This window comes from Macaca thibetana, chromosome 5, assembly GCF_024542745.1.
Source record: "Macaca thibetana thibetana isolate TM-01 chromosome 5, ASM2454274v1, whole genome shotgun sequence".
NCBI lineage: Eukaryota > Metazoa > Chordata > Mammalia > Primates > Cercopithecidae > Macaca > Macaca thibetana.
In genome coordinates this window covers 134,759,923-135,791,930 of record NC_065582.1, presented here as the reverse complement: position 1 = coordinate 135,791,930, position 1,032,008 = coordinate 134,759,923, and the positions used below count along the sequence as shown (strand labels likewise).

The window sequence follows — 1,032,008 nt, the reverse complement described above, 5'->3', positions numbered from 1 at the left end:
TAAACTGAGAGAATGGAAACAATTTTAGTTTTCTTACAGGGTTAATGTTTTATGATTTTAGGTTTGGGATATATGGGTATTTTGGAGTTTGTTTTTGTCCCACATGCAAAGTTTATACCTAGTCACCTTAAGAATTAGAGCAATAGGGGCTGGGCATGGGGGGTCATGCCTGTAATCCCAACACTTTGGGAGGTCAAGGCGAGCGGATCACTTGAGCCCAGGAGTGTGAGACCAACCTGGGCAACATGGTGAAACTTGTCTTCACAAAAAAATACCAATATTAGCTGGGCATGGTGGCATGTGCCTGTAGTCCCAGCTACTTGGGAGGCTGAGGCAGGGTGATAACCTAAGCCCGGGAGATGGAGGCTGCAGTGAGCCGTGATCATGCCACTGTACTCCAGCCTGGGTGACAAAATGAGATGGAAAGGGAAGGGAAGTGGAGGGGAGGGGAGGAGAGGGGAGGGAGGGAGGGGAGGGGAGGGAAAGGAAAGGAAGGGAAGGGAAAGGAAGGGAAGGGAAGGGAAGGGAAAGGAAGGAAAGAGAAAGGGAGAAAAGAGGGAGAGAAGGAAGGAAGGAGAGAGAGAGAAAGAAAAAGAAAGAAAGAAAGAAAAGAGAGAAAGGAAGGAAGGAGAGAGAGAGAAAAAAAGAAAAAGAAAGAAAGAAAGAAAGAAAGAAAGAAAAGAAAGAAAGAAAGAAAAAGAAAGAAAATAGAAAGGAAGGGAGGGAGGGAGGGAAAGAAAGAGAAAGAAAGAAAGAGAAAGGGAGGGAGGGAAGGAGGGAAGGAAGGAAGGAAGGAAGGAAAAAGAAAGAAAGAGAGAGAGAGGGAGGGAGGGAAGGAGGGAAGGAAGGAAGGAAAAGAAAGAAAGAAAGAGAAAGAGAGAGAGGGAGGGAAGGAAGTAGGGAAGGAAGGAAGGAAAAGAAAGAAAGAGAGAGAGGGAAGGCAGGAAGGAAGCAAGGAAAAGAAAAGAAAAGAAAAAGAAAGAAAGAAAAAAGAAAGAAAGAGAGAGAAAGGAAGGAAGGAAGGAAGGAAGGAAGGAAGGAAGGAAGGAAGGAGAGGAGGGAGGAGAAGGGAGGGAAAGAAGGAAGGGAAGGAAGGAAAAAATTAAGTTCTTGAATGATTACTAGGTTCTCTTTCAGAAGTCAAGTCTAAGTGGTTTAATCTTTTTTCACCATCTCCAAAAAAAGTTTAATTAGTATTAGAGGATGAACCACGATACCGTGCCTACTGAATTACCCTCTTGCTCTACAGGCACTGCAATACCACTCAAAGCCCGTTACTCAATCCAAGTACTGGCCAGTATTTAGCAGTGCAAGAGTTTCGTTACAGCAAGAGGGAAGAATACATTCTTCAGCAAATTTCTGAATGAAATACACTGGGGACAGATAGCCTTCCTAAAAATAACCTTTTTCAGAGGGGCCAGAGATAAGAATGCAAGTTCAAGTTGCCCCATATTATTAGACTGAGCCAAGAGAGAAGAGATCTGCAAACAATGCCAGCCCTCCAGCCCCTACACACTTGTTGTGCAATGTTTTCTCTGCCTTCTTACCTAGTGTATTCTGTGTAACTTAAATAAAATATAACTCAATTTTATATTTTAGTTAAGCATCTTTCAAAAGTATGTAGGTAACTGCAATGTATCTAGTTGACAAAGGATTAATTTCCAGAATATATTAATACATAAATTAATTTAAAAGTGTCAAAGAACTCTGTTTTAAAAATGGCTAAGAATATAGCAAGCAATTCATAAAAGAGTAGCCTTACTGATGAAACATTTGAAAATATGTTCTGCTTCACTATAATCAAAGAAATGCAAACTAAAACCACAGTGAGACCAGGCATGGTGGCTCGCACCTGTAATTCCAGCACTTTGGGAGGCTGAGGTGGGAAGATCACTTGAGGTCAGGAGTTTGAGACCAGCCTAGCCAACATGGTGAAAATCCATTTCTACTAAAAATACAAAAAATTAGCCAGGCGTGGTGGCACACGCCTGTAATCCCAGCTACCGGGGAGGTTGAGGCAGTAGAATCACTTGAACCCAGGAGGCGGGGGTTGCAGTGAACTGAGATTGCGCCACTGCACTACTCCAGCCTGGGTGACAGAACGAGACCCTGTCTCAAAAAAAAAAAGCCACAATGAGATACTCCTTCATACCCATAAGCCTGATAAAGATGTTTAATCTGATAATGTGAAGTACTGGTAAAGATGTGGAACAACGGAATGTAATTAGTACAACCATCCTGGAAAACCACGTGGCACTAGCCAGTAAATTCAAAGATATTCAGAGCCTATGACCTAGCAATTTCACTCCCAGGTATAACCTAGGAAGATCTTTTTAAAAAATAATTTCAAACGTACAGAGAAGTTGCAACAATAGGTCACCTCACCCAGATTCACTAATTGCCAACATCTTGCCACATTTGCTTTATTGTTCTATCTTTATATGTATAAAAAAAGTTTCCTGAGCCACTTAGAATACGTAGTAAACATCATACCCATTACCCTCAAATACTTCAGCATATGTTTCCTTAGGACACAGAGATTCACTTATTTAACCAAATTATAATTATCAAAATCAAGGAGCTTGACATTAATGCAATATGAGCATCTAATCTACAGACTTTATTCAAATTTTGACAATTGTCTCACTAATATCCTTTATAGCAATTTCTTTTTTCCTGGTTCAGGATTGCACCTTACATTTACATGTCAAGTCTTTTTAGTTCCCTTAAATGTGAAAAGGTTCCTCAGCCTTCCTTTGTCTTTCAAGATACTGACATTTCTTAAAAGTATGAGCCATTTATTTCGTAGAGTAGCTCTTAATTTGGATTTGCCTAACGTTTCTTCATGATTAGATGCAGATTGTATACTTTTGGAAGTAATACAATGTAAGGAATGTGGTGCTCTCAGTGCATCTCATCAGGAGACAGTGTGTCATGACTGGTGATGTATGACTTTGATCACTTGGCTTAAAGTGGTACTTCCAGGTTTCTCCATGTAACATTAGCATTTTTTCTCCTTATGATTAATAAGTAAGTACTTATTATGTACGAGCATCTATAAAGGGGAGATACTTTGAGACTATGTAAATAACCTGCTCCCCATGGATATTTAGGATATCAAACTTTGTATATTCAAACTTTCACCCATGGTATTACCATCTATTGATGATTCTGGCCTTAATGAGTAAGTACTATGTGTCTTTTAAAATGATATTTTCTCACTCCGTTGGGTATAGTGGTTCACACCTGTAATCCCAGTACTTTGGGAGGCAGAGGTGGGCGGATCACTTGAGGTCAGAAGTTCGAGACCACCCTGGCCAACATGCGAAATCCCATCTTTACTAAAAATACAAAAAAAATTAGCTAGGCATGGTGCCACACACCTGTAATCCCAGCTACTCGGGAGGCTGAGGCATGAGAATCACTTGAACCGAGGAAGCAGAGGTTACAATGAGCCAAGATCACACCACTACACTCCAGCCTCAGCGACAAAGTCAGACTCCGTCTCAAAAAATTAAAAAAAGAAAAAAAGAAAGAAAATACGCATCAAGATAAGCATGAAAGTCAGAGTAGTAGTTCCAAGGAGTAGCAGGGTAAGGGATCAGGAAAGGATACCTAGGAGAATTCCATTGTTTCTGTAATGTTGTATTTATTAAATGAGGTGGCAAGTACATATGTGATATAATCAAAAAATAAAGTGCTACATGGAACTGACAGTTGTCCCTAAGATGAAAATCTGTATTGTAAAAGAGCAGGTACCAGACTATGAGTGCTCTAATATTAGGCACACAATATCTGAAAATGGGTACTATTATAAAATTAAGTGTCAGTCGGGCACGGTGGCTCTTGCCTGGAATCCCAGCACTTTGGGAGGTCGAGGCGGGTGGATCACAAGGTCAGGAGATTGAAACTATCCTGGCTAACACAGTGAAACCTCATCTCTACTAAAAACTACAAAAATTAGCCAGGCGTGGTGGCAGTCACCTGTAATCTCAGCTACGTGGGAGGCTGAGGCAGGAGAATGGCGTGAACTCGGGAGGCGGAGCTTGCAGTGAGCCGAGATGGCTCCACTGCACTCCAGCCTGGGCGACAGAGTGAGACTCCGTCTCAAAATAAATAAATAAAATAAAATAAAATAAAATAAAATAAAATAAAATAAAATAAAATAAGATGTCAAAAGGAGCACGACTGAAAGCATAATGTTACTTTCTCCTGAGATATGTTGATTATTGAGGGTCTGAGTTACAGATCCAATTTACCTAAATATAAGCTCTGACAGGAAAAAATATTCAATTCAATCAAGATACAAGGAACACTCACTCTGCATCAGACCTCAAATTACAGATCAGAAAGGAAGAGAGGAAATCTTTTTTTGGCACCAAGAAATGTTCGTGAGCAGACCAAAAGTCTTCAAAATACATAGAAATAAACACATATCAGATTAGCTAACACAGATTCAATTATATTAGTTTTGTTATCATTAAAGCAATCTCATTATTTTTAATAAGTTAATCCTGATCCTTCAAAGCAGTCCACAGTTCTTAAATTGGTAAAACTCTAATTCTAAAAAAAAAAAATTCCTTTTACTTTACAAGTCAGCTTTAAAAGGGTAAAGCCATAAACGTTTGAACTTTGTTCTTACACCAAATGCTTTCACCCAGCCAACACAGCCCATGCTTGGATGAAGATAAAATTACAACTGTCCCTCTATCTCACGCAAGCAATTAATTGCACAAGCTGCCCTGTGCCCCTGTGCCTTTAGCAAGTCACTTGTACATAAATAATACCAGACATGAAAGGCCTGTGGAAATGAAGGCAGAAGTTGAAACCATCTCAAACATAATTAACTCTAAATTAGCTGAGTGAACTCTTAGAATAACAGTGCATTTATAAATCACACTAGTTTTTCTGTCCTCCAGTTGTAAAGCGAACTTCCTAAGCAAGCAGTTAAGAAAATCAGGGTCTACTGCAGACCAAAGAAGATATAGTAGCTTATATACAGAAGTAGACCCTTAATCTACCAATGGCCTGTGTTCCAAACACAGCAGCAAAACCCTCAGCATGAAAAACACTTTGTCATGGAAGCCTTGTTTGAAGTGGTCTGTGTGAGCAGGAACCCTACCCAGTCATAAGCTTAACTCACTCAAAAACAGGTGATCACAGAGCAGTAATAGCATGAAATAGAAAGTCTCTCTTAACACTGTTTCTATAGGAAAATTTTTAATTAAATCTAGTTTGGAATTGACAAAAATATACTTCTAAATCCCACAGAGACTGGAAGGGGGCTTTGGGGGAATGTTCTGGGGTACTGGTAATGTTCAATTTATTGACCTAGCTAGATGAGAGGTATACGAGCAAGTTCATTTTGGAAAATGCATGAAGTTGTACACTTATTATTTCACACTCCTGTCTATGTATGTAATTATTTTAAAATTGGGCAGGGAGGAGTTTACCTGGTCCAGCACCAATTATTGGTGGTAGTGTACTTTTCCTGGCATGAGAAGCTCCTCTGAGGGGCTCAGATCCTTGGCAAAGAAGCCAGGTCTAGATCCTTCCCTACCATCCCCAACCTCCTCCCTGACCCATAAATGTGATTAGTGTGATTAAAGAAGAGACCACGATAAGGTAGTATAATGACCAACTGTATGTATACATTGGGGAATGAGATGGACCAGTGCTACTAGGATTAAAGAGCAGAAATATTCAATGTCAAGGAAGAGGCCTGGCCCATACTCAAGCAATCACCTAGATGTAAAGACTAAAATGATCATTATGGCTGGGTGCAGTAGCTCATGCCTGTAATCCTAGCACTTCGGGAAGCTAAGTTGGGCGGATCACCTGAGGTCAGGCACTTGGACTCAGCCTGGCCAACGTAGTGAAACCTCATTTCTCCTAAAAATACAAAAATTAGCCAGGCACGGTGGCATGCACCTGCAGTCCCAGCTATTCAGGAGGCTGGGGTAGAGAATTGCTTGAACCCAGGAAGAGGAGGTTGCAGTGAACCAAACCAAGATCATGACACTACACTCCAGCCTGGGCGACAGAGTAAAACTCCATTTCAAAAAAATAAAATATTAAATTAAATAAAAATAAAAAGATCATTATACCATCTTAACAAGCTAGTACCAAGGACAGATCCCAGGAACGTACAACTGATCTCCATCTTGTCCTTCTACAGTTCATTAATCACTAGATATGTTAATATGTTAATTACTGCATCAACAACATAGTCACCTAACTGCACAGATTTCCAGTCCACTTTTTGCCACCTTTTCTCACAATAATTTAGATGTAACACTGCAAGGCTAAACTGTAGATATACCAAATCCAAACCATTCCCTGAGCCATTAGTCAAGCCAGGATTTCCAGGACATAAGTTAGGCCACACGGCTAAGTTCATTTCACAGTGACTCCTTTGTGATCCTGATTATCACTGCTTCCCTTGCCAAACATTTTTAAATTTTTTAATTGTTATTAATTTAGTTAAGCGTAATAATGGCATTAGGGTTATATTTTTCAAAAAGTCCATTTTTTGAGATGTATACTGAAGTATGTAAAAGGATATGATATCTGCAATTAACTTTAAAATACTTTCATAAAAGGATATACATGAAGATGAGACTATGGTATTTCTAATTACTTACTGGTGTTCTCTACCTTTCTACATTGCTCATATATTGCTTCTGTAATTAATTTTTTAAATTGAAAAATACTTACACAAAGGAAAACCTGAAATAAAATGATACATGTAGCAAATTCTTGATAATTGTTGAATGTGGGTGATGGGTATAAGGTGACTAATTGTACTATTCTTTCTACTTTTAAAAAATTAATACTATGCTTAAAAATGCACTTAAGAAATTTGTTGGAGATACCAGCTTAGCTGAGGATCAATTTCCTCATCTAAATTTTAAAAAATCATTCACTCATTCATTCAGTTAGTCAATATATAAAGAGTGACAGGCACCAGACAAGATACTAAGTTATAAGGGAAAGAGAGAAAAAAAGGGTTAAGCTAACTCAGTGGTTCTCAAGCATGGCTGCATTCCATAATTCTCTGTGGAATCTTTTAAAAAACAGACACCAGGGCCCACTCCCAGATATATTAAAATAAAATGTCAGTTACATTTTAAAATATATATATGAAGCCAGGCGCAGTGGCTCACGTCTGTAATCCCAGCACTTTGGGAGGCCAAGGGGGGTGGATTACCTGAGGTCAGGAGTCTGAGACCAGCCTGGCCAACATAGTGAAACCCCGTCTCTACAAAAAACACAAAAACTAGTCGGTGTGGTGGCAAGCACCTGTACTCACAGCTACTTGGGAAGCTGACACAGGAGAATTGCTTGAACCCGGGAGGCAGAGATTGCAGTGAGCCGAGATGGCACCACTGTACTCCAGCCTGGATAAAAGAGGGAGACTATCTCAAACAACAACAACAACAAAACTATATATATATATATATATATATATATATATATATATATATATATATATATGAATGGGGAAAAACTATAAGGAAATACATAAAAATATTAGGCTTTTTCTGATTAATAAGTATTTCATATGGCTGATTTTTAACTTTTTTATTTATACTTCTGCAATGTCTAATTTTTCAATAAAGTATATATATTAATTTACATTGAGAAAAATACTTAAGATGTTGTTTTTAAAACTATAATAAGATATTACTACACACCCACAAAAATGGCTAAAATTTTAAAAGGCCAAAAATACCAAGTGCTGGAGATGCTAGGGACCAACTGGAACTCTCAAACGTTGCTGCTGAGTGTACAAACATTTTAGAATACCATGTAGCAGTTTCTAATAAAGTTCAACAAATACTTGCTTACCCTATGGCACAGACAGTCATAAGAATGTCTGTACAATGTTTATAGCAGCTTTATTCCTAATGGCTAAAAACTGGAACTAGCCCAATTATCAATCAACATTATAATAAATAAACTATTGGTATTATATAAAGGAATACTCCATGGCAATTATTTTTAAAAATCCACCGATTCATGCAACATGGAGAAATCTCACAAATATTATACAGAGTGGGAACAAAAACAGACACAAAGAATATACAATGTATGATTCCATTTATGTAAATGTGAAAAACAGATGCTGACAGAAATCGGAAGACAGAGTACCACAGGGACTGAGAGATGAAGGGCAAATATTGAGCAGGGGCTTAAGAGAACTTTGAGATCATAAATGTGTTCTTTAGCTCGATTAGGGTAATCACATGAGCCTACAAATATGTAAGAAATCATGTATCTGTACATATAATATGTGCATTTTAACAGACGTAAATTATACCTCAATTTTTTTTAATCAGAGAAAAAAGGTTACCTTTAAGGGTTCTCCCAAGCCGGGCACAGTGGCTCACGCCTGTAATCCCAAAATTTTGCAAGGCCAAGGCAGGTGGCTCACCTGAGGTCAGAAGTTCGAGACCACCCTGGCCAACATAGTAAAAACCTGTCTCTACTAAAAATACGAAAATTAGTCAGGTGTGGTGGTGCACGTCTGTAGTGCTGGCTACTCAGGAGGCTGAGGCAGGAGAATCGCTTGAACTTAGGAGGCGGAGGTTACAGTGAGCCGAGATCATGCTGCTGCACTCTAGCCTGAGTGACTGAGCAAGACTCCGTCTCAAAAAAAAAAGAGTTCTCTCAAATTTCTAGCTATAATTTCAGTTAAAGGCTCTAGCCAATCCTATCTATCTTCCCATGTATATTTTAAAGTCTTCCTTCCCAAACTAGAAGGCAGCTGACATTGACTGAGGGTTTCCTGATGCCAGGCTGTATATAAAACCCTTGACACCTACACTTTTGTAGTCTTCACAATCCTATGAGGTATTCTTTATTATCTCCAACGTATACATGAGGAAATTAAAGTTCAGAGGGGTTGAGTAACTTGCCTGGGGCCAGAGAGAAGAAGGAACTGAGCTAGGATTTGGAACCAAGTCAGTGACTCCAAAACCAAGTGCTTCCTCATATGTTATTGCCTGAAGTTTCACATCACTCTGTCTAATACCTGCCCACTGATGAATCCCAAATATGTAAGATATTTCCCGTCAATATCACACCACCCCCAGTTCTTCCTTGCCAAACAGAAAGCCCTGAGTAGCAGCTCTTCCTAGCATTTCTCCTACCTTTGAGGGAAGAAAGAGAACTTTAATTGATACAAGAAAATCTATATATGGCCCCTATCTAACATTAATCTAGAGATGCACTTATAATTCACTTACACTTGATCATTCTTCCCAGCAAGTTGTGACTCAATTTACCTTTTTATTTTTAACGGAGGCAGGGATCTTTTATAGCTTGGAACCCACTTAAATTCCTCTCATTTAGAATCTCTGGACCATCCTACAATAAGCCAAACAAACAAACAAAACCATCCCCCGGGCTGTGGTGCACCCAGTGGTCCCCCAGTGCTGTAGTTCAGCCAGGTCCACGGTGTCCAAGGAGACCGTTCCGCCCTCTGTTAAGACTGTAACATCAATGCCCAGGCATCCTGCCAGTATCCTTACTCTTCAAGGCCTCTACACGGCAGCAGCAGCTTCCCTACACATCTTACGGCTTAGTCAAGGTTTAGAAAGGATAATCACCCTTGATTTGTTGTTGGTGTTATTGTTGTTACATATATTCTCACACCTTCCACCATTTTTACATCTTTAATAACCTGGACTGTCAGCCAGGCAAGGTTTGTAGAAAATGGTCTCTCTTTTTTGTTCTGAAGAGTCAAGCAGCCCTGCTACATCCTCAGTCATCACTCCAGGTTTGAGTTCAAGGTCTTTGAGCAAAAGACAAATTAACCATGAAGCCAGTAAGGTTAAATTCAGGGTCCAAACTTGCAGAGGCCCCTTCCAAGGTCCTGTACTTACTTTTGCCTGGGTCACTTTGGATTCCTTATTAAAGAAGGCCTCCAAATTACATAAACTTTAAGCCCCCACAAGACCTGGACTTGCCCCTACCTCTGAATAACATTATCATTTTGTTGATACAAACAACAGATCTATGTTAAACCATTCACCTTACAAATGAAGCTGATTTAGGAGAAATACTTAAGATGGGAGAACCAACTTATTACCAATAAGTATTAGAACACTGGGAGGTCACAGAAACACATTACATCTTTCCACTTAATTTCACTTACTATGAATAGTATTTTACCTATTTAATGGTTACATTAGCAATGTACTAGTAAGAGGGGTTGCTCCTTGTTAGGCACTTTTGTTGTTATTTTAAGGTTTTAAGTTTCTCAATTATTGGAAGTGGGGAAATTGAAGAGGATGACAAATGAAAAATGTGGGCCAGGCGCGGTGGCTCAAGCCTGTAATCCCAGCACTTTGGGAGGCCAAGACAGGTGGATCACTAAGTCAGGAGATCGAGATCATCCTGGCTAACACAGTGAAACCCCGTCTCTACTAAAAAATACAAAAAACTAGCCAGGTGAGGTGGCGGGCACCTGTAGTCCCAGCTACTTGGGAGGCTGAGGCAGGAGAATGGCATAAACCCGGGAGGCGGAGCTTGCAGTGAGCTGAGATCCGGCCACTGCACTCCAGCCTGGGCGACAGAGCGAGACTCCGTCTCAAAAAAAAAAAAAAAAGAAAAATGTGAATACAGGCAGGGTGTGGTGGCTCATGCCTGTAATCCCAACACTTTGGAGGCTGAGGCCGGTGGATCACCTGTCAGGAGTTCAACACCATCCTGGCGAACATGGTGAAACCCCCCGTCTCTACTAAAAACACAAAGAATTAGCCAGGTATGGTGGCGGGTGCCTGTAATCCCAGCTACTTGGGAGGCTGAGGCAGGAGAATCAGTTGAACCCAGGAGGCAGAGGTTGTGGTGAGCCAAGACCATGCCATTGCACTCCAGCCTAGGCGACAAGAGTGAAACTCCATCTCAAAAAAAAAAAAAAAAAAAAAAGTGAATACAACTGAAAAATGAAAAAAACTCACTACATAAAAGTTTCACAGGTTTCCTGGTAGCAACAACCCTGCCTTAGAAGAAATAGATTATGATACACCATACAATAGGTCCATAAAATGAAAAGCGGAAGAAGTCATCACAGCTATGATGACCTTTAATATACATGAAATGTGCTCAAAATAAATGCATCTCCCTTGGTTTTCCTAAGCACTACTCAATCATGATGACTCAATCATGACTGCCTATTTTGAAAAAAAGCATTCAAGTTATGAAATTACTCACGCTCCCCCTAGTAACGTGGCCTGGGTTGGCACATTTAAAGTTACAAGTTACAATCAATTTTTTTTTTATGTGAAAAAGGGTAAAGTTTACTTTAAGTACTGTACACCCCACTATTTAACCCAATTAAGAAAAATAAAATAAGGGCAGGAGAGAAAGCCCACTTACAATACAAAATGAAAATGTGCAAAGAAAAAACAGAAAATCATAAAAATCATAAGAAAGAATTCTACACAAAGTCTTATGCAAATAACTTTAATAAAAATCTGGGCAAATACACAACTTTCTATTAAAAAAAAGAATTGTTCAAAGCTTTACTGACACCAAGAGATGAACATGCTAAAAAGAACCACTTGCACAGATGAAATAACATTGCAGGGAGCAAAAAAAATACTTATATATGCACCCCTAACCAACCAATAAGCACCGGACCCAGGCTTTCTTTATTGTTGTTTTTTTAAAATAGAGACAGGATTTTGCCATGTTGCCCAGGCTGGTCTTGAACTCCTGAGCTCAATGATCCACCTGCCTCAGCCTCCCAAAGTGCTAGGATTACAGGTAAGCCACCACTCCCAGACCAGACCTTTTTTTAAGGAATTCTACCACACATTTAAACTGACAAGGGAGGGAGAAATGAAGGAAGATAGGTAAGTAATACACTAATCACAAGTATAAGAATCAACTGTAAAAATCCTAACTTCAGTTCTGGCAGACAACTTCCAGCATTATATTATGACCAGGTAATGTTTATTCCATAAATGCAAAGTTAATTCAAACATTTTTTAAGTTATTAATAAAATTCATTACAATGGGTCTAAGGGGGAGAATCTATCTTCACCATCAGACATGCTTTAAAAGCATGAAAAATTCAACATTTCATTCTTTTTTTTTTTTTTTTTTTTTTTTTTTTTTTTTTTTTTTTTTTTTTTTTTTTTGAGACGGAGTCTCGCTCTGTCGCCCAGGCTGGAGTGCAGTGGCGCGATCTCGGCTCACTGCAAGCTCCGCCTCCCGGGTTCACGCCATTCTCCTGCCTCAGCCTCCCGAGTAGCTGGGACTAACAGGCGCCCACAACCGCGCCCGGCTAATTTTTTGTATTTTTAGTAGAGACGGGGTTTCACCGTGGTCTCGATCTCCTGACCTTGTGATCCGCCCGCCTCGGCCTCCCAAAGTGCTGGGATTACAGGCGTGAGCCACCGCGCCCGGCCCATTCATTCTTAAAGTAACAAAACAAGAATCAACAACTATTTATTTATTTATTTATTTTTTTTTTTTTTTTTTTTTTTTTTTTTTTGAGACGGAGTCTCGCTCTGTCGCCCAGCCCAGGCTGGAGTGCAGTGGCGCGATCTCGGCTCACTGCAAGCTCCGCCTCCCGGGTTCATGCCATTCTCCTGCCTCAGCCTCCCGAGTAGCTGGGACTACAGGCGCCCACAACCGCACCCAGCTAATTTTTTGTATTTTTAGTAGAGACGGGGTTTCACCATGGTCTCGATCTCCTGACCTTGTGATCTGCCCGCCTCGGCCTCCCAAAGTGCTGGGATTACAGGCGTGAGCCACCGTGCCCGGCCAACTATTTAATATGAGATGGAAAAATAGATCAAAGCTGACATGATCCTTATTGGGAAGACCCTAAAGGCACTGAAGACCATCCACATAGGAATGCCAACTAGCACCACTACTGTTCAGCACTGCATGGAGTATCAGCCAGCACAACCAGACAAGACAAAAAAACGAAGTACGAACTGGGAAATAAATAAAATGCAAACCAAAATTGAATAAGAAATGGCAGGCCTATCAATATCTGAAGATAAAACAATTATATATCTGAACAAAAGGAAATTCCTGAAAAACCATATACAGCATGAGAATTCTAAATTTTATATTCTTCTACCCTAATAAAGTAAGGTAGTAAGTCCTATGCATGAACAACAATTATTTAGAAAATATAATGGAAGAACACACCCTATTTATAATAGCAACTAAAATACAAAACTAAGAGGAAATGTGCAACACCTATCTGAGGAAAATTTTAAAACATCTCTTAAGGATACAAAAGAAAACCTAACAAATGGGGGGAAAAAAAAGAAAACCTAAACAAATGGGAGAAAAAAAAGAAAACCTAAACAAATGGAAAGATATAATGTTCTCAGAAAGTAAAACCCAACATAGATAATGTCAAACCTTCCTCAATAAATTTACAAATTTAATGCAACTCCAATAAAAACGGGTTGTTGTATGTCCTTGTATCACAGAAAGCTGAATCTCAAGATCATATGGAAAAATAAGAAAACAAGAATAAATAGGAGGCCGGGCGTGGTGGCTCACACCTGTAATCCCAGCACTTTGGGAGGCTGAGGCAGGTGGATCACTTCAGGTCAGGACTTCCAGATCAGCCTGGCCAACCTGGTGAAACCCTGTCTCTATTAATAATAATAATAATAATAACAACAAATTAATTTTAAAAAAAAAGAATAAGTAGGAAAAGCAATAAGAACAACTATTCCTACCAGACACTAAAACAACTATTGGCTGGGCTTGGTGGCTCACGCCTATAATACCATCACTTTGTGAGGCCGAGGCAGGTGGGTCACCTGAGGTCAGGAGTTCGAGACCAGCCTGGCCAACATGGTGAAATCCCGTCTCTACAAAAATACGAAAATGTGGGAAAGAGAGTTTCTTGGATGCCAGATGAGTTGGTCTTCCCTGTGTGAGACAGCCATGGAGAGCCATGGGCGGCCTCTGAGGAGAAAAGTCTCCTTATTGCCTTCATGTCTTTATGCCCCGAGAGCATAACAGCTCTGGCATTCCACAGGTTGCTCAGGGAAATAACACCCCCTTGAAGCAGTGGAGTCTAATCATCTTGGTTTCTCCTGAAACCCACTCCTACTGACATCAGTCCTGATAAGTTAAAGATCTGAAGTACTTTAGACACATGCCTTTGCTCAAGGAAATTCAGAGTTCTCCTCCACTGATGAATCCTTTTCTTCATCCCTTCCTACCCCTCCCATTTGCCTTAAGAACAAAGAGCTTGTAAACCAATAAATTGGGTGGAGACGAAGAGCTTGGGGCTGTGAGCAAGCCTCCGATGCTCCGGACCCCTGACCGCCTTTTAAACTCTTATTCTGTCTCTTTCCAATTGCTTTGTCTCTGCTGGACTCGGGGTACACGCCGAGTGGTGTGGGGCTGGTATCCCCAACACAAAAATTAGCCGGGCATGATGGCAGGTGCCTGTAATCCCAGCTACTAGGGAGGGTGAGGCAGGAGAATCGCTTGAGCCCTAGAGGCGGAGGTTGTGGTGAGCAGAGAGCACACCACTGCACTCCACCCTGGGCGACTGAACAAGATCCTGTCTCAAAAAAAAAAAAAAAAAAAAAATCAATAATTAAGATAATATGATAACAGTGCATGAGAAGACAAGTACACAAATGAAATAAAATAGCTCAGAAACAGATCCAAATGTATAAACTGGAGGCCGGGCATGTGGGCTCACACCTATAATCCCAGCAATTTGGGAGGCCGAGACAGGAAGATCATTTGAGGCCAGGAGTTCGAGACCAGTCTGGTCAACGTGGTGAAACCCCATCTCTACTAAAAATACAAAAATTAGCCAAGCATAGTGGTGGGCACCTGTAATCCCAGCTACTTGGGAGGCTGAGGCAGGAGAATCACTTGAACCCGGGAGGCGGAGTTTGCAGTGAGCTGAGATTGCGCTACTGTGCTCCAGCCTGAGCAACACAGCAAGACTCCATCTCAAAAATAAATAAATAAATGAATAAATAAATAAAATGTATAATGGAATTCTGGAAATTATTGAAGATGCATCTCAAATCAGTTGGTTAAAGGATTTTTTTTAGAGTGTTGAGACAATTAACTAGACAGACATCTGGAAAAACACACAAGAATAAATGAATCAAAGATTTTAACATAAAAAATAAAACCATGAAAGTAATCGAAGAAAACTTTGGAGAATTCCCTTAAAACTTAGCAGAGGAAAAAAAAAATCTTTCTACTAAAAGCTCAAAATCCAGAAGTTAGAAAAAAAATATTGATACATTAGACTATATAAAAATAAAATATGTCTACACAATAAGAAGTATGATAAGCAGAGGTAAAAATACAAATTGCAAACTGAAACAAATATTTGCCTCTCACCACAGACAAAAGCTAATCCTTTTTTTTTCTTTCTTTGTGACAGAGTATTGCTCTGTTGCCCGGGCTAGAGTTCAGTGGTATGATCGCAGTTCACTGTAGCCACAACCACCTGAGCTCATGTGATCCTCCCACCTCAGCCTGCCAAGTAGCTGGGACCGCAGGTATGCAGCACCACACCTGGCTAATTTTTTGAGTTTTTGTAGAGACAAGGTCTTGCTATGTTGTCCAGGCTGGTCTTGAACTCTAGGCTCTAACTATCCTCCCGCCTTAGCCTCCAAAACTGCCAGGATTATGGGCCTGAACTACCACACCCACCACTAATCATTTTAATATATGAAAAGGTCCTAGAAAACAAAGAAACAGAACAGCCTGATAGAATATAGGTCAAAAAACAGGAGTAGATAGTTCCCAGAAAAATTAATGCAACTGACCCTTAACATGAAAACATGCTCAAACACACACTCTTTATCAGAGAAATGCTAATTAGAACCCAACTGCGTTTCCACTTCTTGTCTATTGGATTGGCACAAATCCAAAAGTTAGACATGTATTTACAACATTGGTGAAGCTGTGGGGAGACAGGCACTTGCATACACTCCTAGCGGGAACTCATAGCCCCACTAGCCTCCATAATAGAGGTCATTATGGAGGGCAGTTTGACCCTATCAATCCAAATCACATATGTTCTCTGACAGAGCAATCCTATTGCTAAGAATTCATGTTACAGATATATTTACTTCAGCATCATTTTTTAAGCAGCAAAGGTTGGGAACTACTGGTAAATTGAACTATTTGCATTCATATAATGAAATTTCTTACAACTCTTAAAGAAGAAGAAACTTTCTAAGTAATAATATAGAAAGGTTTATGGGGTATATAATAAGTGAAGAACACAAGGCTCAGAATACTGCTTATAGGACATCATGTTTGGTGTTAGCAAGTCAAGAAAATAATAAATACTTGGCTGGGCATAGTGGCTCATGCCTGTAATCTCAACACTTTGGGAGGCCAAGGCGGGTGGATCACCTGAGGTCAGGAGTTCCAGACCAGCCTGGCCAACATGGTAAAACCCCGTCTCTACTAAAAACACAAAAATTAGTTGGGTGTGGTGGTGCATGCCTATAATCCCAACTATTCAGGAGGCTAAAGCAGGAGAATCGCTTGGACCTGAGAGGCGGAGGCTGCAGTTAGCTGAGATCATGCCATTGCATTCCAGCCTGGGAGACAGAGTGAGACTCCATCTCAAAAAAAAAAAAAAAAAAAAGAGGCCGGGCGCGGTGGCTTTCAAGCCTGTAATCCTGGCTAACACGGTGAAACCCCAGCACTTTGGGAGGCCGTAAAGAGCTTGCAGTGGGCGGATCACGAGGTCAAAAAAAAAAAAAAAAAAAAGAAAGAAAAAAGAAAATAATAAATACTTGCATTAGAATAACATGTTTGTGATGTAATAGCATAAATAAACAATAGAAAGATACATAAGAAACTAACTTGGGATAGAGGTAGTCAGTAATAGGAGTGGAAGCTACATATATTAAAGCGTATGTTTTTAAATTGCTATAATTTCTGACCGATGTGAGTTTATTACTTATGCAAAAAATTAAAATCAGAGGATGTAAACCATCCTGGGCTAACACCGACCGGCTGAAGCCACAGCAGAACAAAAATTGTGAAGAAAGTTTCCCAGATTAATACTTTTATAATTTCTTATGCCTGTATTTACTGCCCATGGTCTTTAATCTCTTAATCCTGTCATCTTCTTTGTCTGAGGAGGACAACTAAAAATACAAAAAACTGGCGGCTGGTGAGCCGGCTGGAACAGAGCCATATTTCTCCTCTTTGAAAAGCAAATAGGAGAAAAATCGCTGAATTCTTTTTCTCAGCAAGGAACACCCCTGAGAAAGAGAATGCGCCCTGAGGGTAGACCTATGAACAGCTCCTTAAGGCGTGCCATCTTTTATGGTCAAAGCGGAAGGGATGAAATAATCCTGGTTCTCCTGTAGCGCTCCCAGGATTATTAGGAGGAGGAAAATTCCCACCTAATAAATTTTGGTCAGACAGGTTGTCTGCTCTCAAATCCTGTTTCCTGATAAGATGTTATCAATGACAATTGCTAACGTGGCTGAAGGGGAGTTGGCGCCTGTAGTCCCCAGCTACTCCGGAGGCTGAGGCAGGAGAATGGCGTAAACCCGGGAGGCGGAGCTTGCAGTGAGCTGAGATCCGGCCACTGCACTCCAGCAACTTTCACCCTCTGCAAATAACTCCCAAATACGTACCTATAGTCCTGACTTCTTCCCCAGGCTCACATTATTATACGGCTGCTAGGAAACTCCACCAATGCCACTGCTCTGGTTCAAGCCCCCATTATCTTCTACAATGTCCTCCTGTCTACTACGCCTCCTTTCTCCACTTCCCCCACACACATCCTGTCTAATCCCACTTTCATAAAACTGCCAGATTCATCTTTTCAAAACTTTGTGATCTCCTCCTCTCAGGAATGAATTTCATAGCCTGGCATTCACTTAAAGCCTTTTAGGATTTAATGTAAAGCTGCATATTCAATCTCAAGTCCATCCATGCCCAACTCATCTTCATGCCTTCTAGCTGCAGCCAAACTATATAATATATATATAATAACTAGAAATCAGTTATTGGGTGTCTAATATCTCCTAGGGTCTCCTAACCTCCTGCCTTTGCTTACAATTTCTTCTACCAGATGCCCCTTTCCCTGAAATCATTCTCAGTTTTCACATCAGTAGAACTCTATTGTCTTGTTTCTTATTTTCTTTGAGCTCATGACTCCATTCATTACATAAGGGGTTGTCTTAAATGATTATAAGCAAAGACCAAAAAATGACCAATTTATATCAAACTTATGAAATATCATTTCCAAATTTCTAAAATTAAATCAGGCTTATATTAAAGAACATGATAGATGCCTTGTCCTATGGAGATAAGGATGGAATGGCAAGGCAATGCTCTTTCTTTTTTTTTTTAACCCAAAAAGGGAAGAAAAAGGACATTATTTATGTTATCTTTCTCAATTACAAAATGCCTGTTTTTAACTCTCCTACACACAAACCCTGATACACATGCTTCTTTATCGATTAGCACTGTTGGGCTTATACTTTTTGTACAGGACGCCAGTGGAACATCAGATGCTGAATACCAGCACATGCTCTAATTTTGCAATCCCTGCTCACACCACACACTTGATATTATTTGTGGGAGGTCATGTGGGTCGGCCTACACACTGGCAAGTAAACTCCCTGATTTGGACAATGAGTCAGTGAAAACGAGGATGTTATTTTATTTTAGCACATTTGTGCCAACGTCATTGCAGAGGCAAGAAGAAGAAGGGATATAAATGATACACTGACAGATATCAACAAATAAACAGCTTGCCAATCTTAAAAAAAAAAGGAACATGCACTTACACCTTGCAAAGACTTTAAGTACTTTACATATTCTACCAAGCATGTTATTAATTTAGCCAAAGGCTCTTTCTGGCATTAACTGTTTTGGGTCTGCAGGTTGTACAGGAAGCTGCTGGTTGCAAAAGGATACAGCATCTGCTAATCTTGAAGAAGGGTGTCATTTGCTATGTTTATACACTGTCTCCAAAATACATTAACTTCTTATAAAGGCCTGATGCTAGTTGTATTAGTCTGTTCTCAAGTTTAATTGGCTCACGGGTCTGCAGGTTGTACAGGAAGCATGGCAGCATCTGCTTCTGGGGAAGCCTCGGGAAACTTACAATCATGGCAGAAGGCAAAAGCAGGGACAGGCACATCACATGGCCAGAGCAGGAGCAAGAGAGAGAAGGAGGGGAGGTACCACACACTTAAATAACTACATCTTGTGAGAACTCATTCACTGTCATGAGGACAGTACCACGGGGATGGTGCTGAACCACTCATAAGAACCCACCCCTGTGATCTAATCACCTCCCTCCAGGCCCCACCTCCAACACCAGGGATTATATTTCAACATGAGATTTGGGCGGGGACACATCCAAACTGTATCACCAGTATTCCTCCAAGTTGCAGTCCTCTGCATAGAGTGCTTTTTCCCAGATACTCAAAGGTAAAGGGGCCAAAGTATCCCACCCACAAAAATCTGTCCTCAGTATCCCCTGCATCCTCATGCTTCAGGGTCCACTCCTATTTCTCAGGTGAAATGAGCAGGTACGTATGACCGTGATGTCACTTAAATTAAAAAAAAAAAATTTAAACAAAAATAAATAAGAAATGAGCAGGTATGGGCTGCCTGGGCACCATACCAGAGAAGTTCAGAGGCAACGCCCACCCACCCCAGGGAGAAATGCTGAGGCTCAAACTGGTGAAAATCAGGCCACATCGCACTTTCCTCTTGCTCTTGTTCACCAGCTGTTCCTCAGAAATTACAGAAGATGTAAAGGTCTACTGGTTTGCTCCCTGAGGGACCTTCTGGAAACTTGATGGGCCTCTAGGCAATCAAAGCTCTTCTTTCACCAGCCCAATCTTTGGGAAAAAAACAAAACAAAACAGAGCTTTGAGGAAGAGAGCAGGAACACCAGGCACCCGGTCTAGAAAAGTCAGTGAAGGGGATCCACAGTGGAGCCTCCACTATACTATTCTGAGGCTGCCTCACAAAGACCAAAGCTCCTGCCTGAAGGTTTTGCCTGCTCCCTGGGCATCCAGACATCAATGGCTTTTTCCTACTCCAACCCAAGAAAAGGATTCTGTCTAATCACAAGTCCAATTGGCTGTCTCCTTTCTCTGAGCCCAAAAGCCTGTTCTCAACAAACAGAAGCACTGTTATCTACTTCCATCTCCCCAGCCTTCTGTGTACAAAGCATGCCTTGCCACCTGCCCCCCTCATCTTTTTGTTCATATGAGAATGCATGGGTCCCAGGAGCTTCAGTGAGAGGACAGAGAAAAACGGGAAATTCCATTACCAAAACCTTTTAGAGAAAGAAGAAAAGGCAAAGGAGAATGAAAGGATTGTTGATACTCGCTGGCAGATTAAAAGAACTGATGAAGAACTTTCCTGCTTTCTCCGGGCGCAGTGGCTCACACTTGTAATCCCAGCACTTTGGGAGGCCGAGGCAAGCGGATTGCCTGAGCTCAGGAGTTCGAGACCAGCCTGGGCAACACAGTGCAACCCCATCTCTACTAAAATACAATAAATTAGCCGGGCGTGGCAGCATGCGCCTGTAATCCCAGCCACTTGGGAGGCTGAGGCAGGAGAATCACGTGAACCCGGCAGGCAGAGGTTGCAGTGAGTAGAGATTGGGCCACTGCACTCTAGCCTGGGTGACAGAGCAAGACTCCATCGCCAAAAAAAAAACAAACAAACAAACAAAAAAAAAACTTTCCTGCTTTATCTGCTATATACTAAGTAATCCACATGAGATAGTCCCACAATTATAAACACTGCCTAAAGAAGGATTTAAAAATAAACAGACATTTAAAATTTTTATAGAGGTGGTTTACAACCAAGATGACCAGGCACTGTTAAGAAAATGAAAAGAGCTTTGTTATGTAACTTACACCTCTCCCAAAATTCTAAACTATTTATCCTACTTGTAAAAGATCTCATATAATCTACCTGTTAATCTGGTCCAGTTTTCTAATCAGTTTTTGCTAATAAGAAGTTTTTTCTTATATACAATATTAATTCTTTTATTTCCATTTAAGCCAATCTTTTGGTTCCACCTCTTAAGAATTTGAGAAACCGTGGGTTTGCTTCCTCTTTCCAACTTAGTTAACCAACTTAATATGAGTCATCCCTTGGTTTTTCTCTAAATTCAGTAATCAGCCTTCACAGATCTCATTTAACAGATTCACAGATCTCTTAACCATTTTTTTAGGCTTCAGAATTTCCTCTTTACCACCCTTAATATGAACAGTAAACCTAGGTTTATCTATGCTTTTACATCAAAGCCAAGCTGCTTTGTTTTTAGGGCCTCCAGAACCCAATCTTGCCTACCTACAACTTTATTTCTATGTTTTGTCCCTTCTTTAAACTAAATACACTCCCATTGCTAATTAAGCTATTCCCTCATCCCTCCAGTTTAGACAGTCTTCTCACTTTATTTAATCCCAATCCATCTCCACATGGCCGCTTCAACACCAACATATCCACCAAAAAACATTTTCCAATGTCCCCCATCCAAAATGATCTCCTTTCATACTGCATGCAGAAACCAGGGTGAGTGGTTCAGTCATGGCTGTGTAGTTGAACGTGCTGGTTCTGATATGCATTGCCGCATCTTTTTAGGTTCTATGTTTTGCCTTGTTTTTCACCTTTTGGTTGTCTAAACCTCTGCCTCTGCCATTATGTGGCACGCCTTTATCACATAACCCAGCCCAGTTTTTTTAATGCCATTTTAGAGCATCATCTATGGGTAAACAATCTTGAAAGTAGTTCTGCTCTCTGATGGCTCATTCATCAAAACTATCAAGATGACTTTTTTTTTTTTTTTGAGACAGAGTATTGCTCTGTCGCCTAGGCTGGAGTGCAGTGGTATGATATTGGCTCACTGCAACCTCTGCCTCCTCAGTTCAAGTGATTCTCCTGCCTCAGTCTCCCTAGTAGCTGGGATTACAGGAATGCACCACCACACCCAGCTAATTTTTTGTATTTTTAGTAGAGATGGGATTTCACCATGTTGGCCAGGCTGGTCTTGAACTCCTGACCTCAGGTGATCCACCCGCCTCGGTCTCCCAAAGTGCTGGTATCACAGGCATGAGCCACCACACCCAATCAAGATGGCTTTAAAATCCGGTTTCCTACATTGTTTAAAACTCTAAGAGTCTCCAATCAACTACATTGCCCTTTACATTATGTCAAATTCATTAATACTACCTCAAACAATAAAATCAAATGCATGCCAAAACCCAGCTACTCAACAGGTTCCCCAACTCTCAGTTAGTGACCCTCTCTGGTACACAGCATGAGAACCCCTATCTATCCTCCAGATGAGAGGTGGTGCAAAGGCCAACTCCAAAACAGTGAGACATGAGTAGCTGTCTGCTGGATTGCATGAAAGAGTTCTGAGGCCATATCACGGTTTAGGGCATCTTGTCCAACCCATGGCCTATGGGCTGCATATAAATTTGTTTCGGGCCACTTTGAATGAGGCCCGACACAAATTTATAAACTTTCTTAAAACATTATGAAATTTTTTGCAATTTTTTAAAGCTCATCAGCTATTGTTAGTGTTAGTGCATTTTATGTGTGGCCCAAGACAATACTGCTTCTTCCAACGTGGCCCAGGGAAGCCAAAAGACTGGATACCCCTGAGTTAGAGTCAGACTTCATCAACTAGTGATGTCTGCCAGGATGATGGCAAGGGAACAGGCAGAATGGATTTGCTGACCCTGTTACTTGGGATTACAATAGAATCAAAAGCTTTACTAAAATAAAGGTAACTTCAATATTCCCATTTCTACATGGTTTGTATATTTGTAACAGAATAATTTGCACCCCTCCCCTTTTTTTTATAACTGAGTAATTTTCTGCTAGCATCTCTCAGTTATTAAAACCAAGTTAAAAGTACCGCTATAGACTAAATGTTCGTATCTGCCAAGACTAATGTGTTGAGACCTAATCCCCAATGTCAGAGTATTTGGAGGTGGGACCTCTGAGAAGTAATTAGATCATGAGGGTGAAGCTTTCATGAATGGGACTATTGCCCTTATGAGAAAGGTCCTAGGCCAGGCGTGGTGGCTCACACCTGTAATCCCAGCACTTTGGAAGGTCAAGGTGGGTGCATCACAAGGTCAGGAGATCGAGACCATCCTAGCTAACACGGTGAAATCCCACGTCTACTAAAAATACAAAAAATTAGCCTAGTGTGGTAGTGGGCGCCTGTAGTCCCCACCTACTTGGGAGGCTGAGGCAGGAGAATGGCATGAAACTGGGAGGTGGAGCTTGCAGTGAGCCAAGATTGAGCCACTGCACTCCAGCCTGGGCGACAAAGCGAGACTTGTCTCAAAAAAAAAAAAAAAAAAAAAAAAAAAAAGGTTCTAAAAAGATCCCTCACTCCCCTCATCATGTGAGGTTACAGCAAAAGGATAGCTCTGTACAAACCTGTACAAATAGGAAGCTGGGCCTTGATCTTGGGCTTTCCAGCCTCCGGAACTGTGAAAAATCAATGTTTGTTATTTATAAGCCACCCACTCTATGGTATTTTGTTATAGCAGCCTGAGTGGACTAAGAAAAATACCAGGCTAGGCCGGGCACGGTGGCTCAAGCCTGTAATCCCAGCACTTTGGGAGGCCGAGGCGGGCGGATCACAAGGTCAGGAGATCGAGACCATCCTGGCTAACACGGTGAAACCCCGTCTCTACTAAAAACACAAAAAACTAGCCGGGCGAGGTGGCGGGCGCCTGTAGTCCCAGCTACTCGGGAGGCTGAGGCCGGAGAATGGCATAAACCCGGGAAGCGGAGCTTGCAGTGAGCCGAGATCGCGCCACTGCACTCCAGCCTGGGTGACAGAGCAAGACTCCGTCTCAAAAAAAAAAAAAAAAAAAAAGAAAAATACCAGGCTAGAAGTAATAAATTTACTTGTTTTTTTTTGAGAAAGGTAGATGAGAAAATCTATTTCTTTTTTCATCATTACATATTCCAGTAGTTCTCCAAAACTTACAAAATAATCAATGCTGATTATAAAATAGGAAAATTTTAACCCCAAATATAAGTATTAGCCACATAATTAACTGTGAATTTTGATGCCTAAATGGGGGTGGGGGTGGAGCTGTGGACACTAATCAGTTAGTTGTCAGTTAGCACTGAAAAAAAAAAAAAAAAAAAAAACCAGTGTTGAGAACAACAGGCAGAGTTCCTCTTTTTTTTTTTTTTTTTTTTCTTTTTTTTTTTCTTTTTTTTCTTGAGACTGAGTCTCACTGTGTCACCCAGCCTGGAGTGCAGTGGTGCAATCTCGACTCACTGCAACCTCCGCCTCCTGGGTTGAAGCGATTCTCATGCCTAAGCCTCCCAAGTAGCTGGGATTACAGCTGTGCACCACCATATCCAGCTATTTTTTTGTATTTTAGTCAAGACAGGGTTTCACCATGTTGGCCAGAATGGTCTCAACAGAGTTCCATTTTAATGACTAACATTTAAACAACTCACTCAACACACAGTTGACCCACATCTTGGCTGGCAGCACACATTAACTCTGTTGATTTGGACACAGCTAATTTGATTAAACAAGAAATCCCACAACACAGAAGCATTCATAAAACTCCACTGTCAAATGAACCATCAGTTCACTTAAAATGTCAGCCTTGTGGTTTGGCATTTATGTAGAGTATCTTTGATTGTAATGCTAAACATTCTCAATAGATTTGTTTCTTCAAAAATGTCATTGACGACTTGAGGACAAACTGTCATGAGCTTCCTGGTAAGTGACTACATAACAAGACAAAAACAGACTGACTTTTCTTCTACTATACTCTCACCACAACACAGAACACTCCTGTGACCCCAGATGTGTAGGTTTTTCTCCCACACCAAACAATTCTTCAACACCAGTTAGATGTCCCATAATTCAATTAAATGTTGACACTATCTACCTGGAGTTAAGAGTCAAATCCCACAAATGAAGGGCTCAGTTCTACAAGACCACAAGAGCACCTCCACTTCAGGTGTCAACTGCAAGTCCAAGCCTTTGGTACTTCTGATCTACCAGCTATAAATTGAGGGTTCCCATAGCCCCTTCTTCAGATTCAGTCATTTGCTAGAATGGCTCACAGAACTCAGGGAAACACTTTACTTACTAGTGTTGATTTATTACAAAGGATATTTTAAAGCATACAAATGAACAGCCAGATGAAGACTGCACAGACGACAAGGTTCAGAAGGGTCCCTAGCACAGAAGCCTCTGTTCCCATGAAGCTGGGGTGCACCTCCCACCAGGCAGCTGGATGTGTTCAACAACCTGGAAGTTCTCTAAACCCTGTCTTTTTGAGTTTTTATGGAGGCTTCAGGATATCAGCATGATCGATTAAACCATTGCCCTTTGGGGAGCAATATGGAGGGTAGCTGAAAGTTCCAACCCTCTAATCACATGTTTGGCTCCCCTGGCAATCAGCCACCATCCTGAGGCTATCCAGGAGCTTCCAGCCACCAGTCATCTCAACAGCATATACAAAGATACTATCACTTATCACTGCAGAGATGCCAAAGGTTTTAGGACCTATGTGCCAGGAAAGGGAGAGGGAGCAGAAGTCCAATACATATTTCTTATTATATCACAGTGACAAAGCCAATTCTCAGAAGAGGAGGCCAGGCACGGTGGCTCACACCTGTAATACCAGCACTTTGGGAGGCTAAGGCAGGTGGATCACCTGAGATAAGGAGTTCAAGACCAGCTTGGCCACATGGCATAACCCAGTCTCTACTAAAAATACAAAAATTAGCCAGGCATGGTGGCGTGCGCCTATAATCCTGGCTACTCAGGAGGCTGAGGCAGGGGAATCACTTGAACCTGGGAGGCAGAGGTTGCAGTGATCCGAGATAACGCTACTGCACTTCGGCCTAGGTGACAGAGCAAGACTCCATCTCAAAAAAAAAAAAAAAAAGAAAAGAAGAGGGAGCTTCCATTCCATGTGTAGAAGAGTCACCTTAAACATCAAAAGGAGAATCAGAAAGTATGGCCCAGAGGAGCTAGTAAGGAAGGCATAGTAAGAGAGTAGTAGGAAGTGGTAACAGGGGCTTTTGAGTAGAACAGACAAACTGGGATTCTTTTCAAGCTGCCTTTGACCAGCCATGCAATGTAGAGCAAGTAAAATGATGGTTAACAAGACCCCCTCATATATAATAAATAATTTGGAAGAGTGGGGCCAATATTTAACAAATGGTGGTGACTATGATTACTATTATTGACAGGTTCTTGCCTAAAAGATAGAAACAAAATAAAGAAGCTTTGGAGTTTTAATTGGGATTTTTCTCTGGGAGATAAAGAGACCAGGAGATATACAGAGGGTGGGGAGCCTGGTTTGGGAAATACTTCTAAAATGACAAGCTGGATTTTCAGTGCGGTAGATACTGGCTAAGAGGTCTGCTCCTATCAACAGTGAAGAGAACTTCCCTAAATAAATAAGGCAGGTAGCCTTTAATCCGAGCACTTTGGGAGGCCAAGGCGAAAGGATCACCTGGGCCCAGGAGTTACAGACCAGGCTGGACAACATGATGAGACCCTGCCTCTGCAAAAAGGAAAAAATTAGCCAGGCTTGGTAGTGCATACCTGTGGTCTCCCAGCTACTTAGGAGGATGAGGTGGGAGGACAGCTTGAGCCTGGGAGGTCAAGGCTACAGTAAATAGTGGTCCTTACTACTGCACTCTAGCCTAGGCAACAGAGGGAGACCCTGTCTCCCTAAATAAATAAATAAAAGGCTATGTATTCTTGAGCTGACTATAAGGGACTATTGTCTGATCCTATTATCTTCTCACTCTCAAATATTTCATTTTATTTTATTTTATTTTATTTTGTTTTGTTTTGTTTATTTATTTTGACACAGGCTCTCACTCTGTCACCCAGGCTGGAGTGCAGTGGTGCGATCTCAGCTCTCTGCACCCTTGACCTCTCAGGTTCAAGAGACCTTCCCACCTCAGACTCCTGAGTCACCATGCCTGACTATTTTTTGTAGTTTTTGTAGAGACGGGGTTTCACCATGTTGCCCAGGCTGGTCTTGAACCGCTGCGCTCAAGCAATCGACCTGCCTTGGCCTCCCAAAGTGCTGGGATTACAGGTGTGAGCCACTGCACCAGACCTCAAATAATCTTTGAATCTCAGTTCTCACTCAACCTTTTCAAACCTCCACAACTCTGAGATGCAAGTACCCTCTTCCAAGCTGCTGAGGGGCTTTGGACTAATACAGCTAAATCACCAACCAGAACTTCAGCAGTTAGTGCTAGAGACAGAAAATTTTAAAACTAGTTTCACTGAAAATAGAGGTAAGGCACAGGAATATTATCCATGTTGTTACTACTATTTGAAAAGAAAAACAATCTAAAAAATAATTCAAGACATTTTATGAATGTCCTAGCTAGTTTCCTTAGATGGGAGCCTTCCTTTCTGTGATTCAAGGCTTATTTCCCTCTCTTCACACCCATCACTTCGCAATGCAGTTACAAGACCATAGCCCTGATCTGACCTTTTACCTTCTCATTTCCTGCCAGAACCACTTCATCCTGCTCATTCATCAGTGGTCAAAGTTAAATGCTAAGTCATTTAGTTTCAGAGGTTTAGAGCACTGCCTTAGTCACTTCAGGCTGCTATAACAAAGTACCATAGCCTGAGTAGCTTACAAAAAACAGAAATTTATTTTCCCACAGGTCTGGAGGCTGGAAGTCTAAGATCAGGGGGCCAGTGGGGTCAGGTTCTGGTGAGGGCTCTCTTTCCGATTTCCAGATGGCTATCTTCTCACTGTGTCCTCACGTGGTGGAAGGGGCTACACAATTCCCTGGGGCCCCTATTTACAAGGGCACAAATCCCACTCATTATGGTTCTACCTTCATGACTTAATTACCTCCCAAAGGCCCCACCTCCTAATACCATCACTTTGGGAGTTAGGATATCAACATATCAATTTAGGGAGGGGGGACATAGACATTCAGTCCATAAAGCACAGTTATATGCCAGTCTCTAATCCATTTTAAAGTAAAGGTCCCTCCAAAATAGACCAGTATGTTCTCATTAGATTATGAGGCAAAGTTTGAAGGAAGATTTCTTTGTCTGCTTCTACCTTTCCTTAAGGAACCTGCCTCCTCTTCTACCATCTGCTAACCCTGCTGCTCATCTAACCACCCCCACCTATGCCTTACTTTGTCGTTCCATTCTTCCCCAAATCAACCACCAAAAACTGTAGAAATCAAATTCTGCTCCTTCAAGGGCCTACTTGTTAGAAAACTAAAATCATGCTAACGATAGTGGGTACCAATACACTAATGCATTCTTCTCTAGGAGCAGTGATTCGCAAATGAGCAGGGGTGGGATGAGGGAAAGAGAGAGAAGTGCCCCCAGGGGACAACTGGCAATGTCTGCACACATTGTTGGTTGTCACAAATGGGAGTGTGCTACTGTCTGTCATCTACTGGGTAGAGGCCAGAGATACTGCTGAACATCTCACATTGTACAGGACTGTTCCCCACAACAAAGAATTACCCAATCCAAAGTATCAGTAGTGCTGAGGTTGAGAAAACCAGCTCTAAGAGGTAATGTATTTTTATTAAAAACTCTTTTGTTCCATAGGTTTAAGTTTAAATTCCAGGCACTGGTCAGGCTGAATGGAGCTGTTTTGGAGCAGATAACCATCAAATCACACCTCAAGAAGGTACCTATCTTCCATTCATATATAACTAGTTCTATTTGTCAGAATAAACATTAGCTGAATGATTACTAATGTTTTATTTGGTTGAGGTTTTCTATTTTTTATGCTTACAATATCAATTTAACCCCCCAAAATGAGTTTAACAACTCAGGGTGCAGTGGCTCACGCCTGTAATCCCAGCACTTTGGGAGGCCTAGGTGGGTGGATCATGAAATCAGGAGATTGAGACCATCCTGGCCAACATGGTGAAACCCCATCTCTACTAAAAATGTAAAAATTAGCCAGGCGTGGTTGTGCATGCCTGTAATCCCAGATACTTAGGAGACTGAGGTGGGAGAATCTCTCGAACCCGGGAGGCAGAGGTTGCAGTGAGCCGGAATCACACCACTGCACTCCAGCCTGGGCAACAGAGCCAGACTCAATCTCAAAAAAATAATAATAATAATAAATATATACAAAAATTAGCCAGGTGTGGTGGCGCACCCCTGTAATTCCAGCTACTCAGGAGGCTGAAGCAAGAGAATTGCCGGAACCCAGGAGGCAGAGGTTGCAGTGAGCCAAGATTGCACCACTGCACTCTAGCCTGGGCGATAGAGACACTGTCTTAAAAATAATAATAATATATATTATGTATATATTATGTATTAATAATATATATTTCACATACTAATACATAATGTTTCATATATATGATAAGTGTATATATTTCACATACTAATACATGTTTTATATATATATATATATATATATATGACAACTTCCTGTATTGTATCAATAAGATAACCCCATTAGATGCATTATACTTCATATTCTTGAGGGCAACACATACTGGTTTGTATTCAGAGTGTATACCATTAATTAAGTTAGCTAATTTAGACTATCAAAAACAGCCTGCCCAAAACAAAATAAGTGTATAAAAATATTCCTCAAATTTCTTTCTTTTTTTTTTTTAGATAGGTCTCACTATTTTGCCCTGGCTACCCTCAAACTCCAGATCCTCCCCCTTCAGCCTCCAAAGTGTCTGGGACTATAGGCATGCATGACCCCACCTGACTTCATATTTCTCAAACTTCTGTCACAAAATATGATCCTATATTTTTCTGTGAATGTATAAGATTTTATTAATGTTCATATAACCAATGTATACAGGATTTCATGTAGTTAGTCAATTGCCTCACAGAAAAAAATTCCCAAAGTAAAATTAGAGGGCCATGTTAGGCAACCTGAATTCTCTCTGAATAGGTATAACAACAGAAGTTTCACCTTAGTACCTTCTCCTTTTTGAGTGTTTAGGTGGGCAAAAGAGACTTGGGGGCATGAGATACAAGGCAGAGAGAAATTCAGCACAGGGGCTAAATCAACAGCAGGCCATGCGACCACAGTCTTCGTGTGCAGTGCTGCTGGAGCAGGGGATGGTGTAGGACTTGCAGTGGTTGTGTGCACTTTGTGGCCAACAATGCTGAGTCACGCCAGCATCACCCTCTAAGGGAACAATGCCAAAAGACAAGCTACCGCCTTTATGTATTTGTGGTGTTTATGACTCACTCCCAGGTAAATGCAGGCCTTTATTCATGCTTGGTGACTTTTCATGGTAATCATTCAAAATGTCCTAGTGTCATAATGCAATTAGAGTAGAATTCATCTTGAGTCACTAAAATTACATAATTACTAATATTAATCACAATTACTATCAAAGCTATGAACCAAATTCAAACTCAAACCTAACAGCATCATAATCCCTGAAAATCAGATGCCCAAAGAGTAAGGCCGGTGCCTCTTAAAAGTCAAACGATCCTTTGTATATTTAAAACAGGCTAAAATAAAAGTTGCTAAGATCTCAGTCAGACCAAGTCCCAGGGTCCGAGGAGATGCATTTGTCCTATGGCTGGAGCAACAAAAGCACAGCTGATAAAAAGAAGCAAACAAGCCATTATTCTTGTATTTTCTTGTCCTAGCCTTCTATGCTGTGGCTCTAGCACTTCTGCTTTCAGGGGACAAAACTAGGGTAGAAGGGTAACTATATTCTCCACTGAAGTTTAATGCTCAGAATAAAATAGTTACTTGAAGTGGGGAAAAAGATTTACCCTTTTTTGTGTTAACAATGAGGAAAAGTCCTTAAGCTTAGAAGAGTAAGGTACGGCCCAGCACTATGGCTCATGGCTGTAATCCCAGCACTTTGGGAGGTTGAGGCAGGAGGACTGCTTGAGGCCAGGAATTTGGCACAATACAGCCAGACCCCATCTCAAAAAAAAAAAAAAGGAAGAAGAAGAGGAAGGTGAAAGTACAATAACATGACTTCTTAATAAGATTTACCCATAATCATATCTGAAGCTCAACAAATTAAATAGCTTTTAAATAAAAGACACAGCAGAATATGACCAAAGACAGAAGAGAATTATTTAACCACAGTTAATAATTTGCGTAGGCTCACCTTTCAATTGGCTTATTCAATAAAAGCACAGAAGAAATACAATGCAAGAGGGATTTAACTGGGGAGACTTGAAATGCATTTCAAAAAAAAAAGTGTGTTTCACTAAATGAAAGAGCAGCAGAAGGAAGTTTTTCAGTGCAGAAAATAAGCATAACTCTCCCTCTCAGCTCCTCAAAATCTATTTTCAGGACTATATCATTCAGACACATCTCAAAATTGTACCCACACTCCTGGGGTCCTTGGCCTGCCTGTGACCCTTGCCTAAACTTTGATACAGAGACGTGGTGCTCTCAAGGCCAAAAACTGCACCAGCCAAGAACACAAGTACTCAATGTTTCATCATCACCCTCTATCAGTCTGTCTAGGATTGTGACACTACTTCTCAGATGACTCCAAACACTAGTATGTATCAACAGGGCACACACCCCTTACTTAATACCCCTGGTACTAAGTACCCCTGGATACCCAAGCACCAAGTCAGGAGGGGAGCAGAGTTGCATACCATGCACAGTTGTGGGATTAGCAGAGACGAAAGCAGTACATATCAGAGCCGAAATGAGATCTCACACTGTCCTTTGCTTATGCACCTATTTCAGTATTTATCACAGTGGTCTGTGAAATGCCTATCTCCCCACAGGGACCATGTCTTAATCAACTTTGGATCCTTTGTCAACCCTACATGTTGCAGTTGTTCAATAACTATGAGAGTCAATTTCCAATTTCACAGGCTACAAGGAAGGGCAGACACTCTGAATGAAATACGACAAATTTTGCAGGCATCAGCATTACTCTAAAATATTATGATTTCTATTTTCTCCTCCTGTTCACTTCCATTCTTTCCTGGAGATACCATGGAAAAGACAAAGATCAAAAACAGAAAAAGCAGATGTTTGACAAAGATTGCAATAAAAATAGTAATCCACTAAGTATAAATATTAAAAAAGTTCTCATTTCTGCATAGGCAAAAAAAAAAAAAAAAACTAAACCCATGCTACTGGACCCTCTCATCTACTGATTTTTTAATCCCATCACCTGCCAAATTGAAATACTTTGTGTCCTTTAAAACTCATGGCCTGGCCGGGTGCAATGGCTGATGCCCTGTAATCCCAGCACTTTATGAGGCTGAGGTGGGAGGATCGCTTGAGGTCAGGAGTTTGAGACCAGCCTGGCCAACATGGTAAAACCCCATCTCTACTAAAAATACAAAAATTAGCTGGGCATGGTGGCGCACGCCTGTAGTCCCAGCTACTCAGGAGGCTGAGGCAGGAAAATAGCTTGAACCTGGGAGGCAGAGGTTACAGTGAGCCAAGATCTCGCCACCGCACTCCAGCCTCGGGGACAGAGTGAGACTTTGTCTCAAAAGCAGAAAATTTAACTAATTTAATGTAAATAAGAAAATTAAATTAAATTAAAATTCATGGCCCAAAACATATACCGCAATCACCCCAATATATTAAGGCTCACTGATTTTCACTCAAGATCAACAGCTCAGTCTCACCAAGCACAACAGAAAACCAGCAAGAAAGTTTGTTCTTTCCTTAAATCATAAGGACATACATTTTTAAATGAACTCAGAATAATTTTTTAAAATTATAGATCTGCTATATCTCAGAGAAGGTATCTGGCTATAAAGGATAAAATATAGCCAGAAATATCCAGACTTGGTAAAAATGTTATTGGTGATAATATTTTGGTGTTTAAGTATACACAATGAAGCTCTACTAGTTGCTTCAATCATTTGAAAATCATAATTTGATTTTACAAAAATACTCCAATGTTTTCAGTCAAATATTTTGTTATTTCCAAAACTCGATATAGAATACAATTTCTACAATTCCTTTTAGAAAAGCTTCCAGAAGATAAATTCCTTCCAATAAAGTATTTGATAGTTTGACTTTTTTTTTTCCAAATGAGATCTCACTGTATTGCCCAGGCCAGAGTGCAGTGGTGTGATCACGGCTCACTACAGCCTCAACTTCCACGGTTCAAGCAATCCTCCCACCTCAGCCCCGCTCCTAGTAGCTGGGACTACAGGTGCGCACCACCACACTCAGCTAATTTTTGTATTTTTTGTTGAGACAGGGTTTCACCATGTGCCCAGGCTGGTCTTGAACTCCTGAGCCCAAGCAATCTGCCCGCCTCAGCCTCCCACAGTGCTGGGATTACAGGCGTGAGCCACTGCACCTGGTCAAGCATGTTTCTTTATTGCAGGACTTTTCTGAGCCTTTATTAGTATGCAATAGACTCTCCAAAAGGAAAGTGGAGTATGTGATGATTCCTAAGCTTATTTCACAAGAAAATTATTTTTTATTTCATGTATTACCAATCAGCCTTCATCAGAAAAGAGTATTTTGAGGAACATACTTTGAGAATCACAAGTTGGTTAATGAAACCTCAATAATAGGTTTTAACTCGCAGGAACTCCCATTAGCCTTTTTCTTTTTCTTTTTTCTTTTGGCCATTGACTACATCTTTAAAACCATGGACAGCCATCGTCAAATGCATGCCCTTAGAAAGGAAAACAAACCTATAAGAACACATAGAGGAGCTAACACATATTACCACCTTTATAATAAAAAGTCCATGAAAACTCAGGCAGCTGCTATTTTACACTGACAGAATTATGAAAGATCCAAAGCCTATAGAACATACTGCTCTCTGCATATTTCAAGTTCAAATTGGGTAGGTTTACATCTACGCAATTTGAATATGGTAACAATCATAATGAAAAGGAAAACTTACCAACAGAAGCAGAGTTTTTAAGAATCGACTCCTTTGGGGTTCCTTTTTCAATTCGTATTGTGGCCCACTGTTCAAAAACAAGAAATACTAATTTAAACTGTCCCACAGACACAACATAAAATACTTCAACCATATTATACACAAGTGAAATTACACATCAAGCTGTGACAGTATCTGAGCTAAAGAGATAACTCCAGTGAATCTCTGATATAGCAGTATTCCAAGTCCCAAGTATACTTTTATATCAGTTACTGATAATGCCCTAATAAAATGTGGGAAGGACAATATTTACCCTTTCTCAACCACCTCACATGCATGGGTGTCCTGATAAATTACTCATTGAGAAGGCGGTGAAGCATGGGGGGCATGAGTACAGGTCACGGCATCAAGAATGTCTGGGTTTAAAATTACTTATTCCCTATAGGCCTCTGTTTCCTCATTGTAAAATAAGGATAATAGATCCTATCCCATAGGGTTGCTGTCACATTAAACAAGATGACACATGTAAGGGCCTAAAACGTAGGGCATAAAGTATAAGTATTTTCACAACAAATTAGACATTCCGGGGTAGGACACACTCAAAGATGCATCAGAAATAAGCTTGCAGAAAGAGGCAGCACAGACTTGGAAAGCTGGAAAGGACTCGATGAAATCATTAACTAAGGCACGATTGGCTCACGCCTGTAATCCCAGCACTTTGGGAGGCCCAGGAGGGTGGATCATTTGAGGTCAGGAGTTCAAGACTAGCCTGGCCAACATGGCAAAACCCCATCTCTACTAAAAATACAAAAATTAGCCAGGCGTGGTGATGCATGCTGGAGCTACTCTGGAGGCTGAAGCAGAATTGCTTGAACCAGGGAGGAAGAGGCTGCAGTGAGCAGAGATCAGGCCCCTGCACTCCAGCCTAGGCAACAGAGTGAGACTCTCAAAAAAAAAAAAAGAAAGAAAAAGAAAAAGAAATCATTAACTACAGAACATCGTCTGTCCACATGGTTACTTATGAAGATGCATAGGAAAATGTTATAATTATGAAGATCTACAGATTTTAGGGAATTTAAGAACTGGAAAACAACTCTCGTGTTGTTTTGGAGGTACCTAGGAAATAAAAAAATGTACCCGGATGTGATTTTTTTTTTTCTTTATACATTTTTTACACACTTCCCAAATTATTCACTATTAACATCATAGTTCAAAAACTGCTAGTGAACTTTTCAAGTCTCTCATTCTAGAGAATCCCCAGGGCTCTTACACTAAAAAGTATTGTAATAATTATAATTGAACATAAGTACCCTTGAAGGGGCAGAGACAATTTTTTTTTTTTTGAGACAGGGGCTTGCTGCAGCCTTGACCTCCTGGGCTCAAGCAATCCTCCCACCTCAGTCTCCTGAGTAGCTGGAACTACAGGCCCACATCACCACTCCCAGCTAAGTTTTAGATTTTTTGTAAAAACCGGGTTTCACCTTGTCAACCAGACTGTACTTGAACTCCTGAGCTCAAGCAATCTACTGGCTTCAGCCTCCCAAAGTGCTGAGATTACAGGAGTGAGCTACCATTTTATATCGTATTTTATTTTATTTTACTTTATTTTATTTTTTGAGAAGGAGTTTCGCTCTTGTTGCCCGGGCTGGAGTCCAATGGCATGATCTCGGCTCACTGCAATCTCCGCCTCCCGGGTTCAAGTGATTCTTCCGCCTCGGCCTCCCAAGTAGCTGGGACTACAGGCACCCACCACCAAGCCCAGCTAATTTTTGTACTTTTAGTAAAGATGGGGTTTCACTAAGTTGGCCAGTGTGGTCTCAAACTCCTGACCTCAGGTGATCCAAATGCCTCAGCCTCCCAAAGTGCTGGGATTATAGGTGTGACCCACCGCACCCAGCCCAGAGACAGATTTATTAATAGGCCAAGTCAAAAACCTCAGTTATTGCTAGGCTCAAAAGAGTTTGTTGACGAGAGGTTAAAAATTTTTTCAAATAAGAACGTAACTGATAGAGAATAAATAACCTAAAACGTACATCAAGGTCAGGGAGTAACGCATGATATCTGACTACGTCAGGACCCTTCAAAACAACCCACAGAGCCAAACAAGAACATGCCATTTGCACTTAGAAAACAGCCTATAAATAGAGGTCAGTCTTTCCAGCTTCCAGTGACAAGTGACTAAATCATAAGACTCAGTCTTAATCTGATTGCATCCTGTTATCTTTTGCAGATTTAGTGCACGAGTTCTCAAACTCTGGACTAATACCACTCAGCTTTTCTCAACTGAAGTAACTGTTTTCATAGTTTTTCACTTAAAGCTTCAGGGCCTATTATCATTTGTAAGTAAACCAAAGATATAATTAAAATAAAATGTTGTAAACAATCAATCATTGTTCATTTCAGACTCATTTTTTTTCATTGTGGGCGAGTGATTTTCTATTTTATACAAATAGTAGTTACCTTAGACTAGAACTATTATTCCATGCTCATGTGATGGAAAATGCTGGTATTCTGTGCCTGTTAATGGGTTGAATTACGTCCCTCTAAAATTCATATGTTGAAGCTCTAACCCCCAGTACCTCAGAATGTGACTATATTTACAGATAGGGTCTTCAAAAGGGTGACTACGTTAAAAAGAAGCCCTCAGGGTGGGCCCTAATCCAATCTGACTGACGTCCTTGTAAGAAGAGAAAACTTGGACACGCAAATAGACACAAGGATGTGAGCACAGAAAGGGCCATGTGAGGATACCACACCTTCTTGATAGAAGGTAGTCACATGCAAGCCTAGGAGAGAGGCCTCAGAATGAGGCTAAACCTGTTGACACCTCAATCTTGAACCTCTAGCTTCCAAAACTGAGAAAATAAATTTCTGTTGTTTAGGCCACCAGTCTGTGGTACTTTCTTATAGCAGCTCTAGCAAACTAATACAGTGACATTCCTCAAAAAGCATGATCTGCTCAAAAGCACTCCATGTTTTGGCACCAGACAAGTCTCAGAATGCATTCTGTCTCCTGAAATGATAGCTCTAAAGGTCTACCCTGCATAACACAATTACTGTGTTAAGGTAAGCACATTTTAGGCCAGACACTGTGGCTCATGCCTATAATCACAATACTTTGGGAGGCCAAGGCAGGAAAATCGCTTGAGTCCAGGAGTTCGAACCAATCTGGGCATCAGGGTGAAACCTTGTCTCTCCAAAAAAAAAAAAAGTTTTAAATTAGTTGGGCATGGTGGTACACGTCTGTGGTCCCAACCACTCAGGCGGACTGCTTGAGGAGGTCGAGTCTACAGTGAGCTGTGATCATGCCACTGCACTGCAGCCTGGGTGACAGGGAGACCTTGCCTAAAAAAAAAAAAAAAAAAAGATATGCAAATGTTAAGGTTGAAGAAGCAGACATTTAGTACCTAAGGGAATTTGTACTAGAAAACCCTTTTCTTCTGTAGGATGACCCTCCACTGAAAGTAAAAACATGCCTGTGCCTTGCAGCTAGATAGATATACATTTGAATTGCAGTTCTGCCACTTCCTGGCTGGAATCATCTCACACAAGAGACTTTAACGTCTTGGGGCATCCATTTCATCATCTCTAAAACAGGGACAAGGCCAGGCGGGGTGGCTCATGCCTGTAATTCCAGCACTTTGGGAGGCCAAGGCGGGCAGATCACTCGAGGACAAGAGTTGGAGACCAGCCTGGTCAACATAGTGAAATCCCGTCTCTACTGAAAATACAAAAATTAGCCGGGCATGGTGGCTCACGCCTGTAATCCCAGCCACTTAGGAGGCTGAGGCAGGAGAATCGCTTGAATCCGGGAGGGGGAGGTTGCAGTGGGCCGAGATTGTGCCGCTGCACTCCATCCAGCCTGGGTGACAGAGCAAGGCTCTGTCTCACAAAAAGAAATAAAATAAAAATAAAACAGGGGCAATACCAAAGGTGGCTGTAAAGGCTAAAGGAGATAATGTAGCTCCTGCCTACCACACAGCAGGCCACAAAGTAGCTTCCTCCTCCCTATATTCCACATTTCAGGCCTCTGAAATGGCCAGTTTTTTCCAGACTGTCCAGTGCTTCTCCCCATAAATAGTTATTTCTCTTTTACCATGCCAGCTTCTCTAGCCAATCAGATCAACCCAAATACAAAGACAGAATATCTCTTCCAGACGTTCTGAATCTCTTACAGGGGTATATCAGAACATATCTGCCTCAAGGCATCACAAAAGAGGCAGCTCTGTCAGCAAAATGGTCCTAAAGTACAAAAGTGGCTTCTAACAACCCACAGTTTCTGCCTCCCCAGGAAAGTTGAAAGATACTTATCAATGAAGTTATCTTTCCACCTAATTTCCAAATCCTCTTGGAGGGAAAAAGGTAGCTGTCCAAAATTCACCAAAAGAAATGGCTTTAAGTCTGATTTTTTTTTTTTTTTTTTTTTTTTTTTTAGATGGAGTGTTGCTCTGTCACCCAGGCTGGAGTGTAGTGGCACAATCTTGGCTCACTATAGCCTGTGCTCCCAGATTCAAGTGATTCTCCTGCCTCAGCCTCCTGAGCAGCTGGGATTACAGGTGCACACCACCATGCTTGGCTAATTTTTGTATTTTTAGTAGAGATGGGGTTTCACCATGTTGGCCAAGCTGGTCTCAAATTCTTGATCTCAAGTGATCCGCCCGCCTCAGCTTCCCAAAGTGCTGGGATTACAGACATGAGCCACCACACCTGGCCAAGTTTTACTTTTCATAATTTGTATTCCTAAAACAATTTTCTCGAATATAAAGCTGTAATATTAGCATACATATCCAACAAACTATCATATATCCCTTGAAAATCACTGGCTTGGAGAATCACTAAACTTATTCTAAGTATTCAAGGCTTATCCTCAAGTATCTTGTCATATCAGTGACTTATGCATACATCTAGAGATACCCAGCAATGCAGAAGAAAGTAGAAGTAGGTGCTCAATAAATGATTATTACTTGAACCAGTGGCTTAAGAAGGGGTCAGAGAAGAGCATAAAGCTCAGTGAGTTAACAAGTAACAATTATCAAAATCAGCAATTTAGAAGGTACCCTACACACATTTCAACTTCTAGAATTTGCGTTTATGGTCATGAGAAAGATACCCATTGACAGTAAAACTTGTCAAAGTAAACATATAATAGACAAAACTAAATGATCTTTTTAAATGGTACATAAATTATAAGCAAAGAAACTTGAGAAACATCCAATTATGATCAGAGCTCAAAGAATATTCTTGGGAATGAAATGTAAAGAAAGAAACAACTAAATCAATTAAGAATTTACCAAGGAGTGATACAAGGGCTGGGCCTTGAATGCAATCTACAAAAAGGCAGTGTATTTGTCCAGCACTGAAGATTTTCTCATGCTAAACATCAACATAATCCCTTAAGGAATTATTCCTATAGCTGAGAAAAGCAGTCCACCATATTAACCCCAGTCTAACAGAAATGTCTTTGAAACATCTAACACTGTTCTAGTTGAAGGACAGAAGATCCTGGGTTACTGTTCTCCTGCACCTAAAGCAGAAATCACTATGGGATCACAGCTCTCCTTCCTGATGAGCTCAGATGCTCCCATAGGAGTTCCAGGCAGTCACAGCCAACAAATCAGAGCTGGCTCACACAATGAATCTGTATTCAAATTCCACATACATCAAGCACCTCTTTGACCTAATAACTTAGTCTCAGCAGACAGGGTGGGTTCCTTATGTGTCACCTACCTAGTTTCCAAGCTATCTAGTTTCTCCCACCAGAATTAGAAAACTGGCATTCTTGACAGTTTGATTGACAAGGAGTTCAGCTCTGGAGTTGTGCAGAAGGACAAAAATTAAAATCTGTGGCCCTGTCAAACTGAAAGTCAGATCCTGGACTGGAGATCATCCTATCAGGTGCAATAATTTGCCAGGTTGACAGCAACTAGCTGGCCTCTGCCCTTAGCTGTACCTTGAGTCACTAAAGAAAAACAGGAGTGAGCCCCTGGAAGCCAGTGGGTATGATTTACCTTAAACCATTCTTAAACAGGGTATAAATTCCAAAAGACATTACTGTATGGGAGAACAGTTCAATCATTTCAGAGTTCAGAGAAAGACAGAACACCAGCTGAAGAGGATCATCTGCTATGGGAGAGGATTCTGAAGAAGGTCTAACAGTAGCAGGCAGCTAAGAAATTCACAGCATAATGTGACCAAGCTCACAATGTAAAGTCAGTAAGAGTTCAAAACAGAAATAGCTCCCAAGTAGAAACAATAAAACTTTAAAAGCATGAGCACTGAGAATGAAGAATCACATACAACTTCAAAGACTAGGCAAAGAAATAGCCACAAACGAGAGTCTAGGGCAATACAGGAGGCTAGCAGGTACAAGACAGTGTCCAGTGGGTTAGAGATGTATTCCCCAATTAGCTGAGGAAGAAGAGCAGATAAAGCCACATCCTAAGGGCAGAGAGAAAATAAGGTCACAAAAATGGGAACCAAACTTATAAGAAGGCACTGTGGAATGCTAGAATCTCAGTAATCATATTATTCTTTTAATAGCAACAAACATTCATATAGTCGATGCAGGCAGCCTTCTAAGGTGCTTGATACATTTTAACTTATTTGAACAACCCTGTGGAAATAGGAGTTATTGTTACTCCTATTTTATAGATAAAGAAAATGAGGCACAAGAGTAGATGACCTCCTTAAGGTCACATTTTGAGAAACAGAGCTACAATTTTGGTACCAAATCTAAGCAAACCTGTATCCAGGATCTCTACTCCTAACCACTAGGCTGTTCTCAGTTAAGACTCCTGTTTCTGGCCAGGCGTGGGGCTCACACCTGTAATCCCAGCACTTTGGGAGGCAAAGGCAGGAAGATTGCTTGAGGCCAGGAGATCAAGACCAGCCAGGCCAAGATAGCAAGACGCTGTCTCCTATGTAAAAAAAAAGTATATTTAACATATAAATATATATATTTTTGAAACAAGTAGATATAAATTATATACATACAATTTTTTTTTTAAAAAAAGACTCCTGCTTCTAACAGTTAATTCAAACAAACCACTGATCTCTGACTCTCAGTTTCCCTCTCTGTAAAAGGGGGATAGCACTTGCCCTCCCTACCCTACCCAGCCTTTTGACACTTAATAAAACCCTAAGAGTAAGCTACAGTTGTTCTCTACCAGGCCCACTTCCATCTAACATTTTTCTTTGCAGAATTTGGAAACAGGAGGGTAGGGAGACCTGAGGTCAAAGAATATATACCTTTTCAATGGCATTTCAGGTGCTGTTAGTTAGATAAAATTCCATGACTCCACTAAAAGAAAATACGATTTCTTTCTGCCATCCAGGAATTGGTCTCTTATCTTGGGCATAAAGAAGAACACGATGCCTTTCTGAACAGGATGCCTGAGTACACAAAAGGACCTCTGAAACCTGGGGCTGTAAAAACAAGCGGGTGAAGGGGAAACTGCACTGCATAATGGATACAAGCAAATCCTCTGATACAAAAAGTTGGTCGCATTGTTATTACAATCAGTAAAATAATAACGATGCTCAGGGAATGGAGTGATTTTTGCTTCCGACCATTGGAACAATAGTGGTCCAGTGGTTTCAGCCCAAATCCCTCCAAGTCCGCAAAAGCCGCCGAGATGCTGACTTTCGCACTGCCGCGGGCAAGGAACAGAAATGCACGCACGCATGCACACGCGCGCACACACACCCCTGATCCGCGACCACTGACCTTGAGAGCTGCACCCCAGGGTTCTGAGCCCGCAGCGGCGTGGGGCTGGCTGCATCCCTCCCGGCACTCACCTCTAAAGTTTTCACCAGGATCTTCATGTAGATCTCGGAGATGCCCAGAGACACTCCGAAGACTGAAGGCAGAAGGATGAAGCCGAGAACCAGCGTCAGCCAGGTGGAAAGGATCTTCCCGGCCAGCTCTGCGCCCTCCATGACTCGGCGCACCCACTCAGGAGAAGTCCGCAGTGGAGGGCCGAGCGCCACAGCAGTCCCTGTCCCCAGGCAGTCCCGGGGGAGCTCCAGGAGCAGAGCGCCGAGCCCGGCACTCACCTCTGCGAGGGGAAGAGAGGAAGGAAAAAAACTTTCAGAATTACGGCAATATCCTTCCTTCCTCCCCGGGCTCCTCCTCGCCCCTGTCAGTTAACTCCTTCTCCGCCGGCGGCCCAGGTCTGGGCTGAAGCCACCGCGGCGTGCGCAGACCTGGGTAGCGCGAGCCAGTGGTTGGAGCTGCGGGTAAGCGGAGGGACACCGCCGCGCGGCAGAGCGCGTGAGCGCAGCCGGGAACGCGCCCCGCCCGGTGCCTGAGTTCTTCTGGGTGGTGATTGCGACAACTCAGCAGATGACTCACAGAGGCCCTCCCTGAGCCCGGTTCCCTGCGGGAGCACCGCACTTTGGCACACCGGCAGGGCAGCGGGCGGAGCTCGCACCGGGCCGCGGGCTGTGCTGGAGGCTGGCTGCGCTCGGGCGTCCAGAGCCCTATTTCTGCGCGCTGCCCTCGCCCCACCTCCTCCGTCACCCAACGGGGGAGCTCCCTGGCAGAACTTAGCCCAGGAGCGCCGCAGCCTCCTGGGCGGTCTCAGTTTTTCCCCGCGCCCCGCCTCCCCCAGCACTCAGCAAAGGTCCTTTCAGGAGGAGAGTTTTCATCTGAAAAATGTTAGTATTTTCTTCACCCGCAGAATGAACGGCTGACGTTTCTGGGACGCTTGAGGTCTTATTTGTGTGGGTGTAAAACGAACTCTTGGGAAGGACTTCCAAGGACAGGAAAATGCAGAGCACACCAGGTAGCCGTGTACGCCGCTTCAGGCTCCCACACCTCCTTCCCCGCATGGCCTACAGCTGTGGGGCTCAATCTTGCTTATCCCGAGACTAGGAAGCTCTGTCCACGCGTCGCCTAACCCATTGAGCCGCCATCTCCCTAGCACTGAAACCTATCTGTCACTCCCTTCCTGGAGAAGATTCCAACCACACCCTCCCCTACCATTCAGCTAATACTCTCCGCGCTTAGAGGTAGCAGAAATGCCAGGCCGGCGCAAGCCTTCATTCACCAAGCTGACACGTGTCTCCTGGGTGTTCAGGCTCCGCGCTTCTACCGTGCCAGCCCTTATCAGAGCAACGAAGGGCAAAACCCTGTATGTTATTTACTCCATTGCAGTTCTCTTAGAGACCTGAACTATTTTAAGGAAAGAGCAGAAGGGATTTTGAGAAGGGATTTTCCAGATTGCCGCTGAATTCGACCAAAATATCTTACAGGTACTTTTCAGGTGTTGTTTCAAGCTGGAAAAACTGGGAGGGCCAGCAAACTGAATTGAAACAGCGTTGATAGCAAATATTGCAGAGAAAATGGTCCCTGCCCAGGGTGTGGAGGAAGTGGGGAGGCAAGAAAGTGAGAGGCCCCTCTGTAAATAATGTAGATGTCTGCCTTATGTACTTACTGCCAGGTAACTGTCACAAGCCCCCTCCCGCACTAAGAACGGAAAAAATTATAACTTGATGATTAAAAGCAGGTTATGGACCGGGCGCGGTGGATCACGCCTGTAATCCCAGCACTCTGGGAGGCGAGGTGGGCAGATCACCTGAGGTCAGGAGTTCAAGACCAGCCTGGCCAACATGGCGAAACCCCCATCTCTAGTAAAAATACAAAAAAAATTAGCCCCGCGTGGTGTCGCACGCCTGTAGTCCCAGCTACTCAAGAGGATGAGGCAGGAGAATCACTTGAACCCGGGAGGCGGAGGTTGCAGTGAGCCGAAATCGTGCCACTGCACTCCGGCCTAGGAGACAGAGCGAGACTCCGTCTCTTTTTTTTTTTTTTTTTTTTTTTTTTGAGACGGAGTCTCGCTCTGTAGCCCAGGCTGGAGTGCAGTGGCCGGATCTCAGCTCACTGCAAGCTCCGCCTCCCGGGTTTACGCCATTCTCCTGCCTCAGCCTCCCGAGTAGCTGGGACTACAGGCGCCCGCCACCTCGCCTGGCTAGTTTTTTGTATTTTTTTTAGTAGAGACGGGGTTTCACCGTGTTGGCCAGGATGGTCTCGATCTCCTGACCTCGTGATCCGCCCGTCTCGGCCTCCCAAAGTGCTGGGATTACAGGCTTGAGCCACCGCGCCTGGCCGACTCCGTCTCAAAAAACAAAAACGAAACAAAGAAACAGATTATGAATGAAGACGTGTTAGGAGCTTGGTTTCTCAAAATTAAACCTCTGTATGGGTTGGCTAGTTTAGAAAAACACGGAAAACACAACTACCGAAAGCTGCCCAAAGTCCTTGCTTCCAAAAACTATATATATTTAGTGCAAAACTCCAAAGATTATATTGGCATATTTAATACCATATGTTCAGGCAAAACTCTTATTTTCCTTTTATTCCTCAAACCAAGATGACTAAGGAAGGCTGAATCCTTGTACCAAAGTTTACCCTACAACGGAGATAATATACACAACTTTGCGTGTGCTGAGTGCACACACTCTCCAATGATTTTTGGTGCTCATGAACAAACTCCACAAAATGGTTTTGGTTTTGTTTTAACTCTTACGGAAGAATTATTCTTCCACAGCTGTATGGTGCAATGGTAATAAAATGGAATTTGGAGTCTTCAATTGACACCAGCTTGACACATGTAAGTTTGAGCAAGTGCTTTTGTGCTTCACCTTTCTCATCAGTAAGATGGGTTCTTTTCAGGGTTGAAAGTGATTGTGAGCATGAAACTGCATGGTAAATGACAAAGCTTTATGCAGAGATCAGCAGGCAGCCTGGTGCAAGGACAAAAACTCTCCATCTTTTTCTTGCCTAAAACGCAGGAGAGCCAACACAGGCTCCCCAGGGTAACAAAGGCTCATCTTTGCAGTGCTGGAGGAGGGTGAGGGAAGAGAAGAAATGTAGGGTGATCCTGACCCTGTCTCAAGTCAGGGAAGGGTGGTCCCGACTTGCCGCTCTCCTTGTCTCTCTTTCACTTACCTCACCTCTCCTCCCTCCTCCATTCCTTGAGACTTAAACCTAGGTAGGAACCTACCTACTCTGTCCCTGAAGTCAGGACCCCCTGTACTTACTGTATTTGTTTCCTAGGGATGCCTTAACAAATCACCACAAATTTAAGGACTTAACACAACAGAAATTGATTCTCTCGGTTCTGGAGACCAGAAGTGTGAAATCAAGGTGTCTATCTGTAAGGCCACACTCCCTCCAAAACTGTAGAGGAGAATCTTCCAGGTTCTGGTGGATCCCAGCATTCTTTGGTTTGTGGCAGCACACTCATCTCTGCCTCAGTCTTCACATGGCCTTCCTGTGTCTCTTCTTCCCTTCTTTTCTTTTACAAAGACACATTATTCTGGATTTAGGGCCCACCCTCATCCAGGATGATCTAATCTTGGGATTCTTCCCTGAATTAAACTTAATCTGCAAAGACCCTTTTTCCAAATAAGATCATATCCACAGTTAGGGGTGTTAGGACTTGGACATGTCTTTTGGGGAGGCTGCAATTCAACCCATTATAATTACCATCTCTGTAAAATGAGGATAGTAACACCTACCTGGCGAGGTTGTTATTGGCTATGTATTAAATGAAGGGTACGTATTAAATGGTAGCTAATAGTCAATGCTCAATAATGAAGTTATCCATACTCCTGTTTTTTACCTATTAATCCAGGCATGTATATATATACACGCCTACCCAAAAGATATGTCCAAGTCCTAACACCCGTAACTATGAATATATATACACACCTGTATATAGGTACACTTACACACCTGTGTGTGTGTATATATATTATATATATACACAGCTGATCTCTACATATATGTATATTCAAGTGTGTATGTATATGTATATACAGGTGTGTATATACATATATATGCACACACATATATATACACACATATACACACATGTGTATATATATTATATACACACACTTATATATATAAAATATATATACAGTATACTGTATATATGCAAAGCTCTATGCAGAGATCAGCAGGCAGCCTGGTGCAAGGGCAAAAATCCTCCATCTTTTTCTTGCATTAATCTGCAAAGACCATTTTTCCAAATAAGGTCATATCCATAGGTCATATCCATAGCGGGGAGAGTGCCCGCCTCGGCCTCCCAAAGTGCTAGGATTACAGGCTCTGTGTGTGGGGGTGTGTGTGTGTGTGTGTGTGTGTGTGTATGTGTATATATATATATATATATATTCATGACAGCTCAGGAGGTCCTGATGACATGTACCCCACTGCACTCCAGCCTGGGCAACAGAACAAGACCCTGTCTAAAAAGGAAAAAAAAAAAAAAAAAATTGAGGTCCAGCTAAGTGTCTGGATATCAAAGCAAAAATAATTGATTCCAAACAGCTGCCCTTACCTGTTAACTCATTGTGTTATTCAAGTCTTCTTCAAGCCTCTGCTTTGACAGCAATTGTGGCCAATGTGAACAGAATTTAGGTTAGAATTTAGAGACAGTGTCTTGCTCTGTTGCCCAGGGTGGGGTGCAGTGGCATGATCTTGGCTCACTGTATCCTCTACCTCCCAGGTTCCAATGATTCTCCTGCCTCAGCCTCCCAGGTAGCTGGGATTACAGGCAGGCGCCACCACACCCAGCTAATTTTTGTATTTTTGATAGAGACGGGGTTTCACCTTGTTGGTCAGGCTGGTCTCAAACTCCTGACCTCAGGTGATCTGCCTGCCTCAGCCCCCCAAAGTGCTGGGATTACAGGCGCGAGCCACTGCATCGGCCAGGCACATACTCTTAAGTTGGATTTTTCGATCTTGTCTGCCTATTAAGTTAGGTTGCAGTTCATCCACAAGGACTCAAATATAGAAGTACAGAGTCCTTCTCAGACCATACTTAGTTACTTTAATGCTACCTAATAGCCATAAGTTAAAGATGACATATTGAACATTTTAGGTTAAATCTGGAAGCATTCCACAGTCTGCATCCAACCCAAATTTCATCACATGCCAAAAAATAATCTTTCCCACCTTCTGGTTTATGCAGGGTTTCTTCTTCTCTGGGTCTTTGGTCACATCCCAGTGCTTCCCCCAATGCACATACACACACACGTGTCTCCTGTTCTCATCCACATCCCTCACTTCACAGGTCAGGGATCCACCATGGAGATTCTACCAGTTGCTGAGCATGTCTGTCCCAATTTTGCATTCAGGACTGGGGAAGTAACCACAGGATGAGTTCAAAGACTCATTGGGCCCAATATAAGATGGACCTGAGATAAAACTCCATTGATCACCTGCCCTACATAAGCTCCTAGTTTTACTTGTGAACCAGGATGACATGCTCCCACTTCCTTCACGTCATTCCCACAGATATTCTCCAGGTTTCTTTCAGCATACATTGCAAAAAAATACGCAGTTCTTTGGCTGGGCACAGTGGCTTACCCCTGTAATCCCAGCACTTTGGGAGGCTGAGGCAGGTGGATCACCTGAGGTCAGGAGTTCGAGACCAGCCTGACCAACAGGTAAAACCCCGTCTCTATCAAAAATACAAAAATTAGCTGGGCGTGGTGGCACATGCCTGTTGTCCCAGCTACTTGGGAGGCTGAGGCAGAGAATCTCTTAAACCCAGAAGGCAGAGGTTGCAATGAGCTGAGATCACACCACAGAACTCCAGCCTGGGCGACAGGGCAAGAAACTCTCCAAAAAAAAAAAAAAAAAAAAAAAAAAAAAAGCAGTTATTTTGGAGTACAGTATACCTTCTCCTAGGACATACTTTGGAGTATAGTATACCTCACCTTTCATGATGTGCTAGGACTGGAGTCTAGTTCTAGTCTAGAACCAGACAGGAGTGATGGAGGCAGGTCCTGAGAAGAATGAGCAAGGCAAGTACCTCAGGGGAGGCCATGACACATTCTTCAGGCATAGGCATAGGAGGGCTAACTTCTTCAGGGAGTGGTGGAAAGCCCCTCCAACTGGCAAAGGAGATGCATCAGAACTTAGGGATTCTGTAGCCTCAGCTTCATCAAGATCTGCCTTGTTCCCATACGAAATTTCAGGATCATGTTCCTTCTTAATCAAGGACTCACTTTTGTATCTAATTCAGCCCTTGGCAGAGGGAGACGCGGGGGTTGGTTTTCAGAAATCTTTGCCATGTGGCTACAGGAGATGAGGGTTTATTTCAGGGCAGACATAGAAGCTTTCAGGTTTCTTATGTGGAGTATGACCTGAGAATTTGAAGGCTTGAGCTCATCCTTTTCTTTTCCTACTACTCAGTGAAGTTAGGAACAATCAGCCCATCTCATTATATTCCATAGTTTGACTCAAAGTAAATACTTGGCCACCCAGAACCTTGCCTCTTGTAGATATTTTATTAGAAGTATCCAGGGGCCATGCCTTGCGTATCTCTTACCATATCATAACATGGACTACCAGTGCCCTCTTTACCTCTGAAAATAGAGGCATTGGTGCCTTCAAATTTAATCAGATTAGAAAACCAACTCCAAAAACTCATTCTTATGATTCTGTCCAAAATCTCTATCCAGCAAAATCTTTTTTTTTTTTTTCTGAGATGGAATCTCACTTTGTCACCCAGGCTGGTGTGCAGTGGCATGATGTCCACTCACTGCAACCTCCACCTCCCAGATTAAAATGATTCTCATGCCTCAGCCTCCTGAGTAGTTAGGATTACAGGCGCATGCCACCACACCCGGCTAATTTTTGTATTTTTAGTAGAGACGAGGTTTCACCATATCGGCTAAGCTGGTCTCAAACTCCTGACCTCAAGTGATCCACCTGCCTCGGCCCCCCAAAGTGCTGGGATTACAGGCGTGAGCCACCACGCCTGGCCTCTATCAGTCAAAATCTTAATCAGAACAGAAGGAATTATGTATTAAGAGATTAACTGTAAAGAATCACTTATGCAATTGTGGGGACAGGCAAGGCAAGTCTGAAATTCACAGGAAAGGCTATCAGATGGAGCTGACTGAAATTCTAAGGCATAAGAAGCTAAAAGTCCAGTTGGAATTTCATCAAAGAAACCTCAGCTCAACTTTTAAGGCTTTTGGACTGATTGAATCCACCCACCCAGATTATCTAAGATAATCTCCTTTTTACTTAAACTCAACTTTAATCACATCAATAAAATAACTTCACAGTAACACCTAGATTGTAACTAGAGGACTATAGCCCCTGAATAACCGGAGACTATATCCTGGCCAGGTTGAGACATCAAAAAGATAATAAATCACACGTATGAGAGAATGAGGGTAAAAAAGGAAAATAACATCTCAGTATTATAAAAAAGATAGTTTTGACTTCATGGACCCTCTGAAAGGTTTTTTTTTTTTCCAGACAGGGTCTCACTTTGTCACCCAGGCTGGAGCACAGTAGCATGACCACAGCTCACTACAGCCTTAACCTACCGGTCTCAAGCTATCCTCCCACTTCAGCCTCTAGGGTAGCTGGACTACAGATGCACACCACCATGCCCAGCTAAATTTTTAATTTTTCTGCACAAATGGAGTCTCTTTATTCCCAGGCTGGTCTTGAACTTCCAAGCTCAAGCAATCCTGCTGCCTCAGCTTCCCAAAGTGTTGGGATTACAGGGATGAGCCACAGTGCCCAGTCCCCCTGAAAGGTGGCGAAGACTTCCAGGAATAGCTGGGCTACACTTGGAAAAATGCTGGATTACATGAAAGTAAGTATCCAACAAAAAATAATAGTGCTTGGAGGTACATTATCTACAGTGGAATTGCCTAATACCCCATGCCCCATTTAACATATGTGAATTAAACTATATGACTAAAATCATGTAAAGAACAAAAATTAAAATCGTCGTCATTCCACTCAGAGAGCTTTTTGAAATGGGGAATATAAATGTGCTTTTCCTTCTAGAGGTCTCAGTTCCTGGGGGAGGATCTCTCAAAATGTGAACATTTTCTCTATGGAGTGCAATCCTAGTGTTTAAAGCTATAGTTTATATTTTCAAACTACTCAGCCCTAAAATCCACATAAGTACTTCATCTGTGCTCAGCCCAAGAAACAATGAATCGATTCCAATAATGGAAGTGTAACTGCCCAACAGATTCTTCTTCCCCACTGCCCAAATAAAGCTAATTTATTAAGACAAGAGAATTGCAATAAAGAGTTTAGGCCAGGCGCGGTGGCTCACACCTGTAATCCCTGCACTTTGGAAGGCCAAGGTGGGCGGATCACCTGAGATCAGGAGTTTGAGAGTAGCCTGGCCAACATGGTGAAACCCAGTCTCTACTAAAAATACAAAAATTAGCCGGGCGTGGTGGCAGGCACCTGTAATTCCATCAGGAGGATGAGGCAGGAGAATCGTTTGAACCTTTGTTATCACAGCTATTTCCTTTGTTTCAAAGTTAAGTGATAAGCTAAATTCCTCCCATAGTTAGCTTGGCCTACACCCAGGAATTGTCAAGGGCAGCTTGGAGGTTAAAGGCAAGATGGAGTCAGTTAGGTCAAATTTCTTTCACTGTCATAATTTTTCTATGACAGATTTTTTTTTTACTGTCATAATTTTTGCAAAGGCAGTTTCAGAAGGAAAACTAACATGGTGAGAGGTGGTCTGAAATGGTCACCATGATGGAGAATTTCCAGGGAACTTTTCAAGGATGATATTGATACATCCAACTTTTTCTTTATGGGTGGGCTTAGAGCCTAATCCTTGGATCTACTGTTAAAAACTTTAGACAAATTAAACAGAGTTTAATTGAGCAAAGAATGATTCACGAATCAGACAGCCCACTTTCCAAAACCAGAAACAGATTCAGAGCAACTCTGGCACTACTGCCTGGTCAGAGATTTCTAGACAGAAAAAAGAATGACACACAGAAAATGGAAGTGAGGTATAGAAAGAGCTGGATTGGTTACACTCAGTGTTTCTCTTGCTTAAATAGTTGGCCACCTGTGAATGGTTGAAGTATGGCTGCTGTGATTGTCTGAGAGTTGGCTTCTTGCTCTTGCTACAAGAGTAGGTTATAGCCTGTTTACACATCCAGTTACACATCCAGTTTGCTATGTACAGATAAACCTTTAGGCCAAACTTAAAATATGTAATGAGGTAGCTTTAGACTAAACTTTATTTATTTGTTTATTTATTTAAAGAGAAACTCGCTCTGTTGCCCAGGCTTGAGTGCAGTGGCACCGTCTCAGCTCACTGCAACCTCTGCCTTGAGGGTTCAAGCGACTCTCTGCCTCAGCCTCCCACGTAGCCAGGATTACAGCCATGCACCACCACACCTGGCTAATTTTTGTATTTTTAGTAGAGACTGGGTTTCACCATGTTGGCCAGGCTGGTCTAGAACTCCTGACCTCAGGTGATCCGTCTGCCTCACCCTCCCAAAGTGCTAGGATTACAGGCATGAGCCACCACACCTGGCCATGGCTAAACTTAACTGAATACTAGGATGTGACCCGGCCACAGATGATTCTAATCTAGTCTTTTTTTTTTTTTTTTTGAGACGGAGTTTTGCTCTTGTTGCCCAGGCTGGAGTGCAATGGTGCAATCTCGGCTCACTGCAACCTCCGCCTCCCATGTTCAAGTGATTCTCCTGCCTCAGCCTCCAGAGTAGCTGGGATTACAGGCATCTGCCACCACGCCCAGCTAATTTTTTGTATTTTTAATAGAGATGGGGTTTCACCATGTTGGCCAGGCGGGTCTTGAACTCCTGACCTCAGGTGATCCGCCCACCGTGGCCTCCCAAAGTGCTGGGCCTTAATCTAGTCTTATTGGAACCACTGTCATAGTATCTGATACCTGAACCTACTATATCAAGTCTTCAAAGTAGTAGTGAGAGCTAGGGATGAGAATTTCCATCCCAGGGCAAACAATGATGTTGTCACTACACACTTGCTGAATTGAACGGGAGGTCTCATAGGGGCAAGTATGAAGCTTGAAGGAGTGTGTAAACAGGGGGAGAGAAACTTCTGAAGAGAAAGCCCAGGCTCTCCTCTTCCCAACTCATTTATACACTAGTTATATGTAAATCAGCAGTCACAAGTGAGAGAGCCACAGGCCAGATGCCCTTTACAAAGGTCTCATAAAATGTTCTGTAAAAACTTTGAATTGGCTAGGCACAGTGTTTCCCACCTGCAATCCCAGCACTTTGAGAGGCTGAGGTGGGAAGATTGCTTGAGCCCAGGAGTTTGGACCAGCCTGGGCAACACAGTGAGACTCCATCTCTACAAAAACTAAATTTTAAAAATTAGCTAGGCCAAGTGTTATATACCTGTGGTCCCTGCTGTTCAGGAGGCTGGGGTGAGAGGATTGCTTGAGGCTGGGAGATAGAGGGTGCAGTTGAAAAATTGCCATTGCGGCCGGGCGCGGTGGCTCACGCCTGTAATCCCAGCACTTTGGGAGGCCGAGACGGGCGGATCACGAGGTCAGGAGATCGAGACCATCCTGGCTAACACGGTGAAACCCCGTCTCTACTAAATACAAAAAACTAGCCGGGCGAGGTGGCGGGCGCCTATAGTCCCAGCTACTCGGGAGGCTGAGGCAGGAGAATGGCGTGAACCCGGGAGGCGGAGCTTGCAGTGAGCTGAGATCCAGCCACCGCACTCCAGCCTGGGTGACAGAGCGAGACTCCGTCTCAAAAAAAAAAAAAAAAAAAAAAAAAAAAAAAAAAATTGCCATTGCAAAATGATGACAGTAAGAGAAATCTGACATAGTTGACTCCATCTTGCTTCTAACCTCTAAGCTATCCTTGCTCATTCCTGGGTGCAGGCCAAGCTAACTTTGGGAGAAATTTAGTTTATAGTTTTAGACAAGGTCTCGCCCCATTGCCCAGGCTGGAGTGCAGTGGTGCGATTATGGCTCATGGCAGCCTCAACCTCCCAGGCTCAAGCAATCCTCCCATATCAGCCTCCCAAGTAGCTGGGACTACAGGCACGTGCCACCATGCCTGGCTAATTTTTAAAAAGTTTTTGTAGAGATGGGGTTTCACTATGTTGCCCACACTGATCTCAACTCCTGAACTCAAGCAATACTCCCAAAGTGGTGAGATTACAGGCGTGAGCCACCATGCCTGGCCCAAAAACTTAAAAATTAGATTTTTAAAAAACAAAATGCAGCTGTGAATTAACTATTTAGATAGGTGGTCCAAACTAGAAATTGATATTTTAAATGTTATTAAGAGGCATACCCTTCCTTTACTAAAGCAGGATAAAAATAAGTACATTGATAAACAGTCAAATTTTTCCCAGAATTAGTCTTAAACTCTTTTATTCTACAAGTTCATAAGCTAAAAATCTGTTCAAATCAAGAGAGTTGTCTTTAATTAATGGACTGCTGTCACCACCCTATAATATATAGTGCTAAAGTTTATTTCTGCACTTTGAGCAGAGAGCAACTAGCTGATGGCAACAATTAAAAAGAAAACAATTTGCTGACTAATTAGTAGCTTCAGTGTACCCTGGCCTCTGTTAAAAATAAAATCTCTTCAACTACGGTGATGGCTGTTATTACACATTTTTATTATTCATAATGCCTCAACCATTCTTCTTCTTTTTTTTTTTTTCTGAGACAGAGTCTTGCTCTATTACCCAGGCTAGAGTGCAGTGGCTCGATCTCAGTTCACTGCAACCTCTGCCACCCTGGTTCAAGCAGTTCTGCCTTAACCTCCCAAGTAGCTGGGATTACAGGCACATGCCACCATGCCCAGCTAATTTTTGTAATTTTAGTAGAGACGGGGTTTCACCATGTTGGCCAGGCTGGTCTTGAACTCCTGGCCTCATGATCCACCTGCCTTGGCTTCCCAAAGTGCTAGGATTACAGGCGTGAGCCACCACGCCTGGCCACTGTTACTCTTATTTACCCCCTCCTGGTATCTTCTTCCTAGAGTTCCAAAGGAAAAACACTTCCCATCAAACCGGAGTTTGAAACGGATAATGGTGTCAAGGACCCTAATTTCCTAGCATGATTCCTATGCTTCACTTATTTCCACTATTCTTATTGTTATTTTAACAAAACTTTTTTGTTTTACTTACATTTAAATCTATCAGATACTGTTTTCCATAGAAGACTGACAACATTTGAGGCAAGATATCAATATAAATGCAATGCATGAGAAAATAATCCTATGAAAAGAATTCTCATTGGTTCTCAAAATGGGGTCCCTGGAACTGGTGAGGGGCACAGACACACTCTCAAAGGCCTGTAAGCCACCTGTGAAAATTTTTTGTTTGGGCTTTCATTAATAGGATGACCTACAATTAGCACATGCCTCATGAGTAACCATTTAGATTTGTATATTGCCAAATTTGTACTTAAAACATGGCTGACACCTATTCTTTAAATCCAATATTTCTTTTTTTAGAAAAGATTTTTATAGCCTGGCCAACATGGTAAAACCCTGTCTCTAATAAAAAAACAAAAATTAACCGGGCGTGGTGGCGCGTGCCTGTAATCTCAGCTGCTCGGGAGACTGAGGCAGGACAATCGCCTGAACTTGGGAGGCAGAGATTGCAGTGAGCCGAGATTGCACCACTGCACTCCATCCTGGGCAAAAGAGTGAAACTCCATCTTAAAAAAAAAAAAAAAAACCAATTTTAGAGACAGTGTCTCACTCTGTTGAGTGAATGGTGTGATCATAACTCACTGCAGCCTTGAACCCCTGGGCTTAAGGGATCCTCCCATCTCTGCCTCCCAAAGCACTGAGATTAATTTACATGCATGAGCCACTGTGCCTAGCCTGATATTTATTAAGTTAGAGTATATAAACAACATCTCTGGGATCTGAGAATTCTTTTGTTTGAGCATCCTGGGAGAATGGTGATATCGTTCTGAATAACTTGAAGCTACAGGAAGTGTTTTTTGAAACCAGGAAAAGCCCAGTTTATGAGATTATTATAAAAGACCTTAAAAAGCAGGTGATTCACTTACCTAAATGTGTTGAATGAATCAAGGAAAATACCTGTTTTCTTACTACGGACTGAAGTCTCAGCCTCTTAAATTTTCCTGTTGATCTGCCTTTTTGTGATGATAGGTACCAACTTGACTGGATTAAAGAATACCTAAAGAACTGATAAAGCGTTACATCTGAATGTATCTGTGAGGATGTTCCTAGATGTGTACCAATTCATGGGCTATAGCCAGTGGTTTGGCTGGATGGTCAAGGACATGAAAGGAACACGATTAGAGAACTGGTGACAAAGCAGTTTGGGAAGGAGTTACTGGCTAGACCTCTCTGAATGGGCAAAAGACGTGAAGATATTTGTGTCCCATGTGAATGCTCACCAAAGGGTCACTTCAGCACAGGAAAACTTTGGTAATCAAGTGGGTAGGATGACCTGTTCTGTGGATACCAACTGACTTCTTACCCCAGTCACCCCTGTCAGTGGCCAATGGGCTCACGAACAAAGTGGCCATGGTGGGAGGGATGAACAATACGGATTGGGCTCAGCATCATGGACTTTCACCCACCAAGATGGACCTGGCTACAGCCACTGCTGAGTGTCCAATATGCCAGCAGCAGAGACCAGCACTGAGCCCCTGATATGGCATCATTCCCCAGGGTAGTCAACCAGTTACCTGGAACACTTCCATCATGGAAGGGGCAGCATTTTATCTTTACTGGAATAGACACTCTGGATATGGATGTGCCTTCTCTGCACACAGTGCTTCTGCCAAAACTACCATCCATGTACTTACAGAATGCATTATCAGGCCGGGCACAGTGGCTCACACCTGTCATCCCAGCACTTTGGGAGGCCAAGGTGGGCAGATCCCTTGAGGTTAAGAGTTTGAGACCAGCCTGGCCAACATGATGAAACCCATCTCTACTAAAAATACAAAAATTAGCCAAGAGTGGTGGTGTGCACCTGTAATCCCAGCTACTCAGGAGGCTGAAGCAGGAGAATTGCTTGAACCCAGGTAACAGAGGTTGCAGTGAGCCAAGATTGCATTACTGCACTCCAGCCTGGGTGACAAGAGTGAAACTCCATCTCAAAAACAAAAACAAAAATACAGAATTCCTTATCCACTATCATAGTATTCCACACAGCAATGCTTCTGACCAAGGAACTCACTCCACAGCCAAAGAAGTGCATCAACGGGCTCCTGTTCATGGAATTAACTGGTCTTACCATCTTCCTCAACATCCTGAAGCATATGGCTTGACAGAATGATGGAATGGCCTTTTGAAGTCAGTTACGGTGCCAGCTAGGTGACAATACTTTGAAAGTCTGGAGCAAGGTCCTCCAGAAGGCTGTATGTGCTCTGAATCAGCATTCAATATATGGTACTATTAATCCCATTGCCAGGATTTATGAGTCCAGGAATCCAGGGGGATATGGGAGTGGCACCAGTCACCATCACCCCTAGTGACCAACTAGCAAAATCCTTGCTTCCTGTTGGTGCAATATGTGCTCTGCTGGCCTAGAGGTCTCAGTTCCAGAGGGAGGAATGTTGCTACCAAGACTCACAACAATGACTTCATTAAACTGAAAGTTAAGACTGCCACCCAGTCACTTTGGTTTCCTCGTGCTTCTGAGTCAATAGGCTAAGAAGGGAGTTACAGTGTTGACTGGGATGACTGATCAGATTACTAAAGAGAAATTGGACTATTATTCCACAATGGTGGTAAGGAAGGATGTGTCTGGAATATTAGAGATCCCTTAGGGCATCTGCTAGTATTACCATGCCCTGTGATTAAGGTCAATGGGAAATTACAACCCAATCCAGGCAGGATTATGACTGGCCAAGACCCTTCAGAAATAAAGGTTTGGGTCACCCTGCCAGGTAAAGAACCACAACCAAGTGAGGTGCCTGCTGAAGACAAAAGGAATACAGAATGTGTACTGGAAGAAGGTCGTTATAAATACCAACTATAACTACATTACCACTTACAGAACTGAGGATTATAATTGTCATGATTATTTCCTCACTATTTTGTTAAAAATATTTTTGTAGGCATTGTGGCTTATACCTGTAATCCCAGCACTTTAGGAGGCCGAGGCAGGAGGATGGCTTGAGTCCAGGAGTTCAAGACTAACCTGGGCAACATAGTGAGACTTTATCTGTACAAATTATTTAAAAATTAGCTGGGTGTGGTGGTGCATGTGTGTAATCCCAGCTACTCAGGAGGCTGAGGTGGGAGGACTGATTAAGCCCAGGAGATCGAGACTGCAGTGAGCTGTGATTTTGCCACTGCTCTGCAGCCTGGGCAACAAAGTGAGATCCTATCTTAAAATAAAAAATAAATAAGCTTAAAAAAGTATATGTTTCTGTGTATATACACATATTAAGCAGATGACCTGTTTTTGTTCCTTATTCATCTTATAAAATATATTGACTTGGGCCGGGCGCGGTGGCTAACACGGTGAAACCCCGTCTCTACTAAAAAATACAAAAAACTAGCCGGGCGAGGTGGCGGGCGCCTGTAGTCCCAGCTACTCGGGAGGCTGAGGCAGGAGAATGGCGTGAACCCGGGAGGCGGAGCTTGCAGTGAGCCGAGATCCGGCCACTGCACTCCAGCCTGGGCGACAGAGCAAGACTCCGTCTCAAAAAAAAAAAAAAATATATATATATATATATATATTGACTTTGAGTCAGTATTTCAGTATTGCTAATTTTACATCATAGTATTTAAGTTATAGGATACCAGGAAAAGAGTAAACATCAACCAGGGACTTTATTCCCTTTTCTAGGGAAGAGATTCATGCACTTTTTGTTGTATACAATACAGTTTTATCATGTTAATCAAAATTATTTACCTTGTTATTGTCTTTACTTGGAAATTAAGTATGTTTTAAGGAGATACATGTGGGTGCCAAGCTGACAAGGGGTAAACTTTTTTTTTTATTTTTTGAGACGGAATCTCTCTGTGTCACCCAGCCTGGAGTGCAATGGCATAATCTCGGCTCACTGCAACCTCTGCCTCCAGGGTTCAAGCAATTCTCCTGCCTCAGTCTTCTGAGTAGCTGGGATTACAGGCACGTGCCACCATACCATGAGAATTTTGTGTTTTTAGTAGAGATGGGTTTTCACCATTTTGGCCAGGCTGGTCTTGAACTCCTGACCTCAAGCAATCCACCCACCTCGACCTCCCAAAGTGCTGGGATTACAGGCATCAGCCACTGTGGCTGGCTGGGGATTGACTTCTGATGATTAATTTTAGATGTCAACTTGACTGAATTAAGAAATAGATAATTGGTAAAGCATTACTTCCAGGCATGTCTGTGAGGGAATGGGCGTGTGAGTTGGTGGACTGAGTGGGAAAGATCCACCCTCAATATAAGCATTTGGCTGGGGGCCCACATAGCACAAAAAAGAAGAGAAGCAGGATTTTCTTTTTCCCCTCCTGAAGCAGGGACACTTTTCTCCTCTTGCCCTTGGAAATAAGAACTCCGGACTCTCTGACCTTGCAACTTCAGACTTAGACCAGCAACCCTGCATGTGTTCAGGTCTTTGGCCTCAAACTGAGAATTACACATCAGCTTTCCTGGTTCTGAGGCTGTCAGACTTGGACTGAGCCACACTACCAGCATCCCAGGATCTCCTTGCAACTGCCTGTTGTGGGACTTCTCAGCCTCCATAATTACGTGAACCAAGTCCTCCAACAAATTCCCTCTGTCTTTATTGTATTGGTTCTGTTCTCTGGAGAACACTAACACACTTTATGAAAGTGCTGCTGAGGGGCAGTTCCTTTTTCTTTTCTTTTCTTTTCTTTTTAATTTTAGGCAGAGTCTTACTCTTTTGCCCAGGCTGGAGTGCAGTGATGCAATCTTGGCTCATTGCAACCTCCACCTCCTAGGTTCAAGTTATTCTCAGGCCTCATCCACCTGAGTAGCTGGGACTACAGGTGCGCACCACCATGCCCAGCTAATTTTGTATTTTCAGTAGGGACAGGGTTTCATCATGTTGCCCAGGATGGTCTCAAACTCCTGGCCTCAGGTGATCCTCCTGCCTCAGCTTCCCCAAGTGCTGGATTTTAGACATGAGCCACGAGCCTGGGCAATTTCTTTTTTATTTTTATTTATTTATTTATTTATTTATTTTTGAGACAGAGTCTCGCTCTGTCGCCAGTCTGGAGTGCAGTGGTGTGATCTCGGCTCACTGCAACCTCTGCCTCCCAGGTTCAAGTGATTCTCCTGCCTCAGTCTCCCAAGTAGCAGGGATTACAGGCTCGTGCCACCACACCCAGCTAATTTTTGTATTTTTAGTAGAAACAGGGTTTCACCACGTTGGCCAGGATGGTCTCAATCTTTTGACCTTGTGATCCACCTGCCTCAGCCTCCTAAAGTGCTGAGATTACATGCGTGAGCCACCGTGCCCAGCTGGGGCAGTTTCTTACTAGCTCCTCTCCTACCTAGATAATACCAAGAGACCTGGATAATACTGTGACCCAGTCTCCCCAGCATTCCTACAGCCAAGGCCATGCAAATGTACACATCTCTTGTAGAGATCCTGCAAGATTGCCTAGTAATGAGCTATCCTGATGAGACAGGTTCCTTCTGCAGGAGTCCTGTGTTGTTATAGTGAGACAGAACGTCAAAACCAGAGGCACAGCACTACTTAAGTGTGATTATCTCCCTTTGATATACATGAAGTGGCTTTTTTTTTTTTTTTTTTTTCCCAGACAGAATTTTGCTCTTCTGGCCCAGGCTGGAGTACAATGGTGCAATCTCGGCTCACTGCAACCTCTGCCTCCTGGGCTCAAGCAATTCTGCTGCTTCAGCCTCCTGAGTAGCTAGGATTACAGGTACCTGCCACCATGCCCAGCTAATTTTTGTATTTTTAGTAGACACCAGGTTTCACCATGTTGGTCAGGCTGGTCTCAAACTCCTGACCTCAGGTGATCCACCTGCCTCGGCCTCCCAAAGTGCTGGGATTACAGGTGTGAGCCACCACGCCCGGCCATGGTTCTTAATTTTAAGATCAAAACCATGATTTCATCAAAAATCTTGTGGTCAGTTCATAATAATCAAATTCACAGGAGACTTTATAAGTCAGAATGCCATGTACAGTGCTGTATGTATTTTTCTAGTAACTAGAACATCTTTGAAATATAATGCCTCCTCCTTCACTGTGTCAAAGGGAAGGAAGTCCAAACTCATCAGAAGAAGAAATGAGAGTGAGAGAGCAGTATACTGTTGATGGCTTTTTTATCCAGGCCAGGAAAAGCCTGATATGAGGCCACTGTTTTGTGGCTAAAGGATGAGTGACCAACATGCAGTGCCTCTGCTGGCCAGGTGACCTGCACACAGTCCAGGTGGGGCTCTCTGGTGTCTCCCTTTGTTCCTGATTCACCTGGACTCCCTGTCTTCCTTCCTTAAACAGATTACAATACCCAGTGAGATCACCAATTCCTTTCATATTAGTCATATTTTCAGTCATTTATCTGGGAAATCTACTCAAGTCAGCTTCATGGGTGTTCCTCAGATCTCTTCAGGACCACATTTACCAGTTTTTTTGTGATGGGATTGATTGCTACAAATGACATTATGCATAGTTTCATTCATCCCCTTGATTCAGAATAAGTAATTGAGGGGGGAAATGATAGGCAATAAATAAATATATACATTATTCTCATTCTCAAAGAATATTCTTATTTTCAAATTCTGGCAATCTGGGGATATCTTACTCCATACTTTATATAATGACTTTATTAGTAATCTCCTAATGAAAAAGTCCATTTATTCCATAGGTAAATGTGGACGGCATAATATATTATATATATCCCAGATATGATGATGAATCTTAGGAGTTTAATGAATAAAATGACCCTGTGCCTGGTGAAGAAAGGCCTATAAATACAAAGTAACCTAGAACGAATCCATTTCTGCATCTTTCAAACTCTTTTCCACTCTGCTGTTACAGCTGTCATTTCTAAAGCAAGCATCAGTGTATTGTGATTTACTCAGTCATGTGTAAGTTATCAACAATCCAGCATAGGTTGGGTTATGCCAAGCCCAGTCTCATCCCTCCTTACTGCTCTCCTGGTCGAGGGTAAAGACTCTGCGACAAAATCGCTGATCTTCAGCAAGCAATTCTTTTTTTTTTTCCAACTGGGTCTCGCTGTGTCACACAGGCTGGAGTGCAGTAGCAAGATCATGGCTCACTGCAGCCTCAACCTCCTGGGCTCAAGCAATCCTCCTGCCTCAGCCTCCTGAATAGCTGGGACTACAGGTGTGTGCCACCATGCCTGGCTATTTTTAAAATAATTTGTAAGCTGGGCGTGGTGGCTCACTCCTGTAATCTCAACACTTTGGGAGGCTGAGGTGGGCGGATCACCCGATGTCAGGAGTTCGAAACCACCCTGGCCAATGATGGCCAACATGATGAAACTCCATCTCTACTAAACATACAAAAATAGGCTGGGTATGGTGGCTCATGCTTGTAATCCCAGCACTTTCGGAGGCCAAAGCGGGCAGATCACTTGAGGTCAGGAGTTTGTGACCAGCCTGGCCAACATGGTGAAACCTCATCTCTACTAAAAACTACAAAAATTAGCCAGGCGTGGTGGCAGTCACCTGTAATCTCAGCTACGTGGGAGGCTGAGGCAGGAGAATTGCTTGAACCTGGGAGGAGGAGGGTGTAGTGAGCAGAGATGGCCCCACTGCACTGCAGCCTGGGCAACAGAGTGAGACTCTGTCTCAAAAATAAAATAAATAAAATAAAATAAAATAAAATAATAAATAAATAATTTGCAGAGACAGAGTCTTACTATGTTGTCCAGACTAAAGCAATTATTGAGTAAGCTCACACCTATCTTCCCAAGGGAAGCTCTCCTTTGCTGTACCACACTCACCAGGTGTAAATAAAGTCAAAAACATCTTTCAACACAGAAGTAAATGAGTCCCAGGGCACAATAATCATTTAACTATACACAATTATTTAAATGGCACTGCCCCCGACTTATGTCCAAAACATCTCCAATCTTTTCTTTCAGTTTCCTCCTGAAAATGAAGGATAAGTGCTTCCTCTACATTTGTGCAATTAAAGGGTCCATTCACATGATTTCCCACAACAAAGAAACAGTTCACAGTGGACTCAAAAGGAGATTCCAAAATACATTTTAGTTTTCTCTTTCAGCTCAGGCAACCCTTTCCCCAAGTTTTGATCATCACTGCAGAAGCCTTATTTGCAGTAACAGGTCATACGGTGGAGAGCTGCAAGTAGTGCTGTCCTAAATTGGAAAGTGGTCTATTTGTCAACAATGTGATTAAGATTGAAACTGGCCAGCTAACGCCATTTTAGGCCTGAGCCTGCCTGTACCCAGGTGCTCACTAAAACAGCATGTTGCTCCACACCGCCTCAGGTTGTCTGTAGGCACACTCTCAGGGTTCAGACCGATACAATAACCTTACATCTGGTGCCCAAACCGAGAGGGGCTCAGGTCTGAGTCCCCCGCGGACCTACCCCTCCACCTCAGAAAGCAGGCCACAGTATCCAGACAAAGGAAGCTCCTCAGCCTCCAGTCGCCTCTCTGTGCATGCACATCCATCACTAATCTCGCCTACTGGTAAGTTTCCCTGGGAGCCCGGTTTGGTTTACAGGGGAAAATCTGCACAGCTTCTCTTGGTTTCTCCGATCCGAAAATCCAATGTTGGTCCAAGAAGGTTCCGAGCGTGTGCCAGGCACTCGCTGATCATTTGATCTTAGGGGGACGCCTCTAAGCCATTTGATCCTGTTCCAGAACGAAAAAGGCAGCGGTGACGATTGCTCCTTTTATTGTCTCCCACTAGCAGTTCAGGATGGTCTACTTTTCCCTGTTCTCCGGAGCCTACCCTCAGTTATGGGAAACTCCCGGTCCTACATTCCAAAAAACAACACTGTAGGCTGCCTCATTAAAAACAAAACAAAAAAACACCCCCTCCTCCACCGCCAGCAAACCTTAAGCCTCAGGCAAGATATTCGCCCTAAGCGCCTTGTCTTTTTTTGCAATTCAGTCTGGCCACAATATGAATTAAATAATGGGTCCAAATGGCCCACATGGAACATTCGAGTTTACAGTTTTAACTGACTTAAGCAATTATTGCCAACGTCTGGAGAAATGGGGAGAAATTCCTTATGTCCAGGCCTTTTTGCATTCAGATCACAGCCCCACCTCTGCAATTATTGCTTACCTGTTCAAAGCCTTCTCCTCCATTCTCGCTGCCCTGATCGCCTTTCTCTTCCTGACCCTTCCTCTTTTTCCCTTATTCAATCCCGCTGACTGCTGTCCACCTCTCCTAGGCCCTAACTCTTCCTCTCAACCATCTTCTTTAACCCCCCGAGCCTCCTTATTATCTTCTCAGCCGCCATCCTCCCAGCCGCAATTTTCCCAGCCTCCATCCTCCCAGCTGCCATCTTCCCACCCATCTTCCCAGTCAGCTGTATCCACTTCTTTTCCTACACTATCACGTCATTAAGGACAATTCTAGTATTGCCTGGACCCATTCTCCTCCCCCACCACCCTCTCCTGGAGCTTGTAAACCCATTCCGCCAGCTTACACCCCTATCTATCCTCCACTGCCTGTTAATTCCCCTTCCCCCTTCAAACCCTCAGCCGGAACCACTTCTAGGTTCTTCCTTTGCTCCTGCCCACACTCGCTCAGGCGCCATCTTTGGTCCATGCCCCATTCTTACTTCAGCGCCTGTGTTAGAGTGCCCCCTTCAGGAAGTAGCAGGAACTGAAGGTATTGTTAGAGTTCATGTTCCCTTCTCACTGCTCTCTCTCAAATTAACAAAAGACTCGGTTCATTTTCAGAAGACCCTGCCTCTTATATTCGGGAGTTTCAGTACCTTAACCAGTCTTATGAACTAACCTGGCATGACCTCTACATTATCCTCTGTTCCACCCTCACCCCAGAAGACTGGGACCATATCTGGACCCTAGCTCAGGCACATGCTGATACAATTCATCACCAAGCTCCTGCCCAGCCTACTGGCGCAAAAGCGGTCCCCAACCAGGACCCCCACTGGGATTATCAAGACGGGGGCCTCTGGATGCTGCCATCAAGACCACATGATTGTGTCTCCTTGCAGGACTCAAAAAGGGTGCCCATAAAGTGGTAAACTATGAAAAACTTTCAGAAATCACCCAAGGTCCTGACAAAAACCCAGCCCTTTTTCTCTCTCATTTAACTGAAGCCATGAGAAAATACACCAACCTAGACCCAACCAACCCAGAAGGAACCACTATTTTAAACCTTCAGCTCATCTCCCAATCCACCCCGATATTTGGTGCAAGCTTCAGAAGCTTGACGACAGCCCTCAAATCCCACAATAAGACCTCCTTAATTTAGCCTTCAAAGTCTTTAACAATCGTGATGAGGAAAGTAAAAGGCAAAAACAGGCAGAGCTCCAAATGCTTGCCTCTGCCATTAGAGACCGTGCAGGCCCACAGGGCCACAGCTCCACACAGAAGCCTCCTAGCAATCCACCTCCACCTGGCACCTGTTTCAAGTGTGGCAATGAAGGCCACTTGACCAGACAATGCCCAAACCCAAATAAGACCACCAAGCCATGCCCCCTCTGCATTGGACCCCACTGGAAGTTGGACTGTGAGCAGCTCCCGCAAGGACCGCCGCCATCCCTTCCTGAGCCAGCCAGAACCTCCTACCCTGCCGCTGAAGACTGACGGTGCCCTGGAACAGACGCCCCGACAACTACCATCGCTTCATCCAAGCCAAGGGTAACTCTGATGGTGGCAGGTAGGCCAGTATGTTTTTTTAATTAATACCGGGCAACCTACTCTGCTTTACCTAATTTTTCAGGACCCACCCAGTCCTCCCAAGTCTCTGTTGTGGGAATTGATGGAGACGTCTCCAAACCCCGAGTCCCCTGCTTCATTTTTCTGCTCCCTGAACACCTTTTCCTTCACTCACTCTTTCTTAGTCCTGCCCTCATGCCCAACTCTGCTCCTAGGCAGAGATATCCTTTCAAAACTTCACACTATTCTCCACCTCCATGTTCCCCATTGTACCCAACACATTAACCTAGACCCCTCCAGGGCGTCTAACTTTCTTCTACTCCTCCAACCTCCCACCTTAAAACATGCAACCTGTTCTTATCCCCCATCCGTAGTTAACTCTGCTTTTTGGGATACTTCCACACCCTCAGTCACAGAACACCACACCCCCGTCCACGTTACCCTTAAACAGCCCACCCAGTTCCTATCACAGAAGCAGTATCCTATCCCCAAGCAGCTCTCATAGACCTAAAGCCTGTCATTTCTCACCACCTCGCTGGTCATCTACTCCGCCCAACAAATCCCCCTTTTAACACACCAGTTCTACCTGTTAATAAAGCCAGATGGAACTTAATCACTTAGTCCAGGACCTCAGGCTCATTAACCAAGCTGTACTCCCAGTATGTCCAGTAGTTCCTAACCCATATACTTCACTTTCCACAATTCCCTCTAATACCACCCATTTTTCTGTCCTAAACCTAAAGGATGCTTTTTTTTTTTTTCCCACAGTGCCTTTACACTCTGATTCCCAAAACCTCTTTGGCTTTACGTGGGAAAACCCCGACACCCACATTTCATGTCAGCTCACCTGGTGCGTACTACCTCAAGGTTTCAGAGACATCCCCCACCTTTTCAGACAGGCCCTTGCTTGTAACATCTGTACCTTATCCCTGAAACCATCCACTCTCCTTCAATGTGTTAATGATCTGCTCCTGTGTCACCCCTCTCAAAGAGACTGCAACGCCCATACTCTTTGAAACTTCTTGGCAGAACAGGGGTATCAGGTCTCCCCTAAGAAAGCACAAATATGCACCCCCTCATTCACCTATCTAGGCCTAGTCCTTACCCCGCTAACCCGAGGGCTAACAACTGACCGCATATCCCTCCTCCAGTCCCTCCCGCCTCCACAAACTAAGTAAGAAATTCTCTCTTTTCTAGGACTAGCAGGATATTTTAAGCTCTGGGTTCCCTCCTTTGCTCTACTTGCCAAACTGTTATGCCAAGCCACTAAAGGCCCTCTCCATGAGCCTTCAAACCCTGCACAGCCTATTACCCAACCTTTCCGTCTACTCCAAAAGGCTCTCATCTCAGCTCCCGTCCTCACTCTCCCAGACCTCACCAAACCTTTCTCCCTCTATACTGATGAACAGCATGGAGTTGCACTAGGTGTTCTAACCCAGTCTAAGGGACCCACCCTCCAGGTTGTTGCCACCTCTCAAAACAGCTTGAAGCCACAGTTCTCAGATGGCCTGCCGGTCTCCAAGCATTGGTGGCAGCTGTTGTCCTCAGTCTTGAAAGCCTAAAACTATCTGTCCACGCCAACCTAACAGTTCATTCAACCCATAATATCAAAGACATGCTAGCTCACCACAGTGTACTAAGTCTCTTCCCTGCCCCACGGCTCCTCCAACTGTATGCTCTATTCATTGAAACTCCCCACATCACCTTGCTAACCAGCTCCCGTCTAAACCCGGCCATGCTCTGTCCCTATCCTTGTTCTCTCCTCTTTACTCCTCAGAAGAAATGAGGACTTCCGAGCGCAAAACCTTCAAAAAGCAAGGACCATGGTATGTCAAGGAACAGTGCTTCATTCTTCCTTACTCCCAAAGCCTTCCTCACCTCCAAAGCCTCCACAACTCCTTCCATGTTGGTTACAAACCTCTCCTGCAACTTCTCTGCCCTATTCTCAGTTGTCTTCACCTTTCCATCTGTGTTCGAGAAATTACCCAGTCCTGTTCTATCTGCCACTCAGTGTCACCCCAGGGCTCCCTCCTGCCACAGTCTTTTCCTACCCACCAAGCCCAGGGCCAGGTACCCAGGCAAGATTGGCAAGTAGACTTCAGTCGCATGTCACCCGATAAAGGGCTTCGCTATCTTCTAGTCTTTGTCTGTACTTTCTCCAGGTTGGTAGAAGCATTCCCAACAACTTCAGAAAATGCAAATATTGTCACACATACTCTCGTCATGCATATAATTCCCAGTTTTGGACTCCCAACATCCATCCAGTCCAATAATGGACTCGCCTTCATCAGCCAAATTACCCAAGGCGTCTCTACATCCTTAGGTATAAAATGGGTTCTCCACACACCCTATAGGTCTCAATCTTCAGGCAAAATTGAAAAAGTTAACTCTGTCGTTAAAGCCCCACTCACCAAGCTGGCTCTAGAAACCCACCAGTCGTGGACAAAAAAATCTTCCTTTCACCCTCATGAGACTCTGCACAACACCAAAGGCACCCTCTTTTTATAGTCCCTTTGAAATCATGTATGGCCAAACTTTTGTCTTGGAGCCTCCACCCTTACCAGACTCTGAGCCACTCAGGAATTACCTCCCATCCTTAATCCAGACACGATCTTTCATTCGTAAAGCAGCAAATGAGGCCATGCCTCTCCCTGTCGACACCTCCTTGTCCTCTCAACATAACTGTCTTACAGGCACAGACGTGTTTCCAGATCCAGACGATGCTCCTGCTACAGCGACATGGTGGATACCAACCCATCTCTCAAGAATACCCAAAAAATTGAGGTTTTCTTTTTCCAAGGTGCCCATGCCACCCACTATGTCATGCCTTAAGTAGTTATTGAGAAAGTCATTCCTTTTCCCTTTTCTATAACCAAATAGACAAGAATGTAAGATTCTCCCCGGGACCTGAAAGCTTAAGGGGATGAGTAACTCCTCCGTGCTCAGGCCCAGTCCCAAGGCACAAGGCCACATGCATCAGCAGCGTGCGTCAGCAAGATAGCAGAAGCAGGAAGAGAGCCGGCCGGAAGACACATACCCCTGAAGATCAAGAAAGAGGCCATCTGGATATGACGTAGCAGTTACTTCAGACTAGGACACTTACTGTTTACGTGAGACTATAAAACCTTTGCCCCATCCTAACTTGGGACTGACACCATTTTAGGCCTCAGCCCGCCTACACCCAGGCGCTCATTAAAACAGCATGTTGCTCCAAAAAAAAAAAAAAAAAGATTGAAACTGGCCCGGGCCGGGCGCGGTGGCTCAAGCCTGTAATCCCAGCACTTTGGGAGGCCGAGACGGGTGGATCACGAGGTCAGGAGATCGAGACCATCCTGGCTAACACGGTGAAACCCCGTCTCTACTAAAAAATACAAAAAACTAGCCGGGCGAGGTGGCGGGCGCCTGTAGTCCCAGCTACTCGGGAGGCTGAGGCGGGAGAATGGCGTGAACCCGGGAGGCGGAGCTTGCAGTGAGCTGAGATCCGGCCACGGCACTCCAGCCTGGGCAACAGAGCGAGACTCCGTCTCAAAAAAAAAAAAAAAAAAAAAAAAAGAAACTGGCCCAATAGTTCCATAGACTATTCTTTCTGATAAACATAGAAATTGACCCTTCTGGTCTCAGCTTGAATGTTATATTTATTTTATTCAGAGTTCCTTCCTCAGGAAAGGACCTTCAGGCCTCTCAAAATGTAAGTATCAAAGAATTGAAAGTCACCAGATCACCACACCAGATGATTGCTTCCTTGCCCCTCCCCAGTTCTTGTTTTCTTACACATTGTTACACTTCTTCCCTGATATATAAACCTGGCATTTTAGTAGTCAGGGAGATGCACTTGAGACTGAGCTCACATCTCCTCAGCTACAGCATCTGACTAAAGCTTTCTTCCTTGGTAATACTCGTCGTTTCAGTGGTTGGCTTTCTATGCAGCAAGCAGCAGGACAGAGACCAAACCCCTGGTGTTCCAGTAACAAGATCTCTGTCCCAAGGCTACATACAGGTTCACTCACAGTGAACTCAGGTGAAGATGCAGACCTTAGAGTCAGCTAACTGTGAGTTTGAATTGAAGGAAAGCATTAAGCCTCAGTTTCTTCCTAAATAGGAAAAGTACAGTACCTCTTAGGATCTTAGTGAGACAAAATTATATAATATGATGAATGCAAAGTGCCTGGTCTGAAGTGAGCATGGCCTTCAGCAAATAACTTTTGTGAGCGTAAATTTTTAAATCTATGACTTTGATATAGTAGAATAGCGGTTTGTTATGAAATGAAATAGTGTACAAACACAACAGACACACAGTACTTCTCCACTTCCTGCCCCTGGTCCCAGCCCCAGCCAGCCAATCACAACTTTTACATTACAAAAAAGTCTATTTGAATTTCCTGACACATTTCTGTGAAGAGTAACTCACCACAATAATGAGCAAAGATTAATTTAAAACATAAACAGAGCTTAGGCAACACAGGAAGACTCTGTCTACAAAAATTTTTTTAAATTAGCCAGGTGTGGTGGCACATGCCTGTGGTCTCAGCTACTTGGGAAGCTGAGATGGGAGGATCACTGGATCCTGGTAGGTTGAGGCTATAGAGAGCCATAACTGTGCCACTGCACTCCAGCCTGGGAGACAGAGCAAGACCCTGTCTCAAACACACACACAAACACACACACATAAATAGGCTGGATGCAGTGAATCACACCTGTAATCCCAGCACAGCACTTTGGGAGGCCAAGGTGAGAGGATTACTTGAACCTAGGAGTTCAAGGTTGCAGTGAGCCATGATTGTGCCACTGCACTCCTGCCAAGGTGACAAAGCAAGATTCTATCTCAAAACTAAATAAAATGAAACAGGGATGAAAAAATACATTAGTGAAGAAAAAAATTACCATCTTAAGAAAAAGACCTGAAAAGTCCAGCTGCATGAGATAATATTGTAGCATATATGCAACCTTCAAAGTATGCCCAGTGGTATATCACTGGTTTCTTTCTCTGATGAATAAAGAAAGTTTTGGGAAAGAGTCTGACTTTTGAAAATTGGGCCACTTGTACAGAGTTTATTCTTCTTAAGAAATTATGACTTAACTTTTATGTTAAATATTTATTTGAAACAAGCTGAGGCAAGTTTTATTAAAGAAAAATTTTGCTTGGTTGCCGGGCGTGGTGGTTCACGCCTATAATCCCAGCACTTTAGGAGGCCGAGGCGGGCAGATCACTTGAGGTCAGGAGTTCAAAACTAGCCCGGCCAACATGGTGAAACCCGTCTCTATTAAAAATATAAAAATTAGCTGGGCATGGTGGCAGGTGCCTGTAATCCCAGCTACTTGGGAGGCTGAGGCAGGAGAGAGAATCCCTTGAACCCAGGAGGCAGAGGTTACAGTGAGCCAAAATCACATGCCACTGCATTCCAGCCTGGATGACAGAGAGAGACTCTGTCTCAAAAAAAAAAAAAGAGAGAAAAACTGTACTTGTTTTACTTTTCACCAGTCTGCTCTGGTATGCTACTAATGATATCAGAATGGGGTCAATGATAGCCAGTGTGTGTACTCTGTAGTATTTTCCCCACCCTGTGCCCAGTTCTATATTATTGCCACTGTGGTGATGGACACCAGTTTTGGCCAGTGTGGCATTGTACTTTATTTCATATTTCCTCAAAGCTGGGCAATTGTTGGTGAGGTCAACTGATTTCGCTTTGCCTTGTCTGATCATATTCACAGTCTGCTTGTATCCCAGCATGTACTGTCCACTTTTCACAATGAGTTGGAACCTAGAGTTTATCAACTCCAGTGACTTTTTCATCTTCACTGCAGCCAGCATCTTCCTGCCTTAGGTATGTGATGCTCCCCGGTTAAGAGCCACTAAGATAGCCAGGGAGCAAGAAAGGAAGGAGTTCTCACAATGCAAAGTTCTTCACAGCCTACATTAAATATTTTTTAAAATCATAGTCTCCAGTTCTGCCTTTCAGGTACATTCCCCATTTTTGCAGGCTTTAATGACTTCCCACTAAAATTTATCAGGTTTATAATAGGGTTCTATAGACATATATATTACTGGCATACTAAAACCTAATTTTCCAGTTACTATTTATACTACTTCCCAATCCCACTATTCAGCTACTTATACAAAATCTTCATTCATATATTCTAGTACTTTTTTTTAGTTGGGATATAAATGTGTTGTTAACTAATTTACTTAAAATGGCATCAAATGCCATTACCTTGTTAAAGGGTGCCAAAGATTTAATCTAAATGTTCAATGGGGCTGGGTACAGTGGCTCACACTTGCAATCCCAGCATGTTGGGAGTCCGAGGTGGGCAGATCACTTGAGGCCAGGAGTTCAAGACCAGCCTGGACAACATGGAGAAACCCATCTCTACTAAAAACACAAAAATTAGCCAGGCATGGTGGCGCATGCCTGTAATCCCAGCTACTCTGGAGGTTGAGGCACAAGAATCCTGTTTAAGCCGAGATAGCGCCACTGTACTCCAGCCTTGGTGACAGAGCAAAACCCTGTCAAAAAAAAGAAAGAGAAGGAAAGAAAGAAGGAAGGAAGGGAGGGAAGAGAGAGAGAGAGAGAGAGAGAGAGAGAGAGAGAGAGAGAGAGAGAGAGAAAGAAAGAAAGAAAGAAAGAAAGAAAGAAAGAAAGAAAGAAAGAAAGAAAGAAAGTAAGTTAGTTCAATGGGTTCTGAGGCAATTGGTCTAAGAGAGTTGTGGCGGGCAAGACCACACCCTCTGTGGTGGTGCAGATCTTCGCTTGGAGGGGTGCATATTCTCACTGGCAGTCATCCTGAGGGGAGGCGGATTCTAGAACAGAAAATAATGTGAGGCAGTGCACCTTTCATTAGAAGGGAGGAAGGAAAAACTTTCCTTTATCTTGTCTTCTGCCATTCGGCTTAGACTCTGAGAGAAGAGAATCTTAACGCTACACACAGTAGTAGTGGGACTGAGACTTGGGCTATACTAGTGTTGCTTTGGGGCCAGTGAGAGAAAGTTCCATAAAAGACCCTGAGTAAGGGCCTGGCCCTTATAGTTTTTTGTTTGGTTTGTTTTTAACTTTAATTTTATGCCAGGCACAGTGGCTCACACCTGTAATCCCAGCACTTTGGGAGGCCGAGGCGGGTGGATCACCAAGTCAGGAGTTCAAGACCAGCCTGGCCAGCATAGTGCAACCCCATCTTTACTAAAAATACAAAAAAAAAAAAAAAAAAAAAAAAAAAACAAGCTGGGCATGGTGGCAGGTGCCTGTAGTCCTAGCTACTTGGGAGGCTGAGGCAGGAGAATCGCTTGAACCTGGGAGGTGAAGGTTGCAGTGAGCCAAGATTGCACCACTGCACTCCAGCCTAGGCAACACAGCGAGACTCTGTCTAAAAAATAAATAAATAAATAAATAAAATAAAAAACTTTAAGTTCAGGGATACATGTGCAGGTTTGTTACACAGGTAAGTTTGTGTCATAGGGGTTTGGTGTACAGCTTATTTCATCACCCAGGTATTAAGCCTAGTACCCATTAGTTATTTTTCCTGATCCTATCCCTTCTCCCACTCTCCACCCTCCTGCAGACCCCAGTGATCTGTTGTTCCCCTCTTTGTGTCCACGTGTTCTCATCATTTAGCTACTACTTGTTATTTATTTTTTTTTTTTTTTGAGACGGAGTCTCGCTCTGTCGTCCAGGCTAGAGTGCAGTGGCCGGATCTCAGCTCACTGCAAGCTCCGCCTCCCGGGTTTACGCCATTCTCCTGCCTCAGCCTCCCGAGTAGCTGGGACTACAGGCGCCCGCCACCTCGCCCGGCTAGTTTTTTGTATTTCTTAGTAGAGACGGGGTTTCACCGTGTTAGCCAGGATGGTCTCGATCTCCTGACCTCGTGATCCACCCATCTCGGCCTCCCAAAGTGCTGGGATTACAGGCTTGAGCCACCGCGCCCGGCCTTAGCTACTACTTGTAAGTGAAAACATGCAGTATTCAGTTTTCTGTTCCTGGATTAGTTTGCTAAGGATAATTGTTACAGGTAGTTAGGCATGAGTGGGGCGGGAGAAGACTCCCCAACCCACTAAGAATGTGGATGATGGTTCAGTATTATCACATGTCCTCTCTAAAAGTGATAAATTGGCAGCCGGTGCCAGGGAGAGGCCATTTCCTGATGGTCCACACCTTTTGCACTAAAGCGTTAATTGAAGGCAGACACCAGGGAGAAGCAACTTCCCAGGAATGCGCATTAAGAGATAAAATGGTGGGGTATGACTCTCCAAGAAAACACCACTGAAGAAGGGGAGAAAGCCTCAGATGGGCATGTGTACAACTTCCTAAACACGTGCAGCCAAAGATAAGGAGGGCGCTGTGCGTGTGGGCAGCCCACCCTAAGGGAAGAGTCAGGGGAAAGGGGCCAGCCTATCAAGTTCTAGAATCAAGGTTAAACACCACACTTGATCTCAGTGCCCGCTTGGGTCTCTTACAAGCCTACTCTCCTTTTCTTTCTTTCCTGGTCTAAAGCCTTTTAAATAAACTTCCACTCCTGCTCTGAAATTTGTCTGGGTCTCCTTTTCTGCCTTATGCCTCTCAGTTGAATTCTTTCTTCTGAGGAGGCAAGAACTGAGGTTGCTGCAGACCCATACAGATTTGCCACCAGTAACTCAGATACCTTCCACCAGTAACATAATGGCCTCCAGCTTCATCCACATTCTTGCAAAGGACAAGATCTCATCAATGGAAGACTAGATAATGTGGTACATATACCCCACGGAATACTATGCAGCCCTTGTAGTTTTGCATTACTCTTAGCTTTCCGTATCTGTAAAGCATTCAGTAAAGCTACATCAATTGTCAGGCCATGAGCCATCCAGCTTCTTTCTCTTTGGAGACCGTATGTCCCAATTTATCATCACAGTCTCATTGATTAAGAACAGCAGATGACTGTGCACAGTGGTCCATGCCTATAAACCCAGAACTTTGGGAGGCCAAGGTGGGAGGATCACTTGAGGCCAGGAGTTCCAGACCAGCCTGGGCAACACACCAAGACCCCATGTCTACAAAAATCATTTTTTTAACTAGTTGACTGGTGGTGGATGTCTATAGTCCTAGCCACTCAGGATACTGAGGTGGGAGGATCTCTTGAGCCCAGGAGTTTGGGGCTTCAGTGAGTCTGAAACAGAAAGAATACAGGATGGTCACAGGAGAATAGAAAATTTTAGGCAGGAGTTACACATGATTAGAAGAAAGGAAACTGTTGAAATGTCTGCATAAACTAGGGGCTGATAAGACCCTGAAAACCAGGTGTGAACCAAGCTGGCTAAGACTGACCAGACCCATCATAGTGCTGGATTTGACCTGAGTTTCACCTAGGACCTCATTATATGCTCATTAAAATACTCGATCACACACCCACCAGCACCATGACAGTTCCAGGAACACATACATTTGGTGTAAAAATGGGTGGCACCACAGTTCCAGGAAATCTTTACCTTTCCAGGAATCTTCATGAAATATTTCATGCCTTGATTTTTATATTTTATTTTTGTTTTATTTATTATTTTTTATTTTTTAAATATATTTTAATTTTAATTTTTTGTATTTCTTTATCCACCCCTTGATTAAAGAAACTCATAGAGATAGAAACCCCAGACCCCACTGTGCACCTCTCTTGAGTACACCTGCACTCCCCTTTCTTGAATGTGTACTCTTCATTTTGCAACAAATCTTCATACTTTCACTATCTTTACCAACTCGTTCTTTAATTCTTTCTTGCAATGGTGTCAAGAGCCTGGACACCAACCAGAGTCAAGGTCCCACTGGCATTTGGGGACCTCTCCCCTAGCCCATTGGTATCAAGTCCAACAGTGGCTCACACCTGTAATCCCAGCACTTTGGGAGGCCTAGGCGAGAGAATCGCTTGAGCCCGGGAGTTTGAGACCAGCCTGAGCAACATCGTGACACCTCATCTCTACAAAAAAAATTTAAAAACTAGCCAGGTGTGGTGGTGTGCACCTGTAGCCCCAGCTACTAGGGAGGCTGAGGTGGGAAGATCTCTTGAGCCCAGGAGGTCGAGGCTGCAGTGAGCCATCATTGCACAACTACACTTCAACCTGGGCAACAGAGCAAGACCCTGTCACATTTAATTCTGCTTTCTTTGTTGTATATGTATCCAAGGAGTCTAGAAATATACATTTTAAAAAAATCCCTGTTACCTAAAACTTTTTTAGGGATTATTGTGTATAAGTATAAACACATAAGTAACAATTATTTAATTGCATTTTCTACCTTGTAGGAGAAAGCGCAATTGTATGGGCAGAGCACTTGGACTAAGAATTAGGAAACCAGTGTTCTAGCTTTGGCAATGCCACTAAATGGGCACATCACTTAATTTAGGGTCCTCCAGTTTTAGTCATATAAACCTTCATGTCCTCTTGAGAGCTTTCTACCTGTTTAAATAGCTTTGAGCTCTAAAGAAAAAGCTATCATTATATAAGCTCAATGAGAGCTACATTGTCATTATTTACATAAAAGTTTCTGTAGTCTTCCAAAGTACATACAAATTTAAAGTTAAGCTTTTATTTAAAAACATCAGAAAGGCCAGGCCCAGTGGCTCATGCCTGTAATCCCAACACTTTGGGGGATGGAGGCGAGAAGATCACTTGAAGCCAGGTGTTTGAAACCAGCCAGGGCAACAGAGGGAAAACCCATCTCTACAAAAATGTTTTGTTTGTTTTTGTTTTTGAGACAGAGTCTCACTCGGTCGCCCAGGCTAGAGTGCAGTGGCACAATCTCAGCTCACCGCAACCTCCGCCTCCTGGGTTCAAGCAATTCTTTGGCTCACTCAGCCCCCCGAGTAGTTGAGATTTCAGGTGTGCGCCACTGTATCAAGCTAATTTTAATATTTTTAGTAGAGACAAGGTTTCACCACGTTGACCAGGCTGGTCTTGAACTCCTGACCTCAGGTGATCCACCCACCTCGGCCTCCCAAAGTGCTGGGATTACAGGTGTGAGTCACCACACCAGGTCAAGGTTTTATTTTTTTTAAAGAGTGTTTACTACATTAAAAAAGAGATAATTTATTTATTTAAGACAGGGTCTCACTCTATTGCCCAGGCTGTAGTGTAGTGGCGCAATCTCGGCTCACCGCAATCTCCGCCTCCCACTTTCAAGTGATTCTCCCACCTCAGTCTCCCAAGTAGCTGGGATTATACGCACCCGCCACCATGAACAGCTAAATTTTTTGTATTTTTAGTAGAGATGGAGTTTCACCATGTTGGCCAGGCTACTCTCAAACTCCTGACCTCAAGTGATCTGCCCTCCTCAGCCTCTCAAAGTGCTGGCATTACAGGTGTGAGCCACCGAACCCAGCCAAAAAAGAATTTAGCGCATTCTTTTCCTCTATAAATCATGCCAATACCTGAAGTAGAAATATTTCTTATAAGGTAGCATAAAATAAAATGAATAAATTAAACTTTCTTATGAGATGATTTTTATTTCCCTGATATCTTCTCTTCTGAACAAACGAAGTGAAGATAAATACATAAACATGGAGAAAATGTGTGTTGTGGACTTTATTTGCAAAAGAACAGTGATATTTTGCATGTAATTAAATATCTTTTAGGTAGGAACACATAGGTTCTATTGTATACACAAAAAAGAGAAATATTCTTAAGTTTAGCTTTTCTGATTAAAAAAATACATAAATGGCTGGGTGCGGTGGCTCACACCTATAATCCTAGCACTTTGGGAAGCTGAGACGTGTGGATTGCCTGAGCTCAGGAGTTCGCGACCAGCCTGGGCAACACAGTGAAACCCCGTCTCTCCTGAAAAATACAAAAACTTAGCCGGGCGTGGCAGCATGTGCCTGTAATCCCAGCTACTTGGGAGGCTGAGACAGGAGAATCGCTTGAACCCAGGAGGCAGAGGTTGCAGTGAGCCAAGATGGCACCATTGCACTCCAGCCTGGGCAACAGAGCAAGTCTCCATCTCAAAAAATAAATAAATAAACCCATAAACATTTAGGCTGGGCGTGGTGGCTCATGCCTGTAATCACAACACTATGGGAGGCCGAGGCTGGCGGATTACTTCAGGTCAGGAGTTAAGACCAGCCTGGCCAACATGGCAAAACCCTGACTCTCCTAAAAATACAAAAATGAGCTAGGCATGGGGGTGCATGCCTTTCATCCTGGCTACTCGGGAGGCTGAGGCACGAGAAACACTCAGACCTGGGAGGTGTAGGTTGCAGTGAGCCAAGATTGTGCCAGTGCATTTCAGCCTGGGTGACAGAGCAAGACTCTGTTTCAAAAAAATAAAAATAAACATTTAAATAAGATATTTTAGTTTTATCTTGCTTCATAAAAAAAAAATCACTAAAATTTAGTAGCTTAAAATAACAATGATCCGTTATTTCTCATGATTCTGTAGGTTGACTGAATTTAGCTGGGTGGTTCTTCCACTCCACTTGTATTTGAAGTCACTCATGAGGCTATGCTCAGCCTGAAGCACACCTGGGGCCAAACCATTTCAGAGAAGCACATCCTCCAAAGTGTCTCTCCACATGGCTCTCATCATTCAGTGGTCTGGCCTGAGCTTTTGTACAGCACAGTGGCTGACTTCAAAGATACTGAAGGTGGAAGCTTCCAGAATACTTAAAGCTTAGGTGTGGAAGTGGCAAAGTCACACAAGATGCATTTTATTGATTAAAGGAAGTCACAAGGCCACTTCAGTTAAAAGGAAGGGAAAATAGACTACTTGATGGCAGAAGCAGCATGAGTGCATAAGGTGGGAGAAATTGTTGATGGTCATGTTTGCCGACAAACTACCACACACAGTAATATATAAGATCATTATATATATTTCCTCTCTGTCTCATTAAACAGCTATCAAAGAGTTTGTCCTTATTTTATTTTGTTTTTTTAACTTTTTAGCATGAACCTACAGGACATACAGAGTCCATTTTCCTTCATTTTTTCCTTCTTTCTCTCTCTCCTTTCTCTTTTTTTTTTCTCTCTCTCTCTCCCTTTCTTTCTTTTTTCTTTCTCCCTCCCTCCCTCCCTCCTTCCTTCCTTCCTTCCTTCCTTCCTTCCTTCCTTCCTTCCTTCCTTCTTTCCTTTCCTTCCTTCCTTCCTTCCCTCCCTCCCTCTCTTCTTTCTCTCTCTCCCCTCTCCTCTCTTCTCTTTTTCTTCCTTTTCTCCAGGAGACAAGTTTTTGCTCCAGGCTGTAGTACAGTGGTGCAATCATAGCTCACTGTAGCCTCTAACTCCTGTGCTCAAGCAATCCTCTTGCTCCGGCCTCCCAAAGTGGTAGGATTAAGGTGTAAGCCACTGCACCTGGCCTAACTGTCCTATCTAAATGCAGTTACCTTTTCCACAACTTTGTGAAGGTAGCAATTTATTTTGAGATAAAATTTACATAGCCAAGATCCTCTCTCAGTTGTGTTTGCAGCTGCTCAGCCATCTCTCTCAGGCATCAGTGCCACCTCTAGCTTGCTGAGCTCCGGGCAAAAGGCAGGGGGCTGGTAAGGAACAAGTTTTCTATACCATAGCTCTTTCCAAGCTGATTGCCTGCAAATCAACCAGGGAGTGAAGAAATCTTATCACTACAGGCTTGGCACTCTGGCATTCCTTGAAACCAGACATTGTTAGAAGTTCACTAAACTTTTATTTTTCAAATGTCTCATCCAGCATCTGGTGTGAGAAATTGTGTAGGACTTTAACACTGATCTTGGAGCTTCCAGAGTATAGGTTTTAGTGCTTTGAAGGAGGCAAATGAAGCCTATCTGGCTGCCCTATTTGAAGTTACTAACTAGTATGTGATCTTAGTGTAATAATTGTGAAAAAAGACATCCAGCCATTCCCCCCAGTATATCTACAGAAAGAGCTTAAAATCCACTACGATCGGGCGCATTTCATTCTCAAGCAAAACAAAACATGTTTGTCTTCCCTGCTATTATTTATTCTGACCATTAAATATTTGGTGGGGGCAGGGAGAGAAGTCAAAATGTATCTACATATATTATTGTTACATTAGACTGGGTGGCTTAAAAAGAAATGTAGTTTCTCACAGTTCTGGAAGCTCTAAGTCCAAAATCAAGAGGTCAGCAGGCTTGGTTCTATGAATAAGACCTCAAAAGCACAGGCAACAGAAGCAAAAATAAATGAATGGGATTATATCAAACTAAAAATCTTCTACACAGCAGAGGAAACAATCCACAGAGTGAAAAGACAACCTACAGGATCAGAGAAAACATTTGCAGACACTCATCCCACAGGGGATTAATATCCAGAAGATACAAAGAACTCAAACATCTCAACAGCAAAAAACAAAACAAGAAAAAGTCTGATTATAAAGTAGGCAAATGATCTTAACAGAAAGTTAAATACTGCATGTTCTCACTCACGTGTGGAAGCTAAAAAAAGTTGATCTAATAGAAGTAAAAGTGGAACCAGAGGATATTAGAGACTGGGAAGGGAAGGACAGGGAGAGAATTGTTAAAGGATATGAAATTACAGCTAGATAGGAGGAGTAAGTTCTAGCGCTCTGTAGCATTGCAGGTTGCTTATAATTAACAATAATGCATTGTATAGTTTCAAATAGCTAGAAGAGAAGATACTGAATGTTGCTGTGTGTGTGTGGGTATGGGTGTGGGTGTGTGGGTGTGTTGGTGTGTGGGTGTTTTAAGATGGAGTTTTGCTCTGTCACTTAGGCTGCAGTGCAGTGGTGCAATCTCGACTCACTGCAACCTCCACCTCCCCGGTTCAAGCAATTCTAGTGCCTCAGCCTCCCAAGTAGCTGGGATTACAGGTGTGCGCCACCATGCCCAGCTAATTTTTGTATTTTTAGTAGAGATTTTTTCACTATGTTGGCCAGGCTGGTCTCAAACTCCTGACCTCAGGTGATCCCCCGGCCTCCACCTCCCAAAGTGCTGGGATTACAGGCGTGAGCCACTATGCCTGGCAGGATATTTGATAGAGCAGGAGCACCGTCATCTCGGACAAACACTGCCACTTTAAGTTCCAACTCCCTTTCTAGCCTCATGCATGTCAAGGAAATCACTTCTCTTCTAACTACAAGCAGCCAGAAAGAGCAGACAGTAAAACACAAGTGACCGCTTGGGCACAGAGGGAGGTGAGGAGAAAGTCTCTTGGGGCAACTGCCAAACTTCACCCTCATACAATGGGCCCCAGTAAAACAGTGGCCTTAATAAGTACTTTTCTTTCCCTTCAGGTACACTAAGATAGAAAAGCTAAAAGCAGACTCGGGGGGATATGCCTGCAGCTGCAAAAAGATGTATGGGAACAGACATGCAACTGTCCCTCCCAGAGAAGCACAACAAAGAGACACAGAAGCAGGCCAAGCCTCTCATAAACTCTCCCACCCTGAATCTTTAAAAACTCTTAGTCTGTAAGAGAGTGTGACTCTAACCTAACTTGGCCAACTGCCCCTCTCAGGTTTGTTTAAAATAAACCTGTCCCTGTTGACTGAAAAGCCATCTTCTGTGTTTCTCTCCTCTTTAATTCTTACAATATTAAATGTTGTCAACACAAAGAAATGATAAATCTTTGAAATTACCAATATGCTAACTACCCTGATCTGATCACTATGCATTGTTTGTATTAAAACACTATGTAGCCCATGAATATATACAATTACTATTCTTTAAAAAATGAAAAAAACATGTAAATGTAGTATTGACAGCAACTAATTGGATTAGTTTTTGTAGCATTTTTAGCTTCTATCCATTCAGTATTCTTTTTTTTTTTTTAGACAGAGTTTGGCTGTGTCACCCAGGCTGGAGTACAGTGGAACGATGTTGGCTCACTGCAACCTCTGCCTCCTGGGTTCAAGCCATTCTCCTGCCTCAGCCTCCCTAGTAGCTGGGGTTACAGAAGGGTGCCACCACACCCGGCTAATTTTTGTATTTTTAGTAGAGATGGGATTTCATTGTGTTGGCCAAGCTGGTCTCGAACTCCTGACCTCAACTGATCTTCCCACCTCAGCCTCCCAAAGTGCTGGGATTACAGGCATGAGCCGCCACATCCAGCCCATTCAGTATCTTTTTATAATTAAATTTAATTTTTAAAGTATATTTATATATATTTCTTTTCTTTTCTTTTTTTTTTTTTTTTTTTTGAGACAGAGTGTCACTCTGTTGCCCAGGCTGGAATGCAGCAGTGCAATCTTGGCTTACTGCAACCTCTGCCTCCCAGGCTCAAGCGATTCTCGTGCCTCAGCCTCTGGAGTAGCTGGGATTGCAGGCGCCTGACACCATGCCTGGCTAATTTCTGTATTTTTAGTAGAGATGGGGTTTCACCATGTTAGCGAGGCTGGTCTTCAACTCCTGGCCTCGGCCTCCCAAAGTGCTAGGATTACAGGCCTGGGCCACCAGCCATTCCCACAATTTTTTTTTTTTTTTTTTTTTTTTTTGAGACTGAGTCTTGCTGTCACCCAGGCTAGAGTGCAGTGACACCATCTCAGCTCACTGAGACCTCCACCTCCCAGGTTCAAGAGATTCTCCTGCCTCAGCCTCCCAAGTAGCTGGGACTACAGGTGCATGCCACCACACCCAGCTAATTTTTTGTATTTTTAGTAGAGACAGTATTTCACCGTGTTAGCCAGGATGGTGTTGATCTCCTGACCTTGTGATCCACCTGCCTCGGCCTCCCAAAATGCTGGGATTACAGGCATAAGCCACCAGGCCTGGCGTTTTTTTTTTTTTTTTTTTTTTTTAAGACACAGCCTTGCTCTGTCACCCAGACTGGAGGGCAGTGGCGCGATCTCGGCTCACTGCAACCTCTGCTTCCTGGGTTCAAGTGACTCTCTTGCCTCAGCCTCCCAAGTGGCTGGGATTACAGATGCCTGCCACCACTCTCAGCTAATTTTTTGTAGTTTTAGTAGAGATGGGGTTTCCCCATGTTGGCCAGGCTGGTATCGAACTCCTGACCTCAGGTGATCCACTCGCCTTGGCCTCCCAGAGGGCTGAGATTACAGATGTGAGCTACTGCACCCGGCTGTTTCCACTCTTTTAAGATAAATTCTGGGCCAGGCGTGTTGGTTTACACCTGTAATCCCAACATTTTGGGAGGCTAAGGTGGGAGGATTGCTGGAGCCCAGGAGTTGGAGATCAGCCTGGGCAACATGGTGAAATCCTATTGCTACAAAAATTAGCCCAGTATGGTGGTGCATGCCTATAGTCCCAGCTACTCAGGAGGCTGAGGGGGCACGAACACCTGAACCCAGGGAGGTTGAGGCTGCAGTGAGCCATGATCGTGCCACTGCACCACAGCCTGGGTGACAAAGTGAAACCTTGTTTCAAAACCAAAAAGATAAATTCTAAAATCCTATGCTACAACAGCCAGCATGGTCTGGCTCTTCTCACTTGCCTCCCTCCCTCCCTCCCACACTCCAGGTTTCGGAATCTTCTAATTGCCTCAGCGTGTTCACACATGGTGTTCCTTTAACTGGGAACACTCTTTCCCACTTATTTCCCTTTTCCCAAGTATCCAGGTCTTTGAGAAGACTTTCTCTGATCCCAGCACTAGGGAAGTGGGTATCTCAGTTACCCTTGCTTCTAGTTTTCTATTTTTCCTAGTACGTATTTATTGGAATCATAATTATGTCATCATATGAGAGATGATGTAAGTAATTTTCCTTTCCCCCACAGGAGTATAAATTCTATTAGGGCAGGCACTATCTCTATTTTGTTATTCAGTGTACCTCCAGCGGCTAGCACAGTGCCTGATGTAAAGTAGGCAGTCAATATCTGTGAATTCATGAACATAAGGGAAGTGGAAAGCAAGATTTTTGCCCTTTAAGAGATTAGAATCTTCCTGGGAAAAGAAAAAAAAAATTCAGGAAACACTTAGCTGTGCCCAACTATGCCTGGCAGTTCAATAATTAAGAACCAAAAGGTGCATTCACCATTGTTCCATCTGTAAGGGCGCACCCTTCTATATAAAAGTAACTTGACTCGCTGAGAATTAAAAAGAAAATTAAAAAATAAAATAAAATAAAATAAAAAAGAACCAAAATGCCAGGTACAGTGGCTCACAACTGTAATACATACCTAATCCCAACACTTTGGCAGGCCAACGTGAGAGGATCACTTGAACCCAGGAGATTGAGGTTGTAATGAGAAGCTGGGCAACAGAGCAAAATCTAGTCTCAAAAAAAAAAAAAAAAAAAAAAAAAATTACATGGCCGGGAAAGATATCATAAATCCAGGGTAAGGTTTTTTATACAGATTAAGGTGATGCCTTCTCCAGTGATTAAAAGTCTCTAAAGATTTAGTCATCCTTCTCTTCCTGATTCAGAGAGGGACATACACTTATAAACAGAGATTTCCTTTACAGCTTTAAATTTCTTTTACAAAAGGGTAACTCCCCAGAACTTCTCCTATGTCTGTTGTTTCTCAAAATAACCAGCTCACAATAATCCTTATGACAAAGAGGCATATTTGGGATAGCACATTCTGGACTCTACAGTCATATTTTGGGGTGGTGTGTCCTGAATCCCATTAATATGTTTCACTTATAAAATTAATAATAAAGTATAATATGTATGTTTAAAAGTGAAAATAGACTTTCACTTTTAAATGATTTTTCACTCACACCTGTAATTCCTGCACTTTGGGAGGCCAAGGCAGGAGGATTACCTGAGCTCAGGAGTTCAAGACCAGCTTGGCCAATATGGTGAAACTCCGTCTCTACTAAAAATACAAAAATTAGCTGGGAATGGTGCTCACCTGTAGTCTCTGCTACTTTGGGGCTGAGGCAGGAGAATCGCTTGAACCCGGCAGGTGGAGGCTGGAGTGAGCCGAGATAGTGCCACTGCACTCCAGCCTGGACAACAGAGTGAGAATCTCTCAAAAAAATAAATAAATATATTGTAATATAATAATCAAAATATACACAAACACCTATATACATTAATACACACATGAATATATTAAAAACCTGAAAGAATATAAGCCAAACCATTCACTGTAATATCTTTGGATGGAAGGATTATGGGAACTTTCTCTTATCTCATTATATAAATATATAACATACTTTTTGTCTGTTTGTGACGGCATGTTGCTCTGTTGCCCAGGCTGAAGTGCAGTGGTGCCATCATAACTCACTGTAACATTGAATTCCTGGGCTCAAGTAATCCTCCCGCCTCAGCCTCTCTAGTAGTTGGGATTACAGGTGTGAGCAGGTGCTTTTTTTGTTTAACCCAAACCAGTCACTTATTCATTATTTAAACTAGTGTAAATTATTCACTGAAGCTATAGAAATTAATTTTCTACCAGAAACAACCTTATATCTAGAGTCATCTATACAAGCTCAGATCAGACTAATGCCTCTTGGAATTCTCTATCAGAATGCCTTCTCAGGATTAGCTGAACTGACACTGCTGAAACTTTTACTTTGCTCTTGGAATTTTATCTTAAAGAGGACTCTGTTGGAATTCAAATTAGCTTCTTAACCCTGTCTGCAATAATTCTTAAAGCATGAGTCAGCACCACTATTTCTTACTTTATCTCCTTTGCCAGAGTTCTATTGTTTTTATATTTGTGGATGTTCAAGGGTATTTAAAAAAAAAAAAAAACAAACCAATGATCCTTACCCAAGATACATCATTTAAGTCATTTTTACTAAATTACCAAGGATTTTCAAAGCAGACTATTTTAACACATTATAACAGATTAGGCCCTATTAACTATTTTTACATAATAATAAGGTCTGCAGTCCCCATCAAAGGCCTTTTCCTTCAGAACTACTATCACAGTGTCCCCTGCAGGTCACCAGGTAGACGTGCATCCTGAGGGGGCATATTTCTTAACAGTGTTTGTGTAATTTTCCTTATGCCTCTTTAACAGATGGAATGAAATAATAACAAATTGGAATGTTATCACATTAATACATCTTCAAATTTCCCTGGAACTTCAGATAAATTTATTTCTGTGTCTATAATCTTAGAATTATATCAAGTTTTATCAGAGATTTTTAAAACTCTCATTACATTTTTAATACACAAAAATATTACAAAGAAAACAAAATGTGTTTATAACAGTATTTCCCAGATAACATAGCCTTAACAAATAATACTTATCTAGGGGCAGTGGCTCACTCCTGTAATCCCAGCCTTTTGGGAGGCTGAGACGGGAGGACTGCTTGAGCTCAAAAGTTCAAGACCAGCCTGGGCCATATCTCAACAAAACATCAAAAAATTAGCCAGGGATGGTGGCGTGCACCTGTAATCCCAGCTACTCAAGAGGCTGAGGCGGGAGAATCGCTTGACCCTGGGACGTGGAGGCTGCAGTGAGCCATGATCACACAGCTGTACTGCAGCCTAGGCAACAGGATTGAGACCCTGTCTCGAAAAAAAAAATTAAAATAATACTTGTTCGCCATTAGAAATAAATCATGTCTATAATTAAAACATGAAATTCATCATATTATATTTTGAGTATGTTTGCATTTAAAGTTTTTTTAATTGGCAGATATTTGAAAATGTGATCTTTATGGCCCTGAAAGCCCTTCATAGGTGATATGAAAAAGCAAGCACTGTTTCACTTTGGATGCTCTGAAAAGCAGACACAAAGACAGGAGTCCATGTGCAAGAGAGAGACCTACTGGGGAAATGTCTGTGAAAGATAAAGGGAAGACAGCAGGAGTAAGCAAGGACAGGCTGCAGAAAACCATGCTTATCTGACACCTGGGAAAGGAGGAAGGGAAGGATAGGAGTCTCAGACTTCAGCACAAGCTAACATAATCTTAGCCAGGCTGATGCAGAGTCCTTGAGCCAAAGCCCCATTACAGGAATCCTGCATCTTGTAAGAATGGGCCTATGTTAATACCCCACCATGGTCACTGATGTTGTGGCAGAGAAGGTTAGAGGGTGGTAATGTTCACAGAAGCTGCAGGGGGGGAGCTTTCAGCCAACAGTGGCTCCCCCCACAGGTTCAACCAGAGTGGAGCATGTCCATGGCCATCAAATACTCCATTCATTCTGAATAAACTGTATAATAAATAATATTCTATGAAGATAAGATATATTTCCCTTTATGATACTCATTTATTTGTAAGCATATTTGTTTAAAAGTTTATCTGTTGTGAGTGAAATCATTACTTAAAAATCATATTCTTATCCTTTTCATGAGAAAAAATCAATATCCAAAAATTCAAATAGAAAAGTGAAAGATAGTTTTTTTCTTGAAATTGAGGTTCCATTAACCCTATTTAAAATAGAATACCACAAATTTAACAGAGATGAATATTACTGGATCCCAATTAAAGCAAGCAAGCACATCCTTCTGAAGCAATCAACCCTATAATTAACATGATTCTAATATAGCAGCTAAAATGTTTGTCTTATTTTCATAGTTATTCTTCTTTCTAAATTTTTTTTAAGAGACAAGGTCTCACTCTGTCTCCCAGGCTGAGGTGGCACAATCAAAGCTCACTACAGCTTCAAGCTCCTAGACTCAAGCAGTCCTCCCGCCTCAGCTTCCCCAGTAGCTGGGACTACAGGTGTGCACCACCACACTTGACTGATTTTTTATTTTTTGAAACTGGGTCTGGCCCAGGCTGGAGTATAGTGGCATGATCTCAGCTCACTGCAACTTCCGCCTCCTGGGCTCAAGTGATCCTCCCACCTCAGCCTCCTAAATTGCTGGGATTACAGGTGTGGGCCACCATGCCTGGCCAACTAACTCTTTTATTTTATTTATTTTTTATTTATTATTTTTTTTTGAGTCAGAGTCTCACTCTGTTGCCCAGGCTGGAGGGCAGTGACACAATCTTGCCTCACTGCAACTTTGGCCTCCTGGTTTTAAGCAGTTCTGCCTCAACTTCCTGAGTAGCTGGGATTACAGGCACATGCCACCTACCTGGCTAATTTTATATTTTTAGTAGAGACGGGGTTTCACCATGTTGGCCAGGCTGGTCTTGAACTTCCGACCTCAGGTGATCCACCTGCCTTGGCCTCCCAAAGTGCTGGGATTACTGGCGTGAGTTGGGATTATAGGCATGAGCCACCACACCTGGACTAATTTTTTGTTGTTGTTTGTTTTTGTTTTGAGATGGAGTCTTGCTCTGTCACCCAGGCTAGAGTGCAGTGATGTGATCTCGACTCACTGGAACCTTCGCCTGGGTTCATGTGATTCTCCTGCCTCAGCCTCCCAAGTAGGTGGGATTACAGGCACCCACCACCATGGTCAGCTAATTTTTGTATTTTTAGTAGAGACAGGGTTTCGTCATATTGGCCAGGCTGGTCTCCAACTCCTGACCTCGTGATCCACCCGTCTTGGCCTCCCAAAGTGCTGGGATTACAGGCATGAGCGACCGCACCTGGCATAATTTTTAAAAAGTTTTTGAAGAGACAGTCTTGCTATGTTGCCTAGGCTGGTCTCAATCTCCTGACCTCAAGCCATACTCTCTGCTCAGACTCCCAAAACACTGGAATTACAGGCATGAGTGACCGTGCCCAATCTTTTTTTTTTGAGACAGATTCTCTGTTGCCCAGGCTGGAGTGCAGTGGAGGGATCTCGGCTCACTGCAACCTCCACCTCCCAGGTTCAGGTGATTCTCCTGCCTCAGCCTCCCAAGTAGCTGGGATTACAGGCGCATGCCACCAGGCCTGGGTAATTTTTGTATTTTTAGTAGAGACGGGGTTTTGTCATGTTGGTCAGGCTGGTCTCAAACTACTATTTCAGGTGATCTGCCCACCTCAGCCTCCCAAAGTGCTGGGATTATAGGTATGAGCCACTGTTCCCGGCCAGGTATTTATAGCAGTGCAAGAAGGGACGAATACACTCTCCCATGAGTCATTCTTTAGCATACAAAAACCAGTAAATTCCTAAGGTTTTAGAAGCTTCCACGCCAGGAACTCAGGACAAAGATTAAATATTTATTTTCTTTTTTACTATACTACAGACAAATCCTTGATCTTTGACCACTGATTCCTTTTGGCAAAGAATTATAAGAGTTAAAAGGCAGTGGCACATTTCTAAAACCCCATTCAATCACTAATAATCTGTCCAGTCCATCAGTCTATCATATGAAAATGTCTCCCAGGGTGTAGCCACTCAGGCTTCCATTTGATCTTTTCAGGTTTCAAAAGCAGAGTTCTTAGCAATATATATCTTCATTATTTCAGGCATCTGATATAATTAAGCTAAGAGATAATATCTTGAGTTTCTTTGGAGATCTTAATGAATATTGGATTTCCCTCATTATATAACCCATTTACTTATTCCTTTACTCTCATCTACTATTTCTCCTTATCTCCACTCACATCCAAGCTTTTTTGGCTTTGGAAGGAGTATTTGGTTCAGCTACTGTGCTGCTCTGGGTTGCAGGCAGTAAAACTAATGATGTGGTTCAGGACACACTACTCCAAAATATAGCACCTGAGCATTTGAGAGATCATTTTCATCTTCACCTCACTCCTTTTCCTCCGAAGCAGGTCATAAACCATAGAAAGAATACTCTGGCCATTTCCCTTGAGGCAGGCCATAAAACCCGGTGTCCTTCCCTGAAGTAGGTCATAAGACCGTCATTTGAGAGGTACTCTCCCCTTACATAGAGAAAAGGAACATCCTTACCTCTGAAGACCCCAGGACACAGAGAAGAAAGAACCTGAACAAACAGTCCATTCTAAGTTCCCCCAGTTTGTTACCATTACATCACACTCCCTTTGTGTAATCATACTCCTGCACGACTGTCCACTCTTTATCAACGCTATGACAATTGTCTTCCACCCCTTCATTGAAATTTCATTATCTACTGACTGCAGCAAGAAGATTGAAAGTCAAACATCAAACCTAGAGTACAGAGGAACTTTGTCGGAAGCTATTGACTTCTGCTTGGGCTCATCCAACTTCCACAAAGAATCCTTTGCAAGCAATCGTCCATCTCTCAAGCTCATCCAAAGAATCATTTGTGACCCTCAAAATTACTTACATTCCTCCATCTCCCTCTCCCTTACGAAAAAGTGTACATAAGCATCTGAACCTAACTGGGTTATGGGGTAATCACTCTACTGTGATTTTCTCCAGGGCACATTAATAAATTTATATGCCAGCCAGGAGCACCTGTAATCTCAGCAATTTGGGAGGCCAAGTCGGGGGGGGGGGCAGATCACCTGAGGTCAGGAGTTCAAGACCAGCCTGGCCAACATGGTGAAACCTTGTCTCTAACAAAACTACAAAAAAAATAAGCCGGGCTTGTTGGCATGTGCCTGTAATCCCAGCTACTCAGGAGGCTGAGGCAGAAGAGTCACTTGAACCCGGGAGGTGGAGGATGCAGTGAGCTGAGATGGTGCCACTGCACTCTGGCCTGGGTGACCGAGAGAGACTCAGTCTCGAAAAAATAAAAAATAAAATAAATTCGTATGCCTTTTTCTTCTCTTCATCTTTTCTTTTATTTCACTCCAGTGAACCTTCAGAGGGCAGAGCTTTCCCTTCACCGCTACAAAATGAAGGCAAGAAACTCAATTTTAGGGAAAAATATATAATCATTATATACGTATGTACTGTGAGTTATGCAGCCACAGACAACTGCTGGACAACAAAACCCACAAATGTGCCACACTAATTCAGTAGTCTGTTATCACGCTTTCAGTCATGTAAAAAACATAGGTTTACGTGTGCGTGTGTGTAAAATATATTTGCTAAGCCCTGGTCCACTCACCTTACCATTTACATTAAATGAAGCAGCACACTATGATTATGCCCATCATTAAACTGTCAGAACATTAAAAATCCATGTATTGTTTAAATTAGGCTTAAGTTTTCTAAAAGCAAGGGACCACACACACGCACGCACACACACACATACACACACAAAGAGCATGGCTTCAGAGTTCTAGCAGAGACAATACCCAAATGGTTATTAGTATTCTAGAAGTTTCAGTGAGTGAAGGGCGCTAAAATGCAGTTTGAAAACCAAAACCGTGGCATATCCAATGTGGTATCGTAATGTTGCTCCTCAACTCTTTAAATCTTGTAATCATTGCCGGCCTTAAAACGATCCTGTCAACCGTGTTCATTTTGATAGCGTTGCATCTTTGTGAAAGGTCGCTCAGCAGCCGCAGGACACCAAAAGGCAATTCGCGGCCCTCTGCAGTAGTACCGGCACTGAGCGGCCTTCCGGGAGAGGTAGGCAGCAGACTTGAAGGAGGAGCCGAGAGCGCGGCTGGGGACCCGCCCACGCTAGCCCTCAGCCCCCTCGCCCTGCCCCTCCGCGGAGCGTGCAGCAGCCCGTGCGCCGGCGCAGGCCCCGCCTCCTCGCTGGGCCCCGCCTCGCCGCCACCACGGGATCCGGGCCCCGGGCACCCCGCCCTCGTCCTCTTGTGGAGCCGGAGGCGACGGTAGCATGGAGGGGGAGAGTACGTCGGCAGTGCTCTCGGGCTTTGTGCTCGGCGCACTCGCCTTCCAGCACCTCAACACGGACTCGGACACGGTGAGCCGAGGGACGGGGCGGGGTCCGGCGTGGCCTGGGGAGAGCCCTGCGCGCGGCCTGCCTCCCAGCCGTTGCCCCGGTCCCCCGCCCGCTCCCCCGACGCCGCCGCGCCTCCTCCCTGCCGTCGCGGCTCTGCCTTCTCTCCCCCTCAGCGGTCCCTAAGGTGCCTCGTGCCCACGAAGTCTTCTCCAGCATTAGCCCTCCCTCTGCTATCCTCCGTTGATTTCCCTTTTCCGACCAGTGTCCCACACGCTCCCATCTTTCCTCGGCGCCCCTTTCGCTGTGGAAACTTGGGCGTGAAAAGATGGAAAGTTCATGGAGCGTCTTCCCGCTGCTCTGCGGAGCCTGCGGTAAACTTTCCGTTTCTCGCGACGTCCGACAGGCGTTTGCAAAGCCAGGCGGACTTTGTCAGGCCGAGCAGCGCCTGTGCGTGTTTGTTGAGATGGTAGGATGGTAAGGGAATAAAAATAGATGTTAGTGGATGGAACAGCTTAATCTGGTATATCAGATATCTTTTTATTTGCGTTATTAAATTTGTAAAACAGTTTTAAAAAGTACGTTGCCTATTTTCTAAAAGTTCTATGAAATTAAAGGAACACTGTAAAACGTTGAGCTCGGAAGTAGTTAATGTCCTGTAGTACTTTCAGTAACTTGCAGAAAGAACGTCTAAGCATCTAAAATAACCTCCCTGCTGTGTGGTACAATTCGGAGAATACCCTGCTGAACAATGCCTAGTAATTTCTGCTAAGTACATTTTAAGATAACAACACCTGTTTTACTCTCAAAATTGCCTTAATATAGGCCGGGCGCGGTGGCTCACGCCTGTAATTCCAGCACTTTGGGAGGCCGAGGTGGGTGGATCACCTGAACCCACGAGTTGGAGACCATCCGGGACAACCTAGTGAGACCCGGTCTCTACGAAATCTAAACACTACAAAATTGCTTTTTAGCACAATCCTAATAAAAGTCGGAATTGATATGTTTTATGTATATAATTTTAGATAACCTTACACATTAATACCTAATAAAAACAAATATATGACCATATAAAATATATGTGTAGCTGTGGAAATTATTTTGGAATGTCTTTAGTGTAGATAGAGTGGGACCTTAATTCCTCAGTAGCTGAAAGGATTAGCCCTTGGGAAATACCGGGGTGCTAAGGAGGCCCCTGTTTCTCAGATCTTTTTCCTAAAGTCTTTATAGGGTGCACTTGGGTTGCCCCTGCTTCCCTTCCCTGAGTTCGTCTTTGGGAGTATCAAAATCAAGAACACTAGATTCTGGATATCCTCCCGCGTGATTCCAGTAAAGACTCACATTATGGAAATAATCCTTTTTTACTTTTAGGGGAAAACATTATTAATTATTAAGAATATAAAATATTCCTGTAATCCCAGCAGTTTGGGAGGTGGAGGTAGGAGGATCATTTGAGCCCAGGAGTTCAAGACCGGCCTGGGCAACATAAGGAGACCTCATGTCTACAAAAAATTTTAAAAATTAGCCCGGTGTGGTGGCACATGCCTGTAGACCCAGCTACTTGGAAGGCTGAGGCGGGAGGATTGCTTTGAGCCCAGAAGGTCAAAGGAGCAGTGAGCAGTGATTGCACCACTGCACTTCAGCCTGGGTGACGACAGAGCTAGACCTCTTCTCAAAAAAAAAAAAAAATATATATATATATATATATAAAAAATCTTCATTGTCAAGCACATTGGGTCTTTAAGTGTACCTAGAGAAATTGAATTCTCCAAAACTCAGATGAATTACCACTGGGGTGGCAGAATACAAGTAGATTAAAAGAATTGGGCTCATAGCACTCCTTTTAGAAAAGAGACTCTGAAATTGAATTTTAATCTTTCATATTGTGCATGAGTTTTAATCAGAAAACACTAATCATGTCATTTCGTACCTTAGAAGCGTTCTGTAACTCCCAGAAGCACATGTGGTTAAATCCAGAGTAGTCATTCAGGGTGTCCCATTATTGGCTCGCTTTAATTTACCTTTGATTTCCTTCTGCTCCAAGGCATAGTGCTTTACTCATTCCTCGGTGTGTGCTCATTTCTGGCTTTAAGTCTTATATGCTTCCAAGTGTGCCGAGTTCTCCATGCTCTGCTTACACAAATACTGCCCACCGCTTTAGTCTAATCTGTACTTGCCTCCCCAGGGCCAACTCTAATTATTTCAGGCCAGGCTAATCTCTCCCTTCCTCTCCTCTTTATTTCTACTTTTTTTCTTTTGAGGCAGAGTTTCACTCTATGGCCTGGGTTGGAGTGCAGTGGCATGATCACAGCTCACTGCAGCCTCAACCTCCTGGGTTCAGGTGATCCCAGGTAGCTGGGACTACAGGCATGTGGCACCATGCCTAACTAATTTTTCTCGTATTTTTTGTACAAACGGAGTTTTACCCTGTTGCCCAGGCTTGTACTGAACTCCTGGGCTCAAACCATCTGCCCAGCTTAGCCTCCCAGTGCTAGAATTACAGGTGTGAGCCACCGTGCCTGGCCTCTTCTCATTTTTATTTAACTCTTCATCTTTCCCAAGTAAACTAGAAGCATCTCAGATCTTTCATGTGCCCCCCGACTGGTAGCATATACTTGTATACATAGTAAAATACTCAGAAAATACTGGTTAGTTAAGTGTCTGAACAGTAATTCTATCAGTGTATTCTATATACTGCCTCTTTATCTTCATAGGAAGGTTTTCTTCTTGGGGAAGTAAAAGGTGAAGCCAAGAATAGCATTACCGATTCCCAAATGGATGATGTTGAAGTTGTTTATACAATTGGTGAGTTATTTATTTCTCCTATATTTGAGTCATTTGTGTCTCCCATATTTGATAGTGTATGCTGAAAGGGGTCAGCATAAGTTATTGTTTTTAAATTAAGAAATATAGATGCTGGCCAAGGTGGCTCACACCTGTAATCCCAGCACTTTGGGAGGCTGAGGTGGATTACCTGAGGTCAGGAGTTCGAGACCAGCCTAGCCAACATGGTGAAACCCGTCTACTAAAAATATAAAAATTAGCCAAGTGTAGTGGTGCATGCCTATAATCCCAGTTACTTGGGAGGCTGAGGCCCAAGAATTGCTTGAACCCGAGAGGCAGAAGTTGCAGTGAGCCAAGATCGTGCCACTGCATTCCAGCCTGGGCAACAGAGCGAGACTCTGTCTCAAAAAAGAAAAATAAATTAAGAAATATATATTGATTTTAAAATAATTTAAAAGGATATGTTGTACTCATTTTGCAGTTAAAGTTATGGCCATGGACTGGTCTAAAGTAAGAAATAGTATGAGAGTTAGGAAGCAGATAAGATTACTGCCAGGGAAACAAGGATGAAACACTTGCTGTTTAGTTGGCAGGAAGATGACCCAGCAATAGGAAGACCAAGGAAAAAGATAAAATGTTAAATGCTGCAGAAAAGTTGGAAGATGAGAACTGAGAAAATGCAGTAATTGGATTATTAGATGACTGAAAACCCTCAGTAATTTCTGGAGTGTAATGGGGAAGAGACCAGGCTGCAAAGGGTTTGAGGGGTGGGTGGTAAAGCAGTTATAGCTGGTGGCAGCTTTTCTGTCAGGGAAAAGCAGGGGAGAACCTTTAAAATGTATAGGGAAAAAATGTTTAAAAGAAATAAAATGTATAGGGAGTTTTCTGATTGTCTAACATAGTTTTTCTCTATATGTGTATATATATTTTTAAACAAAATTGGTAGTGTACCTTATAAAAGGTTTGGCATCATATTGTGTCATGTTCACTTTCCAGTGTTGCATAATGCATAATCCTCTACAATATCATTTTTCTTTTTTTTTTTTTTGAGGCAGAGTCTCACTCTGTTTCCCAGCCTGGAGTGCAGTGGTGCGATCTCAGCTCACTGCAACCTCTGCCTCCCGGGTTCAAGCGATTCTCCTGCTTCAGCCTCCTGAGTATCTGGGATTACAGACGTGTGCCACCACGCCCAGCTAATTTTTTGTATTTTTATTAGAGATGAGGTTTCATCATGTCTCAAATTCCTAGGCTCAAGCAGTCCTCCTGTCATGGCCTCCCAAAATGTTGGGATTACAGGCATGAGCTGCTGTACTGGGCCCATCATTCTTTCTGCTGGCTGCATATATCCTATTGTATAGATGTACCATAATTTATAATTTATTTAACCGTCTAAGAATGATTTTCTGTGTTTTTGTTAAACAGTATTACCATGAACATTTAGTATTGTACGTATCTTTGTGCCTTTGAGTGTATATTTGAAAGTCACATTCCTGGAGGTAGACTAGCTGATTGCCTTTTGGAAAACTTAGGCCATTTTAGGCTTCTCCACAGTATCTAAAAGTGCCTAGGTCCCCATACTCCTTATTTTTTTTGAAATGGAGTCTCACTCTGTCACCCAGGCTGGAGTGCAGTGGTGGGATCCCAGCTCACTGCAACCTCTGCTTCCCGGGTTCAAGTGATTCTCCCTGCCTCAGCCTCCTGAGTAGCTGGAATTACAGGTGACTGCCACCATACCCAGCTAATGTTTGTATTTTTAGTAGAGACAGGGTTTCACCATGTTGGCCAAGCTGGTCTCGAACTCCTGACCTCAGGTGATCCGCCCGCACCGGCCTCCCAAAGTGCTGGGATTACAGGCCTGAGCCACCATGCCCGGCCCCCATGCTCTTGCCAACACTAGGTATTATCAAATCTTTTAATCGTTGCCAATTTGATAAGTGAAAAAATAGCATTTTAATTTGCATTTCGTAATTACAAAAGAGGTTAAGTATTTTTTCACACTTTTTACTTTTTTTCTTGGCCTTTTTATTTGAAAAGGATAGGCCTATTCTATTCTTTGGCTGCATTTGTACTATTTTGCTTTTAGTGATTTGTAATCACATTACTTAAGGAAACTGGGCTTTTGTCATATGTTTTATACATATGCTAATGCAGTTTATAATTTTTTTTCTGCCAACAAATACTTTAATGAGAACCGAGGTCTATAACATATATAGCAGTAACCACCCTGGCCTATGCCTTCTGCTCTAGCCCAAGTCTGGGGCCCAACCAATTACATTTAACCCACATTTGGAAAGCAGGCCATTTTCAGTGTCATCCGTCAGTATCCATCTTCATAGAACGTACCAATCTGAGGCTAGAGTGTCAATGTTAACACTTTCTCTCAGGGAAAAGTTAACATGGTAACCCAAACATATAAATAACTTTGAACCATCCTACTGTTCTTCCATCAGGAGACCCTTAGGAGACCAACAGTTTGGTAAACACTTAAAACTTTGCCAAAATACATTAGAACACGGGAAAAGGGAAAAGCAGTAGAAAGGCTGGCAGGGCTGGGCTCACATATAATTCAGTCCTTAGAATTAAAGCCTCTTGAGCTGCTCATATGTAATTTAAAAAATAATGTTCCAGGGTCCAAGCCGAAGCCACTTTGGCCAAAATCCTTTATAGAGTGCAAAAAAGCCCTCATGTTTCCACATCTTTAAAATACCATCCAAAGTACACTTACAGAGATCCACATATCCCACGATTGCCCTCTGGTTCATCATACGAGTGCCTACCACATCACCCGGATTAGAGGCAAGAGCTCCAGCTAAACTACACGTAAAGCTGGAAACAAAGCAAGTTAAAGTTGTGTCTTCCATCATTCCTGACAATATTAAATACTTCTTAGTAATATCATAGACTGTAGCTCTACTCCCACAACGATGGCAGCATGCTCAACAGTTGGAACCACACCCCTCCACAGAGCCCTGGTGCCTTTCTGTTGGTACATATCAATGAAGCTGCCAATCATGTTCCCTTGGAACAGATTTCCTTGAGCCTGCATTCGAATCTTTAGAACATCGGTGGGATTGGCTATATTGGAAAATACCACTCCTGACACCACCCCACAGATCATGTTAATTGAAAGAGTTTCATCTTCTAAACGTTCTACAAATAATTGCTTCAAGCTTTGGTAAATCCCAATTTTAATGGTGCCATATGATGCTTGTCTTCACAAACAGAAGCAATTCCTTAATACAGAGCCAATACACCTTCCTCTTTGTAGATCCAAAACAAAGCTTGAAACATCCGTCTATATTTTATTTCTTTGAAACAGACATCAATGCTTTGGCCTTGAACCTACCTGAAGTGTGTTTTGGTAAGGTCCATGGGGAATGTTCCAAACTCAGCAATGATAGAGGCAAGGCCGCCATATACAAAGGGTTTCCAATTCAGATCAGGCATCTCTTGGCTGTGGTACTTTGCTGCTGCTGCTCAGGCTTATCGGGCGACTGGGAAACTGAGGCTCCCACAGTCAGAAATGCCACTGCAGTGCCAACCCGGAAGCATTGAAACCCTGTAGTTTATAATTTTACTGTAGTTTTTTTTTTTTTTTTGGTTCAGACACTTGAGTTTTAAAAGCAAGCCCTTTATAGCAATACAAGATTATTTTTTAAAAATTAAAAAATAAAAGCAAGCCCTTAGAGCGTATTTTTTCCCCCTAATTGAAATTAGCGTGCCACCCAAAGTGTCTAACATAGTTCTAGGCATTCGATTTAATTAAGCAAATGTTTACTGAGCAACTACATTGTGGTATTAGGTACAGTGCTAAGCTCTAAGGTATTTGCTCAAATTATTTTAAATGTTGGATTATCACAGACGTTTAAACACGTAAAATCCAACATCAACATATTATTCCATTGCTTTGGTTAAGAAGATTTTCATCATTTTAAATTCCTTTAACAGGTGATTTTATTAATTGGGTAAATTTAGAGCACAGCATTTTTAGAACTCAGTGAAAATGTGGCAACTTTGAATTTATCTTTTGTGTTGGACTTGTTAGACCATTATTTAGAGGAAATATAGCATTGTGGTTCCAGGTGAGGTTCTGGGTTTTGAACTCTGGCCCTACCACTGGATTGGGCAAGCCACTTGTCTCTCTTTGCCTGTTATATCATCTTTGAAAGAGGAATAATGATAGTATATGTCTCAGATTTGTTGTGAGGATAAACATCAGATGATCAGTGGTAAGATACTTCCTGGCATGAGGTAAAGGTTCAATATGCAGTATTCAAATGATTGTGAATTGAATTAATGTAATCATAACTAAAAAATCCTTTTCTTCCAGACGTTCAGAAATATATTCCATGCTATCAGCTTTTTAGGTAAGTAGTAGTGCTAGTAAGTAAATGATCCATTGTGAAAATTACTCTCTGCAAGTGAAATAGTTTTTAAAACTAACAGATTATCTTAGTTATCACCTATACATGGTGGTACTGAGTAGAATGGAAAGTTTTTTTTAAATAGCTGAAAAAAATCACTTGTGTATTGTCCACCCTAGTAGTTCTTTCTCTGTATTTATATTACTTTAAGCTGATCTTCATTACCTTTCCCAAGCACCAGTTTACCTTGAGAATTGCTTTTCCTTCTCACACCCAGTCACCTCATTGCATATTATAAACTCAGTAAATGAAGTGTTCTTGTACATCATCAATAGCAGCCCTTTTTTCTACCCTTTTATTTCAGCATATTTTAGCAACTGGTTCCTTATTTATATTTTTTAGTGTTATCTTTTATCTGTTAGCTGGTCATGTTCTTTGTTTTTCTTTTTGAGACAGGGTCTCACTCTGTCACTCAGGCTGGAGTGCAGTGGCGTGAACACAACTCACTGTAGCCTTCATCTTCTGCGCTCAGGTGACCCTCTCCACCTCAGCCTCCCAAGTAGCTGGGACCACAGGCACCAGCCACCACACTCGGCTGATTTTTGTATTTTGGTAGAGACAGGGTTTTGTCATGTTGCTCAGGCTGGTCTCAAACTCCTGGACTCAAGCCATCCTCCTTCCTCGGCTTCCCAAAGTACTGGGATTACAGGCGTGAGCCACTGCACTCAGCTGGTTATGTTCTTTAACCTGTTTCCTATTGCTTTTCTAGGATGAACGCTTGCACTCAGTCCTACAGATAGTCATAGTACTGTTAACTCTAATACATTGTGTATTTTTTAGCTTTTTATTGAGTATAGCGTACACGCAGAAAAGTACACAAATAAATGAATTTTCACAAAGCAAACACATGTAATCATGTAACCATAGCAATGTGTAATTTTAATGAAATAGTTTTATGATTTATATAAACTATGCAAGAAAAATCAGCACAAACAGCCTGGGCAACGTGGTGAAACACTGTCTGCACTAAAAATACAAAAATTAGCCAGGAGTGATAGCATGCGTCTGTAGTCCCAGCTACTGGGGAGGCTGAGGCAGGAGGATCACTTGAACTCAGGAGACAGAGGCTGCAGTGAGCTGAGGTCATGCCACTGCACTCCAGCCTGGGTGACAGAGGAAGACCCTGTCTCCAAAAAAAAAAAAAAAAGAAAAAGATCAGCATAACTATCTTACAGACTACGTACTATACACATCTTTAAAGTTATGTAAGAATTACAGTGGAGCATATGGTTAAGGTGAGAAATAACTGTAGGAGGAGAGCAGAAAAAAGGAGCTTAGCGTGGTCTTAAACTGCTATACCAAGAAAAGGTATAGCTTCTACACTGCCTTATGTGTAATGGATATGCAAAAATATTTGTTAGATAACTGAGGAACTCTTAGTGGAGACTCATAAAAAGGACTTTATTGAAAGATCTTCTGGACCAACAAAGGATTTAAAGGAGGAGCAAAAAGTGATTCAGTACCTTTTTCAACCACATTAATAATTAGACTAACTTAATAGAGGCTGAGACGTGAAGAAACCATCTATTTCAGTGAGGAGAAACCAACGCCTGAGTCTTTTAGCTCTTACAGGATTAAAGCAGAGTGGAAAGGCATTAGGAGAGGCATGTGAAATACTTCTCATTCAGAGGGTAACTGCATATGTCATTAAACAACACAATAATAGGCCTGAAAAGTTCATGATTTAACCAAGGCCACAGATCTAGTTAATGGCAGGGCAAAAATTAGAAGAATAAGGATTTCTTGAGCTCTAATCCAGCATCATACTATGCAGTTTCTTCCTCTTCCTGCTCTGATACAGAGGTTGCTAAAATAGAGCCCCATGATGTATTTTTATATAGCCCTCAATCTGAGACTGTTTACTACTGTTTTGTTTTTTTTTTTTTTTTGGAGACAGAGTCTTGCTCTGTCGCCAGGCTGGAGTGCAGTGGCGCAGTCTTGGCTCACTGCAACCTCCCTCCTGGGTCCAAGTGATTCTCCTGCCTCAGCCTCCAAGTAGCTGGGACTGTAGGCGGGTGCCACCACGCCTGGCTAATTTTTTTGTATTTTTAGTAGAGACAAAGTTTCACCATGTTGGCCAAGATCGTCTTGATCTTTTGACCCCGTGATCCGCCCGCCTCGGCCTCCCAAAGTGCTACGATTACAGGTGTGAGACACCCATGCCTGGCCTTGTTTACTACGTTTTTTAAGGGTTGTAAAAAAGGAGGAAAAATATGCAATAGAGACTGGATGTGGCTGTCAAAGCCTGAAACATTTTCTATACGATCCTTTACAGAAAGTGTGTTAACCCTGCACTAAATACATTGTGATGCAGACTTTTCCACTGAAATACACTGATTTGGTTACCTCAGAAATCTGGAGGAAGTACCTCCGAAATAGCCTACTGAAACTTAGTGTATGGATGGATAGATAGAGTTTTTTTTCTTTCTTTTTTTTTAGACAAGGTCTCTGTTGCCCAGGCTGGAATGCAGTGCTGTGATCTCAGTTCACTGCAACCTCCCAACTCCAAGGTTCAAGCGATTCTCCCACTTCAGCCTCATGAGTAGCTGGGACCACAGGTGTGCACCGCCACACCTGGCTTTTTTTTTCTTTTTTGTATTTGTAGAGATGGGGGTTTGCCATGTTGGCCAGGCTGGTTTCAAACTCCTGACCTCAAGTGATCCACCCACCTCAGCCTCCCAAAGTGCTGGGATTATAGGCGTGAGCCACTGTGCCCAGCTTCTGAAACTTAAAGTCACTTTTTAAAAAATTATGCAGGTGGGTCACGTCTATAATTCCAGCACTTTGGAAGGTGAGGTGGCTGAATCACTTGAGCTCAGGGAGTTGGAGACCAGCCTGGGTAACATGGCGAAACTGCCTCTCTACAAAAAATACAAAACAATTAGCGCGGTGTGTTGGCGTGCCTGTAGTCTCAGTTTCTAGGGAGGGTGAGGTGAAAGGATTGCTTGTGAGCCGAGATCCAGCCCAGGTGACAGAGCGAGACCATGTCTCAAAAAAAATTATGCAGTTTGACATGACTTCTGCATGATACATCAGTTTCTACATAAAATGCCACCCCATTCATCTTCTCCCCAGAAACTTCACATAAACCTAGTGCTTCCACAGATGATGTGCACTGTTATCCTGTTGCTAATCTTACCCTAATATACTGCTTTATGCTCCGATTTGAGCTCAGAAGTGGACCATTCTAGGGAAATATAGGAATAAATTCTTGTATTTAGAGAATAATTTCTTGTATTTTGATATTGGAACTGTAGGTAGGCAAATACTGGAAATACAATTAGATGACAGAGTCTGCTCTGTTGCCCAGGCTGGAGTGCAGTAGAGCCATCTCATCTCACTGGAAACTCTGCCTCCCAGGCTCAGGTGATCCTCCCACCTCGCTCCCTCTAGAAACTGGGGCTACAGGCACACACCACCACGCCCCAGCTAATTTTTGTATTTTTTTGTAGACAGGGTTTTGCCACATTGCCCAGGTTGGTCTTGAACTTCTGGGCTCGAGCCATCCACCCCCCTCAGCCTCCCAAAGTGCTGGGATTACAAGTGTGAGCCACTGTGCCCTGGCAAAAATTATTTATAAAGGATTTTGTATAACATATTTAACCATCATAGAAAATATTGTTGATCTTAATGAATGGTAAAAAGAAGAAAATATTATTTGCAGTCTCTGTTATTGGAAGAGAAAGAAAGCTGGAACCAGACTCTTTTATCTTTTAATTCTTCCTACATCTTGGATATTCCAACTCCTGAACAAAGACTACTATTCTAAACCAAACAAAACCTATTCCCTTCCCCCAGCCCAAAAAACCCAGCCACCTCCTAAAATACATAGCTTTTGTAACTAGCAGTGAATAATAAATTGACCTTTTGTTATTGTGCTTCATTACTGGTTATACATTATTTCATATGTATCAATGTTGTAAAAAATATAAATGAGTAAACTGAATGAATTGTGAACCGGCTATGTGAACTTACATTATAATACCTGTATTTCATGGATAGTTTATTGTTTTAGGTTCAAAAAAAAAAACGATTCCCAAAACTTGTCTCTTAAGTTACACCTTTTTCCTTTTCATTGCTTTATGGACTTTATGTTTCTACCACTTTAAGTCAGTTAATTTGAGAACTTTCTCTACTATTTGTTTTAGGACTTCATCTGACGAGCAAATAGATATATGGGCTTTGGGTATTGGGTTAGGAATAACTAAAATTTAAAATACTAATAAAATTATTTATATTTTTAGCATATTTGAAATACCTTTAATTTTGGCTTTTACAGCTTTTATAATTCTTCAGGTGAAGTAAACGAGCAAGCACTGAAGAAAATATTATCAAATGTCAAAAAGGTATTCTCTAATTTATCTTTCCTTTTTTTGGTATTACTTGCTTTGTTTTTGGTTCTTAAAAACACACAGTACTTTGACAGAATTTTTAAGCAGTGTTTGACACCATGGTATCCTGTAAAGTCGGTAAGAAAAGGTTTGTTCTTCCCAGAAATTCAAAGCGGTTGCTCTGAAAATAAAATTAGTAATTAAAAATATTAATTTTGTTCTCATCCTTTGACTAATATAATTAACATTTATCTCTTTCTCTTGTGTTTCCACCATACCCCTTCCCGCTACCATTTATTCTGTGACCTAATCAGTTCTGTTATTTTACTTGGCTGTAGTTTTTTGGGTTTTTTTGCTTTGTTTTTTTGAGATGGAGTCTTGGCTTTGTCACCCAGGCTGTAGTGCAGTGGCATGATCTCGGCTCACTACAACCTCTGCCTCCTGTGTTCAAGCGATTCTCCTGCCTCAGCCTCCCGAGTAGCTGGGATTACAGGCACTCACCACCACACACTGTGCCTGGCCTCAGTTATTATTTTTGATAGATACTGCAGGGATGTTTCCTATATAGCACTGAATTTGGATCCTCTACAACATACTTCGTGTTTGGTTAAAAGTTGTTGAATGATCAAAATGGATTTTTCCCCCAAATACAAAATTTTTTCAAGGCACTACTTTTTCTCTTAAAACTTTGATTTGAAAATAAAAATAGATTAATTGAAAGATGTTTCTTGGCTGGGCGCGGTGGCTCACGCCTTTAATCCCAATACTTTGGTTGGCTGAGGAGGGTAGATCACAAGGTCAGGAGTTCCAGACCAGCCTGACCAACGTGGTGAAACCCCGTCTCTACTAAAAATAGAAAAAAAAAAAAAAAAAAAAAGCTGGGTGTGGTGGCGCATGCCTGTAATCCCAGCTACTCAGGAGGCAGAGGCAGGAGAATCAGTTGAACCCGGGAGGCAGAGGTTGCAGTGAGCTGAGATCATGCCATTGCACTCCAGCCTGGGCAACAGAGCCAGACTCTGTCTCAAAAAACGAAAAAAAAAGATGTTTCTTTCAAAAAATGTGTTTGGCTGAAAATGATTGTCCCCCCCCCCAATCAATTTGAGTATTTAAAAATGTACCTATAAAAATACCTTATTTTTAAAAACTAATTTTAATTTCCTCAATTTAAATGTGCAGATATAAAATTTAGTTGCTGAAACTCATAGATCTATAAGCAAAGTGGTTGGTGTTCTCTTTGTCTTAAGTAAAGGAGAATTATTTTCTGAGTTAAAAAAAGGTCTAGTAATATAAACACATTTGCTTAGTATGTTGTAGTTTACAAAACCCTTTAATCTGATCTTAATCTTGAAACCAATTTTGTCAGGTAGGTGATATCATTCCCATATAAATTTTAGGTAAAAGCTGTAGGGTTCAGTTTAACTTATTTAACAAACCAAGTGTCCATCCAGGCAATTAATTTGTTTTCAGGGAGTGATTGCCTTTTAAGTGAATCATTGGCATTGATATTTTTTTCATTTAAATTTTGACTAAAGATTAAGATTGCAAGATAGCAAATGCCATAAAAGAAACTACAGGAAGTCAAGAATTTACTTCTCCCTTTTAATCTATATTGATCAAAATTATATGCTTTTAAATGAATGGAAAGTAAGTCAGTTTGTATATTTTTTTAAGCATATGATTAAGTGTATTCTTTGTTTATATATGCCCAAAATCTTTCTAAATATTAAGAAAACCATTTTAAGGTTGTTTATTTTATTTAATTATAGTAGTAAGACATATTGTAACTATTAAGATGTACATTCTTTTTTTTTCTGTATTTCAGAATGTGGTAGGTTGGTACAAATTCCGTCGTCATTCAGATCAGATCATGACGTTTAGAGAGAGGCTGCTTCACAAAAACTTGCAGGAGCATTTTTCAAACCAAGACCTTGTTTTTCTGCTATTAACACCAAGTATAATAACAGAAAGCTGCTCTACTCATCGACTGGAACATTCCTTATATAAACCTCAAAAAGGGTAAATGTTGGCCAGTCATTGGCTGTATTAAACTAATAGAAAAATATATCTAGTATTTAGTAGTTTTTGCAGCTTACAAAGTGTTCTCATATATTGTCGCATCAGATTGTCACAATAACCCTCAGAAGTAGATCTTACCATCTGTTACTTTATAGGTGGGAAAATAATGGTCAGATAAGGAAATTAGAAGCCTAGTGTGGAATGATGACTTGTATTCTGGCACTGAAGATTTGCTCTTATTTACTATTTAAGGTGGAAAAAAACTTTATATTGATTGATAAAGGGTATAATTTAGAATTTAAGCCTAGATACTTGAGTAGCTTTTCTATAACTGAGCAAAGAAACAAAGTAGCTCTTGATGGTCCACTAAAATGAGTCTAACCAGGGACTCCCTACAGGTTGTATATAGTAAACTACATTTTCATAGAATATGAGAATTATATTAAAAGAGTACCAACTAAGAATAATTTTATTGTTCATGGAAGATAGGGTAAATCTCAATGTTAATACTGCCTTATTTACACATGTACTAATCCAAGGAGCCATTAAACTGCTTTTCCACACCATTATTCTAAGCACATTTCACAGCTTTACATGTCACCTGGGCCCAGTGTGGTGACTCACACCTGTAATCCCAGCACTTGGGAGGCCAAGGCAGGAGGATCACTGAGCAACATAAGGAGACCTCATCTCTACAAAAAACTTAAAAATTAGTCGTGTGTGGTGATGGGCACCTGTAGTCCCAGCTACTTGGGAGGCTGACGCAAGAGGATTGCTTGAGCCCGGGAGGTTGAAGCTGCATTATTGAGCCATGATTGCAACACTCCATTGTAGCCTGGGAGACAGAGTGAGACGCTGTCTCAAAAAAAAAAAAAAAAAAAAAAAAGAAAACAGTTGTCTCAAGTCAGTAAATTCTATTTTGGATAAGCAGTAAAGAATGGGTTTTGGGGAGCATATTTTTTAAATCTTGTAGGGGACAAGTAGTCTATTCTAGCAGGTAGATACTAATCTTTCTTTTCATTCTAAATTTATAAAGTTTTATTTTGTCAGACTTTTTCACAGGGTACCTTTAGTGGTTGCCAATCTGGGCATGTCTGAACAACTAGGTTATAAAACTGTATCAGGTTCCTGTATGTCCACTGGTTTTAGCCGAGCAGTACAAACACACAGGTAAGATTCAACTGCTTTCTCACAAAACTTCTATTCACCTTTGAAATTAATTTTCTTATTTCTCAAACAACAGCAGAATAAAAATGAAAGGGAAAACTAATCCATTACTCAAGGAAACTAGGCTGTTTTTTTTTTTTGAGACGGAGTCTCGCTCTCGCCCAGGCTGGAGTGCAGTGGCACGATCTCGGCTCACTGCAAGCTCCGCCTCCTGGGCTCACGCCATTCTCCTGCCTCAGCCTCCCGAGTAGCTGGGACTACAGTCACCCGCCACTACACCCCGCTAATTTTTATTTATTTTTATTTTTTTATTTTTTTGTATTTTTTTTTTAGTAGAGACGGGGTTTCACTGTGTTAGCCAGGATGGTCTTGATCTCCTGACCTCGTGATCCGCCCACCTCGGCCTCCCAAAGTGCTGGGATTACAGGTGTGAGCCACCGCACCTGGCCAACTAGGCTGTTTTTACCTTCCTCATCCCCTCCTGTTAGTGCTTGTCTACTTACAAGATACAAAAAAGGTGGTGGTTAGTCCAGGCATGGTGGCTCACACCTGCAATCCCAGCACTTTGGGAGGCTAAGGCAGGAGGATCTCTTGAGCTTAGGAGTTGGAAACTAGCCTGGGCAACACAGCGAAACCCCATCTCTACAAAAGAAATTAAAAAAAAAAAAAGTACTGGGAGGAGCTTGTTGCATATCCTGTTAATTTTAGCGTATCTATTCTAGGTGAGAATAAGTATATAGCCTAAAAATTATAATTTTCTAAGGCAGTGGTTCAGATTAAAGGCTTCGAAATTAGATATTTGTAAAAATCATACTTCACCCAAGACTTACTCATACTATAGGCTGCTTAGATATAACTTTCTTTGTGGCCATTAAAGAAGTAATGTCAAAAACAGCAATACTGGTAGTATAGGATACCTACTAGAGTGTAAACTTCGAGATTAAGGGGTTAGGTTTTACTTACTTACTTTTGTGTACCCACAGTGCTACCAGTTTAAAAACTGAATACCATATTTCTTTGATTCTGAGGTACACATTTTCCTGTTTGTTTGTTTGTTTTTTTTTTTTTTTTTTGAGACGGAGTTTTGCTCTTGTTGCCCAGGCTGGGGTGTAATGGCATGATTTCAGCTCACTGCAGTCTCTGCCTCCCAGGTTCAAGCGATTCTCCTGCCTCAGCCTCCTGAGTAGCTGGGATTACAGGCATGCACCACCATGCCCAGCTAATTTTGTATTTTTTTAGTAGAGATGGGGTTTCTCCGTGTTGGTCAGGCTGGTCTCAAACTCCCGACCTCAGGTGATCTGCCCGCCTCGGCCTCCCAAAGTGTTGGGATTACAGGCGTGAGCCACCACACCTGGCGAGATGCACTTTTTTCATATTTATCTCTGACATTGGGATGTCTTACGAGTCATGCCTTCTTAGAATTACTTTTTTCCTTATTTCATGGATAATAAAATCATGATGTCTCTTTCAAGTAAAGGTAACTTGAATTCAGTAAAATATTTAAAAAATTGACTCTGGTTCCCATTGCCAATAGAGACCTTTTTTCCTTCCTTCAATTTTTACCTATTTTTATGCAATCTTCCCCCATCCCCTGCCCATCCTCGCCTTTTTGGGAGACCTGTCAATAGTACTTAGGAGGCTAAAATGTTTGCTAATGTGAAGATCAATGAAGTAGGTTTTGTGGTTGGTTTTTCTGCATACACATAGATTGACAAAATTATGGTTCCTACAAAACCAGTAAAAAGAATCTTCCATTGCTCCTTGACAATAAGTTTTTCACCTTATCATGAAAATGAGTTTTGTGTATTTGCCTGAGGAAATGGTAATTTTTTACAGCTCTAAATTTTTTGAAGAAGATGGATCCTTAAAGGAGGTACATAAGATAAATGAAATGTATGCTTCATTACAAGAGGAATTAAAGGTAAGTTAACAGATCAAACACTTCACTTCTAGATAGAGTTCATATCGAGTTAATGACTGACATTTTTTAGGGATAACCTGACATCTTGATTAGATTTATACAGTTATGTGTTCCTTAACGAGGGCTATACCTTCTGAGAAATGTATCATTAGGCAATTTCATCATTGTGCAAACATATACTTACACAAACCTGTATTTTTACTTTTTAGTTTTCACAGGGAAAACCAAATGTCCCCAAATTATTGAATATCAATCATTTCCCCTATTTGATCTGTAATGCCAATATCACGTGCTGTATATCAGCTTTCTATATGTGCTCCATTATAATCTTGTGAGACCCCATCATAGATGCTGTCCCTTGTTGAACAAGATGTTGTTATTCCTTTAGCTTCATTGACTGAGACGTATTTCTTTAGCTGTAGTAACAAAGATTGCAATCTCAGTGGCTTACAACAACCATGGTGTGGTCTTGCTCACATTATATCTTGGCTGTAGCTCTATTCCTTTTCTGAATGTCACCTTCATCCGGGATCCAGGCTGAAGGAGCAGCCCTTATTTGGGACATGTTCTCATGGCATAAGGCAAACAGTAAGAAAGGTAGTGGAGCCAGGCATGGTGGCTGACGCTTGTAATCCCAGCACTTTGGGAGGCTGAGGTGGGCAGATCACGAGGTCAGGAGATCAAGAGCATCCTGGCTAACACGGTGAAACCCCATCTCTATTAAAAATACAAAAAAAATTAACCGGGCATGGCGGCGGGCGCCTGTAGTCCCAACTACTTGGGAGGCTGAGGCAGGAGAATGGTGTGAACCCGAGAGGTGGAGCTTGCAGTGAGCCAAGATCGTGCCACTGCACTGCAGCCTGGGTGATAGAGCAAGACTCCATCTCAAAAAAAAAAAAAAAAAAAAAAAAGCTAATGGAAATTCACAACAGCCCTGAAAACTTTGCTTAAAATGGCCATGTCACTTCCACTCACATTTCATTGACCTGAACACATCACATGGTAATAGGCAGGGATATATAATCCTTCTTACAGAATAGAGGGAAGTATATTTGATAACAGTATATACTTCCCTGTACTTCATGTGTCAGTTCTACTTCATGTGTCAGTTCAGGTCCTTTGAGAACTAGATGTCAAGATGGGATTATAAGTGCAGGAGATTTACTGGACCTGAGAAGGATAAAGAAGAGGAAGCAATAACAGGCATGAAGAGCCTTCAGACAACACTGCAAGTCTGACCCCTGCGAAAGGAGAGGGGGTAAGAGGACAAGTAGTTAGGAAGAGCCTCAGACTGCAGTGCCATTTTAAGGAAGTTCCACTAGGCTGATGGGGAGTGTTTGAGCATAGTTGCCCAAAAATTGTTCTATAGGCATGGACTTGCACTAATACCTGCACTGTGCTTAGTCATTGGCTAGGAACAGCCCAGGGGAAGTGTGGCTTAAGAGCAAACACACTGGTAGATCCAAAGCTGGGGCTGTTAAGTCGACTATGCTTTCCCCAGTTGGAGATCTTAGTAAGGAGTATATTTCCATGGCCACCATACTCATCAGTAGAGCACACTAACAGAAAAGCAGTTAAAATATTTTGATTCGTATTACACTACTTTTTTCATATGAAACAGGAATTTTAGATGGTGAAAGCATCCAGAATCTCACCCTTTTATTTATTTTTTAGAGACAGTGTCTTGCTCTGTTGCCCAGGCTGGAGTGCAATGGCATGATCTCAGCTCACTACAACCGCCACCTCTTGGGCTCAAGTGATCCTCCTCTCTCAGCCTCCAGAATAGCTGAGACCACAGGTGTGCACCACTATGCCCAGCTTTTTTTTGTACTTTGTGTAGAGACAGGGTTTCACCATGTTTCCAGGCTGGTCTCCAACCCCTGAGCTCAAGCAAGCCACCCTCCTTGGCCTCCCAAGGTACTGAAGTACTGGGATTACAGGTGTGAGCCACCACATCCAGCCTGGACTCTCACTATTTTAACATAACTATTTTCACTCTGCCATGTGCTCCAGTTTTTCCTTAATATATGTATACTTTGATATAGTTGACAGTCACAGTGACATAAATTTGTGTCATGATTTTTAAAAAATTTGATACATCAAACATTGTTCCTTTTGCTACATATTCTTTAGTTGTTTTGTTTTTGCATTTTTTTTTTTGTTTTTTTTGAGACAGAGTGTCAGTATGTCGCCCGGACTGGAGTGCAATGGCGCGATCTTGGCTCACTGCAACCTCTGCCTCCCAGGTTCAAGCGATTCTCTTGCCTCAGCTTCCCAAGTAGCTGAGATTACACACACACACCACTATGCCAGGCTAATTTTTGTATTTTTAGTAGAGACGGGGTTTTGCCATGTTGCCCGGGCTGCTCTCGAAACCCAGACCTCAGGTGATCCACCTGCCTCGGCCTCCCAAAGTACACAGGTGTGAGCCACCATGCCTGGCCTCTTTATTTTTAATGGCAATATATTTCATAGAGCAATGTTATGGAAAAATACCAACTTGGGCTAAAATAGGGAATGTAACGTAGAGGTATATCATAAGAACTGTAAGCAGAAAGCAGCTGAACTTTAGGAAGGAATTGTAACCAGGAGCTAGAAAGCCAATAGAACTTTCTGTCTGCACATTGTTATCCTTCTAGACCTTTTTGTTTCTTCATCCACTGGCAGGCCAGAAAACAGCCAACCTATAGCTCCTGCATTTAGATGTCTTCTAGAGCATAAGATTTGCCAATTGGCTATGTGATACCTCCAGATTGACAGGCAAGAATCTAATTGGTTCTGTTTGGGTCAGCTCGGGTGAAAGATGGGTACAGGGGTAACTGGCAAAACTCTTATGTCAAGGCAAAAAGTTTGTAAAAAGTAGGCTTGGCAGACATCCTAAAAAGTGTCCACTAAAACTGGCAAAACAACTATTAGCCTACAATTGGAAGTTAGTTTTTTTTTTTAAATGTTCTCCCCTCCCCCAGTTGTTTTATGTTATACTAAGAAACATCATCTTATATTTTTGTTGTTATTAAGATATATTCCCGAATGGAATTATGGCATCAAAAGTTATTGGTATTCATACTTTTAAAACTAAAGACACACAGAACTGATCTGCTTTTCAAAAGTAGTGTGTCTTACAGGAAAAACTCTTCAATAGTATCCTTTCATAATAGTAAAAGTCACTTTGTTTTCACTTACTGTGAGTTTCTTAGTGTTAAATGTATGCAGTAACTCTGCATCTGTATTTTTTGTTTCAAAGTTTTTTTGTTTTTTTTTTTGAGACAGGGTCTCACTGTATTGCCCAGGCTGGAGTACAGTGGTGTGATTTCGGCTCGCTGCAACCTCTGCTTCCTGGGCTCAAGCAATTCACGTGCCTCAGCCTCCCGAGTAGCTGGGACTACAGGCATGCATCACCACACCTGGATAATTTTTTATATTTTTAGTAGAGACGGGGTTTCACCATGTTGCCCAGGCTGGTCTCAAACTCCTGAGCTCAGGTAGTCTGCCCGCCTCACCCTCCCAAAGTGTTAGGATTACAGGCGTGAGCCACTGCAGCCTGGCCCATGAGTTCATATTTCAGTTTATTTCTGTGTATTTTCAGTGAAATTAACTGGCATGATAAAAACTGTATAAATGAGAAGTTACTACCTCTGAAAACGCATTTTATAACATATAAGGCTTATTTATAACCTACAAGTGCTTGTTACTGAGGTCCTCCAGAAAATAAAATGTATATAAAAGGCCAATAGTTTTCGGTATTATATACCACCAATGACTTTATATTATTTGTGAATCCAGACTATATTAGTACAGAGCTTGAAATCTTAACCTATGCCCTTAAATTATTTTATTTTGCAGAGTATATGCAAAAAGGTAGAAGACAGTGAACAAGCAGTAGATAAACTAGTAAAGGATGTAAACAGATTAAAACGAGAAATTGAGAAAAGGAAACGAGCACAGATTCAGGCAGCACGTAAGTAAACAACACGTCTCTACTTTCTGTGCTAAAAATTTTTATTTTTTATTTTTTTGAGATAGAGTGTCGCTCTGTCACCCAGGTTGGAGTACAGTGGTGTGATCTCAGCTCACTGCAACCTCTGCCTCCTGGGTTCAAGCGATTCTTCTGCCTCAGCATCCCAAAAAGCTGGGATTCCAGGTGCCTGCCACCATGCCTAGCTAATTTTTTTGTATTTTTAATAGAGACAGGGTTTCACCATGTTGGCCAGGCTGATCTTCAACTGCTGACCTCAAGTGATCCACCCGCCTCAGCCTCCCAAAGTGCTGGGATTATAGGCGTGAGCCACTACGCTCGGCCCTTCCTGTGCTTTTAAAGAACATAATACTACAGTAGCTATATTGCTGACATGAAAGAACACAACTTTAATTTTGTCTTAGAATACTGTGGCATATAAATTAGAATTCAGAATTATGTATGTTATTCTCACTTTAGATAATAAAACTGTTAAAATCTTTTTGACTTAATTTTACAATAGTTAATTATAAAAGCTTTGTAGAAGAAATGTTGTATGTTGAACTGTTACTCTATTTTGTTTAGGAGAGAAGAACATCCAAAAAGACCCTCAAGAGAATATTTTTCTTTGCCAAGCATTACGGACCTTTTTTCCAAATTCTGAATTTCTTCATTCATGTGTTATGTCTTTAAAAAGTAGACATGTTTCTAAAAGTAGCTGTAACATCAACCACCACCTCGACGTAGTAGACAATCTGACCTTAATGGTAGAACACACTGGCATCCCTGAAGCTAGTTCAGCTAGTACACCACAAATCATTAAGCATAAAGCCTTAGACTTAGATGACAGATGGCAATTCAAGAGATCACGGTTGTTAGATACACAAGATAAACCATCTAAAGCAGATACTGATAGTAGTAACCAAGATAAAGCGTCCAAAATGAGCAGCCCAGAAACGGATGAAGAAATTGAGAAGATGAAGGGTTTTGGTGAATATTCACGGTCTCCTACATTTTGATCCTTTTAACCTTAAAAGGAGATTTTTTTTATTTGGCTGATGGGTAAAGCCCAACATTTCTATTGTTTTTACTATGTTGAGCTACTTGCAGTAAGTTCATTTGTTTTTACTGTGTTCACCTGTTTGCAGTAGTACACAGATAAGTCTTAGTGCATTTATTTCACAAAGTGCTTTTTCAAACATGAGATGCTTTTATTTCCAAACCTTTTTTTCACCTTTCACTAAGTTGTTGAGGGGAAGGCTTACACAGAAACATTCTTTAGAATTGGAAAAGTGAGACCAGGCACAGTGGCTCACACCTGTAATCCCAGCACTTAGGGAAGACAAGGCAGGAGGATTGAGGCCAGGAGTTAGAGACCAGCCTGGGCAACATATTGAGACCCATCTCTATTAAAAAAGAAAAAATTGGAAAATCAACAATAGCCTTATTTTCACAATATGGAAGGAAATTTATATGAAAAAAGTACGTTATGGCTAGAGTTGCCAGATAAAATGCTGGATACCATGCAATAAATTTGCAAAACATCATCTAAAATTTAAATTTGTCCTACATTTGTACTTGCTAAATCTGGCAGCCTTAATTATTACACAACTATAATGCAACACAAACAGTAATCTCTCCCCTAGAGTCCTTTGCACGAAATTTAGCAAATCCATCATTTTGAATACAGTACAAGCCTGGTAATCAAGTGTATTTGGGATAGGCCAGTGGAACTCAGAATTGGTACATATATACATACATGTCTATCATATTCAATGTCTATTAGGTGTAAATCATCTTTATGTAAAAGACACTACTGGTTTGAGGATAGACTTGTCTAGGAATATTTTGTCCTCCTGTGACAACACCACTATCCATCCCAATGTAACATTTCTACAAAGGGAAGATACCTTAACCAGGCATACTTACATTTGCTAGTTGGAAAATCATTCTGAGCAGTTTTAATTCCATTCAATTGAATGGATTATTGTATGAGCTATTTGGGAATCAGATATAAATGAAAATCACACAGAACCACTTTTATTCAACATATGTAAAATGTGATGAGTGTTAACATTTTAAATAAGCAATCTGCTTAATGGACATTGGTATGAAGGGAAGTGTCATTTTTTTTTTTTTTTTTTTTTTTTTTTTTTTTTGAGACTGCGTCTGGCTCTGTCGCCCAGGCTGGAGTGCAGTGGCCGGATCTCAGCTCACTGCAAGCTCCGCCTCCCGGGTTTACGCCATTCTCCTGCCTCAGCCTCCGGAGTAGCTGGGACCACAGGCGCCCGCCACCTCGCCTGGCTAGTTTTTTGTATTTTTTAGTAGAGACGGGGTTTCACCGTGTTAGCCAGGATGGTCTCGATCTCCTGACCTTGTGATCCGCCCGTCTCAGCCTCCCAAAGTGCTGGGATTACAGGCTTGAGCCACCGCGCCCGGCTGGAAGTGTCATTCTTTACCTCACTCCTCAAACACTTTTCTATCCAAAGTTTGGTTTGAGTCAATATTGGCATCATACAACCACTTACTGTAAAATAAGTTTATTGGTGGAAACGTGATATAATTTATTCTCGATATCTGATGTTACAAACTTTAGGGTCCTTGAGATATGCAGGATCCTTGTATGTAACTGGCATAAACCCTGTAAAGAGATAATTAAAGTTCTTGAGAAAACATAATGAACAAAACTTCAGCTAGCTCAATTCAGTTGTTGAGGTGTTCTTTCTTACCCAGTATTTGAGCTCTCTTAATTGCTTTTGTGATTTCTTTCTGTTTCTTCCCACAAAGACCTGTAAAATAAAAAGCTTTCTTATTCATAAAAAATGTCAATATTTAAAGTTTGCAATTTTTTTTTTTTTTGAGACAGAGTCTCGCTGGAGTACAGTGAGGCGCACTCTCGCCTCACTGTAACCTCTGCCACCCAGACTCAAGCAATTATCTTGAATCAGCCTCCTCAGTAACTGGGATTACAGGTGTGCACCACCACACCCAGCTAATTTTTTTGTATTTGTAGTAAAGACAGGGTTTCACCATATTGGCCAGGCTAGTCCTGAACTCCTCACCTCAGGTGATCCGCCCACCTCAGCCTCCCAAAGTGCTGGGATTACAGGCGTGAACCACCACACCCAGCCTCAACAAGTTTTTAAGTCAAGGGTTGGTAAATCATTTTTGTCAAGTGCTAGAATAATAATATTCTAGGATTTCTGGGCCATACAGTCTCCATCACCACCACTCAACTCTGCTGTTGTAGCTCGAAAACAACCATATGGCACTATGTAAACAAAACTGCAAAAACAAGTGGGGTTGGGCACAGTGGCTCATGCCTGTAATCTCAGCACTTTGGGAGGCCTAGGTGGGCAGATCACCTGAGGTCAGGAGTTCAAGACCAGCCTGGCCAACATGGAGAAACCCCATCTCTACTAAAAATACAAAAATTAGCCAGGCATGGTGGTGCATGCCTGTAATCCCAGCTACTCGGGAGGCTGAGGCATGAGAATCGCTTCAACCCAGGAGGCAGAGGTTGCAGTGAGCCGAGATTGTGCCAGTGCACTCCAGCCTGGGTGACAGAGTGAGATTCCATCTCAAAAAAAAAAAAAAAAAAAGGTGGCATTTGTATATGATGAACCTAATCAAGATAAAAAGGGGGCAGGTCGGATTTGACCTATGGACCATAGTTTGCTGACACCAAGTTTAAGTATCAATCTAGGAATGATTATAGGATCTTCCAAAACACCAACAACAGTTTTGTAAAGCCCAAGTTTTCTATATAGTTAACTCTGCATAAGACAGCAAAATAATAATCCCCTTGGCCTAGGAGGCTTTTTCATAGTAACTAGCTCTAGTCCCTGTAGTATCTGATCTAGTAGTAATTTATAGCACAATTTGAAAATTTGACAGTTTTCTTAAATGACAGAAATACATTGATATAATTCTTATCTACATATATATTCCCATGATAAAAAACAAAATACCTGTAATGTGCCTTCCATAAATGCATCCAGTAAATGGAGAAACAAACTGGGACAAAAGCTGTTTTGGAGTTTTATTCGGAGGGGAAAAAAAAGTATTTGTTATTTATTTCTGAATATGTAAATTTCAAAAAACAACCTTCAAGTTATATAAAGCTTTACTACATTTCAGACATATTTCATGAAATATGAGAAAAAATAGTTATCCATCCTGTTACCTTTTAAATATTTTCTAGTGTGTCAAAAGTTTATATATAATTAAATAGCAGATTAATCAGCATATTCATTCAATGTTAAATCTGTTTTCTTGACCTCCACAGATACTTTTCTAAAATATTGCTTGAAACAAGCTACTAAAAAACTTCATCTATCATGACAAGCTATCACATTACCCTCTGATAATAATCATTAAGATAAATTATCAGAGGGTACTGAGATTTTCCAGAGGTACAAGTACACCAGGCATTTGCTATAATTTATGTTTTATTTAAATACTTATTTAGAACTTTCTAGGTGCCAGTCATTATTCTTGGCACTTTGCATAATCTTCCTAGTATGTGTGTTTCTGTAATTTCTTGGTTCTCTCTCAAAGGCAGCTATCACCTTATACTATTATCAATATACAGAATTTTTTTTTTTTTTTTGACAGTTTCGCTCTTGTCACCCAGGCTGGAGTGCAATGGCACAATCTCGGCTCATTGCAACCTCTGCCTTCTGGGTTCAAGCATTTCTCCTGCCTCAGCCTCCCAAGTAGCTGGGATTACAGGCATGCACCACCACACTCAGCTAATTTTTGTATTTTTAATAGAGATGGGGTTTCACCACGTTGGCCAGGCTGGTCTCAAAATCCTGACCTCAGGTGATCCGCCCGCCTTGGTCTCCCAAAGTGCTAGGATTACAGGCGTGAGCCACCGCGCCCGGCCAACATACAGAATTGTAGCGCTATTCACTTGCCCCAAATTTGCAACTTCTAACTTGCTGAGAGTTAGACAAGAGATAAGTAATATGTGAATCAGTGATATGGGTGGTGAGGTAAAGAGATCAGCTTCACCATATGAGCTTTTTCCAAAGTTCTGACCCTCTCCAATTGAGAATTTTGACAGAATTGTAACTCTGTCAAAAAAAAAAAAAAAAATTACAGTGAGCTATTAAGATGTTTGGTGTAGTGAAAAACACAGAGTGGAAATAATAGTAAGTGGGGAGAGCCAAGGTGCTTTTACTTGAATAAAACAGAGATATGCTTATACATAGAATTATAACCAAATTTGAAATTATGAAGCTGCTAAAACAGTTACCTCTACAAAAGCCTGCTATAAACTGACTTGATTCTCTTTAAGCAGATCTATCAGAAGAAAAACCCTAAAATATAGTGAAGTAAAACCAGATCTCACCTGTACATTCTTATAATCTACACGCTTTCCACACAAGATACATTTCTTAAGAGGTTCTTTATAAGGATTTTCCATTGTAATGGGCTAGGGAAAAAAATGAAAAGTGTGATAATAGAATGTGTTAATTCTGAATTTTAAAAGGTTACTATTCTACATTCAAATCCATTCAAAGGATTAGTTATACCTTTCTTACTGTGTACATATTTTATATAAGCACTTTATTTTGTTTCAGTTTAGCCTACAAATGAACTCATGGGAAGATTCTGGAATAAAGTACAATCTTTGTAGAATAAAAAAGTTTACGGCAGAACAAAAATGATGTCTGATAAGAAAGTGATTGTTGCAATGCTTTGCTCAGATTGTAGATAATGAAAAAATTTTTAGATTTAAGAAAACTTGTAACACAATAGATAACATACGGCATTCTTAAATGAGTGCAATCCCTAATTTATCCATCTCCATGTCTCTATCAAGTATTTTTTCACTATTTTTATACATAATGGCCCATGACTTACTGTAATAAAAGGTTGTTTTGACTTTATCACCCCAGGCTACTATATAAGTTTGCATTAGCCTTTCTGGCTTTTCTGTTACCACCACTGCCCTAATGCTTCTGCCACAGTGCCTCCCTCCTACTGTCAGTATGGCTGTCTCCAGGATAGAGGTTCTTAATCTAGAAATGGCTCTGAAGCCCATGACTCCCTGTAATCGTATGCAAAACTTCAAATGAATGGAACTTTGTGCCTTTTTCTGTGGAGAGGGTCCATAACTTTGATTAGAGACAAAGTGGGATTTATGAACTAAAAAAGGAATAATGTCCCTTTACTTTCTTAAAGTATGGTGCATGGATTAGATTACCAAGACAGATGCTCAGAGAAACTAGACAAGTTCTTTTGTTTTTTCCAATTCTTCAAACTTTCCAATTTACATTCAGCTCACGTGACGACTATTCAGCTCTGTGCCAAGTGCTTTGTATGGTCTGATTAGTGTCAAAGTACCTTTGCATATAGTAAGAACCTGTGCTTTCAAGTCCATGCTAATACTATAGCCAACCTATAGCTAAGCTTTGTACAGTCTCTTTTCAGTTATCTAAAATTCTACTCACCCAAACTACCTTTTAAAATTCCCAAATCATTTGCTTATAAAGGGCTATGTAAAGAAACCGATTCCCAAATCACACATCCTTAAATTTAAGATCTAGGAAGAAAAATATGGTATTATAGCAGCTTTGCTTCTAATCTAGGAATTCCCCTAGTTCAAAACTCAACTGACTACAATCAATTCATCATCATTTCTGAACTCAGAGTAATTATCTAATTGTTTTGTCCTACAGCAGAACTCTATTCAAGTAGCTAAAATAAAAGATGTTAGAGTCTAATACCAGTTCTCGTTTTAAAAAGAAAAAAAAATTTGGTCATATTTGCAAATGCCTTACTAATAGAAAAAAAAATTCTTACCAGGTCCTCGTTGCTGGATACCTGTTTATATTGTGAACAACCTCTTCTCCAAAGCACTGTGATTAAACAGAAACAGCAATTAACTATTTATTTTTCATAGCTGAATAGCTAAATATTTTTGTTTTTATGGAGACAGGATGAACTAAGGGACACGATATTAACGGTTTTGTATTCATTATATTCAGAATGACTCGTTAAAAACCTTTATATTTGGGACAGAGTAAGACTCAACATGGGTGTGCTTTCCAGGGCTTTGGGGCAAAAGCACGTATTTTCCCACCCATACCTGCTCTCTTTCTGACATTGATTTTCCCTTCATTCCATGGTTAGAGAAAATTCTTAATGCAAATTCTTACAGGAGAAGCAACAGGCACTATCATACAAAAAGAAAATGAGTAACAGACCCGTCCCAGACAGAATTTATAGAGAAACACAGAGAAGATAAAATGGCAAAAATTACACAATTTTGTTCAGTTTGGGGACCTTAGACAACTGGAATTTGCTACTGGGCGACTCTGGAAATGCCCCTTCCTCACTAAGATTATCCGGAGATCTTAGGAAAGTCTCTGCTTTTTAATTAAGAACCACTCTAGCTTCCTCATACGTTTAAAGAAAGGAGTGGATTAGACGACTCTAAAACAGTCAAAGGCGATTACAGATTCCCAACCATCTTGGAGAAAATTGCCTAGAAACTAGAGTCGTTTTGCTAACAGGGACGACTCCACCAACCATTAGGACTAAGGTTAATGCCTGCAACGCTACAACGGAGCATAGAATATGGAGACTTTACTCGTTTGAGTCCCGAGATGTGTAAGGCTGACAGCAGCCGTTACCAGGCGTGTCAACTTCTTCCTCCCTAGACCACCGCAAACAGCAACCATAGCCGCCATGGTTCCGCGTTTGTTCCACTTCCTTTCGCTCCGAATCGTTCCAAAGGCCCCTTCCTCTGCTTTTCCGCTGTGGACTCGAGTACGCGGTTCAAAGGTTCCGCAGGAGAACGCTGAGGACCCGCGAGAGTAGGTGAGGTTTTTCAATACGCATGCGCAGCACCTTACTGTTCTAGCCCTCGCTACGCTGCAGGTCACGTGAGGCTTATGATTGGAGAAGGAGAACGTAGAAGTTTATGCTTGCTTCCGGTCCGCGAGCCCAGAGCACTAACTTGGGGTCTTTTCCCAAGGTGGATGTAGAAGCGGGCGCTGGCCTCCCACTCTCCTTTCCATTTGGGCTTAGCTTCTGGGTCACTGAGAACGACGTCTGAATAGGGCCCTGGATCCTTGCCATGGATGAAGGTGGTTCCCGCATCCGCCGGCGGGTGTCTCTCCCCAAAAGGAACCGTCCAAGCCTGGGGTGCATTTTTGTCGCTCCCACCGCGGCCGAGCTCGAGCCCGGAGATGAGGGGAAAGAGGAGGAGGAAATGGTGGCTGAGAACAGGCGGCGGAAAACCGCGGGCGTACTGCCGGTCGAGGTACAGCCCCTTCTACTCTCAGATTCCCCCGAATGTCTCGTCCTTGGAGGTGGTGATACAAACCCGGACCTCCTACGTCGCATGCCCACTGACAGAGGGGTGGGAGACCAGGTACGAAGGGCTTGGAACTTGAAACTGCAAACTTTTGGCATCCTTCCCAGATGCAAAGAGTTGACCAGTTTTATCGCCTTCGTTTACTTTTCTCTTCTTTACCACTGTTAATCGGCACTTAGGAGGTATTGATTGCCTCTATATAAATATGAAATGTAAACCCCGAGACATAAAAGTTGTACACGCAGCAAATAAGTGGCTGACGGAAACACAAATCTAGGCTTCCAAATAACTGCAGCTCCTACTGTACAAATAAAATCTGCTGTTTATTGAAGACCCATTATGTTAAACTAGTTACATTGTCTAGATTTTACAACAGTAATCAGGCCCTGAAAAGTTGAGATACTACAGTTCTTGCTCCAAATCCTGTTGTCGTAATCACTTTACTATATTGCTGCCTCCAGGTTTGTTTTTCTAATGTGTAGTAGACCACTCCAAGTCAGTATTCAGATTATCAGTCTCAATTCCGAATTCCTAGGAACTCCTTGGAGTGTCTAGGGGTACAACCATGTTTCTGTTACAGGCCAGTCTCTGTAGATTGTAGTCTGAGAGGGAAGCGCTGCAGTTATCAGAAACTTCGAATGCACTGACATTTCAGTAGACGTCTACCAGTCTTCCTGCTGTTTTAGTATAGCTTTAACAATTAGAATCTGGCCAAGTGCGGTGTCTCATGCCTGTAATCCCAGTGCTTTAGGAGGCCGAGATGGGAGGATCATTTAAGCCCAGAAGTTCGAGTTCAAAACCAGCCTAGGCAACAGAGACCCAGTCTCTATTAAAAAAAAAAAAAAGTTTTTTTTTTTTAATTAGCTGGGTGTGGTGGCCTGCACCTGTAGTCCTAGCTACTTGGGAGGCTGAGGCAGGAGGATCACTTAAGCCCAGGATGTCAAGGCCTCAGTGAGCTGTGATCGTGCAGTGGCTGCAGCCACTGCACTCCAGCCTGGGTGACAGAGCCAGACCTTGTCTCAAAAATTAGAATCTCAGTATCATCGTAACACTCCTAAACCTGCTGTTTAGCCAAGTAATTTAACCTCTTTGGGCCTCCATTTCGTCAGCTGTAAATTGGTGATGACATCTATTTACATATAGGTCTATGATCCATATGTGACCATATAATTATATACTTGGTACAGCCCTAGGCTGAAGTGGTTTTTGGGTTTTTGTTGTTGTTGTTGTTGTTGTTGTTGTTTTTGAGACAGAGTCCCACTCTGTTGCCCAGGCTGGAGTGCAGTGGCACGATCTCGGCTCACCGCAACCTCTGCTTCCCAGCAATTCTCATGCCTCAGCCTCCAAGTAGCTGGGGCTACTGGAGAGTGCCAGTGTGCCCAGCTAATTTTTATATTTTCTGTAGAGACTGGGTTTGACCATGTTGGCCAGGCTGGTGAAGCTTTTATTCTTAATGAAACTGGAATTGACCATAAGCGTGTTTGTTCTCTTTGCAGCATAATGACAGTGAAGAGGACATGTTTGGTGACTATGATAGCTTTACTGAAAACTCCTTTATAGCTCAAGTTGACGACCTGGAACAAAAATATATGCAACTTCCTGAACATAAGAAACATGCTACAGATTTTGCCACTGAAAATCTTTACTCAGAAAGTATCAAAAACAAACTCAGCATTACTACCATAGGCAACCTTACTGAATTACAAACTGATAAGCACACAGAGAACCAGAGTGGATATGAAGGTGTCACTGTTGAACCTGGAGCTGATCTTTTGTATGATGTACCTTCCTCACAGGCCATATACTTTGAAAATTTACAGAAGTCTTCAAATGATTTGGGCAATTGTTCTATGAAAGAAAGGGATTGGAAGTCATCCTCTCACAACACTGTGAATGAGGAACTGCCCCATAATTGCATAGAGCAACCCCAGCAAAATGATGAGGCCTCTTCCAAAGTCAGAATTAGTTCAGATATGAACAGGAGAAAAAGTATTAAAGATCATCTAAAAAGTGCCATGACTGGAAATGCCAAGGCCCAGACACCAGTATTTTCTAGAAGTAAACAGCTCAAAGACACTCTCCTATCTGAGGAAATTAATGTTGCTAAGAAAACAATTGAGTCATCATCAAATGACCTTGGTCCTTTTTATTCATTACCCAGCAAAGTGAGAGACCTTTATGCCCAGTTCAAGGGAATTGAAAAATTATATGGTAATGCTTTTTGCTGGAATAAAAAAATTTTTTTCCTATCATTACCATAATATTGGTGCAAGTCAATAGAAGCGAATGCTTTCATGGTCCATACTAGTTCTCATTTTGAAAACAAAATACTAGTCATCTCTCAACCCCTTCCATTCCTACCTATCCTGCTACCACTGAACCTCTTTCCTTCCCTCACAGTCACATTTATCAAACCAGTTATCCTTTCTGTCTGTTTCCTTACCTCACATAATTCCTCTAATTCCTCATCTATAAGAAAGGGATAATAAATTGTTAGGCAAGTTAGATTCTGGTTCAAAGACTTGCCAAATTAGATGTTGGTAATGATTTCCAATAATTATGTTGGTAGCTTCTAAGTAAGAACTTTAGTAAATTACCCCACTCTAATTCTGGGTTCTGTGCTCTCACTTAAGATCTGATGACTAAGACGTGTTACTTTTAATGTTTACCTTACCTGACTTCTCAATAACTTACCTGACGCTGTTGACTACACCCTTCGTGAAATTGTTTCTGGATGTCCTTACAACCACTCCTGTTTTTTGACTCTGATTGTCTAGTAGATCCTCAGTTTTCTTAGCTTGTATTTCCTTGGCTGGCTCTGTCTTCTCTACCAAAACTTAGCTGTTGCAGTATGTCTTGGATACTCACATGTCTTGAGTGAAAGAAATCCATATTAGTAATACTGTTGATTAAACCAAACATCATTCCCCCCTCACCAGCAGCCGCAGCCACCTCTCTCCACGGGCACAACCCCACCACCACCCAGATGCTCTGCCTTGTGCTGCCTCTCCCAAAACTAGACATCGTTAAAGACAGCTGCAATTAAGTTTTAAGTCAGCGATGTCCAATCTTTTGGCTTCCTTGGGCCACATTGGAAAAAGTATTGTCTTGAGCCACAGTAAAATACACTAACGATAGCTGATGATCTAAGAAAAAAAATTGGAAAAATAAAATCTCATAATGTTTTACAAAAGTTCACAAATTTAAGTTGGGCCACATTCAAAGCCATTCTGGGCCTCATGAGGGCTGTGGGTTGGACAGGCTTGTTTTAAGTGCAAAGAAACAGTAATATTAAGAAGGTATCTTGTTTTTAAAAAATCCAGGGTCCTTGCATATATTTCAGAAACATGTCATTTTAGACAAATAAGGGACAGTTGCTGCCATACTGGAAAGTCAGCCCATCAGCCTTCCACTTCATGAGTTTTATGGAACTCCTGTTAGGATCTTATGAATGATATGAAAACTTGGGTTCTTAGGGAGAAGACAGTCAGGTTGGAGCAGAGCTACAGGAAACAAAGTCTGATAAAAGACTCTACAAAAATCTAAATTGTGAGGTTCATGGATTAAGAGCTAATGGTGTGTATTACCCTGGAAGTAGATGTTAACTTTCTTCTCTCTGCTTTTCTCCTAGCACCTTGCTTTTTGTTTAGTCTGCCAGAATGAACACCCTGAGGACAGGGCTCTATCTAACTTACCTTTTTCTTAACTAGCACTGTGCCTGGTACACTCTGGTAGGTTCTTAGCTGCTGGGGGTTGTCACTTAACAATGCAACTTTAGCACTCTGGGCCTAGTTCCTTGTCTATAAAAAGGGATAAATTTTTTTGCAAGTTAGAGGCTGTGTTAAGGACATGCCAAATTAGATGCTGGTAATGATTGTCAGAAATTATATTGGTAGCTTCTAAGTAAGAACTTCAGTAAATAACAACTTTTAAAATCTTTTTACCTTTAAATCTGGCTTAATAACATGACAGATTAAATCATAAATACATGTGCTACTTTTTATTAAGCTAAAGCAGTGGTTCTCAAGTGTGGTTCCTGGACTGCAGCATCAACGTCACCTGGAAATTTGTTGAAGCACGTGTTCTCAGACACTTCCCCAGACCTACTGCATCAGAACCTCTAGGAGTACGGCCTCGCAGTCTATGATCATGGCTCACTACAGCGTCAACCTCCCAGGCTCAAGCAATCCTCCCACTTCAGCCTCCCAAGTTGTGGGGACTATAGGCATGTGCCACCCTAGCCGGCTAATTTTTTTGTATTTTGTAGAGATAGGGTATCATTTTGTTGCCTAGGCTGGCCCTGAACTCCTCTCAGCCTCCCAAAGGGTTGGAATTATGATATGAGCCATTGTACTTGGCTAATTTATTTTTTTGATGTGAAGATTATATTCATAAATATTATTTTGTCATGTTATACTTAAAAATCTGAATTGGATAAAATGTGGCTATGGTTACATTATATTTTGGCATAAACATCTAATTTGATAATTAGGGTGATACCAATCTGAAGTATTTTTCAATATTTATTCAATATTAAATTTAAGTATTTTTGAAATATTTTTGAAGAAAACATATTCACAGTCACTTGTAGTATTTGGGAATCACCCAAAAGCACAGTAAGTTAAAGTCACTTTTAACTGTCTTTCAGATATAACTTTCTTTTTTTTTTTTTTTTTTGATAGAGATGGGCTCATCTTGAAATCCTAGTTGCAAGTGATCCTCCTGCCTTTGGCTCCCAAAGTGCTGGAATTACAGACGTGATCCACCACTCCGGGCCAATGATCTGCTTTTTTTTTTTATATATATACTTACCTGTATATTGAACATACATAGATCCATCTACTATTCATTTTTAAACTGCAGGGAATCACATTGGATGATTATACAATAATTTATTCAGCCTTTACCCCCGCCACCATGGCACTTTGTCACCTACCAACAAGGCTGTGTGAACATCCTGCAAATAATCTTTATATGCTTTGGCTTCCGTTCTGTAGATGTAGAATCCCAAAAGTAATACTGCCAGATCAAAGGCAATGTGCAGTTCTATTTTTTATACGAGGTTACTTTCCACAAGGATTCTAGCAGTTTATGTTCTCACAACCATACATGAGAATGGCTGTTTTCCCCCACGTTAGTCAGCTCTGGATTTTACATGTGTGAGGCTTTTTCTTTTTTGGTAGTTATTTGTTTTTTATTTTAAAAATTAATTTTGCCAACCCAGTAGAGAACAGTTGAGCATCTTCTCATGTATTTATTGGCCATTTGCATTTCTGCTGCTTATTGACCATCTATTTATTGGCCATTTGCCATCTGCTGTGAGATGTCTTAAATTTTTTGCTCATTTTTCTAGTGATAAAACACTGAAGCACATTTTAAAAGACTTTTGATGATTTTTATTGTCAAATTATCGTACAGAGTAATTAATACTAGTTTTTACATAATATCTTGGATCTGATCTATTTTCATGAATCCTGCCTTGCCTAGTTGTGGGAATCCTAGACGTGCCAGTTAATAATTCTAGTCTTTTGCGGTTTAAACAGTCTTAACCATTTAAAATGGTTTGGACCCATTCAAAATTCAGGTCTCCATGAGAGCTAAAGTTTTTATTGGTTTGTGTAAAACCTGATAGGTTTGTTTCCCTCCTCCCCCTACTTCTCTGAGGTGGCTTTTGGCTGAATGAGGAAGGGAAGCTTACATAATCTCCTTGCAGAACATAAGAGGAAGACATTAGAATTCACATAGGTCCTTGTACTGTCCGTTTGTTCCTCTGATATCCCAGATGGCACTCCTTGTCCACGAGGCTGCTACCTGCCCTGCTGTAATATTGGACCCACGTCTGCAGCTGGTGAATAAATGGACTGGTTGCCCACCTCGTTGCCTAGGCCTGAACTAGGTTCACTGGCTGTACTACTTGCACATTTGGGATTTTTGACATGTGCCATTGGTTATAATTACATTTATCTTTATGAGAAGATTGCCCCACAGGAAGGGATTTGATTTTTTTCTTAGAAAACTTTTGAGTTTCAGGGCCGGGCGTGGTGGCTCAAGCCTGTAATCCCAGCACTTTGGGAGGCCGAGACAGGCGGATCACGAGGTCAGGAGATCGAGACCATCCTGGCTAACACGGTGAAACCCCGTCTCTACTAAAAAATACAAAAAACTAGCCAGGCGAGGTGGCAGGCGCCTGTAGTCCCAGCTACTCGGGAGGCTGAGGCAGGAGAATGGCGTGAACCCGGGAGGCGGAGCTTGCAGTGAGCTGAGATCCGGCCACTGCACTCCAGCCTGGGTGACAGAGCGAGACTCCGTCTCAAAAAAAAAAAAAAAAAAAAAAAAAAAAAAAAAAAGAAAACTTTTGAGTTTCAAAGTTTGGAAGGAGAAAATAATGCCTTTTTTTTTTTTTCTAATTCCACAGAATGGCAACATACTTGTTTAACATTGAATTCTGTGCAAGAAGGAAAAAATTTAATATATTCATTGCCAACAAGTGGTGGAAAAACCCTCGTGGCTGAGATTTTAATGCTACAAGAACTGCTTTGCTGTCGGAAAGATGTTTTAATGATTCTTCCATATGTGGCAATTGTCCAAGAAAAGGTGTGTGTGTGTGTGCACGCGCGTGTGTGTTTTAAAACATGTTATTTGCTAATACCTTGACATTAAGATCTGAAAACTAGCCTAAATGTAGTAACTTTGTATTGTTGGGAAGTACCTCTTTTTTAAAAATTTTATTTATTTATTTATTTTTTGAGATGGAGTCTTGCTGTGTCACCCAGGCTGGAGTGCAGTGGCACGATCTTGGCTCATTGCAACCTCTGCCTCCCAGGTTCAAGCAATTCTCCTGCCTCAGCCTCCCGAGTAGCTGGGATTACAGGCCTGTGCCACCATGCCCAGCTAATTTTTGTATTTTTAGTACAGATGGGGTTTCACCATGTTGGCCAGGCTGGTCTCAAACTCCTCATCTCCAGTGATCCGCCCACCTCAGCCTCCCAAAGTGCTAGGATTACAGGCATGAGCCACTGCGCCCGGTGAGAAGTATCTCTTGATGGAGAATTAATATTTTTAGGATATATAAAAGTAGTATACACTACTTAAAATCTCTTCAAATACTAATTACCTGTTGCTGAAAGTTTTACATTTTCTGAACTATTGGATTAAACATCATCTTAAATGTTCTGTTACTATTTACCCTGCTTTTTCTTTTTTGAGATGGAGTCTCCCTCTGTTGCCCAGGCCGGAGTACAGTGGCACAATCTCTGCTCACTGTAACCTCTGCCTCTTGGGTTCAAGTGATTCTCCTGCCTCAGCCTCCCAAGTAGCTGGGATTGCAGACGTGCGCCACCGCACCGGGCTACTTTTTGTATTTTTAGTAGAGATGGGGTTTCATCATGTTGGATGGGCTGGTCTCAAACTTCTGACCTGAATTGATCCTCCCACTCTGGCCTCCCAAAGTGCTGGCATTACAGGTGTGAGCCACTGTGCCTGGCCTTACCTTGCTTTTTCAAGCAGAAACTATTATTAAAATGAGTTATTCTGATCCTTTTTTTTTTTTTTTTTTGACAGAGTCTTGCTCTGTTGCCCAGGCTGGAGTACAATGGCGTGATCTCAGCTCACTGCAACCTCTGCCTCCCAGGCTCAAGCAATTCTCATGCCCCACCCCCCACCCAGTAGCCAGAATCGCAGGCACACGCCACCACACCCGGCTAATTTTTGTATTTTTAGTAGAGATGGTGTCTCACCATGTTAGCCAGGCTGATCTAAAACGCCTGACCTCAAGTGATCCACCTGCCTCAGCCTCCTAAAATGCTGAGATTACAGGCATGAGCCACCATGCCCCTGATGCTTTTTGACATCAAAGGAGACAGTTGAAATTTATTTTCACGTGTATTTTAGAAGTTGCATTTGTTTTGCAAAGATCAAGACATTACATCATTTCTTATGTATGTGTTACCTGTGACCTTGTTCCTGTTGATGGGTATTAAACACTACTTGATGGGTATTAAACACTACAAGCTTTTTTGAACCCCATGAACATCTAATGGAGTTTTTATATGTGTTTTTTGGTGTTATTTATTTATTTATTTATTTATTTATTTTTGAGTCAGGGTCTTGCTCTGCCGCCCAGGCTGGAGTGCAGTGGCATGACCAAGGCTTACTGCAGCCTCAATTCCTTGGGCTCAAGGAATCCTCCCACCTCAGCTTCCCGAGTAGCTGAGACTACAGGCCTGCGCCACAACGGCCAGCTAATTTTTTATTTTTTATAGAGATGAGGTCTCACTGTGTTGCCCAGGCTGGTCTCACCCTCCTGGGCTCAACTGATCTTCCTGCCTCAGCCTCCCAAGGCACTGGGATTACAGGCATTGGCCACAATGCCTGGCCTGTTTTTCTTTATTGTAACTAATATTCTAGATTTCAGGTTTGTCAAGTTTTGGTGTAGAACTCGGTTTCTTTGTTGAAGAATATGCTGGAAGCAAAGGAAGATTTCCTCCAACTAAAAGAAGGGAAAAGAAATCACTATATATTGCCACTATTGAAAAAGGACATAGCTTGGTGAACTCGTTGATTGAAACTGGAAGAATTGACAGTCTGGGTCTGGTTGTTGTAGACGAGGTTGGTTAATACTTTTGTAATTTGTCAACATTTTTTTTATACTAAATATTTATTATTCTGGTTATTGTGTGGATCTGCTTAGTACCTTAGAACCTCTATAAAAATAAATTTATTTTAACATATAGACAATATAGGTGAAGACATTCTATGCTTGATAATCTTAAATTTGGTTTTGTGTCAAGTGTTTCTTAAAGTGTGAACACGTATATGTGTAGTATAAAATTTTATAGGCCGGGCGTGGTGGCTCACACCTGTAATCCTAGCACTTTGGGAGGCCGAGGCAGGTGAATCACTTGAGGTCAGGAGTTCAAGACCAGCCTGGCCAACAGATGAAACCCTGTCTCTACTAAAAATACAAAAATTAGCTGGGCGTGGTGGTGGGCGCCTGTAATCCCAGCCACTCGGGAGGCTGAGGCAGGAGAATCACTTTAACCCAGGAGGTGGATATTGCAGTGAGCCAAGATCGCACCATTGCACTCCAGCCTGGGGGTCAAGAGCCAAACTCCATTTCAAAAAAAAAATTTTTTTAATAGTACTTATGAATCCCAGATTTATAAGGATTTTGTACAAAAAGCTCATTATCCTAAATACCAGTGAAATAATATACATGTATTATAGTTGTTATATTCAAAATACTTGAGAGTTATAAGCAACTCTTTACAAACAAATTTTATATGAATATATGCATGTTTTATATGAGCATTATATGAAGATTTACTTCTCGCCTTTTTTAAAAAAATCTCGAAGTTGCACATGATTGGTGAAGGAAGCCGTGGAGCTACACTGGAAATGACCCTAGCAAAAATCCTCTACACTAGCAGTAAGTGTTTTTTAAATGAGGTCATGAATTGATTTATAATCAAGAGACTTATAAAACACTTAATTGTATCACTGGCTGCATTATGTAACCTAAAGCAAGATACTTAAGTTTTTTGCCTTTGTTTTAAAATTTCTAATGAATAGAATTTTGAAGGTAAATGAAATTGGTATTTGAAGAAGTCCTCTATTATTATCCGCCACTTAACAGCTATGTGTGCCCAGGCACATCTCTCAACCCCTGTGTTTCTTTATTTGTAAAACAAGGATAATAATGGTACCAGCCTGATGGAATTGTTGTAAGGATTGTGTGAGTTAACACATGTATTGCATTCAGCAGTGCTTAGCACACTGCATTCAGTAAGGGTTTGCTGCTGCTACTGCGGCTATCTTCATCACCACCATAGTAATATATATAATATAAATATAATAATAATATTATAAAGCACTACACTTAAATAGGTCACTTTAAGGAGCTATTTTACAGCATCAAGTAGTCTTTAAAGTATATGAAAAATTTATTCTAAATGTCATAACCTACTATTGATATGCTATTGCAATATTTACCGTATATATGGAAAATTTAACTATAAAGGTCAAATCTTAAAAAGTATTTAAAAAATTTCAACAGCAATAATATTTAAGCAGGTTATAGCATTTTGTAATTGTTCATTCAAAAAAATATTGATCGCCTACTGTGTGCTAGGCACTATTTTAAGTGCTAGGGATACAGCAGTGAATAAAACAGTCCCTGCTTTCATCAAGCCTGTATTTTAGGGCATTCCTATTTGACTATTCTATGAACAACTAAGCCTAACTAAGGCTTAGTCTGAGCCCAACTCATTGCCTTCAAAGCCATTCTTCAGCCTGAATTCTCAACCACCACTCTCCAGCCAGCCAAGCCAGGATCCTACATATTCTATCAGCAACCAAATCCTATCTGGTTTACCTCATAAATATATTTTTACTTCTCTCTCTCTCCTATCCCTCATTACCACTAAGTCTTTAGTTCAGTACCTCATCCTTTCTACCTGAATTGCCACAGAAATCACCAAGTTCTTCTGTCTACCCACTGCCCTTCATCCACCAAATCCATCTTTCTTTAGCGCAAGTAGAATGATCTTTCCCAAAATATAAATCCTATTAGTTTATTTTACTGTTTACCATTCTTTAATAGCTTCCCTTTGCTTTCTGCATAAATCCCTAATTTCTTAGTACAGCCTTTCTTGATTTGGCCCCATGCCCACCTCTTCAGCTTCATAGTCTATCCTTTTGGAATGAGAAGGATATTCCCAATTATTTCTCTTTCAGCCAGTTTCTTGAATGACTATTTCAAGACATAGGAGCAATGAAGAAACATTTGCAAAGAAGGCCTATTTGGGTGTTCATTCAATAGCTAAGTCTATAGAAAATATCCATTTTATATTGCCCAGGATGTCATATGGCTTCATAAGCTTCACTCCACCTTTATTTAAAGCAATAACATCACCAAAAACTGTAGTCCCAGCTACTCGGGAGGCTGGGGCAGGAGAATCACTTGAACCCAGGAGGTGGAGGTTGCAGTGAGCCGAGATCATGCCACTGCACTCCAGCCTGGGCAACAGAGCAAGACTCTGTCTCAATAAATAAATAAATAAATAAAATTAAAAGTTAGCTTGATAGCAAGATCTCATAAAGGACTTTTCATGGGCCAAGAGTTGGAGACTCATTTAGCCCTCTATCCTACTAACTGTACGTCTGTCTATAGCCATACCTGTGGAACATATCATGCTTTTCGTAAAGGGGATCCAGATAGACAGTTAAAAGCAAATTTATACTCATTATTATTGTTTAGAAGCCTTAATATCCTACTTCTTGCGAAGTTTAAAACTCGATAAACTTCTAAGTAGTAACTTTCAGGATACCTGAAAAATTTCATTCTTCAAATGCCAGATTAATACTCTGGTAATATATTTGTAGTTTTCTTTTTTTAAGAGGTCAGGTCTCACTGTTGCCCAAGCTGCAGTGCAGTGACACGATCATGGCTCACTGCAGCCTTGACCTCCTGAGCTCAAGCAATCCTCCTACCTCAGTCTCGTAAGTAGCTGGGACTACAGATGTGCACTCCCATGCCCAGGTAATTTTTAAGTTTTTTGTTGAGATGAGGTCTTACTGTGTTGCCCAGGCTAGTGTTGAAGTCCTGGCCTCAAGCGATCTTCCCAGCTCAGCCTCCCAAAGTTGGCACCCAGCTATTTGTATTTTTCTTACTTACTTCTCCCACCCCTTTCCTAAATCACTCAGGAAGAATTCAGAGCACAAAAGATTTGCTAAAATTACTTTATGATATATTACATAATATATTTTCCTTAACACTTTGGCTTTTGTTTGTTTGTGTTTTAGGAACAACTCAAATTATTGGTATGAGTGCAACATTAAACAATGTTGAAGACCTACAAAAGTTTCTTCAAGCAGAATATTATACCAGTCAATTTAGACCAGTATGTACCTAAGGTTTGCACTGTATTGATTTGTTTTGTATTCATCTAACTTAGAAATGAAAGTAGTAACATAGGATTTAAATAATTCTATAGAGTACCAAAGGGGCATATTTTACTCACCATGACGATATACCAATAAGAGGTTGTGTATAGAGAATTTAAGAGTTTGTGTCTAGGTCAGGGATCTTGGGTTGGGTCACTAATGTATCTATAGCCTGGCCCACAGGCCCTCAGTGAACATTCATTGAATGAGTTTTCCCAGACCCCCATTTTATTTTTTCACTCCTTATTCTTTAAACTACATTTTTTTATTTGGCAAAATTTTAGTGAGACATGTTTTGAGTTATTGGCACATTAAAAAATTTATCTTAAAATTTAAATATTTTAAAATATTTATATGTTAGTAGTTATAATACTTTTTTTAAAAGTAAAGGCTTCACATGGATTTACGTGTAAACTCCTCAATAGCAGCATTCTCAAAGTGCTCGAAGAAAGTAAACAAATGTAATTTGTAGTTATTTGAAAATAGCTTGTTATGTGTATATATTTGTGTGCAGTACTAATGTGTATGTTTTGTATCTAAATAGGTTTTCAGTGTCTAAGTCGGTTTTCAGAAAATAATTTTTTTTAATTGCCAAATTTTAATTTGAAATTTGATGTTTTAGCCGGGTGCAGTGGCTCAGACCTGCAATGCCAACACTTAAAGAGGCAGGGGCAGGAGGATTGCTTGAGTCCAGGAGTTTTAAGACCAATCTGGGCAACATGGCAAGACTCCCATCTCTACAAAAAATTAAAAAATTAGGGCAGTTGGGTGCAGTGGCTCACACCTGTAATCCCAGTACTTTGGGAGGCCAAGGCAGGCGGATCATGAGGTCAAGAGATCGAGACCATCCTGGCCAACATGGTGAAACCCCGTCTCTACTAAAAAGTACAAAAATTAGCTGGGCATGGTGGCGCATGCCTGTAGTCCCAGCTACTTGGGAGAGTGAGGCAGGAGAATCGCTTGAACCTAGTGGGGTGGAGGTTGCAGTGAGCCAAGATTGCGCCACTGCACTCCAGCCTTGCGACAGAGAAAAAAAAAATTAGGGAATAGTAGTGCTCACATATAGTCCCAGCTACTTGAGATGCTGAGGTGGGAGGATCACTTGAGCCCAGAAGGTCGAGGATACAGTAAGTTGTGTTTGTGCCACAACACCCCAGCCTGGACTACAGAGTGAAAAAGTTTTATCTCCAAAAAACAAAAAGAAAAAAAAGGTGTTTTTACATTTGTACCAGATATGAACATTTTCGAGAGAGATTTTTTGAACTTAATTGCCACATTAGACATTGTTATTGTTATTAATAAAATGCAATGAGCTGTGTTTACAAACTGTTTTTGTCTACAAATACTGAAAATGATGTGGTGGTATTTAGAATTAAAACTGATTTTAGAATTAAAACTGATGAGTAATAAGTAATCCTAGCACTTTGAAAGGCTGTGGTGTGAGGATTGCTCAAGCCCAGGAGTTCAAGACCCGCCTGAGTAACATAAAGACACCCTATCTCTATAAAAATTAGCCTGGTGTGGTAGTGCATGCCTGTCATCCGAGCTACTCGGGAGGCTGTGGGAGGATAGCGTGAGCCCTGGAGGTTGAGGCTGCAGTGGGCTGTGATCATGCTACTGCACTCCAGCCTGGGTGATAGAGTGAGACTGTCTCAAAAGAAAAAAAGAAAAAAGACGAAGTTTTAGATCTTGAGACATAAGACAGGTAACACCTTAGTAAAAGATAAGAACACCAAGACTGACACTTTTCGTGACAAATACAGAAGTGTGTGGTTTCTTTTTGGATATGATGTTTACTTAATTCAAACATATTTCTTCAAGGATATTGATCCCTATTTTGATTTAAAGGGAAAAAGAGACCAAAAAAGAAGAACAAGAAATGGTAAAGCAAGAACTTTTAAGTTGAAGCATGTTTTATATATCTTAGAAAAGCTAAAATCTTTTATAGCTGTCCTTTTTTAACCTATTTTATAACATTTAAAACTCTGGAAAGAGGAATTTATATGTGGTATTAATTGCAAATGTCCTTTTAATTCAAGGTTGAATTAAAAGAATATCTGAAAATAAATGATACAATATATGAAATTGACAGCAAAGCTGAGAATGGCATGACTTTTTCACGCCTCCTTAATTATAAGGTAACGTTGATAACCTTTAAATTCCAGGTTACCAGACTTTGTGTCTGGGGCACCACAGAAGTTTCCAGTGGGTTCCGTAGAATAGTTTAGATTCTTGCAAGACACAGCTGATGCTTGACATTTGTTGGACACCATGCAGACTACCAGTTCAAGATAGCTCATTTCCAATTTTAACATTAGATCACACCATATTCTTTTCTATGACATCATATCTTTGTGAAGTTGGGATTTTTGCGGTTGCTGTAAGTACTGTGTGAAAATCAATCTGGAACAGAAAAGAATAGCTGTGTCCAGTCTTATTCCAGAGTTTGAAAGACAGTACCAAGTTGTGCACACATCCCATTAGTGAGCTGTTGTGGTTATTTAAAAATGAAATAAAAATATTTTTTCATTCAACTGATATGTATTATTTATTCTAACAGCTACTAAGTTGTGATGAAGTACATATTTATTAAGTTGTTTGGACCTCACTATTTAATTAACAAAACTGTTAAGTATTTCTTTTGGCATTGGGGCTGTGAACCAAGAAAATTTGGAAACCTCTTCTGTAAATGCTTATTCATTTAACAACAACAGAAGAATAATTTATGGACCATGTGGTTCAGATATTGGTGTATTAAAATGTTAATGTCTACTATGTAAATTTTAGTGTTTTATGACTTATATGAAGGATATTACAAAGGGGAAGAAGAGATTATATAGTAGTTTTAGAATTCTCTGAAGGTATGTTATTCTAAAGCTATGTCTTCATTAGTTTTTAGTAAAGTTGAAGAAACAGATTTTAAATAACTTCACATTTTTTCTTCATGTTCTTTGTGTTCCTCGTGTCACTACAAAAATTGTTATAATTCAATAGTATGATTGAATCTATGTTTTTGAAAACAGGCTATTATTAGGACCAATTTGTGTTTCTCTCTGTGGGACTTTTTGTTCTGCTGTGATGGAGATGGGCATGTAGTGAGGCTATTAATAACTAACTATTTTCACTTCTTTAATTTTCTTTAATTCACTTCTTTAATTCTAGTTTTTTTAGACTAACTAGACCTAAGAAAATCATAATAACCTAAAAAAAAAGTGAGATTGAACATTTTGATTCTTAATATAGATTTCATCTTTTAAATGATCAGATTATTGAATTAGAAGTTTAGAATTATAGATGGTTTATTTACCTTCAAATCACACTGGTAAAAAATTGACAGGGTTTCATGTTTACTAACCACCTTGTTCCTGCATCCTGTTGTTTTGCAGTATTCTGATACCCTAAAAAAGATGGATCCTGATCACTTGGTAGCATTGGTTACAGAAGTTATTCCCAATTATTCCTGCTTAGTTTTTTGTCCTAGTAAGAAGAACTGTGAAAATGTAGCAGAAATGATATGCAAATTTTTAAGCAAGTATGTTAATTTTTTTTAATATCCTGTTTTATTTTTATTATGAATTACAGACTGTGTATTATGTTGATTGGGCAAACACTAATTATGCCTCGCAAAACATCATATTGAGTTGTTACAGTATACTAAAGGCCTTGACCTTGAAGAAAGAAATTTTAACTGTGAAAATCACATGTGAAATAGCCAGAGATATGGGTTCTAAGGTAGCTGGGTGACGTGGCTCATGCCTGTAATCCCAGCACTTTGGGAGGTTGAGGCGGGCGGATCACTTGAGGTCAGGAGTTCAAGACCAGCCTGGCCAACATAATGAAACCCCGTCTCTACTAAAAATACAAAAAATTAGTTGGGTGCGGTGCCTTGCACGTGTAATCCCAGCTATTGGGGAGGCCGAGGCATGAAAATCTCTTGAACCTGGCAGGCGGAGGTTGCAGTGAGCTGAGATCGCACCACTACACTCCAGCCTGTGTGACAGAGCAAGACTCCATCAAAAAAAAAAAAAGAAAGAAAAAGAAAACTCTAAGGTAACATGTAAGAGAATGTTAAGTAATATAATGGCTTAGGTCAGTGGTTCAAAACCTTGGCTGCATAGTGAATCATCATGGAGGCTTTTAAAAATTCCAAAGCCCAGGCTACATCTTAGATAAATCAGAATTTCTGGGAGTGATACCCAGATATCATTTTGTAAAGCTCCCCAGGCAAGTCCAACATATAGCCAAAGACAGGAACCACTGGTTTAGTCAGTCAAAGGACTAATCGCTGTTTACCACTGTGGAGATGAATTGTATCTTCCATTGCCTTTTTTTTTTCTTTTCCTTTTTTTTTTTTTTTTCCTGAGACAGGGTTTCACTCTGTCACCTATGCTAGAATGCAGTGACACAAACACAGCTCACTGCAGCCTCCATTTCCTGGGCTCAAGTGATCCTCTCACCTCAGCCTCCCAAGTAGCTGGGACTACAGGCACACACCACTACTCCCAACTAATTTTTTGTAATTTTGGTAGAGATAGCATTTCACCATGTTGCCCAGGCTGGTTTTGAACTCCTGAGCTCAAGCAATCCGCCCCCCATAGTCTCCCAAAGTGCTGGAATTACTGGCGTGAGCCACTGTACCTGGCCTGCCTTTGTTTTCTTAGTAAACTTCACACTTAAGTTGTATGGACATTTGGATATAATTTCCTGAGTAAGAAATGTGTTGGCTTGTAATTTTGTAGTGTCTTAATATTGGCTCTGTCATATTCATAGAGATAAGTATGAAGTTACTTTAAGTACTAACAGTTCAGTTTTTTATGCACCTGTTTGTCTCATGTGTGGTTTTATCATCTTCTGAAATTTCTTTCATCTCCTTAGCTAATGCTGTATCACTATTCATAGTCTATTAACCTGAATGCTAATCTTGTCAACCTCTACCTCCTCTTTCAATCCTACTGTCATGGATTGGTCTAAGATAGACTTAAATTTATTGAATAGCAAAAGATAAAAATGTTTGGGATAACAGGAAGGAGTCACTCATTTTGGTAACAGTCTGCTTTTACAACGATTTTGATTATAAAAGCTTAAGGACATTAAATTATTGGAAAAAAGTATTCTCAGTAAATCATTCATTTTCTTAGAATAATTCAAGGTAGTAAGATGGAGACACTGGCTAAGTGATGGAAACATTGCAGGATATGAATAAAGTTTCTAAAGTGCTAGTGTTTAGACAGTGTTTTACCATAGAAGTATGATTTAATAATATATATGTTTCCATCTTCAGAGAAGTTTTATGTCTTAAAAAAACTATTCCCTATAAAGACATATATTATAAAGAAAAAACAGCTATGACATCCAGAGCAAAGGTCTAAACCTGGTGTCCATGGATTCAAAGGAAGTACAGGAATGAATTTCGGGAAATCCACAAACCCTCTGAAATTATATGTAAAGTGTTATATTTATGTAAATTGTTGTATTTTTCCTTTTTTTTTTTTTTTTTTTTTTTTTTTTTGGACAGGGCTTTGGCTTTGCTCTGTCACCCAGGCTGGTAAGTTCATAGCTCATTGCAACCTCGAACTCCTGGGTTCAAGCAATCATCCCACCTCATCCTCCCCTGTAACCTGGGACTACAGGTGCACGCACCACCGTGCCTGGCTAATTTTTGTTGTTTTTTGTTGGGAGGTGGTCTCACTTCGTTACCCACACTGATCTCGAACTCCTGGGCTCATGCAATCCTTCTGCCTCCACCTCCCAAAGTGCTGGGATTACAGGCGTGAGCCATCGCACCCCACTTTTCCTTAGTTTTGATAAGATTTTCACAAGGTTCTGTAATCCACAGAAAGATTGAGAGACTGCCTAATAGTTAATGAAGTCAGAATCAAAATTCTAAGAACATTTAATGTACTTAATGAAAATAGTACATTAAAGAATGTTTACATTAACATCTACTAAAATGAAAATGGTAGGAATTTTGTCACTAAAAGATCAAGGGTTCATATTTCTAACAGATCTTTTTCATAGGGAATATCTGAAGCACAAGGAGAAAGAGAAGTGTGAGGTAATTAAGAACTTGAAGAATATTGGCAATGGCAACCTGTGTCCTGTTTTAAAGCGCACTATCCCATTTGGAGTTGCCTATCACCATAGTGGCTTAACAAGTGATGAAAGGAAACTCTTGGAGGAGGCCTACTCCACAGGAGTGCTCTGTCTTTTTACCTGCACATCTACCCTAGCAGCAGGTGTCAACCTACCAGCTCGAAGGTAAGAGATAAGTAAATGTTGACCAGGCTCAGAACTTTTCCATCTCTAGCTTGCAAGGAGTTTTGTTGTTTTATGCTTTCTCCATAGTGGCTGAGAATTTATCAAATGTTCTTTTAGCATATGCTGAGTTGATTGGTTGGTTTATTTTCTTTAATATTTTAATGAATATTTAATGAAATATGTGATGAAAAATAATGTTAGTAGATTTCTTGATTTAGAATTCCATCCTTTTATGCTCTTTATATCTGGTTTTGATGTTAGGGTTTATTAATCTGGTTGTGTAGAAATAGTTGGCAAATGTTTCACCTTTTTTATAATCTGAAAGAGTTTATTTAACGTAGAGATTTCCTTGAAATCTTGGAGAGCTGATCCATAAGGCAATTTGAGTCTAATATATATATTTTAAAGCAGACCCTTGATTACCTTTTCAGTTACTACCAAAGGTATGGGCCTGTGTAATTGACTTATACCCTTTATAGTTTATGATCCTGGGGTATTTTGCTAATAAATGATCAACTTTTATAAACTTTCCATGAGTGTTTAAAAAATATGTATTTTCAGTTGAATATGCAGTTTTATACATCTCATTGAGATCACAGTTGTTCATTGTGTTTTCAGCTTCTCTATTTTCCTACTATATTTGATTCCTTGGTCTATCAATTTCAGAGAAGTGTGTTAGTTTCCTACTTAAATTATGTAGTTGTCAGTTTCTCCTTTTTGCATTTCTAGAAGTCATTGCTTTTTATATTTCAAAACTATTTAGATATACAAAGGTTTACTTCAAATATCTTATTGCTGAATTATACCTTTTATCAATACAATAAGTACTCATTTTGCTCATTTAATAATTTTGCTTTGAATACCAGGACTTATTTTTTTTTTTTGCCAAGTATGTACCTTTTTCCATTCTTTTGTTTTCAATTTCTGTCTCTGATTAAGTTTTCCATTTTTCAGACAATCGAATAAAAAAATGAAAGTTACATATCCTATTTCTGTTATTCCAGTGGTTACTCTTAAAATTTTAAGTTGTAATCAAACATTTGTTATTACTTTAGAATTAATCAATAACTATCCTCTCCTGAACATAACAAGAGGCTTAGCATGTCCTTAATGTGTTCTACTCTGCCCCATGAATGTTGCAATTACCTGGAATTTTAGTGCCAGGTTTTAAAATTTTCTTCCATCTTATATAGTGATTCTTTAAACTTGCCTGTAAATCATACTTGTTTTTTGCTTACCACTGCCTCTTATATCCCACATCTTTCTTCTCTGATTTTTTTTTTTTTTAATTTTGCCTTCCTTGAGTAATCCTTTTTAGAATGCTGCTTTGGGGTAAAACATTTTGACTCTCTGCATAGTTGAAGATATCTGTATTTTGGCCTCACTCTTTAACACACACTTCACTAGCAAAAGAATTCTAGATTCAATTTTTTTCCTTTAGGGACTTTGTAAATATTGTTCCATATTTTCTAGAGGCCAATGTTGCTCATTTTTGTCTCTGCATGGATTTGCTGTTTTTCTTTTCCAGAAGCTTTTAGACTTTTCTCTTTAACCTTCCAATTTCCTCATGGTGTATAATAATAGTTGTAGTTACTACATTCCCCTCCCCTTCATGTAGTAACAACTTTACATGCATTGACTTCAGGGAGCTTCACAACAACTCTGTGAGGAAGGTCATATTTTATTACATACCTATTATAGAAGGGGAAACTGAGGCACTGAATAGTTAAATAACTTTCCCAACTTTATATGCAACAAATGAGTTTTAAAGCCAAGGTTTGAACCCAGGAAGTTTGACTTTACAATCCCAACATTACTACTTTTCATTCATAGGGCTTTACAATCCCAACATTACTGCTTTTCATTCATAGGGCTTAGCACTTGGGTGGATACTTTTAATCTAAGCTTTTTGCCTTTCCTCTTTGAGTAATTTTTTTCGATTATTTCTTTTTCTTCCCATTATCTCTGTTCCTTGCTTTTATAATTTCACTTAGACAGGATTGAGGCCTCTTAGATTCAGCTTTCATATCTTTTCTTACACATTTTTCATAGTGTGTGAGAATGTAAGCACATGTTTGTGCCATGTGATTTTTTTCAACTTTACCTTCCATATTAAAAAATCAGTTTTTGTAATCCCAGCACTTTGGGAGGCAAAGGTGGGAGGATCACTTGAGCCCAGGAGTTTGAGACCAGCCTGAACAACATAGCAAGAACCTCATCTCTATTAAAAAATTAAAAAAATTAGCTGGGTATGGTAGCATACACTTGTGATCCCAGCTGCTCGAGAGGCTGAGGTGGGAAGATTGCTTGAACCCAGGAGATTGAGGCTGCAGTTAGCTGTGATTGTACCACTGCACTCCACCCTGGGCGACAGAGAGACCTTGTCTCAAAAAAAGAAAATCAGTATTTAACTGTATCCATGAACTATTCTCATTCATTATTCAATTCTTCAATATAATTTTCTTTTTTCTTTTCTTTTTTTTTTTTTTTTTTTGAGACAAAGTCTCGCTCTGTTGCTTGGTGCCCAGGCTGGAGTGCAGTGGTGCGGTCTCAGCTTACTGTAACTTCCACCTCCTGGGTTCAAGCAATTCTCCTGCCTCAGCCTCCCAAGCAGCTGGGATTACTGGTGCCCACCACCACACCTGGCTAATTTGTGTGTTTTTAGTGGAGACAGGGTTTCACCATGTTGACCAGGCTGGTCTCGCACTCCTGACCTCAGGTGATCCACCCGCCTCAGCCTCCCAAAGTGCTAGATTTACAGGTGTGAGCCACCACACCCGGCCCTTCAAATTTTTTATGAATTTTTAAATTAATTTTTTTATTTCTAAGAACTCTCTTTTGTTCTTTCCTTGTAATAGTCTACTTGGTTTTTTTTTTTTTTTTGGATTTTTTGAGACAAAGTCTCACTCTGTCACCAGGCTGGAGTGCAGTGGCATGATCTCAGCTCACTGCAACCTCCGCCTCCTGGCTTCAAGCGATTCTCCTGCCTCATCCTCCCAAGTAGCTGGGATTACAGGTGTGCGCCACCTCTCCCAGCTAATTTTTGTATTTTTAGTAGAAACGGGATTTCACCATGTTGGCCAGGATGATCTCGATCTCTTGACCTCGTGATCCACCCGTCTCAGCCTCCCAAAGTGCTGGGATTACAGGTGTGAGCTACCGTGCCCAGCCAAGTCTACTCTTATGTTGTGGATATAATACTCTTTGGAATTTTCTGTGAATGCTAATTAGGATTTTTTTTTTTTTTTTTGAGATGGAGTCTCGCTCTGTCGCCCAGGCTGGAGTGCAGTGGCCGGATCTCAGCTCACTGCAAGTTCCGCCTCCCGAGTTCACGCCATTCTCCTGCCTCAGCCTCCCCAGTAGCTGGGACTACAGGCGCCCGCCACCTTGCCCAGCTAGTTTTTTGTATTTTTTAGTAGAGACGGGGTTTCACCGTGTTAGCCAGGATGGTCTCGATCTCCTGACCTCGTGATCCGCCCGACTCGGCCTCCCAAAGTGCTGGGAAGGATTTTTAAAAGTTCTCTTCTGGGCCGGGCGCGGTGGCTCAAGCCTGTAATCCCAGCACTTTGGGAGGCCGAGACGGGCGGATCACGAGGTCAGGAGATCGAGACCATCCTGGCTAACACAGTGAAACCCCGTCTCTACTAAAAAAATACAAAAAACTAGCCGGGCGAGGTGGCGGGCGCCTGTAGTCCCAGCTACTCGGGAGGCTGAGGCAGGAGAATGGCGTGAACCCGGGAGGTGGAGCTTGCAGTGAGCCGAGATCCGGCCACTGCACTCCAGCCTGGGCGACAGAACGAGACTCCGTCTCCAGAAAAAAAAAAAAAAAAAAAAAAAAAAAAAAAAAAAAAGTTCTCTTCTGTTCCCTATAGTATCTGGTTTTTGTGGTCATTTATTCTGTATATTCATGTTATGTTTCTTTTATGTTATTAGTTTTCTTCAAGTATTTGGTAATCTTTTCTGCATATTGAGATTTATAAATAAAGAGGAAGTTGATTAGTATAGGTAAACAATAGATTTTTTTTCTTCCCTTTGGATAGGAAAGCTGACTAGCTGACTGTAGACTTCTGTATATATGAACATAATTGAAATCACGCTTTTTTTTTTTAAGAGATGGGGTTCCACTCTGTTGCCCAGGCTGGAGTGCAGTGATGTAATCACGACTCACTAGAGCTTCAACCTCCTTGGCTCAAGTGATCCCCCCACCTCAGCCTCCCAAGTAGCTGGGACGACAGGGGCACACCACCATGCCCAACCAGTTTTTTGTTTTGTTTTGGTTTTGGTAGAAACTGCATCTCACTGTATTGCCCAAGCTGGTCTCAAACTCCTGGACTCAAGCGAACCTCCCACCTCAGCCCTCCAAAGTGCTGGGATTACAGGCATAAGCCACTGAGCCTGGCTGAAATCACCATTTTTGTAGGTCAAAACCAGCTGAAATCTGCAATTTTATATGGTTCAAAATAACAAGAATTCATAAATAGTTATGTATAGGTTAATGGTGTATGGTCACTTTTTTAATTTATGAAGTATAAAGTCAAAACACTTTGAAGACTACTGCTACAGATTGATCGTAGGCATTGCAACTAGGCAGACTTGAGTTCAAATGATAGCTCTGGTAATTACTGATTTTTTAGTTTAGGTTAAGTCACTTAACTGAGTTTCATTTAACTCCTTTATAAAAATGTAATTAAAAAGTATATTATTACTATGAGTTTTGTAAGAATTATAGATAATATATGTAAAAACCTAAGAAATCATAAATTCTTCATAAACACTAATTACCTATTATTTTGTGTTAGTATGTCATTAAATTTAATATCACAAATATATAATGAAATTAAGAATTTTTCAAATTGGTGCTGTTTATTGTAGTGTTACTTTTAATTAATTTTATTAATTCCACAGAGTTATTTTAAGAGCTCCCTATGTTGCTAAGGAATTTTTAAAGAGGAATCAATATAAACAGATGATTGGCAGAGCTGGTCGTGCTGGAATAGATACTATTGGGGAGAGTATCCTCATACTGCAAGAAAAAGACAAACAACAGGTAATACTCAGTTTGGTTGGTTGGTTGTTTTTGTCTTTTTCTTGGTCTTTGGTCTAGCCCTTTTAGGAAATAATCTTTTAAAAATTAATTATTAATTTTCTTTAAATGATGTTTTCTTTCCTATATGGTTAAGAATTAGAAAGAGTGGTTTGAAAATGTATATATTTCAGACAATGAAAAAATATTTTTCCTATTTGTTTCTCATCCTTTTTTATGAGGACAGATGTTAAATTCTTTTGTCTTTATTTTTTTGGTCTTCTTCTGGCTCCACAAGATTTATGTAAAGTATAAAATATTTATATTAAATGCCATTTATTTTTAATAATAACACAAAGCATGGTGTTGCTTTGACCTTTATAGGTATTGGAGTTAATAACTAGACCATTGGAAAACTGTTACAGCCATCTTGTTCAGGAATTCACCAAGGGAATCCAAACATTATTTCTCTCTTTGATTGGTTTGAAGGTATTTTTTTAAATTTTTTTGTCTTATTACTGTTATCTGAGATAATCGAAGTGAAAAAGTTATGCAGTAACTTTATATGTACAGCTGCGTAGATTTTACACTAATTTTTTATTTAATCTTTTTTTTTAAATTTTGTTTGTTTTCTCATCCACTTCAGTGATTAAGGTAAATAATTTTGAAAAGATCATGGAATGGTCAGGTGTGGTGACTCACACCTGTAATCCCACCACTTTGGGAGGCTGAAACAGGAGGATTCTTTGCGCCCAGGAGTTTGAGACCAACCTGGGCAACACAGCAAGACCCCATCTCAAAAAAAAAAGATTACTGAATCCTAGTGCTTGGCATGTGGTTGGCACTTAATAAATACTTGAATTAATGAAATTGGCTTTTTTTTCTTAGCAATGGGGTCTTGCCATGTTGGTTAGATTGGTCTTGAACTCTTGGCCTCAAGCAGCCCTCCCACCTTAGCTTCCCAAAGTGCTAGGATTATAGGCATGAGCCACTGCGCCTGGCCTGTTTTTGTTTGTTTGTTTGTTCTTTAACCTGGGATATGGTGATGAAATTAACTTTGGACTGAGCGTGGGTGAACTTACAAGTTGGGGCATCAGTAGAGATCTGGCTTTGAGAAGCCAAAAGCAGAGGCTGGCCCAGTGGGTTTCAATTACTATGTCAAAAACTTTCTCAGGGAGGGATAGAAAGATGACATGATGGTAAATAGAGGGATCAAGTAAAGGTTCCTCTGCCCTCCTGCACTCTTCCAGTGTTAACTCTAATAATTTAGGTAGGAAATAGTACAAAAACTAAGTACATTAATAATCCAAAAACCAAGTATCACTTCTTAAATATCTTAAAAGTATAATTTTAGCTTAATTGAATACTATATTAAGAATGATTTTTATTAAAGTGAGAAGAAGAAATAGAAAATGTCTGTGCCACATAATATTTTTCTTACCCCTTATATTGGTTTAACATGAAATTATGACTTAAATTTTCCAGCTGAAATAGCATCAGAATTGTAAGAGAGAGAAAGATACTTATTGATTGACTATATTTTAGTATAACATGCTGATTTCATTGAAATTGGCTAATAAAAATTATTCTAATTCAGAGCCAACTCTACATCTGAATACTAAATGGAGGGTTAAGTATTCCTTATGATTGCCATTGTAAGTTGTAAATAGCGAATAACAGCGGGAGAGAAAAAGGCAGTGAAAGAACAAGAAATGGAGATAGGAATATGAGAGACAAAATTAGGTAGAGATCAACTATTTTTAGGTAACATTTTAGGCAAAGTATTGTCTGACCCTGTTTTAGTGGAAATTGTTGTATTTTCCATGCTTTTTTTTTTTTTAATGCAACTTTTAGAGCTAAAGGATGTTTTCACAGGTGGGTGGAAAGCAGTGCAGGGAAGAGGCTGAGTGAGAATTAGTGAAAATTGGTTGGGGAGTAAATAGCACAGTTTTGGAGATATTGTGAAAAATTATTTAAAGACTTATTCAAAGGAGTTTTGGAATGAAAAATGTGTACATATTTTCATAAAAAGCATGAATATAATAACTATCATCCCCCTATATTTTTTGTTAATTTTAAATTGCTATTATCAATTTATATATGCAACTGTGTAGATTTAATACTAATTTTTTATTTAAATAGCTTTGAGGTATGGAAATGAGTTATCATCTTGATTAATATGCATTCAAGGTGATGCCTTGAGTTAAGGAAAATGCTCCAGTGACGTCCTGAATTGTTTCAGATTGCAACGAATCTTGATGACATCTATCACTTCATGAATGGTACATTTTTTGGTGTTCAGCAAAAGATTTTATTGAAAGAAAAAAGTCTTTGGGAAATAACTGTTGAATCACTTAGATACCTGACAGAAAAAGGACTCCTACAAAAAGACACTATTTGTAAGTCTGAAGAGGAGATCCAATATAATTTTCATATTACAAAGTTGGGACGAGCTTCATTTAAGGGTAAGAGTTTACCTAAATCTTATTGATCACAGGAAACACATTGGAAAAAATGAAAATTAAATTGTACTTTCTTTAGGCTGGACAGAGTGGCTCACGCCTGTAATCTCAGCACTCTGGGAGGCCGAGGCAGGCAGATCACCTGAGGTCAGGAGTTTGAGACCAGCCTGGCCAATATAGTGAAACCCTGTCTCTACTAAAATACAAAAATAAAATTAGCCAGACATAGTGGTACATGCCTGTAGTCCCAGCTGCTCGGGAGGCTGAGGCATGGGAATCGTTTGAACCTGGGAGGCAGAGGTTGCATTAAGCTGAGATCATGCCAGTGCACTCCAGCCTGAGCAACAGAGTGAGACTCCGTCTCAAAAATAAAAAAATAAAAAATTATACTTTCTTTAAGTTGCGTTTATAATTTTATATTAATTGCAGTAATCTTATTTTGTAAGCTGATAAACAACTTCAACTTTCAAAAGTTGAAAAATGTTTTGAATTATAAGTAATTAAAGTACTACAGAAGTATATAGAGAATAAGGTGGGCATCCCTCCTTCATGCTCCCCTCCCCAGCAACCATACAACATGCTCTGTTGCCAAGGCTGAAGTGCAGTGGCACACTCTCAGCTCACTGCAACCTCTGTCTCCTGGGCTCAAATGATTCTCCCACCTCAGCCCCCCGAGTAGCTGGGACTACAGGCGCATGCCACCGTGCCTGGCTAATTTTTGTCTTTTTAGTAGAGGTGGGGTTTCACTATGTTGTCTAGGCTGAGGCTCTTTTTTAATGAAAAATAATACACGTCTGCTGGTAAAAAAAAAAAAAAAAAAAAAAAAAAAAAAACAACCTAAGAACTCAGAATTATGCTAAGGAAAATGCCATACTCCTCTCCCATTTCTATTCTCTCAGGAGCTACTGCTACCAGTTTGATATGTATTCTTCCAAATATTTTTATGCATGTATTTTTCAAATGGAGTCATCATTTAAATATTTTTTTCCAAATTGCTTTTCTCATGTATAAAATATCATGAACATCTTATCAGATGAATCTCTTTAAACCTGTCTCATTTTTCTTTTAATACTGTAGTTATCTGTAGTGTGGATGTACCATAATTTATTTAACCATTCGATGTTGATGGACATTTGCATTCTTTCTGATTTTTTGTTTGTTATAAACAAGGCTGCATGGACATCTCTATGTATTTTGGGGTACATATGGAAATGTTTCTCTGGGTTAGAGTCCCCAAAATAGTTGGATCAGAAGGTATGTACATATTAAATGTTGATGAGTACTATCAAAATGACCTCCAAAATAGTTATATAATAAGATGTTATAAGAGATTTTGAAGACTTTTTGCTATATTTAAGCAATTTCTACACAATACTTTATTTAAAACCATGTCTTTGCCCCTCTGATAATTGTGAAAGATTGAATATTTGTATCTTTCTTTTAGGAACTATAGATTTAGCTTATTGTGACATTCTCTACAGAGACTTGAAGAAAGGTCTTGAAGGACTTGTGCTTGAAAGCCTTCTTCATCTAATCTACCTAACAACCCCCTATGATCTGGTTTCACAGAGTAACCCTGATTGGATGATATACTTCAGGCAGGTGAGAATATAACGTTTTTCAACTTAGGCTACTTCGTTTGTTAGTTATTACATGCTGTTTTGTTTTGTTTTGTAGAGATGAGGCTTTGCCATGTTGCCCAGGCTGGTCTCAAACTCCTAGGCTCAAGCGATCCTCCCACGTTGGCCTCCCAAAGTGCTAGGATTACAAGTGTAAGCCATTGTGCCCGGCCTATTATATGCTTTTTATCAAGTGATTATTCACTTTTTTTCTCTCTTAAAATATATTTGGAATTGGATATTTTTTCTTTCAGTTTTTAAAAATTGTAATCTGGCAACAGCATTTATGGTTTGTTTAACTGAAATGTTACTTTTCTCTTAAATATAAACATATTTGTTATTGAAAAAATAAAGGTTAAGAAAAAAGGATTATCGATGGTCCTGTTTCCCCACAGAAAGTTAACGTTATGATCACTGCATTTTATAATGCCTAGAATGCAAAGAAAACAGTGAAAACCATCTCCGATGATTGAGAGTTTAATTATATGAGAGCTCGGTCAGAGCCAGGTATGATAATACATTAAACCCAATGATATTAATAACTGAAAAGGAATATTTATTTTACAACCCATCACAAAGTAGAACTGTCCATACTTATTATAAAGCCAAGTGGTAACATACAGTATATTATGATTTTACTGTGAACAGGCTAGCTGTATAAATGTACATTAGGGCTGGGTGTGGTGGCTTATGCCTGTAATCCCAGTACTTTGGGAGGCCAAGGTGGGAGGATCACTTGAGGTATGGAGTTCGAGACCAGCCTGGCCAACACGGTGAAACCCCGTCTCTACTAAAAGAATACAGAAATTAGCTGGCCATGGTGTTGCACACCAGTAGTCCCAGCTACTCAGGAGGCTGAGGCAGGAGAATTGGCTTGAACCCATGAGGTGGAGGTTGCAGTAAGCTGAGATCACACCATTGCACTCCAGCCTGGGTGACAGAATGAGACTGTCTCAAAAAAAAAAGCAAAAACAGAAACAAAAACATTTATTAGGCAGAGGTAATGCACATCTTTTAATTGCAGGAAATTAACTTTATTTTTAATGTCATATTTTTAAATCATTACTGTTTGTTTTTTTTTTTTTCTTCATCTCTTCTCAACTTGCTGAGTTTACATTACTCAGGAAGTAAGTTGTTTTTAAGTGGTACTATATAATGCAATTACTCTCAAAACCTTTCCTTCTCCTTCCCCTCAGCCATCCGTTATTAAACATAATCACATAGTCCATGGAAACCAGTAGTTGTGGCCATGCCTTTAAGTAATTCTAGAGTATGTTATATTCTAATGATACAACTTTAAAACCTGCAATATTTACAAATATATTTATCTTGTTTTTTTGTGTCCTGAATCATGAGAATGTGATATCAAAAGAAATACTGGATTTGGTTCACATGATGGATTTTTTTATGTTTCCATCTATTTGCTCTTTTTCCATGTAGTTTAGCCAACTCAGTCCAGCAGAACAAAATGTAGCTGCCATTCTTGGAGTCTCTGAAAGCTTTCTTGGGAAGAAAGCATCAGGTCAAGCCATCAGAAAGGTACCACATTCTTTTTTTCTTTCTACATAATAAGTTCAATCAACACTTAGTTCACTCACTAAGTTCACTCAACAAAATTAATACCATGATATTGATCTTTTTTGGTTTACATTTTTTCCTTTAAATTAGTATAATTCTCATTTTACTACTTAAAACATACCTAAGCACCCAAAATGTATGAATATTTTTAAACAACATTTATTTCTGGGTGGTGTGGTGGCCTTTTTTTGGGTAGCATGAAATGTTTTCATAATATTACACAATCCTGATATAAGTTCATTTCAAAGGAGGAAATACATTTTCTAGAAACTTCATGTTAGGCTTTCTATTTGGTATCAAGGATTCTAAGATATGGCAGGTCTGGGTTTTTTGTTATTGCTTTTGTCATCCTCAAAGAACTCCTAGTCTAGTACTTATATTACATAAAGCATTTTAGAAGGTTAAAGGGGATAAGCTAATACTCATATATTTTGGTGTTTTGAAATTCAGCCAGCAGGCATGAAGCAAGTTATCAAATGCATACACTAACTTTAAGAGAAGTTGAAGTAATTCTTTGGTAACCATATCTTCAATTTCCTTAAGAGAATGTTTTTTTCTCCCTTGTAATACACTTTTTTTTTTATTTAAAATTTTCTTTGGCAGTTCAACTTACATTGAAACCTAATTAGCTACCATTTTCCCCCACACCTGTTTTTTTTTTTTTTTGAGATGCAGTCTCACTCTGTCACCCAGGCTGCAATGCAGCAGCGTGATCTTGGCTCACTGCGACCTCTGCCTTCCAGGTTCAAGAGATTCTCCTGCCTCAGCGTCCTGAGTCACTGGGATTACAGGTGCCCGCCACCACACCTGGCTAAGTTTTGTATTTTTAGTAGAGACAGGGTTTCACCATGTTGGCCAGGCTGGTCTCAAACTCCTGACCTCAGGTGATCCACCCACCTCGGCCTCCCAAAGTACTGGGATTACAGGTATGAGCCACTGCGCCCAGCGTCCCCTATACCTTTTAAATTTGCATAGACAGTACAGATTTCATTTTGTAAAATGGGAAGATGACGTTTACTTACACTTAAATTGATGGTGCGGTGTCCCATGCATCACTGTGTCATAAAATCAAAAATATCCTGCCGGGCGCAGTGACTCACGCCTGTAATCCCAGCACTTTGGGAGGCTGAGGCGGGTGATCACAAGGTCAGGAGTTTGAGACCAGCCTGACCAACATGGTAAAACCCCGTCTGTACCAAAAATATAAAAAATTGCCGTGTGTGGTGTCGGGTGCCTGTAATTCCAGCTACTTGGGAGGCTGAGGCAGGAGAATCACTTGCACCTGGGAGGCAGAGGTTGCAGTGAGCCGAGATTGCGCCATTGCACTCCAGCTTGGGCAACAGAGAGAGACTCTATCTAAAAAAAAAAAAAATGGAAAAAACCCCACAAGCCCAGCACAGTGGCACACACCTATACTCCTAGCTTCTCAGGAAGCTGAGGCAAAAGATTTACTTGTACTCAGGAGTTTGAGGCTAACCTGGGCAACACAGTGAGACCCTGTCTCAAAAATAAAAATAAAAGTATCTGTAGTACTTAAGCATTCACATTATCACAATTTTTAGATTGGGTCTTTTACTTTGGAAATGGCTGTGTTGTTTAGACCTTCAAAATACTGAATAAAAATATTTCTTAAAACAAACCTTTTATATCAAACTCTAAAATGTAAAATAAAAACAATATTATTAATTTGGAACTCATTATCAAATAATAAACATGCAAAAATCTTATTAGAATAATGCATCTTTTTAAGCTTGAATCCAGAGTTTATTTATGTTACATTTAATGTAATATAGTCAACAAATATTTGCCAAATTGATACATATTTAAAATAGTATGAACATGAATTTATCTTTATTACAAATGGATTGATTACTAGTTTAATGTTTTGGAGGTATAATTTTTTAAAACTCTACAGAACATATTTAAATGCTTAAAATCTAATTTATTTCTCCACATTGAAAAAGAGCCCCCCCATCCATCTTTTTTGAACATTTCTTGATTTCTTGCAAAAGCTTTTTTTTTTTTTTGAGATGGAGTCTTGCTCTTGTCGCCCAGGCCGGAGTGCAATGGCACGATCTCAGCTCACTGCAACCTCCACCTCCCAAGTTCAAGCGATTCTCCTGCCTCAGCTTCCCAAGTAGTTGGGAGTACAGGCGCCCGCCACCACACACAGCTAATTTTTGTATTTTTAGTAGAGACGGGGTTTCACCATGTTGGTCAGGCTGATCTTAAACTCCTGACCTCAGGTGATACGCCTACCTCGGCCTCGCAAAGTGCTGGGATTATAGACATGAGCTACCTGTAATGCCCTGCCACAAAAGATCTTGAAATTGGCATAAAGCATTATGTTTTGCCATATAATAATTATATCATTTTTCTTGGCTTAGGAAATACATTCTAAGCAAAAACCTACATTGACTCAAGTTATAGTTAGTACTGAATATGCATTAAAATTGGGAAATTAAATAGCTTTCTTTTCCTACTTGATATTCAACTGTCATACTTTTTCAGCTTAATGCTTTTAAAAAAGTGATCCAGTATCAACCCGCAGAATCTGTAACTCATACATCCTTCAATATATCACCGTAAGTTCTCATCTCATTCTTTTACTATGATGGAGGATATAATTTTATATTTTATTGTATTTTTTATTATTTTACAATTTTTTTAAAAATAGAGACAGGGTTACACCATGTTGCCCAGGCTGGTCTTGAACTCCTGAACTCAAGAGATCCTCCTGCCTTGGCCTCCCAAAATGCTGGGATTACAGGTGTGAGCCACCACTCCCAGCCTCTAATTTTATTTTTTATATCTGCTTTTTCTAAGTTCATCGTTTTTTCCTCAATTTTAAGAATTAATTAGTTTCTAAGCTTGATACTAGCTATGAAATCCTTTATGCACAAATATGGTCATTAGGCACCACAGGCAAAAGCAGGTACACAGAATCAAAATCATCAACTACAGGAAGCATTTTTCTATCTCTTTCAGGTGTTTTAGCTTGGACCATGTGGAAATAATAGGATCTAATATTTACTCTTAGTTTATAATATAGACAAGCTTATTAACATATTTATCTAAAGTGCATTTGTCTAGTTTATACTAATAATCACACACATATACAATTTACAAATACCAAGTAACTGTAAAGGTCTCTGTCCCCAATTCCCTCCTGTCCTGTATTCATTTCCTACAACTGCCGTAACAAATTACCATGAGTGGTTGGCTTAAAACAACAGAAATTTATTCTCCCACACTTCAGGAGACGAGAAGTCCAAAATCAAGGTATTAGCAATGTTGATTCCTTCAGGAGCCTCTGAGAAAAAAGCCATCCGTGCCTCTCTCCTAGCTTCTGGTGGTTACTGGCAGTCCTTGGGTTCCTTAGCTTATAGATGCGTCCCTCCAATCTCAGCCTCCATCTTCACATTGCTGCCTTCTCTGTGTCTCTCTGTGTCTTCTCCTCTTATAAGGACATTAGTCATTGAATTTAGAGCCCACTGTAAATCCAGGATGATTTCACCTAGAGATACTTAACTAATTGTATCTGCAAATATCTTGTTTCCAAGTAAGATCACATTCACAGGTACCAGGGGTTAGGATTTGTACATTTCTTTTTGTGGAGTGATGGAGAGGGGGTACAATTCCTTCCCTGTAGAAGGAAGTATAATTTATATTGGAAATAATTTGGTTTATCTTTTAACTTTTATTTATTTTTATTTTTGTTATTTTGAGACAGGGTCTCACTCTGTCGCCCAGGCTGGAGTGCAGTGGTGCTATCTCGGCTCCCTGCAACCTCTGTCTCCTGGGCTCAAGTGATCCCTTAGCCTCCCAAGTAGCCAGGACTGCAGGTGTGCACCACCACACCCGGCCACATTTTTTGTTAGTTTGTCTTTTTGTAGAGACAGATTTTTGCCATGTTGCCCAGGCTGATCTCAAACTCCTGGGCTCTTGCAATCTATCTGCCACAGCCTCCCAAAGTGCTGGAATTACAGGCATGAGCCACTCTGCCTGGCCTTATCTTTCTTTTATAGTTGGAAAAATGATAATAAATTTGAATTAATCTGAAGTACATCTGTTAGAAATTAGTTTTGTTTCTATGGAATTATTCTATCCTTGCTATTCTGTAATACAACTTCAGTTTTCCTTTTGTCCAATTTTAATAACATACATTTTTAGCAGGTCTAGTAAACAAATTTATTTGATTGTGTCTTTCTAGAAGGTGGACAAGGACGTTGTCAACAGGCTATATCTGTCTTTTGTTCTTTATACCTTGCTCAAAGAGACCAACATTTGGACTGTATCTGAAAAATTTAATATGCCTCGAGGATATATACAAAATCTTCTCACTGGAGCTGCCTCATTCTCATCTTGTGTGTTACATTTCTGTGAGGTAATTTCATTGAATATATGATATGTACTTTGTGCATCTTCTGGTTTTAACTGTTACTAAACTAATAAGCCAGTTAGTATGTCAGCATTTTCTCCTTGTTGACATATTCTGTTATTACGGAGCATTAAAAAACTATTTAAAATGTACCTTTGTCTGTATCTGTTTATGAAAGTACTATTATGTACTTATGGTAACAATACAAAAATTACTGAGTCAACTAAAATACATAATGAAAAGTGTATTTTTAACCTAGCTGTTAAAGCCACCATTAATAGTTTCAGGTATTTGGAATTAACTGTTAAAAACAACCTATTGATGTAGATTCCATGTGAATGTCTTTCACCTGAGTAATAAAAATATCAGGTGTTTGGTTACTAAGTTACCTATATCCAACAGCTACCTGTGACTATGTAGTACCATATTCTCTTTTTAAAAAAATTTAGGCTGGGCGCGGTGGCTCACGCCTGTAATCCCAACACTTTAGGAGGCCGAGGCAAGCAGATCACAAGGTCAGGAGATGGAGACCATCCTGGCTAACACGGTGAAACCCCGTCTCTACTAAAAATACAAAAAATTAGCCAGGCGAGGTGATGGGCGCCTGTAGTCCCAGCTACTCGGGAGGCTGAGGCAGGAGAAGGGCGTGAACCTGGGAGGCGGAGCTTGCAGTGAGAGGAGATCGTGCCACTGCACTCCAGCCTGGGCGACAGAGCGAAACTCCGTCTCAAAAAAATAAAATAAAAATAAAAAAATTTAATTTCGACTGGATGCCATGGCTCCCACCTGTAGTCCTAGCACTTTGGGAGGCTGAGGCAGGTGGATCACTTAAACCCAGGAGTTCGAGACCAGCCGCTTGAGCAACGTGGCAAAACCCTGTCTCTACAAAAAATAACAAAAATTAGCCAGGCATGGTGGCACACACCTGTGGTCCCAGCTACTTGAGTCTCACTCTGTTGCCCAGGCTGGAGTGTAATGGAGCGATCTAGGCTTACTGCAGATTTGACCTCTGGGGCTCAGGCGATCCTTCTGCCTCAGCCTCCTGAGTAGCTGGGATTACAGACATGTGCCACCACACCTGGCTAATTTTTTTTTGTTTTTTTGAGATGGAGTTTCAGGCTGGAGTGCAGTCGTGCAATCTTGGCTCACTGCAACCCCCGCCTTCCAGATTCACGCAGTTCTCCTGCCTCAGCCTCTAGAGTAGCTGGGATTACAGTCACACAACACCACTCCCAGCTAACTTACGTATTTTTAGTAGAGATAGGGTTTCACCATATTGGCCAGACTGATCTGTTCAAGTGATCCACCCGCCTGGGCTTCCCAAAGTTTTGGGATTACAGACATGAGCCACAGCGCCCAGCCAGTTTTTAAAATTTTTTTGTACAAATGGGGGGTTCTCACTATGATGTCCAAACTGGTCATGAACTTCTAGGCTGACGTGATCCTCCAGGTTGGCCTTCCAAAGTGCTAGGATTACAGGCATGAGCCACCACGCCTGGCCCCATATTCTCTTGATTGCCACTGTAATTTATTATATTTGCTTCCAGTATCAGGCAACTATTTAAAGTTTTTACATCAAATGTGTATTTTATAGAACAGTTTAAGAAGAAAACTTTATTCTGGCCATATGCATTTGTGATGGATTTAAGACTTTATTAAAATAAGCTTTCAGAATTCCTTTAAATAACACAATAAAGCTTACCAGACATTTACATCCAGATAATTTTTTGTGTGTTTATAATATAAGCCATTTTTGCTGCATTTAAATTTCTTCTTATTGGATAGCATAATAATCCTTTCCATATTTGTTTCCAAGTCAATTTTTTAAAACTTTTTCCCATGAATTGTTTTCTAAACTTAAAATTTACTTCATTTTCCCTTTCTTAAACCTTCATATTCTGTATATGCATATGGCAATTAATTCTATCATATGTGCTAATGAAGGGAGTAAATAATTCAAAAATACTTGACTTTGGATTAAATGATAATTGTTCTAACAAATTTAGCTTTCTAAGTGTCTTTTACTTGTGCTGATTTTTAAATGTTGGTTTATACCCCCTGAGCACATGCTAGTTAAACAGAAGACAAAAATTATCGGTAATAAGAAAAAACTAGCCTTTAAAATGTATTTTCTTAGGTTTTCTATGTGTGTGGTTTTTTATATTTAAAGATGTTCTCCCTAATATTTTTTCCCTTTGTTTTCATTGTGACTATGAGGACTTGAGCCTTATAGAATTGTTCAAGTAAAAAACTCTATAAAGCATCAAGAAACAGCAATAATTTGATGGCTAATCCTAAGAAAAACCTAGCTGACAATTTGTGCTCTAATTAATTTACTTCATTTTTATATATCATAATTATAGAATTATAATGTAAATATTATATAATTATATGATATATATTACATGTATATAATATTTCAAATTATTATCAATAGAGACAGGGGTCTTGCTGTGTTGCCCAGGCTGGCCTCAAACTCCTGGACTCAAGTGGTCCTCCCACCTTGGCCTCCCAGAGTGCTAGGATTACAGGCATGAGCCACCACATCTGGTCTACTTTCAGTATTTCAAGACAGAGGTGTTCAATCTTTTGGCTTCCCTGGGCCACATTGGCAGAAGAATCGTCTTGAGCCACACATAAAATACACTAAAAATAGCTTATGAGCTAAAAAAAAAAAAAACTCATGATGTTGTAAGAAAGTTTACAAATTTGTTTTGGGTGACATTCAAAGCCATCCTGTGCCGCATGTGCTCTGTGGGCCACAGGTTGGACAAGCTTGTTTTAAGGTATTTTTTATTTTAAAAAGTTATAAATGCTGTGAAATAGTACATTAATTGTCTTAGCTAAGATGCTTTTAATTACAAGTTACAGAAAAACTCATCAAGGTTTAAAGAATAAGAAAAAGTAATTATTTTATTTAACAGGCATGCCAGAACTAAGGCAGCTTCAGGGTTGATTGATTCAATAGTTCTGTTCAAGGTTTTCTTCTTTTTACTCTACCATCTTCATTACGTTGATTTCTTTCTTTTTATTTTTTATTTTTTTGAGACAGAGTCTTGCTCAGTCGCCCAGGCTGGAGTGCAATGGCACGATCTCGGCTCGTCGCAAGCTCTGCCTCCCGGGTTCACGCCATTCTTCTGCCTCAGCCTCCTGAGTAGCTGGGACTACAGGCGCCCGCCACTACACCCTGCTAATTTTTTTTGTATTTTTAGTAGACACAGGGTTTCACCATGTTGGCCAGGATGGTCTCGATCTCCTGACCTCATGATCCGCCCGTCTCGGCCTCCCAAAGTGCTGGGATTACAGGCGTGAGCCACCGCACCCGGCCACGTTGATTTCTTTCTTAGTGGTCACAAGAGGCTAGCTAAAGCTGTTCCATTCATGTACTCTCACAGTGATATCCAAAGGCTAGAAAGGGATCTTTAAAATAAAATAAATTACTATAATAGAATATTGCAAATATATTTGACAGAATACTATATTGAATTCTCATTTATCCATCTAACTTGAACAGTTACTGACTCATGACTTCCAGTATTTTTATTATTATATTGTTGCATTGAACATCATGTTATATTTGAATATTTCCATATTTAATATTCATCTTCAGGATAAATTCCCAGACGTAGGAATTGTTTTTAGTCACTTGGGAAAGAAAAACTGTGCATTTGCTTCCAGGTATTTTGATTAAAATGACCAGAACTTTTTATTGACTTATTCTTCAATTTTCAGTCTTGTCCTCATCCTAAAACCAGTTCCTCAAATTCCTCAGGGTTCTTACCATGTTTCTTCACATCCATTCTGCTTAGAATCATCTTACATCTGTGGCTTAACTCAAGTTCCATAACTTACATAAGGAACATTCTCTCTGAGCCCCCTATCACACAAACCAAACTTTGAAATAACTTATAAAATTTAAATTGTATATATTTCTTTGTGTTCTATAGGAGCTTGAGGAGTTTTGGGTTTACAGAGCCCTTTTGGTAGAACTTACCAAGAAGCTGACTTACTGTGTAAAGGCAGAACTAATCCCTCTCATGGAAGTTACTGGAGTTTTAGAGGTCAGTAGCTTGCGGTTTCCCAATTGAAATTATGTCAATTAATACAGAAGCCAGGTTTTATTGTTTTGTGAAGTCTTATTACAGGGGAAGTGATAGCAAGAGCCTTATTGCTCATTTGTCATGGGAGTCTTTTATTTAAAACAAATAGCTGCTATGGCCTTCCAGAAATCCACTGTTATTAGATGGCATACCTGATGAAAAATCTCAGTTGTAAAAAAAAAAAAAAAAAAAAAAAAAAAAAAAAAAAAAACCCATAACAGGAAGGGTGGGGGTGACTGTCTCCAAGTATGTTGTGCTACCAGTTGTCCTTAACACTTGTTCCTTCCTCCAATCCTTTGAAGAATTACCTTCTGTCAGTTTGGACTCAGTGCTTGTTTAAGGTAATGGTGATTCAGTGGCAGCAAGGGTCATTTGTATTTTTTCTAAGAGAGTAAGAAGAAAGGGTTCGCAACTGGTTTTCTGGCTTTCTATTTTCAGCCAACCTTCAACTTCAGTTTATTCTCTGTTATTCAGTTCTTGAGTCAGAGGAGTTCTACTTAGGATACACACACACACACACACACACACACACACACACACACAGACACACAGAGACACCAGTGGTCCCCTGAGTAGATGGTGAGAACATTGAAAGATATTGGACTTGGCCTGATGAGGTGGCTCCTGCTGTAATCCCAGCACTTTGGGAGGATCACTTGAGGTCAGGAGTTCAAAACCAACCTGGCCCACATGGTGAAACCCCATCTTTACTAAAAATACAAAAATTAGCCAGGTGTGGTGTCATGCGCTTGTAATCCCAGCTTCTTGGGAGGCTGAGGCAAGAAAATTTCGTGAACGTGGGAGGTGGAGGTTGCCATAAGCCAAGATTGTACCATTGCACTCCAGCCTGGGCAACAGAGCAAGACTCTGTCTCAAAAAAAAAAAAAAAAGAGAGAAAAGAAAAAAGAAAGAAAGAAATATACTGGACTGGAACATTTTACTTGAGAATATGAGATGATGCCACCAACCTAAGTGCCTTAATGGGCTTCTATTGTTGATTGCAGCACACATCAGTTGACTCAAGCTGGATAGAACTATAGTTATCTTGTGGTCAGTTTGGAACCACCCAAATGCATTTTTAAAAATTCCTCAGAATTCTCATGTCTTATCTCTTCATATTTACTTTATTATCTTAGTTTATCCTGGTCTCTTACATGCAGTTTTTGTTCTTTTCAGTAAAGTGCTTACTTTTCTTTTTTCTAATCCCAAATTATTATCCTACTGATTTTTGCAACACTTTTCAGGGTCGAGCAAGACAGTTATACAGTGCAGGTTACAAAAGTCTAATGCACTTAGCTAATGCAAATCCTGAAGTGCTCATAAAGACAATTGATCATTTATCAAGACGTCAAGCCAAGCAAATTATTGCGTCAGCAAAGGTAAGCAAACCATTTTTTAACCTTAATAATCTTGTGTATTGTTATTTGCTTGTGTTGTAGACATCAGAACAAAAACATTTAACATTGCATAACTGTTTATTTCTATTGATACAAAAGTACATACTCATATTTGTGAGTAAAAATAGTGCATCTGTTATGACACAAACCTTGCTAAACAGAGAAACGACTTGCTAAAAAATAAAGAAAATTTCAATGGTGGCTCATGCCTGTAATCCCAGCTCTTTGGGAGGTCAAGATGGGAGAATGGCTTGAAATCAGGAGTTTGAGACCAGCCTGGGCAACATGATGAGACTCTGTTTCTGCAAAAAAATTTAAAAACTAACTGGGCGTGGTAGTTTGTGCTGTAGTTCTAGCTATTCAGGAGACTGAGGCAGAAGGATCGCTTGAGCCCAGGAGTTCAAGGCTGCAGTGAGCTAGGGTGACAGAGTGAGACTCTGTCCCGCCCCTCCTCTCCAAAAAAAAAAAAAAAAAAAAAGGCTGGGCATGGTGCCTCATGCCTGTGATCCCAGCACTTTGGGAGGCTGAGGCGGGTGGATTACCGGAGGTCAGGAGTTCGAGACCAGCCTGGCCAACATGGTGAAACCCCATCTTTACTGAAAATACAACAATTAGCTAGGCTTGGTGGCACATGTCTGTAATCCCAGCTACTCAGGAGGCTGAGGCAGGAGAATTGCTTGAGCCCAGGAGACGGAGGTGGCAGTGAGCCAAGGCCATACCACTGCACTCCAGCCTGGCCGACAGAGTGAGACTCTGTCTTAAAAAAAAAAAAAATGGGCCGGGCGCGGTGGCTCAAGCTTGTAATCCCAGCACTTTGGGAGGCCGAGATGGGCGGATCACGAGGTCAGGAGATCGAGACCTTCCTGGCTAACACAGTGAAACCCCGTCTCTACTAAAAATAATACAAAAAACTAGCCGGGCGAGGTGGCGGGCGCCTGTAGTCCCAGCTACTCGGGAGGCTGAGGCAGGAGAATGGCGTGAACCCGGGAGGCAGAGCTTGCAGTGAGCCCAGAACGCGCCACTGCACTCCAGCCTGGGCGACGGAGCGAGACTCCGTCTCAAAAAAAAAAAAAAAAAAAAATGGCTGGGTGCAGTGGCTAATGCCTGTAATCCCAGCACTTTGGGAGGCCAAGGGGCAGGTGGATCACTTGAAGCCAGAAATTTGAGACTAGCTTGGCCAACATGGTAAAACCCTGTCTCTACTAAAAATATAAAAATTAGCCAGGCGTGGTGGCCCACACCTGTAATCCCAGCTACTTGGGAAGCTGAGGCACGAGAATCACTTGAACCCAGGCGGTGGAGGTTGTAGTGAGCTGAGATTATGCCACTGCACTCCAGCCTGAGTGACAGGGTGAGAGTCTATCTTAAAGAAAAAAGAAAAGACAATTTCAAGAGTTCATTGAAGTACAAAGAACCCTGGAAGTTACTGAGCTCTGCCTCCCAAAGTTCTCGTCACAGGAATCCTTCCCTCAGCATCCCGACATCTGGTCTCTCCACCTTTGAGCACCACATTGACAAGGAGCTTGTTCATCAAAAATTAGGTGGTTCTGTTTTTGTATGCTCTTAGTGTTACAAAAATTATCCTGATACACCGAGGCTAAATTTTGCCTTCTTAAAATTTTTACCATTGCATCAGAGTACCACGTCTGGAACTAGACTCTTTTTTTGTTTGTATGCTGTTTTTCACATATTCAAAAATAACTCTTATTGCCCCCAAGGGTTTTTCTTTTCTGTTGCTTTTATCTGTATTAAATAATCGAGTTTTAGGCCATTCAGTGTCCTAGTTACCCTTTGCTACATGCAACCCAGTTTGTCATTGCCTTCTGCTCCCTGTGGGTAAAGCTATTCCACAGCAATTTGAGATTATTTCCTTCTTGATCTCAACTATAGTTCTAAGTCTGAAATTGCTTGGCTTCTTTGAAACTTCATTGTTTTACTATTTTCATATATAAATCAGAATTAGCTAAAAAGCAAATTTCCATCATCTTTTAATGGTGCTCACATTGCTTACATTACCTTAATCGTTCTTTACAACAAACCTATGAGGTGGACAAAGTCAGTGTTACCCTGAGTTTATAGATGAAACCACTAAGACTGACCTTGTCCTGTTAAATTAGGAGTTCTTGGGGTTGGTAGGGATGAAGTTATAGTCATTTCCTTTGCTGTAGCATCTAAAAAAAAAAGTTCATTAAACTTTGACACACTTGTTTCAGCATTTACTAGTGATGTTTGTCTAACTCCATTATTTCCATGTTTATCAAGTGGTGATTTTCTAACTTCATTATTCCTTCTGGATTTATTTACTGATGTTTTACTATGAGGAAAAGCTTTTCCTTTATTTATTCATTTATCAGTACATGCTTATAGGTTCAGACATATTCAATGGGTTATAACCCATTAATAACGTTACTTATTTTGGTGATCAAATGGCCTCAGATTTGGCCAGTGGAAGCCCCTGAAAACTGGTTTGTGTGGCTTTTTGACCTTCATCATCATTCTTGAAGTATTTTCTTACTTTCTGGCTGTGTCTGTCAGCATCTAATCATTAGGAGGCAGAAACCACATAGTAATTTGAACAGGCCTCTAAGGGGTCAACAGAACATTGAAGAATTCAGGAAGGAATACATTTGAGAGGTGGTCCACCCCCACCCCACAGCACCCCTATGGATGGGATTCAGACTTCATTGCCACTGGATGCTGGGAAGTTTGTTGTGGTTCTACAGCCGAGGCTAATAAGCAGAAACTGCCCACTGGAGTGCTGACAAAACTGCCAGGAAGCTGCCTACAATGTACTGTTGAACTTGCCCAGAAGCCAGCTCTAAGGCCCGTGGAACTAGGGCACTAGCTAGGAACACTCTAGCTGATGTATGTCTATGCATTCTTCTATACTTATGTGTAAATTACTGAAGGCCATGAGCTCATACTGATAACCCTAATTCTGATTTTTCCAGGTACATACGCTGTATAACAGAGTCTAGCTCCAAAACTTAGTGGCTTAAAACAGCCATCTTATTTTGCTCATGTTTTTGTAGATTAGGAATTCTGGAGGGGTACAGCTGGGTGCTTGTCACTTGGGTCCCATGTAACTGTAGTCAGAAGTTGACTGGCGCTATAGTCACAAGGCCCAGCCGAGCTGGATGACTCAGGTGACTCACTCACATGACCAACAGCTGATAATGAGAGGCAACTGGGGCTTTTCAGCTTTCAACTGGAGCAACTACATATGGCCTTTCCATGTGGCTTCAGTCTTTATGGCATAGAAACTAGGTTTTCAGAGGGAATGTCCAGAAAGTGAGCATTCCAAGATATCCAGGCAGAAAATGCAAGAAGTCTTTGGAGCCAACCTCAGAAGTCATGCAGTGTTGTTTCCACTGCATACTGTTGGTTACTAGAAAACCATTAAGACCTAGATTGAAAGGAAAGGGGATCAGACCACCTCCTCATGAGAAGAGTGTCAAACAATTTGCAGTCATCTTTAAAATCTGCCCTCTGCTCACAAATTGTTTCTGTTCCTCCCACATGCAAAATATATTAACCCCCAAAAGGCCTTTCCATTATAGCTTCTATTAGGAAAAACTCAGTCTTTTTTGTTGTTGTTGTTCCCCCACTGAACACTCAACAAACACAACACAGACAGAGATTTCTGTGACCAAATGTGAGGGATTTCTTCCAAAAAACAAACAATCATTTCTGCAGCAGACATCAGCTGGGTGTCCTGACACTATCTAGCTGGAGTCTGGGCTTCTAAAACTTCTTACCAACCACCTTCAAGTTGGGGTTCCCACAGCCTCTTCTCTGGGTTCAGTCAGCTCACGAAACTCAGGAAAACATGTATGTAATAAAGGATATCACAAAGATACAGATGAAGAGATTCATAAGGCAAGATACGGGGGAAGTGGCACAGAGCTTTCATGTCCTCGCTGGGCACATCACCCTGCATGTGCTCAGCTGTCTGGAGGCTCTGTGAACCCTATACTCTTAGACCTCTTATGGAAACTTTATTGGGTTGGCATGATTGACAATCATGTAGAAATGTGACTGGACCGAAAGGGTATGATTTATTAATAATACTAACAGACCGAGTGGGGAAACCCAGCAAGACCTGTCTGTTCAAATGCTTCTGGCCTCTCTGTGCAGCATTCTTTTCTCCAGAGTATGGGGCAGGACACTCTGGGATGAGGGTCTTTTTACTTTTTTTTGGAGACAGGGTCTTGCTCTGTTGCCCAGGCTGGAGTGCAATGGCACAATCATAGATCACTGCAGCCATCCCCTCCCAGGCTCAAGCAATTCTCCCATCTCAGCCTCAGGAGTAGCTAGGAATACAGACAGGTGCCACGCCTGGCTAATGTTTTTAATTTTTTTTGTTGGTTTGCTTTGTTTTTTTTGAGACGGGGTCAATGTTTTTAATTTTTAATTAATCTTTGCTCTATTTAATAGAGACAAGGCTATGCTATGTTGTGCAGGCTGGTCTTGAACTCCTGGCCTCAAGCAGTCCTTCCACCTTGGCTTCCCAAAGTGTTGGGATTATAGCATGAGCCACTGCACCCAGCCTGGAATGAGGGTTTTAAGACCCAATGATCAGAGTAGAGTTCTGCCTTAGGCGAAAGGAGGGCAGAAGAAGGTCAGAGACAGAAATTCTGTTTCTTGAGGTCTAAAGTGCTCCAACATTGTAACAAGGGCTGTGGGAGTTATGAGCCAGGAACCGTGGATAAAAACCAATATATGTATATCATAATATCACAGCATCAGACTCAGATCCAGTATTCTAAATCAAGTCCGGGTGTGAGTGATGCACCTTCAGCACAGTTTCACAAGTTACAGTTCTTTTTACTCTGAAAACCAGTGACCTAAAGAGACACTACATAAAATAGTGAAACCAGAAATAGGATAACCATAGTACACTCTCATTCATAAAGAAAGAACATGGGTAGGGCATAACAGCAGTTCTGAAATCCAGCCAGCCACATGTGGCCAGTTCTTTAATTATGTCCCAGTTCTTCTCTCGGAATGATTTTTCTTGGCTTTGGGTTCTCTCATTTGAGTCATTCTCCCTTTTCCATAAACAATAAGCCCATGTTTGCTGCTAGGTAGCTTTCTCAGTGTGCTTCCTATATGCAGTTCAAGAATACTGAAGTTCAAGAGTGCAGGGTCAGGTGTAGTGGCTCACACCTTTAATCCCAGCACTTTGGGAGACCAGGGTGGGAGAATCACTTAAGGCCAGGAGTTTGAGATCAGCCTGGGCAACATAGCAAGACCCTGTTCCTACAAAAGAAATTTTTTTTTTTTAATTAGCCAGGCATGGTGATGTGCGCCTGTGGTCCTAGCTACTCATGAGGCTGCAGTGGGAGAATCGCTTGAGCCTGGGAGATAAAGGCTGCAGTCAGCTATGCTCAGGCCACTGCACTCCAGCCTGGGTGACAAAGCAATGTTATCTCTATTTTAATTTAATTTCATTAATTAATTAATTTTATTTATTTATTTATTTATTTATTTATTTATTTTGAGACAGGGTCTCACTTTGTCACCCAGGCTGGAGTGCAGTAGCATGATCTTGGCTTGCTGCAGCCTCGACCTCCCAGGCTCAAGCAGTCCTCCCACTTCAGCCTCCCAAGTAAATGGGACCTGGGACCACAGGCAGGCACCACCATGCCCAACTAAATTACCTTTTTAAATTTTTTTTTTCACCATGCTGCCCAGGCTGGTCTCCAACTCCTGAGCTCAAGCGATCCACCTGCCTCAGCCTCCCAAAATGCTGGGATTACAGGAGTGAGCCACCATGCCTGGGGGAGACCCTATCTCTAAATTAAAAATATATATGTATGTTCAAAGGCACTTGATGTTTTGTATTGTCTCTGTCTCTTTTTAGTCAATCTGGTATAATATCTTTTAAAATATTGCAGTTTCTTATTTATCTATTTATAATCTCTATGTTGCTTGACTTTCTCTTTTTTTTTTTTTGAGACAAGGTCTCCCTCTCACCCCATCTGGAATGCAGTGGCACAATCTTGCCTCACTGCAACCTTAGCCTCCCAAGCTCAGGTGATCCTCTCACTTCAGCCTCCCAAGTAGCTGGGACCACAGGCATGCACCACCACACCCAGCTAATTTACATTTTTTTTTTTTTTTTTTTTAAGAGAAGGGGTTTCTCCATGTTGCCCAGTTTGGTCTTGAACTCCTGGGCTCAAGCAGTCCGCCCACCTTGGCCTCCCAAAGTGCTGGGATTACAAGTGTGAGCCACCTTGCCTATCCTAGGCTTGGCTTTCTTACAGTGTGGATGCTAGGGTCTGAGAGGGAGAATTCACATGACCTTGGATTGATTTCATTTCAAGACCCCAAGGCCTTTTTTAAACTGAGCCCTGTCATGCGGCATCATTTCTTCTGCATTCTATTAGTTACAAGTGAATCACAAAGGCTAGCACAGATTCAAGAGCAGAATTAGATCCCATCTCTCAATGAAGGTGTCAAAGAATTTCCAATCATTAATTTGCCACACTAATCCCATACAGGACTTGCTATAGTCTTCCTCTTTTTCATATTTGTACTTCCTTTCTCCAATAATGAGAAACCTCATCCCTGTGTTTATTAATATATTTCTCTGTTTTCCTCAATCTTAGAATGCACTGAAAGTAACTGCAGAATTGTTAAATTATACCACTCCAAAAAAAACAAACAAATTCAGTATTTATTTACAGCACTTTTTGTCTTCATTCTGAGAGTATATAATTAAAACAATGTGTTAAAATGTTATTTGGTTTGGGGTTTTAAAAAAAAATCTGCTTCAGTGTGGCTGCTACACATTTGAAACACAGATTCTACTGGTATTCCATTTTACTTCTTCTCCTTCCCTCACGGATATTTTTTTAGGTGGAGGGGGAGGAACTAGGTCTCTGTTACCCAGGCTAGAGTGCAGTGGCACCATCATAGCTCGCTGCAGCCTTGAACTCCCAGGCTCAAGCGATCCCACCTTAGCCTCCTGAGTAGCTGGGACTATAGGTATGGACCATTCCTGGCTAATTTGTTATTGTTGTAGAGGCTTGGTCTCACTATGTTGCCCGGGCTGGTCTCTAACTTCTGGCCTCAAGCAATCCTCCCACCTCAACCTTCCGAAGTGCTGGGATTATAGCTGTGAGCCACCATACCCGGCCTGTCTCATTTTTATTCTCTTCATTGTTTTCCTGCTTTTTAAACTTTTTTCAGTAGCCCTAATTAGGTTTTTTATTTAAATCTGTTTTTCTATGGACACCCGATTATTTAGTTATAGTTATTAGTTTTTATTTCTAATGTGATTTTGCCTTTTTCTTTTATTTCGTTCCTGAGCTCAGTCAACTTTTGTATCATTTCTTCCAGTTTTTGTCCATGTCGGTTCTTAGTTTTTTAACTTCTTATTCAGTGAGCATTTCCACTCCTCCTCCTATCTCCAGATTTTTATTTGAGAATATTTAATCTTGTTTGGAGTGTTGTGTTACAGTTTTTCTGCTTCATGGTTTGCTTTCAGGGAGGGAAATTTTTATGAGCTGAAGAGTTGGGTTATTTGTATTCTTTTTTTTTTTTTGAGACAGAGTCTCACTCTCTTGCCCAGGCTGGAGTGCAGTGGCGTGATCTCCACTCATTGCAAGCTCTGCCTCCCGGGTTCATGCCATTCTCCTGCCTCAGCCTCCTGAGTAGCTGGGACTAAAAGGGTGTGCCACCACGCCCAGCTAATTTTTTTTTTTTTTTTTTTTTGTATTTTTAGTAGAGATGGGGTTTTACTGTGTTAGTCAGGATGGTCTCGATCTGACCTCGTGATCCGCCCGCCTCGGCCTCCCAAAGTGCTGGGATTAGAAGCGTGAGCCATCACGCCCGGCCTTGTTTTCTTTTTATATAGTAGTTTTGTATAGATGAGAACTGCTTGTGCCTCTGCATATCTTGGACAACACAGTCATTTGGAATGGTTTATGAGATCCCAGTTCAAGAGTGTTCTCTTCTGAGTAGCAAAGTATTTTTCTTTAATGGATGACTTGGGGTGGGAGAGGAATGCAAGGAGGGTTTGTGTCCTTTGTTGTCTTTTTTTTTTTTTGATTTCCTTTTGCCATACAAGATTATCCATTTTTTCCTTTTTTCCTCTTCCCCTCCTGTCTGAGCTTCCAAAAGGCACCTCCCTTTTCACCCATTCTCTCCCCTAAAAGCATTGTCTTTTGAAGACTACCTCCTAGAGTCCCACATGCATGTTAAATATCTTCCTATAAACAATGCTTTAATCAATCAACATTCTTTTTTCAGCATTTTTATATTTGGGTAGGCTTTTTCTCTCTGGAGGTGATTTTATTTCATTTTAGACCCTCTATTTCCCTCTTGTCTTGTGCTTTTTTTCTCAACCCCATCTAGATCTCTGCAAACACTTGGGTGGGAGCTCAAGAAACTGGTTTTGGCTGAGTGTAGTGGCTCACACTTACAGTCCCAGCATTTTGGGAGGCCAAGGCAGGAGGATCATTTGAGCCTAAGAGTTTGAGAATAGCCTGGACACAGGGAGATCCAGTCTCTACGAAAAAAGCCTTTTAAATTTTTTTTAATTTAAAAAAAAAGAGGCTGGGCACGGTGGTTCACACCTGTAATCCCAGCACTTTGGGAGGCCAAGGCAGGCAGATCATGAGGTCAAGCAATGGAGACCATCCTAGCCAACATGGGGAAACCCCATCTCTACTAAAAATACAAAAATTAGCTGGGCGTGGTGATGCATGCCTGTAGTTTCAGCTACTCGGGAGGCTGAGGCAGGAGAATTGCTTGAACTCAGGAGGCGGAGGTTGCAGTGAGCTGAGATCACGCCACTGCACTCCAGCCTGGTGACAGAGTAAGACTCCGTCTTAAAAAAAAAGTGGAGGGGCGGGATTTGTTCTTCCAGAAATTGGTGGGCTTTTTTAAACAACAAGTAATTTGAGGTTGTTGATACTCTCTGTGTTATAATAATACTGACACAAGGGTTTTGTGTAGTTTACTTATTATTCTTATTGATCTATATAGCTTGTTATTTGGCAAAAATTCGTTGACATCTTTTATATGCCATGTTTGGAAATACTTTTTTTGCTCATTATGTTGCTTTTGAAATTAACAGTTTTAAGTTTAGGAACTTGAATAAAACTTTTATTTGAAATACTGGTAGCTTTTTAAAAGCATACTAAATTTTGAGGAATAATAAATTGCATATATATAAAGGATAACATTTTCAGGAGCTAATTAAATTTTTGCAAAATTGTCTTAGATTTTATAGATTAAAAGTTAATTTTTAAGTGGCTGAGTCTTCAATAAAACAAATCTTTGGGAGAATTAAAGCTTTATTTTTGGTATACTAAAAGGCAGTGATCAGCTAAAATGGTTTTAACTAAATGCCTCCTCTTCATTGACTATAATCGTTTATTCTTAAGTGGCCATTTTTCAATCTCATTATAGTTTTAATGTCTAGATTTCTGATGTGTAAGGATTCAGGTGTTCCATGGACAGTGGTAAAATTGTTGGCAATTCTCTAGCAATGCATATTTTGGCCTCACGTCTTAATTTTTTAATGTAGATGCTGTTGCATGAAAAAGCAGAGGCCCTGCAAGAAGAAGTAGAAGAGCTACTAAGATTACCTTCTGATTTCCCTGGTGCTGTGGCTTCTTCCACTGACAAAGCATGAAGCTATCTGATGAGCATTTTCACATATGAATTATTTATTGTACATGTGTTTTATTAAAAATAACTTATACTTTATAAATGAAAAAATACATTTTAAGTATGCATTAAGAACTATGAATAATTGAATATACCTCTTCTCACTAACAATTCATTCTTTGGAATACTTATTTCTCTGCTGAACAGTCTATAGTGTCCACCACAAAATGAAATTCAACTTCATCAACATTGTGCTCAACCTTGGTATCCCGATCTTTCATTATTCTCTTACCCATTTCTTTCATCAAATTGGACTATTTGAAATCCCCAGAATTTTCCTTAGGATTTCCAAACCGTCCATTTCCTAACTGCTTTTTGTTATTTCCAGTGCATGAAAATTATCTTTAAAATGTACTAATACTTCAAGGAGTAACTAAAAAATGCTAGAATACTGTCTCCTCTATGAAATTATTCCAGGTTCATCCTCACCCCTACCCCACACCTAGGTGCTCTTTCCCTCCTATAAGCATCATAGACCCCGCATTTATGCCCAGGTCTTTTTGCTGCCACTACTTTATAATCTGGATGTCTAAGTCCTCCATGTGTGTATGCGACCAACACCCACACACTTAAGAAGTAGGAATCTCAGTGAAGAATGAATACTACCCACAATTAACAATTGGAAGCTTTTCTTTAAACACAATTTAAATATTGCCGCTCCCTTTTCACAATCATAGCTCAAATGTAGATGACACTAGTGCAAGAAAAAAAGTGTTAACTAGCAATATTTATGAGTACTGAACTTGCTTGATTAACGATCAACCCACCTGTCTAAGAAACATCCTTTGGAAACTTTGCAAATAAATCCATAGTCTAAGTTATTTGTGCCTTAACATTTTAGGCCATTATAATCTAGTAGTCATTTACCTAGAGTACTAGGCAAATACATAGAAAATATCTATGTGCCAGGAACTCTTGTAAGTGCTTTATATGAATTGACTAATTTAATTCTCATACAATAGTATCTGTAAGACAGGTACTATTATTATCCTCATTTTACAGATGAATAAACTGACACACAGAGAAACTAAAGTAACTTTCCCAAGGCCATGAACTCGTCAGTCACAGAGCAAGGATTCAGACCCATGCAGCCCCAGTGTAACGTCCACACACTTAATCATTATACAATAATGTCTTGGTAAATTTGTCCATTTTATTCCTTCCTAAGTGTTCCTTATACCTGTCCTTGATTTTATCTTTAGTATTACATTCCATCATCCTTGCCCCACTCCCATCCCTGCATTTCCTTACACAAGTCAAAGTACGGCATCCTGATGTCCTAGCAGAATTCTGGGCTTCACCGCACATGTTCCATTTGTTGCAGTTAAAAAGATTTGTAAAACAGCAGCTGGCTAGCCTGCTGGCTGTTTGAACCAGCCTCTGAATTGCATTCACAATGGGCCATAGTCCAGTCTTGAGGATTTTTTTTTAAGTCTAGAAACCCCAGGTTTACTAGTTGGCCCAATTAAGTAAAGCTCTGTCTTTTTTTTTTTTTTTCTTGAGATGATGGGGTCTCGCTCTGTCACCTAGTTCAAGGCTTACTCCCGGGCTCAAGTGATTCTCCCACCTCAGCCTTCCAAGGAGCTGGGACTACAGGTGCGTGTCACTGCCCAGCTAATTTTTGTAGAGAAGGCATTTTGCCATGTTGCCCATGCTGGTCTCGAACTCCTGGGCTCAAGTGATCTGCCCGTCTTGGCCTCCCAAAGTGCTGGAATTATGGACATGAGCCACTGTGCCATGCCAAAGCTCTAATTCTTGCTAACCAATTTGTGAAAGACTGATTTATAATCCAAGATTAATTTATTAATTTAAGATTAGAGTTGAGGGGGCGGGGAGAAGGGTACCTTTATAGTAACTTGAATACCTGTATCTGCAGTTCAGGACGATCTTCACACACACACACACACACACACACACACTCACTCTTCTATCAATGTTTCTCCAGGTCAATCTCAATGAAAGGTTGTATCAAGTGTAATGGTGGATGATTAGCCCTAAAAGATATTCAAATATAAAGAAACTGAAACAGTTTAGTTCTAGAGAAGCAGACAAATGGGAAGGAACAAAGTAGGGAATAGAAATAGACCTAAATACGTTTAAGAATTTAATGTAATAGACTGGGCGCAGTGGCTGATGCCTGTAATCCCAGCAATTTGGGAGGCCGAGGTGGGAAGATTGCCTGAGTTCAGTAGTTTGAGACCAGCCTGGGCAACATGACAAAACCCCATCTCTACTAAAAATACAAAAAAATTAGCCGGGTGTGGTGGCACATTCCTGTAGTCCCAGCTACTCAGGAGACTGAGGCATGAGAATCACTTGAACCCAGGAGGCAGAGGAGGCAGCGAGCCAAGATCGCACCACTGCACTCCAGCCTGGGTGACAGAACAAGACTCCATCTCAAAAAAAAAAAAAAGAATTTAATAAACATGGTTTTTCAGTTTTGAGTAATAGAAATGCAAGCATATGTAGCTTAAGCAAAAGGGACATTTAGTGGCCACGCTCTCAAACAGTAGGCAGCAATAGAATTGGCCTTAGGGCAGCTAGAACCAGAGAATCCTAACACCATCCATACTCACCATCTCTTGTCGGGCAGCACCAGACTTGCTTCCTTATGGCTTCAAGATGAAAGCAAAAAGAGCTCTCTGCTGCCAACTCTAGAAAAGTCTCCAGGAAGGGTTCTCATTAGTCCTTTGTGGGTCCATTTCCCATCCCTGTGAGCAGGATATAGGGTTTAGGTTTGGGTTTTGGTTTTTCAGAAGACAGAGAAGTGGGGGTAAGCAGAGAAAACAGCTAGTACAGATGACACTTCAAGTCACAGTGGAAAAGATGGATAACTCAGTGAATGGAATTGAGACAAATGGCTACCACGCCATTTAGAAAAATATTAAGCTTAGCCTGGGCAACATGGCGAGACCCCGTCTCTACAAAAAATTAAAAAATTAGCTAGGCTTGGTGGCGCATATTTGTGGTCCCAGCTCCTTAGGAGGCTGAGGTGGGAGGATCGCTTGAGCCTGGGAGTATGAGGCTAGAGTGAGCTGCACTCCAACCTGGGCAACAGAGCAAGACCCTCTCCTCTTTCTCTCTCTTTCTACATACATATATTTAGCACTCTATAAAATATATTTTATATTATAAATAGAGAGCTGATTTCTACCTATTGGTTTAAACCAAATTAAACTTTAGGCAAATCAAAGATTCAAATGTGGAATTTTTGAAGGTGTCATCTATGCTGAAGCATCAAAGAACGTATCTGCAGTTCCTTCTTCTAAGGCTTCAAAACAGTAAAATGTCGGTAGTTCCAGTGTGGTGTCAGGTTTTATTTTGTTTTCTTTATAGATTATTTTCAAGCTACGAGCCAGCTGGCCCATTTCTAAGATGCTTAACTTCAAGATCTTTCTAACATCCAAGCCTCTTCTGCTTTGCATTATACCTTTAAACAACTACCCAAAAGAGGCTTTTCTGTTGGAGCACACCCATGTTTTGGTGAAGTGTGAGCATTTTCAAACCTAGCCACCCTCTCCTCCAATCTCCACACTGGTATTTTTTCAGGAAGGACTAAGGTAAGGCCCTCCCTGACTTCATGCTTTCATTTGTGAGAGCCTTTCCACGCAAGCATCACTGCAGCTTTTGAACTCCATCTCACTGTGACAGGAAGTAACACCAAAAATATATAAGCATTGTTATACTTGGTTTTATTTAACAATTTCTAGTAATTTATAATCATGTTTGTAAGTGTGCTTTTTTTTTTTTTTTTTTTTTTTTTTTTTTTTTTGAGACAGGAGCACAGAGTTTCCCTCTTGTTGCCCAGGCTGGAGTACAATGGCACAATCTTGGCTCACCACAACCTCCACCTCCCAGGTTCAAGCCCTTCTTCTGCCTCAGCCTCCCGAGTAGCTGGGATTACAGGCATGCGCCACCACGCCCGGCTAATTTTGTATTTTTAGTAGAGATGGGGTTTCTCCACGTTGGTCAGGCTGGTCTCAAACTACCGACCTCAGGTGATCCATCTGCCTTGGCCTTCCAAAGTGCTGGAATTACAGGCATGAGCCACCGCGCCTGGCCTTTTTTTTCTTTTTTTTTGAGTTGGAGTCTCGCTGTGTTGCCCAGGCTGGAGTGCAGTGGCGCAATCTCAGCTCGCTGCAACCTCCATCTCCCGGGTTCAAGCGATTCTCCTGCCTCAGCCTTCCCAGTCACTGGGACTACAGGCATGTGCCACCACACCTGGCTAATTTTTGTATTTTTAGTAGAGACAGGGTTTCACCATGTTGTCTAGGCTGGTCTCGAACTCCTCACCTCAGGTTATCCGCTCACTTCAGCCTCCCAAAGTGCTGGGATTACAGGGGTGAGCCACTGCACCCAGCCAAAAGTGTAATATTTTCTTGTGTTATACTCAATGACAATAATAAGGGTGACAATAAACTACCATGTTTTGAAGGTTTGCCAAGTGCTGGCACTATGCTGAACACTTTCATGCTTTGTCTAGATGGTTCCTTGCAGCCACATCCGAGATGCTGTTTTTCACCTCACATTACTAGTGTGAAAAGTGTGGCTTGCCAGGATCACCCCATTATCAAGTGACAGAGCCTAGACCCATCCCTGATCACACTGATAATTCTGTTTTTGATTGTGTTCATTTGCAGCACAAGCTACTCTACACGTGTTTGGAAAGGAGTGGATCAAGATGGCAGACTGAGCATATGTGTTTGCCTTTCGTCTTGCCTAAAATCCCATGAAATGATTTAAAATAGAGATTTGGGCCAGGCGTGGTGGCTCATGCCTGTAATCCCAGTACTTTGTGGGGCTGAGGTGGGTGGATCCCTTGAGGTCAGGAGTTTGAGACCAGCCTGGCCCACACGGTGAAACCCTTTCTCTAATAAAAATACAAAAATTAGCCAGGCGTGGTGGTGGACGCCTGTAATCCCAGCCACTTGGGTGTCTGAGGCAGGAGAATCACTTGAACCCTGGAAGCAGAGGTTGCAGTGAGCCAAGATCACACCATTGTACTCCAGCCTGGGCAACGGAGCGAAACTCTATCTCGAAATAATAAATAAATAAATAAAATAGAGATTTGAAAATAGCCTAAGTATATAACAGCACAGAAAAACAGTGACGACTGGCACTAACACATAGGATCATGATGATTAAAAAGCCAAATGGAGCATCCTAGGCCAGCAGGCTTTTCCTACTCCCTCACTGATGCAGAATACTACACACTAGTGGCATTTCCCACAAAGCTAAAACAGTATCCTACAGGATCCAGCAAGGAGTGAAAGATAGAAGATAACCTCCACACACCCACAAGAAAAGCTACTGGCTCAAACCCTCAGCGTGTTACCACAATCTGGTAACAGAAAACGCAGAAAACAAGGATTCTCAGGCACTAAGTTGCTCAGAGAACCAAGAATGCCAAATGTTTGTGAGTAAGTCAACACCATAAAATAGAGACAGCAATTCAGCGAACAGAAGAATTACAATCGAAGGAGGCAATTAATAAGCAACAGATCAAGATTTTAGAAAACCATAATTAATATTTTAGGGTGGATGCTAAATAGAAGGCAAAGATCAAATTAACATATCAGAAATTAATATTTTGATCAAAATGAAAAACTCAGTAGCTGGCTGGGCACAGTGGCTCACGCCTGTAATCCCAGCACTTTGGGAGGCAAAGGCGGGTAGATTGCTTGGGTCCAGGAATTCAAGACCAGCCTGGCCAACATGGCGAAACCCCATCTCTACTAAAAATACACACACACACACACAAAAATTAGCCAGGCATGATGGTGCATGCCCGTAATCCTAGCTACTCAAGTGGCTGAGGCAGGAGAATTGCTTAAACCCAGGAGGTGGAGGTTGCAGTGAGCCTTGACTGCACCACTGTACTCCAGCCTGGACGACAGAGTGAGACTCTGTGTTTAAAAAAAAATAATAAATAAAATGGTGGATTAGATAGCAGGAATAGTCAGACCTGGAGAGCCAATTCGTGATTTCCAAGTTTGAGTTGAAGAATCTTTCTGAGCTGCATAACCATAGAACAAAAAATTGCTAACTATGAAAGAAAACAATGAAAGGCATGGAGGAGAGATTCAGACATCTGTATGTCTAAAAAGCATACCAGAGGGAAAGAACAAACACACACAAGATAAATTTCCCTGGAGCTGATGAAAAACAGATTGAAAGGGCCCCACCAGATCCTGGCCAATACCTAGACCCATGGCAATGAAAAATCAGAACGCTCAGGATAAAACCTCTAGAGAGAAAAAAATAAGAACAGATTACAGTCCAAAGGTATGAGAATTCTATTAATACCTCTTTACTCCTGCGCTGAAAGACAGTATAGCCATATCCTCAGAGGTATAGAGAAAAGACCCTAGTAATCTATGCCCATCCTAGTGTAGAGACAAAATAAACACCTTGAGACACGCAAGAAATTACAGAACTAGACATTCTCTCTAAGACTTCAGGCTTTTTGTGAGAGAGAATTTAATTTATTTAAGCCATTTAAATTTGAGGGGGCACAACAGTTTATCCTTTTTTCAAAGGATGTAACCTATCAGAACCCTGTGGCTTCATTGACTGTAGATGTCAATACAGCGAGAGCTACTTTAGCACAATTCAGAAAGATCAGAGTCAAAGGAAAATATCTAATATGTGACTCCACCTTTCATACCTAACCTGGAATAGGAAGATGTCAGTCTCGTAGAAAGGTTCTGATGTTAGCTTTGTATCTGTGAAGCAGTCTTCACTCTCTAAATACAATGGAAAATGTCCAGGTTGAAGCAAGGTCAAGAGATAAATTAGTATTTTTCTTCTACTTTTAAAACATGTAGGTAGGTGTGAAGATTACAAGAAATGCAATATTGACAAGCAACAGTGATTTTTAATGTTCCTTTTGTGAAAATGTAGGATCTATCAGGATATTATATGATGGATTCACTCAAATGTTCTTGAAAGACATTAATACATATGAAAAAGGACAGTGGGTTAAAGCTGTATTGCACCAGACTAAATAAAATGAGTGGATAGTTTTCTGAGAGCCATGCCCTCCAGACAGCTGGAACAATCACACCAAATTATTGGGCAGTTGTTTTCTGCCACTGACTGCACACCAACAAGGGACTCTGCACTGCATAGTAGGGAGGTATGATCTGCCTTCCCCACTGAGCTGGTGGCTTTGAGCTCTCTGTTGTCCTTTATGATTATGTTTAGAATGTTCTAAAGCAAACTTGGAGGAGAAAACTGAGTATGATGAATTAGTGGGCTTCATTTCCTTCATTTTTCGTTGTTAAAATAGTCCTTCAATCCTTGTCTTCAGAAGCTATGGAAGTGATATGTGACCACTGGAAGTACTTCTTGAAGACATGATAAATGTCTTTCAAGATAGCACAGGTATGCAATATATAAAAATTTTGCTATTCAGAATAGGTATTACTCTGGAGGAAATAACTGGATTTTGCTTTAACTGAACCACATGTATTAGATGATCAAACTCCCTGCCAAAATGAGGTATCTGCACATCGATGGCAGCAGAAGTTTTCGTCTAAGGTTTGTGCTCAAAGAAACAAGTGACCTAGCAGCACAAGTTAATACACTGGTAGACTCTGGTGTTTAAAATTCAGTACATTGCCTGGGCACAGTGGCTCACACCTGTAATCCCAACACTTTAGAAGGCCAAGGCTGGAGGATCGCTTGAGGCTAGGAGTTCAAGATCAGCCTGGGCAACATAGTGAGACTCCCCTTCTCTACAAAATATAAGAAAATTAGCTGGGTGTGCTGTTGCACACCTGTAGTCCCTGCTACTCATGAGGCTGAGGGAGGAGGATTGCTTGAGCCCAGGAGCTCGATGTTACAGTGGACTGTGATTGCACCACTGAACTCCAGCCTGGACAACAAAGTGAGACCCTGTCTCCAGAAATAAAATAAAATAGAAAGCTGTACATTTTTAATTTGAGTGTGTGTTTTGTTTCTTCTAAATATTTTAAAAACCTGTTTTTGCTGTTTTAGAATTTGAACTTAAATCTGTGAGATACCTGAGGTAGTAGGCAGTAGAATGGCCAACCATAGAAGTTCAACTCCTAATGACTGGAACGTATAAACATGTTTTGTTACATGGCAAGAGGAAATTAGAATTGTGGATGGAATTAACTTTGCTAGTCAGCTGACCTTGAGATGAAGAGATTGACCTGAATCATCTGGGTGGGCCTAATGTAATCACAAAGATTCTTGTAAGTGAAAGCAGGAGACAGGCAAGTTAGTCAGAGTGATCTGACCTGAGGAAGACGCAGCCAGCCGTTGCTAGCTTTGAAGATGGAAAAGGCCTCAAGCCAAGGAATGCAGGTGGCCTCCAGCAGCTGGAAAAGGCAAGGAAGCAGTTTCTCCTCTAGAGTTTCCAAGAAGGACACAGCCCTCCTGATCCCTGTTGTTAGCCTAGAAAGACCTTTTTCAGACTTTTGACCTCCAGAACTGTAAGGTAAATAAAGCCGTGTTGTTTTAAGCCACTACATTTTTTACATTTGTTACAGCAGTAATAGAAAACCAATATACCTGAAAGTAACTCCTCAGCATCCTGGGGTTCTGTGGAACACAAATGGAAAACCACCATTCTGGAAGGTTCCTTCTGGATCTCAGCACATGAGTAATCTAAGTTAAATACCCATGACAGGATTATTTTATATTCCTGAAAACTATATAGAAGTTAACTGTGGCCAGGCGTGGTGGCTCACGCCTGTAATCCCAGCACTTTGGGAGGCTGAAGCAGGCAGATCACAAGGTCAGGAGTTCGAGATCAGCCTGAGCAACATAGTGAAATCTCTACTAAAAAGTACAAAATATTAGCATGGTGGCGGGCACCTGTAATCCCAGCGGCTAGGGAGGCTGAGGCAGGAGAATAGCTTGAACCCCAGAGGCAGAGGTTGCAGTGACCCGAGATCATGCCACTGCACTCCAGCCTGGGCAACAGAGCAAGACTCCATCTCAAAAAAAGAAAACAAACAAACAAACATTACTGTGATGGATACCTCACATTTTTATTGATTGCACTTTTCTCTAGTGAAAATATTTTATTTATGGTATTAGTATTAAAGTATTTATTTATAGTATTATAACAGTTTAAGGAAAATGTAAAAGTCCTATCCTTAGTTGATTAAAACAGAACAACAAAGATCCAATTAACACAGATAACCGGAAGTCTGAATCGCTAACTGCAGAGGAGTTTTTATGAGCCATTTAGTTAGTCTATAACATTTTCCCAAACCTTTCTTCTCTTTTTAAAATGGGCAGAAAGTATGCTATCATAAGAAAGAGATATGCATAAAGTTATGAAAATGTAGGCTAACAGCAATGGGAGTGTAAAGAACTAGCTATTATAATGCCTAATGCTAAACGTTTTTCCTTTGTGGTAAAATATAATATTAGTGTATGATCACACATAAAATTGGAAAAAAATCCATAGGCAATAGACTACCTACTCCATACAAAGTGCAGCAACACTAGTTTGATTTTGCATAACTTTGTAAGCATTTTGAGAGTTGTAATAAAAGTTTATTGTCCATCCTAGAAATGATGAAGGAATTCAGCGTCATTTTACTGAAATTTGTCAAAGCTATTGAAAGCTCATTTAAAATATTTAAGTGCATTTTACTGAATAGTTTCAATATACTTGCCTGATACTGGTAGAAGGCAGGAGGTGGAATACTTGGTCCTTATTTCTTCTAGGAGTAGCGAAATTTTGTTACCCACGGTAACAAAATGAGATATCGAGTATGCAAGATAAATATTGTAGGCACCAGAGTGAGCAAAGTGGGAGGTAGAGTCTGGGAAGGACCTGTGGTAGAAGGGGACCATGAACTAGATGCTAAAAGGACGGGAGAATTGGGGATGTCAGAGAGAAGGCATTTGGGGGAGCAAGAGCACAGGTACTCTTCCAGCTGAGGTGTACAAAGAAGAGGCTGTGAGCTGCACCATCTGTATGCTGGAGCTCTTAAGGCAGTAACGAGAAACCAAATGAGCAGCAGCATGTGGTTTGTGCTGAGCCAGCACTACTTTCTCATCTGGTCTCCCTCGTGATCAATGGAAAGCATGTGTGAAACGCCTGACAGAGGTGCGCGCATGCCACCACAATATGGGCAGAGCCATCTGGAGGTCAAGTTCATAATAACCTTCGTCTCGTTAGCTCCATGGTCTGTCTGTCTAAACTAATCCGTGCTCCCTATGACAAAAAGAAAATGTATCTGACCTTTGTCAAAACAAAGTCAGACACTAGTAAAGTGCTAAAATAGACATTATTCTGTCATAACCACTACAATAGGGAAGAGATCCAGTGTGAACTGAGCTTACTTTGATTGTGCAGAGGTGACTGGGTGTCTTAAAGGGAGAATGAGGGAGTAGGATGAGGGGACCAGACCGAGCTTGAGCAGGGACTGGGTTTGTTCATTGGTGCTTATGTGGAAGAAAAGCAGATTTCCCCTCACATCTTTGTGACAGGAGATAGTGCTGCTGCTAGTTAGAGCGCAGTGGTCACCCTGCTGGGAGATCTGGTAAGGAAGGCAGAGTTATTTCCCTGAATTTTTGCATTTCAAAGAGATGGCCGGCAGGCGCAGTGGCTCATGCCCGGTAATCCCAGCACTTTGGGAGGTCTGGGCGACCAGATCACTGGAGGTCAGGAGTTTGAGATCAGCCTGGCCAACATGGTAAAACCCCGTCTCTACTGAAAATACAAAAATTAGCCCGATATGATGGTGGGAGCCTGTAATCCCAGCTACTCAGGAGTCTGAGGCAGGAGAATCATTTCAACCACCTCAAAAAGAAAAAAAACAAGATGGCCATCAGGTTCTTGAGGAGGCAGTTGTGGATGGTGGAAGATCAACATCACAAAGACGGAGAGAAAGCATCTACACCTGCAAATCTAAAGGTACTGCTCAAAGGCAGGCAGGTGAAGGGGCCTATCTGCCTATTACTAGGTTTGGGCTGGAACAAACAGTAATTCTCCAGCAGCCTTGAGCATTCCCAGGCAGGCACTTTAAGAGGAGTGAGGGGTCATCCTAGGGGTTCAGCCTTAACTGTTAGAGACTATGTTACCGGTGGTTCAAGTCTTTTAGTGGGGAAGAGAGAGTGTGAATGAAATCATTTGTTCTGAGAGTCTGTAGTTTTTATAGGCCAAAGTTGAGGCCTCATCAAAAAGAGGGCTCAGAGGAGTCTTTCTGAAGTTTGAGCCAGGCGTGGTGGCTCACGTCCATAATCCCAGCACATTGGGAGGATGAGGTGGGAGGATCACTTGAGCTCAGGAGATTCAGACTGCAGTGAGATATGATCATGCCATTGCACTCCAGCCTGGGCAACAGACTGAGGCCCTGTATCTATTTTTAAAACAAAGTAATAAATAAAGTTTGGTCAAGAAGAGAGTTTTTGTCACCCTCCAATATTTGTTCAAAATGCTCCACTTAGCTCGTTTTTAAAAATACCATCACTAAGCTTGACATTTGGTTGTTATAAAACCTGGGTCTTGGTCTTTAACTTAATTTTAGTTCTTGGGTTTTTTCTCAGTATGATCACAGGGGAGTAGAAAGAGGGTTTTTACATAAGTTATTTCAGCCCTTTGCATAGCTCTTAAGTTCATCTTTCAAGACTCCTGCTGCAGGAGGAAGCCTTTAGAAACTGGAATGACCTTGAAAAGCTTCTTCCATCCATCGCTTGGGCCTGAGCAGGTGCAATTCAAAATGACCTCAAGGGGGGAGTTGAGCTTTTATAGGCAACAGGCTGCACTTTAGTTGTCCCAGCCTGTGCAGACATACTAAATCAAAATTAACTGTTAATGATGGTGGTGTCGGTACCACTCTGCTGGGGAAACTAAAAGGCAGAGAAACGAGGCTCTAACAGCTGTCAGTAATTGGGTCACTGCCTTCCCCTGAGCCCTGGCTGCCTACATTTTTGCCAGCACCTACTATCATTAATGGCCCTGCTGCCAAAAAAACTTGCCTTTGCCAAGATGTTGGGCTGGATGAACACGTGTTCTTTCAGGAGGAGCCGAAAGTCCTTGAGAGAAGCACAAAAGTAGGACATGAGTCCACGCACAGAAAAATGTGCAAATGGTCTGATGCATGGTCTGATGCCTCACTGAATAGTACCATGGGCAGAACACACTAACGGTGGCTGCATCCGCACTTCTGTTACTGTGGGCAGAGTGAACGGCAGGTGGAGGCTGGCTTCCCTACAAGTTTCATGTGTCCTTTTTTGTTGGCTTTTCCTGAAAAATGAGCAGGCACTGTCAAAACTTCTTCATTATCAATTCAGCAATGAGAAAAAGTATTTCCCATTATTTATTCCAAATGCACAATTGGCATGTTACTGATTCATAATGGCGAACGGTTTCATCCATAAATAATGATCAATTGAGTTCCTGTGTCTGATACAGACCACTAAGCAGACTGAGATCAGAGAAACCCACTCAAGAGTTTGCTTTTCCTTAGTGAACGTCAATGATCTGTTGAATGAGAGACTTGAGTCCCACCTTTGGTAACAGATGTCCTGGCTGGTCTCTGCTAGAATTGCAGATAAATGTTCCACAGGTAATTCAAGTGGCTTGGAAGGAAATGAGTTCCACTCCTTATCCCTGGGAACACTTGCCACATCTATATTGTGAATTAAGAAGGTTCAGAGTGTTATTGGCGTGTTTTATTTAAGCACTTCAGTTTGATGTTACTTAACAAACCAACGTAAGTTAGTAGTTACATGTAGGCGACTGTGGAGGGCGGTGGAGGTCTCTGAGATTAAAAGCTCTTCTTGCTTTTCAGGCAGTACCATCAAGATGGCAATTCAAGGAAAGCCGGAAGTGAACTGCTGGGCTTCCTGTCTGGGGGTGGGCAGTGTTTCCTGCATGGTGGAGTACTCCAAAAGGGGCAATGGTGGAGCTACATCACCAGTGACCACAGAAAAAGAAATGAGATGACTATTTATTTGTTCTCAGAACCATCCGCTGCTGTTTTCTTCTCTGAATTGTAGGGGCCAGAGCCTGGACATTTCCATTTCCCAGTCTTCCTTGTTGACCTGGTGCTCAGTTAAGTTTAGTCTGTGAGAACCCACTTGGAGCTCCAGAGCTGGTATTGTGAAAGATGTCAGAGTCAAAATGGAGTCACGGATGTTAAGAAAACCCTGACAATAGAGCCCGGGAAGGCCATGAAGAGAGGGTTTTCATGCTTGTATGCCTGATCATGAAAAAGACTCTACAACTAAACACAACTTTGCACATAAAATACTTCTGCAAGGACTTCTGCCCAGCAACTGCCAGTCCAACCTTGGACTGGTGCCACCATTATTATTGATCTTCATAGCCAAGGATAATTATTTCACAACAATTACATAATCCTCGTTTTTTCCTTTAAAAACCTTTGTCTTCCTTTACCTCCCTAAATATGCACATAGTTTACTATGGTATGTGCATTCCTATTGCAATGTTCTATTCCCAAATAAACATCTTTTCTTTAGAGGGCCTCTCTCTGTTATTTAAGTTGACAATATAAAGATTATTTTAAGCTGAAGACATCTGAGATTCAACAGATACAGAAAGGAGCCCTCTCAGAGCTTCCTTTCTCTGATAAAAAGCAGAAACTTCTAAATGAGGGTGCCATAAATTTCCTCTTTGGAGCAGATTTCCTCCCATGAGAGAGACCAAGAGTTAGCCTACAATAAATCCCCCCTCCAGTGTGGTTTCATGGCCAGGAAGAAGACAGAAAGACTACTAACAGACAAACATTATTACAAACTTTCTTGTCTCCTGTTTTTTGTTTTTCCCCTAAAAACCTATTTGTCTTTCCTAAAGAAATCTATTTGTTTTTTCATGAGGAAACTGTTCTCCTTTCTCCCTTTCCCCTACGAAGTTAGGAATGTAAGCCCCAAATTCTAACCACCACACCACACCCAGTGACTCCTCACTGAGCACTCATGTGTGCATTGCACACACAAACTGTCTTTTCTCCTGTGACTCTGTCTTTTGTCTGTTAAATTCACAGGCCCTGAGCTACTGAATGTAAGATAGTAAAGGAAAAGTTTTTCCTTCTCAATAGGCCAGTGGGAGCCACCGGCAGGAGATATGGCAGCATCTCTGGCTACATCTCCTCTAAGATCCCAGCTTCTGTGAGGCAGCCCCTCCGCAGCCTCAGCTCCTTGGGCAGGCTCCAAAGTGATTAGCTCCCCTCAATGGTGGTGGTTCTGGCTCCTGGCTTCCCAATACCACCTTTTCTCTTGCTCTTTCTAGTCCTATGGGTAGTAGCAGCCTCCTGCTGTTGCTAATATTTGGCTTGCCTCCTTGTCCTTTGTTTGACTTCTCAATTCTCTCAACACTTTTCTATTTGGTTCCCTACATCAAATTCCCTCAACGAAATTATCTGAGATGGGATCTGTTTTCCAAACAGGACACTCTCTGATAAAAGAAATAGCCATGGCTTGGTCTTCCTCATCACCATCAGGGCCTTTCCAATGCCAGTCTTCCTTAAATTCTTTATAGGAACAGGAAATTAGTTAGTGTTTGGGGGATATAGAGAAGAAAATCTTTTTCCTTCTATCCTCCTAGCTTCAAGGGCGGAGGCCCGCAAATCAAACTGATAAAGGCAGACAAACAAGGAAGAAAAAACAGTTTAATTTATATATGTACAAATGAGAGAAAACGTGACTCAAGGAGGTAGCCAGATGCCTGACGCTTATATACAGACTAAACTACACAAATAAAAGGGGGCTTTGGGCTCCTGAGCAGAGGAAGCAAGTTATGGGAAGGGGAGGGGGGAAATGTAAGGTAAGGAAGACTTGTCCTGTTATGCAGATAACACTCTCTGGGGGCGGGAGGGGGTGGAGGGGATAGAACTGATCTCCCTGGAGCGGCTCTGTCCTTGGTGCAGAGACATCTTTACAAATGGAAGTGTCCTTCAAAAATATACAATTTTTTACAAACACAATTTACTCACTTTGTGGTATGGTTTGGATTTGTGTCCCCTCCCAAATCTCGTTGAATTGGAGGAGGGTCCTGGTGGGAGGTGATTGGATCATGGGGGCAGATTTCCCCCTTGCTGGTCTTGTGATAGTGAGTTCTCAGGAGATCTGATTGCTTAAAAGTGATGTGGCACCTCCGCTCCTTCTCCTGCCACCATGTGAAGAAGGTGCTTGCTTCCCTTTCCAACATGATGGTACATTTCTTGAGGCCTCCCAGTCATGCTTCCTGTTAAGCCTGCGGAACTGTGCGTCAATTAAACCTCTTTTCTTTATAAATTATCCAGCCTCAGGGAGTTCTTTATAGCAGTGTGAGAACAGACTAACACAGAAAATTGGTACCAGGAGTGACGCACTGCTATAAAGATACCTGAAAATGTAGAAACAATGCCGGAACTGGGTAATGGGCAGAGGTTGGCACAGTTTGGAGGGCTCAGAAGAAGACAGGACGATATGGGAAAGTTTGGAGCTTCCTAGAGACTTGTTGAATGGTTTTTGACAGAAGTGCTGATGGTGGTATGGGCAATGTAGTCCAGGCTGAGGTGGTCTCAAATGGAGATGAGGAACTTATTGAAAACTGAAGTAAAAGTGACTCTCGCTATGCTTTAGCAAAAAGTCTGGTGGCATTTTGCCCTGCCTTAGAGATTTGTGGAAATTTGAACTTAAGAAAGATGATTTAGGGTATCTGGCAGGAGAAATTTTTAAGCAGCAAAGCATTCAAGATATGACTTGGCTGTTGGTAAAATTGTATGTTCATATGGATGAACAAAGAAATTATCTGAAACTGTAAGCAGAGCATAAAAGTTTGGAAAATTTGCAGCCCAGCAATGTGGTAGCCAGCCATTTTCTGGGGAGAAATTCCAGCCTGTTGTGGAAATTTTGATAAGTAAAGAGGAGCCAAATTTTAATAGCCTTTTAAAACTTTTTTAGGAGAAAAAGTCTATAGGGCAATTCAGAGACCTCCATGGCAGCACCTCCCATCACAGACCTGGAAGCCTAGTAGGAAAAAATGGTTTAGTGGGCCAGGCCCAGGGCCCTGCTGCTCTGTGCAGCCTCAGGACATGGCATCCTGCATCCCAGCTGCTCCAGTTCCAGCTGTGGCTAAAAGGGGCCAAAGTACAACTCTGGTCATGGCTTCAGAGGGTGCAAGCCCTAAGCCTTGGCAGCTTCCACATAGTATTGGCCTGTGGGTGCACAGATTTGGGAATTGAGGCTTGGGAATCTCCACCTAGATTTCAGAGGATGGATGGAAATGCCTGGATGTCCAGGGCAGACGTCTACTGCAGGTGGGGGGGTACCCTCATGAAGAACCTCTTCTAGGGCAGTGCAGAGGGGAAATGTGGTGTTGGAGCCCCCACACAGACTCCCCACTGGGGCACTGCCTAGTGGAGCTGTAAGAAGAGGGCCACTGTCCTTCACACCCCAGAATGGTAGATCTACTGACAGCTTGCACCGTGTGCCTGGAAAAACCACAGGCACTAAACTCCAGCCCTGAAAGCAGCCATGCAGGATGTACCATGCAGAGCCACAGGGGCGGAGCTGCCCAAGGCCTTGGGAGCCCACCTCTTGCATCAGTATGACCTGGATGTGAGACATGGAGTCAAAGGAGATTATTCTGGAGCTGTAAGATCTAATGACTGCCCTGCTAGGTTTCAGACTTGCATGGGGCCTGTAGCCCATTTGTTTTGGCTAATTTCTCCCATTTGGAATGGCAGCATTTACCCAATACCTGTACCCCCAATGTATCTTGGAAGTAACTGTTTGATTTTACAGGCTGATAGGTGGAAGGGACTTACCTTGTCTCAGGTAAGACTTTGGACCGTGGACTTTTGAGTTAATGCTGAGATGAGTAAAGAATGGGGGACTGTTGAGAACAGATAATTGTATTTTGCAATGTGAAAAGGACATGAGATTTGGGAGGGGATGGGGCAGAATGATATGGTTTGGATTTGTGTTCCCACCCAAATCTCATGTCAAATTGGAGGAGGAGCCTGGTGGGAGGTGATTGGATCATAGTGGCAGATTTCCCCCTTGCTCCTCTCATGATAGTGAGTGAGTTCTTATGAGATCTGATGGTTTAAAAAGTGTGGGGCACTTCCACCCCACTCTCCTGCTGTCATTTAAGATGTGCCTGTCTTCCCCTTTGCCTTCCACCATGATTGGAAGATTCCTTAGTCCTCCCCAGCCATGTGGAACTGAGTCAATTAAACCTCTATTCTTTATAAATTACCCAGTCTCAGGTAGTTCTTTATAGCAGTGCAAAAACAGACTAATACGCTTTGTTTTCAGGCAGTCATCAGGAGATGAAAATCTTTTCCTGTATCTGCTGGCTCTTATTGTCTTTAGCTCAAAATAATTCATAAGCCAAAAAGGCATATTCTGGGGTGAGATATTCTGGTACCCTTTAAGGACAATGGGAACTGGAGAAACAGTTGTTGGCCAGCAAAGGAAGGAACAATAGAGCTGTTTGGCCATGGTGTGTTTCCATAAATATGAGCAAGAAATGATACAGAGAAGGGAAAGACGAAGTCCAGAGAGCTAAGGGGGAAGAAACGGGCCTCGCTTCCAGAATCTGAACGCTGCAGAAAACCTTTCTCTCATTTTACTGTGGAAACCAGAAAGCCATCAATTTAAGACACAGGTAGATTACAGTTTGGTTCCTGTTTGAAGTTGTTTCATGACACCCATACTTTCTATTGAGGGTTTGCTGTGTGCTACAGAGGATATAAAGGCGAATCTAACAGGATGCAGTCCTAACGAAACATGCAGCTTAGCAGCAGAGATAAGGCACCCTCATAAATAACTGTATCAAAAGTGTTAAGAAGAGGAATTGAAGAGGAGAGGTAGGAACATAGTGCTGGGGGAGATTAGAAGAGGATGTTAAAGGCGTGTGCTTCCACCTCCACCTCACTGACCCGTTCGGAAAAAGGACGGCATGGGTGTCAGAGGCGATTGAACCAGAGTGACTTTATCTTGAATACGGGATGGATAAAATAAGGCTGAGATATACTCTGCTGCATTCCAATAGGTCAGGCATTCTTAGTCACAGGATGAGATAGGAGATTGGCAGAAGATACAGGTCACAGAGACCTTGCTGATAAAACAAGTCATGGTAAAGAAGCCAGCTAAAATCCACCGAAACCAAGATGATGATGAAAGTTACCTCTGGTCATCCTTACTGCTCATTATATGCTAATTACAATGTATTACCATGCTAAAAGACACTCCCACCAGTGCCATGACAGTTTACAAATGCCATGGCAACATCAGGAAGTTATCCCATATGGTCTAAAAAGGTGAGGAACACTCAGTTCCAGGAATTGCCCACCTCTTTCCCAGAAAACTCATGAATAATCCACCCCTGTTTAGCATAAAATCAAGAAATACCTATAAGTATACTCAGTTGAGCAGCCCATGTCACTGCTCTGCCTATAGAGTAGCCATTCTTTTACTCTTTTACTTTCTTAAAAAACTTGCTTTCACTTTACTGTATGAACTTGTCCTGAATTCTTTCTTGCAGGAGGTCCAAGAACTCTCTGTTGGGGTCTAGGTTGGGACCCCTTTCTGGTAACAAGGGAACCTATGAGTGCTGTATACCAGTGGCACACTAAGTTCTGCTAGAGAAAAAAATTATTTGATGATCCTTGTTAAAACATAGGAAGTGACAGGGCTCAGGACATACCACTCCAAAATATGACTGCCAGAGTCCAGAATATGCCACCCCAAAATAGGCCTCTTTGGCATAAGGTTTATTTTGAGCTGGTTATTTTGAGAAACTGCAGACACAGGAGAAGTTCTGGAAAGTTACCCTTTTGTGTAAGAGAAATTTGAAGCTATAAAGGCAGTCTCCGTTTTTAAGTGTGCCTCCCTCTCTGCACCAGGAAGAGAAGGAAGACTAAGTCTCTAGAGATGCTTAATCAATAAAGAAGGAAGGCATCAACTTAAATCTGCATAACAAATGTACCTTTATTTAAGATGCTTTTTCTGGCCATCTTATCTTAGCTGGCCATTCTCTCCATCCTTATTTCTGTGTTTCAGAGAATAACGACATTCAAGCCTGAGGTTTTAAAATCTTTCTTTGAGATCTACTCTAGAGATTTACTCATTTCTCTGGTTATCTCCCGTGTTACAGGAGGTACACATGTTATTAAATTTCCATTTGTTTCTCTCTTGTTAATCTGTCTTTTGTTACAGGGAGCACCAGCTAAGAGCTCATGAAGGTTGGAGGAGAGCATTATTTTTCCTCCCTACATAAAGAGAGGCAAAATGCCCTCAGGATTTGTTTTTTTCACCCCACAAGCTGAGAACTCTATTGACATAAGAGGGATCAACAGGAGAAAAGCATACGAAAAATTTAGTACAGTTTTACATGGCACAGGGGACTTCATAAGGAAATGAAAATCCAAAGACATTGCTAGAGATGAACACTTATATACAGAATTAAACAAAGAGTAGTAAATTGTGAAAATGTGATGCAGCAAAGGGTATTGGGTAGTGCAGTGGCTAGGAAGATTGGTCTATGAGATTGGTTTGTTCAGATTCCCCTCAGCTTCAACTTCCCATCCTTGATGATAAGAATGATACTTTCCTTCTGGAATAGGCAGAATATCCCACATGTGGGAACTTCATCTCCTGCTTTTAGGAAACAGAAGGAAGGTCAGAGTGATCTTCTTGCATCTGCCATTTTTTGAGTGCCTCTAACTCAAAAATACTCAATCTGCCAGAGCATATTGTGGGGTGGCATGTTCTTAACCCCTTCATAAGGCAGACTTTATTCAGGACCATTCATATACATTTAGGGACCACCGTAATGGGATTTTTCAGTAGGGGAGAGAGATTGGGCTCAACTCCAAATATACCATGGGCAAGTGGGAATTTAGAGCCAAGGAGCAGGGCATGGGTCAGCGGATGGAAAATTATTGAAAGAAAACATGCAGGGTAAGGGGGGTTCTGGCTAAACCAGTCTAACAGGATTCTTGCTGAAGTCAGGCCAGGGTCATGAGACATCATCTGGGGGTGTTACAGAACCAAACTGGGGTTGCCTGGCACAGCAAAGCCAATCACTGAAATTAGTAGAATGGCGTAGGGGAGAAAAAGTAATTCTCCTCACTTGTCGTAAGGTTCACAGTTGACACCCCTATAGCAAAAACAGGCCAGGCATGGGGGCTCCTAGCACATAGGTGTAATGCTAGCACGTTGGGAGGCTGAAGTGGGTGAATCGCTTGGGCCCAGGAATTCGATTTCAGCCTGGGCAATATAGCAAGATCCTGCAAGAAAGAAGAAAGAAATGAGAAGGGAAGGGAAGGGAAGGGAAAGGAAAGGAAAAGAAGAAGAGGGGAGGGGAGAGAAAGGGAGGAGCAAGGGAGGGGAGAGGAGGAGAGGAGAGGAAAAGGGGAAGGAAAGTAGAAGGAAAAGGAAAGGCACCTGGAAAGGATTTTCTGAACTTCCCCTGAAGCAGATCATAAGACCTTATATATGAGAGGTACCCTCCATACACCAGGAGAAATGGAACATCCATCCTTATTTTCAAAGACAAAGAGACACAGAGAATAATCTGAAAAGCAAGACTTGCTGTTTCCCCTAGTTTACTACCATTAGATCATACTCTTTGCTCTATTATATTTCTCTATGACTGTCCACTCTTCATCAAACCTAGCATAAAAATACTCAGGTTTACTCCATTTCTTTAGGTCTTCATTTCCTTGTGAAGGCTCCTCTGTCATGTAAAACTTATATTAAGTAAATTTGGATGCTTTTCTCTTGTTAATCTATCTTTTGCTACAGGGCCCCCCAGCCAAGGAACCTAAGATGAGGGGAAGGAAAGATATTTTTTCCCCTTTACAGTGCTAAGGTTGAGAAACCCTGGCCTAGGCAATTAAGAAAGTGAGTATGTTTCTGCTGCTTTGCCAAAAAGGAAAACTGTATCCTTGACATTTGCTGAATTACCTTTTATCCCTCATTATCTAACACGAATTCAGTTGATTAACTAACCCCAGAGTGTGTGTAATGGTGAACAAGAAACTTAATTCTTCCTGTTGAAAATAAGAGACCCACCTCTCTACTTTGCCCTATCTTTTTTTTTTTAAGAATTTCTCTCAGCCCTTTTCAAATGTATGTAAGTCTTTTAAATAGCTAAATAAGCCTCTTTCCAGGCTCATGATTCAGGAATGTTTTCTCAAGGACCTGGGAGTCATTTCTTTGAAAGGTAATCATCAAGGAAGATAACACCCTATCTTCCCAGTCTCCTGGGAGGAGATGGGCTAACTGGCTATCACCTGACTCCAATTTGCAAATCACCTGCCTAATGTGATGGGTTATGTCCAGCTAGCTGTATGTCAGTGGATTTCTTTCTGTCTTGCAATCTCTTTAGCAGATTGTCTGAGCTGAGCATCACATTCTGGTTTAATGCTTATTTAATCATAGCACTGTTTTCTTTCTTCTCTTTGTAGAGAAGTTTTCTGAAATAGGAGATTTTTAAAAAAATTTTTACTTATATTGCCCAAACAAATGCCATTTTACTTACAATGGTTAAAGCACAAGATCTGTCAGAGATGCGGACACACACATTTCTTCATGGTTTCATGATGGGCTCTTTGACCAAATTATTATTTTTTTTCTTTTTCTTTTTCTTTTCATTTAACAGATGAGGAAACTGAACACAAAGTTATTCTTATTTTCTTATTTAATCTTGATTGGTTTAAGATCAAGTTCTCTGTAGTTTAAATGTTCTTAGAAAGCTATTATATTATGTAAATGTTCTTAAAGAACTATTATATATAAGAAATGAAATGTACATATAAATGAACATATATATAAATGTTCTTAGAAAACTATTATATACTAGCTCAGAAAGCTACTATAATTTGGTTAAAGACCAAATTATAATATATATTAGTACTATTTTCAAATAAATTATATGTGATCTTAAAATCACCTTTGTTTTAAAAAAAGTGGCAACTGAAGAATGATGAGGTTCATAAGTATGGAACGAAGAGCTTTATTTTTCATAAACGGTTGCAGCCTGCAAGTGGCCATTTTGATAGGCTGAAAAGCATAATCTCCCATCAGAAGCCAGGAACAAGCACTTCAAGGGTGAGAAGAATAAGACAGGAATTTATGCTGAAGTGGGTGGCCAAATATACATATTCAATAAGCTATAGGAGGAGTCATGAATATTTATAAAATGAGAAACGCATGTGCAATTGACCTTCATGCCTCTTGTCACACCAAGTGTCAGGTTCCAGCCCATGCTGAGGTCCAAGGGGAGTGGGTGGATGGGTGGCAGATAGCTGAAAGAACACTCAGGGGGCTGTAGGCAGGTAAAATATGGTTTTATTCAGCAGCTCTCTTACACTGTTCCTTTGTCTCAACTGTCTGCTCCAGCTGCATCCCTTTTCAGCAGTCAGCTCTGCAGCTCTTGTCACTCCTGCACTTATAGCTGCATTCCATGGCACACTTGCTGGTTTCTGGCTCCCCCCATGTCCATCTGCAAGATGGTTGGCTCTCCCTACAGGGTCAGGAGCTTCACTCTCTCCCTCTGAGTGTATGCCCCATGTACAGTGTCTGCAGGGCAGCTGTAGCTTTTACAAACAATAGTGGCTTTAAGCCAAGTATAAGCTTACGCACATGCGTTATACAACAAGTGGAGTTGTGTGCCTGTGCTCCAAACTTGCTGAGTCATGCTGGCCTGCATGTCTGCCTCGGCCTACTCTTGACCAAAGCACATCCATTTACCTTACACCTCTCCATGAGACCCATGTTCAAAAATGGTGGCCTTAGCATGATCCCAGGGTGAAGTTTTTGGGCCTCTGATGTCAAAAGGTGAAACAGGCCAGATGTGTTGGCTCAAACCTGTAGTACCAACACTTTGGGAGGCCAAGATGGGCAGATCACTTAAGCCTAGGAATTTAAGACCAGCCTGGGCAACATGACAAAACCCATTTCTACAAAAAATACAAAAATTAGCTGGGGAGACTGCAGTGAGCGGTGATCATGCCACTACACTATAGCCTGGGAAACAGAGTGAATGAGAACAACAAGAAAACAAAAAAAACAAAAAAAAAATGTGAAGCTGAGACATGAAAATCCTCACTGCACATCCTCCTTAGGCTGGCAAGAACCACCCCATGGTGGAAACCAACTTCTGGTGCCGTGTTTTCTCACCAGGTCCCTGTGACAAGGAAGTGGCAGTGACGGCCATGACACAGAAGCACTACCTTGAAGCTTCAGAGCAGGAACTGCACAACAGCTGCCAGGGCCAAGCCTGCTATCTCCTATGATAAGAGCACTTTTGAAGAAACATGTCCATACTGTTTGCAGTTGTTGATTCTGGATAACTTTTGAGTGTGTCTCAAACCCAAAGCCACATTGACACCCAAAATACAGAAACTGATTAATCGAGAAGGATGAAATTATACACTCAGTTTTAAAGAAGCAAAAATTGTGAAAAAGTTCAGAGACTCCAAAAGTGTATTGTTGATTACTTGTAAAACATGCCACAGAACAGTGAAACATCATGGTAAGAGCAGAAGCTTTCTATTAGCATTGAGGAGCAATCCTAGTACTCCTACAAGTAAACTCAGCCTGAAGACACCAAAGAGAAGGACTGCAAACCCAAATCATGAGATGTCTGATTCCAAAGGCAAGAGCCCAATATTGATTTCAGAACACCTACGTCTGGAGAGTTAGTATCTTCTTGCTCCTCAAAGAATGTGTGCAAAGCAAAGAAACGTTTCTCTCAATGAAATGTTGGCTCCCTCTTGGCTCCCTCCCATTTTGGGGAAATGCTTTTCTACATAATTCCAGGTTTTTCTTGTAAAAACTATTCCTTAGTCAGAATGAATCCCAAAAGAATCCATAGGTAGACTTCAGAAATTTCTTATCTTCTCTGAAGGGTGGACTTTGACAATAAGAAATGCCTCATGTCAGTCAGTTCTAAAACTAAAGTTAGTGAGACAACTTTTTAAACTTTTATTTATTTTTTGAACACATGGAAACTTGATCTGAGTGAAAAACAACAACAAAAAAGAACCAGCCCATGGTTGGTGATCTCTTATCATGAAGGAATGCTGGTTTGTTGTTTTGTGGAAACTGCAAAAGGGACGGTCAGTGTCAGGGTGTTGGTTAAACGAAGGGTGGAGTGAATCTTTCCAAAGGGCTGGTTTCTGTCTACTCCTTAGGGAAAAAATTCTAATGGTGGTTAGCGAGGGAGGGGGTATAATGAGGCATGATATGGTTTGGCTGTGTCTCCCCACCAAATCTCAACTTCAATTGTATCTCCCAGAATTCCCAGGTGTTGTGGGAGGGACCCAGGAGGAGGTAATCGAATCATGGGGGCCAGTCTTTCCCATGCTATGCTATTCTTGTGATAGTGAATACGTCTCACAAGATCTGATGGGTTAATCAGGGGTTCCACTTTAGCTTTTTTTTTTTTTTTTGAGATGGAGTCTAGCTTTGTCACCCAGGCTGGAGTGCAGTGGCACAATCTCGGCTCACTGCAACCTCCACCTTCCGGGTTCAAGCAATTCTCCTGCATCAGTGAAACCCTATCTCTGCATATTTTTAGTAGAGATAGGGTTTCACTATGTTGGCCAGGCTGGTCTTGAACTCCTGACCTCATGATCTGCCCACCTTGGCCTCCCAAAGTGCTGGGATTACAAGCGTGAGCCACTGCACCCAGCCCCGCTTTAGCTTCTTCCTCATTTTTCTCTTGCCACCACCACGTAAGAAGTAACTTTCACCTGCTGCCATTATTCTGAAGCCTCTCCAGCCATGTGGAACTGTAAGTCCAATTAAACCTCTTTTTGTTCCCAGTTTTGGGTATGTCTTAATCTGCAGAATGAAAACAAACTAATACAGTAAATTGGTACTAGTAGAGTGAGTGGGACATCACTGAAAAGATACCTGAAAATGTGGAAGCAACTTTGGAACTGGGTAACAAGCAGAGGTTGGAGCAGTTTGGAGGGCTCAGAAGAAGATGGGAAAATGTGGGAAAGTTTGGAACTTCCTAGAGACTTGTTGAATGGCTTTGCCCAAAATGCTGACAGCAATATGGAGAGTAAGGTCCAGGCTGAAGTGGGCTCAGATGGAGATGAGGAACTTGTTGGGAATTTGAGCAAAGATGATTCCTGTTATGTTTTAGCAAAGAGACTGGCAGCATTTTGCCCCGCCCTAGAGATTTGTGGAACTTTGAACTTGAGAAAGATGATTTAGGGTATCTGGTGGAAGAAATTTCTAAGCAGCAAAGCATTCAAGAGGTGACTTGGATACTGTTATAGGCATTCAGTTTTTTAAGGGAAGCAGAGCATAAAAGTTTGGAAAATTTGCAGGCTGACTATACAATAGAAAAGAAAAACCCTTTTTCTGGGGAGAAATTCAAGCTGGCAGAAATTTGCATAAGTAGTAGGGAGCCTAATGTTAATCCCCAAGACCCTGGGTAAAATGTCTCCAGGCCAGGTCAGAGACCTTCACACAGCCCCTCCCATCACAGGCCTGGAGGCCCAGGAGGAAAAAACGGTTTTGTGGGCCAGGCCCAGGGTCCCTGTGCTGTGTGCACCCTATGGACTTGGTGCCCTGTGTCCCAGCCATTTTAGCTGTGGCTGAAAGGGGCCAACATAGAGCTCAGGCTGTGGCTTCAGAGGGCAGAAGCCCCAATTCTTGGCAGCTTCCATATGGTGTTGAGCCTGCAGGTGCACAGAAGTTGTGAATTGAGGTTTGGGAACCTCCGCCTAGATTTCAGAAGATGTATGGAAATGCCTGGATGTGCGGACAAAAGTTTGCTGCAAGGATGGGGCCCTCATGGAGAACTTCTGCTAGGGCAGTGCAGAAAGGAAATGTGGGGTCAGAGCCCCCATGCAGAGTCCCTACTGAGGCACTGCCTAGTGGAGCTGTTAGAAGAGGGCCACCATCCTCCAAACCCCAGAATGGTAGATCCACCAACAGCTTGCACAATGCACCTGGAAAAGCTACAGACACTCAGTACCAGCCTGTGAAAGCAGCCAGAAGGGAGGCTGCACACTGCAAAGCCACAAGGGTGGAGCTTCCCAAGACCATAGGAACCCACCTCTTGCAGCAGCATGACCTGGATGTTACTTGGAATCAAAGGAGATCATTTTGGAGCTTTAAAATTTGACTTCCCTGCTGGATTTCAGACTTGCATGGGCCCTGTAACCCCTTTGTTTTGGCCAACTTCTCCCATTTTGAACAGCTGTATTTACCCAATACCTGTACCCCCATTGTATCTAGGAAATAACTAGCTTGCTTTTGATTTTACAGGCTTATAGGCAGGAGGGACTCACCTTGTCTCAGGTGAGACTTTGGACTGTTGACTTTGGGGTTAATGCTGAAATGAGTTAAGACTTTGGGGGACTGTTGGGAAGGCATGATTGGTTTTGAAATGTGAGGACATGAGGTTTGGAGGGGCCAGGGGTGGATTGATATGGTTTGGCTGTCTCCCCACCCAAATCTCAACTTGAATTGTATCTCCCAGAACTCCCATGTATTGTGGGAGGGACCCAGGGGGAGGTAATTGAATCATGGGGGCCAGTCTTTCCCATGCTATTCTTGTGATAGTGAATAAGTCTCACAAGATCTGATGGGTTTATCAGGGATTTCTGCTTTAGCTTCGTCCTCATTTTTATCTTGCCACTGCTGTGTAAGAAGTTCCTTTCACCTGCCACCGTGATTCTGAGGCCTCCCCAGCTAAGTGGAACTGTAAGTCCAATTAAGCTTCTTTTGGTTCCCAGTTTTGGGTATGTCTTTATTAGCCGCATGAAAATGAACTAATACAAGGTGTGTCTGACTTTCCATTCTGTCATGTCCAGGAACTCAATGTTCAAGGTTTCTCTGGGGTCCTCTTGGCCAAAAGAGTGTCCATTCAGTCAGTTGGGGGACTTAGGATTTCTTTTTTGTTTCTCAGTTATAAGACCTTCATGTGACAGCCAGAGAAATGGAATGAAGACACGGAGACACCAAGATAAATCTGAACACAAAGCCCTTGTTAAGTCCCCCAGTTTATTACTGTTAGATCATACCCCTTATCCAATCATGTTTCTCCATAAGTATCCACTTTTCATCAAACCTAAACATAAAAATACACAGTTTCCTCCATTTTGGGGGTCTTCATTTCTGAAGGCTGCATGTCACATAAAACTTTGGTTAAATAAATTTGTTACACTTTTCTCTTGTTAATTTGTTTTTTCTTATGGGGTGTAAGCCATGAACCTTGCAACAAGCAAGGAAAAAATATTACTCTTTCTTCCCTACACCATTGTACTAATTTCTTTTTTAAAAAATTATTCTATCCTTCATGAATAGGAGCTATGCCTAATAAAAATTCCCATAGCTGAGCTTACATAACAAGTAGTGATTAGCTGTGCAGATGCAAAACACTAAAATAAAATAAGCTCTGATTCAGGTTGGGAAGCAAATGTTGGACCCCTGCAGAGACTGCAAAATCCCAAAGAAAGACCTTCCCTTCTGCTACCTACATAGCCATCCAAAGAGCAAGGAATGCTGAACACGTGTAAGTGCTTCAACAGCAATGTCAAATCTGAACTGAAGGTTAAAAAAGACAAAAATACTAGCAAAAGAGTGATCTAGAGGATATTGCTGTCTTGTAACTTTTAATTTTTTTTGTTTTAAAATTAATATTTACTGGGAGGAATGAGCTTTCTTATCATAAAACTAATATTCACTGCCGAAAAAGTAGAAAAGAAAGAAAAGCCAAAAAAAAGGTTCATGAAAACGTTTCCTCATCAGGAAATAATTCATGCTAACCCTTTGGGATGCATTCTTTCCACATACACATTTTAATTGTAGTGTGATGGGTTCCGCGCCAGGTTACTGAAGGGTGCACGCCTACTGCTTGAACCTTGAAGACCAGGTGGTGAGTCAAGGCCATGGTGTGCAGCTGAGGAACAGGTATCCCTGAGAACCTAAGCATCTTGGGGAGTGTCTGAGAACCTACCAAGAAAAACAGTCTCATCACTCAAACACAGTAGGCAAAGAGCCAGAAAATTAGCTTACAAATAGTTTAGAGATGGGAGGTGGCACAGATCTCTAGAGCAGTCCTGCTGCTGTCCAAGAGTGCCCTGTATGTAAATCTTAACAAACACATCTACTTGCCAAGCTGGACTTTTCCAAATAAAATTCTTTTATCTCTTGGCTCCCTCCCACTTTGAGGGAACATTTTTCTAAACAATTCCAGGTTTTTCTTGTAATATTAATGCACTTAAATATGCTGTTTATTAGTCATGTGTAAAGGAGACAGGGTCACTGTGGACTCCTGTGGTTCAGACGTAGCACAGAAGTTGCTAGAAGCTGATGAGAGTAATAGTAATCATACCATTCTTGGCATGATTAGCAGGAGAAAAAGCGGCCGGGTACAGTGGCTCACACCTGTAATCCCAGCACTTTGGGAGGCCGAGGCAGAAGGATCACTTGAGGTCAGGAGTTTGAGATCAGCCAGGCCAACATGGTGAAACCCTGTTTCTACTAAAAATACACAAATTAGCTGGGTGTGGTGGTGGGCACCTATAATCCCAGCTACTCGGTAGGCTGAGGCAGGAGAATCGCTTGAACCCGGGAGGTGGAGGTTGTAGTAAGCTGAGATTGTGCCACTGCACTCTAGCCTGGGTGACAGAGCAAGATGACTCTGTCTAAAAAAAAACAGAAGAAAAAGGTTTATTTGTATGCACCCAGAAGCCAATAAAAGGAGTAGCTGGCTTATCAAATGGTTAAAGTTAAAGGCTTATATACCTAAATTAGCAGGGGAAAAGGAGGGAGGCGAAAAGGCTTCTATGGGAAAAAACAATTAGGTTTCTTTAGGAAAGACAAATGAAGTTTTAGGAGAACAAATAGGAGATAAGAAAATTTGTGATAATGTTGCCTATACAGGCAAGCGGTGTTTCCAGCTTCTTTGGGGCCATAAAACTCCCCAGAAGAGGTAATTTATAGTAGATTTACTCTTTCTCTCTCTCCTGGGAGTGGAAGCCACCTCATGAGGGAATTTATGGCAGTCCTCATTTCTCAGAGGTTTCTGCTTGAAGTCAGATAAGAGAAGCTCCAAGTAGGTTTCTTTCTGCATCTGTTGAATCTCAAATGCCTTCAGCTCAAAATAATCTTCGTATCAAATCTGGGGTTCCAAATGGGTCTCACACCTTCAAAGGGGAAAAGCCACCAAGGCATGGAAGCTAATGCTTTTTGAATCATGCCAGTGGGCTGGGCTCTTGACTCACCACAGTTCCATGAAAGTGTGACAGGAAATGGGTCCTGATCCAGACCCCAAGAGAAGGTTCTTCGATCTTGCACAAGAAAGAATTCAGGCCGAGTCCATAAAGTGAAAGCAAGTTTATTGTTTTTGTTTTTGTTTTTTTTTTTTTAGAGAAACGTTGTGTTTAATGGTAAAGCTTAGTACACCCCAACACCAGGAATGGCGTGGAGTCGCAGCGGCAACAGGCAGGTGACCCCCACGGAGCCTCACATGGCGAAGAGGATGAGGAAGGCGACCATCAAACAGAAGAGCCCCATGGCCTCAGACAGGGCAAAGCCCAGAATGGCATAGGAGAAGAGCTGCTGCTTGAGAGATGGGTTCCTGGCATAGCCAATGATCAAGCTGCCAAACACCATTCCAATGCCAGCCCCTGAACCAGCCACACCAACTGTGGCTGCCCCAGCACCAATAAACTTGGCTGCTGTGTCAATGTCCCGGGAGACAACACTGGTCTGGAACTCCCGTCTGGCCACCTGGAGTGGGAAGCTGCTGTAGGAAGGCTGTTTAGATGAATTCACTGGGCTATTCAGGAAGGAGGCAGACACAGGCCTGATTAGACCCCTGGTACAGCGGATCAGAGCTGGAGAAATGAGTAATGCCCCGGTAGTCTGCATTTTTTCAGTCTCCCAGCTTTAGCCCTTGGTCTCAACTCTCAGCTTCCCCCACCCCGAAAGCAAGTTTATTGAGAAAGTAAAGGAACAAAAGAATGGCTACTCCATAGACAGAGCAGCCCCGAAGTCCGAAGACCGCTGGTTGCCCATTTTTATGGTTATTTCTTGATGATATGCTAAACAAGGGGTGGAATATTTATGCTTCCCCTTTTAGACCATATAGGGTAACTTCCTGCCATTGCCATGGCATTTGTAAACAGTCATGGTGCTGGTGGGAGTACAGCAGTGAGGATAACCAGAGGCCACTCTCGTGGCCATATTGGTTTTGGTAGGTTTTAGCCAGCCTGTTTACTGCAACCTGTTTTATCAGCAAGGTGTTTATGACCTGTATCTTGTGCCAACCTCCTATCTCATCCTGTAAGTTAGAATGCCTTAACCATCTCGGAATACAGTCCAGTTGGTCGCAGCCTCATTTTATCTAGCTCCTATTTAAGATGGAGTTGCTCTGGTTCACACGTCTCTGACAAAAGTGGAAGCATTCTACTTTTATTCCACAAGCATTTAGTGAGTGAACCCTAAGTGGAAGATTTTACAACCAGGCATTGAAGATGCAAAACCAAATAATCTCAGCTGTGATCTGAGCTACTCAGGAGGCTGAGGCAGGAGAATCGCTTGACCTGGGAGGTGGTAGTTACAGTGAGCCGAGATCGCATCACGGCACTCCAGCCTGGGTGACAGAGTGAGACTCTATCTTAAAAAAAAAAAAAAAAAAAAGGGCTAAAATTTCAGGATCCTCTAAATTTATTACGCCCAGGGGAAAGTTAAGCCCTGGAGACTGAGACACAAAACATGTTTACAACTTCTATTTCTTAGATTATAGATTAACTCTTTTCCATAAATGTTCCATTAATGATTAGAAAAGACCAGAAACCAGGCCCCTCCCCTTCCAATCACTGGTTTTTGTTATAGATTAACTGCTTCCTTCATTGTCCCATATCTAACACAGACCAAATGACGCAGAAGACCCCGTGACTGTTACCTCTTCAGTGTGGAATGTTAAATATACCTTTCCTGAGAAAAAAGACCACCTCAACGAATCCAATCATTGTAACTATGCGCTAAGCCTCATGTAGAAAGGTACTGAAATTCTGTTATGCTTCTCTATCTTTTGTCTAAATAAACAACCCTAAACTTCTACACTTCAGAACCGTGACTTTCATTCTTTGCAATCTGTGTTTTCTGAGTAGCTGTCCTCAAACTTTGCATTTGAACAAACTCTTTTTTCTTGAAGGCATTCCAGTCTAACGGAAATCAAAGTGGGTTGATGATTGCTGTACACTGTGGCTGGTGCTGTGATAGAGATGGGCATTCTGCACACAAACAGGTGCCACAGAAACACAGAGGAGGAACACCTGCATCTGCTGGCTGCAGCCCTCTGGCTGAATCTGAACCTGAGAGGTATCTTATTTGACCTATGCAGTTGTTATGGGTTGAATTGTTATGGGTTGAATTGATATGATGGAAACTTAACCCCCTGTACCTCAGAATATGATCTTATTTGGAAACAAGTAGTTGCAGATGAAATTAGTAAAGATTAATACTGGAGTAGGGTTGGCCCCTACTCCAATATGACTGATGTCCTTATAAAAAGACTGTAAGCTGGGCATGGTGGCTCATGCCTGTAATCCCAGCACTTTGGGAAGCTGAGGTGGGCGGATCATGAGGTCAAGAGATCGAGACCATCCTGGCCAATATGGTGAAGCCCCATCTCTACTAAAAAGTACAACAACTAGCTGGGTGTGGTGGCGTGAGCCTGTAGTCCCAGCTACTCGGGAGGCTGAGGCAGGAGAATTGCTTGAACTAGGGAGGCGGAGGTTGCAGTGAGCCCAGATCATGCCATTGCATTCTAGCCTGGCAACAGAATGAGACTCCATCAAATAAATAAATAAATAAATACTGTAGGCCAGGAACAGTGGCTCATACCTATAATCCCAGCACTTTGGGAGGCTGAGGCAGGCGGATCATTTGAGGTCAGGAGTTTGAGACCAGCCTGGCCAACATGATGAAACCCTGTCTCTACTAAAAATATTTTAAAAATTAGCTGGGCGTGGTGGTGCATGCCTGTAATCTCAGCTACTCGGGAGGCTGAGGCAGGAGAATTGCTTGACCTGAGATGGTTACAGTGAGCCGAGATCGCATCACGGCACTCCAGCCTGGGTGACAGAGACTCTATCTAAAAATAAAATAAAATAAAATAAAATTTCAGGCTCCTCTATATTTATTACGCCCAGGGGTAAGTTAAGCCCTGGAGACTGAGACACAGAACATGTTTACAACTTCTTTTTCTTAGATTATAGATTAACTTTTCCATAAATGTTCCATTAATGACTAGAAAAGACCAGAAACCAGGCCCCTCCCCTTCCAATCACTGGTTTTTGTTATAGATTAACTGCTTCCTTCATTGTCCCATGTCTAAAACAGACCAAATGACGCAGAAGACCCCGTAACTGTTCCCTCTTCAGTGTGGAATGTTAAATATGCCTTTCCTGAGAAAAAAGACCACCTCAACGAATCCAATCATTGTAACTATGCGCTAAGCCTCATGTAGAAAGATACTGAAATTCTGTTATGCTTCTCTATCTTTTGTCTAAACGATCCTAAACTTCTACACTTCAGAACAGTGACTTTCGTTCTTTGGAATCTGTGTTTTCTGAGTAGCTGTCCTCAAACTTTGCATTTGAACAAACTCTTTTTTGTTTGTTTGTTTTTTGTTTTTAGAGACAGGGTCTTCCCCTGTCACCCAGGCTGGAGTACACTGGCGTGATCACGGCTCACTGCAGCCTGGAATCTCCTGGGCTCAGATGATCCTCCCACCTCAGCCTCTTGAGTAGCTAGGACTGCAAGTGTGCACCACCACACCCAGCTAATTTTTGTATTTTTGGTGGAGACAGGGTTTCACCATGTTGCCCAGGCTGGTCTCGAACTCCTGAGCTCAAGTGATCCTCCCACTACGGCCTCCCAAAGTGCTGGGCTTACAGGTGTGAACCACTATACCAGGCCTGCACAAACTTTTTAAACTAGATTCTGACCCTTTGGATGATTTTTCGGTTGACATGATGATGTGAAGACACAGAGGGAGAACATCATGTGATCACAGAGGAAGAGACTGGAGTGATGTGTCTGAGTCAAGGATGTCCCCACTGACACTTCAGTTTTGGAATTCTAATCTCCAGAATTGTGAGAGAATACATTTCCATGGTTTTAAGCCATCCAGTTGGTGACACTTCATTACAGCCACCCTAGGAAATGAATACAACAGTGTCACATTGTTAGACACTGTGATCCTTCGTCCCCTTTCCTGATGTTCTCTTTCCTGCAGCTGAGGTGTGCTCCACAATCATAATACCCCTGCCTCTCCCTCTCACTGCACTCACTCTTCCACAGCAGGAGAAGTAAATTGTGATTGCTGAGTTTGGGATACAGGAACAGGGCTCTTGTCCTAGCTCTGTCTTATCCCATTGTCCTCTTTGCTCCTGCCCTGAGGGTCTCCCTTCTTTCTGCTCAGTTCTGCCATGCTCTTAGAGCTTTAAATGTATTTGGGTTCCCAAGAACCAAAGCCTGAGATGAAAGTTCTTGTTTCAGTGCTTCACTGGTGGATGCTCTCAGGAGAAGCAGAGTGAGGAATGCAGGATGGCATGGAGGTTAAAGCTAAGTGAGAAAGTGGTCTCAGCTGCATGTCTTCACTCTAATCCTGTGTCCGGAATTGGTGGGTTCTTGGTCTCACTGACTTCAAGAATGAAGCCGCGGACCCTCGCGGTGAGTGTTACAGTTCTTAAAGATGGGGTGTCCGGAGTTTGTTCCTCCAGACGTTCAGATGTGTCTGGAGCGTCTTCCTTCTGGTGGGTTCGTGGTCTCGCTGTCAGGAGTGAAGTTGCAGACCTTTGTGGTGAGTGTTACAGCTCTCAAAGGGAGCGCATCTGTAGTTGTTCACTCTTCCTGCTGGGTTCATGGTCTTGCTGGCTTCAGGAGTGAAGCTGCAGACCTTCGCAGTGAGTGTTACAGCTCATAAAGGCAGCGTGGACCCAAAGAGTGAGCAGTGGCAAGACTTGTTGCAAAGGGTGAAAGAACAAAGCTTCCACACTGGGGAAGAGGACCCAAGCACTGTTGCTGCTGGCTAGCTTGGGCAGCTTGCTTTTATTCCCTTATCTGACCCCACCCACATCCTGCTGATTGGTCCATTTTACAGAGAGCTGATTGGTCCATTTTACAGAGAGCTGATTGGTCCATTTTACAGAGCGCTGATTGGTCCATTTTGACAGAGTGCTGATTGGTGCATTTACAATCCTTGCACTAGACACAGAGTGCTAGATAGAAAAGTTCTCCAAGTCCCCACTAGGTTAGCTAGACACAGAGTTAGCTAGATACAGAGTACCAATTGGTGTATTTACAAACCTTGAGCTAGACACAGAGTACTGACTGGTGTATTTACAAACCCTGAGCTAGACACAGAGTGCTGATTGGTGTGTTTACAATCCTTGAGCTAGACATAGAGTGCTAGACAGAAAAGTTATCCAAGTCCCCACTAGGTTAGCTAGACACAGAGTTAGCTAGATACAGAGTACCAATTGGTGTATTTACAAACCTTGAGCTAGACACAGAGTACTGACTGGTGTATTTACAAACCCTGAGCTAGACACAGAGTGCTGATTGGTGCGTCTACAATCCCTCAGCCAGACTTAAAAGCTCTCCAAGTCCCCACCAGACTCAGGAGCCCAGTCGGCTTCACCCAGTGGATTTCTCACTGGGGCTGCAGGTGGAGCTGCCCGCCAGTCCCACACCTCTCCCTCCACATCTCCCCGCAAGCAGAGGGAGGCGGCTCCAGCCTCAGCCAGCCCAGAGAGGGGCTCCTACAGTGCCATAGCAGGCTGAAGGGCTCCTCAAGAGCCACCAGAGTGGACGCCAAGGCCAAGGAGGCACCGAGAGCGAGGGCTGCTAGCACATTGTCACCTCTCAATCCCATGAAGGTGCTCTGGAACACAAATGGCCACACAGAGTCAGTACCTTTGAGAAGAGGGGGATGGCCTTTTTTTCCTTTCCTGTGAGTCAGTCATCAGACCAGGGGCAGATGGATGAGAATGTGGCAGAGCCTCCTGGGCAGGGCAGGTCCAAGGCAGCTCCTATGTGGCTGAGGGCAGTTCTCCAGCAACAGGGCAGCTGTGGAGTCCATCAGCCCAGAGTCACAGCAGCTGGGAGGCAAGGGTGACGGGAGCACCTGATGGCAAAGGGGATCTGGGCCTGCAGGTACCTCATACCTCCACCACAGAGAAGTTGTTATATTGTTCAGTGCTTCTCCTGCCTGGGGGTCACATGAATGGAAGAATCAGAGCCAGAAGTCCTTTCTTCTTGCAGTGTCCTTCTTGCACCCTCTATCGACAAAACCTAACAAAGTGCTTGCTGTTAAGGAGAACTGCTTATAGGGTCCAGCAGGTTAACACAGAGCAAATAGCAGAGTAGCTTTTAAGCTGAGCAGTAATACACTGATAAGTGGCACACTCATTAAGATCGCATTTATGAAACCCATCTAATTGTCCCATAGAACTGATGTTTAATCGTTTCTTTTGAATAAACATAGAAATTTACCCTCCCAGTCTTGAAACTTAAGAAAGTTACATTTCTCTTATGTGAGTTCCTTTCTCAGGAAACCAACCATCAGGTCTCCCACATACTATCCAGGAAGTGAAACTTACCAGATCACTACATCTGGACAATGAGACACCAGACCCCTCATCTATCATGATTGCATAAGTGACCACCTACTTCCTATGGATGAACTTTTCCTTAGCCCTCCCTAATTCCTGTTTTTGTGCATGAAGTTACATTTCTTCTCTGCTATATAAACCCTTAATTTTAGTTGGTCAGAGAGATGGATTTGAGACTGATCTCTCATTTCTTCAGCGGAAGCACCTGATTAAAGCCTTCCTCCTTGGCAATACTCATTGTCTCAGTGATTGGCTTTCTGTGTGGCAAGCAGCAAAACCTAGACTAAACCCCTGGTGTTTCTGTGACATTTAGACACTAAACCTTCCTTTGTGTTTCTTCTTTTTCTTCCTTTTTAAAACCTTTTTGTGTGTTTATAATAGCAATACAAAAATTAGCAAAAGAGCCTCTCCTGTCTCGTTCCTTTGCTCAGGCCTGCAGGTGGGCAAGTGTCAGGGTCTTTGAACTACCAGGACTGAGTGCTGTAGTTATTAATGGGATGAGAAATGTCATGATAAACATACAAGGAGACCCATCTGGGCACAGCCCTTAAGGCCAACCCCTTTGGAGGCACTTCCCATGCAAAGGGAATTGTGCTGGTAAAGTAGGAATTAAAGCCAAGCAGCCTAATTCAGCAATGCATCTGTTCAGGCAGTGATGGCTGCTCAAACTTTAATGAGAAAAATGATGAAGGCTGTTGGATGTGGCTACAGAGAAGTCCCCAGTATTCAAAGACACCACAATGTTACCCAAATTACTTACCTACACCTTACCTCTGGTGGCTAGATTCGGTCACAAAGATCATGCTGTTGGTGACTTTCCTGGAGTCAGCCTTTGCCAAAGGAGCCAGTGCTTCTCTTTTGAGAGACAAGAAAAGGCCAAGATCTTAAGTTTTGATGATGTTAACACGGCAGTAGTACATTTTCATAAAATGTACTTATCATATTATATTTATATTTTATATATTTTTATATTAAAATATATTTTAAGATAAGCCTGGGCAACATAGCGAGACCTCACTTTTACCAAAATTTTTTTAAAAATTAGCCTGGTGTGGTGGCACACACCTGCGGTCCCAGCTACTTGGGAGGTTAAGGTGGGAGGATCATTTGAGCCCGGGAGGTTGAGGCTGCAGTGAGCCATGATTGTGCCTGGGCAACACTTTGTCATATATATATATATATATATATTCCAAATGAAATAGCCAAAGAAAATAGAATCACATTGTATTTTTCATGTTTTTTCCATTATAGAACACATTGTCATTGTTATACTGAGAAGAGATAGAGAGGAGACCATGCAAAGCACCATAAAAAGTTTTTTCATGTTCTCTTGTCCGTGTTGATTGACCTCCAAAGTTAATTTCAAATAATGTGTTCAGCATTTACATGTGACTTTAGAACTGAGCAAACCCATCAGGCACAGAGCTTATTTATACTCCTGAACCTTGCAAAAAAAAAAAAAAAAAAAAAAAGAGTCTGAACCACTTGCTATATTATACACTTCCTGTTCCCATATACTAGGAAATAGTTTTACATTACTTGTATTGCAGGATTTTTTTTTTTTTTTGGTGTTTTAATTGTGCACTTACATGTATTAGAAAAGCTATTTTTCTAGTGATCAATAGAAAAATGTTCTAAAAATCATCAATTGCCTTCATCTTTATGGGGTGATTTTAGAAATTATTATTATTATGTTCTTCCATTTCTGGGAACATTACCATTTAGAGGATTAATGGTAATTAGTGAAAAGCATAATACAGTATATTTAATGAAAGATACCATTAATGTTATTCTATTTATGTCAACTTTTGTGAATGAAAGAAATGCTTTAAAAGATTTGTCAATTTGATAGGTAAGTAGATTGGGGAACACTGTGGTGTCTTTGAATACTGGGGACACCTCTGTAGCCGCATCCAGTGGCCTATTCTCAGTCCTCATTCTCTCTGACCTCTTTGAAATGGTGAATTCTGTCCATCAGGCCCACACTCTTCTTTATTCTTTGGGGCCTAAAAGGCACTGAGCCGCCTCTTCTCTGTCCACTACTCCATACCTCTGTTTGCTCTTCTTTCCCTCTGACCGGGGGGTACATCAGACAGTCCTCATTCTCCTCCTCTTCACTGTAATTATAGATTAAAAGACATCTTGCTGGTCATACATTCCAAATTCTTTCCCCCAAATTACCTGTCTTTAAAGTTTTCCATGAAAAAAACATGAAACTCTCATATCCATCTACATGCTCACAGCTAGGTCTCTAGAAGAACAGAACCATGAATCAGAAAATATGGATTCAAACCCCATATTTATTCACTCCTTGTGTGAACCTGAGGGTGCCACGTTGCCTCCATGAACCTCAGATTCCATATCTGTAAAATGGAGATCTCTGCAGTACCTTGCTGTGGAGGTCACATGGGAAGATAGACACGAAAGTGCTTTGTAAGGAATAACTCCTTCAGCAAGACCTTACAAAAATGCAGGCATGACTGAGGCAATCTTACACTTACTATTTCATTTGATTATAACAACAATCCTGTAAGTATATATTATTATTATTATTATTATTTTACAAAATGAGAGAAATTGGGGCTTAGAATGCTTGAGTATCTTGTCAAGGCCACAAAGCTAGTATGAGAGCTGTGATTAGAACCTTCTGTGTTTAATTCCAAAGCTCCCCCACAAGGTTCTTGGTTGCAGGTGACAGAAACCGACTCTGACAATTCTAATAGGAGGAAAGTGGAGGTTTACAATATTGGCCAGAGGCCTGAGGACCAGACTTGGAAAATTAGCTGGAACAAAGGCAGCTCCAGAGAACAAGGGAGGAGAAAGTATATAAAGTCTTCTTTTCACCATGAGAGTCGAGAGGGACACTTTGACAACAGACACTGCTGTCATCTCAGTAGTGTCACTACAGTGGTCATGAACAAATCCTTGGTGTCATGTGGTCCAGATTCAAAGTGCCAAGTGAGCATCAGATTGATAGAACTTGGAGCATACAACCCGACCCTGGCCACAAAGGGAGGCGAGAGAGGTGTCCTCGCAATTCCCCTTCCATAATAAGGAGGAGGACACTGTGACATGCTAGGCAAGGCCCTTTCCAGTTTCTGAACATGCCCCTCTGCCCCCCACATATACCCTCACACACTCACACACACTCTTTCTTTCCTACCCCCTCAGAAAATGAAGTATTTTCTCTCTTGTTGAAAGCTAATATTTTTTAAAATCTCTTTTTGAAGCAGATATCTTCCCTCTTTCTTCATCTCTCCCCTGATTTTAACCTCTCTACTTGTCTTCAATTCATGAACAAAGGAGTTTGAGTCTCTCCAACAGCTACCAACGAGATTCACACAATGAAGCTGCTGGGTTCCACCATAAATTCTTAATCCCCAACCTCAAATGGGCCTCAGCCCTGCCCAGAGATCACACACGTTTCTCACATCACCTCCCTTTTCCACTCACCAGAACAACGGCTTCACGTCTCCATACCTGTCAGATCCCTGAGGATGTGAGATCAGTTGCCCTCCAGGTTGGAGGGGGAAACCTATCTTCCTCTCTCAGAAGTGAACGGTAAATGACTTCACAGCCTCAACTAGGAGTGGAAGCAAAGTGGAGTGTGGACTCTGGGGCACAGGAGAGGAGATCAGAGCAAGGAAGGAAGTAGATTTGCCTAAGACCCTCCTAAGCTGCTTCCAGATGGGCTGAGACATGACCCAGCTGAGAATGTAAAGAAATGTTTTGCAGTTCTTTCTGGTAATGGTCTGAATCTATATCTTTTTCCTGGGGACAAAGTCACAAAGTTACATAAGAATACAGTTTCTATAAAGGATGTATCATCACGTGCCAGATGAAGAAAGGAGGGCACGTTCAGAAGGTGGTGTTGGAATAATTAGTTTAAAATTCAGATAAATAAAAACCATTTAGGTTCTTACCTCAATAATACCAAAATAAGCTCAAGATACTTTAAAGATATGTAAATTACAAGAACAAAAATTAATAAACTAAACTATAATTCAAAAAATGAGAAACTATAAGTTGAAGCAAAGTTGACAAACTCTAGGGCATACTTAACTACATTTAAAAAATTTAACTCCTATTTATAAAAATATAACTAGAGATGGGCACAGTGGCATGTGCTTGTAATCCCAGCTACTTGGAAGGCTGAGGGGGGAGGATTGCTTGAGTCCAGAGTTCAAGGCCAGCCTGAGAAACATAGCAAGGCTCACTGCAACCTCCACCTCCTGGGTTCAAGCGATTCTCGTGCCTCAGCCTCCCAAGTAACAGGGATTACAGGCATGTGCCACTACGCCTGGCTAAGTTTTGTATTTTTAGTAGAGAAGGGGTTTCGCCATGTTGCCCAGGCTGGTCCTGAACTCCTGAGCTCGGGTGATCCGCCCGTCTCGGCCTCCCAAAGTGCTGGGATTACAGGCGTGAGCCACCGCGCCCAGCCGGTTAAGTGTATTTTTACCAAAATTGCCACGTAAGTATGGTATGAAAAATGCTGAGAGCAAAATAGTTTCATTGGCAAAGGACACTGTTGCAGGCTGAATTAGGTCCCCCACAAATTCATTTGTTGAAATCCTAACCCCCATTACCTCAGAAGGTGACTGTATTTTGAGATATGGTCTTTAAATAGGTAACTGAGGTTAAAAGAAGTCACGAGAGTTGACTTCAACACCAGTCACGTTGACTAATCCAACATGACTGACGTCACTCTAAGAAGAGACTAGGGCACAGACACACACAGGGAAGACTGTGTGAAAGTGCAGGGAGAAGATGACCATTTACAAGCCAAGGAGAAGAAATCACACCTGCCCGACACCTTAATCTTGGATTTCTAGCCTCCAGAATTGTGAAAATTTTCTGTTGGTTAAGCTCCTCAGTCTGTGGCACTTTGTTATAGAAGCCCTAGCAAAGTAATACAGACATAAATGATAGTTTACAGACGAGAATACAATTAATAAATAAAAGTAGGTATTCAATAAGCCAGGAGGGAAATCTTCACAAACTTGGTGACATTTGAGCTTGATCCTGAAAAATAAAGAACTGCTGACAACCAATCCTCCTGTAATTATTATTCTGTGTTGGTTTGCTTGTTTTTAAAGAAAATACCGCTGGGCATGGTGGTTCATGCCTGTAATCCCAGCACTTTAGGAGGCCAAGGCAGGCGGATCACCTGCGGTCAGGAGTTTGAGACCAGCCTGGCCAACATAGTGAAGCCCCGTCTCTACTAAAAATACAAAAATTAGCTGGGCATGGTGGCAGGTGCCTGTAATCCCAGCTACTCGGGAGGCTGAGGCAGGAGAATCATTTGAATCCAGGAGGCGGAGGTTGCAGTGAGCCGAGATCATGCCATTGCACTCCAGGGTGAGACTCCGTGTCAAAAAAAAAAACAAAAAACAAAACAAGAAAAAAAAAAAAACGAAAAAAAAAAAAAAAAAGCAAAAAAAACTTCACATTTTGCCAAAGATGAGTACATTTGAAACACGAAACTTAATTTTGTAATTTTGTATATACAAAATGATTACAGGCAAGAAACTCATTTCAGGCTTGTTCAAATAGGAATGTGTGCCAGATACAATCTAAAAGTCATCTGCATTGCTTTGATAGGGTTTTGTGGTGAGCTAATCTTAGGGCAAGAGATGACAAATAGATTGGATGCTTTGAATGACCATTCGCTGTTGCTGTGGCATTTTGGCCATAGTCAGCGCTGGGTCTGCAGCTACCCCATGGGGGTGGATGTGGTGGACAGCCACACAGCTGCCATCCTAACTCCCTTCTAGTGTGCCCTCATGAACTGCAGAGTTGGGAAAATCAAAACCCACACTTTGCTTCCCTGACTTCCTTGCAGCCAGGTTCTAGACATGAAACAGATTAAGCAATGAGCCGCATGCACCACCCTATGGCTTCTGACCACCCAGATCACCTGGAGATGCTTGAATTTGCCTTACCTCAGCTTCCATGTCTGCAAAACGGGGATAAATAATAGTATCTACCTCATCTTTTTTTTTTTCAGATGGAGTCTCACTCTGTCAACCAGGCTGGAGTGCAGTGGCACGATCTCAGCTCACTGCAACCTCTACCTCCCAGGTTCAAGCAATTCTCCTGCCTCAGCCTCCCAAGTAGCTGGGACTACAGGTGCCCACCACAACTCCCAGCTAATTTTTTTATAGTTTTAGTAGAGATGGGGTTCCACCATGTTGGTCAGGCTGGTCTTGAACTCCTGACCTCAAATGGCCTGCCTGCCTTGGCTTCCTAAAGTGCTGAGATTATAGGTGTGAACCACCGCGCCTGGCCTTCATTGGGTTTGTATGAGAACTGAGTGAGTTAAGCATACAAATTGATTACCCTGGTACATAGTTAATATCAATAAATGTTAGCTCTATTATAATTGTTATTGTTGTTGTTTTGAGGGTGGGAGTGAGGCAGAGGCCATCTTTCCTGTGTGCTGTCTTCCTCTGGCAAGCACCGCTCTCAATCTCCAGGGACTTTCTACAGCAGGGTTCCAGTGTCTACCATTAGCTTCATGGGTGTCCAGCAGCAGCTGTCCTGGATCAACGTTGTGGAGGTGTATCCTTGAAGTCAACACACCCTCTTCTGCCTCTAATTCCCTGTTGGGCCAATTCTGCAGTGTGTTCCTGAGAATCATCTCAGAGGCCCGGCCTAGAGCCCTTTCTCCTAGCCCCTTCAATAATTTTATAAGTGCTTAATTAGCTTTCAAAAAAATTCTTTTCTGCTTAAAACACATGGAGTGGTGTCTATTTCCTATAACTAAATCTTGAATGATCTACCCATGTGAGCCTCTTTCTCAGTTTCTCTTTGCACCATTTCTAGTTGTGAAGATACACAGGAAGATTAGTTTAGGAAAAGGATTCGGCATGCTAGATACAGGAACCACAGAGCTGTGTCAGTGTTGGCAAAGCCCAGCCTGGAACACACGTCTCCATTCTTCTTTTTTGTTAGCTCAAACTCCAAAGAAGGTGGCTTATCCAGATCTGCTAGCTGATCCTGTGATCACTTCCATCTCCCCATGGAGTCCAACTGCAGAGAATGGGAGGAAAGTAACGTACACTTAATTTATTGACTTAGTTCAGGCTGCTGTAACAAGTACAAAGTACCACTGACTGGGAGGCTTATAAACAATGGTTGTTGCTCCCAGCTCTGGAGGTTGGAAGTCTAAGATCTAGGTGCCGGCAGAGTCAATGTCTGGTGAATGGATGGATAGATGACACCTTCTCACTGCGTCCTCACATGGTGGAAGGAGTAAGAGAGCTCTCTGGGTCCCTTTTATAAGGGCACTCATCCCATTCATGAGGGCTCTGTCCCCATGACCTCATCATTTTCCAATGTCCCCACCTTCTAATATTGTCCCCTTGGGCATTGGGTTTCAGCATATGATTTTTAGAGGGTCACAAACATTCAGTCGATGGCACTGGCATTCTCTATTTATGTGAGGGACACTCCCTCTAGAGGCCAGAGACCATTCTTAGTCATTTCATATCCCCACTATTGGCGCAATCTATTACATGCTCATTAAATGCCAAACCGAGCTGTTAAGCAGAGTCTATTATGTTATAGAATTCATGGATCTCCATGGGAAAGTAAAAGTTTCTGAGTATATGAAAGGAAAATTGCAATATGGTTATTTCTATACAGGTTCAGTTTGGTTTTTTTGGCTGAACACTTTATTTGCTTTGAGCTGGGAAAGGAAACCCTAATCTGGTAAAACTTAATGAAACTATTTGGTCCATAATCCTTATTGCACTATTTTTCTCCTACATAAGTTAATTTTTTAAATATTCAGATTCTGTGACTAATATTTAGTAAATTGCCTTTACTTCCTAGTCAGAGTTCTTTGAATCACAGGTAAGAGAAACCCAAGCGAAGTAACCTAGGATGAAACAGAGGCTTTATTGTAAAACGCAGGGCTATTTCATAGATCCCAAGGCAGAATATACACTCAGGTTCACAAGCGACTGGCACCAGGAACCAGAAATCTACCAGAAACTAACTGCTTCGTCTCCCCCAGGCTACTAGGCCATTATCTACCTTTGATTTTCTAGGTCTAGCTGCTTCCCTTTCTCTCTCTGCAAATGGGCTCCTTGGCCTCTACAGATATGTCATGTGAGGGCATGATGACCACACCAAAATAGTAGCCTCAGAAACCCATTTATAGGGCCATGCATTTGCATATCAATAGGTACTCTGCCGGGTCTGTCTCAATTTCCCAGAAAACAGCAACCGAGCTTAAATTAGATTCCCATTCTTGGTCCATCAGCTGTGACCAGGAAACAGTGGCTATCACATAGAACAAATGCACAGAATCAACCGCACAGAAATCAACTCTGTGGACAGGTGGGAGGAGCAGTTCTTGGAGGCAGGAAGTGGAGGCAAACATACTAGAGCATTTGGGTGACAATATCCCAGAGAACAAAGACTTTGTAACTTTAATGTGAAATTAATGTAACTGTTAAATCGCATATAGGAATATCATGGCCTTCACATTTACAAAGTGGTGCCCTTTGCATGTGAATATGGACACTTGGCCCTCCACATCAACCAACCAGCTGATCTAATTCAACCAACTGCAGATCAAAAATATTAAGAAAAAGGCCAGGTGTGGTGGCTCATGCCACCTTTGGGAGGCCGAGGCAAGTGGATCACTTCAGGTCAGGAGTTCGAGACCAGACAACATGGTGAAAACCTACCTCTACTAAAAATACAAAAATTAGCTGGGAATAGTGGTGTGCACCTGTAATCCTAGCTACTGGAAAGACTGAGGCACAGGAATCACTTGAACCCAGGAGGCAGAGGTTACAGTGCAGACCACGCCACTGCACTCCAGCCTGGGCAACAGGGCAAGACTCTGTCTCTAAAAAAAAAAAAAAAAAAAAAATCCAAAATAACAATACATCAGTTAAAAAAAATACAAACACAAATATAGTATAACAACTATTTACATAGCATTCAGATTGCATTAGGTATTATCTTTTTCTTTTCTTTATTTTTTTAAAATTTCTTTATTTTTGAGACAGGGTCTCTCTCAATCACCCAGTCTGGAGTACGGTGGTACAATCATGGCTCATGGCAGCCTCGAACTCCTAGGCTCAAGGGATCCTCCAACCTCAGCCTCCTGAGAAGCTAGGACTACAGGTGCAAGCCAACACACACAGCTAATTTTTAAATGTTTTTGTAGACACAGGATCTGGCTTTGTTGCCCAGGTTGGTCTTGAACTCCTTGTCTGAAGTGATCTTCCTGCCTCGGCCTCCCAAAGTGCTGGGATTACAGGCATGAGCCATGGTGCCTGGCCTGTATTAGGCATTTTAAGTAATTTAGAGACAATTTAAAGTATGCAGGAGGATGTAGATAGGTTATATGCAAATATTACACCATTTTATATTAGGGACTTAAGCATCAGGGATTTGGGTGTCCATGGGGGTCCTGGAACCAGTCCCCCATGGATACTATATTAGTCAGGGTTCTCTAGAGGGACAGAACTAATAGAATATATATATATATATATATGAATTTATTAAGTATTAACTCACATGATCACAATGTCCCACAATAGGCCATCTGCATGCTGAGGAGCAAGGAGAGCCAGTTCAAGTCCCCACACTGAAGAACTTGGAGTCCAATGTTCGAGGGCAAGAAGCATCCAGCATGGGAGAAAGATGTAGGCTGGGAGGCTAAGCCAGTCTCGTTTTTTCACACTTTTCTGCCTGCTTTATATTCTAGCCATGCTGGCGACTGATTAGATGGTGCCCACCCAGATTAAATGTGGGTCTGCCTTTCCCAGCTCACTAATTCAAATTTTCTTCAGCAACACCCTCACAGACACACCCAGGATCAATGCTTTGCATCCTTCATTCCAATCAAGTTGACACTCAGTATTAACCATTACAGATACCGAGGGAACAACTTCTCATATTCTCATATAGCAACTTAAAATAGCCCACATTAGCTCGGTGGTTTTAGTGTTTCCCTTATGCAAGCAAGATGATATGGCTACTCTGAGAATGGTTATCAAAGTAACTAGAAAGTTAATTAATGAGATAAATAAAAACAGAACTTAGATTTTGCTTGGTGGCTAAATCGTGCTCAGCATGCAAATTAGGCCATTTGAAAGGGGCAGCCATTTATTCAGGCCACTAGGGCACCATTTAAGAAATTATTATTCTGGTAAATGAGGGTAAATAGGACCCTAGTGACCGAAAAATTTGAGATTGTTTCCAAAAGCACTAATTTGTACCCAGGGAGTACAAAGAAGAATCTGGGTGGAATAAATAGCTGGATAAATAATGCAAAAGCAGAGAGTTTGGGCCAAAGTGGAACCCTATTTGAAAGATCAGGTACTGATGGTAAGTTTTAAAGTGTCTTTTACAGAAAGATGATAATAGCAAATTGATTGAGGCAGTGCTTTGACATTTGGGTGTCACTATTTAGGTCATGTACCACATGAATTCACAGATAAATTCACAGCTCAAGCTAAGTTTGGGACTGAAACCAAAACATGGCAATGTGAGCTTTGGGCAAGAGGAGCAGGCTCCTATTCTCACACGGTTCCTGGTATCGATGCTTTCGGCAATGTGCCCTCCTCACTGCTTATCTAAAGCTGATCCTTCCACTGTGGCACATCTATTGTTAGTGAAAGGGTTTTGTTTCTGTTTTTGTTTTTGTTTTTCCTATGTCCACATGGGTGAGTTTTGTACACAGAAAGTTATTTTTATTTAAAAATTAACATTCAAATTGTTCAAAATCTAGTTATTTCTTTAGTTTTCAAGAAGTCACAGTTGTTTTTTGTTTTCTGTTTTTAGATGGGGTCTCACTCTGCCGCCCGGGCTGGAGTGCAGTGGTATGATCATAGATTACTGCAGTCTTGACCTCAGGGACCCAAGTGACTCTCCCACCTCAGCCTCCAAGTATCTGGGACCACAGGCATGTACTACCATGCCCAACTAATTACTTATTTTTTCATTTTTTTGTAAAGATAGAGTTTTCCTATGTTGCCTAGGCTGGTCTTGAACCCCTGGGCTCAAACAGTCCTCCTACCTTGGCCTTCCAAAGTGCTAGGATTTCAGGCATGAGTCATTGCATTCAGTCAGAAGTCATGGTTTTAAAAGCATATAATACTCCTTATAAATATAGACAATTTCAACACTTACTTTAAAGAAAAAAGGTTAATTTAATTGGGTAAATTTCCTGAAATATTTCCAACTATATTTATACATTTAACATACTTGATTTTCCTTTCAAGTACTGCCTAAACAAACAAAACTTTCCCATTTTCTTAGGTAAGTTAATATCTAATAAGTTAAAACAATAATATTTCAACTTAAAATCATGAGCTAAATCAATTGCTCAATTACACACTTGACTGAGAATTACAAAGCTAAAGTATTACTCTAATAGGCCAAATTCTCTTAAATGTTTCCATATCAAATATGTACAGTTTCTTTAACCCCAAAATATTCATGTATACGTGTAATTTCTCCTAAACGTTCCTATACTTAATGCTCTCTGAGGTTGACAGATGCTTACTCACCAAGGAAAAGATTATGTCATTCCACATTCTTTGCAGAACAACCAGAGGTTTTAGCCAGGACATTAGGCCTAACTGCAGACCGCCAGGATGGCTTTCCTCACAACCCTGACTTTGGTTGAAATCCCTTTTGTAATTCCTATAGTTTTTCATGCCATACCTTAAAAAGGGCATGGTCACTTACAGGGCTGACTTATTCAGAATTAGGCAGAAGGTCATAGTGTCTAGAGCCTACGATACTTTCAGATGCCCACAAATGTGTTTTAATTTTCATTTCTTTTAAAATCAAGACAAAAATTAATAAAATAATAATGCACATATAACATTGAATCCATTTGGATTATGTTTATCTGTATACCAATGCAGTGGTAAAATACAATTTCTAATTTATTTTCCCACAAAGGCAAAAGTGCCCAGAGCCCATGAGAGTCATAATGTGGCCCTGGTCACTTAGCCCACATCCCTGAGTGTGAATCCTATCACGACCTAATTCTTAAAGCAACTTACAGAACTCTGATACCCCACTTAGACTGGCTCATTGTGCCAATGCACTTTGCATTTCTTTGACTCTATAGATACTTACGTATCTGAATTCATAGAATTCTGAATTCCTTTAAAATGTTTGCTATTTGAAGGGCATACAATCCTTATGTATGTTAAGATGCTATCCAATTAGCAAAAAATTCAACAGTCATTTCATAAAGGAACCTATTCAAATGGCAAATAAGCACATAAAGAACATTATTAGTCATCATAGAAATGAAAATTAAAACCACAGTGAGGTGGATTATACACCCACCAGAATGGCTAAAATTTTAAAAACTGGCAACACGAAGTGTTGGTCTAATGGAACCACGAGATCTCTCATACATTGTTCATGGGAGTGTAAAATGATACAACCACTTTGGAAAAATTTTTGGCAGTTTCATACCAATCCTATGACCCAGAAGTTCCACTCCTGGTTATTTACCCTTGAGAAATGAAAACATAGCTCTACACAAAGAGTGAGATAAGAATGTTCTTAGCAGCTTTATTCATAACACCACAAGTTGGCAACAACCTCACACGCCCATCAACAGGAAAACAGATAAACAAGCTATGATATATTCATGCAATGGAAACTACTTAGAAAAAAAATGAATGAACTCAGATATATGCAATAGCCTGAATTAATTTCAAAACACATTGTGCTGAGTAAAAAGAACTTAACACAAAGAGTATGTAACCTGCGATTCTTCTTCCTCTTCAAGTTCTAGAGCAAGCTAAACTAATTTATGATGGACAAAGTCAGAGCAGTGCTTGCCTCTGGGTATGGGGTGGGGATTTACTGGGAAAGGGCTCGAAGGGACTTTCTGGAGTGATAGACGTTTGGGTTTATGAATTTGTCAAAACTCATCCAATGTTACACTCAAGATTTGTGCATTTTATTGTAGGTAAATATTACCTAAAAGCAAAAAAAGCCATAAACAAATGTTGAACTCTAGTTAATAATATGAATGTTGAAGTTGGTTTTTTTTTTTTTTCTTTTCTTAGAGATAGGGTCTCACTCTGTCACCCAGGCTGGAGTGCAGTGGTGCAATCATAGCTCACTCTAACCTTGAACTCCTAGGCTCAAGCAATCCTCCCACCTCAACCTCCCAAAGGGCTGGGATTATGATTACAGTCAAATGGAGCAAGAACCCTCTCTTAAGAGCCTGTGAGCTTCCAAACATGGAAATAAAGGAAAATCCTGAGTTCCTTCAAAGGAAATTCCAGGCACCTAGCTAGCCGTGAGAAGGAAATAAGCAACTTGACAAGCAGAAGGTAACAGTAGCCTAAAACAATAGACAAGGAAGTTAGAGTCAGATGCTTGGTTCCTGTATAGAAACTAAAGATAACAACTTGTTTCTTTTTCTTTTTCTTTTTTTCTTTTTTTTTTTGAGACAGGGTCTCATGCTGTTGCCGAGGCTGGAGTGTAGTGGCACAATCTCAGCTCACTGCAGCCTCTGCTTCCCGGGCTCAAGCGATTCTCCTGTCTCAGCCTCCCAAGTAGCTGGGATTACAGGTGTGCACCACCAGGCCTGGCTAGTTTTTGCATTTTTAGTAGAGATGGGATTTTGCCATGTTGCCCAGGCTGGTCTTAAACTCCTGAGCTCAGGCAATCCACCCACCTCAGCCTCCCAAAGTGCTGGGCCCGGCCCTAAATATGACGTCTTAACTTACCCCTGAGTTGTTTGTCAAAAACCTGGATCTCCACCGAATGGATCCACTGACACATCGACCTCAGATAAGCAGGAACTGAAGACTGAATTCTGAGCACCGTTCTTTGCTCTAAATTTCTTCCTGAGGGGCCTGGAGGGAGTTGCACCCATAAGCCAGAGCTAACATTATTTTCTGCTGATCCCAAAATTTTAAAGAAAGCTTCCCTTCCGGCCAGGCGTGCTGGCTCACGCCTGTAATCCCAGCACTTTGGGAGGCCGAGGAGGGCAGATTGCCTGAGCTCAGGAATTCAAGACCAACCTGGGCAACATGGCAAAATCCCATCTGTACCAAAAAATACAAAAATTAGCTGGGCATGGTGGCACACGCCTGTAATCCCAGCTACTCAGGAGGCTGAGGCAGGAGAATTGCTTCAACCCAGGGGGTGGAGGCTGCTGTGAGACCAGAACGTGCCACTGCATTCCAGCCTGGGTGACACAGTGAGACTCCGTCTACCACTCCCACCCTGCCCCCGCAAAAAAGCTTCCCTTCCTCAACCAATTGCAAATCAGAAAATCTTTGAATCTACCTCTGACCTCTAAGCCCCATCCACCCTTCAAGATATCCCACCCTTTTAAGGCAAAACCAGTGTGTGACCTTCATGTATTGAGTTACAATTTTGCCTATAACTTCTGCTTTCCTGAAATTTACCCTGTCTTTAAAAACCCTTACCTTCAAGCCATCCAGGAGGTCAGGATTTAAGCATTAGCTGCCTGATCCTCCCTGAAAATAAATGTCTTCCTTACTTTTTTTAAATTTATTTTTTTAATATAGAGATAGAGGTCTTGCTATGTTGTCCAGGGTGGTCTCAAATTCCCGGCCTCAAGCCATCCTCCCACCTCAGCTTCCCAAAGTCCTAGGATTACAGGCATGAGCCACCACACCTGGCCCACATCTTCCTTTCTACAGCTGTAAAATCTCAGTGTGGATATCTGGTTTTACTGCTCCAAGCAAGTGAACTCCCTTTGGTTCTCTTTTTTTCCACCCTTTTTTGAGATAGGGTCCCATTCTGTCACCCAAGCTGGAGTGCAGTGGCTCACTGCAGCCTCAACCTCCTGGGCTCAAGTGATCCTCCCCCCTCAGCCTCACAAGTAGCTGGGACTACAATCACATGCCATCATGACCAGCTGTTTTTTTTTTTTTTCCTGTAGAGACAGGGTCTTGCTATGTTGCCCAGACTTGTCTCAAACTCCTAGGCACAAATGATCCTGCTGCCTTGGCCTCCCAAAGTGTTGATTACAGGTATGAGGCACCACACCTGCCCCAGTTCGGTTGTGTAACAACAGACATGAGCCACTGCACCTGACCTGAATGTTGTGGTCTTTAAGGGTAAAGTATACTAAGGTCTACAGCTTATACATATTGCAATGTTTCAAAAAATAAGATAGTCGACAAATAATTTAAATAGGTAGTTCCCCCAAAGAAGAATGGCCAATAAACACATGAAAAGATCAGCATCATTTGTCGTTAGGGAAATGTACATCAAAACCACAATAAGATATCAACTTGGTAAAACAGTTCAGAACGTAACGCACCAAAATATACCACTTTTGCATACTAATTATTTTGAACTAAACACACTTGAGTAACAGCAGATGTAGGAATTCTCTGATCTCCCCTTTTTTCACCAAATAGCAGATCCTAAAGTTTCCTATGAGAAAGGTGCCCTCCTTGTTACCAGGAAGTAAAGAACATTCTTATGACCAGAAACTAAGAGTTACCCTGAAAAGGATCTGTACAACTCTGAACATACTAAAGTAGCTTTTATTTTCCACTATTTTACCCATGTTTCCTAGTCTCTATACCACAATTTACTGCTCTAGCATGAGCCCCCTTGTCTGGTTACATCCCCACTAATTTAGTACTCTTTGTGGACAAAGGCATGTAAGCTTTAGGGCCCAATGGCTTCTTTGGGTCTTCGATATCCTTGTGAAGACTCCCATGTACATGTAAACATATTGAATGAATTTATATGCTTTTCTCCTATTGATCTATCTTATGTCAGTTTAATTATTAGGCCCGGTCACAGAACCTAAGTGGGTAGAAGAAAATTTTTCCTTCCCTACAATGGCTATAATTAAAAAAGACACATGATAATAAGTGTTGGTGAGGATGTGGAGAAAATAGAACCCTCATATATTGCTGATGGGATTGCAATATGGTATAGTCACTGTAGAAAACAGGTTGATAGGGTTGATAGTTCTTCAAAACGTTAAACATAGAGTTATCATATGACTCAGCAATTCCACTCCTAGGTATATATCCAAAAGAACTGAAAATCTTGAAAAAAATCCTATTTGTTCATAGGATTATTACACATAATAGCCAAAGAGCAGAGGCAGCACAAATTTCCATCAACTGATAAACTGACAAATACAAGTGGTATATCCATATAAATGGAATATTATTCAGCCACAAAAAGGAAAAAAGTACTAGTTTATGCTATAACATAGAAGAACCTTGAAAACATTGTGCAAAGTGAAAGAAGCCAGACACAAAAGGATACATATTGTATGAAATGTCCATAATGGCAAATCCATAAAGACAGAAGGTAGATAGCAAGTAAGAGTTACTTCTAATGGATATGGAGTTTCTCTCTGGAGTGATGAGAGTGTTCTGGAATTAGATAGTATTGATGGTTGCACAACCTTGTGAATATACTAAAACCCCTGAATTGTACACTTTAAAAGGGTGAATTTATGATATGAAAATTGTATCTCAATTAAAAAATAAGATAGATTGATAGAGAGAGGGATGAATAGAGAGAGAATTGTACACTTTAAAATGGTGAATTTATGATATGAAAATTGTATCTCAATTAAAAAATAAGATAGATTGATGAATAGAGAGAGGGATGATTGAATGGATAGACACATAGTTAATTGTAGAATCTAGGTGGTGGTTACAAACTTTTATGTATGTTTGTAATTTTTATTATAATAAGAGGATGGAAATGATAGAAAAATTAAAATGTTTCCCTGTTCCATGGGGTTGTGTCTGAGTTCTGGGGCACTTGCACAGTGCTGAGGTGTGATGCATGTCAGGAGTGAGGCCAGGAGCAGGCAGATGACAGGAGGAAGTGATCTTGCACTCATCTGTCCATCCAGGTATCACCTGGAACATCTATTGGTCCACCTGCCCCTGGGTCATCTGCAAGTCCTTTCTGTCAATTGCAGCTTCATCACTATTTTACAATATGTAATGTGAAAATGTTGGATTGTATCTAAACTTCATTTACTTTATCACAGAAAATTTCATCATTGTCTTTTTTATGGTTTGATTCTGGGTCAACACTATCTTTCTCATGAAAGAAAGGAATTGCTGTGAGATTCTTTTAATAAATACAACTGTTAAAATTTTTAAATTGTTTGTTACCTACTGGCATGAGCAAAGTTTTTATTAGGAATTTGAAGAGATTATTGAAAGTCATTAATTAAGATGGTGGACAGACATTTCAAATACACTGGATATTAAAAAGTTATGTTCTAGCCAGACTTGGTGGCTCACACTTGTAATCCCAATACTTTGAGATGCTGAGACGAGAATTGCTTCAGCCCGGGAGTTGGAGACCCTGTCTCTACAAAAAATTTTTAAACTTAGCAGGGCATGATGATGTGCACCTGTAGTCCCAGTTACTTGGGAGGCTGAGGCAGAAGGATTGATTGAGCCCGGGAGATTGAGGCTGCAGTGAGCCATGATTGCACCTCTGCACTCCAGCTTGGGTGACACAGTGAGACTTTGTCTCCAAAAAAAAAAAAAAAAAAAAAAAAGGTTGTGTTCATGAACTCAGGTTTTTATTAAGAAAATGTAAGAAACAGCATTTGGAGGTTGTTGACAAATAAAATATTTTGCAAACGTGTGGTCTGTATTTTATGTTTCTTATCATAATTATGTAACATACAAAATGTAATGTATTTTACACCAAGGGTGTACGGATTTTCTCAAAAGCATCAGCTTTCCCAGAGTGCTCTACAAATGCTGTCATTTTCTATGTCATTTGCCCTTTGGAAGGGCAAAGCAGGAGAATTACTTGAGGCCAGGAGTTCGAGACCAGCCTTGGCAACATAGCAAGACCCCCATTTCTACAAAAAATGTTTTTTTTAAATTTTCCAGGAGGAACAGAAAACCAAACATGGCATGTTCTCATTTATAAGTGGGAGTTGAACAATGAGGATACATGGACACAGAGAGACATCACACACCGGTGCCTGGCAGGGGGTGGAGGGCTAGGGGAGGGAGAGCATTAGGACAAATGCTTAATGCATACGAAGCTTAAAACCTAGATGATAGGTTGATAGATGCAGCAAACCACCATGGCACATGTATATCTATGTAACAAACCTGCATGTTCTGCACATGTATCCCAGAACTTAAAGTAAAATAATAAATACATAAATAAGCCAGGTGTGATGGTACTTGACAGTAGTCCTAGCTACTTGGAAGGCTGAGGTGAGAAGATTGCTTGAGCCCAAGAGTTTGAGGTTACAGTGAGCTATGATCATGCCACTGAACTTCAGCCTGGGTAACAGAACAAGATCCTGTCTCTAAAAAAAAAAGTATTTGTTATAATTACTTTTCATTATTTAACAAATATATTTTAAATGTTTCAGTTTTAATTTTTAGTGCAGCAAATATGGCAGATGTAACCCATGTGGAAAAAAAAAATTCTTTGGAATCCCCAATACTTTGTAATAGTGTAAATGGTTCCTGGGATCAGAAATTTTGAGAACTGCTGCCAAAGTTTTACTCTGCCACACCTCTAATATGTGAAAAACTCTGCAGCCATCAAAACGGAGCATGAAAACATTTATTACAATGGAAAGATATCCTTTTCTATTGTTAAGTGGGTATAGTGTGATCCCATATTTAATTGTAATAAATGTGTGTGTTTGTGTATGTATGTGTCTATTCATAGGGGAAAAGTATGGAAGAACACATACCAATAATGCTAATTATTTCTAGCCTGTAAGATTATGACAATAGTATTTTATTTTCTATTCCTTTGCTATGTATACTAAATTTTAAAGCTTTTAAAAAATCGTGGTTAAAAAAACACATACAATTCACCATCTTAACCATTTCCAAATGAACAGTCTAGTAGTGCTAAGTATATTCACATTACTGTGAAACAGATCTACAAAACTTTTTTATCTCGTAAAACTGAAACTATAACCATTGAAAAACCACTCCCCTTTTTGCCCTCCCCCTCATGCCTGGAAATCACCATTTTACTTTCTGTTTAGAAACAAGTATTTGACTACTTTAGATATCTCATATACATGGACTTACAATACTGGTCCTTTTGTGACTAGCTTATTTCATTTAGCATAATATCCTCAGGGTAGTAGCATGTCAGAATTTCCTTCCTTTTTAAGGTTGAATAATATTTTGTTGTGTGCACAAGAGGACTTCAGAAAGTTCTTGGGACCATGTGTGGTGGCTCATGCCTATAATCCCAGCACTTTGGGAGGCCAAGGCAGGCACTTGAGGTCAGAAGTTCGAGACAAGCCTGACCAACATGGTGAAACCCCATCTCTACTAAAAATACAAAAATTAGCTGGGTGTAGTGGCGTGCACCTGTACTCCCAGCTATTTGGGAGGCTGAGGCAGGAGAGTGTTTTGAATTCAGGAGGAGGAGGAGGTTGCAGTGAGCCAAGATTCTTGGGAAACGTAATTAAAAGACAAAAAAATAAATAAATAAATAAAGTAAACTTTGGCCGGGAATGGTGGCTCATGCCTGTAACCCCAGCACTCTGGGAGGCCGAGGCAGGAAGATCACTTCAGGTCAGGAGTTCAAAACCAGCCTGGTCAACATTGTGAAACCCCATCTCTACTAAAAATACAAAAATGACCCGAGCATGGTGGCACACACCTATAATCCCAGCTACTCGGGAGGCTGAGGCAGGAGAATCGCTTGAACCCAGGAGGTGGAGCATGAGCTGAGATTACGCCACTGCACTCCAGCCTGGGTGACAAAGTGAGACTGTCTGTCTGTCTATCTATCTATCTATCTATCTATCTATCTATCTATCTATCTATCAAAACTTTATTTCTCAACATAAGCTCCAGCAAAGATATCCATCATTTAGTTTATCCCTAAAGAACGGAGGGTCCTGGGAATGTAACCATGTCAATGCGGTCTTTTTAAAATTATTGACTGAAGAAAAATGGGTGCCCTTTAAAGATTTTTTAAGATTAGGAAACAAAAAGAAGTTAAAAAGTGCCAAACCGGGATTTTAAGATGGATGGCTAATGATTTCCCATAGAAACTCTCACAAAATGACCCTTGTTTGATGAGAAAAATGAGTAGGAGGATGATTATGGTAGAGAAGGACTCTGTGCTGAAGCTATCCCAGGCATTTTTCTGCTAAAGTTTGGCTAATGTTCTCAAAACACTCTTATAATATGTAGATGTTATTGTTCTTTGGGTCTCCAGAAAGTCAATAAGCAAAATGTCTTGAGCATCCCCAGAAAAATGTTGCCATGACCTTCGCTCTGGCCCAGTTCACTGTACTTTGACTGGACCACTTCATCTCTTAGCCATTGCTTTGATTGTGCTTTGTCTTCAGTCATGTTCCATATCCTGTTACAATTTTTTGAAGAAATGCCTCAGGATCTTGATCCCACTTGTTTACAATTTCCATGGAAAGCTCCGCTCTTGCCTGCAGCTGGTTTATGTACACATCATGTGGGAAGTTTGCTCAACTTTAATTTTTCAGTCAGAATTTTGTAAACTGAACCAATTGAGATGTCTAATGGTGTTGGTTATTTCTTCTGCTGTTAATCATCAGTCCTTTTCAATCAAGACATGAACAAGGTTAATTTTCTTTTTTTGCAAATTGATGTGGATGGGCTGCTACTGTGGACTTAATATTCAACATTGTCTCAACCCTTCTTACAACAAGTAGTCCACTTGAAAACTGTTGATTTCTTTGGGGCATTGTCCTCATAAATATTTTGTAAAGCATCAATGATTTCACCATTCTTTTATCCAAGCTTCATCATAATTTTTTTTTCTTTTTTTTTTTTTTTGAGACAGAGTCTTGCTCTGTCACCCAGGATGGAGTGCAGTGGTACAATCTCAGGTCACTGCAACCTCCACCTCTGGGGTTCAAGCAATTCTCCTGCTTCAGCCTCACAAGTAGCTGGGACTATAGGCATGTGCCACTGTGCCCGGCTACCGTTTGTATTTTTAGTAGAGATGGGTTTTTGCCATGTTGGCCAGGCTGGTCTCAGATGCCTGACCTGAAGTGATCCATCCGCCTCAGCCTTCCAAAGTGCTAGGATTACAGGTGTGAGCCACTACACCTGAGTCATACATTTTGTGTTTGTTCTTGTTTCAATTTTTGCAGAATTCATGTTGCTCTGATAGGACTTGATACGGTCTGACTCTGTGTCCCCACCCAAATCTCATCTTGAATTGTAAACTGAATTGTAATCCTCATGTGTTAAGGGAGAGACCTCATGGGAGGTGATTTGATCATGGGGTGGGCCCCTCATGCTGCTCTTGTGATAGTGAGTGATTTCTCATGAGATCCAATGGTTTTATAAGGGGCTTTTCCCCTCTTTGCTCTGCACTTCTTTCTTTTGTCACCACATGAAGGATGTTTGTTTCCCCTTCTTCCATGATTGTAAGTTTCTTGAGGCCTCCCTGGTCATGCAGAACTGTGAGTGAATTAAACTACTTTGCTTTATAAATTACCTAGTCTCAGGTATGTCCTTATAGCAGCATGAGAACGGACTAATACAGTAAATTGGATACCAAGGTAGTGTGGTGCTGCTGTAAAGATACCGAAAAATGTGGAAGCTACTTTGGTAACAGACAGAGGTTGGAACAGTTTGGAAGGCTCAGAAGAAGACAGGAAAATGTGGCAAAGTTTGGAACTTTCCAGAGACTTGGAGGGCCCAGAAGACAGGAAGTTGTGGGAAAGTGGAACTTCCTAGAGACTAGTTAAATGGCTTTGACCAAAATGCTGATATGGACAATGAAGTCCAGGCTGAGGTGGTCTCAGATAGAGATGAGGAACTTGTTGGGAACTGGAATACAAGTCTTCTTGCTATGCTTTAGCGAAGAGACTGGCAGCATTTTGACCCTGCCCTAGAGATCTGTGAAACTTTGAACTTGAAAGAGATGATTTAGGGTATCTGGAGGAAGAAATTTCTAAGTGGCAAAGCATTCAAGAGGAAGCAGAGCATAAAAGTTTGGAAAATTTGCAGCTTGACAATGCAATAGAAAAGAAAAACCCATTTTCTGGAAAGAAATGTAAGCCTGCTGCAGGAATTTGCGTAAGAAACAAGGAATTGAATGTTAATCACCAGGATAATGGGGAAAATGTCTCTAGGGGATGTCAGAGACCCTCAAGGCAGCTCCTCCCATCACAGGCCTGCAGGACCAGGAGGGAAAAGTGGTTTCATGGGCTGGGCCCAGGGGCCTCTTGCTGTGTGAAACCTAGGGACTTGGTGTCCTGCATCCCAGCAGCTCCAGCTGTGGCTAAAAGTGCTCAAGGTACAGCTCAAGCTGTGGCTTCGGAAGGTGCAAGTCCCAAGCCTTAGCAGCTTCCACATGGTGTTGAGCCTGCAGGTGCACAGAAGTCAAGAATTGAGGTTTGGAAACCTCTGCCTAGATTTTAGAGGATGTGTGGAAATGCCTAGATGTCCAGGCAGAGGTTTGCTGCAGCAGCAGAGCCCTCATGGAGAGCCTCTTCTAGGGCAGTGTAGAAGGGAAATATGGGGTTGTAGCCCCTACACAGAGTCCCCACTGTGGCACTGCCTAGTGGAGCCATAAGAAGAGTGCCACTGTCCTCCAGACCCCAGAATGGTAGATCCACCAACAGCTTGCACTATGCACCTGAAAAAGCAGCAGGCATTCAACACCAATCCGTGAAAGCAGCCAGGAGCGGGGCTGTACACTGCAAAGCCACAGGGGTGGAGATGCCCAAGGCTGTGGGAGCCCACCTCTTGCATCAGCATGATCTGGATTTGAGACATGGAGTCAAAAGAGATCATTTTGGAACTTTAGGGTTCAATGACTTCCCCATTAAATTTCAGATTTGCATAGGGCCTATAGCCTCTCTGCTTTGGTCAATTTCTCCCATTTGGGATGGATGTATTTATCCAGTGCCTGTACCCCTAGTTTATCTAGGAAGTAACTTACTTGCTTTTGATTTTACAAGCTCAGAGGTAGAAGGGTCTTACCTTGTCTCAGATCAGACTTTGGATTTTGACTTTTGGGTTAATGCTGAAATGAGTTAAGACTTTGGAGAACTGTTGGGAAGGCATAGTTGTGTTTTGAAACGTGAAAAAGATGAGATTTGGGAGATCGGGGTGGAATGATATAGCCTGGCTCTGTGTCTCCACCTAAATCTCATTTTGAATTGTAATTCCCACATGTTGGGGAAGCTACCTCATGGGAGGTGATTCGATCATGGGGACAGTCCCCCATGCCATTCTCATGACAGGGAGTGAGTTCTCACAAGATCTGATGGTTTTATAAGGCACTTTTCCCAACTTCATTCTGCACTTCTCCCTCCTGCCACCATGTGAAGAAGGACATGTTTGCTTCCCCTTCCACTATGATTGTAAGTTTCCTGAGGCCTCCCCAGTCATGCAGAACTGGGAATCAATTAAACCACTGTTTTTAAAAAATAAATTACCCAGTCTCAGGTATGTCCTTATAGCAGCATGAGAATGGACTAATACAGGGCTTTTTTCAAACTGATGTCTTATCCTTCTTAGTGCATCATACTAGATTCTGTTCAGACATGTTATAACAAGTTAGTAGGAGTTTATTTTGGCACAAAAAATTCAAAATCCATGCATAGTTTTTTCATAATACATATTTTCCATGAATGTTTTGAAGACCCTTTATATATACCACATTTTCTTTATTCATTCATCCATCTATAGACTGTTGGGTGGTTTCTAAATATACTAACTTTTTTTTTTTTGAGATGGAGTCTCGCTCTGTCACCCAGGTTGCAGTGCAATGGCGCAATCTTGGCTCACTGCAACCTCCGCCTCCCAGGTTCAAGCGATTCTCCTGCCTTAGCCTCCCAAGTAGCTGGGATTACAGGCACCCACCACCACACCTGGCTAATTTTTTGTATTTTTAGTAGAGAGGGGGTTTCACCATGTTAGCTAGGATGGTCTTGATCTCCTGACCTCGTGATCTGCCCACCTCAGCTTCCCAAAGTGCTGGGATTACAGGCGTGAGCCACCACACCTGGCCTAAATATACTAACTTTTTAAAAAGAACATGTAGTCACTTTATAAACAGAAATAAAACAAAGCTATTTCCTTTTTGGAAAAAGATAAAACATACTCCCTCACAAAGCACAGGTAACAAAGGGAAAAGAAAACAGAAGTACATAGGTCTTTAACTTCATTGATCAGCCCCTTCAGCAGGACTCCTGGGAAGTTAACCTACCATGGTGGGTTGAGGAGGAAAGACTGTCCCGAATCCCAAAATCCATGAAGAAATAAGGGTTTCGACTAGTTTTCTAATATAAAATCTAGCAAACCACCTGGAAGCTGAAACTTATTCTAATTTGACCCTTTCACTTTGAATATTGTATTCTGCCTGCTGGCTACTCACCATACTCTCTTCTCTCCTATTTGACACAAACAAACCCATCCAGACAGTCACTGACTTTCACACATGCTGCAATGTGTCTGACTAAGGAGTCTGTGAAAGTTTTCCATACTGTAAAGAGGACTCTGTCTCCAAAGAGCTAACACCATTGTAAAATTCCCAGTCACATCTCACCTTTTAGATAAATCTGATGGTGTATTTCTACCATTTTTTTCAATGGCCATACAAGTTTTTAAAAAATGTTTTATTACAGACAATTTCAAATATATACAAAAGTAATAAGCAGAATGGCATAACACAGCCCAATTTCATTTATATTTTACTATGTAAGAAGTTACTCCAAATCCATGATATAAATCAAGAGCCATTATGCTCATAGATTCTGAAGATCAGGATTTGAACAGTACATGGTAGAGATGGCTTCTCTATGCTCCATGATGTCTGGGCTTCCACTGGAAAGACTAGAAATGCTAGTGTAACTTGAATCACTGGGACCAGAATCATCTGGAAGTTTCTTCAGTCTTATGTCTGGTTCCTGGGTGGGACAACTTGAAGGCTGGGCTTGGTTGGGACTATGGGCTGGAACATCCACACATGGTTTGTCCATTTGACTTGAGCTTCTCTCTTCCTTAAATAACTTTTTTCTTTAAAATAACTTTTTCAAAGTTTCTTTAAAATAACTTTTTTCTTTTTTCCCTTTTTTTCTTTTCTTTTTTTCTTTTTTTTCCAAGACATGTGGTCTTGCTATGTTGCCCAGGCTGCTCTTGAACTCCTGGGCTCAAGTGATCCTCCTGCCTTGGCCTCTCAAAGTGTTGAGATTATAGGCGTGAGCCACTACGCTCAGCACGATTTGAGCTTCTCATAATATGGCAGCTGGGTTCCCAGACAGAGTATCCTAAAAAGAAGTGTCTGGATAATAACCATGCCAAGAGAATCAAGGTGGGAGCTGCGTGGCCTTTTATAGACTGGCTTCAGATGTCACATTGTGTGATTTGTTTTACTTTATTGATTAAAGCCTGCCTAATATTCACAGGGAAAGGGCATAGATCCTTGCCTTTCTATGGGATGATGGAAAAGTCAAATTACAGACTAACATGGATGGAAAACATTATTGCTACATTTAAAAAATAAAATCTGCCACACCCATCATGTACCCATCACCCAGATTCAATAACTGTTCACTCAGAGTCAATCTTGTTTTATCCATATCTGTACCTACTCCCTTTCTCCCTTGGAAGTTATGTTGAAGCCAATCCTAAACATCATGTCGGTTTACCTATAAATACTTCAGCAGATATCTCTGAAAGACAAGCATACTCGAATAGCCACAATGCCAATTTTCTATCCTTAAAAAATTAACAATAACTTGTTTAATATCATTCAGTATCCAGTCCATGTTTCCTTGATTGCCTCATAAATGGTTTTTAATAAGGTTTATTTGTTTGAGTTGGTATTGAAATAAGGTTATTTCTAGCATTCTTCAATAGGTTCTTTAGTATGAGTTTTTCTTCAGAAGTGAAAACACATTTCACTTCTGTTTTAAACCTCGAGTATCAGACTGAGGATAAAGATTTGTCTCTCCTAGCACACCTAATGCTTTTCCACCTGGTTGCAAATGAAGTAAGTTAATGAGACTCATGTTTCTTATCAATAGCATTTTCCATTTTCTATTCATTTTATAAAATAATGACAAAGTCTAACACGATATTCAAACAATTGAACAATCATGCCTATCTTAGTCTGTTTTATGCTGCTATAACAGCATACCCAAGATTGAGTAATTTATAATGAATAGAAATTGATTTCTCACAATTCTGGGGTTGAGTAGTTCAAGACTGAGAAGCCCACATCTGGCGAGGGCATTTTTTGTTGCATCATCCTATGGCGGGAGGTAGAAGGAGAGGGTGAGAGAATGATTAAAGGAGTTACACTTGTTGTTTTATAACAAGTCCACTCCTACAATAACAGCAGTAATCGATTAATAGTCTAATCGCCTCTTAAAGGCCCCACCTCCTAATAGTTACAATGGTGATTAAATTTCAACGTATGTTTTTTTGAGGACACATTCAAACCATAGCAATGCCTGGATCAACTATTCAATTAAAGTTGTAAAAACAATTGCCTATCCAGTTCTTTGGCCATTCCAACATGCACCTTGGCTGAATCTGGATGCTAAGGGTAGCCACTACAAGGCCTTAGTCACCAGTGATAAAGGAGATCTTTCACAAGGAGTGTTTCCTACACAGTCCACTTCCCTTATTAACTCCTTATTTGGAGTCCACAAAATCGAAGGTATTTTTGCCCTACTTCAAAGCACATATTTCTTGAGAGGGCCAAAAAACTGACATCTGGCCAAAAGCCAAGCACATAGCAGAAATATAGTCTACACATAATATCAGGATAGGACACTTTCTCCTAATCTACCCACCCCAACCACTTCTTTATGTTCAACGCACTTGGTAGAATTCTTCCATCTATGCTGTGATGTTATGATATATATTGGTTTTCATTCAGGGTTCCTGGCTCATAACTCTGATAGCCCCTCTTAGAGTCTTTTGTTGTAATGTTGGGTACGTTAGGCTTCAGGGGCAGGCCTCTGACCTTCTCCTGCCCTCCTTTCACCTGCCCCAAGGAAGGACTCTAATGTTTCATAATATAGTTTGGATCTATGTCCCCACCCAAATCTCAGGTCGGATTGTAATCCCCAATGTTGAAGGTGGTGGCTGGTGGGAGGTGATTGGATCATGGGGCAGTTTCTTATGAATGGGTTATCACGATCCCTTCAGTGCTGTTCTCATGATAGTGAGTGAGTTCTCCTGAGATCTTGTTATTTAAAAGTCTGTAACTCCTCACCAATCTCTCTCTTCCTCCTACTCTAGCCATGTGAAGTGCCTGGCTCCCCCTTTGCCTTCTGCCATGATTGTAAGTTCCCTGAGTCCTCCCCGGAAGCTGATGCTGCTATGCTTCCTGTACAGTCTACAGAACCACGAGACCATCAAACCTCTTTTCTTTATAAATTACTGAGTCTCAGGTGTTTCTTTTTCCCTTTATTTTCTTTTTCATTCTTAGGTATTTCTTTATAGCAGTGTAAGAATGGACTAATACATTCTGCCTTTCTGATTGTGGGTGTTAAGACCCTCTCCAGAGAGACTCCTGCAGTATACCTTGGGGGAGGGAATGCTGACATCCTGAAGTTTCCATAAACACCCAAGAGGACTGCGTTCAGGGAGCTTTCAGATAGCTAAATATGTGAGGGTTCCTGGAGGGTGGCGCCCAGGGAGGGCGTGGAAGCTCTGACCCCTTCCCCGGACCTCACCCTACACATCTCTTCACCTGTATCCTTTGTAATATCCTTTATAATAAACCAATAAATGTAAGTAAGTATCTTTCTGAGTCCTGTGAGCCACTTCAGCAAATTAGTCAAACCCAAAAAGGGGGCCATGGAAACTCCAACTTGAAGCTGGTTGGTGAGAAGTTTCAGAGGCCCAGACCTGGGACTCCTGTGGAAGGGTGAGGCAGTCTTGGGGACTGAGCTCTCAACTTGTGGAATCTGACACTATCGCCAGGTAGATAGTGTCAGAACCGAATTAAAGGACACCCAGCTGGTGTCTGCTGCTTGGTGTGGGGAGGAAAACCACACACACCTGTGGTCACAGAAGTGGTCTTATGTCGATGATTGTTGTGGTTTGAGAGTAGAAGAAAAAGCACAGTTAGAGAGAGAGTTTTCCGTACACACATATGCCCTGTGTTTATACCGTATATACCATTTACAGAGCCTGAGGGCAACATAAATAATGTACCCCTCAATTCACTTTATTATGCTTTTTTTGAAATGAGTATAATTAACATCTTGCAGGGCCTTCATATGCCAGAGACAGGTGACCAAACTCGGGCAGTCAGCTCTTTAGGGACTTTCGAATGACCCCTCAGCCTACAGGATAATAATCTAGCTGGTTAGAGTGTATGGTCACTGAGTTTATTTGCTCTTGCTCTAGGGACACTTCCTGCTTTCTCTGGCATCCTCTAGTTTACTTGCTGATACCCAGTACCCAGTTGCCCACAGGCACAGAGAGAAATATATATTAATTGTGTGTGTGTGTGTATAAGCTTGTGTGTATAAGCTTATGTGTATATACATGTATGTAGGCATATATATAAGCGTAATTTAAAAAATAGAAACTCTGTATCTATAGAGAAATGCACATCCATGTTCTACGACAGGCATCTATATAGCAGAGGAAACAGAACATTTATAGCTTGCCCCTTAAAAATACGAATCTGAGGCCGAGCATGATGGCTCACACCTGTAATCCCAGTACTTTGGGAGGCCAAGGCAGGCAGATTGCTTGAGTCCAGGAGTTCAAGACCAGCCTGGGCAACATGGCAAGACCGTGTCTCTACAAAAAAACACAAAAATTAGCCAGATGTGGTGGCATACGCCTGTGGTCACAGCTACTCTGGAGGCTGTGGCAGGAGGATCATTTCATCTCGAGAGGTGGAGGTTGCAGTGAGCTGAGATCATGCCACTGTATTCCAGTGTGGGTGACAAAGTAAGAGCCTGTCTCAAATAAATAAATAATTTAATTTAATTTAATTTAAACATTAATCTGATCCTATCACAGCACCTCTTGAAGCCCTTTCAATGGCTTCTCATTGCTCTAAAAGTACTGCAAGGCTCAGCAATGTTTGTTCCTATATCCCCAGCTGCCCCCTTGTTCTCTCTGATCCAGACACCCCAGCCTTCTCTCAGTCCCCTCACTCTCCATGCTCTCACACACCTCAGAACCTTTCCACAGGCCATTCCATTAGCCTTGAATGATTTCCCTCTACCTAGTTGTCTACTCACCTTTCAGATCTTAAGTGTCACATCCTCAATGGCCCCATTCCCCAAATAGAAATTCTCCCTCATACACATGTAAAGCACCATGATCACCTTTGAAGCACCTACCGAACTTGCAATTTCACTTTTGCATGATATTTTAAAATTTATTATTATTATTATTATTTTGAAACAGAGTCTGTCTCTGTTGCCTAGGCTGGAGTGCAATGGCGCAATCTTGGATCACTGGAACCTCTGCCTCTCGGGCTCAAGCAATACTCCTGACTCAGCCTCCTGAGTAGCTGGGACCATAGGCACATGCCACCACATCAGCTAATTTTTTGTATTTTGGGCAGAGATGGGGTTTCACTACGTTGCTAATGCTGGTCTTCAATTCTTAGAGTCAAGTGATCCACCTGCCTCAGCAGTGAGATTACAGGTGTGAGCCACCACCAGCCTGTGATTTTTAAAATACCTTCTACTTCCTCAGTAAAACTTCAGAGCACAGGAACCATCCCTCCTTGCTGCTTACAGTTGCCTAGCTCAGTGCTTGGTACATGGTAGGCACCCAATAACTATTTGAATGAATAGATGAATAAATGAATATGTGAAAGCACCTTGTAGAACACCACACATGCAATAGATGTTAACTTCCTTCTTTTCACCATTCAGCAAAAATTTTTGCTTAATTTCTCCTTGCTTTGAAATATAGTTTGATTGGCAAATAATTAAAAGCAAAACTTAACTTTAGAAAGTCATAACCCAATAACTCAAAACAACACATTTGTAACTATTTATTTGCCTGGAGATAACTACAAATGCCTAAAAGTTTGCCTCCATTCAGAGAGTTCTACATTAGAAAAGTCTTAATTTTCTAAACAGACAAGTGATAAGATTATCATTTTCTGAAAATATCCTGAAATCAGTCTGTTGTTTTACAGGTGTTTGTAATTGTTGACCAGATAAACCTTGTGTGAATCCCTAAAAACCCACTGCCAGTACTGAAAATCAATCCACAGGCCACATGGAAATGATATCACATTATAATTATTTTTTGTATTTTTATGCATTTATTTTTTATTTATTAATATTCTTTGAGATAGAGTCTCACTTTGTTGCCCAGGCTGGAGTGCAGTGGCATGATCATGGCTCACTCCAATCTCTATCTCCCGGGCTCAAGCAAACTTCCCACCTTAGCCTGTGAAGTAGCTAGTATGACAAGTGCATGCCACCACATCCAGCTAATTCAAAAACACTTTTTTTTTAGAGATGGGGTCTTGCTATGTTGCCCTGGCTGGTTTCAAACTCCTGGGCCCAAGCAATTCTCCCTCCTCAGCCTCCCAAAGCACCGGGATTACAGGTATGAGCCACTGCACCTGGCCCTATAATTAATAAAGGGTTGACATAAACTTTCTAGTTCATTTAAAGTTTTTTATCTCTAAATCACTGTCATCACATAATTTGTGAGTCCGTAAATCTGGGTGAGATAGTGGAAAAACTCTGGGCTTGGAATCAGAAAGCTGTAAACCTACTTTACAAGGTTATTGCAAAGATTAAGTGGGGGTAATAATTTTGTTAAAAATAATCTCTCATCTGTTAAACACATACCTCACGTTGTAGATGGAGCTAACTCTGTTACATTATTATCAATTAATTCTTTAAAAATAGACTATGGGCCAGGCATGGTGGCTCATACCTATAATCCCAGCACTTTGGGAGGCCGAAGTGGGTGGATCTCTGAGCTCAGGAGTTTGAGACCAGCCTGGGCAACATGGAGAAATCCCATCTCTACCAAAAATGCAAAAAATTAACAGGGCATAGTGGGGCACACCTGTGGTCCCAGCTACTTGGGAGGCTGAGGTGGGAGGATTGCTTGAGTGTGGGAGGTGGAGGTTTCAGTGAGCCAAGATCACACCACTGTATTCCAACTTGGGTGACAGAGTGAGACTCTGCCTCAAAAAACAACAACAACAACAAAAACTTATGAAATATGTATTATTACCCTACTATGCAGATGAAGAAATTGAGGCTCTTGGAGATTGACAATCTGGCCCAAGATTGTACATCCCATCAAGCTGCAGGGCTAAGATGCATGAAAAAGGGTTCTAGCTAGGATGTATGTAGCTGTAACTTGCTATAAAAATTAAGATGTCTTATTACAAAATATCTCTGAAATGACAGTTCCTATTAATATTCCTATATGTTCCTCCTTCCTGTGTATCCATATCAGACATCCTTATCATCCTTATCAGATATTGTAAATCAAACCAAATTAGAGGCAGGGAGGAGCCTAATCTCAGCCATCAGACCATCATGTGTGCAAATTGCTTCTCTGCCCCCTTGTTTTTGTTTTCCCAGTTTCTTTTCTTTTTCTTCTTTCTCCCTTCCTTCCTTCCTTCCTTCCTTCCTTCCTTCCTTCCTTCCTTCCTTCCTTCCTTCCTTCCTTCCTTCCTTCCTTCCTTCCTTCCTTCCTGCCTTCCTTTCTTCCTTTCTTTCTTTTTTTTTTTGACAGGGTCTTGATCTGTCTCCCAGTGTGCAGCAGCGTGATCTTGGCTCACTGCAATCTCTGCCTGCCATGTGATTCTTATGTCTCAGTCTCCTAAGTAGCTTGGATTATAGGTCTACACACCACTCCTGGCTACGCCATGTTGCCCAGGCTGGTCTTGACCTCCTGGGCTCTAGTGATCTGTCCACCTTGGCCTCCCAAAGTGCTGGGATTACAGGTGTGAGCCATCACACCCGGCCCCCAGTTTCCATATTAGTAACTCCCATGTAGACCACAAGGATGCACCATTTAGAAAACTTGCAATGGTCCACTTTTCAAATCACCCAAATATGTTAAAGAAATTGGTATGACTGTTGACTCACAACAGGAGGCAGGGGCATGGGGTGGGGTGTAAGATTAATGTCGTGACAAATGTGGAAAAGAAACTTCTCCTGTTTTTCCAACTCTATCTCTGCTACCATATTATTACACTCTTCTGGTAGTGTGGTGTTTATGTGTGAATTTTTTTTCTTATATATACAGTAATTGTAGGATATAAACCTGATTCCAGTTGCAAACTTCACTATGAGCTTAGCTTTTAAGTTGCTTAAGAATAGTTGGATCTATGCAAATAATGATAATTATTATTATCTGAAGAGAGTGGCTCATTTTGTCACCCAGGCTGGAGTGCAGTGGTGTGATTAAGGATCACTGCAACCTCCACCTCCCAGGCTCAAATAAACCTCCCACCTCAGCCTCCCAAGTAGCCGGGAATACAGGCACGGCCCACCATGTCCGGCTAATTTTTTGTATTTTTTGTAGAGATGGGGTTTCATCATGTTGCCCAGGCTGGTCTTGAATTCCTGGGCTCAAGCAATCCTCCCACCTTGGCCTCCCAAAATGCTGGCATCACAGGCATGATGGCATCACTGGCATCACATGCCATGCCTGGCCTGATCTATGCAAATTTTCAAAATAATCAATTTTTATTTGTTGCTTTATTGGTGGTACAATCTCCAGTGGAAAAATCTAAGGGTTTTGGTGTTATTTGCTTACTCAACCAATATTTATTAGACTCTTACTAAGCACCAAGCATGGTCACATGCCTGAGCTGTGGCTAGCACAGTGTATAAGACAAACTTAATCTCTGTTTTCGTGGAGCGTATAATCTAGTAGATGAAGCCTATGTTGAGCAACATCACAATACTAACAAATTGAGGATGCTATGAGAGTGTCTAACAAATTGAGTGTAACAAATTGAGGATGCTATGACAGTGTGCCATGGGGACTTCAGCCACCTGGGGATTGAGAGAAAGCTTCCTTGAGGGAAGGTACATTTCACCTGAGACACACTGCCGTCTGCTCTAGGTTTTGGGTTTTGTAACTGCATTCACATCCCGATTCTGACACTTCACCCAGTTATTGTCTCAGAGCTTGGGTCCGCAGGTGTAAAACAAGGACAGTATGAACCTTGGCAGGGTTGTGAGAAGGGGAGAGAACACAAGTAAAGCACCTGTATCAGGCATACAGTAGGCATTAAGTGTGCAATGCTTGCTATGATTATACATCATTGTAAGCGTCAAGAGAAAGTTGAAGAAAAGTCTGACTAACAGCGAAAGATAAATGTGCAGAGGAGAAATTTGTCAAAGTTTCCAAATTCAGGGGCAGTCCATATTCCACATTTTGTTTGGGGGCTTCAGGTCCTGAGTTCCAGACATTGGAGCAATTAACAGTTTAAGATTGCTAAATATTGTCTTCAAGAGAAGTTGATAAGGAATTTTGGGTGGTTGATCTCTTTCTAGCAGCAGTTTAGCGTATGCTGAGGCCAGATTTTTTCAAGCAAAAGTAAAATACCTAAGAAACTGCCTGGCCAGAGGACAATCAGATTTTGGCTGGCTCAAGTGACAAGCGTTTATAAGCTAGATGGGAGAGGAAGGGATGAATACTCCATTGGAGGTTTTACTCGAGGGTCAGAGGGAGACCCGGCGCCACCAGAATGGGACCTGGAAGTGGGAAACGCTGGGTTCCCACGAGAGCGCGCAGAACACGTGCGTCAGGAAGCCTGCTCGGGAATGCCCAGCGCTGCTCCCCGGGCGCTCCTCCCCAGGCCTCCTGGGCGCTTGGATCCCGGCCATCTCCTCACCCTTCAAGTGGGTGTGGGTGATTTCGTAAGTGAACGTGACCGCCACCGAGGGGAAAACGAGCAAGGAAGTAGGAGACAGCCGGGCAGGCGGGGCGGGGTTGGATTGGGAACAGTGGGAGGGATGCAGAAGAGGAGTGGGAGGGATGGAGGGCGCAGTGGGAGGGGTGAGTAGGCGTAACGGGGCGGAGGAAAGGAGAAAAGGGCGCTGGGGCGCCGCGGGAGGAAGTGCTCCAGTGCTCGACTCTCCGCTGCGCGGCCGCTGGCGGAGGGGAGCTGCCAGGTGAGCCTAAGATGCTGCTGCGCTCGAAGCCTGCGCTGCCGCCGCCGCCGCCGCTGCTGCTGCTGCTCTTGGGGCCGCTGGCTCCCCTCTCCCCGGGCGTCCTGGCCGGACCTGCGCAAGCACAGGACGTCGTGGACCTGGACTTCTTCACCCAGCAGCCGCTGCACCTGGTGAGCCCCTCGTTCCTGTCGGTCACCATCGACGCCAACCTGGCCACGGACCCGCGGTTCCTCATCTTCCTGGGGTAAGCGCCAGCCTCCCGGTCCTGTACCCTCTCCTGTCCTCCTGACACCTATGTCTGCCCCGCCAGCCACTCTCTTTTTGCGCGGAAACAACTTCACACCGGAACCTCCCCGCCTGCCTCTCCCCACCCCACTTCCCGCCTCTCATTCTCCCTCTCCCTCCCTTACTCTCTGACCCCAAACCTCTTTTTGGGGGGTATCATTTAAAAAATAGATTTAGGGGTTACAAGTGCAGTTCTGTTCCATGGGTATATTGCATTGTGGTGACATCTGGGCTCTTAGTGTAACTGTCACCTGAATGGTGTACGTTGTATCTAATAGGCAATTTCTCATCCCTCATCCCTCTCTCACCCTCCCCACCTTTTGGAGTCTCCAGTGTCTACTATTCCACTAAGTCCGTGTGTACACATTTTTCGCGCCCACTCTAAATGAGCCTTTTTGTTTCATTCATTCTGTAAGTATTGAGTAAGCACCACCTAAGGTCAGGTATAAGTGGAAATTTGAAAAAAGAAACTGCCCACTTGCCCCAGTACTTCCCTCGCCAGGAGGAGGGAAACTGGGCAGGTGCACCTGGAGGCCTGTGAATGCTTGAATTGCTGTGCAGTGTAGGACAAGTAAGATTGTGCATAGGCTTCTGTCTTTTAAACTCTGTTAGGAGATTTCTTTTTCTTTTCTTTTCTTTTTCTTTTTCTTTTCTTTTTTTTTTTTTTTTTTTTTTTTTTTGGCAGCTGCAAAGGGCATCTAGAACAAGAATAAAAATCTAAATATTCAATAAATGAGACCTAGGAGACTACTTCAGTGACTTACAAAGTCCTAATAAAATGATGTCTCTCCAAAATGGGGCTGCGAAATGTGGTGCTGCCTTATCAACTCCAAGTTTTGTTCTTGCCTGAGAAAGAAGGAACCTGATGCAGGTTCAAGCCTTCTGCCCTATAGCTGTTAGGGAATATGGGTAAGTTTAGAACTCAATTTAGAATCCAATCCTTAGCTAGGTGCGGTGCCTGTAATGCCAGCACTTTGGGAGGCTGAGACAAGAGGATTGCTTGAGTCCAGGAGATCAAGACCAGCCTAGGCAACGTGGCGAAGCCCCATCTCTACAAAAAATTTAAAAATCAGCCAGATGTGGTGGTGTGTGCCTGAAGTCCTAGCTACTCAAGAGGCTGATACAGGAGAATTGCTTGAGCCCCGCTGGTCAAAGCTGCAGTGAGCTGAGAGTGAGACTGTGTCTCACAAAAATCATCCATTCCTTGAGGATGTGGTCAAAGGTCATCATAGTCCATTTTCCCTTCAAACATTCCTTGGACTACAACCCTCCTCATTTCTGCATAATCCTGATATCTTCTATATTTTTGCCTTTTTCTTCATATTTTATAATTTCATATGACTGGGAGACTAAGATCCATGACTCCAAGATGGGGAGCTACAGCGACAATCCCAGGTCTTCTGGTCTCTTATTTAGGCCCTGGGAGCCTCCAGAGTTGGCCACATCTTGACCAGCCCAGATGGAGGGAATGATCACCACTATCTCACCTCTGTGTTAAATACCTAGGTGCTGTCCTCCCTGAGCCCACACGATAGTTGCCAGTGCTAATTTAATGGGTAGTGTACTGGTTAAGAGATGGACAGACCGTCCTGGCTTGACTCTCAGCTCTGGCAAAGATGAGTGGCTTGGTTTTTCCATGTCTCTTGGCCACACCAACCTTGATTTCTTCCACTGTAAAATGGAATTTCTCAAGCTTGCCTCAAGGATTATTGCCCGAAGATTTGATGATATGGTAAGAGCTTCACAGTGTTTGGCCCATAGTAAGTGTTTGACATTCAAACGAATTGTTTCTTCCTAGGACATGGTGAGCATTTGGTAGCCATTCACCAGTTTTCTGTTTTCTTTGGATCATAGTTAACCGCTCCTTTCCCTTGTGGCACTAGAATTTTCTGGTGGGGAAGAATCCTCACTTTTTGCTCTTCCTTTTAAGGATAGGAAGCTGATACTAGGCAGCAACTAGTTGGGGGATAGGAAGATTACTCCAGAGAAATACTGAACCACAGGGCTCCAGATCTCAGGACCCTGGTCTTAGCTTGCTGGAGTGTGGGGCAGTGGGTGGGTGGGTGAGGGGGCGGGTTTACTGAAAACGTGTGTGAAGTAGATGTCCATTTACCGAAATGTGAGGACCCAAGGCCTCTTCTACTGCTGTAGCCAGCATATTCCCCAACCTCTCCCCAAGAAAGGACAGACGTGGGTTCACCTCTGGAGTAACAGGTCCTAAAGAAAAAACATACAGTATGACTTCCAGGGTCTGGGCCTGATCACCCAGCAGTCAAAGCTCCCCGTAATTGACTGACACCCCTCTAACACGTAGAACTTCCAATCTGCAACTTAGTGAGGATGATACCTTTATTCTTCTTAAATACATCTCTTCATTTCCCAGAGCACCCTTTCTCCCCCCTCCTCTGCACCTTTTTGTTAAACACTGGAGTATAATGAAATACCAAGAGAGCATAACGTGTGATGCATAAAACTTTCTTTCTGGTTTACAAGACAGTTTATTCTTGTCTATACTTGCTTCTCTCCAAGGCTGGCTTCTGTCTAAAAGAGGCAGGAACCCCCCCTCCTCATCTAAGACCTAGCTTCTAAATTGGAGTGTGAGGGTCCATCTCCCCAGGAGGGGCACAGGGCCCAAGCAGCCCAGCCATCTCAGAAGACAACACTAAGCTTTGTATGGGTCCACAGTAGAGGAGAGTAAGACGCCTGTTGTTTAATTTATTACAGTTCCTCAAAAGTGAAGATGTGTGGGCGGGATGGCAAGAGCTGAGCAGACGAAAGCTGAAGGAATAAGGAAAGAGAGGAGGACACAAACAGCTGACACTTCCTCAGTTCTTGTCATTTGCCTGGCTCTGTTCTAAGCACCTTCTAGGTATTAATCCATTTAGTCTTGGCTACAACACTATGAGGTTGTATCATCCCCATTTTATCATCCCGTTTTAAAATGAAGAAATTGAGGCTCAGGGAGATTAAGTAACTTGGCTGCCGTTTGAAACTAGACTCTGATCACATGAGATAATAATGCCCATAAAAAGGGAAAGCAGATTATATTTTTTAAAGGAAAGAGAGTAGGATATGGTAGAAAAAGATTGTTTGGAAAGGAATTGAGATATTGATATAATGAAAAGAAGCATTCACATGAGAGTAACAGTTTCAGGGCCCAACCCTTCATCTAAGGTACTTCAAAGAGGCCTAAGCAAACTTAGTCATATGGTGTGGTTCTAGCCTCCATGAAGGCAAATACGTTGTGTACAGCCCAACTGCACACAAAACTGAAATACCAATGATAGAGCAATCTAAAATTTAAAAAATAGAACTTTCAATTTGTCGTCTTCCCAGAGGGACTTAATCAAGAAACCAATCAAAATACTTCCTAAGCCCAACTGTGTGCAGAACTCCAAAGAGAGCCTGGCCCTGAATCAACACTGTCCAATGGAAATATAATATGATGTGGGCCTCATATGCCAGGTCATATGTAATTTTAAATTTTCTAGTAGCCATATTAAAAAGGTAAAAGGAAACAAGTGAAATTAATTTAATAATTTTATTTAGTTCAATATATCCGAAATGTTTTCTCAGCATATAATCAATATAAAAATATTAATGAGATATTTATTATTCCTTTCCTCAAACCAATTCTCCATAATCTGGCATGTATTACTTATCGCACTTCTCAGAGTATATTTCTTTTTTTTTTTTCCAAGACAGTTTTGCTCTTGTCACCCAAGCTGGAGTACAATGGCATTACCTTGGCTCACCGCAACCTCTGCCTCCCAGGTTCAAGTTATTCTCCTGCCTCAGTCTCCCAAGTAGCTGGGACTAGAGGTGTATGCCACCACGCCTGATTAATTGTGTATTTTTAATAGAGACAAGATTTCACCATGTTGGCCAGGCTAGTCTCGAACTCCTGACCTCAGGTGATCTGCCCACCTCGGCCTCCCAAAGGTTTGGGATTACAGGCATGAGCCACTGCACCTGGCCTCAGATTAACTATGTTTCAAGCACTCAGTAGCCACATGTAGTTAGTGCTATGGTAGTGGACAGTACAGATCTGCATTTCAGTTAAGACACATATGCAAGCATAGTTCACTAATGCACGGTAAAAAAAAAAAAAAAAAAAAAAAAGTATAGTGCTGAGTTAGTGGTAGAAATCCTAACTACTGCAGAGCAAAAGTGGTACGAACAGCAATCTCAGTGATAATGCAACCAACCATGTTTGCTTTTCATTGCAATTTGCTTATTTTCCTTCAGCAAAGTTTATCTCTTTTTGCCAATTCAATAAATATTTACTGATAAAAACTTTCAATATTAGATTCTTGCATCTTTGTAGACAGAGTTGCTTTTCCCATTTGGAAAATTACTTATCAATGTAAACACATGTTTTGATAACCAGTGTTGGAAAGAGGCGCAGACCCGCCATGTGCCTACTGATGGCAGAAATATCCACGGCCAAAGGGAAACAAAGGGCTGGGGGCAATCACACACCTCATGTCTCCTAACTCCTGGGAAGTGCTGTCCCTCTGATTGAGCTCTTATCATCCCTTCCCCACTAACCCTATCCACTGTGCCCTGGAGCCCTTTGCGGGGTAACCCTGCTCTGTCCTCCTCACAGAATATCTCCTGTACCTCCTTGTCCAAGCTACAGCTTGGTTCTTCTCTGAATACACCGTCTTCCCTGTAGCCCTTTTGAGTAGTGGCTGCACATTCTCCCATAGTCCAGTTCTTTTCCCGTTCTCCAGTCCGGCTTCTGGATGACAGCCCACTAGTTTGAACTCCACACTGCTGTAGTTCAAATCTCTTTTGATTTGTTACCTTGGGCAAATTACCTCCTTTTGTTCAGATTCCTTGTTTGTAAAATGACGATAATAATGCCACTTGCTTCATTGGGTTGTTTTGAAATTAAGTGAAAGAAGGCAGGTCAGTTCCCTACACACTCAGTACAGACTAGGCTGATGAGCATTACGGATGATGCCATGATGCAGTATGTGGTTCCTCATCTCCACATCCGGCTCTCATCCAGTGCTCCTGCTCACGGCACTCTGTCCTCCTCTTACTTACTCTCCCTTATTAACTGAAGACTGGCACTGATCTCACAGTTTCCTCTCCACTTCTAAGTCTCACCATCATCCTAGATGACTTCAAGTCACCTAGATAAACTGTCTCAGTTTCTTCACTCTCACATTTTTTTATATGTTGTAACAGATAATGTTACACTCAAGTTGTAACAGAACCAGCTTGTCCAGCTCATGGAATGTATGCGTTTCCTCTCAACTCTGTATTCAGTGACATCCTGTGGGTATCTGCAAATCAGACAGTGATTTGCACTGGTGAGAATATTTACCATGGAAACTGGCAAATACTAAAAAGCAGGGCACCTTTTTTTCTGAGAGCCAGACCACAGCTCCTCTACTCCGTAGCACCCATCATAACAATTTTTAAATACCTCCACTGAACAGCTTCCTCCTGTCTCTACTTCTTCCATATCTGATTTGAGCTTCTTAATTTATCACGTGAACCACTTTTGTGATAATAACCCCAAATCCCTGTTCCATTGTTCTTCCAGCTAAAATCCTAAAATCCTAAACCTGATTTAGTCCAAGCATATTTTCTCTCTTTGGAATCTACAGGGTGGCCCAAAAATGTGGAAATTGAAATATATTACTTATTAATTTTAATGCATATTAATAAGCCATTTTAATGCCTCATTTCCAGTCTCAGTGGCCAACCTGTATAGCTGGGCTAGTGAGCTCTGGGGGAGTGGACAGTTTCCCAGCCACATAGACTGACGTTGCACCAAACATTTTTTTAGCTTCCAGACTTCCCTGGCCCTTAGTGTTACCCTTAACTCTCCATTTCTCTGCCTTTCGCATTGTCTACTTTTAAAAAATCTCTGACTCCACCTTCACCTTATCATTCTTAGCACATCACCATACTTCTGCTTCCCAAAGAAAATGAGCAATTACTTCCTTTTCCTTTTCCTCCTGTCATCAAATCTGCAGACATGTCATGCCTAAGTCCAGCTTTCCTCCTTTCTCTGATCTCAGTCCGCTTCTTCCAGTTCTGCTCTGAATCCCGTCCCCTCCCCAACCCCCAAGGACTTTGCTCTGTCAGTCACCTCTTCCCTCTCCTGTATCTTCAACCCCTCCCTTTTTACTGGCATCTTCCCCGCAGCATAGAAGCATCCCCAAGCCTTTCCCATCTCAATCACCTCCTCGCGCACTGTCTCTGCAGAAACCACCCCGTTTCTGCCCTCCCCTGGGCAGCCAGTTCTTGCTGTTCCGCCCGCATGATGCCACCATCGTTACGTCACTAAAATCAATCTCTCTGACATCATCAATGGCCTTCCTGTGTTGGGAAACCTAATAAATACTTTATCTTATTTGGTCTTTGTTATGGGTTGAATGAGGTCACCCAAAATCCATATTAGAAGTCCTAACCCCCAGTACCTCAGAATGTGACTTTATTTGGGAATAGGGTCATTGCAGATGTTATTAGTTAGGATGAGGTCATACTGGAATGTGGTGGACTCCTCTTCTAATATGACTGATGTCCTTATAACAAGAAATTTGGAGACATACACACACATAGGGAGAATACCATGTGATGACAGGAGTTACAGAGTTGGAGTCAAAAAGCTATGGGAACTTAGGAGAAAGACCTGGAACAAATCCTTTCTTGTGCCTTCAGAGGGAGTATGGCCCTGCCACTGCCTTCATTTCAACTTTTTGGCTTTTCAGAACTGTAAGACAATACATTTCTGTTGTTCGAACCAATTAGTTTACAGTAACTCTGCCACTGCGGCCCTAACAAACTAGTACAGTCTCTTGGAGGCATTTGGCAAGGTTGACAATGGAAGCACTCTCTTACCTCTTTAGGTCTGTCGCCTTTCTAGGAGGGGAGTGTTCTCTAACAATTCCGCTCCATCTCTCTCTCTAGCTTGTCTTAAACATTAGTGTTCCTCAGACTTCTGACCTACGCCTTTTTTTCACTTCACGTATTCCCCGGGTGGTCTCACCCACTTCCGGAAATTACTTAAATTACTGGTCATGCAGGGCTATGCTGGAAACTATTTAACAACTGGCTCTCTGGGAGAAGGGGAGACTGGTTGATGGGTTTTGCTGATTTCTGTAGTGTAAATACTCCCTCCACAGCCGGTTCCAAACTGCCAACAGTTTAACAACAGGCTCACAAAATTTCTCCGGATTTAACATTTGGCTTTCACAGGCCGACAACGTGGTACAGCCGACTCGAGCACACCTCTGCTTTCGTGTCAGAGAGAAGTAACTTATTTTTGTACAAAAGGTAAAATAAAAACACCTGCAGGCCCCCCCCTTTTTTTTTCCTTAACAAACTGCTCTAGAAATAGAACAGCTGCAGCTTCTTTCATGCGTTCCTCTGTTATTTCCACGTCACTCTGGTGGTGGGATCATTTTTCCTTTATTTTTCTTGTGTATGATTGAGATACTGTACCTTTGATCAATTTTAGTTTTGTGGCATATTTTGCAGCCATATTAAATCTAGTTTTTGTCAGAGGGCATCAATATTATTTTCTCAAAACAAGAAAATATTTCATTGCAAAAGAGATAAACAGAAAGGTCCTTAATACCAAAACTTTGAAACGTGATTTCTTTTACTTGGTAGTGTCCAAGTGGTAAACCCAGATAGCATTGAGTTTTCATTTTGTTCAGGAAACAGTCTTCGTCTGGCCCCGACTTACACTTACATCAGGCGGGCCTTGCTCATTCATTCACTGAAGTATTTCTTCAACACCAGTGGTGTGCCAAGTACTTATCTAGGTATTGGGTGGATTCTCATAAGTCAGTCAGGTCCCTGCTCTCAGGGAGCTTGCAGCAGAGATGGGGGCTGCAGTAGAGAGTAAGCCAAGGAAGTGAACAAGGAAGCTGATTTCAGAGAGCGACAAATGCTATGAAGAAAATGAAGGCAGGGCAGTGTGATGGAGAGTGAACCAAGGTGGTACAGTTTGTACCTCTAAGGACCAGGCCATGACCCAGGTCACGCACAGATGCCCGTCATGTGATGCCACAACTCCTTTTCCAGATGCTCATTTCCTCCCACTTCCCCATCTCTTGCCCAGCCGCGACTGCTTACAAATACAGCTAGAGGAATCTAAATGAGGTTCCTCTATCATCAAACCCAATCAAAATGCCAAGGAACAGAATCAGTGCCTGATGGAAGGCAGTGGAATGGGGCCAGCCTGGAGTGGTTCTCTCTGAGGAAGTTCCTCATCTTGGTTTTAGGGCCATGCATTGCGACCTGTGAGCTAGGGGTTGCCAGTCCCTGGTATTTCTACGGGACTTGCCTGTCTATATTCCCAGCCTATATGTGTCTCCTGAGTTCCAGGCACACAGGGCCAAGCACCTGATGGATGGAAATATGTTTTTTGGTGTTCCATTGGTATCTCAAATTCTACAAAACTTAGCGCCCCTTCTCCTCCCTGTTCCTCCCCATCTTCAATCTATCACCTATTCCTCATCCAGCAAATGATATTACCATCTTCCAAGGTGCTTCCCAGAAGTAATCCTTGACTCCTCCTCAACATCCAATTAATAATCAAATCTAGGCCGAGTACAGTAGCTCATGCCTGTAATCCCAGCACTTTGGGAGGCCGAAGCAGGTGGATCATTTGAGGCCAGGAGTTCAAGACTAGCCTGGCCAACAAGGTGAAACTTGTCTCATTTTTTAAAAATTATTTTAAAAACCCAAATCTATTATTTCTACTTCTAAGTGTGTCTTGAATTGATCCATCTCTCCCCATCTCTGAGCTGTCACCTTACCTCAGTCCATCACATTTTGTCTACATTAACATGACCAGAGTCTTGCTCCTTCTTTTCAGTTATTTGTACTGCAGCCTGTGATTCCTTTCTAAAATAGGTCTGGTGAGGTCACTCCAACTGCTTCAGATCCTTCCATGGCTCCCCGTTGCCCTCATATGAAGTTGGCACTCCTGGACTTGTGGCTTACGGGGCTCTCCATGATGTGGCCCTATTTGCCTCTCCATTCTGTTCTCTCCCAGCCTCTCTGCCCCCCATCTCTAGGCACCAGCCACACCCTTCTGCTCATCAGTGGTGCCAGCTTCTCTTCTATCTCTGGTCTTTGCACAGACTTTTCCCTTCACCTGGATTGCTTTCTTCAATCCTACCCCACTCTCTTTAATCTAGATAAGGTTTATTCTTTTTGAATGTCTAGCAGTGAAACCATTTCCCCTGAAAAACCTTCGCTAACCAACCTCCTACCCTCAGCCCAAAGTCTAGATTAGGAGCCCCTCTAAATGTTTCCATAGCATTTTTTAAGAATTGCCTATTTACTTGTTCGTATCTATCACTAAACTATAAATTGTATGAGAACAGTCGCTATCTCTGCCTGGTTCACCATTCATCTCCAGCAACTAGCATAATGCCTGGCGGAGTCGGCCCGCAACAAATATTTGTTGAATAAATTAACAGATGGCTTTATCTCCTTAAAATCTTGTTTTTTTCACCTATTAAAACAGACACAAAGGCCAGGTGCGGTGGCCCATGCTTGTAATCCCAGCACTTTGGGAGGCCAAGGCGGGTGAATCATCTGAGGTCAGGAGTTCAAGACCAGCCTGGCCAACATGGTGAAACCTCATCTCTACTAAAAATACAAAAATTAGCTAGGCATGGTGGTGGGTGCCTGTAGTCCCAGCTACTAGGGAGGCTGAGGCGAGAGAATCACTTGAACCCAGGAGGCAGAGGTGGCAGTGAGCCGAGATCATGCCATTGCACTCCAGCCTGGGGCAATAGAGTGAGACCCTGTCTAAAAAAAAAAAAAAAAAAAACCAACACACACACACACACCAACTTGTATAATTTAAAATATCACATGCTTGTTATGGAACACTTGTGAAATACAGGAAAGCAATGAAAAAGTCTACTATCTAGCTCACCACATAATGATCATTGCTATCATCCAGGCATACTTCTCTCGCATATAAATATATATTCTTTTATTGTTAAAATTACACTACAAGTACTATTTATTTTATTGTGGCAAAATACACAAAACATAAAAACTTGCCATTTTAACCATTTTAAGGTGTGCAGTGTGGTGCATTCACCACACTCACATTGTTGTGCCAATACCACCACTATCTATCTCAGAACTTTTTCATCTTCCCAGACTGAAACTCTGTAGTCATTAAACAGTAGTGCATCCTCTGTTTTCCCCTCCCTACAGTTTATTTTTATTTGGGTTCATACCAAACTGAAAATAGCTGCTTCTTCCTTACCTTAGATCAGCATTTCCATTTATTTAGCTGTGGTTTTGAGGATCCTATGGCAGATGCCATCCTTCCTAGAGCTCTTTGGGGCTGTCAGGTATTTCAGTCAGGGTGAATTCGGGTTGACAACATTTTAAAATCTCACTTTATTCTGAGGTTCCTAGTGCCAGAGCCCACTGTATTTTTAGGGACTCACAAGTTACAAACAAAAATATGGTAAGGAGGAATCACTGAAGTTTTACCACAAGAGACTTACATTTTGTTCAATTTCTATCTTTTGGTTTATTTCCTAAGCATAAAGAAATACTTTGAAATTCTTACATAGCATATTTAATTAAGCATGAGCACATCTTAAAATTTTAAATTTTAGATCAGATCTTTAATTCCTAAGATATTAAGAGGTGCCGGCAATTTGGCCAGGCGTGGTGGCTTATGCCTATAATCCCAACACTTTGGGAGGGTGAGGTGAGCAAATTGCTAGAGCCCAGGAGGTGGAGGTTGCAACGGGCTGAGATCATGCCATTGTACTCCAGCCTGGGCAATGGGAATGAAACCCTGTCTCAAAAAAAAAAAAGAAGAAGAAGAAGAAGGAGAAGGAGAAGGAGAAGGAGAAGAAGAAGAAGAAGAAGAAGAAGAAGAATTGGCAATTAGTGCTCCAAGAATAATTTCCTGACTTGAAATAAACCTACATGTAGACAAACTAATTAGGCCATTCCAAGAGTTACTAGCATTGGTTTAATATGTTTTCAGAACATTCCAGGAAGCAGTGTGGCCAGCCTTGCATGTTTGATACTTCAGAAATGTATGACAGGTGTTTCTCTTACCCAGGTCTTCTGTTCTCTTAGTTTTGCTCATATAAATATTTATGAACATCCTCATCTTTTTGAGGGAGGGGATTATAGATCATTCTAATTCCATTTTCTAGCATTTGGTACCATTCTAAGCACATAATAGGCACCTATTCGGAGCATTTTTGGTTTGACAGAATATGCATTTAGAATTGCTCAAATTAGAGGTATCAGTGATGGAAATTAGAATCCTATATAATTTTAAGTCATTTGACTTAAATACATAATAATGATTTTCCTTGGTGGGGAATGGTGAAGGGAGGTGGGAGTTAAGGAGAGGAGAAGAGATCCTAAGTCATTTATAAACTTCTCTGGAAACACAGGTGTTTGAAGACTTTTTAAAAAGTCTTGCACCAAGTCGTGTGTGTGTTTTAAATAGACTTTGTTTTTTAGAGCAGTTTTAGGTTCACAGCAAAATTGAATGGAAGGACAGAGATTTCCCATAAACCCCCTGCCCACACACATGCATAGCCTCCCTCATTATCAAAATCGCCACCAGAGAGGTGTTTGTTCTAGTTGATGAACCTACACTGACACATCATTATTACCCAAAGTCCATAGTCCACAGCAGGGTTCACTGTTGGTGTACTTTCTATGGGTTTCAGCAATGTATAATGACATGTATCCACCATTATAGTAACATATAGAGTATTTTCAGTGCCCTACAAATCCCCTGTTCTCCACTTATTCATCCCTCCCTCTCTGCATTTCCACCCCCATTTCGTGGTAACCGCTGATCTTTTTACTGTTCCATAGTTTCGGACAATCTGTTTTTCAGACAGACACAGAGCTGTCTTTCCCTTAGTTTCCATTCTGTCCCATCAATCATAAAAGGCTATGAGTTTTTTAAAGTGTTGAACACTATCCTACTTGTCAAGTTAAAGCATAAGCTCCTGGCTGGGTACAGTGGCTCATGCCAGTAATCTCAGCATTTTGGGAGGCTGTGACAGAAGCATTACTTGAAGCCAGGAGTTCGAGACCAGCCTGGGCAACAAAGCATGACCCCATCCCTACACACACACACACACACAAACACACACACGCACACACACACACACACACAAAAGCTCTTGCCAGAATTACAGCTGAAAGTTGCCCTCAGGTGCCTAGACCATCAGTCTTTCAATTAGATTCAGATTGAGATGCTTCCTGTTTTAAACAATGATTCCCTTTCTATCATGCCCAATAAGAAAAAAAATAAAAATTAAACAATACTGTCTGTAATCTCAGCTACCCAGGAGGCAGAAGCACAAGAATTGCTTGAACCCAGCAAGCAGAGGTTGCAGTGAGCTGAGATCGTGCCACTGCACTCCAGCCTGGACAACAGAGCAAGATTCTGTCTCGAAAACGAAACAATACGATTTCCTCCTCTAAGTCTTCCACAGACAAATGTTAAGAAATAGGTCCACCAGGAAAGAAGGAAGTAAGAATGTTTGACTAGATAGTCTTGGAAAAAATAGTTATACTTTCTTGCTTGTCTTCCTAACAGTTCTCCAAAGCTTCGTACCTTGGCCAGAGGCTTGTCCCCTGCGTACCTGAGGTTTGGTGGCACCAAGACAGACTTCCTAATTTTCGATCCCAAGAAGGAATCAACCTTTGAAGAGAGAAGTTACTGGCAATCTCAAGTCAACCAGGGTGAAAATTTTTAAGGATTAACTCTATATTTTAATTAACGTCAGTCTGTCATGAGAATGCTTTGAGAAAACTGTTATTTCTCACACCTAACAATTAATAAGAGATTAACTTCCTCTCCCCTCATCTGACCTTTGGAGGAACCTGAACAAAAGGAGGAGGCAGTGGGCAGGTTTCCTCAGCATGATGTTTGTCATGTTCAGTGTGAGACCTCACAAAAAAAAAAAAAAAAAAGATGTCCTGGATATAACTGAGAGCTCATTGTACTGTAAATATTAATAGAACAGTGATTGTAGCTGAAGGACAGAGCTGCTTGGAGAGAGCAAGTGGGTAGAATCGCATCAAACTAAAGAGAGTATTTCTAGCTGAAGACACAATGATAGATTGAAGGATATTTATTCTAAAAATAGAATGTGGGTGAAAGAGATCCATGATCACCTGGGTGAGTTTAAATATTTGGACTTCTGGGCTCCAACGTTAGATTCTGATTTGAGCAAGTTTGTCAGGGGATTCTGATATTGAAAGTCTGTGGCCTTCACCTGAGAAACCTGCCCTAGGGAGCCATGAAAATTTGTCCTGTCTTTCAGAAGTGCTATCAGACATCAAATGGTAGTTAAATCATATCTTAACAATTACTAGGATGGGCGCAGTGGCTCACACCTGTAATCCAAACACTTTGGAGGCTGAGGCAGGAGGATCACTTGAGCCCAGGAGTTCAAGACCAGCCTGGGAAACATAGAGAGACCCTGTCTCTATTTTTCAATAATTTAAAAAGAAAAAAGATACTGAAAATATTGTATACACCACTGAATTATAATAACATGTATATAATGTATATATTCATTATGAGGAATATTTGAGTATTTCATATATTATATCTTTTCCTTCTGTTTATTTTCTCCAGTTACGAAGTATTTAGAGCAATTCATAGGTATTTGGGGCTACATTGACATAATAGTAATTAGAGAAAATAGAAAAAAGACAGATGGGTTCTCCTTGAATACCAGGTTGGAATGTTTATGAGTTTGTGTTTTGTTTTGGGGGTGGTTTTCTTCGACAGAGTCCCACTCTGTTCCCCGGGCTGGAGTATAGTGGCACAATCATGACTTACTGCAGCCTTGACCTCTTGGGCTGAAGCAGTCTTCCCACCTCAGCCTCCTGAGTAGCTGGGACCACAGGTGCATGCCACCACACCTGACTAATTTTTTAATTTTTTGTAGAGACAGTCTTTCTATGTGATCCAGGCTGATCTCAAACTCCTGCACTCAAGTGATCCTCCTGCCTTGGCCTCCCAAAGTGTTGGGATTATAGGCATAGCCGCCATACCTAACCTAGTTTCTGTTTAGACTTGACCCTTTCCCACCAGCCATGTGTGTCCCCAAGATCTCATACGTTTAGACAGGAAACTGTTCTTTGCTCATCAGTTGTCTTCATCCTGTGTCTAGGAGGATGGTTGGTGGGGGAAACTGGGGTTATCCAATTCCTCTGAAACATCCTCTGTGAGCCCAGGGATGGATGAGGCATCAGCCACCAGCAAGTCAGTGTGCAGCTTTCCAGAAAGGAAGTCATCGGTCAGTCAGCCGGCCCTGGCAGCCAGCACCCGGCGACCCTGCTGTCTTGTGATAAAGAAATGATCTGCCTGACAGGAAGGGGTGGATTTTTCTTTTTTCTTTCTTTTTTTGAGACAGGGTCTGGCTCTGTCGCCCAGGCTGGAGTGCAATGGTGGGATCTTGGCTCACTGCAGCCTCTGCCTCCCAGGCTCACGCCATCCTCCCACCTCAGTCTCCCCAGTAGCTGGGACCACAGGCACACACCACCACACCCAGCTAATTTTTTGTATTTTTAGTAGAGACAGGGTTTTACTATGTTTTCCAGGCTAGTCTCGAATTCCTGAGCTCAAGCTATCCATCCACCTCGGCCTCCCAAAGTGCTGGAATTACAGGCGTGAGCCACTGTGCCTGGCCAGGGTGGATTTTTTTCAAGTGCACATGTTGTGGTCCCGGAAGTTTTGATGGTACCAAATTCAAAGGGAAAAAACGTCAATGGTTCCCACCCATCCTACCTCCCATGATGGCAAGAGGAAATCACCACACTGCAGATACAGTCCATGTAAAACAAATTGCTATGGATTTTGAATGTGAACCTGAAGAGAACTGCACTGTGTTGTCTATTAGAGTTCTCTGGTAATGTCAAGCTTTTTAAATTTTTTTAGACAGAGTCTCGCTTTGTCGTCCAGTGTCACCCAGGCTGGAGTGCAGTGACGCGATCTTGGCTCACCGCAATCTCTGCCGCCTGGGTTCAAGCGATTCCCCTGCCTCAGCCTCCCGAGTAGCTGTATTTTAGTAGAGACGAGGTTTCACCATTTGGCCGGCTGGTCTCGAAATCATGACCTCAAGTGATTCACCCATCTCAGCCTCCCAAAGTGCTGGGATTATAGGTGTGAGCCACTGCGCCCGGCCAGTAATTTTAAGCTTCTGAGGAACCCTCTGAATTGTTAAATAACTTGGAGCTATGTCCAACATATCCATGTTCAGTGTGTGTTCAATATTTCGTAGGAAACCTGCCCTTGGTTGTTTTCTTTGTGGTGATTCATGACCCGGCAAATTTGACACATGTTACAGAATATATCTTTTCTCTGCTCTCCTACCTCATAACCAGAACTTAATTATCCTGCTTTAGTCACATAAATAGCAAACTAAATAAACACATGGGATTTCAGCCTGCTCACTGTGAAAACAGATCCTCTAAATGATCTCTCCCACTTGCAGATATTTGCAAATCTGGATCCATCCCTCCTGATGTGGAGGAGAAGTTACGGTCGGAATGGCCCTACCAGGAGCAAGTGCTACTCCGAGAACACTACCAGAAAAAGTTCAAGAACAGCACCTACTCGAGTAAGAAATGAAAGGCACCCTAGAGGTGTTCCAGCCCCAAAGATATTTGAATAGATTGGACTCGGGCACCGATCTAGCAAGTCCTACAGAAGTTGTATAAAGCTGAAAATACTGAAGCATTTCCCAAACAGGAAATCCTGAACTCAAAACTTATTTTGTTTTTTTTCTTCATCTGACATTGCCTAGTAGCCACAGAGTGAAAGATAAATCAATCATTCATGATCTAACAATGACCTTCACTGCTCTAAAAAACTAGGCAGTCAAGGAAAACATGAATATATTCCTTATGTAAAATTCAAATACAGACATATAAAGGGCAAAATGTGAACATCATTCATACCTTGCTGTCCGTCTCCCACCCAGAAATAACCTCCACTATGCATTGGTTTAGAGCATTAGGCAGGAGGGCCCTGAGTCACTCCAGACAGCCTTGGCCACCAAGCAACATTCTCTTTTTGTTTCCTCTGTGGCTTCTGCAAACACAGAGCTAGCTCAGCTACCCATTACTGTATTTTCAGTCACTAAAACAGTCTTCCAGTCTTCAAATTAGGATGACATTGTCACATGGGGCTTTAAAGCAAGTGAAACAAGCAATCCTTTTTTTTTTTTTTTTGGAGACAGAATCTCGCTCTTGTTGCCCAGCCTGGAGTGCAATGGTGCAATCTTGGCTTACTGCAACCTCTGACTCCCGGGTTCAAGAGATTCTCCTGCCTTAGCCTCCTATTCATTATGAAGAATATTTGATTATTCAGTTCCTGTAGGGTAAAGATATTACCCCCGATCATATTATTGATTATTGAATAGCTGAGATTACAGGTGCCTGCCACCATGACAGGCTAATTTTTTCTATTTTTTAGTAGAGACAGGGTTTCACCATGTTGGCCAGACTCCAGGCTGGTCTTGAACTCTTGACCTCAGGTGATCTACCCACCTTGGCCGCCCAAAGTGCTGGGATTACAGGCATTAGCCACCGCACCTGGCCACAGTCCTTTTTTAACTATGAAATATATTTTTATCTGAAGGTTCATGTTTATACCCAACTAAGGAATGATGTTGCCCCATATCTCAGTTAAAGAAATAACCTGCTCAGATACTTTAAACTGTTCTTTTGACTTTTGAAAATAAATTTTCTTGAAGTTACTGTACTTGTTTTGGTTAGTTAACATTATTCAAGTATAATAATAATTATACTTTAGTATATTTATATACTTACAAAGATAATAAATTATCCTTGTAAGATTTTGCTATGTACTACCTGGAGTTCAATGTATCAGATTTCAAATTTATATACATTTTTATGTATATGGTACAGAAAAAAAGGTGATCCATAAGAAATCAGAAAATAGCTCATATGCTAATAGCTAATGTTGTCCTCTAAAAAAACTTTTTTTTTTTTTTGCATTTTTAAGAGGGGGATCTACTGTGACACTTTACTAAGTATAATTAATTATTGAATGGAGTTTGGCATAAGGCAGGGCCATTTCAGATCCCATTAAAGGAATGACATGTACCACAGAACCACAGAAGTAAGGTCACATTTGTAATAAATCATTATAGCTCTGCTAGGAGAAGACCCGGTTGTATTAGGTAATTAATGGATTTGCTCTTAAAATACATGTCCCAGAAGATATAGGTAAGTCTTGGGGGGTCATATTAAACATTATACCAATTTATCTTAAATTTCTAAGACAGTTTTGCTACTTCACACGATCTTTCTGTTACCAAAATGGTAAGTTTCCAACTCCAAGACTTGGCTTTCATAGTTCCTACACCAGGGGAAATGCCTTCCTTTGCTAACTATGCAACTGGGTTAGTTAATGTAAGTCTGACTACCCTGTTGGCAATGCTAAAATATACAAAAAATACAGAATTTTATTTGTATTTGTAAACATTTGATTTCCGGCTTGAAATTTTCAGTTTTCATGGGCACATCATGGAAACAGAAATCTGTGTTTAGTTTGGGCATCTACTCATTGTAGTGACAAATATTTTAGAAGCCAATAGGAGATTCCACACATTGTTGTAAACCTGTGGCTGAGGTTGGTAATGGCTGAGTGACATGGGGACATACCACAAAGGAAGAGGTAGCAAAAGGCTGCAGAGATAAGGACATGCTCATTGCTTAGCTAGTGGCCTGCACCCTTAAAACAGGTGTCCCAGACTGGGTGCAGTGGCTCATGCCTGTAATCCCAACACTTTGGGAAGCTGAGGCGGGTGGATCACCTGAGGTCAGGAGTTCGAGAGCAGCCTGGCCAACATGGTGAAACCTCGGCTCTACTAAATATACAAAAATTAGCCAGGCATGGTGTTGGGTGCCCATAATCCCAGCTACTCAGGAGGCTGAGGCAGGAGAATCACTTGAATCCGGGAGGCAGAGGTTGCAGTGAGCTGAGATTGTGCCACTGCACTCCAGCCTGGGCGACAGAGTGAGACTCTGTCTCAGAAAAACAAAAACAAAAAACAAACAAAAACAATACAAAACAAAAAAGCAAAAAACAAAACAAAAAAACAAGTGTCCCAGAATATATAGGTACGTTTTCTAACACAGGTCCTCTTGAATGGTGTGTTCCACTTAAGTAGAAGATGACAAAAACATTTGTCATGAGAATATAGACTCACATTTTAAACCTGTTTGAGCAGGAAAAGGAAGCAGTGTTACAGATGTAATGCTGGATGTGACTGTAGAAAGGATGACTCCCTTATTAATCATCCTGAGTGAGCTAACTCTTTGTAGTTCTTCTTCTCCACCTGTTCCCCTCATCACCCCATTCTTCTATTGCCTACACCCAGGCCTACACTGGATGCTGACATAGACTTACATGGTACAGTCCAAGGGAAAGAGTCTCCCATTTTTTTCAATGTCTCATCTTGCTTATCTTCATTCCAAGGATCTCTCCACTTTTTATACAGTAAGAGATGAGAGTTTGGAAAAGTGTTGGGAATAAGATAATGAATTATAAGTTTTTAAATTGTTCTTCCTATTTTGGGGAAGGAGTAGGCTAGGTGGCGCTTTTTTTTTTTTTCTTCAGAGTAGATGTGGCCAGACATGGTGACTCATGCCTGTAATCCCAGCACTTTGGGAGGCCGAGGCGGGTGGATCACTTGAAGTCAGGAGTTCAAGACCAGCCTGGCCAACACAGTGAAACCTCGTCTCTACTAAAAATACAAAAACCAGCCAGGCTTGGTGGCATCCACCTGTAGTCCCAGCTACTCCAGAGGTGGAGGCAAGGAAAATCGGGAGGCAGAGGTTGCAGTGAGCCGAGATCACACCATTGCACTCCAGCCTGGGTGACAGAACGAGACTCTGTCTCGAAAAAAAAAAGAAAAAGAAAAAAGAAAAGAAAAGGAAAGAAAAAAAGAATGGATTTGAACGCAGTCATCAATAGCCTCTATTCCAGGAGATGTTACAGTTTATTATGTTATAGGAGTTGTATAATAGAATTTCAAGCTATGTAAACTCCAAGCACATTTGGAAGAATGAAGAAATGGAGGAAGGGTAAAGTATGAGTGCAAGCATTCCAGGTTTTTTGAAAACGCTATAATCTTTGTACAGGGCTAGTACAAAGTGCTATTTAACTGTAAGGGATTTTTGTGATTTACAGCCAGTTTTCACATGTCTCATTTCAACCTTGGTTTTATAGGTAGGCATGTGATGGTGCTTGTCCCAGGACTGTAGATCCATAGCTGAGGTTCCTGTCGGGTAAAGATATTACCCGCGATCATATTATAGTCTGTAAGTGGGAGAGCTATGCCTGGAGCTCAAGTCTTATGATTCCTGATCCAGGGCACTTTCTACAACATGATTTTGAAATACAAAAGCCTATAATATGTAACTAAAGCAGGTCACTCACCCCTTGTAACAGGCTCTAGTAATGGTACTGCCACCAAATGGCTGTGTGATATTGGGCAAAGACTTACCTTGTTTGGAATCTCAGTTTCCCCCTAGAAAAATGAGGGTGGAGATTAAGCACAGGCTGGTGATCCCAAAGCCTCCATACTGCCCGAAACTGTGGCTCTAAGATCCAGTAGAATTCTGGGTCACAGGACTCTAGGGAGCTTTTCAAACCCAAATGTCTGTCATTCCTTGATGGTAGGCAGCAGATTATGGAAGTGGGTGACACAGCAAATATCAAAACACCTAAAGCAGCTTGCAAGAGTTGTTTCTGCCTAGTGGTCTTTATAGCTAATAGTAAATAGTTAATTTTTTTTTTTTTTTTTTTTTTTTTTTTTTTTTTGAGATGGAGTCTTGCTTCATCACCCAGGCTACAGTGCAGTGGTGTAATCTCAGCTCACTGCAACCTCTGCCTCCCGAGTTCGAGCAATTCTGTCTCAGCCTCCCAAGTAGCTGGGACTACAGGTGCATGCCACCACACCCAGATAATTTTTGTATTTTTAGTAGAGATGGGGTTTCACCGTATTGGGCAGGCTGGTCTGGAACTCTTGACCTCAGGTGATCCACCTGCCTCAGCCTCGCAAAGTGCTGGGATTACAGGCGTGAGCCATCGTGCCCAGTCTAAATAGTTAATATATTCAGGCCAAAGACTTAAAAACAAAACAAAAACAAAGCCACTTTTAAGGAGAAAGGTTGTAAAGTTTGCCAGATAGATGGAGGTCTTTTTTTTTTAACTACAAAAGTTCAGGAATGAATTACTCTTTAACAAACGACTGTAGATATACATGAAAATTGGAAGGACGTATTATGCATATGATAATCAATTTAAAGACAACACTTAAAATTATATTGTTGCCACTCTTGAAATGTGATAATAGAACAGCTAATGGTTTAAAAAGCAGAGTACAGAAGTTCCCAAACTTATGGCACCTTAATATCACAGAAAATTTTTTTACAGCACGCCTAGGCCACAAAAAATACTTGTGTTTTGATTATTAAATTGTAAGGTCTACACAACCTAATAGTAATAGGATTTGTGTTGTCCAACAGATGTTGATGTTTTTCCCTTGCAAACTTAAAAGAGCCTACAGTGCCTCTGTGAATAGTATTGCCTGGTTAGAGTTGAATTTCAGATAAATAGTTCTTTTCATTTTAATTATTTTTTTTTTTTCTTTCTTTTTTTTTTTTTTTTTTTTTAAATTTTGAGACAAGGTCTCATTCTGTTGCCCTGGCTGGAGTGCAATGGCATGATCATGGCTCACTGCAGCCTTGACCTCCCTGGGCTCAGGTGATCCTCCCACCTCAGCCTCCCAAGTAGCTAGCTGGGACTACAGGTGCTTACCATCATGCCCTGCTAATTTTTGTGCTTTTTGTAGAGATGTGGTTTTGCCATGTTGCCCAGGCTGGTCTTGAACTCCTGGGCTCAAGTGATCCACCCTCCCAAAGTGCTAGGATGACAGGCATGAGCCACTGCACCTGGCCCCTGTGTTAAGTATTTCTTAACGGTTACATAGGACATACACTAAAAATTATGAACTGCTTATCTGAAGTTCAAGTTTAGGTGCCCTGCACTTTTAGTTGCTAAATCCTGCAGCTGTGCCCATGCATTCACTGGTGCTCCCCAACTTGCCTTGCACAGAGTTTGGAAACCAGTCCTATAACTCTAGGCCAATTTTTTAATGTGAAATTTGATTCACTTTAAATTAATAAATCATATACAGGTATTTAAAAATTGTTTTAAATATAATGAAAATTATTAAAATATTTTTTAACTTGTGATTAGAGATATTTAGATTACAAAGAGTGGGGTTTATGCTAACTAATGACAGTCTGGCCATGCATGTGGAGCACTGAGCTATAAATTGTGGCTTCCCCAATTCTCCTGATATCACTTGAACAAAACCTAAGTGTCAGACTAGAGCTTCTGGTATCTTCCATGGGACTTCATTCAACATCTGGAGCAAATGAAGTTAGATTGATTTTTTTAATTTGTCCAATTTTGTTGTCTCATAAACATAATTATAATCATTTGTTAGAATTAGAATTTCTTCAGTTTAACAACAGAAATAGGTATTCATTACGAAAAGCACATCTGGAGGCCTCCTCATCGTGGTGCCAATCTAACCATTAAATTGTGACATTTTTCTTTTAGGAAGCTCTGTAGATATGCTGTATACTTTTGCAAATTGCTCAGGACTGGACTTGATCTTTGGCCTAAATGCATTATTAAGAACAGCAGATTTGCAGTGGAACAGTTCTAATGCTCAGTTGCTCCTGGACTACTGCTCTTCCAAGAGGTATAACATGTCTTGGGAACTAGGCAATGGTAAGTACCCTAGGGAACAATTCATTAATAAGGAGATTCCCCACTAGCATTATTTCTTATGACACTCTTTTTAATATTAGCAAATAGACTTCTGCCTGGGCACATTCTTGCAAGTGCTCAACAATACAACTTTTGGAAGTGCATATGGCAGAAAACTCCTACTGTATCTATTCCAGAACCTATTATTGCCAATCCCAGTTTATGTTACATTTGAGGTGAGAACCAGCTGGAGTCAGCAACCTTCCCAGCTCCTAAATTCCCTTGAGATTTTCAGAATCACTTAACCCTATTTTGCTTGGCAGACTGGACTCAGCAAAACTGGGAAGTCAGCAGTTTGTTTTATCCATCCCTTCTTTCTTCAGTTTCTCAAACGTGTCAGCTAATCTCAGTAACCCCATTGCAACCTTCGTTTCTGGACCCAGTGGTCTACAACCTGCCCGTATAGAATCCTACGTGGGTCAAGCTCCTGATTGTCTTCACTCTTTTTTTGTAAAGAACTTGTAAATTTTAACTATAAGTCTTCATGATTCGCCACATGTATTCAAAACATAGAGTGCTTTTTCCACATATCAGCCAATGGAAATGAGGATTAAATGGGAGATGAAATGTAGTAATAGGGTAAGCACATGTCTTCCTGCTCAAACTTTTTTTTTTTTTTTTCTCTCCCAGACAAGATCTGGCTCTGTTACCCAGACTGGAGTGCAGTGGTGTGTTCATAGCTCACTGTAATCTCCAACTCCTGGGCTCATGCAGTCTCTCACACCTCAGTCCCTGATTAGCTAGGACTACACTATGCCTAGCCAATTTTTTTTTCTTTTGTCTAGTTGTGTTGCCCAGGCTGGTCTCAATCTCCTGGCCTCAAGTAATCCTCCTGCCTCAGACTCCTAAAGTGCTGGGATTATAGGCATTAGCCACTGTGCCCTGTCTCAAACCTTTTTTATCCAAAGTAAATGAAGTTATTAGATATGGAATACAGGCTAGTTCCCAGATATCCATATCCATTGGTTTATCACCCTCATTATTAACTTCAAATTGTTTAATAGCCCCTCATATCTCCGTTATACAGTTAAAATTTTTGTTTTGTTTTTCTGGAGTATCTTATTTATAACTATGAGTTTTACTTTACTTATTTATTTTATTTTTTGAGACAGAGCCTTGCTCTGTCACTCAGGCTGGAGTACAGTTGCATGATCATGGCTCACTACGGCCTCGACCTTCTGGGCTCAAGTGATCCTCTCCCTCAGCCTCCCAAGCTGGATCTACAGGGTGCACCACCACATCCAGCTAATTTTTTTTCCTTCCATGGAACAGGATTTTTTACTGTGTTACCCAGACTGGTCTCAAACTCCTGGCCTCAGGGGATCCTCCCATCTCAGCTTCCCAAAATGCTGGGATTACGGGCATAAGCCGTAACGCCAGACCTGGTTTTACTTTTCTTGACTGAATTACAAGTTTTTGTAATTTGGAAAATGTTTTGTTGCTTTTATATACTGCTGTATGTTTGCTTTTTAATACATTTCTCGATATATATTTTGAGAATTGCTATCTTTCAGAACCTAACAGTTTCCTTAAGAAGGCTGATATTTTCATCAATGGGTCGCAGTTAGGAGAAGATTTTATTCAATTGCATAAACTTCTAAGAAAGTCAACCTTCAAAAATGCAAAACTCTATGGTCCTGATATTGGTCAGCCTCGAAGAAAGACTGCTGAGATGCTGAAGAGGTAGGAACTAGAGGATGCAGAATCACTTTACTTTTCTTCTTTTTTCTTTTGAGACAGAGTCTTGCTCTGTCACCCAGACTGGAGTGCAGTGGTACAATCATGGCTCATGACCTCCCAGGCTCAAGCAATCCTCTCATCTCAGTCCCACAAATAGCTGGGATTACAGGTGCACGCCACCACACCTGGCTACTTTGAAAAAATTTTTTTGTAGAGATGGGGTCTCCCTATGTTGCCCAGGCTGGTGTCTTGAATTCCTGTGCTCAAGCTATCCTCCCACCTCAGCCTCCCAGAGTGCCAGGATTACAGGCATGAGCCACCACACCCAGCCACCACGTTTCTTAAAAAAAAAAAAAAAAAAAAAAAAAAAAAAAATCTGATAGACAATCCTCAATAGTCCACATGTTATTAAACAATTTGCTGCCTGCATACATGATTTACCAAAAGAGGAAATTTTGACAGGTTCAGAATATCAAGGGATCTGAAGCAAATAGCACCTATGATAAAATTTGCTATCAAAATTAGGAAGTTTGTGTTTACCTCATCCTAAAGCAGTAACCAGCCCATTTCTAGGGAATAAAACTCTCATGAGTATATTGTGCATATATATGTATTATCATATGATGACTGAGTGATACTAAAATTTTTTTTTCTAGCTTCCTGAAGGCTGGTGGTGAAGTGATTGATTCAGTTACATGGCATCAGTAAGTATGTCTCCTATTCTTAATACTAGGAAAGTAAGGCTAGCTTTATTTATTATCTAGTATTCAAAAAGTTAGTTCCATTTAACTGCCAATTGACTGCAGTTCAAATAGGAAACAAATAGTGTCTCAAGTAGCACTGTGCTCCAATTTTAATATTAATAAAATGAAAATTTAAAGCTATTTTAAATAATATAGTAATTTCTATAAAGATCACTTTATACAGAAGAACAGTGCCAATTAACCCATGGAACATATAAGTAGCTAACACCAATTGCTTGCCAAAGAACCAGTAATCCAGGAGTACATGTACTTGCCACTGTGTTTTTTCAAGACAGAGTAACTGATTTCTAGTTTACTTGCATAGAATGGATTCCTCCTCATAACCCCCTTCCATCTTGGTCTAGTAGAACTTCTACCTTTTTTAGTAACAGGTGAGTGGGAGAGGTAAGAAGAAGAATAAGGTCAGCAATTAGCTTAAAAGCAGAAAATAAAGTTTGTTATTTTTTTCTGAATATTTTCTGTATAATTTAGCTACTATTTGAATGGACGAACTGCTACTGAAGAAGATTTTCTAAATCCTGATGTATTGGACATTTTTATTTCATCTGTGCAAAAAGTTTTCCAGGTAATAGTCTTTTTAACATTTTTAATGTAAAACCAGAATCCTTATTTTATAGGCTAGCTAGTTCTAAATTCTATAGGTATGTATATTTACATGTTTTTCTAATTTTAGAGAACAAGTATTATGACTTATCCACTGTTAGTTTCCCCCTTAGCATTGGGTCTTACCCCATGTGTGTGATTAGAAACTTGAAATATTTCCAATAGCCTTTAGTAGAATTAACTCTCATAGATGATAAGAATGGGTTGGTTCACTTCATATTCCTTCCACAGCCTACTATTTCAATAAAAGAAAATTTCCCATTAAATGACTGTGGACATATTTTATAACCATATAGGATGGGTAGGTCTAGGAATACAAAGTTTTGAATGTTGTTAATCTTCAACACCACAGTTGAAGCCACAGGTCAGCTTTTTTGCAATTACCATGAATACTTTTCTGTTCTATAGGTGGTTGAGAGCACCAGGCCTGGCAAGAAGGTCTGGTTAGGAGAAACAAGCTCTGCATATGGAGGCGGAGCGCCCTTGCTATCCGACACCTTTGCAGCTGGCTTTATGTGAGTGAAGCAGCGCTGGCCTTAGGGGTCAGAGTGCAGCTCTTCTCCATCCTTCTATTCCACTGAAATAGCTCCCCAGCCAAAAAGCAGATCAAAGACAGTTTCAGTGACTGAGCCCCAAAATTCATGCCAGATTTTGCAAGAAAATGATTTACTAAAGCTTGATGGACATCTTTGACAAGGGTCCTAAATTAATCACTATAAGGATAAATTGTTTTAGAAATTTTGTCCTTTAATTATGGCCCATAAATATGTCAAGTAGTCCTTCCTCTAAAGAAGTACATTGTAAAATAATGCATATAGCCGGATATGGTATTTTCCTGTAATCCCAACACTTTGGGAGGCCAAGGTGGGAGGACTGCTTGAGCCCAGGAGTTTGAGGCTGCAGTGAGTTATGATGGTGCCACTGCATTCTAGCCTGGGCAACAGAGTGAGACCCTGTCTTTTTTTTTTTCCCCTCTGTCACCCAGGTTGGAGGGCAGTGTCACGATCTCACCTCACTGCAACCTCTGCCTCTCGGGTTCAAGCGATTCTCCTGCCTCAGCATCCTGAGTAGCTGGGACTACAGAATTATCACCGCACTGGGCTAATTTTTATATTTTTAGTAGAAACGGGATTTTGCCATGTTGCCCAGGCTGATCTGAAACCCCTGAGCTCAAGTGATCTGCCCACCTCAGCCTTCCAAAGTGCTGGGATTACAGACATGAGCCACCACGCCTGGCCACACCCTGTCTCTTAAAAAAAAAATGCAAGTTAGAGCATATTACAGCTTTGTCTCTCAGGAGGATACTTAGTGTATGTAGCTATAATTCATAGATTCCCAAGAAGTTTAAGCCTAAAATATGAGGTCCCACCAGAGGAGCTATCATTGAATTTAAAGATTTATTAAATCATCTCATTATCCAACACGACAAACTTGACTGCTTTAAAATACTGGTTTAGTTACATTTAGTAACTCTGTTAGTGCTTTTAATCTATAGTGCTATGTCCTCACATTGAGATTTGTTTCTCGGCTGGGCGAGGTGGCTCATGTCTGTAATCCCAGCACTTTGGGAGGTCGAGGCGGGCGGATCACAAGGTCAGGAGTTCGAGACCATCCTGGCTAACATGGTGAAACCCCGTCTCTACTAAAAATACAAAAAATTAGCCAGGCGTGGCGGCGTGCACCTGTAGTCCCAGCTACTCAGAAGGCTGAGGCAGGAGAATGGTGTGAACCCGGTGAGCCGAGATTGTGCCACTGTACTCCAGCCTGGGAGACAGAGCGAGACTCTGTCCCAAAAAAAAAAAGAAAAAAAAAGCGAGATTTGTTTCTGTTTTCTCTTCCATCTTCATTCTTTTTTCTCTCATCCTCATTCTTATAAGCCTAGAATAAACCGCAAATCCTTTATGCCCATGGAAGCATGAGGAATAAAGAATGGAGATGTTTGTTTTGCCATTAACTAAAGATCTGGGGTGTCGGGGAGAGGGGGATAGAGAAGGAGCAGTGGAAAGAGGTGCCCATAATAGCTTAGGTGCAATTCTGCTTATTTTACATTTTACCCTTGCTGACGGCAACTTTTTCATCAGCCCTCACACATTGTTTGTGCAGGGACCTCATAGGACCAGGAGTTGTCTATAGGGGTGGGAATTTGTCTACTTTGCTTTGTGGAAGTTGTCTCACCCTGAAAGGGATACCTCTAGCATGGTAACAGTCTTCTCGGATTTGTTATCGTATGGAAAGATGTAAAGGGAGGGATTCTGCTGCTGCTGCTGCTGCATGCAGTTGCCATTTCATTTAAATGACTTATTTATAATTGATGACACTTTTCTGGCTTCCTGATAATTCCTCCCTCAAAGATGAATAAATCAGAACCAGACATGATGGCACACACCTGTGGTCCTGTAACCGCCCAACGGATTCACCTTGCCTGCTGTCTAAATAGAGCCGATTATCAAGACAGGAATTGCCATGGAGAAAGAGTAATTTATGCAGAGCCAGCTGTGCAGGAGACCGGAGTTTTACTATTACTCAAATCAGTCTCCCCGAACATTTGAGGATCAGAGTTTTTAAGGATAATTTGGCGGGTAGGGGCTTAGGAAGTGGAGAGTGCTGATTGGTCAGGTTGACGATAGACTCATAGGGAGTGGAAGTGAGGTTTTCTTGCTGTCTTCTGTTCCTGGATGGGATGGCAGAACTGGTTGGGCCAGATTACCAGTCTGGGTGGTCTCAACTGATCCATCCAGTTCAGGGTCTGCGAGATATTTCAAGTGCTGATCTTAGGTTTTTACAACAGTGATGTTATCCCCAGGAACAATTTGGGAAGGTTCACACTCTTGGAGCCACCGTAATCTCTAATGTTGTAGCTAATTTGTTAGTCCTGCAAAGGTAGACGGGTCCCCAGGCAAGAAGGGGGTCTTTTCAGAAAAGGGCTATTATCAATTTTGTTTCAGAGTCAAACCATGAACTGAATTTCTTCCCAAAGTTAGTTCAGCCTACACCCAGGAATGAATAAGGACAGCTGAAAGGTCAGAAGCAAGATGGAGTCAATTAGGTCTGATCTCTTTCACTGTCAGAATTTCCTCAGTTATAATTTCTGCAAAGGCGGTTTCAGTCTCAGCTACTTGGGAGGCTGAGACAGGAGGATCACTGGAGCCCAGGAGTTTGAGGTTGCAGAGAGCTATGATCACGCCACTGCACTCCAGCCTGGGCAACAGAGTGAGACCCTGTCTCTAAATAAATAAATAAATAAAATCAAGATGGTGTGCAATTAGAATTGAGCAATTTTGTTTCCAAACCTGAAGAAAGCTTGGTCTCGCTCTGTCCCAGGTGGCTGGATAAATTGGGCCTGTCAGCCCGAATGGGAATAGAAGTGGTGATGAGGCAAGTATTCTTTGGAGCCGGAAACTACCATTTAGTGGATGAAAACTTCGATCCTTTACCTGTAAGTGACCATTATTTTCCTAATTCTAGTAGAGCAGATTAAAGTCAACTCAGGACCCCTGGTGTTAACCTCCTATGAATGGTCAATCCTCTCAGTAACTAGCCAAATCATGAGATGATGAATTAGAAGGAGCCTTAGATATCAACCAATCTAATATTTTTTGTGTGTGTTTGAAGAGAAGAAATCAAGAGCTAGGAATAACTTTTTAAATGTAAGCCATTTGCGGTATAGTGTGCATTTTGTTTAAAAGGGGATAATTTGAAATTTTATGACTCATTATATAAGATAAAACAAGTTGGATTTTTAAATATTTTACAAAGTAAATCAAAGTTATAATTGCCTACAGTAATGCAAAGCTTCAAAACATTTTTTGTTATGAAATTGTGATTTATTTAACCTTAAAATGAGCCAGTACCATGTATTTGCTTAAAAATCTCATGCTAAGAATTTACTATTTTGTTAATATTCTTCAAGATATTTATGAATAAAGTCTCATGTCTAATCCTTCCTCCAACCTCATCTGGTGCTAAATCAGGAAATGTTTCTTCCCAAAAAGCCTTGTGGAAGATCTGTATGTCTAAATATATGTCAGGGATAATACAGATGTAGCCCTGAGAAGCATGACCTTGATTTTTATAGTCTAAAATGTCATTTGCAGATATCTATTTTCTAAGAATAATTCCTAAAATAATTATTTGAATGTTGTAGGAAAGCTAAGAAATTTTGCAGAAAGCCTATGTGAAAATATAAGCTAGGCTTTTGTGGTTTGTGGATAGACTTCCCAACAAAATTGCTTTTTATCTATAGTGGCCCAAGCTTGTGGAACATATTACTCATCCTTTTTAAGAAAATTCTTCGAAAAGTGACCTTGCAAAAATGGAATTTATCTTTCCCCAAGTATATTCTGTCATCTATAGAGTTAAACTAAGCATAGTAATTTCACTAGACAAACATTCAAAATCTACTCCTCACCTTTTTATCTCATCCAAATTTTCCCAGGGCCCAGACATAAACCTTTGCCTTACAAACTCTTTGTATATGCACTAAATATGCTTCTCCTTCAAGGTTCTCAATCAGATAGAAAAAGGTACAAGAGTAAATGGTACCCTTGACACTTGTACATCCAAGGGGATTAGGCTTAAACTCACTCTACATGTCTGTGAATTTATTTTATTTGCATGACAGTCCTGTGAGGTGGCAAGGCAGGTATCTTGGATCCATTTTTTAGATAAGGAAGTTTAAATTAAGAAGAGGTTACCTGATTTACAGGAAGCCACACTGTAGTCCTACGTTACTCTTAAAACTCCCATTCAAATCTTGCCTCTGAGGCCCGCACACTTTCTACCCTACCAGTCATTGACCCATGCGTATGTCTCCTTTGAAAACATTGATTCCACTCTTGTCTCCAGTGAAAAAGTGGAATTTAAGCAGAGAAACGAAAGCCATTTGTCTTGTTAAATCTACTTTCCCTTTACTTTCAAGAAGGAAAGTTGGGGTACATGTTGAATGATGATTTATGTATTTATTTATTTATTATTTTTAAAATTGAGACAAGGTCTCACTGTATTATGCAGGCTGGTCTTGAACTCCTGGGCTCAAGTGATCCTCCCACCTCAGCCTCCCAGTGTTGGGATTACAGGCATGAACCATTGTGCCTGCCACCGATCCGTGGTTTTTTAAGAAAAACTTTTACTATAGAAAATTTTAATCATATACAAAATACAGAGGAAAGTATATGAACCCATTTTAGGAGACTAGAATATGCCACCCCAAAATATGCCACTTTGGCATAAGGATTATTTTGAGCTGAAGGCAACTGGGAAGAAACACATAGAAGAAAAGTTCTGTGTCCTCTTCCATTTGCTTAAAAGCAGGACATAAAATTTAAAAGTCCCCCTCCTTCCCTTTCTACCAGGAAGAACAAGAGTTAATCACTGAAGATAACTTCAGACCCTTATCAGTCTAAAGATGGCACTAGAAGAAACTATATTACATACTCATTTATTTTCCTTCCCACAACTTGCCACCCCTAGAGACTCAAAATCCTTTTCCTTTGTCATGTCTCTTGTCCAAAAATGTATTGTTCTTTCTTAAAGATGCTATATAAGCTGGAGTTCTAAGCCACCTTTTTGAAAATTACTTGTTCTGTATATATACACATACAGAAAATATATTTTCTGTATATATATATGCACATACACACGTATATATATATAAAATATATATACATATATTTCTCCATTTATATATACATGTATATATAAAATACACATGTTAATACACTTATGTTTGTTTTTCTCCTGTTTTCTGTCTTGTTACAGAGACCCATCCCAACTAAGAACTAACAGTAGAAGGAAAATTATATTTTCCTCCTGCATACTTTGATCTTGTTTGATCCATAATCCTTCCCACTTTTCACCTCCTACCTATTAGATTACTTTGAAGCAAATTTCAGATATATTACTTTATCTATATATATTTCAGTATGTGCTAGGTGTGGTGGTTCACACCTGTAATCCCAACATTTTGGGAAGCTGAGGCAGGAGGATCACTTGAGCCCAGGAATTCAAGACCAGCTTTGGCAACAAAGTGAGACCCCCTCGTCTCTATGAAAAATCAAAAAGTTATCTGGGCATGGTGGCACATGCCTGTGGTCCCAGCTACATGAGAGGCTGAGGCAGGAGGATCGCTTGAGCCCAGGAGGTTGAGGCTGCAGTGAGCTGCGTTCACACCACTGCACTCCAGCCTGGGTGACAGGGTGAGACCTTGTCTCAAAAAAAAAAAAAAAATATATATATATATATATATATATATATATATATATATATTAGTATGTATCATTTTTGTAAAAACACACTATTTTATCATACTTTAAATATTAACAATAATTCCTTAGTATCACCAAATATTTTGTCAGTGTCTTATATTTTCCTTATTATCTAAAATATTGTTGATAGTTTTTTCAAATCAGAATCCAAACAAGGTTCATATATTGCATTTGGTTGATTTGTCTCTTAAGTTTGTTCATCTTTAAGTTCTTCCTCCCTTTCTTTCATCTCTTGTAATTTATTAATGTGAAAAAACAGGTAATTTGTTCTATAGTATTTCCTACATTCTGAAGTTTGCTAAATTTATTCGTGTGATATCATTTAGCATGTTCCTCTGTCCCCTATGTTTCCTGTAAACTAGTAGTTATACCTAGAAGCTTGAGTTTATTCAGGTTGTTTTTTTGTTTGTTTGTATGTTGCGAGAATGCTTTATTATGTGCTTCTGGAAGCACATAATGTCTGGTTGTGTCTGGTTTTGATCTTGATAGCTAGTGATGACCATTGCCTAATCCATTACTTCATTGGGGTGGGGGAATAAGGTTTTAAATGAATTTTTTTTTCTTTTATTTTGAGACAGTGTCTCATTTAGTTTCCCAGGCTGGAGTGCAGTGGCGCAATTATGGCTAACTGCAGCCTCGACCCCCTGGGCTCAGGTGATCTTCCCACCTCAGCCTCCTGAGTACCTGGAACTACAGGGGCACACCACCATACCTGGCTAATTTTGTGTATTTTTTGTAGAGAAGGGGTTTCATCATGTTTCCCAGACTGATCTTGAACTCCTGGGTTCAAGCAATCTACCCACTTCAGCCTCCCGAAATTCTGGGGTTACACTTTGGCCACTGTGTCTGGCCTAAATGAAATTATTTGTCTCTTAGACAAAAGTTCTACTTTAAAAATGTGTCTTTGTGAGTGTGTACGTGTGTGTGTGTGTGTGTGTGTGTCTAAAAGTTTGGCTTTGAGCTTTGCTTTGAATTCTCAGATGAACGATAACCAAGGATACCTAAACTCTGATCATTCTTGACAGATATGCCCTAGAGGATATGGCCTTTTGAATTGTGTCCTCCAGTGCTAAACAGCAGCAAGCAAGATACTGCTGTCAGATTCATGGTGGTCACATGTGAGGAAAAAAAAGATGAATCCTATTTAAATGCTCCCAGGATAACAGTGATACTATTTGTAGGATAACTATTTGCTTGCCACTGGTTTTCTTAAATAAGGAAGTAAGTAAAGATCTATTTTTGTCTCCAACCACCACAACAAGGATTATTGGCTATCTCTTCTGTTCAAGAAATTGGTGGGCACCAAAGTGTTAATGGCAAGTGTGAAAGGCCCAAAGAGAAGGAACCTTCGAGTATACCTTCATTGCACAAACACTGACAAGTAAGTATGAGACACACCCTTTACCAATCATCAAGTTTTAGTGGGTAAGCACGTAACTTTACTCAAACACCCTGTTGCATGTATCTATACATTGCATAAGTGTAGGCGGTTGCAGTTTAGTAAAGTTTTATACAACGATTTTATTTTATTTTATTTTTAAAAGAAAAATGATACTTTTATTGTTGTTGTTTTTTGTCACCCAGGCTGGAGTGCAGTAGTGCAATGTCAGCTCACTGCAACTTCTGCCTCCCAGGTTCAAGTGATTCTTGAAGAGGAGAACAATAATAACAACAATATTTTTTTCAAAAGTTGTGACTGCAGTTTCTGGAGTTGAGAAGACATAGAGATTTTTGTAGCCTCATACTCTTGCTTTAGGTAGCAAAAAATGTTCCTAAATCTCAGGAATATTCTCTAGATAGGTTTCAATCTATCATTCCTGATAAGACGATACTGAAATACTAATTCTAACCAAAAAAGACCATCTACCATTTCCAATTATTGGTGACTGGAACTCTGTGGATAGTGAGGACCCCAGTGGGAAGTAGCAAGGGGAATGGTTTGAATGGATAAATTCATAAGAAACGTCAGTAGATTTAATGTTCTTATTTGTTTCAGTCTTTTTATAAGGTTAGGAAAAGCCCCTGTTTTATTGTTTATAATGTGAATTCACATGAACACATAAAATTTGCCTTTTACCTTCCTATGTCTGTAAATGGATAGTCTGGCTGGCTTCCTAGCAACCTAGCTGGCAGAGCTGTGAGGATCTCAGCGTGCTCTAGCCCAGACATTGGTAGCATGAAGGGCAATGTTTTTAATCATGTTTTCAAAATAGGACCACACTAGTGGTCTAATATGATCATAAAAGAAGGATACTAAGAGTGCCCACTGTCATTATGGATCCTAATACTTAGGATGCATTATGGATTGTCATTATGGATACTAATACTTAGGATTCCATTTGTAATTGAGTTTTAATTGCTTAAGTTAATAAATATTTTTACTGAGTTAACCTCTTTGCTTTTAGTCCAATGTATAAAGAAGGAGATTTAACTCTGTATGCCATAAACCTCTATAATGTCACCAAGTACTTGCGGTTACCCTATCCTTTTTTTGACAAGCAAGTGGATAAATACCTTCTAAGACCTTTGGGACCTCATGGATTACTTTCCAAGTAAGTAATTTTCCTTGTTCATTCCAAACTTTCAATAAATTTATTGGTGTTTATCAGAACAGAGAGTTTGGACAGGGAGCAAAAGACAAAGTCAGCTATTTCAAGTTCTAATAATTCTTCATATTCAGGAAATTTATGTATGAATACTTACTAATATGAGTATAACTCGCCCTAAGAGTCTAAAGCAAAAGGATGTGAACACAAACTAGCAGTTATCTTAGAGAATAAGTTTGCATTTCAAAATAACTTGACATATCAAGATCCACTCAACGCATTTAAATTATTTACTCTAAAAAGACATAATTCTTGGCAACACATTCACTAAAGCAAAATATACCTGTATATAATTGCTGTTAAAGGTATGTGGGTTGGTATAAAACGTCATACCATGTGAGATCAGTGTGATTCTTTTATAGCATTAATTTTTATTGGTTAGAGTAAGAAAAAGAATAGCTACAATGTACTTCTTAAGTAGATTCTCATATATTTTGGTTTCAAAAACCAATTATTGACTACATCTTATAAAAGCCTGTATTCAATGGAGTGCCAAAAATGACAATGAGTCTTGAAGATTTAGACATATAAATATTTTGAGGTTTCTGTTCAATGTATGTTGGAAGGAGTTCCTTTCTCATGACTACTCTCATATTGGAACATAAAAAGAGTTTACAGGCTTGGAGCAGTGGCTCACGCCTGTAATCCCAACACTTTGGGAAGCTGAGGCGGGCAGATCGCTTCAGCCCAGGAGTTCGAGACCAGCCTGGGCAATATGGTGAAACTCTCTCTACAAAAAAATACCAGAATTAGCCAGGCATGGTGGCGCGTGCCTGTAGTCCCAGCTACTTGGGAAGCTGAGGTGGGAGGATTGCTTGAGCCCAGGGGGTCATGGCTGCAGTGAGCTGTGATGGTGCCTCTGTCACCCAGGCTGGGTGACAGAGTGAGACCCTGTCTCAAAAATAAATAAATAAATATGAAGAGTTTACAAAATTCTCACCATCTCCTCCCATCTTTGCAAATGCCACATAAGTTTTCCAGGACTATTAGCCTCAGAACTTGAGGCAGTACAGTAAGCTTGCTTTCTTCAAAGTCCTATCCCCCACAGACAAACATTATTAACACTGGGTACTGCTCTTTTATTTTTTTCCCTTCTATGCTTTATTTTACTATAACTATAATCATATAACACATAATAGGAAAAAGGCAGGGTTGAGGGAGAGATCCGGAAGTCTTCCCAAGAGCCTTTCCAACATAGCCTCTGTAGATACTTTTTTCTTTTTTTCTTTTTTTCTTTTTTTTTGAGACAGAGTCTCACTGTCGCCCAGGCTAGAATGCAATGGTGTGATCTAGGCTCACTGCAACCTCTACCTCCCAGGTTCAAGCGATTCTTTCACCTCAGCCAGGATCCTTAGTACTTGGGATTACAGGCGCGCATCACCACGCCTGGCTAATTTTTGTATTTTTAGTAGAGATGAGGTTTCACCATATGGGCCAGGCTGGTCTTGAACTCCTGACCTCAGGTGATCCACCTGCCTTGGCCTCCCAAAGTGCCGGGATTACAGGCATGAGCCACCATTTCCTGGCCCCTTCGTAGACATTTTTAATGGGCCGTATGTTTTATAAAATACTACCATGATTTAGTTAACCATTTTCCTACTGTTTAAATATTTTCTTCCCCTTGTTGTAAATAATGCATTTTTGGGTAATGGATACTTTTTTCAATTTAGGTTCTGACCCTTTTTGAAATGGTTTTTGTTTTTTGTTTTTTTTGTTTTTGTTTTTTTAGCATATTTGTGTTTGCTGCTGATAAAAAATAATTTTCTGAAGTAATTGAATAACAGTTGTAGAGTTGGAAGCATCATAAGAGATCATTTTAGTCCAACTACCCATGGAAAGCCCTTCAGGGTGACTATTCTGTCTGGCAAGGATAAAGTGAGCCTCTCGGTGCCTTCACTTGCTGCTCTTAGTTCTGTTCTCTAGAGGAGAGGTTGGAAACTATACCTCATTCTTATGGACAAGTTAGTTTGGAGGATTCCCCCCCTCCCCTTTTTCTGGTAGGGGAGGTTGGCATGCACTTTGTGTTTTGTTTTTAGTTAATTGTCAGCATCGAAAAATTGACAGCTATTAAAATATCTGAATCTCCAGCTTTTCTTTAAAAATGGATACTATGGCAACTCTGGGCTTGCTTTCCCGACTAGCTGGAGTTGAATGGGGATTGTATACTTTAGACAGGTCATTCAGCTTTGCAGCTCTCTGCAGTCTCTTCCTGACCCTATTATCTTACATCTGTCCTACTGTTCTTGCACCTATCACTTTCTTGGCCTTTGTGTCATTTGAGTTTGCCACCCCTAATTTGGAGCAATGCTGAATACCTCATTTTCTCTGGAATAATTCCCAAGTGTTTGAAGGAAAATTGGATTGTCTTCACTTTAGGCTAACTATGACCAATTTCTCCAATGACTCTTCTTTTTGCTGTATTTAGTAGACCCTATTACTTTTTTTTTTTTTTTTGAGGTGGAGTCTTGCTCTGTTGCCCAGGCTGGAGTGCAGTGGAGAGATCATGGCTCACTGCAACATCTGCCTCCTAGTTCAAGAGATTCTCCTGCCTCAGCCTGCCGAGTAGCTGGGATTACAGGCACCCACCACCACACCTGGCTAATTTTTGTATTTTTCAAAGAGATGGGGTTTCACTATGTTGGCCAGGCTGGTCTCGAACTCCTGAACTCAAGTGATCCACCCACCTCGGCCTCCCAAAGTGCGGGGATTACCTCCGTGAGCCACCGTGCCCTGCCCCTATTACATTCTGATCACACATTTCATGTTTTATAATTGGAAAACTGGTGAAATTATAGACAATGTTTTATTCCCCTAAATTCTCTTTGATGAGTATATATTACTTATACTCTTCTTGTCTTTAAAATTTTGCAAAAAAGTATCCTAGACAAGTTTATGAGTGCACAGTCTGTATGCATGCTCGTATTAACAACCTCAGAGAGTTAAACAGCAGTCACCTTTAAAAATCATTACTATCATTATTTTTATTTGTGAGGCAGGGGTATCATTCTGTCTCCCAGGCTGGAGTGTAGTGGTGCCATCACAGCTCACTGCAGCCACCACTGCCTGGGCTCAAGTGGTCCTTCCTCCTCAGCCTTCCGAGTATCTGAGACCACAGGCTTATGCTACCATACCTGGCTAATTTTTTAATTTTTTGGAGAGACAAGGTCTCATTATGTTGCCCAGGCTGGTCTCAAACTCCTAAGCTTAAGTGATCTTTCTCGGCCTCCCAAAGTGCTGGGATTACAGGCATGAATAACTGCACCCAGCCCTAAAAATTATTAGAGTTCTGCATAGTAAGTATTTAATAAATATTTAAATGAACTTTTTTTAAAAAAAAAATAGAGACGAGGTCTCACTATATTGCCCAAGCTAGTCTTGAACTCCTGGACTCATGCAATCCTGCTGCCTTAGCCTCCCAAAGTGCTGGGATTACAGGCATGACCCACCTTATCTGGACTGAATGAACATACTTTTAACATAAAGGCAGTATTTTATATTTATCTCATAAATTTTGCCCAGCATCCCCACTTCTGCTGAATCTGTTGCTTGCTAATCACTTCTAGCTTCATTTCATCTGAAATTTGACAAACATCTTCTATTTCTTTGTCATCATGTTATTGACTTCAGAATATAAAATAAGACACTATACCCAAATTAAACCCCATCCTCATTGCCCAGCCTGATGTGAAAATAATCAGCATACATTAAGCTTACCCTTGATAGATGTGTAACATCTTTTAGATAAATGTACAGCTGATTAAACAATATAGCCTAATAGTATAATATCTTGCCCATCTACCTCGTCTTATCCACAGCAGGATTAATTCGCAATGACCAGATTTACCTTTAAACTTTGTAGCAAAATATCCTCTCCAAGAGCGTATCTAAAACTTTTGTGTGTACTCTTGCAAAGTTCTTAATTTCATGCAGAACAGGCTCTTAACACTGTCAGTTGGAGATATTTTCAAGACCTGTTTTTGTTTGTGGTTTCCTGATGATGGTCATGGCATTTCCTCCTTCTCCCCATCTAAAAATTGAGGTGATACAGGCTTTTAAACAAAACCAACTCATGTAGACTGAGTACAACTGCAATGCAGGCATGTTAGCCTCTGCCACAATCATGCACATGCTACTGATATGTCTTAAGTTACAGAACCCAGGACTGAGCATCTCATTAGGTCAAAATGGAAACCAGTTTTTCTGCTCACTGATGCTTAATGAGGACAGGGTGTGAGAGATTTTTTTAGGTGAAAAAATATATATAATAATGCTACATGGAAAAATATCTAACATTAGAGAATTAAGTAAATCATATACTCACACCATGGAATCCTGTGCAGACATTAAAATTAGGTAGTGGATGAATGTTTAATAGTGTGAGAAAAAGGATGTGCTGGGGCAGGGGGAAGAATCAAGTTTTAAGAAAATACAGTATACCCATACTTAAGTTAAAAAAAAAAAAGGTGTGTACAGTGATGTGTTGCTTAATGATGGGGATACCTTCTGAGAAATGTGTCGATAGGTGATTTCATCCTTGTGTGAACATCATAGAGTGAACTTACACAAACCTAGACGGTCTAGCCTACTATGCATCCAGGCTATATGACTAGCCTGTGGCTCCTAGGCTACAAACCTGTAAAGCATGCTACTGTAGTGAATATACAAGTTACCATTGGGTTAAGTAGTTGTGTATCTAAACATATCTAAACATAGAAAACTAATGTGTTGTGCTACAATATTACAATGGCTATGATATTGCTAGGCAATAGGAATTATAATTTTATAATTTGATGGGAGCACGCTCATATATGCGGTCCGTAGTGGACCAAAACATCCTTATGTGGCATATGACTGTATACATGTACATTAAAAAAATAGATGAAAGAATGGATATACATCAAAATGTTTAAAATGGTTATGGTGACTTAGGTTACTTTTTGTATATTTATCTGAGTAATAATAATGATGATAGATAATACTTTTATAGTGTTTACTATATAAAGGACACTGTTGTCAGTGTTCTACATACATTACATGTATTACATAAATGATATAAATATAACTCTGACAGTAACTAATCTTATACATTCTCCGTTGTTTTTTTGGTTCTTTTTTTTTTTTTTTTTTGAGGCAGAATCTCACTCTACCGCCCAGGCTGGAGCGCAGTGGTGCGATCTCAGCTCACTGCAACCTCCGCCTCCCGGGTTCAAACAATTCTCATGTCTCAGCCTCCTGAGTAGCTGGGACTACAGGTGCACACCACCCACCACCATACCCAGCTAATTTTTGTAGTTTTGGGTAGAGATGGAGTTTTGCCATGTTGGCCAGGCTGATCTTGAATTCCTGGCCTCAAGCGATCTGCCTGCCTCAGCCTCCCAAAGTGCTGGGATTACAGGTGTAAGCCACCATGCTCAGCCTAATCTTACAAGTTTTCAATATTTAAAGAGGGCTAACTTGGTTCACAATATAAAACATATTTGAGGAAAAGGGATATAAGCATCTTATTTAGAATTATGAAAATATCAATAGATCTACAGCTGACTAAAACTTTTCTTCATAAGCTCTTGTCCATATTTTTTTGCTTCTGTGAATATGCATTAATTTGATTTAAATAATAATAAGTGTGTATAAGAAATAACATTTTTCCTTAATTTTTAAAAACATTCAACAGTTTTTAATTTGAATTCCAATAGTGAAATACATAGGAAATATAAAATGTTCTGTAGTTTAGCCAAATTGTTTTTGGTTCACCACAGCATTCTACCAAAATTTCTTAATAATAGTAAGAAAATGAATGCATTACCTCTGGCGGGGAGAGGGAGTTAGACAGTTTATGGGCGTAGTTACAAGTGAGAAATTTCATTGGCTACCATTTATGCTAAATTCATAGAAACTGCATTCTATTCTACATATCTATTTGCTTTATATGGAAATAGTTTCAATTATTGGCCATTAAATAAAATAGCCACCATTCCAGAAGGTATGTCATGTTTATCCTTTTAATACCGCCATCATATTGCCTAGTATAGATTGTGTGTGTTCCATTTTCTGTAATGGGCCAGACAGTAAGTATTTCTGGCTTTGGGGTCCATATGGTCTCTATCATAACCACTCAAAAGATTATCTAGTCAAATGCCTAACTGATACAGTGTTGAAATACAAGTTATATAATATAGGCTGCCACACACACACACAAAAGTTTATTTGGTCTAATAAAGATTTCATGACTTTTGTAGGGGATAGGTGGGGCTTGCGCCACTTTGTTAACTCGGTGTATCTTTCCCCTTTGCAGAGCTGTCCAACTCAATGGTCAAACTCTAAAGATGGTGGATGATCAAACCTTACCACCTTTAATGGAAAAACCTCTCCGGCCAGGAAGTTCACTGGGCTTGCCAGCTTTCTCATATAGTTTTTTTGTGATAAGAAATGCCAAAGTTGCTGCTTGCGTCTGAAAATAAAATATACTAGTCCTGACACTGAATTTTTCAAGTGTACTAAGAGTAAAGCAACTCAAGTTATAGGAAAGGAAGCAGATACCTTACAAAGCAACTAGTGGGTGCTTGAGAGACACTGGGACACTCTCAGTGCTAGATTTAGCACAGTATTTTGATCTCTCTAGGTAGAACACTGCTAATAATAATAGCTAATAATACCTTGTTCCAAATACTGCTTAGCATTTTGCATGTTTTACTTTTATGTAAAGTTTTGTTTTATTTTTTATTTATTTATTTATTTTGAGACAGAGTCTCTCTCTGTCACCCAGGCTAGAGTGCTGTGGTGCAATGTTGGCTCACTGCAACTTCAAGCAATTCTCCTGCTTCAGCCTCCTGAGTAGCCAGGATAATAGGAATGTGCCATCACACCCAGTTACTTTCTGTATTTTTTGTAGAGATGGAGTTTTGCCATATTGGCCAAGCTGGTCTCCAACTCCTGTTCTCAAGTGGTCCACCCACCTCAGCCTCTCAAAGTGCTGGGATTGCAGGCGTGAGCCACCACACCCAGCAGTGTTTTATTTTTGAGACAGGCCCTCACTCTGTTGCCCAGGCTGGAGTGCAGTGGTGCCATCTTAGTTCACTGCAGCCTTTTAACTCCTGGGCACAAGTCATCCGCCTGCTTAGCCTCGCAAGTGGCTAGGACCACAGACGCATGCCGTCACACTTAGCTATTTTTTAAAATTTTTTTGTAGAGATGGGGTCTCGCTATGTTACCCAAGCTGGTCCTGAACTCCTGGACTCAATTGATCCTCCCACCTTGGCCTTCCAGGTGCTGGGATTTCTTTGGGAGTACAACATGGTACAGCAGGAGATCATTTGATGTTACCTCTATGCAGTATTGCTAGTCAGTGAAATACTTTAATACCTGTGGGGACAGCGATTAGCCACCGCACCCAGTCTTTATTTAAAGTTATTAAAAATGGCTGGGCACAGTGGCTCACACCTGTAATCCTAGCACTTTGGGAGGCGGAGGCAGACGAATCACCTGATGTCAGGAATTTGAGACCACCTGGCCAACATGGTGAAACCCCATCTCTACTAAAAAATACAAAAATTAGCCGGGTGTGGTGGTGCACACCTGTAGTCCCAGCTACTTGGGAGGCTGGGGCAGTAGAATTGCTTGAACCCAGGAGGCAGAGGTTGCAGTGAGCCGAGATTGTGCCACTGCACTCCAGCCTGGGTGACAGAGCAAGACTCCATCTCAAAAAAACAAAAGTTATTAAAAATGTATGTGAATGCTCCTAATATGGCCAGGAAGCAAGGAAGTGAAGGATACATTATGAGTTTTAAGAAGGTGCTTAGCTGTATATTTATCTTTCAAAATGAATTAGAAGATTCTAGAATTCTTTCCTTCATGTGCCATCTCTACAGGCTCCCATCAGAAAAAGTGTACTGCCATTACCGTGAAACTGGTTGTAAAAGAGAAACTATCTATTTGCACCTTAAAAGAGAGCTAGATTTTGCTGATTTTCTTCTTTTGGTTTGTCTTTGTCAGCAATAATATGTGAGAGGACAGATTGTTAGATGTGATAGTATAAAAAATGATTAATGACAATTCAGAGGGGAAGACATTCTATAAACTTAAAATTACTATAAATGAAATTGATTCATCAAGAGGATAAATTTTAGAAAACACCCAATACCTTATAACCATCTGTTAATAGTTACTTTTTCTCTACCTTTAATCCTTGTTTCAGTTGGGAAGCTTTTGGCTGCAAGTAACAGAAACTCCTGATGCAAATGGCTTAAACAATAAGGAAATGTACATTCCCACATAACTAGATGTTCAAACAGGCCAGGCTCCAGCACTTCAGTATGTCACCAGGGATCTAGTTCTTCCCAGCTCTCTGCTCTGCCATCTTTAGTGTTGGCTTCATTCTCAGACTCTGGTAGCATGATGGCTGTACCTGTTCCAAGGGCCCCTTCAGACCTCATAGCAACCAGAGGAAGAAAATGAGTCATTTTTTAAATCTCCTTCATAGACTTGAATAACTCTTTTTCAGAGTTTCTCACAGCAAACCTCTCCTCATGTCTCCTCATGTCTTATTGTTTAGAAATGGGTAATGTGGCCATTTCATCAGTCACTGCCAACAACAATAAGGTTCCTATAATTGTCTCTGAGTAATCCTTTGGAATGGAGAGGGTGTTGGTCAGTCTACAAACTGAACACTGCAGTTCTACACTTTTTAGCAGTGACAAAATGTAATATTTTCCCCTCTTAAGGATTAATATTCTTTATATTTATGCCTGTTATGAATATAGTATCTTTTAAATTTTTTATTTTAATAGCTTTAGGGGTACACACTTTTTGGTTACAGGGGTGAATTGTATAGTGGTGAAGACTTGACTTTTAGTGTACCTGTCACCTGAGTGATGTACATTGTACTCAATAGGTAATTTTTCATCCATTACCCCCCTCCATCCTCCTCTCTTCTGAGTCTCCAATGTCCATTATATCACTGTGTATGTCCTTGTGTACCTATAGCTGAGCTTCCACTTATAAGTGAGAACATGCAGTATTTGGTTTTCCATTCCTGAGTTACTTTCCTTAGGATAACAGCCCCCAGTTCCATCCAACTTGCTGCAAAATACATTATTTTATTCTTCTTTATGGCTGAGTAATAGTCCATGGTATATGTATATATACCACATTTTCTTTATCCATTCATCAGTTGATGGACACTTAGGTTAATTCCATTCAATTTAAGTACATTTGTAAGGAGCTAAAGCTGAAAATTAAATTTTAGATCTTTCAATACTCTTAAAGTTTATATGTAAGTGGTTTTTATATTTTCACATTTGAAATAAAGTAATTTTTATAACTTTGATATTGTATGACTATTCTTTTAGTAAAGCTAAAGCCTACAGATTCCTACATTTGGAAGCCTTGTTTTCCTTCACTGCTTTGTTTATACCTGGAAACAGGATATAGAACCACTAGTGTGTTGGGTTTCACCCCTTGTTATACTATTAGGTATCAGAAATGAGGGTTTTCCGATGCACAGTCTGAGACAAGGACTTGGGGTCAGGTGGGTTATTTGGGAATAAGGAATGAGAGATCAGGGAGCATGAGATGGAGGAGAACAAAGAGCCAGTATTAATTTTTGCTGTTGAGTTTGTTGCCGTAGGCAATGAGCGTTCAGTTCCACCAGCACTACTGAGAAGCGTAGGAGATGCCTCCCAAAATTTGTCTTTTACTATTCTCTTATTTCTCATCAGCTATCATTTTATAGTCACATTATTGTCAATTACAATTTCTATAAAGAACACCAGTTCCACATAAAATTGTTTTAAGGCCTGAAGTAATTATAGTTAATGATTGTATCTGTTAAACTTGAAAGTCACTTTTACATCTCATTTGGGAGTCAAACGATAATAAACAATAATTTTTTTTTATTTTCTTTTTTCTCTTTTTTTGAGACAGGGTCTCACTCTGTCACCCAGTCTGGAGTGCAGTGGCATGGCATGCTCATGGCTCACTGCAGCCTAGGCCTCCTGGGCTCAACCCACCTCAGCCTCCCTAGTAGCTGGGACTACAAGTGTGTGCCACCATTTATTTTTGTATTTTTTGTAAAGACAATGTTTTGCCATGTTGCCCAGGCTGGTCTTGAACTCCGAGGCTCAAGCGATCTGCCTGACTCAGCCTCCCATAGTATTGGGATTACAGGCATAAGCCACCACACCTGACCAATAAATATTTTTTAAACCTAAAACATCTTCTCTAGGGCCCACCACAAAAATCAGATGAAATACAGTAGAGATGAAAAATATGAATGTAGAAGTGCTTCAAACATGTAAATCTGTTCAAATGAAGGGTATATATAAAGTGGAATATTCTGGTTGATGCACCATTTAAACAAATATTTGTGGGATGAATGAATTTATTCTCCATCCACTTGGTGCAACATTTCTGCATTAGGGTTCTCTAGAGAAGAGAAACAGTACCAATAGGATAAATATATATATATGTATATAAAGATATAAAGAGAGTTTTTTTTTTTTTGAGAGTCTCACTCTGTCACCCAGGCTGGAGTGCAGTGGTAAGATCTCGGTTCACTGCAAGCTCTGCCTCCCAGGTTCATGCCATTCTCCTGCCTCAGCCTCCCGAGTAGCTGGAACTACAGGCACCCACCCCCATGCCTGGCTAATTTTTTGTATTTTTAGTAGAGATGGGGTTTCACCGTGTTAGCTAGGTTGGTCTTGATCTCCTGACCTTGTGATCCGCCCACTTCCGCTTCCCAAAGTGCTGGGATTACAGGTGTGAGTCACCGTGCCTGGCCAATTTATTTTAAGGAATTAGCTCAAGCAATTATGGAGGCTGCAGAATCCAAAATCTGCAGGGTGGGCTAGCTGGCAGGCTGGAGACCCAGGAAAGAGCCAATGTTGCAGTTGAAGTCCAAGTCCAAAGGCCATTTGCTAGGAGAATTCCTTCTTGCCTGAGGTACGTCAGTCTTTTGTTCTATTCAGGCCTTCAACAGATTGGATGAAACCCACTCACATTATGGAGGGCAATCTGATTTACTTGAAATCCACCTATTTAAATGTTAATTTCATCCTAAAACATCCTGTATTAGTCTGTTCTCATGCTGCTAATAAGGACATACTGCAAACTGGGTAATTTATAAAGGAAGGAGGTTTAATTAACTCACAATTCCACATGGTTTGGGAGGCCTCACAATCATGCTGGAAGTTGAAGGAGGAGCAAAGTCACATCTTACATGGTGGCAGGCAAGAGAGCTTGTGCTGGGCAACCTCCCTTTATAAAACTGTCAGTTCTCATGAGACATATTCACTATAATGAGAACAACACAGGAAAGACCCATCCCCATTATTCAATTACCTCCCGCTGGGTCCCTCCCACAACACATGGGAATTATGGGTGCTACAGTTCAAGATGAGATTTGGGTGGGGACACAGCCAAACCATATCATTCCACCCCTGGCCCCTCCCAAATCTCATGTCCTCACATTTCAAAATCAATCATACCTTCCCACAGTCCCCCAAAGTATTAACTCATTTCAGCATTAACTCAAAAGTCCACAGTCCAAAGTCTCATCTGAGACAAGGTATGATTGTCCCTTCCCCTCTATGAGTCTGTAAAATCAAAAGCAAATTAGTTACTTCCTAGATATAATGGAGGTACAGGCATTGGATAAACACACCTGTTCCAAATGAAAGAAATTGGCCAAAAAAAGGGGCTACAGGCCCTGTGCAAGTCTGAAATCCAGCAGGGCAGTCAAATCTTAAAGCTCCAAAATGATCTTTGACTCCATGTCTCACATCCAGGTCGCACTGATGTAAGAGGTGGGTTCCCATGGTCTCAGGCAGCTCCAGCCTGTGGCTTTGCAGGGTGCAACCCCCCTCCTGGTTGCGTTCATGAGCTGCCATTAAGTGACAGCAGCTTTTCCAGGTGTGCAGTACAAGCTGTCAGTGGATCTAACATTCTGGGGTCTGGAGGATGGTGGCTCTCTTCTCTCAGCTCCACTAGGCAGTGGCCCAGTGGGGACTCTCTGTGGGTGTTCACACCCCACATTTCCCTTCTGCACTGCCCTAGCAGAAGTTCACTTCTGAGGGCTCTGCCCCTGTAGCAGACCTCTGCCTGGACATCCAGGTACTTCCATACATCCTCTGAAATCTAGGCAGAGATACACAAACATCAAGTCTTGACTTCTGTGCACCCTCAGACACAACACTACATGTAAGCCACCAAGGCTTGGGGCTTGCTCCTTCTGATGCAACGGGTTAAGCTGTACATTGGGCTCTTTTTGCCACAGCTGAGATGCAAGACACCAAGTCCCAAGACTGCACAAAGCAACAAGGCCCTGGGCCCAGCCCACAAACCCATTTTTCCTTCCTAGGCCTCCTGGCTTGTGATGGGAGGGGCTGCTGTAAAGACCTCTGACATGCCCTGAGACATTTTCCCCATTGTCTTGGTGATTCACATTTGGCTCCTCATTACTTATGCACATTTCTGCAGCCCCCTTGAATTTCTCCTCAGAAAATGGGGTTTTCTTTTCTATTGCATCATCAGGCTGCAAATTTTCTGAACTTTAATGTGCTTCTCTTCTGAACATAAGTTCCAATTCCAAACCCTATCTTTGTGAATACATAAAACTAAATGCTTTTAACAGTACCCAATTTACCTCTGGAATGCCTTGTTGCTTAGAAATTTCTTCTGCCAGATGCCCTAAATCATCTCTCTCAAGTTGAAAGTTTCACAAATCTCTAGGGCAGGGGCAAAATGCCACCAGTCTTTTTGCTAAAATATAGCAAGAGTCCTCTTTGCTCCAGTTCCCAAGTTCCTCATCTCCATCTGAGACCACCTCAGCCTGGACTTTACTCTCCATATCACTGTCAACATTTTGGTCAAAGCCATTCAACAAATCTCTAGGAAGTTCCAAATTTTCCCACCTTTCTGCCTTCTGAGCCCTCCAAACTGCCTGTTACCCAGTTCCAAAGTCGCTTTCACATTTTCGGGTATCTTTACATCAGCACCCCACTCTATCAGCACCAATTTACTGTGTTAGTCTGTTCTGGTGCTGCTAATAAAGACATACCTGTGACTGAATAATTTATAAAGGAAAGAGATTTAAGTGACTCACAGTTCCACATAGCTGGGAAGGCCTCACAATCATGGGGGAAGTTGAAGGAGGAGCAAAGTCACATCTTACATGGCGGCAGGCAAGAGAGCTTGTGTAGGGGAACTCCCCTTTATAAAACCATCAGATCTTGTGAGACTTATTCACTATCTTAAGAACAGCATGGGAAAGACCTGCCCCCATGATTCAATTACCTCCCACTGGATCCCTCCCATGACAGGTGGGAATTATGGGAGCTACAATTCAAGACGAGATTTGGGTGAGGACACAATCTATTGGGGGAACCTGCCCCCAATATTTAAACGTAGGTTCTTTCTGTTTTCCATAAGTGACGGCCGGCTGAGAAATAAAGAGAGACAGTACAAAGAGAGAAATTTTACAGCTGGGCTTCCAGGGGTGACATCACATATCGGTAGGACTGTGATGCCCACCTGAGTCTCAGACCAGCAAGTTTTTAATAAGGGTTTCAAAAGGGGAGGGGGTATAAGAACAGAGAGTAGGCACAAAGATCACATGTTTCAAAGAGCAAAAAGCAGAACCACTGATAAGGGTCTAACAAAGATCACATGCTTCTGAGGGAACAGGGAAAAGGGCAAAAGCAGAACCACTGATAAGGGTCCAAAAAGATCACAGGGCAAAGGGCAAAAGCAGAACCACTGATAAGGGTCCAATAAAGATCACAGGACAAGGGCAAAAGCAGACCCACTGATAAGGGTCTATGTTCAGTGGTGCATGTATTGTCTTGGTAAACATCTTAAACAACAGAAAACAGGGTTTGAGAGCAGAGAACTGATCTGACCACAAATTCACCAGGGCTGAGTTTTCCCAATCCTAGTAAGCCTGAGGGTTCTGTAGGAGACCATGGCTTATCTCAGTCCTTATCTCAACTGTACAAGACAGACATTCCCAGAGCGGCCATTTATAGACCTCCCCCCAGGAACGCATTCTTTTCCCAGGGTATTATTATTAATATTCCTTGCTAGGAAAAGAATTTAGCAATATGTTTCCTACTTGCATGTCTGTTTATAGGCTTTCTGCAAGAAGAAAAATATGGCTCTTTTTGCCTGACCCCACAGGCAGTCAGACCTTATGGTTGTCTTCCCTTGTTCCATAAAAATCGCTATTATTCTGTTGTTTTTCAAGGTGCACTGATTTCATGTTGTTCAAACACACGTTTTACAATCAATTTGTACAGTTAACACAATTATCACAGTGGTCCTGAGGTGACGTACATCCTCAGCTTATGAAGATAACAGGATTAAGAGATTAAAGACAGGCATGAGAAATTATAAAAGTATTATTTGAGAACTGATAAATGTCCATATTAAGATGAAATCCTCAAAATTTATGATCCTCTGCCATGGCTCCAGCTGGTCCCTCTGTTCAGGGTCCCTGACTTCCCATAACAACCCAACCATATCACACCCTCATAGAAACAACCAGAATAATGGTTTACTTGTCTAGTTTTTTTGAGACAGGGTCTTGATCTGTCACCTAAGCTGTAGTGTAGTGGTGTGATCATAGTTCACTGCAACCTTGACCTCTCGGGCTCAAGTGATCCTCCTACCTCAGCCTCCTGAGCAGTTGGGACTAAAGGAGTGCACTACCACGCCCAGTTAATTTTTTAAAAGATTTTTTGTAGAGATGAGGTCTCACTATGTTGCCTAGGTTGGTCTTGAACTCCTAGGCTCAAGCGATCCCCCTGCCTCAGCTTCCCAAAGTGTTGGGATGACAGATGTGAGCCACCAACCTGAGCTTCATCAGCCTCTTAACGAATATCCCTACTTCTATCACTACTTGCCTACAGTTTACTCTCAACCCAGTAGTGAGAGTAATTTAAAATATAAGTCAGTATGAGACAAGAACTATGAGAGAAAAATAAAATAAAATAGAAGTCAGGTCATGTCACTGTTCTGTTCACAATCCTCCAATGGCTTCCCCTCATTTCACTTAGAGAAAAGCCAAAGTCCTTACCTTATGTAAGGCCCCATACAACCTGGTCCCTAGTCCTCTCTGCCCTCATCCCTGATCTCCCTCCCTTTTGCTCACTCTACTCTATCCACACTGGCCTCCTTGCTCTTATTAAGAAAATGTTTCAAGCTTGCTCCCATCTTAGGGCCTTTGCACTAGCCATCCCTCTAAGAGTATCTAGTGATATTCTTCCCTCAGATCTCTCATAGTTACTCCCTTACCTCCTTCAAGTCTTTGAGAAAGTGACATCAGGACTGCCCTACCACCCCAATTACCGTATTTAAGTATACATATAACCTGTCCCTACTCTTCCCCCTTACTCTTCTTTTCTCCATACCACTTACCACCTCTGAACATACTGCAAAATCTACTTGATTACCTTTCTCAGTCCTTGTGATGTGGGGAGGGGTTGTCTTGTTTCCAAAGCCTTGTCAGTCATTGTAATTCATTCTTCCGGCCACTATAAAAAAGATGAAAGATGTTTGTTGTTTGTTTTTTTGAGACAGGGTCTCACTCTATCACCCAGGCTGAGTGCAGTGGCATGATCATGGCTCACTGAAGCCTCAACCTCCTAGGCTCAAGCAATCCTCCCACTTCAGTCTCCCAAGTAGCTGGGACCACAGGCATATGCCACTATTCCCAGCTAATTTTTGAATTTTCAGTAGAGATGAGGTCTCACTATGTTACCCGGGCTGGTCCTGAGTTCCTGGGCTCAAGCAATTCTCTCACCTGGGCCTCTCAAAGTGCTGGGATCGTAGGTGTGAGCCACAGTACCTGGCCAGAATAATTTTTGACCAAACATTTTGGCACTATGGCCTAGCCAAATTAACATGTAAAATTAACCATTTCAGTTCCTGTGTGTAATAAGTTTAAAACAAAATGAGTTCCTGCCCAATCCAAAATGAGGAATTGGAGCCTTACAGGCCCTTTTAGAGAAAGCCTAGTCTCTGCCTTTTCTGAAGAGTTTGCAGCAGTTAAATGGCTTTCCCAAGGGCATACTGTGCCTTGACATTAGTCCAGAGGAGACTCCTGAAAGTTAGGGCTCTACTCTATGTGACTGTTCTCTTGTTCTACAAATTAGCAGAGTGATGTCTCAGTTTCCTGTGCACTTTAACTGGACCAAATATCTTAGGATTGTATCACTTCTGGGAAGGGTCAGCATCATGGGTACCCGTGCAGTCACCCAGGGCCTACGCTAAGAAGGACCTTGTACTTGGTTTAATGTCTTGCTGTTGCCATCTTGAAATTCTTAATATATTTCTTTAAACAAAGAGTTTGGACCTAAATTGGAAAGTCACGGATGCAATACATGACTAATATTACACCCTTTTCAGGTTTGAGTCAGATCTAAATCGTCTCCCATCTAAACAACTAGGAGTGTTACTCAATTTCCTGTTGGCCTTTATTCTTTGCAGGCAGGAGAAAGGCTAGGTACCCCCTGCCTCATTACACTAAAGTGGCCAGGCATCCAACTTGCTGTACTTAAGATGTGCAAGAAGTCACAGAATCATTGTACAGGTTTTATGGAAAGGAGCCTAAAGACTAAGTCAACTTCCTGGAACATTAAAATCCAGACGAGTGACTTGCCTAGGGTTACTCAGTGAGAGGTTAAATGAGATGATACATGTAAAGTGCCTGGCACACAGCGGTATACAGAGTTGCTTATGAAAGAGGGCTGATCATCTGAGGCAGGAGGATCGCTTTAGCCCAGGTGTTCCAGACCAGCCTGGGCAACACAGTTGCCTTCTACGAAAAATTAAAAAATTAGCCAGCCATGGTAGCTCGTGTCTGTAGTTTCCAACTATTTAGAATGCTGAGATGGGAGGATTGATTAAGCCCAAGAGGTGGAGGCTGCAGTGAGCCATGATCCCTCCACTGGTCTCCAGCCTGGATGACAGAGCAAGACTCTGTCTCAAAAAAAAAGAGTGCTGACTTTTCAGCTCCAGGTTCTTAGCGTCACACACGCTGGTTGTCTGCTGATTACACGAACTCCTTTGAAGGGCTGTCAAATTTAAAATTTTCACTTGTGTAATGAGCATCCCTTAATCCTGAATGCGGTTTTAATTAACAGTCTTGTATGTGGCCACTTGGTGCCCTTTTTGTTTTAAAATGGCTAAACGTGTATGCAAATTCTTTTGGATTCAGTACGTTTTTCAAAGCTTTTTTTTTTTTTTTTCCTGGTACAACTGTTTCATATGTATAAACACTATCCTTTTCATTTTATGGAGAAAGCTAATAATAGTGTTAAATTATAGGGGGCCATTGTTTTGAACTAAGTTCCTGCACTAGGTCTCAACAGATCAGACTAAGAATCAAGAGTCACCCATGCTAAAGTTCCAAGTCACCAAACTAAAACTAAGTTGTATCTGACATTCTGAGAAGTCAGGAAAGAGAGACAACAGCCAATTTTCCAACCAGGCCGTTTCAAAATGCAATCGTCATGACAATTAAGTTTCCTGTTTTAGTCCTTAACCTGGAGTAACCTGATGTTAACCAATCAGTTACTTCTCTACTGTTGTTTCCCTGTCCCCTCCTCGCAGTGAAAGTAATTTGAAGTGACCAATACGCTTTTTGTTCTTCGCTTCTGCTTTCTTCAGCCCTTTTTCTGTCTATAAAGCCAACTTCCTCCGCTCGACTCTTTGGAACACTTATTCTATTTTATGGAATAAGGTGTTGCCCGATTCTATTTTTTGTTTGTTTCCTCAGAGACCCCTGTTTTAGTGTTGCCCGATAACAGAATCACAAAGTCAATCGAGATCGAGTTGTAAAAAATTACAACTACATTTGTCGTAATTTTTTTGCCTTTTGCCAACAGGAATTCCTTTTACATTAAGTATTCCTCCTTTACAGTAAGCGACCACGATGACCCCTTTTTCTCAAGTAAGGATGAGGAAAGCTTCTGTCCACGCCGCCGCCCAGCCTGGCAGACTTGGATTGCATCCTGCGGATGCCACTGCGCATGCCCGCTGGGGAATGACGTCAATCCGAGCTCTCCCGGCCTCCCCAGCGCCATGCTGGGCTCGCGAGCCGCGGGGTTCGCGCGGGGCCTGTGGTCTGTGGCACTGGCGTCGCTGCCGGGCTGGCGGGGCCGCTCCTTCGCCCTGGCGCGTGCGACCGGCGCGCCCCACGGTGGTGACTTGCAGCCCTCCGCCTGTCCCGGGCCGCGCGGGCGCCAGCTCAGCCTGTCCGCGGCGGCGGTGGTGAACTCCGCGCCCCGCCCCCTGCAGCCGTACTTGCGCCTCATGCGGTTGGACAAACCCATTGGTGAGTGCGGGCGGGCGGGCAGCCCGGGAATTTGCAAGTAGCAGCCTCCGACTCCGCTCCGCGGAGCTGTCCGTGGCGGCCAGCCCGGAAGTGATGGAAATGAGAGCATGAAAGCTTGGGCTTGGCTGCCGACTGCCGTGCGCCCAGGGGCGAGTCGCTTCGGGACACGCAGTCTGGACAGTCTCCTAAAGGACTCGACAGTTTCACGTCTGTCTGCATCCTGAGCACCTGAAGCGGGCAAGATAATTCTCTTTCCACAAATACTTGTTTAAATGGTGACTCAAGCGGAAGGTTCTGTTCTCGTGGCCCTCATTTATTTATTAGAATGTTTGATCCTCCCCGCAATCTTGTAAGGCCCACAAAGACAATAATTAAGACAGTTAAGACGCTGAGGAAACTAAGGCTCCTCGTCAGAGCCAGACTAGAAGAACTCTGTGTTTTGATACTGAGTCGGAGCTCTTTTGCCTGTGTCACCCATAAGGCAAAGATTTAATTCATTTGAACGCAGCAGAGACAGCGCTTACGGACTGCCTGTCAGCTCACAATCGCCCCCGACAGGAAGATTTCCCTGACTTTCCTATTTTAATTAACACCTACCAACCTCACTTTCTATCGCTTTATCCACAGTTTTTCTTAATAGCACCACTAACCTTATGCTCTTATTGGTTGATTGGCTACTCAAGTAGTGTTAAGTGAATTAATAAGTTCCTACTACATTGTCCGGCCATAGAGATAGAAAGAGCTATGGAAACTCCTTGCTTTCAAGGAACTCTGGTCTAGTTGAAAAAGACTATTTGGTGAGCTAGGAAAATATGGATCAAATATGAGTGGTACAGATAGCAAGTGCTACAGGGAAAAAGAGAAATTGCTGTGGGTCCCTTGCTGGAAAGTTTCAAGAAGAAATTATACTCCAAGGGACAAGTTGATTTTGCAAAGGAGAGAAGAGATCTTAGTGCGAGAAGTATTTTTGCGAAGAACCAAGGATGGGGTGTTAGAACACTACGATTATAAGCCTGACCTGGAACACCAAGTGGGTGTGGAAAATGGGAAACGAGACTAGACAAGAACGGGTCTGAAGAAGCTGGATAACGTGGAGGGAGAAGTGGAGGATGAACTCCAGCCAATCTAGATGATGACATTTGCCATTGCAGTGTATGGGGATGTATTCAAAGGCCTAGGTACATTCACTCCACTTTTGCCCATACAAGACCCAAATTAGGCCTTGCTTTTGGTATTCTAGATTTATGCACGACCTATTTGGGATTAGAGCACTAAGTTATAACAGTCAGCTATTAAAACATAAAAGCCCATTGAATGATAGGGACAGCCCTGACATCATTGGGAGGCTGTGTATGACCCCCATGCATTTTGGGGAGATTCATGTTGAGAGGCATACATTTCCAAGCCCAGTTCCAATCTGAAGCCTGACTATAATTCTGTTCTTGGAGTCTGTGGCATGGAGTGGCAGTGTAGGCTTATAGATGAACATCTGCCATTATTCCCATTTCCCCAGTTAAACCTCTGGCTTCTATCTTAGTGGCTGGACCTTCCGCCGTGTAACAGGAGGCAACAAAGGGGTTATGAACAAAACTCTGGCGCCAGACCTCTTGGATGTGAACCTCCACCCTGCTTATCTAGGGACCTTGGTTAAATTACTTCACCTCTCTGGGCATCCATTTATCATCTGTAAAATGAAGATACTATTAATGATAATGTGGACTTTGTGAGGTCATGAAAATTCATTAATATATGTTAAGTGCTTAGAACAGTGCCTGTCATAATATGTGCTGAAGAAACAGCCATTATTATCTTAGAAGTAGGGATTGGAGAATATTGTACTTACAGATTGTATATGTTAGGAAGATACTAGCCTGCATGGTTTGGTTCTAAATAAGGTGATCATTACAGGATTTTTCAGAAAACTACATAGTACAATGTTAGAATTCATTTGAACCCCTAACACATGCCAGGAACAATAATTGACAGGAGTAGAATTCCAGGTTTGATAATTCTTTATTTAAATTCTTATTTTGTGGGGTAATTGTATGTTCATTGTTTTACTTTATTGAAGTTATAGCTTGTTACCTTCGTTGATCAATAGCAGGTTTCATTGTTTTTGAGAAGGCAATGGTTTCTTTCAAATGGGCCAAACTACCTTATTCCGGAAAGTTTCAGCAGGTGGCACTCTTTCCACCAAATTGGAAGTGTAATTTTTTGTTTTACCACATTTATGGGTGATGATGTCTTAAAGATCATCTGTCTTTGATCTGCTCATCACGCCTCAGAACTTGCTCATTTTATTTCATCTCCCATAGTTTTTTTTTTTCTACAAGAAACATTTCTTTTTGCAATGTACTTGTCTCTTGTCTTTGCTACCTCTGCATCTTTCTTCACAGAAAAGTGTGGGGAATGAAAGTGTCATATGGAAGACAAAAAAATGTTGTGAAGAATCAGTAGGGACAAAAGAACAGGTGAAACTGAAGTGTATGGAGAGATTTAGGGTGTACAGAGTGACAGCGTTGGACTTAGGACACAGACTGCAGCCAGACCATCTGGGTTGGAATACCACCTTGGCCACTTTTTACCTGTGTGGTCCTGGGCACAATTACTCCCTCTCCGCATCAGTTTCTGTACTTGTAAAATGGTTGTAATAAAAATAGTGCCTATCTCATAGGCTTGTTGTGAGAGTCAAAAGTGTTCTTTGAAACCACCTGGTACAATAAGGGCCATGTATCTGTTATTATTGTTATAACATCATCATTAATATTGTCAGCTCATAACGACTCTTTGAGGTAGCTGTTCTCTTCCCTCATTTACAGATGAAATGAAGACTTAAGCCTTAAGATACTTTACTGTCTAGTGTCACTCAACTTACAAGTGGCAGACATAGAACTGAGAAGTCTTATTTTCCCCTTCACTGTAGGAACCCATGTCATCTGTAGGGGAGCTCTGCAGATTCCTATCAGTAAGTGAATATGGTACTTTTAATACAGATTTTTGGCCAAGCAAGTTTTGTTCCTGATAGAAAACACTATAGGTGGTTACACATCTTTCTGTCTAGAATTTTTTTCTTTTTAGTGGAACCTTTAGTTCTAATTGTACCAGGAAATAATAGCTGTGAAGTGGTATTCTTTCTTCTCTAGCCTAGGAGGATAGGATCAGCTATTCCTCTGTCCCTTGTGAACTATACTCAGAGCTCCAGGGTAAAGAAAGTAGTTACATCTACTATGTTTTACTTAAACCACTCTGTTTATCTGTTTCCTCATCTGTAAGATAGGGTTATTAACAATACCTACTATGTAAGGTTGTTACTTGGGAGGCTGAGGCGGAAGTATTGCTTGAGCCTAGGAGTCAGAAGCTGTAGTGAACTATGATCTTGTTACTGCACTCCAGCCTCAGCACCAGAGCCAGACCCTATCTCTAATATAAATATATAAATAAATAATTAAGTTTAATATAAAGATGTCATTGAAGATTAAATACGTTTAGACATATAAAGCATTTAGAACACTGCCTGACGCTTCATGAACACTCCGTAAATGTTAACCATTGTTACTGTGGGGTGTACCAAGTATGAGTCTGTCCAGGACAACCTGAATTTAGGTCTGGACTGGCCACTTCTCAAGGTGTTAGCTTGAGGCTTCTCCTTAACTTTTTTTTCTGTTGTGGAAATGTAAATCCCCTTTGGAAAAGACACTCTGATTCCTCTCTACCGCCTCCCAAAACTAGCTAACTAACTTGGACGCTTTGTTTTATGCCTTTGAAGGACCCTGTTCTTGTCCTGTTGTTGGATTGATCTTTTATTGTTATTGCTTATTTAACTGCATTTCTTCCTTTTGATTTATGAGCTGCATGAAGGCAGAAGCCACCTCTGTCTTAGCCACCATTGTATTCCCAGTTCTTAGCACAGTTCTGGCACAGAGTACATGCTTCATCAATATGTGTAAATGAATACAGCTTAAACCTAGTGAAGCTTAAACATGATTCCAGAGACTTTGGTCATTTCACCATTTTTGCTTCAGGATCTGAACTTTCTTTAGCCCCAGATCCCTTTTCTCTTGTATCCCTCCATAGGGAAGGAAAGCTCAGAATGTATCTAATAGGCAGCATATCCAAACATCAGTTGAAAGACTTTCTTTTAGAAGTAGAATATTAAAGTTCATATTTGAAGTCTTTTATATAATCTATTTGTTTTTGTCTTAATTTCATCTAGTTTATTGGTTAAGTACTAAGAACTAACCCCATTTGTACTTGTAGCTGCAAAGTACTCAGTTCAAAATAACAAAAAATCTAACACTGATAATCCCAGCACTTTGGGAGGCTAAGGTGGGAAGATTACTTGAGGCCAAGAGTTTGGGACTAGCCTGAGCAACATAATTACCTGGGCATGGTGGCTTGCACCTGTAGTTCTAGCTACTTGGGAGGCAGAGGCAGGAGGATCACTTGAGCCCAGGAGTTTGAAGCCACAGTGAGCTACAATTATGCCATTGCACTCTGGCTTGGGTGACAGAGTGAGATGCTGTCTCAAAAAAAAGATAAAAATTAAACTAGACCATCTTAGTGTATTGTACTAACAATAGTAAAGGAAATTTTTGCTAACTTTTTTGAGTAGGTAATGTGTGTATATGATACAATATTCAGAAGGTGCTAGGGTGTAGAGTGAAAGGCAAGTCTCTTACCCCTGTCTCCTGTCCACACAGTTCCCCTCCTTAGAAGCAACCATTATTATCTGTTTCTGGTGTGTTCTTCCTGACATGGTCTGTGAGCATATTAACATTCGTGTATGAATGTTTTATATGTAGGTACATATATATATTTATATACATGTATAAACACACAATAAACAATTTTTAAGTTGTCCTTCACAAAGGTAGGGCCATTTTGTAACCTCATTAGAAATACATAAGAGTGTTCAACTCCTTCGAGTGCGTTGTCAGACATTGGGTTTTGCCATTGATAGGTGAACATTTTTATCTCAATGTAGTTTTCATGTGGTTCTCAAAGTTGAGTATCTTTTCGTACGTATAAGAGCCATTTGTATTTTTTATGTGAATTTTTATTATGTGTTTTGTCTAGTTTTTAATTGAACTGTTGATCTCTTTCTTCTCTGCATTCTGCATAGTAAGGAGTCCTTTGTGATTTGAGTTGCAAATTTATTCTCTCAGTTTTGTCTTTTTTTTTTTTTTTTTTTTTTTTTTTTACTTATAGTGTCTGTATTTCTTTGGTATGTGGTGTTTAAACAAATGAAGACAGTTAACTGACTTAAATGTATACCTTTTTTGTCTTTTTATTTTTGCTTAGGAACCTGGCTGCTGTATTTACCATGTACCTGGAGCATTGGTTTGGCAGCTGAACCAGGTTGTTTTCCAGATTGGTACATGCTCTCCCTCTTTGGCACTGGAGCTATTCTGATGCGTGGAGCAGGCTGTACTATTAATGATATGTGGGACCAGGACTATGATAAAAAGGTAATTTCATCCTGAAAAGGAATAGAGAGGCTCTTCTCAATTCTGCAGAATAACATAGTGGTATCGCTTTTGAATGCCATATAAAGCAACAAGATCATTCAGTGACTACAGAAATCCAGCATAGAAAGTGCCAGGATCAGTTGAATAGCTGGTATTGCAAAGTGCAGAGTACAATACTTCCTTTCTCAACACAAGAGTAGCCCCAGGGGCAAGGTGTGTACTTTATTATTATAAAGTGAATTGAGAATTTGGAAGACTGAGGATGAGGGAGTTAAAGGTTAGGAGTGAAAGTGAAAAATCCATCCTGAACCTTCAAGTGTCCAAAGATCTGTCATCCCTTCCTTTGAGATGTATTTTAGAGCCCTAACTATTCTTACATAAATCAAGTGAATCAAGGCAGCCCTTGTTAGCGTTTCCTATAATTGTTTCTTTTAAAAACATAACTTTACCCATTTTTTCTCCTTAGAAAAATAATACATGCTTGTTCTGAAAAATGTAGACAATATAGAATTGCAACCAAGGAAAAGTGCAAGTTGTCCTTATCTCCTCCTCTTATCCCCTAGAGAAAACTTCTGTTAAGAGTTTGGTGCATTATTTTTCTCTGGATTTTTTTTGTACCTATTCTAATGCATGTGTATAATTATTTCCTTGTTCTTCAATAGTTATTTTCTCAAGGAAAGGGGCCATCTTATTTGCCTTTTTATCTTAGCAAGTATGCCATAATTAGTACAAGATCATTAAATGCTTGAGTAAATAATCAATTGAAATTTGATTTTAAAAGAAACCCACATTGAATTATAAAAAGTGAATAATCTTACATAAACTTATATAAAGTTAATAATCACTCCTAGTTTGCCTTTTATGTAGTCTGATTTTTCCTTAAGCAAGGCATACCTATAATAATTTTTCGTTAATAGAATAGTGTTACGTGTGTGTGTGTGTGTATTTGAGACGGAGTTTCACTCTTGTTGCCCAGGCCTGGAGTGCAGTGGTGTGATCTCGGCTCACCACAACCTCCGCCTCCCAGGTTTAAGCGATTCTCCTGCCTCAGCCTCCTGACTCGCTGGGATTTCAGGCATGCACCACCATGCCCGGCTAATTTTTGTATTTTTAGTAGAGATGGTGTTTCTCCATGTTGGTCAGGCTGGTCTCGAACTCCCGACCTCAAGTGATCCATCTGCCTCGGCCTCCCAAAGTGCTGAGATTTCAGGTATGAGCCACCGCGCCTGGCCATTAATATATTTTTTAATTCAAAAGCATTTATTGGGTACTTGCTATGTGGAAGACCCAGTGGCAGGTTCTAGGATTGCACTGATGAAATACAACATTCCTGACATTCAGGGTTTAGTAATTATAATACAGCAAAAGTCTTTTGAGAATAGTATTCACCAGGGAACTCGCTGAAGACCACTTACCTCAACCTAAGGGAGAGGATTAGAGATAACTTTCTAGGCAGGGGTGACCTTTGAACTCTAAAAGAATAGGATGGCAAAAAAGAGTGGGCTAGAGGGTGAAGGTTTCTCTAGACAGAGGGAACAGCAGGTCCAGAGGCATGGCTGTGAGATGAGTATTTGTTTGATAACAGCAACTACATGGTCTGCGTGTGGCTGGAGGATATGGGGTGTAGTAGAAGAGTGGCAGGAGCTGTATGGTAAAGCATTTCTCTGACACAATTGGGATGCCTTAATTTGCCAGGAGATGCACACTGTCCTTTTTTCTTTTTCTTTAAAAATGTCTTTGTTTTGATGGATTTAGGGGTACAGTTACAGTTGGGTTACATGGATATAGTGTGTAGTGGTGAAGTCTGGGCTTTTAGTGTACCCATATGTAGTATGACCTAATGGGTAGTATTTCATCCTCCGCTTCCCTCCCACCCTCCCACCTTTTGGAGTCTCCAGTGTCTATTATTCCACTCTGTATGTTTCTGTCTACCCGTTGTTTAACTCCCACTTATAAGTAAGAACATGTGGTTTTGACTTTGTTTCTGAGTCATTTCACTAATAATAATAGCCTCCAGTTCTATCCATGTCGCTTTTACAAATGACATGATTTTATTCTTTTTTATGGCCTTGTATTCCACGGTGTATATATACCACATTTTTTAATCTAGTCATCCATTGATGGACACTTCGGTTGATTCCACGACTTTGCTATTGTGAATAATGCTGTCATAAATGTACGAGTGCAGGTGTCTTTTTGGCAAAATGATTTCTTTTTCTTTGGGTCGATACCCACTAGTGGGATTGTTGAATTAGTTGTTCTGTTTTTAGTTCTTGAGAAATCTTCATGCTTTTTTCCATAGAGATTGTACTAATTTACAGCCCCACCAACCATTTATAAGTGTTCCCCTTTCTCCACATCCTCACCAATGTCTGTTTTTTGACTTTCTAATAATAGCCATTCTGACTGGCATAGAAGATGGTATCTCATTGTGGTTTTAATTTGTATTTCTCTGATGATTAGTGATATCTGATTAAGTCCCCAAAAGGAAACACAACAGAAACAAAAATAGACAAATAGACTTAATTAAATTAAAAAGCTTCTGCATAGCAAAAGAAATAATCAGCAGAGTAAACAGACCACCTACAGAAGGGGAGAAAATATTTACAAACAATGCATCCAGCAAAGGGCTAATGTCTAGAATCTACAAGGAGCTCAAACAACAAGAAAAAAATAACCCCATTAAAAAGTAGGCAATGCACATGAACAGACATTTTTCAAAAGAAGACATACAAGAAACCAACAAACATGAGATACACACTTTCTTGATTTGGAGGTCCACACATCCCGGTCAGTTTTTATTCTGTACACTCTATGAATGAGGCTTCTGGCATATATCACTTCAAGATAACTCTCGAACATGTTAATAGTAGTTCATCACTTAAAAAAATTTCTAGCTTAGTATAAGCCTTCCAGAAAATGAAAAATAGTGCCATAAATTACTAACAGTTTATGAAGCCTGGGTCTGTTTACATAAGTGAACATCTGAGATTAAGTATTTGAAGCCAAACTGCAAAATTCTAAATTGCTTTATCTTATTTAGTAGACAGACTCTCCCCTAAACGTTTACATCCCACACTTTTGACTAGAGTTAAAACTAATTACACAGATTCTGACTTCTGCTTCCAGGAAGATGGACTAGATGGAATAGATGTATTTTTCCTATTCTTTCCACTAAGTATGACTAAAACCCCTGGACATTATACATAAAAAAAACATAAGAGGACTGTGGAGAAAAGGTGGCAGACTGGCCAGGGACCTCAGTACCCAAAGAATTTCCTAGATTTTGTTTTTCTTCATATATCCCAGACTTGGAACTGAAGAAGCCAGAAATCTGGAAATGTCATTGGGCACAGACAGGAAAAAAATAAAAATAAAAAGCCTACTGGGCAGGGACCTGTGGAAACCAGATTGGGAACTTGAACTTGTAACCCCAGCTGGAAGCAATTAGGCAGCATCTCCCACCCCCTTCTTTTGCCAGAGCAGTGTCAAAAAAAGTCAACTGAAATGAAAGGTTTAAATAAGATTCATAGTCTCATGACATAATACTTAAATGTCCAGATTTCAGTTAAGAATCATTTGTCATACCAAGAACTAGGAAAATCTCAACTTGAGTGAAAAAAAGACAATCAGCAGATGAACAACACTGAGATGGCAAAGATGTCAGGATTTCTTAGAAAGATTTTTAAAGCAGCAGTCATAAATATGCTTCAGTGAGCAATTACAAACATGCTTGAAACAAATGAAAAATACCACCTCTCAGCAAAGAAATAGAAAATATAAAGGAGAACCAAATGGAAATTTTATAACTGAAAGATAATAATAATTGTAATAATAATTCAGTGGATGGGCCCGACAGCAGAATGGAGGGGACAGAGGAAGGAATCAGTGAACTGGAGATAGAATAATAGAAATGACACCATCTGGAAAACAGAAAATAGACTGAAAAATTGAAGACCTTTGGACTATAACAAATGATCTAATATTCGTTTCATGAGTCTTGGAAAAGTAGGAGAAAGGGGTTGGGGCTGAAAAATGATTGAAGAAATATTGGCTGTAAAAGCCCCAAATTTAGCAAAAGACTTAAGCCTACATATTTAAGAAGGTGAGCAACCTCCAGACACGATAAACACACAGAATCCTCACCTCAATACATTATAATCAAACTTCTGAAAACTAAAGAAAATTTTAAAATCTTGAAAGCTGTGAGAAATACGAAAAGCACAACCATAAGAGGAAAAATTGAATTTGCACTTCATCAACAAGTTTTTATCTGTTAAGGACCCTGTTAAGAAGATTAAAAGGGCTGGACGCCATGGCTCATGCTTACAATCCTACCACTTTGGGAGGCCGAGGCAGGCGGATCACTTGAGATCAGGAGTTCGAAACCAGCTTGGCCAATATGATGAAACCTTGTCTTTACTAAAAATACAAAAAATTAGCCGGGCATGGTGGTGGTAGCCTGTAATCCCAGCTACTTGGGAGGCTGAGACAGGAGAATCGCTTGAACCTGGGAGGCAGAGGTTGCAGTGAGCTGAGATTGTGCCAGTTCGTAAATATTTTAGGCTTTCTCTGTGGAAATTGAACATGTTATAGCTAAATAGCTGATAAGGAAGTTGCTTTGTCTTTTATTTATTTATTTATTTATTTATTTATTTATTTGACACAGGGTCTTGCTGTGTCACCCATGCTGGAGAGCTTGGTGCGATCATGACTCACTGCAGTTTCAACCTCCTAGGCTCAAGCAATCCTCCTGCCTCAGCCTCCCCAATAGCTGGGGCTATAGGCATACATCACCATACCTGGCTAATTTAATTTATTTTATTTTATTTTATTTCGTAGAGACAGCACCTCCCTATGTTGCCTAGGCTGGTCTTGCACTCATGGCCTCAAACTGTCCTCCCACCTCAGCCTCCCAAAGTGCTGGGATTACAGGCTTGAGCCACACTGCACCCAGCCAGGAATTTCCTTTGTTTGTTTAGAGATGGGGATGGGAGAAAAGAGAATTAGTGGTGGGAATTTTTAGTTCTTTTCAAAGCTGTTTTAAATAGGAAGTTTTGATTCCTGCCAGTACTTAAAATGTTGATTTCTCTCTTCATTCATATTTGTGCCCACCATGGGCCAGTCTCTTCACTAAATGTTTAAGTAAATGATTGAGTCATTACATGAAGTTCAGGTATCTGTTTTTATGTTTCAAGGTTACAAGAACAGCCAGTCGTCCAATAGCCGCCGGAGACATTTCAACTTTTCAGTCCTTTGTTTTTCTTGGGGGACAGCTAACCTTGGCACTGGGTGTTCTTCTGTGTCTGAATTACTACAGGTATATTAAACATGTTTCCCACATCATGTATAAAACCTCTCCTTTGAAATGGAGAAAGTAGGAATAAAATGAAATATCTTTATCACAAAGTTGTTCATTTGCTACTTATCAAGCAACTGTAAGTTAGCAAGTGTAAGTAACTCACCACACATTTTTAAATCTGCTTCAAGAATGCTTTCAGCCAAAGGAGTTAAGAAATGAACATTTGGCCGGGCGCGGTGGCTCAAGCCTGTAATCCCAGCACTTTGGGAGGCCGAGACGGGCGGATCACGAGGTCAGGAGATCGAGACCATCCTGGCTAACACGGTGAAACCCCGTCTCTACTAAAAAATACAAAAAACTAGCCGGGCGAGGTGGCGGGCGCCTGTAGTCCCGGCTACTCGGGAGGCTGAGGCAGGAGAATGGCGTAAAAACCCGGGAGGCAGAGCTTGCAGTGAGCTGAGATCCGGCCACTGCACTCCAGCCTGGGCGACACAGCGAGACTCCGTCTCAAAAAAAAAAAAAAAAAAAAAAGAAAAGAAATGAACATTTAATTTGTTTTGAACCACCTTCAGTATTTGTACTACTTTCCCTAAGTGACACAAAGCAATTTCATAGGTTTTCTAAGTGCATGCGTGGATGTGTGTGTATACAGCCACACATAGTGTATAATTTTATTTATGCTGACAGTACCTCTAAAGTAGACTTAAAGCAGAAGTGATTGTACTCATTTTGCAAAGAAGAACTATGTCTTTCCCAGGGTGGTGGTACTAATCAATGACTGAAGAAAGAAGTGGGAGGACTCATTCCTATATCTCTTAAATGAGACAAAACGAAACTTTTGTGTATCAGATTGCTATTTACAAAGTACTTCAATGCCAGAGAAGAAAGACAAAAAGAGTTACTTTATATAGAGACTAGACTTAGTTTTGCATGCCTTGCCCTGATAGCATCAATTACATGAAAATACCTTTGGAAGGTTATTTCTGGAAGGGGTAGTGTTAGATAAACTTTGAGGTCCTAAGAACATCTTATTTTATCACGTTTTCACAGGTGTTTCCTTTTTTCTAGAAAAGTAACACCGCATCATGCATATAAGGAGGGATATCTTGACTCTAATTATTAGTTAGGACGTCTCAGTTTATTAGATGCCTTAATGTTTGCAAACAGTTCAGAGAGGCAGTAACATTTGGTAGTTAACATTTGGTGGTGGATAGGTTGGACTCTGGAGCCAGACTACCTTAGGTTTGAATCTGGGCTCTGCTATGACTAGCTATATAACAATTAGCAAACTACTTAGTTTCTTTGTGCTTCAGTTTTCCCATCTGCCAAAAAGGAAGAGAATAAACATTCATATTATAATACCTGCCTTTTGGAGTCATTGTGAAGATTATAATGAATTAACAAATGTGATTCACTTAGAATAGTCCCTAATACATGAAAGTACTGTATGTGTTAGCTATTATTTTGTTTGGTTGTTTTATAACATTTAAAGTAGTTTTCTACTCATCCTTTATAATAGGGAAAGTCAAAGTCTAGGAAGATAACTTACATAAAATATAATTTAAGATAAAATATATTTTCCAATTAGTATTACTTATGTCGTTGTCTTAAAGTATTTTGTGGTTTCTAAGAGGTAGTGGTAATAATCACTTTAATTGTGTTTCCTCTTTTCAGTATAGCTCTGGGAGCAGGATCCTTACTTCTCGTCATCACCTACCCACTAATGAAAAGAATTACATACTGGCCTCAACTAGCCTTGGGTGAGCTTAAAATAACTCTAAGTATTTCCTTTGATACCTGCAAACAACATTTTTATGGAGAGATAGGTAGGTAGATAGGTAAAGATGAAATGACAAATCAGTCATGTGATTTTCCTAACCAATAGTAGATTTTCACATTTTAAAGGAGAGCAGTTGGCTATTTTTATTAGCTAAGAAATATTGCATGTTTATTAGGGTTATCATCATCATCATCATCATTATTTTTTCCTCTCCTCTCTCCCCCTCTCCTCCCCTCCCCTACCCTCTCCTCTCCCCTCTTCTTCTCTGAGACAGGGTCTTGATCTGTTGCCCAGGCTGGAATGCAGTGGCACAATCTCAGCCTACTGCAACCTTGACCTCCCAAGCTCAAGTGATCCTCCCACCTCAGCCTCCTGAGTAGCTAGGATTACAGGCATTCACAACCCTGCCTGGCTAGTTTTTGTATTTTTTTTGTTGAGACAGGGTTTTGCCATGTTGTCCAGGCTGGTCTCAAACGCCTAAACTCAAGCGATCTGCCTGCCTTGGCTTCCCAAAGTGCTGGGATTACAGGTGTGTACCATCGCGCCTGGCCATCATTGCTTTGTTTTAAAAATCTCGGTATGTCATGAAAAAATGTTTAATCTAGATGCCCTGAAGAATTTGGGGAATGGGGTAGGAAGCCCTCTGTGGCAGGAAAACAAGGGTTAAAGTGTATGTGATAGCCTAGACAGCTCCTGTTCTATGAAGCCTCTCAGGAAGAAGTTAGACAGTCTCTTCTGGGCTACCGTAGGATTCTAATCCGGCACTTACTCATTTCAACAGCATTAATTCAACCAAGAATATGTTGAGAGCCTCCTGTGGTCTCCAGTTAATAAACTGTGGCCCAGCATTTAGCATAGCACTTGGCACAGTGTAGGTACTGAATACATACTTGTTGGTGAAAAAAAAAGGAAGATAGTTAGGTAAGCCAGTATCAGAATCTGTTGCAAAAACGTCTATTCCCAGACTTTTCTATTCCTAGAATATTCCTAGAATGAGTCTAGTTCTTTGAATCATTTTTTTCAGTAAATGAAAGAACTAAAAGCAACTCAAGAAACTGATGTGAGCCTGATTTGCGGGGAAGTTGTGGTAGAATATTTATCTTTTTCTAAGATCCTCTCACTGAATGTTCTGTTTATTAAATTTGAAATTATATTCTCAGTATAAGCATTTCCTATCTGTAAGATAATATTAAGAAGCTGGTATATTTACTCCAAACATTTATTGAACCCCTACATTTACTTTGTGCCAGGAATTGCAGCAGGTACTGGGAAAATAAAAATGACTAAAACACACTGACCATCTTTAAGGAGCTGGAGATGGAGATGACAGATCAACAGGTCATTGCAGTACAACGTGGCAGGCAGGAACGCTACGGGATCACAAAGGAGAGGCACTTAATCAGTTAAGGAGGGGACATGAGTGGAAATAGGTAATATAGGAGGAGAAAAGGGGTTTCTGAGAAAAGGTATCTGAGACACATTGAGTTTAAGGTACATGAGCAACTTGCAGGCAGAGAAGTCCAGCAGACAGTTCAGTATGCCGTCTGGAGCTTAGGAGAATGATCAGGCTTGCAGGTGGAGATTTGAGAGCTGTCAGCCTGTAGGTGTTTGTTTACAGTCCTCAAAGACGATGCCCTTGTAGAATAAATCAGTGTTCCTATGTATATTCTTGTTTCTGTAGCTGGTAGGGGAGGCAGAGTGCTAACAGAAAGAACATGGGTTTTTGAGTCAGATCCCAGCATCTACTGTTATTGATAGTGCCACGCACCATACTAGGTGGGATAAATCTTCTCTTTAAACCTACTATTTACTTAATTAGGGGATATTATTCTTTTTATTAGCTCTGTTACTTTAGTTATTCACCTCTCTGAGCCTGTTTTCTTTTTTGTAAAATGGAGCTAATAATTACCACCGAGGGTTGAAAGGGTTTAAGGAAGGAACCCACAGAAAGCAGCACACACTGAGTCTGATACCCAGGAGCACTGAACGCGCTCCGATGCCACTCCTTCCCTTTAGGATTCTAAAGTACGTATAGACTTTCCCCCTTTTTGTGTTTTGCTAATTGTAGGCTTGACATTTAATTGGGGAGCATTACTTGGATGGTCTGCTATCAAGGGTTCCTGTGATCCATCTGTTTGCCTGCCTCTTTATTTTTCTGGAGTTATGTGGACACTAATATATGATACTATTTATGCCCATCAGGTAAAGAAATTATCTTTTTCTTAACTTGGGTTTAGTTGTTGCTGTTTTTAAAGAACCAAATTAAGGAGAAAACCTTTTTTCTTAAATTTGTTGTTGTTTTTTAAGAACCAAATTAAGGAGGAAGAATTTTTTTTCTAAAAAGAAGGTCATTCGCAGTTCCATGGCTCCAACAAAATATTTTTTTATGTTTATATGTGTTTACCAAAATTCAACTCATTTATTTTATTTACAAGCAATTAAGTAGTATGTACTATATGCCAGGCACTGTTTTAAGTACTTTACAAACTTAATCCCCCAACAGCCTTCGAGGAAAGTACTGAAACATTAACCTCACTTAACAGAAGAGGAAACATGTGAAGAAGTATTTGTCATGTCAGACAGTGAGTGGGTGGCAGAACTATGATTCAAGCCCAGTGTTCAGACATTGCTTTTAACCACTACATTCTCCTGTCCCTCTAATCGTTGAATTATGCAAGTTTTATACTTGGTGTAGTTAGTGAACATTTTCCTATATTTTTACCAATTCTTTGTCATTGTCGCTTTAAGACTGTGGACTATGAGATAGTCTATGCCCCAATTTAACATGCCATAAATTTGATGTGCCATAATTGAAACAAATTTAACAGTTTCTCTATTTTGACTACTTAAGTTGTTTGAGTTTTCACAATTATAAGTAATATTGTTCTAATCATTAATACTTCTTGAATAGGAGTTTTTCAGTTAAAGTTTTAGAAGTGGTATTATTGACGTAAAGGATTGTATGCGTTTTTATAGCTTTTGATTTTGCCTTTTTGATAAATTCAATTCTAAAAACTCATTTTTTTCTTTTACATTTATAAACTTTCCCCCAGCTTTATATGAGGAGTAATTGACAAATAAAATTATGCACATCCAAGGTATACAGTGTGATGATTTGATAGTACATGTTCTGAGAATGCATTTATGAAGTTTTCAAAAAAGTTTTTCTCAGTATTTTTCTGAAATATGATTATGTATTCTCAACCATTTACTTGAAGAATATGTCTGGATTTCATCCTGTTTTCTTCCACTAAACCCCCTATGCCCCGCTACATTTGTAGTATCTTGAAAAGGCAGATCTGTAATCAGCCTTACTTCCAAAGTGAAACTTGACTTACGGTTAGAAGAGATGCCTGTACTTTTTGCAGTAAGGTCTGGAACCAGTGCTTAGGATACCGGTACTCCAATTAGATTAACAACTTCAGGAAAACACCACATACTCATTGGCACTTTTGTGGTTCATATAATTACAGACAGTTTGCACCCTGAAGGCGATTGTAGTATGAAAGGAAAAACAGAAACATCCACAGTCATTGTTATTTGGATTTGGGCCCCAAAGGGAAGCCTGTCAGGTTGCTGTCTGCCTGTAGGTCAGTGCAGAGAGTTCAGCATGCAGCCACTGATCTCACGTGACCATCATTATTTACAACAGTATATGAAGATGCTTACAAGTAAACTTACTGGGAGAAACCAGGCAGCTACATGTGGTTATATCATCAAGACCTAGCTCTACCTAAACAGGATTTGATAGAAAAGGCAAGGGATCGATTGGGCTAGAAGTGGATGTGGTTAGGTGGTAAGTGAGCATTTTTCTGCATCTGTGACTTTTGCAAGATTGAAACTAAAATGTATGGGAGATTATTGAGATTTGAGAACTCGGAGGTAGAGAGGAGCTATGGGAAGAATTAGAGCTGAATTGTAATCCTAACACTGTAAAAATATAGTTAAGAGTCATTATAGGATTATAACAAATACAATGATATATAGAAATGAAGCTGGATGGTGATTTTAGCAGTGGTATTTAACTTTGATTGACCTGCATATTCATTACTGATCAGCCTGTTTCTGAGTTACTGTCATCTTTCACCGCTTATGGTGTATCTGCATGTTCTTTAAAAGACAATTTCTTCTGAAAGTAGTTAGTGGTAATTGGTTGCACAACCTTGTGAATATACTAAAAAACTCTAAATCTGATACTTCAGAATGTGAATTTTATGGTGTATGAACTAAATCTCAAAAAACAGTTTATTTTTCTTTCTGATATTAGGACAAAAGAGATGATGTTTTGATTGGTCTTAAGTCCACGGCTCTGCGGTTTGGAGAAAACACCAAGCTGTGGCTCAGCGGCTTCAGTGTTGCAATGCTGGGGGCGCTGAGCCTAGTGGGTGTGAACAGTGGTCAGACTGCTCCCTACTACGCTGCCCTGGGTGCTGTAGGAGCCCATCTGACTCACCAGGTTTGACCTTTTTCTTATTTGTCCCTCATACTTCCTTAGTATAAATTATAAAAATTACTTAAACAGTATGCCCTCTGTTTACCTGGCAAGGAACTTCTTAAACAACTACTTGGCTTATACTACCTTTAACAGAGCCCCCTGCCCTCTGGCCTCAACTTATAAGAAAGCTAGCTATAGTATTTTATTTTATTTCTAAACTTTTTTTGAAACAGGGTTGTCCAGGCTGGAGCGCAATGGTGCAATCACAGCTCACTGCAACCTCTAACTCCTGGGCTGAAGTGATCCTCCCACCTCAGCATCCTGGGTAGCTGGGACTACAGTCATGCACCACCATGCCTGGCTAATTTTTTTTATTTTTTGTAGAAATGGGGTCTTAAGATTTTGCCCAGGCTGATCTTAAACTCCTGGCTTCAAGCAGTCTTCCTGCCTGATCTCCCAAAAGTGCTGGGATTACCAGTGTGAGCTACCAACCCCAACCAAGCTATATTATTTAAAAAAAAATAATACAGGCCTAAATCCAAATTTTCCTCTCTGATTTTCCTGGAATTACTTCTGAATTCATGGTTGGAAAAATTTCAGTAATATCTGAAGCTTGTGGTTTGAGTTGAATTACTCTAAAAGCAAACTGACAGATAAAGCTTTAAAAAAAAACTGGGTTTCTAGTGATGATTAGTAGACTAATTATTCATAAATTTGGTTTCTGCTGGCATAAAGACCAAGGCCAGATAAGACAGGAAATGCAGACCATGTCAAAGTTCTGCCAGTAGAGAGCAGGAAGCTGTCATTTCAGGATATTCACCCACACCACATCCCCTACCTGTCACAAACTTATGTTGAGAATCTACATTGTTGACTTGTAAAATGAATGAACTAAATCTAATTTTGATTAAATCGCTTGCTAATAAATTGACTATATTTTTATATCAATGTTAGTTATTTTCATTAAACAGAATCAAAAAGGTATTCATGGTAGATCACCTGAGGTCAGGAGTTTGACCAGCCTGGCCAACATGAACATGGCAAAACCCCATCTCTACTAAAAATAAAAAAGTTAGCTGGGCATGGTGGCGGGCACCTGCAACCCCAGCTACTCAGGAGGCTGAGGCAGGAGAATGGCTTGAACCCAGGAGGCAGAGGTTCCAGTGAGCCGAGATCATGCCACTGTACTCCAGCCTGGGCGACAGAACATCTCAAAAAAAAAAAAAAAAAAAAAAAAAAAAAAAAGGTATTCATGAAGCTATATTTAGATGACTGATTTTATACAGATTATTGCCAGTTACTAGCAGTGTAGGCAAGACTTACATAATATGGTATGAAGGAAATCAGAATCTGATGTCTATAAACCATATGCTGTGTCCCCTCCACTGTTTTCCTCACTGTGAAAACTAAAATGTGAATTGGTGACTTTCCAGGATGTCGCCATTTTTCCCTTCAGAATTTCTCAGCATCCCTTTTTGGTCATAGCTCAGTTCCATGAGGACTGACATTGTCATTTGATTGTCTGGTCTGGATAATGGGTATAGGTTAATATTTAAACACCTGAATATTAAATAGTACAGGAAGGCAAAAATTATTAAGACAATCACAAATATTATAAGAAATACTCAGCCAGGCACAGTGGCTCACGCCTATAATCCCAACACTTTGGGAGGCCGAGGTGGGCAGATCACTTGAGGTCAGCAGTTCAAAATCAGCCTGGCCAACATGGATAAACCCTGTCTCTACTAATAATACAAAACTTAGCTGGGCATGGTGTTGTGCACCTGTAATTCCAGCCACTCGATAGGCTGAGGCAGGAGAATCACTTGAACCCGGGAGGCAGAGGTAACAGTGAGCTAAGATGGTGCCACTGCACTCCAGCCTGGGCGACAGAAGGAAACGTCTCAAAGGAAGAAAAAAGAAATACTTGGAGCCCACTTTATATTTTAAATTGCATTTATGGTCCTCTGTCCAGTTTTTTGTTGTCGTTGTTGTTTTTTGTTTTGAAACAGAGTCTTCCCTCTGTCACCCAGGCTGGAGTGAAGTGGTACGATCTTGGCTCAGTACAGCCTCCACCGCCTCCTGATTTCAAGCAATTCTTGTTCCTCAGCCTCCTTAGTAGCTGGGACCACAGGCACACGCCATCGTGCCCAGCCAATTTTTGTATTTTTTTAAGTAGAGATGGGGTTTAGCCATGGTGGCCAGACTGGTCTCGAACTCTTGGCCTTAAGTGATCCACCCACCTCAGCCTCCCAAAGTTCTGGGATTACAGGCATGAGCCACCACGCCTGGCCTCTCTGTCCAGTTTTCGATACAGTGTTTAGAGACGGTCATAGCTATCTTCTAGTATTTAAAGATAAAGGAAATCATGATGATTGTAAGTCTGCAGACCACATAATAAAGAATAGTCCCCCATGCCTAAGGAAGATAGGAACATACATGAGACTTCCTTCGTGTTATTTGCAGGGCTAGCATGGGGAAAAAGGAGTATGCTTGTTCTAGATTACTAGCAACAGATTTAGGTCTGTAGCTCCCCTTCTCTAAATGTAGGTCCCTCAACAGGAGAGATTTAGAAATGTGGGAGGGCATTTTTGGTTATCATAATAAACTAGGAGGGGTGACTCTATGGATGATGGCCAGATACAGTCAGTATCTTGTGCTGCACCAGATTACCCTGCATCATGGAGAGTTGTCCTGCCCAAATGGTACTTGTTCTCCATTGAGAAACTGCTCCAGACACTAAAACCACAACTGGAGGGTAGGAGTTGCAGGGAGACGGATTTTAGATCCGTTAGTATAAGGAAGAACTTTCTAAATAGTTAGAACTAAAATTAGTATGGGTTGCCTCACAAGCATTCATGCAGCCCTTAACTGAAAGTTCTTAGGAAACAGCTTGGATGATTCCAACTGAAAAATATGGTAAATTTTTCTTTTTCTTTTTCTTGTTTTTGAGATAGAGTCTCACTCTCTCACCCAGGCTAGGAGGGTGCATTAGGGTGATCACGGCTTATTGCAGCCTTGACCTCTTGGCCTCAAGCAATCCTCCCACCTCAGCCTCTTGAGTAGCTGGGACTACAGGCATGTGCCACCATGCCCAGCTAATTTTTTATCTTTTGTATTTGTATTTTTTGTATTTGTTGTTTCCTCCTCTGTGTTAACATGTTTATTTGTGATGACCCAAAGTCCAGACTAGGTATTAATACAACTTTGTATTCCTCTCTTGCAGATTTACACTGTAGACATCCACAGACCTGAGGATTGTTGGAATAAATTTATCTCCAACCGAACACTGGGACTAATAGTTTTTTTAGGGATTGTCCTCGGGAATTTGTGGAAAGAAAAGAAGACAGACAAAACAAAGAAGAGTACAGAGAATAAAATAGAAAATTAATGAATGAAATTTTTCTAGGAATTATTAAAACTTTTTTTCAAAATATAATTAGATTTGAATATAAAATCTGATACAATATGTTAAAGAATTAAGAACCTGAAGATTTAGAACATATTTACCTGGATTTTAATTCAATTATTTGCTAGCAAAATTCCCCCGTGTCACAGAAACCAGGGACTCTTCAGGATTTGAGATGGCCTTGAGTATTTTACTTGATACATTCTTCTGCCCATTGTAATTCTCACCTGAAGTTATGAGGATTGTACAAGTTTTGGCACTTTAGAAAAAGCCTGATGTGGGTCTTTCGTAAATGAATGTCTCTATAAGAAAATGGACTCTTTTTTAAGGGAAAAATAAAAGCTGCTGTGGAAAGTTGGGGCTTATTGTTCTTTATTGTGACCTTTAGTCACTGCCAAAAACTGTAATTTAGGAAACCAATTCTGTTTTTTTATGTTTTAGGATAATTTAAATAAGCAAATAGAAGTATTTAGCTGTTATAGCCACACGTACCACTGTTTACCAACCCTGACTTTTATTTGGGAGATTTGGTCTTTTATGTGCAGTCACAGTGACCAGAACAAAGAAGTAGGCAGTCACCAGAGACTACCTTGATTTTCTGTCTATATCTTTTTTATCTTATCCCATTATAGTTTATAGGATAGTGATACTTAAATGTTTACTGTTTTTTCCCTTACCTACCCTCACCTTCAGAATGTTCTCAACACAGAAGCCAGAGTAATTCTCTTAAAACCTAAGTAAGGTCATGTCATTCCTCTCCCCAGAACCCTCCAGGATCTCCCTAGGTCACTCAGTACAAAACAAAAGTCCTACCACCTGCCAGGCCCTCCGTGATCTGGCCTCGTGTCTGACTGCCCACACTCATACCTGCAGCCCCACTGGCCTCACTGTTCCTTAATCAGGCTGGGCAGACTCCTACCCCAAGGCCTTTGCATTTACTCTTCACTTTGTCTGGAAAGTTCTCCCCAGATCATGTCTTACTTCTTCACTGCAGAACCTTTCTTAAATGTCACCTTTTCTAAGAAGCTTTTCTTAGCCACCTTCAAAAATCTCACATATACCACCCATACTTCCTGTCCCCTTGCTTTTTTTTTTCTTTTTCTCTTCAGCTCTTAACATTAGCAACCTAAAATATGTCTTACTTGATTTAAATTGCTCTCATAGACAGTAGGCTATAGGGCAGACAGTCATTTGTATATGTGGGTGTAGGCAGCAGTAAATATAAAATTGCGTGATGACGACGACGATGATGAAGATGATGCAGCTAACAGCACTTACATATGCCAGGCACTGACAAGCATAGGAAAAATTAACTGTTTACTCAGCAAATACTGAGTCACTGAAAATGACTTGGGTCAGTTGTTGCAGCTGTAACTTTGCTATAGCAGCAGTGAGTTGAAGGGAAGAAGAATTAGGAACATAGTACCCTACTTTTGAGGAAATATGATTGACTTTGATTTTAACAGAATAGACAGAGTTTAAGTGTGTTGGTTTCTGTTTTCTTACAGATATGACCCTATGTTTTAAAATGCTTAAAACATCTTAACCCTTTCCAGTTAAAGATGGGCGAGTACAATGTAGTTCAATTTTACAACATTCTCCTTAGTTTATGAAAGTTAAAAATAGAGCAAATTTTTAAATCACTAAAAGTCCTGCAACTTTTTTGTGATCCATGGGACAAGAGAACATAACATTAGTTCATATATGCTCAAAAAGCTTATTCTCAAAAAGCTGCTTAAACGTAATTGAATTATTTTAATTCTTTTTCATTTTCCTTCCTTCTCCCAGTAGAAACACTGAAAAAATAATATAAATGGGTAAGGAACAGATTTTAAAAAAGAAAAAACGATCAAGTACATTATTAGTCTCTAGAATCACAGACTTGCAACTCGAGTTGGAAAGACACACAGCAGTCATCCATCTAGATCAGGAGTGTCAGTCCCTGGGAGAATTGAAAGGAGCATTGCAGGAGTTTGTGATAGTTGAAATGACCAGCATCGCCTTGGGAATTTGTTCAGCGGGGAGGGTCCTTGCCCTACTCTTCTGCGTCAAAGTCACTGTGAGTTTTTCAATAGAAATCATGTGAAAGAACTTTTTAAACTGTGGTCAATGATCTACCACAAATTCATGATGGGGGTGGAGATAGGATGGGAGCCACAGGGTCTAAAAACAAAATGAATACAACTATTCCAGCTCTAACTGACCTGCCCTCTGAATTCCCAGAGCAGTTGGTGGGTGCCAGTGGAGCAGGAGTTATGAACGCCAGTCATGGCCATAGCTTGCCAGGGTTGGAATCTGCTTTAATACCTATCAGTTGGGTGACCTTGGGCAAGTTCCCTGACCTCTCTGTGACTCACTCAGGGATAATCATAATACCTTTCTCATGGATTTCAAAATGTTCTGTCTTCCCCTGTGAGAATGGAGATTTCATGATAAGAGGGACCTTGTATGTCTTACTCATTGAAATGTCCCCAATATACCACATCACAAGGGCTGCCTCTCCCTCTTCCCAGATTTCTTTGCTAAATTGTTTAACACCTCTACCAGATTTTTATAATCTGGCCTCACCCTACTGTTTCCTCCAACTAAAAGTACACCCTCCACCCTCTGGGCTGGTTCTCTCTCTAGGCTGGTGGGTGCCAGGGGAGCAGGAAGTAAGAAAGTTATGACGACAGCTTGCCAGGGTTGGAATCTGCTTTAACACCTGCCTACCAGTTGGGTGATCTTGGGAAAGTTTCCTGACCTTTCTGTGACTCAAATACTCAAATAGGTATAATCATAATACCTTTCTCATGGATTTAAAAATTATCTGTCTTCCCTTGCGAGAATGGAGATTTCATGATAAGTGGGACCTTGTTTGTCTTAATCATTGAAATACCCCCAATATACCACACTGTAAGCACTCAGTAAACATTTGTAATTTTTGTACATCAGGTGAACTAACATTAGAGTTATTTGTCAGACCTGGTGTTAGGTGCAACCATTAGAAATTATTAATGCTGTTCAACTACATACAAAAAGTTGACTATGTAAGGTAACGTTATAAAAACATTTTCATGTACATATCATCAAAACTATATAAGGATATAAGTAATGCTACTCTCTGCCCACCGGGTGGCCTCACTCTGCAGGAGCAGTCACAGCTCTAACAACACTGGAGCTAACACTGCCTTTTCGATAAAGGTGTTTTCTTCTACCTCTGGCTTGCCCTTTGCCCTTCTTTCCCGGGCAAAGCCAAGAACCCTCATGGACTAAGCTCCACTTGGGAGCTCATTTGCCCTGTATCAATGGTGACGCCTATTTCTTTGGGTTAATGTATAATTTAGAGACTATGCAACACATTTAATATAGCTGCTGGCATACAGTAACTAATTTTTAACTTTAGAAATGAATCAGGCCAGGAATGGTGGCTCATGCTTGTAATCCCAGCACTTTGGGAGGCTAAGGCAGGGGGATCACTTGAGGTCAGGAGTTTGAGATCAGCCTGGCCAACATGGTGAAACCCTGTCTCTACTAAAAACACAAAAAATATTAGCCGGGCTTGGTAGCACACGCCTGTAATTCAATCCCGGCTACTCAGGAGGATGAGTGAAGCATGAGAATTTCTTCAACCTGGGAGGCGGAGGTTATACTATACTTCTTTTTTAAAATCTACTTTTTTCACTTAATATTTTCCCATGTCATTAATGCTTCTTTCTATATATATATATATATATATATATATATTTTTTTTTTTTTTTTTTTTTTTTTTTTTTTTTTGAGACGGAGTCTCGCTCTGTCACCCAGGCTGGAGTGCAGTGGCCGGATCTCAGCTCACTGCAAGCTCCGCCTCCCGGGTTCACGCCATTCTCCTGCCTCAGCCTCCCGAGTAGCTGGGACTACAGGCGCCTGCCACCTCGCCCGGCTAAGTTTTTTTGTATTTTTAGTAGAGACGGGGTTTCACTGTGTTAGCCAGGATGGTCTCGATCTCCTGACCTCGTGATCCGCCCGTCTCGGCCTCCCAAAGTGCTGGGATTACAGGCTTGAGCCACCGTGCCCGGCCTATGCTTCTTTCAATATATTGGTGTTTTTTGGCTGCATAGGTTTTTATTATATGTACCCACTGCAATGTAATTAATCCTATCATTGAATGCATAGCATTTCAATATTTGCATTTTTTTCCTTCTTACAAGCACTAGGGCCATGAATAGATTTGTATCATTGGACATGTCTGTGAATATTTCCTTAGGAAAAATCCTAGAAGCAGAATGTCTTCGTGTATGTGCATGTACATTTCCAGGGACTGGAGGGTAGGTGTGGAGGGTGGAGTATGGTGGTATGCACATTTTAAAGGTTTTGGATTCATTTTCTCAAATTACCCTACAGAAAGGTACACATTGCTAATAGCAGTGCATGAGAGCCTCTTTCTCAGACCTTGGCCAATATGAAGAGATACTATTTTTAAAACCTTGACACGTAGGCAAGAATAATATGTGGTTTCACTCACAACTCTGTGATTATTAAAGTAGTTGATCTTTTTCAAAGTGTTTATAGAGCATTTTTATTTCTTCTTTGTAAGTTGCCTTCATATCTTTGCCCATTTGGTTATTGTTGTTGATGTACGCTGTCTCGTTCATTGGTTATATCCCCAAGATCTGATATCTGACAGACTTGTGCTCTCATTTTACAAGATCATCATTTTATTAACTGTGATGGGATTTTGGATTTCATGCTTTATACTGAACTATCTCTTCCATGGAGAAGGCAGCATATTTAACATTTTTATAGTTGTTCCAATTAATATGTATTATTCAGACAGTCATCAAACATTTGTTGAACATCTATGTGCAGGCACAGGCTAGTTGCTGCAAATGCAGAGATGAATTAGACAGTTTCTACCTTCAATAAGCTCAGAATCAGTAGCTGGGATTACAGGCGTGTGCCACCATGCCTGGCTAATTTTTGTAGTTTTAGTAGAGACAGGGTTTCACCATGTTGGCCGGGCTGGTCTCCAACTCCTGACCTCAAGTGATCCGCCCACCTTGGCCTCCCAAAGTGCTGGGATTACAGGCATCAGCCACTGCGCCTGGCCTCTCTCTCTTTCTTTCTTTCTTTTTGTAGAGACAGGGTCTTGCTTTGTTGCCCAGGCTGGTCTTGAACTCCTAGGCTCAAGCAGTCCTCCTGCTTCAGCCTCCCAAGGTGCTGGGGTTACAGACATGAGTCACCTCACTCAGCATAAATACTTTTTTTTTTCCAAGTAAAATCGTACATAAAACCCCAACAAATGCATACAGATGGAAATCAGAGACAGTGCCCTTAAACTGTGCCTTCCTTTCTTTTAGGATTGTCACAGAGCCCAGTTTGAAAACTCTCTCGTAGAGATAAGAATGAACATTGAAGTCCCTACCGTTACTAACTGAATGACTTAGAGTGAACTATTTAAACCTCTCCAGCCAGTTTCTTTATATCTAAAATGAGGATTAAAATAGTATCTTCCACATGCTAGTGTTTTAAGAATTGCGTGAGAAAATGATCTCATCTAAACTCCTGACTTTAAATGTTATCTGTACCCTGATTACTCGCAAATGTGCACCTCCAGCCTTAACTTCCCTTTTGAACTTGCACTTGGCAGAAATGAATATTGAACTGCCTACTTGATATTTCAACATGAATGCCAAATAGGCACCTCCAATTCAATATATTGTGAACTCCTGACCTCAGTCTCAAACCTCCTCCTCCCACCCTCCTCGCCATCTCATTAATGGTATCTACTTTTCCTTTTGCTCCGACCAAAACCTTGGAATCAACCATAATGCCTTTTTCCCACATTCCATATTCAAGACATTAGAAAAGACTGTTGGTTCTACCTTCAAAACACATGCAGAATCTAATCTTTTCCTACCACCTCCTCAGCTGCCACCCTGGCCAAGTCCCCATTTTCTCCCCACTGGATTAATGCAATAGCATCCTAACCGGTCTCACTCCCTCTCCCTTGCCCCCTTTCATGTGTCCTCACCATAGCAGCCAGGCTGATCCTGCTACAACCAAAGTCAGCGTATGTCATGCCTCTACTCAGAACCTCCCCATTTCACACGTCCCCGTTTCTCCCAGCGTAAAGCCAAAGCCCTCAGCATGGCTGAAGGACCCTCAGTGAGCTGGCTCCTGCTGCCTCCTGGCTCTTCATCCACTCCCTCCCTCGCCAGTGCCGCTGCAGCCTTCTGGCCTCGTTGGGCTTCCTGGAATGCTTTCTCAGATGTTGCCATGGCTACTTCCTCACCTCCTTCAGTATTTGCCTAAAGGTCACCAACTCAGTGAAACCGTTGTCTTCATTTTCTAAAACTTAACACATACGATTACACAAACTTCTTTTTCTCTCTCGCTGCTTTATTTTTCTCTGTATTAAAACGTATGATATGCAGTCATGTGTCACTTACAGATGGAGATACTTTCTGAGAAATGCATCATTAGGCAATTTCATCCCTGTGCAAACGTTATGGAGTTCATGTACACAAACCTAGATGGTCTAGCCTACTACACACCTAGGCTACGTGGTATATAGTCTACTGCCCCTAGGCTACAAACCTGTGCAGCATACCTACTTCATGCTGTAGGTAATTGTAACACAATGGTAAGTATTTGTATATCTAAACATATTTAAACACAGAAAAGGGCTGGGTGTGGTGGCTCACACCTGTAATCCCACCACTTTGGGAGGCCACGGCAGGAGGATCACTTGAACCCAGAAGTTCAAGACCAGCCCAGGCAACATGACTAAACCCCATCTCTACAAACAATACAAAAATTAGCTGGATGTGATGGCACATAGCTGTAGTCCCAGCTACTTGGGAGGCTGAGGTGGGAGGAATACTTGAACACAGGAGGTACAGGCTGCAGTGATCACAACACTGCATGCCAGTTTGGGTAACAGAGTAAGACCTTGCCTTAAAAAAAAAAAAAAAAAAAAAAAAAAAAAAAAAAAAAAAACCGCAGAAAAGGTACTGTGAAAATACAATATAATCTTATGGGACCATTGCCCTACATGTATCCCATCATTGACCATAACATTATTGTGTAGCACATGACTGTAACTTGTTTTACTTATTTTCTTTGGTGTGTGTCCTCACTAACAGGAACCTAACTTCATGAGGGCACAGCTATTTTCTGTTTGAATCATCATACTTTATTTCCAGTGTCTGGAATACTGCCCAGTACATAGTAAGTTCTCAATAAATATTTGTGGAATGAATCACGTATATAAAGCTTTTGATAGCATAGTATGTGATTCATTGCCTTCAGGCATTTTTGGCACTCTTTTTCTTCTCCAGAGGATTTATCTTTCCGGAAACCTTCTATGAGGAACTATTCACTTAAGAGGAAGCTGATTTTTCAGGTTCTATTTCAGGAGAACAATTTTAACATTCAGTTTCTAAGCCTGAGTTTCTTAAATGGTGTCAATTTAGGGTGTGGGGGAAAGGTGGAGACAAACAGTGGGGAATTTGTAAAAATTATAGATGAATTTTAAAACGGATATCCCACCAGCAACAGTGACTCAGATGTGTCTCAAAAAATAAAAAAAAAAACAAGGCCAGGCACAGTGGCTCAGGCCTGTAATCCCAGCACTTTGGGAGGCTGAGGAGGGTGGATCACCTGAGGTCAGGAGTTCAAGACCAGCCTGGCCAACATGGTGAAACCCTGTTTCTACTAAAAATACAAAACTTAGCCTGACGTGATGGCAGATGCCTGTAATCCCAGCTACTCAGGAGGCTGAGGCAGGAGAATTGCTTGAACCCGGGAGGCAGAGATTGCAGTTAGCTGAGATCATGCCACTGTACTTCAGCCTAGGGGACAGAGCAAGACTCCGTCTCAAAAAATACATAAATATTAAAAAATATATATATATAGGGATATCCTCCCCATTAATAAAGTATAAATTCAGTGTAAAGAAATGGAAAGTAGTGCATGCAAATGTTAACTAGATTTATATTTGTTTACCTGGTTTAAAACTCTTGAACAATCTTGAAAATTCAAGTTAGTAATTTTTTTCTTAGGCAGCGTTGGCATAGTAACAAACTGAAATAATCATGGCTTTTACTTGCTTTATACTTAAGCAATAGAAATGTCAACACAGCATCTGTGAAAGAATTATTGGGATCAGAGGTCATGTCCCATTGCAGGAATGCCTCATAAATATAAATTGCTCTTGGTTTACGTCATTTCCTTGAAGAGAGGAAAGTGTTAAAGACACACTTTAGAATCTGGAGAAAGTTTATGGCTCTGGTCAGTATTTTTTAAACACTGCTAAAAATACACACTGAATATTTTATTTTATTTTATTTTTGAGACAGAGTCTCACTCTGTGTCCCAGGCTGGAGTGCGGTGGCAAGATCTCGGCTCACTGCAACCTCTGCCTCCAGGATTCAAGCGATTCTTGTGTCTCAGCCTCCCAAGTAGCTGGCATTACAGGTGCCTGCCACCACGCCTGGCTAATTTTTGTATTTTTAGTAGAGACAGGGTTTCACCATGTTGGCTAGGCTGGTTTCGAACTCCTGACCTCAGGTGACCTGCCTGCCTTGGCTTCCCAAAGTGCTGGGATTACAGGCATGAACCACTGTGCCAGGCCAAAATACACACTGAATATTTTAAACAAATCCACTTAAAAACATGTTACAAATAAAAAAATTTTTAGCACAGATTAATTAATTACTAATTGAAAATTGTTCAGATCTCTGACACATGGTGAAGAATGCAGGGAAAGGCATACAATTTTATAATTTTTCCTCATTCATGGATTTATGTTTCTGATTTTCTTCATTCTGTTTTTAACTGGTCTTTATGTGTACATAGATAGGCTCTCCTTTAAAATAAAATGTGAATGAAGTTATACTAACACACGTGAATGTGTTCCAAGAAGATGGAACAGCAAGTGCATAAGCCTTGACACAGGGATGAATGAAGCAGATTCAGGTAACAAGAAGGCCAGATTTCTAGTCTTATTTCCAAAGTCCATAGCCATCCCACATTATAGCGAATGGTGGTGAAGATGTAGAGTAACTGGAACTCTTATACATTGCTTGTAGAAATGCAAAATGGTATTGTCACTTTGGAAAACAGTTTGGCAATTTCTTTCTTTTTTTTAAGACAGAGTCTTGCTCTGTCACCCAGGCTGGAGTGCAGTGGCGTGATCTCGGCTCACTGTAACCTCCGCCTCCCGGGTTCAAGCGATTCTCCTGCCTCAGCCTCCCAAGTAGCTGGGACCACCCACCTCGAACTCCTCAAATGATTCACCCACCTCGGCCTCCCAAAGTACTGGGATTACAGCTGTGAGCCACCGCGCCCAGCCTGGCTTGGCAATTTCTTATCGTTGACTATGCACTGAGTATATGACTCAGCAAAATCACTCCTAGGTATTTACCCACGAGGAAAGAAAATTTATATTCACACAAAAACTTGTCCATGGATGTTATTAATAGCTTGATTCATTATAATCCCAAATTGGAAAAAAAGATAAAACTTTAATGTCCTTTAACTGGTGAAAGAATAAACAAACTATGATACATAGTTTGTTTCGTATGTATAATGAAATACTATACAGCAATAAAGAGGAACAGACAGCTGATATATGTAGCAAAATGCATGAATCTCAAATGCATTATGCTAGGTGAAGGAAGGCAGACCCAGAAAACTATATACTACCTGATTCCCTTTGTGTGATAATCTGAAAAAAGCAAAACTATTAAGAACAGAAAACAGATCAGTGGCTGCCAGGGACTGGAGGTCAGAGGAGTATCTGACTACAAAAGGGAAAGAGGAGATTTTGGACGATGATGGAACTGTTCTATATCTTGATTGCAATGGTTTTACATAGTTACAGGCATTTGCCAAAACTCTTAGGATTGTACCCACACACAAAAGGTGAATTTTACTGTATGCTAACCATACCACCATTTTTAAAAAGTGAACGAAAGTCATTTTTACCAAGTGAGGGTGAGAATAATCAAAACACAATTATATCGTTGCCATCCTAATTAAGTTGGGGCTAAATTTTCATTGCTGTAGATATGCCTGCATGTGGAGTTGTGTTCTGGAAAAACCAATTCTCTTCTGAAACCTACGGTCCTTCACTTAATCAATATTTATCAAGTACCTATTATATGCCATACACTATTCTAGGTTCTGAGGATACCTCAATGAACAAGACATATCCCTACCCTCCTAGAACTTGCATTTTAATAATAAGTGAATAACTCTGCAGGTAAATAAGTACATAGGCTACTTTAAGTAATATAACATGGTGGTAAGTTGTTATAAGGAAAACTAAAGCCTGGTGAAAGAGAGTTTTGGGGAAATGAGGCTATTTTTGATAGAGTACTAAGGAGGGATTTCCGAGTGACAGTTGAACAGAGGTTTAATTGACGTGAGGGAGGAAGTTATGTGAATACCTGACGGAAGAGAGTTCCAGGAAGGAGGAAAAGCAAGTGTATCAGCCTTGAAGCGGGAATGAATCGGGCAGATACAAGGAACAACGGAAAAGCTGGATTTCTGGTCTTGTTTCCACAGCCCATTACCATGCCAAGCTAAATGGAGATAATTTTTAATTTATACTTATCATAATAGTAAAATCCCAGGGAAAATTTGTTTATTCCTCCCAAAATGACCGCTTGAAGGTACCATAATGCACAACTACTGTCAAAAAAAAAAAAGTGGGAAACTACAAATTTGCCAGTGTTCTCAGTTGTAAACCGCTCAGTTTAGGCACACATTTTCTCTAGAGGACATTAGAAAACTCACAGAAATGCTGGGAAAGCTGAGGAACCAGTGTGCTAGTTATTAATTTATTGCCTCTTAGCTCTCAATCCGTCCTTCATTATCTACTCTGCAATAGTGGAGTTGAATCCTGTAGACATTTCTCCTTTGCAGTGAGCGGGGTGTCAGACTTTTTCAGTAGAGGGCGCTAGAGGGACATTGCGGGAGGAATGGGCTTCTTCCTGGTCAGGTGTGCTTCCACTGGCTTCTTGCTTCTGCTCCTGGCTGTATGCAACGTATGGCAGGGACATCCAGTAATGCTCCTCCCCAACTATTACAGGCTAAATTGTGTCCCCCCAAAATTCATGTTGACATCCTAACCTGCAGTACCTCAGAATGCTACTGTGTTTGGAGATAGGGTCTTTAAAGAGGTGATTAAGGTTAAATGAGGTCACTAGTGTGGGCCCTAATTTGATATGCCTCATGTCCTTACAAGAAGAGGAGATGAGGACACAGACTCACACAAAAGGAAACATGTGAAGGCACTGGGGGAAGACAAGCCAAGGAAAAATGTCCCCAGAAGAAACCAGCCCCACCAACACCTTGATCTTGGACTTCTAGCTGCAGATTGTGAGGAAATACATTTCTGTTGCTGAAGCCCCCCAGTCTGTGGTCCTCTGTTGTGGGAGACCTAGCAAAGTAACATACCAGTGTGCACAGAGAGGGCACAGTCCCTTGGCAAGCCAGCAGCTCCAGCTCTGTGACCACCCGGCTGCAGCCCTCCTAACACCAGGCCTCATGACAAGCAGTCAGTAAAGGGGTTCTTGATGCCCTCAATCTTTGCACAGGTCCATCCGCTAGCCTCAGCCCTCCTACACCTTGGAGTGGTTTCCCAACCTTCCCACGTACATTCCGGAGACATGTTTCCCACTTGCTTGTCCTAACTGTGGTTTTCTGGCCAGCTTCTGTCCCCCTACTCCCTAGAAGAATATTACCTGCCTGTCCAGTGACTTAGACTGCCTCTGGCCTGGGTCAACCCAGCAAACTTGTCCACCCTCCAGTGGACTGCAGCCACTCCTTCTCCAGCAGAGCTTGAATTCCAGCTTGACGAGAGGAATCCCTTCCAAGTTTGCTTCTTCCTCAAGTACTTTTCTCAGCTCTAGAGTATTCTTTAGCATTCTGCTTACCCCTTTTAGTTATTTCCCTCCTCTAGTTAATAATTCTATTTATTAAACTTTCCCTGTTCAAATTATACTCCGATTCTGGACTAGTACAGAATCCAACTGCCACAAACTGGTGCTGGGAGCAGTCCTAGGAGATAGACCTGCGGAGACGGGATCTGAGGGTTGACCCTGTCCTTGGAGTTCAGCACAGCACTGAGCTCCTTAGCAATGGGAAATGGGAAGCTAGTGACCTGTGGCGTGCAGGGACATCACACATCAAGCTAGCACTTGTGGCTAATTGTAATGAAGTTATAACTGAAGCAAGTGTCTTAGGAGCCAAAATGGCAGTTGCAACTAACTGTTGCGGCAGTACATGATGACTGTAAGGGATGTGCTGTGAGACGGACTTTTCTGAGCATACTTTAGTATTAGCAGAAAGAAAAATGACAAGCCCAAATCCTTTAACTCTCAGCTCAAGTCATCGTTAGCGGACCACAGAGCTTTGAGGATAGCCCTAAAAGAATCTTTTATTGCTTACAGCCAGAGGGCTGATACTGCTAATGAAAGGAGCTGGGCACATTCCTCAGCCCCCGGGCTCGAAACTCCCTGAGCCTAGTACAAACACATCCCATCCTCCCATCCCACCACATACTGCCATATATCTCTCAAACTCCCTGAGCCCAGTACGAACACCACCTGGAAAGTCTCCGATAAGGAGACAGCCGTTCAAGGTTACTGAAAGCGCGGGAGCCAAAAGAATTTCTTTGTTCCCCTGCAACTTTCGGGCTATAAAAAGCAAACGCTCGCATTGATCGGGGCCCTCTTGTATACTGTGTAAAGGAGGGACCAGGTTCGAACTTGTAGTAAAGATCCTTGCCGCTTGGCTTTGACTCTGGACTCTGGTGGTCTTCTTTGGGGAACAAATGGTCTGGGCATAACACTAAAACATTAAACATACAATTTAAGAGTGTGGGTCACTGACTTACAACAAGAGTTGAATGCATAGTTTTGAGCTTCCCTCTCCTGTGGAAGTAGCTTGCTCTCGGTAGAAGACTAGCTTTCCTCTGCTTAAATATCTGTGATAAGCTCATCTGGAGACAAATGCCTTAAAAGGAGTTACTCATTCTGCTCTAAATCTACCACAACCACCCCGTGTTGCCACTAGACTCATGATTATTGCCAAATCTCAGCACGTTCCAGTAGGACAGGGACCCACCATGACCCAGGAAGAAATAGTTTATACGCCAAAAGAATTGCCACACTTTTCTAATGTGTATCTTCAGAGACCTGGGGAACATGTGTGGAAGTACATCCTAAAGACGTTCAAACAAGAATAATGGAATAGAACACTAGAGCAGGCTAAATTCATTCACATGAGCGCACTTACTAGAGAGCTTTCCTGTCACAATATGGAAGAGAGACTCCAAAGGCTTAGGGAGATAGGCATGTGGGACTGGATTTACCATGTGCAACCTGCACACCAACCTTCCGGCATGTTCCAGGAAAAGAACCAGGAGACAACTTCCTGCACTAAGGCACCTGCAGACTGGAAAAGCTCTGTGGGTGTCTCTTTTGCAGGTTGAGGTGAAAAAACCCTCAACCCTGGTCTGGAGGGCCTGGAACTCCAGCTCACGCCCACCACAGTGTGAGTGATGAGGAAAGCACAAGGCAACTGGATCCAGTGGCAAATCTGCCATTTTATGGGGCTTATGATCTTGTCTTTTCTTCTTTGAGAAAAGAGGCTTCTGGAAAGCTGTACCTGGTGCCTGTGTGTTCATGATGCTACCGTACTGATAAACTCAGACCTTCCTAGGTGGGCATGTAAGGTCTGCTTATCCCCCAGCTAGGGTGACCAAACCTCCTGGTTTGCCAGGGCATGGGAGTTTCTGCACTAAACTATGAAAATCCCGGGCAGACCAGCACCCCCAGAATCTGGCAGTCCAGCCACCACTCAGCTGCTGCATTGTTTGGGAGGGAAGACAGCAAAATAGTACGGTGATTTGCTGAAATTTTCTCTCTACTATTTTGAATCTGTTAAACAAACTACAGAGACTTTTGGCTCCACTTCAGGATAGAATCAGGTATGTTAATGTAAGTGTAACTTTTTTGTAAAGCATACATACTTTCGAGTCTACGTATTATTTGGCCATTAGTGTAGATTCCAATTAGAAGATGGTGGAACATTTACCATAAGCTCAATAGATGGAAAGTTCATTGAGGCAGCCTCGTGGCCCAGAACTACGTAAGGTCTGTGATACATTTTCTTTGTAAATAAACCTGAGTTAAAAATAACTTTATGGCACCTCTGCTTCTCAAAGTGGTTCATGCCTATAATCCCAGCACTTTGAGAAGCAGAGGCAGTGGATCACTTGAGCCCAGGAATTCAAGACCAACCTGGGTACCCCAAGGAGGTAAAATAGAGTAACAGTTAAGAGTGGAGCCTGCGACTCCTGACCACCTATGGTCAAATCCCTGCTCTGCGTCTTCCTTAGGAGTGGTGGCTTTATAATTGTCGACTTGGCTAGACTTGGCTAGACTGAACTACATGTCCCAGAATTCTCCTGCCTGCATGGCTCTGGTTAGGGTGGACCACCAGAGACATTCTTCAATCAAGGCCCTCTGCATCTGTAAAGTTATTAAGTCTGAAAACTGGGTAAAAGGCTGTGACTTTCCACTATAATGATGCAAGCTACATTTTTGACTACCCATCCATTTTGTTCCTAGGAACACTATGATCAGTTACCACCACAGGTCTTTGTGAGCTAAGGCAACTGGTTAGCAATACGTTCCTGCTGCCCTGTATTGTAAATATGCCCACGCTTCTTGTCTTTGGTGGTTAAACGCAGTCACTCTGACTCTGCCTCTCTGGATTCTCTGGGATTCCATTTCTTTGTAAATAAACCTGAGTTAAAAATAACTTTATGGCTGGGTGTGGCGGTTCATGTGGTGGCGCATGCCTGTGAGTCATTCCTCATTCACAGTAGGGACAATTTGCATTTATGGAAAGCAAACTGGAGGGGTGGCCTGAGCCCACACTGCCCATGGTAATGACTCCTTGCAATGCGAATAACCAAGGTGAGGCAGGTTGGGCAGGTTTTATCCTCCCCACAAAGGCAAGCCTTTGTTCCACAGCCGGCACCTGGCAGAGTGGGAGAGATGGCAGAACCAGAGCTTCTCATTTCCCTCCATCAGGCTAGAGTAGGTCAGTGGGATCATGGACCGAAAGAAGACATTGAATGGGCTGGTCTGTCACTCAGAAATGGGGTCCTGGAGCTGGAGTGGCATGGGTTGGGTGGGGAGAGTAGGTGGTATGACCCCCCCAACCAGACAACTAGAACCAACCTCCCCCTTAGCTGCCCACCCCCAGTGAGTTCTGCCTCAGCTTCCTGCGAAAGCCCTTGTAGGATGCCCTCTAGGGCAAGACTTCTGGAGGGGGTGGCCCTGCCCTGAGCCATCCTCACCTGAGGGCAGAGCAGTTCATGGATGCAAAGGGCATCTTGCTGACCGCGCCCATCTGCTGCTTCTGCCACACCTCTACCAGCAGCATTGTCCCTGGCTGACCACTGGCAGGGCATGTAACCCATTGCCACATTCTTCTTCAGGTTGGGCAAGGGACAGCCACTGGTCACAGTACCAGTCATGGACCCTCAATGCTCAGGTGGGACTGTGTGCCTGCATCAGGGCCCCCTCACACATCAACCCCACAAGCCTCCACTGCACTTCCCCTTCAGCTGGGGACCAGTGACCTTGGCTCCAGGGAAGTCAAGAGCAGCTCGGTGGCACTTCCCCAATGTCCAACTGAGGCTGCCCTCCACAGGGGTAGTGTGTTCATCAGTGTCACTCCCATACAGCCAGAGGCCCGCCTCCAGGCACAAGCTGCCAGCACTGCCAGCTTCGCCTCTGGGTTTTTCAGAAAAGCTGATGCCGGGTGAACTGCCCCCACTGCTGGCACCAAGATGTCCATGCCATTCTCTCCTGTGCAGCCATAGTGGGTAAGGTGCCGGCCAGACATGTCAAACACCTCCATCACAGCACTAGTCATGAAGGCAGTTTCCTCAGGCCAGCTGCCGCGCCGGCCTATAGCACCTGAGCCACAGGGGGCCCTTGCAGGGCTAGCAGGGCAGTATTTACCACCTCCAGGCCTACATCTCTGCCCTGCCTCTGAAGTTCTCTGACCTTGACCTGCATGAAGGCCAAGTCTTTTTCCCAGCAGCCAGTGTTGGACATCACATATAGATGCCCCTCAGAAGTGCTGGTCACAATCAAGTCATCGGTAAATAGCAACAGTGTCCTCTGGTTTGGCCTTAGCTTGGCAATGTCTCCAACCACTAGACTCTGCGTCAGCTTCACCGGGTCGCCACCATGTATCTTGGTCTGTGCACAACTAAGTGGATGACACAAGACAGGAGGGAATGCCTGCAGGAGAAAACCCCGATGGGCCACTGTGCTCACAGCCCACTGCATTGTCCCCTTTGATGGGTGCAGATGGTGCACAGAGGCCACCACTCTGCCACACACGCTGGGAGATGTAGTTCTTAGCATATTTAAACACCAGCAAAAACTAGTTATTAAAGGGAACAGGTAAGTATATAGATAAACTTAATGCACAGGAAGTGAGGAACTCTTTTTTAGACTTTCTTTCGAACACTGCCCATGGAGTGCCTTTTTCTTTAAAAAAAAATTATTGCTCTCTCTTTTTTTTTTTTTTTAAATTATACTTGAAGTTCTAGGGTACATGTGCACAATGTGCAGGTTTGTTACATAGGTATACATGTGCCATGTTGATTTACTGCACCCATTAACTGGTCATTTACATTAGGTATTTCTCCTAATGCTATCCCTCCCCCAGGCCCCCAATCCATGACAGGCCCCGGTGTGTGATGTTCCCCACCCTGTGTCCAAGTGTTCTCATTGTTCAGTTCCCACCTGAGTGAGAACATGCGGTGTTTGGTTTTCCGTCCTTGTGATAGTTTGCTCAGAATGATGGTTTCCAGCTTTATCCATGTCCCCGCAAAGGACACGAACTCATCCTTTTTTATGGCTGCATAGTATTCCATGGTATATATGTGCCACATTTTCTTAATCCAGTCTATTGTTGATGGACATTTGGGTTGGTTCCAAGTCTTTGCTATTGTGAATAGTGCTGCAATAAACACATGTGTACAACATGTCTTTATATTAGCATGATTTATAATCCTTTGGGTATATACCCAGTAACAGGATCACTGGGTCAAATGGTATTTTTAGTTCTAGATCCTTGAGGAATCGCCACACTATCTTCCACAATGGTTGAACTAGTTTACAGTCCCACCAACAGTGTAAAAGTGTTTCCATTTCTCCACTTCCTCTCCAGCATCTGTTGTTTCTGACTTTTTAATGATTGCCATTCTAACTGGTATAAGATGGTATCTCATTGTGATTTTGATTTGCATTTCTCTGACGGCCAGTGATGATGAGCATTTTTTCATGTATCTGTTGGCTGCATAAATGTCTTCTTTTGAGAAATGTCTGTTCATATGCTTTGCCCACTTTTTGTTGGAATTGTTTGTTTTATTTTCTTGTAAATTTGTGTAAGTTCTTTGTAGATTCTGGATATTAGCCCTTTGTCAGATGGATAGATTGCAAAAATTTTCTCCCATTGTGTAGGTTGCCTATTCACTCTGATGGTAGTTTCTTTTGCTGTGCAGAAGCTCTTTAGTTGAATTAGATCCCATTTGTCTATTTTGGCTTTTGTTGCCGTTGCTTTTGGTGTTTTAGTCTTGAAGTCCTTGCCCATGTCTATGTCCTGAATGGTATTGCCTAGGTTTTCTTCTAGGGTTTTTATGGTTTCAGGTCTAATATTTAAGTCTTTAATCCATCTTGAATACATTTTTGTATAACGTGTAAGGAAGGGATCCAGTTTCAGCTTTCTACATATGCCTAGCCAGTTTTCCCAGCACCGTTTGTTAAATAGGGAACTCTTTCCCTATTTCTTGTTTTTGTCAGGTTTGTCAAAGATCAGATGGTTGTAGATGTGTGGTGTTATTTCTGAGGCCTCTGTTCTGTTCCATTGGTCTATATCTCTGTTTTGCTACCAGTACCATGCTGTTTTGGTTACTATAGCCTTGTAGTATAGTTTGAAGTCAGGTAGCGTGATGCCTCCAGCTTTGTTCTTTTTGCTTAGGATTGTCTTGGCAATGCAGGCTCTTTTTTGGTTCCATATGAACTTTAGTTTTTTTTCCAATTCTGTGAAGAAAGTCATTGGTAGCTTGATGGAGATGGCATTGAATCTATAAATTACCTTGGGCAGTATGGCCATTTTCACAATATTGATTCTTCCTATCCATGAGCATGGAATGTTTTTCCATTTGTTTGTGTCCTCCTTTATTTCATTGAGCAGTGGCTTGTAGTTCTCCTTGAAGAGGTGCTTCACATCCCTTGTAAGTTGGATTCCTAGGAATATTATTCTCTTTGTAGCAATTGTGAAAGGGAGTTCACTCGTGATTTGGCTCTCTGTTTGTCTGTTATTGGTGTATAGGAATGCTTGTGATTTTTGCACATTGATTTTGTATCCTGAGACTTTGCTGAAGTTGCTTATCAGCTTAAGAAGATTTTGGGCTGAGACAATGGGGTTTTCTAAATATACAATCATGTCATCTGCACACAGGGACAATTTGACTTCCTCTTTTCCTAATTGAATACCTTTTATTTCTTTCTCCTGCCCGTTGCCCTGGCCAGAACTTCCAACACTATGTTGAATAGGAGTGGTGAGAGAGGGCATCCCTGTCTTCTGCTAGTTTTCAAAGGGAATGCTTCCAGTTTTTGCCCATTCAGTATGATATTGGCTGTGGGGTTGTCATAAATAGCTCTTATTATTTTGAGATACCTTCCATCAATACCTAGTTTATTGAGAGTTTTTAGCATGAAGGGCTATTGAATTTTGTGGAAGGCTTTTCTGTATCTATTGAGATAATCATGTGATTTTTGTCTTTAGTTCTGTCTATGTGATGGATTACATTTATTGATCTGCATATGTTGAACCAGCGTTGCATCCCAGTGATGAAGCCAACTTGATTGTGGTGGATAAGCTTTTTGATGTGCTGCTGGATTTGAAAGGAATGAGGCACATCCCCCATATATCTCCCACCTTCCTAAGCCCAGCACAAACACATTCCTCCATATTTCTCTCAAACTTCAGAAAAACACCACCTAGGAAATCCCCAATAAGGACACAGCGGGAACCAATAAAAAATGCTAAATGTGCTGTAACCGAGAGAATTACCTTGTTCCCCTGTAACTTTACATATCCTGTTTACATCGGGCTATAAAAAGCAAGCACTCGCATTGTTCGGGGCCCTCTTGTATGCTGTGGAATGGAGGGACCAAGTTCGAACTTGCAGTAAAGATCCTTGCCGCTTGGCTTTGACTCTGGACTCTGGTGGTCTTCTTCGGGGAGCAAACGGTCTGGGCATAACAGATTCAGTTTGCCAGTCTTTTATTGAGGATTTTCTCATTGATGTTCATCAGGAATATTGGTCTAAAATTCTCTTTTTTGTTGTGTCTCTGCCAGACTTTGGTATCAGGATGATGCTGGCCTCATAAAATGAATTAGGGAGGATTCCCTCTTTTTCTATCTATTGGAATAGTTTCAGAAGGAATGGTACCAGCTCCTCTTTGTACCTCTGGTAGAATTCGGCTGTGAATCCTTCTGGTCCTGGACTTTTTTTGGTTGGTAGGCTATTAATTATTGCCTCAATTTCAGAGCCTGTTATTGGTCTATTCAGAGATTGAACGTCTTCCTGGTTTAGTCTTGGGAGGGTGTATGCATCCAGGAATTTATCCATTTCTTCTAGATTTTCTAGTTTATTTGCATAGAGGGGTTTATAGTATTCTCTGATGGTAGTTTGTATCTCTGTGGGATCAGTGGTGATATCCCCTTTATCATTTTTTATTACATCTATTTGATTCTTCTCTCTTTTCATCTTTATTGTCTTGCTAGCGGTCTATTTGAAGGGGTGGCCTGCCCCTCTACACCTGTGGGTGTTTCCCGTTAGGTGGAACGAGAGACTTGAGAAAAGAAATGAGACACACAGACAAAGTATAGAGAAAGAAAAAGTGGGCCCAGGGGACCGGCGCTCAGCATACAGAGGACCCACGCCGGCACCGGTCTCTGAGTTCCCTTAGTATTTATTGATAATTATCTTTACCATCTTAAAGAAAAGGAAGTGGCAGGATAATAGGATCATTATAGGGAGAAAGTCAGCAGTAAGACATATGAATAAAGTTCTCTGTGACATGAATAAGTTTAAGGAAAAGTGCTGTGCCTTGATATGCATATATAAACATCTCCATAAACCTTTTTAGTGCACAAAGAGCAGCATTGCGCCAGCAAGTCCCGCCTTTCGCCCTAAGGCGGTTTTCTCCTTTCTCAGTAAACAGAACATACAATCGGGTTTTACACCAAGATGTTCCATTGCCCAGGGACGGGTAGGAGACAAATGCTTTTCTCTATCTCAACTGCCAACAACCGCCAAGAGGCCTTCTTTCCTCTTGTACTAGTCCTCCTCAGCACAGACCCTTCACGGGTGTCAGGCTGGGGGACGATCAGGTCTTTCCCTTCCCACGAGGCCATATTTCAGACTATCACATGGGGAGAAACCTTGGACAATACCTAGCTTTCCTAGGCAGAGGTCCCTGCGACCTTTGGCAGTGTGCGTGTCCCTGGGTACTTGAGATTAAGAGAATGGTGATGACTTTTAACCAGCAAGCTGCCTTCAGGCACAGCCCAAAATCCTTTAAACCTTGAGTCACCATAGCACATGTCTCTTGCAAGGACAAGATTGGGGGTAGAGTCACAGATTAACAGCATCTCAAATACAGAACAAAAATGGAGTCTCTTATGTCTACTTCTCTCTATATAGACACAGTAACAGTCTGATCTTTCTTTCTTTTCCCCACACTATTAATTTTGTTGATCTTTTCTAAAAACCAGCTCCTGGATTCATTGATTTTTTGAAGGGTTTTTGTGTCTCTGTCTCCTTCAGTTCTGCTGTGATCTTAGTTATTTCTTGCCTTCTGCTAGCTTTTGAATTTGTTTGCTCTTGCTTCTCTAGTTCTTTTAATTGTGATGTTAGGGTGTTGATTTTAGATCTTTCCTGCTTTCTCTTGTGGGCATTTTAGGGCTATAAATTTCCCTCTACACACTGCTTTAAATGTGTCCCAGAGATTCTGGTAAGTTGTGTCTTTATTTTCATTGGTTTCAAAGAACATCTTTATTTCTGCCTTCATTTCATTATGTAGTCATTAAGGAGCAGGTTGTTCAGTTTCCATGTAGTTGAGCAGTTTTGAGTGAGTTTCTTAATCGTGAGTTCTAATTTGATTGCACTGTGGTCTGAGAGAAACTTTGTTGTGATTTCTGTTCTTTTACATTTGCTGAAGAGTGCTTTACCTCCAACTATGTGACCAATTTTGGAATACGTGTGATGTGGTGCTGAGAAGAATGTATATTCTGTTGATTTGGGGTGGAGAGTTCTGTAGATGTCTATTAGGTCTGCTTGGTACAGAGCTGAGTTCAAGTCCTGGATATCCTTGCTAACTTTTTGTCTCATGGATCTGTCTAATATTGACAGTGGGGTGTTAAAGTCTCCCATTATTATTGTGTGGGAGTCTAAGTCTCTTTGTAGGTCTCTAAGGACTTGCTTTATGAATCTGGGTACTCCTGTATTGGGTGCATATATATTTAGGAAAGTTAGCTCTTCTTGTTGAATTGATCCCTTTACCATTATGTAATGGCCTTCTTTGTCTCGTTTGATCTTTGTTATTTTAAAGTCTGTTTTATCAGAGACTAGGATTGCAACCCCTGCTTTTTTTTGCTTTCCATTTGCTTGGTAGATCTTCCTCCATCCCTTTATTTTGAGCCTATGTGTGTCTCTGCACATGAGATGGGTCTCCTGAATACAGCAAACTGATGGGTCTTGACTGTTCATCCAATCTGCCAGTCTGTGTCTTTTAATTGGGGCTTGTAGCCCATTCACATTTAAGGTTAATATTGTTATGTGTGAATTTCATCCTGTCATTTTGATGTTAGCTGGTTATTTTGCCTGTTTGTTGATGCGATTTCTTCCTAGCATTGATGGTCTTTACAGTTTGGCATGTTTTTGCAGTGGCTGGTACTGGTTGCTCCTTTCCATGTTTAGTGCTTCCTTCAGGGTCTCTTGTAAGACAGGCCTGGTGGTGACAAAAATCTCAGTGTTTGCTTGTCTGTAAAGAATTTTATTTCTCCTTCACTTATGAAACTTAGTTTGGCTGGATATGAAATTCTTGGTTGAAAATCCTTTTCTTTAAGAATGTTGAATATTGGCCCCCACTCTCTTCTGGCTTGTAGAGTTTCTGCCAAGAGATCCACTGTTAGTCTGATGGGCTTCCCTTCGTGGGTAACCCAACCTTTCTCTCTGGCTGCCCTTAACATTTTTTCCTTCATTTCAACCTTGGTGAATCTGACAATTATGTGTCTTGGGGTTGCTCTTCTTGAGGAGTATCTTTGTGGTGTTCTCTGTATTTCTTGAATTTGAATGTTGGCCTGCCTTGCTAGGTTGGGGAAGTTCTCCTGAATAATATCCTGAAGTGTGTGTTCCAACTTGGGTCCATTCTCCCTGTCACTTTCAGGTACACCAATCAAACTTTACTTTGGTCTTTTCGCATAGTCCCATATTTCTTGGCGGCTTTGTTCATTTCTTTTTGCTCTTTTTTCTCTAAACTTCTCTCACTTTATTTCATTAATTTGAACTTCAATCACTGATACCCTTTCTTCCACTTGATCGAATTGGTTACTAAAGCTTGTGCTTGTGTCACGTAGTTCTCGTGCCATAGTTTTCAGCTCCATCAGGTCATTTAAGGTCTTCTCTACACTGTTTATTCTAGTTAGTCATTTGTCTAATCTTTTCTCAAGGTTTTTAGCTTCCTTGTGATGAGTTCAAACATCCTCCTTTAGCTCGGAGAAGTTTGTTATTACCAACATTCTGAAGCCTACTTCTGTCAACTAGTCAAAGTCATTCTCTGTCCTGCTTTGTTCCATTGTTGGCGAGGAGTTGCAGTCCTTTGGAGGAGAAGAAGTGCTCTGGTTTTTAGAATTTTCAGCTTTTCTGCTCTGGTTTCTCCCATCTTTGTGGTTTTATCTACCTTTGGTCTTTGATGTTGGTGACCTACAGATGGGGTTTTGGTGTGGATGTCCTTTTTGTTGATGTTGATGCTATTCCTTTCTGTTTGCTAGTTTTCCTTCTAACAGTCAGGTCCCTCAGCTGCAGGTCTGTTGGAGTTTGCTGGGGGTCCACTCCAGACCTTGTGTGCCTGAGTAGCAGCAGTGGAGGCTCAGTTGGAAATGCAGAAATCAGCCATCTTCTGTGTCAGTCACACTGTGAGCTGCAGACCAGAGCTATTCCTATTTGGCCATCTCGGAACGGGAAAAACTCTTTTTTTGTTTTTAACCCCATTTATTCCTTCATGTAGGAAGACTGATAGTTAAATGTCTAAAAGGCAGACAACAGATAAAGGCCAAGAGAAAAGTAATTTTTTTTTTTATCCTGGCATCACAGGCTTAATCATGTCAAGTTTCAAAAAAACCCCAGCAGCCATCTGACCCTGTTCCTGCAGTTAACTTGTGGAAGGGTAGTGTCAAGAGTGATAAAGTGTAAGAGTATTTACCTGTGGTTTCCTTCTTAAAATAAAGTGGAGGCCAGGCACAGTGGCTCACACCTGTAATGCCAGAGCTTTGGGAGGCCAAGGCAGGAAGATCCCTTGAGGCCAGGGGCTCAAGACCAACCTGGACAACATGGCAAGACCTCATCTCTACAAAAATTTAAAAATTAGCTGGGTGAGGTGATGCATGTCTGTAGTCCTAGCTACTTGGGAGACTGAGGCAGGAAGATCATTTGAGCTCAGGTGTTTGAGGTTACAGTGAGCTATGATTGGCTCATTTTACTCCAACCTGGACAATAGAGTGAGACTCTATCTTTTTTAAAAAATTAATTAATTAATTAATTAAAACAATAAAATAAAGTGAAGAAGATTCAACGTCCCACTATCTAAGGTCTGTCAAGAGAAACAGATAATAGGGAAATGATAACAGCTGGCACCCACAGAGTGCCACTTACTACGTGCCAGGTGCTGTCCTAAGCACCCTACATCTGCCAACTCATTATTCAGATGAGGGAACTGAAAGAATCTTTGCTTTCAACCATCAGTTATATTGCCTTTTCACAGGCAAAGCAACTGCAGTTATATTGCAATTTTCAATTGCATCTGCAATCAGATGCAAAGGAATTGCTAAAGACTCAGTAGTTGAGGGCTATCTTTTGATCCAGGACCAAAGCAAAGAAGAACTACTTTCATTTATAACAAGGGCCCAGATGCAGAAGTAGACCTCTCAGACAGTGTGGTGTGAGAGCAGTATGGGATGGCAAAAATAGGATCCAGGCCATCCTGGAAATAGTCCCCTGACCACAGAAGTGAATTGTTACCATCAGTGCCTTAGAAAGGAAGAAGGAGCGACTGACATCAGGACTTCAGAATTGCATCAAGTTCAGAATAGATGCAGTCATTCTTTACTTCTTTTGTTGTCTTCACGAAATCGTGAATTATGAAATTCCTCTGGGAATATTTATATGTTGATACCTGCACAAAATAGACCCTACCTAGTAATAATCATCTCTATTTTGGTGCATAGTTTTCTGTATTTCCTGTGTGCATGTGTGTGTGTGTGTGCATGTGTATGTGAGTGTGTGTGTGTGGTATGAATGTTTTCAATATGCATAAAGGGCCTGGACAATGTGATATATGCATGTTTGTTACTTTTAACCTAGAAATAGGAATTTAGCATTTGAAGTGCCCTAATCAGGAATATACTCTCCAGGACAGGTTTGAAATTTTTTTTTTTTTTTTTTTGAGATGGAGTCTCACTCTGTCGCCCAGGCTAGAGTGCAGTGGTGTGATCTCGGCTCACTGCAAGCTTCGCCTCCCAGGTTCATGCCATTCTCCTGCCTCAGCCTCCCGAATAGCTGGGACTACAGGCACCTGCCACCACGCCTGGCTAGTTTTTTGTATTTTTTTAGTAGAGACGGGGTTTCACCGTGTTAGCCAGGATGGTCTCGATCTCCTGACCTCGTGATCCGCCCATCTCGGCCTCCCAAAGTGCTGGGATTACAGGCATGAGCCACCATGCGTGGCCTTGAAATGTTTTTCTCAGATCTCCACATTCCAGAGGACCTATTACAAGTGGTTTGACTATTGCTATCTCAATGTACGAGTTGTTAATATACTTTTTAAATGATAGAAATAGTTTTTAGTTGGCAAAATATGTGGTGTTTAAAATATGTGGATTAGCCAGGCACAGTGGCGTGTGTGTGTGTGATACTACTCAGAAGGCTGAGGTGGGAGGATTCTTTGAATGCAGGAGGTTTTTGTCTGTTTGTTTTTGTTTTTGTTTTGTAGAGATGGTGTCTTGCTATGTTGCCCAGGCTGGTCTCAAACTCCTGGCCTCAAGCAATCCTCCTGCCTTGGCTTCCCAAAACACTGGGATTATAAGAATGAACCACCATGCCCAGCCAAGCCCAGAAGTTTGAATCCTGCCTGGGCAACATAGCAAGACCCCATGTCTAAAAAAAAAATAAACTTAAATTTAAAAAATAAAATGTGTGAGGCCAGGCGCAGTGGCTCACGCTTGCAATCCCAGCACTTTGGGAGGCCAAGGTGAGCGAATCACGAGGTCAGGAGATTGAGACCATCCTGGCTAACACGGTGAAACCCTATCTCTACTAAAAATACAAAAAATTAGCCGAGCGTGGTGGCGGGCGCCTGTAGTCCCAGCTACTCGGGAGGCTGAGACAGGAGAACGACATGAACCCGGGAGGCAGAGGTTGCAGTGAGCCGAGATCGTACCACTGCACTCCAGCCTGGGTGACAGAGCAAGACTCCGTATAAAAATAAATAAATAAATAAAAATGAAATAAAATATGTGGATTAATGAGCAATACTGTAGAAGAATTTGTGTCCTTATATGTATAGGAGAGCATAAAATTTATGAGCCCAGCTGCCCATCTATATCTTTCAGAGTGGTCTTCATGGCTTAGACTCTGATTTGGACCTGAAGATTCTCGTACCTATTCTGAATAGTAAGTGAGCTTAACTTGCCTCTAGAATATTATTGCATCTGCCTTGATTAATTCTTTCCTGAAAGATACTTGGCAGTGTGCCAATGGTAGAGACAACCAGCTTTCTACCAGATAGTCCATTCTCCTCTTCTTCCTAGGGGCTTGGCTACCCCACCCATCCAGCTCACCTAAGAGATAGCTGTAGTCATGTGGCTAAGTTTCACCCGATGGCATGTGAATAGAAGAATGTATACCTAGATTTCTGGGCCTACACCTTAAGAACATGAATATGCCTCTCCTGAGGCATATTCCCTTCTTGTTCCCTTCCTGCCATTTGGTTGGCTAGAACTTTACTATGCAGACAACAAAAGGCCCAGCCAGTAGTGCAGAATCATGCTGGAAGGAACCTGAGCCCCTGAGTGGCTCATGAAGCAGACCACCTGCCACCTTGGAACATTCACCTCGGTCTCTTGCTTTAAACCGCTGTGTTATTATTACAGCAGCTTTTCCTTATCTCAACTGATACAGTGCCTAAGGAACTGAGCTGAGCTTGTAAGAAGAGGATGCCTGCTTGCTAATGATGACAGAGGTAGCAGAATTCCATCTAGGGCTGGATACCAGGGTAACATGCCAAAATTTAGTGAGTTTGGAGGGAACAGCAACACAAAGCCCTACCCTATCTCTTACATGTAGAGGCCTTCAGCTTCTCCCAGTAAGAATCTAACAGGTGTTTTAAAATGCAGACTTTGTTCACAGCTAATATTTTACACTACAGTGAAAATGGAAAGCCTTTCTTCTAAGATCAGAACAACACAAAGATGTCCATTCTTGCCACCTATATTCAACATATAGTATTGGAAATCCTAGCTACAGCAATTAAGCAAGAGAAAGAAATAAAAGACATCCCCCAAATAGGAAAGGGAGAAGTTAAGTTACACCTGTTTGCAGATAACATGTCCTTATATATAGAAAACCCCAGAGACTCCCCCCAAAATCTGTTAAGATAAACAAATATAGTAAAGTTGTAGGATACAAAATCAATACACTGAAAACTATTAAAAAATCATTAGAAAAATAGAAGAAGACACAAATAATTGGAAAGATAGCTCATGCTCATTGACTAGAAGGATAAAAGTTGTTAAAATGTCCATATTACCCAAAGTGGTCTATACAATGGCATACTATTCATCTACGTCTGGGTGCCTTAGACCACAGAATTATCTGCCCAAACCACTTGGAGCCTATTTACAGGGCCAGTACAGCCTCTTTCCTGATTAAGTCCTCCTAAGGGCAGACTGCACAGCTGGAGTACACAACCCTAGAGGCTAAGGAAGCCCGGGGACACACATTTTATGAAGTGGGTGTGGTTACAGCTTAGCTGTGCAGCATCAGGTGTCCACACATGTGTCCACAAAGCCCTTTGCGGTGTAGGATGGGGCATAGGTAGAAATAACAAAGGAACTGCCCTCAGACCAGGGATGGGCAGCCAGGGAGCCAGCTAGCTCCATAATCTGGAGACCCCAAGGAGTCTGAGAATTCTAAATAGGATCCTGCCCTTCCAGATCATTATAAAAGTATATTTGTCAAGATGTGAGGGTAGAACATATTTTATTTAACAGCTTGTTACAAATATTTAGACCTGGCCGGACACGGTGGCTCACACTTGTAATCCCAGCACTTTGGGAGGCCGAGGCAGACAAGTCACTTAAAGTCAGGAGACCAGCCTGGCCAACATGGTGAAACCCTGTCTCTACTGAAAATACAAAAAAAAAAAAAAAAAAAAAAAATTAGCTGGGCATGGTGGTGGGCACCTGTAATCTCAGCTACTCAGGAGGCTGAGGCAGGAGAATCACTTGAACCCAGGAGCAGAGGTCGTAGTGAGCCAAGATCGCGCCACTGCATTCCAACCTGGGTGACAAAGCAAGACTCTGTCTCAAAATAAATAAATAAATATTCAGACCAATGTTATGTTGGCTTCTAGGTCCAAAGCAAGACTTTGTCTCAAAATAAATAAATAAATATTCAGACCAATGTTATGTTGGCTTCTTGCCCCAGACCTAGAGGTGTTGAGGGAAACAGGCTCCCAGAGGAAAGATGGCATTGGTGAGCCCTGATTTATAGCATGTGCCAGTTTACACGATATAAATACCCATCGGTGATTTTGCACTATCCACGTGATGTCATTGAACGTGGAATTGACCCAGTTGGCTCTCTTGAGCCAGTATGAACAGGCCAAAACTCATAAATAGTGGGGGCTGGTGTCCTAGTCTGTTCCTGCTGCTAACAAAACAGCTGAGACTGGGTAATTTATAACAACATGCATTCAATACTGACAGCTCTGGACACTGAGAAGTCCAAGATCAAAGCACCAGCAGGTTCTGTGTCTAATGAGGGTTCAGGCTCAGCTTCCAAGATGGAGCCTTGAATACTGTGTCTTCACATGGTGGAAGGCAGAAGGGCAAAAAGGGCAAATACTGTGTGAAGCCTTTTTTATAAGGCATAAATCCCATTCACACGCAAGGAGCCCTCATGACTTAATCACCTCCCGAAGAACACACCCCTTGATATTATATATTGGTGACTAAGTTTCAACGTATGATTTTGGGGCACACATTCAGACCATAGCCACCATACTGGCCCTGCATTCTATCCTCTTGCTTGCTTCTCTTCTTCTTATCCAACTTTTTCTCTTCCCTCCTTTTCCATTTCTTTTCCCTCTTAGGAACAACATGGCTTCTTCTCCAGAATGTGCACAATAATTCTGTAACTATCTTCTGTTGCTTGAGCCGGACCTTGGTGTTATCCTTTACCCTCACTGGTTCTTTAAAGGTCTTTTTTTTTAGGATTTCAGGAATGTTGTCATTGATACATAATAATTATACAAATGACTGATATTTTGATACATGCATACAATGTATAATGATCAAATCAGAGTATTAGGATATCCATCACTTCAAACATTTATCATTTCTTTGTGTTGGGAATATTTCAAATATTCTCTTCTGGATATTTTGAAATATACGATAAATTATTGTTAACTATAGTAACTTTACTCTGCTGTCAAATACTAGAACTTACTCCTTCTGTCTAGCTGTATGTTTGTACCCATTAACCAATTTCTCTTCATCTCCCTACCCACTACCCTCCCCAGCCTTCAGTAACTGTCATTCTACTCTCTACCTTCATGAGATCACCATTTTTATTCCCACATATGAATGAGAACATGTGATATTTGTCTTTCTGTGTTTGGCATATTTTATTTAACATAATGACCTTCAGTTCTATTCATTTTGCTGTGGATGATGGGATTTCTTTTTTTTTTTATGACCAAATAGTATTTCATTGTGTATATATATATATATATATATATATACACCACATTTTCCTTATCCATTTATCCATTGATGGATAGTGAAGTTGATTCCATATCTTGGCTATTGTGAATAATGATGCAAAAAAACAAGGGTACAGATATCTCTTGTATATACTGATTTCCTTTCCTTTGGATACCCAGTATTTGGATTGCTGCATCAAATAGTAGTTCCAGTTTTAGTTTTTTGAGAAACCGCCATACTGTTTTACATAATGGCTGTAACAAATTATCTTCTCACCAACAGTGTGTGAGTTTCCTTTTCTCCACATCCTCACCAGCATTATTTTTTTCTTTTTTATAATAGCCATTCTAATTGGGGTGAGACGTTATCTCATGGCTTTGATTTGCATTTCCCTGATGATTAGTGATGTTCAACATTTTTTTTCAAATACCTGTTGGCCATTTGTATGTCTTCCTTTTTTTGAGACATGGTCTTACTCTGTCACTCAGGCTGGAGTGCAGTGGCGTGATCACGGCTCACTGCAGGCTTGTTCTCCCAGCGTTAGCCTCCTAAGTAGCTGGGACCATAGGCATGTACCACCTCAAGTGATCTTCCCACCTCATCCTCCCAAATAGCAGGGACCACAGGCACATGCCACCATGCCTTTTTTTTTTTTTTTAATAGAGACAGGGTCTCACTATGTTGCCCAGGCTGGTCTTGAACTCCTGGGCCCAAGCAGTCCTCCTGCCTTGGCCTCCCAAAGTGCTGGGATTATAGGTGTGAGCCACCGTGCCCAGTTTGGATGTCTCCTTTTGAGAAATGTCCATTCAGATCCTATGCCCACTTTTTAAAGGGATTATTTGAGGGTATTTTTGTTTTATTTTGTTTTTGCTATTGAGTTGTTTGAGTTCCTTATATATTCTGGATATTAGTCCCTTGTCATATGAATAGTTTACAAGTATTTTCTCCCATTCTACAGGTTGTCTCTTGACTCTGTCTTTTCACTCTGTTGATTGTTTCATTTGCAGAGCAGAAGCTTTTTAGTTTAATATAGTCTCATTTGTCTATTTTTTGTTTTTGTTCCCTGTGTTTTTAAAGTCTTAGCCATAAAATCTTTCCCTAGGCCAATGTCCGAAAGCATTCTTCCTACATTTTGTTCTAGTAGTTTTGTGTTTCAGATCTTATGCTTAAGTCTTTATTGCATTTTGAGTTGATTTTATAAGTAGTGAGAGATAGGAGTCTAGTTTCATTCTTATGCATATGACTATCCAGTTTTCTCAGTATCATTTATCGAAGAGGGTGTTCCTTTCCCAGTGTATGTCCTTGGTGTCTTTGTCAAAATCAGTTTGCTGTAAGTACATGGAGTGTATTTCTGGTTCTCTATTCTGATCCATTGCTCTATATGTCTATGTGTATACCAATAGCATGTTGTTTTGGCTGCCATAGCTTTGTAGTGTGTTTTGAAGTCAGGTAGTGTGATGCCTCCAGCTTGGCTTTTGTTCAGTATTGCTTTGGCTATTCAGAGTCTTTTGTGGTGCCATACCAATTTTAGGGATTTTTTTTTTTTTTCTATTTCTGAAAAGAATGTCAGTGGTATTTCAATAGGAATTGCATTGAATCTGTAGATTGCTTTGGTAGTATGGTCATTTTAGCAATATTAACTCTACTGATCCATGAGCATGGTATGTTGTTCTGTTTTTGCGTTCTCTTCAATTTCATCAGTGTTTTACAGTTTTCCTTATAGAAGTCTTTCACCTCCTTAGTTAAATTTATTCCTAGGTATGTTCTTTCTTTCTTTCTTTAGCTATTATAAATGGAATTGCTTTTTTTTTTTTTTTTTTTTTTTTAGTTTAAGTACATTTTATTTTTAGACAGCCTGACATAGTTTTCTTAAAAACTGCCTTCACTCCAAATAAATCATAGTCAAAATAAATGAAGAGCTCAAGATTATATCAGTCCCATCCATCTTAAGTACTGGTGTTGTATGGATGACAAGCAGCAGCCAGTTATGATGACAGGTGATAGATCCAAAGAAATTGCCAACTTTGTTACCATTTTTTCCATTTCTAAATCATCCTTAAAGAAAATCATATATGAAGTCGTACCATTCTCATGGTAGTTCAGTAGGGCAACCATGCCATCTGGATTCATGTTTTCACCAGTACAGAACTGGAGTTTTTGAAATTAGCAAGGGTGTGCTTGATTGTTCTGTAACCTCTGTCACAGAACGTTTTACTCTTTCTGGTCTCTATTCTCCACATTTGCCTTTGATTGATTTCATGTAATCTTTGATGTACTTCTTGTAGGCTTCTTTTGTGAAGCTGGTTTCCTGTAAGTGAGGTTCCTGACAATATCAACACCAGTGATTACTGTGCTTTAGGTACCTTTGTTGTAGGGGGCCTTCAGCAGAGGCATTTCCACCAGTGAACAAGTCTTGAGTGTTACCTTCTGTCCTACTTACCATCTTTTCCTCCACCTCCAGGCAAGCCTGTCTGCAATCTCCCAAATCTTATACATGTTGGAGAACTGTTATGACTGATGATGCCAGGGTAGATAATCATGATAGTGGCTAAAGGGAGACCATGGGGGCACTAACTTAGCAGGAGCCTGGAGCTCAGAGTGAGTGCAGGGTAGCCAGAGTGGCACTAGGTGGGGAAGTGGGTGGAAATGCGGGATTGCTTTCTTGATTTCTTTTTAGTTAGTTCATCTTTGTTGTATGGAAACACTACTGATTTTTGTGTATTGGTTTTGTATCCTTCAACTGTACTGGATTTATTTATCATTTGTAAGAGTTTTTTGGTAGAGTCTTTAGGTTTTTCTAGGTATAAGATCATGTCATCTGTAAAGAGGGACACTTTCACTTCTTTTCCAACTTGGATTATGCCTTTATTTCTTCCTCTTTCCTAATCGATCGGGCTAGGACTTCCAGCACAATATTGAATAAGAATAGTAAAGGTGAGCATCATTGTCTTATTCCAGTTCTTGGAGGAAAGGCTTTCAGCTTTTCCCCAAGTGGTATGATGTTAGCTGTGGGTTTGTCATATATGGCCTTTGTTATTTTGAGGTATGTTTCTTTTACGCCTAACTTGTTGAGAGTTTTTATCATGAAGGATGTTAAATCTTATCAAATGCTTTTTCTGTGTTTATTGAGATAATCATATGGTTTTTGTCCTTCCTTTGGTTAATGTATCACATTTATTGATTTGCATATGTTGAACCATTTTTTGCATTCCTGGGATAAATCCCACTTGATCATAGTGTATTATATTTTTGATGTGTTGTTAGATTTAGTTTGCTGGTATTTTGATGAGGATTTTTACATCTATGTTCCTGAGAGGTATTTTTCTCTCATAGATTTCTTTTTTGTGTGTGTCCTTGTCTGGTTTTAGTATCAGATAATGCTGGCCTTACAGAATGAATTAGAAAGATTTCCGTCCTCTTTAATTTTTTGGAATGATTTGAGAAGAATTGGTGTTCTTTATAAGCTTGATAGAATTCAGCAGTAAAGTGATCCAGTTCTGGGCCTTTCTTTGTGGGGAGACTTTTTATTACTGATGTAATCTCATTATTGGTCTGTTCTGTGGGGAAAAGAAAGATATCAGACTGTTACTGTGTCTATATAGAAAGAAGTAGACACAAGAGACTCCATTTTGTTCTGTATTTGAGATGCTGTTAATCCGTGACCCTACCCCCAACCTTGTCCTTGCAAGAGACATGTGCTGTGGTGACTCAAGGTTTAATGGATTTTGGGCTGTGCAGGGTGTGCTTTGTTAAACAAGTGCCTGAAGGCAGTATGCTTGTGAAAAGTCATCACCATTCTCTTAATCTCAAGTACCCAGGGACACGTACACTGCCAAAGGTCGCAGGGACCTCTGCCTAGGAAAGCTAGGTATTGTCCAAGGTTTCTCCCCATGTGATAGTCTGAAATATGGCCTCGTGGGAAGGGAAAGACCTGATCATCCCCCAGCCTGACACCCGTGAAGGGTCTGTGCTGAGGAGGACTAGTATAAGAGGAAAGAAGGCCTCTTGGCAGTTGAGATAGAGAAAAGCATCTGTCTCCTACCCGTACCTGGGCAAAGGAACATCTGGTGTAAAACCCGATTGTATATTCTGTTTGCTGAGAAAGGAGAAAACCGCCTTAGGGCTGAAGGCGGGACGTGCCAGCGGCAATGCTGCTTTTTATGCACTAAAAAGGTTTATGGAGATATTTGCATATGCATATCAAGGCACAGCACTTTTCCTTAAACTTATTCATGTCACAGAGATCTTTATTCATATGTCTTACTGCTGACCTTCTCCCTACGATGATCCTATTATCCTGCCATTTCCGTTTTTCTAAGATGGTAAAGATAATGATCAATAAATACTAAGGGAACTCAGAGACCATTGCCAGCGCCGGTCCTCTGTATGCTGAGCACCGGTCCCCTGGGCCCACTTTTTCTTTCTCTATACTTTGTCTGTGTGTCTCATTTCTTTTCTCAAGTCTCTCGTTCCACCTAACGAGAAATGCCCACAGGTGTGGAGGGGCAGGCCACCCCTTCATGTTCAGGTTTTCTGTTTCTTCCTGGTTCAGTCTTATGAGGTAGTGTGTTTCCTGGTATTTAATCAATTCCCTCTAGGTTTCCTAGTTTTTGAGCATATAGTCGTTCATAATTCTCTCTGATGACCTTTTGCATTTCTGTGGTATCTGTTGTCATGTCTCCTTTTTCATTTCTGATTATGTTTATTTGGATCTTATCTCTTCTTTTCTTGGTTAATCTAGCTAGCAGTTTATCAATTTTGTTTTCCTTTGCAAAAAACCAACTTTTTGTCTCATCGATCTTTTGCCTCTTTCATTATTTATCATTGAGGTTTGGTGGTTTTCTGTAGTGGTAACATTTGATTCCTTTCTCGTTCTCATTTGTGTATCTGCTATGCCAGTGAGTTTTACACTCTTGTGTGTTTTCTTGATGGTAGAAATCATCCTTTCTGTTGTGTGCATCCATGTGAAGAGACACCAAACAGGTTTTGTGTGAGCAACAAACCTGCTTATTTCACCTGGGTGCAGGCGGGCTGAGTCCAAAAAGAGAGTCAGCAAAGGGAAATAGGGGTAGGGCTGTTTTATAGGATTTGGGTGAGTAGTGGAAAATTACAGTCAAAGGGGATTTTTCTCTTATGGGCAGGGGTGGGGGTCACAAGATGCTCAGTAGGGGAGGTTCTGAGCCAGGAGAAAGAATTTCACAAGGTTAATCGCTCAGTTAAGGTGGGGCAGGCACAAATCACAATGGTGGAATGTCATCAGTTAAGGTAGGAACTGGGCATTTTCACTTCTTTTGTGCATCTTCAGTTGCTTCAGGCCATCTGGATGTATATGTGAAGGTCATAGGGGATATGATGGCTTAGCTTGGGCTCAGAGGCCTGACACTTTTACTTCTAGATGAAGGACTCAAACATTTCTTGTAGGACTGGTCTAGTCATGATGAATTCCCTCAGTTTAAAGTATTTCTTTTAAACAAACTAACACTTTTCTCTAGAGAACTTCTTAGTGAATCTAAATCTCCTCCAACTTGTTCCATTGCAGATTGGCTTATATAATTTGATCTGAAGATAATTCATCAAGATGATCAACTCAAAACAGAGAAGATGTTAAGAAGCTTTTGAAACTATAAAGCAGTCCCACTACTGTTGTCCAAATTTATCAACTCTTTGCAAATTATGTATGAGTCAACACTACTGCTTACCTGGCTTCTACTTTATGAGTAACAGCTAAATAAATGAGTCTAACTTGGAGAAAATCAGTGTTCATTTTCTTTTGCAGTTGTCATCTGCAGCAGGACCTCACTTGAGTACTGCCTCTGAGCCTAGGTTCTGAAAGCTACTTTAAAATTCCCTCTTTAAGTTTGTCTGCTGAATGTTCTGTGACAAATTCCCTACTTCATCTCTCATGCTGAATATAGTCCCTGCAGGGATGCTATGTGGATACTTTAATTTTTTGGAATGATTTTTAAAGATTGGTGGTTTTTTGGTGATAATAATTGTTTTTATTTTGGTGAATATTTAACTTTAATCAGGTCTTCATTAAACTTAAACTAGTTGACTTCAATAGTCATGGAATGCCTTTAATACTCAAGAAAATAAAAAATAGGCTGGGTGTGGTGGCTTACGCCTGCAATCCCAGCATTTTGGGAGTCCAAGGCAAGAGGACTGTTTGAGCTCAGAAATTTGAGACCAGCCTGACCAACATGGCAAAATCCTATCTTTACTAAAAATAAAAAAATTAGCCAGGAATGGTGGCATGTGCCTGTAGTCCCAGCTACTGAGTATTGCTTGTGCCTGGGAGATCGAGGGTACATTGAGCCACTGCACTCCAACCTGGGTGACAGAGTGAGACCCTGTCTCAAAAAAAAACAAAAAAATAAAAAACAAACAAACCAAAAACTAAAACAAAACCAAACCAAAACCAAAACCAAAAAACTCAGGAAAACAAATATGAATATAAAATTCTAGAAAAATACTACAGCTCATATGTTAAATGTAAGTCAATAATAAAGTTTCTATGAAATGTGATCCCTTTTAAAAGACTTCTTCTTATGAATATAGGTTTCTTAGTGTATATTTCAAGAATATACAGTAAGACAGTTTGTTTCTGCCATCCCAAGTTACCTAAGATTAAAAACTATATTTTCTAAAATTTGGTTGCTGGTGAGGAGTTTGTCTTATCATACTTCTTCAGAATTTTTCTAGGCCAGTAATGCCTGTAATCTCAGCACTTTGGGAGACCAAAGTGGGAGGATCACTTGAACCCAGGAATTCAAGCCCTGGGCGACACAACAAGACCCTGCCACTCTATTTTTTTTTTTAATAAAAAATAAAACAAAAATTTGTTTTTCTGTAGCCTAAAGAAAAATAATTGCCTCCATTAGTATTACATTTCCAAGAAAAATTGTCTGCAAATAGTTTAATTTTAGATGATTAAGGTAGGGCTGGAAGGAGGATAAATTTGGCAGAGACGTAGGCTGCACATATTGATCTCAGTTTGTGTTAGGTGCATATGAACAAAAAAAATAGTTTCTTCATTTTATTAAAGCCCTATTTTTGCATCATTTCTAGTAATGTAGACACCAACATAAATGCTTGATCTCAGTCTCTCTTGATAATTACAAATCAACATATCTAATGCTTAAAATTACTATTGAATTAATGTAGAATTGTCAGGTCTTCATTAGAAGTAGTAAGTAGAATATAGAGATTGCTTAAATTTTTGAGTACTTATAATTTTGAAAAAAAGGAAAGAATATTCTATTCCTGCCAATTAGTATAGTCTTTAGCCTGATAAACAATGTCAATATATGTTATGATTTTAATTATAAACCCCCTGGAGACAGCAAGTGTGTTTATATTTTATTAGTCATTGTACTTAAGAAGTACCAAAGCTCTCTATTCTTAGTTCAGATTTTCTTTTGTTTGTGTGTTTGGTGTTTTTTTGTTTTTTTGTTTTTGTTTTTGTTTTTTTTTTTGATGAAGGTTAAGAGGAAGCTTTCTTTCTTACTTAAAGGTTTGTATGCTGGGCAGTTAGTTAATGGTACAGAAATCCCAGCTTTATTTGGGGGAACGAGAGAGCAGACAGGACATAGAGGTCTTATTGGCAGAACTGGCAAACAAAGTAGGGGATAATCTTTCATAGGATCATAGCCCCCAAACACAATCTAGTGAAATCTACACCTTGTTTCTAAGAAGGTTTTCACAAAGAGCTAATACTAAAGAATTGGAGTTACAGAATATGTGGTATTATCCATTCCAAATACAAACACATGGACATCTTTATTGGAGAAGTTTGTTCTACTCAAGAACATCTTAAAGATTTCTATTTTCAAGTCATTATTCTTTCCCACAGTCCCCTCCCAATAATTAGTCCAGAGGTAGGTCTGGGTTCCCGTGATGGCAGGATATTCAAATATCTCAAGATGGCTCATCATGTCATGAATGACACCTTAATTAATCACAGTCTTCAAATCAGGGGACACAGTGAGAATAAAGACTCCATGTTTCCTGATCTCAAAACAGACTTGAGAGTTAAGAGCATGGGAATGACAATTCTGTGAATTACCACTTGGTGCCCATTCATTTTTCTCTTCTGAGCAAAGTCCTCTCTTGTGAAATTCTAATACTTTGCATAGAATATTCAGAATTTCCAGACCTCATCATTGAAGATTTCTTTTGCCTTCACAGTGATAAATATGATGTAAGATTTGTGTTCCTGAGATCAAAGACAGGACCCACAAGGGGTCCCCTGTTCTACTACCAGGGCATCAACATTTGTTCTTGGTGTATCTTACATCAGCAATCTTTGAAATCCATTAGGTGAGGTCCTATATCCTTTGTATCAGTCATCATCCCCAGCACAGGTTAAACCTCAGATTTCTCAACTCTTGAGTGTCCTTGCCCTCAGGGAGGGTGACAGGATGTGGGGTTTCTTTCCAATGTTTTGGGACAAACTCATAGCAAAACTTGTCCACATCTTGTTGCAATCAGTTTGATCAAATAGTGTGGAACAAATCAGCCCTTCCTGATATCTTCTGGATCTGAGGCAACCATGTTCCTTATATGATGTCTGCAGTCAAAGGTTAGACTAGACTAGACAAAGGTTGGTTAGAAAACCAACCCTCAGCCGGGCGCTGTGGCTCAGGCCTGTAATCCCAGCACTTTGGGAGGCCGAGGCGGGCAGATCACGAGGTCAGGAGATCGAGACCATCCTGGCTAACATGGTGAAATCCCATCTCTACTAAAAATACAAAAAATTAGCCAGGAGTGGTGGTGGGCGCCTGTAGCCCCAGCTATTCGGGAGGCTGAGGCAGGAGAATGGCGTGAACCCGGGAGGTGGAGCTTGCAGTGAGCCGAGATGGTGCCACTGCACTCCAGCCTGGGCGACAGAGAGAGACTCCGTCTCAAAAAAAAAAAAAAGAAAAAGAAAAGAAAACCAACCCTCAACCACAGACCTTGGTAGTTTCACAACGGTTTTTTTTTTTTTTTTTTTTTTGAAACGGAGTCTCGCTCTGTCACCCAGGCTGGAGTGCAGTGGCCGGATCTCAGCTCACTGCAAGCTCCGCCTCCCGGGTTTACGCCATTCTCCGGCCTCAGCCTCCCGAGTAGCTGGGACTACAGGCGCCCGCCACCTCGCCCGGCTAGTTTTTTGTATTTCTTAATAGAGACGGGGTTTCACCGTGTTAGCCAGGATGGTCTCGATCTCCTGACCTCGTGATCCGCCCGTCTCGGCCTCCCAAAGTGCTGGGATTACAGGCTTGAGCCACCGCGCCCGGCCCACAACTGTTTTTAAATGATCTCTTACTGCCCTCTTCCTCTCCCTTGTCAATGGGGAAATGGTGGGAGTTTCTGGAGCAGAAGCCATAAGCTAATGAAATGTCATGAGGCTGAACACACTAATGTTAAGGTCTGTAGGCTTTATATCTGCAGTTCCAAAAGTCTGTCATCTCAGAGTATTAACATCCAGCTTTTTTTTTTTTTTTTTTCTTTTTTTTGTAGAGATGGGATTTCACCATATTGGCCAGGCTGGTCTTGAACTCCTGGCCTCAAGTGATCCACCTGTCTCGGCCTCCCAAAGTGCCCTGAACCAGTATGCCTAGCCAAGTGTGTCTCTCTTTAAATAACTCTCCCCCTTTTTTTCCTGTTCCACATCATCCTGTTTGAAAGACACAGATTTCATTTTGCAGCACTTCTCCCAAACACTTGACATCTTCCCTTTGGGAGTCTCTGTCCAGGGAACCTTATTATTTAGGAAAAATTTTTAGATGTGTCTTACCAAAGTCTCAGATATATTTCTAATGATGGCCAACTCTCCCTGTCATGAACTCTAGAATAACCTGATCACTTTTGCCCATGGGTTTCTGTCACTTCTACTTCTCAGACTAGTTCCTTCTTGTGGCCAGCATTTGGTGCTTACTTCCTCCACTTTCTGTGAAGACTCTCATTTAGTTAAAAAAAAAAAAAATTACTGATGCCATGGAGCATAGTATTTGTGGAGAAAAAGGACCTAAGAAGTCAGCCCCTCTCACTTGTTATATGAGGCATCTAAAGTTCTAAGGACACAGATGTTTGCCCAAGGTCATGTAGTTAATAAATATCATCTCTATCAGGCCACTTCGTATGATTGGGCAGGATGTTTATTACCAAAAAGCAACCACCTGAGGGGTGAGTAGGGACTGAAATCCAGTCTGTGCTCCTCTTGCCTTGCCACGCTGTGAGTCCTGCTTAGGATTGTATGCCACCCCCCACCACCAGAGAAAAAGGCCTCTCTGTAATTTTTATAAAGGCACTATTTGGCTAATACTGACGCTAATCTATATGTAAACCTTTCTTCCAATTATCTCAAAACTAAGTGTTAGAAAAAAGTTAATTAGGAAGAAATTTTGCATTTTTATTTTTAAGGAATTAGTATCCTATAACTTTTATGTTCCTAACAATTCTTACTACATCTTTTTCAAATACTGTGTGTGAATTCTTAAGCAATCTTGGCATTCACAGATTGGGTTGTTTGTTTGTTTGTAGAGACGGGGTCTCACTATGTTGCCTAGGCTGGTCTCAGACTCCTGGGCTCAAGCAGTTCTCCCACCTCAGCCTCCCAAAGTGCTGGGATTACAGGCATAAGCCACCATACCTCGCCAGATTTGATCATATTTGCTTCACCTACTCAAATTATGGGGATGGGATACAGGTCCAGGCTAGGGTCTTGGGATCCAGGACTCTGCTTGAGAATGAGAAGGGCTGCCCCAGGATCAGAGGGTGGAACCAAAGAGAGACTTAAGCCCCCACTCACACAAGGGCAGCTTTCTGTCTCATACAAAGGACCTAGTCCAAGGAGACAAGAAGTTAATCCCAAGGGAAAAGTCTGGAGTAGAGGACAGGACAGAGAGAGTAGTTCAGAGGCAGAGCTTGGAAAGATTTTCTGAGACAAAGGTTTCCTGGGAAGTGTTCTTTTGTAGGGGCCTCCTGTGTGCTTTGGATAAAACTGAAAAGTTCAAAAGGCCTAGTCAGTCTGCAGAGCTCCGAGTCAATGCAATAATGCCACTGGAGGTCAAGAAGAGGCAATGACATCAGAGACCAACGCCCTGGTTTCAGTGAGACAAAACACTGAAACCAGAGCCCAACAAGAGCCCACTGGGCCAAACAAAAGCCCACTGTGAACCAGTCACAACCCCGCCAATGCCAGGTGAGTGCGTAAACTTTCCCTCTCCCAGAGGCCATCTTGGCTAACAGAAGGGGAGAGAAGAAAATGCCTAAAAAGCGGAGCATGTCCCCAAAAGAGATTAGGTTAACCCCAAAGTAGACTCTGGCTACCTTTGCTTGGAAAGTTTCTGTTTGGTGATCTACTTTCACTTCATCACCCTATCTCCCCATCGGAGGAAATGGGGCTTTCTGGACAAAAGAGAGTAGTTACAGAAAACAAGAAGGCTACATGTTCAACCTTTGAGTTCAACTTAACCCCGTTACACCTGGTCCCTCGAATCCCAGAGGGCATGCTTTGCACATTATTCAGAAGTTACAGAGTTCAAATATAAACGTAGATGAGTCTTTTGATACCCTTGAGGTTGGCTTTAGGCATAGAAAAAGGTTATTCAGAGGTTACTTAGCTTTAAAAATTAATATTTAATTTACTAAATTTACAACTTAAAAACTTCAGGCGTGGTGGCTCACGCCTATAATCCCAGCACTTTGGGAGGCCGAGGCAGGCGGATCACAAGGTCAGGAGTTCGAGACCAGCCTGGCCAACATAGTGAAACCCCATCTCTACTAAGAATACAAAAATTAGCTGGGTGTGATGGCATGCACCTGTAATCCCAGCTACTCAGGAGGCTGAGGCAGAAGAACCGCTTGAACCTGGGAGGCGGAGGTTGCAGTGAGCCAAGATCACCCCACTGCACTGCAGCCTGGGTGACAGAGCAAGACTCCATCTCAAAAAAAAAAATTCGTTTACCTTAAAATTTAAGTTCAACTTAGAATTCTTGTTGTTCTTTCACAAATATAGCAAATTTTCAAACCACTTGAAGGGCCTAAATATTGTTTGGTTCCATTAACAAATGCTATTAGATAAACTCCTTAAAACCTCTTAAGGTGCATTTATAAATTTAACATAATTTATTTTCTTAATATCAATAATTATTCAATTTAATGTCAAAACTTTCCTGGGAACCTAAATAATGCATACAAATCTAGTAGATCAAGCATATAAATATGGTGATTTTTAAGTTCTTAAGAGATCTTAGTAAGAATCTGACTTAGAATGTAAGTCACTTACTCCCTTTGGTGTTTAGGAAACACAAGACTGATCTCTAGTTTCACCAGACCAAATTCTCTTAAACATTACAACTACTTACAGTAAGTAATGTATAGGTTCTGCATTAATACAAAAATATTAATACCATAGGTAATATCCTCTTAAACATTTCTACTCCTAAATCTAAATCTTCGCAAGGTTGAAATATGATTACCCACCATGTTAGTTTGCAAGAACTGCTGTGACAAAATACCACAAACTCAGTGGCTTAAACAACAGAAATTTACTTTCTCGTAGTTCTGAAGGCTGGAAAGTCCAAGGCGTCAGCTGGTTTGGTTTCTTCCGAGGCCTCTCTTCTTGGCTTGCAGAGACCAGCCTTCTCACTGTGTTCCCAAGTGGTCTTTCTTCTTTGTGTGTACATCCCTAGTGCCTATTTCTGTGTCCAAATTTCCTCTTTTTTCTTTTTTTTTGAGTTGGGGCCTTGCTCTGCTGCCCAGGCTGGAGTGCGGTGGTGCGATCATAGCTCACTGCAGCCTCAACCTCCAGGGCTCAAGCAATTCCTCCCACTCAGGTTCCTCAGGTGTACACAACCATGTCCAGATAATTTTTGTATTTTTTATAGAGATGGGGTCTTGCTATGTTGCCCAGGCAGGTCTCAAACTCCTGCCCTCAAGCAATCCTCCTACCTCAGCCTCCAAAGTGTTGGGATTACAGACACGAACCACCACCCCCACCCCAAATTTCTTCTTATTATAAGGACACCAGTCAGGTTGGATTAGGGCCCACCCTAATGGCCTAATTTTAAATCAGTCACCTCTTTAAAGGCCCTATCTCCAGGCCAGGTATGATGGCTCACACCTGAAATTTCAGCACTTTGGGAGGCTGAGGTGGACAGATCACCTGAGGTTAGAAGTTCGAGACCAGCCTGGCCAACATAGTAAAACCCTCTATCTACTACTGAAAACACAAAAATAGCCAGTCATGGTGGCAGGTACCTGTAGTCCCAGCTACTTGGGAGGCTGAGGTGGGAGGATCACTTGAACCTGGGAGGCGGAGGTTGCAGTGACCCAAGATTGCACTACCGCACTCCAGCCTGGTCAACAGAGTGAGACTCTGTCTCAAAATAAATAAAAATAAATAAAAAATAAATAAAGACCCTATCTCCAAATAAAGTCCCATTCTGAGATACTCAGAGTTTGGACTCCAGCATATGAATTTGGAAGGGGAGACACAATTCAGCCCATAACATTCACCAGGGAGACAGTTGTGCCAACCCAACAATTTGAGAGATGCCTTTCCAGGCAATGCCTTCTGGATGACTGAATGTTGCTGGTGACCTTGATGGAACATACCGAGCCCTCCTTCGAGTGACTCTCATGGGGTGGTCCTGTAACCCTTAGAGTCCACATGGTCTACATCTCTACTTCTCACTTTTGCCTCATTACAGAGGACCACATCCCCACCCAGTCTGCTTGGTCAGCGTCCATATTTCTGCAAATCTTTAATATAATGTCTTTTATCTAGCTCTGAAGACCATGAGCTAGACGGAATTTTCCATATCCTTCTTTCCTGGTAGAATCACAAAACTCTTTTAGATATTAAATTTATTTCTTTGAAATTTTTTATTCTAATAAAAGCTGAAAGAAAATACAATAAAGACCCATATATCCTTTGCTCAGGTTCAGTGGTTGTTAACATTTGACCATATTTGCTTTCTCTTTCTCTCTCTGTCTCTCTCTTTCTCTCTCTCTCTCTCTGTTTCTCTCTCTCTCTCTGTCTCTCTGTGTGTGTGTGCGTGTGTGTGTGTGTGTGTGTGTGTGTGTGTGTCTATGTGTCTGTCTGTTTATATTTGGCTGAGCCTTTTGAAAGTACTTTGCAGAAATCATGACACTTGCCGGGCGCAGTGGCTCACGCCTATAATCCCAGCACTTTGGGAGGCTGAGGTGGGCAGATCACAAGGTCAAGAGATCAAGACCATCCTGGCCAACCAACATGGTGAAACTTTGTCTCTACTAAAAATACAAAAATTAGCTGGGCGTAGTGGCACACGCCTGTAGTCCCAGCTACTTGGGAGGCTGAAGCAGGAGAATCACTTGAACCCAGGAGGCAGAAGTTGCAGTGAGCCAAGATCACGCCACTCAACTCCAGCCCGAGTGACGTGAGATTCATCTCAAAAAAAAAGAAAAAAGAAAAGACACTTCACTTTTAAATATTAATATATTAATATCCTAGAAATACAGATAGTCTCGTACATAAACAATACCATTTTTATATCTAAAAATTAATAGTAATTTGATAATATCCTCTAATTTACAGTTTATATTCAAATTTCACAAATCCCATAAATGTCTTTTATAGGTGTGTTTTTCCAGAGTAGTATCCCATCATACATTTGCGTTTGGTTATTATATCTCTTTAGTTCCCCCGCTTTTTTCCCCATAAGATTGGAATACTCCCTTATGTGTCAAGGATGCTGTTTGAGCACTTGGTTAACATGGTGAGTGCCAGGTCTCTCTATGGTAACAGTTCTTTTCTGTTTGTAATTAGTGAACAATCTGTGGAGTGATTCTTTGTCACCACTGGGAAAGAGAAAGATAGATGATATATAGATAAATCCTAGAAAAGTTCTTTAGTTTTCTTTACAAAAATAGCAAAAGAATTTATTGAGACTTTGTAAATGTTAATATCTTTATTTTATTATACATAATTCAAGGTGTTTTTTCTCAAATGTGGGTAAATATATCCCCAGAGATATGCTGTAAAAGGCTGAGTTAGGCAAAGTGCACAGGACAGATCAGAACTTACAGGAATGATTTTATGTAGTGATATTAACACAACGTAAAAACACTTTCATGCTGAGACAATTGCAGATATATTAATGGAGTGAAATGTAAAATCCACACATATTTTTTAAATGAAGCATGCAAATTCAAAGAAAATTTGAGCTTAGGGAGTTTAAAATAGGCTGCTTCGGACTATTTCCCTAGCCTCCCAGAAGTCCTTTTCTACTTTTCTGTCCTTAAGGGGATGGCCATAGGAAAGTGTGAGAAGTGCTGGCTTTAGAGTATGTATCTGTATTTTCTCCCTGAGGCACTGGTGGGAACCTTACTTCTAGAGTATCTAAAGGAATCGCCCCTGCTCCCATGTAAGCTACTCCAATTCTGCAGAAACCCCTCTTTGCCACTTTTCAGGGGCATGTTTGTGAAGCTATTCTGGGCTCATGTCAAATGCACTAGCTTTCTTGGTTCCTAGTCCTTATTATTATTTGCAGATTGTTCTTGGTCTTTTTTAATGAAATTTGTTCAATGTTTGACTTAAGTATCATTTATTAGTTGATGTTTTACAAAGTTTTCTCCCTTCAATACTCAACTAGGCAATGCAGGCAGCCTGTTGTCTCTGTTATCCAGGAATCACACCTTGCTGTAAAGTATGCTTTTCCTTTATCGACCTTCCCTGTCCTTGCAGCCCAACAGATGGCTGATCCAGGAACACATGTTACAACAAGCTGCCATCATTGGGGTCATCTGCCCCTTTGGGAAGGGAGCTTAATTGGGCTCCAAGGTGTAAATGTATTTCCCTTACTTACAATACTTTAACCAGTGCTGAATTATCCAACAGTCAGACAAAGTATGCATTTGACCAGTGTTAAAGGTAAACTAAGGCACAATAAACTTTTAAAGAGTTTATTTGAGCAAACAGTGATTTGTGAATCAGGAAACACCAAATCAAAGCTGGTTTGGGCTCTGCCAAGGGGATGCAAGAGGAAGTCTTTTATAGGGTGTACATGAAGGTAAAGTGTCTTAATTTTGTGTTGCTTCACAGAATACCACAGAATGAGTAATTAATTTATAAAGTAAAGAAATTTATTTCTCACAGTTCTGGAAACTAGAAAATCCAGTATCAAGTTGCCAGCACCTGGCGAGGGCCTTCTTGCTGCATCACCCCATGGCAGAGGGTGGAAGGGCAAGCCAGCCAGCTTGCAACCTCAAGCATTAATCCATTCATGAGGGTGGAGCCCTCCTAGTCTAATCACCTCCCAGACGTTCCACCTCTTGACATCGTTGCATTGGGGATTAAGTTTCCTACAAATGTTCTTGGGGAAACACATTCAAACTGTAGCATAAAGCGAAGGAAATATTTGATTGGTTACAGTTACACAGTTGTCTTCTTTGATCTTTCCTACTGGAAATTTCCTAGTTAGTTACCTATAAATTAGGTGGTGGCTTCTGATTGGCTGAACTTAAGTTTCATTTTACTTTAATGTAGACATTTACCAAACAAATAACCCCAAGCTAAGTTTCACTTACCTTTTCAAATCAAGCATGGTCAGCGTTGCCTCCATGGCTTAACTGGCTTTGTTTGCTCAGGAATTCTTCAAGCCTGGTCTCCATTTTAATTTTTAACACCAGTAATAAAGCAGAAGGATCCAAAAATTATTTTTTGTGAGATAATTAAACATTCCCTCAAAGCATAAAATTTGTCAGCCTAGGCAAAGTAAGAACTTTGTCTGACCACCTTATACTTATTTTATGAGTTGCTGCAGTTTTAATTTGTAATTACATACCTGGAGAAGAAGGGAGAAATCATCTCTTCAGTGCTCAAGGTTTCTACTGGTCTTAGTGGGTCTCTGGGCCATGCGTGTCCTGACACCACTGCCAGGCATCCCCCCATTGCTGGCAACAGCTCAGGTCCATCCTGGCATGATCACTCTCTGGCATGCACTGAAACCATTAGAAAAGCCACAATTTTGGGAACATATCTACATTTCTCTTAATTGTAGTCCTTTGCTGGGAATAGACTTGTGGTCTATCACCTTTGGGGTTACCATACTTAGGTACTTCTAACAATGAGAACTAAGCTCAGAGTTCACGGCCACCTTTGTTCCTGACCATGGAAAAGGGAGTATGGCAGTGGCTGAGAATTAAGCTCTAGAACAGTTTTCCAAACTGGATCCAGAACCTTGGATGGGGGAGTAATACATCTTTGTTTTCACTCACCTTAAAATAAAATTTAGCATTTTGCTTAATTATGAGTGTAGGCAAGGAACCCCAGTAGTTTTAACAAAACCCATGACTTTCCGCTAGTAGAAATCACAGATATTTTCAGAGCCAATTCGACTGTTAGACATGCCTTGAAATATCATTTCACTCACTACTGCTTCAAAATTATTGAAGTTTTTTGACCCCTGATAGGTACACAGTCTTCTTGTAGTCAATGCTATTGAGCAATTATCAGCCTATTTCTCCCGTGTTTTATATTGCTCATTCAAAGACATACATTGTTTCTCTGTAATTCCATGTCTACAAAGTTCTCTGTCCATTTATTTAAGAAGAGAAAGCTAAGTACATGTGGAGACACTTAAAACTCTTTCAACAACTATTTCTGTCATAATGGCATCAAAACTGAACCATGAATTCACAGTCATATCCTTTTTAATGTAAGTTGTATTGGTTTGAGACTAGCCAGGCCAACATGGTGAAACCCCATCTCTATTAAAAATACAAAAATTAGCCAGGCATGTGATCCCAGGTATTCAGGAGGCTGAGATAGGAGAATTTCTTGAACCCGGGAGGCGGAGGTTGCAGTGAGCCGAGATCATACCACGGCACACCAGTCTGGGCGATAGAGCAAGACTCCGTCTCAAAAACAAAAAAAAGAAAATTAGAGTTGAACTTTAAAAGTCTTAGATAATTCTGGTGTTTCCTTGAGAGAAGCCTTGAAAAATGAGATATGAAAGCTGTCATTTCATTTGCAACAAAATATCTTTGTAAAACAAGATTTTTAACACTTGTAATTATCAAAACAAAAAATAAAATAGACAATGCCTAAGATGACATGCATATTGCGTTCTTGTTTTAAAATGTAGGTTTTCATATTATTTAGGTATGGCAAGACCAACAGATCATGAGATGACTGCCATTGATACGACAGTTGGTTATATTCACAGATCCCAAGAGAAGGGTATGCACCATGCCATGGGGGCTGAGGGATGTGACATGTAGAACACTGGGGTCAGTCAGGAGGCAGAGACAGGGGAATACATGGGCAAGAGCCTTTTGTGGTCTCCTTGAGAAGGAAGAGAGTGAGCAGCAGGGTAAGTAGGCCTCGCATTGACTGGCTTGCATAATTTCAGTGGGCTCTAAGGTGGAGGGACTGTCTCTAGTTGTCAGGGGCCAGGTACCAAGCCCTGGGGTGATTAGGCCAGGCAGACAGTGGCCTAGAGTGTAAGAAAGTAATAAAGGAGGTGATTGAAGCCAGGCACAGTGGCGCACACCTGTAATCCAGCACTTTGGGAGGCTGGGGTGGGCAGATCAGTTGAGCTCCAGGAGTTCAAGACCAGCCTGGGCAACATGGCTGGGCAACAGCCCCGTCTCTACTAAAAATACAGAAATTAGCCAGGCATGCAGTGAACTTAAATCGCTCTACTGCACTCCAGCCTAGGCAACGGAGTGAGACCTTGCCTCAAAAAAAAAAAAAAAAAAAAAAAAGACCAGCTGGTTTGCATATGAAACCCATGCTCCCAGGTGGGTGAGTCATTTATTATCTCTAGGTTTTGACTAGCCCTAGGAATGGCAGTCTCTCTAGGGTCACAAGGCCCCAGATGTCAAATATCAAATACAGATACCAGAGAATGTGGTTATTACACTTGATAAAGTTCGTCCCACTTTCTAATCTTCTTATTCAAGCCAAGGAACAAAGCCTTCATGCCAATATGTCTTAAAATACAAAATCTAACTTTAATTTGCCTATATTTCAGACATGCCTTCTCACTAAGACCATATATATATATATATCCCAAATTTATTTTATTTTAATAGGTTGACTTGTGTTAATATAATACATCTGGATATAATAATACTCGGTATTTTTTGTTGTGTGTTTTTTTCTTGTTTTTTGTTTGTTTGTTTGTTTGTTTGTTTTTGTTTGAGACAGAGTGTTGCTCTGTCGCCCAGGCTGGAGTGCAGTGGCGTGATCTTGGCTCACTACAACCTCTGCCTCCTGGGTCCAAGTGATTTTCCTGCCTCAGTCTCCTGAGTAGCTGGGATTACAGGCACACACCACCACGCCCAGCTAAATTTTGTACTTTTAGTAGAGACAGGGTTTCATCGTGTTGGCCAGGCTGGTCTCCAACTCCTGACCTCAAGTGATCTGCCTGCTTCGGTCTCCCAAAGTGCTGGGATTACAGGTGTGAGCTACCACACCCAGCCTATGTGGTGCTTTTGGTAAGGGAGCAGATACAAACATGTTAGGTTTCATCACATTTGTTAAGATATTAACACAAATGACATAAGCATAAGAACCAAATACGGGGCCAAAACATCCGTAGCAGGGAAATGCATAATCCAGCAACCTTCTCACCCACAAAATCTCAGGCCTGATGGTTTGCATTTTCAATGCATTGGCCACCTGTTACACAGTATGCAGGTGACTATCGTGGAAGATGAGTTGGACTGGAAAAGATTAAAACCCCTTTCTTCCAGTCACCTGCTTCTGACCAGGTGTTCCTTCCTGCCAATGCGGTACAAAAAGGAAGAGGCAGACAAGGACTGCAGTTACTCTGTTATCATGTGATCGGTAACACATGAATCACATTTGACAGAGGGCTTGTGCTATCCAGGAATCCAGTGACCATTCAGAGTCAGCGTGGACACCTGAGAGTCAGGAATCGCTTGCTGCCTCCATTTGTTAGTTCCCCTGAGTCTGGAGACCAGAAAGGCGGGATCTGGAATGGGCGAGTGCAGTGTTTTCTCATATTCTGACTTGGAGTCAGGACACAGGTAGAAACTGCTGGTTCCACTTCGGTAGAGAGCCTCTCCCCCAGCTGGCCCCTTTGCCCTGGCATGTCCAGCACACAAAGGAAGACATCATTAATATAAACGAGGGGACAGCATCTGTTGCCAGAGAGACTTAATTAGTCCCCAGCTGAGACAGTGCCACAGACACATTGCATGTTAGTTGTGATTTCCCAGAAACAATGAGGGAAGACCGAAAACACGTTGTTCCTCCACAGCCCCGCCCTCCCCTGCAACCGCACTGTCAATTCTGGGTTGTAGTTTCTCAAAACAGTACTGGAGAGTTTGATCTGAAATCTCTTGATTAGTACTGGAATGAAAATGAATTAAAATTAAGCAAATTGTACATGGGATCTCTTGGTACTGTTTCTTACCAACTGCATGTGAATCTACAATTACCTCAAAATAAAAAGTTTAATTTTAAAAAATAAAATATCAAATACAGATACCAGAGAATGTGGTTATTACACTTGATAAAGTTCGTCCCACTTTCTAATCTTCTTATTCAAGCCAAGGAACAAAGCCTTCGTGCCAATATGTCTTAAAATACAAAATCTAACTTTAATTTGCCTATATTTCAGACATGCCTTCTCACTAAGACCATATATATATATCCCAAATTTATTTTATTTTAATAGGTTGACATATTATTTATCACTGCATAGCAAATTACTTCAACACAAGTGATTAAAAACAGCAAACATTTATTACCTGTGGTTTTGGAAGGCAAGTGCAGCTTAGCCACGTGGTTCTGGGTCCAGTTGTGTCACATGGCTGTAACAAGGTGTCAGCCAGGGCCTCGGTTCTCTAAGGCCGCACAAAGTGGGGATCTGCTTCCAAGCTCCCTCACATGGTTGTTGGAAGGCCTCAGGTCTTAGACACATGGACCTCTCCACCTTACAGCTGCCTTAGGACGTGGCAGCTGGCTTCTTCCAGAGGGAGCAACTCAAGAGAGAGCGAGAGAAAGCATTCAAGAAGCCACAATATCTCTGGAACCTCATCTCAGAATTGGCATCCCATCATTTCTCCCATCTGTTCATCAGAAGTGAGTCACTAGGGTCCAGCCCCAACTCAAAGGGAGGAGATAACATGAAGGAATAAATGCCATGAGTGGGGACCACCTTCGAGGCTGCCTACCACAGTTGAAAACTATACTTCGGTATTTCAAGGCCAGGTGTGATGGCTCACGCCTGTAATCCCAGCACTTTGGGAGGCCGAGGCGGGTGGATCACTTGGGGCCAGGAGTTTGAGACCAGCCTGCACAACATGGAGAAACCCCCTCCCTACCAAAAATACAAAAATTAGCCAGGCATGGTGGCGTGTGCCTGTAGTCCCAGCTACTCAGGAGGCTGAAGCAGAAGAATCGCTTGAACCTGGGAGGTGGAGGTGGAGGTGGCAGTGAGCTGAGATCGTACCACTGCCTGCCAGCCTGGGTGACAGAGAATTGCTTTTCTTTGTGCTATGTATTTTATCTTTTGCATTTGAAAATCATATTCTGAGAAGAGGTCCAAAGCCTTCACCAGCTGTATATAACACAGATAAAGAGTCCCTGCTTCAATGCCAGACAGATTTGGGTCCAAACCCTGCCTCACCCACCAGCCATGTGGACCTTGAGTAATGACTTCACCTTTGCAGGCATCGGTTGCTCCAGCAATAAAATGGACATAATACCACCATGTACCGTAGACCTGTTGTAAGGGTTAAATGAGATCATGCAAAACATTAACATTCTGCCCAGAATATATTAACAAATGGTAGTTATTATCAGTTTAGAAAAGAGCGTACCTAAATTTCATATGTATGCATAGTGTTCTACTTCACATGATTATAGAAGCCGGGGATCATGTTTATTAGTGGTTGGGTTCTACTCTTTCTTCCGTTGTATATTTTAAATATCTTAACAAACGTGATGAAACCTAACATGTTTGTATCTGCTCCCTTACCAAAAGCACCACATAGGCTGGGTGTGGTAGCTCACACCTGTAATCCCAGCACTTTGGGAGACCGAAGCAGGCAGATCACTTGAGGTCAGGAGTTGGAGACCAGCCTGGCCAACACGATGAAACCCTGTCTCTACTAAAAATAAAAAATTTAGCTGGGCGTGGTGGTGTGTGCCTGTAATCCCAGCTACTCAGGAGACTGAGGCAGGAAAATCACTTGGACCCAGGAGGCAGAGGTTGTAGTGAGCCAAGATCACGCCACTGCACTCCAGCCTGGGCGACAGAGCAACACTCTGTCTCAAACAAAAACAAACAAACAAACAAACAAACGAACAAAAAACAAGAAAAAAACACACAACAAAAAATACCGAGTATTATTATATCCAGATGTATTATATTAACACAAATGACATAAGCATAAGAACCAAATACTGGGCCAAAACGTCCGTAGCGGGGAAATGCATAATCCAGCAACCTTCTCACCCACAAAATCTCAGGCCTGATGGTTTGCATTTTCAATGCATTGGCCACCTGTTACACAGTATACAGGTGACTATCGTGGAAGATGAGTTGGACTGGAAAAGATTAAAACCCCTTTCTTCCAGTCACCTGCTTCTGACCAGGTGTTCCTTCCTGCCAATGCGGTACAAAAAGGAAGAGGCAGACAAGGACTGCAGTTACTCTGTTATCATGTGATCGGTAACACAGGAATCACATTTGACAGAGGGCTTGTGCTATCCAGGAATCCAGTGACCATTCAGAGTCAGCGTGGACACCTGAGAGTCAGGAATCGCTTGCTGCCTCCATTTGTTAGTTCCCCTGAGTCTGGAGACCAGAAAGGCGGGATCTGGAATGGGCGAGTGCAGTGTTTTCTCATATTCTGACTTGGAGTCAGGACACAGGTAGAAACTGCTGGTTCCACTTCGGTAGAGAGTCTCTCCCCCAGCTGGCCCCTTTGCCCTGGCATGTCCAGCACACAAAGGAAGACATCATTAATATAAACGAGGGGACAGCATCTGTTGCCAGAGAGACTTAATTAGTCCCCAGCTGAGACAGTGCCACAGACACATTGCATGTTAGTTGTGATTTCCCAGAAACAATGAGGGAAGACCGAAAACACGTTGTTCCTCCACAGCCCCGCCCTCCCCTGCAACTTCACTCTCAATTCTGGGTTGTAGTTTCTCAAAACAGTACCGGAGAGTTTGATCTGAAATCTCTTGATTAGTACTGGAATGAAAATGAATTAAAATTAAGCAAATTGTACATGGGATCTCTTGGTACTGTTTCTTACCAACTGCATGTGAATCTACAACTACCTCAAAGTAAAAAGTTTAATTTTAAAAAATCAAGCTGCTCAGAATTTACTGCGACAGGAAGAAAGAAAGAAACTGAAAAGATGGAGGAGGAAGAGGAGGGAAAGAAAGTCGTATTCTGAAAATCAACTTTCCGTTTTTTTCTTAAATGAATTTCCTCAATCAAGCTATACCTATCCAAATGATGTTCTGTGCCTGGTGAAAGGTTGTGGAACAGAAAATGACACCTGCTCTTTTCCTCTCCTTTCCCCTGACCAATCTGACAAGATCCTTAATAGCAACTGTAAAGAGTATCTCTGGTATTATAAATGAGAGCTGGTTAAGGCTGCCCGCAGTGGCTCAGGCCTATCATCCCAGAACTTTGGGAGGCTGAGACTGGAGGATCAATTGTACCCAGGAGTTTAAGACCAACCTAGGTAACATAAGAAGACCCCATCTCTACAAAAAAATGTTTTTTTAATTATCCAAGTGTGGCGGTGTGCGCCCATAGTCCCAGCGACTTGGGAGACTGAGGCAGGAGGATCACTTGAGCCTGGGAGGTCAAGGCTACAGTGAGCTATGATCGCACTACTGCACTCTAGTCTGGGTGACAGAGTGAGGCCCTGTCTCAAAAAAATAAAAATAAAGAGAGCTGGTCAGAGTTGCTGCCTCCCCTCCAGAGAGGACAGAGAAGATACATTTTTCATGATAAATCCTTTTAGACTTCTAAATTTTGTAGTGTGTATATATATTACCTAGTCTCAAAATATTATTCCTCAAATCTTACATAAGGTCTAGCTCAAACAAGGCCTTCTTGATTAAGCCTTTCCCATTTTACCACTTAGAATTCACCACTAACAAAGGGGTAGTGCTCAAGCCTGGCTGCACATAGAAAAACCTGAGAGCTTTTTAAAAGATGCCCAAACTCAGCGTCCTCCCCAGACCAGTGGACTGAGAATCTTGGAGGGGAGGAGGTCAATCTGGGTATTTTTCAAAGCTCCTCAGGTAATGTTAATATGTGCTTGGGGTTGAGAACTTTTGCCCTGACCCTTTATGGAGTCCATATTTAAGCACTCACCCTACGAGTAAACTGAGTGATTGATTAAAAAGTCAAAAACACTTTCACACCTTTTATCTCATTTTGTCTCCACCACAACAACATGTAAACTGGGCTTCATTTTCCCACAGCACAGAGGAGGAAGTGGAGAGTTGACCTGCTAGAAGTTACCAAGGTCCCTTTGAGATCTTCTGTTCTGCACTTCCTTGTATTTGATCATCTCCCCTGAGATTAACAGATTGTGCTCTCCCCACTCACAGCCCAGTATCGTACCTTTCATTCAAGTAGTTCAACTTCAATAACCAACACAGTGAAAAATGAGTAGCTCAGCAGGACACTAGGAAGTCACTCCCAGCGACAGAACCCCACAGGGTGGCTCAGCTTCCTCAGAGATTTCTCACATTGTGGGTAACAGTTCATGTTCCTGTTTCTCTCACTTCTTGTTTACCCCTATCAAAATCAATTCAGTTGCATGTTTGAAATGCATTTTCCCAAGCCCCAGATTAATCAGGATCCCTGGGGGTGGTGTTCAAGGATATTTTGTGTGTATGTGTGTATCTGTGGGAAAATATACGTGAAATTCACCGTCTCAGCCCATTTTGTGTGTGATTTAAGCAACAAATATTCATTTTCTCACGGTTCTGGAGGCTGGAAGTCTGCAATCAGAGCAGCAGCATGGTCAGGTGAGGGTCCTCTTCCCGGCTGGCAGGGGCCCACCATCTCAAGGTGTCCTCACTTGACCTATTTGGCCTTTGTAGAAGACAGGCAGATCTGGAGAACGAGAGATGACTATAAACTTAATCACATGGTGGCCTCAATTGTAACTGCTATTCCTGATGTGGACTCATTCTGGAGCAATCAGCCCAGCCCCTGGTGCCTAGCAGGCAGCTATTGGTAGGCGAAGGCTTTCTTCTCCATCCCTGCATCTTTTCTTCTCCATCCCTGCATCTTGTGGCTCACTAACATGCACGTGAGCCTGGCATGCCAGGGCCACATGCTGCACCAGTGGCTGGGCTTCCAGCGAGGTACAGAGAGGGGGCACAAGCCTTTCAGGGGGAGAAAGGGGCAGGGAGGGCCTCTAGTGACACCACGTCAGGATCCTCCCACTGCACCCAGGCCTTGGAGTGGGCCCACCTGCCCAGGACCCATTTTAACCATTTTTAAGTGTACCATTCAGTGGCATTCACTCACATGTTGTGCTGTCATCACCACCATCTATCTCCAGAACTTTTTAATCTTCCCATACTGAAATGCTTATTAAACAACTTCCTATTCCCTCTCCCCAGCCCCTGTTAACCACCATTCCGCTTTCTGTTTCTAGGAGTTTGACTACGTCATTAGATCGCTGCGAAAGTAATTGTGGTTTCGATATTTAAAAAAAAAAAATGGCAAAAGCTGCAATGAATTTTTTTTTTTACTTTTTTTTTTTTGAGACAGAGTTTCGCTCTTGTTGCCCAGGCTGGAGTGCAATGGCACAATCTCAGCTTACTGCAACCCCCGCCTCCTGAGGTCAAGTGATTCTCCTGCCTCAGTCTCCTGACTAGCTGATTACAGGCATGCACCACCACGCCCACCTAATTTTGTATTGTTAGGAGAGACGGGGTTTCTCTATGTTGGTCAGGCTGGTCTTGAACTCCCAACCTCAGATGATCCGTCTGCCTCTGCCTCCCAAAGTGCTGGGATTACAGGCATGAGCCACTGTACCCAGCCTGCCTATTTTTTAATTGAATTATTTGTTTTTATGTGGTTGAGTTGGAGAAGTTCTTTATATATACTGGATATTAACTCCTTATCAGATCTATGGTTTACAGATATTTGCTCTCATTCTGCAGGCTGCCTTTCCACTCTGTTGATTGTTTCCTTTCCTGCTCAGAAGTTTTTGCAGTCCCATTTGTCTATTTTTGCTTTTGTTGCCTGTGCTTTTGTGTCATACGCTAGACACCATTGCCAAATCCAATGTCATGAAGATTTCCTCCTGTATTTTCTTCTAAGAGTTTTATAGCTTCAGGTCTTACATTTAAGTCTTTAATACATTTTCAGTTAATTTTTGTACATTCAAGAGTCCAATTTCATTCTTTTGGAGGTGGATATCCAGTTTTCCCAATTCCATTTGTTGAGAAACTATCCTTTCCCTGTTGTGCTGTCTTGACACTCTTGTCGAAGATCATTTGATGATATACATGAGAGTTTATTTCTGGGCTCCTTATTCTGTCCCATTGGTCTATATGTCTGTCTTTATGTCAGTGACATTCTGTTTTAATTACTCTACCTCTGTAATGCTTTAAAATCAGGAAGTGTGAGGCTTCCAGCCTTGTTTTCCTTTCTCAAGATGTTTCAGCTATTTTTGAGATTCTATATGGATTTTAGTACTTTTTTCTATTTCTGTAAAGAATGACATTGGAATCTTTGATTAGCATTGCATTGGATCTGTATATTGCTTTGTGTAGTATGGATATTTTAATGCTTCCAATCCATGAACATGAGATGTCTTTCTGTTTATTTGTGTCTTCTTTAATTTCATTTAGCAATGTTTTACAGTTTGCTGTATGCCTTTCACTTTCTTAGGTAAGTATTTTATTTATTTGATGCTATTGTAAATGGGATTGTTATATTAATTTTTTTCATATTAATCATTGTCAGTCTTTAAAAATGCAGTTGATTTTTGTGCGCTGAATTTGTATCCTCCAACTTTCGCTAAATTTATTAGTTCTAACAGCTTTTTATTTTTCTGGAATATTTCAGATTTTCTACATATAAGGTTATATTATTTGCAAAGATACATAATTTTTTTCTTCCTTTCTAATTTGAGTGCTTTTTATTTCTTTTTCTTACCTAATTGTTTGGGCTAGTACTACCAGTAGTATGCTGAGTAGAAATGTAGAATGTCTTGTTTCTGATCTTGAAAGAAAGGCTTCAGTTTTTCACCACTGAGTATGATTATTAGCTATAGCCTTTATCATATCAAGATAACTTCCTTCCATTTCTAATTTACTGAATGAGACACAGCTGAGTCTGTACCTGCTCCTGTACCTACTCCTGTACCTGTTCTCAGAAAAAGCCAGCTACGGGTGAAGAGACAGTGTGGAGAGAGGCCCACCAAAAACCTCACAGGTTTCAGAGCTTTCTAGTGCTGAGTGGTCAAGTGTCCCTCTGGTCTGCTTATCACTTCCTCTATCTGACGCTTCCTCAGAAATCACTGTCTTCCCTCATTGAAGACGAGGAGAAAGACAGTGAACAGTGTACCAAGTGCTGACATGCATTATCTCGTTGAAGCCTCACTAAGTATTACTATCCCCATTTTGTAGATGAGAGAAGTGAGGCTCATAAAGTTTAAGCAACTGGCACAACCAGCGTCAAATAAGTGGACAATTAGAAGCGGTGGAGATTGGACCCCAAAGTGAATCTCTCCAGACATAATAACCAGGTTCTTCCCACTGTAGCTACTTCTCTCATTCATTCAACAAATGCCTACTACGTGCCTTTCCCTGTGCTAGGAGCTCAGAGAACTACAAAGAAAAGCAAGATATGGCACCTGCATTCAAGGAAACCACTGCTAAGAGAGGATATAAATGCCAAATCTGTAATTATAACAGATAGAAAAAAGTGCTACGGGGTGTAAACACTATGGGAGCACAGACAAGAAGGGATTCTGGGGTATGAGTTGAGATCCGCTCACCCAAAGCAATGTCCAGTCCTGCAAGTTCCATTTATGGTAAGTACCCTATACAGGTGTACCATTTTTAATATTTTATACTGTATTTGTATTGTACTTTCCTATGTTTAAATACACAAATACCATTGTGTTATAGTTGCCTAGAGTATTCAGTATAGTAACATGCTCTATAGGTTTGTACCTAGGAGAAATAGGCTATATCATATAGCCTAGGTGTGTTGTAGGCTATACCATGTAGGTTTGTGTAAGTGCACTCTATGATGTTCACACAAGGATGAAATTGCTTACCAATGCATTTTTCAGAGTGTATTCCTGTTGTTAAACGATGCATGACTATATTATCATCATTATTATCCTCTGATCAAACTCTCCAATGCCTTCCACTCTGACTCGATAAAAGCTGAAGTCTTTACAATGGCCTATGAAACCCAACATCAGGGGTGTCCCATCTTTTGGCTTCCCTGGGTCACATTGGAAGAATAATAGTCTTGGGCCACACATAAAATACACTAACTCTATGATAGCTGATGAGCTAAAAGAAAAAAAAATTCTCATAATGTTTTAAGAAAGTTTACGTATTTGTGTTGGCCGCATTCAAAGCCATCCTGGACTGCATGAGGCCTGTGGGTACCCGCAGGTTGGAAAAGCTTGCCCTACGTGTTCTGCCCCCAGTTATCTCCTGTTTCTCTCACTCATATTTTCTCTACTTAAGCCATCCTGACCTCTTTGCTCTTCCTTGAAAGTGCCAGGCATGCTCCCACTTCAGGACCTTTGCACATGCAGTACCTTGCCTGGGGGGCTCTTCCCCAGGTCTCTGCCTGACTCACTTATTTTCTTACCTAATTGTTTGGGCTAGTACTACCAGTACTATGCTGGTGACGTCTCCACATTCCTGCTCAAATGTCACTTTCCCTGACTACCCTATCAAAAATTGCAAATGACCAGGCGTGGTGGCTCAAGCCTGTAATCCCAGCACTTTGGGAGGCTGAGATGGGCAGATCACAAGGTCAGGAGATCGAGACCATCCTGACTAACACGGTAAAACCCCGTCTCTACTAAAAAATACAAAAAACTAGCCAGGCAAGGTGGCGGGCGCCTGTAGTCCCAGCTACTCGGGAGGCTGAGGCAGGAGAATGGCGTAAACCTGGGAGCTTGCAGTGAGCTGAGATCTGGTCACTGCACTCCAGCCTGGGCAACGGAGGGAGACTCCATCTCAAAAAAAAAAAAAAAAAAAAAAATTGCAAACAACCCCACTCCAATACTTCCCTATTGTATTTTTCTCCATATTTTCTATTACCATCTAATATGCCTATTTATCTGTTTCCCTTACTTAAGCTCTACCAGGGCAGAATTTTTGCCTGTTTCATTCGCTTCTGTAACCCCAGTATCTACAACAGTGCCTGACACAGGGTAGGTGTTCAATAACTGTTTATTCATTATATCAGTTAATTAATTAATGGCAAGTCTGCACTGACACTCCAACATCTCTAGCTTTATTAAATGTCTCTCATAACTGTGGTGATTATTTCTGTATTGGCAGACATGCATTTCATCCATTACGTCCAATATGCAAACATTCTGTTGGAGACAGACACAGTGACATATGAGACACAGCAGTCCCTTGTCTCCAAGAAGCTGTAGTTTGACCATAAACGGAATATCTGAAATTGAGACAGTTCTCAAAAGTCTGGAAACCATGGTTCCCGGTATCTCAGACTGGAGTCTGCAGAAAGAGCAGCAGAGAAAAAGTCTTTGCCATGTCTTCATAACTAAGCGTCTGGTCCAGTGGTCCACGGAGCATGTTGTTCGTTCTGGGCCTGAGAACATCTAGTGAAGATGGCTAACGTTCATATAGTTCAGTGAAATAAATACTAGCTAATTAACAACCAGGTACACCATGCAAATATCTGAAGAAACCTGCTCCCTGGTTTTAATAGAGGAGTGAGTTCTTGCCTGTGTTACTGTTAACTTTTGCAATTGTGTCTTGTTAATGCTTTCCTGTCAATTTTTCCCATGATTGTGTCAATTTAGGGGAAGAGAGCAGAGTAGACATCATTTTCTCAAGATTTACATCAAGTCGAATGGCATTTTTTTTCCCCTCACAAACAGGACCATACTTGTCCTTTCCTTTGCTTAAAGTAGCATAACATAGTAAGTGATAGGTCAGGTGTTACCTCCTTGCCCAGGTGTTAATTCTCATTTTTGCACCAAATTGGCTATATTTAAGCAGAAACCTCAAGAGGATGTGTTTCACACTGTGCACATACTAAAGCCGGTTTCAGCTGGTGTGTGTGCCCACAATTCAGTTTAATCCACCTGGGCAGGAACCACATCCTCCCACAGAACAAAACCAACTTGAATGGCTGCAGTCAAGAGGGTCCTGAAACTGTTTTCAGAAGGAAAATTCTTGTCTGTCACGCCCTCCACCACCCCCACCCACACCCACAACTCAGCCTAGGTGGGGTTCTTGCGTTTCATTCTCCCAAAGCACCCCTTTGCAGTACTTAGCATGTCTGTAGTTGTGTGTTCGATTGTGATTATCTGCCTTCCCTCACTATAGTGTCAGCTCAGTAAGGGACTGTATTTTCGCACTTGCTGCAGCATTCAAATGCCTTGCTCAGTAAGTGTGCAATACACATGTGCATTGATGAGTGACTGACAACTTTCTAGCTGTGCCAAATGTATGGGGACATAAAGAGGATCTCCATATTTAACCAGAACACCCACCTTTAATCCAAACTCTGCCCCCTTCTAGCTTTGTGACTCTGGAAGTCCTTCAGCCTCTCTGAGCTTCTATGTCTTCATCTGCAAAAAAAAAATGATAATGATATTCTCCTCTGAGGCATTTCTAAGGAGTAAATAAGACTGGCTTCTAAGTGCTTAGTAGACATTCAGTGGTCATAAGACAGATTCATTTAAATGGCAAACATGTTAAGCACTAATGTTACAAAATAACTGTATAGTGGCAAATAAGATGAGATTTTAAAATTGAGGATATGGTCATCTATATCTTTGCCACTTAAAATAAATTTGAGGGAAAAAAGGATACCCATAAGCATGTAGGAAATTGTGGAAGTGGCCACAAATAAACACGTATTTATTGTCTGCTTTATATTTTCCAGACTACAAGTGCCTTGTGCCAGAGATCTTACTTTATTTTTGAGAGGCGAATCCAGCTTAGGCACAGTCGAAACATATTAACTAAATGGATGACCACCTGACCTATATCATTTCTACATTCCCTCCAGCTGTTAATCTGCCCACTCTTTCAAGCACAAGGCATTTGGCTAATACCTGGGAATTAAATTGCTTTACCTGGATTCAAACAGTCTTATGATGTTTATGAATCCAACGCTGAATACTGCTTTCTCTTTGTTTAAGGTTGTATGGAAGCTACTGATTCTGTGGATTAGCCAAAAGACTGCCCTAATTCTATGGGTACCTAGTGACTCTGGATTCTGACTTCCCAGGGATGTGGTAAGGTCACCCACCACCCGGGCAGGTGAGGACAGAGACAGACCCTCTCATACTGTTTTATATTGTTTAATACTCAGTACCTGTTTTAAGAAAAAAACAAGGAAGTAAAACCAAAGACAGGCAGCCTGGTGCCAGGCCCAAAACCAGGCCTGGGCCTGCCTGGCCTGGACCTGTAGTTAAAAATCAACTCATAACGTAGAAACCGATATTATTCATAGATTCCAGGCATTGTATAAAACAATGTAGTGAAACTCCCAGCCCTGTTTTGTTTCTCTCTGAACACCGGTGCATGCAACCCCTGTCATGTTTCATGTGAAATCTTTAGTGTTGTGAGCCCTTAAAAGGGACAGAAATTGTGCACTCGGGGAGCTCGGATTTTAAGGCAGTAGTTTGGCGATGCTCCCAGCTGAATAAAGCCCTTCCTTCTACAACTCAGTGTCTGAGAGGTTTTGTCTGTGGCTCATCCTGCTACATAGGGACCAGTCCAAAAAAAATAAAAGTAGGACCGGGCGCGGTGGCTCATGCCTGTAATCCCAACACTTTGGGAGGCCGAGGCCGGCAGATCACCTGAGTCTGGTAGTTCAAGACCAGCCTGACCAACATGGAGAAACCCCATAAAAATACAAAATTATCCGGGTGTGGTGGTGCATGCCTGTAATCCCAGTTACTCAGGAGGCTGAGGCAGGAGAATCTCTTGAACCTGGGAGGCAGAGGTTGCGGTGAGCCAAGATCATGCAACTGCACTCCAGCCTGGGCAACAAGAGTGAAACTCCATCTCAAAAAATAAATAAGCAAGTAAGTAAATAAATAAATAAATAAACAAATAAAACTAACCATCAGGATGGTTGTCGGCCTCGGGGAGGAGGAAAGGGGGAGTTGTGGTTTTCTGGGTACAGCATTTCAGTTTTGCAAGATGAAAAAGTTCTGGAGATTGGTGGCACAACAGTATAAGTTTACTTAATATTAGTGAGCTATACACTAAAAATGATTAAGGTAAATTTTTTGTGTTTTCAACCATAATTTTAAAAATGTAACTATCAGAGATTCTACAATACACTGAGGAAGCCACCATGAAATAAAGATGCTGTATTTTATTTTGTGGTCGTGTATGGAAAACTTGGGGTGTCCTTCACTCCAGAATTCTTGCAAACATAAGAACAGGTCTGTAGGACCAAATAGGAATAAAATATCTTCCAAATATTTCACATTGCAAAGATGAAAACTGAGCTTACAAAATGACTGTCTACACTGTAAAATAGTGTGTGGAAGTTATTAAATATTTGTACAAAATACATGAACCCCAATTAACTCTGCTTTTTCACCAGAGACAAATCAAAGTAATTGAACTGACATTTATTGCAGCGCTTGGGTTTTGAACAAAGGCCTAGCAATGATGAAGCTTCTCTAGCAATGACTACAGACCTGTTGGGGTGAATACACACCTGGTTTCGGCTCACAGAGTTCTCTAGCTCCATTCAAATTACTCTGCTGAAGTAATAAGCCTTTTGTCTTCTTGCTTCACAAAGCAAGGTTACCTAGGGTTCAATGCCTAATGGTAGTAGAATGGGTTTTCAATATCTACATATACCTTCTTTAGAAATCAGACTAGCCTCATCCAACAGCTTTGTCTCTTGTCATATTTCAGCCATTGTTTTAGGCAGCAACATTCTAAATACAGTTAATCCACAGCTTTTCAAATTCCTCACTTGCTTTTGTTTCTTGAAGCATTCAATACTGCTGATCATGCCTCCTTTTCAAAAAGTTCTCTACAGCTTTGTCTTTAGCTGTGGTTTTCTGGTTTTCTTCCTCCTCTGACTCCATACTTCTTGCTGCCTTTGATCCCTTGCTTCTTTCTCTTCTATTCATTCAATGAATATTGATGGAGTGAGACATGCTCAGCGGGGAGCAAAATAGATGTGAAGCCTGCTCCCGGGGGTGCAACTGAGAAATGAGAGACAGGTGTGGATCAAATCATCACAGTAACAAGAGTCAACTTGCAATGACTGCCCATGCTGGGGACACTGGGCCATGAGTGGCCAAGGAAGGCTGCTAGGGCTGAGATCTGAAGCATGAATGGGTGTGTACTGACGAGGTGAAAAGGCAAGGTCATAACCCCAATGTTCACTCCCTAGGCAGGCTCCATCCTTTACCAAAAGCCTTAATTTGCATTGTGCTTACTGATTTGCAAATCACGTCCACCTATATCTTGTCATGCTAATATTCTGAATGAGGAAAGATGGGTATTATTAGCCTTTCATAAAATTGAAGACACAAGGTTAGAGCCCTTAAATGGCATACCCAGAGTCAGGAGTTCAGTAAGTAGCACCACTGGACTGACCATGAATCCTGGGAGTACCACATCTCTTTCTTGGTGACTCTTTCACTCACCGTCATGACCTCAACTCTCACCTCGACAGAAAACTCTTAGATTCCCCCTCTCTGTTCAGATGTACATTTCATATTAGCTGCTAAATATTTCCACCTGGACATTCCAATAATGTCACCTAAATAAAATATCTAAAACTATTAGTCTTCTACAAAAGCCAGTTTTGCTTTTGAAATTTCTTACATTTGTTCTAACGGTATTGTTCTGCCAGCCAGTTGGGGCCAAAGCCTGGAATTCATTCTCTTCTCTTTCTCATTTCACCATGGCTCCTGGGTGAGTCACCAAATCCACTGAGGATCCCTTCACAAAGACGTGTCCATCTATCTGTCCAATTTCATCTCCATTTCTGTTTCTACTCCCTGCATCAGTGTGTCATTCACAACTGTTGGGCAGCAACCATCTGTTGCTCCTACTCTGTCTGTGATACCATCTTCCCCTCAAGGAGTTTACAGCCAATAGGGAAGATTACACATCCACAAACACCCAGATATCATAATCCAAAGTTGAAAATGCTGTGTCATTACATAAATGCTTATTAAGCGCCTGACGTGTGTCAGGAATTCTTCTGGAATTCCTGCTGCAATTCTTGCTGCAAGCTAATTCTTCCTTTGCTCTGGAGCACTGGATGTATAAGAATAAGAAGAAGACTGGAATAATAAGAAGACATGCTTTCTGTGCTTGAAGGGGAAAGAAAGAACCAGAACATAAGCTCCATGAAGGCAGAGAGTTTTGTCTGTTTTGATTCACCACTGCATCCTCAGCTTTTAGAACAGTGCTGGACACTTAGTAGGCTCTTAGTAAATACTTGCTGAATGAAAGACTGAATGAGCAACTTTGTAACTGCACTTCTGGCTTCACTTGGCCATGTCTTAGAGGTCCCCTCCCTAGAATGCAAACATTGATTAAGGCTGAACTGGTTATTTATTTGCAAGATAGATACCATGAACTCATAATTTTCCCTCCCCTCTCATACTGAGCCACTGTTCTTGACCCCAACATAGGACCCCTAATTCTTTTTCTCTTGGAAGGAGTTATTCCCTAGGGGGCTTTTTGAGTCCTCATGAGAATAGATTCTTGTAGGCCCACCCCATCAGTTCTCCTGAGTAAATGTGGACTGAAAACAGCTGCCTACAATCCTAAAATAGGATTCCCCAACCACACCCCAAAACTTCAGATCACCTGGATTCTCCCCACCTGAGATAAACCTTATTAACATTTTGATGGCATTTCCTTGATGCATCTCACTATATATTCATATATATATCTACAATTTTACATAAAAGGAATCATACTATATGTAAGAGTTAAAGAAAGAGGAAAGAAACAAGAAAAGTGGCTCAACAGTCAAAGACAGGTTTACTTTGGAGAATAAACCTGAGAGGGGCTTCTGGCCAATTTCAGTCAAGAGCATTCTCTTTTAAAGACTAAGGGTATTTAAGGGTTTAGGAAGAGGGGAGCTTATCGCAGGCTCAGAATGTTTCTTTGTGAAGGAAAGTTTATTGCAGGATTGGAATGTCTGGTTGGTGGGGAGGCTATCTTGGAGTTGGCATGTTTGTGGTCAGAGGGGGGTTTATCTTAGGGTTGGAATGTTTTGGGTTATGCTGACATTAGCCATTAGGCTGATGTTTTGGGGCTGGATTTAGGTGGTTTTTTTAAATCAAGAGGAACTTAAAATGGTGGCGTTTGTCCAAGATGGCGATGCTACTGCTCTGTCAATCCAGTCCCTGTAGTTATAAAAAGAACAAGGGGCCGTATTTTCTTTTTGGCTACTTCCTGCTGAGGGGCGGCAGACAGAGAGTTCTTTGGTCTGGGATTGATTACAGGAGTAAGACTGTCTGTAGATGTTTTTGGGTAATTGTCTGTGAGATGGCCATGATCCTATCAGATAAAAATCTTTGAAAAGGGTTAATTAAGCAGGATAAGAACGTTAGTCCTAGGTGTATCATTAGGAAAGGCCCCAGGAATGGGATGATCCATGTTAGGATTTTGTTCCTAAAACAAAAATCTATTCGTTTTTTTTGGTATTCCCTTAGCTTTTTAGCCCTTTCCTTAAGTTTTTCAGCAGTGTCTCTTACTAGGCCTGATTGGTTGAGATAGAAGCAGTGTTCCTCACTCAATAAGAGACAGAGGCTCCTTTTTCAGCCATTATAAGATCTAATCCCCATCTATTTTGGAGGACTACTCCAGCCAAGGAGTGTAGTTGGTCTTGGACTCTTGTAAGACTTCAGGCTCTATCTTCTAATGAACCCTGTAGTTCTGTCGAAAGAGGTTTAAAGTATGTTAAGAAGGTGACCAATCTGCCTACTCCCAATCCAAGCCCAGAGGTTATACCTAAGGCAGCCATCGAAGAAATGACTTGAATGGCCCTCCTTTTTCTAACATATTGGACAGATGGAACGGTTAAAGATTGATTAGGAGTAACTAGTCCAATGGAGGGAGAAAGATAAACTAGGGTACAGGTTCCAATCCAGTTGATGGGCAGACAAAGATACATGTGGGTGCCACACAAAAAGAACAAGCCTTTGTCGTAAATACAAGTGAAGATGTGGAAAGAAAATAAGTGAATTAAAGATGGGGTGTTTCTTTCCAATGGTTCATTACTCCAGGTGGACAAGGAGGAGGCCAGGGAGACACCCACTATGGTAGGGATATAGGAAGAGTTATTTTTTGCACATTTAATGTGATTGGATGTTGCACCATTCATATTGAGCCACGGAAAAAGGTGAGCATCAGGGACAGCACAAGTTAGGCCAGAGGCATCTGTTGAGGGAGAGGCTGAAAAACCAGCCGTTGGCAGAAATGCTCTGTTTGCTTCAGATGATACTTGGTAGTCAACCCTGTTAGTCTGAATGGTCAGAGGGGTGTTTAACAAGGAAAGTGTAGTTCCATTGATTAGAAGTTAAGGACCCTGGCCGGGCGCGGTGGCTCACGCCTGTAATCCCTGCACTTTGGGAGGCCGAGGCGGGCGGATCACGAGGTCAGGAGATCGAGACCATCCTGGCTAACACGGTGAAACCCCGTCTCTACTAAAATACAAAAAAAAAAAAATTAGCCGGGCGCGGTGGCGGGCGCCTGTAGTCCCAGCTACTCGGGAGGCTGAGGCAGGAGAATGGCGCGAACCTGGGAGGCGGAGCTTGCAGTGAGCTGAGATGATGCCACTGCACTCCAGCCTGGGCGACAGAGTGAAGACTCCGCCTCAAAAAAAAAAAAAAAAAAAAAAAAAAAAGGAAGTTAAGGACCCTATAGGGAAATTTCGCTCAGAGGCTGCAAAGCAAAGTGAGGCTTGTTGTAAAAGAGGAGTGGGGCCAGGCACGGTGGCTCACACCTCTAATCCCAGCACTTTGGGAGGACGAGTGGAGTGGATCATGAGGTCAGGAGTTCAAGACCAGCCTGGCCAGCATCGTGAAACCTCATCTCTAGTAAAAATAAAAAAAAAATTAGCTGGGCATGGTGATATGTGCCTGTAGTCCCAGCTACTTGAGAGGCTGAGGCAGGAGATTTGCTTGAACCCAGCAGGTGGAGGTTGCAGTGAGCTGAGATCGTGCCACTGCACTCCAGCCTGAGTGACAGAGTGAGACTCAGTCTCAAAAAAAAAGAAAAAAAAAAAGAGGATGTGTTTAGTTATGGGCCCTTCAATAGGATGGCCTTGGGCTTAAGGCATTGTAGGGAGTTATAATAGGTCTGAAATAATTTGTTGGCCTGATTGGCCCTGGAAGTGGGATAATCGCCAACCAGGGAGTCAGCTCTTTCAAAAAACAAAGCTGCTTTTTGGAGTTTATAAATTAGAGTTATGTTTCCTGTTAAAAGGTCATGAAGGGGTGTAGGAAGGGCTGTGTAAGCTGAGGAAGACAGCGATAAGCACATCCAGCACTCCGGAGCAAAGGAAGAGTTAGCCTGCAGCAAAAGGGATTGTGTAAGGTTTATGGAGCATTCTAGTTTGAGAGCAGTGAGGAGTGGTTGTATTGGTGAGGTTGATGTGATCAGGGAATTTATATTGAAAGAAACAAGCAAAAAGAGAAAAAAGTGATTTGGGTAGGAGTAAAGTCCTGGAAAGTTCCTTGAAGCCATAGGTCCCATAGAACGGTAAGGAGCTGATCAGGATGTATAATGGGAGCTTTGTAAGGGTACCAGTGAAGGTCTGTAACAAGGTTGGTTAGGAAGCGATGAAAGTTTGGGAAAGGGACATAAGCGGCTTATGTGGATTTTTCCTCCTTTTCCTCCGGGATTTGGGTGAGGCAAAGAGAAGTGGGTCCTGTGGAGACACAAGAGAAGACTGAAGGGGTTTTAGATTGGGTTATTTGGGTATGTGATGAAGGCAAGTCTGTTTTCTTGAGAGAAGTATAATGAAACGGTTGGGGAGTCTCTGGAGTTTTGCTGCCGTGGGTGTAGTAAGGATGGTCTGGTAAAGTCCCTTCCATTTAGGTGTGAGGGGGTAGTTGGGGGTAGGACTGGGATCTTTTACCAGAACCCAGTCTCCTGGCTGTAGGAAGGGATTAGAGGAGTCAGCAACAGGTTGTGGCAGATATTTGTCAGCATATTCCCGAATGAAATGGCAGATGGTATGTAGAGGAGGGGAAACGAGAGGGGTCGGTAGAGGTGGGGCTTGACCCTGAGGTGGAGAGAAAAGGGGTGAGTGGTCTCCCATATACGAGTTTAAGAGGGCTGAGCATTGAAGGTTTACGTGGGAGTGCCTAAATTTTTAGAAGGGCTACAGGCAAAAGTCTTTATGTGTTTGGAGTGAGTACCTGGTGAGGGTGCTTTTTAGAATGCCATCCATTCTTTCAACCTTTCCTGAAGATTGAGGTTGATAGGGGATGTGTAGCTTCCAGGTGATTTATAGGGTTTGTGCAAGTGTTTGAGTAATTTGAGAAATGAATTCAGGACCATTATCAGATTGAAAAGAAAGAGGCACCCTGAACCTGGGGATGATTTCTGTTGTTAATTTGGAGGTGACAGTAGAAGCTCGTCTGTGGGAGAAGCCTCAACCCCTCCCGAAAAGGTATCAACCAGAACTAAAAGAAATCGAACCCTTTTTACTGAATGCATATGGGTAAAATCAATTTGCCAATCCTGTCCTGGAAGATGTCCCCTGGTTTGATGTGTTGGGAAAGAAGGGGGTCTAGTGTTGGAGTGAGGTGAATCTTTTTGGCAAACAGAGCGTTGATGGGAAATGGCTTTTAACTGTTCCTTTATATCTGGCGTTACGTGTATATGGGAACTTAAGAAATGTTGTAGAGGGGAAAATGGCTAGTGTGGACGAGGTTGTGAATGTCCCGTAGAAGAGTGGTTTTTTCAGGGTCAGGTAGAACTAATTTGTTTTGTATGAACCGATATGGGGTTTGAATTGTGCCCCCACCATGATTAGTTGTTGTGTTTGGTGTTCTGAAGAAAAGGAGGGGATATACTGTATGAGGGGAAATAGGTATTGGGGAATTGGGTCATTGGTTGAGGTGTGTTTTGCCCAGTAGTCAGCCTCATGGTTCCCTAAAGAAATGTGGCTTTTGTCTGACTGATGTCCCTTGTAATAATAACTGCAACATTTTCTAAAAGTAGAGTTGCCTTTAATAGATGATGAATGAATTTTCCATTAATGATCGGGGTTCCCTTAGCTGTGAGAGAGCCCTGCTCACTCCAAGTTTGGGCATTGCAGTGGATGATGTTATAGGGGTATTTAGAATCAGTGTATATTTTAACTTGTGTGTTTTTTGCTAGGGTAAGTGCTCTTATTAGCAGTAATTCTGCTTGTTGGGGGATGTGTCCAGAGGCAAGGAGGCAGCCTCTATGACTCTTCTAGGTGGGAGAAAGTGGGTACCATCATGATATCCTTCAGTGATGGCATATCCTGGTTGGAGGGGTAGATTTTGATGCACTGCCATTCATAAACCACTCTGGGACTCCTTTTATGTGAGTGGAAGCAAGGTTGGGAAACATGGTGTGAGAACTTTCAATTAGATCAGAGCATGAGTGCTGCTCAGGGTCCAAAATTGGTGTTGAAGGTAAAAGAAGGGCGGGATTATGGGGGGAGCATCTATGAAGAGAGAGAGACGGTTGAAGGAGGGTTGAATGTAGGGCTTGCATGTGAGAGGATGAGATGGAGGTGAGCGCCTTATGGCTGAGCATATCTTGTAGATTGTGAGAAGAAAATACCTGAAGAGGCTCATAAATGTGAGCTTTTGTGCCTCAGAGATAATTAAAGAGGCTGTGGACAAAATTTTTAAGCAAAAGGGCCAGCTTTTATAAATGGGGTCTAGTTGTTTTGAAAAATATGCCACTGGTTGGAGGGAGTCTCCCATGGGTTGGGCTATCAGTCCAAGGGCCTGATAATGAGAACTGTGTAAATATAGATGAAAAGGCCTAGGCCGGGCGCGGTGGCTCATGCCTGTAATCCCAGCACTTTGGGAGGCCGAGGCAGGCGGATCACAAGGTCAGGAGATCGAGACCATCCTGTGAATGGTGAAACTCTGTCTCTACTAAAAATACAAAAAATTAGCCAGACGTGGTGGTGGGCGCTTGTAGTCCCAGCTATTCGGGAGGCTGAGGCAGGAGAATGGCGTGAACCCAGGAGGTGGAGCTTGCAGTGAGCCGAGAGTGCACCACTGCACTCCAGCCTGGGTGATAGAGCGAGACACCGTCTCAAAAAAAAAAAAAAAAAAAAAAAAAAAGGCCTTAGGGGATTTGGAAGGCCTACAGCAGGGGCCTGTAATAAGGCACGTTTTAGGTGAGAGAAAGCATGATAAAGGTCTGGAGTGGGAGTGAGTGGTTGGTCAAGATTTCCTTTTGTGTGTTCATAAAGGGGCTTAGCGATAATGGCAAAATTTGCTATCCGTAATCGGAAATATCCCAGTAATCCGAGGAAGGAAAGTAAGTCCCTGTTTGTTTTAGGAAATGTGATTTGTTGAACACCTTGCTTTCATGTTGGCAGCATTTCTTGGGTGTTTGGAGTTATGATCAGTCCTAAGTATGAAACGTTTGGAGATGTTAATTGTGCCTTCCTGTTAGATACCCAGTACCTGCATTCAGCCATTGTATGTTGAATACAATGTTCTAGACAGGGGCTGCAAGAGCCAGACCTTGTCTCAAAAACAAAACAAAACAGAACAAAAAACCTAAATCATTCTTCTTAAAGGTCACATTATATTCCATAGAACGTGGATGTATCACAGTTTGTTCATTCATTTCCTTCGACATTCATTTTGTTTCTAGCTCTTTGCCGCTATGGCCAACGCTATAACAAATATGTTTGCATGTATGTTTGTACCAATGAGGTAGATTTCTGAGAGTGGAATTGTTGAGTCAACAGGTCTATGCATTTTATTTTTCAGAGAACTTTTGTTTACTTAACAAGAATGTACATAGCATTTCTTATAAGACAGACACTGTTTTCAGCATTTCTCAGATACTAACTCTTTTCAATCCACATTGCCTTCCAAAAAAAGCCGTAACACTGTATGTTTCCACCAATAGGTATGATGATATTTTCCTCATATCCCACTAGCAAGTGACAGTATGATTCCTTTGAACTTTTGCCAATCAGATGGATATCAAGTACAGGTTGAGGTCCCTTACCCAAATGCTTGGAGCCAAAAATGTTTCAGATTTTGATTTTTTTCAGATTTTGGAATGTTTGCTTTACCCTCTGGGTATCATGTGGGCCTTCTGGACATTTTCAACAATCTTTACACGACAAGGGAGAGAATAAGTGGAAAAAACCACAGTGAGTAATGCACATAGGTGTTTGCCCCATGTGGGGTATCGTGGCAAACCTGCCATTGGCATATCTGGTCTTCACACCTACCATTCTAAGACCTTTCGTGGGTTTGCTTGCGTGAGGGAATCTGGCCATGCACAGGAAAGATACGCCACAGCTGATGGGGGCCGAAAGGGTCTTGATTACCTTGGAGATGCTAAACAAACCGTGCACTTTGCATCTGCGTTTTGACTGAGATCTGTGACGTGAGGTCAGTGTGGAATTTCCCACTTATGGTGTCATGTCCACATTCAAAGTTTCTGATTTTGGAGTATTTCAGATTTTCAGATTAGAAATGCTTAATCTGAAATATCTTATTGTTACTTTAGCCTGTATTTCCCTAACTTTAGTGAATTTAAATGTCTTTTCATATATTTGTGGGTCTTTGGATTTAATTTTCTCTCTATTGTCAATACATTTTCTGTTGGGTTTTTAGTCATTTTTCTTGCCAATTTGTAAGAGCTCTTCATTCACTTTTTAAAAATCCACCCCTTTCCTATGTTATTGACTTTGTTTATGATTGGTTTTGTCTTAAATTTTAAAAATGTTTTATATAATCAAACATGGCTACCTTTACTTTATCACTTGTAGGTTTCTATTGATCACGTAGTTACCTAGATTTCTTGAGTAGAGTTTTAAAATTTATATCTAAGCCTTTTATTTATCTGCAGTGTAGTTTCATATATAGTATAAGACGGAATCTTTTTAAATTTTTTCCAGAAAGTAGTCAGTTGTTAATTAAATGGCCCATTTCTTTCCTCCTGAATTAAATTACCACATTTGTCTATGTGAACATCTCCTCAGAATCTAACTCTATATCCATACTTGCACAGGTTTGATTATTGTGGCTTTAGTTTCTGATTATCTGGTAGGGCAAAATCTCCCTTACTGTTTTTCTTTCTCATAGTTTTCTTAACTAAGAAAAATGGACTTTTTTATGATCTAAGATGTCCTACCCAAAAACATGGAAGGCTTTTTCAGCTATTCATTTTTTTTGTCTCAAAAACATCATAAGAGTTTTTCCTCTATATTTTCTGTTACTTACTTGTTAGAACTATTCCTAAAGAATGTATAGTTTATTTGAACATTACATATGCATAAATATGTTCCCATTCTTATTTTTAGTTGGTTCCTATTAAAGTAGAAAAAAACTATTGTGGGCTGGGAGCAGGGGCTCATGCCTGTAATCCTAGCACTTTGGGGAGCCAAGGCAGGAGGATCACTTGCAGTCAGGAGTTAGAGACCAGCCTAGCCAACATGGTGAAACCCTGTCTCTACTAAAAATACAAAAATTAGCTGGGCCTGCCTGTAATCCAAGCTGCTCGAGTAGCCAGTGGTACCCATGCCACTGTACTCCAGCCTGGGGACAGAGCAAGACTCTGTCTCAAAAAAAATAAAAAAGAAGGCAAAACAATTACAAGACATATTAAGAGAATGTGATAAGATATATGGATGCAACATAGATACACGGAAAACAATAGCTTTTTTCTTTTTTCTTTTTCTTTTTTTTTTTTTTTTTTGTCACCTAGGCTAGTGGTGCGATCTCGACTCACTGCAACCTCTGCCTCCCGGGTTCAAGTGATTCTCGTGCTTCAGCCTCCTGAGTAGCGGGGAATACAGGTGCATGCCATCACACTCGGCTAACTTTTTATATTTTTGGTAGGGACGAGTTTCGCTATGTTGGTCAGGTTTGTTTCAAACTCCTGGCCTCAAGAGATCCTCCTGCCTCGGCCTCCCAAAGTTTTGGGATTACAGGCATGAGCCTGTTTTGCCTTCTTAATTATCTTAAGTTTTCTAAATATACAACCATATCAAAGGAGATTTTTATTTTTTTCTTTTTTGATATTTATACTTACTAGTTAACTTTTTTCTTCTTGCATTTGCTAAATTATCTAAAGTAATATTAAATAATAATGATGCATGTATCTGTTTCTTGACTAAAATTAAAATGCTTTTACTGTATCTCTATATAAGATAATATTTGCTATTGGTTTCTGGTAGTTTTTGTCAATTTAAATTTTTTTTATGCCTACTTAGAATTTTTATTAGGAATGGCTGCTGAATTTTATCAATTATCATTTGAACAGCTGCTGATGTTTTTCTTCTGTAGTTTATCAGTGTAATGGATTAGGTTACTGGGATTTGGATATTGAACCACTCTTGCAGTTGTGGAATAAACCTTGCTGTTCACTGTATTTCACTCTTTTGAGATAATGAAGACCTATATAAGCTAATATTTTATTTATAATCTGTATTTCTAAATCATAAGTGAAATTAGTCTACAATTATACTTGTAATTAACAAATATTAATCTATCCTTTTTTCTTTCTTATGTTTTGGTATTAAAATTGTATTGGCTTCAAAATGTGAATTTAAAAGATTTTTATATGGCTTGGAGTAGCTAAACCTGCATTTCTAATCAGCATCTAGGTGGTATTAATACTACCAGTCCTTGGACACACTCTGAGTAGCAAGGGTTTAAATAATTTAACACTGGGCCAGGTGCAGTGGCTCATGCCTTTAGTCCCAGCTACATGGAAGGCTGAGGCAGGAGGATCAGTTGAGGTCAGAGTTTGAGACTGTAGTGTGCAATGATCATGTCTGTGAATAGCCACCGCACTCCAGCCTGGGCAACATAGCCAGACCCTGTCTCTTAAAAAAAAAAAAAAAATCACTTAACATTGGAATTATCAGACCTTTAGAGGTAAATTATCAGAACTTTAGAGCTTAGCTGAAACTCAGCTATATATGTATAACTATTATATATCAATTTTAAAACAAAAAAAATATACAACTATTATATATCAGTTAAAAAAGGAAAAACAAACTCAACTCTAAGGCCATCTGGCCCTAAGGTCTTTTCAATAGTAAACATCCAATCACTTTACCATTACTTCTGTAATAATTGGTCCATTCATGCAATCATTGGTTCATTCACGTTTTTCCTCTCTTCTTGGATCAATTTAAATAGTCTGTATTTTGCAAAAAAAAGCATATGTTTCTTACAGCTTCTCATATTCACTGTCATAGCACTGGCTGTGGTGAGTGTCTTGAATCTTTTAATCGACTTCAGGTTCCTAATCTCTTTTTTCTTTTTTCCTCTTCAAAGTTATAAGCTGTTTATTTTATTAGTCTATCCAACAAACATTTGGAGTTATTTTTAGTAGATTTCACATATTTTTCCCTCCTGCTGTTCTTTATTCTTTCTTTTTTCTGAATCATTTATTCTAAATTTGACTTTTGTCAGTGTCAATTTCCTGATTTCTGTTTCCAAATTTTTTTTTTTTTTTTTGAGATGGAGTCTCGCTCTGTCGCCCAGGCTGGAGTACAGTGACACGATCTCAGCTCACTGCAAGCTCCGCCTCCCGGGTTCACGCCATTCTCCTGCCTCATCCTCCCGAGTAGCTGGGACTGTAGGCACCCACCACAATGTCTGGCTAATTTTGTGTGTGTGTGTATTTTTCTTCAGTAGAGATGGGCTTTCACCGTGTTAGCCAGGATGGTCTCGATCTCCTGACCTCGTGATCTGCCCACCTCGGCCTCCCAAAGTGCAGGGATCACAGGCGTGAGCCACTGCACCGAGCCTGCTTCTAAATTTTTGAGAGAATAGTTAGTTCCTTTATTTTTTGGTTTTATTTTTAAGTTGCGAGGCATTTGAAAACTCTAAACGTTCTCTGAGTACCATTCTCAGGGTCCTGTCTGGTGGAATAGAAAGTGATTTCCTTTTCATTGCTTTCTAGATACTTTGCGAGTCCCCTTTTACTTCCTTTTTGATCCAAGACTTATCTAAGAGTTTGCTTTTTAATTTCTAAATCCATAAAGTTTGTTAGGTCATTTTATTATGTATGTGAAATTTTTCAGTTTTTGATTTGAGAATATGACCTATAAATTCTGTTGTTGTTGTTGTTGTTAAAGCTTTCGTCGTGACCAAGCCTATCAAAATTGGCTGTACTTGAGATTTTTCAGTTACATAAGCCAAGAAACCTCCTTATTGCTTAATAGTCTGTGACTTGCATTAGAAAGAGTCCTGACTGTTTTACAACCATTGGCTGGTGTGTCAGGCCAGACCTGCGGGAACTGTCTTCACCTCTTCCCTCTTCCTCACTGTGCACAGCCGGTGTGGCAAGTTGGCACATTCTACTTCCTCAATTTCTTTTCACCCTGGTTCCTTTTTTCACTCCTCTAATTCGAAGGGAGGGGCAGGAGAGAGGGTAGGGGAATGAATATTTGCTGAGTACCTGTTAAATACTTATAGACTGTGCTAGGACTTGTGAACTTTTTAACCCTGACAACAACCCCATGAGAAATCTAAAGCCCAGAAACAGTGAATAGCTAGTTCAAAGTCACATAGTGAGTGAGTGGTGATACCAACTCCAGAGGCCACATTTGACACCACTATGCCATACTGTCTAGACAAATGTTTGCTGAATGGCTGATACCTATAAAGGCAATGCCTACAGAATTTGCTGCAGTCAACGCTCTACATGGCATTGGCCTACTCAGTCTTTTCTGAAGATAGCAATGACCCTAAAGCAGTCTAATCATTGTCAGGAGTCACACACATCTGTCCCGTCCTGTGTTTTTCAGGGAGTCCATCATCAACCACGAAATCTACCTATTCTCTGCCCAAAAGGTTAGGGCCATGCCACATTAATCAATCATAGAGATACAAACCATGCCCTGGAGATTTTCCCAGCATTAATTCACACACACACACACACACACACACACACACACACACACTCTAGTCTACCAGTCTGACTCCTTAAAAATCTAGCTCTCTACTGAGTCTTTCCTGAATGGCCCTGTAAAAATATTTCTACCTCCATTCCTGGGCTTCTTACAATGTCCATTAGAATGTTTATTGCTTGTTCCTCAAATCTGCTGAGCTCATGCTGGGATGGTGGCCCTAGACCCAGAGGCTTCTCCCCACACAGCCAGCACCTGTTCTTCCTTTGGGTCTCGCTCTTGACTTCAGAGGCCTTTTCTGCCCATCACACTGTTATGCCCAGACTGTTTGTTCCCCAAAGAAGACCACCAGAGTCCAGAGTCAAAGCCAAGCGGCAAGGATCTTTACTACAAGTTCGAACTTGGTCCCTCCTTTACACAGTATACAAGAGGGCCCCGAACAATGCAAGCGTTTGCTTTTTATAGCCCGAAAGTTGTAGGGGAACAAAGAAATTCTTTTGGCTCCTGCGCTTTCAGTAACCTTGAACGGCTGTCTCCTTATCGGAGACTTTCCAGGTGGTGTTTGTACTGAGCTCAGGGAGTTTGAGAGATATATGGTGGTGGGATGGGAGGATGGGATGTGTTTGTGCTAGGCTCAGGGAGTTTTGAGCCCGGGGCTGAGGAATGTGCCCAGCTCCTTTCATTCCCCCCTTCTTTTCAGGTATCTTTAGAGCCAATCTTGGGTCTTATAGGTCTGATTCTGTTTCAGCGTTTACAGGTTGGTATTGGGCTCTGAGGACCATGAGTTGTACGGTGTCAAATCTCTCCCTAACAAATTGTAAAATTCTGTTAACAACACAAGGTCCTACGGTAAGCAGAAATAGTAGACTTAGCAGGGGTCCAAGGAAGGGGGCTAACAGAGAAAACATAGAGGAATTCCACCATTGGTCTGCAGCTGAAGCAAACTGCCGTGTTTTTACTTCAGTGCTTAACTTGCGTAACTGTTGGACCCGGTCCTCTACAAGTCCTGATTCATTTATGTAGAAACAACAGTTTTCTTTTAGAAATATACATGTACCACCTTTTTCTGCAGTGAGTAGGTCTAGGGCCCTCCGGTTTTGCAAGGTTACCTGAGCTAGGGACGTGAGCTGCCGCTGAAGGGAGGCAAGGGACTCAGCCGACTCCTCCATAGCAACGGCAAATTGTTGGTATAACTTGTTACTTTCTATGAGGGTGTGACCTAGGGCTCCCCCCGCCAGTCCGGCCGCAATGAAGGATGCGGTGAGGGAGATTCCTGCAATGAGGGGGAGAAATATGGCTCGTGCAGGTCTTGGTCTAGGGTCTGGGTGAATAACAGCACTAGTCCAGTTACCGGTATACCCTAGGAACTCGCCAGCAGTTAGTAGAGTCAACCGGGGAACTAATGTGACAGGGAGACATAGTAGGTTATTAACAGAAGGACTAGGTAGGTTCTTAGATAAGGTTCCATTACACCAGAAGAATATGCCTGATGGAGCCCTTAAGGTGATATTAGGGGGCGTTGCAGTGATGCTGCAGAGGCTGGAATTGGTTCCTGAGAAACAGTAGGGAAACTTCTCCTGACTGGGGTTTAGGTATAGGGGCACGTTCAGGATAGGAGCATACGAGTGGTTTCGGAGGTTGTTAGCTTGGGCAAAGGTAGAGGGTCCCCATGGCAGAGGGACAGCTGTTAGCGGTGGACGCCCTAGAGTGGCGCACAGGAAGCAGCCAGACAGGCTATGAAGTCCTGTAAGGTTAGCAAGTTCTAGTCCTTCTTGTAATAACTTTAACCAGGAGAAAGGACGTAAGTCTTGTGTTAGTCTGTTTTCCTGTCGTTGGATATTCCCGTGGACCAGGGGCAGTACTTGCACTAGGCCTCGCCACAGATAGAGGTGACTGCTAGGCCATGTGGAGGAGGAGGGGGAGTAGTATACAGCCCCATGTTGAGGTGTGGTCCAGCGGGAGTTCCAGGGGTCTCTAACTATCCATGTATATGGAAAGTCTCTATCCCGTCTATGATAGAAGGGCCATTTAGGGTCTAACTGTTTTCTCTCTCCCCAATAACGGGGTCTGTGGATGTTACAATAGTTATAAGGACAGCCAGCATTTTGGTGCCACCAATAGTGTTTACAATTGTATTTAGTCTGATCAAACTCAAAGCATATTATTGGTGTCATAGGTTTGGCTATTTGAAAACCAGTAAAATTTAGTAGAATTGGGCTGTTGCACCCTGAGGAAGGGCAGTCAGCACTGGCCAATAATTTTCCGGGCTTATGAGGTTGCCCAGGGTGGGTTCGGTTTTCATAAAGCCAGAATCTCCAGACAAAGGGATTATGAGCTGGTTTTGTGATTTCTCCAGCGGCCACTAGGGCGACTAACATTAGGGTTAGACTACCTAACTGCATGTTTGCAGTGAGCTATGCTGCCGGCGCAGGGTGAGTTTTAAGGGGTTGTTCCTAGCTCTGTCCACAGTCCACGTGTCCGGTGCTTCAGCCGCCGCCGTGATTGGTCCCAGAAGATCAGAGGTTGGGTCCACTGGCTTGACGTGGGTGTAGTGGATCCACGATGCGATGCCTTCTACCTTCAGGGCGGTGGGTGTGGTTAGGAGTACCTGGAGTGGTCCTTTCCACCTGGGTTCTAGGGTCTCTTGTCGGTGTCGCTTGACCAGGACCCAGTCTCCCGGCTGGTACGGATGGGGTGTCGGCGGGGGACCGGTCTCATATAGTTCCTTCAGCTTGGGCCAGATTTTTTGATGAATTTTCTGCAAGGCTTGTAGGGAAAACAAGAGTTCAGAGACATTTTCTGTTTCGGACTTGAGCAGATCATCTTTTAGGCCGGGAACTAAGGGTGGGGGTCTGCCATACATAATTTCATAAGGAGTAAGGCCCAGTCTGTAAGGGGTGTTACGGGCCCGGAACAGAGCGTAGGGGAGAAGGACCACCCAATTAGCGCCAGTCTCCATAGTCAATTTAGTTAAGGTCTCTTTTAAGGTCTGATTCATTCTCTCTACCTGTCCTGAACTCTGGGACCTGTAAGCGCAATGTAGTTTCCAATTTGCCCCAAGGATGGAAGCCAAATCCTGACTTACCTTAGCGACGAAGGCCGGCCCATTATCTGACCCTATCTGGACGGGGAAGCCATACCTGGGGAGGATATCTTCCAGGATTTTCTTTGCTACAACCTGAGCAGTCTCTTTCTTGGTGGGGAATGCTTCAGTCCACCCTGAAAAAGTATCTACAAAGACAAGTAAGTACCGATACCCGTATTTTCCTGGCTTTATCTCAGTAAAATCTACTTCCTAGTAGATACCGGGCCTGGTTCCCCTGAGCCTTGTTCCCGTTGCAGCCTGGGATTGGGGGTAGGCGTTGTTAAGCTGGCAGACTTTGCAACTTGTCACGATGTTGCTGGCCATCTCGGCTGTATGTCTGGATTTGAGCTTAGAGCGTCTGATCAGGTCTATCATCCGCCGAGCACCCAGGTGGGTGGTTCGGTGGATGTGTTCTAACACTTGTTGTCCTAATTTTTCTGGTAGGATGGTTTGGTCATTAGTATCAGTCCACCACCCATTCTGGATCTGTTTCAGGGGAAGCTTGTCAATCCACTGGAGATTTTGTTCTGAATAATCAGGGAAATATGGCAAGTCCCGGGGGCCCGGGTCAGGGAGCTGGAGTGCAAGGAGTTGGCTGGGAGCCTTCGCCACCTTTCTTGCAGTTTGGTCCGCTAGAAAGTTGCCTTGAGCAGTTGGAGTAGTTAGTTTCTGATGCCCTGGGCAATGCACAATGGCTAACTTTTCTGGCCTCCATAGGGCTGTTAGCAGGGCTAGGATTTCTTGCTTGTTTTTTATTTCTTTTCTTTCAGCCGTTAGTAACCCCCGCTCCCTGTAAATGGCCCCATGTATATGCGCTGTTGCAAAAGCATATCGGCTGTCTGTATATACCGTCAGCTTTTTCTCTGCCCCTAAGGTAAGAGCTTGGGTGAGCACTATTAGTTCGGCCTTCTGGGCCGATGTCCCCGGGGGCAGGGGTTCCGCCCAGATTACCTTAGTCTCTGAAGTCACTGCCGCTCCAGCGTACCTCTGGCCCTGATGCATGAAGCTGCTCCCATCAGTGAACCAGACGAGGTCGGCGTCAGGAAGTGGGCGATCCTGCAGGTCTTCTCGAACTCCGTGCACCTGAGCTAGTACCTCGGTGCAGTCGTGGAGTGGGGCGTCCAGGTCCAGGTTGGGCAGTAGCGAGGCAGTCTCTTACCCAGTGGCCAGCCTCCTTGCAGTAGGCACATTGGTCTTTTTTCAGATTATCATGCCTGGGGGGGCCGCCTAGGTTGGGTGTACTCTGGCTGTAGATGTTCTTTCTGTACTACTGCTGCCAGGACCTTGGTCATTTTTTTAGTGGCCTTAAATTGCCTTTTTTCTGGAGTATCTCTGTTATTATAAACTTGCTGGGCTATCTGAAGGAGGTTTTGAATCCGCTTTTCTTCCAAGTCTTTTAATTTTTGGAGTTTTTTTTTTTTTTTAATATCTGGGGCTGCCTGATTTACGAATGACATTACAACAGCTGTCTGACTTTCTGGAGCCTCTGGATCTATGGGGGTGTACTGTCTAAAAGTTTCTATTAATTTTTTTAAGTAGGTGGCTGGGCTCTCTGTCTTTTCTTGCCGAATAGAATATATTTTAGCCAAATTAGTGGGCTTGCAAGCAGCTGCCCGGAGACCTGCCATTAGAGTCTGGCGATAAAGGTGTAGCCGTCCCCTACCTTCTGCCGTGTTGTAGTCCTACGCCGGCCTGGTCAGAGGAAAGGTCGCGTTTATGAGGTCAGGGTTAGCAGTCGGTTGACCGTCGTCCCCCGGGACCAGCTTTCCAGCTTTTACCTGTATTCCCTCTCGCTCCTCCATGGTAAATAAGATTCGGAGGAGCTGCTGACAATCATCTCAGATGGGCTGGTGGGTGAACATGACACTATCCAGTAAAGCCAGTAAATCTTTGGGGTTGTCTGAAAACCGAGCACTCTGAGCCTTTTAGTTATACAGATCACTGGTGGAGAATGGCCAGTACTGGAGCTTGGGGATTCCTGTGTCATCTGGGGGTTTTATTTCCCGAAGGGGTAAAGCCACCGTGGAGTCAGGCGGCTGGGGGAGGGGAGGGCTAGTCCGCGAAGTGCGCCCTCGCGTCCGCCCTCCCGGCCTTTTAAAGTTACTTTCCCTTTCAGCGAGCCCGCCTCCCCTCCGCCTGCTCCCTCCCTCTATCTCTCTCTCTAATCTTTCCGTTTCTGTCTAAATCTTTGATTGACATACTTACAGGGTCTTTTCTTTAAGTTTCTATCTCATTCGTGCGCTTCCTCTCTCTCTCTCTCTCTCTGTCATCCCGTGTCCTTTCTCCTTTATACTCAGTCTCTTTCTCTGACTCTCCACGTCTGCCGTTTTCTCCCCTTTCTCTTTCCGATTTCCCTTCTCACTTTCTCCCTTTTCCATCTTTATGGTCTCTCTCTCACTTATTTTCTCTTCTCCCCAGTCTCACTTTCTGTGTCTCTTTTTGTAAAGGAATGTGGGTTAGAATCCCAATAGAGGAAATCTGATCTGACTTATTACTGATAGCTAGCCGGGAGCGCGGCGCCGGAAGCCGGGAGCCCGGGGACCGGGGCCGGAAGTGTGGCGCTGGAAGCCGGGAGCCCGGGGACCGGGGCCGGAAGTGTGGCACCGGAAGCCGGGAGCCCGGGGACCGGGGCCGGAAGTGTGGCGCTGGAAGCCGGGAGCCCGGGGACCGGGGCCGGAAGTGTGGTGCTGGAAGCCGGGAGCCCGGGGACCGGGGCCGGGAGCGCGCCGGAAGCCGGGAGCCCGGGGACCGGGCCGGGAGCGCGCCGGAAGCCGGGAGCCCGGGGACCGGGGCCGGGAGCGCGCCGGAAGCCGGGAGCCCGGGGACCGGGCCGGGAGCGCGCCGGAAGCCGGGAGCCCGGGGACCGGGCCGGGAGCGCGCCGGAAGCCGGGAGCCCGGGGACCGGGCCGGGAGCGCGCCGGAAGCCGGGAGCCCGGGGACCGGGGCAATTCAGACGGCGAGCGCGCACCCGGGGACCGGGGCAATTCAGACGGCGAGCGCGCACCCGGGGACCGGGGCAATTCAGACGGCGAGCGCGCACCCGGGGACCGGGGCAATTCAGACGGCGAGCGCGCACCCGGGGACCGGGGCAATTCAGACGGCGAGCGCGCACCCGGGGACCGGGGCAATTCAGACGGCGAGCGCGCACCCGGGGACCGGGGCAATTCAGACGGCGAGCGCGCACCCGGGGACCGGGGCAATTCAGACGGCGAGCGCGCACCCGGGGACCGGGGCAATTCAGACGGCGAGCGCGCACCCGGGGACCGGGGCAATTCAGACGGCGAGCGCGCACCCGGGGACCGGGGCAATTCAGACGGCGAGCGCGCACCCGGGGGCCGGGGTCAGATTCAGACTGCGAGCGTGCACCCGAGGACCGGGGTCAGATTCGGCTGTTGCCCGGATTGCGAACCCGCTCCGGCAACTCAGATCGCAATTTAAATCAGAAGAGAGCCAGGGGACGTCTCCCACCGTCTCTCCACTGGCTGTCCTATAGCGCATCCGCCAGGACTGTGCCAGCCTCAGTTTCAGACCTCGCGAGTCAGAGATTCAGATTCAGAACAGACACACAGACACAGACAGACAAACGGAGACGAGCCAGCTCACCTATCAGTAGATCGATCCTAGCAGATCCGTTGACCAGGGGTCTGGTGGGCTTGGGGAATCCCGGACGGGCCCCCAGATGTTATGCCCAGACTGTTTGTTCCCCAAAGAAGACCACCAGAGTCCAGAGTCAAAGCCAAGCGGCAAGGATCTTTACTACAAGTTCGAACTTGGTCCCTCCTTTACACAGTATACAAGAGGGCCCCGAACAATGCAAGCGTTTGCTTTTTATAGCCCGAAAGTTGTAGGGGAACAAAGAAATTCTTTTGGCTCCTGCGCTTTCAGTAACCTTGAACGGCTGTCTCCTTATCGGAGACTTTCCAGGTGGTGTTTGTACTGAGCTCAGGGAGTTTGAGAGATATATGGTGGTGGGATGGGAGGATGGGATGTGTTTGTGCTAGGCTCAGGGAGTTTTGAGCCCGGGGCTGAGGAATGTGCCCAGCTCCTTTCAACACCTAAGATAGGCCCCAGACCTTCCACCAGTTTATTCAGAATCTCAGCCCATTGATGGCTTCCTTTGAAGCTTTTAGAACAACATGCAACTATTTGTTTCACTTGCGTGCTTACTGCAGGTTTGTTTGTATTCAAATATTTCTGTCTTGTGTCTTTCTCCTTTAGTAGAATAGAATCAAATGGGCATCTTGAGAGCAGGAAGCCTGCTTGTTGCCGTTGTATCTCTAGAGCCTCACATAGGCTTCATGTGTGTATATAGTAGATGCTCAATATATATTTGTTGAATTGATAAAAAAAAAAAAAAAAAAAGAATATAAGACTTCGAACCTGAAGGGCTGATTTTATCCCTTCACCGATATCTGGTGGATCCCTTTTAAGCTTCATGATTGGAACAAATGGGTGAAATCCCCAAACCGTGGGTCCATCTCTATTTGATAGACTTTGGTTTGTCTCTGAATGATTTTTACATTCTTTTCCTATTTTGTGTGGCTGCCTTAGACCACAGTTCTAAAGGCATTTTATTTCATTTCTTTATTTATTTATCTATTTTTGAGACAGAGTCTTACTCTGTTGCCCACACTGGAGTGCGGTGGCACGATCTCACCTCACTGTAGCACTGACCTCCTAAGCTCAAGTAATCCTCCTGCCTCAGCCTCCTGAGTAGCGGGGACCACAGGCACGCACCACTACACATGGCTAATTTAAACAATTTTTTTTGTAGAGATAGGGTCTCACCACGTTGGTGTTGAACTCTTGGGCTCAAACAATCCTCTCGCCTAAGCTTTCCAAAGTGCTATGATTACAGGCTTGAGCCACCATGCTCAGCCTTTGAAGGCTTTTTTTTTTTTTTTCTTTGAGACCGAGCCTCACTCTGCCGCCCAGGCTGGAGTGCAGTGGCCTGATCTTGGCTCACTGCAAGCTCCGCCTTCCGGGTTCATGCCATTCTCCTGCCTCAGTCTCCCGAATAACAGACTACAGGCGCTGGCCACCATACCTGGCCAATTTTTTGTATTTTTAGTAGAGACGAGGTTTCCTCATGTTAGCCAGGATGGTCTCCATCTACTGACCTCTTGATCCGCCCGCCTCGGCCTCCCAAAGTGCTGGGATTACAGGCGTGAGCCACTGCACCCAGCCTCTGAAGGCATTTTAAATGTCATCCCATGGAATCTTAAATCTCTCTTATGCCTTTGGTTTGGCCTAAATGATATGGCTCCGATGAATGGAGGAACACCAGAGCTCTTGTCTCACCTTGAATTAGATAAAACAACCAGACACGCGTGGAGTGGTTTTAAGGAGCAGAGAGTTTAACAGGCAAGAAAGGAAGAAGGTGGATGGAAGAAGCTCCCACATACAGAGACAGACGGAGGGGGCTCCAAAGCCGAAAGAGGAGACCCAAAGTAGGGTGGAAACCAGCCAGGTGTATGTAGAGGCTGGAGGAGGTGGTGTCTGATTTGCACAGGGCTCAGGGGATTGGTTTGACCAGGCATGTCATTCATGTAGCCCAGAAAAAACTGGCCCTTCCATCCCAGCCTTTTAGTATGCAAATACAGGGAAGGGTGATGTTCTACACACGTGGGGATCTGTGGGGGTGGCCATGTTGCCAGGCACATGTGGGGGCAAGAGCAAGGAGAAGAGGGCAGGAATGGCCATGTTTGGGTGCACCCAGTTTCTACTAGCCTCCATTTGCATATCAAAGGTTGCTGGCCTGGCTTTCCTGCTAGACAAGAAACGTTTCTGACTTTAAAAACAAAAACTTCCCAAGGACCCCTTTTCATCTCTATCTGCCTAAAATAATTTCTTAATAACTCCTACCACATTAACTCTAAAGTTGTGACAATGGCAAAGCCCCATCCTGCTCCTTCAAAGGACTGGAGTTCAGCTGGGGAAGAGGTAGATGAGCCATCCCACCGTGGAGAAGAGGCGTAACCAGGAGACGGTGGTGTAGCAGGAGGAGCCACAGACAAGAACCCCTCAGATGCAGAGTTGTGGAACGAAAGGGCTTTATTCAGCTGGGAGCATCCACGGACTCACATCTCCAAAAACCAAGCTCCCCGAGTGAGCAACTCCTGTCCCTTTTACGGGCTTACCACTCTAAGGGGGCCCGCGTGAGAGGGTCATGATCGACTGAGCAAGCAGTGGATACGTGACTGGGGCCTGCATGCACTGGTAATCAGAGTGGAACAGAACAGGACAGGGATTTTCACAATGCTTTTCCATACAATGTCTGGAATCTATAGATAACGTAACTGGTTAGGTCAGGGGTCGATCTTTAACTACCAGGCCTAGGCATGGCGCTGGGCTGTCTGCCTGTGGATTTCATTTCTGCCTTTTAGTTTTTACTTCTTCTTTCTTTGGAGGCAGAAATTGGGAATAAGACGATATGAGGGGTGGTCTCCTCCCTTATCACAACTACCCTGATTTGGGGTGGTCAGACTGAGCTAACTTATAGCATTTCAGACTGAGTCAATATTTGCTAATTAAAAGCATGAAGGAAGAGGGATACAGCTTCCATTTTCAGGTTTTGGGGATGCTTTTTTTTAATTTGTTTTTTTGTTTTTGCCCCTTTCACCAATCTCTTTCTTTAAATTAGCAAGATAATTTTTTTTTTCGATTTTCAAGACAACTATCCTTAACAATGTCTATCTTGCATTTGAAGTGTGTTTATATTTAATAGAAATTATACTTAATTTTTGCAAAGCTATTCCACAGACATTATCTTAATTGTTTCTTAGGAGAACTCTGTGAAATAGAGATGATGATGATGATGATGATGATGATGGTGCCCATTTTGCAATGAAAAAACTGAAACTCAGTCATTAAGGGAATTTAAATATAGTAACTGACAAGATATTAGCACATGAGTTGAATTCTGAAGTCAGGTTCTCTGACACCAAACCCTACTCTCTCCTATGGTTCTCTGACACTAATCTCTGCTCTTTCTTACTATGTAACTGCAGATAAGTAAGGTTAGTCCTTAAAAGAAAGACAGAAAGAACTCCAGCAATAATAATGACTTTTACTTCTCCATAAATTTGTTATGATTAAAACAAGTACTTCCAGCTAATGTCAGCATTCATTGCATGACCATAGGTGGTATGCAGATAGTTAAAGCTTTAACAGAAAACCTAGGTTACTCAATAAAATGATTAACTTTCTTTTGTAAAAGTTTAAGACCAGAATCTGACAAAAGAGACTTCAAGGCCTCACAGAGAAACTCAGCTTTGCAAAATCAACAGGAAGTTCCTTAGGTTGGTGCTTATACTTTCCATATTTCATCCAGCAACCAAATCTCAGAGCTCCTACCCAGTCAGCAACCTCAAGAAAAAATGCATTTGGTTTCACCATGACTAATGTTAAAATTTTCTACTTTGTTGTTTCAAATCTGCTGTGCCGTTGTTTGGCTGGTAGTCTTGCTCCTGATCACCTCTTATCTACCCTGACCAGTGACAATAATGCCCCATTTTCCCTCTGCTTTGCTGCCTTGAATATTTCTCCACCCTGTTGCCATGGAAGGCCCCAATCAAAGATACTACCATGGTGCTTCCCAAACCGGGCTGTGCACTAGGTTCAACCAGAGTGCTTGGTTAAAAATACAGATACATTATTCTGATTCAGTAGTCTGAGGTGGATCCTGGGTGTGTAAAGGGTTTTTTTTTCTTATTTAAGAGATAGGGCTCTTGCTATGTTGTTCAGGCTGGATTTGAATTCCTGGACTCAAGAGATCCTCCCACCTCAGCCTCCCCAGTACATGGGACTATGGGTGCTCACCACTGCACCAAGGTTTATGTAAAATTTTTAAGTGATGCTGACATAGCCAGCTCTGAAGCAGTATTTTACATGTCATTTTGCTATTTCTTCATCCTTCCTAAATGGGCATCTTATGTCTTTGCCTTACCCTACCCAGCTTCCTGATTACTTTTGTCTACTCTGAGATCTGTGGCTGTCATCAGTTGATTCCCACCAACAGCCTAATCCCTCTCCCTATCCCACAAAGAAGAGTGGAAGCTCTATAGGACAGTAAAAGCCAAGGAACTTTGAACTGCCGGAGGCCAGTACCTCTGATATTTATCATCAAGATCTTGCTTTATGACACAAAGGGAAAATAAACCAGATTTGAAACCACCTTTGCAAAAATTATGACGGGGAGAGAAATCTGACACAGCAGGCTCCCTCTTGCTTCTAACCTCCAAGCTGTCCTTGCTCACTCCTGGGCACAGGCCAAGCTGACTGTGGAAGGAATTTAGTTTCTCGTTTAAAAAGATGATAACAGCCCCTTACCAAAACTAACCCCCTCTTGTTTGGGGCCCAAGGGTCATACAGCCAGAGGTCACAAGATCTGTAACCTCCCCAATGGCTCCTATAAGTAATATGACTATTGTAAAACCTAAGATTGGTGTTTGAGATATTTTTCAGATCCTGTATTCTGATTGATCAGCCAGTGCCACATGGACCCATACCAATACATTGTTTCATCTGGTCTTGTGACTCTACCCAAGAATGGACTCAGCACCCGAAGACAGCTCTGACCCCCTGTTATTTCATCCCCAGCCCAACCAATCAGCAGTCCCCATTTTCTAGCCTCCCACTCACCAAAATATCTTTGAAAAACCCTAGCCTCTGAACCTTTGGGAAGGCTTATTTGAGTTACTACTCCTGTCCTTCTCTGCTTGACTAGCCCTGTGATTATTAAACTCTTTCTCTATTGCAATACTTCTGTCTCAGTGAATTGGTTTTATCTGTCTGGTGAGCAAGAAGAACCTGTCAGGTGATTACAGATTGAGAAGTCTATATAATTATGGTCAAATCACACCAGGAATCATGTTTAACAGGGTGTAGATAAATATTTAAATGGAATCTGAAGGTCTTTCTTTCCTTTGATTAATTGGGAGGGTAATGATGTCTTTTCTAATAATAGAGGAAAACCTATGACTATTGGATAGCACAAAGACTACTAACTGACAGTTGTAGTAAAGAGCTGGCTGGGGAATCTTACCACAGTGTTAGCACACAGCAGACATGCAATAGAATACTGGTTAAAGAATGAATCATCAGAGAAATGATGGTTGTAAGTCATGAGAATGGATAATATTGTCCAGCAATTGAATTTAAATTTGTGATGAGGCAAGGTCACTTTTTAGTTTTTGTATAGTAAAAGTGTTTTGTAGTGCTGATTACAATGGAGTATTATTAATTGAAATCTTCTGCATAACAGATATTTTCCACTGGTTTCTGTCTACAGAGACATTCTGTTTTAGAGAACCACTGTCATATTGTTAGCTAACATTTGTAGTGTAACTTATTTAATGCAGTTAAAAACTTGTGAACAAAATTTTCTTTTATTTTTCAAACTTTAGTGTGAGAATCACCTCAGCAACTTGTTAAAAATGTCGCATCTCTAGAAATTTGGATTTAATATGCCTGGAAGGAGACTGAGGAATCTGTATATTTAATAAGCACCTCCAAGTGCTTCTTAAGTGTTGGAAGGGTTGTACAAGGTAAGAGTGGTGAATAGTTCCATAACAGCCTTTTTGCCTATTTTGACTGCTTTTAAATCTAAATGTTATTTTCTCAACTTCCCTCCCAGACACCGAGTCCTCTGAGAAGCAAATAGGAACAGAACAAGAAAAGAAAAGGGTCATTCGCTCAAAATCTTTTCTTGTAGTAACTTGGCTTCATTTTGGTATTGTGCATAGTTACAAAGCCAGAGGGAGTTTAACATAAATTTATATGAGGTGAAAGTAACTAAGAAGGGAACCGATTAGGTGAGAATCTCCAGTGGTAAAACAAAAGACCTAAAACCATAGAGATACTTGCACAGCCCTGCAAGGACAGGTGTAGCTTGCAGACGAAGTGAGTGGTACTTTCTTTCCTTTGTTTGTTTTTGAGACAGAGTCTCACTCTGTTGCCCAGGCTGGAGTGCTGTGGCGCTATCTCAGCTCACTGCAACCTCTGTCTCCCGGGTTCAAGCAATTCTCCTGCCTCAGCCTCCTGAGTAGCTGGGATTACAGGCACCTGCCGCCCTTCCTGCCTAATTTTTGTATTTTTAGTAGAGACGGGATTTCACCATGTTGACCAAGCTGGTCTCGAACTCCAGATCTCAAGTGATCCGCCCACCTTGGCCTCCCAAAATGTTGGGATTACAGGTGTGAGCCACCACACCCAGCCTATTCAATTTCAACCAAAACAAATATGTACCAAGAATCTCCCTGACCTCTTCGGAGGTGTAAGAAAAACATCTTATTTAGGGCTAGGAGCTGGAGAAGTCCAAGCATGTGGTCAGAGCAAGTTTTATTTTTTGGGATTTCACCTCCCCTGCCCCTCCACGCCCCCCAAAAAACTAGCAGAAATAGAATTATCACAGGGTTCAGGAGAAATTGGGGAAGGATGATTAGAGGGCATGGAATTCTTGTCTAGCGGTAGAAAGTAGAGAATTCCAGGCAGTGGAAATATTTTGAAGAAATGCCTAGGGGAAAGAATGTGTGCGATGCACGAGGAACAGTAAAAACATCAGCTTTTTGGAGCAGGAGGCAGGATCACAGTGCAGGAAAGGCAATGTGTGGCAGGCACACCTCAACATGTCCTTCCCCTGCACACAGCAGATGTTGTTAATTGATTCCAGAACATTGCTGCTGCATATATCTTAGAATCCTTCACAAGACAGTGTATGGAATGCTACTACCATTTGATCAGGGTTGACACATGATATGAACTCCATCTAATGTCTGAGAAATATTTATAAACAATAAATTGTAGAGGCAATGTGTTATCCAATTCTGAATGTTACATATATACAGTTGACCCTCCATATCCATGGGCACATCTGTGAATTCATTCAGCTCCAAATAGGAAATATTTGGGGAAAAAACCCCAATACAACAGTAAAAAATAATACAAATTTAAAAACCCAATATAGTATAACAACTATTTACAAAGTTTAGGTATTATAAGTAATCTAGAGATGATTTAAAATATATGGGAGGAGCCTGGGTGTGGTGGCTCATGTCTGTAATCCCAGTACTCTGGGAGGCCAAGGTGGGGGGATCACCTGAGGTCAGGAGTTCAAGACCAGCCTGGGCAATATGGTGCCCAACCCTGTCTCTACTAAAAATACAAAAATTAGCTGGGCACGGTGGCACGTGCCTGTAATCCCAGCTACTCGGGAGGCTGAGGCAGGAGAATTGCTTAAGTCCAGGAGGTGGAGGTTGCAGTGAGCCGAGATTGTGCCATTGCACTCCAGAGCCTGGGCGACAAAGTGAGACTCTGTCAAAAAAAAAAAAAAGAAAAAAGAAAAAAGAAAAAAAAAAGAAAAGAAAATATAAAGAAATACCTGAGGCTGGGTAATTTATAAAGAAAAGAGGTTTCTTTTGGTTCATGGTTATGCAGGCTGTATGAGAAGCATGGTGCCGGCATCTGCTCCTGGTGAGGGCTTCAGGAAGCTTTCGATCATGACAGAAGGCAAAGCAGAAGCATATCACATGGCAAGGGAGGGAACGAGAGAGAAGGGGGAAGTCCCAGACTCTATTAAATGACAAGATCTCATGTGAACTGAGACAGAACTCACTCATCACCAAGGAGATGGTGTTAAGCTATCCATGAGGGATCTGCTCCTATGATCCAATACCTTTCACTAGGCGCACCTCCAACATTAGGGATTACATTTCAATATGAGATTTGGAGGAAACAACCCTCCAAATCATATCAATATGTAAACCAATACCTATATATGTATCAAAATCTACACAGAGCTGCTGCTGCTGCTGCTCTGTGGGTGGGTGTGTATCATTAAAGAAGGAAAAATGTACCAGTAAGGATGTATTTTTAACAGAAAATTGCTTCTTTAATAAAAACAATGCTTTGGGGAGAAACATCAGCATAGCCAATCAAAATTAGTTCATCCAACATATCAAAATGGAAAACTATGCTAAAGTTCAAGAGACCTGTCTCAGTCAGTTTTCTGTTGCTTATAACAGAATATCTGAAACTGGGTAATTTATAAAGAACAGAGGCCAGGCATGGTGGCTCGCGCCTGTAATCCCAGCACTTTCGGAGGCCAAGGCAGGTGAATCACGAGGTCAGGAGATCAAGACCATCCTGGCTAACACGGTGAAACCTCATCTCTACTAAAAATGAAAAAAAAAAAAATTAGCTGGGTGTGGTGGCGGGTGCTTATAGTCCCAGCTACTCAGGAGGCTGAGGCAGGAGAATGGCGTGAATCCAGGAGGCGGGGCTTGCAGTGAGCCGAGATTGTGGCACTGCACTCCAGCCTGGGTGACAGAGTGAGACTCTGACTCAAAAAAAAAAAAAAGAGAAATTTATTTCTTACAGTTATGGAAGCTGAGAAGCCCAAGGTCGAAGAGCTGCATCTGGTGAGAGCCTTCTTGCTGGTGGGGACTCTCTGCAGAGTCCCAGGGCGAAGTGGCCCAGGGCGTCACATAGTGGGGGAATGAGCATGCTCTCTCAGGTCTCTCTTCCTCTTCGTATAAAGCCACCAGTCCTACTCCCAAGATAACCCATTAATCCATTCATGAGGTACAGCCCTCATGATCCAATCACCTCTTAAAGATCCTACCTCTCAATTAAGGATTAAGTTTCAACAGGAGTTTTGGAGGAGACATTCAAACCATAGTCAACTTCCAAAGCTAAAAATTCCTCTGGGGGCAAATACTGTATTTTAAATATTCTTTCAGTGCTTTATAACTGTTTGTACAGCACTGGACACATATGCTTGTTGTGTAGAATAATTTCAAACAAGGATAAAATACGTTGTGTTTGGTGTAGAAAAAAAATAACAGTGAGTAAGTTTTGAGAAGTTCTGATATAAATCCTGGAATGGGCATATGTTGCAATTGCTATATACAAAAATCACTTCTAGCCAAGTATATAATGTATCTGTTAATTCAAATCCTAATTTAACACAGCAACTCATGTCATCTGCTTTTAAATCTCTACATTCCATTACTAAAAATGTTTAGAGGTATGTTTTGAAAACACACTAGGATATGTGTATGTATAGATATGGATATAGATATAGATAGATACAGATATGTGTTTGTCAACAGATTTTGTACTTCTGTATGTCATAGATAGATCTATGCTGAACATCAATATAGATCAGTGGTGTTAAGTCATAATGTGCACAGGACTCATCTAAGTATCCTTCTAAAATGTAGATCCCATCTCGGTAGGTCTAGAGTGAGTCCTGAGATTTACCTTTCTAACAAGTTCACAGTTGGTGCCAATGCTAATGGTCTCTGAGCCTTGCTTTGAGTAGCTAGGGTCTAGGTCACGGTTAAGAAGTATGAAGACAAGCAAACCTGGATTCAAATCTACTTTCCACTCTCTGTATGTCCTTGGACAAGTAAATTAACTTCTCTGAGGCTCAGTTTTGTTTTGTTTGTTTGTTTCTTTGAGACAGAGTTTCGCTCCTGTTGCCCAGGCTGGAGTGCAGTGGCATGATCTCGGCTCACTGCAACCTCTGCCTCCCAGGTTCAAGCAATTCTCCTGTCTCAGCCTTCCAAGTAGCTGGGATTACAGGCATGCGCCACCACACCTGGCTCATTTTGTATTTTTAGTAGAGACAGGTTTTCTCCATGTTGGTCAGGCTGGTCTTGAACTGCTGACCTCAGGTGATTTGCCCACCTCAGTCTCCCGAAGTGCTGGGATTACAGGCGTGAGCCACTGTGCCCAGCCTGAGGCTCAGTTTTGATATCTTTAAAGTGAGTGTAATACAACTTATCTCATTGGGTTTTCATATTAATGTGATAAGACTGTGTCTGTTAAACATTGTCCTTCCTCTTGACACATACACCATTGTCTCTCTTTCAAATGAAATGTTGCTAATAGCAGGGCTTGATTTCATGATAGGGAAAAGTGTTGAGAGCACTGAACCCAGAAGGATAATGACAGTGTAGTGGTATAGGCTGGCCAATGGGCTAGGCTTAGATTTTAGTCATTGCTCATATTTGGGAGGCTCAAATAAGATTATGTCCATGAAGATATTTTGAAAACTGCAAATCACTGCAAGTACACAAGAATCCAAGCACTAGTGAAAGTCAGTGGAAAAAAAAGTCAGCATGATATGTAGCCAGTATAATGACAATGGCTTACACTTGTGTAGACCAGTTTGCTTTACAAAGTATTTTTGTATGCTTGATCTCTATTTAACATTGATCTCTATTTAGTAGTCACAGCAGACCACTGATTAAACTCTTTTTACTGCAGACAAGAAAACTAAGGCAAAGAGGTTAAGTGACAAGGCCAAGTAAAAATCATGATTGCTACTCCAGCCTCTTTATTTTACAGATGGGTAAATGAGGCTTGTCTCAAAGTGTTGGCCCTTCATCCTCTTCCCAGTCTCTGCAGGGAAAATACATGAATAATACATCACAGAAAATGTTACAAAACCAAAAGATCAGAAAGTGGACCTAACTGCACAGTCTAGTGGGTAAGAGCATGGATTCTGGCCTTAGACTCCAGCTTTCCCATGACTAGCTGCATGACCCTGGAAAAGTGACTTCAACTCTCTGTGCCTCAGTTTCCTCATCTGTGAAAATGAGATGTTAACAGTATCCAGCTTGTTAGGCTGCCAGGGGGACTAAATGAATTAATATTTTAAAAGCCCTTAAAATGGTGCTTGGCATATGGTATCTCATGAATATTAGTTACATAAATGTAGTACTTGGCCCTGGAGGGAAAACCAGTAGTATCCCTAGCATCCCACTCTCTTTATGTTCTCCTACATATTGTAGAATATGAGTACCTCTTCTACAAGCCTATGGAAAGAAGGAAAAGAAGAAGAAAGTAAGTTACATATCTCAAGTGACAGAGTGGCAAGGCTGGAATCTGAATTCAACTCAATGGAACCCAAAGCTTTCATTCTTCTTTCTGCTGAACTCCCAAACATGAATTCTAAATCTTGGCCAGCTAAAATGGGCAAGCCTTGCTCAGGAATAAAAGGTAAACATTTTCCTAGAGTGTCCTTGCCAAAATTTTGAGAAGGGAAGCTAGACAATATGTGACTAACTTTGCTTTCTCTTTATGTATTTCTTGAGTTACTTATTTGTTTTTGATATCTTAAAATGAATCACTCAAAAACTTGACCTAGAATTGTATAATGTAGGTTTAGATCACTGGTTCTCAACCAGAGATCATTTTAACCTCCAAGGACATTGAGTTTGAATGTATTTTTGGTTTTCATAATTGGGGGAAAGTTGCTATTAGTATCTAGTGGGTAGAAGCTGGGGTGTTGCTAAACATCCCACAGACACACAACAGCCCCCACAACAAAAAATTATCCAGCCTGAAATGTCAACCAGGTTTAGAGAACATCAACAGCATCATGGATCATGAGCATGAAGGGAGGGGGATTCTAAAGGTTGTCTAATCCAGTTTCCCACCATGCATAAATTCCCTCTACAGTAAGTCTGAAAAGCAATCCATGTGAAGAATAAACACAATACCTTACTTCTTAGTTCAAAGTATTAAAAATGCAAGGCCTGGAACTCAGAACTCATTATGTGAACCTGGTGTCCCTACAGATTTACTCACATCCTGTTTGGAACTTCCTCTTGTGTGTGCAATTCCTGCTGGGTTCTGTACCCCCACAACCTATCTTTTTTCTCTTCCCTCTGCTTATTGTTCCTGTGTGGACAGTTTGACCTACTACTTTTTTTTCTATTTACTTATGTATTTATTTGAGATGGAGTCTTGCTCTGTTGCCCAGGCTGGAGTGCAGTGGCATGATCTCAGCTCACTGCAAGCTTAGCCTCCTGGGTTCACACCATTCTGCTGCCTCAGCCTCCTGAGTAGCTGGGACTACAGGCACCTGCCACTATGCCCAGCTAATTTTTTGTATTTTTAGTAGAGACAGGGTTTCACCGTGTTAGCCAGGATGGTCTTGATCTCCTGACCTCGTGATCCGCTCGCCTCAGCCTCCCAAAGTGCTGGGATTACAGGCGTGAGCCACCATGCCCGTTCTTTTTTTTCTATTTAAATAAACTTTTAATTGAAGTGTAATATACATACAGTAAAGTGCAGAAATCAAATGATTGATTAATTTTCACAAAGTAAACAATTCTTGTAACCACAACTTGATTCAAGAACTAGAACACTGGTGAAGTCCAAGATGGCTGAATAGGAACAGCTCAAGTCTACAGCTCCCAGTGTGAGGTGAGCAATGCAGAAGACGGGTGATTTCTGCATTTCGAGCTGAGGTACTGGGTTAATCTCACTGGGGCTTGTCAGATAGTGGGTGCAGGACAGTGGGTGCAGCCCACGGACCATGAGCCAAAGCAGGGCGAGGCATCACCTCACCTGGGAAGTGCAAGCGGTCAGGGAATTCCCTTTCCTAACCAAGAGAAGCCGTGACAGACAGCACCTGGAAAATCGGGTCACTCCCACCCTAATACTGCGCTTTTCTAATAGTCTTAGCAAATGGCACACCAGGAGATTATATCTCGTGCCTGGCTTGGAGGGTCCCACGCCCATGGAGCCTTGCTCATTGCTAGCACAGCAGTCTGAGATCAAACTGCAAGGCGGCAGTGAGGCTGGGGGAGGGGTGCCCACCATTGTTGAGGCTTGAGTAGGTAAACATAGCAGCCAGGAAGCTCCAACTGGGTGGACCCCACTGCAGCTCAAGGAGGCCTGCCTGCCACTATAGATTCCACCTCTGGGGGCAGGGCATAGCTGAACAAAAGGCAGCAGAAACTTCTGCAGACTTAAACGTCCCTGTCTGAGAGCTTTGAAGAGAGTAGTGGTCTCTCACCACAGAGTTTGAGATCTGAGAACAGACAGACTGCCTCCTCAAGTGGGTCCTTGACACCCGAGTAGCCTGACTGGTAGGCACCTCCCAGTAGGGGCCAACTGACACCTCATACGGCCGGGTGCCCCTCTGAGATGAAACTTCCAGAGGAACGATCAGGCAGCAACATTTGCCGTTCTGCAATATTTGCAGTTCTGCAGCCTCTGCTGGTGATACCCAGGCGAAGGGTCTGGAGTGGACCTCCAGCAAATTCCAACAGACCTGCAGCTGAGGGACCTGACTGTTAGAAGGAAAACTAACAAACAGAAAGGAATAGCATCAACACCAACAAAAAGAACATCCACACCAAAACCCCATCTGTAGGTCACCATCATCAAAGACCAAAGGTAGATAAAGCCACAAAGATGGGGAGAAACCAGAGCAGAAAAGCTGAAAATTCTAAAAATTAGAGTACCTCTTTTCCAAAGGAACACAGCTCCCCACCAGCAATGGAACAAAGCTGAATGAAGAATGACTTTGACACGTTGAAAGAAGAAGGCTTCAGAAGATCGGTAATAACAAACTTCTCCAAGCTAAAGTGGACATTTGAACCCATTGCAAAGAAGCTAAAAAAAACTTGAAAACAGATTGGACGAATGGCTAACTAGAATAAATAGAGTAGAGAAGACCTTAAATGACCAGATAGAGCTGAAAACCATGGCACGAGAACTACGTGATGCATGCATAAGCTTCAGTAGCCAATTCGATCAACTGAAAAAAAGGGTATCGGTGATTGAAGATCAAATGAATGAAATGAAGTGAGAAGAGAAGTTTAGAGGAAAAAGAGGAAAAAGAAATGAAAAAAGCCTCCAAGAAATATGGGATTATGTGGAAAGACCAAATCTACATCTGATTGGTGTACCTGAAAGTGACCAGGAGAATGGAACCAAGTTGGAAAACACTCTGCAGGATATAATCCAGGAGAACTTCCTCAACCTAGCAAGGCAGGCCAACATTCAAATTCAGGAAATACAGAGAATGCTACAAAGATACTCCTTGAGAAGAGCAACTCCAAGACACATAATCGTCAGATTCACCAAAGTTGAAATGAAGGAAAAAGTGTTAAGGGCAGCCAGACAGAAAGGTCGGGTTACCCACAAAGGGAAGCCCATCAGACTAACAGTGGATCTCTTGGCAGAAACTCTACAAGCCAGAAGAGAGTGGGGGCCAATATTCAACATTCTTAAAGAAAAGAATTTTCAACCAAGAATTTCATATCCAGCCAAACTAAGCTTCATAAGTGAAGGAGAAATAAAATCCTTTACAGACAAGCAAACACTGAGAGATTTTGTCACCACCAGGCCTGCCTTACAAGAGCTCCTGAAGGAAGCACTAAACAGGGAAAGGAACAACTGGTACCAGCCACTGCAAAAAAAAAAAAAAAAAAAAGACAAATTGTAAAGACCATCGATGCTAGGAAGAAACTGCATCAACTAATGGGCAAAATAACCAGTTAACATCATAATGACAGGATCAAATTTGCACATAACAATATTAACTTTAAATGTAAATGGGCTAAATGCTCCAATTAAAAGACACAGACTGGCAAATTGGATAAAGAGTCAAGGCCCATCAGTGTGCTTTATTCAGGAGACCCATCTCACGTGCAGAGACACACAAAGGCTCAAAATAAAGGGATGGAGGAAGATCTCTCAAGCAAATGGAAAACAAAATGAAATAAAAAGGCAGGGGTTGCGATCCTAGTCTCTGACATAACAGACTTTAAACCAACAAAGATCAGAAGAGACAAAGAAGGCCGTTATATAATGGTAAAGGGATGAATTCAACAAGAAGAGCTAACTATCCTAAATATATATGCAACCAATACACGAGCACCCAGATTCATAAAGCAAGTCCTTAGAGACCTACAAAGAGACTTAGACTCCAACACAATAGTAATGGGAGACTTTAACACCCCATTGTCAACATTAGACAGATCACAAGACAGAAAGTTAACAAGGGTATCCAGGAATTGAACTCAGCTCTGCACCAAGTGGACCTAATAGACATCCACGTAACTCTCCACCCCAAATCAAGAGAATATACATTCTTCTCAGCACCACATCACACTTATTCCAAAATTGACCACATAGTTGAAAGTAAAGCACTCCTCAGCAAATGTAAAAGAATAGAAATTATAACAAACTGTCTCTCAGACCACAGTACAATCAAACTAGAACTCAGGATTAAGAAATTCACTCAAAACTGCTCAACTACATGGAAACTGAGCAACCTGCTCCTTAATGACTACTGGGTACATAACAAAATGAAGGCAGAAATAAAGATGCTCTTTGAAAACAACGAGAACAAAGACACAACATACCAGAATCGCTGGGACACATTTAAAGCAGTGTGTAGAGGGAAATTTATAGCACTAAATGCCCACAAGAGAAAGGAGGAATGATCTAAAATTGACACCATAACATCACAATTAAAAGAACTAGAGAAGCAAGAGCAAACAAATTCAAAAACTAGCAGAAGGCAAGTAATAACTAAGCTCAGAGCAGAATTGAAGGAGACAGAGACACAAAAACCCTTCAAAAAAATCAATGAATCCAGGAGCTGGTTTTAGAAAAGACCAACAAAATTGATAGACCACTAGCAAGACTAATAAAGATGAAAAGAGAGAAGAATCAAATAGACACAATAAAAAATGATAAAGGGGATATCACCACTGATTCCACAGAAATACAAATTATCATCAGATAATACTATAAACACCTGTATGTAAATAAACTAGATAATCTAGAAGAAATGGATAAATTCTTGGACACATACACCCTCTCAAGACTAAACCAGGAAGAAATTCAATCTCTGAATAGACCAATAACAGCCTCTGAAATTGAGGCTATACTTAATAGCCTACCAACCAAAAAAAGTCCAGAACCAGAAGGATTCACAGCCGAATTCTACCAGAGGTACAAAGAGGAGCTGGTACCATTCCTTCTGAAGCTATTTCAATCAATACAAAAAGAAAGAATCCTCCATAACTCATTTTATGAAGCCAGCATCATTCTGATACCAAAGCCTGGCAGAGACACAACAAAAAAAGAGAATTTTAGACCCATATCCCTGATGAACATCAATGCGAAAATCCTCAATAAAATACTGCAAATCGAATCCAGCAGCATATCAAAAAGCTTATCAACCATGATCAAGTGGGCTTCATCCCTGGGATGCAAGGCTGGTTCAACATATGCAAATCAATAAACGGAATCCATCATATAAACAGAACCAAAGACAGAAAACATAATTATCTCAATAGATGCAGAAAAGGCCTTCGACAAAATGTAACAGCCCTTCATGCTAAAAACTCTCAATAAATTAGGTATTGATGGGATGTATCTCAAAATAATAAGAGCTATTTATGACAAACCCACAGCCAATATCATACTAAATGGGCAAAAACTGGAAGCATTCCCTTTGAAAACTAGCAGAAGACAGGGATATCTTCTCTCACCACTCCTATTCAACATAGTGTTGGAAGTTCTGGCCAGGGCAACAGGCAGGAGAAAGAAATAAAAGGTATTCAATTAGGAAAAGAGGAAGTCAAATTGTCCCTGTTTGCAGATGACATGATTGTATATTTAGAAAACCCCATTGTCTCAGCCCAAAATCTTCTCAAGCTGATAAGCAACTTCAGCAAAGTCTCAGGATACAAAATCAATGTGCAAAAATCACAAGCATTCCTATACACCAATAACAGACAGAGAGCCAAATCATGAGTGAACTCCCATTCACAATTGCTTCAAAGAGAATAAAATACCTAGGAATCCAACTTACAAGGGATGTGAAGCACCTCTTCAAGGAGAATTACAAACCACTGCTCAATGAAATAAAAGAGGACACAAACAAATGGAAGAACATTCCATGCTCATGGATAGGAAGAATCAATATCGTGAAAATGGCCATACTGCCCAAGGTAATTTATAGATTCAATGCCATCCCTATCAAGATACCAATGACTTTCTTCACAGAATTGGAAAAAACTACTTTAAAGTTCATATGGAACCAAAAAAGAGCCCTCATTGCCAAGATAATCCTAAGCAAAAAGAACAAAGCTGGAGGCATCATGCTACCTGATTTCAAACTATACTACAAGGCTATAGTAACCAAAACAGCATGGTACTGGTACCAAAACAGAGATATAGACCAAAGGAACAGAACGGAGGCCTCAGAAATAATACCACACATCTACAACCATCTGATCTTTGACAAACCTGACAAAAACAAGAAAAAGGGAAAGGATTCCCTACTTAATAAACGGTGCTGGGAAAGCTGGCTAGCCATGTAGAAAGCTAAAACTGGATCCTTTCCTTACACCTTATACAAAAATTAATTCAAGATGGATTAAAGACTTAAAGTCAGACCTAAAACCATAAAAACCCTAGAAGAAAACCTAGGCAATATCATTCAGGACATAGGCATGGGCAAGGACATCATGTCTAAAACACCAAAAGCAACGGCAACAAAAGCCAAAATTGAGAAATGGGATCTAATTCAATAAAGAGCTTCTGCACAGCAAAAGAAACTACCATCAGAGTGAACAGGCAACCTACAGAATGGGAGAAAATGTTTGCAGTCTACGCATCTGACAAAAGGCTAATATCTCAAATCTACAAAGAACTTAAACAAATTTACAAGAAAAAGACCAAATGACCCCATCAAAAAGTGGGTGAAGAATATGAACAGACACTTCTCAAATGAAGACATTTATGCAGCCAACAGACACATGAAAAAATGCTCATCATCACTGGCCATCAGAGAAATGCAAATCAAAACCACAATGAGATACCATCTCACACCAGTTAGAATGGTGATCATTAAAAAGTCAGGAAACAACAGGTGCTGGAGAGGATGTGGAGAAATAGGAACACTTTTACACTGTTGGTGGGAGTGTAAACTAGTTCAAATATTGTGGAAGACAGTGTGGCGATTCATCAAGGATCTAGAACTATAAATACCATTTGAGCCAACCATCCTGTTACTGGGTATATACCCAAAGGATTATAAATCATGCTGCTATAAAGACACACGCACACATATGTTTATTGTGGCACTATTCACAATAGCAAAGACTTGGAATCAACCCAAATGTCCATCAATGATAGACTGGATTAAGAAAATGTGGCACATATACATCATGGAATACTATGGAGCCATAAAAAAGGATGAGTTCATGTGCTTTATAGGGACATGGATGAAGCTGGAAACCATCATTCTGAGCAAACTATTGCAAGGACAGAAAACCAAACACTGTATGTTCTCACTCATAGGTGGGAATTGAACAATGAGAACAGTTGGACACAGGGTGGGGTGCACTACACTCTGGGGCCTGTTGTGGGGTTGGGGGAGGGGCAAGGGATAGCATTAGGAGATACACCTAATGTAAATGACAAGTTAATGGGTGCAGCACACCAACATGGCACATGTATGCATATGTAACAAACCTGCACATTGTGCACCTGTACCCTAGAACATAAAGTACAAAAAAAAAAAGAACTAGAACATTGCCAGCACTCTAGAAGCTGTCTCTCCCCTACCTCCATTATAACCCCTTCACCATCTTCAAAACTCTCCACCCAGAGGTGACTTCTACCATGTCTTCTAACACAGGAGGCTGGTTTTGCTTGTGTTTGAACCTTACATACAGGTATATTAAATTCTTGATTAATTATAGATGATGTTTTATTTTGTGTCTGACTTCCTTTGCTCAAAAGTTTTGTTGTGAGAGTCAACCACATTGAGTGCACAATAACTCATTCATTCTTACTGCTGTATAATATTTTATTATATAAATATGCCACTACTTATTTATCCATGCTATTTTTGCATCATTTCCAGTTTGGACTATTATGACTAGCATAGTGCTGCTATGAGCATTCCTGCACTATCTTTAGGTGGATACATATATGTATTTCTGTTATGTTTCAACCTAGGAGTGGTATTGTGGGGTTAATATTCTGGAGTGGTGGTGCTGTTACCTGCAAGAAGTCCAGGTGGGCTCTGCAGTCCTCAATTTTTATCTTCTTGGGAGAAAGAACCTGGCCAAGAGACAGAAGTAGATTTAAGGCAGAAATGAGAGTTTACTGAAACAAAGAAGAGTACGCTTGGGAGAAACCAAGCAGGCAACTCAAAAGATTGAGTTCCTCACCTGATCATTGGCTCAGGAGTCTTATAGATTTACTATTTCCTGTCTTCCCCACTCCCACGTCTCTTCTTCTTGTCCCTCCCTCTGGGTGGGCTGTTGGCTAATCACCACATGTGCAGTGTCTTGCCAGTATCTGGAAGGGGCTGCATGTACCCTTTGGTGGTTGAAGTTATGCACATGCTCTCTTAGTGCAATTTCCCTTACCAGTCTAGCGCCCCAGAGGAAGGTCATATACACGTCAAACTCTGTCATTTTGCCCCTTACTGCACCTGCCTGGACATGCCCCCAGAGGAAGGGTAAACTTCACCATTTTGCCCCTTACTGGGCATGCCTGGACGTGTCTCCAGAGGAAGGTGCTCCACCATTTTGAGTTCTTATCAGGAAGTTGTTGCCCACAAGTCAAGAAGTATCCTGTTTGTTAGGAAAATTTCCACTTCCTGTTGCCAGCCACCTGACAATCACTGGACAGTCACCTGACATTCTTTAAGGCCCTATCCTATCCTGCTCATATCTGCCTGTCTACATACTCTAACAGTAGCAATTTACACTCTCATCAGTAATGTAGGAGAGTTCCAGTTGCTCCACATCCTTGCCACTGTCTTGGTATTATTGCCACCATCTTTCTTTTTACTCAGAGGTTGCTAAAGAATCTGGGAACCAGGAGCCTCGGTTTTAAGTCAAGAAAAACAGAAGTTGTACTTGGATGATTGAATAGAGTTGCCACAAGTAGGAAAAAAAGAAACAACAGCAAACAACCACAGACTATTCAGTTAAATTTGAATAAGTATGTCCTACGCAATATTTAAGGCATACTAAACAATTATTCATCATTTATCTGAAATTCAAATTTAACTAGCATCCTGTATTTTTATCTGGAAGCTCCATTGGGTGGGTATGGGGAATGTCTTTGTGATTGATGCTGTAACAGTGAATAACTGTTCCCCACATGTCTATGGGAATGGGGCATGGTAGAGAGGAAGCAAAAACAATGGAACTTTTGTAGGTTGTGCAGGAAGCCCTCCTCCCAACCCCTAGATGGAGGCCAAAGGACACTAACGGTGGCAGTGATCTATCCAATCTCTAGCTAAAGTCTTAAAAGAGCATTTCCTCTGGGAACACACAATTTTTTATTTGTGGATAAAGGAAGAAAAACTGAAATCTCTTGAGAAGTTTTTCCTGCCAGCTTCCATGTTAAGCAGCCTTACGTATGCTATCAGATTGCCTTGCGACTATTTTTTCTTCTTTTTTTTTTTTTGAGACAAAGTCTCACTCTGTTGCCCAGGCTGGAGTGCGGTGGCACAATCTCAGCTCACTGCAACCTCTGTTTCCCGAGTTCAAGCGATTCTCCTGCCTCTGCCTCCTGAGTAGCTGGGATTACAGGCACCCGCCACCACACCCAGCTATTTTTTTTTTTTTTTTTTTTTTGTATTTTTAATAGAGACGGGGTTTCACCGTATTGGCCAGGCTGGTCTTGAACTCCTGACCTCAGGTGATCTGCCTGCCTCGGCCTCCTAAAGTGCTGTGATTACAGGCGTGAGCCACACACCTGGCCCTAAAGTCTTAAAAGAGCATTTCCCCGGGGAACACACAAATTGTTTATTCATGGATAAAAGAAGAAAAACTGAAATTTCCCCTGGGAACACACAATTGTTTATTCATGGATAAAGGAAGAAAAACTGAAACAGAGGTTTCTCCTGCCAGATTCCATGTTAAGCAGCCTTATGTGTGCTATCACATTCTAGCCTTGTGACCATTTTTTCTTTTTTTTGAGACAAAATCTTGCTCTGTCACCCAGGCTGGAGTGCACTGGTGCGATTTCGGCTCATTGCAACTGCTGTCTCCTGGGTTCAAGTGGTTCTCCTGCCTCAGCTTCCCGAGTAGCTGAGATTACAGGCATGCACCACTGCACCCAGCTAATTTTTTGTATTTTTAGTAGAGATGGGTTTTCACCATGTTGGCCAGATTGGTCTTGAACTCCTGACCTCAGGTGATCTGCCCGCCTTGGCCTCCCAAAGTGCTGGAATTACAGGCTTGAGCCACCGTGCCTGGCTCTTCTATTTTGAAGTTCAATACTTGGAAAACTTAAGCAGCTATGTCAGGCTCAAGGTCAGGTGAGCTATAGTCAAAGACTGTGCTCTTCCATTCTACCAAGTCCCTTGTCTTTTGGAAGGGGTTTTATTCTCAGCAGTTACTATTTATTGACTACCCATGGTCTTGCACTGGGCTCTGTTTCTCTGAGCCAACCTGAGCTATCCAGATGGGATCGGGTAAAACAGCTGAGTAACAATCTCCTTGGCATTCCAGGGCTCTTAATTCCCCCTGTTTCCAGCTCCTCCCTTGCCCTCGCTATGCCTCCTTCTGACATTCAGTCACCTACCAAATAATTCCATGGGTCGCATCAACCTACCAGCCCCTCATTAGAGATTAACCTAATTTCTGGAACAAGAGAGTAAAATAAAGTCAATGGAGAAGGCCCTACTTTTTGTTACCTGTGTTAGGCCATAGCTGGGGAAAGGATCCCTTCTTCTGTATACATTGAGAGTGGAGAAAGGTTAGTCTCATACCAGTAATTAGCTTCTGGACTCCTATATCTCCTGCAGCCTCCCAGATCCCTTCAGATCTGCTCCTTTCAAGGATCTCCCTTGTTCTTGAGCTTCTCCAGAAGCCAGAAACCCCACAGTAAGCCCTTTAGTCCTGCAACTGGGTGTGTATTTAGGGCCAATTCCCTCCCCTACTCCTGCAGAACCTCTGGGTGTCCCAGAATTCATAAGTCTCTGCATCAGGATAAGATTCTGCCTCATCTACCAGTGGTGTCATTTCTGAAATTTTAGCCAAAAGAATGAAAACTCTCAGTTATAAGGAAATTAAAAAATGATTATGTGTAGTTGAAGATATGAAATTTCCTAATTTAAGCTAAACAATTTATATAAACAAAGTGTGCTCCAAAACATTTTTCTTCATGTTAAAAATGGTGCTCATTCTTGATAATGCTTAAATTCGGAGCCCTCTCAGGAGTATTTGTGTTTTTGATAGCATAAGGCTGGGAAATTTTCTGATACTGGCAAAGTTTAGTTATCTTCCTTTCATCAAGGAAGTCAAAGGGACTTGGCTCACTAAAACATTTAATTTGGGGTGAGTGGAAGAGATAAAAAACAGATGGTAAACTGGGTCTATCGATGCCTCCATTGTCTTCCATCATTAACCTCTCTGGTAACCAAATTTATTAAGCTTCTTCTCTACTTTTATCCTATAATTTATAAACTGGTGTCAGGCATACATGGTTTTAGAGGAAGACTGCCCTTTCACACCCAGACCCTCGATGCGTGCCCTCTGAAGCTCTGCACAGTGTGACCTACCCTATTTCTCCAGTCCTTTTGATTTCTACTTCCATAAATTATCCCATCACCACTCAGCAAGCAGCCCCTCTATATCTGTTCCTGCTGTCAGTTACGGTCTCCTGTCTTCCTCTTTACCTGTTAACATCCCATCTCTAGTGCCCCTCCACCAGGAAGCCATTTCTAACCTTCCATGTTGGATTTCCCTTTCCATCCTCTGAACTTGCAAACCCCTTTCCAGATGTGGTGGAGAGCCCTCTGGTCTGGGACTCAGGACACAAGGGATGTCATTATTGCACTGATACTTGGCTCCCTCTGTGTTTTTTCTCTAAATGACAATGATACTATCTTCACTTCCTTCTTCCCACGGTTATTAAAAATCTACAGGAATCCATACTAATAGCAGACATGAGATTTAGATACATGTATTCTAAGCATGTACACCTTTTCTTTTGACTTATTTGTAGGTTTTTTTTTGAGGACAGGTAACTGGACCTCAGTCATCTTTGTGTCCCCCAAAGATAGTGGCCTACACATAGCCTAGAAAATAGTAGGTGCTCAATACCATTTTATTTATTTATACCAGTGGTTTTCAACCATGGGTGATTTGCACCTCCCACCTGCCCTGCCCGCTCCCCACTCCAACCACCTGTCTGAGACATTTGGCAATGTCTGGTAACAGTTTTGGTTTCCACAACTCAGGGAGATGGCAGAGAATTGCTACTGGCATCTAGTGGGTAGAAGCCAAGAAAGCTGCTAAGCATCCTACAATGCACAGGACAGGCCCTGCCTTCCCTAACTCTCAATAAGAAGTTATTTGGCCCAGTGGTGGCGAGGCTGAGAAACTCTGATTTATACCCTTGATCTTAAGAAGATTTGAGCTGTTTACAAACTCACATATATGATGAGATACCAAATGCAAAATGAAGAAATCAGGCACAGGACAAATAAAGCCTGGAGCAAGTTTAGTGCATGCTTTAAGGTTCCTATACAATGCTAGACATCACTGCACATTAGACCCTGAGCTTCTGATCAGGCAAAGCAAAGAGGGAACACAAATATTTAGGAGACTGGCCATGTCCATAAAAGACAAACAAATTGAAACCTAGAGAAATTTCTCATCAAAATGGAGGTGATGCATGAAAAAGAGTGATCCAAGCCTTTAACAGTAGTTCTATAATAACTAGAACAGACTTTCCTAATGTAGACTTAAACAGTATGGAGGGATTAGAGTATGAGCACTGAAAGTAATGTATAAGAAGCTAAAATGATCCCATCCAAGTACTTATCTGTCTGATAATCTGAGATAATTCAAGATTAAAAATCAGATTTTTTTTTTTTTTTTTTTTTTTTTTGGGAGCGGGGACGGAGTCTCGCTCTGTCACCCAGGCTGGAGTGCAGAGGCGCAATCTCGGCTCACTGCAAGCTCCGCCTCCTGGGTTCACGCCATTCTCCTCCCTCAGCCTCCCCAGTAGCTGGGACTACAGGCGCCCGCCACCACGCCCGGCTAATTTTTTGTATTTTTAGTAGAGACGGGGTTTCACCGTGTTAGCCAGGGTGGTAAAAATCAGATTTTTAAAGATTTTTTTGAAACAGAGTCTTGCTCTGTCATCCAGGCTGGAGTGCAGTGGTGCCATCTCAGCTCACTGCAAACTCCACCTCCTGGGTTCAAGCAATTCTCGTGCCTCAACCTCCCGAGTAGCTGGAATTACAGACATGTGCCACCACGCCTGGCTAATTTTTGTATTTTTAGTAGAGATTGGATTTCACCATGTTGGCCAGGCTGGTCTCCAGCACCTGACCTCAAGTGATCCGCCTGCCTCGGCCTCCCAAAGTGCTGGGATTACAGGTGTGAGCCACAGAACTTGGCCTAAAGATTGTTTAGAGGAGTACAAGGGAGCATGTTCCTTGGTAATTCTCCATAAATAGCATTTTTACCAGCTATTTATGAGGTTTGGTAAGAATTGGGCAGTGGTGAGACTGAATTAAAAGTCTGGCAAGACCTTGAGTTCAGATTGCCAGCTCAAGCTGCTTATCCATGAGAAGAGGTATGCAGATGGAAAGGCATATAATGTATTGTATTGTTATAAAATATATATTGTTATAAAAATTAAGAAATGGAATGGGGACCCACAGCTGAATAGAAAACCACCCTAGTGTAGCATGGAAGTGAGCTCAAGGCATCTACCTATGGGAAAGTTTGTGTCCCTCAGAAACCACCTCTGGGACTGCTTCAGCAAGTGACCATATGGCTGATAAAAGTCCCCAAGCTCTGTACCATAGAGCCTGGAAAACTTTTGTAGTAGGTATTACCACCCTCTCCCATGGTAATAAAAGAATGTAACAATATACCTACAGAGTCGAATTTTAAGTACAGAAAGTCCCTCAACTCATATGGGGTGATATCCAGATAAACTCATTATAAGTAAAAAAAAATTATTAAGTTGGAAATGCATTTAGTACCCAGATAAATTCATCATAAAGTTGAAAACTTGTAAGTGGAATTATTGTAAGTTAGGGACTGTCTGTAATGTAACTTCCTAGTCAATGCTATAAAGATAAAAGTATTGCAGTATGGAACCTTAGATATCGTAATAAGTTGATCCTCTAAAAATACTAACAATTGGCCCTATTCTGATTCTGAACCATTTGGTCTCGTTGGAGAGACTGAGTGAGTGATCTGGAATTGGTGTTTTTAAGGCTTCCCAGGTAATTACAAAGTGCAGCCAGGGTTGAGAATCACTACATTAAAGGAAATGATGATTTTTGAGTATCGAATTAGTCTATCCTGAGTCTTTTATACAATAATAAAATACATTTCCTCCCAATTTCAAACTTCGCCTACCACTTAAATTTTCTCCCAAAAACATGTATAATTAAAAAAATTAAGCCAAAGGAAACACTCATTCTATGGCATAGAATGAGGTGTTGCTTGATTCTAAAAATGAATGAATGAATGAATGAATGAATGAATGATATGCTCAATGAAGAAAATCTGAAAATTACAAAAATATCAAAACAAAAATCTCTAGCAATTCCACCGTACAAAGCTTAACTACTTGTGACATTTTCAATGTATGTCTTTCCATTTAGTCCATTAAAACAGTCATTAGTGTGCAGGACCAGTTTTTAATGAGGATATTCCCAGTTGAGGCAATAAAACCATTTCTCCTGCGATGTGGAGAAGGCTGCTTTCCCTTCTGTTTGTTTTACGTGGAGAGCAAGCATTCATCTCTTTTAAAACTGGTATCCAATTATGCGGTAGCTCAGAATTACCTAATTAGTTGAGATGCCCCTACCATGACTCTTGAGTTGGTGTGAAAGGGTAGAGTCTATCTAAAAAAGTCAAGAACTTGAGTTCATCCCAAGGGCTGAAATACTATTGGTTTAATGAATAAATCTTTGAGTTACCTTAAAAGTCCCAATTTATATACAGATATCCTAAAAGCCCTCAGCTAAAATCAGATTTCTTACCTAGGCAATGACTTATTTCCCCAGACTCATGTTTTGCCTTTATTCTGTTTCTTCACATCTGTCTTGGAACTATTCGTCTCCAATAGGAGCTCAGCAGAGAGAAATCTCAAAAGCAGAAGAGGGTACCCACCAGCCCCCTGGATTTGCAGAGGGCTCAGCTCTAACCATACTTAGCATATCTGGTATCTGGCCATGTTCACAGAATAGTCCTTTAGATGTCTCACATTTAACATCTTGGCTAAAAGAGGCAGAAGACCTGGAAAGTGCAGCACTGTATTTTAAATCTCGCTGTGACTCAAATGTGAATTGGAATTGCCTGTTCTTCAAATCATGTGGGCTGAAGATCACTTAGCTGGTCAGAATCCAGCTAACAGCTGCATTCACTTTGGTACAAAATGACTCAAAGGGACTTGGTTGGCCAGGCACGGTGGCTCACACCAGTAATCCCAGAAATTTGGGAGGCTGGGGTGGGAGTATTGCTTGAGCCAAGGAAATTCAAGACCAGCCTGGGCAAGATGGCATCATCTCTAAATAAATAAATGAATGAATGAATAAATAAATAAATTTTTAAAAAGGGACTTGATCATTTTTTTTTCTTTTCCCTTCTTTTATATTTATTTATTTATTTATTTATTTCAAGATGGTGTCTCGCTCTGTCCCCCAGGTTGGAGTGCAGTGGCGCAATCTCGGCTCACTGCAAGCTCTGCCTCCCAGGTTCATGCCATTCTCCTGCCTCAGCCTCCCGAGTAGCTGGGACTGCAGGCACCCGCCACCACACTCGGCTAATTTTTTGTATTTTTAGTAGAGATGGGGTTTCACCGTGTTAGCTAGGATGGTCTAGATCTCCTGACCTCGTGATCTGTCTGCCTCAGCCTCCCAAAGTGCTGGGATTACAAGCGTGAGCCACCGCACCCTGCCTTTTGTTTCTTTTTTTAACTTTTTCAGTGAACAGTCAACTTTGTTAAATTATTTTAAATTTTGTTTTCTTGTGGAAAGGGGGAAGGGTTCCTTACAAAATGCCAACAACTTGCACTAGGGATGGAAGTCAAGAGAGCTAAGATAGCCTCAGCCGCAAAACTGATGGTAAAAACTTACAGAATGTTGATTTTGGGTGGTGTGTATAATCTATAACTTTAACAAGTCCCATCTAATAGTTTATAAGAAGACCACAAAACTGTTCAATGAGTGCTCTAGCCAGTATAAATGGATCTCAAAACTTCAATAAACATGCAATTCTCTTGTGGCCGTGAAACAGATGTTGATAAATTTCATTCAGGAAAAAGGCAGCATCCTAGGCAAACACTTGATTATGAAATATTTCTTTTTCCCAAAAGCCTCCAGATGCATTCTTCCCAAACATGGTGTATGCACTAAGGGGACAGCCATTAAGTGGCTTTGTCTCTGACTTCACTGCCCTACGTTTGTCTCTGTCTTCATTCCCCCAAGGAAAACCTGTGTGTTTCCACGCAGTGTTACATGCTAACTGCTCAATACAACTGATGGCCACTTCTCAAGTGTTTGCCCAGTCCTCAGGGATTCCTCTGAGTTTTATGAATACCTTCAAGTGCTCTTAGCCTTGTTCTTAGGGTTGGATTTCCCAGGTAATGGAAGCACAGCCTTAGGACACTCATAAAGCTAGGGCAGCAAAATAAAATAAAAATGTGGAAAAATATGTAGCTCCTCCCTTCTCAAGTAAATGTCATCTTTAAGGAAAGTAATCACAATTATATTGGACTTCTTTACACTTATTTACATATGTGTATAGATTTACATATGTATACCATGTGGAAATTACATATTACATATGTGTATAGATTTACATATCTATACCACATGGAAGGGTATAGACGGGTAGCACGTCACACACTGTTCAGTGTGTTTAAGGCCTTTAAAGATATTTGCCTGGTCCTGGTTATATTTTAAGGTCAGTTGTTTTCAGGTCTCTTCCCACTACCCAAGTCTGAGCTCCACACAGGTGCTGGTCAGTCATCTTTTAATTCTACCACAGCACCTGGAGCACAGTAGCTGCTCAATGAGCTTTTTTTTTTTTTTAAATAAGTGAATGAACAAATGTTTGAAGACAGAACTGTGAGTCTCATGTACCCAATTTAGGGGTCTCTATTATAGACATCTAGACATCACAGAAATATTACCTCCCAACACCTGTCCACTTCCCCTAAGCAACCATCTTTAAGTGATGTGTTTGCCTTAAAGACTAGGAAGAGGGAGACAAAAAAAAAAAAAAAAGCTTCCCTTTTCCCCTTTCCTTAAATCGTGCAAATGAGAAAGGCTAATCCTTCCTGCTAGAGCGAAAATACAGAAAGCTGCTTTGGTGATTGTTAGGGACAAGCTGCCCCAGGAAACCCCCCAACCTCCCCTTACCCTGAATACTCTGCAGCTGCATACTTAAACACTTATCTAGGTGCCACAGCAAAGTTACCAGACATGCTAAGTGGAGCAAACCCTAATTAGAGCCATTTGGGCAGCACCAGGGAAGTCACGGGAAACGTGAACAAATCTTAGTTACACATTCTTGAAAATTCCTGTTTTTCATCTAAGTGCCGCCTGAAAAGTAAGGGGATGATGTGTTATAAGTCTATTACAAGCTGATAAACTACCTTTGTGTCTGTTACAAGTGAATAGATTCTCTTGGCGGTAAAGATAACCGACAACCCCAGGATGCGGTTATACCCAGAAACTCCCTTACGCGTCTCTGACCCCATATAAAACCCTCATTCCGTGAGCTCTGGGCTGCCTCCTCTGACTGTTAGGGAGCAGCCCAGCAGGTTAATAAACTTGCTTGCCTGACTTTAGGACTACTCGTCCTTTCTCTCGGCTAGCCTTACAGTAGTATTGCCAGTAATAATAAGGCTACAAATCAGCTAAGAAAACAAGTGGCCAGATGGTAATGATTTCAAAATTGTGTTTGTTATATAAAAACATATATAAAATTAACTTCTGACAATAAAATAGTAATAAACTTCAAAATGACTGAAACACAAATTATACCTTCTCCCAGCAAAACTAATGCCAGTAGCAAATCTTGAAACCAATTACAAAATAAGTTTATAAAATAAACTTTCTAGAGGGAATTTGTAATGTTCTGTTTAAATACACCACTCTTACTGGTGATACAATGATTTCTTCTTTAACGATTAAAAAAATTGTTTCTTAGAGGAAAAAATGGATCTTGTAGTAGCACTTTTTAAAGAAAAAGTCATGATACTCACAGGTTCTTAAGAATCACTACTGCCAAATTTAATTTAAAAGACAATTCATGTTGCAGACCTGTGGGTTTTTAAAAGATTCACCTAGGGAAATAACACCTAGCACTCAATTCTTCCTTGGCTGTGTTAGTTACAGAGTAAAATTTTACTTGCATCATAGTATATTACTTTGTTTAAATAATTTTTTTCTCCTGAAAGAGGATGGGAAAGACAACAGTTTTGCAACACTGCCATATAGTCTGTATAGCAAAATATACTCATCACACCCAGGTTAACAGAGGACCACCAGAACCTAGGACAAGAGAAGCTTAGCAGAACACTGAATGACTGTGTTGCAGCTGCAATTGAAAAAAATTTTTTTTTTCCTGGGATTTCTTTACCACCCCAGCAGTCAATGTTTTTGTATTTAAAAAGAGTAGATTCAGGCCGGGCGCGGTGGCTCAAGCCTGTAATCCCAGCACTTTGGGAGGCCGAGACGGGCGGATCACAAGGTCTGGAGCTCGAGACCATCCTGGTTAACACGGTGAAACCCCGTCTCTACTAAAAAATACAAAAAATTAGCCAGGCGAGGTGGCGGGCGCCTGTAGTCCCAGCTACTCGGGAGGCTGAGGCAGGAGAATGGCGTAAACCCGGGAGGCGGAGCTTGCAGTGAGCTGAGATCTGGCCACTGCACTCCAGCCTGGGCGACAGAGCTAGACTCCGTCTCAAAAAAAAAAAAAAGAAAAGAAAAAAAGAGTAGATTCAGTATTTTATCTTGCTGTATTTATTTTATGTGACATTTGCCTGACAACCTTAGACAGCATGATTTACTTACGATTGGGCAACTCATATTTGATGAAGGTCTAATGCTTATTGATTGAGGGTTTCTAGAACTGATTTACTTCCTGAGGTATTTAAGGGTCTTGAAATGTGCTTAAACGCAAGAATTAAGCAGCTGGTCTTGGGTCTCAGAAATGCTAGATATTCAAACTTCCTTCTTGCCAGTATGGAGACAGAAAGTTGTGATAGCCTTCCTCATCCATCATAACAGTCCTGTAACAAAAGACAGGTTAACAAGAGAAAAGCATAACAAATTTCTTTAATCAAAGTTTTTCGTGATACAAGTGATATGACTTCGATGAGAGGAGGTGTTATGCCTAGACCGTTTATTCCCCGAAGAAGACCACCAGAGTCCAGAGTCAAAGCTAAGCAGCAAGGATCTCTATTACAGGTTCGAACCTGGAACTCTCCCTCGCTCGTGAAACGAGACGGGCAGGAGAGCTCCCCCACTGAGCTCCGAGCAGTGTTATATAGTCTAAGAAAAGTGGGCATAGAGTTATTATACAAATCAGATATATGATTGGCTAGTGTTTGAACAAGGCGATTTGGCTAACTATGATTGGTTCCCACCATTTCTGATATTTTGGTTCAAACTTTGAGGCGGGAGAGCAGGTTTATGGCAGCAAGAGTTTATCTTACTTAAACACGTCTTGTGACCTTGCCTCAGAACTTACAAAATCTCTGGTATGTGCAAAACAAAATCTCTAGTACATGCAGAAAACCAGGTACTCACAGAACTTACGAAATCTCTGGTATGTGCAAAGATTAGAGAGCAGAACAAGGGTGTAGCGGGTGGGGGGCGGGTACACATCTATCTTTGTGTCCTTTCATTTCCCCCTTCTCATAAGTAACTGGATGTCCAATCTTGGATTTCCAGAGTCTTATAGCCTCACTTTCTGGGTGCAGGAGAGGCTGGTGATGGCTACGGAGGACCATTAGTTGGATGGTATCAAACCTTTCTCTGACAAATTGTAAAATTGTATTTACCACACAGGGGCCTATAGTGAATAGAAGTAGTAAAGACATTAGGGGGCCTAAAAGGGGTGCCAGAAGGGAAAACATTGAAGAGCTCCACCAATAGTTAGCGGCTGTAGTGAATTGTTGCTTTTTCATTTCTAAGCTTAGTTCGTGTAGGCGTTGGACTCTTTCCTCAACTAACCCTGACTCATTTATATAGAAACAGCATTCTTCTTTGAGGAACATACAGATACCTCCTTTCTCAGCCGTGAGTAAGTCTAAGGCTCTGCGGTTTTGAAGGGTGACCTGTGCTAGGGAGGTGAGCTGCCGCTGAAGGGAGGCTAGGGAATAGGCGGAGTCTTCCATAGCAACAGAGAACTGTTGTAACAGCTTGTCGTTTTCTATCATGGAGTGTTGTAGGGCCCCTCCTGCTAACCCCGCTGCGACGACAGACGTGGTTAAGGATATTCCGGCAATTAGTGGTAGAAAAACTGCTCGTCTATGTCGCACAGTTTCAGTTGGGGCAGTCCCTGCCCAGCCTATGAACTCTGCCGGGGTCAGCAGGGTCAGTCGGGGAACTAGTGTAACAGGGATGCACAACTGTCCGTCAGAGATGCTTTTGGACAGAGTTTTTAACAGAGTCATATTACACCAGAAGAACACACCAGGGGGAGCACGTATGGGGCTATTAGGGTATGTAGCCGTCTGGTTGCAGAGGCTGCTACTAAATGCTGAATAACAGTAGGGGTATTTCTCTTGGTATGGGTCACGGTACAGGGCTACATCAGGTATTGCAACTGTTGATGAATTAGAATCTGGCATATAGTTTGTGGGTGGGGAGGAAAGGGGAACAGCGGTTAATGGTGGTCTTCCTAAGGTTGCACACATAAAGCAAGAGGACAGGTCACCTAAACCGGTGAGGTTGGCGAATGCTAGCCCTTCTTGTAATAGGGTTAGCCAGGAGAAGGGCTGCAAGTCTTGTGATAGCTTGGTTTCCTGTCTGTGGATTTGTGTATGGATTAAGGGTCGAATCTGGACTAGACTCCGCCACAAGTACAGGTGGCTACTAGGCCAGCTACTACTGGCATCATAGTAGACTGCCCTATGTTGGGGCGATGTCCACCAGAAGTGCCCTGGATCTGTTATTATCCAAGTGAATATGTTGGGAGTCCTTGTCGGGTAGCGAGTCCTGAGGAGGTTAGACTTTCTTGGGTATTCGTCCCATACCCTGGCTGAGTGCATTTTACAATAGTGGTATGGGCAACCTGCATTCTGGTGCTACCAATAATTCTTACAATTATATTCAGTCTGATCATATTCAAAACAAATCATGGGTATCCCCGGTTGGGCAATTTGGAAATTAGTGAAATTGAGGTAAATTGGAGTATTGCACCCGGAGGGGGGGCAGTCTGCACTAGCTAGCAGTTTACCCGCTTGGGGGGTTTCCCCGGGGTGAGTTTTGTTCTCATAGAGCCAGAACCTCCAGACATAGGGATTAGACGGCGCAGCAGTTAGGAAAGTCAGATGTATAAGGCATAAAAGCATAGGCAAGCTAGACATGGTTACGGCTATATGGGTGACGGCGCAGGGTTAGCTTTAAGGGATTGTTCTTAGCTTTGTCTACAGTCCATGTAACCGGTGCTCCAGACGGCTCAAGAAGGTCGGATGTTGGGTCCACTGGTTTGACGTGTGTGTAGTGGATCCACGAAGCGATGCCTTCTACTTTGAGAGTGGTGGGAGTAGTCAGGAGTACTTGCAGTGGTCCTTTCCACCTGGGTTGAAGAGTTTCTTGCCGGTGGCGCTTGACTAGGACCCAGTCTCCCGGCTGGAACGGATGAGGCGTCGGCGGAGGTCCTGCCTTGTACAGTTCTCGTAGTCTGGGCCAAATTTCCTGGTGAATTTTCTGTAAGGCTTGTAAGGAGAACAGGAGCTCAGAGACATTTTCAGTTTCAGGTTTGAGTAAGTCATCTTTTAGACTGGGGACCAGGGGTGGGGGTCTGCCATACATGATTTCATATGGTGTGAGGCCTAGTCTGTAAGGGGTATTTCGGGCCTGGAACAGAGCGTAGGGGAGAAGTACTACCTAATTAGCGCGTCTCCATGGTCAATTTAGTTAAGGTCTCCTTCAGAGTCCGATTCATCCTTTCTACCTGTCCTGAGCTTTGGGGCCTATAAGCAAAATGTAATTTCTAATTTGCCCTAAGAATGGAAGCCAAATTCTGACTTACCTTAGCAACGAAGTCTGGTCCATTGTCTGACCCTATTTGGACGGGAAAGCCATACCTGGGGAGGATTTCTTCTAAAATTTTCTTTGCTTCAACCTGAGCAGTTTCTCTCTTAGTTGGGAACGCTTCTGTCCATCCTGAAAAAGTATCTACAAAGACAAGTAAGTACTGATACCTATATTTTCCAGGCTTTATCTCAGTAAAGTCTATTTCCTAATAGATACTAGGCCTAGTTCCTTTACACCTAATTCCTGCGGTGGTCTGGGTTTGGGGGCAAGCGTTGTTTAGTTGGCAGGCTTTGCAATTTGTTGTGACATCGCTGGCCAGTTCAGCTATGCGCCTGATTCTAAACTTGGCGTGCCTGATTAAGTCCATCATTCGCCGGGCACCCAGGTGGGTTGTCTGGTGGATGTGTTCCAACACCTGCCGTCCTAATTTTTCTGGTAGGATGGTTTGGTTATTTATATCAGTCCACCACCTATTTTTAACCTGTTTTAGGGGAAGCGTGTTCATCCATTCGCAATCCTGTTCGGTATAGTCGGGAAAACATGGCAAATTTCGCGGGCCAGGATCGGGGAGCTGGAGCGCGAGGAGCTGACTGGGAGCTTTTGCTATGCTCCTTGCGGTTTGGTTGGCTAAGAAGTTGCCTCGAGCAATTGGCGTAGTTGGTTTCTGATGCCCAGGGCAATGTACGATAGCCAATTTCTTTGGTTTCCACAAAGTAGTTAATAGAGCTAGGATCTCTTGCTTGTTTTTTATTTCTTTGCCTTCGGCTGTTAATAGTCCTCTTTCTCTGTAGATGGCCCCATGTATGTGCGCAGTAGCGAAAGCATAGCGGCTATCCGTGTATACTGTTAGTTTTTTCTCTGCCCCTAGGGTGAGGGCCTGTGTGAGAGCTATCAGTTCGGCTCTTTGGGCCGATGTCCCTGGAGGCAAGAGTTCCGCCCAGATTACCTCAGTCTCTGACGTTACAGCCGCTCCTGCATACCGCTGGCCTTGGTGGACGTAGCTGCTGCCTCGACTGGGGTCTAGGGATGCGTAGGACTGTTTCCTTTCGGGCTTTGGTTAGCCAGCGTTGCCCCCCTTTTAATAGGTACCCCAGATAAGTTACCTCCAACTTGCAGATCTGAGCCCTTGTTGCTGAGGCTCGGTAGTCTAGCTCCCCCAGAGTCTTCAAGAGGTCCTCAGTCCCTTGAACACAAGTTTCCGGGGATCTGGCTGCTATTAAGAGATCATCAACATATTGCAAAAGAGTTATTTCAGGGTGTTGCCGCCGGTACTCACCCAGATCTTCATGAAGGGCTTCATCGAACAGGGTTGGTGAGTTCTTGAACCCTTGTGGCAGCCTGGTCCATGTTAGCTGACCGTTGATGCCCCTCTCAGGATCTGTCCATTGAAATGCAAAGAGTCCTTGACTTTTGGGAGCCAGAGGAAGGCTGAAGAAAGCATCTTTTAGATCAAGAACGGTATACCACTGTTTTTCGGGATGTAAAGCACTCAGAAGGGTGTATGGATTGGGCACAGTGGGATGTATGTCCATGACCCTTTTATTAACTTCTCTTAAATCCTGTACTGGCCTGTAGTCCGTACTTTTGGGTTTACGAACAGGTAACAGTGGAGTATTCCAGGATGAGTGGCAAGCCCGTAGGACTCCCTGGTCTAGGAGTCGGCGGATATGGGGCGTAATTCCTTCTCTTGCCTCCAGGGGCATAGGATATTGCCGAACCCGAACCGGGTCCGTCCCTGGCTTAACTTCCACAAATATGGCAGGTCGATGTTTAGCTAGCCTTAAGCCCCCAGTTTCTGCCCACGCTTCAGGGAAACACTGGAGCCAAGAGTCAATTTCCTGATCGGGGGGCTTTTGCTCTTGATGGAGTCAGTACTCATCTTCTAAGGTGACAGTCAGGATAGATATTGGCCTGTTTTGGGAATCAGTTATCTTGGGCCCTTCTGGCTCAAAGTGGATTTGGGCCCCCATTTTTGTCAGCAAGTCCCTCCCTAATAGAGGGCAGGGGCTCTCTGGGATGACTAGGAAGGAATGGGAGACTTTTCCCGTTCCTAAGTCTACAGTCCTCTGGGTTGTCCAGGGGTATTTTTTTGATGCCTGTGGCCCCGTGCACCCAGGATGTTTTCTTAGACATTTTTCCAATTGGTTTGGTTAGGACTGAGTGTTCCGCCCCAGTATCGACCAAGAAGCGAACTGGGGACCCCTCCACTTGCAAAGTTACCCTGGGTTCGGGGAGGGGGTCCGAACCCCATCTTCCCTAGTCAGAGTCCTGGGTAATGAGTACGGAGGTAGGGTTAGCTGGTCTCCGTTTCTTTGGGCAGTCTTTAATCCAGTGACCACGTTCCTTGCAATAAGCACACTGATCCTTTTCTAATCCTTGCCTAGAGCCTTGCTTTGTCTGCTTTCTGCTTTGGCCATTCCCTGCCTGGGGGAAAGCTGCTACTAAAACTTTGGTCATTTCTTTGGTTGCCTTGAACTGTTTTTCTTCTGGAGTATCCCTATTATTATAAACTCGCTGGGCCATCTGAAGGAGGTCCTGAATCTGCTTTCCCTCTAAACCTTCTAATTTCTGGAGTTTTCTTCTAATATCTGATGCTGCCTGGTTTACAAAGGACATTACTACCGCAGCCTGATTTTCCGGTGCTTCCGGGTCCATAGGGGTATACTGTCTGAAAGCTTCCATTAATCTCTCTAAATACACAGCGGGGCTTTCTGTCTTACCTTGTAACACAGAATATACTTTAGCCAAATTGGTGGGCTTGCGAGCTGCAGCCCGGAGACCCGCCATTAGAGTCTGGCGATAAATGAGCAGTCGTCCCCTACCTTCTGCCGTGTTGTAGTCCTATCTGGGCCGGGTCAAAGGAAAAGCTGCGTTAATGAGGTCAGGATTTGCAGTTGGCTGGCCATCATCTCCTGGAACCAGCTTTCTGGCCTCAACTTGGATTCTTTCCCGCTCCTCCGTTGTGAACAGGATTCGGAGGAGCTGTTGACAGTCATCCTAGGTTGGCTGGTGAGTAAACATGACACTGTCTAACAACGAGGTTAGATCTTTGGGATTATCAGAGAACCGAGCATTTTGGGACTTCCAATTGTATAAATCACTAGTGGAAAAAGGCCAATACATGAGACGGGAGAGCCCGGTATCATCGAGCGATCCTATTTCTCTGAGAGGCAGGGCTACGGTGGAGTCAGGGAGTCGGGAAGCTTGGTCCCGCAGTACGCGGCCTCGCGTTCGGCCGGCCGGCCCCCCCGGGTTACTTTCGCTCTCGGCTGCTTCCGCTTGTCGGTTTCCCTCTACGGAAGCACCACCCTGGGGGACTGGGTCCTGCGGGATAAGGTGCGGATATGGTGGGGGAAGTGTGGGTTCTAACGTTAGGGGGTCCTGGCTGTCTGGCAGCACAGGGGCCGAGGGAGCAGAGGGAGTCCTTTGTCTTGTAGGTCGCATTACTAGGACCTTGCAAGGCTCAAGGATGAATGGAGTTATCCAGGGCGGTGGGTCTTCCACAAGATTTTGCCACACTAGAATATAAGGAATTTGATCAGGATGTCCTGACTGCCCTGGCAGGAAAATCTTAGTTTTTACCTTAGTAATAATAGAGAGACAGAAAGTTCCTTCGGAGGGCCACCCTACGCCAAAAGAGGGCCACTCCAAACGGCAGAAAGTAACTAGCTTTCCCTTCTTTAGTTCTACGCTTAAGTTACGCCCCCGAGCCTTCACATCCTTAAAATTGGTAACAAGGAGTGAGAGCGGCGTGCTCTGGTTGTTGCCCATCTTTGGACTGCTCCTACAAAGAGAAGGAGGGACGAAAATGAGTGTGAAACAGAGGGGAGTATCCGACAGGTCCGGTCCTGGAAGGGGAAGAAAAGGTTTTATGTTTCGTTTTGGACTTACACTTAACACTTAACAATAACGGACAGACAGTGAGAAACGATGAGCCTTCGCGAGTGCATGTCGGACTTCCGGCCTGAGTCAGATGGGGCAACCAAGGATGGAGGCCCCCAGATGGGCACTGGGGGACGTCTCCCACCAGTCCCGAGTGGCTGTCTTTTAGCGTGTCTGACAAGACCATGCCACTTATAAAACAGACCAATACAGATTACAGATTACGGATTTCACGAAATTTCAGGGAGACAGACAGAGACAAAGACAGAGACAGTGACAAAGCCGGCTTACCTACAGATTAAGATCCATTGACTTGGGAGTCTGGTGGGCTTGGGGGAAATCCCGGACGAGCCCCCATTTGTTATGCCCAGACCGTTTATTCCCCGAAGAAGACCACCAGAGTCCAGAGTCAAAGCTAAGCAGCAAGGATCTTTATTACAGGTTCGAACCTGGAACTCTCCCTCGCTCGTGAAACGAGACGGGCAGGAGAGCTCCCCCACTGAGCTCCGAGCAGTGTTATATAGTCTAAGAAAAGTGGGCATAGAGTTATTATACAAATCAGATATATGATTGGCTAGTGTTTGAACAAGGCGATTTGGCTAACTATGATTGGTTCCCGCCATTTCTGATATTTTGGTTCAAACTTTGAGGTGGGAGAGCAGGTTTATGGCAGCAAGAGTTTATCTTACTTAAACACGTCTTGTGACCTTGCCTCAGAACTTACAAAATCTCTGGTATGTGCAAAACAAAATCTCTGGTACGTGCAGAAAACCAGGTACTCACAGAACTTATGAAATCTCTGGTATGTGCAAAGATTAGAGAGCAGAACAAGGGTGTAGCGGGTGGGGGGCGGGTACACATCTATCTTTGTGTCCTTTCAGAGGAACACCAGGACACCATGTTTCTTGGTTCTCATCCCGGTTTAGATAAAATGACATGGACACACATGGAGTGGTTTTAAGGAGCAGAGAGTTCAATAGGCAAGAAGGGAGAAAACAGAAGAAAGAAGCTCCCTCTTATAAAGACAGAGGGAAGGGGAATCCAAAGCTGAAGGAAAAGGTCCCCAAGTGTGGAGGACACCAGCCAGGTATATATGCAGAGGCTGCAGGAGGTGGTGTCTGATTTGCATAGGGATTGGTTTGCCCAGACATGTTATTTGCGTAGCCCATTAAAAAGCTGGCCCTCCCACCCTAGCGGTTTTTTTTTTTTTTTTTTTTTAATTGAGATGGAGTATCATTCTGTCACCAGGCTGGAGTGCAATGGGGTGATCTCAGCTCACTGCAACCTCCACCTCCCAGATTCAAGCGATTCTCCTGTCTCAGCCTCCCAAGTAGTTGGGACTACAGGTGCGGGCCATGACCCCCAGGTAATTTTTGTATTTTTAGTAAAGATGGGGTTTCACCATGTTGGCCAGGATGGTCTTGATCCCTTGACCTCATGATCGGCCCATTTCAGCCTCCCAAAGTGCTGGGATTACAGGCGTGAGTCACCACTGAGCCTGGCCCACCCTAGGCTTTTAAGATGCAAATGCATAGTGCCATGATGTTCTACACACGTGGGGATATGTGGGGGAAGCCATGTTGCCAGGAACATGTGGGGAAAGGGCAAGAAGGAATGGGAATCACCGTGTTTGGGTGGACCCAGTTTCTAATGATCTGCATTTGCATATCAAATGTTGCCAGCCTGGCTTTAAGAACTGGGAATTTACAAGACACTTTTCTGGAGGTGCTTTAAAAAGTGAAAACTTCCCAAGGACCCCGTTTCCTATCTGCCTAAAATAATTTCTTAATAACTCCTACAACACAAGGGTCTTCAGAAAACTGTCTGTTTTTAGCTTAGGTTCAATGAAGAATGCACAGTCATGTAGAAAGGTGATTAGACAAACGGTATGATTGAATGGTAAAAGACTGAGGGGAAAACCCAGCAAGGCCTGTTTGTTCAGATTCTTCTTGGCCTCTTTGTGTAACATTTCTTCCTCCTGGGTATGGGAAGCACCCCTCTGAAATGAGAGTCTTGAAGGGAGATGGGAGAGGGCTTTCTAGTTTTTATGACTTGCTTCAGAGAAAAAAGAGGGATGAAAGGCCTTCCTTCTAAGGTCTTCCAATCTCCTTTAGTTCAAAGTACTCAGCATACCAAAGTGCCATACTTTGGGGTCTCATGTTTTCAGCTGAATTCTGGAGGTACCAGGCAGGGAGAAAGAATTGTTTCCGTTCTTCTGTTACCAGGCAGTCCCTGTTCTCAGAGCTCCCAAGATGGTGGTGGGCTGCTTCCAAGATGGTGGCAAGCCTCTTGTTCTCTGACCTGGGGTTCTCGGCCTCATGGATTCCAAGGAATGGAATCTTGGGCCATGCAGTGAGTGTTACAGCTCTATTAGAAGCCGTGGGTCACAGAAGAGAACCATGGAACACAGTGACTAGTGTTTAGCTTGATTAGGACGAACCCAGGCACTTAGCCATGCAGGAACAATGGCGAGCCTTTAGCCCCATCGGGAGCAGCAATGGGTGCCTCGCTGGATCAGGAGTGCAGTGGACACCCTGCTGGTCTGGAGGGGTGGAAGTCAGCAGCAGGTCTGTGACGGTGGCAAACAGCAATGGTGGACGGCAAGTGAAAGCTCAGCCTGAGCCATAACAAACACAGACCAGAAGAGTGTGCAGTTGCAAGATTTAATAGAGTGAAAACAGAGCTCCCATAAAATGGGAGGGGGCCCAAAAGGGGTAGCTGTTGCCGGCTCTGAATGCCTGGATTTATATGCCGATCACTGTCCCTTTCCCTGTGCTCTCAGGTGATAGATGATTGGCTATTTGTTTACCTCCTGTTTTTGCCTAATTATCATTTTAGTGAGTTCTCTTTACTACCTGATTGGTTGGGTGTGGGCTAAGTTGCAGTCCCCGTGTTTAAAGGTGAATGCAGTGACCTGCCCAGCTAGGCTTAGGGATTCTTAGTCAGCCTAGAAAATCCAGCTAGTCCTGTCTCTCAGTTCCCCCTCTCAACAGGAAAACCAAAGTGTGGTTGGGGAGGTTGGCTGATGACCGCTCTAACTGCTTCCTGCTGAATTGGGGTGTAGTAGGGGTTGTGCAGTTGAGATTTCCTTGGGAAATCTCAAACCCCTTGGGAGGGGTTCCTTTGCTGTCATTAACATCAGAGCATGGGCTAGCAGGCCGGTCCAGGGGTCTGCGGTAATTCTTAGTCATGGACTGCATCTGGGGCTCCATTTGAAGAACTATTTGTTGTTTTATAGCTTTGATTCTGGAAGAGATAAACTTAACAAGGAAGTTAAAGGTACAGGGATTGAAATGTATGGCCTGCAGTGCAGGAGATTATTTCTTTGGCACACTTCAAAGGCCCTGACTATCTGCCTGATAGTTTTGAAAAGGCCTGGTCCAGTAAATAATAATTTGGCCATCTGATGGGTGCTATCAATGCCTAAGTGAAAGGTTTGGTGAAGGGTTTTACATAATTTCCATTGGTGCGGGGCACAGTGGCTCATGCCTGTAATCCCAGCACTTTGGGAGGCTGAGGTGGATGGATCATGAGGTCAGGAGTTCGAGACCAGCCTGATCAACATAGTGAAACCCCATCTCTACTAAAAATACATATATTAGCCAGACGTGGTGGCAGATGTCTGTAATCCCAGCTCCTTGGGAGGCTGAGGCAGGAGAATCACTTGAACCTGGGAGGCAGAGGTTGCAGTGAGCTGAGATCATACCACCACACTCCAGCCTATAATCCCAGCACTTTGGGAGGCCAGGGCGGGTGGATCACCTGAGGTCAGGAGTTCAAGACTAGCCTGACCAACATGGAGAAACCCCGTCTCTACTAAAAATACAAAATTAGCCAGGCATGGTGGCATGTGCCTGTAATCCCAGCTACTCAGGAGGCTGAGGCAGGAGAATCACTTGAACTCAAGAGGTGGAGGTTGCAGTGAGCTGAGATCGTGCCACTGTACTCCAGCCTGGGCAACAGAGCAAGACTCTGTCTCAAAAAAAAAAGATGACAAAGTATATAAACCGGCCGGGCACGGTGGCTCAAGCCTGTAATCCCAGCACTTTGGGAGGCCGAGACAGGTGGATCACAAGGTCAGGAGATCGAGACCATCCTGGCTAACATGGTGAAACCCCGTCTCTACTAAAAAAAATACAAAAAACTAGCCGGGCGAGGTGGCGGGCGCCTGTAGTCCCAGCTACTCGGGAGGCTGAGGCAGGAGAATGGCGTGAACCCAGGAGGCGGAGCTTGCAGTGAGCTGAGATCTGGCCACTGCACTCCAGTCTGGGCGACAGAGCGAGACTCCGTCTCAAAAAAAAAAAAAAAGTATATAAACTTAAATTAATGCTTAGTAATCATTATTTCAATATTTTAACTTACTTGGAAATGACTCAAACATTTAATGGGTATCTATTACTTAATTTTACTGTAAAGTTTCAAGTTATCAAAAAGATTTTTTTTTTTTTTTTGAGACGGAGTCTTGCTCTGTCGCCCAGGCCGGAGTGCAGTGGCCGGATCTCAGCTCACTGCAAGCTCCGCCTCCCGGGTTTACGCCATTCTCCTGCCTCAGCCTCTCCAGTAGCTGGGACTACAGGCGCCCGCCACCTCGCCCAGCTAGTTTTTTGTATTTTTAGTAGAGACGGGGTTTCACCATGTTAGCCAGGATGGTCTCGATCTCCTGACCTTGTGATCCGCCTGTCTCGGCCTCCCAAAGTGCTGGGATTACAGGCTTGAGCCACCGCGCCCGGCCTATCAAAAAGATTTTGAGGCCATTTTAAAGTAGTCATTTTAAAAACAATTATTAATAAAACCTCACTTAAACTTTTATACAACTTATATTCATTTAATTTACTTTAAACAATTATGCTTGAACTGTTCATGAAAATTTTATGAGACATTAAATAAAGCTGGCCAATATCTTAAGTATTTTTTGTTGTTATTGGTAAATCAGGCAAGTACCAAAAATACTACAGAAGCCAAGAAACTAAAAATTTAAATGTGGTTGTTTCCTCTCTTTTTTTCTACTCCATGACTGACATGCATCAGGCAATGTATTTTTAGTGTGCATTCTACTCTCAGGTTGGATTTACACTTTCATGATCTTAAGCATCTAACAGAGATAACGCAAACATGTATGATCAGTAAACCCAGGCAAAAATGTTTATTTAATAATCTAAACATACCAACAGAAGCAGATTTTACAGCTTTCATTCTAAAACGTTTAGCCATGTGCCAGGTCTGATAATTTAAGACTTACTAACTGTATCTGGTGAACGGGACAAGCTGAGGCTACCTGCTCAGATGGTTAGGCTTTTTCCGAAGTATTGTAGAGAAAGATTTTAAGACTTTTTATTTTACCAGTTTCTAAATAGTTCTCTTTCTGATGATCATTATCTCTTTGAAGTTTGCATTTCCACAAGATAACCATCAAGTTCTAGAGAAGACAGGGTAGGAAACTTATATCTCAAAGTTCCTCTGATAATAGACTTTCTTAAACACAGTGACTAGAGAAAGTCTATTAACAGAGGTCAATCTTATGGAAGCTGTGGACTAGATTTTAGGCTGGTGACTGAAGGGACATCTAGCAGGTAACTGTCTCCAAAGACCCATGTGAACGAACAAGACATTTATTTCTGCTAAAACTGAATTTTTGCATTTTTCACTAATTTGGTCTTAAGATTTCTTTCTAGAGAGTGGCTATAAACTCTACCCCTGCCCTGATGAGCCTATCACAAAAGCCACTCTTTATGAGAGCCCAGACCAGGAGGAGAGTGAGGTTCGGGTGTGTCACTTAGGTGAGACCAGTGGAGGATTCAAAATGGATGTCAAGGCAACATAGACTTATAGGAATTTACTATAGGATTTTACAAGGAAGTACAGAGACGGGCCTTGGAGAAGGTTCAGAAGCCTTACTAAAGTTTGGCCATAGAAACCTGACTGCTTCTTACCTCTGATGTTTCCTTTTAGTAGTTTTCCATCCACCAATCACCAAATGGAGGAGATACGAGCTTGAAAGGTTAAAAGAACTGAATGGAAGATCGAGGGTGGCAAAAGGAAGCAGGGACAGAAGTAAACAGAAGAAGTAGTCTTCAGAAGTCAGTATGGAGAGATCTTAATTTTCCCAATGAAGTTCCACATTATCCTTAGCAAAAATTATGCCAACAAGAAAGGAAGTGGGCAGAAAGACTGAGCATATAGTTTGCAGGGGTTCAAGAAGAGGATTTCAGTCAACTGAGATGTTCTCCTAGGGTAAGCAAGATCCAGTAGAGAGAACAGAAATAACTTTAAAAAATTTTATCTTGAATATCAGTTTCCAACTAACCTGACTTCTGACCACAGAGCTCCAAAACAAACAAACAAAAAACAAAACAAAAAAAAACCTTTCAAGTCCCTTATTATTAGATTTTTAGCTGGAGCAAATTACAAATATTCCTGGCTTTTTTTTTTTTTCCATTTAAACCAGAGGTATCTACCAAGTGACTTATTATAGAATCAAAACCAGTAAGTGTTTTATAACTTTACCAAGGATGAAAGAGACTTACTCAAAAGAGGCAGCCCTCCCAAATGCACAGCCACTCTCAAGGACAGTCAAAAGAAAGATCTTTGTTGCTACAGGACCAAACAACAAAGGCTGAGACAACAAAAGCCTCTTATGAACTGGGATCTCTTAGTAAGACAGAGTCATCTGAGAGCTGACACACTCTGACAAAGACAAGAGGCTCCCAGCCTATTCAACTGGCTGCCTGATGTAAGCTGATACTTTGCCCAATGATGGCAGAGACCAGACAGAGTACTCTCACTGGTCACAAAGCCAAACACTCAGGACACAAAATGAGACAAACAGGAAGGAAACAGCTGTCCCTGGGAGGCAAAGGATCAATAACAAATGGTATCCCCCAACCAAATTTACACAAGAGTCACAATCCAAACAAATGATTTTCTCCTGCCAACCTAAATTTGGAATGGAAGGTATAGAGAAATTTTTACCTTCGGTTCTTAACCAAACACTAGAGGCAGAGGTCTGGGAGAGCTGACCTTGGTAAAAAAATTCTTACCTTTTCTTTGCTGGCTGTTTGTCAGTTGTCCCAGGATCTATTCTGCAAGCTCCAGAGCAAATTAGGTGTCTCAGCCACCCCTACCTTGGGTGCCAGAAACTATAGGGGGCAGAAAGGTGACATCTTTCCTCACCTATTATAAGGATCATGGTCAACACTCCTATAACAGAAGACAGGTTAGCAAGAGAAAAGCAAAACACATATATTTAATCAAAGTTTTACATGATATAGGTGTCTTCAGAAATAAAGACCCAATGACCCAGGGAAAACTATTTTAATGCATAGGTTCAATGAAGAATGACTAGCCATGTAGGAATGTGATTAGACAAAAAGAGTGTGATCTAGTGGCAATAACTGAGGTTGGGGCAGGGGAAGGAATCCAGAAAGGCCTGTCTGTTGAGATTTTTCTTGGCCTGTGAAGCATTTTTTCCTCCTGGGGATGGGGCAGGACCCCTCTGAAATGAGGGTCTTCAAGGGAGAAGGGAGAAGGAAAAGGGAGTGGCCTTTCTAGGTTTTATGGCTTGCTTTGGGGGAAAGGGGTTCTAGTTTCTATGTCCCACCTTGGGGAAGAGGAATTCTGCTTTCTATGAATCACCTCAGAGGAGAAAGACTGGTGGGAGACAGGAGGATGGGAGAGGTCAGAGAGCCCTCCCTTCTGAGGCCTTCCAATCTCCTTCAGTTTAAAGTACTCAGCATGTCAAAGTGTTCTGAGTCCAACACCAGGTTATTGGGCCTTATGTTCCAAGTAAAGAACTGTATGGTTTAGACAAGAGGTGGTATTGAAGGACTGGGTGGCAGAGCAGGGATAAGGTCAATGGCATTTTGGAGTCACTCGTCTGGTGCCAGTGTGGAGCCTAGGTTCCAGAAGGTAAGATTGACATCCAAGAGCCACTACAGGAGCATTTCAGAGCAAGTGAAGGATACTGAGGGCCTGAAAAGGGATGGGAGGCAAGAGGATGGATGTAACAGAAAATGATAATAGGAAAACTTGGCAGTTCTCAGGATCTAGGTGGAGGAAAAAGAGAGGAAATGAGTTGCTTAATGGATCATTAAACAGGCACACCTATACACAATACTGTATATAAAAACCTCAAGTGCTTTCAGAATTCTTCAGTTTAGCTAAGGTTAAATTGTGCCTCATTCCTATCCATGTGACTGTAACAAGTTGCATTTTTCTTTCATGACATTTGAACATAAAACCTGAATGTCTCACATCACAAAAACCCTGTTTTATGGTCTCCCTGGTCAGACATATATGGAGAGAGTTGGTCCTGGAGATGGAAGATAACTGGAAAATGATGCTTACTTAGGTCAGAGAGACATTTGCCTAATCTATTAACATTTACACATACCAGTGAGTAGAAAACTCAATATCACATAATAAATGCAGGTAAGTAAAGTCACTCTATATACAGGCCACTAAATCCAAAAGGTAGGAGACATTATCCCTGTCCTGGAAGAACTCACAACCTGGGAGACGAGATAAACCACACAGCTGATATGGAAAATACCCGTAGGATCTTACAAAGCAAGATGCCATCAAGTTCTAGGCCACTGAACAAGGTAGAACTTGACTAAATCTCTTAATTAAAAAGTGCTGTGATTGGGAGGCCAAGGTGGGTGGATCACGAGGTCAAGAGTTCGAGACCAGCCTGGCCAACATGGTGAAACTCTGTCTCTACTAAAAATACAAAAATTAGCCAGGCATGGTGGTGCATGCCTGTAATCCCAGCTACTTGGGAGGCTGAGGCAGGAGAATCGCTTGAACCTAGGAGGCGGAGGTTGCAGTGAATTGAGATTGTGTCACTGCACTCCAGCCTGGGTGACAGAGCAAGACTCTGTGTCGGGGGAAAAAAAGAAAAAAAAAAAGGTGCTGTGATTTACTGTCCCAAGCACAAAATCACTTTTTTTGTTTTTTTGAGATAAGGTCTCACTCATCATCCAGGTTGGAGTCCAGTGGCACACTCTCAGCTCACTCAAGCCTTGACCTCCCAGCCTCAGGTGATCCTCCTACTTCAGCCTCCCAAGTAGTTGGGACCACAGGCACAAGCGACAGTGGATTACTAATTCTTAAATTTTTCGTAGAGATGGGGTCTCTCTATGTTGCCCAGGCCGGTATTATTTCATTTTGATGAATTTATCTATCTATATATTTTTTGGTACTCATAGCAACTCTAGTTGGTATTAGTCTCATTATAAATATCAGTCAATTGAGCCTGGAGAAGTTAAGTAATTTGCCTGTAATGCTGTAAATATGTATTTGGTCTTCATCCCTGTTTCCTGACCTGCAACTCCTGAAGTCTTAGGAATCTTCAAAGCGATAAGTATCTTTTTGTGTGTTAATGAGTTGAGTTGTAGCTGGAAACCCTTAAGTAGCTTCCAGATGGGGGCTGGTCACAGGAAAGACCAAGGTACAAATAGAGGGTTGGGACTTTTCAGCCCCATGCACCAGCCTCCAGGGAGAGAACAGGAGCTGAAGGTTAAGTTAATCAACAACAGCCATGATTTAACCAATGTCAACTGGAGAATAATGGGGTTCATAAATTTGGAAAGGAGAACTTTATTTCTCATAAAGCGTTGCAGCCTGCAGCGTGGCCGTTCTGACAGTCTGGGAAGTGTAGCCTCCACTCAGAAGCCAGAAACAGACACTTCAAGGCAGGGACTAAGGTAACAAGAATTTATACTGAGCAGAGTGGCTAAATATACATATTTATAAGCTGTCAGAAAGTCATGAATATTTATGAGGGGAGAAATGTACGCATGTGTAATTGAGTTTCATGCTTCTCCCCGTTCAAAAAATGGATGTGTGGAGGTTATCTGAGGTTGGAGTTTTTGGATCTCTCTCTCTTTTTTTTTTTTTTTTTTTAAAGAGACGGAGTTTCGCTCTTGTTGCCCAGGCTGGAGTGCAATGGTGCGATCTCGGTTCACTGCAACCTCTGCCTCCCGGGTTCAAGCAATTCTTCTGACTCAGCCTCCCAGGCAGCTGGGATTACAGGCATGTGCCACCATGCCTGGCTAATTTTGTACTTTTAGTAGAGATGGGGTTTCTCCGTGTTGGTCAGGCTAGTCTCGAACTTTAGACCTCAGGTGATCTGCCCTAATCCTGTCTATGTAATGAAGCTTCCATAAAAACCCAAAGGACTGGGTTCAGAGAGCTTCCAGTTAGCTGAACACGTGGAGATTCCTGGAGGGTGGCATGCCCCAGAGGGTAGAAAAGCTCCTTAACCCTTCCCACATACCTTGCCCTACCTCTCTCTCCATTGATATGCTTTGTGAACATCCTTTATTTTATTTTTATTTTTTTGAGATGGAGTCTCACTCTGTTGCCCAGCCTAGAGTGCAGTGGCATGATCTTGGCTGACTGCAACCTCCGCTTCCTGGGTTCAAGCAATTCTCTGGTTCAGCCTCCCGAGTAGCTGAGATTACAGGTGGCCACCACCATGCTCGGCTAATTTTTGTATTTTTAGTAGAGATGAGGTTTCACCATCTTTGCCAGGCTGGTCTTGAACTCCTGACCTCATGATCCACCTGCCTCAGCCTCCCAAAGTGCTAGGATTACAGGTGTAAGCCACTGCGCCCGGCCATGAAAATCCTTTATAATAAACCAGTACATATAAGTAAGTGTTATCCTGAGTTTTGTGAGCCACTCTAGCAAAGTAATTGAACCCAAGAGGGAGTTATGGGAACCCTGACTTACAGCCGGTCGGCCAGAAGCACAGGCTACAACATGGGGCTTTTGATTGGCATCTGAATTGGAGATAGTCTTGTGGGACTGAGCCCTTAACCCATGAGATCTGACATTACCTCCAGGTATGTAGCGTCAGAATTGAATTGAATAAGAGGACACCCAGCTGGTGTCAGCTCCTGCATCTGGTGTCAGGATTGACTGACTGCTTGGTGTCCAGGGAAAGACCTCCCACACATCGGGTGTCAGAAGTGCTGTGTTGATTTTATTGAGTGATGAGAGAGGATAGGAAAAAGCACTTGTGGTCAGGTGTGGTGGCTCACGCCTGTAATCCCAGCATTTTAGGAGGCAGAAGTAGGAGGATCACTTGAGCCCAGAAGTTCGAGACCATCCTGGGCAACAGAACAAGACCTCATTTCTATAAAAAATTAGCCGGGTACAGTGGCACGCACCTGTGGTTGCATTTTGGGAGGCTGAAGCAGGAGGATTGCTTGAGCCCAGAAAGTCAAGGCTGCAATGAACTGTGATCACATCACTGCACTCCAGCCTGGGTGACAGAGTGAGACTCTGTCTCAAAAAAAAAAGCACATTTTTCCTCCCTATATTCTTCTCTCATTGCCCAAGAGGCCTATAGTGTATAACTTGGGAGGATGGAATTTGAACCTAGGCCTATCTAACATGAAAGTCCAGGCTTTTCCACTACTGTCAACTACAAAATGATGGTAAGAACATCAACTGCATAAGACTGTGGTTAGGATGAAATGAAATGCTATGGAAGAGAGCCTGGATGCATGGAAGATATGCCATGGAGTTGTTTTCCTCCTCTGCTGCCATCGCTGCCCTTCCTCAGGACATGGCACTGCTTTTCGGGCATTTCCACTAAGGGAGGAGAAAACCCCTCATATCGTCTTATGCCCAATTTCTGCCTCCAAAGAAAGAAGAAGTAAAAACTAAAAGGCAGAAATGAAATCCACAGGCAGACAGCCCAGCGCCATGCCTGGGCCTGGTAGTTAAAGATCGACCCCTGACCTAACCAGTTACGTTATCTATAGATTCCAGACATTGTATGGAAAAGCTTTGTGAAAATCCCTGTCCTGTTCTGTTCCACTCTGATTACCAGTGCATGCAGCCCCCAGTCACGTATCCACTGCTTGCTCAATAGATCACGACCCTCTCACGTGGACCCCCTTAGAGTGGTAATGAAACTAGGCCTCATAAAATTTAGAAACTAGGCCTCATATAGAAAAAATTAACACCGGGGTGGCTCTGGATAAGGTCCCACCCTGCCTCAATAAGGTCCCACCCTGATAGGGTCCCACCCTGCCAATTCCGGGAAACAACCTCATGGGGTCCCACCCTGCCAATTCCGGGGGTCCCACCCTGCCTCGAAGTTCCCGGAATCAGCAACTCCAAGAAAAAACCTCATAAGGTCCTGCTCTAACCAATTAGCATAAGACACCTTGCTCAGGCCATAGACAGACCCAATTACCACGCGCCTAAAGCTTTGTTTGAATTTCGCGCCCTAAGCTGTGTTTGAACTTGTATTTGCCTATATAAACAGCCTGTAACAAGCAGTCGGGGTCCCAGGGCCAACTTAGAACTTGGGACCCTAGCGCGCTAGTAATAAATAACTCTCTGCTGTGAATCTCGTGTCGGTGATCCTTCGCGGCGACCCCTGCCCAGGAAGGAATCGACAGTTCGGTTCCAACAGTAAGCCCGTAAAAAGGACAGGAGTTGCTCACTCGGAGAGCTTGGTTTTTGGAGATGTGAGTCCGTGGATGCTCCCAGCTGAATAAAGCCCTTTCGTTCCACAACTCTGCATCTGAGGGGTTCTTGTCTGCGGCTCCTCCTGCTATACCACCGTCTCCTGGTTACGCCTCTCTTCCACGGTGGGATGGCTCATCTACCTCTTCCCCAGCTGAACTCCAGTCCTTTGAAGGAGCAGGATGGGGCTTTGCCATTGTCACAACTTTAGAGTTAATGTGGTAGGAGTTATTAAGAAATTATTTTAGGCAGATAGAGATGAAAAGGGGTCCTTGGGAAGTTTTTGTTTTTAAAGTCAGAAACGTTTCTTGTCTAGCAGGAAAGCCAGGCCAGCAACCTTTGATATGCAAATGGAGGCCAATAGAAACTGGGTGCACCCAAACAGGGCCATTCCTGCCCTCTTCTCCTTGCTCTTGCCCCCACATGTGCCTGGCAACATGGCCGCCCCCACAGATCCCCACGTGTGTAGAACATCACCCTTCCCTGTATTTGCATACTAAAAGGCTGGGATGGAAGGGCCAGTTTTTTCTGGGCTACGTGAATGACATGCCTGGTCAAACCAATCCCCTGAGCCCTGTGCAAATCAGACACCACCTCCTCCAGCCTCTACATACACCTGGCTGGTTTCCACCCTACTTTGGGTCTCCTCTTTCGGCTTTGGAGCCTCCCTCCGTCTGTCTCTGTATGTGGGAGCTTCTTCCTTCCACCTTCTTCCTTTCTTGCCTGTTAAACTCTCTGCTCCTTAAAACCACTCCACGCGTGTCTGGTTGTTTTATCTAATTCAAGGTGAGACAAGAGCTCTGGTGTTCCTCCATTCATCGGAGCCATATCATTTAGGCCAAACCAAAGGCATAAGAGAGATTTAAGATTCCATGGGATGACATTTAAAATGCCTTCAGAGGCTGGGTGCAGTGGCTCATGCCTGTAATCCCAGCACTTTGGGAGGCCGAGGCGGGCGGATCACGAGGTCAGGAGATGGAGACCATCCTGGCTAACATGAGGAAACCTCGTCTCTACTAAAAATACAAAAAATTGGCCAGGCGTGGTGGCGAGCATCTGTAGTCTCAGTTATTCGGGAGACTGAGGCAGGAGAATGGCGTGAACCCGGAAGGTGGAGCTCGCAGTGAGCCAAGATCGGGCCACTGCACTCCAGCCTGGGCGGCAGAGTGAGGCTCCATCTCAAAGAAAAAAAAAAAAAAAAGCCTTCAAAGGCTGAGCATGGTGGCTCAAGCCTGTAATCATAGCACTTTGGAAAGCTTAGGCGAGAGGATTGTTTGAGCCCAAGAGTTCAACACCAACGTGGTGAGACCCTATCTCTACAAAAAAAATTGTTTAAATTAGCCATGTGTAGTGGTGCATGCCTGTGGTCCCCGCTACTCAGGAGGCTGAGGCAGGAGGATTACTTGAGCTTAGGAGGTCAGTGCTACAGTGAGGTGAGATCGTGCCACCGCACTCCAGTGTGGGCAACAGAGTGAGACTCTGTCTCAAAAATAGTGTTATGCCCAGACCGTTGGTTCCCCAAAAAAGACCACCAGAGTCCAGAGTCAAAGCCAAGTGGCAAGGATCTTTACTACAAGTTCGAACTTGGTCCCTCCATTCCACAGCATACAAGAGGGCCTCGAACAATGCGAGTGCTTGCTTTTTATAGCCCGATGTAAACAGGATATGTAAAGTTACAGGGAACAAGGTATTTCTCTCGGTCACAGCATTACAATTGGTTAACATTATACATTTAGCATTCCTTATCAGAGATCTCCCAAGTGATGTTTTTTCTGAAGTTTGAAAGAAATATGGAGGAATGTGTTTGTGCTGGGCTCAGGAAGTTGGGAGATATATGGGGGATGTGCCTCATTCCTTTCAGTAGATAAATAAATAAACAAATAAAATAAAATGCCTTTAGAACTGTGGTCTAAGGCAGCCACACAAAATAGGAAAAGAATGTAAAAATCATTCAGAGACAAACCAAAGTCTATCAAATAGAGATGGACCCACAGTTTGGGGATTTCACCCATTTGTTCCAATCATGAAGCTTAAAAGGGATCCACCAGATCATCGGTGACAGGGATAAAATCAGCCCTTCAGGTTCGAAGTCTTAGACTCTCTTTTTCACTATATACACACATGAAGCCTATGTGAGGCTCTAGAGATACAATGGCAACAAGCAGGCTTCCTGCTCTCAAGATGCCCATTTGATTCTATTCTACTAAAGGAGAAAGACACAAGACAGAAATATTTGAATACAAACAAACCTGCAGTAAGCACGCAAGTGAAACAAATAGTTGCATGTTGTTCTAAAAGCTTCAAAGGAAGCCATCAATGGGCTGAGATTCTGAATAAACTGGTGGAAGGTCTGGGGCCTATCTTAGGTGTGATGGGCAGAAAAGGCCTCTGAAGTCAAGAGCGAGACCCAAAGGAAGAACAGGTGCTGGCTGTGTGGGGAGAAGCCTCTGGGTCTAGGGCCACCATCGCAGCGTGAGCTCAGCAGATTTGAGGAACGAGCAATAAACATTCTAATGGACATTGTAAGGAGCCCAGGAATGGAGGTAGAAATATTTTTACAGGGCCATTCAGGAAAGACTCAGTAGAGAGCTAGATTTTTAAGGAGTCAGACTGGTAGACTAGAGTGTGTGTGTGTGTGTGTGTGTGTGTGTGTGTGTGTGTATGTGAATTAATGCTGGGAAAATCTCCAGGGCATGGTTTGTATCTCTATGATTGATTAATGTGGCATGGCCCTAACCTTTTGGGCAGAGAATAGGTAGATTTCGTGGTTGATGATGGACTCCCTGAAAAACACAGGACGGGACAGATGTGTGTGACTCCTGACAATGATTAGACTGCTTTAGGGTCATTGCTATCTTCAGAAAAGACTGAGTAGGCCAATGCCATGTAGAGCGTTGACTGCAGCAAATTCTGTAGGCATTGCCTTTATAGGTATCAACCATTCAGCAAACATTTGTCAAGACAGTATGGCATAGTGGTGTCAAATGTGGCCTCTGGAGTTGGTATCACCACTCACTCACTGTGTGACTTTGAACTAGCTATTCACTGTTTCTGGGCTTTAGATTTCTCATGGGGTTGTTGTCAGGGTTAAAAAGTTCACAAGTCCTAGCACAGTCTATAAGTATTTAACAGGTACTCAGCAAATATTCATTCCCCTACCCTCTCTCCTGCCCCTCCCTTCGAATTAGAGGAGTGAAAAAAGGAACCAGGGTGAAAAGAAATTGAGGAAGTAGAATGTGCCGACTTGCCACACCGGCTGTGCACAGTGAGGAAGAGGGAAGAGGTGAAGACAGTTCCCGCAGGTCTGGCCTGACACACCAGCCGATGGTTGTAAAACAGTCAGGACTCTTTCTAATGCAAGTCACAGACTATTAAGCAATAAGGAGGTTTCTTGGCTTATGTAACTGAAAAATCTCAAGTACAGCCAATTTTGATAGGCTTGGTCACGACGAAAGCTTTAACAACAACAACAACAACAGAATTTATAGGTCATATTCTCAAATCAAAAACTGAAAAATTTCACATACATAATAAAATGACCTAACAAACTTTATGGATTTAGAAATTAAAAAGCAAACTCTTAGATAAGTCTTGGATCAAAAAGGAAGTAAAAGGGGACTCGCAACGTATCTAGAAAGCAATGAAAAGGAAATCACTTTCTATTCCACCAGACAGGACCCTGAGAATGGTACTCAGAGAACATTTAGAGTTTTCAAATGCCTCGCAACTTAAAAATAAAACCAAAAAATAAAGGAACTAACTATTCTCTCAAAAATTTAGAAGCAGGCTCGGTGCAGTGGCTCACGCCTGTGATCCCTGCACTTTGGGAGGCCGAGGTGGGCAGATCACGAGGTCAGGAGATCGAGACCATCCTGGCTAACACGGTGAAAGCCCATCTCTACTGAAGAAAAATACACACACACACAAAATTAGCCAGACATTGTGGTGGGTGCCTACAGTCCCAGCTACTCGAGAGGATGAGGCAGGAGAATGGCGTGAACCCGGGAGGCGGAGCTTGCAGTGAGCTGAGATCGCGTCACTGTACTCCAGCCTGGGCGACAGAGCGAGACTCCATCTCAAAAAAAAAAAAAAAAAAATTTGGAAACAGAAATCAGGAAATTGACATTGACAAAAGTCAAATTTAGAATAAATGATTCAGAAAAAAGAAAGAATAAAGAACAGCAGGAGGGAAAAATATGTGAAATCTACTAAAAATAACTCCAAATGTTTGTTGGATAGACTAATAAAATAAACAGCTTATAACTTTGAAGAGGAAAAAAGAAAAAAGAGATTAGGAACCTGAAGTCGATTAAAAGATTCAAGACACTCACCACAGCCAGTGCTATGACAGTGAATATGAGAAGCTGTAAGAAACATATGCTTTTTTTTGCAAAATACAGACTATTTAAATTGATCCAAGAAGAGAGGAAAAACGTGAATGAACCAATGATTGCATGAATGGACCAATTATTACAGAAGTAATGGTAAAGTGATTGGATGTTTACTATTGAAAAGACCTTAGGGCCAGATGGCCTTAGAGTTGAGTTTGTTTTTCCTTTTTTAACTGATATATAATAGTTGTATATTTTTTTGTTTTAAAATTGATATATAATAGTTATACATATATAGCTGAGTTTCAGCTAAGCTCTAAAGTTCTGATAATTTACCTCTAAAGGTCTGATAATTCCAATGTTAAGTGATTTTTTTTTTTTTTAAGAGACAGGGTCTGGCTATGTTGCCCAGGCTGGAGTGCGGTGGCTATTCACAGACATGATCATTGCACACTACAGTCTCAAACTCTGACCTCAACTGATCCTCCTGCCTCAGCCTTCCATGTAGCTGGGACTAAAGGCATGAGCCACTGCACCTGGCCCAGTGTTAAATTATTTAAACCCTTGCTACTCAGAGTGTGTCCAAGGACTGGTAGTATTAATACCACCTAGATGCTGATTAGAAATGCAGGTTTAGCTACTCCAAGCCATATAAAAATCTTTTAAATTCACATTTTGAAGCCAATACAATTTTAATACCAAAACATAAGAAAGAAAAAAGGATAGATTAATATTTGTTAATTACAAGTATAATTATAGACTAATTTCACTTATGATTTAGAAATACAGATTATAAATAAAATATTAGCTTATATAGGTCTTCATTATCTCAAAAGAGTGAAATACAATGAACAGCAAGGTTTATTCCACAACTGCAAGAGTGGTTCAATATCCAAATCCCAGTAACCTAATCCATTACACTGATAAACTACAGAAGAAAAACATCAGCAGCTGTTCAAATGATAATTGATAAAATTCAGCAGCCATTCCTAATAAAAATTCTAAGTAGGCATAAAAAAAATTTAAATTGACAAAAACTACCAGAAACCAATAGCAAATATTATCTTATATAGAGATACAGTAAAAGCATTTTAATTTTAGTCAAGAAACAGATACATGCATCATTATTATTTAATATTACTTTAGATAATTTAGCAAATGCAAGAAGAAAAAAGTTAACTAGTAAGTATAAATATCAAAAAAGAAAAAAAGAAAAATGTCTTTTGATATGGTTGTATATTTAGAAAACTCAAGATAATTAAGAAGGCAAAACAGGCTCATGCCTGTAATCCCAAAACTTTGGGAGGCCGAGGCAGGAGGATCTCTTGAGGCCAGGAGTTTGAAACAAACCTGACCAACATAGCGAAACTCGTCCCTACCAAAAATATAAAAAGTTAGCCGAGTGTGATGGCATGCACCTGTAGTCCCCGCTACTCAGGAGGCTGAAGCACGAGAATCACTTGAACCCGGGAGGCAGAGGTTGCAGTGAGTCGAGATCGCACCACTAGCCTAGGTGAAAAAAAAAAAAAAAAAAGAAAAAGAAAAAAGAAAAAAGCTATTGTTTTCCGTGTATCTATGTTGCATCCATATATCTTATCACATTCTCTTAATATGTCTTGTAATTGTTTTGCCTTCTTTTTTATTTTTTTTGAGACAGAGTCTTGCTCTGTCCCCCGGCTGGAGTACAGTGGCATGGGTACCACTGGCTACTCGAGCAGCTTGGATTACAGGCACGTGCCACCACGCCCAGCTAATTTTTGTATTTTTAGTAGAGACAGGGTTTCACCATGTTGGCTAGGCTGGTCTCTAACTCCTGACTGCAAGTGATCCTCCTGCCTTGGCTCCCCAAAGTGCTAGAATTACAGGCATGAGCCCCTGCTCCCAGCCCACAATAGTTTTTTTCTACTTTAATAGGAACCAACTAAAAATAAGAATGGGAACATATTTATGCATATGTAATGTTCAAATAAACTATACATTCTTTAGGAATAGTTCTAACAAGTAAGTAACAGAAAATATAGAGGAAAAACTCTTATGATTTTTTTTTTTTTTTTTGAGACGGAGTCTGGCTCTGTCGCCCAGGCTGGAGTGCAGTGGCGCGATCTCGGCTCACTGCAAGCTCCGCCTCCTGGGTTCACGCCATTCTCCTGCCTCAGCCTCCCGAGTAGCTGGGACTACAGGTGCCCACAACCGCGCCCGGCTAATTTTTTGTATTTTTAGTAGAGACGGGGTTTCACCGTGGTCTCCATCTCCTGACCTTGTGATCCGCCCGCCTCGGCCTCCCAAAGTGCTGGGATTACAGGCGTGAGCCACCGCGCCCGGCCCTCTTATGATGTTTTTGAGACAAAAAAATGAATAGCTGAAAAAGCCTTCCATGTTTTTGGGTAGGACATCTTAGATCATAAAAAAGTCCATTTTTCTTAGTTAAGAAAACTATGAGAAAGAAAAACAGTAAGGGAGATTTTGCCCTACCAGATAATCAGAAACTAAAGCCACAATAATCAAACCTGTGCAAGTATGGATATAGAGTTAGATTCTGAGGAGATGTTCACATAGACAAATGTGGTAATTTAATTCAGGAGGAAAGAAATGGGCCATTTAATTAACAACTGACTACTTTCTGGAAAAAATTTAAAAAGATTCCGTCTTATACTATATATGAAACTACACTGCAGATAAATAAAAGGCTTAGATATAAATTTTAAAACTCTACTCAAGAAATCTAGGTAACTACGTGATCAATAGAAACCTACAAGTGATAAAGTAAAGGTAGCCATGTTTGATTATATAAAACATTTTTAAAATTTAAGACAAAACCAATCATAAACAAAGTCAGTAACAATAGATTTGAAAATAATAATAAAGCATATGATAGGAAAGGGGTGGATTTTTAAAAAGTGAATGAAGAGCTCTTACAAATTGGCAAGAAAAATGACTAAAAACCCAACGGAAAATGTATTGACAATAGAAAGAAAATTAAATCCAAAGACCCACAAATATATGAAAAGACATTTAAATTCACTAAAGTTAGGGAAATACAGGCTAAAGTAACAATAAGATATTTCAGATTAAGCATTTCTAATCTGAAAATCTGAAATACTCCAAAATCAGAAACTTTGAATGTGGACATGACACCATAAGTGGGAAATTCCACACTGACCTCACGTCACAGATCTCAGTCAAAACGCAGATGCAAAGTGCACGGTTTGTTTAGCATCTCCAAGGTAATCAAGACCCTTTCGGCCCCCATCAGCTATGGCGTATCTTTCCTGTGCATGGCCAGATTCCCTCACGCAAGCAAACCCACGAAAGGTCTTAGAATGGTAGGTGTGAAGACCAGATATGCCAATGGCAGGTTTGCCACAATACCCCACATGGGGCAAACACCTATGTGCATTACTCACTGTGGTTTTTTCCGCTTATTCTCTCCCTTGTCGTGTAAAGATTGTTGAAAATGTCCAGAAGGCCCACATGATACTCAGAGGGTAAAGCAAACATTCCAAAATCTGAAAAAAATCAAAATCTGAAACATTTTTGGCTCCAAGCATTTAGGTAAGGGACCTCAACCTGTACTTGATATCCATCTGATTGGCAAAAGTTCAAAGGAATCATACTGTCACTTGCTAGTGGGATATGAGAAAAATATCATCATACCTATTGGTGGAAACATACAGTGTTACGGCTTTTTTTGGAAGGCAATGTGGATTGAAAAGAGTTAATATCTGAGAAATGCTGAAAACAGTGTCTGTCTTATAAGAAATGCTATGTACATTCTTGTTAAGTAAACAAAAGTTCTCTGAAAATAAAATGCATAGACCTGTTGACTCAACAATTCCACTCTCAGAAATCTACCTCATTGGTACAAACATACATGCAAACATATTTGTTATAGCGTTGGCCATAGCGGCAAAGAGCTAGAAACAAAATGAATGTCAAAGGAAATGAATGAACAAACTGTGATACATCCACGTTCTATGGAATATAATGTGACCTTTAAGAAGAATGATTTAGGTTTTTTGTTCTGTTTTGTTTTGTTTTTGAGACAAGGTCTGGCTCTTGCAGCCCCTGTCTAGAACATTGTATTCAACATACCATCAAGTTTTTAAAGTTTTTGGCTGAATGCAGGTACTGGGTGTCTAAAAGGAAGGCACAATTAACATCTCCAAAAGTTTCATACTTAGGACTGATCATAACTCCAAATACCCAAGAAATGCTGCCAACATGAAAGCAAGGTGTTCAACAAATCACATTTCCTAAAACAAACAGGGACTTACTTTCTTTCCTCAGATTACTGGGATATTTCCGATTACGGATAGCAAATTTTGCCATTATCACTAAACCTCTTTATGAACACACAAAAAGAAATCTTGACCAACCACTCACTCCCACTCCAGACCTTTATCATGCTTTCTCGACCTAAAACGTGCCTTATTACAGGCCCCTGCTGTAGGCCTTCCAAATCCCCTAAGGCCTTTTCTTTTTTTCTTTTTTTTTTTTTTTTTTTGAGACGGTGTCTCGCTCTATCACCCAGGCTGGAGTGCAGTGGTGCACTCTCGGCTCACTGCAAGCTCCACCTCCTGGGTTCACGCCATTCTCCTGCCTCAGCCTCCCGAATAGCTGGGACTACAAGCACCCGCCACCACGTCTGGCTAATTTTTTGTATTTTTAGTAGAGACAGAGTTTCACCATTCACAGGATGGTCTCAATCTCCTGACCTTGTGATCCGCCTGCCTCGGCCTTCCAAAGTGCTGGGATTACAGGCATGAGCCACCGCGCCCGGCCTAGGCCTTTTCATCTATATTTACACAGTTCTCATTATCAGGCCCTTGGGCTGATAGCCCAACCCAAGGGAGACTCCCTCCAACCAGTGGCATATTTTTCAAAACAACTAGACCCCATTTATAAAAGCTGGCCCTTTTGCTTAAAAATTTTGTCCACAGCCTCTTTAATTATCTCTGAGGCACAAAAACTCACATTTATGAGCCTCTTCAGGTATTTCTTCTCACAATCTACAAGATATGCTCAGCCATAAGGCGCTCACCTCCATCTCATCCTCTCACATGCAAGCCCTACATTCAACCCTCCTTCAACCGTCTATCTCTCTTCATAGATGCTGCCCCCATAATCCCGCCCTTCTTTTACCTTCAACACCAATTTTGGACCCTGAGCAGCACTCATGCTCTGATCTAATTGAAAGTTCTCACACCATGTTTCCCCACCTTGCTTCCACTCACATAAAAGGAGTCCCAGAGTGGTTTATGAATGGCAGTGCATCAAAATCTACCCCTCCAACCAGGATATGCCATCACTGAAGGATATCATGATGGTACCCACTTTCTCCCACCTAGAAGAGTCATAGAGGCTGCCTCCTTGCCTCTGGACACATCCCCCAACAAGCAGAATTACTGCTAATAAGAGCACTTACCCTAGCAAAAAACACACAAGTTAAAATATACACTGATTCTAAATACCCCTATAACATCATCCACTGCAATGCCCAAACTTGGAGTGAGCAGGGCTCTCTCACAGCTAAGGGAACCCCGATCATTAATGGAAAATTCATTCATCATCTATTAAAGGCAACTCTACTTTTAGAAAATGTTGCAGTTATTATTACAAGGGACATCAGTCAGACAAAAGCCACATTTCTTTAGGGAACCATGAGGCTGACTACTGGGCAAAACACACCTCAACCAATGACCCAATTCCCCAATACCTATTTCCCCTCATACAGTATATCCCCTCCTTTTATTCAGAACACCAAACACAACAACTAATCATGGTGGGGGCACAATTCAAACCCCATATCGGTTCATACAAAACAAATTAGTTCTACCTGACCCTGAAAAAACCACTCTTCTACGGGACATTCACAACCTCGTCCACACTAGCCATTTTCCCCTCTACAACATTTCTTAAGTTCCCATATACACATAGCCCCAGATGTAAAGGAACAGTTAAAAGCCATTTCCCATCAACGCTCTGTTTGCCAAAAAGATTCACCTCACTCCAACACTAGACCCCCTTCTTTCCCAACACATCAAACCAGGGGACATCTTCCAGGACAGGATTCGTAAATTGATTTTACCCATATGCACCCAGTAAAAGGGGTTCGATTTCTTTTAGTTCTGGTTGATACCTTTTCGGGAGGGGTAGAGGCTTTTCCCACAACCCACAGACGAGCTTCTACTGTCACTTCTACTGTCTAATAACAGAAATCAACCCCAGGTCCTGGGTGCCTCTTTCTTTTCAATCTGATAATGGTCCTGAATTCATTTCTCAAATTACTCAAACACTTGCACAAACCCTATAAATCACCTGGAAGCTACACATCCCCTATCAACCGCAATCTTCAGAAAAGGTTGAAAAAATGGATGACATTCTAAAAAGCACCATCACCAGGTACTCACTCCAAACACATAAAGACTTTTGCCTGTAGCCCTTCTAAAAATTTGGGCACTCCCACGTAAACCTTCAATGCTCAGCCCTCTTAAACTCGTATATGGGAGACCACTCAACCTTTTCTCTCCACCTCAGGGTCAAGCCCCACCTCTACCGACCCCTCTCGTTTCCCCTCCTCTACATACCATCTGCCATTTCATTCGGGAATATGCTGACAAATATCTGCCACAACCAACCTGTTGCTGACTCCTCTAATCCCTTCCTACAGCCAGGAGACTGGGTTCTGGTAAAAGATCCCAGTCCTACCCCCAACTACCCCCTCACACCTAAATGGAAGGGACTTTACCAGACCATCCTTACTACACCCACGGCAGCAAAACTCCAGAGACTCCCCAACCGTTTCATTATACTTCTCTCAAGAAAACAGACTTGCCTTCATCACATACCCAAATAACCCAATCTAAAACCCCTTCAGTCTTCTCTTGTGTCTCCACAGGACCCACTTCTCTTTGCCTCACCCAAATCCCGGAGGAAAAGGAGGAAAAATCCACATAAGCCGCTTATGTCCCTTTCCCAAACTTTCATCGCTTCCTAACCAACCTTGTTACAGACCTTCACTGGTACCCTTACAAAGCTCCCATTATACATCCTGATCAGCTCCTTACCGTTCTATGGGACCTATGGCTTCAAGGAACTTTCCAGGACTTTACTCCTACCCAAATCACTTTTTTCTCTTTTTGCTTGTTTCTTTCAATATAAATTCCCTGATCACATCAACCTCACCAATACAACCACTCCTCACTGCTCTCAAACTAGAACGCTCCATAAACCTTACACAATCCCTCTTGCTGCAGGCTAACTCTTCCTTTGCTCCGGAGTGCTGGATGTGCTTATCGCTGTCTTCCTCAGCTTACACAGCCCTTCCTACACCCCTTCATGACCTTTTAACAGGAAACGTAACTCTAATTTATAAACTCCAAAAAGCAGCTTTGTTTTTTGAAAGAGCTGACTCCCTGGTTGGCGATTATCCCACTTCCAGGGCCAATCAGGCCAACAAATTATTTCAGACCTATTATAACTCCCTACAATGCCTTAAGCCCAAGGCCATCCCATTGAAGGGCCCATAACTAAACACACCCTCTTTTTTTTTCTTTTTTTTTTGAGACCGAGTCTCACTCTGTCACTCAGGCTGGAGTGCAGTGGTGCGATCTTGGCTTACTGCAACCTCCACCTGCCAGGTTCAAGCAATTCTCCTGCCTCAGCCTCTCAAGTAGCTGGGACTACAGGCACATGCCATCATGCCCAGCTAATTTTTTTGTATTTTTAGTAGAGATGAGGTTTCACTCTGCTGGTGAAACGTGCATGGACATTAACTCATCCATTTTATGACTGCATAGTATTCCATGGTTTATATGTGCCACATTTTCTTCATTCGGTCTATCATTGATGGGCATTCGGGTTGGTTCCAAGTCTTTGCTATTGTGAATAGTGCTGCAATAAACATACGTGTGCATGTGTCTTTATAGTAGAATGATTTATAATCCTTTTGGTATATGCCCAGTAATGGGATCACTGGGTCAAATGGTATTTCTGGTTCTAGATTCTTAAGGAATCGTCACATTGTTTTCCACAATGGTTGAACTAATTTACATTCCCACCAACAGTAAGGGAGGAGACCACCTCTCATAATGTCTTATGCCCAATTTCTGCCTCCAAAGAAAGAAGAAGTAAAAACTAAAAGGCAGAAATGAAATCCACAGACAGCCCGGCACCTAGTAGCTACCTGGTACTGGTAGTTAAAGGTGGACCCCTGACCTAATTGGTTACGTTATCTATAGATTACTGACATTGTATAGAAATGCACTGTGAAAATCCCTATCTCCTTTTGTTCCGATCTAATTACCGGTGCATGCAGCCCCCAGTCACGTAAGCCCTGCTTGCTCAATCTATCACGACCCTTTCACATGCACTCCCTTAGAGTTGTGAGTCCTTAAAAGGGACAGGAATTGCCCACGCGGAGAGCTCAGCTCTTGAGACAGAAGTCTTGCCGATGCCCCCAGTCGAATAAACCCCTTCCTTTTTTAAGTAGGTGTCTGAGGAGTTTTGTCTGCCGCTTGTCCTGCTACATTTCTTGGTTCCCTGACTGGGAAGCGAGGTGAATGGCAGATGGTCGAGGCAGCTCCTTAGGCGGCTTAAGCCTGCCCTGTGGAACATCCTTGAGGGGGACTCTGACCAGCCCAAGCGACGCGGATCCTGAGAGCGCTCCCGGGTAGGCATTTGCCCTGGGGGGGACGCCTCGCTAGAGCAGTGTGTGGCAGGCCCCTGTGGAGGATCAACGCAGTGGCTGAACACCGGGAAAGAACTGGTACTTGGAGTCTGGACATCTGAAACTTGGTAAGACTAGTCTTTGAAACTTGCCCACTCCGTTTGAGTGGAAGTGTGGCCTGATCACCCATGGTATGCCTTTACCGGCACTTTGGTTTTGGTTTTGATTTGGTTTGAATTGCTTGACAGGACCGGTCTTGAGAACTTGCCTACTCCATTTGAGTGGAAGCGTGGCCTGATCACCCACGGTGTGCCTGTACGGGCACTTTGGTTTTTGTTTTGACTTGACTTGGATTGCTTGATACTTTGGTTTTGGTTTTGACCTGGCTTAGATTTCTGGATACTCTGATTTTGGTTTTGATTTTGGTTTGGTGTAAACTACAAAAGCGTGTGTGTGCCCTTTTTACCCGTTCTTTGTTTTGTGGTGTGCGTGTGGTGTGAGTGTGGTGTTTGGTCTAGAGGAAACATAGGTGAGGCCCAAAGTAAGCCTACCCTACTAGGAACTATGTTGAAAATTTTCAAAAAAAAGGATTTAACAGAGACTATGGAGTACTATGACACTAGGAAAACTTAAAACTTTGTGTAAGATAGACTGGCCAGCATTAGAGGTACGTTGGCCATTAGAAGGTAGCCTTGACAGGTCCCTTGTGTCAAAGGTATGGCACAAGGTAACCTGTAAGCCAGGGAACCCAGACCAGCTTGTTTTAGATCCCCCGCCCCCAACACACAGTGGTTGAGAGAACAGCAGCATAAGCGGCTGGCAGAGGCAAGGAGAGACCAGCAGAGAGAGAGAGAAAGGAAAAAGACAGAGAGGAAAAGAGGCAAAGAGAGAGAGAGGAAGAGATGGAGAGGAAGAGACAAAGACGGAATCAAGGAGAGAGAGCAAGAGAGAGAAAGAGGCAGAGAGAGAGAGGAAGAGATAGAGGCAAAAGGAAAGTCAAAGAGAGAGAGACAAAGTCGAAGAGAGAAAGAAAGAGAGAGATACAAGCAGTTAAGAAAAAAAAAAGTGTACCCTATTCCTTTAAAAGCCATCATACCAATTCTAATTTGGACAAAACAAGGTCTTATTAATAGCAAAGGATAATTAAAATCCCAAACTTACAAGGTTTTCAACAAAAGTAAAGTTTGCTAAAAGTTAACAGTGTAACATGTATTATAGTAACTTCTAATCTTGTGGCCTTAGACAGTCTAGTCCACAGACATAAAAAAAGGTTCGCTTTGGAAAAGAATGGTTATCATCTTCGGAAAAAAGAAAAAGAAAAAAAGGGGGAGCGGAATTTATATAAAAAGAGTGTTATATGGTAAATTTTGTCCTGAAATAAATTAACTGGTTGTTTACAGAAAGAAATGTTTGTAATAAGTCAGAAAGTTAAGGCATGTCGAAAAATTGCCTGTGAAAGTTGTGAAAGAGAAAAAAAAGGTTATTTTAAAAAGTGTGTTAAAAAAGAATTGATGCAAAAAATGTTGTATAATCTAAAAGTAACTAGGCCTCCTGAATGTAAAACTATTGGGAAAAAAAAAAAAACAGTTTATGTGTAAGGTGTATAAGAAAAGCAAAATATACCTTTGGTAAAAGGATTATAAGGAGGCGTAAGACTGTACATTTTTACCTACATTAAAAAGTTTAAAAAAAATTATTGCTTTGAAGGCTTAAGCAAGTTTTAAAACATTAATTGTAAAGAAAATTCTGTGTGTAAATATATTAGCTAAAGTTAAAGAAGTATCATCCAGTTTTTCTGTGAACTGTACATTAAAGTAAAAGCATAACAGGTTTTTCTTAAAGCACCAATCTGCTCTTTAGCAAAAATGATAAAAGGTTAAAAAGAGTCTATAAAATCTTACCTTATGGTCAAACATTAAAAATTAGATAAATATGTCTACAAGGTTTTATTAAAATGAGGTTTAACATTAGTAACACACTAATATAAAGATAAAATTTAGTTTACCTGGTATAAAAATCATACAAGAAGCATTGTTAAATGTAAAATGGTATTTGGCTTTCTTTGCTTTAAAAACTAATAAAAATAGGTGCTAAAGGAAATTCGTCAGTAAAAAGGCTCTAAGGACTGCAAAGTCCACTGTCAAGGTCCCCACATTTAAAACAAAAGGTGAATTTCTTAAAAATTATATACTTGGTTTATCTTGCACTTTCCTTTCTCACAAAAACAAAACAAAACAAAAAAACCCTAAAAGCCTTTTAGCACATGTACCACCCCTAGAATTTCCAGTAAACCAGCACCATCCTGAAGATCACGTTCTCATCGAAAGGTGGAAAGAAGAAAAATTCAAGCCAGCCTGGGAAGAACCCTACCTTGTGCTGCTAACCACCAAGACTGCTGTTCATACAGCAAAGAAAGGATGGACTCATCACACCTGAGTCAAGAAAGCGTCACCCCCTCCAGAGTCGTGGACCATTGTCCCAGGGGAAAACCCTACCAAACTAAAGCTAAGAAAAATTTAACTCTTTTAATCTATCCTATTACTCTTTCTTCTTTCCTCGTTCTATTGCTGACCTTCTAGTTATTAATATAACCAAGTCAATTTTGCCTCAAACTATTGCATTTAATGCTTGCCTTATATCCTGTGAGGACTTGCCAAGTCAAAGACAACTTTCTACTTCAGAAAAGTACTTCTGTCCTCCCTGACTCTCCTCAGACTAGGCATTAGTAAACTAGGACCATTTAATCCGGGGAGATTTCGATAAAGACCCCAGTGCCAACCGGGAGTGTTGTCCCCCAATGTAGAGCTTTCACACCATAGTTGGGCCAACGTTCTGTGGACCACTAAAGAGCAAGGATGGACTGCCCCAACCGATTTTTGTAATTTCCCTAAAACCATACATTTGTTTTACTAGAGGGTCATAGAAGTTAAAAACTTAAAACAAACTTTAGCAATTAAGACAGGATGCCAAGATGCAAATGCCTGGTTGAAATGGATCAAATATTCCATCTGCACGTTAAACAAAGGCAATTGTTGGCCGGGCGCGGTGGCTCAAGCCTGTAATCCCAGCACTTTGGGAGGCCGAGACGGGCGGATCACGAGGTCAGGAGATCGAGACCATCCTGGCTAACACGGTGAAACCCCATCTCTACTAAAAAAAAAAAAAAAAATACAAAAAAGTAGCCGGGTGAGGTGGCGGGCGCCTGTAGTCCCAGCTACTCGGGAGGCTGAGGCAGGAGAATGGCGTAAACCTGGGAGGCGGAGCTTGCAGTGAGCTGAGATCCGGCCACTGCACCCCAGCCTGGGTGGCAGAGCAAGACTCCGTCTCAAAAAAAAAAAAAAAAAAAAAAAAAAAAAAAAAAAAAAACAAAGGCAATTGTTATGCTTGTGCACATGGCAGGCCAGAGGCCCTGATTGTCCCCCTTCCACTAAGGTGGACCTCCAATTGACCAGGCATGGGCTGCATGGTAGCTCTTTTCCAGGATTCTACAGCCTGGAATAATAAGTCATGCCAAGCTCTCTCTCTGCTATACCCCAAAGTCCGGCACCCTGCGGTTCAGCCCCCGAGGTCCATCCAGATTCTGTCTCCCAACACTAAGTTCACTTCATGTCTCTCATGACAGGGAGGAAACTTAGCATTCCTTGGAGACCTGAAAGGATGCAGTGAGCTTAAGAATTTTCAAGAGCTTATCAATCAGTCAGCCCTTGTTCATCCCTGAGCGGATGTGTGGTGGTATTGTGGTGGACCTTTACTGGGTACTCTGCTGAATAACTGGAGTGGCACTTGTACTTTAGTCCAATTGGCTATCCCTTTCACCCTGGCATTTCACCAACCAGAAGGAAAAAAAATAATAAGACATCATAAAGCGAGAGAAGCCCCTCATGGGTCTTTCGACTCTCATGTCTATTTAGATGCAATTGGAGTCCCATGAGGAATACCAGATCAATTTAAAGCTTGAAATCAAATAGCTGCAGGATTTGAGTCAATATTTTAGTAGGTGACAGTTAATAAAAACGTAGATTAGATAAACTATATCTATTACAACCAACAGCAATGAGCTTTTCATGAGTTAAAAGAAAAACTCATGTTGGCCTCAGCCCTAAGGCTACCTGACCTGACAAAACTCTTTACACGCTATGTGTCAGAAAGAGAAAAAATGACAGTTGGAGCTTTAACCCAGACCGTGGGGCCCTGGCCAAGGCCAGTGGCCTATCTCTCAAAACAACCAGATAAGGTTTCCAAAGGCTGGCCCCTAGGTCTAAGGGCCCTAGCAACAAAGGCCCTGTTAGCACAAGAAGCAGATGAGTTAACCCTTAGGCAAAACGTGAATATAAAGGCCTCCCATGCTGTGGTAACTTTAATAAATACCAAAGGACATCACTGGTTAACAAATGCTAGATTAACCAAGTACCAAAGCTTGCTATGTGAAAATCCCCACATAACCATTGAAGTTTGCAACACTCTAAACCCCACCACCTTGCTCCCAGTATCAGAGAGCCCAGTTGAACGTAACTGTATAGAGGTGTTGGACTCAAAGTTTATTCTAGCAGGCCCAACCTCCGAGACCATCCTTCAACATCAGTAGACTGTGAGCGGCACGTGGACGGGAGCAGCTTCACCAACCCCTGCAAAGTGACTCTGGACTCTGAAGAAGACGACAAGCCCTGCCCCAGTCATATGCAGAAGCTGACTGGTCCACGCTCAGTCGAAGCATGAGGAAACTCATCGCGGGGCTCATTTTCCTTAAAATTTGAACTTGTACAGTAAGGACTTCAACTGACCTTCCTCAGATTGAGGGCTTTTCCCAGTGTATACATCAAGTCACTGAGGGTAGGACAAAAGGTTGCTATGGTCCTGTTATTTTATGGTTATTGTAAGTGTACTGGAACTCTAAAAAGAACCCGTTTGTATAATGTTATTCTTTCCAAGGTATGTAGCCCAGGAAATGACCAACCTGATGTGTATTATGACACATCTGAGCCTCCCATGACCACAATTTTTAAAACAAGATTAAGAACTGAAGACTGGTGGGGGCTCATAAACAATACAAGTAAAGTGTTAGCCAAAATAGAAAAAAGAAAAAAAAAGGGTGCCCAAACAAGTCACCTTAAAATTTGATGCCTGGGCTGTCATTAATAGTAATAAGTTAGGAATAAGGTGCAGTTCTCTTAATTAGAAAAGAGGCTATATGGCAGAAAATAAGTACATCTGTCATAAATTAGGACTCTGTGGAAATAAATGTAAATACTGGTCTTGTGTCATTTAGGCCACTTGGAAAAAAAAAAATGATGAAAAGCATCCAGTCCACCTTCAGAAAGGAAAAAATAGCCCTTCCTGTACTCAGGGGCAATGTAACCCCTTAGAGCTAGTAATAACCAATCCCCTTGATCTTCGCTGGAAAAAAGGGGAGCATGTGACCTTAGGAATCGACGGGGCCAGACTGGATCCTCGAGTAAATAGCTTGGTTTGAGGAGAAGTTTACAAACGCTCTCCTGAGCCAGTGTTTCAAACTTTCTATGATGAACTAAATGTGCCAGTACCAGAAATTCCAGGAAAAACAAGAAATTTGTTTTGCAATTAGTCAAGCATGTAGCCCAGTCTCTCAATGTCACTTCATGTTATGTTTGTGGAGGAACTGTAATAAGAGATCAATGGCCATAGGAAGCCCGAGAATTAGTACTTACAGGCACAGTTCCTGATGAATTCCCAGCCTAAAAGAATTACCCTGATAATTTCTGGGTCTTAAAATCCTCAATTATAGTACAATATTGCATAGCTAGAGAAGAAAAAGAATTCACTCACTCCATAGGACGACTTAGTTGTCTGGGACAGAAACTGTATACCTGTACCACAAAAACAGTCACTTGGTGGAGTTCAAATCAAACGGAGTGGAATCCATTTAGCAAATTCCCAAAGTTGCAAACCGTGTGGACCCACCTGGAGTCCCACTGGGACTGGACAGCCCCCACTGGACTGTATTGGATATGTGGGCATAGAGCTTATGCCAAATTACTTGACCAATGGGCAGGTAGTTGTGTTATTGGCACTATTAAACTATCTTTCTTCCTACTGCCCATAAAAACAGGTGAACTCCTGGGCTTCCCTGTCTATGCTTCCCATGAAAAAAGAAGCATAGCTACAGGAAATTGGAAAGATGATGAATGGCCTCCTGAGAGAATCATACAATATTATGGGCCTGCTACTTGGGCACAAGACGGCTTATGGGGATACTGGACCCCCATTTACATGATCAACCAAATCATATGGTTACAAGCTGTAATAATAATCATTAATGAAACTGGCAGAACCTTGACTATTCTGGCCCAGCAAGAAACTCAGATGAGAAATGCTATCTATCAAAATAGATTAGCTCTCGACTACTTGCTAGCAGCTGAAGGAGAGATCTGTAGGAAATTTAACCTTACTAATTGCTGCCTACACATAGATAATCAAGGGCAAGTAGTTGAAAACATGGTTAGAGATATGACAAAACTGACACATGTGCCCATGCAAGTGTGGCATAGATTTGATCCTGGGGCCATGTTTAGAAAATGACTCTCAGATCTAGGAGGATTTAAAAGCCTTATAATAAGAGTTATAAGAGTAATAGGAACCTACTTACTGCTTCCTTATTTGCTACCTGTACTTCTTCAAATGATAAAAAGCTTCATCGCTACCTTAGTTCTCCAAAATGCACAAGTGTACTATATGAATCACTATTGATCTGTCTTGCAAGAAGACATGGGTCGTGAAAATAAAAGTGAGAACTCCCACTAATAAAATGAGTGAGAGTCTCAAAAGGGAGGAATAAGGGAGGAGACCACCCCTCATATCGTCTTATTCCCAATTTCTGCCTCCAAAGAAAGAAGAAGTAAAAACTAAAAAGCAGAAATGAAATCCACAGACAGACAGCCCAGCGCTGCACCCTGGCCCTGGTAATTAAAGATCGACCCCTGACCTAATTGGTTATGTTATCTATAGATTACAGACATTGTATAGAAAAGCACTGTGAAAATCCCTGTCTTGTTTTGTTCCGATCTAATTACTGGTGCACACAGCCCCCCGTCACGTACCCTCTGCTTGCTCAATCAATCACAACCCTCTCACATGCACTCCCTTAGAGTTGTGAGCCCTTAAAAGGGACAGGAATTGCCCACTCGGGGAGCTTGGCTCTTGAGACAGAAGTCTTGCCAATGCTCCCGGTCGAATAAACCCCTTCCTCCTTTAACTCGGTGTCTGAGAAGTCCTGCTACAATGAGATGTCTTCTCAACTGGTACAGTTATGTGTTTAACACTTTTTTGGTTTTGTTTTTGCAAGCAGTGTCCTTCTGAACTCAGCCTGAAAAATGAATCCAGTTGTTTCACAACCAGGATAAAACACAGAGAGTGGTCAGGTGCGGTTGCTCACACGTAATCCCAGCACTTTGGGAGGCAGAGGCGGGTGGATCCCCTGAGGTCAGTAGTTCAAGACCAGCCTGGCCAACATGTTGAAACCCTGTCTCTACTAAAAATACAAAACAATTAGCCAGGCGTGGTGGTGAGCGCCTGTAATCCCAGCTACTTGGGAGGCTGAGGCAGGAGAATTGTTTGAACCCAGGAGGCGGAGGTTGCAGTGAGCTAAGACTGTGCCATTGCACTCCAACCTGTGCAACAAGAATGAAACTCTGTCTCAAAAAACAAACAAACACACACACAAACAAACAAACACACAGAGAGAGACAGAGCATGGTCATTGGTAAATGGCAAACTGATCCCTGGATGTGCTTCAATGGCATGAAGATATGCAAGTGCATGTAGTTAGCATTTTCTCCTTGACTACAGTCATGCAGGTTACTGACATAATAAAAATTGTTATTTTTCCTATTGTTGAGTTCCATGCTATATTCTTTAACTCAAAAGCCAAAAGCTGGTAACCCATGAGTGGGTGAATTCAGCCCTTAGATGCATTTTGTTGGTCCTATACATAATAAGCCCTCTTGTATTTATTGCTTTAATTAAATTAGTTGATTTTATTTTTTTGAGACAGGGTCTCCCTCTGTCACCCAGGCTGGAGTACAGTGGTTCAATCATATCTCACTGCATCCTCAACTTCCGGGGCTCAAGATCACCCTGCCTCAGCCCCCCAAGTAGCTGGGGCCACATGTGTGCGCCACCACACCTGGCTAATTTTTTTGTTATTTGTAGAGACAAGGTCTCACTATGTTGCCCAGGCTGGTCTCAAACTTGGGCTTAAACAATCCCCCTGCCTTAGTCTCCCAAAGTGCTGGGATCACAGGCATGAGCCACCACACCCAGCCTCTTGCTTTAATTTTAAAATAGTAGAAAACATGTAAAACTCAGATTTCCCATAAAAATTTAGTTTTCCAATCTAGATTTTAAGCTTCCGTTGAAAATTTGGAAAACATGGAAAGAGAGGTCCTCATTCCCGCATGGCAGAGGTCAGCTGCTGTTGAGTGTTAGCAAACCCAAAGAAAGGAATATTCACTCTGCAGTTGACATATTCATGTCCACCATTCGCTATTGTCTACTTTGTGTTTTTCCCAACCTATTTCACTCACTTATTTTACCTGCCTCGCTTTGAGTTTGCAGTCCTTGTCTGGCTCAATCACCTCTTTTTAAATGTTTCACCTCTTCAGTACTGTCATGCTTTTGACCTGTTTTTCCCATTTGTCTTCCAGTTATCTCTTTCGTTTTCTACAGTGCTGATTCAGTTTTCCTGCTTTCAATGACATTCTTGAGACTTTTGTGATTGCTCAATTTCAGGAAGCATTTCATTTTTTTTTTAACTTTACTGACTTTTACTTCTTTTATACTTCCAAACATACTTTTGTGGAGAAAATGTTCCTTATTTCAGAGTCTATTACCATGAGCTGAAAATTCAGTGCAGCTTAATCTTTAATAGTAGGTCCCTGTTTTTGTGATTGAGGGAAGTTCCAAGTTCATTGGAAAGCACCTGCTGCTTAAAACAATTAAAAACAAACAAAAAGCTTTCTTGAGTACAGCAAATCAAAACTCCACCCCCAGGGCTTTTGAAAATAGACTGGTGTACGCAGAGCATATTTAAGAACAATTTCTTGTTTGTTGCTATTTTCTTAGGCCTTTTTTCTTATAGAAGATCCTTTCAGGTGAAATTGCAGCAAGCTTTTTAAGCTTTTGATGCCAATATCTCTTAACCTCTCTTGCTCCCATCTCACAAAAATAATAGGACTCTAGGCCGGGTGCAGTGGTGCATGCCTGTAATCTCAGAGCTTTGGGAAGCTGAGGATCACTTAAGCCCAGGAGTTTGAGGCTTCATTGAGCTATGATCACACCACTGCACTCCAACCTGAGTGACAGAGCGAGATCCCATCTCTAAACATCATGATGATGATGATGATGATGATAATAATAATAGATGCTATAATAAGAAAAGGATGCTACTTTTTTCCTGAATTACCGTCTAGAGTTTGCTTCCTATTGTTTTTCTCACTTTCATCCCTAACGATTTCTCCACTTGGCATTTCTTGACCCTAAACAACCTTCCATAGTTTTCAGGGGGTTTCCCAGACATCTTGACACCACAAACTTCATATGCAAGCATGACCCAAATGTAATTAAGGGCAGAAAAGAAAACTAATTTGGGCATGCTCAAATTGGCAAGGCAGGAGCTTCTGCAATTAAGTTGGATCTAGTCTAATGACTTATAAATTGTCCTCAACCTGCACGCTAGAACCTTGTTAGGTCAAAAGCCAGTATTCATTCATCCAACAGGAATTTTTTTTTTTTTTTTTGAGATGGAGTTTTGCTCTTGTTGCCCAGGCTGGAGTGCAATGGCGTGATCTTGGCTCACTGCAACCTCTGTCTCCTTGGTTCAAGCAATTCTCCTGCCTCAGCCTCCCAAGTAGCTGAGTGCCTTCCACCACTCCCAGCTAATTTTTTGTATTTTTAGTAGAGACAGAGTTTCACCATGTTGGCCCGGCTGGTCTCTCCCAACCTCAGGTGATTCACCCGCCTCAGCCTCTCAAAGTGCTGGGATTACAGGCATGACCCACTACGCCCAGCTGGGATTTTCTTTTCGTACGCTTTTACTTCAAATAACTAAATAATTTCAGACTTAAAGAAAATTTGCAGAAATAGCACAAAGCATTCCTGAATATCTTTCATTGAGATTCCCCAAAAAATAAAATTTTGCCACATCTGCTTAATTTTCTCTCTCTCCTCTATGTATGTCTATCTATTCTACTTTTTTCTGAGTCATTTTAGAATAAATTACAAACTGGATGCCCTTTTCTCTTAAATACTTCAGTGCATACTGCCTATGAGCAAAGACATCCTCCTATATAACTACAACGCCAATATCAAAATCAGGAATTTAACATTTTACAACACCATCAGCTATTCAATGGACCTTATTTAAACTGTATTGATTATCTCAATAACATTATTTATAAGAACAGAAACTCAGTTTCGGTCACACATTGTATTCAGTTGTCACCTCTCTTTGGTCTCCTACAATGTGGAACAGTTTCTCAGTCTTTTCCCTGTCTTTCATGACCTTGACTTTTTTTTAAGATTGCAGGTCAGTTATTTTGTAGAATATTACTCAATTTGGTTTGCCAAACACTTTTGGGTAATTAGATTAAGATTATGCAATTAAGATTATGCACGTGGCTGACCTGTCTGAGGAAAGTCCAGGCAGAGCAAAGAGCTAGAGCCAAGAAATGGCAGGTGGCCAGAGGCGGGGCAGTGGCGGGGAAGGAGTGGGGCGGGGGGAGGGGGGGGTGGTAATAGAAGAACATGATATCAGAGAATTAACAAGAGTTAGGCCCTCTGGGCCTTGCAGACTATTATAAGGACATTTTAGCTTTTATTCCAAGTGAGCTGGGAAACCATTAAAATGTTTTAAACAAAGAAGTAACATGATGGACCCTGTTCCTACCCCACAGAGCAAGTTAAGCCTTGGCTCCCTCACTGATAAAGCGGGAGTAATGACAGCTCCTCCTTCATGTTGCAGTAGAGACTTACGGGAGATAACATATGGAAAGTGCTTAGCACAGGGCCTGGCAAGTAATAAGTGCTCAATAAATAACTTCTATTATTTTTGTTCTTATCTCGGGAAATGACTCGCCTGTTTTCCCAGGCCAGGGATGTGTGCAGGGCCCTGGTTTCATTTCTCCTGTGTGCTTGCTTAGCTGCCAGACTTCCTGCTTTTCTCATTAACAAAATTCCTTGCTCATAAGGCAACATAACACACAGCAGTTGTTAACTTTGTGGCCGGACCACGAACCTCCTGAAACTGAATGCAAAGTCTCATGTACATGTAGTTACACACATGGGGTGTGAGGCTGAGATTTTCCAAGTGCTCCATGACCCCAAAATGCTATAGAAGAAGCGGGTTTAACTGGATTCTGGAGAAGAAGTTCTGGGAACAGCTCAGCAAATAGCTAACTTTCTGATCCTTCCGAAGTCATCTGACATTTGGTAACATCAGTTTCCATATCTGTCATGAGGAAGTTCTGTGAGATTACATTTAAGGTTACTTCTAGGTCAAGAATTCCATGACTGGATGTTCTTGGCATTAATTAAATAAATGTATTGGTAGAGAGTGTGTCTCTCTTCTTCCGCCTTCAAACAGCCCTCTACAATGGCTAGTAATTTCCAGAACTAAGATGTGTAATTTGGGCTCTCTGCTTTGTTTCCCTTTTACATCTATGCAAACACTTATGGGGCTGTTATCATGCAGTCCCTTTGACCTGCCTCTCCCTGCATAGACAACCAAGAGAGCATCTCTTTGGCCCAGCACACAGCCACCACAGGGGAGAAGGGGAAAGAAAGGAAACAACTGTTGATTGTACTCCTGCTACATCCTAGAATATAGTGTTGACGTGTTTGCTCATTTACCACTCATGAACTCTTTGTGTTATAGGCATTATCTCTACTTTATAGATATGGAAACCAGGAATCACAAACATTTAAGGTCACCAAACATATAAATGCTGGAATTTGAACTCAAGTTTTTTCTATCTCCAACGATCTGTTTTCCATTTCTTTATCTTGCCTTCCAAAGTAGTTGTGTCTTCGGCCATGTACCACAATTCAGTTACTCATTCATTTAATCGGTGATCCTGCCAATAGTGCTCACTACAAGACTTCTTTTTTAACAGCCTCCAAATGAAAGGAGCACTACTCTCCTTTATCCAGCCAGAATGCTGAAGGCAGTGTTCTTATTTCAGGCACCCACTTCCTGAGAAGCTAATGCAGTCATGGTGTTTATGTCCCTTACTAACTTCAGCTTGGAATTAGCCTATAGTTAATGTCCTCCTCTTTGAAAGAATGGTTTTTCTCTATATTCTCTCTCTATATATTATGAAACAGACTTGGAATTAGAGCATGTTTTCTGCAGATTTCCCTAGGTTTCACAACAAATAATAGTGAGATTTTTTTTTCCCCTAAAAACTACATTAGGTAAAAAACAGACAGACATACTAGAACAGAAAAGTGATTAGATCCGTATTGAATGAGAATATTTAGTTCTTCCTTGAGGCATATTGTGTGTATTTGGCAAATGTTGCTTAAGTGAAGGTTTAAAAAATAAAAAATAAATAATGAGTTAAAGACTGAAAAAAATGAGTATGAGTTACAGGATTTTGGATTATTGATGAGGGAATTATTGAGGCTACATGGTCTTCTATCTGAATAGACATTCCTCCATCTCATGAGGGTCACAACATTAGATGATTTTTAACATTACTATTTATGCATCCATCCTTTGTTCCACATTCTTGTTCTGACAGATGAGAAACAGAAACACTTCAGCAATTAAAAAAAAACTTTTTATGAAAAATAAATCACTTACAATCTCACCACTTGGGAGTGCCTAACCCCTTACAAACTTAATCTACTATAGATCCCTCTCTTTCTCTCCCTCTTCCCTCTCTACCTACATTGCAAATTAGGAGTATCATTAAACTAACTTAAAAAAAATAACTGCTATCAAATGCTGGAGTTCAAAGTTTTTTTAGTAAGTCAAGAATACGCAGTTATAGCACCTGGTTGGCAGACTAGACCTCCCGGGATTACCCAGCACTTCTTGTGCAGAGCAGAAGTCCTTCCTGGGGCATCTGCCAGAGGGTCTTTAGGGACCCGACTGGACCCTTCCGGGGAGAGGGTCTTCAAAACTTTGCAAAATAAACCATTCCATGGCTTTTTCTAGCATTATTCATTATCTTATTTTCACATCTCCTCATAATTTGTATATCCCTCCTTCACGCTGTACTTCCTTCCCTGTAGAACAAATGTGAGACATGTCAGTAAAAATGGCTAGAGGGATACAAGGTGGGGCCTGGTCTGGCACTACTCACAAACAGAAAAATTGGTGCATTAAACAACTAACTTTAAAGGGAACCATTCTAGAAATGATGAGAGAAAATGGGGCCGTGGCCATAATTTGCACATCATTTGAAATGCTCTAATATTATGAAGAGAGCACTGACTTGAGAAGGGAAAGACCAGGGTCTGCCACCAATTTGTTGGGTGATTTTAGCAAATCATTTGATTTCTCTGGCTCACCAGAAAAATGAGGGTAACGTCACAAACTTCTCATGATAAATGAGTGACATGAAATGTATATTTTAAAGCGGTTCAGAAAGCTATGCATTAGCAAAGAATGTATGACTACGTTTATATAGGTTACATGTTGATTTTTTTAACAGGGATCTATATGCACTGATTGCCTGTGGTGTACATTTTTCCCTTATTGCGTCCTTTGTCAACTAAAGTGAGATATCGAAAAAAAAAAAAAAAATACATGCTTTATAAAAAGTGCTTGGTAAATTGGTGGGAATTCTTTGCTGACCTCTGAGTATCACAACAAATTCTCAAAGACATCTTTTTTTTTTTTTTTTTTTTTTTTTTTTTTTTTTTTTTGGTGAGACGGAGTTCCACTCTGTTGCCCACGCTGGAGTGCAGTGGCGTAATCTCAGCTCACTGTAACCTCTGCCTCCCGGGTTCAAGTGATTCTCCTGCCTCAGCCTCCAGAGTAACTAGGATTACAGGGGCCCACCACCATGCCCAGATAATTTTTGTATTTTTGGTAGAGATGAGGTTTCACCATGTTGGCCAGGCTGGTCTTAAATCACTGATCTCAAGTGATCAGCCTGCCTCGGCCTCCCCAAGTGCTGGGATTACAGGAATAAGACACTGCACATGGCCCTCAAAGACATCTTTTATCCTTGGTACCCTTTCACAGACACAGGAGATATCTGTTAGCAAATGGAATGTAAATGATTTTCAATTTCCCTTCTAAACCAATCAATTGGTAATCAGCTTCCCGGAGCTTGAATTGAGAGAATGACCTCCTGATTGGGTAGAGAAGAATTCTGTGATTTGTTAGGATGTCTGCCACAGATGGCTGTGTGAAGTGACAGTAAATGTACCACATATCAACCATGACCATCTTAAATACACCAAATACACCATGACTTAGGGCAACTAGATGTATATGTACAACAGGACACTTATTTCCCTAAGCTTGGATCTCAGGTCCCCTGTTACCAATAGTAACCAACTGAGATTTATACAAAATGTGACTGTGTATCATGCCTAGTTATATGTTCCTATGTTCCGGTCAACACCACGGTATCTAGAATAATAATTCATTCTCCAAGGTGATGGGAAACTATTTTAGTCTCTACAAATTAAGTGTGCAGTTCACCCAGTTACCCCAAGATTCCCAAAGTCTCCACTATGGAGTAGAGTTACTGACTTTCTGATGACTGTATTGTTGAAGGTGGGCAGCTGCTCATGTACCTGGTTTACTAAGCTCCCCTGGTCATGTTTTTCATCTTCTAGTTCCCTTCTGTTTCTCTCAGGCAAGAAGGCAATGGCTACTCAGTCCTTATTTTCAGCCTCTAACTCTCAATCTCCATGGAATTTGTAATCAAAAGTTTAGTTTTCACCTGGAAATGGCTGTTTTCCTGTCCCACAAGAGGTCTTTTAGAATGTTTGGTCGGGATGGTGCAGTCATCTGTATGATTAGTTGACACTAGTTTAATATGTCTGTCTCTTAGCTATTTTTGTTTCATGAAGCACAAAATAATGTCCTCTTCATGAACCACACTTCAGAATGTTGCATTTCAGTACCATGTACAATACTCTAGTATTTGTCTTTAGATTGCTTCAAATGGCTTTTCTCAAAGACTAAAGTGCTTTACTCACCTCTCACTTTCAGCAGCGTTGACAGTTTTCATATCATTATTTTTCCTCCCTGTACCCTGCCTCATGAGAATTGGCTGTTGTTGCTCTTCCCAAGGAATGACATTTCTTTCAAGGCCTATGTTACTAACTTGACTCAGAATTTGATGCCAAAGTAGCCCTAAGGAAATCAGAATGTGGCAGTCCACGGCTGTAGTTGCCCAGTCAATGAAAGAGAATGTTTCCAGTTCTCTGCTTTTTGGAGATTCTTACCTCAGCACATTTGAGGATTCAGAAGAGAAGTTAACTCTAGCAACCTACAGAGCATTCTACTGGATCACCTCACCAGCTGGCAAGAGTGCCTGACATATATTAGGCACTTAATAAATATTTATGGATGAATAAATGAATGCAATTTTCAAGGAAGGAAGCATAATGAGGCCCCTAACAGAGGAGACCCATCTGAGTCTTGACTGGTGGCTGTGACTTCTCCTAGTAGATTTCAAATATGCGGTAATTTTGCAGTAAGGCAGGGCAGGAATGGAAGTTTTGATATTTGGAACAAGGTAACTAAAAAAAAAAAGGAACTGATAAATCTTAATTGGTTCATTCACTTATTCTTTTCTCCCTCACAGGTCAAATTCACATTTTTTTTCCACAGGTCAAATTCACATTTTGGTTAAAAAAGGAAAAAGAGGCAGGGCGCAATGGCTCACATCTGTAATCCCAGCACTTTGGGAGGCCGAGGTGGGTGGATCACCTGAGTTCAGACCAGCCTGACCAACATGGTGAAACCTCATCTTTACTAAAAATACAAAAATCAGCCGGGCATGTTGGCAGGTGCCTGTAATTCCAGCTACTCAGGAGACTGAGGCAGGAGAATCACTTGAACCTGGGAGGCAGAGGTTGCAGTGAGCTGAGATCACGCCACTGTACTCCAGCCTGGGCGACAGAGTGAGACTCTGTCTCAAAAATGATAAAAATAAATAAATAAATAAATAAATAAATAAATAAATTCATGTTCAGTCAAGTTCACAGATGGGAAGGACTTTGCTGGAGCAGAAACAAGGAATGGGCTTGGAGGTGTATAGGAATGGACCACCAGCACCCACATGGAATGAAAATGAGGTCACATATAACAGACATGAATCCAAAATCAGTAGGCAGAGAACTTTCTCATGCTCCCACAAGGCTATTGTGGAAGCTGGGGTGAACATGGAAATAAAGAAGTGTCAAAGAGGAGGGGACTTCTGAGATCCTAACAGGACCACTGTGAGTGCCTAGAGTGAAAATATGTTCTTCTGCACACCTGCGTACAGTTTCATTAGTTAAATTGTAGGCAACTCAGTGGTTCACAAAACAGCCATCCCTGTCTCCCTGTTCAGAGCTCCCCAGTGGGAACTTGCTGAGCTTGAGATACATTGATGTCACCCTTCTACAGAGAACTTCCAAAACTCCTGCTGCTGTGGCGTCCAGATCCAACCTAGGTCCTGCCGTATGCTAGCTTCGTGTTTCACACTCAGGTTTCTTACTTCCAATAAATCCTGTTTGGAGGTTATGTTAGCCAGAATCAGTTTCTGTCACTTGCAATCAAAGAAACATAATAAAGAATGCCCTTCTTTTTCTTCCTTCTAGCAAAAATTTTCAAAGATACATTAAAAAAATAAAAAAGAATGCCTTTTTCAGCCCCCGAACAGCTAAGATTTATGCATCCAGGGAAACTGAGAAGATTCTGAAAATAAATACCAGGTTTAAGATACTTGTCTGGACTCTAGTTTCTTTTGAAATAAATACAATTCCAGTGCCATTCTCCAAGATGACTGCCACTTGAAAAGTTAACTTCCTTAGTAATTCTTGTGTCTTTAAATACGGCTTCATGAAAATTACTGTATGCTTCTTTTAAAACTGAACACGAGATTGGCAAAATGTTGGCAAGTTGGATAGTGGGTATATGGAGATTATTACACTTTTCTACCTTTATGTATGTTTGAAATGTCCATAATAAAAAGAGTTTAAATGTTGTCATGCCAAAGGCTTTTATTATTTTGGATATTCTTTCCACCGGTAAGCCAGGTGTTACTTTGTATGGTCCCATGTGCTGTAGGCAGCCTCCTCAGCCCATGTAAGTGTGGTTTTCTTTCTTTGAGAGCCTGTAACTGCATTTGGCACTTCCTTAATCCCCATTGAGTAAATTCACTCCAGGAATCGTTTATTGAGTGTCTTAGTCCATTCGGGCTGCTATAACAAAATTCCAAAAACCGGGTAGCTTATCAGCAACAGAAATTTATTACAGGTCTGGAGGCTGGGAAGTACAAGTGCAAGGCATCAGCAGACCCAGTGTCTGGTGAGTGCCTGAGTTCTGGTTCACAGATGGTGCCTTCTTGCTCTGTCCTCACGTGGTAGAAGGAGTGAGCTAACTCTCTGAGATATCTTTGATAAGAGTACTAATCCCATTCAGAGGGTTCTCCTCATGACCAAATCACCTCCCAAAAGCTCTGCTTCCAAATAATGTCACTTTGGAGGTGAGGATTTCACCATAGGGATTTGTGGGGGGACACAAATATTCATACCATGGCAATAAGCAATGCAGATTTTGCTGTAGATTACATAAAGGAGAAGATCTATATCATAAGCCTAACTAAATTTCCCTGTAGGCATTTCTATCCTCCTGAAAGTCTCTATCCTCCTGCAGCAGACCAACCAGTGTCTCCACTTGCCTTTCTTTTCTTTTCTTTTAAATAGAAGAGATAATGTTTTGCTATACTGCCCAAACTGGTCTCAAATTCCTGGCCTCAAAGAATCTTTCTGCCTCAGCATCCTGAGTAGCTGGGATTATAGGCATGAGCCACTGTGCCTGGCTCCACTTCCTTTCTTACACAGAGTAATTTAGCTCTACCTCAGCCTTCTAGTCCTGGGAACTACATCCCTAAAGGTGTTGAATACCCACACTTTAAAGTAAATTTTGGCCAGGCATAGTAGCTCACGTCTGTAATCCCAATACTTTGGGATGCTGAGGCACAAGGATCACTTGAGCTCAGGAATTCAAGGCCACCCTGGACAACATAGCAAGATCCTGGCTCTACAAAAAATAAAAATAGAAACTTAGCCAAGCGTGGTGGCATGCACCTGTCATCCCAGCTACTTGAGAGGCTAAAGTGGGAGAGTCACTTGAGCCCAGGATGTCAAGGCTGCAGTAAGCTATTATGGCACCACTGCACTCCAGCCTCAGCAACAGAGCAAAACTCATCTTGGGAAAAAAAAGAAAAAAGACAACTTTGATCTACCTGAATACAGTTTTTATTTTAGCTTCATTCTCTCACTCTTGATATGCTTTACCCTGTGCATTTCAAATGCCTAAGGCTCCCACACACCAGGCTACTTCCCTCAAATCAAAATTCTCCTTAAATGCTACTTCACACTAGAAGTAAACTGCTAGAGGAATTGGGAGTGGGGGAAGAAAGACATAAAGAAGACTCACAAATTTATAAAGCAAAGAACAGCAGAAGAGAATTCATCTTGCCTTCAGGGTTGGGAATTCATACATCCCACCTCCCATGTTTACCTATTGCTACTTAGTGGCTTAAACAATAACAATCATTTATTTTGCTCAAGAGTCTACAATTCAAGCAAGACACCTTGTCTCTGCTCATGCAATGTGAACTGGGGTGGCTCGAATATGGGCATATCTCCTTTCAAGATGATTCACTCATATAGCTAGTTGGTACTGACTGTTGGCTGGGGACTCAGCCAGAGCTTGAGCCAGGGGACCTTGGTTCCTTTCCATATGAGCCTCCGTGCAGGTTACGTGCACTTCCTCACAGTATGGTGGCTGGGTTTTCAGAGTAAGCATATCAAGAGAACAATATGGAAGTGTATGATCTAGTTTCAGAAGTCACCTAGCATCAGCTCCACTGAACTCTGCTAGTTGAGGCAGTTGCAAAGGCCCACCCAAGTTCAAGGGCTGTTCTTGAAAAGTATATGGGACAGAAGGTATTGTTGCAGCCATCTTTGGCCATAGATGCCATAAGGCTTTCTGCATCTCTCAGCCATCTTTGGCACATCTATCTGCCACAGATGCCATAAGGCTCTATGCATCTCTTGGGATCAGAGCAGCAAACCACCTGTTCCTAGTAAAGCATCTCTAGGAGGGTTGCTGAAGTGATGGCCAGAGGCCCAACTCAGATGATCAGTTATGATGGCATAAATTCTGTCATATCAGCTAAGTCTTTCTGGTGACTTTAAAAAGGTTTTCAGAGACTTAAGTGTGGTTGGAATTTGTAATAATAGTTGATTCCTCCAGCTATTCTGACTCAAATCTGTGGTAGGATCCAGGCTTCTGAATTTTAATAAGGACTACAAGTATTTCCGAAGCAGGTGGTCCTCCTACTATGAGACAAGTACGTTTCCCTGTAGGGGGCAACTGAAGGAGCTCTAGTCCAATACTATAGATATAGACCATACTTAGAGGCTGCAGGCAGAGCTCCTGAATTAATGAGACAAGGAATTGACATTCTGAACTAAAGTACCCTGTGTTTCCTGCCCTCTCCTTTCCACTTTATTTTTCCTTTTCCATTTCTGCCCTAGTTCCTGCATTCTGGCAACTGGTACTCTCTATAGGGAAACAGCCTCTATTCAGTCTTGGGAGCAGAGCATTTCTCATTTAACAAGTACCTCTTAGATTTTGCAGCAATTCTAGTTCCCTGTTCATCTCTCTAATTTTCTCCATCCTCTCCAGAATGTTAAGGTTTTCATAGGTCATTTCCACTACAGCAGCTGGTTTTCGCTCTGGAATTTTTAGGTCTTCTCTTAGGGAAGATGTTGTTTCAACATCTTCCAGTGAAGAACACCCTTCAAATGACTTCCAAGTAATGTCACTGTAATCCTAAATTCTGATGCAATTCCCCTCAAATCTTGTCTGTGGTTGGGTACAGTGGCTCACACCTATAATCCCAGCACTTTGGGAAGGCCAAAGGATTTCTTTGGAGGACTGCTTGAATCCAAGAGTTTGAAACCAGCCTGGGCAACATAGTGAGACTCTGTGTATGAGTCCGTTCTCATGCTGTTATGAAGAAATACTCAAGACTGGATAATTTATAAAGAAAAGAGGTTTAATTGACTCACCATTCCATATGGCTGGGGAGGCCTCAGGAAACTTACAACCATGGTGGAAGGCACCTCTTCACTGAGTGGCAGGAGAGAGAATGAGAGCCAAGCAAAGGGGGAAGCCCCTTATAAAACCTTCAGATCTTGTGAGAACTCACTCACTATCGTGAAAACAGTATGGGGAAAACCGCCCCCACAATTCAATTATCTCGACCTTGTCCCACCCTTGACACATGGGGCTTATTACAATTCAAGGTGAGATTTGGGTGGGGACACAGAGCCAAACCATATTACTCTGTCTCAACAAAAGAAATTTTTTTTAATTAGCAAGTGTGGTAGCACACACCTGTGGTCCTAGCTACTCAGGAGGCTGAGGTGGGAGGGTCACTTGAGCCCAGGTTGTCAAGGCTGCAGTGAGCTCTGATCCAACTACTGCATTCCAGCCTGGGTGACAAAGTGAGACCCTGTCTCAAACAAACACAAATTTTTTTTTGGTGTCTTTCTTCTCTGGCTCTTGTATAACATCTACTTCAGTGGTCTTACTCCTGGTATTCAACTCCTCTACTCTTTGATTTTCCACACAGGACCAGGACTAAGTGTGTGTGTGTGTGTTTGTTTTTTTAAATTCAATCTGTTTGCTAAACTAGTTTAGTTCCTCCCCTATCACATGCAAAGCTAAGCCACTGACTAAATCACATTTTTTTTCATTTTCTTTCCTTTGTCCATCATTCATGTATTGACTGCCACATCAAAACCTATTATTATAAAGCTGAAAAATTGAACCAAAACTATTTCTCCATTATTTTCTGTGATTTTTTTGTGTATTCAAGCCTACACAATATTGGAATTTAAAGGGATAAATAGCACTTGAATTAAGTAATTTATGACTATAGTTGGCATTAAAAGCCTAATGAGACCAGAGTGGGTGAAAGAAAGAAAAATTTCCTACACATCTATAGGGAAATATCCAAGTATCAACAGAAGACATAAAATTATGTGTTGTATTTTGTTCCCCTAAATATTCAAAAAATTAAGAAATTCTTTTTATGATTATTATTATTATTTTCTTTTTTTTTTTTTCCTGAGACAGAGTCTCCCAGGCTAGAATGCAGTAGTGTGATCTCGGCTCACTGTAGCCTCCGCCTCCCAGATTCAAGCAATTCTCCTGCCTCAGCGTCCTTAGTAGCTGGGATTACAGGTGCCCACCACGCCCTGCTAATTTTTGTATTTTTAGTAGAGATGGGGTTTCACCATGTTGGTCAGGCTGGTCTCAAACTCCTGACCTCAGGTGATCCGCCTGCTTCAGCCTCCCAAAGTGCTGGGATTACAGATGTGAGCCACCCCACCCAGCAGTGCAGCAGATTTCATAGGCATGCTTGAGGAGGCAGTGTCTGATTTACGTAGGGCCCACAGATTTGTTTGACCAGGTGTGATGTTTTACATAGTGTATGGGGAAGACTGGTCACCCCACCCTAATCTTATTATGCAAATGGGCTTTCCACTTGGCCAGCACCTTCTTGCCTGCTCCTTATTGTACACATGGCTGGCAGAAATAAAAGATGGAGCCACCATTTTGAACATGACTAGTCCCAGGTAGTATATTCCTATTGGCACGACTGCTGGCGTTTGCCTGTGCAAGCTTCCAGCTTGCTTGTCTATGTCTATAGCTTGATTTTATAGGCTGCAGCACCCATTCCCTAGCCCCCTACCTGCCAAATTATCCATAAAAGCTGTAGTCCCTGAGTTCTCACAAAGGCTGATTTGAGTAATAAATTCTCATCTGTCCTGTCACTTGGCTAGTCCTGCGTTAATTAAAAGCTTTTTCTCTTTTTGCAAAAATCTTTTTATAAAACCAAACACACAAAAAAACACAACCTCTTTCGCTACTGCTATACTGCTGTCTCAGTGAACTGGTTTTATTTGTGCAGTGGACAAGAAGAACCTATTGGGAGATTACAACATCACTTCTGTCATCTGGTTTTATTATGAACTCTACACAGATTCCACCCTAATTCCACTCCAGACACCCCACTCCTTGCCTGTCATCTCAAGAATGTCAAACTATTCAGTATTTCCTCTATATCAGTACCTTACCGACCTAGGCACCAACTTCTTGCTGACTAAACCTTATTTCTTAGGTTCTGCTGATTAAATGAATTCTATTCCTCTTCTATAATTATTTGTTGACAACTTTCATTTGTTACTCTTTCTAAATATTGTGTTATTTACTTTGAAAGGACAATACACATACATGGTACAAAATTCAAAAGCTTCTATGAAAGGGTGTACAATGAAAAGTAAGTCTTCTTTCTGCTTCTGTCCCCAAGGCATCCTGCCCTGCCTTGTGAAGGTATTCACTGATGTGTTTCTTTTGTGTCTTCCAACATTATTCTGGGCTTTATTTTCTTCATTTATCAATGTAACCTGAGGACTTTTCCTTTTTGAACGTTAAAGCTGCCAAATTCTTTTTAAAGACAATACATTCTACAGTCTATTTGTTTCCAACAAAATCAGATATACAAAGTAAACCCAAATATACACAACCATTCCTTTCTTACAAAATATATCTTCTGGCCGGGCACAGTGGCTCATGCCTGTAATCCCAACACTTTGGGAGGCTGAGATGGGTGGATCACCTGAGGTCAGGAGTTTGAGACCAGCCTGGCCAACATGGTGAAATGCCATCTCTACTAAAAATACAAAAATTAGCTGGGAGTGATAGTGGGCACCTGTGATACCAGCTACTCAGGAGGCTGAGGCAGGAGAATCGCTTGAACCTGGGAGGTGGAGGTTGCAGTGAGCCAAGATCGCACCATTGCACTCCAGCCTGGGGGACAAGAGCGAGATATATATATATTATGTGTGTGTGTATATATATATAGTGTGTGTGTGTGTATATATATATATGATTGAGGTAACACTTTTTCCTTATTTTAAAACAGAAACCAATTACACCTCCAACATAGTGTGTTGGCTAGTTCACTGGGGGTTCCCCAAGGTATACAGTAGACACTTAATAAACATTTGTGAATGAACAAATGAATAAATGAGTTCTTCTAGTGCTTAGTGGGGCTCGGAATTTGAAGCTGGTAGAACACAAGAAATACATTTGCCCACAGGATTTAGAACAGGCCAAGAATGGCAATTCTTATAATAGTGATCTTGATGGGAGCACTAACTAAGCTTGGTTTCCATGAACATGTAGCCTCAATCATGATATGCTAAGATGTTATTCGTGAACAGGCATGGAATAAAATTGTTCCTGAATGTTAAACTAGTGTTCCTGTCATTTCTATATGTAACAGGAAGAAAATATTTCCATGTCCCAACTCCTGGGGGATTGCCTTGACAAGGGGTTGGTGACTTTACAGCTTTGCCTCTTAATTTAGAGAATAGTATGAGGGTGAGGTCACACTATATCACTAGGGCTTGATTTTTTCTCAAACTCTTTTCTTGTGTTTCTCTACACTTCCTTGTTGATCTCATTCATTACCACGAATTCAAGCACCATTTTTCTGCCAATGAACCCTAAATTTGTATTTCACCCCCAGTCTCTCCTTTGACTGAAAAACTCTTTTTTCTTTTTTTGAGACAGGGTTTTGCTCTGTTGCCCAGGCTGGAGTGCAGTAGCATGATCTTGGCTCTTTGTAACCTCTGACTCCTGGGCTCAAGTGATCCTCCCACCTCAGCCTCCCAAGCATCTGGGACTAGAGACATGCAACACCATGCCTAGCTAACTTTTGTATTTTTTGTAAAGATAGAGTTTTACCATGTTGCTCAGGCTAGTCTTCAACTCCTGGGCTCAAGTGATTCTCCCGCCTCAGCCTCCCAAAGTGTTGTGATTATAGGTATGAGCCACCGTGTCCGGCCAACTGACGAACTCTTGACATCTGCTTTCTCTACATTTTCTCCTGGAGGTTTTAAGCACCTCACACTTAACAAGTTGAAAACCAGCTTTAGATTTTCTCAAAACCTATTCTTCCACCCAGCTCTGATCTTCCCCATTTTGTTTTCTGGCTCCACCCTCTACCTGGCTGCTGAAGCCAGGAAACAAGAAGCAATCCTGAATTTCTTCCTTTTCTTCCTATCCCCTAATCTAACTCATTAGCATAAAGCTTTTCTTGATTGTGCGTCTCAGAGTTTGGACTCATGTAGTCTTGAAGGCTGGAAACATTTTAAGAAAATGGCTACCTGTTGTCTGGGCACAGTGGCTCACACGTGTAATCCCAGGGGAGGCAGAGGCGGGCGGATCACAAGGTCAGGAGATCGAGACTATCCCGGCTAACATGGTGAAACCCCGTCTCTACTAAAAATACAAAAAATTAGCTGGGCGTGATGGCGGGTGCCTGTAGTCCCAGTTACTCGGGAGGCTGAGGCAGGAGAATGGCATGAGCCCGGGAGCCGGAGCTTGCAGTGAGCTGAGATCGCGCCACTGCACTCCAGCCTGGGCGACAGAGCAAGACTGCATCTCAGAAAAAAAAAAAAAGAAAGAAAGAAAAAAGAAAAGAAAATGGCTACCTGTTTACTGTTAGAAATTTATATCTTTTTCTCTGAGTGAAAATTGGGAATTCCTGGGAAATACTCTTCTTCTTTTTCTGGGAAAAAATAATTTTGTTTTCAGTTTTTCGAAAAAGCTGTCTTGTTTTGAACTAATCACCTGATGTTTTAAAAGCTTATCTTCAATATGAATGAAGGTTTAGAGTTCACGGGAGCAGACAACTAACTTGGTTTTATTTTATTTTATTTTATTTTATTTTATCTTATTTATTTTTTTGCGACGGAGTCTCGCTCTGTCTCCCCCAGGCTGGAGTGCAGTGGCACGATCTCGGCTCACTGCAAGCTCCACCTCCCGGGTTCACACCGTTCTCCTGCTTTAGCCTCCTGAGTAGCTGGGACTACAAGCGCCCGCCACCAGGCCTGGCTAATTTGTCGTGTTTTTTAGTACAGACGGGGTTTCACCGTGTTAGCCGGGATGGTCTCGATCTCCTGACCTGGTGATCTGCCCGCCGCGGCCTCCCAAAGTGCTGGGATTACAGGCGTGAGCCACAGTGCCCGAGCTTATTTTGTTTTTTGAGATGGAGTCTCACTCTGTTGCCCAGGCTGGAGGGCAGTGGCTCATCTCTGCTTACTGCAACATCTGTCCCCCAGGTTCAAGCAATTCTTCTGCCTCAACCTCCCGAGTAGCAGGGACTACAGGCACGCCTCACCATACCCGGTTCATTTCTGTATCTTTTTTTTTTTTTTAATTGAGCCTTGCTCTGTCACCAGGCTGGAGTGCGGTGGCACAATCTCGGCTCACTGCAACCTCCGCCTGCCAGGTTCAAGGGATTCTCCTGCCTCAGCCTCCAGAGTAGCTGGGACAACAGGAGCCCGCCCCCACGCCCAGCTAATTTTTTTGTATTTTTAGTAGACGGGTTTCACCATGTTGGCCCAGATGGTCTCGATCTCTTGACCTCGTGATCCACCCACCTCAGCCTCCCAAAGTGCTGGAATCACAGGCCTGAGCCACTGTGCCCGGACTCATTTTTGTATTCTTAGTAGAGATGGGGTTTTGCCATGCTGTCCAGGCTGGTCTCCAATTCCTGACCTCAAGTGATCTGCTCCCCTCGGCCTCCCAAAGTGCTGAGTTGACAGGCATGAGCCACCGTGCCTGGCCTCTAACTTGGCTTTAGATGACAATTATTTATAGTTGTGTCTCAGCCTGAACAAACAAAACCAGAAGCTCTCTCCTCCAACAGCCATTCCTGAGTCTACAGGCCAGACTGAAAAGACCTGATATGCACTGTCTCCTGAAAGAGAGCAGATTGGGGGTAATGCTGGAATAGAGGATAAAGGAGCATAAAAGGATAATCATTTAGGAGAAAGTGTATTGGTTACTGTCCTTCAAATTTCAAACTGGAGATCAGTCAGCCTCAGCATCTCAGATTAATACATCTGCTCTGTTCTGTTTCAATCAATAAAAGCAAAAAGATGAACAATGAAACATTTTTGGTCATACAAATGCAGCACCAGTCTCTGCCCCCTACCTCCTATCTTTGGGAACTTTCTGGACTTTATGAAGTTGTCCAAAGGCAATTATATCAGATTAGAATATTAAATATACTGTTTAATAATCTAGAAGTCTGTCCCCTGCCGGTGGTGTGGGAGCTTGGTGAGCAGGGGAAGGAGTACAGCAGGGAGATGTTTTCCATGCGATGCCATGAGGGGGAGGAAAAGACTAAAACTGCCTTTGCAAAGATTATGACAGTGAGAGAAGTCTAGCATGGCTGACTCCATCTTGCTACTAGTCTCTCCAGCTGGCTGTCCTCACTTATTCCTGGGCATACACAAAGCTAACCACAGGAGGAATTTAGTTTATAGTTTAACTTTGAAGCAAGGATAATAGTCTCTCCCTAAAACTAGCCCCCTCCTTACTCAGGGACTAAGACCACCTTTGTAAGACTAATGAAAAGTCACAAGATTAGAATTATGGGAGGGACCTGAATTTTGCTAAAACATAGGCATGGTTAAAGAATAGCCAGCCATTGTTTTTCTATAATCCCTTACCGCTCAGGAGTCATGAAGCCAGAGTTCACAAGATTTGTGGCTTCCCAAATTGCTCCTACAGATAACATCACTATTGTAGAACCTAAGATTGGTCTTTTGAGATGTTCTTCAGACTTTTGCATTCTGGTGACTGACTGACCACCTGGACCCCATGACTCATGACTCAACCTGTCCTGTGACCTCCACCCAAAGGCAGACTTAACACATGAGGACTGTTTTCCACACTCCTATGATTTCATCCTCAACCAATCAGTAGCACCCATTTCCTAGCCCCCCTGCCTGACAAATTATACATTAAAACCCTTGCCTCTAAGTCTTGGGGAGGCTGATTTGAGTAATAAGCTCTCACTGGTTGCTTGGCTAGCCATGTGTTAATTAGACTCTTTCTCTACTGCAATAGTGCTGTCTCAGTGCATTGGTTTTATCTGTGCAGTAGGCAAGAAGAACCTGATGGGTGATTATAAAAGGAGGAGGAATTTTGGAGGTTCTGAACCTGGGAGAAGAGAGAAGAGGGAAAAAAAGCCTTAAGGGAAGTATGGGGTTCCTGGGTGCTGGTTCCTGGGTGCTGGCTTTTTTCTCCACTAAACAGTGCTGTAGGGAGGCTTATTTCTGAAAACATTGCCATTGAACGACTTATTTGTAAATGTCCTTGCTCATTCTTAAGCTCATACTATGTGCTGTGTGGCTTTGAAGGCAGGCACCTCACTGCTTGGTGTTTTCTGCTGAAATCACATGGTCACCTACTGTCTATGTCCACAGTTCCTAAACCCTATCATTCTGCTGCCAGGCCCTTTCTGTGGGCTGTGGCTTTGTAAGGAAAGAAGCAGTCAGGATTCTCCTCCAAATGCAAATATTCAGCCCTCACTCTGACATGTTTCACAGTTTAATTTCTTTCTCTACTATCACTGAGTCAAAATTCTTGAAACAAACAAAAGGATATGACTTGAAAAATATGCTCAACTTAATCCCAGCAAAATTAGGTTTTGCAGACGGTGAAAAGTCCACCACACTGCCAGGTTTCACTGCTTCAGGAGGCTGCAGGAGATGAACTGCTTTTTGCTTGCTTTCCTTCTCAAAAAAAAAAAAAAAAAAAAAAAAAAAAAAAAAAAAAAAAAAAAAAATGATAAGCTGCCAGGATCTCAGGATACTGCTTTTTGCTTGCTTTCCTTCCAAATGATAAGCAGATCTCAGGATATATATGTGGCTTTGCTATTACTGTCTTCTTTTCCCTCTTAACAAATGAGAAGTTCAATGCTCATTGAAGCTTTTTGTAAAGCTGTGGTATAAGAACTGGCATTATGGAGTACAGGTCTTTTCCCCATTTACAGTGTTTGTGACCAAACTCAGGTGAGCTTTTAGGCCCAAGAGATTACTGATGCTTAGTGGATTACACTTTGCATTTAACAAACCCTGTTCCTGCACCAGTATATTGTCTCTTTTAACCTTAAAATCTAGGAAATACTAGGAAGGCCTTATTTCCACTTTTTTTTTTTTTTAAGAGACAGAGTCTTCCTCTGTCACCCAGGCTGGGGTACATAGTTTCCTGCAGCCTCAAACTCCTGGGCTCAAGCAATTCTCCTGCCTCAGCCTCCCAAGTAGCTGGGACTACAGATGCATGTCACCATGCCTGGCTGATTAAATAAAGTATTTTTTGTGCAGAAGGAGTCTTGCCATGTTGCCCAGGCTGGTCTCAAACTCCTGGCCTCAGGTGATCCTCCCACGTTGGCCTCCAAAAGTGTTAAGATTACAGATGTGAGCCATTGCACCAGCCCTTATATCCACTTTAGTGGTGAGGAATCTGTGGCTGAGAAAGGCCAAGCAATATGCTTGACTTCACACACTGGCAAGGGGATTGGTGAGGCATGAATTCCTCTCCAGGCTCTTCTGCCTTTGCCAGCCCCTGCCTATGGGGCCACCCTGGGCTCTGACCATGGCCCCTGCTCTCCACGCTCTCACACTGCCCCTGAGCAATCTCATCCTCTTACAGTTTTAACTGTCAGCTGGATGCTGATGATTTCTAAATGTATATCTCCATCCCAGACCATTCTGAGCTCATGTGTTCAAATTTCAGCTAAATGTCTCTACTTGGGTATCTCATGGGCATCTCAAACTCAACATGCCCCCAAGAAAACTCTGAGTTATGTATTGCACTCAAGCTTTCTCCTCCTCCTGTATCATTTCCTCTCCTCCTTCCCTTCCTCTCTCTCACTCTCTCACTTCCTTTTTCTTTCTGAGAATTCAGGTTTTTTTCTGCCTGATTACTCTTCTTAGTTTCAATTTCAGGACTTTAATAGATGAGAACATGTGGAATTTTTGTTTAAGAATGCTAGAAAGTAAAAACATCCATTTGGGGAAAAACAAAGCAATCAGAACTTTAAAGACTATAGATATTGCAACTCTGAAACACTTAACAAGAAGTAAATTCAACATGAAAGTACTAATTTGGCATTAGAATACAAAATATTTATCACTATAAACTAAGGAGAAATAACTAAATTTATATGTCTGTGTGTCCTCTGTAGATATGTCCTGTTCTCTGACATCTGTGGGAAGGAATTATCTGTTGTTTAGCAGAAATTCTGATTTGCCTCATTTTTTCATTTCTCTCTTACCAAAAATAACTCCTTTTGTTCCTGTTGTTTTCTCCTGAGATTTACTTTTCAGGGTCTAACTTTATCCAGATCTGAAAATCCAGACAATCCAGCTACTTCTGTCTGTATCAGGAAACAGAGGCCTGGGTCTACAGACAGGGTCTTGGTAAAAGAACGACTCAAAACCATGGGATACAGCATGACTGGGCAGCACTACAGCTGTGGAAGTTGAGAATGTTTGGCAGCATATGAGTCAAGGCATATGGATCTACATAAAGAAGAAAAGTATCCTGTCCTTGGGTAGGAGAGCTGAGTTGGGCATCAGTTGGTAGTTTTGTATTTACTGATCTCATTTTCTTAAAACCATTTCATGATGGTTATAGATTCTGGGGACTAAGAGTGTGGAGGGCCTGGAGAAGTGGTTATATGGTTTGGCTGTGTCCCCACCCTAATCTCATCTTGAATTGTAACTCTCATAATTCCCACATATCGTGGGAGGAACCCAGTGTGAGGTGATTGAATTTTAGGAACAGGTCTTTCCTGCACTGTTCTTGCCATTGTGAATGTGTCTCCCAAGATCTGATGGTTTTAAAAATGGGAGTTTCTCTGCACTAGCCCTCCCTTTGCCTGCTGCCATCCACGTAAGATGTGACTTGCCTTCCACCATAATTGTGAGGCTTCCCGAGCAACGTAGAACTATGAGTTCTCTATTAAACATCTTACTTTGTAAATTGCCCAGTCTCGGGTATGTCTTTATCAGCAGCTTGAAAACAAACTAATACAGTAAATTGGTACAAGTAGAGTGGGGTGTTGCTGGAAAGATACCTGAAAATGTGGAAGCAACTTTGGAACTGGGTAACAGGCAGAGGTTGGAACAGTTTGGAGGGCTCAGAAGAAGACAAGAAAATGTGGGAAAGTTTGGAACTTCCTAGAGATTTGTTGAATGGCTTTGACAAAAATACCAATAGTGATATGAACAATAAAGTCCAGGCTGAGATGGTCTCAGATGGAGATGAGCAACTTGTTGGGAACTGGAGCAAAGGTGACTCTTGTTATGTTTTAGTGAAGAGACTGGCAGCATTTTGCCCCTGCCCTAGAGATTTGTGGAATTTTGAACTTGAGAGAGATGATTTAGGGTATCTGGCGGAAGAAACTTCTAAGCAGCAAAGCATTCAAGAGGTGATTTGGTTCATTTAAAACTAAATGACTAAAGGCGTTTAGTTTTAAAGTGGAAGCAAATCACAAAAGTTTGGAATATTTGCAGCCTGACAATGCAATAGAAAAGAAAAACCCTTTTTCTGGGAGAAATTCAAGCCAGCTGCAGAAATTTGCATAAGTAATGAGATGTAGGATGTTAATACCCAAGACAACAGGGAAAATGTCTCCAGGTCATGTCAGAGGTTTTCACGGCAACCCCTCCCATCACAGGCCCAGAGGCCTAGGAGGAAAAAGTGGTTTCATGGGCTGGGCCCAGGGTCCCCATGCTGTGTGCAACCTAGGTACTTGGTGCCCTGAGGCCCAGCTGCTCCAGCCATGGTTAAAAGGGGCCAACACAGAGCTCAGGCTGTGGCTTCAGAGCGTGCAAGCCTCAAGCTTTGGCAGCTTGCACGTGGTGTTGAGTCTGCGAGTGCACAGAAGTCAAGAATTGAGGTTTGGGAACCTCCACCTAGATTTCAGAAGATGTACAGAAATGTCTGGATGTCCAAGCAGAGGTCTGCTGCAAGGGCAGAGCTCTTGTGAAGAACCTCTGCTAGGGCAATGCAGAAGGGAAATGTGGGGTTGGAGCCCCCACACAGAGTCCCTACTTGGACACTGCCTAGTGAAGCTGTGAGAAGAGGGCCACCGTCCTCCAGAGTCCAGAATGGTAGATCAACTGACAGCTTGCATGTGCACTTGGAAAAGCCACAGACACTCAACACCAGCCCGTGGAAGCATCTGGGAGGGAGGCTGTAACAGGGGCTGAACTGCCCAAGACCATGGGAACCCCCCTCTTGCATCAGTGTGACCTGGATGTGAGACATGAAGTCAAAGGAGATCATTTTGGAGCTTTAAGAATTGACTGCCCCTCTGGATTTCAGACATGCACGGCCCTGGTAGCCCCTTTGTTTTGGCCAATTTCTCCCATTTGCAATGGCTGTATTTACTCAATGCCTGTACTCCCATTGTATCTAGGAAGTAACTAACTTGCTTTTTATTTTACAATCTTTCCAGCTCACAGGCGAAAGAGATTTGCCTTGTTTCAGATGAGAGGTTGGACCGTGGGCTTTTGAGTTAATGTGAAATGAGTTAAGACTTTGTGGGGACTGTTAGGAAGGCATGATTAGTTTTGAAACGTGAGGACATGAGATTTTGGAGGGCCAGGAGCAGCATGATATGGTGTGGCTGTGTCCCCAGCCAAATCTCACCTTGAATTATAACTCCCACAATTCCCACATGTCACAGGAGGAACCCAGTGGGAGGTGATGGAATTATGGGGATGGGTCTTTCCTGCACTGTCCTCATGATTGTGAATGAGTCTCACGAGATCTGAAGGTTTTAAAAACAGGAGTTTCCCTGCACAAGTTCTCTTCTCTTGTCTGCCTCCATGTGAGACATGCCTTTCACCTTCTGCCATGATTGTGAGGCCTCCCCAGCCACATGGAATTGTAAGTCCAATAAACTTCTTTCTTCTGTAAATTGCCCAGTCTTAGGTATGTCTTTATCAACAGCATGAAAACAGACTAATGCAAGTGGGCAGAACTGAACAACAAACAGAGAAGGAGGAGTGGGGGGAGAACTATGAGAACTATGAGTTCTCTATTAAACATCTTACTTTGTAAATTGCCCAGTCTCGGGTATGTCTTTATCAGCAGCTTGAAAACAAACTAATACAGTAAATTGGTACAAGTAGAGTGGGGTGTTGCTGGAAAGATACCTGAAAATGTGGAAGCAACTTTGGAACTGGGTAACAGGCAGAGGTTTCTCCCAGATTTCTCCCAGAAAAAGGGTTTTTCTTTTCTATTGCATTGTCAGGCTGCAAATATTCCAAACTTTTGTGATTTGCTTCCACTTTAAAACTAAACGCCTTTAGTCATTTAGTTTTAAACCACTTTAAAACTAAATGCCTTTAGTCATTTAGTTTTAAATGAACCAAATCACCTCTTGAATGCTTTGCTGCTTAGAAGTTTCTTCCGCCAGATACCCTAAATCATCTCTCTCAAGTTCAAAATTCCACAAATCTCTAGGGCAGGGGCAAAATGCTGCCAGTCTCTTCACTAAAACATAACAAGAGTCACCTTTGCTCCAGTTCCCAACAAGTTGCTCATCCTCCACCATACAGGGATTATATCAACTTCTGAGTCAAGGTGAAGGTAAACTGCAACAGGTCATAGTCCTTAGACCCCAGGACTAAGAAGAAAATAAAAAAGGCTGTGCTAGCTAAGGGAAAGCTGCTTGGAAGCCTATACCGGAATCATCCAGGAATTGAAGGGGGATCAGGAGAGCATACACCCGGATGTGATGCTGGTACAACCCAGAGTAGAATTTATTCTGTCTTTCATTGACCACATTGCTGGAGATCAGGATCATATAGATGGAGTAGTAGCTTGTGCTGCTGGACTAATAGGGGACTTATGTACAGCATTTGGGAAGGATGTACTGAAATTAGTAGAAGCTAGGCCAGTGATCCATGAATTGTTAACTGAAGGGCGGAGATCGAAGACTAACAAAGCAAAAACCCTTGCTACAACAAAAGAACTGAGGAAACTGAAGAACCAAGCTTGATCTGTTACCACTGGGATGATAACCTGAGGACCCCCACTGGAAATCTCCAATCTTTTGAAAAACCTGGAAGTGAGGAGTGTGCACGGATGCTGAATGTTTGAGAATGACAGGATGAGTGAGTGAGGCTTGAAAACACCCCACATTGAAAATCCTGCCACAGCAGCAGCCACAGCTGCCAACAGCAGCACTGTTAGTGAGCTAAACAAGCACTGACTTCGTAGAAAACCATAACATCGGCCATCTTGAAAAAGAGAAAAACAATGGAGTTCCTTATTAAAAAAGAAAGAAAAAAAAAAGACTACACTTATAACACTCTAGTTCTAGGTACCAGGGTTTTCAGTGCTGGGAAATGCCAGTGAAAAGGTATGAGAACTTTCAAAACTAAGCCCAATCAGTGGTTCAGGAGCAAGATGGCTGATATAAGAACATTTTGTCATCTGGTTTCCAGGAGTTAGAACAACTGACTAGGGGAAAAAACCCTGGCTGTGTCATGTTAAGAACATCGTGGCTGGGCACAGTGGCTCACACCTGTAATTTTGGGAGGCCGAGGCGGGTGGATCACCTGAGGTCAGGAGTTCAAGACCAGCCTGGCCAACATGGTGAAACCTCATCTCCACTAAAAATACAAAAACTTAGCCAGTCATGGAGGCAGGTGCCTGTAATCCCAGCTACTCAGGAGGCTGAGGCAGGAGAATTGCTTGAACCTGGGAGGCGGAGATTGCAGTGAGCCGAGATCATGCCATTGCATTCCAGCCTGGGTGACAGAACAAGACTCTGTCTCAAAAAAAAAAAAAAAAGAAAAAATTCTGCTGCAGTCTGCCACTTTTCCCTTTTCGGACGCCTCTCTCTCTGCTCTCCTCTATCCTTTCTTCTGCCTATTAAACTTTCCACTCCTTAGCCCACTCTGTGTGTGTGCCTGTGTTGTTAATCTTCTCCGGGCAAGATGACAAATCCCAGGTATCTACCCCAGACAATGGTGTTGCTTCCCTATGACAGGAAATGTCCTCTCCATGGGGCGTAGACCAAGTAAATGACTTTGTAACTTTCCTTCAATCTCTTCATTTACATAGAGCGTACACCAAGCAACCAATGGAATCCTCTAGATGGTATTTAAACTCCCAAAGATTCTGTAATGGGGCCCTTGAGCCTCTATGCTCAGGACCGCTCCCACACTGTGGAGTGTACTTTCATTTTCAATACATTTCTTCAATCTTTCCTTGCTTTGTGCATCCATTTTGTCCAGTTCTTTGTTTAGGACCCAAGAAACTGGACCCCCTCCACTGATAACACCAGTATCGATGACACCATGGAGCGCCCTGCCCTAATCTCATCCTCTCTTTCAGAGGCAATCTGAATTTTGCACTACAATTTCCTTGATTTTCCTTACAGTTTCACCACATATGCAGGTATTGCTGACCAACATACTTTTGATTTAAAAGTGTATATCATCGTATAACATGTATTCATTATATGGAATTTCTATAAATATCAAATACCATATGTTTTCCTCTGACTTGCTTTTTCCCACTCATTGTTATATTTTTGAGCTCACCAATATTGATCCAGACAGCTGAGGTTCATTCACTTTCACTGCAATATAATATTATTTGTCTGATATTAATATAGCCACAGCAACTTACTTTCAGCTAGTTCCCTGGTAGACCATTATCTATCTTTTGACCTACTGAGGTTCTATGTAGTATGCTGGGGCAAATCTTGATAAGAACATAGAGCTAGATGTATTTGTTTACTTTTAAAATCTGATCTGGCAATTTTTTATGTTTTAACTGAGGTATTTAATGTGATTGCTGATACGTTTGGGGAGAAAAATCTGCCATCTTATTTTGTGCTTTCTATTTCTTTCTTTTTCTATTTCTCTGTCTTTCCCCTCTTCTTTCTTGACTTCTTTAGACTTGATTGAGTCCCCACTTCTAGTTCACCCCACCGATAGGAAATTTTCAAAACATAGAATTTTAAGTATAATCAAACTATAAAATGAAAGGGAAAAATATGAATATGTTCAGACAAAGAAGGGCTCAGAAAACATACTTCTCACTCCAATCCCGTCTTAGGAGGTCACATTCATATGTCACCCAGTCAAATGAGAGAATAAGCCAATGAAAGAGGATGTCTAGGAATCTATAAAACCCCAGGAAACAATAAAGAAAAGTTTCAGATGGACAGAAGCACAGCAAGTCTAGAGAAGAATCCATCCAAATTGGAGCAAGAGGGTAGAGGTTTCAGGAAGAAGCTATGCAGGGAAAACAGAATTCCAAAGATCTGCAACTAGCATTGAGGAAATGATTAAGATAGGTAAGGTAAGGAGACAAAGAAAAATGGTCTGAAACTTCAGAAGAAAAAAAATGTCCTGACCTCATACCTCATCAGTTAACTTTATTGTTACTTATTATTAATCTTATGTTGTGAGCTGTGAAGCAACTTGCCTAAGGTTAATGCTTCCTCCCAGGGCTATTGTTGAGGATTGAGTTAGTTAACACAGTAATTAGAAGAGTGTCCAACAATTAATAAGGACTACATAAGTATTTTTCAAATAGATGATGGGAAATGCGGCTTGGCTTTGCCCTTAGCAATAGTCACATAGTCACAGTAATGTTACTATTGCTTTTTAAACTAAATTCAGCCATGAGGCAAAGTACAAATGACTTAATTATGGTTACAGAATGAGATGTAAAGTTTTATCAACTTTGAAAATATATAAAAGCTTTGAATACATAATATAAAATATCAAAAACACAGATGACAGAAGTTGGGCAGTAGAAATGACGGCGAGAGAAGAAGGAAAGGACACTGCTCACCTCCTAAAATGGGAAGTCGAGGGATACTGTCTAAAGTAGAAGAAACCAAAGATAAAGGCCCAGTCAAGTACTTAAAGTTACAAGGGAATTGGGTGGAGTGCAGTGACTCACATCTGTAATCTCAGCACTTTGGGAGGCTGAGGCGGGCAGATCACTTGAGGTCAGGAGTTTGAGACCAGCCTGGCTAACATGGTGAAATCCTGTCTCTACTAAAAATACAAAAACTAGCCGGGTGTGGTGGTGCATGCCTGTGGTCCCAGCTACTCAGGAGGCTGAGGCAGGAAAATTGCTTGAACTCAGGAGGTGGAGATTGCAGTGAGCCGAAATTGCGCCACTGCATTCCAGCCTGGGTGACAGAGTGAGACTCCGTCTCAAAAATAAATAAATAACAAAATAAAATAAAGCTATAAGGGAATTAAAGTAGGAATTAAAAATAGTTTGTAGTTTTATTGAGGCGGGGAGAAGGGTGACTCTGTAAATGAGCTAAATCTTCCTGTATCATGCAGAAACTCATACTTAACATCTAAAATTATTAACATAAGAGTATAATATGTTATTCAGAGACATGAAGATAAATCCCAGAAAAACTTAAGAAAGAAACAGAAACAATTAAAAGAATTAAAAGTAGTTCCCTCTATGTAGCAGGATTGAGACCATGGAAAAGTAGGGGAGGAGACTGCTGCTTTTCATTATAAATCCTTCTTTATTATTTGAAAATATGTAATCATTTATATGTACTACTTTAAAGAAAAATGAAAACTTTTTTTTTTTTTTTTTTTGAGATATGGTCTTGCTCTGTCTCCCAGACTGGAGTGCAATAGCATGATTTTAGCTCACTGCAACCTCTGCCTCCTGGGCTCAGGTGATCCTCCCATCTCGGCCTCCTGAGTAGCTAGGATCACAGGTGTGCACCACTACGCCTGGCTAATTTTTTGTTATTGTTATTTGTCGATACGAAGTGTCCCTATGTTGCCCAGGCTGGTCTTAAACTCCTGAACTCAAGCAATCCTCCCACCTAGGCCTCCCAAATTGTTGGGATTACAGGCGTTAGCCACAATACCTGGTCTAAATCTTGCAATTTTTAAGTTCTTAAGTAGTTACTATAATTTACCATCATTCATATCCTAAATTGTTTTCAACTTTAAATAAAGATTAAATTTCTCCATGATATTGTAGGGAAGAGGTTGGAATGTTGAACAAATATTTTTAAGTTTTAAGGTGCACCAAATTACTCGCTTTCATAGGGAGTCTTTAAGCCTTGGTCTCTCACTGTTTTAATTATGCTGTTCTTTTTTTTCCCTTGATCAAGAATTGTCAGGTTTGCACAATAATTAAAGTTTTCAAAAGCCTCTGGAAGCTTCCATCGTAGCTACAGTTTCTCATATACACCTTGGTTTTCTTTCCTGGTTGGGGTGGGGAGGAAGGTAAGAAGAATCAGGAGGCTTCCTTCATATTGAGGAGGAGGTTCAAGATCTCTGGAGGGTCCAGGGTCCAATAACAGAACCAAGTCCAACAGTATCAGTGATGTGATGTCAGTCAAGTTGTTAACACATAGCTAAGATCCCAGGTTCCTACTAAGCCAATGGACAAAGACCAAGGGACACTCTGGGGCAACTGCACCTGCATCACACTTTTCCCAAATGCCAGGCAAGCCCGTGTTATCACAGGCTGAATCTTTGCAGTTTCTGCTGCAGCCCATAGATAGGAATCCTGTCTTGATAAGTGACTGGTGATTACGCAGGGCCTTAACACTACTCCCTATTTCAGAAAAGCCAGTCAGCAATTAAAAAGAACAAACACAGATAGTCCCAACCCTGTTCCAGTTCCTGGTTCTAGTCATTTCTAAGGGCTATTTCTATCTCTGCCCTTAGACTTTTGTTTCTTTTTATCTTGTTTCGCTTTAGTTGGGAGCGGGGAGGGACTACCTAAGTGGGTTTCTATTTCATAGCCTCTCCCTAACAAGAGTTCCCAGATTTCATGAAGAAAGCACGGCCTATCTGCAACTCCACAGCTATTGAGTACGGAGACAGTGTCCCCCATCACCAAAATGAAGTCTTCCATCTGGCTGCAGGTGGTCAGGAATTTAATCTGTAGTTAGGGGCTCCACAGTAAAGATATATCTGTAATTTACCCAGGGAAACAAATGTCATAACTTCTTGCATAACACATACTCATGATCATAAAACCATATTCTCAGTTGTAACCTTCTGGGAATGTACTTCCATCAGACATAAAGTGACTCAGGTTACTGGCATGAGCTTGAATTGCACCAGAATCTAACCACAGAAATAGGTTTCCACAGACTTTACTATTGCAATACATATCTTCTCCTTTACCAAGTGAGTTGTAAATGATATGCTCTTAGAGCGGACACAGTGGCTCATTTCTGTAATCCTGGCTCTTTGTGAGGCCAAGGTAGAAGGACTGCTTGGAAGGAAGCCATGATGGTACCACTGCACTCTGGCATGAGCAACAGAGTGAGACCTTGTCTCAAAAAATGAAAGGAAAAGGGAAAGGAAAAGGGGAAGGAAAGGGAAAGGGAAGGGGAAGGGGAAGCAAAGGAGTAGGGGAAGAGAAGAGAAAGGGAAAGGGGAAGGGGAAGGCAGGAAGGAAAGAAGGAAGCAAGGAGAGACAAAGTACAAAAGAGCATATAAATATAGCAGCCATTTGCCATATCGGCATCAACCCTAGAGTAAGAAAAGGCAGATTTTGTGACAGTGTAAAAGTGCTTTATGTAAATATAGACCATAGATTAGTAATGACAGACACAAAAAGAATATATCATAGTTTCTTTAGACTTAGATTTATTTGGATTTAGATTTGGAATTTAGATTTAGAATGGATAACAGTATGGAGCGAATATTTTCCCTTTTCAATTTTCATGTCATGTTTTGTTTGTTTTGAGACGAAGTCTCGCACTGTCGCCCAGGCTGGAGTGCAGTGGCATGTATCAGCTCACTGCAGCCTCCACCTCCCGGGTTCAAGCAATACTCCTGCCTCAGCATCCCGAGTAGCTGGGATCACAGGCACACACCATCATGCCCGGCTAATTTTTGTATTTTTAGTAGAGACAGGGTTTCACCATGTTGACCAGGCTGCTCTCAAACTCCTGACCTCAAGTGATCTGCCTGCCTCAGCCTCCCAAAGTGCTGAGATTACAGGTGTGAGCCACCATGCCCAGCCTTCATATTGTTTTTTAAGGCTATTATTCATGGGGAACTGGAGTCAGCAGGAAGAAACTTGTTCAAGTGCCAAATTCCTGTTTCATAATGAGATTTTTTTGAGAAATCTATATTATATTGTTTGCTCTTAGTTCTATCAGTTATCTATTTCTGGAAACAAACCACCCCAAAACTTAGCGGCTTAAACCACCAACCATGTATTTTGCTCACAAATCTGCAATCTGTGCAGAGCTTAGAGGGGACAGTATATCTACTCCAAATGGCATCAGCTGGGGCAGTTGTACAAGGAGGATCTATTATCAAGATGGCTGGCAAGCTGGTGCTGACCCTTAGCTGGGAGTTCAGTTGGGGATGTGGTCTGGGTTTCAGCTTTTCTCCACATGAGCCTCTCATGGGCTGCAGGGTTACAAGGGCAAGCATTCCAAGAAACAGAAAGTAGAAGATGTTAGTTTCATAAGTCTGGCCCAGAAAGGGGCACAGAATCAGTTCTGCTGTTTTCCATGGCCAAGAAGCCACAAAGTTCAGCTTCAAGGGGAGAAGACATAGACCTCTCCTTTAGATAAAAGAAGTATTAGGCCGGGCGCAGTGGCTCACGCCTATAATGCCAGAACTTTGGGAGGCCGATGCAGGCAGATCACTTGAGGCCAGGAATTTGAGACCAGCCCGGGAAACAAAGCAAGACCCTCGTCTCTAATTAAAAAACAAAACAAGCCGGGCGCAGTGGCTCATGCCTGTAACTCCGGCACTGTGGGAGGCTGAGACAGGCGGATCACTTGAGGCCAAGAGTTTGAAACCAGCCTGGCAACATGGTGAAACTCTGTCTCTACTAAAAAATACAAAAATTAGCCGGGTGTGGTGGTGCACTCCTGTAATCCTAGCTACTCAGAAGGCTGAGGCACGATAATCGCTTGAACATGGGAAGCTGGGATTGCAATGAGTAGAGATTACGTCGTTGCACTCCAGCTTGAGCAACAGAGGGAGACTCATCTTAAAAAAAAAAAAAAAAAAAGATGAAGTATCAAAAGAAGTAGTGAAGAATTTGGGGGACATATTTCAAAACTGAAACACAAGCTCTCCTTTTTTTTTTTTTTTTTTTTTTTGCATGGTATGCTAAGTCTACATGGCCTGTTCAGAAAATCTAGTGCAAAGAGGGAAAAAAACGTATATAGACATATGTCATATATCCAACTTCAGAGCTGTAAAGTGGCTTTAGGGTCAAAGTGAGGAGTTTGAGACAAGAGGGATAAAGGGGTGAGAGAAGTATGCAAAGTGTAATAAATGGAAAAGAAAAGAGAAGGCAAGTCATAGACTATATCAGAGATTAAATACTGGGATCAAAACCAAAAGATGATGAAGTAAAAATAATCGTCTGGACTTAGTTATCTTTCTCTCTTTCAGATTTGTGCTTATCAAATTTAGGCACTTGGTATATGTAGAAACGTATATGATAAAGATGGCATCTTAAATCCCTGGATGGAGCAAAGTAGACTTTTAATAAATAGTGTTGGAATGACTGGTTAGTTGTTTGAAAAAAGAGAAAATTAGATCTACAGCTCACACCATACACAAAAATAAACTCTAGATGGATTAGGGAGCCCAATGTAAAAAATGAGACCATGAAAGTACTAGAAGAAAACATGAGGCCAGGCACGGTGGCTCACACCTGTAATCCCAATACTTTGGGGGGCCAAGGTGGATGGATCACTTGAGGTCAGGAGTTCGAGACCAGCCTGACCAACGTGGTAAAACCCCATCTCTACTAAAAATACAAAATTAGCCAGGCGTGGTGGCCCATGCCTGTAATCCCAGCTACTTGGGAGGCTGAGGCAGGAGAATTTCTTGAACCTGGGTGGCAGAGGTTGCAGTGAGCCGAGATCATGCCATTGCACTCCAGCCTGGGCAACAAGAGTGAAATTCCATCTCAAATTAAAAAAAGAAAACATGGTTGGATTCCTCATTAATCTCAATGCAGGGAAAGGCTTTTAAACTATAGTTCAAAAATCTAGATGCAGTAAAAGAAAAGACTGATACATTTGACTACATAAATTTTTGTTAATTACATGCTAAAAAATGCCATAAACAAAGTCAAAAGACAACAAACTGGGAGAAAATATTTGCAACATATTCCACATTCAAAGGGTTAATATCTTTAATGTATAAAGAACTCTTAAAAACTGAGGCCAGGTGTGGTCCCTCAGGCCTATAATCCCAGCACTTTCGGAGGCTGAGACTGGAGGATCACTTGAGCCCAGAAGTTTGAGACCAGTCTGGCCAACATCAGAAGACCTCATCTCAAAAAAATAAATTTAAAAAAACAAGTCAGGTGTAGTTGCAAGTGTGGCCTCAGCTACTTAGAAAACTGAGGCAGGAGGATTACTTGAGCCCAGGAGTTCAAAGCTGTAGTCATTGAGCTCTGAACATGTCATTGCACCCCAGCATGAGTAACAGAGCAAGATTCTGTCTCTAAAACAGAAGAAAATTGAGGAATAAGGGCCAAAACCCAATAGGAAAATATAACAGAAATATGAACTGACAATTCTCACACACCCAAAAAAATAAGATTTTAAAACAGCCCCAAAACATGAAAAAATAGTCAAACTCAAAATTAGAGAAATACAGCTTAAAACACAAAAACACAATTTTTCACTTACAAATTGGCAAAAATTAAAAAGCATGAAACACGTGCAACAGAGTGTTGCTGGTGAGATGGGGAAGAAGATACTCCCATACATTTCTAGTGGGAATACAACTAGTATCACCTTTCTAGAAGCAAATTTGGCATTAGCTAACAAAACTACATACGCACGTACCTTTTGACCACAGTCCCATATCTATAACCTATTCTGAAGATAAACCTCCAACAATAGGAACATACACATGCATTCAGTTATTTCTTGCAGCATTGTTTATAATTGCAAACTATTAAAAACAAACTAAATGTCCACACATAGGAGATGGTTGAATAAACTATGGTATTCCCACACAATAGAGCACCCTATAGCTATTAAAAAATAATGAAGAAGATCTCTATTAGCTAATATGAAATGTTTTCCAGGATTTAAGTCTTAAAAAGCCAAGTGCAAAAGAGTAGCCATAGTGTGCTATCTTTCACATAAGAAAATATGCACATATCTGCTCCTTTGTACAAAAGAAATAGGAGGATAAGCCAAAAACTAAAGAAATTGGTTACCTTTAGGGGATGGGGATAGGAAAGGAGTGGAAAGAAGGGAGAATAGGAATAGGGCAGCAGAGATGAGGAGAGTATAGCTTGCTTAACCACACTAAAGGGGGTAGGAAAGAAAAGAACTACCCTAAGGAACTTTGAAAAACAGTATTTATTTTATTTTATTATTTTTATTTATTTATTTTGAAATGGAGTCTCATTCTGTACCCTAGGCTGGAGTGCAGTGGTGCGATCCCAGTTCACTGCAAACTCTGCCTCCTGCGTTCAAGTGATTCTCCTACCTCAGCCTCCTGCGTAGAATAGCTGGGATTACAGGTGCACACCACGATGCCTGGCTAATTTTTGTATTTTTAGTAGAGACAGGTTTCGTTCACCATGTTGGCCAGGCTGGTCTCAAACTCCTGACTGCAAGTAATCCACCTACCTCAGCCTCCCAAAGTGCTGGGATTACAGTTGTGAGCCACCACACCCAGCCTGGAAAACAGTATTTTGACTGGATATTGTGAGGCTAAAGATGAAAGGAACTATATACAAACTCTGTAATCTAATTAGTAAATTTGTTTCTCATAGAGGTATGCATTAGCAATTCTGAAATCATTTTAAGATTAGACAGATAAATGATGATAATGATGAAGACAGATAGGATAGAGATATATGTATGCAGCATATATGTATACATATTCACGTATATATGCAAATATACATACTTATCCTAGCTGTACTGAAGTGGCCTAAAAGCAATGATAACCCAACAGCAATGAGCCCAGCTAGCAACTAGATATTGGTTTCTAAATACCATCCTGCAGCGAAAGGAACCAAGGCTCCTCGAGGAAGAGGTTAATTCCAGGGCTGGGGGAGGGAAAATACAAGATGTATCTGGAATATCTTGTGATGCCAGAGAGTAAGAAAGTGCTCATAAAGGATGAGGGCATGTGAAAAGGACACTGGAGCCAAGCCAAAGGACCTCTCGATGGCCAAAGTGGGAACACTTTGAACAATAAAATAAATAATGATAGCATTAGATTATAATCCATAGAATAAAATAAGTAAATAAATAATCTAATGGATAAATAAACGGGAAAAAAGAGAGAACTTTTCCTTACAGAAGAATTTTATGTAATGAATGAACAAAAAATGAGGAAATAGAAAGTTACTTTTGCAAGCAAAATCTACCAAGGAAACTAAATTAGTAAGTGAAAGTGACAGGAGATACAGGGTAGTTGCATAGTCTCAAGCAGCTCATCCAAGATGTCTATTGATTACAAAGGGAAAATAGTAACTTTATAGTGGAGACAGACAAACCCCACCTTAGCCAAGTGATCAAGGTTAACATCACCAGTAATAAAACACATTGACATCATATATGATCTGATACAATCACTGAGAAAATGGCAGAGAAACCCAAATTGAGAGATATTCTACAAAATAGCAGACCAGTATTCTTTAAATATCTCAGTCATGAAAGATAAGGAAAAACTGAGGAACTTCTCCAGATGGTGGAGACTAAGGAGAGATGACAACAAATGCAATATGGAATCCTGGATTAGATACTCAAACCAATAGAGAACATTCATGGAAAAACTCTTGAGATTCAAATAATGTCATCAGTCATTAGTACATTACTGTACCAATGTTAATTTCCTGTTTTAAATCATTGTATTATGGTTACAGGAGATGTTAATTTTAGGGCAAGCTAGGTGAGGGACGTATGGGAGCTTTAGCCTATTCTTGTAACTTTTCTGTCCAAAATTGTTTCAAACTTTTAAAAAATACGTAGGCATTTGGAGGAAAAAATTATCTCATGTTTCTAACATATATCTAACATATATATCCTTCAATCTATAGCCAGTTACCACAAAGATCTTGTGAGTAGAATTCTAAAAAACTATCTTCCCTCAATGAGGTGTTTTTTGTTTGTTTGTTTGTTTTCTTTTGAAACAGGGTCTTGTCTGTCACCCAGGTTGGAGTGCAGTGGCGCAATCTCGGCTCACTGCAACCTCCACCTCCGGGTTCAAGCCATTCTCCTGCCTCAGCCTCCCAAGTAGCTGGGATTACAGTTGCGTGCCACAACTCCAGGCTAATTTTTGTATTTTTAGTAGAAACGGGGTTTCCATGTTGGCCAGGCTGGAGTCAAACTCCTGACCTCAAGAGATCCGTGGCCTCAGTCTCCCAAAGTGCCGGAATTATAGGTGTGAGCAACTGCGCCCAGTTCCTCAATAACATTTTTATTACTTACTCACAGGTTCAAATCAGATAAGAAACAATGTTTGTTGATCTCTTAAAGAGCAACTTTCCACTGCTAGGACAGTTTTTTTTGTTTGTTTTTTCTTTTTGAGACGGAGTCTGTCTCTGTCGCCCAGGCTGGAGTGCAGTGGTGCGATCTTGGCTCACAGAAAGCTTTGCCTCCTGGGTTCACGTCATTCTCCTGCCTCAGTCTCCCAAGTAGCTGGGACTACAGGCGCTCACCACCACACCCGGATAGTTTTTTGTTTGTTTGTTTGTTTGTTTGTTTGTATTTTTAGTAGAGACGGGGTTTCACCGTGTTAGCCAGGATGGTCTCGATCTCCTGATCTCGTGATCTGCCCCCCTCGGCCTCTCAAAGTGCTAGGAGTACAGGCGTGAGCCACCGCGCCCAGCCAGGACAGTATAATTTTAAGTATATTATTACTCAAGAGTTTTTCAGCTGTAAAGTGATGGGAATGAAATTCAACTTGAACTTTTGCTCTGTCGCCCAGGCTGGAGTGCAGTGGCGCGATCTCGGCTCACTGCAACCTCCATCTCCCGGATTCAAGCGATTCTCCTGCCTCAGCCACCCGAGTAGCTGGGACTACAGGCAAGCACCACCACGCCCGGCTAATTTTTGTATTTTTAGTAGAGACGGGGTTTCACCACGTTGGCCAGGATGATATCGATCTCTTGACCTCGTGATCCACCCACCTTGGCCTCCCAAAGTGCTGGGATTACAGGCGTGAGTCACCACGCCTGGCCCAACTTGAACTTATTTAACCAAAGTGAAAAAGGGCCACGGCAGGGGAGGTAGAAGTTGGTAATTGTTGGCTCATGTAGCTGTGAGGATTTGCGGGGCAGGTCACATAATCTAAGGGAGAGCTACCGGAAGCCTGGGCATTGGAGTGAGGAGTGGAATCTCAATGCTCCTCTCCTCTCCTCTCCTCTCCTCTCCTCTGCCTGCACATTGGAATCATTCTCCCCTGCTACAGTCAGACTTCCTCCATGTAGCCAGGGAAAATGGCCACCAGCAAGGCTATGCTCTCATTCCAAGTAAACAAAATTCCAACAGAAAAGAGAGAGCAGTTTTCCTTCCCCTTCCCCTTCCCCTTCCTTCTCCTTTTTTTTTTTTTTTTTTTTTTTGAAAGAAGTCTCGCTCTCTTGCCCAGGCTGGAGGGCAGTGGCGCGATCTTGGCTCACTGCAACTCCGCCTCCTGGGTTCACACCATTCTCCTGCCTCAGCCTCCCGAGTAGCTGGGATTACAGGCGCCGGCACCATGCCTGGCTAAGTTTTGTATTTTATAGCATTTTTCAGAAAGAATTTTAATTGGCCCTGCTAAGGTCACATGCTCAATCTTTTAGTCCAATCAGTTTCCAAGGACATAGAGCTCTACGATGGGCTAAGCCTGGGTAACACTGTTGCTGGCATTGAAATGCGTCCCAGATTCTCCTCAAGAAAAGACTGGCTGCCCAGGTGCAAGGAGTGTAGTTAGCTGGTGTTCTGGTGGTGGCTCCCATGACCAATTCTTCCTCTTTTCACAGATGTTACCCAATAATCTTTTACAAGCATAGCCAACCTGGGACCCATGCCCTGCCTGGGGTTGCACCACACCGCCAGAGCCATATATAATGTAGGTGAACAGGCTTTTCAAAGAAATGAATGATTTGTGTTTAACAATTATTTATAAACAATTTTAAGACAGGTTGTTTTGACCAATGGTGTACTAACAATCATTGTAATGAAAACTCAAACTGGAATAAATTTTTGATATTTAGATTTATTTTATTTTTATTTTTTAGAGATGGAATCTCACTCTGTCACCCAGACTCAAGTGCAGTGGCATGATCATAAAAAGAGTTTAATTTACATACCTACTTTTGTTGCAGAGAACTATGACAAAGTGATCAAATTAAAGGCTTTCAGAAATAAAAATACCTACATTAGGATAATATTCTGTGGGAAAATCAGAAGTGAAATGCAAGTTGGCGAGAAACAGGAACAATGTAAAATTTCTGACTATTAAAGAGCTTGCTTGAGCATTTTTTAAATAGGTGTGAATGGGTTATAAATTGCCATGGAGCAATCTGGAACTGAAGGGCTGGCACAGGGGACCAGCCACCACCAAAACAGGTGTGTGGACTCCTCTGGGATTCTCAGAAATGCTTTCAGAATGAATGGGAGCTTAATTAATAGCTGGACATCTTGCATTTGGAACCTCAAATTATTATTATTGGTATTGAGGGGAACAGAGACTCCTGTGAACACTTAAGAATAAGGAGACGGCCAGGCACGGTGGCTCACACCTGTAATCCCAGCACTTTAGGAGGCCAAGGTGGGTGGATTACGAGGTCAGGAGATCGAGACCATCCTGGCTAACACAGTGAAACCCTGTCTCTACTAAAGAATACAAAAATTTAGCTGGGCGTAGTGGCAAGTGCCTATAGTCCCAGCTACTTGGGAGGCTGAGGCAGGAGAATGGTGTGATCCCAGGAGGCGGAGGTTGCAGTGAGCCAAGATTGAGCCACTGCACTCCAGCCTGGGCAACAGAGCAAGACTCCATCTCAAAAAAAAAAAGAATAAGGAGACATGGAGGTTCCATTATGTACATATATGTATTACTACTTTTCCGTTGAAAATAAGTGCCATGGGCCGGGCACGGTGGCTCAAGCCTGTAATCCCAGCACTTTGGGAGGCCGAGACGGGCGGATCACGAGGTCAGGAGATCGAGACCATCCTGGCTAACACGGTGAATCCCCGTCTCTACTAAAAAATACAAAAAACTAGCCAGGCGAGGTGGCGGGCGCCTGTAGTCCCAGCTACTCGGGAGGCTGAGGCAGGAGAATGGCGTAAACCCGGGAGGCAGAGCTTGCAGTGAGCTGAGATCCGGCCACTGCACTCCAGCCTGGGCGACAGAGCGAGACTCCGTCTCAAAAAAAATAAATAAATAAATAAATAAATAAAATAGAAAATAAGTGCCATATTAATTATTTAAAAATACATTTCCTTAATCTATTCAAGAATCCCTACAACCACCTCCTGCCTAAAGGTCTGATAAATACATGCACTATGGTTTGAATGTTTGTGTCCTTGTAAAATTCACATTGAAAATTAATCCCTATTGTGATGGTATTAAGAGGTAGGGCTTTGGGGGAAGTGAATGAGTCATAAGGGCTACCTGGCCCTCCCACCTTTTCTGCCATGTGAGGACACAGCTTTCATCCCTTTTGCCCCCTTTACCATGTGAGGACACAGCAAGAACATGCAAGCCCTCATCAGATACTTTTAATAAGTATCCCAAGTGATTTTGTTATATAGTCAAGATTAAAAATCACTGAAGATCCCTTCTAACCCAGAGGTTACTTAATTCTAACTATAGCTGGTGCCTTCCTTATGACTATCAAAAGTATTTGAAAAATCATTCCAGTTTAGTATATAACAAAAGTGACAAATCAGGAAAATATGAACTTTGTGGTAAGCAGTGTTGTTATAACTGTATAATCTTAAGATAAAGATAAAATTGGATCTGTTTCTCATATTGTACATGAGAATAAATTCAAATTAGATGAGAGATTTAAATGTAAATAAACAATAAAAGATCTAGAAGAAAATAGGAGTAAATACCTTTATAACCTAAAAGTGAGGTAAATTTTCCTAAGATTCACATTTCAAAAGAAATAAGAGGAAAGATTAACCATTTTTACTATCTAAAACCTTAATTTTAAAAATGTGTAGCAAATAAAATGAGCAAAGTATCAATTTGAAATCACTTTATATTTTATTCTTAAAATGTGTATATGTTTCTTTGCTCTAACCCCTGAAAAAGCCCAGTGACAATGAGCACCTCTAGTATCTAAATTATGGTCTCTAACTAACATTTCCTGCTAAAACAAGCCAAGACTCCTTGGGAAAATTGTCAATTTCAGGTCTGAGTCAGAAAATATATAAATTGATCTAGGAACATCTTGTCGTACAAGAAAGCAAGCAATATGGTTTAAAAGAACAATTTTAGGCTGGGCACAGTGGCTCACTCCTATAATCCCAGCACTTTGGGAGGCCAAGGCAGGTGGATCACGAGGTCAGGAGATTGAGACCATCCTGGCTAACATGGTGAAACCCTGTCTCTACTAAAAATATAAAAAAATTAGCCAGGCGTGGTGGCAGGCGCCTGTAGTCCCAGCTACTTGGGAGGCTGAGGCAGGAGAATGGCATGAACCCGGGAGGCAGAGCTTGCAGTGAGCTGAGATGCACCACTGCACTCCAGCCTGGGCGACAGAGCAAGATTCGATCTAAAAAAAAAAAAAAAGAAGAACAATTTTAACATCAATAAGAATAACTGCAATGGGCCCGATGCAGTGGCTCACCATTATCCTAGCACTCTGGGAGGCCGAGGCACGCAGATCACTTAAGGTCAGGAGTTGGAGACCAGCCCGGCCAACATGGTAAACCCCATCTTGACAAAAATTAGCTGGGCATGGTGGCACATGCCTGTAATCCCAGTACTCGAGAGGCTGAGGCACAAGAATTGCTTGAATCCAGGAGGCAGAGTTTGCAGTGAGCCAAGATCGTGCCACTGCCCTCCAGCCTGGACGACGAGGAGAGACTTCATCTTAAAAAATAAAACAAAATAACTGAATGGATCAAAATGCACCAAATATGTTTAAATTCATAAGTTCATAATGAAACTAAAAAAACTTTCCGTCATTGGATACTTTCGAAAAACGCTAGGAAACAACCCATTATTTTGAAAACTGGTGAATAAAGGGAATAAATAAAATATACATTTGCCTTTTTATAGGAATTATGCCTCACAGTAACCAAATGGTTGATGATGAGAATTTTCTTTTTTTAGAATCATTTCACCTAATAAATGAAAAAGGAATATGTGTTAGTTCTTGTCCGTTGAGAAGCAGATGTCCAGACTGGATGAAATGCAAAAGGATTTTACTTGAGGAAATGATTGTGTGAAAGGAAATAGGGAAGGAGCAGGAGAAGGTTGGGAAGTCTGTCAGACTGTGGTGCAAAAGGGTGAAGGAGAGATGAAGAGAAGGCTGGTTGAAGCATCCTAAACTGCTCTGCAGTATAAAGAGGTTTGCCAAAGCCATCGAGCCAAAGTCAACTTACAAAGGCATCCCATGTCTCCCAGAAACAGGTCTACCGTAATGTCCCCATTGCACTCAGTTATTGGTGGGAGGAATGGCCTCAGTACAGATGCAGCACTGTATTTCAAAGCACAGCAGCTGGGGCCTGACTTCAATGGCACTCCGTGTAGTAGGAGGTCTCCTAGGCACATTCTCATGGCCATCTCAGCATGACATAATTAGAATATGACTATTTTGCAACCTCTACTGAAGGAATGGATCCAGGCAATGATCATCAACCAACATTAGAAAAAGGAAATCCACTAAACATATATGTCTTCTTAGGACAGTATAGAGTGGTACCTATGAAGTGTTCTTGCCAAAACAAATTTACCTGAATCTGATCAAGCTTCTAGGGATAACTACCATGTTACAGGAAATACAAGGGGACAGAGGAAGGGGTTAAATGACATAACGGGCGTAAAATCTGCCGATCTAGACTGTAGGAAACACTGGAGAGAAACAACCAGGTTTATTCCATATATAAATTGTGTGCATTGGGGCCGGTGGTTGTAAGAAGTAGGGAAAGTGAGAGGACACCTATAGATTTTAAAAGACTTAAGAGATATGTGGCAATGTATACACCTTATTTAGACCTTGATTCAAACGAAAACAAATGTTTAATATTATGAAACAATCAGGAAAATCTGAACACTGAATAGTTGATAGTACAAAAACTCAAGGGGCTAGGTCTGATATATTTGGTTTATAGTTTTATAAATGGAGGTTTTTTTAGATATACATACTAAAATACTGGATATTTATCTTCTAAAGATGTATACTAAAATATTAACTAATGAAATAATATGATGTCCAGAAGTTGTGTCAAAATAATCCAGGGAGAAAGAACTAACAATTTGGTGTGGCAATAGACTGAATAATATTAACCATAGTTGAAAATTGTTGAAGCTGGATGATGGGTCCATACAGTTCTCTCAACTTAATTCTAGGTTAAATACAATGATTGTAACAATATGCAAGAGCCAAGAAGAGGTGTATGAAACCTTCTCTACATCATGGTCTATGAACCACAGAAGGAGTTCAGTAGGGTGGCCATCCCATTGTCCGCTTCTTTCCCAAGCGGGAGCACCCAGTTCCAAGGGAGCTCTCCTGGCTGGAGCAAAGAATGCACACCAGTCTGGGCAACATGGAGAAAGCTGTCTCTATAAAAAAAAAAAAAATACAAAAATTAGCTGGGCATGGGGGTGCATTCCTGTAATCCCAGCTACTCGAGAGGCTGAGGTGGGAGGATCACTTGAGCCCAGGAGGTTGTGGCTGCAGTGAGTCGTGGTGCACCACTGCACCCCAGCCTGAGTGATAGAGCGAGACCCTGTCTCCAAAAGAAAAAAAAGAAAGAATGCACAAAATGGTCTATAACTACATGCAAGGATGTAAGTGAATCTTAGCAATACATGTTTGATCTTCCTTGCAAATTATATGAAGTATCTACTAAGTGGAAGAGAAATAAAATGAATAAGAAAATAGGGCCAGGCATAGTGGCTCATGCCTGTAATCCCAGGACTTTGGGAGGCCAAGGCACGTGGACCCCTTCAGGTCTGGAGTTCGAGGTCAGCCTCGCCAACATGGTGAAAGCCCGTCTCCACCAAAAAATACCAAAAAAAATTAGCCAGGCATGGTGGCACATGCCTATAGTCCAGCTACTCAGAAGGCTGAGGAAGGAGAATCACTTGAACGCAGGAGGCAGAGGTTGCAGTGAGCCAAGATTGCACCACTGCACTCCAGCCCAGGCAACAGAGTGAGAATCTGTCAAAAAAATAAAAAAGGAAGAAGGAAACGGAAAGGGATGGAAAATGATCCCCCTGCTTGAGCCTCCCAAATCGCTGGGATTACATCCTCTTAAAGTGCTGGCTTAATCTCAGCATTTTGATAGGCCAAACCAGGGGAATCGCTTGAGCCCAGGAGTTTAAGCCCAGGAGCCCGGGCAACATAGGGTTACTCCAATCTCTAAAATAAATTTAAAAATTAGCCAGGCATGGTGGTGTGGTCCCACTTACTCAGGAGACTGAAGTGGGAGGATCACTTGAGCCTGGGAGGTTGAAGCTGCAGAGAGCTATGATGGCACCACTGCACTCCAGTCTAGGTGACAGAATAAAGTTAAGTAGTGCCCCTGGCCTAAAAAAAAAAAAAAAAAGCCAGAGTTATGTGATGAAGGGTAACAAGGACCTACTTCAAGTAGGACTGAAGGAAAGATGTCGAGGCCCGAACAAGAGTTCAGATAAGACAGATAAGAACATTCTAGACAGAGGAAACCACAGGTGCAAGGTTCTAAGGAAGAGTGAGCTTTGTTTCGGGAACAGAAGGAAGGCCAGTGCAAATGGAGAATGACCATGATGGAAATTGGATTTTATTCCAAGTGCAAGGGGAAGAAATTGGAGTGGTTTTGTCGGAGTTACAAAATTTGATTTACATCTTTGAAAGATGATCCTGGCTGCTATGTTGGAGGGCAGGAATGAAGGCAGGGAGACAAACAAGGAAGCTTTTGCAACAGTCCAGATGAGAGTTACAGAGGATGACAGTGGAGACAGAGAAAAGCAGATGGATTAGTTACACATGTCAGAGGTAAAACCAACAGCTCTAGTCAGTTGAATGGTTGGGAAGTGAGGGATGACTTTTAGGCTTTTGGCTTAATCAACGAGTAGACTGTGGTGTCAATTACTGAGGTGGAGAAGGTTAGGAGGTGTGTGTGACAGAGGATGAGAACTGAAGGTTTCAATGGGGACATGTTAACCTTGAGGTCCTAATTTTAATATTTACATATTCAAGATATGTAAAGTGGACAGTTTTTCTGGAATGGTCCCTATTTCAAGTCTATCCCATTATCTTCATAAGTCAAGATTTTGGGTCAGCAAAGTAGTTACCTGTCTCTTCTGCTGAGTCCTGCCTCTTAATCTTGGCTCATTCTATTCCACCTCTGCATCATCACCAGTTTGAAACCTATCCTTCAAAGTTTGCTTCATATAGAAAAAAATCATTAATTTTCCCAACCCACAGGGAATCTTACCAGTAGTTAATTCCTATTACATTGTATTCTGTCCTCATTTCTTTCTGCTGGTGTGGCTTCACAAATTTTCTTTTCTTTTTTTTTTTTAATTTTAATTTTTATTTATTTATTTATTTTGAGACAAGAGTCTCGCTCTGTTGCCCACGCTGGAATGCAATGGTGTGATCTAGGCTCCCCGCAACCTCTGTCTACCGGGTTTAAGCAATTCTCCTGCCTCAGCCTCCCAAGTAGCTGGGATTACAGGCATTTGCCACCACGCCTGGATAATTTTGTATTTTTAGTAGAGACAGGATTTCTCCATGTTAGTCAGGCTGGTCTCGAACTCCCAACCTCAGGTGATCCGCCTGCCTCAGCCTCCCAAAGTGCTGGGATTACAGGCATGAGCCACCGTGCCCAGCCATACTTTTTATTTTTTTGAGACGGAGTTTGGCTCTTGTTGCCTAGGCTGGAGTGCAATGGCGCGACCTCAGCTCACCACAACCTGCACCTCCCGGGTTCAAGTCATTCTCCTGCCTCAGCGTCCTGAGTAGCTGGGATTACAGGCATGCGCCACCACGCCAAGCTAATTTTGTATTTTTAGTAGAGATGAGGTTTCTCCATGTTGGTCAGGCTGGTGTCGAACTCCTGACTTCAGGTGATCTGCCTGCCTCGTCTTCCCAAAGTGCTGGAATTACAAGCCATGAGCTACTGCGCCCGGCCAAGCTTATTGATTTTTAAAATGTACTTTCCCCCTTTAATACAATAAATAACTATTTAGTATACATTTGTTGCCATCTTTTTGATTTTTCAATTTTTTAATTTTTTATTTTAAAAAATAAGATCTCACTATGTTGCACAGGCTGGTCTCAAACTCCTGGGCTCAAATGATCCTCCTGCCTTGGCCTCCCAAAATGCTGGGATTACAGGTGTGAGTTACCACACCTGACCATGTTGCCATCTTTTTATTGTGGAGTTTATACATAGTATTCGGAAGAAAATAGGCTATCTGGAATTCCACATTTCTCTTTTTCTTTCTCCTTATTTAGATTTCTTTGTTTCTTTGTTTTCCCTAACATTGATTATGTGTTAGGCGCTGTTTTAAATGTTTTGCATGTATTAATTTTTTGAATTTTCCCTGCAATTCTGTGTGGTAGGTGCAATTATTACCCTCATTTGACAAGGAACCTGAGGCATCGAAATGTTAAGTGGCTAGCAGATGGCAGCTAGGAATTGGGACTGAAAAGGGACTCTAAGCACTTAGAGTCTGCCATAATGCCACATATTCTCACTGTACAACCCCACACAATAGCCTTGTTCTGGTGGGAAAGATTTCCCATCCCCAAGAACTTTAGAGTGAATGACAGGGAAAAACTTCAGAGTGAATGATAGGAAAGCTGGCCACTCTCATTTCTTAATTTTTTTTTTTTTCTTTTTTTTTAGAGACATGGTCTTGCTGTCACTCGGGCTGGAGTGTGGTGACACAACATAGCTCACTGTAACCTCAAATTCTTGGGCTCAGGCAATCCTCCTGCCTCAACCTTCCAAGTAGCAGGGACTACAGGCCTATGGGCACTTACCATCATGTCTGGCTAATTTTTTAATTTTTTTTTTTTTTCTCAGAGACAGGGTCTCACTGTGTTGCCCAGGCTTGTCTTGAACTCTGACCTTAAGCAGTCCTCCACCTGGGACTCCCACTGTGCCAGCCAACTCTCATTTCTGAAAGGTTTTGTTAAACAAAGTTTATGAGAGGCCATTGTTCTGGACTAGCCTCCTGCTTTAGGCCCCAGAAGATCAGACCAAACCAGAATGGAGTCACTTGTGCTAAGTGACATATAATCAAACTGAACTTTGAAATGGGCCAGTTTCCAAAAAACAGGAGATTGCAGTCAACCTGAGTCAGTGTTGTAAGGAAGTCCTCTCTGTTTTAGTCTTATAAGGAAAGTAACTTTGAAACAACCCATCTAGCTTGTTTTCTCTGTTTCTGCTTTCTTCAGCCCTTCTCTGTTTACAAAGTCAAACTTCTCTGCTTAGCTCACCAGGACATTCATTCTATTTTATAGAATGATGTGTTGCTTGATTCTAGAATTGCAAATTAAAGGCAATTACATCTTCTAAACTAAATTTGTTGTAATTTTGTCTTTTGACAATTTAAACTGTGGAATCAGAAATTCAAAGACTATGAACAAAAATTTCAAAAGAAACAAATAGTAATACCACCAATAAGAAGAATAATTAAAAAGGTACAAAGACATTGGAAGTAACGTTCTAAAAAGAGCCATAGTTTGGAGCTGAGCTGACATAAGCTAAAATCCTAAGTGAGTAACTTGTTAGCTGTGTGGCCTCTGAAAATCAACTCAAGGATCTGAGCTTGTTTCCTCACTTCTAAAATTGGAAAAACAAGGCCTATCAAAGTCATCAACGAATCATTGAAATGCTTGGCCTATTTTAATATTCAGTATCTGTAAGCTCATACCATTAAAGGGTACTTGAGATGCCAACTACTATATAATCTGAAACCATAATGATCTTCTTTTTTCCCCACAAAGATAACAAAAAACAAACACACACACACAAAAACAGTAAGCTCTGCCAGACATGTAAAACCAATCAAACTATATAATGAATTAAATTCTTTCCCCACCGAAAAGACAGATCAGTGTACCTAACACAATATAGGAAAAGGAACATACCTTATTTGGCAAGAGATATATTCATTCTCCAGATAAGAGAAACACACATTGAAACCACTTCTGCTGGATTACGCTGGCCAATGAGAGCGTCTGAAACTGTTCTTTGTACTATGCACTGCGATAGAAACACAGTTGCCTCTCCCCTTTCAGTAGTTTTCATTTGTGGTGAGATTCTCTCCCAGGACACAAGACATTTCCTCCTCTGAACCTTATTTACTAATTGTAAGTACAAGTAAGAACTTCTTTTAAAAACTTAGCATTGAAAAAAAAAAGCTTTCTTTAAAAGTTATTTGATCTTCTTGTTTTTTTCTTAGCATGTTATATTTTGAGTTTCAGATAAAGACTAAGGTTTTCTTATCTAATTGCTTTAAATTTATACATTTAGTCAAATTCAACAATTTCGTGCTAAGCATTTTGCCAAATGCCAGGCTTTTCAAAGTAGTGTAAGATCCTAGCCTTGAATCCTCATCAACTGCTGCTGTCTGCAGCAAACACATATTATATATATTGTATTTAGTAACATGATCATTAATTTCACTCTTGATTTCAATACGTATGCATGTTGACTTATGCTGGTCTAATTTCTTTCTGCTTTACAAATATTCTATTTTATCCATTCAAAATATTTAGAAACAAGATATGGAATTTTGTAGATTTAGCTAATGAGTTATAAGAATCCTTGAATTCTCACTATGAAAGTAAGAAAAACAGACTAGAATGCTTCAAAATTAAATTCTGGTGCTTCATTAATACGTATAAAGAGACATGGAGAGATTATGAAATGGAAATGTTTCAATCAAAGCAAAAAAATGAAATTTAACATCAATAAACAGTAGAAAGAAGAGAAAAATCTCAACAATATGTTGTGTCTGGATTAATCAATATTAATAATATGTATTAATATTACTGTAATTAATATCATGTATTATATTAATATTAATGTACTTTAATAAGATAGTGGGCTGTCCTCAGGAGTGAGGTGCTCATAGAAAGGAGAGACAAATACAAGATTGATTCTTAACTAATAGATAAAATTAAGATGTTTAAAATATGAACCAAATACTGCAAGATTTCCTGACATTGAGATCATTCCACAGAAAGAACTTCCTAAAGAAAGGTATTCTAGTCTCATTCTCCCAAGCTCACCCACCAAGATTCCCATTTCACTTCCTCCTGCCCCTACTTTTCCTGCATTTTCCAAGGTGGCCCCTGCCAATTTTTTTATCACTCTCTCTGCTCCTGTGGGGTTAAAGATGGTATAGAACAAAACAGCTGTGTGGTCACCCCACAATGGGTAGAACTGCTGGCCACAGAAAGGAAACCTCAGGCATCTCCTTAGCCCTTACCAAATCCAGCACAAGACTTTTACACATCCTGGCACTCAATAAAATATTTGCTGAATTAAATTGGATCTGTAGTTATTAGTAACAGAAGAAAAATAACGCCACTGGCCGTGGGTTACAAAGTGTGCTCTGCAAGGCCACTGGCATTAGAATCTAGTGAAGTGCCCAGGATACTTCACATGCCTGCACCTGAAGAGAGAGGAGCTAGTTTGAAATGTGCTCCTGGGAATGCGGGAGGGCCTAGCATGGGCTTCATCACCCTGGAGAAAGATAGACTGTTTTTCGAATTCTCACCGAAGCAGCTACATGCTCACCAAGCCATGTCTGTGAGAAAGGCCACCTTTTTCTATTTCACAGGACAAAATCCTATGGCATAAGGGCAGCAGCCCTGCAGGTGCGCATTACAGATTCTTAGACCTTAGCTCATTCTATCTAAATCACAATGTCTGAACAGTGTGTAGAATTCTACATTGTACAGATTCCTCAACCCTAGCTCACTCTATCTAAGTTACAATCTCTGAGTAGTGTCTGGGAATCCACATGTTAAAGAGCTGTCCAAGTGGTTTTACTAATAGTAACCTTTGAGGACCACTGAACTAAGGAGACAAGGTGATACCTAAGGTCCTAGAAATTCTAGATTTTCAAGGAAATTTTCTCTCCACTTACTGTTGACCTTTTACCTTGAATGGCTAAGGCTAAAGATGTCATGGCTAAAGCAAAGAGAATTGTGGTTGTTTGGAACAAGCAACAATTTTACATTTGTTTCTGTTTTACCTCTGTTGTAACTTAAAAGATACCTTGAATTTTTAAATGATCACAGAGGCACATACAAATGAGTGTGTTTGCTTTCTCATCTCAGTTTTATAACTATCAAGAAGGTATTTTTTTGAATAAGGTATCTCACAGGAGAAGTTATTAGACCCTTTTTAGAATAAGCTGGAAGTGACAGATGGAAGTCCTGGAGAGCAGTTCCCTTTAGGACTACTCTTCCATGCCGGGATAAGCCGAGTAGACGTCTCCACCAATACAGGCAATCTGCACTAGAGAGGAACTTATAATAGCATCAGAACCTCCTGGGGCCCCCCATTCTGCACCAGTTCCTAGTGCTAATATTCACAAAAGCACCTGGGTCCCTGCAATCTCCCACATTCAAAAGAGGAAGTCAAAAGTACAAAAGTAGTGAAGGAAACAGAAACATACAATGTTGACTGTTGGGCTAAAGACTGTTGAGGCTACTACATGGAGGAAGTAAATGTTCACACAAACTAACTGGCAGTTAGCATATGGATATTTGAGATACAGTTGAGATATATATATATATATATTTTTTTTTTTTTTTTTTTTTTTTTTGAGACGGAGTCTTGCTCTGCCGCCCAGGCTGGAATGCAATGGCACGATCTTGGCTCACCGCAACCTCCACCTCCCAGGTTCAAGCTATTCTCCGGCCTCAGCCTCCCGAGTAGCTGGGATTACAGGCATGCACCACCATGCCCAGCTAATTTTGTATTTTTAGTAGAGACAGGGTTTCTCCACGTTGTTCAGGTTGGTCTTGAACTCCCGACCTCAGCCTCCCAAATTGCTGGGATTACAGATGTGAGACACTGCGCCAGGCCGATACAGCTGCTTGGTACAGAATATAGAGATGGCCACTGAGTGGATTTCAAAGGCACTCAGAAAATGTTCAGGACTCAAACTGCTATGAAGTCTAACATTAGCCAAATTGAATACACAAACACATACGCCGTACACTAAGTAAAGACAGTCAGGTAAAGGAGAAACAATTAGATAATTGCAGGGTGGTTTTTATTCTGAAATCTTCGGATTTCTGTTATTGTATTAAAAATCACAATATAGCCTTCTTGAAAAAATAAGGGTGTAAAATGAACATGTTTTTCCTCTGAAAGAGTTGTAGGATCATCTTTATTTATTGAATACCAGTTTCGTGCCAAGCGTTGGCTAGAGGCCAAGAGGGAAAAAAAATACAAACAGCTATAGTATCATTTGTATGACATGCCCCTCCTTTTTTTTTGTTGTTTTTTTGTTTTTTGTTTTGGAGACAGAGTCTCGCTCTGTCACCCAGGATCCACCCGCCTCGGCCTCCCAAAGTGCTAGGATTACAGGCATAAGCCACCGTACCTGGCTTGGTATGCCCCCTTAAATTTTTTTTTTCTAGTCACTGGATTTGCTTTTCGTTTCTGAAAAGGATATTTCTTGTTTTGCTTGTAAAAGAAATAAATGCTAAGTATAAAAAAAATTATCGGCCATGGGTGGTGGCTTACACCTGTAATTCAGTGTTTTGGGAGGCCAAGGCAGGAAGATCACTTGAGGCCAGGAGCTCAAGGTCAGCCTGGGCAACATAGTGAGACCCCATCTCTACAGAAAAGGAAAACAAATTAGCCAGGCATGGTGGTGTACGCCTGTAATCTTAGCTACTCAGGAGGCTGAGATGGGGGGATCACTTGAGCCCAGGAGGTCCAGGCTGCAGTGAATTACGATCATGCCATTGCACTCCTGCCTGGGCAATAGAGAGACCTTATCACAAAACAACAAAAAAAGTCTATCAGCCAATCACCTAGGGATAACCACTTGACATTACTGATAATTAGCATTTCATATTTTTTCTGGTATTTGATAATTAAGATGAAATGCATAAGAAATTAGAATACATATTCTCTAGCATTTCCTGTAATGCTTCTTCCCCCAAGATTCCAAATGTGGGAAGCCATCACCCAAAAATATGGTTTTGACCATGTTAGTACTGGAGTTGAGATTTAGGGAAGATCTGGGCCCCATCTGTAGAGGTCTGAAGAGTCAGGTGAAACATTAGCCTTGTTTGCGTTTTCAGGGCTGGGCTCTGGCCCTTGTTTGCTGTGCACCATCTGGAGCCTGCATCACGCATGGCCTCAGCCAGCCGGGAAGCAGAGAGCGTGGTGACGGGGCCGCTAGTGAGCTCCTCCTGTGTACCAGGTTCCGAGCTAAGGTTTTGAGAAACCTCGGTGAACTTGACCCACAAAATTCCCTGCCTTTGTGGAGCTTACCCCTCAGTGTTGGGGATTTGGGACTTACTTTTCCCAAAGCCAAGCTAATTATTGTAAAAGGGGTGAGTGACGAAAACGGAATCATTGCAAGGTCCTTACCTCTTATTTCATGAGATTGGCGGCATGAGTGTGTCTAGAGGGTTGTGACTGCTTCCTCTTACATTGTGGGCATGTACAGCAGGACTAGAATCCAGGGTCCATCTAATAAGCATTCAAATCAGCGGGCGGGGGAGAGGGTGGGTGATAGTTTCTTGTCTTACTTTCCGATCCCAGCGTTGCTCAGCCCATACCATCTGATAAAAACTTTTTACAATTTAGAAACAAACGCCCGGTGAGCCTGGGCGCCCGGAGCGACAGAGTGGCAGGTGCCCGGGAGGGAGCGGTGCCAGCCCTGCCCAGCGCTGCGGCTCCTGGCGCCTGCAGGTGGGGCTGGGCTCCGAGACGGCGCGCCCGCTGCCAGGTTCACGCCGAGTCCCCAGCGGCGCGCCGCCCGGGCGAGTGGTCCCCCGAGGGCAGCCATCCGCAGGCGCCGTTCCCTGATTGCGCCAGCAACAATGGGCGGTCTGCTTGGGATGGATTCTGCGCGGGCTGCTCTAAGAATTCACCGGCAGGCAGGTCTGGTCCCAGCAGAGGAGACCCAGGGGTCCCAGAGCGGCTCTGGCGGGAGACGTAGTGCGGGGGGTGGTGATCGAAGAGCCCCAAGCGCAGCTGCCGCTCACAGTCCCCTTCTCCAGTGCAGAGCGGGCGGAGAAGGTAAGAAGCCCACCCACCCACTCCCCGCCTCCTGAAGCCCCTGCTTCAGACCTGTCCCTGCAACTGGGGAGGAGCCAGGGGGGCTCTCCGCCTCCCCGATCCTCCTCCCTGGAAGAGGCCGGAAGACGGCGGCAGCCAGACACACGTTCGCCTAGTCCATCACCCGACGTATCTGCCCCTAGACTGGGACTCCGCCGCCGCCACACACACACCCGCGGATCATGCACGCCCTGAATGATCGGCTCAGCCGACCCCTCCGGTTTTTTGTTCACTTACTGGAACCTTCTTTTGCAGAAAATCTTGTTTGCTGTGGGATCCACAGATGGGTCCGCCTCACTCTTCTAGTGTAAAAAAGCAGCGAACGGCTATTATGGTACATCAAAAAAAAAAAAAAAAAAAAAAAAAAAAAAATCAAGCAGAAGCCATAACCACTTTAATGTATATGGAAGGGCACATCTAATACATTTAAAATAAGCTTCAGCTATTCTGAATACAGTTCATGGTATTTTTATTTAAAGACAAATTCTTTAGAATGAGCCTGTAAGGTGGGTAGGTCAGAAACCTCATTTTACAGATTAATAAGTGGACATTTAAATGACTAGTTAAATGATGAGTCTAAGATCACAGTTTCAGAAACTAAGACCTGGGCAAAGACTCTCTCACTCCTAATCTAATTCATGTTCCATGACCCTACACTGCCTCTCATGATGTAGAGAAATGAGGAGTAACCTTACCAAATTTACTTCTTAAATAAACTGCCCGTACCACACAGCAGCGTCCGTCAGGCCAGCGCTGACACAGGATTGCAAGCTCCCAGTAAATATGAAGTGAAGGACAAGTCAGGAAGTAGGAAGACTGGAAATGGTTGCTCATAGGAAATCAGTCCAAAAAGAAATAATAAATTAGGAGCAAGAAGTGGGGGGATATACACAAAAGTTTAGGATGATGCCATTTTAGAGAATGTTATTTTCCATAATTCACTACTTTCGGCCACGATCACAGGTTGCTCATTTGTTTCGCTGCCTGTGTGGATACCAGGTACCTGCCTAAAAACAGTACATGAGCAACACTGTTCCGCTCTCTTACCCCACGAGAAGCAACTGTTCACCTTCCCAGTTCAGAGAATTCTGTGGTTTTTGTTTTTGGGGGATTGTTGAGATGGAGTCTCACTCTGTCGCCGAGGCTGGAGTGCAGAAGTATGACCTCGGCTTAATGCAACCTCCACCTTCCGGGTTCAAGCGATTCTCCTGTCTCAGCCTCCCGAGTAGGTGGAATTACAGGCACGCACCACCAAGCCTGGTTAATTTTTTGCATTTTTAGTAGAGACGGGGTTTCGCCATACTGGCTAGGCTGGTCTCGAATTCCTGACCTCAAATGATCCGTCCACCTTGGCCGGGATTACAGACGTGAGTCACCGCGCCCGGCCCAGTCCGGTGAATTCCTTCCTCCCACCTGCACGGCCTCTATCTTGTGAGGGGTGGAGACAGAAATTCTGTTCTTCAAACAGAGCAACTTCCTCTACACTGCCTCAGCATCCTGCCCTAACGTGGGCTTTCAAGAGCAACCTCGAGATCTCTAACGCCACTCTTTGACTTTTCAGTCCACTGCTTTTAAGACCCAGCACTGAAAATGCAATCTCAGGCGCCGGTGGTCGTTGTGACCCAACCTGGAGTCGGTCTGGCACCCCAGAACTCCAACTGGCAGACAAGCATGTGTGACTGCTTCAGCGACTGCGGAGTCTGTAAGTGTGGGGAAAGAATCCCCTTAATTGATACCGAGGTGAATTACCAATGACTAAACCCTTCCCCTATTCTTCTCTTATGGTGTAGAAAAAGTTTCTAACTTATTACAGGCACTCTGCAGGTCAGGCAATGGTATGTTTGGCAAAAAAAAAAAAGCCTCTGTACGGATAATTTTTCTCCAGTCCTTCAAAGAACAGTCTTATTCCTAAAATAAGTTCTGGGTTAAGATAATAGCAAAAGAGCTGATTGATTCTAACAACTAGCAGGTCTGGCCTGACTAAATAGACCTTACATTAATTTAAAAATTCCAAGTTGAATTTGATTTTTTTTTAGAAAGACTATTCTTGCAACATATAAATTAACCTCATTATTTTATAGTTACGTTGTGTCCAGTACCCAGGGGATAGTTTTCATTCATGGTTTCCATATGCGTTCAGAGAAGAACTATTTTCATTCATATATTTAGGTTTTTTACACACCTGAGAATAAAGAATTCTGTGGCAATTAGCTTGTCACTGAGGAAAAACAAATATCTGACTGCTTTGTTTCCTTTTTCTTTCTTCCTTTTTTTTTTTTTTTTTTTTGAGATGAAGTCTCACTCTTGTTCCCCGGGCTGGAGTGCAATGGCAAAATCTCCGCTCACTGCAACCTCTGCCTCCCAGATTCAAGAGATTCTCCTGCCTCAGCCTCCCGAGTAGCTGGGATTACAGGCACCTGCCACCATGCCCCGCTAATTTTTGTATTTTTAGTAGACACAGGGTTTCACCAATTTGGCCAGGCTGGTCTCGAACTCCTGCTCAGGTGATCCACCAGCCTCAGCCTCCCAAAGTGCTGGATTACAAGCGTGAGCCACCGCGCCCAGCCTGTTTTCTTTTTATAAGATCTCTCTAAAAGATCTCTTACTTCGAGATCTCTCTAAATGAACTTGCAGGAAAGGAAGTTTGGGGTGAGATGGGCGTTGCAGAGAGGAGCAAGGTGCTTAGTTCTCAATAATGACCAAGAAACAAACAAACCCACCTACAGAAAACTTGCTCTGAAGTCTATTTGCTTGCCTTGGTCCACATAGTACTCTAAGACAAGAAAATAAAATATATTATCCTTTCACTTGACAGTTGAAATTGACTTTGAATGAGAGTTGAATTGAACCTTGTTTTTGCTTTTTGTTTTTTTGAGACAGAGTCTCACTTTGTCACCGAGGCTAGAATGTAGTGGTGCAATCTCGGCTCACTGCAATGTCTGCCTCCCCAGTTCAAGTGATTCTCCTACCTTGGCCTTCGAGTAGCCGGGGTTACAGGCACGCACCACCACACCCAGCGAATTTTTGTGATTTTAGTAGAGACGAGGTTTCACCATGCTGGCCAGGCTGGTCTCAAACTCCTGACATCAAGTGATCCACCCGCCTCAGCCTCCCAAATTGCTAGAATTACAGGCATAAGCCACCATGCCTGGCCTGAAATTGAACTTTGAATGTGTTGAGAATTACACTCAGGCTGGGCGTGGTAGGTCACACCTGTAATCCCAGCACTTTTGGAGGCCAAGGCGGGCAGATCACAAGGTCAGGAGTTCAAGACCAGCGTGGCCAATATGGTGAAACCCCATCTCTACTAAAAAATACAAAAATTAACCAGGTGTGGTGGCGGGTGCCTGTAGTCCCAGCTACTCAGGAGGCTGAGGCAGAAGAATTGCTTGAACCCGAGAGCGCCGTTGCACTCCAGCCTGGCAACAGAGCAAGACTCCATCATAAATAAATAAATAAATAAATAAAATAAAAATAAAAAAAGAATTACACACTCAGTAGCATAGCAAGGGAAAATTACCTAGGGAATAAAACAATTGGGTTAGTTTTTTCACTCTCATTGTCTGGAGTGATGACTTAAGCTTCTCAGGACACCAGTTCAACATCTGCAAATCAAAGTAAGAATTAGATCACATTGGTGAAACTCTCTAAAGATGAACCGGTTAACCCTCTTACCCCTAGTATTATTATTACCCAATTAAATGAATACACAAGTTCCAATCAAAGCTTAATTGCTTAGTAGCACATTTTCTTAAATGTAGATCTGATCAAATTATTCTCCCCTCTTAAAATGTTTCAGTGGTTCCTCATAGCTCTCATGACGCACTCTTAACACTCAGAGTTTTTCATCATCTGCTCCCCAACCTGCCTCAACCCACAGCTAAATCCTCATCCCATCCCAGGGCTCCAGCCGTATTGAATGAACACTAGCCTTTGCCAGGATATGCCAGATTACCTCGAAGAGGCTCTTTTCCTTTTTGTCCACCTTTAAAACATCTCATCATCCTTCAGTAGTCAGCTCAAACAGCATTTCCTACTCAGGGCCTTGTAGGCCCCATTTTTCTGGGTGACCTGTTGGCATTTTAAACACGTTTCTGTTGGAGAACTTTCCCTATGATCTGCCTTCACTACTAGACTTGAGCCAGGGGCACTGTCAGTACTGAGGATAATGTCTGGAAAATGAATACGTTTTACTGCATCAATGAACAAATGAATGAAGGCAGAGCTAGACAAGAATGATATACTTTACAAAGGCGTGATCATTCCTGAAATGATTTGCGTGTGGAGGGAGAAACTGATGCAAAGCTAAACAGAAACATTGAAGATGGGCTTAGCAGCAGGTTACGTGGCCAAGGCCTCGTGACTTGGACTGCCATTTGTGAAAGCAAGCTAAACTTTCAGTTGTGGCAGGGGCAGAGTGGAGTAACGTGTACCCCTGGTTTCATGTGTCTAGGTCTCTGTGGCACATTTTGTTTCCCATGCCTTGGGTGTCAAGTTGCAGCTGATATGAACGAATGCTGTCTGTGTGGAACGAGCGTCGCAATGAGGACTCTCTACAGGACCCGATATGGCATCCCTGTGAGTCTGTTACCATACCATCTCACTCAAATATGCAACCACATTCAAAATAATTATTATAAACCTAGAGATCATTTGATGTATGCATCTTCTGAAATTGATTGATAAGAGTTCCCTAGCATGTGCAATCTTGCATTCAGTTGTAGCAACAGATCTTCTGGTTATGTGGCCTCCTTCTAGGTTTCTGTTGAAAACCTGAGAAAATAAATAACTCATATTTGCAATGGATGTCATACAATGGAAGAGGATTATTTAGGATCTACTGTGCCCCAGATGCATTACATGTATTATCTCACTTAATTCTCACATCATCTCTGCAAAGCGGGTAGGTCCACAACATTTTGCTGATGAGAACTTTAAAGTTTTAAGAGGTAGAGTAATTTCCTCAAAGATAATAGTAGAGAAGGAGTCAATACTCAGTTCTAACTGTCCATTCATACACTTTCCATTACACCAACTCCACTTTTTGTAGGTGAGAGATTGTATTACTTAGGGTTCTCCTAAGTGCATTAGAAACAGAACCAATAAGATCGGGAGTGGATGTGTGTGTGCTTGTGTGCATGTGTGTGTGTGTGTGCACATATATATACAGGCAAACTTCAGATATACAGGTTTAGTTCCAGACCGCCACAACAAAGCGAATATTGCAATAAAGCAAGTCACACGATTTTTTGGTTTCCCAGTGCACATAAAAGGTATGCTTATACTACGCTATAGTCTATTAAGTATGCAATAACATTATGTCTCGAAAAACAACATATGTGCCTTAATTTTAAAATACTTTATAGCTAAAAAATACTAATAATAATCTATCTGAACTTTTAGCAATTCATAATGTTTTTGCCTGTTGAGGGTCTTGTCTCAGTGTTGGTGGCTGCTGACCAGGGTGCTGGATACTGAAGTGGGGTGACTGTGGCAATTTCTTCAAGTAAGGCAACAATGGTCTGAGTATGATGGCTCACACCTGTAATCTCAGCACTTCAGGAGGCCCAGGAGGGCTGATCATTTGAGGTCAGGAGTTAGAGACCAGCCTGGCCAACATGGTGAAACCCCTCTTTACTAAAAATACAGAAATTAGTCAGGCATGGTGGCAGGTGCCTGTAATCCCAGCTACTTGGGAGGCTGAGGCAAGAGAATTGCTTGAACCCAGGAGGCAGAGGCTGCAGTGAGCCCAGATTATGCCTCAGCACTCCAGCCTGGACGACAGAGCAAGACTCCATCTCAAACAAAACAAAACAAAAACAAAAAACAAGTAAGGCAACAATGAAGTCTGCCTCACCAATTGACCATTCCTTTCATGAAAGGAAAGATTTCTATGCTGTTTGATAGTATTTTACCTACAATAGAACTTCTTTCAAAATTGGATTCAGTCCTCTCAAACCCTGTTATGGCTTTATCAACTAAGCTTACGGAATATTTTAAATTCCTTGTTGTTATTTCAATCATGGTCACAGCATCTTCACCAAGAGTAGATTCCATCTCAAGAAACCACTTTATTTCTTTCTCTTTTTTTTGAGACGAGTCTCACTCTGTTGCCAGGCTAGAGTGCAGCGGCTGCGATCTCAGCTCACTGCAACCTCCGCCTCCCAGGTTCAAGCGATTCTCCTGCCTCATCCTCCCTAGTAGCTGAGACTACAGGCATGCACCATCACGCCCAGCTAACTTTTGTATTTTTAGTAGAGACAGGGTTTTACCATGTTGGCCAGGATGGTGCTGATCTCTTGACCTTGTGATCCACCCGCCTCAGCCTCCCACAGTGTTGGGATTACAGGTGTGAGCCACCCCGCCCAGCCTTAAGAAACAGCTTTCTTTTTTTTGAAAGGGAGTCTCACTCTGTCACCCGGCTGGAGTGCAGTGATTTGATCTCGGCTCACTGCAAGCTCCGCCTCCCGGGTTCACGCCATTCTCCTGCCTCAGCCTCCCAGGTAGCTGGGACTACAGGTGCCCGCCACCACACCCAGCTAATTTTTTGTATTTTTAGTAGAGACAGGGTTGCACTGTGTTAGCCAGGATGGTCTCAATCTCCTGACCTCATGATCCACCCACCTCAGCCTCCCAAAGTGCTGGGATTACAGGCATGAGCCACCGTGCCAGGCCAAGAAACCACTTTCTTTGCTCATCCATAAGAAGTAACTCCTCATCCATTCAAGTTTTATCATGATATTGCAGCAACTCAGTGACATCTTTAGGCTCCATTTCTAATTCTAGTTCTCTTGCTATTTCTACCGCATCTGTAGTTACTTTCTCTACTGAAGTCTTGCACACCTCAAAGTCATCCATGAGGGATAGACTCAACTTCTTCCAATCTCCTTTTAATGTTGATATTTTGATCTCCCCCCAGGAATCATGAATTTTTTCTGTTTTGTCTTTTGAGACAGGGTTTCAGTCACCCAGGCTGGAGTTCAATGGCGCCATCTTGGCTCACTGCAGTCTTCCCCTCCCAGGTTCAAGCGATTCTCCCACCTCAGCCTCCCAAGTAGCTGGGGCTATAGATGTGCACCACCACACTGAGTTAATTTTTTATTTTTATTTTTTGGTAGAGATGGGGTTTTACCATGTTGGCCAGGCTGGTCTCGAACTCTTGACCTCAAATGATCCGCCTGCCTTGGCTTCCCTAAATACTGGGATTACAGCTGTGAGCCACCACTCCTGGCCAGGAATCATGAATATTCTTAATGAAATACAAAATTATTAATCATTTCCACAAGATTTTTGATTTACTTTCCCTAGATCCATCAGCGGTATCACTGTCTATGGCAGCTACAGCCTTCAAAAATATTTTTCTTTTAATAATAAGACTTGAAAATCAAAATTACTCCTTGATTGGCTGCAGAATAAATATTCTTTTAGAAGGCATGTAAACAACATTAATCTCTTTGTATGCATCAGAGTTCTTGGATGTCTAGGTACATCGTTAGTGAACAGTAATATTTTGAAAATAATCTTTCTTTCTGAGTATAGGTTTCAGTAGTGGGCTTGATATTTGTTAAACAATGCTGTCAACACATGTGCTGTCATCAAGTTTTGTGGTTGCATTTATAGAGCACAGGCAGATTTAGCATAATTCTTTTTGTTTTTTCTCGTGGGATGGGGGAAAGAGAAGTGATTAGAATAATTTTTAAGGGCTCTAGGATTTTGCAAATAGCAAATGAGCATTGGCTTCAACTTAAAATCACCAGTTGCATTATCTCCTACGAAGAGAGTCAGCCTGTCTTTGGCAGCTTTGAAGACAGGCACTGACTTCTCTCTAACTATGACTTTCCTCGATGGCATCTTCTTCCAGTAAAGCTGTTTCATTTTCATTGAAAATCTGTTTTTTAGTGTAGCCACCTTCATTAATTATCTTAGCTAGACTTTCTGGATAACTTGCTACACCTTCTCCACCAGCACTTGCTGCTTCACCTTGTGATTTTATGTTATGGAGATGACATCTTTCCTTCAACCTCATGAATCAACCTATTTTAGCTTCAGACTTTTCTTCTACAGCTTTCTTTTTTGTTTGTTTGTTTGTTTGTTTTGAAATGGAGTCTCGCTCTGTCGCCAGGCTGGAGTGCAGTGGGGCATGATCTTGGCTCACTGCAAACTCCGCCTCCTGGGTTCAAGCGATTCTCCTGCCTCAGCCTCCCGAGTAGCTGGGATTACAGGTGCGCACCACCACACCCAGCTAATTGTTTTGTATTTTTAGTACAGACGGGTTTCACCATGTTGGCCAGGATGATCTCAATCTCCTGACCTTGTGATCTGCCCACCTCAGCCTACCAAAGTGCTGGGATTACAGGCATGAGCCACCGCACCCAGCCTCTTCTGCAGCTTTACCTCTCTTATCCTTCACAGAATTGAAGAGCACTGGGGCCTCGCTGTGGATTAGACTTTGACTTATGGGAATATTGTGGCTGGTTTGATCTCCTATTCAGACCACTCAAACTTTCTGCAGATCAGCAATAAGGTTGTTTTGCTTTCCTATCGTGTATATGTTCACTGGAGTAGCATGTTTAATTTCCTTCAAGAACTTTTCCACTGCATTTGCAACTTGGCTAACCATTTGGCACAAGAGGACTAGCTTTCAGCCTCTCTCTGGTTTCAATATGTTTTTCTCACTAAGCTTAATTATTTCTAGATTTTGATTTAATTAGGAGATATGGGACTCTTCCTTTCATTTGAACATTTAGAGGCCATTGTAGGGTTATTGGCTGGCCTAATTTCAGTATTATTGTGTCTCAGGGAATAGACAGGCCCAAGGAAAGGAAGAGAGATGGGAGAACAGAACACCTGGTCAGTGGAGCAGTCGGAATACTCACATTTATCAGTTAAATTTGCTGTTGGTATTAGTCCATTCTCACATTGCTATAAAGAAGTACCTGGGCCGGGCCGGGCATGGTGGCTCACACCTGTAATCCCAGCACTTTGAGAGGCCAAGGCAGGTGGATCACGAGGTCAGGAGATCGAGACCATCCCGGCTAACAAGGTGAAACCCCGTCTCTACTAAAAATACAAAAAATTAGCTGGGCGTGATGGCGGGTGCCTGTAGTCCCAGTTACTCAGGAGGCTGAGGCAGGAGAATGGTGTGAACCTGGGAGGCGGAGCTTGTAGTGAGCCGAGATTGGGCCACTGCACTCCAGCCTGGGCGACAGAGCGAGACTCCATCTCCAAAAAAAAAAGAAAGGAGGAAGTACCTGAGACTGGGTAATTTATAAAGAAAACATTCTTGCATTGCTATAAAGAAGTACCTGAGACTAGGTAATTTATAAAGAAAAGAGCTTTAATTGGCTCATGGTTCCACAGGCTGTATAGGAAGCATAGTGACATCTGCCTCTAGGGAGTCCTCTGGAAGCTTACAATTACGGCAGAAAGCAAAGGGGGAGCCAACACTTCACATGACTGGAGCAGGAGGAAGGGGGACATAGGTACTACACACTTTTTTTTTGAGACAGTCTTGCTGTGTCACCAGGCTGGAGTGCAGTGGTGCAATCTTGTCTCTCCCATCTATCTTTGTGTGTGTGTGTGTGTGTGTGTGTGTGTGTGTGTGTGTGTAGTAGAGACCGGTTTCACCATGTTTACCAGGATGGTCTAGATCGCTTGACCTTGTGATCCGCCTGCCTCGGCCTTCTGAAGTGCTGGGATTACAGGTGTGAGCCACCACGCCCGACCTGTGCTACACACTTTTAAACAACCAGGTCTCACGAGAACTCACTCACTATTGGAACTAAGGGGAAAATCTGCCACTATGATCCAGTCACCTCCCACCAGGCCCCACCTCCAACATTGGGGATTACATTTGACATGAGATTTGGGTGGGGACAACATCCAAACTATATCACCACCTTATATGGATGGGTGTAGTTCACGGTGCCCCAAAATAATTAAATAGTAACATCAAAGTCTAGTGATCACAGGTGGCCATAAGAGATATAGTAAGAATGAAAAAAATTGAAATATTGCAAGAATTTCCAAACTGTGACACAGAGACATGAGGTGAGCACACGCTGTTGGAAAAATGGCACCCATAGACTTGCTTGATGCAGGGTTGCCACAGACCTTCAATTTGTAAATTGCAGTGAGCTGAGATTGTGTCATTGCACTCCAGCCTGGGTAACAAGAATGAAATTTCCATCTCAAAAAAAAAAAAAAAAAAAAAGTGATAGCTGATTATAAAATCGTCTTTTAAAGAGGACCAAAGTGAGAAAACAATTGTCTGTGGATGACAAAGACATTTTAGGGCAGCCACAGCTAAAGGCACAATTGACAAGGAAATTTACTTCTGTGGCACACAGCCATTCAACATAATAATTATAATTATTATTGTTAACATATACTAAGTCATATTAGAATTATAGCAGTTTTATATAATTTTAGAACATATACCAATAACACATTTACACAAATATAGACCAAAGAAAGTAATTTCATATTTGACACTGCTTCCTGTATGATTTTTGTACCAAATAAGCCATTTAGAGGACCTAATATCTAACTATTAGGTTAGAAAGAGACATAATTTATAATTTGATTTTGGAAAGTTTGTCAAATATCAAAGGTCTAAAACACCAGATATCACAAAATAGAATCCCAAGTCACCGTAAGTCATTCATTTGGCAAAAATAACTAACAAAATTAAAAAAAAAAAAAAAAACCAAACCTTTTGTTCTAATAGAGGAGACTTAGCTTTCTAAACAAGACTCAATGAAGATGGCGTGAAGCCAGTCGAATCTGTCTCTTCTTTCTGTCCTCCTTTTGTTCCTGCCATTTACCCACAGGAGAAAACAAAACTCTTTCATTATCTTTTAACATTACATAAAAATCATCTTTGAAAAAGAAAACCGAATTTCATGTTTGCATTAGTGCATCTTTAATGCTAAAGCTAGTTTTTACATACAATTGTATATATCTATCCAGTTTTAATTAGTTTGACTGTAAGGTAAGATTTTCATAAACTTTTTAGAACGCTTTATAATTTTCCATCAAACAGCAGATCCATTTTCTAAGAAAATCCTGTTATTTGGACACATGGGCCCAGATTCTGGCCCCACGTCAGTATGATTTGAATGTTTTAACCTATGGAAAAATGCTAAATAATTTTTTTTAGCTCTTGGCCAACTTGTTTATACTAACAGAATGTTTTACAAGATCAACCCTTTACAAACCCTTTTCACTTTCCTTAAACCTTTAGTTTTGTCCCGTTACTCTTTTAGGTTAAGACAATCTTTAAAACCCTCGGGCCGGCACAGTGGCTCACGCTTGTAATCCCAGCACTCTGGGAGGCCGAGGTGGGCGGATCACAGGGTCAGAAGATTGAGACCATCCTGGCCAACATGGTGAAACCCCGTCTCTACTAAAAATATGAAAATTAGCTGAGCATGGTGGCGCACACCTGTAGTCCCAGCTACTCAAGAGGCTGAGATAGGAAAATCGCTTGAATCCTGGAGGCGGAGGTTGCAGTGAGCCAAGATCGCGCAACTGCACTCTAGCCTGGCCACAGAGCGACACTCCATCTCAAAAAAAAAAAAAAAAAAAAAAAACCCTCAGAACTAGACAAAATTACATTCCCTTTAACAAAAGCCATATTCCTATGCCTTCTTACAATCTTTTACCAAAAACACATTCCCTACACACCTTGTATTTTTTAAAACTGTTTCTCCAGTGGTCTCAATTACATGTTATAGTATTAACTCTTAGCAACTTTTATTTTTGGCGAAAACTCTGATAAGTAAGAGATTTTAATTATGTATTGGGGTGGAGCCTAGGACATTAGACAGAAATGAAGATAAGGTCTGACGTTTTAGCATAGCTAGTGGGCATGGCTCTCCATATGTCCCCAGGCCTTATATATTAGCTAAGCCGCCAAAGTAGGTAAATCGAACAATTTTCAAAAGTCAAAGAAACGGTTTGACCTTAAAGCATTTAGCAAATCTGATATCTGACCTTAATTTAGGACAAATGTCTACATTTTCAAGACAACTTATTTTACCAATAATCTTTAAAACTGTCCTTATTTCCAAAAGATTACTAAAGCCATGTGAACAAAAAGGCATTAAAGTTTCTATTGTTCTGACAAAATATTTTATTTAAGCCCTTTTTTCTAAGCCAATTAATCAGAGCTCTTTTATATATAAACGTCACACACACATACACACAGACACACACACACCTCACATGTAAATACAGACAGAAAGAAGATTGGGCACTTGAAAGATTTTTTCATTTGCCCGTTTCTTAATTGGATGACTGGCTTCAGGGTAGAGCCCTTGAAGGAACAGAGCTGGGAGAGCATGCATTTCTAGGACCAAATAAGTAACAAACAAACAGCTGAAGGCAAAGACAGATCTCCAAAGTTAAAGATGCCATTTTATACTAGTTTCTGGATCCCCAAAAGGAGGGAAATACTACGGAAGAAGACAGTGCAGTGCTTTTACCGACTGTGCATTTCATTACAAGGCAGCCCAAAGCCAATCAGCCCATTTTGTAATTAGCCCATCCTCATGAGAGTCTCATCTCCCAATGAGGGGTGAGCATGTTGCCTTATCTTCCAGGTGGCCAAGAGCATGCTTCTCTGATCTAAGTGTGAAGAGTCAAGTATCCCTCCATACTACTGTTAACCACCCCTTAAAGTATATTTCCTATCTAGTTATTACACACCAAAGCTCTCTCATAATGCAGAGTGATTGCTGATACCCCCCAAACTCAAAACCGTCAGATAACACAATGCAAAACAGAACAGAGTCTTTGATTTTGACAGGCATCTATCCACTTTGGCTGTATCCAATTCCTGGGGTTTCATGAGGAAAACAGTGTCATCCCCCCCACCCCCGGCCAAAACGCAGTCTCTGGTGCCTCCTCTGTTTTTCCCAATGAGTCCTAGGCTACCAGAAGTTATCTTAGGGCCTCTCATGTGCCTTAAGGATGACAAGACCAAAAAAAAAAAAAAAAAAATGGAGAAAAATAATTCAGTCAACTGAGAAGAAAAAAATCTTTTTTCAGAAAAACAAGTTCCAAGAAGAGAAAAATATAAAGGCCTTTTAAATATACCTATAGCTTGTTTATCCACTTTTAATTAAGCTGACTTTTAACAAAATACTCTCTAAAAAATAAATCCTTTCAGATATCTTATTACCCGACTTTAGCCATGCCACGCGGCCAATATTTCTGGTTTCTGAACTTTACCAAAGGTAACCTCCTCGGTTCTTCAAGGACATGGCAAGCAGTTTCTTTTCTACAAGATTTACAGTCTCCACGAGGTAGTTCAGAGAAAGGAAAATTCAAGAGGGGAAATCAGAAGCTATCCATTGGTGGAAAAACACCTCAATAAATGGCAAAGTTACACAAATTACAAACCAGAAAGGAATCATTCCAGAAGCCAACAATTGAACCCAGGCCGCCACTGCCAAAAAGATAACACCTTAGCTGCTGAGCTATATAGCACTGAGCAGTTTCTACTGCTTTTTCCAGAAGGAGCTTAGAGAAGCCAATTTCAAGCTCACAAGGCTTTTATCTGCTCAAGAAAAATTTTTTGGACTAACTATGACATGAACCCCCAAATTCCTCTCCTCTGGATGGTGGAAACCAAAAGAAAGTATCCCCATATGGTCACAAGATTTAGCTCTCAAGGACATAAAACAAGACATAGAAATGTCTTACAGTATTGTCTATCATATATCAAGTAGGAAAAATAAGTTACGGGATAGTATGACCTCATTTTTAAAAAACAAAAGAACTCCTGAAATGCCAAACTCGATATGTCCATGTTCATAGCTGTATCTTCGTCTAATCTATATTTATATGAGTCATAGGCATAGAACAAAAGCTAAGGAAAGAGGATACACAGCAGATTATTAATAGTTTATCTCTCGTAATGACATTGGGTAGAAAGGGATTATATTGTTATTTTCACTTAATATTGTTCTGTGTTTCAATTCGTCATTAAAATTATCTATAGCATGCATTTAAAATTGTTTTAATTTTTATTATTTTTAAATTTTGTTCACAAGTGCTGTCAGTAAGCATTTTTTTTTTTTTTTTTGGAATTAACAAAATGATAAATATTTTTAAGTGACAATATAAAATAGTTTCAGCTAGGTGCAGTAGAGCACACCTGTAGTCCTAGCCTGAAACTCTTTTTCAGGAGACTGAGGTGGTGAAACTGCCTTTGCAAAATTATGACCGAGACAATGAAAGAGATCTAACTTAACTGACTCCATCTCGCTTCTAATCTCCAAGCTGTCCTTGTTCATTCCTGGGTGTAGGCTGAACTAACTTTGGGAGAAACTTAGTTTATAGTTTAAACAAACATGGTAATAGCCCTTTCCCAAAGCAGACCTCCTTTTTGCCTGGGGACTAGATTGCCTTTGTAGGACTAACATTAGCCACAAGATTAGAAATTATAGTTTAGAAGTCATGGAGCTGGAGGCTACAAGGTTCTGACCCTCCCTAAACTGCTTCTAAGATCAGTGCTTGATATGGTTTGTAGACCCTGCACTTGATGGAGATTAGGGTTCATCTCGTGCCCTGCCCATGACTGTGTTCAGTTTCAAGTCGATTAAATGCCAGGAATGTAAATGCCACTGTTTTCTAATGCAGCTTTAATATTTTTATTTATCAAAACCCTGAAACAAAGTGTTTTTAAAATCATCTAATTTTACAAAGTAGTCCCCAAAAGTTTCTTCCTTACTTCTTCCCTAGAGCTGATGTCTTGGGAATTTTTCTCCATATCTCCAAATCACACACTTGTATTGCTACTTCTTGACTTTTAGTTAGAGGCATTATCTGTTAACCTCCTACTAGGGAAGATGTGAATTTAGTTCTGTTTTCTCCTCCTCCCCCCACCACACACATGTGCCCTCTCCCCCATCCCATTCTTTCCAATATAGTTATATGGTTAATTCCATATTCAGTGTTTACATTAGGATACTTATATTTGTTTTATTCAACTTCAGAGCTGAGTCATATAGTAAATATGATTGCTTTTCCTGTTCAATTTTGTTTTTCCTGGTATTAGTAATTATTGAGTTTTTTGTTAGTATTTTTCCTCCATTTACTTATGAGTCCTTTAACCCCAAATTGTTTGCCAGTTTTCTAAATCTCTTCCCAACACCTTCAACACGTAGATGTTTTATCATTTTCATCTTCATGATGAAATCACTTCCAGTCCTACTACCTTTTGAACTAGTTGCCCATTATTCCTAGTGCTTAGCTCTCATCCTGGGATCTCCCTTCACCATGACCCTGGAGATTCCATTAGCTTCTCTCCTATGTTAGACTCCTGCTTCTTATATCCCGTATCTTCCTCTTCCTTGGTTTACACCCACATTTTGGTGGAGCACATCCTCTACTAACTTCCTGTGACAGAGAGGAGGTCCAGGAGAAAAGAGTTTTGAAATTCCACTTCCTAAAGATATTTAACTCTCATACTTGATAGTTTGGTTGGACATCTTCTTACATTTTCAGAAATGTAAAGTATAGAAAATATTTTCTGTCATAAAATGAGACAACATTTATATGAAAAAGCGAGGTAACATTTCCTAAATGTATCCATCCAAACTCTGAATCCTAAAGAGCAGTGCCTTCTGCTTCTCTTCAAGATGTGGCAAGTCTTAACTCCAAATAGGTGAATTTTATATTTTTATTTCTTTTTTGTTTTCAAACAGGGATCTATTTGTGATGACTATATGGTAACCCTTTGCTGTCCTCATTGTTCTCTTTGCCAAATCAAGAGAGATATCAACAGAAGGAGAGCCATGCGTGCTTTCTAAAAACTGATGGTGAGTCAATGCAAACATTCCTCTCAGAATATGTGGGTTTTTAGAAATATCACTAACGACTTTGTCAATTACTCATTGTTTTGAATAATTCAGCAATAGCTATTTCTTAAGTCTCCTGAAGTGCTATCATAATATCAAGATTGGCTTTAATTTCTTCTTATGAAGAAGATAGCTCCATACTTTGAAACTATAATTTAGTAAATAAAGGAATGGTGAATTTTCTAAACTTCTCAGAATTCTGGTGGTCTATTAAGGAAGCACTTACCAGTTGTAAAATACCAGAGTATGGTGAGATACAAAAGAATTAGAAAACATTTTCCCTGCTAAGACAAACAAGTTGACAAAAGGAATTGGTAAATAATTATAAAATAGAAGAGCAATGAAAATAACATACTATATGATATTTGGATTGATTGTGGCATAAAGCATCTATCATAGCAAGGTGAGGTTAAATAGAAAACTCCTATTGGAGAAGTTGAACTTTGAAAGAGGTGGAAATAGAATTTAGAACGTTTGGAAGTTATATGGAATTCACCATCTGAAATTCAATCAAGTCATGTCCAACTAATTTTTCTCAGGACTATCTATTGAGGATGTAGTTAAGTAGAAATCAACATGATTTACTCCATCCCCTGTAGAATATGTCTTGAGTATGGAAAGAAAACAATTTTTCTACTCTTTCTAATAGCCAATTTCCTTCCTGAAGTGATAAAGACTCTGTATAGGTTAATAAAAATAACTCTTGGGAGATATGTAAAAAAATGTTCATTTACTTAGCAAGTAATGTATCAAGGATCTAGGATCAAGTATACATTGTCTTTGCAAGTAATGTATCAATGTATCAATATCTAAGACTAGGTAAGATACTGTTAGGTATTGTGGTGGGGTTGGGGGGCAAGATGAATAAGCTGGTCCCTCTGTCATTATAGACTTTATACTAAAAAAGGGGGATTAGACAAACCCCTAACTAAAATGCAGAATTCAATTAATGGCTATAGACAAAGTGATATTTTATGTTCAGAGGAGGAAAAGATCACATCTTATAAGATGTATAAGTGAAAGTTTCTTGAAAGAAGTGATTTTTAATTCTAAAGAAGAAGTGTGTACTAGTTCACAACGAGAAACTGATGGCACTGAAACTGTGATAGTTCAAGGATTTAATGAAGACTAAGTATAAAGGTGTGGGTGGGGCACTGTAGGGAAATAACAAGGCATGGTGTAATAATCTGCCTGGCAACAGCCCCAGGGAGGAGAAGAGGGAGCAGTTACCTGAATCCTTAAGGAGAGAGCTGTGTGAAGAAGGCTGCCCTGAAAGAAACAGTATCCTCTCAAGAGAGGGTTTTGAGCAGCCGGAGGCAACCCACAGAACTGAAAAAGTACCCTGACCTCACTTTAGGATGTCCTTCTGGGTTTCCCGTTGGCTGAACCCACCAGAAAGGCAGAAGGCAGCCAAGTGTCACTGTAGTCCCCAGGTCGCCTCCCAGGGCATGCAGCAGGATGGTCAAGGGAGTAAGTGAATTAGATGGGGCAAACAGAGGATCACTGACTCAAGATGTGGTTTTAATTAATAGAAATGGAGGCTGAGTGCAGTGGCTCACGCCTGTGATTCCAGCACTTTGGGAGGCCAAGGCAAGAGGATTGCTTTAACCTAGGAGTTCAAGACCAGCCTGGGGAACATGTTGAAACCCCGTCTCTTCAAAAAATACAAAAATTAGCTAGGTGTGGTGGTGCACACCTGTAGCCCTAGCTACTTGGGAGGCTGAGGTGGGAGGATCACTTGAGCCTGGGAGGTAGAAGCTGCAGTGAGCTATGATCACACCACTGCACTCCAGCCTGGGCAACAGAATAAGACCCTGTTTCAAAAAAAAAAAAAAAAAAAAAAAGGAAAAGAAAAAGAAAAGAAATGAAATGTTGCTTCTAATCAGCAATATTCATGAAACTAGAGAGGCAAAAAAAAAAAGAGAAAATATGAACTTAGGTCCAACTTGGTTAGAACATATGGCATAAGTAGAAAAATAACGAAAAATAAAAGATTTTAAAAAGTGAATTGGGGCCTTAGCATGCAATGTCTGAATACTAAGCTAATGACCTGGTAGGAATTGGGAAGTTATTGCAGGCTTGAAGTAAATGAATAGAACTACACTTTAGAAATATGAATCTAAAGCTGGGCACAGTGGCTCATGCCTATAATCCCAACACTTTGGGAGGCCTAGGTGGGAGGATCACTTGAGCTCAGGAGTTCAGCACCAGCGACCAGCCTGGGCAACATAGCGAGACCTCATCTCTACTAAAAAATAAAAATAAAAATAAATAAAATTTAAAAATAGTAAATATTAATCTAATAGCAGTATATAGTACAGACTGTACAGGATGAGGCTACAAGCAAAGATGGAGAGTTAGACCATTCCAACACTGTTTACTTAAATAAATGCATGAAACAATTTACATCAAATATCTACCCACACATTGATGATAATGAGTCCTGATAGCACAAGTGTTTTCTTTAACCTCAGGGAAAATATCTCACTGAATCTTTAGATGGGTTTGAAGTAAAATACCTTGGCAGTCCTGACTCCTCCTCATCAACTTGGACCCTACATCACTCACTGGCAATAAAGCTTTAGATACACAGATATCGAAATGGGGAGAAACGAGAGAAAGAGCAAGGAATAACAACATGATTTACGTTAAAAATAGATTGAGACAAAGGACGTAGGAATCAACTGGAAAGCTCCCCACAGTCCAAACTGGGACACTTTGAGGAATAAAATAAGGTCGTGTTAGATTATAACCCAAAGTGTCAAATATTTATGAGTTTATACTAACATAAATGATTGAATAAAATTTGAAAATTGAAGAAAAGTATGCGTGTTGAAAGCAGGGAAAACTGGGAATTTTGAGAATTTCTGTGTGGGAGAAGAGACACAGCTGCCATACGGAACTCCACATATTTAGGTGGATACTCCTTCCTCAAGGAGAGCGGCATGATTCCCCACCGTGAAGTGGGGGTTTGCATGGTGACTTCCTTCCAAAAAGTACAGTATGAAAAGTACAGCACGCAAGTACACTTTCTATGCTGTATGGAGTAACTCCACACTGGAGAAACCTGACACAATGACCTGAGGCAGGTAATCGACGTCACCATCACTGGTAATATATTGATAGTTTGCACCCCTGATTTGATGTGATGAGAATGGCACTTTACCTTTGTGGTCTTCCTCCCAAAACCTCATTACTCCAGTCTAACCATGAGAAAACCATCAGACAAACCTAAACTGAGGCACATTCCACAAAATACCTGACTACTCCTCCTGAAAACTGTCAAGGTCATCAAAAACAAAGAGAGGATGAGAAACAGTCACAGTTTAGAGGAGCCTAAGAGAACATGACATTTAAATGTAATGTGGTATTCTGGATGAGATGCTGGAACAGAAAAAAACAGTAGGTAAAAACCAAGTAATCTGAAGATAGTATGGGCTTTGATTAGTAATAATGTGTCAGTATGGGTTCATTAATTTTGACAAACCTCCCATGGTAACGTAAGATGTTAACCAACAGGAAAATAGGGTGCTGGATACCTGAGAGCTCTCTGTACTATCTTTGCAACTTTTCCATCAATCAAAAATGATTCTGCAATTAAAAGTTTATTAAAAATTATAAAAGTACATTGAGAAAATTCAAAACTCTTCTTTGTGTGTCCTTTATAGGTGAAAAGCTCTTACCGAAGCAACAAAAATCAGCAGACACCTCTTCAGCTTGAGTTCTTCACCATCTTTTGCAACTGAAATATGATGGATATGTTTAAGTACAACTGATGGCATGGAAAAACTCAAATTTTTGATTTATTATAAATGAATGTTGTCCCTGAGCTTAGCTAAATGGTGCAACTTAGTTTCTCCTTGCTTTCATATTATCAAATTTCCTGGCTTATAAACTTTTAAAATTACATTTGAAATATAAACCAAATAAAAGATTTTACTGACAAGATTCTTCATGCCTTTTTGCTCCCCTTAAAATGTCTTTTTCACTAGTTAATTCCAAGGGTCAGTCTCATAATTTTGTTTTTATACTTTGGTTTCTTTTTTTTCTTTTCTTTCTTTTTTTTTTTTTTTTAAACAGAGTTGGGGTCTATTTTTTTTTTTTTTTTTTTTTTTTTGAGATGGGGTCTCACTTTGTCACCCAGGCTGGAATGCAGTGGCGCGATCTCGGCTTACTGCAATCACCGCCTCCTGGGTAAAAGCGATTCTCCTGCCTCAGTCTCCCGAGTAACTGGGATTACGGGTGCCCACCACCACGCCCAGCTAATTTTTGTAGTTTTAGGAGAGACGGGGTTTCACCATCTTGGCCAGGCTGTTCTCAAACTCCTGACCTCGTGATCCACCCGCCTCGGCCTCCCAAAGTGCTGGGATTACTGGCATAAGCCACCGTGTCCAGTCTAGAGTTGGGGGTCTTTCTATGTTGCCCAGGCTGGCCTTGAACTCCAGGCCTCTAGCAAGCCTCCCATCTCAGCCTCCCAAGGTGCTGGAACTACAGGTGTGAGCCGCTGCACCAGGCCTCATACTTTGGTTTCTGAGCAGGAGATTTTGTTCCACAGTAACCCAGCTCTCTTTCATCTAAGAACTTTAGATGAGAGAAAGAAAAAAATAGACTACAGATAACTATTCCAAGGCAGTTATGGTACATTTAGCCAACACTTTTGCTTCTTCTCATGCTACCTGTTAGTATTAATGCTGGCAAAGCAAGATTTTATGCAAAACAACATACCAAGCCTTGCTTTTCCACTGCATTCCTGAGGGGGTTATTTATTGTGTTGTTGATTTTCTTTCCCTTTTGAATATGAGATATCAGAGTAAGAAAATGTCAATGATCAAATTCAATGACACAATTTTGGTTAAATATTGATGGATAAAGGTGTAAAATGATTTTTTTCACATTTCTTATCCCATTTGATCCATCAGCATCATTTTGCCCTGATGAAAATTTCACTTCCTAATTTCCCCTAGTTCTCCTCCTACACTTCTGATTCCATTTCTTTTTCCTTGGGGGGGGGGAGGGAAGTAAGGGGCAAAACTATTTATCTTATATATTTATTGTGAAATCTCAGTGAGACAAAATGCCAAAGCACCTGGAACTTAGTAGGCACTCAACAAATTCAAGCACTCTGCCCCTTCCTCCACTTACTCTACAGATGCAGGTGCTTTGCAGGGTTCTAGCTTGGGTCCACTCCTTTCACATCTCATGTTCTTAGATAGTATCATCTACTCCCATGGTTACAACTACCTCTTAGGACCCCAAAGTCTGTACTTCCAGTTTCTCCCTTACTATTGATCTTCAGAATGTCTCTCTTGCTAGCTGTGAAAACGAGTCCATCTGGATGTCCCCTAGACCTTGTCTACCCAACAGGTCCAATGGTATCACTTAGTTTTTCAAGGTGAGAAATCCAGGTACCAATGACCCCTGAATTGCCTCATCGCACCTTTCTCCTTTTCCCCGATATCCAATTTCACCCACTCTGTCACCAATACTCCACTTGAAAGCCCCAAGGGGTGATCTATTTTGTTTGCTGCTGTATTTCCAGTGTCTACAACAATGCCTGACACTTAGTAGGTACCTACTCAATCGTTTATTGAATGAATTAATCTCTCTTCTCCTCTTTGCTGGCATAAATGTAGTCCAAACCTTATTATCTCTTTGGCAAATCACGTTCATACCCTTTAAACTAAACTTCCTGCCTCTAGAAACTCCAGCTTCTCTTGCCTTCTCTCCAGTCCATCCTATACACCGTGTACCATGAGTTAAATTGTGAATTTTTTTTTTTTGAGATGTAGTTGCACTCTTGTTGCCCAGGCTGGAGTGCAATGGCACAATCTTGGCTCACAGCAACCTACACCTACCGGGTTCAAGTGATTCTCCTGCCTCAGCCTCCCGAGTAGCTGGGATTACAGGCACGCACCACCACCCCGGATAATTTTGTATTTTCAGTAGAGACAGGGTTTCTCCATGTTGGTCAGGCTGGTCTTTTTTTTTTTTTTTTTTTTTTTTTTTTTTCCAGACGGAGTCTCGCTCTGTCCCCCTGGCTGGAATGCAGTGGCGTGATCTCGGCTCACTGCAAGCTCCGCCTCCCGGGTTCCTGCCATTCTCCTGCCTCAGCCTCCCAAGTAGCTGGGACTACAGGCACCTGCCACCGCGCCCAGCTAATTTTTTGTATTTTTAGTAAAGACGGGGTTTCACTGTGGTCTCGATCTCCTGACCTTGTGATCCGCCCGCCTCGGCCTCCCAAAGTGCTGGGATTACAGGCGTGAGCCACCGCGCCCGGCCGGTCAGGCTGGTCTTGAACTCCCGATCTCAGGTGATCCACCCGCCTCGGCCTCCCAAAGAGCTGGGATTACAGGCGTGAGCCACTGCGCACAGCCAAATTGTGAATTTTCTAAAAAAAACAGACCCCAGTATTTTCCTTGGTTCTTCACAGTGTAGCCAGCCTCATTTTACCTCTTTAGCCCACTCTCCTGCCAATTCTTCATTCATAAAATTCCCAATCTTCCCTGCCTTCAAGATACATACTTTTTAAAAATTTCAAATTCCGGCCGGGCGCGGTGGCTCAAGCCTGTAATCCCAGCACTTTGGGAGGCCGAGACGGGCGGATCACGAGGTCAGGAGATCGAGACCATCCTGGCTAACACAGTGAAACCCCGTCTCTACTAAAAAATACAAAAAAAAAAAAAAAAAAAAAATTAGCCGGGTGACGTGGCGGGTGCCTGTAGTCCCAGCTACTCGGGAGGCTGAGGCAGGAGAATGGCGTGAACCCAGAAGGCGGAGTTTGCAGTGAGCTGAGATCCGGCCACTGCATTCCAGCCTGGGCAACAGAGTGAGACTCCGTCTCAAAAAAAAATAAAAATAAAAATTTCAAATTCCAATTGTTCATTGCTGGTATATAGGAAAGCAATTGACTTTTGTACATTAACCTTCTATCCTGTGATCTTGCCGTGATTGTTTATTAGTTTCAGGAGACTTTTTGTATGTGTTTCTATATAGACAATCATGTTGACTGTGAACAAAGACAGTTTTATTCCTCCTTCCCAATCTGTTTAAAGCTGCATTTCCTTATCTGGTCTTAATAGCTAGGATTCTGGTATGATATTAAATAGCAACATGAGAGTAAACATCTTTGCCTTGCTCCTGACCTAGGGTGAAAGCATATAGTCTCTCATCATTAAGTATGATGCAGGTTTTTTGTAGATATTCTGTATCTGATTGATGAAGTTCCCCTCTATTTCTTGTATACTGAACATTTTTTGTTTTTGAACATTTTTTTTTCTTCAGATTATGTTTTTTTCTAACCTTTTAGCATGCTTTATAATTTTTTGGTTGAAAGACAGACATGAGGCATCAGGTAATAGGTAATTAGGCTTTTTTTTTTTTTGAGACAGTCTTGCTCTGTGTCCACAGCTGGAGTGCAGTGGCACAATTTTGGCTCACTGCAACCTCTGCCTCCCAGGTTCAAGCAATTCTCCTGCCTTAGCCTCCCAAATAGCTGGGATTATAGGTGTGCACCACTACACTCAGCTAATTTTTCTGTTTTTAGTAGTGATGGGGTTTCGCCATGTTGTCCAGGCTGGTTTTGAACTCCTGGTGTCAGTGATCCGCTCGCCTCAGCCTCTCAAAGTGCTGGGATTACAGGCATGAGCCACCATGCCCAGCCGGTAACTAGGTTTTAATATGAGGCTTTATATTAATTTGGATAGGAGCTGGGCTGTATTTGAGGTTTACTGTAGCTGTCATTGTTACCATTTTACTTTTTTGTATGTATTTATTTTTACCATTTAAGAAAATATCCAAATAGTTACCATTTTAGTGTTCCTACCAGTCACTGACCAGCAGCCTCTTCTCCCAGTAAGCTGACCTCAATTGTGAGTCTCTGTATTTGCCTGTCTCTCCAGGGTTTTGAGTGGTGGTTTGCCCTGTGACTTTAATTCTTCCATGGATCAAAGAAAAACCATTGATATTCCAATCTGTTCAGTTTTTTTATTTTGCTGTGAGGAGGGATGTGATGACTTCCAAGCTCTTTACATGTTGAAGCTGACACTAAAAGTCACCTACATACTTTTTCAAGTCCTTTCCCCATGTTTTTCTATAAAGCTCAGCTAAAATAACCCTCTTTGGAGCCTTCCCTGACTTCTCTCTCCTAAATGAAGAGCTACTTTCTGTGTGCTCTAGTAGTTGGAGCAAATACAAGGATTAAACTTACTGTCTCTTGGCTCTTTGACTCTTTGGACGCCTGGAGAACACGCATTATGACTCAACTTTGTATTTCTAGCATATGGCATAAATCAATGTCTGTTGAAGGAAAAGGGAACAAAATACTCTTCGCTAACTAAAAACAAAGTACTACTTTTATTTGGCTCATTTCTCCATTTATTGAATAACCACATTTGGAGAGGCATGAAGCACTTAAGTTTTACATGACTACAAAGTTATCACAAATCTCAAACTTTTTAGCCACAGATATTTCACCTCTGTTTAAAGAAAAAGCTTTCAAAACATCTGAGTTAGCTTAATACACAGAGAACCTGAAATATACGGGAACTACATATTTTTAAATGCTTGTACTTCCTGCTCTAATAATGTCTTCTTTAAACGGAATCCAGCATAAAAGGGATTGAAATGTATAAGGTCATGATGCAAATGCTTTGGAGATAGTGAAACTGATCTGCACAACATGGAAAAAGATGTCATGTGCACAGAAGTTCTGCAAGGATTCATTGAGCCATCTGGGCTTCCATGGCTTGTGCTGTCCATTCTGGTGCTGTTTGACTAATTTTCTCCAAAAGGTTGTTCACTTGGAAACAAAGTGATTGGATCTGCTTGTCCCACGTTGGCAGGGCTTCTCGTGCTAAGGGGAAAAAAAATGTACAAAATTAAAATTATTCCTTTGTATTCACAGCAACTGTGAGTTAAAAGATACACACTTTTTACATGCCTATTCTTGGAGCAGTCATGTTCCTTTTAAATATCTAAAAAAAAGAAAAAAATTATTAAAAAAAATAAAAACAATAAATACTCTTTTTTTTTTTTTTTGGAGATAGAGTTGCTCTGTCACTCAGGCTAGACTGCAGTGGCATGATCTCGGCTCACTGCAACCTCCGCCTCCTGGGTTCAAACGATTCTCCTGCCTCAGCCTCCCAAGCAGCTGAGATTACAGGCACCTGCCACCACGCCTGATTAATTTTTGCATTTTTAGTAGAGACAGGGTTTCACCATCTTGGCCAGGCTGGTCTCCAACTCCTGACCTCATGATCCACCCGCCTTGGCCTGCCAAAGTGCTGGGATTACAGGCATGAGCCACCACGTCCAGCCAATAGTTTTATTAGCTTTTAAAAGTCTAAAAATCAGGCCAGGCATGGTGGCTAATGCCTGTAATCCCAGCACTTCGGGAGCCCGAGGCAGGCAGATCACCTGAGGCCAGGAGTTTGAGACCAGCCTGGCCAACATGGCAAAACCCTGTCTCTACTAAAAATAGAAAAATTAAAGAATTAAAAAAAAAAGAAAAGTAAAAATACAAAAATTAGCCGGGCGTGGTGGCAGGCACCTGTAATCCCAGCTACTCAGGAGGCTGAGACAGGAGAATCGCTTGAACCCGGGAGGTAGAGGTTGCAGTGAGCCAAGATCATACCACTGCACTCCAGCTTGGGCGACAAGAGTGAAACTCCATCTCAAAAAAAAAAAACAAAAACAAAAAAAAACAAAAAAACCTCTAAAAAATCTTGGCTAATAAAACTAACCTATTTAAACACAGTTAAGAAAAGTGTTTTTTCTTTTTTTTAATTTCTAGCATTTCAAAAGTACCCAAATTACTGGCATAAAGTATAAAACAAAATAAAACAAAACAAATACATACATATGCATGTTATTACTACTACTAGTGAAACGAAATAAAACCGACTAAGCCATAACCTCAACCACAACAAAAGACTGAGGCTGTCTTTTCATCACCAAGGCTTGCAGATTCATAAGACACTGCCACCTACTGGGGAAAGCAAGTCTATCTACACATTCAAATCCGTACTTGACTGGAGTTAGATAAATATCTTAATATTTAAACTCCTCAAAAAAAGTCACCTTGAATCCACCAGGGTTTTCTCTATACCAGCACTATATAGTTAGAAATAAAAAATTGAGAGGAATGTCCCATTCAAAACAGCACCAAAATTTATAAAAAAGGGCACAGATTTAGTGAAAAAGCAACCTATAAAATCTTTTTTTTTTTTTTTTTTTTGAGACGGAGTCTCACTGTCACCTGGGCTGGAGTGCAGTGGTGCGATCTCACCTCACTGCAACCTCCGCCTCCCGGGTTCAAGGGATTCTCCTGCCTCAGCCTCCTGAGTAGCTGGGACTACAGGCATATGCCACTACGTCCAGCTAATTTTTGTATTTTTAGTAGAGACGGGGTTTCACCATGTTGGTTGGCCAGGATGGTCTCAATCTCTTGACCTTGTGATCTGCCCACCTCAGCCTCCCAAAGTGCTGGGATTACAGGCGTGAGCCACCGCACCTGGCTGCAACCTATAAAATCTTAATAAAGGGCAAAAGATAACTTAAACAGACACAAATCACATTCCCTGGTGGAAATACACAGTAACATAAAAATATCAATCCTTCTCCTTTAATAAATAAATTTAAAGAAATCCCAAAAACAAACCCCCTTTTTTTCTATTTTGTTTTCTAACCAGGCCAAAATTATTAAAGTTAGCATAAAATATTGGTGTTTAAGAATGGCCAAGATAATTCTGAAAATGAAAACCAGTGGTGGAATTGAGGTATATCCATCCAACGGAATGCTCTTTGGCTAAAAAAATGAATGAAGCACTGATTACCTGCCATGACATGGATGAACCCTAAAGATACCATGCTGAGTGAAATCAGCCAAAAGGTCACATGTCACATATTACATGATTCCATTTATATGAACTATCCAGGCTAGGTAAATCCAGAGACAGAAGATGGGTTTGGTGGTTGCCAGAAGCTGGGGGAAGGAAGGAACGGAGAGTAACTGCTTAAAGGGCAAGGGCTTCCTTTGGGAAGATGAAAATGTGAAACTAGACAGAGATAGAGGTTGTGCAACCTTGAAAATGTACTAAAGGCCATTGAATTGTTTACTTTAAAATGGCTATTGTTCTATTATGTGGATTTCCTTCTTTTTTTTCTTTTCTCCGGTAGAAATGGGGTCTTGCTATGTTGCCTAGGCTAGTCTTGAACTCCTGAGCTCAAGCAATTATTCCACCTCAACCTCCCAAAGCACTGGGGTCACAATTGTAGGCCACTGTGTCCAGCCCATGTGAATTTCAATTTAACAAAAAAAAGTAGTGGGAAGCAGGAGTTGCTTTACCAATGCTAAAGTTTATTATAAATTTGTTTATTACCATATTGTTGCAGATCAGTGGAACCAAATAGAGTACAGAAATAGACCCAAACATATATGTGGAACCTAATCAGATATGTCAAAGATCACAATTTAATCAGAAAGGATGTTTTATTTAATAAATGATACTTGGATAATTGGCTATTCACCTAGAAAAAAACTAGACCATAATCTAAAATTATCCACAAAAATGAACTGTAGATGGATTAAATTTCTAAATGTAAAACTATAATATTAGAAAACTTTAGGAAAATGCTAGTTTTATTCCAAGGTAGAAGAGACTTTCTTAATCAATACAGTAAATTAAAAAGCCATAAAATAAAACATTGACCTATTTGAGTGCAAAAAACTTTAAAAATGTGTTTATGTTATGCCTTGTCTTCCAGAAGAAAACCTGACATAATTCGGCCGGGTGCAGTACAGTGGCTCATGCCTGTAATCCCAGCACTTTGGGAGGCTGAGATGGGTGGATCACCTGAGGTCGGGAGTTCAAGACCAGGCTGACCAACATAGAGAAACCCCATCTCTACTAAAAATACAAAATTAGCTGGGCATGGTGGTGCATGGGCATGGTGGTGCGTGCCTGCAGTTCCAACTACTTGGGAGGCTGAGGCAAGAGAATCGCTTGGACCTGGGAGGTGGAGGTTACAGTGAACCGAAATTGAGCCACTGTACTCCAGCCTGGGCAACAAGAGCGAAACTCTGTCTCAAAAAGAAAAAGAAAAAGAAAACCTGACAGAATGGAAAAAAATATTTGTGACACATATTACAGATAAAGTTAAAATTATCAGCCAGGCGCAGTGGCTCACGCCTGTAATCCCGGCACTTTGGGAGGCCGAGGCGGGCGGATCACGAGGTCAGGAGATCAAGACCAGTATATCCTGGCCAACATGGTGAAACCCCGTCTCTACTAAAATACAAAAAATTAGCTGGGTATGGTGGCATGTGCCCATAGTCTCAGCTATTCAGGAGGCTGAGGCAGGGGAATCCTTTGAACCTGAGAGGCAGAGGTTGGAGTGAGCCGAGACTGCGCCACTGCACTCCAGTCTGGCAATGGAGCAAGACTCCATCTCAAAAAGAAAGGAATAAAAAAAAAAAGCCAGACACAGTAGCTCATACCTATAATCCTAGCACTTTGGGAGGCTGAGGCAGGAGGATCACTTGAGGCCAGGAGCTCAAGACCAGCCTGGGCAATACCACAAGACCCCATCTCAAGAAGAAAAACAACTAGCCAGGTGCAGTGGTGCACACCTGTAGTCCTAGCTACTAGAGAGGCTGAAGCAGGAGGACAGCTTGAGCCCAGGAGTTTGAGGCAACAGTGAGCTATGATCATACCACTGCACCTCAGCCTGGGCAACAGAGCGAGACCTTATCTCTTTAAAAAAAAAAAAAAAAAAATCATTATAACAAAAGCTACAGCAAATTGATACTGGGAAGGCCAGAAGGAGAGTTGTGAGGGAAGGGAGGAAACAGACAAGTAACATTAACGCACAGAAGGGGAAATGCTATATTACTCATCATATGCTGTGTTTGTTTATTCAACACTTATTTCTCATTTACAATGTGCCAGACACTGGAACAGATGTTGGATGTACCATGGAAAATAAGACAGACTTAATACTTATCACCAGGAAGCTTAGCTTGGAAACAGAAACAGACATTTAGACAAAGAGTTATACAACTGAAAATAACTAAGATTAATGCTAGGAAGAAATTCAGGCTGACATGAGAACATATAATTTAAAGCCATATCTAATCTGGAGAGCCAGGAAAATCATTACTGATTAAGGATATTCAAATTGAGACAGGGGACAAAGAGAAGATGGATGGAAAGGGGTGAATATTTCAGAATGTTTGATAGGGGGAAGAATTTGCAATGCTGAAAAAAATAAAAAGAAGACTTATGCAAGAGAAAGCTAGAAAGGACCAGGACCAGCTTTGGGGAGACTTTGTATAACTTTGTTCTACAAGCAATGGGGAAGACATTCATTAGGGCGTAAACAAAAGAATAACATGATTTAACCATTTGTTTATTTCTTTTTTATGTTTGCAATTTTTAAAAGAAAATAATCATTCCAGAGGTACTAGGGAACTGGTCTAGAAAGGAGCAATTGTAGCTATGAGAAAGAAAGAGGTTATTTCTCAACACCTGAAGAGGTTATAATAGTAGGGTTCAGAACAGGTTGGTGATAGTAAGAAATGAAGAAAAGAACCCGGTTCAATGGCTCACACTTGTAGTCCCCAGCACGTCAGGGATTTAGGAGGTTGAGGCAGGAGGATGGTTTGAGCCCAAGGATAAGGAATATTGGAGAAAGCTAACAATGCAGTTTTGGGATGGCTGGTTGGTTAGTCGTGGGGGACACATAAGAAGGGAAGATAATAAATTCAGTTTTTGATATGTTCATGCTAAGATGCCGAAGCAATCAGGTAGAAACACCTTAGTAGTAAACCAGAACCATGGGGCTAGGACTTAGAAGATTCACCCCAGAAAGGTAAATGTAGGCATTGTCTACACAGAGGCAGTAACTGAATCAAAGGAAATAGATGAGATTATCCATGGAAATTCAGTAGCATAAGTGGGGAACGGTCTAGGATTAAGTCCTAAGTAACTAGTATTTAAATTTAAAGGTACTACAGATTCTACAAAGATGACTATGAAGGATAGCTGGAGATATAAGAGGAAAAGTAGAATCGGATGGAAGAGATGACAAAAGTCAATGCTGTGGTGGTGGGGAGAAGGTTCAAAAAGTAGTGAGAGATGAACATTATTTGATATGTTGAAAAGTCAAGATGAGATTTGGAAGATATAAGGATTTTCATTAAAATGGGAGAGTCCTGAGGATGTGTAAATATTGATGGAAAGAAGCCAGTAGAAAAAAGGATAAAACCAGACAAAAGTAACTGCTAACCTCAGGTTCCTAAACCAGTGTTTTTTGGTGGGAGGGGAGAGGGAAAGGATCAGAGAAAAGGTCCAAAGCCCGAGTGGAAGAACCAGACAGGGTGACAGGAACCATTCACAGTAAAACACGAAGGAAGAAAAAGATTCACATCTACATCTAAAATTAAAGTGTTTCTACATCTGATAAAGAAGTTAAAATATCAAATTGAATCAGAGAAAAAATAAAAAAACTAAAAAAAGAAATCAAAATACTTCATACTGATGGCTTTTTTCCCCTTTGAAATAGGAAACAAGATTTTCTACTGAGAGTAAATGGGGAGAAAAGTCAGAAATTTAAGAAAAACCAAAACTGAAATAGCCATTGCAAAGTAGGAAAAGGAGTGGACTAGAGAAATGTACCATGAATCCTATGTAGTGCTGAGGACCTGTGACCTTGACTTTAGAGAAGTATCAGCCTGTCTGATGCCTGACTCTCCTCCAGCACAAAAAAGATTATGTTAACTGGAAGAAAACAGAAGAGTCAATGGACCAGAAACTCCAATAAGGTCAAGGAAGAACTGAACTGGGAGTAACGGAGACAGACCACAGACCACTAGAGAAACAAGAAAAAGGTTATGGCCAGAGTGAGATATTTCAAATAAAAATTCTACAAGTGAGCCGGGCGCGGTGGCTCAAGCCTGTAATCCCAGCACTTTGGGAGGCTGAGACGGGCGGATCACAAGGTCAGGAGATCGAGACCATCCTGGCTAACACGGTGAAACCCCGTCTCTACTAAAAAATACAAAAAGCTAGCCAGGCGAGGTGGCGGGCGCCTGTAGTCCCAGCTACTAGGGAGGCTGAGGCAGGAGAATGGCGTGAACCCGGGAGGCGGAGCTTGCAGTGAGCTGAGATCTGGCCACTGCACTCCAGCCCGGGTGACAGAGCGAGACTCCATCTCAAAAAAAAAAAAAAAAAAAAAAATTCTACAAGTGGAACAGTTCTGGGTACAGTAAGGTCCAGGATATAAATGAGGTCGGAATAAGGAGCTGAGAAGGTATTAGACAATGAAAAAGTCAAGGGATCCACTTACCTGTCTGCCTCCATTAGTTTAATGAGTTGCTGAATAGGAAATGCAACTGTCATTTCCATATGCCTGATACATGCCTGCTATGTGGTCAATAAATATTTGATGCATAAATGAATGAACTGATACAACAATTTGAGTTTCAAATTTTTCCTTAACATAGAAAATCCTGCAGTAAGTACATTCATGAATATAATTTTTTTTTTTTTTTTTTTTTTTTTTTGAGACAGAGTCTCGCTTTGTCACCCAGGTTGGAGTGCAGTGCTGCAATTTTGGCTCATTGCAACCTCTGCCTCCTGGGTTCAAGCAATTCTCCTGCCTCAGCCTCCTGAGTAGCTGGGACTACAGGTGCCTGCCACCACACCTGGCTAATTTTTGTATTTTTAGTAGAGACAGGGTTTCACCGTGTTGGCCAGGCTGATCTCAAACTCCTGACCTCAAGTAATCCGCCTGTCTCGGCCTCCCAAAGTGCTGGGATTACAGGCATGAGCTATCATGCCCAGCCTCATGAATATAACTTCTTAAAAATTATTTTAAATTATTTCTTTGGGAAATAAGCTCATTCCAGTAATAAGATTCTGAGTCAAAGGAAACTGTCCAGCATGTTTTAATCATAAATATAACAACAGTTCACTGCTATTTCATTATGACAGAAATACACAAAACCTCTTACTTTCAAAATGAACTATTCCATCAATCTGGTCAATAAATCCATTCATACGTCCTTCTGTTATCATTTGAGATGCTATCTTTTCCGCCTATTGGGGAAAAAAAAAACTCTCTGAAACTTTATCATATCTTTTAGTTATTCACATATGATAAGAGAACTGAAAGCTTCTGGTTTAACTACCATCACTAAACTTTACATATATGTTAATCTGTCACTAGAAGAGTAAATCCTGTAAATCTGGCTATTTCCCAGTTCTTGCTGTGCATAAGCCATTATTTTAAGTTAACTGGGATCTGTTTTTCTTGTGAGATTTTGGACAAGAATATAACTTTACCATTTTTTCTTCTGCTCAAAAGCAAACTATCAATTTTTCTTCTTACTGGGATCCACATCTCAAAAAAACCCAAACAAACTAGTTTTTCTTATTTTATTTCAATTTCCACAGTATTTGCTACCCCAGAAACTCTTTAAAAATTGAAAGGTAGATGGTGAAATTCCAATATAAATTGAAAGGGTTTAAAAGACAATTAAAAGAAAGCAAAAAGTCTGCTACCTAACTCCTGAAGACATACTTAATGTTTACTGTGCATAAGCAAACTGGATTGTGACCTGGTTATTTATTAATTTTGACCATCTTCACAATCAATCAGTCCTGAATAGACTATGACTAGCATTTATTGTTAAAAATATATTCACCTCCAATAGTCTCAGCAAGAGATCATACCTTAAAGCCTCAAGAAGAAAGTCTCTTTTAATGGTAACTTAAACCTTGACTCCCAAATTGTTCTTCCTTTATTGTGTATTGAATGTATACAAGTAAAGGAATTGTTAGAAAATTCTAATTAAAAGTTCATTGTCAGGCCAGGCACAATGGCTCATGCCTGTAATCCCAGCACTTTGGGAGGCCGAGGTAGGAGGATCACTTGGGACCAGGAGTTCAAGACTAGCCTGGGCAACACAGCAAGACCCTGTTTCTTTAAAAAAAAAAAAAAAAAAAAAAAGGCTGGGCGTGGTGACTCACACTTGTAATCTCAGCACTTTGGGAGGCTGAGGCTGGTGGATCACAACATCAGAAATCTGAGATCAGCCTGGCCAACACAGTGAAACCCCATCTCTACTAAAAATACAAAAATTAGCTAGGCGTGGTGGTGTAATCTCAGCTACTCAGGAGGCTTAGGTAAGAGAATTGCCTGAACCTGGGAGGCAGAGGTTGCAGTGAACTGAGATTACACCACTACACTCCAGCCTGGGCAACAGAGCTAGAGTCCGTCTTGGGGGAAAACAAACAAACAAAAACATTAGCCAGGCGTGGTGATGCATAATTGTAGTACCAGCTACTTGGGAGTCTGAGGCAGGAAGATTGCTTGAACCCACGAGTCTGAAGCAGCAGTAAGCTATGATCGTGCCACTGCACTCCAGCCTGGGTGACAGAGCAAGAGCCTGTCTCTAAAAATAAACAAAAAAAAAAACAAATAAACAGACAAAAAATTTCACTGCCAGAGAAAAAGGGATGTGACCCATAACTGCATGACTTTAAAGTTTACAAATTAGCTAAAAGTAAGGTTGATTGCTTAATTTTATTTAAAATCAAGAGAATATTTTGTAAATGATACCTGCAATACTCTCTAAATGTCATTGGTACTTTGTCAGAATTTATATATAGTCAACCAAAACCTAAAACAAACAATAAAATTACATTCCCTAGTAAGTCAGTCAACTTCTTAAGTTAAATCCAAGCATAGAAGCTACAACAGAATAGCCTGGAGCATTACCATATCATTCTCTCAAAAAGATGAAATATTTAAACTTTGAGTCAATCTAGGGCACAAAAAAGTAAGGCATGTATCAAAATCTTAGTCAGAAGTCAAAAACCACTATAAAGTAGATTTAAACAGACACCAAACAAAGACATTCTCAGAAAATGGGTGTCATAACCTGAAACTCCTGAAAGATTTCTATTCTAGGTCATTTGATCACAAAACACAATTTAAAACACCAAAAACACTAAGAGAATTCCACTAAACATACTAGGCCTATTTTAACTTCTAAAGAATTTATTTACATTTACTTGTGGCTTTTAGGTGTAATTCTGTTGTTTCCAACATTTATCTTGTTGGAAGATAACAAATGTTGTTTCCAACATGTATTTTCTTGTTGTTTCCAACATTTATTTTATTTTCTCATTATTTTAATAGTTTCACCTCTTAACTGTTTTTAAAATGTATTGGAATCAAGAAGATACCTTAGCTGCAGGGATCTCTAAAAGAGCTCCAAGTTCTTCAAAGGTAATATTATTATATAATTTGCTTGCAGACAACAAATTGTGTTCAATAACAGCTCTGTCCAAGATGCTGGAACCTTAAACATAAATAAGACAGTTACAAGTTTGAAACCAGTTTTATACTCTAAAAAGATGCATCATTTTTTCTGAAAATTTCCAGGCATGTAATAACTCTGATCAAATTTAATTTCTCTGATCAAAATTTTAAAAGTAGCCAATATATGATGTAGTTTCATTAATGTACAATTAAATAAAAATAACACTTAGCAAATGAATGATTGGCAAGTAATTATTAAGTAAATAGATCTAACGCTTTGGATTTGGAATCTTGCTTCTTTAGGCTATCAAATTCATTAGCTTTTTTTTTGGAGACAGAATTTCATTCTGTTGCCCAGACTGGAGTGCAGTGGCACAATCTCTGCTCACTGCAACCTCTGTCTCCCAGGTTCAAGCAATTCTCATGCCTAAATCTCCTGAGTAGCTAGGACTACAGGTGTGCACCACCACACCTGGCTAATTTTTTGTATTTTTAGTAGGGACAAGGTTTCATCATGTTGGCCAGGCAGGTCTCACCTGGCCTCAAGTGATGCTCCCACCTGGGCCTCCCAATGTGCTGTGATTACAGGCATTAGCTATGGCGCCTGGCCCATTAACTTTTCTTTCTACAAGCATAAACTTTTACTAGCAAGCAGCAGCACAACAATCATGCAACCTGTTCTGCAAGCTTCATAAAGTGATCTCTATTCTTGTGGGCACTCCATGAGCATCAAACCAAGGCAAATGTGAGAAATATCCAGATCCAGACCCAGGACCAGGCTGAGAGATCAGGCATAGAATCCTCTTTTCAGTGAGGTCATACAGTATCTGATAATGTTCCGGACCCAAGGTCCTACTTTGAATGTTATTAGACCACTGGGCTCACCCCATGCTTACATATTTCTGCTGAACATTTAACTACTGTAATGAGTGCAGGGGACAAAATATACTTGGAGACTTCAAGGGAAGTATTCTGAGAACCCCTGTTTCTTACAGTGCCTCACCTTCTCCTTTTCCAGAATTCCACCCGCGATCTGCTAGTATTTCACTTAACTCCTATCTCCCAGTTTACCGTGCTGGTTCCTCCTCCTTTTTCTTCTCTCAAATATTAGAGGGCTTAATTTTGCACCTTCTTCTCTTTTTATCCTACCATCAAAATGCTGATAATGATCAGACACATATCTGTAATCTAAATCTCCCTTTTGAATTCAGACTTATACAGCCAACTACCTAAATATCCAATCCATTAATTTTATAAATATCTCAAATTTAATACGTCCAAAAAAGCAGGCAGGTGCAGTGGCTTACCCCTATAATCCCAGCACTTTGGGAAGCCAAGACGGGAGGACTACTTGAGCCCAGGAGTTCAAGATCAGCCTGGGCAACATGGAGACACCATGTCTCTACAAAAAAATTTAAAAATTAGCAAGGTGTGAAGGCACATGCCTAAGCTTCTGGGGAGGTGGAGGTAGGTGGAAGGATCATTTGAGCCCAAGAGGTTGAGGCTGCAGTGAGCTATGGCATCATGCCAGCCCCAGCCTGGGCAAAAGAGTGATACCCTGTCTCAAAAAGTAAAAAAAAGGCCGGGCGCGGTGGCTCAAGCCTGTAATCCCAGCACTTTGGGAGGCCGAGATGGGCGGATCACGAGGTCAGGAGATCGAGACCATCCTGGCTAACACGGTGAAACCCCGTCTCTACTAAAAAATACAAAAAATAGCCGGGCGAGGTGGCAGCGCCTGTAGTCCCAGCTACTCGGGAGGCTGAGGCCGGAGATATGGCGTGAACCCGGGAGGCGGAGCTTGCAGTGAGCTGAGATCCGGCCACTGCACTCCAGCCTGGGCTACAGAGCGAGACTCCGTCTCAAAAAAAAAAAAAAAAAAAAAAAAGTAAAAAAAAAAAAAAAAAGGACTGCTTAGCCAGGCACAGTGGCTGATGTCTGTAATCCCAGTGCTTTGGAAGGCTGAGGTGGGAGAACTGTTTGAGGCCAGGAGTTCAAGACTAGCCTGGGCAACATAGTGAGACCCTAACTCTACAAAAAATTAAAACATTAACCGGGCATGGTGGTGTGCACCTGCAGTCCCAGTTACTTTGTTCTAGGCTGCAGTGAGCCATGATTGCCCCAGTGCACTCTAACCTGGACAACAGAGCACAACTATAACTAACAAAAGAAAAACTTCTCTCCTCAGTCTGTTCTTCTCCCAGTCTATCCCATGTCAAAAAGTAGTACAGCAGGCAGAGGGGAGGCAAGAATAAGGAGTTATTGTTCAATAGGTACAGAGTTTTAGTTTGGGAAAATGTAAAAGTTCTGGAGATGGATGTCGGTGATGGTTGCACAATGTGAAAGTACTTAATGCCACAGAACTCCACATGTTAAAATGGTGATTTTTATGTTATATATATTTTATCACAATTTTTTTTAACAAGGTCATACACTGTCACTGAAACTGGAGTGCCATGGGGCAATCACAGCTCACTGTAACCTTGACCTCCTGGGCTCAACCAATCCTCCCACCTCAGCCTCCCAAGTAGCTAGAACCACAGGCATGTACCACCATCCCTAGCTGTTTTTCTTTACATTTTGTAGAGATAAGGCCTCACTATGTTGCACAGGTTGGTCTGAAACTCCCAGGCTCAAGTGATCCTCCCGCCTTAGCCTCCCAAAGTGCTGGGATTACAGGCATGAGCCACCATGCCCAGCCATAATATATATATTTTTAAGCAGTACAGCAGTATACCCAGTTAAAAGGACTGTATCGCTGGGCACTGTGGCTCACGCCTGTAATCTCATCACTTTGGGAGGCTGAGGCAGGCGAATCACCTGAGGTCGGGAGTTCGAGATCAGCCTGAGCAACATGGAGAAACTCCATCTCTACTAAAATTACAAAATTAGCCGGGTGTCGTGGCGCATGCCTGTAATCCCAGCTACTTGGGAGGCCGAGGTAGGAGAATCACTAGAACCCGGGAGGCAGAGGTTGTGGTAAACCGAGATTGCACCATTGCACTCCAGCCTGGGCAACAAGAGTAAAACTCTCTCTCAAAAAAAATAAAAAATAGGCCAGGCATGGTGGCTCACACCTGTAATCCCAGCATTTTGGGAGGCCAAGGTGGGTGGATCATGAGGTCAGGAGATTGAGACCATCCTGGCTAACATGGTGAAACCCCGTCTCTACTAAAAATATAAAAAAATTAGCCGGGCATGGTGGCAGGTGCCTGTAGTCCCAGCTACTCAGGAGGCTGAGGCAGGAGAACGGTATGAATCCAGGAGGCGGAGCTTACAGTGAGCCAAGATTACGTCACCTGGCCACTGCACTACTCTAGCCTGGGAGACAGAGCAAGACTCCATCTCAAAAGAAAATTAAAAAAAAAAAATTTTTTTAATTTAAAAAATAAAAATAAAAAAATAAAAATAATTCCTCTTTTTTTATGAGGAAGTGTTATATAGAATTATTATTAAAAGACAGCAAGATGCTTCTAATTTAACATGATGTTCACTAGTCTGTACCTAAACATTGACTACCATATACACATAAGCCATGATCATTACCATCAGCTGTAGTTGCTTTTTGGTGAGGCATCAGCATGGCGGCAAATTCTTGAAGCTGATTTCCTCTGATGATCCTATCTAGGTACATTTTCTCTAGGATCCCATAGGCAGCAAGTTGCTGGCACCTTTCATCCTTAAAAAGAGTAGCTAGCATCCGAGAACGCTGCTGTCCTAAGAGAAATAAATGAGCATCAAATTTCACAATGTTATTTTCACAATGTTTCTTTAGGAAAAAAAAAATCTATCTTATGACCCCATTTTTGTCTACTAAATATACAGCCAGTACTCATTATTCATGGTAATCATGGTCTGCAGTCACTGATGACACTGAATTATCAAGTACTAAACTGCTGCTCCTATGGGAATAAAGGTTAGGTTCCTGTGAGCATCTGGTCACAACATCTTCATCAACGAATTAATCTGTAACCTTGTTTTATGTGTGTTTCTGTTTAGAGACATCCTATTTAATATATATATTGTTGATTCATTAACATTGAACTCACGGCCAACACTATAAATCACACCTAAATGAAGCTATCTAACACACGAATTTTCTCCATAGGGCACTTAAGACCACCCCCCAGAGAGCACTATGGCTGCGTGCCATTGTAAACAGCAAAATCACTGAAAACAGAACAAAAGTGTGAAAAACATGATCTGAAACAGACCATGAGAAGGATATTTGTGTACGGTATAAAAGTAAAAAAACAAGCAGGGAATCTACATGTTCAACCTCAGGTGGAAACATGCCAGGACATTCAAATGTTTTGCCACCCTGCACATATCTGCAAATGACAGTGGAAGTGCTGCAAGTATTGACTTTGGGGTTATGAATAAATTTTATAATTCAGAAACATGGAATCCACAGACAAAGAAGAGCAACTATATAGTCATACATGAAGAATTTCAGGCCAAAATGTTACAAGCGGTTGGAAGAACAGGTGATTTCTATTTTCCTTTTCTTATTTGTACTTCTACAATAAACATTCATTATTTCATTAATAAAAAATTTATGAAAGATGAAAAAATATTTATCTGATACGGAGACTTAATATTCATAATTTCAATTTATATTTTCAAGGAACTTTAGTGACAACTGATAACAATAAAAAAATCAAACTCACGAAAATGATCCTATCAACAACCTTTTTCTTTTTAAATATATTTCTAGTTCTTTATACCAAAACAGCCTAACCACCCAGAAGCAATGAGCATATCTAATGTCCAAATCTTGGTAGCCCATTAAAAAGAACTAGGGATCCTTGAAAAATAGCTGATTTCAAGTCTGAGGCAGGCAAAATACAAGATAAATCCAAGTCACCTTTTTCTGCTAATTCGCAGGGAAGTATTCAAAGGTTAATGGGGCCATGTCAAAAAGACATAACTGGCCAGGCACAGTGGCTCATTCCTATAATCCCAGCACTTTGAGAGACCAAGATGGAGGGATTGCTTGAGGCCAGACTACCCTGGCCAACATAGCAAGACCTCATCTCCATTAAAAAAAAAACAAAAAAGGCATAACCTAGTCATGTTTGAGGAACAATTTGAACATCAAAAAGAGTAACAATTGTTAATTGTCATACGCTGAATAAATAAAAAGCTGTGTCAAATATACAAGAATGTTCATAGCAGTACTATTCCTAGCAGCCAATAAGAAATTAGGATAAATGAATTGTGGTATAGTCATACAATGAAATACTATATAACAAGGAAAATGAAGAAAGTACAAATACACATAGCCATGGATAAACTTCATAAAATTGAGCAAAAGAAGAATGAATACACTATATGATTTCATTTATATAAAAAAAAATAAGACGGCTAATATATACTAGTGATTATTCTTGTAGGGTTAGGAGTTGGGGCTAGTGACTTGAAGAAAGCATAAAGAAGGCGGAGTGTTGGTAACATCTTGTTTCTTGTTCTGGATGCTTGTTACATGGAGGTGTTCAGCTTGTGAAAATTCATCAAGCTGTATACTTTTCATATGTGTACTTTTCCTGTGTGCATATCATACTAACAGAAAATAAGCAGGAAAAAAGTACAAAGTAAAAAGTTCAAAATAAAAGTTAAAAAAGGAAGAAAAAAGTTCATGCAGAAGAATAGAATGAGCAAATCACCATTTTGTAACATACAATGTAATGAATGACCCAAGCAAGGATTATTACTATTATTATTATTTTTTATTTTTCGAGACGGAATTTCGCTCTTGTTGCCCTGGCTGGAGTGCAATGCCGCGATCTCGGCTCACTGCAACCTCCGCCTCCCGGGTTGAAGTGATCCTCCTGCCTCAGCCTCCTGAGTAGCTGGGATTACAGGCATGTACCACCACACTCAGCTAATTTTGTATTTTTAGTAGAAACGAGGTTTCTCCATGTTGGTCAGGCTGGTCTCAAACTCACAACCTCAGGTGATCCGCCCACCTCGGCCTCCCAAAGTGCTGGGATTACAGGCGTGAGCCACCGCCCCCGGCCCCAAGCAGGGATTCTTAATGGATGCTAACTTATTATGTAAAAGGAAGTAGAAAACAGAATTTTTAACGTCATAGAATGCAAAAAGCTTATTGATATGGTTTCAGATTCCACATTGCAACTAACCTGTAAGAAACTATACCATCTGTCAAGTATAGTATCAAAGAATATCCACAATTACCTGAAAATGAGATTAAAATGTGCTTGTCTTTTCCAGCTACACATCTGTGTGAGGCTGAATTTTCTTCATATACTTTAACTAAAATAACCTATTCAAACGGAGTGAACGAGGAAGTGCCTATAAGAATTGAGCTGTTTCGGTCAAGCGCGGTGGCTCACACCTGTACTCCCAGCACTTTGGGAGTCCAAGGCGGGTGGATCACAAGGTCAGGAGATCGAGACCATCCTGGCTAATATGGTGAAACCCGGTCTCTACTAAAAAATACAAAAAATTAGCCAGGTGCGGTGGTGGGCAGCTGTAGTCCCAGCTACTCGGGAGGCTGAGGCAGGAGAATGGCATGAACCTGGGAGGCTGAGCTTGCAGTGAGCCAAGATTGCACCACTGCACTCCAGCCTGGGCAACAGAGCCAGACTCCGGAAAAAAAAAAATTTTTTAATGCAAAACAATTCCATTCCCAGTAACATTTTTTGCTTAGAAAAATATAATTGTTTTTCATAAAAGTATGTCATTTATGTTTACATGTAAAGGGTCTATTATTGCTACTTTAAAATAAATTAATAAATTATCTTAAATTACTCATTTAATTTCTAACAATCAGTAGATAGAATCTACATAAACAAGAGCTTTTGGGTTCTCAATACTTTTTCAGAGTGTAAAGGGGTCCTGACACCAAGAAATTTGAGAACCTAAAGTACTGAAAGAAAACATTGAGGGATTTAAAATGACATATAATTTCAGAGTAGGGAAGACTTTTCTAAGCAAGTCAACAAAACTTAGAAGCCATTAAAGAAAGATTAATAAATGTAATTAAGTAAACATTAAAAGGTTCTGCATGGGAAAAATGTCATAAACAAAACCAAAAAGATGACAAGTTATGAAAAATTTTAATTTTCCTTTATATCTAAAGAGCTTTCACAAGTCACCAAGAAAGGACAAACAACTCAAAAAATGGCCAATCAACATAAATGTATAATTCACTCAATAAAGAAATACAGATTTTTCAACAATGTTTTTAAACATACAAAAAATGCTCAAGAGCTTTTGTAAATACAAATTAAAACTAAAGTGAGATATGGTTTTTCATCTACCGGATCAGAAAAGATAAAAGAATGTGGTAATATCTGTGTAAGAAATCAGGTGCTCATGAATATTTTTGTTTGGAGTGTAATAGTACAGGGCAATGTGTAACGTCTATCAAAAATTCAAAAGTATGTACCTTTGAATCCAGAAAGTTAACCTATACATATATTCATACATGTGCATAATCACTATAGTGTTGTGATTGACTAAATGAATTATGATAAAGCCAGACAACAGAAAATCAAAAAGAATGAGTTATATGTACTGACATGTAAAGATCACAATGATGTATACAGTTACAATAAAAAGGCAAGTTGCAAAAGTGTGTATATGCTACCATTTGTATTGAAAGAAATGTAAGAAACCAGTAAAAGTTCTTTAGAAAAAGAAGTAGTACCATGTTCATGTACTGCCTTTTCAGTAACAAAAAATAAAATAAATAAGATTACTAGTCTATAAAGAATAAAATGGGATGGGTGTGGTGGCTCACACCTGTAATCTCAGCACTTTGGGAAGCCAAGGCAGGTGGATCACATGAGCCCAGGAGCTCAAGACCAGACTGGGCAACATGAAGAAACCCCATCTCTAGAAAAATACAAAAAATTTAGCCAGGCATGGTGGTGTGCACCTGTAGTCCCAGCTACTTGGGAGGCTGAGGTGGGAGGATCACTTGAGCCCAGGAGGTTGAGGCTGCAGTGAGTAGTGATTGCACCACTGCACTCCAGCCTGGGTGATAGAGTGATTTAAGAAAAGCTATGGTTTAGAATTAGCATTTCCTCTTAACACTCATTCTACTTCATAAGTGATTTACATGCTATAATTCAGTAAAAAGAACAAACAATATTTGTTACATGTATTGAAGAAAAGGATAAATGTCAGGTCTAAAACTGAGACTTGAAGGTTAAAAAAAAAATCAAAAGCAGTGTATTATCATTTCATCAATCTACAGATTTTAATTTTTGTTTCACTCTGCACAATTCTCACTTAAGTTGATATCCACTTCTTTAGTGAAATTTTAGAACTTTACATTATCTCTTTTAACTATTCTTTTTTTTTTTTTTTTTTTTTTGAGACGGAGTCTTGCTCTGTCACCCAAGGTGAAGTGCAGGGGCGCGATCTCAGCTCACTGCAAGCTCCACCTCCTGGATTCACACCATTCTCCTGCCTCAGTCTCCTGAGTAGCTGGGACTACAGGCACCCGCCACCATGCCCGGCTAATTTTTTGTATTTTTAGTAGAGACGGGGTTTCACTGTGTTAGCCAGGCTGGTCTCAATCTCCTGACCTCGTGATCCGTTACAGGTGTGAGCCACCGCACCCAGCCCTCTTTTAACTATTCTTAACACATGTGCATAATAGACTGATATGAGCATATTAAATTATTTTAACAAATCATTTTATTTCTGTTTTTGTTTAAACACTTAAACTACATTTACCATAATTGTATTACAAAGACATCCCTTTGAAGAATAGTTCCTTGCTAAATTTTCCAACAGTAACCAACCTAAAGTTATTAAGCAAAGATAACTGTTCATTTAAGTATAAATTATTACATGTTTACCTGCTGAAGCTAAGATCGTACAGTGCAAAGCATGTTTTAAGGCCTCTAGTCTTTCACTTTCGTGGACTATTGTCTTGTAAGAGAGTTCATTGTACCTTTGTGCAGCTTCAATGAATTTTCTTCTATAATCAAGAACACGTGCATAGCATACCTACAGAAGGAAAATGTTTCAATTAGGCGACAAATTAAAAAGCGAGAGTTGAAAAAAAAAAAAACAGAGAAACAATTTCTAATATTTCAGAGCATCTATCAGATGTTCTGGAATATCTTAGTATGTCACAATTCTCCAATACAAAATTAATTCCAAATCAACTTATCTGTTACCTTATAATGTATCTGTAATTGTTCATTGGTTGATTCATTCTGAAGCAACGATGCTCTATTTATGTAAGCCTCCGCCTGGACTGGATCATCATCCTCCAGATATAGCCTAGCAATCTTCAAGTAAGTCTCCAGTTTATAATCTACATTGTACTGTCTAGGATGTAACAGAAAAACACATAATGACTCAATATTTTGTCAAGAAAATTTTAGGAATAATAGAAGATATGTTGTTTTTTCCTCATATATATTCTAGTACCGTAAGGGAATCAAACTTTTTACTGCATTACACAAAAACTAAAAAGTTTTATTGAATTTTTATTATCATTAATCACATTATATCTTAGCTGCTTTTAATCCTCAATCTCACAAGCTAAAAGCTAAAGAACAACTGCTCAGTTTAGGGGTATATCATATATGACTAGTGGGACAACCTTCCTAGAAAATAATTGGGAAATATGCTCTCCAACCATCCTTTGAATCCTTTAAAATGCATATACCCTTAACCCACCATACATTTACCTTTAGAAAATAAATCCTAAGGCCAGGTGTGGCGGTTCATGCCTATATTTCCAACACATTGGGAGGCCTAGGTGGGGGGGATCACCTGACGTCAGGAGTTCGAGACCACCCTGACCAACATGGTAAAAACACAAAATATTAGCCGGGCATGGTTGGCACACACTTGTAATCCCAGCTACTCGGGAGGCTGAGACAGGAGAATTGCTTGAACTCAGGAGGCAGAGGCTGCAGTGAGCCAAGATCGTGACATTGCACTCCGGCCTGGGTGACAGAGTGAGACTTAGTCCCAAAAAAAAAAAAAAAAAGAAATCCTAAAAAGATAGCCAGATAGCCAGGGATGTGCATACATATGCATATAAAAGGATATTAATTTGTTAAATTATTTATAAATATCTATGCTAGGAAAAAAAATGGAAATCACCCATTATGATATTATTGGTGATCAAGTTGTGGTGCATAAAAATGGTAGAATACAAGGCTGGGCATGGTGGCCCACCTATAATCCCAGCACTTTGGGAGCCCGAGGCAGGCAGATCACGAGGTCAGGAGTTCAAGACAAGCCTGACCAACATGGTGAAACCCCATCTCTACTAAAACACAAAAATTAGCTGGGCATGGTGGCACACATCTGCAGTCCCAGCTACTCGGGAGGCTGAGGCAGGAGAATAGCTTGAACCCGGGAGGCGGAGGTTGCAGTGAGCCGAGATCATGCCATTGCACTCCAGCCTGGGCAACAGAGCGAGACTCCATCTCAAAAAAAAGAAAGGTAGAATACTGTATAATTATAATCTAGTCACTATGTATTTTTCCTAAGTGAAAAAACTGGATAAAACAGTATGTAAAACACTATTAAAATGTATTTCGATACACATATATCAAAATAGTAATAGCAATTATCTGTGGGTAGTAAGATTATAGGTGGTTTTCATTTTCTTCTTCATCTCAGTGGTCACATTTTATGCCAGGAATGTATAACTAAAGACCTCACATAATTCAAAACTCACATGAAACAAGATTAATCCTAACAGAAAAATTAATCCTATTTACCTGCAAGAGTGGTGCCACCATATGGCAAGAACACAGAGTTTATAATTCACTTGGCCCCAGATTTGAAAATAATTCTATACTTTACTGATTTGGGGGGGATGGAGAATGGGAGGAGAGATTTATGCAAATTTAATTTTTGCATATATTAATATTCTGTACTTTTTTCCATTCATAATTCAAATATACATTGCTTGCCACGTACAGCACTATATTCTTGAATTTTCCAATTTTTTGCCAAGTGTAACTATTATATCAATTACTTTTTTTTTTTTTTGAGATGGAGTCTCGCTCTGTTCCCCAGGCTGGAGTGCAGTGGCGCCATCTCGGCTCACTGCAAGCTCTGCCTCCCGGGATCATGCCATTCTCCTGCCTCAGCCTCCTAAGTAGCTGGGACTACAGGCGCCCGACACCGCGCCCGGCTAATTTTTTTTGTATTTTTAGTAGAGACGAGGTTTCACTGTGGTCTCGATCTCCTGACCTTGTGATCCGCCCGCCTCGGCCTCCCAAAGTGCTGGGATTACAGGCGTGAGCCACCACGCCCAGCCATCAATTACTTTAATAATCAGAATGAATCATTTTTTGAAAGAAAAAGTTCCCATTTATCCAAAGTCTACATTTAGTTACTTTAACTTGTTTAGAAAACCAATGACATTTTTATCTCTTTGGTTTACTCACAGATAAGGATAATGCTACAGTACTACTAAAATGACAATTATGACCACTGTAAAAAACAATATCTAATTTTATATTTATTTCAGCTACCACTGAAAAGAAATCAATTGCCCTGTGCTAGGGAGAAAATACAAGGTAAAGAATAAGACGAAAGCAATCAAGAAAGCCCAGCTTTTTCAAACTACCAAATTATCAAGGGACCTTGAAATGCAAAATTCAGCATCTACATATGAAGGCTTTTTTACAAACTGGCTGCTTTTTCAAGGAGCATCATTGCCTAGTAACTTCATAAATAATGCACAAAAGGCAAGATGTCTGAAGCAGTGTCTGCCTCACTATCGCAAATATTAATGAAGAACAAAAAAAGAATTCCTCCTTCACCTGGTAAAGGAGTAGAAAGGCAGATGAAGATATTTTTAAGTCCTTCACAGTTGGTACCGTTTTATACTTGCCAACTTGAAGAGGAAGTGTTTTCAATACAATAACCAATAGTCTCACATCTTTCATCCTCATACAATATACTTAGGAGAAATGTTTCATAAAGAAGTATAAATTTTAAAAAATATATACATCAAGAGGTAAGACTGGTTGAATAAGAGTTATAAACCATCTTTTTTTTTTTTTTTGAGACAGAGTCTCACTCTTGTCACCCAGGCTGGAGTGCAGTGACAAGATGTCGGCTCACTGCAACCTCCGCCTCCTGGGTTCAAGCGATTCTTGTGCTTCAGCCTCCCTAGTAGCTGGGATTACAGGCACACACCACCACACTTAGCTAATTTTTGTATTTTAGAAGAAACAAGGTTTCATCATGTTGGCCAGGCTCGTCTCAAGCTCCTGACCTCAGGTGATCTGCCCACCTTGGCTTCCCACAGTGCTGGGATTACAGGCATGAGCTACCACGCCCTGCCATCTTAATTTTTTAAAACTGTTTTTCTACCTCATTTTCTCTAGTATCTCAAACCCAACAATCCTTGAACCCACTGTGCCCTCCAAACCACTTACCCCTTACATGTCACTGCCTTTCCCCATAAAGGCCTCACTTTCCTCTTTACCTAGCCTAACTCCTATGGTCACTCACTCATTGTAATCACTTGTAATCATTGAATTGCATAGGCACTCATCTCCCTTGTCCCTCTCTTGCTGTCATACTTGTTGGGCAAAAATCGTAACTGTGGTTAAACCTAATTGTTTGCTCACTCCCTTCCTGCACTCATATAGCTGAAATGTGATGGGAAAAAGCAGCAAATCAAATTTTTTTTTGAGATGGGGTCTCAGTGTGTTGCCCAGTCTGGGCTCAAATTTCGGGGCTCAAGGGATCCTCCCACCTCTGCCGAGACTGAGGCTTGTAGCTGGGACTATAAGCACGAAGCCACTGTGCCCAGCATGACTGATCTAATTTTAATCATTATGACCTTTAACAAGTCCTTAATGTTGCCAAGTTTACATGCTGAGTCCATTCATTGTCCCACTCTCCTAAGGGGATTACTTCTCACACTATTGTCTCTCTTCAACCTCACACTCCACCCCCATCCACCATTCCAGCTGATGTCTCTGATTTCAACTTCCTTAAGAATATTGAAGCAAGGCTGGGCATGGTGGCTCACACCCGTAATCCCAGCACTTTGGGAGGCCAAGGCAGGTGGATTGCTTGAGCCCCAGAGTTTGAGACCAGCCTGGGCAACACGGTGAAACTCCGTCTCTACTAAAAATACAAAAATTAGCCAGGCGTAGTGGCGTGCACCTGTAGTCCCAACTACTTGGGAGGTTAGGAGATGGACGTTGCAGTGAGCTGAGATCACGCCACTGACTACAGCTTGGTTGACAGAGCCAGAACCTCTCTCGAAACCAAAAGCCAACAAGAAAAGAATACTGAAGCAATGCAATGAAAGAGTACTTGCAGAAATTCCATGACAATATCACTAATATGTCTACAGACATTTTTATTGTCACAACTAGGAACAGCAGTACTATTGGCATCCAGCAAGCAGAGGACTGGTGCTGCTAAAACATCCTGCAATACACAGGACAGCCCCCACAACAAAGTATCTAGCCGAAAATGCCAGTAGTGCTGAGGCTGAGAAACTCTGCCACAGATGAACTACCCATATTCCTATCTAAAGCCTATCCCTCTGCTAGATTCCTTCCTCTCGTCTACTCCTGCAAGAATCCTCTCCCCAATTCCCCTACATCAAATTTTTGCTTTCTACTGGATCATAAAAGAAAAAGTAATCCCTTAGCTTAACAACTGCTGTCATCTTCTACCCTGTTTTTTTGCTACGTTTTTTGAAAACTCCCCCACAGGGTGGCCCATACTCACTATCTCTAAATATTCTCTTCCCATTCTCTCTTAAACCATGCAGTCAGGCTCTCGCTATCATTTCACAAAAATCAGCTCATTAAGGTTCAGTGGTTTCTACACTATTAATGCCAACAATTAACCTGTACTCCTTATCTTACTTGACCTATTAATGCCATAGCTCATCACCTGCCCCTTGACACATTTTCCTCATTTGGCTTCTAGGACACCACCCTCCACAGTATTCTGATTTCCTTCTTACCTCAATGGATAATCCTTCTCATTTGCTACATCTTCCCCCAGGCCCTGACCTCTTAACGTAGAAGTGCTCCAGGCCTCAGTATACTCAGTCCTTTGGTCTATCTACATTCCCTCCTTTGGCCATCTCATCCAATCTAATGGCTTTAAATTCCATCTATATGTCAATGACTCCCAAATATGTATATCTAGCCCAGATATCTCTTCTAATCTCCAGACTAATATATTCAACTCCTTACTACATATTTCTACTTGGATATTATATGCCCAAAATGAAACTCTTAATATTCCCTACAAGACTATTCTTCCCTACTCCAACTTTCCAATTGCTCAGGCCAAAAATCAGGACTTATCTTGACTTTTTGCACACTCTACATACAAGCCATTAGGAAATCCTTACTCTACCTTAAAAAACATATCTAGAATACTTCTCACATCCATCTTATCTGTGGTACTGTATAAGCCTTTTTTAAAAAAGACAGGGTCTTGCTTTGTGCCCCAGGTGGGAGTACAGCGGTGCGATCATGGCCCACTGCAGCCTCAAATTACTGGGTTCACACAATCCTCTCGCCTCAGCTTCCCAAGTACCTGGGAGTATAGATGCATATCACCAGGCCCAGCTAATTTAAAAAAAAAAAAAAATTTTTTTTGTAGGGATGGGGGGCAGTCTCACTATGTTGCCCAAGTTGGTCTCAAACTCCTGGGCTCAAGCAATCCTCCCGCCTCAGCCTCCCAAGTAGCTAGGACTATAGGCATGTGCCACCATGCCCAGCTTTTTCTTTCTTTTTTCTTTTGTTGGTGGAGATAGGGTCTAGCTATGCTGCCCAAGCCGGTCTTGAACTCCTGGGCTCAAGCAATCTTCTCCCACCTCAGCCCCCCAAAGTGCTTGGACTATAGGCATGAGCCACTGTACCTAGTCTCATAAGCCTCTTAACTAATATCCCTACTTCTATCACTGCTTGCCTACAGTTTATTCTCAACCCAGTAGTGAGAGTAACTATTTAAAACAGAAATCAGATCATTTCACTGTTCTGTTGACAATTCTCCAATGGTTCCCCCTCATTTCACTTAGTGAAAAGTCAAATTCCTTATAATGGCTTATAAAACTCCACATAACCTGGTCCCCAGTACTCTCTGCTCTCATCCCTCATCTCTTGCCCCTTTGCTCACTCTACTCTATCCACACTGGCCTCCTTGCTCTTATTAAGAAAACACTTCAAGCTTGCTCCCATCTTAGGGCCTTTGCACTAGCCCTCCCCTCTAAGAGTATCTAGTGATGATATTCGGCCAGGTGCAGTGGCTCAAACACCTGTAATCCCAGCACTTAAAAGAGGCTGAGGTAGGCGGATCACTTGAGGTCAGGAGTTTGAGACGAGCCTGGTTAATGTGGTGAAACCCCATCTCTAGTAAAAATACAAAAATTAGCCACATGTGGTGGTGCGTGCCTGTAATCCCAGCTACTTGGAAGGCTGAGGCAGGAGAATCGCTTGCACCAAGGAGGCAGAGGTTGCGGTGAGCCAAGATCATGCCATTGCACTCCAGCCTGGGCAACATAGCAAGACTCCGTCTCAAAAAAAAAAAAAAAAAAGTATCTGGCAATATTCTTTCCTCAGATCACTCATAGCTACTCCCTTACCTCCTTCAAGTCTTTGATAAAGTGACATCAGGGCCACCCTACTACCCCAATCACCCTATTTAAATATACATACAACCTGTCCCTGCTTTGCCCCCTTACTTTTCTTCACAGCACTTATCACCTTCTAACACACTACAAATTTTTGTATTTGTTTCCTGTACTAGAATGTAAGAAAAAATATAAGTGAGCGATTATATACATCCTATATATAGTCATCCAATATCCACTATTTACTATACTTTTGTCCTGTTTCCAAAGGAATTCCCACCAACACTTGGGCTGCATTTCTCCAATCTTCTTCTTTCTCATATATAGATGCAAGATGCTGTCTTATGGAAGCAACCTGGAATAACAAGTATACATGTCAAATCATTTCAACTGACATTAGTAACTAATTAAAATAAGTAGGAAAATTATTCTAAAGTGGCAACTCAACATACTAAGCTGCCAAATAAATAGTAAAAGTTTATCGAGACCACCCAAGTTTTCCTATGAATTTTGCATTTACAGAATATCAAAGTAGTGAACTGAAGCAACACATTTCTGCAATGTGGATTATGGCAAAATACTGTAGTTTAAATGTTAAATTTAGCTTGTATGCTCCTGCATACACGATGCTGGAGTTTTCCTGTTTTCAGCTGAAATACCACTTTTACTGATTTTAAAAAATTGTCCAGAGAGCAATATTTGGTTCAGAAAATCAAGTTTTACTTTATAAGCAAATGTCAGTTAGAGTTGTAACATCCTAATATTTACTTGATTTTGCATCAAAAAATGCTGTTTGGCACAAAGTTTTGTCAAAAATGAAACTGGATGATTATCTCCTTTAAGGATTTAATAATATCAGATTCTCAGAATAACTGCTCAAGTTTAAAAACCACTGCTCTAGATTTTTACCTGCTCCTCAAATGAAATGACTCTAGGCTGGATCTTTTCCAAGGTGAAGTGATAGATTTCTTTGGCTGTGCTATCAGGCAAGTTAGGGAGATGTGTGCAAAAATCAGTCAGCAACTGCCGCGAGATCACAAGACTGACATTCTCATTTACCACTTGTTAAAAAAAAAGATAAGAAAACATGAGATACTGATAAAGTGTCCTTAAACAATCAACCTTTACTTAAAATTAATACTAACAACAATCTATATTAGTGCAGCCTTCAATGCATTATTCAAGGATTTCCATACCCCTATCATTTTATATTACATCATGAGTTTTCCTTATGCTGAATTACTTGATTACACAATGACTACACAAAAACAGTAAAAATAGGCCGGGTGCAGTGGCTCACGCCTATAATCCCAGCACTTTGGGAGGCCGAGGCGGGAGGATCATGACGTCAGGAGTCTGAGACCAGCCCGACCACCATGGTGAAACCCTGTCTCTACTAAAGATACAAAAAAAAATTAGTCAGGTGTGGTGGCAGGCGCCTGTAGTCCCAGCTACTCAGGAGGTTAAAGCAGGACAATCGCTTGAACCTGGGAGGCAGCGGTTGCAGTGAGCCGAGATCGCAGCACCATAGTCCAGCCTGGGCGACAGAGCTAGACTCTGTCTCAAAATAAATAAATTATTTAATTAATTAAAAAATTTTAAAAACCAGCAAAAATAACATAACTTTTCTAAGAAACATAAATAATTGAAAAAAATTTTTAAAAGCTGATAATTTTATCTTATTTTTCTACAAAGTGAAGGCACAAAAACATCTATATTTTTATTTATGTGCTTATATCACACCTTGTTCCAAAAAGGAGTTAAAAAAAAAACAGTAAAATAATTTTCATGAAATTTAAATAAGGCAAGTGCTGCCGGTACAGTTATTGCCACTTATACTTTCCCAATAAAAACAATAAATAAGAACTTCAGTGAGCACTAGATGTACTGACATTATTTATAAACATTTACGAGGTATTATTTTATGTGATTAAGCTCTGGAGCCACACTGCTTCTACCACTACTGATTATACGGCTTCAGACAAGAAACTTAACTTGTCTGTGCTTCTGTTTCCTTATCTGTAACACCTATTTCATAAGGTTATTATGAAGCTTAAATGCAATAATATACACAAAGTACTTTAAACAATACCTGGTAGATAGCACTGAATAAATGTTACTATTGTAACTATTACTATCATTTTAAATGCATCATCCTTCTGAACCATTGCTTATTCAAGTCTTAAAGCAGCAGTTACTAGGAAAATAAGTGATCCAAAAACTGTTCAGTTGATGTAAATGATTTTAACAGTAGACTGCTTTTCTTGGTGGATTACTGGATTGAAAGCTTATACAAAGATCAAAGTATGTATGTATGTATGTATGTATATGTTTTTTCATTGTTTTTTTGAGACCGTCTTACTGCTGCCCAGGCTGGAGTACAGTGATGCAACCTCAGCTCACTTCAGTCTCGACCACTGGGGCTCAGGCAGTCTTCCCACCTCAGCCTTCCAAGTAGCTGGGACTACAGGCATGTACCACCATGCCAGGCTAACTTTTGCACTTTTTTGTAGAGACGAGATTTCTCCACATTGTCCAGGCTGGTTTTGAACTCCTGAGCTCAAGTGATCTCTTGGCTGGGTGCCATGACTCATACCTGTAATCTCAAAAAAAAGTGCTGGGATTACAGGCATGAGCCACAGTGCCCAGCCAAGATCGAAGTTTATAAAAAGCACTATTCTTCTGCTACTATAGTGCAATGTTCTCAATAAACCACTCCTAACAATTTTTTCAAAACCATTGCTGGTTTATCTCACACTGGAGGCCATGATTTTTTAAGTCTGTAACCTTTTAAGTTTTAAGGCAGTAACTTTTTAAGGCAGTTGTAATTAATTAGCTTATCACATATTAATTGGAATTCATTATTGGGTAATACTGGATGTGACTGAGAAAACAGTTTCATTACAAGTGTCATTAGGCATTTAAGTTACCATACAAGCTGGTATTACTCAGGGAAATATAAGCAAGTAAGAGTAGTGTATCAGAAAACCTCGTTTCTGATCTGGGCTCTGCCAGCTAAATTTCCTTGAAAAAAGTTACTTAATCCTGAGACTTGTCTTACAATATATTATACAGGGATACCTGTACCTATATGGTCTAGTCAAAGAGTTATTAAAAGGAGCCTATGTGACAGGTAATGAGTGTGAAAACACACTGTAAAGCACTATGAGATATCATTAATGACGTGAACTCACTATAAAATTCCAGCCTGAATTTTGAGTAATTTTCAAGATCACTGGATATGTTTGAAGTCAGGTAATGTGGAAAAGTTTCTGGAAGAATGAAAATTTCTAGTTCTCAATTCAACAAACATAAACATTAATAACAGCTAATTCTTACATAGCATTTATTATATGCCAGGTCCTATTCTAAGCACTTTACTAAGTATATTAAGTCATTTAATGTCCCAATAATTCTACAGAGTAGAATTTTACTGTACTACAGTAATGTACCACAGAGTACATTTTAAAGAGGAAAAGGAGGCACAGAGAGGTTAAATAATTGACCCAAGATTACACAGCTTATAAAATAGCGTACCAGAATTTGAACCCAAACTATTCTCTTCACTATTATGCTGTATTGTCCCTCATCAGCTATTATAACAACAATAACCATAAAAAACTTTAATTGGGATTGTAATTTTGAAGAAAATTCACTGAAAATTAATCAAGTTGTAAACAGTTTAAATTCTAAAATCAATCTCAATGCATATTTAATATTGATAATTTGATATAAAACAAGGCTTGAGAAAACTTTAAAGTCCTAGCTCAGTAACACAAGGCAAGCATGAAATTTCCATTTCACTTACTTGCTTCCACAAAAGCTTTCAAAGCTTCTAGTTGTTCTGCTCCAGATAATTGAATGGCTTTTTCCAGGATCTGACGATACCTACAACAATACCAAATGAATATAATGTTCTGAGGGTACATATTTTTTAATGCAAACTTTGATGTGTATTTATTCATTTCTACTTACCCTGGTTTCTTTCATAGTACTATAGTTTGTGGTTTTCTTTATAGTATATCACAGATTTTTTTAAAAAAGTTTCTAGTCTATCACAAGAAATATTAAATCTGTAATTATATAAGGTGCCACTTCATCTAGTTTTCAGTATAGTATACCAGAATTTTTTAAGTTTTCAAGTTCATCACAAGAAAGAGTGAACCTATAATTCTGTTACAGAATCTAAGGTGTCACTTTTTCTTGAAGGTTTTATTTTTGAATTTAAACTACAAAGTCAATTTCTTTTCAAATGCCTTAAAAGATAAGCTATATTTCCTCCAACTGTGTAATACACAGACACACACAAACATTATTTGAGGTGACGCAGAATCTTTTCCTCTTACAGACCTAATGTATGTAGGCTCACCAACAATAGGATAATGTTGACCAGGCAATGAAACCAAACATTAGAGACTGAATGTCTTAGTCTGTACAAAATAAACTTCACCAAGTCAAGTGCACTGATAGAATACCATTTACGCTGTCAGACAGGACCTATTTATTCTTTATTTGCATTCAGATCTAATAACTATTCTACCTAATATCTGTGACCACACAAGCTCCACGAGGACAGGACTTTTTGTGTTTTGTTCTCTGCTATGTAGACAATTATCTCAAACAATTCCTGGCATATCATAAGCACTCAAATATTCAACAGTATTAGTAATGTTTTATTTCTTAATGAGGGGTTAGTATATGAGTGTTATACTATTCTTTTGTTGTTTCGTTGCTGTTGTTTTTGAAGACGGAGTCTCGTTCTGTTACCCAGGATGAAGTGCAGTGGCATAATCTTGGCTCACTGCAACCTCCACCTCCCAGGTTCAAGCGATTCTCCTGCCTCAGCCTCCTGAGTAGCTGGGATTACAGGCGCGTGCCACCACGCCCAGCCAACTAATTTTTGTAATTTTAGTAAAAACACGGCTTCACCATGTTGGTCAGGCTGGTCTTGAACTCCTGACCTCATGATCCGCCCACCTCGGCCTCCCAAAGTGCTGGGATTACACGCGTGAGCCACCATGCCTGGCCTATACTATTCTTTATCTCTTTTGTCTTAATCTTTTTTTTTTTTTTTGAGATGGAATCTTGCTCTGTCACCCAGGCTGGAGTGCAGTGGCACGATCTAGGCTCACTGCAACCTCCGCCTCCCAGGTTCAAGCAATTCTCCTGCCTCAGCCTCCGGAGTAGCAAGGACTACAGGTACGCACCACCACGTGTGGCTAATTTTTGTATTTTTAGTGGACATGGGGTTTCCCCATGTTGGCCAGGCTGGTCTCGAACTCCTGACCTTAGGTGATCCGCCCACCTCGGGCTCCCACAGTGCTGGGATTACAGGCGTGAGCCACCACACCCAGCCAATTGTACTATTTTTTAAAAGCAGTAAATACATTTTACAAACCTAATAGCATTGCAATTATTTGGAAAGTCATCCAGAATAGTTAGGAAATAAATATACAAAAATAGAGCCTGAACTCATTCAGATTTATGACTTTCATTTTGTAGGGCACACCCTCAAGCTATCACTCAGCATTACTGACTCATATCATACAAAATTCTCACAACCTTGGTTACCTGATTTCTCAAAACCACAATGAATCAAAGTGACTTTAAGAAAGCAGATATACTGATAGAAAAGATAGCAAATTCCAAAAGAAGAAATAAATTATTCTAAGAAAGCAAGGAAATATTAAGTTTTTAAAAAATTATATTTTCAATATTGCTAAGTTTGAGGGTCCTTAAAAGATAAATTACTTTATGGCCCTGGGCATGCTTTCAGATAAGTCATACATTCAATGGTTTGTTATCTTTTATTTTTTTCATATTTAATTAAATCAAGGGTTATGGCTAAGATCTTTTACATTTATATCCTCACAGATTATTTTATACTAACAATATTAGATTCAAAGATAATAGTGTCTCACTTATATAAATTTGCTAATTAACCTAAGTTGTTTTGTGGTTGTTATGGTTTTTTTTTGTTTGTTTGTTTGTTTGTTTTGAGACAGGGTCTCACTCTGTCTCCCAGGCTAGAGTGCAGTGGCATGATCATAGCTCACTGTAACCTCCAATTCCTGGGCTCAAACAATCCTCCTGCCTCTGCCTCCCGAGTAGCTAGGACTACAGGCATGTGCCACCACTCCTGGTTAACTGTTCTTTTCTTTTTGTAGAGATGGGGTCTCACTACATTGCCCAAACTGGTCTCCAACTTCTGGACTCAAGCAATCCTCCCAACTCGGCCTCCCCAAGTGCTAGGATTACAGGCTTGAGCCACTGTGCCCAGCCTAACCTAAGTTTTAACACATAGTTTCATAATCAATCAACTAATCTGTATTGGGAATAGGAAGAAAAAATGAAAACAAACCAACCTAAAAAGTGATCAAAGTTTTACACTCATCAAATTATATAACTTATAGAGGCCTTAGAAATTGCCTACATAAATTCCCAGTTTTATAGATTAATAAATTGAGGGCCAGTCGCAGTGGATCATGCCTGTAATCCTAGCACTTTGGGAGGCCAAGGCAGGTAAATCACTTGAGTCCAGGAGTTCAAGACCAGCCTGGGCAATGTGGTGAAACCCCATCTCTACAAAAAAAATAAAATAAAATACAAAAATTGGCCGGGCGTGGTGGCTCATGCCAGTAATCCCAGTACTTTGGGAGGCCAAGGCAGGTAAATCACTTGAGTCCAGGAGTTCAAGACCAGCCTGGGCAATGTGGTGAAACCCCATCTCTACAAAAAAAAAAAAAAAAAAGAAAAAGAAATACAAAAATTGGCCGGGCGTGGTGGCTCATGCCTGTAATCCCAGTACTTTGGGAGGCCAAGACAGGCAGATGGCTTGAACTCAGGAGTTTGAGACTAGCCTGAGCAACATAGTAAAACCTCATCTCTACCAAAAATACAAAAAATTAGCAAGGCATAGTGGCACACACCTGTGGTGCCAGCTACTTGGGAGGCTGAGGTGGGAGGATCGCCTGAGCCCAGAAGGTGGAGGTTGCAGTGAGCTGAGATCTTCCCACTGCAAGTCCAACCTGGGCAACAGATTGATATCTCATCTCAAAAACAAAAATTTAAAAAATAAAAAATAATAATACAAAAATTAGCCAGGTGTGATGGCATGTGCCTGGACAAAGCAAGACCCTATCTCAAAAAAAAAAAAAAAAAGTGAGGTACAGCACTGTGGCTGCATGCTCCCTTGCTTCTCTAATATGTAAATTCCAGTATCTAAGAACAGAGATTACTTTTGCACAATAAAAACATAAAATGACTAACAAACCTGTTTTAAACTAGGAACTTAAACAGAAATTTAATATTGCCATATAAAATCATCCCAAAGTGCTAACTGAGTCCTTAGGCATTTTAAGATGCTATATGAGATTCTGCGTACGATATTAAAAAGTTTTTAAATGACCTTAGTCTTTGAAGATCTTATGGCTGAGAAGACAAAGGGGAAGATTAAAAATAGAAAGTTAGGCCGGGTGCGGTGGCTCACGCCTGTAATCCCAGCACTTCGGGAGGCCGAGGCAGGTGGATCACGAGGTCAGGAGATTAAGACCATCCTGGCTACCACAGTGAAACCCCATCTCTACTAAAAATACAAAAAATTAGCTGGGCATGGTGGCAGGCGCCTATAATCCCAGCTACCCAGGAGGCTGAGGCAGGAGAATGGTGTGAACCTGGGATGTGGAGCTTGCAGTGAGCGGAGATCGCGCCTCACACTCCAGCCTGGGTGACAGAGCGAGATTCCGTCTCAAAAAAAGAAAAAATAGGCCGGGCGCGGTGGCTCAAGCCTGTAATCCCAGCACTTTGGGAGGCCGAGACGGGCGGATCACAAGGTCAGGAGATCGAGACCATCCTGGCTAACACGGTGAAACCCCGTCTCTACTAAAAAAAATACAAAAAACTAGCCGGGCAAGGTGGCGGGCGCCTGTAGTCCCAGCTACTCGGGAAGCTGAGGCAGGAGAATGGCGTAAACCCGGGAGGCGGAGCTTGCAGTGAGCTGAGATCCGGCCACTGCACTCCAGCCTGGGTGATAGAGCGAGACTCCGTCTCAAAAAAAAAAAAAAAGAAAAAGAAAAAATAAATAAAAATAAAAAATAAAATAAAAAGTTAATACGTTAAGTGTTAAATTACAATACAGCCAGGTGCGGTGGCTCACGCCTGTAATCCTAGCACTTTGGGAGGCTGAGGTGGGCAGCAGATCACTTGAGGTCAGGAGTTCGAGACCAGCCTGGCCAACATGGTGAAACTCCATCTCTACTAAAAATACAAAAATTAGCCAGGTGTGGTGGCGTGTGTCTGTAATCAGCTACTTGGGAGGCTGAGGCATGAGAATCGCTTGAACCTGGGAGGCAGAGGTTGCAGTGAGCTGAGATCCCGCTGCTGCACTTTAGCCTGGGCGACAGAGCGAAATTCTGTCTCCAAAAAAAAAAAAAAAAAATGTATGGAGGAAAATAAGTGTTATTACTATGGCACTGAACATCTCTCATATCCATTTATCATTAGTGAATTGAGCATCTTCTATGTGTATGAACCAAAGTTCAGTATGTTGATTCCTAATTTCTCGGCACTTGAAAGGAATCTGGAGGTAAATAAAGCATGAAAATGTACCACAATCATCATTTAAGATCACAATGGATAGTAAAGGAGTAAAGGTAGGTATTAACAGATCTTCCACTTACAGTAATGGTGAACTAAATGACTGCACCAACCCTCCCTCAAAAAAAAAAAAAAAAAAAGCCAACATAAAAAGCTGAAACAAACAAACAAAAAATTTAATTGCATAAAATCCTAACAAGAAAGGGAAAATGAGGAAAATAAGATAAAACAAATATTCTGTCTAAAGGCATTTGCTGACGGTGGAAAGATGGCTGAGAGGTAGAGTGGCATTTCTTGTAGGGCGGAGAAGGTGGGCTCACTACAAATCTGCTGGAAGCACTGAGAAGCAAGCTGCCATTTCTGGCAGACTAACTGAGCTACACAAATGGGAATGGAAGTTCCATATCTGCCAAAGGAGGAGACACACACTTTGGAAGTAAGGTTACAAATTCTATCCCAAGACCACCCAGGTAAACCAAAAAAATTGTGAAGCCTTGATTCTACACTGTTAGCACTCTCAGGTAATGAAATTTCTCTCTAGAATCAACAAAAGCAACAGACAATCACAACAACCAAGGACATCAGATACTGACTGGAGTTACCAGAAAGAGCATGATACAATTATGCTTACAATGTTCATGGGGATAAAGACAAGCTTTAAAGTTTCAGCAACAGACCAGGAGTCATAAAAAGTATCACTGGAAAAAAGAACCACCAGAAATTATAGAACTAAAAAATACAACCCAACTTAGAAACTCAATGGAGTACTTAACAGCAGATTAGACACAGTTGAAGAAGTGATAAACTAGAAGGTAGGTCTGAAGAACTAATCCAGAATAAAGCATTCAAATGGAGGAGACAGGCCGGGCGTGGTGGCTCACGCTTGTAATCCCAGCACTTTGGGAGGCCAAGACGGGCAGATCATGAGGTCAGGAGATCGAGACCATACTGGCTAACACGGTGAAACCCCGTCTCTACTAAAAATATTAAAAAATTAGCCAGGCGTGGTGGCAGGCGCCTATAGTCCCAGCTACTCGGGAGGCTGAGGCAGGAGAATGGCATGAACCCGGGAGGCAGAGCTTGCAGTGAACTGAGATCACGCCACTGCACTCCAGCCTGGGTGACAGAGTGAGACTCTCTCTCAAAAAATAAATAAATAAAAATAAATAAAAAATAAAAAATGAAAGACAGAGTAAGATGGCTAGAGGTTATAGTCAGTGGGCCTGACAGGGATTTCACTGGAGCCTAGAAGAGAAACAGAATGGGGCAGGGGCAACATTTAAAGAGATACAGGCCAAGCAGAGTAGCCCACACCTGTAATCCCAACACTTTTGTAGGCCGAGGCAGGAGAATCCCTTGAGTCCAGGAGTTCGAGACCTGCCTGGGCAACATAGGGAGACCCCATCTCCACCAAAAAAAAAAAAAAAAAAAAACATGTTTTTAAATTAGGCATGGTGTCATGTGCCTATAGCCCCAGCTACTCAGGACGCTAAAGCAAGAAGACTGCTTGAGCCAAGCATGTTAAGGCTGCAGTGAGCTGTGATCTCTCTACCGCACTCAAGCCAGGGCAACAGAGACAGGGCAACCCTGTTTCTAAAATAAAATAAAGAGATATAACTGAAGACATCTCAAGACTGATGAAACCATTTAATCCATTGATTCAGGAAACCCAGCGAAGCTGGACCAGGATAAAAAACGGCCACAATAATTTCACTCCCAGTACCCATGTCCCTTTACAATATAACTTTGTAGCTCTTCATATCAAAAGGTAGACTTTATTTCCCTACCCCTTGAATCTGGAGTTGACCTATAGAACATGGTAGAAATGAAGTGCTAGTTCTGAGCCTAGACCTCGAGAGGCCTTGTATGTGTTTGTCTTTTGGAATCCTGCTGCTGTCACATGAACAGGCCCAGGCTAACTTACTGGCTAATGAGATATGTAGCCCAGTCAACTATATTGCCCCAGCCAACAAGCCAGCCAATCCACAGAAGTGGAGTTGCCCACCTGGCCCAGCCGGCAGCTAACTACAGACCCACATGGGAGCCCAGTGGAACCAAGACCATGTGGAGCAGAAAAGAACCATACAGCTGGGCCCAATCCAAACTACCAACCTACAGAATTACGAGCTAAATAAGTGACTGTTGTTTTAAGCCCTAAGTTTTGGGGTTTATTTCACGGCAAAGGGTAACTGACATAGAAAAGTAAAAACAAATCCACAGACATATCATAATGAAGCTAAACAAAATTAAAGACAAAATCTTAAAAACAGGTAAGTGCTGGCCGGGCGCAGTGGCTCACGCCTGTAATCCCAGCACTTTAGGAGGCCGAGGCAGGCGGATCACAAGGTCAAGAGACCGAGACCATCCTGGCCAACATGGTGAACCCTGTTTCCACTAAAAACACAAAAAATTAGCCAAGTGTGGTGGCGTGCACCTGTAGTCCCAGCTACTTGGGAGGCTGAGGCAGGAGAATTGTTGAACCCGGGAGGCAGAGGTTACAGTGAGCCAAGATCACGCCACTGCACTCCAGCCTAGGTGACAAGAATGAAACTCCGTCTCAAAACAAAACAAAACAAACAGAAAAAATAGGTAAGTGCTAATATAATTTTTAGGAGACAGAAATAATTGGATGGGGTTGATCTTTAAAATCTAAGCATTTCAATTTAATAACAGTAGGAAGGCAGGCATTCTAGGCAAAAATAATCACTATCTGAAGTGTGGTCAATTTTTTTGGTGAAAATAAGGCCAAAAAGGTAGATGTGTTTGTTTAGAGTTAAGGGCTCGTAGGCAAGCAGACATGGACTGTCTTCTAGCTTCACCACTAGCTGTGTGACCTCAGAGCAAGGTATTTCAACTCTGTACTTTGGTCTTCTCTTACTATAATGTAAATAATATCACTTACTCCTACTTATTAAGGATTTTTAAATATAAGTAATGTTGTGCTTCGCACAGTAAACTCTACATGTTATCAACTTTCACTCTAGAGATGAAAACCACTAAAATGGTTGTGTTTGGGACAACAAATAGAGAATCAGAATCTGAGTTAGAAGGGGCCTTTGAGGTCTCTCCTCAATATAGTCTATCCTCCATTGTGGCTCTCCTATTCTAAATCTTTATGTGAGATAATAAACGCAACACATAATATGCACAAAAACAGCCTACAAAATGGAGGAAAATGCTTTTCATCTGACTAATTTCTTACATAAACTTTAGACAGCTGTGTTAATCCACAGTTATGGGAAAGCATTTCTAATTGAGTTTTTAACAAGAAAACGAGCATAGTCTGGTAGGTTTAAAATGAGCTTTTTAGAGTGATGAACCTGGGTTCAAATACAAGCTCTGCCCCTTTCTAGCTATTCATTAATTCAACCACATGTATTGAGCAACTGTTGTTATAGATATCCCAATTGCTGGGAACACACAGTATTGATGTTTTAGAAACAATGTACTCCATTATTCTTTAATATGGAATCCTTTGTTTCTCAGCTCCTAAAAAAATCCCCAAAAACCTTCATTAAAAGTACATACAAGAAAAAATACATTAAAAAAAAAACTGATATATTTCAAGGGTATTTCTCTTAAAGCATGTAGCTGGTAGAACTGATGTTGTTATAAGGATAAATATCCTGATACTTTCTTGCTCAGATAGGAACTGCAAGCAAGCCCAAGACTTTTCTCAGAAAGCAGCTCTGAAGGAGTTGCTGGCTAACACAGCACTGGTTATCAGTTATCAAGCACATTATTTCATTTAATCTTCACAACACCATGTGGTAGATTGCTACAGTAATGGCTTCCAATGAATCATGTCTCCCTCTGTCCAGGCTCCTTTGCAATGTAACTTTGCCACTAAAGAGGCAGTAGTAGGCTCCATTTCCCCTCCCCTTGAATCTGGGCTGGTCTTCTGATTTACTTTTACCAGTACTAGAGAATTGATATGAGACTTTCTAGGCTATCCTTAAGAGGTCTTGTGACTTCCCCTCTCATAGCCACCTAAGAAAGCCCAAGCTAAACTAATGAATGAGAGACTATGTGCAGAGAGAGACAGATCCTGCCAAGAGCAAGATATGCATGTGAGTCCAGCCCCAGGTGAGTTGCCAGCTGACTATATCTGCATGAGCCCAGACAAGACCAGAAGAGCTGTCCAGTCAATCCATAGAATCCTGAGAAATCACAGTTGTTTTACACTGGTAAGTTTTTGGTTACAAAGCAACAGATAACTGAAGTACCCTATAAATACTATTGTTTATCTCCAATTCAGACCTGAAAAAGTAAATACTTAAGTTTCAGAACTCTCCAAATACATGAAAAGCTCTATTTCTTCTGATAACTAATGCACTTATTTTTCTTTTACAAAATAAAAAGTAAAGGAAGCATGGGGGAAAAAATATAAGCTGCTTTCACTTTCATCCATATCTACAAAATTACAAGCAAAAAGGATTAAGCCATGAAGACATATTTATTTCCAACCCATACAATAAGTGAATATATATTACTGACAGCTTAGTGATAGTAACAACAATCTTGCGGCACTTTCTATATGTCAGGTACTGTTCTAGGTGATATAAGTGTGGTAAGTATATATGCACACAGATACTCATCTTGTCTTCAGATAATCTCAGACAAGAATATGTCCTATTATCATCTTCATTTTCCTAAATGGGAAAATGCAGCACAAAGTAGTTACGCCCAAAATATACGGCTGAATTTCCCACTGATAAAAGTAGATTACATTTACCACCAGCGAAAAGGCAGCCTAGCCTACTTAAAACAGTCAGAATTTCGATGACCAGGTTAGAGCAGGTGTATCCCATTAACATACATAAAGTGATTTCAGCTGTCAGGATGTAAACATTAAGATCAACTTGAGAGGCAGACTTTATTTACTTACTTATTTATTTATGGAGACGTGGGTCTCACTATGTTGCCCAGGCTAGTCTAGAACTCCTGGCCTCAAGTGATCCTCCCACCTCAGCCTCTCTGCACCCGGCCTAGAGAGGCATACTTTAAGTTCATTACAAAAGATCAGTGCTGTGACATCTACAAAGAGAAAATGAACAATATACGTCTACCTACCTATGCTTAATACTGTTGAACAACTGCTTGCACAACAGGCACGTCACACATTTTAACTTGGAGTGAACCTAAGCATTCTATATGAATTTCGACAAAATTCAGATTCCTGCAAACATCACTACTCTAGACATCCTGATCCGCGATATGAGCACATTCCGCCTATGTGCCTTCAGAGTTGGTGGCGGAGAAAATACCCGAAACACAAGGACCCACAGAAGACAGTCTGAGTGGTCTGGACGACATGACAGCGGCCATACCTCCTCAGTCTCAGCCAGCCCCAAGAAGCCATCTCCCGGAAAAACACACCATCAAGGCCCCAGAATATACATTTCTCTGAATCAAAAAAAGGAGGAGGAAGGTCCAACGAGAGGCCAGATTCGGTGTGAGGCCGGCCAGCGATAGGAAGAGGTACCAGGGAAGGCTACTAAGGCCAGGGTAGTAGTCGTCTGTCAGACCGCTCTTCCAAAATCCTAAGGGACCAGAGGGATTCTATCAATAACTGAACAAGTTGACAGTCATCCCAAGTCTATGGCCTCGAAGGCCCCTGCACAACGTCCCCTCCAGCTCTCTGCTTCTCCCAACATTTGCCTCCCTAGCCGACCTCAGGCCCGCCCCCTTGGTCGTCAGGCCGGTTCCTAGCTTCACGCCCAAGAGTCGTGGCCAACCTAAGGAGATTAAGGCTGTGGCTTTCTTTCCCCACCTCTGTACTCCCGCGTTGCTGGGAAATACTCACTTGCCAGCCAGATCTTTATGAGAGCCGCTCGAATTCATGAGCTGGGCCAAATCCTGTCGCACGGCTGCCGCCATCTTTCTCCCAGCTCAGCGGTGGATGCGGGGCCTCTGGCAGCCAAAAAGAAAACGAGTGTGGTCCTCCAGAGTGCAGCCAGAGGGAACCTGAGATGCTACAGAGTAGCGTCTGTGTGGGCCAGAGCGTCGGGTGTGGGAGCCTGGGCTAGCTCCGCCCTCAGGGTTGAGTGATGCGGGGCTCCACTCCTCAGGTCTGAGGCCTGCCCAGCCCTCTCCTACAGGCTCTGGCTCTCACGCTCGGACTTTGGATTGGCTGATGAACTCCAGGAGTGAGTCTCTAGTGTAACTCCAATAAGTACCCGGTACATAAAACGACTGCGTTTTCGCAAAGTTCCATGTCTCATGTCTGTGGTTTACCGTCCTTAGGTCTTTCAGGCAGCGCTTAAACTGCCTGTGGTAAAGAACGAGTTTTGTTTCTGATTCACCACAGACGATACTTTTTAGAAATACAATTAGAAAGTCCCCATTCCTCCTCCCACTCCATGCACTTTATAAAGGTTGATCAGATATTCCAGTTTGTCCAGTACAAAGCCATTTTCCCTCTGTCGTCCTGGAGTAGTGATTAATAACATCCCCCCTTGCGGCCGGGCGCGGTGGCTCACGCCTGTAATCCCAGCACTTTGGGAGGCCGAGGCGGGCGGATCACGAGGTCAGGAGATCGAGACCATCCTGGCTAAACACGGTGAAACCCCGTCTACTAAAAATACAAAAAAATTAGCTGGGCGTAGGTGGTGCACGCCTGTAGCCCCAGCTACTCGGGAGGCTGAGGCTGTAGAATGGCGTAAAACCCGGGAGGCGGAACTTGCAGTGACCCGAGATTGCGCCACTGCGCTCCTGCCTGGGCGATAGAGCAAGACTCCGTCTCTAAATAAATAAATTAATTAATTAATTAAAATAACATCCCCCCTTTCATTCTAGAAACGGTTGCATTTCAATGGAAGATTATATGGTCGCCTGCGTTTATATGACATTCAATACTCATGTATTCTTATGGAATTTCTGCAAATACAAGCAAATATTAATAAATATAAAATTTTACCTCTCCTTTCACAAAAAGTAACACCACATAATTGTTCTGCTTTGTTTTTTTTTGTTGTTGTTGTTGTTGTTTTGTGTTTTTTGTTTTTTTTGCACTTTTCCTGGTACTATGGTTTGAAATAATTGTCTTCTCCAAAACGCAAGTTGAGGGCTGGGTGCCGTGGCTCACGTCTGTAATCCCAGCACTTTGGGAGGCCGAGGCGGACGGATCATCTGAGGTTGGGAGTTCGAGACCAGCCTGAACAACATGGAGAAACCCGTCTCAACTAAAAATACGAAAATTAGCCAGGCGTAGTGGCACATACCTGTAATTCCAGTTACTCAGGAGACTGAGGCAGGAGAATCACTTGAACCTGGGAGGCGAAGGTCGCGTTGAGCCAAGACTGCACCATTGCACTCCAGCCTGGGCAACAAGGGCGAAACTCCGTCTCAAAAAAAAAAAAGGCAAGACTCCATCTCAAAAAATAAAAATTAAAATTAAATGAAAAAGAAAACAAACAACTCATGTTGAAACTTAATCTTTAATGTGGCAACATTTAGAGGTGGGTCTTAAATAGGTGATTGGATCATGAGGACAAAACCCTGAGGAATTGATCCATTTGTGGATTAATGGGTTATCATGGGAGAGAACATATGGCTTTATTAGAAGAGGAAGAGACCTGAGCTAGCATGTTAGGAAGGTCACTCCGTTGCCATGTGATACCCTGTGCTGCTTCTGAACTCTAGCAAGTCTTGACCAGCAAAAAGGGTCTCACTAGATGTGGTCGCTTGACCTTAGACTTCTTGGCCTTCATAACTGTAAGATATAAATTCCTTTTCTTTATAAATTACCCAGTTTCAGGTATTCTGGTATAAGCAACAGAAAACAGACTAAGACAGCTGGACATCTTACCAGCTGTCCAGTCTTTCAAAATCACTCTTTTTAGAGCTAGAAGATATTACATAGCAAGGGTATGTCTTAGTTTATTTAATCCTTATAGGACACAAGTTATTTTTAATCAATCCTGCGATGAATAACCTTTACATACATTATATATGTACAGGTAGAAAACATTACCAGAAATGAGGCAAAGGATAGACATACAATCTTGGTAGATCCTGCCAAATTGTACTTTGTAGGAATGGTATCATTTTGCCTTCCTACCAGAAATATATAGGGGTACAGTTTCCTACAGGCTTGCTTACAAAGTCTGTCAAACTTTTGGAGTTTTGCCATCTTGATGTGTGATAAATGGCATATTCCCTCTAATGGGAAAGAGAAAGAGAAGAATACCTAAAGAAGGAATCTCTTTTAAGAATGTGTATTAGTCTGTTCTCAGGCAGGCGTGGTGGCTCAAGCCTGTAATCCCACCACTTTAGGAGGCCAAGGCAGGCAGATCACCTGAAGTCAGGAGTTCGAGACCAGCCTGGTCAACATGGTGAAACTCTGTCTCTATTAAAAACACGAAAAAATAACCGGGCGTGGTGGCAGGTGCCTGTAGTCCCAGCTACTTGGGAGGCTGAGGCAGGAGAATCACTTGAACACAGGAGGCAGTGAGCCGAGATCGCGCCACTGTACTCCAGCTGGGTGGCAGAGTGAAACTCCATCTCAAAAAAAATAAAATAAATAACAAAAGAATGTATATTAGTCTGTTCTCACATTGCTATAAAGAACTCCCTGAGACTGGGTAATTTATAAAGAAGAGAGGTTTAAATGACTCATAGTTCCGCGGCCTTACAGGAGGCACGGCTGGGGAAGCCTGAGGAAACTTATAATCATGGTGGAAGGGTAAAGGGGAAGCAAGTATGTCACCACGTGATGACAGGAGAGAGAGAGAACACAAAGGGGGAGGTGCTACAGACTTTCAAACAACCACATCTCGTGAGAACTCACTCACTATCATCAGAACACAAGACAGAAATCTGCCTGCATGATCCAATCACCTCCTACCAGGTCCCTTGCCCAACATTGGGGATTACAATTCAACATGAGATTTGAGTGGGGGTACAGAGCCAAACCATATCAGAAAGTAAGGTAGAGATTGCCCACATCAATTCAGATCATGTTCCATTAACAAGAACTTAATCATATGACCAGCAATGAGACTAGAAATTTAGTTTCCAGTTGGGCAGCCTTGTGCCCAGAAATACGAAAGAATAAGTTTAGAGGGACAATCAGCAGTCTCCACTACAGTATGTCCCTCTGACCACCTAAATATCCACATGTCCTCTGATGGTAATTTTAAGTATCAACTTGAGTGGATTAAGGAATACCAAGAAAACTAACTGTTACAGCATTATATTAGTGTGTGTCTGTGAGGGTGTTTCCAGAGGAGATTGGCATGTGAGTCTGAGTGGACTAAGTGAGGAAGATCTGCCCTCAGTGTGGGCAGGCACCATCCAGTTAGCTGGGCCCAGAGAAAACAAAAACAGAGAAGAGGTGAGTTGGTCTCTGTCCTAAAGCTGAGAAACACACTTCTTCTCCTGGCCTTGGACTTCAGGACTCATACCAGCAGCACCCTGGGTTCTCAAGCCTTCGGACTTGGATTAAGCCATGCTGCCAGCATCCCAGAGTCTCTGACTTGCAGACTGCTTGATGTGGGACTTCTCAGCCCCCACAATCACATATCACATGGTCCAATTCCCCTAATAATTCCCCTCTCATATCATATTTTTTATATGTGTGTATATGTGTGTGTGTGTATGTGTGTGTGTGTGTGTATATATATATATATCTCCTATTGGTTCTGTCTCTCTGGAGAACCTGAATAATATAGCTTCTTCTCACAGTAGAGCCTACTTCCTCCTTCCCTAGGGAAGAAAGCTCAATTTCCCATTCAATTTCTACATCAGCTAAAAATTCAGGATATCTGGTGATGCAGAAACCTATCACATTGGGATGTGGTGTTTTATAGTCCAGAGATGTATACACTGTAAAACAACTGATGTGTCCTATGCCCATACATCCAATACAAACCAACAGTGGAGCAGAAACAGGCCAATCACAGTTAAAACTCAGACAAAGGAAGAATGGGAAACACAGCAGTTACTGGTCCATAACAATGGCAGAATCATGGGAAGGAAGTATGGATACTCACTGCCCTGATACTGGAATAAGTTCCTTGGTCAGTCCTTGGTTCTGCTGAGAGGATTTCTATTGTTTGTTGTGTTGTGTGGGTGCAAGCTTTACCTTCTGAATACAAGTTAACTGGATGTTGAGTGTATTTCCTTTTTGAGAATGCCTTAGTGCTTGAACACTTGAAGGCTTTTGTAGGCCAGGCTTTTGGGGTGCTTGCTTTTTTTAACTTAAATAATTCCATTGAATATTCAATAAGTTCTACGTGCTTTCAGACAGTTTCAGATGCCAGTAACCACACCCAAAGTTATTTCTTGAAGTAGTTAGCAAACTTGCCTTAAATCCTAGCTTCTTTGCTCAACCCATTTTTAATGCCCTCTTTGTAATGGTGGCAGCTGTGAAAAAATCTGAAACAGTAGGCTTAAATGAGAAGAGAACTCTATCAGTTTGATTTGGCTTTAGCTTATTTTTATTTTCTGTTGTTTTTGTTTGGTTGGTTGGTTGGTTGGTTGTGTGCGCCAAGAAGTCTTAAACAGCTATGAAAAATCTCTAAGCCAAGTCTTTTCTTCTGCTATTTCAAGATACATAAACAGTTGGCTTTTTCAACTTAGTGAGGGTTCAGAATTTCCAGTTTATTCCCTTTTTAACTTGACTTCACACTTGACTTGCAACACCTTACCCAAGGCAACAAAAAACAGCCACACACACAAGCTGGCTCTTTTCAGATACTTCCACTAGCTACAAGCTGGGGAAGGAGATTTCCTGCCTTCCTAATTGTTGGAGGCAGCAATTTTACTAAATATTTTGACCTAAAAAGGACTTCTCTTTCCAGACTGTTCATTCCCCTTGCCCTAACTCTAACAGAATATTACGTATTTTTAGGTTTTACTTACAGCAGTGAAGAAAAGCAAACCCGGATGGCCCTGGAGGCTTATTCTCTCCTTTTCAATTATTTAGCAAGAGGTTAGCAAGGCACATCTTAATGAACTCAAGGGAACTGCACAAATCCTAGCTCTTTTTTTTTTTTTTACCATGCAAAATCCTCAATTCTAGCCCAAACTGAATAGAAACTGTCATGTTAACAAAATCCTAGTAATCCTTGCATGTTAAAGTTTGAGAAGATCTAGCAGATGCCAACACCATTGGTATTTGTCTTAGTTTGTTTTCTGTTGCTTATAACAGAATACCTGAAACTGGGTAACTTATAAAGAAAAGGAATTTATGTCTTACAGTTATGGAGGCTGAGAAGTCCAAGGTAAAGGGGCCACATCTGATCAGGGCCTCCTTGCTGATGCACAGGGCATTGCATGGTGAGGGGGCCAAGCATACTTGCTCTGGTCTCTCTCTCTCTTCTTATAAAGCCACCATTTCAACTCTCATGGGAATCCCTTAATCCATAAATCCATTAATTCTTTAATAGATTAATCCATTCATGAGGGCAGACCCCTTATGATCCAGTCACCTCTTAAAGGTCCACCTCTCAATAATGTCACATTAAGGAATCACTTTCAACATGAGTTTTGAAGGGGATAAACATTCAAACAATAGCATTGTATGAATTACCCTCACGAGCAAGGCCATTTCCTTGGCCAGGAATCTCCTGTTGTTGCAGTCTACTAGATGGTCTCTACCTTCTCACAACTTCCCTACAAAGATAAAAAAGTTATCCAGAAGCCTCTTTCCTGACACATATTCTACTTTACGTCCACTGTGTCCAGCCCAAATATGCCTCACTATCGAAGGGAAAAGAGCACAAGTATTGTCCATACGGTACTGTACTGTTTTCTGCATGTGAATCCTTCCTCTATACTTACTCCATGTGTTGCTAGTGCTGTGTGACAGTTGGTTTTAGAGTCATCTGGTGTTTCCTGCCTAGATCTAGAATTGGTCATTTCTCCAAGAAGCCTTTTTCCTTTTAGTGGGGATGATAGTTATAAATAACAGTCCAAGTGCTAAGGAGGCTCGTTGCTACTATATCAGTCATTTGGAGACCTTTTTGTAGGACAGAACTAGGAAATATGTACATATTTTAAGGGTGAAATGATTCATGAGGACATACTGACAATTCCAATTTAGGTTGTTTTACTTAACCTCTTCTGTATTACATCTGTATCACCTTATTTCCACACCCAGAATCCTGGTTCACAGCACATGAGGAATATTCCACAATTACTCATTTTATTCATCCACATTATACACACAACAGCCTCAGAATAACAATACTTATACTACCATCCCCAATATGATTACTGATAACAGTTAAATATTTTCCCACATTTCCTATTATAATAGCCATATTGTAAGCACATATAGCCATTACAAACTATATTGTCTTCCTTTTTTTATTTTTTGAGATAGGGTTTCACTCTGTTGTCCCAACTGGAGTTCAGTGCCATGATCTCAGGTCACTGTAGCCTTGACCACCTGGGCTCAAGTGATCCTTCCACCTCAGCCTCCCGAGTAGCTGCGACTACAGGCACGCCTCACCCATCACCATGCCTGGCTAATGTTTCAACTTTTTGTAGAGACAGGGTTTCACCATGTTGCCCAGGCTGGTCTCAAACTCTTGAGTTCAAGCAATCCACCTGCCTTTCTTCCCCAAATGCTGGGATTACAGGTGTGAGCCATGGCACCTGGCCTTATTTTCTTCCTTTTAATCATCATATTCTTTTCTTTCTTTCTTTTTTTTTTTTTTTTTTTTGAGACAGAGTCTCACTGTGTCTCCAGGCTGGAGTGCAGTGGTGTGATCTCGGCTCACTACAACCTCCACCTCTCAGGTTCAAGCAATTCTCCTGCCTCAGCCTCCCAAGTAGCTGGGATTACAGGCTCCTGCCACCACACCCAGCTAATTTTTGTATTTTTAGTAGAGACGAGGTTTCACCATGTTGGCCAGAATGGTCTCGATCTTGACCTCATGATCTGCCCGCCTTGACCTCCCAAAATGCTGGGATTACAGGCGTGAGCCACCACGCCCAGCTAATCTTCATGTATTCTTAGGTCAGTAAGCACTACATATTGAATGTTCACCATCAGCTCTTTTATTGATATATCGCTAGTCTTTGGTTTTCTGTTAAAGAAGGCAGTTCTTTAATAGGTTGTTCAGACAGGACTCAGAATCCATATTCTTGCATGTTCTTGAATATTGGTAACATCTTGTGCCTTTTATGTTTGTATCAGTCTTGTTGGATATAATAAACTTTGATTCACTTTTCTTAAGAACTTTAAGTATGGTGCTTCATTTTTTTTTTTTTTTTTTTTTTTTTTTGGCATAAAGCACCACTACGAAATATCTGATGAGAGTCTAATTTTCTATCTCTGTGTTTTTTAAGAGACAGGGTCTTACTCTGTCACCCAGGCATTATCCCATTAATGTATTAATCCATTAATGAGGACAGACACCTCATGATCTCAGTTACCTCTTAAAGGTCCACCTCTCAATAATGCCACATTGGGGATTAAGTTTCAATATGAGTTTTGGAGGGGATAAACATTCAAATAATAGCATTATATGAGTGCAGTGGCATGATCATAGTCACTACAGCCTTGAACTTCTGGGCTCAAGCAGTCCTCCCACCTCAGCCTTCCAAGTAGCTGGGACTACAGGCATGCTGGTCACTACATCCAGCTAATTCTTTAAATTTTTTGTAAGGGTAAGGTCTTGTTTTGTTGCCCAGGCTGGCCTTGAATGCTTGGGCTCAAGCAGTTCTCCCACCTCAGCCCCCCAGAGCTCTGGGATTACAGTCATGAGCTACTGCACTCAATTTTCTTTCTAAGTCACTTACTCTTTTTGCTTAGATGCCTTAAGATTTTTTTCTCATGCCTGTAATCCCAGCACTTTGGGAGGCTGAGGCAGGCAGATTGCTTGATTTCAGGAGGTCGAGACCAGCCTGGGCAATGTGGCAAGACTCTATCTCTACAAAAAAATACAAAAATTAGCCAGGCATGGTGGCATGCACCTGTAGTCCCAGCTACTCGGGAGGCTGAGGTGGGAGGATGGCTTGAGCCTACGAGGTTGATGCTGCAGTGAGCTGTGATCATGCCACTGCAGTCCAGCTTGGGCAACAGAGTGAGACCCTGTCTCTAAAAATAAAAAACAAAGATGTTGGGACTATCCAACAGGGAATTTAAGATAATTAAGATACTGTGTTAAAGTTTCAATAAAAAATGTAGGCCAGGCACGGTGGCTCACACCAGTAATTCCAGCACTTTGGGAGGCCAAGGCAGGTGAATTGCTTGAGCTCAGGAGTTTGAGACCAACCTGGGAAACATGGCAAAACCCCATCTCTACAAAAAGTACACACATCCACACAAAAAATTTAGTCAGTGTAGTGGCACGTGCATGTAGTCCCAGCTACTTGGAAGGCTGAGGTGAGAGGACCCTCTTAGCCCAGAAAGTTTGAGGATGCAGTGAGCCATGATTGTGCCACTGTACTCCAGCCTGGGCAACAGAGTGAGACCTTGTCTCAATAAAAAAAAAAAAAAGAAAAAAAAGGAAAATGTATACAACATGAATGAACAGATGAGGAATTAAAACAGATGGTAGAAATGAAAAGAAAATGTTAAAAAGAAATGCTAAAAATACAAAGACGTGTCAACAGAGACAAAGAATGTTTTCAATGTGCTCATGAGTAGACTCAGCACAGCCAAAGAAAGAATCAGGGAACTTAAAGAAGGTCAAGAGAAAGAGCCCGGCCGGGCGCGGTGGCTCAAGCCTGTAATCCCAGCACTTTGGGAGGCCGAGATGGGGGAACACGAGGTCAGGAGATCGAGACCATCCTGGCGAACATGGTGAAACCCCGTCTCTACTAAAAAAAAAAATACAAAAAACTAGCCGGGCGAGGTGGCGGGTGCCTATAGTCCCAGCTACTCGGGAGGCTGAGGCAGGAGAATGGTGTGAACCTGGGAGGCAGAGCTTGCAGTGAGCTGAGATCTGGCCACTGCACTCCAGCTCGGGAGAGCGAGTGAGACTCCGTCTCAAAAAAAAAAAAAGAGAAAGATCCCAAACTAAAAGAACTAAACTTCAAAAAAAAAGAAAAGTGGGAGCAGGTAGAGAAGGGAAAGTGCTGTGGTTTGGATGTTTGACTCCTTCAAACTTCATGTTGAAATCTGATCTCCATTGCTGAAGGTGGGGCCTAATGGCAACAGATCCTTCATGACTGGCGTGGTGTTGTCCTCATGGTAATGAGTGAGTTCTTGCTCTAGTAGTTCCCATTAGAGCTGGTTGTTAAAAAGAACCTGGCACCTCCCCGCTTCAGTCTCTTGTGTCTCCTCTTGCCTTGTGATCTCTGCACATGCTGGCTTCCCTCCCCTTTCTTCCATGAGTGGAAGCAGCCTGAAGCCCTCACCAGGAGCAGATGCTGGTTCACTGTTTCTTATACAATATGCAGAACTGTGAGTAAATCAGCCTTTTTTCTTTATGAATTACCCAGCCTTGGGTATTTCTTTTTTTTTTTTTTTTTTTTTTTTGAGATGGAGTCTCACTCTGTCGCCCAGGCTAGAGTGCAGTGGTGCAATCTCAGCTCACTGCAAGCTCCACCTCCCAGGTTCACACCATTCTCCTGCCTCAGCCTCCCTAGTAGCTGGGACTACAGGCACCCACTACCACGCCTGGCTAATTTTTTGTGTTTTTAGTAGGGATGGGGTTTCACTGTGTTAGCCAGGATGGTCTCAATCTCCTGACTTCGTGATCCACCTGCCTCGGCCTCTCAAAGTGCTGGGATTACAGGCAGGAGCCACCACACCCGGCTGGGTATTTCTTTATAGCAACACTAAGACAGACTAAGAAAGAAAGTATCTCCAAGAGCCGTGGAACAAAATGATTCAACATACGTATAATTGGAATCCAAGAAAGAAAAGAGAGGAAAAATGATGCAGAAAAAAAGATTTGAAGAGACAGTAGCAAAGAATTATCCAAAAACTTTTTTTTGAGATGGAGTCTCACTCTGTCGCCCAGGCTGGAGTGCAGTGGCACAATCTCAGCTCACTGCAAGCTCCGCCTCCCAGGTTCAAGGGATTCTCTTGCCTCAGCCTCCTGAGTAGCTGGATTACAGGTGCCCATCACCATGCCCATCTAATTTTTGTATTTTTAGTAGAGATGGGGTTTCACCATGTTGGCCAGGCTGGTCTCAGACTCCTGACCTCAAGTGATCTGCCCACCTCAGCCTCCCAAATTGCTGGGATTACAGGCATGAGTCACTGTGTCCAGCCAAAAAGAAAATCTTAAAGGCAGTCAGAAAAAAAAAAAAAAAAAAAAAAAGGCACATTACTTACAGAGGAATTACAATAGACTTCTGGTCACAAATTACAACAGAGTTCTGGTCACAAATTATACACCTCAGAAGGTAATGGAGTGACATGCTAGCAGTGGAAGGGAAGGCTTCTGGACCTTACATTCTGATGGTTCTCCCTTGAAATGTCCCTTCCATTTGGGGATTATTCACTTAAACATTATTGCCCCCATAAACAGAAACTAATGGCCATGGTTCTCTCATAACATTCTGATACACATGTGGACATTAACTCCTCCTTTAATTTACCTGAGCAGCAGTGAATAACAGTTTATTAGTCCATTTTCATATGGCTATAAAGAACTGCCTGAAACTGGGTTATTTATTTATTTATTTATTTTTAAATTTTACTTTAAGTTCTGGGATACATGTGCTGAACGTGCAGGTTAGATACATAGGTATACATGTGCCATGGTGGTTTGCTGCACCTATCAACCCGTCATCTATGTTTAAGCATGCATTAGGTATTTCTTCTAATGCTATCCCTCCCCTTGCCCCCCACCCCCTGACAGGCCCTGGTATGTGATATTCCCCTTCCTATGTCCACGTGTTTTCATTGTTCAGCTCCCACTATGAGTGAGAACATGCAGTGTTTGGTTTTCTGTTCCTGCGTTAATTTGCTGAGAATGATGGTTTCCAGCTTCATCCATGTCCCTGCAAAGGACATGAACTCATTCTTTTTTATGGTTACATAGTATTCCATGGTGTATATGTGCCACATTTTATTTATCCAGTCTATCATTGATGGGCATTTGGGTTGGTTCCAAGTCTTTGCTATTGTAAATAGTGCTGCAATAAACACACGTGTACATGTGTCTTCATAGTAGAATGATTTATAATCCTTTGGGTACATACCCAGTAATGGGATTGCTGGGTCAAATGGTATTTCTGGTTCTAGATCCTTGAAGAATCACCACACTGTCTTCCACAATGGTTGAACTAATTTACACTCCCACCAACAGTGTAAAAGCATTCCTCTTTTCCTCTTTCTCTGCATCCTCACCAGCATCTGTTGTTTCCAGACTTTTTAATGATCGCCATTCTAACTGGCGTGAGATGGTATCTCATTGTGGTTTTCATTTTCTCTAATGACTGAGACTGGGTAATTTATAAAGGAAAGAGGTTTCATTTATTCAGTTCAGCACGACTAGGGAGGCCTCAGGAAAATTACAATCATGACAAAAGGCAAAGGGGAAGCAAAGCACCTACTTCACAAGGTGGCAGCAAGGAGCAGTGCAGAGCAAAGAGGGAAGAGCCTCTTATGAAACCATCAGATCTCGTGAGAACTCACACACTATTATGAGAACAGCATGGGGGAGCTGCTCCCATGATTCAGTTACCTCCCACCTGGTCTCTCCCTTGACACGTGGGGATTATGGGGATTATGGGGATTACAATTCAAGATGAGATTTGGGTGGGGACACAAAGCCTAATCATATCAAACAGGATCATTGAGCAGTGGTTAAGATTTTCCTCAGGGTTAGGGAAAGCAAAAGGAAATTACACACATATGATGTGGCTGACCCAATGCTGGCAATGGCCTTTCCTCACCTCCCAGGTGAATCATGACAGTTTACACCAGAGACTGCAAACATTTTCTATAAAAGGCCAAATAAAAAATGTAGACTTTAGGCCACATGTGGTCTCTGTGGCTGCTGCTTCTTTTTCTTCTACAGTCCTTTCAACGTGTAAAAATCAAAACCAAAAATGTTTTTAGCTTATGGGCTGGACAAAAATCTAAGATTTTTATTTAGGCCACATATGGTCTCTTTAGTGTTGCAACAACTGCAGCAGTTGCTGCTATTGCTTTTTCCTCTATAATCCTTTAAAAATGTAAAACATACGTTCTTAGCTTGCAGTCTGGACAAAAATAGGCAATGAGCTGGATTTGGCCTGTGGGCCTTCCTTTGCTGACCCTTGCTCTAGGCCTTTTTTTTTTTTTTTTTTTTTTTTTTTTTTTTTTTTTTGGCTACTGAATGGTTTGAGAACACATATATGGTCCAGGTTTGACCAGCACATCATGATAGAGAGCCTTCTGGGGAGCAGGTTTAACTTGCTTATAGAAAGAAGCACATGGGATAAATACTCTTCCTCTGAGGCTGATATCTGTGTATTGTGTGTAGTATTTTTTCTTTCTTTCTTTCTTTTTGAGACAGAGTTTGCTTTGTTGCCCAGGCTGGAGTGCAGTGGCACAATCTGGGCTCACTGCAACCTCCCTCCCAGGTTCAAGCAATTCTCGTGCCTCAGCCTCCTGAGTAGTTGGGATTACAGGTGACCGCCACCATGCCCTGTTGATTTTTTGCATTTTAGTAGAGATGGGGTTTCACCATGTTGCCCAGGCTGGTCTCAAACTCTTGAGCTCAGGCAGTCTGCCTGTCTCGGCCTCCCAAAGTGCTAGGCATGAGCCAATGCACCTGGCTGTATGTAGTATTTCTATGTATGATACTAGATGACAATCATGAGAAAGCAAGCCTAAGAACGAAGGGAAAACCTTGAGGATGGTGGCATGCAAAGGAAGTCAATGTCTTTGATGACATCTTTTCTCTGTAGAACTATCTTAGAAAAGCCTATTTCTATGCTATTCATTTTATGAGATATAAAGTATAAGCTACTGAAAGCAGCTTAGTTACTATAGTTAGGAAGTTACAATTTTGTAGCAGAGAGTTTTGTGGGTAGCTTTGTGAGTTCCAGGCCCCAGAAGTTTTACACTGGAGGAGCAAAGAGCAGCAGTTTGATTGGATAAGAAAATTAACGCTATATAGGCATAGCAGTTTACATAAGACCAGTTACTTTTCTATGTCAAAGAAAAGGGTGTTTTCATGGAGAGTTTAAGATGTCGGGCTGGGCGCGGTAGCTCAAGCCTGTAATCCCAGAACTTTGGGAGGCTGAGATGGGCGGATCACGAGGTCAGGTGATCGAGACCATCCTGGCTAACATGGTGAAACCCCGTCTCTACTAAAAATACTAAAATTAGCCAAAAGTGGTGGCATGTGCCTGTAGTCCCAGCTACTCAGGAGGCTGAGGCAGAAGAATTGCTTGAATCTGGGAGGTGGAGGTTGCAGTGAGCTGAGATCACGCCATTGCCCTCCAGCCTGGGCAACAGAGTGAGACTCCGTCTCAAAAAAAAAAAAAAAAAAAAAAAAAAGATGTTAACATATTCTAATCCTCTCCTATCATGCAACACACCCAAGGGTCTTTATAGTTATCTTTTGTAGTTTGGATCATTGCTCCCAAATCTTTATTTCCTCTCTGTGCTAGAATGATATATCTACACATTTTGCATGTACCTTTGCAGTACCTTTCAATAGAGTAGAAAGAATATATTTTTTCCACCTCACTGATGTAGGGCTTTGGACATAGGACTTGTTTTGGCCAATGTAATGTGGACCGAAGTTACAGTGCACCAGTTGGTTGGGGATAGGGTAGCCTTAAAAAGGACATCATGGGCAAGGTTCGGTGGCTTATGCCTGTAATCCCAGCACTTTGGGAGGCTGAGGCAGCGAGTGGATTGCTTGAGGACAGGACTTCAAGACCAGCCTGGCCAATAGGGTGAAACTCTGTCTCTACAAAAAGTAAAAAATTAGCCGGGCATGGTGGTGCACACCTATAGTCCCAGCAACTTGGCAGGCTGAGGCAGGAGAATCACTTGAATCCAGGAGGCAGAGATTGCAGTGAGCTGAGACTGTACCACTGCACTCCAGCCTGGGTGACAGAGCGAGACTCTGTCTCAAAAAACAAAAATAAAAAAAATAAAAAGGACATCATATTTCCATTCACTGCTATGTTCTTGGGAACCACTAGAAGAAAGCATACCCCAGGTTGCTAATGCCCTATCAGCTTGGGCCCCAGAATTAAGATATGTGGAACCCAACCATAAGTCTGGGTTCTAACCTGGCCTAGCTGAGCCCAGCCTAGATCTGTGAACCTAGCCAATCCATGAGAAAAATAAATGCTTGTGTTTATAAGCCATGAAGAATTTTAAGGTGTTTTGTAATAAAGCCTCTACCTAGTTTCCAGTCTCTCTAGGGGCAGATATCTTCTTCTCCTGCTGGGTAAAAAGATGGGCACATTATCAAGTCAGCTGATTAGCAAACTAAAAAAAAAAAAAAAAGGTACATTCCTTCAAACACATTACATGCTTTGTGTCCAGATCCAGATGACCAAGGCTTACGGAGAGTAACCATTTTCCTCTCAGTCTGAGCTCCTGTATCATATCTCAAAATGTGTTTCTCTCTTCTCAGGATAACTGACATTAACCATATCTACTTCCTTCAAGGGAACCCACTCCTAACCACAGAAGTGGTTATACCCCTAGTAGCACAAGTACATCAGAACATTACAGAGAATCCTCTACTTCTATCCTTCTAATTAGAAAAACAAGCAAACAAAAACCTCTATTACATAGACAAATAAATCTTATTGTGAGAGGAAAAGCAAATGAATCCTACCTGCCATCAACAGATTATTTGAGTGGTTGATTTTATTTTTTGGGTGGCTTGACATTACTAATCACATTATATTACACAAAGTGAAAAACTTGGGGTATGTTCAAAGTGATACCAGTCTGCATTCCCTTATTCAAAACCTTTGGGGGCAAATGTGCTTTGGAATTGAAAATATTTTGGATTTTAGAGAAGAACATGCAGAAACCATTTTAACGTTCTCATTTTTTAAATCTTAAAACCAGTTTTAATGGGGTATAATTTACATATGCTAAAATGCATCCATTTAAGTATACCCAATGAATTTAGGCCATTGTATACCCTTGTACAATCACAATCAGGGTCAAGAACATTCCCAACACCCCAGAAAGTTCCTTCCAGTCCCTTTGGTCATAATCAAATCCCACAATTAAACACACTGAGATTTCTACACTAACATATGTGAATATTGACACTAAATGGAATTAAGAATATTAATGCCTTATGTCATATTGGACCAGGTTTTCCCAATAAATAAGCTTGCCATAAGCTTTCAGAAACCTTTTAGTTTTCAAAACATCTTGGATCTTGAAATCATTGGTAAGAAATTATGGGCCTGTTGTAAAAAGAGTTATATCATAATGAAAAAGAAACAAAGGTGATAATTACTCTTACTTATACATGTTAACTGCTTGTATTAGAGACATCTGGGATTTATGAAAAACAAACTCAAGAACAAAGGACCTTCTGAATAATCTTTTGAAAACTAACCTATTTTAAGAAAATTTTATTAGTGTATACTATGTACCTAACAGTATACCTGGCACATAATAGATACCCAGTGATACCTTTTTATTTTTTTTCTGATGATTCTACCCAGCTCATTTCTCCATACTCCTGTCTTTATTTATTTATTATTATTTTTTTTGAGACGGAGTTTTGCTCTTGTCACCCAGGCTGGAGTGCAATGGCGCCATCTCTGCTCACTGCAACCTTCACTTTCCAGGTTCAAGCGATTCTCCTGTCTCAGCCTCCCGAGTAGCTGGGATTACAGGCATGCGCCACCACGCCCAGTTAATGTTTGTATTTTTAGTAGAGACGGGGTTTTACCATGTTGGTCAGGCTTGTCTCAAACTCCTGACCTCAGGTGATCTACCTGCCTTGGCCTCCTAAAGTGCTAGGATTACAGGTGTGATCCACTGTGCCCGGCCTCCTGTCTTTTTTTATATTAATATTTTCCTCAGAAACCTCCTCTGTTTATTTAAAAAGCTCTGATTTTTTTTCTTGTTTATTATCTGTCACATCTTCTAGAACTGTCCAATACTGTCTATTTATTTTTTATAGAGACAGGGTCTCATTCTGTCATCCAGGTTGGAGTACAATGGTGTGATCATGGCTCACTGTAATCTTGAACTCCTGGGCTCAAGCCATCCTCTCACCTCAGCCTCCCAAGTAGCTAGGACTTTAGGCATGTGCCACCATGCCTGGCTAATTTTTTTATATCACTTTTTTTTGTAGAGAGTGCTTCTCACTATGTTGCCGAGACTGGTCTTGAACTCCTGGGCTCAAGTGATCCTCCAGCCTCAGCCTCCCAGAGTGCTGGGATTATGGACGTAAACCACCACTCTGGCCATATGTGGCTATTTAAATTTAAATTAATGGCAATTAAAATGAAAAAGTCAGTTCTTTTAGCCACGCTAGCCACATTTCAGTTGCTTGATAGCCACATGTGGCTAGTGGCTACAGTATCAGATAGTGCAGAATAGTTCCACCATTGCAGAATGTTCCATTGGACAGAATTGTGCTGTCTTGTTCACCACATTATTTTTAGTGCCTTGCACAGACGTTGGGATCCAGTAGATAATCAACAAATATTTGCTGAATAAATGTTTTTAGTTCATCTGGAAACACCATCATGCAAATGTAAAGCACAGAGTTTCTTCTGAAATAGATGTTTGAATAGCAGAGGTTTTTGGTGTTTGTTTGTTTTTTTGTTTGTTTGTTTGTTTGTTTGGGACAGAGTCTCGCTGTTGCCCAGGCTGGAGTTCTGTGGTGCAATTATAGTTCACTGCAACCTTAAACTGCTGGGTTCAAGCAATCTTCTGTCTTAGCTCCCACGTAGCTGGGACTACAGGTATGTTTCACCATAGCCAACTAATTTTTAAATGTTTATTTTGTAGAGACAAGGTCTTGCTATGTTGAACAGGCTTTTTTTTTTTGTTTGTTTTTTGAGACAGAGTCTTACTCTGTCGCCCAGGCTGGAGTGCAGTGGTGGGATCTCGGCTCATGGCAACCTCTGCCTTCCAGGTTCAAGTGATTCTCCTGCCTCAGCCTCCCTAGTAGCTGGGATTACAGGCACGCACCACCACGCCCAGCTAATATTTTGTATTTTTAGTAGAGACAGGCTTTCACCATATCGGGCAGGCTGGTCTGGAATTCCTGACCTCAGGTGATCCACTTGCCTCGGCCTCCCAAAGTGCTGGGATTATAGGCATGAGCCACTGCATCTGACCTAAAATTATTTATTTGAGAAAGTAAGGCCGGTCGCAGTGTCTCACGCCTGTAATCCCAGCACTTTGGGAGGCTGAGGCAGGTGGATTATGAGGTCAGAAGACAGAGGTCATCCTGGCTAACGCAGTGAAACCCCATTTCTACTAAAAACACAAAAATTAGCCGGATGTGGTGGCACGCCCCTGTAGTCCCAGCTACTTGGAAGGCTGAGGCAGGAGAATCACTTGAACCCGGAAGGTGGAGGTTGCAGTGAGCCAAGATTGCGCCACTGCACTCCAGCTTGGGCGACAGAGAGAGACTCTGTCTCGGAAAAAAAAAAAAAAAAAGTAAAAGATTAGATTAGATTTAGACTCTATTTAGTTTTGATTATTAATAGCTTTCAGACATTGGGCACTTACTATATGCCAGGCACTGTTCTCAGTGTTTTACACACATTACCTCATTAATTTTCACAATAACCTTGTGATGTATGCACCATTCTCAATTTACAGATAAGGACACTAAGACACAAGAGGAAAGTACACAAGAGGAAAGTTGCCCAAGTTCACAGAGCTATTATGTGGAGGGCCAGGATTTAAGCCTAGGCCGTCTGGCTCCAGATGCCATGCAATTTACTGTAACCCTTTGAACTCTTTATGATTATTTTTAATAAGGGCTTTTAAAATGAACGCTTTATGAGGCCGGATGCGGTGGCTCACACCTGAAATCCCAACACTTTGGGAGGCTGAGGAGGGTGGATCATGTGAGGTCAGGAGTTCGTGACCAACCTGGCCAACATGGTGAAACCCCATCTCTACTAAAAATATGAAAAAAAAAAAATTAGCTGTGTATGGTGGCCCCTGAGCATGTAATCCCAGCTACTTGGGACTCTGCCTGAGGCAGGAGAATCACTTGAACCCGGGAGGCGAAAGTTGCAGTGGGTCGAGATCGAGGAACTGCCTTCCAGCCTGGCCAGAGCAAGACTCAAAAAACAAAACAATACCAAACAAAAAACAGGAAAAATAACTATTTATGATTATTTTTATTTTTATTTATTTATTTTTATTTTTAGATGGAATCTTGCTCTGTCCCAGGCTAGAGTGCAACGGTGTGATCTTAGCTCACTGCAACCTCTGCCTCCCGGATTCAAGCTATTCTCCTGCCTCAGCCGCCTGAGTGGCTGGGATTACAGGAGCCCGCCACCACACCCGGCTAATTTTTGTATTTTTAGTAGAGATGGGGTTTCACCATGTTGGCCAGGCTGGTCTTGAACTCCTGACCTCATGATCCACCTACCCCGGCCTCTCAAAGTGTTGGGATTACAGCATCAGCCACCGCGCCTGGCCTCTATGATTATTATTTTTATTTTTATTTTTTGAGACGGAGTCTCACTCTGTCACCCAGGCTGGAATGCAGTGGCACCATCTTGGCTCACTGCAAACTTCACCTCCCGGGTTCAAGCAATTCTCCTGCCTCAGCCTCCCGAGTAGCTGGGATTACAGGTGTCCGTCACCACGCCTAGCTAATTTTTGTATTTTTAGTAGAGGCAGGGTTTCACTATGTTGGTCAGGCTGGTCTGGAACCCCTCACCTCGTGATCCACCTGCCTCGGCCTCTCGGCCTCCCAAAGTGCTGGGATTACAGGCCTGAGCCACCGCCCCCGGCCTGATTGTTTTTAATAAGGACCATTTAGTCTCCTTTTTCCCATATATTACACCTCTTCTTTCTTTTTTTCTTATTTAACTTAGCTAGGATACCCTCAAAAATGGTAAATAATAGCTACTATATCCCTGCCTCCTTGTTGAGTCTCTGATTTTAAGGTGAATGCCTCTGCCATTTCACTGAAATGTATGGTGTTGCTCTCTGATGATTATCTTGCTCCAATTAAGGAAACATTCTTTTATTCTAGTTTACTAAGAATTTTAAAAATTCAGAGTGGTTGCCGGGCGCGGTGGCTCACGCTTGTAATCCCAGCACTTTGGGAGGCCAAGGTGGGCAGATCACGAGGTCAGGAGATCAAGGCCATTCTGGCTAACACAGTGAAACCCCGTCTCCACTAAAAATACAAAAAAATTAGCTGGGCATGGTGGCGGGCGCCTGTAGTCCCAGCTACTCGGGAGACTGAGGCAGGAGAATGGCGTGAACCCGGGAGGCGGAGGTTGCAGTGAGCCGAGATCGCGCCACTGCACTCCAGCCTGGGTGAAAGGGTGAGACTCTGTCTCAAAAAAAAAAAAAAAAAAAAAATTCAGAGTGGTTGTTGAATGTTATACAGTGTATCTCTAGAGACTATCATTTGGTTTTTCTCCTTCAGTCTAATAAATTATACTTGTAGATTTCTTAAGGTTAGATCACTGTTTATGTTAAACCACATACTTTGTCATGATGTAAATTCTTTTCTTTTTTTTTTTGAGACGGAGTCTGGCTCTGTTGCCCAGGCTGGAGTGCAGTGGCGCGATCTTGGCTCACTGCAACCTCTGCCTCCCAGGTTCACACCATTCTCCTGCCTCAGCCTCCCGAGTAGCTGGGACTACAGGCGCCCGCCACCACGCCCGGCTAATTTTTTTTATGTGTTTAGTAGAGACGGGGTTTCATCGTGTTAGCCAGGATGGTCTCAATCTCCTGACCTCGTGATCCACCTGCCTCAGACTCCCACCCGGATTACAGGCATGAGCCACCGCGCCCAGCTTGTAAATTCTTTTTACTACCACATTGCTGAAATTTGGTAACATTTTTTTTTTTTTTTTTTTTTTGAGAGTCTCACTCTGTTACCCAGGCTGGAGTGCACTGGTATGACCTCGGCTCACTGCAAACTCTGCTTCTCGGGTTCAAGTGATTCTCCTGCCTCAGCCTCCTGAGTAGCTGGTACTACAGGCGCATTCCACCATGCCCGGCTAATTTTTGTATTTTTAGTAGAGGCAGGGTTTCCCCATGTTGGCCAGGCTGGTCTCAAACTCCTGACCTCAGGTGATCCACCTGCCTCAGCCTCCCAAAGCGCTGGGATTACAGGTGTGAGCCACTGCGCCTGGTCTGATAACATCTTAATTCTTTTTATTTAAAAAAAAATTATTTTGTAGAGATGGAATCTCACTACGTTGCCCAGGCTGGTCTCAAACTCCTGGCCTCAACCCATCCTCCTGCTTCGGTCTCCCAGAGTCCTGCGATTACAGGTGTGAGCCACAGCACCAGATCAATAACATCTAAATAATCAATTTTCCCTTCATAACAAAATCATAGTGAGAAAGGAAGTTTCCCTTCTCTTTTTTGGGCACTGTTTGTCTTGGGTTTTAGTATGAGAGTTATGCTGCCTTGTGGAATAAACTGGGAAAGGGTCTCCCTTTTTTGAGATTTGTTTGGTCTCTCTAAAATCTAGCCAGTTTTGGGTACCCCATCGCACTCTCTTCTTCCTTCCAGTGGTGCGCCAACAGTACCATCAATCATTTTACCATGAGGATTTCTCACACTAGCTCTCAAGGTTCCTCATAAAGTGGGCTCACAATGCTGATCTCCAACAAAGCCTTTGTGTCTTTCAACTTTATCACATTCCTTGCACATGTCACAGACCTTACCATTTTCAAGGCTTTGCTAATTTCATGACATCTGCCTTGTTAAATCCTGACTATTAGTGTTTGGGCTGGTACTGGGTGTTGATTATGGCACAAGGGAACTAACATTTTAGGCAGAGACAGTGTACCTGCTTAGCACCCTTCATTTTATTTAATCATCAGAATTCTGGGAAGTTTTGTTATTTTTATTTGCTGGATAGGAAAATAAACGTTATACACTAATAAACGGAGGTGCCACTAAATACCAGTACCGCTTGATTCCAAAGTGATTGCTGCCTCCACTAGTTTCACCTCCTCCATTGTGTTCCCTAGGTAGTCTCTGATGCTGACCTGTATGTCCTCCGTGCTCCATTAGCAAATTATACACTGTACCGCACCATCTTACATTTACACTCTTGTATTTTCTATTTTTTCATATCTGTAGTGCTTGTCTCACACACAGCAGTTAATAATCTCTCAGAATAATTTTTCTTTTTCCCCTCAGAATGATCTCTCAGCGTCTGGTCATCCGACTCCGTATTTGGATATCATATAAATCGCGGGAAAAAATAAAAGGTGATTAAATACAAATAATTTTGACTGTGTTAGTCTTAGCTGTGTGTTGCAAGAAAAAAACAAAAGGTCTCTTTCAAAATAAGTTTAACTCTCAATGATCTCCCTGGGGCTTTTTAGCGACCCCTGCAAAATTAGTGCCTAAAAACACAGTGACTTGGCATTTGTGACTACTGATCACCTCCTCACTCAAGCACATCAAACAGCGGGATATCCTGGAAGTCGCACCTACAGCTCACACTTCCTAACAAGGAAAGCTAGACGAAGGGACGGTCTTTCCCAACAGCAGCGCGATGCGGGTCCTCCCCCCACCAGCTTCAGTGGGATGGAACATTCCGTGCGATCGCTTTGACCGGGCGCCACTCGGAGTCACGTGGAGCTGTAGCGCCCCGGCGGAGCCGGGCGGAATAACGCGGGCTCGGGTTGCCAAGGGGAGGGGCGAGGCACCGCGGAAGAGGCGGAGCGAAGGAAGCCGGCCGTGGGGCGGGGTGCTGAGCGCAGGGGCGGGCAGAGAGGGGCGCGCGGGCGGGGAGGGCCCGGCGTATTATGGGATGCGGCGGTGGAATGGCGCTGGGCGCGTGATTTTGAACAAACCCTGGTCTGTGTCTCGGAGGCGCCGCCGCCGCCGCTGCTGCTGGGAGCCCAGGGAGCGCCGCGCGACCAGGAGGCGGCGGCGCCGCCGGCTTTGGTGAGTGTCAGCCGCCGGGATGGGGGCTACTGGGCGGGCGGGCGGGAAGGGGGAACCGGCCCCCGCTGCGAGTGGCTGCGCGGGCGGAGAGCGCTGGACCGCTCCCTCCGGGAGCCCGGGCCGGTGGGCCTTGGCGGGGAGCGGGAACCCGCCAGCGGGGTCAGCCGCGCCCCTTCCCTGGGCTGCGGGGGGCGGAGGATCCTCGGGGCTCCGTCTCTTCCCGCCGGCTCCCGGGAGGGTGGCTGTCACCCGGCAGGGCCAGCGCTCGGCCAGCCGCCTGCCTGGCGGTCTGGAGGAAGGGCTCCCGCGGCTGTTGACACGCACACTGCGCGACCCAACAAGCTGGCCGTGGCTGCCCCGGGTTTCTGGGAACCGGTTTTGCTGCTGTGTCATTTTGTGCCAGTCCCTCCTCTCCCTACTGCCCGCCGCCGCGTTCTTCCTATGCCCCTTTGTATAGGCTCTTGTTCGTGCGTGTCCGTTTTCCTCGCGAAGCCCACCAGCCAAATGTCATAATGTTCCCGAGGTGCACGGGGGAAGGGAGCGGGCCGGGACTTAGCTTGGACAGCAACGGTAAACAACCAAGCAGAGTGCGGATGGACGGGGCCGTCAGTAGGGAAATGAAGTTTAAAGATGAAGTAACTGATAACACTTTACACTCTCAGCATCTGGCAGTCTGCATATAAAAACAGCAATTGGGGTGGGTGGTAGACAGCCCTTGTTGAAGGCTGAATCTACCGACTTTTATATGGAGTTGCCATTGAAACAAGGTAGGGAAATGAAATGACTTTTTCAACTTCAACCTTAATCTTCTTACACTAACTTAGACAGTAGAGTGGCCCTGTTCGCAGCCTTGAAATTCAGTTTGCCCAGAGCTTATATTGTAGTTGAATGATAAAGAATTAAGTTTTTGGTTGGTTAACTCTTTTTTGAAATTGACAAAGGCAGCCAGTTTCCTTTTTTTTTTTTTTTTTTTTTTTTTTAAGTGTTGGTCTCAGAAGAAGCCTTGCAGCTTATGTTTTGTTATTTTTTAAATGATTAAGAATTACCTCTGTTCTCTTTTGGTTACTTATTCAACTGACTGATGACAGGAGCTGGTAACTCTTACTTACCTAGTAGGTAACTCTAGGGTCTTGTTCTGAAGCAAGCTGTTTATTTTCACTGTATTGAACAAATATATCAGCAGCAGATGGTTTTTTTTTTTTTTAATTTGATGACTTAGATCCTAAAAACATTTGGCAAATACTTTTAGCTTAGAGTTATATTTTCAATATTTTAGAAATTGATCATTCATGAATGTTTCTACAATTAGTTCAATACATTTTAAATCTAGTTGCGCTTTGACGTCTTAAACTGATGACAGATTGGAAGTCACAGTGTTCATGGACAGAAATGACCAGATAAAATTAAGTTGGAGAGGAAGACAGCTCAGAACTTTATTTTTTAAAATGAAGTGTTTTGACCAGCTCACCTGCATGAGGATTGCTGCCTGTAATTGACAAAGGTGTCAAAGGTCGAACATGCATATGGAAATAGCTCATCCTGTCAAAGTAGTTCCGCAGGTGGGGTAAAATGTCAAAGTTGGTGAATGACATTAAGGGTCTTCACAGTGTTTTTGGTACCTGAGATAGCCACAGTGAATAAAACGCATTCCACCATCTCTCTCAAGTTGCTGCTCTGAAAATAAAAGAGTTTGGGTTCTTTATTGTCCTTATGCCACCCTCCGCATGGCTTTTGGTCTTGCAAACAAAAATATGCCGGACTTGGGACCCCGCAGGTGGCGCGACTTCCTTTGGCGTCCCTGCGGGGGCCCGTGCTCCGCCCGGGGGTGAAAGGTCTCGGCGTAGCCGGTGTGCACTTGCACGGCCCTTGTGCGTTTGAAGGTTGGCGGGGCGGCGGGAGGCTTCCCCGGATATGTGGGTGTGCGCCTCCCGGGAGGGGCGGGCGGGGAGGGGAGGAGGAAGGGGGAGGTTACTGGTGGTGGCGGCGGCGGCGGCGGCCCGGGCTCCGGCTGTCGGGGAAGCTGCTGAGCTGTGATGGTGATGACGAGGTGAAAATGGCGGATCTTTCGAAATACAATCCCGGCCCCTGACATACCAGAGGCGGCGGCGGCGGCGACGTCGCCACCCCGGCTCCCTTCTCGGGCCCCGGGTACCCTGAAGCGCTCCAGTTTGGACAAACTGGGAAAGGAAGCTGTTGGCCAGAGCTATCGTGCACGGGCAAAACAAGCCCCGCCGGGGCTCGGGATTGCCCAGGACCTTCTGGAGCCCCCACCTCGGAGCCCGAGGGAGGAGAAAGCGGCAGCCGCTGGAGGTAGAGGAGGAGGGGGTACCCGAGGGCTTCTCTGTCTGGAGATCTCTTTATTTGGGGGGATGGGGGTGGGTGGGGAAAGAACTGCGCTGTGGATCAAGGAATGACTTGTCCGGAGTGCGAAGAATCAGTAGCCTCGTCATGACATCAACATTATTCTTTGAGTGTTAAGAGGGCTCCAGTTTGCTCTTATACCTAAGGCTGCTGCTGAGGCCTAGAGGAACCGCTAGCACTTAGCATGATTTCCTGATACAATTTTTAAAACAGCCACTCTGGCGGGTGTTGCTTTGATAGTGTTCAGCAGTTCTTGGGGTTGTATGTTTCTTTAGGGAGGCAGAGCATTGGCATTTTATTCTGCATTTAAGGTCTGTGTCTTAGATCCTAGTCTGTAACTTGTTGGGGTGTGGATGTTCACATTTTATAGAATAGGGACCAGTTTTGTAAGAATTAGAAAAAAATTTTTTAATGCTCTGTTATCCATAGAGTAACCTCTTTGCCCCTGCCATTTGGCAAATAACAATTGAGATACTGTCAGTCATATTTTATACCCATGCTTTTCAGGGAAGTTCTTCTCTATAACCACCCTCCTGCCCCCGCCACTCTAGTTCATGAATTCAGAGAGTAAAGTTATGAAAAATTTTGCGGTAGATTTTATAATGCAAATGAAATACAGCTTTAGGAGCTCTCTTTTGGTCCTGAGTTTTACCTTCATTGTTAGGGAGAGTTGTGATGGCGTGACGCAAGCATTTGTTGTGAGTACATTAAGTTGGTAAAGATAAATTGAGACCTCTGTTATTTCTAAATGCTGGAGTGTTTAGCCTAGCCCTTTGTTTAGAGAGCTGTATTGATTGACTATAACAGCCACTGTTTTATTAGGTTATCTAAAGACCCATGTAAGTTTTAGGTTATGCTGAAAGATCCCTAAGGAGTCTGTGTCCTTGCACACAACACTAGTGTTACGGAAAAGTTATATGTGAAACAAATGTTTAGGCTGGGCAAAAAAATTTTTGTTTGTTAATTTGGACCCTATGCTTTTCCCCAAGCTTTTTTGAGTCAATGACATTGAGTGTATAATGAACAGAGAGATTAGTATTTGAGGAATGCCCATGGGTAATGTTTATGATTAGCCCTAAATTTCCTTATTCAAATTGTCTTCAGAGAGTATATGTGATATTATTTCCTTATTCAAATTGTCTACAGAGAGTATATGTGAACACACTATGCCATAGTGTGTCATTTATCACAAATTTTGTAGTGTACTTAGAGGGGAAAAATTTTGTGTGAATGGATGTGTATAGTTTGGATGTCTGGCTTTCACTTACTAGAAGAATAAGAGACCCAAAAAATTTTTTAGGACAAATACCTGAGAGGTACTCAGAAGATTTAATGATAATGATAATGATTATTTTTTAAAAATAATTTGTCTGATGCTGTATTATTCAGTAGGTATTTGGTTTTGTCTTTTTAAAATTACAGTTTTTATGTTGCAGTTATTTAACCCATGCCTTATAGCTGCTGACTTAGTAGCAAGACTAAGAATTTTAAAAGTAATTAAAATAGGGGGATTAAAAAGCTTTTTCATTGACTTTCTTTTAATCACAGAGGGCTATTGTCTCTTTGTGATTCTTTGTGATTGTCTTTAAAGACCAGTTTTCATATTGTCCTGGTTAGAACAATTGTGTATTAATAATTAAAAATGTGTTAGAAAGAAATGAAGCAAGAATTATACCACCAGAGATAGTCCAGTGTTCATTTTTGGGGGGAAGAGTATTATAGATTTTCACTACTTTTTCTTTTTTTTTTTTATTTCGAGACAGAGTTTCGCTGTGTTGCCCTGGCTAGAGGGCAGTGGTGAGATCTCAGCTCACTGCAAGCTCCGCCTCCCGGGTTCAGCCATTCTCCTGCCTCAGCCTCCTGAGTAGCTGGGACTACAGGCGCCCACGACTGCACCTGGCTAATTTTTTGTATTTTTAGTAGAGATGGTGTTTCACCATGTTAGCCAGGATGGTCTCGATCTCCTCACCTCATGATCCACCTGCCTCGGCCTCCCAAAGTGCTGGGATTACAGGCGTGAGCCACCGCGCCTGGCCGATTTTCACTGCTTTTTCAAACATTATTATTGGGTGTCTATTATGTGTCATATAGTATGCTAGGGATAGTGGATAAAATAACCTCAATATCATTACCTCAGGGAACTTACAGTTTAAGAATCACTGGAGGTGAAGTTGGAAGGATCTATTCAGTGGGGCCTTGCTGCAAAAGGCCTTAAGAGTTACAGAAAATGTAACTTAGTGTAGGAGAATGACAACCTCAGAGATATACTTCAGAAGATAAATCGTGTACATATAGCTTTTATGTAGAATGCATTACAGGTGAGAGGAGATGGAGGTAAAAACACCATAGTAGGCTTCAGGATTTAGAGATTTAGACACGATTGGTTACAGGCAGATAGAGTCATGGTGAAGGTGTAATCTGCATAATATATGACAGATTAATATTTCTATGGAAAGAAGAGATGTCAACGACCATACAATCGTAAGCCCTGGTGTTTGATAGAATTTTTTTTTTTTTTTTTTTTTTAATGAGATGGGGTCTTACTCTGTCACCCAGGTGAGGGTGCAGTGGATCTCAGCTCACTGCAACCTCTGCCTCCCAGGCTCAAGAGATACTCCCACCTCAGCCTCATGAGTAGCTGGGACCACAGGCATGGGCCACCACGCTCGGCTAATTTTTTGTATTTTTGGTAGAGACAGGGTTTCACCATGTTGGCCAGGCTGGTCTCAAACTCCTGAGCTCAGGCTATCTACCTGACTCACCCTCCCAAAGTGCTGGAATTACAGGCGTTAGCTACCACGTCCGGCCATTTGGTAGACTATTGAATGCTGTAAAACAATAGGGAAATCAGAAGGAGAAGCTAATTTAGATAAACAGGAAAATAACTTTGAGTTACAGCATACCTCATAACTATCTTCACAGTAACCCTGTAAGTAAACTGAAGCTCAGAGATGTTATTATTGACTCGGATTACGTGATAAGCAACTAGGAGAGCCATGATTTGGAAACAGATCTTTTCTGATTTTGAATCTCCATGTTTTTTCCATCATGTTAATCATAAGCATGAATAATATAGAGTTCCCTTTTTTATTTTTATATATTTGTTCAGTTTTATAGGCTGTGTTATTCTCATTCTTGGGTACAATGCCTATCCCTTGAGTATGTGAATAAATGAATAGCATTTATTTGTTATTTCACTCAATTATATAATCTTTTTTTAAAATTTATTTTTATGTATTTATTTTTTGAGACAGAGTCTCATTCTGTTGCCCAGGCTGGAGGGTAGTGGTGTGATCTCTGCTCACTGCAGCCTCCACCTCCTGGGTTCAAGCGATTCTCTTGCCTCAGCCTCTTGAGTAGCTGGGATTACAGGCACCCGCCACCATGCCCGGCTACTTTTTGTATTTTTACTAGAGATGGGGTTTCACCATGTTGGCCAGGCTGGTCTTGAACTCCTGACCTAAGGTGATCCACCAACCTCAGCCTCCCAAAGTGGTAGGATGTGAGCCATCATGCCTGGCCCATTTCTTTTTTTTATTATGGTGTTAATTCACACCCTTTGAAATACATTGTGAAATTCATGTAATTATCGTGTAGCAAAGACTTTATGGAAAGTAAGTTACAAAGTTAAGGAAGCTCACCTAAATAGAATGGGAGTAGTGCAGCAGATACTTCATATACATTTAAATATGAGTGGCAGAAGCTCAAATTTAAATACTATGTACTTGAACATAGACTTTAAAGGTATGTGACTAATTTGGAATTCACCTTTTTTTCCAGCTTTTATTTTAGGTTCAAGGGGTACATGTGCAGTTCTGTTACCTGGGTATATTGCATGATGCTGAGGTTTGCAGTATGAATGGTCCTGTCACCCAGGCACTGAGCATAGTATCCAATAGTTTTTCTTTTATTTTTTTTTTTTTTTTTTTTTTTTTGAGATGGAGTCTCGCTCTGTCGATTGCAGTGGTGCAATCTTGGCTCACTGTAACTTCTGCCTCCCAGGTCCGAGCTATTCTCCTGTCTCAGCCTCCGGAGTAGCTGGGACTACAGGTGCATGCCATCACGTCTGGCTAATTTTTTGTATTTTTAGTAGAGATGGGGTTTCACCATGTTAGGCTGGGATGATCCTGATCTCCTGACCTCGTGATCCACCCGCCTCAGCCTCCCAAAGTGCTGGGGTTACAGGTGTGAGCCACTGTGCCCAGCCAATAGTTAGTTTTTCAACCCTTGACCCCCTCCCTATGTCCCCAGTAGTCCTCAGTTTCCATTGTTGCCATCTTTATGTTCATGAGTACCCAATGTTTAGCTCCCACTTATAAGTGAGAATTTGTGGTATTTAGTTTTCTGTTTCTATGTTAATTTGCTTAGGATAATGGCCTCCAGCTACATCCATGTTGCTGCAAAGGACGTGGTTTCTTTCTTTCTTTTTTTTTTTTTTTTTTTACGGTGTCTTGCTCTGTCTCCCAGGCTGGAGTGCAGTGGCGCGATCTCGGCTCACTGCAAGCTCCGCCTCCCAGGTTCAGGCCGTTCTCCTGCCTCAGCCTCCCCAGTAGCTGGGACTACAGGCGCCTGCCACCAGGCCCGGCTAATTTTTTTTGTATTTTTAGTAGAGATGGGGTTTCACCGTGTTATCCAGGATGGTCTTGATCTCCTGACCTCGTGATCCACCTGCCTCGGCCTCCCAAAGTGCTGGGATTACAGGCATGAGCCACCGCACCCGGCGGTTTCTTTCATTTTTATGGCTACGTAGTATTTCATATTGTATATGTACCACATTTTCCTTATCCAGTCACCATTGATGGGCATCCAGCTTGATTCCATGTCTTTGATGTTGTGAGTAGTGCTGCGATGACCATGCAGGTGCATGTGTCTTTCTGGCGTAAACATTTATTTTCTTTTAGGTATGTACCCAGTAATGTGATTGCTGGGTCAAATGGTAGTTGTCTTTCAAATTCTTTGAGAAGTCACCAAGCTGCTTTCTACAGTGGCTGAACTAATTTACATTTTCACCAACAGTGTGTAAGTGTTCCCACGACCTCTCCAGCATCTATTTTTTGACTTTTTTTTTTCTGAGATGGAGTCTCACCGTGTTGCCCAGGCTGGCGTGCAGTGGTGTGATTTCAACTCACTGCAACCTCTGCCTCCCGTGTTCAAGTGATTGTCCTAGCTCAGCCCCCTGAATAGTTGGGACTACAGGTGCGCTCCACCATGCCCAGCTAATTTTTGTAGAGGCGGGCTTTCCTCATGTTGGCCAGGCTGTTCGCAAACTCCTGGCCTCAAGTGATCCGCCTGCCTTAGTCCTCCAAAGTGTTGGGATTACAAGCGTGAGTCACCATGCCTGGACCCTGTTTTTTGATTTTTTAATAATAGCGATTTACAGATCCCTTTTAAAGGAAACAAAAATTGTGAATCCTCAGTATTTTATTAAAATATTTACTAACTTATTTTATTAAAATATTAAAATATTTACTTTCTAAGCTAGATATAAATATATAAAACCAGTATAAATCAAAAGTAAATTTATAGGCCAGGTGCGATGGCTCATGCCTGTAATCCCAGCACTTTGGGAGGCCAAGGTGAGCTGATCATCTGAGGTCAGGAGTTCGAGACCAGCCTGGCCAACATGGCAAAACCTCATCTCTACTAAAAGATACAAACATGAACTGGGCGTGGTAGTGGGTTCCTGTACGAAAATGCCAGCTACTTCGGAGGCTGAGGCGGGAGAATCGTTTGAACCTGGAAGGCAGAGGTTGCAGAGAGCTGAGATTGTGCCACTGCACTCCAGCCTGGGCGACAGAGCCAGACTCTGTCTCAAAAACAAATGAACAAAAAGTAAATTTATGAATCTAGTATAAACAAAACTGTAAAACCAATGTAAAATAATTAAACTTAGGTGATGTTGTTTTGCTTAAACAGTCTTTAGGTCAGGCACAGTGGCTCACACCTGTAATCCCAGCACTTTAGGAGTCCAAAATGGGGGGAAAACTTGTGTCCACAAGTTCAAGACCAGCCTGGGCGACGTAGCAAGACCTTGTCTCTACAACAAATATAAAGAAAATTGGCCAGAGTGTGATGGCTTGTGCCTGTTCTGTAGTCCCAGCTACTCGGGAGGCTGAGGTGGGAGGATCACTTGAGCCTGGGTGTCCAAGACTGCAGTGAGCCATGATCTTGGCGTTGCACTGTAGCCTGATGACAGAGCAAGACAGTCTCAATACAAAACAAAACAAAAATATATTTCTTTCCATAGTGAGTATACTAGGTTCTGCCTTAGTGCAGATGTGCAGTTTCTTTCTTTTTCTTCCTTTCCTGTCCTGTGCTGTCCTTTCCTGTCTAGTTTCCGACAGAGTCTCACTCTGTCACCCACACTGGAGTACAGTGGCGCGATCTTGGCTCGCTGCAACCTCTGCCTCCCAGGTTCAAGCGATTTTCCTGCCGCAGCCTCCCAAGTAGCTGGGACTACAGGCGCCCGCCACCATGCCTGGCTAATTTTTTTGTATTTTTAGTAGAGACGGGGTTTCACTATATTGGCCAGGCTGGTCTCGAACTCCTGACCTCGCAATCTGTCCCCCTCAGCCTCTGCAAGTGCTGGGATTGCAGGTGTGAGCCACTGCACCCGGCCTGTTTTCTACATACTCTATATCCTATGATGACTCAATTTCTACGCCACTCTTCTGTGTTTGAATACTGCAAGGCTTTCCTTCTTAAATCTTAGGTTAAGTGGTTTGGCTTTTATTTGGCATAAATATGTCATTTATTTTATAAGTCCATTTTGTGCCTTTTTCTTTAGCTCATATGAATTATTGTACATTGATTTTGGATGTGATGTGGTTATTCAAATGATCCAGAATGTACTTTATAAAAATACTATTGAAATGAAAATACAAACCTTTCTTTTTTTAAAAAAATTTAGGCTGGGTGCGGTAGCTCACGCCTATAATTCCAGCACTCTGTGAGGCCGAGGTGGGTGGATGGCTTGAGCTCAGGAGTTTGAGACTAGCCTGGGCAATATGGCGAGACCCTGTCTCTAGAAAAACGAGACAAATTAGCTAGTTGTGGTGGCGCACACCTGTAGTCCCAGCTACTCCAGTGGCTGAGGTGGGAGGATAACTTGAGCCCCCAGGTGGAGGTTGCTATAAGCCAAGATTGCGCCACTGCATTCCAGCCTGGGCAACAGAGTGAGACTCTGTCTCAAAAAAAAATTTATGTATTTAATTTGTTTTTTTCATGGAACACTTCACAAATTTGCATGTCGTCCTTGCACAGGGGCCATACCAGTCTTCTCTGGGAAATACAAACCTTTCAAACCTTCATCAGAACTCATGGGTTATAGTCTACTGCTCCCAGTTTAGTTTGAGAAATGTAGTTCTATAACTGGTTTTTTAGTTGATGTTTGATTTTAGAAATAAAAGCTAAAATCTGGCCAAGCGAGGTGGCTTACACCTTTAATCCCAGCACTTTGGGAGACCGAGGTGGGTGGATCATTAGAGGTCAGGAGTTCAAGACCAGCCTGGCCAACATGGTGAAATCCCATGTCTACTAATAATACAAAAAATCAGTCTAGCGTGGTGGCATACATCTGTAATCCCAGCTATTCAGGCGGCTGAGGCGGGAGAATCACTGAAACTTGGGAGGCGGAGGTTGCAGTGAGCAGAGATCGTGCCACTGCACTCCAACCTGGGTGACAGAGCAAGACTCCATCTCACACACAAAAAGAAAAGCTAAAATCTAAGTGGTATAGTTAACCAGTTAATGCTGGTAGTAAGCTCTAGGTACAAAAAATACAGTTGACCCTTGAACAACATGGGAATTAGGGACACCAACCCCAAGCAGTCATATCCACATCCACATATGACTTTTGAATCCCCAAAAACTTGTTGTCCAAGCCTTACTGATAACATAGTTGATTAACACATATTTTATGTATTTATTACGTAGCATATTATTACAATAAAGTATGCTAGAGAAAAAATGTTATTACAAAAACTGTAAGGGAGAGAAAATATAGTTACTGTTCATGAACTGAAGTGGATCGAGGAAGAGCAGCGATGGGTCTTGCTGTCTGGAGTGTCAGAGGCAGAAGAGGTGGAGAAGGTAGATGAGGAGACAGGAGAGGCAGGGACACTTGATGTAACTTTATGGAAATACATTGTAATTTCTGTCTGACTTTTTTTCTCTCCCTCCCTCCTCCCCTCCCTGCCTCCCTCCCTCCCTCCTTCCCTCCCTTCCTCCCTCCCTTCCTCCCTCCTTCCCTCCCTTCCTTCCTCCCCTCCTCCCTTCCTTCCTTCTATCCCTCCTTCCTTCTCTCCTTCCTTCCTTCCTCCCTCACCCTCACTTTTTTTTTTTTTTTTTTTTTTTTTTTTTAAAGAGGTGATGTCTTGCTATGTTGCTGGTCTTGAACTCCGCCTGGGCTCAGGCGATCCTCCTGCCTCAGTCTCCCAAGTAGCTGGGATTAAAGGCGTGCACCACTGTGCTTGATTTCTCTAACAATATTTCCCTATGGTAGCAAGCCTTTTTTCACTGTTTGCTTTAGCTTCATTGTGTGTATCGTAGAAGGGTCCACGTCAAAAGCAGTCTTGAATAATGCCGATCGTCTACTGTCAATTTGTTTTCTGTGCTTCTTCTACATCTTCTTTCTCATTGTCTGGCACTAGTTCAGAAGCAGTCATCTCCATCAAGTTGTCCCCCGTTAATTCCTCTGGTATGGTATCTGTTAGCTCTTGAATTTCTCCAAGATCCTTTCTTTTTCTTTTTCTTTTCTTTTCGGCAGGATTTCACTCCTGCTCAGGCTGGAGTGAAGTGGTGTGATCATAGCTCACAGCATCCTTGACCTCCTGGGCTCAAGTGATCCTTCCACCTCAGCCTCCTGAGTAGCTGGGACTACAGGTGCACACCACCACATCTGGCTAACTTTTAAATTTTTTGTAGAGTTGGGGTCTCACTAGGTTGCCCAGGTTGCTCTCAAACTGCTGGGCTCAAGTGATCCCCTCACCTTGGCCTCCCGAAGTGTTGGGATTACAGGCATGAGCCACTGTGCCTTACCCAAGACGCATATCTTGAAACCCTTCACTTCTCACCATTTTTGTCATATCCACAATTTATTTCATGATTTTCTTCATTGGTTATGTTGTAAATCCTGTGAAGTCGTGCACAATGTCTAGAGGCAGTTTTCTCTGTAAGAATTTATTGCTTTTGGGCCGGGCCTGGAGGCTTTGCCTGTAATCCCAGCACTTTGGGAGGCCAAGGTGGGCGGATCACCTGAGGTTAGGAGTTTGAGCCCAGCCTGGCCAACATGGCAGAACCCTGTCTCTACTAAAAATACAAAAATTAGCTGGGTGTGGTGGCGCGTGCCTTTAATCCCAGCTATTTGGGAGGCTGAGGCAGGAGAATCAGTTGAACCTGGGAGGCAGAGGTTGCAGTGAGCCGAGATTCAGATTGTGCCACTGCACTTCACCCTGGGGGACAAAGTGAGACTCCATCTACAAAAAAACAAAACAAAACAAAAAAAGAATTTATTGCCTTGGGCTTGATGGCTTTCATGGCTTTGTCTATAACAATGACGGCATCTTCAGTGGTGTAATCCTTTCTGATTTTCATAATGTTCTCTCAACTGGGTTCTCTTCCATAGACTTGATGTTCATTCCATAGAGTACCATATATAATGAGCCTTAAAGGGCCTTAGAGGCCAAATTAAAGATGCTGTATTTGGGGGCAAGTAGACCATGTTGATGCCTTCGGTGTTGAACACATGGTGTTCTGAGTGGCTGGGAGCATTGTCCAATATCAAAGGAATTTTAAAAGGCAGTTCCTTACTGGCAAGGTACTTCTGTCTCCAGGGACAAAACACTGATGGACCCAATCCAGAAAAAGAGTTCTCATTGTCCAGGCCTTCTTGTTGTACATTTGAAAGAGTGGCAACTGGTGTTTATCCTTTCCCTTCAAGGCTCAGGGTTTAGCAGCTTAATAGATAAGGGCAGTTCTGATCATGAACCCAACTACATTTGCACAAAACAATAGACTTAGCCTATCCTTTCCTGCCTTAAAAATTCTGGTGCTGCCTTCTCTTCCTTACTAATAAATGTCTTTTATGGCATTCTTTTCCAGAATAAGGCACTTTCATCCGCATCGAAAACCTGTTTGGGCTGGGCATGGTGGCTCATACCTGTAATCCTAGCACTTTGGAGAGCTGAGGCAGGAGGATCACTTGAGCCTAGGAGTTCGAGACCAGCCTGGGCAACATAATGAGACCCTATCTCTATAAAAATTTTAAAAATTTAGCCAGATGTGGTGGCATGCACCTGTGGTCCCAGCTACTCAGGAGGCTGAGGTATGAGGATCACTTGAGCCCAGGAGGTCAAGGCTGCAGTAAGCTCTGATTATGCCACTGCACTCCAGTCTGGGTGACAGAATGAGACCCTGTCTCAAAAAACAACAAAACAAAAAACCTGTTTGGGCATATATCCATTCTCCTCAATGATTTTCTTAATGGCACCTGGGAATTCTTGGTCACCAGAAGCTGCTTCTCCTGTTTTCTTGACCTTTTTTTTGTTTTGTTTTGTTTTGAGACAGTCTCACTCTATCACCTAGGCTGGAGTGCAGTGGTGCAATCTCAGCTCACTAGAGCCTCCACCTCCCGGGTTCAAGCTATTCTCCCACCTCTGCCTCCCAAGTAGCTGGGACCACAGGCACGTACCACCATACACAGCCAATTTTTGTATTTTTTGGTAGAGATGGGGTTTTACCGTATTGGCCAGGCTGGTCTAAAACTCCTGATCTCAAATGATCTGCCTGCCTCATCCTCCCAAAGTGCTGGGATTATAGGCATGAGCCAAATCCCAGCACTTTGGCCACACCTGGCCAAAGGCTGCATTTTCAATGTTAGACAAAAAAATATTTTGCTAAAAGTGCAAGGTTTTTGTATCTGCTGGTGCAACTGCAGTGATGTCTTAACAGATTTCCTTTTTTATAATGGTCTTTACACTGGATTCATTTATCTTGAAATGTTGGGCAACTGCAGCTGTAGACCTCAATCTATAGTACATATCAAGCAGTTAAATTTTTGCTTGTAATGTCATACTTTTCTCTGCTTCTTGGGAGCACTTCCAGCATCATTAGTGGCACTTCATATGGGTCTCCTAGTGTTATTCAAGTTTTACAGTATTGCACTAAGCACGATGAAAAATATGGGAGATCACCTTTTACTGCAATACACAATTTACTGGAGGGAGGAACTGCTTATGTGGAAACAGACAATTAGTGGCAACATTTGAGCTCACCACAGTAACAACAGGAGGTGGCTACAAAAATGTTACAATAGTATAGTATGTACTACAGTTACTTTTTTGTGGTTTTGATTTAATAGTGCATCTTTGTTTACATTTCTCTCCACTGCAAATGATACAATGTGTTTGTGTGGGTAAGTTTTTATACATTTTAACTTTTTATAATTTATATATTTTATGGTAGTAAATTAAAAAACAATGTTTACATATGTTTTATGCATTCATGACATATCAAACTTTTTCTTAAATCTTTTTGATATTTCTAAGTGGTGACATGGTTCATCAGCAAGTTTTTTCAAATTGCCACAAATTTCCAAAAAATATTTAATATATTTATGGGAAAAAAATGTGTGTAAGTGGACCCTGTTGTTCAAAGGTCAACTAAACACTCAGATTCTCTTTCTTGTCTTGTCTTGTCTTGTCTTTTCTTGTCTTTTCTTTGAGACAGAGTCTCACACTGTTGCCAGAGTTGGAGTGCAATGCCGCTATCTCTGCTCACTGCACCCTCCACCTCCTGGGTTCAAGCAATTCTCCTGCCTTAGCCTCCTGAGTAGCCAGGACTACAGGCATGCAGCACCACGCCCAGCTGATTTTTGTAGTTTTAGTGGAGACGTGGTTTCACTGTGTTGGCCAGGCTGGTCTTGAACTCCTGACCTTCTGAGATTACACTTTCCTCCTGTCTCAGCCTCTCGAGTAGCTAGGACTTTAGACATGCTCCACCATGCCCGGCTAATTGTTAAAAATTATTTTTTTGTAGAGAAGAGGATCTTACCATGTTATGCCCAGGCTGGTCTCCAACTCCTGGACTTAAGCAGTCCTCTTGCCTCGGCCTCCCAGAGTGTTGGGATTACAGTTGTGAGCCACTGAACCCGGCCCAGAGCTTTTCTTGTTAGAAGTTAGGACTTTGCTCCTAGTTCAAAGGGCGAGTCCCACTCCTGTAATTTTCAGTGTCTTTTAACAGGACAGGTAAAAATCTATGTTCTTCTGACAACAGAACTTCAAAATATATGAAGCAAAAATGTGCAGAAGAGGAGACATGGACAAATCCACCATCATATTTGGGAATTTTAACAGCCTAAAAATTTATTAAGGATATCAAGGATCTGAATAACACTATAAACCAGCTTTTGCTAACTGACATAAATAGAATACTACCCTCAGCAACTATTAAGAAAAAAATGTTCTTGGCCAGGTGCGGTGGCTCTCGCCTGTAATCCCAGCACTTCGGGAGGCTGAGGAGGGCGGATTGCCTGAGTTCAGGAGTTCAAGACCAGTCTGGCCAACATGGCAAAACCCCGTCTACTAAAAATACAAAAAAAGTAACTGGGCGTGGTGCCATGCACCTGTAATCCCAGCTGCTTGGGAGGCTGAGGCAGTGGAATTGTGTGAACCAGGGAGATGGAAGTTGCAGTCAGCCCAGATTGCATCACTGCACTCCAGCCTGGGTGACAGAGTGAGACTCTGTCTCAAAAAAAACCCCAAAAAACTAAAAAAAAGTAAAAATTCTTTTCAAATGCACAAGGAACATTCACCAAGAGAGAATATACTGAGTCAAAATATAAGTCTCTAATTTCAAATGAGAATGTTGCAGAGTATTATGTTCTCTGACAATACTATAATTAAATTAGTAATCAATAATAATAGCATAGCTAGAAAATCTCCAAGTGCTTGGGAATTAAATGGCACACTTTATTAACCATGTGTCAGATGAAATCACAAGCAATATTAGAAAACATTTGAAGTGAATGATAATAAAAACATATTGAGGCCGGGCGTGGTGGCTCACACCTGTAATCCCAGCACTTTGGGAGGCCGAGGCAGGCGGATCACGAGGTCAGGAGATCGAGACCATCCTGGCTAACACGGTGAAACCCCGTCTCTACTAAAAATACAAAAAATTAGCCGGGCATGGTGGTGGGCGCCTGTAGTCCCAGCTACTTGGGAGGCTGAGGCAGGAGAATGGCGTGAACCCGGGAGGCGGAGCTTGCAGTGAGCTGAGATCGTGCCACTGCACTCCAGCCTGGGCAACAGAGCGAGACTCCATCTCAAAATAAAATAAAATAAAATAAAATAAAATAAAAAATAAATAAAAACATATTGAAATTAACGGAATACATCTAAAGCAGCTTTGGGGAAAAGTTTTCATATTAAAGGCTTACTATAAAAAAGAAGAAAGTTTTAAAATCAATCAATCATTTAAACGAGGAGTTGACAGACTTTTTCTGTAAAGGTCCAGGTAGCAAATATTTGAGGCTTTGTAAGTCATGTAAGTCTGTCACATATTCTCCCTCACCCCAACCATTTAAAAATGTAAATATCAGGCCGGGCGCAGTGGCTCATGCCTGTAATCCCAGCACTTTGGGAGGCTGAGGCGGGTGGATCAGTTGAGATCAGAAGTTCAAGACCAGCCTGACCAACATGGTGAAACCCCATCTCTACTAAAAATACAAAAGTAGCCAGCATGGTGGCATGCGCCTCTAATCCCAGCTACTTGGGAGGCTGAGGCAGGAGAGTCACTTGAACCCGGGGCGCAGAGGTTGCAGTGAGCCAAGATCGCACCACTGCACTCCAGCCTGGGTGACAGAGCAAGGCTCTGTCTCAAAAACAAACAAACAAACAACCATTCTTAGGTGGGAAGCAATATATAAAGACCATTGTCATGATTTAGTAGTTTGATGAACACTGATCTGTGCTTCCTTCTTAAGATTCTAGGCGGGTAGGCGCAGTGGCTCACCCCTGTAATCCCAGCACTTTGGGAGGCCGAGGCAGGCGGATCACCTGAGGTGTGGAGTTTGAGACCAGCTTGACCAACATGGAGAAACCCTGTCTCTACTAAAAATACAAAAAATTAGCCAGGCGTGGTGGCACATGCCTATAATCCCAGCTACTTGGGAGGCTGAGGCAGGAGACTCGCTTGAACCCGGGTGGCGGAGGTTGTGGTGAACCGAGATTGCGCCGTTGCACTTCAGCCTGGGCAACAAGAATGAAACTCCATCTCAAAAAAAAAAAAAAAAACCAGATTCTGGGAAAAGAAGAATAAATCAAACAGAAGGAAAGAGGTAAAAATAATAGTTAATTAAATAAAAAATGGGCCAGGCACAGTGGTGCATGCTGAGAGGCCAGGCTGGGCAGATCACTTGAGCTCAGGAGTTTGAGACCAGCCTAGGCAACGTGGTGAAACCTCATTTCTACAAAACAAAAGCCAGGCATTGTGGTGCATGCCTGTGGTCCCAGCTACTTGCAGGGCTGGGGCAGGAGGATTGCTTGAGCCTGGGAATTTGACGCTTCAGTGAAACATGTTCATGCCACTGTGTCGTGGTTTGCTTGCTGCAGCCTCCAAGTCAAGGGAGTGTGAGCTAGGACTACAAGCAGGCCCTACCACACCCAGCTAATTTTTATCTTTATTTTGTTGAGGTGGGGTCTTGATATGTTGTCCAGACTGGTCTCAAACCTGTGGCCACAAGTGAGCCATCTTAACCTCTCAAAGTTCTGAGATTACAGGTGTGAGCCACCATGCCTGGTCCAAAAATGGTTCTTTGTAAAGGTCAATAAAATGGATAAATCTCTAGCTAATCAAGAATGAAAGGTGAGAAGACAATTTACCACTATGAGGAATGAAGAGAGGACATTTCTACAGATCCTGCAGATATTAAAAGAATATTACATGTAATTTTATGCTAATACATTTGGCAGCTTAGAGGAAATAGACAAATTCCTTCAAAGACACAAACTATCAAATATCCCAGGTTACTTGGGAAGAAAGATATCTGAATAGCCCTGCATCTGCTAAAGAAAGTGGATTTATATTTAAAAACCTTCCCACAAGGAAGCTTTATATCTAGATGGTTTTACTGGTGAATTTTAGCAAATATTTAAGGAGGAAATAGAGACAATTCTGTGCAAACTTTTCCTGAAAAATAAGAACACACTCCAATTCATTTTATTAGCTAGCATTGTCTTCAGGCAGACACTATAAAATGAAAAGAAAACTGCAGATCAATATCACTCATGAACATAACAAAAATGTTTAACAAAATATTAGCACAATGTAATTTAGCAATATATATATAAATTATAAGATGGGATCAAGTGGGGTTTATATCAGGAATGCTAAATTAATGTAATCAAAAATTAATATAATTCACAGACTAAAAGAAAAGCCATACGATTCACTAGTTACAGAAAAAGCATATGATAGAATTAAGCATCCTTTTATGATTTTTTAAAAAACCTCATCAAATTGGGAAAGAAGTAAACTTTCTTAACCTGGTAAAGAAAATCTGTGGAAACCTATAACTAACAGATAAAATTAGGAACAGGGCAAGGATGTCTGCTGTCACCACTTTTAGTCAACATTTTACTGGAGGTCCCAGCAAGGTGTAGTAAGGGAAAAGAAATATAAAACATGCAGATTGGAAAGGAGGAAATAAAGATGTTACAGACAACATGGACTGTATTTGTAGAAATTCGTAAGGAATCTATACTGAAAAACTATCAGAATTAACAAGTGAGTTTAGCTGGGTTGTAGGATACATGCACAGTATACAAAAATCAATTTTATTTGTACATACTTGTAAACAATTGGGAAACGGAAAAAAGCGCCATTTATAACAGCATCAAAAAACCATGAAATACTTAAGGATAAATTTAACAAAATACGTATAAGACCTATATACTTAAAGTGCACAACATTGCTAACATAAATAAGATATAGTTATTTGGGAGACAATTCTCCATGGGTTTTTTTTTTTTTTTCCCCCTTAAGAGACAGGCTCTCACTGTGTTGCCCAGGCTGCAGTACAGTGGTGCACTGCAGCCTTGAACTTCTGGCATCAAGCAATCCTCCCATTTCATTCTCCTGAATAGCTGGGACTACAGGTGCACGCCATTGCACCTGGCTTTTCCATGGGTCCTTGCATTTCTATACCTCTTACCAGTGAGGCAGTGACAGCCCTTTTGTTTTAAATGATCTTTTCAATGATATCTGTATAGCAAACAGCCTAGGATGATACAGCATCTCCCTCTGTAGCAAAGGGCAGATTTGCTTATTGTCCAGTATAATAAAGATAATATCTGCCTCTGGGCAAAGAGCAGGTTTGCTTTGGGTTCCCTGGCTGAGCGCGGTGGCGCACGTCTGTAATCCCAGCACTTTGGGAGGCCGAGGCGGGCGGATCACGAGGTCAGGAGATCGAGACCATCCTGGCTAACACAGTGAAACCCTGCCTCTACTAAAAATACAAAAAATTAGCCGGGCGTGGTGGCGGGCGCCGGTAGTCCCAGCTACTCAGGAGGCTGAGGCAGGAGAATGGCATGAACCTGGGAGGCGGAGCTTGCAGTGAGCGGAGATCGCGCCACTGCATTCCAGCATGGGCAACTGAGAGAGACTCTGTCTCAAAACAACAACAACAAAAAAAGATTTGGGTTCCCTAAGCTCAGGGTTCCTCAGCTATGATGCAAACCTACTGCATGTGCGGCATCTACCTGGACCCCCCTGTGTCTTCCCTGCGGGACTTGGGGGATATGGGGGAACTGATACACACATGATGCTCATGTTTCTTGCTGTACTGTGGGTCAACAGTCCTTTTGTCTCTGACACAGGACTACTGTGTCTTCTGCCGGTGTCCATGGAAGAGTACTAGGCTACTTTATTAGCTTTCAAAGAGAGTAGGAAGTCTCAGACCTCTCACAGTTCTTGATAGTTTTGGCCATGAGGATGGGGTACTGACAGGCATGGCATTCTGAAAGAGGAAGGATGAGAGCCTCTTGAGCTAGGTTAGGAGATATAAAAATTCTCTCTGGCATCTGTTAGTGAATGGTCTTACCCAGGTGGTGGGCAAGGGCAGTGGGGATAGGGAGAGTGAAAGTCCTCCACTGTTCTACCTGTTAATGAATAATTTAGAGGCTTAGTTGAGAGGCAGGATTGAAACATACCACCTGAATGGTGCTTTGGTTGTTGTACACTCAACTTCATGGCCCCTGCTCTGCTGAAAGGCAGTGTGGCTATAGCTGCTGAGTTAAGGAGCCCTCAAAGCAGAACATATGGTGTCCACAATAGGGATATAGAGCTTTTAGGTGGATTCAAAACCTTAGAAGTTTGGTTGAGCTGCAAGGGTTAATGCTTGAAAATGAAAGTAAATGCAAGCTTTGCTTATTGCTGTGGAGCCACAGTCTTGCTCTGTGGCCTGACCTCTCCCTCCTCCTACTCTTTAATTTCAGGTGCTTTAAAGAGAAAGATTAAAAGGGGTTGGGCTGATGTCTGTGTGTCCTTAGGGGGACCAAAGACCATACCCATATGTCTAAATATGCTGGAAGAACTTCAGGGAGAGGAAGGAGTCAAACTTTTATGGTTCTGTTGGATATAGGAACTAAATCATCATTCGGTGGGGATGGAGTATCCAGATTCAACTCTTGGGATTTGGGGAAGAAAGCTAGTGTGACATTGTGAGTGGAGCCCTTTGTTGTGTGTTGTTGTGATTATCATTGCCGATGTATATTTGATGTTGATATTTTTACATGCTTGTGCCGTGAATGCCCATAAGTGCCAGAAGGAATTCTTTGATCAGGAAGAGTCACATAAAGAAGTGCTAGTAGTTTGGGGTCCCAAAACCCTAGTGAGTCCTTTAAGATGTTATAAGTGACGGGTAACTTTGCAGTACATGTAACGAATTCATCCAATTAAGTAAGACTGTAAACCCGTTTTTTTTTTTTCCCTTGAGACAGAGTCTCGCTCTGTCTCCCAGGCTGGAGTGCAGTGATGCGATCTCGGCTCACTGCAAGCTCCGCTTCCCGGGTTCACACCATTCTCCTGCCTCAGCCTCCAGAGTAGCCAGGACTATGGGCGCCCGCCACCACGCCCGGCTAATTTTTTGTATTTTTAGTTGAGACAGGGTTTCACCATGTTAGCCAGGATGATCTCGATCTCCTGACCTCATAGTCCGCCCGCTTCGGCCTCCCAAAGTGCTGGGATTACAGGCATGAGCCACCACACCCGGCCAAACCAGGTATTTTTAAAAGAAAAAAAAAATGACAGAGACTTTAACAGGAACTTGTCAAAGGAAGATATACAGATAGTCAATATGCACATGAACAGAGGCTAGAGTCATTAATCATCTGGGAATTGCAAATTAAAAACACAATGAGATATCACTTCACATACACTAGAATGGCTGGAGTTAAAAAGACCAACAGAAGACTGACAATACCAATTGTTGGTGAGGCTGTGGAGCAGCTGGAACTCTCATACATTGCTGGTGGGTGTATAAAACGCTACAGTTAAGTTGGGAAATAGTTTAGCAGTTTCATGCAAAATTAAAAATAAACTTACCATGTGATTCACCTAGAAGGAATTGCAAGATCTCCTTTTAGATATTTACTCAAAAGAAATGAAAAATATATTTTCAGAAAAAACTTGAACCTAAATATTTATAGCAGTTTATAGTAGAATTATTCATCATAGTTCCAAACTGGAAACAGTCCAAATGTCCATTAACAGATGAATGCATATACAAATTGTCATTGATTTATACAATGGAATATTACTCAGCAGTAAAAAGGAGTGGAACTACTAATAAGTAAAACAATGCAGATAAATCTCAAACGCATGCTGAGAGAAAAAACTCATACTATATGATTGCTTTATGTCGTAAGTACATATATTATTCAATTTATATGAATTTCTGGGATGAGCAAAAACACAAAACTAATCTTTATTGATAGAACAGACCCACTTTTCAAAAGAAGACAAATGTGGCCAAAAAACATGAAAAAAAGCTCGACATCGTTTCATTGATCATCAGAGAAATGCAAATCAAAACCACAATGAGATACCATCTCATGCCAGTCAGAATGGCAATTATTAAAAAGTCAGGAAACAATAGATGCTGGCGAGGCTGTGGAGAAATAGGAACACTTTTAACTGTTTGTGAGAATGTAAATTAGTTCAACCATTGTGGAAGACAGTGTGGTGATTCCTCAAGGATCTAGAACCAGAAATACCATTTGACCCAGCAGTCCCATTACTGGGTATGTACCCAAAGGAATATAAATCATTCTGCTCTAAAGACATGTTCACACGTATGTTTATTGCAGCACTATTCACAATAGCAAAGACTTGGAACCAACCCAGATGTCCATCAGTGATAGACTGGATAAATAAAATGTGGCACATATACACCATGGAATACTATGCAGCCATAAAAAGGAATGCAATCATGTCCTTTGCAGGGACATGGATGAAGCTGGAAGCCATTATCCTCAGCAAACTCACACAGAAACAGAAAACCAAACACCGCATGTTCTCACTCCTAAGTGGAAGTTGAACAATGAGAACACATGGACACAGGGAGGGGAACAACACACACTGTGGTCTGTTGGGGGGTGGAGGTCGAGGGGAGGGAACTTAGAGGATGGGTCAACAGGTGTAGCAAACCACCATGGCACACATACACCTGTGTAACAAACCTACATGTTCTGCACATGTATGTCGGTTTTTTGTTTGTTTGTCTTTTTGGAAAAGTAGACTTATTTTTTCCCTGTTTTAAAACACCAATGGTAAAATTTAAGGGAATATAATTTTGGGATTAAGATTATTAACTGTGGCATCTTTTAAAAAAAATTTTTTTGAGACAGAGTCTCACTCTGTTGCCCAGGCTGGAGTGCAGTGGCACAATCTCGGCTCACTGCACCCTCTGCCTCCCGGCTTCAAGCGATTATTGTGCTTCAGCCGCCTGAGTAGCTGGAATTACAAGCGCCTGCCACCGCCACGGCTAATTTTTGTATTTTTAGTAGAGATGGAGTTTTGCCATGTTGGCCAGACTGGTCTCGAACACCTGACCTCAGGTGATCTGCCCACCTCGGCCTCCCAAAGTGCTGGGATTACAGGCAAAAGCCACTGTGCCCAGCCAAGATTATTAACTGTGGCATCTTAACAACCTGAGCTGGAGTCCTGGCTCTGCCATTCACTAGCTATGTGACCTTAGGCAAATTAACCTTTCTAAATGACCTCATCTATAAAACAGAGATAATGATGATTCCCATCTCTGAGTTGTTGTGAGGATAAATTAAATTATGTCATCACTGTTGTATAGTAAGCACTCAATAATGATGGTTTATTTTGGCAGTAGTAGTATTTGCCAGTGCTAATAGTCATAATTTGCTACTTTTGTGTTAATTTTATATGTGTGGTGTATCTTTTTTTTTTTTTTTTGAGATGGAGTCTTGCTCTGTCGCCAGGCTGGAGTGCAGTGGCACGATCTCGGCTCACTGTAACCTCAGCCTCCTGGGTTCAAGCGATTCTCCTGCCTCAGCCTCCTGAGTAGCTGGTACTGTAGGTGTACGCCACCATGCCCAGCTAATTTTTGTATTTTTAGTTGAGACGGGGTTTCACCATGTTGGCCAGGATGGTCTCTATCTCTTGACCTCGTGATCCACCCACGTTGGCCTCCCAAAGTGCTGGGATTACAGGCGTGAGCCACTACGCCCAGCTGGGTGGTGTATTTTTATATTTAAAAAAAGGGGGCTGAGCATGGTGGCTCACGCCTATAATCCCAGCACTTTGGGAGGCCAATGTGGGCAGATCACCTGAGGTCGGGAGTTTGAGACCAGCCTTACCAACATGGAGAAACTCGGTCTCTACTAAAAATACAAAAAATTAGCTGGGCGTGGTGGCGCATGCCTGTAATCCTAGCTACTTGGGAGGGTGAGGCAGGAGAATCGCTTGAACCTGGGAGGTGGAGGTTGCAGTGAGCCAAGATTGCACCATTGCACTCCGGTCTGGGTAACAAGAGCAAGACTCCATCTCAAAAAAAAAAAAAAGGAAGAGAAGAAAGTTGCTGATTAGGTTCCTATGGATCTGATGTTCTCTGGGCAAATAACTCACTGCAATTTATTCTGTCATAAACATGATTTACTGTCTTTTATACATGAAGATAATAGAATTGATTCCTTTATTGGAAGTTCTGCAGACCTTTGGCTAAAAGTACCACAGCTCGAAGTTTTTCATAATCTGCTTTATGACTATTACTTTTTTTTCTTCATGGGGACTGGCTGTGTGTCTCTTAAATGGTTCTTTTAGACACTTTAAATGGCTGAGGATGGCCAGGCATGGTGGCTCATGCCTGTAATCCCGGCACTTTGGGAAGCTGAGGCAGGTGGATCACCCGAGGTCAGGAGTTCAAGACCAGTCTGGCCAACATGACAAAACCCTGTTTCTACTAAAAATACAAAAATTAGCCTGGCATGGTGGCAGGCACCTGTAATTCCAGCTACTCAGGAGGCTGAGGCAGGAGAATCGTTTGAACCCAGGAGGCGGAGGTTGCAGTGAGCTGAGATTGTGCCACTCTACTTCAGCCTTGCCAACAGAGTGAGACTCCGTCTTAATAAATAAATAAATAAATAAATGGCTGAGGAGGGTTTGAGAATCTTCTTTCCAAATAAAAATTTCCTTGGTATGAAGCTAGTTGATCAAAGTTGGACCACAAATGCTATTTGATCTGCAATTGCTGAGATGGATTACTCTAGAAACTCCTTTAACATTAATTTTGGTATTTAATGGATTTTTAAAATGGGATAGTACACTCATATTAGGACCTAGCTCATTGGAGATTTGAATATATTTTACAAAATGTTAATATTTAAATCTTTATTTCCTTGTGTGAATCAGCAGTTTTCAAGTCTGTCAATGAGAGGAAAAAAAACTGGGAAGAAATAAGATCAGATACGTCAAAGATTACAAGTTTTATTAGAGGGCATTAGAAAGGAGTTTCATGTGATTATGTGACTTAGTGTTGCCTGAGTGCGAGATACTTGTGGATTGAGACAAGGAGAGTAAGAATGTTTGCTCCTAGTTTTGTGTTCTATATGACTTAGATTACAGATTCTTGCAGGTTGAAGATCTGTTAACATGATTTAGCCCAGATAAGCATCAGGAATGTTCTTCATTCAATTATATGTCAATTTAAAAATTGTCATTTTGCCAGTTGCATTTTTCTTGGATTTTTTTTCTTACATCTTTTGAAACCTAGTAACTTGTTCATTTTTCAACTTTTATTACAGTGCCTGATCAACTTTCTAGCGGGAGAACGATCATGGAGGTGGTGCCAGCCGAGGTGAATAGTTTGCTTCCAGAGGAAATAATGGACACTGGTATAACTTTAGTGGATGATGATAGTATTGAGGCTGTTATTGTTTCATCCCCAATTCCCATGGAGACAGAACTGGAAGAAATTGTCAACATAAATTCTACTGGTGACTCTACAGCCACGCCCATTTCCACGGAACCAATCACAGTGTACAGTAACCACACTAACCAAGTTGCAGTGAATACCACAATTACTAAAGCAGATTCTAATACCACAGTGAAACCAGCTTTTCCAAGTGGCCTTCAAAAACTTGGTGCTCAGACTCCTGTGACTATATCAGCCAATCAGATTATTTTAAACAAAGTATCACAGACATCTGATCTTAAACTTGGCAATCAGACCCTTAAACCAGATGGACAGAAGTTAATTTTAACAACTTTGGGCAAGTCTGGTTCACCAATTGTTTTAGCACTACCCCATAGCCAACTACCCCAGGCTCAGAAAGTTACAACTCAGGCCCAGTCAGGAGATGCTAAGTTACCACCGCAGCAAATTAAAGTAGTTACCATTGGAGGGAGGCCAGAGGTGAAACCTGTCATTGGTGTCTCAGCATTGACCCCAGGAAGTCAACTGATTAATACTACAACTCAGCCCTCTGTGTTACAGACCCAACAGTTAAAAACAGTACAGGTAAAAGAAAAAAGGGGGCTTACTAATTAAAATGCATGTTAAAAAAATTTAACTGGTTCATAGTTGTGTTTGTAGGGTTACTAAATACATAGTTGTTACTGAATTCTTTTGAATGTTGTTTTACGTAATTGTGTGTGTGTTTTTTAAGTTTGATATGTCTAATGCTTATGAAAATTTTTACCAGATAACTTAGAAAGCAAACAGTTTTGGTTAAATTCCAAATTAGTATTTTATAGCCTTTTACTAATCTTAAAATGCATTTTATTCTTAGTGGTAGTTTGATTACAAGGATGTTTTGCTGGTATAAAGATGCCAGACTTGCTGCTGGGCTATCAAAAAATCATTTAGACAACATTGTTTTTTGTTTGTTTTTTTTTTTCCAGTTAACAGATGGCCAAAGGCTAGGTTCACAGAACTTTGTTGCTCTGAGAAACCCTCAGAGCCAGTAATAGTGCATGTTAGCCAACGTGTGCCTTTTATTTGGAGTTTACTATTCATTGCCATTATTTATGTTTGTACTATGGAAAAGACAGTGACATGTGATGGAAGATAACATATAGGCTTTAGAGTTGTACCAGCTGGGTTTGAGTTGCCTCTACGTTATCCTACCAGTTATGGAAAACTTTTGTAGGTTACTTATCTTCTCTGAGTTTTTGACTTTTTCTTAAGAATACTTTTTGATCATGATGAAATGTGTAGTATAATTCTCAAAATATTGAGGATGTTTCATAATGGTACCTATTATTAGTATGAACAGGACCCTAAGAAAGAAGGTTACTGGAATATCTATTAAGTGATTTCCAGTTTATCAAGCCCAGATAGGCTTTCTTAGGCTACCACTACTCTTAGAAATGCGGTGATCGGCTGGGCATGATGGCTCAAGCCTGTAATCCCAGCACTTTGGCAGGCTGAGGTGGGCGGATTCCCTGAGGTCAGGAGTTTGAGACTAGCCTGCCCAACATGGTGAAACCCCATCTCTACTGAAACCCCATCTCTACTAAAAATACAAAAAATTAGCCGGGTCTGGTGGCGAGTGCTTATAATCCCAGCTACTCGGGAGGCTGAGACAGGAGAATTGGTTGAACTCGGGAGGCAGAGGTTGCAGTGAGCCGAGATCGCGCCATTGCACTCCAGCCTGGGCGACAAGAGTGAAACTCCACCTCAAAAAAAAAAAAAAAAAAGAAAAGAAAAAGAAAAAAGAAATGCAATGATCTAGTTATGACCAGGAAACAAAAATGTATCCTCTGTTTGAAAGAGCTATCTTTGAGAAAAAAGGAGAATGCATAGAAATAAAGGAAATGTATAAGAAGGAAGTAGGAAGGTTTTGGGAAACTACACTCAGCTGATACTAGAAGTAATGTTTTGGTTACTGTGTTGACAGTAGAATTAGAAACCACTTTTCATGGGCTTTGCATTTAAGAACTTTGTAGAATTTCTTAAATCTTATAACTTGCCTGTGTCCCCTTTGCTACTATTAAATGTTTAGTGCTCTTTCTTGTTCATTATTCTCACTTATCTATGACTTCCTTTTACTTCTTATTTTTGCTAAGAATCTCTTGGATGAGATATCCTATCAAGCATCTTGTCCTCAGTTTTGAAGCTGGTGTTGATTAGTTTACCAAAGTTTATTTGGCTTTGGCAATATGGATTATAATTATGTTCAAAAGAAACTGATACCAGGTGTGGTGGCTCACACCTGTAAGCCCAACACTTTGGGAGGCCAAGGTGGGCAGATTCTGTGAGGCCAGGAGTTTGAGACCAGTCTGGGCAACATAGTGAAACCCTGTTTCTACCAAAAATACAAAAAATTAGCCCGGCATGGTGGTGCACACCTGTGTTCCCAGGTACTCAGGAGGCTGAGGTGAGAGGATCGCTTGAGCCAGGGAGGTCTAGGCTGCTGTGAGCTGTGGTCGCACCACTGCACCTCAGCCTGGGCTACGGGAAGACCCTGTCTCAAAAATAAAAAAAAAAAAAAAGGAAAAGAACATAAATTAGAATGGCATTTTTTTTTTAAATTTTTGAGAGCAAGGCATATGTGCCATTTCACTGACCGGTGTTGCTTGTCTCTATTATTTCTCTACTTTAATTCCCTAAGTAATGATGATAAAAGCGAAGACTGGGGTCTAATTCTTATAACTTGTTTTATTGTAACTTTTCTCTTCTGTTTTGTTTTTGAGAAAGGTCTTGCTGTCACCCAGTCTGGAGTGCAGCGTGTAATCTTGACTCACTGCATCCTTGACCTCCCAGGCTCAAATGATCCTCCCACCTCAGCCTCCCAAGTAGCTGGGAGTACAGATGCAAGCCACCATACCTGGCCAATTTTTGTATTTTTTTTTTGTAGCGATGGGGCTTCGCCATGTTGCCCACGCTGGTCTCAAACTCCTGGATGCAAGCAATCCACCTGCCTTGGCCTCTCAAAAGTGCTGGGATTACAAGCATCAGCCACTGCACCCAGGCTACTGTTAGTTTTCTAAAGCCTGACTCTATTTAATAAAAAAGAATTCTATTTTAAAAAACACAGTAAAAACAAAAGAATTACATTTAGAATATTTTTTTACTTGTACGGTCCGTTATTTTTAGGCGTCTTAAGTCTTTCCAACTCAGAAGTAACCTACAAAGCTCTGAAGCACAAAAGACAAATTAAAAACTATGCATCTATATTTTTCCTTTTTCAACACCAGAATATTTGGTTTAGTATTACAAAGATTATATCATTTTCTGTTTTTTTTCCCCCTAGGTAGTTGTCAGTGTTCTCTTAAGTTTAATCAGAGTATTAAGACTGTTAGGGTATAGTTAGCAGGCAAGGGTGGAAGATGGAGGCCATCTTGAAAAATGAAGAAAAGACGTGACCTTTGAAGCCAGGGGCAGTAACAGAGGTATAATTATATGTAATAACAGATATATAAACACTTTCCCATGTTTCCTGTGCATAGTTTATAAGAGTAGTAAATAACTAGCAGTCTGGGACAACAGAACTCCTTACTAGCTTCTGAATCTATCCAACACAGTGCCAAAAATTACTTATATGTATTACTTGATGACATATTTTACTACCTTATTTGTAAGATTTTTTTTCATTTTTGTCTTAAGCTGCTGATTTTATAAACTTGTTAAAGTGATCTTTGATGCTTTGTTTTACTTAATAATTTTGTTCCAGGATACTTTAGAATTCATAGTGCAAAAAATTCATAGTTCTTTAATGGAACCAAAAGTTATTATTTTCAGCACCACTAAAGAAACATAACCACAAGGGCAAGATGAGATTGTTTATTTGAATAATTAATGTGCTTTTGGTTGTACTGTTTATATTTTTTTCCTCACTGATAAGTATTCATATATTCATGATTGTGAAAAATCAGTTTAAAATGGGGAAATACTTTAAGCCCATAATTGTTATAGCTAAGGTTATTTATTGTTAATATGGCTTTCTAAGAATAGCAATACTTCTACCTCTAGAGATCCTTAATATTATAGATACAATAGATACAATTTTGACTGACTTTAGGGTTTTAGGTCTGTAAACATACTTGGGAAATTTGTGTTTCTCTAAATTTCATTAGTTTTCTAGAGTATAATTATGGATTTATTTGAGTATGTTATAGTTTTGCAAGTTGGCTGTTTTTAAATACAATAATGGGTATCTTTTTTAAGTAATTTGTATCGTATGTACAGTTGGTTTTGTCAGTAATGTGTTCTGAGTATAAAAAAGTAATATATTGTGAGTATGTTGTGTTATTTAGTTTAATTTATAATTTGAGCACAAAGAGCTAATATTTGTCTAGTTCTGTGATCTATTATAGCTTCCGTTGTATTTCAGTTATTCACGTTGGTCATATATTTTCATTTGAGTCACTATTTCCTATAATAAATAGTACTTTTATGGTCTCAATTTTCATTGCCAAAAGATATAATTAATATTTAATGTTCTTCACACTCTAAAATTCTTTGATTTTTATCCTAGGTAAATTTCTTCTTTTAACTTTCAGAAGAAGCTGTGTCTTTGTATATGGTGATAATTGCAATATAAAAATTTGATAATTCTACACTCCTTGACTTGCGGAGAATTATAATTCAGGTCAACAGTGTGCCAATATATAACTTCAAGTTGGAGATGAATTAAATATAGATTCCCTCTTCAAGGAATTTAAAATATAGTAAACAGTTGCTGTAGCCCAGGAGTTTCAGGCTGCAGTGAACTATGATTGCACCACTGCACTCCAGCCTGGGTGACAAGATGAGACCCCATTTTTTTTTTGTTTTTTTTTTTTGAGACAGAGTCTCACTCTGTCACCCAGGCTGGAGTGCAGTGGTGCAATCTCGACTCCCTGCAACCTCTGCTCCTGGGTTCAAGCAATTCTCCTGCCTCAGCCTCCCGAGTAACTAAGATTATAGGCGTGCGCCACCACACCCTGCTAATTTTTGTATTTTTGTAGAGACAGGGTTTCACCATTTTGGCCCGGCTGGGCTTGAACTCCTGACCTCAAGTGATCCTCCTGCCTCAGCCTCCCAAAGGGCTGGAATTACAGGCGTGAGCCACTGCACCTGGCCCGGGACCCCATCTTTAAAAGAAGAAAAGTATAGTACCTAATAGTTTAGTAAATAATATTTCACAGCTGTTGCCCTTAAAATAGTTTTTGTTCTACCAAATTTTTCTGTTTTGTACCCTAGGGCTTTACCTTACTCAGTTCTCCCTTAATCTACTCCTCATATTTAGATCTAAAGTTGAAAATCTAGTCATAAGCCTACCTTTAATGTGTATGTATTTATATTTTGCATCCAAAGGCCAATGTAATTGCATATATAGGTGGCTTCGTCATTCGTACTATACTTTCTTTACTTACTCTTTTTATTATTGAGTAATTTGTTATTTTGAACAAGAATATTACTGTGCCATAGTTTTATTTTTTCATTAAGCATTATTAATTTTGTTTTCATCATATGCATATATCCAAGACATGAAAATAAGGAATTGTATTAAAATGCAAAGGTATTATTATATATGGGATTAAGGATATGATCATATTTATCTTTTGATGAATGTCTGCATTTTAAATGTTCTTAACATTAATATTAATACATAGATATAGTCTGTTAAGTGTGAGTTGGTTTTACATGTACTACTTTGTATGAATCTTTGGTATAATTTTGATTTAATAGGCATTTTATAGAAACAGATGGTCTTCATAGTTATTTATATGTTTCAGATTGCTAAGAAGCCTCGAACGCCAACCTCTGGTCCAGTAATCACGAAGCTGATCTTTGCAAAACCAATTAATAGTAAAGCAGTTACAGGACAGACAACTCAAGTTTCACCACCAGTCATTGCAGGTTATATTTCTTTATAGTTTATTAAGCTAAATATTTATCTTCCTTTTAGATTTAAAAAGGCTGTTCTGCCAACTTAAAATGTTTTAGTGTAACGAACATAGCTTATTATTATAAACCAGACTAGTTAATAAGAAATGTTTGCTTCAAGCAAAATGCCTTATCTGAAAATCAGTTCATTACTTTAGTCTCTTTAGTTTTTGGTAGAAATTTACCATGATACTAGCAAAGTCTCAAACTCCAATAATACTAGCTAATATTTATATAGTGTTCACTGTGTGCCAGGCGCCATTCTTAGCCCTTTACATGTGGTGACTATATCATTCCCCAGCAATCCTATGAGGTAGGTACTAATAACATCCCCATTTTGCCAGTGTGGAAGTGGAAGCACTCAGCTAGTAAATGGCTGAGCTGGAATTTGAACCCAGGCAATTTGACTCTGGAGCACATATGCTAAGTTTAATAAATTTAAATTAATATACACAAGAGTATAGTATTTCATGGTTTCTGTTTGAATTTTTGGTTTCACTATTTTAGTATACTCTATATGGAGTTATCTGTAAACAGAAAATTGTCACAATGATAGTAATTACTTAAGTGATAACAGAATTTTAGCTGAATTACTTTTATTAGAACACTCCTTAGTGTAGCCCAGTTCTCTTTTATTTTATACTTTAATATGTGTCATCACCAGTCACTATATCACCTCAGAAATCTTGACTTCAAGTGTTCGTTCTCTTTATTCTTTTAGTTTACTTGCCTTTCTACTCCCAATCCAGCAATTGACTTTGAAATTTCTGGTCCATTTATTTTTCTCCTTTCTCAATAATCATTCCTTTCCTGTCCTCAAATTCTTCCTTCCTCAAGATGAAGTCCATGACCCATCCTATTGCTCTCTTGTAGACACCATTGATTCTCTTTTTCCGGTCTCTTTCTCTGATGGCTTGGCTAAGTCCAACCCTCCCTTTCCTTGTTTGGCTAGCAGCTCAAGGTTTTTAGAGAAGAATCACACAGCCATATTGATCTTTAATCCAGAGCCATACTAAATGACTCTTTAACTAGTTATAGGATCATTTCTAATTTCTACTGTGCTAAAGGCTTATATGAAAGCACTTCTGGACGGTAAACTTTTGACTAGAGACTTTCATATCCTAATTACCCATCCCTAGACTGTGTATTCTTGATGAGGGTACTCAAATATTAACTGATCATTCCTAGCATGTATATTAAAACCATCTGTCTTTTACAACATAGCGGTAGGCAACTCGGAAGTCAATGGCAGTGACTTGTCATTTTCCTGAGGCTTTGATTTGTACGTGGGCTTGATTTGTATTTGTATGTAGAGAGGCTTCTCATTTTAGCTAATGAGAAGAGATGGAAAAATTGTAATGTGAAAGCAGTGTTAGGTGAGTGACTATTCTCTTTCTCTTGGTGCTCAGTAGAGATTTGTGACAGTATAGGAAGCTGATGTCTTGAGACATGTCGTGGGAGGCAGATGTGGCCCCAAAGAAAAGACTGGAAAGGGTTTGGGTTTGGAGCTGGTTTAGGAAGTGGGCTGCAATTGGCTATAAGTAAGCAAGGGTTGGAAGTATTGATTAAAAAGAAAACACCAGTCCCCTTGGAGATTTTGTATAGGTAGAGGGGCTTAACCAGGAGTGTTTTAATGGGATATTCTTTACTGTTTTGAGTCTCTGAAGAGACTCTGAGAGAGTCCCTGAAAAGTTTTAGTTAATGGGAAGGAGGAGGTATGGGTTGTATGGTACACAATTGTAGTGTTTGAGGAAGTGTCTGAATGAATTTTTGGTTAATGTCAAGAGTTCACCCTATCATAGACATTTGTATATGTCATTGCTTGGTCTTTGGGTTGTTTATGTGTTGCAGACTGATTGTAACTTTATTTTTTAATTGCACACGGACTTAATAGCCCTACCAGAATACATAGAGATATACTTCTGTAAAATTTTACTAGCATTGTTGGCATTAAGTTCAGTTTGGATAGATAATTTCTACTTTTAACTGGTTCTTTATAACCTTTAAAAATTCATATATGCTAAATTTTAAACCATCCAAGTGCCTTTCTGTTGAATTGTATCACAAGGAGATTCCATCATCTTTATGTTTACATTGCAGCTAAGACTGCAGTCTTTTTCCATGCAGCTAGTCTTTATATTGCAGCTAATGCTTTTTTTTTTGAGACAGTCTCGCCCTGTTGCCTAGGCTGGAGTACAATGGCACGATCTTGGCTCACTGCAACCTCCGCCTCCCGGGTTCAAGCGATTCTCCTGCCTCAGCCTCCCGAGTAACTGGGATTACAGGCGCCCGCCACCACAACCAGATAATTTTTGTATTTTTAGTAGAGACGGGGTTTCACCATGTTGGCCAGGCTGGTCTCGAACTCCTAACCTTGTGATCCACCCGTCTTGGCCTCCCAAAGTGCTGGGACTACAGGCATGCGCCACTGCGCCCTGCCAGCTAATGCTCTTTCAAAGTACCTTGAGATTTTTTTTTTTTAATGGTTTTTGGGCTTCTCATTAAAGATGACTATCTTTTTCTGTGTTTCAGTCAAGATGATTTTTTATTTGTGTATAAGTGAGTTTTCTAAAATGCATATCTGAACTTGTCACACCCTTGCTTAAAATTTTCTTGGCCTTGTTCATTTCTTCAGCTGGACCCATCAGGATTAAGTTCAAATGCCAGTGCTTTCTTAGCATTAAAGGCATTTATGATCTAATGCATGCCTTTTTATTTTCACCTCCAAAATAGTAGCTCCAAACCTACTGATTTAACTTATTGTAAGAAATCACCAAATAGATTGAAACTAAATTGTAGGACTAAGGGTCTTGGCAAAGTTCCTTTTACATGGAATGCCTTTCTTTGCTGTTCCTCGCGGCTGACTCATCCATTTTATCTCTTAGATTACCCATGTCGGAAGTTTTTGACTTCTAGGTTTAGTCAGGTATTCTTTCTCTGATCATTTCCTATTTATTTCCATAAAAATTGGTTATACTTACCAAGTACTTATCTTAAACTTCTGATAAATTTCACACTGGCTTTCAGTTATCCATTAGTCATACTATATTATAAATGTTGGTTTTCTTGTCTGTCTCCCCATAACCCTTATAATTTTTCATGATGGTAGTTTTTTTGTTTGTTTTTGTTTTTTTGTTCATCATCTAGCTCTCTCTCTCTTTTTTTTTTTGAACGGAGTTTTCGCTCTTGTTGCCCAAGCTAGAGTGCAATGGCGCGATCTTGGCTCACTGCAACCTCCGCCTCCCGGGTTCAAGTGATTCTCCTGTCTCAGCCTCCTGAGTAGCTGGGATTACAGGTGCTTGGCACTATGCCTGGCTAATTTTTTGTATTTTTAGTGGAGACGAGGTTTCACCATGTTGGCCAGGCTGGTCTCGAACTCCTGACCTTAGGTAATCCTCCCGCCTCAGCCTCCCAAAGTGCTGGGATTACAGGCATGAGCCACTGTGCCTGGCCTCATCATCTAGTTCTTTTAAAAAACTTATTTTTAGGCCGGGCGCGGTGGCTCAAGCCTGTAATCCCAGCACTTTGGGAGGCCGAGACGGGCGGATCATGAGGTCAGGAGATCGAGACCATCCTGGGTAACACAGTGAAACCCCGTCTCTACTAAAAATACAAAAACTTAGCCGGGCGAGGTGGCAGGCGCCTATAGTCCCAGCTACTCGGGAGGCTGAGGCAGGAGAATGGCATGAACCCGGGAGGCGGAGCTTGCAGTGAGCTGAGATCCGGCCACTGCACTCCAGCCTGGGTGACAGAGCTAGACTCCGTCTCAAAAAAAAAAAACAAAAAACAAAAAAAAAACTTATTTTTAAAAAATTGTGGTAAGATATACATAACATAAAATTTACCATCTTAACTTTTTTTTTTTTTTTGAGATGGAGTTTCACTCTGTCACCCAGGCTGGAATGCAGTGACATGATCTTAACTCACTGCAGCCTCTACCTCCCAGGGTCAAGTGATTTTCCTGCCTCAGCTTCCTGAATTGCTGAGACTACAGGCATGCTCCACCACATCTGGCTAATTTTTGTATTTTTAGTAGAGAAGGGGTTTCACCATGTTGATCAGGCTGGTCTTGAACTTATGACCTCAAGTGATCCACCCGCCTCAGCCTTCCAAAGTGCTGGGATTACAGATGTGAGCCATTGCACCCAGCCTCATCTTAACTGTTTTAAGTGTATAGTTCATTGGCATTAGGCACATTCACATTGTTATACAACCATCACCACCATCCCATCTCTAAAACTTTTTCTTTTTGCAAAACTGAAATCTTCTACCCATTAAGCAAAAACTCCTTATTCTTTCTTCCCCAGTCCAGCATCTGGCAACTAGCATCCCACTTTTATCTCTCCATGGTTTTTTTTTCCGAGACAGTCTGTCACTCTGTCACTCAGGCTGGAGTGCAGTGGCATGATCTTGGCTCACTGCAACCTGTGCCTTCCCGGGTTCAAATGATCCTCCTGCCTCAGCCTCCCAAGTAGCTGGGATTTAAGATGGAGTCTCAGTCTGTTGCCCAGGTTGGAATGCAGTGGTACGATCTTGGCTCACTGCAACCTCTGTCTCCTGGGTTCAAGTGATTCTCTTGCTTCAGCCTCCCAAGTAGCTGGGATTACAGATGTGTGCCATCACGCCTGGCCAATTTTTGTATTTTTAGTAGAGATGGTGTTTCACCATGTTGGCCAGGCTGTTCTCAAACTCCTTACCTCAGGTGATCTGCCCACCTCAGCCTCCCAAAGTGCTGGGATTACAGGTGTGAGCCACCATGCCCATCCATTGCCCTTTTTTTTTTGATTGGCTTATTTCACTTAGCATAATGTCCTTAAGGTGCATTTGTGTTGTAGTATATATCAGAATTTTCTTTTTAAGGCAGAATCATGTTCCATTGTAGTTATGTATGTACTGTATTGATGGTTCTTTTATCTTGTTTCTCTCGCTCTTTCACTTTCTCCTCTGTCTCCACCTCCCCAGAACCTAGCACAATTTTTGACACTTTTTTTTTTTTTTTTTTTTGAGATGGAGTTTTGCTCTGTTGCCCAGGCTGAGTGCGATTTCGGCCCACTGCAAGCTCCGCCTCGAGGGTTCACGCCATTCTCTTGCCTCAGCCTCCTGAGTAGCTGGGACTACAGGCGCCTGCCACCACGCCCAGCTAATTTTTTGTATTTTTAATAGAGACAGGGTTTCACTGTGTTAACCAAGATGGTCTTGATCTCCTGTCCTCGTGATCCACCCGCTTTGGCCTCCTGAAGTGCTGGGATTACAGGCGTGAGCCACTGTGCCCGGCCCCTATTTTTGGCACTTTGATGTAGTTCTGTGAATGCGTATTGTTGCATGAATATGTATATCATGGAGGTACTATAGTGATACAGTAGGAGCTATTGGGAAACTTGGGTTTTTAGTCATGGGTCTTCTATTGATTTTCTCTGTGATCTTAGGTAAATACATTATTTTGTTCATCTTAGTTTAGTAAAATGTAGATACCAACCACCTGACAAGACTTGAGGTAGTTCCATGAGATAATAGAGGTTCCCATTATCGCAGCTCTCATGGTAGAAGGTTGCTTCATGGGAGCAAGCTTCATCACAATGTGAAATTAATCTCTTATAGAATTTGGCCTTACTCAAATATTCTAGCTTCCTGCCCCAGCCTATCCAGTCTGTGGCTTTAAGGAGTGTGTCTCTTTTGATTCTTGGAGAATACCTGACAACAGAAATTGATTTCAAGGTGAAATTATGTAACTTGCATGCTTGCTTGAATCTGTGGAACTAAGGATAAATAGGGATTTGGAGGTTAGATTAGATCATCAGAAATGCCATCAGGATAAAAGCCAAGTGGACCCTCAAAAAGAGTAACTTGAATTTCAAAGGATATCAAGGTTCTTGGGAACATTGATGAAATCTAGAAATATTTTGGTAGAAATGACCTGCTTTATGAGTATGTCGTTCCCATTTATCATTATCAACATAATTTATCCTTTTGCTGTCGTCCAGATTTTCAGAAGCAATCTCTCTCCCTGAAACTCAACAGCTGATGTTTTTCTTTATTCATCCTAAGAGTTAATATAGTTGCAATTATAAACGGAATTTTTAAAAAATATAGGCCACAAAAAGAAAGTAAAAGTTTTATTACTTTTAGTTTTGTAATTTATATTGAAGTTTTTGTTCCTGTTTTAAGTGAATTAATATTAAGTTGCCTTTTTCTGATATCAGTTATCCTCAGGAATTGAGGATTTTCTATATGAATTTTTTTTTTTTTTTTTTTTTTTTAAGAGGGATTCTTCCTCTTGTTGCCCAGGCTGGAGTGCAATGGCGCAATCTCAGCTCACCGCAATCTCTGCCTCCCAAGTAACTGGGATTACAGACACATGCCACCACGCCCGGCTAATTTTTGTAGTTTTAGTAGAGATGGGGTTTCACCATGTTGGCCAGGCTGGTCTCGAATTCCTGACCTCGTGATCCACCTGCCTCGGCCTCCCAAAGTGCTGGGATTACAGATGTGAGCCACTATCCCCGGCTCTTTATGAATATTATCTGAAAGATGCGTAATTCCTAACAAATATGAAATTATAGCAGTGGCTATAAATATTGAATATTTTATGAAACTGTGTCTTTACTGGTAATTTCTTTTCTTAACATAATGGTTGTTGGGGCTTCACACTTATCCCACAAGTATTAGCTTTGGAAACCAGAATAGACAAACATATTACTTTAGACAGGCTCGATACTTTAGAGCAGCTCTCTAAACATTTGATGTAGATTCATTTGGTTTATTTAGAATTGACTTTATGTAGTTATGATGTATTCAGGTTTTTTAAAAACCTGGCAGAATGTCATTAAAATTAATCTATATACTACAAAGAAATTTTGAAAATTGTATTAAAAATACTTAAAAAATTCATAGATGGGGAAAAAACTTGATTCACTTTTTAAAAAAGAAACTGTGCCAGCCTAGGCAACATGACAAAACTCCATGTCTAAAAAAAATTTTTAAATAGCTGAGAATGGTGGCATGTGCCTGTGGCCCCAGCTACTCAGAAGGCTGAGGTGGGAGGATCATTTGAGCCCAGAAGATCGAGGCTGCAGTGAGCTATGATCACACCACTGCTTTCTAGCCTGGGTAACTGAGCGAGACCCTTGTCTCAGGGAAAAAAAAAAAAAAGGCATATTTTGGCATTGTTATCAGGAAAAATGGCCCAGAAGCTGCTAAGCATTAGTTCTTTATTTTTGTCTAAAGTGAAAGTCCTTTCTTTCTCTCTTACCCTTTCTCCCTCACTGTCATGCTCTCTCCTTCATCTCTATAGCTGGATCTATGAGTTTCATCATAGTATCTAAAGGTTAGAGCAGATTCTAGAGATAATTTAGTTATCAATCTTCTCTACTTCTTAGATGCTTGACTTTCTTCTTTAGCCAGTGTATTTGATTATCCAGCATCTGCTTGGGATACCTTTAGTGACTAGAAACTCACTTGTGTGGAAATAGTCATTTCAATTGGAAATTTTTGTTAGAAGTTATTTCTTAGTGCTGAGCTGAAGTATTTTCTGTTTCTCTGCATTTGATGTGATACAGATTGGTTCTAAGCCTTTAACCTGACAGCCTGGATTAGTTAGGATAATCTTGGTTTTTCTGCCAAAATAATCTCCAAATCTCTGAAGGGTAAAAAACCTGTTTTTTTAAAAATTCATACTTCATGATTATCTATATGACCATTGTGGGTTCAAAAAGTATCTTCTCTTCATAGTCACTCAGGGACACAGGCTAACCGAGGAGCTGCCATCTCAGATGGTGGAAGAAAATAAACTTTGGAAGGTCTTGCATAGGCAGTAATAAATGTTATGACCCAAGAATGACACACATCACTTCTACTCATAACTCATCTGCCAGGAGTAGTGTCATGACTCTAACTACAAGATGGGGTGGGAGTGGTAGGAAGTGCAAGTGCAGTTCTACCATGTGCCCAGAATGGGAGAAAGCTGGAATACTTGGTGAATGGGAATAATGGCTATCACACAGTCTTCAAGAATTTGAAGATCTGTTATGTCTGTAGTCTCTTCTTGCCTAGGATAAAAATTCCTGATATTTCAACTCAATATAATATGATTTTCAGTTCCCCAAGCATCCAGACACTAGAGTTTTTCATTGTTTCTGAAGGGTCCTATCCAGAAGGGAACGCAGTATGGAATCTGGCTGGGGTGGATAGAAAAAACATTTTTTTAATCCTGTTTGGCTGTCTAAAATCAGATAGTATTAAATCTGTCAGTGTTTAAATTAATCCAGTAACTATCTGTTTTATAAGTGTGGATATCAGTTGTACCTCCATGGCTTAAGTTCAAATGGGAAGACAGCTATAGATAGTAGAATACAGAGATGGAAGTTTTAAGACTTGGGTTCATGTCCTGACTTTCAGGAGCTGTGTTACACAGGGCACGTTGCTTAGTTGCCCTGAGCTTTCTCTCTGATGGATATAGCAAGAGTATTGATGAACACATGAGTTAAACTGTTTTTGTAGAGTTTAATGTAGGCTAATATTAAGTATTGCTAAGAAGTAGTGTTTTGTTTAGTTCTGCCTAGGGTTACCACAGTTCATTAGTGGCTCATTAAGTGTTGAACATGAAATGACGAACATACATTCTGCAGTCCTTGTGAGTGTAGAGCATCATCACATAAATTTTTATACTATTATTGAAAAAAGTCAAACTGATGTGCTGCCTCTCATTTGCAGGTAGGGTTCTTTCACAGTCTACTCCCGGAACTCCATCAAAGACCATAACAATATCTGAAAGTGGTGTTATTGGATCAACTTTAAATTCTACAACACAGACACCAAATAAAATAGCCATCTCACCTTTGAAATCGCCAAATAAGGTAAAAAATCAATTAGCCACAAATACCAAATATTGTGGTTGATGCCTTTATTTTCTTACTAGTCACTTCAGATACTTCAGTTTTAATACATTCCCAAGCAAGTAATAGGCATTCAGTGAAGACTGGATTAATTTAGTAATCAAGGATGTCTGACAGATTAAAAAACTTACTTTAAACACATAGTAATCATTTTGCATGTGAATATGATTTCCATAGCCCATATGAATGTGGGTACAACAAAATCTTTTGAATAAAGTCGATAATGTAGGTGTTTAGTTCTTCTTTAGTTAATATTTTAGCAAAATTACTGTATTTGTGGAAGGTACATATAGACTTAACAATATAAATATAAAATATTGAATGTAACTTTAAAAAAATGGAGATCTGAACTTCTGCTTGGTAACAGGACCCAGAGTACTAGAAATTGCCATCAGATGCTGGTAGCCATATTATCAGTGTTGTTTAAACTTGAGTACATTTTATTGGAAGCATTCAAATGCTTTCTCATTTTGTTGTCAGGTAAAGTAAGTCATCTAACTCACTTTCCTAAAACATACAGTTGTTATTATACCAGCATAACATTTTGAAAAAGATATGTTTTAAAGGACATATTATTCAGATAGAAAGCCAAACATTATTATTCTGTCAGGTTTCACGCTTGTGACTCTGGAAACATACTGCCCTTTGCACCTGCTTTCTTTGATTTGTTACTGTTCATAAATAGAACAAACATTAAACATTTGCCTTACATTTTTTAAAAGTCTGGGTGTTGGTTTCTTTAATGAACCTTGAATATAATGTACAAATATGATATCTCATATAGTTTATTAAGGTCAAATTCTTCCTTCATAAGGTTGCCCTAAATCGAATGAATTTGGCAGAAATTTGAGGGTAACTGTGCCATGCATAGTGATAGGCACTGGGGATAAAACATGGATGAGGTTTTTCATTTCAAGGAGTTCAATAAGGTAGTTACATTAAAAATTATCCTACAGAATTACAGTGGTCACAGGTGGATTAATGACTGCTGTGCGTTTGGCAGGGAAGCTTTATACAAAGGAGCTTATTCTTGAAAGGTGTTAACCTTAAAGGTGGGTTGGACTTAGCTCTGGATGAGCAGAAGGGGCTTTCAGGATTGAGGTGATACTTTACATAAAGGTGTAAAAGTGTGGCCTTTCAGGGAGCCTCACTGATTTTTGCAGCGTGAGAGCCGAGGGTGCTAAGGTTAGATGGGACGTTTTCATTGTCTTCAGGGGAGTTTGGACTTCTGTGACTTCTCATTGCTTCTAGGACAGTGATTCTCACCCTTATCTGCTTATTGGGATCACCTGGAGAGGTTTAATAAATATTGATGCCTGGTTCTCATCCCCAGAGATTCTGTTTTCATTTCTCTAGACTTGACCTGGTACCAGGATTTTACAAAGCTCTCTAAGTGATTCTACTGGGTAGCCTAGATTGGGAACCACTGCTATAAATAATACGAAATTTGCGTTTTTGAAAATACGACTCTTGTGGCATTATGAGAGATAGTTTGGGGGAAGGTAAGCCTGTATTGTGGGAGAGATCAGTTAGGTTAGTGATTCTCAACCTTGGCTGCAGTTAGTACTGAGGACCTCTTGAGGAAACTAATGGCAGGCCCCTACCTGACCCCATTTAAGTCAGAATCTCTAGGCTGGGGCCTGTGTGTTAAATTTAATCTTTTAAAAGTGTAGGCCAGGGTAGAGAATCACCAAGAGATTATTACAGTGCTTCATGTTTGAACTACACTAGTAGCTCAGGGGCAGGAGAAAGAGATGTGTTGAAAGAGGTTCAGTATCTTAGGGGGAGAATCTAGGATGACTCCTGTATTTCCGACTTGAATAATGGGGTAGATGGTAGCCCTGTGGACTAATTTGACTGGTATATAGTTTATACCTGATGACATATGAATAGGAACTGGCTTTATTGTTTTCCCATCCTTGACTTTAGACCTGCCATATTGGATCTTCCTTTCTTGCCTCTTGGCAAGATTTTACACTTAACTGTAAGAACAAGCTTGTTTTATTTCGAGACCAGCCTGACCAACATGGAGAAACCCCATCTCTACTAAAAATACAAAATTAGCTGGGCATGGTGGCGCATGCCTGTAATCCCAGCTACTTGGGAGGCTGAGGCAGGAGAAATGCTTGAACCCGGGAGGTGGAGGTTGCAGTGAGCCGAGATCGTGCCATTGCTCTCCAGCCTGGGCAACAAAAGCAAAACTCCGTCTCCAGAAAAAAAAAAAAAAAAAAAAAAAAAAAAAAAAAAAAAAAAACAGAAAAACAAAAACAAGCTTGTTCTGGCGATTAAAATTCACAGGTGTGAAATGCACAGTCAAAAGCTTACATCCAGTTGAAAGCTTATTTACCTCTCAGGTGAGATCTAACCATGGCTCAGGGATCTGCGGTGGAGAAGAGGCGCATGATCTGTTTCTTCACTCTTCAACCTCCTCTCCTTTTCTGATTTTGTCTTCTGATCAGAAGGAAGATTAGAGGAGAAAGGACAAGGTTTTGTTTGACTGAGACTATTGTACTCCAGCTTCTGGTGCCTTCTGTGTAACAGGTGTCCAAATGTAGACTTACGGAGATGTTCACTTAGGATGGTTTTTTGGAACCCTCCTGTGGGCTATGTCCACATTGCCAAGTTCCCTGTCAGGGGTACGGTGTACCCTCCAGCTGCCTTTTGCAGCCTCCCTTTAGCTCTTGATTCCTATAGTCTACGCCTGGCACTCCTGAGTGCCTTTACTCCACAAGGTACATGGCTTTGGCAGGGTTCCATCAAGATGTCTTAGCCCTTGTGCAGCATCTGCGTGGCCAGTGGGAAACCTCTACAACCCAGTGGTAAAAGTGCAGCTTGCCCAACTGCTGTCCTCTAAATCTTTGCCCTACCATTGTGACAGCTGCAGCCATCTTCTTTCTTGCAGAATTTTCCAGGCTGGGACCAGTTTCTGTGTTCACATATTCTCTGAATAAACTCTTGAGGCTATCTGTCAGGTTATCCCAGGAACTCTCGCTGCATTTAGTTCTGGTGTTTAAAACAAGATACAGCTCAGTTTCTTTTTTTCTTTTCTTTTTTTTCTTTGAGATGGAGTCTTGCTCTGTCACCAGGCTGGAGTGCAGTGGCGCCATCTCTGCTCACTGCAACCTCCGCCTCCTGAGTAGCTGGGATTACAGGCATGTGCCACCACACCCAGCTCATTTTTCTATTTTTAATAGAGACGGGTTTTCGCCATGTCATCCAGGAGGGTCTCAATCTCCTGACCTCATGATCCGCCCGCCTTGGCCTCCCAGTGCTGGGATTACAGGTGTAACAGCTGAGTTTCTTTATCTTAATAAGTTGATAGCCAAAAAAGATTCAGATGTCAGGGCTGGGTCTAGTGACTCATGGCTGTAATCCCAGCACTTTGGTAGGTTGAGGTGGGCAGATCACCTGAGATCAGGAGTTCGAGACCAGCCTGGCTAACATGGTGAAACCCTGTCTCTACTAAAAATACAAAAACTAGCTGGGTGTGGTAGCACATCCTAGCTACTTGGGAGGCTGAGGCAGGAGAATTGCTTGAACTGGGGAGGCAGAGGTTGCAGCGAGCTGAGATTGTGCCACTGCACTCCAGCCTGGGTGACAGAATGAGACTCTGTCTCAAAATGTAAACAAACAAAACCAAAAAACCCCAAAGATTCAGATATCAGTTTCTCCTTGCAGTTGTCACCTAGTCTGTCTCAGAGGTTTTTTTTTTTCCTTTCCCCTCACTGAGATGTAAAGCCCTGGCATTCTCCATGTTTGCAAATTTTCTTCTATCTTTTTTTTTTTTTTTTTTAAATAGGAGGTGGATAATAGGGATACCATCTTTTGGTAAGTCTGGCATGGATGTCCTTTTTAGAGTGTGGGGGAGTTTGTCATTTTTCGTTTAGCTTTGCGGCCTCACTTCAGCCAGATTCTGAGATAGTAGAAAGTATCCCATCCTATCTCATACTAAAATATAGCAGGACTATAGGCTTGGGCAGAGAGATGTTTTTAGAACTTTTTTTTTTTTTTTTTTTTTTTTGTCATTGAAGTACCCACGGATTATCTAGATGAAGATGTCCATTGTGAAACTGAATGTAGGCAGTGACTGAAACTATGGATATAGATGAAATCATCTGGGGAGCATCAGATTGTATGTAGAGAGAAAAGAAAAGCAGGACTGAACCATAAAATATTAAGTGTTAGTAGAAGAAAAGGAGCCAATGGGAGAGAGTAAATGATAAGGGAGGTAGTAGTAGAAACTAAACAAAACGTGAAGGGAGGATGATTTCAAAAAGGATATTAGACCCCAATTTCAAATGTCAGAGAAAAGTCAATTACGAAAATGACTAAAAAGTGAGGATTTGCTGGAGATCTCCTTGTTTCTACTGATAGAGGCCAAAAGGAAAGCTGAACCACTCACCCTTCCCTACCCACCAGCACTCAACATTCTGACCGCTATCTGCCTTGAGTCAGTTGAGACTCCTCTCATTATTTATCTTTGTTGATACTGGGTACCCTCAACCCCCCGACTCTTAGATCACCTTTCATCTCCTGAATCTAATCTCCTTAAGGCTCTTGCTGTCTTCTGACCCCGTTTCCACCCATGCCTCTCTTGAAATCCTTCCACTGTGCCTTCTCGGGAGTTCATAATCAAAATAATAATTCCCGAAATTCACAACCTTTTCATTGAATGTTCCTTTTATCTCCTTGCTCTAATGGATACCTGGGTCTCCCTGAGGACACTGCTTCTCCTGCAGACCTATTAAGTGATGACTCTTTCTCCTTCAGCTCTTATACCTCTGGGCCTGGAAGCCTAGGTATTTCCCGTGATTATTCTCTTTACAATTGCAGAACGTTTTCACCCCCTCCTCCAGCTTTAAATCTAATGTTACTAGGTTTGTTTTTGGGAAATCAAGCATGGCTAGTGTTTTCTCAATTTATATTGTAGTTGTCTCCTATTGCAGGACAGATTTCTTCCATTATATTTATTTTCTAAAGTAATCCTCAGTTTTCTTCAATATTTATTAGATATACAACTAAGCATTAAACTAATAAAAATGTGATTCTGCTTGGTTTACTTTATTCTTGGTTAGACAATGCTGTTATCTTTTACTTTAACGTGACTTTAATGTGACTTTTGTAATCTTATTCTTAGACTTTCAGTATCATTTTTTACATGGCCCTTTTCAGTTTATCTCAGAAATACAAGGTAGCTTTCTTCAAAATTTTTCTTTAAAAAAAACATTATTTTTTCTTGAAGACGGAGTCTCACTCTATTGCCCACGCTGGAGTGCAGTGGCACGATCTTGGCTCACTCCTACCTCTGCCTCCCGGGTTCAGGCGATTCTCCTGCCTCAGCTTCCTGAGTAGCTATGCCATCATGCCTGGCTAATTGATATATTTTTAGTAGACATGTAGTTTCGCCATGTTGACTAGGCTGGCCTCAAGTGATCCACCCAACTCAGCCTCCGAAAGTGCTAGGATTATAGGCATGAGCCACTGCACCGGCCTTTTAAATTTTTTTCTTTTTTTTTTTGAGCAATAAAGCTTTTTAATCATCTGGGTTAAATTTTTTTCTTATTCACTTAACAGCAAGCTCATCCTTAACAAAGTAGCTTAATAGCCAAAAATCTATCCATCTAATTTACAATAATAGAAAAAGAATTTTATGACAGTCTTAATACATGCAGAAGAATCCTGATAATATCCAACCTCCATTTTGATTGAAATACTTGAACCCACAAAAATAGAAGGACACTTTGATAATTTGAAAAGGGAGAAAAATATATCAAACTTTATGTAATGGTGCAGTGTTGATCAGGGATTCCCACTTTCAATACTTGTTTAATTCTACTGCAGGTCTGAGTTAATGCAGTAAGGCAAGAAAAAAGAATAAGTGGGTGGTGGGCGTGGTGGCTCACACCTGTAATCCCAACACTTTGGGAGGCCAAGGTGGGAGGATCATTTGAGGTCAGGAGTTTGAGGCCAGTGTGGCTAACATGGTGAAACCCTGTCTCTATTAAAAATACAAAAATTACCCAGGCGTGGTGGCACGTGCCTGTAGTCCCAGCTACTTGGGAGGCTGAGGCATGAGAATTGCTTGAACCTGGGAGGCAGAGGTTGCAGTGAGCCGAGATTGTGCCACTGCATTTCAGCCTGGCGACAGAGCAAGACTCTGTCTCAAAAAAAAGAAAAGAGGAAGGGAGGGAAGGGGAGCGGAGGGAGGGGAGGTGGAGTGAGGGAGGGAGGGAGGGAAGGAAGGAAGAGGAAGGGAGGAAGGAAGGAAGGAAGCAAGGAAGGAAGGAAGGAAGGAAGGAAGGAAAAGTGTATAGAGGTTCAAAAGAAAGTTAAAAAAAGTCAATTCACATATTACATTATTATATACATATAAAATTAAGAAATTTACTATTGAACTCTTAGAATTAGTACATAAATTATAAATTTAGCACAGTGATTGGATACATGGTCAATATAAAATATTTTAAACCCTTTATATTTAATGTAATTGTTGATATGATTGAATTTAAATCTTCCACCTTACTAGTTTTCTGTTTGTCTCATCTTTATGTTCTTTAACTGTTTTCCTGCCCTTTTTTGGTTAATTGAAGTTTTTCATGATTCTATTTTATTTCCATGATTGGCTTGTTATAAGTACAAAGAGTTTTTTTTTAGTGGTTGCTGTACAGTCAAATATACATTTTGATTTATCACAGTCTACTTTCCAATTTATATTACTTAATGTAGAGTAAGAACCTTACAATAGAGTGTTTCCAATTTCTCCCTCCTGTTCTGTATGCTATTGTTGTTAAACATTTTATTTTTACCTGTTATAAATTCCATAACCCATTTTAGTGTTTTAGCTTTAGGCAAAATTACCTCATGAAGCAACTGAAAATAAGAAAAACAAGTCCTTTATTTGCTTTTATTTTAACCATATCCTATATACTTCCTTGCTTTGGGTAGGTCCAAATCTCAGACTGGTGTCGAATTCATCTCTAAAGAACTTTTAAAAATATTTCTTTTAATGAAAGACTACTGACAATAGATTCTCTCAGCTTTTGCTTGTTTGAAAAATTTGTATCTTTTTTTTTTTTTTGAGACGGAGTCTCGCTCTGTCACCCAGGCTGGAGTGCAGTGGCCGGATCTCAGCTCACTGCAAGCTCTGCCTCCTGGGTTTACGCCATTCTCCTGCCTCAGCCTCCCGAGTAGCTGGGACTACAGGCGCCCACCACCTCACCCGGCTAGTTTTTTGTATTTTTTAGTAGAGACAGAGTTTCACCGTATTAGCCAGGATGGTCTCGATCTCCTGACCTCGTGATCCACCCTTCTCGGCCTCCCAAAGTGCTGGGATTACAGGCTTGAGCCACGGCGCCTGGCCCGAAAAATTTGTATCTTGACATTATTTTTTAAAGACATTTTAATTGGGTAAGGAATTGATAGTTTTTCTGCTAGTACTTTAAAGATGTCATTTATTGCCTTCTGGGTTGCATTGTTTCTGGCAAGAATTATACTGTAATTTTTAATACCTTTTTCTATGTATACAATGTCTTTTTTTTCCTGTTTTCAAGATTTTCTCTTTATATTTGGATTTCTGCGGTTGGACTATTGTGTGTCTAAATGTGTGTTGTGTGTTTTGTTGTTGCTCATTTCTTTTTTAAATATATATTCTGATTTGAAGTCTTCTTGGAATTATGATTTGATGTCTTTACTTTCAGAAAACTTGGGCCATTTTTCTTCAAATAGTTCTTAAACTGATCTTCTCATTTTAGGACTTCAGTTTCAAAAATGTTAGACTATTTAATAGAGTTCCATAGCTCTTGGATGCTCAATTCTGTTTTTCTCCCTAGTTTTTTTTTCTTTGTGTTTCAATTAAGATAATTTTGATTGACATATCTTTAAATTTATTGATTATTTTCTTAGTTGTGTGGAGTCTACAAATATGCTTATTAAAGACTTCTTCACTTCTGGTGGTTTTTTTTTTATTTTTAGCATTTTCATTTGGCCCTTTTTTTATTTACACCACCTACTCATCTGTCAAGTTACCATTTGACTCTTAGAGTTCTCATCTCTCTGCTGAAATTCCTTTTATATTCATTATCTGTTGTCCCTCTTTTCTACTAGCTTAATTAATTAATCATAAAGTCCTTATATCATGGTTGTAACATCTGGATCATCTCTGAGTCTGGCTCTCATTTTATTACTAGAATGTCCATCTGGACTTTAAGTTTAAAAATAAATTTTTTAAAGTTTATACCACTATGGTAGAGAAACCATATTCTATTAAAAGTAGGTGACTTAGTGCAAAGAGTGAATCCAGGTCAGTGATTTATACCAAAACTGATTAGAAAAAGTTGAACTTTTAGAGCCGAAATTCAAGGGAATATAAAGTTCTGCTTTGGTTCTGTGGGATTGGGTCAAATAAATGAGAGTTAAGCCAGATGTAATGGCACACACATGTAGTTCCAGCTACGTGGAAGGCCGGGGTGGGAAGATTGCTTGAGTCCGGGAGTTAAAGGCCAGCCTGGGTAACATAGCAAGACTCCATATCCAAAAAAAGAAATAAGGGTTAGGTTCCTAGAGAACTCTTTCTTTCCCATTAATAATTATTTATGGCTAATTATTAATAAAAATAACTTTTATTAATAAATTAATTTAAAAAATAAAAAACTCTACCCACCATTTATGGTGGGTAAATATTCCTAAAATGTAAGGCCTGGTCACACTTCATGTAATGTTGATGAATAAATTTTTTTTTTTTTTTTTTTTTTTTTTTTTTTTTTTTTTTTTGAGACAGAGTCTCATTCTGTCACCCAGGCTGGAGTGCAGTGGCATGATCTTGGCTCACTGCAACCTCCGCCTCTGGGGTTCAGGTGATTCTCCTGCCTCAGCCTCCCAAGGAGCTGGGACTACAGGCATGCACCACTAAAGCCTGGCTAATTTTTTTGTATTTTTGGTAGAGATGGGGTTTCACCATGTTGACCAGACTGGTCTTGAACTCCTGAACTCAGGTGATCCACCTGCTTCGGCCTCTCACAGTGCTGGGATTACAAGCGTGAGCCACCACGCCTGGCCTTCTTAATGTTTTTATGGTGAAGAGAAATGCATCTTTAGAAAATCCTTCTTTTTACTTTTGAGAGTCTATGCAAATTTTACTGGACATCCTTACATATGCTTCATACTAGTTTTGCTCTCCTACCCAGGGGAGCACTCTTTTTTTTCAGCCTTTATTTTTGCAACAAATCTTTCCTGTTTTGTCCGGCCTGTGGTAAGTAATGAAACGTCACATAGCCATTTTGAATGAAGAATGTACTTGACTACCATGTGAAGAATTTCAGGGCATAAGCTGTGTGCAGACGGTTAAGTAAAAGTTTTTTACTTTTCTGATTTCTGTGACCAGTATATCTTCTTGAACTCCTCCTATTCTAGGTCTTATAGCTTGAGTAGAATTCTTTGAAGCTTCTGTAACATTTGGCTATAGTTGCATTATCATGTGTCTATCCATACTTCATCTATTAATCATCTTTTGTTAAAATGCACTTCAAAGTAAGTTGCACGTATTTAATATACTTCTCTCCAAATAACCCATCAAGCATATCAACTAGACTTTACTATTTGTTTAAAGGGATTTTTTTTTTTTTTAGGTTCAAAAGAAAACTTTTAAAAAATTTTATTTGAAACAGGATTGCATTGTGTCACCCAGGCTGGAATGCAGTGGCGTGATCGTGGCTCTCTGCGACCTTGACCTCCTGGTCTGAAGTGATCCTTCTGCCTCGGCCTCCTGAGTAGCTGGGAATACACGCGCATGCCTCACACCCAGCTAATATTTCTATTTTTTGTAGAGATGGGTTTTTACCATGTTGCCCAGGCTGGTCTTTAAATCCTGGGCTCAAGCGATCCACCTGCCTCGGCCTCCCCAAAGTGCTGGGATTACATGTGTGAGCTGGGATTACCCACACCACCACATCTGGCTGGTAAAATTTACTTATACTGAAATACACTAATCTTAAAGGTACCATGGGATGAATTCAGATAAAATGTATACATCTGTGTAAACCAAAACTTTATTAAGACACAGATTGGGCACCAGGAGTTTGACACCAGCCTGGGGAACATGATGAGACCCCACCCCTGTACAAAAATAAAAACTTAGGCGTGGTGGTGTGGGGCTGTAGTCCTAGCTACTCGGGAGGCTGAAGCAGGAGGATGGCTTGAGCCCAGGAGGTTGAGGCTCTATTGAGCCACAGTTGTCTCACTTCACTCCAACCTGGGTGATGGAGTGAAACCTTGTCTCAAAAAAAAAAAAAAAAGGACAATCCAGGTGCAGTGGCTTATACCTGTAGTCCCAATGCTTTGGGAGGCTGAGGTGGTAGGATTGTGAGAGGCCGAGATCATCTTAAGCAACATAGTGAGATCCCAACTCTACAAAAAATTTAAAAATTAGCCAAGTGTGCTGGTGTGTGCCTGTAGTGTCCTAGCTACTCGTGAGTCTGAGGCAGGGGGATGGCTTGATCCCAGCAGTTTGAGGTTACAGTGAGCTGTGATCATGCCATTGCACTCCAGTCTGGGTGACACAGCAAGACTGTCTCAAAAAAAAAAGAAAGTGATTTCACCCAGGTAGTGAACAATTAAAAAACATTTTTCCTAACCATTTCTGAATGTATCAGGATAAAAAAGGCACCTATCATTTGATATGTTTTGATAAAAAAGATTTTTTGATAAATTTCCTAGAAATTGAGAAAATGAATGACTGCAGATTATTATAGCTCAGATAGGTTTCAATCTTTATCTTTTACCAAGTTGAAAGAGGACTTAAGTGAGTTCTCACATAATTAAAAATAATTTTTTTCAACTTCTTAAAAATAATTTTTGATGGTAGAACATAATGTAATTTTTGGTATAGGACTCAAGGAATTAAAAATGTTAATATATTATTATAATAAAAATCCTGTTCATACATACTTATCTGTGAGAACAATGTTTTTCAATGTTTATAATGATGAAAAATAGGAATATAATTGTTATTCAGCTCTGTCTTACTCTAGTTACATGTAATATCTATGGACACAAGAAGTAATTTTTAAAAAATGAGTCCTATCTATCTAGTAAGAGATGCATTTCAATAACATTTTTAATGTAATATATTTGTACAAATTGTTATTTGCATTGCTTTGGTTAATTGCATACAGTAATTGTATTGTTAACTCCATCAGATGAAATAACTTTGAGCAACATTTTGTTTTTTGGTTTTGGGTTTTTTTTTTTTTTTCCAAGATTGGGTCTTGCTTTGTCACCCAGGCAGTGCAGTGGTGTGATCATAGCTAATTATAGCCTTAGACTCCTGGGTTGAAGCAATCCTCTTGCCTCAGCCTCCTGAATAGCTAGGACTACAGGTGTGCACCACCACACCCAGCTAATTTTGAAAAAAATTTTTTTGGAATCTCGGTCTTGTGATGTTGCCCAGGCTGGTCTCAAATTCTTGGCCTCTAGTATCCCACCTCAACCTCCTGAGTTGCTGGGATTACAGACATGAGCCACCACCATCAGCTCTAAAGCAATGTTTTGATTTTAAAAAATTTTCAATTTATGTACTTTTTTTTGTTTCAGGGAAGTATGATAAAAGAATTTCAAGCATAAGAATGTTACATTAAGATAAAATTTTTAGATGAAATGGAATTCAAATACAAGTTCACAGAAAAGGAAAAATATAAATTTCCAACTGTTAGAGAATGGTTTATTTTTAAAAACATAGTAAATAGGCTGGGCACAGTGGCTCACGCCTGCAATCCCAGTACTTTGGGAGGCTGAGGCAGGAGGATCACCCGAGGTCGGGAGTTCATGACCAGCTTGACCAACATGGTGAAACCCTGTCTCTACTAAAAATACAAAATTAGCCAGGCATAGTGGCACATGCTTGTTATCCCAGCTACTTGGGAGGCTGAGTCAGGAGAATCACTTGAACCCAGGAGGCGGAGGTTGCAGTAAACCGAGATTGTGCCACTGCCTTCCAGCGTGGGCAGTGGAGCCAGAGCAAGACTCTGTCTCAAAAAAAAAATAATAATAAAATTTAAAAAATAAAAAATAAATTTAAAAAATTAAAAACCTAGTAAATAATGGTGGGCATCAAATCACTATGTTGATTTGATTCTGTTGACTGCACTTTAAAAAGTAATGTAGCAGTTTTATTTTTAAATGCTAGTATTTACAGTAGGCTGGAGATTACAGTTGGATAAGTGTTATTTCCAGTCTCCCTGATGGTTATCACCATTCCAGTGAGCTGGAAGGGGAAAAGACATGGAAAAGGCACATACAGGAAGCTTTTGTGAACCAGAAGCTTTTAAGGGAGACTAAGAAATACAATCTGGCTGTTAAGCCTAGGAAGCAGAAGAGAATATGGATTTTGGTTAACAGCAAGCAGTCTGTGGAATAGTCATCTGTATATATACTTAATAATGCTACGTAAACACAGGTAAATTGGCATTAGTTGCACAGTGAACTGGGAGTCTGAACAATGATGAAGACTTCCTGTTACAAAGAGACACTGTTCCATTTCGTAATTATCAGTGGCTATCAAGTATTTATTGAGGTCTCTGTGTGCCCTGTGCTTAGGTTGAACAGCTTGCAGTCGTTCAGCAGACAAAATTGAATGCAAGTAAAACAGTGATGAAATAGGTGCTAAGTTGTGTAGTATAGACTAGGTGATATAAAAGTGCAGAGGAAAGAGGAAGAGAGAAGTCCTGGTATTCCTTCTTTCACCATTCAACAAGTGTTTATTGAGTGCTTACTATGTAGTAGGGGCATTTTCTGTGCTCTTTTTGGGGAAACAGTAGAAAGAAAAAAATAGATACACAGAACCTAAAGTCTGTGGGGGTTGGGAAGGGAGTATGACAGAAATGAATCAAATAATTACACAAACATATAAACTTACAAAACCAAGAAAAGATACATTATGTCATGAGATCCTACATAAGGGGATTCAGCTCCAGTTGGGATGGTTAGAGAGGGCATCCTAAGCTAAGGTTTTCTGTGGGTATGGTTTAGAATGGATGTCAGCCACAAGAGTGAAGGACTGGAGCTGAAACAGGTGTGTACACATGGGACAGGAAGATCACTACTCTGATTGGAAATATGAATTGGAAATGCTTTGGAGGGAATGGAGAGAAAATAAACATAGGGTCAGATTAGGGCTAATCTTCAAAACGAAGAAAATTTAGGCTTAATTTTGTCATTAAATGGAGACTCTTGGGATGTTTCTGAGACGAGATTTAATAAAAACATGAAAGTAAAGTTTGCAAAATATTAGTTAGGCAATGTCTGTGTGGTGGATTCAAGCTTTATGAATCAGTGTCTGTCAGAAATTGTGTGGTGGGCAGGTAGAGACTGGAATCATAAAGCTTACTTTCAGTGTGTTTTGCAAATATCCCAGCAGGAAGTGATGTGACCAGTGACAGTATTGCCAAGTTGAAAATGAGAACAGATTTGGAGAAATGGTTTCAGATGTTGATTGCTTTTGCTTTTAGCTGTAAAGCTGTTACGTAATCGAATTGTGGTGGTAATGAATACAATTTGAAAAGAATGGGATCTATTTTCCTAATATATTGACCAATTATTGTAAGATTAGTAAGAATTGTAGAATTGAGGTGACTACAAGTCGTAGGTTCTATTGATTGTGTTACCCAAATTTTTGTCTTATATATAGGTCTTTATACCAGTACCCATTAGCCAGGATAAAGAAGGAGAAATGGCTGGGCACGGTGGCTCACACCTGTAATCTCAGCACTTTTTGGGAGGCTGAAGTGGGAGAATCACTTGAGCTCAGGAGTTTGAGACCAGCCTGGGCAACATAGTGAGACCCTGTATCTATGTTTTTTTAAGAAAGAGAAGAAAGACTCCCCCCGCACCTACCAAAGAAAAAAGAGGCAGAAAGAATAAATGAATGAGAAATTCTTCTTTTTACTGTGTTATATATATTGGTTTCGTTTTATGCATTTATATATTATGTTGATTAAATACCTGTGGGGTCCTGTTAACTTTTTAAAAATTGTTATTTAAATGAAATGGTCTTACTCTGTCACCCCGGCAGGAGTGCAGTGGTGCGATCACAGCTCACTGCAGCCTTGACTTCCCAGGCTCAGGTGATTCTCCCACCTCAGCCTCCCAGGTAGTTGGGGCTGCAGGAGCACAACCCCACGCCCAGCTAATTTTTTGTATTTTTTGTAGAGACAGGGTTTTACCATGTTGCCCCAGGTTGGCGTTGAACTCCTGGGCTCAAATGATTTGTCTGCCTTGGACTTCCAAAGTGCTGGGATTACAGACATGAGCCTTCATGGCCAGCCATTATTGCCATATTTTAAAAAACACTTTTTTTTTTTTTTAAAGTTGAGATGGGGTTTCAACATGTTGACCAGGCAAGACTAAGTCTCAAAAAATAAAAAAAACACTCTTACTATAGAAATTTAAAATGTAGGCTGGGCACGGTGGCTCACACCTGTAATCCCAGCACTTTGGGAGGCCGAGGCAGGTGGATCTCCTGAGGTCAGGAGTTCGAGACTAGCCTGGCCAACATGGTAAAATCCCATTTCTACTAAAAATACTAAAAAAATTAGCTGGGTGTGGTAGCAGGTGCTACTTGGGAGGCTAAGGCAGGAGAATCGCTTGAACTCGGGAGGTGGAGGTTGCAGTGAGCTGAGATTATGCCACTGCACTCCAGCCTGGGTGACAGAGCAAGACTCTATCTCAAAAAAATTCAAATATATTAAAAGGTTCAAATAGCAGTTAACTCCCATGTACCTTTCATCCAACTTTGGAATTACCAACTTGCCTGTTTTTTGTCACCCTGCTTCTTATTTTTAAGTTAATCATGTCATTTCATCTGTAGATGTGTCTTTATGTATAGAAAAGATAGGGACACTTTTGGGAAAAAAACTTACCCACAGTCTTTTAATTTTTTTTTTTTTAAATGAGATGAGGGTCTTGCTGTGTTGCCTAGGCTGGTCTCGAACTCCTGAGTTCAAGCTTTCCTCCCACCTTGGCCTCCCAAAGTGCTGAGATTACAGGCATGAGCCACCATGCCCAGCCCCTTTAATGTTCTTAAATACCTAGTTAGTGTTCACATTTCCCCAGTCATCATATTTTTTTCACTATGTTTGAATTGAGATCCAGTTCTATGTCTGTCTTTGTAAGTTTGGAAATGATTGGTATTTCTCTTAGTTTTATGATCTCCTTTATCTTGTTGCCTTTTACCATGTGTTTTGCAGATATTTTCTCTCAATCTATGGCTTGTCTGTTCTTTATTTTATTTTATTTATTTATGTTTTTGAGATGGAGTCTCGCTCTGTCGCCCAGGCTGGAGTGCAGTGACGCAATCTTGACTCACTGCAACCTCCACCTCCCAGGTTCAAGCGATTCTCCTGCCTCAGCCTCCCAAGCAGCTGGAATTACAAGTGGATGCCACCAAGCCCGGATAATTTTTGTATTTTTAGTAGAGATGGGGTTTCAACGTATTGGCTAGGCTGGTCCTGACCTCGAGTGATCCACCTCCCTCGGCCTCTTTAAGTGCTAGGATTACAGGCGTGAGCCACCATACCCGACCTGTTCATTCTTTTAACAGTGTATTTTTTAAAAATCATGTTCTTGAATCATATTAATAGTGGTTTTTGCAGAGCAGTTTTTAATTTTAATGAAGTTTGACTTACCAGTTTTTTCTTTCATGGATTGTGCTTTTCGTAATGTATCTAAAAAGACAGAGCTAAACTCAAGGTTATCAAATGTTATCTTCTAGGAGTTGTTTGTATAGTTTTGTACTTTATGTTTAAAGTGTAAAGTCTGTGTCTAGATTCCTTTTTTGCATGTGGACCTTCTGTTATATCAGCACTGTTTATTGAAAAGACTATCCTTTCTTCATTAAATTGCTTCTGGTGCTTTGTTAGAGGTCAGTTGATAGTGTTGGGTGTGGTCTGTTTTTATGCTCTCCTGTTAATTAGTCATTTTCAGTCTTTGCCAATTTAACTGATTAAAAAATCTCATATACCAGCCTTGCCACATGGTGAAATCTGTCTTTGTTAAAAATACAAAAACTAGCCAAGCATGGTGGTGTGCGCCTGTATGTCCTACTACTTGGGAGGCTGAAGTGGGAGAGTCGCCTGAACTGGGGAGGCAAAGGTTGCAGTGAGCTGAGATTGCACCCCTGAACTCCAGCCTGGAAGACAGAGCGAGATTCCGTCTTCAAAATAAATAAATAAACTCATATAAATTTGTATTTAAAAAAAACTATTCATATCCGTGTCTTCTGGACTCATTTTCTGTGAACTCCATGCCTGTTAAATTGTCTTTTTTCCCTTGTGGTCTTAAAAATGTCTGTGGTATGTTAAGGAACTTACTTCTTTATTATTAATGTGTTTACAAATATTTTTCTCCGTGGCTTGTTCTATATAATATTTTTCTTTGGAGAAATTTCACATTAAATTAGTCAAAATTTAGTCTCTTCATGTGTGAATTTTTAGTTTTTGAATCACACTTAGATAAGTCTTCCTTACTCCTGTTTATCCATTTTGAAAATCGTCATTCAGTTTTATGTTATTTTTTACATGTACTATATTCCTTTAGTACAAATTAAGTATAGGAATAGACTTTTTTTTTTTTAAACTATATGAAATGGTTAAATTGGTATTTGATTCTATATCATTTTGATCCTGATTTTTTTGTTTTTGAGATAGGGTCTCACTCTGTCACCCAGGCTGGAGTGCAGTGGTGCGATCATGGCTTCACCTCTCAGGCTGAGACGATCCTCCCACCTCAGGGCTGGGACTATAGGCACATGCCACTGTGCCTGGATAATTTTTTCAGTGTTTGTAGAGATGGGGTTTTGCCATGTTGCCCATGCTGGTCTTGAGCTCCCTGGCTCAAGTGATCTGTTCACCTTGGCCTCCCAAATTGCTGGGATTACAGATGTGAGCCATCGCCATCATGCACCTGGGCGATCCTGATTGATTTTCATAACTTAACCTTGCAAAGTGGATATCTCTTTCTTTCTTTCTTTTTTTAAAGACAGAGTCTTGCTATGTTGCCCAGGCTGGTCTTAAAAACCTGGCCTTAAATGATCTTCCCATCTCAGCCTCCCAAGTAGCTGTGATTACAGGTGTGAGTCACTGTACCCAGCTATTTTTTCAATTTTTAAAAATTGTGGCAAAATATATGTAATAAAGGATTTATCATCTTTTAAAATTATACAGTTCAGTGATATGAAGTACATTCATATTGTTCTGTAGGTATCACCACCATCCATCTCCAAAACTCTTTTCTTCTTGTGAAACTGAATTTCTATATCCATTTAACGAAAACTCCCCATTCCAGTCTGGCATGCTGGCACAAGCCTATAATCTCAGCACTTTGGGAGGCTAAGGTGGGAGGGTTGCTTGAGCCCAGGAGTTCAAGACCAGTCTGGGCAACATGGCGAGACCCCATCTCTATAAAAATTTAAAAATTAGCTGGGTGTGGTGATGTGTGCCTGTAGGCCCACCTACTTGGAGGCTGAGATGGGAGGATCCCTTGAGCCCAGAAAGTCAAGGCAGCAATTACTGCCTCGCAAGTGCCTAAGCTATCGCATCACTGCTGTCCAGGCTGGGCCACAAAGCAACATCTTATCTCTAAAGAGATTAAAAATAACCCCTCGTCTTTTCTCTCTCCAGTCCCTGAAAGTCACTATTCTACTAATGTCTCCATAATTTTGACTATAGTACTTCATATAAGTATAAACATACAATATTTGTCTTTTTGCGATGGGCATATTTTACTTAGCATAATGTCCTGAAGGTCCATTGGTGTTGTAGCATATACATCAGAATACCCTTCCTTTTTAGGGCTGAATAATATTCCGTTGGATATATATACTGCATTTTGATGAGGCATTCATCTGTCTGTGGACACTTGGGTTGTTTCCGCCTTTTGGCTGTTGTGGATAGCGCTGCTGTGAATGTGAGTTTACAAATATCTCTTCAAGACCCTACTTTTAATTCTTTTGAGTACAGTATGTACCCAGAAGTAGAATTGCTGGATCATATAGTACTTCTGTTTTTACTTTTTTGAGGAACTGTCATATGTTTTCCACAGTGTACTATTTTATATTCCCATCAACAGTGCATAAAGATTCCAATTTCTCTACATCCTTACCAACAGTTGTTTTTGATAGTAGCCATCCTAATGGGTGTGAGATAGTATCTTACTGTAGTTTTGACTTGTATTTCCTTAATAATTAGTAATGCTGAGCACCATGTTATGTGCTTATTGGCCATTTCTATGTCTTATTTGGAGAAAAATCTATCCAAGTTCTTTGCTCATTTTAAAATTGGATTGTTTATTTTTTGTTATTACATTTAGGAGTTCTTTGTATATTCTAAATGTTAATCACTTATCGATATACCATTTGCTAATGTTTTTTTTCCCATTCTGTGGGTTGCCTTTTTACTCTGTTGATAGTGTTTTCTGATGCACAAAATTTAAAAAATTTTATGATATCCATTTCTCTATTTTTCTTTGATTGTCTGCACCTTTGGTGTCATATCCAGTAAATCATTGCCAGATCCAATGTTGTGAAGCTTTGCCCTGTGTTTTCTTCTAAGAGTTTTTTTGTTTGTTTGTTTTAGCTTGTACATTTTGGTCATGGATCTCTTTTGAGTTTATTTGTGTGTAATTTGTTAGGTAGGTGAGGGTCCAACTTCACTGTTTTGCACATGGACATTCAGTTTTCCCAGCACCATTTGTTAAAAAGTATGTCTTTTCCCTGTTGAACGATCTCAGCACCCTTGCTGAAAATCATTTGATCATAAATGGGAATTTTTTTTTCCCCTTAGGGCTCTTTATTCTGTTCTGTTGGTCTATATATTTTAATACCAGTTCTGGTTTTACTTTTTAGGTTAAATCTTAAATCCATTTGGAATTTGTTAAAAGGAATGAGGTATAGGGATCAGCTTTTTTCTTCAGATCATGTAGCTAATCCACATTATTATCACTCTCCATTGATTCGAGATGCCCACTTTTATCATAAACTTTTTTATATATAGATTTTTTTTTAAAGTATTCCTTTGATCTTTAGCATTCTGTTCTTAGGCTAATCCCATACTATTTTATTTTCCCTATCTTGATAGATATGTTTTAATCCTTAGTAGGGCTGGTTTGTGGTCCTGATACCTTATAGTTTGTCTAATTTTGCTTCATATCATCATTGGACTCCTTCTATGACTGCTACCATGGATACTAATAAACCACATATAAATTACTCATCCATGTCACTATAACTCATAACTATGAATAAAACATAAGTTGGATTAATATCCGTGGAAAAATAGCAAATGAATGGCTTATACTTCTTTTGTAATATTTTACCAGTCAATAAATCAGTACTGAATGTTCTCGTGCATCTCAAGGTTCACTCTGTCATTGGTCATGTAATACATTTAATATTTATCTTTTCTTACTTTATCATTTGTCTCTTTTAGCTTGTAAGTATTTTAAAGCTTGCAAATTTGTTTCTTGCTAGATTTATTTATTTTAATAACCTACGATTTGGGAATCAGGATAATGTAAACATAGCTTTTCCATGAGGATAAGCTCTATAAACATTGTCACAAATTTTTAAAAACTATGTTAATATGTATCTATGCAAATTCAGTGTTTTTGGATATTAGTTAAGCCATATCTCTATATTTTCATATCTACATATCTACACATAAGTATCAAAATCACCAAGTAAAAGAGAATAGTCATTTGTGAGGACAAAAGAAGAATGTTTTATTCCTCTTTTTCTTTTAGGTAAATCTGCAATTTTAAGTAAGGACTTTTGGTGTTTAGTAATAGGAAACTAATGATCCAAGAAATTATCTTATATATAATTATATTAATCTGTAAAAAGAAATGGCTTAGGAAATAGTACAAATAGAAATGTCTTGCAAGTCTGTCCGCATTTTTGAGGGCAGACACTTATACACGTTAAACATAGCTATTTTGAATCTAAATTAAGATATCTGCTTTTTAGCCCAACTCTTAAAGATGTTATTCAGGAAACAGATAACTCCAAATGAAGATTTTTATTGAACACACATGAACTGTTTTATGTAATAGGTATTTTCAGAGAGACGTTCACATGTAGTTCTTTGCAGGCCACTGTAATTGAAGGAAGGGGCCAATTTGTGAATTCTCTCAAGCAATAAAATGTATACAATCCTTCCGTTTTTTTCAGTTTTTAAGTAGTAACTTTTATATGTTACTTAGTTTTTTAAATGCTAAGAAATGTGGTTTAATAAGTGGTTGCTAAGGGTTAGGGCTGGGGAGAGAGTGTTACTATAAAGGATGGTGCAAAGGAGATTGGGGTGAAGGAAGAATTTTATATATCTTCATGGTGGTGTTGATTACATGAATCTCTACCAGTGATACCATTACATGGACTAACACATCAAAAAAGTGCGCATAAAAACTGGTGAAATCGGAATATGATCTGTTCTGTAGTTTAGTTAATAGTTTTGTGCTGGCCGGGCACTGTGGCTTACACCTGTAATCCCAGCACTTTGGGAGACCAAGGCAGGTGGATCACCTGAGGTTAGGAGTTCAAGACCAGCCTGACCAACATGGTGAAACCCCATCTCTACTAAAGATACAAAAAAAAAATTAGGTATGGTGGTGGGCACCTGTAATCCCAGCTACTTGGGAGGCTGAGGCAGGAGAATTGCTTTAGCTGGGAAGGTGGAGGCTTCAGTGAGCCGAGATTGCGCCATTGTACTCTAGCCTGGGTGACAGGAGTGAGACTCCATCTAAAAAAAATGTTTTGTGCCAATTGTCAATTTCCTGGTTTTAATAATGTCCAATGGTTAGTAAGATTTTATTCTGTTTGGGGAAGGATGCATCACAACTCTGTGTTAGTTTTACACCTTCTTGTGAGTCTGAAACTATTGTAAAGTGAAGTTCTTTAAAATGCAGTGTATACTTCTATTTAGTATACTAATACTTTTGTGTGTCTTAGAGGCAGATGTGTGACTTTACTTCTTAGAGTTCTTGAGGACTGGATGTTGTCTACGTTTATTCAGTCATTTAATTACTATTAATCAAGCATCTACAGTAAGAGGCAGTATAATGTTTTGGTTAAGCAAATAGTCTTTTGAGTTAGATCTGTTTCACATCCTTTCTCTGCTACTTTTTAGTTGTGTGACCTTGGAGAATTTACTTAATCTCTCTGAGCTTTTCTATCTAAAGTGGGCATTGTTGATAATCTGTTTCAATAATGATGATAGAAATAGTGACTCATATTTACTGAACATGCACTATGTGACATGTTATTGTTTGCACTTTGTATAATTTAACTCATTTAATCCTCACAATTCTATGAGAAAGGTACCATTTTCACATTTTCAGAAGTTTAGTTACTTAACCAATATCACACAAGTAGGAAATGGAGGTGCCTAGAATAAAACCCCAGCAGTCCAGATTTTCTGTTTTTGACTATATAGAACTAGCTTGTTGTACTAACCCTTCCATCAAGAATAACTAAAAAGCAGAATGAAATATATTTCACTTTGGGAGGCTGAGGCAGGAGGATCACTTGAGGCCAGGAGGTTGAGCCCAGCCTGGGCAACACAGTAAGACTTGGTCTCTACAAAAAATAAAAATAAAATTAGGCAGGCAAGATGGTGAGCACATAGTCTAGCTACTCGGGAGGCTGAGGCAGGAGGATCGCTTGAGCCCAGGAGTTTGAGGCTGCATTGAGCTATGATCATACCACTGCACTCCAGCCTGGCTGACAGGCTGCATGTGGATATTCTGTTGTACCAGTACCATTTGTTGAAAAGACTGTCCTTTCCTCATTGAATTGTTTCTGGTGCATTGTCAGAGGTCAGCTGATTGCGTTGGGTGTGGTCTGTTTTTATGTTCTCCTGTTAATCAGTCATTTTCAGTCTTTGCCAATCTGATTAAAAGCTCTCATATACCAGCCTGAGCAACATGGTGAAACCCCATCTTTACTAAAAACACAAAAATTAGCTGGGTTTGGTGGCACACGCTTGAAAATCCCAGCTACTTGGGAGGCTGAGGTGGGAGAGTCGTTTGAACTGGGGAAGTGGAGGTTGCAGTGAGCCGAGATTGCACCACTGCACTTCAGCCTTGTTTTGGTGATTAAATGATACCACATCCAGCCAATATTGGGCTTTTGAACCATATATAAAAATCAACTCAAAATGAATAAAAGACCTAAATGTAAGACCTGAAACTATAAAACTTCTAGAAGAGAACATAGAGGAAAGGTTCCTGGATATCGGTCTTGGAAATTTATTTATTTATTTTTTTATATCAGACCAAAAACTCAGGCTACAAAAGCTAAAATAGAGGCCAGGCATGGTGGCTCACGCCTGTAATCTCAGCACTTTGGGAGGCCGAGGCAGGCAGATCACTTGAGGTCAGAAGTTAAAGACCAGCCTGGCCAACATGGTGAAACCTCGTGTCTACTAAAAGTACAAAAAATAGCCAGTTGTGGTGGCACACTCTTGTAATCCCAGCTACTTGGGAGGCTGAGGTAGGAGAATCGCTTGAACCTGGGAGGCAGAGGTTGCAGCAAGCCAAGATCACGCCACTGCACTCCAGCCTGGGTGACAGAGCAAGACTCCATCTGGAAAAAAAAAAAAAAAGCAAAAATAAATGGACTGCATTAAACAAAAAAGCTCCTGCACAACAAAGGAAATGATAAAATGAAGTGGCAGCCTATGGATTGAGGAAAAAACATTTGCAAACCATGTATCTGATAAGAGGTTAAAATCTACAATTTAGAAAGAACTCAGGCTGGGTGTAGTGGCTCATGCCTGTAATCCCAGCACTTTGGGAGGCTGAGGGAGGCCAGTCACTTGAGGTTAGGAGTTCGAGACCAGCCTGGCCAACATGGTGAAACCCCGCCTCTATTCAAAATACAAAAATTAGCCGGGCATGGTGGCATGCGCCTGATTTCCCAGCTACTTGGGAGGCTGAAGCAGGAGAATCACGTGAACCCAAGAGACAGAGGTTGCAGTGAGTGGAGATAGCACCACTGCACTCCAGCTTGGGCGGCAGAGTGAAACTCCATCTCAACAACAGCATCAACAACAAAAGAACTCATACATCTTAGTAGAAAAACCACCCAATTAAAAAATACACAAAGTACCTGAATAGACATTTCTACAAAGATACAAAAATGGCCAACAGACATATGAAAATGTATTCAACATCATTAATCATCAGGGAAATGGAAATGAGAGCCACTATGAGATGCCATTTCACACCCATTAGAATGGCTATTATCAAAAGTTAACATAATAAATGTGGTAAGGATGTGCAGAAAATAGAACTCTTGTGTATTGATTGTGGGAATGTAGATTGGTGCAGCCATTATGGAAAACAGTGTGGAGGTTTCTAAAGAAATTCAAAATAGAACTGCCACATGACCCAGCAATCCCTCTTCTGGGAATATGTTCAGAAGAAATGAGATCACCACCTCATGAGGATATCTGCACTTCCATGTTTATTATAGCACTATTCACAATAACCAGGATATGAAAACAACCTGTTGACAGATGAATGAGTAAAGAAACTGTAGTATATACATAAAATAAAATATTATTCAACCTTGAAAAATAAGATCTTGCCTTTTGCCACAACATGGATGAATCTGTTGGGCATTATGCTAAGAGAAACAGAAAGAAAAATATTGCATGATCTCACTTATATGTGGAATCTGGAAAAAAATGGTCAAATATACAGAGATAGAAAATAAAACTGGTTTACTGGGTGGGGGTAGCAGAGGAACTAGGTCAGAGGTTGTAGAATAACAGATATGTAGGATGAACAAGTGTTAATATACAGTGTTAAGACTGTAAGTAATGAAATTGTACAGTATTTGGGATTCCTGCTAAATAAGTAGATTTTAACTGCCGTTGCCACAAAAACAAAATGGAAAACTATGCAAGATGATGGATATATTGATTTGCTTCATTATAGTAACATTGATACACATTTTGCTATATGTATCCCGTATATCATGTGATACACCTTAAATATACACAATCAAATGTACTTTTAGAAGAACAATAGAAAAATCTATACTAAACAAACTTAGTTAAACCAGTCCCTGTACTATGCCATGCCATAACTACCTCATAATGTGGTTGTTAGATCAGATAGTCTTCTATAGAATTTTTAGTACTGTCCTCCATGCATATTAAGTACCCAATAAATGTAACTCTTATGTTTCAAGCACCTTGTTTCCTAATATGCTTAGTGTTTTTCCTCCATGTTGAGCGGATATAGTAAGGACTATGTCCTTTGCACCATTGTATGTATTTGTCTCTTAGGTTGCTTGATTTTTCAGTAGCTTCCATATTTATACATTTAATCCTTTTTCTTATGCTTTCCGTTTTCATTTAATTCACTGCTATGGCTGCTGTTATCTCTTATTTTGAATCTGGTTTTTGCTTATGATAATATGTGAATTATTTTATGCAGAAGTAATGTCTTCTGTAATGTTTCTGAACTAAATGGCATTATTTTTGTTTTCTCCTGGACTTTTATGAAAGTATTTAGAATTCTTGTTTCATAATTATCCATATAGTGAATACAGATTTCCTCCATCATACATCAGTTGTCTTTTAGCATGAGAGCTTTTTATAGAATAGGTGGGGATGTAATTATTTATAAAATAATACTATATATCTGGTTAGAGAATCTTTGATCCTTTGCATTGTATGACAGTGTGTTGTACATTGGTCAAACAGCAGTTAGGGACTTGTCAAAAGACTATTGTGTTCTGCTCTGCCTATGATGTTTCATTTAGCTTTTGGGGAATTCCCATTGCCTTTTGTTGGACTAAAGAAAAGGATTAGTATCAGTCTTTAATTTTTAAAATAATTAAATCATTTTAATCAATTAAAATGTTGTGGCTCCCACCTGTAATCCCTACCCTTTGGGAAGCTGAGGTAGGAGGATTGCTTGAGCCCAGGAGTTAAAGACCAGCCTGGGCAGCAAAGTGAGACCCTGTCTCTACTCCCCCATCATCACACACAAATTAACTGGGCGTGGTACCTGCAGTCCTACTTGCTCAGGAGGCTGAGGCAGGAGGATGGCTTGAGCCCAGGAGATCGAGGCTGTAGTGAGCCATTACTGCACCACTGCACTCCAGCCTGGGTGACAGAATGAGACCCTGTCTATGTATACACACACACACACACACACACACACAGATACACACTTAGGGAATACAAAACTAGTTTCCCTAGACAAACAAAATTGATAATTTTGGACGGAATTTGGCCTCCTGCCCATATGCTAGTGGTTACTTTTATACCTAGGGAGTATTACGCCTTTCAGAATTTACTAAACTTAGTAAGGGTATCAGGTAGGCTTTTCTTTTGGGAAAAAGCAGCACTTTGGGAGGCTAAGGCAGGTGGGTCACCTGAGGTCAGGAGTTCAAGACCAGTCTGACCAATATGGTGAAACCCCATCTCTACTAAAAATACAAAACATACAGAACATGGGAATATAAAATTTGTTGTAGTTATTTTGGTGGGTAGCAATAATGACAACTATCTGTATCATCTTTTCTCTATATTGAATATGGGGCTTAATTCTGGAAATTTTAAAATAATTCTTTTCTTATAAATTTTACCTGATAGTAACAAAATTGTGTAAGTACTTGCAAATTAAGTAACAATTTCTTCATAGCAAGTTATCTGAAATGGACTACCAAGGAAATTAACTACTAGAGATGGAAGGTAGAACTCATTAATTTTGGTTTTATTTCTGTATTTATTACCATTCTTTTCATTTCTCTTTGAACAGGTTGTTCCTTTCAGCAGCTTTTGATGCAATACAGGAGCATACTTTATAACTTGAGCAATTGTTATAAATTAAAAATAGTAGGAAAGTTACATCCCAGATTAATGACAGCCATGTTGTATTGTTTAATAGGCAGTGAAATCAACTGTGCAGACCATCACTGTTGGAGGAGTGAGCACATCACAGTTTAAGACAATTATTCCTCTGGCAACTGCTCCCAATGTCCAGCAGATTCAAGTGCCTGGAAGCAAGTTTCATTATGTCCGACTTGTTACTGCCACATCAGCCAGTAGCTCAACCCAGCCAGTTAGTCAGAATCCCAGTACAAACACTCAGCCTCTTCAGCAAGGTTAGTAACCATTTTTTAAAAACAGTAATTCTTGATTTTAACATGATTAAAGAACATTTGTCCATTTCTTGCTGAAATCCTGATGAAGAGTGGCATTTCAACTGAGTATGAGCCAGTAACTGGTGCAGAAGGCAGTGAAATAGAATGAGAGTTGTGTATAACTGTAGTATTCTTTCTGCTGGAAGTTGGTACACAGTGTGCTGTTACACCAGATAATAGTAATTATTTGTTAATTTGTGGTTAGCCATTTTATTGCTGGTTTTAAAACCTGCCATTTATGCCAGTGGGATACACTTAGATGGAACCGAATTATGTATTTTATTTGCTGAACTATAAAGCCCCTTGATAGGATTTGGGTCAGTTGAAATGACAAATAGGCAAGGTAAATATAAGTAAGAACTTAATGTCACTTTCAGCTTTTACTTATTTTGAATCTATAATTGCTACTAAAATAGTGATTAAAAGGCCAGGCACAGTGGCTCACACCTGTAATCCCAGCACTTTGGGAGGCCGAGGCAGGTGGATCACCTGAGGTCAGGAGTTCAAGACCAGCCTGGCCAATATGGTGAAACCCCCATCAACTAAAAATACAAAAATTAGCCAGGTGTGGTGATGTGCGCCTGTAGTCCCAGCTACTCGGGAGGCTGAGACAGGAGAAGTGCTCGAACCCGGGAGGTGGAGGTTGCAGTGAGCCGAGATCACGCCACTGCACTCCAGCCTGGGTGACAGAGTGAGACGCCATCTCAAAAAAAGAAAAAAGTGATTAAAATGTTTTATTTTGCTTAGTTGTATTTTCCCTAAAGGATATTCCTGTTTGTTGTCCTACTATTTTCTGTTTGTGTTTAACTCTTTTTACCACCTGATATACATCCATAGACACATAAATGACCTTTTTCATATTTATCTACTTTTCTAAAAATTAAAGGATATGAAAGGATCAGGATAGTTTATAGTTTAGGGCTTACGTGTTTCCTTGTTTTATATTCTAACAACGTCAAGAAGCAGCTGATGGCAATTAAATGATATATTGTTTATCGAAAGTAAATAGAAGAATTAAAGACTAGTTGGTTACTCTTTTTTATTAAGAGATCAGAGGGTAGGTCAGACACTGTGGCTCACTCCTGTAATCCCAGCACTTTGGGAGGCCAAGGATCACCTGAGGTCAGGAGTTTGTGGCCAGTCTGGCCAACATGGCGAAACCCCATCTCTACTAAAAATATAAAAATTAGCTGGGTGTGATGTCACATGCCTGTGATCCCAGCTACCCAGGAGGCTGAGGCAGGAGAATCACTTCAACCTGGGCGGAGGAGGTTGCTGTGAACTGAGATTGCACCACTGCACTCCAGCCTGGGCGACAGAGCGAGATTCCATCTCAAAACAAAACAGAACAAAACAAAACAGATCAGAGGGTAGTCTGAAGGTCATGAATTATCTTGATTGATTCTTCACAGTTACAGTTGGAACTCCTTGTTCTACCTTTTTCCCCTTCTTACTGCTATACTTGAGTAGTCTAAAATAAACAATAAAAAAAAAAAGATCAGAGATTTGGAGCTACCTGTTGCCAATAGCTGGTTCACCTGAGGGAACCTATAGAAGAATAAAACCTATTTATTTCTCTTTCAAATTACTGAAGGGAGAAAACAGTAAGCAGTATTTTAGTACATATTCTATTAAATTAGACACAGCAAGCAGTTATATTTTCTAATTCTTTTTAAAACTGATCGGAAATGGAATAAAATGATTATCATAATCTTAGTGAGGGGAAAACCGAAACATCCATATTAATGACTAAGGGAGTTAAATTTTATATTCTCTCAATACTTAGACTTAGCAGGGTACTGAGAGAAGTGCTGTAAGTCCAATCTACTTAGGTAGTATGATGATGATGATAGAAAAGTGGTCATTAGATACAACTGGTTGTATTTTATGTTTGTGTGTGTATGTGTATAATAGTATGCTGAGAATCCATATAATGGATTAAACCTAATTAATGGTAACATTAATTTATTCATTAGGAAGAGTATGCCTTTTGTATAAGGAAGATCCAGGAATTCCTCCTCTATAAGGAGGAATGGGATGGACATTTTAAAATAGAGTATTGGCTGGGCACGGTGGTGCACACCTGTAATCCCAGCACTTTGGGAGGCCGAGGCGGGTGGATCACTTGAGGTTGAGAGTTCGAGAACAGCCTGGCCAACATGGTGAAACCCTGTCTCTACTAAAAAAATACAAAAATTAGCTGGGCGTGGTGGCATACACCTGTAGTCCCAGCTACTTGGGAGGCTGAGGCAGGAGAATCACTTGAACCTGGGAGGCAGAGGTTGTAGTGAGCTGAGATCGCACCACTATACCCCAGCCTGGGCAACACAGCAAGACTCTGTCTCAAAAAAATAATAATAATAAGTAAGTAAAATTCAGTATTGACTGGTGCCTCCATTTCCAGCTTTATATCTGTCTTTCTGCCTGTCTCTACTTCTCTTTTTCTCCTTGCCACCTGGCAATCCCTCACCACTCTTCTGCTTCCCTTCAGGTTCCTTTTTTGCTTTCCACCTTGAACATTGCCTCTGTTCTCCCCTGTATCTCTCTGCCTTCTTCACCTCACTCTATACCCTCTTCCCACCCAGCCACATACATATACTGCCCATGTTATTTCCCTTATATCCATCTATATTTTTCTCTCTTTGTCTTTCTCTCCTGTCCCATAAAAGATCTGGATATATATAATATATATTATTTCACAGGAATAACAAATACAATTTTTATTAGAGTTACACTAAATAGTTGCTCTAGTTCATCAAATATATTAATGTCTCTTTATGAGGAATTTACTTAAATGCCAAAGGGGCTTATCTTGTACATTTTCCCCCAAAAGTTGTACAAGAACTAATGTTCAAAGGCTCCACCATGTTAATCACTAGTTCAATGGTGGGCAGCATAGTAGAAGAACTCAGGAAAGTGCTTGGTTATGCTTTTCAGAATACAGTCTATCATCTCGGTGAGGGAGGAAACCAATTTAAGAAGTTAAAACGCCTCAAACACTTGCAGGTATGGTTTCTGAAGTTTGGAAGGAGGCTATTCTAAAGGATTGTTCAGAGTTCCTGCCAAAGACTAAACACTAAACAATTATGCCAGCCTCTATGAAAACTGAAGTAGTAGTTAGTAATGTGCGCTAAGGTAAGGAGGAGGAGAAATGCAGACGGTTGACTTAGTTAAATAACATCCCCTTCCATAGGTCTTTTATAGTATTCTGTTTTATGACCACTTGATTTTATATTTTCTACATTCCTCAGGCTTCAGTTAAAACTCAGCATGGGCCGGGCGCGGTGGCTCAAGCCTGTAATCCCAGCACTTTGGGAGGCCGAGACGGGCGGATCACAAGGTCAGGAGATCGAGACCATCCTGGCTAACACGGCGAAACCCCGTCTCTACTAAAAACACAAAAAATTAGCCGGGCGAGGTGGCGGCGCCTGTGGTCCCAGCTACTCGGGAGGCTGAGGCAGGAGAATGGCGGGAACCCGGGAGGCGGAGCTTGCAGTGAGCTGAGATCTGGCCACTGCACTCCAGCCTGGGCGACAGAGCGAGACTCCGTCTCAAAAAAAAAAAAAACTCAGCATGCAAGTGTCAAACCTATGTAAATTTGAGTTTCTAAGTTTTTTTTACCGGGCCAGGGAGGGTGTGTGTGTGTGTCTGTGTGTGTGTGACTCTGTGTGCACACACATTTGTGCATGTGTATGAGGAGAGGGCAGGGATAGTCCCCATTTAATGTGACGGAGGGCAGGTCACTCTCCTTCCCAGTTATTTCTCAGGACCACCAGGATGTTTTTGGATTCCACTGGTCATTGCTCTCACTTCAGAATCACTGCACTGTGCTCATGGAACAGCGACTGTCATCTCTCCCAGGAGCAGGTGGTGGAGGGAGTCCACTCTCCTGTGTCCTAAGCGGGAATTCAGGCTCTCCTTTTAATTCCTTCTAGCATTGCTGAGACCAATCTACAATGGTTATTATAACCTTGCTAATGCTTCAGTATAATTGAGGAAAATTCAAACAGAACAGAAACAACTTCAAACTAGGTATCAGATGTCACACTGCTCCAGTATTTCATACAGGAAGAGAGTCATACACTCTTTGTATAACAACCTTACTGAGATGTAATTCATATATACCATAAAGTTCACCCTTCAAAGCATACAATTGACTGGTTTTTAGTATATTCACAAAATTGTGCGACCATCACCACTAATCATATACTCTCTCTAGACATCTCCTCCTCTTCCTCCTTCCCCCTAGTTTGTCACCTTGCTGCAGTGGCCTGCTGCCTTTTAAATCAGAGTGCCTACTCTAAGATTCTCTTCTAGGACTCTCAGCTTTTTGGTCTTTAGCCATCATCCTTCCAGTCCCCACCAAAAGCAAACAAAACAAAACAAAACAAAAAAAACAAAACTGCTGATATCATAGTAGCCTTTCTATCTAAGGAAATTTATTCTTTGTTGTTTTGTTGAGAATTGTCTCAACCTCTCTTTCAGACCAGGCTCTAGGCCTTACTTTTACATCAATGAAACCTGAAGAGATGTCATTTCTATCTTCTTAAATGTCTGCTTTTAACAGTGGAAATGGCAGTAGGCAGTTTTTAAAACTGCACTTCTTGTTGGTCCAAACGTATATGTCTAGTGCCAATGTCTTTCCTGAATTTCATCCCAGTATTTCTCCATGTCAAGTTTCATCCTCCCTTTAAAACAGCTCATTCTTGAGTTTTTAGTTCTAATAACTGTCATTTTCCTGGTCACTTGAAAGCTCTGCAGTGGTTACATTTTCTTCGCTTATACCTACAGTTCCTACCATTCAGTGGTTGGTTGGTAAGTCATGATCCTTTCACCTACACCAGGTCTCCTGCATCTGCTCTCTCTGTTTTATTCCCATTGCTGTCACTCCAGATCAGACCCTCATTTTTGTGCACTCTTCTGACTTGTCTCTTGCAACTCCATTCTGTTTTATGCACTGCTGCCAAATACAATTAATTTTTCTTTATTTCAATATAATTTCTGTATTTAAAAATCCCTAGAAACTTCTCATTGCATACTGAATTAAAAATACAGATTAAATATAGAGTCCTACCCTAACATTCAAGGTCCTCAATAAATGTCTGCAATCTGCCTTTTTGCCTGTGTTTGTCTACGTTAATCCCAGGTATTAGCCAGATGGTTTGTTCACCAACATTTGTGACTATGCTTTGCAGCTTCCCAAGATTAAGCCTCCACTTCTCATGTTTCTGTCTCTGCGTGAAATGCCCTTCTCCAGTCTGTGTGCCCTCCATGCGGCCGGCCTATTGATTGGGGCCCATCTCAGTACTCTGTCCTCCATGTGCTTTTTCTATATTTCCATCCTCTGCAAATTATATATCCTCTTTCCTCTAAACTCCCACAGCTCTTCATGTATCTTCTTTAATAATATTTATCTTGGCTGGGCGCGGTGGCTCACGCCTGTAATCCCAGCACTTTGGGAGGCCAAGGCGGGCGGATCACGAGGTCAGGAGATTGAGATCATCCTGGCTAACACGGTGAAACCCTGTCTCTACTAAAAATACAAAAAAATTAGCCGGGTGTGGTGACAGGTGCCTGTAGTCCCAGCTACTCGGGAGGCTGAGGCAGGAGAATGGCGTGAACCCGGGAGGCGGAGCTTACAGTGAGCCGAGATCACGCCACTGCACTCCAGCCTGGGTGACACAGGGAGACTCCATCTACAAAAAAAAAAAAAACAAAACTATATATATTTATATTTATTTGTCTTATTTGGGCACCTGCCTAATCTGCTGAACTAGATTGTAATCTCCCTGACAGCAGAGGTCTAGTGCTTTAGGTTTCCTGAAACAATGTCCACAGTGCCATTTATATAGTAGCAGCAGTTGTAACAACAATGATGGCAGCTAATATTTAGTGAGCATTTACTGTTTGTTGGGCAGTGTTCCGATCAATTTTCATGAATTATCATATACTTAACCCTCATATGCCATAAGGTAGATGCTCCCCATATTGCAGATGAGGATACAGGCAAAGAGAGCTTAAGTGCTTAGAAGACAGCAGAACTGGGATTTTAATGCCCTGGGTCTTATGACTTTAGAGCCCATGTTCTTATCCTTTTTGCTGTGCTGCCTTTTAGTATGTATTCTGTAAATATTGAATTACACTGGCTGGGTGCAGTGGCTCACGCCCATAATCCCAGCACTTTGGGTGGCTGAGGCGGGTGGATCACCTGAGGTCAGGAGTTCGAGACCATTCCGGCCAACATGGCAGAACCCAGTCTCTACTAAAAATACAAAAATTAGCCGGATGTGGTGGCGTGTGCCTGTAATTTTAGGTACTTGGGAGGCTGAGGCATGAGAATTGCTTGAACCTGGGAGGCGGAGGTTGCAGTGAGCTGAGATTGCACCACTGCACTCCAGCCTGGGTGATAGACAGAGCGAGTCTCCGTCTCAAAAAAAAAAAAGAGAGAAAAAAAAAAGACCCAAGAATGACATATTCTGTGGTTTGAATAGAAACAGCAATTAGAAATAGTAGTATAGAGTGCTGTTGTTACTCAAGCTTATGAATGACAGTTCTTTTATTTATACATTTCATTTGACTGGATTAGGTACTGAATGTATAAATCATCTGAATACAGATTGAGGTATTTTCATTTGAATATCTTGAACCTACAAATATTCCCTCATAAAGTGGATAGACTGTAGCCACCTTAGATATAAGTTCTCTGGTAGATGGGGTAAGTGATTTTGAAAGGTAACTATCCTGATTAAAGATTGCTCAAATTAGGAATCAAATGGAATTCTTTAAGCTCTTTTATGAGAAAAACTTGGGAGAGCTAAGTATTCTTAAGTGTTTTAAATACTATTTTCTGTAAATAACTTGTTCACCCTTTTTTTGTTTTTTAAAAAGCAAAGCCAGTGGTTGTTAATACAACCCCAGTGCGGATGTCAGTTCCAATTGTCTCAGCTCAGGCTGTCAAACAAGTGAGTATCACATAACTTCTTTCTGAGTCTTTCCCAAATAGATGAGTTACTTTTTAAATAGAACGTTAAGATTTAGGTGCAAGAGATTTATACTGAATTGAACAGCTGTAAAATTTATTTTGTGGTCATTGATGTATGTCCCTTCTTTTTAGGTTGTTCCAAAACCAATCAATCCAACTTCACAAATAGTAACTACTAGCCAGCCACAGCAACGGCTTATCATGCCTGCCACACCACTGCCACAGATCCAGCCCAACCTCACTAACCTGCCACCAGGCACTGTCCTGGCACCGGCTCCGGGAACAGGGAATGTGGGTTATGCAGTGCTTCCAGCTCAGTATGTTACTCAGGTATGTGGAAAAAATGAAGTCATTGTATTGCAAAAGTGATAACGGGGTCCAAGATGTCTAGTGCTATCACAGAAACTACTCAAACACATCTAACTCAGTATTGAAGTGGCACTTTCCAAAATCTTAAAATGTTAACCCAAACCTTTAAGTTTATTTCTGTGTACCTTTAGCATTTAGAAATATATAACAGAGGTCAGATATACAAGTCAGACAATTTGGAGCTGAGAGCAGCTTGGCAAGAGCCCAAGGCTGTGGCGGTATGATAGAAAATAGACTGAAGTTAAAATCGGCAGAGTCCAAATGAATTTAGAAAAGACCGTGGCTGTTACAAAGCTCTTCCTCACACATCAGTTTGATGCCACTGACTTGGAAAATAAGTCCAAGTTTATTTATTGGAAAATAAACTGTGAGATGCATTTCCAGGTGACATATCTTTAGCGATCTGTCTACTCTTACTGGTCATCTTTAGAATGAAAGACAGGGAAACAAACCCACACGTGTACTTTTTAATGAAATATACTTTGGAATATGTTTTGTGGCTATTGATAAAAAGAATAATGTTCAGTATTTTTGTCATAAGCATTTCTAATGTTTAGAAGTTGGTGTAAAATAGAAACTCAACTATTGTGCATGTAACTTATTCTCTGTAATTTGTAGTGTGATAAATGATCAATATAGTACCTGTTTTATTTGTAAGTAGGCACATTGCATTTTTCTAGCCAAAACAAGTTATTACAGTACTTCGAGAGCATTCATCTAGAATTTCCTATCATTCTGACATACTTAACTCTTCTGTGAAATACTTTCTTTGTATTTGTACTATGTAGTACTATAAAATGTTCACATTATTTTCACCTATAGTATTGGTTTGAGTCTTTAAAAGAGCTCTGTGGAGTATGTGTTTGTATGAAATTCTCCATTGTGTTTTTCTTATTTTAATAGATGAATTTGTATTGCTTACTGATCATCATACCTGAGAATATTGTCCGTTTTTGGAAATATGATCTAAAATTAATTTTCTTTACATGTAGCTACAGCAGTCTTCATATGTATCAATAGCAAGCAACTCTACCTTTACTGGAACATCTGGTATCCAGACCCAGGCACGGCTTCCATTCAATGGGTGAGTATTTTGAAAATAGGTACATAAGTTGTTAGATCAGCTTAAATGCAACAATAAATACATATATTCCAAACTACATCCTCTTTGACTTTTTTCCCCTCAAAGGTATGTGAGCATGCCTCTAAAATACTTGTTGAAATATTTCAAACAGAAAAATTACAGAAATAGTCAATTCCCAAATACTCTATTCAGGTTCACCAATTTTGCTACATTGGTTTTATTATTCTCTTTCTGAGTATGTTTCCAAAATGATGATGCTAACTATTTTTTATCTTTATTTTTCGAGACAAGGTCTTGCTCTGTTGCCCGGGCTGGAGTGCAGTGCTGTGATCTCAGTTCACTGCAACCTCCACCTCCCAGGCTCAAGCAATCCTCCTGCTTCAGCCTCCTGAGTAGCTGGAACTGTATGCGCAGGCCACCATGCTCTCCTAATTTTTAAATTTTTTGGTAGTGATGCAGTCTCACTATATTGCCCAGGCTAATCTCCAAGTCGGGCTCAAGTGATCCTCCTGGCTCAGTCTCCCAAAGTGCTGGGATTCCAGGCTTGAGCCACTGCACCTGCCCAACTATTTTAAAAATTATGTTAGGTCCTTGTTTTTTGTTGATGTTTATTTATCTGTTAATTACTGCCTTTGCAATATCAGCTTAGAAGCAGTGCTTAATTACCCGGAATCAGTCCACATCCCACTTCCATTTCCTCCTCCACACACTCCTTTTCCTCACTGCCTTTTTATACTTGAATCCCAAGAGTTTTGAGGCAATCTCAACTTTGTTTTCTTAGAAGGGACAGTGTTTGTGGAGTGTTCTTTAGCAGCTATTGATAACTTCTTTTTAAAAAATTATTCCATATCTTGTCTTTACCTCTTTTCATGTTACAACTTGCCTTTGGACCTAATGTAAACAGAACAACATAGCAAACTTTTTATTTTAGATGGACACATTTAACATTGGTTAAAACTTTATTTCTGGAACAATTTATAGATTGGAGACTTTTCTAATCTTAAATTAGTTTTAGGTCTAATTTTTAAAATTTTAAATTAATTGTAGCAACTAAATTAATTTTAGTTACTATTAATTGATTAAATGTATATATTTTTTCTATCCGTACAGCATAATCCCATCAGAGTCTGCCAGTCGGCCCCGAAAGCCCTGTAACTGTACAAAATCACTGTGTTTGAAATTGTAAGTGTTTTTGCTACTCTTTGCTCATTTAATATAATTAGAAATGCTCTTAAAAGTAAATGGAGTTAACAAAAAATTTTTAACAGACCAAAGCTTGTAAGTCTAAGTAATTTAAATAAACATATAAGTCAATGTTTGCACATATATGGCAGTATAAAAATATTTCATTCATTTTAGAAAGAAATATTAGAGTCCTTACTATACATGAATCACTGGAGTAGGGGTCAGGGACATAGCAGCATAAGACAGACATAGCTTCTGCCCTTAATAATGTTTGATCTTATTCATGACTTTTGTATTTGGTCTACTATGTGAAGAGATGATACTCTAGGTAGTTTTAAAAATCATTGAATGGTTAATTTGCTTATTAGCATTATAAAGATTTGACATGAACTAGTTAAATGAAAAGCATTAGTCTTATTGGGGCATAGAATCCAAAGAAGTACTACTATAACTCAAATGAGCCAGCTCAACTATTAGAATATAGCCAGTGTTCTTCCTTTTTCAGAATTGTGAAATGCCTGACTTTGGGGGCACATAAAATTATATAGCTCTTGTGCGATAGCTGTTACTGGTTGGACTAAGTTTTTTAGGTCAAAATTCTAGGACTTGGTGATTTAAACTTTGAGCCTTAGTATGCGGTTGACAATATATGTTGTTAACTCTTCAACTGGGTAGCTGAGTAGATTTCTGAAATGATTTACCACATATGTAGTACATGTACAATATATATATAATGTATGCATATATAATCAGGTAATTAGTAGTTTTCCTTAATAATGACTTTTTACCTATACTGACTTTTACCTTTCAGATATTGTGATTGCTTTGCAAATGGTGAATTTTGCAACAACTGCAATTGTACTAATTGTTATAACAATTTGGAACATGAAAATGAAAGGCAAAAAGCAATAAAGGTGATTATTTTTTATTTCATTTAACTGACAGAAATATCCAGTTTCACCAATTTTTTAAATAACTCAGTTGTCTTGCAAAGAAACATTTCAATTCCTTTTGCAGTGTTTAAATTTCATCTACTGTGATTTAACTCTGATATTTGATCTGTTTTGCTAGGCATGCCTTGACAGAAATCCAGAAGCCTTTAAGCCTAAGATTGGGAAAGGAAAGGAGGGAGAATCTGATCGACGTCATAGCAAAGGATGTAATTGCAAACGATCAGGATGTCTTAAAAACTACTGTGAATGCTATGAGGTGAGATGCTGGGTGGTGAAAATAATATCTTTTAAGATATTTTAGAAAAGACATACTACAAAAATTTACTTGAAAATTGGGAAATCACCTTGCTATTGCAGTTTGAAAATATGCGCAGTTGGCACAGAGGCCCTTGTTTGAGGAAATATGAGGCAGGCTTTCGAGCCTCCTTAGCAGGGCTTCGGAGGAATACCTTGGGTTTACTATTACAGCCTGGAGTCTTATTGGGTGATTTACCATAACTTCTTGGCCATTATGCCCAGAAATATGCATGCAGATCAGAACACCAATATACTGATTTTCAATAAAAATAATAGTATCAAAGTGGATTGGAAACTCTCCAGCAGTGATTCTCACCTGAGGTGCAGTTCTTATTGTTCTTCACAGGCTTCTTAGAAATATATGGCCGGGCACGGTGGCTCACACCTGTAATCCCAGCACTTTGGGAGGCAGAGGCGGGCAGATCACTTGAGGTCAGGAGTTCGAGACCAGCCTGGCCAACATGGTGCAACCCCGTCTGTACTAAAATACAAAAATTAGCTGGGCATGGTGGCGGGCGCCTGTAATCCCAGCTACTCAGGAGGCTGAGGCACGAGAATCGCTTGAACCCGGGAGGTGGAGGCTGCAGTGAGCCGAGATCATGTCACTGCACTCTAACATGGGCAACAGAGCAAGACTCTGTCTTAGATAGACAGACAGACAGACAGACAGACAGACAGACAGACAGACAGACAGATAGATAGATAGATAGATAGATAGATAGATAGAAAGAAACAAACAAACAAAATAGCCTGCATCCCACGGTACAGTCTGGAAATTAAAGGATTATCTTGACCAAAATGCTGGTTATGCCCACTCGAAAAGCACACTGCTCTGTGGAAAACCAAAGTATGTTAAGAAGTTTGCTTTGTGAGCATAAAAATAGGAAAGGGGGATCTGGCACATTGCCGGATGAGGTTACTGGTCACGGCAGGCAATTGTCTCCATTTTCACTGTTTTGTTGTTCCACTGAGCTGGTTCTTTTTACTTCTGGGTCAGGCATCTTCTCTGGAAGATGTAGTTGAAACTCTGCTTTGACAAAAGGCATGTAAATCTTCCCCTTCTTGCTTTAGACACAGTTCTATATAGTTTTATTTTAGAAGCTTATATGTAACCATCTAGTGATTGAGATTAACCCTAGATTACCATAATTGGTTTCTGGGTATGCCTGAAACTTTACTGACAGTGTTTTGGGTGGTTGTGTTATTCCTGTTCTTGGCTCTTCTCATACTCTCATATATTTTCATTCTTTCTTATTCTCAAGAGAGAATTAATTAATTAGTTTATTTATTTATTGGCAGAAAGCCTAGCTTTGCACTTGCTGAAGGTTTGCCCTGCCACAGGAGCATGTCCTCCAGTTCAATGCCCTCTCCTATGCAGCATGTGTCACATGAAAGATTTTGTGCATTGCATTTGCTGTGAATGCAAATGAATTCTTTCCTAATCTACTTATTTACAAAGTCAAATACTCCTCTCAGGAAGTAAAGTAGGAGAGTAACATCTTGTGAGTTCTGCAGATGATCTGAATGAAAATTGCATAAAGAGACAAGTTTTTTTTTGTTGTTGTTGTTGTTGTTTTGCGACGGAGTCTTGCCCTGTCGCCCAGGCCGGAGTACAGTGGTGCGATCTTGGCTCACTGTAATCTCCACCTCCTGGGTTCAAGTGATTCTCCTGCCTCAGCTTCCCAAGTAGCTGGGATTACTGGCACCTGCCACCATGCCCAGGTAAGTGTTGTATTTTTTTTTTTTAATAGAGACAGGGTTTCACCACGTTGGCCAGGTTGGTCTCGAACTCAAGTGATGTACCCACCCATCAGCCTCCCAAAGTGTTGGGATTACAGGCGTAAGCCACCGTCACAACTCGATTTTTTAAACTGTCTTAAGGAACATCTCCAAATCCAACAAGCCAGTTTCATCCAGTGTTGGAATCTTTTTTAGTCTTTCTTCTTTTGAATACCTGATGAAATAGCTAGCTTGCGTTTAGAAGCCATACAAAAGTTGTCATGAATATGTATGTAAAAATTAACACTTTTTTTTTTTTTTTTTTTTGAGCCGGTGGCTCACTCTGTTGCCAAGGCTGGAGTGCAGTGGTGCGATCTCAGGTCACTGCAAGCTCCGCCTCCTGGGTTCACACCATTCTCCTGCCTCAGCCTCCCAAGTAGCTGGGACTACAGGCACCCGCCACCACACCTGGCTAATGTTTTTGTATTTTTTAGTAGAAACGGGGCTTCACCGTGTTAGCCAGGATGGTCTTGATCTCCTGACCTTGTAATCCGGCCGCCTCGGCCTCCCAAAGTGCTGGGATTACAGGCGTCAGCCACTGCACCCGGCCAACACTTCTTTTGAGAACGTGGAAATTTATGTAAAGTTGGATCAGAAGGGCAAAGCGACCCTTTCATGTATATGGCATTGAATAATCAATACATGCTGGGCATATGAAATTCAGACATATATGAACTAACCATTTAATTGAACTGGTTAACAAATCTGTGAATTAATAGAAGTAGAAAAGGTACTGGACTGGTTGAAAAGTTTGAAGAGAGAGCCCTGCCCTACCTATTCTAATGAAGTTTTGTCAGGACAGATACACTGTCTAGTAACAAATTGATCATTCCAAAAGTTATGTACCAAAAAATGGAGAAACTTAGAATATACTAAACTATGAATAGCAGCGGCTAATTGGCTGTAAATTAGCTGTGGGCTTATCTGACATTTTGTGTTGAATTGTTCTTTTGACACCTTTCTCTTCAGCTGAATTGGCTTTTTAATCCCGTTGGTTTGCATCTGGACAACACATTCATGTTTCCTTTCAGTGCCTATAGGCTTGCTGATTGGATGAATGGCTACCCACCTTATTTCATGGTTGTGTCTTTTCTTGTGACCTTTTTCCTCCCGTCCACGTCTTTTTTTTTTTTTTTGTACAGGGGAAGTTAAATTAGCCAAGCTAAGTGTCATTGTAATTTCTCCATCCTGAGCTCCGGTTAGACACTATTAATGTCTTTCTTATGGTTCTTAAAATATAAAGAGAATTTAAAAATATATATATATAAAATCTAAATTACCATTATTGGTATGTTTTCCCCACTCTGAGGTCAGGAATTTTCTCTCTTCATCACTAGATGCTTATTAAGTATTGCTTTAGTTAGATTACTAGTCAGGCTCACAGTAACCCAGTTAACACAAACTTATATCCATTTATTCCTTAAATGGAATTTATTGGTGTCTTATAAGAAAGGAGCAGAGTAAATGTGTTTATAATGCAGTCCATTTATCTTACTAGGTGGTATAGAGAGAAAGGACAGTTTTATTTATTTATATAGACATGGGTTCACTGAAGAAAATGCAGCTAACAAAAACATACTCAAATTCATTAGAAATCAGGGAAATATAAATTAAAGAACAGTGAAATCTCACTTTATCACCCACACCATCAGATTATAAATTTTTTTTTTTTTTTTTTTTTTTTTTTGAGACAGAGTTTCATTCTTGTTGCCCAGGCTGGAGTGCAGTGGCGTGATCTCGGCTCACCACAACCTCCACACCTCCAGGGTTCAAGCGATTCTCCTGCCTCAGCCTCCCGAGTAGCTGAGATTACAGGCATGTGCCACTGGCTAATTTTTTTTTCTCTTTAGCAGAGACGGGGTTTCTCCATGTTGGTCAGGCTGGTCTTGAACTCCCGACCTCTGGTGATCCTCCCACCTCAGCCTCCCAAAGTGCTGGGATTACAGGCGTGAGCCACCATGCCTGGCATAAAATGTTAAAAGGAATTATAATATCCATTGTTGGAGGGAATGTGGGAAATCCTTCCTTTACACATCGCTGATGAGATGTGAGGTATTACAGCCGTTTGAAAAAGCAATCTGGCCGGGCGCGGTGGCTCACACCTGTAATCCCAACACTTTGGGAGGCCAAGGCAGGCGGATCACTAGGTCAGGAGATCGAGACCATCCTGGCTAACACAGTGAAACCCCTCTCTACTAAAAATGCAAAAAATTAGCTGGGCGTGGTGGTGGGAGCCTGTAGTCCCAGCTACTTGGGAGGCTGAGGCAGGAGAATGGTGTGAACCCAGGAGGCGGAGCTTGCAGTGAGCTGAGATCGTGTCACTGCACTCCAGCCTGGGTGGCTGAGCGAGACTCCGTCTCAAAAAAGAAAAAAAATTAAAATACATGACCTGTTATCCAGTGAGCCCAATTCTAGAAATCGAACTCAGAGAAATAAAAAGGCATAATGTATACCAAAAAAAATACTCTTTATGCATCATTTGTGGTACCCAAGAACTGGAAACAAAAATAAACACCCATCAACAGGGAAAATGAAAGGCAAAAAAAATAGACACATCATACCAGGGATTTACACTTAGCCGTTAAATACAATGAATTCAAGCTATGCCAGATGACTTTGGAGGGATTCCATGAGTTGTAGTATAAGAAAAGCAAGATGCAGAAAAGCAGGTATATGACTTTGAAAAACTAAAAAGTGAAAGTTCTGTATTTGTGTATATACATAAGGTCTACGGTTTTATATAAATATATGACATTTTTACATGAAAATATATATTTATATAAAATGTAAAACACACCCTAGTTTCATATGGGTTATTGAAGGGTTTTGGGAATCTGAAGTCCCTCCCGAACTCCCTCTTCAGATTAAAATAGCATAATAGAATAATAAAAATAGCATCTATGAAATCCCTTTAATATGAAATTATATACATATGCATAAATGGGAGATCATCTACATGTTAGTGATGATTTGATTGAGGTGGCTGGATTCTGGATGACCCTTATTTTTGATATTTTAATGTATCATTCATGTTATGAGAAACGTGTTATTCATATCTGAGGAAAATCTATATCCATAGTGGGGGAAAACTGACATGGAAGGACACAGCCACAAATGTTATACAGCCACTGTCAGACTTAAGAATACCTAACCTAGCTAGCCACATGTGTAGTTACTGTTTGTCAGCCAGAGATGCTTCCATCTAATCTTATTATCAGTTGACCAGGTAATGCTATTAGCTGTTGATTTGATCATGGCATCTACTTCCAGTAATGTATTTTGGTTTTGATTTGGAAACTTTTCTTTTGTAAATCTTTTAGGCAAAAATAATGTGTTCCTCAATATGCAAATGTATTGGCTGTAAGAATTTTGAAGAAAGCCCGGAAAGGAAGACATTGATGCATTTGGCAGATGCAGCTGAAGTAAGGGTACAGCAACAAACAGCAGCCAAGACGAAGTTATCCTCTCAAATTTCAGACTTGCTTACTAGGCCAACACCAGCTTTAAATAGTGGAGGCGGAAAGTAAGTCAGTATTTTAATCTTTTTATAGTATTTCCCAAATACTCACTTTTGATAAAGTTTCTTTTCAGGGGGCAAAGTTGAGTTTATACTTTTGGTTGTTGCAAACCTGATTTTTGCATTTTCTTTCCATCTTTAGTTACTTGTAAAGGAATTTAAAGGTAACAGAAGCCACTGTCAGATTATTGGGCAGTTCGAAAATGCACAGTAATGATTTAGTCCACTGTGCTTAATTTCTACTAAGATGAGGTAATTATGTAATTTGAGGAATCCCAAAGAAAACCAGATGTTTCATATGTCTCGCTGAACGTGTAATTATTGTTTTTGCATTTTCTTACCTTCTCTTGCCTCTTCCATTTCTTGGAGCAGTTTTCCCATCCTATTGGGCCACCCATCACACTGTAATAGTGCAGCTCCTTATTGTTATCTCTTATCTGCTGAGTTCTGGAGTAGAAAAGCTTGACCTCTAAAGTCAGGTAGACTTGAGTTTATACTATCTGTGCTGCTTAGTAGTTTGTGAATTTCTTTGAGCCTCAGTTTTCTTGTCCTTAAAATAGCCTATACCAGGTGGCTGTGAGAAATAAGGCATGTCTGTAATATCTGCAGTGTCTGTCAAGACCTGATAAAACATAGTTTGTGATTTGGACTGGACTGGTATTAGAAAGTTTGTTAGAGGTTAATTTGAGGAATTATTAAATGGAATGCACCTTGCAAATGGCATATGATTTAAAATGCCTAAGTAGGCCAGGCACGGTGACTCACGCCTATAATCCTCGCACTTTGGGAGGCCGCGGTGGGCGGATCACCTGAGGTCAAGGGTTTGAGACCAGCCTGGCCAACATGGTGAAACCCCATCTCTACTAAAAATACAAAAAGTTAGCTGAGTGTGTGGTGCACGCTTGTAATCCCAGCTACTCGGGAAGCTGACACAGGAGAATCGCTTGGGCCCGGGAGGCAGAGGTTGCAGTGAGCCAAGATCGCACAATTGCACTCCAGACTAGGCAACGAGAACAAAACTCCATCTCAAAAATAAAATGCCTAAGTTGAAAAGGAGATCCAGTGCTTATAAAAATAAGGCTTTTTTTTTTTTTTTTTCAAATATTTAAGATACTAGTTTTTTGTTTTTTTTTTTCTCTTTTCTTTTTGAGAGATAGTCTCACTCTGTTGCCCAGGCTGGTGTGCAGTGTCATGATCTCAGCTCAGTGCAATCTCCGCCTCCTGGGTTTAAGCAATTCTCCTGCCTCAGCCTCCTAAGTAGCTGGGAATTCAGGCATACACCACCACGCCCAGCTAATTTTATGTATTTTTAGTAGAGATGAGGTCTGTGTTGGCCAGCCTGGTCCTGAATACCTGACCTCAGGTGATCTGTCCATCTCAGCTTCCCAAAGTGCTGGGATTACAGGAGTGAGCCACCGCACCTGGCCTTAAGATATTAAGTCTAAAGAACTCTTATGACTGGAATATAAGCAGCAAATAGTTTTTGACTGAATAAAGTGGAAATGGTCAGACACCTTAATGAGGCTTATAACCTGGGATTCTGGTCTTTAGAGTACTGAATATAATCTCCACATGGAGATTAAAGATACTGCCACAGTAAAATATTTATAATTTTTTAAAATTGGGAAGATGTTTAGGATACGAAAACAAAATTATAAAATTATACATTATAATCAAAACTACGTATTAAAAACTTGTATAAAAAAAGTTATGCTAGCATGTTAACAAGCTTGTTTCAAGTGACCAAAACCTTAAATTAATATTTTCTAGTTTAAAATGCTGGTTTGTATGTTAAAGATTCCTATACAGCTGCATGGCAGCCTGAATTCTCAATTACCCTTTCTTGCCATAGTGAGCTTTAATTTCAGACTTCATCGTTTAGTATACTTGTTAGTGACCGCTTACTCACAGGTTGTTGAGTTCGTGGTTAGATTATGTTGCTTGACTTAATCTGTCACAGGCTTTAAGACTTGAGTTGGCTGCAAATATAGCAAGCCTCACGATGGGCTGCTCCAATTTAATACTCAATAGCTCAGGTCTTTATGAATGCAACTCTTTGTAGAACAGCATTTGGTTTCCCCATTTTGTTTTGTTGTGATAGAACAATGCAGAATTTTGGAACGTTTTCTACAAACAGTATCAGTGACTATGGTAAAGTACTTTATTTTTCATTTTGCTCAAGAGATAGTGCTGTCAATTCCCAATATTATTCATTTAGCAACTATACATGTAGTGTCTCTATGTCATGCACTATTCTAGGCACTGGAGCAACAGCAGTAAATAAAAATTGAACTTTTGGAGCGTACATTCATGATTTGGGAGGATTTTAGTTAAATTCTAGTCTTCATGTAGACTATTATCTTTTAGTTAACCACATAACCTTGCCTAGGTAGTAAGTCATGTGTTTTATATGTTAAATTTTCTGAACAACATTCTTACAGTATGTGAATAATAAAACCAAATCTAACTTTTTAAAGCCCTTTTTAGGATGTGCTTGTGCTCACTGTGTCAATTGTGATGCTCATCCTGCTGGTGAATTGTGAAAGTGTCAGTAGAGATTTCCAGATGAAAGAATGTATCCACTTTTGCTGTTATTTAACACCACCATCATCTTTCTCTTTCAAAAATCATTTCAGATTGCCATTTACATTTGTAACTAAGGAAGTAGCTGAAGCCACATGTAATTGCCTCCTTGCCCAGGCAGAGCAGGCAGACAAGAAGGGAAAATCAAAGGCAGCAGCGGAACGGATGATACTCGAGGAATTCGGACGATGTTTGATGAGTGTCATCAACTCTGCAGGAAAGGCAAAAAGTGACCCTTGTGCCATGAATTGCTAACTCTTGCACAAAAGACTGATAAATGGAACTGTACAGAAAATTTAAGGTGCAGGGACACTTGATTTTCTGCAAGAAAAACAATTACTGTATTTTAATTCAGTCCTTGTTTTAAAAGACCTGAAATTATAATACTGAAGAGGAAGAAATTTTAAATGAGGAAATTAGTACATTTTAAATCTTAGTTAAATCTGCTTATGCCCCTTCTAAATTGAATTTTTCTTTATTATATAGATTTTTTAATTTGCTTGGGTTTCTTAAGAATTAGATGTTCTCTTTCTGATACCTTTAACAAAAAATGTTTATAAATTCATATAATTTATAATGTATGGTGTTGTATGACTTTGTTAGTAGAAAAGCCAAAGCAGCAATGGTTAGCACCCATTCTTTGGGACTTGATCTAGAATATATGCAGACAGAATGTTACATAAACAAGTTCTTATGAAACACATTCAAATGACATTTTGTATTTAGAATAGGACTATCTTTTAAAGAAAAATCAGCCTTTCTGGGCAGATTCTGGAATAATATCCTGTTGTCACTTTGGGAATGTCAGAAGGGGAAATAATCCCCAGGCACACTTTAAAAAATTTTTAAAGTTATTTAAAAAAAAAAACATATAAAATATTAAAGGACAGTAAATAATTCTCAGAGGATGGGCAATGTGTTTCTGTCATAAGGAATGGCTAACAGATGCTCTGGGCTCTCTCCCTTTTCTTTCAAAGGGGTGGTATGTATTTGAAGAAATAAATTGTCAAAGTGATTACTGGGTACTACTAAAATGATAGGTGGATATAAATAGAAGTAAACATATTATGTAGTGATAATATAGAACCTAACATAGTAATCAAGTATAAAATTTGGCATGGGTGGAGAAACAAAGACTAGGGAAGCTACAAAAGATGAATTTAGAGAAGTTTTCATCTATACAATCAGTCATTTTTATAGACTTTTTTTTTTTTTTTTTTTTTTTTTTTTTGAGACAGAGTCTCACTGTGTAGCCCAGGCTGGAGTGCAATAGTGCGATCTCAGCTCACTGCAACCTCTGCCTCCCGGGTTCAAGCGATTCTTCTGCCTCAGCCTCCTGAGTAGCTGGGACTACAGGCACCCGCCAGCATGCCCGGCTAATTTTTTGTATTTTTAGTAGAGACGGGGTTTCACCGTGTTAGCCAGGATGGTCTCAATCTCCTGACCTCGCAATCCGCCCGCCTCGGCCCCCCAAAGTGCTGGGATTACAGGCGTGAGCCACCATGCCCGGCCCTTTTTATAGATTTTGGAACTAAGAGGTTTCAGATCAATTCACAACTCTTACTTGATTTACAGAAATGGGCCTGCTAACAAAATTTTCAAAATTGCAGTGGGATTTCTTTTTATAAGGGAAGTTTAATATGACATTATTTTCAGCCAGTGATTTGGAAGGTCTGTTTTCCTATAATTACTAAAATAACCTAAATCATTTTCAGTAATTCAAAAACTATGAATTTAAGAGCCTGTTGTAACAGGACTCTTGATTTTATGACAAGAAAAAACCATGTTGGAATTCAGGCATTTTGTTAGGTACCTTAATTGTCAGTAATTAGTATATGATTATTGCATTTCCTACAAGGACTCTATAGTTGTATGTATTAAGTGTGTATATATGTTCATATGAACACACAAGATATAGGCAATAGAAATTAAGTAATCTAAAAGAGGATTCCGTTATTCACTAAAGTATCTTCCTTTTAAATTTGGATTTATAAAATCATAGTGCAGTAACTTTAAATGTAGATAGTGCAAACATTCTTAGCACCTCAATCTAGTATGTTTAATTAAAATTTGTATAAATGTAAATTAGTGTAAGAGGGTAAAATAATCAAGTTATTTTTCAAAAGACTGCAATAAGTTTTTCGTCTAAACTTAAACTTTGTTCATTTTGTACATACTCTGTGTTAATTCTAATTGCACCTTTGTGATGTGTATTTATATACAGTGTGCAGAAAATGTTCGTGAAATTTTGATTACAATTGTAGATTATGTATGATGGCATTGCTTACGAATGTTTTGCTTGTAAAAAAATTTCAAGGTGCAATCAAATGCTACTAGTTTTTCTGATTTTCAAAAATCTATCTAAATCCTTCCTGTGTAGTACTTACTAAACAACTTTTTGTATTCAGGCATTTGCATCAAATTGCTGAACAAGATGAACAGCCACATTAATTCAGTGATTTTAAAAGACTATTTGGGGAGGGTTGGGTATATAATTTTTTAGCTCTATTTACATCCCAAAGTAGAAAGATTAAATTTATATTTACTAGAGCTATTCAAAGAATACACTTTTCTATATTGTAAAAACAGGACAGCAAAGTAAATCATACAGAAAATAAACATTTATACTATTCTGTAAAAAAAAAAGGTTTTGCATTTTTTCTTTAGTTTAATAACACCACTTTAACCATTTAATATGCAAGAAACCTTTTAAATTATCTGAAGTAAATTTGACATTACTTCTGAAAACACACAACTAAAATATTCTACCATTTTGCTCAGTTATTACTAACATAAATTGCTTTGAAATGAGAATTTGTCTTCTCTTTCTTCCCTACTGTTTAACAACAGAAATTCAGCTGGGCATGGTGGCTCACGCTTGTAATCCCAGCACTTTGGGAGGCCAAGGCGGGTGAATCACTTGAGTCCAGGAGTTCTAGACCAGCCTGGGCAACATGGTGAAACTCTGTCTCTACTAAAAATACAAAAAAATTAACTGGGTGTGGTGGCACACGCCTGTAGTCCCTGCTAATTGGGAGGCTGAGGTGGGAGGATCACCTGAGCCTGGGGAGGGTGAGGCTGTAGTGAGTCAAAATTATACCGCTGTACTCTAGCCTAGCAATCAGAGCGAGACCTTGTCTCAAAAACAAAAACAAAAATACCCAGGAAATCAATCTACTCTGTCTTTTAATGTGAGATGTTCTTATGATAGCTATCTTTCTCAGTTTCCTTTTTTCTGAAGCACTAAACACAACCTGTAGGTCTTATCTCTGGGGTCTGGGAAACAGAACCTTAATGTTACAGGTACAGGTACAAAAGCAAACAGAGTGATTGGGGAGGTGGGAAGGACATACTCCTTAGTTCCCCATTTTCTGGTAGTGGACAACTGACATTTTTTCAATCTTATGTAAAATGTGAATAAAAATACTTTTAGAAAAGTTACCTATTTTTATTGTTCTGTAACACAAATAGTTAAGAAAATGAATACCAGTTATGTAAATGAAGCTTCACAGCAGGACCTCCAGCCTAACTCTGATCATATTGTATCTCTTAAGCATTTTCTATAGGAATTCTGGTGTGGCCACCCAAAGCAGAGGGAAGGCAATCAGCTAAAAATCCCTTACTATTGGAGTTATTTTCATCGTGTAAATTACTTAAGGCTTTTCTTGTAAGGGCTTCTTGAATGCACATTTTGTCATTATCTGTAGACCAAAGGTGAGCTTTTTTTTTTTTTTATCTATGTGATTTTATAAGTTGAAAGCTATAAGGTATTTTTTTAATTAAAAATTTCCTTCTAAATGGCAAATTTTATGAGAGCATTTAAGACACTCTTAGTTTCTATTCAAAAGCAATAAGAAAACAATTGTATATTTAGGGTAATGTTTATTATAAGGTCACAGGGATTTTATAAAACTGTCATTTGTCATACTCGCATATGAAATCTGATCCTAATATTATAAAAAGAATACATCATGACCAAGTAGGGTTTATCCCAGGAATAAAAGGCTGATCCAATGTTTAAAAAAAAATCAACGTAGTTCACTGTATCAGCATACAAATAAGAAAAGCCAAATGATCATCTCAAAAGTTGCAGAAAATGACTGTGGATATAGGAAAAACTGCTAAATTGTATGTTTGTTTGTTTCTTGAGATGGAGTCTCACTCTGTCGCCCAGGCTGGAGTGCAGTGGTGCGATCTCAGCTCACTGCAACCTCTGCCTCCCGGGTTCAAGCAATTCTCACGTCTCAGTCACCTAAGTAGCTGGGACTACAGGCGCACGCCACCATGCCTGGCTAATTTTGTATTTTTTAGTAGTGATGGGGTTTCACTATATTGGTCAGGCTAGTCTCCAACTCCTGACCTCAGGTGATCCACCCTCTTTGGCCTCCCAAAGTGCTGGGATTACAGGCGTGAGCCACTGTGCCCAGCCACTATATGCTTATTTAAGAGGGTGAATATTATGGTTACGTCAATTTGATCTCAAAAATTGTTTTTACCCAAAAGGTGCAGAAAAAAGTATCTGGTAAAATTCAACAGCCACATATGATTCAATAAACAAAAAAATAAAGTCTTCAGAGAACTAAGACTAAACCTGATGAAGACCATTTGCAAAAAAAGCCTGAGCTAACATACAAATGGTGAAGAATGCTTTCCTGTAAGACTGGGAGCAAGGCATTCTTATTCAACACTGTAGCGCACTGTGCAATAAGGCAGGTGGGAAAAAGGCCCACAGATTGGAAATAAATAAATAAGACAGTATCTATTTGATGATATGAATCCCTATACAGAAAAACCAAAGAATCTAAAAAGTACTAGAATAATTTAGCAAAATCAGTATGCAAAAGTTGACTACTTCTGCGTAGTAGCAATGAATGTTTAGAAACAAATCTTTAAATCACCACTTACAGATTTCAGAAAACATGAAATCTAACAAAAATATGTAAGATCTGTGCTGAAAAGTAAAAAACTGATGAAAAAAATCAAAGAACTTACAAAAAGAAGATGAAAAAAAAGAACCTACAAAAAGAAGATATACCATGTTTCATGGATTTGAAGATTCTATATTATTAAGATGTCAATTCTCTCCACATTGATCTATAGATTTAACACAACTTCAGTCAAAATCCCAGCAGGAATTTTTTTTTTTTTTTTTTTTTTTTTTTTTTTTTTTTTTGAGACAGAGTCTGGCTCTGCCGCCCAGGCTGGAGTGCAGTGGCCGGATCTCAGCTCACTGCAAGCTCCGCCTCCCGGGTTCACGCCATTCTCCTGCCTCAGCCTCCCGAGTAGTTGGGACTACAGGCGCCCGCCACCGCGCCCGGCTAGTTTTTTGTATTTTTTAGCAGAGACGGGGTTTCACCGTGTTAGCCAGGATGGTCTCTATCTCCTGACCTCGTGATCCGCCCGTCTCGGCCTCCCAAAGTGCTGGGATTACAGGCTTGAGCCACCGCGCCCGGCCCCCAGCAGGAATTTTTATAGAAATCAACAAGCTGATGATAAAACTTATATGGAAAGGGGCAACCAGAACAGCCAAAATATTTTTGAAAAAAGAACAAAGTTGGAGAACTCCCACCTAATTTCAAGACAGATAAAACTAGAGTAATTAAGACAGTGTGGTAGTGGATAGATCCTATTTATCAGTTGAAGAGAATAGAGACCCCACATATATATAGTTGGTTTTTTATAATTGCACAAAAGTAGTTCAATGGGGATAGTTTTTTAAACAAATGGGGCTGGCATATCCATATGTAAAAATATGGACTTCATGGCTAGGCGCCGTGACTCATGCCTGTAATCCCAGCATTTTGGGAGGCCGAGGCAGGTGGATCACTTAAGGTCAGGAGTTCAGACTATCCTGGCCAACATGGCAAAACCCCATCTCTACTAAAAACACAAAAATTAGCCAGGTGTGGTGGCACACACTTGTAGTCTCAGCTACTCAGGAGGCACAGGAATCACTTGAACCCAGGAGGTGGAGTTGCAGTGAGCCAAGATCATGTCACACTGCTCTCCAGCCTGGGCAAAAGAGCGAGACTCGGTCTCAAAAAAAAAAAAAAAAAAAAAAAGAACCTCAACTCATATACCAAAGTTAACTGAGAATGAATGATAGCTTACATGTAAAACCTAAAACTACTAAATATTGAGAAGAAAACCTAAGAAAAATCTGTGACCTTGGGTTAGGCAAAGATTTTAGTATAAAACTAAGATTCCCAAAAAGAAAAAAATTGAAAAACTGGACTTACCAAAATTAATTACATCTGCTTTTCAAAAGACACTGTTAAGAAAATAAAAAAAGCCACAGACTGAGAAAAAAATAATTGCAACACATCTGATAATGCACTTATATCCAGAATATGTAACTAATGCTCAGTAAGAAAAGAGCCAATCTTCCAAAATATGAACAAAAGACTTGAGCAGGCCTTTCACCTAAGATGATACGTGATGGCAAAGAAGCATATGAAAAGGTGCCCCACATCATTGGTTATTAGGAAAATGCAAGTGAAAACTACAATGAAATAGCACTAGACACCTATTAGAATGGCTACTTTAAAACAGACCAAAATCCTGACAATATCAAGTACTAAGAAGTAGTGCAATGGGAACATTGATATATTGCTGGCCAGAATGCAAAATGATATTCACTTTGCAAGTTTTGGCGGTTTGTTATAAGGTTAAACATATACTTACCCATCTTGTGGTTATAGCACATTTTGTTGTTTTCATTAATCAGTCGATGGACATTTAGGCTTTTTCCCACTTTTTGGCTACTATCAATGAAGTTCACGTACACATTTTTGTGTGGACGTTTTCATTTCTCTTGGGTATATGCCTAGGAGTACAATTTGCTAGGTCATAGGTAACTCTAAGCTTTTGAGGAACTGCCAGGCTATTTTCCAAAGCTGCTGCACTAGCTGGACTATTTTACATTCTCACCAACAAAAGTGTATGAGGGTTCTAATTTCTCCACATTCTTGCCAATACTATGTCTTTCCTTTTTTTTTTTTCCTTTCAGAGATGGGGGTCTCACTCTTTATATTGTCCAGGCTGGTTTTAAACTCCTGGGTTCAAGCAATCCTCCTGCCTCAGCTTCCCAAATGCTGGGAGTTGAGGCATGAGCTACTGTGCCTGGCCATGTCTTATTTTTTTTTGAGACGGAATCTTGCTCGTTGCCCAGGCAGGAGTGCAGTGGCATGATCTCAGCTCACTGCAACCTCCGCCTCCCGGGTTCAAACGCTTCTCCTGCCTCAGCCTCCTGAGTAGCTGGGATTACAGGGTTTCATCATGTTGCCAGGCTGATCTCAAACTCCTGACCTCAGGTGATCCACCCGCCTCAGCCTCGCAAAGTGCAAGGATTACAGGCATGGGCCACTGCGCCCGGCCTCGATGTCTTCTTTATAATAGCTGTCCTAACAGGTGCGATGTGATATTTCATTGTCATATTGATTTGCATTTTCCGGATAGCTGATGTGAACATATATTCATGTGTTTTATGGCCTTCTGTATATCTCCTTTGGAGAAAAATTCATATTCTTTACCCATTTAAAAATTTTGGTTATTTGTCCTTTTGAGTCATAGGAATTCTTTGTAGATTCTAGATATAACTTTATTAGATAAATGATTTGCAAACATTTTTTTCCATTCAATGGGTTGTCTTTCACTTTCTTGATGGTATCCCTTCAAAGCACAAGTTAATTTTGATGAAGTACAATTATTTTCCTTTGCTGTGCTTTAAGTGTCTTAAGAAACCACTACCTGGCCAGGCACAGTGGCTCACACCAGTAATCCCACCACTTTGGGAGGCTGAGGTGGGTGGATCATGAGGTCAGGAGTTCAATACCAGCCTGGCCAACACAGTGAAATCCCGTCTCTACTAAAAATACAAAAATTAGCCGGGCATGGTGGTGCATGCCTGTAGTCCCAGCTACTCGGGAGGCTGAGGCAGGAGAATTGCTTACACCCGGGAGGTGGAGGTTGTGGTGACCCAAGATCCCTCCACTGCGCTCCAGCCTGGGCAACAGAGCGAGACTCTGCCTCAAAAAAAAGAAAAAAAGAAAAAGTAACCACCACCTAATCCAATTCTCAAAGTTTAACTCTATATTTTCTACAAGTTGTATAGCCTTACCTCTTCTATTCAGGTCTTCGCTTCATTTCAAGTTAATTTTTTTGCATGTGAATAACCATTTCTCCTAGCACTAGTTATTGGAAAGTAGGATAATTTTTTTTTTTTTTTTTTTTTTTTTTTTTTTGAGACAGAGTCTCGCTCTGTCGCCCAGGCTGGAATGCAGTGGCCGGATCTCAGCTCACTGCAAGCTCTGCCTCCTGGGTTTACGCCATTCTCCTGCCTCAGCCTCCCAAGTAGCTGGGACTACAGGCGCCCGCCACCTTGCCCGGCTAGTTTTTTGTATTTTTTAGTAGAGACGGAGTTTCACCAAGTTAGCCAGGATGGTCTCAATCTCCTGACCTCGTGATCCACCCGTCTCGGCCTCCCAAAGTGCTGGGATTACAGGCTTGAGCCACCGCGCCCGGCTGAGGATAAATTTTTAAAGGGAATGCTTTTCTCTGAAGAAAAAAATGGCCAAAATGCAAAGTCGAAATTATAACCAAACTGCCCTAAATCAAAAATGAATGAATAATTTATTTCACTGTAAAGTGTATCATATCAAGTAAATCTGGTATAAGACTCCAAGCCCTTTCACAAGTGCAGGAGCAATTAACTGGGCTAAAAGTAGTGATGAGACTATTCTTATCTTCTTATCTAAGAGAAATCTGTGACCTTCAGATTCTTCAATATTCATCGTCTCTATCGACCATCTCTTTCCAATTTATCTAGCACTTAAAGTAATGCAAAACACTAAAATACAGACATCTGCACATCAGTCAAATGTAACACCAAAGGGCATTAGATAACTACACATATAAATCTTGCTTTACATAAAGATCAGGTACAGAGCTTGGATTTATATAAGCAATAAGTTAAAGTTGGTGATTTACAAACAGGCTTCCTTTAAATAAGATTTATCCTGGTGTATTCAATTCTATTTACAAACAAAAAAAGCACAATATTCAGACTTTTCAGCAATAGGTTCTGTATAAAATGAAGTATAAATTGGTTACACTTCAAAACTTAAGCCTTTGTTTGAGGTAGAATAAACAAACATATCAAAATATACTTTGTAAGGGGAATTTTAATTAATATACTTTTACGTTATCATTAATCTTTTACAATTCTAAGTTTTCATATTAGGATTAACTGTACTTTGCAAACACTTAGTGACAAAAAAAGAGATGTTTTATAACACAGGTGAATAATGTGCTTGTTTCTTCTATCCATTAAACTATTCTCATTTGTGAAAGCAGAGTTACCTATGTTTTTCTGTTTCTCTTTTCAAATGTGGATGTGAGTGGAGAAAATTGTCCTTAGTATGCTTCCATCTTCAAATTAGGTTCCCCCTGTTTTCTGATGAGCAGTGAGCTTTTTCAAGTCAATCTAAGTCTCCAGCCTTTTATTCAAAAGTAATATTTCAAAGTTCAGAGATAATGGACAGTGAAAAACACATTAGGTATGTTCTTTCCAGACTGCACTCCCCAGTGTGGCTGTAGCACAAGGAAGAATCTCATGGCTCATGTCCTTTACCTTCTGCCTGACGAAGTTTAAGCACTTCTATTTTAGGTATCCTGGGACAAGGGGATTTTTGCAGTATTTGATATTTGTTTGAGCCTAATTTTCAAACTACAATTTAATTTTCATATTTAAGTAAAAGTTATCTTCAAGGTTTTATAGGTATTGTTAATATTTTTAAGAATTGTAATCCAAAGATCTTTTAGAAATGCAGTGTAGTCATAAAAGTAGTCAATGTTTTGATAACTCATAGTTGTTTTTCTTGTTTTTGAAGCAGATTGAACAAGTTAAAACTGTCCAGTAACACTGCTTAGTCTTACAGTAGTAAATTCAAAGACAGTACCTGTTGGCCAGTCTGCTTCTACTGACTTACTGCTTTCTACATTTTGGAAAACTCATAAATGCTACAAGCCATACCAAAAGTATAAGCAGATTTTGTGATATGCAGAATTTGAAATTTTAATAAGTCAGAATTGCAAATTTGCCCACTGTGCAGAATGATCAATTTATAAAATATGGTAAATTGAACTTTAAAAAATGTTGACCAAGTGTTCTTAATTAAAATGTTAATATATTCTAGGTCTCTCATTTGAATGGATATCCATCATTACTCAGCAAATGCCTGAATTTACTACTGGTATTAGCAAAACTTGAACATTTATAATCCTGTAGAGATGACCAGTGTTTCCTTGATAAAGTTTTCATATCAGTTCTCTCTGACTGTTTTAAAGGGTTCTGTGCAACATTTTTAGCTCTGATATTTAAGAAACAGATTATTATATCCTTTAGCAACTTGACAAAGTGATTGATGGCACACACTTCTCCATCAAAGAGATGCTTATTCAAATCTACAAAAAGATAAATATGCCCAGAAAGCTCACATAATATTTTCTGTTGAAGATACAATTCCCTTTGTTTAGGAACTAGTTCAAAAATTGCCATTCTTGAATGGGTTCTTACAACTCGCTCACAAATATTTATGACCCGACACAGACCTTCTGAAGGAAAATGCAAACCATTCTTCTTTTTAACAAATAATAGTGACCCAATTTTAGAGGCTTTGAGATCCGATGCATACAGTGCAGTGATGCAGTCCTCACAAGTTAAAAGAGCTGATAACTTGTTTGCAACATAACCAGCATAACAGATGAGATTTCGCCTATGATCTGACAGGTCTAATAATGCCTCACTTAGTGAACAATTAGACCAGTCTTGACAAATACCCTCTTCGTGAAAGAGAGTCTTTGTAACGCTGACACCATACTGACGTTGAACTGTCCAAAGTGCCAAGTCTTTCCTTCGAGCAACTGAAATGTCAAAGATGCTTACTTTGCTTAGAAAAACTTCATCTTGAAATTTGTATCTGGTCTCCAAATTATGGTAAGCTTTCTGGAATGCCATGCAGGTAGGGCTAGAACTTGTTACTAATACCTGCCTAAGCATATTTAGAAATAATTCCAGATGATCGTGACTGAATTTATAAGTCAGAAGATAAGGAAAAGGCATGACCTTTGGGAAAACATAATTTTGGTAGAGCCATTTTAAGCTCTCAGCATTGAGCAAAAATCCCAGGAATCCTAGTTTTTGCTTACCCTTAATTATTTGATTATTGCTAGTGTCAGATAATGTAACAAAAATAGTCTTGGCTTCAATTAACACGTGGTTTATTTTACCGTAAGTTTCAGGCAACAGAGGCCCTTTAAGTCCCTTTCCATAACAGTTCCTACTGTTAAAGATGTCAAATAGATTGTTAATTAAACGTAAAAAATGGATGGTACCAATACAGTTTTGAAAAGGTGGCAGGTCTAAGGATAGCAAATATTCTAATGCACTGGCTACACTCTCACTAAAGAGTTGGGCGGCACAATTCACTTTCAGTACATGGTTTTTCAAATTTGCAAGTGTACTTGGTATTCTTTCCATATTTGATAATTCCTGTTCCTCCAGTGCCACTAACTCCACAAGGTGCTGCCAATGTGCTATGCCATTAATAAACTGAATGCTTTGAAAATTCTGAAATGCATTTCTTATTAATCTTAGCAAGTGGCAAGAGTCAAAGAAGTATGCAATCTGTTGACTAGACGATGAAGGATGCTGAAATGTACATTTCATGTCGTCTCCATCAATATGTATCCCCAATGCTTTTGCCATCTGAACACTATGTGCTGTGGCATCAGATGTAACAGCCAGAACTGTGATTCCTATGTCACTCAGTTTACCAATAGTCAGACGAAGCAGCTGAGCTTGCAAATATCCAGATGCTCTGTTAACAAAAAAATAACCAAGAGGTGTTCTCCAATGGCCAAAAATACCCACTGCCATTAACAAAACAGTTTCTGAAGCAAGTGGCGTTTCATCAGCATCAAGTTTTCCAAGACCAAAGTCCATAAACCCCTGCAAACTGTGACTGCTAGGATCCCAGTGAAGCTGTTGCTTGAGAGGTATACTTTTTATTAACAATGAACAGTATTGATAGAGCTGATCTCCATTCTCTACTCTTCGTTGAAGAAAAGAAAAAATGTTGCTGTTGAAACCTGGACTGGGTTGGCATTTGGATAACCACCTAGAATATATAAAAAGTGAAAAACAGAAAACTTAAAGACAAATAAAAAGATAAATGGGAAAATGCCTTAAGCAGTACTAAAGTAGTCTCCTATCCCTGTAGAAATAAAGCCAAGTATATAAGCAGCCAAACTCTATAAATATTTTCAATGGTAAATTCGTTACAATAAAATAGTAAGATAAGAGAAACTTAGAAACACAAAGTAGTATTTTAAGATGCAAATATACAACATATTTTTAATTCCTCATTTATTCTTTAAAAAGTAAACAACTAACCAGTTTGTTCTAACTGATCTTTTTATATGGTAAATCATAAACAAGTCTTACCTGTAAATTCACTGAAATGAGAAAATTGCTGAATGTGAAGGAACCTTTGAGAACATCTAGTACATCTACCTCATTTTACAGATTAGGAAACTGGGACAGAGGGAGAGGTTAAGCGACTTGGCCCATAATATACTGTTAGTTATGAATGAATGTGAAACCTGGCTTTCCTGATGCCCAGGGGTTTAGTGCATTTCTCATTCTTTACAGCCTCAAAATTAAACCCTTAAAGGCATATAACAAGTGTGCATCTGCACCCCTATACAACCTACCTGCGCTACTGTTTTTCATAGTATCCCTGCTCTTCTCAGACTGCTAAGTATTTTCTTCCTATTACGGTGTCTATCTTTGGAATTCTTCTTACTTCTAGTTTACTCTAACTTGTTATAGACCAGGAAAGAAAACAGCCACATTTAATAATTGTCTAAAACTAAAGGGATTCTGAGGCAGAGACTAGGATGTTCACCTGTAACTAACATATACTTTTGTAACTCAAATGTCTGTTAAGTTAAATTTCTGATTTTCTGGCTATATTCTAAGGCAACCAAGGCTTCTTCTTGGACAGCTGACCTCTACTTAATTGTGAGTTTAATGTTCTTCCCTAAGTATTTTGGGATAGGGCTTTCCAAATATTTTAAGTGTCACCTAGGAGTTTCATAAACAAAATTCACCTTTAGTACATACTATGAACTTTCACATATATGAAATATATATACTACACACACACACACACACATACACACACACACACAGAGTTGACTTCTGAACTAAATGGCATGGGTACACTTATACCTGAATTTTTTTTTTTTTTCAAACAAATGCATGGAGAGAAAATACAGTATTAATAGGATGCAAAACTTGCGTATACAGCCAGCCAACTTTTCATACACATAAGTACTGCAGGACTGTCTACAGGACTTGTGTATGCATGGATTTTGGTATACTGGCACAAGTGGGGGGTGTCCTAGAACCAATCCCCCCACATATACCAAGGGATGTCTGTAATAGTTTAAATATATATATATGTGTGTTTATATATACTTAAATGGCAATTATGACCCACTAATTTCATGATCCATTAATAGGTTTAAAAAACACACTTATAGGCCAGGCATGGTGGCTCATGCCTATAATCTCAGCACTTTGGGAGGCTGAGGCAGGCAGATCACCTGAGGTCAGGAGTTTGAGACCAGCTTGGCCAACATGCTTAAACTTCATCTCTACTAAAAATACAAAAATTAGCTGGGCATGGTGGTGCGCACCTGTAATCCCAGCTACTCAGGAGGCTGAGGCAGGAGAAGTGCTTGAACCTGGGAAGTAGAGGTTGCAGTAAGCCGAGATTGCGCCACTGCACCCCAGCCTAGGTGACAGAGCAAAACTGTCTCAAAACAAAACAACATACTTACAGGATGGCAAAAGACATACCTTGACTATAAGTAGGTTATAATCTATTCAGAAGACAAAAGTATCTGTTGTTCGTATATTAAAATAGGCAAACCAGAAATAAGGCCACACACTTATGACAATCTGATCTTCTACAAAGCTGACAAAAACAAGCAAAAGGGAAAAGACTCCCTATTCAATAAATGGTGCTGGGGTAACTGGCCAGCCATACGCATCAGACTGAAGCTGGACCCTTACAAGCCACATACAAAAATTAACTCATGATGGATTAAAGACTTACATGTAAAACTCAAAACTATAAAAACCCTGGAAGGCAACTGAGGCAATATCATCCTGGATATAGGAACAGTAAAAGATTTCATGACAAAGACACCAAAGCAATCATAACAAAAGCAAAAATTGACAGGTGGGATCTAATTAAGCTAAAGAGCTTCTGCACAGCAAAAGAAAATGTCAACAGTAAACAGACATCCTACAAAATGGGAGAAAATATTTGCAAACTGTGCATCTGACAAAAGTCTAATATCCAGCATCTATAAGGAACTTAAACAAATTTACAAGAGAAAAACAAGCCCATTAAAAAGTGGGCAAAGGATATGAACAGACACTTTTCAAGACATACATGCCACCAACAAGCATATGAAAAAAGCTCAACATCACCGATCGTTAGAGAAATGCAAATCAAAACCAAAATGAGACACTATCCCACACCAGTCAGAATGGCTATTATTAAAAAGTCAACAAATAACAGATGCTGGCAAGATTGCAGAGAAATGGGAAAACTTACTTATACACTGTTGGTGGGAGTGTAAATTAATTCAATTATTGTGGAAAGTGATTCCTCAAAGGGTTAAAAGCAGAACGATGATTTGATCCAGCAATCCCATTACTGGTTATATACCCAGAGGAGTATAAATTATTCTACCATAAAGACACACGCATGCAAATTTTCATTGCAGCACTATTCACAATAGCAAAGACATGGAATCAACCTGAATCTCCATCAATGACACACTGAATAAAGAAAAAGTAGTACATACACACCATGGAATACTATGTAGCCATAAAAAAGAATGACATCATGTCTTTTGCAGCAACATGGATGGAGCTAAAGGCTATTATCCTCAGCAAACTAACACAGGAACAGAAAGCCAAATACTGCATGTTCTCACTTATAAGTGGGAGCTAAATGATGAAAACTTGACTGGGCACAGTGGCTCACGCCTGTAATCCCAGCACTTTGGGAGGCCGAGGGAGGCAGATGACCCGATATCAGGAGTTTGAGGCCAGCTTGGCCAATATGGTGAAACCCCATCTCTACTAAAAATACACAAATTAGCCAGGCTCAGTGGTGTGTACCTATAATCCCAGCTACTTGGTAGGCTGAGGCAGGAGAATCACTTGAACCCGGGAGGTGGAGGTTGCAGTGAGCGAAAATCATACCACTACACTCCAGTCTGGGCAAGAGTGAAACTCTGTCTCAAAAAAAAAAAAAAAAAAAAAAAAAGATAAGAACTCATACTCAAGGAAGAAAACAACAGACACTGGGGTCTACTCAAGGCTGGAGGTTGGGATGAAATAATCTGTACAACAAACCCCTGTGGCATGAGTTTACCTATGTAACAAACCTTCACATGTACCCCGGAACCTAAAATTAAAAGATAAAAAAAAAAAGGAAAAAATAGTAAGACAATGACTAAGCAATATAGCAGTGCTACAGCACACTAGAATGTTGACAACTCTTTGCAAGTATGTCACCGAATTTTAATTGTTTAGTTTATTTCTTTTACATTAGGATTCTCAAATAAGCACCAAAGATGCTAACTGTGTTGCATATGTGGTACATACATAACAAAGCACTTAATGTCTCTATGTAATTTTATTTTAAATGGGTTAGGGTTAAAAAAACAACCAACTTATGTTCTGCTGAGTTTGATTTTTTAAATGGAAATCTCAATGGTATCTGAATATCTACAGCTACTAAAACAATGTCATGAACATGAAGCAGAATGGTATGTAGATTTGTTGATTTATTTTTTAAAGTTTTTACAAGAAAGAGTAGGCATACCCAAACCAAGTTCATAAGTTAGAACGGTAAGGAAGGAAACAATTTCTCCTTTAAATCTCTCTTCTTCTCTGAAAATAAAACAATTTTCTTCTGATCATAAAAAAAGACATTCTTCTTTTTAAAAAAACTAAACACAAAAAGTATAAAGAAGTAAAAGTTACTGTTAATGTCTTTGTGTATACATACCTAGATATAATTTTCAAAATTGTATACTGAAACTATTTTTCACTTAATGGTAAGTAATGTTTCACATATTTTTATGCGCCCTTAAATATCAACCTACAGCAACATTTTAACTGTGTACACAGTATATACCACAGTATAGTTAAATGAAAAATAATTTAACCAACTCAAATCAAAGGACATCTTGATAATTTCAAATTTTAGATAATAGTACCACAATGTGTATGTGTATGCATGTGCACCCATACACATATACATATTTATGTCATTTGTGTAATTCCTAGGAATAACATACCGAGGTAAACTTACTTATATTTTAATAAGAAATTAAAGACAAAGTTTGGATTTCAGCTGCACATAAGTTGGTGGGTCAGTTTAAAATTCATATTCCCAGGCCGGGCGCGGTGGCTCAAGCCTGTAATCCCAGCACTTTGGGAGGCCGAGACGGGCGGATCACGAGGTCAGGAGATCGAGACCATCCTGGCTAACACGGTGAAACCCTGTCTCTACTAAAAAATACAAAAAACTAGCCGGGCAAGGTGGCGGGCGCCTGTAGTCCCAGCTACTCGGGAGGCTGAGGCAGGAGAATGGTCTAAACCCGGGAGGCGGAGCTTGCAGTGAGCTGAGATCCGGCCACTGCACCCCAGCCTGGGCGACAGAGCAAGACTCTGTCTCAAAAAAAAAAAAAAAAAAAAAAAAAAAAAAATTCATATTCCCAAATTGTCCTTGCAAAAGTTCAAACCAATTTTCATTTATACTCTCATCAACATGATATTTTAAATTAACAAACCAATATCTAATAACTTAGTTATGGAATGATTATAGGGAGTCACTTGTGTGGCCTAAAATTCTGCCTGGGAAAAATATAGTCCTAGAGATCTGCAGTGCTAAGTGTTTTTCTGTTAAGACTTTTAGCTACTCCCACTGTCGTTACTTTTGATTCTCTCACAGCAGGTAATCTATAGAGGGAGTTGGTTTATTAAATTGCAGTGAATATAAACCAAAAATTAGAAACAGAGGAAATATAAATAAGAAGCAACTGTGCCAGCATTTTCTATCTATGACCAAGATCACACTAAACATATCACTATTATAACAAAGAAAGTTGAGGCTATTAAGACTTAGTTTCAAAGGATTTGTGAAAATAAATTACCTTAAAAGACCGCAAACACTGAAAATTATAAAAAAACAGCTTTGGGAAAGTTTTGGACATAAAGAATCCAGGGAGAACTGAAAAAGGATCCAACATCAGTAAACAGAAAATTAGAGAAGTATCTGATGTAGCTAAGACTAGAGAAAGATATATGACAATCAGAAATTCATGAGGCACCCTATCTAACCAAACCAAGGGTTTAAAAAAAATTTAAGTCTAGTTTGGTCTGTCATCGTCCGATTCTTAACCATCTAATTGTTTCTCCATCATTATGGAGGGAAAGACAACAGTTTTGACCACAAATCTGGTACTGCATTTTTCTAGTTACTTACTTTTCCTGTCAGTGACTGGTCACATATTCTCCTTTCTTTCCAAATCTAATGCCTTCCTCCTCAACTCTCAGTTAATAACTTTATTTCATTGAGAAAACAGAAGCAATGCAATAAAAACTCATTTTCCTGCTGAGTGTGGTGTTGCATGTCTATAGTTCTAGCTACTCCGGGATTGCTTAAGCCCGGAAGTTCAAGGCCAGTCTGGGCAACACAGTGAGACCCCATCTTTTTCTTTTTCTTTTTGAGACGGAATCTCACTCTGTCACCCAGGCTGGAGTGCAGTGGTGCGATCTCAGCTCACTGCAAGCTTCGCCTCCCGGGTTCACGTCATTCTCCTGCCTCAGAATCCCGAGTATCTGGGACTACAGGCGCCCGCCACCATGCCTGGCTAATTTTTTTGTATTTTTTTAGTAGAGACGGGGTTTCACCGTGTTAGCCAGGATGTTCTCAATCTCCTGACCTCGTGATCCGCCCGCCTCAGCCTCCCAAAGTGCTGGAATTACAGGTGTGAGCCACCGCGCCCAGCCAAGAACCCATCTTTTTAAAAGACAAAACTCATTTTCCTACTACCAAATCTGTTAACCTATTGTATCTGTACTTCTGCTTTTCTTCCTGTTTCAATGGATGAACTGTCCCAAAACCTTAAGGTCACATTTCCTTCCACAGTGGTGTTGGATATCATCCTCCTGCAATTATCATTTCTCTTATACGTCACGAATTTTCTTTTCTCTCTTGGATTATTCCCATAAACATGCAAACATGCTGGAACATCTGCCATCTCAACAAACACCCTCTCCTCAATGCATGTTCCTTTCTACCCACAGACCCATTTCTTTGCTCTCCTTCATAGCAAAACTCCATGGAAGAGTCCACAATCATTTTCTCTGCTTCTTCACTTTTAGTCTCTCTTAATCCCACTCCAGCCAGGTTTACCTCTCCACCACTCTACTGTAACTGCTTTTGTCATGGTCACCAATGACCTTCATCTTGCAAAATCCAATGGTCAATTCTCTGTCCTCATCTTACCTGATCTCCCAGCAGCATTTGACATAGTGGACTACTCCCTCCTTGAAATACTTTCTACACTTGGCTTCCAGGCCATCACAATCTCCTGGTTTTCCTCCTGCCTCACTGGCCGCTCCTGATCAATAAATATTTATTGAATAAATGAATATTAAATATAATGATTATAAAGATCTAATACTTAAGATAACTGTGTTAAAAACAGATCACTTTTTATATGGGAAAATAAATGGAAATGTATATACCATTAATATTAGAATCTTATATTAATATAATATAATCTTACATTAATATAAGAAAATAAACGGAAGCTCTATATACCATTAATATAACAGAACACTATATGGCCACTAAAACAAAATTTTATTGGTAGGTAAATAGTTTTTTGTTTTTTTTTTAACTCGGAGGATATACACAAAACTGCTAATTGTAGTTATCTTGTGGGATTAGGGGAAGGGAAGTACTGTGTTTTTCACTTTCTGGTATTTATGTACTTATATATGGTTTGAATGTTTTATAACAAACATGTATTACCATCACACTAAACAATATACCTTACTTATACGCAAAGTACCTAAAGAAATGAGCAACTGTTTGAATACTGGAATTATAAATCTAAATATATATATAATGTTACAGCAAAGGTCACAAAATGCCAAATGACATGAAGAGAGAAAAGATAAATGTGAGCTGGAATTACCAGGAAGATTTAATCTAGGAGTTGATGCAGAACTATGGGAAATGAAGAAAACCATGAAAAAGATGAGAAGTTACATGAAATATCTTATATAAACCACAGTGAAATATCATTAAGTAACACTTTAAAACCAGTGTAGAAGAGATTAAAAAGGTATACGCTTCTCAACACAAAGAAAAGATAGATGTTTGGATTTATAAATGATGGATATTTTAATTACCCTGATTTGATCATTACAAATTATATAAATGTATCAAAATATCACATGTACCCCCAGAATATGTACAGCTATCAATCAGAAAACAAAAAAACCAAAAAGGTATAGGAGGAGAAATTAACATAGCACCTATAAAACTCTCTTGCTTAGCAAAAAGTGAACATTTATAAATAAGTATAATATCTAGCCTGAATGGTAAAATCATACTATAAAAGAGTAAAGCCTTATATACAAATGTTCATTTAAATATATGAAAAAACAATTATAACCCCAAAATGGAAACAATAGAAATGTCCAATAGCTGGAGAACGCCAGAGTTAGGTAGGGTAGGACTACCATGTATCATGCAGCTATTAAAACTTGTCTATAAAGAGTTCAAAATAATGTTATAGATAAAAGGCATACATAATAAAGTGATAAAAGGCTGGTTGGAAATTTATTTACAAAAGATCATAACTATGTAAACACTAGTAAATCTAAGTGCACACACACACACACAGACAGGAAGGAAATACTCTAAAGGTTAACAGTAATTGTTTATATATATATACTGTGTATATATATACAGTATGAGATATACTGTATTATATATAATATATATAGTATGGCATATACCGTATATATAAAATATATATATTTTATATATTATATATTACATATAGTATATATTATATATAATATACATATAATGTATGGGAACAATAAATTTTTCGTCTTCTAAATTTTTTTAGAAGAGCAGCCCACTCTGAAGGTCAATTATTTTTAAATCTTTTATTAGTAGTATTATTGTAATAGTGTGTATACAGGAAAATCTACAATTTTTAAAAAAGGAATCTGGGCTGGGCACAGTGGCTCATGTCTGTAATCCCAGCACTTTGGGAGGCTGAGGTGGGTGGATCATGAGATCAGGAGTTCGAGATCAGCCTGGCCAACATGATGAAACCCCACGTCTACTAAAAATATAAAAATTAGCTGGGCATGGTGGACGCCTGCAATCCCAGCTACTCGGGAGGCTGAGGCAGAAGAATGGGTTGAACCTGGGAGGCTGAGACTGCAGTGAGCCAAGATCTTGCACCAGTGCACTCTAGCCTGAGCAACAGAGCAAGACTCCATCTCAAAAAAAAAGGAATCTGTAAAACTAGGCTGGGCATGGTGACTCATGCCTGTAATCCCAGCACTTTGGGAGGCCAAGGTGGGTAGATCACTTGAGACCAGGGATTCGAGATCAGCCCGGCCAACAAAGCGAAACCCCATCTCCAGTAAAAATACAAAATAATAGTTGGGTGTGGTGGCACATGCCTGCAATCCCAACTACTCAGTAGGAGGCTGAGGCATGAGAATTGCTTGAACCTGGGAGGCAAGGTTGCAGTGAACTGAGATCATGCCACTGTGCTGCATGCAACCTGGGCGACAGAGCAAGACTCAGTCTCAAAAATAAAAAAAGGAATCTGTAAAACTAGTGGTAAAAGCAGTAAAAATTAAGAATTCAGTATTAAATTTATAAGACATTACTAAAAAATCATTGTTAACTACTCCACACGAAGAGAATTATAAATATATCTATCCATTTTGATCACTAATCCTAAAAAATTATTTATCAAAATCTGTTCCCTGGACAACCTACATTGGCATCAACTGCAATGTTTATGAAAAAACGCAGATTTTTTTTGTGCTTTGCCTAAGACCAATGGCGATCAATCCAGAACTGTTCTAGATTTTCCAGGATAGTCAGATATTAAACTACTGAAGTATACTGGAAATTCCAGTATTTCAGGATTCAAATTTTATCCACCCAGAGTGTCTGGGAGATGCAAAAAGCTTGTCACACTATGTGTCTTCATTTTGTTAGTGAAAATATTGCTGTTATGATAACAGGCAAGTACCACCTAGAAGTTTTTGAAAAACAGAAAATGGGCTAATAATGGGAGTCCATTTTTTCATTAGTCCATGTTTTCTTTTTTTAAATGGGAGTATGAGTACTAATAGCCTTAATAAGTAAAATGTGATAAAAGAATAATATGGTTTAACATCTAAAGAGTAATTCACATGTAATCAACAAGATGTGGTGATAAGAAACACACTTTTAAAAAATAAAGTAATTCACTTACGTTCTGAGGATGGAAGAATGAGGCAGCTTAAGAATCTTTCTTACATAATCATAGACTTTGCTACTGCACAAGTAGAGTGTACATGCAAATTGTTTCATTTCTGTGGTGTACTCATCTGTTTCTCTCCAATTATATAACTCCCACTTAAAATCTGTTAAAATAAATTTTTTTATTCTTTGTGATGAATAGTAAAATTTTCAGGTACAGATTATAGCATTTGGATGTAAAATGCACTGGGCATCAAAATTCAAATACAAATATAGATGCATTTTAATTAAGTCTATTCAGAGGTTAATATCCATGTAGGCCCCTTGACCAATTTATTCGGTTCATCTGGAATCATTTCACTAGAGGGAAAAACAATTTTTCAACTTGAATTATGTTTTACTATTCAGTGGCAGCCTGAGTGGAGAGATTTTTAGAGGAACAGGAAAGAAAATAAAATGAGGACATTTATTTATTTTATTTTGTTTCCTGATTAGTATTTATCTGAGGGTGAAAATTAGATATGAAAAACATTTATGGGGATAGGGTACTATTCAGACTGAACAGACCATCTTGCCTAATATCGAGAAAGAAAAAAAAAAATTCTTTTCCTGGTGGGGATTCCTATTTATGACCTCTAGTCCCCTCTTGGAAAAACATAAAATATTCTCCTCCTTTGGAGATATCTACTCTTTTCTAAAAACAGGACACGTTTCTCTTTTCCTAGAATGTAATCCAAATCTCTGCTGCTTTCATCAAAGAATAAGTTGGCAATTTTTATTTTGCCCTTTTTCAAATATCTTAGTTCACAAAGAGGACTAGGTAGCCTTTCCGTGGGTTTACAGGTCTACTCTATAGAATATTTTAGAAAAAAATGTGGAGATACACAATTTCCAAGCTCAAAGAAATTCTGCAAACTAGTACAACGCCACTGCAAAAAAACTTTGGTAAAATTATGTAGCAGTTAAAACTGTTTATAATGAATTTGCAGTAGCAAATGGGTAAGAGCTACTATAAAAAGTGAAAAGTGCAGAACAGAAAATGGTATAAACCATATGGTCTCATCTCTGGGTAGTGGGATTACACATTATTTTAATTACTTAAATATTTCTTTGCTTTCCTATAATAAATGTTACTTTTATAACTGGAAAACCATAAGATACAAAAGAATTTTGGTGATTTTCTTTCTTCTTGCTTAAGCTGAGACTTTCACTTCCCAACTAAAAGCATGTTTTCATAGGCAAGAACAAAATAAATATTTAATGGTATTTCAGAAAAACAGCTATTTTTGTAAATACTACAGGTTACCAAAGGGAAATACCTGAAAATTGAGCTCGTAGCAGACACTCTGTTTCTTCAGAAAGTAGTTTCTCTTCTACAAGTGCATCAATTAATCGTAAACCCTTTCTCTTCTTGATCATCCTGTAGTTCTTTACAGAGATAAGTCTTTTTTTGGACACTTGTAACATTTGTTGCACCTCAGCCAGTTTCTCTGCACCTATCATCAAAGGTGTCTTTAAACTATAGTTATGGTCCTCAGTGGCAACTTCTTGAGAATTATCTGGAAGAGGTTGTTTTAGGATTTTCTGTCTTGCTTTACCTTTAAGATGTACACCTTGAGGAATCTATGACAGACATATAAAATTAAAGTTATTTTAGAAATAATCACACAGGAGAGTATCTATAAAAATACCCTAGGTACAAAGCACTAATCTGGTTGCTGTGGAGAGTTAGTTAGGAAAGAAAAGGTCAAAATCTCTGAATGTTTTAATGTATAGTTTATAGGGTAATATAAACAGTTTTTGGTTTTTTTTTTTTTTTGCACTACACAGAAATATTAATGTGATGTTGAAAGTTTCTGAAATAAAATAACTAGAGAAAAGTGATAGTAAACTGGGACGGCTTCATGGAAGTGAGTTTTAAGCAGTTCTTAGAAGGTACAATAACGTGGTTAATGAAGGTGACAGAGAAGTTATTTGTGCAAAAAGGAAGGCATAGTGGACAGAGCATGGCTTTGGAATTAAGACTGACCTGGGTTTGAATCTTAGCTCCCTCAATTAGCTGTCACATAAGCTCTACAATCCCTTGTGTCCTCATCTGTAAAATGTGGATAATAATACAAGGTTGTTTTGAGGATACAATATAAGAATTTATGTAGATCTCCTAGTACAATGCCTGGACCATTGTAGCTCTCAATAATGGCAGCCATTATTGATTTTACACAAAAGTATGAAAGCAGGCAAATGTATCACATATATAGTAAGTATATACGGTTTGAAAAGAGAATTCAAGGCAGTTAAAAATGTACAAATCAGTTAACAGTAAGCTCTTGGAACTTGGTGAGTTTGAATTTGACACCAACTAAATACTTCCGAATAGGGGAATGAGATAAACCAATACTGAAAGAAGGAGACTCTGATGATTAAGAGGAAAGTAAGGCAAGTGTGAGGATAGAACAGGTGACTATCACAGACTGTGCAGAAAGTGAAAGCCCATGTGTCAGAGTTGTCGTTAAGGGGTAAAAGGATAAAATAAAACCAGTCATAGGAAACAGAAGAATATCATACCAATACTGGTGACTCACTCATAGAAAGTTTCATTATTTCCCATAGACTTCCTGTATCAATGTTAATAATTAGGTATATTTTTGATCAAGATAAATAACATTATTAGGAGGAACCAAAAAACATAATTTCAAAGAACTTTGAAAGCTGTCTCATAATTTTAAAAAGTCTGTATTCTAAGGCTATTTATATCTACCAGTTGATTTTTGCAATTGGTTAGTAACCTTTATATATATCTAGACAAATGATTTGCATTTATATAGTTTTTTAAAAGCTCCAGAACAAATGCTAATATATATAGATTTTTTTTTTTTTAATTTTCAAAGCATTTAAAATCTATTACTGGATTTAAGACTTGGGATTTTTTTCTGTCTGCAAATTCTAGCTATAACAGGGGCTATCTTGATTTTTAAAAGCTCTGTAAATTTTCATTTTGTTGACTTACACCTACATTTTAGTACCTTGTATAGAGAAACAGAAGGCACAGCTCCTTTTTTCAGCTTTCTTCTTATGCCATATGACTCAAAGTCACTTTCTTGAAAATGTTTGGAACACAGTATAGCACCTGGTCCTGGAATCCAAATCTTTTTGCTTCTGGGGTCCACACGATTAACAGCCCTGATCCATTTTGAGCGCTGTATGGTATCAGTTGGAAATCTATGGCAATCAGATTAAAGTTCCATTAACATGAAAACATTATAGTAATACTGCAGTAGTATTTATTATATAAACCCATTTATTATTTTACTGCTTTATAGAAACATAAAGCCGAGTGAATTAAAAGTTTACTTAGTTCGTTTTTCAAAGTTCTTTGATTTTTTTAATCCACAAGTTCAATATCTGATTGTCTATGTCAATCATAGAGGGGCAATTCTCATATTAAAAATCCTACTGTATTTTGTCTTCACTTCCTACACTTAACAGAATCTGCTCAAATTTAAATGGTTAAAGAATATATGACTCTTCTCCTTTCCCGTGGTGATTTTAAACTATTTGGTACTCCTTTTAAGAAGTGGAGCCTGGCCAGGCGCAGCGGCTCATGCCTGTAATCCCAGCACTTTGGGAGGCTGAGGCGGAAGGATCAGAGGTCAGGAGTTCAAGACCAGCCTGGACAACATGGTGAAACCCCGTCTCTACTAAACATACAAAAAATTAGCCGGGCGTGGTGGCCGGTGCCTGTAATCCCAGCTACTGGGAAGGATGAGGCAGGAGAATCTCTTGAATCCAGAGGTGGAGGTTGCAGTGAGCTGAGATCGCACCATTGCACCCCAATATGGGCAACAAGAGTGAAACTCCGTCACAAAAAAAAGGTGGAGCCTAATTCCCCTCCCCGTGAGTGAGTATGGGCTAGAGTTAATGATTTGCTAAGGAATGGAAAAAGAACGTGTGACAGTAAGTGACCACAGACTATGTCATAAAGGAACAAGTTTTCCTCCTTGCTCCCTGTAGAGAATGGTTTGCTCTGGGGTAAGGTATCTGGCATGTTATAGGCAGTCCTGTGGAGAAAACTAGTTGGTGAGCAACTGAGGCCTCCAGTCAAAGGCCATGTTGAGTTAGTCTTTTTGAAAGCAGGTGACTTCAGCCTTCAGATGACTGCAATCTTATCAGGTACCATAACATCCAGCTACACTCCTGAATTCCTGACCCTTAGAAATGTGTGAGATAATGTTTATAGTGAATTTTGAGGGAACTTGTTATGCAGCAGTAGAAAACAAGACAAGTATATTTACTATATTCAACTTTTTCATGTTTAAAGGCACTACTTTTTGCTAGGCCTGATTATAAAAATTACCTTGCATTTATTTATTTTTCAATCCAAGCCAAATTATGTTTAGAAACTTGTCGGCTAGGCGTGGTGGCTCACGCCTGTAATCCCAACACGTTGGGAGGCTGAGGCGGGCGGATCACTTGAGGTCAGGAGTTCAAGACCAGCCTGGCCAACATGGTGAAACCCTGTCTCTAATAAAAACACAAAAATTAGCTGGGCATGGTGGCTCGCACCTGTAATCCCAGCTACTAGGGAGGCTGAGGCAGGAGAATCGCTTGAATCTGGGAGGCAGAGGTTGCGGTAAGCCAAGATCGCGCCACTACACTCCAGCCTGGGCGACAGCAAGACTCCATCTCAAAAAAAAAAAACAAAACCAAAAAAAACCCAAGAAACTTGGGAAATTAACACAAGAACCACAAAACTACTCTTTCTGCCCCCTCTTCTTTGACTTATTTTAGAGACAGATTTATAGGTAACTATGCTTTTTGTGCATTTTAATTTAGACTTTAAGGCACATAGTTACCAGAACTGAGATTGGTATAAATTTTATTTCTCAGTTAATTGCTACAAAAATATAGCAGTGTGGTAAAAGATAATTCTGAGATACTCTCTCAATCACCTTGAGAAAGAAGACTGACTTGGAAAACCTGTTTTTAAGCTTTATAGCTTTAAAAGATCAGAACACTGACCTTTTACCAGCTATATGGTATTAGACACATCTCTCAATCTTAGAACTTCCTCATGGGGCTGTAGTAAGAGTGTATGAGGCTACAAATGTATTCAAAATCACTTTGTAAACTCTAAAGTACTATCCAAAGTTTGCGCTTTCCTAGGAACAACTAATTCCATTTTTGGGATTACAATTTTATTGTTCCAGGATGACGATGATACTTGATCAAGGGAAAATGAACAGGGAATTCTTTTTCCAATAAGGTTGGAGCAAATCTATCTTTTTTCAGAGTTATTTTTTAACTCATGGAACATATTTGCAAGGGAGCTTTTCCACAGATTTGATATAGTCTCTAAATGTGCAAGCAACCCTCAAAAGTTGGCTGGTCCAACAACTTCTATTACTAGCGTGGTCCTCTGATGCAAAGCTTCCCAACTGGTATGCCTAGTGAGTACAGCTGTTGATATTGGCCTGGGACACCTGAGTAGTTACTTCAAGGCAGCCCCAGAGAGTGCTGCAGGTTTGCCCCCAAAGTATTGAACAATTATTTCCTATGCGTAAAATGCTATGAAAAAGGCTGGGGCTGGGCAGGGTGGCTCATGCCTGTAATCCCAGCCCAGAAGCTGGAGACCAACCTGGGCAACACACTGAGACCTCTTCTCTACCAAAAAAAAAAAATAGCCGGGGTGGTGGCCTGTGCCTGTAGTCTCATGAGGCTGAGGTGGGAGGATCACTTGAGCCTGGGAGATAGAGGATGCGCTGAGCTGTGATAGTGCCACTGCTCTCCAGCCTGGGCAACAGTGAGACCCTGTCTCCAAAAAAAGGAAAAACAAAAAAAAAAAGGAAGAAGAAAAAGGTTGGGAAATATTGTAGTCTAACTAGCATAACTAGTTTTGAGTTCTGGAAAAAATTAAATTGGTAATAATACCATTTTTAAAGCATTTACCTTGTGCTCTACGTATGCTATAAAGTCTTACGTTTTGGTTTTACAAAACTCTACAAGGCAGGTTTTTATTCCTCTTACAGAAGAAGAAACCAAGACCCAGAACTAAGTACAGAGATCAGTAAATAATCAATTAAAATTGGAATTCATGTCTCCCTAGTTTAAAGCTACCTCTATCACAAGAAAAATCCCAAATCAATTATCGTCTCACATACAGAATGAATTGGTTCACACTGTTAACAATTTAGGTGGAGGGATCAGCCTTATTTAAAACATAAAAAAAAAAAAAAAAAAAAAAATCAATGAATTTGATACACAGCCTACCATACATAATCCAAACTCCTTAACCTGGCATTTAAATTTTTTAAATGACTTGTCTCTCAGGTACTTTCCCATTCCTCTATATTTGCACTTTCTATCCTTTACATTTTCCCATGCCATTCCTAACTACCCTCTTCCTAAACCCATTTTCCAACCATAAAGTTCTTTTCGATCGTTCCATAAATCTGCTCCTTTTGTCTGGGATGATCTCTTTTACCCACTTTTCTACTTGCCGGTACACTCTGAATACTGATTTGAATGACCTATAGCAGTCTGAACCATGGATAAGTTCAGATAAGACTGGTCTGAAATTCTTCCCCACTGTCGAGCCAAACGAAACTTCCCCATGATCAAATCCAACCAGAATCGGACCGGCCTTGTAGAGCTCGGCTAATAGCACTTAAGAACTTTCAATGTCTGCCAGTACAGGAGAAAACTGATCTGTACTCGTGCTCAGGAACACGCCACACACTTCAACCGTTGTCCCAAACTGCCTTCCCTTCCGGCCTCCTCACTTTAAATAATAAGACCATCCAATTAATGGAGGACTCCTTTCGCGTAACTCTCGCTACAGCGGTAAGCGGTGCGAGACCCGGCTACAAAGAGGTAAACACTGAGCGAAGAGAGAGAACCTCAATTCTCACAGTGCCCCAACTCCGCTCCCACGCCCCGACGCTGCGCACGTCACGTCACGTCGCGTCACATCCACTGCACGACCCACAGTGCGGCCCCGCCCCGCCCCACGCCGCGCTACGGCCCGCCGGGCCCCGCAGGGAGTTCGAAGGCTCCGAGGCTGCTCCCATACGCACTGGTGGAAGGAAAGGCCGCGCTCCCGGCTGAGCACGGTGTCACGGGTGCTGCAGCCCACTGCGGAGCAACTTCGGGTCATCTTCTTGTTACGTGGGGCCCCACCTTCGGGGTTCCCGCGACAGCATGAATCACGACCACTTTAGCTCCGCCCGTTGACTGCGGCTACGACCTTTATTTGTCAGGAAAGGCGGGCTTTAGAGGCGCGGGACTTCCACACTTCCTCTCCGAAGGCCCTGCGCCGGTACCGTAGCCAATCACAGGCCACGTTGTGTCGCAGCAGCCAATCGGAAGGGCCTGAGCCTGAAGACGTGCACTTGACCCCTCCTCCTTCCGTGTTGGAGGCCCAATAGTGGGTTTTGCTGCCACCGGTTCATTTTCCTTCTGTTTTCACCCATTCTGGCACAATCCGCCGCCATCGTCGTTCTTTGTGAGACCGAGCCTGAAAATGCGAAGCAGAGAGGCAGGACCAAAATTGAGACGAATCCGGGAACCTGCCAATGGGTCTCCGGATGCGTTCTCTGAAACTGGAGGATATCGGGAGGAAAGGGTATGGAAAAGAGATAAAACACGGTGCCCTAGGTATGTTGAAGACAGAGTCGGGCCCAAAATACATGATTTACTGAGATGCGTGTCGTGTTCTTGCGCTTTATCTTGTAGCTCTCCGATGCGGAGATAATGCGGAAACTCTTGGCATGGTTGGCTGTAGGTACCTGATACGGGAGGAGCGGGAGTCAAACAGGATACGCCGACTTTTAATTCGAGGAACCCTTTTCTGAAACACTGCCACAATGAAGGACATAAGGTAAGGTTCTTGGGGCTCGTCATTAGTAATAGGGGCAGGGGACAAGGGGCAATTAAGTGGTTTTGGTTGGGAATGAGGCGTTATGGATAGCTTTCAGGAGAAAAAGCTTAGAACAATGTCTTAGTTATAAGCCCTTATGTTTGAGGAAGAGATTTCAATTTGCTTAGAAGGAAACAGGCAGTGTGTTTTTGTCTCTGAGGAGATCCTTAGCATACAGAAAATAGAAGGGTTTGCAACTTTTCCGTTTCTTTGTATAGCACACAAAAATAATTCCAAATATCCAGGCCTAACAAGATTGCTTCTTTTTCCCCTTTGTGTTTACTTTGTCCTGATTACAGCCGAAAAGACACATATTAAGGTATTATTTATTCACACCAGTTTTCCACTAAAATATGTTTATGTCTTCTTTGGATGGAATTAATAGCTTTTGGTTATGGTTCCTTAAAAGTCACACGGCCTAAGGATAGTCAAGGAACTTTGGAAAAATTGGTCCCTGGGGGATGTGCAGGGAAAATACTTTTTGGCTCTAAGATGTGTGCAGAGAGTAGGAACTGGATTTAAATACTGTAAGTTGGTTGGGCTGTTGGAGCCTTTTCATACTCAACCAATTAAGACCTGAATGAGGCTGAATAAAAATACATTGTTTTTAGCTGTCTTTGAGGAAAAAATCAGTTGCCTTGTATTTTTGTAACAGTTTTATTCAGATATAATTCTCATACCATACAACTAACTGGTTTAAACTGTACAATTCAGTGGGTTTTAGGATATGCACAGAATTGTGCAATAGTCACAATCAATCCTAGAACATTTTCATCACTCCAAAAAGAAACCTCATTTTTTTTTTTTTTTTTTGAGACGGAGTTTCGCTCTGTCGCCCAGGCTGGAGTGCAGTGGCGCGATCTTGGCTCACTGCAAGCTTCGCCTCCCAGGTTCACGCCATTCTCCTGCCTCAGCCTCCCAAGTAGCTGGGACTACAGGCGCCGGCGACCACACCCGGCTAATTTTTTGTGTTCTTAGTAGAGACGGTTTTCACCATGTTAGCCAGGATGGTCTCGATCTCCTGACCTCGTGATCCACCTGCCTCGGCCTCCCAAAGTGCTGGGATTACAGACGTGAGCCACCGCGCCTGTCCGAAACCTCATTCTTATTAGCAGTACCTCCAAATATTCCCCCACCCGGCTTCAGCAACCACTAATTTACTTTCTGTGTGCCCATGCCTGCTCTGTACACTTCATGTAAATGGAATTATAAACTAATACATGGTCCTTGTGATTGGCTTCTTTCACTTGGAATGTTTTCAGAGTTCATCCATCTTATAGCACGTATCAGTACTTTATTTTTTATTGCTGAATCGTATTCCATTTTATGGATGTAGCAGATTTTGTTTATCTGTTCATCAGTTGGAGGGCATTTGGGTTTTTCCTTTTTTTTTTTTTTTTTTTTTTTTTTTTACTGTTAGGAACATTTGTGTACAAGTTTTTGTGTGGACAAATGTTTTCATTTTCCTGATTACACACCTAAGAGTGAAACTGGTGAGTCATAAGGTAACTAACTGTGTTTAACTTCTTGAGGAAGTGCCAGATTATTTTCCCTAGTAGCTGCAACATTTTACATTCCCACCAGCAGTGGATGAGGCTGTCAGTTTCTCCACATTTGTGGTGTGAAGTGACTGTCTCATCGTGGTGTTTACCTTTTCTTAAGGACTCAAAATTTGTTTGCAGATACAGGCCTTCACTTGCCATTTTCTTAAGGTAGAGTTGAAAAGTACTGCTGCCAGTTCATCATCTGAAATGAGGGCTGTTTTCTTTCCTGTTTAATTGGATTGTAACCATTTGCCTTTCCTAAAGTTGAAACAGTGTGCTTCCACATTATTCTGACAACATTCCTTTATTATATTCAAATCAGTTTCTGAAAACTGCTTTTATTAGAACAGATTTACTTAAATGAAGGCAATAGCCGCAAGGGGTTACTGCTGTAGATATTTACTTCTGGATAGGAAATAAGTAATCCTATCTTTACATTTGTTTATAACTTATATATGCTTTTTTTGTTGTTGTGATTGTTTATTTTATTGTTGACATTGAAGTTCTCAATTTGATCCTTTGGTTATATCGTTGCTTCTTCTAGTAACTTCATATCCAGTGATTAAACCTTTTCACTGCTGTTCACATAATGAACTGTTGTGATTATTGAATACTTAAATGAGGATATGTAAGCTGTATTAAAGATAGTGTTATTTGCAAAGGCATTGACTATTGCACAAAAAATTTTAAAAGAAAATCTCTCTTTCCAGGAGTCATGCTCAGAGATGTCAGGAAAAGATACATGGGTCTTGGAAGATAATTACTCAAAATATGCAGGGGAAGGTAGTATATTTTTCTATTCTAAATGTGTTAAGTATTCCTGGAACTATAGCAGTGAGTTGGAAATGGAGGAATGTCCAAGTAAAAAACATTTATAAAGGATTTGATGAAATCTAATTACCTATTTTATGGTATAGAATCTTATTAATTGTCCACTTGGAAAGAATAATAAATTATTTATTGGCCCATTACTATGGGCCACACATTATGCTGAGCTTTTTATTATTTATTTTATCTTATTTTTTTGAGATGGGGTCTCACTCTGTCACCCAGGCTGGAGTGCAGTGGCGCAATCTCAGCTCACTGCAACCTCTGTCTTCCAGGCTCAAGCAATCTTCCCACCTCAGCTTCCTAAGTAGCTGGGACCGTAGGCATGTACCACTACACCTGGCTAATTTTTTTTGTATTTTTGGTAGAGACAGGGTTTTGCCGTGTTGCCCAGGCTGCTAAGCTTTTTATATAGAGTATATAGAAAGAGTTGGTTTTCTTAAACACTGTTTATTTCTTATAATAGCTATGAAAGCAGATACAGACTTCTTGCTTTCTAGGGTTGGTATCTTGCTTGTTGAGCACCTACCCCTTTTGTCTTGCCAAATTTTTCATTGTTTGAGTTCTGTCTTTTGTTTCAGAAAGCCATGGAGTTTTGAAATTATTGTTAAATCATTATTTGTTACATAATTATTTCTACTTCTAGAATCTCATGCTAACTTGGAAGTGTCTTCTCAGCATCAAGCCTGATATGGAGGGGCAGCTACACCCTAACGTACTCCAAAACTAGTTATGCTTTGTTTTATACGTAATGCTTCTATTATTAGACAAGTGGTTTCCAACTATTAGAAGCAGTGCTAAGACTTAAAGGAAAAGGGGGAGTGTTTTTTCTTCTAACAGAACTTTTGAGCAGTGATGAAAGGAAAACAAGAAGACTCAAAAGATTATAAATCTTGGCATGAATTAGTATTCTGCCAATTAGAAACATTCTGATTGCCTGACAAGGTCTATTGCTGATGAGGAGTAGAAGCCTGTGGGAGGTGGGGGTGGAAGCAGCAGAAGGGAAAGACAAGCAAGTAGTAAAATGTATTCATCATAGTGGATAAAAATCCACTTTGGGGGAAAAGGTCAAACTCCTTTAACGGTGCTGTACATCTGTACCTTTACTCCATCCTATGGCAAATATTTGTATAACTGCACAGAAGAAATTGGACAATATTCGTTAAAATATTCATAGAAAGTTCAACTTTCCAAGTTAGTACCACCCCAAGGAAAATTATATGAGTAGGGATACTTAATTTCTAGCCATACTCTAGTTCTAATCAGCTTCTCTAAGTAGCTGGAACTGCAGGCGTGTGCCACCACACCTGGCTAATTTTTTGTACTTTTGGTAGAGAAGGGGTTTTGCCATGTTGCCCAGGCTGGTAAGATTTTTATATATAGTATAAAGAGTTGGTTTTCTTGGCCAGGCATGGTGGCTCACACCTGTAATCCCAGTACTTTGGGAGGCTAAGGCAGGTGGATCACCTGAGCTCAGGAGTTCAAGACCAGCCTGGCCAACATGGCGAAACACCATCTCTACTAAAAATACAAAAATTAGCCAGGCGTGGTGGCATGTACCTGTAACCCCAGCTACTTGGGAGGCCAAGGCAGGAGAATCACTTGAACCCAGGAGGTGGAAGTTGCAGTGGGCCAAGATTTGCCACTGCACTCCAGCCTGGGTAACAGAGCACGACTCCATCTCAAAAAAGAAAGAGTTGGTTTTCTTAAACAATATTTATTTCTCTTAATAACCCAATGAAAGTAGATACAGACTTCTTGCTTTTTAGGGTTGGTATGTCACTTGTTGAACACCTACCCTTTTGTCAGATGCATAGCAGGTTAACAAAGTCAATAAAGTGATATACTTGACATTGTTCTGGGTTTTTTTTCCCAATTATAGTAAAATTGGAGGTCTTAACTGTTCTACATTAGATAAATATACGCATTTGTTTTAAAGAGCTAAGCAATGAGAATCTTATGAGTAGAGCTGAAGTTCAAGAAATAAATGTCCAATGATTAAACTTTTTCCACTGCTGTTCACATCATGATTTGTTGTGATTAATGTATGTGGATGAGGACATAATAGAAAAAGAAAATGGTGAGGCTTGTATATATTGTGTTTCTGCACAATGAGTTCCTTTGAATGTTTTTCGTTTTAGGAATAAAATTGAAGGGTGTTTTTCTTAGAGAACATCATTTGTCATATTTATTTGATCAAGAAGTTGAAGATTTATGTAATAAGGTATGGGACTTACACATTTATTTTGATAAAAGAACACAAAAAAGGTCAGGTATGAGTAGAAAATTCACATTTATTTGAGTCTAATGTGGATACTGTACTCTGAATTAAAATTTTCTTTTTGTTACTCTTCCAGCTTTTAAAGATAATAAGTATTATTTCAAAATAGTATTTTTTTAAATTAATAGATTCAATTCAGGAAAGGCATTGGAGGGGGTGGAGCTTTTAACTTTGACAGTCTCACTCTGTTGCCCAGGCTGGAGTGCAGTGGCACAATCTCTGCTCACTGCAATCTCTGCCTCCTGGGTTTAAACAGTTATTGTGGCTCAGCTTCCGAAGTGGCTGGGATTAGAGGCGCATGCCACCGTGCCCAGCTAATTTTTTTTATTAAATAGAGACCAGGTTTTGCCATGTTGGCCAGACTGGTCTCAAACTTCCAGCCTCAAGTGATCCGCCTACCTTGGCCTCCCAGAGTGCTGGGATTATAGTCATGAGCCACTGCACCTGGCTGTTGGTTATCTTTTCTTAGAAATAATGATGTAATCTTTTCAGCACCTGAATTCTTAAAGATCCAGGGTTTACAAATGACTCTTAGATATGTCAAGGATGACTATCCTATAACTTAAGGAAGTCAGGAACAGTAGAAAAGAAGGTGATAGGAAACTAGGAATCTTAAAACTAGTTCTGTCATTAATTAGGCTTGTTATTGTGGGTATTTCTCAAATTTAAGAAATGAGGGGTCTTGAAAAAGTTCATGGAAAATGCATATCATGAAAAAACTGCATGGATTTCAAAATTTTTGGACCAAAATAAACTCCTACTAACTTGTTATAACATGTTTGAACAGGATCTAGTTTGAAGCACTAAGAAGAATAAGACATCAGTTTGAGAAGAGGCTCTATCAGAGCAACACGAATTCTGCTAAAATTGAAGGAAGAACAAACATCAAATATATGTCGACACTTGGGTGGAAGAATGGTGAGCTAATTGATGCTTTATGAAAAGTTTATGGGGACAATGCTCCAAAGAAATCAGTTTACAAATGGATAACTCGTTTTAAGAAGGGATAAGGTAATGTTGAAGAAGAAGCCCACAGTGGCAGATCATCCACATCAGTTTGTGAGAAAAAAATTAGTTCATGGCATAATTGAAGAAAACCAACAATTAACAGCAGAGATGACAGCCAACACCATAGACATCTCAGTTGGTTCACCTTACACAATTTTGACTGGAAAAGTTCAGCAAACTTTATACCCGATAGGTACCAAAACCACTGCACCCAGATCAGCTACAGACAAGAACGGAACTTTCAATGGAAATTTTAAATAAGTGGGATCAGGATCGTGAAGCCTTTCATTGAAAAATTGTAACAGGAGATGAAACATGGTTTTACCAGTGCAATCCTGAAGACAAAACACAAAGCAATGTTACCAAGATAAGAAGTAGTTCAGTCAAAGCACAAGTGGACTGGTTGAGAACAAAGGTCATGGCAACAGCTTTTGAATGCTCAAGGCATTTTGCTTGTTGACTTTCTGTAGGGCCAAAGAATGGTAACATGTGCTTATCATGGGAGTATTTTGAGACACTTAGCCAAAGCTTTAGCAGAAAAATGCCTGAGAAAGATCAGAGAGTTCTTCACCACAACAATGTTCCTACTCATCCCTCTCATCAAACAAGGGCAATTTTGCAAGAGTTTTGATGGGAAATCACTAGGCATCCACCCTACAGTCCTGGTTTGGCTCCTCCTGACTTTTTGTTTCCTAATCTTAAAAATTTTTTTAAGGGCAGTACATTTTTCTAAAGTTAATGTAAAAACACTGCATTGATGTGGGTAAATTCCCAGAACTCTCAGTTCTTTAGGGATGGACTAAATTTTATAGCTGGTATCATCACTTACAAAAGTGTCTTGAACCCTATAGAGCTAATGTTCAGAAATATCGTTTATATTTTTATCTTTTAATTCCATTTTTCTAGAAACTTTTTGAAGTCTCCTTGAATATGCACCCTTTATAAAGGGGAAAAATTCTGTGACTAATGTTGACTTAATGCTGACTTAATTTTCTATTTTGTAAATATATACAAACGTAAAAGTTGATACAAATTTTGTTCATAGCCCTTAACAAACAAGTTTGTGAAATAAATGCATTCAGAAACAAACTAAAACATTAATGAAATGGATGCTACTGTTTTACTGAGGTGTAAACATAGTACTGGCTGCTATGGAAAAGTTACATAAACAGTCATGTGCCTTGTGATGATTGTTTTGTCTACAACTTCGCTCTTTGCAGACCACAAGACTATTGAAATGAGGGGAAGGGATCTGAATTCCCGAAAGAATGTCAAGTGGGCATCGAGGCTTATGCCTATAATCCTTGCACTTTGGGTGGCTAAAGCAGAAGGATCCTTTGAGGCCAGGAGTTCCAGACCAGTATGGGTGACAAAATGAGTCCCTGTCTCTACAAAAAATAAAATAATCAAGCATGGCCATGTGCCTATAGTCCTAGCTACTTGGGAGGCTGAGGTGGGAGGATCACTTGCACCCTGGATGTTGAAGCTGCAGTGAGCTGTGATCATTGCCACCACACTCCAGCCTGGGTGACACAGCAAAAACCTGTCTCTAAAAAAGAATGAGAATATCTTTGTGCTATGAAATCCTAATTTGAAGAATTCGTCATTAAATTCTCTCCAAACATTCTTCTAGTGAGCAATTCAGTTTTTATTTGATTCAGGATTAGGCTTGGATAGTAGTTAACGAAATTGGATTACAACTGTTTTGTGAACTAGAGTTTTTTTTTAGATACAGGCAGTCCTTGCTTTGCAAAGTTCCAATATGCATAAATGCCAGTTACCACAATTAAGTTAAATAAAACCAGTCCAACAATGTGGTTAATAATTCCATTACCACAGTACTGAGAAAACTTGCATAAATTTTGCTGCTAGCTCTTTAGTCCACAAATCGTTGTGCCCCCCACCTCCGCCAAAAAAAGGTGTGCATCATGATCAGTGGCCAGTTACGTTCTTTCAAAGTTTGTTGGTGATTTGTTACTGATCCATCAGTTCATGCACAGATAGCAAAGCACAAAGTGCATAGTAGTGTTGCCTCCGTGACCCCAGAGATTAAAACTTGTGACCATTTACAGAAATGGATAATCAAAATAGGTAATTGGTCAACAAAGGACAGGGCAGCAAAGAAAAGTGATAACGCTGGAAGTGAAATTGGATGTGATTAGAAGATTTGAAAGTGGTGACAGCAAAGCAAAGATAGGTTGAGACCCAGACCTGCATGAAGCTGTAATACAGGCCTAATGAAAAAGTATGATAAATGTAAAAAGGTAAACTTGCTTCAACGTCTTTCAGTTTTAATTGCACTAGGAACAGAAAGCTGCTTGCGGTTGAAATGGAGCATTTACTTGTTTGAAGACTAATCAAAAACAAATCCCAATCAGTTTGACTAGCATTCAGGCCAAAGTGATAACCTTAGTTACTGCGTTGAAAGAAAACATATTACTACCAGTAAAAGCTGGGTTCATTATTTCAGAAGTTGGCGTGAATTAATGTTAAGCTATCTTATGAAGCTGCAAGCTTCAGATGGAATGTTACAGAAGATGTAGCTGACTGGGAATGTTGACACTGCTGCTGTTCAAGAGGCAGGATCTTGCTTTAGCCACCCAAAGTGCAAGAGTTGGCTTTGAATGCTAGGTGTAATGAGAAAAGAACTTGTCTAGAAGTTAGGAGACCTGGGTTGAATCCAGTTTCTGGTAGTTTAGCAAGTGATTTTCCTTTGGCTTTACCTCGCTGTAAAATAATTCCTCCCTAAACTAAAAGTACACCCAGGCAACGCATCTAATTAGATTTGAAGCTCTGGGGAAACTAGTAACAGCGGAAGGCGAGTGCTACGGGGTCTCAATACCATGGGATAGTAACAAGTATGAAAGGGTACTAATTGATAACACCATAACACCCCATCTATGCCTCTCTGTCCACAATAGCCTTTGGGTATGCCCAGATAGTTTCGCTTTGTGTAAGTTCTCAAAATGCCAGAATGTGTAATCAAGTGGGTAATTTTAAGAACTCAGTCACAAATTACAATAAAGCTCTTGCAGCCCAATTTTCCACGTGGTTTGGCTTGGGCAGTGTCGCCAGGGGCTGCAGACGCCTCACAGGACTAGTGCTACGTGGCGTTCCTGCGGACCACAGCGGTTATTCGGCCGGACGGAGACACCCTCTGCACTACTCCTTTACCTGCTAGTCCTGGCTACCGCATCCATATTCTGCGCGCCGCCCCTCAGAAAAGGGTTTCTACATTCGCGCGGGCGCGATGACCGTAGAGCGCGCCCAACCCGCAGAGCCATACCCTGCACCCCAGCCTACCGCCGGTCCCGGAAGTGCCGTGGCGGGCCGTGCGTCGGGGTGGGCGGGGAGAAATGTCGCTCCCGGAAGTGTTGGGCGGCAGGGCGTGGCTGCGGCTGCGGCTGCGGCTGCCACGTTGGAACGGAACGTGGAGGTGGCCCTGGCCGGGGAGGAGGGGCGGCGGCGACTGCTGGGAGACTCCGACGGGCGCTGCACTAACGCAGGATCCGGCTGCTCAAGGTCCTTGCCAGGTGTGTCCACCCGTTGCTTTTTGTCCTCTTCGCCGGTCCTTAAGCCTTGAGGTAAAGCCCAGGCCAAAACTGGGACCGCAGCCTGGGTCTCCGCTGCCCCGCGCCAGCCTGAGGCCCGGTCTCTGGTGACGGCGCGCCCCCAGTCTTGGTTTCGGGCCCGGCGGAACAACGCCTGGCGTCTGGACTCCTTCAGTGATCGCGCCCGTCCGCATCCGCCGACGTCTCCACTGCTGAGCAAAAGCCACCCGAGGCTGGCGACGGTGTCTTGCCGGGGAGTCGTAGCCGGGCTGGTAACTGGAGTTTGAGGTTAGGAGACTTTCAGACCCTTGTGCACAAAGAGGTGCGGTCCCCGAGGGTGAGGAAAGGAAAAAAATCTAAGGATTACTTTGGTTGACTTTAGTTTGGTTAGGATTTGTTTGTTTGTACTTGAACTGTTGCCAGATTTATAGTTAAAGGTTCATAGGTTTGAACTGACGTCTACTGTCATTTAACTAGGATTGGATTATTTTAAGGACAGTGGTAGCCAGGAGCAGCCTGTACTTTGAGGGCAGTCTCATTAAGTGTTACATGTTTTTGCTAATAAGTTGTTAAATTACGGGGCTGTTGTAAAATAAACCAAAATATTGCCTGGACTTGTGGGCATTATAAAATTTTCCTTGCGCTTAAGGAACTAATTTTACGTAGGGCTTTTTGAAGTTGCAATGATCTGATAGTCTGTGACAAATCCTTTCTCCTATTTTTTTCTAACTATAGAAAACTGAAATTTGGTTGTCTTTGTGGGCAGTTATAACTGTATTTAATCAGTAAAGCTGTGTTCTTGTTATAGCGTCTAGCGTTTTCTGTACCTCCGATTATTCAAGGGTTGGCAAAAGCTTACTCTCCTTTTTTGTTTTTGTTTTGTTTTTTTTGTTTGTTTTTGTTTTTTTTGTTTTTTGAGACGGAGTCTCGCTCTGTCACCCAGGCTGGAGTGCTGTGGCGCGATCTCAGCTCACTGCAACCTCCGTCTCCCGGGTTCAAGTGATTCTCCTGCCTCAGCCTCCTGAGTAGCTAGCTGGTATTACAGGCGCCCGCCACCACGCCCGTCCAATTTTTGTGTTTTTAGTAGAGACTGGGTTTCACCATGTTGGTCAGGCTGATCTCGCACTCCTGACCTCAAGTGATCCGCCCGCATTGGCCTCCCAAAGTGCTGGGATTACAGGCATGAGCCACCACGCCCAGCCTACTCTCCTTTAGTGGTTCTTCTGTGCTTCTTGTTTCTCAGTATTCCTTAATTACAGCTCAGGGAGAGGTTTGTAGACTCCAAGAACTTTTGGATAACTCGTGGTGTTTCTGTAGTTTTGTAGTGATTTTATCTTACATACGTCCACGGTTATTTGTGAAACTTGAAATTTAAGGTAGATTTAGAATAATATTGCTTAATTTTATATAGGCAAATTATTTATTGAAACTAATAACGTGGGAATAGAAATAAATTTGTAAACTGTGAAGAGCAATGATTCACAATTTTGGGGGGATTTCACTGTCTTATGGGAATCTAATGAAAGCATTGGAAGAATGCACATATACACACGTAGGATTTTCTTTTTTTTTATTTTACTTTTTTTTTTTTGAGTCAGGGTCACTCTTTGTTGCCCAGATTGGAGTGCAGTGGTGCAGTCATAGCTCACTATAACCTTGAACTCTTGGACTCAAGAGATCCTCCCTCCTCAGCCTCAGAAGTAGCTAGGAATATGCACGTGGCGCACGCCCAGTTAATCTCTTATTTTTTATAGGGATGGGGGTCTCACTACGTTCCCCAGGCTGGACTCAAGCTCCTGCTCTCAAGTGACGTGTAGGATTTTCTGTGTACATAATATTATGAAGTTTACAAGTTAAAAACTCCTGTAAAGGGATATTACTAGATTGATTTACATTGATTACATTGTTTTTAGAAATGTCATTAGGTTAATTTCAGCTCAAAAAGTTTTATTATACCTAAGATTAATATGACACCAATTAGTTCAGTAACCAGTGCACAGTTACTTTCTCCTTTGATTTGGTTTGGGTTGAGTGAAATGAACCTAGGACATTGAAAATAATCAATCCTCTGAACAATTGTTTCTATCCATATTGAGATATTTTGCCCACAGAAAATGGATTTTTACTAAAAGCAATGCCAACTAGGGATTGTATACCTGGTTTGGGAATCAAAGTTCCAATTCTATTACCTCTTTAACTTTTTACTTGCTTTCTGAGGTATGGGTCAGCTCTATATAGCATTGTAAGGTTGGTACTTTTCAACATTTTCAACAATTTTAGTATTGCTAAATACTTAGCAACAATTTTAGTTACTTTTTTTTTTTGAAAAGTTACTTACTTTTCAACAGTATTTAGCAATACTAAAACCCAAGTGCTGTTGGGTTCTAGTATTGCTTCAGAAAATTTACATTTTGAAAATGAGCAGAAAGAAAAAAGTTTCCACCTAATCGAATGCAATTATCGAGAGAAAGTTGCATGAAAAATAAGAGTTCTAGTCTGGAATATAAATATTCCTCAATAAATCTTTTTTTTTTTTCTGAGACAGAGTCTTGCTCTGTCTCCCAGGCTGGAGTGCAATGGCATGATCTCGGTTCACTGTAAACTCCGCCTCCTGGGTTCAAGCGATTCTCCTCCCTCAATCTCCTGAGTAGCTGGGATTACAGGCATGCGCCACCACGCCCGGCTGATTTGTGTATTTTTTAGTAGAGACAGAGTTTCACCATGTTGGTGAGTCTGGTCTCGAACTCCTAACCTCGTGATCTGCCCACCTCGGCCTCCCAAAGAGCTGGGATTACAGCCGGGAGCCACTGCGCCCGGCCATATGTATTTTTTTAATTTATTTATTTTTTGAGACGGAGCCTAGCTCTGTCTCCCAGGCTCACTGCAGCCTCTGTCTCACTGCAACCTCTGCCTCCCAGGTTCAAGCGATTCTTCTGCCTCATTCTCCTAAATAGCTGGGATTACAGGTGCGCACCACCACGCCCGGCTAATTTTGGTATTTTTTAGTAGAGATGGGGTTTCGCCGTGTTGGCCAGGCTGGTACCAAACTTCCGGCCTCAAGTGATCTGCCCACCTCGGCCTCTCAAAGTGCTGGGATTACAGGCATGAGCCACTGCGCCTGGCCAATAGATGTATTTTTGAAGGTTCATGGTAGTAGACGTTTTAAATGGTGATGTTTGTAATAACTGTCATTTATGAACATTTGTTTATATATGCCAGGCACTGTTCTAACTACTCTGAGTAATACCACTTATTTCTCACAACAACCCTATAGTATAGATACTGTTATCCTTATTTTAATGAGAGAGGAGCCAGGACATACATGGATAAAGCGACATGACTAAAGTCAGAGGTAGACATGGTGAAGCTGGAATTTAAACTGAGGGTGTCTGCCCTAGACCCCATGCTCTTAATTGCTGTGGTATAGATACTGTCTTGTAGATGGCATATATGAACAAGTGATTGTCCACACAATTTTCTTTTTGTCTTGTCTTGTCCCTTTCTTTTCTTTTCTTTTTCTTTCTTTCTTTCTTTCTTTCTTTCTTTCTTTCTTTCTTTCTTTCTTTCCTCTTTCTTTCTTTCCTCCTTCCTTCCTTCCTTCCTTCCTTCCTTCCTTCCTTCCTTCCCTTTCTTTCCTTTCTTTCCTTTCATTCTTTCTTCTTTCTTTCGTGTGTGTGTGTGTGTGTGTGTGTGTGTGTGTGTGTGTGTGTGTGTCGGAGTTTCGCTCTTGTTGCCCAGGCTGGAGTGCCGTGACGCGATCTCGGCTCACTGCAACCTCCGCCTCCCAGGTTCAAGGGATTCTCCTGCCTTAGCCCCCGGAGTAGCTGGGATTACAGACGCCTGCCACCAAGCCCGGCTAATTTTTTGTATTTTTAGTAGAGACAGGGTTTCGCCACGTTGGTCAGGCTGGTCTTGAACTCCTGACCTCAGGTGATCCTCCTGCCTCTGCCTCCCAAAGTGCTCGGATTACAGGCGTGAGCCACTGCGCCCGGCCTTCTTTTTATATTTTCGTAGTGATTATGTTCTGTTTGAAATAGTATTGAGTGAAACAAGTATTCATAGTATAAATTGTAATCACGTTTAATATTGAAAAAACATTACACACAGCTTTTAAAGTAAGTCTTGCTTGGGAAGTATGTATGGTTTAATCTAAAACCTTTTCCTGTTTTTGAGCGCGATGGCTCATGCCCGTAATCCTAGAACTTTGGGAGGCTAAGGAAGGATGATTGCTTGAAGCCAAGAGTTCAAGACCAACCTGGCCAACATAGTGAGAACCTGTCTCTGTTAAAAAAAAAAAAAATTAAAATACATTTTAAAAAATACCTTTTTGGGCAGGTGTGGTGGCTCACTCCTGTAATCCCAGCACTTTGGGAGGCCGAGGTGGGCTGACCACGAGGTCAGAAGTTTGAGACCAGCCTGACCAACATGGTGAAACTCTGTCTCTACTAAAAAATACATAAATTAGCTGGGGGTGGTGGTGTGTGCCTATAATCCCAGCTACTTGGGAGGCTGAGGCAGGAGAATCACTTGAACCCGGGAGGCAGAGGTTGCAGTGAGCCAATTTCATGCCATTGCACTCCAGCTTTGGTGACAGAGTGAGACTCCATCTCAAAAAAAAAAAAAAACTTTTCGTATTTTTAAGAAAATCATTTACAACTGAATGATTATTTCCAAGAGAAGGAAATATGCATATCCAGATGTAACTATATTTTCATGACATTTTTAGTAATTTTGAGAATGATTGCAATAAGTAGATCGATTATGGTACTCTTATTTAATTAGATTCAGGGCACATAATATAGTTCTAGGCCATTGTAGTATAGTGATTCTTTTTTTTTTTTTATTTTAATAGATGGTATTGAAACCTTATATTCAGTACAGGTTAATAAGCAGAACTGCTTCTCATGGAACACTGAGTACTAAGGCTAAGAAATAAACTTCAGTAAATGCTTTGAATTCCCATTTAACCATTTTATGTTCATATAATGTGTCTCTTTCTTTTTCAATGTTACACATTAACCAAGCATTAATGAATTAGGTAGTCCTTGTACTTTAGCTCTTGGAAGTACTATTATTGTATTCTTTTTTTTATAGTATAGCTATTTTGCTTTCACTTTTAGAAATTATTCTGAAGCCATCTTATAACCTTTTCCCCCTTAACAATACTTTCTCCTTTTTTAAAAAGTAAATGATCCTTTAAAGAGTTAAGAATTTAAAAGTAAATGTTTTATCTAAAACTGGTCATTCTAATTCATTAGTCTACTTGTTTTCCCCTAAATATAAACTTTTAAAATAAATCAGAACTTTCTGCATATCTCCTAGTGTGCTAAGCAATTTTGAGTCTAAAAAGGGGTAAAAGCTTTGAAAAAGACATTATTTGTCTAGTTGATGAGATAAGATAGCACATAAGGCAACTGGTTAAAAAGTAATCGGAAAATATGTCAACAATATGTGCTAGTAGAATGTTACAAAATGTTTATTAAAATAGAATGATATTATTATAAAATGCTTAAATTGTAGTACTGACAAATATAAACTTGTGGTGAGTATTTAGATCAATGTGGATTGAATCATCAGGGCAGTTTTCATGGAGGAGCTGGAACTTGAATTTATTACTAAAGATTAGATGAGCCAGTTGGCAAAGAGGAAGAAGAGGAAATTCATGTTAAGAAAATAAATGCCTTTTTTATATCTTAGAAAGTTGGAATTTTTTCCCCGCAAATAACCCTGAAGTTTTCTTGTTTAATCTCATGATAGCAGTAATCTTTAAAAATAGCAAGCCTATCAAAAGCACTAACCCACGTGCTAAGCACTTTGTTTGGCTCCCTATTATAAAACATAGGATCTCATTGGAACCTCACAACATCCCATGACGTTGTCACTCTTTTCCCTGTTTTACGAATGTAGAAACTGGGGCTCAGGGAGGTTAAATAATGTGTCCAAAGTATCATAGCTAATAAGTGGCAGAGCCAGTAGTCAAATTGAGGATTAACTCCAGAGACCATGCTTTTAGCTATGTGATACATCCTGCCTCCTAATCTCACTTTGCCCTAACCTAACACAATTTCTAAAATGCATTTCTTCAATTTCATCATGAATGCTGGTTGCTTTGTTATTGTTTCTCCTAAATGTTAATATTTCCTCTATGATATGAAAATTGAATACCTGAACTTGTTGGAAGTAATAAGAACTTGGACTCTGGAGCTAAACTTGCGAGTTCCGATCTTGGCTCTAGCCCCTTGCCCCCTTGCTAGCATGTACAGATTGTCTAACTTTCCGTATCTTAATTTTTTCCTGTATAAAATCTCCTTCAAATATAAACAATTTGCAGGTACAAGACTCGGGGCATATGTTTAAGGCAATCTTAAGGAAAATGTTAGAGGATAGACTCTGGAGCTGAGTAAGGAAACTGGCAAAAAAGTCCTGTTGGATAGCATTGAGTATCATTTTTAACTGCAGGGCTGAGACTGGAACAAAAGTGAGAATGAGGAAGAAAGAATAAAATGTAAATATTAAATGTCCAATAATATAGGGATTGGTTATACAACTAATAAAAAGAGAAGAGGAAAGAAATTGGAGGTAGAATAAGTTTGTGAATTGCCACATCTGTAATGGTTATGAGTCAGAGGACATCATTTAAAGCTGACAAATCAGTTAGTAGAAGTATAAGCAGTTCAAAGGTAAACACTGAGAAAGATAATACTATTGATTGTAACTGTGTTGTGTGGAGGGGCAGTAAGATTATACAAGCTAATTTCATAAGTGCTCATAGTAGGGAGTTAATAGTTTCTGTGTAAAGAAATAGAGGATTAATGGTGTTAAGTAAAATATTTAAAATTACAATTAAAAAGATAAAATCAAACACATATTATAATGAAAATATACATCATCCTAATTATCAGAAAAATGGTAATTGCACAAAAAAAGATGAAAGACTTTTTAAAAATTATTACCCAAAGATACTAAACCAAAGTAAAATATGACAAAACTAAGACCAACTACGTCTGTCATGTCATTTTAAATGTCATTTAACCTACTGAAAAGATTTTCAAATTGGATTACCAATAAAATCTGTTGGTTTTTTGGGTTTTTGTTTCTTTGTTGCCGTATAGCTAATGATTTGACATAGTTCTGAAGGGCAAAAGTAAACGTGTAAAGGCAAACAAAAGGTGGAATTCAGACCAAAAGTCATTATTTCAGACAAAGAAGGATATTCATAAAGCTAAAGTGTACATTTGACAGTGAATTTGAACATTATGGATGTGCACCAAATAACTGTATTAAATAACAAAGTAATTTTCGTAAAGCAAAAGTTTCAGGAGATACCATGAGAAATAAACATAAATATATTAGCTCTGCTAAGGCTGCAGGGCAAGAAGTAATCGTATATTACTCTTGGTGGTATGAAAAGGCACAATTGCCATAGAGGACAACTTGGTAATATTTATCAAAATTAAAATTGCATTAACCTTATTTTTTTTTTTTTTTTTTTTTTTTTTGAGACGGAGTCTCACTCTGTCGCCCAAGCGGGAGTGCAGTGGCCGGATCTCAGCTCACTGCAAACTCCGCCTCCCGGGTTTACGCCATTCTCCTGCCTCAGCCTCCCGACTAGCTGGGACTACAGGCGCCCGCCGCCTCGCCCGGCTAGTTTTTTGTATTTTTTAGTACAGACGGGGTTTCACCGGGTTAGCCAGGATGGTCTCAATCTCCTGACCTCGTGATCCGCCCATCTCGGCCTCCCAAAGTGGTGGGATTACAGGCTTGAGCCACCGCGCCTGGCCGGCATTAACCTTTTAATTTAGCAATTTTACTTCTGGAAATTTATAGCTGTCCCTTGTTTTTAACGAAATAACGTGCAGATGACCATTTATTTCAGCATTTTTTGTAAAAATAGCTAAAAACAGCTTAGGTGTTTGTTGGTATTTGACTAGGTAATTGTGGTACATCCTACAGTGGAGTACTATGCCATTTCAATGTATTTATGTAAAAATAACAAAGATCTTATTCTAATTTTTCCATAAAAGTAACTTTTTTTTTGAGACCAAGTCTCGCACTGTCGCCCAGGCTGGAGTACAGTGGCATAATCTCGGCTCAATGTAACCTTCACCATCTGGGTTCAAGTGATTCTTCTGCCTCAGCCTCCCAGATAGCTGGGATTACAGGCATGCATCAATCACCACACTTGGCTAATTTTCTTGTATTTTTAATAGAGACGGGGTTTTGCCCTTTTGGCCAGCCTGGTCTCGAACTCCTGGCCTCAAGTGATCCAACTGCCTCATCCTCCCAAACTGCTGGGATTGCAAGCATGAGCCACCACGCCTGACCCCATCAAAGTAACTTTAATGACAGAAAATATGTAAACAAGTGGTATATGAGATTATACCTTGAAATGACCAGTTTTCTAATAATTTCTACTTTATCTTTAAAATCTGTGGGTTCACTGTATTCTCTCTAATATGTTTTAATTTTGAATTATTTTTTTAAACTGTTCTTATCATTGAGTAATCCTACTCCAGGATGTTGTACCTTATTTATTTTTTGGCTGCTCTTACCCATAATGTTTTGTCACCCATCCTTGTTGGATAAACACATGTGTAGCAAAGTTAATTCTTCAGGTACCACCTCATTATTTTTGTGGGCTATTTTTCTAGACCGATTCAACTGAAGAACTATAATCTGTAGACAGAATAGACCAGTATTTGTCTCAGAATAATTTATCAAGTTTGTCTTCTTTTTTTTTTTGAGGTGGAGTCTCGCTGTCTCGCCCAGGTTGGCGTGCAGTGGCGCAATCTCAGCTCACTGCAAGCTTCACCTCCCAGGTCATGCCATTCTCCTGCCTCAGCCTCCAGAGTAGCTGGGACTACAGGCGCCTGCCACCACGACTGGCTAATTTTTTGTATTTTTAGTAGAGACAGGGTTTCACCATGTTAGCCTGGATGGTCTCGATCTCCTGCTCTTATGATCTGCCCGCCTTGGCCTCCCAAAGTGCTAGGATTACAGGCATGAGCCACCGCGCCCGGCCTCAAGTTTGTCTTCTTTCTAATTAATATTTCCAACAAATGACACCTAAACCAAGTTGATTTATTTGCATTTGGACATTACTAATGTTGTAGTGGTTTGTTCAGTATGTTTCTGTGTAAAATATCTGTGTTCTATGTTAGACATTCAAATCATTCAAGTCTATTTCTTTGTAAAACATTCCCTTTAGCAGGATGAAGTTAAAGGAAGTAGATCGTACAGCCATGCAGGCATGGAGCCCTGCCCAGAATCACCCCATTTACCTAGCAACAGGTAAGTTCAAAGGAGAGAAGATAGTATGAGTTACCTAATTTCTTCTCTTCTGCGTCTAGCTTATTCAGGTTAATCTTTATCTTCTCTCTGGAAAGCCTCTCTCCCTGGCAAGTTACCGACATTCTCTCAGCCAAGTTCAGTGTTCTTCCTGTGCGTTCCCATAGTATTTTGATCATGATGTGTTACATCTAAAATAGTTTCCTTCACAGGAATTGTATTTTATCTTTAGTCCTCTAGTATTAAGCACAATAGATGGCATGTAAAAAAAAAAAAAAAAAACAGTTAATATCAGTTTGAATGAACGAAGAGCAATTTTGATGTTAGCATTTTTATATAAAAAGAATTAGTTATATCATGTATGTCTATAAGCAGATATAGTAAATCACAGGACCTTTTTTTTTTTTTTTTTTTTTTTTTTTTTGAGATGAAGTCTTGCTCTTTCACCCAGGCTGGAGTGCAATGGGATAATCTCTGCTCACTGCAAGCTTCACCTCCCTGGTTCACGCCATTCTCCTGCCTCAGCCTCCCAAGTAACTGGGACTACAGGTGTCCGCCACCACACCTGGCTAATTTTTTAGTATAGGTGGGGTTTCACCGTGTTAGCCAGGATGGTCTTGATTTCCTGACCTTGTGATCCGCCTGCCTCGCCTCCCAAAGTGCTGGGATTACAGGCGTGAGCCACCACGCCCATCCCCTATCATGGGACCGTTTTTACAGAGATTTTTAAATACCTACAGGCTTAAAAAATTATTTTACACTACCCACTCTTATAAACATCCTCTCCTAGCCCTGTGCTAGAATCTCATTGCTATAGTGATTTAAGCGTCTGCTCAATGGCGTATGCGCAGCATTCATGAGCAAGAGAATTGAAAAACATGCTTTTAACTTCAGTTTTGTAAGGTTTCTCTGAGTCTTATTTTTGTGTGTATAGTTACCATAAATATATTTTCTATAGGAACATCTGCTCAGCAATTGGATGCAACATTTAGTACCAATGCTTCCCTTGAGATATTTGAATTAGACCTCTCGGATCCATCCTTGGACATGAAATCTTGTGCCACTTTCTCCTCTTCTCACAGGTATGAGGTTCAGCTTTAAATTCATGTGATTATTTAATTATATATTGTTCTTGATTCCTAATTTGTTTATAATTATGCCATTATTAGAAACTACAAGGAATGCCATCAAGGACATGAAATATTTTGTGAAAAAGCATGTGAGTGTATTTTTATGGAAGTAAAAGTAGTGTTTATATGTCCTATTGACTTTTTTTTTCCTTTGCTTTTTTGAGACAGAATCTCACTTTGTAGCTCAGGCTGGAGTGCAGTGGCACGATCTCGGCTCACTGCAACCTCCACCTTCCGGGCTCAAGCAATTCTTGTGCTTCAGCCTCCCAAAGAGCTGAGATTACAGGTGCGCACAACCCCGCCCAGCTAATCTTGTATCTTTAGTAGTGACAGGGTTTTGCCATGTTGGCCGGGCTAGTCTTGAACTCCTGACCTCAAGCAATCCACCCATCTCAGCCTCCCAAAGTGCTGGGATTATAGGCGTGAGGAACCACGCCTGGCCAGTATGTACCATTGACTTTTTTATTGCTGTTATATGTAAGGTGGGAAGGAGAGGCTGTAGTTTCTAGCATTTTTTTCTGGGTTTTGTGTGTGTGGTTTTTTTTTTTTTTTTTTTTTTGGATGGAGTTTCACTCTTGTTGCCAGGCTGGAGTGCAGTGGTGCAATCTTGGCTCACTGCAACCTCTGCCTCCTGGGTTCTAGCGATTCTCCTGCCTCAGCCTCCTGAGTAGCTGGGATTACAGGCATGTGCCACCACACCTGGCTAATTTTGTATAGAGTTCGTTTTTCTTTCTCCTTTATTGTGCCTGTTTGCAAAAAGGTAGATGTACTAGGAAAGAAGTAGTCATAGTAAGTATTAGTAGTGATTATCTCTGAATGGTAGCTTATTTTTATTTTCTTGTGTTACAATATTTAGAAATATATTTCACAGTTTTGTTGACATGATTTCTAATACACTAGATAACTAGGTATTTGGATCATACTTTCAAGTACTTATGCCCTATTGTAATGCAGAGAAAGGATGCCTTCATTTGAGTAATAAAATAATCTTTATTGCCTCAGTATCTTAGCAGTGTTTAAAGAGATTGCTCTTTAGCTGACAGAATACAGCTCAAATCATGCAGTTTCATGGGATTGCTCATATTCTTCAGAGCTGTCACAGTGGGATGGGAACCCCAGATACCTTTTGTCTAGTAGTTTTTCTGCTTACTACCGTCTGTATCATCGTATACCTTTCTGCCTTCATATTTCATCTCCATTCTGGATCATATATTTTATTCTCCAATAGTAGGGGTACTTGTCATAATATAATCTTGATGTCGTTTCTCTAGTGTTAGAATACATTCTTTTTCTTAGAAAATTTCACATGACTCCTTTAACACCTTTACTATTGTTTGTTTTTTTTTTTTTTTTTTTGAAACGGAGTCTCGCTCTGTCGCCCAGGCTGGAGTGCAGTGGCCGGATCTCAGCTCACTGCAAGCTCCGCCTCCCGAGTTTACGCCATTCTCCTGCCTCAGCCTCCTATGTAGTTGGGACTACAGGCGCCCGCCACCTCACCCGGCTAGTTTTTTGTATTTTTTAGTAGAGACAGGGTTTCACCGTGTTAGCCAGGATGGTCTCGATCTCCTGACCTCGTGATCCGCCAGTCTCGGCCTCCCAAAGTGCTGGGATTACAGGCTTGAGCCACCGCGCCCAGCCTTTTTTTTTTTTTTTTTTTCAGACAAAGGTCAAAGCATGAGACCCTTCTATAGCCAAATAAAGAGTGTTTTTACTTTTCAAAGGAAGTGATTGATTAGCTCTATTTTACAATGAACCAGAGGCAATTTAAGAAGATTAAAACTTAGGGTCTCACCATTTCTAAATGGTAAAATCATTCTTAAGCTCATATTTTTTGACACACAACTCAAGTATATTTTGTTACACTACCTTATAAGAGTTTTTACTCTTTAAGGATTACAAAATTAAATATGCAAATATGAGTATAAATAAAAAATGAAATACTATTATACCAAAGTCATACATAGTTACCAGGAGTGGTGGGGAAGTAATATATTTGAACTGTTTATGAAAACATTAAAAAGTAAATGTGGCCGGGCGCAGTGGCTCAAGCCTGTAATCCCAGCACTTTGGGAGGCCAAGACGGGCGGATCACGAGTTCAGGAGATCGAGACCATCCTGGCTAACACGGTGAAACCCCGTCTCTACTAAAATACAAAAAAAATTAGCCGGGCGAGGTGGCGGGCGCCTGTACTCCCAGCTACTCGGGAGGCTGAGGCAGGAGAATGGCGTAAACCCGGGAGGCGGGGCTTGCAGTGAGCTGAGATCCGGCCGCTGCACTCCAGCCTGGGCAACAGAGCTAGACTCCGTCTCAAAAAAAAAAAAAAAAAAAAAGTAAATGTATAATTTCAATTTTTTGTCTACATTTATTTGACTTTAAGAATGAGTTATTTTATTCATTTTCTCCTGTAGATACCACAGGTTGATTTGGGGGCCTTATAAAATGGATTCCAAAGGAGATGTCTCTGGAGTTCTGATTGCAGGTGGTGAAAATGGAAATATTATTCTCTATGATCCTTCTAAAATTATAGCTGGAGACAAGGAAGTTGTGATTGCCCAGAATGACAAGCATACTGGCCCAGTGAGAGCCTTGGATGTTAACATTTTCCAGGTAAGACTTTAACATTCATTCATAATTCTTAGACTGTGTGCTCCTCTTTTGAAATCAGTGTATGAATCTACTATGCCTCAGTTTTGGAACTGCAAGTTGAAAAACTATGTGGCTATACAGGTTGACAAGTGTTTGTTTAAAGAATGGTGGGTTCAGAATTGAGATCAGGGTTAAAAATACTACCTCCATGAAAAGGATCAGACTGATAGGTGTTTTTTTTTTTTTTTTTGGTTTTTTTTTTTTTTGAGATGGAGTCTCGCTCTGTCACTAGGCTGGAGTGCAGTGGCGTGACCTCGGCTCACTGCAGTCTCCGCCTCCTGGGTTCAAGTGATTCTCCTGCCTCAGCCTCCTGAGTAGCTGGGACTACAGGTGCGTGCCACCATGCCCAGCTAATTTTTGTACTTTTAGTGGAGACAGGGTTTCACCATGTTGGCCAGAATGGTCTCTTGACCTTGTGATCCACCTGCTTTGGCCTCCCAGAGTGCTGGGATTACAGACGTGGGCCACCGTGCCCAGCTGGCTGATAGGTTTAATTAAGTCTGAAGATGTCATGCCATTCAAATAGACATTTTATAAACATTAAGAGCCGCATAGATTGGAAACCTTGCCTTTTAAAAGTTCGTGCTAGTTCAGCATTAGGCTGGTGCTGTGATGTCCAGGTTAATTCACTGTTTTATTAATTGAGAAATTTTGTGTTTATGACAGACATTAATACTCTATGAAATAATTAGAAATTAAATGCAATGACTGGGCATGGTGGCTTACGCCTGTGTAATTCCAGCACTTTGAGAGTCCGAGGCAGGCAGATCACGAGGTCAGGAGTTTGAGACCAGCCTGGTTAACGTGGTGAAACCCCGTCTCTACCAAAAATACAAAAATTAGCTAGGCATGGTGGCAGGTGCCTGTAATCCCAGCTACTCGGGAGGCTGAGGCAGGAGAATTGCTTGAACCAGGGAGGCAGAGATTGCAGTGAGTTGAGATCGTGCCGTTGCACTCCAGCCTGGGCGACAAGAGCAAAACTGAAAAAAAGAAAAATTAAATATAATGCAGATTTAACAAATAGTCAATTAAGATTCTTTGTACTGTTGCCTTCATAAACATTACTGGGTGTTAATTATATAAATGCACAGCTTAATAAAGATCTTAGCCTGCCCAGGATTGTGAAACCCTGTCACTACAGAAAATGCAAACAATTAGCAGAACATGGTGGCTTACGCCTATAGTCTCAGCTACTCGTGTGGATGGCTTTAGCCCGGGAGGTCTATGCTGCAGTGAGCTATGATCGCACCACTGCACTCCAGCCTGGGTGACACACAGAGACCCTGTCTGGGGAAAAAAAAAAAAAAGACCTTGAGTTAATAGGATACTAGATTATAACAACCAAAAATGAGTATTAAGAAAATTTTAAATAGTTCCTTTTCTTATATTATAAATAGATCCTTAGGGTATAGCAATACAGAAACCCAACTTGTTTATTTCTTTTTTGTTGTTGTTTTGTGTTTTTTGAAACAGGGTCTTGCTCCCTCTGCCAGGCTGGACTGCAGTGGCTCATGGCTTACTGCAGTCTTGACCTCCTGGATTCAAGCAAGTCTCCTGTCTCAGCCACCCGAGTAACTGGGACTACAAGCATGAGCCATAACACCAGGCTAATTTTTGTAGAGACAGTGTTTTTCTGTGTTGGTCAAGCTGGTCCTGAACTCCTGGGCTCAAGTGGTCTGTCTGCCTTGGCCTCCCAAAGTGCTGTGACTACAGGCATGAGCCACTGTGCCTGGCCTTCATTTCTATAGTTTGTGGTATCTGCTCTTTAGCTAGCTCCTTTGTTAATTGTATGAAACAGCTGATGATTTTTAATAAAGTGTTTTGTGTTGTAGGTAGCTACTACCATAGAATTTCTCTCTTTTTTTAGTTATATGCCAGCTGATAAGAGAATAATTTGTAAAAGTAAATAGTAGTGGATGAAGGTCAGTATATGAAGCCCATTGTCTTCCTGTACTTTGTATTACAATTTCAGGTTCTTTTTGACCCTTAAGGTTTGTACCAGAGAAAACCTAGAAATATTGCCACCTGGAACAAGATTGAGTGTATATGAACTAGAAATATGAGAAGAATTATGACAAGAGATTTTACTAGTGCTGTATTGATTCAGCTCTGGAAGCTGACTTTGAAGTATACTGAGAAAGATACCACAATTTTAGCATTCAGCTTTTTATGAAAGCAATAATTGATTACCTTTTTAATCTTGTAATTAAATCTCCTTCCAGAGATGCAAAGATATAAACAGTAATCCTCACATGGTTGCAAGACTGATTAAGAATTTATCCGGCCGGGCTTGGTGGCTCACACCTGTAATCCCAGCACTTTGGGAGGCCAAGGCAGGTGGATCACCTGAGGTCAGGAGTTCGAGACCAGCCTGACCAACATGGAGAAACCCCATCTCTACTAAAAATACAGAATTAACTGGGAGTGGTGGCGCATGCCTGTAATCCTGGCTACTCGGGAAGTTGAGGCAGGAGAATTGCTTGAACCCGGGAGGCGGAGGTTGCAGTGAGCTGAGATTGCACCATTGCACTCCAGCCTGGGCAACAAGAGCAGAACTCCATCTCAAAAAAAAAAAAAAAAAGAATTTATCCATATACTTTTTAAAATAATATCTTGCATTAAAATCAGTTTGTTCTCAGTAGACATCTTTTGTCTTTGATAAGTAGAATTTTATGTTTTTCTAGAAAACTTTAAATTTTGAAAGAATTATGCATAATTTAGAAATTCATGCATATGTTTTTCACTTTTTAAATTAAATAGAAAAATTGTGTATGCTACATCTAATATCTTTCTAACTCTGAACTGAGTTATTTTGAATTTTCTTAATTGTGCATAAGTGCTATTTAGTTATGTTTTCTTCTTACAGACTAATCTGGTAGCTTCTGGTGCTAATGAATCTGAAATCTACATATGGGATCTAAATAATTTTGCAACCCCAATGACACCAGGAGCCAAAACACAGGTATTTTTATACTGATTTTGATCATTGTAATAAAAAAAGCCAAAAGTAGTTCTTCTAAGCCCACTTATTTCACTTTTAAGGCCTCTCACACAAAACATATATGTTTAAAATCATTGTTTAGATGTTACTGATTTTTCTTCAGTAAAGTATTAATAAATATGTTTCTTCAAAGTATGAGTGAGTCCTTCAAGAGTAAATATTTATTTCATATCTCCCACCTGGTAGACACTGGTCATTATACTAGGCATACAGTAGTAAGCAAAATGAACAAAAATCCTTAATAATTGTCTTAGATATAGTATAATTATTTTTGTTCTTTGTGTGATAGCTGCTCTGTGTTTTAGCAACAACCAACCTTCTTAAAACACACTTAGGCAAGACCATGGAAGACAAGGTTTAAAATAAATACCTCAAGCCCTTTGCCTGTGTATTTCTAGTAAGTTTGGTAAGAACAGTCTTTTCCTGTTCTTCTTTATGTTGTATAGGCTATCCAATTGAGTAGCCAGTGTAACTGGCTCTAACATTTTGGCAATCTGAGAGGTAGCATAATGATAGCATATGCACTACCATTTATAAAGGTATTTTGCTAATGGTCTAGGCTGTAATTTTGCCCTGCCTAGTGTTCTGTTATAGTCACCAACATCTACTTTGTGGTCCATGATCTACCTTGCACCAGTTGCAAAGTAAACAGTACTTGGTTTATAGCAGGAATTCAATAAAATTCTTGTTGAATGAGATATTATTAAACAAGATAATACACTTGAAATGGCATGTACCTGCACTTTAAATCGTATAATTGTATGTGTTGAGAATGTAGATGTAGGACTATAAAGCAAATTTGTGGGATAAATGGGTCAAATTTTAAAGTAATATACTTTTCAAAATGAAGGATCCAATTTTACAGTTAAATTTGATTATAATAGAGAAACAGTTTTTATTAACTGTTTATTCCTTGTAGCCGCCAGAAGATATCAGCTGCATTGCATGGAACAGACAAGTTCAGCATATTTTAGCATCAGCCAGTCCCAGTGGCCGGGCCACTGTATGGGATCTTAGAAAAAATGAACCAATCATCAAAGTCAGTGACCATAGTAACAGAGTAAGTATGTGATTGACTTGTGATGAACGTGTTGTATTTCTGCTGTAAGTATTCCTGTGTTGTTTGTCAGAGTTGACAACAAATCAAATTTCTGTGAAGTCAAATCCTGTTTTTTCATTAATCAGTCATGTTAGAATGAATGTTTGTTTTTTTCTTCTAAGGGAAAATCATAAAATTTTTATGATTTTATGGAAATTGGAAAATCATATCCAATAAATATGTTGGATATTATTAATGATGAAGAGAGATTGGTTAATCAAGGAACTTATTCCATGGTATACTGGTTGTTTTACTTTGCTAGCTGTTTTAAAACATTGCAGCAACTTTTTTTTTTTTTTTTTTTCTTGAGACAGAGTCTCTCTCTGTCGCCCAGGCTGGAGTGCAGTGGCACAATCTCGGCTCACTGCAACCTCTGCCTGCCGGGTTCAAACAATTCACCTGCCCCAGCCTCCCAAGTAGCTGGGATTACAGGCACGCGCAATCACGCCCGGCTAATTTTTGTATTTTTAGTAGAGACGGGGTTTCACCATGTTGGTCTGGCTGGTCTCGAACTCCTGACCTCATAATCTGCCTGCCTCGGCCTCCCAAAGCGGTGGGATTACAGGCCTGAGCCTCTGTGCCTGGCCATTGCAGCAACTTTTTAATTCATCTTTAGCTTTTCTTAGAATGTAAACATTTTTCCTGCTGGGAACTTCATCACTGTGAACTTGTAATATTTGACTTCTTGGCCTCATCTCTTCCTCTGATTAGGTACTGCTAAAATGAGCTAATATATTTCCAGCACTTCCCATAGAGCACATTAAATTCTGAACCTTATAGGTATCTTAATTTTTTTATGTCATTAGGTGCCATAAAATAATTTAGATATAATTTGGAGCCTTTTTTTTTTGTTTATGAGTACATTGCATGGTTTGACATTTTCTAAAATAAGTTTGCAAAAGTCAGAGTATACATATGTAATTTAAAAACAACAATAACAACAAAAAACTATTTGGGAGAACACTTCTTCAGAGTATTGTTTTCAAGTGAATCAGGAGTTTTAAAACAGAAATGTCAATGGAATAAACCATACCAGAAGCATTTTAGTCATTTTGTGGAACATTTAATAGAATCTGAACTTGCAGATAGTTCCTAATAATGTTAGTTTATTCCATATGAAAATTTAAATGGTAGTTTTTGCTTAAGATATTTTGCCTTGAGTTTTCTGATAAAATAGAGGAAAAGTATGGAGTTTTTTGTGTCTTGTGTGTGTCTTAATCTTTTTTCTTTATTTTTAAGGGTTTTTTTTGTTTTTTGTTTTTTTTGAGATGGAGTCTCACTCTGTCTCCCATTCTGGAGTGCAGTGGCACAGTCTTGGCACTGCAACCTCCGCCTCCCGGGTTCAGGCAATTCTCCTGCCTCAGCCTTCCAAGTAGCTGGGATTACAGGAGTCCGCCACCACACCTGGCAAATTTTTGTATTTTTAGTAGAGATGGGGTTTCACCATGTTGGCCAGACTGGTCTCTAACTCTTGACCTGGTGATCCGCCCGCCTCAGCCTCCCAAAGTGCTAGGATTACAGGCGTGAGCCACTACGCCCAGCCTGTATGTGTTAATCTTTTATCTTTTTTTTTTTTTTTTTCCATTTTTCTGAAAGTATTTTAAATGTGTATAAAATGTTTTCTCTACTGGCCGGGCGCAGTGGCTCAATCCTAGCACTTTGGGAGGCCGAGGTGGGCGAATTGCCTGAGCTCAGGAGTTCAAGACCAGCCTGGGCAACAGGGTGAAACCCCTTCTCTACTAAAATACAAAAAATTAGCCAGGCATGGTGGTGTGTGCCTATACTCCAGCTACTGGGGAAGCTGAAGCGGGAGAATCACTTGAACGTTGGAGGTGGAGGTGGCAGTGAGCTGAGATCATGCCACACTACACTCCAGCCTGAGTGACAGAGCGAGACTCCATCTCAAAAAAATAAATAAATAAAATGAAATATTTTCTTTATACTTATAGTTTTGATAGTAAAACTCATTTTTGGTATACAGTTATTCTGACTCAGAATGGTTTTGTGTGTATCAAATAGCTGCATGAATTGAGAAAATATTCAGATATCTTACTTTTAAGACTACTGTTTAAGACTCTTCAATAAAATTTGGTAGTTTTACATTTTGTTTTGTTTTGTTTTTTAAAATAAACTAAGGCCAGGCGTGGTGGCTCATGCCCGTAATCCCAGCACTTTGGGAGGCCGAGGTGGGTGGATCATTTGAGGTCAGGAGTTTAAGACCAGCCTGACCAACATGGTAAAACCTCATAACCACTAAAAATACAAAAATTTGCTGGCATGGTGACTTGCACCTGTAATCCCAGCTACTCGGGAGACTGAGGCAGGAGGATCACTTGAACCTGGGTGAGGTGGAGTTTGCAGTGAGCTGAGATGGCGCTACTGCACTCCAGCCTGGCTGACAATAAATAAATCATAAATAAAATAAGCCAAAGCTGGTGTTTTTTTACTATTTGTTTCAATAAAGGCATGTTTCTCGTTTTAGTTTGGTTTTTCATAAAGTAATATGATTCATAAAATGTGAACCTTAACAATCTGCAGATGCATTGTTCTGGGTTGGCATGGCATCCTGATATTGCTACTCAGATGGTCCTTGCCTCCGAGGATGACCGGTTACCAGTGATCCAGATGTGGGATCTTCGATTTGCTTCCTCTCCACTTCGTGTCCTGGAAAACCATGCCAGGTATCATGCTGCTGTTCCAAAGAACTTGATTTGTTTATTTTCTAAACACGTTGGTGATGTTTTTGTGACCAGAAATATACCATAGGACATAGGAACTTTTTTTTTTTAGACGGAGTTTTGCTCTGTCACTAAGGCTGGAGTGCAGTGGCAAGATCTTGGTTCACTGCAACCTCTGCCTCCCAAATTCAAACGATTCTCCTGCCTGAGCCTCCTGAGTAGCTGAGATTACATGCATGCACCACTATACTCAGCTAATTTTTATAGTTTTAGTAGAGATGGGGTTTCACCATGTTGGCCAGGCTGGTCTCGAACTTCTGACCTCAAGTGATCCGCCCACCTTTGCCTCCCAAAGTGGTGGGATTACAGGCATGAGCCACCGTGCCTGGCTACCATAGGTACTTAATATTTATATCAGTTACCAGTCAATGCTAAAATTGGTTTTGTTATCCATTGTTTTGCATAAAGTCACAGTTTCTGAATTAAGTAAGGACTTACTGCAGTTAGATTTCATGCCCTTCCATAGGTAAAACATTTCACTGTACCTATCTAAGTTACGTACGTGTGTGTGTGTGTGTGTGTGTGTGTATGCATGTATAATCCCAATATAATTTTTATACAATTGGGATAATTTGTGCATATAGTTAGATAACTTTTTTCGTTAATCATGAATACTGTATAATGGTAAGAAGTTGATTTCCACAAAATGATAAGTATATTTTTTAGATGGGATCTTGCTGATTTGCCCAGGATAGAGCCACCATAGCTCACTGTAGCTGTGAGCCTCTGGGCTCAAGTAATCCTCCTGCCTCAGCTTCATGAGTATGCCTGGAACTACAGGCACACGCCACCATAACTGGCTAATTTTCAAATTTTTTGGTAGAGACAGAGTGTCGTTATATTGCCCAGGTTGGTCTTGAACTCCTGGCCCCAAACAATCCTCCTGCCTTGGCCTCCCAAAGTGTACAGAATAATTTTTATCTACATATTTTCTCATTGGAAGGTGGTCTGTAATTTATTGTGAAATAGTCTGTTGGGCATTTGTTTTCACTTTTTTGCTATCATACACTGCACTATATTGAACATCTATGACTTTGTAATGATCAGATAGCATATACGTTACTAAGTTGCCTCTGAAAATATTGCATTTATTTTATTTTTCTTTCTTTTTTGGTTTGTTTTTCTTTTTTTTATTTTATCTTATTTTTGAGATGGAGTCTCACTCACTCTGTTGCCCAGGCTGAAGTGCAGTGGCACGATCTCAGCTCACTGCAACCTCCACCTCCCAGGTTCAAGTGATTCTCCTGCCTCAGTCTCCTGAGTAGCTGGGATTACAGGTGTGAGCCAACGCGCCCGGCGTTGAAACTCTTGCATTTAATTGTATTTCTGTTAACAATGTGTGAATCTCCAAAGCCTAGGCAGAAATAATTGAGATTTGGTTTTCTTAAGATTAATTAATTTCCTTGTTCCTTATGTTTTTTATAGGGGGATTTTGGCAATTGCTTGGAGCATGGCGGATCCTGAATTGTTACTGAGCTGTGGAAAAGATGCTAAGATTCTCTGCTCCAATCCAAACACAGGAGAGGTATGGGGAGGAAATGTTTCTCAACCTTGTAGCCCTTGTAGTATGTTACTTCTGGCTACATAAGAAATTTTCTATGTGGATTCTTTAGTGGATTACTATGTGAAAAGTATGTGGAGGTGTGTCTGCAGTGTTTATTTGGCTGCAATTTTATCAGGAACATAATCTAAGCTCAGCTTTTTAACCAGAAAAATCAGTAATTGAAATAGTATATTTTAAACTAGTAATCATCCCCTTCTCATTTCCAATAATGTATTTATTACCTAGACTCAGAAATACTTTGATTTATTTCACATGTGGTTTATGGGAATCAGTATCTTCGATGTAGGATTGTTCAAGGTTTACATCTTCTGTCTGCTTTACCATTCCTGAGGATCATGTTTCACTTCTGGAAATTGGTAGATATAGTTTTCCAATCTCTCTTCTGAATGATAAAGCAAGAATATAAATTATAGCTTTTATATTTTTACCTTTTTTATGTGAAGGTAGATTATTGCTAGTGCTTATGTAGTTTGATAGAATGCTAATAAAAATAGTGTCTTTGGCCGGGCGCGGTGGCTCAAGCCTGTAATCCCAGTACTTTGGGAGGCCGAGGCGGGTGGATCACGAAGTCAGGAGATCGAGACCATCCTGGCTAACATGGTGAAACCCCGTCTCTACTAAAAATACAAAAAACTAGCCGGGTGTGGTGGCGGGCGCCTGTAGTCCCAGCTACTCGGAGGCTGAGGCAGGAGAATGGCGTAAACCCGGGAGGCGGAGCTTGCAGTGAGCCGAGATCACGCCACTGCACTCCAGCCTGGGTGACACAGCGAGACTCCGTCTCAAAAAAAAAAAAAAAAAAAAAAAAAAATAGTGTCTTTGATAAGTTTTCATCTATATTGTTAAAATTAAAACAAGCCCTTTAGTTATTTGGTTTCTGGTTTAAGAGTCGTGGATGTAACAATATAAAATATAGAATCATTAACATTAGGGGAGATGAGAAAAAAATTAATAAATTTTACTGCATATCATTTGTAGGATGAATAACAAAAATCTTAATTTTACACTGTGCCTTGCCAAGTAAATTCAAAATTCATGGAACTTACTATTCTGTCATCATTTTCTCTATTATATAATTTAATTAGATGAATTTTTGCCTATGATTAGTTGTGTGTGCTTGGACTTTGAAGGAAGAAACTTTTAGTACATGCTACAACTAAAAAATTGGATTTTGTTCAAATACAAATAAGGAATAGATAAATGATCTAAGTTTTATCAAACCGCATATCTTACCAAACAAAATAAATACCAAAGACACAAGCAGGCTAAATACCTTTTCAATTAATTCTATTTTTTAATAAAATTAAACATTTTAAATGTCACATGGGCCAGGTGTGGTGGCTCACACCTGTAATCTCAGCACTTTGGGAGGCCAAGGCTGGCTGGTGAAACCCCATCTCCATAACAAATACAAAAATTAGCTGGCTGTGGTGGCGCGTTCTGTAGTCCCAGCCACTCGGGAGGCTGAGGTGGGAGGATCGCTTGAGCCCAGGAGGTCAAGACTCCAGTGAGCTGTGATTGTGCCACTGCACTCCAGCCTAGTCATCAGTGTGAGACCCTGTCTCAAAAATAAAAAAAAGAAAAAGGAAAAAAAAAAGTCACATGAAACCAGAGTTAAGTTCATTTGACTTATCGTAAAGTCCTAAGGTGTTGCTTCTATGAATAGCAGTTAACCACCTTACTAACTTTGAGTTCACAACAGGCATTACATTGTAAAGCTTTCGTATAAGCCATTTTCTATTTATTTATTTTTTTATTACTATTACTATTTTTTTGTCAGAGTCTTGCTCTGTTTCCCAATGCAGTGGCACCATGACAGCTCACTGAAACCTTGACCTCCCAGGCTCAGTCAGTCCTCCCACAGCCTCCCAGATGGCAGGGACTACAGGCATGCACCACCATGCCTGGCCAATTTTGTGTTTGTTTTTGTAGAGATGGGGTTTCGCCATGTTCCCCATGCTGGTCTTGAACTCCTGGGCTCAAGCGGTCTGCCCACCTCAGCCTCCCAAAGTGCTAGGATTATAGGCGTGAACCACCACGCCCGGCCTCATATAGGTCATTTTCTATAGTTTTTTCTCTGTCATTTTCTTTCTAAAGGAAGCTGATAATGCCGAATTCTGTTAGGATTCTGCAGTGATAGGAAGGGTGTGTACAGTACATGTTTTCTCTCGTGATTAAAAGTCAAATTTCTTAGTGAATTCTTCCTTCTCAAGATTGATTTTAAAATTTGATCCTCAAGTAACCTAAATATGGTTGTTGTTTGGGTCTTACCAGACAAAAACAATTGGACAGGACATCACTAATCTTTTAGAGTTTAAAAAGTTGGCTCTAGGTCGGGTGCGGTGGCTCGCGCCTGTAATCCCAGCACTTTGGGAGACCAAGGTGGGCGGATCACTTGAGGTCAGCAGTTCAAGACAAGCCTGGCCAACGTGGTGAAACCCCGTGTCTGTTAAAAATAAAAAAGTTGGCCGGCATGATGGCGGGTGCCTGTAATCCCAGCTACTTGGGAGGCTGAGGCAGGAGAATTGCTTGAGCCCAGGAGGTGGAGGTTGCAGTGAGCTGAGGTCGCTGCCACTGCCCTCCAGCCTGGGCAACAGAGCGAGACCCTGTTGCAAAAAATAAAAAAGGTGACTCTAATAGAGTGTGCTGGTTTTTCAAATGCATCCACTATTTTGAACACAAGAACCTCAGTTTTTAAAATGTGTTTATTCAAATCCGATTGAAATTTTAAGTCACATTCCTGTTAATCAGAATAGGTCATCATAATGAATCATTCTTGTACTTTAAAAAATCTTAGTATTCTTTTTCCTGGCTACAGATACTTTCTACAAAAAACTGTTCAATTTAGCTATACTTGTTGACCACGTTCATTCAGGTGTTTTGGTTACGAAGTGGCCATACTGAAGGGGTGGCCTGCCCCTCCACACCTGTGGGCGTTTCCCGTTAGGTGGAACGAGAGACTTGAGAAAAGAAATGAGACACAGAGACAAAGTATAGAGAAAGAAAAAGTGGGCCCAGGGGACCGGCGCTCAGCATACAGAGGACCCATGCAGGCACCGGTCTCTGAGTTCCCTCAGTATTTATTAATCATTATCTTTACCATCTTAGAAAAAGGGAAGTGACAGGATAATAGGATCATGGTAGAGAGAAGGTCAGCAGTAAGACATATGAATAAAGATCTCTGTGACATGAATAAGTTTAAGGAAAAGTGCTGTGCCTTGATATGCATATGCAAACATCTCCATAAACTTTTTTAGTGCATAAAGAGCAGCATTGCCGCTAGCACGGCCCACTTTCCCCCCTAAGGCGGTTTTCTCCTTTCTCAGTAAACAGAACACACAATCGGGTTTTACACTGAGATGTTCCATTGCCCAGGGACGGGCAGGAGATAGATGCTTTTCTCTGTCTCAACTGCCGAGAGGCCTTCTTTCCTCTTATACTAGTCCTCCTCAGCACAGACCCTTCACGGGTGTCAGTCTGGGGGACGATCAGGTCTTTCCCTTCCCACGAGGCCATATTTCAGACTATCACATGGGGAGAAACCTTGGACAATACCTAGCTTTCCTAGGCAGAGGTCCCTGCGACCTTTGGCAGTGTACGTGTCCCTGGGTACTTGAGATTAAGAGAATGGTGATGACTTTTCACAAGCATACTGCCTTCAGGCACTTGTTTAACAAAGCACACCCTGCACAGCCCAAAATCCATTAAACCTTAAGTCACCACAGCACGTGTCTCTTGCAAGGACAAGGTTGGGGGTAGGGTCACAGATTAACAGCATCTCAAATACTGAACAAAATGGAGTCTCTTATGTCTGCTTCTTTCTATATAGACACAGTAACAGTCTGATCTCTTTCTTTTCCCCACATTTCCCCCTTTTCTTTTCAACAAAACCACCATTGTCATCATGGCTCGTTCTCGATGGTCGCTGTCTCTTTGGAACTGTTGGGTATACCGGCAGACTAACAGCAAACAGAACAGGCATAGAAGGATTCATACGAAATTTACAATAGTCATACTTCAGATGGTTTTAACCGAAGTGACAGGGTTAAGATTTGCAAGACCATCAGCACCTCCTGCAGTTGCCTCAGTTTCTGGTACCAACACAAGAGATCACATACTTCACAAAGTCATAAAATATCACAAAGCAAGTGGAGGCAGGATGAGATCACTGACCACAGGATGGCGTTAAAATTAAAATTAAAATTGCATTGTCATTGATAACATCTTACCAGGAAACAGGGTTTGAGACCAGACAACCTGTCTGACCAAACTTTATTAGGTGGGAATTTTCTCATCCTAATAAGCCTGGGAGTGCTACAGGAGACTAGGGCTTATTTCATCCCTTGGGCTTTAACCTTAAAAGACAGCACGCCTTGAGGGGGTCGTTTATAGGTCTACCCTCAGAGCGCACTCTTTTTCTCAGGGATGTTCCTTGCTGAGAAAAAGAATTCAGCGATATTTCTCCTATTTGCTTTTAAAAAGAGGAGAAATATGGCTCTGTTCCATCCGGCTCACCGGCGGCCAGTTCAAGGTTACCTCCCTTGTTCTCTGAACATCGCTGTTATCCTGTTCTTTTTTCAAGATGCCCAGATTTCCTATTGTTCAAACACACATGCTCTACAAACAATTTTTGCAGTTTACACAATCATCACAGGGTCCTGAGGTGACATACATCCTCCTCAGTTTACAAAGAAGATGATGGGATTAAGAGATTAAAGACAGACATAGGAAATTATAAAAGCATTAATTTGGGGAACTAATAAGTGTCCTTGAAATCTTCACATTTTATGTTTTTCTGCCGTGGCTTCAGCTGGTCCCTTCGTTCAGGGTCCCTGACTTCCTGCACATCTTTTCTTCTGATATCACCACCTTGTTCATCTTGCGAGTGAATGGTGCTCGATTGCGGTGTTTCCGTCTCCGTGGAGGCGCTTTTCTTTCCATCTCCGATGGGTTCATTGTAGAACTTCAAATGTTTAGTGGGTTTCCAAACAGGAAGCTGATTTTCTCCTGGTGAAACACAAGCAAAACCTCTTCCCTAGGTTATCACCTTCCCTATTTCCCATGTCTTATTTTTGTTATCTTTCCACCAAATCAGTTTTCCTTCATGTGGGCTGTTCTTTTTGCCAGTAAGATGTTGTTCAGCAGAAGTAGTAGTCTGATTTCTATAAATGTTTAAAAAATTTAAAGTATAGAGTGCTAGATTAAGTTGCATCTGAGGAGTGGTACACTCCTTACTGTCTCCCCCTTTTTTTTGTTTAATTAACTGAGTTTTGAGTGTTCTATTAGTTCTTTCAACTATGGCCTGCCCTTGGGAATTAGAAGGAATTCCTGTTGTGTGTGTAATTTTCCACTGATTTAAGAATTTTTGGACAGCTTTACTACAATATCCTGGTCCATTGTCAGTTTTAATTTTTTTTGGAACTCCCATTACAGCAAAACAAGATAATGAATGTTTTTTTAACATGGGAAGTACTTTCTCCTGTCTGGCAGGTTGCCCATATGAAATGTGAATAAGTATCAACTGTTACATGAACATATGATAATTTTCCAAATAAGGTACATGTGTAACATCCATTTGCCATAATGCATTAGGACACAGACCTCTGGGATTAACTCCTGCCTCTTGAGTGGGCAGGTATAGTACTTTACACTGGGTTGTTGTACAATATCTTTTGCCTGTTTCCGTGTGATATCAAATTTGTTTTTTAACCCTGCTGCATTTACATGAGTCAAACCATGAAGTTCTTGTGCTTTTATGAATGCAGAGGATACCAGTAAGTCAACTTGTTCATTTGCTTTAGTTAAAGGTCCTGGTAAATTAGTGTATGCTCGAATATGAGTAATATAAAATAGGAAATTCCTTTTTCTTACAGTTTGTTGTAATAAATTGAACAGCTGGTTTAACTGATCATCCATGCTGTATTTAATTAGAGCTGTCTCAGCATCCCTTGTAGCCTGTACTACATATGCAGAATCTGATACAATATTAACAGGTTGATTAAAATCTTGTAACACTTAATGACTGCAACCAACTCTGCCCTTTGAGCCGATTGATACTGAGTTTTGAGCAGCATCTTGAAGCCTTGCCAAAATCAGGGTAAGGCTCTTTAGAGCCTTGTCTTATTGTATTGAAGGAGGGGCAGGCGATTTCTGGGTCTTAGATTTTCTCCCAGGCCCTAAGGCAGATAGCCCTAATTTGCTCAATGGCCTCATTTTGCATTATTACTTGTTGACTAGCAGTGCTCCAATTTTGACCTGTTCCTAATAGTTGATCTACCTCTATGTTAATTGGAAGATTGGCAGTCCTATGTCTTCGGACCTGTTCTTGTGCCCCATCAATCCACCAACTCTTAAATTGTAAAAAATGAGAGGGTGAGAGTGATGATTTTGCCAGAATCTCCCAATCATAAGGAATGAGTCTATGTCCATGAGCAATGGAATCTAATAATGTTCTCACGTAAGGAGAGTTGGGTCCATACTGTTTTACTCCCTCTTTCATTCCTTTTAGCATTTTTATAGAAAAGGACTCATATCTGGCTTCAGCTACGAGAGGCTCTCCCTCTTGGGCCCCTGCTCCAGATGGTCTTGATTCTAAAATTACTGGGAATTGCCACACTTCAATATCTCCTTGTTTTCTTGCCTCATCAATAATTTTATGTAATGCACTACCCTGTCCACTAGGTGGTGCTGTAGGATTAAGTTTCATGGTGGGCGGCTGAGGCTATAGCGCCCTGCCCTGTGGCGCTGGAAACATTCCTGGCTGTCCGTACGGATTTTCTGGGGGCAGCCGATACTGAAGTTTGGCTGGCGGCCAGTATTGATTGGCTACTGGTGGCTGGGTCTTACTTTCTATCGGCTGATATTGTGGACACTGTATTTGGATTGGCATTGCCATGACAGAGACTCTATCTTTTTCTATTTGATCTTCTTTTGGAGTTTGTACTTGTTTAACCTGCATTTGAGGTTGTAAAGTTACAGGCATCTGAGCTGCTGTAAGAGGAGTTGGCCACTGTGGTTTAGACTCTGATGGCTCTGCTAGTTCTGGACCTTTTTCTTCTAACTTTAACATTTCAGGATATATCACCTCCTGTAATTGATTATCGTCAACATTTTGCATTGACCGAGCCATTACCGGAACTTTCTGTTCCTTTCCGGGATTCTATCCCTGCCTCTTTGACAATCTACTGCACAGCTTTCAGGGACATAAGAAACTGAAACGCTATCTTCTTCTGTTTGAAACGGTTCTAAAGCTACTTTAATAATGACCCAATCATTCTATACTGTGAGTGGGATGATTTTACCTTCCCTGCTTGCTTGTTTTAATTATTTGCCAATTTTTTCCCAGTCTTTTAGATCTAAAGTTCCCTGTTCCAGAAACCATGGGCAAAACTGTTCTATTGTTTGGAATAGCGTAATTAGATTTTTGGTAGAGACTTTAATTCCCCCTCTTTTTAAGAGAATTTTAATAAAGCTGTGATAAGAGGCATATTTACTTTTAGTTTGCCCCATTGTTACCCTAGGTTCTTCCGAGCGCACAAGCTTACCGCAAGGCTGACTGTAGACATACTCGGGAGTCTCTTGTCAACTTGTCCTCAATGACCACGCTCGAGCGTACCTTCACCTTAGAGAAAAGCACCCACGTTGGGCACCAGATGAAGGGGTGGCCTGGTGCTCCACACCTGTGGGCGTTTCTTGTGAGGTGGAATGAGAGACTTGAGAAAAGAAATGAGACAAAGTGACAAAGTATAGAGAAAGAAAAAGTGGGCCCAGGGGACCGGCACTCAGCATACAGAGGACCCACGCCGGCACCGGTCTCTGAGTTCCCTCAGTATTTATTGAGTCACTACAGCACATGTCTCTTGCAAGGACAAGGTTGGGAGTAGGGTCACAGATTAACAGCATCTCAAATACAGAACAAAATGGAGTCTCATGTCTACTTCTTTCTATATAGACACAGTGACAGTCTGATCTCTCTTTCTTTTCCCCACACCACCATTTTCTGAGTGTTGTTGTTTGTTTTTTGTTGGCCCAGGTGTTATATGAACTTCCCACCAACACACAGTGGTGCTTCGATATTCAGTGGTGTCCCCGAAATCCTGCTGTCTTATCAGCTGCTTCGTTTGATGGGCGTATCAGTGTTTATTCTATCATGGGAGGAAGCACAGACGGTTTAAGACAGAAACAAGTTGACAAGGTAATAGGAAGTGTTAAAGTTTTCTATTATAATGCCTGAAAAAAGTACATGTTGTGTAATATTTTGAAATGACTTCACTGATTAACATTGCTGGTTAATTGGACAATTGTGATCAAAAATTTTTTTGGATATGACTGGAAAAAAATGAAAGATAGTTTGCGTATGGTCAGATTCTCATGTTATTAATCTTTTTTAGCTTTCATCATCTTTTGGGAATCTTGATCCCTTCGGCACAGGACAGCCCCTTCCTCCATTACAAATTCCACAGCAGACTGCTCAGCATAGTATAGTGCTGCCTCTGAAGAAGCCGCCCAAGTGGATTCGAAGGCCTGTTGGTGCTTCTTTTTCAGTAGGTGGATTTTGTTTTTATGGTCCATAGTCACAAAGGACTTTTTATACCAAAGTGTTATTACAGGATCACTCTGATGGAAGAAGTCGGGGTTTAAGTTGGGATTTGAGATGTATTTGTGGGTATTTCATCATTCAAAATGATTTCTCTGAAAAACTGGAACCTACTCTTTTTTTTCCCTTTTTTAAAAACATGGTAAAATATACATAAAATTTATCATTTTATCCATTTTCAAATGTACAGTTCAATGGCATTAAGTACATTTACATTGTTGTTGTGTAGCCAACACTCTATGTTCCTCCCCCCACTTTTTTTTTTTTAATATTTTTTTATTTTAGAGTCTTGCTCTGTTGCCCAGGGTGGAGTGCACTGGCGCAATCTCGGCTCACTGCAACCTCCGCCTCCTGGGTTCAAGCAGTTCTCCTGCCTCAGCCTCCTGAGTAACTGGAATTACAGGTGCACGCCACCACACCTGGCTAATTTTTGTATTTTTAGTAGAGATGCGGTTTTACCATGTTGACTGGGGCTGGTCTCGAACTCCTGACCTCAGGTGATCCACCTGCCTCGGCCTCCCAAAGTGCTGGGATTACAGGCATGAGTCACTGTACCAGGCCCTCCTCCCTTTTTTTTAAATGTGTCTTCCTTCTCTCTCTCTCTCTCTCTCTCTCTCTCTGTCTCTCTAGCTCTTTCCCTCACTCCCTCCCTCCCTTCTTTTTTTCTTTTCTTTTCTCTTCTCTTCTCTTTTCTTTTCTTTTCACAGGGAGTGTCCTCCCTCCTCTTCATCCTTTTAGCTTTCTTTTTTAATTGTCAGCTTTTTTTATTGTAAAAAATACGTAATATAAAATTTACTATCTTAACCATTTTAAATATACACTACAACCATTTTTAAATATATACTACAGTAGTGTTAACTATATACATGTTGTTGTGCAACAGATCTCTAGAACTTTTTCATCTTGCAATACTGAAACTCTGTGCCCTTGAACAGCAGCTCCCCATTTCCTCTTTCCCTTGAATCCCTGGTAACCACATTCTACTTTGTTGCTAGGAGTTTTACTACTTTAAATTACTCATATAAATGGAATCATGCAGTACTTGTCTTTTTGTGGCTGGCTTATTTTACTTAGCTTAATGTCCTCAAGGTTTATTTGTGTTGTAGCATGACAGAATTTACTTCTTTTTATAGGCCAAATAATATTGCATTGTGTATATATACCACATTTTTTTTATCCTTTCATTTGATGGTCATTTTGGTTGCTTCCATCTTTTGGCTATTGTGAATAAATGCTGTGGTGAACATGGGTTTGTAATTATCGTTTTGGGATCCTGTTTTCAGTTTTTTGAGACATATACCCAGAAGTGGGATTGCTGGATCGTACGATGGTTCTATTTTTAAGTTTTTGAAGAACCTCTATACCGTTACCATTTTACATTCTCACTAATAGTGCACAAGGGTTCTAGTTTCTCCACATCCTCTCTAGCACTTTTTGTTTGTTTGTTTGTTTCTTTCTTCCTTTTACATTGCTGACACTTTGCCTAATTCTTTCACACCAGACTTCTAATAGCTTGATTGCATATTTGTTGCTTGTCTTTTTCCTCTCTAATCTTTACTACATATTCCAAGATTAATCTTCCTAAAATAGACCTTCGAATATGTTTTATGTCACTCATAAGTCTGTTCTTTGGATCTGCTTAATCTTCTCATCATCCTATCTGGTCTTCTGTATCTGGGTGGATCACTTGAGGTTTGGAGTTCAAGACCAGCCTGGCCAACATGGTGAAACCCTGTCTACTAAAAATACAAAAATTAGCCAGGCGTGTGGCCGGCACCTGTAATCCCAGCTACTCAGGAGGCTGAGGCAGGAGAATCACTTGAACCCAGGAGGCAGAGGTTGTAGTGAGCCAGCATCCCGCCTTTGCACTCCAGCCTGGGTGACTAAGAGTGAAACTCTGTCTCAAAAAAAAAAAAGTACATTTCATCTAGAACAGAAATTGAAGTGATGTCAGACTGTGGCGCATGAGAGGTGGTATCAACTAATTTCATCCAGATTATCTGTTTAGGCCACTTTATAAGCACTGTTTTTGGCCATATCCTCGGGTTAACACTGAGTTTGTTCATTCTCTCTTTTATAGTTTGGAGGCAAACTGGTTACATTTGAGAATGTTAGAATGCCTTCTCATCAGGGAGCTGAGCAGCAGCAGCAGCAGCACCATGTGTTCATTAGTCAGGTTGTAACAGAAAAGGAGTTCCTCAGCCGGTCAGACCAACTTCAGCAGGCTGTGCAGTCACAAGGATTTATCAATTATTGCCAAAAAAAAATTGATGCTTCTCAGACTGAATTTGAGAAAAATGTGTGGTCCTTTTTGAAGGTAAAGTTGCTATTTAAGGCTGTATTATTTCATTATCTGCAAATTTAACTGTTCCATTATATTCTAAATCTGTCTTCCTTTTAAAGAATTGAAAAAGTGTGATTTCAGCAATTCATCATGAAATTAAGAAGCCTTATAAAGAGCATACAACCTGTGTCCAGAGTTTTTCCTTCTCTACTTTGAAAAGTGTAATACGAAATACATTTTTAATAAGAAAACAAAAATAGATCTGTTTAGAGGAGAGAGACATAGTCAGCATACCTATTTTGAAGATTAGTACATAGAGTTTACTATAATGAAAACATAGAATATTTAATATCTATATTAGATCTAGTTAAGGAAAATGGAAAAAGGAAGAGGAATAGAGGAGAGAGGTTGGAGGCATTTTTCCTTTTACTTTAAGAGGAATTAGGATAGAGTAACAAATAGAATTTCCTTGTTGGTCATTTTGCCTGCACTGGAATGTCTATTTCTTTATACAGTACTGATTTTTCAAGTAAAGCAGTCTTGAATATGGTAGGTTAAAGTCTAAAATTAAATAATTTATATTTTGTAATAATTTTGGGAAAGAATATTAGGACATAGAATATTCCACATAGTTTGAGTTTTGTATCAATTTAACCTTTGAACATAAGTTTGTATTTTAAAAACTTACTGTTCAAAAGTAAACTTTATTCAACCAGGATAATTAATTACTAGTATATTTACTATTAAAAAATCACTTATTTTAAAAAAATGATTCGGGGCACATGTTCTCAGGACCTCCTGAGGCTGGGTCTCCAAACAAAAAAACCAAAAAACCCACTATTCTTTAGATTCGTTCTAACAATGAATCTTTAGAATGTAGACTTCAGATAATTTTAATAATTCTCTTTGGAATTTGATTCATTCTTATAAAAAGTTGGCCTTTAAATGTAGGTCTTTCTTTTAAGAATATGTCTTTTTTTAAAAGGTGAACTTTGAGGATGATTCTCGTGGAAAATACCTTGAACTTCTAGGATACAGGAAAGAAGATCTAGGAAAGAAGGTAAACTTTCGGGAAAGTTAGATGGCATGCTGTTTATGAATCACACTTTAAAAAAATAAAGTTTGACACAGATTATCTTAAATCACCCAATAAACATTTAATACTAATTTGTGTTTGGTTGCCAGCATTTTTTCTTTTTTCTTTTTTTATTCTCCATTATTACCCACAGTGGTTGCCAGAGTTTTGAATACATACTTGTATTAGCCTTTCATCATTCTTTGGAAATGACAAGAGTTTTCTGTAACATTGCAGGTTGTTGCATGTGTGATAGAGGTATACCGTGCACTGTAAGTGCATATTGAAGTTTAGTGCTCTTTTGATGTCCAGCAGAACTAAGATCACATCACAACCCCACTCCTTAGTGGCTGTGTCTTTGCTCACTCCTTTAGAGTTTTATATTTAACTTTATTCGTAGTCTAAACTTCTTGAGGCTGTAACTTTTTTAGGCTTGTAAGAGATTAATATATGAAAGTTATACTTGCATGCCTGATGGCAGAAAATGAGGAAATAGAATGATTGTCAGATTATTTCTAATCACTTCCATGTGAAAGAAGCTAGAACCGTGGAGAACCAGTTATAGCTTTTATTGTTTTTTTAAACATACTATTCCTATAAGAACTTTTGTGGATTTTCGCCAATGAGAAGCAAGAGGTGAACATTTGCTGGATGCTCTGAAATAGAATTCCATGTAGTAGGTGAGCTGTTATTTTTATTTCAGATTGCTTTGGCCTTGAACAAAGTGGATGGAGCCGATGTGGTAAGAAGGCCTTTAAAAATAGCTACCTTCTAAAACTTTGGCTAGGTCATAACAAAGAAGGAAATATCATTTAAGAAATTTGTGTTTTATGGTTCATAGTATAAAAATAAATGCTTATTCTAGATATTTTAATAAGTTAATAATTCTCATTTTAAAAATAGCATGAGCTTAGCTGGTGGAGCATTCCTTTCTCTTGACATACATATTTGAATTTTGTAAAGGAGGAAAAACAGAATTAATGACTACTCAAATACTTAAAGTTTTTTTTGTTGTTGTTGTTTGTTTGTTTTTTTGCCGGGGAAAAAAAAATTGATGGGAAAGTGGGCTGGGTGCGGTGGCTCACGCCTGTAATCCCAGCACTTTGGGAGGCCGAGGAGGGCAGATCACAAGGTCAGGAGTTCAAGACCAGCCTGACCAACATGGTGAAATCCTGTCTTTACTAAAAATACAAAAATTAGCCAGATGTTGTAGCACATGCCTGTAATCCCAGCTACTTGGGAGGCTGAGGCAGGAGAATTGCTTGAACCGGGAGGCGGAGGTTGCAGTGAGCCGGGATCGTGCCACTGACCTCCAGCCTGGGTGATAGAGTAAGACTGTCTCAAAAAAAAAGAATGGGAAAGTGTTAGCAGTAATAGTTCTTTACTTTTCCTCTAATGGTGATTCTCAAATAAATTTACTCACTGTTGCTTTTTATGATTAAACTAGCTCTGAATGTTGTTGGTTGGGTCTTTTGTCTTCCTGGTTCACTAACAGCCTTTTAATGCTACATTTTTCACCTTCCCCTGTAATTGTTTTGTGTACCAAAGGCTCTTAAAGACTCTGACCAAGTAGCACAGAGTGATGGGGAGGAGAGCCCTGCTGCTGAAGAGCAGCTCTTGGGAGAGGTACTTATTTTTTTTTTTTTCATATTATACTGGACAAATTTGTGATATTTGTGTATCTCACATTAAAATAAGAAAAATTTTCTTGACTACTTGTGGCAAAATTAAGTTGAAATAAATTGTTTTCTTTGAGATGTTTAGGATAGGAATCTATTTACCTATACTGATAAAAGTATCATCTCCAGACTCTTGTTCTCCAACCTTGTTTCTGGATTATATGGTTTAAAACTAACAGTTGATGTGAGATTAACATAATTTGGTCAGATGACTATCAGGATGTCAAACTGAAAAGAGATTTTATTCAGAAATCCTCATTGTGTTGCATGTAAAGTTAATGTCTTTTTTTGGCCTATAATTTTGGGCCAACTATCAGTGGCATAGGCCTCTGAATTAGTACTGAACATGGAGTTGAAGTAAAGGATATTTCACTAAACTTACTGTCATGATTTTCAATAAATGTGTCCTTAGTTGATAATTTTTGTAAATAATTAAGAAGAGTCCTTGAACACAGAGTTACATCATTAATTTTTCCTTTTAATTTTCTGGGTGTTTTTTTTTAACCACTAATGAACAAATCTATAATTTACTTTTCTTGCTTTCTAATTTTATATCATCTTGGAAAATTAATCAACAAGTTCTTCTCATCTCATCTTTGGCTTTTTCATTGTTCTTTGCAATATCTTGACTATGGAATGTTTTGTATAATTTTTTACTTAGTTATAAAAATAATTCAGTAAATTTAGTCTATTACAAGATGATTGCAAAAATCATTCTCCTTAGAAGTGGATCTCCTAGAGTTTATTAACAAGAGAATAAAGAATGTGGATAAAATCTTACTAAAAATTTGAACTAGGCCAGGCATGATGTTTGCTTATGCCTGTAATCCCAGCACTTTGGGAGGCCAAGGTGGGAGGATCACTTGAGGCTAGGAATTCAAGACTAGCCCGGACAACATAGTGAGACCCCATCTCTAAAAAAACAAAAAAAAATTAACCCAGCAGGATGGCACATGCCTGTAGTCCTACCTATTTGGGACGCTGAAGTAGGATCACTTGAACCAAGAGTTCATGGTTGGAGTGAGCTATGATCACACCATTGCATTCCACCCTGGGTGACAGAGCAAGACCTTGTCTGATTTTAAAAAGAAAAGAACTAATTTTGAGAATATTTAAACAGAATTGTAAGATACATAGAGAAATGTACTTTCATTTATGTACAGCTAGACTATGTATTATCAAATAGAGGGTCATTTGGGAATGCACTCATGAATAATAGGTAAGGAAAATATGCATTTAATGAAATAGTAGTCATCAATGTGTACTTTGGTTCTTTGAAAAAAATGTGTTTAAGGAGATAAAATCTTCCCCTTTGTCTTGATGAGCTATTTGTTTCATAGTAGCTTACACATTGAAGGCACTCATTACCTAATAAATTGTGCATTTTTTGACCTTATATCTAGTTCAGAAGTCCATAAATAAGGATAAATCATTTCTAGAAAGCAAATTGGAGAAATAGTGACTTAAAAAAAAGAAAAATGGCCGGGCGCGGTGGCTCATGCCTGTAATCCCAGCACTTTGGGAGGCCAGGGCAGGTAGATCACGAGGTCAAGAGATTGAGACCATCCTGGCTAACACGGTGAAACCCCATCTCTACTGAAAATACAAAAACTTAACCAGGCGTGGTGGCGGGTCCCTACTCGGGAGGCTGAGGCAGGACAATGTCGTGAACCCGGGAGGGAGGTGGAGCTTGCAGTGAGCTGAGAATGCACCACTGCACTCCAGCCTGGGTGACAGAGTGAGACTCTGTCTCAAAAAAAAAGTATTTTTATGCAAGTTTGTTAGTGAATGTAATTAGATCAGTGTGTCTGATTTATTCCTTAATGTGAATAACTTAAATTCTTAATTTCTTGGAGTTTTTAAATTCCAAATGCTTCTCTTTAGTTGGGGAAAGGGAATTAGGGTTATAGATATTCTCCTGTAATAGTCAACATTAATAATTAAGTGTATTTGCAGATGGTGCAGTGCTGTACTCTGCATTAAAATTACCCAGTTGTAAAGTGCCACTGACTTTGAATACTAGATATTTACATTCAGATGTGTAGATAATATAGCACGGAAGATAGATATTTCATCTCATGTAAGAAAGCTGTGTTTTTCTTTATAAATTTATCTCTAATCTCTGATATATTTTTGTCTTATTTTGAATTTTTATGCATGGGAGAGAAAGCGTTTAAAATTATTTGCCTGCAAAATGCTTCCATTATATTTTTTCTAAAGAAAGCATTGAGTTTATTTTTAATCAGTCTTGCAGGTAGTCTCAGAAATTATAACAGAACTGTGTTTATTTTTACCAGACTAGCCCACTGTTCCAGTTACGACTAATTTGAGTGAAAACGAAATGTATACTTGAATTTAAGTGTATTAATAAATAATATATTGCTTTTACGTTGTGGGTACCAAGTGATTTTTTATTCTTTTTTTTTTTTTATGATTCAGTTAAAACAAAAGCACCTTATAATCAAATGTAGTGGACAGGAATTCTTAGATGTGTAAAAGCAGGTTTGTTTTAAAATTTTAAAATAGTGTAGTTTAAAAATATATTTTCCAGCCTGGCATGGTGGCTCACGCCTGTAATCCCAGCACTTTGGGAGGCTGAGGAGGACAGATCACGAGTTCAGGAGATTGAGACCATCCTGGCTAACATGTTGAAACCCTGTCTCTACTAAAAATACAAAACTTAGCCGGGCATGGTGGCAGGCACCTATAGTCCCAGCTACTCAGGAGGCTGAGGCAGGAAAATGGCGTGAACCCAGGAGGCAGAGTTTGCAGTGAGCCGAGATCGCACCACTGCACTCCAGCCTGGGAGACAGAGCAAGACTCCCTCTCAAAAAATAAAATTAAATAAATAAAAATAAAAATATATTTTCCATATTTTGAGCCACTCATAGTTACCTAAGAAAACAAAGATTCTTCGGCTTCATTACTGAGATACCAGTAATGAATATGTACACGTTAGTTTGTTTAATAGTGTTTTTTTTTTTTTTTTTTTTTGAGGCGGAGTCTTGCTCTGTCGCCAGGCTGATGTGCAGTGGCACAATCTCAGCTCACTGCAACCTCCACCTCCTGGGTTCAAGTGATTCTCCTGCCTCAGCCTCCCGAGTAGCTGGGGCTACAGGTGCACACCACCACCACCATCACCAGCTAATTTTTGTGTTTTTAGTAGAGATGGGGTTTCACCATGTTGGCCAGGATGGTCTCAATCTCCTGACCTCGTGATCTGCCCTCCTCGGCCTCCCAAAGTACTGGGATTACAGGCATGAGCCGCTGCTCCTGGTCAATTTTTTTTATTTTAGTAGAGATGGGATTTCACCATGTTGGCCAGGATGGTCTTGATCTCCTGACCTTGTGATCTGCCTGCCTCAGCCTCCCAAAATGCTGGGATTACAAGCACGCGCCACCATGCCCGGCTAGTTTTGTATTTTTAGTAGATACGGGGTTTCACCATGTTGGGCATGGCTGGTCCCGAGCTTCTGACCTCAAGTGACCTGCCCGCCTTGGCCTCCTGAAGTGCTGAGATTACAGATGTGAGCCACTGTGCCCAGCCTGCTTAACCAGTATTCTTCATGACTTTGGATTTTATTTATGATTATATAATGGGAGGTAATATTTAGGGAAGTCATAGATCTTAGTGTAAATTTGGATCTGAGAACTTTTCTGGAATAACTTGGTATGTCATCTAGTCTGTAGATGAAAAATCATGTGTAAATTTTTTTTTGTCAGTAAATCATTCCACAGTTTTATTCTGGCTAAATTGTTGCTTTTTTCATCTCTTTAGCACATTAAAGAGGAAAAAGAAGAATCTGAATTTCTACCCTCATCTGGAGGAACATTTAATATCTCTGTCAGTGGGGGTAAGTACTTGTTGGTTTTGATTTCTAATTTTTTTTAACCATTGGAAAACAAATAGTTCCTGCATTTAAGTTAAAATGCTTCAAGTCAGGTGCCATGGTGCATGCCTGTAGTCCCAGCTACTTGGGAAGTTGAGGCAGGAGGATCGCTTGGGCCCAGGAGTTTGAGGCTATCCTGGACAATATAGTGAAACGCTATCTCAAAAAAAAAAAAAAGTTTTGTCACAGGTGGTACAGTGTGAGAAAGAACTCACTTTTCCTTTAGTACCGTATATGTAATCAGTGTCGTGGGAAGGCTGGTGTGTTCAGACACCTACGTGATCTTTGATACTCCAGTTAAAGCAGTCTGGAAAATGTATTATTTTATATTTATCTCAGCATATTTCTGTAGATCTTTTCCATAAATACCAATAGCTTGTGTTAGAAATTAATCCACTAGTAATCAGAAATTAGTGTTGTGGTCTCCATTCATGTATGTGTATAAAAATTGATAGATGTAGTACTTTGTTGTTGGTTTTGGTAACAAAAACTCAATATTTAACTTGGATGTATTATTTTCTTGTTGCAGACATTGATGGTTTAATTACTCAGGCTTTGCTAACAGGCAATTTTGAGAGTGCTGTTGACCTTTGTTTACATGATAACCGCATGGCCGATGCCATCATATTGGCCATAGCAGGTGGACAAGAACTCTTGGCTCGAACCCAGAAGAAATACTTCGCAAAATCCCAAAGCAAAATTACCAGGGTATGTTATTTTAAAAATAAGCAATAACGTATTTATCTTTCTAATTATAAAAACAATACACTGTTATTATAGATAACTGAAATGCAGAAAACAGCAAAGAATTTTAAAAACTCATTCATAATTCCTTGACCTGGAAATAGTTGTTGACAGTTTGGCATGATTATTCTAGTTTTGTTGTTTTGTTATATATTATTAATTTTAAAGATGGTGTCTTGCTCTGTCACCCAGGCTAGAGTCCGGTGGTGTGATCTTGACTCACTGCAGCCTCCACCTCCCAGGTTCAAGCAATTCTCCTGCCTCAGCCTCCCGAGTAGCTGGGATTACAGGCACCCGCCACCACGCCTAGCTAATTTTTGTATTTTTAGTAGAGACAGGGTTTCACCATGTTGGCCAGGCTGGTCTTGAACTCCTGACCTCATGATCTGCCTGCCTTGGCCTCCCAAAGTGCTGGGATTACAGGCGTAAGCCACTGTGCCTGGCCTTATTAAAATTTTTAATTGTGGCCGGGCGCGGTGGCTCATGCCTGTAATCCCAGCACTTTGGGAGGCCAAGGCAGGCAGATCATGAGGTCAGGAGTTCAAGACCAGCCTGGCCAACATGGTGAAACCCTGTCTCTACTAAAAATACAAAAATTAGCTAGGCTTGGTGGCGGGCGCCTGTAATCCAAGCTGCTAGGGAGGCTGAGGCAGGAGAATCACTTGAACCTGGGAGACAGAGGTTTCAGTGAGCCGAGATCACGCCATTGCACTCCAGCCCAGGCAACAGTGCAAGACTCTGTCTCAAAAAAAAAAAAAATTTTTTTTAATTGCTCTATAATATTTTATGGTAAGAAGATGTAATGTTTCCCTTATTTTGTTATGTTTAGGTAGTTTCCAGTATTTTCCAAATAGAAATAAACACCTTTGTTTATATAATGATAAACACCTTTGTTGTGCCTAAAGACTTGTACAAATTTCTGATTATTTAAATTGAACTGGAGTCATAGAAGAGGAATTTCTGGCACAGAGGGTCTAAATTTTTTTTTTAACTTTTATTTTAAGTTCAGAGGTACATGTGCAGGTTTGTTATCTAACAAACTTAAGAGTTAACTTGTGTCATGGGGGTTTGTTGTACAGATTATTTCATCACCCAGGTATTAAGCCTGGGACCCATTAATTATTTTTTCTGATTCTGTCTCTCCTCCCACCCTCCAATAGGCCCCAGTGTGTGTTGTTCCCGTCCATGTGTTCACATGTTCTCATTATTTAGCTCTTACTTATAAGTGAGAACATGCGGTATTTGGTTTTCTGTTCCTGTGTTAGTTTGCTAAGGATAATGGCCTCCAGCTCCATCCATGTCCCTGCAAAGGACATGATCTCGTTGTTTTTTGTGGCTACTTGATGTTATTTCTACATCATAAAAAAAGTAATTTTTATGGAAATTAGTTTTCATAAAAGTTGTACCAGTATTGAGTCCCATCAGCCTCATCTCATGTCACTCTCTCCTCTGTTATCTTTTAGCCACAGTGGCTACATTGTAGCTCCTCCCTCACTCATTGCATGTTCCTTTCTCACTGGAACTTTGCATCTGTTGTGCCCTTGGCCTAGAAGGCTTTTTCCTTTTTGATGAAGTTAATTCCTTCTTGTTCTTCAGATCGCGTTTCAAAAGTCTATATGCTTGGGCAGTTTTTCCTGATCCATCTGACCAGGTTACACCTTTCTATTAAAGGTTCTGATAGCATCTTACGTTTTTCCTTCTCAGCACTTTATGAAATATGTTGTCAGTTGTTTTTGTTGTTGCTGTTGTTTCTTGAGGAACAATAATACCATTATTATGTCATTTGATTCAAAAATATACTTCATTTTGCTACTACATTTGACATGAAATAGTTGACACGATTAATTAGCCAGAATTAATTTTTATTGCTATGTTAAAGACTTTTAGTTCTTCCTTTGTTTTCTTTCTCAAGCTCATCACTGCAGTGGTAATGAAGAACTGGAAAGAGATTGTTGAGTCTTGTGATCTTAAAAATTGGAGAGAGGCTTTAGCTGCTGTGTTGACTTATGCGAAGCCAGATGAATTTTCAGCCCTTTGTGGTAAGAGATGTGCTTTATATTTAACTGCATGTACATATGTGGCAGAGTATATTGTAAATAAACTTAAATGACAAATTTTATTAGAGACGTTTTAAAATCTGCGAATCACAAAAAAGGAAAAGAAGTTCTCATTTCAGTGCCTTTCTCAGATTTATTAAATACATCTTCATACCTACTCTTTTTTTTTTTTTTAATATTTTAGTGATTTTGGTTTCAGACAGACTAGAGTTGGAATCTTGCCTCTGCTACTTAGTAGCTGTATGATCTATGAAAAGTTACTTTCTAAGCCTCAGTTTATTCATCTGTAAAACAGACCATAAGTAGCTCTCACTTAATGTTAGCTATGGTAAAATTAATAATGATAATGTTAGAATAGAAATTACCATTATAGGCCATGACTAAACTGGTGGCTGAGGAATAAATATTTGCAAGAAAAGCTTAAGGCTACTAGTATAAAAACAAATAGCCGTTTGCTACCTTGAAAGAATTATAAGAATATAAAAATTACAAGATACTAACTGCTTTTTTTGGAGACGGAGTTTTGCTCTTGTTGTCCAGGCTGGAGTGCAATGGAGCGATCTTGGCTCACTGCAGCCTCCCCTGGGTTCAAGTGATTCTCCTGCCTCAACCTCCCAAGTAGCTGGGATTATAGGCACACACCACCATGCCTGGCTAATTTTGCATTTTTCGTAGAGACAGGGTTTCACCACGTTGGCCAGGCTGGTCTTGAACTCCTGACCTCTGCTGATCTGCCCGTCTCGGCCTGCTACCACGCCCAGCCATAACTGCATTTTTATAAGTAATTTATACTAGACTTAGCTACCATTGATAAATCTATTCCAAATATGCCTCTAGGGTTTTTTTCTTCAAATATTGTTACCATTTATTGTTTTTCTAATTTAATAAAAATTAGTTGTACAGTTAGATAATAGTTTTGTAAAATCATTTATTATATACAATTTTTCACTCCCATTCATTTAACAAATGAATATTTACTGAGCATTTAGAGTGATTTTGTTTATGCTATTCATTGGTTATGAAGCATAATCCATGCTTCTGAAAATATTATTTAACTGCTCACAACCTCATATACAGATTACCTTGGGTATAATCTTATTTTATTTTCCTCTTACTTATAGATCTTTTGGGAACCAGGCTTGAAAATGAAGGAGATAGCCTCCTGCAGACTCAAGCATGTCTCTGCTATATTTGTGCAGGGAATGTAGAGAAATTAGTTGCATGTTGGACTAAAGCTCAAGATGGAAGCCACCCTTTGTCTCTTCAGGTAGTATCTTTGAAACAAAAGACACTTCCTTTTTAGTGTTGTCTTTCACCCTACTTATCATCAAGTTGTAATCTGTAAGTTCATTTCTTCTGTACATTCAAGAACTTCTTTTGCTGTATAATTATATGCATTTATTACTATCTTTAAAGAAGCAAAGTTTGAGATGATAGGATAGGGAAATGGGGTTGCAGCTGTTATAAAATCATGGTTGTGATTTGGGAGTTTATTGGGGGAAATAGGTGGCAGGAGGATTGAAAACAGCTCTCAGGTTTACCTCTTTTTCTGTGTGCTCCTCTGTCTGCTTCCAGTGGCTCTGTCTGCCATGAGCAAAGAAAGAAGCAATGTGGGTAAAGGAATAGGAGGCATCCCCAATACCAATAGAGAATCTTTATGGGTAAGGGAAAATGAAAGTGAGAGGTAAATGGAATCCCATGTAACAGAGGTCCCCAACCCCTAGGCCATAAACCAGTACCAGTATGTGGCCTCTTAGGAACCTGGACTCACAGCAAGAGGTGAGTGGTGGGTGAGCAGGCATTATTGCCTGAGCTCTGCCTCCTTTCACATCATTGGTGGCATTAGATTCTCATGGGAGCACGAACTCTGATGTAGTCTGTGCATGCGAGGGATCTAGGTTGTATCCTCCTTATCAGAATCTAATACCTCATGGAACAGGCCAGGTGGAACAGTTTTATCCCGAAACCATCCCCCCTGCTGGCCTGTGGAAAAATTGTCTTCCACAAAACCGGTCCCTGGTGCCAAATAGGTTGGGGACCACTGCCATGTGACACCAATACACAAGCAAGAGAGGAAGTAGAAAATGTGGGGACTATTCTCAGGCACTAACTATATATTAGATATTTTTTTCTAAGCATTTAAATCAAAGAGTCTTTTTTTTGGGGGGTTTTTTTTTTTTTTTTTTGGTTTTTTTTTTTTTGAGACGGAGTCTTGCTCTGTCGCCCAGGCTGGAGTGCAGTAGCCGGATCTAGGCTCACTGCAAGCTCCACCTCCCGGGTTTACGCCATTCTCCTGCCTCAGCCTCCCGAGTAGCTGGAACTACAGGCGCCCGCTACCTCGCCCGGCTAGTTTTTTGTATTTTTTTGTAGAGACGGGGTTTCACTGTGTTAGCCAGGATGGTCTCGATCTCTTGACCTCGTGATCTGCCTGTCTCGGCCTCCCAAAGTGCTGGGATTACAGGCTTGAGCTACCGCGCCCGGCCAAATCAAAGAGTCTTATGATAATTTTACCATATAATATTTCTCTGTCTGGAAAGAGTTTTTCTCAGTAGAGTCATTGCTTTAAAGATCACTCTATTGAAACAAAAAGGATAGGAAATCAAGGTTTTTCTTTTAAGAGCTTCTGAGAGAAAAGCACTTGTTTTACCCTTTTGGATCTAAGCACTTAGGAAAGGCAGAAAGGTAGGATATCCTTATGCTTTCTACCAGAAGCATAGCTCCCCATTGTGGGAAGATTTGGTGTTGAAGGGCACACGAGAACTTTGAGTTAAAATAGTAAACTCCTTTGGAAATCACATGCCTCTGTCTACAGGTCACCTCATGGTAGTACTATTTTTCTAGGAGAGATGGTGTGATGTTATATTAGTCCATTTTCATACTGCAATGAAGAAATACCCAAGACTGGGTAATTTATAAAGAAAAAGAGGTTTAATGAACTCACAGTTCAACATGTTTGGGGAGTCCTCACAATCATGGTGCAAGGTGAAGGAGGAGCAAAGGCATGTCTTACATGGTGGCAGGCAAGAGAGCATGTGCAGGGGAACTGCCCTTTATAACACCATCAGATCACTATCAAGAGAACAGCGCTGGAAAAACCTGACCCATGATTCAATTACCTCCCACTGGGTTTCTCTCATGACACATGGGGATTATGGGAGCTAGAATTCAAGATGAGATTTGGGTGGGGACACAGCCAAACCATATCAGATATTTTCACTCACAGTTCCTCCCATACAGGCTCGAACACAGTTTCTACCTTTAGACACCTGCCTGTCATTTTCACTTTGAGTATTTGCCTGTTTTAGCTCACTAGACAAGTATCTGGTAGCTTAAGGATATTTAGGAAAAGGCGCTAACCTTCCTATCCTACCCTATCCATAAGTAAGAGGCCTTACTAGCTTTTCACTTGCTTAAATAGTGGCTGTACTTTCCTAAGAGGGATGATAACAGGTACTATACTTTTAGTGGGTTTTAGAAATCTTAGTAACTCTTGATCTTTTCCTCTTATACATGGTCTTGATATTTCTGTTTTGTTACTCATTTTTTTCATTTAGGATCTGATTGAGAAAGTTGTCATCCTGAGAAAAGCTGTGCAACTCACTCAAGCCATGGACACTAGTACTGTAGGAGTTCTCTTGGCTGCGAAGATGAGTCAGTATGCCAATTTGTTGGCAGCTCAGGGCAGTATTGCTGCAGCCTTGGCTTTTCTTCCTGACAACACCAACCAGGTAATTAGAATTGACCATTTTTGTAATGTTTGAGTAAGGTGAGTCCAGTAGATACCACTTAGCATTAGACATAAACATACTAGTTGGTGGAATGTTTTGGAGCAGTTGAATTTCTGTAACCTGACTGCAGGTAAATGTTATTGACAATTCTTCAGGGATCATTTTAGGTATATCTAAGCTGTGTTAGAGAGATAGGATAATCTTGCAGTGCGATAGATTCCTTCATACTGACATAGTATTTTAGGAAAATGAATAGGGAAAAGACCAACTTTTTATTTCTAAAGCCAAATGCCAATTCTTCGTACAGAGTTCTTTGTGGGAATCTTTTATGTCAAAAAACTATAAATGTTAATGTTTAATCAAACAAATGGAGCTGTTAACATTTTTTAAATCCCATGTGTTCCACCCGAGATAGTATTGAACTTCATTCTGTATGCCATTTTAGTTTGCTACTGTCTGTGGGCAAGTATATTTTTATGTATTCAGGGCAGAGGGAACTAATTACATTGTCCTTATTTATTGCACAATAAAACTTGGGCAAAACGATACTTGTTTCAATTCAATTCAACAAGTGGGTATAGAATGGTGAATAAGATTGCCAAGATCCTTCCTCTAGGAAGCCTCCAAACTCAAGTTGGCTATGGACAAGTAAACATGGGATTCCAAAAGTGTGATATAAGTACTGTAATAAGGGTATTGATGCTGTGGAACACAATAAAGGGGAACCCAAACCCAGTCGTGGAACATAGGTAGAAGTACGGGTGAGGTTTGAGGAAACTTTACCACAAGAATATATCTGCATTTTGTGTCTGATGGAGCTTGATTTTGAGCCTTGCAGATACTGTCTTGTCTCTATACTTTTTTATTAATCACTTTATTCTGTTTTTTATGTTTTTGGTTTTGTTTTTTTTTTTTTAGTCAATTGTTTTTAGTATTTTGTCTGTTTTAGGGAAGTATTGATAAATTTCATTGGGTAAAAGTACATAATATTCTCCAGGACTATGGAGGTATGACTCTCTAGTTGGTTTTGTAAACACTAACTATAAGATCCGTCTCATTCGTTTCTGAATTGTTGATGGGAATGTTAGGTAGAATAGATGATACATAATCTTTTCCTTTAGGATGACTTTGGCATACTAATTTTGTTAAGACTTTTTACTTAGTAAGTAAAAAGTTGTAAGTAAATAGTTATATTGAGATATATTATAAGAATTTTTATCTTAAGACTAATTTACCTTAAGACCCCTAGCTCATCTAGCTTAAGATTAATTCATGGGCTGGGCGCGGTGGCTCAAGCCTGTAATCCCAGCACTTTGGGAGGCCGAGACGGGCGGATCACGAGGTCAGGAGATCAAGACCATCCTGGCTAACACGGTGAAACCCCGTCTCTACTAAAAAATACAAAAAACTAGCCGGGCGAGGTGGCAGGCGCCTGTAGTCCCAGCTACTCGGGAGGCTGAGGCAGGAGAATGGTGTAAACTCGGGCGGCGGAGCTTGCAGTGAGCTGAGATCCGGCTACTGCACTCCAGCTTGGGCGACAGAGCGAGACTCCATCTCAAAAAAAAAAAAAAAAAAAAAAAAGATTAATTCATTTTCAGTACCATTTATAAGCACATCCATTTTCTATACATTATTCTTCATGCTCTTTTTTTTGGACTTTAAAGAACATTCTTTAGGCCAAAAAGCATAATTTTGATGTTATTTCCTATTTATCTCAGTAGACCCTGCCTTTTTTGTTGGGGGAAGTATGTCCTGAAACTTTGTGATGGCATTGTAATATATAATTCTCCCCTGTAAAAGGCAAATAAAATATGCCTAAAACACTTAAATGATCCCTTTAAACCTTTAACAAATGTATAGGAATGTATAATTTTTAAAGATACTAAAATCTTGCTGAAACATTTTAACACATTGCCTTTTTGTTATTTGTTAATACTTAGAGCATATATATGATCACCTCATACTTTTGTAAGTCTCTATGCATGTAGATCTATATGAGCTACAGATCTGAATTTCACATCTTACTCTTTATTTCAAAAATCTCTTTTAACATTTTCATCTCTTTCTTAAATCACCATTTTCTTCAGTAACCATCTTTAGTAGTTGATTCTCTTTGGTGGCCTCTTTTAGTTATAGTTGTTTTTTATTTTTTGAGACGGAATCTTACTCTGTCACCCAGACTGGAGCAGTGGCGCGTTCTTGGCTCACTGCAAGCTCCACCTCCCGGGTTCACTCCATTCTCTTGCCTCCATTCTCAGCCTTCCCAGTAGCTGGGACTACAGGCGCCCGCCACCACACACAGCTAATTTTTTGTATTTTTAGTAGAGACGGGGTTTCACCGTGTTAGCCAGGATGGTCTTGATCTCCTGACCTCATTATCTTCCTACCTCGGCCTCCCAAAGTGCTGGGATTACAGGCATGAGTCACCGCCTCTGGCCTTAGTTATAGTTTTTAAAGTAGTTTTGTGATTTATGAGCGTTAGGTAACCACAAAAAAACATCAAAAGAGTACTAGTGATAAGTAATACTGGTCTTGCATAGTAACCATGAGGTAGGTATAATTCAAATCTCTGCCTCCGTTAAATTACAAGTTGCACTGTATGTCATGGACCTTTGGTGCCAGTCTTGAGTAGTAGAAAGCGCAATGTCAAATCTGTGTGTCAGAGTCTATTGTATAATACCCAGCATTATGAACAAAAAGGGTTATCTTGATGAATAATCTGATTAAGAAGATTAACGTGCTGTCATATATCTGGGTGAACTCTAACAGTCTGCTGTTTTTCCATTCCTTTTTAGCCAAATATCGTGCAGCTTCGTGACAGACTTTGTAGAGCACAAGGAGAGCCTGTAGCAGGACATGAATCACCTAAAATTCCATATGAGAAACAGCAGCTGCCCAAGGGCAGGCCTGGACCAGTTGGCCACCACCAGATGCCGAGAGTTCAAACTCAACAATATTATCCCCATGTGAGTGATATCATCCAGATGAAGTAGGAACACTTTTGTATTTCTCTTCAAATTGGTGGTTTTCATTTGTTCAGCAGGAGACCTTCTCTGATATGGTAAAACTAGACAATATATTGTTATAATAGATCTGTTTTCTAGATTCTTAAAGTTGTATTTATGATCTACTTTTTGAAATCATCTCTCTCATTTGGTCAAAGAGATTGTATTTTAGATATAAATTGGTTTTAAGCTCTCTAGGGAGATTTGTTCTATTTCTCTGTCACTCAAAGTTTACTTACACATGTGTATCTGTTACTGAAACTTCTATTTGAGTCATCTAACAAGCTGTAAAGTAACAGGAACAATCTTGGTGATATGGTTGTTTTATAAAGTATTTTTAGGAGATAGTATTTTTTGAGTATTTTTAATCATTAGTATAGGTTTAGGCTTAGTGTATTCTGTATTTGCACAATAAAGTATATCCAGAATACAGATTTTTTTTTTTTTTTTGGACAATTTAGATATTAGAGAAAAACGAATGATCAAAAGTATGTGAAATTTTAGATTATGTGGAATGTGAAAAGAACTAATACTTTTATTTAAATTACCAAATGTTTGGTGTCATAAAATGTGGCTTCTTAGTATCTTTTACTATTTCACATGGAAACTTCCATATTTCCAGACCAGCAGATAACCTTCGTATACTTAAATGAAGAATATTTTTTCCATAGGTAATAAATGGTCTTGATTGATAGCAAAGTTAACAGGTACTCTGCCTGTTTTAAAACAGAACAAATTGCTGATAGGATTGATGGAGTCTTTTTACGTTTTGTTATAGCAAAAGTAAACATAAAATCTTGAAAAACAAAAAAATTAATGTCCTTTTGTCTGTTATGTTTTTGATTGGTGCTTAATCAGCAGAGATTACATTTGAATATAACTGTTAACTATCTAGAATACTCTCTATTTTGACTTTTTTCATTAATTTGACAAATATTTTTTTGAGACCCTGCCATGAGTGCCTGGCATTGCTCTAGCTGCTATGGGAGTATATTTATGAACAAAATAGACTGAATTCCCCCGCTCATGAAGATTGCACTAGACTTAGAAAGTCTATGACATAGGTAGGGCAGAACAGATGATGGCTGGGAAAACTGAGAAGCAGAGATGTCAAGCAGCCCACCAGAATTGAAGACACAGAGCTTGAATTTCTTAGCATTGCATGGCTGGTTACCGGCCAAGTTGGGATTAGAACTCCCAAGCATCTTGTTAAACCAAACTACCTGTCATGGTACTGAAGCAAGGCAAGCTCTACATTAGGGAAAGATAATGTTTGCTCTTTATGTCCTTAGCTTTATCTTTCTGGAAAAAGATAAAACATTGAAAGATTTGTTATACTTTGATTTACCAATGTTATACTTATAGGAAAAGACAAAGTGAATCATAAATAAAGCAGTGATTTTCTTGATTAAAGCTTATGATATACTGAATGAATGAGGACAGTAGCTTGTGGTTTTAATGCAGTGTTAACAGGCAGGGTCAAAGGGAGGAGAGGGAGGCCAGATCAGTAGGAGTTCCACTTCCACTTTGAGCAGCACAGCTTAACCTTTACAGTTGACCCTTGAACCATGTGGGTTAGGGGTACCGACCCTGCGTGCAGTTGAAAATCCATGACTTCACTCCCCAGAACTTAACCCCTAAAATTAGCCTGCCGTTGACTGGAAGCCTTGCTGATAACATGAACAGTCCATTAACACACATTTTATATGTTGTATTTATTATATACTGTATTCTTAACAGTGAAATAAGCAGGCTGGGTGCGGTGGCTCATGCCTGTAATCCCTACACTTTAGGAGGCTGAGGCAGGTGGATTCCCCGAGGTCAGGAGTTCGAGACCAGCCTGGCCAGCATGATGAAACCCCGTCTCTACTAAAAATACAAAAAAATTAGCTGGCATGGTGGCGCATGCCTGTAATCCCAGCTACTCAGAAGGCTGAGGCAGGAGAATTGCTTGAACCCGGGAGGCGGAGGTTGTGAGCTGAGATTGCACCATTGCACTTTAGCCTGAGTAACAAGAGCAAAAAACTCTGTCTCGAAACAAACAAAAACAATGAAGTAAGCTAGAAAAAAGAAAATGTTATTAAGAAAATCATAAGGAAGAGAAAATACATTTATTATTCAGCATTAATATTCATCACTAAGTGGAAGTGGTCTTCCTTCTTGTCATCACATTGAGTATGCTGAAGAGGAGGGGTTGGTCTTGCTGTCTCAGGGATGGTAGAGGGAGAAAAGGTGGAGGAGGTGGAAGGGGAGGCAAGAGAGTCAGGCACACTCAGTGTAACTTCTGTTGAAAAAAATTCATATCTAAGTGGACCCACGTAGTTGAAACCCATGTTGTTCAAGAGTCAATTGTATTAATTTTTTTTTTTTTTTTTAATGTTTTGGAGTTTCTGCAAAGATTTACTTGACAAAAAGGATTTTGATGGCTCAAAAAAACAAATAGGCCCAGCGTGGTGGCTCACGCCTGTAATCCCAGCACTTTGGGAGGCCGAGGTGGGCGGATCACGAGGTCAGGAGATTGAGACCAGCCTGGCTAACACAGTGAAACCCCATCTCTACTAAAAATACTAAAAGTTAGCTGGGCATGGTGGCAGGCGCCTGAAGTCCCAGCTACTCAGGAGGCTGAGGCAGGAGAATGGCGTGAACCCGGAAGGCAGAGCTTGCAGTGATACAAGACTGTGCCACTGCACTTCAGCTTGGGCGACAGAGCCAGACTCCATCTCAAAAACAAACAAACAAAGAAAAACCCAGTGGCCTCTACGGCAAGCAACGTAGTGTAGTATAGAAAACACTGGCCTGGAAATCAGGCGACCTGGAATCACCATTGAGTTATAGGTCCCTTCCCTTCTCTGGACCTTGGTTTTGTCAGCGATAAAGGGTGGGGATTAGACTGGATGATCTTTAATATTTAGTTTTAATACTCTGATTGTATGATTTTTAAGCTTCATATTGGACTAATATGATTTTTGTGGCTGTAATGAAATCCAGAAAAGAGAGCTTATACCAATGTGTTTATAGATTAGTAGTAGCATGAATACTATTAATGCTTCCAAAAAAAATCACTTTTTTACTCAATTATTATTTTTTTTCTGGAATGTCTTTTTTCCTTCTCTACTTACAAAGCCTCACTTTCCCCACTTATACTTGACACTTGAATGGCATTATTCTTGTGCTTTGACGTAGGTTTTCATATTGATTTTTCTGCTGCCTTCCTCTCCCTGTTTCATTGTGATTGTGTGGTTTTTGTTGTTGTTTTGTTTTTTTGGGCATTCCAGCTACCTTGAAAGCAGTTGCCTGACTAATGTATGTTATCTTGCCAATCTTACCTTTTGCTTTGCATCTGGCTATTAATACCTTTTGGGGGTTTTTTCTTCTTTTAACGTTTTCATTTTTTATTTTCTGTGATTGGTATTTCTTTGTTCAATTCAGGTTAGAATTGCCCCTACTGTCACTACCTGGAGTAACAAAACTCCTACTGCCCTTCCCAGCCATCCACCTGCAGCCTCTCCCTCTGACACACAGGTATATCCTTCATTATTCCTCTTTGAGCAGAATTCTGCTCACCTAAATATACATAGTTATATGTTCTGTACTCACCTTCCTCAAGCTGTTTCACCCCCACTCCCCATCCATCTGCCTGCTCATTGCATTTTAATGCTTTTAGGATGCAAGAAGCAGTTTTTAGTATAATTAATTTATTTCCTTATCCTTCCTCTCCTTTTGCAGTTCTAAATTGACTTGAACTACAAAAACACCAACCAAGGTTTTGGCAGTGATTTAAATCTGATTTTACTGAAGACTTTTTTTCTTTTTTCTTTTTCTTTTTTTAGCATTGCAGAAATTGAAGAGAAACAAAAGATCCCTTTATGGCATTTGTACTTATATTTACAGAGTGGAGTAGTGGATGGAAATTAGTAGAGATGGAAAATCCTGGTGACATTTCATAAATATTTTTAAAGGCTGTTAGCATCTTTTGCCATTCATTGCAATTATTACTTTGGATCTGTCTGATCTTTAATCATTCAAAATGTGCTGCTCAGAAAATGTGCTTTTCTGAGGAAGATAGAATATGCAAAATGCAATGTTTCTTATGCAATAAAGTGTTTTTTTGTTTTTTTTTTTTTAAATAAACATAGAATTCCATTTCAGAGATTATAATTCCATCTGGTGAAGTTCCTGGTTCTACTTGTAATCCGCCTTCTTACCATGTTCTTGTTTCCTAGGGAGAAAATCCTCCACCTCCAGGTTTCATAATGCATGGAAATGTTAATCCAAATGCTGCCGGTCAGCTTCCCACATCTCCAGGTCATATGCACACCCAGGTACCACCTTATCCACAGCCACAGCGTAAGTAATGTGACCCCAAAGTCCTTTCAGAGCAGTATTTATGATCCAATGTAGTAACTTTACTTTGAAGCCCCAAAGTCATTGTCAAATCAATAAGGAAGAACCATTCTGCATTGGATTCCTGAGTCCCTGCTGCAAAAAAAAAACGTGTTTTTTTAGGAGGTGGCCTGAATCACCATGCTAGGAAGTAGCTTCTTTGTCACTCTGTTCAGAGTAGTTGATTCCTGTTCCTCAGCTATTACTAAGACTTGTTAAAGAGAATCAAGTGTCCCATTTTGATACAAAGAAACAGAATTTTAGAAATTATTTAATATGTATTCTTTTTCTTCAGGCAAGGTGACACAAATTATTTTTAGAAAAATGGTTTCAAGGGGCATTTGTTGTTACTGTTTTTCCATTTTATTTATTTAATAGACTTTGTATTTTAGAGCAGTCTTAGGTTCACAACAAAATTGAGCAGAAAGTACAGAGTGCTCCCACTATTGAGGTCCTGTGCCACAGTGTGTATTTGTTACAATCGATGAGCCTACATCAGTGTCTCATTATCACCCAAAGTCCACAGTTTACACTCTCAGTGTTGTACATTCTGTGGATTTTAACAAATGTGTAATGACGTATCTATTAGTGGCATTTTTAAAACAAAATAATTATACATGGAAAGTGAAATATTGGCATTGTTTGAAAATTTAAGCGCAAAAAAATAAAATTCTCAAAGGGGAAGATTTAATGAGTGTGTTCTGTGCTAAAATGGATGTTATTACTCAACATAAATATGAATTTGATACAACCTTTTCACTCAAACGTTTAGAGTGAAAGCTGTCTTTAGAGTAGATAAGGAACAGATACACTTTTACTAGATTCACTCTGTTGAGGTTCATACCTACCCTTGGTCACAAAGAATGTCATGGTATTTATATTTATATCTCCCTAAGTCAAGCATAATGGCTCATGCCTGCAATCCCAGCACTTTGGGAGGCTGAGGCAGGAGGATTGCTTGAGGTGAAGAGTGAGCCCAGCTTGGGGAACAAAGGAAGACCCCATCTCTACCAAAAAAAAATGTCAAAATTAGCTGGGTGTGGTGGCACCTATAGCCTGTAGTCCCAGCTGCTCAGGAGGCTGAGGTAGGAGAATCCCTTGAGCACAGGAGTTCGAGAGTACAGTGAGCTACGATTACACCATTGCACTCCAGTTTGGGTGACAGAGCAAGACCCTGTCTCAAAGAAAAAAAAAAAATGTCCACAACTCCCTAATCTCGGTTTAGGTCTTTGCATTAAAGCATGAGTTGGCTGCCTTGCCTGATTGTTTACTAACCATCTTCATACTGTATGTAAAATTTTGTTAGGGATCTTAGAGTTGGCTGTTAATCTGGAACTGTGCTCAAACTCAAAATTTCAGTAGCTGGTGATTTAACTGGATGTTGGAGAAGATATTTGATGCATAACAATAGTGTTCACCCTACAGTTCTTACTGGGAGGAAGGTCTGGAGCTGCCACCAAACTCCATGTAACTTTTTCTGTAAAATGGGGTGCTTAGAATATATAATTCCTCCCTGGTTCCATCTGGTGGTCACTGTAGTCTTTTCACAGGATCAAGAAAAGTCTCAGAAAAGGGTCAGTCTTGCAGTTCTTGGGTCTGATGATTCAAAGATTTTCATAACCAGCAGCAGTTTGGGGATGGCATTTTTCAAGTACTGAATCTATTGAATTTAAGCGTATTTGGGGCATTTGAGCCTCAAAAATATAACAGTGTAAATTTTTTTTTTTTTTTTTTTTTTTTTTTTTTTGAGACGGAGTCTTGCTCTGTCACCCAGGCTGGAGTGCAGTGGCCGGATCTCAGCTCACTGCAAGCTCCGCCTCCCGGGTTTACGCCATTCTCCTGCCTCAGCCTCCCGAGTAGCTGGGACTACAGGCGCCCGCCACCTCGCCCGGCTATTTTTTTTGTATTTTTTAGTAGAGATGGGGTTTCACCGTGTTAGCCGGGATCGTCTCTCGATCTCCTGACCTCGTGATCCGCCCGTCTCGGCCTCCCAAAGTGCTGGGATTACAGGCTTGAGCCACCGCGCCCGGCCTCAACAGTGTAAATTTTTAATTTGGGATTATAACTTATGTTGATTAAAATCATTTCTATAGACTGAGATAACTTTTTAGTTTTCTGCTACTATCTGAATAAACTTGTAACTAATTGAAATTTCTGTTTCTTCTCCTTGGTGTAGCTTATCAACCAGCCCAGCCGTATCCCTTCGGAACAGGGGGGTCAGCAATGTATCGACCTCAGCAGCCTGTTGCTCCTCCTACTTCAAATGCTTACCCTAACACCCCTTACATATCTTCTGCTTCTTCCTATTCTGGGCAGTCTCAGCTGTACGCAGCACAGCACCAGGCCTCTTCACCTACCTCCAGCCCTGCTACTTCTTTCCCTCCTCCCCCTTCCTCTGGAGCATCCTTCCAGCATGGCGGACCAGGAGCTCCACCATCATCTTCAGCTTATGCACTGCCTCCTGGAACAACAGGTACACTGCCTGCTGCCAGTGAGCTGCCTGCGTCCCAAAGAACAGGTCTGCGCTTGAAAGGGATTTGGTTTGGCCCACTCCTTTGTTTATGAACAGATGGGTGGATGGAGGGGTATTATTTCTAACTGTTTGTAAACTGGGTAATGTGAGGTGTTGACTGAGGTTTGGGTTTGTTTCTTTGGTGTGTGTGTGTGTGTGTGTGTGAGAGAGAGAGAGAGAGACAGACAGAGTCTTGCTCTGTCACCCAGGCTGTAGTGCAGTGGTACAATCTCGGGTCACTGCAACCTCTGCCTTCCGGGTTCAAGTGATTCTCCTGCCTCAGCCTCCCAGGTAGCTGGGATAACAGACATGCACCACCACACCCGGCTAATTTTTGTATTTTTAATAGAGACAGGGTTTCATTATGTTGGCCAGGCTGGTCTCAAACTCCTGACCTCAAGTAATCCACCCACTTCGGCCTCCCAAAGTGCTGGGATTACAGGTGTGAGCCACTGAGCCTGGCCTTGATTGAGTTTTTGTTGTTGTTGTTGTTGTTTTGTTTTGTTTTGTTTTGTTTTCTTTAAGACCCAGTCTCATTCTGTTGCCTGGGCTGGAGTGCAGTGGCATGATCTCGGCTCACTGCAGCCTCCACCTCCTGGGTTCAAATGATTCTCCTGCCTCAGCCTCCCAAGTAGCTGGGATGACAGGCACAAGCCACCATGCCCAGCTAATTTTTGTATTTTTGGTAGAGATGGGTTTCACCATGTTGGCCACACTGGTCTCGAACTACTGACCTCAGGTGATAGCCCACCTCAGCCTCCCAAAGTGCTGGGATTACAGGTGTGAGCCACCGCATCCGGTCAGATATTACTACTTTTAAAGTCTTAAGGAAAGAGAGTTGATCCCAGAATTATACACACATCTTCCTCCTTTGATGTACAGTCATATGCTGCCTAATAAAGTTTCAGTCAGTGACAGACCATGTATATAATGGTTATCCCATAAGATTATAATGGAGCTGAACATTTTCTATAGCCTAGTGATGTCTTAGCTGATACACTGTTGTAGCGCAACATGTATTATTCATGTTTTGTTTTGTTTTGTTTTGTTTTGTTTTTTTGAGTCAGAGTTTCACTCTTTTGCCCAAGCTGGAGTGCAGTGGCGCAATCTCCGCTCACTGCAAGCTCCGCCTCCCGGGTTCACACCATTCTCCTGCCTCAGCCTCCCAAGTAACTGGGACTACAGGCGCCCACCACCACGCCCGGCTGATTTTTTTGTATTTTTTTAGTAGAGATGGGGTTTCACCATGTTAGCCAGGCTGGTCTCGATCTCCTGACCTCGTGATTTGCCCGCCTCGGCCTCCCAAAGGGCTGGGATTACAGGCGTGAGCCACCGCGCCCGGCCTACTCATGTCTTTATAGTGTTGCTGGGGTAAACAAACGTGTGCTGCCTGCCACTCAGAAGAGTATAATACATACAATTATGTACAGTATATAATACTTGATAGTGATAATAAACAACTATTACAGGTTATATATTTACTATACTTTTAATCATTATTTTAGAATGTATTTCTACAATTTTTTTTTTTTTAAGTTAACTGCTAAACAGCCTCTGGCAGGTCCTTTAGGAATTATTCCAGAAGAAGACCTTGTTATCATAGAATATGACCGCTGTGTTTCAATGCCCCTGAAGGCTTTCCAATGGGACAAGATGTGGAGGTGGAAGACAGTGATACTGAGGATCCTGACCCTGTGTAGGCCTAGGATAATGCATGTTTTTGTGTCTTAGTTTTTAACAAAAATTTCAAAAGTAAAAAAATTATGTGTATATATATGCATATATATATATATATGCATATATATATATATATATAAATGGCATGATCTCAGCTCACTGCAACCTCTGTCTCCCGGGTTCAAGTGATTCTCCTATCTCAGCCTCCCGAGTAGTTGGGATTACAGGTGTGCACCACCAAGCCCAGCTAATTTTTGTATTTTTGGTAGAGACAGGTTTTCACCATGTTGGCCAGGCTGGTTTCAAACTCCTGACCTCAAGCGACCCTCCTGCCTCAGCCTCCCAAAGTGCTGGGATTATAGGCTTGAGCCACTGCATCTGGCCATAAATAAATTTTTAAAATAGAGCATATTTTTGTACAGCTATATAATATCTGTGTTTTATGGTGTTATTACAAAAGAGTCAAAAAGTTAAAATATTTAAAAGTTTATAAAGTAAAGTTACAGCAAGCTAAGGTAATAAAATAATTTTAAATAAATTTAGTGTAGCCTAAATGTAGTGTTTATAAAATCGACAGTAGTGTATAGTAATGTCCTAGGCTTTTACCTTCACTCACAACTCACCCAGTGCATCTTCCAGCCTTCTAAGGCTCATTTGTGGTGAGTGCCCTATACAGGTATACCATGTTTTAAATCTTTTATACCATATTTTTACTGTACCTTTTCTATGTTTAGAACACAAATACCATGGTGTTACAGTTGCCTAGAGTATTGTGTTTAGTACAGTAACATGATGTACAGGTTTGTACCCTAGGAGTAATAGGCTATATCATACAGCCTAGGTGTGTGGTGGGCTCTACCATTTAGGTTTGTGTAAGTGCACTCTGTGATGTTCACATGACGATGAACTCACTTAATGATGTATTTCTCAGAATGCATACTCATTACTAAGTGATACATGACTGTATAATATTAAAGTCCAGAGTACCAAAACTTACACACACACACACAGTATTTATCATCCTTAACTACACAAATAAGATTCCAATAATACACTGCAGATATATCAATAGTTTGATATTTTAGAGAGGAATGCTAATTCATTTGTGGAGTTCCAAAAATTACCTTTTATAACCTAGGTGACTGAAGATAGTATCCTTTCTCCGTAGTTGGGTAAGAATCAGAATTCTTGAGTGAAAGAGGTAGCATGGGTTGGAGTAAATCCCCTCTTAAAAAGTGGTACAGGGAAGTAGTGAAGGGAATTAACATTTATTGAGTTCATATTGGACATGTTCTAGCACTTGTTATATGTTTTCTTATTTAAGTCTTACAACCTTGAGAAGTAGTAACAATTATTTCTGTGAGACTGAGTTTCTTAGGAGTTATGTTTCAGGATTGCACAGTGATAGTCTCCAAGTTGAGATACAAACCAGGTTCCCTATCTTCAAAGCCCATGTTCATTCTTCTGTACCAGGTAGTTTAGTCCTGGTGTAAATGATAGAAAACTATCACCATTGCAATTTCAGAAATCATCCAGATGATTTTTGTTTGAGGCATTTGTTACTTTATAATCTAAATTAAATATTTACATAGGTATTCTTTTTCTCCTTAAGCAGAAGGGCATTTGGCCTTGAGATTAGTCTTTGTTTATATACAAAGTAACAGAACGTTCTAACCTGGCTGAGAAACAGAGTGACTAAAAGGAAGAAGCAGCCAGACAACAGCTTTTCAGTGTTGAGCATGCAGTATGCCTGTCTGCTTTGTTACCTCTTGAACGTTAGTAGTCTGCTATATTTTAATCTACTGACAACTTTATCTTATAGTAGTCTGCTGTATTTTAATCTACTGACAACTTTATTTTATTTTCTTTTTAAATTTCCTAAAAGTTTTGCTTAGGTTATACAAATAATTATAAATGAGGCTGGGTGCGGTAGCTCATGCTTGTAATCCTGCCACTTTGGGATGCCGAGGCGAGGCTGGGCGCGGTAGCTCATGCTTGTAATCCTGCCACTTTGGGATGCCAAGGCAGGTGGATCACCTGAGGTCAGAAGTTGAGACCAGCCTGGCCAATGTGGCGAAACTCTGTCTCTACTAAAAATACAAAAATTAGGCCGGGCGCGGTGGCTTGTGCCTCTAATCCCAGCACTTTGGTAGGCCAAGGCGGGTGGATCACCTGAGGTCAGGAGTTGGAGACCAGCCTGGCCAATATGGCGAAACCCCGTCTCTACAAAAAACACAAAAATTAGCTAGGCGTGGTGGTGCATGCCTGTAATTCCAGCTACTCAGGAGACTAAGGCAGGAGGACCGTTGAACCCAGGAGGTGGAGATTGAAGTGAACCGAGATCGCGCCACTGCTCTCCAGCCTGGGCAGCAAGAATGTAACTCCGTCTCAAAAAAGAAAAAAAAAAAAGAAAAAAAAAAGAAAAAAAGAAAAATTAGTCAGATGTGGTGGCAGGCACCTATAATCCCAGCTACTCAGGAGGCTGAAGCAGGAGAATCATTTGAACCCTGGGACAGAGGTTGCAGTGAGCTGAGATCGCGCCACTGCACCCCAGCCTGGGTGAAAGAGTAAAACTCCATCTCAAAAAATTATAAACAAAAATTTTGTCATTCCAGTGTGTCTCAGATAATGATTTTGTTTAGGATTTAGAAATTCGAGCCGTTCAATGGTTAATTTCTGACAGATAGCAGAGACTTTCAAGCTCTCTATTAGTGAACCACAAAATTAACGTGCTCAGGGCTCAACATTCATTCGGTAAATTTTCGACGGATACCTGTTTGGTCTACAATCAGAATTATCCCAGACAGAGACAATAGAGGCAGAAAAGACCATACATTTCTAGTGAAGAGCAAATAGCTCTGCTATAAATTGAACATGTAATTTGTATTTAGGCCAAATTTTGGAGAGCCTTAAGTGCCAGGGCAAGGAGTTTTACTTCATATAATACAATAAGAAAGAAGTTTCTCATGAAAGATTTTGAACTGCTGAGTGGTGCAGTCAAAGTGGTACTTGAGGGAGATTAATCTGGATGTAGCCTTGCAAGATAGATTGTGGGCAGCACAGCAGAATCAGAGGTAAGAAAACAGACTCTTTCCTAGTTCTAGGTAGGAGATGGTAACAGCCTGAGTTGGGATAGTGCATTGCGGTTTCTGTGATGGCAGCACAGGACAGCAGGGAGTTTTCCCTGTTTTACTATCTAGGATAACTGACTGTCACTTCTGTTTCTGTTTCTAGGGGAGAGAGCACTTTGAAATATGAAGACTAATTTAATTTATGTGTATAATCTTGTACTTCACATAGAAGAGTCTTGAAGGGAAATAATACTGTATATTCTCATGAAACAGTGTTCTGAAATTTAAAAAAATTTTCATGAACATTCCTTAGGCAAATTATAGCACCTAGTTTTAATTATTCAAGTAAAGGAAAGCATGATATCCTTCCTTCCTTTTCTTTGAATAATTCTATCTTGTATCATTAGAAAATGACTTCAAGGATTCAGAATGTCTTTCTAATTTTTAATTTTTAATTTTGTGATACTCTTTTTAAACCTGTGACATGCTAGGCTTATAGGGAAAGGAAAGATATATGGTTGACAAAGATACTCTATTCTGTTTCAAATTAATCTTCTAGCCAAAAGTCTCTATGCTTTTAGCACTAATATTTTTCTCTGAGTCCACTGAAAAGTGTCTTAGCCAGTGCATAGATTCTACCATTATGCTCCTGTAAGAGTACCTAAGAAGGTTTCCAGTGAGAAGTGGGATTGGGTAAGGATGTTGTGCAACTCCACCCCTGCATGTGAGACCAGCAGTTCCCTCTTCCTTCCCCCAAAGATTCTCTGGACGATGAATCTCTACACTAAGGTGGATAACACTCCATAGTGTTCAGTGACATGCTATATTTATTTTTTAAATGAATGTTTCTTGGAGTGGGCACGGTGGAGTGCGTGAGCCCTGGAGTTCAAGACCAGCTTGGGCAACATGGCAAGAGCCCATCTCTATAAAAAATACAAAAAATTAGCCAGGCATGGAAGCACGTGCCTGTATTCTCAGCTATTTGGGAGACTGAGATGGGAGAATCGCTTGAACCCGGGAGACAGAGGTTGTGAGCTGTGATCGCACCTCGGCAGCAGTGAGACCCTGTCTCAAAACAACAAAAAAAGTTCCTTGGTTTTTATTAATTTTTCATTGTAGGAAGTTTGTAAAAGACTCAAAGTCGTATAAAAAATAAAATAAAAATTACCTATAATTCTACCACCCAAATATAACTACTATTAATTTAGGTTTATTTCCTTCATACACATATATACATACATACATAAAAACTTGCATTAAAGTTTTTATTGTGGTGAAATATATATATAAGATAAAATTTATTTTAACCATGTTTAAAGGTACAGCTCTGTGCCATTAAGTACATTAATATTGTTGTGCAACCAGCAGAACTTTTTTTTAAAAAGTTTTGGGATTCATAGTGGGTGTATATGTTTTTAAGGTACAGAAGATATTTTGATACAGGTATACAATGCATAATGATCACATCAGGGTAAACAGTATTGGAGTATCCATCACCTCAAGCATTTATCATTCTTTGTGTTGCAGACAGTCCATATACTCTTTTAGTTACTTTTAAATGTACAATAAATATTGTTGACTGTAGTCACCCTGTTGTGATGTCAACTAGATCTTACTCAGTTCTATCTAACTATATTTTTGTACCCATTAGCCATCCCTGCAGAACTTTTTCATCATCTCATACTGAAACACTATACCCATTAAACGATAGCTTCTGCTCCCCACAGCTTCTGGTAACTACTGTTCTACTTTCTGTCCTGTGTATTTGACTATTCTAGGTACCTTACATAAGTAGAATCATGCAACATTTGTCCTTTTGTGTCTGGCTTTTTTGACTGGCATAATGTCTTCCAGGTTCATCTATGTTGTAGCATGTATCAGAATTTTTTTTAAGGCTGAGTAATACTCCATTGTATGTATATACCACATTTGTTATTCATTTGTTATTCATCTGCTGATAGACACTTTGTCTATTGTGAATAATGCTGTGCATTTGAACAAGGATGTGCAAATATCTATTTAATTAAAAGATCTGTTAATTCTTTTTTTTTTTTTTTTTTTTTTTTTTTGAGATGGAGTATCACTCTGTTGCCCAGGCTGGAGTGCGGTGGTGCAATCTCAGCTCACTGCAGCCTTCACCTCCTGGGTTCATGCGATTCTCCTGCCTCAGCCTCCCAAGTAGCTGGGACTACAGGCACGTGCCACCCCGCCCAGCTAATTATTGTGTTTTTAGTAGAGATGGGGTTTCACCGTATTGACCAGGCTGGTCTCAAACTCCTGACCTCGTGATCCACCTGCCTTGGCCTCCCAAAGTGCTGGGATTACAGGCATGAGCCACCGCGCCCAGCCAGCTTTTTAGTGTGTTTACCTAGAGGTGGAATTGCTGGATCAAACAGTAATTCTACATTTAGTTTTTTGAGGAACCACCACACTGTTTTCCACAGCAGCTGCATCATTTTACATTCCCGTCAGGAATGCACGAAGCTTTCAGTTTCTCCACATCCATGCCAAAAGTTGTGTTTTCTGTTTTTTATTTTTTTATTTTTTTTTTTGAGACGGAGTCTTGCTTTGTCGCCCAGGCTAGAGTACATTGGTGCTCACTGCAAGCTCCGCCTCCCGGGTTCACGCCATTCTCCTGCCTCAGCCTCCGAGTAGCTGGGACTACAGGCACGCACCACCACGCCCAGCTAATTTTTTGTATTTTTAGTAGAGACGGGGTTTCACCGTGTTAGCCAGGATAGTCTCGATCTCCTGACCTCATGATCCGCCCGCCTCAGCCTCCCAGAGTGCTGGGATTACAGGCGTGAGCCCCCGCCCCTGGCTTGTTATTCTGTTTTTTAATAGCCATCCTAATGGATTTGAAGTAGTACTTCATTGTGTGCATGCATTTTTAACAAATTAGGATCATAACACAAACACACACATACATGTAATTTTACATCTTTTTCCTTTTTTTTTTGAGAAAAGTTCCACTCTGTCACTCAGGCCGGAGTGCAGTGGCTCAATCTCAACTCACTGCAACCTCTATCTCAAGCAATTCTCATGCCTCAGCATCCCAAGTAGCTGTAACTACAGGTGTGTGCCATGACATCCAGCTAATTTTTGCATTTTTAGTAGAGACGGGGTTTCACCATGTTGGTCAGGCTGGTCTCAAACTCTTGACCTCAGGTGATCTACCCACCTCGGCCTCCCAAATGTTGGGAATTACAGGTGTAAGCCACCACACCTGACCTTACTTTTTTCTTAATATTACACCGTGAACCATTTTTCCATGCCCTTAAAGTTATGTCATGTTTTAAAAAGAGTAAAATACTCATCCCCGCTTTATAGTTTTTCGAACGAGTTAAAAAAGGATAGGGAAGGATTATCTCCTCTCCAGTTTTCTGAGACATTTCTATTCAAGGTTAAAATGTACTGTGTTGATATTTTTTTTAAAGTGTTGACCAAGAGTATCATTTTTCACATCCATAATGAATCTCCATGTTACGGTCTTCTGTAGATATTTATGTTCTTCAGGTAGCTTGTTTTATGTCCTGTCACTATTAAGGGATGTCTCTATAAAGTAGAGATCAGTTGAACTGTTTGTAAAAAGTCATGAAATCCCAGCACTTTGGGAGGTCAAAGTGGGTGCATTGTTTGAGGTTAGGAGTTTGAGACCAGCTGGGCCAACATGATGAACCCCCATCTCTACTACATATACAAAACTTAGCCAAGCATGGTGGCGAGCACCTGTAATCCCAGCTACTCAGGAGGCTAAGGCAGGAGAATCACTTGAACCCGGGGGTGGAGGTTGCAATGAGCCTAGATTGTGCCATTACACTCCAGCCTGGGTGACAGAGCGAGACTCCCTCTCAAAAATAAAATAAATAAAATCAATCCTTGAGTACGAGAAGTTTTTTTAAGAAAAGTCACTAAATCTAAATCTATAAAAGCAAAAAGGATTGAAAGGAGTTAGAATTATAATTGAGACAAAGCTACGTTAAATTAATAAAAGGACTGTTGGGGTTTTACTAAAACACATAGCTTAATATATTGCATGGTTTGAGGTTAGGAGGAGTTAGGCATATATTTTGGGAGAGGGGTACCTAATTATAAAATATGACCTTCTCTTCAGCAGACCTTCCCCACCCCTTTTAACTTATTCAGGCTAGCCAACTGACTGTTCCTCTTGAGAGACTTGTTTTGCTTCTATTCAGTTTTACCCCTAACTTGGAATTTGATTTTATTATGACTTTGGTGTCATTTTACCAAGGGGACATAAGAAAATAGTTCCACAGACTTTTTTGTGCTGCTAATAGTTGGTAAAGTCTGGATACCCTCCCAGGATTCAACACCCACAGCTTAAAAGCAGTCCTCTCATCTTCTGCACCTTCTTATGAGGAACAGGAAGAGAGCATGTGGTTTTGACCTGACTAAAGGGTCAAGCCCAGCGTATTTCCAATACTTTTAGGTTTGTATTATATTACCTCCCTCAGCCAGAAGCTGAAGCCTGGTGCTTGAGAGTGCATGAGTAGTCGGGAATCAGGTCAGTCCTTTATTGGAATGCACACACAGTAACTCACCAGGCATTTGTGAACTATACTGTTATGAACTCATATCTCACATGGAGAGCTAGGTTGTAAAGTCATCATTTGAGATAAAAATAGAAAATCACTTATAGTCAGTTATCATTGATCCTTTTTACAGTTAAACCCCAGATGAAAAAGTTGGCTTGCATTTATATCTTGTATGAAAAACATCTGTCAGTAAACATTAGAATTGCACTCTACACAATGAGATTTCAAACTATGGGATTACCTCTCCCGCCTCACAGTTTCCCTGTGAAACTGCTTCTTGAGTAGAGTTCAAACTCAATTGAACTCACTATATTTTTTCTATTGTTTTACTGCCTATTTAATTGCAGAATGAAATCACAATTTTAGTTTCTGCTTTGCTCCCTCCCTCATCAATTAATGATAGCTGAATCCACATAAGTTATGTGTCTGACATACTGACATTGTATACCCTTGATTTGAGGCTGGGCCTGGCCTGACCCTAAGTATTTGACAATTGGGATTGCTGTGTTGTCAGTCTGTTTTTCTCTTGTCCACTGCTAGAAACTTTGGTTTCCTATAAGAAGTAGTTATTTCTGGGAGACTTGTGCTTAGTCTGCAAATCTGTATTTTTTTTTTTAAATTATACTTTAAGTTTTGAGTTACATGCAGTTTTGTTACATAGGTATAGACATGCCATGGTGGTTTGCTGCACCCATCAACCCGTCACCTACATTAGGTATTTCTCCTAATGTTATCCCTCCCCTACCCCCCCACAGGCCCCGGTGTGTGATGTTCCCCTCCCTGTGTCCATGTGTTCTCATTGTTCAACTCCCACTTACAAGTAAGAACATGTGGTGTTTGGTTTTCTGATCTTGTGATAGTTTGCTGAGAATGATGGTTTCCAGCTTCATCCATGTCCCTGCAAAATACGTGAACTCATCCTTTTTTATGGCTGCATAGTATTGCATGGTGTATATGTGCCACATTTTCTTAATCCAGTCTGTCATTGATAGACATTTGGGTTGGTTCCAAGTCTTTGCTATTGTGAATAGTGCCACAATAACCACACATGTGCATGTGTCTTTATCATAGAATGATTTATAATTCTTTGGATATATGCCCAGGAATGGAATTACTGGGTCAAATGGTATTCCTAGTTCTAGAAGAGGAATCTAGGAATTGAGGAATCGCCACACAGTCTTCCACAATGGTTGAACTAATTTACACTGCCATCAACAGTGTAAACGCATTCCTGTTTTTCCACAACCTCTCCAGCATCTGTTTCCTGACTTTTTAATGATCGCCATTGTAACTGGCATGAGATGGTATCTCATTGTGGTTTTGATTTGCATTTCTCTAATGACCAGTGATGATGAGCATTTTTTCATGTGTCTGTTGGCTGCAAAAATGTCTTCTTTTGAGAAGTGTCTGATCATATCCTTTGCCCATTTTTTGATGGGGTCGTTTGCTTTTTTCTTGTAAATTTGTTTAAGTTCTTTGTAGATTCTGGATATTAGTCCTTTGTCAGATGGATAGATTGTAAAAATTTTCTCCCATTCTGTAGGTTGCCTTTTCACTCTGATGGTGTTTCTTTTGCTATGGAGAAGCTCTTTAGTTTAATTAGATCCCATTTGTCAATTTTGGCTTTTGTTGCCGTTGCTTTTGCTGTTTTAGACATGAGGTCTTTGCCCATGCCTATGTCCTGAATGGTATTGCCCAGGTTTTCTTCTAGGATTTTTATGGTCCTCGGTCTTAAATTTAAGTCTTTGATGCACCTTGAGTTAATATTTATATAGGGTGTAAGGAAGGGGTCCAGGTTCAGTTTTCTGCATATGGCTAGTCAGTTTTCCCCTACGCCATTTATTAAATGGGGAATCTTTTCCCATTGCTTGTGTGTGTCAGGTTTGTCAAATATCAGATGCTAGTAGATGTGTGGTGTTATTTCTGAGGCCTCTGTTCTGTTCCATTGATCTGTATATCTGCTTTGGTATCAGTACCATGCTGTTTTGGTTACCGTAGCCTTGTAGTAATGTTTGAAATCAGGTACTGTGATGCCTCCAGCTTTGTTCTTCTTGCCCAGGATTATCTTGTCTATGCAGACTCTTTTTTGGTTCCATATGAAGTTTAAAATAGTTTTTTCCAATTCTGTGAAGAAAGTCAGTGGTAGCTTCATGGGGATAGCATTGAATCTATAAATTACTTTGGGCAGTAAGGCCATTTTCCTGATATTGATTCTTCCTATTCATGAGCGTGGAATGTTTTTCCATTGGTGTCTTCTCTTATTTCCTTGAGCAGTGGTTTGTAAGTCTCCTTGAAGAGGTCCTTCACATCCCTTGTAAGTTGTATTCCTAGGTATTTTATTCTCTTAGTAGCAGTTGTGAATGGGAGTTCACTCATAAATCTGTATATTCTTACAGAAAGGACCATATGAGGTGGTTACATTATTTGCTGGGCCTATTCTCATTTATATGCACAGTGTGACCCCAGAAATTGTTTCTGCAGAGTGCAGACCACTGGGGCCTCCTCAATCCAGCAGTGAAAAATGATACCACTGTGCTAAGATAAGCACATTTATCTTTATCAAATGCAGGTTGAAGTCTGTAGGACGTGTAGAAATCACCCCATTTCTCCAGTTCCCTGCTGCTTCAAGAGAGTGTTGGACCAGCAGCATTCATATCATCTGGGAGACGGCTGCAAAGATAGTATCTAAGCTTCTATCACTATACCTAATGAATTAGAATCTGTGGTTTAACAAGATCCATAGCTGATTTGGATTCACAGCTTTGAACAATACCAAAATAGACACATTAGGTGAATATGTTAGGAAGTGCTATCCCCTCAGTGATATTTCTTCATTAGTTAAATAGTAGAAAAACAATCAATGCAAACAATTAGGGAAACATTTGTTTTTAAATATGAAGGGATAAAATTTTCTCTTAAAAAAGAAGAGTAAGAAAAAAGTGATGTTTAAGAGTTAATTGGATCTAACAAATGAATTCCCTTTGTCAAAAAACTGGTTACTTAGAGGACATTTCACATGACTTGGTTAAAAAGTAAGTTTTGTTCTCTTATTAAATTAATTTATACTTTCTGGGGATTAATGAAGGGAGAAGAAACAATTATAAAATGAGTAAAGTTTAGAATGTCTTCAGTAAACACTGTTAAGTAATTTTTACATTTTGTCTACAGAAACCCATTCTGTCCAAGACCAGGCACCTATGTTGGAAGGTGAATTGGTTGTAAAATATACCTTTGGAAATCTTTGAATAATTGAATACAATTAATGAATGAACATTAACAATAATGCATGTGAACTTCAAAGATGATGATATCCTAAATCTGATCAGGATAATTTTTTTTTTTTTTTGGCTTCCCAATTGAATCAAATTTTACAACTGATTGAATTTACATGATTACACAAGTAGCTTGGTTATAAAGGCTGTCTGTTTTATATAGACATAAAGAAAACAACTATGCCAAGACTGTCTTAAGCCACGGGTAAGACTAGAAAGTGATTGCAGAGATTTGAATGATTAATCTATGTAGAACCAGAAGTTTAAGAATTTGTTAATCAGAAAGCAGCATATGAGTTAATATTTTGTGGTTAACTCTTGGCTGTTTTGAGCCACATCTGATTTTCTGTCTCCTAGTAAACTTTTAAGAAATGAATTCTACTTTTATTTTTTTATTTTTATTTTTTACTGTTTTAAGACAGAGTCTCGCTCTGTCACCCAGGCTGAAGTACAGTGACAGAATCTTGTTTCACTGCAACCTCCACCTCCCAAGTTCAAGCAATTCTCCTGCTTCAGCTCCTGAGTAACTGGGACAACAGGCGTGCACCACCACACACGGCTAATTTTTGTATTTTTAGTAGAGACAGGGTTTCACCATGTTGGCCAGGCTGATCTTGAACTCCTGACCTCAAGTGATCCACCCGCCTCAGCCTCCCAAAGTACTGGGATTACAGGCGTGAGCCACTGCGCCTCGCCTGAATTATGTTTTAAAATCAAGACAAGTAAGTGCTGGTGGTTAGTTGAAGATCTGTATTTTTTAAAGTTTCTGTGACTTTGGTTTGACAGTTTTCTTGTGACTTAATATGTATATCATTTAAACAAGTGCAAGTTAAAATATTGAAAGAACATTTATTGGAAAGGGAATAATTTTTTGTCTTTACATATATACATACATAAAAGTTTCTTTAGCAAGTATCTGGTTCCTTATAGAGGATATCAAAACTCACACTTAGTGAAATGTAAAAGAATTAATTGTGATTTAGAAATTATTCTGTCTTATTTCCAGCATGTTGTATTCTTTTTTCTTTAAAGATAGTGGCATTAAAATACTTAATAAGTTCTGCTATTATCGTTCATTTTTCACTTTGAAGTAACACGGTTTTTTGATTTGTTAGTGTGTGTGTGTGGTTTTTTTTAAGAGGAAATTTACTACAGTTGGTAGTATTTTAATTTTATATTTGCTATTAGCCTGGAAATTTTTTTTATGGCATTAAAAATCTTAGCACAGATATTTGAATACCCTTTTTTACTTTGCTTATAATTCCCAAGGCAAAGATGGTAAAAATTATTAGTGTTACATAGTTGGAGTCTGCTTTTATCTTAATATTTCTACCATGTTTAGAATAGATGATTTGCTCATGTTGAATTGCCCTCTTGGCAAATAGGAGATTGCTAATTTTATTGTTTTTTTATATGTTGAATATATCAGAAGCCTGGTGTTTTTTTTGTTTGTTTGTTTTTCTGTTTGTTTTTGTTTTTTAGCAGACTGTACTTTCATTATTAGGAGAGAATAGTAAACTGATCTTTGAAAGTCATACACCAATATAAATAAAAACTTCACCACCCTAAATTTAGCACAGCTCTTTCAGTTTAAATGGAAACAGTGTCAAGATATTTTACCTACCAAGTGAAGGCCTTGTTCCTATTAAGAGATGTGAGTGTGAGAATCCAGGGCTACATAGTGATCCCACACTCAGCTGGTAAAACCTTTGTGTGACAGTTATCTCAGGGTTAAGGCAGAATTTTGAAGTATTAAGTGATGGATTCAGTTTTACTTTTTTCCTTTCAGGATTCTAAAGGAATACGTTCTCTATTATCTGTTATAGGTCCTCAGAATGGTTGGAATGACCCTCCAGCTTTGAACAGAGTCCCCAAAAAGAAGAAGGTACTAGAAAAAGATGTTCATCCAATGGCCTACAGATGTAATGTTAACCACATAGCCACTTGGAACACACTATACTTCACTGATCCTTTTAAAGGCGAAGCTTACTGAGTGATGTATTTAAAGCGATTTAAAGCGTACTTCAACATGCGCCTTCTACTCCATGGAGGGAAGGAAAGAAAGTAGAAAACAGTATCATCAAAACCTTGTTCTGATGATAGTGATATTAATTAAAGCCCTTTTAGAAGGCAAGATATAAATTCCCAACCAGCCTCTTTCAAAAAGTAGAAAATTTCAGGCTTCAGGGTTGCTTTTTTTTTTTTTTTGGAATTACTTTGGTCTTTGGGTTCTACTAGTAATCATGAATTTGGCAATTAAATTTTGGACTTTTTCTGTCACATATAGTGTGAATGAAATAGCCTCATGGCTGAGTACTGTACAGATCTCAGTAACTGTTAAGAGCTGTTAGAGCACAAATTAGATGCTTCTTTCTGCCCAAGCCATTTTTACTTCTAAAAAATTCCTAGTGACCTCCTTCCCTAAATATAATGAGAGGCCACAATATAAAATTAGGAGGCTTTAAATGAGGAAAGAATGCCAATATTTAGGTTAGTATTAATCAGAAACTGAATTTAGTACTTTTAGTGTGATAGAATTGCCAAATAATGTCTACTTAGTATTACATTCTGATCATATTAAACACATGTGCACATACACGCACATGCATACTTGGCACCTCTGATTCCAATATTGCTACACACAGTTCTCCAGACCTGATACCCTCTTTCAAAAATGCCATGGTGACTATAATCCCAGCACTTTGGGAGGCTGAGGCAGGCGGATCATGAGGTCAGGAGTTCTAGACCGGCCTGGCCATTATGGTGAGACCCTGTCTCTACTAAAAATACAAAAATTAGCTAGGCGTGGTGGCACACGCCTGTAATCCCAGCTACTTGGGAGGCTGAGGCACGAGAATTGCTTGAACCCGGGAGGCGGAAGTTGCAGTGAGCTGAGATTGCGCTATTGCACTCCAGCCTGGGTGACAGAGCAAGACTGTCTCAAAAAAAAAGCTATGGTTTTAGCTCCCCTTTATTGGGGATAAGTATGGGAGGGCAAAGGGAGACAAAGAAGTCCAAGTTTGAGCTCCCTATCCGTCTTAGCCAAATCAGCTCTATTTTTGTTTTACTTTACTTTATTCTGCATAAAATTTCATTAGAAAAAAGCTTTCTACTACTATTAAAAAATTTGTTTAGCCATGGTATAACCTCACTCCCTTATTTTAAGCTTAAGAAATGTTGCTATCATTTTTATTCTTACTCCTGGTGTCTTTTATTTCCATCTTTTAACAGATGCCTGAAAACTTCATGCCTCCTGTTCCCATCACATCACCAATCATGAACCCGTTGGGTGACCCCCAGTCACAGATGCTGCAGCAACAGCCTTCAGCTCCAATACCACTGTCAAGCCAGTCTTCATTCCCACAGCCACATCTTTCAGGTGGCCAGCCATTCCATGGCATACAGCAACCTCTTGGTCAAACAGGCATGCCACCATCTTTCTCAAAGCCCAATATTGAAGGTGCCCCAGGGGCTCCTATCGGAAATACCTTCCAGGTAACAGTAAATTTGTAGAAGTGGAATGGGAGGATGGCTGTGTTTCAGTATATTTTCTTTAATGTGCTAACTTTTATGATTACATGATTATTATTAAACATCTAGACAACCTAAACAAAAAATAGTAACTTTTTTTTTAAAGATTGATCATGTATGTATATTATTTTTCAATTACATGGCCACATAAAAGAAGGTTATACATTTAAGAGTGTTTACTATAACTTGGCTAGGTCAGTAGCCATAATTTAAAATCAGATGAATCATCTCTGCATCTGAGGTTGCTAAGTAAAAGCTGTTTCCAAAGATTTTTCTCTTTAAAATAGAAAATAAAAATGTAGTGAGTTATATATTTTTATGTGTATGTATAAAAGCTAATAATACAGCCTTATCTTCAGATAGAGAAAAACATTTTTTACTTGCTTTTCACAACACAAACAGCCAGTTGGCAAAGTCCTGAATGTTGAAAAATTGAACACATTTCTACATAACACACTTAGACATAGTTAAGTATTTTGATCTATTCATGAGAAATAAAGAGCTTAGATCAAAGTTCAATATAAGAAGATGAAACAAACTCCTGCCCAAGTAAAAAAACTAGTTCTACTGTCTGATTCTGTCTTTGATTCATTGAAGTCAAATTTGTAAAGATTGTATCTCTTGTCACAAGAGTATACTTTACTGTTAAGAGATAATATGCCTGAAGCTGGGCACAGTGGCTCACACCTGTTATCCCAGCACTTTGGGAGGCCGAGGCGGGTGGATCATCTGAAGTCAGGAGTTCAAGACCAGCCTGGCCAGCATGGTGAAACCCTGTCTCTACTAAAAATACAAAAATTAGCTGGGCGTGGTGGCATGCGCCTGTAGTCCCAGCTACTCGGAAGGCTGAGGCAGGAGAATTGCTTGAACCCAGCAGGCAGAGGTTGCAGTGAGCTGAGATCGCATCACTGCACTCCAGCCTGGACAACAGAGCGAGACTCCATCTCAAAAAAAAAAAAAAGAAAGAGATAATATGCCTAAGGAATTTTTAAATGTTAAGAGTTGCATTTTAAAAACATTTTGACAAAGATGAGAAGAAATGGTTCTTTCTGGAAAAATAAAAATTACAGAGTTTTATTTAAAAATAAAAATAAAAAAGATTACAAGCCTGTGTTATTTTGGGAAGCTACTTAGCCCTTATATTTGTTTAGACCTGGGTTCTCATGCTGTACTCGCCTAGACCTGAAGCTTAGTTACCATCAAAAGAGAAAGATACATAGTGTTCAGCCAGGCTATATACCCAGCTGCTTGCCTACTTGGATGTCTTGGAGGCACTTCAACCTCAGCATGTCCAAAACCTAATTCATACTCTTCTTCCCAAACTTAGTCATCTTTCCTTGTTTCCTGTTATCAGTGAGTGGCACCATAATCTTTTCTGTGGAATCCAGGCAAAAACCTGGGGATCATCTTTATACACTTTTCCCTTTAACCTCTATTTTAAATCTGTCTCCCCAAATCTTGTCAATATCACTCCAAAATATTTTTTGAATCCTTTCTTCTCCACGTTTTTACTCTAGTCCATGCTACCTTCATCTCTAATCTTCATCAGTGCAGGAACCTCCTAATTGGTCTGCTGATATCTACTTTGATCCATCTCTAATTTGGCTTTTTTTCGTCTTTGCCTAAAACATTACAGCTTCCCATCGTTCTCAGGATAAGGACCGAAATATTCAACATTGTCTGGAAGGCCTCAGCTCATACTCCTTGTTCTCTCTGCTCCAGCTATACTGACCTTTTAGCTCCCTTTTACCGTGATCCTTCCTTTGTACATGTTATTCCTTTCATCTGGAATGCTCTTTTTTCCTCACTTAACTGTTCAACTCCATTTTGTCCTTCCAGTAAAATTTCCTGAAGAGAGCCTTCCCTTCCCTCAGTCAAATCTCAGTTATAGCATCTTTTGTTTCCACCAAGTGTTAACGTACTACAGTTGCCATTTTACATATATTGATGATGTTTTTAAACTGTGCCTCTTCCATTAGCCTGTAAACTCCCTGAGAACTGAGATCATTTCTGTATTGGCTCACCAGTAGTACATAGCCAGTGCCTGGCACATAGTTGCCTAATATTTTTTGAATGAGTGAAAGAATGAACTAATAAAACTTAACCATTTCTTCTTTGTTCTTTCATCTGTACACTCAGCAGCATCGGGATGTCTTCTCTCTTAATCTTTGGCTTCATCTTACAGTTTTGATCACAGCCCAATTAACAACCTCTAAGAGTAAAAGAATAGAAGAATGCCAGCACACACGAGAATGAGCCAACAAGCAGAGCAAGCAGCCATTCTAACCAGCCAAGTGTGTTTTCCAGTGCCTTGTTTTTATTCTCTGCTGGCACATACTTATTTCCCATCAGTTATAAACAATATTGACCAACATATGTTACCTAATTAATCAACTACTTTGTATCCAGTCCTGTATATGAAAATCCAAACTGTAGGAAGAATGCCTACACTTTGTACTAGATATCTGGTTTTTATTTTTACTTATCCTAAGTGATTTCACACATTAAATTTTAATTTGATTTTGAATAGGTCTATCTATAAGGTTGTCAGTTTCTGTTTATCATATAGATTCAAGATTGTGTATATAAGGTAGCTTCTGGTCGTTTCTGATCAGTTTTTGTTGTGTTTCTTCCAGCATGTGCAGTCTTTGCCAACAAAAAAAATTACCAAGAAACCTATTCCAGATGAACACCTCATTCTAAAGACCACATTTGAGGATCTTATTCAGCGCTGCCTTTCTTCAGCAACAGACCCTGTATGTATTTTTTTTTTAATCATATTTTGCTTAATTAGAAGAATCCTTGGCCAGGCGTGGTGACTCACTCCTGTAATCCCAGCACTTTGGGAGGCCAAGGTAGGTGGATCATTTGAAGCCAGGAGTTCAAGACCATCCTGGCCAACATAGCGAAACCCCATCTCTACTAAAAGTACAAAAAATTAGCTGGGTGTGGTGGAATGCACCTGTAGTCCCAGCTACTCAAGAGGCTAAGGCAGGAGAATCACTTGAACCCAGAAGGCAGAGGTTGCAGTGAGCCGAGATCGTGCCACTGCACTCCAGCCTGGGTGACAGTGAGAGACTCCATCTCAAAATAAATAAATAAAATAAAAGAATCCTTTATGGAGTTCTTCTATAATTATTGCTTGAAGTCCTACAAGGTATATTTCTAAAAAGTTTGCACAAAAGTAATAAAGCTAGCACTTACATAGTTTGCATTACATATAGAAATATATTTAATTGCTTTTTATATATAAATGTACTTAATCTTCACAATAACTTGTGGCAGATAGATTTGTCATTTTTATTTACAGACCAGAGAATTAAGGCAAAGAGCAGGTAAGTAACACTTAAGGTCAGAGCCAGCATTCAAACCCAGACATTCTGGCTCTAGAATTCATGCTCTCAACCACCAAGCTTTACTGCCTCTCATCAACAAAATGGTATTTGGCACATAAACAGAACGTAATGGTGCTATGCAAGAAACTCAGATTTGGGATTTCTTTTTGAGCTTATATTGAAATTGTTAAAAGTAGATAGATCATCTTATAAAGCTTTGCAGAGATGTTAAAGATAGTTAAATGTTTTAGATATCGGAGGCATATTTACATTTAAAGCAACTGATTTTACTTAGTTTGCTTAGGATACCCCTGTATTGCAACAACAAACATTCCACAAAGCCAGTCTTAAGTGAAATTTCATTTTCTGGTAGCACACATTGAATATTTTCAATCATTGGCTACTTGTCTGCATGAAAAAACAACTTCTGGGTTTTATTGTTCATCAGACATTGAGTATGAATATGTGCAGCCTTCTGCTGGTCAGTGGCTTTGTGGAAAGCCATTCTCTGTACTGAAAGTATCAGGAAAGCTTCGTGCCTGACATTCTGGGAGTGATGGGAAGACCAAGGTGGAAACAAGAGAGCAGACGTAGCTGATAACCAGATACATGCTAGCCCTTATGCACACTTCTAAATAGACAGGCCATAATTTACCCTTCTCTCGGTCATCATTCTGTATTCTTCCTGGATACCAAGGAGCTCTGGGTAGTAGAGAACCATAAAAGACAAAGTGTTCCTATAATTCCTGTAATTAGTTGGGGAAGAAGTTCTAATATTCTGCCTGCCTGGCTGCCCTTGCCCCCTTGGGGTGGGGCTCCTGTTTGTCGCTAGATAAGGTTAACTTCCTTTTTTTTTTTTTTTTTTCTGAGATGAAGTTTCACTCTTGTTGCCCAGGCTGGAGTACAATGGCGTGATCTCGGCTCACCGCAACCTCTGCCTCCCAGGTTCAAGCGATCCTCCTGCCTCAGCCTCCCTAGTAGCTGGGATTACAGGCATGTGCCACCATGCCCAGCTAATTTTGTATTTTTAGTAGAAATGGGGTTTCTCCATGTTGGTCAGGCTGGTCTCGAACTCCCGACCTCAGGTGATCCATCCACCTTGGCCTCTCAAAGTGCTGAGATTACGGGCATAAGCCACCACGCCTGGCCAGGTTAACTTTGAGCAAGGACTGTAAGGTTTCCTTTCCAGAAAAGTTCATTTTAATCAATAGTTGGAATGGTTTTTATAGCATGGATTTATCTTATTTTCACTTTATGTCTAAACAGCACAAAGTAATTTTGCCACACAACTTGATGTGTAGCATCCTTGATGACCTGTCTCTTCCTGTCTCTTCTCCAAGCACACTGGCATTCCTTCCTTGAACACACCAAGAGCGCTTCAGCATCAGGGACTTTATACTTGCCGCTCCTTCTGCCTGGAACTCTTCCTCCACATATCTGCATTGTTTGTTTCCTCCCAAGTTCAAGGCCTCTGCTCAAATGTCCCATTAGCCATCAGGCCTTTCTTTATTACCCCCAACTCCCAACATATGTCGCCCCCTTCCTGCATTAACTTTTCTTCATAGCAGTTATCACCATCTGACATGCAATATATTGTTCATTTAGTGTCTTTTCTCACCCAGTGGGATATGAGCTGCATGACATACAAGACTTTGTCCCTGGTACAGCACACAGTAAGCAGTCAATAAATATTGAACTAACATGAGGCTGTGGTATAATGTAGAACATTAAGTTAATCATGTAATTTTAAAACTGGTAGTTTTAGTTTTAGAATAGTTTCTTTGACTCTACAGTACTACGGTAGAGAGAAAAAAAAGCTTTTTAATTTAATCATGTGTTTTACTACTTCCCTCAGTAATCTTAAGCTGCCAAAAAATAGTTTTCTTTTTTTTCTTGGTGCTTTAAAGGCTTAGAAAAAGGCAGGATTAAACAAATGTAACTAAGTGTTTAAGTAGTATTTTTGAAAGGTTAAAACAAGATTCCACAGTTCACCTGTATGTTTGCCTTCTACCACCTATAATCGACAATAACTGTACTTAGACCTTCTTTTCTGTGATACACTGACCCACTGTTGCCTCCTGATGCTTGTGAATATAGTGCAAGCAAACATGCATATATACCTTATCAAGTGAGTTTGCAGTGCGTATGAAATCCAATCAGTACTCTTTCGTGCACTGGAAGGAAGTCCCATCCTCTCCTCATCCCAGTCCCCTCCACCCTCCGCTCTCCATCCTCCACCCTTGATAGATGATTGATCTCTGTTCTAATAACCTGTTCAAGTGTCTTTTTTTTTCTTTCTTTTTTTTCCTTTGAGACGGAGTCTTGCACTGTTGCCTGGGCTGGAATGCAGTGGCAAGATCTCGACTCACTGCAACCTGCGCCTCCCGGGTTCAAGCAGTTCTCCTGCCTCAGCCTTCCAAGTAGCTGGGATTAAAGGTGCCCACCATTACGCCCAGATAATTTTTTGTATTTTTAGTAGAGACAGGGTTTCACCATGTTGGCCAGACTGGTCTCAAACTCCTGACCTCATGATTTGCGTGCCTCAGTCTCCCAAAGTGCTGGGATTACAGGCATGAGCCACTGTGCCTGGCCATAATCTGTTCAAGTTTCTTAGTTGTAGTTGCCTCCATTTCTTTATAAAATGAAGCCATTCAACATTTTAAGTATAAGGTTTAGTGCAATGAGATAGGGCAAGTTCTTAGGTTAAAAGTTAATGTTCAAATATAACATCTGTTTTTTCTTTCCTGCAGCAAACCAAGAGGAAGCTAGATGATGCCAGCAAACGTTTGGAGTTTCTGTATGATAAACTTAGGGAACAGACAGTAAGTTTTGGAGGAAAAGTATTTATGATAATCATTTATTCCTAGTTGCTAGTAAAACAGTTGTCTCATCAGCACTCCCATTTAGTATGCGTGGGGGCAAAATTGTCATGACAGTTAGAGAATGGGCATGGCTGTGTTAGAATCATAAATTCCACTCACTGGGGTTAAGGGGATATGGCTGTGTATGTGTGTGTGTGTGTGTGTGTGTGTGTGTGTGTTTATGTGTGTGTGGTGAGAGAGAAATTTTAACCCTCTCATAACGAGTATAAATACAAACTAGCCTGTGTTGGCCATAAGGTAACTGACCTTCTGCTGTTCCTTTTATATGGCCCAGTTACAAGAAATCAAAGAGTAGGCAGGTACTCTGTTTTCCAGGGACTGAATCTATAATCTTTCTCAGAGTCTAAGACTCTTGATCCTTTTCTTTTAGGATAGCCATTATACAAAAACAAAGGCAAATGTAGCCACAAGATGAATAAGGTAATGTGCTGTAACTATGAAGATAGCCAGGAGTAAGAAGTCGATTCACTATGTTTGTCCTCTTGTCCCCACCTCACCATTCCTTTCTAAAATTGTCTTGTTTTTTATTAATGAAAGCACTAGGAAAGGAGAGGAAAAAAAGAAGTGGGACTTTTTATTTTTTCTATTTCAGCATTCCTCTACCCCATTCCCCACACCCAGTTCCATCAGATGAAAATAACCATTTCTCTCATGAGAACCAAACTAAAGAAAGTTGATATAACAGTGGACGTAGTAGTGTGGTCCTTGTACTGATCCAAAATAAAATCTTCTCGCTGGGCACAGTGGGATATGCCTTTAATCCCAGCTACTCAGGAGGCTGATGCGGGAGGATCACTGGAGCCCAGGAGTTTGATACCAGCCTGGGCAACATAGCAAGACCCCATTTCCAAAAAAAAAAAAAAAAGATACAATTAGCATATACATCTAGATGAGTGTATATTAAAACTTTTTTTAAAAACGAGATGAAAACAGGCCAGGCACAGTGGCTCATGCCTGTAATCCCAGCACTTTGGGAGGCTGAGGTGGGCAGATCACCTGAGGTCAGGAGTTTGAGACCAGCCTAGCCAACATGGCGAAATCCTGTCTCTACTAAAAATACAAAAATTAGCTGTGCATGGTGACACATGGCTGTAGTCCCAGCTACTAAGGAGGCTGAGGCAGGAGAATCACTTGAACCCAGGAGGCGGAGGTTGCAGTGAGTCGAGATCGCACCACTGCACTCCAGCCTGGGTGACAGAGTGAGACTCCATCTCAAAAAAAAAAAAAAATACCAAAATAAAGTCTTCTGTAAAGTATGGACACCTGTGCCAAGTAATGACGTAAAAAACTACAGGTTTTATAGTTTTAAGAGATGACAGGATTATAAAAAGCAGTTAAGAATTAGTAAATTTGGGCCCGCCCTTTGAGATATTATGATTAAGAATCTTTAATCTCCTTTTTGTGCATAGAAGAATTTTTTAAAGGTCTGAGGCTCTCTTTTTTTTTTTTTTTTTTTTGAGACAAAGTCTGGCTTTGTCACCCAGGCTGGAGTGCAGTGGCGCGATCATGGCTCACTGCAACCTCCACCTCCCGGGTTCACATCATTCTCCTGCCTCAGCCTCCTGAGTAGCTGGGACTACAGGCGTCCGCCACCACGCCTGGCTAATTTTTTGTATTTTTAGTAGAAACGGGGTTTCACCGTGTTCGCCAGGATGGTCTCGATCTCCTGACCTTGTGATCCACCCACCTCAGCCTTCCAAAGTGCTGGGATTACAGGCGTGAGCCACTGCGCCTGGCCTGAGGCTCTCTTAAGTGGAGAGAGACATTAGCATTTCAGTTTGGAGGGGAAATCGGGCCGCTTTTATATAATAAAATACCTGGCTTATACATGTATAATCCATTAATAACTTCTTTATGTAAATCATTTTGTCATGGTTCTACTTGATAACTGTTGCTTGGTTCGAGAAACTTTCTAGAAATGCTAAATGGTTTATACATTTTTATAATACTTGTTTCAAGTTCTACTTAAATATCTGGGTATAATGTTTGTAGAGGATCTCATGGGAAATTCTCCCTTAATTTAATTCTTTCTCTTGGTTCTACTTTTGTTTCAGCTTTCACCAACAATCACCAGTGGTTTACACAGCATTGCACGGAGCATTGAAACTCGAAACTACTCAGAAGGATTGACCATGCATACCCACATAGTTAGCACCAGCAACTTCAGTGAGACCTCTGCTTTCATGCCAGTTCTCAAAGTTGTTCTCACCCAGGCCAATAAGCTGGGTGTCTAAAAGGACAGCTTCTCTTCCACTCAATATTGCCATTTTTCCAAAGAAACATGTTTAAAAAAAAATTTTAAGACGTGGACCAGTCGCCATTAGCATGTTTGCATAGCAACCAGTCAAGAGCAATTACACTATTTCTGCCGATATACTCACCTTAGAACTGCTCAGAACCCTGGTGCTTTATTTTTTGTTTTAATCTTTTGTTGCCAGTAATGATTTTCCTATTCTGAAACAGTGTATTTCCTGGATTACACATAGTATGGTTTCCTGAAGTATTCTGATAAATGTGTTTTTTAAAACCTCAATATACTTTTTAGAAAAGGAGCATCTGGTTATGCATAAAGCAGAGCTAAAACTAAATTTCTTTCATGTCCTCCCTACTTCCTCCATGTCAATCAGATTAAAGTGTGTAATCCTATTTTATGTGTGTATAGTCTTTTTTGAAACAGCTGCTTACAATTTAGTTTATTTTTTGTGTCTTAGGATTCACTCTGTTCCTGAGTAAATAACTACATCTACAAACTGCTGCATGGGTTTTAGCAGATATTAATAAAAATGGGATCCCTGGCTTTAAATATATATGAAAAGACTGGACATTTTTATTCTGTAGAATGCATTGAGCTTTTTTCTATTTCTAAATGTTTCCATATTCTATTTGAGTTTTAAGACTAAATTGTGTCCATTTTATAGCTGGAAATTTTTTCACCTATTTTGTTTAAATTACCTATAGCTGTGCCAGGTGTGGTGGCTCACACTTGTAAACCCAGCACTTTGAGAGGCCGAAGCAGATGGATCACCTGAGGTTGGGAGTTCGAGACCAGCCTGACCAACATGGAGAAACCCCGTCCCTACTAAAAGTACAAAATTAGCTGGGCGTGGTGGCGCATGCTTGTAATCCCAGCTACTTGGGTGGCTGAGGCAGGAGAATCGCTTGGACCCGGGAGACGGAGGTTGCAGTGTGCCGAGATCGCGCCATTGCACTCTAGCCTGGGCAACAGGAGCAAAACTCTTTCTAAAAAAAAAAAAAAAATTTACCTATAGCTTTGAGGTTTAACTTCAGAAAGAAAGCTTTAATTTCAGTCAGCCTCCTAAATCAAAGCCACACATTTTGCACCCAGTTTTTCTGTCAAGTGATTTTATTATCATTTGTCTTAAGAACAGTGTGGTAAGGCTGGGCGCGGTGGCTCACGCCTGTAATCCCAGCACTTTGGGAGACCAAGGCAGGTGGATCACCTGAGGTCAGGAGTTCGAGACCAGCCTGATCAACATGGAGGAACCCCGTCTCTACTAAAAATACAAAATTAGCCTGCCAGGCGTGGTGGTGCATGCCTGTAATCCCAGCTACTCAGGAGGCTGAGGCAGGAGAATCACTTGAACCCGAGAGGCCGAGGTTGCACTGAACCGAGGATGTGCCACTGCACTCCAGCCTGGGCAACAGCCTCAATCTCAAAAAAATAAATAAAAGAACAGTGTGGTAAACAAAAAAATAATGGTCCTTGTAGAATCTGGAGAAGAGTTAAATAATTTTCATAGTTTATGCAATATTCCTTAAGAGGTTTAAAAAACTAGAAAATAAACATGGTGGAGTAAGTTATGTCAGTTTTCTTCAGCCTGAGTGAAATAGTTTGCAAGAACCTCTTGATTCTATTTGCCAAGATTCCCTACTCAACAAATGTTGCATTTTAAAAAATTACTCAGGCTGGGTGCAGTGGCTCACACCTGTAATCCAGCACTTTGGGAGAAGAGGCAGGAGGATCACTTGAGCCCAGGAGTTCAAGACTAGCCTGGGCTACATAGTGAGACCGTGTCTCTACTAAAAATAAAAAAAATTGGCCGGGTGCGGTGGCTCAAGCCTGTAATCCCAGCACTTTGGGAGGCCGAGACGGGCGGATCACAAGGTCAGGAGATCGAGACCATCCTGGCTAACACGGCGAAACCCCGTCTCTACTAAAAACACACACAAAAAATTAGCTGGGCGAGGTGGCGGCGCCTGTGGTCCCAGCTGCTCGGGAGGCTGAGGCAGGAGAATGGCGGGAACCCGGGAGGCGGAGCTTGCAGTGAGCTGAGATCTGGCCACTGCACCCCAGCCTGGGCGACAGAGCGAGACTGTCTCAAAAAAAAAAAAAAAAAAAAAAAATTAGCCCGATATGGTGGCACATGCCTGTGGTCCCAGCTACTTGGGAGGCTAAGGCGGGAGGATCCCTTGAGCCCCAGAGGTCAAGGTTGCAGTGAGCTGTGATTGTGTCACTTCACTCCAGCCTGGGTGACAGAGACCCTGTCTCAAAAAAGAAAAACTCAATTTTATAGCTCAGAATAGTTTTGTGACTTAAAAAAGAGTACCTTGATAGCATGTACATATGTTAGAGTCTCAAGAATGGACTATTTAGACTTGTAAATGGATGTACTGTCGCCTAGCTCACTGGTTTTCTATGCACTTGATAGTGTGAGTCACACGCCTGTAATCCCAGCACTTTGGGAGGCCGAGGTGGGTGGATCTCGAGGTCAGGAGTTCAAGACCGGCCTGGCCAAGATGGTAAAACCCCGTCTCTACTAAAAATACAAAAAAAATTAGCTGGGCTTGGTGGCAGGCGCTTGTAATCCCAGCTACTCAGGAGACTGAGGCAGAGAATTGCTTGAACCTGGGAGGCGGAGGTTGCAGTGAGCCAAGATCGCGCCACTGCGCTCCAGCCTGGGTGACAGAGTGAGATTCCGTCTCAAATAAATAATAAATAAAAAGATAGTGTGAGTCAGTTCCACTACTCATTGAAGTGACAACGTGACCCTCTGGATTTGACCCTGAACAGTAGTATCAGCCCAAGACTCTGTCTGCAGAGTGGGCTGGCTTCAAGTATTTTTTTAAATCACTCTTAAACAGTTAGAATTTGTTTAGCAGTTGCACGTTTATCTTGACATGACAATGGCATATTTGGCATCATTCTACCAAAAAGAAACTATTTTCCAAAAGATGAGAAACGAGTAGGTGGCAATGGAACCCTGGCCAACCCAAAGATTTATTTAAGAGTATGAGTGTATAGGCCGGGTGCAGTGGCTCACGCCTGTAATCCCAGCACTTTGGGAGGCCGAGGCGGGCGGATCACAAGGTCAGGAGATCAAGAACATCCTGGCTAACACAGTGAAACCCCGTCTCTACTAAAAATACAAAAAATTAGCTGGGCGTGGTGGCGGGCGCCTGTAGTCCCAGCTACTCTGGAGGCTGAGGCAGGAGAATGGCGTGAACCCGGGAGGCAGAGCTTGCAGTGAGCCAAGATCGTGCCACTGCACTGCAGTCTGGGCGACAGTGCGAGACTCCATCTCAAAAAAAAAAAAAAAAAGAGTATTAGTGTATAAAACTACTTGCCTCTGGTAGCAGAGCACCTGCTCTCACCTTTTTCATTACATTGTGATATTTTTTTTTCCACTTGCAGCTGTTTCTGTATGTGGCTTATAATCTTGGGAAAGTTTCATGTAAATGAATGGAGCTGAGATGAGTCAAACTCTGAACTATGAAGATAATAGGCAATTAGAGAAAGAAAGTAGTTTTTCTTCAGGAAAGACAACTTTCAAGAAGTTTTCTTTTTTAAAAAATGGAAAAAAAATGTCAACTTGATTTTGTAAATAATTCTATTTTTAATGTTTTCAACGTGGATGACATTACAGTATATGCCTGCACAATTCAGGAACCACTGTTTAAGGCTATTCTTATATAAAGATTTCATGGATCATACAACTCATTGTTGTGACATTTTGGAAAGTTAGAGCTATATTTTCTACCCTTGTCATTACTTCATATATAGTGACCAGTCATGCTTTCTGAATCCCAGGTCTATTCAAATTACTTTTTCTGTTTTTGTGCTTTTTTTAAAAACCTACTTAATTTTAAAACAAGGGAAGGAATGTGAGGAAAGCTGGTGGGTGAGGCCGGGTGTTGGCCAGGAAATGTATCAGAGTCTCTGGAGGTGGTGCTTTTTATATTACTTCCAGTCTTCTTCTCCCTTCTTTATACCACCCTTTGGGTTTGGTGGGATGGAGGTGCCCTCAGGCCGCACCTGAGAATCATTATGTGTAATCAGCGGTAGAGTCAATGGAGGTAGTTGTTCATTTGAACAGTGTGGGGCAGGAACAGAACTGCTCTATACCTGACTGTTGAGAGTCCAGTGAACCTATATATTCTTTGGATTCAGAAAATTGTCATGTATCCTGGAGGACAGGAAGATGCCATGGGATCCCTGGCGACCAGATGTGCTTTGATGGCTCATGCCTGTAATCACAACATTTTGTGAGGCTGAGGCCGGAGGATTGCTTGAGCCCAGGAGTTCAAGACCAGCTTGTGCAACCTAGTGAGACCCCATCACTACAAAATATTTTTTTTTTAATTAGCCAGGCATGGTGGCACATGCCTGTAGTTCCAGCTACTCAGGAGGCTGAAGTGGGAGGATCACTTGAGCTCAGGAGGTTGAGGCTGCAATGAGCTGTGATCACGCCACTGCACTCCAGCCTGGGCGACAGAGAGAGATCCTCTCTCACAAAAAGTGGGGGAGGGAAGGATGACATTTTCGATAACCACTTAACACCTGACCATATTTGGATTCACCTAAGAGTGAATGTGAAGCCATTTGTTGACTCTTCTGCCACAATGGAGACTTCATTTGGAATTGTCACGAAGTTTCAGTCAATAGTGTATGCACATGTGTATATATATACACACACAAACATACAGATTCCCCCCGACCCCTTTGTTTATTCCACTGCTGTGGTAGCAGCATCCTCAAGTATAACCTCTGATTAATCTGCAGGGGTGTTCACATGCTAAAGATGTCAGTGTCTTCAAATTATTCTGTAAATAAGTGTAAGAGGGACTGTGCACAGACACTGTTAACTATTTGGTCTTATGGATAAATGTCCCAAATTTTTAAATAAATGTAGATTACGGAGAAAGAGCAAATTAGCTTTCACTTTTTCTGGTACATTGTTTGTTTAATCAGTTTTAACGGGCCTTTCCTGGTAGGCACTGCTGCTAATTGAAAGGATCTGCCATTTACTTGAGCTGGGCACTCAATTATGTGTTTAGATCTCTCTCGATCTTCACATCAGCCCAGGGCACTAAGTAATTCCAGTTGCCAAGCACAGCTGGAATCTGGATTCCAACCCAGGTCTCAGCCTAGTAAGCCTGTCTTTTTCCCACAAAAACAGATTTTTTCCCCAAAGTAAAGATAACTGCTACTGTATAACAAAAACCGGAGTTTTGATTTTGATTTTGCTCCCCTGCCCCACCTCCCCATTAGTCTGCAGAGACCTGGCTTCCTCCACAAAAGAGGAATATACACATTGTAGTGGGTAACATCTATTGAGCATGGTGTGTTGGCATCTTTTCAGGCAGGTTCTCTTCACATGGTGGGAAAGGTGACCCCTGTCAGCACAAAGCCTACATCTCCACTACTTGTGATATACAAAGGGAGGTGAGACCCTCTCGCAATATCTATATATTGTTCATATAGACAACTCTGGCTTCATTTGGGTCTCATGCCCACTACCAGATCAAGGTGTGTGCCAGGGAGGTGGAGTACCAGAACTGGCTGGTCCAGATAGTACGCCCACCCTAGTGTGAGCCCAGTGATTTGTGTGTGTGTGTGTGTGTGTGTGTGTAGAGATGGAGTCTCGCTCTGTCACCCAGGCTGGAGTGCAGTGGTGTGACCTTGGTTCACTGCAACCTCCACTTTCTGGGTTCAAGCAATTCTTCTGCCTCAGCCTCCCGAGTAGCTGGGACTACAGGCCCACACTGCCATGCCCGGTTAATTTCTTTTGTATTTTAGTAGAGATGGGGTTTCACCGTGTTGCCCAGACTGGTCTCGAATTCCTGAGCTCAGGCAATCCACCCGCCTCGGTCTCCCTAAGTGCTAGAATGACAGGCATGAGCCACCACACTTGGCTGACCCCAGTGATTTTAAACCCTACCAGGACCACATAGAGTGATTCCCCCAAAGGAAAGGGTGCAGTATAGAGAAAGGGAGAAAATGACCAGAACAACCACATACCTCCTTGTAGATCATACCAGGGAAGAGTTACAGAACCAGGGTTCTAGACTGGAGGGAAACCTTGGGTGATAGTAGTAAAAAGCTATTAGGGAGCTCACTTTATCCTGACTGCTGGAAGTAGTGTCTCCATGACATCTGGGAGTCAAGGAGCTGGGTTCCAGTGCCTTCTCTGCCACGTACTGTTAGCCAAATCATGTCACCACCTTCTGCCTCTGTTTCCCCAACTGTAAAATGAGGGAATAGGACTAGATTTCTAACTTCACTTGCAGCTCTGAAAGTCTGTAATACATCTGCCTTTTCCACAATGTCTTTGTCTATTACCTACAAGTCTTCAGGGGGATAAAAATTTTGGTAAGCACCAAAGCTTTTAAGAAAGAGGACAGAAACAACTCAGGCCCGTTTCTATTTGGATAACGTTTTTCCTCTTGTAGAGTTAACTTGATTTCCATTCTGGAGAAAAATCAATTCTGCACTTCCCCTGGTTGGAAATTAATGGGCAAGCATTAAAGAGATAGTTTGTAATTTGAGGACTTGGGATAAACATTACTTGGCATTGTAGTCCTCAAGTACTGAGTCCTCCTCATTAAGGATATATATTTTCATGAAATTAACCTTTCTGCACACCCGTTCCCCACATCAAGCACAGGCTACATTTGAGTGATTGCTTAGGATACTCACAATGAACCAGGTTTTCTTCTGGTGCTGCAAATCTGGGTCACCCTTTTGTCATTCCTGAACTCTATTTACAAATTCCCCCTCCCTGCTAGAGAACAACAGGGGCCTTTGCCTTTTAAAAGCAGGCTGTGTACTTGACACAGCAGGAAGAGAAAGAGGTCATTGAAATGGAAACAATAACAGCAGCTAATGCCGAGAAATAAATAAGAACTTCTCTGCATGTATCTGCCCTTGGAAACCAAAATAACTATCCTAAAAGAAAATGAGGTGGGTGTTTGTGGAGGGAGGGGAACTGGAGAGCTGGAAGAGTTTGTGGGTGAAAACTTTATTAATGCTGTCTTCTGTCATAATAATAGGGAATGTTTATTTCAGAGAGCTGACATTTGGAAGCAGGGAGAGTGGAGAGGAGTTGGGTTAGGTTTATAGACCTCATTTCTAGACAGTTGCAGCGACTAATGCCTGTAATCCCAACACTTTGGGAGGCCTAGGCAGAAGGATCACTTGAGCCCAGGAGTTCAATACCAGCTTGTGCAACATAGTGAGACCCCCATCTCTACACACACACACACACACACACACACAAATATATATATATATATATATATATTTAAATTAGCTAGGTGTGGTAACACATGCCTATAGTCCCAGCTACTTAGGAGGCTGAGGACGAAGGATCGCTTGAACTCAGGAGGTTGAGGCTACAGTGAGCAGTGATTGCACCACTGCACTTCAGCCTGGTCAAAGGTTGATGTGGTGTGGGTATTAACAATTGTTGACATGTCATGACTGGGTCTTAAAAAAGGATGATTAGTGACTTCCAGAGCATTTATTAGAGTTTGTGGTATATACTTCTTTTAGTGATTTTTTTTTTAGTGTCTACCTCCCCTACTGAACTGTGAATTCCCTGAGCATAAAGCCATAAACTCCTCTGTCTATGGAGCTGGGCTCAGTGCTTAACTTCTAGAAGAGGCTCGATAAATATATATTGAATGAAAGAATGTTAATAGATTGAAACTCAAGATTGTTTGGAAAGATGCAAGGGGCAGCATATTGCTGACCAAAGAGACAGGTTTGGGTAGGTTTCAGTATGTCAGTGGGTTTTTCATAAAGTAGACCTTCTTAACTATCTTATGAATCAGAAACTAATTCAGCCTTCAAATCTGGCCTTCTCCAGAGCCCAGTTCCCTGCTGCCAAATTGCAGCAGGCATGGTGGCTCATACCTGTAATCCCAGCACTTTGGGAGGCCGAGACCAGAGGATCACCTGAGGTTGGGAGTTTGAGACCAGCCTAACCAACATGGAGAAACCCCAACTCTACTAAAAATACAAAATTAGCCAGGCGTGGTGGCACATGCCTGTAATCCCAGCTACTCGGGAGGCTGAGGCAGGAGAATCACTTGAACCTGGGAGGCGGAGGTTGAGGTGAGCCGAGATCACGCCATTGCACTCCAACCTGGGCAACAAGAGCAAAACTCTGTCTCAATAAATAAATAAATAAATAAATAAATAAATAAATAAATAAATAAAATCAGCTGGGCATAGTGGCGCATGCCTGTAGTCCCAGCAACTGGGGAGGCTGAGGCAGGAGAATCGTTTGAACGTAGAGACGGAGGTTACAGTGAGCCAAGATCGTGCCACTGCACTCCAGCCTGGCAACAGAGTGAGACTCTGTCTCAAAAAAAAAAAAAAAAAAAAAAAAAAAAAACAAGAAGTCATCAGGAAATGTGGGAAGGGTCTTAAGCAATAAGGCTGGTGTCTTTGTTAAAGGAAAACCCTTTGCTCTTTTTCTCATCTAGAGCAATAGAAACATTCATTTTAGAGGACCAGGTCTCCCATCACCCACTGCTATATAAACTCTCAATGGGGAATTTTTCCAATCTATTTAGTACAGAAAGAGGGACACCAACCCTCCTGGGACTGGAGGAAGCAGAGAAGACTGATTTTCTTCTAAGCCATGGTGTTGCTGTATCTCAAAACCAATCTTCCTGTAATCTTGAAGGCTAACTTCCCAACTTTATGCTTCACTGGAATCATTCTGATATAAAGCTTGTGAGTGATGATCTCACACTGTGAGCACAAAGATTGTTTAAACTTGAAGCTGTTCTTCAAACTTGAAGCTGTTCTTCATGACCCTTAACCGAGAGGCAACCTCCTTCCCCTTTAAAGTCACAAGAGCCGCAGAGCTGATTCCTTTCTTGTGCCAAAGGAGTTGCCTTTAATGATTACCTCTGTAAAACCAAAGCAGATGATTTTTTTTCACAGTTCCCTTCAAAGCATGCCAATCCTGGCCCTGCTAGAATTCATTCCTTCAAGGTCTGAATCCCTGTAGTCTACTCAGTTATGCCTCTCTTCACAGTCTGGGACCCCCAGGAGCATCCTGGCTTTCTGGTCAGGCAGGTTTTTATAACTGCATTCAGTCCGTCTCTCTAGAATGATTAAAAATAATAATAAAATGGCCGGGCGCGGTGGCTCATGCCTGTAATCCCAGCACTTTGGGAGGCCGAGACGGGCAGATCACGAGGTCAGGAGATCGAGACCATCCTGGCTAACACGGTGAAGCCCCGTCTCCACTAAAAATACAAAAATTAGCCGGGCGTGGTGGCGGGCGCCTGTAGTCCCAGCTACACGGGAGGGTGAGGCAGGAGAATGGCGTGAACCCGGGAGGCAGAGCTTGCAGTGAGTGGAGATCGCGCCACTGCACTCCAGCCTGGGCGACAGAGCGAGACTCCGTCTCAAAAAAATAAAATAAAATAAAATAATAATAATAATAATAATAAAATAAGTGGTTCACACTTATTAGGTACCAAACTCTACAAAGTTCTGTTCCTGTGAAATGTGTGGTATTATCTCCATTTTGCACATAAAAATACTGATGTTGAGATTATTTGGTACTTTGCATGGAAAGGATTACCAGCATAGATCTGTCTTAATTCGCCGGGCGCGGTGGCTCAAGCCTGTCATCCCAGCACTTTGGGAGGCCGAGACGGGCGGATCACAAGGTCAGGAGATCGAGACCATCCTGGCTAACATGGTGAAACCCCGTCTCTACTAAAAATACAAAAAACTAGCCAGGCGAGGTGGCGGGCGCCTGTAGTCCCAGCTACTCGGGAGGCTGAGGCAGGAGAATGGCGTAAACCCGGGAAGCGGAGCTTGCAGTGAGCTGAGATCCGGCCACTGCACTCCAGCCTGGGCGACAGAGCAAGACTTCGTCTCAAAAAAAAAAAAAAAAAAAAAGATCTGTCTTAATTCCCAAAATATATAGGATGAAATTGAAGATCTGAAAGAGACTCATTGTCCCCAAATCACACAGTACTCAGATGTGCTGATTCAGAGTGGGAGGGCCAGACTTCAACCCAGTCTTTTTTTATTGTTAATTTTTAATTTTTGTGGGTACATAGTGGGTATACATGTTTATGGGGTACATGAGATATTCTGATACAGGCATGCAATGCATAATAACCACATCAGGGTAAATGGTGTATCCATTACCTCAAGCATTTATCATTCTTTGTGTTACAAACAATCCAGTTATACTGTTTTAGTTATTTTTAAATGTACAATAAATTATTGTTGACTGTAGTCACCTTGCTGTGCAATCAAATACTATATATATATTTATTATTATTATTATTATTTTTGAGTTGGAGTCTTGCTCTGTTGCCCAGGCTGGAGGGTACTGGCGTGATCTCAGCTCACTGCAACTTCCACCTCCCGGGTTCAAGCAATTCTCTGCCTCAGCCTCCCGAGTAGCTGGAATTACAGGTGTTTGCCACCATGCCTGGTTAATTTTTTTAGTATTTTTAGTAGAGACAGGGTTTCACCATCTTGGCCAGGCTGGTCTTGAACCCCTGACCTTGTGATCCACCCGCCTTGGCCTCCCAAAGTGCTAGGATTACAGGTGTGAGCCACTGTGCCTTGCCAAATACTATATTGATTCTATCTAACTATATATATACACACACACACACACACACATATTTCATATATATATATATTTTTTTTTTTTGAAATGGAGTCTCACTCTGTCACCCAGGCTAGAGTGCAGTGGCATGATGTCGGCTCACGGCAAGCAATTCTCTGCCTCAGCCTCCTGAGTAGCTGGAATTACAGGCGCCCGCCACCACACCTGGCTAATTTTTTTTGTATTTTTAGTAGAGACAGAGTTTCACCATGTTAGCCAGAATAGTCTGGATCTTCTGACCTCATGATCCGCCCACCTCGGCCTCCCAAAGTGCTGGGATTACAGGCGTGAACCACCACGCCCGGCATATCTAACTATATTTTTGTACCCATTAACCATCCCCCTTTCTCCCCTGCCACACTTTCTTTCCCAACTACGCTTCCCTTCCCTGGTAACCATTGTCCTACTCTCTATCTCCATGAGTTCAGTCGTTTTAATTCTTAGCTCCCACAAATGCATGACAACATGTCAAGTTTGTCTTTCTGTGCCTGGCTTATGTCATTTAACATAATGACCTCAAGTTTCATTCATGTTATTGCAAAGGATAGGATCCCATTCTTTTTTATGGCTGAATCGTAATCCATTGAGTGTATGTACCACATTTTTTTTTTTTTTTTTTTTTTTTTTTTGAGACGGAGTCTCGCTCTGTCGCCCAGGCTGGAGTGCAGTGGCTGGATCTCAGCTCACTGCAAGCTCCGCCTCCTGGGTTTACACCATTCTCCTGCCTCAGCCTCCCGAGTAGCTGGGACTACAGGTGCCCACCACCTCGCCCGGCTAGTTTTTTGTATTTTTTTTAGTAGAGACGGGGTTTCACCGTGTTAGCCAGGATGGTCTCCATCTCCTGACCTCGTGATCCGCCAGTCTCGGCCTCCCAAAGTGCTGGGATTACAGGCTTGAGCCACCGCGCCCGGCCCACATTTTCTTTATCCATGTGGACACTTAGGTTGCTTCTAAATCTTGGCTATTGTGACTAGTGCTGCAATAAACACGGGAGTACAGATACCTCTTCCGTAGACTGATTTCCTTTCTTTTGGGTATGTACCTAGCAGTGAGATTGCTGGGTCATATAAATATATTTATATTTTATATATTATATATTTATATTATATAAACATACTTATAAACATATATACAATAAATATTTCTGGAATATTCTATGAAGAAATGGGTGAATAAACCTTGAATACAATGCTTCAACCACTTCACATTTTTAATTAAACTATTAATTTTGAAGTAATTATTTATTCATATACAGTTGTAAGAAATCATAGAGAAATTGTACCTTTTACTCAGAGTCCTCAATGATATTATTAATAATTTCCATTTCCACCAACAGTGTATGAAGGTTCTCTTTTCTCCATATCCTCACCAGTATTCGTTATTGTCTGTCTTTTGGATAAAAGCCATTTTAACCAAGGTGAACTAATATGTCATTGTAGTTTTGATTTGCATTTCTCTGATGCTAATGATGTTCAGCATTGTATCATACACCTGTTGGTCATTTGTATGTCTTCTTTTGAGAAATGTCTGTTCAGATCTTTTGCCCATTTTATTTTATTTTTTTAATTTTATTTTTTTTGAGACGGAGTCTCGCTCTGTCACCCAGGCTGGAGTGCAGTGGCCGGATCTCAGCTCACTGCAAGCTCTGCCTCCCGGGTTCACGCCATTCTCCTGCCTCAGCCTCCCGAGTAGCTGGGACTACAGGTGCCCGCCACCTCGCCCGGCTAGTTTTTTGTATTTTTTTTTTTAGTAGAGACGGGGTTTCACCATGTTAGCCAGGATGGTCTGGATCTCCTGACTTCGTGATCCGCCGGTCTCGGCCTCCCAAAGTGCTGGGATTACAGGCTTGAGCCCCCGCGCCCGGCCCTGCCCATTTTAAAATCAGATATTATATTTTTTTCCTGTAGCGTTTGAACTTCTTATATATTTTGGTTATTAATCACTTGCCAGATGGGTAGTTTGCAAATATTTTCTCCCATTCTGTGGGTTGCATATTCACTTTATTGACTGTTTCCTGTGCTGTGCATAAGTTTTTTAACTTGATGTGATCCCATTTGTCCACTTTTGCTTTGGTTGCCTGTGCTTGTGGGGTATTATTCAAGAAATCTGACTGGGCACAGTGGCTCACGCCTGTAATCCCAGCACTTTGGGAGGCCAAGGTGGGCAGATCACCTGAGGTCAGGAGTTTGAGACCAGCCTGGCCAACATGGTGAAACCCTGGACCCTACTAAAAATACAAAATTAGCCAGGTGTGGTGGAGCACACTTGTAATCCCAGCTACTCGGGAGGCTGAGGCAGGAGAATCGCTGGAACCCGGGAGGCAGAAGTTACAGTAAGCTGAGATTGTGCCATTGCACTCCAGCCTGGGTGACAAGAGTGAAACTGTCTCAAAAAAAAAAAAGAAAAAAAGTCTTTGCCCAGTCCAATGTCCTGGAGAGTTTCTCCCAATGTTTTCTTATAGTACTTTGATAGTCTGAGGTCTTAGATTTAAGTCTGCAATCCATTTTGATTTTTTATACAGTAAGAGATAGGGGTCTAGTTTTGTTCTTCTGACTATGAATATCCAGTTTTCCCAGCACCATTTACTGAAGAGACTGTCCTTTATCTAATGTATGCCTTTGGCACCTTTGTCGAAAATGAGTTCACTGTAGATATATACATTTGTTTCTGGGTTCTCTATTCTGTTCCATTTGACTATATGTCTGTTTTTATGCCAGCATCATGCTGTGTTGGTTCCTATGGCTTTGTAAGTCAAGTAATGTGATTTCTCCAGTTTTATTCTTTTTGCTCCTGATAGCTTTGGCTATTCTGTGCCTTTTGTGGTTTCATATACATTTTAGGACTGTCTTTTCTATTTTTGTGAAGAATGTCATTGGTATTTTGATGAGGATTGCATTGAACCTGTAGATTGCTTTGGGTAGTATGGACATTTTAACAGTATTGATTCTTCCAATCCATGTACATGCAAACCCAGGTTTTAGACTGCCAAGCCTAGATCATTTTCACAAGACTGTGATTTTGTCCTGTAGACAAAATCTACATTTTTTTTGAGAAATGCATAGATGTGAGAATCATCGTAAATTTTTAACTTCAAGAATGGACCTTTTCTGGCCGGGCGCGGTGGCTCAAGCCTGTAATCCCAGCACTTTAGGAGGCCGAGACGGGCGGATCACGAGGTCGGGAGATCGAGACCATCCTGGCTAACACAGTGAAACCCCGTCTCTACTAAAAATACAAAAACTTAGCCGGGCTAGGTGGCAGGCGCCTGTAGCCCAGCTACTCGGGAGGCTGAGGCAGGAGAATGGCGTAAACCCGGGAGGCGGAGCTTGCAGTGAGCTGAGATCCGGCCACTGCACTCCAGCCTGGGTGACAGAGCGAGACTCCGTCTCAAAAAAAAAAAAAAAAAAAAAGAATGGACCTTTTCTTGCTCTTCCCTCCCTCCCTAAAACCTGCATTTTCTCCACAGGTTCTTGCTCTGTCACCCAGGCTGGAGTGCAGTGGCACAATCATGACTCAGGTGATCCTCCCACCTCAGCCTCCCAAGTAGCTGGGATTACAGGTGCACACCACCACACCCAGCTAATTTTTTGTATTTCTTGTAGAGACAGACAGGATTTTGCCATGTTGCCCGGGCTAATCTGAAAGTCTTGGGCTCAGGTGATCCACCCACCTCGGCCTTCCAAAGTGCTGGGATTACAGGCGTGAGACACTGTGCCTGGCCAAAATACAACCTTATCTAAGTGCTAGGTGTTTTGCTAGGCTCATCCCCATATCTAAGCTTTTTCTTAGGCTATTATCCAAGTGGGGGTCTCTGCAAAATCACCTATCTTCCAGGGCCTTGTTTGCTGCCACCTCCTCCATGAAGCCCTCCTGATCATACCAGACCACATGCCTCATCATGTTTCTCTCTCACACACACAGTTTTTGTAGGTAGCATTAACATATAATACTTTTTGTCTTATTTCTATCCTATCTACCAGAAGCAACTTCTACTCTAAGGTATGCACTACTGGCCAGAATCCAGGAATTCTGGCTGTGATGGTCTTGTCCTCATACATCTCAGAGCTGCTAGTTTGTATTTAGAATCTTCTAACTGTTCATTGACATTTGAAAGCTGTTACTTGTCTTTCTTTAGGAAGTCCCCTTGGGCACCCAGCTCACAATCTTCTCCAGCTAAATCCGGATGCAGCCCTATGATTTCAACCCCCTTTGGAGGTCCTGTCCATAATACTTCATCTTCCTCATTTCCAGGAACTGCCAACCCTCCACTATAATCCTGTGGCCTCACCTTGGAGCTTATCGTTGGAAACTCTTTCACAACCATAGGTCTCAAGTCTCGGATCCCACTCTTGGGGCACAATGGCCATTACTTCCTTTATTCTCATTCCCTAACAAATTTTCTCTTCAATTTCTTCAAAACCTTGGTTCCCTTGATTCCTCCACTATTTATAACATCTTAGCTTCCTTCTACTCATATTTCCATAAGTACCTGGATCCTTTGTCCTCCCATTAAACCCACCCTACAACTTCAATATGGATATTCCATCAGACCGCTGAAGGAGGCTGTGTAACCACAACAGTGCAGAGTAAGCCAGTTTAAACTTGTGGCAACCATTCTTAGTTGGGCCCTTAATTTGGCCAGGCAACCTTTTAAATGTTCTTCATCAGCTTCCTCTCTCATTTTCCTCAACAGCTCTTGGAGGCCTTCATCACTTTTTCCCAACTCTTTATCAAATTTCCACTCTGCTTGCCCAGCAGACACCTGATCTTCCCTTCAGAGCAAACAGGCCATCATGGCATCCTCCCTCACTTTATTGGCCCACGCTGCAAGCTCTCCTCATCCTCATTTCCTTCCAGTCTCCAAGGAAAAGCTGTTCCTCTGCTCTAAGTTAGCCCAACCATCCGTTCACCTGATCCCATCCAGCCCTAGAAAGCACACACTCAACTTTGTTTCTCTATCCCTCTCCTCTTTACTGCCAAGCACCTAGAAAAATTAACTTACATATGCATTCTATGCTTATCTCCTCCCTCTTTATCTTAAAGTCACCTCTGTGCAAGGTCTGTTCCCATCACTCGTTGAAAAGGCCTCAACAAATGTCAGCCATGACCTTTGTATACAGTGAGCTGTTCATTCCCCTTCTTTCCGGGCCTTTCCATAACATTTTCGACATTGTGAATCGTGCTCTCCCACACTCTGCTGATTCTTCCACTTACTCTCATTTTTCCTTTTCAGTTCACACCACTGGCTTCTTTTTCTTTGCTGTGTTCATAAATAGTGGTTCACTAGGATTCTATCCTGAGCCCTTTTCTCTTCTTACCTTTCCTGGCCAACTGTTTCTACTGACATGGATTTTACTATATTGAACCATGACTAAATTGTTATTTTCAGTCTAGACTTTTTGCCAAGCTCCAGGCACCTATATATTCAAACATCCACCCGAAGTTTCACTTGAATGTCTAAAACAGGAATTCCTTTTCTTCTTTAATTTACTTATTCAGTTCCTATCTCAAAAATGATTATAATGATTATGGTGATAATACTTACTAATTCCTTACTATGTGCCAGGCACTGTTCTAATCACTTCATGGATATTGACTTTAGTTGTCACAGGAATACTATAAGGTAGGTATTATTTTCACTTTACAAGAGAGGAAATAAACGCAAACTTAGTATTTCAGTGAGTGACACTGTTCTTCAGCTGAATACCCAGTCCAGAGACCCTAAAAGAATCTAGATTTTTCTTCCTCCTTTATGTTTAATCCAGCATCAAATCTCTTTGACTCTTCCATTTGAGTTTCTCTGGCTTGATTCCATCCTCTCTATCTATTGTTCTCCAGAATCTGTGCCCTTGCCTTAATTCAGGCCCTCATCATTACTCAACAGATTCTTAAAATAGTGTCCTAACTGAGCTTCACATCTTCAATCTTAGCTCTCTGCACCCCCAATGCAATCATTCCCCACTCTCTTCTAGAGTGGTCTTCCTGCAGTGCAAACTTGATCCCAGTACTGTGCTACATAAAGGCTTTCTGTGGCTCCCCTCACCTACCTCATAGCTCTGTCTGCACGGCACTCAAGACACCCACCTACCCTCATCTGCTGCCCACTGCATGGCATTTCAGTTTCATCTCCCACGCTTCCCTACTTTCACTTCAGATATTCCATATACCTCCCTGAATGCCAAGTGCAAAAACTTTACTCACGCTCTTTTCTCTGCCTGGAACATCCCTTACCCTTTCTTTGAACTATTCATACTTCAACAGTGCTGTCTTATATGACAGCCATTAGCCATATGTGGCTACAAGCACTTGTCGTTAATCTGAATTAAGGTGTGTTGTGTTGTAAGTGGAAACATGGACTTTTGAGACATAGTATGAAAAAAGTATAAAATGTGTCAATAATTTTATACTGATTTTACATTGAAAAGATAATATTTTGGATATATTGAGTTAAATAAAATATATCATTAAAGTTTTTTTTTTGTTTCTTTCTACCTTTTTAATGTGGCTACATTAAAATTACACATGTGGCTTGAATTTGTGGCTCATGATATATTTTTATTAGACAACAATCTTTCAAAATCCTTACCCAGTAAATTTAACCAATAAGGCAAAAGACTTGTACACTGAAAACTACAAAATGCTGCTGAGAAATTAAGGAAGACATAAATAAGTGAAAAGACATGCTATGTTCATGGATTGGAAGACTTAATATCATTAACATGAAAATACTAATTAAAGTTATATACAGATTCACTGCAATCCCTATCAAAATCTCAATATCATTTTTTGCTGAACTAAAAAGATCCTGAAACTGGTATGGAATCTCAGTAAGCCCTGAATAGCCAAAACAATCTTGAAAAAAAAAAAAAAAAAAAAAAAGAGAACAAAATTGGAAGTCTCAAACTTCCTGATTTCAAAAGTTTTTACAAAGCTACAATAATTTAAACAATGTGGTACTGGCATAAAGACAGACATATAGACCAATGGAGTGAAATAGCCAAAAAAAAAAAAAAAAAAAAACTCTCATATATATGGTCAACTGATCTTCAAACTTCCTAATATCAAAAGTTTTTACAAAGGTACAATAATTCAAACAATGTGGTACTGGCATAAAGACAGACATATAGACCAATGGAGTGATATAGCCAAAAAAAGAGAAAAAAAACCTCTCATATATGCGGTCAACTGATCTTCAACAGGGGTGCCAAGACCATCCAATGGGAAAAGGACAGTCTCTTCAACAAATGGTGCTAGGAAGACTAGATAACTACATGTAAAAGAATGAAGCTGGGCATTTACCTTATACAATACACAAAAATTAACTCAAAGTATATCGAATACCTAAATGTAAGTTGTATAGCTAAAACTATAAAGCTCTTAAAAGAAACTATAGAGGAAAAGCTTCATGACACTGGATTTGGCAATGATTTCTTGGATATGACATCAAAAGCACAAGCACAAACAATAAAAAGTAAAAATAGATAAACTGGACTACATCAAAATTTAAAATGTCAGTGCATCAAAGAACACAATCAACAGAGTGAAAAAGGAAACCTACAGAATGGAAGAAAATATTTGCAAATCATATATCTGATAGGTTGATATTCAGAATATGTAAAGAACTCCTACAACTCAACAACCACAACAACAAAAACCTTATTTAAAAATAGAGGACTTGAATAGACCTTTCTTCAAAGAGGGTATACAAATGACCAACAAGCACATGAAAAGATGCTCAATATCACTAATTATTAAGGAAAGGCCATCAAAACTACAATGAGATATCACTCCTTACCCACTAGGATGGCTATTACCTAAAAAACTGAAAAAGTATCAGTGGGGATTTGGAGAAATTGGAACCCCTGGGCACTGTTGGTGGAAATATGAAACGGTGCAGCCACTATGGAAAACAGTATGACAGTTCCTCAAAAAATTAAACATAGAATTACCATAAGATCCAGCAATACCACTTCTGGATAAACATATATATCCAAAAGAATTGAAACCAGGGTCCTGAAGAGATCTTTGTACATCCATGTTCATAGCAACATTTATTTCCAGGAGCCAAAAGGTGGCGCAACCCAAATGTCCACTGATGGATGAATGGATAAATCAATAAAATTCATATCCGTACAATATAATATTATTCAGTCTTAAAAGGAAGGGAATTCTAATACATACAACCTGGATGAGCTTTGAAAACATTCTGCTAAATGCAATAAGTCAGTCACAGAAAGACAAATCCTCCGCCGGGTGCGGTGGCTCACGCCTGTAATCCCAGCACTTTGGGAGGCCGAGGTGGGTGGATCACGAGGTCAGGAGATCGAGACCATCCTGGCTAACATGGTGAAAACCCGTATTTACTAAAAATACAAAAAATTAGCCGGGCGTGGTGGTGGGCGCCTGTAGTCCCAGCTACTCAGGAGGCTGAGGCAGGAGAATGGTGTGAACCCGGGAGGAGGAGCTTGCAATGAGCCGAGATCGCGCCACTGCACTCCAGCCTGGATGACACAGCAAGACTCCATCTCAAAAAAAAAAAAAAAAAAAAAAAAAGACGCCGGGCGCGGTGGCTCACGCCTGTAATCCCAGCACTTTGGGAGGCCGAGGCGGGCGGATCACAAGGTCAGGAGATCGAGACCACGGTGAAACCCCGTCTCTACTAAAAATACAAAAAATTAGCCGGGCGCGGTTGTGGGCGCCTGTAGTCCCAGCTACTCGGGAGGCTGAGGCAGGAGAATGGCGTGAACCCGGGAGGCGGAGCTTGCAGTGAGCCGAGATGGCGCCACTGCACTCCAGCCTGGGCGACAGAGCGAGACTCCGTCTCAAAAAAAAAAAAAAAAAAAGACAAATGCTCTATTATTTCACTTATGTGATGTATCTAGAGTAGTCAAACTAATTGAAACAAAGTAGCACAGTGGTTGCCAGGGTCTGGATGGAGATTGAAAGGGGAGTTTAATGAGAATAAAGTTTCAGTTTTGCAAGATGATAAAGTCCTGAAGATGGGTTGCACAATAATGTGCATATAGTTAACACTACTGAACTGTACATTTAAAAATGGTTACAATGGTAAATTTTGTTACATATATTTTATGTTACAAGTATTTTACCACAATTAAATATTTTTAAAAAATCCTTCACCAGGTATCACTCCCCCTCCTCCCTGCTCCTGTGTGAATTAACAACTCCCTCCTTTGCACCTCTACATTATCTTGCGTATACCACCATTATGGCTCTTATCACACTTCTGGTAATTATGTGTTTGACAGGATAAGGGTTACTGTCCCATTAGCCCCCATCCTGGGACAGGTGAATACTCATTCACTCCTGGGGTCCTGACCAGAAGCTAAGAAAATATACTCGGGTCTTTGGCAAGACAGAGAAAAGAGGCAGTGACCCCGGTTGCATAATAGGCTAAAGGGGACCGTCATTATTAGCAAGAGTATATCTTGTATCTTGCAGATGTTTCACTCTGAGGCTGGACCTGGAGGGACCATTTTTCTTCAACAATCCTTTTATAGGCAGGCTCTGAAAGACCGAAATAACACTTCTTTCCTCCCTCAACACACAGAAACATCTTCTCCGTTATGAGGACAGCCAGCTGAAACGATTGGCCATACCTGGTCTGACCCACTGGAGGGAAGCAAGGAAGATGTTCATTCAAGATGGATTCAAGTTAGAGTAGCTGACCTAATAAACAAGGTTCGGGGTTGCGGGGTGAGGGGTGCAATAAAGAACTATTTTGCTGCTTCCCCTGGACCCTTTGTAAGTAAGTTTGATGCCTAATTAAATTTTTTTTTCTGATAATGGACTGTAACTTTCTGCCCTTCCAAGGTGATAGTCAAGAGGTTACATTTGTTTGATCCATCTTTGCTCCTAGATGGGAGCTCCTTTAGGGGCGGGACCATCATTCATCCTTGGATCCCCTGTGCCCATTAGTCCTGGCAAATAGCAGATGCCCAATAAATGTCAAATAAATGATTGAATGGTTAGAACAAGGGTCTTTACAGCATTGAGCCTTTCCAATAACCTGGAGAGAGGCTTTTGGCCGGGCAACTAGTCTACCACAGAGAAAAGGGACAGTCTGAACTAGAGAGCCACAGGGAGTATGAAGGTCTGCTGGGTATGGGGAGCAGAGGGAGTATGAGAAGAAAAAGTGATTAATTACATAGCCCAGGTTGAGCAGGCTGATGAAATTCGCACCCTCCAGCTTCATGTTCCATTGTCTCACTGGTCATATAGCGCCGACATTTATCTGGTCTCCAGGCAAATTCTATAATTTCAGCTCCATCTGAAGCAACACAGTAACACCGACTCAGTGGCCTGGATTCCACAAGTGCCACATACCTTGCTTCAGCTTAAATCGGGCATTGTTTTGTCTGGCTGCTGGGACTGGCTCAGATCTGCTAACAATAAGATGCTTATACATGGCCCTTTCATGCAGTCAGTATTTAATTTTTTTTCCCTCTCTTGAAATCCTGAAAATGATTCCTAACAACGGTTAATCTAAAAATCAGCAGGTTTTGGTCAACATAATGGCGCCCCTTCTAACTCACATTCATGGAATATGCAAGCTGGAAGTAAGAGTAGAAACTAGTTCTGCTTAGGTAAGGAAATCTGTGCCCAGAAAGTTGGGCTGGGTTCCAGCCAGTTAAAACTAGAACTCAGAGCTGCGGTCCTGAGCCCTTTTCCTTCTGCCGCCTGCCCGCAAGTGTGGTCACACCTGCTTCAGACACTTCCAGCTCAACCCTCCCTCCATTTTCTGTGCAACTAGGGTCCTCTCTGGAGAGTTCGTAAACCATCAGCTTTAGGAGAGAAGTGGGCAGACACAAATCTTTCACAGGTTAATTTTCCTTGGAACGTTCTGGGTGATTTTTTGTAAAGCCCGATTCTCAATGGTGTTGATTTCAAGGTAGTGTTCCTCACTGGGAGCTAAGGAGACGGTGCAGAAGTGCGCTGATTAGCTAGAATTGACCATAAACAGAGTGGCGCGGCTGATGGGCCGAGCGGGTTGGCAGGGAACCGATGGCAGCGAACTGGCCTAAATCATCTGTGCATCACCTAACAAGCACCAACTGAGCACTTACTGTGTGTCTGGGTCATCCACAGCTGCCTAATTCAGAACCAGCAGCTGCCCTCCAACCCTCCCCTGGCCTGAGGAGCCCTCCTAACTGGCAGACTCAGGGACTTCTGATTCTCATCGTCTGCCTGGCCTTAACTAGTGTCGCGACTCCAAGCAAGTATTTAAAATTCTCCAACCCAGGTGGCCTGAGGCTTGAGAAGAAATAAAAGGCTTCTCAAAGGGATGATAGTTTCAGGAAGTTTTTTTGTTTTGTTTTGTTTTTTTGTCAGGGGGAGGGACTGGAAAAATACCATAAAAGGCATTTTGGGGGTCACACACACACAAAAGCAGAAGCGCTGTGAGCCGCCCTGCAGGCTCCCTGTCCCGGGAGCTACCTCCCACCCGCCCCCGGGCGGAGACGGCCAACCCCAGCCTAATGGGCTCCCCAGTTCGGCCCAGAAGAGCCCGGCCGCGGAGGCCGGGAGGCGCCTTTCTCCTTAAGAGCCGCACGGGCGCTCCTGATTGGCTGTAGCTATGCAGGGTTTTCTTCCACGCTCCCTCGGAGCTCTCCCTCCCGCGTCACCGGTCCAGCTCCGTTTCCACAGCACCCCTCCCCGGCCGCGCGCCCTTCCCGCCCCGCGCGCGCCTGCTCTTTCTCGCCGCCGAGTTCAGCCCAGGCAGCCGTATGGGGGATACGCCAGCAACAGATGCCGGCCGCCAAGATCTGCATTCCTAGGCCACGCTAAGACCCTGGGGAAGAGTGCAGGAGTCCGGGAGAAGGGCTGGAAGGAGGGGACAGGACGTGCGGAGAATTCCCCCCTAAAAGGCAGAAGCCCCCGCCCCCACCCTCGATCTCCGCTCGGGCCGAGCGCCTGCCTGCCTGCTGCTGCTGCTGCGGGCGCCCACCTCACCCAGCCATGCCAGGCCCGGCCACCGACGCGGGGAAGATCCCCTTCTGCGACGCCAAGGAAGAAATCCGTGCCGGGCTCGAAAGCTCGGAGGGCGGCGGCGGCCCGGAGAGGCCAGGCGCGCGCGGGCAGCGGCAGAACATCGTCTGGAGGAACGTCGTCCTGATGAGCCTGCTCCACTTGGGGGCCGTGTACTCCCTGGTGCTCATCCCCAAAGCCAAGCCGCTCACTCTGCTCTGGGGTAAGTCCCGCCGGCGCCCCCTGCGCCCTGGGCTCAGTGGCCAGGCCGCGCTGCGGCGCGCGAGGTCGCCGCTGGCCCCTCGGCTGCGGGAGGTGCGCAGCGACCGCGGGTCTCTCCTCGCCTCCCGCTGCGCGCCCCGGGCCCCCTTGGCATCCAGTTCTCCGTCCCTTGGGACGGGCAGGTGTTTTCGTTCCGGTATTTTCAACTTCCGCGCCCCCCTACCCCGCCGCGGTCTGCGTAAGGAAGCGCATTTGCCGGCTTCCCTATCGAGAGCCGAGGGGACCCGGAGTCCTGCGGCGCCACAGCTGGCGCAGAGGCGCGCGAAAGGAGAGGCTCGGCACAGGCTGAATCGGTTCTCAGTGAGAGAGGACGGGCGGGTGGTTGTTTAACCCGTGCGGTCCATGGGTCTCTCCTATCCCCGTCTCCCTCCCCCATCACCTCCGCGGGCCACGGACCTTGGGGGCTGAGATGAGGACAAGAAAGGGAGTTGGACCAGGGAGGAGAGACCCGGCACAGGATAGAATCTTGGTTTACGCGCACCAGATGGAAGATACCGGTTCCCCTCTTGCCTCTCCAAGGCCCCTATCCCTGCTCCCACCGCAATCTTCTATGCCCATTTGCAGTTCTTCGGAAGTTTCTCAGTGAGCAAACCGAGCCCATGGCGAGAGCGGTCTGACCCTAGCACGAAGCTCCGACTGTGGCTGTGCAGAGCCTTCTCCAAACCCTGTTACCGTCTGGCCAGTGCGGGTCTGTTCCGCACCTGTGGCTCTCCTGGTACCCTCCTTCCGTACACCCCCACTCCTGCCAGTAGGGAAAGGAGCCCAGGCACCGACCACTATTCCCCTTCCCCTAGGCTCCAGGGGCTCCGTGCCCACCCTGCACGACCCCAGTCGTTGATCTTTGAACCACTTCGCAGCCGCCCTGGCCGCAATAACTGGTTTTGGCCTCCTTTACTGAAGCGGCAGTAGCCAGGACAAAAGGCACAGACATTGATATGCTGAGTGAGAATTTGACGAGGTAATTCAAGATGCCCTTCCAGCTCCCGTTTCCCTGATCGCTAAGAAACACAACCTACTTTTATTTCCATAGGGGAAGAAGGAGGAAGAAAATAAGACCTCTTTCTGCAAGGCTTTTTTGGCATGGTGCCAGCTGCAAATGCCTAGGTAGATAATGGGGCCACTATGGTTCCAAGCCTTCCTTTGAAACCCTGCAGTCCCTGCTCTTGGAAGCAAACCCATCCAGAAGTGGGTACCTCTTAGGGGGTGTGGCTCAGGGAGGGCACAGCAGAGTTGAGGGATGGTTAGAGAGGTAGGATCTTTCGGGATCCCTAAAGCCTTTAAAGTCTCCCCAAAGCTCTGGGAAATCTGCTGCTTTATCTTTCCTTCTCTCAGTGCACCTCCTCATTTCTGTGTCCTTTTTACCATCACCTTGTTGGTTTAATTCTTCAACTGACTAGACTATGAGGTTCTGCTGTTGCTTCATGAACACTCCCACGCTGCCAACCAAAGCCCTTATTGCCCAGAGTTCTCCAGCAAGCGCCCTCCCCCCCCGCCCCCCCGCCCCAGGCAGGGCTGGGCTTGGTCCTCAGAGCCCCGCGGCCTCTAGGGGATTGAGGCTTATCTTTAATAGCTGTGGTGTTCAGAGAGTGCTCAGGGAACAGTGAGCACTTAAAATATTATCTTACATGCCTAGGGCTCACAGGCTCCACTCCTTACAGCCTCTGAGCCCCAAGACCCTGGCATGGGTCCAGGAGCCACAAGGACAAGGCCCTTCTCTCCAAGTTTGCCAGGTCACCCCTTTCCAGACTGCACTCTGTGGTGAAGATAGTACCTTTGTTCTGAAAGACTGGCTTAGAGGACACCTCCCAGGCCCAGGTCTCCTCTAGCTTCCTTAGAGAAGTTAACAAACTGAAGGAATCCGGTTTCCCCTTTGTGATGCATGTCCCAAACCCCATCCCATACCTCCCTGGATAAATTCTGCCTTTGCTTCATCTGCTACTTCCTAAGTCTTTTTTTTTTTTTTTTTTTTTTTTTTGAGACAGAGTCTCGCTCTGTTGCCCAGGCTGGAGTACAGTGATGTGATCTCGGCTCACTGCAAGCTCCCTCTCCTGGGTTCACGCCATTCTCCTGCCTCAGCCTCCCAAGTAGCTGGGACTACAGGCGCCCGCCACCACGCCTGGCTAATTTTTTGTATTTTTAGTACAGACAGGGTTTCACCATGTTAGCCAGGATGGTCTTGATCTCCTGACCTCGTGATCCGCCCTCCTTGGCCTCCCAAACTGCTGGGATTAAGGGCGTGAGCCACTGCGCCCAGCCCGTAAGTCTTAATTCTCTGCCCACCTTCATTGCCTCCCTAAAAAAAAAAGAAAAATAGCAGACAATGGTAGATATTAGAGTTTTAAGGTCCAAAATTGTGACTTAGAAACATTCCAAACAATGGGTCTTATCTGATGAATAGCTACTGCTTCTGCTGCCTTTTTTTTTTTTTTTTTTTTTTTTTTTTTTTGGTGAGACAGGGTCTTGCTGGAGTGCAGTGGCACGATCATAGCTCACTGCAGTCTCAGTCTCCTGGGCTCAAGCAATGCTCCCACTGCAGCCTCCCAAGTAGCTGGGACTACAGATGTGCACCACCACACCTGGCTATTTTATTTTTCATTTTTTTTTTGTAGCAGTGGGGTCTCACCATGTTGCCCAGGCCGGTCTTGAATTCCTGGGCTCAAGCAGTCCTCCCAAAGTACTGGGATTACAGGCGTGAGCCACTGTACCCAGTCTCATGAATAGCTCTGAGGGAAGGAATGAGGGACAATCAGAGACCAGCTAAGATCAGCTGTGCTCATGGCTAGGCTACATAGGGTAAGCAGAGGGACTAGGCAGACGACTGACTCAGGGTTATTTTCAGTGAAAGCCCTGGTGCCTTGATCCACAAATGTCCACCGCACTGAAGGCCCTTTTTCATCACCTCCCTACCAGTTATGTGTAGCATTAGGGCCAAGCTCATGCCCTAGTGGTCTGCTCATGCACTTCAAGGACCTGACTTGTAGAGGAAAAAGGTCAGCCTGTCCATTGCTTGCCACCCCCCACACCAGATGAAGTTGCGCTGGAAAGGGGAGGCCTCTATGCAGTGCACCCAGCAGGGGATGTGTTGGATGTGCAGTGTGCGGAGAGTAATTCGCGTGGTGGTAAAATGTCATCCGTGAAAGAGCCATCAAATTGTTAGTTCATCAAGTTGTTAGTTCTCCCTGGGGCCAGAGCATGTTGTTTTCCTTTTTTATCCTTTTCGTTTTATGAGTGGGCAGGCGGTCAGAACAGAATGCTCTTGGTGCCCCTAGGTCCTCAGCAATGAGTTCATGACTTTCAAGGACCGAAAGCAAACTCCAACTAGACGAAAAACCTGCATCTGAAGGCTTGAGCTCACAAAAATGCCTGCTTGGGAGTTTCTTGCCAAAGGGACAGTTAGTCAATGCCCTGAATCCCAAGATGGGTAGAGCAGGGAGTGATGCCTTGCAGTTACCGTGTGGAGGTGTGAGTCCTGGGGCTGCTTCCCAGCGGAGCCTCCCCTGATGGCCTCCAGACATCTAGCTGATGCCTCCCAGAAACATCAGGGCCTTTTCTGTTTTTTCCCTAAATGTCATCCGAGTCCCCTAAATGTGTCCCATAGTGACATCATCACTATTTTCCTCATAACTTCAGTGACAGCACCAGGCATGCAAAGCAGTAATTTTCCCTGTTTCCTTTGATAGATCAGCCATCCTTCTATCCTGTCTTGGGGCAAACGTGACTATTGTTAAGGCAGATATAGGGTTCTCTGGTGCCCTGCTGGATTCTTGGAGCATCTGCACCATCCTATGTGGGATTCAGTATATGCCAAGGAAGCTGAGAAGTGGTGGAGATTAACAAGGCAGTGTGGGGTGATGAGGTGGTCAGTAGAAGCTGGGGCTTGGAAGGCGCTGGTCCACCAGTCACATTCTGAAATGTGCCCAAAGATGAGCTGTCTTCCGTTGGGCATCAGGTAACCTGTATCTGGTCCTGATGTCTTCACTGGGTTGTGCTTCTTTTCCATCAAGTCCCTCAGGTTGTTGAGGAGCCCCAAGAATGCATGGTCATGGACTTCTGTCTTGCCCCAAGGTTTTCTAGAGTAAGCAAGGCTCAGTAGACATGCAGATCTGAATGTGAATCCCTGCTCTTCTATTTACTTACCAGGTGAATGGCCTTGGACAAATTTACATCTCTGAAGCAGTTTTCTCACCTTTAAAATGGATATGTTAATACTGTTTGTTCCTAAAGTTGTGAGAATCAAATTAGATGATGTGTGTAAATCACTGAGCACAGTGCCTGGCTCTTGGTTGGTGTTAATTATTCACTGTCATTATTATTGGTCCTAATACTGGCCCTTTTTCTTTAGCAGAAGAAAAAAAACTCTTCCGGAAGCACAATAAATTCCACAACACTGGCACATAACTTGGCTTCAGTGCCTCTCTTGCATAGAAAAGATAGATTTGGCCTTGGAAATAAGGGCTCTTTCTCAACGTTCCAAAGAGAGATGAACACAAATCCCTTCTGTACTTCCTCCCTCCTTCATGCCCTTCTCTTTCATTCCATCTTCCTCCTATTTTCCTCCAAAAGATCATTGTTTTGTAGCTGGGATCTTTTTGTTCAGCTGCCAACTCAGCTGGTCTTTAGCATTTTCTTTGGGATTTTTGAGCACAGCCAGTTACAATTGCTACAGAAACAGGGCCACATCATTTCTCTGAATCTCTTAGAGTCTCAGTTTTGACTTGTTTTTCTCCCTCCCTCTTCCTTTGACTCATCATTTTAAAAAATCTTTAATGCTCAATTAAACTACTAAAAATCTAAGAAAAGTGAATGACTCTTCCTTTCAAACCCTGTAATTCCAAGCCCATTGTTGTTACAACTCTTGCATTTTTAACAAATGGGCAAGCATTAAGAGCCTTACCCAAGCCTGGATTGCAGCTAGACCGCAGGGAATAGAGTGTGCTTTTGCTAATAGTCCCAACAAGTATGAACATAGATTGAGGTTAACATTATTGACTCAATTTTAAAACAAACAAACTGATCAAGGTCACTGCAGACGGCACTGTGACCATGAAATGAGAAAGAGAGCTGCAGAGTAGAAACTGGTGCGAAGCCTGACATTGCTAAGTTCAACTTCAGACTCGTTTCTTTACAGTTTGTGAGCCTCAGTTTCCTCATCTGTAAAATGGATACAGTAATACTGAGTTGACAGTTATTTGAGAATTGGGGCATGTGTATTTTCTTTGAGACAAGGTCTTGCTGTGTCACTTAGGTTGGAGGGCAGCGGTGCCATCATGGCTCACTGCAGTCTCAACCTCCTGGGTTCAAGTGATCCTCCCACCTCAGCCTCCCAAGTAGAAATGTGTGCCACTGCACCCAGCTTTTTTTTTTTTTTTTGTAGAGATGGGGTCTCACTATGTTGCTAGTGCTGGTCTTGAACTCCTGGGCTCCAGCGATCCTCCTGCCTTGGCCTCCCAAAGTGCTGGGATTACAGGCATGAGCCACTGTGCCTGGATAGGGCATATGCTAAAGGCCCTGCTAAAGAGTAGATGCTCAATGCTATCTACTATTATTACCTCCCAAGGTAGGGGCCTGCTGCACTGGCTTACTGGTCTGTCTCAGACTTGGAGTACTTGTGACTCAAATGTAAGGCACAGCATTTTTTTTTCGAGATGGAGTTTCATTCTTGTTGCCCAGGCTGGAGTGCAAGTGCAATGGCGTGATCTCAGCTCACTGTAACCTCTGCCTTCCGGGTTCAAGCGATTCTCCTGCCTCAGCCTCCCCAGTAGCTGGGATTACAGGCATGCACCGCCATACCTGGCCAATTTTGTATTTTTAGTAGAGACAGGGTTTCTTCATGTTGGTCAGGCTGGTCTCAAACTCCTGACCTCAGGTGACTCGCACGCCTGGGCCTACCAAAGTGCTGGGATTACAGGTGTGAGCCACTGCCTGGCCAGGCACAGCTTTTAAATCCAAATATTTAATCATGACCTTGCTATTTTAGTTTTCACCTTACCTAGTTTTGTGTGTGGCATAAAATTATAATAGTTGCTTGGAAGAAGTCAGTGATAGATTTGCAAAAGGGTGACACAGCCGTGTTTTTTTTGTTTGTTTGGTTTTTGCTGTTGTTTTAAGGATCTATAAAAGTGTCTTTGAGTAGCATTTTTTTTTTCATTGAACATTTATTTTGAAATTCTGTATTCTCTGGAATGCAGTCTACCCATTCCTTTGTCCCATGTTTCTTTGGAAGTGCTACAACCTTGGGTGTAATAAGAGTACAACCAGCATTAGGCTGTACCTGGAATCAAATGAAACAGTGCAGTAAGTAGCTTGCCTGGAAGTCGGCACAGAGTAAATGTTAGCCTTCCTTTTCCATCCACACGTTTCCTTAGTGTTTCTCTTCGCTCATTCCCTCTGTTCAGCTCTCTTCCTTTGGAGGGCGAGACAGTCTAGCCAGCCCTCTGGAAGAAAGCTCCGTGGTTATCAGGAAACCCTGGTCCTGGGTAAAGGCAGGGTTTTTTTTTGAGACGGAGTCTCGCTCTGTTGCCCAGGCTGGAGTGCAGTGGCCGGATCTCAGCTCACTGCAAGCTCCGCCTCCCAGGTTTACGCCATTCTCCTGCCTCAGCCTCCCGAGTAGCTGGGACTACAGGCGCCCGCCACCTCGCCCGGCTAGTTTTTTTGTATTTTTAGTAGAGACGGGGTTTCACCATGTCTCGATCTCCTGACCTTGTGATCCGCCCGTCTCGGCCTCCCAAAGTGCTGGGATTACAGGCTTGAGCCACCGCGCCCGGCCTAAGGCAGGGTTTTTTGTTGTTGTTGTTGTTTTACCCCAGTTGTGTTTCCCCTGACAATGGATTGGTGGCCACAACAACAGGTACCAACTGTTTTCCCTCACAAATGCCTGTTGTTTGTTCATTACATGTGTGAATGGTCACAAGAGAGATCCTCACAGTCGTGCATGCAGGCACATATTCATTCATCCACTAATCTTTTTTTATTTCTTTTTTGAGACGGAGTCTTGCTCTGTCACCTAGGCTGGAGTGCAGTGGCGCGATATCGGCTCGCTGCAACCTCCGTCTCCCAGGTTCAAACGATTCTCCTGCTTCAGCCTCCTGAGTAGCTGGGACTACAGGTGCATGCCACCACAGCAGGCTAATTTTTGTATTTTTAGTAGAGATGGGGTTTCACTGTGTTGGCCAGGATGGTCTCAGTCTCCTGACCTCATGATCCACCCGCCTCTGCCTCCCAAAGTGCTGGGATTATGGGCGTGAACTACCACACCCAGCCCACTAATCATTTTTTACATTCCAATGATTGTCAGAAATAGTGGCACATCAGAATCACTTGGGTAGCTTTTAAAATTATCAGAAGGCCGGGCCTTTCTTTACCTAGGCCTGATGAATTGGAATGTCTAAAAGAGATGCCCTGGCTTTTTCTTTATTTTAAGCTATTCAGGTGTTTCTAATGCACAGCGGGCTGAGAACCATTATTCAATTTCCTTATTCAACAATATTTCTTACTTACTCATTACCTGCCAAGCACTGGCACCGTCCTTGACTTCATGGCACTTACAGGGCAGTTGGAGAAACAGGTGCACAGGTGACACCCCTCAAGGCACCATCCATACTCGGGTGCTGTGGGACCGAGAAGCAGTGCCAGCTTAGGGGGAATTGGGAGGCTCCCCAAAGGTAGGAGCCAAGTGGAGCCTGGCAGGTACAGGGATGGTTGTGGGGAGGCTGGGTGAGCTGGCATCACAGCCTGAGCAAAGGTCCCGAGGAAAGAGAGACAGGGCAGGGCAGCTCAAGAACTCAGTTGTTCAGCATGGCTGGTGAGTAGAGTAGAGAGAGAGGAACATGACGTGGAGAGGGAGACGCGCTGGAGGTCTCTGCTCAGAGGTGAGAAGATTCAGCAGACCTCATCTGGTTTGTGGAAAGAGAGGCTGCCCAGGGCTCCCTGCAGCCTTCCCACCGGCTCTCACCTCCTCCTCTCAGCCCATTGTATGTACCCATGATTTCTAGTGTGGAGGAACAGTCTCAAGCCCAATTTCTAGACCAGCACTTGTCGGTGGGATGTGTGAAATTGTTCAGGAAAGACGCTGGGACAAACATCTCATTGGGTGCGAGTGTCCCTGACTCTTAAGTGGGCTTGAAGTGGGGCTGGTCGCCTGCCTCAGGCTGCATGGAGCTGAGGGGAGGCTTGGAATAAAATCTCAGTTGGGCATTTGATTTCACAGACTCAGACTCAGTCCTGGGGGAAAAATTACTAACAAACAAATACACTAACAACAACAACAACAACAACAAAACCCTAAGGCTATCACAAACTCAGACCAAACCCGGAGCCCGTCCTCCTTCCCCTTCCTTCCTTTATCCTGTACTCTTTCTCCTGTTTCTAAAAGGTACATGTGTGGAGAGGGGGTTGTTCCCATTCCCCCTCATTCTTTCTTTGAAACTACCTTTTAGCAGCTGATTCCCACGAGCCCACGTTCCAGGGAAGAAGGATCTGTCCTTTTTCATCTCGCTCCCCATTTTTGCAGGTGTTGGGGCTACTGCAGGGCCTGCTGCTTACTAGGAAGGTTGGAGTACTCTGTGGGTCTTGGCACGTTGCTGGTTTCTCTCTGGAGACGTTCCAGAGCTTTAGAACAAACATGCAGACAGTCTTACAGCTGCAGTTGCCTGAGCCTTAAGGGCCTTGCTACTCAAAGTGTGGTCCTCGGACCACCAGCATCAGCATCACCTGGGAGCTTGTTAGAGAAAACAAATCCCAGACCTCACCGACCCCACAGAATCACTATCTGCATTTTAACTATATCTCCAGGTGATTCATCTGCACACGAGTTCAATCACAGGCTGACCATTTAGAGAAGCTGGACTTGAGTGGGATTTTGCAGTTTTTCCTTTTGATGGCCTCCTCCCCTTTGCTTCCCCTCCTACCCTTCTGACTCCTTGTAGCTTATTTTAGAACATGTCAGCATCCTGCTTCTCTGTCAACAAAAGGCTGTTGTTAAAATCTTTCAGCCGGCAGCAGCAATGTTTAATTCATGGACTAGAAAATTAATTTTATTTTCACGAACAGAGCTGAGGAAAAATAGCAAGGAGACTGTGCATGGCCCTTGGGAATCCAGCTTGTCTATTTAACAGATGAACGGGCAACAGTGGGGAGGCCTGAGGGGAGGGCTGCCTTCTGCAAACTTGTGTAGCAAATTGTATTAGGATGCTTTTGGCTCCAGGTATCACAAAATTCAGCTTCAGATGGCTTAAAAGGAAAATTTCTAATTTCACTGATAAAAAATCTGGAGATAGGGCACTTTTAGGATGACCCAGCAATGCCATCAAATAGCCGGTTTGTTTTCGCCATGGTCGCTTGTCGCATTCAGTTTTCCTCATGGTTACAAGGTGGCTGCCAGAGTTCCGGGCAGCACGTGGAGTTATAACAATGTCCTATGGAAGGAGAAAGAGGTGGCGGCCCCTTCCTGAAGTTTCATTTTATCAGAGACAAAATCTTTCCTGGTTACCTCACAGCTGATCCTCACAGCTGGTGTCCTCTTAAATCTCACTTGTGGCCAGGCACAATGGCTCATGCCTGAAATCCCACCACTTTGGGAGACAGAGATGGGTGGATCACTTGAGGCCAGGAGTTCCAGACCAGCCTGGCCAATATAACAAAACCCCATCTCTACTAAAAATACAAAAATTAGCTGGGAGTGATCATGAACACTTGTAATCCCAGTTACTCGGGAGGCTAAGGCACGAGAATTGCTTGAACCCAGGAGGCAGAGGTTACAGTGAGCCGAGATCATGCTACTGCATTCCAGCCTGGGTGACGGAGCAAGACTGTCAAAAAAAGATTTTTTAAAAAAGTCTCACTTGTAGGATTGTGTCATGTGTCCCTTGTTAAACCAATTATTGGGAAGGGGATGGATTACTATGGGTGGTTCAGCCTGATTAGGGTTGGACACTTTCTTTATCTGTTCAGGACACTATATCATAATACCACAAACTGGGTGGCTTTTAAACAGAAGAAATTTATTTCTGAGTTCTGGAGGCTGGGAGGTCCACAAACAATGCATCGGTAGATTGGTGTCTGGTAAGGACCCACTTCCTTATTCATATATGGTGCCTTCTTGCTGTGTCTTCACATGGCAAGGGGTGAAGGGTCTCTTCTCTCTCCAGCCTTTTAAAAAGGATTGATTGATTGTTTGATTGATTGACAGGGCCTTGTTCTGTGGCCTAGGCTGGAGTACTGTGGTGTACTCACAGCTCACTCTAACCACAAACTCCTGGAATCAAGGGATCCTCCTACCCCAGCCTCCCAAGTAGCTAGGACTACAGGGGCACACTACCATACCTGGTTAATTTTTTACGTTACTATTTTTGTAGAGAATGGGGATCTTTTTATGTTGTCCAGGCTGGTCTCAAACTCCTAGCCTCAAGTGATCCTTCCACTTCAGCCTCCCAAAGTGTTCGACTTACAGGCATAAGTCACTGAGTCTAGCTCAGCAGCCTTTCCTTAGTGCCTTAGAGGGCACTAATCCCATTCCTGATGGTTCCATCCTCATGACCTAATCACCTCCCCAAAGCCCCACCTCCTAATACCACTACCTTGAAGGTAAGGATTTCAACATAGGAATTTTGGAGGGAAGACAAACATTCAGACCATAGCAGCCACTGAGTCACATGAGGCTAGGGCAAAAGAGCCAAACGAAACAGAGGTTCTGGCTTGAAGGAAGCGGAGGGTGTGGCTGTTGAGACAGCCAACACCTCTTCTCCATGGCCTTCCTTGGTGTTGCCTCCATTCCCTGGAAAGGTCTGGCTTCTGTGTTTTACATTTCAGTGTGCTTTTCTCAGTACAGTGGTAGGTTACTCTGGGCACAGGTAATTTTTAAACACCCTTGTAAGAGGGTTCCTGGAACTGAATTAGAAGAAAAAAAAAAAAAAGAGGGAAAACCAGTGACTTAGAATGGGTTCTTTACCAAGGTTCTCCATGGTGACATACTTTCCCCAGACTGATCATTTTCTTGGTTGGTCATTTTCCACATCTTTCAAGTGACAAAGAATCTCACTGATGAAGTCACAACCAGATTTCTGTTCTCTTGCCTCAGATTTTGCTTAAAAAGGGAGTATTTATAAGGCCAGCACATCCTCACTTAACCTCACACAGCAGGTACTTTTTATTTGCACAAACAATCTAGGAACAAAGATCTTGCTTAGGAGGAGGGCGTAACTGTGTGAAACAAAACAATAGCTTTTGGCTGGAGAGGACGGAAAACTTTACTTTAAAGGGCAGATGTCAGAAAAAATGTGTAGAGCGGGAATGTGGCATAGCCATTGTATAAAACCTTTCAGTCAAACAAAGCATGTAAAGTGCCTACTTAAGGTAATGCTTGATCTGTGTTGCTCCTGGTGGCTGTTGGGTCTTCTGGTGTGGAAGTTTTTGAAGATTGCCTTTTTTTTTTTAAGGTGAAGTCTCGCTCTTGTCCCCCAGGCTGGAATGCAATGGTGTGATCTTGGTTCACTGCAACCTCCACCTTCCGGGTTCAAGTGATTCTACTGCCTCAGCCTTCCCAGTAACTGAGACTACAGGCAAGCACCACCAAGCCCAGCTAATTTTTGTATTTTTAGTAGAGATGGGGTTTCACCTGGTTGGCCAGGCTGGTCTCGAACTCCTGACCTCAGGTGATCCACCTGCCTTGGCCTCCCAAAGTGCTGGGATTACAAGCGTGAGCCACTGCGCCTGGCCAAAGATTGCCTCTTAAATAGAGAAAAAAATCAAATGCCAATGAGCTTGAAAATGAAACAAGACATGAATAGAGTTTAGAAATCAGGTTTAAATTTATTTTTTTCCTGTATCACTACCTATTCTATGAACATTGTCACACACTTGCTGTTTGGGCTGTGTTGGTTTTAGCTTGGTACTCTGAAGAGACAATGGCTTACAAATGCAGCCTATGACCTAAGTTGGAAAGGCCATCTCTAACAGCACCCTCCTTTTTAACATCAAAAAGCATTTATTAAGCAAATATTTAATTACTTACAGCCTGGGGCACCCATTGTGTAAGAAAACAAAGATCAGGTCTCTACCCTTCTCCCTTTCATTACTGAAAGGAACAGCTGTAATTTCCCCCAGTACCCTAACCAACTTACTGTTCTTTAGGCAGAGGTAGATAATGGAAAATATTCTTACTTTCAAACTTCCATGCATGAAGTTAGAAATGAATTTCTAAAATGTAATTGTCCCGTGGAGTAGTTTATCAACCCACTCCTCTAATAGGTTCATAAGAAGCTTTTGCAGATGGTTACAATAAAGCTCATCTCTATTCTCAGCCTGTGACTCACCTGAGTGTCCCCAGAAACATTCGTTTTGCCCTGGAGTCTCTATTAGCCAAAGGAGATATTTATTAGTAAGTGTGAATAATGTGTACATATCTCCCCTCTTTCACCTCTCAACCCCAAATCCATTGTTTGGCTCTGTAGCAATTGAAAAGTGGGTGAGTCATTAGCATTTTTTAGCTATACTCAAGTTACTTTAGACTCTGTAGAGGGAGAAAAAATAATTTTCTATCCACCCTTTGTCATTTTTAGCGGGGACAGACCCCCTGTAGCAAAAGACAGACTAGCAAGAGAAAAACAAATGGAAGTTTATGGACATACATACCTCATCAGGTATACATGAGAGAGAACCAGGGAACGAGTAATTCTCAAGGAGGTGACTTTGCATTTAGGCTTACGTAACCATTTTCAACAAAGAACAGTAAATTTATAAAGAAGTGACAGGACAAACAAAAAGGACTTTGAGTCTGGAGGGAAGGCAAATTGATAAAGGGTAGTTAGTAAGGCTTGTTATGTAGATTCCTTTGATGTCTCAAGGCTGCTAGGGGTCTGACTTTGTCTTCCATGGTCATCCTTTGCTTTTCCCGGTAAAGAGGGGAGGAAGACCCTTTTGCCTTTGTAAATTTATGTCCCACTTTTAGGCAAATAAGGGGAGGGCAGAGAGCTCTTCTTGTATCTGCTTCTTTTCAGTTGCTTTCAGCTCAGAATAATCCTTATGCCAGAGTAGCATATTTTGGAGCGGCATATTCTGGTTTCCTACAGCGTCATCTGGAGCTGGGAGGGGGGTGGGGGGCGGCGAGAGAAGCCACTATCCTGTAAGTATAGATGGAATCTGCACTTAACTTGGCAGAGCTCCCATGAGAGTTGGAACAAGCCACAGCTATTAGAACTACTATTCCCTACGGACAGAGCTGTGCCACTGTGTGTGCACAGTGTGTGCCACTGTGGCCCTACTAGTTGTTAAAATATTGAAATAGTGAATAGCTGCTGCCTTCCCTGGTACTCCTGGAATCGTCAACAATCCAGGAGCTAAAGGGTTAATGCCTGGACCAGCTGCAGGGCTTAAATCTACATCTGTTCTGACTGTTTTTGATTGGCTGGTGCCCTGTGGGTTGTCAAATGTTTTTAATATCACCTCTGCATTTGCATCCTCTTCTTACATAATCCATATAATCTTCAGCTTCTATCCCTTTCACAGTTCTAATTTAATGAGAACTTAAAAAAATCAGTCTGTTATTCTGGCTTAAATTTATGTCCCAAAACCATGTAAAGAAAGGCATTAGAGCACTGTCTAAATTCTGGGGCTTTCACTCACTTGTCTTAATAGAAACTCCTTTTGCGATAGAGGCAATGTGTATCTAAAATGTGATTTTATTTTCTGGTTTACAATTGCCTTTGCATAAGATTTCCTCCCCCCAGAAAGAATTGATATTAATTTTATCATCAGAGAGAAGTAACACCGTAAAGATAAAGTGGTGAAGCTATTTCTTTTTGGTGTTAGGGGTTGGGAATATGATGTGGAAGATGGCACTGCAGATTTAGGTGTACTCCTCACTCACAATTCATTTTCCCATGAGGCTGTAAATTGTGTCTAGGTTCTCCAGCTAGCCTGGGGTGAGCATCACTCAAACCATCACCTGAAGCCTGGTATAGGTAATTTTATTTTTAATTATAGAAAGTGTTAAACATATACAAAATAAAGAGAATAAAGTCTGTTACCGCTGCCTCACATGCATCTGGGGATTTTTTTTCTTTGTAACTGTTTTACTTTGATGTGTAATTTCAAGCTCATAGAACAGTTGTTAAGAATAGTACCAGGAACTCCCGTAGACTCTATCCACATTCACCAGTTGACATCTTGCCCCATGTGCTTTATCATTTCCTCTATGTATGTATATAGGGGTGTGTGTGTATATATATATATTTTTTTTTCTGAACCATTTAAGAATAAATTGGAGACATCTGTCCTTTTATCTCTAAATATTTTAGTGTATATTTTCTGAGAACAAGAATATAACCACAGCACAGTTATCAAAATCTGGACATTCTTTCTTTTTAAAATCTTTTTCCTTTTTTTAATTTTAATTTTTTTCCTTTTTTTTTTTTTTTTGAGACGGAGTCTCGCTCTGTCGCCCAGGCTGGAGTGCAGTGGCCGGATCTCAGCTCACTGCAAACTCTGCCTCCCGGGTTTAAGCCATTCTCCTGCCTCAGCCTCCTGAGTAGCTGGGACTACAGGCACCCGCCACCTCGCCCGGCTAGTTTTTTTGTATTTTTAGTAGAGACGGGGTTTCACTGTGTTAGCCAGGATGGTCTCGATCTCCTGACCTCGTGATCCACCCGTCTCGGCCTCCCAAAGTGCTGGGATTACAGGCTTGAGCCACCGCGCCCGGCTTTTTTTTTTTTTTTTTTTGAGACAGAGTTTCGCTCTTGTTGCCCAAGCTGGAGTGCAATGGCGCAATCTTGGCTCATGGCAACCTCCGCCTCCCAGGTTCAAGCGATTCTCCTGCCTAGCCTCCCAAGTAGCTGGGATTACAGGCATACGCCACCATGCCTGGCTAATTTTGTATTTTTAATAGAGACGGGGTTTCTCCATGTTGGTTAGGCTGGTCTTGAACTCCCAACCTCAAGTGATCCATCCACCTCGGCCTCCCAAAGTGCTGGGATTACAGGTGTCAGCCACCGCGCCTGGCCAGTTTTTTTCCTTTTTAAATCTGGCCTTGCTGAGTAAAAAAATCTGGATATTTACTTTTGATATTCTCTACTGCACAGTGGAAAGTCTAATGCCATCAGGCATCTTTGCCATGTCCTCTTTAGCTATTTTTTTCAACCTTTGGATTCAATTGAAGCAAATTCCAGGCAATTGTATCTGTAAATTACTAAGTGTCAAGTATTGGCAGAGGTCATTCTGGCTACAGTGTCCACATGGAAAACTTTGGGGGCAACATCTTCCCTATTAACTCCCTGGTCCTGGGGATAAACAGCTGTGAGAGGCTGCAGATGGGTGGAAACAGAGAAGCAGGAATCGGTCATGACTGAGTCGTACTGAAGTGCACAGTGTGGTCTATGGCTGTCTGCATCGGAGTCATCTGAGTTGCATGTTGAATATGCAGATTTCAGGGCTCCATCCAGACCTACAGAATTAGTATCTCTGGGGGCCAGACCCAGGAATCTGCATTTTATCAAGTGTTGCTGGTGGTTCTTACACTTCTTACACCCAGGGGATTAGAGACATTCAGGCCCAGGAGCAGGTGGCCTGGGAGTGATGCTGTGTCCCCATCAGTTGGACATCACCCATCTCCCACCTCAGTGTTGTGTGGCTCTCCTTAGAGTGACTGAAATTCCAGCCCAGATTCCTTAGGGTTGACGAGAGGCACAATTTTAGGAATGTGAATAGCTGTGGGTGTGTTCCTTCCATAGGAATCCACACGTTGGTGTGAAGTGCTTTCAGCACCTATTTTCTTCCAACACAGGGCTGACACCTTGAGGGAATGGGAGTTTCACAGGAGCAGGGAGAGTATTAGGACCTGGAATACTTTATAGGGGTGGAGTAACTTGTTTTCTGGGGGCGCATGGGGGTGGGGAAGGGAATAGGTACTTGGATCGTCCCTTAGATGTCTGGGGAAAAGCTGTTAGGAAGTAAGAGGTGAAAAAGGACCCTGGAGAAAGCCTCAAATAAGTAGCTTTGGGCAGAAAACTTAACCTGCACCTTGGGTGAGGAACAGGAAACCTTCTTTTCTAGGATTGGTGTGAGGACTAAATTAGGTGCAGCAGCTGCTTCCCAGGAAGAACCAGCCCTGCTATGGGAGCAGTTATTACTCCCAGAACCAGATAAGCACACTGGTGCTGTCATTCCACTGTATTTCTGGATTTCCGCTGTATTTCTGGATTTCTGCTGTATGTCTTTATTCTAACAAATTTGTTAATTCTAAATATGGAGGTTCATAGTGCTCTTCTCTAAGGTCCCTTTTTCTCTCTGGGGACTTGATAATCACCTCATTTGGAGAGGAGCAGACACTTCCCTCCATCAATCGTGCCCCTTTTTCAGGCAGGCCGGAGACACAGTGCAGTTCTTTAGAGAACTAAATTGTCTTTAGGGGCATCCTAGAGCTAGTCTCCTCTGCGACCCAAGATACAAGGGCCCTTTGTAAACGTTTCTGCCACTGACAAATGGGCGGAGACAGCCAGGCTCTACATGTTAAATGCAACTGAGGGGTGGGGAGGACTTAATCCTCACCTGCATCCTGTCGACAGTGGCCACATGACATAGGTGATTTTGTTCACCCACAGGGTGATGAGGGCTGATGACCACCCTCACCTAGGACAGTAATCTGTCTTAGTCTGTTTTGTACTGCTATATCAGAATACTACTGGGTAACTTAAAATGAACAGAAATTTATTTTCCATAATACTGGAAGCTGGGAAGTCCAAGATTGAGGGGCTGATATTTGGTGAGGGCCTTCTTGTTGCATCATCCTATGGTGGAAGGGCAATGAGAGGGAGAGAGAGAGAGCAAGAGGGACCCCAACTCATCCTTTTATAACTAGTCCACTCCCGCAATAATGGCATTAATTCCGTCATAAGGGCAGTGGCCCAGTAACCCAAACACCTCCCATTAGGCCTACCTCCCAACACTGTGGCACTGGAAATCGAGTTTCCAACACATGAACTTAGGGAGATACATTCAAACCACAGCCTAACCCAAGTGGATGTTTCCATTCCTTCTGCTGTTGGATCTCTCCCCTCCCTTCTCTTGAAAAGGAGATGCACTTTCCAAGTCCTTTTTTCTTTCTTTCTTTTTTTTTTTTTTTTTTTGAGATGGAGTCTCACTCTGTTGCCCAGGCTGGAGTACAGTGGCGTGATCCTAGCTCACTGCAACCTCTGCCTCCTGGGTTCAAGTGATTCTCCTGCCTTGGCCTCCCGAGTAGCTGGGACTACAGGTGCATGCCACAGTGCCTGGTTAATTTTTTGTATTTTAGTAGAGACGGGGTTTCACCCTGTTGCCCAGGCTGATGTCGAACTCCTGAGCTCAGGCAATCCGCCTGCCTCGGCCTCCCAAAGTGCTGGAATTACAGGCATGAGCCACCGCACCAGCGCTCAAGTCTTTTTTTCTTTTAGTGTGAATGATTCTCAAGCCCTAGCTGGTACTTGTTTAAATTTTAAGGCTTTTCCAGCCTTCCTCTGGGGGGCCCTGCTCCATTTCTCTCCCTCTCAATTATGTGAGTGTGAGGAGGCTGGTGGGGGCCCTCTAGACTTAGCCAGGGTCCACCTCTAACTGTTGGTGTCTTCATAGGGAAGAGGAAATGCAAAGCACTGTGAAAGCAAAGCTGCCCCTTGGCCCTGTGCCCAGACCTCCCAGATGCTGTGGAAGCAGCAGGCCCTGGAGAAGCAGCGGTCCAGCCTGGCCCCCTGGGGCCTCCTGGGGTGGCCAGGTGTTTCTTCGGTCTAAGGGTTGAAGGGAGAGATTTTGGACTCAGATAAATTTTTGCTGAATAGCTAAAGTGTTAATTAATCTCCTAAGTCTCCCCTTGGCCAGGGCCATTTCTGGTGGATATTAATTGGGTTTATGAGACAGATGAAGTATTTTAAGGTGCCAAAGAAGTTCTCCAGGCACTGTTGTGATGATGCTGAATATGCATATTGGTGTTTTTAATCTCTGTCAAGATTCAAGGGCAGCGAGGGAGCTGTTTTTGGGATGTGCTTTTCTGCACCTGCTTGGAGACTGGCAGGCTGAGAGATTTAGGTGTCTGATTAAATTCCATTTTCCACACATTTGTGGACATGGGCCTAGTGTGTGCTAAGTGCTAAGAATACACAGGTAAGCAAGCTATCATTGCTACCCACAAGATCTAGAAGGGGAGATGGACCTAGGCCGGTTATAATTCAGTGTGATGAATGCCAGCAGAGAAGTAGGCCTGGGGTGCAGGCATGACTAGAGGAGTGGTCAAGGACACCTGCATGGTGGGGGTGACACTGAGTCACCTTTGAATAGGCGAATGGGAGTTCTCCAGGCAGAAACACCAGGGAAAATGCATTCCCAACAGCTGTAACAGCACATGCTACACAGAGAATGTAGAACTGTACAAGAAAATTGGCTACAGATGTTCCTAAACGTGCTTTCTGTGCATCAGGCATGGGCCTAAGTGCTTCCTGTATTGTAACTCTTGTAATCCACATAATAACTCTATGAAGTAATTATCAGGCCACAGTATCCTTGCTGTAGTTATGAACAACAACAATAATTTTGAGAACAAAAGTTATTTTATAACTAATTTAGATTCACTTGACCCAGTGAATCCATTTAGTGGCAAAAACTGACCTATTTAGTCTGAATAGTCATATTGTGTTTGATGACAGACTCACTGTGGGCATTACTGTAGTGCAAATGCACTATCTAAAATCTGAAAAATTCTGCACCTTGAAGCACATCTGACCCCAAGGTTTTGGATGAGGAACTACGGCCTTGTCCTGGTGTCATCCACGTTTTACACTTGAGGAAACAAAAAGACAGGGAGGAGTGATTTGACCAAGGTCACAGAGCTGGTAAGGGTTTGCACAGAGGTAGTTCTGGTTCCTGAGCCCTGCCTAACTCCTTAGGCAACACAGCCCTGAAGGTTCTGACTTCCTACAGAGGAGTGATTTGAGCACTGCATGTGTGGGCAGCTCTGGGACAGCATTGCCCACTGATGCATTCCTCGTGGCTGAGCCCTGACAACTTTCAGCAGCACAAATTTATTATTTCCCACAGATTGGAAACCTGACCTAGGTTTCACTGGACTAAAATCAAAGTGTTGACATTCAGGAGGCCCTCGTGGGGAATCTGTTTCCTTGCCTTTTTCACCTGGTAGAGGCTGCATGCTGTCCTTGGCTGATGGACCCTTCCTCCATCTTCAAAGCCAGCAAGAGCATGTTGAGTCCTTCTCACATGACATCACACTGGTCTCCTCCTCTGCTTCTCTTTCACTTTTAAGGACTCTCATTATTACATTAAGCACACCCACATAGTTGAGGATACTATTGGTAGTTTAAGATTAGCTAGTTGGAGGCCGATCGCGGTGATGGTGGGTGGATCACCTGAGGTCGGGAGTTCGAGACCAGCCTGACCAACATGGAGAAACCCCCATCTCTACTAAAAATACAAAATTAGCTGGGCGTGGTTTCACATGCCTGTAATCCCAGCTACTCAGGAGGCTGAGACAGGAGAATCACTTGAACCTGGGAGTTGGAGGTTGCCAAGAGCCAAGATTGCACCATTGCACTCTAGCCTGAGCAACAAGAGTGAAACTCTGTCTCAAAAAAACAAAAACAAAAACAAAAAAAAAGGCCGGGCGCGGTGGCTCAAGCCTGTAATCCCAGCACTTTGGGAGGCCAAGATGGGCGGATCACAAGGTCAGGAGATCGAGACCATCCTGGCTAACACGGTGAAAACCCGTCTCTACTAAAAAATACAAAAAACTAGCCGGGCGAGGTGGCAGGCGCCTGTAGTCCCAGCTACTGGGGAGGCTGAGGCAGGAGAATGGCGTAAACCCAGGAGGCGGAGCTTGCAGTGAACTGAGATCCGGCCACTGCACTCCACCCTGGGCGACAGAGCCAGACTCCGTCTCAAAAAAAAAAAAAAAAAGATTAGCTAGTTGGCAAACTTAATTCCACCGGTGAGCTTAATTACCTTCTCCTCTGTAATGTAATACATTCACAGATACCAGTACGTGGGCATCTCTGGGAGCTGTTATTCTGCTTACCATACCCAGACACTGAGGAAAGCTTATCTGCATTGGTTCCTGTAGTTATCATAGGTACTACCTGGACAGAAACGCTGTTATTTAAAGCCTTTCTCTGAGGAGAGCTTGTTCTTCTGAAGGGGACATCAAAGGGTCATCAGAGTGGCAAGTTTGCTGACCTTGTCCTCCCCTCCCTGGGGGATGGTCTGGCCAGCTCACAGATTGAGGCCCACTGGCCAGGAATAGCCCCCAGAGCATGCGGCCCTTGTAGGGACCTTCCAAAGGTCTACTAAAAATCCAAGGATCTACTAAAAATCCTTCTAAAGAATTGCAGCGCAGCCACACCTGGCTCAGGCTTCTAATCTGTAGAACTGTAATAATACATGTTTGTTGCTGTAAGTTACTAACTTTGTGACAGTTCATTACAGTAGCAATAGGTGTCAGTGTTTGAGCACAGGTCCCTGGGGTGACAGGTTTGCAAAATGTGGTTGGAGGCAGGGTGGGTTCTGGAGGCTGTTGACCTATTGACCCGTCCTCTGAGTTCCCTCCCTTCACCCCCCATCCTCCAACGGGCCCTGATGTGTGATGTTCCCCTCCCTGTGTTCTTGTGTTTTCATTGTCCAACTCCCACTTACGAGTGAGAACATGTGGTGTTTGATTTTCTATTCCTGTGTTAGTTTGCTGAGGTTGATGGTTTCCAACTTCATCTATGTCCTTGCAAAGGACATGATCTCATTCCTTTTTTTGGCTGCATAGTATTCCATAGTACATATGTACCACATTTTCTTTATCCAGTCTATTATTGATGGGCATTTGGGTTGGTTCCATGACTTTGCTATTGTAAATAGGGGGCTAGGGTTTTGAGGGGGAAATGTCTCAAGGGTGCAGCATCAGCTTTCAAAGGGGGAGCGTTGCTCAGTGAGGAGACTTTATTGTTTAGTTGTATGAACTTGGGGCTTCTGTTTTGTTTCGGTTTCAAACACTGGCCGAGAAAACATCCCTTACTAAGACTATATGGAGTCCTGGCCCCACAGGAAGCCCCGTGGTTGGGAATGGGGAATGCAGGGAGGCGACAAAGATACTTTCCCAGAAGCAGGACCAGCTACATAATTTATAAGGCCCAGTACAAAATGAAAATGTAGCACCCCTGTTGAATGATTATTAAGAATTTCAAGATGGTGCTGGCAGCACATTTAACCATGCATGAGGCCCTGCTAAGGATGGGGCCCTGTGTCACTACACCAGTCACACACCTATTAAGCTGTCCTTGACCAGAAATAATGTCCCCTGTGTGTGTCCTCAGCACTCTCCGATGTCATGAATGTTTTCAATGCTTGTTTCCCCGGGAATTGACTAAACCATAGGCCTCAGCCCTGAGGACTCACTTTCTTATCACAAAACTTGCGTTGATTGCACTGGATATCTGATGCTGTTTGAAAGATACTTTGCTCAATTCTTGGGGAGAAACCACATTCCAGGGTTGGGAAGGGAGAGGAGGCCGAGGAGGGGAAACTTGACACTTTCTCAGAGACTTTCTGGCTGTGTGACCTCGGACAAGCAACTTAGATTCTTGCCGTCTCAGTTCTTCATCTGTACAATGGAGATCATGTTGCTGACCCCAACGTGATGTCATGGGGCTAATTAAGGTGCTCAGAGAGAGGGCCACTGTCTGGCATGTAGGAGCTAAAAGGAGGGCTCTCTGGCTCCTCATCCATCCAGTTTTCTGCCCAGAACGAGTGGTCAGAAGTCTGCAGAAGAGCATGGGTGCAGCCTGTAGTTTAGCACAGCTCCCCAGCTAAGTTTGGTTTTGTGTTTTTCAGCACAATGCATGTTGTTAAAATCTCCAAGCTACAGGGTTAGCTTTAGGAAACACATATAACCTGTGTGGCAAAGTCAGCCCCAACAATCCACTCCCAAATGGATTTCTCAGATTAACATAAATATGTATCCCTAGTTAACTTTCTTATTTCTGAATTCTAGAACACATAAAACATACCATTGTCACACAGACAAAATAAAGCGTAGACTTTTTCCATAGTTTGTGGAACTTCTTCCTCTTGTGAGACTCCCACAAAGTTTCTAGAAATGCCTCTGGTGTCTTGGACTTTTCTGTCCATAGAGAAGCACCAGAGAAAGATGCGCATTGGAAGAGGCTGGCTCACCGCAGGCCAACTCCAAGCAGGAGGTTGAGGATCTGCATATGAATCCTTGAGTATTCATGGCTCTTGGGTATGGCCTAGGAGGGCATTGGCATAGGTGTAGGTGAGGTGTGTGAGTGTTGAGGGCAGATAAGGGAAAGCGGGGGAGTAAGAACATCTGGGGCTCAAGTCCTCACTTGCAAGATGACAGAGAAAGAGGAAACAATGGTTGGCTCGGCGTGGTGGCTCACGCCTGTAATCGCAGCACTTTGGGAGGCCGAGACAGGCAGATCACGAGGTCAGGAGATCGAGACCATCCTGGCTAACACGGTGAAACCCCGTCTCTACTAAAATTGCAAAAAATTAGCCAGGCGTGGCGGTGGACGCCTGTAGTCCCAGCTACTTGGGAGGCTGAGGCAGGAGAATGGCACGAACCTGGGAGGCGGAGCTCGCAGTGAGCCGAGATCGCACCACTGCACTCCAGCCTGGGCGACTAAGCGAGACTCCGTCTCAAAAAAAAAAAAAAAAAAAAGAAACAACAGTCATGCCCAAAAGGGCCATGCCATGTGCAACCTATTTGCTGCATGAACTGCACCTGATGCATGTTCAAGGATGAGGCTATTAAGAAGTTTGTGGCCAGGTGTGGTGGCTCATGTCTGTAATCCCAGCAGTTTGGGAGGCTGAGATAGGAGGATCACTTTAGGCCAGGAGTTTTGAAGCTGTCCAGGTCATGCATTTCCTAGGAAAGCCTCCAGCAGGGGTATGAACACCTCTAAGTCACTTCCTAATGTGCTTCTCACTCAACCATGTTCAGTTTTTCCCTAGTCTCCTAGACAATCTTCACCTATTTTTAGGATGCTAACTTAAATTCGGTCAGGTCAAATTAACACAACATTCACAGATGCCTAAATGACCTTTTTTTCACACAGCTGTGCAAACTGGGGAGGTCAAGAATATATTGCAGAAGAGTTAAGGTTTAATGTTCGTGGATAAGCTTTCTTCCCCATGAAAACACTATGTGGCACTTTACGCTAGAGTGCTTGGTCTAACACACACAAACTCCCCACCATATCTGGCACAGATACGCTCCACATGCTATATTAAGTATAATTTCCATTTTTTTCTCCCAAAAATAGTTTTTCTTCATTCCTTAAGGACTCAGCTTCATCCCAGCACTTTGGGAGGCCGAGGTGGGTGGATCATGAGGTCAGGAGATCGAGACCATCCTGGCTAACACAGTGAAACTCTGTTTCTACTAAAAATACAAAAAATTAGCCGGGCGTGGTGGCAGGTGCCTGTAGTCCCAGTTACTCAGGAGGCTGAGGCAGGAGAATGGCGTGAACCCAGGAGGCGGAGCTTGCAGTGAGCGGAGATCACACAGCTGCACTCCAGCCTGGGTGACAGAGTCTCGCTCTGTCTCAAAAAAAAAAGGACTCAGCTTTTTTTTTTTTTTAAATTTATTTATTATTATTATACTTTAAGTTGTAGGGTACATGTGCATAACGTGCAGGTTTGTTACATATGTATGAGGACTCAGCTTCTTACATGGGCTTTCATGGAGGTTGTGGAGCAGCACTTGCAGATGTAAATCGGGGTGGGGTGTTTGATTCTTGGTCCTTTCGGCCTTCATGAGATAAATTCTTGACTACCTTGCTGTGAATGGCACAACTGACACAGTGATGTGGCTTCACATACAACTTAGAAAGCACATAGGCGTCGAAGATGCTTGCTTCAGAAATGTCTCTGAAAGCTGCAGCCTCTACCATGTTTCAAATGATGAACTTTTTTTTTTTTTTTTTTTTTTTGACAGGGCCTCTCTCTGTCACCCAGGCTGGAGTGCAGTGGCATGATCACAGCTCACTGCAGCCTCAACCTTCCAGACTCAAGTGATCCACCAGCCTCAGTCTCCTGAGTAACTGGGACCATCGACATGTGCTACCATGCCAGGCTAATTTTTAAATTTTTTCTAGAGACAGAGTCTCACTATGTTGCCCAGGCTGCTCTTGAACTCCTGACCTTAAGTGATCCTCCTGTCAGCCTCCTAAACTGCTGGGATTACAGACATGAGCCACCACACCTGGCCACAAACTTCTTAAGAGCTTCTTCCTTGAACATGCATCAGGTGCAGTTCGTGCAGCAAAGAGGTTGCACATGGCATGGCCCTTTTGGGCATGACCGTTGTTTCTTCTTTCTGTGTCATCTTGGAAGTGAGGACTTGAGCCCCAGATGTTCTTACTCCCCTGCTTTCCCTTATCTACCCTCAACACGCATACACCTCACCTACACCTATGCCGATGCCCTCCTAGGCCATACCCAAGAGCCACTGAACAAGCCATTGAACTGAGCTTCCATAGCCCCAGCCTTGCTCAGAATCCATGCCTACAAGCAGCTCCCAGCCAGGGTGTGAGTGAAATAAGGAGTCAACAGGGGAGGGAAGCAACTGTGGTCCAGTGAATCCAGGGGATATCCACAAACTCATCCCGACCAATGCTTGCCTCCTCTTTCCCAGCAGGCTGTTCGCTAGCAAAAGGCAGAAGCAATGGCTTTGCTTCTGTCCACCCTGTCCTGGCTGAGCTGGAGGTGCTAATTAGCAGTGAAGTGGCAGGCTGTAGGGAAGAGGAAGGGAGCCAATGGTCTGAACTCCCTGGCCTAGAGAATCTGGAACAAGCCAGAGGAAAGACTGGCCGCTGCAGAGAGTGGGCCGTTGGTGAGCTGAGGACAGTCAGGAAGGGCAGGGTTAGTTCCAGGGAATGGGTTTAAGGACTTCTCCTTCCCTGTTGGTGCCTCTAAAGCTTTGCTGATGGTCAAATTCCAAATTCCTCCATCAGTCTCAAAGCTGGTATCAGTCACTTTAATTGGAATCCGGGGAAGACAGAGTGGGTGGAAGAGAAGCGGGCAGGGTGGGAGAGAAACAGAACCAAGAGACTTTGGGTCTGTGTAACAGTTTTCTTCAGGCAGTAAGTTCCTCTTACATGCTGGGAGGAGCAAAGGCTGAGGGAAGAGGGAAGGCCACTTTTCTCCCAGGGAGAGGTGGTTTGTGGGTTTCTGTGCTCAAAACCTGGGGCTACTCTTTCTTTTCGAGGAATTTTATCTTACATTTTATAAATTAATAAGTACTTGTTCATTGTTGACAGCCTAGGAAACACAAGCAAGCAAAAGAAAAAGAAAAAAGTTACTTGTATCTCTCCATTTTAGAGATTGCTATTATTAACAGTTTGGGCTATAGCCTTTCATGCTTTTTTCTCTATGCATAATTTGTCTCTCTGTCTGCAATTATACTATGATCTTGTTATCTGTTTTTTTATTTGTATGCATCGTAGACATCTTTTCATGTCCATAGATGTGGATCATGCGTTGTTTTTTAATGGCAGTATCATATTCCAAGGTTTAGATATACTTAACCCCCTATTGTTGAAATTTTAGGATTTTTGTTGTTGTTGTTGCAGTGTTGATGTTATCAAGCTACATCCTTGTAGCTTCATCTTCATGCACATCCTTAATAATTTCCTCAGAATAAATTTCTAGATGCATTTCCATAGGATATATTTCTATGTGCTTTTTTTTTTTTTTTTTTTCTGAGATGCAGTCTCATTTTATTGCCCAGGCTGGAGTGCAGTGGCATGATCTTGGCTCACTGCAACCTCTGCTGCCTGGGTTCAAGCTATTCTTCTGCCTCAGCCTCCCGAGTAGCTGGGATTACAGGGATGTGCTACCATGCCAGGCTAATTTTTGTATTTTTAGTAGAGACAAGGTTTCACCATGTTGGCTAGGCTGGTCTCAAACTCCTGACCTCAAGTGATCCACCTGCCCCAGCCTCCCAAAGTGCTGGGATGAGCCACCATGCCCGGCCTCTATGTGCATTTTCAAGGCTTTATGCCAGTGCTGTCAACCAGGACTGAGCCCTCGCCCCCAAAAGGCATTTGGCAATGTCTAGAAATATGTTTGAGTGTCACAACTGGAGGGGGAGGTTGCTGCTAGCATCTAGTGAATAGAAACTCCCCACATCAAGGAATTATCAAGTCCAAAATGTTAATAGTGCCATGGTTGAGAAACTTTGCTTAGACATGTGGGTATTTTAATTCTTTGAAATATATGTGGGGCTGGAGATTCTAAGCCTTGGAAGAACATGAGGTGGAGGTACTCAGTTTAGCTGGCTGAAGCTCAACCAAAACCAACCCAATCTCATCCTCCCCTCCACTTGCAGAAGGACTTGGGTGGCCCTGCTGATTTGGAGTAGGGAAATCATTGATGTGTGCTACTTGGAGCCTGTCCCTGCATCTATGAGACAAAAAGAGGCAGGATGCCCTGGGAGGAGGGTGCAGAAGTGAGAGAGGCAGAGAGAGAAGGAATGGGGAGGGTGTGTGGTGTGGTGCTGAACAATATAATTCTTGTTGCAATTAAAAGAGGATTGTATGTTGTCTTTAGGGACCTGAAGGCCAGTTCCCAGCACCAAGGACCCAGGCAGGGAGGACACATGCAATTGCGGAATGCAGGAGGAGGGAGTGACCAGAAAGACTCTATTGTCCCCCTTGAAGCTGGCATAGGGAGTGTGAAGTCCTGTGTCCTGGGGTGCTGGCCAGGGCCTGCAGGATCAGGAATGAAAAACACCATGCATTGTAGTTCTATGAGATCTGAAATGTTGCCCTATCCATCAAGTCTCCTTCGCAAGGAAACCTATGACTCGCTGAACTGGCCACTTTATTTGTTCATCTTTGGAATGCATCACAATCATTCATTCACAACCCATATAATTACTGAGCACCTACTAGATGCCAGGCACTATGAGAGGCAATGAATAAAATAGAAACAGTGTCTGCTGTCATGGAGGAAACAGTCTCTGACAGTTCATCAAGCAGCAAAAATTCTATGAAGAGGGCATACAGGGTTGAGGGGAGCTCAGTGGGGGAGCACCCCACCTAGGGTGCATGGGGTCCTACAAGAGGTGCTTCTGCTCTTGTCACAGGGAACCTTTCTGCCTCCATGTGAGAAAGCCCAGGCCAGCCAGTAGAGAGAGAGGCCCAGCCCTCTCAGCTGAGACTAGACATGTATGAGGCCATCCTAAACCATCCAACCATAGCTAGACCATTTCAGATGGGAACACCCACCCTGACAACCCATAGAATTGTCAGAAATGGTAAATTGTTGTTGCTTCAAGCCACTGAGTTTGGGATATGTTTGTAAACAAAGCTAACCAGTGCAAGTCATGTGGCTGCTCAAGAGGTATTGACAGAAGGGTGGGGTGCTATAATTGGCCAGACCTGGGTCAAATGCCCACTTATATGCCCAAGAGACTCTACTCTGTAACTGAAGACATGTTGGGAAAGCTTACCTGGCAGATCCAAAGGATACTTGTCACTGTCTGATGTAGTGGTGCATGGACAAAAATGGCCTCAGCATCTTCCAGTCTGTTCTTTCTCCTGTATTCTCTTTTTTTTTTTTTTTTTGAGACGGAGTCTCGCTGTGTCTCCCAGGCTGGCGTGATCTCGGCTCACTGCAAGCTCCGCCTCCCGGGTTCACGCCATTCTCCCGCCTCAGCCTCCCAAGTAGCTGAGACTACAGGCGCCCGCCACCACGCCCGGCTAGTTTTTTTTGTATTTTTAGTAGAGATGGGGTTTCACCATGTTAGCCAGGATAGTCTCGATCTCCTGACCTCGTGATCCACCCGCCTCGGCCTCCCAAAGTGCTGGGATTACAGGCTTGAGCCACCGCGCCCGGCCAACTTTCCTGTATTCTCAGTCTTGGTTAGTAGCACTACCTTCCATCTGATTGCTTAAGCCAAAAGTCTCATTGTCATTCTGGACTCCTTTCTTTCCCTCAACTCACACATTTATTCAATCACTACCTTCTGCTGGAATTGCCATCAAAATTTTTTTTTTATTATATCCCTGGATATTCTTTGCCCTTTGAGACTCAGCCTGGGCTTTACTCCACCAGGAAACTTTCCTGAAACCCGAAGTTGGGCTAAATAACACTCTTGAATGCATATCCGTGCCTTACTTAACACATTCTATGGCTGCTTTTGATCATGGGTGTGGCTCCCTCACTGGACTGGAAGCTCCCTGAGGGTAGCGACTATTCACAAGATGTGGTTGGGAGTGATCATGCAACAGATGTGTGTGGAACTGAAACAAATTCCTCTGACACAGATGTCACCTTTTTTTTTTATTAACTTACGTTTCAGAAAAAAGGAATGAACTCAAAGCTTTTGTCCCTGAAGGATTTGAGGGGAAGTTGGTCAGTAGTGGCCTGCCAGGGTTAATGAAGGGATTCAGGAGGCAGGTGGAGAGGTAGGCATGGGACTGTGTGGCTGTAGATTTGAACACTACAGCCTCCCCGGCCTCCCCAAACTGTGTGATCTTAAGCGAAATATTACTTCTTTGAGTCACCTTCTCCTATCTGCGAGAATAGAGTAATCGTATTTTTCTAGTAGGGTTGCTGTGAAAGTTGAACAAAGATAACATAGGCATAGCATCCTACACCGTTGGTAGGTCCTTAATGAAATTAGTTTCTTTCTTTTCTTCTTGAAATACCCCCTATCTTGCAGCAGGTTCCCTCAGAATCAGAGCCTGAGAGAACACTTTAAGTAGTTTACCTGGGAGGTGATCCCTGAAAGCAATGAGAAGTGAGATGGAGATGAGAAAGAACCCAAGGTATGTTAATAAACCAGCTACCAGCCAGCTCAGTGGCTCGTGCCTGTACTCCCAACACTTTAGGAGGCTGAGGCAAGAGGATTGCTTGAACCCAGGAGTATGAGACCAGTCTGGGCAATATGGCAAAACCTGGTCTTTACAAAAAATGTGAAAACATTAGCCAGGCATGGTGGTGTGCACCTGTAGTTCCAGCTCCTCAGGAGGCTAAGGTGAGAGGATCACCTGAGCTCAGGGAGGTTGAGGCTGCAGTGAGCAGTGATTGTGCCACTGCACTCCAGCCTGGGCGACAGAGTGAGATCCTGTCTTGAAAAAAAACAACAACAAACAAACAAAAAGACCAATAAACCAGCTATCACTGTGGGCGACTGGGGCCATCTGTCTGGGGACATCTGGGCTGTTGTGTAGATTAGAACATGCCTCAGAGGACGAGAGAATAGGAGGCATTTATCCACCCAACTCTGTCCACCATTGGCTCATGGATGCTGTCAGGGCATTATCAGACCAGCTGTCTGTTTTGCCTCCTGTACTGGGAAAAGCTCTCAGGCAGAGAATCAGAAGAGCTTGCGGTAAGAAGCCATTGGCACAGATAGGAACGGTGAGAGCCAAGGGGACATGTGCAGAGCCCTGGCAGCCTTGGCTACACTGCCTTTTTGCTGAAATGATATTCTTCATTCCCATACTTATTATTTCTTATACTTAACAAATATTTCCTTGCATAACGAGGATTAGAAATAAAATGCAAGTGGGCTGTTTTCTATTATCACTATGAATGGATGAAATCTCTAGAAATGCAACTGCTTGCTTACTGTACTCTGGAAGTATAGTAAGAGCAGCAGAACTGTCAGCAGTGGTTAAGCGGATGATCAGCTGCAACTCGTCAACCCTTAGGGCTTTCAGGTACTCCTGCTCTGACAATCACAGCTATCAAAGAGAAGGGAGATGGGGAAGGGAAAAATACGTGGGGAAAAATGTCATGAATATTCTCTTTTAAATTGGGGTGTGACAGGAAGTTTACAGAAAGGGTGTGGGAGGGAAAAACAAATGCATTTCAGTTAGGTATTTTTCTGAGCATTTTTTGGTTTGTTTCTGTAAGTTTTTATTTTGATATAGTTTTACACTTACAGAAAAGTTGCAAGAATAGTACAAGGAACTCTCTTATACCCAGAAACGTCCTTTATCTAGATTAACCATCTGTTTCCAATTGACCCCCTCCCTCCCTCTCACTCTGTAGTACTTAGGTATAAATACATATTTTTAAGTCATTCAGAGTAAGTTGGAGACAATGGTAAAGACCCTTAACCATTAAATACTTCCAGATGTATTTCCTAAGAGCAAGAATATTCTTTTATATAACCATATTCAGTTATTTCTGAGCATTTTTAACCACTTTGCAGTATTTTCAAGTGACTCTCAACTGCAGGAAATTCTTTACCAAAAAAGAAAAAAAAGCATCAATATGGACTGAATCAGTACACTTGTCAAGTTTCCCCCAGTTCTATACTGAAAGGCAGGTTAAGGCTTATGGACTACCAAAATGTTATTGATTTTTGTATCAATTTATTTTTAAAAAATCTCTAATCCTCTGTAAATTGGTGAAACATTATGGACTCTGGAAAACACTACCTACTTGGCTAATTTTTTTTCCCCTAATAGTCTACTGCAATGTGATGGCCCTTTTTTAATTTATTAACCATCAGAGTCCTATTAAAGGACAGAGTATTATAGCTGGAGGGGCTCTTAGGGATTCCTCTAGTCCCACTTTATAGTTAAGCAAACTGAGGATCGCAAAGGCATTGCCCTCACAATCTCAGGGCAGTGGCTGGGAATGGAGTTCAGAGATCTTCACTCTAGACTCAGAAGACCCTTCAGGGAGAATCAGTCTAATGTGCTTGAGGGGAGACCATGGGGGCTCCTAGGGACCTGCTGAGACCCAGAGTGGGAGATGGTGAGTTGGGGAGAATGAGACCTCAGCCTCCAACCTCCAGCCCCCATCCGACAGTCCTCTTTTCTTCTCTGTTTCATATGTTGAACATAAGGTTTTCTGTGAAAAGGGGGCCTTACTACTTAAAAAAAAAAAAAAAAGAGTCTTAGGTTTCAAGACAGGCTCAGTATTACCTGAAAAGTTGATGCCAGACCGGGGCTCAGGCCTGAGCCTTCCACCTTCACACTACACCTCTCATAATCTGCCTGCACCTCGTCTTTCAAAGGAAAAATCAATGCCCTGGGGGACAAGAGGCAAAAACTCATTAAAAAAATTCATCCTATCGGCTGGGCGCGGTGGCTCACGCCTGTAATCCCAGCACTTTGGGAGGCCAAGACGGGCGGATCACGAGGTCAGGAGACCGAGACCATCCTGGCTAACACGGTGAAACCCCGTCTCTACTAAAAAATACAAAACACTAGCCGGGCGAGGTGGCGGGCGCCTGTAGTCCCAGCTACTCGGGAGGCTGAGGTAGGAGAACGGCGTGAACCCGGGAGGCGGAGCTTGCAGTGAGCTGAGATGGCGCCACTGCACTCCAGCCTGGGCGACAGAGCGAGACTCAGTCTCAAAAAAAAAAAAAAAAATCATCCTATCAAAGGATGATTTCGTTTTTCTAAAGCCACCTCTCTACCATTCGTTCTTCTTTGACTCGCACCTTGACTTTACGCTCAGCAAGACGCCACACATAACTCCACTGATGTTTTCCAGAGCCAGGACACTAATCTTACTCTCCCTAGATGATCAGTGTTCTTATAATTTTAATTGCAAATAATGCATTTCATTACAGATAATTCACATAACTCTAGCTCTGATTTGTAATGCCAAGATCATCAACTTTGCCTTACCTCCACCCTTCACTAACTCACTTAATAAAAGATGAGGTCTTATTTTCATTACTTTTTTCTTCCTAATTTTTGGTCAGACTTTTTTTTTTAACTTACTAGAATATTGTTCCCTATTTTGAAAATTTTTATCCTATTAGTTATTTTAGGCCAATGTTATTTTTCCTCTGTCAGGCAACAGTGTTTTCAATTTATCAGATCACTCCTATGTATAATGGAGTTTAGTGCCAAACAGACTTAGGTTTCTATTTCTGTCATAAGCCAGCAAGTGTCCGTTAATAAGTCTTCAATCTCAGTTCCCTCATCTATAAGTGGGAATGATAATTGTGGTATTTATTTTATGGGATTGCTTTGATTACTAAATTGTAATTTATACGAAGTACTGAGAATGAGTATCTGATATGTAATGAATATTTCCTAGTTATTATTTTTACATAGGAGAAATTTTTGATTAATTTCAGTTAGCCAAATAAATGAGACAGGTGTGATCTTTAAAATTTAGTTTTTTTTTCTTGTAAGTTGACACTTGAGTCATATAATATGCATAAAATTATTATTATTTTCCTTCAAAAAGAGGACAAGTGGGAGTATGTTTATGCCTCATGCTGTGGGTAGCCCAGTAGAACCAGAGGGTCCTCTGTAGCATGCATGTGAACATGTCAGCCTGATCAAAGTGTCATTATTATCTTGTGATGTGGGTTTTTAGTGTGGCATTCCTTTCCATGTATCTTTAGTTTTTAGTATTTATCAAGAAATGTAGAGGAAAAGAAAATGTATCAAATTTTAATAAAAGAAGTTATTTTAAATAGAAGAAGTTAAGAGAAAAAGGGAAAAAGCCAGACACATGACAGAAAGTTGTAGAAACACTTTCCAGCAAAATTCTCTGGAGACAATATAGGTTTCTGCTTCCAGCCAAGATGGAGTAACAGGGCCTGGATTTATCATTCTGTCTGAAACAACTAAAAAACTAGACAAAATATATGAAAGATGGGTTTTCAGATATTGGACATCAGGCAGAACAGGACAGAGATCTCCCAGAAAGGAGATGCAAACAAGGTGAGCCTACAGTTGCCCTGATTGACTTCCTAGAGAGAGTTTTCAGGCTGCAATGCCAAGCAGAGCTCAGCCATGTCCTTGGGTCGAGGAGACGGAGCTAGAAGTTTGGGGAGGCCAAAATGGCTAGAGTTCACAAAGAAGAGTTCCAGAGAGAAGACAGCTGCAGAGAGAGGTGGAGAAAAGAGCTGCAGCAGATAGAGTGAGCTACAAGAGGAGACACAGAGAGGGAGAGAGAGAGAGAGAGAGAGAGAAATGCTGTGGAGATGTGCAGAGAGTCTCCTTCAAGTATTTTAGGTAGTACTACTCAGTGCATGCATGTGAGAAAACTGCCCAATGTCAGGGAAATAACCATTCAAAAGGAACAGAGGGAACAACCCCACAGGACTGGGAAGATTGTATTCTCACTAGCCAGAATGGAAAACCTCATAATTCATGGGGCATTGGATAGAGTACTCAGAAGGATATTGCCTTAGTATTTGGGTAAAATTATCCCTAGAATTGGCCAGGCATGGTGGCTCATGCCTGTAATCCCAGCACTTTGGGAGGTTGAGGTGGGCAGATCACCTGAGGTCAGGAGTTTGAGACCAGCCTGGCCAGCATGGTGAAACCCTGTCTCTACTAAAAATACAAAAATTAGCTGGGTGTAGTGGCACATGCCTGTAGTCTCCGCTACTCTGGAGGCTGAAAAAACTTTTAAAATAAGCCTTGAGAGAATCAAACTATTTTCGAGTAACTTAACTGCATTCCAGAACAAAGCTCAACAATCTTTATAGGAACACAAAAAACATGCAGCACTCAACCATGCAAAATTCACAGTGTCTGACAGCCAATAAAAAATTACAAGGTATGCAAAGAAGCAGGAAGATACAACCCATATTGAAGAGAAAAAGCAGTCAATAGAAACAGAGTCAGAAATGACACTTATGAAAAAATTAGTGGACAAGACCACTAAAGCAATTAGGATAATTATATTTTATGTGTTAAGAAAGTAGAGGAAAATTGAGCATGAAAAGTAGAGACGTGGAAGTTATTAAAAAAAAAAAAAAAGACCCAAATCAAGCTTCTAGAGATGGAAAATACAATATCTGAGATGAAAATACATTGGATAGGATTTATTTACACACTGCAAAAAAAAAAAAAGTTATTTTGAAGACAAAGCAATAGAAATTATCTATAAAAAGCACACAGAGGGGAAAACACTGGAAAAAGAAAAAAACAGCAAGTACCAGTGAGCTGTGAGACAACATCAAATGGCTTAATATGAGTGTAATGGAGTCCACAGAATGGTGGTGGGAAAAAAAATATTTGAAGAAACACTGGCCAAAATATTTTCAAATTAGATTTTTAAAATTCCACTTATTCAAGAAGCTCAACAAACTACAAATACAAGTAATATGAAGAAAACCACACCAATGTACACAAGAATAAAATTGCTTAAAGCCAGTGATAAAGAGAAAATCTTAAAATAACCAGAGAGAAAGGAACAGTATAGTTGGCCCTCTGTATTCATGGGTTCTGCATCCATGGATTCAATCAACTACAGATCAAAAATATTTGGTGGGGACATGCACAGTGGCTCATCCCTGTAATCCCAGCACTTTGGGAGGCCAAGGCAGGCAGATCATTTGAGGCCAGGAGTATGAGACTAGTCTGGCCACCATGGTGAAACCCTGCCTCTACTAAAACTACAAAAATTAGCCAGGTGTGATGGCAGTGCACACCTGTAGTCCCAGCTACTCAGGCAGCTGAGGCATGAGAATCACTTGAACCTGGAAGGCAGAGGTTGCAGTGAGCCAAGATCACACTGCTGCACTCCAGCCTGGGTGACAGAGCAAGACTCTGTCTCAAAAAAAAAAAAGGAAAAATAACAAACAATAAATAATATAAAAAAGCAATATAGTATAACAATTATTTACATAGCATTTACATTGTATTAGGTATAAGTAATCGGGATAATTTAAAGTATATGGCAGGATGTCTGTAGGTTATATGCAAATACTATGCCATTTTATCTAAGGGATTTGAGTATCCTTATGGAGTCCTGGAACCGATTCACTGTGGATACTAAGGGAAGACTATACTGTAGACAGAGGAAAAAAACAAGGATGATGACAGCAGACTTCTTGTTGGAAACAATGCAAGCCAGAAGGCGGTGGAGTAATATCTTTAATGCACTGAAAGAAAAACATCCTATCAACTGAGAATTCTATATCCAACAAAAATATCTTCCAAAAATGAGGATAAAATCCTTTTCAGACATACAAAAATGGAAAGAATTCATTTCCAGTAGACATGTACTATAACAAACATTAAAGGAAGTCCTTCAATTAAAAGGAAAATCTACCAGCTGAAAATCTTGATCAAAATAAAGAATTAAACAGCAACAGAAATGGTAAATTGTAGATAAATATAAAATAAATTTTCGTATTTTAAAAATATCTTAGCCAGGCATGGTGGTTCATGACTGTATTCCTAGCAATTTGGGAGGCCAAGGTGGGTGGATCACCTGAGATCAGGAGTTTGAGACTAGCCTGACCAACATGGTGAAACATTGTCTTTACTAAAAATACAAAAATTAGCCAGGCCTGGTGGCACATGCCTGTAATTCCTGCTACTTGGGAGGCTGAGGTAGGAGAATTCCTTGAACCCAGGAGGTGGAGGTTGCAGTGAGCCAAGATTGCACTATTGCACTGTAGCCTGGGCAACAAGAGTGAAAGTCCATCTCAAAAAAAAAAAAAAAAAGAAAATCTTTAAAAGATAGTGTTTAAAGCAAAAATAGTAGCAGTGTATTTTGAGGTTTTTAGATATAAAATATTTGAAGTAATTTCACAAAGGCCAAGAAGGGGAAAATGAAGTAGATTGTTGTAAGATTCTTATATGATATATGAAGTAGTATAGTATTACTTGAAGGTAGATGATAATAAGTTAAAGATACATACTATGAGCCCTAAAACAACCACTAAAAACAAAGAGTTGTCATTAATAAGCCAATAAAGGCAATAAAATGGAATCATGAAAAATGCTCAACTAATTCACAGAAAGCAGAAAAGGATGAAGATATGAAAAAGAACAATTAGACAAAAAGAAAATATGTAGCAAAATGATAGATTTAAACAGCCATATTAATAATAGCACCAAATGTAAATGATCTAAACCAGGGCTGTCCAATAGAACTTCCTGTGATGATGTGACTGTTCTTTTTGTCTGTGTTCTTTTATACTTAGTCACATGTGGCTCTTGAGCACTTGAAGTATGGCTTGTGAAGTGAATTTTTAATTTTATTAAATTAATTTAAATTTACATAGTCGTAGGAGGCTAGTGATGTAATGGACAGTAGAGTTCTAATACCCCAGTTAAAAGGCAGAGATTGTCAGCTGGTTAAAAAAGCGAGACCCAATGATAAGTTGGCAAAAGAAACTCTCTTTAAACATAAAGACACAAACATTAAAAATAGGAGGATGGAAAAAGATACCACATGCAACATCAGTCAAAGAAGGCTGGAGTAGCTCTATTAATATCAAAGTAGATATCAAGAGGACATAACCACTCATCTGGAGATAAACATTTTATGTAGTCATCCTTGGGATTATATTGTTGCTGCTGGGGGCAGCTGAGGATAAAAGGGAATTGTATTGGTTTGCTAGGGCTGCTTTAACAAAATACCACAGACTGCATGGGTTAAATAAAGAGATGTGTCTCACAGTTCTGGAGGCTGGACGTCCAAGGTCAAGATGTGGGAAGGCTGGCTTGCTGGGAGGCCTCTCCTTGGCTTGCAGATGGCTGCCCTCTTGCTGCTGCTTCATGTGGTCTTTCCTCTGTTCCTGCACACCCCTAGGTCTCTCTGTGTGTCCACATTTCTCCTCTTACGATGCCAGTCAGATTGGGTGAGATTTCACCTTAACACCTAATTTTAACTTTTTTCTTCTTTTTTTTTTTTTGAGATGGAGTCTCGCTTTGTCACCCAGGCTGGAGTGAAGTGGCGTGATCTCAGCTCACTGCAACCTCTGCCTCCTGGATTCAAAGGATTCTCCTGTCTCAGCCTCCTGAGTAGCTGGGACTACAGGCGTGCACCACCACGCCCGGCTAATTTTTGTATTTTTAGTAGAGACAGGGTTTCGCCATGTTGGCCAGGCCGGTCTTGAACCCCTGACCTCAGGTGATCCACCTGCCTTGGCCTCCCAAAGTGCTGGGATTACAGGTGTGAGTCACCACACCTGGCCACTTAATCACTTCTTAAAAGGCCCTATCTCCAAATACAAAACAGTCACATTCTGAGGTACTGAGGTTAGGCTTCAGCATATTAGTTGGGCGGGAACACAGTTCAGCCCGTAACAGATAGGGACATTGTCTATCACAGCTGTCCTCCCCAGGAACAGTGCCTTGGGGCTCCTGTGGTGTGCTATAATTATTAGGCAGCAGGCTGTGCCTCCCCGACCTCATGATGACAGTGAGGCATGGAGAGCCCTCAGAGTGGGACCAGGAAGGCTATGGGGCTGTGCTCCACTGCTTCGGAGAGGTGTGGAGGGAAGTAGAATGGGGAGGAAGGGAATCCGCGTCCACCCAGAATCCTGAGTTGCTGCTACTGTCTCTGTTGAAACTTCTGACAACACATTCGTGCCTCTCAGATATATCCTTTTTGTTAATTAAAGTGTCACTATATGTTGTTTTCCTTTTGAGTTAATGAAAGATGAACTCCAAGTAAACAGTGTTGTTTCTTCAGATACCCAGGAGAACCACTGCCTGCAAACACTGACGCTTCCTCAAACCCACCAACTCGCTCCACCCACAAGTGGCCTCTTACTGTCATGGCAACATTTGTTTTTATCTAATGTGGAGGTCCTAGTCTGGCTTTGCTTTGCCGAACATTAGGAGACTGGACCTAAGTCATCAATTTAGCCCCTAGAGGCTGGATGCAATGGCTCGTGCCTGTAATCCCAGCACTTTGGGAGGCCGTGGCAGGTGGATCACCTAAGGTTGGGCGTTCGAGACCAACCTGGCCAACATGGTGAAACCTTGTCTCTACTAAAAATACAAAAATACCTGGATGTGGTGGTGCATGCCTGCAATCCCAGCTATTTGGGAGGCTGAGGCGGGAGAATCGCTTGAACTCAGGAGGCGGAGGTTGCAGTGAGCCGAGATCACACCACTGCACACCAGACTGGGTGACACAGTGAGACTCCATCTAAAAAAAAAATTAGCCCTTAGAGTGTAAGGTCTCTCTCCTCCCCTCCCCTCCCTTCTCCTCCCCTCCCCTCCCCTCCCCTCTCCTCTCCTCTTCTTTTGAGACAGGGTCTCACTCTCACCCAGGCTGGAGTGCAGTGGCGTGATCTTGGCTCACTGCAGCCTCCACTCCCCGGGCACAACCAATCCTATCACTCAGTCCCCCATGTAGCTGGGACCACAGGCACATACCACTACTCCTGGCTAATTTTTGTATTTTTTTGTAGAGATGGGGCCTTGCCATGTTGCCCAGGCTAGTCTCAAACTCCTGAGCTCTAGCAATCTGCCCTTCTTGGCCTCCCAAAATGCTGGGATTACAGGCATGAGTCACTACACCTGGCCATGGAGTGTAAAGTTTCTAGGTGAGGTTTGGAATTTGGAAGAGAGATTAGAAATGAGGCTGGGAGAAGGTGCTGTGGAAATAGAGGCTTCAGGGGCCCTGAGCTACATGATCTGTAAAAGAAGTTAGGGTGAGTCTATAGAGCAATCTAAAACAGATGGCTTTCCTGAAATCACCACTGTCTCCATGGCAACAGCTCAGCTGGCTCTGTCAGTTGCTATGAAGTGTTCTCTCCTTGGTGTGGACAGAATCTTGGTGTTAGTGGAGGAAGAGGACCCAGGACAGAACATATTGGACTAACCTTAGAAGGGAGAAGACAAGATTTGGGTTAGCTATTAGAGGCTTAGAAAGATTCTCCCAAGTGTTGGGGAGATGCCAGATGTTGCCTGGTCTAATGATTTTTATGAGAATAGTGGCAGCAGTCTTGAAGTTGGAAGGCTTTGGCACCTTTCTTCCTGCTGCTAGACTTTGATAACCAGAGGACACCTGCCAACCTGTAATTGATTCCTTTGATGAAACTTTTATAGAGTACCTAGCATTGGATTATGTCAAAAGCATCCATCATGCTGGTGAAATACATGCCTGTCCTTGTGAATGTCCATTCCTTATGTTTCCTGTGATAGATTTGCCACAAATAAAGGCTAATGTTCTGAATTATCCCAATGGCCAACTGCTTATTTTCACCCACACTCTTGTTATGTGTGTGCTATGCTCAGGGCACTGTGTTAGGTGTTGAAGTTATAAAAAGGAATGAACCAGGCACAGGCCCTTCCTTGGGAAGCTGATGGTCTAGATAGGGGTATGAACTGTGGTGTGTCAAGAACGAATGGCAATACAAGGTGGTCTATGCCCCAAATTAATGGTCCAGACCGTGAGCTCCACAGGAATCCAAAAGGGCAGGCTTGCTTCCAGGGATGGGGGAGGTTCTAATGGAGATCAGGCTTGAATGGGCTTGACTGAAGGCAGGACTTGGGTAGGGAGAGTGGTAGGGTCTTGAAAACAAGTGAGTTAGAGACCAGCCTGGGCAACATGGTGAAACCCTGTCTCTACAAAAAATACAAAAATTAGCTGGGTGTGGTGGTGCACCTGTAGAACCAGCTACTCGGGAGGCTGAGGTGGGAGAGTCACTTGAACCCGAGAGGCAAAGGTTGCAGTAGCCAAGATTGTGCCACTGCATTTCAGCCTGGGCAACAGACAGATTCCACCTCAAGACAAAACAAAACGAGCGAGAAGGAGAGTGGCAGGAGAAGAAGTACAGTGACCGGAGTGAGTGTAGGTGGCTGTTCAGGGGAAAGGAGCAGACTTACTCAGGGGAAAGGAGAAGAAGGGTTCAGGGCATGGATAGTGGAAAGTCAAATCAGCAAGGGAAGGTAGGGGCTCAGGTTGTCAGGACTATGAAGGTTAACACAGGGAGTTTAGACGATCCTGTAGGCAGTGGAGGACCGAGAAAGGTTTTAGAGCAGACTACAGGTGTGCACCACCATGCCTGGCTACTTTTTTTTTAGTTTTTGGAGAGACAGGGATCTTGATATATTGCCCAGTCTGGCGTTCAACTCCTGGCCTCAAGTGATCTTCCCACCTTGTCCCCCCAAAGTGTTGGGATTACAAGCGTGAGACACAGCATCCCACTGGTTGTAGGGTTCTGTGGGCCTCCCACTCTCCCGGGAGGTGAACAGCTTGCTCTGGATTCACTGTCATCCTCTGAACATCTCCAGAGTCCTCCAGACTGTTTCCACCTGCTCCTTACAGAGATGCACGCACTAACCCAGTCCCTTGGGAATGGGGTGCAGTCACCCCACCAGCTGATCTGTTTTCTGTTGCTTACTTTTTTGACTTCTCCAGAGCAGCCAAATGAACATCATCTTCAAAATTATCTTGGCATAGCCATTAATGGATTCTGCACTGGAAAAGTGTTAAAGCCAGTGGCCATACTTAAAAAAATGCATCCTGTTGGTATTTTTCATTTGTTAGGACTCTCTTATCCTGAAGTTTATACAGGGCTTAGGATGTTCCAGGTACAAAGCTAAGGACCATATGTTAGTTTTGTTCATTCTTCATAATGCCTCTGATGGAGGTACTAAAATCATCCCCACTTTGCCGATGAGGCTCTACAAGATAAGTGAGTTGACCGAGGTCACATGACCAGTAAGTACAGGAGCCGGGATATGTGCCCAGCACTTTCACTCCAGAGTCCATGTTCTTAACCACCTCGCCCACAATAATAGACTTGGGTTTGAATACCAGTGCAGCTTACTAGCTGTGTGGCTTCAGGCAGTATAATTCCTGTCTCTGGATTTTGGCTTCCTCAGCTGTAAAATGAGACTAGAAAGACCTGCCCCACGGGGCGATTCAGTTCAGTTCAACAACCCACCGCCTGTGCAGCGGCCCCATGCTAGGCACTGAGGGTCTAAAGATGTGAGAGATGAGCCCCGCCCTTAAGGCCCACAGGGTCTCAGTGTGTTCGGGTGAGTGTGAAATGCACAGGGCTATGGGAACCCAGGGTAAAGAGCCTGCCTGGGTTTGGGGTCCTGGGAAGTCATCTGAAGGAAATTATGACTAGATTGGGACCTAAAGGACTTTTCCACAGAAGAACCACACAGATAAAGGCATAGAACTTTGCAACAGCAGTATGGAGATGGATTGCAGCTCAGTGTAACCAGAGTGTGATGGGAAAGGAGAGGGGAGAGGAGGGACTGAAAGCGAGGTTGGAGAGAGGGTGGGAAAGGCTCCTTATGTGTCACACTAAGAAGTTTGGGTTTTAAACTCTGTGGAAGGTGAGGTGCCATGGAAGGGTTTTAAGAATGGGAGTGGGGTCACATGTAGTGGCTCACGCCTATAATCCCAGCACTTTGGGAGGACAAGGTGGGAGGATCACCTGAGCCCAGGAGCCAGAGGCTGTGGTGAGCCCAGATTGCGCCACAACACTCCAGCCTGGGTGACAGAGCGAGACCCTATCTCAACAACAACAACAACAACAGTTTGGTTTCATGTCTTGATACACTGTGGTGGCTCTGTGGAGGATGGATTTGAGAGGGGCAAGACTACAGACAAGGAGACCAAGGAGGGAGATGTTGTGTTGGTTCTAGTGAGAGATGGTGAGGGGCTACAAGTAGGAAAGAGCCTGGAATGGAGAGGACTTTGAACTTGACAGGTCCTGATAATTGCATGGACAGGGGTTGGTGGGGGGCGGGTGAGGAACAGGAAGTCTTAGCTAATGCTGCCTCAGCTTCCCGAGTAACTGGGATTACAGGCACACACCACCACACCCAGCTAATTTTGTATTTTTAGTAGAGATGGGGTTTCACCATGTTGGCCAGGCTAGTCTTGAACTCCTGACCTCAAGTGATCCACCTGCCTCAGCCTCCCAAAGTGCGGGGATTACAGGTGTGAGCCACCTTGCCTGGCCTAAAGAGGTTTTATAGATAAGAAAGTTGAGGCATAGAGAGGCTAAGTTACTTGGCCCAAGGGCACATGGCTAGCAAGTGACCAACTGGGACTCACAGCCATGTAGTTTAACTCCAGCGCCTGCTCTCATCATCACTGTGCCATGCCTGTCCTGACTGGTCCAGGGGGGCAGGAGAGGGAGTCTCGATGACCCACCATCCCCACCACTGCTGCCACCAGTGGGAATTTTACTTGGGTGACCAAGTGAGTGATGGTGCCATTGACTGAGGATTCTAGAAGGGAGTGGAGAGAGATACTGGTTTACATATTACACCTGCTTAGTGTGAGGTGCCTGTGGACACCCAGAGGAAGAAGCTTCCTCAGGCTGTGCCCTTCCTCCTGGAGCCTCTTGTCACTGAGCCACAGGGCCTCTAAACCAACACTAAGTCACTATACTGCTTTCCATTTAGATGACAATTTGATTAAAACAAATTCTGGTGGTGCAAGGTCTAAAATTTTTCATAATCTGAAATGATTTTTCTCAGTTTTCAGTCCCCTGACTGGATGGCAGATTAAAATGTAAGGGTTTGACAAAAAAATAATGGAGCTGTGCCAACCTTGAGTGTTTCAGGCATAAAATTAAATTTAACATGCTATTATGCATTTGAAGACTTGTCATCATAAGGCTGGCCAGACAAATATGATTTAGAGGGTGAGGTTTTGAGAAGTGAGTAGGAGAAATAAAATATGAAATATGATAATAGTGGAGACTAGACACATTTTGAAAAGCATTATCTGATGGTGTTAAGGCACGCTTTTTGAGTGCATTGTTTAACGCTGCCTTCTTTTCTGCTTATTTGACCAAGGGACGCTGATGTGTTGGACAGGTTCCACTACTGAAATATGCAAATTTAACATTCCCTCTCCCCACACCCACACCACCACTTTCTTTCTTTCTTTTTTGTTTTTTGAGACAGAGTCTTGGCTCTGTCACCCAGGCTGGAGTGCAGTGGTGTGATCTCAGATCACTGCAACCTCCATCTCCCAGGTTCAAATGATTCCCCCACCTCAGTCTCCCAAGTAGCTGGAATTACAGGCATGTACCACCACGCCTGGTTAATTTTTGTATTTTTAGTAGAGACTGGGTTTTCCCTTGTTGGCCAGGCTGGTCTCAAACTCCTGGCCTCAAGTGCTTTGCCCACCTCAGCCTCCCAAAGTGCTGGGATTACAGGCATGAGCCACCATGCCTGGCCCCTTTCTTTCATCTCTCCGAATTTTCTCGACATTCTCCTACCCATTTTCTCCTTTCCCATTTTCTCCTTTCAATTTGTACCCACCTCCACCCCCATCCTCATCCCCCATCTTGTTAGTTGCATAGTTTGACCTGGCTATAGACTTTCCAAGTTCTAAAGGTAAAACTAACATCGGGTTCTTCCCATCTGGTCTACCCGAGTGCACCCTGCACCCCTCGCCTAGGCACTCTGGCACCTTCTGTTTTAGCCGCTGTCTCTGTCCGTGGTGGGGGCTTGGTGTCTTGTTGCTTCTGTTGCTCTGAGTGAAGTGTTCAAAGCCTCAGACTCCTGAGGCTCAGCTGTGTGCCCTGGCCTTCGCGGCTTGTCACTTCTGTCAATAGAAGAAATGAAATATAGGCCAGCCTCACAGATCCCAGTGTTAAAAATGAAAGCTTCATCCCCAGGCTCTGCAGGTCTGTAGATTGGCATGGGTTCCCCCACTTCCCAGCAACCACCCTTCTAAATTGTTTCTTGGAGCTCAGTACTGATGCCATCCGCTCTGCAAGAGGGAACCTGAAAATAGAAGAGGAGCTGAGATGTCTCCCTTGGCAAACGCCATTCCAAAATGTGAAGAGTGCCTGAGTGGAAATTGTAAAGGGCAGCACTGAGCCGGTTTCCTCCCTGTCGGGTTAGGAGGGTGGGCTGCTGGTGAGGGGAGGGTGGGTCCTGGGGGAGCCTGGAAGGAGTCCCTCTCCCTCGTAGGACCACCCAGAGCCCCCTCCTGTGGCAGCCAAGTGAGCACAGACTGAGATTCCTCAATATTTTGATGAAAGGACCCCTCCTCCATCTCTCTGCTGTCCCGTTCCTAGTCCTTGCATTTGAGCTTTCTTAGAGGATTTAGCTGCTTTTCTGTGACATGAAAACCCAGGAGGGGAAAAGCAAGGCCTTTGAATTTATTTTTAATATCCGCACATTTCTCTCCTCCTGCATTCTCTCACTTTCTTCTCTCCCTTCTGCTTTCTCTTCTGATTTCCCGCTTTCTCTCCCTGCGCTGTCATTCCCTTTTGCCCTTCTTAACTCCTGCAAAACCGGGAGATAAGTTTTCCTCCACATAAGAAGCCAGGGCCTCTGAGAAGCTTGTCTTTGAACAGATGCCGCACCCTTGCCCCTTTCTCAGGTCTCACTTTTCGGGCGAGTCTGTACTTGACAAGAGACTGCATTATCTTGTGGGAGGACCCTAAGGAGCCAGAGTACTGGACATTTAAAGCTTTTCATAAACAGTGTCTTCATTGCCTGGCAAACCTTGAACCCTCCCAGCTGGCAGCAGCGAGGCTTTCTCATCAGGACTGGCTCAGCCTCGGATGTGACATTTTCCCAGGGCCTCAAGGAAATGGAATATACCCTGTCTGCCTTTTAATCCCTCTCAGTTGGATTTTCACAGACTTCTGTCAGGGGGGTGTGTGCTGGCTGCTTTTCCTGTACACTGGAGTCAGGGGAAAGGGGGAAGATGGCTGAGCAGGGAGGCAAATATGGATGCATTTAATACACATTTGGCAGGTCAGGCAGAAATATCATTGGTTACATAGTTTTTTGACGCTATCCTCCAGGTCAAATTAAATGACTTCTTTGGGAGTAGAGAAGGGCTTAAAAACAGTGATTTGGGTGACCCCCTATGAACATTCTAACCCTTCCCCACAGGTGACTCGGCCCACAAAGAGCCACACTCCTGGCAGATGTGGCAAATGGACACTACCACTGTCAGAGTCCCCCCGCGTGAAGGACCCTGGGGCACACTGCTTTGTGCCTTGAAATTCAGCCCTGCCACTGGCTTGTGTCATCACCTTGGGCTAGTTACTCAGGCTGTTTGCAGAATGGGCTAGTTGGACAGGAGCAGTGCCACTCAACTCTGGCCGTAAACAGAACCTCCCACCCCCACCCCAGGGAGCTTTTAACACACATCGACATCTAGAGAATGTGGATTAATTTGGTCTCAGGTGAGGCTTGGGTGGCTGTAAAAGCTCCCCAGGTGATTCTTACATGAAGCAGATGAGACATGCTCCCTAGACACATGTCTCTGAAACTGGAATGTGCACAGGAATCACATAGGATCTTGCTAAAATGCAGACTCCAGTCCTGTGGTTTTCAGTGGGGCTGGAGATTCTTCTCTTCCAATGTGCTCCTGGGCAAAGCTGATGGTGCGGGTCCCCAGAACACACTCTGCACAGCCAAAGCCTGGATGGTCGTTAAGGTCCCTGCAGTTCTGATATTATATGGTTCCTTACTGAGTTTTCTTGGTGAGCAGAGAGCAGGGAATTAAGTAAAAGATATATTTTAATGGTAGCAGAGAGGATACCTCCCTTTTATCCCTGGGGTAAAGTGATGTCATTTTTGGGAAAATGTGATGCAGTATTTGGTGGGTAGGGTTCAATTTGTATCCATTTTCAACCCTGGAGTAGGTTTATTTAGGGAGAAAAAGGGAAACAGATGTAGCTGTGTGTGTGAAGAGTGGGGAAGAGGAGAGCACGGAAGAACTGAGTGGATGTGTGTGCTCACAGGGTGAGGGTTCCATGCAGACAGATACATAGGCTTCTCCAGGTCCAGTTTTGGTGAGGAGACAGGAAAAGGGGCAGAATTTATTCAGCTAGGATTTAAGGTGAAGATCATGCTCCCTGGAACAACCCAAAGGCTGGAAGATTCCATCTCCTCAGCCCCATCTCATTCTGGAGCTAAGCAGCCATTTGCTCCAATTATCCGTGAATTATAGTGACAGCTTTTGGTTTATGCAGGCCTTCAAATCATCCTAACCTAGTAGAGGAAGAAAATGATGCCTTTCTCAGCCAGAACATTTCAGCTGGCTGCTTTTAAAAGACTCTCTTCTTCCCACCTATTCCCACGTCCCCACGCTTCCCCCTCACTAAAAGCCACAGACACCACTTTGGAGTGTTAAGATCTTACCTGATTCTGCATGTATATATAAATAATTTTTAAAAATTCAAGGTCAACTTTGAGAGATATTGCTTGTATTCTGCCTTCTGCTTTCCCTAATCCTTATAGAACTACAAATTCCCATACATGAGCAGATTCTCCTGGTTTAAAATTGTATTTAACTAAAGTTAAATACTTCAGGCCTTGTGGTAGTGATTCTCCTGCCCACAGACTTACGGGGATTTCTTTTGCTTTAAAGCAGGTCTTTCACAGGGCAGTATTTCTTGCTAAAATCCACAATCCAGGATTTTGTCACTGTTCGATTTTTAGAAATTCTTCCAATTTGTAGTCTAAAGGAGAGGAATGTTTTTCTAACAAAGATATTTTCCAATCTAGAGAAAAGAGGCCGGGTGCGGTGGCTCACGCCTGTAATTCCAGCACTTTGGGAGGCCGAGACTGGTGGATCACGAGGTCAGGAGATCAAGAGCAGCCTGGTCAACACGGTGAAACCCCGTCTCTACTAAAAATACAAAAATTAGCTTGGCGTGGTGGCACGTGCCTGTAATCCCAGCTACTCGGGAGGCTGAGGCAGGAGAATTGCTTGAACCAGGTAGTCAAAGGTTGCAGTGAGCCGAGATCACGCCAGTGAACTCCAGCCTGGTGACAGAGCAAGACTCCGTCTCAAAAAATAAATAACGAAATAAATAAAAGTAAAAGATTCAAAATATTTTAAAGTTACTAATCCTTGTGCTCTGAAACAGACATTTGTAACTTGAAAACAGCATATATAGGGACCTTACCTCCCTAACTGATGTACATAGGGTTTGGCTTTTCTCAGTCCTAAGAGATTTAAAGATTTAGTGAAACATAAAGAACATATTTTAAGCAATATCAATACGCAGGCCCAATGTAAATGTCCCCATGAAATGTTGGACGCAAGTAGTCAGTCCTCAAACTCCTCTTCTCTTAGCCGGGTGTGGTGGTGCATGCCTGTAGTCCCAGCTACTAAGGAGGCTGATGTGAGAGGATTGCTTGAGGCCAGGAGTTAGAGGCTGCAGTGAGCTATGATCACACCACTGCACTCCAGCCTGAGCGATAGAGTGAGACTCTGTCTCTAAAATACAAGTTAAATGAAAAACTCCTGTTCTTTGTCACACATTTGTTGATTTTGTTCATTTATTTATTCCTCTGATATTTATTATGGGCTTATTGTATGCTTTATGATGGGTTTACACAGCTCTTTGTGAAGCTCTGGAGATATCCTGGAAAACAAAAACAGACCTTGTTCTCATGAAATTTGAAGACTGGGGAGGAAGACATAGTCACAGAGGTTAATATATAAGTGCTGTGAGAGGAGGGAACACGGATCTGAGAGCATATAACCAAGAAACCAGCCTAGCCTGGGCTGACTTGCTGAATGTTTCACTAGTCAGGGACCTCTGGGAAAGACAAGTTCTTTGGCGTTTGCTGCCCAAGGTTTAGAGGAACTCTGTGCTAGAGAGCCCTTGGCAAACAATTTCACTTTGGTCTTAAACATGAGATTCACTACATGTAAAATGGACTTCTGAGCCCTCCCTACCTGTCCACATAGCAGACCATTTTGTCAGAGCTTCGTCTTCTCCTACAGTGCTTTCTTTTTTTTTTTTTTTTTTTAATTTATTTATTATTATTATACTTTAAGTTGTAGGGTACATGTGCATAACGTGCAGGTTTGTTACATATGTATACTTGTGCCATGTTGCTGTGCTGCACCCATCAACTCGTCATTTACATCAGGTATAACTCCCAATGCAATCCCTCCCCCCTCCCCCCTCCCCATGATAGGCCCCGGTGTGTGATATTCCCCTTCCTGAGTCCGAGTGATCTCATTGTTCAGTTCCCACCTATGAGTGAGAACATGCGGTGTTTGGTTTTCTGTTCTTGTGATAGTTTGCTAAGAATGATGGATTCCAGCTGCATCCAAGTCCCTACAAAGGACTCAAACTCATCCTTTTTTATGGCTGCATAGTATTCCATGGTGTATATGTGCCACATTTTCTTAATCCAATCTGTCACTGATGGACATTTGGGTTGATTCCAAGTCTTTGCTATTGTGAATAGTGCTGCAATAAACATACGTGTGCATGTGTCTTTATAGCAGCATAATTTATAATCCTTTGGGTATATACCCAGTAATGGGATGGCTGGGTCATATGGTACATCTAGTTCTAGATCCTTGAGGAATCGCCATACTGTTTTCCATAATGGTTGAACTAGTTTACAATCCCACCAACAGTGTAAAAGTGTTCCTATTTCTCCACATCCTCTCCAGCACCTGTTGTTTCCTGACTTTTTAATGATTGCCATTCTAACTGGTGTGAGATGGTATCTCATTGTGGTTTTGATTTGCATTTCTCTGATGGCCAGTGATGATGAGCATTTTTTCATGTGTCTGTTGGCTGTATGAATGTCTTCTTTTGAGAAATGTCTGTTCATGTCCTTTGCCCACTTTTTGATGGGGTTGTTTGTTTTTTTCTTGTAAATTTGTTTGAGTTCTTTGTAGGTTCTGGATATTAGTCCTTTGTCAGATGAGTAGATTGCAAAAATTTTCTCCCATTCTGTAGGTTGCCTGTTCACTCTGATGGTAGTGTCTTTTGCTGTGCAGAAGCTTTTTAGTTTAATGAGATCCCATTTGTCAATTTTGGCTTTTGCTGCCGTTGCTTTTGGTGTTTTAGACATGAAATCTTTGCCCATGCCTATGTCCTGAATGGTACTACCTAGGTTTTCCTCTAGGATTTTTATGGTATTAGGTCTAACATTTAAGTCTCTAATCCATCTTGAATTAATTTTCGTATAAGGAGTAAGGAAAGGATCCAGTTTCAGCTTTCTACTTATGGCTAGCCAATTTTCCCAGCACCATTTATTAAATAGGGAATCCTTTTCCCATTTCTTGTTTCTCTCAGGTTTGTCAAAGATCAAATGGCTGTAGATGTGTGGTATTATTTCTGAGGACTCTGTTCTGTTCCATTGGTCTATATCTCTGTTTTGGTACCAGTACCATGCTGTTTTGGTTACTGTAGCCTTGTAGTATAGTTTGAAGTCAGGTAGCGTGATGCCTCCAGCTTTGTTCTTTTGACTTAGGATTGTCTTGGAGATGCGGGCTCTTTTTTGGTTCCATATGAACTTTAAAGCAGTTTTTTCCAATTCTGTGAAGAAACTCATTGGTAGCTTGATGGGGATGGCATTGAATCTATAAATTACCTTGGGCAGTATGGCCATTTTCACAATATTGATTCTTCCTATCCATGAGCATGGTATGTTCTTCCATTTGTTTGTGTCCTCTTTGATTTCACTGAGCAGTGGTTTGTAGTTCTCCTTGAAGAGGTCCTTTACATCCCTTGTAAGTTGGATTCCTAGGTATTTTATTCTCTTTGAAGCAATTGTGAATGGAAGTTCATTCCTGATTTGGCTCTCTGTTTGTCTGTTACTGGTGTATAAGAATGCTTGTGATTTTTGCACATTAATTTTGTATCCTGAGACTTTGCTGAAGTTGCTTATCAGCTTAAGGAGATTTTGGGCTGAGACAATGGGGTTTTCTAAATATACAATCATGTCATCTGCAAACAGGGACAATTTGACTTCTTCTTTTCCTAACTGAATACCCTTGATTTCTTTCTCTTGCCTGATTGCCCTAGCCAGAACTTCCAACACTATGTTGAATAGGAGTGGTGAGAGTCCTACAGTGCTTTCTTTTAGACAGACATAATGAACTGCCTTTTGGTTTCACTTTTTTTTTTGCTACAAGCAGCTCTCTTGCGGCTGGCAAAAGTAAAGCCGTATTCTCAAGGACTCAAAAGACTCTCTATGACTTCCCTGGATCTTTAAGGACATTTTTCTGGAAGTAATTTTATTAGCCTGGGTGAACACTTACAGTCATTGTCACCATTACATTCTTTCTTCTTTTTTTTTTTTAGACAGAGTCTCGCTCTGTTGCCCAGGCTGGAGTGCCGTGGCGCAGTCTTGGCTCACTGCAACCTCTGCCTCCTGGATTCAAGCAATTCTCCTGCCTCAGCCTCCTGAGTAGCTGGGATTACAGGCACATGCCACCATGCCCGGCTAATTTTTGTGTTTTTAGTAGAGATGGGGTTTCACCATGTTGGTCAGGCTGGTCTCAAACTCCTGACCTTGTGATCCACCCGCCTTGGTCTCCCAAAGTGCTGGGATTACAGGTGGAAGCCACCACACCCGGCCACCATTACATTCTTAATCTTTACAAAGTGTGCTTATTTGCTTCTAATTTTGAATGTCTTTTTATTCCCTTTACCGCTTGCATGTGTGAAGAAGTCATTGTTACACAGACGTTTTGGAGAGAGTGTTTGGTCCTGTGTTACTCCTGCAGGGTGTAGGCAGCTCCTCCTCGTCCTCAGTCTGTTCACTCATTTACTTTAAACACAGAGGATGGGGAGATGGATCTCAAAATTATCAACGTGGGAAAACATGTCTGTAAGTGCCCCGGTCCTCCCAATGGCCATCCCATGCCAACTCTGGCTCTCAGCGTGCTTACTTGATAATATTAATGAAAGCAAATATTTTTGTGGGCAGACTGCATGCAATCCCTTGAGTTGTGTACTTTATGGACTATTTTGTATAATCCCCACTACAATTGTTCACAGTAAATCCTCTTAATATTCCCACTTTTCTCGATAAGGAAATCAAGGCACAGGGAAGTAACTTGCTACAGTTATACAGCTAGTAAATGTAGAGCTGGGATTTGAACCCATGAAGTCTGATTCCAGAGTTCCTACTCTTAGCCATTATACTTAACATTGCCTCTGAAATAAATATAAAACGTGCTTGGGGTATAAAGCCTAAAGTCCTTTCAGATAAGTAACTCCCAAATCAGCATGAGACTAAAGTTGACAGCTTTAAACAGCATATAGTTCTTTAATGACTCTAAGGCAATGATTTCTAATGTGTTAGTATCACAACTGTCCTTCAATTGAATCTGTGAAATAGTTGGATGATTTAGAGTGAAGTTGTATAATGTTGGCATTTGAGACTATTTCTCTGAGTCTAGTATCATGATATGGTTTCTGTCCACCAAGTGGGATGTGTGTTTTTGTAATATGAAGACACTAAGCTGTTTCTAAGAAGGAACATTGCCCATTTGGCCCAACTTGTGTTGTTGTTTACTTTTCTATTTATGTAAATGTTTTACTTCTTAAATAGTAAAGGAGTGAAGGATGTGTCATCTCCAAATATCCCATTTGGTGTATTCATTATTTTGATCTAAAAACATTGGAGAAATTGTAGTTTTTAAGAAAAGGCTAGCTGGCCTATATTTTCCTGCCTGTAGCCATAAAGATTCTTTTGGGAGGGGTACCTTTTCCCTGCCAGGGTGAGAGACTATTCCTAATCACCCGGGACTGGGATTTGGTGTTGCAACAGGCCTGAATAAATAGACTTTCTGAAGTAACCCCTGTATTCCACTAGCTCTACACCCTCCATATAGCTCCTAGTGACTCCCTAGAGCTTACTGTCTCTATCCAGAGCCCCTTGTCATTTCTTCACAAATGTATCATTCTTTGTCTCAGAAGTATAAAACTCGCTTGCCTTGGCCACTTCTTTGGACTTTGTTGTCTTGTGAAGAGCCTCATGTACAAGTAAAACTAATAAAAACTTGTATGCTTTTCTCGTTCACCTGCCCTGTGTCAGGCTGGTTCCCAGACCTAGATGAATTGCCCCCGTGAGAGCTCAGGGGCGGCGGAGGTGATCTTTTCCTCCCCCACAGTACACTGTAAGCTGCTTGAACGTGGTGTCATTCAGGGACTCACGCACTGTGGTGAAGAATACTCATTGGTAATGGTGGTGACAAAGATAGAGCCACTGCTGTCTTCTTCCCCTGGCCTTTTCCACTGAAGTTCAGAGTACGTGACTGGATGCCCCACTAAACCGGACCAGTTCTGCAGTCTCCTGATCAATGTAGCAAACTGAATTATTCGTTTCTCCCCATTTTGTTTTCTTCTTCCCCTAACTTCTGTAAACTCACTTGTACCGTTTCTTGGGCCTCAGGGTTGTTTAGGACCATCCATGGTGGGTAACCATCTGCAGACTTAAGAACATACTCTTTAATTCTACTTTTCTGGAGTAATAAAGATGCTTTGCAACTTTTTTGCCCTTGTGCCTCAGGGATTGCAGCATATGTGTTAAGTCTCAGCTGGGCAGGTGTTAAGACTAAACACCATTGCCCATTGATTATTTAAACTTACATTTAAAATCCTGGCATGCTTGGCTTGGCTAAGTAGAAATAAACACAGCTGAATGTGATGTCCTCATCCAGCTGGTCCGAAGAAACACTGGGTAGAAATAATGAAGGTTCTTTGGAGTGTCCCCTCCCCCATGTCTCCCCTGTGCCCTGTGCTTGCTCGAAGTCGAGGCACGCTTAGGCCTGAGCCGGTCATTTCTCCCAGGGGCAAGTGTTTCCCTCTTGTTTCTGGACAGTGGATGGGCCCTTTCCATTGTTTCCCTTTCCCTGCTTTGACTCTGTCGAGATTCTAGTTCCCATTTAAGACTTGAAATTAATTGATTCTCTTTTAGGTTAAAATGGGCTCAAGGAACTGATTAAATTCCTCCCAGCCCTAAGTCCTCTGCTCTTCTGTGGGACTACTGCTTCATACAGCAACATGAACAAACGCTTTCACTTAAATCCCCCAAGTAATTCATTTTTTCCTCAGCAGTAATCTTCCTGCCTTCCACAGTTGATTAAATTTGTCCTTTTTGAGAATAGCTCAACTGTGGTCTCAAAAATCAGCTCTTCCTCTCTCTTCCTGATTCCATAGGTCTGAATTGCAGCCTTTCCGTGGCTGCTGGTTTCCTTGTTTTAACCCTACTCTTCCAAGCTTTTGCCCTCTGTGATTCTTGTTTTCTCCTAGTGCCAATGGCAGGAATGAAGTACTATGGGAAATCCTTTTTAGAAAGAGAAGTGCAAAGACAGTTGGCCAATGGTGTATTGATGACTGCCTGGTCTGCTGATTGTAATCCATAATGTTTGCAATTATAGGAAGCCTTGCAAGGGCTGGCATAACAAAAATAACAGCTGGTATCTATTTGATCACTTAATATGTGCCAGCCACAATTTTAAATACCTTAATAAATATCTCATTTAATTTTCACAAAATCCTGTGAGGAAGCTACTGTTATCACTCCCATTTTATGTAAGAGGACGTAAGTGAGGTTTGGAGAAGTTAAGTAGTTAATATGTGGTAGAGCTGGAATTTAGACCCAATGGGTCTTGTTCTAAAACCTTTGTAGCAGTGGGTAAGAGAAAGAGATGAGCTTTGGAGCCAGGAGTCTAAGTCTGAGCGCTGGCTCTAACATTTATTAGCTGTGAAACTGAGGCAGGCTTTAACTTTCCCAAGTGCCAGTTTCCTCATTTGCATTTATAAAGAATATCATTGATCCTTCAGAGTCATTGTAGAAAGTATGGTTATAAAGTGCTTAGCACAGTGCCTGGTACATAGTAGGTGCTCAATATACATCTTTATAGTAATATTGAAATGGGGGAGTTCCCTTTTCCCCCTCACAGGGAGTGTGACAGGAGTGATGGACAGTGAGACGGATGGGGAGCCAGAAGCAGGAGATGGAGTGGGAAGGTGGTCTTCCCTGGAGTCGGGCTGCCAGGCGGCCAGACTCTGACTGCCCCCAGCCAAACTCTCCTTGGCACCTGTGTCATTCTGCCGTTGTTGGTCTGCTGGTATCTGTTGGTGTCTTCCTCTGTTCCTCTTGATGCCCAGCCTCTTGTGTCTGTGTCCACTTAAGGTCTCGGGTTTATATGGGCACAGGATTGGGGGTGTGGCAGGCCAGAGTGGTCTTGGAAAATGCAACATTTGGGTGTAAGAACAGGAGTGCCTGTTCTCACTTGGGTCCGTGGGGCACAGGCCTGAGGGTGGAGCCCTTGCCAGGGACCCCGCTTTTCTCTACTCAGCACCTCCTTTGCTCTTTCTCGCATCAGTGTTACTTCTGCTTGGATATTGACTCTTTCCATTTACTCTATCATATCTTTTTCAAATGTCTTCAAAACCTTTAGTCTCTTGCCTCTACCTTATCAGTCACCTTTTGTTTGTCCAGACTTCTGTGGAATAGAGAAAAATATCTGAAGGAAGGGCTTGTGGTATGGGATGCAATAATCAATTGGTGCAGCTGATATGCTTCAAGAAATTAAGACAAGGACCTGATTGATCTGAAGAGAGAAAATTCAGGTTTAACTAGAGGACAAAAATATGTCATCATGGTCTCAGATGAAAGCCAAAGAGAGAAAAAAAGGCAAAGTGTACATCAGACAATGAGAATTCTCTCTGGGAAAGACATATTTATGGCGTCTCATCTCATCAAAAACACTTTTCCTCTTAATTGGCTGAAAACCACTCCTTGCCTAAGAGGGCTCTGGCCTGGTCATCTGGGATGTCCTTTTGAATATTTTCCTCTGGTTCCCGTTTTCCTGCAATCTGGTATTGCTTCCATAATTTTTTAATTCAGTGACACTGGAAACCTTTCAGTCCTCCACTTTCTCTCCTGTACTGCTCAGCATGTGTGACTCCAGTTGTCATAGCATCTCAGTTCTGGTATTTTGGACTGTGGGTAACAGTTTCATAAAGCAATTTTTAAGAAAAATGAAAACTCATATAGCACTTATTGTGAGCCAGGCACTGCTCTACGCCCTTTATAGATATTAAGTCATTTAATTTTTAGAACAACCCTAGGAGACGGGTACTATACTTTTTGCCATTTTGCAAACAAAGAAACTGAAGCATGGAGAGATTCAATAACTTGCCCAAGGTGATATGGCCAGTATTTGGCAAAGTGAGAATTTGACTCTATTTAGCCCGCATTTAGTGTCCAGTCTTTTAACCACCACTCTGTACTGCCTCTTACCTACCTCAGTGATATGCAGTATTCTCTGATACTTTCTATTCTACTCTATACTTTTAATTTTAAAAATGGTATCTGGGTGTGATTCATGAAATGATCTCACCGCTTTATAATGGGTACCAACACAAAGTTTAAAAATCATTGGGCAGGAGTGGGAGGAGGGAGAGGATTGGGAAGGATAGCTAATGGGTGCTGGTCTTAATACTTAGGTGATGATCTGTGCAGCAGACCACCATGGCACACATTTTAACTATGTAACAAACCTGCACATCCTACACATGTACCCCTGAACTTAAAGTTGGGAGAAAACACACATTGGGTGAGACCCTCTCTGTTGTGAGATGGACACATCAGCCTACCTTTGTCTAGTGCCTGAAACATTCCATTCATGTCTCTCCTTGTTCTGAGCCATGCTCACCCAGCAAGTCAGTGCTTAGGATTTGGCCTCGCACTGAGGACTGCCTGCAGGGTAATAATGCATTGGTTACACGGACTTTTGAGTCTCCTGGTGAATTTGAAAACCATCTCTCTAGTTTAGGCTGTGAGGCTGGATAATGTGAATCTTCCCCAAGAAATGGCTCCTTGAGAAATGGAGTCACCTGATCAGACATCATTGCCACTGAGGCTAAGGACTGTGAGGACCTTGAAGATTTTGTCAAGGTCCACCCTGTGACATCTTTTGTAGGATAGCTTGCAAGATTTCTTCCTGGGGTGGTGAATCCTAGCCCTGAGGACTGACTGTGGGAGCATGATTTAAATGACTACAGAACTTAGCATTTGCTCCGTAGCCAGAAATAGGGCTCAATATCCCTGTTTTTTCTCCCTGTCCTCGTTTACTCACATATCTTTCTACAGAATAGAAATTGGTGTTACTTTCCCACCTCAGCTTTATTATACTGCATGAATTAATGTAACACATCACCTCCAAATAATTGATTGAAATGCAATCCCTTTCCCTCTCACTCCAGCCAGTCTCTTTCCTAAGATGGTATCTAGTGGGGCCATGTCTTCATGCATTATGCATCTCTATGATTATGCATTAACTTCTCGAGAACTAGCAAGTGATACCTAAATTCTTCAAGCATGTTTGGTTATGCTAAATAATTGATTACATCTTTTATTTATAAAAATTTGCTTGCTGGAAGTTCAGACATAAGTTCTGCCAACGCATCTTCTCTATCAGATTTCAACTTCCCGGCATGAAGTCTGAAAACTCACCTACAGATTTCAGTCTATGAAAGCCCTTAGGCAGGCAGCCAGAATGAAGTTGGGCATTCCAGACAAGTGAGACTGGCTTTAAGCCAACAGGTACCTGTACTGACCTCTTCCCATGGTCGTGGGGATACAGCTTGCCAAGGCCGTAAGTGCCTGGGGAAACCTATTTCCAACTTCAAGGCCTTAGTAACTGCTGTGTCCTAAATGATGAGCAGTTAGGGACTTTTTGTACCCGAGTAAATGTAATCAGGTGATTGGAGAAGTTATTAAACCTTGCTAGTATGTATGAGTGGGAGGATAATATCAGTAAAAAGAATTATGGGTAACTGTCTGGGGAACAGACTGCACAATGAAAACATTTTGTTTTGTCTTTTAAAACATATTTGGGATAAATTACAAACAGACAAAATAAATGTAACTATCATGGTCAACAAATACAATTATTGATGTAATCAAGATATAACTTTTTTCAGCCAGGCGCCGTGGCTCACACCTGTAATCTCAGCAATTTGGGAGGCTGAGGCAGGCGGATCAGTTGAGCTTAGAACTTTAAGACCAGCCTGGGCAACATGGAGAGACCCCATCTCTACTAAAAATAGAAAAATTAGCCAGGTGTGATGGTGCGTGCCTGTAGTTGCAGCTACTCAGGAGGCTGAAGTGGGAAGATGGCTTGAACCTGGGAGTGTTGCAGTGAGCCGAGGTGGTGCCACTGCAACCCAGCTTGGGTCACAGAGCCAGACCTTGTCTCAACAATGACAACAACAACAAAGAAGTTAGTGGCCGGGTGTGGTCATGCCTGTAATCTCAGCACTTTGGGAGACCAAGGCGGGGTATTGCTTGAGGCTAGGAGTTCAAGACCAGCCTGGGCAACATAGTGAGACCCTGTCTCTACATAAAAATTAAAAAATTAGCCAGGCATGGTGGCACGTGCCTGTAGTCCCAGCTACTTGGGAGGCTGAGGTGGGAGGGTCTCTCAAGCCTGGGAGGTAGAAGTTGCGGTGAGCCCATGATTGCACCACTGCACTCCAGCCTGGGTGACAGATTGAGACATATCTAAAAACTATATATATATAAAAAACTTGTTTCCTGTTGCCCTTTTATACTTTAATAGGCTGGAATGCAGTGGCATAATCACAGCTCACTGCAGCCTTGACCTCCTGGGCTTGAGAGATCCTCCTGCCTCACCCTTCTGAGTAGCTGGGACTACAGGTCTGAGCCACTATACCCCACTAATTTTTATTTTTTAATTTTTGTAGATACGGGCATCTCACTGTGTTGCCCAGGCTGGTCTTGAACCCCTGACTTCAAGCAGTCCTCCCACCTCGGCCTCCCAAAGTGCTGGGAGTGCAGGTGTGAGCCATTGAGCCTGGCTCAACTCATTTTTAGGAAGTAAACTATCCTCCTGTCACTCTAAGTTATAAGCTCAGTCTCAGTTCAGAAATTAGAATGACCAGCCCAAGCTGATAATCCAACCTTTGAACTTGATTTAATGTTTATCATCCCGTTTCTCATCTCAGGCCTGGATCCAACTGGGAGTCTCAGTGGGAAGGGCTGGGGGCTAGGTGGGAGGCTCTCTGTAGCTTCTCTCTGTTTATGCATGTTTCTCTCCTTACACATTCTCAGTGTGCTAGCTAGTTTCTGAATCCCCAGGATTCAGGTAGGTAGAGAGTTAGGGATAAGGGAACTAGAAAGGTTGGCTTTCCACTCCCTGAGCCCGGCCGGCGTTTGACATGTTGGACATTGTGGTGGGTTCTTCAGCTACCCCCATCATTGGTGATCTCTCGCCTGTGATTGTCTGGACATATAAAGATGCGTGTTGCATGTTTTTTTGTTTGTTTGTTTGTTTTGTGTTTTGTTTTGTTTTGTTTTGAGACAGAGTCTCACTGGAGTGCAGTGGCACAATCTCGGCTCACGGCAACCTCCGCCTCTCAGGTTCAAGCGATTCTCAAGCCTCAGCCACCTGAGTAGCTGGGATTACAGGCATGAGCCCAGCCGATTTTTGTATTTTTAGTAGAGGTGTGGTTTCACCATGTTGGCCAGGCTGTTCTCGAACTCCTGGCCTCAAGTGATCCACCCACCTTGGCCTCCCAAAGTGCTGGGATTACAGGTGCAAGGCACCATGCCCGGCCAGAACGATGCATCTTTATTTCAGGTGGTCTCTGGGGATTTATTCTAAGACCCCAGCAATCCTGTGCCCACCTCTAATTTCTTGCTGCTGGGGTCTCTGCCCCTCCAGTAGGTGGCCCTGTGAGACAGGACCCAGTCTGACCTCACACAAGCTCTCTGTTCTGAGTGGCCACCTTTGGTCCCCACGGCACACTCTACTCAAGAAAACCCAGAAAGGCCTAGCTCCCGCATGCCCCTCTGTCCTGCTGTCATGGCCCACTCTGGGTGTCACAGGCATGCCTCTGGGACCTGTATGTCTGCTGGTTCCAGCTGTAGTGAAACTGCTTTAAAGCTCTCCAAGTGGTCCACACAAGCAGCCTGACTGGACTTGGAATGAAGAAGATACAACTCTTGCCCATCTTTCTTTTTTTTTCCTTTGAGATGGAGTCTCGCTCTGTCACCCAGGCTGGAGTGCAGTGGTGTGATCTTGGCTCACTGCAAGCTCCGCCTCCCGGGTTCATGCCATTCTCCCACCTCAGCCTCCCGAGTAGCTGGGACTACAGGCGCACCCATCTTTCTTTGGAGGATTTTAAGGGGGACACTACAGCTCATTAACGGCTCCCCCAACAAAAGCTCTTCGCCTATCTGCCCCCAACTCCCCACACTCTGACCACTTTTCATATCCTTGATCTGGAGGAGGCATCCAAGAGTGACGGAGCCAGGTCTCAATAATTTCCTTTGTGAATTCTGTGTAAGGGGGTCTGTTTCACAGTCATGTGGGTATCTGATATCTATCGTATTGGTGCCTCAATTGAAATGGAGGCAGAAAGAGTCCCATTCTAATATCTCATTCCATAAACAATAGAGAAAAAGGCAAAAGTGTGTGTTTTAGTTCTCTCTTGTTGCCTACCAGCCAGAAATGTGGAGTGGTTTAAAACAACATTGATAGACTATTTCTCATGATTCTTTGCTGGCTGGTCAGCTTCTCTGCTGGTCTCACCTAGTCTGGCTGGCACAGCTGCCGTCACTCACACGGCTGGGGGTTGGCACTGACTGTTGGTTGGGCGCCTTGGTTTTCTTTCTCATTCCCTGGTAGGCAACAATGGTTTCCTTTCAGAACAAGCATGGCAGTGTTTCAAGGGACCAACGTGCAAGCTTCAAGGCCTCTCAAGGCCCAGGCTCTGAAAGTCACACAGCATCACTTTCATACAGTCTATCAGCCAAACAAAACCACAAGACCAGCCTATTTATAAGAAGTGGGAAAAGAGGCTGGGCGCAGTTGTTCATGCCTGTAATTCCAGCACTTTGGAAGCCAAGGCAGGCAGATTGCTTGGTCCCAGGAGTTTGAGACCAGCCTAGGCAACATGGCAAAACTCTATCTCTACCAAAAAAAAAAAAAAAAAAAAAAAAAAATTAGCTGGCACACACCTGTAGTCCCAACTACTTGGGAGGTTGAGGTGGGAGGATCACTTGGGCCTGGGGCCTGGAAGGCAGAGGCTGCACCACTGCACTCCAGCCTGGGTGACAGAGACCCTGTCTCAAAAGATAAAGAAAGAAAGAATTGGGAAAAGAGACTCCACCTTAGTCTTAAGTCTTTCACCCTCCCCTGTAGTTTACAACACAGAATTCTGCCTCTGTCAGTTCTGGTTCTAGACTTTTTCTGAGCAGATTTGGGGTAAAGGATTAGGGGAAGAATTAAAAGTTATCTCTACATTGGTTTACATTTTGCTTACATTTGGAAGGGTAGAAGGAAGAGAAAAGAAAGTTTCAGAAGTTGAGAGGAGGGAGGAGAGAAAGTAGAGCCAACTGTGGCTGACCTTGGAGAAGCACTCCAGGGGACAGCACAGATTGGGAACTGGGAGTCCTTGGTTTACAGAATAGGGTTCCAGGTCAGGCAGGTGCTTTCATTAATGAAGTTATGAGTAAGTCAATATGTCTGTCTGAGTTGGGTGAATGACACCCTCCAAAGCTTATTGTGAAAATGAACTTCACTATAGATTGGTTTCCCCCTTGGGGCCTTGCTAAAGCCACACTATAAGATGTTAGCCTGATACTGCTCCATAATGCCCAAACCCAGCCTGAGATCCTCCCCGTCCACCTGCCCCAGTGGACAAACCTTGCACTCCCATCCTTTCTCCCCTCTGATATTTGTGCTCCTAGGGAAGGTGATCAACAGCAAGCAAGGTGCTGGGTGCTGGCAAAACAACCTTGCCTTCAGGTTCCAGGTTTTTGAAAGAGTGACAGAAGCAAGGGAATCAAGTTGATTATTTCCTCTATGTCTCTGCTCTGCTTTGGGCTCTACATTCAAAGCTTAGGTTTTTCATTTTAAAAATAATTGCTAAAGTCCTTAGGGGGTGGGTGCTTTATGTGTGTTTATCTCGAGTTTAAGTTGAAAGGACCTGTGTTTCCCATCAGATGCCCCCAGCAGGAATGGCATTGGAGGCTGGTGATATTGGAAGGGCAGGTCAGATTGCTGAAACATGAAGTGCCCGGGGCTGGTGTTGAGCCGACACAGGTGAGCAGGCTCAGGCTGCAGATTGTTGAAGCAGATAAGCACGTGGTGGGGATGGAGAGGGGTCGGGACCTGCGCTCACTTTAGATTTTAAACACATCAAGTCCAAGGAAGAATTTATTTTCTACTTTCAGAGAACAGATATATGCCTCTCTTTAAGAGAGTACTCTGTGCTAAAAAAATTATTAAGTTTTCATTGTGGCTTTTCATGATCAACATGGCTAAAGCAGTAGAAGGCTGTCCAGGCGTGTCTAACTCTATGTACTGTAATCCTCTTGTCTTCTTACAAGCCTTGGCCCATCTGAATCCTAGTGCATTTCTTTCAGCACACACATGGTAATAGATACTTTAGAACAGGGTTGGGGTGAGTTTGGTGTGCGTGGAAGCCTGTGCCCTGGCCTGGGCCACCCCCGCAGAGGACCAACAGGCGGAGTGCGGCTCTACCAGCCACGACCTCCTTCCAGGGCAGTGCAGGGAGGCCACCGGCAGGGGGTGCTGCGCCCACACCGCTGGCACCAGTACGTGGGCATTATCAGGCTTCATAAATTGCTGGAAATTTAAAGCTGGAGGGGATGTCAGAAACCGTATCATCCACTGGTTTCCATTTGCTCGTGAGGAACCTATGATCCCGAGAGTTGAGTTTGTGGTGGAAATGGAGCTAAAATAGAGCCCTCTCAGCTTCCAGGCCAGGACCTCCACCTTTCACATCCCCACTGCCTTCTCCTGGCGTGACTACAAATGTCTTACCAGTGTTGAGAGGGAAATGATTTGCATGTAGAAGAATCAGCAAGAACAAGAACAGGTACTTAGTGCTATTTGCCTGGAAAATTGCAGATTGAGGCTTTTTGCATTTGGCCCCAAATAACAGTCAACTCACAACTAATAGGGGTAAGATGATTATTTTTTAATGATATTTAAAAATAGCACACTTGTGGAAAAAATACAATTTGCTACAAATCATCAAAACATTAGCCCATCCTCTGAGAGGCCATATGTTGTAGCGTCAGTCCTCACCTCTGTTATTACTAACTGGGTGATCTTGGCCAAATTTCTAAACTTCATTTTGCCTCATCTGTAAAATGGGATTGGTGAAGATCAAATGAGATAAGACATAGAAAGTGCTTTTTTGGGTCACAGCATATCCTAAGTACTCAACAAGTGCCAACTGTAATACTAATAGGAGCCAATTGGCATTTATAACTTGGAACTGCCATGTAGTTGTATCTGCTACAATGGAGAAATGTTCTCTCTCACCAGTTGGATATGTAGCTGTTGGGTGTAGCTTCTCTACGGTCTACCAGGATCCTCTCCAGAGACCATAGTCGGGGTTTCACTATGTCGGCCAGGATGGTCAGTCTCCATCTCTTGACCTTGTGATCCACCCGCGTAGGCCTCCCAAAATACTGGGACTACAGGCGTGAGCCACTGGGCCCGGCTGTGATAACTTTTTTTAAGGTAGAAATCTTTTGGTTCTTTTTTTTTACCAAGTATTTTATATGATGCTTACAGAATACATTTATTAAGTATTTTGTATGGCTCTTATTTTTTGTTGTAGTTTTACAATTTGGGTGATGCATGCAAAAGGTAGATATAATTCTAGATAGTGGATTTTTTTTTTTTTTTTTGCTAATTAGATTGGCCTCAGGTCCAATCTGTAATGTGTTTCAAATACTTAAGTTTTGTTTAGATTTGTTTAATCTTATCCATGACCTTTTTTCCCCCCCAGCCCTCCTAACTCATTGTGCCATTGATATCAACTTGACGTTGGTTTCTTCTCTTTTCATAGTTTGATCCAGTGGTTGTAAAATGCTTTCAGATCACGACATGAAACTCTGTCTTAACAGAAAGGCACAATATAAATCAGAGATGGCCAGAAAGGCAAGCATGAAAATAGTATCCCTGATTTTTTTTCCAGTAGCACATGATACAAAATTGAATAATTGCTGGGTATATTTGACAAATTGGGAATACAGTTCATTAGGGAGCTGGGGAACTTAAAAATCAGGCTGTCTTCAGGAAAATTGATGAGGGGATTACAGTGTGCAGCCACCAGAAAATGGGGCAGCAGGAAGCTCGGCTGGATTGATGATCTGCCTGAGTGGGAGCTGCATCCATTGAGCAAAACTTTCTTTAGTCAAAGTGACTTAGAAGGAAAATTGTGATCAATAGCATGAATGAAAAAAAATTAACATCCTGAATATCTAGAGAATGGAATTAAATCCACAAGGGCAATACTATTTCTACTGCATTAATAGGCAAAAAAAATCTGAACATGTTCTTCACATAAGCGACATTACAACTAGAAAACAAATCCTTGGAAAAGGACTCAGCCTCCTTAGTAATTATAAGAAGTTAAAACACAAAACCATGCAATGCCGTTAAACTGGCAAATTATAATTATAAAATCAAAACCTGGCAAGGCTTTTGAGAAATTTATATCCTCATACTAACATAAATTAGTACAATATTTCTGGAAAGCAACTGGAAAAGTGTAATAAACCATGAAACATCATATCTTTTGAGCTAGTATATGTTTGAGACTACATCCTGGAGAAACAAAGAAAGAAAAATGGAAAAAAAAACCCTAAAAATTATTTTAAAAAATTAAAAACAAACTATGGTCTGGCATGGTGGCTTACACCTGTAATCCCAACACTTTGAAAGGCTGAGGTGGGAGGATCACTTGAGCCCAGGAGTTTTGAGACTAGCCTGGGCAACATGGCAAGACCCCATGTCTACAAAATTTTTTAAAAAAATTGGCTGGGCACGGTGGCATGCACCTGTAGTTCTAGCTACTCAGGAGGCTGAGGTGGGAAGATCTCTTGAGCCCAGAAGGTCGAGGCTACAGTGAGCTGAGGGTATCACTGCACTCCAGCCTGGGCAACAGAGCAAGACCGTGTCTCAGAAAAAAAACCCAAAATTATGGTGTAAAATGAACTATAATATTACTATTACGAATGATTTTTTTTTTTTTGAGACAAAGTCTCACTCTTGTCCCCCAGGCTGGAGTGTAGTGGCACGATCTTGGCTCACTGCAACCTCTGCCTCCCGGGTTCAAGCGATTCTCCTGCCTCAGCCTCCTGAGTAGCTGGGATTACAGGCACTTGCCACCATGCCTGGCTAATTTTTGTATTTTCAGTAGAGACGGAGTTTCACCATGTTGACCAGGCTGGTCTTGTACTTCTTACCTCAGGTGATCCACCCACCTTGGCCTCCCAAAGTGCTGGGATTGTAGATGTGAGCCACCGCGTCCGGCTGAGAATGATAGTTGTTGTTGTTTTTTGTTTTTTTTTTCTTAGACAGAGTCTCACTCTGTCACCCAGGCTGGAGTGCAGTGACACAATCTCATCTCACTGCAACTCCTGCCTCCTGGGCTCAAGTGATCCTCCCACCTCAGCCTCCAGAGTAGCTGGGACTTCAGGTGCACACCACCACGCCCTGCTAATTTTAAAATATTTTTTGTAGAGATGGTGTTTCGCTATGTTGCCCAGGCTGGTCTCGAACTCCTGGGATCAAGTGATCTGCCCACCTTGGTCTCCTAAAGTGCTGGGATTACAGGCCTGAGCCACTGTGCATGGCCAAGAATGATAAATTTGTGTGTTAAAAAAACAAGTAGAAAGGTTGATATTGACAAGTTCTTGGAAACTGTGCCTTTAAGTGAAACGATGGATAGTGAAACCAGTTTAACGAAGGGCTAATTGATGTAAATACAGAAATAAATTCCTACGACTATTTCTAGTCAGGAAAACATCACCACATTTCTAGATTAAGACCCAAAACACTTCTATTAAAAATGGAAATAACTGTGAGCTATACATGCATTTCAGAAAGATTAATAAAAACAAGTAAGATAATTTTTTACCCAGTTTTTGGTGAATCAGTGAGTGACAGCAGTCACGTGGTGGATAAGTCAAGGAATAAGTGTTTGCGATGAGAAAACTGTCAGGAGCCCTCCTTCCACCATGCAGTTGAAAAACGAGCAGTAACAAATGTGGTGGCTCCTTGAGCACTTTCCCACTGCATCGTTTATTGTCGTGTATCTGTAGGATTATTCCCTACCTTACACATTTTTATTTTCCTGTAATTTGTATTCATTTATTACCCAACCAGCTTATTCCACTTCAGGGTGGGAGGTAGGCAGAGCCTATCCCCAGAAACTCAAGGCACAAGGTGGTACCCAACCTTGGACAGGACGCCGTTCCACCATAGGGCCCACACACTCACACACACACAGTCGCTCAGATCTGGACCGTGAGACATGCCAACATGTACAACACACGTCTTTGGGATGTGGAAGGAAACCAGAGTTCCCAGGGAAAGCCCACACAGACATGGGGAGAACTTGCAAACCACACAGACAGTGGCCCCGGCTGGGAATCAATTTTTTAAAATCTCATCAACATTATAACAAAACCATGTTGATCAAAATGACACTTTTTTGAGGACCTGCTATAATGCTAAATGAAAAATAGTTGAGCTCAGGCTGGGCGTGGTGGTTCACGCCTGTAATCCCAGCACTTTGGGAGGCTGAGGCGGGCGGATTGCCTGAGCTCAGGAGTTCGAGACCAGCCTGGGCAACATGATGAAGTCTCTACTAAAAAAAATAAAAAAATTAGCTGGGTATGGTGGCACACACCTGTAATCCCAGCACTTTGGGAGGCTGAGGCACAAGGATTGCTTGAGCCCGGGAGGCGGAGGTTGCAGTGAGCTGAGGTCATGCCACTGCACTCCAGCCTGGGCATTAAAGTGAGACCCTGCCTCAAAAAAAAAAAAAAAAAAGTTGAGCTCAACTTTATAAATATTGACTATAGGCTTGTTTTAAAAAAAAGCACAAGCAACAATACAGCTAAAAAGAGATAATTTGTTACATGGCAGGATGAGAGGTTAATTTGATTTTTCTGTTGCTTTCATGTTTTGTATTTATCTCTCATTACAAAATTGGTTAAAAGCACAGTTTTAAAGGCTGCACTATATATTGTTAAACATCAAGGACAGAAAAAAGGTAAACCCTTGCATCTTCATTGTGTGGTTTCTCACAGCTGTGCGGATCTGAAACACAAGCTAGAGCAGCACAAAAACTGCATCTCGGAGCTGCACAAATTTCCTCCCGATTATACTTAGAGGAAAAGTGTGATTACCAAGAGCTTTGAGTGGGTGTCGGAGAAAATCATGTCGGGTTAACTATCTGGTTGGCTCATCTGATGACAGAGCTTTACCCACTTGGATCTGATTCTGGGATTGTTTTGTTTTGTTTGGGTTTCTTTGGAAGTGAGGGAGGCCAGTATCGGATACAGGAAAGAGGCAAAGCATTGACTCCTTTCCACTAGGAAGCATTTACTTTCTTCATCAAGCCAATGCCACATTTCCACATCCTTCGGCTTCCTTCTTCTGGTCTGATCCTTCTTGCCCCATAAGCTTGGCATTCTCTGATGGTTTTTTTTTTTTTTTTTTTGGCTGTGTTATCTACCTCTAACAGCAATAGTAATCTTAATAAAATATAGTCTCGCATTTCCTCCAAGTAGCTAGATGTTCTTAAGGCTCTAGACACAGCCTTCATTGTATGTAATAGTAGCCGTTTTTCTTTTTGTCCTTGCACCTGTGTAAGCAGAACACTAAATCTAGTAAGTCTCGCCCCGATCTGCCTCTTTACAGCAGCAAAGACACCTGAGTCTCTGTACTTTGACACAGATTTCTGCTTACATCGGGCAGTTGTGAGTCAGAGGGTGGTGGGCCTGAGTCAACACCATCTGCTTTCATCAACCACGTTCCCGAGACCCAGAGTGGGGAGCTTCCCATGGCCCCATTCGGGCACACACAGAGGCTTCATGAGCATGTGCTTCCCCAGCAGAGGTGAGAATGGCACAGGGACCCTTGTGAATTTTTACTGGAGAAACGGTTACAGAATTCGCAGGCTGTTGTTGCCGAATTCTTTCTTCCCTCTCTTCTCTTTCCCATATATTTCTTTGTTCCCCTCCAGACATTAGAAGGCTTCAAGATAATAAGGTAATATTCATTGGGCACATGATGTGTATCAGGCACACTTATGCATATTAACCTGTTTAATCTTCACAACCACCCTATGAGGTAGGTGGATACAGCTATTATCCTCATTTTACAGCCAGTGAAATAGGCAGAGAGGGTAACTTCTCCAAGCTCACCACATGGGAGGAGCAAGCTTCAAACCCAAGGAGTTGGCCCAGAGTGCAGGCTGTGGGCCACTGTGCTCTGTGCATCGTAACAGGGAACCAGGCCTAGCTTGCCTGTGCTCTGGGGAGGGCGCTGATGTGAAGGAGACCAAAGCTAGAGTGAAGAGTGAGGTGTGGGAGTGCGTGCTGGTGGTGTGTGGGGCATGTGCGTGGAGAGCCTGACCTGTTGTCCTGTCATCCTGTCATTTACTCTGTGAATATGCCCAGTTACTTAACCTCTTTGCTTCTCAGTTTCCTTGTTCGTAAAATTCCGGGAATATGAATAGCGCTTAACCCCTCATAGGGTTGTTGTGATGATTAAATGTGTTAATGAACCCCCTAGGACAGTGGCTGGTCCATGAATGTTAACCATTATCATCAGCATCATCATTAATTTGGGAACCACTCTACCTCCTCTTTCTCCTAGACTGGTAGTGACAAAAATAGCGTTTCTAGCAAGTTCCAGGTGGTGCCGATGCTTCCTGTCTGGGAATCACACTTTGAGAACCACTGAGGTGGAGGATCTGGAAGTTCTTCCTTTCTTAGCACCTCACATTCCATTTCTTTCCCTGAGCTCTGTCCCTGGGTTATTTTCACTTTCTGTCTTTACCTAGAGTGGCCAGCTTGCATGGCAATCAATAACCAGTGAGAGGAACTTCCCTGGAACCTCGCATTGACTTGTTTCAATGAATACTGTAATTTGTATTCATTTATTACCCAACCCGCTTATTCCACTTCAGGGTGGGAGGTAGCCGGAGCCTATCCCCAGCAACTCAGGGCACAAGGTGGTACCCAACCTTGGACAGGACACCGGCTTTCAGCAGGATCTGATGGGTAGGCCTGTTTCCACGAGAGAGAGATGCAAGCCAGTGAAAAGACAGAGGTTAGCAAGTGTTGAATGCGTAGTAGGCACAGAAACATACCTGAGTGAGTGGATCCATGAATAAAGACAGCAGATGATTTTGAAAGTAATAGAAGGCCAGGCGTGGTGCCTCATGCCTGTAATCCAAGCACTTTGGGAGGTCAAGGTAGGCGGATTGCTTGAGGTTGGGAGTTTGAGACAGGTTTGGCCAATTTGATGAAACCCTGTCTAAAAAATACAAAAATTAGCTAAACATATAGTTGTAGTCCGAGCTACTCAGGAGGCTGAGGCAGGAGAATCACTTGAACTCAGGAGGCAGAAGTTGCATTGAGCTGAGATCACACCACTGCACTTCAGCCTGGGTGACAGAGCAAGACTCCATCTCAAAAAAAAAAAAAAAAAAAAAAAAGTAATAGAAAAGTAGAGAAAAGAATCTTCCTCCCTGGAAGAAAGCAACCTTTGAGCAAAGGTAATGGAGGAAAGTGGGGAGAAGAGAGAAAGGGGCCCTAATGATCACGTTCATGGTTGGAATCGTGAGGTTGTAAGAAGCAAAGGCTACAGGCACCCTGGTCTGACCCAGACAGATGACAGCTTGCCTTTCACAAAGTAAAAGGTAATAGTGTATAAATGAGGACAAAGTATGAGTTCCAGTCACTTTACTACCTCTGGGGAGGGGAGGGAATGGGGAGCAGGCCTGGGGTTCAGTATTCGTGTGACTGCTGACTTCAGAGGTCTGAATTCTGTCCAGCTCACTTGCTGTCTCAGTGGGTGGGGTGTGAGGGGACTTCCCCTCCAGGACCCTAAACTCTAGAATCCATCCTCATTAAGAACTGTGCTGCCTCTGAGCACCTGGCCAAGCTCTGTGTGGGATGCAGGTACTCTGCGAAATAAGGGCTCTGCATCTTTTAGGCTGCAAGAGCAGAACTGGGATGTGAATTCAAGCCCAGGGCATTTTGCACCCTGGATCTGGTTTATGCTCTTACTTGCTGCAGCTGTGATGGTGGCTATTTCCCCGGGGTCTCCCAGCCCAAGCCTGGTCCCGGAGACTTGCTCACACCAAGTCTCATTGCCCCAAGGCAGGAAGGCTGCAGAGAAAGTTACCCCTGGAGTAGGGAGAGAGGAGGGGAAGCCAGTGCTCTCTTCAAGTGGCCTGCTCTGTGTTCACAGGCCCGATGGGCTCCCCAAGGCTGTCCTAGCCAGGCTGGATCTGTGCCAGGCCTTGGCCCAGCAGCTGTGTTCCATACGTTGGATTCCTGACAAAGGCAAAATAATTGCTGCTTCCAGCTACAACCAGCTGGCTACCAGGAGAAGTCACCAGGGAGAGCTCTGCTGTATCCTCTCTGCCCCTACCCCCAGCTTGCTGTTCTCAAGAATGACACTTTGTTGGTCCTCTGCATGTCAGTCCCAGAGTTGGAAATGAAAACAGGAATTGAAAAAAACTAAAATATCATAATGAGGTGGTGCATTTCAGAATGGTTGTTGATGAGTCTGGGGGTTTCCTGTGCACCCCAAGCAGGAAGTTTCGACTTGAGACTGTCAGCTCTTGATTGGAGCCTTCCCTGGAAGAAGCAGTCGTTCAAGAGTGTGAGCTCTTTGTGTTTGTGGAAGAGAAAAAAATACGTATATTTTCCTTTGGGAGGCCAGAGTGGGCAGATCACAAGCAGGAGATTGAGACCATGTTGGCTAACACGGTGAAACCCTGTTTCTACTAAAAATACAAAAAATTAGCCGGGCATAGTGGCACGCACCTGTAATACCAGCTACTCGGGAGTCTGAGGCAGGAGAACTGCTTGAACCCGGGAGGTGGAGGTTGCAGTGAGCCAAGCCACTGGACTCCAGCCTGGGTGACAGAGTGAGACTCTGCCTCAAAAAATATATACATATAAATATATATTATTAATATAAAAATATAATATAATATTATATAAAATATATAACATATAAAATATATAATACATATTATAGTATATTATATAAAATATATAAATATAATATATATTATATTATATAAAATATATAAATATAATATATATTATATTATATAAAATATATAAATATAATATATATTATATTTAAAATATATAAATACATAATATATATTATATTATATAAAAATATAATATATATTATATTATATAAATATAAATATATAAATATATAATATAAATATAAAATATATAAATATATAATAAATATATATTATATAAAATATATAAATATATATATATATATATAAAAATATATAAATATATAATATATAATATAAAATATAAAATATATAATAATATATATAAATATATATATATAATATATATAATATATAATATAAATATATATATATATATTATATAAAATATATAAATATATAATATATATTATATAAAATATATAAATATATAATATATATTATATAAAATATATAAATATATAATATATATTATATAAAAATATATAAAATATGTAATATATAATATTATATAAAAATATATAATATATATATTTTCCCCTTATCCTCCTAGGTTCCTCAGCTGGGGTCCTGTAAATCAGACTGACAAAAGACAGATTAACAAGAGAAACATAAACAAGTTTATTAACATGCACATCACAAATACACACGGGGGCACTCAGAGATGAGTAACTCAAAGGGGTAGTTACACCTTGGCTTATATAGCATCTTAAAAGAACAGTAAAGTTTTAGAGAAATGACAAAGACAAAGGAAAAGGACTTTGAGTTTCTTTTTTTTTTTTTTTTTTTTTTTTTTTGAGACGGAGTCTCGCTCTGTCACCCAGGCTGGAGTGCAGTGGCCGGATCTCAGCTCACTGCAAACTCCGCCTCCCGGGTTCCCGCCATTCTCCTGCCTCAGCCTCCCGAGTAGCTGGGACTACAGGCGCCCGCCACCTCGCCCGGCTAGCTTTTTGTATTTTTTTAGTAGAGACGGTGTTTCACCGTTTAGCCAGGATGGTCTCGATCTCCTGACCTCGTGATCCGCCCGTCTCGGCCTCCCAAAGTGCTGGGATTACAGGCTTGAGCCACCGCGCCCAGCCAGGACTTTGAGTTTCTAAGGCAGCAAGTTGTGGGAAGGTAAATATGTGGGGGAGCTAATGGAAGATAAGGGCTAGTTGGGAAGGTTGGTTGTACAGATTCCTCTGGTGCCCTCTCTGGCTGATAAGGGTCTAGAGTTATCTCTGGTGATTCACTTCTGTCCTTCCTGGTAGAGAGGGGAGGACAGACACATTTACAGATTTATGTTCTGCTTTTAGGTAAATAGGGGGAGGGCCGAGAGCTCTTTTGTATCTGCTGCTGTGTAATTGCCTTCAGCTCAAAATAATCTTTATCCTAAAAAGGCATATTTTGCGGTAGCATGTTCTGCTATCCTTCATGTTCAAGAAGATATGTTAAAAATTCTTTCTCTTAAACATATCCCTTCCCCCTTTTCCATCAATTCAGAAAATATTTACTATTCCATTGACAAACTTGTATTTGGTTAGACTTATGGGATGCAGAGCTGTGTGCTGGGGGATGCTGTGGGGAGGGTGAAATCCAGAGCTTAGTGCTGCTTTCAGGAGGCTTATAGTTGAGCTTATCAGTCAAGGTGTAAACACAAGAAAGCGTCACTGACTGTAATCCTCACCAGCCCAACCTCTAGCTCCAGGCCAGCCTCCCTTCTCCTCCAGAAGTCCTTGGCCCTCCTCACCACCATAGGTACAACCGCTCCTTCCTTCTGGGGAAACCGTTCCTGACCCTTCCATCCCAAAACGTTTGCCTTCTCAGCAACCTACTTGTCTTCACAGACTTTGTAGTTTACCACAAACCCTTGGAATGCCTCTTGGTGACTTGGAGTCTTTAATTTTGGTGTTGCCATTTCAACTTTTGGAGGCTCAAAGAAGGCTTCTTCAACTTGTGAGGTGGATTGGTGAGGCTGGCCACACATAGAACTTCTGTCCTTTCTCCAAATACTTCTATACCTTTCTCCCTCTCCTCTGCCTGGAAAATTCCTATTCCTTCTTAAAAATCCAGGTCAGAAATCACATCTTCTTTGCAGCCCTCCAGACTCCTTCAGAGAGGCAAAGTCACCATACCCTGTAGCCCTTCATTCTCCTGTAATTGGCTGGTGGGTTCTTCCTGCCCACTGCACAGACAAAATCAATCCACTGAGACAACGGCATTGCGGTAGAGAAGGAGTTTAATTGACATGAGGTAGCCCACATGGGAGAATCAGAGTTGTCATTCACATTGGTCTCCCTGAAGGCTTGGAGGTTAGGGTTTTTATGGGTAATTTGGTAAGCATTGGTTGGGGGCTAGGGAATCGGTGCTGCTGTTGGTTGAGGATGAAATCATAGGGGAGTGGAAAATGATCCTTGTGCACTGAGTCTGCCTCTGGGTGGGGCCACAGGATCAGTTGAGTCTGAATGGGGTCAGTCTGAAAGATATTTCTAAAAACCAATCTTAGGTCCTACAGTAGTGATGTTATCTATAGGAGCAATTGGGGAAGTTAGAAATCTTGTGACCTCTGGCCACATGACTCCTGAGCAGTAAGGGATTGTAGAAACTATGCTATCTTATCAGAATTCAGGCCCCTCTCATAATCCTAACCTTGTGACCTTTCCCTAGTTTTACAAAGACAATTTAGTTTTGGGAAGGGCCATTATCATCTTCGCTTTAAGATAAAACTAGAAACTAAATTCCTCCCAAAGTTAGCTTGGCCTACATGTGGCTGGGAATGACCAAGGATAGCTTGGAGGTCAGAAGCAAGATGGAATCAACTATGTCAGAATTATCTTTCTGTCATAACTTTGCAAAGGCAGTTTCGCTCCTTTATGACATCTTTATTTTTATTTTTAAATTACTTATTATTATTTTTAGAGACAGGGTTTCACTCTGTCACCCAGGCTGGAGAGCAGTGGCATACTCATAGCTCACTCAAGCCTTGAACTCTCGGGCTCAATTGATGCTTCTGCCTCAGCCTCCTGAGTAGCTGGAACTATAGGCTTGCACCACCATGCCTGGCTAATTTTTAAATATTTAAAATTTTAAATATTTTAAATACCAGCCTGTTCCTCAGGCTGGTATTGAATAACGGGGCTCAAGCAATCCTCTTGCCTCAGCCTCCCAAAGTGCTGGGATTGCAATTGTGAGCCACCACCCCCAATTTTGTTTAACATTTTAATCCTGGTGCCCGAAGGGTCTGGTCATCAGTGACAAAATCTCCTGGGTGCCAGAGCTTCCAATGCTGGAGCACAGGCTGGGTCCTCTTTGAGAGTGACATCTTCATGCTGAAAGTTGGAGCTTCTGCTGTCCCACTGGTTGCAGAAGTGTCTTAAACATGGAAACATATTCCGTAAATGGGAGTAATAATGGGTTTCAAGCTTGGCTGCATCTTGTAGTTACCTGGAGGGCTTTGAAAATAGCAACACTGGGCCCCCCTCCAAGAGGCCCTGATTTAATTGGTCCGAGAGCAGCCTGGGTTTAACGCTCTCCAGGTGATTCTAATGTGCCACTCAGTTTGAGAACAGCTGCTTTGATGGGCTCCCTGACCACTGTCTGAGGAAAGGAAGAGACCCGTACTTGGTAATGCTGGGGAACGTGCAATGTAAGAGAAGACTGTGAGAACTACAATATACTTGTTTAAAAAAAAAAACAAAGACAAAACCAAGACCTGCAGAAGTAAATTTAGGATGTAATTATAAAATGGCCTAACATATAGACTCACTTAAGACAGGAAAAGGATACAGAAGAGACAAGAGCTAGTCTTGCTCATTAAAAGGCTCAAGACTAGAGGCGGGCCATGGTGGCTCACGCCTGTAATCCCAACACTTTGGATGCCGAGGCGGGCAGATCACTTGAAGTCAGGAGTTCAAGACCAGCCTGGCCAACATGGTAAAACCCCGTCTCTACTAAAAATACAAAAATTAGCTGGGTGTGGTGGTGTGTACCTGTAATCCCAGCTGCTCGGGGGGCTGAGGCATGAGAATCGCTTGAACTGGAGAGGCAGAGGTTGCAATGAGCTGAGATCGCGGTCACTGCACTCCAGTCTGGGCAACAGAGCGAGACACTGTCTCAAAAAACAAAATGAAACAACAAGGCTCAAGGCCAGAAAGGGGAGACCAGGAGAAGCTAGACTTTCCTAGAGTCAGGGAAACACGAGTTGTAAGGGATTTAGCTATGAAGTCAGAACATTTTGACTGCCTGTCAATGGGAGTGTCCAAGGAGAAGACAGGAAAGACCCTTGTTTCTGAAAAGACCTAAAGAGAACCAAAGCATGGAGCAGCAGCTGCCTCTGGGAGACAAAGGGAAGAAACTTTACGGAGGCTGGGACTGATGGATGGACCATAACCTCTCATTTGGAGACGTAATTCCAGGAGTGGGACCTGTGTACTCACAGAGGGTGAGGATGAGTATGTTTCTGAATGTTTGAAATATGTTTAACTCCACAAGGGTAGGCCAGGGTACATACCTTTAAGGAGCATACATACTCTCAGTATAGTGTTCTATGCAGATGGCATCCCTTAGTGACCTTTTCCAGAGACAATGTAGGTGGTGCAGTTGTACAGGACCAAGGCCTTGTCCACTGCCTATCATTGTTACACCCGAATCCTTACATCCTAAAGTCAAGTTTGGGGTTTCATTTGAACCTGAGTGGAGGAGAAATGAATTCAGAATCTGATGGGCCTTTCTGGTGGGGAAATCTCTCCTTCCTTAGATATGAACACAGGAGCCTCAAGATGTGAGATGGGGTGGCCTTTTCCGTAGCACACCTCTATATTATCCTGTGATGATTATTTTAAAAAGAAGCTTCATCCCATTAGAGGTGGAACAGCCCCCACTCTGCAGGATGAGCTTGGGCAGCAATTGACATGTGCCCTTCAGAACTTAGAAAATGTAAAGGAGAAAGGAGATGTGTCTCCTTTTCTTGACCAATTAGGATAGCTTTGTGACAGCTCCAGGGGAAAGGAACACGACGAAGAGAACTGTGTATGAGGCGGGAACGTGCCAAGAAGCGTAGGCTTTATGCAGTCCAGCGTGTCTCACACTGCACACTGTGGCCTCACAGGGCGTGTAGAACACTTCAGTTTGGATCGTGACCAACATTTAAAGTATAATAAAATAGAACAGAAAGTGTCAGTGCATTGAATTTAGTAAGGATTAAATATTGTTTATGAAAAGTGTAGTTCAGTCATATTTGTGTGTGTTCTAGGTTGCAACGTATATTATATTACTTAGTGCAGGTCTCTATTTAAAAAAAAAAACAAAAAACCAGCCGCTTCCTTAACAAGCAGAGTGAAAATAGTCTTTTAATCTCAATGTCCGGCTAACTCAAGTTTGCCTAGTTGATAAAGTTCCAATTCATCTTGCTGTAAAAATCCAAGGTTTTAAATTTATTTTATTTTATTTTTTTGAGACAGAATTTCGCTCTTGTTACCCAGGCTAGAGTGCAATGGTGCAATCTCGGCTCACCACAACCTCCATCTCCCGGGTTCAAGCGATTCTCCTGCCTCAGCCTCCCAAGTAGCTGGGATTACAGGCACGAGCCACCATGCCCAGCTAATTTTGTATTTTTAGTAGAGATGGGATTTCTCCATGTTGGTCAGGCTGGTCTCGAACTCCCGACCTCAGGTGATCTGAGTGCCTTGGCCTCCCAAAGTGCTGGGATTACAGGTGTGAGCCTCTGCGCCTGACCCAAGGTTATTGTTTAGTAACAAACATTCTGGGAGCAAAAAGTTGTTGGATGTGCCTCTGTTTAACAGCCTTCTGGAAAGACAGTCTCCACTGGGCTAACACAGAGCCTCTGCGGCCTCTGCGGCCTGTCAGTGGAGACCCTCCCGGTGGTGTTTTCTCACTTAGGTTCCGTGACTCACCTTGTCACTTGAAATCCTGCTTCCTATGGGATTGGGCCAAAATCAAATGCTTCTTCCCAGAGCTTTCTTTCTTTTTTCTTTTCTTTTTTTTTTTTTTGAAACAGGCTGGAGTGCAGTGGCATGATCTCGGCTCACTGCAACCTCTGCCTCCCAGGTTTAACTGATCCTCCCACCTCAGCCTCCTGGGTAGCTGGGACTACAGGCAGATGCCAGCACGCCCAGCTAATTTTTGTATTTTTTTGTAGAGGTAGGGTTTCATCATGTTGCCTAGGCTAGTCCCGAACTCCTGGTCTCAAATGATCTGCCCCCGTCAGCTTCCCAGAGTGCTAGAATTACAGGCATGAGCCACCATGCCCGGTCCAGAGCTTTATTTTCGAAAGGTATCATGTTTTAGAATGTCCATGGGTGAGCTAATGCTGTGACAGTAACACATGGAAGAAAAAGTACACTCATGCTACCCATAGCTGTCATTTTTGTTTGTTTAGTGAGACAAGTGGAAGCTGCTGGTACAGTACTGTGAGTGGCTGATAGTGAAATGAAAATAAAACTCAGGTATGGCTTTTACCCTCTGGAAGTTAGTGTGGACGGTGCTGACAGAGTGATAGCTTTCTTTGGGCTTGAACTGAATTCACATTCAAAGTTTTATTCTAACCATCAGGAGCCTGTACCCTTGAGCCCCGTTAGCCCCCTTCTACATTGCATATCAGCTGGAAAGGTTCATTTCTGAAGTTCAGGGGAGTTATTTATGAAAGCCACAAAATATTCCGAGGATATAGATTACGGGAAAACTTTGGGCTCCTTACTCTGGAACTATTCCGACTTGGTTTTCCTTTTTTGTTGTATTTGGCCTTCAGAAAACCCTTCCTGAATTCTTCCTGTTATCATCCAGGTTGATAACCTTGTTGGTATTTAAGTGTGCAATTTGAAATATAATCAACATATGTCTACCATTTTCTTTGCGTGGGAGAGAGTGAAAATTGTTTCTTATTAATAGTTACCTTTATTATGCTCATTAGGAAAAACAAAATGCCATGTTCGCTTGCTCTCAGAGGCAGTGGAGGACGGGGCCTGGGGCCAAAATGTCTAGGTTCGTATCTTCCTACTGCCACTAGCAAGCCCCACTGCTCACAGGCACAACAACAGCAGTTTTCAGGGTATATATCACCTATCCACCACTTACCAGGCACTTGACATTTCTTATCTTTAATCCTAAAAACAGTTCTTCCAGCTTTGTTTTGTTCTTCCCATTGTACAGATGAGGAAACAGACTCAGAAAGCGTTAGGGAAGAGCTAATCACGGCTACCATGTGTATCTTTTTATATTATTCTTTTAATTTGATACTGTCTTTCCCACTTACTCTAGGGCCTACTTATTTGTGGGCAGGAAGAGGATGTATGCATGTATTTAAGTTTAATTAGTTTGATATTAGAAAGCCTGTACAACGCAAGGTCTATTTTATTTATTTATTTTTTCTAAAGATGGGGGTCTCACGATCTTGCCCAGGCTGGTCTCAAACTCCTGGGCTCCAAGCAATCCTCCTGCTTCGGACTCCCAAATTGTTGGGATTACAGGTGTGAGCCACCATGCCTGGCCCAAAACAAGGTTTAGCCCGTCCTTTCTCATGCTGGCCATCTATGTTCTGGTTCTGACATTTGTGTGGTTGGTGTTAATTTTAGACCTTAAAAGAGAAAGATGAAATTTGGTATTTGTTATCAACTGTTGGAGACACTTATTTTCCCCAAACTTTTATTTTCAAACATACAGAATTTTAAAGAGTAATACAGTAAACACCCACATATCCACCACTAGATTCAATAGTTATTAACATTCGCCATATTTGCTTTATCTACGTGTAACTTTTTTTCTCAGTCATTTGAAAGTAAGTTGCAGATGTTGTGGCCATTTACACCTAAATGATTCCATACGCATCCCCTAAAAATAAGGATATTATCGTAACCTAATCTAATATCTTGTCCATATTCAGATTTCTTGTGTCCTCAGACTATCTTTTGTAATTGTTTTTTGTTTTGAACTAGGAGCTAGTCAGGCTTATCACATTGTATTTGATTGTTATTTGTTTTCATTGTCTTTGAAACAGACCCTCACCTTTGACATTGACTTTTTGTTTTAGTTTTCTGTAGAATGTCCCACATTTTTGTGTGATTGTTTCCACCTTCCCTCTGTGTTCTGTAAGCTGCGAGGTCAGTCTTACCAGCATGCTTAGGTTGAAGTTAAGCTAATTTGGTAAGAATGCCTGAAGGGTGATGCTGTGTGCTTCCTATTCATCATCAGAAGGTGTCAATTGCCTGCTTGTTCCACTTTAAATTTTTTTTTTAAATTTTTAAGCTTTATCACTCTTATCAAACATATCGGCGCATCTTACGGTAATTGACAAAACTGAACAAGGTAATTTTGTTTACAGAAAAAAAATTTAGCAAAAAAGTATATAGTACAGTCAATTGAAATGCAGTGTTCATACTTCTTAGGTATACAAGAAAATAGAAAATAAAAGTTCTCTGCTGCCCAATAAGAAAAAACAAGTCTTTTAGAAGACTTGAATGGAAATCAGAAATTTAGGGATTTGGGAAAAGAACTTCTTGGTGTGGATCCACATCTATATTTAGAGTTCCACTTGGTTATTTTTAAAAATAAATAAACCTCACAAACAAGACATCACAAAGAACAGAGAGCCCTACTGCCAATAATTGCCAGGACCAATATGCTATTGAAACAACTGGTAGAAATGTTACAGACACCTCTTCACTATGTAATGTTCCTGTAGTTCTGAGGTGAAGGTAAACCAACAGGAGAGAATCCTTTATTTTTTTTTTTGAGACAGAGTTTCACTCTTGTCACCCAGGCTGGAGTACAATGGCGCGATCTCGGCTCACTGCCGAGGTTCAAGCGATTCTTCTGCCTCAGCCTCCTGAGTAGCTGGAATTACAGGTGCCTGCCACTATGCCCGGCTAGTTTTTGTAATTTTTGTATTTGTAGTGGTGACGGGGTTTCACTACGTTGGCCAAGCTGTCCTTGAACTCCTGACCTCAGGTGATTTGTCCACCTCGGCCTCCCAAAGTGCTGGGATTATAGGCATGAGCTACTGAGCCCGGCCAATAATACTTTTTTTTTTTTTTGGAGATGGAGTTTCACTCTTGTCACCCATGCTGGAGTGCAATGGCACAATCTCAGCTCACTGCAATCTCCGCCTCCTGGGTTAAAGTGATTCTCTTGCCTCAGCCTCCCGAGTAGCTGGGATTAGAGGCACCTGCCACCACACCTGGCTAATTTTTGCATTTTTAGTAGAGACCCAGGATTTCACCACGTTGGCCAGCCTGGTCTTGAACCCCTGACCTCAGGTGATCCTCCCACCTCGGCCTCCCAAAGTACTGGGATTACAGGAGTGAGCCACCACGCCCAGCTGGGAATACTTTTTTAAGTAGCTTTGGATTAAGTGATCTTTCACATTTTTTTCTAACTGTACCATCTTATCAAAAACATAATAATTACTTATTACTGAGTAAAAATAGTAGTAGGTTTTAATATTCACAACCAACCACTCTAGTGCTAACATAGGAGGGTACAAACTGTTAAAAATTTTTAATCATAACTACATGATCAAGATGGAGCCCTTTTTGGCGGAAAAAATTCCTTCTACTCCAAATTTGACACTGTTGAGAGGATATAAAGGAAAGTTAAATTATTTAAGATTTTTCACAAAAGATTTAAGAACGAAAGAATAAATCCTGCTGAAAAAAATATGACAGCCATACCATCTGCAAAGTAAATCTTCTACAGAGGTGCAGCTTGACTCTTTTTGTTATAATAAATAAACACTGCTTAGTTCCATAGGTGCTGTCACTGCAGCTAGTGCATGCTAGTGCCACCCACTGTCCCCAGTGTGCAAAGAGAAGGGTGGAGGTGTGTTCCAGTATTACTGACGCTAAGCTCCATCTCTTGGTTAAGTGATGGCTTCCAGATGCTTCCTTTGTAAGATTCTATTTTCCCCTTTGCAGTTAGGAAGCAATTTAAGAGGTGATACTTCTCCCAAATCTTTTCATCTAATGATTTTAGCATTTGTATTTGTTTGCTGCTATAACAATGTACTACAGATGGGGTGGCTTAAGCAACAGAAATATGTTGTCACACAGTTCCAGAGGCTAGAAGTCCAAGATCCAGGTGTGGGGAGCTTCCTTTGAGGGCTGTGAGGGAAGGATCTGTTCTAGGCCTCTCTCCTTCACTTATAGATGGTTACCTTCTCCCTGTGTCTCTTCACAGTGTTTTCCCTTTGTGCATATCTGTGTCTACATTTCCTCCTCCTATGAGGACACCAATCACGCTGGACTAGTCAACCCTTGCCTCCCCGTGACCTCATTTTAACTTGATTACCTCTGTAAAGACCCTACCTCCACGTCAAGTCACATTCTGGGGTACTGGGGGTTAGGATGTAAACTTTTAAATTTTGGGGGGACACAATTGTGATTCTTGCCTGAATCTGTTATTTATTGGGGTCTTTAGATTTCTGTGAAACAGATTCTGAGATGCAGATTTGTGTGCTGGCATATCTAGTACTGTGCTTGGAAACATCTGTGGGGGAATAAGAAGCAGAATTGGACAGAGGGAGAAGCTGAATTGCAGTGCAGTTGCAACAGAGGCCTCAGACTATATGCTACAGGGAGCTGCGAAACTGGGCAGTCCTTTGAGTTTTTTTGTTTGTTTTTGTTTTTGTTTTAAGATGGGATCTCGCTCTGTCACCTAGACTGGAATGTAGTGCCATGGTCACAGCTCACTGCAACCTCAAAATCCTGGGCTCAAGAGATCCTCCTACCTCAGCCTCTCTGAGTAGCTGGAACTACAGGCATGTGCCACCACACCCAGCTTTTTTATTTTTAATCATTTTGTAGAGATGGGGTCTTGCCATTTTGCCCAGGTTGGCCTAGAACTCCTGAGCCCAAGAGATCCCCTCACCTCGGCATCCTGAAGTGCTGGGATTACAGGCATGAGTGACTGTGCCTGGCCTGGACTGCCCTTTGGAGATGTTCCAAATTGAGACAAAAGGCCAGATTTTGTACCCCTTTATCTACTAAGCATTGAATGCAGCCCGCCGCCAGGGAGGAGGCAAGTCATGGGCTGTGCAGCTTCCCGGGTAGGGCAATGCCTCGGGAGAGACTCAGTTGTGAGCTGTTAGGCACCGACAGTCCCAGTAGTTGGGGAAGGAGTGCCTGGACCTACAGAGGGTTGGGGCAGTGCTCAGCGGCATCAGACACAATTGGGGATTGCAGAAGCGTGGTTTCCCCTCTAACCTGCATTAATTATTAGGTGGCACCTTTCTGAAAAGAAGCTCTTTCCTTCATCAACTAGGAATGGATTATAGTTCTAAAAGGACAGGATAAATAATTCTTTGTCTTTTGCCTTTTTTTTTTTTTGTATTTTTGCCTTTTTTGAGGCAGCATCTCGCTCTGTCACCCAGGCTAGAGTTCATGATTACAACTCACTGCAGCCCCGACCTCCTGGGCTCAAGTGATCCTGCCGCCTCAGCTTCCTGAGTAGCTGGGACTACAGGCATGCACCACGACACCCAACTAATTTTTAAAATTTTTTTTGTAGAGATGGTGTCTCACTATGTTGCCCAAGCTGGTCTCAAACCGGGGCACAAGCGATCCTCCCTCCTAGGCCTCCCAGAGTGCTAGGATTACAGGCATGAGCCACTGTGCCTGGCCATTTCTCTTTTAATTACAATTTTCCAAGTCATGAACGATGTTAATTCATTTATACTCAGGGTTGCATTATGACTTTTGCCTTCGTAGGCCCCTTCTCTATGAAAATCATTTTACAACTACCAGCCTGGCCAACATGGCGAAACCCCATCTCTACTAAAAATACAAAAATTGGCCAGGCATGGTGGTGTGCACCTGTAATCCCAGCTACTCAGGAGGCTGAGGCATGAGAATTGCTTAAACCCAGGGGCTGAGGTTGCAGTAAACTGAGATTGCACCACTGCACTCCAGCCTGGGTGACAGAGCAAGACCTTGTCTCAAAAAAAAGAAAATCATATTTTACAACTGTATTGGTATAAAGACAACTATAATCTAGGCTAGATTCATGATTATGTACTTATTACTATATTCTCTTTTTTTCTTTTTGAAGAAAACATATTGTGGGCTGTCAGCACTGTGCCTACTGTGTCTAGTGGGTAAGTTAGCCCTGGTTATGCCCTAGATTGAGGCCAGGCAGGTAATACATGAAGAGGGTTGATTCAGAGTGCATGTACTACTGTATGGGGTAAGCAGAGGTGTCATGTGTAGCTGTCTCAGTGGAAGGGGTATGTAGTTCCTGGAAAAAGTTGCCATGCAAGAAGGAGAGGTGGCCTGATGTTGCCAGATCTTTCCATGTTTCAGGAGAAGCCAGAAAAAGAGATTTTAAAATTTGAAATTCCCTATTTTTAATTGTTGGATCAGTTTTTTAAAAAATCCATGAGCTGGTTGTGGCCTGGGGGCTGCCAGTTTGGGAACTCAGCTAGCAGCAAGCCCCCTGGGAGGGAGGCTGCCCACCCTGATACTCCGCACTATGGAGGAAACTGGCACGTGGAAGGCGCTCGTACATGCTTGAGAAGGAATGAATGAATAATTGGATTTTGATAAGTCAACTCATTAAAATTAGGTTGGAATTTATGCATAAGAACCAAGTGAAGGTCAGAAAACCAAGCCTTGGAATATGCTGTAAAGAAAAAAAAAAAGTCTGCCTTGGGGTTATTCACAGCAACTTAGAGCGATTTGGCAAGAATAAAAATGTGTGAAGAAACCTCTTGAAACTGGAGTTTGTGAACTAGGTCAGGCTGCCTTAATGATGCAGTCCCTAATTAAAGAGTTGAAGGGGGTTTCTTGGTATCGTGAAAGAATATTGCATTACGAAATTTTATCTTTTATTTTTTTCTGTTTAAGCCAGAAACATTGTGATAACAACAACCTTGAAAAAAATGTGTTTCTTAACTTTTTGGTGGGGGAAGCAGCAAGTATACCTCGCTGCCAAATAATTCTTCATGTTTGTCCGTGGCCTGTGGCTGCCAGATAGAGGAGCGTTTGGTTGGAATCCACTGGGTTCACACCGATCACCGTGGTGAGGGAGGGTCTGAGTCAGAAAAAAGGACGAGAGGAGGATGAAGAAATCAGGACGGAGAGATGAGGATGGAGAGAAAGAGTGCTTCCCAAGAGGCTTTCCCGGACTTTTCACTTTAATTTTCAGCTCTTCTGGCTCAGAAATAAAAGCAACAGTGATGGCTAGGGCCTCTCTCCATAGAATGTTCCCAGAGATGTCCCTCCAGAGCGCAGCGCTCAGCCCCCTGAGGGTCTGGTTATTGTGGTCTTTATGCTTCATTGCTGCAAAGGTGCCTGCCAGCTCTTCTGTGAAACCTTGGATTCCTGGACTTTGACCAGCAACTGTCTTTACTCCCTTAGAGAGACTGCTTATTTGAAAACAAAAACAAAAACAAAAAAAGGTGATAATGACCCATAACTACTCAGTTCAGATGATGACAGCAGAAATTATTCTTTTTTTTTTTTTCCACTTCCCTGAAATTGATCAGTTTTGGTACTGTTTTTAATTTTTATCTTCCTTCAGAGGGACCAACTTTTTTTTTTTTTTTTTGAGAGGGAATCTCACTCTGTTGCCCAGGCTGCGGTGCGGTGGCACCATCTCGTCTCACTGCAACCTCTGCCTCCTGGGTTCAAGCGATTCTTGTGCCTCACCCTCCCAAGTATCTGGGATTACAGGTATGCACCATCACGCCAGGCTGACTTTTGTAGTTTTAGTAGAGATGGGGTTTCACCATGTTTGCCAGGCTGGTCTCGAACTCCTGACCTCAAGTGATCTGCCTGCCTCGGCCTCCCAAAGTGCTGGGATTACAGGCGTGAGCCACTGCACCAGGCCAGAGGACCAACATTTTTGATATTAGTTTCCTATTTAAAGGCAGAGATATTAATGAGCATGCAAATAGCTATTGCAATATAAAATGTATGCACATCTTCCTGTAACACACACAAACTTACTGCCCAAGATAAAATAAAAACTGAATAATTAATGAAAAGGAAATTCAGTGTGTCCGTAGTACAGTAAATTATTCACTTTGTTCTCAATTATCTTTAATTGTGATTTTGATAGTTGTATAAGATGGAGAGAGAGAGGTTGTGATGGGAGTTATCCTGAATCAGAAACAATGAATGTGTTTGCTCTTCCCCATTTCACCTCAGAGAACCTGAGCAGTCTGAGGACCAGGTTCAAAAAAAAGTCTCTGTTGAGATCTGGGTCATCTTTTCCCTAGAGCCTCTGCTTCCTAGTCACCCAGCCTCAACCTGGCAATGTCTGCCTAGTAATAAAAATAATGGTGTTTGCAGTAATATTTATTGAAATATTGTTATGTGCTAAATACCCTATACAGTGATCCTTCAGTATCTGTAGGGGGTTGGTTACAGGAACCCTCCATGGCTACTAAAATTCACAGATTCTTGAGTCCCTTATATGAAATGGCATAGTATTTGAATATAACCTTTGCACATCCTCCCATATACTTTAAATCATCTCTAGATTACTTATAATACCCAAAACAATGTAAATGCTATATAAGTAGTTGTTATAGTTATTGTTTAGAGAATAATGACAGGAAAAAAGGCCTGTACATATTTAGTGTAGACATAAATATCCATTTTACTTCCTCAGGTATTTTCTTTCTTTCTTTCTCTCTCTCTCTCTCTTCTCTTTCTTTCTTTCTTTCTTTCTTTCTTTCTTTCTTTCTTTCTCTTTCTTTCTCTCTCTTTTTCTTTTCTTTCCTTTCTTTCTTTCCTTTCTTTCCTTTATTTTCTTTTCTTTTTCCTCCCTTCCCTCCCCTCCCCTCCCCTCCCCTCCCCTCCCCTCCCTCTGAGTCTAGCTCTGTTGCCCAGGCTGGAGTGCAGTGGCAAGATCTTGGCTCACTGCACCCTCTGCCACTCAGGTTCAAGTGATTCTCCTGCCTCAGCCTTTTGAGTAGCTGGGATTACAGGTGTGCACCACCGTGCCTGGCTCATTTTCGTAATTTTAGTAGAGACGGGGTTTCGCCATGTTGGCCAGGCTGGTCTTGAACTCCTGGCCTCAAGTGATCCGCCCGCCTCGGCCTCCCAAAGTGCTGGGATTACAGGCATGAGACACCGTGCCCAGCCTTCTTGCTAAAATATTGTCAGCCCACAGTTGAATCCACAGATGTGGAACTCATGGATAAGGAGGGCTGACCGTATGCATTTTCACTTTAGGCCCCCAACAACACTTTGACGTAGTCTTTTGTTTGTTTGTTTGTTTGTTTGTTTGTTTACAGATAAAAGAACTGAGACTAAGAAAGAGAGTAAGTTGGTATCACCCCAGCTGGGAAATGGCAGAGGCGCAGTTCCAGATTCCCTGTGAGCTCCCTCCCTTCTGTGTGGACGGAGCTGACATTCTCCATGGGTTCTTCCAGGGAGCTTTGATTCCCATGCCTGGTAAATGATCTCCCCCACACCCGGAAGGGAAGCTTTGTGTTATTTGAGGGAAAGGAAGAGGCTTCGAAGAAGAAAGGAAGAAGCCACAGGGGAAATCATGGAAAGCTCTCAGGCTGAACTAGTTTATGCTATCAAATAGTTTTTTCTCAAGAGCTTGCCTTGGTATCATTGTACTGAACAAATATTAGCAGATTAAGAAAATGATAACATTGACCTTTTTTTTGTAAAATATTGCACCATTGACAGCTCCAAATATAGCTCTTCTTATACTTGCGTGGCCACAAGTACCAGTTGCCAAACATTTTCAAAAGTGGACTGGAAGCAGAACAGCCTTAGTCTTTGTCATTTTCTTAAAAACAAAAGAAAACACCGTTCTCCTGCCTTCCCCAAACCATTCAGTTGAGTCACCTTGTTTTACGTGCTGTTGGCCAAGAGCTGGGCTGTCAGCATCATCCTGTGACAACTAAGAGTTCTTAACTTTCTGGCCATCAGGTTTTTCCTCTCATCACTGCATCTCTTCTCCTTCACAAGACCTCATTTCCCACACCAAAGCGTGAAGGTACAAGCCAGAGTTATGACCCCTGTCTTGTCAGTATGAAGTTCTAGAATATATGTATGTATTTTAAAGCTCCTCAGGTAATTATGATACAGGTAACCTGGCGCCAGAATGGTGTTTGGGACATCCTTGTTTTTTTTATTAATGAGGAAATTGAGGCCCAGAGTGATAAGTAACTTGTCAAGGGCCTTCCAATTCCTAATCTAGGCTCTGGATGCTGAAAATAACCCAGATAGAAGCCAGAGGAAGCCCATCGGTTCAGCATAGGCCGGCCTCCTGGGGCACAGAGCAGCATGAGAAGGGAGGGTGTGTGTCTGCCGGGGGTGCGTGGAGAATACTTAGCCCAACGTCTTCTATTTCCGTTCATTATCACCCATCTTCCACAGCCTTCAGATCTGTCATAATCTGATCACATGATTTTTTTTTTTCAGATGGAATCTCGCTCTGTCACCCAGGCTGCAGTACAGTGGCGTGATCTTTGTGCATTGCAACTTCTGCCTCCTGGGTCCAAGCAATTCTCGTGCCTCAGCCTCCCAAGTAGCTGGGATTACAGGCATGTGCCACCACACCCGGTTAATTTTTGCATTTTTGGTAGAGGCGGGGTTTCATCATGTTGGCCAGGCTGGTCTCGAACTCCTGACCTCAAGTGATCTGCCTGCCTCAGCCTCCCAAAGTGCTGGGATAACAGGTGTGAGCCACTGCGCCTAGCCTCACATGAAATTCTTTATGGTATCCTATTGTTCTCAAGATCAATTCTCTCTCTCTAGCATTATATACAGGTTGAGTATCCCTTATCCAAACTGCTTGGGTTCAGAGTGTTTTAGATTTTATGTTTTTTCAAATTTTGGAATATTTGCCATATACTTACTGGTTGAACATCCCTAATTCAAAAATCTGAAATCCAAAATGCTCCAGTGAGCATTTCCTTGAGCATCATGTGGATGCTCAGAAAATTTCAAATTTTAGAACATTTCAGATTTTCAGATTCAGGATACTCAACCTGTATGAGTCCCTTCCAGACCTGGCTCCTTGCCTGTTTTACTCCCTTCATTTTACCCCCACAGCCCCCCGCCCCGAAGCCAAACCAAACCACTTGCTCCTGCTTGAACACACACAGCCTTCACACCTCCATACCTTGCTCACAGCAGTCCCTCCTTCATGAGCTCATGCTTCAGGTGCTCCTGTAGTACCTGGGTCTCTTCTTTAGAGTCCCTGTCATCCAGTAATGATTTGTTCAGTGTTTACCTAGAGATTGCCCACAAGTAAAGGGGCTACACCTGTCTTGTCTGGACCTGGATAAGAGCAGTTTTGATTGGGTTAGCTATGAGGGAGAAAGACCAAAACCTGATTGAGTGGGTTTAAGAGAGAATGGAAAGAGAACTGCAACCAGTGATTAGAGACAATATTCAGTAAGTTTCACTGTAAAGGGGAACAGGGAAATGGAATAGGATCCAGATGGGGAAGTGGGGTCAAGAGAGGTTTTTAAATTTTGCTTTTTAACATAAGAGAAATAACAGCATGGCTGTAGGCTCATGGGAATAATGTAAGTATGTGGAGCAGTGTTGATGATACAGATGGGAATTTCTGAGTAATGTATGAGTAGGAGGAGTGGATATGATGCACAAGGGAAGGGCCAGACTTAAAGAGAGTGTGGCTTGGCCATGTGCAGTCATGTAGCGATCATAGAGTACCCAGGCTCAGATGTTGGATGGTAGGTAGAGGTGGCGGAGCCTGGGGAAGTTCTGATATTCTTACTGAAATCAGAAGCAAAGTTACCAGGTGAGTAGGGGAGGGAGGTGTCAGGGGTGAGGTGATTGGAGCAGGTGTGAGGTCAATGTCTAGGACAGAGGGACCGCATATGGATCAGGGAAATGTAATATGGTTGCTGGGTAATATTAAAGCCCAAATGAGGTTAGTGGTCATGATTTTAAAGTGAGACCAATCAACATGGTTGAGTGTTTTTCTCTGGTTGAGTTAGTTGCACAGATGCCGGCTGAGAATACATGGAAACACAGACAGACAAAATCCCTGCCCTCGTGGAGATTATGTTTCAGTAAGGGCAGATAGCACTGGACCAATAATTCCTTATTTAATAACAACATGATGATTGCTGTATTGGTCAACACAGAGGGTAACAGAGCATCTAACAGGGGTGCCTGTCTGAAGTGAGCCATGTATATACTGAATGAAGTCCTGGAACGATCCAAAATCTTGCCTTCTTTTTTGTTTGAATTGCAAACTGTGTGGTGCAGTAGCAGAGCAGTAACAACATACGCTATAATTTTGTGTTTCTTAGTGATCTGCTATGACTTTCATGCTTATTGCTATATAAGCTGTAAATCAACCAGGAAAAGTAGCAGTTGCCCAGTATGTGAGTACCATGTAAATGGACCTAACCCAAGGCAGGAAGGACACTTGAGGAAAGTAAGCAGTATGTATAAAAGGCATGAAATATATCCACTCTCTCTCCTGTTCTATCCCCTTGTCATTTAATCTTCCTAGATGTGGGCAGTTGCTTAAAGATTCATGCTGTGGGATGAGAGAACATATCTTTCTGCGGCTCATATGCAGCACAATAGATGGTGGCTTAGTGGAGGGAGGTAGGTGGCAGAGAGGAGCTGCTGGTTATTTTAAGTGTAATAGAATTTAGAAGATTTTAATAGTAAGAAGAAACCCTTTGCTTCTCAGCTTGCAGTCTCCAACACCCTTGAAAATGTTCTGATTTTGAAAGAATTGTGGAAACAGTACCTACGTGGAAATCACCTCTGAATCTTGAACCTTGTATACCCAAACTTTTCAAGGGAAGATGTAAGATTTAACTGAGGTTCTTTGTGGTGCTATTCCATGAGATAAGTAGCCGTAGAGGTCCTTGCCCTGTCACTGGCAGCCCTTAATCAGACACACACACATGTGCGCGTGCACACACACACACACATTCATTCCCTCTCTCTGTCTCTCTGATCTGGCTGGTCAGAGAAACACTCGGACTCTGGGCCAGCAGCATTAGCACCTGCCACAAGCTCGTTAGAAATACAAGTTGAGGTCAGGCGCGGTGGCTCATGCCTGTAATCCCAGCACTTTTGGAGGCCAAGGTGGACAGCTCACAAGGTCAGGAGTTCGAGACCAGCCTGGCCAACATGGTGAAACCCAGTCTCTACTAAAAATACAAAAATTAGCTGGACATGGTGGCACACGCCTGTAATCCCAGCTACTCAGGAGGCTGGGGTGAGAGAATGGCTTGAATCCCGGAGGCGGAGGTTGCAATAAGCTGAGATCACACCATTGCTTGTACTTCACCCTGGGCAACAGAGCAAGACTTCATCTCAAAAAAAAAAAAAAAAATTATGTATATAAAGTTAGTTGGTCCCTCCCCAGACCTATTGAATCAGAATCTCTTGGGCTGGGGTCCAAACTTTACTAAGATCCCCTTCCTTAGATTGTATCCTGGCTCTATCACTGTCAAGTTTTCTTCATCTGTAAGATGGAGATCATAATGGTACCTACCCCCTACCTACACTTGTGGTGAGTATTAAATGAGTTACTGTGTATCAAGTGCTTAAAGAGGGCCTGGCACATAGAAAGCTCTTAGTCAGTGGTAGCTCTTATTGTTATAGGGCACATGAAAATGTGAGAATCAGTGATGCTATTGATCTCACACCATAGTCCTTTGTTTCCAGCTTATTTGTGAAATAATATCAGAAATAAATTACTCCTGCTTCTGCAGCTCCCCATGAAACTAGAGAGGTGTGAAGAAGCAAGGACAGCTGCAGTCAAACCCAGAGAATGAACAGGGCTTGGTTTCAAGAAGAGCTTTCCTAAGAATTTAGAGATTCTCTACCTTGTCACTATTGACATGTTTGACATTTAGGGCTGGATTGTTTTTGTTTTTGTCTTTTTAAGGCAAGGTCTTACTTTATCACCCAGGCCGGAGAACAGTGGTGCGATCTTGGCTCACTGCAGCCTCCACCTCCTGGGCTCAAAAGATCTTGCTACCTCAGCCCCACAAGTAGCTGGAACTACAGGCACATGCTACCACGCTTGGCTAATTTTTTGTAGATACAGTGTTTTGCCTTGTCATCCAGGCTGGTCTCAAACTTCTGAGCTCAGGTTATCCACCTACCTTGGCCTTCCAAAGTGCTGGGATTACAGTCGTGAGCCACCGTGCCGTCCTGGATATTCTGTACATAGGCAGTTTCCGTGCATTGTAGGATGCTGAGCAGCATACCTGGCTTCCACCCACTAGATGCCAGTAACATCCTTCAAGTTTTGGGTTGCAACGCTCAATAATGTCTGAAAACATTGCCAAATGTAGGGGGTCAGAGTGGGGAGGGGAGGCAAAATCTCTATCTCCTCATCAGAACCACAAGTTTATAGTGATGAAAAGTGTGGGTGTCTTCAGAGGGGGTTATCAGGGAGGGGACCTTTTCAGAAACAGAGCATGGCATTCATGCATGGGGCAATAATATGTGCCAATGCTTACTGCTTGTCAGGCACAGTTCCAATTTTGCATGCAGTACCTCTTTTAATCTTTACAACAAACCTAGGGGGCAGGTACTATTTTCCCTACTTTATACATGAAGAAACCAAGCTTTAGAGAAATTGTCACAGTGGTAAGTGATTTAACAGGGAATCAGTCCCAGGGCCATTTTAGCCATTATGCTGTATTGCTGAGCCCTACATATATGTGCTTCTCTCTCTCTCTCTCTCTCTCTCTCTCGTTTTTTCTCTCTCTCTCATTTTCTCTCTCCCTCTCATTCTCTCTCCCTCCCTCCCTCCCTCCCTCTCTCCCTCTCCATCAATGGGGCTGTAGGCCTTTCCCTATCTATCTTCAGAACCTGGGAAGGACTAGAGAGGAGAAACAGTCACTAATTGGCCAGAGCCCAGAACTGACTTTCAAAACACTTGAGCTGACTGCAAAAGCAGACATGAAAGCACAGTGCCTTCTTCCATGTTCTCTCTCCTCACCCCAGGTGTCACCCTCTCCCAAGAAGCCTTCACCCTGTGTTGGCTTCCCCCTCCTCTCCTCAGTTCCCTGGGGGAAAATCGCTCCCCACTGCACACCCTGAGCCACAGCCCAGCACCCAGATATCAGACTCTGCAGCTGAGAGACTAGGGGGCAGTTCTCACCATCAAAGGGAGCTGGTGGGGAGGTGGGGCAGGTGGAGTGTGAACAGGACTCTGAGTTCACTGACAGGATGACATTGTCTCCTGATCCGAGGGTCACTTTGCATTTACTGAGGCCCTATGGAGAGTCAGCAACTGGCGGTGGGTTGTAGAGAGCAGTGCTCTCTGGATCTCATCTCTCTGTTTGTAAATTGAGAGGGTGGGGCCACATGGTGTCTAAGAGAGGGTGTACCTTACGAGGCAGGAGTTTCTCAGCCTGGTTTTGCATCAGAATCATCTGCTGAGAGAGAGATGCCTGCTGTCTGGCCCCCATTTCTGATGCAGTCGGATGTTTAAGATCTCAGGTGACTGCAGTGCGCAGCCAGGGTGGAGAACCACTGCACTTGCCTGAAAGGGCTTGGGGTTGGACTGATCTGGTGTTGGAGTTCTGGCTTTATCACTTGGAGGTCCCAAGGCATTTATTTAATGTCTCTGGGTCTCAGTTTTGCAAATCTGTAAAATGGAAATTATGACATCTACCTCATAGGAGTAAAACAGGAAAATTAGGTACATTGGTAAAATGACACCCAGGGCAGGCTGTCAGTGAGTCTCCACTCCCTTCTGACTTTCTGTTAGGCAGGGATGTTCCTCACCTGTTGATGGACACGTGGATTATTTCTGCCTTCTGGCTATTGTGAATAATACTGCTATGAACATGGATATCTAAGTATCTGTTTGAGTCCTATCACTGCTCTCAATTCTTTTGGGTAAACACCTAGAAGTGGAATTGCTAGAACAAATAAGTTTATGTTTAATGTTTCCTTCTGTCCATCACATCCTCTTTTCCACCCACAGGGCTTTGCATCTGTGAGTCCCTCTGCCTGATCTTGCCTCCTCTGAACCTTGCTCAGTTGACTTCTTATCGTTTAAGTGTTAGCCTAAATTCTTGCTTCTTCTGCAAAGCCTTCTCTGGTCCCCCAAACTAAATTACCCACTTTTTAATCTCGCTTATATTATTGCGTTCATTTTCTCTGTAACACTTTCCATACTTTGTCATTGTATAGCAAGTAACTTACTTTTCAAATTCCTGTTAAACTCCCGGTTCTGAGCTCAGTGGCTGGTACATAATAGCAGCTCAATGAAACTGTCTCATAAAGTCTCGGCTCTCCTGACACTCATGTTTATGACAAGCCGAGGCTGAATGGGATGCAGAATGATGGTGTAGGTATTACAGGCAAAGGAGTAACTTGGAATGGCAGAAAGGAAAACCAGAGTTTTGACTTTCAGCTTGTGTTTCGAGCTGACTAAAAGGATGTGATTCATTCAAGTTCCTCCTGATAGGATGAACTCTGCTTCCAGGGCACAGGCAGTCAGCAGGGGCATTTAGAATGTGGGCCCTTCCTGCCTTAGATTGTATCCTGGCTCTATCACTGTCTAGTTTTCTTCATCTGTAAGATGGAGATCATAATGGTACCTACCCCCTACACTTGTGGTGAGTATTAAATGAGTTACCATGTATAAAGTGCTTAAAGAGGGCCTGGCACATAGAAAGCTCTCAGTCAATGGTAGCTCTTATTATTATTATTTATTAACGTTCACTCTGATGCTATAGAGATATAGATTATAAGCAAGCGTTAGAGAGCTCTGCCAAGTGCTTCCTTCTGTCGAGCACTCAGGGATGGCTCTTGAAGGGGGCTGTCCATCTCTTTCTCTGATCAGGTCCAGGATTAAGGGAGTTTTACTTTTTGCTTTTTAGCATCCTTCTAGGACTGTTCTCTGTCATATAGTTAGGAGGGGGTCACTATAATCATTATCAAAACAGTGTACCAAACAGGGAAATCAGGACAGATAGGAGGTTGTGTCTTCCACACAGAAGCCAAAGGAGCTCTGGACTCTGCCTCTTCCCATCCCTGGCTGCTGGAGCTTGGGTTTGTGATCTAAGCATGGGCAACAAGGTACTTCTGCCATGGAATCCTGGGTGGTCTTGATAGCTTCAGGCATAGGTGTAGGGTCATATAGAGGTTCTTCTTGGCCTCTATGGAAGATTCAAGGGTCCAAGTTATGACACATGTCTGGTGGTGGCAAGTATCCAGGGGTGGTGATGCCTGTGGGAGCATCAAAAACCATCACTAGGCCAATGGTTGGTTTTTGATTGCTTTGTTCTGTTTTGGGACGGGTCTGTGTTATTTTACAGTAAGAAAATATATATAATAACAAAATCCAATAGGAATTCAGTAATTGTTTCTTTAAATAATGCATTTTTGAGCTCTAACTCATACTGTACAACTCACCTATTTAAGGTATACAAGTCATTTGTTTTTAGTATATTTGCAGAATTGTGCAACTATCCCTAAAATAAATTTTAAAACATTTTTATTCATAGAACCCATTAGCAGTCACTCGCCTCTTCCCCTTGCCTCCACCCTCTACCCCATGCAACACCAGCCTGTTTACTTTCTCTATAGATGATAAACTATTCTGCAATCAGGATTTAAGATGTACCTTCCTTCCATGAACGAAAGGTTCCTGCTTATGTTTTGTATTCAGGTTATCTATTGTTGCATAACAAATGACCCCCAAATTTAGCAGTGTAAAACAAAACGTATTTATTTTCTTACAGTTTTTGTGGGGCAGGAGTCCAGGTACAGCTTAGCTGGATCCTCTGCCCCGAGATCTCTCACGAGGCTGCAGTGTGTTGGTCAGGGCTACGATCTTGCTTGAAGGCTCGACTGAGGAAGGATCTGCTTCCAAGCTCACTCATATAGTTGTTGGTAGAATTTGGCTCCTTGAGAGCTGTTGGACTGGGGGCCTCATTTCCTTACTGACTGTTGGCTGGAGGAATCCTCAATTCTTTGCCACGTGGGCCTCCCCAACATGGCAGCTTGCTTTATCAAAGCCAGCTCAAGAGAGAATCTGCTAGCAAAACAGAAGTCACAATATTTTGTACACTAATCATGGAACTGACATTCCCTCAATATTGCTATATTCTTTTGGTTAGAAGCAAGTTACTAATAGGGAAGAGACTACACAAGGCCATGCATGCCAGAAGGTGGGGAGCACATGGACCATCTTGGAGGTGGCATAGCCTTTCCTGCAGGACCATCCCTGAGGCCTGTCCTGCAGGACCATCCCTGAGTTCTCTAGGCTGCTCCATATATTTTTTAATTCCTGCTTTTGTTTTTGTTTTTGGCTTGAGCTAACCAGAATCAATGACTCTTGTTTGCATCCAGACTGCCATACTTGTTTGTTGCTTATGATTCTGTCATCTTGTGATTCTGGTTTCTATTGATTTAGCACCTTTCTCTGTGAGGTATGAGCTACTTGGTAAAGTATTTGGCATTACCCATTACTCCTTTTATCCCCTTAAAGTCACCAGTTCTGTGTCTGAATATTTCATTACCTCAGAACCAGCTGGTAAGCATCCATCTGAACACTTGTTTGAATATGAGTCTTCACAAAGATCATAGAAGAAAAATTAAGAACAGAATTAGCACTGTCAAAATAGGAAAACTGAATCCTGTTAATGGGAGAGCCCATAAATCCTCACATTCATCCCAGAATGTGTTTTTGTGGTTTTTCCTCATTTAAGCCATGACCAGAGGGTTGGTTTCCTCCCCAGAGCTTCAGCAGAATTTAAGCATCAGAAATCCAGTGCAAGCTAGTTTAAGCAAGAAAATGAAGTCTGTTGGCTCGGGTAACTAGGACATACTGTGGAGGCTCCCAGGATCAAAAGAAGAATGACAGAGCTCCTAGGTCAGCAACCAGTGACTCAAGACAGGTTTAGCTCTTGTGGGCATCTTCATTGTCTTCATGTCTCACTTTCTTGGCCTCAAGATTTGCTGTTGTAATCAGGTTTTCTCAGCTTGGTAATATGTAATGTTTGGTAAACCCTAGCTTAGACTTTGAGCCACAAGAGAGAAAATCATTGGTTCAGGTGTTTATTCTCATGTCCCGGAAGACAGGGCACTATGCTAGGCAAGGGCCAGGTCACATGGCCAAATTCCAGTTGTTAGAAGAAGGACCATGGGAAACCAACAGCCACTACTGCACAGAACAGGCGCTGCTGTGAACCATTGTCGGTGCCATAGGGATAGACAGAGAACCATGCAAATGACCCCTAAATTATTGGAGATTCCCAAAAGGACAAGACAATGTCAGTGGTAAAGGCCTGACTGGCAAATGTAGATTAGAGTGATCCTTTTTTAGACAATTGTCTTCATGGAGTCTTGGAATTAATTTTATTGCACCCAAGGTCCAGCCTACTGGTGAAATAGAATCACACTGAATTTTTCCATTCTAGATTTTACTTGTTCCCTGACTACTTGATAGTTAAAACAGAGACAAGAAGGCCAGGGATGACAAGGAAAATGACTGTCCATTTCATGGACTCATGACCAAGGTTAAATTACAGTAACAAAGGAGGCCAGAGCTTTTTATTTGCTGCTGCATTCTGTGATTCGTGGGCAGATTGTTGTTTGTTTTTTGCTTTTAACCTTTCAAGTAAGGAATGATTTGTCATGTTCATGAAACCCACATATATTCAGGGACCGCTTATTCTTAGAGTTAAGGGTAAACCTTGTTTTTAGAACCAAATCAATATAGATTGAGATCAAGATTGGTCAAACACTTCTGGAAGATGTAATATTGTGCTCTCTTTAAATATGTTTATTGACACCAATAATGGGCACTGCCACTTAGAAATATGCTCTTCATATATCTCTCACCCTTTAATGGGTGCCAATTAAGAGGTGACGTAGAGCTCAATCTCCGCCCTGCTGAGAGTGTACGTGTGAGATTGAATTGCGAATGTACATTGACATGGTTGTGACTTTGCATCAAGACTGGCAAGAAACATTAGCAAATAAAAGATTTGCTGTAGGGAAAAATATTCAAAGGTCAAAGTTTGCTGAAGAAAGTTCTCTGCTTATGCATGGTACTTGGATGCTACAAATCAAAAAGGCTGCCTCCTCTCAAGTTGTTGATTCTTCATGTTGCAGATTTCTCCCCTGACACCATTTCATGTGAGTCCCTGTTCAAGAGAGAAAAAGCATGGGGGATGTTTGAAAGCTCGGGGACCATTGTTGATGTTGTCCCTGCTTGTGTCTTGCAGCCTACTTCTGCTTCCTCCTGGCCGCTCTGGGTGTGACAGCTGGTGCCCATCGCTTGTGGAGCCACAGGTCCTACAAGGCCAAGCTGCCTCTGAGGATATTTCTGGCTGTCGCCAACTCCATGGCTTTCCAGGTGAGGATGGAGGGTCCTCTCTGTGTTGGGGGACCCAGTGCAGAAGGCAGTGTGGGAGGAGGGGAAAGATGGGTTGACACCCCTCCATCCCGTCCTAGACTCAGTGTTCCGGCCCCAAGCACGCCCAGTCTATCCCAAGTTTTTATCTCTTTGTAGCTTTTAGATACGGTAAAATGTCCCCTGGGGGGTTTTGTGCCCTAAGGCATGCTGAACTACTGAGGGGAAGGGAGACTCCTCTATCCAGAGCCCATGCTGTGAACATACCCTGAAAGCCTCAACATTTGTCCAGCCCTAACCAGGGGCCAAGTTCTGTGATAAGCACACTGGTACGCATATAGTATTTGATCCACACAGTAGCCCTGTGAGCTAGATGCTACACATCTCCATTTTACAGATGAGGAGAATGAGGTTCAGTGAGGTAAAAGAACCTGCCCAAATCACATACCTAAAAAATAGTACATTCAGGGCTAGGCGAATGCAGGCCAGCCTGACTCCAAGTTATTGCTCTTCCAAAACCTAGTCCTGAGGTAGCCCTGCGAGGTCCTGGTGGAAAGACTATTCCATCTGAAGTTTGAAGACTCAGGGATTTTACTCTGATGGGTGCTAGCTGTGAATCACTTCCTCAACTTCAGTTTCTTTATCCGTAAAAATAAGAACAAAACTTCATTCTCAGGGTTGTTATAAACTCAATGAAAACTGCAAGGGGCTATAAAAATGTAAGAGACGGTCATCACTGTACTAGGATTGGGCCATATTCTTTAGGACTATTCCAGCCCTAGGCCATTCCCCACCTCCTTGGGTACTTTCCTTGGGTACTTTTGGTTTGGTCATGGATCTCTGTTTTCCCAATTCCTAATCTGAGTGAGAACAACTTGTTTTCAAAATTTCTGCCCACATATGAGTGTAGATGATTCTGGGCCCCATGCATTTTCACTCATTGGGAAGGAATCGTGATTGCCAAAAGTGCTCTAGAGTCCAGGGAAACAGGTGACCCAGGAGCTTCCCTGTGGCCCTCAGACACACAGCTCACGTGGCCACGTCTGCCATGGGCTTCCCACTCCTACGAGACAACCTGATGTGGAATATTTCTCTAAGTGCTCTTGTAGCTCAGAATTCATTTCCTTATTTTAGGCTTCTCTCATACAGTTTGACATTTCATAAGGTAAATAGGATATAACACAATAGGTCAATTAGGGAACACAATTGGTGATGTGTATATATACTGCTTGTAATTCAAGCACAGTCAGGAATTAGTACTGAGGTTCTAGGAAATAAGCTATTAAGCATAAGGGAGCAGTTGGCAGCTTCCTGGTTCCATGTCCATGTGTTCACCACTGGCAGTGTGAACTATGCTGCACTTTATTTTGACGTCAACCATCTTATTTCAGTGTTGTGCTTTCAAAATAATAATTGACTTAGGCCTTAGATGACGTTCAGGACCTAACTTGATAATTTTCATTTCTTGTGTTCAAGCAATCCTTTCTTAATAGCCTCCAATGACACACTCATGTAGTTATAAAACATTTCATTATTGGACTTTTTTTCCAAGATAAGTAACTTGTAGCTGAAGCTTAAAACTCTGATTTTTTTTTTTCTCATGAAACTATTTGTTTATAACTCAAAATTTGAAAACCTAAGTTTTCTTAACAAAACACCACATAACAGAATATTAGATTGTGATTTAAAATTTATTTTAAGGAGAAAGTACACTGTAGATGGAAGTACCCAGGTCCTAGAATAAATTCTTGGCTCTGCCATTTGCTAGATGTGAGCCTTTCTGCAAGTATCAGTTCCTTTATCTGCAAGGGGGGCAATAATAATATTTGCCTCACAGAGTTGCTGGGAAGATAAAATAATGAATAAAAAGTACCAAGCTTATGGTAGCACCTGGTGAATATTGTTCTCACTTTCTCTTTTATGAGAATTGATATATTGTTTAATTGGTTTCTGTATGCTAATGTCTGTCATATAGAAAACAATACATGATTGTTAGGTAAATTAAAAAAATGAACAGCTTTAAAATGTAGTTTTAGAAACCATCAAATTTGAACTATGCATACTTTTTCAAGGCCCACATTTGTAGTGGATTTTAAAAATTCATTCAACAAATACTTATTGAGCACCTACTATGTGGCAGGCACTGAGAAGGCACAGTGAGAATAACAATGAGCAAAGAGTCACAAGCCTCGCCTTCATGGAGCTTTTCTGTCTAGCAGGATACTAGAATCCCCACAGTTTCCCAGTGGAAATTTCAGTGTTTCATGGGCCTGGGGTTTTATAACGACGTCACGTAGACCTAGGTGGAAGGTACCTCTGTAAGATCAGCATAGGGCCAGTTTCCATAACATGCAGAACTGTGTCAGTGGGAGAGCACCAGAACAGAACTAGAACTAGTCAGTGTCTAGAACAGTTTCTTTAAACCACTTAACCCTGTGAGGAGAACAACCTGGGGAAGTGAAAAAATGCTATGATCTGCCAGTGTAGGGTGGTGACTTATAACCCTGACTTAATGCAGTCATTGATTTAGTTGCCCTTTGATAATCCATGGGTTTTTAAAGATAGTTTCAAAGATTCTCTCTCTTCTCTCCTTCACCAGAATGGTCATGCCATTGGCCAAAATGGACAAGTCATGCCATAGCTGTCTCTGTTTGGGAGCAGCAGGGCTTTTGCTAGATGCTACAAACAAGACCTTGAGCATTAAGAACAGTGTTCTTAAAGTTGAGACTTAAACATTTTAAACTCCTTTTCTTTTTCTTCTGTAGAAGATGTATGTGTGGGGCTGAGAGGCAACAGTAGGAAAGGTGGAGATACTTTTAGTCTAAAAAGATGATGATGGGCTGGGCGTGGTGGCTCATGCCTGTAATCCCAGCACCTTGAGAGACCAAGGCAAGTGGATCACCTGAGATCAGGAGTTCAAGAGCAGCCTGGCCAACATGGCAAAACCTCGTCTCTACTAAATACAAAAGTTAGCCGGGCATGGTGGTGCATGCCTGTAGTCCCAGCTACTTGGGAGGCTGAAACAGGAGAATCACTTGAACTCAGGAGGCAGAGGTTGCAGTGAGATATCATGCCACTGCACTCCAGCCTGGGTGACAGAGTGAGACTCCATCTCAAAAAAAGAAAAAAAAAAAGATGATGATGAGGCAGGAATGCCTGACAAGGAGCTATATAAAATCCTCTGTCCCCTCTGAACCCTTGTATTCAGCAAAGATCCCCTGAGTTCCTCTCTGGTCTATCCTCCTTCCTTGCCAGTAGGATGAAGTCAACCTAAAGACTGCTTGCAACTTCCTTATAATTTGCTCCAAGTCAAAGATGGACCCAGGTGACATATTCCTGTTCTCCAAGAGTTAAGTTTTCACAGGCAAGAGCCAGGATTCGGATTTGTGCTGTCACGCTCATGCATCTGCTCCTACTGGCTGCATCTGGGTCTCTCATGGATCCAGTCCAATCAAAAGCACCTACTAGATGCTTCAGCCCACTCCCTCATGGCTCATATTTCCTCATCAAGTCATGGTAATGAGGCATTGGATTGAGAGCTGGAAGAGAACTAAAGGGATTTAGCTTAAGTTCTGTATTTTGCAGAGGAGTAAACAGAGAATACCAGTGACTTCTCAAAGTTCACACAGCTAATTAGTGGATAGACTGAAAGCCCACTCTCCTGATTCAGGCCACCCATTAGATATTCTTATATGCTGCCCTACAGCGTGATTTCTAAACAATACAGAATTGAGTCTTTTTTTTTTTTTAATCCTCTCTGACAGTCTGTCTTTTAATTGGTGTATTTAGACCATTCACACTTAAAGTAATTATTGATATAGTTGGAGTAATATCTACCAAGTTACCAATTATTGATATAGTTGGATCAATATCTACCAAGTTTCTGTTTTCCATTTGCTGCCCTTTTTCTTACTTTTAATTTGTGTATTCTACTCTTTTTCTATTTTTATGTGGTTTCTTTTTCTTTTTTTTTTTTTTTGAGACGGAGTCTCGCTCTGTCGTCCAGGCTGGAGTGCAGTGGCCAGATCTCAGCTCACTGCAAGCTCCGCCTCCCGGGTTCCCGCCATTCTCCTGCCTCAGCCTCCAGAGTAGCTGGGACCACAGGCGCCGCCACCTCGCCCGGCTAATTTTTTGTGTGTTTTTAGTAGAGATGGGGTTTCGCCGTGTTAGCCAGGATGGTCTCGATCTCCTGACCTTGTGATCCACCCGTCTCGGCCTCCCAAAGTGCTGGGATTACAGGCTTGAGCCACCGCGCCCGGCCTTTTATGTGGTTTCAATGCACCATTTTGTATAAGTCTATTTTCTCTCTTCTTTTTTTTTTTTTTTTTTTTTTGAGACGGAGTCTCGCTCTGTCGCCCAGGCTGGAGTGCAGTGGCCAGATCTCAGCTCACTGCAAGCTCCGCCTCCTGGGTTTACGCCATTCTCCTGCCTCAGCCTCCCAAGTAACTGGTACTACAGGCGCCCGCCACATTGCCCGGCTAGTTTTTTTGTATTTTTTTTAGTAGAGACGGGGTTTCACCATGTTAGCCAGGATGGTCTCGATCTCCTGACCTCGTGATCCACCCGTCTCGGCCTCCCAAAGTGCTGGGATTACAGGCTTGAGCCACCGCGCCCGGCCTCTCCTCTCTTAACATATCAATTATACTTCTTTTTAAAAAAATTTTATGGATTGCCCTAGAATTTGTAATATACACTTACAGCTAATCTAAACCCACTTTCAAATAACACTATACCACTTCAAAATAGTATCTGTAGTAACGCAAGGACCTTATAACAGTCTATTCCCAATTTCTCCCTCCTGTCTTTTAAGACGTTGTTGTCATTCATTTTACATATCCATAAGCTATAATCACTAAACAAATTGTTACTATTCTTATTTTGAACAAATTGTTATGTGTTAGATTAAGAATAAGGAAAATAAAAGTTTCTATTTTACCTTCACTTATGTGGATCCGGGTTTCTGATATAATTTTCCTTCTCTCTGAAGAACTCCTTTTACCATTTTCTGCAAGGCAAGTATACTGGTGACAAATTCCCTCAATTTTGGTTTGTCTGAGAATGTCTTTTTTTTTTTTTTTTTTTTTTAGAGACAGGATCCCACTCTGTCACCCAGGCTGGAGTGCAGTGGAGCAGTCATGGCTCACTGCAGCCTTGAACTCCTGGGCTTAACCACCCCTCCCACCTCAGCCTCCCTAGTAGCTAGGACTACAGGCACATAGCACCACACCCAGCTTGAGAAAGTCTTTATTTCTACTTCATTTTCAAAGAGTAATTTTGCTGAGTACAGAATTCTAGGTGGGTGGATTTTTGTTTTAATATTTAAATATTTTATTTCACTTTCTTCTTGCTTGCACGGTTTCCGAAGAGAAACCTAGTATAATTCTTCTCCTCTCTCCTCTATAGGTAAGGAGGGATTTTTTCCGCTCTGGCTTCTTTCAAGATTTTCTCTTTGTCTTTGATTTTCTGCAGTTTGAATATGATAATACCTAAGTACTAGCCAGGCATGGTATAAACCCTAAGTGTAGGGTTTTTTGGTGTGTATCCTGTTTGGGGTTTTCTGAGTTTCCTGCATCTATGGTTTGGTGCTTGTCACTAGTTTGGAAAATTCTCAGCCATTATTACTTAAATATCTTCTTTTTCTTTTTTATCTTTTTTGAGATGGAGTCCCACTCGGTTGCACATGCTGGAGTGCAGTGGTGTGATCTTGACTCACTGCAACCTCTGCCTCCTAGGTTCAAGCGATTCTCTTGCCTCAGCCTCCCAAGTAGCTGGGATTACAGGTGTGCGCCACCACACCCAACTTATTTTTGCATTTTTAGTAAAGACAAGGTTTCACCATGTTGACCAGGCTAGTCTCGAACTCCTGTCCTCAAGTGATCCACCTGCCTAGGCCTTCCAAAGTGCTGGGATTGGGCCAGGCGTGGTGGCTCAAGCCTGTAATCCCAGCAGTTTGGGAGGCTGAGGCCGGTGGATTATGAGGTCAAGAGGTCGAGACCATCCTGGTCAACATGGTGAAACCCCGTGTCTACTAAAAATACAAAAATTAGCCAGGCGTGGTGGTGCACACCTGTAGTCCCAGCTACCTGAGAGGCTGAGGCAGGAGAATTGCTTGAACCTGAGAGGCGGAGGTTGCAGTAAGCTGAGATCGTGCCACTGCACTCCAGCCTGGTGATAGAGCAAGACTCTGTCCCAAAAAAATAAAATAAAATACAAAGTGCTGGGATTACAGGCATGAGCCATTGGGCCATTGCACTCCAGCCTGGGGAACAAGACTGAAACTGTCTCAAAAAAAAAAAAAAAATTAGCCAGGCATGGTGGCATGTGCCTGTAGTCCCAGCTACTTGGGAGGCTGAGACATGATAATCGCTTGAACCTGGGAGGCTGAGGTTGCAGTGAGTTGAGATTGTGCCACTGCCCTCCAGCCTGGGCGACAGAGCAAGACTCCATCTCAAAAAAAAAAAAAAAAAAGTCATTGATAATGCCCCTACAAAGTAGGTACTATTATTTTCCTCATTTGATAGGCTAGAAAACAGAAAAGTGGTTATGTAACCTGTCCAAGGACATTCGGATTTATGTGACAGAAGAGGGGTTGAAATGTAAGCATCTGGACTCCAGAAGTCACCCTGTTACTGCTGTGCTGTAATGCAATAGTCCTCAGCCTTTGTGGCACTAGGGACCAGTTTCATGAAAGACAATTTTTCCATAGATGGTGGGGTGTGGGGATGGTTTCAAGATGATTCAAATACATAACATTCATCATTAGATTCTCATACCAGTCCGTGGCCCGGGGGTTGTGGACCCTGCTCTAATGCCTCTCCCAGTGTCCAAATACACATTTATCCTTTCATTCAGCAAATACGTGTGTTAAGCATTGTTCCAGGCACAGGAGAACAAGACAGACAAGGTCCCTGTCCTCATAACGTGTGTACTACAGTAGGAGAGAGCGCAAAAGAACATGTGAGCAAATGAACAAACAAATGTATTCAGAGAGAGAAGGATATAAAGAATTAAACAGAGTAACGTCACATGGAGGGCACCTTTAGAAAGTGTGGTCAGAGAAGACCTTGCTGAGGAGGTGGCATTAGTGCTGAGACCTGAAGGAGAGGAGGTTAGAGGGAGAGCATCCAGAGGGAGGAGTCAAAGCAAATGCAGGAACTAGGATGCTGTGTTCAAGGAGCAGAAAGATGGCCAGCATGGCTGGTCCATGTGAGTGCAAGGCCAGAGTGGGTGACGGGGGCCACATCAGTGCAGGGCTTTGTCAGGCAGAGTTCAGATATTGTTCTACATATCACGGGAAGGCACTGCCAGGTCTTAGGCAGGGAGTGACATGGCCTCATGCATTTCCATGGCTTGAGTAAGCCTCAGACCACAGTCAGGAGACCCCAAAGAGTTTGTGCCAGGTTCAGGATCATAGGCCATCCCCCAAGGCTGGGTCTCTGTGGGGTGTGCCTGTCAGGGAGGGAGACTTGTATGCGAGGCAGCATCCTCAAGTACAGCTCGTGCTGTTAGCAGCAGCATGCAGTGGCAGTTGTGTAGAAGAGAACAAAGCACCAGAACTTTAGTGCAGCTCAGGAATCCTTAACCTTATGTGGCTCTCTGTGGCTTCTAAGTCTCCCTTCAGAAATCCTGCTTCAGTGTTGCCTCCTTTCCTAGCCATGAGCCCAAGCTTCAGAAGTGGTCCTGACCCGGATGTCCTGACAGGTTTTCCTGGTGTGATTTTGGAAGGTGATTTGCACATCATGCCTCACATTGTCTTCTTCCACAGCATTTCACCGTCCTAGGCACATTTGGGACATTTGGAAGTCATGTGCAAAGAGCAAATAGCTTGGTGGTCTCTAAGCAATGATGCCGTACGGTGATTTATCAGTTCATTAAAGCGTTGTCATTCCATGCATGCTGCATTGTAACCCCTTCCATCACGCAGAATACTCCGACAGCCAAAGTGGTGCAGGTGGGAGGTGGCCTAGCGAGTGAGTGAGAGAGCAAGGAAGAGAGAGAGAAAGGAAACCAGGAAACTCTCCAGAGGCTGCTGAGTGGGGTACGGCATTTTCTTTCTGCACTTACCTGGTGGGATTAATTATACTTTCTACCAAAAAAATGAACCGATTTTTAAGGTGGAAAATAAAAAGTGAACCGATTTTTAAGGTGGAAAATAAAATTTCCCCACCCCTAAGATGCCTTACTTGCTTATTTGTTGGGGATCTAGGTCAGTGAAAGTAGGTGAGATGAGAGAAATCACCTAAGAAAATGAACCTCAAGGGGATGAAAATGTGACAGTCTGAGCAAGAGGGTGATTAGACAGATGGACAGACCAACCAACGGGGCTCGTCTGTTTCTCACAGCACCATCTCCAGATACGCTGGGAACTCTTTAATGCAGACCGTACCTGCTTTGTACAATGGGTATATTTCTAACCACTTTAAGGCGATTAGATTTTTGTAAACCAAAAAAACCACAATACTTTAAAGAGTTTTTATTTAAAGAAATATTTGGTAGAGATAATTTTTATAAACAAATACTATCAGATTTTATGTTAATTTAGCCTGGCATCTGTATTGGAAGAAAGATACTGTTGTTGGAGGTGAATTCCGCATGCTGTCCTGTCAATTGGGAATCTATTTGGAAACACATTTTCAAGCTTTGTGTTTCATTCTGTCTGCTCTTCCTGAAGATCTTTAGAAGTGCTGCATGCAGTGAACCTCCTTAATCATGTATTTTCTCCCAACCTTTCTTTGTCTTGGAACCACAGAAGGTTAGAGCTGGGATCACAGGCGGTTAGAATTGGGGAACCTTAGAAGCCACGAGTCTAATTCTTTTCCAACAGCTGAATAAACTAAGGACCAAATGTCTGAGCTTATTTTGTTTATTTTTCCCAAACCGTCTCCAAAAATGTTTATGGACATTGAAGAACACTGTATTGCAATGCAATTCTTTGACAGGTCATTTCTCCCTGTACCTGTCACTAGCCATTTGGGCTGAGACAGCACAATGTCATTGCATATTCTTTATTCCATTGCTAGCCTTCCAGACACTCTTATGTTGCTGCTTTCTAGATTTCCCAACCCACTGATTATTTTGCATTTTGGATGATTTCTCCCCCAGCTGCCTTCATTTTCATTTTTCCAAAATCAAATCTCATTGTGATAATTTCTATTCATACTTCTAACCTCTTTAGATCCATCTGTGTTATTCCTCTGTGCTCAATGATGTCTGCAGCACCTCCTAATTTAGTACCAATCAGAAATGTTATTAACAAAATGTGTAAGCTTTGTTCCCAGACATTAATGAAGATATGAAATGAAACAGATCTAACAGACACAGTGAGGCCTTCTGTTAGTGGCCTCTTCCCCACACCCTTATTAGATATTGAACTGTTTTTCATCATTGGTCCTTGTTTATCAAAGTTCAGGCTTTTCAATCATCGTGTTCCAATTCCTATTAATGCCAGCCAGCGCTCTTGTCACAGGATTATCTCAGGAATGCCGCCTCAATGCCTTATCAAGCTCCAAAGATACATGTCTACAGGAGTCATTGAATCAGCAATTTTAATTAATGATAATATTTATTGAGTTTCAGATGCCAAATGGAAATTTCTAGCTTTGTTTTTAAAAACTCTTTTAGAAGGCAGAAACATTTGATTATTTTTACCTTCTTCCATTTGAATCTTTCATAGCTTTTCATGTAAATCTGCTGTTTAATTACCATTACATTTAAAAGTGCGTAAGCCACTATGTGCTTGTGAGGAACACAAGTAATATCTAAGAAGTGGCCCTTGGATGAGGAGCTTATAATCTGAAAGAGCTGGCTAGACTTGTGTGCAATAAAGACTCATAAAAAGACAACGTGGAGTTAAATTGCTCAAAAGTGTCACACTGACTCTTAGGACTGCAGAAATTTGAATATGGGCTAGAATCGTTGGACAAAGCCTACTGCAGAAGGGGAGATTTGAGCTGCACGTGAAAACGATTTGTCTAGGCAGAGAAGAAGAGGAGGGTAGGGACACATCTGAGCAAAGGTAGGGAGAGAGGAATGATTAGAATATACTGTAGGAGGTCACAGCATAGTTAGAAAATCACCCAGATTGAAGAAGCAAGCTGACAGGGTATAGTGTGTTACAAATCTGGCTACCTGTGTGACGTGTCTCATTGGATGTCTCTTAGGCTTCTCAAACTCAGCATGCCCCAATTCAAAGTTGTGACTCTACCTTCTCCCCGAAACTGTTCTTCTGTTCTTCTCCTAGCTTTCCCACCAGAAGTCTGGGTGTCATCCATGATTTCTCCATTTCCCTAATTATCCCTCACCAATTTTTAAGCCATTCTCTTCAGTTCTACCACTAAATTACATCTTTAGTCTGCACACTTCTCATTTTTACCACCTTTTAGTTCAAGATCAACTTTTTCCTAGGCTACTGCAAAAGCCTCCTGAACTGGTCTTCCTGATTCAATGCTTGCCCCTCTCTATATTACAGCCAGAGAGAGCTTATTGGAAATTAAACGACTCTCCAGCTAAATAAATAAATAAATATTTCAGTGGCTTAGCATTGTATTTGGAATGAAATCCAACCTCATTATTATGTTCTATGGGGCCCTGCGTGATCAGGGCCTTGCACACCAGTTCTCTGTGTCCACCCCAAGTTGGTGTACTTCAGTGTAATTTTGACTATAACCACCCAGGGTGAACATCGGATCCCACAAGTTAAAGGCTGAGTGCTCCGCATGGCTGCCCCCGCTTCAGACGCCTGCTGCAAGGGTTGCAGGACAGTAGTGGGGTCCCCAGGCTACCTGTACTTCTGAATGACCAGTGGTAAGTTTGGGGTTTCCACAATCTTCTTAGGTTTGATAATTCACTAGAACAACACACAGAACTCAAGAAAGTGCTATACTTACAAGTATAGTTAACCCTTGAACAGAATGGGTTTGAAACTGCGCAGCTTCACTTAAATGCATGGATTTTCTTCTGCCTCTGCCACCTCTGAGACAGCAGGACCAGCCCCTCTTCCTGTCAGCCTACTCAATGCGAAGATGATGACGATGAAGACCTTTATGATGACCCACTTCCACTTAATGAATAGGAAATATATTTTTTCTTCTTATGATTTCCTTTTTTTTTTTCCCTGGATCTGCGAAGAGTTATTGATTCAAAGTCGCCACATGGTGGAGGTACAAACATTCATCAGTCACTGCGCATGCAATTGGTGACATTTTCATGTGGAGGCAATTACCACCACAGATATCTTCTTTCATTAAAAAATAAAGTAAAATTTTCAAAGCCTCTTACAGGCCAGAGGGCTGAGAACAAGATCCTCACTCAAATACTCAAGAGTTTTCCTGAGGAAAACTCAGGAGTTGGAAACAGCTTTGAACATTTTCTCACCGGCCACAGCAAATAACGCTAAAGTCATAGAGCTTTGGCACCGACAGCATCAACATCTGCACAGGAAGTGGCCCCTCTGCCCAGCAGAAGGGAACATGATGCCTGTGGGAGCCGCGGGGAAGCATCTGAGAACTCCAGGGTCTGGAGTCAGCACAGAGCTGCTAAGCATGGTGTGGGCTTGTGTTAAACTGAAAAGGTGGGGAGTGGAGATTTGGGGTGACCAGTGGTTCCCAACACAGCCAGAGGCAGCAGACTCAGAACTGTGGGACCCAACATGCCTGGGTGGACAGTGGACAGAGGACGGTGGCAGAGGCGCCTGTGGCTAGGCTGCTGCCCATGCTCTGGAGGTTGCCTCGGACCCGAGACCCCAGGACAGCAGTAGCAGAGTGTGAGATGGGCCATCCCAGCAGCCAGACCCTGCATAGGGTGCCACGCACCCTGCCCTCCACATCCCGTCTTATGACTGGAGGACGCCTCTGTGTCCTGGACGATGGACATCAAAGCTGTGTCCGGCCAGTGTGTGCAATATCCAGAGGAAAAGGACTCTTCCCAAATGGAATCCTCCTCAGGAATGTGGCAGGGCTGTGTCTATACAGCCTCTGCCCTCAGCCCCCTCAGCCTTCCCACGCACCCAGGAGGACCTCTTTGTCTGTCTGGGGGACCCCTAGCACTCGAAGAGAACCAGAGGCTCTGGCTGGAACACCCCCAAGCATGCTCTGGACAATACCCAGCAAGCTCAGACATGGGCCTGCCTCTCACCCCAGGGGTGTTCCAACACAGGGCCCTGTAGAACATAATAATGGGGTTGGATTTCATTCTAAATATAATGCTAAGCCACTGATTTATTTATTTATTTTGCTGGAGAGTCGTTTAATTTCCAATAAGCTCTCTCTGGCTACAATATAGAGAGGGGCAAGCATTGAATCAGGAAGACCAGTTCAGGAGGCTTTTGCAGTAGCCTAGGAAAAAAGTTGATCTTGAACTAGAAGGTGGTAAAAATGAGAAGTGTGCAGATTCAAGATATAATTTAGTGGTAGAACTGAAGGCATTGGCTTAAGGATTGGTGAGGGATAATTAGGGAAATAGGGACACCCAATGAGAGATGTCACACCAGCATCTCCCAGGAAGAGGCCAGCCTAGAAGCTAGGCACGCAGATCCCACTGTTGGGCAAGGTCAGAGGCACCAGAGCCGAGTATCAGGAGGCACTCATTCTGCAGGCCCTTGAGATGCCAACTCTGGCCAGAAAACCCAGAGCACAGGTGCCACTGCATCCCTACAATTGGGAGCAGAGCAGACTCAGCCCTGCCCTCTGTGCCCACCCCACTGGGCAGCAGAGGCCATCCCCATCCTACCAGGGTGTCTGATCAGGGTCACACTGAGTCCAAAGTCTCTTCTCCCAGGACTTTCAGGGTCTCCTGATACCGGGTCTCCTGATACCAGGTCTCCTCCTCACTGCCCCAGCCCCAGCCCCAGCCCCAGCCTTGAGACTTGCCTGGGCCCCCCCAGCACGTGGATCCTACTTATCCCCAGCTGCAGCCTCTCCCCCAGGGAAGCCGTCTTGTGGGCTGAGGCAGATCTGAGAGGCTGGGACCAGGACTTGAATAAGATTGGAGAAGGTTCCTGAGGGCTGCTGCTCCTCAGCGGACTGGAGTTTGCCTGCTGGTGTGTTTATGAACACATCTCAGGTTCAGGCTGGGTGTCTTTTGAGAGGAAGTGGGAAAAGACATTTGCCTTTTCCATCACCTTAAAATCACTGGAGACCCAGCCCTTGGGTGTGAAATCCACTGTGGCCACCCCCAGCAGTGGTGAGCCAAGTGTCGGCCTGGCTGCCCTGAGAGCCCCACGCAGCCGCTGATGGAGAGCCTGACACGGGATACCGCCTCTCCACTCAGGGGCTGCGACGCCTGCTCTCCACATAGGGAGAACAGACGCCAGCCGGCAGTCACACATCTTTTTCCTCCCTGGCCAGCTCAGAAGTGCTTTGGCCATGGTGGGGTGTGTTGCGTGGAGCGCTGGCTTCTCAGGGTGGTGGGTGAAGGGTCCCAGGAACTAAGAAAAGGCCATTGTGTAGGTAGCATGGTGCTAGGACAAGCCTGGTACGAAATGAGGTCTGAGACACATGATGCTATAATAAAGAATATATCTGGTCTTCGTGCCTGGATGGCAGGTCCACCAGCACCTGCAGCAGGCGCAGACCAAGAGCTGCATGGGCAGCTCTCAGCAGGAAGTAGGTGATCCTGAGGGCACTGCCCTTGTCCTCATGAGTGCTCTGGATGCTCATGTCCTCAGGACCCGTGGCAGTGGTTGCAACAGAGCTGGGGCAGGTCCATCATGGCCTCGGTCAGCACGGACAGGAAGCCCAGAGTCTCCACAAACAGGGCCCAGTCGATGGACGGGTCCTGATCTAGCCTGCCATGTCGGCAAAGGCCAAGACACACTCCACATAGTCCAGGAAACTGCTCCGGTGCCAGGAGTGGTGAAGATCCAAGGATTTTACGCTCAGCTCCTTTGCCATGTGGATCTCAGGGCAGAGTTTCACCATCAGCAACATGGACAACATGATTATGCTCTGCTACAAGAGAGGTGACTCAAAATGCCTTCCAAACCAGAAGAATGCCAGTAAAATATTAGCCACCAGTGCACCAGACACACCTAGATAGAGAAGCCATCAGCGTTCTGAGTCCTCTGGATGTGCCTGCACTGCAGGATCTACAGGACCACCCCTCCGAAGACCATGGCCCCAGCTTCCCCCTGGGAAACCAGCTGGTGCAGTGGCACCAGAAGCCAATCTAGGTCTCTGCTTCTATCCGCGACACTTGTGTTGCCCTGTTGGCTAGCCAACGCCCACCTCTCTAATCACATGGCTGGTCTTTCTGGTGATCTGCTCCCATCCTGAGGCTATCTAGGGACCCATGAAAGTCACCACTAGCGTAAGAGTGGAGGAATTTCCTATCACTCAGGAAATTCCAAGAGTTTTTAAAGCTCTGTGTCAAGAACCAGACACAAAGACCAGATACATTCTTTATTATAGCATAATGTGTCTTAGACCTCATCTCGTACCAGGCTTGTCCTAGCACCATGCTACCTACACAATGGCCTTTTCTTAGTTCCTCAATTGTTACAAGTCCTTCCCTCTACCTGGGACAATTCCCCTCTTCCTCCCACACCTCTGCCACCAACTCCTCTCAACCTGAAGATGACCCAGTTAAGAATGGCCTTGCTGGCCAGACGCAGTGACTCAGAGCTGTAATCCCAGCATTTTGGGAGGCCAAGGCAGGTGGATCACCTGAGGTCAGGAGTTCGAGACCAGCCTGACCAACATGATGAAACCCCCGTCTCTACTAAAAATACAAAAATTAGCCACGCCTGGTGGCAGGTGCCTGTAATCCCAGCTACTCAGGAGGCCGAGGCAGGAGAATCACTTGAACCTGGGAGGCGGAGGTTGCAGTGAGCCAAGATCACACCACTGTGCTTCAGCCCGGATGACAAGAGTGAGACTCCGTCTCAAAAACAAAAACAAAAAACAAATGGCCTTGCCTATATTAAGGTCCTTTTTTGTTCAGCTCCTTTATTGGCTTCACAGCTCTAATCCCAGTCTAAAATTATTTCACTTATGTTGACTTGATTTACTTTATGTTAGTATTTGTCTCCTCCATAAACTATAAACTCTTTGAGGACACAGCCTCAATTGTCCTGTTTGTTCTTTATCTTCTAGTGCATACCGGTCAGTAAATATCAGTCAAATTAAGGATAAAATGTGGGAAAGATAAGGTTTCTTCCAGCCGAAGAAACCTGTCTGATTTTCAAGAAGAGGAAAAGTTTAGATTTTATAAGAAAAGTAATACACAGAGATTGTCAAATAATAAGCAAAAGAATGATAGATTTTGGGGAGCATGAATGGAAAGAGGATGTTACCAGTATGCCGAATGTATTGTGGAGAGGAAAATTACTGCAGGTGGGAGGCAGTTAGAAGGTTATTACAGAATCCAAGCAAATTGATACAAGCCTGAACAAGGGTAGTAAAGTAGAAATGGAGTGGAAGGGGAAAAGCTGAGATTGTAAAGAAGAGTGCCCATGAAATTTTTGTTTTTAGCTTTCACTTTTATTTTGAAATAATTTTTTCAGGTCTTTTATTTTGAAACTTAAAGAAAAGTTGCAAAAAATCATGAGCTTGTGTATAGCCTTCATGTAGATTCACCAACTCTTAGAGTACTCCTCATTTGCTTTATTCCCTTGCTCTTTCCTCTGTACATGCATGTGCATTCTTATGTATTCTTTTTTTACAAATCATTTGGGAGTAAGTTATAGATATCATGCCCCTTTATTCCCAAATACCTCAGTGTGTATTTCCTAATGACAAAGACACTTTCACATAGACAGAGTACACTTACCAAAGTCAGGGATTTAATGTTGATACCATGCTGTATCCAGGATTCTATAATAGTTCAGGGTCCATTTGAGGATTATGCATTACAATGAATTATAATGTCTCTTTAGATTCCATTCATTTGGAATAGTTCCTTGTTTTTTTAATTTTATGCCATCGATATTTTTGAAATGTACTGGCCAATTAATTTGTAGAATGTTCCTCCATTTGGGTTTGCTCATGTGATTAGACTCAAACTCTGCGTTTTTGGTGGGAGTACATTAGCATTCTTGTGTCCTTCTCAGCATCGAAAAAGAGATACATGACATCACTTTGTCACATTATTGGAGGTATGAACTTTGATTATTCGGTTAAGGTGGCATCTGCTAAGTTTCTCCACTATAATATTGCAATTTTTATTTTGTAATTATTGAACTAATTTATGCAAAGATTATGAGCCTATATAAATATTTTATCTTCATCAAACTTTTACCCAATAGTTTTAGCAAACATTGGTGATTCTTGCCTGAATCAGTTATTGCCATGACAGCTGCAAAATGGTGATTTTGTAACTATTATTTCTTCTACATTTGTCAATTGGTATTTTACTGTAAAGAAAAGTGTTTGCTTCTTCCCATGTATTTATAACCCATGGACTCTTTTTTGATTACATGGATTATAATCCATTACTGTCATTATTCATTTTAATGCCCAAATTACCCCAGTTTGTTCAGTGGGAGGCACTACAAATGGACTCCTCCTTCTTTTTAGTATGGTGTGTTGCTGTGTTGCCCAGGCTGGTCTTGAACTCCTCAGCCTCCTGAGTAGCTGGGATTACAGATGCACACCACCACACCTGGTTCCTCTGTCATTTCGACATGCTCCATCATTTTTTAAGCACTTCCTTTCCCGCACAACAAAATATACTGAGCTCCCTGTGTACTTTTCCTACCCCAGTCCTGGCACCAGCCATTTCTCCACAGTCCTGATTCCTTTTAGTGGAGAATGGTATTTTAAAAACAAGTTGTGGGAACTAAATATGTTCATTGCTATTGGGTCATCATTGTTTTCTAGGCCCTTTCTTCCCCCTCAATTTTTAACTCATGGAGTAAAGGACATCTAGCTCAGGAGACTAGAATAATGGTCACATCACTGACCAAAAACCCTCCAAAGCCCAAGTTGAAAAGATTTCCAGAAGACCAACTTATTTACCAAGATTAATGTCTATGCCATTTTAAAAGTGTATGTTAAATGTATGTTTTTTTTAAAAGTGAAAAGTCTTATTTGAATACATTCTTGTTGTTAAGAGATTTAAACAAAAGAGTAATAGAAGAAAATATTAAACACTTCTTTCCTTATTTTAAAACTTTAAGTTTTATTGGCACTTTTTAAACTACTAAGGTTGACTTTTCAACACTTACCCAGCTTCTAAGACCTATGTAGACCAAGTGCTACATGAAGGCAAGGCAGCAGGTAGCAACTTGTCCTCTCAAAGCCACAATTTGCCAGGTGGTGTGAACTGCTGCCAGGCCACTCTTGGGGACTTTCTGGGCCATTCTTACAGATTAGCCTATTGTCTGGAGAGAAATAAGTACTGACCTAGTATCAACAATGGGGAAAGCACCCAACGTTGTTTTTCAGTCTGAATTGGCGTCTAAACAGGAGGAGATTAAGGTTAGGCCCCGGAGACAGAGATAAAGCCTATTTCTTTCTAATGAGCCTTACAGTTTCTAAGGAGTGGAGCCATCAGTATCTTTTTCTGTTTGACCCTCTTGATAGAACAGCTCCTTTCCCAGAAAGGATGCCATTCAGACACACACATACCACATGCACGCACACACACATGCACATGTACATGCATATGCATGCACACACATATTTTCTACTCTAAAACCTGCCTGTTCAAGCTGACATGTTGACATGTTGGTCCTGGTTTCTTTTTCACTACTGACTGGAAACGAAGATGTGTTATGAATACAAGTGGAATTCCCTTTGACTTTGTTTTGAGACTGCTTGGGAAGTTTTTTGTTCTGGAACTTTAAACAGCCACAAAATTGAAATAACGGACAGAAAGACCATCTTGGTGTCTGGTTGGGAGCAAGCATCTGTTTCCAGCTAGGCTAGGGGAAAACCAATCAATGATTCTGGTTTCAGATCTGCTGAATGGGACAAGCTAAATGCTGTTTACATTTAGCCTTCATCTTGCTAACCAGTGGAAATTATGTGAACCTTAAAAGACAGTGTCCTCTATTGCCATTTAGATGACTGGATTCAAGAATTTATTTTGAGCATAAAAGGACGCTGGGGAGTAGTTCTGAGGGAGCAGGTTGCTTCATACCTCACTTCAGTGGACTCTTGAGATTGATGACTTTTGCTCAAGTCACAGATAACACTCAGGGGCTGCGCATGTGGAGAAAAATCACCTCATGATCAATTTCAATTTCTGCAGTCTCAGTGGAGACCCCGCTTAGGGACATTATCAGTGATGGATAGTGAAGTAATGGAGGCACAAAAGACAGAATGGGTTCAAGCGAGGGCACTGCCACACCACTTGAGGTCTGATTGGTTGATTAGTTGCTAATGAGAATAAAGATAGACGGGTGACATAAAGGTATATTAACAGACAGGATTGCCAGATGAATCTTACTGCTTCATCGAGCAGAAGCTGGGTTGTTTTCATTCAGGAATATAGAAATGTTTTCAAAAATAACTTGTTTATCCTGTATTGCAAAAGAGTAATCTGTTTATTATAAAAATTTACAAAACACAGACAAAATAAAAAAGAGTCACCCACAGTCCCAATTCCTAGAGAGAACCACTGCAAACAGTTTGGCTAAGATATTTCCTTTGTTTTTCCCATGCTTAAACATACATGTTTTTTTAAATTAAAAATGGATTCATAGTGTTTTGAGAAGTACTTTTCTTTTCTCTTCTTTTTTTTTTTTTTTTTTTTTTTTTTTTGGCAGCAAGGTCTCACTCTGTTGCTTAGGCTGGAGTGCAGTGACACAATCTCAGCTCCCTGCAACCTACGCCTCCCAGGTTCAAGTGATTCTCCTGCCTCAGCCACCCAAGTAGCTGGGATTACAGGTGCCCACCACCACGTCCAGCTAATTTTTGTACCTTTAGTGGAGACAGGGTTTTACCATATTGGCCAGGCTGGTCTCAAACTTCTGATCTCAAGTGATCCTCCTGCCTTGGCCTCCCAAAGTGCTAGGATTACAGGCGTGAGCCACCACGCCTGGCCAAGTACTTTTCTTTTAACTACTTTTACCTTCATCTTTCTAGGTCAATACTACAATAGCCTTTTTTTGTTAATTAGTTTTTAATACAACACTAATAGAATTATTTTTAATAGTTTCAGAGTATAGGATCAAGCATAAAAGTATATCTCCTCATTCCTACCTTCTAATTTCACTCCCATGAGGTAACTCTAAGACTTTTTCTCTTACTATTTCTTTTATGTATATATAAACTTTTACTGTGTGTATTTACACACACAAGTAGTATTTAATTAATTTATCACAAAATATTTAATCAAATCCTGTTATGGGGAAATGCAGGGTCTTTCCAAGTTTTTATTGTGGTTAGCATCCTTGTGGTTAAATCTCTGCACACAACCATGATTTCCTTAAGATAAATTCCAGAAAATGAATTGTTAGATTAAAAGATATGCACAGTTTTAGGGTTTTTGATATGTAGTGCTCATTTGCGCTTCACAAACTTTCTGCCCATTTCACATTCTCACCAGTAGGCAGCACTGAATTCTTAATTCTTCAAACTTTTAAATTTGAAGTAAATGCACACATTGAAAAACGTACAAGTGGCTGGGTGCAGTGGCTTACGCCTGTAATCCCAGCACTTTGGGAGACTGAAGCAGAAGGATCCCTTGAGCCCAGAAGTTTGAGACCAGCCTGGGTAACATAGTGAGACCCCATCTCTACAAATAATAAAAAAATTAACTGGGCATAGTGGCATGTGCCTGTGGTCCCAGCTACTGGGGAGGCTGAGATGGGAGAATCGCTTGAGCCCAGGTGGCTGAGGCTGTAGTGAGTCATGATCACACCACTGCACTCCAGCCTGGGTGACAGAGAGAGACCCTGTCTCAAAAAAAAAAAAAAAAAGTATGTGAGCCATGAGTTAGACTTGCACTGCTCAATGTGGTAGTCACTAGCTACATGTGGCTACTGAGCACCTGAAATGCGACTAGCCCATGGAGGTGTGCTGCAGGTGAAAAATTTCTAAGACTTGGTACAGAAAAAAAAATAATGTACAGCATCTCAGTAATTTTTGTACTGATTATACATTGAAATGATAATATTTGGGTATGTTACACTAAGTAAAATATATTATTAAAATTAATTTTACTTGTTTCTTTTTACTCTTTTTTTTTTTTTTTTTTTTGAGACAGAGTCTTGCTGTGTCACCTAGGCTGGAGTGCAGTGGTGTGATCTCAGCTCACTGCAACCTCTGCCTCGCAGGTTCAAGTGATTCTCATGCCTCAGCCTCCCGAGTAGCTGGTATTACAGCTGCACACCACCCTGTCCGGCTAATTTTTGTATTTTTAGTAGAGATGGGATTTCACTATGTTGGCCAGGCTGGTCTCGAACCCTGTCCTCAGGTGGTCCGCCCATCTCGGCCTCTCAAAGTGCCGGTATTACAGGCATGAGACACCGCACCTAGCCTCTTTTCACTTTTCTGTAGCCCAAGTTCAGTCAAGAGTCATTTCACTTTTTTAGTGTGGCTACTAAGAAACTATTAGTTATATTATGTGGCTTGTGTTATATTTCTGTTGCAAAGTGGGACTACAGTATGGTGTCTCTGATAATGAAGCCTACCACCTGAGCTGTACACTCCGGATTTGTTCTGTTCCTACTCCTCTCTTGCTCGCCCACCTACCTGTGCCTCATTTATGCCCAGCGTTCTTAGAACTAATGTAGCTCCCTTCAACATTCCAGTTTTTGATCAGGAATAATCAATTAGCATGTGGCGAGAGTGCACTTTTGATGGATTGCCGAGTGAGACTGTGATCTACTGGAACCTACAATTCAGTATAAACTCTAAGTTGCAAATTTAATACAATAATTTGTTAATTGATTTGTTTGAATGTTTGAGTATTTGGCTTCAGGCATTACTGCTGATTTCAACATCATGTCCCTACCAGAATATGTACATGGAACATGAACAGACGGATTACCTATACTTGACAGTCAGTTCATGATGGGCATTTGTCATCTCTGTATGCCTCAATATTGTTTTTGTTAACTGTGCAGCAAAGGTGATGGAGTGGCACACATAGTTTTAGACAAGAGCTATCAGCATCTTGAAAACACTAAGAAGAAGAGAGATTATCAGATTATACCGCTGGGGGTACAGCTTCCAGCACAGTCGATCTCCATTCACTCCCCGCCTCCTGAGGTTGAGACGGTTGGGCCATCTCTCCCTCCTCATTAATCCTCAGCTTTCCCCTCTGCTTGTTGCTAAAGCAGATACTGACTGTACGAAAATGAGCTCTAGGTCCCCACACCTTTTCAACACAAGTGTATTCACAGGTAGGTTCTTTCCCTTGCCCATCCACTCCCAATCACTCCAGAGCAGACAAAAGTGCAGGTAAGTAGGGAAGAAAGGTGATTGGGTAAGCAAATAAATCTTTCTCTCTTTCTGCTCTATTGTTGACACACATCTTGTTCTTTAATTTCTTTTTTAAAGAAATTATTGCCAAGTTCCCACGAACTAGAAAACACATCTTATTCTTTGAGTCACTTTTTCACTGGACTCAGCTTTACACTTGAAAACACAGCAATAACAAAGGATTAAAAAATACATCAAAGTATTTTTGGCTTGATTACGTGCTTGATTATTTGGAATGTGGCCAAAATCCTTGCTGCATTCCACTATTGCAGTCAAGTGGCTTCTGTTGGAAACGTATCCAGGTGAAAGGAATGAAAATAAATATCTCTGTTTCAACTCGTCTTCATCATCATGGGTCTTTTTGTTGTTGTATTATAATTAATTTTGTGAGAATAATGTTTCTAGCTATTTGAAACTCTTCACGTAGAGTTTCTACAAGATTGCATGGCATTGAATTAAACAGCCATGTATTAGTTCATGATCACACTGCCATAAATAACTACCTGAGACTGAGTAATTTATAAAGAAAAGAGGTTTAATTGACTCACAGTTCCGCGTGGCTGGGGAGGGCTCAGGAAACTTCCAATCGTGGTGGAAGGGGAAGGAGAAGCAAGGTATGCCTTCCTATGGTGGAGCAAGAAAGAGAGTGAAGGGGAAACTGCCACACACTTTTAAACCATCAGATCTCGTGAGAACTCACTCACTATCATGAGAACAGCATGGAGGAAACTGACCCTATGATTCAGTCACCTCCCACCAGGTCCCTCCCTCAACACGTGGGGATTACAATTACAGATGAGATTTGGGTGGAGACACAGTGCCAAACCATATCAGGCCAATATAACCTTTTAACAAGATGAATGAAAGTTTTCTATAAAAGACCCCTCCCTGCAACATTTGGAGAATAAGGGAAATATCTTGTTGATAGGAATGTGAACTGAGAACCAAGGAAGTGCCATATTTATTCTGTTATTGTTTTGATTTGTTATATGAGCTTGTATAAATGTCCTCTAAGCTTTAATTTTGCCATCTGTGAATAGGGGACAGAGTGTTCTTTCTATGTTATGTTCACATGGGCACTACAATAAAAGCAATAAACTAATGCAAAAGGAAGACATTATTTCTTAGACCACAGTAGTCTTGATTGACATCTGAAATTCTTTTACAGCTCCAAATTCTGTGATTCTAAATAATAAAATGTTTTCACTCTTTCCAACCACCATGTTTAAATACACTGCAAAATCTAAAGACCTCTTTCATATTACAGTAAGCCAGGGTATAATTTTTGATATACATAAACTGCCAGGCTCCTGTTTTCTCTCTTTAAAGTCAAAGCTGAACATACACTTCTTGGAACTTTCTGCCTCCTCTCTCTCTCCCCCAAAACCCAAGGATTAGGTGGATTTTTAAAATTTTCAACCAACCTGACCAATGTGGTGAAATCCCATCTCCACTGAAAATGGAAAAATTAGCTGGGTTTGTTGGCGCATGCCTATAATCCCAGCTATTCAGGAGGCTGAGGCAGGAGAACTGCATGAACTCAGGAGGCGGAGGTTGCAGGGAGCGAAGATCACACCACTGTACTCCAGCCTGGGTGACAGAGCAAGACTCCATCTCAAAAAAAAAAAAAAAAAAAAAAAATTAGCTGGGCATGGTGGCATACACTTGTAGTCCCAGCTACTTGGGAGGCTGAGGTGGGAGGATCACTTGAGCCCAGAAGGTCAAGGCTACAGTGAGCTATGTGATTGTACCACTGTACTCTAACCTGGGCAATAGAGCAAGACTGTCTCGAAAAACAAACAAAAACAAAACAATTTCTTCGCTTCTCATCAGAAGGATGATGCCAATCTCTATGAAATGGTAGACTCCTAATAAGAACATTACCCAGTATTGAATATTATGGTATAGAACATTATTACTATTGTCATAAAAAGAAAAGGCTAATGCAATATAATACTTAAATTTATTTTTATTTTCAGATTTTCCTATTGAAAGCACTACTTCCCAATTTAATTCGTCTTCTCAAAGCTTTGAAAGCATCATCAGATTAAAAAAAAATTAGTGTAAATTGAATGTCTGTAGATCTCACTGACCCATTGCTATAGCTAAGTTCTCATTAATTGTAACAGACTAAATGCCATCAATTCTTGCCCCTGACAGCTCAGCCCCCTGACACCTTCCCGTGTCTCCCATTACGAGAGGTCCAATAGGGTGTGCTCCCCACGTGCGCTGAGCCCCACTTCGGCTCTGTGGGCTGGGCAGACTCTGCTGCCTGTCCTTCTAGGGGCACCAGAGTCTGTCTTGGGGCTCCAGTGAGTGTTGTCCCGCTCCTCAGCCACCGCTGCCTCTCCACTTGGTGGATTGCCAATACACCCAAGGAGCCAAAGTTGTCCCCCTTCCGTTTCTGTTATACTCTGTTAGAGCAGTCCTAAAACGATGCCACTGGTGCCTTGGTATTTTGCAGAGATTTGGGGAAGTAGCCATTTGATTTTTTTTATCTGCTGGCTTCCTGATCTATGTGAGTCACACATGAAGAACATCAAAGTAGGGAGAGAGGCAGAGACATCTGGGCCAAAAACCGGCACCCTTCATACTCAGGACTGCCCCTCTCTTCTGACAACCAAGATTTCATCCTAAGAAGATGTCTCCCTCATTTTTTTAAATTTTTAACTTCAGGGGTACATGTGCAGGTTTGTTACATAGGTAAACATGTGTCATGGGGGTGTGTTGTACAGATTATTTCACCACCCAGGTATTACACCTAGTACCCATTGGATATTTTTCCTGATCTTTTCCCTCCTCCCACCCTCCACTCTTGATAGCCCCAGTATGTTTTTTTCCCCTATGGGTCCATGTGTTCTCATCATTTAGCTCCCACTTGTGAGAACAGTGGTATTTGGGTTCCTGCAATAGTTTGCTAAGGATAATGACCCCCAGCTCCATCCATGTCCCTGCAAAGATCTCGACAGAACTACAGTTGAACCCAGCAATCCTATTACTGGGTATATGCCTGAAGGAATATAAATCATTCTATTATAAAGACATAGGCACATGTATGTTCACTGCAGCACTATTCACAATAGCAACATGGAATCATCCTAAATGTCCATCAGTGATAGACTGGATAAAGAAAATGTGGTATATTTACACCATGTAATACGGTGCAGCCATAAAAAAAGATCTCTCTCTTCTTGACACAAACGATCTAGAGACTTCAGTCGCCCCCACCAGAGCTTTCCTTCAGGTCTCTGTACTAATTCACCCAACAAGCCTGAACTTCCTGCAGTGGTTACGTCCCACACATAAGCTGAGATCCCTGCTAAGTGAAGATTTACTCTTCTTCTGATGAAAACCACTCCAGACCACAGGGGATTGAACTTGAGGTTGAGGAACTGTGGGTTGAAGATAGGAAGAATGTGAAACCAGCAGTGAGGACTGGTGGGGGAGGGGAGGCTGGGAAGATTCCCAGGAGGACGCCTGGCGGTGCGGTTCCTCTCTTCACTCAGGCTCTCATTCTCTCTGCAGAATGACATCTTCGAGTGGTCCAGGGACCACCGAGCCCACCACAAGTACTCAGAGACGGATGCTGACCCCCACAATGCCCGCCGGGGCTTCTTCTTCTCCCATATCGGGTGGCTGTTTGTTCGCAAGCATCCGGATGTTATTGAGAAGGGGAGAAAGCTTGACGTCACCGACCTGCTTGCTGATCCTGTGGTCCGGATCCAGAGAAAGTAAGTGAATGGGCATGACAGAGAGCTGTCCCTCAGGGGCCAGGACATAGAAACAGCACAATGAGGTGGACTCATAACCCCATAGCAATCTTCTCAAGCATTTGCCCTAACAATTGGGCCATATTTATAAGATTTATCTCTATTAATTTCCTTTTGCTCATTAAATTTTGCCCATTGGCACATTTGTTTTGAGTTATAAGTTTCATTTGTAATGGATTTCCTTTAAGCCCAGTGTCATTACCTTCAGACTAATCTTGCATGGCTGATTTCATGGAATCTGTTTCTGTGTTTCCCCACTGCCCCATTCGTGATTCTCTGGAGTAGCAGAAGAGGGACTTGCTTCATTTTAGTGACACACTTGACTCTACTTGACTCCAAAAGGACTGGACTCTCTCCAGGTATCCTACTCCTGTTCTGAAATTCTCTTGTAGTGAAACCTCTCCCGCGCCCATCACTCATGGAAACGTTACACTAGTAGTTTCTGTGCAGAGAAAATGAGACCACTCAACAGAGGGCCTCAAAGCACTCATATGCCCTCATGGTGTCGGCTGAGCATATTGAGTTGGCCAGCATTTGCAGGATGAAACTGCTTTCTATAAGCACATGAAGAAAGAGTGCCTATAATCGTGCTGGCAAGTAGAGAGTGACCTTTGTTCTCAGGTTGGTCTGGGTCTGCAAAGTTTGGCTATGATGAGCTTTTAGCACCTAAAGCAATAGATTTATGTGCAAAGATGGGCAACATGTGAACCACGCTCTAATTAGAGCCTTGAGACAACATGTTGAATAAGTGGTTACTAGTGACCGTCTCCACTGATGGGTAGGAGTTGTCCGAGGACTTACCTAAACAGAATCTCCTTTTCAGTCTGAAAATAGACATGGAGGCCATGCCTTTGTTCAACACAAGAACCTTTGCGTGAAAGGAAAGATGGCTTAGGACTGTGCTCTTTTCCCCCAAAGCCTCTCCTTTTACACTGGGGGGAGCAGAGACATAGTGAGAAACTGGCAGACCATGGAGACAGACTGCTGGAATCAAAGTCTCTGACTCCTCCACTTACTAGCAATGAATTAACCACTCTAAGTCTCAGCTTCATCTATACAATGCGAGTGACAGTAATACCTATCTCCTACAGCTTTTATGAAGATATTTTAAAAATGTGTGGAAGATGCCTGGCATATAGTAAGAGCTTAGTGAATGTCAGCGATTATTATTATTACACAGGCAGTTGCTAGACTAGAGAATTCTCTGTGTTTCCATCACTGCTTTCTGTTGGTTTCACTGTAGGGTTTTCTCTATACATCTCAATACAGCTCTTTTAGGTGAAAACACCCAGTATCAATTCAGCTCTTTTAGGTGAAAATACCCAGTATCAAGTTTTAAAGCAGAAAATAACAAGATTTTTTTTTTTTCTGGAAATGGAGTCTTGCTCTGTCACCCAGGCTGCAGTGCAGTGGCGTGATCTTGGCTTACTGCAACCTCTGCCTCCTGAGTTCAAGCGATCCTCCTGCTTCAGGATCCCAAGTAGCTGGGACTACAGGCATGCACCACCATGCCTGGCTAATTTTTGTATTTTTAGTAGAGACAGGGTTTCACCATATTGGCCAGGCTGGTCTTGAACTCGTGACCTCAAGTGATCCGCCCTCCTTGGCCTCCCAAAGTGCTGGGATTACAGCCATGAGCCACCGCGCCCAGCCAACAAAATGTTTTCAATTAACAATTCAATGATTTATTGATGTTGATTTTCATTGTGAGTGTAAAATATTAAAGATCATTAGAGAAAAAGCTGAAAAATTCAGAGAAGTAGAAAGAAAATCATTCACAGTCTTAACAGATAAACAGACACTATTAATATTCAGTAGTATCTCTTTCTATTTCATATATGTTGCATGATGGCAGTCATATCACATATGTAATTTTATGTTTCACTCTTAACCTCAGATTGTATTGTAGACACCATTGTCAAAGGCTGCGGAAGATTCCATCAGTTGAGCATTTCATAGTTTATTTAACCATCACTCTGGTTAGCTATGTATGTCATTTCCAATTCTGTGATACAAATGATGTTGCTGTATATAGTAATGCTTTGGGACAATCAGACCTTAGATTAATTTGAAGAGTTCAGATGAGAAGGCAAAAGATTTTCTGTTTTATTAATGAGAAATGAGCCGGGTATAATAGTCTGGGTTTCTCTGACCATAAAAATGGAAGACTTTTTTCATCTTTTCTCATAAAAAAATGTAATCTGATTCATTATGTGTGTACTGGCAGCACATATGTCTAAAGACTATTTCTAAATGCAGGAAGAAGAACAAAGACTATTTCAGCAAGTTCCCTGAATAGTCATCTGAGAACATCTTTCATCACCAGTTCAGTGACTAAAGGAGGCTTTGGCTATCAGAAACCATTCATTCATATCATCATGTCACATATATCATTGAGCTCCTGCTGGGAATCAGTGCTAAGGATACAGCCTAAAATTTAGAACACGTTCTAAACTATAGAGGTCACCCCTAGTTGCCTGGTCTAGCCCCAGAATGATTAAGGTAGAGGAATACTGCTCTTTGAGAGTACAGGCCAAACAGGGGAGATATGGCTCTGGATCATGTAGTTTGCATGTTAAAAGCATGCTCCTGGCGGGACCCTTTATTATCTCTAAGAATTGCCTAGGCCCAGGAAGGCCAGGCTTTCCCCAGCCAGAAAGGTTTTTAAGATGTCAAAACGTCCTAATATGTATGTGTGTGTTTGTGTAATACATCCTGTGAGCAAACTAGTAAAATATAGATAGAAAGATGAAGCTAGAAGTACATGCATCTTAGATTATTCACTCAATGTTCTTGTGATTATACTTTACTGTTTGAAAGGGGCTCCAGCAGTCCTCAGATGTGTGGGTGAGCACTGAAGTCCTGTGGTAATTATACAGCATAGAGAACATAGAGATCTGTAATCCAAAATAAGGTTTAGAATCACTGAACTAAATGAAGCAAGTTTCCAAGATGCACAGAGGCAGTCAACTGTTCAGATATTTTCATGTTTGTGAAGCTGGCTTTACCGGTCCTATCAGTTAGGCGGTGGAGAGGAGAGAGTTCTCACAGGAATCGAAGTCATTATATGTGGGGATATGAGCTGAAGGGGTGGATCCTGGTGTCAGGCACTGTCACAGCAGATCTCAGTTCTTGCTACCCTGGGCTGAGTGGAGAGCTTCCTGAGTAACAGAAAAAGGTGTCCAGCTGCATTTGGGGCCCAGACTTGGGTCATTTCAGTGGCACACTTCTCGTGGGCTGAATCTCCACCTGCTCCTGTATGATTTTCCTAGAGGAACCCTCCCTATTCCAGTTGGAGGCAATCAGAATTCATAGCTGACTCTACCACACTCCCAGGGCTCAATGCTTGTGCAGATCAATCAGCTAAGTGCCTCTTGGAGAGTTTACTCAAACAGGTGATAGAGACTGAGGATTTGGAGACTCCTCCTTCAGTCCACTCAGGACACTCACACTGATACTGTAGTTGATTGATAAACTTTTGCTGAGCCATCCTAATAACAACTTACTAAAGAAAAGCCTGGCAGAGAGTCATTCTTAATCAGCTTTCCATTGTACTGTCTTATGGAAGAGAGAAGGTAGGAGCAGGAAAACAACACATTTCAAACTATACTTCCAGACCCTAAAAGATAATCTTACCAAGGCTGTCATAACAAGTAGTTAACTGGACTAAACCACATTTTGCTGCACTGTCAATGTGTAAATTGTGTAAAGGCAGCCATTAGGAGGTGCAAGGGAGAGAAGCCAGTGGTATTGCCTCTAGGCTCTGACAACTAGGGCCCCTGTCCTAGGTCTTACGACTTAAAGGGCCACACTTCTTTCCACAGAGTGAGGAGATCACAGGGCCAAAGGAACATGCCACCTGCCTAAACCTTCCTTGACTTCTGGGCCATACCCTGGATTCCTAGGGTCCTCGATTCCTGCCTGAATGCTCTGAGCTCACTTCTAGAGCCTATAGCTGCCTCCTCCTGGGATGCGTCCTCCCAACAGGACATACATAGAGCCTAGGCCTGAAGAGTGGCCAAGGGGCAATGTTAGCACAGGGACTTAAGCTTAAAAGTGTGAGCTCAGATATCCACCTAATGGGACAGAGCAAAAGGGGAAAGGAAAAGGAATGAACCACAGGCTGGGGATTTCCACCTATACTCCTGGCCTGAACCCTGCAAATGTTGGGGTGAACCTATCAGTGAGCCATTCATAAGGTTGAGCGTGGATCCATCAAGAATTGTGTTTGGCTTAAACGAGACAGAAGGTTATTTCTCTTATATATAAAAGAATTCTGGAGACAGGCAGTCCCGGGAGGACATGGCAGCACTGCAGGGTCAGTAGAGAACTGAGATTCCTTTATCATTCTGCTCTACCATCCTTAGCAGGGGACTTTCATTCTCAGTGTCATTTCATGGTGCAAACTGATCACTAAAGCTCCAACCAGAAGGGGAATCAGGGAGGCCAAAGGGAACACATTGCTGAGTTGAGTCGGTCGCCTTTAAGGAGTCTTCCTAGAAGATACAACCTATCCACGTGTCTCTCATTGACCGTATCTGTACCCAAGGAAAACAGGGAATGCATTGTCTTGGTTAATACATTGGACCCTTGAATAAAATCTTGGTTTTGTTTCTAAGGAAGGAAGGGTGAATAGATATGGGGTGAACAATTAGCAGTCTCTGCCATAGCCACACAGTTGTTCTGCCTTAAGCAAAGCAATTAGTCATCTCATATTCCTCAGTCATATTTTGTGAACCAAGTGGGTAGCCTGCCTGTCTCCATTAATGAACAGAAACTGGAGTCTCAAATCATCTTTCTCAGATGGCAAAATGAAGATAAAATCCAGAGACTGTTTCTCCTAATGCTTTGCTTATTCCATTGAGTCCCATTTTAGGGAAGACATTCCTCTAGAGGTTACATGTAAACACTGTCATGCCTTTTTAAAGTAACCAGGGAGGATGCTAGTCCAGACACATAAAAACAAGGTCCTTGCCTCATTGCCATGGTGATGAGATAAACTGAGAGAAAATGGATGGAATGGTTCAAAAGAGCAAATCACTTCTGTCCTGGTGCCTTGGGAAGAGATCAAAATGTATAAATATTGCCATTCCAAGAAGAAAGGCACTCGAATGTCTAGAATCTTTTTGAGGCCTGTTTCACCTCAATTCGTCCCCTAGTCTGTTACCACTAGTCCTCTCTCCTGCCTCCCAAGAATGAGCATCACATCTCTCAGTGATACCCTCTTTTTTGTTGTTTTTAAAGGCTCATTTTTTTAAAGAGCAGTTTTAGGTTCAATTCAGCAAAATTGAGAGGAAGGTTCAGAGATATCCCATGTACCTCCTGCCCACACACATGCATAGCCTCTCTCATTATCAGCATTCCTTACCAGAGTGAATATTTGTTACATCTGTTGAACCTACATTGACACCTCACTGTCACCCAAAGTCCATGGTTTCCATGAGGATTCACTGTTGATGTTGTATAGTCCATGGGTTTGGACAAATGTATAATGACAAATGTATCCACGATTGTAGTATCATACCGAGTATTTTCACTGCCTAAAAATGCTCTGTTCTCTGTCTTTTCATCACTCCCTTGCCCCAAGCCCTGACAACCACTAATCTTTCCACTATCTCTATAGTTTTGCTTTTTCCAGAATGTCATATAGTTAGAATCATATTGTATGTAGCCTTTTCAGATTGGCTTCTTTCACTTAGCAATATGTATTTGTGCTTCCTCCATGTCTTTTCATGATTTCATAGCTCATTTCTTTTTAGTGCTGAATAATGACCAAAATGTGGTCTAGATCTATTGAAGTTTATTTATCCATTCACCCAGTGGAGGATATCTTGGTTGCTTCCCGGTTTGGTAATAATAAAGCTACAGTAAACATCCATGTGTAGGTTTTTGTGTGGACATAAGTTTTCAGCTCCTTTGTGTAAATACCAAGGAGCACAATTGTGGGATTGTACAGTCAGAATATTTTCAGTTTTGTAAGAAACAGCCAAATTGTCTTCCAAAGTGGCTGTATCATTTTGCATTCCCAGCAGCAATGAATGAGAATTTCTGTTGCTCCAAAACCTTGCCAACATTTGTTGTTGTCTGTGTTCTGGATTTTGGCCATTGTAATTAATATGTAGTGGTATCTCAATGTTGTTTTAGTTTGTATTTCCCTGATGACATACGCTTATTGTTCCATCTATATATTTTCTTTAGTAAGATGTTTGTCAAGATCTTTGGTCCATTTTTAAATCAGATGGCTTTCTTATTGTTAAGTTTTCAGAGTTCTTTGTATATTTTGGATAACAGTCTTTTATCAAATATGTCTTCTGCAAATATTTTATTCCTGTCTGTGGCTTGTCCTTTTGTTGTCTTGACCGTATCTTTTGCAAAGTAGAAATTTTAAATTTTAATGATGTACAGATTATCAATTCTTTCTCTCATGAATCATGCCCTTTGATGTCATATAGAAAGTCATTGTCAAACCTAGAGTCATCTAGATTTTCTATGTTATCTTCTAGAAGTTTTGCAGTTTTTTGTCTTACATTTAGAATTATGATACATTTTGAGTCACTTTTTGTGAGGTGTATGAAGTCTGTGTTTGAATTCATTTTTTTTGCACGCAAATGTCCAGTTGTTCCAGCACCATTTGTTAAAAAGACTACCTTTTCTTCATTGTATTCCCTTAGTTCCTTTGTCAAAGATCAGTTGACTATATTTATGTGGGTCTGTTTCTAGGCTCTCTGTTATAATCCATTGATCAATTAGTCTGTTCTTGTGCCAGTACCACACTGTCTTGATTACTTTAGCTTTATAATAAGTCCTGAAGTCAAGTAGTGTCAGTCTTCCAACTTTGTTCTGCTCCTTCAATATTGTGTTGGCTATTTTGAGTCTTTTGCCTCCACGTATAAACCTTGCAATCAGTTTGTCAGTATCTGCAGAATAACTTGCTGGGATTTTGATTGGAATTGCATTGAATATAGATAAAGTTGAGAAAAGCAGACAATGACAATATTGAGTCTTCCTATTTACGAGCATGGGATAACTCTTCATCTATTTAGTTCTTCTTTGATTTCTTTCATTAGTGTTTTATGATTTTCCTCACACAGATCTTGTACATGTTTTGTTAGATTTACACTTGTTTCATTTTTATGGTGCTAACATAAATGGTATTGTGTTTTTAATTTCAAATGCCACTCGTTCATTGCTGGTATGTGGGAAAGCAAATCGACTATTGTATATAAACCTTGTACTGGCAACCTTATTATAATAGATTATTAGTTATAGGAATGGTTTTTTATTTTCAATTCTTTCAGATTTTCTACAAAGACAATCATGTCATCTGCAAACAAAGACAGTTTTATTTCTTCCTTCCCAATCAGTGTACCTTTTACTTCCTTTTCTTACCTTATTGCATTAGGTAGGACTTCCATATAATGTCAAAAGGGAATGATAAGAGGGTACATCCTTACTTTGTTCCTCATCTTAGGGGAAAAGCATATAGTCTCTCACCATTATGACATTAACTGTATATTTTTTGTAAATATTCTTTCTCATTGAGAATTTACTGAGAGATTTTATCATGAATGGGTGTTGCATTTTGTCAGATGCTTTTCCTGCATCTATTGATATGGTCATGTGATTTCTCTTCTTTAGCCTGTAATGTGGTAGGTGACATTAATTGACTTTCAAATTTTGATGTTTTTGTTTGTTTGTTTGACTTTCAAATTTTTAACCAGCCTTGCATACCGAGTATAAATCCAACTTAGTTGGAGTGTATAATTCTTTTTATACGTTGTTGGATTTAATTTGCTAACATTTTGCTGAAGATTTTTAGCATCTGGCTCATGAAAAATATTGGTTTGTTGTTTTCTTTTCTTATAATATCTTTGTCTTGTTTGGGTATTATGGTGATACCTCATAGAATGAGTTAGGAAGTATTCCCTCTGCTTTTATTTTCTAAAAAAGAGAGTTTCTCTTTTAGAAATTATACCAATTATCATAGAGAATTAAATATGTGGTCAGATTCACCAGTGAACCTATCCTGGCCTGGTTCTGTCTATTTTGGAAGGGTATTAATTATTGATTCAATGTACTTAATAAATATAGGCCTATTTAGATTGTCTATTTTTTCTTGTGTGAGTTTTGGTAGATTGTGCCTTTCAATGATTTGGTCCATTTCATCTAGGTTATCAATTTTGTGGGCACAGAGTTGTTCATATTATTTCTTTATTATCCTTTTAGTATCCATGGGATCTGTAGGGGTGTCGCCTCTTTTGCTTATGATATTAGTAATTTGTGCCCTACCTCTTTTTTCTTAGTCTGGCTAGAGGCTTATCAATTTTATTAATTGATTCAAAGAACCAGTTTTTTGTTTCGTTTATTTTTAAAATTGATTTCCTGTTTGTAATTTCATTGCTCTCTGCTCTAATTTTTATTATTTATTTTCTTCTTCTTACTTTGGATTTAATTTGCTCTTCTTTTTTTAGTTTCCTAAGGTGGAAGCTTAGTTAATTGATTTTAGATGTTTTTTTCCTAACGTACGTAGTTATGCTGTAAATTTTCCTCTAAGCACTGCTTTCATGGCATCCCACAAATTTTGATAAGTTTTGTTCTTATTTTAACTTAGTTAAAAATATTCTTAAATGTCTCTTGAGATTTTTTTCTTGGTCCATGTGTTATTTAGAAGTGTGTTGTTTGATTTCCATGTATTTTGGGGTTTTCCAGTAGTCTTTTTTTTTTTTTTTTGAGACAGAGTCTCGCTCTGTTACCCAGGCTGGAGTGCAGTGGTACAATCTCAGCTCACTGCAACCTCTGCCTCCCAGGTTCAAGTGATACTCCTGCCTCAGCTTCCTGAGTAGCAGGGATTACAGGAGCATACCACCACGCATGGCTCACTTTTGTGTTTTTAGTAGAGACAGGGTTTCACTCTCTTGGCTACGCTGGTTTCGAACTCCTGATCTCAGGTGATCCATCCACCTTGGCTTCCCAAAGTGCTGGGATAACAGGTGTAAGCCACTGCACCTGGCCTCCAGTTGTCTTTTATTACTGATTTCTGGTTTAATTCCATTGTGGTCTGAGAGCAAACATTGTATAATTTTTATTCTTTTAAATTTGTTAAGGTGTTTTTTATGGCTCAGAATGTGTTCTATCTTGGTGAATGTTCTATGTGAGCTTGAGCAGAATGTATATTCTGCTATTGCTGGATGAAGTAGCCTATAGATGTCAGTTAAATCCTGTGGATTGATGATGTTGAATTTAACTGTGTCCTTACTGATTTTCTACCTGCTGGGTCTGTTTGTTTCTGATAGCAGGCTGTTGACATCTCCATTTATAATTATGGATTCATCTATGACTCCTTGCAGTTTTATCAGTTTTTGCTTCGCATATTTTGACACTCTGTAGTTAGGTGCATACACATTAAGGATCATTATGTCTTCTTGGAGAATTAACCCCTATATCATTATGTAATGTCTCTCTATCCCTGATAACTTTTTTTGTTTTGAAGTCTGCTCTGTCTGAAATTAATATAGGTACTTCTACCTTCTTTTGATTATTATAAGAATGGTATATCTTTCTCCATTCATTTAGTTTTAATCTGTATGTATATTTATATTTAAAGTGGGTCAGTTTCTTGTAGACAACATATAGTTGGGTCTTGTTTTTTGATCCACTCTGATAGTCTCTGTCTTTTAATGGATACATTTAGACCATTGATGGTCAAAGTTTTTATTGGTGGAAATAAATTGATATTTCCATCCAATTGATATTTACTGTATCAATTGATATGGAATTGATATTTACCATATCAATTGATATGGAATTGATATTCCATCCAGTTGATATTTACCATATTTGTTACTATTCCATTCAATTGATATTTACCATATTTGTTACTATTTTCTATTTGTTGCAATTTTTCCTTTTTTCTGTTTTTGTCTTTTATTCTTTTTCTGCCGTTTGTGGTTTTATTTGAGTATTTCTTCTCATTGATTTTTAGTTTTGGAAGTTTCTATTCATATTTCCTCAAACTCAGATTCTTTCCTCAACCATGTCCAGTCTACTTATAAACCTATCAAAGGTATTTTTCACTTCTGTTACAGTATTTTTTATCTCTATCATTTCTTTGTGGTTCTGTCTTAGGATTTTCATCTTTCTGCTTATATTGCCCATATGTTCTTGCATGCTAACTACTGTATCCATTACAGACCTTAGCACGTTAATCATAGTTATTTTAAATTCCTGTGTGACAATTCCAAGGTCCTTGCTGTGTCTCTTCAAGCTGTGTTTTGTTTTGCTTGGGTTTTTGCCTTTTATTATGCCTTGTAATTTTTTCTTGATATCTGGACATGATGTCCTGAATAAAAGGAACTGCTGTATATAGGTCTTCAGTAGTGTGGTGGGAGGTGTGTCGGGGGAGGAGATGCATACTAGAGCCCTGTGATTAGGTCTCAGTTGGTTAATGAAGTTATGCCTCCAGACTGTGAACTTCACAAGTGTTTCTTAATTTCTTCTCTCCTCATTTAGGTGGAACAAGATGGCTAGAAAGGGGTGGAGTTGGGTATTTTCCCTCCCCCAGGTTGGTTAGGCTGTAAGTAAAACCCCAGCAGGTCAGGCTCTGGCCTACTAGTTTCTCCTGAAGGTAGATCTTGTTAAGAACAGAATACTCTGGTATATGTCGAAGTGGTTCTTTTCCCCTCCTCCTGGTGGAAATACAAGGGAATTTCTTTTTCTGGTATTTACTCTGAGAACCTGGTCAAGCTCCTGGAAGGAAAAGTCACAAAAGCATGGGGGACTCCCTATGACTAGATCCCCCTTGGTGATTTTAACCTTCAGACTTGTCCACACCTAGCCTCCAGCAATTCATCAATTAAGGTCAGGTTTTCCTAACACACCACTAGTTCCTGTGAAGTTTTCTGCTCCCTATGTTGTGATTCTCTGTATCTACCTGTCTGTCCAATTTTGGGAACAGTGGTTTTCCCTGTAATCTCACATCTCTTACTAATGGAAGAGTTGCTGACTTTTTTTCAGTTTGTTCAGCATTTTACTTCTTGTTAGAATGAGTGGCAACTTCTGAGCTCTTCATGTGGAACCAAACACTGGAAATTGATACTTTCCTTTTTTTTTTTTTTTTTTAAACTTTATGTAACCATGTCTGTCTAACCCCTAAGTATATTTTTCCATTTTGAGCATCATATATCTATCCAGGGCAGGGTGGTTAGACAAGACAATATTTGACTCATCTTTGCTTCTCTACCCCACCTTCATCTTCCACTTTAGGGATTCTCAGTGAAGTGGGATGAATCGTCTGGGGATTTGCAACCAACCTGACTCCATCTCCCTTGACTGAATCCATTGCTCTTTGATCATGGTTTTATGTAGGGCTTTGGGGAGTCTCTTTTTGTTCTGAGTCCATTTGCCATGAAGACCCCTCTACTTGTTGCTAATAGAACAATTCCTCCCTAGATGTTAGTGATGTTGAGCACATTCAAAGCCTTGGTTGGTTATTTGTATTTTGTGAAAAACTCTGTAGAAATCATCTCAAAGAAGAGACCCTAGATGATGAGACATTCAAACATCTAAACATGTGTTTGGAATTTGGGGAGAGACATGGAGACAGGGGCTTTTAAGTACAACCACGCTCAGCCACTCCCTTACTACTCAGTTACCCTGGGTTTGGTGACTGCCTGTTTTACTCAGGTTCTTTACTGGTCCTGCAACAGGGAAACCAAACTTGGCCCTAAGGTAAGCATCACTTGGCCATGCTATAATCAGAGCTCAGTTCTTTGGTATCCTTTCTGCCAACTCACAGTTTAATAACAGATGCCATGAGGCATGTGGCATTTTCTCAGCTGACTCAGCTTCTTTCTCTTTTCTACATGTGTCACTTATTCATTTGACAAATATGTCAGGCAATGTTAGATGCTGGAGATTGAACAGTGAAAAAAAGAATAAGATTCTGGAGAGTGCTTGCGCTATCTTTCTAGAGCTCCCCAAGTTGGGTCTGGGAATGTGGGAAGAGGAAACTCCAGCACACATCTGCCCACTACCTGACTGGGCCCCTCTCTCTACAGCCACCTTTGCTCCTCCCCATTCAGTCTCTCCTGTTACTCAATCTCCGTTCCATTGATCTGTTTTTTGGTTCACTCCCCCTTGTTTATTTGCCTCTTTCTCTCCCTATAGTCTTTGTCTTTTCACATGCCAGACAGCTTTGTTTCGTTTTTTGTCCCCTTCTCTGCATGGGGACACTTTGCCTCATGTATCACACTGTGTTCTTAATGCCATGATGTTCTTCTTCTCTCACAGTTTTATAAGAGAACAGAAGCTATTTAACCTATCCCTCAGCAAGACTCTTTTTGTTGTTGTTTTTGGTGGGGAAGTGAGGAATTTTGTCCTCTTACATTCTCTTCTTCATCATCCTGCTTTGATTTATTCTTTTCAAACATTCCTTGTGAATGTAAATATTTCCTCTCCTTGAATCTTACCTCCCATGTTTGAGAGGCAGTATATCTTTGGTTAACAGCTTGAGCCCTGGAGTCTGTTACTCTGCCCTCACCTCAAACCACTACATCTTATCCTGGCTCTGCAAAAATTTTGAGAGTGTCCCTGAAAATGAAAGCTACTGTTAAACAAACAAAAAAAAAATTGAGAACAAATTATTTTTTTTCTTTTGAATGATTCTCCCTGCCTCCAGCTGTAGTAGGCAAAAATTAAAATTCTGAATCTTCCAGTTTCAAGAACTTGGTAAAATCAACTAAAGAGGTGTGAGCTGTGTTTAATTTGATACCTTTTGTTAAAAGTAAATGCAAAAGGTAAAATATCCTTTAACTATTTTTATTACACTTTTGACCTTTCTAAAGAGACATGACTGTTGTAGCCAAACAGCTGAATTATATTCTGGGATACAAGACAGAGATGATTCAATATTGAGATTACAGCATCAACACCAAAATTTCCCTAATGTAGTGGTTAAAATATTGGGTGGGGGAAAAATCAGTGTGGTACATAATTCAATAGCTTTTTATGACTTTTAAAAATTTTCCAAGTCAAAATGTCCATTTTTTTTTGCCTCTGTAAGAGGTACTTTTCCTACTAGAACTTTAGGAGAATTTGCGTGTGTGTGTGTATGTGTGTGTGTGTGTGTGTGTGTGTGTGTATAAAAATACACCAACTGCATTAGCAGTCATTTTTCTTTCCCCACTTTGACCATCCCATTTCTATGTGCAAGAAATTCCCCTGGCAAGATGAGGAGACAGTTGCTCAAAGTGCTGGAACCTGAGTACTTCACTCACTAGTGTGGTAAACATGTTAGTAAACAGGTGTCAATGGATTCTGGGACTGCTGTATGTAAAGTATTAACTTGTTGATGGCAATAAAGGCATCCTCATGCATCTTTGATTCACTTCAGTAGCCAATAATAGCTGTTATTTTAAAAATACATTTATTTATTTTCCCCAGATTGCTATAGTTGCTATTTATTAACTGCTTACTATGTACTTACATTATGTCTTTACACACATTGTCTCTTATCCTTTCAGTAACTGTCGTATAGATGGTGGTACCTGGATTCTGGACTTGAATTCTAAATCTTGGCTTCCCATAGCCTTGATTAACCAAGTCAAAAGAAGAACAGTATATGTTTGCGCTAAATTGTTCTTTCTGTAGTAAAATGCTACTTTACTACCAAAGCTAAGGAGAAAACCTAGCTAGTTTTTATGCAACATTTAAATATTTATGTAGAAGTTAAAGCAAGGTTAAATTTTACAAAAGAGATTTTGATGCAAATAGATACTGTTCTCACTAATATTTAGATATTGTCGAGTCCTGGTTCTCTTTCTAGGCTATGTAGAGAGTAATCTTTTAATCTACCCTGGACATTTTCTTAAAATAAAGAGACTTTCAAGAAAAGTTTATGGTTGTAGCTCCAGGGCATCACCCAGTAATCAACAGTACTATAAAAGGTTTTTATTCAGTCGTTATTCATGTTCTAAAGAATTCAATCTATTATTATTGGTTTATGCGTCAGAGAAAACAGCTCTTCTTATCTTTTTAGTGTCTCTTCTTCTTTCCCGTATGGTAAGACATAAAAAGTAGAGAAAGCTTTTCGTAACAGAAAATTCATTTTCTAGGTATTATTTCCTCTAACAATTAGCTTATAAAATTTCTGTAACCCCACAGCTCTTGAAATCTGTATGATAGAAACAGAATGTAAGAATAAAATTAGACTTTTTAGCATAAAATGTAATATAGGTTCATTGTAGAAAAATTTTTAAATGCAAATCAGCATCAAGATTAAAATGAAATAATTTGCAATCCTTCTACTTAGAAAAAAGGTCAGTTAAAATGTTGCTGTATGTTTTTCTAAAGTTTTTTATGTATCATGCTAGCTTTTTAAAAAAGTATGCATATCCTATATACTATTTAAAAGTGATTAAAGAAATTTACATTTAATATTTACCTTTATTATTTCATTTCCAGCTTCTTTATTTTTGTACGTGTGTATCCTAATTTCCACTTGATATCTTCCTTCTGCCTGAAGAACTTCCTTTACGTTCCTTGTAACACAGGTTTATGGGCAATAAATTCTCAGCTTTTGTTTGTCTGAAGGTCTTTATTTTACCTTCATTTTTGAAAGGTATTTTTACCAGACATAAAATTCTGGGTTGTCAGGTTTTTTCTCTTGATATTTTAAAGATGTCAGTACCTTGTCTTATGCTTTACATAGTTTTTGATTTGTATCACTGTGTGATTTGTATTACTGTCCCTCTGCACATAATGTTTCCTTTCTTCTCACTGACTTCAGTATATTTTCTTTATCTTCAGTTTTCAGCAGTTTGATTGTGATGTATCTAGATTCTTTTTTTTTTTTTTTCCAAGGAGAGAGGTATTCTTGAGACTCGGGGCTTCTTAGATCTGCAACTTGTTGTCTTTCATTAATTTTGGAAAATTCTTAGCCATTATCTTTAATTTTTTTTAACCTGTTTCTCTTTTTCTTTGGAACTTTTTTTTTTTTTTTTTTTTGAGACAGGGTCTTATCACTCAGGCTTCAGTGCAGTGACATGATCATAGCTGCTTACTGTAGCCTCAAACTCCTGGCTCAAATGATTCTCCTGCCTCAGCCTCCTGAGTCAGACTATAGGTACACACCACCATGCCTGGTTAATTTAAAAAAAAAAAAAAATATATATATATATATATATAGAGAGAGAGAGAGAGAGAGAGATGGGGTCTTGCTGTGTTGCCCAGGCTGGTCTTGAACTCCTGCCCTCAAGTGATCCTCCTTCTTTGGCCTCCCAAAGTGCTGAGATTACAGGCATGAGCCACAATGCCTGGCTTCTTCTGGGACTCCAATTACATTTTATTTTATAGCATTTTATGTTATCCCACGGATACTGGATGTGCTTCACTCCTTTTTATCTTTATGTTTTGGTTTGGATAATTTCTATTGGCATATCTTCGAGTTTACTAATTCTTTCCTCAGCTATATCTAGACTGCAAATGAACCCATCAAAGGTGCTCTTCATGTCTGATTTTGTTTTTATTTACCAGATTTGCATTAGACATTGATAAAATCTCCCATCTGTTCATGCATGTTCACCTTTTCCATATCCCTTTAACATGTTCATTGTAGTTACTTTAAAGTCCCTACCTGATAGTTGTAATATCTGGGCCATTTCTGAGAATGGTTCTATTAATTACTTTATCTCTTGACAATGATTTTTGTTTCCCCCACTTTCACTTTTTTTTTTTTTTTTTTGAGACGGAGTCTGGCTCTGTTGCCCAGGCTGGAGTGCAGTGGCACGATATCAGCTCACTGCAAGCTCTGCCTCCTGGGTTCACACCATTCTCCTGCCTCAGCCTCCTGAGTAGCTGCGACTATAGGCGCCCGCCACCACGCCCGGCTAATTTTTTCTATTTTTTAGTAGAAACGGGGTTTCACCATGTTAGGCAGGATGGTCTCGATTTCCTGACCTTGTGATCCGCCCGCCTTGGCCTCCCAAAGTGCTGGGATTACAGGCGTGAGCCACCGTGCCCGGCCCCCTTTCACTTTTGTGTGACTCAATTTTAATTGAATGCTAAACATTATTTCTGTAAGAACAGAAAGACCAAGGTAAATATTATGTATGCTTGAGAATAGGCACATCTCTTCTTCTTTCAGGCCTTCAGTATGTGTGGGTGGAAGAGGTTGGGGCTGGGTCAATTAATCAGAAGTTGAGCTGAGTTTAGATTTTACTGTTGCTATTACTATCCTTGGTGCACCACAGACTTCAGTGGATGACTGCCCTTGCTATGTGCTTAGAGCCTGATGTGCCAGAGGAGTTTTCTAAGTATTCATTCTGTACCCTCAGCTTTTAGCTGTCCCTGCACACCTGTGTCACAAAGTAGATCTTTCTCTATGCTCTTACTCCTACACTAAGGATGGACTTCTATTGCTTGTTTCTCTGTGCATGGCTCTTTATAAGAGTATGGGGTTTCTTCATTGTCCTGGTCCAGTATCAGTCTTAGGCAAGGCTCCTGTGCCTGAACCTTGGGGGGTCAAGGGTTTCTCAGCATTCCTGCAGTAGCTGACCTCTGCTTTTGAGCAGTGCAAGATCCTGGGCACAAGCAAGTTTCCTGCTCCTCGTCTAGGGGGCAGAAGATTTTTGCTTCTAGCTCTCCCTCAGCAGCAATGTTTCTTTGCCTATGTCTGGGGTGAGGGTTTCCCAACACCTCCCCCAGAGACAAACAGTTTTGCTTCAGTTGCCCTCCCAGAGCAATAGACTTTTGCCCAGTCCTAGGGGCCAGAAGGTGTTCTATATTCCTCCAGCAGCTTAAACACATTTATGCCTCGTGTTCCATTATTGGAACGCTAAGCTTGTGGAAGTTATTTATATCCTACTGCTCAAGGTCATCACCAAGGTCTGATTGCAAAAATTCAAAAAATTACAACCTCAGGCATAAATGGGTTAAGACTTTGCTTTGTAAGAGAGGGTCTTGGGGAAGAAGGCAAGGCTTCAAGGCTTTGTTCTTGTTCCCAGTAGCAGCTGATCAACTCCTCCATGTCTATGTGGCAGAGAGGGTCCTGGGTCTCCTACCCTGTCCCCAGCCTTCCTTGTGAGCACCCAGTGAGGGGCCCTAAAGAAAAGCTTGAGAGTGAGTACAAACTCCTTTCTGTCTGAGGCTTGAGGCTATCCCATATTGACCTTCAAGGATTTGTTAAATTTTTAGCTGACTTCCTCTTATCTACTTGTGTGGTAGTCATCTCTTTCTCCTTGCTTTGACGAAATTGAAGCCATTCATATTCATGTGTACTGCCTCTCCTTGGATGGGTGTATGACTCTGTGGAATTCAGATTACTTAGTTGCCTTGTGACCTTAGCTCTTGATGAGTTAAAGTAAAGTTATGGTTGTGTGTATTAATCAGCTTTTTCTCATTGTTGGGATGAGAGCAATATTCCCTAGTGACTCTGCATCTAAGCAGACACAGAGCTCTGCATCCTATTTTATAGTCTGCATTTTTTATCTAACAGAATACCGTAAAATCTTTCTAGTTTAATGGTTGCTTAATATTTCATTGTGAGGATGCATCATCATTATTTTTGATGAACATTGAAGGATTTCTACCATTTTTTTTTTTCAAGACAGAGTTTTGCTCTTGTTGCCCAGGCTGGAGTGCAATGGCATGGTCTCGGCTCACTGCAATCTCTGTCTCCCATGTTCAAGAGATTCTCCTGCCTCAGCCTCCCAAATAGCTGGGATTATAGGCACCCATCACCGTGCCCAGCTAATTTTTGTGTTTTTAGTAGAGACAGGGTTTCACCATGTTGGCCAGGCTGGTCTCGAACTTCTGACCTCAGGTGATCCACCTACCTCAGCCTCCCAAAGTGCTGGAATTACAGTCATGAGCCACCATACCCGGCCCCATCTTTTTTTTTTTTTTTTTTTTTTTTTTTTTTTTTTTTGATCATTATAATAGTGGTACGATGGTCAACTTTGTATATAAATCTTTGACCACAGCTATGATACTTTCCTTCAGCTAAAATCAGAATTGCCAAGTCAAATAATACATAAAACTCTTGGCTTTTGATACCTGTTTTCATATGAATTTCAAAATCTTTGATTACAGTTTTATGTTTTGGGCCATTTGTAGCATTGCCTTTTAAAACAGATAGCTGGGTGTGGTGGCTCATGCCTGTAATCCCAGCACTTTGGGAGGCCGAGTTGGGAGAATTGCTTTAAGCCAGGAGTTTGAGACCAGCCTCGGCAACAAAGAGAGCTCCTGTCTCTACCAAAAATAAGAAAATTAGCTGAGCGTGATGGCATGTGCTTATAGTTCCAGCTACTTAGGAGGCTGAGGCAGGAGGATTGCTTCAGCTCAGGAGTTTGAGGCTGCAGTGAGCTGTGATTGAGCCACTGCACTGCAGCCTGGGTGAGTGACACAGGGAGACCCTGTCTCATAAATAAATTAATAAATAAATAAGATACACTGTTCTATTCTATACCCATGGCCAAAGTCTCTTCATTTCCCTCCTCTTTTGTTGAAGAGAAAAATCTGACGTAGTGGAAACCTCCCCACGTCCCTGTCCAGAATCCTCCCGCCTCTCGGTGGAAGAAGAAGGTAGAATGGTCACAAAATCTGGTGTCTACATAGGTAAATTAACAGATGGGGTATGTTGCATATTTCTCATGTTTACTCTCTCCAGCTCTCTGTGCTAGGACATATGACTCCATAATGCATGAATGTCATCTTAGTCCTGGTTTACAACATGACTCTTTTTCTAAAGAATCTACTTAATGCTGGGCTAGAAAGAGAGTGGCGTAGGAGAAATATTTGTTTAAACAAGAGGCATCTGAAGCCATAAATGCATGTACTTAAGGCAAGACATGGAGTGATTAACTTGAAACACATCCATTACTTTTGCTGTCCAAATTGTTCTTTCCATAAGATGATTTGTGAGGTTGATGTCCTTGTGACAGCAATTTTCTGAAAATATTAAATAAGACTGAGTCCCTGTTAAAAATCGAGAGCGTGATTCATACGTATTTGTGAAATGTGAGTATCTTTTCTCTCTTACTGCTGCAAACTGCTGACAGCGATGTATTATGGAGACCCCTTGTCAGTTGACAGTTGAGTGGAAATATTGTTGTAAGTAATGAATTTGTTGATAGCTGTTCCATTACCCAGAATGAATATTTAGATTAGTCACGTGCAGGCTGTCATGTCAGAACTACCAGGAGCTTTTCCTTTTATCTAATTTACTCTAATTCCTCAGTCCCCATCTCAGCATGTTATATCCTATTGAATGTGTCAAGGGATGATTAGATTGAGAGATGCGAGGTTTTGTTATCGACACAATTTCTACAGGAGCACTGGAGAAATTAAACCCTTGCTGAACAAACCTGGGTGGAACTCTCAGCCATTTTCTTTCTTTTTTTTTTTATCAGTACATAGCACATCCAGAGACAAGGAAGAGCCCTCAGTCGAGAGGCCGCATGTGAGATGCTTCGTGAATGGCACCAAGGGCATATATTGAAAGTCACCCTTCCCGGATTACACATTTTAGCTTTGTTACATACTCATTGAAACCACTCTGAAAAGTGCTGCTTGATGCTGCTTGCCCTTTCTGTGTCCCTGGAGGTATTCTGAAGGTCAGAAGAGAGATATACAACAGTGAGGCTTGGTGATACCATATAGAGTAACAGACGGGATTCCACACCCAGGCATTTTTTAACGGTGTGAAGCATAGACAGAACTGCAGTCTGTGCTAACATTAGATTATTTATTCATTCAGTCAGTTGACACAAGGAGGTAGCTACGGGGGGTAAAATATGGTCCTAAAATCAAAAAGATTTCCGTTTTGTCATTCTGTCCCTGAGATTCTGATTCCACATCTAGAGCAGGGTAATGATGATACCTACCTTACAAAATTATTGGGAAAATACATTAGTTAATATATGTGAAAGTACGGAGGAGATGTGCAATAAATATTTGTGTTATTAACTACACATACAGCACTCTATAGGAGCTATTCCATTTATAAAGACTTTAGGTTCTAAAAGGCTGTACAGGTGTTGATTATTTTTATAAGTCAAAAGTGACGACCGGGCGCGGTGGCTCAAGCCTGTAATCCCAGCACTTTGGGAGGCCGAGACGGGCGGATCACGAGGTCAGGAGATCGAGACCATCCTGGCTAACACAATGAAACCCCGTCTCCACTAAAAATACAAAAAAATTAGCCGGGCGTGGTGGCGGCGCCTGTAGTCCCAGCTACTCGGGAGGCTGAGGCAGGAGAATGGCGGGAACCCGGGAGGCGGAGCTTGCAGTGAGCCGAGATCGCGCCACTGCACTCCAGCCTGGGCGACAGAGCAAGACTCCGCCTCAAAAAAAAAAAAAAAAAAAAAAAGTCAAAAGTGACTAAGTGGAATTTAAGCTATCATTTCCAGATGCATTTCTATAAATAAAAACATAAGTATATTCTGTTGATTTGGGGTGGAGAGTTCCATAGATGTCTATTAGGTCCACTTGGTCCAGAGCTGAGTTCAAGTCCTGAATATCCTTGTCAATTTTCTCTTGTTGATCTGTCTAATATTGACAGTGGGGTATTAAAGTCTCCCACTATTATTATGTGAGAGTCTAAGTCTCCTTGTAGGTCTCTAAGAACTTGCTTTATAAATCTGGGTGCTCCTGTATTGGATGCATACATATTTAAGATAGTTAGCTCTTCTTGTGGCATTGATCCCATTACCATTATGCAATGCCCTTCTTTGTCTTTTTTGACCTTTGTTGATTTAAAGTCTGTTTTATTAGAGACTAGGATTGCAACCCCCCCCCTTTTTTTTTTTTTTTTGCTTTCCATTTGCTTGATAAATATTCCTCCATCCTTTTATTTTGAGCCTATGTGTGTCTTTGCACATGAGATGGGTCTCCTGAATACAGCACACCGATGGGTTTTGACTCTATCTAATTTGCCAGTCTGTGTCTTTTAATTGCGGCATTTAACCCATTTACATTTAAGGTGAATATTGTTCTGTGTGAAAATCAACAATATACATTCTTCTCAGCACCACATCGCACTTATTCTAAAACTGACCACATAATTGGAAGTAAAACACTCCTCAGCAAATGCACAAGAACAGAAATCATAACAAACAGTCTCTCAGACCACAGTGCAATCAAATTAGAACTCAGGATTAAGAAACTCACTCAAAACTGCACAACCACATGGAAACTGAACAACCTGCTCCTGAATGACCACTGGGTAACAAAATTGAGGCAGAAATAAGTAAGTTCTTTGAAACCAATGAGAACAAAGACACAACATACCAGAATCTGTGGGACACAGCTAAAGCAGTGTTTAGAGGGAAATCTATAGCACTAAATGCCCACAGAAGAAAGCAGGAAAGATCTAAAATCGACATCCTAACATCACAATTAAAAGAACTAGAGAAGCAAGAGCAAACAAATTCAAAAGCTAGCAGACGATAAGAAATAACTAAGATCAGAACAGAACTGAAGGAGATGGAGACACGAAAAACCCTTCAAAAAATCAATGAATCCAGGAGCTGTTTTTTTGAAAAGATTAACAAAATAGACCACTAGCCAGACTAATAAAGAAGAAAAGGGAGAAGAATAAAATAGACACAATAAAAAATGATAAAGGGGCTATCACACAGAAATACAAACTACCATCAGAGAATACTATACACAAATAAACTAGAAAATCTGGAAGAAATGGATAAATTCCTGGACAGATACACCCTCCCAAGACTAAACCAGGAAGAAGTCGAATCCCTGAATAGACCAATAACAAGTTCTGAAATTGAGGCAATAATTAATAGCCTACCAATCAAAAAAAGCCCAGAACCAGAGGGATTCATGGCTGAATTCTACCAGAGGTACAAAGAGGAGCTGGTACCATTCCTTCTGAAAGTATTCCAAGCAATAGAAAAAGAGGGACTCCTCCCTAACTCATTTGATGAGACCAGCATCATCCTGATACCAAAACCTGGCAGAGACACAACAAAAAAAGAAAATTTCAGGGCAATGTCCCTGATGAACATCGATGCAAAAATCTTCAATAAAATGCTGGCAAACCAAATCCAGGAGCAGATCAGGAGATCGAGACCATCCTGGCCAACATGGTGAAACCCCATCTCTACTAAAATACAAAAAAAAAAAAAAAAAATGCCGGGCGTGGTAGCGCGTGTCTGTAGTCCCAGCTACTCGGGAGGCTGAGATGGGTGAATCACTTGAACCCGGGAGGCGGAGGTGGCAGTGAGCCGAGATGGCGCCACTGCACTCCAGCCTGGTGACACAGCAAGACTCCATCTAAAAAAAAAAAAAAAAAAGGCTTATCCACCATGATCAAGTCGGCTTCATCCCTGGGATGCAAGGCTGGTTCAACATATGCAAATCAATAAATGTAATCCATCACATAAACAGAACCAATGACAAAAACCACGTAACTATCTCAATAGATGCAGAAAAGGCCTTCAATAAAATTCAACACCTCTTCATGCTAAAAACTCTCAATAAAATAGGTATTGATGGAACATATCTTGAAATAATAAGAGCTATTTATGACAGACCCACAGTCAATATCATACTGAATGGGCAAAAGCTGGAAGCATTCCCTGTGAAAACCGGCACAAGACAAGGATGCCCTCTCTCACCACTCCTATTCTACATAGTATTGGAAGTTCTGGCCAGGGCAGTGAGGCAAGAGAAGAAATAAAGGGTATTCAAATAGGAAGAGAGGAAGTCAAATTGTCTCTGTTTGCAAATGACATGATGGTATATTTAGAAAACTGCATCGTCTTAGCCCAAAATCTCCTTAAGCTGATAAGCAACTTCAGCAATGTTTCAGGACACAAAATCAATGTGCAAAAATCACAAGCATTCCTGTACACCAATAATAGACAAACAGCCAAATGATGAGTGAACTCCCATTCACAACTGCTGCAAAGATAATGAAATACCTAGGAATAAAACTCACAAGGGATGTGAAGGACCTCTTCAAGGAGAACTACAAACCACTGTTCAAGGAAATAAGAGAGGACACAAACAAATGGAAAAACATTCCATGTTCATGGATAGAAAGAATCAATATCAGCCAGCCGTGGTGGCTCATGCCTGTAATCCCAGCACTTTGGGAGACCGAGGTGGATGGATCACAAGGTCAGGAGATCGAGACCATCCTGGCTAACATGGTGAAACCCTGTCTCTACTAAAAATACAAAAATTAACCTAGCATGGTGGCAGGCACCTGTAGTCCCAGCTACTTGGGAGGCTGAGGCAGGAGAATGGTGTGAATCCGGGAGGCAGAGCTTGCAATAAGCCGAGATCGCACCACTGCACTCCAGCCTGGGTGACAGAGCAAGACTCTGTCTAAAAAAAAAAAAAAAAAAAAATAGAATCAATATCATTAAAATGGCCATACTGCCCAAAGTAATTTATAGATTCAGTGCTATTCCCATCAAGCTACCACTGACTTTCTTCACAGAATTAGAAAAAACTAGTTTAAATTTCATATGGAACCATAAAAGAGCCCATATAGCCAAGACAATCCTAAGCAAAAAGAACAAAGTTGGAGGCATCACACTACCTGACTTCAAACTATACTACAAGGCTACAGTAACTGAAACAGCATGATACTGGCACCAAAACAGACATACAGACCAGTGAAACAGAACAGAAGCCTCAGAAATAACGCCACACATCTACAACCATATGATCTTTGACAAACCTGATAAAAAACAAGCAATAGGGAAAGGATTCCCTGTTTAACAAATGGTGTTTAGAAAACTGGCTAACCAAATGCAGAAAACTGAAACTGGACCCCTTCCTTACACCTTATACAAAAATTAACTCAAGATGGATTAAAGACTTAAATGTAATACCTAAAACCATAAAAACCCTAGACGAAAACCTAGGCAATACCATTCAGGACATAGTCATGGGCAAAGACTTCATGACTAAAACACAAAAAGCAATGACAATGAAAGCCAAAATTGACAAATGGAATCTAATTAAACTAAAGAGCTTCTTCACAGCAAAAGAAACTATCATCAGAGTGAACAGGCAACCTACAGAATGGGAGAAAAATTTTGCAATCTATCCATCTGACAAAGGGCTAATATCCAGAATCTACAAAGAACTTAAACAAATTTATAAGAAAAAAAAACCCCATCAAAAAGTGGACAAAGGATATGAACAGACATTTCTCAAAAGAAGACATTTATGCGTCCAAGAAACATATGAAAAAACGCTCATTATCACTGGTCATTAGAGAAATGCAAATCAAAACCACAATGAGGTACCATCTCACGCCGGTTACAATGGTGATCATTAAAAACTCAGGAAACAACAGATGCTGGAGAGGGTGTGGAGAAATAGGAACGCTTTTACACTGTTAGTGGGAGTGTAAATTAGTTCAACCATTGTAGAAGACAGTGTGGTGATTCCTCAAGGATCTAAAATCAGAAATACCATTTGACCCAGCAATCCCATTACTGGGCATATACCCAAAGGATTAGAAATCATTCTACTATAAAGACACATGTACACGTGTGTTTATTGCAGCACTATTCACAATAGCAAAGACTTGGAACCATCCCAAATGCCCATCAATTATAGACTGGATAAAGAAAATGTGGCACATGTACACCATGGAATACTATGCAGCCATGAAAAAAGGATGGGTTCACGTCCTTTGCAGGGACATGGATGAAGCTGGAAGCCATCATTCTCGGCAATCTAACACAGGAACAGAAAACCAAACGCTGCATGTTCTCCCTCATAAATGGGAGTTGAGCAATGAGAACACATGGACACAGGGAGGGGATCATCACATACCCTGGTCTGTCCGGGGGAGTGGGGGGGGTTAGGGGAGGGATAGCATTAGAAGAAATACCTAATGTAGGTGACGGGTTGATGGGTGCAGCAAACCACCATGGCACATGTATACCTATGTAACAAATCTGCACGTTCTGCAATGTATCCCAGAACTTAAGGTATAATACTAAGTAATAATAATAATGATAATAATAATGAAAAAATACATAAGTAGTCTTTATCAAAGCTTTAAAACCAAGAGTACTCGTCTCTTCCTTACATTCTATTAAACATTTTCCCCCATTGTGGACCTCTGATGTCTAGTGTTTTCATTTGCCACCCACTGACCAGCTGATGTTCTGCTGATTTGGGTGGTCTCTGAACACAGCAACTTGGAACTCATGGAGCCACCCTTGGCTTACAGCAGACATGTCGGCAACAGCTGTTTCACTGTGCTTAGGCTTAAGTTCCCTTATAAACTCCTGGCCTTCACCAGCATTAACAAAGTGTAGGCCCAGAGGGTAATGATGATATCTATCTTACAAAATTATTGGGTGACTAAAGTAGTTAGTACATGTGAAAGTTAATTGTTGCTAACATTTAGCTCCAGTCTCAAAAAGTTTCCTTTTTCATTTTGCCAATCCCTGTTCCTTCCTCTTTGATCACTATTCACTCCTTAGCCTTAAGAATTCTTCCTGCTGTGCCATGAGCCCCCTGCAACACTTGGCATTCTGTCATGCTTTCAGTTTGAAAAACTATTTTTACTTTTGTTTTCATCCTAATTATGTGCCTCTTTTTAGCAGCATCTTAAAGACACTCACTACTTTTATACTTTTCTAACTGATGATGTTACTGCTGTTCATAAAATATCTCAGAACTTTAGCACAAACCTAGCTAACACACCCCTGACTAATGAACAAAACGGCCACATGCTTGCTTGTGGCCACTAATACCATCTACTGGTGATAGGTAAAAAGGTTGAAGCCTTTTTCCACCCACTTTGTTCATACCTGTGAACTTCCTTAAATGGAAAATTTATAAGTAGAGGCATTTCTATAATGAGGGGTATGGAAGATACAAAGGGAAAAAAAGAGAGTCCTTGCCTTTATATATCTTGTAATTTAATTGGGAAGAAAAGGCACACACTTATGAAATAGCCAGGGACTCCCAAATTTGTATATGAAAGTGATACTGTAGTAGATGAGGATATTAAGAACCAAAGGGGATTCACAATTTCGGAGGGAATGATAGGATGAGGTCCTACATGAAGTGATGGTTCTTTCTGACTGGCAGGGTGAGAGTCTTCTGACGGCTCTCATTCTTCAGGAACAGAGTTTATTCTCAGTTAAGACTTCTTTTATATATCTCAGTAAATGCTAAAAATTCTCTGTGTGTAGGTCTTACATGTTTCTTTTTTGGTTTATTTTTAGACATTCTGCAATTTTTGTCATTATCATCAGGAATCGCTGAATTTTTATCACAGACAGTGAGAGGGACTGTGAGTGGATGCCCAGACATCCAACCTTCCCTCCCTAGGTATCCTAGGCTAACAGCGGGAAGTATCACGTTGACCAGACAAGTTTCAGAGTGCCACTGGGAGCCACCTACCTGGAGAGGACATTATCTCGGTTGTTGCCCACGGGCATGCTGGCCAGAGGCAGGGGGTCCTGATGGAGAGCCAATGTCCAGATATTTTATGTAATCCCACCTTGGAAATTAGAAGTTCACATTCTCCCCTTTTTGCTTTTCTTAAAGAAATGCTTTCATGGTTTCAAAAAAAATTTTTTTTTTAAAGTAAAGCATAGACTAGCTCCCGTCTTGCGGAAAGCTATCTAACTGCAAAGGGTGGTCTAATAGTCAAATTCTTAATCTAAAATATGAAAATTACCAAGAGTAAAAGGAATGAATTCCCAGTGAAATAGAGACCAAAGAAATCATTGTCAACCTACCAGCCAAAGAAAATTCTTGTCAGAAATTGGCTTTGGACAGGCTCCCTGTCTGAGTCACTTACTTCTCTTCACACTGCCTGTTTTCCTATAAAACAATAATAAAACTGTCACACCGATAAAAAGATCCTAGTGCTGAGATAATGTGATTTGTCAAAACATGCTCATTCACTTTGGGAGGCCGAGGTGGGCGGATCACCTGAGGTCAGGAGTTCAAGACCAGCCTGACCAACATGGCGAAACCCCATCTCTACTAAAAATACGATAATTAGCCAGGGTGGTGGCAGACCCCTGTAATCCCAGCTACTTGGGAGGCTGAGGCAGGAGAATTGCTTGAACTTGAGAGACAGAGGTTGCAGTGAGCCGAGATTGCGCCATTGCACTCCAGCCTGGGTGACAGAGCAGGACTCTGTCTCATTAAAAAAAAAAAAAAATGCTCATTGACTCAACTGAAATGTGCTGACTCTTCTGCCATTTGACTTTCTTTTATAAACCTACTGTTATTAGTCTTCCATTTTATTTTATTTTATTTTGTTTTATTTTATTTATTTATTTATTTTTTTGAGAAGGAGTCTCACTTTGTCGCCCAGGCTGGAGTGCGGTGGCGCTATCTCGGCTCACTGCAAGCTCCGCCTCCCGGGTTCACGCCATTCTCCTGCCTCAGCCTCCCAAGTAGCTGGGACTACAGGCGCCCGCCACCGCGCCCGCTGATTTTTTGTATTTTTAGTAGAGATGAGGTTTCACCGTGTTAGCCAGAATGGTCTCGATCTCCTGACCTAGTGATCCACCCACCTCGGCCTCCCAAAGTGCTGGGATTACAAGCGTGAGCCACCACGCCCGGCCTAGTCTTCCATTTTAAAGAAGAGAAAAGCAATTACTCAGATGTCCTAACTGTCAAGAGATTTGGAGAAACTATATACATATATAGTTCTTAGCTGGGCATAATTTGAAAGCCTATCTATTATCTAGCTAGCTAGCTAGCTATCATCAACTTTCAAATTCTGTCCAACTAGTTCTGCCCCACTGAGAACATGGATTTCTGTGATAATGAAAACTTTCTCTTACAATCAGAGGGCCAACAATTGTTGTAAAGGACTGAGAGAGCTACATGTCATATGTGACTGTAATAACCAACATTTTAGGGGGAAAATGTGATGTTAAGAGTCTTAGAATCCCAGGTGGTGGTGAGGGGATTTCTGGATCCTGAAGGTCAAGTGTTTCCAGAGAAAAAGAGGAATAGAGATTAGGAAACACCTTCTAATCTGGGAGCCCGAGCAGGGAGAGATTCTACAACTGTGGTAGCTCTATTTAATATGATAATGCATTTCTTTTTCTTTGTGCCCTTTGTGTCTTTGCTGATTATTAACTGTACCAACTACCAGGAAAAGAGAAGAGGGTGTGGGGGACCAAGATTTAAACCATTCAAACATCATATTGAAAGTCTGGGTACAAGTTATATTAGAAGAAGGGATGATTAACTTGAGGGGTCTGAGGTCTTTCTCTCTCTCTCTTTTTTTTTTTTTTTTTGCAACAGGGTTTCACTTTGTTGCCAAGGGTGGAGTGCAGTGGCATGAACAGGGCTCATTGGAGCCTCGACCTTCCGGGCTCAAGTGATCCTCCTGTCTCAGTCCTCCCAAGTAGCTGGGACTACAGGCACATACCACTACACCCAGCTAATTTTTGAATTTTTAGTAGAGACAGGATTTTGTCATGCTGCCCAGGCAGGTCTTGAACCCCTGAACTCAAGGGATCTGCCCGCCTCAGCTGCCCAAAGTGTTGTGACTACAGGTGTGAGCGTGCCTGACTGAAGTCTTTCTCTTCTAATTGTCACCAGCATCTAATGTGTCTCCATCTCCTCTGTTACTGTGGACAATTATGAGCTGACGTTGCCTTGCATATACATAGGCAAAACATTTACTTTGAAGTGATCCCCCTCAGGTATTCTTTTTACTCTTGAAAATTTAAAATTCTAATAAGCCCAGTGTAAGTCTATATCTAGTCTTAGAATAACAATAACAGCTTCCAGTTGTTATTTTTTATAATTTCTATAACATTCTTTATCGTGTTGATTTTAGTGTATTGAGGACCTATTGTGCACCAGACACTTCCTTGTGCATATGAAATTCCTCTTCCTTATCTCTATGCATGGTAGACTCTGAGGCTCTGAGAAGTTGACTCGGTAATATTTTGTAAATGGTAGAATTGGAATCTGAACCCAACTCTGTCTTGGTCCAAAGTGCATGCTCTTTCTACTGAGTTACGCTGTCATAATATTTATAGGGAATAATGTCTTTCTTCTTCCTCCACTTCACCCTATTGCCTGCTTACTTTGCTGGTATGTTTTATATTTTATTTCATTTCTGAGTTATTCAGAATAAGAAACTGTGCTTGCTTAATTATGAGTCAGAGCTGTCTCCTGCATAAAACTTTTTAACAACTTCCTCTTGGGAAAAAAAAAATTGCAACTGTTATGTCAATGCCATGGCCACGGTTACCCTATCTCTTGGTTTCTGTTTTGTACCTCACTTCCTACTAATGCCATTCCCCTCACACTTCAGGCTATTTCGTGACACTGTGCTTTTGCTCATGTTTCTTTGGCTTAGATCCTCACTCCTCGAAATGTAGTTCCAGGACCAGCAGCATCAATGTCACCCAGGAGCTTGTTAGAAAGGCAGGATCTCATGCCCCACTCCAGACCCCAGGTGATTCAAATGCACAGTAATGGTTTTGAGAAGCACTGACGTAGAATATTCTTATTATGTTTTTCACCTAGTTAATTTTTTCTTACATTTTATTATATTTTGTTTTGTTTTCACTCTTGTTACCCAGGCTGAAGTACAATGGCACAATCTCAGCTCATGCAACCTCTGCCTCCTAAGTTCAAGCGATTCTCCTGCGTCAGCCTCCCAAGTAGCTAGGACTACAGGCTTGTGACAACATGCCTGGCTAATTTTGTATTTTTTGTAGAGACGGGTTTTCACCATGTTGGCCAGGCTGGTCTCAAACTCCTGACCTCAGGTGATCTGCCCGCCTCAGCCTCCCAGAGTGCTGGGATTATAGGCGTGAGCCACCACACCTGGCCAATTTTTAAATTTTTTATTTCAATCGGTTTTTGGGAAACAGGTGGTGTTTGGTGACATGAATAAGTTCTTTAGTGGTGGTGATTTCTGAGACTTTGGTGCACCCATCGCCCAAGTAGTGTACACTGTACTTAATGTGTGGTCTTTTATCCCTCACCACCCCCCACCCTTTCCCCCAAGTCCCCAAAGTCCAGTGTATCATTCTTATGCCTTTGTGTCCTCATAGCTTAGCATCCACATATAAGGGAGAACATATGATGTTTGGTTTTCCATTCCTGGGTAACTTCACTTAGAGTAATAGTCTCCAATTCCATCCAGGTTGCTGTGGATGCCATTCTTTCTTTTTTACACCTAGCCAACTCTTAATCGTTCTTCAGAACTCACCTCTAAGAAGCTAAGGTCAGTAGTTCTCAAAATATAGTCCAAAGACTCTTGGTCAGGGGGTCCCCAAGACCCTTTCAGAGGGTCTGTAAGGTCCTCTTGTCCAGCTACACATCTGTGCGAGACAGACTTTCTTCATAGACTTCAACCAAAACAACATATTGCAACAGACTGCCTGCAGCAGCAGAGAGGTGAATCCAGCTGCCTTTCATAAAGCCCGGCTTCCAGAAGATCTGCAAAGATACCACACAGTGTCATTCTTCACGCTGAATCTTTTTGTTGCATTGAAAAATACAGTTATTTTTCCTAAAAATATGTAATTTATTTAGCGTGTAATAGGTTTATTATTTTAATGAATTGATATATTTAATATTAATTTTATATTAACAAATACACATATATTTTATATGTAATCTTTTAGATATAATTTTATATAATTAACATATTAACATTTGATATTTAATGAATTAATAAAACATTTCCCAGTTTTAATTTCCCATACAGTAAATAGCAATAGCTCTAACCCCCGTAAACAAAAGGTCTTTGGCATTCTCAATAATTTTTTTTTTTTTGACACAAGTTCTCACTCTGTCACCCAGACTGGAGTGCAGTGGCACACTCACGGCTCACTGTAGCCTCAACTTCCCCAGGCTCAGGTGATCTCCTACCTCAGCCTCCAGAATAGCTGGGACCACAGGTGTGTACCACATTCCTGGATAATTTTTGTATTTTTTGTGGAGACGCAGTTTTGCCATGTTGCCCAAGCTGGTCTTGAACTCCTGGGCTCAGGTAATCCACTGGCCTTGGCCTCCCAAAGTGCTGGGATTACAGGCATGAGCCGCTGTGCCTGGCCTCAATATTTTTTTAATGTAAAAGAGCTTTGGATCAATTTTCCGGGGGGTGAACGAAGTGCCTTCCTTAGCAGGTCTATGATATCATGGGCATAACTCACCGTTATGCTTATCATTTTATATTAAAATAATCTGCTCATAGAGCTCTCTCATTAGACAATAAGCTTCATGAGGACTATGTGCTATTCATCTTTCCATTTACTGAACCTGATGAACTACCTAACAACCCCTCCCACTCCCGTCCAAAAATAATTGAGGACCAAGGAGTATGTCCACTATCTAGTTTATAGAGAGCACTAGACAACCTACAGCTGAGACCTACAGCTTTAGCAGGGATGAACTGTGCATGATGCTGAAGGAAGCAGCACATGGACATCACCACTCGTGGAGTTTCATCCCCTCAAAGTGTGTTTCACCAGCCTGGAGTTCTATCTCCCGGGATGAGGCAGGGAAGCTCTGTGAGCATACTACCCATTCATGCACCATCATGCCAGATGAACAGTAATCTCCAGTATTCATGGTGCCTTCAAAGGCCCAGTGACCCTCAAAGATGCAGGGAGAGGACTACCTACAAAGATGTGGATGTTTCAACAGGAGACCCGTTTGGCCATGTCTTCTGTCAATTACCTTGGCCAACTGCAGTGTGAGAGGAGGAAGGCATGGGTCTTCCCTACACCAGAATCCCATATTGTCAGACCAAATTCTACCACAAGTAGCAGTGTGAGACTTGATGAAGACCTACCTCTGCCCTTTGGACACCCTGACAGCCCCTTGCATGGAAGTCATGATAACGGTAGTCTCCTGAAGGCACACACAGCTCACCTTCTATTCAGAATCCAGCCGCAGAATCCTGTCAGTGGTGGGGCACAGGATGGAGCAAGGCCCTAGGTAATGCCCCTCTGAAAAATATTTGCTACTGGGAGGTACCTTTACAGTATTTTTAGCCAGTCCAAATATTTTGAACACCCTTTTTTACCAGTGAAAATTCATTTCCCTTATTCTAATTACAAATTATTTAGGGGTGATTGGAGATACAAATAGTTGGAGCCTTGTAACAGACCTCTGGTATGTGAACTGATTAGCTCGCCAGGTGCTCGCTAAGCATACCCGAAATATGGATTTTTTTGTTACAGTACTTCATATTTTAATGAATGCCACTAAGGTGAAAAATCACTCACACACACACACCCCTCTTACCCTATTTATGCTGGAGAATCTTCAAGTAAATCACAAGCAGTATAACAATGTCATTAAGTTCAAATACACATAGTGGAGCGAAAACTAAATAGTGTCTCACTACTCAGCTATCTAGGAGTTTCATTTAACTGGAATAAACCAAGGACCCGTAAATAAACGAAGAGAACCATTATTAGACACTATATGCCAGAATGATATACATTATTGCATGGAATCCTCGAAACTCCAAAGCACATGTTCCACCCTGCAGCTCCGTATAAAGAGATCTTCGAATCTATGTCACAATCCTCCTAGGTTTTCATTCTTAGTCTCGGCACGACCGACTCCTTCAGGTCGCACCCAGAACCCAGGTGTTCTTGATTTGCACACAAATTGAGTAGTCTTAGTTGTCTGGTTTACAAACCCTTCACAGATAAAGAGAAGTTAGAAGGAACAAAGAAGCAACTGCTGGTGGCAACACTGACAGAAATGACAGCTGCTCAGGGTAGACCTGAAATTAAGGGATGGGCCAGCAAAATTTAGTAAGTAAATATAAGAACCCAGTTCTTACAGTAACTGACTCATATATAATGACTCAGATAAGATCGAGACTCATACCTCAATAGACCCTGCTGGCAAAACACAGAGCATCCACTGTTGTTTCTCTAGATCATGCTCATGCCATGAGATACCTCTTAGGCACCACTGCAGACTCTCTCTGGACTTCCTCTGTCCTAAGGCATTTGGCCATTTGCTCTGAGCAGCTCTCTGTGCACTCCAACTGGCTTTGGTAGGTTCATCCCAAGACACCCTCTTCACACCTGCACATGTGGGCCTCCTGCCTTGGGACTCCTCTGTTGGTGCTGGAGCCTGAGGCACCTCTCAGCCTCCAGGTTTGCAATCCAGAAGCTTGCATGTGGTGGAGGGGCTGGGATGAAGGCGGGAGCTGGTGAGACATTCTTCCCCCAAACATCTCCCAAAGGGAATGTCCTGAGGTTCAGTGGCTCAGATGGCCTCTTGGAAGATGGTCCAGCCCGACTAAGATAGCAAATAGTGGCTAGTGCAGTAACACACTCTCCTGTTAGCTGCCCCACCTCCCCTGCCTCCCACACTCTTGCCCTGGACTTGAGCTTTGTTTATAAAATAATAGCACATAAGCTTTTGCCTCGAGTCCTGCTGTCTGGGGAACCCAGGTTAAGACGTTCCTCACTATCAAGGAAGGTCAAGTTTGTTTCATGATCTCTGATTAAGAAGGCAAAAAAATGAGTAATGATTTCCATATACAGTTTCTGTATTTATCTTCTCCTCTTACTATCATTCCCAATATGAACAGTTTTTCTTTAAGTCCAGGTAATCGAATATGTATATCTTCAACTAGGAAGAAAACTGAGCTACGTGAAATGATTATCTTCCTGAGTTTTTACAGCATGGTTGTACTGAAGGGACATCAAATGATGCGATAATCATAGTTGAGAGGAGATCTATCAGGGTAGGCGGACTGGAGAAAATCAATCTCGAGCTGATTTCTGAAGACTAGAGAGCATGAGGAGGACAATGCAGCTTGAACACAGGGAGGGAACCCGTGTAACCTTTAGAGCACATTGTTGTGCACAAGGGTCATATCTTTTACGTGAGAAACGAAGACGCTGTGTTATATCAGCCTGTCCATTTTTACCCTCAACAAGAAAACTGGTCAGCCCACCTAATCCATTCAGCTACCTCAGCTGATATTGATCGTGAAGGTGGCTAAAATAACTCGATTGGCTGTTTTCCCCAGTGGAGGCTGACTGGCTGCTGGTGTGTAGCTTATTATTGATAGTTGTTAGAGTTTTGGAATTAAACTTGCTCCCTTGAATGGGTTGGAGGATTGTACTCTGTCTGTTGTCCTTTCAGCAAAAGATCTACATATATGTAGGCTAAAACAATCAGGGGAGCACACCTGCACACATACATGAACACACAGGCACACATGCACATGTGTACAGGCACTACTATCTAGTGTCACTGTCATTTCTTTAAAATTTTCCTACCAAAAAAAGTAGAGATGGCTGGGTGTGGTGGCTCATGCCTGTAATCTTAGCACTTTGGGAAGCCAAGATGGATGGATCACTTGAGACCAGGAGTTCAAGACCAACCTGGCCAACATGGTGAAACCCTGTCTCTTCTAAAAATGCAAAAAAATTAACTGGGCATGGTGTTGCATGCCCATAATTCCAGCTAATGGGGAGGCTGAGGCAGGAGAATCACTTGAACCCAGAAAGCAGAGGCTGCAGTGAGCTGAGATTACACCACTGCACTCCAGCCTGGGTGACAGCGCAAGACTCCATCTGAAAAGGGGCAAAAAAAAAAAAAAGCCAAAGCCAGAGAAAAATATCTTTTCTCTGCTGCATTTCAAGGTTGTGAAGAAGATGCTTTTGTGAAGTAGTGGTCTGCCCTCTGCTTCCTCCACAGGGAAGGAGATGCATCCAGAAGATGCAGGCCATGCATCTGGATGATCCAAGTAAAAGGTTTTCTTCCACAGAACGCTTATCATAGAGTAGCACAGGGGAGGAGATGTCAAGACTAATTCAGAGTCAAAGCCAGCTCTGGAGTAGTTCGATTACAACTTTCAGAGAATACTTCAAGCATAGCAGTCCTAAGTGCTTTCGCTTAAAGACACTGCACACAGGAGAGACAAAACCCATTTTCAACTTAAACAATTCAAAAAGCTTGGAAGATTTTCGGCAAAATTCCATAGAGCTACCCCCAAAGTGGGCTTCCATTTTCAGATGTGCATCCACGTGCATCGCATATTTCACCTCCCTGTGGGCAATGCCAGAGGAGACAAAGGAAGGGGGAGAGAATGTTCCATGCATTTGCAAACTGTCAAGGCATATCATTTGTCCTCTAAATAAGTGTTTACTAAGCATCCGCATGATTTTTCTTTGTCCCCTACAAGATGCAAAAATTGTAGGGAAAATGAATTTCTGGCCAGGCTTTACGTGAAATAAATAAACCAAACATGTTTAATCAAGATGCCAGTGACAGCTCATCGCTCATCATTACGGTGCATTTGTGGGGCTGTAATTTCTTTCTCACCCGTTGTGGTGTTTGCTTCTTTTCACATTTCCTCAGGCTGGCCCCCTTGGAAGTCGGCAGGTCATTTCCCCCGCTTCATGGTCTAATGGATTTCACTCTCAAGATCTCACACACCACCAGCTCTGGATTGCTATGTTTAGGGTTAGCAAAGCAGTAGGAAAACGCTTGCAGACAGAGAACGGTGATTCCTTTTTCATCCGAAGAAAAATGAGAGTTTGAAGATATTTATCACACCCAGATTTGGGGAAATAAAAAGAAATTCCAAATTCTTTCTTCTCTACAAAACACATTTTTTGTTTCAAGGCTATTCTTAGTGTTTCAGTGCTCTTTATCGATCCAGTTTATTGGAGTTGAAGAAATTGAAAGGTTAGCACCCATATCTGGATTTGTGTTCTGTGTCCAAGGCTTACTTGGATTGGGGTGCTGTTGTGTGCAATGCCTTTTGATTGTGTAAAAATGGACTCCTTGTCCAGAACTAAATGCTGAGGAACGTCTTCCCAATTGTGGTTTTGGTGCAATGAGAATTTGGGAGGGGTGGGCAGTGGAAAGGCTTTCAGCATCCGTTGTGGACCTGTCCTTATCAGTTGTCACCTTCAAGCTATAGAAAGCTGCTCTAGAAATACCTGTAAAGTAAGTTTGACTGCTTTTGCCTTTGTGTTTTTGACAAATATTTGGGTCTATGGTCTCAAATCTGTGGAGGAGAGCCAGTCTATTTTTTGGGTCACTCTTGGGTTGATCCCACCCCTTCCCTCTAGTTCTTCCTCTTTTTTTTTTTTTGAGACAGGGTCTTACTCTGTCACCCAGGCTGGAGTGCAGTGGTGCGATATTGGCTCACTGCAATCTCCACCTCCCAGGTTCAAGCGATCCTACTGCCTCAGCCTCTCTAGTACCTGATACTACAGATGTTCACCTCCACGCCCAGCTAGTTTTTGTATTTTTAGTAGACATGGGGTTTCACCATGTTGGCCAGGCTGGTCTTGAATTCCTGACCTCAAGTGATCCTTTCACCTTGGCCTCCCAAAGTGCTGGAATTATAGGTGTGAGCCACTGGCACCTGGCCACTCTTTTGCTGTCTTGATGAGTTTAGGCACCTTCTCCTATCCCAGGGTCTGAGTGTTCATAGGTAGGCAGAGAGGAAGTCGCTCACATTCCAAACCAAGACCGAACCTGTTAAAGTGGCTGTTAATCTTAAATATTGTCAAAATTTTACCATAATTGGAAGCTCAGGGAATGACATAAAAGCTCAAGCTCAGAAATTGTTCATTTAAACTAGGGGTAGAAACCCTCACAGTGAAATCTGTTGCTACCTGGGAGTTGGGTCCTGATAAGCAAGAATGTCTTTAATTAAGTTCTTGGCTTTATGTACACAATCCTACATGGGCACCAATCCAAGAGGTAAGCATCTTATGAAGAACCTAAAAGCAGTCTGCACAGTTATCGCATGGTTGTGGTTTTTGGGAAACCTTGGAATTGTATCTCTCATACTCCTTGCCTTACTGAAATCACTGTAGTGTTTTTATTTTCTTGGGAAACCAAGACTCATCATTTGTTAACCAAAATATCATTCAGTTAGTTATTCTACAAATATTTAGGAGTGCTTGCCATGTGGGATTCTCTCTGTGAGACCTTGGGGAGTCGGCCTTTCTGCTGAATTCTGCCAGCCCAGCAGTGTATCCATGTCATAGGTCTGGTTACCCTAGAAACTGGCTCTGAGATGGATATTACACTGTAGAAAGTTTACTGGAGCAGGTCCTTGGGATCAATACCTGTGGAAGAAGGGGCAAAAGCAAGATGGGTAAAGGGAAGAAGCTGGGCTTTGAACAGTCTCAGTGGAGACATTAGTCAGCCCAGTGGGGACCAGGCCTGGACAATGGGCTCCTCTGGTCAGTCACCGATGTGCAGTCATTAGGGGAGGGGCATGACCTCGGGCAAGGCATCTGTCCACCAGAGGCGGCACTGCCAGCTACTGGGAGAGTAAGTCCTTTAATCCTAAGTGGCGACCGGGGTGGCACATCACAATGTCCACTACAGTGTGCTAAGATGCTTTTAGCTACTCTACAGAAAATCTTGACTCAACTGGCTTCAACAATAGGACATTCCTTGCATCTCAAAGTAAGACATCAGGGATAAAGCACCTCCAGGATTGGTTAGTTCCGTGGCTCACCAGCTTATCTAAGGAGCTCTCCATCCATCTGCTCTGTCAGCCTGAAGAGGCAACTTGGCTTCTCAGGCTTCTTCCTTTCATAGTCACAGATGGCTGTTGCCGGACTGGGTGTCACTGCAGAAAAGAGAAATGATTTCTGCCCTTGTGCTCTTTCTATTGTTGAGGAAGATATTTCCTTGTATTTCTCTTTCTTTATTGTGGTGAAATATACAAAACATAATATTCATAATTTTAACCATTCATAAGAGTGAAATTCTGTGGCATTAAGTACACTAATGATAATGTATAACCGTCACCACTATACACAAAACTTTGTTATCATTCCCAATAAAAACTCTGTTCTTATGAAATAATAACTTTCTCTTCACCCTCAGCTCCTGGTAATTTCTATTCTCTTTTCTGCCTCTATGAATTTTCCTATTGTAGGTGCCTCAAGTATAAGCATACAGTATTTGTCCTTTTGTCTGGTTTATTTTACTAATCTTAGTGTTTTCAAGCTCATCCATGTTGCAGCATATATGAAAATCTCATTCCTCTTCATGGCTGACTACTGTTCTATTGTATATATGTACAACATTGTTTGTCTACTCATCCACTGAATAACGTTGCTACCAACATGGGCATACAGATATCTGTTCGTGTCCCTGCTTTTTATTCTTTTGGATACATACCTGGGAGTGAAAATCCTGTATCATATGATAACTTGACATTTAGCCTTTGGAGAAACCATCAAACCATTTCCTGCAGTGGCGGTGCCACTTCACATTCCTCCATCAGTGCATGAGGAGTCCAGTATTTCTACATCGTTGCTAACATTTACTTCCCTTTTATGAGGTATGGCCGTCCTTTCCCTCGAGTCTTATTGGCCTCTATTGTGTCACATGCCCACTCCTAAATTAATTATTTGCAAAGTGAAGGAGATTACCAAAATTGCTTTAAACCAATCAGGACCAGGGCCCTGGGTAGGGTCTACATTCCCCTAAAGGAGGACAGTTAGATACCTGAAGAAAATCCAGACATTCCAGCAAGAAAGAAAGGATGGGACAAGGAAGAATAAAGCGAAGCTACCATCAATGTTTGCAACAGGGTGGCTTTAAAAATAGAAACGCCCAGACCAGAGATTCTTGATTCACTTGGTCTGCAGTGGGTGCTCAGCATCAGTCACTTTTAAATGTTCCCAATTGATTCTAATGTGCAGTCAGGGCTGTGAGCCCTGATCTAGCAGGTTAGGCTGCCCATTAAGCCAGCATGTGTGAATACTGAGAGATGAGAAGGACAACATGCTACAGGAACGCTGTGCAGTGCACCTTGCCTGGTCCAGGGGGACTGAGGAAAACCCCTGAGAGGAAGTGATGTTCAGACTGATACTTGGAAGAGGCAAGTCAGCCAGGGCTGGGGAAGAGTGTCATAGACACAGGGCAGCGTGTGGTCCAGTTTAAGAACAGGAAGAAGCTCAGTCTATCTAGAGTGTACACAGTGTCCACTTCTAACCTTGAGGGGACAATATTTTTACTCAAATATGTGCAACTCATGGGGCAAGGTCTATGTTCAACACTCTAGCTGCATTTATCTCTGGTAAGTTTCCCTCTCTCTGTGCCATGTTCTTGGTTGGCTGAGTGAGCAGCAGGTTATACTAGAGGCAGCAGACATTCAGGGTTTAAGAATTGAGTTTGAAACCTTCCCATGCTCTATACATCCGGTGTGGCTGTGGGGAAGGCCCATGACCTCTCTGGACCTCTGCACAGTTCCTGCAAAAGAGGTTATAAAAACTACGGCATAGGGCCATTATGGAACTCATTAAAAAATGTATGTGAGCGACATCATAAATATGCTGATGAGTTGCAAACTTCTACTCCCATCCCCACCTCTCTCTAGGGCACATCTCGACTCCAGACCTATATGTTGATATCCCCTACCTGGCAGCCCCATTTGGAAGTACATTGGGCATCTCCCGCTTACCGTGTCCAAGACGGAGCTTTTCATATGCCACTCCAAACCAGCTCCTCCTCCGTTCTCCCCTACATAGGCTTAGGGCATCTTCATCCTTGGTGTCATCCTTGACTCCACTCTTTCTCTCTAACATGGAGTCTGTTAACAAGTCCTACCACTCTACTTTAGAAATATACCCAGATTCTGACCATTTCTTACCACCTCCATGACTATCCAGGTTCAGGCCACCATATTCTTTAACCTGGATCATGTGACAGCCTCCTACAAGGCCCTCCAAACTTGATCCCCCATCATTCCTACTTTATCTCCTACAACCCTCCCTCTTGTTCATTTGCTCCAGCTCCAAGTCTCATGCAGCCCCAGTCTGCATGACTTCAGGGCCTTGCTATTTGTGGGTACCCTGCCCCCAATTAGCCAGATGGCTAACTTCTCACTTCCTCAAGCCTTTAGTCAAAAACCATAGTGTCGGCAAGCCCTCCCATAGACACACTATTTAAAATTTCAGTGCCTGCCCTTAAATATGTCATATTCTCCTTCTCTGCTTTTTTTTTTCTTCCTGGTATTTACCACTAATGTGCGTTACAATTTGCTTACTTATATTGTTCATTGTCTGTGTTCCCTGCCAGAATATACCAGATATAGAGATCTCTGCCAGTATACCCCTGCTCCACAAAGCTGGGGATTGTCTGTTTTATTCACCTTCTTTTTTTTTTTTTTTTTTTTTTTTTTTTTGACATGGAGTTTCGCTTCTTCGCCTGGGCTGGAGTGCAATGGCGTGATCTTGGCTCACTGCAACCTCTGCCTCCTGGGTTCAAGCAATTCTCCTGCCTCAGCCTCCCCAGTACCTGGAATTACAGACATAAGCCACCACGCCCGGCCTTGTTCACCTTCTGTCTCAGTTCTAGGGCAGTACCTGGCGTGTAGTAAGCACCCAATACATTTATTAGTACAGCATTTTATAGAAGAGAAACCTGAGGCTCAGTGCGATTAAATAATTCATTCAAGGTCACACAGCTAGAAGGCATTGTGTAGTTAAATGTTCTGTGATGCTTTTCAACAATAACAAAAAACCCATTTAGCAAAAAGACAGGGCAGCATCAATGACTCCTCTCCAGCCCTCCTCCCTAGCACCAGATGAAGAAAGGAAATCTAAAAGAGGGCGCTGTGGAGTTGCTCTGTGGCCCCTTGGCGAGACCATTCAGGTTTGAGTGTTACTAGATGAGGAAGCTGGGGAGCCATCTCAGCACTTCTTCTGAAGCACAAAGGCCAGTGACTGTTATTAAAAGGAGACCAGCTGCTGGAGGCTAAAAGTGCACAGGAGGAAGAGGTACTCCCTACTCAGGAAGGATTTGCTAAGTCGGCTTGAGATGGTCAGGGAGGATTTTTAGACCGTTTTCAGCATCAAGACCCATCTCACTGGCTATCCTACACAGACTTACTGTGCCCCCTAAAAATTCCTTCTTTCATCCATTCTACTGAACATGCAAAGAGGAATCCTAGCCGATTACAGGGAGGACAATCAGGGAACAACTCTAGAAGTAGATCTCTGCAGCATCATTGGAATGAGGACAGGGATTATTATTTTTTTTTAAGAATGTCTTTTTTGAGGAAGAGGAAATGTGCCTGGACCATGGGAGTTCTAGTTGGGGAAGCCCGGGCCTTTTTCCTCCTTACCCTTGGGAAATCACATTGCTATTGCTCTCTGTTCACAGGGACCCACCCGCTTGGCAGGGTAGAGCTTCTAGAAGCAGAGCCAAGGCAGGCAGGAGGCTCTTCAAACAGTTCAGAGGGAGGAGGCAGGGGCAGGGTCTGAGTGGAAGCTGGGTGCTACAGGCTGGGGTCAGACTAGAGAAGGCCAGTTCCACAAGACTGGGGTCAGGCAGCAGGAGCCAGAGCAGCGCCTCAGTCTCTCCCTGGGAGGCCACGGCATCTCCCTCCATCTGGGGCCTTCATTACTCGAGGGTGTCTACTCCAAACCTGCTGCAAACATTCAGAGAGAGAAGTGCCCAGGGCCCGGCAGAGAGCAAGCCCTCCACACGTGTTTCTCTCCCTCTTCTTTCAGAAGCAAGATGGGAGTGGGGATAATGGCTCAGAGCAGGACTGGGAGAGGCTCCCTTGAAAGGCCTGGCTTGTAATCCAGAGAGCGGAGGAAGGAGAGGAAGCTGCTGGAGTTGCAAGATGGCTTCTGTTGCCATTGTTCAGTTGCTTTCTTTCCTCCTCAGAGGTGCGAACAAGAAGTAACAGAGCCAAGTCTCTGGGTACCTCTTCCATGTTCCCTCCGTAGCCCCTTCCTCCTTACATGCTCACCACCAGCTCCCAGGTCCTTGGCCTGTGCAGGGCCTGTGCACTCCACACAGACATCCTCTTCGATAATGCTCCCAGGTCTTGGCTGTGGTCCTTTCTGGAAATTGCCCTTGGCCACAGACAGCTGCCTCGCCCAAACATTTGCCCTCCCAGGGGCTCCCTGAGGTCAATGCCCAGATGATGCAAGGATAATACCTTTCAATTTCATACAGGTCTTAAGATCATCTGGCCCAGAACGCCCCATCGGATCTGCTGAAACTCACTGTGGGTGACCTCCCTCCGCCTAGTGCTGCCTTCCTCCCTTACTCACAGATCATCTGGAGAGAACTCCCTAAGAGCCTTCTGCCCATGACTCTAGAAAGCCAACTCTAAGGCGCTGAGTCCCTTAGTTGTCTTTGGTCTTTGCCCCTCCAAACACAGCCCCCTCATTTGACTTCCTTGGGCACCCACTATCCACTAAAATGCAGCCATCCTGTATCCCAGTGACTGGAAAATGGGTGCTGATGGGTTAATATGGTGCCCAGTAAAAATATTTACCATGATGGGAGCTGACACACGCACGGCTAGCAGTCTGCAAAGCACATTGAAGTACGTTATTTCAATTGCAAGGCAGAATAGCATGGTGGTCTCTGAAGTGACTCTGCCTGAATTTGAATTTCTGTCCCACTGCTTATGAGTCTTGCGACTTTGGGCCAGCTACCCCTTTCTGTTGCTCAATTTCCCTATCTGTAAAATGGGGATAATAGTCCCATCTTCAGAGAATGTTTGTTAGAATTAAATGAGTCAATACATATAAAGGTCTCAGAACTGCCGTAGCATATGGCAAGCACATAGTATGCCTTAGCGATTAGTATTTGATCATCACAACAACCCTGCGGTACTACAGTTTCTACCTGTGTTGGGTACGTCTCAAGACACTCATATTCTCCGCCCAGCTTTTCACTCCAGCTGTTTGTTCAGCCACCTGCTGGCACGGGTGTAACAGCACCTTACTGAGCTGTGCGGCTTCTCTTACTTCCTGCCTGAGATGCCTGCAGAGCCCACTTGGCTGTTCTGACTCAAGCAAACCTGGAAGTGTGAGGGAGCTAATATCCCATGTGACACCCCTTGATGCCAAGGAGGTATTGGAGCCAATGGAAAAACAGTCCCTTCTTTTATTCCCTGAGAGGATAATCTAGAGGTATATCGTGTCCCATCAAAATCCAAGTTCAGTTGCCCCAGCAGTAGCCACTCCAGTAATGCATGCAGTCACCGCCCTCCCCCATTCCCCATTTCCTTGAGCCCATTTGCCCATCCATGCCTGTCAATGGAGCTCACATCCCAGAGTAAACTGCCCAGACACAGGCCATTGCCTCGTGGTCTGCTTTTTTTTGGGGGGGGGGCAGGGCAGGGGGCGGGGCATCTAATTGTGCATAGGAGAAGAGTGAAAGAATAAAAAGAGGCATGTTCTAAACACCATGGAATACTATGCAGCCATAAAAAGAAACAAGATCATATCCTTTGCAGGGACATGGATGGAGCTAGAAGCCATTATCCTCAGCAAATTAACACAGGAACAGAAAACCAAACACCGCATGTTCTCACTTATAAGTGGGAGCTGAACAATGAGAACACATGGACACAGGAAGGGGAACAACACACACTGGGGCCTGTTGGTGGGGCAGGGAGGGGAAAGCATCAGGATAAATAGGCGATGGGTTGATAGGTGCAGCAAACCAGCATGGCACACGTTTCCCTATGTAACAAACCTGCACGTCCTGCACATGTGTCCTGGAACTTAAAATAAAAAATTTTAAAAAGAACCATACAATAGAAGAAAGAAAAAAAAAAAAGGCATGTTCAACATACATCATCAGATCTGGACTCAAGTCAGAGTCTTCCACCTACCAAATTTCATGCCCTCACACTGTGCCGCACATCTGTTAAGATGCATAAGATACATATGCATCTTAACAGAGGCCTTCCAGAAGCTTGATTAGGCTGCTAGAGGCCGAGGAGGAACACACTGTGAACAGGTAGCTTCAGATACTTTCATGTTCCAGCCCTTCTCCTGTCCCTGCCTAGAGGCAATCCTGCATGGTAAGAGGGCAGTGAGCAGTGGCTCCACTTGGCTGAAGCCTGGGGTGGGGGCTGCACCTAACTTGTCTTTGTATTGCCAGCACTTAGCTCATGTATCAGTAACACTCAGGGTCTGGCACATAGCAGGTACTCAGTAAATGTTTGCTGGATGCATAGGTCCAGAACTCAAACTATGGGTGATTTGCTTCTTAATGATTACTTTCTATGTGGCCACGCCTGTTTCTATATTTATTTTTTTGTTGTTGTTTGTTTTTTTGTTTTTTGGGGTATTTTTGCTGGTTTGGAATGTATATCTCTGATGGACAGAGAACTTTTTTGGGGTGGAAGATTGTCTACCTTTTTACCAAGGTGAGTTAGTACAGAATTATGTACCTAAAATTATTTAAGAAGCATTAAATATTTCTCAAAATTATCTGAGAAAACCTGAATATCAGGTTGATTGATGAAAGAAATCTCTAGGTGCTATCCGAACTGGTGCCTGTGGGATAAATGTCGCTCTAAGATACATGGGTTTGGCCAGCACAGTGTTGATTATACTGAAATTCTTCTGAGGTATGCCACAGGGCCTACCACTTCCTATAGCATTCTACCTGTCCCAACTCTCAAATTTGTGTCGCCTGCTTAGCCCTTGCAGGTATATGAGTCCTGTGAGCCCCACACAACAGGCTTCCGTATATAGAAAGTGTTGAAGGAGCTGACTGGCACACTTCCCTCCTTGGGCTTTTTTCTGACTTTCCCTGTGACTTGCCCAGCCCATCCCCTGTCCCATCAGCGGGTCCTCGTGGTGATACAGTGTCTTGCCCTGTAGGTACTATAAGATCTCCGTGGTGCTCATGTGCTTTGCGGTCCCCACGCTGGTGCCCTGGTACATCTGGGGAGAGAGCCTGTGGAATTCCTACTTCTTGGCCTCTATTCTCCGCTATACCATCTCACTCAATGTCGCCTGGCTAGTCAACAGCGCCGCCCACATGTATGGAAACCGGCCCTATGACAAGCACATCAGCCCTCGGCAGAACCCACTCGTCGCTCTGGGTGCCATTGGTAAGTAGGGGTGGTGAGGGCCAGTGGGGAGAATGGTGGCCCAGGTTTTCTTGGCCTCTCAGTAGTTTTGTGGAATCAGTAAAGAGAACCAGTGGAGTGGAGTTCAGTGAACTTGAGCTTTTATTTTTTTCCGAAACGGAGTCTCACTCTGTTGCCCAGACTGGAGTGCAGTGGTACAATCTCGGCTGACTGCAGCCTCTGCTTCCTGGGTTCAAGCAATTCTCCTGCCCCAGCCTCCTGAGGAGCTGGGATTACAGGCATCCACCACTATCCCTGGCTAATTTTTTTTTTTTTTTTTTTTTTTTAGTAGAGACGGGGTTTCACTATGTTGGCCAGGATGGTCTCGAACTCCTGACCCCCAAGTAATCCGCCCTCCTTGGCCTGCCAGAGGAGCTTTGGCTTTAGGATCCTGACTCTTGGACAAGTCATATGATCTCTCTGATTTACAGTTGTCCTATCTGTGAAATGGGACTAGCAATGCTTCATAGGAATATGTAAACCGCTTAGTACAGTGCCTGGCATGTAGCAGGTAATCAGTAACTACTAGTTATTCATCATGACCATGGAAATGTTCTAAAGGAGAAGCAGCAGTTGACTCTTCTCTCAAACTGCCCTGACCATTCTGGCCTCAGCTGTCCAATCATTTGGCAGAGCTTAAGAAAAAAGGCCTTCAAGCAAAGACGTGGGAAGGAATGAGACTTGGCATTTCACAGGACCATAAAACAGTTACGAGCGAGGCCTCTGGAGTCAGTGACTTTGGTTGAGTCCTGTTTCCTCCACTTACTCTCTGGGCAAGTCACCTGTTCTTCTACCTTTTGCGTCCCCATCTGTAAAGTGGGGGTAATATTAGCACTTACCTCCTCCTGGGGTCATTAGAGGGCTAGATGAGTTGATACAGAGATACAGAGTGTTCCTGCCAGTGCTTGTATGAAACAAGCCTTCATGATGTTACTTTTTTTTTTTTTTTTTGAAATGGAGTCTTGCTCTGTCGCCCAGGCTGGAGTGCAGTGGCACAATCTCAGCTCACTGCAAGCTCCGCCTCCCGGGTTCACGCCATTCTCCTGCCTCAGCCTCCCAAGTAGCTGGGACTACAGGTGCCCGCCACCGCGCCCGGCTAATTTTTTGGTATTTTTTAGTAGAGACAGGGTTTCACCGTGTTAGCCAGGATGGTCTCGATCTCCTGACCTCGTGATCCGCCCGCCTCGGCCTCCCAAAGTGCTGGGATTACAGGCGTGAGCCACCGCGCCCAGCCCGTGATGTTGTTTTGATTGCCAGTCATGTGTTCTTAGGCACTTACTTGTCCCTTCTGTGCATTTATGTCCTTGTTTTAATCATAGCAGGAATAATCATAGCAGTTACTTCGGAGACCTCAGGCTAGAAGGAGTTAACACCTGTTAAAGCACTTAGCACTGTGCCTGGCACATGACAGGTGATTAAGAAATATTAGCTCTACCTTTATAGAAGCAACTCAGACTTGTTGGTAAGCTGAGCCTTGAGCACAGAGATCAAACACAAGAAAGTTCCTACTGTTAAGTAGAAATGGTCCCTGTGTCACTTGGTGATGAGATGCTGCATCACTTCATTAGGGCCATCTGTTTTTCAGACCCCAGGGATCCCAAAGTTCTTGTCAACTTGCATTGATGGCAGCAATAGAAGGTGGAGCAAACACTACATTTAGCCAGGGAATAACTGCATAAGCAAGGAGAAAGTACCTTGGAAAACAGGAGGAGCGGTGCCCCGACCCTTTCTATAGCTTTCCCCTCCTCTTGCCCTGCATCTTCTGAAAGGACTGTAATGCAGGGAGCTGTGGGCAGTGTTGATTCTGTGAGTAGACAGAAATGGGGACAAGATGGACCGTCATCATGTAGGGATGGGTGAGCCGGGAGACTCAAGCAGTGTGGCCATGACACAAGCCCAAAGGAGCTGGGCATTGGTTATAAGTCTATCCAGGTCAACACTGGACTCCCAGACAGTTTGCCTCCCAAGAGTCCTTAGAAAGCTCTTGCCATACCCAACTGTGCAGTAGAGTGGGGAATACATCATAGTGCCTATTTCTGAAAATAGGGTGAAGAAACTTTTCCATACTGCTCTTTAATCCAGGAAAAACACTAAAAATGATGAGGCGGGGAGGTGGTGTGCAGGGTAGGGATGTCCTAAATTTAAAAGAAAATTGCAGACCACGCATGGATCCATCTTGAGGTACTCATTATAGAACAAAATCTTCCAAACAGGGTCAATAGGAGAACTATATGATGACTAGTAGCCACTTAAGAAGTAAGAGAAGAGCCTGACAGTTTCTCAAACAGTTAAGAATAGTTACTGTATGATCCAGCAACTCTACCCCTACATTTATACCAAAGAGAAATGAAAACATATGTCCACACAAAGACTTGTCTATGAATGTTCATAGCAACATTATCCATAATAGCTGAAAGTGGAAACAACTCAAATGTCCATCACTGATGAATGGATACGCACGATGTTGTACATCCATATAATGAAATACTGTTTGGCAATAAAAAGAATGAAGAGCTGATACTTGATACAACATGAATGAACCTTGAAAACATTTTTTAAGTGACAGAAGCTAGTCACAAAGGACTACATATTGTATGATTTTATTTATATGAAATGTCCAAAATAGGCAAATCTACACAGATAGAAAACAGTACTGGCAGGGAGTAGGAGGCGGTTGGGGGTGATGGTTAAGGAATGTGGGTCTTTTTAGAGAGTAATGAAAATGTTGTAAAATTCATTGTGGTGATGGATGCATAACTGTGAATATATTAAAAGCCATTAAATTGTATACTTCAAGAGGGTGAATTATACAGTAAGTGAATTTTATCTCAATAAAGCTGTTTATGAAAATCAAATGAACTAATTCATTAGAGAAATGCAAATTAAAGCCACAATGAGATATTACCTCACACTTATTTGAATGACTATTATCAGGATAAAATATAACAAGTGTTGATGAGGATGTGAAAAAAGGGAACCCTTGCACACTGTTGGTTAGGATGTAAATTAGTATAGCCATTATGGAAAACAGTATGGAGGTTGCTCAAAAAATTAAAAATAGAGCTACCATATGATCTAACAGTCCTACTTCTGGGTATATATCCAAAGGAAATGAAATCAGGCTGTTGAAGAGATATCTACACTCCCATGTTTAAACAGGATTATTCACAGTAGCCAAGATGTACAGTCAAATTAAGTGTCCATCAACAGATGAATGGATAAAGAAAATGTATCACATATGCATCATGGAATACTATTCAGCCTTAAAAAAGAGAGAATCCTGTTATTTGCAACAACTTGAATGAACCTGGAGAACATTATGCTAAGTGAAGTAAGCCAAGCACAGAAAGACAAACGCTGCACAATCTCACTTCTATGTGGAATCTAAAAAATTTGAACTCATAGAAGTAGAGTAGAATGGTGGTTACCAGAGACTGGGGCACGGGGGTTGTTGAGAGAGATTGGTCAAAGGGTACACATTTACAGTCTGACTAGAGGAACAAGTTCAAGAGGTCTATTGTAAAACATGGCGATAGTGACTACAGTCAATAACAATGTATTGTATTATTGAAAATCACTGAGAGAGTAGATTTTAAGTGTTCTTACCACAAAAACATAAGTATGTGAGGTAATGCACATGTCACTTGGCTCAATTTAACTATTCCAAAATTGATACATATCTCAAAACCCCATGTTGTACATGATAAATATATACAAATTTTATTTGTCAATTAAAAAATAAGTAAAAGAAATTTTAAAAATCAAATCAGAGAAGCCATGAGAGCTCTCATGAGTACATCTTTTAAAAGAAGTGAGAGAGTAATGCAAATCAAAACCACAATGAGATACCATCTCACACCAGTTAGAATGGTGATCATTAAAAAGTCAGGAAACAACGGGAGCTGGAGAGGATGTGGAGAAATAGGAACACTTTTACACCGTTGGTGGGACTGAAAACTAGTTCAACCATTGCGGAAGACAGTGTGGCGATTCCTCAAGGATCTAGAACTAGAAATACCATTTGACCCAGCCATCCCATTACTGCGTATATACCCAAAGGATTATAAATCATGCTGCTATAAAGACACATGCACACGTATGTTTATTGCGGCACTATTCACAATAGCAAAGACTTGGAACGAACCCAAATGTCCATTAATGATAGACTGGATTAAGAAAATGTGGCACATATACACCATGAAATACTATGCAGCCATTAAAAAGGATGAGTTCGTGTCCTTTGTAGCGACATAGATGAAGCTGGAAACCACCATTCTCAGCAAACTATCACAAGGACAGAAAACCAAACACCACACGTTCTCACTCATAGGTGGGAACTGAACAATGAGAACACCTGGACACAGGGTAGGGAACATCACACACCGGGGCCTGTCATGGGGTGGGGGGAGTGGGGAGGGATAGCATTAGGAGATACACCTAATGTAAATGATGAGTTAATGGGTGCAGCACACCAACATGGCACATGTATACACATGTAACAAACCTGCATGTTGTGCACATGTACCCTAGAACTTCAAGTATAATAAATAAATAATAATAATAATAAAGAAAAGCTACATAAAAAAAAGCAAGAGGGTAAAAGCTGCCCACTGACCACTGGAAAGGGTAGAATAATATATAATTACATTCTAGATACTTAAAGATATTTAATTTAGTTACCTTTTTGAATGATTCTCATTTCTCTCTCCTAAGCTCTTCCAAAAAAGATTTTTAAGTCACTCCAGCCCACAGAGATTATGTTTTAAAAACAATTGTACATCAAAATGATGATCTGTTATCAGCCATTTAGCATTTACCTTAAGAGGGATAGCTCTGAGGTCATAGCATCATGTCTACAGTTCACACAGGAAAGCTAATCTTGTGGCGATGTGCTAACTTTATTGCTATTTTTTCTGTTCATGTTGTTTGTCTAGCTAACTAAGTCAATGCCTTTGGAGGCAGTAACCAAGTCTTTTGCTCCTCACCGAGCCTGACACCATGTCCTGCACATGGTAAACCCTGAAAAAATAGGTGATGCAAAAAATCTATGCAGAGAGGTGGTGATTGAATTATTTCAATGCCCGCTTTGTCTTCCAGGTGAAGGCTTCCATAATTACCATCACACCTTTCCCTTTGACTACTCTGCGAGTGAATTTGGCTTAAATTTTAACCCAACCACCTGGTTCATTGATCTCATGTGCTGGCTGGGGCTGGCCACTGACCGCAAACGGGCAACCAAGCCGATGATCGAGGCCCGGAAGGCCAGGACTGGAGACAGCAGTGCTTGAACCTGGAACAGCCATCCCACATGTCTGCCATTGCACCCTCGGTTCATGGCTTTGGTTACAATAGTTCTCTTGTACATTGGATCGTGGGAGGGGCAGAGGGTGGGGAAGGAATGGAATTATGTGGCTTGGGAATTTTTTTGTTTCTCTCAAAATAATGTTGAAATACAATTATCAATGAAAAAACTTTTTTTTTTTTTTTTTTTTGAGACAGAGTCTCACTCTGTCACCCAGGCTGGAGTGCAGTGGCGCGATCTCGGCTCACTGCAGCCTCCACCTCCCAGGTTCAAGCAATTACCCTGCCTCAGCCTCCGGAGTAGCTGAGATTACAGGAGCCTGCCACCATGCCCAGCTAATTTTTTTGTATTTTTAGTAGAGACGGGGTTTCATCATGTTGGCCAGACTGGAGACCAGTCTGACCTCAGGCAATCCACCCGCCTCGGCCTCCCAAAGTGCTAGAATTACAGGCGTGAGCCACCGCGCCCGTCCGAAAAACTTTTTCCTTTTTTTTTTTTTTGAGACGGAGTCTCGCACTCTCACCTAAGCTGGAGTGCAGTGGCTGGATCTCCGCTCACTGCAAGCTCCACCTCCCGGGTTCACGCCATTCTCCTGCCTCAGCCTCCCAAGTAGCTGGGACTACAGGCACCCGCCACCACGCCCGGCTAATTTTTTGTATTTTTTTAGTAGAAACGGGGTTTCACCGTGTTAGCCAGGATGGTCTCGATCTCATGACCTTGTGATCCACCCGCCTCGGCCTCCCAAAGTGCTGGGATTACAGGCGTGAGCCACCGCGCCTGGCCGAAAAAACTTTATAAGTCAATATTACTATAGTTTAACATTAGAATGTGGACATGTGATTTAATCGCTGTAGCTAAAATACGTCAAATATACATTGTCATGTGCTTAAACATGATGCTAACCCTGACAGGAGGAAGGAAAGTAATATTCTTTCAGTGTGGTTCCGGAGAGCATTTCTTTTATTTTCTACCAATTAACCCAGCATTGCTTTTAAACAACCATCTGAAGGAGCAGAGAGGCAGGGTAGAAGACAGAAAGGGGGTCTATGTGGTAACTAAAGAATGTGTCTGTTTTGTAATTATTGTGTGTGTGCGTGTGGTTTTTTTTTTTGTTGTTTGCTTAAGAGAATCAAAAACTGAAAAAAATGAGAATACAGGAAATGGCTCTTGTATATATTTTTTTGCCATGTTTACCACTTGTGAATGCTCTGCTGTCTTTGCTTCAAGAGAGATTTGTTCACTGCCCAGCTTGTTTTGTGTCCTGAGCCCTATGCCCAGCCCACCTTATAAATCATGCCTGTTTAGATGTTTGATTTTGTTCTGTGTGCCATTGTCATCTTAAGGGTGTATAACTCAGACATGCCAGACATAAAATTAAGCTCAAATTAAGCTCTCGTTTAAATGTTTAAACACCTAATTTATATTCTAATTGATCCCAGCCACTGATGCATGTACTTTAGCTACTTCTGCTAAATAAGCATATTAATTTTCCACATCAGACCATCAGATCTTAAGAACCAACAGTTATCTAGAATTCCGTGTCTACTAATGTTTCATCTGCATGCAGCCTTTATTGATTTTGTAGCAAAATATAAAGTGATCATTATGTAGCTTCTAGATTAAAAAATTTTGTGCGTGAAGTTGCTTTGTAAAGAGCATGTGAAATTAATGGGACAGCGTGTCCTTTGTGTTAGATGTTAGAGCAAAAGAAAGGGCTTATAGTATTAGTATTGGAGCACTTTGAAGATAGGTATTTTCAGAAACGATGTAGGAGTTAAAAGTTATATTTTAAATTTTAGAAAAAGATATGATGGCAATTGGAAATAGTCACAATGAAGTTCTTCATCCAGCAGGTGTTTAACAGTGTTATTTTGCCATTGATAATGTGTAAACTGTGAGTGATTTACAATAAATGATTAAGAATTCATTGGTGTTCTTGTCCAGATACTTCAATGCTGTTTAGAGGGTGTTCTTTCCAAGTGCTTGATGCGTTCTGATGATTGTATGACTCGCATTGGGATTTGGGCTCTGGGCTAACAACAGCCCCTGAGACCAGGCCTGTCCTATCCTATCGGCCTTAGGCAACAGCCAGGGGAAGCCAGCAAGTTTTATTTGGAATGTAGAACTCCTAGTGATGGTGTTCCCCGATCCTCACTCACCAGCAGTCACTGGGAGTGCTTATAGATGATAAATGGGAATCTACTCCTATATGTCACCCAAAGGAGCGTGAAGGACACCTTCCCCTCTCCAGGCCCCACCAATAGTTACCAGAGCTGGGGGAGATGGACTCCTGTTTTCACTCTACTGCTGCCTCTCTCAACCTCACGTCTGCACCATCAAAGTCTCTACCCATCTTTTGCCCCAAAGCAGCTGTGGCCCTGCTGTCAGGTAGAACTTTCTTAACCTGTCTGCAGTTGAGTGGGATTCTAGCCATTGACAGGTACCAGGCCAGATTTCACCATGTAAGGACCCTTTGGATGTGACCATAGCATTTTTCAGCTGCTTCATATCCCAGTCACACATTGCTAAGATCCTGTATAGAGTGCAGGTGGAGGGTAGTCATATTCCAAGACAAGTTTGTATCAGCATGATGTGAAATGGCCCTTCATTGGGAATGTATATCTTTGACTCCTAAAAGTACTAAACTTACTTACTTGTCCATTAGTCAAAAAGATGACATTTGGAACAGCTATTTGGAATCTTTTCACAAAAGGAGGGTATTTCCCAGCTAGACCAAATAAATCTAGAACCTCCCCGCTCTGAACCTGAGTGCCATCTTTTTTTTCTGCAGCAGAGCCCATGAATGACCTCGGATTGGAATGATTTGGAGGAAGAAGTGGACAAAGGTTACATTACACTAGTGTCTTCCCTGTTAACGTTCCTTTCAGGTCTCAGCAGCATCTTAACAGAAAGTAACTCTGTTGTTATTTCCCAAACCTATCCAAGGTAGCCTTAGACTGATACACTGTTTGAAAGTTTCAGTTTAAGATAAGAAAATGATCCCCCCATGTCTAGGCTTTAATCTCCTCATCCCCACAAGGCTTATTTCAGAAGCACCCACCCCTGCATCTAGGTGAGGGGAGCCCAGGGAAAGCAGTTCCAATAGCATGTGTCCCACAGGCGTCATGGCAGACTCATGGAGCCAGCCTGGGACAGTAGAACCAACTCAGGTTCACCTGGAGTCCCCAGCTCTGCTACTGGCCAGCTCTGTGGCCTTGAGAAACATCAGCCTTTCTGGATTCAGATTCCTTCTCTGAAAAGAGAGGACTCTTCTCTAAGTTCCCCTTCAGCCCTAACATTCGACCACAGCAAGAGATGTGTGAATCCACCTCTCAAGTTAGCACTCATCCTTTCTGGAGATAGAAGGTCAAAAATTGGGAGTGGGAGGGAATAAACGAATCTGAATGGGAGAACACAGACTGAGGCTGGAAGGATAGAATGTTCTTGGTTTTAAAAAATCTGCATGTATTTTGCACATTCCCAAAATGCAATGAAGCAATTAAATATAACCCATCATGAAAAACAATTTAATGAGATAAATTATTACAGAAAGCTCTATGGCTTAATGGGGTAGTAGAAATAGCACTGGACTTGGAGTCCTGAGACCTGGATTTGAACTCTAACTGTTGATCTGACTGGCTGTGTTACTGGGGACCCAGGTTAAGTCTGAAATATGACATATGAAATTGTCATTTACTAGCCTACAGAGCCTCTGTGAGCCTCAGTGTCCTTGTCTACACAACAGGAAGAGCAACATTTATGTGTATTAGATGAATCTAGAAGCCTCATCCCAGTGCCTGGGGCATTGCAGAGCCCCAGGAGACATCAGTTGAGGATGAGTAGCGTGCCCCGCACACAAGCCAGAGACTGCGATATGGCGCAGAGTGCCATAGACCAGAAGTGAGCCAGCTTCTGGGCCTGGTTTTGCTAACTAACCAGATGACTCTAACCTCTGGGAACTTTGGTTTCACTTTCCGTAAAGGAACCAACTGGATTGGATTAACCTGTCCAGCTCTGCCGTTCTGGGGAGTCTTTGCAACCGTGTGCCTCCCTCAGTTCCAGGCCTCTGCGTGGCCCTCTGCACCCCTGGCCTCCTTCTGCGCCTCGCACCTCTATCAAAGGACAGGTCTGGCCTGCAATGTCCCTACACTTCAGTCAGCTTATCAGGACCTGGAATAGAAGATTTGTGGAGGGGAAAGGTTGAAACTCATGGATGAGAGTAAGCTTTGGGGATTATCTGTGAGGTTCGTTTGTCCATTTCACTCCTGTCCCCAATTACAACGGGGACTGAAAGCCAGTTGTGTTGTCAGTGGCTGAAAGAAATCTCTTAACCTTTATAATCCTTTAAAAAATTTTCCCATTTTTGTCTGGGTGTGGTGGCTCACGCCTGTAATCCCAACACTTTGGGAGGCCAAGGTAGGTGGATCATGAGGTCAGGAGATCGAGACCATCCTGGCTAACACGGTGAAACTCCATCTCTACTAAAAATACAAAAAACTAGCCGGGCGTGGTGGTGGGTGCCTGTAGTCCCAGCTACTCTGGAGGCTGAGGCAGGAGAATCGCTTAAACCCAGGAGGTGGAGCTTGCAGTGAGTTGAGATTGTGCCACTGCACTCCAGCCTGGGCAACAGAGTGAGACTCCGTCTCAAAAAAAAAAAAAAAAACACAAAACAAAAAAACAAAAGACTCCCATTTTTAGCTTACGGTGTTAATCAAACTCCTTCCCCTTCCTCTACGTCAAGGATGTGCTAAAAATGAACTAGAAACTCCTTTCCTTGTTCCCTCTGCTATTTCCCTGTGGACTGTAGAGTCCGAAGCCCCCATCCCACCCCAAGGATATTCCTGACTTCAACATTTGCAACAGGAGGGAAGACCTGTCTCAGGGCAACAAGCCTGGCTGCCCCAGCAGCTTCTGTGGGCTCCGACACAGCCTTCTTTCCCTCTCCTTTCACCGCCCCCCCACCACCACCCCGTGGTGCCACAACTTCGCATCTGGAAGAGCAGTCAGCCACATCCTGCCCGTGACTACTTCACACGATGCAAAAGGAAAATATCAGCCAACAGCAGCCTGGGCTAGCTGGGGCTGTGAAGGCTTCGCCCTGGAAAAGAGTACCCTTCCTTACAGCTCCTGGCCTACGTTTACTATGGAAAAAAGATGGCATTACCTTCAACCAGCCATCTGAATCCCTCACATAGCTGCCCTCTTCCCCACTTGTTCTCAATCCTCTGTGGAGCAACTCTCAATGTTACCATTGAGAGGAATCTCAGAAGTTGCTTGCTTGCTTTCTTTTCGTTCTTTCTTCCTTTCCTTTTTTCTTTCTTTCTTTCTTTCATATAAGGTCTCGCTCTGTCACCCAGGCTGAAGTGCAGTGGCGCGATCTCACCTCATTGCAACTTCCCCTCACTGTAACCTCCACCTCCCAGGTTCAAGCAATCCTCCCACCTCAGCCTCCCCAGTAGCTTGGATTACAGCTGCATGCCACCACACCTGGGTTTTTTTTTTTTTTTTTCGGGTGGAGATGGGGTTTCACCATGTTGGCCAGGCTGGTCTTAAAACTCCTGACCTCAGGTGATCCGCCCGCCTTGGCCTCCCAAAATGTTGGGATTACAGGCGTGAGCCACCGCACCCAGCCAGAAGTCTCAGAAGTTGCTTTCTTCTAGAGGCCCCCACTGTGAGACAGAGGCAGCAGCCCCTGTGCTGCGGGTGGACAAAATGACTGGGCCCACCACAGCAAGGGTGTGTTTGTAGTTTTATGACCAGATTTCACATAAGCCTGTGCTCACAGCACATGTATCGCAAAACACAGGAGCTGTGTGTAAGGGTGCGTCCTTATTCTGAGCTGTGTGGCAAAACTGCTGTGTGGGGTGGGGGGAGCTCCCTATAAGGTACATGATGTGAGCATTGGTGATGAACCAGGCTAACTGGGATCTCCGATGTCTCAAAGACAGATGGAATGGTCATGTAGGCAATGTCTTCCAGTTCCAGTAAACGGGTTCTGACACCCGAGGCAGAGGGATACGGAAGATTCACTTCAGCTCCTTCCTGGCCCTGCAGTTGCTGCCCATGAATCCAAGAACGACTCTGTTAGAACTGACTGAGTGCCTTCTATTTCCTCCTCGGAACTAAAGGGCACTTTCATTTCTAGCATCATAAAGTGCTTATTTCGGATGTACCAACCAATGAGCACATCTATTTGCACTGTTGTTCACAGCTCCGGCTGGACTGCACTATTTGCAACACACGGGATCCAAACTCTTAAAGTCAGTGTGTTAGAATGTGCACAAAACTGCACCATGGCCAACCAGCGGATGAAGGATCTCAATGTGAGCACTTTGGCCTGGATGATTTCAAATAATTAACAGTGAATTTTTTTTTTTTTTTTTTTTGAGGTGGAGTTTCGGTCTTGTTGCCCAGGCTGGAGTGCAATGGCACAATCTCGGCTCACCACAACCTCCGCCTCCTGGGTCCAAGCGATTCTCCTGCCTCAGCCTCTGGAGTAGCTGGGATTACAGGCATGCGCCACCATGCCCAGCTAATTTTGTATTTTTTGTAGAGACGGGGTTTCTCCATGTTCGTCAGACTGGTCTTGAACTCCCAACCTCAGGTGATCCGCCCGTCTCGGCCTCCCAAAGTGCTGAGATTACAGTCATGAGCCACCACGCCCGGCCAACAGTGACTATCTTGATTTTGCCTCTATGTAGAAAATCTTTAAGCAATGGCCCTTTTCACCACCTTTTCAATCCATTTGAAGTCAGAGGCTTGGGTCAGTCTTAAGACACTGAAATGGACAGGCCTTTTTGACGTGGTTTTATATATACATTACCCGATTCTTTGGCCTACCTCTATACCACAGAGGAATATTCAGATTGTTACCTTGTTGGGAGACAAACTGCCAAAGGAAAAATATTGAAAACCTCTGTTCCGTCATCTATATATGTAAGAACTAGAACCAGTGACTGCTTTGGTCTCTTCTATCAAAAACTATGGGAATCAGTAGCAAACAAGCTCAGAAAATGCAAGCTTCTGCTTTACCCAAGCAAAAGATATGGCCAGAGGCTATACTAGCGTTATATCCCATAAAAGAAAAAAACCGGCCAGGCGCAGTGGCTCACGCCTATAATCCCAGCACTTTGGGAGGCCAAGGCAGGTGGATCACTTGAGGCCAGGAGTTGGAGATCAGCCTGGCCAACATGGTGAAACCCCGTTTCTAGTAAAAATACAAAAATTAGCCGGGTGTGGTGGTGCGCACCTATAATCCCAGCCACTGGAGAGGCTAAGGATGGAGAATCACTTGAACTGGAAGGCAGAAGTTGCTGTGAGCCAAGATCACACCATTGCACTCCAGCCTGGGCAATAGAGTGAGACTCCATCTCAAAAAAAAAAAAAAAAAAAAAGAAAAGAAAAGAAAAAAGAAAAAGAAAGAAAAGCAGGGAAGAGGCTCAAGGCCAGAGTGTTGAGGGTTGTTCAGCTAATCGGCCCCATGGTGAAGGTTTTCTTTATGTAAACAGCTGTAGGTTGACATATAATCATGAAGCTGGTAGATATTCATGGCATGCCATTTGGATGGCCAGATAGTTCTAAACAATGTCACCTATTTGTTTTTGTTTTGCTTTGTATTGTTTTGTTTCTTAAATTTCTATCTAAAAGATGTCCTTAAAATGAGCATTGCTATGTCCAAAAAGTTGCAGCATTATAATTCTTGGAAGTAATAATTTGCTTCAAAGTAAGGTCAGTCACCATCAGATGCCATAGTGATTTGTCTGCCAAAGTTCTATGCACCATGTTAGAACTTGGCTGAGTGTGCACAAAGCTCAGCTAATTAAAACCTTCCCAACAAACTTGTCTTGGTTAGTTTGTTTGATACAATATATTTTGTTGTAACATTCAGTCTGTTGTTTTTCCATTTGCTTTAAATTTAGCACTGCCACATAAAAAAGAGACAGAGAAAATAGGACAGCTTGAAGAGGTGTAAAAATATAATTACTCTTTTGAAAGTATGCATATTTATCTATTTTTTGCTACCCCCATCTCACTTATCTTTCCACTTGGCTAAATAGACGAATGTTCCTGGCTCATGGATATATAGCACTTACGGGTTACTTCAAATTGAGAACATCCCTTACTGCAATTTCTATGCCACTGATTTTAGTACATTTTTAAAATTTATTTTGCATCAAAAAGGAAATCAAATGAAAGCATATCAGGCTTGAAAGACCACTGGTGGTACTGTAGAACTTCCACAAGCCAATCTGCAATAATAATCTGCAATCTGCAATAAGGAAGGAAGGAAGGAAGGAAAGAAGGAAGGAAGGAAGGAAGGAAGGAAGGAAGGAAGGAAGGAAGGAAGGAAGGAAGGAAGGAAGGAAGGAAGGAGGGAGGGAGGGAGGGAGGGAGGGAGGGAGGGAGGGAGGGAGGGAAGGAGGGAGGGAAGGAGGGAGGGAAGGAAGAAACGAGGGAGATTCATCAAGAAGCATTTTCCCAAACTACACCTAGTTGTGACAATATTTGGCTCAATTTTATAAATCTATTACAGCTGCATCTACAAAACAATAGGCTAATAATTCACAACTCATATGTAAGAGCCATGCAGACCATGACTGTCTTCTTCACCAGTGTTTTCCCTGCCCACATGACAAGGCCTGAGAGGTGGGATGTGCTCACTAAAAATTTACTGAATGAGCCGGGTGCGGTGGCTCACGCCTGTAATCCCAGCACTTTGGGAGGCCGAGGCAGGTAGATCATGAAGTCAGGAGATCGAGACCATCCTGGCTAACACGGTGAAACCCCATCTCTACTAAAAAATACAAAAAATTAGCCGGACGTGGTGGCTGGCGTCTGTAGTCCCAGCTACTCGGGAGGCTGAGGCAGGAGAATGGCATGAACCCAGGAGGCAGAGCTTGCAGTGAGCCGAGACTGCGCCACTGCACTCCTGCCTGGGAGACAGAGCGAAACTCCGTCTCAAAAAAAAAAAAAATTTACTGAATGAATGAATGAGTGAATGAATGGGTAGGTGCACTGTACTATAATGCAGAAAGAAAACTCTGCCAGTCCTGGTGGCTCACACCTGTAATCCTAGCACTTCAGGAGGCCAAGGTGGGAGGATCACCTGAAGTCAAGAGTTCGAGACCAGCCTGGGCAACATAGCAAGACCCCATCTCTAAAAAAAAAAGAAAAGAAAAGAAAGAAAATTCCATTTAGTATTTCTGTGTCACATCTTCTGTTTGCCCTGTTAAATATGAAACTGCAAGCAGGCAGGGCCCGCATTTGTCCTGTGCACAGTTGTATCCTAAGCTCCCAGCAGCAAGAGATTACCATGTAGCAAGACCTCCAAAATTTTTGTTGAGCTGTTGGTGTTTAGAAATATGGATAGGCCCTTCTCTTGGAAAATTGTTGACCCAAGCTGGGCACGGTGGCTCATGCCTATAATCCCAGCACTTTGGGAGGCCGGATCACCTGAGGTTGGGAGCTCGAGACCAGCCTGACCAAAGTGGAGAAACCCCGTCTCTACTAAAAATACAACAGTAGCCAGGCGTGGTGGCTCATGTCTGTAATCCCAGCTACTCGGAAGGCTGAGGCAGGAGAATCGCTTGAACCTGGGAGGTGGAGGTTGCAGTGAGCCAAGATCGCGCCATTGCACTCCAGCCTGGGCAACAAGAGTGAAACTCCGTCTCAAAAAAAAAAAAAGAAAAGAAAAAAGAAAATTGTTGATCCAGAAATCTGAATTTACCAAAGTAAATAAATTAGAAGACAATTCTGAATTTTACAAAGTATTTATTACAGGTTTCCTTTCATAAGCAGGCCTTGAAAATATGCCTTAACTGTAAAGTCTTCATGTAACTTTTAAGAAGCACATGTGCCATAGGATACAAGATACGGCTGACTCTGCCAGGACTGTGCAGTCACAGCGCCACTTCCAGATGGTCAGAGTTAGAAGGCTGCGCCTCCCTGCCACTAGATCAACCACTAAGCCACAAACAAAAAACTGTGCTAAGAAGTGAAACAGGCAATGGCAGTGTTACGGGCTGGATTTTGTCCCCTCAAATTCTTATGCTGAAGTCTTAACCCCTGGTACCTCAGAATGTGAATGGAGATAAGGTATTTAAAGAGGTAATTAAGTTAAAAAGAGTTCATTAGGATGGGTGCTAATCCAATCTGACAGGTGACCTCACAAGAAAAGGAGATTAGGGCACAGATACACACACAGGGAAGAATGCATGAAGTCCCTAGAAGGCAGCCATTTACAAGCCAAGGGAAAGGCCTCAGGAGAAACCAGTCCTGCCGACAGCGTGATCTCTCGTCCTCAGAACTGGTAGGAAATACATCTGCGTTGTTTCAGCCGCTCAATTGGTGATCTCTATTATAGCAGTCCTTGGCAAACCGAGGTAGACAGATACGTGGAAATGTCTTCTTTTAGACTCCCTTCTACTGTTTTATAGACTAGAAGGATAATGCAGAAGTGTCCAAGTCCCAGACGAGACTATCAGAAGGCAAAAGCAAACGCTGCCTCCTGCTCTCTCCCCTCTCACTCCCCGGCCCTGTAACTGTCATCTCGGCTGGGTCTCTGTCTCCACTGTGACTGTATTAATTCTCCGTGGATGGGAGGTGGTGATTCTGCAGAGAGAGTTGCCTTACAGATGAGCATCACGTCAGTGTCCCAACAGAAAACAACACTGGAAAATGTTTTGCCTTTCCTTTTTACAATCAACAAGAATTCACTTAGCTTGAAGGCAGAGGACCGAACCTAGCAGGGAGCTGGGTATTGTTTCTGACCCTTAAGAAGGAAACCCATCTCCCTTCCCGTTGTCCGAATACACTCATGTCAATTGGACATTTTTCACCAATTACTTTTGCAAACATTGTGGCAAAATAAGTGACTTAGTAAGTCCTGAGCCTTCACTTAAGAAATTGGCCTGGGCCTCATTGAATAGCGGGTAGAAGAAGGAAATGATCCATGTATATACTCTTTCATAGACAAAAAGAGTTACATTCTTTCACTGAAAAAAGGCCAATCATCATCAAAACAATTTAATACATTCTACCTCTTTAATGGAAGCTCAAATCAAACGTCTCACTCAGTCAAACTGAGTTAGGAGAGAAGCCGTCTGCTGGCTCCCAGTTCAGCTCCAGCAGGCCTGTTTTGAACACCATCGGCTGAGTCCTGTTTGTATCATTAAAAAATTATCTTAACTGCTCGCTGCCAAAGGTAATTTGCCCAGCATTGTCCATTCCTCGGAAACAGAACTAATGTTTCCTGTGGCTGTGAATGGCTGTGAAACAAGATAAATGCCTACAGGCAGCTGGAGAAAGTAAGCTGCCATCAGAGAGGAGTCCTCTGTCGGAAGCGGTGAGACCTAAGGGTCATATGCACGGATGGCCACAGGCCACTCTGCAAAGCATTAAGACCCTGAAAGAGGGACAGTTCTGGGAAGTTTGGACTGCACAGGCAGGTGCATAAGGAGTCTCAGGAATGCTGCTGGCTTCAGCTTCTGATCCCTGTGTCACCTCTCACCCTCATGTGTAAGACCCAGGAAAGTAGAATGTGGTGTGCGTGCATGTGTGTGGTGTATGTGAGTGGGCACTCCACTTTGAAGTGTCCCCTACCCTTCCCCCTTCCCTCCTCTCCCCTTCTCTCTCTCTCTGTGCAGTCATTCCTAAGGCCCCTGATTTGGCAGTGAACCTACTGAGGGGTGGAGAGTGATCCTTTGTTAGCTGGGCAGTGACTCTGGGATGCAGACAGCTGAGGAGAAGCTTGGCAAGACAAAGAAACATCTCTGCCTGCCTCAGGCCTTCCCCACCGCTGGATTCTCTCTCCCTGGGAGACTTTGCTCCTTCTCCAAGGCTGCGCTGTGTGCCACCTGTGTTTGCTGAGCCCCTCCACCCTGCTGTACACCCTGGGAGGCTGATGGGCATGCATTAGACCAACAAGCTGGTCGGGATGAAGGATGGAGAGCACTGGCAGGATGGAGGGAGGAGGGTGAGGCACAGGTGCTTATCCCCAACTCCCTCCCTTCAGGGTGGCTGCATCCCCACCCGACAGACTGTACTCAGGGCTGATGAGGCCAGTGGGGCCCCTCTCTGCCTCGTCTGCTCTGTGGCTTGGGTGCTCTACCCTCTACCTGTGCGTTCGGGAGGAGCCTGCGTGGCAGCCATGGAGGTGCACCTCTCAGATCTTCTTGCATGGAAGAACTTGCCATTCAGCTGCAAGGCTGCAGTGAATTGACTGCCTTCAGCCTTCAAGATCGATTTCATGGCTGTTCTTGCTGCTGCTGCTGCTGCTATTTGCCATGCTATTTCTGAACAGCCCCAGCTAATGACGGAACATGATGGAGATACCAGGGCCGGGGGTCCTGACCATTTCTGTGTGACAACAGAGACTCCTCTAACTGGCTGTCCTTGCTCCTGCTCCCGACTGGGTTGGTTAAGACTCAGTCAGATCAGACTCATGCTCTGAGCTTCCCTGGCCCAGTCCTGCTTTGTCCCTTCTTTTTTATTACAGGTGATTTGCATCGAGACTGAAGGTTTTCCTTGTTCATTCCTGCTTGCTGCTCCTTTTATCTTCCATAGACTATAACCCCTAATAAATCCTAACTTCTAACTCACTCCACACTCCTAACTCGGTCCCAGCATCTGCTTCCCAGAGAATCCAACTAGCACGTGGTTTGATTAAACTCTACTCAAATCACCCAATTTGATGGTACCGTCTTTCCCATCAGACCCCTGACTGACGCACCTGGACATTCACTTAGTGAAATTCCACATGGGTTAACATATTGACTTGGGGAGAAGACGCTCCTGAACCCTCCCAGGCTATCCTGTCATGCTTGTGGACAAAGAGGAATGGAGCTCCTGGACCACAGTTCCTGTGGGTTCCTGGCTTTCCTACCAGCCTTCCTCATCACCCACATCCAGACTCCCAGCCGGTTCCTCCAGGCCTGTGATGGGATCCTGAGATAACAGGCAATGCTGGAGAAAGGGGCAGAGGCTGCTGGACTGTGGGGAACGAGCAGTGACAGTAATGAGAACCACATGTCTCAACAGGAGCTTAGAAAAGCACATTTAATCCTAATCAATCAGAAGAAAATGTCCAAAGTCACTGAAGCAGTGAGGCAAAAATAGTATTGAGAAGGTTCAAAGTCCACTCAGAACCCCTGAAATCCAAACTTGTCACTCACTGGGAACTGGGCTTGCTGGCCTTCCCAGGCCTGATGTGTGCTCTGAAGAAGAGAAGATTAAGAAGCAGGCTCTCTGCAGGCAGGATGGCTGTGAATTGCTTGGCTTAGGACACGGGATGTCTAACGCACTTTTGGGAAATATCTAGGTTGATAATTCCCAAACCTAGTTTTGCAACACCCTGAGAATTTTCTAATTCTCACCGGCTGAGATGGGTGCCACAAAATCCTAAAAACGAAACTGACTTAGTTATAAAAAGTGAATATGTCCTAGAGAGTAGGAAGACAGCCTGCATTTTTGAGGGCTCTTCTAATTTCAAAAATGCTGGCCTGTTAACAAAAAATATACTTGTTATCAAACGGTATATCTTCTTTGAGGTTCAGAAAATTGGGTCCTATTGTCCATGCAGCATTTTTAGCAGAGATAAAGGGAGAAGGGGAAGTATGACTGAACTTGAAGTTCTCAAACTTCAAAAATGCTAAGATTCATTCCATTCATATTGGTTCTTGGTTCTTTCGTGTAACACATGAAACCCAATGATCTTCACTTAATGTCCCCCACCCCCAAATCCTTAGAGTTGTCATGATTTGTTTATTCCAGTGGGGAACATAGGGAAATGCCAAGTGGGGCAGAAACAGCTCCAGTCCTCAGACAGCAAAACAAACCCTAATTACCAGGTACTTTGGCCCAGGCAGCTTTCAGACTCCGAGCTCCTTCACCTGGGAGCTTGTTTCTCACCTTCAAATGGAGCTGAACTGTAATTGTAACTGTATTTGAGTCAGGATCCACATTTGTGACGAGGACTCATTCCTGCCTTACGCAAATTTGTCCCTGAACAGCAGCAAAAACTTAGGAAATCTGCAGGCTGCACTGCTCTTCCCCCTCCCCACTCCCCTTCCATGGGACCTGGGTCTGCCACTGCAGGAGGCTCTGTCAGGGGCCAAAAAGTGGGTGCAAGCCAATGCCTCCCGGCTTCTGCTCTCTGCAGTCTTTAGCCACCTCCCCAAAGGCAAAGCTCCACTCCCCACGGCACCCTCGCCTCTCTGCTTGCCTCAGTGTTCTTTTGTGATTTATTTCCTCTGACTCTTCCCTTCACTGAATACAGCTCCCCTGTCCATTTTGATTGTTTTCTAAACTCCCATTGGAAACAAACACTTTATTTCAGCCTTCCAGGGTAGAAGCTGCTCCACTCCATCACCCCACAATCATCTAGGGTCAGGGAGGGGAGATAAATATTCTCCTGCTGGCCACTTCTCATCGATATTTCTAATCTGGCACGTCTCCATTCTCAGGCGAGAACCTCTGCCCTTTGGCCCTCCTCCCCTGATGTGTACATGTTCGCATACATGGCATTTTCTTCTTGTTCCTCTCACCCTTAGCCTCCAAAATATTCCCCTTCGACACTATGCATCTTTCCATCTGACTTATATACATCCTCTCTATCTCAACCTCCAGGAGATAGTTATGTCTGCTCTTCTCCCTCTCCACTCCCCTTCCATGGGAGCTGGGCCTGACACTGCAGAAGGCCCTGTCAGGGGCTGAAACGTTGGTGCAATAGATTTATCTGTACCAGTTAGAATTGGTTTGACTGTACATGAAATACGCAGCAAAGTGGCTTAAATAATGCAAACCCTCTCATATAGTCGAATCAGGGCTAGAATGGTGACTCCATGTTGTTTAGGGATCCCTGTCTTTCTGCTCCACCATCCTAGCCTTGGTTTCTGTCCTTAAAGTGGTTCATGGTCCAAACTGGCTGAAAGGCTGGAAGAAGAAAGGAGAAGAAATGGCGAATGGGCACACCTTCTAGGTGATTGCTCACTTTTTTTTCTTGCGCCCCCCGCCCCTTCCCTAGCCAATGATTTTTACTTACACATTTTTGGCCACCCCTAACTGCAAAGAAAGCTGAGAATTGTCAACTGGGTCCACTGCTGTTCTGAATAAAATCAGGGTTCTATTAGTAATGAATAGGCAACTAACATTCTTGCCTTGTAGTTCCAGACCAGTATCATTGACCCTCATCTCTCCTCCAGCAACCTATTCCTACAGCCATTTTCTGCACTCTGCTCCCCCAAGCCCTTTTACATCCTGATCTGTCTAATCTTCTCTCCAGCCCTCACCACCAACCCTTGCAATTCCCATGCTCTCCTTCCCTCTACGTCTGTTCTTCCATCATACGGAGAAACCACACTGAGTCCCTTCAGCCTTCCATTTTCCCCTACTTATAAGATGTGGTAGCAATTTGCATCCTCTGAGAGGCAGACACCAAGCAGGAATTCTCTGTTCAAGAGGTTTGTTGAGGGAAATGCCTGTGAGGACAAAGGGCGAGGGAGCAGGGGTAATTAGGCAAAACCTTTTAACCACGGTGCAGGTCTACATCTGTGGAAGGAGAGCAGGAAGGGAAGGAGGGATGGAATGGGAAGAGCCTCAAACCTCAGCAGAAGTTCAAGAAAATCTCAGTCAGGTCTCTGGAGAGTCCCTGAGCTAAAGTTTCCCATTAGAGGAATGCTGTGTTGGGCAGAACTGGCCCAGATCCAATGCTCCCTCTGTGTTCCACATGTGGCCCTTTCTACCACCACCATGTTTACCTACATCACTGATCATCCACACAGCTCTCCTGCAGTCTCAGCAGAGGTTCTCTTGCCTTCCTGCCTGTATCCTTGATTGCCTGCTTCATATTTGCTCCAGGTCCTTACTTCATTAATTAGTCCATTTGCTCCTACTTCTTTCACTCTCTCAGGAAGGGGTAACAGCAGGCAGACGCAACAGTGTAATGGGCTCAGGGAATGACAAGGGCTTTGATAGGGCTCGAGCAAAATGTGGGAGGCACATAATAAATGCTCAGTAAATATGTATTCAATGAATAAATACATATTTTGTCTCTTCCAGAAGACCTCAAGCTTTTTGACTATGTCACATTCATCTCTATATTCTACCTAATAACTCACAGGTATTAATACAAACTTGTCAGGAAAGTCCATCTACTAATTTCTTACTGTATTAGAAACAAAATTATTTTTCCAAATTCCTCATTTCATTGACTGCCTGGTATGGAACCTATCAGACAATAGGTGCCTAATGAATAAACGTTTGTGTAATTAAGCTGAATGGGAAATAAATCTTTCACTCTCTGGGTATCACATGAATATTAGGGGCATTGGACAAAGGGAAATGAACAAGGGGAAGCCATGATTTTTGCTCCTAAACCTCTTCTCTACCTCTGGTATATCCACCTTTCAATACTTTATGATCTTGAACTGATCTTATCTATCCCATAAATACATTATGTCAGAACTGATTGTAACCAGCAGGATATTACTGAACTGCATGTCGTCAGATCACAGTGTTTCTCTCTTTGGATGATGATTTTCAGGGCTTTGGATGCCAACCAGAAGAAGCTGTAGGAATTGGCACAGATCCAGAGCATGGACAAAGACTTACACTTCTGCTGAAGGCAAAGGAGAAAGAGCATTATCTAAAAAGCAAGCAAGACTTCATGGGGGAGCAGTAAACGGGGCCAGAGTCAGGGACCCCTCTCCCTCAAACATGGAATAAGGAACACTTTTCAGAATCGAACTATAGAAATGCATCCTGCAAGGGTGGAACGAAAAGATTCTTTCAATCAAGTATCAGGGAATAGTTTTGGGTGAAATCAGGCTGGATTTGTGTGTAAAGTTGCAATAGACACTCTACAAGACATTAGTGTATCTGGCAAAGCGCACTGGCTCACGCCTGTAATCCCAGCGCTTTAGGAGGCCAAGGCAGGTGGATCACCTGAGATCAGGAGTTTGAGACCAGCCTGGCCGACATGGTGAAACCCTATCTCTACTAAAAATACAAAAACTAGCCAGGCATGGTGGCACATGCCTGTAGTTCCAGCTACTCGGGAGGCTGAGGCATAAGAATCTCTTGAACCTGGGAGGCAGAGGCTTCAGTGAGCCGATATCGTGCCACTGTACTCCAGCCTGGGGAGAGCAATACTCAGTCTAAAAAAAAAAAGTTATTAGTGTATCCAAAGAGGGAAAGGCAAAGGGAGATTCATCAGAGGGAAGGTGGACAACATGAACTACAGGGTCTGCTATGCGGATCTTGTTTTATCTGTGTGGTGTATGTACACTAGCCTATGGCTTCCCTCTGCAGTCCCAGGGGCCATACTCCTATCCTAGATGTCCCCCATCAAACTCTCAGAACCTAATGCCAGTGGATATGTGGACTGTCATTTCCCTTGCTCTGATTCATGCTCAACATCCACTCTTGTCATTATAATTTGATTTCTCCTATAGGATGAGAACCCACTAAGTATTACAATCCATGTGTCAGTCGCATTTCTCATTGTGATTAACACCCCAGCCATTTGTCTTGCTCTTCAGTGTCTTGTGAGCAAGGCTACTGTGACTCTTTCCTCAGGAGTACAGATGGAGTCACGTTTCTGAGCCTACAGAGCTGAGGGCAAGACCTGAGAATGGTGATGTCAAAATGCCAACCAGCAAGACCTCTTGGTGGGCAGTTATCAGCCAGCCTTTTCTTGTGCCGTTCCACAGTCTTGATTGAGACCTTTTTTAGATGTCACCTTGAGATGAGCTGTGTGAATATCCAATTTAAAAAGGTGCAGAAGGAAACTCTGTGAGTATATGTGTGTGTGTGCATGCATGCGTGCTTGTGTGTATACACGCATGCCTGTCCAGAGAATTGTAGCTTCTTAACAACATTAGGAAGCTCAAATAGAATAGTTGTGATGGTTAATACGAGGTGTCAACTTGATTGGCTAGAGGGATGCCTGGATGGGTGGTGAAGGATGGTTTCTGAGTGTCCGTGAGGGCGTTGCCAGAGGAGGTTGACAAATGAGTCTGTGGACTAGGAGAGGAAGACCCACCCTCAGTGTGGGAGGGCACCATCCAATCGCCTGCCGGCATGGCTAGATCAAGGCAGGTGGGAGAAGGTGGGATCGGTTTGCTTGCTGAGCCTTCTGGCTCTTTCTTCTTCCCATGCCAGGTGCTTGCTTGTGCTCCTCCTGTGCTTGGACATCAGACTCCAGGTTCTTCAGCCTTTGGACTCTAGGACTTGCACCAGCAGCTTCCTAAGGGCTCTCAGGCCTTAAGCCACAGACCGACGACTGTATTGTCAGCTTCCCTGGTTTGAGGCTTTTGGACTTGGACTGAGCTGCTACTGGCTTCTCTCTTTCCCAGCTTGCAGACAGTCTATCGTAGGACTTTGCCTTGTAATCGTCTGAGCCAATTCTTCCTAATAAACTTCCTTTTACATATACATATATCTTATTGGTTCTGTCCCTCTGGAGAACCCAGACTAATACAGTAGTCAATTCAACCTGATCTATCACATGGTCTTTCATTAAACTTACACCTTTTATTATTAGAGGTTTCCTCAAAGTAAATGTTGGGTGAATGAGTGGGATGGATGGAGAATGGAGAATGGATGGATGGAATGAAAACAAAGCTATTTAGTTTTGGTTTGAATTTAATAGCTCATGGGTATTAGCACAAGTTGCTGAGTTAGGACAGATAATATGCCAATTTCTTACAGTATTGGAAGCAAAATTATTTTTCCAAGCGCCTCATTTCATTTAAACGGTGATTTTAGAGAATAGCTAAATTTAAAATAGAGCCAAATAATAGACTCTCACGGATTTTCCCTAAACAAAACAAATGAGAAATTATCTCATTTGTCTACAACATCTCAGTGTTTACAACCCTTACACTAGAAGACAGTGGCTTAAGTAAAGGAAAATCTGAAAGCTGTGTTGAAGCATTTAAAGATTCAAACAGAGAGGGTGAGGATTCTCTTAATCCATGAGTCTTATGTTGATACCTGTAGGGAAATGGAGGCTAAGGATGATATTTAGACCTCAATTCACATTTTCACAGAATTGAAAGTCTAGGCAGTATTTATGGCTCACACTTGTGTTAGGACGTTATTTTAAACCCACATATAAAAGTATCTGGGGGTGGTAAATTGTACTCAATATTAGTGAATTTTGTTAGGAGGCACATCAGCTAAGCCCCAGTTGGAGAACAAAATGACAGCCACGTTTTTTTCAATTCTTCACCACAAGCTATAAAAAAATTTCTTCAAGTCAGCAAGTGACTGATGATCGTTCATATTAATCAAGATAAAACTAAAATAAGCTACAGAAAAGCCCACCGCACACCCATGCTGCAGAGTGGGGGACCCGCCGAATGAACTGGCAGAAGAGCCACGCTGTACATGTTTCCTTGACAACTGTTCCCATAGAGCCAGTGTTCAAAGAGCGGTTCGAGCAAAGCAGCTAGAAAGACGAATTGGTGATCATGCTCCAATATCTAAAGTGGATCGAGATTCGATGATATTGTGCGAGCTACTTTTACATTTTGGTAAGTGTGTTTTCTCCTTTCACTGTTATTTTTAGTGGAATTTCTCTTTCATTTGTTTCTTTCCAAATTAAGAAACCCCTTTTATAAAAGGATAACAACCACAGTTAAATTGCTACCTTGGAAAATATAACCTACAAAATAATTTTGTCTCACTTAAAAACATTTTTCTGAGATAGGGTCTCACTCTGTCACGCAGGCTGGATGGAGTGTAGTGGTGTGATCATAGCTCACTGCAGTTTCCAGCTCCTTGGCTCAAGTGACCCTCCCTCTTCAGCCTTCTGAGCAGCTGGTACTACAGGCACACATCACCACACCTAAAAGAATAGCACCATGCTAATTTTTTATTGTTTGTAGAGACAAGGCCTCATTATGTTGTCCACGCTGGCCTTGAACTCCTGGCCTCAAGAGATCCTCCCACCTCAGCCTCACAAAGCACTGGATTACAGGCTTGAGCCACTGCACCTGGCCCCTTTCTCATTTGATCCAGCAATCCCACTAAAGGGGCAACAGCTGAGCCACACAAAGGTGACTATAGATGGGAGGTAGTTCTTAGAGATTTGATCACAGCTTTTATAAAGTGTCCTTATGGATGTAGGTCTGAGGCACACCCCAGCAGTCCTAGTGTGCTGCCAAACACTAGGATGTGAATTCATAACCCAAACTGTCATGAAAATGCAAGGGCACTCTGAGAAAGAGAAGACACAATTCCACTGTGTCAGCCTCTTTCCCTTTTGCTGGCAGAAGAGAGACATCCTGGCAAGAAATTCCAGGTGAGAAAGGAAACCTGTCTGCAAACAGTGAAAAATTTGAAAAGGGCTGGGGATGGAGCAGTGAGCACAACAATGGGATAAACAAACCAAAAAAAAACACCCCATTATGTTGCAATAAAAGAAATCTGTGAGGTGTTCAAACAGCATTACTAAGCCAATTCTGGTCACCCAAATAAGAGAAATCAGAAATGCAATTACTCCAACCCTGAAGAGTAAATACATAAAGTAAGAAGCCGAAGCAAAAGCAATCAGAATAAAGACTGAAATTCATCAAAGCACCTTAAGAAAAATTGCCTTTTTCTTTTCTTATTTTCTTGGTGATATTTTAGATGCCTTTTCCCAAATGTGCAATTATCACAGCAGAGTGAAGTAAATAAATGAAATTGCAGTGTACACATACTAGAGTGGATGAAGGCAAACGCACAGATGGAGGACTGTCAGCAGTGGCTGGGCACAAACTTGGTCGGCCACCTGTGTGACCTCCAGTACAGAAAATCCCGCAAGTGCTTGAGATGTTGGGCCTAAGAAAGGCACTTAGGAATTATTTCATCTTGAGTAAAACAAACCACTGGGCCAGGTGTGGTGGCTCACACCTGTAATCTCAGCACTTTGGGAGGCTGAGGTGGGCGATCATTTGAGTCCAGGAGTTCGAGACCAGCCTAGCCAACATGGTGAAACCCCGTGTTGACTAAAAATGCAAAAATTAACCAGGCATGGTGGCACATGCCTGCAATCCCAGCTACTGGGGAGGCTGATCCAGGAGAATCACTTGAACCCTGGAGACGGAGGTTGCAGTGAACTGAGATAGCACTACTGCACTCCAGCCTGGGTGACAGAGTGAGACCCTGTCTCAAAAAAAGAAAAAGAAAAACAAACAAACAAACAACTGCTCCCCAATTTCAGCAACAAAACAACAGCAAATCTACTAGAAGTTATACTCCTCTCATTGTAGGAAGAAGTGGCATGGCCAGGGTGGTGAGCCACTCCCACATTGTGATTTGACCCTGTCTCTTACCTAAGTGGTTTGGTATGATGATCGGACGTGTCTTCATACAATCACCAACGTCAGCCTGGCTGTTCACCTGTCATGTTGTCCCTTTCTCAGCCAGAGGCACTTTCTCCTGATCTCAATAGAAGGATTTGTATATAGAAACAGATTCCAGCTCACGACCCCTCCCCTCTGAGAGAGGGATTCTCAACTCCAAGGCATGTCTTGTGTCAGTCACTACAGGAAATTATTTATTCCCTTAAAGAGAAATAATTAGAATTAACTTTTGTTTTTAACTAAGCAACTAAGTAGTACAGCCTTAGCCATGGCATTGACACCACTCTGTGAATTTTGAAGTATTACGATTTGTATATTCTTATTTATTGCTTTCATTAATTGTAAACTTTTTTTTCTTTTTTGAGACGGAGTCTTGCTCTGTTGCCCAGGCTGGAGTGCAGTGGTATGATCTCGGTTCACTGCAACCTCCACCTTCTGGGCTCAAGCGATTCTCCTGCCTCAGCCTCCCGAAAGGCTGGGACTACAGGCGCCTGCTACCACGCCCTGCTAATTTTTGTATTTTTTGGTGGAGACGGGGTTTCACCATGTTGCCCAGGCTGGTCTTGGACTTCTGATCTCAAGTGATACGCCTGCCTCGGCCTCCCAGAGTGCTGGGATTACAGGCGTGAGCCACCGCGCCTAGCCAATTGTAAACTTCTTAAGCCCAAAGTGTATGTGTGGTGGAGGGCGGTGAATCTGCTGTTTCTCTTAGTCTGTCCGGCGGTCAGAAATTTAGTCAACAAATACTTCCGGCCTGTGTGCCGGACGCCCATTCAGCACGGTGGAGAAGATGGACTTCACACCAGAGCGGGGAGTGTTAGGAAGGAGGAGCAGGCAGGGCCCGGGGCTTGTGGAACGGAGGGACTAACCTCTCGGAGGCCCCCGGGCTGGCAAGGGTCAAGAAACAGCTAGGACCTGTGATTTCACTCTGGAGTTTTCCTGGCAAAGGCGATGGGGAAGGGAGGACCCCTCCGGCAGAGAGAACAGCACAGGCAGGAAAAGCCCCAAAGTAGCAGAAAGGATGACATGTTCCAGAAGCAGGAGGAAAGCCCTTAAGACCTGAAAGGTGGGCACAGTCTTGGAGCCCTTGCGAGGACAGTTAGACTAGATCCTCAGGGCACAGAAAGGCAATGAAGGGTTTTAAGTCAGGCATCGGTTTGATCCGTGTACTGTGATCAGTCACTGTAGCCTTTTGATTTTCAGACCATGTTGGAAATGGTCTGAAAATCAGACCATTGCCTAACTGCTGCACTGTTATGTAAGAGCAATTCCACGCTCCACTTCCAGGACCGTCAGGGAACCCATCACATCCATTTTACTTTCTCTAATGCTTGTTGGTGGGATATAAAATAGATTTTAAATAACAACTAAACAACATGAAGAGTAATTAGGAGAAAACGTTCTATTTCATTTGTAATATTTATACTGCTCCATATTCCCCTACCAGACTCAAAGGTGAGGCAGTATGGCCTAGTATCTTAAAGAGTGTGGACTCTGGGGCCTGGGTTCAAATCCCAGCTCTGGCACTTACTTCTTTGTGTGAACTTGGGCAGATTACTTATTTTCTCTATTCCTTGGTTTCCTCATTTGTAAAATGGGGAATAATAGTAGGACCTCAATAGGCAGAGTGATCACTTAATTTATCAGACAAAGTGGACATTTTGGAGATAGAAGGGGGTTCTAGCACAGGTTGATGTAAATAAAGTGCTTAGAATAGTGCCTGGCACATAGTAAGGGCTGCTTGCTATCATTATTAGGAAGCTTTCATTTACTCCTTAGAAGATGAGAACCACCACCAAGCTTTAAACATCAACATGGGCCAGGTGCAGTGGCTCACACCTATCATCCCAGCACTTTGGAACGCTGAGTGGGGGGGATCACCTGAGGGCAGGAGTTCGAGATCATCCTGGCCAACATGGTGAAACCCCATCGCTACTTAAAATACAAAAATTAGCCGGGTGTGGTGGTGGGTGCCTGTAATTCCAGCTACTAGGGAGACTGAGGCAGGAGAATCACTTGAACCTAGGAGGTGGAGGTTGCAGTGAGCCGAGATCGCACCACTGCACTCCAGCCTGGGCGACAGAGTGAGACTCTGTCTCGAGAAAAAAAAAATTTTTTTTTAAATCAACATTGTTGGAAGAGAGAATTGAGAAATATATTTAGAACTCCATGGTACTGTAGCAAAGTTGACAGTATTTTAATTTGATAAAGATTATCTTTTGACAGAAAACTAAGCAAAGAAGTAAAAAACTAAATAAAAACAAACCATAGGTGGGCTTGGAAAGACAAGTCCTTTTGGTGGGCGATACTGGTTTAATGCCAATGTAAGTACTTTTTCAAATAGGTTTACAACAATCTGATTTACAGATTTGGGTGTTAATCTGCCGGAAGCATCAACTAGATGAGCATTTAATTCAGTTCTGATTATTAAAATAATAAGCGCTAGTTATAGATAATTTGAAGAAGAAAATGAAAGTCATTCATTCCCCCACCACTAAAAACAACCAGCATTTACATTTAGCTACATGCTCTAGTATGCAGCATGCCACTTTCTGCATGCTTTCCCCCATGCATTCATATATGTGTATATGTGTGTGCCTATGTCCATTAAAATTTTTTCAAAATCAAGATCACTCTATAAATGCATATACATTGGTTTGCTAGGGCTGCTATTAGCAAAGTACCACAAACTGGGTCACTTAAACAGCAGAAACAGAAACGTATTGTCTCATAGTTCTGGAGGCCAGAAGCCTGATAGCAAGTTGTCAGCAGGGCTATGCTCTCTCTGAAGGTTCTAGGGGAGGATCCTTCCATACCTCTTCTAGCTTCTGGTGGTTGCTGGCAATCGTTGACGTTACTTGGATTGTTGAAAACATCACTCCAACCTCTGCCTCTGTCTTTACATGGCCTTTCTCCCTGTGTATCTTTGTCTCTATATGTTCACAGGGCCTTCTTATGAGGACATCAGTCATTGGATTTAGGGCCCACCCTAATCCAGTATGACCTCATTAGCTTCACTAATTATAGGTGCAGATACCCTATTTCTAAACAGAGTCACATCCTGAGGCTCCAGGTGGACATGAATATTTGGGAGTCATCATTTAACCCAGTAGAGCGTGTAATGAAGATTGCTGACGTCACAGTGTAAGATACTATACTATGCCTACAACCTAGAGTGCCCCGAAGTGTAGTATTTGAATCCCCTCTTGCTAAGAAGTACTGCTAATCTTTGAAAAGAGATTAAAAAACTGTACTTTGGGATACTCTAGGTTTTAGGGTATCCTGAAGTGAGCGGGGGCTTCTGACATCATCGGGGCCCCAGGGAGGAAAATCCAGTCTCCCTAGAATCACAGACACTACACCCCGGACTTGGCCACTTCACAGGGAAGCCACCTCAGTGTGAGCCACCATGCTGAGCAGGGCCATCGTAATGTCAGCACTCGCATAGCCACTGCCTGGGCACACACCTGCCTCCCGAGGTGCTGCCCTAGAGGAGACCAGTGTTTCCTCGCTCACGGACCACAGCGATTGCTGACACCATTTTTCCTTTTGACTCCAGGGTACAGCAGAGCACCAGTCCCATCTCTTTCCACACTCAAGATAATCATATTTTAAAAGACACTTTGCCTGATACTGTTGGTGAGCCTTATTAGGCCCTCTCAATCCACCCCAAAAAGTTATCCAACTTTGAGTTTCAGTGAGAGGTTACTGAGAGGCTCAGTCACTTCCCCCTCAGAAGGCCCCTGGGCTCCTTAGGCAAGTGAGACCACTTCCTCCCTAGAACAATTTGTACTAAGAAGCACTGGGAGCAATACCTTGGTTCAGCCCAGAAAAGGTACTGTCCTTCCCTTAGGCCACAGGTGCCTAACTGCCTCTGACATTTCAGAACAAGTACATAACTATTAAGGTGTTCTTCCCATGAGAAGGAAAGGAAGTTGGGAGGCTGGTAGTCTCCTCCTACAGACCTAGAGGTGTCTGGCATCATTTGAAAGTCCACTGGCCATGTCCTACTTTGAAATTTAGCATCATTGCCATAAGCTCCATAGCGTCCTATCACATGGATATAACATACTGTAACTTATTTAACTTTTCCCATATTTTGATACTTTTAGGTGATTTCCTACTATAAATTAACTGAGATAAAAATCCCCATTCAGGGCTAGGTGTGACGGCTCATACCTGTAATGCCAACACTTTGGAGGCTGAGGCAGGAGGATCACTTGAGGCTAGGAATTTGAGGCGGGCCTGGGCAACATAGGGAGACGGCATCTACAAAAAATTTTTTTAATTAACCAGGTGTGGTGATGTGCACCTGTGATTCCAGCTGCTGGGGAGGTTGAGGTGGGAGGATCACTTGGGCCCAGGAGGTTGAGGCTGCAGTGAGTCGTGATCATGCCACTGCACTCTAGCCTGGGTGACAGAGCAAGACCCTGTATCAAAAAAGGGGGAAAAAAATCTTCATTCATTCATTCATTCATTCATTCATTCATTCACTCTGTAAATATTTGTTAAGCATCTACTATATGCTAGTCATTGTGTTAGGTCCAGCAGGATCTAAAGGTCTTATTCTCAAAGAGCTTATGTTGTAGTGACAGGAAAAGAGGATTGCAAAAGACCGTAAAATGGAATGCCTTCATACTTACAAGGAAGAAAAATAAAATGGCGCAAGACTGTAGAGCTACAGGAGTTGCTATTCCAGATAGGGTGAGCAGGAGGGCTTGTGGAAAAGCTGATGTTTGATACAACCTATCCAATCTGGCAAATTGGGAAAGGTGTTCTATAAAGCACAACAGCATCCACATGAAGTTTTGTCTCTTTTGTTTTCTTTCATTGTTGTTTTGCTAATTGTATCACATATGAAAATAAATAAAACAAGAGATCGCTTGATTAAGTGACGTTACCACCGAAATCAACACAAGTGCAGCTTGTACAAGTAAATGATGAGTCTACTGGATTTTTAAAAATCAGTGGCTGTTCAAAAAAAACACAATTAATATCATCTACTCTATGAAATATGTGTGCTTTTAAATGAAAGGACAACATTGAAAACTTTGAAAAGCAGCCATCAAAACATGCTCCCTTGAAATGTGACTGGATATGTTTGTAATGGTTTCTTTCTTCTTAAGAGATTTGAGGGTGTTTTGCCCCTCAATAGTTTTGTCAACAACTAAATTGGCACCAAATAAAGAGTACAAGACCTACTCAGACTCTGAAAGTAAATCTTTCACAACCTACTATTGCAATTTACTTTGTTAAAAAGACCCTCTCTGCCTTTAAAATACTGCCGTAAATTTCAAATACTTGAATATCTTTGTCCCACTGATAACCAAGTTCTTCATAATTTTATACTTTAGTTTTATCACACTGCAACATTTTAGGTAGCCAGATGTCCAAATGTTTTCAAACTAAATTCCTGCTGTTGCTGTTTAAAATGTGTATGTGTGCATGTGTATGTTTGTGCACGTGTGTGTGCATGTGTATGTGTGTGCATGTGTGTCTGGGTGTGTGTACACGTGCATGTGTGTGCATGTGTGTCTCAGTGTGTGTACATGCGTATGTGTGTGCACATGTGTGTACATGTGTGTGGGTGTGTGTATGTGAGTGTGTGCATGTGTGCACATGTGTGTGTGCAGCATGTGTATTCTGATTATCTATCTAATGCTGTGTAACAAACTATCCCAAAACTTGATGGCTTAAACATCAATCATTTTCCCATATTTACTGTCTGTGGGATGAGAACTTGGGCAGGGCTTTCCTGGACAATTGTTACACTCTGTATCACAACAATGAGGTCACTCTGTGGAGTTCAGCTGGTGGTGGGGCTGGGCTGGAGGGTCCAAGAAAGCTTTATTCACATGTGTGCCTCCTTGGCCAGAACGATGAGGAAGCCGGGCCCCTTTTTCTCTCTATGTAGTCTCAAGAGCCCCTTTCTGTGGTCTTTCTAGCAGTGTTGTCAAACTTCTTACATGGTGGCTCAGGACTCCAGACGGTGTTCCAAGAGATGAGGGTAGAAGCTGCCAGTCTTTAAGGCTAAAGGGAGCCTGACACAGGGCCACTTGCACTGCGTTCTATTCGTCAGAACAGTCCCAAAACCTGCCAGATTGAGAGGAGGTGACATAGACTTCACCTCTCAAACAGGAAGAGTATCAGATAATTTTGAAGCCATGTTTAAGCTGCTACAATATATATTTAACTTTTTATTATGGAAATGTTAAATATATATAAAAGTTGACAATAAGTATGCAAACTTCCATGTACCCACCATTCAGCTTCAACAGTTGTCAACTCGTGGCTAATTTGTTTCATGTATACCCCACCCACTTTCTCTACCCCGATATTATTTTAAATCAAGCCCTAATACTAATTAATCCATTGCAGTTAACTTTTATAGTGCTGTGCTGAACAGAGGAGAGAACCTCTTTTAAAGGAATTATCTATTCATTTCATTTCACAGACTTTTCTTATTAATACCAACCTGCTCTTACCTCTTAGAAGATGTGTTTCTTCCAAGAAATCTCCATTTGAACAGACACAACAAGCGCTTTCCTGCATATGTTCTGGTGAAACACAGATGGGACTAGGAGTCAGGAGACCCGGGTTCTAGCATCCCAGCCACTGACCAGCTATGGTAGATGATAATCATAATGACAATAGTTAACTCTTACTCAGTCCTCACTTGACTCCACATTTATTGTTTCACTTCTATGATTATTCCCGTTTTACAGATAGGGTTAGAAAAGTTAAGCAACTTGCCCAGGATCAAAGAATAGTAGAGGTGGGATCATATCTAAATCATCCTAAGTCCTATTTCCTCCTGGATCCAATGGGGTCAGTCATACAAACTCAGCCTACTTCACTGGTGAATCGTATATTAAATGCTCGATAAGCCACGTTGACAATATTTCAATATCAAATCGCAAAATCTTTTGAAATAGGTAATATATTTTCATGGCTCAAAAATCGAAACAATATCAAACTGTAGCAGGTCCAGCTCCCCCTCCTCTTCCATTTATCTCATTCCACTTCCTGCTTTCTCTGTACAAGGAAGTATTTTTATTATTTATTTATGCAAATACAGCAAATGTGAATGTGTGTATTATTGCTTTTCCTTTTTCTCACACAAAAGATAGCGCCTTTATGTGTTTAATCTGTATATTCCTGTAGCAGCAAATAGCTGTCTCGTCTTGTTTGATACCTGCCTAGAATCTCATCATGTGGACACACCATCATTTCTTTAACAAGTTCCCACTGATGGACATTCGATTTTCCCCAACCTTTTGCTGCTACAGACAATGAAGCACAAAGGTTTATTTCTGTGGGAAAACAAAGATACAGGGTGTCTACGTGCATATATTACAGGAAGAACAGTCAGTAGCAGAACCTCTTAGTTCCCTGGTTTGTTCAGTGAAGTCATTTCTCACCCACTTCTGATGTTTAATACAAGAAATTCATCAGGTTTGACTTAAAGAACTATTCCTTCTTTCGGAGTCTTCTGATCAGGGAACCCCCAGGCACCTAAGAATCTGAACCCACAAATGTATCATTATCATCACCACTCGTTACCAATCTTGTCTAGGTTTGCTTATTTTAAAACTCTGCCCTCCACTCCTAGGTTTGTGTGAGCTTGCTGGTCTAAGGTCTGATATCTTAGAAGAAGGACTTCTGGGAAAAGGTATCTTGAAGTGTGTGTTTTCTTTATCACAAATTTGTGCAATTGAAAACCCATGCTAGATACACTAAGGACATAACCCAGAGAGATATATGATTGTTGACATAAAGAGAGATGGGAGGCAAAATCCGAAGGGATGTATCTCATGACTTTAGGAGTTTCCCCTTGCTTTCCTCTCTACTCTTGAAGACAAGGAGTGATTCTTGAACTGACTTTAAGAAGACCGAGTTTGCTGTGGCCTATGTGGTGATGTCAAAGATGGCCCTGGATTTTCCTCATTTCTCTTCCTGTTGTCATTGCCTGAAATTCCAGTTACAGATTCAGTTGGGTTTAAAGTATCTCATTTGAAAGGTAAATATCTTCAGTCATTCATATCTTAACAAAAATTGCTGTTCTATATTACCCTATCCTAACACCCAGTACAGATCAGCCATGCTGAGCTAGAATGTACTGAGGGTTGGAGATCGTTTTGGAGCTAGTGGAGAGGTGAGTGGGAAGGGAGCCGAAGGGGGAACAAATCCAGGATGGTGGAGGCCGAGAACTCTTATCACCTCCTCCATAGAAGGAAAGGAAAGGGAAGCAGAGTGCAGAAGAGAACTGGGTGGGCCTGAAAGGAAACATTGCCCTCTTTGTAATCTTGCCCAAGAGCAGTTCTCCTTATTTGGACATGCTTACCAAGGATGTCTCCACTGCCTACGGTTTGTCAAGTCTTACTATTCCAACTGTAAATCGGAATCTAGAGATGGCAGAACGATGTCTAGCTCGAAAATACACGTTGGTCTATGTAGTTATTTGGATAGCAGTATCATTAGCACCGTGGTTTAACCACAGAACATTTTGTTTCATGGTCTGGATTTCAAAATTCTCAAACATATCATTATTCCCACACCAAAAGTAGGCCAACAACCTAGACTAGAGCCAAGATTTTTAAGAAAGGATGGAATGAGGGGAAGGAAAGCAATACTCACATTTTGAAAGAGCTAAGTTAATAATTTCTAAAACGTTTCAACAGAAAGGAATCTCAGCTTTATGGATATATCAGTCCTCCATCCTCTCCTCTGCAAAGACTCCCCGAGCAGCTGACATCTTTAATATAAGGTACCATGCCGTCCTGTAAATGGCAAAGTAGTCTAATGCAACATCTGTTTTTTCATAGATCAATCTCAAGGGATCAAAAAAATCCCATCATGCAACCATGTGTGCTGGACCCTTTGCGGGCTTGGCAGATATTAAGCAATAGTGTTCTACTTCCCAAGCTTCTGCCAGGATTGTCTTTTTGTTTGTTTGCTTGTTTTGACACATGTATGTAGTTTCTGGGTCTCCTTTTGATTTTTTAGTTCATCCTCGTTCTTCCTCTCCTGGCCATGGTAAATACTATACATTGATCCCCTCCTCCCTTCTCTCGCTATGCATTGTATTCTGTATTATTTACTTTCTGTGACATAAATGCTATTATTTAAGCAATACAACAATATTAGTAATTAACAGTTGCAATTAGTAGTAATTAAGAGTAGGACTTATTGGCCGGGCGCGGTGGCTCAAGCCTGTAATCCCAGCACTTTGGGAGGCCGAGACGGGTGGATCACGAGGTCAGGAGATCGAGACCATCCTGGCTAACACAGTGAAAGTCTCTACTACAAAAAATACAAAAAAAAAAACTAGCCGGGCGAGGTGGTGGGCGCCTGTAGTCCCAGCTACTCGGGAGGCTGAGGCAGGAGAATGGCCTGAACCCGGGCGGAGCTTTGAGCTAGATCCGGCCAACTCCAGCAAGGGGGACAGAGTGAGACTCCGTCTCAAAAAAAAAAAAAAAAAAAAAAGAGTAGGACTTATTAAATATGTGTTAGAAAAAACATAACAATGTTTTTCAAAATAAACTTTTTATTTCAAAATAGTTTTCTTCAGCTTTTTTTTTTTTTTTTTTTTTAGAGACAGGGTCTAGCTCTGTTGCCCAGACTGGAGTACAGTGGTGCAATCCTGGCTCACTGCGACCTCCACCTCCTGGGCTTAAGCAATCCTCCTGCCTCAGCCTCCCAAGTATCAGCTTCTATTTTATATTTACATTGTACTTCATTCTTATCCCCTGTTGGAAGACCCCATTGCTGAGCTACAGGAAGCCAGATTGTGGGATGTGTTGAAGAATATTTCAAGTAGCACTAGTCACCTGTGAAGAACACAGGCCAACGAGGAAGAACACGTGGGTAAACTTTGATAACAACATTTAATTTTCCTGTGCCTTCATTTTTTCCCTCTGTGAAATGAAATTATTTTTTAAAATCTTTTAAAATAGTACCTAGCATAAGCACTTTTGCATGCACTATCTCATTTGCCCCTCAGAACAACCTCATTAGGGTGGATATTCCTATCCACAGACCAATCTGACTTTGGTCACTGTTAGGTGCTGCAGACATTGTTGATTCCTATACACCCTTCCTTCTTTGTCAATAGGACAGTGATTTTCCAGATGTCCCTCCCTCAGGGAAGAGGACTCACCCAGCTCACTGGCGAGTCCTGAATAGCCCAAGTCAATCATGATGATTTTCTTCTCTCAGCTGGTGGTTGTTTTGGGGGTGGGCAAATGACTCAGTTTTGACTAATGAAACAAGAGATGAAGGTAAGGGAGACGGGGAGGAGAAGCTTCCAGGAAAGTCTTCCAGGTCTTAGATGAGACAGTCCTTCTGGACCTCGTGCCTGCATCTGATGTCTAGAACTGCGGAAACCCTCTTGTGTCTGTGTGGGGAACTAGCCCAGGGGAACAACAAGTTCAGATGACAGAGGGAAAAGACGGAAGAATGCAGGTCCTTGACGAAGTCATTGAGCCAATGAATTAACCAAGCCTAGATCCATCCTGCTTTAGGACTTCGTATTACCTGTTACAGAAAGCAGTAAATCTGCCAGGCGCGGTGGCTCACGCCTGTAATCCCAGCACTTTGGGAGGCCAAGGCAAGTGGATCACAAGGTCAGGAGTTCGAGACCAGCCTGGCTAACATGGTGAAACTCTGTCTCTACTGAAGATATAAAAAATTAGCCAGACACTGTGGCACGCACCTGTAATCCCAGCTACTGGGGAGGCTGAGGCAGGAGAATTGCTTGAACCTGGGAGGCGGAGGTTGCAGTGAGCCGAGATGGCGCCACTGCACTCCAGCCTGGGCAACAGGGCGAGACACCGCCTCGATTAAAAACAAACAAACGAACAACAACAACAACAAAAAAACCCGGTAACTCTCCTTATTGATTGCCCGGGTTTTCTGCTCTTTGCAGTGAAAGACAACTTAGATAATGCGTCAAAGCTTAAGGTACATTTGAGTCTTGGCTCCAAAGGGACAAGTCGGCTCATGTGAATCTAGGTACTGTCCCTGAGGCCTCGAACAGTGGTTCCTGACCTTGACACCAGGATGTGTTTTGAGTGCCACCTGGGGGCACTCAAAACATGTTTATGCCGGGCTCTTACCCTCACAGGTGCTGATACAATTGACCTAGGCTGGGGTCTAGGGCTTGATAATTTTTTAAAACCTCCTCAGGCAATTTTAATATGAGAACCATTGGTCTAAAAGCACCAGAGGACACAAGAGATGTATTTTAGGACTCTTTTTCCTTCTCAGTGCAGTCCTGCCTCCTCTCCCCGACGCCACCTCATGTTCTTAGCACCTCCCAAATATAGGGTGAGCATACATCCTGGTGTAGCTGGGACAGCCCCAGTTTATCACTATTGCTATGGCATAATTATCAATAGCAACCCCCTTTATTCTCAAAAGTGTCCCAATTTGGAGGATTG

General features: G+C 41.7%; 14 protein-coding genes, 1 long non-coding RNA gene and 7 pseudogenes across 81 annotated transcripts in view; 12 read left to right on the top strand and 10 right to left on the bottom strand.

Annotated features, from left to right (window-relative positions):
* GPAT3 (glycerol-3-phosphate acyltransferase 3) overlaps positions 1–42,422 on the bottom strand; it is a 69,474-nt gene extending 27,052 nt beyond the window's left edge. The window contains exons 1-3 of one of the 2 annotated variants that reach the window (XM_050790156.1): positions 42,191–42,422; positions 41,635–41,894; positions 33,859–33,925 (exon numbers count right to left, since the gene is read on the bottom strand). In XM_050790156.1, coding sequence (XP_050646113.1) covers positions 33,859–33,925; positions 41,635–41,775 — 208 coding nt within the window. In that variant the 5' untranslated portion in view covers positions 41,776–41,894; positions 42,191–42,422. Of the gene's footprint in view, positions 1–33,858; positions 33,926–41,634; positions 41,895–42,042 lie in introns of both variants that reach the window. The other variant, XM_050790157.1, reaches the window with a different exon arrangement.
* Positions 42,423–60,666: 18,244 nt separating this feature from the next.
* On the top strand, positions 60,667–64,423 carry LOC126954450 (transcription factor NF-E4-like; annotated as a pseudogene).
* Positions 64,424–69,902: 5,479 nt separating this feature from the next.
* LOC126954579 (60S ribosomal protein L30-like) lies at positions 69,903–70,254 on the bottom strand (annotated as a pseudogene).
* A 19,401-nt stretch (positions 70,255–89,655) lies between these two features.
* Positions 89,656–115,474, top strand: ABRAXAS1 (abraxas 1, BRCA1 A complex subunit). Its single transcript, XM_050790164.1, has 9 exons — positions 89,656–89,845; positions 92,536–92,626; positions 96,936–96,972; positions 101,309–101,375; positions 103,183–103,376; positions 104,427–104,546; positions 106,380–106,464; positions 110,308–110,422; positions 111,005–115,474. Exons 1-9 carry the CDS (start codon positions 89,759–89,761, stop codon positions 111,436–111,438), a joined length of 1,230 nt encoding a protein of 409 aa, XP_050646121.1. The 5' UTR covers positions 89,656–89,758; the 3' UTR covers positions 111,439–115,474.
* Positions 95,185–96,052, bottom strand: LOC126954565 (brain mitochondrial carrier protein 1-like; annotated as a pseudogene).
* On the bottom strand, positions 112,944–969,843 carry MRPS18C (mitochondrial ribosomal protein S18C). 5 transcript variants are annotated; one of them, XM_050790196.1, is made up of 7 exons: positions 969,838–969,843; positions 118,026–118,143; positions 117,236–117,291; positions 115,779–115,862; positions 114,391–114,448; positions 113,149–113,208; positions 112,944–113,060 (listed from the first exon to the last, which is right to left on the bottom strand). In XM_050790196.1, exons 2-7 carry the CDS (start codon positions 118,123–118,125, stop codon positions 112,984–112,986), a joined length of 435 nt encoding a protein of 144 aa, XP_050646153.1. In that variant the 5' UTR covers positions 118,126–118,143; positions 969,838–969,843; the 3' UTR covers positions 112,944–112,983. The 5 variants fall into 5 exon arrangements, with proteins under 5 accessions (XP_050646153.1, XP_050646151.1, XP_050646152.1 ...); XM_050790194.1 differs by lacking the exon at positions 969,838–969,843 and adding an exon at positions 890,334–890,337 and having other exon boundaries at positions 118,026–118,142; XM_050790195.1 differs by lacking the exon at positions 969,838–969,843 and adding an exon at positions 829,574–829,577 and having other exon boundaries at positions 118,026–118,142.
* Positions 118,292–167,271, top strand: HELQ (helicase, POLQ like). 11 transcript variants are annotated; one of them, XR_007725635.1, is made up of 18 exons: positions 118,292–118,811; positions 120,251–120,965; positions 125,170–125,348; positions 127,161–127,361; positions 128,109–128,181; positions 130,557–130,654; positions 132,737–132,835; positions 134,084–134,229; positions 136,716–136,955; positions 141,861–142,002; positions 142,363–142,467; positions 144,221–144,443; positions 145,885–146,042; positions 147,500–147,598; positions 150,149–150,222; positions 151,851–152,024; positions 155,966–156,079; positions 157,363–157,458. XR_007725635.1 is itself a non-coding variant. In XM_050790118.1 (18 exons), exons 1-18 carry the CDS (start codon positions 118,515–118,517, stop codon positions 167,162–167,164), a joined length of 3,195 nt encoding a protein of 1,064 aa, XP_050646075.1. In that variant the 5' UTR covers positions 118,292–118,514; the 3' UTR covers positions 167,165–167,271. The 11 variants fall into 11 exon arrangements, 10 of the variants coding, with proteins under 10 accessions (XP_050646075.1, XP_050646072.1, XP_050646073.1 ...); XM_050790118.1 differs by lacking the exon at positions 150,149–150,222 and adding an exon at positions 167,057–167,271 and having other exon boundaries at positions 118,292–118,700; positions 157,363–157,497; XM_050790115.1 differs by lacking the exon at positions 150,149–150,222 and adding an exon at positions 167,057–167,271 and having other exon boundaries at positions 157,363–157,497.
* Positions 190,368–191,074, top strand: LOC126954571 (UPF0711 protein C18orf21-like; annotated as a pseudogene).
* On the bottom strand, positions 196,523–197,131 carry LOC126954576 (ATP synthase F(0) complex subunit C1, mitochondrial-like). Its single transcript, XM_050790197.1, has one exon. The coding sequence runs from the start codon at positions 197,053–197,055 to the stop codon at positions 196,648–196,650; it is 408 nt and encodes a 135-aa protein (XP_050646154.1). The 5' UTR covers positions 197,056–197,131; the 3' UTR covers positions 196,523–196,647.
* HPSE (heparanase) lies at positions 236,818–277,465 on the top strand. Of its 2 annotated transcripts, none has more exons than XM_050790149.1 (12): positions 236,818–237,145; positions 249,782–249,927; positions 252,693–252,818; positions 258,863–259,036; positions 260,590–260,758; positions 261,412–261,459; positions 261,991–262,084; positions 262,531–262,637; positions 265,444–265,558; positions 269,648–269,766; positions 270,791–270,937; positions 277,284–277,465. In XM_050790149.1, exons 1-12 carry the CDS (start codon positions 236,913–236,915, stop codon positions 277,441–277,443), a joined length of 1,638 nt encoding a protein of 545 aa, XP_050646106.1. In that variant the 5' UTR covers positions 236,818–236,912; the 3' UTR covers positions 277,444–277,465. The 2 variants fall into 2 exon arrangements, with proteins under 2 accessions (XP_050646106.1, XP_050646107.1); XM_050790150.1 differs by lacking the exon at positions 236,818–237,145 and adding an exon at positions 243,690–243,924.
* Positions 288,903–310,064, top strand: COQ2 (coenzyme Q2, polyprenyltransferase). Its single transcript, XM_050790159.1, is given in 8 exon segments — positions 288,903–289,044; positions 289,047–289,319; positions 294,621–294,787; positions 299,986–300,107; positions 301,764–301,849; positions 303,938–304,071; positions 306,137–306,325; positions 309,531–310,064. Coding segments are annotated over 8 exon segments (1,263 nt in total). The 5' UTR covers positions 288,903–288,917; the 3' UTR covers positions 309,696–310,064.
* Positions 325,056–326,062, bottom strand: LOC126954449 (aminomethyltransferase, mitochondrial-like; annotated as a pseudogene).
* Positions 340,983–341,593, bottom strand: LOC126954448 (translationally-controlled tumor protein-like; annotated as a pseudogene).
* Positions 376,863–382,326, top strand: LOC126954588 (uncharacterized). The gene is made up of 3 exons (XR_007725646.1): positions 376,863–377,004; positions 380,534–380,635; positions 382,198–382,326. It is a non-coding gene; the product is annotated as an uncharacterized LOC126954588 (long non-coding RNA).
* On the top strand, positions 454,872–535,253 carry PLAC8 (placenta associated 8). Of its 2 annotated transcripts, none has more exons than XM_050790203.1 (5): positions 454,872–454,985; positions 517,003–517,143; positions 519,895–520,019; positions 531,158–531,271; positions 534,979–535,253. In XM_050790203.1, the coding sequence occupies exons 2-4, from the start codon at positions 517,032–517,034 to the stop codon at positions 531,260–531,262; spliced, it is 342 nt and encodes a 113-aa protein (XP_050646160.1). In that variant the 5' UTR covers positions 454,872–454,985; positions 517,003–517,031; the 3' UTR covers positions 531,263–531,271; positions 534,979–535,253. The 2 variants fall into 2 exon arrangements, with proteins under 2 accessions (XP_050646160.1, XP_050646158.1); XM_050790201.1 differs by lacking the exon at positions 454,872–454,985 and adding an exon at positions 510,342–510,490.
* On the bottom strand, positions 539,666–699,872 carry COPS4 (COP9 signalosome subunit 4). The gene is made up of 11 exons (XM_050790165.1): positions 699,863–699,872; positions 579,613–579,710; positions 569,020–569,099; positions 566,121–566,272; positions 565,463–565,566; positions 558,796–558,949; positions 558,472–558,622; positions 553,181–553,351; positions 549,562–549,677; positions 547,323–547,407; positions 539,666–540,161 (listed from the first exon to the last, which is right to left on the bottom strand). Exons 2-11 carry the CDS (start codon positions 579,684–579,686, stop codon positions 540,028–540,030), a joined length of 1,221 nt encoding a protein of 406 aa, XP_050646122.1. The 5' UTR covers positions 579,687–579,710; positions 699,863–699,872; the 3' UTR covers positions 539,666–540,027.
* Positions 601,640–690,190, top strand: LIN54 (lin-54 DREAM MuvB core complex component). Of its 5 annotated transcripts, none has more exons than XM_050790136.1 (13): positions 601,640–601,779; positions 626,472–626,524; positions 632,392–632,515; positions 641,252–641,394; positions 667,381–667,597; positions 674,525–674,598; positions 674,751–674,948; positions 675,980–676,071; positions 677,182–677,253; positions 678,068–678,170; positions 678,328–678,465; positions 683,606–683,808; positions 686,439–690,190. In XM_050790136.1, the coding sequence occupies exons 2-13, from the start codon at positions 626,504–626,506 to the stop codon at positions 686,638–686,640; spliced, it is 1,587 nt and encodes a 528-aa protein (XP_050646093.1). In that variant the 5' UTR covers positions 601,640–601,779; positions 626,472–626,503; the 3' UTR covers positions 686,641–690,190. The 5 variants fall into 5 exon arrangements, with proteins under 5 accessions (XP_050646093.1, XP_050646091.1, XP_050646089.1 ...); XM_050790134.1 differs by having other exon boundaries at positions 626,472–627,187; XM_050790132.1 differs by lacking the exon at positions 601,640–601,779 and adding an exon at positions 603,741–604,089 and having other exon boundaries at positions 626,472–627,187.
* On the bottom strand, positions 695,258–715,375 carry THAP9 (THAP domain containing 9). Of its 3 annotated transcripts, none has more exons than XM_050790126.1 (5): positions 715,133–715,375; positions 711,083–711,278; positions 709,379–709,682; positions 708,073–708,223; positions 695,258–698,564 (listed from the first exon to the last, which is right to left on the bottom strand). In XM_050790126.1, exons 1-5 carry the CDS (start codon positions 715,210–715,212, stop codon positions 696,587–696,589), a joined length of 2,709 nt encoding a protein of 902 aa, XP_050646083.1. In that variant the 5' UTR covers positions 715,213–715,375; the 3' UTR covers positions 695,258–696,586. The 3 variants fall into 3 exon arrangements, with proteins under 3 accessions (XP_050646083.1, XP_050646085.1, XP_050646084.1); XM_050790128.1 differs by lacking the exon at positions 715,133–715,375 and adding an exon at positions 714,545–714,723; XM_050790127.1 differs by lacking the exon at positions 715,133–715,375 and having other exon boundaries at positions 711,073–711,158.
* SEC31A (SEC31 homolog A, COPII coat complex component) lies at positions 724,968–805,573 on the top strand. 44 transcript variants are annotated; one of them, XM_050790069.1, is made up of 29 exons: positions 724,968–725,168; positions 734,398–734,477; positions 735,433–735,556; positions 738,014–738,212; positions 741,118–741,213; positions 742,172–742,312; positions 744,890–745,032; positions 746,515–746,614; positions 754,683–754,844; positions 755,041–755,193; positions 757,327–757,563; positions 758,516–758,590; positions 759,309–759,347; positions 760,154–760,231; positions 764,063–764,138; positions 764,704–764,882; positions 766,831–766,957; positions 768,097–768,242; positions 770,530–770,703; positions 773,499–773,669; positions 777,138–777,230; positions 777,932–778,055; positions 780,268–780,609; positions 793,076–793,114; positions 795,006–795,064; positions 796,411–796,674; positions 799,347–799,466; positions 802,796–802,867; positions 804,982–805,573. In XM_050790069.1, exons 2-29 carry the CDS (start codon positions 734,399–734,401, stop codon positions 805,159–805,161), a joined length of 3,792 nt encoding a protein of 1,263 aa, XP_050646026.1. In that variant the 5' UTR covers positions 724,968–725,168; position 734,398; the 3' UTR covers positions 805,162–805,573. The 44 variants fall into 44 exon arrangements, 43 of the variants coding, with proteins under 43 accessions (XP_050646026.1, XP_050646068.1, XP_050646024.1 ...); XM_050790067.1 differs by having other exon boundaries at positions 724,992–725,168; positions 734,395–734,477; XM_050790074.1 differs by having other exon boundaries at positions 725,011–725,168; positions 734,395–734,477; positions 780,268–780,564.
* On the top strand, positions 827,335–1,001,144 carry SCD5 (stearoyl-CoA desaturase 5). The gene is made up of 5 exons (XM_050790175.1): positions 827,335–828,031; positions 923,787–923,917; positions 948,808–949,013; positions 993,665–993,897; positions 999,013–1,001,144. Exons 1-5 carry the CDS (start codon positions 827,800–827,802, stop codon positions 999,201–999,203), a joined length of 993 nt encoding a protein of 330 aa, XP_050646132.1. The 5' UTR covers positions 827,335–827,799; the 3' UTR covers positions 999,204–1,001,144.
* Positions 937,414–941,210, bottom strand: LOC126955020 (solute carrier family 66 member 2-like; annotated as a pseudogene).
* On the top strand, positions 1,000,044–1,001,144 carry LOC126954572 (uncharacterized). Its single transcript, XM_050790187.1, has one exon. It carries the CDS (start codon positions 1,000,044–1,000,046, stop codon positions 1,000,557–1,000,559), a length of 516 nt encoding a protein of 171 aa, XP_050646144.1. The 3' UTR covers positions 1,000,560–1,001,144.
* Positions 1,001,145–1,032,008: the final 30,864 nt, after the last annotated feature.

Bases quoted from the DNA above. Each gene is read 5' to 3' on its own strand.
- HELQ (XM_050790115.1), top strand. From the start codon at position 118,515: ATGGATGAAGGTGGTTCCCGCATCCGCCGGCGGGTGTCTCTCCCCAAA. The intron at 120,966-125,169 runs GTAATGCTTTTT...CTAATTCCACAG, and splicing joins GGGAATTGAAAAATTATATG to AATGGCAACATACTTGTTTA. The intron at 146,043-147,499 runs GTGAGAATATAA...TTTTCCATGTAG, and splicing joins GGATGATATACTTCAGGCAG to TTTAGCCAACTCAGTCCAGC.
- SEC31A (XM_050790069.1), top strand. From the start codon at position 734,399: ATGAAGTTAAAGGAAGTAGATCGTACAGCCATGCAGGCATGGAGCCCT. The intron at 745,033-746,514 runs GTATCATGCTGC...TGTTTTTTATAG, and splicing joins GTCCTGGAAAACCATGCCAG to GGGGATTTTGGCAATTGCTT. The intron at 754,845-755,040 runs GTAATAGGAAGT...AATCTTTTTTAG, and splicing joins GACAGAAACAAGTTGACAAG to CTTTCATCATCTTTTGGGAA.
- THAP9 (XM_050790126.1), bottom strand. From the start codon at position 715,212: ATGACCCGAAGTTGCTCCGCAGTGGGCTGCAGCACCCGTGACACCGTG. The intron at 708,224-709,378 runs GTATTTCCCTTT...TTATTTTAACAG, and splicing joins GCTACGAGCTCAATTTTCAG to ATTTTAAGTGGGAGTTATAT. The intron at 698,565-708,072 runs GTAAGTGAATTA...TATATATTCTAG, and splicing joins CATTCTTCCATCCTCAGAAC to GTGGTTATCCAAATGCCAAC.
- COPS4 (XM_050790165.1), bottom strand. From the start codon at position 579,686: ATGGCGGCAGCCGTGCGACAGGATTTGGCCCAGCTCATGAATTCGAGC. The intron at 558,623-558,795 runs GTAACAGATAAG...TTCCTTCTGTAG, and splicing joins AATTACAGATACATTATAAG to GTATGCTATGCACGTGTTCT. The intron at 547,408-549,561 runs GTATCTTCTTGA...TTTCCCCAATAG, and splicing joins TAGAGATCCCTGCAGCTAAG to GCGGAAAAGATAGCATCTCA.
- LIN54 (XM_050790134.1), top strand. From the start codon at position 626,504: ATGGAGGTGGTGCCAGCCGAGGTGAATAGTTTGCTTCCAGAGGAAATA. The intron at 678,171-678,327 runs GTGATTATTTTT...CTGTTTTGCTAG, and splicing joins AAAGGCAAAAAGCAATAAAG to GCATGCCTTGACAGAAATCC. The intron at 683,809-686,438 runs GTAAGTCAGTAT...AAATCATTTCAG, and splicing joins TTAAATAGTGGAGGCGGAAA to ATTGCCATTTACATTTGTAA.
- LOC126954576 (XM_050790197.1), bottom strand. From the start codon at position 197,055: ATGCAGACTACCGGGGCATTACTCATTTCTCCAGCTCTGATCCGCTGT.
- PLAC8 (XM_050790203.1), top strand. From the start codon at position 517,032: ATGCAATCTCAGGCGCCGGTGGTCGTTGTGACCCAACCTGGAGTCGGT. The intron at 517,144-519,894 runs GTAAGTGTGGGG...TCATGTGTCTAG, and splicing joins CTTCAGCGACTGCGGAGTCT to GTCTCTGTGGCACATTTTGT. The intron at 520,020-531,157 runs GTGAGTCTGTTA...GTTTTCAAACAG, and splicing joins GGACCCGATATGGCATCCCT to GGATCTATTTGTGATGACTA.
- LOC126954572 (XM_050790187.1), top strand. From the start codon at position 1,000,044: ATGTGGACATGTGATTTAATCGCTGTAGCTAAAATACGTCAAATATAC.
- MRPS18C (XM_050790196.1), bottom strand. From the start codon at position 118,125: ATGGCGGCTATGGTTGCTGTTTGCGGTGGTCTAGGGAGGAAGAAGTTG. The intron at 117,292-118,025 runs GTAAAGTCTCCA...GTTTAATCACAG, and splicing joins ACATCTCGGGACTCAAACGA to TGCTTTGGAGAAGAGGTTGT. The intron at 113,209-114,390 runs GTATTTTGTTTT...TTTATTTTACAG, and splicing joins TTATGGAAGGCACATTACAG to GTCTTTGTGGGAAGAAACAG.
- HPSE (XM_050790149.1), top strand. From the start codon at position 236,913: ATGCTGCTGCGCTCGAAGCCTGCGCTGCCGCCGCCGCCGCCGCTGCTG. The intron at 259,037-260,589 runs GTAAGTACCCTA...GCTATCTTTCAG, and splicing joins GTCTTGGGAACTAGGCAATG to AACCTAACAGTTTCCTTAAG. The intron at 270,938-277,283 runs GTAAGTAATTTT...TCCCCTTTGCAG, and splicing joins CCTCATGGATTACTTTCCAA to AGCTGTCCAACTCAATGGTC.
- SCD5 (XM_050790175.1), top strand. From the start codon at position 827,800: ATGCCAGGCCCGGCCACCGACGCGGGGAAGATCCCCTTCTGCGACGCC. The intron at 949,014-993,664 runs GTAAGTGAATGG...CTTGCCCTGTAG, and splicing joins GTGGTCCGGATCCAGAGAAA to GTACTATAAGATCTCCGTGG. The intron at 993,898-999,012 runs GTAAGTAGGGGT...TTTGTCTTCCAG, and splicing joins CGTCGCTCTGGGTGCCATTG to GTGAAGGCTTCCATAATTAC.
- ABRAXAS1 (XM_050790164.1), top strand. From the start codon at position 89,759: ATGGAGGGGGAGAGTACGTCGGCAGTGCTCTCGGGCTTTGTGCTCGGC. The intron at 89,846-92,535 runs GTGAGCCGAGGG...TTATCTTCATAG, and splicing joins TCAACACGGACTCGGACACG to GAAGGTTTTCTTCTTGGGGA. The intron at 110,423-111,004 runs GTAAGTAAACAA...TATTTTGTTTAG, and splicing joins AGCACAGATTCAGGCAGCAC to GAGAGAAGAACATCCAAAAA.